Source organism: Haemorhous mexicanus, chromosome 5 (assembly GCF_027477595.1).
Source record: "Haemorhous mexicanus isolate bHaeMex1 chromosome 5, bHaeMex1.pri, whole genome shotgun sequence".
Taxonomy (NCBI): Eukaryota; Metazoa; Chordata; class Aves; order Passeriformes; family Fringillidae; genus Haemorhous; species Haemorhous mexicanus.
In genome coordinates this window covers 64168732-65322164 of record NC_082345.1, presented here as the reverse complement: position 1 = coordinate 65322164, position 1153433 = coordinate 64168732, and the positions used below count along the sequence as shown (strand labels likewise).

The following is a 1153433-nucleotide window of genomic DNA, read 5'->3' as shown; positions in this document are numbered from 1 at the left end:
AGGAAGGAAGGAAGGAAGGAAGGAAGTGGCGGAAGGAAGGAAGGAAGGAAGGAAGGAAGGAAGGAAGGAAGGAAGTGGCGGAAGGAAGGAAGGAAGGAAGGAAGGAAGTGGCGGAAGGAAGGAAGGAAGTGGCGGAAGGAAGGAAGGAAGGAAGTGGCGGAAGGAAGGAAGGAAGGAAGGAAGTGGCGGAAGGAAGTGGCGGAAGGAAGTGGCGGAAGGAAGTGGCGGAAGGAAGGAAGGAAGGAAGGAAGGAAGGAAGGAAGGAAGGAAGGAAGGAAGGAAGGAAGGAAGGAAGGAAGGAAGGAAGGAAGGAAGGAAGGAAGGAAGGAAGGAAGGAAGGAAGGAAGGAAGGAAGGAAGTGGCGGAAGGAAGTGGCGGAAGGAAGTGGCGGAAGGAAGGAAGGAAGTGGCGGAAGGAAGTGGCGGAAGGAAGGAAGGAAGGAAGGAAGGAAGGAAGGAAGGAAGGAAGGAAGGAAGGAAGGAAGAAAGGAAGAAAGAAAGAAAGAAAGAAAGAAAGAAAGAAAGAAAGAAAGAAAGAAAGAAAGAAAGAAAGAAAGAAAGAAAGAAAGAAAGAAAGAAAGAGAAAAAGAATCCACATGATTTTGCACCCATCTCATAAGCAGTTCCAGAGGGAGGATGACACCTCAGCCTCAGTGTCAGTCTCTGCCTTGAGCTGAGGAGTAGCACTGCTATCACACAAAATCAGCATCATGTGTTATATAGAAATCTGTAGACACCACCTTTTCTGTACCTATTTTTTAATGCATATGCCCACCTGTCCTGGACTCACTAAATCCTTCTGATGGAGCTAGAAGCCTTTAGCCCTCCAGCTGCTGCAGAGACTGAACTAATATTTTGAGAGAGGGAAATAAGCTGTGTGTCATCTGAACTATTTTGAAGTATGCCACTTCTTTTGCAGTTCACCTGTGCTCCACACCAATCTCTTCATTTGTACCAGTCCCTTTTCAAGCAGAAACACTGTTGAGCGCCTGGTCCATGTAACGAAACCCTCTCTGACCAAAGGGATTCAATGCATTTCTCTAAGGAACTTAGTGGATCATCTGATTCCAGGGGGAACATGCATTCCAGGGGGAGCAGACCTTTGCCAGCACCCACCTCTATAATTAGACTGACAACCTTCAGAAAACCATTGTGTCTATGCCATTCATGCACATTAACTCCTTTAAAAAGTTTTTTTCTTTATGAGCAATGAAACAAAAGGTTAAGAACTGGAATGTTTGTAACTAACATATCTGTTGTCTCCTCATGTTTTTGTCAAAGGTTGCCCACTTGCTGTTCCAGTAGAGTCTAATAATTTCTGGTGTTTTCTATGTACCAACGAGTCACTGCAGGGACACAAGCCTTTTTACAGAGAGACATTTATTCAATAGGTTTAAACATATGAAGCAAAACCAATTCCTTTAAAAACTAAATATATTTTGCTTCAGGCACTTGCTTTTTGAGAGGTAAACGAGGTCAAGAAGATGATGTGGTGTGTGTAAATTTAACAAGGCAGAACCTGGCAGGATAACTCATTGGCCTGGATCACCAAGTGCTGCTGTGTCCTTTGCCTGGATGCAAACTTTACATGAAAAAAATAAAAAAAGGGATTCATCTACTAATAAAGAGTGTATTGAAAAATAGGTCAGCATGCCATGTGCAATTCATAATGGATATTACTTTAAGTATTCCTCAGGGCTTGACCCTTAAAATTGAAAGGAATTAAAAAAAAAACCTTCCAGGAAAGAAAGGAGACAATACCTTCTGTATTTTCCTACAATAAAGTCCTTCAATTCAGCCTTATTCCTCTACCACATCAGTGCATAATGCTAAAAAATTCAGGGACACATTGAAAGACAACTTCTAAGTGAAAGAACTCTTGTAAAGAAGGGGGATGTCAAAACATTGTTAAAAAAAAAGTGTTGGAGTACATTTTTATTGTGATGAGCACACAAAAATATCTCTTTTATTAGTGTTGGGAAAACAGTGGAGCTGTACTTTCTCTGAATTAGCAGGTGTTTAGACAGACCTGAGACTCACAAATAAAAAGCTGTAGATAGAGTGAGTTTATGAAAGGTGAGATAAAGCATAACTTCTGCATTCCATACCATTCCAGCCCCTTTCCCACGAGTACTCAGATGACTGTGATTTTTGTACACACTGATTTTGAGGAGGAGGTTTTGCTCATAAAAATATGAAAAATGACGTTTTTAAAATCTGTTCATTCAGAGAGCATGTGCTGCCCAGATTACTCACAAGCAGTAAAGGCTACAACCAAAGATGCCAAGTTAGACACAGAAAAGTTAGGAAGTGACAGAAATTGGTAAATAACTCTGTTCAATGTCTTTATGTATGTGTAATATTAGATAATGGTAATTATATATAATACAACAATATAAACCTATGATTGTTCCCCCCCACAGATATTCCAGACAGCCACATTATAAGAGATTAAAACCACCTGTTTTCTTTATCATAAATTTGATTCTGCTTTGAGGCATTTTGTTTTGCAGGTCAGATCCCTGGTAATTCTGAAATATACATCGAGGAGGTTACAGAGCAATCCAAGCCCAAAGCCTTCCCCTGACCACAGCGTGGGGGGACCAGGATGGAGCTCAGCTCTTTGGGAGCCCTCAGGGGCTGGAATGCAGCAGCACATCTCACCTGGCTTTGGTAAAGAGTGGCCAAGCTTTCCCCTTCGAGCTTTGCTCACAGGAAAGAGTGATTTAAATATTTATTCACAGAATGCAAACCGTGGAACAGAAGCAGCTCTTCAAGGCTGAACGTATTATTTCAGTTCAGCATAAAACAAAATAAATTATTTCTAAAACAATACATTCACTAAGACTTCTTGATACCAATTAGGGTAATATTTTACTTACACATGGTTGGGCTATAAATCCTAGGCCACGTTTAAAAGTGCTGTCAGCCCAAGGGTGATCTAGGAAAACTCTGCTGGTGACAAGAGAGATACCTTAATCTCCTCCATATTTTTATAGCTGCTGTTGAAATGTGTAAGACCTGTTCTGATCCAATTTCTGCCACAGTTTCTGAAGATTTACATCAAATTAATGTTTTGCCAAAGGTAATTCTTAGAAGAAAATCTCTATCAGTTTAATGGGGGAAGAAATTGAGTAGAATGCTTATTTTTTATGCTTCAAGAGGTCAAATCTCTGCTTTCATTTGAGTGAATGGCTTTGGTGAGGTGTGGACAGTTAGTTCTCAGTACAATCTATTTTACTCAGATATGAGGTCTACAACAGAAAAGAGAGAAAATTTAAGCACTGAATATTGTATGATTAGATCAGGAGAAACATATAAATTATTTCCTTCAAAGAAATTTATTCATATTCCCATTGTCCACATGAGATGATCTCTGTGCTGAAACAAGACTTATCCCTTTCCCCTTCCTTTGACAAAGCCTGGTTTCAGTTTTACAGAAGAGAAATAGTGAGAGGGAAGTTAAATGATTTGCCCAAGGTCACATAAAAACTGATAGTGGAATCAGAAACTGAACCTACGTTATCTGGTTTCTCAAAAGGTTTAGGTTCTAATGTGCCCATTTTTCCCATATATTTCTTTTTATTTCACTTTTGTGTTTGACATTTCAGGCAGTATATTTCTACATTCTTTCTTTGTTAATCCTCAGAAGCTTTACAGAGTCACAATAGCAGGACACACACCATATCAAATATCTGCCATGTACAGAGCAATTGCTGCCCTCATGCAGGGCCCAGAGTCAGAGGCAAGAATAAATTAACACCCTGTCCAATAATTCACTCGTTTCTGCTACTTGATGTAATATATATGTCAGCCAGAGGAGTGATGGCTAAATTCAAATACAAAGAAAGGCAACACAAGGGCTTGGAGCTGAGGCTTTTTTCCCAAAATCTTTGGTATTTATTAGGGTGGTTTTTCAGCAGATAATCAGCTAACTGGATCTGTTCGTAACAGCCAGTCTCAAACAGCTCCTAACTCCTGAGAAGAAAGGAACTGGAAAACCCCTTATCTGTGGGACACAAGCAAAAAGAGTGTCATTTTTAATCTTCCCTTTCTAACCCTGCACAGCAGCAGTGTGACAGTCTCACTGGCCTCTGTGTACAAACGAACACGACAGCTGAACTCACTTGTGATTCAGCAGGGCAGGGAAGGATGGGCTTGGCAGCTCTGCTGAGCTGGGACTGAGCAGTTCAATGTGCTTGAAGCCCTTTTGAAGGTGGACTGCCCCAAAGGTCCTGCCAGAGGATCCTCTGAGCTGACAAGGAGGAGCTCCATGGACCTCTTGGCAGATGGAATCCAGCATGGGATGGTCACCAGCACGGGGCCTTCCTTGAGGACTGCTGCTCCCAGAGCAGAGCACCCAGGCTGCCAGCCTCAGTGACACAGGGCAGGGATTCAGATCCTGACTGTATAAACTCAGCCAAGTCAAGACTTCTGCCAGCCTTAGTAGGATTCCTAAACTCCAAAGCTTTCCTCAGCCAAAGAGGACCTGGGCACCATAAAAGTGGTAGGTCTAGCCTGGAAACACAGACCAAAACCTTGTGTTATGAGGAAAGGGTTGAAACACAAGGATATCAAAGAGGTAAATTCACCCAAGTGACCTTGCAGCTGAGAATGCTAAATATACCAGAGTGGGGAAACCCCAGTTATTATGCCTAGAGTTATTCATCCTCTCCCTGTTTTCAGAAGTAGAATTCCTGTGTAGAGATAACACACTGTCAACAGACACACATGGGTCTCCTGATGGAGAGAGAGAGAGAGAAATCAAAAGCTCAGAGGCAGAAAAGCACAGCCTTGTGACAAACTGCACATTCATGAAGCCCTGTGATACAGTGGGGCAGGCAGGGGCTCACACCCACACACTGCTAGGATGAACTGAGCCTCCAGCAGCCTGTGTCCCCATGTGCCTGTGGCCACTGGGATGAACTGAGCCTGGTGGAGCCTGTGTCCCCATGTGTCTCTGCCACCTGATGTTGTTAATAAGGTCATGAAATAAATCTACTCCTTGCATTTCAGCTGTGGTTTGGTGGTCACCCTGGTTACCTGCATGTGTGGATTCACAAACCTTGGAAACAGCATCAAAAAGTCACATGGTGTTGAACAGATCCTGGAGTTATCTTCTGCATTTTTATTTCCTCCTAAAAACTAAAAAATCCAATATACCATCCAGAAGAACCATTATATTAGATATTTGTAGGTGTATCACTTTCAACTTGTTTAATAAAATAAAGTCTGCTGCACAGACCAAGCAATTTTTATGGTTGTTTCAGCATGTTTTATTCCACCTTGGCATAGCAAATTTCTCTTAAACAGGGATTGGTTTCAGTACTTCATCTCCACAGGGCAGTGTAACTTCAACTTATTATTTATGTATAATTGCAGTTTGCCTGAATTAGACTGTAATTACAGCCCAGAACCCACAATTCTGCATCCATTTCAACTTTCAGCATCTTTTTTTTATTGTTAAGATTTGGTTTCTATTTTTTCAGGTTCTTTTGCTCAGAGTAGAAAACCAGATGAATCTTTCTGAAGCTATGTATGTAATTTAGGCTTTAATGGAAAAGTGTGTCAGCTTTATCAGTTTTTCTTGGATCTTATAACAAAACGTGGCAAGCTGATTTCTTTGCCAAATTCTTTCCCCCTCTTTAAAATCATAAATTATCTTGCCTTTTTTTAATGCAGACAGACAATGACCTTGTACTTTATATGGAGTGCTTCATCCTTGTAATCTCAGAGCACTTTATAAATAGATAGAAGACATCAAAGAAGGAAAAGAGTGCTCAAGGGCAGAAGCATCACACCATGGCTCTTATTAAGGTAGTAAACCATCCCCTACTTAAAGGGGCCATCCCCTATACCTTTTATTTGTTAATAGAGTTACTGCCTCCTCCAATTTTCCTCATGTGTCATGGGACTAAAAGGAGAGCTGAATCAACCAGTAAATCTCATAGAAGAAATTAATGAGATTTTATCAATTTGCTTATTACTGTAGAATTTCACCTTGAGAGTCTTCCAGCAAAAAGAAATAGCCTGAAACGTCACCTTCCCCACAAAAAAAAAAAGAAAAAAAAAAACAAAACACCATCTCTCAGCCAAAATCTACTTTGACAAAATCTGTTTTGAAATACAGCTTCAGGACAGAGGCTTTGCAAAGCTGCAGGTCCAAACAGGATTTGGCACTTGATATTTTTTCTGTTTAGCTACCAGGTTAAATGAAATTCTTATGTCTAGATTGATCACTTTATCTCAATCCAAGAAAACTTTCATATTCCAAAATAAAGTGAAACCTGATTATTATGTAAGTGTTTTACATTCAAAATACACTTTATTGAATAGCTGTTTTGCCAGGAAACAAACTCCTTTTGCTAAGAGACATGGTACTGTGCTCTTCACCAGCACACACCCATGGAGACAAGCTGCAAAGGAATCTTCAAAGATAAGATAGCAGAGGAGTGTTGATACCCACTTTGTGATTACCAGCCTTGGAGCATAATCTGAATTGCAACATCCGTATCTTCACTCCTACAAAGCTCCACTGGCAGTTCAGCATCTGTGGGTAACTAAGACTGCTGCCCATCCAAAATATACCTATCAAAATAAATAAAAATTATGCTCTTTAAATAAAATATTTCTCTTTAAAGTGTGACTGCTTTCCATGAAATTTAAAATCAAATAACAGGCTAAAAACTCTCAGAGTTCAGAAATGCTGGTGTGGTGCTTTGTGGGGATGGCATTGCAGGCCACTCACATTTCTGGTGCCAGAAGTTCAGACCTCTTCTGCTGCAGAAGAGCGAGATGCCAGGATCTGCAACCATGGTGGGGAGGGCTTAATCCCTTAGACTGAGCTGCCTCTACCTCTCAGAGCATCATGTGGCATTTTCTAATCAAAATTTTCCACTTTTTGATCAACATATGTTGTTAGGCTGCAAGATCAGTTGTAACGTTGTGTGAGGTTTTCTTTCAAGCCACATTTTTTAAAATCAAAAGAAAAGAAAATGGTAGATTAAATGAACCCAAATGTGCTGCTGTTTATCTTCTGGACTGAATAATTTTATCAGGATCATCAAATTTCCACGAAACCTGTTTGTGCTTGCTGTGCTGATGTTAACAAAACATCATCCCCACAGAAAAATTGCTTAGCTCAGAGCTGGGACGTTCTTACCAAGAGCTGACCTCACCATTTGCCAGACATGAGGATCCCTTTTGTGGCTTCTACTGGGGTGCTCTGGAGCATGGATGCTGTGGTAGAAGAGAGATTTCCACCTTCCTTTCAGGGAGATTTGTGCCCAGCATCCCTGTCCCTCACAGGGGTTGTGGAGCAGCTGTATGTCTCGGGGTGGTCATCCTCACTCCACCAGATTTATTGTACTTGCTCAACTCTGGAACATTTCAAGCCATCTTTTTTTTTTTTTTTTTTCTTTCTCTTTCCTTGAAAATCATCTAACCACAAAAGGTAAAAAAAAAAAGATGTTTTTAAGAATTCAGAAAGAATTTACTCTCAAGCCACTGCCCTAGCAAGAAAATAAATATTTGTGGCCATGTCTGAAAAATGCATGGCAGTCCCCTAATCTGGTTGCCAAGCCTGAAGGGCAGCATTTTGGTGCCTGGCCCCTCTGCAGCTTTGCAAGCAGCGGATGAGGGCTGTCTCAGAGCAAATATTTGAGGCTTGGCAAGAATACAGTGCTCTCCCGTTGTTTCCTGGATGGCATGTTTGCTCTAAATGAGCTCTTGGAGCATCAGGGTAGTACAAAAACATTTTGGGATAAGATCTCATCCAGAATATATGCAGGATCCAGCAAATACTTCCCTGGATGGTTAAGAAAGTGAGAGATTTTTTCTCCTGCGAGACAAGTTTATTTTGTTGATATATCTGGTTACTAATTCTATTATGAAGATAAACAGAACTGTTCACACTGAAGGCTAAACTTTGGAAGTGAGGAACTCAAATATACAAGATAAGAGAACAAAATGAAGGACAGGCAAGGTAATAAATTTTAGCAAGGACAAATACTGGGTTTTATTAGCAGTGATCTCAATTTAAAAAAACCCCAAACAACCAAACCATGTGTGGTCCCAAACTCTAAACAGAGGCACTTGGCAAATGCCATGCAAGGAATCTTGAGTTAATGTCAGAGCCCTTCAGTAACAAAGATAGTGACATCTAATCAATAGTTGCTTTCTGAGTTGATGGCTGAGCCATCCACCACCAGGGTCACGTAGCACTGGATGGGGGCAAGGGCTGTGGTCATGTTTGGTGTGGTTTATAACACCCCCTGTAACGTTTTATGAATACAATTATTTACTCTACAACATCAAAAGGTGTGTGATTTACCCTGACAAATTAAAGGTAATAAGATTTGCCAATGGAAATCCTGGATCATCTTTTCAGTAGAGTAGAATGCATCTATATTCCCATTATTAAACTTTCTATAGCCTGTTGCAGGATAGTTCATTCCCACACTTTGGAAATACTAGTGCTAAAAATCAAAAGGCAAAATCAGAAAATCAATTAAAAGATTGGAAGATGTAATTTCAAGCCCAGGTGGAGGCACTGTCTTGCAAACATCCCACTTCCTTTCAAGCCCTTAACAGACCATGCCTAGGAGTAACTCAGAGCATCTTATATCCACTAAGAGGAACAGAGCTGCACAAATGGATTCATAGAAGAAAGGAGAGGTATTGTTCATTTACTAATTAAAAAATCCTGACTAAAACCACCAACTCAAGTCTGGAATTCCACTAGAGTTTTAAATAAGGCCACAGTTGCTTGGTTTGGGAAGCCTGGGACAGCCCACACAGCCCAGTGCTGCAGAGGCCACAGCAGCAGCTCAGTCCCCTTGGAGAGGAGGTGCCCTGGAGCTGGCAGCAGGGCCAAAGGGAATGATGAGACTGACATCTTACTCCAGAGCTAATGGAGGCACAGGAAGGATGGGGATGCTCTCAGAAATCACTGTCTGATACTGACAAACCCTGAGTGCTAAAACTCCTGCTATTTTCAGTTGTATTGGCTAACTCCTCCTTACAAGACTATTACATGAGTTAATAAATAACCAACACTTCCTAAAACAACAAAAGTGTCATGGGGGTGTTACCATGATGATAGTCCATCTTCTAGTTCCAGGACATAAATAAATTTAGCACATGAGACTTAGCTGCCACAGTTCAGCACAAGAACCAGACTGCCGAAAGCACAAGCCTTCAGCTCCATCCTCTCATCTAATCCAAGCAACAATTCCACTCAAATCAGTGGCTCAGATCAGAAGAAAGAAGTCATGTCTCAAACCCTACTGGGATGGAGCAGTGTGGGGTTGCAAGCACTGGTGTTCTAGGGCCTCACAGGAGCAATTGTTTTTTAATGCTGCATTTCATCACCAGCTTCACTTGAGATTTGAAGTCTGACCTATACTGAACTCTTCTATTTTACTCAGCAGAGTTCAACTTAACAGGGTGAATTCTAAGAGGCCCATTAAAAGTAGGAAAAAAAGCAGAACTTGAAGTCTCATGACCTTAAACCAAATAATCTTGTGACACCCAATACATGTAGAAAGAATAGTTTGCAAAAACATGTGATTAGGGATAGAACAAAACAAGTATGAGTGGAAAGGAAGAATGAGGGAGACAACAAGCAGAGAGGCAGAATTTTATTCCTGTGCTATGGGTAATCCAGCCATCAAGACACCTGGACTGGAAAGTGGAGCCTGCAGCCTGTCTGCCTCATTCAGAAACTAAAAAACCCCAAAAGCCAAAACCAAAATCCCTTTCTCATCAAGCATTAATTAGAAAAATACTCATATTTCATTGAAGTTTGGTGTTTATTTTCTACAAAGTGAGCTCAAGATCAGAAATCTCAAAATGGAGGGAAGAAAAAAAAAAAGAACAGGATTTTTTACAAGTTAAAGTCTCACTATTTTAATCCAGCCAATTTAATGGTTTTGGCATTTGGGTTTACTATACTAAGATTTGAATTAACTATACTAAGATATGTGAGGGCAGCACTCATGCTGAACAATCACATGTGCTACCATATGCAAAATGGCAGATTTATTTTGCTAGAGTCATTAAAAAAGTGAATTTTACACTGTTAATTGCAAGGATTCACCTTCATCAGAAGAATGTACCTCCTAACTCCCAGGCTGCAATTAAGAGCAGGAACAGCAGGTCTGTGATTTCTACTTTCATTAGAAAAAAGATCAACAATTCCACTTTGAAGAAAAGTCTCCAAAACATTCTTAATGTGCCATTGCTGGTTTTACTGCTTAAATTTTAGGTGCTGTCATTCACAGTGGTCTATTCAGCAAATAAATGAAAAGATACTTCTCTGTATCCATGATAATTTGTACATATTTCATCACAAACACATTCTTTTTTTTAACATCTAGTGTCTAATTTTAGATTTACTCTTCTGTGTCTACAGTAGGTTATGAAGACTCCTTTGCCATTTATAAATGAAGACATGTTTTTCCACATAATTCAGTAAATTTGATGCTGACATTGGTTCTTATCCAGTTAACATATTCCAAAAGTCATTACCCTCCTTTACCTTGCCACAATTTTTTCCATTTTTGCCTTCAGCAAGGTGAAAGATCTTCCATGTGGGGAATTTGTACCTGCTGAGGTGGGTGCTTTGAGGGGCTGGTTGAGAGAAACAAACCTCCCAGGCTCAGTGCTGACCTTTGGGCTTGCAGATGTGGAGCCTTGAATTTATACACTCACAGGTTAGGAAAGCAAAGGCTTTGAAAGGAAGGCTTTTGTTTTTGGGATTCAGGCTCTCACAAGTGGCTGAAGGACTGAGACTGCTCTGTGCAGGCTGGCAGAGCCTGAGCTGCAGCAATCCCAGCTTGAAGTCCAGGCAGGGTGGGCTTGTTATTGTTGTGTGTTTCATACCCACCAAATTGCTAATGGGCAAAAAGGATAAACCTAACCACAATGATATTATAGATAAATAAAATAATCTCAAGTAGATGATAAAGGTGGATAGATAAAAAAAAGGATAAAGATAGAAAGATGAACAAAATGCAGCAGCTTTCTGTGTGGTGTGAATGAGAGCAGATGGGAGCTCTGGCACTGGCCAAGCAGCCACTAAGGGCAGGTACACCACCAGCACCTTGATGATTTAAGAGCATTCCATCCTAAAAGTCTCCAGGCTTTGCTGTAGAAAATATCTGAATATAATTGCTTGAAGAATGCATGCTGGGAATTCAGTTTCTAATGAAGTTTTCCTTGAAGGACTTATTTATGTTTGCCATGCAACTCAAGGGAAACATGGAGCCTCTCTTTCCATTGCTAACCACTTAACAGAGCCTCTGTTCTCCATTTGGTCCATTACACAGATTTTATTCTATCTCTAGATAAACTGGTAGACATTTGTTCTCTAAAAGACCATTTTCTTCTCAAAAAAAATAAGCTTTTTGCAGTTTGTCAGTCCATGATTTTCCTTGTGCTTAAAATCTAACAAGCACTTTTCCATTCTGTATCACTATTTACTTTTGAGCAGGCTGACAAGCATACATTGATGGCAGACATAACTTTAAAAAGCTAAATTCTTCCTTTCTTTCTTATTTTTTTAAATTTTCTAGAAATCATCAATCAGCCAGTCAGCAGAAATTAAATATTAAACCTGACATTATTTTAGCCTGCAGATTTGAGAAGAAAATCAGAAACTAATGTTATGATTAAAGGGTATGACTGAAATCATATAGAATTAATTGAATCAAAGCTAAGACTGTCAAAGTGACTTGTAAGCAAGGCTTAGGATTTAAGTCCTGAGTTTTGAAGACTGTCCATTCAGTTTATCCACTGAAAATTCAATAAAAAATTATTGAGTAATTTGAGGTGTGACAGGGGAAAGTCTGACCTGTGACTTCTTGTCACATATTAAAAATGAAGAACTATTGTCCAAGAGTAAGGGTTCTGTTGATGTACCTGTGGTGTCTCGGTCTGTGACCACCAGTGCTGCAAAATCTCATTTGAGGGATAACAGGTAACAGAGTAAAAAAAGTCACCATGGCCAGGAAAGGAGAGAATGTGGGAAGAAGAAGGCAGAGGTGCAAAGCAGGATAATCAAACATTTCAGAACATTGCTCAGTCATGAGCTCACAGCAGTGACCTTTTTCCTGTAAAGAGAAGTAAAGGTTAAGCATCAGCCGTGCCTCAGCCAGCCTGGGCTTTCAGTGTGATGCAGTTGCTAAGCTCCCCACAATAGGCATCCAAACATATGCATTTAGAAAGCAGTGTGAATCACCCTGGAGTAATGATAACTGGAGAGACATAAGGAATAAAACAAGCAGTCAAAACTCAGTGAGGCACTCTGAAATTTCATTTGCGAAAGAAATGGAAAAAAACAAAAGTCCACCCTCGGGTCTCTAAAAATAGCCACAGAAAATTATCAGTTCAGATACAGAGAAACACTCTGCTTCCTCAGGCCTGCACAAGAGGATGCCAGCTGACAAAGCCAGCTCAGGCTGTGAGAGGACAGACACATTTGACTCTGTATGTGAAGAATTTCATGGTTGCATTGTAAAGGCAGAAATGCTCATCACTACTGGAAGCTCTGAAGCCATGCTTTCATACAGCAGAGCTGGCTGGCATCACAGGCAGTCCAGGGACAACAGACAGAGAAAAGTTCTCTCTTTTCATTGTGTCTTTTATGCTCAAGCCTAGTCTGTGGCTTGAGCTAAATCTACTGTGAATATTTTGCAGATTTCTTTTCTGGTAAGACAAGCTGGTCGATGAGAGACCTTGCTGATGATGGAAACAATGTGCAGTCATCTCCCAGCAAGAGTTCAATCAGATGAGAAACTCACAGCTGGCTTAAAAGGAGAGACATACAAGCAGGAGGTGAAGTTCAGGGTAGCACAGAATTTTAAGAGGTGAGCAGGATGGGAAGAAACAGAAGAGATGAATGGATGGCACTGGGTGCTGGAAGCTGTTCCGCTGATCACAGCCAAAGCAGGACACCCTGCATGAGCCATGGACACCAGCTCAGGCCTGCACATTTGTTGTGTGGTGTAGAATTCACTCCCTGGAAACACTGAAATTCAGGACATTCTTCAGTCAAGGGGCCTTGGGATTAATTTGGTTTTGCCAGGTTTCTCCCAGATAGCTACACAAAAAATGGTGCTAATGGCAAGCAGCAAAAGTGATGCTCATCTGTTTTCCTGTTCTCTCACATAATTTTTGTGCTGAACAGAAGTCATTCCAAGCTGTGGAAGTCTAAAAGAAAAGCTGGAAAAATTAATATCCTACACATGAAAGGGAGATGAATTTACAAGTCTTGCCACCTTCCCTTCTAGAGAAGCTGAGTGGAACCACAACCTTCTAAGGTCTAGCAAAAGAGAGGCATGGAGGTAAGATTTTTTTGAAAGCAATTTTAAGTTGTATAATTAAAAAAACTTCTGTTTAAACCAGTGTGAATGGTTTCCTGAATTTTTCCAATAGGAAAATCCTAGTCAAGATGAAAGTTCAAGAGACAAGAGTGTTTTTGGTACCTGAGAATACTCCTTTTTTAACTCCCATGGTAAAAGAACAATAGTCTCATAAACCTGTGACAAATTTACTTTATCAGCTGCTCATCAGGAAAAGAGTAGAGCAGAAAAGTGAAAAACAGTGAAATAGAAGATACCAGTTTATGGTCCAGATCACTTAGTATCTTTCTTAAGCAGATTTCAGCAGTGTGCTCAAGTGGTGACATCCATGGAAGAGACTTTATCACCTTCTTAGATAAATATGCCAGTATAATAAGGATTTTGCAGATTAAATTTGGAGGATCAGAATAAAACAATGAATTTCAATGTCAGACATGCATTTTTAGGCCTGTGAAGCAGGATGGTGACATTCAGCAGTATTGTCTGAAGACATGGACTTCAGAGAAAACTGAAGTGAATTTGAAGGATGCAAACATCAGCACCATTTGTTTGTTTACCAAAGTCTGAGTATTTCACCTAACAGTGCTTGCAGGTTGTGTGTCAGTCCTGAAGGCATGAGAAAGGACATCACAGGTGTGGCTCCTAATATAAAACACCCAGGCAGATTGAGCTTTCCTGCTCACTCATCTAAGAAGAATTTAAGAGTTCAATATCTCCACTGAGAGACCCCTAACTTTAAAAAGGTATTAAAACATGGTGGTAAGAAATGCAAGATTAATGGATTTAAGCTCTAAGACAAATCAAGCCTTTTGGTCATATTCTGAGCCTCTTGGAAAATTAAAAAAATTTAGAAGGGTGGTGCCTTTCTCATCAAGGAAGGGATGCCTCAGCTTCACCCAGAATCTGACCCCTCTTACCACTGCCCAGCTTGGCAGGGCCCACTGGCAATGGAACTTCAGCAGAGAGCACAGTGTCCCCTGGAACTGAGACCTGTGAGCTTGTCCTGCCATTCAACCCCTTCCCACAGCCCTCAGCCTGCTCTGTCCCCAACTAACCTGAAAAGCCACAAATGTAACATTTCACAGATGCATAAATGGCTACCTGAGATCAGAGCAAAAGCAGAACAAAGTCTTGGTGGTAACAGACGTCATCAAGTGATGAATGCTGAGAGTTACTGACTGATTTGGCTTGATGGCACATCCCCATGGAGCTGCACTGGAGTGTTCCACGTGTGAATCCTCCAGGTTTTCAGGACATAGAATCATAGACTCTCAGAATAATTTGGGTTGGAAGGGAGCTTAAAGGTAGTTTAGTTTCAATCCCCCTGCCGTGGGCAGAGGCACTTTCCACTTTCCACAGACCAGGTTGCTCAAAGCCCCATCCAGCCTGGCATTAACAATGAAATGAAATTCAAATTCAAGTCATACAATGGCCAAGAACTTTATGCTATTTAGGGTTATCCAACTAAATCCAAATTTTGAATGTTTAATATTTAATATTTCTTTTTGTATTATTGCATTTGGTTTGGTTGTTTGTTTTAAACTTGGAGGAGAGGAAGAATAGACAAATCATGAACAGGGAACTGTCAATTTCTCTGTATGACCAGACTGATCAGGCTAAAAATTAACCTGGTTGCAAGTAAATGGCAAAAACCTGACTGCAGGAACAGTTGTGCTGTGGTAATGAATTGGACAAGGAGAGCACACACAATCTGTAGACAACCTCTGTGTGAAACTGAGCTGAGCTTCAGGTGGATTAACTGAAAGTGCAGCTAAACCTCCAGGTTGTCTGCTTCCATCTGCACACTGGCTGACAGGAGAAGCTTGTGCTTTCTCTTCATTAAGCTCTAGGTCTTATCCTCCACTGCCATGTCTAACAAGCAGGAATAGGTTTATTTATGTTCATTCATATGGTTCTGACAGATCCTATCAGCAAAGACAAGCATCTGTGCATACTTTAAAACCTGATCCCACTCTGTGACTGACATAATTCTCCTCTACACCAAGGCCAGCTTAACCCCCTTTGCACACAACCCTTCAAACATCATGGAATACTAAAAAGAAAGGGTTGAAATCAGCTCAGCTTTCCAGACTAAGAAATACATACATATGTGAATAGAAATGTTCTGTTTGACAAAAATGAAAATTCGAGATGGAACAGCAGGTCCAAATACACAAAAAATGCACACTGAAAATCACCTCTCGAGTTTCAAGTGTAAAAGAGAGAGGCAAGCAAGGCTCAGACCTGGCATTACCCATGGGCTTCCTCAGCCACCTTTACTCAACAGCCTCAGAAACAATGACATGGTATAGAAAAACCTCCAGGTCCTAGCCAGGATCCCTCCTGGCTACTGCAAAAATTAATCCTGTCCTGGCTGGAACCAGGACAGTAACTTGTTTTCAAATCAATGTACAGCAGTTGGGTTTATGCTTTGCCATGCCTGTGACAACTTGTTTGCTGCTCCTGAGTTACTAAATGCTCCTCATTCTTTCCTTGATGCCATCATGTAAATGATTCTTGACAGGCAACACTAAAAATGAGACACCAAATCATAAAAATAATGAAAGCTGCATGACTTGTACTTCATATTAGAGGATGGCTGGTTGTTTGGAGTTGACAGCATCTTCAGGAAAGGAGCACAAGTGGAGTGTAAAGGCAGCAGATCCTGCAGAGCAGCATCTTGAGTTGGACTTGATGACCCTTGTGGATCCTTTCCAGCTCAGGATATTCCATGATCTGCTCTTCAGTGGAGTAGGTGAGCCCCATCTTAGCATCATGTGCAGCTGTGAACTCCACAGATAAGAGCCACACTGTCTCCAGCTTCAAAGTCATTCTGTTCACAGCACAGACTCCAGCTCCCCACGCAAAGACAGGGTGAGCCAAGCTACAGACCCCCAGTGTGCTCAGTGTCCAATGGCACTCACAGCGTCTTGAGAGAAAGAAAACCTCAAATATCATCCCTGTTTGCTGGGCCAAAGACAACATCCCCATGGCAGGGCTGCTAGTTGCTTGTAAACATTGGAAGCTGAAGAAGGTTTCTGGAGCCAAACATAATTGGAGGGCATTTAGGCTCTTATTCATTTCCAATTTCAGAATAAAAGTAAGAGGACAGCTGTAGCAATTATTTAAGTTGATTAGATATAAAATTTCTCATCAGGTTATTCTGAACCAAACATAACCAAATATATTTGAACCAAATTATTTTGAACCAAATATATTAATAATCTGATTTATAAACAAAAAGTTTGATGCCTAACTTTTGGACTAAAGTCCAGAGACCTTATTTTCTTTGACATTTATACAAAAAAAAGCAAAAATTCGGATATTTAACATAGTAATTTCTCTTCTATTCCATTTATTCCCAAGCACTTTTAAATTGCCATGAAAAAAAAAATCATTCAACTTCCATTTTACTTCCCAACAACCCTCTGACACACAGTGTGAAAGGAACTTCTCAATAATTACCAAATAATTTATGACCAAATAAATTTGTAGACAGTATTAATTTAATAATCAGCCAAGAGGTGACAGTACAAAAAGATTTGTGGAGGTAGCCTCATACCTGAGAGTAGTCAATGACATATTAAATTAAATATCTCTCTCTGGTGGAAATCAACTAAAAGGCTAAAGAAAGGATTTATTAAGTCATTTGTCACTAAATCCAGAATTTTCTCAATATACTATTTCAGAATTACTGGAAAGTTCATCCAGCTAAAAATGAAAGTGCTCAAAGGACTCCTGTCTTGGAAAAGCTGCAACCCTCCTCTTTTTGCAGACACAGGGTCTAAAAATTAGGTTTTCCATGATCCCTTGTGCTGTCTCAGCCTTACAAATTCTTATAAATTACTGCAAAAACACTATTAAAATGACTGCAGAATTTATCATCAGCACAATAGCAATATTTGTCATTACAGAAAGAGAGATAAACATTCCCAAATTGTGATAACTTGGGAATAGGAGCAGTATGACACAGCTTCCATAACAGTGAGTGGCAACAGCTTCAATATCTAACTGTGTGGGGGAAAAGCAAGCTGTCTGATCAGCTGATGTAGTATTTGACAGTATTTCCACTTCTAGGTAGCAACAAAACATAACTGTCAATAAAGTCCAAGGACAAATGATCTTGCTGCAGAAGACTACAACTCTTACTGATCTTGGCAGGAGTTGTGCCAGCATGTACTGGGGCAAACTGCACATTTATAGATTCTTCCCTTTATTGCATATTTCATTACCTCAGCATATTCAGTACTGCTATAATTTTTTTATTGAAAGCTGTTATGCTGTAATAGATCCAAGAGACAATTGATTTGGGTGAATGGGCTTGTACATGTGATGGGATTTAGGTCTGCCCCATGGAACAAACAGGCACCTACTGGAAATACACTTGACAGAAGCCTTTGCACTTCCTTTGGCAATTCCAGAAAGTGCCTTTAAATGAGAAGGTTAGCTTGTGCACATCCCTTTTTGAAACTTTCTTTCTCTCCTATACTTAAGTGGAGTTAGGCAGCCACAGGGTCATAGAAGCAGGAACTTGAAGTGCTGAATGTACTTGGGAGTGTCCAAAGAAAGCATAGGGCACAATTTAAGAGAGGAATTGCTGCTGTGGTGCCTCTGGGGGATGCAGTTTACATCTGACTCCTCAAAGGGTGAGAGCCTGTGAAGGAATGACCAGTTTCTTGTCAGCCTGAAACTCATGTATTGTACCATGACTTAAAGTCAACTGAAAATAGAGACTTTGAAGTCAGCCTTGTTTTGAAATGTAAGGGTATATCATACAATTGTAACCAAACAGCCTTTGTTTCATATATAAACAACTGCTAAACAAACAGAGCCTTCTAAGAATGATTTGTTTCCAAGTCTCTCAGTTTAGAATTAATCTTTCTGGGAAACAGTTATAATGTCACAGCCAATACATTTTTGCCCCATGATACTTATTTCGCAAAATTAAAATCAACAGTTACAGCTTTAAGAGGGAATGAGCACAGCAACTACTTAACAATTTGTTCTTGGCAGGATCTGACCGTGTCCCAATACCCTACAGATTAATGTTTTTATAATGGAAAAATGCAGCATTCAGCAGGAAAAGAGATTATTGCTGGCTGGAGTGCAAAGCAGAACATTGCTTCCTCTGTTCACTTCTAGCACAATGTCTCTCCTCAAAGCTCAGCCATCCCACCACTTCCAGAAACCTGCATCACAGGCACCCCTTCCAGCTCCAGATATCCCAGTTGCTATCTTGGAAAATGCTTTGTGGGAGGGACTTTTCACAGTTTTACTTGCAAATGATATTGCAGGCTCCCTGTTCAGGAAAAAGCAGGATGTGCATCCTTCCCTTCCATCAGCTCAGCTCACTGGGCCATTACTCCAGGACTTTGACCCTTTCCACGTGCTGGATATCAGAGCCAAAGCAAGCATGCATGAGTAAGGTTTTCAGCCTCTGCCAAGTTTGATGATGTGTCTTTTCTCCATGGGAAGAATGATAGCAATTCACAGAACAGACAAATGAAGGCACTTAAAAGAGCAAGCCCTGGATGTGGTGCTGTGGGCCAGCACAGCCAGGCTGTCGCTGTCAGTGGCTTCCCAGCCTCCCTCCTCCCACCTGGGCCACCACTCCAGCAGCAAGGCAAATCCCACTGCAGGCCAGGAGGGAGCACAAAGGGTGAGAGACTCTGCTCTCACTGCAGCACGGGGCACCAGGCAGAGGCTCCTCAGGTCTGCTGTGCCCCAGTGCAGAGCAGGCTGGGGAGCACTGGCAGACCTCTCATGATTTTTGCAAATTACCTTGATCCAGGGTCATGGTGTGGGAACCATTATTTAAGATAGTAAGCAATAAAACAGTATGCTAAAATATTTCATTCCAAATATAATACTATACAAGATCACCTTCTGCTGCAGCACTGCCCCAGCTGATAATGTTGAGTCTGTGGTTCCCTTTGGGGAAATTAAATCAATTTATTCATCAATAAACCACAGGGTTTTTGTCACAGCTTAAGAATCTGTTACAAATTTACAAATTTGTCATTAGCTTACATTTATACTGAGACAAAGAGGAAAATATCCTTTTCCAGCTGTACTTACAGCTCCATAGTATGGAAAGCAAAGACATTTTAATATGTTTCTCGATTTATGTACATTTTAACCTTCATCCAGAGTGCTGTTACCAGAACCCTGCTACTTCAAGCTGCCCCAGACTGACACACTGGTTTTGTGGAGATGAACAAAAGCAGTGTCAGCCCTTTTGCTGATCAGGCAATCAAAGAGAGGCAGTTTGAGGCAAAGTTATGTAGGTGGATAAAGTGTCAGGTAGGGAATACACAGAGAGAGATGGAGGTGCTTAGATTAGGACACATTGGCTTTATCTACAGGACAGGATAAATTACAGCCAATGTTTTAAATCTGTTCACAGCAAGCAGGGCATTTACAGTTGGCTACAGGAAAATTAAATAGGACCTTGGATGCACCAATGGTGAGAGTGACAAGGGAGACGTGCCCATTACACAAATAGAGACTTCCTATGTGTGAAAAGTGCCTCCTTTTCCAAACTGTGGGGTGCTTAATAAGCTTGATCTTGATAAAATGGGTATTGTAAATCCATACCAGCAGGGCACACAGGGATGATATCAGGAATAAAACCCACCAAGATTTCACCTAAGCTCAGTTAACCTGGAAGGTTATCAACGTCTAAGAGGGAGAAATAGCTGACAGTATCTTAAAAAGTGTGGGTTATTTTATATTAAACATGAACACAGCAGTACCACAACTGCATTGAATGGAAATAAGCATGCTTTAAAAGCAGCAGCACTCTCATACTTTTAGAAAAGATTTATGTGACCTGTACAGTGCACAAAAGGACTGTTGCAGGATATCAAGGCTGGATTTTCACAGCCTTCAGGCTACAAGCCATGCTGCAGTTTGTGTCCTCTATTCAGCAGCAAGAAATATCTAGAGGAATTAGTGATGAAGAAGAAGAGGGCTCTGGTTACCTTTCTACCCTCCAGGAAACGTGCATGGAAGCTCCATTTGCAGTGAAGCTCTCCATATATTGTACATGTGCTTAAAAAAAACTCTACTGGTCCATGCCAGAGTGACAGCAATACCTCTTCTTATTTAATTTTGATGAAGTAATTTCCTATGAAAGATGTCAGCAAGGCATAATTCTGCATAGCAGAATGGTGTCTTGGACACCTACATCTTCCCTGATTTCTGATGTTTTCCATTTCTAGTACTGCCATTACCTCACTGAAAGACTTCAGGGCTTTTCATTTTTCTGGTTCTACAGAAAAATGTGCTTTTCTTTTGAAAACCCCATAGGATAAAGGAAGTTCTGTCCATATATGTGGTGATGCCTCTTGAATGAGTGAAATTGACCTGTGTTGGTAGAGCATGTGTTCCTTTTGTTTTGCAGTATCACCAGTTAAAAACCCTTTGCTAAATGTAATGAGTCACTTTCTTATTTCTAGAAATACAAGACTTCGCTGAGTTGGGGAAAAAATCATGAAGAATCCCATTTTACAGCAAAAACTTTAATGCTTATTTAATAAGTAAATTTATTGCAGTTTGTGGTTTTCATTTCCTCACAAAAACCACCAGCAGAACAGATCTTCTCAATCAAATGCGTTATTGGCCCTGCTCCACCTTCCCATTAACAGTGATTCATAAGCTAGAGCTTAAAAAATAAACCTGATTTACTTTAAATAGAAAGAGATCAGAAAATAAAGGCAGCTGAAATATTTCAGGTGCTGAAAAAGAAGGCTGAGGAGCTGAATTTTAATACTGAGTAAGTGATCTGGAGCACAGCTACTGCATCTTCCTAAAGACTGTGGTGCTTGCTGTGCAAAAGGCTTTCTGCTCTGGGCTTAATGCATGTGACACTTTGCTGATGGGCCCTCCTAGGTCTCTAATGCTGGGATTTGGATTTAATGCTCCAAACAGTTGGAAGAAAAATGCCTTCCCCTATGAGTGTTAGTTATAAGGCTCTTAGGAGTGAATTGATTGCAATCTCCCATTATTCATCATCTAAGGCATTACACCTGCAGCTCTAACTGAAGTATTTATGACTCTATCCAACAGAGAGCTGTCTAAGCCAAACTCCAGGCAAGGTTACTCGTACCAAAAAGTAGGAATGGACTCTAAAACTACCAGGAGCAGACAGCTGCTAACTTCTCCATGAGCTGAGGACAAACAGAGCCAGCAGGATAGCAAAGCCCAGCACGTGCAGAGGGAGGAGGAGACAAGTTCAAGGGTGCTGGCTGGGAAGGCTCTGGCTAGGCACACTCACTGCCCTACCAGCAGGGCTGAAGCTGTGCAGAAAGCAGCCAGAGTGTAAGAAAAGGTGAAAACAAGTTGATGCAATATGGAGACAGCACACTACATGCAGAAATGCAGCCTTATGTTTGTGAATATTGAAAAGGCTCAACTAACAAAGCCCTCTGAGACACTGAGTGTATCAGCTTGGCAGTAGCACAGGCAGGAAATCTGATCAACACACTTTTTATGTAAAGGAGAGCAGACAATGCACTGTTCATATATAAAGTGTAAATGCATTGCAGTAGATTTGCTCTCCCACTCACTCTGTGGACTCTGCTACAGGCACTGAAGGTGCCAGAGTGGTCACCATACAGAAACAGGAAAGAAATTAATCTTCCTGAGCCACTTAACGAACATATGCTTGGGCAGACAGGCTTTACATAGGGCTTTGAAGTCCTAAACTAAACATCCAAGTCAAAGACAGCTAGTACAGATGGAGGAGCAGAAGGTTATTGACTCAGACAACAGTGCTCGACAAGCAGGGAGCTCAGTGCTGCAGCAGCTGCCCTTTCAAAATGGGTTTTATCAAAACAGGACAAACACAAGCAGGCAGTGCAGGTGTACACAAGCAGGGGACATGCTTTTGGGATCAGCTGTTAACATGGCATTGCCACTTTTGATGAGACCCAATATAAGGAAGAAGCAGAAGTAAGGACACCTCCTGCATCCTTAGGAGCTTTAGCAAAGCCCGCTGAAGGTAACTGAGGAGAAGGGAGGAGCCAGGTACCTCCATGACCTTCCCTATCCCACAGACTTTAACTTGCACTGAAGAGCAGAGCTACAGAAATATTCACAACTGCAACACAGCTTGAATCAATGGGAATTTCTGTGTTTTTCTGGTTCTTATTATTGTTTTATCCTAAAATAGAATGTGTCTGGTTGCCATTGGCCAAGATTTCATTGACTCAAAAAGGGGCAAGTTCAAACCTGAGACAGAAAAATGACCAAAGTATGAGGGGAAAGGACATAAATGTAGCAGATAAAAGAGAGAATTATCATGTCCTAACTTTAGGTTACCACATCCACAACTCTTCCTTCCTCCCAGTCTTAGCTGAGCAATGCAACTAAATCATGAATTTGCATTTATAGAAGTCCCTTCCTTATGGCAAACTGTAGAATCATAGAATGGATGGGTTGGAAGGGACCATAAACAACATCAAATTCAAAACTCTCTGCCATAAGCAGGGACTCCTTTCGTTGGACCAGGTTTCTCAGGGCCCATCCAGCCTGGCCTTCAACACTTCCAGGGCTTGTCAGCCACAGCTTCCCTGGGCAGCATTGTTGCAGTGCCTCACCACCCTCACAGGGAGGAATTTCTTTGTCATATCTAATCTAAATCTACCCTGTTTTGGTTTGAAGCCATTTCTCTTTGTCTTGTTATCACATGCCCTTGTAAAAAGTCCCTCTCCTTTTTTGCTGTAGCCTCTTTAGGTACTGGAAGGTGCTCTTAAGTCTCCCCAGAGTCTCCTCGAGGCTGAACAATGCCAGTTCTTTCAGCCTGTCTTCATAGGAGAGTTTCTCCAGTCCTCTGATCATCTTAGTGGCCTCCTCTGGACTCAATTCAACAGGTTCACATCCTTCTTAAGTTGAGGTCCCAGAGCTGAATGCAGAACCCCAGGTGGTTTCACCAGAGTGGAGCAGAGGGGCAGAATCACCTCCCCCATCCTGCTGCCCTCTCTGCCGAGGACATGTTTGGCTTTCCAGGCTGCAAGTGCACATTGCTGGATCTTGTCAACCTTCTAATCAACCAACACCCCCAAGTCTTTCTCCTCAGGGCTGCTCTCACTGTCACAGACTGTGCACAGAGTGGCAATTTAGCTATGCAAATTAAAAGTGAACAATTAGAGAGCTGATATTTGTAAAAGGAGTGTTCATAGGGGAAAATTAGCACAATTTTGAAGTAAAAAAATGAGTAGCTTGTGGCAGCCTGAGGGCAGGAGGAACTGACACGATGTTATTGCACACTTTATGCCCATGCAATATTAATGCAATCACCATGACAACCGTGACATCCTCTGAAATTATACACCTTTACAACTATGGAACATCTTCTGAAGGAAAAGAAACACATCTACAGCTTACAGGAAGGCTGTTTTAATCTACAATCTATCTTTTTTATAAGGATTCAAATATTTCTTCAACATCTCTTTTTCCTAAAGGCTACTGTAAGTTTGTTTCTAATGTGTATCTGACCAAGGCATAGCCATGGCTCTCTGGTTCTTTTTCCATATAAATGTTTGCTCTAAATTGACATGATTATTGTTTAAAGGCAGAAAGTGGTACAAGAAAAAAAAAAAAACCAAAAAAGAAAAAAGTCTGTACAAAGTAGCTGATCAAAGTCTTATAAAAATTGAAATATTCAACATGTCAAAACCAATCATGGCTACATCCACCAGACACCTTGCCTAATCAGGAGCTGAGGTAGGATGCATCTTTTACATTTCTATAGTGTTAGCACAGTGTTTTCAGTGAACAAATAATCTGGATCACACTGAGAATAATATGGGAAACTACATAATGTAGGAGCCTGAATAGCAGCCACAAAGCAATTGCTCAGAAAAGTAATATAAAGGCCACCAGACACTGTGTCATGCCAATGTTATCCTTTTCATAATGTATTCAGAAAAATCAAAATTACATAAGCAGGCTTTAGTAATGATGCCTCACTTCTAGAAAAATGCCCCATGTGGATTGCTACACTTCAGTCCTCTGCTTTTTATAGTCTTGTTACATTTCCTTCCAAATTGAAACCAGCCTCGGGTGCAAATGTACAGTCTTCCACTCATTTCAATAGCAAAAAAGCAGCAAAGTACCTCAGGTTTATTAGAGAGAAAATGAGGAGTTTTAAAACAAGAAATAGTGAAAACAAAATAGTAAGTGTTCTGCCCCCAGTAAAATTTGGGGTAGAGGTTCAAGGCAGCAGCTACTTAACTTTTGTTGCCCTGTTAATGAGGATGGATGTCCTGGATAGTGTCAAAGAGATATCAGACTCACTTTGTGCAGTGGCTGAAAGTCCTCATCCAAAAACAATATCTTAAGAGCATGTAAGAGCTTCAATATTCCTGCTTATTTTCATAAAAAGCTGCAGATAGAGCAAAAAAGATAAACAGAGGAGTCCTTGACCCATTAAAATCAAGTTCAAAAGTCCAAAACTTATCTAGCTTCACTGTTTCCTGATTGGACACACTCATGGTTCTTCCCACTGGTTTAGTCTCACCAGGTACTCCAGAACAAACGCAGCACACTCAGAATGTATGACAGACACCAACACATTTCAGTGCCAGACAGTCACTCTAACACATTGCCAGAATAACCCTGCCCCAGGTTTGTCTCTCACACTCCAAGCAGATGGTGGGAGCACAGCTCTGGCAGCAGGGGATGCTCTGCCTCCAGAGCCATTTCCAGGCACAGGAGGAGACAGGTGCTGTGGGGACAGGTGGCTGGCCCTGACCACAGCATCCATCCAGCTGAAAGCCTGGGCACTGACCTCAGCAATGGACACAGCTACTCATGAGAATTCTCCAGCATCTTTGCTTCTTTTCCCCAGCTCCAGCGTTGGCTCCACCATGGGCTTGGGCACAAAGCTAAAACCACAGGAGAGAGGCTCTGTGCAATTATGTGACCCCACTCAGGGGAACAGACCAAACACTGCCTTTGAATGAACTCCTACTGCCACCATACTTATAGTGACACCTAAAGATTTTGGGTATTTATACATTTTTCATATTTTGTAGCTTTGTAGAGTGTCAGTGGGTGGTTATATAGCTCCTGGTATTTTTCCTGCATTTCGGATTTTCTCTTGGATTGTAGAATAATAAGCTAATCCTTCCAATGCATACTTGGAATTCTGTTTAGTCTTATTCTTACGAAGAAGCCTGACAAAGATTTTTTTTTCCACTAGAACTTAGAAGACAAAACAAGAAAGCCTCTGGAAAAACTCCAGTGGAGCAGAACCTAGGGGAACTGCTCTTCTATTTGGACAATATATTTTAGACTGATGAAAGACTGTTAAAATTATAAAAATTGTAGAACTCTAATGCCAGCTGTGCCCATGACCATGGAGGCACCTGGAAGCTTCCATTCGAGACCTGCTTCTTATCTTACTATTTAAACACTGTTGCAAGTTTTGGGTTTTGGGTTTTTATTTAGGCAAAAAGAGCAGATGTGAAATTGTCCCAGTGACACAAATTCTTGAGCATAACTTAGTGAATATAACAGTGTCTACTTCTGGCAGTGGCTGACTAATGCAATGTGGGGTAAGAGTTGCTAAGGAGGAGTGTGAGCCCTGGAGAAAGATATTTGCTGTATTGCTTAAACCTCTGTGTGCTTTGCCACAGTAAGAATAGCACCCTAGCATGGGAGATCAAACATGGGATTTGGATAAAGATAGACAACAGTCTTACACTTTCAGAGAAAAGTTACATAATCAGCAAAACTAACCAAGAAATGCAGAACACACCAAATGCTTTTCCTACAACCCTCTCTGCCAAAAACTGTATAAAAAACCTGTCAAGTAAGCTAAATCTGAAAATTCTTAGGACACATTTTGTCCTACATTCAGTTAAAATGTATTTGTGTATATGCTAGAAGAACATGGAAGGGTTACATAACAGCTTTCTTTAGAAAATACTACAGTCAAGCATCAGACTTCTGCAAAGCTCAGTTCCAGTGACACGATTTCATTCGTGACACTAAATTCTGTGGTTATATTGGCAGGAACCATTGAGACACCCACGATACCAAATATTAGAACATTTTTTTAATACATGGGTTTTGGATATATATTTATGTATGTTCAGTAAAATGAAGCCACTTTTGAAGACAATAAGAAAAAGCAGAAGGTATTTTAAGGGCAAATTTCAGTCAAACCTGCTCAAACTGGTAGGATCAGATAAAGCAAACATTGCTAAATCTTTACTTCTGTATGGAGCAAATCAGGCTACAGCCCCTCCTGAAAGACTGAGATCACAGCAGGAGACCCTCAAACTCTCAGCTCCCCAGATGAGCTCAAGCCCCACTCATGGAAGCCTGGCAAACACCAGGCTTCAATGACTACATCATGCCTCTCCAACTTACCATTTACCCTGGAACCTTTATTATTATTTTTTGGGTTATCATAACACCACAAAACACCATGAGGAACACTACTTTGAAAACACACGAGATGCCCCATAACCCTGACTAAGTTCTGTAGCCTCAGCACAAAGCAAGAATCAAGAGATTACACACACACTGGTGTAGAGAAAGCAGTGAAACAACATTGATCAGCCTGACTAACCAGGATGCCAGTACATCCGGGCTGACTATTGTAAACTAAGCCAATGGAACTGTGCTGATTTACTGAGAAAACATCCCGTCGAGTTTGTATCGTACTTAACTCCTGCTTCATATTAAATTATAAAAATCTTAAAGCAACACAAAAGCCAACAGGAACACACTTGCCTGCTGTGCACCAGCTGTCTGCAGTGACAGAGCATGACAGATAGCCCCAGACCTGAGGGGGGGGGTCTAAGGGCTAAAGCAGTCCCTCAGCAACCAAAACCACTGGCTTCTTCATGCATTACAATCTTTGTTGCAAGTGTACTTTCCCACTGTGCCCATTACCATCATTGGGAAATAATTATTGTTGTCTGGATAGATCTGGATAGAAAATGTTTTCATTTACATCAGTGGGAATAAAAACACCATGAGAAAAAAATTACAGGGCTGGAATTTTAATCCTAATGCATCTTTTGGGAAGACTGAAGCACAAATTCCCCCGAAATTTCCAGTGTTGCCCATTGGATGGGCAGCAGCTGGTACCCAGCCCTGGGGATGCTCCAGGACTCTGCCAGGCCATGCAAAGCCCCACTCCCACAGCCCAAGCAGCACAGCCATTTCCAGGTGTTGAGGAAGTAAACACAAAAAGCAGAAATCCTGTCAGGGAGGGGAAAAACCCACAATGGCAACCTGATGTACAAGTCAGAGCTATGGTTAGTTGGGGAGTGAGGACTCAGATTCACCCCTGATTTTTGTTTTGGGGGAACAGGGAATCTAGAATGGTTTTTTTTTTTTCTTCCTGGATAAATTTAGTGAGTCAGTTTCAGCAAATTACTGTCATTAAACACATTAAAGCAGCTGTAAGTAGGGGAAAACCCAAAGATAGCCATACAGAGAATCATGCTGCCAGGACTATGGCAAGAGTATTTAATGTTTTAGAGGAGCTTGGAAGAAACTTATAATAATGCTAAATTATGAAATAACCAAGCCAGAAGAGATTTTTATTTCTGCCTTCAGCTGCTGAAGATGAATGCCTGGTAAGTCCCAAAGGATGGTCCCTCCCCTCTTCAGTCCACACTCCCTCCCAAAAAAAAAAAAAAAAAAGGAAAACATAAAAAAAGGCTCCAAGTTTTCTGCACAGACTGAATCTGAGATCAGAAGAAATTAAGTTAATAGATGGAGAACCAACACAGAATATCACCTGTAACTTCTTCCCTTTTATTTCCAGTCTCCCCTTCAGGTGTTTATCACTTTTCCATCTGTGTCAAGAGAGGCTCCCTATGATTTTGAAAAATCAGATGTGACAAAAATCATGCTAAAAATATTTCAGTTGCAAAATATGATGCTTCACAAAATACCAGAAGGCCAGAAATAATTCACAAGGAAGCTTTCAAAATGCTTCAAGGACACTCATGATAAAATTGCACTCTGAATCATAAAAACCACAGGAGAGAGAGGGGTCCCCAAATAAATTTAAAATGAACTGAAACTTTTTGTACACTAACATTTAGAAAGAAGAAAAAATGAAGAAAAACATTGAAGACATTTTCAAATATGTTTTCCTAATACAAAGAGGTCCCTGGGTGGATGTTCACACCTCTAGTTCAAAATTTTTATATATAAATTTTCAGATAAAAGCAAGAAATTTAGGTGGGTTTTTTGAGGAACTCATAACACATGCTACCTGAACAAACCCTGTAACAATGGGATTTTAGTGTGTCACCTCTTGACTGCAGAGCCAGGCACGATGGCTCTGTGCTGCTCCAATGTCAAAGTAAAGCCTATGAACAGAAAGCACCTTGGAAGTTGACTTTGCATTTACCCTTGGCTGTGAGCACACACATGGTTAATCCCAGCTCAGCTGACAGTTCTAATTCATGCCAGCTACACTGCTCCACTGGCTGCATGCTCATGTGTGAAAAGCCAGCTCCTACTTTGTCTCAGGCAACTCCTTGACTCATTATTATTTTGCAAAAAGACCCAGTACTTCTATTTCTTAATTGATTAATTCACTTAAAATCTCTCTGTATGCTTTGGTATGTCAATTCCTCCGTGCCTTCAGAGCAGGCTGCATTTTTCTCATGAAAGGAAGATTGAGATCCAGAAGAAAATTTTAGCTGTCTGCAGTCTATACTTTACAGCATCTTTTCACAAGGCCAAGAAGTTTAATGTTGCTCCTCCTGAAGCAGAGCAGTAAGGCAATATTAGAAACGATCTTGTAAACCACACTTCAGTGTGCTACATTTGAAGTGCTCCAGAGCTGGCTCTGAGAGATACTGCAAAAGCAAGAAAATCATGTGCTGAGAAAGGGCAAAAGGCAGGCAAGAACCAAGAACCATTAAACTCACTATAGACTCCATAATTTTTGACTATTTATTTTTGACAATACTCTCTCCACTGCATTTCTTCCACTGTGTGTTATTTTAAATGCCGTCACATAGAAAATATCATACTGCAAGACCCAATGCAATAACAGATTTGCAGAAAATTCTCATCTTACTGTACCCAATAAACATGCAATCATTTAATGCAAGCAGGACAAATCACAGGGCTGAACAACTTAGCCCACCACGTGTTTAAAAGTGCCACAATAATTAACATGAAGTTTAAATTTGTAAATCCCTTGCTACAATATACACTAATCATTGTGCACAGTTATGCATGCCTCCCCAGGAAGCAAGCTGTCAGCACAATTGCCACATTTAAATATTATTTCTGAGATCAAATTGGTTTAAACTAAAGAAAGCTGTAGCAACTCACTAGTCTTCACTTCCACTTCTGCGTTAGCATTGTGGAATGAGTTTTTCATTTCAGCCTTTCTAGGTGGGAAACCCCAAGCTTTCTATTCCAAACCTTCTACATGCACCCTGTAACAGCAGTAACAATGCCAATGAAATGTGCTTCTGCTGTCCGTGCTGTTCTTCAGCTAGAGCAGCCACACTAGGCTTCTGTAATTCATAGCAAGTCATAACAATAATGTTATTGTCTGTGGATGATCATCTGTGAGAACTGCTGACAGAGAGGAAGAAGGAAATCTCTCCATTATGCTAAACCCAGCTTGAAAAGAGCCCAGAGGGAGGGGGAAGCACAGACTCATGGCTCTGAGGCGCTTTCCAAGCACCCCTACCATGCTCCATGCACCATCTCCCTCAGCCTTCCAAAGCTCTGACATGTCCAAGGATGGCCACACAGCAGGGCCAAGGCAGTCTGTGTCTGTCTGCAGCAGCCCTGTTCCTTGGACACTCTATGTAATAAAATGACCAGAAAGCCAAAAAGGGTTGAATCCCACCTCCTATTCTATTAGACAGACCATGAGGGCAGAAAATATTTCTTCTGTATCATCAACCCCCATTATCACAGGCTTATCACAAGAGCCTGTGTTATCTCAAGAGCAGGGAGAGGAATCAGGAGTTTAGATCTGCAGGAGTGGTATGGTTAGACCTACAGGACAGCCTTTGGAGCTTGCAGCTCTCCCACTCATCTTCAGAGGCATTTACTAAGGAACAGCAAAGTGAGCACTTTGTTGGTTTGAAGAATTTTTAAAACAGATTTTTTTCTACAGGTGTGCAGAGTAGTCAAAGCAGAGAGGAAGGCTGCTGTGAAGAATTAAAGCCGATCAGAAAAAAAGAAAGAAAAGATGTTCTATTCCTTCACTGGTGCACTTGTGCTGTTTTGCTTCAGCAAGATGTTTCTTGCTGCTGTGAAATAGGATATTGATTGGAGAGAGTAGAAACAAGGAACCCACAAAACCCTGAAATATCAAAATTGCTTAAGTATGTCAATTTTAGTAAATGTCTAGTCTAGAAGACTCCAAAGAGCATTTGATCTTTGCTTTTTTCTTTACCCTCTCACTCACAGCTGTAAATGTAGGTCTGGAAAAACAAGGGTTTAGTTGGAAAAATAAAAAGATTAATTTTAGAAGCATAATTTTATGCCTCTTACTTTTGATTATCAGGCATGCAACATATTTGCTCATATTTATTTTTTCTTTGTTAAAGTATAGGTCCAAATTCATTAACATACTGTACTTGTTTTATTCTAACCCAAACAAGAAAAGTAGTCATAAATTCTGCTGAAGAACACCTGATTACACTGACTTTGTATGGACAGAATGAAAAAAATATATCAGAAAGAATATATCAGTCAGGGTGGACATAAAAATCTATTTCTACTCGTAATAGATAATTTGCCATCCTAAAATGTCAAGTTTTAAATGGCAGATGTGCATCTTTACTTCTGACATAATTTCCATCTTTGATATAACATCGAGATACATCTTGAAAAATACATAATATGATTGTAGTTCATGTTTTTTAAAGGTCACTTTTACCACATTTACAAATCTATTGATGATTGAGTTTAAACACCAGAGGAATGATTCCTGTACTGGCTTTGTCTGTTCAGTGTCTATTTCCTCTCTACTTCCTGAGAGAAATCAAATCATGAGGCATATTTATGTCCCTGGTCACATGTATGAAAAGTTCATAAGAGACTTCTGTATTTATTTTCCTAAGAGAAAAGGGATTCCTCTTGTCTGAATTACTCTGTTTATAAAAAGCATTACATGCAAAGCATACAAAAGTCAATTCAAGTGTTTTGAATAACTTTAGCAGACTTAACATCAGGCCTTAAAGTCATTTATGGGAGAACAAAGATGTCCCTGTATGCCTGGATTTTTAGATTGAAAGCCATTGAACTTGTTCGTTGTGAATAAGTAGATGATTTAAACATTATCTGTTGTACTTTCAATTTCAGATACAAGTCAAAGACATCTTGGATGGCCACTTCATCATTTTCTCCTCACCTCCCTTACTGTTACACATTGCAGTCCAAAGACACTGTCAGGTCTATATGCAGCAATCTGGGGGAGTACACACAAGATGTCTGTGTTATTCAGCAGTTTTCTTTATAGTTTGCAGCACTTTCCCTGAGCTGTTAATAGAGCTGTCTGGGTATTGGCTCAGCCAGATCAAGAGCTGTTTACTTGTCTTCCTCTCTGCTGGATCATCTCTGTCTTCCTCTCTGCTGGATCATCACATTTTCACAGGAAGTAGAAGATGACAAGTTCTCAAAACTCTGTGATTAATACACTCACCTTTTAAAAAATGTAGCACCTTGCAGATCTCAGTGATAATCAGCAATGCAATGTAGAGGTTGTTTGACTAGAATCTCCCCTTCACTGACAGTCTCACAATACTTTAAAAAGTTTGGGAGGTTTTTACTTACCTTAGAGAGGAAAAAAAAAAAACAAAAAAAAAAAAACAACAACTTTTTTCCTGTCTCCCAAGTGATAGGTCTGGTCTTCAGACCAGTTTCAGGATAGTGTTTTATTTAGGAAAGACACAGTCAGTAGATCACCAGCTTACAATGTTCAAGCAACAGAAATACATTTTTGGGAACCCTTCCTGCTAGACTTCAGCTGGGCTGGCTATTTAATTACCTGATTTAGTCATGCAATATTCCCTCTTGGACTCATCTGAAAGAAGCAACATAATATTCTGAAGACAGAACTATGAACAAACCTACCTTGAAGTAGTAATGATGCCAGCAGTGCAGTGCACATGATTTACATCACCTTTGAATGTAGTTGAAAGTATTAGACTGCAAAGACTGAAGAGAGCTTCCAACAGACTGGGTGCAATCTTTGCTTTGGAGTTATTGGATCCCAAATCCCCAATACTGAATCAGTCTCAATCACCCAGAAAGCACCCTGAGTTACCAGCATGTGCAGCTCAGATCTACCAGCAGAAAAGGGCTTTCACTGGATAGTCACCATTGCACTCTAACATTTGGATGCTGAAACCCTGGGAACTTCTCCCTTTCATTCTTGCTGTTTCTAAAGGAGCAGATCTTCATTTGCTTTTGAAACTCAAAACCAATGTAGCTTACTAAACAAGATGAATAGAGTTGTCATCAGACCTGCAGAAACTCTGAGAGTCCTGGTGCTAGGAAGAACCAAGTCAGAGCTTCACCTGATCATATTCAAGGTGACAGGACAGAGATATCTCATATGAACAAAACAATTATACTAAATATGAAATACAGATATAAGGCCTCCTGAAGAGGGAGTCATACACATATAGGTTTTGGCTCTTTGCTCAGAAAACTTGCCATAATCTACAGGATTTTTGTCTTTTGTGTAGGACAGTGATAACCCTTAATTTCTCAAATTTTTTTTTTTTTTTTGGTCTGTGGATTCTGGATCCTCTCTGTGTGGATGATATGGGATACATTGACACTGAATTCTGAAAACAAGACAATCTTTCTGATTTTTACAGTAGGCTGATACATTGCCCCAGTAACCATTTTCATTCTCCTTCAGTTTTTCACTCATAGGAAGGGAATAACTATTTATTCCTTTTAAGAAAGTCCTTTGAATTAATATTAATATATTTATATGAATAAATTCTGTACCTTGAATAAACTCTGTAACACTGCACTACCAATAATTTCTGTTACATAAGTATTACAGCATATTGATTTATGAAGAACTTAAGGATTAATAAGATTCATATGAATCTTGATTAAATGTCTGCATTAAGGTAAAACACTTCACAGTAGTATTAAAATGCACAGTGCAAAAGGTAGCTGAAAATTATCAACGCAATGAGGACAATCCTTCCTCTTAAAGCCAAGTACACATGAATAGCAAACACTTCAAGCAGTATCAAAAATGTCTATTGCTTGGAAAAAAGGAAATAAGAAAATAAAAGTAAAGTGTCAGGGCTGAAATTAATAATTTCTGAGATGAGACTTCTGTTTGGAGTCTCATGTGCAACAACTACACTCTTAAGCAGACCTGACCAAGCTGCTCAGAGGAGGGGAAAAAAACCCAAAAGCCCCAACAAACCAGAAAAAGTAAGAAAACTCACTGGAGTTTGGAATATAGTTTAAAATGTTTGTGCTAACACAAAAATATCATTGATGTTAAAGTAATCTTAAACAGGTTCATGGGTTAAAAATTTCATTAGAAATGAATGCCTTTAGCTTGAGTCAAGAAACTTCAAAAGATAATTTAAATTTTAACAGATGAAAAATTATCATTATTTTCTAGAAAATAGGAGATTAATTAAAGAGACACTGAACTCCCTTTGTTGGGACAATAGAGTAGCTTTTCTTTCTATTATTTTTGTTGTTTGCTTGGTTTTGCCATTTTTTAGAAACAAATAATAGTTCTAAAAGCCCAAAATTTGTCACTCACATTATCAGGTGATTTTATTAACTGAAGAAATGAAGGGAATAAGGGCCTGAAAAAAATATTATTAGCTTTGCTGACATAAGGAATACAACATTAAATACCTGGGTTTTACCACCAGCTTTATCACTTAAGAAAAAAGCCTACATGGGTAGATATACCTTTTTTTTTCTTTCCAAATTAAAACAGATATCCCTGAAGAAAGCTCAAATGACCCTGCCTTCCCATTTTAACTGCATATTGGCTCAGCCTCATTGCTAATCAGAGGTCATTTCTCTGAAACACAGGATTGTGGAACAGAATTACTACTCCTGCTCTCAGGGCCTCACCCTTGCTCTAGAAGGGTGACATCATTGCCAAGCACCAGTAAACTGAAATAAGACTGAGCTGATTTCCTGTTACTTTGTGTACCTCCCTGAAAGATGCACTTTACAGTCCAAGTTCACTGCCTTGCAGGAAGAGGATGCTTATTTTTAGCAACATCCTTGAATGTTTCAACCAGTGTGCAGATATAGAAGCAAACAGGACAATTGCTAAATCTCATTGCTCTGTTTTTTTTTTTTTTTTTTTTTTTTTTTTTTAACTGAAGAACAAAGTTAAATACAATACAATGGTAGATTTATATAGCACAATCATGCATCAACCATTAGGGAAAAAAAAATCATATGTTCTTTTGATTACCTTTTTATTAAAAAAAAAAGTAAGAAAACAAATTGAGGTCACAACTTATTTTTCCAGACGGTGTGATTCACATCTACAGTTATGAAAACATTAAAAAATTCAGACTATGCAATCAAATCCTGTGGTAAGAGGCAGACCAGCTTCAGAAGATTTGACTTCAGAAACCTCCAGCAGCAAATCTGCCTTTTTCCTTCTCTTCCCCCACCAACAGCATCTGTTCTGCCACGGTACCTGCCATAAGATTCCTGAAAGGAGCTCCATTCTATTTCCCCAGAGTTTTCTTCACCCATCAGTTCAGAACCAGTATTTTCTGAATTGAGACAAAGACAGAAATTGCAGATTTTCAGATTTGCCATTTGGCAGCTCAGAATTCACATCTCTGTGGCAGCTTTCCTCTGCTTTGGGAAATCCAAAATGTGCCATGTACTATAACTGCATGGACTCAGTACCTCTGAGGCCACTGAAGGACTTAAACACATCATCACCACCTTCCTGTGTCAGTCACAAACACCTCACCCCAGCCCCATTATGATAAGGCAAGGAGCAGGAGCAGCCCTGCATGGCTTGGGTTGTGTTTGTGTGGACAGGAGGATGTGCCAACAGCAGCTGCCTGCTGGGGACACATGGTATGGGATGAAAGCAAGCAGCTGTGGGAGAGGAACACCACAAAACACACGTCACCCAGTATGGAACACCTGATTACTATCCCACTGGCATCTTCCCTGGCCTCCACACTCCATCTTCTTCCCACATGATCACTCCAAGCTTCTAAGATGGATTATCCTCTAGCAGGACAGCCTGGCCATGGTATGGATCCCAAAAATTTACCTCCCCAGAAGAAGGAATATTGATAGATTTTCCTGCAGAGCCCATGCCAGGTATTTTGCTGCCACCTGGAAGAGAAGCAGGTCCCATAGAACCAGATGTGGCTGAGAAGAGCAACTCGCAGAAGAAGGGCATGTTTGCTCAAAGGATGATGTGGCTACTGGGATTAATGACAGGGAGAATCTTTATACCAGGACAAAGGCAGCAATCCAATCGCTTCTGAGCAGGCAACAAGGAAAAAACAGGAATGGACCAGTAGTATCAAACCCTTCCCACAACAGACCCTGCCCAACACTCCCAACTCAACTGCTCTTCCCACAGAAAAACCCATTCCAGGTTCCCATCTCTAGGCTATTATGAAAACAGGGAGATCATTCAGACTGCACACAGGGCACCGCCACCCTCTCCCTCTCCACACCAAAGGAAGTTTAAGAATAGTTAGTAAATAATTTCAGTAAATACCCTTCTCCAAGAAGGTTGTTTTTTGGTATTGTCATCAAACTGAATATTCTTACTAAAACTTTTGAGATCCCAGTAAGCTAAGCTCAGATACTGGCAACAATGCATGTCTTCAGACTACAACAGCTCCCCACCACAAAAAGACCTGAGACTTTAGCCTCACCTATCCCCAGGCTTGCACATGCAATTCAGTGTGGGTCATCCAACAGCAGGCTGATTGTCAAAATGTTGCAAGAAAGAGAAGAGGGAGCATAGAAAAACAGACTTATCTGATGGGCTGCATTTGAAGGAAGGTCATGGACACCAAGAAAAGTGCAGTTCCTTGGTTGTGTTTTCTAATCTGAGTCTCCTGCTCCAGAAGGCCCCATGGCAGGACACTTTCCTGGCTCTCCAGGTGTAGCAGGTGTCCAGGCAGAGGTCAAGTAGGCTGCCATGAGCTGACAACCTCATCCCAGTCTCCTCCCACCACAGGCTGGCTGGATCCTTATATTTAAAAAAAAAAAAAAAAAGAAACTTAAAAGAAAGTTAGTTTCAGTGTTTTGATGGGACCCTTTTCAGCTCCTACACCTCTCACAAATATTAAGCTTTTCAACAAGAAGGCAGCCCAAATACAGAAATCCAGGCTGCTACAGAAATCCAGGCTGCTAAACAGGAGATTTATAAAGAAGGAATGCTTTATCTCCACAGATAAAAGGCTGCAAGCAGTAAGGAGTAACACTCAGAACTTGTAGAGTGAAAGAGCAGCCTTCCAGCAGCCTAAGAGGTTTCACAAAATTTCATAGCCCTGAAAAACCAGGATGATCTTTACTGTCAATAACAGCAACATACTGGTTATGCTTTGTATGATATGAGTGTCCTTATAAAGTGTCCTTATGGCTATGGGATATTTTGTGTATGCTGCAAGCTTTCACTGTGGAGAAAAGATCCCTGCTCTAGGCAGGGAAATGAGCAATACAGATGAGCACAATGTCTGGTTGGGCAAGAAAGGGGACAGGGAGTTTGGAGAATGGCAGCCTTGGACAAGGCTGAGCCTGCTGAACAATTCACTGGGATGGTATGACACAGCTCACAGCTCTCTGCACAGTGGTTTCAAGCACCTTACACTGCTCATAGAAAGGCTGTCCCACACCATCCTTCTCCTTAGTGAGATGACAGAAAACACCCTGCATGTCAACAGTGAAGAGTTAGGAGATTCTCAAAGCAAGTGCATGAACCTCTAGGTCTGTTGGTAGAGCTAAATGGTAATGAAGACCATGGAGAACAAGTTCTTCCTTGAGGAAAAGAAATAGACCTTAGTGGAAAAAGGCTAAAGGGTAAAAGGGAATTTGTGATGCAACAGCTGTCTCTGGTGTTGTTGCAGAGACTCAGAGACACAAATCACCTTCCACAACAGTTCACAGGGCCTGTAAAATGAAAAAAAAATATAACTACTACCTAATAAAATCATAATTTTATTATGAACACTGCATACAGGCATGTGTACTCCTTTCCAGTTGAGAGATCACTAATAACATACCAGTACTGATTAACCTTGGGTATACAACTATTAGAGACCAAACTATATTAAAAGTGAGATATGGCATCACAAACTTAGGCCACCAGAAGATGGTCATTTGACTTTGAATTGATTCCTCACTGACCAGCACAAGTGAAGGATTCCCAAGATCCAGAGAGCGGTGGCAAGGCTCTCTTCCAGAGGCACGAGCTCCCAGGAAACTGCACCTTCAGTGGAAAGAAGAGCACTGGGCACAGTGGCTGTAGACAGGTTGCTGCTTCTTTCTATACCAGTGATACACAAAGGCTGAGCTTCTATGCACAGTCTCCCTCAAGTGAGTAACAAGGTGTGTGTGCCTACACTAAGTTTAGTTTTCACCAGGAATGTGTTTCCAAAGGAAATGTATCCTCATTGCTTCCCAGAGTTAATAAGATCTGCAAATCTGTTGTGTACCAGGAGTGCACCTAGAGCTCCTGAGGGGCACTTAGTTCAGAAGAGCAGCTGGTTCAGAGTAATATCTTGTGAAACAGAGACCTTGGGTATTGCACCCTTAGCAACAGGCATTTTACTTGAATAAATCTGCCTCTTGCAGTCTGTGCTGCTTGCTATCAGGTATAGCCAAGGTGAGTGTGACAAGCGACCCACAAGCACAGGTAGACAAGAAACACACTCCAAAAAAAGCAGCTGAACCACTGCACTGCCCAGCCAAGCCATTGTAGAGCACAAGCAAGAACAGCATGGTAACAAGCCAGTCTGCATGTACTTGGAAGGAGGACTTAAATGCCCTCCCTGATGATCCCTACAAAAGTTAGCAGAGACACAATTTTCCACAGATTCTTTCTATTTGCAAGGCCTGATACAAGTGTTCTGTTTTCCTCTAATGGATATAAAAAGCATGTCATGCTGGAACAGGTCTGGCAATTTCAGTTTCAGCTACCAGCTGGTTTTAGTACCAGCTTTTATGAATCCTTGAAAAGATGTTCAATTTTGCTTTAACAGGATTGCTGAAAGATCATATTGAAAAGCATTAGTACATAACATTTACTATCTTGTGTCTGGGTTTGAGAACACTATATCTGAAGAGAAGCTATGAAATCTATTTTCTATGGAGAAGTTAATACCACTCTGAAGTCAGCTATTTTTAATCAGAGAGAAAATATGATAAAACCGACTAATTTAAGATAAGGTTCATATAAACATGTTTTCTAAAAGGAGATAAGCACACATTTTCCAAGAAAAAGGTTATAGATCTAGTTTCTAAAGTAATATTTCACCCTGTCTCTTCAGAAAGTTTAGACTGCTTTTGTAACTTATGCCATTAAAGAAAGGCTGAGTACCTTTCCAGGACCTGAGGGTAATGAAATACTAAATCAATGATCTGAACTACATCACTGCAGCTCAGAGAACCAGATCTCAGAAATGGCTGAGGGATAATAGTGCAGTTTTACTGATATCCTAAAGAGTAAGGCTGAATATGATTATCTCACACTTGCTTGCTCTGCCACAGAATTCACATTCAACTTCAAGTAAGAAATGTATTATAATAAGTGAGGTATGCCAGGAAATGGTCTTTCAGAGATCCTACATAAGTCATTTTTGCCTTCTGTTTTCAGTAACAGAGTAATAACTTTATGCCATTTCCAACTGTGGAAAAGAAGTTCCAGTTTGTTCTTACAGAAAATATCTTTAACACATCATAGCACATTACAGCATGAAAAGGGACTGTTTTGCAGGTAGAAGAACCCTTCTCACCTACACTGGACATGATATTGTTTATATAATGATTCATAATAAATAAAACCAACTGAATTCCAAATAAAATGGGGATTTTAAAAATATGCAGAAGAAGCATCCTGTTGCTAGCATTACATGATGCTATTGTTTCTGACAGCATTTGGAATTTATTCCATCAGACTAACAGAGACCATCTTAAATGCTCATACTGGATACTAAATACTATGCTAAAAAGTTCTGCTACTGAGCCATTACACATCAGACAACATCTATTATAAGTCCTGCCATGTTAAAAGGTGGATGCTCGCTTGACTTGCTGGCCAGCATGGGGCTTTGTGGTCATCACAGGTAAGTCAGCACTAGATTAGCTGGTCACCCTCTAACCTTAGTGGAAGCAGAATTCAGCTGTGTGGGACAGACAATGCTGAACACAAAACTCCCATCTATGTTGCCAGCAAAGCAATGGGCAGCACTGTCAGGTATGTTTTAGCATTGTATTCTAGTTACAGTACCTTTTTCTTAGGTCTTGAGAGAAATTCCCAACGCCTGATGCTGGTTTTGAGGGATGAAATGTGATGTGTTTTGATGTTTGTGAGTTTTTTTCCAAAAGAGGATTTGTATCCCTCTCCAGAGCAGCCTAACATCTCAAGCTTATTTACTGCAGTGAAACCCTATCTGACTGGTAAATCATGACATCCCCTGCACATGCTGCAGACTCCTTTGGCTGGGATTCACCTTGTGGAATCACTTATAACTGTGAGGAATTGAATAATACCCATGTCTTATTCTCATTAAATGCTATTCCAGACAATTCACCTCAAATGATCATTTATGGGAATAAAGCAAAAAGATGTTTGCATTTGTGGTCAGAGCAGGTATTTGTATAGGAAATGAGGCAACTTCCAATTCAGGATGAGTTTGTTCACATTAAATTGCAAAGATCTAGAAAGTCTGGTTTTGGTAGTCCTCTAACTTGTCTCAGACCATCACTGCTTCATCCCTGATTTAGCATGGTTTCACACTTGGCACTTCACTGCCTTGGGTCAGACTGACCAGCTGTGTCTCCCACCATAAAACAGCAGCCAGCCAGGAGTTTTTGTTCCATCAGCAGTGTAAGAGTGATTGAAAACAACACTTTAAAAAGTACCAACCCCAATAAAGCCAAACCATTACAGTTTGTAGTGGGGCATAAAGCATTTAAGAACACAACAGAGCAAGGGCTCAGAAACAGGGGCCAAAACCTTCTCTGATCATACATAAAGACATGTAGCTCAGGAGCTGCATGGAGGTCAGCCAGAGGCTGTGTATATGCTCATGTAATCATCATATGGAAGCTGTTACAGAAGAGGAAACACGCAAGGATTCCATTGTGCATTAAAAGGGCTTATTCTTTATCTTTCCACAGTGTGCAGATTGGACAGCCTCTTTTCCTCTGCTTCCTCTCCAAAACGCTAAATATGGCATTCACAAGACAGATGTTAAACTCTTATTTTTCAGCTATAACACATCCCACAGCCACCAGCATCCTCAGCTGTCTCCTCTTCCTCAAGATCCACTCACTGCATTTCCTGCTACCTGCCCCTCCTAATGAAAATCCCCCTAAGTCAATTAATCACTTGGCAAGTGCTTTTATTGTAGTTGTAGATAAATAACAATAGAGGGGGCAAAAAAGCCCTGTAAATAGAAAGGTACACTGGTCAAACCTTCATGGCACTACTCAGCTTTTATCAAAGTGTGTTTTGTGAGCTAATGGCCCAAATTAAACTACAGAGAGATTTCAGGTAGCCTGAACTAAAAAGTAATTTTTAAAAAGCACACAAGGCTTCAAGTGCAGCACTAAAACAGAAAAAGAAAACATGCATGACATTTCTAAACTGCAGAGGAAGCAATTATTGTGGTCCATAATAACTGATATATCAGCAAGACTCTAAGTACTTGTGGGTTTTTCTTAACAGTATCTTTAGCTCAGCTGCAGTACTATGCAGAACATAGAAAAGAGGGCAATAACAAAAAAAAAAGTAAAAAAGGAAACCACAGAAGGAAAAAAGACCTCTAAATTAGACCCATTAAATATTTAAACCTATAGCAAGACAATAGGAAAGCTTAATATAGTTATTTGAGGCATTTTCCATATATTGTGTAAGATCATAGCTCTAGAAGAGAGATAGTGATGAGGGAAAACTTTCCAACAAAGAGAGTATGAAAATTTTTTAAAGCATTACAAACTACCAAGGTCACAGAACTACCCACCTTCCTCTTGAGCTGAACAGCCTCCAGGGAGCAGCAGGCAGCTCAGATCTAAAGCAAAGATCCATTGAACAAAGCTATTCAAATATCCCACAGAATTACTGAGTTCTGTCCCTTAGCTCTAGCTCTTCCATTATCTACAGTCTTTGGTATCAGAAACAAACTCATCCTGGTGACAAAATACATTCTGATGATGCTGTTTCATGATCATCATTACCATGACTATCTGTGATAATCATTATTCATTATTATCTGTGGCATGACCTCCAGGTTGTTTGACAGCAATAAAAAAAACCAAATCAGATAATAATCAATATAGGAGGATAAATGATTGTACCTTCTCACCATACTTCTCATGGCACTTCTCTTTCATAGAATGCAACCCCACTGAGCACCTAACAAAGAATACAAGTGAAGAGGTGTGCTGATACAACTGCTAACAGAGTATTTTATTTTGGTATAATGAAATGCTGTAAACATCACTTTGCTGTGCTTAAAGCACAGAAGCCTGTGTAGACACATTAACTCAACAATTTTGCTTTCCAGAACAAAGCTCAAAAGAAAGATCTGCCTTACAAGTGCAGCTTATACCTCCTGGGCCATTGGAAAATTGACTTCCTAAGAGTCTCTTTTTGAGCACAGCAAAGATAAATGGCTCTAAAGCAGAAGAGGGGTTGGCAATGAGGCGAAGAAATGCTTTTATAGCAGTCTTTAGTTAGAGCCAATTCAGGCAAGGGACAAACACCTTGCAAGGAAGCTGCATGCCTTCATTCAGCAATTTAAAGTGTTCCATTATCCAGTTAAACTCCTGCAGTCCTGTTTCATCATTCTGCCTTTCCTCAGTGTGCTACCTGAATTCTTCTGGAATGAACAAGGTACTCTGATTTTGTCTGTCTTTCCCTGGTCTAATGGCATCATGAGCTAATGAAACCATCAATTAACTATCCTTGTCTCACCAGAAATAGGACAGAGGCAAAAAGGGGTTTTAGTAATTTATCAGTTTTCTTTTCAATCAGATTTTTTTTTTTAAGTGTATTAAAATGTTTAGTAATCTACAAGCATCTCAAGTAATGTCTAATCTTTAGGAATGGAAAATTTTGAAGCTTGTTGAGATGATTCAAACTGGTATTTTTTAGTAAGACACTAATTTCATATTCTATCCTCATCCACCCTACCAAAAGGAAATTTAAAAAAAAAAAAAAAACCAGCTTTCCACTTTTAAACCCCTTTCATTTATAAATAACTTCGCAATTCAAGATACACAAGGAGAAATGGAAACCAATTCAAGAAAAAACTGCGAGAATGAATGGACTAAAAAACTGCATTGTACAGAAAGTCTCCTCAGGCCAAATCCATCCAGCTCAGAAGAGAAACAGCTGAAGGATGACCAAGTCAGCTGGTAGCTCAAAAAATTATTAATCTCAAATTGAATTAGACATTGTGAACTATTACAAATAAGATGTTATCTGTGGGGGGGAAAAAAGTCTGTAAGGATGATTTTGTTATCATCCAAAGCTGAAGTGGAGAGACAGCAATATTCTCCCACACCAGAGCACCACTGGCTTAGGTTCCCCTTCAGGATACCGACAGAGCTCAGCTTCAGCTCAGAGCAAGGAGCTGAGTAAGGGTCTCACTCTGAGACCTTCTATTGAACTTATTTTACTTAGTAAAGGATACAGATGTTTGATGCAAAGGAATGAATGACTAGTATTGGTAACTGTGACCCAGATTCGAGACCTTGCAGGAGGCCAGTATCAAAGAAATGAAATCAAATCAACAGGACAAGGTAAAAAAAAAAAAAAAAAAAAAAAAAATCAGAGTATTTACTTACTCACTATGTCACGAAGATTGTCTCAGATTTCAACAGGCCAAATGTATTTCAAAAATCAGACTGAATTTGAGCCTTAGCATCCCAACTGCCAGCTGAACATCCTTGCAACTGGAGTACAGAAAATACTATGAGTGTCATCATCCCCTCACTTTTGTAGGAAGCGTGGCAATGAGAAATTATGCTACCTGGCACAGATCTATTTCAAAAATTGAGTTTCTGAAATGCTGGCATAACATGATAATGTGTGTGTTACTGGAAGAATGCAAGTCTTAGTTACCTAATACGCAATTTTAATTTTGCTAAGTTTTTCCATAGTGATCATGCCTTCCTTACTTCTCAGAAGTACAAGTTTTGTTGCTTTAAATAATATGAACTACACTGCATTTGGTAAAGGCTCAGAAAACATATTACCCCATGCCAGCTGACAGGCAATCACTTGAGAAGCTCTTTTAACTCAGTTGAAAAGCTGAACATTAAAGTGAAGCAAATTATGTATTTCTAGCAGGACTGTTCATTGCTTTCTGCATTCCATTTAAGGTGATGGAACAGGTAGCTTCTTTCAAAGCCTTTTCTGAAAGTCACTTTGTGTAAACAATCCAACTGCAGCAGCCATCACAGTTTGGCCTCAAATGACCTGAACACTTGTACTCCTGTAATTTAGGGTCCGACATCATTGGTACAATTCCAGTATTTCTCTCCTCTTGGCCAAGCATATCAACTATCAGTGTACTGGATTAAAAACACCAGTGCTATCAGGAAGTGCTATCAGGTCTTTGCTGTAATTCCACAGGAGATACAAATGCTTCATTCTGCTTCTCTTACAGCCTAAGGAAGCATCATATTTCAACACTGGCCTTGAGAAGACTCACACAGAGCACTTGGAGTTCTCTATTCATCTTCATTTCACCGAGTTACTGGGGGAAAAATGAAGTGATATAAAATAGCTTGTTCCTGTCTCTGCACTTTAATATTTTAAACACCATAAAACTCACTTAACCTCACAATTTATCTTTCAGATCATATTTGAAATGCTGCAACACTAAAATTTCTGGTGGTGAAGACAAAACTCATCCAAGACTAGCAAACTATTACTCTGCCGCTCTACTTGCATTTTTTCTGGCACAGCTTTTAAGCAGAGGAATAAAGATCTTGAAGGACTGAGAATCTGGATAGGACAAGATGGTCCAAGTTTAAGTGCACAACATACCAACAGCTGTCTCCTAGCAGCACCCAAATACATCATCTCTACTTGTAAAATTGTATTAAGCCCTGACAGCATCCAAATACAAACTTAATAGACATCAGAAGTGCACCTGTGTCCCTCCTCCTCCTCCACCTCTCTCCACTGCTGAAGAATGCTCCCTCTCTCCTCTCTCAGGGTGCCTCCTGCCCATTTATTTTTGCTAAGTAGCTCAGACCCTTTCCCTCAACATATGGAAGATCAGGCTCCATGAGCCTTTAACACACAGACATCAACAGCCTCACCTGGGAAAGGGATAAGTAGCTGAGCAACTGCACATACCTCACTGTTACTGCCTCACTAGAGCTCCAGACAACAAATGCAGGCAAGAATATACCCAAAACCAGCTTTATGCCACAACCCTCTCTTAAAGCTGCTTTCTTCAAATGGTGGACAGAACTGTGACGATCATCACTGAATATTGTCTTTAATGCTTTCCCAGAACATTAATCTCATATATGCCCAACTGACCAAAAACATTTTCAAAATGCTTTTAGTCTCAGTAAATTATAAAATTTATCACTTTCTTCCATTCCTTAAATTGAATCAAAGGGCCAAAGACTGAGAACTTTACAAAGAGTTAAGTTAATAGGTAGAAAAACAAGGCAAACTAATGACATTTAAGCTAAACCAACATAATTTGGCTATGAAAGATATGGGCAGAATCGATATGCAACAACTTCAGAATTTGATCAAACCATGTCCATGAGCAGTCCCTAACAAACTCAATTTTTTTTCAATAAACTGCCCAGAATATGAAGGATTAAAATCACATTTTTGTTAAATGCCAAAAAAATAGTACAAAGGACATTATTAGAAACTGCAAGTAATGAAATATCCTTGTTGACATACAGACTACAGGCCAAATTCACATCTTCAACATATGTTCTGTTTACAGCAATAAAACCACAATGTAATTTTTTTTGTGGTTGCTGTGTTCAGTATTACATTCTAAATTATGCAGCTGATAGCTACAGTTCATTTTTGTTTATAATAAATTCACCTTTAATTCTCATTAATAGGAATAGAAATATAAGTTTTGGCAACTCATATCAAGTCAAAGTTAATAGTATTCCCACAAAAAAATTCTGTTTTAATAAAGCTCTTGAAAGTTAGACAAGGTATTATAAATTTGTTATTTATAGAATCAAAACAGTAATAGCTTCATCTTTGTTTTAATATATTAAAAAAAAACCCTGACTTACAGGACAAGTATTAACGTATTTTAATCAAAACTATTTAAGTCTCAGGATGACAGTTTCATAGCGTTTTTAGAATAGATTTTGTGGGTTGGGGTTTTTTAAATCATAATTCAAGAGAATCACGACACTGGAACAGAGGAAGAGTGAAAATTTGTGACCGTACCTCCCAATATTTTTTCCACAGGAAGATTTTATAGCTCCTGAGACAAATGCTTATGAAACTATGTACAAAATAGATGGTTTATTCATTTGATTTAATCTAGAAAACTGTTCCTTTTTTTGAAAAATGGAGAAAACCTAGAAGTATGTTTCTATTTGCAATGTGTTTCCCTCTCAGTCACTTGTACAGTAGTGTCTCAGTGCATTCTGATTCTGTAGACAGGAGAACACTTGTAAGAGGTATTTGAGATGTGCTTGGTGTCATGTTGTAAGGACTTCTGATCAGACTGTGGACCACTGTGGAACTGTAAACTACAGAACTAAAAAGCTTCACCTGCTCAGGTTCCTGGTTTCCTAGATCTCACGCTTTTCTACACAAACATATGCAGTTTTAAGTACACTTATTTTCTAATCCATCTACATATTCTTACATTACCATGTTAATAATAATCTTAAATCAGGCATATTCTTTATCTGCAAAAGAAAGTACAGATCAGCAAATCTGTAGCAGGATTCAAGGTTCATTCCTCAGATGTCGACACAAATAGCACAACCCGTGAGGGAAAGCACAGTGACACCACCTCTCCCCAAACTCCTCTTAGTGGGAGGATAGAAAAGGAGGAAGACTAAGGTAGCTGGGAACAGCTAGTTCTGTGAAGCTGCAGTTACTTCCAGTGACAATGTATCTAGTTTTAAGTGCCTTTTGTTCCACTGCAATTAAAGAGTCAATTTTCATATGGCACATTCTTATCAGTACATCCTTGCATGCATAAATCTTTCTTTTGTAACAGATGCTCTGACATTGCTTTCAGAATTGACACAGTTCTACAGACGTGTATTTCTACACTGTGGGCTCAATTTTTTCCTGTCCTAATACCCAGAAAAGAGTATGACCAAAAATGGTATAGCATTACACTGCCCTATATAGATCTCACCTTATTGACTTTTAAAAATAAGCATAACTATGCCTTAGATCAAATAAATTACTCCTGCAATAAACTGCTCAATAATCCTGACCTCTGTTGTGTCAGATAACAGTCAAAGTCTTCTCACTAGCACAAAAAAGAAGACACAAGCAGAGCAAACCAGCCAGAAGCACCTCATCTGGAATGACCAACTTTGAAAAGCAGTGCTTCTAAATACACCAAGGACAAAAAGCTTGATAAATGCAATTTAACTGACATTTTTAAATATAGTTGTATTTTCAAGTAATGAAAAAATGCTAAGTAAAACTCTGGTCCTAGTTCCCTCTATGTCAAGCCAGCCTTTTTGCAAGAACTCAGAGGCAAAACCACCAAATGGTTTTCTTGCACCTATGCAACTGAAATTTCAATATTACTGTTCATCAGCGTCCAAAAACTCGACAATTTTGCAAAAACTACAAGCACTGCTTATAGTTCATGACTGATTAAGTTCCTCTTTTACCATGTCTCATGTTCCACATTCAGGGACCGTGAGTGCACTTGCACAGGCTATGGATTATTCAGAGATGAGGTGCTTAAGACTCTTGTTGCACCTTCTATACTTCTTTTAAAATGAAATATAGTTAAGGTTTTGAAGCTTCATACTCTGGCATTACTCTTCGACCCACAGGATCTTAGCTACTAACATGAAGTAAAACAACTTCAAGCCACATTCACACAGTAGGATAGCCAGTATCTTGGCAGGGTTTCCTTTTTGCTTGATTTGAAACAGACAATTATCCTTTAATTTTTCCCAGTTCTGAATGCACACCAGCCACCATGCTGTTCAGCATGCTGGAAATGGATCTCTTTTGCTCCCTAAGGTTTAATGTAGACTTTAAATCATGAAGCTGCTAATTGCCTACATGGAACCAGAAACAGCAATCCAGCAAATCTAGTTGTTCCCATGCTGCGATCCTCAACCTTGTTTTAGTTAATGAGAGATTACTACATTTAACATCAAATTAACCTCCAGAATCCATAGGTTGCATAATGAAGCCAAATAGCAAATTTTCCAAACCACTCTTCCACACTGTTAAGCCTCTTAAAAATAACTGCATGTTTAATGACAGCTGCATTTTACTGAGACTTCAACCACAGATGTGCACAAGACCACGGGGCTGGAGAAGTCTCTACAAAGGTCTGGTTTTTTACATACAGTAGACTTACAATATCCTGAAGGATTTTCTTAGGTAGTAGAGAGAGCTTCTTTGTGTCATGCTACAAAAAGCAGTTTGCCTGCACACTCTGCATGAAGGAATCAGGGGAATGGGGAACTGGAAGAGAACAGAGCTCAGGCTGCTGAGAGCCAAGACTGTCCCCTTTAGACAGTGGAGTACCTGCAGCATTTCCTCCATTTTCTGCAGTGCTCTGACAGAGAAGCACACTCCTGGTGGAACAGAGATGTGGAGTCTTATTAGCTCCAGTGATAACTAAGTGTGTGGCTCCCATCACAACTGCAAGGAAATCTTCTTGGAGCTTTTCCTAGAGAAGTGGCCTAGGCTGACAACTTTATCTCTGAACAAAGATTGATCTACCAGTGCAGCACCTCTACAAGGAAACATCCCTGCTGGCTATGCATCAGGTCAGAAAAAACAAGATTATCTGTGGACTAGCAAGGCAAATTTAGCTCACAATTTTGTTCAGCGTTAATATACAAATTCTTAATAAACCACAAGTTATAAAATTCCAAAAATTCTCCAACTGAAGGTGCTAAGAAAAGTATTAAATAATTAATAAAAAAATCTAATGCTTCTAGCACAAAGTTTTTACATTTACTCTTGACTTCCTATCTTCTCATTTTTACTACCTAGCTACCTCCACAGAATGGATGCAAAAAGATTTCCATCAGCACATTTAATGAAAAACATTTCTTTCAAGCAAGGCACAAAATTTAGATTTATTTAATTTGATTAATCCCAATTTTTGTTTTACATTAAGTACAAAAACCAACTGGAACGTAGGTGTAAATACAATTCCACAAAGTAGTTCAGTGAGATTTAAAATCATATCCAGAACCGTAAAGCACACTTAAAAGCAGCCCAGGATATACAGATTGCTTACCATAACTGCTGAAAGAGCTCATAATGTATCAACATATTTAACAACCTCCAGCAATAACTTATCTCCTTTCTAATCTTTCATTTAAAATGCATTTAGCAATTCTGTACCTAACAAAGAAAGCATCAAAGAATGAGAAGGGCAGATAAGTTTTACTCAAGCAGAGGCCAAACTTAAACACATACACAATTAAAATTTAAACAACAGAACAATGACTTCAATATATTGAACATTCCTAAGAACATAAATGCTAAGATAATATAGAAAAATAGCCACAGGCTCCAAGACTTATTTACTTCTCAAAGAACTTATGGTGTACTGTAGCTGCCTGAAATATTTTAACAATTATAGAAAATTTTATCTCCAGGTTTGGTATGTTTGTGTTTTCTAGATGACAACATACATTTAAGACAACCATCAACTTATTTACATTTAGAAGCTTATTCCTTTTAAAAACTGTATTAAAAAAATCAGTTTTGGCACTATCCCTAAGGCAATGGATGATAGGTACCTAAGACAGCAAATCACATAATGAAAGCATAACCAGAAGAAAATCATCTTTAATTTATAAGAAACTGAGAGGCTATAATTAAAGAGGAAATAAAAAAATCAGCACTTCTAACTCACTAAAACACCCTACCCAAAACATTGAAGATTCTTGCTATATGCAACGGGAATTTGCTTTAATCTGTGAAGCCCCCTTGTCTTGTGAGAAAACACAATCTTTCTATGGTTTTTAAGTTATCCAACCAGTTTTATTACCAGCAAATAGCAAAAAAGTTTAAGGAGAACATGAATTTATGTTTTCAGTAAGCAGAAAAAACATTACTCTGAAGTCCAGCTGAAGATTTAAAAGGTAATTTACCCCAAAGGTAATTTTTCCATTCAATCCACTGAGTAAAGACCACAGCATCATTTTTTTTTTAATTTATATAAATAGTTTTAACAACTTCCTTTTTGAATTTCCATCAGCTTCAGTGGTAGCTGACCCTTAAACAATTTCCCAGTGTTGCCACATTTCCATTGCAAAGACTGCAAGCCTGGATTTCATAAACTGTGGATTTCATTTAAATTTTGAAATAATCTTTGTGTTTATCCTAAATTTATAAAAAAAGATTTTTTTTTTCAAAACTTAAGGCAAAAAAATAAGTTTATTTGTCATGTTTCTTGAAGTCTGAGAAGGTGTATGAGGCTGTTTAAATATCAAAAAAGCTAACGCCATATACAGTATTACCAACAAACATAAAGAATAAGGCAGCATGCACCCTTAAGATGAAAAGAAAATTTAATTTTACGAGATGTTTAAATAATCCAAAGGCAAAAAGTGTCTGTCTCCTCTAAGAGTATCTTCATAAAACATGGAAATTTTAGAGGAATGTTTTAGAGGACATCAAGTTACTAAAATATTCTGTTCAACGTTTATACAAATACATTACTACAACTGTAAGTTTACATACAATCAACTGACATCTCAGTGTTAACTAATTACTTAAATTTACAAGACAAACATAAATAAAGCTGTTAAAACAGGCAAGTACAGTACTGATCTATCATTGAGCACAATGCATTTTGTACTTCTTTCACCTTGAAAAGAATCAGATTAGAATTGTGTGAAGTCTATCTCCAAACCTAAAAATAAAATAAAAGAGAATTAAGTATATCTATGCAGGTTTTACACAGCGTGGGCATATTCCAAATGTTTAAGTCCTGTTTTCAGGCATGTAATTTACCATTTAACAACCTTTTTGTCTGTTCTCAGAAGAGGCCACAGTCTTTAAGGTTATTTTTAATAATGACATCAGTTACAGCATCAAACACAAACTGCACATTTTTTGTGTCTGTGGCACACGTGAAGTGAGTGTAGATTTCCTTTGTGTCTTTCCTCTTGTTCAGATCTTCAAACTGACACTGAATGTAAGCAGCTGCTTCTTCATAAGTGTTTGACCCTAGAAGAAAATTGCTCAGTAAGCAGATTTCCAACAAAGGAAGAACAAGATCACACACTATCTTTGAAGGAAGAGGTTCTTTGGAAACAGTTAACCTACACCTGAAGAGGAGAAAGTCCACAGCCATTGCTTTAAGATACCATTAAAAAAACCTTGGAAGGAGACCTTTTGAATGAATTTGTATAATAAAAACTTAGCATTCAATTCAGTTCCAGGTGCAGGAATAGTCTTCCTATTTACTCCAGGGCCAGAGGAACAAGTCATTAATGAACCATTACTTTCCTAGGTTAGGATATTTTGTTTCCTTCATTTAAGTTACTTGCTTCAAATTTTTATGTTTTTAAAAGCTTTGGGGATTTCCCCACACTCAGACACTTGGCATACAGATTTCTCCCAAGCTTTTTACTTCCAACATGCTACTTCCTGTCTGAAGTTACAATGAAAATGATACATAAAAAGGCTAAGACTTGTTAAATGAATTAATGCTCTTTTGCTGTATATTTCCTGAATAAGCCACAATGTCAAAATGTATGTACACTCCCTGTTCAAAAACCTCTCATGTATCTCAGGAATTCCTACTTATATCAAAGTACAAAAGTAGTTTGTTATTTTCTTAGAAATAAAAACGGGCTAAATAAATGAGCCTGAACAATTACAGCAGTAACAAGTAAATGCTAGCAGTGGACCAGCATATTTCACCTAGTTAAAAAGACTTAAGCAAAACAACGCCTATCTAAATTTTAGGCCATATAAATATTTTAGATAGCTGAAGTTATACAACTCCTGATGATCTGTGCATGGAAAATTAGGTATTTTAACAAACAAAAAACCCCCCCTTGACATCTGCACCACTCCAATACCTGCATATTCAGGGTAGCAAATAGTGAGAGGACTTCTTTTGATTTTTTCTTCAAAAAGATCTTTCTTGTTCAGGAACAGAATAATAGAAGTGTCTGTGAACCATTTATTGTTGCAGATACTGTCAAACAATTTCATGCTCTCATGCATCCGATTCTGTAATTGAAAAAAAAACCCATCACTTTCTATTTTATCAGACTTCAGTAGTAAAATAAGGATACATATTTTTGATTGCTTACAAATGAACCAGTTAGAAAACTAAGTTTTTAGCAAACAAGATCACATTTTACTGCAGGGACATACAGAGACTCCAAGACTACCACAAAGATCACTTCCACAAGCAGGGTTCAAGCAACTACTTTTTTCTCATTTCCAGGTTTAAATTTTCAGTATTTCAGAAATTTTTGGTGTGTTTTGACATTTTGCAATACAGATATTCTACAAGAATTGCTGAGTTACCTGAATTTGTCTTAACACCGATAAGATCTTCTGGAAATTGAAAATAAATTCTGCACCTAGCTGATATTCCAGAATAAGGAAGAAAGTTCTACAAAGCTAGAGAACCAAGTAAGCAGGTATTTTAACTCTTACCATAATATTTAACTCTGTAGAAAAATTATCCAACATGTAAGTACTTTGGCCAAGTTCCAGTCATTTAAGTAGCAGGATGCTAGCTACTGCCTTCTTTGAAACTATATTTGACTTGAAAGGTTTTCTTATTTGTCTTTCCTCCCCAAATTATATTTTATAGCAAGTTGCAGAATGCAAGGAAGAGTACAAAGTCTGTTAATGATTCACATACAGAGGTAAGCATCACTTCAGACCACTCAAGATAGTAAAATGCACTCTGTGCACAGTGACACGGAAGGAGTAAACTCTTGAAAGAGGAGAAAGGAGCCGAGGGTGTTGGAAAATAAAAAGAGAAACATTTCTGCAACTAAGACAAGAGATTGGAGAAACACAGTTAGAGAGAAAAAAAAACCTGAAGATTGAGGAAGGAAAGGAAAACAAAACGTGGTAAAGCAGATACAGGTAAGTAAAAAAATTTCTTACTATGTACTTCTAGCATCCATAAAGAGAATAAAATGTGTATTACTGATAACCTATCTTCATTAATTTATGCTTCCTTTAAAATATGAAAAGTGTAGCTAAAAGAATACTTATCTCTTAGTATTCCTTACGAGAATATGAGGAAATACTTTGGAACCCAAAAGCATGAATTTTCTCACCATTTCATTTAAATCTTCTGCACAAACCCCATTCATCTTATAAAGCACTAATACTTCAAAAGACCCATTTATAGCTTTCTTTCAAAGCTTAGCTTCTGTGCAACAACTATTCCCTTCTTCAACATTATGGTACTTGCCATTTCCTCGTCTTCAGCCAAGACCAAGTCATAATCACTCAGAGCCACACAAAAAATAATTGCTGTAACACCCTCAAAACAATGAATCCACTTCTTCCGCTCTGATCTTTGGCCTCCAACATCAAACATTCTGCAAAACAGAAGTAAAAAGCAGAATGAACTTGGAAATTTTTAGCTTTCTGAATATTAACCAACAAAATCTGGAACTATCAGCTGTTTAAGTCTCAGAACAACATCTTAAAAAGAAGGCAAAAAAATCTGTATCTTGTATTTTCTCAGAATACACCTCAATTTTAATAAAGCTTTGAAAGTCTTCCTATACATTTTAGGGAACATTTTAGAAAGTATGAGATGAAAGACAAACAAAATTAACTATTTACAATATTATACTTCATTAACAAAGTTAATTGTAATCTGTATGAAATAAAAATATACAGTTAGCTTTACTAAAAAGTCTACCATAATAAAAGATACTGATAAACAAAGTGGACTGTCAGTCCTGGAGAGTTTTAGCTCCTCTCTCTAAGTCGATTACAACTTAAATCTGTTCTTCAATTGGCCATATTTAAATGGGATCTTTTAAGAGATTATCTTAGAAGACAAAATAAGCATTATATAGTAAAAAACCCCCTCATGTTCTCTCCAATAAATGCATTTTCTGAAATGCAATTAAGTTTCACATATGACACTTACTGAAGCTGACTTGTGTTCTTTATTAGCCCCCTTTCCTGTTTTCCATGACTTGTAAGGTTGCAAGTACAGGGCAGGTAAAAAAACTGATTTAATGTCAGTGCACTACAGAAACACTGCAAATTGCACTTGAAGGGATTCAATTACAGTTGTTATTTTTAGATATCTTCAAGTGTTCCAAGTTGCTAGGTTTTAAATTGAAAAAAAAACCACAGTAGAAGTAAGTAGAAAAGGAAACAAATTAGAAAAAAAAAAAGACCCTTTGCTTTCTCATAGAAAACTGTCAGAAAACTGTAACCTCTAACAAGGTCTTATACTTCGAAAAACTGCTGCAGAAGTGACAATGCTCACTGCCTGTTTAAGGTTCTACATTGAGATAATGCCACGTCAAAAACACTTGAAAGACAATTCCTGCTGAATAATGGATTCCTTAGAGGTGCTCCTTAGCTTCAGAAAAATCTTTGAAGGGAGGTCTTTGGATATCACTCTATACAAATCTGAGCCAGCCACCTATTACTCAGTTCTCAAATAACTAGCAATGGCTGTACCCACAGACTATATTTTGTATTTAATACTGTACTTTGTACTGTATCTTAATAATTAATCCCTTAAATTTTAGTAATTACTTCTGTCAATTCTATTTCCATGCTTTTTAAGTTTGTACTGAGACCTGATTTTCCATAAGAATTAACACTTCTACAAAAAAAGTGTTATTTAAACACAAAACTAATAAATAATCAGACTCAACTTTTGGACTAGGCTATAAAACAGGATGAAGATGACTTGCTATTTGCAATTCAGACTGAATCAATAATCAAAGCTATGTTAATTGCTTTACAGATAAGGCTGAATTGAGGCCCAACCTGAAGGAAACTAAACACACAGAGTAGAACAGGAAAGAAAATGATTCTGTGCAGCTAGTCATACTTACGTACCCTTGTCTTTGTATAATCAAGCCTTTCATGTGTTTAGATGATCTTAAAAGTTCTTTCAAGGTTATGTAAGAGTGTACTGCAGGCCCTCCTAATAATTCATTAGGCCTATTGCCTAAGGCACAGGTACAGATGCCTGAATGTACAACATTACAGCTAAACAATTCCACAGGCCTGGCTCAAAGACACACTTTACACAAGTGTAACCATATGGTCCTTGTAAAACTCCCAATAATCTTAGAGACTGGACCCATCTACAGTATGGAACAAGAAACATTGGAAAGTAAGTGAGAAGATGGAGAGCTCCTGAGAATACTGAAGTTCTCTCTTTAGGCTTGGCTAAGGACTACTTTTCTTAGGTTTGCAAGAGATTTATTACCATTTATCAGCTATTCTTTTGTGGATTAATACATATTTTGTACTCTTAAACCCTAAAACAAGGAAACAAAACAGATTTTTCACAGTCCTGAAGCACCCATATTTCAGTATTTGCAACGCATTTCCATGAAAAAAAAATATTTTCTACGAAGATACTAAATGAATATTCAATACAGACATGCTGAACAATTTCTGCAGAATCTAAATCCATACTTCAAGTGTGTTTTACTGAGTTTTCTTCTCATTCTTCCTCATCAGTAGGAGGTAGAGTACGCTAATGGTTAACACTATCTTGTGTTTTCACCTTGAATGTTGCACGTGCGTCAAGGCAAACTTTTTCCAAGAGCATATTGTGAGAGGACAAGGGGGAATGAGTTCAAAGTGAAAGAGAGTAGGTTTAGATTAGGTATCAGCAAGAAATCCTTTATTGTGAGGGTGGTGAGGCACTAGAACAAGATGTCCAGGGAAGTTATGGATGCCCCATCCCTAAAAGTGTTCAAGGCCAGGCTGGATGGAGCTTTGAGAAACCTGGTCTAGTGGAGGGTATCCCTGCCCACCGCAGCAGGGTTAGAACTAGAGAATCTTTAAGGTCCCTTCCAAACCAAACCATTCTCTGATTCTGTGTCTTTAGACATAAAGTGCTCAAAATATTGGCATTATTTTCTAAATCTCACACCACAGAAAACATAAGTTACATTCTTTCACCTACCTACCTCTAAAATACTACCTTGGAGTATAGGACACATTAAATTCACCTCTTTGGTAAAATGGATTTACTCTTTCATACAACACCAGCAAACTCTAATGAGCTTCCAGTTCTCCAACAGAATTTAAAACAAGAATCCAACTAAACAGCTATTTAACATGGCAGAAAATGTAATAATTTGTTTTGAGATTTAATTTATATTAAAAGTATCCTTACAAAACATTTTCAGTATGACCAAAACATTTATCGGAGCTCCAACAACTCTCACATGCCTTCAGAAAATTGACTCAAGCACAAGTATTTTTTTTTTCCATAAAAAGTGAAGGGTAAAAATCAAGCACGTGGTTAGACAAATCTGCTAAATTACACCATTGAATGCCATATTCCATAATTTTACAGGAACTCTGACAGACAGAAAACTATGCATGATTTACATACTTAAAATGAAGATCCTTGAAAGTAAAGTGAGTTTCCACTATTCCTGTAGTTTTCACTCTAGTCCTGAGAACATCCTGTTGAGTTGGAATGTAGCTGGTTTGTGCTATCCTGTCCAAGTCATTCAAGTAACTAAAGGTAAAAATAAACACTGCTTTCAGTTATTCATAAAACAGCAACAAAATAATTACAAACAATTACATAAGTTTTAAGTCCATTCATTACACTGTGCTTGAATTTTATGATAGTTTTCTCTGAGACACAAGATACAGTATTCTACTCAAATTTCCAAGGTTTTTTGAAATAAACTTTTGAGACACAACGATATTTCATCCTAGTAGAAAGAAAACTTAAGCAATTTATTCCATTACAAAGAATTCTTCTTTAGAAATTCTGAAATGCAAACATGGTTCCATAAACACCCATGTTATTGGCACTAATCATAACATCTTCATCTTTGCAACCTACTGAACTGCAGGTTACTTTGAACCATAAACAAAGCCCAAACTCACTCTATTTGATAACAGATATGAAAAGAATAACTCAGTGTTTTGGCCAGAATTAATGTGTCTAAGAAAATGACTAATACATAACAATTAACTTTCTATAGAGAATTCCTAATTGCATATATTTTTTAGAATTAGTATGCTTTCATTGCCAAACTCTTTGCAATGTAGGCCAAATCCAGCGTTTCCAAAAAACTATACAGCTCTTACTTGTACTTTTCCCATAGAACACAGTGCTTTCCCTATTTACTATTTTCTGTGTAACAAGAAGTGAACAATTTTACAGATACATTTATATGGCCAGAAGAACAGTTTTCTTATGAAACTTGAGTCACAGTTGTCTAAAAAACAAAACAAACCACAGAAGGTTAGCACAGGAGAGTATGCGAATCACCAACTGAAGCGTTCCATATGGAAAAAAGTTTATACAACTGAGAAACAACTTCAAGAGCTACAAAATACTTCAGAATCATAAAAAAAAATGGCACTACAAGGCAATATCACTGCTATTGCCACTCTACCATCTTGCATTTCCTTCAGTGGACTCTTTTACTTGACTGACTTACCATTACTTACTGCCACAACATCTTATTTTTGCCTTCCTATTCCTTAATGTTTTATTTTCTTACTTAAGTGCCCTAGCATAAAAGATACATTCTAATTGTTTCTTGGCTCAACACATTTCCAATAGAGAGCATTAATTAACAATGAAAACATAACAATGTTGAAATAGAAAAAAACTCTATTATGAAAGAAAGTAGTATCCTTGGTGATAGAGATCATGTAATCACATTTTTTGGGACACATTCAGATACTAAAAAGGTACTTTAGTCATTCTTTTACAATAGAAAACCTATTAAAGCACCTCAAATTAATCTTTGTCTTCTTTAAGGGAGTGAAACATGTGGTCAGAACGTGACAAGTTCATAATTACATTGCGCCTTTTCCTTTCCAACCTCAAAGCTTTCCTGCAGCATTTTGACCCAAGCAGACACTATCTCTGTCCAGATACTTCTGTGGTTTCCATCTACGTGGGAGCAGAATTTGTCAAAACATGACACCTCATACTGCTTTAGCTACTAGTAAGAAGGCAAAGAGAATCTTGTGTGTCACACTGTACTTACTAGGCAGCAGAGTCATTGAGCTGGTACTCTCGAGATCTGTTGAAACAGGCTTGAACCCCAGTGTCTTTCCACAGTCTCTTGATAACTCCTGCAAGCTCTGAAGTCATAAATCCTTCTTCTGCTGCTCCAGCCAACACAAAGAGCTGACGAGCATCATCCTTTAGGATGGAAACATAGGGTGAAGAGTGAAATATTGAGAAATACAACAGAAGTATTATCACCTAAGAACTAGATGCAGCAAATGCATTACTTAACTTGGTAAATGCGAATGTTACCAAACAAAAAATGTGAAAGAAAACAATTTTAGAGTTCTGCATTGGATGTTAATTCCCACATTTTCCAACAACAGGAAAAGACTAGTAATCAAATTTATCATAGGCTGACAAAGATTCTGCTCTGTTCATAACTTGAGCGAGATTTTTATAAACAGGACTAGTAACGTGTTTTGTGCTCAAACCTAAAGTTAACCATATTTGCTCATAAAATACCACATACTGGATAAAATGGTTACAATACAAACTAGACCCTTCAGAAGGGTAGCTGTATGTTGAACAACTGAAGAAAACACATTAAATGCTAAATTTTAATTAATTACACAACTTTGAAAATGACAAATAATCACTCTTCCCAAATCTTGAATCTCAGGAATTACAAAAACACTTCTAAAAACCTTTCCAGATAAATTAGCTACAAACATCTGCTGCCTTAATTATTCTACAGAGACCAGGGTCTCTTGGTAATTTAGTATGAAACAAGCATCAAGATTTTTAGGAACAAATGCTGGATTTTAAAACGATATATATTAACTGGCTTTGAGGCAAATGAAGTACAGAATGTAAATCCACCATTCCCCTTTTATCAGCATTTGACCAGTTCACCAGCAACATCCAATTTTGACTGAGCAACAAAACTTAGTATTTGATTTTCTAAAGTATTTCTACTATATTTAGACCTTTAAGGCACTGAAGGAAAGACAGCAGATGGGTATAGGGAAAACACACATTAGTACTCTCCTGTGGGCAGCTGCTTGACCTTGGTATTTAGGAGAACATGATCCAATGCCAAGGTACGTTAGCCAGAAAAATCAGCTTGTAACAACTACCCACAGCATGTACTGTTTGTCCAGTAATTAAAAGAAAGAGAACAATGAATCTGGAAAGGAGGAAGGAGAAAAGAGAGACTCAGACATATCAGCTGGGAACTGAAAATGTTTCAAGAAAGAGGAGGATGTAAAAAAGGCAACATATAAGGTTATTCTCACAAAATCTAAGAGAAGACACATATGCAAATCTGTAGAAAAATCTGTCACTTTGCTGTTCCAAAACAAAGCTGTGGTGAAAAAAATCCCCATTTGCAGGGTTAGCACAGAAAGCAGTGATTGTTCTAAAGATACTGTCCACTGTAGACTTAAATAATCAAAGACTGTGTGAGCTAACAGGGAAACTGTTTACAGATGGATTGGGTAATACTGAATTTCAGAGGTTGAAAATGAAAGGCTTGCAGTTCAGTCAACTCAAGCCAAACTTGAAGAGATTCAAACATATCTATACACATTTGTAGGTATACATATGATGTATAGTTGAAAGCATCTTTTGAAAGCTAGAGTAGGTAGAAATCTCAAACAACATTCTTCAAACAAAAATACTGATTACTATACATACACAGAACAAACTGTGAACAAATAATAAAATTTAACAGATTGCACCAACAATTACATACAAAACCCAGAGCTGTAAAGATCAAAGGGTTGGATAGTCAGATTTCAGAAGCTATGTTAATTTCAGGAGCTATGAGTTAATTTGAACGCTATGCCTGCTAAAAGAAACCTGAATGACAGTTCTAGTTTTGAATACTGTTTGTGGATGCAAATGCAAGGACCTACAACTCACAAAAGCAGCGAATCTTTAAGAAGGGACAATATATTAAGATACATGATGGAAACAGCTTAGAAATGGACAGTTTTGTCACAAAAGACAATGACATTTTGTACCTAAGATGGTCTGACTTTGACGTGCTCTCAAACAGGGGAGTGGGAGAAAGGAAGGTAGAACAAGAAAATGGATTTCAGCTTTTTTAAAGGCCAAACAATAAAATGAAAAATCATCTCTGTTACCCCATCTTCCTTTTGCTAAAATGGCAACTACCACACCAGAAGTGAGGCAGTATGCAATGATCAAGTCCTATTTTAATTATTCATCAATGCTAGATACTTTCCTTTAGTTATACTGAAATAGGGAAACTTCCTCTACAGGTGTCTTTTTTTAACCAGATTCCATACATAACATAATGTAAAATAACCAATTTAACAATCTCTCCAACTGGTGCAAATCTCACATTCAGAAAGTGGTCCACAAGCCATTGAAGCACTTTCACTAAATGCTTCTACTTAAACTATTCTGTAGCTCAAAGAAGGATACACCAGACTTACACCTGATCTGCTGGTGTTACCTGTGGTCCCTTGATTCAATAACTTGAAAAAAGAGAACATTTAACTCACTGCTCTACCATTAGTCTTATGACAGAAATAAGAGTTTGTGATTTCCAAAGATACCTTACCCCATTTAGAGCAAAACCATCAAAAATTCACCTCATAACTTTAAGAAAAATAATCTGAATGTAACAGTTTAGACCAGGAGTTACAATTTTGAGCTATTTTTTTCTCTAAAGACAAAAAAATTAGAACAAAATAGAAAATTATTAAGGTATGAACATACTACTACTAACTTCTTATGCTAATGTTCCATACCAATGTTCCTCTGAAAAAAAAAAAAAAAAACCAAGACCTGACTAAGTACAAAGGGATGGACAGCTATTTTAAGATTGCTCCTGACACAAGTTTGTCTCATCATTTATACAGCTCTCTGAAGTCGAGAAACTGAGACTTAAAACTGACATCATATATATTACGGCCCTCAAAATCTTCTTGTTAGTCATTTTATCTGCTAACACCTAAATTTACTCCTCCTCCGTTTTCTTTTACTACGCATTCAGTAACAGAAGTCTACCATCTGCCTCTTTCCAGCATCAACTGCCAGGCTCCAGAGAGGACTGCACAAACACTGAACTAACAAGTAGTGAAATACTGTCAGTGCTCTGGAAAACTTTGGTCCCAAGGGCAGACTGCAGTAAACATGAGAGCAAATGTAGAGAGGAATACCCAGTGAAATTGAAGCTTTTACCAGTTATGCTTACAACTGAACAGACATCTGGTAGAATTAACATATATACATAAAAAAATGGCTATAATTGGCTATCAATTAGATTCAGACTTCAGATACAACTTTATGACTCACTATACATAATTTTACAAACATCTTCCTAATGACAACCATACATACCGCATTTCACAAGGTTACTGAATGAATACACTCTAACATTTATAAACTGCTTTTCAAACAACCAATAAAATCTTGACGAGTGTCAAGAATGAAGAATCTATATACTGTTTCTTACTTTTAAAAACCCTCCTCTCCTCCCAAACTGTAATTCCACCTTAAAGTGATGGAAAGAACTTACGACAAAATATTCTTGACTACCTTACATATACTTATGAACCTGTTCATGAACAACAAAATCCTTCCTCCCTCTTTCCTGTGAGACAGCCACCATGTGGCAAGTTCTGGCTTCCAAACCAGTACTGGTGAGCATTCTGCACTGTGATTTCTGATTTCTGTGGGGAGGAGCTAAAAGCATACATCCTGAACCAAGTTAAACTGCTGAACTGCTGTTCAGACCAACAACTCTGGGGATCAGTTTCAGCACTGCAGCACAGATTGTATAGAGTCTTGTAATGACAGGACAAGCAAAAAAAACTTAAACTGAGAATTATACAGAGATATTCCAAACATGTCCCTGCCTGACCATATGTGGATGTAATCAGGGTCACCATAGGTAAGAGCACAGGATTAGGACTGGAGATACCAACAGGTGGAATGGCAAACTCATCAGAGATTTGCATGTGGGACATTAGATAAAATAAGATGGAAAATGTACAAAAAAGGTCTCATTTGTTGGGAAAAATCCCAGGATTAGTATAATGAAAAAATGGGATCCCAACAGCAGTTCCATGCCCATGTCTCTTTGAGCAAAATAAAGAACTCAACACTGGAAATCAGTATGAAACAGGATCCAGCTCAGAGGCTGGCAATGCTTCAGGCACTGTTGTGTCTATGATCTAATAGAGAAGTGCAGGCAGTACAGTGCAGAAGTAGCTAGATGCCTCCCTATTTAAGCCGTATTTTTCAAGGTGCCTAACTTACATTACCTAGTTAGTAGCCCCCAAGTCCACACACATAGAGACATGACTGTGGACTCTAAGATTCAGATGCCTAGTTCTCCAAATTTAGACAGAATTCAGAAAATAGTATCTAAACTAAATAGTTGCTGTGAATCAACCCAATGCTGACTACTCCACAGGTCACCTTGTGTGTAAACGCCAAAGGATTTAGTCATCAAACACTGTATCTCACAAAGATTTCTGAAGGAAATAGTATGGATATTTCAGCTGTATGTCTGTGTGTGTACTTCAATACTCACAGCCCTGACTGGATCACCAAAGTCTATCTTCAACCTCCCCATTGCTCTAATGATAGCAATAATGGACTGAATGGTGTTACTGTAGACAACAGCTTTGTACTGTTTACATTCGTCTTCTGAATAACCAGCTTCATGGATAATCCTATGGAAGAAAAAAAAAAAATAAATTCTCTACTCAAATTAAAAAAATACTTATCTATCACAGTATTTTGCCACACTTACTTCATTTGCTTGACAATTGTGCTTTTCCCCGATTCACCAGCTCCTGAAAAATAAATGTGTGAAAATGTACCATTAGGCTTTTACTAATCTTTGAAAATACATTTTGATTCTACACTTCATGTATCTAACCAATATAAAAACCTTCAATAGGTTACAATATGTTGAACATGTTACAAACTGATTTTTAATATAAAAATGCACCTTCATCTGGAAATTTCAAAATCAAGCCATTTTAAGAACAAATCTCAGTTATAAAAAGTCTTTTCTTTTACAGAAATGAGCAAAATCTTTACACCAGTCTGCTGGTGTTTCTAATGCGAACAGGTGATAAATTGCTCAGCTTCAAAGAGATCTAAAGCTTAATTCCTCTGTCTTTTTAACCTAACCAAAACCCTAACCAAAACCCATTCTTCACACTGCATTACTGGTCTTCCAAAACTGCAAATGAACACCTTAAAATTCTTCAAGGCTTCAGTCCTTATAACCGTCTTTTGACCCTTGCATGAATAAACCAACAGTAGGCCTACTTTTTGTTAAAACAGATGGCATGAGGTTTGCCAGTCAACCTGATATCTTTTTAAGTGCTTAACAACAACACCACTAAACAAAAAGCTATGTTAAAATACAAAGCTTAGAAAAACAGTATCTCTGTGAACAAGCAGCAAAAAATACACAGTTTTTGCTGTCTAAACAATCTATCTTTAGTCTGCTTCTTACCCTAAAAAATATGTGGAACTCTTACAGCTGCAGTCTAATCCCTTTAGATAGCACACTCCCAGTTTTTCTCTAACTTGTGCTGAATTCTCCCTCTCACAGTTCCCCTTTCTCAATATAGCTTTGCAGAAGTGAGTACAAGCTTCATACAGTCTACAGGTATTCCTAATGCAAAGAGATCACCCATTGTCCAACTCCAATATAACCAAAGAAAACTCTGACCACAGAAAGGCTTTCCAAGAAGTGGCCAAACACCTGCCTCCCAGTGAGAAGGAAGGAATTAATTCTGCTCTTTGCTCTGATAGTGTGCGCAAGCCATGGCTTTCCCTATTAAAACATCATTATCTTGATCCATGTATTTTCTTGCCTTCCTTCTATTTTTTTTTCCTTATCCCAAGGGAGAAGAGAGTGATCACACAGCTGTGTGGGTGTTTGGGTTGACCCTGGCCAACAGCTTCCACTGCTGCAGTGGCAACAGTGCAGACAAGTCAAAGGACACTGTTCATCCCCAGCAGTCAGCATTCATTATGCTGTATCCAAGTACTGTATACAATTCTCCCCCTCAGCACCCAGTAAATGAGATAAGACAAAAAACAGCTGAAGGTCATTTACATGTTTAGAGGGCAGATGACATTCAAGAAAAAAGAACTGGGCATTTTAATCTTAGACTGGTGTGGGGAGAAGAAGGTTGGATACCTGTAAATTTCTGTCGTTTCCATAACATCCACTTAAGACAGCTTAAAGCAGAAGTAAACTTGTCAGACCTACACAACAAATTAAGGCAATTAAGAACCTCTAGCACAGCCAATTTCAGAGAGATAGGGGAAGGAGGTGCAGGGAGCCTGCTCCATGAAGAGGCTGTAGTGCCCGTAGAGGAAGCAGAAATTCAGCCTTGGAGATCTTCAAGATGTGACTGGACAAGACTCCAAGCAACCTTACCTATTTTGCTGTTAGCCTGGCTTTGAGCCAAGGCCTAAACTAGATGACCAATAAGAGGTTTCTTCCAACCTCAGTATTTTATTTCTGTAGAACAGAGTATTTCTATACTTAAATATTATGAAGTGATCCTATTAGGATATTCCTCTTATTAAACCAAGTACTTCAGGACAGGCTCAGCCCAATTTAAGACTGCCTGTCAAAGGCTGTCCCACCTTCTCCCAAGCACTGCTACTGATGTTGTTACACCTTTCTTCCTCCAACACCACAGAATGAGTGCTGGCACCAAGAGGAGACATTGAGCTCAGAGGAATAGAGCTAAGGAATAGAGCAGGCTTGTCAGCATCAGTCTAGATTGCTTAATGCCATCTTTAGCTCTTGTCAAAGCAATAGAGTTTCTTATAAATTTGCAAGTTGCTTTACAGAGCAGCAATAGTTCTTAAGAATCTGAGTGGCTATGGAAGTACATTAATATAAACAGAAATCAGACACCAGTACAGAAGTCAGTTGTTATTTAGACACCTGAAGCATTCATAAACCAAATAATCTCAAAATAGCTAATTATGCACTTAAGCGCAAATAGGTGACAAAGGTTTAAAGGTTAGATTAATTAATGAAATTACTATAATATGCTTTGGAATAATATTTTTATTCAAATAATTTGAAGATGCTATATTCCTTGCATTCAACAGCAATTTTGGAGATATTAAGAAATATACTACAGCATTTACAAAACCTTAAAAAATGTTCTGCTAAAAATGTATCACATTTGACTAACCAAGAATGTCAATTTAAGGGCTAGTTACAGTTTAAAATTTTAATTATTTTTGTCATACACTTCGTACTCCATTTTTTGAGTCAGATGTGCATGTTTCTCTATGGTGTTAAAATTCACATGTACCAAATACCTACAATTATCATAAAAGCATTCTCAGTAAAATAACCACAAACACCCATAATACACAAAGAATAATTAAGTCATTTATTACAGAGTACCTAACATCAGCAGTGAGCTCCTGGAAGGTGCATTCCCCTATGATATTTAATGGAAAACAGAAATGGTTGTTTGGTTTGTATTTTTCCTTTAACTGCACACTGAAATGACTGCAGCATTCCTAATAATCTTTACAAGGCAGACAGGAAAATTTCACCTTACTCATTGAACCATACTGAAAGGAAATTCATCACTTTTGCACTCCTGAATGCAGAACCCTGCCAGGTTTTCTGACAGATATACTTTGTAAAATTCCCTCCTTTATCTCAGCATAAATAAGTCGCGCATACAGCAAAAAGAGAACTAACTCTGGTTTAGAAAGTTTTAGACAGAAGCAAGCAGCATTAAATATTCCATGTGACAGCTGTGTATAAAATGTCAGCGCTAGCTATACTGTCACAACCAAACACTGCCTAAATTTAGACAGACTTGATTGAATATTCCTCAAACATCTAGTAAATTATGCTATTTATTGCTTGCTATTTAAGTGTGATACTTGATTTTATATCACTATTGTCAATAATTTGAACAGTCTTACTGGCTCTATTACTACTTATTTATAACAAAAATATTATTTAAAAGACATGACAGATCTGCTAAGACTAGAAGAACAGCAGCATGTAATTTCTGAATTTAAAAGAGTAGTGGGCATCTTTTGTTTGTTTACTTTTAAATGAAAATTTAAGTTAACTGTTAGGTCATTACATTAATGGAAGTTTTAATAATTGATTAGTCCTTTCTTCCTCTTGCACACTTTATGTCTTTTATGTGCTCCTCAAAAAGAGGGCTACACAATCTACAAAAATCGAATTTAAAGAATTTTTAAACTTTTTTTCACATAGTTGAGCAAGAATATAACCTCAATTAAATCTAATACTCTTCTTACACCTGCTTGCCAGAAAGCAGATAGATCTTCCTTATGCAGACTGCCAAAGTATGGGAGCAAAGCACATCCAACTTAAATAGCAAAATTTCATATTATCCTCATAGATTCCACAAAATCTGAAGGGTCTTCTGCATCAAAGTTTAATACTCAGGCTCTACCTTCACATGTCATTATTTCCCAGCTAGTATTGTGCTATCCAGAGCAGCATTTGGCTGGATGCAGCATGAATTCTGACAGCACTCCATGAATTCAGAGCTAGCACATAAACTCAGGCCTGTGACCAACCCGACTGCACCACTCGCAGCACAGTGAAGCTGACACTCAGCTAAAGAAGAGGGACTGAGCTCATGTTGTGATTTTTCTTTCAAGGCCAGCTCTCTACTTTGGAAACAGAAAAAAAACAAAGCATCTTCATGTTCAAAAAAAACCCAAAAAATCCCCCCAAACAATCAAAAAACCATTTAACAGATCAGTCTCAATGAATCTTCCCCATGTAGGAACAAAGTAAGACAAGCAGAGCTCAAACAAATTTAAGAAACAGCTAAAGCAATATTTGATTCTCCAAGCTGTGAATTGGTCAATTCCAAAAAGAAACTTTTTAAAAAATTAAAAAGACTGGGTTGGACTCAAGGTTCTTTTCCAACCTAAATAATTTTCTTGCCCTATGACTCATTACTATGAAATTTTATCAAACACCATCTTAAACTGAATTTTCCTTCCAAATGGAGCAAAACTGTGTTTAAAATGAATTGAAACATTTAATAATTTGATTAAAATTAACAGGTAAGCAAAACTTAGAATGTCTCATGACTTATTATCCCACACACTGCCTACATAGGAAGCATTCCTGAACTACTCATTTCTGGAACAAATATTTTATGCACCCATGTACCAAAAGGAAGGGCTGAGATCTTAACAGTAACATTTCTAACCTGCGACACATTTGCTAATTGGTTACTGAAAAAACCAATCAAATACCACAGTAAAAAGCAAGGTAAACTTCAAGTTCACGGTATCCCTCTTGGACAAAATCAACTCTCAAGTACAACTATTTCTAATAGAATAAATACACTCCCCGTAATAGTAGCATAGGAAAAAAATGCAGACTAAATCAAAAATAACTTAAGCATTAGATAAAAACTAAAGAGAAAAATTGGGCTGGCTTTGAAATGACACCAAAGTCAGCCCTAAGTCAGACTAAGGAACAGAACCCACAAAATGTATACAGCCTCGTATGTAACCAGAAGAGAGTTCAAGAATAAACAAGAGTAATTCATTTAAAACTTTCAACAGATGTTTGCCAGCTTTTCAGCCTGTAGAATAGGACACTTAGACCAGACTGACTCAAGCATAAAGACACATGTGAAATTTAAAATAAAATACATGGAGTTGTAAATTTTTGGATTCAAGTATTGTAAAGTTCTCTCTCCACAATTTTCCTATCCAATTCTGTCAGACACTTGAACTTCACAGTGGAAAGCACAAGCTGAATTGTGCCTGTTTCTTAGCTGCCACTGGTCACAACACAAGCTAAATACCCAGTGATTTCTACTCTTTCTGCTATGGGGTCAGGAATCTCTTAAAAAAATCAAGTGGCTTTGTACCTGGGAAGTACAATCTCTTAAACTTATCACTGCATGATACTTCAGACATGAGATTAAAATTAGAATGCAAGCTGCCAATCAGTGTTACTATACTCAAAATACATCAGTGCTAGTACAAGAAACCCACAGAGGAAACTTTGCTACAATGCACTCTGGACAGGTTGAACACTAAATGAAGCATTCTCCAAAACCCACACTCTGCCTGAATTCTCTCATTTTGTCCACTCCCCTTTTTTGAAGTCTCCAAACAGTAACAGTTATCTACCACCATCTGGTATTATTCTTATTCTGGGGCAGCTGCTAGCCCTTGCAGTTTATGTCCCTTTTCCCCTTCCCAACTGTTTTCATACAGTCAACCAAAGGGAGATATTACTCATTACTTCTAAGGTGGCATTAGTTTTGGAATTTCCACAGCTTCTGGAATTTGAATATGCCAGAAATCTTTCAATGAATTAAGAATCTGTATGATTAGTACCTGGCAGAAAATATTTCAGTAAATTAGCCATGTAGTAATAGTGTGAATCACAGATGACATCACTGATTTAAACCAGAGAAGTGACAGATTCTAAAATTATGGCATTGACTCAGATAAAAGAACTGAGAATTCTCAAGGTTTCAGCAGCTGCATGCTTATTCCTACAGAAGCAATACCATTTATACCCATACACCACTGAAATTTTTGTAAATTCCCTAAGAAATCAAAAATTAATTACAATTTTATTATTGTAAATTATTTCTTTCCTAGGTCTTCAGTATTGCTCTTATTAGATGTTTGAAATCAACTGTATACAATAAAACAGTCAATCTACTGTACCTAAACCATAATTTAAGAAAACTGTTAAGATAAAATGTCATCTCAAGAAGCAATCAAGTATGAACTCATGGTAGCATCCTACACATTTATTCAGGTCTAGATATCTAATAGGCTGCTCTGAGTTTCTTAAATTGGTGCTTAGACTGTTACTAGAGCAAAGACATAGGCAAGTGATAAAGACAGTGTTAATTAGTTTAGTATTGAAACAACAATGAGAAAACATGGGTTTACTTTTAATATAACCTCTGGAACCCAATGAATTCTAAAAATAAATCTTACTGTGAAACAAGGAGGGCACAGACTCCATTTTTCAAACCTTAAGGTAACTTCTATTCACATCTTTAGAAGTATGAATTGAGTTTTGAGCTACTTGCAATCTTCAATTAGTGCTTCATATCTTTTTATGACAAAGTGTTCTGAAGTGTTCTTTTTGCTTAGAATTCAATCATGTGATAAGCAGACATCTAGCAGAAATTATGTGCAATTTTATGTACCATACAAAATTAAATGCATGCAGCTTCTGAATACAAATTCTACCTAGCCCTTCAAACACATTTCTATATTCCTCAGGTGTTTTAAATTACTAGCTACTGCTACATAGTAGGAACCCTTTTATCACTATGTGCATCACTTATAACTGTACTGGGGAGTCATCACACTCGAAAGCAGAGCACCAGTACAATGCCAAGTGTTGTATTTCAGACTTTGTGAAACATCCAAAAGGAAATGTGGTACCTTGGAATTGAAGCTACTTTAGAAAGGTGTATCTGTTCAGAATGTACAGGAGATCTCAAACACCAAAATCACTGCCTTAGACAGGGACAGTGCCATTGTACTTTTCGGTTCAATTAAGACAGAGGCGTAGCTTCCTTCATGTGAAGTGCCAAACCCAGCAGGAACACAACAAGCTAAGAATCAAAGGCTTGGAAATAAAGTTCTCACTTATGCCAGAAATGAAATATAGGTGCTAATGCACCTTTGGAGATGAAAACCACTTGGTAATCATGCTTGCTACCTGACAACTACATGGCACATCACCAGCAGCTAAACATGCGTGGCTTCAGGTTTATCTAAGATGCCAATACTGACACCAGCTTGATAAGATTAGCAGTTGACTACTTAAATGTATCAGAGGCCAGCATCCACACTAATGTAATCTAAAATACTTGGAAATCTCTTCAAAATTCAAAGCCCAAAAACTTGCTAGGATTTTGAATGGAATTTCAATATAGCAAATAACTATCTGCTCTACAAAACTGAAGTAAGATTTAAATTTGCTACTTAAAAAAATCAAGTGGCTTTCTTCTTCCATAAAAAGTAGTATGCTCAGAAACAATTACTACATAATTTAAAATCATGGTATGAAAGAATATGATTAAAGATCTTCTTGAACATGAGTTTCAGTGGTTGTTGTGTGTGAGCCCAGTCTAGGAGATAAATGGTGACTGCTCCAACAGAAAGAACTAAGTCCTTTACTTCTACAAGGTCTATCAAGAGAGTTACCATCAATTTCTGTCAACATAGTACAGCATGCCCCATGCAGTCTTTCAAACATATATCTAATAAACCTTGCAAAAAACCACAGTGCCTTGACATTGCTCTCCACAGCGTGGTTGGCCTTCATGGCCTTTGACAATGCACCGTACTATAAATACAGTGTGCAAAGATGGCAGGTTCAGAGATACCAGAGCAAACTTACTAAGCAGGCTAGCATTAATCACAACCAAAAATGCTTTATAAAAATTTCTCCTCTGCAACAAAGGCATACTTTATGGAGGTTGTTCTGGCAGAGAGATACAACAAAACAACTTGGAATAACAATGTATTTTCATTGCAAGCCCCTCTTCCAATTCAGAACAGCACTACTGTTGTTCTATCTACAATTTTGACAGAACCTACTGTCCCAGCTACCTCATATAACTATGTAACTGCAGAGTTGGGAAAATCAGAAAACTGTGTGTGCATTACTAGCAAAACAGGAAAAATATCTCTCACGTAAATCTCACCTGATTTTATTCAAAGCTCTAATTGTTATATAGCACCAAGGCATTTGTTGCAAATGTGATAAATGGGTACTGTCAACGTTCATATCAGGGAAAAAGCAATTACACCAAAAGCTGTCCCATTACTGTAGAAACAAAGCAATAAACTTCAGTTCATGTAAATTTTCAGTATTCATCCACACCTAACTTAAAAGAGTTTTTCATCCTGTAGCTCAAGGACTAAGATCTACAAAAATAAGGAGAATAAGCCTATTGATAGTTGACCTAAATTCACTTCAATGTCACCAACTCCACCAGAACTTGGATGGACTTAAAGTCACAGAGATTAAAATGTAAAAAGTTCATAGATATCAGTGAACAATTTCTTTCAAATACAAACATTTTCATAACTCCTGTTTGTATCTGAAGCAAGAAAGAAATTCATGAGCGTTGTCCACCTTATTTTGTGTTACATGCACATGCATTTTACACACAAAACTGCCCTGAAGTAGGGTGAACAGTACTTAAAAATAACAGGTTTTTTGGGGTTCTGTTGTTGTTTAAACAGAATTTGTATTTAGCCAGTCTCATATAAAACAGACAGTTTTGAAGTATATAAAAATTTCAACCCCCTTCAAGACACCCAATAATACCAGAAGCAAGGAATAAGAGTGACACCTACATAAATAGGTGCTAGGCTTCAAACAAGTACATAATCAAAGGCTGATCTAACCTAACCCCAAATGCTGCTATGTTCCAGAACAGCAGATAGAGAAAATAATATAAATAGACCCTCATCTAGGAATTAGATGACAGTTAGCTCAATAAGTGTTAGCTTTTGCTAGCTAACACTGCAGCCCTAAAGCATATTAGAAGGGATCTTTGTCAATGATTTAACAGCTTTATGCTTAAGCATTTATATGCTTTAGAAAGAATAGAATGGTTTTGCCAAGAGTTTACCAGATTTATTAAGAATCCGCATACAGCTCAGAAATCCACTTTGAAAATGCTTCAAGAGATATTTAATGCATCAAGAATATAGTCAGCACTTCAGTGAGACTTTGCAACTTATTTTCAGTCCAGCACTGTAAAAAACATTACTAGCAGACATGAAATCAACAAGAATCAAAATGACATTTCTTTAAATAAAACCTATAAATACTCAAAACAATTGTCTGGTTTACTCCCAATCTGTTTATTGCAAGACCCATATCTCCAGTAATAGCAAGTTTCAAAATTGTATTCCAATACTGCAGCCACACTGTATTCTATTTTAATATTACTACAGCTTTACTGTTGCCTCCATTCCGTTCTCTGTTTGGACACTGGGCTGGCAGTTGTACTTCTCGCCCACTACCATCTTGCATTCTCCACCAAAAAGTGCTAGGTAAAAGAGGATTCTTCCTAGTCAAGACTAGAACCTACAAAACAGAAGAGCATGAAGAAGCACATGATGCTCCCTGGATTTGGAACGAAAAGAAACTCCTACCTCTAAATGGCAATCAGCACATTCCATAACGTGGGCTGTCTCTATCTCCTATTGTAGCAAATTAGTCTTAAAAAAGTGGGTTTTGAATAGAGTTTAATATGTCTACCAAGTGGACCCTGCAAACTTCACATTATTCCTAATCCAACTCTACAGTGAACTGTGACACAGAAATACAGAAATTGAAAGCATCCTATTCTGCATCCATTTTCCCCTCCACCTGCTACTCTGTATTTCCAGTACTCCATCTAGATCCAGCATATATCTCTGCTCCTCATTATGCTTTTAGTCAGGTCCTCATCAGACCATTATGATGAGGACCAGTTGAATTGACCATTCAATACCAGATGAATTGACCATTCTAGCAGCAAACTAAGTCTAATCAGGACAGCCAGTCTGACTACTAAACCAGCAAAAAAAACTGAATTAAACATCTAAAGCTGACAGGTCAAAGCTATTCAGCCAGATGCTGCAAGAGAGCACTTTCCTTTTTAGCAAGACAGAGCTTCCAGAATAGCTCTGCTGCTTGGAAGACAACATACACGTCTTATTTCCAGCATTCCAATACAGGTTTAGAAAGTAGGCAAGAATCTCTTTAGCTTTATTGGAAACCATTAAAAACCCCCAGACATTCAAAATGTACTTACAACAGTGACCAATAAAAAATTTGTACCATGATTCAAACAACTGGAACAGCTTTGCCCATGTAAAAAACCCCAAAGTCACAGGCAAAAAATTAGTTTATCAACTTTGCAAATTTGCAAAACGAAGATGGGATTACAGGTAGCTATTTGATTGCACCAGTACTTTCAATTCAAGAAACGGTAATATTAAATTCTAGACTAATAATTATAAACCCACTTCACGGTTTCAACAGGAATTTTCATTGCAGTACATCAATTACTTCTACAAAAACAATCTGCTTAGAGCCATGATTGGAAAGACTTCACATCCATTCTGGTTGCCCAGATTTTGTTATATTTCACTAAAGATTTTATCAGGTACCTTTGCTAAGTACATTACTCACTACAAAGACAACATTACATTTCTAATTAGAATATGAATGGTGTTGATTCCTTTAAATAAATTGCTTCACAAAAACAATTTTCTAATTTCAGTATCAATTTTATAGGGACATACAATATTGAAGTTTACATGTATTGGTAAATATAAACACCAAGTACCCATGTAAGCATACACCTGTTAAGTCAAGACAACTTGATTATCAAGTTGTTACCAAAAGGTTCCAGAGGTGGTCTTATTTAAAGCATCAATTACCCTTCAATTACCAAAGCCAGAAAATCAATTTACTTGCTTATTATATATTTAACAAGTCTCTTATTAAAAGAATTGGTTCTAAACTGCTTTGTGTCAATTAGCCCCATCACCAAGAGATCCTGAAAGAATTATACCAAAATTAACTTTAAAAATAATAGAGAGATATGTTTCAAAGGAAGGGGTAGTCAGCAATTGAACCAAAATGAAACAATCAAAAACGTAACCTCAGCAGGTAACACACTTTCAAATCAAGGACTGGGGCAAATGGGTCTCTGTGACCGGAGATGATATTTAGGCCTATAATCTTTAAGATATAGATAACTCCAGAAACCTTGAAGCTGGCTCCAAAGCTTTGCAAACTTTAAGGGTAAAGCTGAGGTAATGGGAAGCATCTTCCAAATCCCGAACTCTAATACTTCTTACACCTGTACTGTAAAAGGACTATAAGCAGTCACAAATATGGGTAATTAGTCAACAAAATCATTCTTTTACTTCCCATCCTTGCTAAGAAATCTTATTTTGTCTTGTTTGTTGCTACTTAATGCTCAAGGAGAACAAAATACTTAGTATTAAGAAAAAAAAAAAAAAAAAGAGTTCAAATCTCTTCTTGAAGAAGCATACAGTCCTGGTACACAAGTGTCCCAGCAAAACCAGTTTATTTTTGTCCTAATAGTCTAATTTCAAAATCTCAGTTATCCTTTCACTCAAATGTCATTAAGTTAAGCCACTAAAAAAACTGGACTTCTAAGAGTGAAAAGTTTTGAGTGAGAAAAACCTGAAGTTCTGATTTTTCCAACTACTCTATATACCTTACCAACTTCAATACTTTGTGGATACAGAATCTCTCAGGTAAAGCCAATCAAGTTCCACTTACAGAATAATTATGTAATTTACACAAAGCCTGAGGTAAGAGTAGGGCACTGAGCACACAAGGGGAATAAATAGGACAGCAGACCTAGGTAAAAGCTGGACAATTACTAAGATTCAGAATTGGAAGTTTTTATTAATACAGGTTCTCCTATACACGTCTTGGGAAAAAAACCTGCAAACTTTTAATAGCTAATTATCAAGTCAGTTAAGATCTTTATTTCAGTGTTTACATGGAAAAAAAAAAAACCCCAAACACCCTCACACTTAACAGAACATCTTAAATACCTATTTTCTACATCCAGTTTTGCTGTACCACAACATTTGCCAGATAGCATGTTACAGGAAACACTGCAGATATCCATCAACTAGACAGCAAAACTGACTTCAGAATTTTATGCCCTCTGAGCTAGACTCGTGGCTTGGTTTCAAATTATTTAGCCAGACTTTAGGATATGCTGGCTACTCACTTATTCCTTCTCAGAGGATCACAACAACAAAAGGGTAAAATATGGCAGCAAAAGAACAACCCACTTTGGCAATATAAGTATATAAATCACTACTAGCTAACTATAGCACAGAGCCCCAAGTTCAAGTTGTGCCAACACAACTATGCAGGGAGCTACACTGTAAAATCTAGTTCTGATGTGAGTTAAAAATAACTTCACAAAAGGAGGCTGGCTGAAATCCACAACAACTTTGGTATTATAATCCATAGGACAGAATAAATTATCATATATGACAATGCTGATACAATAAAGTGTGCTGCAGAAAAAAGTAAGAAGACACTAATTACATCATAGTTTATTACAAAATTTATGAATGGTCTTGAGGTACCACTGCTGCTGGGAATGGACAGCTTACCAAAAAGTACCTTACTAGAGCCTCCAATTAGAAACAACACAGCAGCAGCTTTCACTGTTTTTCAATGAAAAGTTGAAAAACACCATTTCTCAAGCACAAAATGTTTTCTAACTCTTAAAATATTAAAAAAATCCTTAATACCTGGTACAATACAACTAATTTTTATGTATACATCAATAGACTTTCTAATCAGGATTTTATAAAAGCAAAGTCACTGCTACTGGTATCTCACAAGAGAGGACATAAAGCACAGTTTCTCTTTAACCCTTCCTAAAACAACAGGTACTGAAGTAAATTTTGTCTTAAGAATGCTAAAGAACTAACATCATGATATAATCATAAGCAGTGACTCTATAAAGTAACTTCCAAGAATAGGAAATATAATAATGCAACAGAAAACCTGAAATCACTGAAGATCATTCGCACTGAAGTCTATATACTCATGAAAGACCAATATGATGTTGTGAACTTTTACACCAACATTCAAATAGATGGAGACAAGCATAAAACTCACACTGCAGTAGTACAAACACAACCATAACTAAATGGGTATGCTTACTGCACATCCCTGAGTCTCCTCTCACAAAAGCAAGAGAGATTATTACACTATGAGAATCTACTCACTCCACATAAGTAACATCCTGACTGGCAGCGTCCAACTGCACCATAATAAAATGCAAGAGAGCTCCTAGTTCAGAACTCCTGCTAAATCTATGGAGACAGGCAGGAATGGGGGGGCAGGGATGTTCACACTAACACAAACAAGACCAACAGCAACAAACCAAACCCAAACATTAAACACTCCTTTAAGGTATGAGAAATCAGCTTTTAAGTAAGAGGTGAACTTCATAAGCATCTCTAGATAGTTGTCTCTGAAGGCATGACAGGAAATAGTTTGGCAGAAATGTTTTAGACTAGGCTGACATCATTTATGAAGATAAGGTCAACTATTCTGAAATGTGCTATACTTGTTTGTGAGAAAAAGGCATTTTGAGAGCTGCCTTAAATTCAGACTTCTAAAGTCTTTCTTTTCTGCAAGTGGGGAGAAAAAGCATATTCTGGAGGAAAGGCAAGAGAAGTAATGGTACAAGCAGCATAAATGTATTTTTTCAGTCCAATGTGCAACGGGGTCTGGAAGAAGCCAGGTACTGCCAAGCACTGTGAGGATGATGCTGCTGAAAAGATGAGTATGCAGCAGGAGTCAGTTTGGCTGAGCAGACAGATGCAGGTCTAGAACAAAAGAAAAGCAGACAGAAAAAGATGCCTGAGACGTGAAGAACTAGAAAAACAATTAAATAGAATTGTTCTAGTTACCATCTTAAGGAATAGAAAACTGCAATGGAAAAGATTAAATGTAGCACTGCCTGCTAAATGTCACTTATCTTTAAGAACATGACAGGCACACATTCCAGTATGAATCACAAGGATCTATTCAGGAACAGAAAAGTGGCTCTGCTAGTCATGAGGACAAAGGTATCCACTGAACTCACACCTACAACTGTGATTATCCAGAAAGGAGACACACAATGACAGCTGTCAAACACACGGCCTGTGACTTCCTGGATCCCAGAACCCGCTCCTAAAGAATGCTTAGGACACATCTATTGCCCTTTTCATCCAAGATACAAAGAACCTTAACACCAAATTTGCTATGCTAGGTGAAGGATATGATAATTCAAAAGACAAAGTGCTAATCCTATAAACTCATGGTGCCAGTTTGAATGTATTCATAAAACCTGATGAGTTTAACCTCATACCAGAAGGCATTCTATTAAATGAGGTACTGCCTGTTCTCCTGCAGTTGGCATAAATTCAGTCTTATGTGCTCTAGCTAATTCAACAGAAATGTGCTTGGGGATGCACACCTGACTGGGATCACATGTCTATTAATACAGCCCACAGACTGGTCACTCAGAATCATCACCTCCCAACATAAGAACTACATTCCTTCTGCAAGCATCACTAGAATTTTTATTTGTTGAATATTCAAAGTTAAGATGAGGAAACATGGAAGAAGAAAACCTAACTTGGATCTACTACTTTCTCTGCCTGGAAGCCAGCCAAAATATAAAGTACTTTTCAAAAATCTTACACTAAGTATATGAGTTTATCTGTTAAAAGAAAAATAGAAAAATACAAGATAAGAAAATATTACTTAAATTAGGACACAAAATTAGGAACTTGTCACAAAAACTGCTTAAAAAAAAGTACATAAAAGTATTTACTTTTTTAAGTTGAACCTTTATGTTTTGGCCAATACACTATATTGCACTTATATTTTTGTTCAGTTCTCATGAAACTTAAGTTACACACTGATTGAAAATAGTATTAAAGTAAATAAGCTTGTTTATGTAATGGTTTTAGAAGATAAAATCATCAAATCCAATGTATAAACAAGCATTTTACATCTGGCTTACCAACTACAAGATCAAGTTCAGCTTACTTCTAAGAATGATGGGTTGCAGAAATTTCCCAGGAAAGGCTCTCCTGCTGTTGGGATAGCACACTGAAGTGCATAGAATTACAAGGCTGAAATAGTTACACATGGATAATGCTTAAAATCCAGTATTTTTATTCCTAACACCTGCACTGAAAATTTTACAAAGTGATGAACCAATTCACAGATAGGACAAAAGAACTTAGACAATCCAGTTCAATAGTATTTTGTGCACATTAAATATATCTGCTTATTCCTGGAGACAGGAAAACAAAATATATATCTAACATGCATCAGTGATATTGTTCACAGTGATGGTTCAGGTACAGCAAAGTCACAACTCTCTCAATTAAATCCCTGCAACTTCTTGTTTTAGAAAAAAAATAGAAAAGCATATGATGGAATAAATTAAATTTCCAGCCTAGAAATCTATTGATTTTATATAAACATCTTCCCTCAATTGAGCATTCTAGCTCAAACTTCAGTAGGATTCCCTAATCACCATGCAAAAAATAAAATTTTTATATATGCTGGAATAAATTTAACTTAATGGGTCAATTATAATAATAATAGGTGTACAGCTACATGACCTTTTTCTACATAAACAAGGTGTTTCAGATGCCACTTGCACATTGCATTTTCCTGGCAGCAGACCACAATTTTTACTTTTCCTTTTACTTCAGTATCTTTTTAGCAGAACAAACCCATAAATAGATGTAGGAGTACAACCAAGTGGATGATAAACTATGACATGTGGGCTGAACAAGCAATTGGGAAAGTGAGTGGTGAGAAGAAAGTGACTCTAGTGGAAATAACTTTAAATACCTTTGCCACCAGATAAAGCATTCAGATCACATTCAAGACACCTGACAGACTTGCAAGGAAGAAGAAGGGAAAAAACTTTCATTCCAAAACATGTGAAATACGTATGTGCATCCAGGGGTGTATGCACAAAAGCTCATCCAGAGTTCACTAAACATTTAGGTAATCATTGTTTAAACAATCAACCCAGCACTGGTCCCAGGAGAAGCCAGGCTGCCAGCCTTCACACCTCTTTTTAGCAGGGGAGAGGGAAATGCTAACCCAAGAGAGCTGCTGCTCAGAACACCCTGAGAACCCACATGTATTTGACCATTTGTTCCATGAGAGCATAAAGGCTTTTCAGCCTTAGAAACAGAGAATTTATAAAGTTTAAGCTCTAACATAGGACTTAGCATGTAAGAGCATTAAAATAGTGACAAAATCCATTCTTAAGTTTAAAGCATCTTTATAAAGATGACATCTGTACCCAAGAATTATGATGAAAAATAGGAAAACAAGTACCAAACTACAGGCACTAAAATTTCCATACAGAACAGCAAAAAACTGAAAATTAATTTCAAATGCCAGGTGACACTAAGTGTTATCTTGCCACTTTTTAAAAAGCCAGTAACATCTGCACTATTGCTATTATCACATACAGGAAAACCTTTCCATACAACAAGCTGAGGAGTCCAAAGGTGTTCAGGACTAGGCACCAGCCCTAAACCTAAGAGATTTAGGTTTCCACCAATTGCCTTCCACTTCCATTTCCTGGAGAACAATTCCAGCTTTTGTTTCTGGCTTATTTCACAAGTAAAATTTTAAATCTAGAAAATCATTTTAGGATCTTTGTTTTTCCCATTCTAGGTTTCTTTCATTTCTTCATCTACAATAAAATTTGCTCAGTCTTTTGTCCCCTTCTGGAGCCATCTTAGAATTTAGCAACAGAAAGTTATTTAAGCAGTCTACTATGTTTGTAGTGAACAGAGCACTACAGCAGAGCAAAATCAATGTCGAGGGGAGTGAGATATTGTGCATCATTTAAAACGTGTGCCTGAAACGACACCTCTGAGAGGAAAGCTGCAACTCAACAACTATTTTAACTCGCTATCAGACCCAGTATGGTTTAGCTACAGAGAATATACTGCAAAACTTACCACAACATTAATTCAATGAAAATGTTGCAGCATTCAACCGTCCCCAGCCTACAGTAGTTTTAGTATTGAACAAAGGTACTCTAATTAAAATTCTCACTTCCTTTTTTCCTGTAATTTTAAAAATAATCCTATCTTTACACACAAAGATATCTTAAAACACACAAAAAGGCAAGCATCAAGTATTTGCGAGCAAAACTGAAGAACACAGGATGGCATGCAATAAGTAATTATATTACACATGTAGTAGCTCCATCAAGATGGTACTTCCCGTTGTAAGATCCCAGAAACACAAGCAGGTTCCACAAAATTAAAAAAACAAAGAAAAAACAAAAAAAAAACTACTCAAAAATTAAATGGTGCTTTGCCTTTTGTTCTTTTGACACTTTTCTATACTTTACTCACGCAGCAACAGTTTAAGAGTTCTTCGGGTATACAAGAAACATTAAGAGTACATATCCCCCCAATGTAACGTTTCCTTCCTTTCAAAAGAGGAAAATAGAATCCAGGTCAAAAGTTTCAGGCGCTATCCCTTTCCTATGGAAGTCAGGGCCCGGACAGCCCACGCCGGGCCGCTTTCCTAGGGCGCTGCCTCTAATCCTTCAAGCAGCCGAGGCGCCCACCTGCTCCAAGAGGCTGCAGTGCCTCCCGCGAACCCAGAACTTCTGAGGGGCGCCGAGCACGTACCCCGGGGTCCGAGGGCAGCACCGCCCCCCGCCCAGCCCGGGGGGTTCCTATAAAACTATACCCGTCGGTAGGCGAGGGAGCTTCGGGGAGCGACTGCCTCAAGAGGAGCTTCCCCTCACGGCATCCCTTACCTAAGAGGAGCAGCTTGACTTCCCTGGCCGCCTTCTCGCCGTCCTCCCGCAGGTTCCTGTCGATCATCTTGCTCCTCTCCACCGCCGCCTTGTCCTCGGCGCTCAGCGTGCAGCCCATCTTGGGAAGGGGCTGTTTGGCTCCGCTGCGAGAAGTGAAGCAGGGAGCGGCGGAGTTCGGCGGCGGGGAGGCGCTGAGGAGGGAGGGGGAGCGAGTGCTCCCCGCTCGCTCTCTCCTTACCCCGCTCCCTCACCTGGGGCGCAGCGGCGTCGCGGGTACCGCGCGCCGGGCTCGGCTCACGGCCAAGAGGGGAGGCAACGAGCGGGAGGGGCGTGGGGAGGCTCGGCCGGGGGAGCGCGGAGCGGGGACAGCGGGGCTGCGGACGGGCGGACCGAGGCCTCGCACCGGGGCCGCCGCTCCCGCCGCCGGCCCTGAGGCTGCTGCGCGCGCGGCACCGCCCCCGCTCCCGCCCCGCCGGAGGCGCGCGACCGCGCGCGCACCGCCCACGCCGGGAGGGGAGAGAGGAGGGGCGCGCGTGCACGGCGGGAAGAGCGGCGGGCGCGGCCGCGCGTGCGCACGGCGGCGGCCAGGCGTTTTGGGGTGGGGGGCGGGACGGGGGCAGCGCCGCGGGAGCGGAACGGAGCTGGAAGCGGGGACACAGCGGGAGCGGAACGCGAACGGAGCTGGAAGTGAGGGGCACAGCGGGAGCGGAATGTGAACGGAGCTGGAAGCGGGGACACAGCGGGAGCGGATCGCGAACGGGACTGGAAGCAGCACGGCCCGCGACGCCCCCGCGCGCGAGCCCCAGGCACTTGCCGGGGAGGGGCTCGAATTTAAACTGCTCGCGCGCGGGAGGTTCCATTCCTCGGCGGGGAGGGGGAGCCCCGGGCTGGGCTGTGCCAATGGGGTGCCCCGGGGGATGTTGGAGTGGAGCTCCTCATCCCCTCCCGCCCTGTCCCCCGGTCCCGCTCTTTTTGCTGCCGGGATCCAGGCAAGCACCTCGGGATGCAGCCCCGCCGGCGCTGGGTGCTCGCAGTCGGCCCTCGGGAGGGGCAGTAGCAGAGCTGGCTCTTATGTGGGCTGATCGGTCAGCACTTTACCTCACGAACCCAAAGCCAAGCGAACAGTCCCCACCTCACGGCCCAAAGCTTCTCATCCCGCTTTCTTTTCTGATGGACCTTCCTTCATCCATGTATATAAGTATTTAAATAGGGGAGGGCGTGCCAGGAGGATGGAGCAGGGCTCTTTCCCGATGGTACCAAGCGGTAGGACGAGAGGTAACTGGGGGATTGGTGCACACATAGTTCTACCTGAACATGAGAGAGCTTCACTGTGCAGTGACCGAGCCCTGGAACAGGTTGCCCAGAGAGGCTGTGGAGCCTTCCCCACTGGAGATGCTCCAGAGCCATTTGGATGCAATCCCGGGCCATGTGCTCTGGGATGACCCTGCTGGAGCGGGGAGGTTGGAGGAGATGCCCCGCTGTGGTCCCCTCCAACCTGACCCACTCCGTGATTCTCTGCCCTATCTCAGAGCCCTGGCATGCGGCTTCTGCACATCTGTGACCTGTCAGAGGTTGTTTTATGACTTGTTTTGCTGTTTATTATAAAAGCCCTGAGGAAACTATGCAATGTTTACAAGTCTTTCGCCAGCACGCACATGTTGGGCTTGGATTGCAAAAGAAAGATCCCGTTACCCGATAATAGGATCACAGAACAAATGGGGTTGAAGGGACCTCGGGATAATCCAGCTGAGCTGCGGTGTGGCTGGGACCCACAACCCCATCTGGTGAGCACTGATAGGGTGAAGCACTGATTTCACTGAAATTCATAGATAAAACTGTTCACAACTGATAAAATTTTGTGAATCTCAGGAAAAATTTCAGTCAAAACAAGGTGCAAAAGCCTACAAGGCAAATCTGTTAAATTAAGATTCATCATTCCAGTGAGTCCTTAGAATTTTTTGTTTCTATAAAATGTCAAGAATTTCTGCCCCCAGAATGAGCTCAAAAAGAGCAGCACTTTACAGCCCAGAAGGTGTTTTAGCATTAGAGAGCAAAGACTTTAAGTCAGACTTAACTATTACTATACTTAGCAAATTAAAAAGCTTTTTTCTTGTAATACTTAATGAAAAAATGTATCAAATGTTCTATTTTTATTGAATGTATTGGTTTTTCTTCTTTGCAGGGGTCTTTGGATGCTGACAATGAATAAACCATAAGTAATGGTGCAAAAAATGAAGTAGATAACACTCTAACTATAACTTAAGTATTTTTCACATCTTCTGATTGGTAGGCATGCTCTCAGCCCTAGCAAAGGATGGCATAGAATTCTTTCTTAAAGAAACCCCGATGTACATCAGTTCCCAAGACTTTATAAGACCTCTGAGACATTTTATTTGCCCATCTTCATTGTCCTACTGCTATGGAGACTGCTAGGGCACCTGAGAGGTGTTTGTTGCTTCTCTGCCTTCCTGAATTGTTCAGGTGCTTACTCCATTTTGTGTTCTCTTGGGCAGACTTCCACCCTGGTACTGTGTGGGATAAAAACTTTTACAAAACAGCTCATCTCACATATGGAAGCCTAGTCTTGTTTTAGGGCTCCTGGCCTCTCCCGTGGTAAAGGGAGCAATGTCAACTGCTGCTCAGGAAAGAACAGCGTTAGTGGAGATGAAAATTAATAAGCTTAGGGATATTTTTCTGATTTGGAAATCAAGGATAAAGAATGATTTCTGAGATAAACATCACGTGGTTAGGGTATTTGTAAGTGAAAGTACAGATTAAGGGATAAGAAAGTAGTAAACAGAGATTATGGTAGGTGGAAATAATGTGATAATAAGAGTGGCAGATGTTACAGAAATGAAGATACTACAAGTAGGACACCTCAAATTTGCCTGGATTTTGTTTCATTTAATCATGTGCATAGAGCACACATTTCTACACTTTTCACCAGGAGTATTTGTTAGGGTGTTCTCTCTGTCCTTTTCCCTCTTTAACACTGTCACTACATTCATTGGCAAAAAACATGAAACAGACCCAAGTTCCTTTTCTTCTTATCACCCTGTATCTGGAAAACAGAACTGGGTAGTATGTCCTCTTTTGCATATATAGCTTAGTCTTAAAGATTGACTTCTTAGTTCTATTTAACCCAAGCCCTCTTTATTTCATAATTAGGACTTTTCCACTTTTCCTATTACAACCCTGTGGATAAATTGTACCTCGTTGTACATGGACAATATTACAAAAAACTAGGGCAACTCCTGGGCACTCTAACATGCATTCCTTTAAAATTTGAAGCCAATTGGTATCAATTTTTAATTTTTCAGAAGTGGAAGTACTACACGGCGCAGGTTCACCAATATTATTTCCTTGTGAAGTCTTCTTTGAAACTATAGATCTTTTCAACAGTGTTCAGCAATGTCAGTTATTTAGTTCTACTTATGCAATAATGGTTCAGGGGATAAATTATTGTATTCTAGTTACTTCACACACATAGCAGCTCTCAGGATCATGGAATAGCAGAAACTCTTTTTAGAGTGCCCAAGAGGGCTGAGAAATGATGTGCTAACTGTTGTGGCCCGGAAACTCCTAATATTCAGAGCAAAGGTTGTCAGTGCAGTGCTTTATAACAAATAATGGCTTATATGGTGCTGTGCAGCAGTGTAGGCCTGAATCACTACCTGGAGCTACCATAGATCTGAACCTGATGTCTGAAAGTATTTTCTTCTAAGATAAAATAATTTGGATAATGAAAGAAACTATAGTTAAGTAGATAAATGTAGTCTTATTTGGACAGTGCACCAATGATCCCTATGTGTTATTCCCAAAACACAGGGAATGTGTAAGCTCTGACTCATGGATTAGCATTGCCTCGCAGCAGTATGGTTGAGTGAGACAGTGTATTTCATCCCTGCAGTTAGAGCTGTACAGCTTTTACCTTCTTCTGACAAGTTGGGAGATTGCTCAGGAGCTGTGTGTTTCATGGCCTCATTCCTGAGAGGTGATTATTTCAAGAGATTTTGTTGTTTTGCTTGGTTTAGCAACAAATAGCTGTTGTTTGATATGACCTCCTTTTGAGTCTGCATCACCAGCTCATTTTTCTGTAAGATTATCTTTAGCTGCTTGCTGCATGGGCTTAATAGATAAATTTCTTGTGTTTGGTGTGGAATGCACAGTGTTTTATGGGGATAATGATCAGCCTTCACCCTCTATTTTGCTGTTTTTCAGATTTTAATTTAAATTATCTGATTTAATCATCGTTTGCTCTTGTCTTTAACCAGACACAGTACACAAAAACATATATGAGAAATTGAATACAGTTGTTACAAAAGAAATAGAGAAAAGTGGGCAAGAATTTAAATTTGTGCCTTTGCAAAAGTAAATAGAGCAAGGTAAAATACTTTCTGAATAAAGCATTTAACTATATGCATAATTAAATCTCAATACCTGAACTACAATATTTTTTACTTAAGTTATTTAATTTCCTTTTGTGCTAAGAAAATAAAATGTTCCCAAAGTATGATTCAAGGTATCTTCTTCCATACTGCTTATTCCAACCCTTCTGCCATGGGCAGGGACACCTTCCACTAGACCAGGCTGCTCCAAGCCCCATCCAGCCTGACCTTGAACACTTCCCAGGGATGGGGCATCCACCGCTTCCCTGGGCATGTTGTTCCAGTGCTTCACCACCCTCAGAGTAAAGAATTTCTTCCTTCCTAACATCTAATCTAAACCTACTGTCTGTCAGTTGCAATCCATTCACCCTTGTCCTGTCACTGCATGCTATTGAGGAAAGTCCTTCTCTGTCTTCCTTGTAGGCTCCCTTCAGATACTGAAAGTCCACAATGAGCTTACCCCAAAGCCTTCTCTTTGCAAGGCTGAATAAACCCAGTTCTCAACCTTTCCTCGTAGGAGCAGTGCTCCATCTATCCAATCAACTTAGTATCCCTGCTCTGAAATTGATCCAACAGGTCCATTGGTCTTCCTGTGCAGGGGACCCCAGACCTGGATGTGGTGCTCACCCTGGGGCAGAATCCCCTCCTGACCTGCTGCTCACAGTGCTCCAGATGCTGCCCAGGACACAGCTGGCTTTCTGAATCTGAAACAACAGCTGTATCACACCATTTGAAATTTAAACAGATGAAAAATAATTAAACAGAGCAAATACAAACCCTCCATGTGAGTTAAATGTCAAAGGCCTCTCTGCCCCATTGCTGAGTCTTCTGGCAAAGTGCTTGAGTCCACCTTCAAGAACCTCTGGATTACACTGTATGCATACACAACGCTGATTCTTCTCTCACGTTACTGTGATTAATTAATGGATAGTGGATACTTTAGATATTAATTAGCTAGGATAATGTCCCTGTTCAGCAATGTCACTAATGACAGGGCAGAGCTCATGCAACACCTCTGTGAAGGGCCTTTCTGACTAAGAGATTTTATATGCTTTATTCAAAATGATATTTTTCTTGGAGCCACAAAACAAGTTTGGCTTTAAAGTTTCCCAACCCTGTAGATGAGCAATACTGAATTGATTAAGCTGTAGCTCAGTAGCATGCTAACACCTATAGTGCTGGTTAATATGGATGCAAATAATTATTGTCAGCACCTTGGAAGATTCCAAGGTGTATACTGTGTGCAGGAGGTGCTGCTGGCAGGGAGAGGAGATGTGTGCTGTGTTTGCCAGAGAGTGCTGTGCACATCCTAGTGCTCACTGTTGCCTTGAGCTTAACAGTGAGAATTCTGTTAATTTTAATGAAGGCAGTGTGATTACAGTGATGTGGGAAGAAAATCAGCTTTGTGTATGCACACTGTGTAATCCAGAGGTCCTTGGAGGTGAACTGCATGTATTTTGCTAGGAGAAGGCTGAGCAATGGGGAAGAGGGGAATTTGACACTTCATTCATTTTATGTGAATCTTTCCAAGAGACCAGGTTCCTAATGAATTATGCAAATATCTAAGTAGATTATTTCAATGTAGATAGGTCCTCTCCTAGAGTATGGTAGAACCAGGAGTAAATGCTCAGCAAAAGAAGATTTCTTTTTGTGCAGCCAGCATATTTTTGTAATATTACCATGTTAGATTTAATTCTGAGTAGTTATAGCAGAAGAAACTACATAACATACTGTCTGTTCTACCCCTGACCTGCAAATGTACTAATCATGGTACAGACTTCACAGTATAAATAAACAAAGGAAAAACTCATTGGAAAATTGAGCACTTTATTAATGAAGATTGTATTAATCTATAAGAGAAAGAGACACACACACACACTGATAGACATTTGTTTCCATAGTGCTAAGAGTCCAGCAAAAAATCCAGAATTAAAATTTCAGGACATAATGTCTTTAGTATATCCATAGCAGAAATGGATTATACATAAATTAAACCACAAAAAATCAGGTAAACCTGTAATATTATGAAATATATGGCTATTTGGGGTGTGATCTGGGTGGTTAGGTTATGTTTTGTTCTTTTGTATGTGTTAGCAAATTGCAATTATTTCCCAGTTAGTGTGAAACAGTAAATATAGTATTTGTAAATGTATCGCATGTTTATAAAAATTAGATACATAAATAGGTACATTCATGTGCAATTGTCGCACCAGAAATAATTAACATTATAAAGTGGGAATCATTTAACTCCTGAAAAATCTTTTTTATAGTGCCTGTATCAATTTTAAATTGGGAAGTAAACATTAGCATATATAAGCAAAACTATCAACCAGTATAATATTTCATGTTACAATGCTAGCTCTTCACAAATTGGTGTCTTTTTAAATGACTTTACAATAAGGTGTATTTATTCAAATTCATAAAAGTACAGTAAATGAAACAACTGCATAAGATGTTACACTAAATCAGATATTCAGGAAAATTGCTGCAGGAATAGTCAATTTTTATCTCACATAAGAACAACATAACTATAAGACAATACAGCAACTTTTTGACTGTCATATCTAAGTGTCTTCACACATGCTTTGAAAGGTAGCTCATATCAGTAGATACCTTGAATAGTTGGTTTTACTGCATATGAAAATATTACTTATTATGATTAATTCTATAATGTATTAATATAAGCATATAATTCCATTTATAAATATAATATAAATCCAGCAGTTTTTTTTCTGACAAAGCATATCAACAAACCAAAGAATAGGACTGATTTCTTACAGAAATTCAGAGTTTTTCAATAATTGCAATTTTAAAATAATTTGTAGGTAAAGTCTATTGATTGAAAGGAGTAGATTTTGACCATGTTATCCAATAAATATAATTTCGTTTGTTTCGAGTGAAAGTTGAACAATATTTATGTGGAAATGAGAAATACTTTTTTAATACGTAGTCGTTTTTATTTTTGCACCTTTTTATGTGTGGGCTATGGCAGTAGTCTTTACATTTTAGAATGCTGAACAACTGTGAGTGCTGATCTATAAACACCAAATAAAATAACTTTGAAATATTTATCAGAGTGGGTTTGTCCTTCTCCCTAGGCATGATGACAGAGACCCTTATACTAGACCTTGGGATTTTTTTTATAGCTCTAAAAGATTCTCCTGATTACAAAAGATGAAGAAGGAACAAAGTGCTAAACTGCCTGCCTTCTTCTGTGATTGTTGTGAAGCAGAGGCATGAAGCAGGTCTGAAGGAAGGCCTTTGCTGTGGTTTTGTGTTTACATTTTTGCTGAATCTTCAAAATGTTCCTCTTTATTCTCAGTCATACCAGGTCCCAGATTCAATCCAGAGTTATACTTACACCTATACATTCTTTTACTCTCAGCTTGTAATTAGCTCTGAATTCTGCAGCTTTTGAAGAAAGGCTTGTGTACCCCAAATTTTTTCTTTTTTTCCTTAGCTACACCAGTTAATCTAAATAAACCAACAAGCCTTAGTTTTAGGCACTTTATTAGAGGTAATGAAGTTTGTGGTTCTGGGTACACTGGAGTCAATGGAAATGTGACTATTACTATTACTTTATGTAAATTACTGCATGTAAATACAGCCAGAATTTCTCTCTTGGAGCTGCTCAAGCGCTTCAAGTTACACATGTGTTTAAGTGCATTCCTGATCTACAGCCAGACTCCTCTGCATCTTTCGAAATTGTTTTCTAGTTAAAAAAATTATGCTGACACTGTGTTGCAAAAACATTGTTTTTACTGGGTGAATGAAAAAAGTTACTTTACTTTTTGTCTTAAATCTGATCCTAAGTCATTTGGTAGGAAAGATGCAATTCAAGTTTAGAACTTGAAATAGGAACATCTAAGTTTATTTCAAAATGTTGTGGTTTTGTTGACTGAGTAATTTTCTCATTTAATTCTCCTTAAATGGCCTAAAAAAGGCAAAACACTTCATGTCATCACAAAAACCTGGATAAATATTCAGAGTATTCTCTAATGTAGTGACAAGACTGGTTATGTCTTGTTTATTTATCTGAAAGTAATAATTTCTCAGAGCAAAGCAGGTATGAGCCTTATTGCAGGAAATAGCGGTTTTGAATGTTACTTCCTTTGTCTTGCAAACAGGAACACATAAACCCAGCACATATTTGGTTATATTCCAGTGCCCCTTTGTTTGTTTTGCCATTTTCTTTGCTTTTATATAAATTAGTAGAAGTTGCCTGGGTAATGTTTTTCATTTGACTGTTTGTTTACATGTCCAGTGTCCTTAAAGCTTGTAGAAATCATGGGCTGTGACTTTTTTTTTCTCAAGTAGACTGTAGTTCACTTTTCTCATATTAATGCAGAATACAGAAAATTATTGCAAAGTTATTAATTTTTAATTTTTATCGTGAATTGGATACTATGATGGTGTTCAGCTGAATAATGCATTATGTGTAATGGTGCCTGGTATTATAAATTACATTTTGAACATAATATTTACTTTGAAAGGTAAGCAGGTTTGCCTTGGACTACTCTGTTTATCTGTTTAAATCTCACCCCTCCACCCTCCCAAAAAACCTGCATCTGCCAGAGGAGGATCCTGAAAGGTTTTATTTCTTGAGTAAAGTTTGTAGAATCAATTGTGTGAACAAAATAAAATAAGAACACACGCCGAATTTTTTTATAAAAATGCAAAGGTGAAACAGTCATGACATCTACTTGTAAAAAAAAACATGAAAATATGTTCAGAATTTTTTTGTCTTAAAAATATTATTATTAAAAATAAAAATAAAATGCATTAGCTAAACACTGTCAACATAATTAATACTAAATCCCAGGTCTACTATAAGGAAAGATGACCACATGAATATCTGTAAGACTTGGTTGTAGCTTTGCATTACACTATGTTGGACACAGTGGTAAAAGAAGCTAGAAATAAAAACCCCGTGTAACAAAATAGATTCTTCTCTCCAGTGTGCAAAAATAATTCTTCCTTGTCTGTCACAAGATCACCTGATTGAATAATCTGGCAAACTACTCTACACAGTTTACTCCATCATGTTGAGTTCTGGCTAGTACATTTAGGATTTGTTCCCAAGAAAATAGATGCTGTTTTCAGGCTTCTCTCATGAGGGATATTTGAAAGATCCAGATATTTCCCTGGTTGAGCAGAACTATAAAACTGAGTTGTGAGCGTCTGCTGCAAGAATTTGGAGAACCCAGATTAAGAAAACTATGTATTGATAAAACTGTCTAAGGGAACAAAAACAGGAAATGTTTTTAGATGAGAAAGAACTATCAGGAATTTAAACAGGAAAGGCTGAGTACTGTTTGTTACTGGAGAATGCTTATGCTGTGTGCAGAATGACCATTGCCCTGACTATGAGAGCTTTGACAGACACTCTGTCCAAGGATAGGCAGTCCAGATCAGCAGTGCAAAATTGTTCACAAGGTGCTTCACTGGTTAAAAAAGCTTAAAATGGGATTTGAATCAAGGGAGTCAGGCATCCAGCAATCCCCTAAATTAGTAGGACCAAGCTGCAAACAAAAATAATGACCAGAAGAAAGGTCTTGGGCATGTTAAAAAAGCACAGTATTGCAGCTGAGGTCAGAGAAGTCAGAGGCAAACTGAGGGAACCAGACAAGCAGTGGGTTCCAGCTGGAGCTGAGTGTTCCAGTAGGAGAGAGCAATCCAGAGCTGGTCACAAATATAGATAGAAGCAGGTACAGTGCTGGCACTCAGAATGGTTTGTCATCTGCAGGACAGAGAGCCTTGGAGAGAAGGAGGAGGGCTCAATGCCATCATGGCAGGTGCTCTGTGGTGTGAGTGCACAGCTGCACCACCCAAGGCTGTCACAGGTGGGCTACAAACAGGCACTTCTTGGGCCAGGGGCTCACAAGCCCACTCAACCCTTGTGGGCTCTGAAACTGGCTGGCTGAGGCAGCTGTGCAGGTCTCAGTGGTTCCTCTGGTGATGGATAAGGATGGTTCTGTCAATGAATAGCTGCAGATCTCAGGTTTCAGCTCCGGAAGCTCACAGCAGTCCTTCCTGGAGCGAAGGGCTGGACCAGAGCTCTGGTTTCCCAACAGACCTGGAAGCCATGGGCAGTTTTCCCCCAGAACAGTCTTAGAGTGAAAGCAGATCAGTAGTGTAGGAAGTGAGCAAAAGAATTTGGAATCCATAAAACTGCATTTTTTTAAAAAAATCCAGAACAACCAAACAAAAAATCAAACCACAAACAACCCTCAATCCCCACCTTGCAATCTCCCCCCTAACCCTCTACTCATTCTCAAAAGTTCTAAATTGACTTATTTTGGTAGGTTTCCATCAGATAAAATAAGCCCTCTCACTCACTGACCTATGCATCCTTTGTATATTGGAGCAAAATAAGAGTAAGTCCCATCTCAACTCTTAGCTTTGCTAGGCAAAGTTGGCATGAGTCTGTGCTATTCATTTCTGAAGTATTTTCAATTAATGTATAAAGAATAGGTCTCTACAAGCATCTGTTCCTACAAAACCAGATCTGATGTTATTGTATCATGAATTAGAAAAGCAGAAATGAGATTATACATATAGAAAAACTATTTTTTTTTTAATATGGTAAAAACATTGCAATAGTGCTGCTAAGATATTCCCGCTACAGTAGGCTGGTCAGTCTGACCAAAAATAACAGAAAACAGATACACAATTAACTTTTTTATGAAGTAAAAAGTAGGAACAAAATCAATTCCAACCGATATTTTACTGAATTTTGTTTTCCAAAAATGAATCTTTTTACTTTTGTGATGAAAATGTCTAAGGTTTTGACTAAATATTCCATGACATTCAGACTTCAAATGCAGCAAAATGCCTTTTTCCATGATTCAGACCTTAGAGGGATTGCAGAGAAGTGAGCTGGCAGATTTTTAAAATGTATATGAAATTTTGTGTCTTTATATAGATATGCATTTTTATTGTCTGTGACAGATATGTAAATAGTTTTACCCAGATTTTCATGGATGGATGGAGTTTGTAGAAGGGTTCTGGAGAAAGCAGGACTCATTTCTGTTCTGTTCAATGTATTGTACAATAATTTCAAATTAGTTATCATACCATATCTGATAAAATGTGCACATACCACACAGGCCAACAAAACATTAAGTAATGATGAGGCTAAAGCAGTTATTTGCAGTATCCTAAAATTCTTGTTCTGCAGAGGCCTGGGAAGGGGGGTAAAATTTGTTAATGTAGCTAAACAAAGAGTAAGTGTATGAAGAGGCAGTTTTATCTCTTCTTGAGGTTTTAATGAGACCAATATTGAAGTACTACTTGGAGAACTAATGTGGATGCACCAAAAAAAAGGAAATTGAAAGTCTACAGTATAAATCATCATTAAAATGCCCAGGGAGAATTCTCTAATAAAAAGGATGAGGAATGTGAGCAGCAGCAGAAGGAACTGGCTGCCCTGTGTCTGGCAGCAGCTTGGACAGGCTCTCAGAAGGTGTCACACATCCAAGTGGCACCAGGGAACAGGCAGGGATGGATGTGAAGTGGCTGCCTCATGCCAGGCAGGGCACCGAGGGGACCACTGAAACTTTCTTTCTCAATGACAAGTACACAATTTAAGGGTCAGTGAGAGATGGAATATTAAACTAGATAATCCGATTTTTATACTTCCTTAATGTCAGTGTATCTATAAATAATAAGTAAAATAATTTAGGAATAAACTGTAACAAATCTCTGATTAGAAATTGCTTTAATATGGTCTTGCAAAAGGAAGATCCTCCAAGTGAAGCAGATTCTCAAAGTGGCATGGTTGTCCCCTAGTTAAAATAGAATTGTGTGACTTGCCACAGAGGGCTGGGATACAGAATTCTGTAGTTTGAATAAAATGAACCTTTTAGTTCATTCTGAAACATGGTTGAGACACCTGGCAGCTTTGATGTTCCTTTGAACTCCCTTCTAGCTCTTTGCTAGCCAAATGGCTACTGGGCCTTGCAGATGTAGTTCAAAGCCTGATTTATGTTACTGGTTAAAAATAATGTAAAAGCCTCTGGAAAAAAGGAAGTCTGAGCACATAATAATGCAGTATAATAATGCAATATAAGGCCACCCACCAGCTTTACTGAGCCATTTACTGGATCTGGCTGCTGAGTTTTGATTCTTACTTACTAGTTTCAGATCTTGGTGAGTGGCAGGAAAAAGAAGTTGGTGTTGGCACAAAAAGCCCACTTTGGTAGTGATGTGATTGTGCAGAGTAGTCCAACTCCTCAGTTTCTCATCTGATATCTGAACAGGATAATGTATGTAACTGAATACATGTGACAATGGGGAGAGAAGAGATAGTGCTTTCCAGTTGTGCCATCATGGGTCAACCTGTGATGTGACTGTGGTGATTACAGGCACAGATGGCACTGTCACCAGCACTGCCAGGGTGCTGGCTTTGCCCAGGAGTCCCCACTCTGTGCAATGCAGGAGCAGGGCAAGTGCTGAGCTAATGGGGCTGTGAAAGGAAAACACTGCAGTATTGTTCTCCAAGGAGGGCTCTCAGGGCCAGGCAGTGCTGCCATACCTGGCTGCACTGCAGAACTGGGTCCCTGGCTCCTCTGGCCCCTCAGCACAGTTTGAAAGTGTCTGTGTGACCTGGACACCCTCTGCTAGTGTCCACAGTACAAACAGTGATGAATGCTCATGGTGTGCCCCATTTAAGGCCATAAGACATCAAACAAGCCAGATTTCAGGGATGAGGCACTACAAAGGCATCATAGAACCATGGCCTTTTTCTTAGGAATAGGTGTTTTTCAGTACTGCCTTGGCCACAGCAGCTAGTCCAGCCAAACATAAATGCTATTTTTCACACCAAACTTTTTAATTTTAACTTCCTCTTTATGTGTGTGTATATATTGTTTATTCACAAGCATGTCACAGCTTCCAGTGGGTTGAAGCAGGCAGTGTGGTATCTCTATTCATACATTTCTGCTTTTTAATAGGATCTATTCAGAGCAAGACAAAAGGCTGATTGAATGCTGGGAGAAATTTTGTATCATAGAGTCATTTAAATGTGAACTAGGACATTCTCTGGAAAATTACATAAAAATGGCGAGTGACCCTGTGTACAATACTTGCTTTCAACATTATCCAAAGCCAAGACAGCCTTTTGACAGTTACATAATGCAGATGGGTCATGATCAGCCAACTCAGAAATGTTCAGCATTGTGCAAAATGAGAATCACATTTGACGAAGTTGAAGCAAAAGAAAAGGACAAAAAACCTTTCATTTTCAGAATGTTGATCAATTTTCTAATTTATAATATCCAAATTTAGAAATATTTAGAATCATAGAGTCATTAAGACTGAAAAGACCCCCAAGATCATTGAGTCCAACTTTTGAAATTTTATTTGTTTGTTGTTTTACATCTAAATACTGGTAGAAAAACTGGTAAAGGCTCAAAATAAAAAAATCTCAGGTCTTCAACCTTCGACACACCTGTTTGCAAAAACATCTGCAAAATATAGAAAATGGCTTGTGAAGCTACAGATGAGGGATCATATCTGCTATTGATCTCAATGAATCACATTTATCTTGATTTAGAGAGATTTTACTCTGACTCTAAAATAGCCATAGACTGATTTAGTTACAGAACTGAATTCCAGAATCCACAAATCCAAATAATTTAGCTCACTGCTAAATCTTCTTGCAGCCCCTGCTTTTCTTCCTGCTTTCTCCACTGAAAAAAATGATGCTAAGGACTTTGAGTTAATGCTTATTTGCTCTTTCTTATGCCAAAACAGTAATTTTACAAAAAAAAAAAAATCAACAAAATATCTGAAAAACTGCACTTGCATCAGTAAACACCACATGGCACCAGTGTCAGGTTTCTCCCAGTGGAGAAAATAAGGTCTTAAACTACATAGACTTGTGTTGCAGTGTATGCAATTTGTACTGTGCAAGCCAAAGGCTTTACATACAGATATATAGATATATAAATATGAATATATAAATAAAATTAACTGCAGTAAAAAGTCTTACAGGTGTATATATATTAATTTTCATCAAGGGTATTATAGCACAATCTTCTTTGGTATTTCTGCTAATATTTTTTCCCTGTAGCCTGAGGAGAAATCTGTTGATGCCGAAGGATAATTTATGGTCTTCCTTTGCATTCTGTCTTTCTCTACCAGGATGAGACTGTTAGTTACTAACATGCAGCAATTGTGATATTATCTCAAATTAATTATACTTTTGTGGCATTCTTTCCTTGAGAATAGCTGGCTCTTAATGTAGCCCAGTAAGTATTCCAAAATACTGTAATGAACAATCAGGTAACAACACATCAACATGGCAACCTTTTTGTAGCTGAGACTACTAAATGGTTTGTTTATACAAACTGGTGCTGCAAGTATTAGAATCTTGATTTTATCATTTTATTATTCACTCTGGTCTATTTTCCCCATCCTTAAACCTCCTTTTAGTCACAAAACTACTTTATAGTAGTGAAGAAGTGAATTAAAAGTTGCAGTGAAAACAAGATTTCCATATCTGCCTATAGGTTTCTGATTTTAATATGTATAAACTGGATTAGAGGGGTGAATTTTATCAAGAAGGGGGGTTTTTATGTTAAATCATAAAAAAAGGCCTTTACTCCTTGTCATGCAGTCTTCTGCTTCAAGGCTAGCAAGTTTGGATTGCTACTGCTTTTTGGCAAGATGTGTGCTGTCAATCTGGAACAAGTATACAAAAGACTGAAGATAAGGAAAGTAAAAATTAAATTTGGTTCAAAACAACACTGAACACTGAAGAAGTTTTGTTTAATACAAAATGTCTTTTTAGCTTGAGTTGTCAATCAGTGCTTATTACCAATATGATTGCCCTGAATTTGATACAAATTAATGTCTTGAGGCTGTTTTTGTTTTGAAGCAGTGCATCATCTCTGCATTTCACTGTGTAGTCAGGGCAATAACAAGCACAAATACAGGCTGAGTGAAAAATGGATTGAGAGCACTCCTGAGGAGGAGGTGTTGATGAGGTCATGACATGCCTGACATGACCCAGCAATGTGCTTTTGGAGCCCAGAAAGCCAGTTGTGTCCTGGGCTGCATCCAAAGCAGCGTGAGCAGCAGGGATGAGGGGGGATTCTGCCCCTCTCCTCTGTTCTTGTAAGACCCCACCTGGAGTTCTGTGTCCTGGTCTGAGGTCTCCATATATAAAGGACGTGCACCTGCTGGAGCAAGCCTGGAGTAGGACACAAAGGTGTTCACAGGGCTGGAGCACCTTTCCTATGGAGACAGGCTGAGAGAGTTGGGGTCATTCAGACTGGAGAAGAGAGGTCTCTGGTGAGATCTTTTTGCAGTCTTTCAGTAGCTAAAGGGGGCTACAAAAAAGCCTAAAAGAGATATTTACAAAGGGCATGGGAACAAGATTAAGGGGACTATAGTGCTTTATAACAGAAAGGATATGAAAATCTTTTTTAGACTTTTATTTTGATCCCAATGAACTTATAAGTAAGAGAATTGCAGAGAACTTCTGATAATGCTCTTGCTGCACAGAGTATTTAATAGTGGCTGTCATCTACTTCAAGTCAAAGCAAAAGTACAGACATAAATATTTAATCCTTTTCATTTCACTTGGATGAAATAATTTGTATAAGCATAGTGTTTAATAACACTATGCTTATACAAATTAATGCACTACCCTTTGCTGTGTTTCTCAAAAGCAGATATTAAAATGCTGGCTGAACTCACTTTGGGTCATTAAACTCCATTTAAATTTTCCCTGTGGTTCTTCACAGTTGAAAATGTTATACTTCACTATCCTCTTTGGGGGCTCAGCTTGATGTTTCCATATTAAATGTAACTAACTTTTTTATCCATTTCCTACCAGCCCTTTTTGACTTTGCTGCTCCACTCTATGTTATTATATGTAAAACTGTCCATCCCTGGTGTAGTGTTGTTACATAAAGTTTAGTCAAGGCTTATGCTAGACAGGAAACTAACCAAGGGAGAGCCTAAAGCCCACTGTGTTCCAAAGAACCATCCACACTTAATTCTATCTATAAGTAGTAATACAAAATACAAAACACCTGGTGACAGAGATGTCATTTTTCTGTTCCATCTCCTGTGTAGCAACATTGCAATCAATGGTAAATGCGTACAATACTCAGTTCTTTGTAGCAGACTCTAAATATAGGTTGCCATTTCTGTTAATACACAAAGACTGTTTCAACATGGAAGCAGAACCTTGGATGAAGCAGAAACAGAGCATCCAATCCCTTGGATGATGTTCTTAACATACCCATACAAAAATGTATTTTTTTCTCACAAGTATAGGATGAGTTGTGAAGTATTCAAGGAAATAGGTATATACTAACTGTTAGAGAGAACTGTGGAGAGAAAGCAAACTTTCTTGATATTCACAATAGTGGTTTGTTGTAAAAAAAAACACACACAAAAAATTAGAAAATATATAGCAAAGGCTTGTGGGAGAAAGAGTCCTTATTCACCTGTTATATAGAGAATTTAACCAAGCAATTTCCCCCCACCCCATGGGAAGGAAAATCTGTAAAGTCCTCTTAAGACATATAGTGTAAATGTAAAATTGCATGAGGAAAGCAGCCTGATGAGAACACGGTATCATTAAATTTATATTGATTATAAAATGTGACCAAAGTCAGTGTTAAAGTCAGTCAAGATAAATGAGAATTTGCAAATGGTTGATGAAACATGAATATGGAAAAAATAATGCACACAGTGATGATGTCCAAAAGTGTCAGAAGTGCCATATTCCCTGCTGTTTGCACTGCTGGAAGCATTAAAATAACACCTTGCATCTCAAATCACAATTACCAGGCCTCTTCTTTTGCTTTTGTGCTGAGGAGAAGAGAGGGATTGCTATGGAGACAATATATAGCTAATAGCTGGAGGGTAGGTGGAATAAATTCAATAAATAAACAGTCACAGCTGAAAAGAAGGAACGAGGGATGACAACCAAGTCTGACAAAAAGCTTCTGATTTTGTATTGAAAATTTGAAAAGGATGTAGAAATCAAATGCTGTCACTAAAAGCTGATAAAGCCATTGAATCAACCGGGGAAAACACTGAACATCAGGGATTGATCCAGTGTTCAAAATAAGAAGCTAGCAGAGAATCATAGGACCTTTTGCTAAACTCTACAGCTTTTTCTATGCCTTTGAATGGGTCATTTATATTATTACATTCTCTGAACATCAGATTACAATGAAATCCCTTTGGGTTTTCAGTCTGGGCATTGTGTGAACACTTGCTCTCTCTATTTAGCCAGTTCATTTCTTCCTGTGCTCTTAAAACCAGCATAAAGCTGGGCTGGTGTGACAGCTGACTCCAAGGGATACAATCAAACAATCTTACAAATCACCTGCTAATCTTATAAAGCAATTATATGTCTGAGAAAGGTCATTAAATAATGCATAGTATGGCAGGTGACATAGAGTCACATTAATGGAAACGCTTAACGCTGTTACCAAGGTCAGTGTGAAAAACATGCCCAAAAGGAGTTGGTGCTTTTGACTGCCACTATTGATTCCAGAAAACCTCATTAGTTCTGCTTCTCAATTAATTATGAAATACTGGAGAAATGCCTGTCATTGTTCTTCTGTCAATTAGAATTAAATCTAACAAAAGCTTAATCTGTTTTTTGTTTCTGTATTTCTGCCCTGTATATAGTTCCTGCCCACAGAGTATTATTTACTGTTGATCAACAGAAACATTTTAATGGTGAGAAAGGAAAACTCTGACTGCAGTCATTACCTTCCAGTTGACTTTCTAGGTACCTGGTCTGGCTTCACATCTTTCATTGCACAGCCAGGTCATAAATATTTTCCTTCAGTGACTTTTCCCTCTTTCAATTAGATGTTTTTTAATCATGATCTTTTTGCCTTTCCTTAGATGCACAGCCTGGTTCTGGTTCTTTCACTGGTCACATCTCACATCTCAGGAAAGGAGAAGGGTCATTTTGATAGGCAGGAAGAGAAGGATGGAAAGGTTGAAGAGTTGTTGAAGTTTTTTCCTACAGCCTCCAATTCTCCACATCTCTTCTGTCCTAGTTGTTCACCCAAACTGTAACTAATCAGGATGACAACTTTGTTAATTTTTGGTGTTATTTGTAAGAAATTAGCTTTATGGTTTTTATTAGCACAAAGACTGAGTTCTCAGAGTTCATTTGAGTTTCTCATTACTCCTATGTAAAATAATACAAATCTTAATAATTTTCAAATACATCTAACAGAACGATGGTCAGACGATCGTGTTCAGCTCATTTTTCTCCCTGTCATCACCCAGTATCCTTCTAATCAAACGTGGCTGGCTGTGACCTGTAGCAGCTGAAAAGCTGATATACATTGACTTTTGCTCCTCCTATTGCAGATGCAATAATCTGCTGCAAAGAAAGTGTACTGACTGCTGAGGGCAGTAATAGGCTGAGATGACTGCATCCAATAAGTGCTACTAGCCAGGGAAAGTCCTGAGCCCTTTGCTTCATTCGCTGTCATAATTGGTGGAAGTGAGGAAGTGGGTGTGTGGGGTTGAAGGAGGAAATAGGAGGGAGCCAGGACTCATACTGCTAGCACATCTTCATTTTAATGTAAAAGGTATCTAGGAGGAGCTGTATTACTCAAAATGTCTTTTACAATGTGTTGGTATGTAGTGGATGTGAACATGCATTGTAGAATTTTCTATACAGAGAAATAAAAAGAATCCTCAAATTCTTCCAGGACAATGAAATCTGGATGTGCTCAGTTCAGTGAACACTGATTGCAGTAGTACTCCTACTGTGCTCTGACCTGTCTATCTCAGCCTACTCTTTCCATCTCTCTCACCTCTGCACTTTGCTGGCACTACAGACATTGCAGCAGCACATGGCACTTGCCCTGTGCTTGGTACCTGTAGGAGCACAGAGAGAGCACCCTGGAGCTGGCCACAGGTTTACCTTCTTTTTGGCTCAGGTGGGTTCACAGTGCAAGCTGACATCAGTGCTGCCATAGTGGTTAAAGATGTCTCCAAACTCCCCTCCCATGATTAATGGGTCAAGACTTTTTTCCCTTCTCATTTTAGCTGTCTAGAAATGAGGTATCTAATCCAAGCTATTTGTCTAGTCAGTGTTACCTGGATATAAGCAATGTGGAAGAGACACTTCTGAAAGACATTTTGTCTCCTGTTGTGTTCAATCATTTGGGCATTAGATGAGTCACTCCTCAGATTTATCAGACCCTTTACAGTGATTACAAAGGAAACCTGTGTGACTAACCTAGATTGTGACACTTTTCAGATGTTAAAGCTTGAACACAGAAATTCTACCTAACCTGAATGGCAGGGAAATTGGTCGATGAAGGATTTCAGTGAAGGAAGCTGAAATATGGGGCAGCATAGATGGTAAGAAGAAAAACAATAGAAGTACTAAAACAATAGAATCACATATCATTGTTGTAAATGAGTATTGTAAAGGAGTTTGTAGTGCAATGAAGCTTTGTTACAAAATGCCATACTATATACCCCAAAAGTGGAGACATCACATGGTATGTTAAAACTTTTATGTTTCCACTGAAAAAAGATCCTCCAAGTTAATTAATTTTATTGTTAGTTATTATTTATCAATAATTTTAATCATTGTGGCTCATTAATATTTTAATGAATCAATGTGTAAATGTATTTTTGGTTTTTTAATATGTAGTGATAATGTTGGCCAATATTTTAATGGAGTTGAGCTATGGATATGTCTAGTCACAACAGCTTTTTGAGCAAATGATCAACTTTACAAATAAACAGAATTCCACTAAGCACAGCAAAACTGATTTTTGCCAACTGTGATTTTGAAACTATGTATTTTGATGGAAAGCTTTGGAAAAAAAAATCCATTATTTAGAAGGAGTAAAGAGAAATCTGAAAACAGAAATAATTGCTCCATTTAACTGTCCAAGATGAAACACAATTGCATCTTTTCTTCTTTTGTGCATTCTTATTTATAGCACACAGTAAACAAACAGCATATTGTGTAGCTTTGAATAGTGGCTGACACTACTTCAAATAGATGATCTTGACAGCATGCCCAAAGAAATGTTTCAGCTTTAAAGCCTAAAAAATGTGTTTTTTCTGAACTAGGTGCTCATATAGATACATCATTTAAATTAGGAACACAGTGTTTATTTCATTGTTGGTGCATTTTTCAAGCTCATGGTCCTACAGGGAGGACAAGGAGATCTCAGAGAAATTAGTGGAGTGCTGGTTGAACCTCACTGCTCATCTGAAATAGCATGAAAACTGTTCATACAGCTGGAGTGGCTGACTCAGCGCCACTCAGTGTTTTCATCTCTAAGAACAGCATTAGCTTCCAGGGCTGAGAGCAGGAGGCATGACCCAGTCCCCAGAGTCCCCACGTAAGGCTATGTGAGCTCTCTGGGTCTGCACAGCACGGTGGCAATGGGCAGACTGCAGCTGCAGGCTGACCAGGAACCAGGCTCTGGGGTTTGGCATGTGAACATGTGGGTCTGTGAGTTCAGGGTACATCAACTCCAAAAGAAAACTATGGCAATCACATTTATATGTTTGTACCAAATGTGTGAGAGGCACCTAGTTTGAAATGCTACTGCCAGTAGAGTGAAATATTAAGGACTGCTGGACTTCCCTTTCTCATGTATTATACTTACAACTCACTGACTTCCTCTGCTGCCCAGGGAGATGGTGGAGTTGTTGTCTCTGGAGGTATTTTTAAAAAGACTATATGTGGCAATCAGTGGTTTAGTTGATAAGGTGGTGTTAGGTTGGACTTGATGATCTCAAAGGTCTTTTCCAACCTAGTTATTTCTGTGATTCTGTGATTCTGTGAAATGTTAAATAGTTTTGTCAAACAAATCACGTTTGTCAAGCTCTATTAAAACAACATTTGCTCAAAGCAATTCTAATTAGTACAGAAGCGTGTGAACAGACCAAATTCTTCTGACTATTTTCATCCCAAGTTCATCAGAGTTAACATTGATTCTCTTGGTAATGTTCCCCTTCAGTCACAGGGACAAGGAATCCAAACGTTGCATTGAAAAATGCTGCAGATCAGTCATCTTCACAGAAACCACATGAACGAGGTGTGGCCTGGAAGGTGTGTTGGGTTTACAGTAAACTGGCAGGTAAACTACAGTAAACAACAGGTTCTGCTCGTGACCTTGGACAGACCAACAGCTGCCAGAGCTTGCCTTTCCCATCAGTTTTTTAAGAAATGCTGAGCCTGTGATATGTCTAAGTATAAATTTGACTTATTTTAAATAAGTAAATACTCATTCCTGTCAGAGTGCTTAATTAAAAATGACTATGAAATGGTGCCATATGACATTCTGACAGTCTGACATTCCAATTTTTGAAAGCATTCAACTGTTTAATAAAACACTAAGGAGCAATATTTTAAGTAACATACAATGTTACATTAGCTATATGCATTTAGTTATTAACACAAGTATATCTATTTAAATGATTTGTTGTGATAATTCAGACTATGAGTCACTCTTAGACACATGGGAAGTCTGTACTAACTGATGTGCTGTTTGAAGGGCAACCAAGTTGTCCATTACTGTGCTGAAGCAGGATGCATTGTGGCACATACAAAATGCAGCACAGCCTAAAGGGGAAGCTTTTAAGCTGCAGTTAGCTAGTTATTTCTGGCTTCAGTTCCACCACATACTGGATTTGTGACTTTTGTTTCAGGACTCTTTCTTACTGCTTGGCCAGCTCTGTTTTTTCACAAAACCTGCCTATGGTTGCTCTCATCCTGACAGCTCCAGTTTTGGCAGCAAGAGTTGGAACCTTTTCACCTCTGAGGCTCTGGTGACCACTGGCAACTAAATCAAACCTGGGTCCTGTAAACCTACTCTGACAGAGGGCTCAATCTCCGACAGCTTCTAAAGTCACCTAGTGATAATCATGGTGCATTACATGAGACACTGAAGTGTCCAGAATGCACCACAGACAGTGTTGTTTGTTATTAACATAATTTCAGTATAACACACATATGTTCTTCTGGCAACAAGAGGTCAGACCATGTCAGGTCAGATGAATGAAACCTGAATTTTCAGCCTTTGTAAAGATATGGCCAGATTGGGATTACAGGAGTCAAAAAAATATTAGGCCAAATTGTAATGTGGTGAGTATTTTTTTAGGAAGGTCAGTATTTTATTTCATTCAAATTTTTATATTCCAGGCATTTTTAGAAAGCAGGTTTTTATTCAGTATGCCCAATCAAGAGAGAACAGACTTGCCATTAGCATGTCCTAATTAAGAAGGTTTTCCAGTAGATTACAAATGGGACTTTTTAGCTGAGTTATGTACAATAATATTGACTGATTCAGCTCTGCATCTGCCAGTGCAAGTCTTTGTTGCACTCTCATTCCCTTGATTTTCTGTAATGTGAGTACTCTGCAAATAACACCAGTCCCTTTGTTCCTGGGAGGGAACAGACCTGCCTGGGGCTTGTTGGGTTTACCAGTGTTTGGGTTGTTTTCTCAGAAACACACTGGCCTGAACATACTGGCAAGTATGGCAAATCTGATGAAAATGATTTACCCACCCTACACAATCATGGAACCTCTCTTCATCTTATTGGAAAGGCTTTTGGGTGTATATTGAACTGTGAACCCTATAATAATTGATTGTATTTCTGCAGAAATAATGTACATTGATCAAGACAGAAATTTTTCAAGACAGAAGCTGAATGTTACTCATCTGGGTCCTGTCCTCTGACATTTTTTTCAAAAGACCAAACATGATTCTTGTTTCTCTCTGTGCAAATGTATATTTAAGCTTTGGAGTTACAAAATATAGGAATTATAAGATAAGAAAAAAAAAAAAAAACACCAGAAAAAAAACCTGTTGTGTGTTACTTTTAGATCCATTAATATTTTGTTCAGAATGTTTTGCCCAGAAAAGCTGCAGCTGCCCCATCCCTGGAAGTGTCCAAGGCCAGGCTGGATGGAGCTCTGAGCAACTTGGTCTAGTGGAAGGTGTCCCTGCCCATGGCAGTAGGTTTGGAATTAGATGGTCTTTAAGGTCCATTGTAACTGAAACCATTCTGATTCTATGAAAATGGTCTCTGAATGAAGCTTTAGCTCAAATTAAGACAGGCAAATATCACATACCATACCTGCTAGTCACTAAGAGAACATATAGCCTCAGCTCAACAGACATTCCCCCTCCCAAACAGCATTTATTTTCTATTGTAAATAGAAAGTGAATTTTCCTCTGAAGCCTATAATTATAGAAGAAAATACTAATTTAAAAGTTAATTGTGAGATAATTATAGTATAAACCGAAGGCATAAAAGTCAGCCAACATATAACTATGATACCTTTGTGAGAAATATAGAGAATATTTAGAGGTTTGATTTTTTTTTTTTTCCATTTTCCTTCTAGTTCATGTTGATTTCATATTTCTGGTTTTTGTTTTTTTTTTTGCATTTACATCTGTTCATCCATTAATAACCCAATTTCATGACTTCATGGACTACATGTTGGATGTGACCCCGGGTGAGTGTACTCAAGGCTGACCAGCAGTCCCTGTGAAGGCTGCAGTGCAGAGCTGATGGTGTTATTGTGAGATGCCCTTGGGGACCACACTCTTCATTTCATTTCTTCACTTGAGCACACTGTGTTGATTTGTCAGGGCACAGCAGGATGGAAATAATTTAGACAAGATGTTGAGTTTTTTCTGTCTGAGACTGAAATTGCCTTTGAGACTGGGCCGGGTTGGTCCCAGCTGCTGCACATCGCTGGCTCACCGACAGCCAGGGAATGTCCCATCCTGGAGCACACTCAAATCAGGCTGTTTACTTTAAATATTAACTTCTTGGGGAATGAAAAAAGGCTCAGAGGCAAAGCAAGCTGTTCTTAGCCTGTTTGATTTGCAACAGTTGTAGCAGACTTTTCCCTTTGCAGTTACTCTGCAGTTTGGGGTCTGTTAAATCCTGTATTTGTTTGGGGAGCCAGGTGCTCTGCAGCCAAGGCAGGTTTATAAGGGCAAATTTATTTTGTGGAAGAGACAAAGGAGTGGTTCAAGACTAATACAGACAGAGAAGAAGAGAACAGACAAGTGTGAAGTGGACAGGGCACACTGTAAAGGAGGAGGTGGGAACAGATTTAGTGTTGTTTGGACGACAGGCAGCAGAGAAAAAGTTATTCCATTACCATAGCAACTAAAAGCCAAGAGAAAAGAGTCAGTGCTGAGTCCTGTGACCTTACACAAGGATGTGTATTCAAGGATGTCCCACAATGCCTATTTTCATTTGTGTTTCAGGTTAGATATTAACTGTGGTGGTTTTATCCCTTTCCTGCAGTGCAGTGTTTGCACTGTTTGCACATTACAGGCCTGTTTCCGTGGGCTGATGGATGCTCAGAGCCCACAGAGGTCAGGTCAGCAGCACATAGCGCCATATCCCATCCCAGCTGGCAGGGGAAATCTGTTTTATCTGTCTGGTAGCACCAAAAATTTTTTATATTTTATTTCACAGCATCTTTAAAATGTTACCTAGGCTTTACCTTTACATGGGAACTGACTCTTCTCTCCATCTCACCAGTTTCATACTTGCACAATTCTAACGAGGTCAGAGTGGCTCCTTTTCTATTGTGTGCCGGACAAGATGAAATGTAAGAAAATCCTTCAGTCTGCAATGCTGAGCTGTGAGTGATTATCTCTCTTATCAAACTTGGTGTGTCAGATGGAAATGAAACTGGAAGTCGGGCTTGCATAGGAGCAGGTACTGACTACTGATTTCTGCCAAAGACTGGTTACCCAATAGGAGAAGCCCTACCAGCAGCAGTGTAAAGTCAGGCTACAAACCCATGGTTGTTTTCCAGCACAGTGAAACACACTGCGACATTACAATGCACTATTTATATCTAATCACCTCTGTTTGGGCACAAGTTTCTAAAAACCGCATCAATGAACCTGGAGCCCGATGTTATTGCTTTGAAAACACCATTTTGCCACCTAGTGGTGGTTTCTCTCTTTATGGCTTATCGATGCTTTTGCTTCTTCAACTTGCATCTTCTTACAATGCTGGGAGCTGTATATTGTTTAGGCAGGCAATTCTTCCAAGAAGGCACATAGTAATTTTACTGAAAAGTAACTACATGTTCAGTAGAAACTGAAAGTTTGTTGGGATGAATTAGCCAACTTCTTTATTTTAAGAATTACCTGGCCTGGATAGTTTCTTTATGTTCCAGATTCACATTACTTTGTTAAAGATTAAAATAATTATTCTTTTAGCCCCGTCAAGGTTTTAGTTAAACGGAATTTTTCAAAGTTTCTATCTGCTATGATTTTCAGAGTAGATAGAGGACTTCACTCTGTAATATAGCTGAGCTGTTTCCCTACCAAACACCAGTTTTTAAACACTTGAGCTGCAGGAATAAGGCTGTAGGTGCACTGATATTTTGAGGGAGGCAGATTGCTGCTCTACAGCCCAGAGAGAAACTCTTCTGAACGAGCAGGATCTCTTCAAAACCATGCACCAAGTGTGTGATTTACTGCAAGGAGACACTCCCATCTGGGATGTATTTAGTTACAACAAAGCTGTCTTTTGTTTAGCATCACAGAAACAGCTGTGTTTGTCTATAAGCCAGAGAACAAAAATGAGAAAAGAAATGAAGGTATATTATGGTGCATTATATTAGTTAACGTGGTTTGATTTTGATGTTTTCTTCTTGGGAGGCTGCATGGAACTCACTTCCTGAGTGTTTTGCCAAACATTTTTTTTTTTCATTTAAACCTCTTTATATATGCCAGAATTCCAGCAACTTTTTTTTTTTTTTTTTTTTTTTTACTATAAAGGCTTTTGTCTTACTGGAGAGGGCTAGCTCATTATTGCTGGTGAAAATACACCTTCCTGAGAACAGTATGGTGTTGGCTAAAACAAAGCACCTTATAGAAAGGAAAACCATCCAAGACCTAAAATGCTAAGGAAATTATGTACACTTCTTCCCAAGAAAATGGCCTGTTTCTAGATTTTCCCAGTCATTTGCACTGCTGGATGAGCTGATGAGAAATCAGAATTGTGTAGAGGTTGTAGCACTGTGACAGTCTCAGCCTGTGCATTGCATTGGCTAGAGGGGCTGAGGGCACCCTCAGCAAAGGGGGACTCAGTGTTGTCAGAGCCATCAGGAGAGCAACCACCAACTACTACACACAAACATTCAGTCCTCATTTCTGATTGCCTCGTTGCTCATTCACATTGTTGTATCCTTGTGAATATTCCTTTACAGACAGATTGACCAGGGTTTCCAAGAGAAAGCAAATGACTACTTATGAATTCCCATAAAAATCCATCTAAAATGGAAAAGCTTTATTCAAATAGTTAACACAAAATTCAGAGGGGGAGAAGACAAAGTTCAGAACTGGATGTGAATTTGCACAAGCAGAACTAATTTTTTTCAAGTTCCTCAATACATTTCAAAGTAAAATATCAAAAAAGATCCTCAGAAAATTATTTTAACTCATGCTGGCAAATATGAATCTTAACTGGATTTATTGTTCACCTTCTATTATATATCCTCTCTCCCAAAAATTAAAGAGTTACATTTATAAATAAAGTCAAAGTCACACATGACTTTACTTCTAGCAGACCTCATAAAAAAAGACTCTTATTTCATTGATGTTTTAAGCTCTGTAAGACTAATACAGATTTTAAGTTGTTCCCAGTAAGGGTGTTTACTCTATATTTCTTCAAATGCATTATTTCAAGAGACCTGTAAACTGTTAAACAATGGTTTCTTCCTTGTACATATGTCATCATGTGCCAATTGACTGATACAACTCACTGTTTTACTGTGCATTTGACCCAGGTTGTCATGGTGTAGAAACATGAAACTATGACCCTTATTTCTGCCAGCTTCACCTCTTTGGTAAACAGACAGTATTTGGTTTGGCTGAGTGAACTGGGATATTTGTGAACTGGCTTTAATGATCCATCTGTGCAAGTTGTTTTTCAGCAAATTATAGGATCATAGGACAATTCAGGTGGGAAGAGACCTCAGGAAGTCTCTAGTGTAACCTCCTACTCCAGGCAGGGTTAGCTGTAGGGTCAGACCAGGTTGCTCAGGGTTTAGTCCAGTCAGGTCTTGGAACTCTCCCAGAATGGACATTGAATCAACCTCTCAGTGAAAGCTCTGCTGCTGCTGCTTGATGGCCTTCCCTGAACACTCTGACCAAGAGCAAATGCCTGGGAGACCTGGTCAGCCCCATCCACTACCTGTATTGAGAAGTTACCCCTGAGAATACTCAGAAACTGGTTGTGTTCCACAGCCTCCCATCCAGCAGATCTTGGGTTGAGTTCCCCATGAGAACTAGGGGATGTGACCAGAAATACTCCTAAGTTTAAAGAAATCTCTGTGCATTTCTTCACCATTACCACAGGGTCTGTAACAACAACCCTTCACAGTGTCTGCCTTCCCAGCCTCTTCCCTGTTCCTGACCCACAGGCTCTCCACCAGCTGGGCAGTCATACCTTAGAAGAGCTCCATAAATCCAAGCTGCACCTTCACACAGTGGGCAACCCCTTCTCCTTGTCTTCCCTGCCCACCTTTTCTGAAGGGCTTGCTTCATCCTGTTGCTCCCTCCAGCTCTGCAAGCTGTTCCACCCTGTCTCAGTTATCCCAGAATTTTAGTGACTCCATGCAGAGCTCTGCTTTCTCCACAGGTTGCAGGTCTTTAAAAACTCTTAAAGTTGATGTCTCTTTACCTTTCTAATTGATTCTGAGGCACCTCTTGTCCCTGCCACCCTCCCCCCTTTCCAGACTTTCCACCCCACTCAGTGCAGTCTCCCACAGGCTGTTCTTTCCAACCCTCATGATTTCTAGGTTAAAGCACACCTCACCAGGTGAGGTCATCATGTAAACAAATACCCTCTTGTCTGGCTTTGTCAGCTGGACCCCATCTCTCCCTAGCAGTCCTCAATCCTCACAGAAGATCCTGTGTTTTTAAAAGCCAAACCCCTTTTGATGACACCAGTTGCACAACTGGGTATTGATTGCAGGACCATCTGCTCCTTCTCATGTGTTTCTCCTTCACCAGTGAGAGTGAGGAGGCATCACCTGGGCCCTGCCCTTCACCACCCCCCCACCCCCACCCCCACCCCTGCAGCCAGGTAGTCACTTCTGACCACCTCCCAACAGTAGAAGCAATTTTCATGGCTGAAATTAGGTGTTTGTACCTGAAATATACTGAGCATAGATTCTCTTAAACACTCAATAATTTTAATTTCATTTTATTACATATTTTTCTGTTTGATCAAGCATTGAATCTTGGAAAATCAATTGCTTAGAAGTAGCTACAATCATAGAAATCCTTTGAATTTCCATCAAGACATTAATTTCTATCACTAGCATTTCTTGATAAGTTTATTTTTCTTTTAGATGCTAGGGATAGTATTTCAGCTATCCCTGTAGACTACAGACTGGAAAAAGTCCATGTATCTCTCTATACCTATAGGCTTTCCCAGTGATTTGTTTGTAGAATTTTGTCTTTCTGCAAAGTAGAGAAATCTCTTCCTAAGAAATTACCTTCCTGCTGCTGAAATAGTTGTTCCTGCAAGAATCTAGGAAAAAATGTCTGTTGTTGTTGAGAATACCTAACAGGAAAGTTAAATGTTTCCATTGGAACTCACTTCTTTTATTGTACCTTGCAAAACACTTCTCAAAGAAATCCTCCTGACATAACACTCTATGTTTGCAGTCTTAAAATACAGTTTCCAGTGATAATAATTTGCTAACAAATTAATTCTATGATTTTAAAACACCTCTGCAGTGCCATTCACTAACGTCTTGGCTTCTCATTAACTTCAGTAGTGAGTGGGTTTTTACAACAGCATTTGTTCACAGTGTTTTACCTCTTTTCTCTAATTACTTCTCATGTTAAAATGGTCTCATTGTCAAGTTTAGGTTAAAATTCACAAACATTCATTGTCTGCACAAATGGAACAAAATCTCAGCTACAAAATGCCTGTTAATTTTACAGCCTTGCATAAAAGACTATACTTCTTATTTTGCATTATTATAATTTTTACATTGTTCCAATACATGCAGAACAGCTTATTTTTGTGGTTTTTGTTTAGTATTTATACCAAATATTTAATATGAATTCCAAATTATTAAATGAACATTAATCTTTCTAGGTTTTAATTTTAGAAAAACATAAGGCAAAAAGTTAGCAAAGCAACAAGGGAGCCTAGCATGGAGAAAACTGCACATTCTTCTGTAAAATGTTAATTTCATAATAATATATGTGGGAGATATGAAAGAATAGCTACAAGGAAAAAAAAGTGTGTTTTTCTTCTACCACCTCATCACTTCATACAAAACCACATATGGATCCAGCCAGCAATAACAAATGAATAAAGTTCCAGGGGGTTTTTTGACTGGCAAATCTCTGCCTGTGTAAGGCTGGAAACAGATTTCACAACTAATAAATAATTGTATTAATGATTAAGAAATAGTTTAAGTAGTTTAAATTGCACTGAATGAGGCTTTCTGCCCAGAAAGGAGTTTAGGTACAACTCTGTGTGTGTGACACCTGTAAATGTAATGGAAGATGTGTGCATCTTCCTGCCCCCTCTGCAAGCACACAAAATGTGTGCAGAGTTGGGGGAAAAAAATTCAGTTTCAGTCACTTTTTCTTGCACATAGATCACTTGTTGATCTAAAATGAAACAAAATTGGTACTCCATGGTTTCCAGAAGAGCAGTAACCAGCTGGAACTGTCTCAGAACTGTCAGGTTGGAGATGAGAAATTCTTGTGCAGACAGAGAAGGGATCTTGGGAGAAACAACCTGGCCTGATGGTAAGGAGATTTAGAGAAGCCTATACAAGCAAGCAGGAATAGTTTGTTTTCTTTTCAGGGCAGAAAAGACTGTGCTTGCTTCAGGAGCAATTTTACCTCATCTTCTGCTAGCAGGATTGCAGTAGCAGTTCCATTTTTTTAGCAGTGTGGATAAAATTTAGATTTAGAGGATCTTTGTATATCCCCAAAGCTCAGCAGTACCAATGTCCTCTTCTTTCAGGTGAGGGACTCGTAAGGGCAGTTGGTGATAAGCTCTAGGGGTGCTAGAGCTTTCCTCAGGGGTGCACTGAACTCAGGTATTGAGTCCTGGGGCTCAGCCACCTGCCCTCACTCCCTCTCCATGCCCAGCCTCTCCCAAGCTTCCCTGGAGTCTGCAGCCACCAACTGCTGCACCATGTTGGGATGCTCATGGAAACAGAGCTCCTGCTTACACTTCCCATGTCTCAGCTCTCCCAGCTTTATGGCTTGGGGATCTGATTAATGGGAATGTCCTCACTAGTAGTAAAATAGGAAGATAAAAAAGACACTTAGGCTTGCTTGTTAGCTTTTTCCTTTCATCAATCACCCTCTGTCTTTGCTATATGTTGTCACTGGACTTCTTAAGCTCTGATTATCCTTCTTTTTTATTGTTTTAGGCATCAGTCATCAAACTCCCAATTCTGGCAAGAGAAGTAGTTTGAAAGAATTGGTTTTAATTTAAAAAGCAGTTTTGCAGTAGAAATGCTTTATTTTAATGGCCATCTTTCTAGCAGCCAGCAACCTTGGGAAATGTTGCCTTTGCCCTCTGCTTTAAAAGGAATAATTTTTCATGAGAAGAATTGCCTATGAATGCTTAAAATGCATGGAAACCAACTTAAAATGCTGAGCAGCTGAGAACACCAAGGCAGGATTATGCCACATAAGGAAAAGCAGTTGGAAGACCAGAGATTTATTTGAGCATGGAAGGTCTGAAGCTGTGACAAAGCTAAACATCATTTGGCCTGTTTGTTCATCCTCTGCACCACTTTTTTCCAAACATCACATCTGCAGTTCCCCAATCACTCTGCCACTACTAGAGGCAGCACTGACTTGTTATAAGCAGCAAAGAAGGAAATGTTTGGGATCTAGCAGCTCCTTTTGAACAAGACAGCAGCACTCCTCAGGTGTAGCTATAATTTTGGCACTCTGTTAGTGTACACTAAATCCTGCATCCCAGAGGATGAAAGAAACCCCAAATCTCTTATCTCTCGTGAAGTAGGCACCTGTAGTAGGTACATGTCTTTAAAACCTCACACTGTCTTCTGCTTGCTCACATCAGAGAGGAGTGAGCTGTGCCCTGCAGTGGGATGTTTACAGTGCCTCTGAACTCTGTCTTTCCTAAATGACAGCCACAGAGAAGATTAAATAACCAGGATTGTTATACAGATGTATAAAACTCTCCATGATACTTAGAAGTAAATCCAGCCTCTCAATAAACAAATAGAAAATTTGATAGAAACACTATCTCAGAAATGTGTATGTACTAAAGTTAATCTTCAGTGTTTGTGTCTGCATGCAGAAATATCAGCTTATTACTTTCCTTGCCTGTTCAGTTCCTGTAGCTTTGAAATCTCACAAGATTTCAAAGCAAAACAAGAATAATATTTTGAAGATGTGTTGAGTTATGGGGGAAAAATTATCCAGGCAGGCAAATCTGTAATTTAATAAATACTTTACAATCTTTGTGTGTATGTGTGAGTGTGTGGTTTTTATTTGCTTTTAAAAACAAACAAACAAACAAATAAACAAGAACAAACAAAACCCCCAAACAAAACAAGTCACAAAATGCCCCAAACCCTCTGGTCACAGGAAAGAGAAAAAGCATAGAAAATGCAGTTTGTCAGTCGGATTAAGTTATTTTGGTGAGATAGATAGAAATAAAAGGGAAATCTGAAAGTTCAACTGAATTCCTCCTTAATTGCATGGTAGAGATGTTACCATAAATGATGAACTGTTTATATTGCCATGTATACATATAATATGTATGTTACAACTCTTTGTGGTTAAGTCACAGGTATGTCTTGGAGAACAGCTCATCTCATACAACAGTTTCACAGATGTGAACTGAAGGACTTTCATCACTCAGAATTCTCCCTTCCCTTTAGTACAATACATAAATAAAATGGCTTTTTTCATTTACCAAACTGAGCACAAACACACAACTCAACCCCACACCAAAATACTGATTTTAAAAATTACATGGTTGTTTGGAAGTTAGAAGTTTATTAGACTGAAGAAAAGCTCATAAAAAATCTGTGCTTAAAAGTAAGTGCAGAAATAGGTGTTAATAAATTTTTCTATTTCATGCATAAAGTAGATGCTTTTGGAAGAGTTATCTCAAGAGAAAACCATACTGAGACAGGAAATATCCCATAAGCTTTCAACACCCTTTGTATTTTATGAGATTTACTTCATGACTGAGCCATAAAGTATCAGTCTTTTGGGACTTACTCTTTCCCATGTTTTTAGTTTAGCAATAGTTCTACTTGAAAGCAGGATATTTTTCTCTCCTGTAGTTCTTCAGTGACAGCTGTGAATGTTCTCTTGAAGAGGGATATAAATATAGGTATCTCTCTGAAACTGCAGAGTAAAAGGAAAACAGAAACTGGGGACCCCTCACTCAGAGTAAGAGAGGAAAGAGGCCAATGTATCTCAGTTTCAAATTGTCTGGATCATTGCAAAATACTCTTGAAAGACTGCAAAAGATACCTTTTTGCCTTCTGTCCTCAGCTGCAGGCAGCTCTCACCAGCTATTGTTGATAAGCTCTCTCAAACCAAGACAGATGTCACAAGAGAGCATTTCACCATATTTGCAAAAGGAGTTTATGTCCAATAAAATACAAGACAGCTGCTCCAGAGCACTAAAGCAGCTTCCTCAGAGCAGTCTGAGTGTTTGAATTGCAACTTTGTGCAATGTGATGTGTTTGGAGCCCAGCTTTGTCCTCTCACTTGTCTCCATCTGTCATTTTCCCATATCTCAGATCTGGGTTTCTGAACTCTCAAGGAAATGGGCAGATTGATCTGGCCCTTGGGCTCTGCACACCTCTGTGGCACTGAAAAGCCTGCAAATGTCAAAGTCCTCAGGCTTGGTGGCATCCTGGCACTGCCCTATAGCTCTCAACACAGTGCTGCATCTCGGGATAATTTTAGTTTTTGGGGACCCATATTTCTACCCTGATATATGAAAACTGTCTCCTTGCTATTCACATGGGATACAGCAGAGTAGGCACAATTGCTCTGTATGCACTGCACTGGAATGCAGAGAGGAGATGTGGGGTTTTCAAGTATCTTAGAATATTTGTTCAACTGTGCAAACACTAACAGGCCTTTTAAAGTTCTGCCCCAGGATCAATTGCAGAATGTCACAGCTGACTCACAAATGCAGGATTGTAGTGGCATGTTGTAAACAGACAAAATCCCACCCATCAGCTTGTTTGCATATTTAGAGAATAATGATCCAAAACCTTTTTGATTACAATTGAGATAAGAAGACAGATGTTTAAAGTAGTATTTTTTATGAAAATACACTCCAGGATAAATTTATAACTCAGTAAACTCCAAATGAAATCTTTAAACCCAGAATTGTTGAACTCAAGATAGATCAACACTTGAAGTTTCTAAGAGATGTGTAATTCTTGCCTCTGAACATTTGAAAAATGTTTGATTCAGAAGGGTAGAGGTGTATTCAGGATGAGCCCGTGAAAACTTTTCTGTAGAACGAAGCTGTGAATGTAGGCTGACAGTGAATAAAGCCACTGTGCACACGTTGAAACCAAACTGCAAAAGAGACAATAATTGTCTCTTTTCACAGTTGCAGCCACTGTTCTGGACTCCCTGCTGTGCCCTTCAGGGTGACAGCCACCCCCCTCCCCATGGCACCCCAAGCAGTCCGGCTCACACGTGCCAAGTGTGACTGGGGCTTCTCAGCCAGGCGTCCAGTCTGTGAAAGACAAACATCACATGTGGATGTAAATAAAACAGTACACTTGTGCAAATCAGCTTGTGATAAGGAATCTTGGAAGATTTCAGTTAGATTCCCTGTGTTCATCATGGGATTTCACTTCTCCTGCCATATCTGCTGAGCAGCTCTCCTTGAATTTGTTACTCCTTCCTTCCTGCCTGCTTTCCCCCTCTGGTGCTAGCAGGAACTGGCCACAGCAATGTTTACAGAAAGGATTCAGGTTAAAATTATCTCTTTTTTTTTCTTTTTTTTTTTCTGATAGTTATGGCCCTAGAGGGTTCTCATATGGCCCAAAAACATGAGCTAGAGGGGAGAGAGGAAAGAAAGTGAAGAGGCAAAGATAAAGGCTGGAGCACCTCTTTCTGTTTTCTCATGGAAGTACAAGGATAGCTAGGTATCTTTGTAGGTAAAGGAGAGAGATGGGCATCTCCAAAAAGAGGTTTTAAGATTCCTTATCAAAATGTATCCAATAATGCTGGTCATTTTTAAAGTGCCTATCTCTCCCCACTGACTGAAGAAAAATCATGGGGAACAAATTCAGAATATGCTGTTAATTTATAGATTTTTTTTTGAAGTAGTGGAAATATACCTCCCTACAGGACTATTTTTCTGTGTTAATGTGTTATTACATTTTTTTTTCTTTGAAATCTTGATAATTTGTTTGGTGAATGGCTGTTGCAAGGACAAAAACGATTTAAAGTCTATTTTAAACAGATCTTCGTGCTGCTTTTAAGCTAATGTAGTACATTTATGGAGATTCCTGCTTATAAAACTTAATAAACTGCCTCATTCCTTGGGTAACATGCAGTTCCATCACACAGATGGAAGGTGCATCCCATAAATGATACCCAGTGAGCTGGAGCATGACTTGCACTTTCTCATGACCAAATCAGAAGAGTGAATCACTAGAGCAGACCTGTCACCTAAACAGCATCTCTCTTGCAGCACTGCTTGCATTCTGCCTTTGTATGGCCAGCTGAGTGAGGATGGACATCCCACCTGGGTGAGGATCTTTGCTCAGTGCCCAAGTTCTGAACCATGACAGCCCAATTGGCTGAGCACCTCAGCAAGTTTCCTCTGAGCAAGCTAATCTCCAAGCTGGCTTTCCTGGTCCCTCTATAACCAATGAAAAGAAATGGACATTTCTGGCTGTTATTCATCTCAGCCCAAAGGAGTTATTGGAAGGAGGTCAGACAAATTTCTGCCTCTACCTTCCTTCTGGGAAGGATAAATTTCTCTCCATTGACTATAAAGTGAAATAGGAGTTCTCATCCAGTGACCCTCCCTTAATAACTTCCCTCCAGACACAGCTTTATTCAGGACCATATGGAAAAAGACATATATAAGTTCATTTAAACTGGCTCTCAACATAGGGCTTGTTGTCCATGGGTCCATGTAGGATTTATCTTTCATAAGCCATATAATAAAATGAATTTTGCAAATTGCCAAAGCTATTAATCAAACACCAACCATTATCAGATCCTGAGAGCTTTTTTCAGAGACATTGGGGAGATTAACTTCACAACACCTTCAACTGATGTCTGCAGCCATGGGCATCAGATAAGTAGTATGGCTTCTCATTACAGGCAGCAGGATGAATAGGCTGCAATACAAACCCAGGGTCCATTTTGCTGTTCCTGCTGGCAAAAATTCCCCCTCATAAAGCAGAGAATGATGAATCAAAACACTGGGTCCTGGAGAGCAGGAAATAAACAGTGTTTATTAGACTATGGGTTGAATTAGGAAATGAAAAATTTCTTTAGACGTTTTGTGCCCCAAAAACAACTTAATTTATCCTTTTACAAGTAAGTCTCCTAAGTGTTCTTAAATTTATCATAAGAAACCTTTGCAGAAATGGAAAAATATTTAATTGACCTATAAGCATACAAAATTGAACTGAGTTGATTTGACAGGAGTTGCTTCAACCAGTTTTTAGAAGATGTAAAGTAGTGTCTTGATTTAGACGTTTTGGTTTAGCTTCTATCAAGAGTATTTATTTCTAAATATAGAAATGTTTTTCATATTTTATAAAAACATTTTAGCATTTAAAATGCTGCAGTCACTTTTCACAGAATCATAAATGTAGTTAAAATACTGACCTTGCTGCCAATTACAAACACTGGCTGTTGAGAGCTGACATCAGAAACACTGGTAGGGTACTGACCTTGCTTTTCTCTATTAAAAAAAGGAGAAACAAATTTTAAAAATCCTATATTTTAGATTAAGTGTGGTTATGGTCTGTAGTGTATTGACTTCCTGCTTTTGCCACTAGAGAGCAGTGCATGCCTTCTGAGTTTACACATTTCTCACCCCGCTAACCTACAGATTTCTCCTTATCTATTAAGTATTCATTTAAATTTCTCCTCAAGGGTGATGCAGGATTTGTGGAAAGAGTTATAGAATAGCATATGCTAAATATATAAAGTATTATTAGTTTCTAGTCACTAATTTTTGATGAAAATTATGAGCTTCAAAATAGAAAAGATGAGAAAAGTGCAGACCTTGTGATGTTCCATTTATGCAGGCGCACAGAAAATCAATTGGTTAAAATGGAATTCCTCTGATTTATATTATTATAGTGGAAGGAAAATATGTCCCACAAGTCTATGAATTCCTGAGCCTTCTTAGAAAGTAAAATGTATCTATCACAGGTAGAAGGGAGAGCAAGGTTTTTTACACTCACCTGCTGTATTTAATGCCCTGTTCCTTTGAAAGAGGTACTGCTCTGATCAGCACGGAGATAAAGAGCATTTTGCTTAAAAAAAAATTACTGTCAGTCCATTATAACATGTTGAATAACCTGATTTAATTGACTTCAGCAGTTCACTCTCTCTGTTTTTTGAAGTATTTTGAAGTAAACCTTTCTTGTTTAATGCATATGGAAGTAAAAAAAGCTGTCAGCTAGGAGGTGACTCAGGTCTGCTTTCCCACTGCCCATCTCTGCTCATCTCTGAAATGCCTGTTAAAGTAAAATTAAAGGTCTCTGCCTTCCAGAGCTTTACTCAAACAACTTATCACTCTGATGAGAAGTCAGCTGCAATTCAAAGATTGCACATTTCTGATGAAGACCACTAAAACAAAGTGCAGAAAAAAATAATGCCAGGACTGTTACAAAGAGACATTGCTGAACAGATGGGCAAGCTTCTGCCAGGAGAACCTCAGAAACCAGATCAGTGACTTGGCTGCAGGGAGGGAGAGGGAGGAAGAAAAGAGGATAAAGGAGAAGAAAATAGATAACTTCATGGGAATCTTTGCCAATTCAGAGCAGTGAGTAAAACTGCCTTTGCTATTACTTTGGAGAAAAAAATACAATATGGAGTTTATTTTTTGGTGTCTCCCTTTTTTTGGTGCCTCAGGAGTTCAAAGTAGTTGAATAGATTGAAACACCTGAATACGAGAGTAAATATAAAGACTTGGGAATTTTTCTTTTTGTGTTCATTGGGGTTTAATTTTGGTAGGCCAAAGTGATGCTGTCAAGGGAAACATAAACCTGATGCCAGGGCATGAGTAGTTCTCAAGTTTGACTGGATATAATGTAAGGATATATTTGTTACCAAAATAGAGAAGTCAAAAAATATACAATGGAAAACTTTTAGGTGTTCGAGAGAGACTGAGCAAAAGAACTAGTGCTACCACTGGTATTGTCCTTCCTGGGATAAATTGCATCCTGCAAGGGCAGATCTGCAGCCTTTTTCTTCTGTTGCCCTGAGTTTTCCGAGGATTCTTCTGGGCAAACTTGTTTATTCTCCTCCAGGGATTTTCTTCAGGTCTTATTTGTCATTGACTATATAAATGTTATATTCTCCCCCCCACCCCACAATCATTTATGGGATCAGCTGGAGGAAGTACCTGAACTTACAGTCACCACTATGGATGGAAATTTCTCCCTTCAGCAGGGAAACAGAGGAATCACCAACAGCAGTTAAAATTAATATTTCAAACAGTAATGTTGGTTAAGTCACTGTGCAATACAAATGGGAGCTTTGAGTCCAGGCTCCTTAATTTCTGGTAATTCCAGAATAAGAGTAGCCCACTGCAGTCACATTTTCATTTTTTGTCTGATGACACCCTAGCTGCTGAAATGAGGGTGATGTAAGTCAAAGGAGAAGCAAGAGCACAGCTTCCTCTGCTGACTGCAGCACTTCTATACACATCTTAATCATCTGCTCTCTGAAATGTTTCTCTTAATTTCCCTTGTGACTAGCTCTTTTGAAGTTTTAATATGTGACCTGTTGCCATCTACTTGATTATCTCTTTTCTCCCTCTTTGCTCTTTTTCTGTGCTCTTTGGAACATTATTTTTCTTAGTCCTGACCACTCTTTTGTTGTAATAATGAAAAATATTCTCAGGAACCTGTTCTTTCATGATACCTATGTTATGCAATGAACCTATATAGTTTATCTAGGTCAGATGGTCTGCTTAAATTGCACTGAAATGAACAGAGAAATGTGAACTTCAGGCAGGTCATTTATTTCAGCTCACAATGCTACACTGTGCTACAGTGTGCTTTAACTAGAGCTGGCCAAAATGAGTGAAAATCATGTCAATGATGGCTGCTTCCATTTTTCAAGGATTTTGATTTTTTTAGAGGGTTTTTTCCTTCTGTTCTTCTGGTGGTTTTGGGGTGGTTGTGTTGTAGAAGGGTTTTTGATAAGGAAATACTCTAGATCTGCACCTACCTTCAGAGACAAAAGAATTGAGGAAAAAGAAAAGTAAGAAATTTCACAATAATTTCTGAGAACTCATCCTTTATTGTATTAGCAGAATCAATAATTTCTAGCAGCAGAGGATCTATTTAATAAGAATGTGCTATTTTGATTCTGTAGACCTGAAATAAGTTGAGTATATTTCACAGAACCCATTTAACTGGGGCTGAAATGAAAAGCACCAAAGTCACTTTTAAAAAGAGGGAAGTAAGGAGAGAAGCCTATATTTATATTGCTTTGAGCTGCACATGGCAACTGACCCCACAGTCTGTCTTGTTTTCATTTAGTAACCTCACCTTAATAAGCTTTTTTATTGACCTATAGATCTTTAACATAATTACCACAGCCCAGAGGTACTGGCAAAAAGAAGGTCAATGTGTGTCTTCTCATTCCAGTCTGAATATATTGATGGCATTATTTTATAAAGGCACCAAACTAAACAGGCAGCAAAGTGGCCTCTGGCAATGAAAATGGTAAAATGGAAACTGGGAAGGCTCCATACACACTGAAAGCTGTGCAACTTCCAGTCAGCCCAATAAATTCAGTTTGAAACTGCATTCTAGTTATAAACAATTATACAAGTCAGTAAAAAACAATGACTATATAGACTCTATGTAACTATGATAACCATGCAGCTGGAATTGCTGAAAAGACACTTCTAGAGAAATGTGAGTTTGTAATTCCAGGAGAAAGCCACTGCAGTTTGGGGATTGCTTATGTTGTTCATAAGAAATGAAATCATATATAAACTCAAACCACTCCATGCCATTTGAAACATATTAATGAGATTTGGAAGACATTAGAAGCATTACATAGTTTATGGTTGTTTTCATCCATCTCTTGATTGAGTGTTCCCAGAAGCCTCCATTGCCCTGTTTGTAGCAGAGCTAATGAGAACTGATGTCTCTGTGTGTTTCTGCCTGAGCCCAGCTGAAATGAGTGTGCTGGGCCTCTGGCCACTGTGGCAGCAGCTTGTTTTCAGAAGGAATGAGGAGTGTTCACCTCCTGCCTGCCTTTAATACCACCTTTTGCAGCTCTCAGATTCACTTGTAAAGTGTTGTGGCTGCATGGCCTCTGCTCATGGGTGATATCAAGGTCAGTGGAGCAGTATTTGCTAATACAGACAAATTTAATGTGTTGTTAGTGGTGTCTGGGTATCTCTGAGCACCAGCCAGCTCTGAAAGAGGCAAAGGAAATTTCCTTCTCTGTTTGGAATTTGTATTTTCATGGGAGAGCAGCACAAGTCTGGTTTGAGTCAGAGCTTTAGGATGTTTCTGGGCTTGTAGCAGAAAGCCTCTATAAATGACAGAGCATGAAACACTTAGTTGGAAACAGATGGGTACATCAGGCTGTGCTCTGTGAACCCAGGAGGGAAACAGGGCAGGGAGATTGGAAAGGAATTGGAAGTTATGCCTTATATTTCCTCATGCTCTTTTCTTCCTGGTGAATCCTCTGACTGGAGAGTGATAATAAAATTAGCCTGCATCATATGAACTTTCTCCAGTTATTTAATAGACTACTCAACAAACAACCAAATCTGACCATGGTATGAAATACTTAATGCAACTGTAATTAGCTGATATCCAAACAAGTAGAAGCTGGAAAACATCAGAATATTGAAATCAAAATCACACAGAAAAATGAGATAATTTTCATTTTTAGGCTTCCTTCCTTCCTTCCTTCCTTCCTTCCTTCCTTCCTTCCTTCCTTCCTTCCTTCCTTCCTTCCTTCCTTCCTTCCTTCCTTCCTTCCTTCCTTCCTTCCTTCCTTCCTTCCTTCCTTCCTTCCTTCCCCTCTCAACTGCCTCCTTAAAGTGGTAGAAAGGCAGGGAGGGAGAGAGAAAGGACACACCAGGAGAGAAATGAATCTGGCTGCAATCTTCTTTTTTTAGAAGATCTTTTTTGTTCGTTTTTATTGCATGTCAGCTTTACAAATACAGTGTTTATGGCTTTAGCACAATATTATTACACAGCTGTGTTTTATTGGCTGTTATGAATTTCTGTGTGAAAAGCAAATGAGGCTGGAATATTAAGTCTAATAACATTATTTATCACTGATTTTGATAAACTGTTCTGGTAAAAATGTTAGCAACGTTAATTCATCAAGAACTAAAATAAACAGTTACTTACAAGGAATTAAAAATATATCAAACCATAGCTTTGTCTCAACAAATACCCCAAATTTTATCTTTTCACCAAGTTCTTAATAGTTTCAGCTTATATCATTAAGAAGCAGGTTACTATTGACTGGCTCATAAGGCAGTTTGTAATGGTATTTTATGCTTTTTACCAAAACTGCTAGAAAAAATATGAAAGAACTTTTTATTCATAAATTAATTGCTTGGTCAAAACAGAATTCTAAGTTTCTGTATTCCAGTTCCAGCACAAAAGGTTTTCTTCTCCAAAACAAAATGCCACTCCAGAGAGAAGGCTGGAAGGAGGAGAAGAGTAAGAAAGAGAAATAAAGCTGAAACTGTCCAGTTTCATGTTGGAACTGAAGATGGAAGGGGGATCTAGGTCTGGATTTGAACATGTAGAGGCTCCAAGTGGGTTCTGGCAGCTGTCCATGTGTGCACAGGGCAGAGCCACTGAGCTGCTCTGTTCAGTGGAGGCTGGAAAGGAATTCAGCTGAAGCTGCCATCAGGGACCCTGCTCAGCTGCCCAAATGCAGTGTCTAACCCCGTGGGGGACAGCCTTGAGCACACAAAATCTCAGGGCTGTGTCCTGGGGCAGGATGCCCCTTGGCTCTGAGTGTGGGCTGGCTGATCAGATCCTCAGAGCCACTCATGCTGACAGCTTTCCATGTCTTGGGCAGCAAAAATACTCTGCCAGCTGTATAAAGGAGCATGGTAAGGCTCAAAGCAACAAAATTGTACAGGTCCACAGGTGAATAAAGTTGTGGGGGGGCTAGAACCCAAGGGGGCAGTTCTGCCAACACACAGCATAAATTTATTTGGGAATTTCAGCAATCCTATCTACAATCGTACCACTACAATGTCTAGCACAGAAGGAACAACCTGCCAATTATGGTTTTATTTTTCAGAGTGTGAATAATATTCCCAAAAATGCTTTTTACTTGGAATTGCTGATTTGTGGCAGTTCCTACCTCTCACACATACACAAGATTTGGTGTATATAAAGCAGATTTCAGAATTTAATAACTGAGTTTTAAAGTCCAAGTTGTCTACATCCCAAGGAATTTGTAAAAATTCATGCTTTAAGCTCTCTTGAAATTCTTTCACCTTTTACTTCAGGAAGGCACGGAAACAAGAAAGAGAGAAGGTGATATAAAAAAAAATAAACATTCATGCTGTAGTATATTAGCCAATGCTTCAGTACACTGCCAGCATATTTAGAAGCAATAAAACTCAGATGACCTGGGGAGGAGATGAACCTTGCTCTTGTCCAACCTTGATTTCATGAAAGGAGATAGGTGCTCTTGCCACACCATAAAACATGTTCTGGTACTTCCTTGGCAAGATCATTCATAACTGTAACTCATCTCCCAAACTGTTGTCTCCTGAATTAAAAAACAATGAACCAAATCCACTATGGAAAAGAGGTTGCAAGTGGCTTTGTTCCATTGCACTGATGGCAGAATAAGAAAGAGGCAGTCTTCATATAATTAAAAATCTGCAAATAAAAAGACTCAGGTCAGCACTGGTTTAGGATTGCTTCTAGAGGAAGCTGCTGAGGTCATTGATTTTATTTTTAACTACTAACACATTTGTTTCAGCTACAGAAGCTGCTCCTCAAAAGAACTCTGAGAATAAACATTCTTATTCAATGCTTTCTTTTTAAAAATAAAACCAAAAGGCCTTGAAGATTAGGCTACTTATCACCACTTTCAGGGCTATGTTCTCCTTTTTTTCATGGCTTGTCTAGTTGGAGCCTCAAAATCAATTAACTGAAAGGTCTTCATCACCTCTGGAATTCCACTCATTCACATCAGTAATTACAGAAGGTCTCCGTGAAGCAGTGGTTTCTCAAAGAGTTAATTGAAATGCAGGAACAGCTTAATACTGATTCAGCAGACTTAGCTCTAAACTTCAAAGGAATTGTGATTTACCATTTGGTTCTTTGTCTATTTAAATTAATCATGTTGCTCAAAGGCAAGGGAAATGAAACATTGGAGGCCTCATAACCATTCCAGCATAAATTTTAAAATGCATTAGTCCTTTGAGACACAAATTCCAATTTTTTATTTTATTTTTATTTCTTTTATAAAATATTTATTTCACAAAGTATCTGTTTCATCTATCTTTCCTGGCAAACATAGGATTTGCCCCCCAAATCTCTGAACTGTACACCACATCTGGGTTTATTAATCTTAAATACACTAATGTAAGAAAACACCCCAGGGCCTGATTCAAGCTTTACAAAGGTAGTACAAAGCTTATCAGATCTGTGGTTTACTTACTCTTGAGGTGGAGTGGGCTGTCCAGCACCATCCATGACTCATAACTTCAAACAGATACCTACCACTGCTTTAGACAGCCTGCCAGAGATTTGGCAGCAGTTTATCTCCACACACACGAAATGAATCTGTTTCACACCTGCACTGTGAACTTGCATTTTGATCCCCAGATATGCAAAGACATAGATTTCACCCCACAGACTTCCCTGGATCTGACATGCAGTATGTTCTTGTTGCACTGCTGAGGAAGACTGGCATTATGCCCACCTGTTATGCTCTGAAATGATGGGTTGAGAGAGTTTAGTATCTGTGTGTGTCTCCTCTCTGTTTCCTCTCCAGCCTGCTCCATGTTCCTGCCCACCACTGTGATTCCTTGCTTGGTTGTGTGAGCCAATGGGTCCACAGGAGCCATGGACCACACTGGCCCCTACAATCCCAAGCTGCAGTGTCCCCTGCAATGTCCCATGCAGTGCAAACCTGCTCCCTTGGGCTGACTCAGGGGCTGGCACCCCATGTGGGAGGGATTAGAAGGATGTCTCCAATGTGATAGTCTGGGAGGAGGATCTGCCTTGTCTGGCAGAAACGTTACAAGTGTCCCAAAAACCAGACTGTCTGCATGTCTTATTGGTGTCTTCTCCAGAGTGACTCTCTGTTCCTCAGTAAAGGGTGAGCCCTGAAAGACTTACAGGGAAGCAGAGACAGCTTTTACTCACTTTTCTATCTGGCAAATTTAACTCTTTCCTTTAGAAACCCTCAAGAAGGGTAGTTGATAGTTTTCTCACTTCTTAGATGTGCAGTCTCCTCATTACTGCTTTCAGGATGAGCAGATAAATGTAATTAGATATTTATCCTGGAGTGAGTGCAAAGTCTGCTGCACCTTTCACATTCTTTGAAGTGAGAAGGGTCAGTTTGTAGCACCATTTCCTTAGCCATCATTTTTGTCTGTGTGTTTTCTGTAAATACAAGCTTAATTACTAGCCCTTGATTATTAATCACTGTCAGTGCAGGATAATTCTGTTGTGAAAAAAGACTGGTAAAATGATCCTTTACTCCACAGCACAGTGCTGAGTTCTCACAGCAGTACCTCAGTGACTAAGACTGTGATTTTCAAAGTAACTCCAACCCACTATTGAATTGAATCCTAACCCCCTTAGGATCCTTTGAAAGCCTCAGCCAGAGATTACTCTTCCATCTTTTTTGATTTTTGTATCAACTACAGAACCACCATGGCTCAGATTGACTGTTCTGTTTTCTGAGAGGCTCTGCTGGCAGAGCTGGTTTGGACCATTGGCAGTTGTGTGGTTCTGGAAAGCTGGTGGGAGCCATGGAAGTGTACAGGTGCACTTCCAGGTGTGCTGGGAGGAGGCAGGGCTGATACCTGTCCCTGAGCTCCCCATGTCTGCTGAGGAACCCTCTGCATTGTGCAACATGTGGAATGGAATTATTGCCTCTCAGTCAGCTGACTCTCAGGACGTTTTTTACTGCAGAACTAACAGCAGGAGTGCCACCAACCAATGTTCCCTCCTTGGGTTCACCAGGGTGTAAAATGCAGCACAACAGAGCTCAGTCCCTTTGGTGTAAGCCAGTGAGGAATGTCAGGGTGCATCATGTGATGAAGGGCACATTTACTGCAGTAATCAGAAGTGTGAGTACTCTTTGCAGACACACAGAAGTGTGTCATAACCAGCTCCTGACAAACAGGATCTCTGAAAGGCTGGCTGGCCTCGTGGCAGTGCTACAAATGAGCTGTCTCCCTCCAGCCTGGAATCTCATTTCTCCTTCCCTTGGATATTTGCACAGTTTCAGCCTCAGCTCCTGATCTACTGTCCACAGATAATTCTAGAGGGGTTTTTTTCCTTCTGCAGTTGTTATCAGCTGCTTTTTTTGTTGTTCTCTGTTTGACTACATGACACAACTTCTTTTGTTACAGCTTAAATGCTATCACAAGCACTTTAGGATCTAAGTTTATAAATGCAATCTTTTGTGCAGCAAGTCATTAAACTTAAGTAATGTTGAGAGGTTTAGAAAAACCCAAAGAATATAGTTCCTTCCTTGTTTTTCCCTTTTCTTCCACAGGAGAAAACTTCTCTAGTGGAGTGCTGGAGAAATAGAAAACAGGGATGGCAAAACAGCCATCAACACTCCAAAATCCAAAAACTCCAGTGCTGGAGCACACAGAGCTTCACATGGCACTAAAACCTGTCATAGGGTCCCAGCTTTGCTCTAGGTCCCTCCCTAAAGCCTGAACCTTCCAACACCAGCTTGGCCTTGCTCTTTTCTTTCACACTTGACCACCACCCTTTGAGGTGGAGCCGTGGGGACATCAGAGTGGTGGTGCTCTCTGAGACATCCCTCTGCCTGCATGGTCTGGGTGGAGAGGACACCTCCCAAATCCAGCCTAGAAGCACCAGCCCTGTCCATGACATGTGGACCATGCTGCAGTTGCCACTATTTCATGACCCACTCATAGAGAGCTGCTAATTTGTCTCTGAATCATATCCTACTTCTTGCTTTCTTTCTACTTTTATCCCACACACACTTTTTTTCTTTTTAAAGAAAAGCACATTTTATCCTTGTATCTGAAATATAATACATCTCCATTTACCTGAATTTGGACATTGTTAGCTTTACTTGACAAAATTTCATTTTTTTGAGGGAAAGGAAAAGAAAATAATATTCAATTAGTAATAGGTACATTTAATCTCATTTTATGAGCTGAGCTATTCACCTGCCTAGAACAGAGCTAAACCTGGGCAATGCTGGACATCCAAAGGTGGTCAGGCTATTTTGTGGGAGAAGAGTGGAAAGAACAACCACTTCTAAGCACCTGAGTATTTTCCCTTTATTTAAATACTCCTAGGGAGCTTAACCTGTGCACTGGACTTCACAAGTTATTCAGAAAGGTCACAGATATTTCACGGCTTATTACCTTTTCCTTGCTTTGTTTCCTTTCCAGGTATCACAGAGGTGGATTAGACAATGATCAGGTCATACAGAAACAAATACTGTCTGTAGCACAGACCCTTGGAGCTCTGTGTGGTTCTACTCCAGTACACAACTACTGCAGAGCAGAGGCAGCCCTTGGCTTCCTAAAACTGAGTGTAGCAATTCTGAAAAACTGCCAGCATCAGCTTGAGTCAAGGATTTTCATGGCATAAATGACTTCTGCTCAAGACCTAAGGTGTCAGAGTGGTAGTTATGGCATGTCCATATTTCACAGTGCTGTGAAATGGTCTAAATTAATTGTACTGTATCTATTGGCAAAGATTATCATCAGCACTATCCCTCCATTTGTGCATGTGTGTGTGGAGGAGGACTTGACAGTTTTGGCTGTATTAACCTGTCAGATAAAACAGGTATTATATAATGTGGCACAGCTGCCTTTGCTCTGGACTGTGTTATATGTGCCTCTCTAAAGATGAGACAGACAAATTATCCTGTTTAGCTGTGTATGTAACAGCCTGAGGCAACTGAGAAGGGAGTTCTGCCATAAAATTTATAATTGCTGGAGGCATGTTTGTCTCTGGTTGATGTAATTTTGAGCGTCCCATTTTCTACTTCTCAGAAAGAAGCACCTACCTTGTTCCCAGCCTCTGGTATTAAAGCTGACATCTCATTCCTCCTCCTTGCTGTGAGATCAGTCACCTGTGCTGCTTCCACTTGGAAGCAAGGCTGGTCAGAATTGGGTTTCCCAGCTATTGCTATGAATACTATCGTTCAATTGTGATTGTACAGGAAAGAGTAATATTTAAATTTTGTGTTCAATATTCCTGCTGCAGTGAGCCTGGGCAGTCCAGAGTGTCTCCCTGGCTGTGTGTGATGTTGGCAGTGATGGAAACCAAAGAGTTTGGGTGTTCTCTGGAGTGTCCATGACTAGGAATTCCTCTGTTCAAAGGTCAAGACCAAGATGGAGTGAAGCATTTCCTGTATCGTGCAGAAGTGTTTCTAAGTATTCCTATATAGAGTGAATGGTTTTCAGGCTCAGTATCCTCCTGGTGCCTGTTGGATAGGTGTATCTTGGTGGCCTAGGCAGGCTTCTGCAATTAATAAAATTTTTCCTGGCTGGGTTAATTCTGGACATTGGGTCTGAAGGGGGACCCTGAGGGAGAACACCTGCAGCTACAGAAGAGAGAGGTTATGTAGAATGACTCTTTTGTGGGTGTCTCAAAAAAGCACATTAGTGAAACCCCCCAGGCTGAGGAGACAATCCAGCCTAGCTCTGCTCCTGCTGATCTAGCTCCCTAATTTAGGGGCACCCACTGTTAGATCAGATTTTTAATGCCAGGCAATTATAATTGCTTTGTCTTGTCCCAGTCACTCTCCCCTGGTCCAGCAGAGCAGACTCCTCGCAGGATTAGGTGGAGCTCAGCTGCCTCCTGTCTGTGGCTCATGGCAGATCTTGTGTGAAGTGGGTTCCTGCTGTGCAGGAGAGGACACAGCCACCCAGCTACCCTGTCACTGCCAAGGAGTGGAGCAGGGACAGCCTGGAGATGCAGGGAGCTGCTCCCAAGGGGCTGCAGTGTCTCATTAGCCCCCTCTGAGGCTGTCTGACCTCCCTCTGGAAATGACAGCTGAACCACAGCACCTACAGGTGCCTTCTGGCACCCAGCTGTATCCAGGTGAGCCCAGGCAGACATCCCCTACTCCATCCTGCCTCTTCCCACAGGGAGGAAGCTGATGCACAGGCTGCAGGGAGGGAATGCAGCTTTACACTGCAGCAGCTACCTGCCTAATGATTTGGACATAGCCTAAATCTGTATATCCCTTGATCCATTAAAGCTGCTTTTTGTCAGGTCAAACATGTTTTCCTTTCAGGAGAAGCTTAGCTCACTTAAAGCAGCCTGTAAAGCTTTTTTACTCACTTTTTCCAGGTATTCAAAGTGCTTTTCCTTCAAGGGATGAGGCAGTGAAAGTTTCTTTCTGCTACAGTAACTTGGAAGGGAGGGAAAAACCAGTGAGAGTGAGCTGTCAGCTGGGTGACCCCATCATCTCAGTACCTCAGTGTGTTATGAAGCTTAGGCACAGAGAAGTAGTTTCCTTTTGGTGCAGGGAATAGATCAGATCCAAGAATAGGGTCTGCTGTCTCTGTTGGCCTCTTTTGGGAATCTCAGACTATGAGGAAAACTCCATCCTTTTCTCTCTACCTGTCAACACCCTTGCCCTTAGCTGTAGGGTCTTTTTGGCACTGCTGTGATGAATTCCTTTTCAGGAATGATTTCAGAGACAGGAGGAGATCTTTGTGTGTCTCCTGCAGCTCATCCAAGGCTCTTACCTACACCCCTGCTCAGTGATGACCCCTCAGGAGCTGCTCCTCTCTTGCTCTCTGCTGAGCTGCTGACATCTAAAAGATACTAAACACACTGGACTGTCAAGGACTGAACACTCTGGACTGTCAAGGACTGAACAAAAGCATTTTATTGCTCCAACTGAGTTATTGAAAGCAGTTTTCTATGTGTAACTGTCTTGGGTTTGTGTGTGTGTCACATTTGAATATATGCTTGCACAGGGTTAAAAGATGCACTTTGGAGATAGCTGCTCACAAGAAATTAATGAGACATTTCAAGACAGAATTCTTACCAGCTAATTAAATTACCTGCCTTGCTTACTAGAATTAATCACTGCTCTCCCAACATATTTGTGTAAACAGACAGATTTTCATGTAAATTAAGTGATGTTTGAATTGGCTGATGAATCTCTGTTTTTGGTGGTTCTTATACTTAGTATAGAAAAAAAGATGAAATTACTAGAAACCATTCTTTGTTGCTGCTACCACATATTCATGCTACTTTACCAGTTTCCTGCTCCCTCAGAGGAAAAAAAAGATGTATCTTGTAAAGTCTGATTTCTGAAATTTGATAGTCAAGTATGAGAGCAACTGTAGCTGTCACAGGAATGAGTTTTGGAGAATTTAAGGGACTTAAATTATGGAAGTCTTTTGCTGGAGGTCCATATTTCTCCAGAAGGTTATAACACAAAAAAAAAACCCAAAAAAACAAAAAACAAAAAAAAACCAAAAAAAAAAAAACAAGAACAAAAACACACACACACACAAAAAAACAACCAAAAGAAAAACCAACAAAAAAAAAAAACCAACCAAAAAACCAAAAACATTTTATAGATATATTTTAGACTTAAATAACAGAGGGCTTAAACATTTCTCTCTAATCCATTCACTGCTTTTTGGGATGACCATTCCAGTAGAGGAGTTTTAAGTTTTTCTATCAAGAAAGATGCTAGAATAAGAACAAAGAAAACTGGATTCCTTCCCTATCCCTATTTCCAATTCATGATCCACTTTGTCCCTCTTGCTGTTTGTTGCCTGTATCATGAGTTGCAATGCATCCCCTACAAATGCTCTTTTACTTCCTATAAGGAGTGAGAGACCAATAAGAATGGAGTAAAATAAGATTATCTCAGTTTACTGCCTTCAGAAAAATTATAAAATTCAAATTGATTTAATAAAATTTAAATTTTTTTCAATTATACTATGGAGGATGAACATACTTATGTACCTATATATCCTAAATCATTTTTCATGTACAAAAACAATTCCTAGGACAGAAATTTTGTATAGTTTATGGTTTTGCATTTTCAGTAGACCTAAAGATCCACATCTAAAAGTCTTCTCTCAGCAGCTGTACTGACATTGAGCAATTCAGCCCTGGATACAGATAATGAAATTGCATTTGCTACAGCAAATGTTGGAAATCCATTCCTTGAAGACTTAGGTATAAGGCTGATCTGGCTTTATTCCTGTGTAGAACTGCCAGGTCAAGGAATGAAAATTCAGACAGGCATATCTCCCAGGATGGGGTTGCATAGTCCTTCTTCTCACAGTGTCTGTTCTGCTGCTGCTTGCATTTGGTGGATCAGCATTAGAGTTATTACAGGTAGAGAGGAAATTCAGCCAAGGATGATGGAATGATTAAATTATTGATTTCCTCTTCATCTGGAATATGCCATCAATCTCAAATATTTGTTCCATTGCAAGGTTTCCTGAATTTCCATTTTCCAGAAACTCTAGCATAAGCAAGATCAAAGATTGTGCTTTCACATAAATGGTTTATTTCATGGAACATTGTTCTTAATGCATTCCTATCCCAGAATATTCAGAGCCATACTTAAATTACTTTAGTTTTCTTGGTGATGTTTTCCTTGTAAAGATTCATATGTACTGTCTCTCCTAGGCTCATGAATTGTAGTCCTGTGTGTGAATATATTTCTGTGGCTTTCAGAGGTCAGTTGATAAAATGCAAAGTTCACCAATGCAGAATGATTGGGCACTGCTGCTGTCAGAAATTTTTTGGGCTGTTTAGTTTTTGTCAGCTAAAGGACACAACGTGGAGTACCAGACCCCAACTTCATTGATCTTCCAAGAGAATTGGCTTTGGTTTAGAGCTTTAATTCCACTTCTTCCCTTTTTCTGTTTGTGTTAGAATATTTACAGAGCAAAATCCTGCTGTCCTAAGACTTTTTCTTAAGCTTAACAAGGAATTAATTGCCTTTACTCTTGCAAGACATATTCTGAGCTCCCTAGCAGCATTTTGCTGCACCTTTTTCCATTATTTGTGGAGTGTTTTTTTTCCCTTAGGTCAATCTGATCAAAGTGTTAGACAGTATTTCAAATAAGATTTTCTTGCTGTTATGGATGTTGTCATCAGTGCTTCCTTGTCTTCACTGAAATCACCTTGTTTGATCCAGCCTGGGTCTGCAGTTTCCTCTTACTCATCCTTCTTCTCATGTGAAACTCTCCTTAATTATGCTGCCATGTGATACCTGTTCTCTTTATGTCTTATTTAATTTCCTTTTGTAAGATTTCTGCTTGACTAATTACCATGCCTTCCAAGCACTTTGCTGAAATACACTGAGACCTTAAGTATCACACAAATTCACCACCAAAAAAACTCCCAAACCTTAACCAAACACAAATAAACTTCATGTGCATCCTCTTATTAATGAAATAAAAATATTTTTAGCCAGGTTTAACAAGGATGTGGTGAACTGTAATTAAATTGCTGTAATATTCCAAGGAATTACGATGAGGTATAAGGTAACATTGGTACAGGCTACTTAGGCATCTTAATTAAACTGTGATTTAAAAGACCACATGAGTGTGATTTGAAAGGCTGTGCTCTGTGAAGGCAATGAAAACAAACCAGCACTTTTGAGAGGCTCAGTTAGGCATGCAGGTGCCTTGAGAAGGCTAAATTCAAATCCTCTCCCTGGTGCCCACCATGGAACAGCACTGGCTCCAAACTAGCACCAAGTTCATCTTTTGTGAAAATTAAAGAAATGTTTTCCACCCAGAGGTACATAAGAGCTTATGAGCTTCAAATATAATATAAAATAATGTAGATAGTAAAATATATCAATTATTCCTGTACCTTGCTTCCATGAATCCTCTTGTTTCTAACTCATGATATCCTGTCCACTTGGGCTGATATTTCTTCAGTGGTGACTGAAATGGGCTTCACTTTTAATATAAAAGTACAAAATATGGATCATTTTTTAATAAAGCTTTGCTGTGTGTATTCCTTAAAGACTTGTGTGATGTGATAGTGTTAAAAGATGAGACAGAATAGTTAAAATGAAATATTTTTAAAAACTCTGAAGATTTAATTTTCTCTTATCTTTGGAAGTGATCAAGTGGAAAAAAACAATTATCTAATGAATGATTATTTCTCCCATTGATAACCAATTAACTGTACAGTTCAGAAGACCTGTCTGTGTTTTTGCCAAGCAAGCTGTTGTTTTTTGGCTTATTTCCTGGCAATGAAATGAACTGGTTTGGTTTTTTTTTTCACCCTACTCTCAATAAGGTCAATCTCTCTGTTCACCTGACACAGGTTATAAGTCCTACTACAGCCCTTTTGATCATAACAGCAGGATTATTGACAAGCTGCCAAAACATGGGTTATAGTTAGTGCTTTTCTGGGCTTCAGTATTGACTATATGCCCTACCAACAAAGCAGCAGCATCATCATAATTTCAATCCCCCAGACAACAGGTTGCAGGTACCAAGCAGTGAGCGACTGCCAGACTGAGCCCTGAGGCAGAAATAGCTGTCTTACAAGATGCAGTAAAGTAATAATGGTGGTGAACAATTATGTTTCAAAGTGGAATTTCAGAAGAATGAGACCCATCAAGGTTTCTGAAATATGGCACTGAGCAGTTTCATTTTCCATTGCAGGCCTTTTGAAATAAATGCTCTTAATAACTCTTGCTTCTTTTCCCCTGCTATGCAGAAAAGACAAAAATTCATCTCAGTTTTGTAACATATATGCCTTCAATATAAAACATTTTATCAAAAATCAACACAGTGTTCTTGTGTTGTTGTGTCTAGCAATATCTGCTAACATTCATCAGCAAGGAAGTTTTAACTAGCAGTTTAATAAAAAGATGGAGCCTAGATGGGTGAAGAATGTAAACAGCCTGGAAAGCAGAGTCCTTGGACACTCTGCATTCAAAGATTGATGGCTCAGGACTGTTTCCAGCCTTCACTGTATTTTCCAGGCTCTGTCTGAGAGATGTTAATATTTGAATTATTGATTTCTTGACTACCTCCTTGCCCAGGCTACAGGGAGAAAGAGTGATGATCTACGTCATGTTCCCTTATCTTATCTTTGAAAAAAGCCTATTGAAAACGTCACACTGTGACTATATTCCTGGGCTCCTGAGTAAATATAAAGGAGGAAAAAATCTGTCCATTCTTGTATTGGAAAGATGGAATTGAGTATATCAGTAGCTGAATGCTATAAAAAGATTAAGTGTGTATTTAAGCTGGTATCAAAGGTCCAAGTTTAGGGAACACCAGCTGCCCCACAAATAAATTGCTGTGGGTGGCTATGTTTTGGCTTGACACTGAAACTCAGGCCATTTAGAGCTATAACCTTATTAATTGCTCAGCTCATCTTTAATCCTTACTTTTAAAAATAAAAGTACCCCTTCCTATAATGTAGAACTCTAATGGCTGAAAGTGATGTCCTTTGCTAATTTAGAGAACACATACGATTTTAGGGCCAAGGCATTTCTTTTCCTCTCAAAATCCCAAGGTACTTTACAGACAGCTAGACTGAACAAAGCAGGGCATTCACTGCCTTGTTCCCCTTGTTAAGGGCACCTCTAGGTGCAGTGCATTTGGCTGACTGACCATTTTTCCATATGAGATGCCAAATTTACTCTCAGACTGTTTCAGAACCATCTCAGGCAGTACATGGTCTCAGGCAGTAAGCTAGAAGAAACTCATCTTGTTGATTCATCAAATTCCCAGGAGATTTCCTGGGGAATCAGACTCTGGCTGCCACTTGTCTGTACCCTGCAGCCAACACAAAACCAGTTTGAGCCATGCCCTGCATGGTGTGGGCTGAGCACTGGATAAAGAATCAAAGCAGTGAAGTGTCTCAAAGTTGAGGAGAATTTGGACTGTGGAAGTGGCCACAGAAGCCCTTTCCCACTGGGAAGAACAGGAGGGAATAAAGCAACAGCTATATCAGGAAAGAGACTCTCCTCTGCTCTTTTTGTGATACTCTGTGCAGCAAAGGCTAGTTTGAGCCAGAAATCCAGAAAGAGAAATATTTACCAAGGTAAAGGTTTTCAGGGAGGTGTCTACAGTCACTATTTGTGAAAAGATATGATCAGAGATGAAGGAGCACAGCACAGCACAGCACACTCCTGCACCTCCAGGAACAGCAGGGGAGAGAGCTCTGCCTTTTCCTCTGCCTTTTCCTCTGCCTTTATTTTTGTTCATGGCTTTGGTTATCATTTAAAGAAGATTAGAAGAGGGACAATCCAAAGTGCAATATTTCAAGCACTGATTTTAACACATCTTTTACATACCCAAGGCAAAGAGCCTGGTAAAGGGTCCAAATTCACATACAGTCTCTGCAAAGCCTTCTGACTTTACAAAAGCTTTAATAAAACTACAGGAGGGAACTACAGAATCATTCTGCTTCCATATGGCTGAGCTGGGAGTGGAACAATTTCTAAATGCATTTTATGAATCTCAGAGGTTCATATAACTTTTACCAAAATAATAATTTTTTTAATGGATTTCATCTGTTACTCTCCCCTTACTAAAAAAAAAAAAAAAAATAGCATTAGAGGGGGTCACTTCTGAGCAATTATGGGTTTTTCAGGTTTTTTTTTTTTTTAAAGCAAGATGAGAAAGGTCAAAGCAGTGTTGGGACTAGACTATGTCCAGTGCTACGTGGCAGTACAAATTGGTATCATAAATATTTGTGAGTTGGTGCTAATGAAAACAGACAGACACTAAGTAAAAGGAGCTAAATTAATAATATTTGGAACATAAATCCCCCCTACAGCCACAGAAAAATTGTATCCAGTTCTCAACTCCATCCCGATCAATCTGAACTCTAACCTGGTGGGCTGAATATTTTGGAGGAGAGGTTAATTCTTTAACCTGCATGCTGAGGCCATGCATTAGCTGTTTTTCTACTGATTTTGGCCTGGCCATGTATTTGCAGGGACTGTTGAACTGATACTTCCAGGGAGTAGCTGGATGATGGTACAAGAATGACCTGGAGTTGAAAATCTTCATGGTTCTTCCCTAGATCAGTTTCCTCAGTTGTAAGCTTCTGATGGAAGACAGATTTTTTAATTAAAATTACACTGGCAGATTTTTCTGATCCCTCATTAGATCTGATGGCCATGTGTAAAATATGAGCCTGAGTTGCCTAAGTGGCAGCTGTTAGTTTACCCACTTACTGCTGTAACCTGGAGGCAATAATATTAGTTTAGCAGGTAAGAACAACTTACTCAGCATTCCTCCTGGGCTGGAGAGGAGGAAAAGGCAGCTGACCCCAAATGCTTTAAAAATACCCCTCCTAGCAGTGATGTGCTAAAGGAAGCACTGAGGGGAAAAGCTGTGAAACGTTTTTGTCAAGGAGCAGTGTAATAACAGAGCTGCTCAAGTTGGGCTAATTAAATTGTTTTAGCTACCAAAGGGATGGGCTTTTCCAGCTGTGTGCAAGCAGCAATAACAAACTTTCCTTAGGGTGCAGATTCTTTCCTGGCTCTTTAGCTTCACACAGCTCGAGTGTTATTCTTTCTCATGACAGTCTCATCAGATATTTGGCTTCAGAAATGCTTGCCTGGCTGCATTAGCTATGGAAGAAAGCAAGGAGGGTGAATTAAATAGAAATCCAGCGTCCTTGACAGCAGTGGGGTTTTGGGGGTGAGGTGGGGAGGAGGGAGGATGTTCCTGGTAGCAGTTTTTCTGTGGGCTGCTGTATATTAGGAATTTCTTCAGCTATATCAGCCTGAATTTGAGACCCAAATTTTCTGCCTTCCTTGTATAGTTAATTCTTTTTATTGTGCAATTTTTTGAACTTCAGTATTTTCAAGATTGGCTCAAAAAATCAGGCTCCCTTTTCAGATGCCTGGTGAGTGACTTGAGTATAGGATGGAAATACTGAAGTGTTGCTGCTCTTCAGAGACCACTCCCTACAAGTAAAGAGAGAAGTGAAGATTATTTATTAACAGCCCACTATATACTCTAAGAATGGCAAGAAATTGTCATAAAGCAATACATAGGATAAAAGACGGAGAACTTTTGACTGTAGATGAGTTCATATATATATATATATATATATATATTACATGCTGACAAATGTATAATTTAGTTTCTGATTTCAGTCATTAAGCAATTATACCTGATGAGTAAGGAGAGAACAAAGGGTCAGCTGTACTTTCTAAATTATACAGACAGTGACAGGGCTTCATTCATCATGGTAACTAAGATCTTCACTGTCCATGCTTTAGTTAATAGTATGTCCAGGACAGGGAGCTGTAGCTGCACTCACTTGCCAGCCCAGTCAGAGAGAGGGCAATGGAGCTCTGAAACCTGAGTGACTGATGTTCTAATGAATATGTGCTTGTCATTGATAGCAACCTTGGACTTTATATACACTTTATATGGATTTTAAATGAGGTTTGTTGAAGATGGCAAGAGAGACACATGGAGGTATCAAAGCACTATGGCACTTACTACAGAGCATTAATGCCAATTTTTGGGGGATTTTTCTTGTGTTAATTGCACATGTATATGCCTATAATGTGTTAAGAAAATCTGAATTTTCAGGGAAGATGCACAAATAAAGTTATCTTAGTCTGAAAAAAATAAGTAGAGTCAAAATTAAAAAAAATGCTTCAGAAACAATTCACTTTAACTGCTAAGAGATAGTAAAGCTTCATAAGAACCACAAACACGGCAAAAGTGATAAAAGGATTCATGTTTCTGCAGTACTTAGCACTTAAGAACCTAGTATGGAGTTGTTGAGACACTGAAAGTGCTTCAGGTGCTTTTGATGAGGAACTTCAAAATTGAGCTATTTTCCTCCTGTCCTGCAGAAATTTCAATTCTTTCATTCCCCAAGCCAGCTCAGTGTGCAGCAGAGATATCTGCAGGACCTGGGGAAGGTTTTGGGCTGCAAATCCCCATCACCCTTGGCTGGATCATCACCTGAGTGTTGGGCATGACCTGGTGAAAGTCTGGAAGATGCCACCAGCAGCTCCTCCACTTGCTGCTGTTGCTTTCTGTCCAGCTGTTCCTTTGCAGCTGATAGGTGAGTGCTGAGGGTACCCAGGGAGTCTGAACAGCCTTGCAGGAGGATGTTGTGTACTTTCTGCTGCAGGAGACACCAGCAGTGTGCTGAGAAAATTAATTGCATCCTTGAATGCTACAGCTTCAAATTAAATGATTTCTTCTAATTCTCTTTTCCCAGCAAACCCACTTAAGCAACACATAGATGGAAAATTCTTATAAGATGAATATGCAAACATCCCCCCCTTTCCCAGTCAGACCTAGTGAGATAATTTGGGGGTAGAATGGGATAAGCCTTCAAATAGGCTTAAGAGATTTCATGCAGGACATCCATGACTCATTAGCTCATTGTTCTTCACTGATGTACAAAATCTTTCCCTTCATACAAGATTTTTCTTATCTGTCTATTATGTTGACACCTTGGCAGTGACTCTTCAGTGTTCATCCTTATGTAACAGCTTGGAACAGTCATGCAGATGAGTAGGGAATGACTCCACAATGCTGCTCATACCTTGCACTATGCATGAACTCTCTTCTTCACTGTAAGCAGATAAAAGACAGCAAAGGTGTAACCTCCAGTGAAATCAGCCCTGCTCTGGGTAGCATCCCAGCAGTACTTTGGCACAAAAGAAAGAGATGTGCTTTTGTTGTCACAGAAACAGCATTATAGCCAACAAAACTCCAGCTGTTCTGCCTCTGTGCTATTCTGGGCTTCTAAGAAATGCATGTTTCACCTGTAAAACTTACTGAGTTAATTTTCTGCTCTATGCCACGTTAGCAAAGCCTCATGTGAAAAGAGATATCAGTATGAGTCATGGTACTTAAAAAATGTTTGAGAACACATGAGAAAGCTCACATGAGATCAACAGCAGTTACCAGAGAAAACACTGAAGTACTTTTAGAGGGAGTTTTTAGAAAAGAAGGTGAAGAAATGAGAATATAGTACGCTTCAGTTGCACACAGGCATACTGCACACTGAAGAGTACTGAAAAGATTTAATCCTTTGGCTATAAAGAAAATTACATGGAAAGAAACATTCATTGGAGGCTAACAAACAAACCCAGCACTTTTGGTTTAGGACGTCCCAGGCCATACTAAAGTGAAGGGATATCTTGCAGAACTATCTCTGTGCTCAACCTGTTCTTACGCCACCCAAATTATTTCTCTTCCTAGATGAACATTCCATCTGACCCTGAATGGTTCCTGTTTTCATTTATTGCCCTTCTCTCAAATAATACTCTGTGATAACAAGTGTACTTAACACACACATTGCTTCATCTCTTGCTGAGGCAGTCAAGGAATCAGGCCACTGTCTTGAGTGCTTTGTGTTCAAGTGATCTATTTTTCTTCTGCTCTAAGACTGTATTTTTTTTTCTTTTGTGGCCTGCCTGGACTTCTCCTACATCTATCAAATCTTATGAGATCTCAGAGATCTTCAGGGCTGTCTGCTGATACAGAGGATGCCTAAGCTTTCTGGTACAAGCCTGTATTCTGGAATGGAGAAATTACTTTCTCAGTAGTCTGGACACTGCAGTTTGACTGCAGAGTACATTTTTATGCATTCTTGGATATTTGTCTCATGTCAGTCTTTCTAGCACACTTCAGTAGAATTGCAATTTCTTTCAGTTTATCAGAGAGATGGAAGGAAAAATGTTATGAATAGTGGTAAATGTTTGTCATATGTGTTTCATGCAATTCTCTCCAGCCCTTTTCTTAAAAGGGACATGAAAATTTATTGTCCGATGGTCTCAGTGTTCTCCCATCTTTTTTATTTCTGAATAGAGTTGAAATTTTGTATTCTTATTCACTTGTCTTTCATTAAATGTCACAGCTCCTGCCTGGATAAGTTGTCAATAATTGCAGTCCATTTCTTGCAGCATATGTGCAAAAGAATAGTGCTGTTCCCTTGGAGCATGTGCTGAAAGCACTCTGGAGCAGCCTGCTTTTAAGAAATGCCCTCCAGGGATTTATCGCCACGTTCTACTTGAATGGCTTCCTGCTCCTGAAAGAGTTGGGTGAACCTCTCATGCACAAACATCACTGCAAGACATTTCTTTCAATTTTCTTCCATCTCATTCCATTCATGTTAGTGTCAATGAGCAGTTAAGGCTGTCCTTTCATAGGAACATGCTTCAACTCTTGCCCTGTCACTCTTGTCTTTACCTTTTCATTGTATCATCAGTGTTCTAGAATGGGTCACTAGTTCTCTGACATGTGGCACGAATGTATCAAGAAGAAGAAACCATAGTTTTTCATTCTCTGGTCAATCAGTGTCTCAGATTTTGCAATCAGCTGTGATTTATGAGAGATATTTTGAGGTTTGGAGATTGGTTACAGTGTTTCTAATATGATTTATTATGTTCTCTTGAGGTTTGTAATGGATTGGGATACAGACCCTGAATTTCTCCTTTCCAGGATCTGTATCCCAGTATTTCCATAAATAATCAACATTTCATATTTATCCAGATCTAGATATGCTGACTACCTGTTTGAAGAGTCTGTGGTCCCAGTCTGATGCTGCTGTCTCCCACCTGGGCTCTGGGTTATTTTTAGGATGTTCTACTTCTCCAGTCAAGGCCTGCCTTGCAGAATGTTCATCCCCTCTTCCAGCAGCCAAACACTGATAGAAATACCTCCCCATTCAATTTGTGTCAGTATTGTTTTACAGATTAAATACTTGGAAACATTTTTGCCTTTCTTAAAGTGCCAATAGTGCTTAGGTTTTATTTTTCATTTCTTTTTCCTCTCATATATGTATTTCTGCATTTGCAGCAATTCAAGTCTTCTTTCTTACAGTTTCCATATTTATTTATATTATTTGCTGTTCTAGCTCTCTGCCTGACTCATATGCTCTGTATTTGGTTCTGAGCTTATTTCCTAGCTCTGCATGTTGCTCTTAGTTGATTTATTATGGGCTGTCAGAGTATTCCCATCTGATCTCCTTCATACTTCATGGCCATGATTGATCTATCACAACATTGGTTCAAATTTTAAGATTTGATCATTAGTCAGCCATTTTGCACAGGTTGACAATATACTTATTTTGTACTTTTCCTATGGAGATATGAGTACAGTCCTTAAATAAGAAACATTTGGACTGAAAATACTTTTGGACCATTGCTAGGATCTTACATATAATCCTGGTATGTTCACAAGATGGTCAAGGTCTGCCAGGCTTAAGAGAGCTTTTGTTATCACTATGAATAACATACTTCTTGCTTTGTTCAATTTCTATCTTCATTGTCATTTCATAATTTGCATTTTGTGGAGTGAAAATTTCCATTTGCAAAAGACTTCCCTGTCACAGCTAGACATATTGGGGTGGAGTTTTAATACACTATTATGTTTTGACTATACTTGTCCGTTTCTTTTATAGATTTACACATTTACTTGGGGATAAAGAGGTGAGGGAAGGGTTGGTTTGTCCTGATAGTCCTTTCACTTATCTGAAAGAGCCAAGTTTAGATACTAATTTTATTCTTAAAAATAAAAGCAATATTCAGGTTCTACTCCTGATGTAATGTACAGTATTCTTTTAAATTCAGGAATTACTTGTAGTAAATGTTTTAAATTTCCAAGATTATCTTATTTATTAAAATAATATGATACAATTTAATGTTTTTTTATAATGGAGGTGTCTTTTATAATTTCATTTAGCTAGTTTCAGTTTTAAAGGGCAAAGTTCACAGATGTGATTTTTCCAGTACTACTTCTCTCCTCTAAGTTCAGTGGCCATATTTCTTGTCTATTTATTTCACCCTCATTCCTTGTATTGCTTCCCCCAAAAATGTTGGTTGTCAATTCCAGACTGACCATCATCTCCTTCACTCCAATGCCTCTCTTCCACTCCTCTGTGGTGTTGGAGATGCTAGGGCTGATGAGAGTTGTAATTGGAGAGTGCAGCAAAAGACTCTGATTTTGGTAGTTTGGGATAAAGAGGAGGAAACCAGTATCAATTGAAGATTATAGCTTGTCAGATCAACTGCAGTGATCAGAAAATAAATGTTTGTTTTAATAACTGATTTTCAATAGCAATGACTTCCACCCAACCCCAAATTTTCCTATCATATGTTTCAATGCTGTTGTTTAGCACGGCCTTTGTAGACTGTCAGTGTCACTCTGATTTTTCACCAGTGTTTATACACGCACAGGCCATTAGTTAGTCCACAAAATAGCTCTTCTCTCTTGCAGGTGATGTTTATGGATTCTTCATGCAAAGCTGACAGCCATCATTATTTTTTGTCTACATCAGTCCTTTCTGAAACACATAACTCCCTGTGGTAAACAGTAGTCCATTAATTCCATTAACTTAAGGCTGGCAGCATTGAAAAGAAAAAGTTGGCTGAAAATCTTTTATTACTCAAACTAATTTATTGCGTACATGACAAGTCCAACAAGTTAATTTTTGTTTATTTTGAATTTTAAGTTATACGGGCACCTATGATTGATCTGTCACCCTGGACTTATAAATTATACAAATCTAAAATTTAGAGCACTCACTTTAAATATAATTTCATCAAACTTCTTTAAAATTGTTCCCAGCAAAAAAGCCCAGCATATATTTCACAGCTATTTCTAATACACACTCCCAATAATAGGGAGCAATACAAAAATAAATTGGGGGCATGCTGAGCTATAAGACAACATTTAGATGACAGAGAATTGATTTTCTATAAAGCTGAAGGATTTTATTAAAAAGTAAAAAAAATCTTCAGGGAACAATTTGCAAATGAAATATGTGAAATTGGATGTCTCTAAGTCACACATCAGTTTGGTCTTTATGAACACATTTGCTTGTTGATGTTGTAAGTGATCATTGCTCAGTCTTCCTGCAAACATCAAATGGGGCATGATAATTACAGCAACAACATCATTAAGGCTGGACCTCCTGGAGAGCTGGAGCTGAGAAAGTCTGCATTTTCTGTTGGAGTTCACCTTACACTTCCATAAAATTGGTTGCAAACCCTTCTCTTCAATGGACACTGAGAGAAGGCTGATCTGGGACCCCTGTGCTGCTGAGCTGTGGAGGGTGGAAGGGGGACAAACACCTTCTGTCTCTTCATCACACTCTCCTGGCAAGAGGGCAAGGCCCAGGTTAGGGATGAGCTGTACAAGAGGTACCCCAAGAGGACTGCTGGGTGGGAATATTTCCTTCCCTGCTCCCTCTTTCTCCTTTATTAGGAGTAAACCATAGCAAGAAGAAGCACATATTTTAACGTGGCCTTTATGACCAATATGGAACTGTAATACAGGATAGAATAAATTTTTTCAAAGTTCAGTGTGAGCTAAAGGCAATATATGAATTTTGTTGTAATGGGTTTTTGAGATGCAGAAAAAGAGTTCACAACCCAGTTTCTTCAAACAGATCCATTAAACAATTAAAACTAAGTTTCAATTAAAACAAGTTTCAACCTTATTTTGCAATCAGACTGTATGTATTATTTTAAGCAGTATCCCTGCCTTAAAGAATATGAAGCAGGAGATAGATTGATGTGGACAGACATGGATATTTATTTCTTTAGTAACAAAGTAATTTGCAGCACTCTAGTTGCTGCTAGCAGAGAATATGTAAGTCATAAAGTGCAGTTAGGTGATAAATTTATTTATAAAGTACCTTAGCCACTTCCTTCTTCTGTGCTCAGTAATCATTCTCCCCCAGGAGAGTCAGTCTAATTTTAATCCACCAAGCAGATAGGTAAGTGGTATGCAAGGCAGATAAGAATAAATCCTTGTCTCCTGCAAACATAAGATCTTCTGCCCAAATTTATTTGAAAATAAAGCACATCATGAATGTGGACCAGCCTAATCTGACATTTGAAGTTAAAAATTCCCAGCCACAGAGATATTGTTTTGCTGCCCTGAAAGCCTGAAAGTAGGACCTATATCTCTTCAGAACATGGATTTTTCAGTTTCTCACTTTGAGACCCAGAATGCCTTGATAAAACATCTATTAAAGCTCTGATACCTTAAAGCTTCTTTGGGTTCTTGTTAGCTGGCTTTCACTCCTTTCTGCTGCAGAGATTTTGGTGAGAGAGGCATATAGCATTGTAAGGGAAGAGTTAGAAATTACCTATTTCAATCAGCTCTTTCAGAAACCCCAAAACATTACTAGAGTACTTCTTCTAAATTTCTGGTGCATGATAAACAACACCTACCATTATACCTTCCCCTAGATGAGTGTGTTGCATGAAAAATAACAGGGCATGATTACAACTGCTTTTGCTCTGTAAACAGGAAGCCAAATATTAAAAAAAAAAAAAAAAGGCAAGTTTTAGACAGAAATTCTTCTGTTTTACAATTTTCAAAAAAGTGCCATAGTGCCATTACATCCATTCAGAGATCTTAACTTTCATATCTGTCCCTTTCAACTGCTGAACTGCTGTATCTCAAAGGACATTCTTATTTATAGAATTTGTAATATGAGACAGTTTATGTTTTAAATAAAACCAAATGTTTAAAATGAAAAAATTAGAAAATTACTCTATCAACACTAGGCTATTGATTCTCAAATTGTCAGAAGATGGTGCTCTCCCTGTACATCCTGCTCTCTATATAAGTTACTCATTGCCTCTTCCATCTGCCTTATGCCTGCAAACAAATCCAAGAGCAAAGCAGAGCAGAGGGATCACCTTGTAGTCAATCTCTATTTTGCATCAGCCATCCATAAATGTTGTTAATTGCTACTTAGCTGCTTGATCCAGACTGTCAGGATCTTGGAGTGAAAAATTGAACAATGAATCACTCTGTGATAGTTGTTGGACAACAGTTCTACATTGACTTCTGGGAGAAAAAACAACTCTAAAACCCTGCAAAGAGAGCCTTCTCATAAATAACTCCAAAACCCAGGAGTAATTCTGTTTTCCTGAAAACATTTTTTCCCTACTTCTTTTTCCTCACTGAAACCTGTGTCTCTAATGCATAGTTAATAAAAGAAGTAGATATAGCTAAGGCTCTATGTAAAGCAAATTTTTACAGAACTCAGACTGAGGGACTTTAATTTCCATAGCTCTAGCACTTAATCACTACCCACCCATGATCATCTTATGACATTCATGCTGTTTAGTTTAGTCTAAAGACAAGCAGGTGAAAATCTTAAAAAAAAAATAATTAATTCCAACTTTGTGCCTTACTGATGAGGAAAGTAATAACAGAGTGCTGCTTTTTAATATGATAACTTTGGTGATCACAAAACACAAAAACTTTGATGCTCTTACAAAACAGAACAGCTGGGTGTTCAAATCAGTCTCTCACAGGAGGAGGACTTGACTGTAGGATACTTTTAACTGTAAATAGTTTATTGCCATTATATACTCCACCTGAACATAAATAACCATTAAAGACACCTAGGCAGTCCTTTATTCCAGGAACCCTGACATGGTCCTGCCTATCCAATGCCAAGGAATGGTTTTCTGCATTAAGAACTGGCTGAAGATCATGATGATATAGAATTTTCCTGGGTCCAGTTTTCCCTAGAAAGAGGGCTGGGATTGTGTGGTTTTTCTTACACATGATACCCCTGTGCCAAAAAACCTCCTCCCCAAGGTGTTGTAGGCACCAGCTGTGCTAGCAGCTGAATAGGGTCAGGGGCCAGGCTCTGGAAATGCCCTTGGGACCAGAGGGTGGGCCTTGCTCCTCTAATAGTAATTTATTGGCACAGAGATGGAGTCTCTGGCCAGTGCTTTCAGATTGCTGTCACTGTACTCCTGGGACAGCACAGGTACAGCAAGGTGGATCCTCAGCAACTCCTCTGGCCAGACAGAGAAGAGACTTTGAGGTGACAAGATGAAGGGGGATCTAAGATTAGATGGAAAAAAGGTGCAGGAAGGGAGAATTTGGAGGCTAATAATAAGAAGAGAGAAGATGAGAAAACAGGATCAGGAGCAGAATTAGTACTTCTCCTCTTTCCATCCTCTTCAGCCTTTTCCTAAAGACAATCCTATAGCCACCCATCCCCCTCCACCTTCCCGCCTTGTACCAGAGGAAGACCCTCTGATTGTCTTGTGACTGCAATAAAAATTAGTTTTGCACAGCTATCTGTGCACTATTTCATTACTGGCACTGTTTATAGCTTCACAGCAGAGTCAGCAGCCCCAGTGAGAGAGAGAGAGCCCAGAGCAGAGCCCTCAGCACCCTTCTGGCAGGGCACAGGCTGCTGATTCCCTCCTTGGGGGTACCAGTGGGGCTGTTCTCCTCCAAGAGGATACAGTGCAGCTGAATTTCAACAAACAGCTGAACGGTTTTGTTGCCTTTTTTTTTCTCAACTTCATCTTTATTCATGTGGAAATTTATTATTTTTGTGAATACAGATGGAAAAAGCACATTAGAAAGCTTTTGCTTTCACTGCAGAGAAGTACAACATGATGGACAAAGAGATGAATTTCCATGGCTGAGCATAATTTGTATGTTCACTGCAGAGCAGCCTCAACCAGCACAGGAACAATATGTTTGCTCTTCAGGAAAACAGTGTTGAGGTATGAAAAATAAAGATGTCACATCCATACTGCTACTGCACATCACTTTTCTTATTGTACTGTCATCTGGAGGAAAAAATATAACTTTGTATCCTTAATGAGCTCATGAGTAAAATCTAAACTCAATATTCATTAAACTTTGTTCTCATTCTGCAGCTGGATAGCCTGTGTGTTTTTGTAGCCCACTCTTTCTTAGGGTTTCTAATAATTCCTTCAGAAATAAAATTCTTAATGAGAAATATGCTGAGATGTAAATCTATAGCTCTGCTTTGATCAAAAGTTTCAACTGTGGATGGCCAGAAACTTCTTGAAAAAATGATCCATCTTTATATTCCACACTAGGTGCACAGTGGTGGAAAATCAAATCACTAACAACAGTTTTATTAATTTTAATGTGATAAAGTCAAATTTATTACTCTAATTTGAAATCATTACAGCGATTCCCTTTGAATTCCCTCTGAATCGTCTTCTTTATAAGAGCTACTAGCAAACGTGCCAAGGCCTTTCATTAGCACAAATTAGAGCAAATGCAAGGATTTGTACTTCAATAAATTTTCACGGATGCATGAAATTGCATGGCCAATAATTGCAGCCAGCTCACTTATTTCAGTGATAATACTGTGTGCAGAGGAAATTAAACCAAGCCAGTGCAAACTCCAATCTGGACAGTTATCCACAAACAAAAAAAAATCCTGCTTTTCTCAAATGAGGGCCCTCAAGAGAAAAACCTCATTAATTTTATTTTTGTTATCTGTGACTTTGCACCTCATACACCATGCTGTGACAGGAGCTCAGTTCTGGCACAGGTTTCCAAGAGGCACTAACACTCTGTCTGTAAAATCATGACTCATTAAGGGACTTCAGAGTTTCTACAACAGTTTTCAGAAAGCTGAGATTTCTATAGCCTGGAGTAGTAGTTTTCATTCTGTTCTGCAGGATTTTTAGCAGAGCGTTGTTCTTTGCCCTGCATTGCTGCAGTTTAGGTACTGCTGATACAAACTGCTAAACAGCTGCTGTGTTCCACTAGAGAGCTCCTCTTCTACTGCAATCATCTGACTGATACACAAATCCTCACCACTAACAAACAAATCTGAGTAACAAGGAACCAACAGATGAAAACACACAAATTAGCCAGACAAATGAGTCCAGGCAGGGATCTCAAATCTGCACAAGAGCAACTGAACCTGCTTGCTCAGCACACGACGGACTCAGGCTCAGAGCAGGGAAGTTTTTATGTGGAAAATGGGAAAGAGTTCAAGGCTAGATTGGATGGGCCTTTGACCAAGTAGGTCCACTGGGAGGTGTTGTTACAACCCTCCCCTAAAGGCAAGGGTAACACAATTTCTTGGTAAGAGATCCTTTGGGGCAGGGGGGATTAGAGTGAAACAACACTGAACAATCAGTGCTTATAAATAGAGGTATGTAGGGTTTACTTCAGAGCAATTTGGTTGCAATGGAAAGCAGGTGTGTAGTAATTTTGGTTATTATCTCTTGTATTGTAGCAATATGAAAGCATGGAAATATCACTTCAGCAAGTCTATAAGGGAAAAGGAAGAAAGAAGGAAGAAAGAAAGGATAAAGGTAAAAAAATATCACCACCCATGGATCTCACAACAAGACTTGATTGTTGCAGTTTGGATGTCCATTTGTCAAAGTGATGGTTGTTGAAGTGATGGCCACCATCTTGGTGCATCAGACTGGGGAAAAAGCCTGCAAAGCACAAAGTCAGATGAAACCTCAGTAACCGAGGTTCAGGTGGGAGCACCCACTTCCCCTGAGCAAGAGGAGCTTTTAGTGCTCTGGTGGAAGGTCTCAGAAATGAGTCTGGGGTACTTTGGGGGTCTTTGATGCTTTATGACACCTTTTAAAAAAGAACAGCTGGCTCTCACATCAGCACAGTTGAGCCAGTTATGTCCCATCAGAAGGAATGAACATCCTCAGGACCTTCACAGGGAGAGAGGGAGTTTTACAACTGAGTGAGTTGTGTAGGGGAGCCCTGTTGGCATGAAAAAAAGCACCATCCCACCTTGCAGGGTCTGCCTCTTATTGCCCTTAAAGACCTTGTAACCTCTGGTGGTGATTGTTCACCCCCTTTGTCTTAGGCAGACCAGAGTCTTGCCATTACACCAAAACCTCACCTCCTCCCCTTTAGAGGGGTGCAAACCTGGCCTCAGCAGAGCACCCTGCCCCTCCACAAATGGGCAATTGTTTCCAGTCATTAACCATTAGCATTTCAGTCTCTTACAGGTGTCCCTGCTCATGGCAGGAGGTTTGGAAATAGATGATATTGAAGTTCCCTTCCAACCCAAACCATTCCATGATTCTATGAATATACCAGTTCACTGTCAGAGCCCAGCTTTGCCAGACATATTTCTGCAGCAGCCACCCCTCTGTCTGGTGTCACAAACCAAGCAGGTCCCTCACCATCAGCCTGCATGCCAACCCCTCAGCCAGACTGAGCAGTTTGGGTGGGCAGTGAGGGATACTCACATTCATCCTGGCATCTCTGGGCTGCTGCAAGTGCTCCCCATAGCTACACACACAGATCTAAATGCACTCTGGAGCAGTGTCAAGCACTCTTTAATTATTCCTCTTGCCTGCAGCTCATGCCAGGGACATGGTGTGTGGGCACTGACAGTGAATCAATATCCAAATCTCTGGTGCAAACCAGCCATGACAGTTACAGGCAAAAGCAGTAATGGAGAGAAGAAAAAACAAGCCAAAATTAAAACAAGATACTAATAAATATAGGGTATAAAGTGTCAGGGAAGAATCTCTTCAGCCCAAAATACTTGCTAAAAGGAAGGAACCTGGAGTGACTTTGCCATGGGCTTCAGTCCAGCTAATTACCTTACCCTTAATTGCCTGCCAGGATGGCAAACTTCAGAGGATGCATGTCCTCAGTGACCTCAGTCACCTTCAGATGTCCAGAGAGAGAGTAAAGTCAGAGGCTGTGGGGTAAAGAGGACCTGTGGCTGACCCTGTCATAGGGACAGAGTCTCCAGGAAGGATTGCTGTGGACATGCCTGGTGAGGCCAGAAATGAGGAGCAGGCACCTAGGGGGGTGAAAAAGGCCAAAATGGGGTAAGTGATGTAAGAAGAGTAGACACATGCTGGTCCACAGTGTATGCAGAGTGGCCTGGACAGCTCCATTTGCCAAAATATCCAGCCTTTCCTTTTCTGGGACTGTGACTGGACTCACCATTAGAGATAGGGAAAATTGAGTGATTTGCTGTCAGTGCTGTTTACTCAGAGATCCATTCATTTAAAATTTTCTTGAGCATGGGGTGAGCCCACACCCTGGTTATTCTAACTCTAACCTGTCTTTGCTATCATGCTTGCATCATTGTAAGTTGCCTTCTGTATCTGGTATCATGTTCCTTGAGAAAATGACTTATTTTTTAAGAAGAATGATATTTGCTTCAAAAATCATGAGCAGGTATAAGTGAAAATGTGTAAAAAGTAGTATCTTGAAAAAGAAACATTTTTGCAAATGTACTTTTACAAGTGTTCAAAAATCCACTTTTCATTTGCAGAACTCAGATGTGGCTTCTTTTCAGCATCTCTACAAAGATAAATGAACCTTTCTACTCTCTGTAAGTGATTTATTGTCTCCACACTAATGCTGTATTTTATAATGGATGAAATTAGGATTAAAAGAAGGTTATGTGTAATTGCCAGCAGTGCCTGGCATAAGTACCAGTTTGTCCCACCTCTGTACATCAATCTCAGTACTTTAAAATGAAATTAATACTTGTCTTTTTATTAACTGCTAATATTGATATCAAAGGAAACAAATGCAGAGTTAAGATGAAAAGATATGCTGCAATGATTCATTAACATTTGTTTTTCTTGTCTATGGACCAAAGCATAAAGGATTTTCTCAAATGACTTTACCAGAAAGGAGAAAAAGCATCTCAGTGTTTGCCTTTATGACTTTAACCTTCATAATTACAGGTAATTAGGGATGTAATTGAGATTTATCTTTCAGAAAGGAACATTAATACTTGCTGGGAGTTCTGTTCTCTAGCAACCTGCTCTCCAAATTCATTGTGAGATTGAAACTCATGTTGTGTGCTGATATCTACTGTTTTAAACTTATTATGATAGGAGTCAAGTAGCATAATCAAGTCTTGTCCAAAATGCTGAAACCTGCAGAGGTTGTTCCATTGACATCCTTGCAGTTTTTCTCTGCTCTGGGTTTCTTCATCTCCTTCATCTTCTTCATCTCCCCAAATGTTTCCTGCTGCATCTCCTTGTGGAATGCCTGAGTGGAAGAAGGAAATGCACTCTGGCTGATAGTAGACTGTTGCTCTTCAGATTGTTTCTGTAATGATAAATGTCCTCAGGATCTGGCCCTAAATGGATCTGGGAACTATCAAACAAACATGCTTTCAAAAAACTCCAGTTAAAGGTGCTCTGTCACCATGTATTTCAGTTGTCTTTTCTTCTGATAGTGAATTTTCTTTCATGTTGATTTAGGGATCCTGTTGTTTTAACTTCTTTAAATTACATATTTTAACTTATCTTCTTTTACATACTGCATATTTTTTCCCTAAATGTTTTCAGGATAACATTGTTTATATTTTGCCATTCATAGAATGAATGATAAATGCAACAAAAGGGAGACACACAGCATGGATTAGGGAAGATCATTTTCATTTTGGATGATTTCTAACAGAGCCTGTGGTAATTTTAAGACTTGTAGATAAGTTTATAAAAGTTTGAATTTCTGAGTGATGCATATCAATCTGCTGGTGATAAATGACAGAGAAGAATGCAGCAACCCTGGCCTCATACATTAGAAAATTCAATTCAGGCCCTTTTGGTGGCAGCTGAAAGAGTACAACAATCTTAAGAACAGAAAAGATACAGAAATAAGGGCTAACACCACAGAAAAGTCCATTTTTCAAGATATGAAGCCTGTAGATCTCATATACAGAAGACAATATAACAGGTGGAATTGATTTGTCCTAACACAAGCAGTTAGGGATTGGGTTCAGTTTATGTTCATATGAAATGGTCTGCATGAAAGAGTACAATTCAGCTGTCTAAACTTTAGGATCTCTGCTGTTTGAGGTGCCTGAGGTTATTCCACATCGTTTCTTACTGCCCCTCCCAAAGCACATATGTTTCCCATAAATCCCATGTCGTGTCTTCCTCTAGAACCTCTCACAAAATGCCAGGTTCCCATTTTAGGTGTCCTATCAAGACACGTCTCTTTTGGGGTGAGCTGAACCAAGCTGACCTGCCTTGTGGCTCCCCTGGGTGCACTGAACTCACTTCTGAGGACTGGCAGTGGGCCTGACACAGCTTGCTCACCTGTGTTACAGAAACCTTAATTTAGAGGTCTTGTCTGGACTCAAGTCTGACCTTTATTCCATGTTGAGCACAAAAGGCTCCATTCAGCTACACTTGTCAGGCAAATTGCCCTCTCCAAGGTCATGTCCTGGAACCCATGGACACATCCTCAGACTGAGTTTTGGTATCTAAGGTGAGGTCAAGGGAATCTGTTTGCCTTTGTTGTTTGGAAATTTAAGGTGCCACAAGATAACACAGAGCAGAATTTTGAAAAATGCTCCAGGAGAACTAAACTGATTTTCTTTCTGTTGTAGAGTTGTTGGGGATGTAGGGGCTCTATCTCTGGTAAGCACTAAGGGCCTTGTTAACTGAGGGCAGAGCCAGATTTATGGTCTACTTATATCTGCAGAACCACGTTCATTTATGGTGCAGCAATAAACATACTGTACTCATCTCCCAAGATTTACCACCATCTGCTGGTTGTTTGCAGTCAGTTTTCCCAGGTTTATTCCTACTGATTTTAAACCATTTCTGCTTGTGAGCATGTGCCACACAAAGTGATTTACAGCAGCCTTTACCCAGATAATAGTACATGGCCATAGATCCTGTGCCAGAGCTTCTTGACCTTTTTTTATTTACGGCGTCCAGGGTTGAAGGATTGCTTCCACGTGCAGTTTGGGTATTGCAGATAAGGACTCTGACAATTTTGTTCACACACTGCTAACTTTATTGAATTGTTCTCTGTGTCATGGTGTACAGCCTAAGCTATGAGAAGGACATGGATTTTTGATGGAGGAGATTAGTTATTCTGTTTTCTCTGGACTTAAACTTGCATGCTTCCAGATTTTTACAGAAAACTCACCAAAAATTTGCTATTCTATTCTAGCCTTTGTGTGTGTTCCCAGCTAAAAGAGACAGAACTTACTGGGCTTAAGTCTGCATGCTTCTACTGAAGAAACCTCAAGTGTGAGTGTTCATGTTCAGAGATTATCTGATTTAGGCTTTGTAATCTTTGGTACCATATTTCTGCCCTTCTCTCAGGCCTACCACCATGTGGCACTCCCTGAAGAATAAAACAGGGCTTTTGCTGCCATAAAACCCAAGAAGAACAAATCTGGAGCAAGGTAGATGAAATACCTCTATAAGAACCTTCATGAGCAATATGTTCAGGGTTCATTAAAAGGCACCTGTCACTGCCCCTGCCTTTGAGACACAGCCTGGGTCAAACCTTGAGAAGCATCCATGTTTTCATTTCCTCTTCTTACTTTGACTGAGTATGTACTTTTCACATCTCTATTGCTTTTAATTCAGCAGCTAAGCTGGAGGATGAGGTTTATGTCTTGCTGCATGGTGCAGGCACAAAAGCATACAAAGCAATGTGTAATGAAGCACAGCCTCACACAAAGCCATCACAAAACTGCTCAGTCCAGAAACAAATGGGGTTAAAGCTGCTTTCCTTTGAAGCAAAGGAAAAGGATTTATGTCAGGACTTGAAATGATGCAACTTATTTCTTCCCTTCTTCCCTGAAATTAGCCCTGCGCATTGCAGGGGCTGGTGCTAAGCTGTGTAAAGACCCATTTCATTGCCTGCCATCCATCACACACTGCCTGCTCCTAAATGACTCCCAAAGGGAGGCACAGCCAAATCACAGGTACTCAAAATCTTGCCTATATTGATTTGGTGAAAATGTATTAGATGTCAGTATTAGATATTGCTTCACTAATATTTATAGACACCTAAATCAACAAATTCCAACTGAAATCTGAAATTTTATTCATGGTAATACCTAACTTTTTTTTTTTGAGCTATTTATACATTTATTTATTGAACTAAATATCTACCCTTTTATCTATAACCAGTTCCTGTTATTTCCCATTTAAAAGTATAAGTAAATGGAAGAAGAAAATAATACTCCTCTGTAAAAGTGTATAGATTTATATCATATTTTGGACAGGAGCTAAAACATAGCCTACCCTAGCAGAATAATAATCTACCATGATAATATTGGCTGAAAGTGAGAGAAGACTGAACAAGGATGTTGAGCTGTACTAATAAGACTTGAGCTGCTCACCTGTGAGCACAGAAGCATGTGTAAGTATATAGTATAATCATCCTAACTGTACCTGTCATGCTATGCTTTGGAAGGGCAGGGTATAAGGAATGTGTTCAGCTGGTTTGGAGCAAAAAAGTAAAAGTCAATTCTTTATAGTCAGCAAAATTCTTTACAAAACTTCCCAAGGAGAAAGCAGATGCTGAGTAGCACAAAATTAATCTTGTAACATACTAGCTATAAAGTACAGTAACACAAATCAATACTGCAGCCCTAAACTATCAGCTGCTGAGCATAGGAAGAGTCAGCTGAATTGTGTAGGACATACGCTCAGCTCTCTGCTTTTTCACAATGGGTTTCTTTTTTAGGTCCTGAGTTAGAGGCTGCTGGAAACAGTGACAGAAACGTGGCTTGGGATCAAGCCCTGAGCTATAGATTTATACTGACCGGCACCCAAGGAATGCTGCAGTTGAGTCAGTGCTGCAGTGAATTGCTGCTGGTTATGTTATCCCACACCAGAACCAAATGGCTCTGTGTTAGAAGAAAGCCAATTGCTTTTGAACTGTATGATTTTAGCACAGCAAAATCTGACCTTCTAAGTGTAAAATTGCACACAGCAATTATTGGCTCCTGCAGGAAGCGAACTCACTGTGTATTTAAGGCTGCTGTCAAACAGCAATTAGGTTACTTTTATAGCTGAGAGTGTCGCTCCTAATGCAGCAAACCCACTGCCTGTGGCAGCCACATCTAACAGCTCAGCTGCAGAAACATGGGCTCTTTCTGGAGACACAGGAATTAGCTCTTTTGCAGTTGACTGCAAAGGCAGCCATGTTCTGTGGCAGCTCAGCTCACCAAAGCTCGGGGAACAGGAATTCCCAATGTGAATTTTCCTACCCTGAACCCTGCTCCTCATTTTGGGTCACAGCCTCCCTTCCTCAGTCCCCATGTTTGGCAGGTGAAGGCATGAAACAGGCATTCAGCACTGAAAATGAAGCAGGACTGGGAATCCAACATCTTCTTGAACTGTGCATCTTTGAAGGCTGATATTGACTATAAGAGAACATGATGGACAAAAAGCAACTGAAAAATCTATCTATAGGCTAGTAGGATTCATTCAAAAAACTCCCTTTGGCCCTGGCCAAAAAGCCTGATACCTTCAAAAGCATCTCCCATTCTACTTTCTGAATGTATCCATCATTCTCTACATGGTGTGAGGGTCTGCTGCATCCTTCAGCTCCTGACATGTTGTGGGATGACCAAGCAAAGAGTTGTATAAAGTTGAAGCAGCTAAATGAAGTTTAGTTTCTTGGCTGCTGAAACCTTGGAACAGGTTGCCCACAGGAGTTGCAGATACCCCAGCCCTGGAAGTTTTCAAGTCCAGTTGGATAGGGCTTTGAGAAAACTGCAGGGGGGTTGGACCAAGATGATCTTAAAGGTCTTTTCCAACCCAAGCCAATCTATGATACCATGAAAAAGATTGCTTTCAGAGAGCCTGGCCACTGATTTTGGCTATAGTAAAAGTGTTATTCATAACATAGCAGTTCAAATTAAAAAACTTTTTAAAATACTCCTCTTTTATTATTTTCTAGGGAAAAAATGTAAAGGTTTGTCAAAGGATCTGTTTCCACTGGTGTCCATAATTCCTTCTGCCACCATTTCCCATGTAATACCTTTCTCATATGAGTCTTTTTCTAATAAACCAGCAAAGCTAAACCTTACATGAAAAAAATTTATATAGCTTATATAACAATTCTCCTTAATCAGCATCTGTTGATGAGTTCTATACTTTATGACACTTTCCCAGTTTATATTTACTTACCATATCTATAAAAATAGTAATAAATCTCATAGATGTTCAGCACAGAGAGGAGAGTTGCTGTGAATTCCAAGATGCAGCTCCTGATTATAAAGAGCACAGAATGAAGAAGAATGCATAAGGACCTCACTTCAAAATGGGAGCCATACTTGGACACATATTTTTTGTCCTTTGCATCAGTGCTATGCAAAGGCAATTAACTTTATTGGTGCTTTATCAAGCACTCTGGCAGGAGGATGCACAGGCATTGGAGAAGACATCCTTCATTTGTCTGCTAGTACCTGACTTTCAAGATGCTTCAGACACAGAGAGAACTTAAAAATTATTCTCTTTATTTTTCCCTGCATCCTGTTATGGTTCTAATTCTCTAAAAATCCCCAGATTTTGTAGTATAGTTATTCATTCTGGGGAGAAAAGTTTAGCTTGATATAATTTCTCACATACCTTCATGGAATTCTGAGGTCATAAAACTCTAAATTCAGTATCCTAAAAAAGACCATATCTCTTTTTAAAAGAAAACAAAGTTTTTAAAGAAACCAGAGTGGGGGAAAAAAAGAAAAAAAGAAGAACATATTCAAACTCTGAACATCAGTTTTTACTCAAATTTGGTTTAAATCAGCCTTGGACTTCTTCAGTCCTTGCCAATTCAGCCAAGTCTACCTGTACATGACAATGTTTCAGTGTGTAGGACATCAGCATTGCAGGTAGGGGATGCCAGGATAGGCTTTTTTTTTTTTTTTTTTTTTTTTTTTTTTTTGTGGTCGTTCTGATGGCTGCTGTCCCTCCCATCTGTCCCTCACTGTGACCACTCCACTCTGCTTCCAGGGCAGCTTTTACAGCAGTGACAAAAATGCTCTTGTGTCTTCTGTGTTTCTGCCTACAACTCTGAGCTTCAATGGAAGCTGGGAAGATAACACAGAATAATAATCATGTTCTAATGTATAATTCTTACTGTGTTTTGCAATAGCAGCTCCTTGTAGACACTCTGTTAGAGGCACACAGGTGCATAACTGCAGCTTTGTTTAGCCTGCAGAATGTTATATTTGATTAGCTTTTTATTGATTTTTCTTAATTAATTCCACCCAATTCTTTATGACTTGCATGAATTTAATGTAAATTTAACGTGCCTGAAGACCACTAAGGAACAAAATTGCTGGAAAAGAGCTACCACTGCTTGATTGGTATCTGTCACATTCATTTGGTTACTGACTTTTTAATTGGAATATAGCTTTTGCTATTATTCATGACTATTCATGCAGAATTTCATCTCTATATCCCTTATTTAACTGAATAGAGAAAGTAAGAAGATTTACATTTTAAAAGTTTAAATGATGAGTTGTTAATTGACATACCACAGCTAGGCTCACATAATTAATTTATGTATCAATCAGCCACCTAGTCATAGTTACTCAAATTACCATTGGGAGTTTTGCCTGTATTCTGAGTTGCTTAAATTTGTAAGTGCAAACATATTTCTAATTTTTTTGTCACAGACACAGACAAGCATCTCACCATGGGGAACACTGCTCTTATTATTTCAGAAATTGACATAGCTTGTGCAAATACAGAAAAACATCTAATTGGCAAATTCAAATAGTCTCATATTAAAGAAATATATTGGCCAATGATGGATAGTAGACAAGAATGTTAAAATATATAAGGTCTATTAGCAAAAGATATCAGTTAATTGTTATGTAGAAACTCAGTGAATGCATCAGATTGTCCTGAGCTCAGTTTTATTAATATAACCATTCTCAATTTGCATTGGATGCTGGAAATAAAGACAGAATCTGTTGGATGCTTTTGCAAATATTACAGAAGCAAATATGCTGATTAACATTCCAGCACAGTAGCCTGCCATCAAACCTGCTTGTAGGCATAAGCTGAGTGTGCTCCACCATCCAAAACCACTTCTGCTTATCCACCCTTGTCTGCACTTCATCATTTCTGCATTAGCACTGAACTGCTGCAGCCACTGAGCAGGACCTGAGGTAGCAGATGCAGCAAATGCAGACAACAGGAGCAGGTTTTAGAGCTTGTGATTGACTCCTCCATCTTTGCCAGTGAATGCCCTGCTTTGGCAGGGAAAGAGGTGCAGCCTCCCTCCTTCCCAGATCTCTTTGGGCAGCTAGGGCTTGACTTTTCCCATTTGTCACATCTGTATTTTTGTTTTCCAGCAGTATACCCTGATAACACACAGGCCTTGAGAAAGCAGATCTGTGGGAGCCCCCTTGCCCCTGGAACATTCTGTGAGTGTGAAATGGGGTGGATGGAGAGCTGGAGGCCAAGAGGGCTTCAGGACCCTTTTAAGGGTGCTCAGTATCTCTGGGATAATTCCTGTCTCTGAGGCAGGGTTGTGTGGTTCACAGCTCTGCATCTCTAGCCCCAGTCCAAGCCAGCTTGCTTTCAACAGTTGGCTGCATCAGTCTTAGGGGTTTTTTAGTGTGGGTTTTCTTTTTGTTTTTGTTTTCTGGTTTGTTTCTTTTAGCTGTGGTCTCCAAACCCAGGGTATCTATGAATGATCACTGAGGGGTTTATGAAGAGTAGTTATGAAAACCAGAACTACCATCCATATTCATTGTTCTGGAGACATTGTTCTGGAGACATTGTTCTGGAAATTTTCCAGCTCAGCTGGAAAAGTGGCAAGGTCCTGCTGGCCAGAGGAACTCCTGTTAAGGTCTGGTAGCACCCCTGTCTCCAAATGCTGCTCCCACTCCTCCCTCATGGCTCTCCCTGTGCACAAGGACTGATGAAACACCTTGAACCTGCCCTGTGCCTTATCCAGATGTGCCTTTAGCAATCATGCCAGTACTTTTTAGATGACATATAATTAATAAACCAGACCCCACTAGCTTTTTGTAAATTGCCTTGCAGAACTGATTTAGATCCTGGTGACTGAAAATGTCTGTGCATTACAGACTAGCCAGAGATGCAGAGGGTTATGGGGTATCCAAGATCAATACCAATTCACAGAGGATGCTACCCAGGACCTGCTGTTAGAAGTTTCATTTCTGGCTTTAATGAAAACTGCATTCCACATTTGGTCAACAAGATTTCTTGCAGCAATAAACTGCACTTTTTACACGGTGTCTCTGCTGTGGGAGCAATAATGTACAAAGCTCCATACCTTGCTCCTTCCCAGGTTATTAAAAGAACTCTACCTACTAGCTGCACAAATAATTGTTCAAAGGCTATTTAATAACTGTTAAGTATAATTAGTGTAAATATTGATATAAATATTCAATAAACAAAATGCTAATCTTATTAAATATTAAGCAATCTCAAGAGTGTCCTGGGAACTTAATTAGTCTCCATAAAAAATTGATTATTTTCCTCTGTAACACAGGGCATGAACAAATGCTCAGCTGTTTTGTTTTAGAGAACTCAGCTGGTTTCAATGAACTTTAAAAGGCCAGACTGCTGTACCACACTTTAAACTCACATCTTATTGCTGCTGCTCACGTATGCAGGTGTAAAATTTGTTATGGACTGTGTGATATCACAAAGTCTGAAGTCCTGCAGCAGGTTGGCAGAGAACTTGATGTGTTATGTTGAATGTCTTCATTACTTTGTCCTTTCTGCTAGTGTTCAGTAGTGCAAATTCCCATGCAGTGACTTGACACCCAGTAACAGAAATGCTTTCAGATGCATAGAGAGACAAAAAGTTAAAAAGAAGTGTTGGCAGTAATGTGTAATATTAATTGCCTTTTTAAACCACAGAGATGTTGAGTATTTGATGCACAAAACAGTAATTAGGAGTAATGGGATATAAAGAGGAAAGATGATGTGTTGGACAGTTATCAGAATGTGTGTCAAAGCCTAATTCATTAGGCTGTTAAAAGCAGTAATGCTCAATATGGTGGAACATTAGCATTTTTCAAATTAAAGATATACTAAGCAAAGCACAAAATGAAATAGTTTCAGGAAAAATCAGGCTGAAAAATCAGGCTGTTCTGACCATTCTTTTTTGGTTGTTCTTTTAACTGAAGCATATCAACTATCATTTAGGAAAGCAACAGAATCCCACAGGAAATAATGGGTGTGATACCACCAGCTGGTTCTACAGCTGGGAAAGGTTCTTGACAGGTTTTGCATTCTTACAGTTAGATTTAAGCAGAAGTGCTTATAGAGTTGGGCTTAAAACACTGGTTCTCTGACAGGTTCTCAGCCACTCTGCTGCTCCCACGTGAATTGTCCATGCTGGACTCAGCCACAGCCCAGTGGCCCCTAAGGATGCTGCTCCATGGAAGTGTCTGGAAGCAGGGAGCAGTCACAGCTCTGAGTGGCAGGACGAGCTCAGGCACCTGCTCTCTGTCACCCAGCCATAACCCAGGTGAACTTGGCCACCTCAAGCAACCCCAGATCCATGAAAGCTAAGTAGAAGAAAACCCCACTGTGAATCCCCTTCTCTCCTCTGCCTGTGTAAGCTTTTTGCCAGCAATGAATCAGAGTACATGACAATCTATTTTCTCCACCCAATAATGCACTCAGCAGAAATGCTATTTTGAATACTTCAGTAGATAGGGTCTATTTAAACAACAGAAAATCAAAAATGTGAAAATGAATTTTCATGTAAGAATTTTTTTTTTTTGCTCTTATGAAATGATTGACTTTGTTAAGCATAGGTTTTCAAACTTAAATTAGCATCAATTAGAAAAAAAAGTTTTCTATTAAAGGCTTTACACCCATAAATGAAGCATTTCCTCCTTTATTCTGAGGTCAAGCAACACATTCTGGTTTATCCCAGAATGAATCCTCTATTATTTATGCAGGTTTAATTTTAAATCATTGTCTCCAGCTAGGATGTGCAGAGTTTTGCTAACAGAACTTCTTCTGGCAGGCAGACAAGAGCTGATTTTCTGTCTAGTAGATCAATCCCTTAAGTAGCTTTACCCTTTATCACCTTGGAAAGGGATCAGTGCCAAACACAGGCCAGGCATTTACTTTCCATAAGGAATAAGCTCATGATTATGGTGGTCATACAAAATGGGCTTTGTCTTTTTAGAGTTATCAAGGGGAAAGGCAGCACTGATTTATATTTTGTTAAACAATGCTCCTGATTTCTTTGTAAACAGAGAAGTTCAGATGATCTGAGCACACCTGGGAGCACATTCATCACTGGACTTGTAGTATTTCCCTGTTTCCAGATCTGTTTTAAGTTATGAGCATATGAAGAATCTGGAAGATGGTTTCAGTGGGAAAGTAAGCACAGCAGATGAATGAGAGGTTTGCAATTTTCTAGTCACTTCTTTAGCATTCAGTTGAGTCTAAATTGGCCTCCTCAGGCTCCTGACTGAAAGTGCTATACAGAAATGAGTTGCAGAGAACATTTACAACAAATTTGTGGTACTTGACACTTTGTCTCAATTTTTTTTGCTCAAATTGAGTATTGTTTGCTTTAGGAAGCCTAACATAGAAATCCAGGTACTATCTTACAGGCATTCAGAATCAGAATATCTAAGGGTTTCCCCAGATACCCTTATCTGATCTGTAAGGGGTTGTATATTTATAATATATAATGAAATAACTGAATAATATAAGCTGAGTGTAAAATTAGAGAAGTTTTCTTGGTGACATTGCACTTTGATTGAATTTCCATGCAGCAATGTTTCAGTATTTGTGTAAAGCACAAAACAACCCAGCCACACTGGCATCTGATAATAAAAACCTCTGAGTTAGAGTAAATAATAAAAGGTAATCTGCCTACTCACTGCAAATTGAGCACAGAGCAGAAGCCTTAGGATGAGGTACATAGGAATAGAATTCATCAGCGAGCAATCCGCATCTAACATCTTGAATTAAATCAGTATTTTAAATGGACAAAATGATACATAGTGGCCAGTCCAACACTGTTGCAGGAATTTTCTTTTGTTTCCACAATGAAGCATTAAAAGAACATTCTAAATCAGAGCAGCTTTAAGCCTGAATAACCTGTGGGCTTGACCTTCCCTGTTCTCAGTCCTTGATGATAATGCAGGGAGTTAAAACAACAATGGAGTTAAGAGTGCCTCAGCCTGCACACATTGTCTGTCTGTCAACATCTCAGAGAAATGCCAGCGTGTCCTTGCTCTATCAGAGAGTGTGCAGGCATGTGTGTGTTAGCAAATAATCTAGTAACAACAGATGTGCTGTAATTATGACTGAGCTGATTAAAGTTCCAGGAAGAAATGACTACTTTTTCTGTGACGGCTATTTCCATCACAATTCAAAACTTGGTGCTGGATTCAACAGCAATCTGGAAATGAGTGGCAGCAGGGTTGGATCCTTCAGCTAACATCCATTGCAGTGTAGAGGGTGCATGAGCTGCTGTGGTGTGAAGGCAGCCTGTGCTCCTGATAGCAGAGACAGCTTTTCCCTCACTGCTCTTCAAAGGCTGCCTGCTTTGATGGCTCATAGCAGTCCTACACATGCCAGAGTATTCCTGCTGCAGAGCCCAAAGGTGTGGTTTGACACCTCCAACCAGAGATCTCTATTCTCTCTTTGCTTCCATGAAACTTCCCTATGAAAGTGAAATTTCCTCAGCATCAGTTCCCACCCGTGCAGGTTCACAAAGAGGAGGGAGCAGGCTGTGCCTTTCCCAGGCCATGCCACAACATGCTGCATTTCAAAGGACAAAGCAGAAGAGAATAAAACCATAGCACTGAAGTCAAGCAAGGACTGGCCCCTTCCTGAACCTCCTTAGCACATTCTCCCATGGTACAGCAAATGAGGCAGAAATCATCCTCAGGATTTTATTTTAAAATGAGCACAGTAGAGAAGGCTTTGTATTTATAGAGGGTCTTTCTCTACTGTGGGTCTCAAAGCACAGGAGAAGCCTCAATGCCCAGCAAAGGAATATTTCTACAGAATAAACTCACAATGAAGTGTTTTCAATTTGCCAGCCTTTCCCCATGATATAACCAGTAGACAAAATTTACAGTCTTCTTTATAGCCCATGCATTTTTAAAACACAGCCATGGCATGTATCCACAGAGTTGTTGCTGTATTCTACTATGAATTTTCTCTAAAACCAGAAGAAAAACTTCCTTTGCTGATCATCTTAAAATAGGCTACATAAATTGGATCACTGAACCACAGGAATAGAAGGAAAAGGAATTGCAATATTTCTGTTCTGCTGAATTCATGGCAGAGATCAATCTTAGGTTGATGTTTGCACAGATTTTTAGATTCTGCCTTTGGATTTTGTTGTGAGTGCTAGAGGGAGTTAGGAGCGATGTGCAGAATGATCTTGTGCTTACAAATATTGCTTTTCAAAAAAACAGAGCTTATGAACAGTATTTCTGAAATATATTACATACTTTGAAGGTTTATGGATCCCCAATGTGCTTTATTTTAAGATTAGTAGGATTCTTTCAGGCAGGAACAATAAGAATTGTGAAGAAAGTGCACTTTCTTTTGAGAGAATATAACTCCTTTTTTTTTTTCTATTGCCTAGAGTGATTAACTAGCAGGAGAAAAATTTTAGAAGCCTAGATGTTATCTTAATCAAGATTTATTAAATTACTTCTATTTCAGAAGGCTTACATTAGGTAGAAAAAGAAAGATGGGAGAAATAATCACAATTTTTGACTTAAATATCCACTTTTTCCTCTGAAGGAATTCTAGAGCACTTTACAAGCCATCAGACTTGGTGTGCCACAGGGACCACCTGGAATGCTGGCTCCTCTGAGGTGGAGCCAAACAGACATTTTCCTACATTTAGTAGCAACATGTAAAAATTCATCACAAGAATTAAATGTAAGGACTTAAAATATACATCTGTCTGTCTCAAAGCAGTGTCAAGGCCACAGAGGTAACTTGCCAACTTAATTAGGATTAAAGGAGCCACCACAGCTCAATTGCTTGAGATAAGCATGGAAGGGAGGAATTTGCAACAGGAAAGTGCTCATTTCAGCCCTGTTGGTAAGATCTGGTTAGCACATCCTGGCTAATCAAAGAATCACAGAATATTCTGATGTATCACCAAGTATCACCAAGTCTAGCTCTTAAATGAACAGTCCATATGGGGATCAAACCACAACTTCAGCATTGTTAACACCTTGCTCTGACCAACTGAGCTAAGGCATCCAGACAAAAATTCCCACTGTGACAAACTGTGGGAAAGGAGGCAGCTGCTCATACACATATCCCCCCAAGTTATGGGAATGGCATCAGTGCCCTGTGGAACCTGGACTGGATAAAGGTGGGACCTGCAGAAGAACAACCCTGGCCCCCACCCCACATGGAGAAGCCCAGGATGAACAAAGACCAATGGAACACTGTTCACAAGGGGTCACCCTCTTCTGCCTGATCTCTCTCCCTCTCTCCCTCTTTTTCTCCCCCTCTCCCTGTCCCTCTTTTCTATTTCCATCTCTCTCTGTACCTCACACTTACTGTTAAATAAAATCTGAATTGCTGACTTTGGCACATGGTCTTGTTTGCACCTTAATTCAGGCAGCGGCATCTTTCACTAATGGGATAATAACACTGAGAAATATCTTCTCTGCCTAAAACTGGTTCAGAGAAGCTGTAGGGCAGCATTCCTGATGGCTCATGCGTCTCTACACTCACATAATGACTTGCAGTACGGTGTCCTTGAGCCCAAGGACAGCACTCCTGCCCAGATGTGCACCTACCTGCTGCACTGAGGGTCATTCCTGTGCCACAGTGCTTGGGGACACAGGGCTGTGTTCCCCTCAGCTTCTTCTGAGGTGAGTCATGAACAGTTCCTATTACTGAAAGAAACCTCAGCTATAACCTCCATCTCCCTGTGTTTCAAATTCCCATCCCAGAAGTTCTTCCTCCTGATTGTCTTTTTTCCTGTTCTATGTGGCTTCCAAAATCTAAGGGACAATTTTCAGCATAATGTGGTACCTCAGCACAGAGCTGAATGTCCTCCAAAACTCACTACCCTTTAACAGTTCTGATTATGCTTCTAAAATGCTTCCCATCCCAATGGCTACAGGGATGGTTTCTCACTAGTAGTTTCTATATGAAGCTCACCTCCCTTCAGCATTCCCAGTCTGGACAGTTGCCAAAGAAGGTGCTGTACCCTTTAGTTACACTTGATTAAACCTTCTGGTTACAGATCCATGGTGAGTGACAGGAGTGTGCACTGGGACACTGGTATATTGCACAGCCCTGACTTCAGCAAGGCAACCCAATTCTCTTCCCCCTGCAGCTGGGAAGCAGGAACTCTGTGAGGGAATGGGCTCCCACAGTGGGTAACCAGACAGCACACTGCTTTCTCTGCCTAGTTGGATCACTGTTAGCAATTTTCTTCCAGTGAAAGAGTCTGACACTTTCCTACTTCTCCTAAAACTCAGTAGACTGCATCAATTTCTAAATTTATGAGAAAGAAGAATTTGAAAACATATAATTTTAGAGAATTTTACAATTCATCAGAATGTTTTATTTTGTTGGTGTCAAGATGGTTTGTGTTGCTGTAAACGTAGCATGCAATGATACAGTTTAAAATCAATCTTTAAAAAAATTTAAATAATTGAAGTTTCAGTGAAATTAAAATATAATGACTAAAAGAAAGCCAACTAAAAATATACACTGGCATCAAACTGGTAAGATTGGGATGGTGTGAGATTTCTCTTCTCTGGAAACTTTATTTTAAAGCCGTCTGCCCTTAAAAAAATGTTTTAACTTAGCGGGTGATGAAACACCTGAGCAGTTTTTCTAGAGAATTGGTGGATGCCCCACCTCTGGAAGTGTTCAAGGACAGGTGGGATGGGGCTTTGAACAATGTGGTCTAGGTGGGACATGTCCCTGCCCAGAGCAGGGGCATTAGAGGGAGAGGAGCTTTAAGGTCTCTTCTAACCCAAACCATTCTATGGTTCTATTGAAACAAAAATAAAGAACATTTAATACTATTTAAAACTCTGTTAGAAATGTCATTGAAATTAAAGGTTTTATCTAAAACATCCCATGGTTTCTGAAACAGAATTTTTCAGTGAATAAAACCTTGTTCATCAGATTTTTATCACCATAGCTCCTCTAGTTAAAACTCCATATAGTAGGTATTTTCTGTCACATCCCAGTATGAGTGAGAGACTTTGAATAGGTTCCAAAGAGATCTTGCTTTGAGGAATTTTATTCCTGATCGTCTCCAAGACACTTTGGGAACTATCATAAATAGGGTTAAATTTAACCCTATCGTAAATAGGGTAAAATTCATAACTGACCATAAGTGAAATAAGAGAAAAGGAGAATTATTTTTGCTTTTGGGAAGCAAAACATTCTTATTACCTCTGCCTAAAAGTTCTGTACGCTATTGATGCACATCTGTGAGGATTTTGATAGCCAAAATGATCATTTGATGGAGAACGAGCACCATTGCTTGGTAAATTTCTCAGCTTTTTAATGGAGCCAACAGTAAAAGTAACACCACGGAGCAGCACAGTGTAAAGAACTGAGGACAGCTCTGTGTGTCTGTACCTCAGGACGCTGGAAATGCACTGCCAACACATTGCAAACAGGGTTTAATATCCTCAGGTTGCACCCCTACTGCTAAATGCATCCCACCCAAGGAGTTAGCCATAGCCCTAAGCTAACTGGTAAGGAGTGGAAAACACTTTTGCTGATCATTTTTGGGACTAGGGCTAGTCCCTTGCAAATTGGCTTAGGGGTATTGTTGTCTAGGGAGTAATCACATTGCCCTGAGACACGGTGATTTAATCTTTTTATTTTCTGAGAGTTGTTGTGGGGTTTTTTTAGATGAAATTCAGTTTGAACATAGATTGAGTTGTGTTGCAGGGCACTTAACTGAATTTTCATTGCATTGGAACATTTTGCAAGTCCTGGAGTCCAAAGGACTTTCTGTCTCTAAAGACCATTGAGGGTAAAGGTGCAGCCCTGTAGGTGTGATGGGTCCCTGACACAGACTGTGTGTAAGATTTGTGTCACTTGCACTGGCTGGTTACTGCCAAAGAAATCCCAAATATAACCTAACATCTGCACAATGCACACAGTAAGGATCCAGTGCCTGCCATGGACTCAGAACTAAATTGTCTGGTAGTGTAGACAGACCCTAAAAAAGAAATAAATTACAGTTAAGGGTGCTTTCCTGTTACATGAGCACCAGAATGGAAAGGCATTTTGATTATGAGGTGCTGACAAAGCTACCAGAGTACACTTACTTATAATTCATGTGGTTTTTCTAATTTCCATAATAAAGTTCCTGTTCTTTCACACATAGACTCAGTGCTTATGAGCGGGGAGATGCTGCTTATTGAGGGTTCCTCAGAGAAATAATTTCTGATTTCAGAAATTCAGGTGGCTGTGTTTCTTAGGATCAAGGAAAATGTTTGCTATTTGACAGCAGCCCTGTGGCTGCTGCCATCATAGCAGGAGGCTTCGTGCTCCTAATCCAGACAGGGTTTTCCATTGCACCAGTAACAGGGATGATGCTCATTTATATTTAGGTATGTGAGATTTAGGTGCACGTTCCTGTGAAAGTTCTGCACACCGTGCTGGAGTCAGCCTCTGTCTGCTTGCTATGGAGAAGGGTTGGAGCACTCATTTAGGCTTCATGCCTAAAGTTTATAAAGCTAAGTGAAATGAGTCATGATTTAATAGGATAGCTCATACTCCTGGGAAATGTAACATAAACTTCTGGAAGTGTTTCTTTAAGTAAAACATTTATATGTCAATGTATAGCCATGGGCACTCAAAGAGAAAATGTAACTAAGGAAAACATGGCATTTTCCAGTGTATAAACTAGTTTGACAGTAGCTTAACTGAGTTCCTCTTATAAATGTAACAAAGAAGATTCAAAGTGTCACTTTATTAATGATTTTCCCTAATGCATTTAGGATATTTTGGGAATGGAGATATGGCAAAATCATTTATTTCCCCATGGTGCCACCAAGGACATATCTACATAGCAAACAGCAAAACAGCTGGAATGATAAAGGAGAGTATCTGTGGGAGTTAAGATATCTTCTTCCATGTTTCCAAAGAATGATTTAAAAAAAAAATCTGTCCTAGTCCCTACTATGCTGCTTATCTTAAACTTGGGAAGGTATTTTGCTGGCTTTGTACAGCCCTTTATATTGTGGAACCCAAGCATTGCAAGCAATAAATAAGAAAAATAGATTTCCATGTACAATGATAATCTAAAGACATTAGTCCTTGTTTTCTAAAGTGATTGGAGAGCTTCCAGATGTATTTTTTAGTGGAGTAAGAAAATACCAAGGACAACAGAAACATCACCATTTCTTTCAATAGGGGCAAGTGATATTTTTGTATTTGCATGTTTAAATGTAATTCCTTAAGAAATAATAAAAACTGCCTCAGCACATTTTTAGTTTAGCTAAGAGGGGTGATTTTTCTCCTAGCTTGCTTGTAGCTTGTTTTATAACCTATGAGAATTTGACTCCCAATCAAATACAGAATTACCAGTGCATTTATTTTTTATTGCATTAATATGTTCTACACACAATGGGGTACACTTCAATCTCAGTTTGAGACCCCTCTGTGTTGCCTGTGGTGTTATATATGTAATAATGTGAAGACTTATTCCACTGAGCTATTTCTAACCTTCACAGCATTACTTTGGGCTGGTGTTGTCCTCAAACTAGACAAAGGCCATGACCAAATTCAAGTACCTTGATTTATTTACATGGGAGGCAAGGAATGTGACTTTCCAATTAAAGCTATTCCCTACAGAGCTGCAAGATCTCATTTACTTGGAATGCAAAGCCTTTTTCTTGTGAGCTAAACTCCTCCAGATCTAGGGAATGCATTTAGCAGCCTGTAATACTGTAGCTCTGCTTTTATCACATATCTGTGCTTCCTCCTGAAGAATTAGATAACATATGTGGATTTTTATTAAGGTATAAGTCTATATGGTCTGATCCAAAACTGCTCAGCAAAATGCTTTGAAGCTAAAGGGACTGATTCTAATCTCACCTAAACTTTTGGCATCATGAAGATAGTCTTAACATGTACCCATATCTGTGATTGCTCCCTCTCAGCTATCTGCTCCCAAGACTGCAGACTCATGCTAAAGTCCTCAGTGCACCTTTGCAAGAACCTTCACTCTCTCACTCATAAAACGTCTTCAAGGTAAATTTTTTTCATAAAAGAGATTTTTTTTCCCTCACATATTTCCTAATTCACTATAGTCACACTCATGACACTCTGTAGTAACTAAAAGCTATTTTTCCTTTCTGGAGATAATTTTTTGTGATGGCATTAAAAAGAGATTCAAGTATTCTTTTATGCTTTCAACTAAGCCAGTGTCATGGTTGTAAGATTAAAATTTGGCTTATAACCTCCATGTTTCAATTAGCTCTTTTTCCATCCTCCCTCGACTATTCACCTCCTTCAGACCCTTTAAAAGCAGGTTAGGATATATGTGGGAGACAAAGCCAAAGCATTTTTGTTATGTTTGCTTTTGTTTTGGTTTGGTTTTTTTTTCTTTTCTTTTAGCAGCTGAAATGAAAACCATCAGCTGGAAAGGACATTCCTTGTAAGTGAGAGAAGGGGCTGGAGATAAGTCACTGTGGGTTCAGAAAACATGCTGAGTGTATATCTTAAAATATCAGAGAGTTTACAGAAGTGCAGAATACTGGAAGAGCACTTAGGGTCAGCTGTATAAAGATCATTTAAGCACGGCACAATATTGAAGTATTAGCAAATGCTTAGAGAGTGTTGGTCTGAAACACCCCACCCAATGTTTCTGCAGTGAATGGGGGTGGCACTGGTTTGCTGGGCTGTGAGGTTGTGGTTTTAATTTACTGATGTTCAGTGATTGTTCAGACACTTTGGTACAAAGCTGGAGATCCAAAGGCTTTAGGGTCTGTTATAAAAACCAGAAGTAAAATTTTTAAAGTGTTACTTGTCTCTGTGTCTGGAGGTTAAGCAGTCTCAGCACACAGTCAGCCCTGAACTTCCAGTTTATTTTTTGCACTGGGCTTGGACAGACTCACCCAGTGTCTCAGGGAGGAAGGTCCACAGAAGGGAGTCAGCAGTGACAGGGACAGCAGAGCACACATCACACCAGAGAGAGGGGGGCAGGATGCCACTGCCTCAACTCAGCCTTCAAATAAATTCAGCCCTTAATCTAATCACCTGTCTGGTCCTATCCTGAATGGAACATTAAAACAGAAACCAGAGCAAGACTTTTTCTCTCCATTGCCCTTTCCAAATAAATAAAAATAGGGTGGAAGTAGGTTTTGGTGGCAGTATTGAAGAATCAGAGGGTTTAGGCTCCTAGAAAAGGAAAACAAGAAGGGCTACCTTCCCAGATATTTCTCCCAGCAATGAGAGAAGGCTTTATGATTTCAGGCAGTATCATAATCTTCACCTGACAGGGAAAGAAGTTCAGGGAGCAACTACAGTTTGGTTTTGTTTGTTTTTAGGGTGTGTTTTTGTTTGTTTGTTGCTCATTTTTTTTTCTGGTGCTTAATACAGAAGGAGCATTCTCCTGCATGTTGCTCTGAGTAGTCTTATATTCAGACTTTTAGCAGACTAGAGCACAGCTGTAACCTCCCCCAGTGTTAACTGGACGACAGCAGATGGAGCAGATGGAATAGTGTCAGAGGCTGCAGGAGCAATCAGCACGTTGATGTTGAAGGGTCCCTGAGGCAAGAAAATTCTGCCTAAGTATAGTTTACGTCTTGGGATTTCATTCAAGCTTTGTTGAACTTTTAAGACATGTGGTCCATTCTGAACTCTTATAAAAAAATATCAGTAGTTTGCAACAGCTACTGTGCAGCTTCAGTGTGCTGCCAAATCATTCCTGCTCCTCTGGTGACAGAAAATCCAGGCAGATGATTTATTTGCTTATTGCGATTTTTCATTGCAGATTTTAGCAACTCATTAAAAAAAAAAAAAGAAGAAGCACATTTCTCATAATGTGGAATGTATTGAAATTTGCCATCTGCTCCACTTGAAGCATCTATAGGGTTTGGTTGACAACTGCAGCCTATCACTTCTGGCACTTGCTAACCCACAGCCCAATGCTTTTTACTCCCCTTTTTCTGCATTTGGCATTCTTCTCTACAGGTTTGAAACAAAACCTCATCAACTCCTTACAATTGCTTTTAACCTTTAGGGCATCACTAGTGACAAGAATTTGCTTCTGGAGTGTGAAATTAGAATATTAACAAAAGTGTGTATATTTTCTTCACACCACACAAAGGAGCAGGAATGTTGGCAGATGAATTGTGTACTCCAGAAATGCTGGCAATTGAGGCAAAATACCATGAAGTGGGTAAAAAATATATATACATATATATGCTGGGATGTAACTGTCTGTTGCAGCCAGCCCAGCTGGCACACACTGCACTCTGTGCACCAGCTGGCAGGAGATCAGCATCTATGGTAGAAATATTTAAGATGCCTATTAAACTTTTGGCATAGGCCATGGGGACTGTTATCACCTCTCTCCTGATCTATGGGATCTCTTTGCAGTTTCAGCCCAGTTCCTTGGAGAAAAACGTCCCCATGACAAAACTGTGGGTGCCGTAGGATCCTGAGGAAGTATCTGGATAGACTCCAAGGACTAAATGGCATCTCTTACTGCTGCCACCACTTCCACTCTATTTTGGTAAGCATTCTGCTGGCTTCCAGACCTCCAGCAGCCTGCCTGCCATGCTGTCTTCCAGGGATCCCAGCCTCAGGACCCCTGTCCTTGGCTCTGAATTGCAGTCAAGGGCCAGTTTCTGTCACTGCCCATGGGCTGGGGACCTGATTTGTGCTTGCTCAGTGAGTTCCTCAGAGCATCAGGCTCCTTCTCTGGTCCAGTGCTGGAATACACAAAGAGCTACAGAAAGCAGGCACTTTTTTATTTTTAATGTTGCCTTCCTTGCTCATTTGACATACAATGGGCCTACAGTGCAGGAAGGCATATACTCTGTGAATTATTGTTGTCAATCAAAGGCAAACCACGCAGTAAATTCAACAGTGACAAAATGACAAATAATTTTATAGGAAAAGAGAACCAGGACTTTGCTGCCTACTCAGTACTTTTCCAGGAGACAGACAAAGGACTTCATATTCTTGTGCTGTCAGTCTTGCACATTTTATCAGCAGTGACTTTGCTAAGAAATTTTAAAACACTAGAGAATGCTGATAAATATAGCAGCTATTTTATCTCCTTTGGATTGCATATTCCCTGTTGCCTGTGTAATGATATTTTATCTATATTAATAGTTTATTCCAGGCAGCAACATATATTTTTTGTCTCTCTCCCTTTCTCTTCTTTTCTCCTACTCCAGAGGCCTAAAATGTTTATTGAGGGAGAATGTGGTACAAAGAGAACTACTTGATTGTCACATGATATCACCTTATTTTAAGCAACTCTTGATCCTATGACTCATTAAAATTTCCTGAAGCTGTAGCATTTCTGAAAGAAAAAAATAATCTGCTACCTTTGTAACTGGATAATAAAAGTTGTGTTGTACAACATTTCTTTTGCTAAAAGTTTCCCCTTTAGATCTTTTAAAAAACAATTTAAAACACTTTTCATCTAAGCAACAGAAACTTTTTTTCATGTTCTCAATGGGATGTTATAATCAGTGTTATCAGAAACAACAGGTGAATAATGTATAAATTTTCATCATTTCAAGCTTATTTTATCAATACAATATGACCTTTCATGTTGCTCACATTTGACAATCACAGTGTGTCACTCAGTTGATCCAAACACCTTTCTAATATCAGCTATGCCAAAACTAATTTACTACCTCTGTCCTAGTCTCCTACTCTCTGATCAGCAATTAACATCTCCCACATGAAATAGCTGTTTCCCATTCTAACAAAACCAGATCTTTCAGCTGTTCTGTTTTGAGATACAAACAATTGCATTTCACAGAACAGTGCAGAACCTCCTCTTAAAATTCTTCTATGGTCCCATCCAATGTGAACAAACCTTTAAAAAAGACTACTGTATTTTATACAACTACGAAAACCCTTTCATGTAGAAATAGCTTGTAAAAATAGTGGTCTTAATTCTGGATGTTATCCAAAAAAATATTGTTTTAAAGTGATTATTACTAAACAAACCTTTAAAAAAGACTACCGTATTTTATACAACTATGAAAACCCTTTCATGTAGAAATAGCTTGTAAAAATAGTGGTCTTAATTCTGGATGTTATCCAAAAAAATATTGTTTTAAAGTGATTATTACTAAACCCAGGATAGTCCTTACCTAACACCCTTCATCTCTTTTCCTTGTGAAAACCACTAACCACTCTGTTCATAATGGACACAAACACAGCAGTGTGGGACTCTACCCATGGCAGGCTATGAATTAAGGCCAGGGAGTCAAGGGCTAGAGAAATGTGTGTTTCATGCAGGCTTCTTCCTGCTGGGTTTGAGGTGCTCCACAATCATTAGAGTGGGTAATTACATTGCTTCAGGCCATACCACGAGTTCCAGAATTTTTTTTCAAGGGAATTAATTTTAATTAAATTAATTACAGTGAGAGAAAATGGAAATTCATCTACAATTCTGTGACAATGCACATGGCCATGCAGGGAAATCTATGAGGGCTTCACTGCCATGTAGCACACTACATGTACCCAACAGATCACATTGACATAAAACTTGTTTGCAATAGGAAATTGTGTTAAGAGTTATTATCTGTGTAAGGAGAAATCCTGTTACACCAGTATACAAGGGTTTATGCAGGCATGTCTTAGTCTGAGGTGTGAAATAAGGTCAACCAGTGCAAGATCCAAGACATTTCCTACCAGGCCTAAAGCAGTAAAAACAACATGGCTAATCCATCATACATGAACTCACACATATTAACAGCTTTCACCCTCTATACCAGGCTTGAAATGCTGCTTGTTTCTGACAATCTTTGTATCAGCAATCAAGAGGAGGTCTTCTTCATCAATTTTCAAAGGATGCTGCTGAGGACTCTATGTTAAATATATGTATGTATTGAAGAAAAATAATGGTAGGAATATAATTGCAGAGTGTTTTGGCACAACTTTTTAGAATGTCATGCTGCAGTCACTGCTTTCCACTGTGTCACACCTGCTTACACCATTTATGACACGTTACACTCCACAACTGTAATGCAAAGTGACTTATCTGGTGTAACACAAAGAGAGGCATTAGCAAATGTATAAATAGCTTTGGGAGGGAACCAGATTTAGCAAGGAAATTTTGATTGCATCAGACAGTGCAGATTTTGATAGACTTTTAGTCAGTTTGCAACAGAAGTCTATATATTTGCATTATTCAGTGCAATTTAATATGAATTATAAGATGAAGAATGTAAAGAGACATTCTGGTAAGACTCTGTGCCATAATATGTTAAAGAATCACGAGAGCTATATTTATGGACATTACACATCCCATTTAAAGAAAAACAAACCCCAAGTATTTAAGGACTCGTGTCATTTACCAGAACCATGGCCCAGTCCTGAAAATACTTAAGCCTATGAATAATTTAACATATGAGGAGCTAAGCAAATATACATCAGTTATTCTGCTTGTGCTGGAGAGACTAAGCAGGCATGTGCCTTCAAGCATGTGTGGACAGAGCACATTTTGTCCCCCAGGCCTTTTATTGTCAAACATTTTTCCCCTTTACTTTAAGGAAAAGTACTTTTGGTAATAGGAAAATAAAATTTTAATATATGGAAATATATGAAAAGATGTTATATTATGTAACAAAAAATTTTACAGGAATATACTTCGGCTCAACCAAATGAATACTTACAATTACTTCATTTTTTTATTTGTAACATCTAATAATCAGAAAATTAAAGAAAATGGCTCCAACAAATAATTGGTAAAATATTCACTGAAAAATTTGCTTAATATGTTTTCTTCAGAAAATAAACTTTATTAACAAAAAGAGTAAAACTTTCCATGAAAAATGCTTTAGAAAAATAGCTAAATTTAATCATCATAAAGCCTTGATGAAGAATTTCCATTACCATAACATAAATATAGAAATAGTATGTTTTATTACTTCCATAACATTATTGGAAACTATTTGGAAAACATGTATATAAGGATACAATTTTAATATATGCAACCTTTACATTGGTGCCCTGTGATTTAAGACTTTTTTTGTTGTACTACCTCTTCATAGTTTTGGATGGAGAATACCTAATATTTTAGAGCTCTTCCTTGATTACTCCAATATGCTTTACAGGAAAACATTAATTCTATCAGTAAATGTGTAGGAAGCCAGCATGTCCTGCTCAGATCTGAATTCTGAAATATTTTTAATTTATGTAACATGGCAGTGGTATTTCCATCTACTGAAAATTACACATATATTTCTGCAGTGAACCACTCCAAAGTGACTCACAACAGTTAAGTGGTAGAACATGTGCACTTGGCACCATTCTGGCATTGTAATTTTTAAAACACATTATATTTCAAATGGGGGAATATTTCTGCACTCATTAGCAGAGCCTGTTTTTTGCAATAGGGTTGCAGACATGTAAATTCCAGCATATTCTGGGACCCAGATTAACTCTGGAGCACAGGTTTGCAGTCACAGGATAAGAAAAGAAAATAGGTTTAAATATTATTTGTACCTAGAAATGTTTTGGGTTTTTCAATATATTTGTGGTTTGGAAAATAGAACTTAACTTCCCAACTTAAGAACTTAAACCCCAACATCTCTCTTGGAAACAGGAGCTTAACTTTGCCAAATTTCAGCATTTTATCTGACATCAGCAGTTCATACACGTGTGATGCAAAAGAGAATGAGCCTGCATAAAAGTAAGGCACAGCATTTTTTAATAAAAATATAATGATAAATGAATTTTAATATCCTCTAATGCTTTTTTGGGGTTTTTAGGTTCACAGGATTAGTTGACTGTTTCTGGCATAGATAACGTGGTTGAGATCTATGAGACAATCACTCACTTCCAAAGAGTAAGAATAACTGAGTTAATTAGCAGATGTGAGTGTGAAATAGCTTTCCCACTAAAGAAAAAATTCAAGATATTAGAAAATAATTACTGCAAAAATGTATGAAAATTAAAAATTGCATACATATATATCAGCCAAACCCTCAAGGAGAATTGACTGCAGAAGAGTTAAAATATTATTATTTATATTTATATAGATATTTATATTTTGATAATTTAGAAATTTTTTTACACAAGATAGAAAACAAGTCTTTTTTTCAAATCTTAAAATGGAATTTTTTTTGGTCTTAAATGAAGTACTGCTAGAATAATTGATTCACTACAATTTTGAGAGGAAAATGCACTGTGACCTAAACTTTCCACAAATTTGTAAAGGTTACAATTTTGACAAATAAACACCACCAAAACCACTCTCCCCCCCCCAAAAAAATATCCACAGGAACAAAACAAATCCATATAAAACTTCTGATCAATTCTGTTAATCCATTCCTTTCTGGTGGAGAATTCTTTTTCATACTCAGCTTCCTCCCACATTCTTCTGCACTGCAGACTCTTTCTAAGTAAAACCATTCTTTGATGCAATGGGGAAAACGAATTTTCTATGTTCCTTAAATATATTTTTCCAGTTGTCCAGGCTGCTGAATCATTCTCTTAATAAAAAATTTTGTTGTACTTTCAGGTTTTTGAGGGCAGAACTAAAGAGCTTCTCCTTGCTACAGTGCAAATGTGAGCAGTACAAAACTCATCCTGTAGCAGTCAGATCCCATTTTATGTCACAGGACATGAGATATCTTCTACATTTATTTCATACTGTAAATTTTTAAAGACAGATCCCATGCATTTCAAAGAAGGAATTTTAATTCTCAGCTAGTGGCTCCAAGTGATCCTGTTAGAGCAAGATAAACACTGAGGGTTAACCTGAATCTCCATTTTTTCCCAAATCCATACCCTGCAGAGCTGTATCAGAAATTAAATGCATACCCAGTTTTGCTTAGAAAGAAAAATTTCTATTTATTTTCTTGAAATTTGAAATTACATAGGGGGTAAAAAAAAAAGTGATGGACCTCCAGAATCCCTGAAATAAGTAACCAGTGTAAGATTCCTAATTGCTGATTCTGTCTTGGATTCAGCTGATACCAACTTGGAGTCACTCCTCTTTATTTCAAGTAATGACCCATACTAGGAAAAATATTGTCCAATTCTCTGTTTCTTGTGAGAATAAAAGACATTTCCTGAGGCTGTTCAGATTTCAAGTGTACTTTGAAGGGCACAGATGTCAACATGACCAGTATGTTCCCAGTTTGTCAGGTAGAACAAAACCTGCTTCCTATATTAGGGTGTTGAGGTCCTCTTTCAGGATGGTGACAACTGCAAAGAATTTTAACTCAGAAGATGGGGCTGCCAGAAAGAGCAAAATCTTGGGGGCTGATTCATTGAAAATCACCAGAACTGAGAACAAAATAGAAGGGCACAATTTACATAGGAATATAAAGCTTTTGTTCTGCTGAAACATTTTTAGTGCAATCTGATGGAGGGGGGTAATTAAGTGTGCACATGGTTAGTGAAGAGCAGGAGCTGGTTAGATCATGGCTGTGTGTTTCTGCTGGTGACAAAGGCCAAAAGCCAGTGGAAAAATTATAAAACAAAACACAACATGTCTGAAAAGCTATGACACTGCTGTATAGGCACTTTTGGCACAAACAGGGAAACACCACATGGAAGGGAGAGGCTTCTTAATTTTGCTCCTGCAATGTTGTCATAAAGAGGGCTCTGTCTGGAATTTCTATAAGTTCACAGGGCTCCATTCAAAAGCAGATACTTCTGGTCAGAATTATTTCATCCTCATGGAAATATTCCCTCAGCCCCTGAATTCTGTTAGAATTATAGGATCAAAGCAGGTAAATTACACAGACTTTAAAACACTTCATACTTTTTGAAATGGCTGCATTTTAACTTTAATGTATTTTATTCTATAACTTAAGAAATACAACAGATAATAGGATTTCTGAATCATTTCCTCTGTAAAAATTACTGTTACTTTTTAAAGCACAGTGAGGTCCAGGGCACTGTGCTGTAACCTTTAAATTTCTTAAACACATTCAGATGGGAATTGGAAACGCTTTCATAGCTATGCATCCTATTAAACACTGACCTAATATTACAGCTCAGTACACAAGTAGCAAGAGTAAAGAGAATAAATTTTGATGTGCTTTTTTCACAAGCACATGAGAGTAAAAAATAATTTTTTGTTTAGGCACAGACTTCATGTTTTCAAAGTAGATTTGCTCGGATATTTATTTAAATCTCTCAAGAATAAAGATGCAATATTGCATTATTCCCAGTTTACCATTTCTACAATTACACTATTTTACTTAATCTTTCTTCAAAGTACTCTAAAGTAAGCAGATTCACAAACAGACACATATGCAGCAACATCTAGTTAGTTATTGCCCTTTTTTAATCTGGTACTGCTTAAAGGGCAAGTTGAATGTTTTTTAAGCAGTCTAGTAGAATTACACAGGCAAAAGCATCAAATTCTATATTAAGAGGTTGTCTCAGGAAAGTTTCTGCTAAAATTCAAGCAGAGTAGTTCAGCCATCATACAAATTTGATGTAAAACTCTGTATTTAAAGCTAAAAGCACATTAGTTTCTGATTTTGAGAGGTATTGGAATAGTAGGATTTTTATTTTTTCTTTCTACATATGCTCTTGAAATTATAAAACCACCAGTGTCAAAACCATTGAACACCCAAACCTTTGTTTGCTCAGAGGCTGAAAAAGTAATGCAGGACACAAAATAAGTTCTTCATTTTCCGTTCCATTAAATCTTTGACTATTTGAGAAAAAACAACCTCATCCTTCTCCAAATCTGCCAAAAAGAGCACTTCAGATTTAAAATGCTTCCAGATGCTGGATAATAGGCACAGATAAAACTTGGTTTGACTACCTCCATCCTGCTTTTCCACCTCCTGGGGATTACCAAGCAAACACATCCTGTTTGATGCCACCTGAAGCTGCCAAGTGAGAAGCCTGGCATGGGCGACTGCCACGTGCCACAGCAGACAAATGCTGCTCATCTGTGGCTTGGCTCCACACTGGTGGTGATAAACATAAAGCAAGATTAATATCACTGCCTGCAAATCCACGGATTTAGTCCATGTAGGGCTGGAAAGCACAAATCTCTGTATCACTTCACTGGTATGGTTAACCAAAAGCAATCCCTGGCAGAATGTACCCTCCCCTCATGCTGGAAGCATTGTGGTGGAGCTGTTGCACTTTGCTGGAAAAGCTCTTGTTTCTGGCTAAATTAGAATGCCTTACAAGGCATTTGTCATTCATGGAAACAGTAGGAGAGAAATCAATAGTACATTCACAGCTGATCCCCAGCAGCTCTTGTTCTTTCTATTCTTTAGAAAAAAAAGAAAGTGCTGAGTTCCTCAGTCTGGATAACTTCATTATCTAATGCAAGCCCCTATTAGAGAAGATTTAAAAGGTAAACAGAGCCCAGTCTCTCAAGGCACAGAAATTCTGCAACCCAGTTTATGTCAGGGATGGTGAGCACCTCACATCATTGCAATTTTAAGCTACAGCTACCTTGAGGAAGTTGTGTACTCTTATCTTAGTACCTGTTGGTTATGCACCTGATCAAGGGATGTGAGGGTGTGGGAAACTTGTCCCAGTGTTCACCTGGTGGGTGACTGTGTGAAAGGACACCACAAATTGTGTCTATACTAGAATATGAATTTTGATTAGCTGATGTGTTTTGTTAAAGGCAGGACTTACTGCCCCATCCTCTTTCACAGTTTTTGTTGTTTTCCCACTATGACAATTCTCTTGCAGCCCATCTTCATCTTTAGGTATTCTGAAGCACATTAATACACATCTCACCAACACTTCTGGGCATCAATGCAAGAGAAATGTTACCACCTTTCTGTTTTCTAAAGAAATTGAGTTCTGCTAACTAATTACCAGTGTGTTCTCATCAGTGTGGGGTTTATTTTTCTTTTTGAACAAAGCAAACCTAGATGACTTTGCTCACCTTCAACAATGATTCTTAGTTTTCTCTGCTTTCAGAGCATAGATAGATGCTGTGAGCTGTTACAGCACAGAGATTAGGCTGTAATTGCTCTTTTATACACTTGAATCCCAAAGTCCTGTGTACTGCTATTCTTTATTGCAGCACCTAGAAACCCCAATTGATTATAAACCTTTTTCTTGAGGATGTTTTATTCTTTGTCTTCTGAAGCTGATAATCTTCATGTTCAATGGAAAGCTTTGTCCTCAATTTATAAAGTAAGGACTAAGATATAGAGCATCTCAATGACTTACTATCACCCTCAAGAACTGTGACAGCAGAAACTAAACTAAACTTGATTTCTTAATTGAGAAACACCTTTGACTTTTTTGGGGAATTAATTTAAAGACATATTGCTTTAATTGTGTACTTATTCACATTTGTCTATAAATATATGTAAAAAGTGTACAAATATGCATTATTATTTATCCATAGATACACCATAGATATACACACACTTATATATGTGTATCCTAGCCTACATGTATGAGGAAGGGCCATTAACAGGACTCTGCTGTGCTGCTGGGGCAGCCTCAGGGCTCTGCTCAGCACTGCCCTTCACGGGCAAGACAGACCCATCAAAGTGAAAATCCAGGACAATGCCAACAGCTGAGGAGCCTGTGGGATGTCAATAAGGAAATAAACTTTACATTATTCTTGTCATTGGTGCCTCAGGCAGCATTTTCCTTTATCTGTGTACCTGATTCATAAATTATACTGAGGTGCCACAGTCCTGCCAAGCAGAATTCTCTTATTGATCTGGCAGACATTGTTGGTCTCAGTTTTTTTCCAGTCTGACAGGGCACAAGACATGTACCAGGAACATACACCCTAATATTAATCACATTTTAGGTATTTATTAATTTTATCTTTGTGCCAGCTTTAGTACCTGGAACTGGATGCCACACCTGGGCTGTTATGGAGAGCATCAACCCCTGCCAAAACAAGGACTGCATAGGTCACCCTTTAGTGAGTGAAACTGTGTTTGAACACACTTTTATTTGCAGAGGTTTATGATCATTCTAGTGACTCTGGAGCAGCTGTCCAAATTATTTAATGTGTCTGATAATAAAATATTGGAACAGTTTCTTTCTTCATATTGTGAAATATTAGTCCTCCAGGTCTTACTAACAGAATGTGAGACTGAAGGTACAAACCTCATGCAGCTGTTTAAAGCTGAATTTCAATGTTTAGCATTGTATGAGACCAGTTCTGTGATAGAATAATGGAGAAAATAAGTTTCCTCTTACTAATATAAAGTCTCAAAAAATGTCTGCCCAATTCCTGCTCACCTCAGTTTTCCTTGCCTTTCCTAACAATAGATTTCTGAAACTGAATTCCATATTGCCTATCTGGCATTGAATGCTCCACTGCTAATATCAGGAGAGAGTCATTTGCTGCTCCCAGCTGTAAAGGTGGCGTTTGAACCTGGATCAAAATCTGTATCTGATATCAGATGACATCTCTATTATTGCCAATAAATTTCTGATTAGCCAGTGGTGTAGCCCTTGATAACACATAACAGAAGAGTTGTGACAGTGTATTATTACTCACTGTTACTTCCGCTTCTTCTCAAACTTTTTTCCTCAGTTTTTCTTGGATAAGAAGGTACTGCATGAGTAATGTACAATGAGAAAGCACAGCACAGAATAAAGCTTATGAGAATCCAATAAACCAGATATTTATGAAGACAGGATAGGATAGAATTTATAGATAGAGTGATTTCATAGAAGGAAATTAATTGCAATATTAATTTGCAATTCTGCAGGAAAAAATTGAAAGATTTTCATAGTACACTGCTGTATTTTGAGGGGCAACATCACAGGCCTCTTGACTTAAGAAAACTTACAAACCACTAGAAGTAGCTGTCATTTTTTTGTCAGCAGACAGTAAGCATTAGGAAATAGAAGCCTGGGAATGTTCTAGGGCTGTGGAATGCTGTTGGAAACATTTTTTATCCTGATATAAGTGGAGAGAAAATGTGAACAGAGGGAATCAAAATACCAGCAGGAGAAGGACTGTAAAAATTACACGTGATGGTGAGGCCTCCAATATCAGGTCATCAGCATCCCAGCACACACTGTGACCTCTCTGAGCAAACAGGTGTGAAGCAGAGACTGACTAAATGCTAATGACTCACAGCAGTGGGACACAGTAGAAAGATTAATCACCACCAGCTTCCAAAGGGTACAATGAGACACATCCAAACCAGCACTCTCCTCAAGCCAGAGGCTGCCAGGAAGGTTCAGAAATGGATGCTCGTGGTCCTCCCCAGCAAAGGAAGGGGTCTAAGCAGAAACAGGACATGCTGTGGGGCAGAAAAGGATGGGCTGGGGAGGAACTCTGACATCTGATGACATATTTTTCATCATGTTTGTGACCATCACTTCCCCATCTGTCCTTTCTCCCACTCCAGAGGTGTGAGGGCTTCTCCAGCAGCCTTTGAAGCTGAGGGCCCTACAGTAGCCTTTTGATTTTGTCTAATTAATTTCTGTTCACATTAAAATTTAACCAGTCATTCATTTGCTCTTATTAAAGCTGAGATTTTTACTCACCTACACATTTGAGGATGTGTATTTAGTTTAAATATGTTCAAATGTAGGTGTTATATATAAGTATGTAAACATATTTTACATGCAGCTGTGTATATACAAATAAAATATTTATTTACACTTATTTGTACCGTTTTGTATATAAATTTATGTGTAATACATTATACATATAAAAATATCTGCTTATCTACAGAAGGAATGGTAGATACATAGTGTATATTTTTACATAGGATCACTTCCTGGACAAAAGGAAACTTGGAGCCAATCATTGGTTTCAAAAATGGCAACTGGCCAATCCCATTAATGGGACAATATGTGGGGTGTGAGGCAGTTGTGCACAGCAGCCACTGTGAGTGCTGGGGACAGGGCTCCCACAGTGCCACAAGTACCTGGCACCACTGGTGGCACCCTGGGCTGTGCCCCTACACCTCCAACCCGAGCTGTGCCATGTCCAGCTCTGCCTCTTGGCTCTTCCCAGCCTGTGCTCCAGCAGCAGCCCTTGGCAGCTTTGCAGTGCCAAAAAAATACTCCCATTATTCAGTCATCTCAACAAATTTTCCTAAAGCTTTAACTTGCTTCTTTTTACTTTGCAAATCATGCCCCTATCTGTCTCTAATAATTGTTCCAGTAGCAGACTAATTGCTGAAATTACTTCTGTCAACTGAACTGCTTTCTTCTTCAGCCTCTGTGGGTGTCTGTGGGTTCACCCAGGATGCCCCACCTCACTTAATGGAAGCCTTTATTAATGCTCTGTGGTTGCTCTGTGTCATTTGCTTTCCAACTCTTGCCCAAGACCGGAATATTAAGACACTTGTCCTAGTCCCCAGCTTGCATCCTTCATTGGACATACTGAACTGCAGAGCCTGCTTTAGCTGAATCTTGTTGTGTTTTGTACAGACTACAACTCTGCGAAGAAGAAACATTTTTTTTTTTTTGTGGTCCAATAGTAATGAAACTTTCCAGTTATGAAGGAAGTGTGTTCGGATCAAACAGAAGAGTATATGAAATTATTTGGTTGAAGCATCTGTCCAGAGCAGGGACAGAGAGTCCTGGGTATAAACTGGGCTCTGCATTTTCTTTTTTTTTTTTCATTTTTTTGTAGTAAAAAAGGAATTCACATTGGATTTGCTGCTTAAGACCTAGAAAGTAAGCACAGCTGATAATCCCCAAAAGGAGTAGGCACTCATGTTCACCTAGCCCAGCTTCAGCAACCAGTGTTATTCCTAAGTGCAGTAATTCTACTGCTGCTGTATTACACTGCTCCCTTTTTCTTCATGCAATGAACATGTTCTTTTTGTTTTTCAACTAGGGTGTTGTTGGCTACGAAATATGTTCACATGCTCAGAAAACCATTTAAAAAAAGCAAAGAAATCCACTGAGAAGTATGAAAAACTAAGGCACCTGGAGATCCCTGAGGTACAAATTACTACTGGCTGGGGGTTATTTGCCCTGTTCTTATGCATCTCAGGACTGCTGCTGTCCAGAGTCAGAGAAAAGGCTAGGCAATAAGGTAATACAGTATTTATCATATCTCCATGACATTTCTTTGCTTTGCAGTGCTGCATTCAGACACAGCAGTGTTGTTTCACTGCAACACTTCAGTTTTCATTGCCACTGCAATCCGGTGAAGATGAGCTATAACTCCTGATTTGCTTTGATTTATGGCAGAGCCATACTTTGTTTCTACAAGATCATGATGAAAATCTTGCTGAAGTGCAGAGGGCACAAAGGATGTGTCAGGTACCAGGTAATCAGAGGATCTCACTGCCTGCTTGAAATGTAGACCAATACTAACAGTCCCTGCAACAAGTCCAAGAGAGATGCATGTTGACATATGACTCGTGAAACTAATCAAATTCCAGTGAATTACAGGTATTGAGAAGAAGGGATTCCAGGTATTGATTGAAGAAGGGAGCTTGAAAAGCAAAGCAGAATTTGACAAGATAAACATATAAGCAGAAAATGATGTAAATATTAATTACTCTGTTCCTGAGCACAAGATTCTTCAATTTAGGGGTTTGTGTCCATGCTTAGCTAAAGATGTGCATTTGCCTCGTGTTTTACAGATAAGAATCTGAAGTTCATTCTCCTCTGACTGCACAGCCATCATTTCTTTTAGTGTGCAGGAAATTTTGATTAGGTTTACTCTGCTATATTGATTTGGGCTTGACTTACCCAAGCAATACACTTCAGACTCAGTGTATGGCTTATGTTCTTTAATAAAAACAAATCTTTCATATATGACCAAAACGCAAACATCATGGCCTCACTAGAAGTTTCATTTTTCTTAAATAATTTGTATTGCTTCATCTCTCAACCAGATTTATGATTCTAGTTCATCCTCAAACTGCCCTAACAGAAATCCTCAACCATGACACCCTCGAGTTGTGGCTCCACCATGTGTGTATGTGTGTTGAACATCTCCATTTATAAGGGCGAAATGAGATTCAAATAAATACAAGTTGCAGTAAAGCTATAGAAAATGGGAAGCTTCTTGTGATTACAGAGCTTTAAGCTCTCAGTGTATTTGGATGTTTTTATTCTTTTAAATCTTTTATTGCTTCTTTGCTGTCTAGGTGGGAAGTGAAGACTCTTGATGATTCTGAACTGGAAAATCCTGAAAGCTTTCCAAATCAAAATTTTGTTTTAAGACTTCTTGCTCACACTAAGTCTGTATGCACGGGTTGTAACATGAATGGGCATTTTCAATGCTGTTCTAGTTTGCAAGGAATTAGAGAAGTCTCTAAGGCATGAATAGAAAGTGTAGAATCTTCAGAAAATAGACTGTTTTCCATATTTATTAAGTAATATAAATACTCATTGTAAAAGTATAAAATATATAAGAAATTAAATATTTCCAACAAAATAGGGAGAAGCAATTAAAGAAAATATCAAGGCAAATTGCTACTGTGATAGCTCCGTCAGGAGAATCTGTACCATACATGTGCTTCTTCTCCTGCTGGGAAGATTAGTAAAAAATAATTTTAAAATGCTTTTATTTCCTTTTTTGTCTCCATACCTTAAATTTGCAGAACAGTTTGCATTCTTGATCATGCCTAAACAATTACACTGACCATGTTTATTCCAAAGTATCTCATAGTCTTTGAAATCCTTGTTTATTTCCATGGGAGTTATTTACATTCATATTATTTTAGTTCCTCCTTAAGAGAGAAGTTTTCTGTTGTATTCATTTTAAACCTACCAAACTGTCCTTTTCTTTCTCTGCAAGCTGGTTCTTTCTGGATGAGAATAATTAATTGCAGCTCTGAATTTTTCAGCTTGTAGGACTTCATGGGTAAGTATGACATTCATTTTTATCTCTCCTAGTACATTGCAGGCAATCAGTCTAATGGAGTGCAGCTATAGTGTGAACATAGGGCAAGTGTAAGTCCCCAGTAAACAGTGGAGGATTTTAAATATGGGTCTGCCATTTTACATAAAATTAACATCCATTTGCAGATATTTTCTAGCAGTGATATTTTTTCCAAATGTATAAGTAAAGAAGAAAGATTTCAAGTGTCATTCTGATTTATCAGATTCTGAAAATATGAACCAAGTTTTGGAGAAACAAATGCCCACATTAACTGCTATTCTTTCCCACATCAATACTGATCTATCCAAGACAGGGACATGATATAGCCTGAATCAACTGGGAATTCAGGTCACAGGATCAACACAGCATAGCCCATATGCACTTCTGGTTTGGGAAAATTAATAAACCTCTGTGTGTATAAGTTAGAAAAAACCAAATCAGTTGCTTGAAAACCTGTAAGAAAATGGACTTGCTGAGCAGCTGTACACAAATCATTCCTCTGATTTTGCAGGCAATACACAAAATTACTTTCAAAATTCCTCTGATATTCCGTACACAATTTATTAAAGCTAGCTCTGATTAATGATATTTCAGACATATGTCTTCCTTTAGCAGGCAGGGGAGGCTGGTGCTCCTCTCTTCAGGAGTTCTACTAGTTTTGTTCCTGTATTTCATTTGTATTTATGTTTTGCCATTTGTAAGTTTACAAAAGTTAATAGCCCCCAAGCGGATCTGCTGGCTGGCATTTAGAAAGTTCATCAGAAGCACTTAAACTTTTTTATCTCAGATGGGATGGTACAACATTCCCACAGATTTACAAGAGTCATTTATCAAAGACGACACCAGTTGCGACACAAATATCAGCCAAGGCCATTTTTTGGTCTAATACACTGCCATATCCATTGATTTTTTAACTCCTACTACCTTTCCACAGAATCTTCTAAAAATAGATTTTTTTGAATTTCTTTTTTAATGTTCATAACCACACCTAATGCACATTTCCAGGAGCATGACAGAGAAGAGGATCATTGGCTTTCCACCTGCTTTACAAAAGAGCAGGAGAATCTCCTGTCAATGCCTGGAGAAGAAATACTTAAAAACTTCCATTAGTATTAAGAGAAGTTACCAGCATGGATCCCTGTGCATTTTATTGAGAGCAGACTTCAAATTGGACTTTAAATGTTTTAATTTATTTTTAATTGTGTAAGTAAACCAATATAAAAATATAGTGGAGGATTTACTTCCATTCTAAACTGTTTTTGGATGAAATGTTTGCATTTTTTAAGGGAATAACTATTGAGTTGATATTGCTGTTGAGAAGCCAGGTACTTTCCAGTAATAAGAACTATGAAAGCCCACTTCAACAAAAAAAAGGAAAAAGTAAAAAGAAGGGGAAAATGCTGTTGTGAGTATACCAAACTTGCTTTTAAATTAGGAGAGTAATTATTAAGGATGAGCCATCCATCCTTAATTTGCACCATTTCACACTTCAAGTACAATCTGACCTGCAGTAAAAAATATGTTTTTCTAGCAAATACAAAAGATTCTTGTCAAAAAAACATATTGCTACCCTGATGACTAAAGTGTATCACCTCAGTAAGGCCAGCCAAACTGTATCTCCCTGATGTCATTGTCACACTCCCCAATTGCTTTGATTCATTCAGTGTCCCATGTTGTACATCAGAGGAGGGCTGCCAACACTGTGAAATGGCTGGGGGGATGCTGACAGCTTGTCAGGGATCATCATTCTGCAGACACAAGAATTAAGGAGATTCATTGAATCGTGTTGTCATGGGCAGTGGAAGAAAACTGATTGGGGGGGGATTATGTACCCACTTATGCAAGGATTTCTGGAAATATCAAGTTAATTGGGAGAGCAGTAAATTACCTGAATAATTTAGGACCTGCCTCTGAAGGGCCACACTATTTTCTGCATTTGAAAAAATTTTAGGAGAAGAGAAGCAGCAACAGATATGATGCCATCGATGCATATCACTAAATTATGTGCCCTTAGCATCCAAGATTTAGATATTGACATAATATAACCATCAATTTAAATCATTTATTCTCCCTTTTGGTTAGTAACATCAGCCCTCCCAACTGATTAGAGAGAAGTGAGGCTGTTTTCTGCTATGCTTTTTAAGAGGTAACCAGGAGTGATGTTTGTGCTGGCAGATTGGTTGTTAAAGTCTTTGCAAGGGGCTCAGAGTGAAAAAGCAAGCTAAAAATTTAATTCAAATAAGTGCAAGAATCCCCATTATGATCAACCCAAAAATGCATGAAATTAAGATGGGTTTGGCACAATGCTTTATAATTAAAGAGCTGTGGGCTTTCAATCAGAGACAAACGTCATCTCACTCTCTTATTAGGTGCCAGAGTAACTTAGCTTCATTTCATGGTTCTTGCACATAAATTGCCCTTAGATTGATCAGTCTGGAGCAGTTCCTCAGTGTTGTACATAGCAATTTATGTCATGGCAATTCCTTTGGGTTCTAAGGAGAAATAGAGCCATCCTAGCAGAAAAGTAATCATTAGATTTACCTTGGCTATGCTGCACTAGTCACCTTCATTTTCAGGGGCTGTATGGTCAGGAAGGGCCAGAGAACAGAGGCAGGGGAATTGTTCACAAAGTTTCTTCCCCTCTTGTGGTTCAGTGGGAAGCTCAGTCCTACATTCACAGTTCCTATTGAGCTCTGGGGGGACACAGAGTGTCAGGGTTGTTGCGGGAAGAGGGAGAAAAACACACAAGTTTTGCTGGTTTTATAAAAGGCTCATTCTATCTGGAAGAATTTTTCTGACTGAAGGAAGGTATCTTTGTGGTCAAAGCTAGTGGGCCAAAAAAAGCTTTCATCAGGGTTGTCAGTGAGACACACACCTAGATAAAAATTGGGATCTCAAAAAAATTTATTCTCAAAGGAGATACTGGGGTTGTTCCATCCATTCCTTTTAAAGAAAAGTAATTTATTCTACTGTTCCTATATAAGCATTGAAGAACTTAAATTTGAACAATCAAGACTAAGAATTATGTACAAAATCAACAGCTGTCTCAAATCCTTTTGACCCTTCTTGGACACCTCCAGTGCCTCATTCTGCAGTCACTGGTTATTACAAAGGTTTTACTGTAACCACATGCTATAACCTAGAAAATAAACCTAATGCATACTGAAAATCTGTCATTCTAAAAGCAGGCAGAATAGCTAAGAGAAAATATGACATCTTAGTCATAGCTACAGATAATTTCTTATGTAGATTCATGCCACGCAGGGAGAGAAGTTGGTGCCAGTTCAGTCACCTACCTCAGGTGAAGTCAAGAGCACATAAAGTTGGAATTCAAACTTTCTGTAGAGTCAATATTAAAAACAAATCCCCCAAAAGACAACCAAGTCTACCCAAATCTGATACTTAAATCTAAGCTGTGTCAGTAGCTGTGTATGATCTTTCAGATATCCACAGGGTTCATGAGAGGTATTTGGAGGTGTCAGTCCCAGATCTAGATGGTACTTAAGCTTTAAGTACCAAAATATCCCAAATCAAGAAGAATAAGAGTATCCCTAATCAATGCTGACTCCTATGTAAGACCTCCCTGGTAATTGTGAAGACTTGCTTATGACATATAACAAAACAGTGGCATATTCTTTGTTAAAGTAGGTTCTGGAATAATATCCAATTTAAACCTGTATTCCTTTAGTTAATATTCTAATCACAGTGTTTTATGGTTCATTATAAATCATTAATTTCATACATATAGATTTTAAATGGCCAATATATTCCCCTAATTGCTTAAACTCTAATTTTTTTCTTTCATGTAGTGATTTTGGGATTGAGCTACTTCTTCAAAGAGCCAAAGTACTGATTAAACAATGATTTATAATAAGATTATCATTTATTGATCCATGTTCTCCAAAAATTACACAAATTGAGTTCAAAGCCTGACACTTTTTTTTACAGTGAGATCTCTAAACTTACTTGCATGTCTTCTGAATTAGCTACTTACCAGATTAAGTACCACTATTACAGCAAAGGTGTCACAATATAACTAATCATTTCCTGGTTGATTTTTGTAAAATGAATACTTGATGTTATTTTTTGTGAACAATGTAATTCTATCCCATAGTTTCCACTTAGCTTCTTAATAAACTCTATTCAAATTATTTTGTGGAATTCTCTGCTTTGATAGTCTGTTAGAGGATTTCAAATTTTTTAGCCACTGAAATAAAAAAAAAAGTTAAAAGGCATATTCATTTCAGAAAGTAAAATGGAAGAAATGAAAGCATTCCAGTATTAAAATACAGTCTAATCACAGGAGTTCACATTAGTCATTTTTGCAGAAGAATCCAAACATGTAAACTGCTGAACTGTGGGCAGGTATTCCTGCCTCTCTCATCATGTAGGGATAATCCTCCAACACCTGCCACATTGCCAGCATGCCTAAAAAAAAAGCAAGCTTGGGAAATCTTTACTCCATGCTCAGCTTGATCACAGTTAGAGATCCAGCTGCCAGCCTGGCTCAGAACAGCAGCAGAACAATTATCTTGCCAGAGAAGATCTAGAGTGAAGTGATGGTTGGGTGAAATCCTGATTCCTGGGTGGGACTAAGAGGCACAACAGCCTCTCTCCCCTGGAAATGTTCTTTAAATAAGAGAAGAAGGTTTGGGCTGTTTGTACAGAATTTATTGATCTGCTTTTGCACTGTGAGTTCAACATATCTAGAGCAAATCTGGCTCACTCTCACACAGAAGGCAGCTGTGCAACATGTGTGTGTGTGTATTTCAGTCCAGGAAATCCCAAGCAGAAACACGACAAACAGTTCCTGGCTTCTCCCATCAATTTACAAACATTGTGGAGAAATTCACAGACTGAGATGCTTCAGAAATCAGTGGTTTAAAGAAGATGTCTTCCACCTCTACATGTTATTTCAAAATGTGATGTGGGGTGATTTCTGTTTTGAAACATCTCAGTGCCCCACATAGTGATGGACCATGGATCTGTATCCACATCTCCTCTTCAGAATTCTCTTGAAGTACCTGGATAAAGAACCACTGAACTTGTTATTACAAATTAGTGTGCTATGATTCAGAGCAGATGTGTCAGTGAACTCCTGTCCCAGTATTCCCACATCTTTTCAAAACTCACACTTGAAGTTTTCTGAGAGATGCAAATTCTGGTTTTTATTTGCCCTTTATCCTAACTAGTCTCCTATGGAGAAAATATGACAGATGTGTACAGCAGCTCATTTTCATAAACAATTTGTGTAATTTTGTAAAATTACATTGGTTTTCAGAGCCATCAGAAACAGAACTTCAACATAACCACCCCTCACTGCAAGTTTCTCTTGCATTTTTTTCCCTGCAAAACTTCTCATTAAAAGCCTCTTCAAAAAGAGCTAAAAGAAATTACATTCCCAAGATGTATCAGATTATACCTAAAATAAGGAAACAAATATGACTCTGGTGCAGCATTTAAGTTTTTAAACTAAAAACCATTAAAATCATTGATCTACTACAGGAAACAGCACAAATACTTGTAGATACCTCCAGTGATAGTAGAGAAGGAATAGAGTGTGAACTGCAAAGCTTTGCATATGGATAATTTCAACACAATTTTTGAATGGGTATTTGAGTTGCAAAGAACAGTGTTTAGTAGCAAATGGTATCTGTGACAATATATTCAAAGGATGATACATGTTAGGGGTTGGTTGATAACTGATCTGTTTGTTCTCTACCCAGTTCCAGGCAATGCAGACTTGGGCATACAAATAAATACAGGTGAACATTTGCCAGCTGCCTTGAGACTTCACCTGAAACAATATGACTTTATCTTGTGTTTGATCATAACTATCAGTGATTACATCTTCAGTTTGCATTCAGTAAATTCAGTAAATTTATGATGATCTGAGGTAATACTTCATGCCTAATAAAGCATAGTCCAAAGGAGCAAACACCAGTTTAGGATCCAGGCTCTGTGATTTGGCAATGTTGTTTGAACAATCAGATGTTATTTCTTTAAGCCAGTTTTCAACAGATTGGAACAATATAATTGCATAGCCATTGCAAACGTGTCCCAGAGTTTTTAAAACAAATCACAAGACACAAGATGAGCAGATTTAATTAGGTTCAAGGTAACACTGAAAAATGTATGTGCAGAGAGTCATAGAGACAACAAATATTGTTAGAGGTAGTTATGAAATACTTGGAGATATAGAATTCACTGAAAAATTAATTTTTCTCCCTTTTCTTCTGTGTACTTGCTTCCTACCCAGCAAATAAATCTTTTAATAATGGTGATCTGTTTGAAGTGTCATTTGTTATGACTTACAAGAGTCTTCCAAAAGTCTCCAGGCAGGACAGGAACAGAACTTACATATCATTAAAATGGGAAGAAGTAGCTGGAAAGAGTAGAAGATATACTGTATAAAAATATTTTACAGGTACCTGAAACTGCAATTAGTTTACTGTCTTGTTTCTTTTTAGAAAATTGTAAAGAGAAAACAGTTTCCACAATACCAACTTTTAAAATAATGTTCCTGTTAAAACTAAATTAAATTTGAAGTAGCCTTTTACTAGCTTACTGTGACTTCCACAGTAAGCTAGTAAAGAAAAATAGTATTATTCAGGGTTTACATGCTTTGGGCACATACATCTAGCACAGTATTTCACCCATTAAATTTGAGCAATTCAATCAGCCTGCTTGATTGGATTGATGGCAACATCTGGTCTGCTTAAGACTGAGTAGTTTTGCTCTCAGTTCTACCTCTATCTGCCTTTTGTCTTTGTGGTGGGATGCATTTTTCTTTTTTAATTAGACAGCTCTGGTAGGTTCTCAATTCTCTGATTAATATATTAATCACCTTGGCACAACTAAGTCCCTTTTTAAAACAGTGTCAGGTAGGGAATGTTAAGCTTGTATCCAACTGTATCATGTAATTACACATTTCAGTTTCAGCTTTCATGAAGCCAGCAGCTCTACAATAGCCTCAGTACAATTTGTCTAGCCTGAGAAAGGATGTGCAACCCAGATTACACCAGGCAGTTTATGGCCAACATCTGAGAATTAAACTGAGTGCTTGAAGAATTTCTCCTATGCTCTATCCCAGGGGAACAAGTGGGTCAAAGATGAGATGTCCAAGATTTCCAAGGGAAAAATTAAATTCTACTCTAAAGAGATTTTTTTCTGTCTTCATTTTTTCCCTCTCTTGAGATATAAATACCTGAGATTTCCCTTGATCCAAGGGGTTGCCTTGCATCAACGAATGACAAGGAGTGGAGTCAGCTTGTGCCTGTGGTGAAATCACAAATAGTGGAGAAAATTCCTGTGATTTGGCTATTCAAATGTGAGACAGACAATAGATTTCCACCCCAGCAGACATCTAGGGCAGATCGGTTGTATGGAAAGAGTGGCTTGAGATTGGAAGTGGAAAGGTACAGGTAATCCTGGAAATTAATTCAGAATTAGGACATTTCCAGTTAGAATCAAAGTTCATCCAAAATCACACCCTTCATGCTACACTATTTAACTGCTTTCTGCATAAGCTTAGATTAATTAGTCATGATGATGTTGAGTTCAATAGCTGCAAAAACCAGCACTTACTCTTTTTGCTTTGTTGGGCACAACCTGTCCAGTGGTAAGATAATGAGATCCAAGCTGCATTTTGAAGTCTTACATATCTTCCCTGGACTACAGTGTGCTAATCACTCATTGTAATCAAAGGGACAAGTAAAGCCAAACCAGGTGAAGAGTCCCACCAGCTTGCAGGCAAAAGATATCCTTGATACCCTTTTCATGACAGGATTACTGATGATTACTGAGTATCACAGGTGGAAATCAAATCTTCTGGTTGTTATTGAAGTATATCATAAACCAGGAGCTGGATTCTATGAATAGAAAACAATCAATGAGAGGAGACCTACTCCTCATTTCACATTGTATATTTTATGTTTCATATTTCTCATTTCCTATTTCTTTTCTCTTTCTCAATTTCATATACAGAAATGATCTTGAGAATCCCTAGAGTAACTCCACTAGTTTTGTGAAGATGCACAAAGCATAGAACAGCTCAGAACTCTGAGATGACAGAACTGAAAATGCACTACTGCAAAAGGGAGAGTTCTATTTACCAATCAATTGTGTTGAAGATGGGCGGGGTGTAAGCTTTACGTGTCATTCCTTCATGGCCTGGTGTGAGTAAACCCTGTGAGGACAGGTCTCTGCTTCCTCCTCAGCCTCTTCCTACCAGTAAATGAAATGTAAAGTTCTGACATCACCTTGCCACTGAATCCCTGTCATAAAGCAACTCAGTTTGTTAAACAATGAAATAAAACCAGAGCTGGACTAGGTGAAGTTCAGCAGATGAACTCCATTTAGCTCCTGGAAATGACTGTCATAATCAGATCCAACACAAGAACAAGTTATTCAGTAAGAGCAAGTTATTCAGTTATTCCAGCAATTTCCCTAAGAACTCGTGCTAGGTCAGATGCTCTCGGAAGCAGCAGGCATCCAAAGGCAGGGCATGGCCTGGCATTACAATGACAGCAGATTTTGGGTGCCCTGGGATGTAGCAGTCTGCTCAGCCAGCCAGTGTGTCAGTGCCTGCACAGTGCAGACTGGCAGTGATTTCTGTAGGTGGCACACATGGAGCTGCAGCTCTAAGCCAGGCAGCAAACGTGTTGAATCCATCTTTTGTCTTATGCCTATGCTTCATTGTCTAGCACAGGCAATATAATTTAATTTGCACATAATTCATATTTTGCTTTAATATCTATCTACCTTCACACACCCCAAAAAAATGGCATTGATTAATTTATTTACAAGGCAAAAAGTTGTCAATAACCATTAAACAAAAATTTTATTCCACAAAAGTCAAGTAGATTCAGCTTTACTTTCATGGTCAGATAATGTATTTATTCATTGTTGTTGGGGCATATGGTCAAGGATAACAATATTTTTACTAACATCTTACATGCAGAGAAGATTTAGAACTTTTGGTTTATTCTTTTTGGATTTTTATGCACCTGTGCATTCCAAATTCATTTCAATGTCCATAAAATTTTAATGATTTTTCAGTTTCTCCACGTAGATTGCTAAATATATTAAATATAATAAATATTTTGATTTTTAATTTATTTATGGTTACTAAGCACTATAAAGACAAGGTAAACTAAAACCAACTATTTAGGCATATGTTGAAAAAACCAGTCACCTTGGATAAAGAAAAATTTTAGATGCAGAAGTTCTTTCCATCCTGTGATGATTGAAATTGTTTTTTCATTCTTTCTGAATATTCTGTAACACATTTTAAGAAATATTTTTCCCTTTTTTGTAAAAATATGTAAATTAAAATTTTGAAGATACTTTTTTCTTAGTTTTATTTAGAAAAGAGTTGAGAAAAAAATTGACTCAGAATTTTTATTAAGTTGGCTGCTTTTCCATTATCTATTAACTTAAAATAAAGCATATTATTTCTCTTCAATTTTCATTCATCTGTCAGTAACATTAGAATAAGCAGCAGAAAGCAAACTATCCAGTTGCTGTTAATTCATTTTACAGCAAATATTTGGTTTTTCTATCTGAACAATCACAGAGAATATTTTCATTCCAAGTACTTGCTCACTTTCATCACCTTCAAAAATTCTAATACTTAGATTTTGTAAAACAGAATAATTCCATTTCATGAAATATAGTCAGTAAGTTAACTAGAAGCAGGAGAAAGGGATGTTTTAATTGTTTGAGAACAGAAGATCACATAGACCACTTGATGGGGCAGGCAGTGGATGCAGCACTTCCCGAGGCTGAGTGGTGGATGGAGCTACAGGAGGGTTCCAGAGCAGGGACTCCTGAGGTGCAGCAGAGAGCACTTCCAAGGGACTGAAACACCTCCAGGGAATGCTGAGCCCAGTGTGGAAAAGACTGAGGGTCTCAACACTTTCTTCACCTCTGACTTTCCAGCACTGTTGGGCCCCAGGCCTTGGGAACAGAAATCCAGGCTGATGTGAACACAGACCCACTGCCAGTGAAGGAAGGATTGGTGGATGAACTAGTACAGGAGCCTGAGCCCTACAAATCAAGGGGCCCTGGCAATATCTGCTGAGGGTGTTGAAGGAGCTGTCTGACACCATGGCAAGGCCACTTTCCATATCTCTGAGAAGTCATGGAGACTGGGTGGTGTCCCAGAAGACTGGAAGAAAGCTAATGTTGAATCCACCTACAAGAGGGACTTAAAAGAGGATCCAGAAAATGATAGGCCTAGTTCAGTCCCTGGGATAGGTATGGAATAAAGCCTCCTGGGAGACACCAGAAGTCAAATGAAGCATGTGATTGGGAAAATCCAGTTTGGATTTGCCAAGGGCAAGTCGTGCTTAAAAAACCTGATAACCTTCTATGATGACAAAGTAGAAGTTTGCTCAGTTGATGGGGGACCAGCAGGAGACAGTGTCCACAGAGATTTCTCCAAGGGTTTTGATGTGGTTTCCCAAGGTCTCCTCCTATGTTATGGTCTGGACAAGAGATCTGTGCAGTAGATGGGGAACTGGCTGATGAGCTGCACCCAGGGCCTGGTGGTAAATAGCTTCCTTCAAATTGGAAGTTTGTCACATTTGGGTGCCCAGGGATCAATATTGAGTCCAACACTGGTTAATATCTTGGATCAGAGGATCCCTGAGGCCCCTTCTAATCTGATATCCTATGATTCTACAATAGTGACATGGGTAAGTAGTGGAGCTCAAGGACAGCACATTAATATTAACTCAACAGTGCAGCAGAGGATAAGTTAATTAAAGAATAAAGAAGCAAGATTCAATCTTCCCAACTCAGAGCTGCTGTCAGCCTTTGTAAGATGAGCAGAGTCATGCCTGTAAAGATGCTAGATCTCCAATGAAAAACACTGCTTCTGGAAGTGATGTTAGCATTTTAGGGCTTAATGTCACTGTATGGGGAACTGGCAGACACATTCACCTGAAAATTCACATTACATTCACATCTGCAGGAAGAAGGATTGAATTTTAAAATACATGGAAACAGAAAAACATTTTGATCATCAAAATAGCATATGTTCTCAGTGTGATGTAGTGGCTAATATAGTCTCTGGATGCATGGTCATGTAGGGCTGTCTACCCATTAGGGCATGCTCGAGTTATCCTTCAGAGCTGGAAGCACCAAGTCTGTCTCAGGGCAGTGCTCCTCACAAGACTGATCGGTCCTGCTGGGAGGTGACACAGCCCTGAACTGTGCCAGGAAAAACCCACAGGAAAACAAGTCTTGGGAAAAAAAATGAAACAACTCACTGCTCTTCTACACAACATTAGAGAAATCTGATGAAATATCATACATGTTCTGTGAATCCTGCTCTACTTAGAGAAGATTAAGATGAATGATTCAGTCATGGTGCACCAGCACAAACTCCCAGCCAGCATCACTCACTACTGCTGGGCAGCTGTCAGACCCAATAATATTGCTGGGCTGTTTTGACTGTAGCTGACACACTCATGAGAAGCAAACATAAACCCAGAATGGTAACTGTCTCCACATAATTTTTTTAAGTGTCTGCAGTGCAGGTGTTTACAGACCAGTCAGATTTTTTGACCCTCAGCACAGCTCATGAATATCTGGTCAGTGAAGTCAATGAGTATGAACTCAGTTGCCTAAATAAGGACAGTGGATGCCATTTGAGATGCCCTGGAGGATGTCATACATCTGTACAGAGATGGGCTGTATGGCCCCATTCCAGAGGAAAACCAGGGTTCTGCTGCAGCAAGAAGATGCACAGGTTAGCCCACAGCATCACTGGCACTAGGCAGTGATGATTTGGCAGCTAAATATTGCTACTAATTTTTCTTTTCTGAGAATAGGCATCTATGTTGGGAGTCCAAAAATCTCTCTGAATTCACTATTTATTAAATTTCTTTTGTCTATAATTGCCTAAACTTGTCACACAAACAGGCATTATACAACTCTGTAACACCTAAATTCGGTGTCTAAATGGGGAGGCTCATTTAGGACAATCAAGAAGACACAGAAATATGTACTGGATGTTCCAGCCTATGCACAGCTGAGGCACAGTGCTACTACTGTTTTCCAAAAAACCACCTCAATTCCAGAAATTAACTTTTGGAACACAAACATCTATTTTCTCAGACTTTCCCAAATATTGATTTTCAAAGGATCATCCCGGGGATGAAATATTTGTGAAATAAAGAATTTGCAGGTGTGTGAATGCAGGGTACAAACACAGCAAGATTTTCTGCAGTCTCCTTTTGACACTCCTGATTTTGTGGACATTTGCACTTTGACTCACACCTGCAAAACTAATCTGTCTAATCCCAGTTCCAGAGGCAAATGACCTGAGACATGTCAAATGAAATTTATCAATCACAATCACTAAGGCCAAAGCTGTTTCATGCAGTGGAGCAGTGTGCAGAGATTTAAAGTAGCATGGGCCCAAGTTGGTCACCACAGGAATGTGTAAAGACAGCTTGGACCTGGAATTAATTGTTTATTTATGTGTGGCCACTGGCAGGGTTTATCAAAAGCAAAGCCAAGGAGTAGTTCTGAGCAAGGTTTGCTGTACAGATTAAAGCTTTCTCTGCACTATGCAACACTCCTGAATCCAGAGCTGATGTCCCTGTCCCTCTTTGGAGTGAGCCAGAAACAGAACTGAGGAAGCCCAAGCTGAAACCTCCTCCTCCCTTTTCCATGGAGAGCTGCAACCTCCCATTAAAATATGAGAGAGATAACAGGAAAATCTGATCACTTGTATACAGAAAGATGAAAATGTCATTGTCATAAAATAGTCACTGTAGGAGGAAATGGATTATCAGGTATTTTGAGTTCCCTCTGGCAATGTGCTGATAAAAAAAGGCAAAGAATTCCAATTTATCTCAAATAACTGGACTCTTCCCCCTATGTATTTAAGTTTTTTTCATCAGATAAGCAAGAAAAATATAACTTTAAATTTATAAAATGCTGAGCTCATGATTAAAAGCAATGGGTATGAGGTCTTCTCAGTGGTTCTTTTTTCAGTTCAGTTTAATGTTTTTTTTGCATCTGTTGGAAGTTAGGAAAAGGAAATACACTTACTTTATTCAATAACAACTGTAAAATAAAATATAAATAACCCCTCCTATTAACAGATGCTTCAAACAGGCATACTTGAAAAGAAAAAAAAATATAGAAAGACTTAAAGGAATCTAAATTACATCTTCTATCAAAAATGGAGAATTGGTGTCAGGTGAAAAGACAGAGTAACCAATCCAAGCTATCAAATATTAATACAGTCAATGTAGAACACACTTTTATTCGTAGTCCTCTTAGACTAATGACAGGTAATTTTACATGTTTCCTCTGTTTAATTCCCTTTTACTCTTGTTCTTGTCACCTGGAACATCACTGACAACCTACACCATTAGGTTAAAATATTTTCCTTTCATTTTTCACAGAAAAAACCCATCTGCAGCAGATGACTCAAGCAAGTCTTGCTAGGTTACAAGGCTGCACCAGACATTACATGGGTACCTGGTGAGCTTAGAGAAACCTCCCATGCACTGAGTCTGTTTTAAACTAATAGCCAGGAGATCTCTTGGCCCAAGCACCAGGCAGAGATAACACAGAAACTTCACACAGCAAGCCCTCAGAAATGGCACACGAGGGCTTACATGCCTTGGCAGGCTTTGCAGTGGAATGGGAAGGGAGGAGATAACTTTTACATTTGGATACACTGACACACAGTGATAAAAATTGTAATCAGATCATTATCACATTGCCAGAATATCCAATTCAATTATAAATCTTGGATGTATAATAAATACATCTGTGTAGCCTTGGGCCCATATTCTTTTCCCTGCACTAAAATTTCTTTTGGCTACAGTACAAGTTTCAGTAAAGCACTAAATTTCAGGGCCAGAAGAACATCATGGCTACAAGATGAAAATGTGCCTGAGTGAATTTTGGCTTGACAGAGCAGAGGAGGAGGAGAGTTGGGGCACTAGGCATGTCTCCAACATAGGCTCCAGCCTCACACAGCAAAAAGTTCCTGGCTTGCTTCTGCCTCATGACGGTCCCTGGTACTGAGTGGCAACAGGGTGCTGGGGAGCATGGTGAGGAGCTCGTCCTTCTTGGCCTCAGGCAAGTCTCACACAAGCTTTTGCCTCTGAACCTCCCCCTCTGAAACTACATTTAGGTTCACTGACACATTTTGTGATGACTCTGGCCTCAAGCTTCACATAACCCTTTACACCCTGCTGATCCAACAACCTGTTCTTAAACGCATGATGAGACTTTGAAGGCAGTAAAGTTGTGCTCCAGATAAGGAAAGTTGTGGTTTGCCGACTGCTAGAGGCATTTTCACCTAAAAGTTTCCTTGGTCAGTTATCACACTTCAGCTGTCACACTGCTTGGCCAGGTCTCCAGTGGGCAGCAGTTAGAGACACAGAAGCTTAATCTCTTTTGGGTTCATTTCAAAGGTCTCAGCACTGTGTTGGTGCTGCCAAAGTTGCCATACAGTTTTGTAGTATAAAAAAGTTTTGCCATACAGTTTTGTAGTATGAACTAAGGTTATGTGATGGGCACTAGAGAGACTGGCATGATATGAATAATTGTTTCAGGGAGCAAGTCCTGTTGGACTAACACTGGATACCTTTGTAGGGCAGGAATCAACCATCACTGGCATCAACATCTGAAAAGAACAACAGGAGGTGCAATGAAAACCCTTTTAACAGATGCATTTTAACAAGATTGCTAAGGTGTGTGTGCACAACTTGTCGCAGTGAGAGCAGAATCCTCATATGTAAACACAGGCACATACACAAATAAAAACTCTGTTATTAGTTGCTGGAACAGAGCTTGCTTTGAAACCTCTTTCTTTCAGTTGTTGCAAGTACATTTATTAACTCCATAGGAGTTGTGAGCTGTCCTTTCCTCCAGCAGAGAGGCTGCTGAAAAAGCCTGTATTTCTGTGATGGAATGGTCTTTTTGGACAGTCTGATTAGCAAGACGGAGCAATTTATTTGCAAGGAGAGAGTCCATGATAATGCCATTTTTCATAGCAGCTATAGAGGTCAACTATATTTCCTCCAGAGTCCTCAGCATGTTAACATTGAAATATTTTACAGGATCAAACTCTCATTTTATCTACCACTGCTTTCTGAGCTGAGCATTTTGTTTTGAAAGAATCTGCTCTGATCCATGCTTTTGGACATTTTCCCCTGTTGGTTGTCGTTTGGGCCTTGTGCTAACTCCCACATGGATCTAAACCAAGCAGGTCAGCCACCATAATTGTGCAGATGTGGAAAAAATAATTTACTTTTTCCCTTATATCTCACCAACAGAAGTATTTATCATCCCAAGGACTATATTTGTGAGAGGAAATCTCCTTCAGCAGTGCATGAATTCCCTAAGGATTATTAGCTATATCACAGCAATTTTCTAATCTGTGGATGCAAATTTTAAGGCGACTTATAAAGAGAAAAAGAACAAGTAGACTCTTTTTTGCATTTAAGTGAGGAATAAAGAAAGACTAGAAAGTTTCTACTAAGAATTATTCCTCTATTGTGTCTATTAAGTGTACTTTCCTGTTTTGTGGGATCTTCAAAGTACTGGATATATGAGAAAACTCTAATTTAAATGTCACTGTCCAAGGTGGGAAAGGTGCTTAGTCAGACTTGTGTGCCATTATAAATTACACAAATCAAAGTTTAGCTGCTATCTTGATAGAAATTGGCTAACAGAATTAAATTCTCATGCTTCTTCCATGAGAAAACATGAAAAAAAGTAAGAGTCTATGTTCCTGAAAGCACCTCTCTTTCTGTGTCTTGACAAGGTACCAGCCAGTCCCTGAGAATTTTTGAACCAATTGACTAATTTCAAGCAAATGTGACTTTGGTGCCTGTGGCACCAAAGGTACTACACTCATGTAAACTTCATGGGAAATGGTGGTTCTACAGGGGAGAAAAATCCAAATCAGCAACCTTCTGGTGGAAAATCTGGATTATGTGGTAGCATTGTAGCCTTCCATGGCAGCCCTTTGGTCAAGACATCTGTAGGTTCAAGTGTGAGCTGGAAAACAGAGATCATTGGCAAACACTGAGGGTGCTTTATGGGACATGTTGGAAAACAGGGGTGTTGTATGGGTTGTAGGGAACATGGAGCTCACCAAATGCTGTGGAAGGAATCCTTATTTCCTTGGCAAATTATCCTCAAAAGAAAAGAATTTGGGGCAGTAACTTCTGGGTATAGACTACCATGAACTTAATTATAGTTGTTGATTATCTAGCCACAGTGGCAGCACTTATGAAAAGGAAGACTGAGGTCATGAAGGAGATTCTAAACACAGAAAATGGCTTATCTTATTTGTCCCCTGTACATGTTTCAAAAGGTCAAAAGAAATTGACCATTTAGAGTACATTGGATATTGAGAGAGTTCTGGTTAAATGTTATTTTTTGACATGTCAGAGTACCCCTGTAAATGTTGCAAGAAATCCAAAAAATAATAGAAATGGTAAAGGGGTGGGGCAGGCTGAAAAGTGAAATTTCCTTTCAGGAAGGGAAATGGAATCTTTTGATTTCAATGGGAACCATTTGGGCACTCTGTGGTCCATGTCCCTGCACCTCATGGCATCCCATGCCTTTTGATGGCTTGCATTTCGGAGCAGAATTTTTTCTTTTTTTTCAGTATCCTTGCCATGTCACTGGTCTCTTCCCCTCAAAGTTCTGGCTTCCTTCTTCATTTTTTCTCCTGATTTTGCAACACCTCTCAGGTATGTTTTGGCATGGTTTGGCCCTTTGCACTGTGCCACATGTAATCCTGGTCCATTTTCTTGTAGACACTAAATTTCCCTTTTTTTTTTTTTTTTTTTTTTCCTTCAGTTGCATTTGCTTTCATGATATCTCCATTGCAGAGTGTTTGTAAGTCCTTCTTTTCTGTTTCAGCCATCAACGGGAATCAATTTTGGCAAGCTTTGCTCCATGTCCCTGCATTTCATGGAATCCCACGCCTTTCAATGGCTTTCATTTTGGTGGAGAATTTTTTCTTATTTTTTATTTTTCTTTTTCACTATCCATGCCATGTCTCTGATATCTTCCCCATCAAAGTTGTCTTCCTCCTTGGCTTTTTTCTCCTGCTTTTGCAGCATCTGTCAGGTTAGTTTTCACATGGGTTGGCCCGTTGCACTGCACCTCATTTCCTCCCAGACCGTTTTCTTGTTGACACAAAATGTGCCAATTTTGGGGGTTTTTTTAAGTGGCATTTCATTTGATCATATCTCCTTTCCAGAGGCTTTGTAAGCCTTTCTTTTCTGTTCCGCAAGATTTCGTTTCCCTTCTCTAAAGGAAATGAAATTTCTTTTCTTGCTGGTGATCATGCAGTGGGCGAGGAGGACAGGAATTCAGAATAGCTGTGCAGTGTCTATAGGAGAGAACTTCAACACTGCTGGAAACCCAGACAGCGTCGCCCACCCCTTAATCCAGGGTGAAGAAATTAGGCAGGGAATCATGTCAGTCACCAGTTACAGTGGCAGAGGTCTTGTCTGTTTATTATTTATTTACTCTGTAATTCCCTTTCTGAAGGCCTGCATGAGAGGTGCTGCTCAAGTCACACTCACAGTAAACCTACAAGGTTGCTGAGTATGTGATTTGCTGAAGATTGTTCAGCAATCTTTAATGAGAGCATCTCGAACAGCTTTTCTTTCATCAATCAAAACAGCAGCATCTGCATTTTTTCTCTGCTATCAATTTTGCCATACTTTTGTTTCTTCATTCTAGGCTCTTCATCAGCTGTATCTCCTGCCAGCCTCCCCCTCATCTCCCATCATTTGCCACTGCAGAAAAAGATACTGATTTCCATACTGTGACAGGATCCCAAGAAACAAAACACAAATAGTTGACTTTAAATTATTTGGACAACAGCCATGACCTCCCCAGCAGTTACCTCCTTTTCTGCTCCTAAATTCTCTTTGTGCCACAGAATTGCCAATGCAAGCTACACACTGCAGGGACCACAGCTGCTGACAGAGCTGGCAACTGGCCAGCATGTGCCATTCTGGGGGAGGGTTGTGGGGAAAGATCCTGTATAGGTGGGATAGATCCATGCATATGGAACCCTAAACCAGACAGGGGTAGAAATAGATCAAAACTATAAACCTTCAGGATAAGAAAATCTATTCCAAAGATGTTGCAGGAAACAGAAGGGTGGAGGTATTTTTGGTTTTGGTTCTGATTTTTTTTTTTTTTTTTGGCTTGTAATCTTGTGTGCTGAGCTCAGGCAAAGGGAAAAAAGACGAATTCTATGATCTGGCAATAAAACTGCATGGCAATACTTTGCTTCTTGGTAATAACTTTTAGGGAGTTTCTCATTAAAACTGCAGTACTGCATTGCACACATGCACAGAGCTCAGCTTAATGACATAGCCAACAACAGAACACTTCACTGCAACTCCCTTATACCCAGCTTCAGTGTGAGGTGTAAATCATGCTTTATTTTTATTAACACCCTGATACCAGAAGGCAAAAGTTGTATGTTTAAGCCCATCCCTGTGAGCACTGCTGATATGAACAATGAATTTCCAATATCAGGCAACTATAACTCACTATAGGAGCAGTCTGGATAGAATTTAAATTGCAAGAACAGGTTCCAAAGGGGCTGAACACATACACTAGCAAAGGCAGGCCTGGCATTTCCTGGGAGACAGCTCTGGGAAATGTGTCTTCTGGTAGAGAAAGCTGAAAGGATTTACTGATGCTCTCAGATACAGTCCCAGACCATTTTCAATATTTGTCCAGGCAAACAGGAGCAGAAGGAGGGTGAATAGTGGCAACATGGAAATGGGATGCAGAAGGAAACAGAAATTAGAGCAAGATGTAGAATAAGTGTAACACTAATTAAAAATAAGGAGGAAAATATAAATCTTGGCTACTGGGTAGCAGCCTTGTGAAGAAAGGCAGGTTAATGTAAGTGTGACTCTTACCCATCTGGCCCTTGGTTTGAACTACAGCTATATACTCTATAACAGCTACTTTACAGAAATTATCCCTTTCAGGCAGGGATAAATAAGGCACTTTCTATGCAAGCTGCAGATAAAGGATGATACTGAGACATCATCTTTCATATTGTCCTCAGCAATCTATTATCAGTATCGAATGATACTGAGAGATTGGAAAAAAACAGGTTAATTTTTTGAGGTTATTTTAGCCTGGTTTTAAGGCATTGGGTGAATGTAGCCATGTCATTTAGTTGCAGAGGCTTCTTCTGCAATAAAAGTAGTATTTAATTACAAATTCACAGCTCAAATAGCCCTTAGCTACATATGCTTCATCCTGGACTATTCCAAGGTCACTCAGCCAGCCAGCTCAGAGATTGAAAGGGTCTGATCAGACTTTTCTCAGTATTTCACTATGTCTAAAATGAAAACTGCCTTCAAGTCACATCTTACATTCCTTTCTACTCCCTGAATGTGTCTCTCATGTTGTGAGACATTACAGAAAATGATGACCAAGAAAATGAGTTTCTACTTTAAATGATGCCTGCCCACTTAAATCAGCATGATGCTTATTAGAACATCACATGTCAGACTCACATTGAGTTAACCTTTTACTATTGCATATTCACTGCTTAATCAGATGAAGAAAAGCCTTGCTAGCTCTTGAAAACGTTTTACCATGAACATTGGCTAATTATCATATATTTACATATGTTCTGGAAGCTTCTGGCACACTGCACAAGTATTTATCTGTTAGTATGGTAACTGTCTTTTTCTTTCACAATTAAAAGGTCTTACAATTTTTCAATTTACTAAAAATCATTAGCTGATATACTCTAAAATATCCTCTACTCTCAATAATAAGCCACAGGTTTCAAATGATATCAAAGAAAGCTTGATGAAATAGATGATATATCCTGGCTGATATTTGTGTGACAGATACTCTGGATGAGAGCAGTCTATATTTGCAATGCATTTAGAGACAATGCAGTCAAGTTTTACTACCTTACACTCAGTTACTGAGTGATGCAAGTTGTTTGTCCCTTGAAAGCAGACTGCTGGCATTATGGACCATGAAAACAAGCTCCTAAGATGCGGGGCACTCATTCCTTTTCTGAAAGGTTCTCTTCTTTTTATGACATGATATTCACAAATTGTCTCACTTAGAAGACACATCTTAATCCCATAGAGTACATATCTCTTAGCCATAGCAGCAATAATTAGCAGCACAAGTTAGGAACTAATCTATTTTATGAGAAAACTTTCTGAGATGATGATTTTTTTAAAGTTGCCAAAAATGTGCTTATGAATGGGTGCTGCTGCTGACAGTGCAATTCTTCTAATTAGTTTATCCCCAAATTCACTCCTGCCTCAGATGAAACACAGCTTTAGTTGTCACTCACTATAGATTACTACCCTAGATGTCAACAGGTTTATATTCTGAATAGATACACTAGTTTAATACATCATTAATATTATTAACACAAAAGATCCCAGATGTACATAAGGGAAAGCAAAACCCCTGTATTTTTCACCAGGTGATCTTTTTTATGTAAAAAACCTAAAAAAACCCTCTGCTCTTGTTCACTGTCCTGACTACATCAATGTACATGTTTCCAAAGGCTTATGAGGGTATATTTTGTGTCATACTTGTACATTTATATGTAAATTTAAGAGGCACATTAGGAATATTTTGTGTCACACTAGTACATTTATGCGCAAGTTGAGGAGCAAAGACCATAATTGAACTCTCTAGTATTTCATTAGGAAGATATATTTTCCCATTAAGAATACAGATACTTTAGTCAGTCATGTTTGCATTACATCAACAGAACATCAAAAATAATTGCCTTTTTGTGCAGCAGAGCACAGAGGTCTCAAAGAGGTCTCTAAGTCTGGTGTTATAATGAAGGTTTAGAGCATAATGGCAGTTATAAAGTTCTGTTATGGACTTGCACATGGCAAAGACAGAAAAGACCACTATAATCTGTAGACCCCCATAAAACAAAAGACTTAATTTTCCTGATTAACTTCTGCTTACAGCAGTAACCTGAGGAATAGACAGTGATTTTTTAATTCCTCCAGTGATGGAAAAGTTATCTACTTTCTACTCTTGTTAAACTGTACTAATGATTAATGACCTTTGCTGTTAATAGTATGTGCTCTACTTATTGACTAGGCTTCTCTAGGTTTAATTTCAAGCATTTGTAGCCTCTGCACGTCTTTGTGGAACAGAGGTACATCTGGCTTTACCAGATATTTGTTCCGCACATAGGTATTTAAAAAGGCAGTTGGATCACTGCTTGTAACTTCCTTTTGGATAAATTCCTACGTACACAACCAAGATTTCATTAATCCCTTGGTCAAATAACTGTATTAGAGCCAAGGTTCAGCTGATTATCACAATTGTCTCAGCATGCCTGTTTTAAAGACATTTCGGATGTGGATAGATCTCTCAATGCTGTAATCAGGTTCTGCATTCTTTCTTCCTAAAGGTGTAATTTTACAATCAATTTTATTGAAGATCAAATTAATTGCTTGCAGCCTGATTTATCAAGTAATTATTGAGATTGGTTTCTTTCTGTAACATATCTTTCTTTCTGTAACATATCCTCACCATTACTTATCATTCTCATTATTTGTGTCTTCCATGAACTTTGTCAGCAGCAATTTTCAATTTTCTTCCAGATCAGCAGAACAGTGTGGAACACATGAAGCCAAGGACCAGCCTGATAAAAATCCAACTTACAGTGGCATGTTGAGACATAGCAGTTGCCTTGCTCTTAGAGTAGTCTGGGTAGATGTGGATTCTTGGTGACAATTGCTATAAATCTCAGTGTAAATGCATCACAGAGTTCTAAGTTTGCAAACTTGTGTTAGCGCTAACTTAAAAAGAAGTAGCAAATTAAATTTTAATATAAATTGTACATAATCCACTTTTAAGTAGTTTATTAATTATTTTTGAACAGTTATGACATTATTTGCTTAAAGATTATAGTTGAGGTCATGCCTCTAACCCCATGTTTACATTGCTTCAACATTTACCTCCTTTCAGTGCTCCAGACCGTTCATACTCCAAGACTTGAGACTCAGGGTGGAGGAGCCAGAGAGTCCTTAACCATCTCTCTTAAAGTTACTGGATGCAAATCTTCTAAAGCCAGTAACTGGATAACAAATTTCCTCAGGTAATTCTTAGCCTCATTCTGACTGTCTGTGGAACAGGCAGGTTGTCAAGTAATCTGGATGTCTCCTGGTGTCTCAGATCTGAACTATTAATGGCACATGCTTTGTATTACAAATCACAGTCACTGTCCCTGGGCTGGTCATTACAGTAATCAGTGCAAAATTATGCTCAGCAGAAAACCCCCTACTAATCTCTTCTTTGTTAATCTAGTCACATTTCCTCTCTTTTTCCCAATCCTGTGTACCTGTTGAAGAACAATGGCTGTAATCTGCTAAACCTGTGTCTGTTTCTATTCCCAACTTAAGTGGAAGGAGTTGAAAAAAATGGTTCTTTTAGTCTTTAAGGGTAAACCCACTTATTTTTTGTGCCTCTGTTTACACCAAGGGAATTGTGTTCACTGTTGGGCAATGACATTTCTAAAGCCCTATTAAAAAAACCCGAAGTATCCACTACTACTGTCCTTCAGCTTTATAATCAGAAGTATGCTTGTCTGTCTAGTGGTATTTTTACTGCAGGAAAGGTTAACATCATTGTTTTGACATCCCTCAGCAACTGTCACGCTTTTATTTGTGTCATTTATGCTTTTATTTGGGTGGTCATACATGTGTTCTGCATGATGGGTGACCTGAATTTCCTTTGTTTGTTTTGTAACCTGGAACTCTTAACAGAAATTCTTGTGAAACAGTCCATCTGATCTAAATATGGCACAAACAGCATAACATAAGGTTTCTCTATACAAAATTACAATAAACTCTTAAATTGTCCATTTTTTTTTCTTTTTTTTTTAATTTATTTTAAAAAACTTAATTATCTTTTTAAAAATATTTGGCATTGAAGAAGAAAAAAATTGTTACCACTACCTCATTTTTGCAAACACATAAGTGCAAAACTTAAATTTCAAGAAAGCAACATTTTTTACAGAAATACCCTTTAAAATGATCTTCATGTGAATACAGAGACTTTTTTCCTCCCTTGAACTTACTTGCTTATCCATATTGTACCGAGTTCTTCTTGTTTTACTAAAAATAATAGAAAAATTCCTGATGAGCCATCTTAGGTCTTAACTAAGTCATTGAAAGACATCTGCCTGATCTCATGGCAGAAGCCAATTTTAAGTTTCTGTGTAGAGGAGCAAATTCCTCCAGTTTGCAATGTGTTCAAAAAATGCAAGCTGCTCATGGCTGATGAACACTTCTGAGGGCACAAGACTTGTGATATGCTTGGCAACTCCTATTTAATGAGTCAGATGGATTTGTTAAAGTGATTTTGAAGCCCTGTGTGACAAGCCTCTTGTTTCTTTAACCCTTCACTAACACCAATGCATTTTCTGTCTCACAGCCCAAGATACACAGAAGCCTTGTGGTTTACAGTCCATATCAAGCCAGAGCTCATGAGGCTTCTGTATCTTCCTCAGTATAGCAGGAAAACACCTGCTTGAAGAACACTGTCTGTTCCAGTCATAAATAAATTTTTCAGTCTGCTTGAAGCAGAGGCAGAGGATGTCAGAGATCTTGTCACATCTTGTCACTTAAAGCATGCTAGGGTGGTGTTGACTAGAGGTAGCTAACACAGGGTCAGTCAGATGGGTCAGATGGCAGCATTGCATGAATAATAATCAGTGTGCTGGCAAAATGGAAAACAAATCCAATTTTACATTCCTCACAGTTCTGGTTTGGGTAGAATACTATTTCATATTTTCATTAATTACTTGGATGATGGAACAAAAGAGTGAGTTTATTTGATTTTTAAACATTATCCAGTTTAGAGGGACTGAAAGTATGTTTTGAGACAGTCTAAATGACTTTGAAAAATAGAAGAAATATTTTGGAAAACAAGGATGCAGTTTAATAGCCAAGTTTTACACTTTGAAAAGAATAACAGCAGCAGGAACAGAGGATGTGAAATTATTAATCAAGTACTGCAGTCTCAGGTTGAGATACAGTAGTGACTCTCAAACTGGAGAGAAATCAAATAGTTTGAGGCTGCAAAAGAAGTCCAACATTGTACTTGAATCCAAAACGGCACTGTCACATAAAGTGATTTTCTTACTTTGCTTATCTGGAGTCCTGAATTTCATTTTGGGCAGAGTTCAAGCATAGCCTGCTTGGATAAAGGCTGGAGGAGAACAAGGTGAATATTTATAGCTTTTGGATATATAACTCACTGACAAGCAACAGAATCACAGAAATATTTGGGTTGGAAAGCACCTCTAAGATTATGGAATACAATGCAGCACTGCCAAGCCTACCACTAAGCCATGTCCCCGAGTGCCACATCTACATATCCTTTACATTCCTTTAGGGACAGTGACTCCACCACTTCCCTGGACAATTTGCTCCAATGCTTAGCAATGCTTTCAGTGAAGACATTTTCCCAATATCCTATCTAAGCCTCCCCTGGTGCAACTTGAGGCCATTTCCTCTTGTCCCATTACTTTTTACTTGTGAGGGAAGACCAACCCCCCCTATTTACACCCTCCTTTCAGGTAGTTGTAGACAGCAATAAGGTGTCCCCTGAGCTGCCTTTACTCCAGGCTGAACATCCCCACTTCCCTTAGCTGCTCCTCCCATGACTCCTCATGAGCAGTGGCTGAACCAGCCACACTTGATTTTTTTCTGAAGTTCCTGCTGAGAAACACATTCAGGTTTATAGGGGAACATAAACATCATGAACATACCATCCAAATAAAAGGATTTTTTAGGTGCTGGAACTACCCTGAATATTCATGCATGCAGACTGTGCACACCTGCAGCATATGTTAACCCTGCCTGGAGAAAAGTAGAGTTACTTTGATTAGCAGATTTCCTTTCTGTGCTGCAGGTCCTGGTTCAAAACTAGGAACCCTGAAGGTGGAAAAGTCATTTGGATTCGATATATCTTTGAATCATGTAATGGTTTGTGTTGGAAGGAACTTTATAGTTCATCTAATTTCAATACCCTGCCCCAGACAGGAAACCCTCCACTATTCCAGGCTGCTCCAAGGCCCATCCAACCTGGCCTTGAACACTTCCAGGGAACTGGCCAGTCACAGCCTCTGTGGGCAACATGTCTCACCAGCCTCTCAGTAAACAATTTCATCCTGATATCTAATCTAAACCTTCTTCCTGTCAGTTTAAAGCCATTGCTCCTTGTCCTGTCACTACAAGCCTGCATGCACACATATATCAAGAGACATTGTCTCCATTAGGGAGTGCTAAGGGCTGCTCAACACAAACAATTCATGTTTTATGTTTTAATTTAAGAGTTCTCTATAACAGTGCAGTGTCTTTGTTCTTGGTATAAATGTAAGAGGGCTCAAAGGATATGGTTTGCTTTGGTGGTGACCAGTTTACATAAACTATGATCCTCCTTAAGAATTCACCTGGTTTTCCCTGGAAAGTTTACAAAAAATATTTTAAAAGACATAGCACATGAATTCCAATTTTCACGGATTCAGCACTTTAAATTTGTCTTATTTTTCCTTTTATAATTAAAGTTATCTTAATTGTTTTTAACACACTTTGAAACCAGCATTGCTCTGACTTTTTGACTCAAGTAACATCATCTTACTATAACTTGAAAACTTGGCATTTTTTTCTTAATGATAAGGATGTTATTTTTCAAATCAACACATTTCTGACCAGATTAGAACAAAGGACGGGCTGGCTCCAACGACACTTTCATGTATCATAGAATAAATATAATGCTTGAAAAGATAATTTTTTCCTTGTAGAGTAATTAGTCTTGTGATTGAAGCAGGATTATTTTATTTTTTATGCTCTATTACAAGATAATTTAAAATGTAACATTTATTTAATGAGTAAAACAATACAAGTGTTTTAGCAGGACAATATTTTTACTGTTCCAAAATCTGGGTTTTTTATTTCAAGCAGTAAGACCCAGCACCAGAAATATTTTGTTCTTGCTCACAATATAGTAAATATTTAATTTTTCATTGTCACTGCTATGCACAGCTTTTTCTTTAGCTCTTTCCTTACAGTGTGACATGACTAACTACTCTTGCCATTATGTTCTCATTTACTAATGTCATTGTGAAGCAGTAGCTCGTTGTCTTCATAATGAGATCAGTGCCTGGAAAAAACAAAGCAGAGTAATCATGCATCATATTTACCATAACTGACATGTTATATAAGGGGAGACCTTGTTACAGCCTTCCAGTACTTGAAGGAGCCTATAAGAAAGATGAGGACAGAATTTTTAGCAGAGTCTATTGCTATAGAATGAGAGATAATGGCTCTAAATGCAAAAAGGCTTCAGTCAGACTAGATATAAGCAAGAATTTTTTTGCAATGTGTGTGGTGATGCATTGGAACAAGTTTTCCACAGGGGTGATTAATCCCCCATCCCTGGAAATATGCACAGTCAGGCTGGATTCTGAGCAACCTGATCTAGTGGAAGCTGTTCCTGCTCATTGCAGGTGTGTGGGACTGGGTGACCTTTCAAGATCCCTTCCAAACAAACTCTTCTATGATTCTATGCTGTGCTTATAAAAAGAATAAAATATAATAGATCAGGAGCATTCAGTAATGAACAAGAGAACTGCAGAAGCAAAGAAAAAGAAGGTAACAGTCTCATAACATGAGACAGAGGTTTGGGACCAGGTTGGTAAGGGCTGGCCTGGGTACACCTCTGCAGAGAATGTAAATGAGGGTGGCTGAGCTGAGCTGACCAGAGTTTATCCAGTTGTATAATTAAGCTCATAAAATAGAAAATGAGCAGTGAGGGGAAGGAAATGTGAAGCAAATGTGAGCAATAGGTTGACAGAATCATTGGGAAGTGTTTTCTGAGGATGCCCTCTCAATACAATAGCAGAGGTGCAGGGTCACTCACTGCTCTCTTCCATGGAACCTCAACAATGTGGTGAATGGGGCTGGTTAAAGAAAAGTAACAAGCAAAGCAAGGGTTAATTACCAACACTTTCTGACCTGTAAACTGAACAAAAAGGAATTAGGACTATTATCAATCCTTAATTTGAATTCTTCAGATATGCCTACCCCTTTGTACCTGGCAGCATTGGGTTGTGTGTGCAGCTGGCATGTAATAGACACAATCTGCATTTTCTGCTTCCTTGTAGGACGTGCCATTTGCCCAGTGCATGGCTGCTGGTATTTACACTGCTCTGAAAAGCTACTTAAACAGTTATCTTGTTCTTTGAGAATTTTAATAATGTCAGGAATTTTCGAGGGGGTAATATTGTTTTTAAATTTTCTACTGTCCAATCCAGCATGTGAAGGGCAAAAAATTATCTTAAATATTAATTCCAAAAATTCTGGATCCAAATAGCTTCTAGGGTTTCTTCATGCTGATTACATGGTGTTTTCTCTGCTTAAATCTTCTCCAAAAATGCTGTAAAGCATTTTTTTCTGAATATGCCAGTGTCGTTTGTATTAGTTGATTAAAAGTGCTTGATTCACTTGAATCAAAAAAGAACTCCTATTCCCTTATACCTTAACATTTTCTCAATCTAAAGAAAAGGAGATCAGCAATGCAAGGCCTGCATCTGTTTTAGCTTGGATAATAGAGCATCCTGTACAGAAGGAAAGAGAATCCATTATTTGGTTTGTCACTGAACAATGAAGCCACACGGGAGGATGTCGCTAAAACTTCCATGCAATGTATCAGCTGGCCTGCCTGTTTTTCATGAGTAAGAACTGGAAATGGAGAACTTACTTGTCATTCACACTTAGCAGGAAACAGTCAAAATATCCAGTTTTTCTATAAAGATATCATGATGCTCTCATGGAGTTATATACTACAAAACAAGCTCAAAGATGAAGGCTCAAGGTGAATTCTTGAGTTCACTCTCTGTGGCTTGGTTTTTTTATGAGCAGGAATGCACCCAAAAGAAAAAGTTTCACCAATCTAGATTTTTCTAATTTCCTCAGAGTGTCCCTATCCAAACCCTGGTCTGTGCTCCACATGACACTGAGTACATGAGGAAAAAATCTACACAGCACCTGCATTAGCAGTGCAGGTGCGTAAACTTTATCCTCTATTTCCTTCAAGTAATTCCTTCTCCTAGTCCTGGTATCAGTTCTGGTTTATTTTGAGCTGAAGAAATCTCTTCCTGGCTGAAAATCTATATGATGAAAGTACAACAGTGCCAACACTTTATATATACTCAGCTTCTCAGTGGGACCTCTGAGATGAAACAGGAGAGCAGAACTCACCCCCAGGTCTGACAGTACAGGGAAAATAGTTCTTCTCTTTTCTCATAGGTAATGGCAATTGTCATCATAGCAGTGACATGGGAGAGTGATGGAGCTCACAAACCCAATGTAAAATTATATATGGCTTATGAAAAGGATCAAATAACCTCCACATGCACTGTATGAGGAAACAATGAGCTTTTGCCTCACCCTTCTATATGGTGCAAGCAGCCAGGTAATCATTCTTTGCAGGTTTAGAAGGAGGTAAAAAATATTGTTATAGCAACAGTTTGGATTTCTTTTCTTGTCTGAAGAATGCCTCCAAATCTCTGATGTTATAGGCAGCTGGGAATTTTACAAGCTCCTCTGACATATAAATTGTTATTGTGCACAAATATTTGCACAGTGTTGTGCAAACCTTGATGATGCATGAATTAATTACTGGTGTAATTAAATAAAAATTACAGTTTTGTTAATAACAGCAGCAGTAACAATACTTAAAAGCAAGGATCTTGGTTTCTTGTCCAGGAAAGAAACAGCATCAGGAGGATATCTGTTTGCTCAGAATGTAGTGATAGAAATGAACATGAAATCAAAGCTCAGCAGAGAAATAAACCATAAGGGCAGACTGGGTGAGATGCCTGGCCAGCTGGACAACATTTACATTCCAAGCAGCATTCCCATGATTTACTCTGAACACATGGTGAGGTCATGACTAGCAAATAACTCCAGAGCAGATTCAAGTCTTTATGCCTGAAGAGAAAACCTGAAGAACAAAAGGACTAAAAACTGATCATTTAAAGACAAGTTTTAATATTTCACAGAAGTACATAACTACTTCCATCTACAAGGATTTTCAAAATCTTTCTACAGAGAAATCATTTTCTCCTTCATTGACTTCACAGAGATATTTGATATGGTGGGATGAAAACAAAGATGAATTTCCCATAACATCTAGATAAATTTTCATGTAAGCTTTATTGCAGTAAAAATATTTGTCAAAGCTGAAGGCAGAATTCTGAAGTGCTTTGTCATTATAAAAGACATAAAACAAAGACATATATTATGGTGTTTGCTTTTTATCTATTTTTTATTTATTTTCTCACATATTTTAACAGACAGGAAAGAAACTACAGCAAGTTAAATAAGGAATGGTAGCAAATTACAACATTTATAAACTCATATTTATCAATTAATATGCAGATTGTACACTTTTGCCTGAATAGTGGATTCATCTCCACAGCTGCTTCTTATCAACTTAATCCTAAATCTCAAATTCCATTCATTCTTCTGTGCTTTTCCCATGTTCTACTAAGGGTCCTTTTTTTTTCCCCTCAAATATGCTTAAATTATTGACTCCTTCAGTGCCCTTCATATCTGACTACATGTATAAGACATGTCTGACTTCTTTTAATTGATTCAATAGTGGCACTCACAGCAAAATAAAGTTGGTGCCCATATAATTTCCCCAAAAATTCTGATTATTTTCTCCCAGAATTCTGATTATGAGCTGACTTTTCTACTTTTCCAGATCCATTTGTCATACCTGTTTTGTCTGATGTCCTTCAAACAAGCTGCTAATATGAAATAACATAAATCATTGAGTCTCATCTTACATGAAAGATTTTTGTCTCATATTCAGACTCCTCTTATTACTCCAGAATCATCAGGGTTTTCTGTCATTTCTTTTGATTGCTGTTCTTATCTGAGGTATACTGACATGAGCTCTCCTTTTGATGTATCTTATTTTTTTGTTTATCTTTATTCTTTCAACCATATTCCTCAGGTGATCAGACAAAATCATGTATTCTGTAAACCTCAGACTTCTGAAGAACTTGCTTCCTACCTTAGGGCACTGCCTAAGCCTCCCAGGATTTTGCTTATTAACTTTGTTAAGATAAAGAAATGTGATCATTGTCCATATAGAAAAACAAGCTAGATTCAGACAGTGTCTAGGAAATAACTCAGGTGAACACAGCTGAAAATTTATTGAGAAAGAAGAAAAGATTCAAAGAGCAGGAAAATAGCCCCTATTATTTGTTGAACAGACACAAAAAGAGAAAAGCCTAGCAGGTGGATCTAGGCTGAAATACAAATCCAGTAGTTGAGCTTTAACAGTTTTACAACCCACAAAATAGCTTTGTCTCTTTAGTAATCATAAAGCCAATGTCTACAGTTTGTGACAAATCTCGAAGGTGACAACTGCCATGATACACTATATAAGAGTTTATTATCAGTGCCAAGGAAAAGGCAAAAATGCTGTTCTCACAATCACTAAAATGGAACATTGCAGTGTCATGTCCTGTCTGGGGACATCACAAACACACACTACATAAGAAGTGCTGAAAGAGCAGAGCTAAATAAATTGTGCTGCAGTCTTAAAAAGTAACAAATGAAGCTATATTTTGTATAGATAAATGAAGTGCTAGAAATTAAATGTTGAAGAAATCTAGTTGTGAAAAAAAATCATGGCAATACCTTTATGATTTTCATAGTTCCATTTTTTATCCCTAATATCTGGAGTCTTGCTGCCTAAGAGGCAATGCTATTAAAGTGGACAATTGAGTCTCATACAATTGCTGTAGTCATTACAGATTTGGAGTACCGCTCCACCTATTAACATTCAGGTTTCATTAATCCAAATTTTTGTAATGGATGAAGCGAGGTGTTATTATTATTGCAAATTACCTTATTCCTTATGTTTTCCAACTGCATATAAAGTATTACAGACAGATGGAAAGCTTTTACTTTGTGCTCAGTGTCAAAGACAGACATCAACACTGAAGTTCAACTGATCTTCAGGCTGTTCTGCTCATAACCACCCACACTACTCCTAATCACACACTTAACCTGAGGTGCAGCTCCTTGTCCAGCCAGGGCTTGATGAGAATCACCACATACAACATTCAGGTAATATAAATTTGCATTGTTTTGGTCTTGGATTCCTGGGGGCAAAAGGCACAGGAATCTGTTCCAGCTGGGTCAGAGTCCCCTGATGACTTTCCCAGGACCTGGCTGAGCAGCCCCTGCCCCAGAGGTGCTGTTGAAAGCCTTTCCCTCACCTGTGCAGGATCACAGTGACCTACTGTCACCTCCTGCCATCCCCAGTCTTGTGACAAATTCCTTTGGGCTCATTTTTTAGGGCAAAGGCAGAAAAATCTTCCAGGCACCATCGGCCTGATGCGGTCAGAATTTCTTCTTGTGCCTGTGGCTGTTGATGAGCACGTTCTGGGCTCATGCATTCAATTGTTTGTGGTGGAATAAGTCAAAGGGGAGCACATCAGCTGTCCTGGCTGCTTGCCAATGGCCCAGCTCCCAGGATAACAGAAACTAAACTTAGATCCTTCCTAGTAGCTGCAATACAAAAATCTACCCCAAAGGTCCAGTGTCCTGATGGGGAGACCCAGGGAATGTTTTTATTCTCATTCCTAGGCTGAGTCTAACCAAACTTACAGCTGTAAACCCAGTGTAGCATTCTCTCCATAATGACATTCAACAAACACCTTTTTTTTCTACTCTTTTGATTTAAGTAGTCTTCCATTCGCTAATTATAATTAATGAGGTGCTTCTGAAACAACTGTGATGGAACATGAACACATTAGGATTAGTTTGCTACTGCAATTTCACCATCTTCAATTTTTCTATCTTACTGTCTTTACCTTTCACACATAATAAAATACCAAAAGTCCTTCCTCAAGTAAACACTAGAATATTAAGTTTCTCTAATATTCTGCAATACTCAAGTGTGCTGCATTGAAAAATAGCTGCATTAATTCTAAATGTTTATATTGTATTTTCTATATTGAATTATTAAAATGGAACATTAATTATTTATGTGCTGCATTGATGTACTTCCTAGTAAGACAATGTATGAAATAGAGCTGTCAAATATAAAAGAAGGGAAAAATGTTAATATTTGCATCAGAGGACTCCCTCCTCATTCCAGAATGAAAAGTTTTTTGTTCCATTATCCATCACAGGTTGTCAAAAAGTGTTTTCCACTGAGATATGTAGTTATAGGGACATCCAGATTATCGCTGCCTTTTAACATTCACAGTATTAGGGATCAAAGAAATGCATCCACTCTAGATTCAAATGAACTAATTGATAATTTTGGATCTGATGGGCAAGTGACAGAATATTTTAGAGGTTTATGGATTAATTTAGATGTAAGAGGTCCTGAAGAAAAGGAGGAGAGGAAAGCAGAATCACCATTCCTTAGAGAAAGGTTCATTTGACTGGGTTTTATGCTGATTCCCTGCAGAACAGAGCTATAATGTTCTGAATATGAAGTTGTTGTCTGATCTCTGATCTCTGATCACGTCAAATATTTCAATTTTTTTGGTATTTTTTGCTAAATTAGAGCAAGTTAAATTATAAGAAGAATGATGTGTCCGAAATCTTTTATCTAAAAAATCAGTATTCTATCTCCTTTGAACTGTAGTGTATCCTGATGTGTAAGACTGAAGGAAGTAATGAATTCTTTATACAACCATAAGAGAAAGAAACTTATTTATGAAATTAATGTTTTGCTTTTCTGCATCATGTGACATAAGAATGATTTCTGAAGGCACATTCTAAGCTTCATTAATGGAATGTATTTACTCTTTGTCTATAGGTTTTAGAGATAACAGTTCTACCTTTTCTCTGAGCATTTAAGGCAAAAACTATCCACAACAACCCACATTGTTAAATTAATCTCCGCAGCTATTGAAGGCAATGGAATAATGGATTCCACTTTATATTGACTATTGGTAACACTGGGTTTTATCAACAATAAGAATTATATATCCAAATAGTGCAAATTGAGTAAAGTTACAGGAAAAAATAAAGTGCTTCATTATGCCTATCAAGCATTTACAAACTGATCAGAGTTGATCACCTGAAGTCTCAAAAACTGCATTTCCAGAAATTGGAGATGTTAAGATCAGTCAATATGTGCAAGCTGAGACCAGCTAAGAGCAGCAACTCTCTTAGCTCAGAGGTCAGCCCTAAAGAGAATTCTAATTTATTAGAAACTGATGTGCAATATATGTATATGAAAAAGAACTATTTGTTGTTCCCTGAATATTATTAAGATATCAGTGTTTTAAAACATGTTAATTTTTCTCTTTCATCTGGATGAGGAGCTATGCTCTACTGCATGAATCTTTTCATTAAAAGATTGCAGCATTTTTTCAGTCTAGTTTCTAATTTGAACAGGTTTGCCATGCATTGTGCAGTTGATAGGTGTTCCATCTACTATTTGAGGTTGTTATAGCTTTAGTATGATTCTTAGGTAGGTCCTTCACCCACCTGATCTCTGTGAAGCAATCTATTATGAAAATTCATTAGAATTGGACTACATTGTACTTTTACTCATGGGCAAAGTGTGGTAAAAAAGGAAAAACACATTATTTGGATTTGATATAACTTATAACAGAATCACCACTCCAAGAACATCAATTGTAGAGCATAAAACATCTTCAAAGACCTTGGTTTCATACAGATAGGGCAGAGGAAATTAAAGGAATGGTTTTTGCAACCCATTCCCTTACCTCTGTTCTACTAAATCCTAAAAATTTTGGAGGGAATAATTAGAGCTTGAATATTTCATAAGTAATACAGGGTAATATATATTAAGAAAAAATTTAACCTGTGAACATAATTCTCAAAATGTCTTGTGCTGTTACAGCTAAGGATGCTGTATCACTACTGATTAGATGGAAGTTTCACTGAAGATTAATATTCCTTTGGGCTGCACTAACACATTCAAAGGTGCATATTCTATCAAAAAAAAAACTGTTGTGTTTTACACACATAAAATGTTAGGAACAAAATATCCTTGCAAGTCAAATTCACAAAACATTTCTGCAGTCTCAGGTTTGTGCAGTAATGAACAGGAGATTTCTTAGCCTAGAAAGAAAAGTTTAAATTTGGTACATCATTACAGAACATTTTAGCAAGGCAACTCTACTCTTTTTTTAGAATGGGAAAGGTCAGTTCCCTGAGGAATTGTCCATTTTGTCATTTCAGTTATAACAACTTTGCTTTCAAATTGAGCAGGATTCTCTAAATCTTCAGGCCATAAATGTATCTCAGACTGTTAGAAAGAGCAGACAAAGCAGATAATATTGGGAATCTGCTGAGGCACAGTGGCTTCTGGATTCTATGGATTTTTCTTTTTTATTTTGACCATTCTAGTTCTTATATTCCTACAGACTTACCATTTCATCCTGCCTCATCTTTTCTAATTTTCCTATTAGCAGTTGTTAAATGGATATTAATTGTAAGCACATAGAAATCACTTAAAATTCCAAGGTCTCCATAGACATTTTAGGGACTAAGTTCCTGCAAATGGGGCCTTAGGAACAAGAGGGAGAGCTGCTAGAGCAATCCAGCTGTCTGCATGGTCTGTGAAAAGAGTTGGAGGTCACAAGGACAGAAATCTGAAATATGCAATACAAGATTTGCCTATTATCACAGAAGAGCAAACTGAGAATGGAGAATTTCCCTTTCTCTTTTCTGTGCTCCTCTAGTCAATTTGTTAGCTATGGAAAGCAACAATAGCAATGTAGCTGAACAAACCAGGCAAGCTGATTGATTTCCATTTTCTTTTAAGACAAAATTTTATTAAAAAGAGTTATAATAGGGAAGAATATGGTGGAGAATTTCTAAAAATCTGCATTTCATTTAGGGGTTAAAATCCCATTAAGCAGAAAATGCAGTAAATCATTCTGATTCTGATTCTGATTCCTTCCCCACTTCCCATCAACAAAAAAATAATTGATCATCTATTTATTCCTGAGAATTTTCATTTTTTGTTCTGTGCTTCTGTGACATATTCAGTAAGTGAATGCTTGAAATTATTGCCTTGGAATTTTCCCTATGGTGAAATAGGCCATTAAGTTTCAAATCAATGTGGATGATTGCAATGTGAAACTAACAATTTTCTTGAAATTAATACTGGAAATGAGAAGTTGTGGTGAAGAAGAAAAATCAAAATTCATTTTTAGACACACTCCCACTATTTCCACAGAACTTAGATAATTAACCTATATAAGCATCTAACCACATTTTTGGTTTTTTGCTCAATGCTCATTTTCTAAAGCCCACTAAACCAAATGAAAAGATTTTTGGAACTCTCATCCTAATTCAAGTATTTTTCCACTGGGCTGCTTCACTCAGACTGATAATACCCAAAAGCCCTAAGAAATCCCTTGGAAAGAGGATGGTTTTTGATGAAGAATCCGTGTGATATAAGCTCTGACCAAGACTACCTGTGTCAATCCCCCAGCAGCATAAGCAATTCCCACAGAAGCTGCTGAAATCTCTTTTTAATTTTTATTGCTAGAGCCTACTTCAATCTAGGGCAAGAAGAAATAGGGGTTCAGTCATCACAGAGGGCACATGGCTTCTCCAAATGGAACTTAGGCAGGTTCTGTAAGACAAGTCATTGAGAGACAGCTAGAAGCTGTGTTTATCTTGAAGAGCCTGCAATCTAAGCAGCAAAGTCTGTGAATGGGTAGATAAATACAGGTACAGAGCAGTCAAATGGCTTTATCAAGGTTAGTGACAGAGCTGAAACAAGAAATAAAAGTACCTTTAATTCCAACCAAAGCATTTCAGAGCTACTAAAGGATGTGCATGGCATGTGATCTAATGAAATTTTAGAATGTATCACAAAGGAGATACTTGTTCATGAAAAATATCTCATGTTGTAGCCAGGCTGCAAACAAATGCAGCTTTTTCATGGAAAGACTACCTTTTCCTGCCTCTTGAAAAAGAAATGAAGAGGGAGAAATCAAATTGAATTTTGATGAACAACTGGAAAATCTTGTCTGCTGTTGCAGCATATTTTGCTGGTGTAGAACAAAGAAAAATAATAACAAAAAGAAGTGCAGCAAATGAAATATATATAGATTAGCTAATTTGGATTTATTGAACCTTACTCCTTTATTGAAACATAAAAAGTCTGGTTTAATAGAGCAGAATGTGGGGGACAGAGATTCACAGAGACTAATAGAATACTTTGACACAACTTTTCTTCAGTGATGTGTCTGGACACGTGCTTGCTTTCTCTGACACAGCTCTGCTCATTTTTTTCTTAACCTTTACTCTCCCAAAGACCAGATTAGATCAGAATATACCACATATCTGCAACACAAAACATACTATTAAATTTCCAGAATTACTCTTTCCAAACGTTATTATTTCTTATTAGTTTCTTTAAAAATTGCTTTTTGGGGGTTTTGTGTCAATTAATTTTGCAGGTGCAACACAGAGCTCAGGAAACAAAGCAATAACACATTATAAGCACCCTGATCATGAAGAAATCACAGCATCCTGCAGCAGGAGGCTATGAGACAAAAAGATCTGAGCTATTTCAAAGTGCTGTTATTGAGAACAGCAATAAGGCAGGGGGAATCACATCCCTGAGGTGCTGCCTCAGCAAGTGCAGTACCAGGGGCAGCTGGGGCTGGTGCCAGCAGTTCCTCACTCACAGGCTGTGAGTGGGAGCAGCAGCATGTGCACATGCATGAGAATAGGTCAGAAAGGCTGAAAAAATCTGATGTAGGAAGACACGCTTGAATGACATAAAATGTCTGTTTCTACTATTACCAGGGCAACACACAAAGACCAAATTATTCCTCTGAACCTGTGATATAGTGTGATACAGTTCCAACAACACATGGTAACACTTGAACACCTTTCAAGTCCTCTGTTTTTTGGAGTTTTTTTAAACTCATGACATGAGGTTTCTTATATTCTTTGGACAATAAGACAAATTTACTAACAAAATTCACTAACAAAATTTCTCAACAATAGGAAAGGAGAAGAAAACTGCTGTATTTCTGATGTTAGCAGCACCACTATTCTATGAGAATCAGAAGGTTTTCACCTTTTGAGAACACAGGGAAGGTACACAGTGAGCAGTCCTAAGAAACTCAAGATGAACTATTTGATGTTATGTGCAAAGCACAAGCAAAAACCCTTGAGGCATAAACATTTAGTTGTGAGGGCAATTTTGTTTTTGCAGTTTACACAGTGAAAATGAAGTTTTCATTTGCTTGAACAATTACCTTTTAATATTATCCATCCAGCAAGGATATCTTGAAAAGCTACAGGAGCAGAAAGGTATTCATGCTAACTTGGGATCTCTGCAACACTTAAATCTGAACTAGCCAGCCCCACCTCCCTAGTCAATGGAGAGAAATAGGCACTTTGAATGTCTGTTTTGGACAACTATCCTAGGAAGGCATGAATCATGCCTTAGAAACATTCATTTTTCCTTGAGCCTCCTAAACTGTAAATCTCTGAGGATAAGGATCTTTTATATGAGTTTGTGACTCCAAATGACAAAAGACATTGACATATAATGCCTGGTTTCAGTCCCAAGTAAGAACAGCCATTGAAGAAGCTTAAAGAAGAGGTAAAGGACAATCATTTAGAGTAATTCCGAGCACCATCAGAGGACTTAAAATGGGTGATCGATGCAAATGGCACAAAGATAGCATGAGAGCTTTGTGGATCATTGACTTTTGTGACCTTGGTCCAGAAACCTATGTACTAAGAACTGATAGAATAAATCAGCATGGCTAAGTACAGTGTCTTTGTCACTGGATGAAATATTCCCTCACAAATCTTCATAGCCTTCTGCAAACTTTAAACTTTATATCTCTGAGGTAAATTATTAGCTCTGCTGTCAGTGTTTCCCAGCTAATGCAATGGAAATGAGGAACAGCTTTACCAACATTGAATAACCCTACATTAGAAATAAGAAATAGCATGGGAGTCTTCCTAGCAGGTCTGATTCCAGTTCTATTATGATTACTACAGTAATTTTCCAGTTAATTAATCTAATACACTGCAATCCTGACATTCAAATTGCTCCTGCTTTCACAAAACACTTTTCTTTGATGCATTGACCCACTGCATTAAAGTAATAAGCAAATTGTTTAAGAACATCAAATGAAAATAATTTGAACCATTTTCTTTCTTATTCTTTCAAAAGGATCATCTACACCATGTAATAGCCTGCTCCAGCCTCCCATGAATTTCATAGAAAGACTCAAATTCATTTTGAGGGCTGACACAGTCCTGTAATTCTACTAATTTAAACCAACTATAAATGAGTCCCCTGGTTTTTAAAATACATGGCACAATATTGCCAGGAATAAGCATGTGTTCCACAGTATTTTATTTTTCTTTTATTGCTAACTTGACATCTTTCCTTATTCCCACCAAATAGCTGGAAGAGGTGAAGAATAAAAAATATGACCCAAAGAAAATATAAAATCCTATATTCTGAGTTTTGACCATGTTCCCAAACTTAGGAGGTGGCTTTTTGCCAAGCTAAACTCCCCTCCAGAGCTGGTGAGTTACAGTGTTCTGCAGAGGGTGATGGTTACTGCTCCCAGCCAAGCAGCACCAAAGGAGCCACCAGTTCTGCCACAGCCCAGCCCTAACTGGAGGTGAGAGCATACTGATGGTGCTGCTGTGTGTGTGCAGGGAGAGAGGGAAGAGCAGGGGCATGGCTGACATCACTTGCTGAAAGGCAAAGTGATGCAGAAAACCACTTTTTAGCTCAATCCTCAGCTGATATAAACCAGCCTAGCTCCACTGATGTCAGCAGATGTCCCACCAGTGGGTATGAGCTGCAGATGTGGCCCTCTGTCCCTGCACATGGGATGGCCTGACCTTCAGACCATGCTGCTGCTGGAGTCACACAGCCACAAGTGGCCTCACAGCTGCCCTCTGCCCTTGGGCCCCAGCTGACATCACTGCAAGAATGCAAAGTAATTCTTGTTTGCTCACAGCTTTACTGCTCCTACCTACTTATTCACCTAAAAACTGAAAGGTATTCTGGTTTTTATACATCCATTCAAATGTAAACTTACATGGACATTCTTCTGGGAAGCAACAATCCACATTTATCAGCAGCGAAGGCATGAAAAGAGATAAATTGTGCCACTTTTGAAACATCCACTTCAGCTGCTCTTAGCCCTTCAATAGTTTATTTGACAAAGAACTGTCAAGGAAGTGCTCCAGAGCTGGCAGAAGGCACAATTGCTACCTTGCCTTGTGTGCACTGCAGACATTGTGCAGCATTCTGTAGGGCTTTGCTCCCTCTCATCCCCAGGAAGGATAGACACAGTGGAGGTCCTGGCAGCAGTGGGTTGTCTCAGGCTCCCATTTATTTAATAGAGTGGAAAATCTGCAGAATTTGGAAGAGTGAGATCAGTATTTAGGGCAATTTTTTATTTCACCTCTTCTTTTTTTTTCTTGATGTCTGTCTCAGATCAGCTGCTAAGCTCTGTTTGCTTCTGAGAATTATCACCTTCTTCCTCAGTTTCTGGATTTCAAAAAATGATATAATGCACAATATTGAAAACAAGCAACAGAGAGACTCAGAAACTGTTGCTAGTAGCTCCTTCCTAGATTTTTTTTAAAAGCAGTTTATATTTCAAGACAGCATTTCAGGGTTGATTAACTGCCTTTGCTGTTGTTGCAACCATTATTTTGGTGGGCAGCTCTCCAACATCAGTGTGTCCATTTTGAAGCTGAGTCAAACAAGGCAGAAGCATTTATTTGTGTCCATCTCATCTGGTATCCAGTAAAGTTAAGGGAAAGCCTTGGAGTACTGTCAAAGCCTTGAGTGTGGCTTACTGAGCCAGTCAGAGAGCCATTAGGCATGTCTTACCTGACAGGTCACCCTGCAGCCTTTTCAGGGAGAATATTTTGACTGTTTGTAAATAAATTCAGATGTTTAAGATACAAATACAATGGAAACTATGACAACTGGTGAAAAACATCACATTTATGGCCAAAGCAATTTAATTGAAGGAATTTCTGGTCAATGCTCAGTAAATGTACTGCAAATAGTACTTCTTGCTATTAACTTCCCTATGTTTTCTTAATGACATTGTTTTATTTTAATAGACAGTTCCCATAAGGCTGCACATGTGACTGTGATTCATTATAGACATAAAAGCATTTGTTTTTATCTGAAGAGTGCAGAAATCAAAACACTGCATGCAAATACCAGATAAAAGTTGAGAAGCACAGGAGAAATAAAAGAGAGTTACTGATCTTGCATTAGGAAGAGCCCAGCACCACGAGGGGGAAGGTTACACATCACCCAGTGCCTCATCAACACACTGAGCTCTGAAGCACAAGCCAACACAGTTAAAAACTTCTTTGGTCATCTCTGCCCAGTCCTGCTGCTCAAGGTGAGCTGCACAGCAAGCAGAGGGCACAGATTCCCTGTGGCAGAGAGCTACATGAGCATTTATCATCACCTGACTCTGATCTGCCTCTGCAGAAAAATCTTGGGACTATTTTGTATTCTGTGCAAAGCCTTTCAGAATCCCTTACATGGATTTACACACCCATGCTGGGGGCAGGCTGGAATGGGTACATTGCAGCACAGACCCTTGGCCACAGCTGCCACTCTGACTTGCCCCTACATGCAGTTCCCACTTCTACTTGTGCCTGCAGGTTTGTATTTTGGACTTTCAGTCTTCAGACCTCAAAGTAGCTGGGTAAAACACAAAATAGTGTAGCTGTGTAAAACACAGAATCATGTGCATAAATACGAGGCATAAATTACATTTACATATAATGACAACATTTAATGCTAAACCAAGTAAAACACACTGATTGAGGAGCTTGTGGAGACTCCATTACTGATTGTTTCTGAGGGCAGAGAAGGTTAATGTGACATGGATGATCCTGATGAGTCCAAACACCCAACAGATAAGCTGCCTGTTTTTCCCCACCATTTGTAAGGAAATCTAGGTGAGCAGTGTCCATGAACATTGATATTGCAAGTGCACACAGGAAAGAAGATGTATCTCTTAGAGGGTGACCAAAAATTTACTGGCTTTTGTCTAAGTAGAAATACATTTGCTTGTATTTTTTGTATTATTAGAATAAGGATTTATTAATAAGAGAATAAGATGAGACAATGGAGGCATTCACTCAACTGCCCATTCAAACAAAAGGCAAGCATGGAATTAAATCTTGACTGGAGTTTAAAATATATATCTGCATGAAGTTTATATAGCAATTTGCATAACTGTTGCAGCAAAGGAATTCAGCTGTTCCTTCTTCAACAAATGCTTTGCATCACTGTGAAATATTATACCGTGTAACTAAATTTTTTTAGAATGACAACTTCACAAATCTCAGTCCTGGACTGTCTAAATGTTTGCTGCAGCAACAATAGAGTCAGGTCACACCTGAAAATTTTTCAACAGTCTTCCTACCATATTGGGTCAGACTTCTTACTTTTGCATATTCAAAAGCAAAATATAAGAACTCTAAAGAGTATCCTAGTTTTTCAGGACTTTAAAAGCCAAGGAATTTAAATTTTTGATCTGGAAAATAGGCTGGAAATTATATTTTTCCCAGTGAATTTGTTGTTTTAATTTAAAATCTTGTCATAACACCAGCTGCAGCCTCTGGCTATTTTTTTCATTAGAAGAATGGTGCTTGTTAAAACAACAAAATATTAGCTGAAATGTGACTTCAGATCCACAACTTAGGAAAACATCTTCATCACTACTTGTTGCTTCTGACAAAGCTACACTGGAAATTCATATCAAGTAAAATGATAATGAGCCTGCTGTTACAAAAATAATCCTCTTGGTTATTAATAATTGATAAGGTTGGGCACTGATTAATTCATGACATAATATTAAAAGCACTTTATGAATTAGAGTCAGAAAAAATGGGATTGTTTATGAATAATGAGGTCTTTTGAATAATTTCCAAAATCAATAGATAAAGCTTTAAACCTGCTATGTCTAATGCAGAGCACAATGCTCTGGCCAACATCATTTACTGCTCTTTTAACTGGGGAGCTGCTGCCCAGGGTCCCAGGCTGGTCTGGCTGGAAAGTTCCTGTCCTGCAGACAAATGTGCTGTGAACTCTGCCCTTCCCTATTGCTCGAGAAATCTGAGTCAGTGCAACAAAAGAAACAGCAGAACACGTTGCAGGACCAGAAACAAAAAGATCAAGAGGAATGAATTTGATTTTAACCTGTCCACCTGATCTTCACATTCTTTCCAGTTTTCTTCTAAATATTGTTCACTGCTCGTTGTAGTTGTAAGTTCAAAACTTGCTATCTCAGCTTCTGGTTCAACTTCCTCTAAAGAAACAAAAATCTCATTAACTTCTGTAGAAAAAGGATCATGACCCAAGTGATCACTTAGCAGTGTTTTCTCTTTCCTCTAAAAATGAGGATAGCCACAAGGCCTAAAAAAAAAAACAAAAAACATTCTCTAAACAAAGAGTAAAAGAAATCAGTGAACTCCCCTTGGGGCTTAATGAAGAAAGGCTGTTGGGAAGCTTTAATGAATTTTTGCCTACAGAATCCCAGAGAGATGCTCAGAAGTGGATCTGTGCCCCCTCCAGCAGCAGTGAACCTAATCAGCTCCCAAAGCCACATCTCCAGTGGTAGAAAAGTCTGAACTTCTGCATGAATGTATTGCAATTTTTACCATATTACCATGAAAAGCCTTGCCCTAACACCCAACCTAGATGTTATACAACTGGGACATGGAGGACAGCTTCTCTCTTTGCAGTAGCTTTTCATGTATTTAAAGATTGTTACCAGAATCTCTTTTTTTTTACTACATTTCCGTTATAACTCCATAATGCTAAAGCATTCTACTTAATTCAGTACCTCTTTGCAGGCTCTGTGTCCTTGATCTATGATTGCTTAAATTTCTACCTATTTCTCTCACACTTTTGCTGCACTCTGTAGCAGAGGTGAAGAGCTAAATATGTTCAGTGTGTCCTAGACCATCATCAGTTCTTATCTTATTTAAAAGAAGCTGATAAAATATACGGAGGCTACAAAAAGCTCTTTTTTAGTGAGAAAGACATGAATAACAAGTAATGAAATGTTGGGTAAGAAGGACTCAATATTATTTAATATAATTTGAAAAAAAATTTGATTAAAGGCAAAAAACTTTTCATGAAAAAAGAACTGGATAGAAAACAAAGCCAAAAAAAAATTAAAAAAGAAATCCTAGCAAAGTCCATCATGACTGTGTATTGAGTCCACTATCTTACTTACCAGTGAACTAGAAGGACACAAGAACTTTTTGAAAAATACTGTGTTAACAAGGGTTATCTGAAATAATTGCATGTCTTATCAGGCATTTCTTACACAACAAGAAAAATAGCAGCATGCACAACAGTAATTTCTACAATTTTTCTTAGGTCAGCTCTTTATGATCCCTGGTTACATTCGTTTTTACAGCTTCCCTTCCTACTCATTATGTTTCATAGTCACTGATAGGCAAACCCTCCACGAATTTAACAGGTCCCATTTGGTCTCCACAGTGTATTATGTCAATATGTTCCACAGCTCAGTGATGTTCTCCCTGAAAAAGGCTTTCCTTTTATTGTTTTAAGCCTATTAAACATTATTTTCTTGGCTGCCCTGCTGTTGTTGAATTGTGAAAAACAGTGAATAATCAATGCCTATTCATTTCAGGAATTTACAGGCTTTTTCCAAACTGCCTAAATCATCTATTTTCCAATCTATTTGTTCTGCTTTGTTAATTGCCTTGTTTTTTAGAAGCTGTTCAAACTTTTGATCAGCTTTGTTCTCCTAAATCCCCTCTGAGATGGAGTGACCAAGAGTCCACAAAGCATTCATGGCTGGACATGATGGACTGAGTGCTACTTGCCTTGCTAACTTTACAGAAAATACATAGGCTTTTTATGTGATTCTGTGTTTTTCCAAATGCTGAAGTAAAAGTTATTGTTAGACAATGCTTTGGTTTTTCTTTAACTCTGTTTCAAACATAAAAAACAAAGAACTGGTGTGAAACTTCACGGAGTGTTATGCTTCCCATTTCAATTGCATGAACTCACATTGCATTCAATTGCATCCAACTCTCACAGTTCAAACAATTTCAAATGTCTACTAAATATAAGTATTCTTTACATATTTATGTATTTTGTGGTACACCTTCAGTGCTGCCCTAATTGCCTCAGCTGTCTGACCGCAGCTGACTGAGTTTTCTGAAGACCATTGTTAAAAACTTTACTCTGTAGCTGACCAGCTCTTCCCTGGCTTCTTCCTTTCCTTCTGAAGGTACTTACAGAATGTTTTCTTGTTCATCCTAATGACCCTTGCAAGCTGTACCTCATTTTATACTTATTTTGTGCTTTCTGCTATTGCCCATGAATACTTATCTCTACTTATCTGTCCCTGGCTTAACTTGCCCATCTCCAGACTTCCTTCCTGTATTGCCACCTGTGATCCAGCCACAGAAATCTCTTCCTACATTTCATCCTCAGCACTTGCACAGTTTGTAGTTGTGCCATTGCTATACCTTTCTTAAGAGAGCTCCCTATTAACTCATGTTCCTCTTTATACAGATTTTATTTCAATAGCAATGCTCTGGGTTGGATGATGCCTTGACTGCACAGGGCTGGAACAGACAGTCGCAGTCTCGAGGATTTCCTTCCTTAATGGACCTCAGATTTTTTTCAAGAGCCCTAATCCCATTATAGCTTGTGATTTCACTGCCTACTCACAGGAAACTGCATCTACCTCATTTTCACAGAAAATTTGTCTGTAGAGGATCCCTGCTATGGCAATCGCCTTTGTTGCTGTTTAAAGAATTCCTGTAAGTGCATCTATGTGTTCAGCACTTAAATACTAACCTTTCAGATATACAGAAATGCTTTTATATTTCTGCAAAAGGTGCATATTTTTATGCTAATATTCTGACCATGTAAACAACCTGTTGCAAGACACAAGAAAGTAAATAATGCGACCAATGTAAAGATTTTGTAAAAAAAAGCAAGAATGGACATCCATATGGAATATTTGCAACACAGGCTGCCTTCCCTGGAACAGTGTATCATAAAAGTAAGCATTCAACATAAAAACAAGGACAATGAAACTCTGAAGCTCACACACAGGGATTCCAATTCCCAGACTTTGACAACAAAAACATTATTTTTGTGTGTGTGTGTAAGGTACTGTAGAAGGGTTTCTCATTGGTTTCACTAAGATATCGAAACTTCACAGAGCTACCAAAAGGCTGCTCACAGATGTTACAGAATATGAAGTTCATTGGCCACTTCTAAGCACCCTGGAAAAAATCTTCTGCATCTCAGTGTTTAGTCAGGTGGATTTCCATGGTCTTTACATTTCTACATGGAGCTTTTTCTCCAACCCTACAGTAGAACTCAGCTCTTCAAGTCAAACACCTCAATAATTATTTTTTACATGATAAATATTACTTTTCCTATGTCTGCCAATCAAATCTGGGATAATCCTGTGAGAAGCTGAATTCAACAATATCAGCAATACCATATATTCAACTTTAGGCCATCTTGCCATAATTCAGATTACATTTAAGAGCCACTACTCTATTCAATTAGTGTCTTGGCTTTGTTGGAAATGTGCCATCATTGCCATTATTCAAGTTCATTCTCTATTCTTTGTGAGATTTCTATAGCTTTTTTTTAAGTCCCCTCATTTTTACGAGTATGTATCAACTGTTCTGCTTCATTTTCTATACTATGTCACAGATAACAATGTTTGGACTTTTTTCTCAGCATTTTGATGAACTGTCTGTAAAAGTCAGAGGTTTACTTCCAATTTTTTATGTACAGAAACTCCTTGATTATTCACAAATAAACCTGGAAAAAACCCAAACCTCAAAACTTTATTAAAATGTAACCAAATTTAAAACATAAATAGTATCAGATGAGAACGGAAATTCAAGAGTGATCAGCAAGTAAAGGTCATGTCTTACAAATAAAAAGTGAATGTTGTTTTACTTCTTGGTTAGCTAAGTTAAGATGTTCTGTATCACCCATTCAGGAAAATTTTATAAAAGAGTAAGCCCAAAGTATTTTATAAATACTTTTAGCTTCTAATCTTAAGGTCTTAACAATAAACTTTCTTTTGAAAGGAAAAGTTTGGTATCTGCTACTGTATGAGTCCAATTTCTAATAAGCCCTTCAGCATTAATGGAGAAGAGACTCATATTCCATATTAATGGATCCCAGAAGTGCTGTTTGATGACAAATGTACAAGTAGTTTTATCTTTTGGGCACAGCAGCTGAATTTATTTGACTTGGCATGCAAAGCACCAAGATCTGCCTGTAGCCTGAATGCATTAAATAACATCAGTTCTAAAGGCAGTAATCTGGAAGCATCCAGAGAAAAAAATCCAGGGTCACCACCAGAAGGTGAAGAGGATAAGATTTTTTTTATCCACACCCTATAGCTGGACATGGCTTCCTTATTATTATAAATATTTTTGATTACTTAAACAACCCTACTGAAAGAGAGTAAACAGTAGAATCTGAGTAATGCAGGCTTCTAAGAGTGCATTTAAATAAACAAGTAAAGGTGTCTCAGCCACACATTATTGGGCAGCCCTGAAGTGCACACAGAGCTTTCCTGCCATGGGATTCTGGCAAACCTTTCCATACATAAATATAATACAGAAAGAAACCTGACTGGGTAAACCAAACACACCAAAAAGGACCCACAATCTCCTTTCCCCACAATAATCTTGATGTAGACTCATTGAACTTGCTAAAGATAAATTGGGTGTATTCCATGTTATTGGGTATTTTCATTCATTTGTTATGCAATTTTAAAGAGAGAGACCTATTTAAGAAAACATTATTATAAATTTTACTTTCTACATGCTGCTTTCAATCAAAGGACCAATTGTTGCATTTATTCATCAAAAACATGGTCTAAATTGTATTTTTATGACATGTTGTTGTGGTGGTTAGTGTTTTAGCTTTCCTCCCCACACTGACATGTTCTAGCTTATATAGGTAAATCTACTTTAGGCAGTTTTCTCTTTCTGATATGCTGTTTTGTCTTCAAGTGCCACTACAAGTGCTATGGCTCCTGAGGTTTTTATGCTCAGCCACATACCTGCAGTCACAGATTCTCATTTTTAAAGAAGGCAGATTGTCAAAACTCTCCGTCCTGCAGTTCCTCATAGACTCATCTGTGTATTTAATGCAGATAGTTCCCCAGTTTACATAATTTAACTTTGGAAAGTCCCACTTTATTTTTTTAGCATGTCAGATAATATATTTTTCTTTTTGGTAACCCTTCATTTATCAAACAGAATTAATGTCTGGAACTGGTCTGTGCATGGCCCAGGCCCAGGAATACTGGAGTGATCAGTATTCTGGGGTGTCTCTTTCCTGCACACTGTGGTTTCAAAGGCAGCAAGTGGATGTGCCCTTTTTCTTCCTGTGAGGCACGAAGGTAGCCAAAAATCAGGCAAGGCTGCAAACCAGGAAAAATTCAGTTCAGATGGAAGAATGTTTTTAACCAAGGTTCAGAGGGGAGCAGCCTTTCCCCATCAACACTGATGGCAGAGAAGGAAGAGACTGAGTCCGGCGCTGATGGTGCCATCAGTGTTTGGGTCCACTGCCAAGAGCAGCACAAAGCAGCTCTGCTCCAGAAGCCATCAGGACACACAGCTGGCCACTGGTGGAGCCCAAGGCCAGCAGATCAGAGCAGTGCTGTGCTCAGCTGGCTCTGAGCACAGGGAGCACCAACAGGGCACATCCCATCAGCCACAACACACCAGGAACGGGGGACCAACCAAAAGCTTGGGCTGTTCTTGTCTGCTGCTGTTTTAGTTATAGATCCACACTGACACCATTGCTCATGGTCACCCTCTAAAAGCCCCCATCATGACTATGGGGAGCACAAAAAAAGTTTCTGCTCACTTATCTTTCTTCCAAAGCTCATCACTCACAAATCCTATTTCTAACAACTGTTCAAGCTGCAACTGTTGCATCTGTTGAAGTTAAGGACTACTTCTGAAAGTAAGACTGTTCCTTTTTGCATGAGTAAGACAAGCCTACTCTGTGTTTGTCATTTCCCCAGCAAGGGTGAGTGGCTGCTTAGGCCCTGAAAAGCTCATTTTCTGTCCCAGTTTTTTGGGTTTTTTTTTTGTTTAATAGGGGAGGGAAGTGTAGGAAATTAGAAGGGTGGGAATTGCTGGGAGCAGAAGTGTATTCAAGTACTTGAATTGTTGTGCTCACCAGCAAGTAAGCAAATTGACCTGAGCTTTTGCTGTGTTTTAGTATTAATTTTTCCTGTTTCTATCAATATCTCAGGCTTGGACATATGAGTTTAACATTTTTTTCAGGAGTGTGTTCACTAACAAACAAAAGAGAATTCAGGTTCATAGTTTTTTCAATTATTTGATTTGTGTGAGGTTAGCCAGCTAATTTACAGCATGAAGTACCTGAGTAATGGATAGGAACATGGTTCTCCTCATTCATTCTATAACATACAACTTTATGTTTTTATTTTTTGAGATATATTTGCAGTCATGCTGCAAATATCACACAGTCTTGGGGAGGCAGAACAGTATTCATATATATTTAGCAGGGCCCATTTAAGTTAAAATAAAATCATTGTTCCTTGAGATTACATAGGAAAGAAGTTTTACTGCAAATGAAGGCACTATTTTGAGGGCACAAAGCAGTATAATAGTTATTTCTGGGAAGCAAATAGCAATCCTAATCTATAACCTCATTAAAATATCAAAGCAAATTCATTGATGCTCCTGAGAAGTAACATCACAATGCCATCAAAATGTGAAGCTACTGAAAAGCAGGACATGACTTTGACAATGATGATTATTCCCACACAAGATATTGGGGAGCTGCCAAACCAAATTCTGTTCCCTGTGGTTTCTAGGCCTTCTTGGATTTTAGCTGTACAGAAACAGGTGTCTGCTACCAGGTCCTACATCTAGATGTGGAGTTACAGCTCCCATTTTTAATTGCATGCAATACCATTTTTGACTATCTAAAAAAGGCTTTGTGCTGTGTATGCTTTTTAGTTTCTCTGTGCTTGAATGTTTTATTGGAACATTAACTCAGGTAACTTGAGAATTACTGGGTAGTAAATGCACTAGTTAGGGAACATAGATGTGAGATTTTATATTATTTTTCAAATAATGGGCTAAGGTGCAACATTTTTTTGTCTAATTATTCCTCTTTGAAGGGTATTATTCATCCTTTGCTACAGATTAACCTTGCAGGTTTGAAGCTCTTATGAAAAAAACCCTGTGATTTCAAAAGGGAAGCACACAACTTTTTTATGCATGTATTGCATAGGAGAAATTATTTTCATACATTCCCTGTCTAGTTTTAGTTCTGATTATTGACTTGAATGGATTTTCACTTAAAGTTGATCTCTCAGTCATATGAGTCATATTTGACATTTGGTCTTGAGCCATAAAGGTCTTAATATTTTAGCTACATCTAGGTCATCAGTGTCTGCAGCCATCCATTGGCCACAGCTTTTTTGCTTTCACAGTACTTCTGATCATTTGAAATGTGTTTCCTTAAGGAGAATTCCAGCATTAAAATCCCTATTTAAAACTCATGACTCAGTGTTTTTACAGTGTTCAGATCTTTAGGGATACTGAGCCACATATTGCTGATTCAGTAGCACATGAATTCTGTAGTGTTCAAATTACTGTCTACAGATGTACAAACAAGTATTTGGTCCAAAAGATTGATTCATTGCATCTGCCTTAAATACTCAGGTTCCCTGTCAAACAGGGAGATACCTCTCAGAATGAAATTATCAAAGTCTTTAAGATGATACTTGTCTCTCTAGCCTTTATAAAGCAAATATTTCCTAGCAGGGCTATTCAGCTGCTCACAGCCAGTGAGGAGTTGCCCAGAACCAGTGGCATGGGGAGCTCAAGAAGGGAATGGTCTGAACTACACCCAGACAACTGCCCTGCATAGGGCAGCCTAAAATCCAGACTTGCTATACCAGACTATTAATTTAAATTGATTTTCTCCAGTCATAGGAGACAGAGGTAACAAAGATTACCTGTAAAAGGCAATCTGATTTTCAATGCATCTTCCACTGATGAGGGCTAGGAGCAAGCAGACTGGTGCTTACAGATGTTGACAAGTTCCCCCTTATTTCCATGAAATTAATTACCTACAGACTTTCTAATCTCCCTTGAAATGATGTTGAAAAGGAAAAGTCTGACTGCCAATCTCAGTAATTTAAACACTTTGGAAATCACTGCCATATGTCAACATGTATGTACCAGCCCCGATCTTCAACACGTAATTTTCATTCATTCTTAATGCAGCTAAATGCTTTTGTTTCCCCAATCTATGAGCAGACTGGGGGCTGTGTGCTGCAAAATCCGATTCTTTATTGCATGAGACTGCAGCTAATTCAGGGACCATCTGTGTGTACTTATAACTTAAATCATTCCTTTCAATGTGCTTTATATTGTGCTTGTCCAGGTTCAGCTTCATCCTCAGTGGCATTGCCTGTTTACCTAGTTCTGCCCTTTCCAATGGAACTCTTCACTTTCCTTCTGAGCTTGCACATAAATAATCTTGAGACAGCACCATATTTTACAATTTTTCCTCATTTTGGTGAGCCATGCAAAAAGGGCACTTTCTGCACAGCTAAATTGCAAAGGATTCTGTGCTGGAATTGCTGTCCATCCTCCCAGTGCTCCCTCTCAACTGCACAGCACTGCCCCATGAAGCATCCAAAAGTGTAATTGTGACCCTAAACACAGGCAGGGCAGGGCAGGGCAGGCTGTCCCACCCCAGCCTCCCTGATGTCCACGTGTCCTTGTTCAGACCAGTGAGGAGGAGCAGGTGTCTGGTAGAACAATGGCTGGCACCTTGAAGGGCCCACTGAAGATTCATATGACACACAAAGCACCTCCTGATGGATGACTTCTTTCAGAGAGCATGACAATAGCACAGAGAGAGATAATTAGCTGTAAGGTAGCTGTCTGAGGTACCATGAGCAATGATCCCTGAGGCTTCACTGCAGCTATATAACCATTTGCCAAAGACTGTGTTGCTGTGAGTACTCTGTATATCTAAGCCAAATGGACTTAAGGTACTGCAGGCAGATCAGCTGCAACCCTTATGCACAGGCAAGTGCTCCTCAACTTGCTTTCTGTACATTTGCTGTCTTTTCAGAGATGTCAATATCTCTTTTTAGGCCCAACCACTTATAGGAGGTATAAAGGGTCTGTGTTTCTGATGAGGGATTAATCTCCCTGAACTCCAGTTCTCAAGTACATGCAGCTGGAGCTGCAGTACTGGCTGACATTTCTTCAGCACCCTGCTCTGTGTCATCAGCTCATAAGATCTTATCATGCAGCTTTTTATTCTTTGGGGATTTTTCTGAAAGTTCTCGTTCTTCTATGACTCTGAATTTTTCATAATATGACTTTTTTTGCTGTACAAAATGTTTCATCTATAACAAGCGCTGGAAAGGAAATAAAGGACTAACATCTATAATTGCTAATGCCACATGGTTTTTGAAAGCTTCAATTAAAATTACCAAAAGTTGATCACTGCTAAATGTAGCCCCCAATCAGAACTGGAGACAACTTTGGCAAGCAGTGCATGCTGTGGTTACTGTCAGCTGACCAGCTGCAGGATTGTCCAAGTCTTCTCATCCTGAATCATGGTCTCCTCTGAGGAAAGGAGCTGGAGGACTCCCCAGCATTACAGGGATCTGCAGGTAGATAAAGGAGCAAACAAAAAGTAATCAAAATTAGAAACAAAACCGCTTCATGTCAGGGGTGTAAGGTACAAAAGAGGAAAAAGAACAAATCTGCAGGTGTTCTGAGAAATGGAAAAATGCAAGCAATGAAGGAAGGTTGCAAGGAGAGGAAACAGTGAGGGAGGAGCACAGAAGAGAAACGTGGGTAAGTCCCTTTCAGGCAGAACCATCAGCATGCCAGTTCCCATCTGAGTGTCCATCCTCTCCTGTGGAGTCTTGCTGAACAGGAATCTGCCAGATGGTGATCTGAGGTGAAGGAAAGCAACATACCCTTAAACATCTGTCCAGGGACATCTTGCACTTGGAGAAATGGGACAGTCAGGGGAAATCCTTTGGGAGAAGGAAGGAAAGCTTGACAATGGTTTACAGGGAGTATTGCTTCTCTCAGCTATTTATACTGCACATACATTTCAACAGAATCTGTGTCTCTGTATGATGTCAAGCACAGTTCAAGAGCTGCACTCAAATAAAAGGGAAACACAGTGGAAAAAGACACTGTGGGATTTTTGTTCCCAAGAAACTCAAGACAACCCTACTCAACGATAATTTATCTACATCTAAGGGTTTCATTCCCACAATATGTTTGTGGTGTGTCTTCAGCTGCCTTAAAACCTGAAAGGTGATTTTATGGAGCAAATTTTTTTAGTTTGTGTTAGTTTGTTGGTTTTTTCTTGCTTTTTTTTTGTAGACATGTATTATAGAGTCATCTAAATGTGTGATGAATGTCCCACCAGTGCCCTACTTCATTTAAAACTCGCTGATTTTCTGTTGTGCAGATTTTCTTCACAGTTTTCTGGGAAGAACCACACAGATACAAGCTGTGAAAGTGAGAAGAAAGGTGTAGGAAACAAATACTCTTTAAAAGAACAGAAAAGACAATAGAAAATTAGATACATAAATGAGAGAAAAAGAAGATAAAATGTAAAGAAATAGAAATGAAGACCAAGACCAGAAAGAACCACCTATCTTCATAAAGTTAATTATACCCTAAGAAACATTACTTTTTTAAACAAATTGCACAATATTTCTGTACATAAAAATATAACCTGCTATTGCACAATTCTGCCAGAAGGCTATGTAAGCCTGCAAATGCTCATTCTCCTACAAGAAAATCTCCTCTTAAACATTTTTCATCTTATTTCTCCAATGAGTGCAAAAAATCAGCAAATTGTGAGGTGTATTATTTCATGCATCTTCCTTTAGTATTTGAAAACTGTATTGTACAATTTTACATGTACTGCCAGGACCTTGATCCTGCACTTGATTATTAAGAAAGAAGCTCAGGAACATCAGTAGCATTTTTGGACGTGGTAAAATACATTTTTTGACATTAATGTTGCTCCTAAGAGTGTGGAGTCAGCACATAAATGGGCTGCTTTTGGTAATTCTGATTGTCAAACATGGCCCCCCTGCCACACAGAGCTTTTGTCTCAGCAATCACAGGAAACTGCAAAACTTCCAGTGCTTCCCAGTTTCCTAAAAAATTTTAAGCATCGTAAGATCTTCCCAAATAAGTGTATGTTTATTAAAGAAAAGATAATCTACATAAAACCAGAGGTTATTGCAGTGCCTTGAGTAGAGTTATACAATCCTCACTAGAGGGACTTTTCTCTTAATTCCAATTTCATGCATTTTCAGCAATGGAAAACAATGAGGGAAATGTATTTACTAGCTGTAAGTTGTTAAAAGGAGCTTACAGCATTCAGTGTAAATGTCTAACACAGATCCTATTACAAGGTAAATGCTAATAACCTAAAATGCACTCACAATGCCACTGTGCACTCTGCTTATGTGAGACAGTTATAGCTAATGGGAGAGTTTTCCAGAAGAAAGAGTTGTTTGGCTCATCTCTTAGTACAGAGCTGTAATTTTAAACTCTATGTATCATGGCTTTTTTCACTAGATAAATTAGTAATAAATAAATAAATCCATCACTTATTTGGGTTGTAACCTTAGGAAATCTCTCCTGCCTTTACTTTTCTTCTATTTTTTATATGCCTTATCAATCTCATTAGATTTCCAAGGCAGGGATTATCCTACGACATATTTTGCTCTCAGCTATGGCTCAGTAAAAAAGACATTGATCTCATTTGGAGTCTGCTCACTACTGTAATATAATGTTAATAAAGAGTTCAAAATAGTAATACTTCTGTTGCTGTCCTTGAAGACTATTCTGTAGACCAACAGTCAAAGGGAGCAGACTTCAATCGAAGGAAGTTTTCTTTTTTCATGTGTCATCACAGCCTTTTCTTTCTCTGCATAACTCTTATCTGCTCTCAGCTGTTCTGCTCAGTGCTGTCCTGAACACTCCTTATCTACCTCAAAAGTCTGCTCATCAAATATTTATAAACTAGATGAATGTTTCATCACCTCTTAAGTTAAATACACAGATTTCCCTTTCCAAACCTTTCTTCTAATCCCCCTCAGCCCCTGGATTTCATTTTGTGGTTTGCCTTTGGCCATCCAGTATTTCGTGCAAAGGTACTCATTTTCCTACAGACAGCACAAACAAAATATCACCAAGAAAATTTATGGCCCTAAAAAATTGCTTCACAAGACCTGAAATAGCAAAGCATTCTTATTAATCCTGAATGTGCCATTCTACAGGAAAGCAACATGGATCCCCAGTGACAGACCATAAACCACGCTTCTACCAGTTTTAGTACCTTTCTCAGAAGAACAGCTTCTGTGTTTAAATTTTAAAATAAATGTTAGATATTTAAAGCAAAAGGATTCCTTTTGCCCTTCAGATGCTTAGCCAGTCATAAGGCACAACAGGAACTCCTTTGCCAGCACCAACATCCGGCTCTTGTGCTGCTGGTGCCACAACTGATTGCACTTTACAGAAAATGAGAACTGCTAACAGCAGGACCAGGAAGGCTCAGCCTTTCCCCTTCCCCCACCTTTTAAAGGCTTCGATTCAAAATGTGATTCACAGCTCCTCTATGATTTTTTCCTGTGTAGATATAAATTTGAAACAGTATGACAAGCAAAAAATGTTTGCTTTTCTTTTGGGGAGTATGAATACAGCACATATTTTCCAAATAAAATAACTGAGAGCACTATATTAAGTGATGGACTTTTTTACACACAGAGCTATTTTTTCAAGGTCAAAATCTGTTCCCAGTCAAATCCAGAGGAGATTCACAACTGATTGCAGTGGCACTGGAATATCACATTAAAGTCCAGGTTGTTTCCTCAGAACTTAGCTTTCATTTATGCAAAGTCAGTGGTAAGTGTAGGACACTTTATGATGAAAACTTTCTCATGATTCACAGTATTATTTTTGTGACTCCAAGTGAGAGCTGGAAAAACAAGAGACAAACTGTAGCAGAATCCATCTGCCTGAAATGTTTTGTGAACAATCACAACCTATCTAAAAAGCAAAATGAGAAGAAAAGCAGCTTTGTTTTCCTGTAGGGTCATTTGAGTAATTTTCATTCACTTATTTTCCATTCTGTTTTCCTTCATTCTCATATGGCATCCTCCAGTCTCTCTCTTCCCTCCTCCCATTTGTGCCATCTTAACCCTTAAATAAGGATATAAACACCCTTCTGCTCTTAAGATGGACCTTTTTTTTCAAAGGACATTTCTGCTGAATGTCATGTTCTAATATAATTCAGTAACAGCTTTTCATGGATATTATCTCAGATTTTTAGAGAGTCCAGCTCCAGACAGCTTCACCTGAACAATTTTTATGCTCATGATAGCTCTAGTGATGGGGAAGGTTATAAAATTAACCCAGTGACTCTCAGAGGTGTTCAGTTGCCCAAGCATAAGTGTCTAGTGATGAGAAACCCTGGGGCACCTGAGACATCCCCACAGAGGTAGCAGACACAATAGAGGGGCCCTGCAACCTCCTGCCTCTATTAGGACAACTGAATCAAGCCACTTTTCTTTGAAGATAAACTGCTGAAGGAGCTCTGTTCCCAGAATTAAGTATGTCTCTAACAGCTATACGTATTCTATAAGGGACCTTAGATGCCACAATGTCACAGGAACACCTACATATATATGTTTAGATCATATACCTTGCTTTAGAGCTAATTTTCATTCACATGGTTTCAACTGGCACCAGTAGAATTATGATCATTGCCACACATTGCCAAAGAAACACATTACTTGGTGACAATTTTGATGGCAAAGCAGTGCAGGCTTCTCAGAAGAATTAAAAAAACCCCAAAAGGACTAAATGCCAACAATCTGTTACTCAACAATCACTTCTAAAGGAAAGGGATGTCTCCAGTAAGTTTCTTGATACACAACCAAAATCATACCAGACCAGATAAAGTGTGGGAATTGCCTAATACCTTCCATCTGCCATGATGGAATCTATGCAGAGGATGATCCTTATCCAGAGCAGGAATAAAGCCTCTCACTTTGACACAGCATGAACTGTAATTCCAAAGGCTTTTAAGTATTAGCAGATAATCTGGTGCTAAAATAAAGTAATTACTGTTAATCTTCTGGTTGAAATATAGAGTCCACAATGTTTAAGAAAATACTGCCTTCCTGAGCTTGAAGCTGTAGTGTAAATAGCTTTTGAAAAAAATAAACTTACATTATTCCAGTTCAGAAACAACTGACTGGCTTTAGTGAACTCCAATTCAAAGATTTTGGTTCCATGCACCAATTAAAGCCTGTTTAGAAACGTGGTGTTTTATCAATACAAAAGTGCTAGATTAAAATCAATACTGTAACTGATGTTATTTTTCAAGAGCAGAGACATTTATTTTATCTATTACATAATGGAGATTAACGAGCTACAGACCTTAACAACAGTGAGACAAGAAATCCTTGAAAAGCACCAACAAGTCATGATTCAATCTCACACAGCTATGGTAGATTCAAATAACTGCAGATGACAGAAGGGTCTTGAGACAGTAAAACCTTCCACGGAGTTTTACATGGTGGCCATTTCTCAGTCCTCATGCCAGAGTCAGCTTTGATGATGCTCTGTATTCTTGATCCTGCAATGTGCTGAGAAATCTGAAAGAATGACTAATCAAAAGCAGCTAGAAGTGTTTAGAGCTTCATCTGCTTCTGATTTACCTGCACAAAGTGTTGGGAAGTGCATAATAAAAAATGCTGGCCAGGTTGATGCATGAGCAATGACTTCTTCAGTAAAGTAGAAACCTGGCAGTTATACACAACAGACAAAGAGCCCTTCTGATTAGAAAAAAATCCCCTATTCTAATGTTTTACTACAGCAGCCACTCTTCTTCCACCCACTAAATTCCCCAACTCCAAGATTATAAAACAGTATTCAGTCTGGGGCACAGCAAAACAACTTAAATGTTAGAATTTAGGGTTTTACAGACCTTGATTCTAAATTCTAAATTTAGAGTTTATAAAACCCTAACAATGGGTTTCTACTGTCCCTTGTGTTAGTGATTGTCAGTATCATTTATAACTTTACTTACACATTTTAGCACCACATCAATAGATAAAACTGACAGGCTCATTACTTGGGGCACAATCAGGGACTGTACACTTAGGAAGAAAATACTTCTGAGATTATGTGATCTTGATTGTGTTTTAAGTGTCTGAAGTGGAGCATTTCAATGAGGCACCAAAAGGAAATGTATAATGAATGGTGTCCTGAAAATTTCATGAAATTTGTTTTCTGATGGAGAAAACCAGTTAACTTATGACTCTGTCTGTTCTGACACTACATGTCTAAAGCCATTTTAATGCAATCAGTGAAGCTTTAACCTGTGGAAAGCAAACAGTCTTAAAATGGGACCCATTTTGATTTAATAACATTTAAAATCAGCTTTAATTTATTGTATCTATCTCTGTAGTGTTTTCTGAGTCTTAAATTTATCAATAAATTAATACTGATCACAAGTCTATTCTGATTAAAAATAAAAACACATTCAGATGCCAAGACTATGTGAAATGACACCAGGTACAGATGCTACTAATGGAAGCCAGTGCTGCTGAATACTCAGCTAAGACAACAGTTAAAGCATAACGTGTTGTCCTTTCAGGCTTTCATGCAATGGAGGCTATTACAAGCACTCCGTCACTTTTATCAGTTAATTTATAGGGTGAAAATTGGGTATTAGGAAACAGCTAATAATAAGGAAAATGAGTTCATGAATAGAAAGCACTAAAGCTTTTTGAAAAGCAGAGTTTCTGTAAAATCTCTTGATCTCAACAGCCTTGTAAATATGCTGAGGTTTAATCATCTCACCAGAAAAGGAGTGCAGGCAGGGTAACTGCTGCTCCTTTGCTTGTCCTGGCTATGGGGGCCATGCATCAGGCTTAGGGTGCAGTGTCTGCTCTAGAGTCTGCACTCACTAAAATGTGGGTTCCATCTCATTTCATTACAGTGGGTAAGGCCTTAATGTCTGTGAAAGAAATGGGCAAGAATTAGAGAACAGGCTGAAACTCATTTGAGTCTCTTGGGAGAAGCAGAGAAAATGGTGATGCAATCCTAGACTCTGACTTAAAACTTGTGGCCCTTGAACACAGGAGGGTGAAAAGCACAGGGGTGGCCTTAGCACAGGGATGGCCTTAGCACATGGATGGCCTTAGCACAGGGGTGGCCTTAGCACAAGGATGGCCTTAGCACAGAGGTGGCCTTAGCACAGGTGTGGCCTTAGCGCGGGGATGGCCTTAGCACAGGGATGGCCTTAGCACAGGGGTGGCCTTAGCACAAGGATGGCCTTAGCACAGAGGTGGCCTTAGCACAGGTGTGGCCTTAGCGCGGGGATGGCCTTAGCACAGGGGTGGCCTTAGCACAAGGATGGCCTTAGCACAGGGATGGCCTTAGCACTGGGGTGGCCTTAGCACAGGGGTGGCCTTAGCACAGAGGTGGCCTTAGCACAGAGCTGGCCTTAGCACAGAGGTGGCCTTAGCACAAGTATGGCCTTAGCACAAGGATGGCCTTAGCACAGGGGTGGCCTTAGCACGGGGATGGCCTTAGCACAGGGGTGGCCTTAGCACAGGGGTGGCCTTAGCACAAGGATGGCCTTAGCAGAGGGGTGGCCTTAGCACGGGGATGGCCTTAGCACGGGGATGGCCTTAGCACAAGGATGGCCTTAGCACAAGGGGTGGCCTTAGCACAGGGGTGGCCTTAGCACGTGCTTGGTCCTCAGTCTGGACCCAGAGTCCATTTTGCTATTTTGGCATGGGTAGCACTGAAGCACTCATTCTAGATGTGACTTGCCTTGTCTACTTCAGCCTTGACCATCTTCAAATTAGACTACCAAAATGTGTGGCTCCACGGTGCAGGAAAAACCAGCACTGCAAAGCCAGTGCTCATCTGCCTCATGGTCTTCAAACTGTTCCCAAGGTGTGGAGCTGAGGCATGCCTTGGATGGCACAGAACCTGTCTGAAGAACACTTTACTTGCTGTGGGTGTAGTTACAGGGGTGAAATGAGCTGAGGGACTGATTGCCTCTTGTTCTAAAGGAAAGGGCATTGCCAGAAGGGCATTTCCCATGAAGCATGGAACTGATTTCACAGAGCTGCCACACAATCCTCTCATGCATGCAGAGGTTATTGATCTGGCAGCTCTAGGGGAAATCTCACAGATTTGGTCAGAAGGAGAGGCAAAGTAGTTTTTCTGTTGATTTTCCTTACTGGCTGGATGTCTGAAGCCTTTACTTATGCCTCGGGGCTTTTTTGTTTGTTTGAGTCTGTGTAAACTATTGTAATTACAAATCTATTACATTAAAGTCCATAGAGATTTTGTATTGATTTTTTATTGCTGCTTAAATAAAAAAAAAAATGCAGGTTTGTGTCATTTTTTTAAACTGCACAGGTGAGTATAAAATCCAGATATGTTCCAATAACGATTATTTTTACTTTCTGTAATAAAGTAGGATTACTGAGGTGAGACTTCAAGGAAGAACATTGCAGACCACCACACTGAAGATGTGATTTTTACTTTCAGGAAAATTTAGAGTTTAATTAAAAGCTTTAAAGAGGGACTTAATCAGTCTTAGATTTCAATACATTCATAATAAAGAGGAACATGAAAGTCTATTTGTACAAAGTCAGAGATAGGCACAATGATGCCTTTGATGACAGAAAAGCAGATTGGGTTGTTTACCAAATACAGCCTTCCTGTCTCGTCAGCTTTCCACCTAATTATCACAAATTTCAGGAAAAAAAATGGATTTACTTGTCCTGATGTGCATTAAGAAAGTTATCCTTAGGTCTACAAGTTTTGCAGTGCAATTTTTTAGCATCCAAAATGTTTTCATGGTAAATTAACATGTGTTACCTGTTAATTGCATGAGTATCTAGTCTTTCACCACAGCATTGATCAGAAGATGGTTTCTCTTGCTCAAATTTTCCTGTCTCTGTTTCTCAGTTTTATCTGTTGTGACAGATGAGCTTTGAGTTTCAAATGGAAGGTGATAATGTGCTAGTCACATCATCCCATTTGATTAGTTATTTCGTAAAACTATTTTGGTGACTAATCACTTTCACCATGTCAAAATGAATCCTACTCAGTTTGAAAGGTACTGTATAGACACAGTAGTAATGGATTAAAATTACATGAGGATAATGACTTTAAAATTTTTAAAATGCAGAAACCTTAATTCTCTACACAGTTTGTAAACCACACATACACCTATGCATAGCAATAAGGGAACAAAACTGGCTCCTGAAGTGGAGTTGTTTGATGACACTTACTGTATTATTCTTTTCAGAAACCAAGATGGCTCTCTGTCTTAGAGTCAATCAGGTTTTATACCCTTACACTTCTAATTGGAAGGCTGTTTCCAATTCTTGTTTCTCTCATGGTTAAAAATCTCCTCATATCCAGCCTAATTGCATCCATAGCTAGTTTATATGCATTTGTTCTTGTGTCAGCACTGTCCTTTACCATAAATAGTTTTTCCCCTTCCTGATGCTTACCCATCAAGGATCTTTATAGAGCAATCATATCCTCTCTCTGAGACTTCATCTGATGGACTTAACAAGCAAAGCTTTTTTAGTAACTTTTTATGAAAAGCCTCTCCATTCTACTGATCCTTCCAGTAACTGTTGTATTTCTGATCCAGATTTCAATTTAACTTCTTTAAAATTAATACTTTAGAGGGGTTTTTCTCCAGCATCTTGAACAATCCCTAATGATAATATGATCCACCTGTTGCACCTCAATATTGCATTGGACTTTTTTGTTGTTATTTATGGTGTTTCAAGCATTGACTGGTGCATGCCTGTCACTGCTGTTCCCATGACTTTCTCTACCTCGTTTGTGCATGTACACTTGTGCATTTTCTAAAATCACTAGCACTTCTGCTGTGATTAATCACAAAAATAAATGCAGAATATCTGCTACCCTGAGGACTATGTCTCTCTGCACTTGATTTATGGATAATTCAACTTTATGTCAATCTGAGTAGTGAGAATCCAGAGAAATATTATTTCATAGTTTTGGTCAAGAGATTATAGGCTTAAAGGTCCTGAACTTTTCTGAGATGACTTCAAAGTTTTTTAGAAGTGATTAACCAAGATCCAAGTTTTTAAAACAGGTCCTAAAGACCTTATAGCTATCAGCACAGATTTTAAAGATACAATTACACACCCTATAGATGAATTCTCAAAATCTCAGATGAGTCCCACAGAGTAGGAATGCAGAGTTCAAACAGAAAAATCTACCTGGTATTTTGGGTAAAGCAGATCAACATTGGCAAATGACATAATGAGGCAACAATATCTCTGTCTTGGAGAAAGCAAATTAAAAATGTGTTGTGTAAAGGAAAAACAGTGCAGAAATACTCTCAGGCATCAAACTTTTATTACCTCTATAATGTGTGAATCTGGCCACTTTAGACAATGTAAAAATGCAAATTTCAAAACTTAAGCAGATGGACTGAGTATAAAGAATGAGCCAGAGAGATAAAATCATTCACCCTTTTGTTTCCTTCTCTTTTTTTCCTTTTCGTTTCCCCTTACATTTTATAAGAACACTGCAACTGGAAAAATAATTTTGCCAGAAAACCTTTCCTCTGAAAAACTGGGATAGATCTGACATACCTTTACAGTCTAAAATATAATGTGTCCTTGATTTAAGAAATCTGACTCAGAGCAGAACAAAATTATGAGCCAGGGAAATTCTTACAATTAAAAGTGATTGCTTTTGCAGTGAACCTCTTCACTGCAGGCAGTTACTTCAAGAGCTTTGTCAGTTTGAATGAGCTTGCCAGCAGCTGTCACACATCTTTAGCCAATTTTTCCTTGTCACACACTAAAGAACCAGAATGACTGTCCTTAGCTGTTATGAAAACCACTTGGACACCTTGGAATACTTTTAAGTGAAATTTCTGTGGCATTTCTTGAACTATTCAGTATGGCAGCCTGGCTCTCTGGGACAATCTGCTGATACTCAGGACAAGTGCAGTGCAGATGCATTTTCCTGCAGTCTTGCAAAGGAATGTAGCTGTGCTTGATCAAAGCGTGAGAACCTCTAGGAGGGAAGATAGCCTTGGGGAATATTCTGCCCTACACCCTCTGTGTGACCATGGTCAAACCCATCTGCCAAGCAGAGCTGAGGAGGGGATGGTACTTCAGCACTTAGTGTGGAAACACCTCAGTGAACGATGGTGGGATGCTTGGATGGGGCTCACAGAGGGAAAACTTTACTCATGGCTAGATGCCAGTCATTACCAGTAGCCATGGTAAAAGGGGAAGGCACCTTGGGATACTGACATTCTAATGTGGATCTTTGGCTTCAGGAATTGGAACTGCTCTTGCTTTTGCAATTCAGAACACAGGCAGGGAAGGTTATAACTGTCCACACCTATCAGACAGAAAATCAAACACCTAAGACATCCTCATTGGTATTTCTGTCTTCACCGCCATTGTGAGTCTGTTTAATAGTTTTGGGGGGGTTTTGAATTCTTTTGATATATTTAAAATGCTAAAACTGGCTCATAGCATAGAGTTATACCAAACCAAAAATAGAGCCCCTTTTCTCATTTTATGAAATGCTGCTGCTAAAACACACCTCATGGTGGTGTAAGAGTATCTACACTAACTAACTAACTAAGCATGTAAATTCCTTTAATCTTCAGACAGAATTTAACACCTGTTTGCTTGTGAGACCTGTAAAAATCTCAGTCCTAATCATATCTGCTGACCCATTACTCTTTTTGGGTTATATAGCAGATACTCCACATGGCTGTGCTGAGATCAATGAGTTATGAACTAAAAGTTTGAGGTGAAGGTCATGGCAAACCCCATATTTTTTCCTGTGGGCTTTCCCCGGTGAACTCCAAATATGCCAGCTTCTGCTGAGGAAAAGGGTGCTCAGTCAGACAAGTGCAGAGCTCTGTGCACAATGTGCTACATGCTCAGTTAATCATGAATCTGAGCCCATCCAAGATCACCATGACTGTGCCCTCAGGGCTGACTGAGTCCAGTGCTGCTGAAGATGCTCTGTGGACAGATAAGCCACAGGCAGCCACATCCATGAGAAGCCACCTGAAACTGGTAATTGATAAGCATAGTGTAGATCTTTTGTTCATAAGCTTCCATAACATTCTGCTTTTGCCAGTCTCCTAAGTGGAACAGAAATATGTGTCACAAACCTCAGAACAAGAACTTAGCTGAATAATTGTGAGGGAAGTTTCCCTCATAAAGTATTGGGTCACAGAGTGCAATTTAAGTGCTGGTCTCTCTTTTTCCACCTAGAGGTGCAAATGGGCAATGGGATCTGAAACTGAACAATCTTTTGCTCAGACCCACTCTACTTCACTCTACCTCATTGCTGACCTAATCATAAATTCATGACTGCTGTGAAAAACTCAGGCTGTGAGCTTTATTGACCCAAGCATGACATCCAGCAATTCAGGAGAGACCAATCTAAACATCTCATTTCATTTTTTTTCATGAAGCCAAGAGCCCATATCACTTTCAAGTTCATTTCAGCTTTCTTGTGTGCTTCAGAAGAAAACAACCCCCCTATGTACACTTTTGGGCCACTAAAATTATATGAAATTTATCTATGCTAAATTTCACAGAGGTTTTAAGGTCAACATTTTACACAGTTAGCCATACAGAGAAGTGTATCATGCTGAGGAAAAAGAACAAAATTTATATATGAAAGTGTGTAATGTATGAGTTATTGTACCCTTTAAATAGGATACTCCTTGAAAAGAGTAAAGAACTGCACAGTTTCTCAAAGGCAGGGATTCAGCAAGTACCCTGTCTGCTTGTGTAACATCATAGGGAATAAAAGAAATTAAAAATCTTAACATATTGAAAATCAGGCTAACACAGAATGAATCAAAAGACAGGGTCGGGAACAGGAGTTTCTAAATATATATACATATATATATTTGGAATTTCCTTTCTTTTACTTGGAAAATCCCATAGATATTCTTTCACTCAAGCTTTCACTCAGTAAATCAATTTTACTGGAAATATATTCAGTTTCCCAGAAAAAAATAACTGTACCATTCTTCTATGACTGAAGCAGCAAAAAAATTGACTAAGAAGGGCTTTTCCCACTGTATATGGTAAAATCAACTTATATCTATAAAAATTATTGCCTTTCTTTTGTTTGTTTGAGACAAGGACACTCTAAAAGTTAATATGAGTTTAGGTTAAACTTTTTTAGTTAAAAGGCACTAAACCTGAGTGAGTAGTTTAATTCACTTTCAAACTGAAAATAGTGAAAAAAATTTCAAACACTTGAATTCTGAATAAAGATGCTCAATCATGGATTCATAGCTTTCCTTTTCTTTAAATCGTGTTTTTGATTTTAAATAATGGCCCTGAGAGTCCTCACACAAAGAAATTATGAATCTGTTTGACTGACTCTAAATTCAGATGTTTTCCAAAGTGTGAAGCTGTAGTAAAATGGACAGATGTTTTTTTAAAAGGTGATATACAAAGCCTCCAAAGAATTTGTCATATGCATACAGATGTAGATAATAAAAAAGTAATGGTAGCTGAACACATCAGGATCTTTTTGTGCCAAAGAATCATGAGATCAAATCAATAAATTTTAATGCATTTGTTAGGAGACTCTCAGATGAGAAAGGTGGAAAACTCAGGGAGAGATCTTGATCAGGCAACAGAGGAAGGATTTGAGGAGCATGGTTGTTTTCAATCAGCTATTTACGTGAGATATCACTGTATTTATTTCCCACTTGTTTTTCTCCCACCCCAGAGATAGTTTTGCTCAGAATAAGCTTCTTATTTTAGGTCATGTAAAAACCTGAGAAACTTCCTTTGCACTGTTATGCAGACCAGGATTTCCAAGGAATATGGGCCAGATACTGGCCCAAAATATCTGCCATGCTTTCTGTCCATGGCAGAGTGCACACATGTGCCCTGCTGGTCCTGCCCAGAGCCCAGAAGCCCATTCCAGCCCCAGAACCCTCAGTCCCAGTCCCAGCGAGGCCACAGGACACATCTCCAGCCCCACCAGAGCCCTGTCCCTTCTGTCCACAGGCTGAGTCCCATGTCCAGCCCATGTCCCACCCATCCTCAGGGCTGGGCCTGCCCAGGAGCCCCCAGCCAGCTCTGCTCCTGTCCAGAGCTCCTGCCCCTTGTCCCTGTCCCACCAGACACAGAGGGGATGGAAATGATGAAGCAGCTGTGAGTAACGAGCTGGCAGCAGAGGAGTAAATCACAGCCCTGCAGGAGATTCAGTAACTTGTCGAGTAAAAGGGTAGCAGGGATTCTCTTGGATTGCTAACAGGACAAAGCAGTTACCAGCTCTTCTTTATTTGGAGAGCAGCAGCTGAAGCTGACTCATACAAAATGTTAAATCTTACAGTGACCTGCTCTACCCTCTATTACAATTACTGTGTCTCTGCTTGGAGACTTATGTTCTCCATACAATATGTTCAGCTCATCAAAGTGATGTATGCACACAAGCCTCCATATTCATGCTGGCTCTCAGGAATGCATACAGATATATATATATATATAGAAATGGATCCTTGAAATGATATAGATATAAATATACACATAGATAGGACAAAAATCTCCATGGAATATCTGTATGCCAAGTCAGGTTTTCTTTTAAGCATGCAGTTCAGTCTTGGTAATTGCTCACACCAATGCTGCCTGGAATATAGTAGGAGCTTTAGCAAAGATGTCCAGAAAATTCAGACCTATGCATGCATATTTTATATTTGCACTATGCAGAGGGAAATATTTCTTTGTGAAGATTCAAAATAAACTATCGGAAAGGTCATCACTCAATATTTAGGCAAGGTAGTCAAAAGTGAAAAGTCATTTTTAGTCAATGTCAACTTCTCTCTCTAAAAAAGAACATTTAAAATAATGTAATTAAAATAATATCAAATTATCAGTAACATTTTTCAGACGTGACATTTCAAATATTCTTATTTCAGGTAAAAATCTTGATTTTTCAGAGCCACAAACACTCCTAGAAAAAACCCACTTTGGTTATGTGTACATTAATTGAAAATTAATGTATGAAATATTTCTAAGTCTCAAAAAATCATTCATAACAGGGATTTCTTTGCTAGCAGGGATTTTAATAACTGCTGCTCAACCAGCTCTGCAGCAGAGCACTACCATGGTGTCTCACAGATCTCTCATTTGCAAACCTATCCTCAAGGACCTTTCATAAGCAAGTGATTGGTATTTTTTTTCTTTCTTTGACCACCCTACACATCATGCTTTGCCAGTCAAAGCCTGAACTGGAAAGAACTCATCATCACATTGACAGATTGTCTCATTTCTGACTTGATTCTGCATGTTCATCAGTCTCTGCAAAAGGATTGAGACCATTGTTTTATAGACAAATGTGTCCAATTGATCAATAACATACTCTCATCAGCCCATGGAAAGAATTTACTTGCTCTCAGTGAATGCCAAAATTCCCTGTCTAATTCAATATGCTAGCAAATGAGGACACATTAAATTGCTTTCTTGTATGTATATGTCTATTGACAAGAGATTTCATGCTAATCTCCTTTATACCACAGAACTATTTTAATGGTTGAATGCTTCAGCCTTTGTCTCTGCTGGGTAGTAGAGGTAATCAGGCTTTCTCTTCCATAATTTCTCTTCCCTGCCTGCAGATGTATACAGAACATTTTCTCCATAAGCTTAGTGGAAAAACTTTGCATTTTAGAAGAAAATGCATGTACTAATACTAAGCAGAAAGCTCTGCAAAGTTGATGCTCAGGCCTGGAATTCTTTATTTCATCCAGCACCACAACATACTTTCTATGATGCCAGAATACAGTTTTAATACCTTGCCTGTTTGTCAGACCTAATCTAAGTTGTGTGTTCTTGGTTCAAGACCTTGTTGGAGATTCCATTAGTTTTATTTACATGACACAGGTTAGAGACATTATTCTGACAATCTGATCCAGGCCTTGCCAGCAGCTGTATGAATATCACATCAGGCACTGAGAACCTCACAGGAGCCTGAAGTTAATCCTACTGCCATACATCAGGCCCTCACAGCAGGCAGGGTAAGGCTGAGTCATGCCATAGTTCACTTCCACCCCCATCCAAACTGAAGCAAAATATCCAAGGCATAGATGATTTCACTGGCACAGAATTGTGTTCCAGTGTCTCCTGCACCACACCAGTTCCAGGACAAGACCTTCATTACAGATTTGGCCAACATTTCACCAGGCTGATGTGTAAGTCAAATCAGACAGGAGTATCTATGAAGGATATACCTATAATACTATCAATATATATAGGTAATAATAATAATATTATATCAATAATATAATATATGGCATGGATTTTACAAACATACCATAAAATTTGTTTTTTTCAGATACAAGGATGCCTAAGTATACTAAAAAAACCCAAAACCTTAACACATTCACACAAATAACACCAAACAACTCATTGAAATAGTCATAGGGCAGAGCTAGTCATAGGTTCATGGTTATCAAAATATTACCCTGGCATCTAATTTATTATTCCATTCTACAGAAAATAGAACAATAATTCCTTGCCACCCACACACAATATTTGCTGCAGTATCTTACAACGGTCAGATGGAATATTTTTGTTGTTTTTAACTGTTAGCTAAAAATTTGATTTATATTTTCTTTCTCAAGCAAAGAATAATAATGTAAGTTTATGATCAGAAGTATTAGAAATTTTATATTAGCAGGTAGTAGATATTCTTTTAAAAGAAAAAAAAAAAACTAATACCCTATGGCTTTTGAAAGACAGCCCTGCAACTACCCTGCAACTTGTGAAGTATTGTAATTCAGGCAGTATCTCTTTGTGCTGCCCTGACTCTGAACAGGTTACTATCTGCATCATGTGTGCTGATAAGAGAGTCAAATACCACAGGTCTGTGATTTGTAAACATCTGAATCAAGGGCACTGCTACATTCCCTGATCATTCATGCAGTGGAGTGCAGCAAAATGGAACAGAAAAGCTCTTTGGAGCTCAAACTGCAGTGCCCAGAGTTCAATAAATTAGCTGAGTCTGGGGAAAGGTTAAAAGAAACAAGCTGGCTTGATTCGAGTTATAATTATTTTTCTTGTATAATTTTTGGCATTCTCAAAGCTTGTTTATGCCCTAGAAAGGCATGTACTTCTGCCAGCTCTATGCAAATTATTACTCTATGCATGACCTTGTCAGGCAGCCACATTGAGCATTTCATTGTCTATGGGAAAACTCTGCTTTAATTCAGCCAAATAATTATCACAAAAGTGTTGCAGTGAAAAAAATAAAATCCCTGGGTCTAATGCTGCAATGCTCCAATTTTTTTTAGTGATTTGCAAGACATACAAAATGGAAATAAGGTAGTCAAGTGAAATAGCAGTAATTCTCATTCATGTAACTGATAAAATAAAAGCTCAAGGTAACAGGGTCCAGGTACATTTTTAGTTCAATCATGAGAGTACATACTGCATCTCAAAAGGGACATCTGAACTGTCATTAAACATGGGGCTGCAGTTCTTGCTACCACATTATGCTCACATGGAATTTGCCACTGTCTTCTCTGTTCTGAAAATTTGTCTGAAAGGTACAGACTCGTGTGTCTCAGTAAGAGCTTTCTCCTCATTTAGCAATTGTCCCTTCCATTGTGGCATGAAGCAGTACCAGAGGATCCCCAGCTTCTCCCATGTTTTTGGCACAAACATTGCAATAATGCCCTGTTTGGATTCATTACCTCCAAAAAACTAAAATTGCTTCAGATTCAGCCTCTCTTCCTGAATGCACTTTAGAATACCAGGTCAAGTTTAATGTCAAGAGAAAGGATTTTTGCAACAAGTGGAAAAGCTCATCTCTTCATTATAAATTGAAAATTTTAAAGGAAACATTGGCGCCTGGGGAGCAATTCACTGCCTGAACATTGGTAACTGGTAATGAGGGCTTTGGCATGAGGTTTTCTAGAGTTGGTTTTTTTTTTTCTTCCTTTAATAAAAGAAGCCATAAATGATACATTAATCCAAGATATATGAGATGTGGATCAAATCTGCTCTTTTTTTGTGCACATAATCACCCTTAACTTTCAGAATCTCTGTTTTGTGCACACCCAAACTGTGTTCATGTGGTGAGATCAGGTGAATAATGTAGCTATGGAAGAGGGCTCAGGGCATGTGCCAAGTGCTGCTGCAGTGTCATTACTGACCCCCTTAGCTCTTTGTGCTCTGGAGCTACACTGCCTTTATCAGCAAGGCTGAATAAAGCTAATTCCTGGAGGTCTACCTGACCTGCTGTGGCACTTGGAGGTGCAGGGTGAATGTACTGGTAGAACATGAAGCCCCATGAGAAGAAGGTTCCAGTGGGACCCAGAGCATTGCACCCCCCAACACCTCAGTACCCAGTACTTCAAGGTGCACAAAAAAGGTCTCTGAAGTTCCCTTTACCTCAGGTCTTAACCCTGAAAAACCCCCACTATGCCCTCCAGAACCATGGCTATCATTCAATTTTAAAGTACCACAGAAGAAGCAACTTTCCCCCCTGAAAGAAGAGTCCTAAGAACCTTAGGTTTAGCAGAATGAATTAAGTGGGGCAGAAAAAATGCTGTAATCAATGTTCATTACAGGCTCACTGAATTTTAATTTTTATTTCTGGGTTTCAAAATTGGAAGAATAATCTTCTTTATGAACATTGCACTGTAAATTTGATAGCATGTATCTTTGCAGAAGTGTTAAATGTTACAATTTTTAATTTGGTTCTGCTGGTTTAGGATAAAATTTATATTCCTTGCACACAGATTCTCTATTTTTGTTTTTACATGGATATACTTTTTTCATCTAGCCCTAGGAAAAATAAAAAGAGTGTCCTTTCAGATTTCCCTTAAATTGTTAATTTAAAGAACAACATTTTCTTTGACAATAAACTTTAAAATTCCATTTCTTGCTTTCAAATTTTAAGACCTCATAAGAAATGTAAGGATGAACTTGTTATTTAAAACAAGGTCCTCATGAAAACTAATGGTTGTCTCTTTGAGGTCCTGGGACACTTACTGATTGAAAAGTCTCCCAAAGCCAGACATTTTAAGGCAGAAAAAATTCAAATTATACCTCTTAAGTCTTGCTGCCATGTGTTTTCATATGCTCAAATCTTTTTTTCATGTAAACCAGCAAGGCCATCCTTTGTTTGGTTAAGTAAATATAAATAAAATTAACAATTGTATAATACCTGCCTGTACTCACATGAGAGAGTGTGTGGCTTTTTAAACCATAAAATTAAGCCTCAAACAACATTGCTACTGGCTAGAATTTCAAGTCAGAAATGCTTTGCATTGCCATATGCCTGAGCTCTTTCTATCATGTAATAATATCAGTTTAAATGAACCTCTTCCAAGGGCTGCATGCAGACATTGCTGGTGGCACTACATGGGAAACACCAGGAAGGATCATGGCCCTCAGTCATGGATAAAACAAGCAAAAACAGCCTTTAACTGCCTTCCCTCCCATTCAAACTAATACTAAAAAAAACAAAGAGCAATCACAGTACCATTTTAGAGGACATGCAGCAGAGCAGTAAGACTTGTGACCATCTCACCACCTACTAGGCAGCACAGAAAACCTCTGACACTGAAGGTCATTCCCAGGCCCAAAAGAAACCTCACATTTATAATTAAGGACACAGAAGCAAATAATCTGTGAAAAACAGATGCTCAAAATGTTTGTGGAGAGAGAACCAAGAAAGATGTTTGGTGAGTATGAACCATTCTTATAAACTCAGTCACAGACAGAGTGAGAGGAAAATTGCAGTGCGTGTCTCAGCAGTCCTGTGCTCTTTTACATCTCTAGGAATGCCAGATCTAAACTACTTTATTTGAACAGAAAAACCTCTTTCAGAGGACAGGTTTTTCCTCTCAGGCTTTCAATGCAACTGTTCTCCAAGAAGTTCTTATCTGATTTTTGATTCAAGTTACATCACATTATTCATGAAATTGTAATATGATCATCTAATCAATTCAACAGCCAGGGAAAACCAGTTAAAAAAACCCACAATGAACAAGTTTCCAGACTTAAAGAATCAAAGAATTTATGTTTTTCCACTTGAATTTATGCCTTTGAGATCTTGGGTTAAAACTACTAAGTCATCTCTTGCCAGTGCAGATTGCACTTTTAAAGTAAAAATAAGTTGAAGAGTCCATTTACTACAATTGTTAGACCAGATATTGAATTTTGAAAAAATATTTCTGCAAAGGAAAGTTCAGAGTTTATGAGCAGTAGGGAAATGCAGAAATAACAGAGATTTAGTAAAGTGTCCTGAAACATGATGAAATCAGAGTACAGAATGCAGGAGAATTGCTTCTTTCTGTAATTTGACTTCTTCAACATACTTTTGATGGTGATCACCAGGATAATTGTGATACTGAGCTGTGTGAGGTTGGATCATTCTTTCATTTCATTTCATTGTCTATTTGCTGCTCTGCAGTGGATATTTCCTGTACTTTATTGTCTTCCTAACTTCTTGATACTGTAAAAACAACAACGTGTGTCACAGTTTTCAGGACAAAGTCCTTGGTCATGTAAATGTGCCATGGTTTTGAGGAAATGTTGGTATGCACCAGGCTGGAGGGGTGATCCCAGGGCTGTTTCCCTGGAGGTTGCATATTCTGGATGACCTAGCAAGAGGTCCTACACCTGTGTGAAGACCTGAGGGCCCTCCACTGTGCATCCCACAACCATGTGTGTCCATTCCAAGCCCTGCAAACCCCAGCAAGGACCTCTGAGAGTGAGAGTGTGCTCTCTCTGTGTGTGTGTGTCTGTGTGTGTGTGTGTGTTTTCTGCTCCAGCCTTCGCACATGACGAGACCAAAGCACAGAGAGAGGGTGAAGGTATGAGTGAATCTTAATCTCTACAAAACCAGAGAATTCAGCATTCTCATTGACCAGTCTGCTCACAGTGTGGCCTCACACAAAAGTGACAGGCAGAAAGAATCAATGACCAAGGAAGGACTACAGACAGTTCTTCCAAAGACAGAGCCCCCATCCCCATCTCAGTCATGAAGGCAGAGTTAGAGAGGTGGCCTGACACACAGCAGCCCCTCTGCACCCCTTGTCCCTTTCCAGCAGCAGGAGAGCTGGAAATTCCTGCCATTCCCACACAGGCAGAGCTGCACAAGCTGTTTGGCACTGCTGGCCAGCCAACACAGCTCCAGCAGACACCTGGACAGTGCATTTGGAAGTCCTTGATGGTGCCAGTGCAGGCAGTATCAGAGGATCTCTGAGTGATCAGGGGTGCACTGGTTTTGGCTGGGGTAAAATTAATTCCCTTCATAGCAGCCTGCATGGGGCTGTCATGAAAACAGTAGGGATGACACAGTAATTTTTCTGAGCAGAGCTTACACAGAGCCAAAGCCTTTCAGCTGCTCACCCCACCTCACCAGCGAGGAGGCTGGCAGTGCACAAAGGAGTTGGGAGGGGACAGAGGCAGGACAGCTGACCCCAACTGACCACAGGATATTCCAAACTATACAAGAAAGACAAAGCAGGGGGCATTCAAAATTACAGTGTTTGTGTTCCCAACTAACCACCAAGCAAGATGGAAATCCCATTGCTCAGCCTGAATGTGTAAAGTATGTCACACTGAAAGGGAACACAATGGCTTTATGGGTCACATCCTTTAACACTGGATTTCAGGACACATTTTCACCTCCTGGCTTACTAAGAGCTCGTGAAGGACTCAAAGGTCAGAATCCTTTGAATTTCATGGTATCTGTGCAGGTGTCCAGATCAAGAGAATATCAATCAGATTTCAGTCTTTTTTTAATTTTATATAGATGAAAAGATGCACAGTTTTACTTAGTGGATGTTAGAATGTAACTCAGAACATTTGGTTATTCAGCTTCTGCCTGGGCGTGCATCATCACAGCCCAGCCATTTCTGAAACTCCACAGGGATCAAAGAATATAAGAGATAAAGGGCCTCTTAAAACACCACAGTCCTTATAAATTCCTGTCATGTCAATTTTTCAGTGGGAAAGGATGACAGAAGCATGAAAAAGCATCCTAACAGAGTACAGGGTCCATCAATGCCCTTAAAAGAGACATGAGCCTAGCAGTCTTCCAATATTATTGTCTTTTCAGGGTGGATAAGAAAGAGCTAGAGGTTGCAGTGCACAATGAAGATTAAAAGCACTTTTTCTGTAGAGAGGAGCTCATCTGACATCTATTTAAAGATAATGATAGAAGTCTATTAAAGGCAGGTGAAACAAAGGGACAAAAGAAAATGTGTCTAAATAAAAAATAATGGTCATGGAGCTTAAAGGACTCAAAAATAAACACACATCAGGTCACTAACCAGTAAACAATAGAATCTTAAGGGCCATTTATCACAGAACTGAAGAGATATACATAAAAATAACAATGTTCTTCACCTCAAATGGTAAATCAAAAGCATGCTTTTAACCAGCAACAGCCCAAGAGAGGGGAGCAAAGAAGCTCTTTTGATTCACTAGTGACGTTGCAGACATAATGGCATCACCTCTCAAGACAGTGAAGGATATGTCTGAAGTTCCTTCTTAGGGTTTTTTCAATTTATTTAAAACCAAAATTAATTGAAGGAAGATAATAGGCTGTTCATGACTTGGTTTGTATGCTGGGGGGTGAATGACAGCTCTATCCAGCTGAATTGATGTGTCTTCAATGGTCTATAAAAACCCATAAAACTCAGCAGTGTTTCCAACCAATCTGGTCACCATGAAGTATAAGACTCGTTTCACAGGTTTTTTAATTTTCCTCATTCAGGCTAAGCTAAGATATGAAGATACAAATACAGATTTCTGCCAGACTGCAGTTCACAGAACAGATTCACAGCTTTTATACATGGCTGCATCTTGTTAAACTCCACAGAGACATGCAGATTCAGAGATGAGCATCTTGTCCGTCAAGCAAGTAATGCTGTTGTATGTGTGGAAAGGAACAGTTTATTTTAGGACTAGAAAAGGAAAGTATTTTATGCAAGACGGCACTAGCCTTGCAGAGTCTGGTTTGCAACAAAATTTTTACAGAGAAAGTGGATTGAGTGCACCTACTTGAAACTTGTAAATAAGGTATTGCTTCACAGACGTTGCCGAATTTCCTCGGCAACTCAGAGTAGAACTTTTTTGTCTCAAATATCTTCCAGAGCCTTTAAACCTGCTGGCACAGATGCCTCTTGTATATGTTAGACAAATGCTTCATAACAGGAGAATTTCTAATGTCAACCTTTTTCTTTTTATGCCAGAGGAAAATGATTATTTGCTTGATCTTTGGTACAAAGGGCTTTTGATGCCACCCAGCCAAATGTGCAAGTACGTGTGTGTCCACTTGCACCTATACGTGCCTCCAATCCATTGCAGTGTTTTGGAATAACGCATTGCAAAGGAACTTTATAAAATTCCACATCCTACTTTAGATGTAGCCCACTTGGAAAATCCAAATGCAAAGCAGAAAGATGAATATTTGACTTGCTATTCTAACAGACTTGGATGACTGAAACACCCACTGCCAGTAAAACTGTTCAGGATCTCTCATGAGAACTTATTATACAATTTCAGTAAGTTTACTGGTCTGGTAATGCCTCTGGAAATCTAGTCATAATCATCAGCTTAATTAAAAGATGTCCAATATTAGACTGACAAGAACCATCAGCCTAAGTCTGTCTTCTGTCATACTTGCTGTAATAAGTTCTGAAAATTTCCTATATCCCACATACTCCCTTGCTTGTGACTGTGAAGAGAAAAACTTTTTTTCTTTGCATTAGGAAGAATCAGAGAATTTTCCTACATAATAAGTGCTACTTACAGATATGGATTTTTCATTCCTCAGTGTTTAAAAAAAAACACAACTAATTTCTACACAGGTATTGTGTGTAAACCTGTTGATGGAACAAGTCACAGGAATGCATGCTTTGGTGCCAATTCCATTACTTCAATCGGTGGTACTTCAAGGAGGAAAACAGCTTGGGAAGAACAATTTGAAAGGTTTTATACAGATAAACAGACACTTAAAGAATTTGTGACTTTTGCTTCACAAAAATAACAGATGTGTGTTTGATTGAATTTCTGAAACCAATTCAGAATTAAGAATGCATCAGAAATGGCCAATGACCACTTTTTAAAATTTTCATTCATTAAAAACTTTTAATTCTAAAAATACACTGAAGCTGAAAATATTTAGTTTTTCAGCTGATAAAAAAGATGCCAATAAGATTCATTTCAAGGCTCCCTGGGTGTCTTTGTCTGACTTCAGATTTTGATGATTTAATGTTGTTCCTATCTCCACTGAATTCCCATTAACAAGGACATAGAAAGAATCACTATGCTTGTATTTAGATAACTATTTCTTCTCTCTCCATGTGCTCAGGACAGCCCAGAGGAATTCTAGGCAAATCCACTGTTATGAGCATCTCTCCTAAAAAAAAAAAAAAAAAAAATTACAAAAATTACTGACAGCTTTCACATTTGTTTGGAGCACGTAACAATATCTAGAAATCCATTGCACAGGTGATCCTGAGCAGACAATATTTTCTTTCCCACGTCAGTCTAGATATACCTAACTGGAATGCACATTGCTTGGTGACTCAAGGATGGGCTCTCTGAGATAATGTCTTCAGTTCAGCAGTTCTTAAAAGTGCAGGGGAAAGGTTTGACTGGGAAGGAAGCAGAGGATTTGGCAGAAAGAGCAAGTATATTTTTCATGGTCCCAGCAACCTGCTGCCACTATCTCTCCTTCTCTTCTCCTTGCCTCATGGAATGAGTGCAGACTCCAACATGGGAAAGCACAGGAGGAGAAAAGGGACCACAGGAAAAGACTTTGAAAATCAGTGTATCTTGTGTCATGCTGTTCAGGGACTAGGCCTGGCACCCTAAGCCTCCTGAACCATAAGTCCAGTGCTTTTTCCTACTTGCAGACCAATTGTGCCACAGCCACTCTTTCATTGAGGGTTCTGTTTTATTCTTTGCAAGAATAAATTACAAATGCAAATCAGTTCTGTGACTGTCTAAAATATTGTTCACCGAAGCAGGTGAATGGTTTAAAAAATATTAATACTCCGTAAAACAGTAATATTTTTTTTTATTTCCAAATTCCTAATGCTCTATAAGGATGACTTTGCATCCTTTCAGTCAGTTCTCCTTCTGGCTGTACAGGGGACTCAGGTTCCATAAAGACTGGTACTTTTGAAAAGGTTTCCCATTATGAACTGAATCAGACTTTTTCCTGAACTTTATGAGGTCCTCTGAAATGGCAGAACATTGAACTGCCTTTGATATTATCATTTTCTCTCTGAGTAATAATTATAATTAGCTCTTTTCTAATGTCCTCTTTTGGCTTTAGTACAGCTAAGGCTATAAAACAGGCCTGAAACTTTTCCCAGGCACTGTAGAGAATTCTTTTGTATTTTAAGTCAACAGCTAAATATAATAGGTGTTCTTAATGTGAATGAAAATTCTGTATGAAATCAAAGGACTTTTATGATGTTCTACAAAGATATTGAGCCTTTCTTCCGTTGAAGTAACCTTGACTAGATGGCTAGAAACTCATGAGGGGTATTCTAGAATGTGTCCTGATTATGTTCCTTCTTCCCCCATTTCATCATCTTACCCCTCTCTTACTCCCTTCCTTCTACACAGAATCTTCTTTTCCAAGTGACCTGAGCCTCTTAAACATTCTTGACTCTCTAAAAACTGACTCCCCTTACTTCTTTTTCCTTTCCAAATGCTTCACACACTTTGTTTACAACTATGGTGTTTCTTTCTCCAGTGAGAAATCATCTTCAAAGACACCTGCCAATGGCTCTCTAATAAACAAGTGCATGACAAATTGTTTCATAATGGTCTTCTAAAAATCAAGTATTCAATCTCAGCCACTCCTTGTTGAGGAAAGGAGTATTCTTGAACTGTTTTGAATTGGTTTTTGAACTCATATTTTTGAACTATTTCTGCCCTCAACTTTCAGAATGTGGCCTTGTGATGGGCTTTCATGTGGCTACATGTGTCCCAGAGGGTTCAGGCATCATCTGCTGCTCTTTCCCTCCCACACTGTCATTGAGAAATAGCATTTAGAGCATCTTTATTCTGAGGATTCTCCATTCTGCTTCTGTGGGCAGCTCTCACCTCTGATAGAGATGTAAACCTCCTCTTGTGTTTCTGTTATACTCCTATCATACGGAATTTTGGATGGGAGGGCAATGGGCATTCTCAAGTCCGATCTGCTGCTCGAATCAGGGTCAGCTCTGAAGTCACATCAAGCCTCTCAGGGCTTTATGCAGCTGCTTAACAGCTTAAAAACCTTCATGGAAAGACAATGTGCAGCCTCTCTGAAAGCCTCATCTTATGCTGGGGTGTTTTGGTGAATCTCAGTCTCAACATCCTCAAGAGTGCTTCAGTGGAGTGTAGCTTTTATCTCATGCTCGCCTACTACAGAAAATCCATATATTTTCTTGTCATCAGGTTACATCACCTGTAACTCTCAGAGTTACAGACTCTCAGAGACAGAAATCTTTGAGTAGAAATTAATTATTTGGATTGTGGCATAGGACCAGGGTACAATTGGACTATCTCATGGACTCACCCAGGAGTCCCAGTTTCAAGGGTTCTCACAGCAGCATGTTCGGCTGGATTGAGTGAGACTCCCTGAGATGCTCTTCTGCTCATTTCATACAATCTGCCTGCCTGTGGGTGTACATGACCACTTCAGTCTATGTGAGATAAAATGTTATTGATTCTCTCCACTAGATCCAATCCAGCTTCAAAACACCCAACCAAAGAGCTGTCCTACGTGACCATTTCCTCCTCTGCAGGAATATTTTCTATTGGCTGTTTACACCTTTGGCCCACGTACAATTTGACTGATCCTGCAGCAAGAATCTCTGTAACACTCCACCCACAGCATTAATCAATAGATGTAAGAAAATAAATTGGATTTGACACAGCAGGAGCAGCCCAGTGGAATCTCTAGGGCTGTCTGAAAATCCCACCAGGAGAGGTCTTGCAACAATCAATAAAATATTTCATTTTCAAGGTGGCTGGTGTTTCAGACAATCACCTAGATTTTTAAGTCTCCGTCGGAAAAAGTGATAATGACAGCAAGCTCAACTCCTAACTTTCATGAGATGGGGGAGTAATAAAGTCCTGGGAGTCTTTTGCTGTCACTGGTATGTATCTCATTCATTTCAAAAACCCATGTACTCCTCCAGGCACTAAGCGGGAGTTTCCAGCTGGGATTGAAATTAGCAAATTAGTTTACTGTAGCAACAGCAAATTGACAAAAGCATAGAAATGCTTTTTTTTTTTTTTTTTGATATTTTTTGGTTTCTGCTTTTAACTATATATAAAGAAGAACATTGTATTCATGCATATAGTGTGGACAGATCTGCTTTTTTCTCAGCTTGTATATGTATTTGTTATGAATGCATTTATGTTTCTTGTTCCTGATGTATTTCTTGTATTTTATTGAACTCCTCTAAGAGTTGGTGTCTGATATTCTTGTTGTAATTTGAAAAAAAAAATTCCACAAACAAAACCATACAAAACACAAAATCTTCTCCTTTTGTTTTTTACTTTAGATCAATACTCTATTTTTTGAATGAAGGACTGAATTAAAATATTCTGCTGTCACCTTATTAATGAGAACCCAGGGCTAACACTTGCTTGTCTAAGTCCTAAGTTACCTGTATGACACAGCCAAGCTCTTCATTTGATCAAGCTCAGAATATGCTTCAACTCCAGAATTTATGAATTTAGGATTGCAAAGAGAGGGGGGTTATATGGCCCAAAGAATTCATTAGGAAGTTTTACACAAAATAAAACTTTAAATCCATTTGAACCTTGATATCTGAGATGAAATGACAAGGAATAAAAGAAATGACAATGAACATAATTTTCTTTTGTGTTACTCTAATATTTTCTGTGAAAACCACTTAAAAGTCTTTATCATGGTACTTACATGAAAACTGCAGAGGAAGAAGTTAATAAAATTAAGTTTCCAAGTAATTCAATTACTATTTAGTCAAACTGTTCAAAAAAACTCTTCATAATTCAAAAAAATAATACTTTTTCTATTGTGTATGTGTGCGTGATTTTTAATAAAGACAGCCCTTAAGCATTGTAAAACTGAAATATTCATAAATACATTTGACCTGACTGCAAACTTTACTTTTTCTTCACCCTGAAGATCACAGTCAAGTCTGAGAATGAATTACAAATGTACACAGATGCTCTAACCCATGAAATATTTGGATTAATCGTATTTTTGCTACACAAAGCAACTTCAAAAAGTCTGTTGTTAGCTTTCTTCAACAGAAATGTTACCAAACCACCTTGGTAAAAACATAATTGCAAGTGGGTATGTCCTACACAATGACATATGTGGTTTAAGATAGGAACAGAAGTCCACCCAGCCTGGCATTCTGTGACTGACAATAGCCAAAACAAATACCCTGGGCATGTGGGAGAGGGGTAAGCACATAAGGAATTTTCCAGAATATTTTCCCACCTTCCTGCTATTTGAAATTCAGAGGTAACCTGGAAGAAATGCAATACTTTTATATTGAAGAGAATGGAGGAGATAAATCAGCACCTGTGCCAGCCATCCACCACCTCCATGCCCAGCTAAAAATAAAAAAAAGAAAAAGAAGAAGAAGAAGAAAAAGAAGAAGAAAAAGAAAAAGAAAAAGAAAAAGAAAAAGAAAAAGAAAAAGAAAAAGAAAAAGAAAAAGAAAAAGAAAAAAGCAGAAAAACAATCAAGAGATGAGCAGTATTGTGGGTGCAAAATATCCTTTTGTATTTTCTCCTCCTGGGAATTGATGTGATATTGCAAGCACAAATCTCATGGCCCTACATGGCCCTGTTGATTCTAGCAAAAGATAGGGCAAAGAACAAGTTTGGAGTTTGGGGATTAACACCTTTGTGCTTGGCAGTGCAGCATTTGGATGTGTTTTGTGCTTCTGTGTCAACATTCACACGTTTTTGGCAGGGGACAATGTTCAGGGCACCAAAGGTTCACAGCCCTTTCCCAGCAGAACACAGCCTGCCAGGGGCTGTGACTCTGCTTTAAAAAACAGACTTGGACTAGAAGGGGCATGCTTGTTGCTTTCAAAATATCTTTAATCTCCTGGAATACAAAAAAGTATCATCAATCATTTCAAGATTTCCTGAGGTAGAGACGGTGCTGATAGCCCTTGGGGTCTGATCCCAACCTGCCTTATATCCATAACAGTGTTTCTATCACCCATAGGTCTTAAGGAAACTTTCATCCTCCTTACTATTATTTTTGATTAACTAATATAGTTAAGAAAATTTGATCTCTTAAATCAGTTTAATTAAATGACTGTGAGCTCTTTGTGTGAACATTATTGTTTTTGGATTAAATGAATTTAGTTTAAATATTCTGAATCAATATATGCCAAACAAAAATAAACACATTATTGGACTGAAATAATTGCTTACAGTTTTCAGTGTTCCACATTTAACTCCACAGCTTAAGCTAAGATAGTGTAAATTTAGACTTTGGACTGTGCATGATGCCATTCCACAGCACATCAGATATTTGAGACAAGATTTTCTGGGGTTGCATTCAGTTTCTCATGTATTCTTCCTTAAAAAATTCAGCACTGAGCAGAAGCATTTGCTAAAATAAAAGAGCCAGAAAACAATTTTCACGACTATCCACAGCACATAGACACTTGGAGTGTACAAATGTCAAGATACAGAAGCTGTTGAAATCAGTTAGAAAATGCTTATCAACATTACAATTTTGTATCCTGTCCAGCAGACCAAATATTTACAGCCCATAGCAAATTTTGTGGTAGCTAATGATTTCCTACAAAAAGTTTTTCTCTTATTTAAAGTAGCAAAAATAGCAATTTCTTTAGGCTATTTTACAAAGCTAAGCATTAAAAGCGTTTGTTAGAGCCAGATTAAAGTCGTTAAAAGGGAAAATTTTAGAAGCAATGAATAGGGGTTTTTGGAAGCCACTGTCTTGTAATCAATTTGTGACAGCAAAGAATCTTTTTGCACTCAGACTGCAAAAGGAAACTTTTTTTCCCCACAAACATTGTGTATTTAAGCCCAGTGAAATTCTTGTTAGATGAAATTACTGCTGCAGTATTTTTTTTTTCTGCCCGCGGGAATTTCCTTATCTTGAATTAAGATGTGTTAAAATATTGTCTACCAATACACTGCTTTATGAGGGACTCTTAGAAATTTTACTGAGATACAAACACAGAGCTGGTGACTGCAAAGGGTGTTTGGGGCATCCAAGTCCTGGGAATGTACAAGTCATGCCTGAAGCCTTTGAGGGGAAATGGGATGTGCACTTTTATCATTGCTTTAAAAGGAGCAGGGCTGAGTCCTGATGAAGCAAGTGCAGGATGGCAGCAGAATGCATTTCCTGATGCATTCACGTGATGGGAACAGAGAAAAGAACTGCTTGGTCCACACCAGGAGGGCCACTGCCAGGGAAACAAGGCACATCATTGCTTGGTTGCTCTCCACAGCTTCCTGAGAGGTGGAGTGGGAGGTGCTGAGCTCTTTATCCTGGCATTCAGTGAAAGGACTTGTGGGAGTGGTTCCAGGCTGCCCCTGGAAGGGTTCAGACTGGACATTAGGAAGCATTTGTTTACAGAGAGGGTGGTCAAAAACTGGGTCAGGCTTCCCAGAGAGATGGTTGATGCCCCAAGCTTGTCAGTGTTTAAGGGGCATTTGGACAATGCCCTTAATATTATGCTTTAACTTTTGGCCATCCCTGAAGTAGCTGGGCAGTGGGATTAGATGGTAATTTTAAGTCCTTTCCACCTGAAATTATTCTATTCTATTCTATTCTATTCTATTCTATTCTATTCTATTCTATTCTATTCTATTCTATTCTATTCTCACAGACTCTTCAGTTTTAAATGTCTTTTTCCTTCCTTACAGTCACAGCATGCTGAATGATCCAGGAGGAGAAAGGGAGGATATTCTTCTTTACCAAGCTGTTTGCCTCTCACCAAAATATCAATTTTCATCTATTTCTCAGTAATGTATTCCTGTTTACACTGTGATTCCCACGAATTTGTGAAAGAGATTAAGTAATGAGAAAAAACTCAAATCTCCATTTTTGAGATCCTGGAAAGTTGGTAGAAACAGTATCTTGGTTTCTATCAGTAACTCAGCAAATTTACTTCCTAACATAAAATAAAAACTTAATTCTCATACTATTTTCTCTTTTTTTTAGAATATGACTTATTCTTTGAGCTCTGTCAGGAATAGAGGTAAGAGTAGTTCAGCAGATGAAAATAAGTTATTCTCTGATTCTATCATCAGTTTTTAGCCAGATAAGTTCTTTGACTTTCCTGGCAGATATGGTCTGAAGCCTCTTTACAAAGCTTTTCTAGCTCTCCTCTTGTGTACATTAGAATCAGCTCCAAGGGGAACAGCAGAATAGAGAGAATATTGTATGAATTCAAATTCCTCATGTTCTTGTCCCAAAAAAATTCACTCATCAGGCAAGCCCATGAGAGCTCATTAACACAAAGCCTGATTCTTGGCTTGGTCCATCAGCTCGATGCCCCTGAACACATGGAGTTACTCCAGAGCAAGATTTTTGTAACAAAGTGAAGAGAAAGCCCCCTCTCATCATCTACATCTTGACAAAAAGTACATGACTTCTCTCTTCCTGTGAGAAATTTGTATTTGCTGGGAATGAGAATTGGGGTTTATAAAATGACTGCAATATTGTTCTTCCCTCTTTATTTTTTCCCTAACCCAAGTGAAGCTGAAATCGAATATTGAACAGTTACGTCTCAACTGCAGAAGTCACCTTTAGTTTGTATCTTTTATGCTTGACTGGGAAGAGGTGCCAAATCATGACTGTCTCCCAACATTAGTGGAGACAGTCCAGAGCCATTTTTGCAAACTGAGGTGGTGTTATCCTTTTTTGGCCATTCAGCTCACTTCATGTCAGGACCTGTAACTGTTCTGCTCCCTCTAGGCTGTGGCCAAATCATGTAAAATGAGCCTAAGCAGCATCCGGTTTTGTTCCTGGCACAGACAAACTCTGGAAGCAGGATGCATTTCTTCTCAAGGGGATCTGAGAAGTCTTCCTCTCATTCCCCACTGGAGTCAGCTTGGTTGTATTTATGTGATGATAAGAAAGCAATCTTGGAAAAAACGTAGACTATGCCTTTTCTTAGCTATGTGGACTATCTCCTGCAAGAAATTGTAAAAGATGAAGATCCCTTGGTTTTATTTATTGTCAATGTTTATGCTATCTCAATTGTTGTACACTTGCAACAGCTGTGAAACCCCAACACAGAGATATTCCTGGAATAATTATCTCCTGCTGCAGCCTAATCAGAGGAGAGAATGTGACTGGGTCAAGGCTCTGGAGTTTTTAAGACGAGATGCATGTGATGATAAATAATGTATGTGTCTAATGCGTTGCAACAAGATGTAAAAGAAAATTAATTCCAGAGGCAGTTTTTTATTATTCTTGAGTCTGTAACCTGTCATCTTCACTGTGAGTCAAATGCCAAATTACAGCTAAAATCCTGTTCTGCAAATGAAATCCTTTAGTCATGCTAATTTTAATTTTAAATTTGATTGTTTGCATTTTACAACTCTTATTATTAACCTGCAAGCCAGTTATACCTCCTAAATTTTAGGACACACAAAAAGCTCTTTTCCTGTTCTAGCACTGCAGATGTAAATCATGATGCCAGAGCCTTACCTCAAGAACATTTCAGGAAGGCTGAGGGTAATGAACTGAGGAGGAAACTGGGCCTACTGAGAAGGCCTGGAGGAAGCAGAAGAATTAAAGCAGGAAGGATCTAGAGACCTTTAGCAGATATAAAATGTAGTCTACAAAGCCACAGAAAACTGATTTTTCTCAGTTTTACTGGAACAGTTTGTTTATAGAGGAAGGTACAGCCATGTAAGCAATAAATTTAAACAGTTCCTCAGGTTCAGCAAGCCATCAGTAGGGTCTGGTACCCCTTTGGATTTGAGCTGTATCTCAGACCTGGGCACAACCACTTCCTGCCACCTTTACCACTATCTAGATCAAATGCTCCTCTTACATCTCAAGATTTGGATCTGGCCCTGAGCTCCTAATGTTAAAGCTTCAAAATTACTTCAGGGCTGGTGGTAAGCCAAAATCACTAAACTATTTGCTGTCCCTTCAAAAAAATTGGTCTGGAATGAAGTACAACTTTTTTTTTTTTTTTTTTTTTTTTTTTCCCCTACAGGATGAATCAATTTTAAGCAGTATTTTATTACAGGAAATGAAGCATACGAGGTGGAGCTGCAACATGCCTTTTAAATTGGCAAAATTAATCAAACTCCAAATTTGACAGGTCAGTAGAGTTAATACAACTAGAGTTTCAGAAAGTGCCCACTAGTGAATCCTGCTCAAGATTGTTACTTTCCAAATGGGAAGGAGAACTCAAGCCATTCAGATATCATCTGCTGCATGCAGTATCCCCTTGCTCCCAAAGAGTGCATTCCATAACAAGTGACTGGCCATGTACAAATAGCATAGGTTAATCTTTTGCTCTAAAAAATCACTAGCTCCAGGCAGATCTCTGTCTGGAGCAACTGGGAAAGTGGGTTTAGATGACCTTGATGTGTATAACATCAGGCACAGAGCTAATCATCTGAGAATATATATCTAAATCTAAACTATCACAGCTAAATGCTAGAGCTCTATGTTCAGCTGAAATTTGTTGAACATATTTGCACACCAGCTTGGCTAATATCTAATTTTAACAGCAGAAGTTCTGCTAATTGGTTCACTGTTCAGCAACTCAGGATTTGAAACCTTTTTCCCATTGAATTAGCCATAAGATGCATATCTTATGAGAAGGCAAGCTATCTGGAGAGGGAAAAAAACTGGTACCACAGCACACAGCTCAACTATTGATCTGGGCAGCTGCTAGTTTTAAATCTCTAACAGGACATTTCTAATAGCCTAAATAAGCAACAGCTGAAAATACTTCTGAGGGAAAGGAAATTTCTCTTGGAAAATGGAGTGGAGGAAGAGAAAGGAAATTACTCTTGGAAAATGGAATGGAGGACAAGAAGACAATGACAATATTCACTCTGTCATTCAGAACATGAAATAAATGAAAAGTTAAGAGTGAACATAAAGTTAAATGAGAGAGTTGACAGGAAGATTTGAGATGAATGTAAGATTGAGGTTTTTTTCAGTAGAGGATTTTTTTTTAGATAATCCTCTACTTTTTATCTGACATTAAGTTGTCCTGGGATTCAGTTTCTAAACTGACAATATGAGCAGAAAGCTATTTCTTTAAAAAATCACTCCCTCAGTGAGGGACATTGCTATCACAGAACGAGCAAAGATGATTGTACCATTTGCTCATGCAGGCCAGTCTGATAACATTTTCACACTGTGTACATAAGGGATCATGCAAGATCTTGAGTTCCTCGATGAGACAAATTACTCAAAGCTGAGCAGGATGCAAATGAATAAATCAAATGTTCTGACTGAAGGAAATCATTGGTATTGACCACCCATTGTAGGAGCACTAAAATCAACATGTACATGGACATCTTACTCCAAAGATTCCCAGACTCCAAAGATTCCTGCTTTTATGCATCTCCAGGGTCACATCAGTGCCAAAACCTGTACACCAAGCTTCCACTCAGCTGGGAGCAGGGCTGGAAACACAAGGGCCCCACAAAGATTTTATTTCTCTAAAATTTTAACTCCAGATGCATCCCTTCAAAATAGATTTTCAGGAGGCTTTTGCCTCTCCACTGCTGTTTTCAAACTGGGGTACCAGGCTCTGCAGTTAGGGGGTGGGAGCATTCCCCTCTCCTCCTGGTGATGCTGCTCACCAGATAATTTGGCCATAGTGAGGGAACATAGTTCAGTACCACAGCAGGTACTATGATCCCATGGGATTACAGAAATTACCGAACTAATATTTACCTAGTTACTAAGGAGACTTTTCCTAGTTCCAAGTGGATTTAGAGGCTCATGTTTTCAGCCACAGGCCTCCCTTATTCTTGGTAAATGTTAGGACATTTCTGAATAAATATCAGCAGGGGCTGAGGTGCTCAGGGGTCAGACATTTCATCAAGGATGACCAAGTGTCTGGAAATCCACACACGTCCAGGGCTCATGTCTAGTGTTTCTAACAAAAGGTGATTTTTTGGAAAACATCTAGCTCACTAATCCTCTGCTACAAGTCACAATGTACAAGAGCCTGACATACTGTGCAATGACTGCAGGCACTGCATGGTAACCTCAAGGGCTTACTACTAAAATGTTTATCTCTCTGAATAAATAAATGTATGTATGTGTTTAGATATTTCATTTCAACGGTGTGAATGCTCCTCTGTGCCTCCAACTTTACACACAGAAAAGCTTCATAAAATTACAGCTATTTTTGAGGTTTTGGGTAAAATAATACAGGGGATGGACATGTTAGTTGATGTAATCACAAAATAATAATAAATTATTATAGCCTCCGTATCAAAACTTACATGCAAGTGATACTCATACATACATTTCTCTTGGACTTATATATTATTGTTTGGAATTATCTATAGTTATACTGCAGGAGTTTCCAGAATTGAACCTAAGATCTTTAAAAAACAACGTCAGAAGAAAAAAACAAGAAAAAAAACCCAGAAAACCTGTGTCATCCTGCTCTCCATGTAATGTAAATCCACATAAATTCTGTAACAATAAATTACAATAAAACCTCCTTCTATCTTCATTGTAGCTTCTATATGCAGTAAACTGTATTCAAATAATAAAATAGCTCTTGATTCAATGGTCTAATGTTTTGGAGTTTAGAGGGGGACATTTTCTGTGAGTGATGTTGCAGTACATTGTTACACTAAAATATGAACCACTTTTATGAGGCAACACGACATATCATTTGGATCTTTTTGTAAACCTCTCCTGGCAAATGCTTCCTATCACATTGATTTTTGAAGAATACTTCAGATTCTCATGCTTTCATTAAGGCTTATTAGCATACAGTAACACAAAAAATACATCTATTTTTGGACATTTTTTCTATCAGTATTAATTAACTCTTGACTATGCTAGAGTGATCAAAACAGATTTAAGTTTTATTTTGCCTTTTGCTGGATATCTTGCTCACAAATTTTGAACTATATATGCATATTTTCATAAAGAAAAAATTCTAGTATTGGAATTTTACTGAGTTTTCAGTCTCAGAATGTCAGATCAAAAATGAAATTTTGGAACTCATATATTTAAAAGCAGAGGTGGGAAAGAAAGGATGGTAGAAAAATAATTTCTGTCTGTAAATACTGTCATCCTTACATGGATCAAAAAGAGGAGTACAAATAAGCAAGGTGAAAGGAAGATTGTGATAACAGATTTTACTGATGGCTTGTGAAGAGAGTTCTGTGCCCTTAAATAGTGTTCTCCACAATACAGTGTAGTACTCACTTCTCATTAAAAATCTGCTGTCAGCAACAGCCTGAAGGCTTTTGGTCTTCAAGTTGTTGAAACAGAAAGTAAAATAGAAATAATTCAACCAGTTCCCTCATCCTTGACAGCTGGGAGCATACTGGGTGCATACAAATTTTAATAGCCAACACAGAAAAAAGGAAATTTCCTAAACAATTCACTGGTGTACAGTGTGCTCACCAATCATAACAGTTACACTCAAGATGAAGAAAATAATCTTCTAAGGAATAATCTTGAACTGAAGGTTTAGACCAAAAATATAAAAGGAGCCACGAGAGACAATCTCATCCAGTACCTTATGGTACTCATGAATGAGTCCTTGTTTGATATAAGATCCTGTAAATAGATTTTGAGCTTTCTTCTCTTGAATAGATGCTATCTACCTTAACTAGATAATTTTCATAGTGATTAGAAAGTGTTTCCTGTATTTCATTTAAGTTATTCAATGCCAAAAGTTCATTCACTTTCCTATTTACTTTAGCCATGTAAAAAAATGGCTCATTATCTTCTAGTACAACCTTTGACAAGTCACAATACCATTACTATGATTTTCCCTTTGTAGCTTTCTTAGACCAAACAGAACTAATTCCTTTATGTGTTTGGTTTGATAGTTTAATTACTGCTCTGGATAATAATGGCTATCCTTAGCAAATGCTATCATTAGTAATGGTGAGACTAATTTTTGTCTCACATTCCCTTTAATAATGATTGGAAAATGAAAGTTTACCTGATGTCGAAATATGGAAAGAAGTGGAGTGTTTCCAGATGGTCAGAATAAAACTGTTCAATTACAAAAATAACTTCATGTCATGTGTTTGTAAGATTTCTTTTGACATGGCCATTGCTGGCCTTATAATCTGAAAATGTTTTGGTGTACAGGTGACCTGCAAACGGGTGATGTATTAGAGTGCCATGTGTAGAAAAGATTTTGTTTCTCTTCTGGCACAGAAGATAAAGGATCTGTCTATCAGTATCCTCCTCAGCAATAATGAAGATTTCTCATCATTTTTGTAACTCTTTGTAGTATTGTAACATGTAATATTGTAATAATTGCAACTTTTGTAGTATTTATTAAAAACCCTTAAATTTGGACATATCTGATATCAAGACATTGTTTATTTTAGTGCCAAGATCAAGCCCTTCCAGGACACACACACAGCTTGAGCTCCCTCATCCTTTATTACACATGGCATCACTCAAATGAAGTGAAGAGGCCTGGAAAAGCCTCTTGCACACCACATCCTGCAAGGTGATAAGAAAAAATAAAAAAATAAAAAAAGATCCAAACCAAATGAAAAGCTTTGCCTGTAACTGCTTACATTGTCTTAACAAGCATGTCAACCTACCCTCTACAGCAGGGGCCAGCCCTGACCATTTCTGACAAATATGGTACCTGCATCCTGCCAGCATGAACCTGTGTTTGTGCACTATTGTCTGTAGCTCCTAATCTCCTTAATGTCTTAGAAATGGGAGATATTTAAATTCAGAGTGGGTTAGAAAAGTCAGCCTGTGGGTGAGCAGTAGTATTGCTCCTGTCTACTGAGCTTTCAAAATGCAGAGATTTGATGGAGGAAAGAAAGATCAATTCAGAAAGTTGTTGTGGGTAATACCACTCATGAGCTGAAGGTTTTGGCAAAGAGCTGATTTGTAGATCACTGCTCCTTTGGAATTTTCACTGTGAATGGAAACTTCCAAATCATTCTGAAGAGAGGGGTTCCTTGAATTTACAGACTTGGATCCTAAAAATAACATGATGTATTAATAATGAAAATAGGGCTAAGAGGATGGGAGTATTTGCACTATTAGACAGAATTAGTTCTGTCCAGAATAAGCTCCTGGGGCTTCCTTATGTCAAAGGAAGACTTGCCCTCACTTTCCAACAGAGAGGCCAATGGAGAGATCATGTATAATAATTTACTGTCATTATACACGGGATCCTCTGGTTCTTGAAAATAATATGAGAGATTCAAGTTAAGAGTAGAGCAGAAACACTGTTCTGTCACCAGTGCATTAAAATATTATAGACAATTCAGCATTAAAGAGCTTCTGAGGTGGACATAAACTGAATGCAAAGTACTCTTAGGTCAGAGACATTTTCTTCCACAAAAGCAACATTTACAAGGCAGCCAGAGTTCAGGGAAGAAAAAAGATGCTGCAGCAAGTATATTAATCAGTGTTGGGGCTTGGACTTGTGCTCAAGTATGAGAGTGGAGAAACCTACCACCCACCCAGACAAAGAAAGCCAATTCTATTGCCCAGAGAAAAGTCAGTTTATCCCACCCATACAGGACATTACTCTATTTAATAATTTTAGGTGGGTTTTTTATAGCACTCTAAATTTAAAACAGGAGAAGAAAAGTTAATTATATGTATTTTTAAAATTAGATTTGTGAATATCTGCTGGATTTTTGTATTTAATAGATATCATAGAAGTGAAATCCATTAGATCCTAAAGAAAGAAAGACTTTTCCTTCAGGGTTTATACTGCCATTTGTTATATATTGACTATTTTGAGCTAGCACCATCTATCACTTTAATCATGCAAGGTAATTCACTCTTTTCATTCTATATGATGGCATTCAGAATCCCAACAAACTTTAAGGACAAAACAATATACAGCCTCCAGGGAAAACTTTGTATGCCTTTAATATATGCTTTTATATGCCAGCATCTTCACTATGACTGAGCCTGAAGAAATGTTACCTGTCATCTCATCCGTTGGGAGAGTAGAAGGATGATCTTTTCAAAGGCTGAGATGTGTATTGGGGTCAAATTGCCTTTAAACACTTTGTCCCCTGAAGAAAATCTATTGTACTGATCAAAGCAATTGTTTGACAAATGGATGAAAAGTGCCTTTCAAGCACAAGCTCCTGGGCTTCTGGTAGGAATTCCTACAAGGAATTTCATGCCTCATGTGTCATGGAAGAAATCAGGCTACATGGTCACTATAGTGTAATCTCTATGTAAAATTTACATTTCTGTGAGTGTAGCACAAAAATATACTAAGAGAAATTAAAATAAACATGTGGACTAAAGAAAGGCAAAAATTCATAAAGTGACTATCTTTTATGTTTGGAGTTTTTTTCCTGGAAAACATTACTTCCTTTTTTCTTCAGAAACAATTATTCGTGTTTGGCTTAAAATAAATTACCCTCCTAACCTTCATTGGTTAAACACCAAGATTTTCAGCATTTGCTGAAAAAAAAGAGAAAAAATTGAAAATATATGATGGAGGAAGAGTCAAAAGGGCCCTTGGAACAAAATGGCAGTGTGATTACTGACAAAAATAATTATTATAAAAATGACAATATTATAAAAGATAAATGGATCAATAAGCACTGATAAATGTTTTTGCTTCAGCTTGAAAAATACCAACAAAATTATTCAAATACTGAGAAAAATTTGAATAAAAGATTCTGCAAGTGTATAAATTATAGAATTCAGAAGACAAATCTGGTAAGTTTGAAACCATAAAGTATTTAACTATCAGCCTGAGAATACATCTGAGTTCGAAAAGACAATTAATGACAGAGGAGAGAGGAAACAGTAAATCTTAAAATCATAATTTTTTGTGTCATAAGAGAAATGCAGTAGAATCCATTCTAAATATGCATGCTAAAATACTTCCAATTAGGTATCATGTAAAATTACAACTCAGTGTTACTGCAAACTAATTCAGAACTGGTCATACAGCCAACCCTGAGTATCTGTGCAAATCCTGCTGCAGTGACAGAGGAGAATAATTAATTCATACTAAATTTTTACCTCACCTGGATTAACTGAAAATGTGCTGCACTGTAAAAAGAAATTGAAAAAATGGGGGGAAAAATGTGCATTTGCCTTAAGAATCAAAACCACCTTCTGTGGAGTGCAGTTGTTTACTGAAGCATAGCTATAAAGCTTACTGCATCTGGTAGAATGCCTGCAAATAGAAATTCCCTGTAATATTTAAAGGGACTTGATTCAGGAAAGTGCTATAGAAAAAATTCTTCTTAAAAGACTGGGTGAAACCCAGATCTCAGATTCACAAAAAGAGGGCAGAAGTCCAGCCAGGGACATTAGTGCAATGTCTAAACTTGGCTTGGCTTGGCTTGAGGTCACCTGAGACCTTGATAATTCTGCCACCATGGTGTGCTTTAATGTCACTAAATTTCCCTCTAAGAAAACTGCTTAATGAGCTGAAAGGCACTCACTCAAAATACATCAGGCAAGGCAAAAGGAGGGAAGCTAGAAATAGCTGACCATGGTCTTGAAAAAATTGATGGTAAAAGAAATTCTATTTGCCATTCATCATGAAATTTTCTAGAAATCATGTTAGATATCATTCAAAATGCAAGAAATAAATATAGTAAATAAGTTTTGCAAATATAGATTTGTACACAAAAGAATAATAAATTCACATCAACAAGTGTGTAAGGCAATGAATGGTATATATGCTTTGTTTCTATTGCTGTGCTCTTGTCTTTAAACTGGTGTTTACCCTGTCTCTGGGGTTACCCAGCAGTGACTTTTCTCTCTATTAGAATTAATGGATTCTGTGGTGGTGTGCAAAAGACTACTCTTGGCTAGTTCTGCAGTGGAACACAGAGCAGAAGCAATTATAGTTCCATTATTAAAAAAAAGGGTTTGATGCCAAATTCAAATAAATTTTAATAAACCAAAACAAAACAAATATAAAGTTAGTGACAAGGTGTTCTAATCTTTCAACTTGGAATGCCTGAAGTCAGTTGGGCATAGACTAAGTGAATTCTGCAGGAAAGAATTCCATATCTATTAGAACCCACAAAAATATAAACATTTTTTTATTGAAGCAAAGATTGACAGAGTAGTTATCAAAAGTTCATTGTGAAAATGAAAGGATTTATTGCATGGGGTTCTGAAACAGTCTGCTGTGGAAACTAATTGATATTTTCAAGAAAGACTTGAATGATGGAATTCAGAATGTTTCTTACATTTGCTAGTGACATCATCCTGGATGAAGCTGCAAGTACATGAACTGGAATTCAAACAATCTTCATAATTCATGAGAGCACCTGAAGGCTGTCAGTGAACGAGTAACCAGAGCAAGATGATTATAGGGCAGGAGAAATCATCTACAAAACATAGGAAGGGGACAACAGGTTCAGGAGTAGTTCTGCAGTGGTATATCCCTTAGAAAGGTTTACAAACTGAACCTGAATCAATCAAACTTTTCTGATGCACAACAAAATACAGATCCCATCCCAGTCGTCCATGCAGGAACACGTTTTCCAAAGCACTTGTATCAACATCCTAGAAGACTCAGCTGATGCACATTCTTGGGCTCAAGTGTGGTAAGAATCAGTTGGACAGAATTTGGAGAGAATTAATGAGACAAATACCATTTCACAGCAAGGAAAAAAAGTGGGACTGGCTGGCCAGACGAAGAGGCAGCTGAGTGGCAGCTCCATAATTACTCAAAATTGCAGAAGGTTGCTGCAGAGAGAAAGGAAACAATCTGTTATTCATGTTATTGGTGAAAAAGACAAGCAGTATTCAGCTTAAATTCAAGTAAGAAACATTAAAATTAAACAGCAGGAATTGTTTTATTAGAAATGCTAGTGAAATAATGAACTTCAGTAGGTAGGATAACCTGTGTACCTGGACATGTCAAAGAGCAGGTCTGACAACCATGCTGTAGTGGTCTTGGTTCAGGATAGGAAAATGAGCTACATGACCTCTCAGGGCCCTTTAAGCCTTTTGATTCTATATTTAAGGTATTCGAAATAAAGTGAGACTGCAATAAAGTGAGACTTGCCAAAGGAAATGCTGAGAGAAATCTTGGAAAGGATTCCGGGAAATAAGAACAAATAAAAAAACTCGAATGTTTTCTATCCATATAAAGACACAGGAGAAAAGAGAAATAAGGTGAAACATAAGAAAAAGCAATTTATTTTTTAAATAATATTGAACTAGGACAGATGTGTCAGATAAATACTGAAAAAGTAATTGAAAATCCAAGTTAGCACAGGATGGTGAATTTATCATCTGAGGTAAAGCAATAAGGTTTACTTAGAGTTTTAGGAGGACAGGGCAATTACTACTGCAAAATTGAAAAATAAATAATAGGGCAACATCCATTATAAATTATAAAATATTTTTGAGAAAATATAAATACTATAAATTCATATTTTAAAATATTGAAAAAAAACATATAGGAAAAGAGACATCAATAACTACAAAACCACTTTTGTCAAACCTTAAAAATATGTAAGACTTGAGAACAAATTTTAGGAATAAAAGCAATATTGAAAACACACAGATAAATCATAAATGGGATGATCTTCATTATCCAAACAACAGATTGCCAAAGGCTTGCCTGATTTCTCACTAAGAAACTATTTTTAGAGGAAAATTTAAATATAGTAGGTACTTTCTATCTGATTTTCAAATATGGTGCTTTATGGAAAACAGTTGGTAAAGCCTAGCTGAGTGGGAATTAGTAAGTGAATTCTGATGGGAAAAGGAAATGACTTATGGAAAATGACACCTGGCCTTGCTGGAGGGAAGAATACCAATCTGGATGGAGTTTACCATTCTCTACCATTGATCTTTTAAAATGTTTTTGACAGCCTAAGCACTCAGGGTAGTGTTATGCTGCTAAATAGGGCACAGTCAGCACATAGAGGGGCTGGGATAGCACCAGGAAAGAGCAAGGCAGCCATGGTTTGTGCACAGTAGAAAAAGGATGAAACACAATATGTAGCACAATATACATGGAGACACTAAAAATAAATTTGCAGTTTAAAATAGTAGAGAATGGCACAAAGTGCACCAGCCTTGTGGGTGACAAAAGCTGTGTCTCCCCATCCCCCTCTTCCTCAGGGTAACAAGCTACCAGAGCTGGAAATTAGTGATGGGGAGGTGAGTAAAGCCCCCACAGTCCAGGAGGAAATAGTTAGTGACATGCTATGGTAATTAGACATCCATAAGTCCATGGGCCCAGATGGGATGCGCCTGAGAGTGATGAGGCAGCTGATGAAAGAGCTCACCAAGCCATTTCTAATCATTTACCAGCAGTCCTGGTTAAGTAGAGACATCCCAGGTAAGTGGAAATTACCAAACATGGGGTTGTTCAGCCTGGAGAAAAGGGGACTCAGAGGTAACCTTGTCATTCTCTACAACTCCCTGAAAGGAGTTGATAAACTCCAGCCTCAGTATCCCAGTTTAATCCCTGGTAATGTCGCTCCTAGCTCCTCTTGGCACTTACTCAGGTATGCTAATTTTATCACTGTTACTGCAGCTTCCTTTTGTAGAACAACACAAACATCTGCACCACCTCCCCTCTCCACCTTTAATACTAACATTTCTGTGGGTGCTGAGTTCTGTTTAATTGGGGCCATTTCTGAAGAAGGTCTGGCCAGTCCAAGCAGTCCTGGGAACACTGCTTTTCAACTACTAGAGTGGTCCCATGGGACATATACACTGAGCTGGGGAAAAGTAATGAGCCTCTGATGGTGTAAGGCAGCAAGTGAAGTTCTCTATGTAGTTCCTGTTGACCCATTCAAGAAAGACCAGGTGCAGAGATGCTATTAAGCTGATTTATTAATACAATGCCAGCATGCTTGCATTAGCATTTAGTTCAGGTCAGGAGTGCCCACTTTTAACTAAGTTCATCACCCTCCTTTACCACATTTAGGGCACTCAAATAAGAATATTTTCAAACAAAGTGAGCAATACCCAAGTGGTGTGTGTTGCACCCAGAGGAGCAGGCAGGTGCTCTCACAGGGGTGTTGAGCAGTGGAAATGCCCCACTCTGCTCATGCTGTTGTGCTTCTAAAGGGTTGTGTTGGGGCTGGCAGTGGTGAAAAGCCACCCTGCAGCCCAGCACACCTTGCACAGGGCAAACCCCTTGGAGCCAGGCCCCTGCCCCAAGGTGTGCAGCCCATGTTGGGGCTGCTGTGGGAGCCTTGCCTGGGTTTTGTGGCACTGAGATAAAAGGGGGGCATCTCCACTGACAGCAGGGCAGTGTTAAGGTCACAGGTGGGTGACTGGGATGCTGGTTAGGTCAAGATAACTGAACAGGGGGTGAGAAATGGCTGGACAGGACATGAGAAAAATATTTGGTTTAACAAATTACAAGGTGAGAAGCTGAGAAAAGTAACAGCATCATGAGGAATAGCTAGATTTTTAGAAGTTATATGAGAAACAGACAGAATTCTCAGATAATTGGTAACAGAATAAAAGGCACCTTTAAGAAGCCCAGACTTATAAGACCACTGCCTGAAAAAAATATTAACGCTTTGTAATTTTGCTGCCTTTTTACCTGGGTAAGTATCAGAAGTAGCAAATATGGGTACAGGTGCAAAAACAGTGGCAGCAGTGAGGAAAAAGTAAGTAGGGGAAGGTAAAAAGCTGATAAAATATACCAAAAATTCTGAAAGAAAATAAAAAGAAAAGTTAATTTTTCTTCTCTTAACAAAACAGAAAATTTGTTGGCTGTTTTCTGACAGAAGAGGCAAAATTTTGAATTCACTAAATGTTGATGTTATCCTTCCACAAGCTCAGATGAGATCTATCTGTGTAGTTCTGGTGCAATATCCTGGCATAAACATTAGAAAAGGGAAAGGCTGACCCAAGTGAGAGTAAGTGACAGAAGGAACTGTAGAAATGAGAGTAAATAAAAGAAAATTACTTTCACCTCCCAAAGGATTCCAACAGCCCTGAAGCTATGCAAATCAGTGTCTTCCTAACCTCAAGTCATCTAAAGCAATCCTGCACCTGCCCTTGCTCAAATTATAAAACCAATACAACCTTGCAGGGAACCACTGTGTGCTATAATAAGCAAAATCATTCAACTGCAACCCCATAACTGAAGTAATTAAAGACTTAGTTATTAAAAAAAGAACTCTGTGGCAACTTAATCAAATTTGGGATGAGAGCCCTACCTTCATGGAAAACGTCTGTCTCACACTTGGGAACAGCTAAGGCATTTTCACTGAACATGACAAGATCTATCACTCTGTAGTAGTGGCTAATCAGAAAGAGGAAGAATGGTTATTGATACGTCTCCTTACTTCAAAGAACCTGATAAGAAGAGAATTTGAATCAAAGCAGGATTCTCATCCACAGGGATCCATTTTTCAGCGAACAGATTCACTCAAATCCAACAGCACTAATGGACAATAAAGTAAGATATACATTTGCATTCTGATATCAATAACATTGATGGAATCATGTGTTCAGTGTAGGAGGTCTCCAAATTCTCAAAATATCTGAAATGATATTTAAATTTTAAATGCTTAAATTGTGGACTCTGAACTATTCCAAGTTATTCTGTAGCTATCTGTTCAATCTCTAACCAAGTTCAACAGATTAGCAGAGGAAACATTTGGGAAACAAAAACCCCTACTCTTTTCTTTCTTATTTCAGCATTTAAGCATTTCCAGACAAAGGAATTCATGAATTATGATGGTGGAAGTGGAGTATAGGAGAAAAGGGCAGAGTAGAATAGGGCAGAAAGAACACATGCCCTTGTCAAAATATTCTGGTTGCACAAATGAAGCCAATTAGGAACTCAGCTGACAAGATCTCTTTTCCCATGCAAGGGAAAACTTTTCTAGACATATATCTTTATGTTTTCAACAGCTAGGGAAAACAAATAGACATTTCTAAAGCAAATAACAGTAATGATTATAGCTAAGCATGAAAGGTCTCTTGTTCAGTGAATCATCCATATTTTTAAATGCTCACAATTATATGTCAAAAAAAATCCATTTGCTGGAGTTGTACCCCAATTTGGTCTCAAAAAGAGAAGTAGTTTTAGACCCTTAAGGGAAATTGGTTGAGCCTACTGTAAATATTTTGAATATATAAGAACAGCTTGCTGACGTAATTTAGTAGAATTATCTCCACAGAAAGAACAAAAAAAGCATAAACTTTAGTTTTTGGCTTCTGTAGCTTTTAGAGAGATACATGGGGAAAGGATAGCAACAACTTCAAATGTTACGAATTTTTAAGTACATGAGTGATGGACTTATTTTGCCCTTGTAAGCCTAGGAAAGGATATATTCCCATCAGGGGGTTTCCATGGCTTGTGAAGACATCAACATTAGTAGTAACTCCCAGTTTCCATATATGAATCACACAGATTTTTTGAGCAACATATATATATATATATAGTATTTATTTTATATTAATTGTGAAATTTGAAGCAGCACTGATACAGTTGCAATGTATAAAAGGGGAGACTTGAGTCAGTCAGCTCAAATATTCAAAAAAGAATCTAGGAGTGACTTTCTGCATTTACTGAAATCAATCTTAAATCTTGCATTCAGTTTAGTGGCACAGACCTGTGCACTTATTTTTGGCTGAAGTTCTCTCCTCAGTCTGCCTCACCTGAAGTCATGCAGGTTTGTAAGGGAATTGTGATTCACTGATATTCTGCAAAAAGGGAGAAGTGGTACACCTGCTGCAGGAGCATATCTTAGGGGGATTTATTTCTAAGTAGGTGGATACAAGAGGAGGAAGAATGACACTAAATTGATTTTCCATTGCTCACCAGAAAGTTGGGAATTCTTGTGAATGTGAGAACTCCATCTGGATATTGGGATTTGTCATGCAGCCAATGTTATGCAGCAAGCAACCCGAACAATGGTGTTTCAGATACCTTTGTATAAAACCCTCTGTTCTTAACCATGATGACAATAGCTGCAGCCTCGCTGGAGGCAGCACTCTGTTCTTTAGCAGAGAGGGGCTGACAGCCCACCTAACCCCACACAGCCCAGGAATGAGCTCTGCAAGTGCACCAATGTTTGTCTGCATCCTGTGTAGCCAGCAAATCTCTTGTGACAGCTTTTATAAGCAGATCTTTTTTCTTGCACAGTAGGCCCCCTGTTTCAAGATTCAACATAATCTTCAGATGAATATTGCCATTGACACAAACAGGAGCCCCTGAATGTTCTAGAGGGTGCACAAAGAGCAACTCTAATAGAAAAGCCATCTTAAAGTAACAAGACCATAACATTAAGGAACAAGGAGTTCTCTCTCATAGAGTAGGTATGCCACAGAGGAAGGGTCCTGTTCAACAGTTAGGGAAATGGAATTGAGTAGAAGAGATAGTTAATTGTAGTAAAAATGGAAAGATAGGGGAGAAAGAGAACGAGGAAGTAAGCCTGCCTCAAAAATCAAGAGCTGTAATTTTTAGTAGCTGCTGGACATTTTCAGTTCCTTTGAATTTGGTAGGAGTTTGGTGGCTTTACTGTTAGCTAGCTCAGAGCTATGAGTAATTTGCATCAGACTCCTGAACTAAGTATGCAGTCCCTGCCAATGACTCTAAGGCAGGTGATATAGCCTCTATTTCTAACATAGCATGAGAGTTGCAAGAAGTGAATATGCTTGGGTTGGCAAGGAGAGCCTCACTGAGATGAGTTCTGTGGTAGGTGAGCAGAGGGGGTGTCAGGAAACAGCATTCATGGATAATGCCATGGTGTTCTAACAGGACAGCCACAGACTCAGGCAGGAAATGGGTTTAAACATATAGCTGACAGCCCAGGAATAAAATTTTGAGAAGTCCTATCCCAACAAAGAGATAGGTCTGGCTCAGGTAAGGACACCAGGGTGCAGCTGCCTTCTCAGTGACTGCTAATGATGCTCAGAGACTCCAGATTAATACAGTGACCTCCAGCCACTCATTTATCACCAAAGTAGTTCCACGAGTCTAAATGCCAAAACAGCCTCAACCAGAGTCCCTAAACACGGGTAGTATCATTTATCAGACAAAACAGAACCTCACCAGTTGTGAGTTCCATGCAGGAAACTGAAGGTCTCCAGTCTGTGCAGCATAAAGGATATGGGTGACAAGTTTCTGGTTGCTGTACAATAAGAACTCCTCTCAAGATATTTTGTCTTCTAATTAATAATTTAAGTGGTTAAATTACAAACTATTTTAAACATGAGGCCCTCATTTTTCTACCACTGGAATGACTTTTTCTCACAGGTAGCTCAGTGGATTTTAGCTCTGTGTTCATTTATAGCAGGTCTTCAGTAGGTAGAAAAAACATAAAATCTCACTGCAGTGCTGCTTTCCCCTGCAGAATTACAGACTCAAAGGTGTATCCCTGACAGAGAAAAAACAGTCTGCAATGAACATAGATTCATGAATTTGAAGGCAAAAGATTATTGTGAACATTTATTCATTCCTGCATAGCTCAGGTTACAGAATTTCCCACAAGTGATTCCAGTGTCAAATCCAGTAATTTACAGTTGAATTAGAGTACATACCCTGAGAATGATTGGAATTTTTCCATAATGATGATGCAGTATGCTCTGTAATGTTCTACATCAGCTTCCTTACTAGAAAGGCAATGAGGAAATATAAATAACTTCACACTTTTAAAACTTTGTTTTAAAACATTTTTCAGCATTCTTCCATATCTTATTTTTAATTGATTAGACTGAACTTAGTCATGAGCTTTGCTACATGACATATTCACCAACAATCTGTACAAATATCAACTCTGACAAACACAAGACCCAAGACGTAACTGGCACCGGGGATGCACTTCTGCACTGAAGGTTTATATTAATTTACAGTGAAGATGAGCAACCTCTTTTTGCATCCCACTCTGTATTACCCTTTTATCAGATGTAGTTACTCTGTGTTCACTGTGCATCTGGGTACAGGAATGTTGGAATGTGCAAGGTGGGTCCAAGGCAGTGTCCTGTGGGTGTTCAGTAAATCTGCCTTTAGTTGAGTCAACTTCATGTGGCACCATTTGTTTGGTGCAAGGAGCCTGCAATCACTCAGCTAGCACTCATTAACAGATCTGCCCAAATGGAGACTGCAAAAGCAAATTTCATCTTAGCATTCTTTCAAGCAACGAGACTAACTTCTCAGCTGATGCAGAAATCATTTAATTTACTGAAGTCAAGAAAACTTTAAGAAAATCAGTTGTCACCAATGAGGATAATGTCATCAAAAAGTCCTGAAATGGAAGAATCCCAAAATATTCCAAAAATACCTGGGAAGAACTTTTCAATCAGCCTCCATGACAAGGCCATTTCTCATCTGAACTGCTGCAAGCTGATTCTCTACAATCAGTGCACCCATCAGCCCAGCTCATGCAGGCACCCTGGAAAACATGTGGAGGAAAGGAACCAGTGAATTCCATAGTGTCTCTTCTGCCCTAGAATAACCATGCAGCTATTAGAAGTCCACTCCTAGTTCAGTGCATAATTATTGTTATATTTCTTTTGGAAAAGACTGACTTTTATCAGCCTTGATTGCTCCTCCCCTAGAAAAGGTCAGTGTCTCCCCAAGGAGGTCCTGCTCACAGCCTGAGAGAGATTGCCTGGGAGTCATACCCTTTTGTCAGCTTACCTTTAAATACAATAATGTCAGTTTGTTAACAAGAAAGTTTCATTTGTTAAAGTCCTTAGTGTTACTCTGACATGCCATTTAGAACACTTACCTGGTTTTTTTTCTAGCCTGTGATCCCGTGATAATGTTACAGTGTTAATCTTTGAGGTCACACACTAGGCAGGTTCCCTCTCCAGGCCTTACTTGCAAGCTGAATACAAAAACTTTCCTCTGTCATTAAATTAATTTTAAGGAAGTTCAGACATTGTTCAGAGAAATATCATACAATTTCCAAAAGCTTTTGCTCCAGAGGCTAGAAGCACTGTTTCTGTTTGTCTGTGTAATTGAAAATCTCAGGAAACTTGGGGGAAAGTTTTTGACTGATTTCATGGGTCTGCAAAAAACAAATACTGTATTCATCCTCTCTGTACTAAAGGGGCAAATACTGAGCATTTAATTAAAGACAGTGATAGCACAAAAGTGTTTTTCAGATAAAAGCTTAGCTAGAATATTATTGGGTGAATCTCAATCGTCCAACACCGCAGTATAAATTCAAACGTGCTTTCCTGAACTCCAAGGCTTCTTGTGGTGCTGCCTGTATTCACAATTACAGGCATGATATTAGGTCTTTTGGTGAGCACATACATTACTGGCAAAAGAAAGGAATTTTTTCTTTTGGGGATAATTTTTCTTGTAACACGTACAGAAACAGAAGGTCAGGCTCTCTCAGGAATCGCTCAAGCTGTTTACACACTATGGGGAGCAAGCTAATTTTGAATCTTCCCTAGAAACTGAGTCCCTACTGCACCATCCTCCTCCCTAGGCTGCTTGTATAGGCAATCTATCAAGATGCACAGAATGCCTTTCTGCCTTCCCAAGGGGTTTGCTTCCAGAGAAAACTGAGGGAAGTATGAGTGCTGGTAACCACCACATGGAAATTAAGGCTTTGGGACGTGATGCAGAGCACACCTGCCTCCAGCATGGACATATCAATGAAAAAGAGAAGAAACAATGAGGCCACCTAGGCCTGTGAGGTCCCAGTCCCTCAGTCTTGTCAGTGTGAACAAGGGGAGGAGAAAAGAGCAACATACCATCAGTCTGAGAGCTGGTTAGAGTCAAGACACTGAGAAGAGGAAATACGACTTATCTCATATATTCCTTATACCACACTGCAAAACCCACATTAAAAAAGAAAAAAATCCAAGCTACCATCCAAACTAACCTGTCCAAGCCAAGAAAAAATGTTCTTCCAAACTCTGATAAACACCTTGATCATGAATGTGTGATTGCTTTACACTTGCAGCACATCTAAGGACATGGATTCCCTGCAAATCACTAGAGCACTGACAGAGCTGTGCTGATGATCTGCCTCCAGCTGTGCCCCCTAAGCAGTGCTCCAGGCAAAGATGCACACACATACAAACTTCAGATTATTTTCCTACATCTGCTTGGTGTAGCTTCCCCTTAATGCAATTCTGAAGTTCACATTATCCCTCTTAGTCATAGCACTGCAGGCATCTCATGTTAAGGTAATTATCTGTGATGACCCTGAAGTCCTTCTTGGAGTCTAATGTACCTATCATGCTCATTACCATAATATCCAAGTCTCCATAGTACCAAGGCATCCGAGTCAGTCATGTCACTGCAGAGCACAGCCTGGAGAGCAGCAAAGAAGGAAAATAGATGAAGATAAAGATTCAAAAGCAAAGGCATAGGCTTTTTAATTATTAGAAGATATTTAGGAGATCAAAAGGGTAATGTAAATTTTCTGTAATGAAATGAAGTCTGAGTGACAATGTTCCATTGGGTATAATAATGCTGAAATCATTTTGCAAAGCACAGCACAAAACTGCACTGTAGGAACTGACAGGAAATCTTTTTTTTTACTAAGAACAAATAGATTGAACAAAGCAAATTACAATAGAAGATTAATGACAATGCCATGTACGCTGACTAAACCAGGAGTAACTTCATTGCAAACCATGCAGCTACACGTGTGAAAGAGTGCTGTGAGAGTAGAATAAAGCTCAAAGTAAGGGAAATTCAGCTCTACTAGTAACAATGTGAAACAGTGGAAAGCCATGTAAAAATAATGCACATTGCCCAGCATGGTTTCTGTCAAATTATATATTCCCTCTGCTCTTACAGATCTGTCCTTGACATTTGTTTCTTGCTGGTTATTCATTGAGTGACCTCCTTTAACAAATGACACACTCCACATCTCTAGTTTTGCACCACTAATAGAAAGAGTATCAATTACACATTTTCTCTGTTGAATTGTGCATCTCATGTTTGTGACTGAATTGAGGGAAGAGCCATGCTGGCACAACAGTGCCTCAGGGTGGGAATCATCTCACCTGGCTTTCCATGTCTACACTTAAAGCAGTCAGACTCAACTCCTCCTACAGCTAATTACAGGCTTTTCTGTATCAGGGCATAAATGGCATCTACTTTAGGTGTAAATGAGTTATGATCTAGAAGTGCCTGTTTCTCTTTATTGACTGCAAAGGGAGCCAGGAGTGACTAGATTAAATAGAGCCTACACAAAGTCAGCTGAGTCACCCCCACAGTTTATAATTTTGATAAATCACACACATTTTAAACCAAATTTGTTCAGCGAAACATTCTTTTAGCAGAGCCTTAGGCAACCAGCATGCACTTAGAAAATAGGTGTTCCTGTGTAAACCTTCCCTGCCAACACACGTGCAGGGATGTCTGTGTCACTGTGTCAGAGTGTGTCTTAGACAAACACTTTGCAGTTACCAAAGGACAGCAGACCAAAATTGTATAGCTGACTCCTGATTCCTTATAGTCTTCTGTGGCCTGGCCTATAGAAAAGCATTTTAATGAAGAGAGAGAGAGTAAAACAGTGTTCATGGATACTGTTTGAAAATCAGACACTTGCTACAGATGCCAGGTTATTCCAGGAAGCCTGCAATGGATGCTTTTGTGGGACCCCTTGTCATGCATTGCCTAATTCCCATGCACTTAAGGGGTGTCCTCAGCTCACCTTTGGCTCTTCTTTTCCAATTGCCACTGCAGGTACCAAGCCATACACGATGAGCTAAAGGCACAGTAGAGCAGATGCCCAGAGATGCACACCTGCTTCAGCCAGCCTGGTACAAGGGAGTTCTGGTCTGCAACCATGTAATCAATGTAGGAGCAATGGGTAATGTCCAGTATCCCTTCTCTGTTTCATGTTCATTCCCATCATAACTGTGACACAGATTCATAAAATCATAGAGTGGTTTGGGTTTGAAGAGACCTTAAAGATCATCTAGTTCTAACCCACCTCCCATGGGCAGGGACACCTTCCACTAGGCCAGGTTGCTCAGAGCACCATCCAACCTGGCCTTGAAGACTCCTAGGAATGGAGTATCTACATCCTTAGAGTAAAGAATTTTTTTTTAAAAATCTGATCTAAACCTACTGTGTTTCAGTTTGAAGTCATTCCCCCTTGTCCTATCACATGTTCTGGTAAAAAGTCCTTCCCCATTTTTTTTGTAGGCTGCCTTTAGGGACTGGAAGGCAAAATGTAGATTGTCCTGAAGCCTTCTCTTTTCCAGGCTGAACAAGTCCAATTTTTTAGCCTTATCTCATAAAGGAGGTACTCAAGTTAATTGTGTGCCCTCCTCTGGACTCACTGCAACAAGTCCATGTCCTTCCTAAGCTGGGGACTCCAGAGCTGGGTGCAGTACTCCTAGGTGAGATCTTATAAGAGAATGGCAGAGACAAAGAATCCCCTCTCCTGACCTGCTGCCCACACTGTTTTAGTTGCAGCCCAGGATACATGGTAACATTTCAAGGAATATATTTTTTACAAACAAACAAACAAAAATTAATCTCAGATGATCAAAAAAAAAAAAAAAAAAAAAAACCAAACTCTAGGTAGAAAACCCCAGGTAGAATCTTCAGGTAGAACAGGTGGTTGTGGAGATAAAAAATTGTCTGGACAAGGTCCTGGTCAGCTGGGTCTAGGCTGCCCTACTGAGCAGGGATTTGGACCCCTCAAACCCCAGCCAGTCTGTGACTCTGTGAAAACTCCCACAAAGAGCCTGCTAGGGAGGTTGGTCAGGAGAAAATTGAACTGATGCATTTGTCCCTGTGCCTGCAAAACCAATGTGTGGAACAACCTTTAAATAAATGCAGAGAGGAAGGATATCACTGCTGCTGCTGTTTGAGATTCTTATTCAGGTATCCAGGTAAAACCAGAGTTCTAGATTTCATCTCTGCCACTGGAAGTCATTGGAATCTCCTATAAGCCTCTCTATTCATGGCTCTCTCTCTCAGCAGCTATTTCACAGCAAAACTCCAATTTCAACTGTACAGTTTCAAGTATAAAGGATCAATCCATGTTACTTCATAACAGTAGCTCTCATTTGTATTGGTTTTAAGAATATTCTTACATAGTTGATTTTGGAGTTACTCCTGCTTTAGTCTGCTTATATACATTTGTAGAAAATCATACAATTTTTCTTAAATTAACCAGTCTAGGTGAAAAATTATGTGCAATAACAAAATCCATCCAATGCCAACACACAGCAGGGCAGTTTTTGTCTTCCCAAATAGTGCACATACAAAATAAATTTACTCTCTTTACATGAAACATTAAAAAAATTCTATGCCTCACCATGTTTTCAGTATTTGGCCTTATTTCAGATTGGCTTAGACTTTAAAATCAAGTTCTGTCAGATTAAAACCAAGATCTGAATGCCAAGAAACAAATCTTGCTGAACAATTCTGGTTTTAAAATTTCAGTTATTTTGTACATAGAAGCACTGAGTCTCACTCGTGATTCTCTGTCTCACATGAAATACTGAGTTTTCAGACAGAAAAGAACTGTTCTGGGGTTTAGTGCTTGCTTTAGGACAAGCCTCCAGTCTATAGGAGCCTCCAGTCCTAGAAGCCTGCTGTAGAACTGTTTATACCACCTTACACAGATTATTTGGGCTTGTACCTTCTAGAGGCGCTGCAGTTTCAGTATTGAGCAACACCATCTTGTACTCTTGGTAGTATTTTTTAATATCCCCATGCATTGCCTTATGAATAGCAGTCTGAAGATGCAGTTTTTAGGATAGTCTGATCTTCCTTTGGTATTCTATTAGTTGTTACAAGATGAAAGAACCACTGAAGGAATTTGTGTTAAATGTCAGTCTCAGAGAATGACGTACAAAAGAGCCTCATTCTATTTTCTGCACAGAGATTGACTGGAACTTTTTTTTAATCTTTCTTTTTGGGGAATACATATGGAAAACTCTTATGTGATCCTAAATTTTCATTGAATTTTAAGAACTTATATGAGATGAGAAGTTGCCCTTTTAATTTTTTTTCCAGAAATTGACTTTGAGGACATATTTAAAAATTCAGCTAAAAGCAAGATTATATATTTCCATCCCTAGAGGGGCTTATAGGATTCTTTGAATAATTACATAAACCTAAAGAAATTATTTTCCCTCTTGCTACTTTATAAACATGTATAAAGTTTATACTCATATATTTACTACAGCATTTACTGCTGCAGTGTTTGTTCATGCTTTGTGGCTTTCATACAAAGGAGGCACAATGAGTTAAGTCATGTGGACATAGAGAGCTGCTTTGGAAGTCACCTTTGCATTAGGTGGAGAAGAAATGAAGGGGAAACTCAGCCAAAAGGGAAACAGCTTCTCAGTTTACACTATGACATGCCAAATGCTGAGTACTTGCTCTGTGGGGAAATGTCACAGAGCAATTGTATCAGCAACATGAAATCTTCAGAGAGACAATTCAAGCCCGTGAGACTGGAAGGCTGAATAACAGGAACTGAGAGAGACAGAAAAATTAATCAGCAGCACTTTCATGGACATATTGGAGCCATCTAGTCTTGAAAGGGGCACAAGTCCTACCTAATGAGATGGAGCTGGTCATTACGAAATTCAGAAATATCACAGAAGATGGGAAAGGTCTAAAAATTTACAAGTGATGCATTTTCCCATTCGATCATGTCAGTGTAGCATCCAGCACTAAGGATGCTCCTCTGAAATTAGGAATTCAAACTAGAAGAGAGGAGAATGTTGGTAAGGAAAGAAGACATAGTCATCAGGCAAAAAAGATAAATGTCTGCTTCTTCAAGGATGATTATATAAAGACTTTTGCTCATCACAAATGGGGTTGTAATCATAAGGGATTACAACCCCAACAGGCAAAGAAAAGGGGAGGAAAATGCTTGTTGAGACATCTTGTTTGCATGCCTAAAGAAGGGCAATGAAGCTGGTGAAGGGTCTGGAGAACAAATCTGATGAGGAGCAGCTGAGAGAGCTGGGGGAGTTCAGCCTGGAGAAAAGGAGGCTCAGCAGGGACCTTATTGCTCTCCAACACTACCACAGGTTGTAGCCAGGTGGAGGTTGGACTCTTCTCTCAGGTATCAAGTGGCAGAATGAGAGGAAATGGCCTCAAGTTGCACAAAGGGAGGTTAAGGTTGGATATCAGGAAAATTTTCTTCACTGAAAGAGTGGTCTGACATTGGAATATGCTGCCCTGGGAGGTGGTTAAATCACCATCCCTAGAAGTGTTCAGAAGTAGTGTGGATTTGCACTTAGGGACATGGTTTAGTGAGGACTTGGCAGGACTGGCTTAACTGTTCAACTCAATGGTCTTCGAGGTTTTTTCCAACTTGGACAATTTTATGATTCTGTAATGGAAAAAAAACCCACTCCATGTTCATTGTGAATAAAGGTGATTTGAACAGGAGAGGCAAACTCAAAGGGAAAAAAGGTTAGCTGGTATTTAAAATCAAGAGGGTTTGAAGATTTTTTTTTTAAATAAATTGTGGAGGAGTGCCAGCATTTGCAGTGATATTTTAAAAAAGAAACCTGAAGAGCCCTAAGTGTAAAGGAGAGCTCAGGAAAGACAAGTCCACTGAAGAAGGCAGATTAATTCTTCAAAAAGGCCTTCACTTCAGTAAAAAACTGGGACATTGTTACATGAAAATCTTTCCTTGAGAGCAAGGAGAAAAGGGTCAAGGTTTTCCGCAGAGAATCTGTTTGAAACCAAAATGACCATGGAAAAGACTGTGGTGTAACTACAGGAAAAAAGATATATTAGTGGACCTGTGGATAAAAACTGTAAGATTAAAAATTCAACATTGCTTTGTTAAGGGCAAGTTCTGCTTTAAAAGTGTCTTAGAGAGTTCTAAAAGAGTAAAAAATTATGAGACTAGTAATTATTTGACTGATTTAATCTAACCTGATTTCTAAAGACATTTTAAAGGAAACTGAGCAATGACTTAAGAAAGAAGGTCCTGTCATATAAAAAAAAAATTGATGAAATATAGAAAACTTAGAAAAGGAGCAAATAAATAGTTCTTACATATCAAGGATGTCAGCAGTTGTTTCTATAAGGATCTGTTCTGAGACCTCTTCTGGTTAATATATTCATAAATGACCTAGAAAAGACAGTAATCGATGATAAGGTTTGCTGATGGTTCCAAGTTATTAAAGATAGTAAGATGAGAGCCAACTGTGAAGTGTTGCAGAAGACCTGACAAGATGGATTGGGCAATAAAATGTCAGAAGAAATTTAGTGTAGAGAAATGTAAAGTGATGCCCCTGTGAGAAGCCAGACAAAATGTTTTATTCTGGCTTTTACTGCTTGGGAGAAAGAACTTGGGGTATGAGGGTTTGTTCTAAAAAAATACCAGCTCTAGGCTGGTCAGTGTTTTAAAAAAAATTTAAAAATTGAGCACACAATAGGAACATGTTGGAGAAGAAATAGCTAACAAAGAAAGCACCTGTATATATACCTTTATCCTGCTGTATAAATTAACTCACTCATTCCACATTCTTCAGTTAGAAAAACGTATGAGTGAGAGGTGTGACACAGATCTACAAAACCACAATGATCACAGAGAGTAAGGAGAGGGATGGACTGCTAAACAGTAATTCAATCAGTGAAAAAGAATCAGTCTTCATCCATACTCAACATCAATAACAAAACAATAATATAAGGACAGTTGGACCAAATAGATTTTGGAATCCATCCCTGCCCAGCTGGAAGTCTTATCAACAGGGAATGAGATTAATTTTGTTTAACTTAAATGTCAACATTGTGTCTGTACCTGAGTTATTTGACTGGACTTCTTTTGCGCTCAACAGAAAAATATTTTCAGTATACAAAAGAGATGATCACTTTAGGTATGCACAAAAAGAGTTGTAACCAAAATGCCTGTTTGCTTCCTGTGACCATAAAAGGAGCCTACATAATAATCTCAGATACAGAAGGATGCACTCCAGTCATCTCAAATTCAAGTGAAATATCAGAGATATCCATATGTTGAACAGGAGAACTATTTTTCTTACCCAAACCTATCAATAATTTTGCAAGACTGTCCCATACCCAACTGACTCCACAGATGAAGCCCACTGCCTACTGCAGGATCACTTTTTATTCTTCTAACCCCCAAAATACATGTTCCATTGCTATCCTTCCCATGGCTATTATCTGTGTCCCTTTGGTTGTGCTTTCCCTAACTAGAGTTCTATCCCCCATGACTGCCCACCCTCCTGCACATGAGTCACTCTCTTCCCCTCCCTTTTCTATGACTGATCTCCTCCCTTGCTCTCCATGTCCAGATTAGGGGCTGCTCCTGTGCCTTCATGTGCCATCAGTCAACTTAGATCTTCTTTAGAGCAAGATCCCACATTCCCTTGCTAGTGCTTTCTGTGAGATAAGGCAGACTCAATCATGTAAGATGAACACCACAGGTTTTCTGTGATCATTGGCATTCTGGCAAAATTCCTAAACTGTTTTAAGCTGATTGGGCAAGTCCAATGAAGAAGCTGCTATTTAAGGAATGTAGTAGCTATTGAAGAGAATAAGTTTTAAATTATACCATACCAGCATAAATAGCCAGGGTTTATTTACACACGTGTGCACAGCATGTGCCTGTTGTTTTGTCCCAGATCAGTAAAGAGATAAAGACTCACTTTAGAAGATGCATATTGTCCAGTGTAAATTTAATATTTTTACCCTGAAAAGAAAATACTATTTATATTCTGACTCTTTTATAGCCCCTTAACATCTTATATATATATCTATAATTAAGCAGAGCAGGTTTTCCATCGCAGTTTAAAAACAATCACAGCATGAAGAGCTAGAATTTATCAGTTTAAAACTGTGTTCTGTTGAGCTAATTTTTGACAGCAGTTGTATTTCATGATAGTGTACAAGAATATGTTTCATCTCAGTTTAATTCACTACTTTAGCTTAATGCTGAGCTGAAGCAAATCTGTGAGAACCAGAGCATGTTGAAAAAGGAAGAAAGCTCATTTTTTCCCAGTTTCAGTTTCTAAATCAATGATGAGGTGTGAGATGGTGAGATTTACCCATTTTTAAAATTTGAAGAACATGGCAAGAAAAAAAACCTCATTGACTAGTGATAAATAATATTTTCATTTAATACCTTAAGTTTCATTAAAGCTTGTTTTGAGGAACTTTTTAATGAATTTTTTGTAGTTTTAAGTCCTAAATAAACAATATCAAAATACCATTATTCTTTAATTTGGCACCAACTAGACTAAATTTCCACTCAAATGCAACCTCACACAAATAATAATTAAAAAGACAAATTATCCACTAACTAATGAATTCACCATTCATTGATTTCCAGTGTAATAAAACTATAAGTACTAAGTAGCACAATAAAAGCATGTTGTTTTATTACAAGTCAGACAAATATGTAGCAGACATGCATTTTTCACTGAGAAAATAACTTCATTAAATTTATCAAAATATTTCTGCTAATTAGAACAGACTATTTCGCAGAATATCTTTCAGAAAAGGATAAACATTATTTAAATTAATCTTTGTTGATTTAAATGGTGCTTAAAGTCACTATGATATGAATCACTCATCTTGGTGCATGTTCTGCATTTACACTCTGGTTTTATATGCAAGCAGTGACATCTCATTTGGAAAAGGTTGAACTCTATTCCTGTTCCATTGTTAGCTGTTGAATATTTACATTTGCAATCAATTTAAACTACAGGTCTTTCCTGCTTAGTCGGCTGGTAGAAGATTTTGTTAAGAAATCTAAGTACAAATAGAATTTCCACAGCTGTCATAGATGCAGCTAAGGCATCTAGGTAGGGGAGACACATGGGTGTGAGAACATTTGCAAGTGACAGTGCAAATTATTAGTGGCATTATTATTTGCAAATAATGTGAAAATAGGAGTTTTGTAGTACAGCCACAGGATGTAAAATAGTGGGAAATTATGAACTACTGAACTACACTCAGCTGGAGAAGCTTCAAACATGGGGCACAGGCAGTGCCTCCAAACTCTCCACAATGGTCACCTAGGATAAAACAACATCAAGGAGGCTGAAAGCCAAGATTAATTTCTAAAAGGCACTATGCACAGAAATAATGCCCTTGAAAATTCACATAATAAAGAAGGAATGCTCATTATATATATCCCAGGGGAAAAAATGGAGTTGGCATTGGTATAAAATAATTGTATTTAGAAAACCTCTTTTGAGCTAATTCTCCTCAGCATCAGTAATCTTGTGGATCAGGCTACAACAATGAAATTCAAATTTGTACAGAGTAAGCAGCCAGTTCATGCTGCATCAGAGAATGCAAGAGTGAGGGACTTTAGTGAAACACTCAAAAATTCTGCATTACCTGCCAAGCAAATCCAGAGGAGGTATGGAACTGACAAAGAAACAAACATAGGTCAAATATTTTCTCCCTGCCTCTTCATATTTGCAACAGGGAAAATACATGTTTATGAAATACAATACCTGCATAGTACCAGTCAGGTGGAATAACTGTAGAACAAACTGCCTAATTTGAGCATATAAAGAATCATAATCATATATAAAGTTCAATATTCAGAGGACATTATTTGTTGTAACTACTGAAACCTGAAAAGCCACAGGAAAGAATAGCAGCTGCTTTTAAAGCTAGATCATGAACTATATATATATATATATATATATATATATATATATTTGGCAAATTACATACAAAATCACAAAATCACATATCACATTAGAATTACACATTAAATTAGAAGAATGCAGGTGATTCAAACAGGAGTAACACTGTTGTATTGCACTAAAGTTCTTGCATAACACTTTAATGCTTGCTCTTCTCTAGCCCTTGCAAAAATAAAAAAAGTAGATATTTAATGAACATAACTACAATATATTTTCGAGGAAATAGACTGCAAGTCAGACTAAGAAAAACAACTTACAGAATAATTAGCTAACATAGATGTATTCAGTTAGGCATGGCAAGATGTAATTCCTCCTTGGATGATTAAGGCTATAGACAAAATAAGCTCTGATCACTATCTTTTAAAAGCTGTGAGAGACAGATAATACCTTGAGGACTGGAAAAGGACTACCAAATTCTCTATCTTCAATTTAATGTGGAAAAAGGAGGACTCAGTGAAATACAGATCTAATCATCCCAGCTCCAAATCTTAAAATACACTGGAAAACATATTAAAGGTTCATTTTGTGAATGTCCAAGAGATAATTAAATGATAAACAACGACCAACATGATTTTGTCAAGAAAATTAATATGAAACCACTCTAGTGTCATTAAATAGCTTATTAGATCAGAACAAAAGAAAAATATATTATGTAGCTTAATTTTAATAAAGCTTCTGACATTATGTAACATGATGTACCTTAATGTAATTAAATAAGTACTAAGTTCAAGAAGAATGAATAATCAGTTCAAAATTGGATTTCAAATTGGCTTTTACCTATGGTCTACTCTTAAAATGTTATGGATAGTCCTAAGCATGTCTGATCTGTTTTTCATTCTTCTCAGAAATACGTGTTTAAAGAGGAGGCTGGGCATGTATTAAGTTTCCTGGCTGACCTAAAAACTTCAAACATTCTGCAGAAATCCTAACAGATGAGATGCACTATATTTCTCTTTCTAGAAAATTAGGCACATCTTAGATGAAATATGGCAAATTAGTTTGGACTGATCTGATTTCATAAACCGATATTGCATTTAATCCCATTTTCCATTTATCTCTATATCTTAATTATTCTTCTCTTCCAAATTTCTTCAAAAGGTTTTCATTATACTTAGGTCAAACTGACATATATCTAGTTTTCAAGATTACTTTTTTTTTCTTCTCTCAAATATCATTACCATAATGCTGTTCTTGCTGCTGTACCATCTCTAGTTTGACAGATTCAATACAATGCCTTGCTGCCAACTTTAAAACTTAATGTACTAGTTCTTCCCAGTAGTATGCCATGTACATTATTCTTTCCCTTCCAACTGAGCTTAGGAACTTTCCTTCCACCTGAAATGGACAGGCACATTCATCACTCATTGTCTTAAAACTACAGGGGAGATGACAGATGCTGGTGTCAACCCTCCCTTCAAGGCCAGGCTTCTCCTACCAGCCTGTTCTCTAACTCTTCCAGACATGAACTCAGTCCACACTGAGCAATAATCAGGTTTCCTTTTGTTCAAGAAAATCCAGTTTGTCGAGGCCCATGTTGATGGCTTCCTGCAGGCTGATCAGCCAGTGACATGTAGCCCTCCAGAAGGTGGAGGCCTCTATCCTACCTGGTACTCACCTGTCAAGGATAACACAACCTGGCGGCTTTTTCACTCACTTATCCTTGTTCTATCTTTGCTCTGCATCATCTTCATTTATAATATACTACAGTCATTTCTTTAATACTTCCAAAATATTTTGACTTCCCTCACTTAAAATATACCTTACTGAAGATTTCCTGCCAAAACACAGTTCATGTATAATACCGAGAGTATTCTCCCCTCTAAAACCTCTCCTCCCATCTTGGAAGAAATTTTCTTCAATCAAAAGAATTCTGATTATGCAGTGCTTACTGTTGCTTGAGCCCTGCAATCCTAGTATTAACTTCTTCTATAATTCCCAGTTTCTGGGTTAATCATGCACAAATTTTATTCTACTAAAGCAAGTCGAAATTTTCTCATCCACTGCTGTGCCTGATTTACAACTACTTCCCTGTCTATGCATACAAGATCATGGATTGTAGTAATTCTAATACCTAATTGTAATACAGCATGTCACTAGTAATTTTTTGCATGTAATTCTACAGCCCTAATAGCATAAATTTTTCATTTTTGTAAGAGCTAGACAGATATATAATCTCCTTGTATATTTTTTTAACAGGATGTTATTGAAATTCTGAAATAATATTGATTTACACATACAGACACAGTGATGAATTTATTGTTTGCTTTTAAAACAACAGTCACAGAAAAGAATAGATCCTGGGTTTAGTGATGATATATGCTTTTAGGCATTGGGACCAAAATCTTATTTGACTCATACAAAAGATCCAGTAACTTTCTGTGACCCTTTAACAGCCAAGGTTTTGGCCCCACAAAGGATGCAGGGGCTGAAAATATATTTAGAGATTATTTAAGAGCACAGATTCCAATTTATGATTTGAGATTTCTGCACTTAAAGGCTTCCTAACTCAGCAATTGCCAAAGCTCCATAACACTTCAGGTTTTAATTTGTTAAGTTCCCAAGCACAGGAAGCTGTGCCACAGCTCATTTCCAGGATGATATCTTTCTTGACTAATTTGACCTCTTTGCTGCCCAATTTATGCCAATACACCAGATGGAGCAAAAGATTGGTCACACTTACTGGTCTCTGCTTGTGACCTCCATGCTAACAGGGACAAGATGACTTTCTCTAAGAGCATACAGATAAAAAGGACAGGTTATCAAAGCACACTGCATCTCAATTAATGGGTGCACACTCTTGAAATCTATAGCAGATGGTCATTTCCTATATTAGAACTAGTTTCTATACAACACTGTGTATAGAAAAATTCTGCTGGACTTTATTTGGGCAGAGAGGAGGAATTGAACTTCAGGTTAAAAAAAACTGTTGAAATGGTGCATGGTTCTATCACATTTTGCATAAACCACTGAAATCTGATCAAGTCACCCAGGTTAACATAAGCATTAACAATTTATCCGAGTAGATGAAATAAAATTTTAACAAATTTTAAGGCTCTATTTGCCTTACCAGGCTGCTTACACTGAGTCAGGATATACTCTGCTCTGTCAGGACCAGGCTGCAGTACAACTGGGAATAAATTTAAATTTAAGCAGATTGCTCACTTTACTATTCCAGGGACTTTCACTGGAAAAGTGGAAAACCATGACTTCACTGGCCTTGTCTAATTTTTATTCCAGTGAATGTACCATGTCAGGTATATGAACAGGAATAACTTGTGCTGGAAACTCAGAACGATTGCACGAAATAATATGTGACACAACATGAATAGCCAAATAAAGAAGAAAAACTGTCTTAAAAAATAAAAACTAAAGCCTTCCATTGTCTCTTCAGTCATATCTGACTGTCACTTTTATTTCAAACGCAGGGCCAGTGGAAGGCACCAGGATGAAACAGCCCATGCCTTATCCCCATGGTAGCCTGTTCCCAGCAGCTGTGTAGTCATACACCACAGCATTAAAAACTGACTTGTCCCCAAAGCAGGAGGGCATTTCAACACAGCAGATTTAGGTGCAGAAAATGGAAATGCTAATGTATTTCAGATAATTACAAAATATATTACTCCTAGTCTGCATTTGAATGTTGATGTCTGTTTATTCCACATTGGACTGGAACAGTAGAAGCGAACACAAGATTATAATATTTCTTCATGTGAGACATTTGAGATGAGTATGAGAGGATAAGGATTTGTGTTCATCTCTAGTTTTTCTAAAAGCTGAAAGAAGTGTAGAAATGAAGTCTAGAGATAGTCATGCCCAAAATATACCAGTCAGGCTGCAGTCTGCAGTGTGTAAAGGAACAAAAGAGAAGGTACTGGGAAGTTATACACTTTCCATGTGGGTTTATGAAGTGCCTCATAAATAAGTTTTGCTCAACTCTTGATTGATTTCTTTTTTTTTTTTTTTTTTTCTCTCCCTTATTTTCTGTTTTTCAAGAGGTCATATTTTGAAAGAAAGCTTTGGAGATAACCACACTTTTGTAGTGCAGTGTGACTCCAAGAATTATCCAGTTTGGACCTGGTTCATGGATGAGATAGTGTGCTCACAGAGAAATTAAAGACAAATTTGCATGGGCAGAAAATGTTGCAAATTCCTGGCCCTGCAATTAACAGCAAGTTAGATAAGAGCAATCACTGTTACCCAACTACCTGATCCCCTTCAAGGGTGCATTGGGTAAACAGATTCATATGGTTCTCTCATACATAAGAAGAAAATACCAAATTTGTGGAGAGACATTATATCAGAGGTTTAGGAGCAGTTAACCACTGACACTAGAATAATTTATTGCTGCCACAGAGATTGAAGAAGAGCTAAGGAATGGAGACAATTCAGGATGATTGACTTACTGAAAAACATTGTCTGCAACAAAATTTTGAGAGGCCTGAATCCATTATGTTTAAAAAAAAAAAAAAGGTGATTTGATTATGGGTTGTTAATTCTAATTTGAGTAACAATCTGATTGTAGCTGGCTCATCAACCTCATAAATAAAGATAAAAGGAGATTCAGGGACTGAAAATTGAGGCAAGGAAAGTTCAGACTGAGAAATAAAACAAGGTGAGAACTTTTAGAAGAGGTATAAGCAACCACCAAAATAACCTAACAATAATAATGTTAGGTATATTTTTAGCTTGTTGATTTGGTTTTTTAGGGGTTTTTTTTAATGAAAAAATATTTAATTCAAGCAAATTTATTCAGGAAAGCCTTATGGCATGTATTATTCAAGAGTGCAGAATAGATGATGGTGATGATGATGATAATAATAAGACAGAGCTGACATCTATTCTGAGTGGAAACACAGGTTTACTTAATCCACAAGCATTTTGCCACTGGCTTGATTTCATTGTTACTTTTGATTATATTAAAAACTCTTTCACCACTCCAAATTTACTGATAAAATAAGCACAAACACCAGCTGAAGCAGACCAGGGGATCTGATCAAAGACAACACTCCAGGAATAAAAATGTATCTTGGGTTTTTACAGCCAAGTATCCATGCACCTGTATACAGCACACCACTGCAAACAGTTCAACTGGCACAACAGAAAACACAGCTCATTGTGCCAGGACAGCATGATAAATAGTCAAACCTGGCTTTGGCAGAGGGGAGCAGGAAGATTCAGAGCCAGCTTTGCCACCAAAGACTGCATCTCATGTGTCTCCTAAAGCAGGATGCTTGGCAGAACAGGACAGTACTGGTACATTGACCCCTCACTGCCAAGGCTCTAAGACAATAGATCTCTGTAATGCAATTGATTTGAAATGTGTGTTTGTTTATGAAGAGTAACAGCTGAAGGCCTTTTACCACAGAACAGTTTTCATGTAAACCACAAACCCACATTTCATTTGCTAATAGCTCTATGTCTTATTTCTAGTCTCTAAAAGAAATAATAGACAGTCTTAATGTCAATCTTCTTTTTGAAATGAAGCCTCTCCCACAGGCTGCACATTACAGCCAGCAGTCATCACAGATGGAGAGCAGGAGTGGATTTTTCTTAGTGTTGAAGACTCAGTGAGCTGCTGACTCAGAATCACCTTTCTTGGAGACATGCCTTCCTCACATGTTAGTCCTTTGCTTAGACCACTAGAGCCATTTAAAGAATATTTGATTCACCACATGGCAGCATGAATTTTGAGTAATATTCCCCTAGCACTTACAGTGTGGTTCAAAATAGTATCCCTAGACAGCTATATCTTAAGATGATAATTTATTTTTAGAATACAGCCCAGAACATTTTTTAATGCCCACATTTGCACTTGTCTTTGATTTGTGCTATGGAGAATCCCTAGTAAATGAAAAGTGCATCCAACAGATATTTTTTCAGCATTTTTGAACTGACATGCTATTTTTAGATAAGATTAGCTATTCCCTCATCTAGATACTATATTTTGATCTGTTGCTCAAGCCAACTTTAATATGTCATGTCCTGAAAAGAACAGTAGAAAAACAGTACAAGGGAGACATAGCTGAGTATCTATAGCTACACAACACATACAGCATAAAGAAGCTCAGCTGAAAATGCCCATAAGCTTCCAGGCAGACAGCGTGGTAGCCAAAAAGCCATCCTCAATATCCTCCTGTAAGGCTTTGGCAGGAATGCCACAGCATTCTGAGAATCTGCTGGAACAAGCATTCCTATCATTGCCCTGACCCATGTGAATTACTCAAACTACTGTCATCACCCAAGCTTTTGTAAGTGAGGCAGAAGCAAGGCTGGGGTCTTGATTCAGCTTAGTCCCTACCTTGATGGGATCAGCTGGATAAGGGCCCTGAGTTATTGGCTGGGACACTGCAGGCACTGTCACTCACAAGGGAGAGTGGCAATGTGCATCTCACACAGAGGGAGTTTTGGAAGTTCTTTAGTCTGATCAGCCAATGGATTCATGCTTTTTACAAGTATGTTAAATGCTTTTCTGGTAAGAAATTAGAACCTATACAGCCTGTATGAGCTGATGCAAAATCACTAGCACATATATTATTACAGACCATCTATTAGGTTTTATAACAGATAGTCTTAGATTTAAAACCAAACTGTCATGGCAATCTTCTCTTGCACAGAGCTGATTTCAACAGCCCCTAACCCAGGCACTTGCCCATTCATTGTCTCCCCAGCACTGTAACCCCAAAGCCCTGCAGCACCACACTGCCACTGCTAAATGAGAGGCCATAGGGACTGAGGCTTGCCAGGCTGCTCTGCCCCCACTTTTCTTGATGTGCCTGCAACTCTGTGGCTAATTTGTTCTACTTTTGCTTATCTTTATGGGTTTTTATACAGATAGCTCTAACAAGCCATCATTCTGTGGAGAATGAGGCACTTACACCTCTAACACAGCAGTGTAAGGAAGAGAAATACAATACCAAAAAAAGTTGGGAAGTGCAGAGGCAGGATGCAGCATAGAAAAGTGCCTGTCTGGAATGATAAGAGGTGGGCCCAGGCTGGCATTGAGGTGTGCAGAGATATAAACCACCCAGCAGCAGGCAAAGGATTGCAGATTAGGAGCTGGGTTTGATGGTAACAAAGAGCAGAAAAAAGCAGTATCTTCCACAAAATGAGAGTTAGAGAGTAAATGTGGATGCAATATGGAATTGTAAAATCATGAATGAAAGCAAAGGTATACAGTAGAAAGAAGTATATGGCAGAAAATGTATAAAAATGGGCAAAGTGAGGGGAAGAGACCAGCAAGAACAAGACTGGATCCTTCCCACTGAAGGATCAGGGGCTGATGGCTTATGGTCTCCCCCTTTCCAGCAGCACAAATCTGCTGACTGCTAGTTCAGAGGAGTAAAAAAAGGGTAAAGGTTCTTCAAGAAAAGCATAGAAAACCAAGAACTGAGCGCTAATATTTCAATTGTACCATTATTATTGAGACCTTTTGTGTAGAGAAGCACTCTAATTGCATAATTAGTTTCTTTTTAGGGTCAGAAATAGGTCCAGAGTAATGATGATACTTGAATTAGGCTGCTGAGATTTCCACCATGCTAACAGTAAAGCACTGGGTTCTTGTATATGTAGTGTGCTCCCCCCTTGCCCATAAGCAATACTTTGAAACACCACCTTCCCCTCAGCTGCCCTTGTTTAATAGCTTGGAACAGCAACTGCGGTTTGAAAAGGGCAGTGGCCCTTCTGATGGAGGGGACCCATGGTCAAAATAACTCTGAAAGAAAATCCAGCAATCCTCCTAACAGAACCACTCTTTTTGTCACTGGTTATCAGCTCCTGATCTTGTCCACCACAGCTCCACAAAAGCTGTGCTGCCATAACAAAGGGCAGAGCAGACACAGAACAAGAAATCAGAATAGCTTAAATCAACACTATTGCAAAGGAACAACAGCCAGAAGGGCTGCTCTGGCTTCAGAAAAGAGGTGACAAGACTTACAGTCTCCAAGTGCTCCAGCAAAAGGTTGAAGAACAGATGTGTGCAATTTCATTTTGTTATTTCTGAAATAATACCTTTGTATCTCTTTTCTTTTTAAATGACAGGCTAACCATAATGTAAACCAAAATATTCAATTAGATTTTGCATATGTAACACAACAGCAAGAGAAAAAGATCAAACCTGAAGGCACAAATATTGGAGACATCTAAAAACATCTTTCAAATCAGCACAAATAGGTTAAGCAAATAAGCAGCTAAAAATGGCTAATTTAAAATTTCTATCCAGGTTTTTTCTGTGTTAAAGACAGCTCTCAGTTTGACTGCATTACCTATGAAAGAAACACCAAGGGGGCTATGGATAGCTGTGGTCTGTAGGAAGGAGAGATAGCTGTGCCATGAGATAAATAATGTTGTATAGCTGATAAGGGGACATGATGTAAAGATATACAGGTCATTAATAGATTTACATACCTGGAAGGGGGAAGACACTTAAATTGCTTTAATATTGAATATTTCTTTTATAAGAAAAGCATTTTCCACAAGAAAACACCAACAGAGAAAATGAGCTTTTTAAAAAAATTTAAATTTACATCTTTTTTGCAAAATAAAGATTAATAAAAATAAATAAATTTTCCATATTTTTTATTTAATCAGAATTTTTAAATTATTTAGAGAAATTTGTTTTGTATTTTTTTCAATACAAAAATATATTTTGAAATTGTGTATTGGATATTTCTATTATTTTTCCACATTAAATACTATTGATTTTTTCAATATCTTCTCTTTAGTAAAAATGCCAGAATCAGCTTTTTCAGGAGCAAAAGCCAGAGCTTTGTGAACTGCATGAGCTCAATGAACAGCTTGATTAAGTCTATTGTGACTGAGATGAGTGAATCATTATTTTACAAATTGCTGTTTATGAGTTCTGAAATACCCATAAATTTTTCCCAATTAAAAATTAATAAATGTCTTTGTCAAGTTCATATAATTCCTTCCTGACTGTAATTTAGACCATTGTTTCTTTGGATTTCAGGGCTTTACATGCATTTCTGCATCAGTTGTTCAAGAACCTCCTTGAATAGTAGAAAATACTTAGGCTTCTCTTAAATTCTTCATTATGCTATTGATTGCAGTGTATTCTTGACTCCAGCTCAACTAGGTAATTAAAAAGTTTTCAGGTTAGGCATGTGAAATGTTTAATTAAACAAAATTCTTCAGTGTTGATCAGTACTTAAAAGCTTGGGTGAACCTGGCCTTGGAGAATGTTTCTTCTCTCAGAGCAGCTTAAACAATACTTCTCTCTTGGTAAATTATGTCCTTGTCACTGATTACTCTACTTCTGGTCCTCTTCAAAGAGAATAGTGCTATCTTTTAATTTAGAACTAGATCTCAGTACTTGGACTACAAAACCTGCTCATTTGAAGAAGTAATTAATGTCTGTGCCATGAGACAGGATATTTATTACCAGGTTTAAGTTGTTTCATTAGAGGTACAGCTTGTTCCAAGGGAAAATAAAATCAAATAGACACTGTAACACTGAGCACTTTAATGCCCTAATGTTTATGTTCTTTGGCTCCTTGTCCTCAAAGGAATCCAAAGTGGTGCCAACAATAAGAATTGTGCCAGCAAAGAGACACCTAAGCATAATAGGACCCACAGGAGACAGGGGTATCTCCTAAATCCTGTATGACCCCAGAGCAACCTAAAGTCCCTACTTGGTCAGCTAACTCAGCTCCAACCAGAGCTACTCCCTGTGTGGTACCAACAGACCCATGCCAGCAGTCCCTTGTCAACATGAGCTGGTGAAATACCTGAATGAAAAACTGATGGGCTTGAATGAACATACACTGTCCTGGCTCTGATGCACATCCAGGAAATTAAGAATTGTCCACTGCTGCAAATACTGCACTGGGCCATGTGGCACTTGGATCTGCACTGATAGAGCCAATTCTACCATCTCTTACTTCTCCTGAATCACCCAGAAGAAACTCCCATGCTTTGCCCTTCTGAACAGGCATTTGCACTCTTCTCCCCCACCACACGCACATGTTCCTCCTGCAGCCTTGGCCCTGGGAAAACATTCATGTGTGCCCTGAGTCCTGAAACTAGTGTGAACCCAGGAAAATAAAGATTGGCTTTTGGTTATGAGGTTTTATGGTTGGAGAAGAATCACTTACAAATCCACCCACATGCTGAGAGGAGCCAAAACTACAATCTCTGTCTCTTATGAGAAAAATAATTCAAGACTACAAATAGTCTGAGGTTGGGAACGAATCCTGCTCTACCTGTTGAAATTCTAACAGATCATAACCTTTAATTTGTGAGATTTACCAAGTCTAATGTGACTTTTTCAGACACAAGGAAAAGGAAGGTTTCTCCCAAGATGAAATCTATCACATCAATGAATTGCATTCATCATGAGCAGATTAATGAGGCTTGATGGGGGACCCAGAGGTCAGCCCAAGCATCACCTCTGCAGTACCCTTCTCTGCAGCTCCCTCCCTTCTTTACTTTTTGGGGTAATCCTTTTTCCAGGGTGTCAGACTAGAATAACTCTTGAATCTCTTATATATATAATCTAGCTATGCATTTGCCCTAGACATAATTTCTGTCTGTTTTCTAGAAGGAGTGGACATTAGTGGTTCGACTGAGAAGCAATTTTTTTTTCCCTACACATATCTATTTTTCTATCTGAAACAGCAGCCTAGAGATAACCTTTTTTCCTTTCTTTAGCTATTGACCCATCCTATCCTCAGATGTGACACTTGATAGCATCCTTGTCATGTAACATGCACATAACCATTTCTACGTTTTAAATTATTATTTTTGCGCTCTTAAGTCCAGCAAACACAAAGAGAAACGTGAATTTTAAAAATTCAATATTGCTTTCAATCACTTTTTTTTTTAATTTGGGGGAAATAATGTCATAATATATTAAAGGTTTCACAACCTCACAGCTGACACATGGATTAAAATGTGACAGCCTAAGTACACAGATATTGATTTGACATCTTCAGATCACAGTAAAGTAATACAGGATCTAACCTGAGACATCATATTTAAATTCTGCACTAAGTCAGATGGCACTGAGGTCTGGAAGTAGCAGGTATTAAAATGATAAATATTTGCACATGATGTGTATGGTCTCTGTACAACACAGGAATAATAATTTTCATTTTTGTGCTGAAGACTAATAAACTTAATTATTCTAAGAAAGTTTCTAAAGATTTTCAGTGATCACATGTGATCACTGTCTTTCAGAAAAAGGATAATCTTACTTTTAAAAGTTTTAAGACACAATTCTGAGCTACAAGTAGCTACCTATAAAATAACTGGATGATCTACCTCTTTTAATCTGCTCAAAGTTATGAAAACATTTCAACTTCTACTGAAAACAGTTTCAGCAAGTTTCAAGCCAGGCTCTGATAAAGTTCCTTTTAGATCACTACTGAAATATGGATTTAATATGGTACACCTGCAGTCAAGTATTTGCATCACTCCTGTAATTGCTGTGGATGGTCACTAATACTTAAGGCTTAGAATGGTCACTAATACTTAAGGCTTATACTCTTGCTAAACCCACTAATTTTAATGATCCAGCTTACTGGCTGTAAATCAGGCTCTTCCTCAAGTGTCTAATCAAATCAAGACCTAAAAGAGTAGCTGGATCTGCATTTCTTGAATTCCTTTAATATTATGGTAGTAACCTGAAAATTGTAATATCCAATATTATTTTGCCATTCTGTAACTCCTTTATAGAAACCCTGAAGTGAGCCAGAGGGAAAAAAATTAAACTTGAAAATGATCCTTTGTTGTCCATCGTTATTCATTGTTATTTTAGAAAATTATGCCATAGAGGTTATAAGATCACATGTGTCTATCTAAAATCAGATACATTAAGTATTATTTTCAAATATGATTTCTAGCTCCCTGTGAAGCTGAGGTCCCCAAAGAACCTTAGCTAAAATTACTCTTTTTTTCAATTCCTCTGAAAAATCAAGGTGAAAAATGTCAACATTTTCACTTAAGTGACATTCCAAAGATTGCCAGGGTATGTAATGGTGTTGATAGTACAATCCAGAAGTTCCCAATTCTGTTTTTGCCATCAGTTCTCATCAACTTTGACAGGTACTGTATTCACTTGTTCAATGTTACTTTGTTGAGAATAGATTTCAGTATTCATCAGAACATTTCTGGATTGAGTAATAAAAGTTGCTAATTTGTTTGTAGGAATTTGATTTTGATTCTTATTCTAAAGTAGATATTCAGATCTTGAGACTAAACTTTCCCTAACAAATTACAAACTTCAGTGTGTGAACAAAGCCAGTCTATTTCCTTTGTAACTGCCCTTTCAACATGGAAAATATAATGGGTATTAAAATTGAACACTCACCATGCTGCACTACTTTTAAAAACTCTGAAAGCCTTATTGGTAACCTCATGTTCTATCATTAGAATCAATTACTGTTCAATTGACCACAGAAAATAAAGGTCTTGATATACCCTCATGCAAAAGATGAATAAAAGCCTCTCTCAACATATTATTCCTAAGTGTAGTGTCTATTTCTATTAGGATTCCTGGAATGTGATGCAATCACAGGAAAAGAATGGACCATTGACTGCAAGAGCAACCTTTCCTGTATCATGATGCTCTTCACAGATTTGTCAGCAAGGGCAAATACTCTCAACTGAGATAGGTTCCCTTACATCTGGAACAGGTTCACTGTGCCTTCATTTTTGAGCTGCACACAGCAATGGCATGAAAGTCACATTTGCTGGTTTTAAGTAGCTCCTAATTATATGGGTGAATTATTGTTATGTTTTCACTTCGTCCTTTGTACAGCACAGAACAAAAATACAAAGCTCTTGGGAATGATTTTTTTTGTATAATTTCCCATTATCATAAGTGAACATTAACAAATCTCTTGTCTGGGTTATTAAAAGAAAGTCGGGAGCTACATAACCATGGAAACACAACTTCCAGCCCCCTCAAGCACATGACTACTCCAAGCCATGACAAGCAAAGCCCTGGCAGCAGGAGCATATGATCCATTGGATCTGCTGACATTCTAGGTATTAAATTCTGGTTGAACTTATGCATGGTGGAGTTTTTTATTATTAGAGTTGGTTTTTTAAAGGAACATACAAAGACATAAAATGATAAAGAGGTTTTTCCATTAACGCAAACGAGATTTCTGTGTGTTTACCATGGGCTATGCTGGCACCTGGGGACCTGACCACAGGTATTTGGGTATTTGAACAAATATGCAGTGAGACACAGTTCTGGTCCTAAGGATCCTACAAATAAAATATTCAAAGTATGTGAACAGAAAAAAACTCCTCTTCTGACCACATCTTTAAATACACACTATAATGACAACATTGGAAAACCAAGTTGCTTTACAGAGTCAATGCTAAGGATCCTAAGGATGCACAGAAAGTCTGCCCTGGTTTTGAGCACTGTGTCTCTGTTTCCCATGTACCACTGTTGCCTCAGCAACAAAGCCGTTCCGTTTTCCTCAAAGAGACGTGGTGCGTCTTCTGCTCTGCTGATCAGGTGCTTTTCACAAGAACATATTTCACCACAAATTTAAAAGCTGTCACTATCACACTCTTCTCACTCCTCCATAGGGAAGACTACAACCAAAGATCTTCACAAATGCCTTGGGAACAGCTGTTATCTTCCCAAGCCAGGTACTCAGGGTGGTGACAGCGAGGTGTTGAAGCGCAGTGTTATTGCAACACTTCTGCTGTAGCTAAACCTGCCATTTCACCATTTTCATTCCTGGAAAGTTCAGCTTCCACTAGGAAGTTCCTGACAGACCACCCTGTGAAAGGCTGTTTCCAGAATGAGGGCATCTTCCATACCTAAAATTAGAGAGAGAATCTTGTTTGGGAATAGCTTCAAAGTTTTCTGCTGCTGTTGAAGCAATTCTTAATGTACTCAGCATAGCAAAACCATCTTTGCATTCTAAGAGCTCCCTAGCACATCCCAAATCTTGAGAGGGACTGCATCATATTGCTGGGAACACTCCCATTCCCACTGGGAAGGCAGGACATCCAGAGGCAGGCTCATACCCAGCACAACAGGTATGGACAGGAATCCTGTCCATTCATTGGCACTGTCAGGAGCCCCACTCTTTTTTCTTTCTAAACACACCTTCAGCATTTTTACCAAGCACAGATTTCCCAGTATGCATATAATTTATCAAATAATCTTCAAAGACACATGAAAAGTTTCTCCTTGGGGAAAGAAAAGAACTGCTCATGATGCTGGATGATCATGTCGCCTACAGCAGTTTCACAATGGTTTATTAGTGCAGTGGTGTGAGCATACACAAACCAGAGCAGAATATTGACACTGTTTTAAACAGAAACATCCCAGCAGTACCCAAGGCCTCCTGCAGGCTTTAGAGGAGAAGAGGATTGTGAGGATTGGAGATTTCCTGAGCTCCATCTGCTTTCTGTGCTGTGAGGAGTGAAATGCCAAGATCCAGACTGGAGCCTGCAGGTTTGTTTCATCCTCAGGATCTTGTAATGGGATGTCCTCTGTGAAAAGTGACTAAACCTTTGCTTCCTGGGATGTACACATACATGTATACATACATACATGCTTGCTGGTCACATCCCTTCCAAGCAGAACACCACCTGCCCACAGAAGTTCCTGACATAAGATTATTTTAACAAAAAGGTAAATATTTGGCTCTGGGGGCTGCCCATGATGCCTAAAATATCTGCTTGAAATTTCTGTGCTCTCACAGTGCTGCTGAAAACCTGCAGAGGGGAAGTCACTTGGCCTACAGTCAAGTGTCCATGCAGGGTAGAAGAAATCACTAGGAAATATTAAGGTTGTTCATTCACTTGTCATCCAAATTAAGCACCCTTCTTCTGATGATGAGAACAAAATGGACCAGGGCTGCTGTGCTGTGTATTTTATATTTCAGTTCATAAATTAAAGCAGAGACTCAAGAAGTGAAAATCCTGAAAACACAACACTGAATATTATTCCGGGCAGTGCCCTGCATCAGCATGCTTTGTTATCCTCGTGTTAAAGACAAAGCACTGTAAGCTGAGAAAGCAGGATCTAGATGTCTAGAAGGAGACCAGGCAACTGGGTACCTGCTCTTCCTGTTTGATTGCATTTTCTGGAGCTACAAAGTCTGTTTATGTAACTAAATCTGAATTGAGCCTGCTAAGTATGAAAGTCTTGATTCATAAATGACAAGTCTGGCAGATCTAATGCAGTGTGAGCTGCTCAGCTCCCAGCTAACTGTGATCTTCCACTGCTGCAGGCAGACCTGCTCTGCTGTCAGTGCTAGTTCCCGTGTCAGCCAGCTGGAGAAACTCCTTGGACACATCACACTGCCAGCTGGAGTGCAAGAACACTTTCCTCTCGTAAAGTTAGAATGTCAGATTTAAACAAATAGACTTGTAGCATTGTTAGGAATCCTGTCCAAAATGAGCAGATGTAATTACATTCACCTGCAAGAACACTGTGCCAGCCCAGCTCACAGAGGCTTCTGCTCAGGACCATCACTGAGCCAGGTGAGTGTTAGGAGAGGGAGGCAGGTGGGGGTTAGGAGAGGGAGAAGGGCAGCACAGGTGTTCTACATCAGGCACTGAAACACGGCTTCAGACGTGCAAGGGCAATTACATCAAGAGCCACCACATGGGTAACTATAACTATGTGGGTTTTTTAACCCCTTCAGCTGCCTGATGCCATTTTAATCATCACTTATTGTTCTACCTCATCTTAAAATGTCTGCTGGGCCCTCGCGTGCTACAGCTGTTAAACTATTAACTGATAAAGGAAATTTAATTTGCCCTCCCTCTTCTCCAAAGCAGCTGCCTTTCTTTTCTTTATCATGCTGCATAAGCCTTTTACTTGACTATTAAAAAAAAAAAGCCAGGTAAATACCCATTATTTAATTAAGTTCATCCCAGCAGTCACAGAAAGCTGTCAGAGTTATTACAAGAATACTGTATTTTTGCACAACAGAAATTAAAAACAAATTATCCAGTATTGTAAGTTCAAGGTTCCAAGAAGCATGGGCACAAAACTCAAGTTTTTTGGACAACTCTTCATCATTAAATTGTTTAGCACAAATTGAAAAGATAACAGGAGAGCATTACTACTGCCCATTTTCATGTTGGCGGTTTCTCCAGGAGTTGTGGCAGAAATGGGTGCCCTTTTGGTAACAAAGCACCCTTAGGGAAGATGTGGGAGTTCATCTCACTCCTATTTTTCCATGCAACTGAACAACTGCAGTTAGGCATCCAGAGAGATGTAGGTTGAACAGAAGGGCATGCTTTGACTATCAGCAATTATGGGGCAATACTCTCGGAGAATAGGTAGGCTAGATTGGTTTTGACTTCTTGAGATTCTTAATCTATATTTAGGCAAGATTTGAGTGATCAAAGGTCTTTAAAACTGAGGCTTAATGGAGAAAAACACATTATAAAGACTACTTCCTTTATACTCGAAGCCTTCTTGTCTGGATGGAAATACAAAACAAAAATAAAAACCATGGAATTTAAAACAAAGAATCAAAGGAAAACTTGTCTCTTGGTCATGCTCCTTTATCTCCACAGACGTGTTAGATACTTTTTCATTTGTGAAATTTAATTACCTGTGTATTTTGGCTTGATCCTTGAAATATCCTATTTTATTTTTTAGACCTTACAATTATATCACTTCAGCATTTACCACATCATTAGGGCTCCACTTCTGTCAGAGCTTGACTTGGCCAGAATTGTCATAGGTTTGGCATCAACACTGTTGAAATTCAGAAATGTTATATAATCTCAAAAGTAAATTATTTAAATGCATTCATACTCATATACTTAAAAAGTTACTCATATGCATGATGTAGTCCATCATACTAATGAATAAAATATCAGAAGGCATCTTGGAACACTAATTGATTTCTATTTATAAAGACATTTATGTGCCTTAATATATATATTAACTTTTATACACACATATATATAGATAACAAAATAGATATACATACATATATATATATATAACAAAATTTTTGTTTTTCTTGAATCAGCCTCTGCCACCTGTTTAACCATTTGTATCTTCATCCTGAGTACTATTTAATCATAAAGCTGATGCAAAAGCCATGCCAGGATTGATATTTATTCTACTGCGTAGGAGGTACGAATGTATGATAATATACCAGGTATCTGACCAGCAGAAGGGAGTGATTCTAGCCCCAGAAAAGTTCTGTCTTCTTCATTTTTATTTGCTGTCTATCACAGGACTACACAAGAAGTTAGGAGTGTCAAGCCCCAAGACATAAGTGCCCAAATGAAAACAGAAGCACTTGTTGCCATCCTTCTCTGCTCCTGTGTAAGACAAACGATGTTCTTGTTTCTCCCAAAGAGATCAGTCTGTCACTGCTGCACAGAGTGGCTCTTCAGAAGAGCCAAGCAGACATCACTGGCTTCTTGCAGGACACAGTAATGGGCCCAAACTTCCAGCAATCTCACAAGGGGCATGCCTATCTTTACAGCATGTTAAGAAAAAATCTAACTGAAAGTCATTTCTAAGAAGCAGAACTTAAAATGAAATCCTATTGATGAGTTACAAACTGGAAAGTAAAAAAATACATGCTTTTATTCAAGTCATTAGTCATTGTGAGAGACCAGAAGGATTGCTGGCTCAAAACATTTCAGGTGCATATGTGGGGAAAGGGGCAAGTCAAGTCTTTCCCTGCAAGGCAGTGCTCTGTTTAATACATCCCACCTGTATCCCACCTGTATCCCACCTGTGCACACCCCTGGCAGACTGGAAGCAATGGTCCACACCCCACCTCTGGCATCCCTAACCCAGTTCCTGAGTGGCCACCAAAACAGAAGTCCCACCTGGGGGGAGGGCCTAGGAAAGCCAAATTGGACTTAAACCAGGATGCAACACAACTACATGTTTTGACCCTACTTTCTTGTGGCTTTTTTTGTCTGTCATAGCACCACTGGAAGCAGATTTGGTAGCTATATTTGCTCTTTTCTTTATCTATTGTCTTTTCCTTCTAATTTCTTCCTCTCAGAGTTTGAGTAACTTAAAGATGGATGGGTTGGAGTTTGCTAAATTGAGGGGGCTTCCCTTTGTTAAGTTAATGTTTTGTGAAATGCTTCAGGTTGATTGAATGTTGCTTTAAACTTTTGCCAAAGTTATCTGATTTCCTAAAGCTTGCAAGTGAAGTTTTTGTTGTTTTGCCTTCTTGATAATATCTTGCTGGTGTTTCCTTTTGTGTCCAACTCAGGGTACATAAAAAGCCTGTAAGGCCCTCTAAGGAACTTGGTGAGGAATTCTGGGTCCTTACAATCATGAAGGTATCTGTGTCACTCCCATGAAGCACCTCAATGTCAAAGAGGGGGAACAAAATGCATTACTGGGTTTGAGGGAGAAAATGACACACTGGGTATGAAGAATTATCTCTGAACCACAGCCCAGTGCCCCTCCACTGCTGGGTGTGTGAGTGGCAGGTGACCCACTACAGAGATCTCACATAAATCCAGCACAGCCAGAGTGGGCTTCACCAGCCAGGAGTTCCTGGTGCTGGGAACAGTGAGAGCTGGCAGCTCAGATCCTGCTCCTTTCCCTGTGGCTGGGGCCATGGCATCAAGCTGCACCAGAAGGAGAAGTGTGTCACTTTCAGGTACCTTACTGTGCCATCTGCAGATGGAGATCAATGCTCTTAGCAAGCTTGGTACGTGAGGACCATGCAAAGATAAAAAACAAAAAGTGTCAGAATTTGATTATGCCAAACAGATTTCCAGGCAGTCAGACAAAGTGCTTGTGCTCCCTTGAAATACTGGCTATGTACTCATTTAATTACCATGTAATCATTTTTAATGAGAATTAGAAATTTGGTTTATTCTTAGTCACTGAAAAAAATTTTTGGTGCTACTGATCTAAACAAAGAGAAGAAATTAAAGAACCAAACACATACTAACAACTGATGTCTGTGTTTTTTGCATTTTCCATTCAAACACAACTCATGTTTCTATACACAAAAATTTTATGACCACAAGATAATTTTTGTCATCACTATATCTGGTTTTTAATGGGATATTCTTCATAGCATCTAGTAACAAATGCACAATTATCAGCCTCCAAAGGTTTTGTACAGTACGTACTGCCAATAACAATTAAATTGATAGTGCCTTCTGAATAAGTGACTATCCAGATCTGTTGACCCAAGAGTTAAATATTAACTGAGCAGATTCAAAGTTCAATATTCTCCTAGAACACCAATAAATCCTAATGTTCTTCACAATAAAAATGATGCACCTAATACCATATATACTGAAATTTCTTGCCTGGATGCCCCAATCTCTCTACTAACCAAATAAAGAGTGTTCAAGAAAGAGGGAAATCTTTGTTATAGGTGTGAATAAAGAGCAAAAGGTGCAGTAGTCCAGGCCAGGATCCATATTCCATTGTATTGTTTAAAATAACAAGTCCATTATTCTCAAATATGCCAGGAAAAGTTTCCATCTGTAATCGGTCTCATAGGTGGAATATATATTCACAAATTTGTTTAATGTATAGCACAAAAAATAATTGCTGCACTTATAAGAGGCCCAGTAAAAGATTTTATTATGCATTGAGTCTGGCTCTTACTTAAGGTCAGAATTGAAAGCAAAACAAAATCTTGTTTTAAGTCAAAACTTGCTTAAGCCCTAAAGCAGCTGCTTACTTAGTGGCTGTTATGAGATCAAAGAGATCAGCCCAATTGCACAGTGAAAAGCAAAGTGATTAACATATCTTTATTTGATGGATTAAGCATGGTAAACAGATACTTCCACAGATAAACTGTGTTACCATGTTGAGCATCAGGCTCTAAGAGAGCAGCAAAAGGGTCCTACTCATAATTTGTGCTTTAGGAGCAAATAACCTGCAGAAAATCCTGACTCAATTGATTTCAGCTCATAGACTGAAAGCTGTGTTTTGCATATGGATGCAAGGATGGGAAATGTAAGAATGGAAGGATAAATAGTGTAAGTAAACATGTCAGCAGGATGGGAAATCCCAGTCCAAGAAGAGGAAGATTACATTCAAAATGTTGTATGTTCATACCTTAACTGGTAATTTTATGAGTTTTATTATATATCTAACAAGACTCACTGCAAATTTTTTTACCCATATAAAGTTTTTCAACACAAGGTAAGATTCACCCTTCCACAAACAAGCTTTTTCAGGCTCTGGGAATTTTTGGGGGAGGGTATTTGTTTTTGCATGTGTGTTCATTAATCCATACATTTCTTCGTACAATTTCCCTGGAATATGGGCTACAAGCAAAATTCAGATAAACAGATTTTTTTATCAGAGTGGCATCCATAACCTATATGTCAAAGTGCATGATCCAATGGCAGTTAAGGGAATTTTCAAATATTTACTTGTATTGCTGTATTTTCTCCTGTGTATGTGCAATGTTAAGAATACATCTCATTATTTATTTTTACACTGCTTGACACCAATTTTGTGTGGGAAAGAATGGGAAATTTTTCTTATTTGCTCACTCTAGCTACTGATATTTAAATGTAAATAATCTACTCTTAGCTGGATTGTTATTCTTATCTCCCTGAACCTTGTCTTTCTTGTATTGCTCATTTGTTCTGCTTTACTATCTGTGAACTCTTTTTTTAATTCCTAGAGGCAAATTCCCTCAAGCCTGTTCTAAGATGTACAGTAGTAAACATTCTCTTCTCTCAACTGGTAGAGCCATTCATCTACATTTCAAGTCTCATGCTGCTGGAAACTGGAAAATAATCAGAAGATTTGTTTATATATCACTGTTCTAAAGTTCAAACCATTATAATAATAAAGTCCTATCCAGTATTCACAGAGACAAAATGTCAAACAGAAAATGTGGACATATCATGTATTCAGAAGACTAAATCTCAAACAATATTGTAGTAGGGGAAGGAAACAAAAGCAATTTTGAAGTTCAATATTTGAGAAAATGTAGGAGATGAACAGCAGGCAAAGGTCTCTTAGTCATGTACATTTTTTCTTTTCTTGTGCTAAAATCCAAAATCATAAGACTGAGCAGAGAGACAATGCCATGAAAACAGTTTGGTTCACTTTTAGACTTAGGAATGAAATGCCATAACTGAATTTCTATTTCCAGTGAAAAAATTTTATTGGAAACTGACATTTCTGAACACTTGCAAGATGGAAAATATACTAGCAATCATATGCATAAGGGCATTAGTGTGATGATGGATTCTTATGAGTTTACCCAGATTGCTTTATAAAATGTTTAGAAAAACTAGTGAAAACCAAAGGGATGATTCTTCTTATTAGAGACAAAACAGATTTAAAAAATAAATACTGGCCTTAATTATTTGCTGCTGATTTTATTCTTTTAATTGAATTTAGTACTCATGAAAAATGCTAAATCAGGAAATTTTTTCTACATTGAAAAAAATGAAAACAGCCATAAAACAGCTTTCCATGCATAGCCCCATAAATGCCCTTCTCCATTAACAGACCTTCCTGATCAGGTTTTTGTGTGATGTGGCTTTTCATAAGATGGCCCTGCTCGAGTGGGATTGCTGCTCCAATTTGACCTCCCGAGGTCCCTTTGAAGTTCAGCCATTCCAGTGCTCTGTGAAAGAGAAATAAATGTGTTGGTGACTTTCTGAGAAGGCTGCCTGTCTACTGTGGTCTTCCCAGAGCCTATTAGGGTTTGTTCTTGTGGATCACAAAACTGCCAAGAGATTTTAACAAACTTCCCTCCTTTACAACCTGTCAGGTTCAGACCTCAGTACAGGAGAGCCATTTAAGCACATGAGTAACTTCAATATTTAATCAGAGCCAATAAATCAAGCCTGCAAGGTTTTTACTGATTTCCTTAATGGGCTATTGATATGCTTAAAATTATGCATTTTTGTTTTTACCCAGACCTCAGTTTTGTCCTGAGTTTCCTTCAAGCTGAGCCCAAACACAGGCACTGGCTACTCAGAGGGGTCAACTACAAGGCTTGAGTGCCCTCACTCTTCTAATTTTATCTTTAGGTTGTTTTCCTTCTTTTTATTTTTGTCATTGCTTAAACTTTAGTACCTTTCTAAGGAGATAGTCCTCTCAGTGTAATGCTGCTAACTCCCCCCTCCCAGAGAGTTTCATTCTTCACTGCTATTCCTGGCTTATTGCACATAGAGCCTTGCAGCCAAGCAGAGTGCTGACCCCTGGAGAGAGGTGGGTTTTTTCATCATCAGCTCATATGGGGTTATTCTTTGTAAGGTCAATATTTCTGCCTATGGCCAGGGTAAATCCTCAAATGTTATTTAAATTCCTTCCATCAGCTTTTTTCTCCTATAAGTTCAGGGATAAACTTTTCAGCCTGGTTCTCCTAGCAAATACATTGTTTTATTTGAATGGGAAAAAGGAAATCTGAGAGTGAATTAGCACTTCATCTCCCTGTATGGATTAATAGCTAAGTAGTAGGATTAGCTAGAGAGCTAAGGATGGTGCCACCTGTGACACACTGGAAGTTTCTTTTTAGTCTAGAAATGTTTCTATAAACCTGGTCCTCTGGGGCCAAGTTTTTCTCCAGCCTTTGCTGTTTTAAAACAAGATTATCTTCCCTGACTCTTGTAAGATTGTAATTGACTTGCAAATAAAGTAATTCAGAAAAAATAGTCCTTGATTTTAGTCACACTGAAAGAAATACCAGTTATTTTCTTTTTCACAGTATAAATTTATACTTTAGACCTTGATTTTGCTTTCAGTTAAACACGTGTTTTGAAAAAATAAATACTAAAACTCCCAAAATCTAATATTTTCCATTTGTTGCCTAATTGCTAATTTATTTTTTATGTAATGAAGAGCTGAATAGTAGACAATTATTTCATTATGTCTCTGAAGAAAAATAGCTTATGAAGTATGCTGGAGCATTCTTCAGCTAGGGAACTAGACCTTAACAGGACTTGGATACAACCAGAATCTGACAATCAAAAGACAATACTTCATAAATTTTCTACATTTTTCCCCCAGAAAACTACTTTAAAAGGAAGTTATATCTTTCTGATTGAATTGCCTCAGATCCAACTTTTTTTTTTTTTTATTCAATCATGTAGAGCAGGGAAAAAGCCAGAATCTTAATTCTTCCACTGCAGGTTTTGTGGTAGTGCCAGTCTATTTTCTCAGGAATTTGTTCAGATGTTGTAGGAACTGGCAACAGTATAAAACATATCACTGTGCAGGTCAGAGTGCTTATCAGCCATATTCAGGGTTTAGATGACCTTTTCTCAGTGCCAATGATGGTGAATTTAATCTTATTAGAAATTTCAGCTGCAGTGGTAATAGGTCACTGGTGAATTGTATGGAGAGTTTGTGCAAGACAGAGGTTTCCTAGCTGTTTTCATTGTATCTAATATAGATAGAAGGGCAGTGATTCTGTTCAGATCAGATTTAAACTGAATGAGTTGAAGAGGAGGCTTCAAAGTCTAGACCTAGGGTTATGTAGGTTTGGTTTCAATGATCACATTCTCCAGGCTTACCTTGTAAGGTCTCTGCCACCCCAAATCAGTAAAATTTTACTCCTATGATGTTCTTCCCACGTCTAAAGTAGAAAAAGAAGAATCAGGTTTTTAGTTTGGACATGTCCTAAGTGTGACTCCTTAGGAATAGATGGAAATTTTAATATATGCATTTAATATTTTGGGGAATTTAAATATCACTTTTTGTTTTTCAATCTTCTTTAAATCCGAAAAATTTGCTCTCCATTTCCAGTTTCTTCTTGGGCCACATCAATGTATTTTTGGAGCCCATTCTCTTTCAAGCACTTAACATTTGCTTGTTTTCTTCAGTAATCTAAAATATGGATTGGATTTCAATTCATATGTTAATATTGTGCCAGTTTCTTTGAAGATCGACTCCAATCTTTCATCCATTTTTGTCCTTATATGAGCTTGCCGTGAAAAAAGAAATGCCTGCCTAGTCAAGTGCATATTAAAATATAATGCTAATAAAGATAAACTATTGATCTGAAATATGCAACTTTCAGATGTCATCTTCTTTTCATTTTTCTTCTCTGCAGCACCCTTTCTTGGTCCCACACCACTAATTTAGCTGATAGGCTCAAGACTCTTGGTGTTTGCTGACGGTGTTTTGCAAAAGACTCATTTCTAAGAACACAATTACATGAATCAGTTGGGTCTAAATGCATTAAAGATTAGTGTCTTCCTTCTGAAAACTGGCTTAAGAGCAGAATTTCATTTAGAGAGAAAAAATATGGCATTTTACTATTAAAAAAATTTTAATAGTATTTTAATGCATGAAAACCATAGTGGTATTAAGCCTTTTTTAATGGAAATAATGCTTTGAGAGACCTCTAAAGGGGAGGATGACTTAAGTGAATATTTTGCAACCTCTATTGTCTCTGGGAATGAAAAGATGAAGTCTAGTGACAGCCTAAATAAATATGCCTCGAGAGGTTATTGGGATCAATACAAAGTTACCAGTACTCCTATCATTTTGTCAAAAGGATGCTCTATCCTTTAGGAGCAGAGAGCACATTTTATGATCACTGCACTTTACAGCAACACAAGTACAAGAAAGAGTCACCACATTTCTACTTTGTTATGCTTTCAACTTCAACTAGAAGGCCAGACACTTTCACTATATCTTAACAAATTCATGTCAAGAATATTCACAAGCCAGCTATTTCAAAATAAATGCCTCATTACTTGAAGGCCTCATTGCTTGAATGCCTCTCTCACTTTGCTTCAGGTTAACTGCTTCACAGAATCTTGGTTATTCTTTCTTGATATTCATAAAATGCTGCCCTGTAACCTTGAAATGAAATGGTCAGGTGAAAGGAAAGCCATCAATTTGTTATAAAACTATAGTATTTAAAGTCCAAAAAAAAAGAAAAATAATTCATTGAGGCAAATCAATGAATTTTTTGTTTTTTATATTTTTTATATTTTGTTTAATTTTTGTTTTTTATATTTTTTATATTTTGTATAATTTTTGTTTTTTATATTTTTTATGTTTACTTGTTTTTTATATTTTCCATTTTTTTCTTCTGGCCCTTTTCCAAAAGGAAGTAGACCCCAGAAAGAAATAAAGACAGCTAAATGTTGAAGTAGTAATTGTATTAAGCTTTGTCAGTCAGAGCTCATTTTTCCTTAACTTTCCATAATGCCATTCATCTGAATTAATCAACTCACAGAGTGTGGTTTGTGTTTTAAAAAGAGCTTCTCTCCCCCCTCCCCTCCCCGAGGTACAGCTCAGAAACTGGCAATTGAAAACAGATACAGAATGCATTAGTGGGATGAAGTTGGCTGCCTCAACAAAAAATTCAGATTGACACAACAATTAGGCAGGACTCTCAAGTAGTTCCTGTGTCAGATACAGTTTCTCAGCTGGATTTGAAGGGGGAATGGCATAAAACCACTCTTGCTAGAGACAAACCTGGCATCATGGGGATCAAGTGCTTCCTCAGCCATTTTGCAGATGACTCCAAGCTGGGCAGGAGAGTAGGAGGGTCCTGCAGAGATGTGAACAGCTTGGCCAAAGCCAGTTGCATGAGGCTTAGTAAGGCCAAGCACCTGGTCCTGCATTTGGGTCACAGCAACCCCAGGCAGTGCCACAGGCTGGGGCAGAGTGGCTGCAAAGCTGCCTGGTGGAAAAAGGCCTGTGGGTGCTGGTCAACAGCAGCTGAAGATGAGCCAGCTGTGCCCAGGGGGGCAAGAAGGTCAGTGGCATCCTGGTGAGGCCACAGCTCACATCCTGTGCTCAGTTTTGGGCCCCTCACTCCAAGGAGGACATTGAGGTGCTGGAATATGCCCAGAGAATGGTAACAAAGCCGCTGAAGCATCTGGAGCACAAGTTTGATGAGGGGCAGCTGAGGGAACTGGGGGTGTTTAACCGGGAGAAAAGGAGGCTCAGAGAGGACCTTATCACTCTCTACAACTCCCTGAAAAGAGGTAGTAACCTGGTGGGGTCAGTCTCTTGCCCAATAACTAATAGAACAAATGATCTCAAGTTGTGGGAAAGGAAGTTTAGATTGTATAAGAGGAAAAATTTCATACCCAAAAGGGTTGTCAAGCATTGGAACAGGCTACACTTCTAAGTGGGAGTCACCATCCCTGGAGGTATTTAAAAGCTGTGTAGAAGGGGAATTTACAGACATTACTTAGGTCTGGACTTGACAGTGCTGGGTTAAAATCTGGACTCAAGGATTTTAAAGGTCTTTTCCAACCTAAACTATTCTGTGATTCAGTGATACTTCCTTAGCAAAAACATTGCAACATTTGATTTACGTAATTAATGCAATTCCTCTTGCCACCTGCATAACTTGACAAACAACTCACGATCATTTTCAAAAAGCTTTACAATACATTACCCTGGAGTGGTGGCTCTCCAGACTAACACAGGTGAAAATTATCTGTACTGTGGTAAAATACTGAAGGATATTTGTGGTAAGTAGGGTTTATATGCATTTCTTCCAGCATTTCTTGTATCATTACAGGGATCATTCACAGTCCGTGCAAGGTTTTGTCAGCAATTTTCTATACTTTCTTTTACAACTGTAGAAAAAGATATTTTCCCTGCTACAACACACATCTCTTCTGAGGAATTTTGCTGCAGAACCTAATTGCTATATTATGGTCTCCATCACTTCTATGATACCTCAGGGAAGAACGAATGAGAAATTTATAACTGCAAAAGGAATCTCTTCACCCCTTTGGGCAGCAAGATCTTGAAATAGTTTTAAATGGTATTTCAGGCATTATTACTTTAGGAGTCATCTTCTTTCTAACTACATCTGGTACTCACCCATCACTTGCCAGTCCACCAAAGGAGTAGTCCTTTTTCACCTTAAAACAATCCAAAATGAAACAGTTAACAGTGTTTTCATTAGGTCTTTATTACAACTCAGTTAATGATTCAAAATTATACTGAGCTAACTGGCAAGATTTTAATTCTGTCAGCTCCATGAGGTTTATCTCAAAATAAAATTCATACCAGAATTCATTTGGGTGAAGTCAACAAGCCCATTAGATTCAGTTGTTTTAGCAACTCAGGAACCTGGTGTTGTTTTTCTGAAGAAAGTTCCAAGCTGAGTTTCATTTTTTCCACACTTACGCTGTGCCCCCTGACCTGGCCTTATCTGGTGCAAATCTGAAAACACTCTTCTTCTCAAGCCTTATGATAGAGTATTTAGAACAAAACAAAATATATTTCTGGTTCAGCACTAGTGAGATCATCAACACAGTGACTCAAAAAGAGAACAGGAAGATGCTGACTATTCAGGAGAGAAGAATTCATGGCTTTGTGATAGTGTAATTCTTTTGTGCTTGTTTGGTTCAAATCTTCGCCACCGGAAAATCACCTACTCAACAGAGAATATGCACTGTGTACTTGAATTCATCTTACTCAGATGCATTGGAAACTCTCTGTGCACATCCACCTTCCAAGAAGTTCTCTAGCACTCCTCACCAAACCTTTCAAAAAGCCTACAGATCATCTCAGGCTTCAAAGAGACGCTGGTATGTATTTCTAGTACTTCTGATTATTTTGCTACCTCTTCCTTCCAGATTATTTGCCTGAGTTGCCCATTTAACTCTTTGCCTCAGATTCATCTCATCCATCTTTAGACATCTAATATATGTAAAATCAATGGAGAAAAACAAACTATTCCCATGTGCCATTGGTGGCTTGGGTGTGGACGGAGTCATCCTCAGGGGTGCCATTCCTTCTCCTCTGTCTGAAGAAAGATGCTGCAAAGACTGTCCATGACATGGAGACTCCTGAGCAAGGCACACAAAGTTATATGCAATGCTCCAAATGTGAATTCTCCTACCCTTACATGACTTCAGTTTCCACAGGGACAATAACATGGGGCTTTGGTTTGAGAGGGGTTTGGTAATACTGTAACACCATTTGGCCTGATGCTTTGGGCACATCTTTCTGCATGCTATTATTGCATTGCCAGCAACTTGTGGATTATAAAACAAGATAACCTGAAGTGTAATATTATGTAATCAGAGCAGTGATGAGACTCAGGAAAACAGATGGAATTCTTGATTTTCTTTTCCTTCACAGGTCTTTTGCTTTAATTTTCATATCAGTATTGTCACAAAGTTTAAAGATCTGTTTCCTAATGGCTTCTTAGCAGAACAAGCAGTAAACTCTAATAGACAGAGCTCTTTCCCACTCAACCCAAGCAATCAAAATGTCCATATTAAAATTTCTAACTTCAACTCTTCTGTGGTGTGAGAAATAGTTTGAAGTAAAAAAGCAAAAATCCTTCTCTCTTATCCTTTCCAGATGCACTTGAAATGACAAGGAACGACTTGCATGTTGGTGGTAACAGAAAAATCTCTACATACAGAATTGTACTAGAGCTATCTGAATCTGGGAAAAAAGGATGAGAGGATAGGAGGAAATGCCCACACCACAGAACAGTGCTGCTGCAGTTTGAAGCTTGAAGGAACAGGAAAACTTGCTCCGTATATCCCAGAGCTAGCCACTCACCCATCCCTCAGCTGAGCTGGGGTGGAGAAGGTAGGGCATGAATCCATACCAGACATGGATATTATTGTAATCACATCAAATGGAGACTAAACTGATGTCTAACTCTTGCATTCAAACCTTGAAAGTCCATCAAAAAAAAAAAAAAGTCACAGCACTGACCCCAGGTGAAATCCAATTTCTTTTTCATCACACATCTTTAATTTTCTGGACAGTGTCTGTCCCTCTTCCTGTTCCTGTACTGTCTGAGTGTACTTAGCTAAATTTATCTGTTCTTTCTTCATTATCATCAGGAAAGATTCTTTTTATTATCTTTCACTTAACATCATTTTACCCTGATGAAAAATCCCACCTACATACATTCTGTGAAGCCTGGCAATGCCTGTTTACATACCATGCATCTTTTCTTTCCAGCTAATAAAATGCTGTCACCAACCAGTTTTTACATCCCATCTGGCATGAACATAACACATTAACCACTTAACCTGAGCCTACAGATAGCAACTACTCTTCAGAATTATCTAAATATTATTTAATATTGTCATTTATACTAAAATGGAGTGGTAACACACTCCTGGCAATACTTGCTGGGTAATGAATGCTTCTGGTGTTAGGACTGAGGGGGACAACCAGAGGCCATAGGACTTTGAATATTCCCAGAGTCCTCACAGTGTGCAGAAGCACTGCACTTAGGATGCCATACTGTGAGCAGGAAATGAAAGACTGTGCATTTAAAATGCCAAGGGTATAACCTTTCTGACAACAAAGCAAAGATTCTTGCCTAATGTTACACTTCCACAATAATTATTTTTAATATTAGCACATTAATTAACTTCCCACTGCATATAGTAGGTTGCTGTTTGAATATGATTTAGAACCTGTAACACATCTGTGTAGGTTTCTCACAGTGGGAACTACTTACCCAGTTTGGAATCAACAAGTTTCAAAGCTATAAGGTTGGTTTGTGCCCTGCTGATGTTTATCATTTCTATAGTCCATTTTTGGATAGTGCCCAGTGACAGAAGCTATATTTTTACCATAAAATACCATAAAGGAAGAGATGCACAAAAAGATGGATTTAGAGAGCTAATTGAGCACCTTGAAAGCAGAAAAGCACCTACACCTTGGGACTTAGAGAATCATGTAAGCACAGCCTGTTCTGGACAGTGCTCTTGGCCAGCCAAACCCAGCTGTGTTCCCGAAATTCTTTGCCATGTGACTGAAACTACCCTGCTTGCAAGGGCAAAGTGCTAATTTGCACATGCCCTGAGCATTGCTGGAGGGTCCCTTTTTGATGTGCCTGTAGGTCTCACCCAGAGCAAGGCTGGGTTATGAACAGATTCTGCCCTGAATTTCTGCGGTCGCCTGGAGCACCTGACATCCAGGGATTACACTCTGGCCCAAACAGAGGAATTACCCAAATGAGCATCATAGGTAAATGTGGGATAACAATTCGAAAGTTTAGTACTCTGGAAGTGTGCCAGGAAGAGCATTTTTCACTATGCAAAGATCTCAGATAAATGTATGCAAATCTTCTGTGGTTTGTGTTAAAAAGAATGAGGAACAATGATTTCAGAAGGAGTTCTGGCAATCAGACACAGATTCCATTGCTAAATTCTCTCTCATAGATACAAAGATACGCATAAACATTAATCTAAGCATTTTATTCTCCAGTCCCAAATTTGTCTCACTCAATTTGGCAAATAGCACACACTCAGTGTGTGTCTGTTAGGAAATAATGTTCTCCCCTGTGCCTCAGCTTCCCCTTTCCATCAGTGGAAGCTTCTAATCTAATATTTTTTAAATTTGTACACAGAAAATGTTTTCAGACTTAATATACCAAGACAAATAAATTACACAGAGATGTTTGCAAAAGAACACTGCATCAGTGCTGAGACGTTCATCATAAAGAACAATTATAGCAAATACACTTTGAATATTGAGCCTGAAATGTTTATAAGTGTATAAATCTTCAGAACAAATCCTTTGAGCAAAGCTGCTGCTTTCACAAGAAACTGCTATGCAAGAAAATGAATGAGATTAAATTTTGTTTATGTATACAGCATACAATAATAATGTGGCTGCATTGGCCAAAAGCACTAATGACATCACATTAATTACTTTAAAGTGCTACATTGTCTCCCACTATAAGTGCTAAAGGTCTCCTAGATGTAGCCAAGTTAAGATAATTCTCCTTTAGTATAAAATCCATTCTTTAAAGATACACTTTTTGCACTTAATATATATCACATTCATGTGCATGTTAAATGAAAACCAAGAAGACGACACAATTACTATCTCTAAGCAGTTGAGTTGCATAAATATCAAGGAGAGAGATGTGTCACAAGATTATAACAAGAAGATACAGACAGAATAGTTCAGGCTGAACAGGAGGAAAAGTGTCTTAATAATGATAAGGTCTATTGGACCATGGAATAGTCTTTAAAGGGAAATATTAGAACCCTATTTCTGGGAATAGGTATAAGCACACTGGAAAAAAAAATGAAATTAAATATGGCAAGAAACAGTCCTGATGTGACTTAAGATGAATCAGTTTGTTTGTTTTAACTGGTTTTTTTCAATTTAAATTACCTGTGATTCATGGTGGACCAAGACAAACAGAAAACACACCAGACAAGCACTGCAGACTTTTGGGGATAGAAGGAGTTTAACAGATTAACATTTAGGAGACACATTTGCAGACCTCTCAGTCATTCCATGAAAGCACTTCATATACAGAATACATATTGACAATAACGGATCATTCATATTTAAGTTTTCAAGTCTCCATTTCTTCCCTTCATTAGCTACAGGCTTCATTTAAAAACAAAACAACAAGGCAATGGACTTTCTGATATTCATCTCTCTAGATCTTGTCAGAACACAATCACTATGGAAATTGTGTTGTTAATGAACTTCAAATTTCTTTTCATTTTTTTTTTTTATTGCCATGGATATTTTCTTCCTTATAAGCACTAACATAGAGAGCTGATAACACGCTTTGTTATACTACGACTCATGGAAAAAATAATGAAATTGTAGTATTCTAATTTGAGGCCCTTGAGGTGAAGGCATACAGAAGTATTTTCCATTGGCAGAGGAGGACATTCATCTCTAGGAAAAGGACAAAATTAGGTGTTGGCCAGAATGAGGCCAATAAACATAAATTTAATCTCCAGAAATGTTAAGGTCACGGTTGCTGGAAGGACTCTAGTTTGAGCAGCCTCACAAATCTCTGTTCTAGTTATAACATTAACTCTTCAGAGAGGAACCTCTAAAGATTCCTCCACCTTCCAAGTCTGATCTGCTTCAGCAGACAGGGACTTAAAAGAAGTAGTGACTGACCTTGACAAACCCTTGAAAGCCATGTTCTAGAAAGAAGATGGCAAAGCACCACAATGTATAATATACAGATATCTTCAGGATGTCACCCTGCCAGAGATCCTGTGGTACCCTGAAGACCACAGTAATTCCTGACAGTTTCCCATCTGTGCCTACAGATCCAGCATCAGAAACAGATTAAGTATTTTAGCTAACCTGGCTACTATTCAGAATAGAAACTGCATATAAAATTGTGCATATAACTTTGGCTGATTGTTGAACAGCTCTATAAATGCTTATTGTCTCCAGAAACACAAAATTTGACCCATACCTGGAGATGGGGCATGTAAGGTGTCATGTCGCTGAATGATGAGGTTATTTTGATACAAAAGTCATACCCGATCAAACATGAAGTTTGTCAGGTATCACTTTTGTATCAAAATAACCTCAAATAACTTCAAAATAACCTGTCTTGCTACAAAACTAAAATGCATGGCAGAAGCAAAATGGTTTTGTCTGCTTTCTGCAGCTGAACTCTTGATTGTGCCTGTAGTATAATGTTATCTGCTTTTATTTACACTCTGCTGCAATAGCATTTTAGTTCTACATTCTGATTCCCTTCCAAATGTAAAGGTTAACAGAATAGAGACTTCTTAAATAAAAATCTTCACCTTACTCCTCTACTTAGTATGAAACATTGCCTTTTAGTGTGTAACACATATTTTCAACTCTGATTCATGGTTCTCAGGTGTATGACTTTATGTGCTCACATACACTTTCCATCACAACTTCAAGTACATAAAACCCAACAGTTCTGTTATTCTGGCTGCTCTGATTCTCATCTCTCACCTTCACTAGCAAGACAGAAACAACATGAGCTAGACCTTGTAGTTGGGTACCTCACATGCCCCTTTTCCCCTGAACAAGTGTTTTGTGTTCCAAGTTTCCAAGCCACATCCCCATCAACTCCAGAGCAGCACATGCATTGTCTGCTTCCGAGTTTGGAACACGCTGATTGACAGACGTACATGCTGATCAACAAACCTGGGGGCATTTTTGGCTTCCCCAAAGCAGAGGGCAGTAATTCACTCCTTGTATTCTTGGCTGCAAGTTTTAATGACCAGCTGGTTCTTTATGGGGGTAGAGGGAGCCGGACAGATGGAGGAAGAAAGAGGCAGAAAATTCACTGTTGCTGTTGTGATCAATTGTATGTGGAAAACATAACTTCAGTCTCTCCATAGATTGGAAGAGGCTCACAACTGTAATCCAAAGATTTCTCTAACTATAAAATGACAAATTATTTTACTTTTTACAATCAGCTGTGTTTTCTAAATATCATTGCTATAGATACCCGGGATAATGAAGAGAAAGATTGTTAATTCGGTGATACTTCCAATTAGAATGTAGGATTTAGGGTCATTATAACTTGTTCATACCTAACCATACCTGATAAAAGAATCTGCCAATATCTGGTGAGATCAGTTTTTCAGAGGAATTGTGGAAGGAACCTGAGAACCAGAATATCGAGCTATGTAAATCTACTGCTTTGGATAAATTTTTAAAGACTCCAAATAATGCAACAATTTTCAGACTTTGAGCTTTATGTCAGCATGTAGCTAAATCCCCAAGACAGGGTTTAGAGAAAAGCATATAGGAAAAAAGAGTAATCCTGAAGTTTTTCTTTTTCTATTAAGTTTGAAGGCAAGTGGCTTGAGCAATTAGAAATACTCTGTTCGAGGGACGAAATTCCCAAATACAGGTGATATTTTTGTTACGTTTATCCATCTGAAGTCAGATGTCCAATCTAAGCTGGTCATCTAGATTCACTTTGTAGGTGGAGAGAGGTCAGCATTCATGTCATCCTGCATTATTCACCTGAGAGCAATGAACTAGCTCTTCAAGGAACCTGCTGATTTTCACAAATAGTTTAGAACACACGGTTAATTCTGAACTTTCTCAGGTTGACTAGATAACAACTAACCAGGCTGAGCGGGTTGCTGTGCACAACAAAAGATTTGCAGTCAACTGGAATGAAACATAAAAATCACTGGAGCACTTTTGGTATGGAGGGGTCACCCTGCTCCTGGGAGGGAAGCAGAACCAAGGTGCAGAGACAGTGAAGGGCTTGGCCACCTCAGCTTGGCAAATGCAAAATGTAACACTTGAATACAAATCAATGTAAACTTGAATCAAGAGAAGAGCTGAAAGCAGCCCAGCAGACACCTGCACTTCAGGCTTGCCACATTATTCTGCCTTACATTTGTGCAGGTGCTTCTTTACTTTGGGCCCATCTCGAACTGCTGAGCACCGGAGGGCTTGTCTCCAGTGTGCCACACTGTGCCACACAGAGAGGAGCTTCTTCATTTAATTCCCAGGAAACTGGGACCTTGCCATCTTCTCAGAGCACTTCTATGCACAGCAACCAGTTGTCTTCTTAAAATGAAAAAAATGCAGTAAAGTTGCCAATATCTTTTTACCTTTCTTCTCATCCCCATTCATTTATTAGTCTAATAGACAAACCACTTTCCTATGAAAGCAGCAAGTGAATGTTCATTTCCTCCTTCTAACTAGGAGAACTTTTGAATGGCAAAACATATGTCTTGCCAGTCATCTGTGCGGATACAGATTTTTATCAACAGATTTTAAACAATCTATTACTAAGCATCTATTATGTTAAAGCAGCTGTTAAATGAAATCCATCTTAATAATTTAGCTGCATCCCTATAATTCTAACAAATTGTATTTTCTCCCTGGGTGAGTAACTTAGGTGGGTAATTTGTCTTTTGGTTCTATAACTGAAGTTTCACAGGCCTGATGTCCACTTGCACTTTGGTGTTTCATGAAGTTTTCTAAAAAGTAAACAGAATACTCATGAAATATTGATGAATCTGAATATTAGTGTAGCACATCTGCTGTGTAAGATGATACTGATGCAAAACACAAGACAATGAAGAATCTTAAGTCTTCAGAAATTAGTGTCCTTTTCCTTGTCTGAGCATTAATATTCTTCCATACTTTTTAAATTTTCAGAAGCCAGTAGTATTTTAGATCTGCAGGAGGTTGTGAATAATAATGTGCACTAATAAGGTAGCAGAGGACACAAGTTGCTGCTGATTGCATATCCAAGGTTGTTGTTGATGACTACAGTACTTGCTAAAAAAAGTAAACAAATTCCTACACAGAGAGATACATCCAAGATACACCAGTTGTCTAGATGCTAAAGAATATTAATTTTTCAACAAAAATGCTCAACCATGCTATCATTTTCAAGAGATGTATTTCACAAGTAACGTTTTTTTTGGAAAGGATATCAAAACCACTAGAAAGTATGATACATTTTCAAAAGAAGTGTAAGGATTTTATTCATTTTCATTGTCCATATTATCACAGTCTCTAGCATCAAGTCCCAAGAAATCAAGCAAACCCTCAAATATGCAGCATAAATTGTTTTTATGCAAGTGAATTTGACCTTTGTGTGCTGTAATTAAAATAACTACCTTTGTTTAACCAGCAGCTTATTTTGATAACCTTATATGTCTGGTTAGAGTGAGAGTTCATCTTATATCCCTGAGTCTTTCCCATTGACTTTAGCTGAGCTTTTCCCATGAGGATGAATGGTAAAAGGATTAGGTTGCTTTCAATTTTTATTTCATGTATTTTTATTTAGGCATATGAGCTAAGGCCAGTACTAAAGAAGTTTATTTTTGGAATATGGGAAATGCAAGTAGGCAGTTGCATTAATAGATTTATGTAAAATTCTTCAACATGCAACAATGCATTTCACATCTAGGTTTTATTTAAATAAAAAGCTATAGAGTTCTGGGATCCACCTAACAGAGCCTGACTTACAACTGGGTGTCTAGGAAATGACTTATTAGTTGCTATACAATATCCAGCTTCCTGAACATCCCTGAAGAGAAAGTGCAGGCTCCAACTGTTAGACACATAAATACAACACAGTATTGTTTGGAGACTCCCGCAGAAACAAAATAAGGATATCAAAACGAGAGGTATGTTCCTCTTCCCAACAAAAAATAAGAAGCCCAAGTTTTGGGCTATTCCAATGAATAGTTTCCCAGGGGACTGGCAGTGCAAGGTACCCAGTCAAGGCCTGTCTGCCTGTTATTACCCACCAGGGAGGCTCAGGGGTGGTTGCTGATAAGGTGAGTCTTCTCGGACCAGGGATGTTAATGGCCATAACTACTCCCAGCTGCTCTCTAACAACTATCCACAGTAGCTTCTCCATGCAAGCATCAATTGCCAGGCCTTATTTGTCTGCAATAACGTTCATAATGCTAAATTGTTTCAAAACAAATTAAACCATAGATGATCTTCCAGAATATGTTACTTGTCAGGTTAATCTTTAGTGACAAGTCTGCAGAAGGCAATAGAAAAGCTCTGAAGGCCTGCAGCATGTCCAGGACATGGGCACAGGACCTTTTTCTGAAGATTATTTTATTTCTGGCAAATATATATTGTTCTAGGACGAGGACCTGCTTAGACACAGACACCACTCCAAAAGGACACAGCTCGTGCAAACACAGGCACAAGGCTTGTTCTGAATAAAGTGCCAGCAGAGCTGGGACCAGGCACATGCTGCTGCATTATATGCAATATTTGCTCATGTATAAAACATTAGGAATGCCCATTTTAGGCATTAATATTGTGAAATATACAAGGCAAACCCTAGGCTGGGCGCCAGGCATCTTCAGCAGGGATTCAACATCTTGGTCTGATCAGTGGTACCTGAGAAATACACAGTTATCATTCCTGGTTACATATTATCAAGCCTTTCGGTCACAAGGTCTAACACACATACTAATGCAATGTATAGGCAACATTATGCAGCATTTGTTTATACCATACTGTTGAATTTTACATCACACGTGGATATTTTTACTTTTCACCATTGAAAACCATGAGGTGCAAACTGAATAATGTGTAAAACCAGTGAGTACAAATCAGAAAATTTTAGAAGTGTCAGTGCAGCATGCGAGCATAGCAGAGGGAGTTATTCTTCAAAATATATCTAACTGCTTTGTCAGAGCAGCAGTGCCTGCAGAAAGCTATTCTTGCTCTTGATGTTGCTAACACCCCTGCCTTTATCTCAACCTCACAACATTTGGCACTTTTCCTAAGTCCTCAGGAAATGTCAGTAAATGTGTGGGATTTTTCCAATTTTTTTTTAATGGAAATTTCCTACTTCTTACAATGTTAACGTAAAGATTGGAAACATTTTTGTCCAGAAAATACAATCAGAAATCCCCCAAAATTATAATTATTTTTCATACCTAGATTTTTTGACATGTATCTTTTTTTAAAATTAGTGGTACTGGTTTTTCTCATAATCTGTAGCAATTGATTATTTATTTAGTTAAATTTTCATGTCTGGCTACTTATGTTATTGCATACTTTTAACCCATATTGACAATCTTAAAGGCCCAAATTTTCAAATAATTTAGAATAAATCTGTATACAAATCCAGTTTCCAGTTTGCTGACTTATTCTTCCATAGAAGTGATTTTGGTTTGAACCAAAATAAGCACCAAATCTGAACAAAGTTTGCACCAAAGCAGCAGCTCCCCAGACATGGCAGCTGGAAACTGATGCCCTTGTTAGCTTTTCTGGGAAGAAAAAGTACAGCAATTTCACTGCTGAGAAGTTGCTGGGGAGTCACACCTGCCTGGCACAAGGGCAAACTTTCCACTGGTCTCCTCTGGGGACAGCTTCCAAAGTCTCCTAGCCTTCTCCCAGGATATTTTTATAATTTTTCAAAGCACTCTCACATAACACTCCAGTTTTGACAGTAACTGGAGTAGGTTAGACACAAAGCTCTGGGAAACTGTAAGAACAATGACTTTTTTTTTTTTTAATTTTTGATTAATGAAATTGTTGTAACTATCTTCATTGGAATCATGGCAAAGTCAATGTATTTCTAGAATGATGATAGCCTGTAACCATCAAGTGATCCTTTGAACACAGACAAAGCAAAGTGTTCTGGCATCAGACAATATTGTAAAGTTTTGAGGACATTGTCTGTACATAAGTCTGAAAATAAAGATATCTATTTTCAATATTCTCTCACAGCACAGAAGAGGAAATAATTATTAGTGTTGGGTGAGAAGACTGAAAATCTGAGATTTTCCAAAACCAGCACTGGTTTAATCTTCAATAACACTATCAGAGTCTCCACAAAGAAAAGGAACAACAATTTTAATTGGAAAGATGAGCCATGGGAGAGATCAAAGTTATTTCTCCCAGTGATCAACTTATATATTTCTTTCCTCATCTGACATTTCCTAATGCCTTTCCTATAAAATATTCTCCTTCTGAGGATCTCAGCAGGATTTGCTGTGGGTACAGTTTCCCAGAGCTGATTAAGTACATTGCTGGGTGTCTCTGCTGTCATACTGGGATACTGCAGGAAGAAGGATGGAAATAGGGCCAGCTCAGAGTCTCATCTTGGGAGAAGTGGATTTGCTTTATTGGGTGAGTAACACCTGTATGTGATTGGGAGTTGGCAGATGGCATTGGAAAGGATGTAGTTGGTATGCAGAGCCACAGAGGGCTGAAAACCTACAGTTTGGAAAGGGAAATAAAGCATGTGGATGCTGGAGCACAGAAACAGTAATAAAAACTTGTCTGTGCTAAACATTGAATAGTGACATGATTAACAGAATAGTGGGTTTACATGCTTAAAAAGTGCAATTTCTAGCAGTACAGCTTCCAGAGTGAGGAATTCCACTGTGTTCCTATTCTTGAGAAGTCTCTGAGTCTGACAAGCAGGGTGGGAAGGATAATGGCAGAGAAAACCCTGACAATGCTCAAAGAAATACACAAAACTGAGAAGGCTTTTCCATCCCTTTCATCATTGTTCACCTGTTCTGACTGTTCTTGTACCATAGGTATGGAACAAAAAGCCCTGAAATCAAGGCTAGGCTTCTGCACATGAGTATTTTTTCCACGGTGGGCACTGGAAGGAACTAGCACGTTCTCATGGAAGACACATGCATCAAAATGAATGAGTAACTGCACTTGGCTGAACAGAGAGAAGCTGTGGTCCACTGGCCCCATAAGTATGGGGGAAGGACACCTCAAAGTAATCAGGCAAACCCTGGCACTAGTCTGGGAAACAGTAGGTGTGATTTCCACCCCCATCTCTGCCTTACTCCTCCTGCCTGAACTTGAACAAGTCTCTAAGTCTCTCTGTGCCTCAGTCTGTAACGGAGTAATAATATTTTCCTGCCTCAATGTGGGACACTGTCATCCTGATTTTGTGTTGATGGGTACAGTTGAACAATCTGCCATATATTAAAAAGAAAACTTGTTCAGATGGATGGTACTTTATCACTGAAAAACGTCAAGTGAATGAGGTGTACTTGCTTTTTATAGGTTCCTTGTATGTGCTTTGTTATAATAAGAAATTCATCACCACTGTGGGGACCTGAGTCATCTTTGTCCTTATTCTGCTCTTTTTCTAGTGTTTTTCTTGAATGCAGTGCACATAAATCAGTATAAAAATGGAGTCATACCATGGCAAATCATAGGTTTTGTTTTTCTCCCTGGAAGTTGCACTAGCCCTGCAGTCCAAAACAATTATTACCATGTAATTTATTTTCACTTTATTATATTTCTCTGAAATACAAATTGGGGTTTACTGGTTATGCAACAGCTCTCCATATTCATTTTCCTACACAATGAAACTTCATCTGGGAATACATACAAATTAAGGATTCAAATATTTCTAAGAAGTTTTGCAAAACTTCCTTTAGAGCCAGCTTCTATCAAATCCCATTTGCTTTTATAAGCTGCTGAAAACTCTAATCAGAAATGTCTGTGCTTATGTGCTCAAAACAGAGTATCATCTACATCTTACCTTACTTCCCTGCAAAAATTCCTGAATAACGTCAAAAAGGCATGCCTTTCCTAATTCAAACATTTGGCAAAACAGTGTTCTAATAAATGATGTAACAAGGGAGATCATAATAAGAAACATCTGTACAGATTGCTGAAGGCAAGCTCAAAGTATGTCAGAGTCTAAGAATTTACCACAAGGAAAAATTACTGAGAAAAATATGTAAAAAATGTTTATGTTCAATGTTGCTTGAAAAGAAACATGAATAAAATACATAACTATACCACACAAGTAGACCACAACCTTCTTCTCAAATTTACAAAGCTATTGAAGCCTGGCACAGGGAAGTAGGATCTCACCGCTCACTAGCAGGAAAAGATTATGACCTCCCCCTTTTTGGTAGGAAATGTCCAGTACAGAGAGGCCAAATCAAAATTGTTCCTCTGATTTGAGAGTAATAGAACTTGGGCAAATCAATTTCATTTATCTTTTGCTTCATCAAAATTGCAATGTCTGAACCTTACATCATTTTCAGCTAAAGAAGACAACACTTGGCCTCCTTGGACACCATGTCCAAGATTTCTCAAGTCAGAGACCTCCAAAATGAATATGTGAATTGAAGGTCATCCATCCATTGCATAAGGAATTTGCCTAAGGACACTCCCACACTGACCATCCTAATAACCTGATTCCCTGTGCTTCCACACAATACTAGTTTTCATTTTTTACAGGACTTTCGTTCATCCATCTGTAGGAAATGAGTAAGAGAAAACAAAGAAAAACATGCTGCTGAAAAACACTTTGTTCTGAAAATCCATACCAGGCCCTTGCCAACAGGTAGGGAAGGCAGCCACTGAGATTGTAAGCAGGGATATTAAAAAACATAAGTGCTCTCTGAATGTAATGCCTTAAGATTCCAGGAGGAACAAGCAGTGAAAGACAGAAAACAAGGAGACTGGACACATTCTGGAGAATGAATAATAAAGTTGGACAAGCACACAGCACCCTGTCAGCCTCCTGCTAACGAAAAGTCAACTATTCCAGGAATCAGTGTCCTATGCTTGGAGTTCAAAAGGCAAAAGTGCTAAGAACCTCTAATGTTTTGCATTTTTTTTAAGCTTGGCCAGGTCTAGAAGGAAAATACTTGCAGTATTACGTAGTATGGAGTGGGGATGTCTCTGCTGTGCCAGATACCTGATTATGAGAGCTCAAGGACTACTGACAATGAATGTCACTGATACTCAAACTAAAACTTTTGCTCTGTGCTTGGCTAGTAACTGCATTTTTTTTTTTTGTCATTCCTTAGAGCTTTTCAAAGAGTGTTTTAAATGTGGAAAGACAGTTTCAAGGTTTTAGTTGTTGATAATTGTTTCTCCATGCATGAGGCGACACAGTTTTCAGAGGAGCTGAGGATGGCTTTTTAATAACAAACTCTCTTACTCAGAACTATATAAAATATTTCTGTGTTCTATAAAAATAATGCTGATTCTGTTCAAATAAACTCACTGCTGAGATGCTGCAGTAAGCTTCAATATTTTTAGACCATTTGGGCCCCAGGCAATCTGAAGTAAATATATTTATTTTAGCTTATCCCTGGTGTAAACAGAGAAAACCTGAGCATCAGGGTAAAGGTCATAATCCCATGGGCAACATCTGTTCTCTTGAATTTTGAGGAATAGTTTGGACTGCGTGTGCAATAAAACTCAAGAGCTCTCCTCAATCTTCTCACACCCCTCCAAGCCTCACAGCCCCAAAATGTTGAAACTCTTGAATTTCACCTCATGTATCAGACAGTAGTGGGTCTGCTACAAGTGCTGGAGAAGCTTCAAACTGTGACTCAGTCTCAGAGTGTCCCAGCTTCAGTGAGAGTATCCAACAAGCTCTTATTACCTCTTGTCATCACTCTAATTCAGGAAATATGAAGCTCTGTAAACACATGAACTTTAATCTTATTTTTTTCAACCAGTATTCATTCTTCCAAAAAAAAAAAAAAAAAAAAAAAAAAGCAGTGCTCTTCATTGAGTTAAAAAATCATAGACAGAAAGACAGGATCTTTATGTTACATTTAGCCACACAGATAAACACATTTAAAAGTTTACACTTTGTCTATATTTTCCTTGAATTATGCTGGAAAGTGAGGAATGGCATTCATTCATTGTTCTACTCATGATTTCTTGCTTTGGCAGGAATCAGAATCCATTTCAAAATACTAGGTGCCTCAGCTATGCCTGATTATTATTTATGTAAAATTATTTCACATGTTCTATACCAAGAACAACAAAAAAAAAAATTGTAGAATCACAGAATACACTGAATAAGAAGGGACCCACCAGAATCATCAAGACCAGCTTCTGGCTCTGCACAGGTGAGCCCATCCATGCCATCCTGTGCCTGAGAGCATTGTCCAAACACTTCTTGTACTCTGTCAGGCTGATGCTGTGACCACTGCCCTGGGGGGTTTATTCCAGTGCCCAGCCACCCTCCGGGTTAAAACTTTTTCCTTATCAGGAAATCAACTTCCCCTGACTCAGCTTGATGTTGTTTCCTCGAGTCCTGTCACTGATGACAAGAGAAAAGAGATCAGTGTCTGTCCCTCCTCTTCCCCTCACAAGGAAGTTGTAACTGCAGTGAGGTCTCCCCTCTGTCTCCTCTTCTCCATTCTCAAGTGATCTCAGCCACTTCTCATAAGGATTCCTCTCCAGACCCTTCACCATCCTCACGGCCCTCCTTTGGACACTCTGTAATAGCTGAACGTCTTTTTTATGTTGTGGTTCCCAAAACTGCTCCCAGCACTGGAGGTGAGGCTGTCCCATTGCAGAGCAGAGGAGGACAATCCCCTCCCTTGCCTGGCTGCTGATGCTGTACCTGAATCCCCCAGGACAGGGCTGGCCCTCCTGGCTGGCTCATGTCCAACTTGCCATTGACCAGGACCCCCAGGTCCCCTTCCCCATCAATGCTTTCCAGCCTGTCCTTCCCCAGTCTGTCTGTACACCCAGGGCTGCCCCATCCCAGGTGCAGAACCCAGCCCTTTCCCTGGTTGTACTTCATGTGGTTGGTGATTGCCCATCCCCCTAATTTGTTGAGGTCTCTCTGCAGGGCCTCTCTGCCTGGGAGGGAATTGACAGCTCATCCAAATTTAGTTTTGTTGAGAAACTTCCTCAGTATTCCTTCAAGTCCTGCACCCAAGGATGCTGAAGAGAGCCAGGCTGAGGATGGAGCCCAGTGGGACCCCAGCAGTGGCAGGTCCCCAGCCTGATGTCCCTCCATTCACTGTCACCTTTGTGCCTGGCCCGGGAGCCCGTTGCTCATCCACTGTGTAACTCGGTTATCCAGCTGGGAGCTGGACATTTTATCTCTTGTCAGAGAAGTATCAAAAGCTCTCCTGAAGTCCTAAAAGATGACATCTGCTGGCTTTCCTAGATGAGCTAGAGGAGTTACCTTGTCCTAGAAGAAAATCAGTTCCAACAAGAAGGACTTTGCCCTCATGAAGCCATGCTGACTGTCACCTATGACTGCATTGTTCACCAGGTGCTTTTCACTGCCAACCAGAATAAACTTTTCCATTATTTTACTGGGCATTCAAGTGAGACTGATAAAAAATACTTCTTATTGTAATATTTATTTATTTATCTATAGATCTAAATTATTTGAATTATATATTATAGAATTTTTTGTTATACTGTATGAAAGCATAAATTATTGAAAAGTGTATCAAAACAGATACACTTGTTTCTTGATACCCCTTCAAGATTTGAGATCTAAGCAGCTCACTGTCACTCAGATCTCTGGGATATTCAGATGTAACACTGCTACAAGTCCATCTCTGCTTTTCTCAGTGTTTGCACTGCATATAGACACTGGAGTGCCTATCTGCTGTGTACCTGCAGTCATGATTTATAAATAAGAGTTTATAACAAACTGTTCCTGTGTTCTTCATACAAGAACTGAAATACACATGAAACATGAGTTCTTCAAGGATGTCATGCAGTCGGCTTGTTTCTAGTGAGGCTATTCTAAATCTAATGTAGTGAAACAGCAAGGTTAAAGCACCAGTATATTTAACTTTATTTATAGCAATGCAGCTGTACTAGTTCAAGGCATTTTATTTTTCCAAGTAAGCTTTTGCATAATGCTCTGCCTTTCTTGTTCAAATGAAGAAAAAAAAGGGAAATTGGCAACGTATGAAAGGAAGAAAGCAGACATAAGAAACACATTCCTGACATGGATCCACAGTGACACAATGAAGACTCGAGTCTGGGAATTCACCGAAGTCTGGACATATTTGGAAGAAAATGAGGAAGTCACTTGCAGAGATCTCTCTCAAAGACAGCTATTTTCAGTGGAGTTCTAGATCTCCTTGAAATGTCATTCATCAAACCAACTCCAGACTGCAGATCCAAGCTCTGGTGCTTAGAGGGTGCAGCCTCCCCTGAGCTATGGTGTTTTGCCATTATAACTGAGATATATCACCTTTCACTACCTAAATAAGCTGAAATCATGGCTTCACTCCTACAAACCAGTGAGGCACACTGAGCATTGTTTTATGCCAGCATGCATAAGAAATTCCATTTTGCATTAAATTAGATATTAACTGATAGCAAGCAATTATTTATACTGCTACATTGAAAATGTCTGTAGGAAGAGCACATGCAATTTGTGTTTTCAAGCTTAACTCTGTCTCCTGACTGATGGTGGTTTGATTTCTGAAGCTGTGTGATGCATAAATTCTAGGCAATTATTAAGTCATTTAAGATGCAGGCAGATTTAGATCGACTTAGAGACATCTTCTATATATTTAGACACCATTTATACAGATGACAAAGGGTCACATCTTAAGGATGTTGGCAATTTATGAGATCTCAGGATCTGTCCTAAGAATCACATGGGTTTTTTTGTATTTATTAGTGGTTCCCTGTCATTTGGCCACCGACCATCTGATGGCAAGGATCACATCCACAGGCACAACTCTTTGTACCATCAAGCATTTTCTTGGCTGTGTAAGTGTAAGTGATTACCACATCACAGCATGGGAATTGCTGCACTAAATTACATTTTAGATCCTGAAATTATATGCCAACTAACACTGGAAGAGACAACATGGGTGCCTGAGTCTGCTTCTACATAGTCTAAGGCAAATATATTGCTGTCACTAAGGCCAGAGGTTCATAAGGAAATAATTTCTGCAGAGTAAAAACAAAATATAGGTTTTTAAATAATAACAGTCAGTCTTACATACCTTAAAACCAATAAATGTTTAGTACTAGGAGAGATTTTACTGTTTTCACCACATACTAACACCTCAGCACTAAACCTGAATTACAATTAAGAGACTGAGATGAAATGGAAAAAGATAGGCTTAAGGCAGAAAGACTTACAGACCTTAGCAATGAATTTCTAAATCTCTAAACACAAATTTTTTGAAATTGCAGTGATAACTTTTTATTGGAAACTCTCCTGTGCTGCTTTTACATTTTATCATGGTAGCACCAACACAAGTGCACTTGGGATGTATTTATGGTCCTGGACTCAAGCCTGACGTGTGTTTGGCCCAGCCTTTGCAAAACTGCCTGGATTTCCCCACACACTCACACCAAGAGAAAGGTTTTCCACTCTCAGAATCTGAGACTGCAGTGGTACTAGGGCATGACTCCCATGATGTTAAAATAGTGGTGGGGTTAATTTATAGAATAACACAGTCCACACTGGGTAATTCCCATGCTGTCCCTCACAGGACATCACCACGTGTCACGCCTGGGGCTGGCACCACGAGCTGCCTGCCCAGCCAGCATGGATCAGGTGCTGTGGGAATGAGGCTGGGAGCAGTGGCAGGACACTCATCCTCCCTGGGCAGCCACTGGGACTGAGGCTCCCTGCCCAGGGCCCTGCACCCAAGCAGGGGCTGCCAAATGCCCTTTTCTACCAGGGTCCATGCCCAGCAACTCCCTCCCTCCTCCTGCAGCCTCAGAGGGGTGTTTACATCACACTGCACAAACCCTGCCCCTGCTACCCAGCCAGGGCAGCAACCTCCCCTGTCAGCTCAATCAGAGAAGCAGATGGCCTGAGGGCACCTCTGCAGATTTTGCCAGGTAATTGCCCGTTCAGAGAGCACCCCTGAGCAGGAAGATGAGCTCCTTCAGACTCAACACCACCATGAGAGTAACACAGAGCATAACCAGGCACATTTATTTATTTATTTATTTATTTAATAAGTGGGTTCATGCTGAACATTATGAAGTTGTCCAGTGAAAGTATCAACCTAGTCAGATCTCCACAAATATATCCACAAAGTGAACATGACAGTGTTCAAGCAATATTGCAATAAATAAATAAATAAATAAATTTTTATAGAAATGAAGCCTCCAAAGCAACAACAAAACAAAATCTCTCCCATCTCCCATCCCTACTCCACACCCTTCTCCAAGTTGTTTAAGGCATAGATTGCCACCTACCATGATTTCTTTTTTGGGTATATTACCACAGCCCCAGTTCTGCCCTCTAGCAATGGATTTATTAGTATCTCTGTGGCATAATTTAGCCAAAAAAGTGAAATTATGTACATATTTTATATGCTTCAGTAGATGTTTAAATATGTTGATCTAATTTTTCCCTTTAGTTTATTTAGCATATAAATTGTCTCTTTTTAGTGTTATGAATATTTTATCTCTTCCAAAAAAATGGTAGAAGTTATAGGTCAAGAACAGATTTTTCCATAATACTGCTCTGATATTAAGCTATTGTGACTGGTAAATTAAAAACCATATTTACTGCCCTAACATTAAAGTACCTGGGAGAAAAACTGCATTGTGGGTTGATCCAGTTCAGGAGAACCAAAGTCAAAGGAAAACCAGAGTATCTACTTTACCCATCAGGGAACTGTGTAAATATGACTCAAAACTAGTTTGCCCCATGGTGTCAGACACAGCAAAATACAAAGCCTTCCTCGTGTGCACATTTTAACTCTTTTCACAGCCACAGCAAGTGGAAGAGGAGTGTTCCCAAGAGGTAAATGTGTGCAGCCTCGCTGGCTGCTGTTGCCAGCCCAGAAGAAGTGAGCAGCAGTTCTCTGAACTGGGGAGAGCAGGACGTAATGAGTGTGAGCTGCAGGAAGCCTGTGGAGGTAATGGCCACTCCTGCTCTGGCTGTTACACAGCTGTGAAACCCTTGTATCCAGTTTCCAAATGACCAAATAATACACAATCTTAGGGAAGTGTTCATGTTTTTCTTAGCTTTTCTTTTTTGTGGTTTCACTTGTTAGAAACATGAAAGTTGTTATTACAATGTGACCAGACATCCATGCACCTTTTATGACTTTTCAGAGCCACAGCCATCTGATATGGGGATCAAACCCATTTGATATCAGCCTCATTTCAAAATGTAATTAACATTGCAACTCCCAAGAGAAACAAATGCATTTTTCTGAAGAAAGGCAGACAGCATTAAATCAAAGAACAGATTCTCCCACAGTCAGGGGTGGGAGAATGACCACTCCTACCAGTGCATAAGAGAGTGAATTATGAAGACCTTACATTTTTGAAACGCATAGCATTATGAGTGTTAACACAAATGGGAAAAAAATCCTCACCGAAGCCAAATGCAATGCTGATCATGTATTCAGAAGTTTTTGGAGGAATATCAAATCTAACTCCATATTCCTAATGAATACAAAAAGGATGATTCTTCACAGTTGGCAGGCTGGTGTGAGCCATATAACAGAAATTTGTGGCTGTACTCGCTCTGGAGTTAGAACTAGGGCTATCGAAATGATGGATGGTAAGGGGTATTTTACAGTACCTTCTGCAAACCTGCTTACATTTTGCATGTAAGTCCATTTCTCTGCAGTGTGCTGGGAGAGCAGCAGATCTAAATGCTCTCAGTTATAAATGTCAGCTTCAAACCACTCAGGTGGGATCGACAGCACTAAACTGGATTAAAAACAGCCCACATGAGAACAGAATCAGACCCAGCAGTTACAAAACAGCTATATTAGAAGACAGTTAGCTGTTTCCATAGAAATGGAAATATGGATTCAATCCCTTCAGATCAGAGCTCTGAACGAAGCAGGAATAACCAAACTGTTTGTAAACGTGTCATGTCAGACAGAAATCTCGGGTAAAAGTGCAGACTTATAGTGCTTGTAAAGCTAATGTAAGTAATGCTCCTAATACAAAGCCAGGGAAAACGCAGGCCCCAGTGTCTCCGGGCAGCCTTGCTCTGGGGAAGGAGGAGAGCTCGAAGGCAACTGCGCATTACTGATCACGGTGATAGCTCCGTCCTTACCGGGGCAGAGCAGGTTACAGCGCTCACACCTAGCGGCGCTTACCCCACCATCCATCTCCTGCGGCGGGGGCGGCTCCCAGGCGCAGCCGGCACCAGGACGCGGTGCCAGCAGATGGCACTCGGAATGCTCGGCAGCGCAGCGACCTCCCCGCCAGCGACACGGGGGTCAAGAGCGGCAGCTGAACCGCTAGAAATACTGCCACGCAGAAACGTCCGTGGGATATGGGCCGGGACACGCCCTCGCCAGGCACGGATCGCCCCCAGGTGTGGGAATGCCTCGCTCGGTGCCCCGCAGCGGTCGGGTGCCAGCAGCGGCACTGGTGAGCCCGGCCAAGCTTCCAGAGCTGGGTTTTAAATCCCGAAATTACCCTGACTGGGCGTGCAGAGCTCCAGCAAACTGCCCAAGCAGCGACTAAAGGGAGCTTCGAAGAGTGAGTGAGGAGAATAAGGGGGAATTGTGAGTGCAGAAGACCCCGGAGCTGCAATCGCTGCGAGGGAGGCTGAAGCCCCCGGAGCGGGGAGGCGATGATAACGCCCCGGCAGCCAGAGCCGTGTCTGGCCTTTCGGGGGAGAGCCACAGCTCTACGTCTGACCATTCCTCTTCAACACTAGCGAAAACCAATTAGCAGACACTTTTCTTTCGAACGTAATCCCAGTCTTGGGCTTTTCATTAGTTTGGGAGAGCGCTGGCAACTCCCACATCAGCAAGAATTTCCCGATTGCTTTCAGAAACGCTGCTTGCTGCATTCCTCCGAGAAATGCCTTCCCATTTGCAGAGCATAAACAAGCACAGACATGGGCGAGACTTTCTGAAACCCTTTGCAGCGCCGTTAAATGGATACTCCTCCACATGCCTTTATTTCTAAGGATGAACTTTGACTTCTCTGCTTCTAGCAGCACTTTTTAAAGGTTTTTTTTGGTGAGAGTTGGTGTTAAAATGAAAAGAGGAAAGTGGATAAAGGAAAAAAGAGCAAAATATAAGTAAAACAAAAAAATTGACATATCCTGGGGAGGACTGAAAAGAAATAAATAAATATTTTTGGGGAACTGTTTTGCATGAATTTATTCTTAATTTCCAGTATATCCTCCTGCCCACTTTAATTTCACTAGGCCTTTTAATAATCTTTGAGCATAATGGGAGGTTTCAGACCCTTATTCCCTATTTACAGCATTTTGTCCTCCAAGTCAGCCTACAGTACTTGCAACTGCTTAGCAGATGTTTGTGTTCTTGGTAGGAAGTCACTGATGTGCCTTGTTCTTTATTAGGAATGGCTGATTTTGCTAGGCTGAAACTATTGATGGCAATAACAAAAATATAGGAAAAAATTCTTACATATCCCAAATACAAATTTCACTATTTTAAGAATAAAACCTTCTATCAAAAGTATCTTTATTCCAATTAAGATGTTCTAGGTTTGTGTTCTGATTCTTCAAAAATTGCCCTGTATTTTCGGTTCAGTCAGTCACTATACCAATGCCCTAAACCATCGTTATATATGGAGACATCAGTAATTTTAAAACTTTTTATTTAAATATTTCTCTATTGAGGTAAACAGAGATACAGAGTTAAAGATCTTGAAATACTATGCAGAAGTTTTCCACACAGAGAGCTCTCGGAAATAATGAAACAATTGAACATTTTACACACACATTTGCAACACTGTTTCACAGAACAGTAACTTGGTTACTATGTCATAAATATCTTATTATCTCTGCTTACTTGGACAGAAAAACTAGGGAGAAAATCCTATTTCTGAACCACCAATGGAAAAATATGGGGCTACATCAATGCTTAAAAAAATTATTTGAAAAGCCCAAAGCTTTTTTGAAAGTAAATGATTAGTTCTTGAAAAATTTTGCACATTTAGATACAGACATAAAAGCTGGAAAAGTACAGAATTCCCTAATCTCCCTGATTATGCTTCCTTTAAGTAACTGCTCATTAAAATAATTTCATGCATGTCATCCTATCATAAGTGAAAATTAGACTGACTGTTCAAAAAAGAAATAAATAAATTGGGAGAACATAATTTCCCCTCCTTTCTAACATCCACCCACTCATCCAGTTTTTTTTAAGGGAATATTTCTTTTTTCTTTCCTACACCTTCAGACCTCTCCTAAGTCTTCCAACAGTGGCCTGATTTGTCCATCATGTGACATACAAAACCACCTGGGAAAGTTTTGCAGCTACTGATAAACTCAGTTAGATCTCAGCTGCTACTCTCACTGTGAACAGTTTTGGGTGGGGTGTGGTCATTCCTCCCTGTGGCCCCCGTTCAGCTCCATGCCTAGCCCTTGTTGAAAATCATGAACTAGGTTTCCAACACCTTTTCCCTACAAACAGTTCTAGTAGCAAAACTTACCCCACCTTTAGGTCCCCAGAATGAAACGCTGATGAAGACACCTTCCTCTTACCTTAGCCAGCACAGTGCTTGTGTGATCAGCAAGAACAAAAGGTCAGTTTTCTAGCTAGAGCTTTCAACCTGCCACGTTTCCCATGTGAATGCATTTAAACACAAGTTACTAGAACTTCTCAGTCCTTTAAGCTGCTCCACTGTGCGTGACATACAGAAATAGCCACTTGATGACACCAAAGACAGAGATTATGTGGGATATTACATAGACATTACAAACATAAGGGTGATTGACTCCTACTGGAAAGTTACATAAATTTCAGCCCTTGCTCCAAGGACTATTTAATCAGGCAGCACAATGCTCCATGTGAGCTCCTTGGGATCTTACTGTGGGGTAAAATGTCATCCCTCCTCTCCCTCAAATACATTTAGTTATGTAGTTTTTGACAAATAAAAAAGCTGCAATATGAGAAAGGCAGGTGCCATATCGTCAGGCTGCCAAAGGAAGTTGACCACTGGATTTTTACTTACTGAATGGAGATTAACCATTAGATGGTGGAAAAAATAGCTATAAAACATGGTTTGTGCACATAAATGTCCTTTCCAACAATTTAACACTGGACATAAGAATGCTGTAAAAATTTTACACTCATATTGAAGACACCAATGGATCTCTTTCCTGGGCACAATCTATACACAGATGGACATTAATTATCAATGTAGAATTTACACTTAGCCAGGTTTATAGTTCCAAGTTTCCCCTGACTACTCAAAATCAAATTTGCAACACCATAACTCTGCAAGACCCAATTCCTTCTGGAGTCCTACATCTGAAACCAGTGCAGTGCATCTTTGAAAGATGCTACCCAGATCCAGCACTGATCAGTCAATCGTTCTCTTCTGCAGGAGGTTTTAGAAATCAAGGTGACAATTTACTATCCTAACTGGGGACTTTGGACTCCACTTCTTTAATCTGCATGAAAAGTGCCACCACAGCCACTATCTGCAGGTTCTGAAGTTCTTACATATTTTACGAAGTATATAGATAGAGATGTTTTTCTCCCCAATTAAGTTTTCCTATTCCCATGGTTTCCAAATGACACTTTAAATGAACAGTAGCTGATTTTGGTAGCTGTTTTACAGAAATACAGCATTTGGAGCCTTGCCCACACAACAGCAAAGTTTTATGGGTATTAAGAAAAGCAGAATTTATATTTCTAAAGAATTATGTCAATGCTTTCTGCAGCTACTGAAGTGGATTTGTCTGAAGATAGCTGTTACATAAATTCATTTTAATATTTGGAGTACCCATACAAACAAGGACACAAAATATAGCCATACTTCACCTAAATATGTCCATTTATGCAAGAATATAGCACAAGAATAAAGGAATAATATTCAGTAAGTTTAATTTTCAAAGCATTTTACTACTTCTAACAAAACCCGAGTCCTGCCTCACCATTGCTTTTTCCATGCTGTTTCTGGCATCTCTCACTGTGCTGCAGCTGCTCCCTAAATGAAAACCCTCTTCCCACCATGGGAGTCCACCCTGCTCCTGCTGACTGAGTTTGTGCCCCTCTGCAGATGTTCCTGAGACACCCTTGGCTCAACCATGCAATTGTGGGTGCTGGTAGGGCCCTCCTGTGTGAGATCTACTGAGCAGGGAAAGATCTCCCTTCTCTGAAGTTACCCAAAAGTTCAGAAGGCTCTTGGAGCCCCAGAGACAAGTGATTACACCCACTCCTTGTCTGTTGGCAGCTCAGCTATTCCTCTGAGCCTTGTCAAAGATGCCTCAGAGGAGTCTGGATAGGGTGGATTTCACTGAGCAGACTCAGCTTTTTAGCTCACTATTAAAGAAAGCTCCAGACACCAAAATTATTTTAGCACCTATTCATTCAAGAAGGAAAAATGAACACCACCACCACCTTACAAAAATGGTTCTGAACCATGTATCCAACACTTCAGAGAAGACAGGAGACACATAGTAAGGAAATCAAATCCACACTCCCATAAAATATCAATCTGCATCTCTTTTATTCATCGGATTATCACGTTCCATTATAAACATCATGCCATATGTCAAAGTACAGTTTGGTCACGTTTGCATGAACACATTTGTTAAAAGACTCTGGAAATAATCATAAATTATTGAAGTATTATAATGACTTGTATTTGGACACCACAGTAAAGATTTATTCTAAATAATAATTATGTTTTCTCACTTTTTTGTATGTCAGTAATTCAATTGTCATCCTTGGGAAACAGGATAATTTCTAATTCACTATAAAAAGCTGTTTACTATGACAGATATATTACTATTTCTAAGTTTATAAAATAAAATATGATTGTCATTCCAAATCAGTTTTAAGATAATTCCCTCTCAAATCAGGGCTTGGATAGATTTACATTAATTTTTTTCCAAAAAGGGATCTCTAAAGATGCAGGAATTTTCAAGCAGTTGCATCTGATTAAATATGCCATGTACAGAGAAGGAATAGCAAAGATTAAGACAAGGAAAAAATAGAGAAGATTACAATTTCCATGACTTTCCTCTTAGCTTTCTAACTAAATCCTGTCTAACGTAGAGAGCAGTTTGTTTTAACTTCCATCTACTACTCTGCAAATTATTTTTATGTCCTGTTACATAAGTACATCTTGAGTACAATAATGCTTTAGAGGGATAATAAATAAAGAGCAACATAATAAAGGATGTTACACTGCAAAGAGCAGTGCACAGGGACAGCACTCTGTCCAGCTGATTCTTTCCCAAGTGTGTAGCCCACAAATTCAGAAATACATCATTTAAGTTTAAGCACTTGAGCATCAGATTTTCATTACTGTTCTAATAAAATGGAATAATAGATTGATAGTTCACTGTGCTAGTTGCAAATTCATCTGCACTTGTAAATTCAGCCAGGTAAGGTGAACCTAAATCTAGGAAATGTAAGAAAATAATTATTTTAGAACTCTTCTGAAGAAAATATGGGAGAGCCTGAGAAAATGTTGCGAACCCTGTAGATAAAGCAACTTTTAAATAATTCTGAATACCTCAAATATAATTACAAATCCTCTTCTACCCTTTGACTTCTTCAAGGCCATAACAACATCATTTTCTGAGTCTACATAACTATGCAGGGCACTGCTCCTAGAATCACCTGCAGGAATTTTGTACTTCTTTAATGAGCTATGTCCGTAAAGAAATTGCTTATTTGTTTAAAGTTCAAAGCATATTTAAAAATCTGCACATTCAGGGTCTAAATCCATTTGCATTATAGAATAGAATCACATAATTCATTTAGTTTGGAAAATACCTCAAGGATCATTGAGCCCAACTGTTAACATAGCCCTACCAACTCCACCATTAAACCATATCTCTAAGTGCAACACCTACACATCTTTTAAATATCCCCTCCAGGGATGGTGACTCCACTGCTCCACTGAGCAGCCTGTTCAAGTGCTTGACAACTGCTTCATAGAAGAAATTTCTCCTAAATCTAAACCTTCTCTGGCCCAACTTGAGGCCATTTCCCTTGTCCTGTCATTTCTTACCTCAGAGAAGAGTCTGACCCCCAGCTTGCTACAACCTCCTTCCAGGTAGTTGTAGAGTGATAAGGTCCCCTCTGAACTTTCTTTTCTCCAGGCTGAACAACCCTGACTCCCTCAGATTTTCCAGAGGCTTCATCAGCTCTGTTGCCATTCTCTGGACTCACTCCAGAAATGTCCTTAGAGATCCCTTTTTGAAAAAAAAAAAAATGCAAACCTTGCCAAGCCCTGACTTGAGAGGGAATTACCTTAACAATGTCCCCCTTAATGTCCTCCCTTAGTGAGAGGCCCAAAACTGAGCACAGGATTTGAGATGTGGCCTCACCAGTGTCAAGTACAGGAGGACAATCAGTGCCCTGGTCCTGCTGGCCACAGTGATGCTGATACAAGTCCAGGTGCCACTGGCCTTCTTGGCCCCGTGGGCACAGCTGGCTCATGCTCAGCTGCTGTTGACCAGCACCTGCAGGTCCTTTTCCACCAAACAGCTTTGCAGCCACTCTGCCCCAGCCTGGGGTTGTTGTGGCCAAAGTGCAGCGCTCACCCTTGCCACACAATTGACCTCAGCCCATCAATCCTGCCAGATCCCTCTGCAGAGACATCCTGCCAGATCCCTCTGCAGAGACATCCTGCCCTCCAGCAGATCATTACTGCCACTCAGCTTGGTGTCATCTTCAAACTCATGGAGGGAACACTTGATCTCCTTGTCCAGATCATTGATAATAATATTAAACAGGACTGGCCCCAGTACTGAGTTCTGGGGAACACCACTGGGGTTATCAAGGATCACCAAGTCCAACTTAAGTGGATTACTCATATGAGAATTTTCCCACAACATTGGTGTTATTACACAATACTCTAACCAACTTTTGGGAAAAAGAAATCCCCAACCCAAATGTAAAATAAAACAAAAGTATGAATATACTTTCATTTTACCCAAGTATTGGCTCATTGACTAATTTAGAAGTTTAAGATAACAAGGAACTGTTGCAGTACCTTTTATGCTAACTAATAATGGTCAATTAAATTCGATTTACCACCAACAAGATACTATTATATAAATGGCTAATTTTATTCACTAATTTAGTCTGGTTTAGTAGATGCACCAATTATTTTTATTTGTTAGCCCAAATAAGGGCATTTAAGAATGCTTGTTCCTATTACAAGAAAAGTGAGCTGCACAGTGAGGGACAGAGCCACCATGCAGTCCTACACTTTGTTAAGTTCTGATGGTCAGGAGGCAAGACTGTAGAGTACAATATTTGTCCTGCAGTCTTAGAAGAAGGGATAATTATTGTGCTTTCTGTGTTAAATCATCTAGAAGCATGGAATATATATTGAAAAAAAAAAATCCAAGTCCCTAAAAGAGTTTACAAATCTGGATTCCAGCCAGACACAACAGTGAGTGAAGCAAGCAGATGGGAGAATAAGGGCTAGGATAAGGAGCAAGTTTCTCCTGCTAAGTAGTAGTCACAGCATAACACCTGCCTACTGCCATCCTCTTATCACTGCAGAAAGCCAAGTGTTAGTAGTAACAAACACTGTCAAGTGCCATGCTTTTGCAAAAAGGAGTGAGCTCCCAAAGTGTAAGCACTCATAGCAGTCAAAATCCCTGCTAGAGTCACAATTGCTAGATTCATAAAAAGCGCCTGTAATTCAGAATAAAAAATACAAGCAGCTGCATTCCTTGTAAAAAATTTATGTTGCCTTCTAAATATCCAGAAATTATCCTAGAAAATAATCCACTTTTCAAATGACAAACTAGTCTTATAACTACTCAATGATAACATATAAATGTCAAAGTAAAGGTAAACTGTGGGATTTATGCACGTATAGTAGAATACTGAAGTTCAAAATAAATCATTAAGAACAGAAATTCAAGTTTATTTTAACTCTTTTTCACACTAGGATCAAAGTGATTCTCTTAATATTCACACAGACTTTGTTTTGATAATTAATTATAACATATGTATATGCAAACCAATTCAATGGAGTTTAATGCCATCATATTTACACCTAGAAGAAGTGTAAATTACTTTACTTGTTCTTTTTGGCTGGAATAGACTTGCTATTTCTAAATCAAAAAATTGACTTATTTCCCTTAAATGTACAGAAAACAAACCTTGAAAAGGTTCAATTTTGACCTATTTTTTATCTGTCTGGATATTGCTCTCTAAGAAATAAGGTGACTTCTTGCTCCCTTGCAATGACTAAAAACATGTTCTTCAGGGAGACTTCTGTAAAAGATGCTGAAAAGTCTAGTCTGATTCTCTCTTTGATGTGGACCTTTCTTTCTAACAATAAACTGCCTAGCTTGAGAAGCCAGTTTCAAAATTAATATATTTCAGATTTTTTAAAGTTACAATCCAAAAGCAACAACTTTCAATTTATTTTTTTTTATGTACAGAAATAATTTTTTAAAAACTGATTACCTTTATTTCTTTTGAAGGCAATGCTAAGATGATGGACCTCAGTAGAAGCCAAGGTACAACAGTGTGCAGATCTGCTTTAGGAAGAATATTGCATAGATAAAATCTGCAGGTGGAAACTTGTGTACTTCCTGAGAGAAGGGCATCCTGAGGTTACTGAATACCAAAACTGAAGGAGCAATATCAGGAAAACAATTAAGTACTTCAGAAAATAATATTGCTAATTGAGTAGGTCAGACGTTTTCTGCAGGGAAACAGCTGCCAGTGCAGCAGTCATTTTTTAAGAGCAAGTAGCAAGGATAAAAGATTTGTTCCAATGACACTTAAAAATGCATACCTGAAAATTAAATCACTCAATAAATGCAGCACTGTGTGGGTCCCACTGAAAATTTGGTTTCACCTGAAGAAAAGGAAAAAAATAATTCATTATTAGCTCATCTCTGTAGGATACAGCAATATTTTCCTCTGTTTCCAGCACTCCTTTCTAAAGTGTACCCCACAAGAGATAAAATCCTGTCAAATGAGCAATTTGTCATTTTCTCTCACCCCTGGGAAAAATCAGTTTCAGCCTGAGACAAGCTGAACTGAGACGAATTGCACCTATTTAGTATTGTAGGAATGCCAATATATAAACCCAGTAAATACATTATTAATTCATTCAGGGCTCCTAGGTTTGTAAATTAAGAGGGTTATTAATCTGGGTTTGGAAGAAGTGTCTTAATAGTGTCAATTAATTTTTAAATTGAATTGCTTACTAAGAGCTTAACCTTCAGGTCAAGAGGTGCTCAGAAGCCAATTTAATATAAAAGTCAAGGGGACAATTGCTATGAAGGAGTGCTGCTCAATCTAATAATTGCAGAACTGGTCTCCATCCACAACAATATTCATACAACTTTATGGTAAAGATGATGTGGCTCAATGAACAGCTGTGTCAGAAGACTCCAGTGACTTGGGTCTGGTTGGCACACAGCCACGCAGCATTACTGATTTGTTAGATTAAACACAACCTCTGAGGTCACCAAGTCCAACCCAATGCCCAGAGCAGGGTCAAGTACAGCTCAGGGTTGAGCCCTGTTGGATCTTCGAAGCGTACAGTGAGTAAATCTCGCAGCAGAGCTAATTCTAGTCTTCAGTCATCCCCAACATCTATTGTATGCTCAGAAAGTGATCTTAGAACCATGTGATCTTGCCTGCTTTTACCCCTGTTATCCATGACATCTGTATTAAAAGCTGTTCAGAGCATAAATCCTAACGTATGATGTAAATACATGGGACAAAGCTCATAGTGATGGTAGGAGTCCTATGAGAATTGCAAGTAATTGTATCTGACAAGAAGTTCATTGAATTTAAATTCTAAAGTGAAAACAAGACACATCCAAAACCAATATACATCACAAAGTCTTCAGGAAGTAATTTAATTCTTTTAAAAGTTCTTTCCAATTAGAATAGTTCTTTCTTCCTCTCTATTTTTAAAACCTTTTTTTAAATACATCTCAGCACTGGTGTTAGCCTCCTTATTTACCTATGGTATGGTCATTATTCCACTACTTCATTATTAACCTTGGGGTGAAAAAGAATGGAGTGAAGGACTGCAGCAGCAGAACTGTGGATTAGAGTCACCAGTGCCTACATCATTAACTTACAGGGACAAAAGAGCAAGTGTTACTGCCTTCACACACAACAACACAGGCACTGGCTGCGACAGAAAAAAACAAGATATACAAATAAAGAATCCTTATGAAAAAACAAATATCATGTTGGTATGAAGGTTATGAGATCTCCAACGTTATTTAGATAGAATAAAACTAACAAACCTGTTCTTGAATAAAGCCTCCAAGACTAATTAAATAATCTGTAGAAAATTGCAAAAATAATCTAATTGCCCATACAGTGTTTCTTCATCATGTTTCTATCTGCACAGTGACTGAAAACATTTTTTCATTTGGTTAGTGATAAAAAAATTCAACACCTAGCAAACACAGTCTTTCTTTCATTTCCAGCTATCATATAACAAGGCAATGATAAAGTACAGTATCTTTTCCTCTCAGCTCAAGGAAATGCATTTCCAAAGTCAAAATAAGAATAGTGTGACTTCTGAAATTTTTAAAATCCATTTTTATATGCTATGTGTTTAACATAAATCTCTCAACTGAGTGCAGTAAGGGCTGACTTGCACCTGCCTTGCTTCAAGAGGGTGAGCATGTTTCCTTCTTCAAATTCAGTGGAGGTGACTATCTGAGCATTTTCCCCAGGAAAAGCTGGATTTCTACTCAAGTATCAAGTATTCCTGGAGACTGTGGCCTTGACCTACAATTTACAGGAACAAAAACCTTGAATTGAAGTCTTGATTGAGGGTTCTGTCTTCAAATGATTAGATTTAGGTCATTACATCAGTTGAAGCTTTTTTCCCCCCCTGAAAACGTCATTCAAGAACAGCATCAGTGACCTGACAGTGCAGTGCAGTCCCATCAGTGAGCTGCTGTTGATGGAAGCACCTGTGCAGAAATGTTCTTATTGAGAACGATGCACAGCCAGCAGTGTGACAGAGCATGGAGCCAGATTCTGAGAATAACACCACAACTGCACAAGAACATAGTTCAGCTTCCTTGAGAGCACTTTTGTTTATCATCCTAAAACACAGCAAAGCCCATCTTGAGCTTTTAAGCATGCGTGGGCCAATTCCAGAACTACATAAACAAAATTGCATAAAACCTCAGGGTGTGCAAATGCCCTTATGTCACATCTGGAGCACACACACTCTGGTTGTGGGGCAGAGAAAAATGGCTTTAGGTTTACCCTAGTATTCAAGTTTTTGAGTATTTACATTACTCTGAAATTAAGCTCTGATAATTCAAAACCATTTTTGTCACTTACCTCAGTGTGATTATACATTTACATTAAGATATCTCCATCACCAGATAATCTTGCAATACAACCAGCTGGTGAAAGCAACCCAAATGTTTCTGCACTTGTGAAAAACATAGACAGCAGGGAGTGAAGAGTAGCTGGATCCTGATCAGACAAGGGATACCCTGTCCTTCAGCTGTCATGAGGCAGCACAAATCAGGAACTCTGTTGAATTTAAAAGTGTTGTAGAGCAATGGAAATCAGACATCATCTTCACCAGCTGAATTCATTAAAGCTTCAGGCTTACTAAGGGAAAAACACTGAGAATTTGGCCAGTTGGGTGCTTAAGCACCACTTGCACCAAAGTGCTAAATTGACTCATTTCTTTCCTGCTCAGTTTGGCTCATACATGGCCTCTGAGCAGTGACAAGCATTGGGTGAGTTTCTGCAGGTATTATAATAAATTCATTTTCTCCAAACTCCTCATTGCACCATGCTTTAGTATTTATGGAAATGTATCTACAAAACATGCAACCTCTTAAAAATTTCCATGGTGATGTCTGTGTGAATACTTCTAACTTCAGAAGTATTTGTTAATTTTCATGACAAAAAGGCTTTGCAATCATATTAAGGGCTAGAATTTTGACATGGAAAAGTTATTCCTCTCAAAGAGATGAGAGAGACGTGCAAATAAGGTTCTGAATGGACATGCTGTCACAATTTTACATGGAACATCAACAATACATCCCTAGAATAATATGCTTTCATTTTATCTTTTATAAATTCATAAAATATTCATCTCCTTTCCCAGCCATGCTGTGAGATCAATCTCAGCAGCACTTTTAGTTCATATGAAATGTAAAATGAAACCGATTATAAACATGAAAGAGGAAAGTCTAATTTTGTCTAATCCAAGGGAAATGAAAATAAAGCAAGGAAGAAAGAATTCAGAGAACAGGTCCACGGTAGTTTGCTAATCTAAGATATCATCACATACCAGAAATAACCAAATTTTTATGGATATTTAAATGGTGAAGTAGATCACTGAACACTAAATATTGAAATGGGGAAATGAAGAGACTAGATACAGGATAACTTTGACTAGCAAGTGCACAAACTGGTGCCGTGGTGGTAGAGAAGTCATCAATTCAAACCCAGGCTCTTACTGAGCCACTTTATCTGCTATTTCTCAGAATACCAACCACCACTCAGCAGCAGTAATTCACAGAGAGCCTCACACTTCTTGTTCATTTCACTGTAAGAGATACTTGTAGGCTTGCTATCTTTCTACTGTCAGGACAAATTTAAAGGATTATTTTCTGATAGCGTGTTGTGTGCAGTTTTGTTTCTGTCTTATTCTGTCTTCTACTATGGATATTTACTGGGATGCAATTTAAACTTGCATTGCTGTAGGAAGAGGCTATCATTTGTTTATTTCAATGGCTCTTTTCAAATTTATTTTGACAGACTGTCTCCACAACTTTGTCCCTGGGGAAGTTTTTGACCTCCAACAAATTTTCTATGTCTCACCTTAATCAACTCATGGGCAGCCAGCAAGAGCAGCATGGGAAGTATACAATACCAAAATATAATAGTGAAAGAGAAAAGTAACTGGGAAAGATCACATTTAAAACAAAAGCCAATACAGAGATGAGCAGGAGAGAACAAAATGTTTCCTGCAATCTTACAAACCTGTTGTAAACAATACTATTTATATGATCTTCAGTCTTTGATTTTTCTCTGCTCCCAAAAGTTGCCTTTATCTTTCAGTACAGCCACAGAGACTATTTTCTTCCCATGTAGAAGTGATCACACTTGCCCTCTGCAAGAGCTATTGCCAAAACAGGAATCCTCCAATGGGTTGAGACAGTTGAGTATTACCCATTATTTTCCATTTTTGCTAGATTTATGATTTACAAAATGTTGAAGTTTAAAATTAAATAACAAATTATTTTGAAGCACTGATGGCCAAGACTATGGAACATTTTGATCTAGGACAAATAAAAGCCCAACCAAGCACGTGCAATAAGTTTTTTTTTTTTTTTTGCTCTGTAGTACAATAAAACAAGTACTTTTTATCAATCTTGAGAATTTGGAGGACTTGGGGAAAAAAATTTTTAGATAAATAGCCTGAAGTTTTAGCCTTTCTAAAGCAAGTGTTCTCAAAAGCTGAAGCCAGGAAATGGGAAAAGATTATACTAGAAATAACTCTAGGCTCATACTAATAAAACTAAGACTCATAGAAGACATGTGTGACTGTAGTAAATGTGGTAACAAATTTCTAGTGGTTTTTTGGTGAAATTTGCAGCTGAGAAGGTTAGGAATTTTTTGCTTTTATCCAAAGAAATAAAGGACTTGGCATTTTCACAGAATCCCAAGGAGAACATTCAGAACTCCAAGAAGAAATCAACTAAGACACTCTGGAGCAACTCTGATGGGAAGATTATCTGTTACAAACTTTTAAGGTAACTAAAGGTATAGGGAAAATACTTGTGATTTTGGATTTAGTCATCTGAATTTCTGGTCCTAGATGAATACATGTCCTGTGATGAATCTATACTGTAGGGTTGAGAAGCTTATTTAAGAATAGCTGTTGGGTAGCTGACATGCTAAATAGAAAACTAGAGAAAAGAGGAATTATGCCCATACTAAAATGGAAAAAATAAGAGAGCAATATCATGTAGTTATCATCCAGTCACACAGGAAGCATATGCTGCAGAAGGAAATTTAATGTCTTCTGAGTTCAAGTCCAACATTACAAACACAATTACAAGGCAGAGAACTCCATTCCTGCATAAATAATAGAAGGTAATGGATGTATTTTCTTTTTATCCTCTTTGGCATGTGCAATACATCATTTTCTGTTTGAAGAATTCACTTATCCAAAAACATGGCATACTGAAAATAAAACCAGAATTCAGTTACTTTTTACTGAATCTGTAATGTTACAGTAGGAAGGATTCCTTTTCAGCTACCAAATATAATTATTTATGAAGTCTCACGCTTCAGCTTACTCATGTGCTCAACTTTATTCCCAAATGTACAGTGACTTACTGGTTCCTGTGTTTACAGGCTCAGATTTAAAGGAATCATAAAGGCATTTGTGTTGTTTGGTGAATGTGTTTCATTATGTGCAGTTGTTACTTTTGCTCACAGGAAATCCCTTGTGTTAGATACCCTTACATCCACACTCAGGACCAGCTCACAGGCCCTCCTGGGATGAACCAATGGAAGGGACTAACAGAAAGATCTTGGCAAATCACAAAGTCCTTTTCAGGCTCTTCAGGGGTCAGACAGTAAATCTGCTCACTCACTTCTTCAGCCACATGCTGGGACGCTTGCTCTGTCAGAGACAACAATAATCTGGTTGTACAGATACTCCTCTACCTCTAAATTAATTTATTTTAATTTGTAAAAATTAAACAAAATTACCTGATATGGTGCAAAGCAAACTATGCATTTCTGGTATTACTGCCCTAGGCTCAAAGCACATAAGCCAGTTACGACATTGTGGCAAAATTTTACTCATAGTCAGCTCAAAACTCTAAAATCTTGTGGCTCCTGTAAGAAAATGCTGCAGAGGAACACTGTGTTCTTCAGCCATCCTTCACTCTCTCCTGATCATAACAGGTATGGCCTGCCATTCTCCTCACCAAGTTTTCTTGGTCCCTGAACCTGGAAACTGCCATGCTTTCCTGACATGAGGATCAACCAACAGACAGATCTGCTCAGGGAAAAACATTAAGGCTCCTTCCATCTAATCTCCACTTCTCTACCAAACTGCAGATGCCTGTCCTAGGATCTGTCTGGCTCACATTGCTGCCCACCTTCAGAAAGTTGAAACACCAATTCCACCACCTCTGCATGGTATTATTTTAGATTAATACAACTGCAGTTAGACATGAAGGGTTTATTCAGCTGGATTTGTCCATAGCACATGTGAAATCAGAAATGTTCTACCCATTACCTACTGTTAATGTAATCTGTCTTAAAATGGTAATGAGGACTTCAAAAAACTCTGGTCAATACCTTACTAGAGACTTCTAAGAAATAGAAAAATAACGTCCACAGCATGCCCTTCCCCCATCTAGGGACATTTTCAATATTTCTTCACATATTTATTAAAAGATGCATTTTTGGCAGATGTCCTAGTGTTGTACATATATTGTGGAAAACATGGAGTTACTTAAAACTTTATTTTAATTATAAGACAAATCAACAACAGCAATACTACACTAGCAGAATGACTACAAACTCCAAATTAAGAAATGGTGACCACTTTTAAAGAGTGGACTTCAGTAGAGCAGACGACTCAGCAAAGAAGTGATTTTGGTAAAATATAGGAAGAATAACACGATGTTATTTCTTGTATTCCTCTTTTCAGCCATTTGGTTCCTACCCCATTTCTGAACTAAAAACCAAGACAAACTGAAAAGGCAGGGCCACAAAAAGACTCTGTAGGGTTACCTACTAACTCTCTTGCTCTCTTTCCAAATGCCTTAGCCTCTTTTTGTCCAGACCAGAGCCCCTGCTCCCTAGTGACAACAGGACATTCATGATGGTCTTTGGAAAAGGAAACCATTACATACATTCCAACCAGTGAAAACATTTTAGAACCTTCCAATCAAGGTACCTTTCCAGCTCCCCTCTCATCTTCAGATGTCTGTACTTATGCATCTCATGTTTCCAAATATCAGAGGTCTTGGTTTGTTTATCCTTTGAGCACACTTTTAGGTGAAGCTATTCACACATAGAGTTTTGTACTTCTGACTAGGCCCCCACAGCAAAACAGGTGAAATGACTTGCAAATACAGATGTCAGTAATTTGCCAATGTTTTCTTCCCCTCTGCATGTGTCTGTTTCACCTCTGGAACTCAAGTAATTCTGAGGGAAAATGAACTGAAGAACCCTGTTTTCCCACAGACTTATAGTGAGGCTGATAATGAGCTGTAATTGAAACTTTTCTCATTACCAAGACATTTATATGGTCTCTCAACCATGTGAATCACTGTTTAATAAGAGGCAAGTTCATGTTACAGCCTTTGGGACATTTACAGGATCTCTCAGCCCTACCCAGCTGCCTGTTTTCATGAAATAGCTTAATTATATTTGAGATAGATCTGGGTGAAACTGCCCAACAGCTTCAAAAGTTATTGGAGAAGTAAAGGAGACACAGCCAAGCACGATCACATAAAGGCCTGTTTCCATAGAAACCAAGAGGAAAAACAGTGGTACAATTTGGAAAATTTCATTGCAGAGTCACTTTAATTGAAATTTTAAAAATATCTGACCATCTTTAAATCACATGCCATAACACAAAGTACATTTCTCCTGTCTTATCCCATTCAATACCTTGTCTGCAGACCCCTGCCTTCATGTATTCCGCTCTCCTATATCCCACAGGCACAAAAACTAAGCTTCTTAAAGTCAGGATGTTGTTCCGAGTGTATTTTGTCAACCTCCACTTCAGATGAAAACTATTTTTTTAGTCAAGGCAAGTTTCCTAGAAAGACATGCCTATTGCTACACTCCATTGCTCTCACACATGTGAGGCATATGACAGAGATAAGTAAAGGGAGAGCTCACAGGAGGAGCGAGCTACAGTATCACCTGCTGAACAGTGCATCCCAGTGCTGGGGCTCCAGGGAAGGTCGGCAGGTTGGAGTGTGGGATTTTGGCTAAGGACAAGTAACAGAAGGCAACCGGTGCGAGGGCGGTGAACACTTGCTGGGTGACAGTCAGTAAATTTAATAGGAAGAACTGCCACCCCTCTCTTTGTCATATCCTCTTCAGGTGTAGCAGCCACCTGAGCCATCAGCTCTGGTCACAGCACCCAGCGTAAACAATAATGCCCATGTGCAACTCAGTAAACTGAGGTCTCCTCTCCACGGCCGTGACACGGAGATCCTCGAAGCAAACGTCCCTTGGTTTTGCAGCCACAGCCCGAAGGCCAGCTGCCTTTGGTCCTTCCTGGCCGCGAGCAGAGTTCCTGGCCGGCAGGACCCTTCCCGCTCCGCCTCGGGCAGCTCCCCCAGCGACGCGATGCCCCCGTACGGTTCGAGGCGCTGCCGCTCCCCCCGCGGCTGCAGCGCGGGGCGGCACCGGGCACTGTCCGGCCGGGGCAGGCGCTCGGCAGTGTCCGGCCGGGCCGGGGCGGTACCGGGCAGTGTGAGGCCGGGCCGGGGCGGAGCGGCGCTGGGCACTGTCCGGCTGGGGCGAGTCGGGGGCAGGCTCTGGGCAGTATCCAGCGGGGCCGAGGCGGCGCTGGGCATTGTCCGGCCGGGGCGGGGCAGGCGGCGGGGCCAGCGCCACCGCTCTCCGGAGCGCCCCCTCCCGGCCGGGGCCGCGCTGGGGCCGGGCGGGGGTCGCCGCTCTCCTTCCCGCCCGCCGAGCGCCCTCGCCCCCCCGGCCGGGCCGTTCTCCGCCTTCTGCCGGCCGTGCCAGGCAGCCTCTCTCTCGGCCTTCACTACCGGGTCAGGCGAGGCGGGAGCGGCGAAACAGCGCCCGCCTCGCTCCGGCACCGACACCGACACCCCTCCTCCTCCTCCCCGCGCCGCGGCCGTCCCCTCCCTCCCGCTGCCTCCCTCCCTCCTCCCTCCTCCCTCCTGCCAGTTTCTCTACAACTAGTGCATCCACGCGCAGGCAGGGTCCGGCCGCCGCGGCTGCCATGGATATCAGCTAAAGCCGGGAGGAGCGGGCACAGAGGCGCTCCCCGACCCAGCTCGCAGCCCGCGGGGCCGCCGGCCGGCACAGCCGCGGCCGCTGCCGCCCGCCCCGAGCCTGCCCGGAGGAGCGCGGCTGCCCCGGGGAGTGGGGGCAGAGAGGGAGGGGGGAAAGAAGCGCAAGACTGCAGGGAGGGAGTCGGGCAGAGCATCCCCACGGCAATGTCCAAGGGCTTGAAGAAAAAAAGCCACTGGACGAGCAGAGTCCACGAGATCGTGATCGTGAGGAACCCGGAGGGACAGCTGGGCTTCGAGCTGAAGGGGGGCGCCGAGAATGGGCAGTTCCCCTACCTGGGGGAAGTGAAGCCCGGCAAGGTGGCCTATGAGGGCGGCAGCAAGTTGGTGCCGGAGGAGCTGCTGCTGGAGGTGAACGAGACCCCCGTGGCCGGGCTCACCATCAGGGATGTGCTGGCCGTGATCAAGCACTGCAAGGACCCCATCCGCCTCAAGTGCGTCAAGCAAGGTAAGGCAGGCATGGGCCCCCTCTCTGCCCACCCTCTGGGGGCCGGGGCAGATCTGGGGGAACGGAGGGGGAGCAACTTTGTTGCTGCAGTTTGACTTTCCCCCTCCCCGCCGGAGCCGCCCCCTCCCCGGCGGCGGGGGGAGGATGCGAGCGGCGCTGCGCGGTACCCGCAGCCGGGCGAATTAAATGTGCGTCAGTGACAGCGCTTCGCCATGCCGGGGGGGGCCGGGCGGGGGGCGGCGGCAGCACCCCCTGCAGCCCCGGTCTGACGGGGACGGGTCCCACCCCGACCCGACCCACCGGCTCCGGTCCCCGCCGCCCCTCCGGGCGCTGCTGCCACTGGCGCTGCCGGGGGCCGGAGCGGCGGCCGGGGCCGGCTGCGGAGCGGGGCTTGCCCTTGGCTTTGCCTCTCTCCGGGCTCCTTTGCGTGGGGACAGGGGCTGCCGCCGCTCGCCGGGTCCCTGGTGGCGCCCAGGGTGGCTTTAGCATCTCTTAAATGTCATTAGCGGAAAAGTCATTCATTTGATCCCTGGTGAAAACGATCGCTAATCCCAGGGAACGGGGAACTCAGAGCATGTGAGAGGACAGGCAGAAAGAAACTTTTGGGAGAGAACGGTATACTCTTGCCTCGCCTCTGTTTATCTTATTTATTTTGAAGTACTGTAATAGGTTAATGCGTTTCCAGGAAAGTCAATAGAGAAGAGACGCCACAGATGCTGTTTACATGTTTGTTTCTGTCCTCTTTAAACTATGCTGAGTTGAGTTCTCTGCAGCTGAACGCTCGCGAGGAGGTTTCTGCGACCCCAGCAGCATTTCTGGAGCCCAGGAGCTGCACTGGGAACCGAGTCTGTAGGTGCTCCTCGGCTATGGGTGGTGCAGCGGCTGTAGGCGTATCGCTCAAGTACGCATTCCAGCCGGGCAGCGAGCCCAGCCATTGAAAACTTGGGAATTTCTGCGGTGGGAAGTTTTTAGATACCATGCATCAGAGGCGCTTGTGCTCTGCAACTCTAGCCATCAGCCTGTGCTCAGAGGACACAGAGGAGAATCTCTCTGGCACTGGGTATAATTTGGCAATTTTACTTCCTTTTTGTAATTGATGGTTTATTATTTAAAGTATAATTTGCGATACTTCCGAATGCTTGAAGAATATGCTAGTTATTAGTTTATCCTGACATGACAGAACCAGTAGAAAGAATCTGACTTCCACTCAGGCCTTCAGAATGTACTTTTTTGTATATTCAGTTATCTCCATGAGGTCAAGCCTCTACATACAGATACGATCTGGGAGTTTTTTATTTGTCCTTATGGGTAAGTTGTGCAATATGTTGTAGATCATATCTTGACAGTCGGGCTATGCAGAGAGACACAATAGTTCATGTGGTAAGTGAAGATTAAAAATGACTTTAATAGATTCTGTCTTGGCAGTGTAGTGTCATCTTTGGGCACCTGAACTCCCGGAAAGCTGCTTTGCACTGTCCTCTTTTTATTAATAATTTTAGTGTGAGTGGTCTTACTGAGAAAGGATTCCAAAAGAAGCAGCATTTGAAGTGTCAAGAAGATAAGGGTAGATTGTCTGTAAACTAATTTTAACTTTTTTTTTTTTTTTTCAGAAACCTTACAGATTCTTTACAATAAGGCCAATTTAAGGTTACTTTGAGTTGCTAGGTGAAACATGTCCTATTTCTCCACTGTTTTTATAACATTTCTCTTTAAGTCAAAGCAACCACTGGTGATTCATTAATGTGTGCACCCTTAATAAATTACCTGTCATACATGAATTAGGGACACTAGTCAGGCTTTTAGTCTGGGAATTACTGCAGTCTTCTGCATGAGACATAAAGGATAAATTCTAAATTCTACCTAATTCTATGTATCTGTACCTTTATCTCTACATATCTGAGGAGTTTCAGTTCACTATGTTAACTCACTACAGTTTGAATGCAAGTTCTCAAAGCACTGGCCTCATGTCTGTGTGTTTGGAAATGACAGTTCAGCATAGATTCTTGGACTCAGAAAGATTTCCTGGCTGGAATGATCTTTCATGTGCTCCAGCATCCTTTACGCCAAAGAGAGAGGCCTTCTGGATCCAGCTTCCTTTTGGGAAAAAAAAAAAAAGTCAATGGTTTGTGCACTTTACCACCTGACTCCTCCTTCCAGTGTAAGCCGGTGCATCCCTGCGCCCCTCGGTGATGAAGCACAGGCAGCCACGTTACAGCAATATTACTATTCCCTGGCAGTGCTTTGCAGCAGTGTGTAGGAGAGAAAAGGCTGAGCAATAAAATCTTTATATGTTTTTGTAACTTTTTTACTCCTTTTAATTATGAAGCACCTTTAGTGTGCTGGAACAAGGTTAATGACTCCATTATTGTTGTTTCCGCATAATTTATCAATGCTGTCTCTGTCAATTAGAATAGCATGACCTTGAATGCACCATGTGACTGTAGCTGCTTCTTCAGGCTGCCTAGGAATGAAGTCAGAGAGAGAAATGTGGAGGTAGGACACAACTATTTATAATGTGATCTTTAAGAGACTGTGAGTATTTCTCTTGTTTGAAAGTTTTGACAATTCAGCAGTGAAAATTTACTTGTAGATGAAATCAGGGAATGGCTGAATTAGCTGTTTTAAAGCATAGAAAAGGTGCTTTCATGATTTTTCCTTATGTTATGGTTTATTAAACGCTCCCCTCTCTGGAATAATTAAATACTTCATCATTTTTCACATTACTAGATGAAATACTACTTTTGAAAAGTTGAATGGAATATTGCTGTTTTGTGTTAGCTAAACATCTTGAGTTATAAAAACCCCAAACATATAATGTAGGAGTTGCTGCATATTATGAGGAGGAGTAAACTTCATGAGAAACTGATTTGCAGTTCCATGATATGATTCAACATGAATTCTACTAGGTGTGACACCAGATAAATAAATAGGGTTTTAATGCAGGATGCTGTGCCTGGGTTTGCATGAGGAGAAAAGACTGTAAGAATCATTATTATTATTATTATTTAGTCTTAATTGTAAGAGTTCACAAAGACATGTTCCTTGGAGACTATTTCCTGTTTGGGTTTTTTTGTTAGTTTTTTTTTTTTTTTTTTTTTTTTTTGGAGAGCCACTTGTTGTGCTACTGTTGGCAGAATCACAGAGAGTCTCTGGAAACACATAGGATGAAATCTTGGCCCAGATGAAGTCAAAGGCAAAGCTGTCTTTGACATCAGATAAAGAAGGCAGGGTTTCTCTGCAAGACCCCATGCTATTTTGAATATACATCCTTCCAATGAGAGAGTTGTATAGAACAGTTACATTACTTGGGCGTATTACAAATGTGCATTTTGACCTTCTGCTCCTTTGAGTGAGGATAAGAGCTTTTAACTGTTTCTTAAAGAAATACTTCTGAATTTCAGATGTGTTTGTTTTCACATGCAGAACAGTTTGGATTAAGTGCTGTCTTCTTCCCACACATGTACAGATGCGTAGTTGTAAAAGTAGCAGTGTGTTAAGGGAAGGCATCTTAATTTGGATAAGTAATCACATGGGGAAGAGTCATACAGGGAGCAATGTTGCCTCCAGTTCCACTGCCTGTTCACTGCTGTCTCAGATCCACAGTAATTCCCAGCAGTAACTGACCAGGGCTGTGCTGTGCACGCTCACTCCTTGTAGGGCTGCATGAACAGCCCACTTTCTTGTACTGCATAAACCAGGATCTTTATTCTTTACAGAGAGTTATAAACTTCCACAGATGCCCTCAGCAGAATCCCAGTCTGAAAACATGGATTTCAGAACTCAGGAGCATTGCAACATACTTTGTCCTGGAGCTCCTGCCTGGTGCATCGCTTTCTCAAGGAAAGTGGTTTGGATGCATTGAGTAACCAGGTGATCTGACCAACTGAGCAATTTAATTTATTTTTAGAAGTATTTAGTGGTATGACTATTTGAAATATGAATAAAACAGACACTTTCTCTGGATACTTTCTAATGACTCTTATCTGACTCTAAATAGTCAGACTTTAAGTGTCAACCCCTAATTCTTTAGCTCCTTATGCAAAAAAGGCATTTAATACACATAATGTAAGGAGGAACTAAAGTTTAATTTTCTCAATCCAGTCATTTACTTAATAGTAAGCATATTCTAGAATGTTTTGCTGAGTGTAGATGTACTTGGGCATATTTTCAAGTGCTTTCCCAGTTAGGAAAAGGTTTGGACCCTCATTAGGATTGACACAAGAGAAGCCAAGTTTGGGCAGACTGCATCCTCCACATCCTATTCCTGGTGGCTGTGACTGTGGTTGCCAAGCAAAGACTAAAAGGACACAGGATGGTGTTGTCCCAACACCCACTGATTTGTGGCTATGGGATTTAGTAGCCTTGTAGTGTTTTATCTTAATGGGTTAATCCATAAACTTTGCAATTAAAACCTGGCTTAACTTTTAAAATTTCTTTAAAAGTCTCTGACAGGCCTTTTGACAGAGAAATGCAGGAATGTCTTAATTTTCCAAAGTTTTGGTTGCATGTGCAAACATGTTAGCTAGTTAAAATATTAGCATTTTACTACAGACTTTTTCATACACATATTCCTTTGTATAGTTACATTTTTTAAAAAAATCCTTGTTATTTAACGTCATAAATAATTATCTTCATTACATTCAATAAAACACTCTGTGCATATAGATAGTCTTTTGGTGATCTTTTATTCCTGGATATCACTATATACTATATTCCAAGATGGGAATGTAGGATATAGCTTTCTTCGCAAGAACAGTTTTTTGAAACAGAAAGCTGCATGATTTTCCAGAATTAAAAAAAAAAAAAAAAATCACAAGGGTCTTTCAAAAACTAGACCCAAAGAACCCTGAAAACCCATGTGGTTCACTTTTCTTTATAACTTTTGCATAGATAGTATTTGAAAATAAACTTACTCCTTTTTCCTAATTTGTGCTCCTTAAGATTTTATTAACTTCTGAAATTAAATTCAGAGTTATTTTTTTACCATTACTTTATGCTATTCTTATGCTTGTCCATCTTAATTTAAAGACCATTGAAGCTGACTTCTGACTCATGTAGCTTGTGATTTATTCTTCAGCTCCTCCAGAGAGCTTGTGATGTTTCCTGTCAGAGACTCTGTGTTCACTGGCAGTAGAATTATAATCATCAGTCTTTTTCCTTCCCTGAGAATTACAAATGTGCCATTAAAGGATGGGGCCATGACTTTGTTAGTGCATCATTTCCTTGAAGAAATTAAATAACTGAGAGTGCTCTGCTTAGTTCTGTTTAGTCACATAAGGTAAAGTTAATTTTACAGTAAGACTTGTACATCTGTTGATACTGTTGACATCAAAGGAAAGTACTGGTGTGAGGGGGTAGAATTGTGTCTGACTTCCTTTATGCATCCTATAACCTCACCTGCATTAATTCAGCTTTTCATGAAAGATAGAGATTCTGAGCTTTTGCTTTCAGTGTTCTTGATCTTCTCCTTGCTCTTTATAGATGAGGAGCTCCTTTCATGACATGAAAGATTCTATAAATTATTCATCTACATATTTTGTATACAAGAAGTGGTGTATACACGGAAAAAGTACTCCTTCAAAAGGGACTTATGGGAGGAGGTGGTCACAACTGTGATTTAGAAAGAGTGATGGAAAGTGCTGCAGTAGCTGTGGAAGCAGATGTTTCTTGTTCTTCTCTTCCTCATGGTGCTATAAACAAATTAAAAAAAAGGATTTTTTTTTACTGGGGACTATCGAGGCAAAGTTCAAAGAACATAGTGATATTTTTTGACTGTGTTAACATTCTCAAACTAATATTTTTGCTTATGTGCCTAGGTGTTTATAAATATAACAATATACATCAAAATTTGTACAATCTTTGGTTTTTTTGAGATTGGTAGAAATTTTCGTCTTAAGGTTGAGATTGTGTAAGAATTTGTATAGTACTGCTATGCAAGTATTGCTACAGTACTACTCTAGAATATTTTTCATTCAAGTTTTGGTGCAAATATTTATGACAGTTACAATGAACCCATGCACTCTGGTGGCTGAGCAATGTACAGAATGTACAGGATTCTGCTGTGGGAAATAAAAAAATCATCAGCTTTAGAATAAGATTGACTAGGTGCCTATCCAAGTAGGTGCAGTGTAGAGCACATGGTTGGATGGTATTGATTTCAGTGGCAAAGTGCCTGTTTTTGGGTTTTGTTGCTGAATGCCATTGCAATGCTGGCCTTAACTGAATTTTCTAAAACCACAGGGGCTGTGATCCCAACAGTATCTCCTCAGCACACCCAACTTGTTGCAAATCTGCTTTTCTTCTATCCGGTAAGAAGGTGCCATAGTTTTCTGGCCACTTGTTTAGATTTCTAACTGTGGGCTGAAACTACCCAATGAAAAGTGGAATGGTGGGCAGAAGCAAAAGAAAAGAAAGATACTTGAGGGCTTTAACAAAAATTATTTAGCATTCCTAAACTGGACGAAATCCTCATCGGAAAATGATAATCTTAAAAACAGTACTTATGGTTTGAATGTTCTTTTAATGTTAACCTAAAATCTTTCATTTATTCAAACCTGCTGTTCACAATTTGGAGACTTCACTAAAAGCTGAGCTGAAAGAAAGCTGTTGTTTTTGTGTATCTGCCATGTATTTATCCTTCTTACATTATTCTCAAACTCCTAGTCAGTACCTTCAGATTGCTAGAATCCAGAAAGCTTAATCAAAAGGTAGCTTGTTGTCAACACAGCAGTACCAGGTATCTTCTCATTCATACATACATTTTGATTAGTAATATATGAATAATGCTGTTTCGCTCTGCTTATCAGCTTCAGACGTTTCTCCTGGGTGTCTTTGATTATTTCCACAGCACATGAATTTGAGATGAAGGAAAGTAAGACAAGGAACAAAATGGAGAAAGTAAAATTGTGTGAAAGTTCCACGAAAAAAAATTAGAGATTATAAAGTACATTACTGGTTTTAGAATTTATGTGTTCTGTCATATTCAAGACAGAGTACAACCCTGTGCCTGCAGCACAAGAAAAATCAGCACGGGGAACATGTGTTTCCTAAGTCTGTCTTCGTTTCTCAAACCATGTTGAAATCATAGAATCATTTAGTTTGGAAAAGACCTTTAGGATCATTGATTCCAACTGTTAACCCAGCATTGCCAAGTCCACCATTAAACTGTAACCTTAAGTGCCACATCTCCAGGGTTGGGTGGCTCAGCCACTTTCCTGGGCAGCTTTTTCCAATGTTTGACAATGCTTTCAGAGATGAAATTTTTTCCTAATATCCAATCTAAATCTCCCTTGTGCAATTTGAGGCCATTTCTTCTTGTCCTGTTGTTTGTTATTTGGGGGAAGAGGCTGACCCCCACCCAGCTACACCTCCTTTCAGGCAGCTGTAGAGAGTGATGAGGTCTCCCCTGAGCCTCTTTTTCTTTAGGCAAAACACCCCCCCTCACTCAGCCACTCCTCATCAGCCTTGTGCTCCAGACCCTTCCCTCTGTTGCCCTTCTCTGGATGTGCTCCAGCACCTCAATGTCTGTCTTGTAATGAGTGGCCCAGAACTGAGAACACAAGATTGTTGATAAATATATTGAGCAGGCCTGCCCCAGATAGTGAGCCCTGAGGAACCCCACTGGTGACTGCCCACCAGCAGGATGTACTTCATTCCCCCCACTCTCTAGACCTACCATCCAGTCAGTTTTATGTGCAGCAAATGGTGCACCAGTCCAAGCTATGACCAACTGGTTTCTCCAGAAGAATGCTGGTGTAAAGCTGTCCCTCTAAAATATTCACAATTAGCTCATTCCAAAGGAAAAAAATTGCATTCCTGCTTCTTCAGATGAAAGCATGAGTTATTGTTAACATGTCTGTGTTTCTGTTTCAAATTCTCATGAAAGTAGGGTGAAACAATGGTGCCACCTAGAAGTGGGGGAGAAACACATTTTTGTGTAGGATGACTTTCCTACATGAGTGATGTTCCTACAAAAACAGAGATTTACCAGGTAGTATTTTGTCATGCACAGAACTTTGTATTTTGTCATGCTGGGTTCCTTGCTGCTGAGGCAGCACCTCAGCCTCCCTGGCTCTATTTCTGCTTCCTTCTTCTCTGGTGCCAGCACAGTCGTGGTGTCATGGCCATGAATGCTGCGTGGTGGTAGTGCAGGACCATAAACACTAAGTCATCACTGCACCTTTCTTGTCAGGCCTCTGACCTTGGGAAGCAAGGGCAACAGTCCAGGTATTCAACACCATGTGGAAATGGAATTAAAATACCAAATGTGCATGTGTTCTGTGATTTTCAGACAAGACAAACTGGCTGTGTGCTGCCACATCCATAGATGAAATAATGCCTTTCTATATACATTTCAATATAATATTTTTGTAACTTTCTTGACCCATCCTTGGTTCAGATCAGTGTACTTCTTGGAGGCCCCCCATAAATTTGCAAACCATGGAGCCCTGTCTGCCACCAACATTCTGCTTTCTTGCCAACTCCAAGCCTTTTGTGCTAGTTAAGCACCTTCCTGTGTCACTGGAATTCATCTTGAACCTTTCAGGTAGCACATCTTTCAAGTCTGGCATTAGCACCAACTAGTTTATTCTGCCAGAAAGATATTCCTACCCTCTGTGCTTGAGTTCAGTTCAGAAAGCAGGCAGAAACTTGTTTTGACACAGAATTCTGGCACTCCAGATCATGCCTGTTCTAAGGGGAGAAGGGCTGGTGTAACAATCTCCCATTGTGCCTGGTCTGGGGACAGGTGGCACAGCCTTGACAACATATGCCAGTCTCTATAGCCAGTGGTGGCAGCCATTTCATTGACTTATCCAGAATTATTAAATTGTCCACAGAGTTCCCAGATTACTGCACTGGGGGCCAGGGTTTTCCTTTGACAGTCTGTTAGGTCAGACACTGAGGACAGAATTGAGGTCACTCGCTCACTCTCTGCAGAGTCATGGTGTGTTTGTTTTTAAAAATGCTGAAGAAATATTGTGTCCTTATTATGCAGGGAAAAAAGGGAAAAAACCCTAGAGATACCCTTCATCATTATGAGTAGTGCTCTTAGATTCACTATACATAGCAGAACAATGGAAAACAGTGGTGGAGTATAATGAGCAAAATTTTCTACACTATACTAGCAAGTACATTGTGTAGCTGTGTTAATGTAACATTAGTATTCCAGAGTGGAAATCCTTCCTGCAAACAGGTACAGATTCTATTTTATTACTTATCTATTTATTAATAGCTTTCTATCTCACGTTGTCCTTGCATTTCTCAAAATGAAATGTGCAAAATGATTTTTTAAATTGCACATTTTAAAGTTCTTTTTGTAATTTAAAGAAAAATTTTCCAGCTTTGTTCCCATCATGCCAATCATGAATTAATCTGCATATTTCTGATAAAATATTGCCATTTCATAAAACACCTAACCTGTCCTATAGAAGTTGAAAGGAAAAAAAAAAAATTGGGGCATCAGTCTCATTCCAGAACAGCCATTTCACACATAAGTTCTTATAACACACACCATTTTTTTCTGCTTAAACTTAGACTGAAAAGTGATAAACAGTCCTATTTGTACCCCATATGAGTTACACTGAATAGTTTCTATCATGTTACATTCTCACAGCTGATTCTAGTATGAAATGGAATGGCTGTGTTCATTTCTGTTATTCCCTTACTAAGTCCTTCTTTGTGCTAAATCTGCATTAATAAATGTCACATGCTTCCAAAATGGTGTGTTAGTATAAACAAGTATTAATCCCATTATATTTTAATTCTCTGGCCTTGGTTTTTTTATAGGAACAGCAGTTTGTATTTCCAAGTGTTGCAGGGTCCTGTTCCTAGATTAAAAAGCTAAAAGATCATGCAGGTGCTCCTATCATGGAATTGAAATCCTTGTGAAGTGGGGAAGGGAGCAGCTGCTGAACTCTTGTATCAGACTGATGGAGGAGTGAACACCTCTTCAGATTAAACTATTGAGTGCTTTGCTTAGGTAAAGTGTAATTACCCCCCAAATTCCCTGTTCAGCCACTACACTACTCATTTGGAAAACTCTGCTTGAAGCTCAGGCCTGCTGGGATGCCTATTCTGCACTTGATGATATTAGGTGGTTTGCTCTGACTCCTCTTCATTTTATATATATACACATATACATGTATATATATAGTAATAATATAGTCATTATTTTTACTGGTATTTCTGATTTCTCTTTCCATGTGGGTTTGTTATATCTGCCTATTGTCTCACACATGAAATCTGAACTCGTGGTGAGAGAAACTGCCTTTTTGTTGTAGCAACTAGCATGGCAATTTCAAGTTGAGAGTCTCTCGTTTCTATGGCAATGTAAGGAAGTATTCACATTAAATTCAGAGTCTAACATAATGAATGTCTTGGAATTAGTTGCTGGAAATATTCTGTATCATTTTAACATAGGATCTATTACTCTGATTGATCATAATTCAGTCTTGGTGATTGAAGCTTTAAAGTGGATAAAAGCTTAGCAATATTTTTGGATTTAAGAGAATATAGTGGTTATTACTAATGTGGAGCTTCTATTATTGGTAGTGCTGGTCTGTTGTCTCATGGTTTTTCTATTATAGCTACTGCTAGTGAAGCCTATTAAAAAAATTTTTGTTTTACAGTGTACAAAGAATATGTTTCCTGAAGAATTTGGATTTTCATTTTATCTGCTTGATTACAGATGTGGAAGAACATTTCAGCCCTGTAAACTTCCAGAAGAATTACTGGAATTTCAGACAAGCCAGTAAAAAGTGCTTTTCCTACACTCACTCTATTTGGTCATTTTCCAGTAAAAATAGCATAAAAGATTTCAGGAAAAGCATCCATTACAGTACTGGAGGTTTTGTTAAGAAAATAAAGTAAAATCAAGATGTTGGGTTTGCTTAATTAAAATTGAAAGTTGGTCATTGAAATATGAATTAAAAGGTCTTGTGGATTCATATTTATATTTAGTTTTTATGTTAAGCCTGTGATTCTTATGTACTGAAATAGTCTTCAGAACAGATGAACCCACGTGACTTATATATGCCACTTTTAAATATGTGTGAAATATTGTATGGGTCTGTGTACAGTTCATGTGACTTGCAGAAGTGTAACAGCTGCTTTGCCTTGATAGGGACTCATGTCTGTGCCTGTGCTTTAATGGTAGTGAAATTAATGTTTCTGAGTGTAAAAGTCAAAAAACTGAAGGTTTGGTTTTGGATTTTTTTGCATATGGGAGAAAGCACCTCCTGCATGTGACTAGAGCAGTACCAGTTCTAGAAAAGTAGTAAATCCAGTTAGTATTATTTTGGGTCAATATTAAGAAGATTTCTGGTAAGTAGTAAGCAACTTTCTCACCAACTGCTGTAGGAACAGGTTGCATGAGCTGCAGAATTCCTCCCTCTGTGTCTGTGCACTGCTGGCCAGCTAGTGAGGATGCTGCTGGCTGGGAAAGAGGTTTGCAGCTGGGACATTAAAGCAGAAGTCTTCAGTTGTATCCCTTTAGGTGCTAATATTGGCCTTGTTATTAGACTATCTGAGTAGCTTCCAGATTCTAAAAGTCATTTACAGAAAGATTTATTCAGAGTTCCCAGACAAGGAGTATTTCTTGATATCCTCAGCTACCTCAGTGAATTTCAGTGTGAGGAGGGAAGCTGAGACTGCGTAAAACTTCTTCCCTCTTTGGTCTCCTGACCTAGGCTATGAGATAGAGTTCTTAGAAACCCCTGGGAAATTACTGAGTTTCACAACCATAATGATTTTTTGTCCTCTGTGCTGTCTTTTTATGCTTTTGTTTGTTTATAATTTTTTTAAATGAAACTTATTTCATTATTAAAGCCTGACTAGCTTTTTGGGAAGAAAGGATCTTTCTAAACATGTGTGGTTTGCCCATAGAACTGGTACTGTATTACTCCAATATAATTGCTTAGTTTTTTCCTTTTATTCTTTAAAAATTTAAACTCTTACAACCTAAATATTGTTATTAGTCTATCAAGCCAACTGAAATAAGATTCCATGGTGACAGGTACTACAAGCTGGCAGGGAAAAACACTTGCTGCCCCAAAGGGTTTATAAAGGCAAATGAGACACAGAGGGTAGGTAGGAAAAGAAAGAACTATACAGGGGTGAAATGACTTGCCAAAAATCTCCGCTCAATCAATAACAGAGTGGAGAACACTGCAATGTAATTTAGAAGTCTATGCAAGCAGTACTGCATCCAAGTAAAGGCACACAAACCACACAAAACCCCCTCCCCTGTTCAGTTAGGGTTTCTATTGATGGCTCGAGTAAAACATTTTTGTAGGTATTTATTTTATATTTTACATGACAAATCCCACGTAAAGCTTTTTTAATAAAGAAGCACAAGCATGCAGAGGTATCTGCAGATGAGAGAGTGTGATGGAGGGAGTGTTTTCTCCTAAAATGAAAAGCATTTCAGAAATATCTTGGAAGTGGTAAAATGTAGGACATCAAAGTTATATACATTTATGTATTTTAATGAGATATTTATGTTTGTTTGCACTGCTAATTGGACAGCTAGGTACATCAGTCACACTGTATGAGACATTTATTAAACTTTTTTTTGCCTGTTAAAGCCACTGTTTGACAAGTAACAAACTATAAGTAATTTGTGTGGGATTTATTTTGGGATGTTTATTCCTTCACCCACCCCCTTTGTCTTTTTGTTTTAAAACCTTTTGGAAAGAGAAGAAGTCCCAAAAATATTACCATAGGCAGAGTTTGGCTTGATGAGTGAAACATACAAAATGCTTTTTAAGAACCCAGTGGGAGCCTCTAACTTTTAACAGTGGTGGGGCACTTCAGATTGGCTCCCTGGGTGGTGGCTCCTCTCAGAGCCTGGTGTTGCCACCTTTTGATCCAAACTGGATGGGGTCATTGGCAGAATCTTAGATTTAGCCCAACCCGCTGTCCCACCAAATTACTGAGGAATTGTGGAGAAGTGAGCCTATCCCGATGTGACAAGGACACCTGGCAATCCCAGGCAGGGCTCTGTTGTTGCTGTGTCTCTTGTGGTTGCACCAAAGGTTTCCTTTGTGCCTCTGTCCCTCTGTGAAGAGCTCTTGGTGCCTCTTTGTGCTTTCACCTCCTCTTTGGCATCGGATTCTCGTTTCTCACTGGAAACTCTTTGCTCCCACTCCCCTTGGAGAGGCTGCTACAAAGGAATGCTCTGCTGGAGAGGAGTGGGTTTCACTGACTGGAAGGTCTCTCTGTTCTCCTCTTTCTGTGCCTGGGGCCGGTGTGGAGTTAAAGCAGTGATCAGTGAGAGGTCAGGGTCGGATTTAGCTTTGCTCATGCAAGGCTGCTTAGGTCTTGCTGAATCCACCCTTTGTTTTCAAGGAAAAGGGAGTTGCATTACATTTAGATGACATCTAGCTGAGGTTCTGCAATCCTTCTTTTAATCCCCCTCTATGAACCACAGCGCTTCTAGATCCTTTAAATAGGCACAAGCCAATGCAGATTCCTGTGTTTTTATTCTGTTGAAGCACTCATGTGTCCTTTTGACAGCCATGCATTCCTGTTTCATCTGCAGCACCCATTATTATATAGTAAGCCTGATAGGACTTGGATCCTGAAGTTGATCATGAGCACACTGTTGCCTTGTTTGCATTATTAATTCATCAGGCTTTTTACAGGTGCAGTCATTGGCAGGTCTGAGAACAGAGGAAGCTCTGAATGATCTCTCCAGGGCAGCTGGTTCACAGTGCACGGTGAAACTGCTCAACAGTTTGCTACAGAAAATGTGTAATGTTCTGTGTTGCCAGTATCACCAGGGAATAGGTGAGATGAGCTAGACTTTGGCTCAGGCACCAGACTTACCAGTCTGTACTCCTGTAAAGCAAAGGCCCAAGCAGTACTTGATGGAATAGCACTGGCATCATTACCCTCCTTGGAGGAGGTGTCCTGAATTTTTCCCAGGATCACAGGATCAGGCTGCTTAGGCATGCCAGGTGTCCTCATAGCAGAAGGTAAAAATTCCTGTGTTTGAAGGGTGCTGGGTCATTCTGCACTGGTGAATATTCATTTTCTTTTCTCATGCCTCTGAATGTGTCTCCCACTGTGCTCAGAGGGATGGGAGAGCTGAAGCTTCACAGACTGCTGGGCCCAACCACATTCTAAAATAGATGATGGAGTAGTGCATTGCTATCTGTGTGAGAGAGAACCTGAGCTTGCCCTCTGGGAATGCTGTGTGGGGCACCATAAAGCTGTTGCTGAAGACACACTTGCAAGCAGGTGACCTGGATGGCTCCAGTTTGACCTGTGAAGCAGGTTTCTACAATAATGTCCTTGGTGTGGAACTACACTTTGCTATAAATTCCTCAACTGATGTTTGAAAGATTGCCTTCTTTCTCCTCACTTTTGTTTTTCAAAAGCAAATTTCAATGCTTCATTCTTTATTTTTTTTTTTTTTTAGATCAGAATCCTTGTTTACTGACCAGTCTTTCTCAGTGTAGTTTTATCTGTTTAACTCAAGGCTTCCTGCTGCCTTGCCTGGCCACATGTTATGCACACTGAGAAGTCCTATGCACTCAATCACCAACTAGTTGCAGCTTTCCAGTTTTTACCTTTTTTTGCTCTTTGGAAGCCTTTCTAGCAAGAAATGACCCCATCACATCTTGTTTATCTTTTGAGATCTGATCGATCACAGAACTAGTGTGGCATTGCTCTGAATCAAAAGTTTATGCACATGTTTATTCATGTTTTTCCTGAAAACAGTATTATGTGTCACTGCTGAGAAGTGATTTCTGATCAAATCCAGGAGTAGCCAGGTCTCTGTGAGCCTATAGCCTTTTTAATTTTTTTTCCCCCTCTGGCTGGTAGCTACAGATAACTGCTGTCTCTTGAAAAGATCCTGTAATTAAGGTGGGTGAACCTGCAGAGTATGATTTACACAGGAGTTTTTCAGAAGGGCAGCAGAATAGAGAGGAGAAAAAGCCCCTAGCAAGATGTTTCACACAGATTGGCAAGTCAAGGATCCCTCGTTATAGTTCAGATTTTTTTTTCCTTTTTTGTTTTTTTTTTTTTTTTTTTTTTTTTTGTTACAAAGAGAATATCCATTGAACTTGCAGTAATTATTCTGTAAATAAAATATTTAAATTTTGTTATGGTGTAGAAATGACTTTACAAAGATCAGATTTTTTTTTCTGACCCCTTTTTTCCCTTTTTTACCCTAACCACACTGCAAAGGCTGTGTGTTCAGCCTTTGTATGTAAAATATATCTTCAATAGAAAATGGGACCTGTAGCAGAGAGGCTCCATTTTTAGCACCTAAAGGTATCTTACACATATGGGGTTTTGTATAAAATACAAAGAAGTCCCTGGAGAGGAATTTTTTACAAAAGCATGTAGTGATAGGACAAGGGGTAAAATTTTCAAACTGAGAGAAGGTAGGCTTAGATTAGAAATCAGAAAGAAATTTCTTGCTGTGAGTGAGGTGTAATTACCCATAGCTGTGGGTGCTCCATCCCTAGGAGTGTTCAAGGCCAGGTTGGGTGGGGCTCAGAGGAACCTGGTCTAGTGAAAGGTGTCCCTGCCTATGGCAGAGGATTGGAACAAGATGACCTTTGTTATGATTAACAGTATTACAAGTCATATAATTTCAAATTTTGGCTTTGAGGGGCTAGAAACTGCAGTTTTCTCAGAGAACATAAATTGCAGGTGTTCTGTAGCTTTCAGTGTGAGGTGCACATTTTTTGCTATCTCTGAGCCAAATGGAGCTGCCCATGCTGAGCAGCCCAGCATCCAGCCCAGCTGGAAGTGGCTGTCATCCCCCAAAATGCTTCTCAAGCCTGCTGGAGCCAGCTCCTGCTTCCCTAGGAGCAGCTTGTTTCCAGTGCCATCCTAGCACAAACAATAGCTTCTGACTGCCCCAGCCCAGGAGTGGTCATAACCATTTCCACCTGGGTTTTTTCATTTGTCAGCTTTGAGATCTTCCTTCAGCTCATTTTCCTTTGAAAAAAGTTGGTCTGTTAACAATCAGCTGGGCATCGTGTTTGCTTGCAAAACACCTGCAACAACACATCATTTTTACTTTGCTTATGTCAAACAAGATCCAAGAATTACATGCCCATGCTGATTTATGCTATACTGTTTGGAATTACTTTGGAAATGCATGAATTTCATGTGTCCTGCTGAGCTTTGCTTTATTTTCAGGTGCCAATATCAACTACTCAGGGAAATTTCATATCAGTTTTATCAAGTTCACAGTACAACATAGAATATTTCATATTCTCTTATAGGAGAATTCCCAGTGAACTGTTTTCAGATACTACATTTCTGTATGTTGGAGCTGTGTTTTAAAGGTTTATATTTGAGTTTTGGTTACTAAAACTGCCTATAAACAATGCCTGTAATTTGTTTCTGTCTTACAACTGTTTATGAAACCAAGAAATTTCTGATTTTTTTTCAGAAATGATTGCAAAGTATTTCTATAATTGTTTACTATACATACAAGGAATAATCTAGTCAGGAAGAAAAGTGAGGGAAGGGGAAAAAAGGTAGGAGTGGAAGGCACTACTGAGTAATTCCATCCCATCCAATTGCCTAAGAGGCTACAAAGATTTCTTAGTCTGTAATGCTGATGCTACGGCCTGAGAATTTCCATCTTTTCAGATGACATATTCTTGCACAGTGCTCTTCAATTGTTTTTTTTAAAGAAAGACAGCAACTAATGAAGAGCTGAGAAATTTCACTGGGAACTGGATATGTCCTGCCTTTGGAGCCCTGGCTGTGATGTGCAGGAAGGACTGGGAAGAGGCCTGGAGCTGGTGCCCTGACTCTGACTACAAGAGTGGAGAAGGGATTGTTCTCCCCAGGGAGACAATTCCCGCCCCTTGTGCTGGTTGGAAATTATTGGAATCTAAGGGAGTTGTGCTTTTAGTTGGGCTTTGTGAATGGGGCAGAAGCCAGTGCCCCTGGCAGGCTCCTGCATGGTGCCTTGTGAGCCAGAATCCCCATGCAGACATTATGTGGAAGAGTGTCAGTGTAACAGATTGTTAGAGCTGTTTGTTGTCCTTCATTGTGCAATTCAGATCAACAGAGGAAATGAATGTACTCGGTCTAAAAAAATTCTGTGCTCCTCCCAATTTTTATGAATGTGTGTAACAAGAACCTTTGGAAAAGCTGTATATTAAAGCATAAGTGGTTAAGTTACAGTAGCATTAAGGATTTGACTTAAACCAACAGATTGAAGGATTTCCAGTGAAACTGAAAATCTGTCTTTTCATCCAAATTTTAAATGTGTTGTGCATGTAAAATATCCTCTTTTTGTGGTTGTGTTTTCGTGGACATGCTTTTTTTCATTTTATCAGTGGAAGAGGTTCAGTTTTTCTGTACTACATTAAAGCAGATCCAGAGCAACGAACTGATCCTGTTTGAATCCTTACTGGTGTGTTGGAGCATGTTCAGCATCAATCAGATAAACACTCTATCACAGTCTTTGACCCTGTGATTTGATAGGAGTTATGTGCATGATCTCACTGTTTTCCAAACATCTTGGCTCTCTTGGCTCTTTTCACACTTCTACACTGTGTTTTAAATATGTTTTACTATATAGTTCCTGCACTAGAACACTCAATACATAGAACCACAGAAATAGTTTGGAAAAGGCTGCTGAGAATGAGTCCAACCTTTAACTGGTCATCACCTTGTCAAGTAGATCTCAGTGCTGCATGCTACATCCAGTAGTTTCTTGAAGACCTCTGAGGACAATGACTATGAAGTATGTTATTGCTATCATAGAATCACAGAATGGTTTGGGTTAGAAAGAAAGATCATCTTGTTCCAAGCCCTCTGCTGTGGGCAGGGACACCTTTCACCAGACCAGGTTGCTGAAATCCCCATTCAGCCTGGCCTTGAACATTAGGGATGGGGCATCTACAACTGTTCTGGCCAGTTCCAGTTTCTCCAGTCTCCCTTTACCCTTACTGTAAAGAATTTCTTTATACAATATAAACCCACCCTCTTTTCTTTTGAAACTATTGCCCCTTGTCCTGTCACTGCATGTAGTCCCTTTCCTGCACTCTTGTAGCCCTTTAGATTCTGAAGGATGCTCCAAGGTCTCTGGAGCCTTCTCATCTCCAGTCTGAACAATCCCAACTCTCTCAGCTTGTCTTCATAAGGAGAGCTGCTCCAGACCTCTGATCATTGTGGCTCTTCTCTAGAGTCACTCCAGCAGGTCCATGTCCTTCTTTTATTGGGGGCCCCAGAGCTGGGCACAGCACTGCTGATGGGATCTCAGGAGAGTGGAGTAAAAGGCAGAATTTCCTGCCTTGACCTGTTGGTTATGCTCCTTTTGATACCACTCAGGATATGGTTGGCATGTTTAATGGCCTTGAATGTGGCTCCTGAAGTATTGATAAAGATGCTATCGCAAGGAATAAACCAAAACTAACAAATAGACCAAATGAATAAATAAACAACCTCCCAAAGCAACAAAACAAAAAACTCCAAACCCTAAAAGAAAAAAAAAAGTAAACAGAAGGGAATTTAAAGTAAAAATATAGAGCATTCAGAAGATGCTGTGTAGATGCCATAATTTAAAACCAGCATTAATCCATTTGAAATGATGTGATGCCTCAAAAAAAAAAAAGCATCCAGCTTGCAGCTGTTCTGGACTGGGGATATCTCTGCTGCAGTTCATCAGTCCCATGGCCAGGAGAAGGAAATCAGGGTGCCACTGCTGGGGGTGTCAGGGCAAGCTTGGCAGGGCCAGCAGCTGCCGGGAGGGGGACAGCAGTGCTGGGGCCACCTGGGCTTTTGGTGGTGATGTCTGGGTGAATGGAGAAGAGATTGGAGGTAGCCACAACCTCTTCTTGCCATCCATGCCAGACCAGTGTATCTCTTTTTGAGGGCTGTTGTAGATTGATACAGACTAGATACAGTGCTGAGATACAATAATGACATTATTTTAAAGTGGCAAATCTACTGGTGGTTTCAGTACTGTGAAGTGTTTGAGATGTGCAGTGGTGTAGATTTCAAGATGCTTAAGTAGATTAGGGAATGGACAAGCACTCAGAGATCTGGGCTCTGATTCTCTAGAAACCTTAAATAAATTTCCCAATCTCTCTACTTTCATTCCCCAATCATACCAAAATCACATAGATTATTAAACTAATAATAGATTAGTTCCTCAGAAAGAGTTCTTAGGGAACTCAATTAATGATTGTGATGCATTGGTCTGCAATAGCAGTCATGGTAGCATGCTAATATGATTTACAGACATGTAATTGATAATTATTCAATATTGACCTGATCCTTTAAAAGTAAACTCTGAAAGCTGAATCAGATATTGTGTAAATATGATATCAATTATAATGAATTTTTTCTAATTCAGAGGTGTGTTTTTCTTTGTTCATTTTCTCTGCATATGTCAGTTTTGAGACAATTCTCTGATCAAGTCACAGATATTTTTATTATGTCTTCCTACTTTTACTAGATTTTTCTCCTGAGTGTTTGTGAACATTTTGGAAGATATCTGGCCAAAAATATCTCTGTATTAGTTTCTTATTCTTCTGCATTGTTATCATTCTGTGATTTGTCTATTTCATTTCTTTATATAAGGAACCTGCATTTTGCATTCTATTTCTTGTCTTTTCTCATGTTTTGCACTTTATTTTCATCCAAAATCAAACTTGTGGTCATTCTCATGTTGGTTATGGATGCACCATTGAAAGTGAAGAGAGTTAAAAAAAACCTCAGTCTCAGAGTCAATACTAAAGGTAGCTAGACTGAACCCTTTATCTGTATTTGCTGGATTCTAACTGCCCAAATCCTGCAGGCTGGTTGCAATATTTCAGTGAACTTTGGGAGGACTGGGTGCATAAAAAAATCAGTCAAAGAAAAAATAAGGCCACACTTGGCAACAAACTATTAAACTTGATTCCAAATGAAGGTAGTTTGAGAAAGAAAAAAAGTATGAGTTATTAATTTGATCTCTGTTTGATAGTAAAGAAATTGAAGATCAGCATTTTTTTCTGAGCATACTGATTCTTTGTGCACTTTTGAACTGTTGGGGATTTTTTAGGTAGCTTGTCAGGTATTCTACATGCCAGGCGTGGGGCTGTTTATTGTTCTCAGATGTCAAGTAAGAGAGGGTATCATCTTCTTTTATTTTGCCTCAAAATGATTATAAAAAGCTATGGCTGGTTTATTTGAATAGTCTTGAAAAGACAATTCTTTCAAAAGAAAATAATTCATCTGCATAAATAAATATAAGATATAAACCAACTGAATTAGTTTATTTCTATTTGAGATTTTTTGCAAAATTTGGGGACAAAATCTGCTGTCTCTTAAGACACTGTACACACTGATTCTCTCCTGTGTTCATGGAAAAAATGAAAACACACAATATGCTTCACTTTGTTCCTTATGTTTTAAGGTACTGGAGGCTGTCATTACTCCTCTTACAGGGGCAATATCTGATGTCAACGAATGTAGATATTTCCTAAACTTATTTTTTAAATTATTGTTTATCTGCCATAAGTTAGTTTATATTCACTATATTGAGTAAAAAGGACCAAAATGTCTGTCTTTGATGCATAGCAAATTATAATTCACCAGAACATTCAGTTTAAGGAAATCCATATCTCTGCTTTATGTTTCAGGTTTACTGTTTATCATAATGTCCAGCGTGAAAAGTTGTAGGGGAGGATTTGTTCATTTTTATAGAGCTTGAAAAGCTGAACTGTGGCTTCAAGTGACCTTTGCTTCCATGCAACTTCTATGAAACTACAAATATCTTAACATATCAAATATTCATACCATTTGCATGTAAAGCAAGAGCCAAGATTTTAAGTTTTCATCATTAGTTTTGTATAATCTGCTGCCCACAAAGCAGTTGAGATGGATGGGATGAAATCCAATTGTTCTTCCTCAGCTGAAGCTCTTAGCCAATACATACATTTTAGGCTTTTTTCTCCTCTATGGTAAATTATTGTGGCAAACCTGTACTCTGAAGGGATCTGTACTATTCCCTGGCTGCCTTAGGAACAAGAACTGCAAGTTAGGTGGCTGCATCACAGTGGCTGAAAAAGCAGTTCATTGTAGGTTTGGTAAACTTTTGTTTAAGGTTGATAAGGTTGATAAGGTTGTTAAACTTTTGTTAAGGATGATATCATGATCTAGGAATAAAGCAGTAATGTGTAACTTTTTTTTGTTTGTTTGGTTTTTTTTTTTTACATTCTGAGCAAAATTCAAACTCTCTTGTCAGATTTTAGTTTTAAAAATCCATCATCAGCTGTGATGTAGATAAATAGGCAGATTTTTTTCTAAATAGTTATATATAAGCCTTGAGAACAGTTTTGTATTTTAATTATAAATTTGTCATTTGAGAGCTTTCTTACATCTTCTAATATAAACCCTTATGTTTAGCAGTAATAAGAAGCAACTACAGGTTGATTAATGGGGTAGTTAAAATTGGTATCAGGTTTACCTTGTCTGAAAGAGAAGAAATGTTAGTAATAAAAAAAAGAATAGAGTATGTGATAATTAACATTTTTACCTAATCAAATTTATCAAAGACCACTGGAAACTGAATTTTTCTTTTTACAATCCTACCTGAACCTGAGATTCACCTGAAAATTGGAAGTGTTTTGGAAATTTTAAAAAATTGTTTTGATAATTTGTCTTTGAGCAGTTCTAGATTTATAGATGCTTGACTTTCTGGATAGTAAGCTTTGGTATCAAAGATCTAAATGAATTTGATCTGAAGCTGAGCTGGAATGGCTTTTCATAACCTCTCTGAATCATCATTAATCTCACTAGGAAATATGGACTTGTAATGATTTTTGGAAAATCATAGTACAATTTTGGGCATCACAGACCATAGATAACTTAAAAAAAAAATAGGTTTTGAGGTGGAATATTCACTTTTGGGATATTAGAGTATGTAAGCCTAGAGGAACACATGCCAAGACTGTGATTTCAAAAGGACACAAGGGAGCAGGAAATCACTGGAGTAGAATAGCCCTCATGAAACTTCTCTAAGAGAGTAGAGTTGGTTTCCTTGAATAATTTTATGATCTCAGGGACCCTGTGAGAGCTGTGTTGAGCACTGGTGATCACTGGGGATTGAGGCTGAAGCTCCATGACATGCATGCAACTTGACCTCAGTCAACAGCACAGCTGTCTTCTGTTCTCCAGGATTCCAGTGCAGGAACTAAAACTCCCAGTGAGTTATTAGTGGGTCTGGCTTCTGCTGTCCTGCAGTGCATGATTTAGTTTAGTAATTTGTTTAAAACAGCCATATTTGGTTGCATTTGGTGCTAATTCCACTCAGTAATATACAGGTCTTCACTTCTGCAGGGGCTGTTATTCAAGAGGAGGAAACGTATGTTACTCCTTCATTAAAAATAAGAATCAGTATTTACAGAGAGGGAAAAAAAAGTAGCCATATACCTTGAAGATTAATTATCTTTTAAATTTATGTAGAAGAGGCAAATAACTGGATGATGCAAAGAGGGAGGCAGAATTTGTGTTGGTTTGGCTCTTGTTTTTCTACTGGCATTTTGTACATTCCCTATAAATAATTGAGTGACCCTGGCGGGGTCAAGTGTGTTTGCTCTTGATAAAACATACTGATTTTCCCAGGGTAAATAACATCTGAGAAGTGGTAACTTGGGAGGCACCTCTCATGCCACACTTACTTATTTCAATCTCATGCAGTATTTCTCTATCTTCCAGATGCCACGAGGGTTCAAAAACTTTGTGGATGCCTTGTAAAAGAGCAGATACCTGGTGTACCTATGATAGATTTGGGAGTTATCAGTGACAGTTGTCATGTAAATTTGCTGCAATTTCCAATAACTTGCATTCCTTAGCACTGTAGGGTGCATTTCACCACCTGATTCAGAAAGATATTTGTGGGTTTTTAAAGAAATCTGCATTATATTTCTGGAATTACTGGGAATAGTCTGTAAAAGTGAAATATGTAAAAGTTGTTATCACAACCCAGGGTAGTTTTGTGTTTTAGTGTCTGCATACTTTTCTATGAGTGGGGGTGGGGAAAAAAAAAGTTAGCTTAAACTACCTTAATCTGATTTTATTATGTATTAGTGGGGGGAAGACCAAAATTTTGTTCTTCAGCAACATATGAAGATGCCTCAATAAATTGTTTTCTCCATGTAGTTTAACACTGTTTTATTATATTGGTGTGATCCAGGCTGTAAGATTCTTTCTTTTGTTTGGCCATAGCTGATTATAGGTCATAAGCATTGGTATTCACTGAAACAATATAAAACTAGTGGAGGAGAAGAGTAAAATCACCCTGTAAACTACAATAAATAGGTAGATGGGTTTTAATACATAAGGATAAATAGGGGAAGGAATGCCAAGGGTGTGTCAGAATTCAAATTATCTATGTTTATTACTCTGTGGTGAAATTTTGCAGAAAATTCTCTTTATCTGTAGTATTGTTGCCCTGAATTCTCTCACTTTGACAATGTTAAAATTATTTGAATTTTAAAAATATAAATGAATTCAAAAGGACACTTTCTAAAAAGTATATTTCAAGTAAGTTTCAGTAAAGGGAACACAGAAGCAGAGACTCGATTTATGTCTGACTGAATTTATTATTTTTTTTTTACTGGATGGTAAAAATCCCTCTCTCTGAATTCCTGTCTGACCAATAGTCACCAGTTACCTCACTGACTATTAATTTAAATTTATGTCATGTGTTGTATATTAATTATTGTAATTTACCTCTTTGAGTCACATGTTGGAAAAATCTTTTGCACAAAAGAAAAGCAGATTTGGTCTCTTATTTGTGATGTGTTCAGAATCATGTGACTTAATCACTTTGGGTAGTAACTGGAACAGATAATCCCCTTGGAGCTTAAGGAAGTGTTCCAAAATCAGGGTATGATCTTGTAGTCATCAATTACTTGATTATTTGACCAAAGACCATCAGCCCTGTTTTTAAAAATGGGTGTTGAAAGGTACAAAAAGCAGCTAGTGGGGTTTTCAGGCAGCTGAGGAACTTAGGAAAATTTGCTTACTAGCTGAATCTTTACAGACTCACAGGCATTTATGTTTTAATATGGGATTATGAATGGGAACACTTATTTTATTCTAGCCTAAATATGCTCTTGATTAAACATCAGAATGTAGATCAACCAGTTTTAATTCCTCCATGGATTAAAGAAAAATGGAGTGGACCTCCTCTTTAAAAAGCAGAGATTTCTTCTTCAGGGGTTTGACTGGGTGTCCTCTCCTCTCTTTGGCCAGTTCATTGAGGCTGTATGGATGCAAGAGAGAGGAAAAAGCTGTGACTCAGCCAACTTCCAGCAGTTTGGTTTGTTGGTTGGAGCATCCCTACCCCCTAAAGATGACAGATAAAGGGGTGGTTTTTTTTTTTTTTTTTTTTTTTTTTTTTTTTTTTTTTTTTTTTTGTGGTTTTGCTCTCTTACCTGGGTAGCTGTTGCTAAAGAGAAAATGCCAATTTTCTGTTTTGAAGAATTGTTGTAGTAGTTTGTAGTGGCTGTGATGTTCAGCAGTTCACCAAGCCCAGACAATGTCGTGGCCCTCCACAGTGCCTTCCTCCCTCGAAACCCCTCTGAGCAACAGGCCAGGGCACAGGGAGTGGGTTTGGGCTTTGTGATTTCTGTGTCTGCCTGCCTTGGTCAGCCCATGAACCCACCTCAGCTCTCCAGCTCACTGCTGTTCCTCTGTCCTGTCCTTCCAAGGGCTGTGTCCCACTGTTTTAGGAAAGGCTATCTCTTTGGTGCTGTACACGAGGCCTTTGGTTACACTGTAAAACTTCTATTGCATTTGCATGAATGGGGAAATTTGTGGCACTACATTCTTAAACCAGGGAACAGGTTGTGGAAAATAGAACTATTGAGATCAAAGCACACAGGCTATTGTGTGAAGAGAGGGGTGCTTCATGGATGATGAGCCCCTGTGAGGAAGAAAGGCTGAGGTTTTTTTCTAGGAACTGCAGGTAAGCTGAAGTTTAATTTTGTTTTATTTTTTTATAATTTGTGGATGGAGTATTTGTAACTGTTTGAAAATAACTCCTAGTCTAATTATTGCAGAATCTGAATACCTGAAGATAAATAAATTAAAAAAAAAATCTATACAGGATATTTCTTTGCTTAGGCTGCTTAACAGCTTATGTTTGAAGAATGATTTAAGCACCTCAGTTCTAGAATAGAATACCAATAGCCAATTGAGACTGAAGAATGGTGCTTTCACTGTCTTTTAGTGAACAGCAGCAGCCTGAAAAATCAAAGCATCTGTGCCATCTTCCCCATAGGAGAATGTGCAACCACTGTGCAGTAGTTTGCATGCTAAAATACATATTGCCCAAACTGGGTGAACAGTTTTGTAGGTTGTCTCCATACATATTTATATGAATGAATGAATGATTAGAGTGTCTTGCTTCTCCTTGCACTTCATAGTTGAAATTTATTCCTATATGATCAGGTATCCATTACACTATGACATTTCACTGCCAAGTCTCTTTCCCAGAGGATAATTTATTTATTCTTTTTATCTACTTGTTTATAAAACTGGAATAGAAAGGAGTTTTACATAAGGGAAAATGAGGATTTGGCTGCAGGGAGGAAATAAGGAGCCTAAGAGAATAGCTAGAAACCCTGCAGGCAAAGAGGATGGTCTGTTTCATGGTGCTGTTCCATCCTTCAGGGGTACATCAATACTATATTATGTAGGAAGCAACCCCTGCAGTTTCCCAGCCCAGAGTGTCTTGTGAAGTCTCTGAGTCAGCAGATAATGGAGACAAATTTGGGACTTGAGAGAGTCCTTAAAAGAGATTTTATTCTTTTCTTTAAATTGACATACAAAACAAACAAAGCTTCCTAAAACCACTTTCTTGGTCTTTCTATATTTAATTTCTTTTGTTCTTATTCAAGAGTTATTTTTGTAATGCTTCTTTTTAGTCTGGTCTGTTTAGGTTTTTATACCATTCTCACCACTATTGTTTCTGAGTGGATTTGAATACTATATAAAATGACATGACAAACATCTGTCACATGTTGCTCTTTTATCCTCTCCCCAGGGAAGAACCATGCCTGCAGTGCTGTATTTTTGTAAGACCTTTGTTGTTGCTTGGGTTTGGATTTTTTTTAGCTGTATACATGCTGCTGTAAGTTTATGTTAGAGCATGATGGCTCAGAACAGAATCCTTTGTACTTGGAGGAAAAGAAGAGGAAGGTTTTGAGTTACTACTTGAATGTCTCCCCCATAAACATGGGAAAGGGTGGCAGTACTCAGGCACTTGTCTCTACTTTCAAAACCTATTTTGTGGTGCTTTTTCAGCCATGCTGTGGGATTATGGAGGGTCATTTAAAACAGAGGACTTAGGCATGCCTTTGGTTCAGCATGTGGTGAAGTCAGCAGCTGTCCTGGTTTGTGTCTGTGATCCACTTTGAGCTCCTGTGAGGTTTGTCTCTTGGACAAGCCCCCTCCCCTGACAAGTGACAAGCAGGTACAGTCGGGTGCCCTGAGTGCTGTGTTGTAGCACAAACCCTCACTGTGGCTTTGTGGTGATGGTGGTGCTACTTTTGGCAAGATTGTCTAGTTGAGGAAAGGGAGATAATCATGACCTTCTGCTTAGTGGAGTGTGACATTCTGCCAGGAGTAGATTGAGACAAGTGCTCTTGCAGTCAGTTGCTGGATGGCCCTGCTACAGTGACTGCTTTGGTAGGAGCCTCAGTCTGCAAAGTCACATTATTGGGCAGAGAGAGAACACTGCAAGTGAGTTCCTGTGATCTCAAGGCACCTGGCTGCAACCCCAGCTTGTTCAGTTCTAGCCAATAACCCTTGGTTGCCAAGGAGACATGAAAATGTTTGCTTGAATCTGGGATGAAGAAGCTACTGGAGTGGGCAATTCTTCCATACCCCTTTAAAACATGTATGGAAAGTATATGGTCCACCTTTAACAGATACAGCTTTAATTTTTCTGACCAATTACATGATTTCAGAACTGCATTTAAATTTCTTTCTCGTTTCCTTCTCTTTATTTCAGGACTGTATAAGATGTACAGTAACAATACTAATTTGTGGATGGAGGTTACTTTTACTCAGTAACATGATGGGTGACTGTGCAACCTCATGCCTGGAGTCACTGAGGAACCTATTCTGGACATGTGGATTTATCAGGGAAGGTTCAGCTGAGGCTGCCTTTACTTGTCTTGCATCTTCTACTGTGTTTCATTCTAGGATTTGTAGTTTTTCAGTCTAGCAAGACCGTTGCCATCACAACAACTGACTCCACCTCATGCTCACCGTGTAGTTTCTAATAGATGGGTTTTTAATGAAGGCCATAAGTTGTAGAGGTTTTGTGTGTTGTTTTGTAGCTCAAGCATATATCTTAGAAATATGCAGCCTCTTGATTTAATGACCTATAGGGATGAGAAATTCCTGATAGCTGAAGTGTTCCATAGCTAATTATTCAAACTCTTAAAAAATCCTAATTATTTCTAGTATCTATTTCTAGCTTCAACTTCCAGTTGTTGAACTTTGTTAGGCATTTGAATGAAAATTAACTCAAAAATACCCTTGCACTCAAATCTGGAGAGGAAAACTAAATTGCTTCTTAGTCTTCTATGTGTAAACTACACACCTGAAGTTTATTGAGTATTATCCATTTTCCAGCTCTGCAGTTGTTTCTGTAGCTCCTTTTGAACTCTTTTAAATTTATCAATGGTGCTTAAAATACAGACACCAAAGCTGAGCCCAGTGTTCCACTGATGATTTTATGAAGCCAAAATGGTACTTCAAATTCTGAGCACTGTTTGAATCCTCACCTCGTTTCCATGCTGTGATCTTTTTCACATGAGATCACCTTTTTTAATCCACCACTTAGTATAACTATAGCATTTCTTATTCTGAGGCACAGAGAGTGATAGGATTTATGCTCTATTAGGCAATAAATCTGTGTGAACAGAGCTATGAATTGTGAAACTAGACTTTGTCTCCTTACTTGCATGCTTCAGAATGTGTGTGTGTATCTTGAAATTACTTTCAATGTCATAAGTGTGACATGTGAAAGTAACCATTCTGAAAATTGCAATGGGAAAAAGGGCATAGGTCAAATATCCAACATTTTTTTGTGGTGGAAAAAAAAAATTCCAGATTAAGAGGCATTTATCAGAAAACAGAATTATGCCATTGCTAAGTGATGCCCTTTATTAGTAACCCAGCCACTAGTGCGGACTTAAGCTCCTTTTAGGCGTAGGCAATTCTTCAAGGTATGGTAGGAAAGGAATAAAAAATATTAGAAGATGAAATAATTAATGAGTCAACAAGATTAGTTAGGGCTCTTAATCACAGTTCCCCAGTTACAATTTTGAGAGGGTAGTGAAGCAGTCATTTTGCTGTGTTTCATTCAAATGCCATTGCTGGTAAAGGGAGAAAAGGAGAAGACAAATTCCATGTTCTTCCCAAAAGGACAGAGACAACCAACCAGTCACACAAGTGAAGGGAATACAGCTATCAGACCACTTGGAAAACCCATGCTGTAATTTTTGGGTTAGTGATGATGATGTCTTGGACTTCAGCCTCACAGGTCAAGCTTGGTCTTAGCTGGATAAAGTAGGATGCTTTGGGCTGCCCTTTTCCCTCCTTAGATGTGTCTGATCATTGTAGGCAGCCTTTTGCAACCTAAAAACATGTGGCAGGTTTTAGCTATGCTGGGAGACAATGTGAGATCTGATCTGATATCACAGCTCACACAGATGCACCTTCTGGCTGGCCAGCTCTGGGGCAGCTATGTAGAGAGCAGGTCTCCATTACCTTCCCATGTCTGAGCTCATCAAGATCAAATAATACAGAAGAGGACACAAGGGAGGATAGTAGTTAAGGGAACAACTAGATGGGTCTGCCACTCATGAGGAGTATGAATGGGTGAGACTGAAGAGATGAAGAAGAGAATGTGGCCAAAGGAGCGCCTGAAAAAAATACAGGGGGTAATAGGGAGGGGATTTACAGAGGGCAAAAAGAATATGTGGACAGATGTGTGGGGAGGAGGTTGATGAGACACAGGGTGTAGTGGCAGAGGATGGGAGTGTGAACTTTAGTGTTGCTAAACTGCAATCATTAAATACCAGCTCCATCTGATCAGTACCCTACCTGCCTTGGGCTTCATTTGCATGTCTTATGTACCAATAGCATGTGATTTTCTGGGAAAAATGATTTAATCTATAAAAAGCAATTTAAGAAGCAGGCTATTCAGAAGGTGCTTAAGGCATGAAGGATGATGTGGCAGATAGGAGTACAGTGACTTAGAAACATAAATAAGAGCAACTTAGCAGCATTATTTGCATTTCTAAAGGTTTTACTAGAGCATGTGTCAGTACAACAAGTAATGCTTTTATGTCTTATCACAGTAATACTCAGCACATTTATTCTACTGAGCAAAGAGTAAACATAAACTATAAATAACTAGGCCTTCAGATAGTGTGGGGTTTTTTCCTCTGACTTTGCAGAAAAGATACAAAATTGGCTCAGCAGAGCCCTGCTGGAACATGCCTGATTGTTCCTATTTCCCTGCTTTTTCCTAGAGTTGGGGAGTAGTCTGTTTTATTGTCTTGGGTCTACTGGTCCTTGAGATTGAAGTTTACTACCCTGAAGCTACTGTCTGAATTGTGAAGGGGGACTTAGGAACCCCAGTCCGTTCCACCGATTGCTAAAAAAATGTGGCATTTACATATATATATGTGTGTATATACATTAGCCTGTATCGTTTATACGTAATAGCCTAATGACTAGATCCCTTGCCAGGAAGTGGGAGGCCCAAGATGCAAATTCTCTTCTCCCTGAAGAGATGTAAAATGTAATTTGCTATCTTCTTAGTAGATGTCTCCATCCCAGATGCCAGGCACTCTTACATGGTATAAGAACAGCTCTACACAGTCCTTTTGAAATTATACAACTGTGAAGAACTGAATGCGGGCTGGTCTGATTTCTCATTGTGTAATTTTCTTTAATTTTGCCCTTAGATAGTGAAGTCATTGAGTTTCCTTCAGTTGTTCATCACATACAATGGGGGCGTCATCCCATTTGAGATGTTTGAATTCTGAATCATTTATTCAGGCAGTTAAATAATTTGTTTGGTGTATGAACTTATCAAAAGCCTAAATGTAAATGTTTAACACCATCCAAGCCTCTGTTCTATATGTAAATCAGCATAAGAGTGTTTTACTAAATTGAGCCTGGTAGGTGGTTACTTTTCTGCTATTTGGCAATAGGTCAAAATTTAGTGAATGTAGTTTGTCATGGACAGAAATAACACAATGTCTATGAGGAAACCTAAACTGTGGTTCTTGTTTCTTCTTTTATTATAATTTTTTAGCATATCACTAAAGAAGTATCAGAAGTATATGTTTAAGATTAAACCTTTTTGGATGTTAGCAAGGATTGCAAAATTTAATTCTGATTAGTGAATCAGAATTTTTGCCTTACACAATTGGGGTTAAATCATTCAGCAATCCTTTTTCCTCTGAGATATGCCAGAATTACAGTCAGCTCCATTCCTCTTGTTCTGTGACTTCTGTGTGAACTGAGGTCGCGCTGTCATTCACTGTGGTGAGTTCCTCTCTGACGGTAAGGTCAGATAAAGAGTTACACAGAACCTTGGCCATTGGTGGCCAAATGTGTCAGGGATCTTTCACATCCCTCTGGTCTTACTTACTGAGAGTCCTTGCTGAATGAAGTGGTGATAAATCATCATCTGTTTCATTTGATGTGGTCTGGCAGGAATGCTGGGGAACTGGCCAGAGTGGTGAATTAGCCTTGATCTCTGGCTGATATCTCCTGAATCTGGTTAATAATCAGCACATGACTCCTATTAACATTCCACACCTGGATTAAGATTTACAGTAAGCTCACTGACCAGGGTGTATGTTTGCTATAGTTGGGGGTTTGTGTAAACAAATCTCTAGAGAGTGGCACAAAAGCCACTGTCCATGGAGGGACAACCAATGCAGAGCTGCTTGCTTAACTTTTGGGGGTGGGGAAATCACTGCCATATTTCAACACTCTTTGCACAGTTTACCAGGCATGCCATGTTTATGTAACTAATAGGGTGATAGCAAGTAATTTAGTTCTTACTCCAAAGTTATGCTTACTGTTTGAACACCAAATTATTCCCAAGTAGTATAATGTTGGGGGCCATGCGTTCGATGTAGTCGGTGGTGGGAGACAGGGACGACACGCACCCTGATGTCCATGAGGCAATCTAGAGAGTTTATTGTTTGAGACTCTCTTTATAAAGGGGGTTTGAAAAACCTGGTCTGGATAGCTCACTGATCTTTGACACCGCCCAGCTCCTGCACCAGTGAGATGTCTGCAGCTTAGGATGGAACATCATTGGTTGAGGTTCCTCTCTGTCAGCCTAGGGGCCGGTTTATGGAACTGGCTATGTTTCTTATTTATAGCCGAATTAATTGCCCAGTACAAGTCAGCTTGGACTGTGACATGCTGGGACAAAGTAACAGAAAGAATAATGTAGATATAGACAGTTCTGAATGTTCTTCATTTTCGGCAAATGTGATTTCTCTTGTAACTCTGCTGTGAAGTGCTAAGTGCTCAGGCTTATTTTAGGTCAGATTTTGGAATGTAGTGTCCTTCACTATAGGAAATAAGCAGCATAGAAGGAACTTAAAATTTCAGGAAAATTGAGCCATATTGGACAAAGCTATGTTTTCTACAGCTGCTGCAAACTGAAAGACAAGACATGAAGAGTTGTCTGGATGTTGAGACTTAGGTTCAGTTTCATTCCCACATCTTTTTTATGAGTAGAATACCTTATTAAAAATATAATAGCTTAAATGCTGAGTAGACTGAGTTCACACCATAAGCTCCTTAACATAGAGGCTTCTTCTTCCCATTGCAGCAATCATTGTGGGCCTTGGTCTCAGGGCTGTTTTGTGCAGAGTTCTGTACAGCCCATAATGATACCTGAATAGCCATGCCACTTAGTGAAACTCCTTTCTATGACACCATAAAATATCTTTTGCTGGAAGTCTTCTATGTATAGAGCTGTGAGGTGTTTAAAAATGAGCTCAGAAACTGCCTTGTGTGGGTGTGGAATGTCCCCATTTATTTTCTTTACAGTTGAAATGCATCTGATTGGCCTAGACCTGGTCGATTTAGGCATTTTTTACTATGACTAATTTTTTTTTTTTTTTGGTAACACACATTAATTTTGATAACTTACTGTAACTGTTTAATTACATTTTTCAATTCAGTAATTGATTCTTGACTATATACCAGAAATTACATAGATTGTAAGAGAGGTAGGATGCTAAAAGGGATGGCTAATTACCTGTGCTATTTCTAAAATACAGTTTTCTAAATGGCTACTTTATTAGCAGCTCATCAAAGCATTCTTTTAGAAAGAAAAAAAAAAAAGCTCATGAAGGCTGTCTGCAGCCAAAAATGCCTCTCTCTCTCTCTCTCTATATATATATATATTTATATATATTTATATATTTATATATATACCTAATCTGAGCACCCAGCATTTTATGAAAGTTATAAGAGATAAGAGTACATACAATATTTGAACTAGTCTTTAATTAGAAGTTTTTATATCCAAAGTTCTGTTCTTGGGTAGACTGCATTTCTGTGAAAGTTAGCTGATTTGGTTGGTTTTTAACATGTGGCAATTTCTTAATATATAACTTACATTTTACTGTTATATATATTAAAAAAAATTAAAAATAAGGGTTGCGTAGTTTCTTTTAAATCTGTGGATGTTGGTTTAGATGTAAAAATAATGAGGCAGATGAAATTAATTTATTTCTACTTAGGCACCCTCTGTGGTTTCTATTTAGTCGGTAAGACTTAGAATGTGCAATCCATGTTTAAGCAATCACAGATGCATAGTTCAGGCCTGTATGGAGTAAGAAGTTCTGGTACTGATCTGCTTTGCAGCAGGTATCTCACCTCTGGTTCTCTGGTTTTGTGCATCCCATGGGAAATTTGATAGAGTTAAAAACTTGTTCTCCAGCCTCTTGTCTGTAGGGATCTTTCTTGCTCCCATCAAATTAAGAGCCATCCCTCATTTAAATTCAGGCAGAGTGTGTCTAGCTGTTTGCAGCCAAAAAAGAAGCAAAAATATGAAGTTTGTCTTTTCAGTTTCTCCTTCATCCTGTGAAATGAGAACATCATACTCACTAAAAGGAAAACAAGCCAGTGTGCAAAGAAAAATGGCCATCCCTTCCTAAGACTCACATGCCAGAGGGTCCTGAGAGTTCTCAGTTTCTAAGAGCTCTGTGAGGCTTGGCAGCCTTTGTCTCATACAGTGGAACTTATTGCAATAAGAAGTCATCCAAAGAGGCAGCATGTTTGCACTTCAAGAGATTTTATAATCTGTAAAATATGAAGAATATATTTAGCAATTCAAGGGAATGAAAGAGCCGGAAATGAGTTGCTGTGTAAGCTGACCACGAGGATAGTCTCTGGAGAGAATTCCCACTACTCTCTCTGCACCTGCATTGCAGTAGTACCTATATATACAGTTTTTAATTGCTTCCCTCTAAAAATCCCCTTTGGTTCCTCCTGGAAGCAAGATTCCAGGTGTTACAGGCAATTTATATAATTTGGTATAAGAGGTGTTTTACTATTAGGTAAATATAAATAGTGGAAAAAAATATAACAAAATGAGTGATACAAAATAACCAAAAAAAACTTTTTCAAAAACTACACTAATTTAGCATGGCATGTGACCAGTCAAATCTGGACAAGAAAGAGTACAGCTGTACAAAACAGAAGTGTCCCTTGTGATGAGAGATGAGCAATGCGTATCGGGTGTGCTACTGATTTTGAGAACAATCATTCTATTTTTGGATTGTTGTGGCCAACTGTGACACAATATCTCGTAGGGAAGGCTATTACAGAACTACCCATTATTTCAGCTATACTTAAAATTCTACCAGCATTTGCATGATAAATGTATTTTTAAAGGCTACAGCGAGGCGGTAAATGTTCATTCGGCAACAATGACAGCTGCGATTAGCCATTTTAAAAAGATAGAAATAGAAGCAGAAGTTAACAAAAACAAACTGAGATTCTGGCATTTGTTTACAGGAATTCGGAAGGTGGACAAGCACTGCAGGAATGGGACATGGCACTGGAGTCAGATTGTACAGAAAACAGAGGAACAACTCTGTCTACCCTGTTTTGTGAGAAAGCTACTGTGTTGTCTTTAGACCCCAAACCTTTGATTGTTCAATTTCTCTGAGCCATTAAAAGTCCCAGATGAAATGCCATGAGTAATAATTGTGGACCAAGTCGAGGTTTGAATGACTAAAAATGCCAAGAAGAGCCTGATTTCTGTAAGGCTGAAAGACAAATACCGTAATTTTTCCCCCTGTGTCTTTACACTCTCTTGCTGATTTTTTTCAAGACTGCTTGGCACAGATGACCCAGTATCAACTGGTCTCAGAGGACATTTGTGTCTATTCTTCCCATGGGAAGAGTGCAGTTGACACCACAACTTTGCCAAAGCCACACTTGTGTAATGAACTCATTAACTGGGAATTTTCCAGCAAATAGGTCACCAATGTACATCAGGGCAGGAAAACTGGAGAAGGTTACATGGTTGAGTACAGCTGCCCTTGCTTATGGGTGATACCTGCTTCTACATATATAAGGTTTTATGCAACTTGCTGGTTTTGCCATCCAGTTCATGTTCTTAGTCTGTGGGATGGAGAAGGACAATTCTCATCTCTCTGGAGAGGACAGAGTGGGTTCAGGTTTCACCTTTGGTGGAAGTGTCTGTGTTGGTTCAGGCTTCACCTTTGTTAGGCTTGCAGTGTGATAGTTAAGATTGTGCCATCAGTGTGAGAGACCAGCTCCTTTCCAGAAACATCGTCCTTTCTTTTTTGGCATGATCCTCATAATGCAACAGGGACCACTTATGCCCAAAACACTCTAGTCTGGAGTCCTTGCATTGGGACTTCTCTTCCTCCTTTTGCCAGCAGGCTCCAGCTCACAGGCATGACTCAACTCTTTATCTTCTGGCCATCACCACCTGATACTTTCCTGAGAGCCCTCTGGCTGGACTGTACACATTTACCAGCTGACATGGAGGAGGGCTTCTTCTAGGCACCCAGCCCAGATCATGCAGGAGAAAGTTCTTCTTCACTCCTGCTGGACAACAAGCAGGATTAGGACATTGGTGGGTCTGAGTTTTGGTGTCATGTGTGAGAGAGGGAGGATTGGTTGAGGTACCTTTAGATAATTTCAAAGGGGGCAGCTCTGTGGGTGTGGTCACATGAAGGAGAAGACAAACAGGCCTCTGAGAAATGAGTCTTTCACATGAACTGAGCTTAGCACCTTACAGGTTTTTTTGGTTCAGAGGAAGAGCAGGTTGTTCGAGTGCCCAGAAAGCAATGTACCTGCCCAGCTATTGCCTGTGCAAGTCTGACCCACCTCTGGTCAGGATGGTCAGCAAGGAGTGACAGCCTTGTCCCTTGCTTTCTTCACAGAGTCATCAGGCAGAGTGTCTCACTGTGATGGGTTTTCCTGTGCCCCACTACCTCTCCAGCAGAAGTCCAGGCTGCAGAGGGCACACCAGCCCACCCAGCCATGTGACATCCCAGATCTTCTGGCTCCAGTAGACCTGTATGATGCCACCAGGCCATAACCAAGCTTACCAAGAGTGTAGATGAGCGAAACCAGCTGCAGCAGGATCATGTAGGGTGGAGGTCTGGTGCAGCTGTGAGCCTATATGGTGGAAGAACTCAGTGGGGCATGAGGAGTTCCTGGCACTTCTCACATCAGATATGAGAGTTTGACTGCCAATTTCCTGGAAAGTTCCATAATCACCTGTCAAGTGGAGACATCCAGGCGTCCTACTCCACTTCCAAGCAGAGAAAGTGTTTACCATGACTGGTCTGCTGGCTCACTGCTGAGTCCCTGCATTCTCAAGTCTAGGAATTCCACTCACATAGCTGGGTCAGTGGATGATGCAGCTTTGGAGGGCACACCTGAAAACTCATTGATGGCAGTAGTGTAATGTCCATAGCCTTTGATGGGACTTGTGCTCACAGTATTTTTTGGTTTTTAGAATGTTGTTATTGTTGGCTTTGACTTTGACATTTGCAGATGCCCTGTCACAGACTACTAACTCTAATTAAAATTGGATAAATTGATCTATTAAGGAAGTGAACAGACTGGGCCATAATAATAGGGCAGAAAATACTAGAAAACTTAAAAATTTTAGTACCTTTTAACAGACATATGCTGGTATTGTAGATACTTTTTTATCAGGTTGCCCTTAAGAAAATTTAGTTCTATTTTTATCTGTCATCTCATTCAGAGGGATAAAGCCCTTAGAGTACTCCTTGGTGCATGTAATTTTTCTGAACTTCAGGCCTTACTCACTAGGGGATGACTAGTTCCTCAGTCTTGTGTGGCAAGGCTGTGCCTGATCTCATCTGGTCCTAGTAAACAAGGGTGGCCTGTATGAAAATATGTATAGGACAGTTCAACTGCTGGCTCTGAGTGTTCTGCCTGCAGCAAGAACAGCTGCCTCATTTTGAAATGTCTTCTCTATTTGCTTACTGGTGTCCCATTGTGCTAGGTAATCCACAGAGTTCAATATTAGTTGGCTTTCAGGTCTGCTCCTTGCCAGTGGCTCTTCTATATAAGGTTAATACAGTTGCCTTGCACTTGTCAAACCGGAAAACAAATGTGTTAACAATTAAAGCTTCTTTTGCACTGTACAGTATGTGACTGTTCTCTGTACTCAGTGTCCTTTGGGAAGATTCTGAGCTTTATCACTGCCTCAGCCTCCTATGGAGTTTAATTGCCACTTGTCCCCGGGTTGGGGGGCAGTTTTGGGATGAGCTCTTAGTTTTTTACAGAGGAAAATGGGGAGTTTGGCATGGTCTGAGGGGACTTGACCCTGCAGCAAAACTGATGTACTGAGGAAAGAACAACTGTTGGCAAGTGCACAACTAGTATTTTCTGGGCAAACCTGTGGACTTGGCAGGCACCTGGGATATTTGCTGCTCTTCCTTATGTTGACATAACTCTTAACAAAGCTTCATTCCATTTTCATGGCAGAGGAAGAAGGATCTATTGTGTCCAAGCCTTCTCCAGTCAGTGATACTCTGTGTCTGTTGTATCAGAAAGAAAAATGTGGGGAAAAAAAAAAAAACAAACAGGTGAAGAACTTTTTAAAAGGTCATAACAGGAATTTGAAAAGATTGGAAAAACAGGTGAGCCTGAAGCTGCAAAATCAAGCTGATGCAACATGCTGGCATAGGAGGATATTGGCAGCGCACAGCAGTCTTTGCATATCACCCTTGCTGCAGCTGCTGTGTTACTATGGCTGTGTTCAGGGCTATTCCTGGGCAAGGGCTGCAATATCGCATCCTCAGACAGCCCCAGCAGGATTTTTAAGGGATCTCTGTTTTCTTTGCACTCATTTGCACCAGTACCATTGCACTGGCAATGCCACACAGCCAAAGCTAGGGACTGTGTGAAACTCCTGAGCTCTGTGGTCATTGGAAGGGATCAGACATGCTTCTTATGGCCCTAGAGAATGGATGGATAGTTCTGCCAGTGGGAGTTTGTGTTCTTTGGCAGGAGCAGGAAACCAGCATGTCCCAAGAAGTACATGCTGGAGCTCTGATTGTGTGTGAGGGGTACCTGGTGGTTTTACTTGTGGACTTTGTACATCACCATGGAGATTTCTAAAGCCTTAGAGTGTGGTGGGTTTATATTCCCTGTCATCATAATGATCATGTATTTCTTCCTGTGGTGTTGAAGGGGAAAATATATCGGATTTGAACCCTACATCTCTTGGCTGTGCACATCTTCAGTGGGGAATTACAATCAGTACAGCAATGTCCTTGCCAGCCTGACAGATCTGCTGACAGTGTAAGAGTTAAGAAGCCCTTAAAAAAACCCCAGTGCCTGCTACTGCGGTGCTGATGATTGCACTTTTCCATTTGCCTGGCCCTCCTGGAGCCTTTAGCTCCCTCCTGCTTTTACTGAACCTTGCAAGTGTTCACCTGCCATAGCAGGGCTGTGCAGCAAGATCAGTGCGAAGGCAGGAGGCCGTGACAAACTGAGCCCTTCTGGGGGGATAATTGATTACCTGTGAAACAGGCAGAAGCTGAGAGAGCTGGGAGGAGCATGCTGGAGTATCTGGAGATCTGGAAGGCTTCTCCTCTCTGGTGGAGTACTGAGGCACCAAGCCCAAGGTCAGTAATTTGGGCATTGGCAGGCAGTGGTAACTCACGGCTCTCCGCTGAGGTCCTCGGGAGGTTGCACCTACCAGTGCAGCGCAGCGCAGTCCCACGTTTCCCCTCACAGAGAAAAGCAAGGCACCGTTCTTCCCAATGATATTTCTGGGTTTCACATTCTCTGAACCTCAGAGAAAGGAAAAACAATTCTTATCATTTGCTGTGCCTGTGTTGTGCAAAAGTAGAGTGCAATGTGGAGATTGTTTACCCACAGTGATGGTGTTTTGTTTCCTTGGCCTGTCAGGGCCAAGAGTGTGTGTAAGTGTGTGTGAGATTCTGTGCAGTTGTGTGCAGGGCTGAGTGCTTGGCAGGTTCAGTTTAGATGTAATGTAATATAGTATAGAATAATATAGTAGAATAAAGTAATTAATTAGCCTTCTGATATCAGTGGAGTCCTCCTCATCATTCCTCCTTTGTCGGGGCCTTCTCAGCACAGCCATAGTGCAGGTCCAGGCAGTTCACTCCTGGTGCTTTATTGGACTCTGCGATACTTCAGGTGGTAGAAATTTTAGAGAATTAGGTAGGTAGTAGGTTTTTGTGGGAGCTCAGCACATCACTCCTGATGTCCAGAGCTACCGAGAGAACCCTTGGGGGGCTCGGGAGTCCTGGAATGTTGCCAAAAGCACTTGGTGGCTTGATTTTGATCCATCTAGAGATGTGCCACCGATGTATGAGGAAATGGAACATGCGAGAACCACTCAGGTGTAAATAGTGAAGGGAAGATATTATTATAAGGTGAATTACAAATTTTGGGGTTTCGGTACAGGGGGGTGGTAGAGACAAGATGGAGGAATCAGGGTGTGCCACCAGGCTTTTCCTTCTTCTTCCTGTCTTCCATCTTCTGGGGTGGTGTTGGCACTTGTGGATTGGTCTGGGATGAGGGTGTACTTAGTGACAAAGATGATAGGTATTGGGGACAAAAAGTAAATATGATATACGTAGTTTTTGTTATAAAAGATGCGGCCGCCTTGGGGGTGGGCAGAGTGCCTTTGGCTGCCGTGCTGGTCAGATCCTTCAGGCAGGGAAAAGGACTTTTTAGATAAGAGATAATAAACAAACTGAAGACCGAAAAAACCTAGCGTCCAGTCTCATCCTTTGAAGCCCAGCGTGCAAGAGCCATCCTGAGCGTGTCTGGGGGCAGAGACAGACAGCCGACCCCAGAGGTTTTGTTACCTTTTCTGTGTCAGATATCTTAAGTCCAAGTGAGAGTTTAGAGTCACAAGGCTTTATGTTTTGAGAATAAGAGGTACATAGGGCCTAAAGGGAGCCTGAGAGCTTCATCCGTGATGGAGGGAGGTGTCAGCTTAATGTTCTCAAGGTGTTCAATTAGACCCAGTTCTTTCAGTTTCTGGTTGAATGCCTTAAACATTACTTTATGTTAAATATTTAATACTTGCTTATAAGTAATGGACAAGTATTTTCTTCCTCTGAAAGAACATGTCTGTCTCTTTTCAACTGGACTGAAGATGGTGTTTTTGTGGCATAGTAGGTGACATTAGAGCAACCTAACAAATTAGACACCTGAGGGGGTGTCAGCAGTTATTGCAGAGTACATATTGGCACAGAGACTTGTTTTTTTTTGGTTTCCCTGTGGTAAGGTGCCAGTGAGATGTCAGGAAGCTGTGCAGTCAAATTGGATTTCGGTGGCTTGTTCATATGGATTTATTCAACTGCCTGTTTGCAGTGAGTGGGTAGTAGGACATCTGTACTTGACAGAGGGAGTTTGAGGACAGACTGTTAATAACTGTTGAGCATTTATACAGTCTTCCTTATGAATGTCTTCTTAATTGTAAGAGTGTCCAAATACTTGGGATTTATCAATTATTATTAACAACTACCTACAGAAAACATCGGTGGGGGGCAACTCTAACATCTTTTAATGTGGCTGTAGTATTAGATCAATAGGGTTTTTATAAAGAAAAGGGAAAAAATCTGGTCAAATTTGTACAAGATAATTGCCATGAGAACAGAATAAAAAATCTTGGGCCTAAATACAGGGATAGCAAGGTTTTATAGTGCTAATGACTGTCCTTTGTGGCTAATTTTTTAAATCAAAATTTAGACTGAGTCCAGGACACTGGCACCTTCAAACCAAAAACTAACTTCTAGATTAAAATTCCTACAATCCCATTATGCTAAGTAATACAGTAGTGGGGATTTACTGTGTTTCTCTAGTAAGTGCCCTTTCAGAAGTACCTACATAAAGTTCAGATAATTTCCTACAATAGTTCAGACAATTTTCTGGGTAAATATTCTGTATCTGGAAAGTTCCATACAAGGTAGTTTAGATGCAACCACGTGGAATTAGTTAGTAAGAAGTTCATATGTGTAGTTTGTAGAAGTTTGTGAACTGTAATACCATCGTAATCAGAATCTATAAGTAAGAACCCTTCAAAGTGAGAATTTTTTCCCTTCTTTAAGATGCCCCAACTAAACCCACCCAAGGCAGCCTCACGGCACAGCATGAAATGGGATCTGCCTCAGGTATTGAGTTATATTTGCTTTTAAAACCCCTCCATAAAGAGCACTGTAGAAGATTGTTTGTGCTAAAAAGGAAAAGCTGTCCAAAGTTAAGGCTCTGCGGGAGATCTTTCCTAGGGCACACTCAGACACAAAACTTCCATCTCTCTGCTCAGTGACCCTGGTGCTATCAGGTGCTGAGTGCCTTCAGGTTCCTTTGCTGTCAGTGGGAAAAAACCTACACACCTCAAGATCAGGCCCTTGGCCCAGAGTATCTGCACACTCATGCTGGCACTGTGTGCAATGGGATGGATGTTTAATGCTGGCACCAAAGACTGACACTGCAGCTATCCTGGAAATACTCGTGATAGAAGCTGAAGAAGCATTTGCTTTGCTTACAGGGTAAGAACTTAAAAGTTTCTCTGATATTTCTTTTCAGATTTCATGCTAATATTAATGCCTTTCTGCTTCTTTCTGTACTTAATATTTTCTTCCTTGCAGCTGAGTTACTGAGTTACAGCTCGTTATCTCTTGGAGACTGGAGACACCTGCCCCCATCTCTTCTTCTCTCAGAAAGATTTCACAGTCTCCAGTAACCCAGTGTTGTGACCCCCAGGCTCCCCTCAGTGCCCAGAGCCCCCAGGTCTCCTGCTGGCTGCTCCAACCATCAGGCTCTGCTGGGCTCTCCCTCCATGGGCACAGCCTCCACAGCTTGCCCAGGGTACCAGTGCTCAAAAACAGGGCTAGATGTGTTACCACTGTGTGCAGTCAGTGTTCTCTGCATGGATGTACTGGAGATTTCTCTGCTAATGTATTTTCTTCTTCTGCATGATCAGTAAGTGTGACAATTCCTATAACTAATTCAGTGACTTTAAACAAATCCTAGGAAACAACTGAGGCTTTTCTCAAGGGAGAGTGTACTGAAAAAGATAAATGGCATAGTTCTTTTCCCCTTTGGTATTTTCTTTGCTGAGTATACCTGTGCATTTACATAATCATAGAGCCAGCCCTGCATGTATATTTGTTAAATTTTGAGTTGCTCTTTTTTTAACCCCATCACAAATTGTTATACTGGCAACAAGATGTACATCTGGACTGTAACTACATGATTGTAGTTTTATTGGCTAAGTGTGGACCTCTATATGAAATGTTTTCAGGTGTCTTGAACTCCAACAAGAATGTTACTTCCATTGATGCATGCATTTCATGGTTTTTTAGGATTAAATGGAAAAGACAGCCTTTCAGGAAGCCTTAATGCCTTTCCATATGGAGGCAGTGCCTTGCTGTGCACATGGTCTTTGATTTCTTTTCAGCTCTGAAATTTCTTACCTTATGGTCTATGTTCCTTTATTATTTTTAGTTTTTTAATAAAGAAGTGAAATTTAGCTTTATGGAACTTGATGTATTTATAATCCTGGAACTTTTCTTGTTTAGTGTGAGAAGTTGCAAATATAATTATTCTACTACAGGACAACAGTTTCTTACCTGAAATTGGAAAGATTTGTTGTAAGGCCTGTTTCTGTCCATAGTATGGAATTATAGATTTGCATAGTATAAGAAATGCAGAATATAAAACAAAATAATATTGTCAGAAGTACTTTTTTGGGTGCTGGTGTGATAGCTTTTCTGGTCATGAAATTAAATTAGAATGAATAAACATAAATGGAGTTTTCTGAACTGTAAGGTTAAATTGAAAAACTCATCTCAGGTTTACTGAATGTTAATTTGACTGAGGTTACCTTTTCTGTCTGTCAGGGAATTTGATTTCCCCAACCTTAAAGAGCTGTCTGGTATTCAGATATTAGGACCCATAGTAAAATCCACTGCACTAAAGGCTGAAAACCCACCAACCCAGACAGCAATCCAGCAAATTTGCTTTCCAGGACTTCATAACCTAGTAAACATGTCCTTTCCTTACCTGAAAGCTTCCAGGACTCCTGTTATGAGGAGATAAGCACTTACCTCCTGCCTAGACTGTATTTGCAATTGGATTTAAGGAGGGAATAATTTATACCTCAGCTGGGTCCCTCGAGAAGCCCCAGAAAGTCCAGAATTTAAATTACTGTTTCAGGCTGAATTCCTGTCTGTCTTTCCATGCTCTCTAAACTGTACCCACTGTGCTCAGCTCCTCTGAAGTGTAAGGGTGAGGACTATATGAAGGCTGATGCCATGATAAATTAGCTTTTCTTTTAGTACATCCCTAAAAATAGCTCTTGATGGAATGATATTAGCCATGAAGGGAATCCCTCACTCTCCAGGCTGCTGTTCAGGGAGGAGCTTTCACCAGATGTGAAATGAGGACAGACACTGCTGTCAGAGTCTGGACGAACATTTCAGGTGTGGGTGCTGATCCTTTGGGTTGGAATTGTCCTGTTGGGAGAGGGGGCAATGTGGAACAGAGATGTTTTTGTCTTTTTCCTATTATTCAGCAGTATCCCTAAAAACCTCTGGAAAACCTGAGCGTGAACAGCTAGTGGACTCAAATTCTATATTCCCTGTAGCTCCCAACCAATGTTCCACACCATTTACACATAGGAGTGATCATGTGATAAAGCTTCAATAAGAGTGCTATGCCAAGCTTATCCTTTTTCTTGTTGCTAGTATTGTCATCCCTATGTGCAAAATACCACAATCCACTCATAATTCTTCATTTTGTATTTTCCTATTATTTAATCTCCTCTGCTGTGAGTGTTCAATTGTTGGCCTGACTGTGAGCATTGAACCAGTTCCTGAAGTGATGGAAACAGTCTTCTGTGCCTCTGCAATTTGAGGCCAGTTCTTCTTCATCTGTAGTGCCCATATTAATTCAATACAACCCATCCATAAACTGACATCATAAAGCCTTTTAATTTGTATTTAACATAAACAGTGTTGTCAGATACACCTCTCCTACAAAAGACAGAGAAGAAGAGTTTTTTTCATCAGTATACTTCCAAATATTCTTAATAAAACTGAGTAACTTCAGCTTTAAGTCTGGTGGCACATGTATGCAATGTTGACAAGACCAGCTGGGAACAAGACTCTTATTGTTACTTTAGTAGAAAATTAGAAAGATTGGATCCAGCTGAGCAATGTTCTCCAAGTGCTGAGTACCCTTATCTTCCAGGAACCTTAATGAAGTTGAAAGCACTGAGTTAACTAGATTGACCTGGCATGAATAAATCAAGATATCCCATCAGCCATTTAGCAGAGTAAAGCTGAGCAATGTTTGAGTGGTCAGATCTCATTGTATAAGGTAGTGCTCCAATTCTCAACAGGAAAGTTATGTATCTGGGGTAGTACATGATGATTTTGTGCTTGATGGATGAGTAACCTGCAGGATGATGAAATAACTGGTGAAAAAGGTTTTAATTCACCTTGCTTTAGGGGATTTTTTGATGAGCAACGTGCATTATTTAGATAATTGCTACTTTAGTCCTTTTTATGGACACTAATTATGGTAGTTTGAAAAGTGCATTGGAAAGAAATATATATCCTGTTCATCATTGCCAGGTGCATTCTAGCATAAGAAAATGGAGAAAAATGCACAATTTTAGGTCATACACCATTAGAAACTACTCCTAGAAGCCTGCAGCTCCTCAAGTTCTGAGAAAATGATGATCTGTACTCTCCAAGTCAATGAGAGCTGACTCATGCTTATGTAGCAAATAGCTGCTGCACTCAAAGGGTGCTGTCAGCCCCATAATCTAAATGTGAATTGTGTATGCCCACACCTTGAGTCACATCACTAAAAATCTGCCATTGTATCTCAAATACACTTTTATCAATGCAGGTACTTGGAAAGAAACTATGTTGTGGTGGGGTCGAATCCTGATGATGTAGGAGGAGAGCTAGGACATCTTCTGCAGTAGATCTTGGGCCTTGGAACTCCATCCCAGAAGATGTCCCAAAGCCCATATGAATTTGGGAAGAGGATACACACTTTTAATACAATTATATTACTATATGTGTTTACAGTACATATGCATCCTAATGTACAGACCAGAGGAACAGGAATTTTTTTTTTCTCTAGTAGAAGTCATATTGCCTTATAATTTTGTTTGCCATTCGTGTACCTGCTTCATCACCTGAAAATACAAGTTAGCATTTGGATGGCACAAGCTTTTCATTTAGGTGTAAACACAGGTGTATGTGAAAGCCTGTGCAGACTGTGTCAGAGTGTCTCAGATTCACACCTGCTACCTCCATATTCCTGCAGCTCTTGTGTTGCTTGGTTCAGGCAGCAGCTCCTGAAGCTTTATTTGTGTTTCTGTGTCTAGCCAGGACCTCCCCCCTGCTGACCAACCTTCCAGGTGCATACAGAGCATGTGGCCACATGTGCTGCGAACGTAAAAATTGCTAATGGTCCCAAGACATCCATGAGGTAACAGACAGGAGCTGCTCTTTGTGACTGCTTCTTTGCAGCTGTGCATAGGCCCAGACAGGGGCTTTGAGAGGAAATGCTGGGGGTTTGAATTTGTTGCCTGAATTTTCCATCAGTTCCTAAGGAGGTAGAACTGTACCTACAAAAGGTAAAGCTACTTGTCTCTGCAGAATATTTGCTGAACCACATAACAGAGTAATCTCTGACATATTTCTATTGAATCATGGTTTTTTATGGGCAAAGACATTATAAATTCTTATTAAAAGAAGAATCATGTAAAAATGGAGATTACATTGGAGATAGTATGTCCCAAATTTTGCATGCTTGACAGTGATAAATTAGACCATTTACCATATCATAAGTTCAGTGAAGCAACATTTCAAGAGAATCCCTACAACCAGTAAGTTCTATAAATTGATGAAGGCACATAGAAACTCAAAAAAAAAAAATGTATTTTTAAAGAAAAGGAAGATGATATAGCATGGTTTATATATTTAGTCCATGTATTCTCCCATGAGTAAAGTATATTCCTGAATGAGCAGGAAAATTTTCAGGTTATGGTAACTTCCATAATTTGTTTGAATTTATTCATCATAAAATGTGTCATGAGAAGATGCATGGCATCCATTGCTTCTACTGTTGGCAAGACTAAAAAGGAAGCTTCATGTTATATACTGAGGAATGCCACTTCTGAGACTAATAGAGTATAATGCCTTTTCACATACTGGAAAAGACAAGAGTAACTACTCTGCTCATGTGAGGTACTGTTCCTTCACATGCTTTCTGGTTTTGTTGTTAGAGAGCCTCTGGCAGAAGTCATGCTAGCTATAAAAAATTAGTGACAGGAACTTAGGTCTTTGCATCACAAGAGGAGAAGTTCTTGACATTTCTTGTCATCTGTACCAGACATGCCTTCACCAGGTATTAAAAATTAACCTGATCCTGCAGCTGAGTCTTCTGGGAGTTTGTATGCCTTTGGGAGTTCTTTAGTGGCAGAGGAAAAGGAAAAAATCATGGAAAAACTACAAGAATAAAAAAGCAATGAGCCTTGACTCGGAAACAAGTTTCTCTTCCTCTAAGACTATTGGAAACTTCTCAGTTTGCTTTATAGAATCATAGACTTATTTAAGTTGGAAAGAACCTTTGAATTGAGCCATTAACTGCACTGCAATGTCCACCTCTAAAACATGTCCCTTAGTGCCACATCTATGTGACTCTTAAATACCAGGATTGGAAGTAAAGTCTTTGCAATAGCAGCTCACAATTCAAGCTGTTGCTCTGGATACTGTGCTTCAGCATCATCAAAGTTTACTCATGGAACAAAGAACTGTTGTATCCTCAATATTCAGTTGGTGGTGGCTCCTTACTTTTTATATCCTTCTCCAGAACTCTTTGGACAGGCAGGGACCTTGTATTGTCTGGCGTGTATGATGATCATGACTCTGGCTTCTGGAACTTTGTCTGCAAGACAGCATCTTACCATAAGCATTTTGCAATTGTCAGTTCACGATGTCCTTTATAATACAAGCCTGTTATTATAAACCCACTAGGTACAAAAATTCCAGAAATAGTTTAATGGCATTTTTTCTGACCAGGGATTCTGTCACCCACTGTCACCACAGCAGTGTCTGCAGTAGTCACAGTGTCACTGCAGCAGCAGTGCTGAACAAAGGTACCACACAGACACAAAGATGCAATGGATCTCCCCAGTGCAGTCATCTGTCACTGATGGCTTATCTCCAAAGCAGCACGTGTGGTGCCTGAACAGCATTTTATGCCATTCCCACCATCATTTGCAGAACTCAGCTGTGGTGTTACGTGTCCTGCCTCAGCTCTGATTCTGTATTCATCAGCCTTTCTTCCTAGGCTCAACAGAGAGACACAGAGATAGCAGAAAATAGTACCAAAAAAGGCAGGGTTTAGATGCATTTTTATTTCCTCTTGGGAAATTTGTCTGAAAGATTCAAAAGGTGACAGCAGGACCCACAGTGAACACACATACACAAAGTATCCTCACCATCCTTACAAACTTCAGCTGTTGCCAGTAAACATCTGCCCTGCTTGTGAGATCTGAAAACATATCACAGATGTGAGAGGTGTTAAGATAGATGAGCTAAAACTCCTTACTAATTATTAGGTACAAATAAAGGGAGCTGTCTCAGAACTCTGCTCTTTTCCTCATTTTCACCTTTTTTTTTTTTTTTACATTGTACATACCCAATGGAAGACAATCAGCATGGATCAGGATAAGAAGGCCCATAGAGTTAAATTCTTGTTTGAACCTGGACCTCAGTTGAGCCTTTCTGTAAATGCTAGAAGAAACTGAAGACATAAAGAAAATAGTTAAAATAAAGAAGATGGTCAAATTACTCAAGAAAGTGAGATCAGAAGAGTTTGACAGTGAAAATTATAGCAATCGGGACAAAAAGAAAGGAGTTAACTTTTTCTCTTTTTTCCTACATTTACATATCATTAATCTCTGACAGAAGCCCTCCAGATATCAGGGCACTCTTTTCTTCACACACAGCCTGCAGGAATGTTTCCCTATGTTGTACCATGGAACAGTTCAACAATAACAGCATTTGAGTTATTTTGCCAGGGCTTACAGAGCTCCTCCTGCTTTGGGATTGGGAACTGATGGTCTAGAATTGGCTTTACATCCTTCACACATCAGATTCTGTGATGGCTTGTTTTTTTAGTTTTATTTCTTAAGGCTGATAGGCTCTTTGGATTTTTAGCTTTTCTCCAAAATTTTCAGAATTCCTAATAGCAATATCTAATCATGTTTCAGCCTTGAGTTTTCAGGGTATAAAGTGTACATAGGCAGGTATTGTCACACATCCTTATGGAAATTTTCTGCTTCTATGTAAATAAAGCACCTCAATTTTATATGATTAGTCTAAAAAACGTTAATTTCAAGTTAAGAGCATTATTTTCATATAAGTTTTTAATGTATATTTCTGTCTTCCTTTCATGGTTTAACCCCTATCAGCATTCAAGTCTCACTCGGCTGCTCACTTACTCCCCTACCAGTGGACTGGGGAGAGTGTTGGAATGATAAAAGCTGAAAAACTCCTGGGTTGAGATAAAGACACTTAAATAGGGGAAGCAAAAGTTGTGTAGACAAGCAAAGCAAAACAAGGAATCAGTTCACTGCTTCCCATGGGCAGGCAGGAGTTCAGCCATCTCCAGGAGAGCAGGACCCCTCACGTGTGATGGTGACTTGGGGGACAAACACCATCATCCAAACATTCCCCCTTCCTCCTTCTTCCCCCACTTTATTTACTGAGCATGGTGCCACATGGTCTGGAGCATCCCTTTGGTCACTTGGGGTCACCTGTCCGGATTGTGTTCCTTCCCAGCCTTCTCACCAGTGTGACAGTACAAAAAGCAGAAAGGCCTTGGCTCTGTGTGAGCCCTGTTCAGCAATAACAGAAACATCTCTAGATTATCAGTCCTGTGTTTAGCATAAATCCAAAATACAGCCCCATACCAGACACTGTGAAAAAATAACAGTACCTCAGCAAAAACCAGCACACTTCCCCACCTGTATCATTGTTTATCTCCTATCCTTATTTTCCTATTACCTATTGATTGTATCTTATGCACAATCATAAGAACAGAAGGGTTCAGAAGGTTGTTGGTTTGTAAGCCTGGTCTGGACTCCAGTTTGTATCTTAAATATCAACTTTTTTTCTCTTCTAGCTTCTGTACACTCACAGATCTCTGGATCTTTGTCCTTCTTGCCTACCTTTATCTAATAGTGAAGAAGGCTGGTGACCAATTGCTCTGTCCCTTAGTCGTGGCCACAGGTCAACATTTAGAGGTTGAACCCACTCAATCCATGGAGATTTTTCTTTTCTTATTATCATCTTCCTTGTTCTTCTAAATACTCATTTGATAGGACAGTTCAGGTTTATCTGAATGAAGGCAGAAAACAACACAAGAACAGTCTTTAAAAGAGTGGGAGACCTCTGTCTGGTATACCATGCAGTTTTCTCAGTATTTTCACTTGTATCTTTATTAAAGTGTCAGTTTTAATTAAAACTTTTTTTTGTGTAGTTTAGGAATTCCTAATGGCTATCTCTCAGATATTTTGGTGGTTGTCAGAGAAAGTAGTAGAGCAGCTTTTCAAACTCAGCATTCATTTGCATGATGTTTTCTATTGCAGTTATTTTTTCTATCTCATGTAGTCTGTACTTTTAGAACTAGATCTCAAAGAATGTCCCCCTCCTTTAAATAAATTGACTGGTAGACTTAAAGGTATTCAGAAAGGCTTTTTGGACAATGAACATTGATACTTAAACTTAATTTCTTTAGTTGGGTGTGTGACAGTAAAGAGTTCATTCCTGCAGTGCTCAGTAGAATCTACTCTAAATTTGGAAAACGTTCAATTTTTAATGGAAATTTTGAGTAGTATGAAGTTTCTTGGTCATCTTCTTTCCTTGGACAGGAGCATATCAGGAAATGGAAGCTGTTGGAGCCAGTTTTACAATGGATGAGGATGAACCTGTTCCACGACATCACCCCATCACTTCATGGAATTTAATAACAGTGAAAGACTCAGGTCCATGGAATTGTGATTCTCATGCTTTTGAGACTTGGTGGAAACGAAAGGGAACTTTCATTTACCTTTTTTTTTTTTTTTTTTGTCAAGAACATCAAACCAGGAAAGAATGGGAAGAAGGTATCTTATTAACACTGTCAGTATGCTGAAAGCCTGCAACCCTATATGCTCTGCATCTCCCAAATCCAGAGGCTTGCACAGCCTCCCCAATGGAGGTGTTGAAGGAGTCCTCCCTTCAACTTGAAAGCAGGAGGAAGAGTAGAAGTTTTGTCAGTACTCATTTTAGTAAAATATTGCACACAGGCATAGGCTGATGCTGAACAAATACAAAAAAAAAAGTTATATTTCTGTCATTACTGAAGTCAATTTGGCTGTCATACTGTTTTCATCCAGATAAAAGGAAGTGCTCTGAGAATGTCCATCGTTACAAGAATGATGATTGCATTACTATAATACATGTCAGCTCACAGCCCTTCACAATGCACAGAGCTTTACAAGCATAGATATAAAAACCTCTATAGGTAGAGGAAAAAATAAAGGTCATATTATTTTTTCCACTATCACAATCAACAGAAGTGGGAAGAATACACAATTAATAGAAATTTTTTGTAATCAAAAAAAAAAATATAGATAGAAGGTGTGATTTGTGGTCTTCATCCTATTTAATATCCTGCATTCAATTTGCTACCATAAATAAAAAAACCCCACCCAAATTCCAAAAATGCCTCTTCCAAATTTATCTTCATTTACAGCAAAATTTACCACCTCATTGACTTCTTGTTTAGTTTAGGTTTAACAGTTGTTTTCTTCAGCAGTCTCCAATTAACTATTCTTGTTTTCAACTTACATGAGATTCTCAGTTGCTGAACTGGTAAGGGAGATCTGGTCTTGTGTACTTAAGGTATATAAAATCCTTGTCATAATTATTTTTGACACTTTGATCTCTCAGGCTGAAATGCCCATGAAATGCAATTCCACTTTGACACTTTGCTACTGTAACAGCAAAAAAACACAAGAGTGTTCTGAACTTGAGTTTTCACTGTTCATAACTTGCTGGTCATGCTCGATGTACCTGAGAAATGAAGTGGTAAACTCTTACATTGATTTTTAGGGAATAGTACAGAGAAATATAAATTTACTCTTAATTTCTGCTGGGAAAGACTATTTGGAACACTTGGAAATCAGAGCACCTCCTGCTGAGTGTAATTGCAAACAGCCATAGGTGACAAGATTATTTTTATTTTTGATGCTGACTTTACATTATTTGGTTTAGCAGGACCTGATGTGGTATCTTGTCACATACATTATGTGATGTATACAATTAAAATCAGTTTCATTTTGCATTTTGAGCAACTGGTAAAAGGAGCATAGCTTGCTCCTGAAAGAATTAGTTTATCATCAAAAAACTTCTAATTATGCTTGCTTTCATAATTTATTTTATGATACTCAAGAATTAAAACAATCTGCAGTGCTGGCAATGATTTTTAAAGGTTGTCTCAGTAAGTATATTATTTTCTAATTTGATAATAGATATCTTGATTTCTAGACTAAATGACCTTCACTGCCTTGAAGAAATTTTTATTGAACACCTTATGAAATTGTTGCCATTATAAATTTTACACATCATTTAAATCTATGTGAAGAAATACAGCATCATCAACATCATTGGAATGTTGCAGTGGAATCTGGCCAATTAGATTTTGTCTGTCTCATCTCTTACTCTATGTGTCAACCTTTCCATCTTGGTGACCTCTATTCAAAGTAAAGAATTTTCACACTCTTCTAGATTTAGTATTCATGTAAGAACAAAAAAGGAAGAAATAATAACAATGATAAACCTATGTAAATTATAAGTGTGTCTGTGTTTTGAAAAGCTAATGCATAATATTCAGCCTTGAAGGCTGAATAAGCTGTTCAGTTCTTTTTATTGGATTTCAATATCTAGCACCTTGCAAGTTTTTCCTAATTACCTTTTCATAATTCATGGGAACTCCAGAAAACCTCCAGGGTTCTTGAATTGCAACTGTGAAATGTTTGCAAAAATAATATACCACATACATGGAAAGAATTAGATGTTCAGATGTCTGAGTTACATCTTTGTAAAGGGATGCAGAAACTGCCAGAGACCTAGGCCAGTATCCAGAAAGAAGTCAATAAACTGTTCCCAAGAACTGCATCTTAGTAAGAATAACTCTATGGAAAATAGAACCCTCTGTTTTATGAGCACATAGTAAAGGCCTTTTTGTCCTTTTTTATTGAAACTCAAAAATCTTTAACCTAAGAGTTTACCAATGACTGGGAGAAATTGTAAAATGCTAGAATTTACAGAAATGCAGTCCAAGACCTGTTAAGATTGTCTGGGTTCTGAAAGCTGAACATGGACTTTGGTTTGATCCTCCCAAGGAGATTACCACCTTGTGTGAGTGAGAAAGATAATGTATAGGTGATAAACTGAGCAACAATAATGGTGTATAAAAGATGAATAATTAGTTGGGACAAAACACCAGAAGGCACTGCTGAGAATTTTTAATAAAATAATAAAATCCTAGTACAAGGTAGCTACATTTGTGTGATTAAAGAGCAGTGGTGAGATAAGCAACATGCAAAAGAATGGAAATGCTAATAGAAAAAGGGAAGGGGGGGTTCTTGTCAATAGGTTTTCTTCTAGTTGTTCCTAAGAGGCTGGATTGCTTTTGACTCTGCTGGTTGGAAAATATTCAAGATACAGAAATGTTTGACCACATATCATGCACCCCATCTACTTGTGTAACATTAGGCTTCAGTTGATTTCCAGGCTTATGCCACTTAATACAGAATCTCTGATTCCAAGACTGCAAAAAAATTTGCACATATAACTGGAGAATTTTTGTGGGGGTTTTAGGAATCCTTAGACAAGAAAAATTATCTTCAAGTCCATGTTTCCATCTTCTTTCCATTTTCTTTGAAGCTGGTGTGGTCTCTAGATATTGTGGGAAAGGAGCACCAAAGCACAGAGACAAATGCCTTTTCTCTGTGCAGTGTCAATGTACCTGGAGAATCCTTTAAAGACAGATGGAAATTGTGCCTTCCCCTTTTGAACCACACTTACATCAAATGTATGGGTTGTAAAATATGAACATCATTCATGAGCACTCTAGTAAATTTCCAGCACCAGATTTGAACTTTTGTTAAACGGTGGATAATCAGAATAGATAAATACTTACTTACCTCACTGCAGTGTAGGACAAAGATAGCCATCATCACCCAAAATGAGGACAAATAGAAAAAACTTTCCATTTTTATGTGGCTGCTCAAATTAATAAGAAGCAAAAAAAGCTTTAAGAGAAAGTTATTTTTTCTAGGTTAGGATCAATAAATATAACCAAAAAAGCCAGTTTTCCAGTGATAAATATCTAATGCTTAGCATAAAACCTCAAAAAAGGCAATTTATACTGTGGGCATCAACCATAATTTTCCTTCTTTATGTGCAAATCAGTCTAAGAAGTTTAATACATAATTCATGTGTGTGAGTAAATTTATTTATTTTCCTGGCATGGAATGATATTGTCTAAATAGAAAAGGATGTGAAAGCACAGCTATTCAGTAGGATCATCAGATAGGATTCATTATCTTCAAATGTATTCTGTGTGTGTTGCCGATGGATGATTTAATATAATGCAGCTCCATTGCCAGTACTCTTTATGCCACACAAGCTTTAAAAGGCATTATCTGGCCTTATTTAGAGCTCTACTTATTATGTGATCTCTGAAAGGAGAAAAAGTCCACAGACTTTAAAGGTTTTTAATGTTAAAGGAAGATATTGAAACCCATTAATTTAAAGCTGACAAATCTTCCAATGGTCATAGGATGTTGAGAAGATATATAAAGGGACAACTTTGTAATTTAAATTCCTACCTGCTGTTATTGTTTTGCCAACAACATTTTCAGCCTTCTTTGTATAAATTCTGGTCTTCCTTTCTTCACAGCATACTGTGCTTCAAGAATACCAGCAAGCCAAAGATAGGTATCTAGATAAAAGTAATGTTGTATATCCTGAGCAAAACCACTTGTTTTAAAAAAGCAGTCCAAAGTAACCATTCATTAGATGTTACAGTTACACAAAAGGATCAGAGATTCAGTGTTTATCCATTCCTAGGGCTGTAAAACCAGAAGTCATCCTGCAGACCTTGAGAGCTCAAACCTTCCAGAACACACTGGGCTGTTGTCGACAGGGTCTGAGTGGACATTATGCATTTGATAGACAGGGAATCCTGTTTCTCAAAGTGTTCACGGCCTCTCATCACCCAAGTGATGCACTGCTAGTTTTATCTACATTGGACAGAAGCCAGCTGCTTCATTTCTTTCAGAAAAAAAGTAGTCTGATGGTTCAAAGGCAAGAAACTCCAGATTCCAGGTAGGGAAAAGCAGAGTTGCAGGGCGATGCTGTTTACTGAAGCCTAGGAGAGATGCAATTTTTTTGTTTTTTAAGATTCTTGTGGGAGGGAAATAGTCAGGCCAGCCATATCTTATAAAACACTTGGTAAGAGTACATGAATTTTCATAATTCCCTAAAATTGTTGCAAACTTCTCAGATTTGTTTGGTTGTCCTGTATTAAGCATCTTGTATGAGTTACATACATGCTTGGCTATTTCATACATGGTAAGAATGGAGGACTATTCATTTAAAAGGTTCAGATTTTTGTTATAGCCTTGTATTTTTGATGCATTTCATGCTGAATTTGGCTAGAGTGGAGTTTTTTTGGGTTTTTTATTGGAGTTGTCTGCCCACAAAACAGTGTAGTATCCTGTAACAGGTCTACTTTTTGCTCCGTGCCAATTCATTGCATCCAGAAGCTGATGTCTGAGCTGAAATACTGAAGTCAACATTATTTAAGGCTGTTTTGATCTCCATGACATTGTTGGCTGTAACTTCTTATCCCAGTAGTATTGTCATTGAGGGTACAGGAATGACCTGCTGGAGAATTTCCAAATAGGCTTGTGCTTGTGATTCATTATTCATTAAAGGAGACAATCTATACAGGGTTTTTAGGGTAGTCTGGTATGATGTGCTGCTTTCTTCTTTATCCCTTGTTCTCTTTTCTGCTGATTAGAAACAGAGTTTGAATTTTCTGGGATAGAAGGACAGCTTGATTAAATCAAAAGGCAAGAGTATGACTTTAAAAAATGAAAGGCCTTGTTTCACAAGGAGAAGTCAGTGATGTGTAGAATGAGTTTAAGTGACAGAACTTAAACCAAGAGCCATGTCTTCTGTGTGAAGATTCTTGCTTGCTGGTTCCATCTCAGCACCAAGACAAAGTGGTCCTGGAATGGCTTTTCTCACTGCCCTTGGATGAAGGGCAGAGCCCTAGAAGGTGATATTTGATTCCCCAGGTGAAAAAAAAACCAGTTGACACTGAATTGACAAGGACAAAAGGCCAGCTCTGTTGGGCAAATCTCCCAATAAAATAACTGGATCATTTATAATGATGATGATGAATATTGTGAAGTGAAAAGCATGATTAGTGGAAAAAATATTAATAAACAAATTATTAAAGGAAAATGAACTAGTGAAAGATAAAATGATAAAGTGAAAGAAATGAACTTTCTGCAATTACTGAAGTTATTCTGATGTCTCTGTTTTGTACTTGAATGTCCCCATAACAGCCATTTTGCAAAGAGCTAAAGAAGGACGTTCCTTCTCTCATACTAAGCATCTCTCAGACAAACAAATGTAATAAGTGATGTGAGTCAGCACTTCATTCACTGTCCAAAATTTAAGAATGCGAGCTACTCGGTTTATTTTTGATTAGTCATATACCTCAATTGAGAGTGGCAAATGCAAATTTTGATCTAAATATTGAATGTTTCTGCTCTGTAAGCAGCAATTAGTGATACTGAATGTCAAATTTTGAATAATACAGATATCATTTTCTGGAGGGTAGGGCATCTGTGACTTTTTGCAAATGCTTTAATTTGTCCCACGCAAAGGCTGTAGTTCAACAAATTACCTACACATGTACATAGTTTAATATGTGAATGCTCATTGATTTTAGCTTATAAAATTTTGATCTTTAAAGCCTTAACTTGTTTAATTGCATTACTGAATTAAGGCAAGAGTTGTTTAAAAAATGTCTTGACCTGAACTCTTTAGGATGCTATAACATTCAATTAAAATTTGTACTTGAATGTACACTTCCTATAGCATCAGTAATTACCCATTAATTTGTACTTTATTTACTGACAAACACAGGATAGAAATCTCTGTATCAGAAGTGGAACACACTGCTTTGCAATGATTCCACTCTGTAGCACCAAGAAGGAAATGAAGTTTTGAGGCATTTTCCTATGGCCAAGTTTTCCATCATCACTAGAACACAGGGCTGTCCCACATCCAGAATGCTAAAAGAGGGAAATACAGGCTAAAAAAGAGGAAGAAAGCATTCACAGACTGATGGGGGGAAAAGACAGTTGTAGAAGTGGGATGTGACATGATTTTCCTCGGTTGGTTTTTTTTTTTTTGGTGTGTTTTTGTTTGTGGGTTTGGGTTTTTTAGGTAAACAGTTCCCTTGACATCATTTTATTTATAATTGAAATTAGCTGTGCATAGGACTGGAGTAACTCTCTAGAGTCAAGTCTATAGCTAGTCAGAGCTTATTTAAGTCAGGGGAGTTACAACAGAGCTTTGATACGTGGAGGTGGAGGTTTAGTTAGTCAGAAATGTGTCCTCTGATGGAAAGCAAAAGAAAACCAGCTTGAAAGGTACTGCACCCTTTGAGGGTCAGTATAATCTTGTCAGTATTTAAAATGGATTTCACTATTGGTAATGTGACTGAAGCTGGGTCTACACCAGATTCCTCATTCAGTGAACAAAACTTAAGAGTCTTTGTCACTTTGAAGATAAAATAATCTCTCTCAGGACATGCTGTCAAAAGTCTGATGAAATGAAGTGCTGCAGCTTTGACTGGTTCTTTAGTTGTGCTTTGACTTCAGAGTCCTTTGGGTTATTCTTTATTAATCTAAAGAAATCTCACCTTCTGGCTATTTCACACTGTTTGAATTGCTAAATAAGTCTGGCTCCTTGATTTTTAATTCCAAAGGAGTCCTCTAGATCATATGAATGACCTCGGGCAATATTGCTAGTACCTGAAAACAATTCTCTGGATTTAGTTACTAGCACTGTAGTCAATATTACACAGGCTTATTTCAGGAATTTCTTTGTATGCAGAAAAGTCACAGTAGCAGTACTTGACTTTGGAACTCCAACTGCAGTTCTAGGTTTCTTCCACAGTTCTGGACTTAATATTCTATTCTTCATGCTTTTGATCTTATACTAGCAACACTAGTTGAAGTTAATGACTGTTCCAAATTAACTATAGTCATTAGCTTTCTTTGATGTGGAAGTCATTGCAGAGTCTCCACCTTCCCACATGGACCCTCTAAAACCCTACATACAGTTGAAAAGTCCTTCTGACAGAGAACAAGGGAGCAGGTGACTTTTTTTATTAGTTTCTTACTCTCTGTGTAGCACAGAGGCTTTAAGTCACTTGCTATCCCAAAATACCAAACAAATAATACTTTTGGTAATTGCTAATGATTTATGGGGTCTGGAGAATCATTATGGGATTATCAAGGGAGTTTTGAATTTACTTCATATCACTGTCTTGACTGTAAGCTGCCACAGCCAAGTATGAAGACTTAGTCCCCATCCTAATGAATAGTTGGTTGGGCTTTTTCATTTACATTATTTCACTCATGCTTATTGAATGTTGGAGTTACTTAATGGCTTAGAAGCCAATGTATTTTGTCTAGATCTATTCATCCCAGAAGGCAGAGGTTTCGATTTCCTTCTTTTTATGCTACACAGTACAGAGTAAAAGCACACTGAGGAAGAATTCAAGAAGCTGACAGTATATATTCCCTTGAGAGTAATTGTTTCTCAGGTTGGAGGCATTTGGCTCAAGTTCCTTTATTTTAAAGTTTTTTTTTTTCTTTAACATTTAAATTCTACTGAGTAATTGTACTCCAATAATAACTTCTCTGAAAATAGATGTTATTTCTTCTGACTTCATTAGCAGAGATTCCTGATGTTAAACATTGTGGAGAATGAAAGATTTGCAACACAATAGATTATTCATTAGCTGTTCCTGTAGATAAATTTGGCACAAAACCATTTCAATCTACTGATTATATGTTTTGAGTAAAATGAGTTTAACATTTTTTGTAAAATCCTAGTTGATCTGACTATTTTTTATTCTTCTATAAAGTATTTCTGTGGAACTTATTCTTTAAAGGTAATATTTGCAAGATATGGAAAGAACCTTCCATTCCCTCCATCCCTGCTCTGTAGTTTTGTTTCCCTAAAGCCACTGTCCCAACCGTGGATCCCCCGGGTCCTTGACATCACTCTGATGGGCTCTCAATCCACTGAGTTGTCCTTTTGATTTCTTAATACCTGCAAATTCTCAGAGCTCAAGCTTTTCCTGCTTCACTGGTACCTGTTGTCCTGCTGGTCTTGATGTCTCAAGTCCTGATGAAGCCTGTTAAGTTTAGGGCAGCCAGCCTGATGGAGAGAAATGGGGCAGAATTTCAGGCTCTTCGAAATCTGGAGCAAATCACTCAAATCAAACTGCAAAAGCAAATTTTAGTCACGGTATAGAGGCAGATCTGACCTGCAGATGTAAATTCTTAGCTATTCTGGATATTTTGGGCCATGCAGACCTGACTTGCACATGTAAATCCTTAGTTATTATGGATATTTTGGGCCATGCCATCATGGCACACAGTGCTTACCTGGGTCTGATAGTCTGTGCTGAGTCCCACAGCCCCACAGCCTTTACTGGTACTAAAGCTGACTGAAAGTTCATGTATACATCTCTGTGGGCAAGGTTAGTAGAATAGATGTATCCTTAGGCTGGCAAGAGTTTTTTGTAAGGATCATCAGAAAATGGTGGGAAAATACTGTCTAAGGGAAGTTTCTGTTTTCTGTGACAAAGAGTCAATATTTTTCACTGAAAAATCTAATGAGAATGAAACCTTGTATTCTGGAAAAAGATCTGCAGGGCAAAAAAAAAAAATTCTAATAAACTTTCTGAATTTTATTCAGACATTAATTTCCTTCTCTTGCTTCTATTCCCACTCATTTCTTTCTCATTTTTCTTCCTGCCAGCTGCACCACTTATGACCCTCACATTCCCTTATCATATTCTTTCAGTTCATTTGTTTCCTCCTCTGGCAGCATCAGACACATTTTATCTCATTGTATTTTTACATGTTATCTCCTGCCACAAAATAAATTCCCCTATTTGTGAAAGATTTACACAATCTCCTACTTTCTCAGTTTCTGAGTCGTCACTTTATGCTTAAGCTCTTCAGACCTACACCTTTGGCAATAAACCCTTTTTATTCCTTCATTTATTAGATTCTTATCGTCCCCTGGGTAATCCTGTTCTTTGTCTTTCCTTTGCATTGTAAATTCCTTTTGTACTGGTTCTCCAAGAATTTATAGTGCCTCTGCTGCTTTGACTCTGTGCCTGGCTTTCTGTAAATGATATTGAGCTGCTTTTCTAAATCTATGGCAGTGAACAACTGTATGACCTTCAGACATGCTTTGAAATTGGGGAGTAGACATTCTGGATGAGCAAGAGTTTTCACTAGAATCATCAGAGGATTACATTATTTGTTGTGTAAGAGAAAAATGTGATTGTGGTGTTGAGCCACTGGTTCATGAATCTTGAACATGAATCTTGATCCAAAAAAGTTAATTCCACTTTAATGTCGCATTTATGACCATCCCCCTGCTAAATCAAAGGCTGTTGGTATTGTTCTCCAGAGGAAATACTGCTCAAGTAGATTCATTTTTTTCTGAGTATGAAAGGCCACAAATATTTCCAGAATGCTAATGACATTTAAGACTGTTTAGTTGTTGTGTTGCCTCATACACTGTGCTGTTATTTTTTGTCTTTCATTCTTGCCTTTTTCTTTGTTCAGAATGTAGAAAATAAAATTATAATATTTTAAAGCTTGATTATTTGTCTTGTCAGAGGTGAACCAGAGCCTAGAGGAAGAGAACTGTCTCCTGATGGAATAATATTCTGTAACTGAGGTGTTGGGACTAATTCTTAAAAATTGTGGCTAAAACAAACGTGTGACTCCCCTCTAAATTTCTTTTATAGTAACAATGTTTCATGAAGCATAGTGTGAGAAGGAAAAAAGAGAAGGAAGATATGTCTGGGGCTTGTTTTATTGGTTTAATGGCACTTTGGTACCCTAAAGACATGGATTTGAGAGCTCACATTTTTCCACTATGGACTATTTACTGTAAGTCTACTACATATTATAATCACATATTTTCATTTACTAATATCAGATTTTATGCCTTCTGTTGCACACTCTTGATTTTTCAGGAGTTGGTAGGAAATGAAAAAAAATATTTCACCAGATCTCAGAAATTATAATTATTATAAGTTGCAAAATAGTATTTTGAGGCAAATTGTCTATTTCCAGAAGTGTGCAGACTATCCTTATATCTTTTCATTAAAAATGCCAAATTTTTCATTTGAGTTTTTGAATTTCTCTGGGTTTAATACTATTTGAGATGACAAGAATACTGTCAACCTTAACCACCTCACTGAGGAGGTTTCAATATTCTGTTGAATGTTTACATGAAGCTGTGGATGCAGATGGGAGAATGGAGTCCCTGTTTGTTGAGTGCAATCTCTCTTTATGCACAGCTTAATAGTCACCAGTGTGGTTCTCCAGAGGACAACAACAGGCTTTGATTTTGCATTTGTACATCAGAGCTACCGTTGGAAACTTATGTCCAAAAGGAGATTATTTTTTTCAAAAGGAGATTTTTTTTTTCCTTGACCTTGTTATTGTTTCTAAAATACAAAAAATAAGTAATGGTTTACAAATCTATTATTCTAGACATGCCTATCCACAAAGTCTTCTTTGAATAATTTGTCACCATTGCTTGCTGTGTCTTAGTTGGGATGTCTGGTTTTCAGTGCCAAAATGAATGGGTGTGATGATGTCCCTCACAAAGGCATGAGGAGTATTAAGTGTTTTGTGCTACTCTTGAGCAGCTCTTGCAGCTCTTGCTGATTCCTTTGTAAATAGTAAACAGGATTGTTCTCAGTGATTTATTTAACCATATGTGATTCACTTGATCCAGATGATTTTCTTAACTATAAGAACTTCATACACTGAGAGCCATTTAGAGACCTTGGTTAAAGTCCTGTCTTCAGCTGAGTCAGATGGAGTTCTCTAAACAGTGTAGATATCAGGCTCTAATTGATTCCCTTGCAAGCCAGGTGCAAAGCTAATTTCTGTCTCTACATAATGTATTGCAAAGAACTGCAGCAAGACTGTAGTGGCATGAATATGTACAGTAGTGCTGGGAAATGGAGGAGTATTGGTTAATGAGAAAGTACATGAAAAACACTTAGGTGGCTCAAGGAGGACAGAAGGGTACAGGTGAGGACATCCTCCTCCCTTGACATGGGTAAAGATTTGTCTTCATTTTGGTGCATGCAGCATGCCATGTGACAGCGCTCTTTTGACTCACAAGCAGCTGTAATGAACATACACAGCAGTTTTAATTGCTCAACACTGCAAGTGATAATTTAAATATTGAGGTCTGCTGTACGAGTTTTTAAGGCTGCACTTCTCTCTGAGTGCTTTGGGTTTCAGCTGTGTGCAGTGTAGTAGGCTAATTCTCTCTCAAGAAAAAATAGATTATTGGACTTCGATACTTTTAAATATAGGCAACTCTCCAAGAACTGTTATTGTGATGTTTATCTATGTAACACCCCAACCTTGATTTGAGATTTTAATCATTTTAATTGAAGGTTTTATTTCAACCTAAACTTGCAAGTAAGAGTATCATCAGAAGTACAGTGATTTCTTTGACATCACTGCTACTACTGAGTTTGCCATGGGAAAAAAAATGCTATTGTTGGAGTTTTTCTTGTCTATGTTGTTTTTAAACCCAAGGAAGTTGTAGTTTGTCAGTGTAAGGTGTTCTCTGTGAGTGTGCTGAGTGGCAATTTGGGCACTTTCTGTGTCTGCAAGGGCAAACTGTCTAGTTAAGTGATGCTACTTAGAGAGTGACTAAAGATTCCACTAACACTGTGTTCATTTGGTGAGAGACTGGGAGTCTGTACTGTCTTTTCACAGCCTCAACCTAGCCTGAGTTTCCTTCAGTTTTCACATAGGTTATTCTTCTCTGTTTGTCATTTCAGTTGTGCTATTTGTGAAAATAAGACAACGGCCTGCTCTAGGAATATGGCCCCTGTGTCTTTCTCATTTCAGGCTGATGGCCTAATAGTCCTGGGTGGCCACACTGCTTTTTTGCTTCTGCACAGCACATCTTTCATTGGTTTGAGTGGACATGCACCAATCCATCTGTGATGTTCTTTTGCATAGTCCTGACTCTCTTGGGTCAGACCTAACTCTCCAGGGTTAGCTTATCTCACTCAGTCCTGGTTCTTTGACCCCATCCTGTTGCACAGTCTAGTTGTCTGCTGACCCTGTTTGGTTATTTTCTATTCCTGCTCCACAGACAATGTCATTAGAAGATTTAGGAGAAGATACATTGTCCAAATAGATTCTTTAAATCTTTAAATCTGTGACAAATCAGGAGTTATATTTTTGCTTATAGTGATAAGATTTTAAAGCTAAGGTGGCCCATTTCATCATGTTGTATGACATTCTCTGCCTCACAAACCAGTTGTATTTTTTACAGCTTCCCCTCTCTTAATCCTTGTTTAAAAAGTAGACTTTGAAATATTCCTAGTCTGATTAGACATCTCTTTTTACTGCAATGTCCAGTGAGTCTTATTTCCAGTAACAGAAACTGAAAAGAATATTTTTAAAAATTATTTTTCACATTTAATCCTTCAACACTTCTGTGTTTCTGGAGAGCTGAGGTGAATCTTTTCAGTGTTGCCTGGACATGCTTTCTAAAAGAATGTTTGGCATTATGCACTGAGCTGAAGAAGAATCTCTCCATTTGTTCCATAGCCTGCTCTAGCTGTCTTTCTGGTAGGTATTGATGATACCAGGAAGACTTTTTATGTAAACAAATTCAACCCAACTCCAGGGTGCTCAGAATTATTTTGATTTTTCTGCCTTGTTAGCTGGGTATCTGGTAGTGTTTGAAACCCATATTCAAACTAGCTTGCTGTTCTTTGTACCTGCATTTGGTGTCCTCAGATTTAGAGGGGATTTTTTAACAGAAATTCCTACTGCATGTTACATCAATTCCCAAACCATATAAAATTTTCCTGTAAAATACTGCTGTCATAAAATCTCATTATACACTTTCTACTTAGTTTCTACAGCATATTGCAAATATATTTGCTATTTGCCTATTGCTTATTTATGAAACATATGCCCAGTGTTTGTCCAATACTCTGGAACACTTCACAGGAGGCAGCATATGGCACCTGTTCTTACTTAAAGAAAATGTTGCTGAATCAGAAACTGATTAAGAATTCCTTTGCCTTGCACCCAAAATTCCACTGCCTGAGGGAAGAAAAAAAAAAAAATAAACTGAATAACTTTGACTGATGGCACAGTTTTGTTGACAAATGTCTGCCTAGCTGCTATGTTGTGCTCATTCAAATCCTTCCTCAGAATTTCCCACCATGCTGCTGCACATCCATGGAGTTCAATAGCAGCCAGCAATCTGCTAGCTGCTGATGAAGCTAATCATAAATTTATCCTGCTGTACTCCTTTCACAAGTATTGTGGTTTCCATGAATTGTTTCCTCTCATACAGTTAATATGATTGTAAAATCATTGTTTTAAGCTTTTTTCCTATCCGAGTCCGTTGTACTTAGTATGTATAGGTGCATACATAATTCAAGTCAATAACTTTTAATAAATTTCCAGCTTGCTGCAAGAGAACTTAATTTATATAGAGCTGTTGGTTTCATCTACAGGAAATATTTACCTATACACCCCCTCAGGCTATGCAGGAGATATTCTTTAGATAAGAGAGCAGGCTCTGTGCAAATAAACTTGAGATTATTCTCTACCTTGAGATGACAAACAGATCATTGTCTGCCTGAAGAATTCCCATGGATGTGTGGAAGTGGGACTTTCCCTCTCTCTAGTTTTATTTAGGATCTTCTGCTAGTTTTATGGCCTCATTATCCCTTCTGTCCCAGTCAGAAATAGTCTGACCTTTGACTTTCAGTTAGCAGTAATTTGGAATTATTTTTATAAAATCATGTGTATGATTTTTCTTAAGATTCTTCAAAGGAATGTAAAATATTCTTAATATTAGTGTTTTTACCACTAAGTTGGTAGAGAAATGGAGCTTTATTTAGAAAGAGGATTTTTTCTATGCAAAAAAAATTATTTACCAGGAAATTGCCTGTGAGACTAGCATGGTGTTATACATGAGGAACATTGAGCTCAGTGCAAGTTAATGTAAGTAAAGTAGTCTAAAATCATTGTAGCTTTTGTTCCTTTCTCTACTGGGCAAGCCATCACTGTTGAGAATGTAAGCAGGGATTTTAGAGGGTCTTTTGTTTTTATTGTGCATTCTTTTTTATATTTTGAGCCATGTTTTAGCTTGCAATTTCTTTCTTATCTAAGTCCTTTCCTAGCAATATTTTCCTTACCACAAGCCTAAATTATCTGCTGTCTCTCTGATCCCACAATACCCATTGGCTCCATCTGAATTTTCCATAGAGAGAAATTTTAAAATACGGTGTTAAATATTAGATCTACAAAAATATTTTTCATTATTTGCTTGAATTGTTGTTGAATTAGAGACAATGGGCAAAGCTGAGCAGGCAGCAGAGAAGAATCTGTTTACAAAGTCAAAGATTATGATGTACAGAGATAAAGAACAGAGAATCTGTATTAATCAACCTGCCAGGAAGAGACCCTAAGTCTAAATGAGGAGCCAATTAAAGCAGGTTGTTCTCACATAAAGACTAAATGCCATATTATAACATTGATCCATACCTTAAACACTCATTGATTTTTACAAGGTGTTTCATCTGTAAAAGGGTGGTAAAAGACACAGATTTTAATGAAAATTCAGTTGAAGAGGATAAATGAAGGTATAATCATACCATCTCAGATACTTAAGATCTTCATTTTGGGAACAAGTGCATTATATTGGCACCGGCTGGGCTGCCCAGTACAGGGACTGACTGCAGAAAGTCCAAGGAAGGGACACAGAAACACAGAACTTGGAGAATCTCCTCTTTAAGGAGATTCTTAGGCATCTGGGAAGAGAGAAATGCCACGTGGATCTCAGCAATGCATGAAGGAAGGGAGTAGAGAAGACAGAGCCCAGGCTCTTACCAGCGGTGCCCAGTGAAAGGACAAGAGGCAAAGAAATTCCATTTAAGCATTGGAAAAAACACTTTTAGTGTTCAAGTGGGCAAAAACCAGGACAGGTTTCCCAGGGAGGTTGTGGAGTATTCATCCCTGGAGATAATGCAATGGACACAGCCCTGAGCAAGCAGCTTTGACTCTTTCTGAGCAGGAGGCTTGATGAGATGGTCTCCAGAGCTGTGTGCCAGCCTCATCCGTGCTCTGATTGTGCAATTCTGTCCCATTGGGCAGTTTTATCATTGACAGGAAAAGTTTTCTAGGAGGTCAGATTTTCTGCAGCTGCTTCAAGGCAAGATTAATTGTATAGATTTTTTTAAGGTATAGGAGAAACACCTTTTTCATGGTCACATCCATGGATTTTTTGCAAAGAAAAATGTTGTTGTTCTTCCTTAGACTAAGTGGGTCTGAAGGACCATAAAATATTTGCAAAGAAGAAAATACTTTTCAGAGGGTGGAAAACACAAGGAGCTCACTTTGAAAAAAGAGAGGTGTTTTTGAAAGACTTTGTACCGTTGGTTCAGGGTAGACATCTGCAGAATGATAGCCGGTATTATTGTGTCTGGATGTTCAAAATTTCTACATGAAATAATTTCTTTTTTAGTATTTATTTTGCAAATGAGTAAATTGAGAAACAGAGAATACAAAGAAATAATACAGTTACATGGTGTCATACGCAGAAATTGAAACCTATCTAGGAGGTGTAATTTCTAGACTCTGATTTAAGATTCCATTTCATTAATTGAAAATTTCATTGTGTTATACCGTAAGTCTTTTAAAAAGGAAATTCTGATGATAATATTAAATCCATCAGAAGTTAAAATTAATAACTTGCTGTTTAAGTGTCATTGTTGAGAACAAATTTGTTCTTGTTCTGTCAAACATCTGGTTTTTGAGGGACCAATAAAGGTGAATTCACAGCTGCAACTGAAATTTAATAAAACCCAAGATCCCAAATCCCACAAGTGCTTTCAAAAAGTGTACCTTCTATGTCTGACAATACACATTTCTATAAATTCCCAGAAAAGTAGCTGGAAAATAGTGTGAAGAAGATGTTCGCATAAATATGAAGTTGGGTACAGCTGTTCTAAGAAAGCATGAAGCTAAAAAAGCATAGGAAATGGAAGCAAGGAATTCTTTTATGCTTAAAATATAAGCCTACATAAGAAGAGATTAATGAGAATAGTTGTGAAAATGAATTCATTTAAATATGAGCTATTTCCTTTTTTGGACCTGTGAAGTTATGGTTTCATGAATATTTGTCAAAGTTAATGTTGTGAAGCTGAGCTCTTGCTTTTTCTTGGAGAATAATTCTTGTTGTCTTCCTTTGTGTTACATATTCTCTTTAAGAAAATGAAGATAATGCAATGATTAATATATATGCTGCTAAATCCTCATGCATAGCTTGATTCCGCTATGGAACAAGAACATTTTGCTTCTTGTGAAAAAGTAATGAACTGTATAAATATAGGAATCAAAGCTGAAAGTTGGCTGAAAATGATGAAGGGCTCTTCTCCTTGGAAACTTAATCTTTGTTCCATTTCTTGACATTCAGATAAGAAGAGCCATTAGGTTTTTCCAGACTTGCTCATGCAGCGTCACATCCATTCTGGTGCTGATGCTCTCATGGCAAGAACAATGCTCTGTCCAGTTGTGAGGTGATGTACTTGGAAATGATACAGCTGCTACTGCAGATGTAAAAACAAACAAACAAACAAACAAACCCCTTCATGGTTTACTACAGTGAAAAAATAAAACAAAACCTTTGTTAAATGCAGTTTGTATATGTACATAAAATTATTAGTTTCTCAATTCTAATTCCATGAAGAGCCTCAGATATATGCCTAATGTTGGTTTTTAAGAAGCCAGTATAATCATGCATGTGGGGTCAGTGAAGGTGTTCTGCCTGTAGTAAGGGGAGGTAGTCTAAAGCACAGCTGCTTTCCTAAACACTGCTGGATGATCAGTCAGAGTCATGACTGTTTGCATTAAAACCCTTCAACATTCAAACACAAGGAGCTGCATTCTGTTCAGAGTGGCAGGACTCCAAAATGATGTCTTCTGGGTAGGCTTAGTCTTGTTACATAGGACATCTATATGCTGTAAAAATCTCAATGTGTGCTTATAGCATGAGACTTTACATACTTGGACAAAAATGTCTCTAGCATTGTTTAGGTAAAAAGAATGTTGAATGTTGCCATTGCCTTTAATGGCTCCTTTTTTTTTTTCTTTTTTTTTTTTTCCCCCTGCACATTGGTTGAATGTTGAAAACATGGTTATAGTGTTGTTTATTCCAAACTATTTTACTGAGGCAGGTAGGTTTTGCCCTATGGAGATAACTTTTGAATGTTAAAATTAAGGCTTCTGCAGTTTCTAGTCTTACGTATTGACTCCTCCATGTATTGAAGTTTTCTCTTGAGTACTCAAAAATTTGCTTACACATATATCTCTAGTGCCATGCCAGATGGCACAGTCTGTGGTATGGAATGTCTAGGAGAGAAGTGTGGTAGAACATCGGACGATAGAACTCCTGCACTCTTGGGACCACAAGAAGGATATCTAAAACATCTCAACTGTTGTTGGAAAACTTTTAGGCAGTTAAACTCTGAGCCCAGGTCATATGTAGATACCTAAGTCTAGATTCTTCTTCTGGATCTGAATCTCTACTTCATGCCTTTACTCAATTGGTATAAAGGAGCTGAGTAAAATGACACTATGCTGCCTTCTAACCACATTTCCTACTCGAAAGTTGTTCCTATATCTATATATCTATATATCTGTCTATATCTATATCTATGTCTATATCTATATCTCTCTCTATATATATCTATCTATATCATCTATATCTATATCTATATCTATATCAATATAATCTATTTAACTGTAAATGAATAGTCCCACATGGTTCATTGGTATACATATGAGATCTCTCATCCTTGGAATTACTCAAAAGCCATCTAGACATAGTCCTGTGAATTCTGCTGTAGTGATCGTGCTTGAGCAGAGGGGTTGGACCAGGTGGCCTCCAAGGGTCCCTTCCAAACTCAGCCCTTCTGTGGATCTGTGTGATATTTGCTTATAAGCAAATTTTGAGCTAATAGGAATATGCCAGTAGATGGTGCTCATGAATATATAGCTTTGTTCCCACAAAATTGGCAATTTTTTGGTATTGAATGCTACCAGGATTCCAACTTATTGTTTATGTGGCTCTTTTAACAGCTGCATAATTAAAGTTCAGCACATACACAATTATTTGTAAGGAAAGAGCCTAAATTATGTCAGAAGGTTGTAGATGAAACTGATCCCATAATAAATCCCTCAGCTGCCTTCATGCTAGCATGAATCCTCCAAAATCAAATTATTTCTAATCTGTTTGAATTTCCCACTACAGAATGACATTGTTCCTTGGCTCTGGAACTATCCAAAATCAAAGAACTTTGAGCATGTCAGGGAATGTTGAACATGAACTGCTGGCCTCAGTGCTTTACCACAGATAAATTAGGATAATAACATCTTCTGTTTCCTCAGGCTGCAGGAACTGACCTGAGAACTGCATTGGACTTGACTCTGTTGAACAGATGTTGTAACAACATGGTAAAAAATCCAATTCTATCCACAGAAAAAAGGAAAAGGGTTTTATTTACATGAAGGGCATAACCACACTAAAACAGTTTGATGAACTCATTATACATTTCAGAAAGTTGTAGCTGAATGGAGTGAGAACTAGGGCTTATAAAAAACACATTTACAAGCTGGTATGTCAGTGGTTGCTGTGCATTATGACCCCCTGAAAATGCTACTGTGGAAATTGGGAGCCTAAGCCCCAGGAAACTGAATGGATAAAACTGGAAGCTCAAAGAGACAACTTGAAAACCTGAAGCTGAGTGAGAAGCCACTAGAAGTTAACTGTTAATGTGTAAGAATGGTGTCTGAATTCCTACCTGATGGCAAGACCTAATCTCTGTCCTTGGATCCTGGGAAGGGGTAAGGTTTGGAGTTGAGCCACTTACAGATTTATTTTTATGGAACAAGTGAACAGAAGCTACTTGCTGTCATTGTAAGGAAATAGTAGTAGCATGACAGTACCTGACTTTCATCCACTTCCCTGGAAGCAGGAGAAAGCTGCCTTCTTCAACCTCCACTCACATGTCTCCCAGGTGAGAACGTCACCCACCCCATGGCTGCCTGGTGGAGGTGTGCACTCTCTGCCCAGCCCAAGAAACACAGGGATGAGACTGAAGTGAGGGGCTGAAACAAAGCCTGACCCTGCGGCTTGGTGCCCTGGCATGCACTGGTGAGCTGTGCAGACATAGGCAGGTCACATTAGTCTCTGGTAAAAATGCAGAACCTCTCCAGAGACCGGGTGCCATGGATTAAAACTCTCCATTCTAGGTGATTTTCCCATGTACTTAAGTAGAGCCTGTTCTTCCATGCCTTGTATTCCTGTGTCCCCACAATGCTTGGTTTCCTGCCCACACAATGCCTCTGTTTCAACAGCACCAGAGTATTCCTCCACCTGGGCTAGCCTGCAGCCTGTCATTCATACATTATTGGCAATGTGACTTCTGTTCTCCTCAGGCTAAGGAGGAGTTTGGTCCAAAGTCGTCTTTATCCCAGGAGAGGATTCTCTTGTGTAGATCAGTGTTTTTTCTCAGCTGGTGAAATAATTTCCGTGCATGTTTCCAGGCATGTGACCCATAATGTAGCTGGTGATTTGGGAAATTTCTCATATTGACTGAATCCCACACTGAAGAGCTTTCTTGCTTAGGTCTTACAGAGAACTTGAGGGTGCCCATGCAGCTCAGGTCCCAGTGCAGTGCAGGGGGAAGAGCATCTTCCTGGCATCTTCTTGGCATGGACAGAGTGCAGCCCACCAGGAAATTGGTCAAGCTGGTTTTGGATCTGACTCATACCTGAATAAAATGCTAAAATTATTTAGTAGCTCATGTGAGTAAATTCATGCTTTTAAATGATAGGAAAATGGGGGATTTTAAATTTTACACAGAAAAGCATACACTACCCTTATTTTAGTGCAGCATAAGGCAAGAAACCAGTGTTTTATGTTAATGGATTCACATATTGTTTACATTTTATTTGTATTTTTTTGTTGGTCCTTAAATACAAAAACATCATTATAAATATTTTAGATATTTTCAGCTTGTAAGTTCTTTTGCCACAGCTGGTGGTCTATTTTGCCAATTTGGATTAAAGGAACGTCATCAGTTGGAAATCTAATCCATTTTACAAACAGAGTTAAAAGGAGAATAGCTTGCAACACCTGCTAATAAACCCCCAGCCAGCTTCCCTGTTTCTTTTTAAGATTTTATTTTCCCCCCTACTTTTCACTCCCTGTGTCAAGGTTTGATCACTGACTCACTGCTGTGAAAGGCAGCATTGCCACCAACTTTGGGTGCAGACTTTGAAGCCCTGGAGGTGGCTGCAAGGCTCAGTGTGCTGTGGAAAGCTGCTGCTGGATGGACTGCCTGGAGATGCTGTGGGGCCATCCCCCACACATCAGCACTCTCATATCAGCACTGCAGGGGCTGCTCTCAGTAGAAATTTTGGCATTATCTCTAAGTCAGCCAGCTCAGTCTGCATGTGGCAGAGCCAAGGTTGAGGCAGGCTGATGTGCATGAGCCCTTGGAGAGAGTGAGCAACTGGAGGAACTGACTGCAGAGGGAACCAAACAACTGTGCCCAAAGGACCAAAATACACACAAAGCCATAAATTAAGGGGAGAGGAGGAACAGAAATGCTCATGAATAAATTGATAGCTTGCGTTGTGTGCTTGTAAAATTCATTTTATAGCACACGTACTCAAGTGCATCATCTTCCATGAGGTACCTAGAAAACTTGTGAATGTGAAAGCAGTGCCAGCAGATGGAAAGCTACTACGATGAGTTTAGACAGAGTTCCCTGGCAGTCTGACTCATCCACCCACCTGGTCTGTGCAGCCAGTGAGGTCAGACTTCACAGGCTTTGCTTTCTCTGCCTTGTGTGGATTCCTGTTCCCATACCAGTACATGGGATGCCTCCCCAGCAGACCTACAGGGACACTGGACCACCTTTCCCTGTTCTGCTCCCTTCTCACCTGGATCTGTCCTGGGATGCCTGAAGTAAATGAGGCTATCAGGAAAGGGAAAATATCCAGACAATTGGGTAGAATGTGGGTACCTGATAAAATGATATAATTTGTTTATCAGTAGCATATTAGATTTCCCAGCAGTTACTTACCAGAACGTGTCCCTATCTGCCCCCCTCTCTTTTCACACATGTACACATAACCTCTTGGCAGCCAGACCTCCCTCCACTTTTCCTTTTGGAGGCAGGATAGTGGCTGAACTGCCTGACACTCATTCACAACTCCCAAGATCACCAACCACTGCCACAGTGCATCAGTTCAGCCATTCATCTCCTACAACATCTTGCAACAATCACTTCCAAATACTGCTCAAAAATGTCTTACTCTCCCTCAGTATGCAAGTTGTACAACCACAGGCCTTGGAGGAGAATTTTTTTTTTTAACCTCAGGCATCATAGCATCTAATTTTCCCTGTTGACACTTTTTTTCTCTAGGCCAGAAGGATGTTTTTGTTTTTCACATGCATACCTTTCCCAGCTTCATTACTATAAAGATCTTGATAAAAATTACTTTCATTTTTTTTCCAGACCATCTCAGCCACAAAATGTTTTCTATGTCCTCTGATGTTAATCAGTAAAACCCTGTTCCTGTGATGCATAAAAAAAGCCATCTTCAGCACTTCAGTAATCTTTAATTTATGCAATGTTTGAATGATTTTCATCAGTTACTAGATACAATGATTTGATTTTCCTGTATAATCATTTCATCTTAGATATCTCACTTGGCAAAAAAGCGTGACAGATCTGATGTGAACACTATTTTTTATTACAGTAAATTACTTTGTATTCAGATTTTTTACATTTTGATACTTGATTACCTTAGGAGGTAATTCAAAATAATTATACTTTATTTTCATTTTGAAGTTTCATTCTTTTACATGATAAACCTGTTAATTCCCTGATGCAATTCAGAATCCAGTCTGCTATTTTAAGTAACTAGTTACTTCACAAGGAGAGCAAGTGCCCAATTCCATATTCATATGGTTCCGTCTGCCAACCATAATTTTATTTTTTCTCCTTTATATTCAACAGAGGAACTTCTGAAGATGAACAGGATCCAGTCTGCCTCATTTAAATACTCATAAATACTCACTGCTCTCCTTTGCGTGGGGATTTTCAGCACCTTGAGAGACTTACTCAGATTTAGTGCCAAGCACCTTCACAGAAATGGAGGGAAACAGTACAAATGCTAGAGAAATAGATTTGACACCCAGTCAGCCCAGCCTTTTTTTGGCAGTGTGTGGTAGCATGCCAACAGCCACCCTATACATTTTGATAAGGATGCTTTTCAAACCATGGGGATCTATGGGCTTATAGGCAACCAGTGAAAAGGAATGAGGACAAGAGAGATAATTCTGGTCATCTAAATATCACTGTGCAGAGCCTTGCACTTCTGTGTGAATTAAGGTTATAGTAGTTTTTCCATGGAACTTTTGTTTTTTACATTATATTTCTGCTGTATAAAACCCTCGCGCTGCTCCAAGAAGCAATGCTGAGATCTCCCCCTTTTCAATGATGCCAGACTTCAGTGTGCTTTTCCTTAGGGCTTCAGCACTCACCTCTGGGGCAGCTGCCCTGCTCATGGCATGCTCAGGATTCCAGGAGTGGATGCTCAGGCAATGTTTGGCAGCATAAAATGCTGTACCAATTTGCAAATACAGAAAAGCTAATATCATTGAATCACCTCGTACTCGGCTGATTAAATTAAGGCAGGCAAGGAATTTTCAGACTAACTGGGGAAGTACCTAATTAAATTTCCTGGAAAGCAGACAATGGATCAGCATAGAGAAATTCGAGTGGGCTGTATAGGCCTCCCTGCTCAGATAGAAACTTCCTGTTGGTTTGCCCTTTAACAGAAACAGATTTGTGCAAATGACATTGCAAGGTTGGAGCTGGCCTTCTGAACTTGACACCAAGGAAGAGATTATCTGAAAGCTGACATAGATTGCACATTACCTACCTTCATTAACACCTTAATTAGGGTGTAAAGCCCAGACCCTGGCTGATGGTTGACCTTTCTGTTATTCCTGGGCAGGAGGCAGGTAGAAATAAGAGGAATAGAAGAAGAAACCTTCAGAACGGATTTTTGGCTATGTGTACAATTTCTGAATGAGAACTAATTAAAATACATGTAACTTATAAATTAAAGTTTTGATCCTTTACCAAAATCAACCCCCTACTTGATTACTTCTGTGACTAGTCTCAGTAAACATAGTTTCCAGAATGAGATACTGAGCAGAGAATTTGCTTTACTGCCTGTCTACATGGAGATCAGCTTCAGTTGAGCCTGTAATATTAATACACACATCTACAGATCAAAATTTCCCAGTGCATTTTCTTTTAGAGGAAAAAGGTTTTTACCCATATCAAAGAAAAAAGAGTAATTACTAGAGCACTTACTTTTCAGTATTAATTTTGGGTGCTTTTTTAAACCCAAAAGTTTTTACATACTTGTGAGCATGTCCTTATAATAATTAAACTTAGATGAATTCATAATCTGACTAGGAATAATTTATTTATGAACTGTTAGAGATTTAATTTCTTCTTAACGTTGTTTCGGAGACATATGCAATATACAAGTCTCTTGACTGCCATGGAAAAAAGAACAAAGCTTTCTCTTCAAAGAGAGTAAAATAGAAGAGGATATTCCTTTTTTGGCTAAGCTTTAAGATGTTTCTGGTTTGTTTGGGTTTTTTGTTTCAATATTTATACAATTTTTAACTCATCAACAAAAGCAACTTTTATGACTTTGCCCATTCCAATTAATAATTCCCTGAACAGCAATACTGAGACACTCTTTGCAAATTTTTACATGCATTTCATCAAATATATATTTGGGTAACTTATTCAGCATTTGATGCTACCCCAAGAGCAACAAGAAAGTAATTTCCCTGCACTTAGTGCCCACAATTTCACAGAATGACAGAACAGTTGGGGTTGGAAGAGGCCTCTCGAAATCACCTTGTCCAACTTCCTGCTAAAGCAGATTCACCTGGAGAAGGTTCCCCAGGATTGTGGTTTTGAGTATCTGCAGAGAATGAGACTCCACAGGTTCTCTGGGCAGCCAATTCCATTGCTCTGTCTCCCTCACAGTGAAGTTTTACCTCGTATTCAGATGCAATTTCCTGTGTTTGCCTGTGCCCATTGACCCTTCTCCTTTCACTGGGTAGCACTGAAAAGAGTCTGGCCCCATCCTCTTAACACCCACTCTTAAGATATTTGTGTGCATTGGTCAGATTCCCTCTCAGTTTTATCTTCTTCAGACTAAACAGGCACAGCTCACTAATCCTTTCCTTGTATGAGAACTGCTCCAGTCCCCTAAACCACTGGACCGTCTCCATCCAACAGTAGACTAAAAAAAAAAAAAAAAAAAAAAAAGCAAAAAACCACCTTTCAATTTGGATGAAATTACACACTTTCCCAAAACGTTGGGCCTCCTGGCACAAGCTATATATCTCTTCTCTCCCTCCACCCAAAAATACCAAAAAGGTAATTGATTCCACATCCTCCAGCCCTAAGTTCTTCACAGAGCTGCACTGTTAACAAATTAATTCCACCAACAATCCCACAAAACCCACTCTGCAGCCTCTGCTGTTTCACAGACACACATGCAGCTCTTCCCCCATCTGCCCCAGGATGCTCCTTCATTACCTGGCAAGATTCAGGAGTGCTTTACCTGCCTCAGCTTCAACGTGGGGCCTCAGGAGAGATGGAAGGTCAGAAGGACCAGACAGTGGCCAAGGTGACAAAGAAATTAGCTGTTTAGCCAAACCCACTATCACTACCTATATCTTTGTGTATAGTGACTGAGAGATAGGTATACTTGAGAGAGGACATGGGTATGAGCTGCTTTTTAATTATTTACCTGAGATCATAGTGCACATCCTATTGACTTCTAACTGTTTGGACTCTTCTTCACCAGATAAGTGGTGACCACTCTGCAGGAGTGGTCCTGATTCTCCTCATGATTCCCTTGATGTATCAGAGCCAGGGCAATGCCTCTCTCTGTTGTAGGACAGGAAAGAGAAACAGACAGGTCTCTGCCACTCTTCCAAGAAGTAAATTGGATTCTTACTCATAGAGAGTGTGTGCAGCTTGGAGGTGCTCTTGATGGCAGAAGAACATCCAGAGATGACTTTGGTGCTTGATCTGGTCTGTGGTGGGCAAGCAGGTAGAAGGTTTTGGTACTGTACTCATTTGGAAGGGCTGCCCTCAGCTTGGAGACAAATGTGATTGTGAATCCATAATGTTCAAACCCTGCACATAACTCAGGTTCCTAAGAAAAGATTAGATAGTTGCCATGAGTTCTAGATCCTGTGCATGTGTTCAGCCTGGAAGAACTGAAAAAAGATGAAAAACATTTCAAAGAACTAATCATGGTGTCTTCTTACACTTTTTTTTTTTTTTTTTCCCTGAGCATGCTGCTACTCATTTTTGTACCAGATTTGTCAAAGTGTATAGATTTGAATGGTTAAAAATTTTCAAAATTTTTTTTTTGTGTTGAAGGATGGGCTAGAAAACTTCGGGGAGGTGAAAGTCAAGTCACATTTGAGCCACTTGAGTTGAAATGTAGTCTGTGTTACATAATGCCCATCATGAAAAGCCCATGAATTCTTAACTATGTACTTTGATAGTGCCTGACAGATTGATTTACTGTACACAGACTCCTTTGCAGGCATGCACCCATCTCTTCATACCAGAGCTCTGAAGAGAATGCCAGGGGAATCCATCTCCTGTAATAATTCTAGCTTCTAGTAATTCCATTGTTGTTGAGACCTAGGGTCAGTGGCTTGGATTTTTCTCCCTTCCTCCCCCTCCCCCCCCAGTCCTTTCCCTTTTTTCATTCTTTAAAGCATTGCACTTTAATTAGATGCAGTTTTTGCTTACAGATGGGAAAGACAGTTGTGTTACATAACAGACTTTGTGAAATCCGTCTTCTTTTCATTTTTGTGTAACTTGTGCTAACAAATCTTTTGTCCTTAAGGAATGGAGAATTTTTTTTCTTTATTCACTTTCCTTAAATGTTTTTACCCATCTTAGTTCAGTTGGACCAAAGGTTTTTCAGAGCACCAACCAGTTCTTAAATTGCACAGAAGTCCTGCACTGAAAGTCCTTGTACTTTTACTAAAAAAGTACAAGTTCTTGTACTAAAATCTTAACTTGTACTGAAAGTCTCCTGATTTTCCTGAGGCCTAAGGACATTACTATGAAAAACAACATCAACAACAACAACAACAACAAAATATCTTAATTTTATTGGTCTTCCTGCAAAACCTCTTCAGTGAAGTACCTGTTCACTCTTAAATCTGTTGTGTAACATTTCATAAAGAATGAAGTATATTCTTGGGCACATCTCATAAATGATTGCTGCCCTTGTTGAATGCATAATACTCCTTGGCTGAGAAACTTAAGGTAAGAAATACTGTTTATTATCTCCCCACAATATGCCAGTCCCTGTAGAGCAGCATAAACTTCAACATCCCTAAATGTCACGTGGCAAATTCTAATGTTTAAAACCTTGTTTCACCACAGTTAGAGATTTTAGTGTTTCTCAAGCCACAATTGCATCTCTTGCTACTGCTTTACTGCTTCTCCATATTTTGATCTGCAGTGCTTAGTAAGATTTTTTAATTGTTAACAGAGTTGTTAGCCACTTAAGCAGGTATGTAAAAATTATCAAAATTACCAAAATATTTTGTAAGCATGTTATTTTTGCCTTTGACTCTTGATTGTCAATTAATTTTCAATAGAAAGGAAAATGTATATTCAAAAGGATGCAAATATTAACTAGTTCCCTGTCTGCTTCGTTGAACCTGTCTCCTTCCTGTGCTGTCTCTACAGTCCTTGAACCAAATAAACTTATAAGTCCTCTTTCTAGAAGACTTTCTAGAGTTTTGCCAGAACTGTCCTCTCCCAGGAGCTAAATAACTCCCAGGAATTGCTGCTGTATATAACATGAAGTGGAGTACACATCTGACATACAGAAATTGAATGTTTGATCACTGAGCCTTCAGCTGGGATATTTCACTATTGTGAATACTTTATAAGCCAGAGAGTGCCAATTTAAAATTTTCAAGAAAGTGCAAAACTTCCTCATGTCTCAGTGCTTATGTATGCATGCGTAACATGGTCTAGCTGTTGACTCTGATATATTGATTTAAAATGAAGCTATTCTATTCTAGAAACATATTTTTCCCTAGAGACTCAAGTAAATTGGAATAATCTCATGAACTTTGTTTCATTGTGAATTTTAGGGATAGCTGCAGATGCTTGTGAATCTGAGTACTTTGGTTACCCAGTCAAAGTCACTATTTTTAATTTATTTTAACTGTTATGTAGAACATGCTGGAAAAGGGTTGCAAATTTTTAATTAAATTTCTCATATCTCACTGTAATTCATCTTACTGTTGTGTTTCAGGTTTTTCTGTAATCACTGAGTATGCATATCATAAATTGTTGTAATTATGAAAAAGTAAATAATGGTGTTCCTTAGCAGCAATACAATTTCTTATTATTCTAAGTTCTGCCAAATGACAAACAACACTATTGTGTCGTGCACAGAACACTACAGCAAATAAAACTTTAAGGATAAATAAAAGGCTACTGTAGAATATGTCAAACTGAATTTGCTCCAGTCCTTTCAGAATAGCAAACTTGTTCATGATCATTTAAATAAAGAACTGGAAAAGGGAAATGTAAACAATACATGAAATTTATGGCCTAGAATTTATGCTATGGAAGTAATTAGGTTATTCTGCTTACAAATCAGTTTAAATAAATTCTTTAAACTGTTTTCCCCCACAACAAAAGGTTTATAAAAATCTTAAGGAAATAGACTGCATGCACACAACAGAAAATGGCTGCTAGAGACTATAATCTGTGCAGATCTTTGTACTAAAGCAATGATCTAATAACTAGGAAAGATTGATTCTTCTGCACAAACATTGCTACGTGTCTAACAAATAATTCAGCTTTTTAAAAAGTCTTCTAAATATGTTTTTCTCTTTCAGTACCATTAGAATGGAACACATCTTTTGTTTATAAAGGACCATGTACATCTGTAGCACTAAGACTTTTATTAGTAATTAGGTCAATAAAATTCCTTTTTAAAATCCCTTAATTATCTATGTAAGTGACAGATTAGCCCTCAGAAGAAACCAGACAGATTTATCAGGCCTGTAATGCACACTTAAATTGATCAGTAAATTGATCTCAAATTGATCGGCAGTAGACCCTAATAGAGAATGCATGCACAGATCATGTTATCAAATAAATCTCCCTTATCTTTACTCAAAATAAGCTAGACAAGATTTATACTTGCTATCTTTAAAGTTAAATTGTCATGTTTCTTGTATGGACTTGCTTTCATGTGTAGAGCTGCCCTATCCCATATAAAATGCTTCAGCTGTTCTCCATAGATCTACTTTAATAATAGAAATTAAATTTAGTCCTCCAGCATAACATTCATTCAATATCATCCAAAAAAAAAACAAACCCGTCTTTTTTTTTTTGAATGAGTAATTGAAAACCTTTCTTGTGTCAGTTGCTTAAATGCTCATTGAGAAGCCAGTTGGTTCTCTGCTACATCCCAGGACTTTTCTTTATATCTAAGGAAGTATTCTCTGTGTAGTGTGGCTAGCATTGTCTGCCTCAGTGCTGTCATCAGTGCTCTAGGGTGTGCTGTACCCATGTCAGTCTCCCTCATGAATATTTCTCTTGCAAAGCTGTCCTTTCAAATCAAGTGTTCTTCCACATTTAATGCAGTCTCCACCGTTTCTGAAAGCAATTACCTTGCCAGACAAGGTGAGAATAGAAAAACAGCTTTTCTTCTTCTCCTTTAGCTGGGCACAGATTTCCCTCTGAGGTCATAAGAATCACAAGTGTATTGCATTTTCTACAGCAGAAATTTGGGGCTGTGTTTGCTTGTCAGCGCTTTGATGAGATCAGCTGGGATACTGGTACCACAAGAACTGGTGTGCTGTGTCCACTGAGAGACAATTAGGTTGTTGCTGGGTACACTTCTTTCTTTCTGAGCACACTTGGTATTACTTGTTTTGGTTTTTTTTCCATGAAACATGCATGTATAATAATGATTTTGCTCCTGAGAAATTACTATTACTTTTATGAGTCTTTGTTTTTGGGTCTGGCAAATGGTTCCTACCAAACTTCCACGTTATCATCTTCAGCAATTGGTAGAGAGCATTATCTGTTGTTGTTTTTATTATCTCTCTCTGTACTTATATTCTATCTTAATTTACTTTCCATGTTGCCTTTGTGTATTTGACAGAAGATCTGCTTTTATTTGAGAGCTCTTAAGAATGTGTTCGCTGAACTTCAATTATTTGATTTACCTGGGGGAAAATATTCTAAAATGGCATTTGATTCTTCTGTGAAAACAATGTAGTCCTGCAACTTTAATTTGGATGTAAATATTTCAGAGATTGAGGTGATAAAGAGTGCATAAATTTATGTGCATAAATTAGCATAATAAAATATATTCTTGCCCCACACTTTGTGTATGAGTTTAAGGACTCTGTGGAATTTTCACTAATGTCAGTTTATATATGTCTTTCCCTTTCTACCACTGGATTTTTTTGCCCCTCCCTTTATTAATTTTTCTTTATTTTCCATTGGAAAATTAAAATATTGTACGATAGTAGGAAGTTTGTCTTTATCCTGGAAACAGGCACTTAACACTGAAATTGGATGACATACCAGCTTTTACTTTGTGTTTTTGGCATGAGTATAATAAATCCTGATTTAAAAGCTTATCTAAATATATTAATATTTTAGGCTGAAATGGGGTGGAGGGAAACCTCTTCAAGATGATGAAGATAAGATCCCCCAGGCTGTGAGGCTGGGCAGTTCTTCCTCAGTTGAAGTCCTTGTCTGAGCAGTGCAAAGGCCAGCACTTGAGGCTTGAAGAACAAACTGGGAGCAGACTCAGGAGTACAGACTATGGCATTAATTGTTATTATGGCCCTGTGATAAGAGATCCTATGGACCATGAAGTCAGTGTAGGTTTTACTGTCACAAAGCTTCATGTGGAAGCACAGGGTACCCTGGTCCTCTTCTAATTCCATGTACTTACCACATATTTACCTTAAGGAAGAAACATGCTTTGAAAACACCATGCTTGCCTGATTCAAAATGGAATGACTCAACTGCTTGGACGCTGTCACAGCTGATGTACCTGTGTTTGTTAAGTGGACACAATGAATTTTTGACTTGTGTTGATTGACATGGTGTTTAAACGAGGTCCTAACATCTTAAAAGTATCTTGTTGAGATTATGTGTATGTGCTGCAACAGCTTAATACCTGCTACTCTACTTTGTTGTCATGACTGGCTAAAATGTCTGGTGATTTTTCTTATTTTAAACATGGCACAGTTTAGGAATTAGAGGGACAGAGATACTCTTGAAGTGGAACAGAGAGGGTGAAATGAAGCTCATAATGATTGAAACTTCCAAATAAGTTACTACTCTGCCAGACAGACATGTAGACAACCATCTTCTTACAGAGAAGCCTTTCTTTGAGGGCCATGAAGATGGTGAAGAGCTGCATGAGAAACAGCTGAGGTCACTGGATCTGTTCAGCCTGGAGAAGAATGAAGAGACCTCACTGCAGTTACAACTTTCTCATGAGGGGAAGAGGAAGGACAGACACTGATCTCTGCTCTCTGGTGACCAGTGACAGGACCTGAGGGAGTGGCCTGAAGTTGTGCTGGAGTGAGGTTTAGGTTCAGCATTAGGAAAAGGTTCTTCACCCAGAGGGTGGTTGGGCTCTGAACAGGCTCCCCAGGGCAGTGGTCACAGCGCCAGCCTGACAGTTCTAGAAGCATTTGAGCAATGCTCTCAGGCACATGTGACTTGGGGATGGTGCTGTGCAGGGCCAGGAGTTGGACCCAATGAGAATTGTGGGTTCCTTCAAACTTGTCAGATTCTGTTATCTGAGGTAAGCTTTCTTTATGCCTTTTAAAAGTAAAATAAAGTTATTTTGAGAAGATTGAGGCTTCAGAATGTATTGAATGTATTCCTGCATTGCTGCCTGACTCGACTACACCTTGAGACTTGCTAAAGTCTATTTTCAAGTCTCTTACCCTTGCTTGCAGGAAGACTGTTGTATTCTAGTTGTCATTTCTCTCCTCTGGCAAGTCAAAACACAGTGCCAGCAATCTGCTTTGCAACCTGTCAGCTCTCCAAGGTTGTCTGCTCATGCTGGTTGAACAGATTTTTTGAGCCAATGATTTTGGGTGCTGGGTTTTGGGGTTTTTTTCCCTCTTTTTATTTTGGAGTTGTATTCCTTTTCACTTTTGCTGTTGCTTTAACTTCTTGCTTTTTACCTACCCTATGGTAATTCACAAAACTAGAATCTGCCAGTTGGAATTTGTTATTCTGAAATTCTGGAAAGCCTGGGAGCAGACTACAGATTTTTAGTCAGACTGCTTTTCATGGAGGATTGGCATGTGTATGTTTTTCATCTTAAAAGTATCATAGTATTTTTTGTTAAGAGAATTCTCATGATCAAAAGTGTGATTCTTTGTGAGACTGTTGAGAAGAAAGTCTGTTTCACCAAGACAAATGCTTCCAATGCACTTGGAAAGGAGTCTTATTAAAATTGCCTTTGGACACAGTCCCAAACTAACATGGTAGTAAAGCTGGGGCTGTCACTGAGCCTTCACAAAGCTTAAAATGCAATTGTTATGATGGAAGTAAACAGAAGAATATGGAAAACACATTAGTTGAAATGTATGATTTTAGATGAGCATGTGGATTGCTTTGTTCTTTTAATCTTCATAATATTCCAGAGACCTGATGTTTAGAGTCATGTCCTTAAGGCATAGGTCAGCCATGGCACAGACCTTCTCAGGGGCTTGAGGCACACGATGCACCTGTGATATTTGTTAACTCAAAACTAGCACTAGGTAAACTTGAATTTTGTTGGGTCAGAAATATTTCCTACTTGTGATTTTCAGCTACTGATGTGTCCAGCAGTTCTTGCAGAGACTGCAAACCCAACCTTCTAATTTTCACCCAAATGTCCCATGCAGATGGCCACAGACTCAAGCCTAAGCTTGCTGCCTTCTCGTGCTATCAGTTCACAAAGCAGGGCCACTCTTCAAAAGCACTTGAAACTGAGGTAGTTCCTGGGCCAGACTTCTCTGTGCCACAAGATTCACTCAATGCCTGTAAAAGAGGAATTTGTGTCTCTTGAAATGAGGAACCTATCACATTTGAAGTTATCTGTGCTATAATGCTCTGAGAAACTGTTGGTTAAAACTGGGGTAACTAGCTTCAACTTGAAACAAAATGATGACTCCTGGCCTTCCTTGAAAGAAGACTGTTGAGTGTCTGGTGCTGATCTACGAGTATAGAAAAGAATTCCTAAGACTTTCTGATTCATATTAAAGATGGACTTCACTCTGTGTTTGTAGTATCTGAAATAAAGGCCTCCCTATTCAACTGGTTTTGTCCTTCTGCCATCTCAGCCCCTGGAGATGCTTATATAAGAAGTTAAGACAAATGTGATTGCTGACCTTTTAGAAGTGCCTGATTCTCTCCCTAGTGAGTAGGTGAACTCAGGGTGACCAGCTTTGATTTGGATACCTGAAATTTAACTTCCTAACATTGGAAAATATTAACCTCCTCTTTTTCTGCTAAATGGAAGTCATGTTGCTTAAATGTCTCAGAGTAAGTGAATGGCCCTTTATTTTAACTCACCAACACAATTTATAATGTTTTTGCACTTTTAAAGGTTTTGTGTAAACCTCACATAAAGCTAGCTTAAGGAAAATTAGTTATACTATTACATTAATTTTTGCTTCTCTGGGGTACAGTTGCACAGAATTGTCAACTGATGTCTGATGGTACTGTTAAATACCATGATTGTGAATATAATTTAGGTCACATAATTTTTTTTTTAGGTCCATTCATGCATTTTCCTCTTTTTAGGACTTTCTATTTTTTATTACCTGAGCTGAATAGCTATTGTACATCTGACTCTGAGTAGTTTAACTAGAGAATAGGGATAAGGAGTTGGCCAAACAGTCCCTTTCTGATGGTAAATCTTGCTAATAGTCAAAAGTGGTTTGCTTAGAATGGTTTGATCAATAAAATTACCCTGAATTTAAGATCTCATTGCTTCTTAAAAAGTAGTGGTGCTGTTCTTGTAGGTTTGGTCAAGCATTTGATTTCTCAGGTGAAATTTTCTGCTTTGCCCAGTTGAGACTGTCACTAAAATGTTTTGCAATTTTCAAAATTATATTATTTCTTATTTCAGATCAGGCAAAGAATTTACTCAAATGACAACTGAGGGAAATCTAGCCTAAAAAAAAAGCCTGTCTGTAAAGGGAGGAAATGTGGCTTTGTAGGCAGATGGAGGTTAAGGTCATCTAACAGCACAGGTCTGTGAGTAGTGGTAACCAAATATATCAAGTGAAATCCCTGAGGTGTTGGTACTGGCTCTGGTACTGTTTAATATTTCTGTTGGTGCTCACAGCCCTGAAAGCCAAGTGTGTCCTGAGCTGTGTCACAAATAGTGTGGCCAGAAGGCTGAGGGGGGTGATTCTGCTCTTCTGCTACACTGGTGTAGCAGAACTCCCCAGCTGGAGTTCTGTGCCCTGTTCTGGGGTCACAGACATAGGAAGGATGTGAACCTGTTGGAGTGAGTTCAGAAGAGTCCCTGAAGATGATCAGAGGGCTGGAACTGCTCTCCTCTGCAGACAGACTGAGAGAATTTGGGTTGTTTAGCCTGGAGGAGAGAAGGCTCCAGAAAGACCTTGTGGCAGCCATACAGCTTCTAAAGCAGACCTACAAGAGAGCTGGAGAGGAAGATTTGCAAAGGCATGTAGCCATAGGACATGGGGACTTTGAACTGAACAAAAATAGATTTAGATTAAATGTGGAGAAGAAATTCTTTACTATGAGGGTGGTGAAGTGTTGGAACAGGTTGTCCAGAGAAGCTGTGGATGCCCCTGGAAGTGTTCAAGACCAGAGTTGGTGCAGCCTGGTGTAGTAGAAGAGATCCTCTCCCATGGCAGAGGGATTGGAACTAGATCATCCCTGAGGTCACCTACAACCCAGCCCATTCTATGATTCTACTATATGACAAAACAGTTAATGTCAGAAAATATACTTGCTTATCACAGTAAGCTTGTAGCTCTTGACCAAAGAAAAATGTGCCAAGAATTCCCTTTAAATGAAATTAACTGGTTGTGCTAGCTGGCAGAATGCTACTTTATCTTAGTTTTTGTAGATGGATATCAGAACTTTATCAAATAAAGCCTAATTTCTCATAAATGCTGGTCATAAACATATATAAACATTTCATGCAGAGTTATTTTGTGGGAGTTGGAGAAATAGGGGAGTTAGTATTTATTGGTACAATGTACTAGGAATGCAGCCAGATGTCCTCTGATGCAGGCTGTGTTCAGTAGCAGTGAATATAAGATTAGCAGCACATGGAGTGAAAGACTGGCAAAGACAGGACTCTAATTCATAAACAGAGAAGTTGGATTTGTACATTAAAATTGTTATTGTGCAACACTGTACAAAAGGCAGCACTGGAGAGACCATTTACCTTGACTTTCCCCCTACTTAACTAATTGCTCCCTCCTAGCTGCTGCTGTTATGGTTATAAACCTCAGCATAAATGCCTCCAGGTTTCACTGTAATTGATCATAACAAATCTTTTGCCGTCAAAGCTCAACTGAACCTTTTCAGTTCAGTTTACTAACAATTATTTTCACTGGTCTCTCTATGCCAATCTCAGAATTGGCTTATCTTTAATTTAATGTTTGTCCAAAGAGGCCCTGAGCTTCTCCAGATTATTTCCATAAATCTTGCATGTCTTTTTTTTTTTTTTCCCAGAGGCATTTTTAAGATCTCTTGCTTTTACCTGGGTAGTTGTACAGATCAGATAAATGTATTCCATAAGCTTGAAATACCTTTTTGTTTAAGAAAAAAGAAATTTCAACCTAGAGGGGCCTTTGGAATTTATGTTTTTAATAGGAAAAAAACCCAGTCAGCCAAATGGCCTGTGGGCTTGTCTAGAAGCTATAGGAATTGCATGTATGGGAAATTGAATGATTTGAATTTTGGCTGTTCCTCCTCCAGGAAGGAGCAGCTTCAGTGAGGGGTAAGGCCAAGGAAGGATGCCTGTTGCTTTCTAAATTATTGTCTTGCTTTGAATCTGTGCAAACAGTTTTCTCAGTAAAAATATATTGAAAATAATAGAACAGGATAAATTATTGAGATTATCTAATTAGAAAACAAAACCAACAAGATAATTAATCTTTACACAGTAAGGCCAGTGTTTACACAGTGTGTCTGCAGGACTGATTAAATGGCAACTCCTTCTGTTGATGTGGTTGGGCTTGTTCTTTTGGTGCTACACAGCACCATTTATTCTGGAGAGAAGGACTTCCTGTAGGATGTCCTTCATTGTAGGCCCTTTTTTATTAATGGGGCCTCTAAGCAGCTACAACATTTTCATTTCTACATCAACACATCTCGAGGCTTTAAAAGATTCCCCTCCTCTTCTAGAGTCTGTTTCCTCTTGAAATGATGACCTACAGTAGGGTTCATTAGAATAAGTAGCAATAGGTTTTACAGCAAGGATTTTGTGTGCTTGGGGCTGATTTTTATATTAGTGCTTGAAACTCTTAGATTGTCAGTTTACTGTTTGGATGGAACTGCCAGGCTTTCAGTGAATATCTTGCAATATTAAGGTTTTTTTGCTGACATTAAATGTGTAGGTACATTTTCTTTCTGTGCATCTAGGTTTTTCTTTGTGTAGTGGAAGGATTTGAAGTTTACAACCTGGATAAGCTTTTTTACTATGCCTGTGAAAATCCACCCACATTTGGCAAAGTTACGAACATTTGAAAAAAAATGCATTTCACACATTCTTGGTCAAGTTTATTAGATTTTTTTTAGTAGCTGCATTTCCAAAAGATTACATATATATTGGATGTTTTCCTCCCTTAAGATGGGACTTTCCTTGAAATTGCTGCTGAGTTGAACAGGTCAAACCAGTACAACCAGAGGAACTGAGACCGAGGAATGTCGAGGAATTTGCCTGTCATGATTTCTAGTGAGCATCCTGTTATGATCAGTTAGCACAGCAATATGAATTAAACATTGAGAATTAAACTTCAGATGGGAGAGGAACTGGGCAGATGAATGGGAGTGATTATTAGTTAAGTGGTAAATAAAATGTTGTGTTTGCAAAATGGGAGTGGGGACAGGACTAAGGTAAGATGAGGATCATAGAAAGGAGCTCTGGCTGACCAAGGGACAGGGGGTGAACTGGTGGTTGGATTGCTGGACTGCATGAAGAGACTGTGCTGCAGTTGGATATGAACCTGAGAGGGGAGAGAGGCTGGGTGGGATGGCCTTGATATTGCAAAGGAGAGAGATGGCCGGGATGTGCTGGATAAAATCTCCTGTGTGACTTCAGTCTGAGTTCTGCCAGGAGATAAAGGACTTCAAGTGGGCAAGATGTGTGCTTGAGAACAAACCATGTGACACCAAGGATAGTGCAATGAAAACCTTTTATTACAAACTTAATGCATTAAAATGCTAATATAGATGAATCTCGTGTTCCCCAACAATACTTGCATGTGCTAATACAGAGCTCCTCAATAATTCAGTTATGTTGGCTGCCCCTTATAGGCAAGATTTTTGTGAACACTCTCTCCCCCATGTTTTTGGCTAGACCATCTTCCCTTTTGTTTTGCATTGTGAAAAATCCTTCTGTTGATTGACAAAGATCCTGGAATTGTTTTTCTATAACTTCTGACTACACTTACCACCTGCAATCAGAGAAGAGCCAGCAGGTTGTCCTTGGTCTCAGTAGAAAAGCTTTATGGAGCAGAATTTATGAGTTTCCGAGGTTTAATTTGTTTATCTATTGATTTAGTTCTGTAAGGAGGTCATGCATTCTGTCTGCTGTAAGCAAAGACTACAAGCTTGCCTGTGTTCTGCCTGAAGTCCAGGGTATGGTAATGTTCAGTATCTTCAATTTTATTTAGAACACTGCTGTAGTTGCTTAATGTTTTCTTGACATGTTTATATCCCATATAAGACAAAAGTGACTTTCACATAAATTTAGCATTCTGTAGTCACTCAGCAAGAACAAATTCTCATCTCTTTTATATTCTTTTTTGCTTTCTGTAAGTGTATGTGTTTTATGGGCATTTTATTTCTTCCTGTCTTTCAAATAATCTTTGCATAAAGAAAAAAAAACAAAAAACAACTGTCTGGCAGAAGTGAAAATCAGATGGTGTGTCAGCAGAACCTGAAACCTCCTGAAATAAATTCTGTGCCCTGACCCACTGAGCTGAAGCTGATGGATACAGCTCAGCATAATTGTTTCAAGCAAAAACATGGGGAAGCAAAGTGAGCATTAAACAAATAACTCCTTTGACTCACAGTGACTCACTGTGTAGCTTGAGCAAGGAAACCAGTTCATGACTTTGTGAAGTACACTTTTTCCTCTGTGGATCAGCATAATTGTATTTTTGGCTCACGTGCAGTTGAAGAGGTCCCCAGTCAGAGGAAGCTTCTCTAAAGACAGATGTTCTATGCCCCTCCATCTACACCTTGCATAGAAGTTCATGGTCTGAAGCAAGAATGTCTGTCTTTTTGACTTAATATCCTCCCTCTGAATGCCAATTGAATGGTACCATTCTAGAAGGTAGAATAGCCAAAGTATAGCAAAGCCTGATTTCTGTATTAAGTGATGACTTTTTTGACTATGACAGAAATTTTCTAAAAAAAACCCTAGGATGCCACTGCAGCACCTTACCAAAAATCTTGATATTGAATTATGGGGTACCCTCTTTTCTAATAGCGTTCAATTTTTTGCTTCAAAGGAATGGAAAAAAAAACCCATAAACTGCTGAATTTATTAGAAGTTTTGATTTACTTTATCCTGGCCAAAACAAGAAAATCAAGTAAATATTCAAAACTGAACAGCTTTCTATAGTTGCTCATTTTTTCCTGATTATAATGTTTTGTTTATGTTTTGGAAGAAAAAATGGTTTATAACCATGCAGTGAAATTCTTTTGAGATGTATATAATGTAGAATCAGGTAATGCCCAACAGCAAGGAGACCCAGGGTAGAATTACTAGGCTTCTCCCAGGGCACATGATGAAAGTTTGACCTCATGTTTAAAAAAAGTAATTTAGACCCAATTTGAATTGCATTGAATTGAGTGGAAAGTAGCTGTACTTTTAATGGAAAAAGACTTGGAGCCTTTATTAGTAACTTTATACAGTACTGTCTCAAGAGGTTGCATTCTACTGCATTTTATGTTTGAATATGACTGCCTTGCTGCAAATGAGAAGGTTATTGCAATTTCAGCAGCAGCAGACAATTTCTTGAACAGATTACCATTACAAGTAATGGCACAGAGGGAAGAAAGTTTATTGCCTGCTTGAATTTTTCTGTGGATGAAACACTAGAAACACAAAGAGGAGTTGCATTCCTTAGTTTTAGTGCACACTGCTGTGTTACAGAAAAAGGGGAGATAAGGGAAAATAGGTCAAGAAATAGCTCATTCACAGAAAGTTGGAACTGAGGTGCTACAAAAGGTCCCAAGTTACAAAACTTTGATCAAACATTGCCTGTAAGCAGTGGAGCAAAACTTCTTCCATTCTAGTAGGAGAAATGTGGACCTGTCTCCTTGCTTTGCTTGTGAATGAAGCATTTAAATGCTGCTGGGCAGCGCTGCTCCATGGGAGGAACTCCAAAGCTGGAGATGAGGCAGTGGTGCTGATGCTGGGCTGTGGCAGAGCTATTTTATGCTGGTGGCTCCGTCTAAGCTCTAGGCAGAACACCCAATGGGTCAGCAAATGTGCTGCCTACAAACTTTTCCAAGAGTTAGTTTATTTTGCCCCTTCATCCATCCTAGGAAAGAAAGAGGACCTGGGCAGACCCTGCCCAGATTTCCTCCTGCCATGCTGGAATAAATTGGGAACAGTTCCCAACTCCAAATGTGTAATTCACATTCTACAGTATATCTGCATGTAGGCTCTAGCTCTCACCTGAATGGCTTCTGTCTTTTAAATTAAGAGCTAGTCTGTTGGGAAGCAAATAAAATGTATCTGTATGATTCTGTACTGCCATTCCTAAGTAATGCCTTTCTGGAACTTACTTCAGTTTTGGCTCCTGGATGTTTGGTATATTTCTGGATTAACTATATTTTCCTTTGAAGGCAACATTTTTCATTTCTGTAAATCAGTAAACACAGTAAAAGTTAGGTAAATCACACCCAGATGGTTTTCTGACAATTTCATTGTCATATACATAGAAATGAAAGTACTGCATTGATTAGAAAATCAGAAAAGATTTAATTTTTTTAACCAAAATTTTCTTTTTATATCACTTCCATCATGTTTTAGAATATAAAAGCATAGTATTGTGAAGTGCTAAAATAATAATAAAAAAAAAAAAAATTCCATTTCTTTCCTGATTTCAACGCTGATGTGAGGATGCCCTGAAATGAGATAGGAGAACACAAGTTCTTTAAACTTGTCTAGTGTCATCTTCTAAACATTTAGGAAAATAGGTAATTTCACAAAGACATTAGTTTTAGATATTGTCCCATAAATGTATCGGGACCCTATATCACTGGGTAGCTTGAATTTTCTTCAAAGAAGTTGACCCACCTTCCTTTATGCCAAACAAGTTTCTGAAATGAGGATAGTCTCTAAGTAAGGAGATGGAAGTGTGCTGTGTTGTAGTGCTAGCAACTTTCCTCTTATAATCTTCCTGAAAGGGTTTTCATTGTGACCACACCCAATTCTATTTCTACTCCTCTGTCTTTATCAAGGCCTTAGGCTGTTTGATCAGCTCAGTCCAGATCCCAGTTGGTGGCACATAAGGATCTTGTTTGATGCCCCACAAAAGACTTGGATGTTGGGCATGGAAGGATAAGAGATGCAGATTGCAAAATTGCTGGCTTAGCATCAGTCCAAACCAGTGGAGGATCTGCCAGTGCCTTGGTCACAGGAGGAGGCAGCTGCTGCTTTTTAGTGTTGAGCAGTTACTGCTGCATCCATTGGCTGGGTGAAAGAGAGCATTGTTTGGTTCTGGCACAAAATGTTTTGTGTCCCTAATTTTCAGCAGTTTGCATGGGCTTAAATACTTACAGATATACATTTACTAATTAGCTGTGTGAGTGTTGTTTGACTCCAAGTTTTACTTCTGAGATATGCGATTCCTGATTTCATTTACTCATTCTAACAATGTGCATTAGCTAAAACTGTCCTTCATGCTTATGCAGAGTTTCTTTCCAGAGCAGTGCCAATGAACCTCTTCATCATCAGCTATTCTAGTGCCTCATTTGCAATCAGTTTATTATTTCAAGTCAAAATGTTCATTACTCTGGCTTACAGATAATCACAAAGCAGAGTCTAGACTGAAATTCTGCCTTTGTTTGCCTTGCAAGGGTTTCTATCTATGGTTTTTAGAATGGAGAACTGATGTTCAGTCACAGTGATTTTCCTGCAGTATATCATATAAAAGGGGATAAAATAGTTTAACATTGATGTTTCCATTAAGTAAAAAATATGAAAACTCTCTGTAGGAAGCAGCATTAAATTAGTACAATTATATATCACTCTAATCTCAGGAAGGAGCATTATTATTAGTTGTATTTCTACTAACCACTGTGGGCATGAAGTAATTAAAAAAAATTAGAAAATATAGAGGAAAACAAAATGCAGGGACATGCATATGCCAATTTTTGTTTTTCCTGAAATGAATAAGTGGTGGGGGAGTCAGTAAGAGCAGAAGGCTTGTAAGAAAGAGACCTAGGGCTAAAAAAGCCCTGGTTAAAAATCCTTCACATATCTGGAGACCTGTTTTCTTTGGTGGTGTAGAAAGAACACTATTTTTTGGGGGTGGGAAGTGAGGTTGAGGGGGTGAATAGGGCTTTTTTTTGGTTGGGTTTTTTTTTTGTTTTTTTTTTAATATATAGTATTGAATCAATATTCATTATAATAACCTGCCACTTCTGTGACAAAACAAGGCCACAGCAGTCTAGGGGGAGATCATCAACCTTTTCTTCCATCATGTTATTAGCTGCTTCTGTCCAGGTTGGCACTTTTTTTGGTTATGTGTGCCAAATATTCAGGATTATTTGTTTGGCCACACAGAAACACTGCATGGATTTTTAACACTTTGGTCATTCACCTTTAATACCCCTCCTTTGGTTTTCTTTTCTAACACCATTTTGGTTTTTGCCCAATGGTTGCTAATTCCTTTCAATTAAAAATAACCCTTTTCCAGAGCTGAAATATTTCACTTGTTACTCTGTTCTATGTAGAAGTAAAATTTTTTTCACTCTTTTTAATATTTTTTTTGGTTTGGGACTGGATTTCAAGGCTGCATATGACACATATTTATTTGTATCCTATTGTTTCGCTTATAGTACCCTTAATTCAAAAAAATAGGTATAAACAGAATAAATTTTTTAGCATGCCTTAATTTGAGAATAGCTACATAGTGAAGGTGTACATCTCTTGTGAGATGGTATCCAAAAGCTTGTGTTAACTGAGAAATTAGAATTTGTGCTTGGAAAGAATTTCACTTAAATTTTCATCCCATCAGAAATATGATCAGAGAGAGGTGTTCTTAAAAAAAAAAAAGTAATTTAAATAAGTTCATACTTACCAAAAATTATCTACATCCCTGTTTGCTCAAAAATAGTTGTTATTATTTTACAAGTCATTCTAAATTTAAATTGTTGTTTTCATTTATTAAACAAAAAATAAAACATTATTTATGTGAAAAATGTAAGTTATTAAACAGGCAGTCTCTAGTGAAGGTTAAAATTCTGGCATATGCTGCAGACTCTAGTACAGCTTGTGACTGTAAAGGTATCTCTGCTAAATTCTGTAGATATTCCTATAACCCCTTCTCATCTTACATTAGTACTCAAGTGTGGATTTTTTCCAAATTCATCACCCTTTTGCTTTTAGGTTCATATACATGACAGCGATCAATAATATTTTCATAAATCCCATTGAACCTGAGTATACACACCCTTCAGTCTTTGCAGAATTAGGTCCAATAATAATAAAAAAAGAGTTCACAAATGTCAATTTTGTAGTTCACACTACCCAAAGTCATTTATTCAGGTGCTGATAATGGGCAGAAGTAAACACTGATTAGGCTGGTAGGAAACTCCAGAGGAAAATCTGAATTATTTGGATGTATCTGGGTAACAGTAATTGTATCTTCTGCCTATCCTTCCATCAAGAGAAAAATTGTGACTTTTGCTTAGTGATGTCCTCAAACACCTTGTGGAATGTTTTTTTTTTTTCTTCTTCTTCTTCTCTTATCTTTATTTTTGAAACAATGCATTGGAGAATTTTGTGATTCTGTCATTCAATATTTATGATTTCATTTTGACCCTTCTCAGGATTCAGAATGCACACAGATTTATGCCATGTACTAGTGCTCCTTGCATTCCCTTCCAGAGATATTGAATTGAGGAGAGGCTCTTGATTTGATGTATAGCTCCATCACTTGACTCTTTCTTCATAATTTTGAACTGTGAGTCTTAAACACATAGGCATCTTTCCATCATTGGGCCAGATGGAAGTATCTTTTTCACTTAGCAGAACCCAATCTGACTTGAGCATATCTTTCTCTTATTTATTTTAATGCGTTCCATTTCATGTCTCCAAATGTTTTCATTTTTACCCAGCTCTATGTGTCAGTTCCAAAATTCACATGCCATAACCATTCCTCTCCCCACCTCTACCAGAATGAGCAATCATATTTTACTCCTTATTCTCCCAAGTGAGCTACTTTTGCCAGACTTGTGTTTGTTTTGTTTGCCTGCCAAACTCCACCAAATGTCTTGTTTTAAAGATGATGGGCCTGGCTCCACATGGATTCACATTGCTCTGCAGATTTTTTGAGGTTTATTTTGGTGAGAGTTTTTTTTTTTTCCTTTTGTTTTTGGCCTCTTTATTTAATTTTTACTTGCAGATTTTTTAGTCTGTAAGACATTGCAGCTAAAATGATCTTCAGATGAGGAGTGAATTTCATTCTGTTCTTCCAGAATGATACATGTTAAAATATACTTTAAAGCAATCTGGAATTCAGAGACCTGCATGGCAAGATCTTTCATTCATTTATGAAAGACCTATCACCTGTCCAGGAATCTGTGGTTTAAACTCAGTATTTACAGCTAGTATACTTCAACAGCTCTTCACTTTGTTTACGTGACCTGTTAAAGGCAAGATTTATTGTCCACTCATATTGTTCTACAATCAGTGTATTCCTGAAAATTACCATGAAAGTTCGATTTCAGTAGTTCACTACCAGCATTTTTTATTAAACTCTTCTGGGATGTGAATTTTTATTTCACTGCTGTGGGTAATGCCTATGTAAATCTGTCTGGGAAAATAAATCAAATTACGTGCAAGGCTGAAATTATTATTTTATTTTTTTCCCTGAACTATTTATCAATTCTATTCCACTCCAGAAAATTACAATGATGTGGCTGTCCTGGCTGTCATCTGAATATTACCATGGGATTGGGATATTTTCCACACAGTTGAGAGCTCAGCCAAAAGAAATAGCTATGTTTGAAATACTTTTGGTTTGCTTTTTTAACTTTTTATTTTTTATGTGGATTAAAACCCCTAAGTTCCATGGTGCTGTAACATAACCACCTGGGCAGGAGAAATAGATTGATGTGTCATATTCCCAGGGAGGCCATACAAGTCCGTGGGGATCAATATGTAACAAGTTTTGGGTGGTGGGGATGGTTGTGTAGCCCCTCTTCGAAGCTGCTGTCACTTGCACTGTTTTAGGGAATGCCTCTCAAGAATAGCAGGGAATCCTAGGAGTTCTGATGTCAGGAGTGGTTTTCCTCATTAAAACTCTTGCACGATGCTGGAGAGGCGAGCCAGATAGGTGAGAAGGAACTCAGTGCAGGGAATGTATTTAATCTGTGTCTTCTTCCTCTGGTAGAGGTGGCTGTGAAGGACTGAGAGAGGTGTCATGACCAGTGTAATATCTAAGGGAGTATATTTTTCCATACTTGAGGCATTACAATGAGTCCTTTCTTCTACTACTCCCTTTCATCTTAGATTTTTTTCCTGCTTCCTTGATGGTAAATTCGAGAAGAAAACCATTGCTGATAAACCCAGGCAATAAACAATAAATAGAGGCAAACAGAAAAATGAGTATCCACCAGTTTTCCTATTCCTGTCCTGTGAAATTTTACGTCACAGAGTAGTTATCAAAAAAGGCAGGGGAGGGAGAAAACAAGACATATAAAGTAATTTCCTTATCCAGTTTTGCAGCCTCATAAGAGTGAAATGAAAAGAGGGGTTTAGCATTTGTGAATTGCCTGTGGATTTAGCACTTTCGGGCTGACTGTATTTTGGAGGCATTTATCCTGATTGAGTCTGCTGTCATTCAAGAAGAATAATCTAGGAGAGAAAAACTTTGTGGATCTTTTGATCCCAAATTAAAAGCAACTGATACTTCTGTCTGTCTTGAGTGCAGTCATTTACAGCCATGACATGAGACCAAATCCTTGAGGTATTATTTTACTCTCACTCCAGAAAATGTATAAAACATCTGTAAGACAGTAGGTAGTGGAATACCCGACCCACTCTTCTCCAGGAACTAATGTTGGTGTGTTAATTTAATGTTATCTGTATTAGAAATGGCTATTTAGTATATGTTAATTGCATAGAATCATTCAGGTTGGAAAAGGTCATTAGGATAATTGAGCCTCAACTGTAGATTTGAAGTTGTTGATTTGAAGTTTACATATGGTCTGCTTCAAAGAAATGAATGAAGAGCTTCCTGTGTTTGCTTGGGGCTATGTGGTTGGTTGGTTGTGTTTTCCTACTTGTTTTTTGGGGTTTTTCCTTATAAAAGAAGCAAAATATAATGAGACGAAGGCAATGTACCACAAACATAAGTCTTGAAAGGGTCAGTGAGATTTTTTTCTTTCTTCTCAGCAAACCTAAGGTAGCTAGAATTAAAAAATTCTGGCCAAATATTTAAAACTAAAAAAAAAAAAAAAAGGATAAGATTTCCTGATAGACCTTTTTTTGGCTCTTTTTTTCATAGATTCATATAATATGGTGAGTTGGAAGGGACCCATCATGATCATTGAGTCCAGCTCCTGGGCCTACACAGGTCACCCCAAGAATCACACCATGCCTAAGAGAATTATCCAATTGCTTTTTGTACTCTGACAAGTTTGGCGCTGTGACCACTCTTCCCTGAAGAGTTTGGGTGTTTTGTTTCTTTGTTTTTAAAAAGCATGTATTAATCATTGCCTCTGAAGTGTCCTTTCCAGAGAGTTAAATTTTGGACTATAACAGTCAGTTCTGTTTATCTCTAGGGAGCAGTGTGTAGAGGATGCTTTGTGGAAACTTTACTCTATGGTGATTATTTGAACATTTGCACCCCAGAAAAAGCCAAAAAGCTACAAACCTCCAGTATTTCTGACACAAGAATTTTGGAGTCCAGCACTTTGAGGCCATTCAAAGACTGCAATAGAGAGCAGTGATGCATCTTATTGACACTAGTGGATCATTAAAGTTGAAGAGAGGACAATACAAGAGAGAAAGCAAAGGAATACAAGAGAGAAATGGCATCCTACCTCTTCATACAATAACTGGACTAGGAGACACTGTAAGATCAGTGAGGAAATGACAAGTCACGAAGTTTGAAAATGCAAAATATGTCTTCATTGCTGTTTTCTTCATGATGCAGATAATGGGAGACTCAGAGGTATTTTACAATCCTCTGCTACCAAAGAGTGGATTAAAATAGAAGTGCATCAAATAGATTGATCCTTCAGGGCTTTTTTGGGGCTTTGTGTATGCTGATTTCCTGTGGCAATGTTTGCCTGCTTCCAGGGAGTTGTTTGTAGAGACTTTAAACCAGGTGTAACATTAGACCAGGAGATCAAATAGCATCTTTCCCTTCCTAAGGTGCACTGGAATGTGATGAAACTGTGGATTTGAAGCACTCTTATAATAGCAAATGATGATAAATTAGTTTAAAAACAACCTTTGAACCGGACTAGGATTTCAGTGAACTACTGCAGAAACAGAAATAACTCATCTGCAATTTCATTTGGCTGTGTGATGCACAATGGAGAAGTTACAAATGGTGTTATTTACCACAGGGCTATTTTTAAGTGCATGTACTGAGCCTGCAATGCAAAATTTATAGCTGGGTAGTTCTACTCAGTGACTGAAGCTTGCACGCACCCTATAGGAGGCCATAAAATACCATGGATTTTTAATCTAGAAGAAAAATTATTTTAAAAATGAGGAAAGGAAAAGTGTGCCTCACATACCCTCTCTTACTATTTTTACTCTTACTGAGATGGACTTTGCCAGCATGAAAATATTAAGACTTGTCCTCAGAATAACTTTTGAGCCAACCAGCAAATAAATCATTATTGAGGAGAAGCTATTTTGTGTGTTTTGTGTGTTTTTCCAGAATAAAACAACATGCTTGCACACAAAGTGTGACACGAGATTCCTTCAGACAGCTTTCAGGGCTCAGAAAGAACAAGCAGAAGTCATTGAATTACATGTTTAAGGCAGACTTTTGCAGACATGCACAGCACAGAGTCTGCATGCCAGCTCTCCCATCCTGACAGCAGAGGCTGCTGCAGAGCCTGGGCGTGGCTCTCAGGGCACATTGTCCTGCTGAAGTGTCTGAACAGGACCTTTTCCAGGGCATGTGGTGTCATATAGATAAAGCTTTATTTTGGCACACACTTGTGTACATTTATGCTGCATGGATGCAATTCTACTGTGTTTAGTTTAACGATGTTTCATTTGTCAAAAGAAACTCAGGGAACAGTAAATGGACAGCAGGAGTGAAGAGATAAAAAACCCCAAACCCAACTATATGGTAATGAATACTTTCTGGCATGGTCCTGATACCTGAAGGCAATGGATTTGATTTTAAGCTCTCTAATTCTCAAAAGTGCAGCTTTGTTGTGTAATATCTGTCTGTCCTTTACCTTTTTCTGAAGGGAAAAGCAAATCTTTAATTTTTTTTCCTTTTTTTCACTTTCTTGCTGACTAATAAATACATCGTGGTAGCATACATTGGAATCATTGGAACTTCTATCCATTGGTGGTGTCTGTAAGCTGAATACCCCAGTAACAATGTGAAAATGTCAGACTTGTAGGAACTTTCCATTTCAGTGCATCCTTATCTGTAAAGGCTGGATTTATTACTAGGCCTATTTCTGTACCTTCTATAACTGGGTTGGAAGAGTTGTCACTGAAGCTTTAATAGACTCACACATCAAACAAGCAGAAAGAAGAGGAGAGTGGCAAAAGCTTTTTAATACTCCATCAAAATTTTATTTCTTTGCTTTTAATAAAATCGAGTTAGGGAAATATATTTATAGGACTTGTAGTATATTTATGAATTCTGAAATATAAGGGGAAAAGTCCCCCACGCTTGCATAGCTTTAAACCAAAACATTGCTCTTCAGACACTTTTTTTCATTCTCCTGTTTTGGGTAACATCTTACTGAGTGAATAACAAACTGTGCTAACTCCCACAGTCTGTCACTCTGTACCGCAGCCTCTTCTGTGCCATGCTGGATCGAGCCTGTACCTTTGGTGTTTCCAAACTGCACTCTGCACTTTTGAGTGGAGCTGCTGATCCTTGTCTGGCGTTTGCATCGGCTTTGTGGGGCAGCTCGCCCCGACCGGCGCTGTCAGAACACGTTGGAGCGCGCGTATCTCAGTACCCACGGCACTGCTTGGCAGGTCTGTCTGGGTTCTTCTGCTTTGCTCTCATCTCATCTCCCTTTTGGCTGCCAGGAGTGCAGGAGGACAGTGTGTTGACAGAGGTCTCCATCTGACAATTCCAGGTATCCTGTCGGGCAAAGGGATCGTCTCTTCACTCTGATTCCCACACCTGCCTCTTGCTGCCTGCCAGCATGGGCCCCAGTCTGGGGGAGGGGTGCTCAGCTGCTCCCCTGAAACACATATACAAGGTGTTGTAGGTGCATGTGAAGCAGTGAATCCCTCTGATGTTGCTGTTCCACTCCTGAATTCTCAGGGACATGAACATTCTGCAGGCTCGCTCCTCATCTTTGATTAACCATCTCTGATTAACCGAAGGCTGCGGTGATGCTGCTGAGTGTGGTATCTGCTGGGTCTCCAGGATGAAGGAGGAATTGAGAATCTGACTCCATGTTCTCAGAAGGCTAATTTATTATTCATATGATATTATATTATATTAAAGAATACTATACTAAAACTGTACCAAAGAATAGAGAAAGGATACAGACAGAAGGTTAGAAAGAATGATAATGAAAACTCATGACCCTTGTCAGAGTCCCAACACAGCTGGACTGAGATTGGTCATTAAGTACAAACAATTCACATTAAACCAAGCAAACAACCACCTGTTGGATAAACAATCTCTAAACACATTCCAAAGCAGCAAAACACAGGAGAAGCAATCAGATAATTATTATTTTCATTTTTCTCTGTGTCTTCTCAGCTTCCCAGGAGAAGAAATGCTGGCGAAGGGATTTTTCAGAAAATATGACTGTGACAGCTGACTTCTTCTCTTCCCAAGAGTTAAGGTCTACCATTATATAACCCTGACTGGTCTTGAAGAACTCAGCATGTAAATGTAGAAAAAATTATAAATAATAAATATTATTTTTAATAAATACTTCTTCATGGAAAATTTGGAAGTGCTCCGTTCTGGATGAGGGATTGCTTGCGACATCTAACAAGAAATCATGAAGAATGAGGCACTTATGCCATGATTTTATTTATGATTAAACAGTCATGATGTTAATCAACATTTTGTATTTTGGTCACTGAACAAAGCAAAAATAAGAAATTTACAACTTGGGTTTTTTCCCTACTTTTTGCTTACATTTTTTAAAGTTAGTGGAATAGTTCATTATTTGACTGCCCAGGATTTCATAAAATGGTTTTCATTCAAAATATTCACTTTCTTTTACATTTTGGTTGTGACTATTAAATGCTTGCTCATAATAAGTTTCAAAAGGCCTAAGTTGCTTTCTAGAAATTAAATCTGCACATGAGCTTTGTACTTAAATGAAGGTGTCAGTCTGAGAATGTTACCAGAATCTCTACAATTCTGATCTTGCCCTTCCTCAAGGAAGATGTGTTGGGAAGGGTTAATTATAAAATAAGGCAGGCTGGAGAAAAAAATTCAGCATTCCAGCAAGAATATGTGTGCCAGTTTTTAGGGATGGGTTTTTGATTTTAATTTTTTTGAAATTATTTTTTAAGTGCTTCATAATGAAATATTCATGCTTCATTTTATTTGACTTGTAATTTGGTCACATGCTTCTGGAGGAGAAGATTGTCAGGCGTGACTGAGCTGTTGGATCCTCCTCAGTGTTGGTCCATTTCTGTTTTACAGATTTAATTGACTCCAGATTCCCTCTGCACACTGAATACAAATGTATTGTTTGCTTAAAATCCTGGAATGCAAATCATTCACAGGTCTCCCTGACTCAATGGGATATCATTCCCAAGAGCTGTAGGACTGAACTAGCTGAACCTGTTGTGCTTCAGGGAAGCAAAAGCAGTATTAATGTCTTCCGTATCAGAACTGCATAAAAAAATATTATCAGTCTCTCAGTAAAACAGCAGCTCTTCAAGTTTTCACTCCAGTTTTACTTCTTTTGCTGTTACACAAAAACCGCCATGGTTTGGGTAAAGCTCTGTGAAGACTGAGATTGAGAGAGCTCTTTTAGGTTTTCCTCCATGTTTCCCAAATCCTTTATGTAGACATTGTCCTTTAGCAGTTAGTTTTGGTTTGCCTCATCCCAAGGAAGGCAGGCTGGAGCCAGGGAGATGTTTCAGGCAAGCCAGGCAGTTTGTGTGGCTCGTGGGAAGGCACAGCAGCAGTGCCCTGAGTGCTGCTCCGAGCTGTCCTGGCAGCGAGCTCAGAAGCTGGCACAGTGTGAGAGCTGCTGCTGGCCCAGCTGGCAGGCACAGGTCAGTCACAATGTGTAACACTCCTGAATGCAAAGTCACAACTGAGGTACCTCATCTTGATCTGGAAATTAACAATTATTTACTTGTAAGCAGAAAAGGTCATATCCTGGTTTATTCCTTTCTACAAGTCTGCAGGAGCAAAACAACAACAGGCACTTGAATGCAGAGGGAATGAGAACAATCAAATCTTTGCTGATGCCAAACACAGTTACAGACTCTCACTAAGTAAATTCCCCTCAAATTTGGCAAAAATATGACAATAACTTAGGGTAAAAATCAGGGTTGCATTAACTATACTCTGATATCAAAATCACTAGAGCCCCATTAAAATTCAAAACTTATGCAAAACTTCTAAAGTGTTCATAACAACTTTTTAAAATAAGAACACAAGCTTGTCATTTAGATGATTGCTGAAAGGAATTTCCTTAAATATAGTATACAGCAAGGGCCTGCAATGGATTCTTCAGTCAGAGTAGCTTTGATAAGGTATGTAGGTACACAGTTTGGGGTGGGGCTGTGGCCCAGCCTTATCCCCAGTGGGTACAGCTGTGAGCAGCACTGACAGCAATGAGCTGTTGAGTGTCCAGGGGCAGTGACCAACCACCACAGGGAACAGAGGGCACACAGGGGCAATGCATGAACATGGTGGGTATAAAAGGTTGGGTAAAGAACAAGAAGGGCAAATGTTTGCAGCCTTCTGAAGCGGTGTGGTGTTGCTCTGCATGGGTTGAAGCCTCCTGAAATTGTGTGGTGGTGCTGTGTGTATCATGGCTGTCTCAACTGTGATGTATGCTGTGACAAAGGTACACCCTTAAGTTGTGAGTAAAGGTGTTATAATCAATAACATAATTTCAGAGTCTTAATTTTGGTGCTGTGGTAGTTGATAGGATGCACAATGGTCTTTTTATTTCTATGTCCTTTAAGATCTAGCACTTTCCCACAAAAATTAATTCAGTGTCAGGACTAACACTGCAGTTACTATGTGTTGCAAGAGGATGAGAAGAGCTGCTGCTGCCCCTTGCCCTCAGTTTCAGAGGGTTTCTGTAGTTTATTTGTGTAAAGCAGAAAAAGCTTTAGCTTGACTGTATTAATTCAGTTGTGCCTGAGAGCAGGGAAGAGATAGCTGGGACTAGGCAGTCACAGTAAAACCTTTGCTGGAAGAGCCAGGTCTTGGAGAATGATGCTTAAAAGGTCTCATGTCTTGGAGAGGAGGAAGCTGGAAGCAAAAGTGTTTCTCCACTCATAGGGTAACTCATAGGCTGCTATGGAGTTTCCATGCCAAAGTCATTTCTTCAGAACAGTGCACTTCACAGACTTACTGCCATGTGTCATACTGAACAGGAACAACCGTGTCTCCTGAGTGAGGTACAAGGGAAATGAAAGGATTAACTGGTGATGGGACTTCTTCTCCTCTCTAAATAAATAAATGACTTTTATTCTGGAATGGAATTCTGACTGCATCTCAGCAATGCTGGTGATTGACCTCTCTATACCTGGTTTGGACAATTGAATTTAAGCACATTTTATGAAGTTAAATTTTAAGAAGTCTCCACATTCCTCTAAAACTTGGCTCAGCTGTGGCTTGCCTTTCCCTTTTGGAAGAAGGAAAGAGGCATAAAGATTTGAGTGTTACCAGGAATGTATGGTTTGGGAAATAAAGGGTGTAATCTTTGCTCTGAAAAAATCTCCAACTACTTGAAATCACTGAAATGAGAGGAGGAGGAAAAAAAAAGAAAAGGAATGTTGGGAAGAGTCCAAGTCCACAAACCTCACAGACGGTCCACATCAGCAAATGCCTTTTGTTTTTGATGATGTTCTCAATTATATATTGGGGTAGACATAGCAGATTTTCCACATAAATGCAGATGATGGCTGCATGGTAAAAAGTAATGTGTAAGTAGTGGTGTTGAGAGAGGGTGACAAAGATCTAATGCCAGGTAGACCAAAGAGAAATATTTTGAATGTGTAGATAATTGATGACTCTCACTCCTTAGTCCTATATTTGTGCTATAGATACAAGTAAGAAGCTACTGAAACTCTCACAGATGTTTCATAGGGGCTGTGATCCACGAGGGCTGGTGTGTGTAACTTGCACAAACACAAGTGGTGTTTACCTAACAGGATTTTTCACATTCTTGAGCTTACTGAGGTGCTGTAATGCTAAAAGCAGGTGCTCTGTTTTCACTCACATGGGTGATGAGGTGAGCAGCACCAGGCAGAGACCAGCTATGTGTGTACCCCCTGCAATTCAGTGTAAGGACAAGTCTCAGGTACGAGTCGCAGTCTCAGCCATGCTGTTGTATGAGTGCATGTGCACGTGTATGTGTTGTTTGGCAAAGAAATAGAAAAGCACATTCTCTGTTTTGACAGGTATTAGATCATTCATGCTATAAAGTTTCAGTTTGTTAGATAAAATTGTCTGCAAAATGGGATCTCCTTCACTAGCTTTTCATCGTTAAGGAAAACTGTTACATTAACATCAAAGATCAAATCAATCCCATTTTATTTGTAATATACTTAATTTTGGCTTGTAACTGTATTCTACATTAGTATTTTTGATTAAAATATTTACTGGTAAAAAGTTATTGTAGAAAAATTGATTGTAAGAGTGTATTGGGGGTTTGAGGTTTTTTTATTTTGAGAGGTAGAAAAAGAAAATTTGATGTCTTTTGAGTTCTTCAGTGAAAGTATACGAGAAGATTCTGCTACAATAATTTAGAAATAAGTAGTAGAGTTACTTTATCATTTTGGTAATTACTAAAAATATAGAAATTGTATCACTTAGAATTAAAATAAGAAGAGGGTTGCCTGGGGACTTGAGAACTCATCCAGCTCCTGTCTTATCTGGAGGCTGGATCAGCTATACCTACGTACTTCCTGACAGATGTTTATCTGGCTCTTAAAGATTTTTGGTAATGGAAATTCCATAGTGTTTGTAGCCAGGCAATCAATTCTGGTGTCTCTCATACCAGAAGTCTTTTTTCCATCTCTCTTACCTCCTCAATGTGCCTTACTGCAGTTCTGTAAACGAGAATAGTCTTTTATTTGTAGCAGCCCCTTCCATATATTTATTTAATAGCTATTATTATCCTTCCAAATCTTCTGTAAGTTAAATGTGATTCATTCTTCACTTAACATTTATCCCAGGATTATACCAAAATCTAGGATCTGTAGTGTAGGGGATATAACTGCACCTACTGTGAGACTGATTTGGAGTACTTTAATTACAGCTCTTAATTATACCTGCTTATTCCAGCACATAGCTGTAATGCCACCAATGATTGTCATGCCAGAATGGGAAGAACAGAAACTCTGTAGAATATCAAAAGCTTGTTACCTTTCAGTTTGTGGTTGTGATTGTAGAATTTTGTTAACATGGCATTTCTGTGCTACTCTTGATATTGTAATGCTGTTAGAAATTTTTTGTATGATATTGAAACAAAGCAGAGACTATAAATCCAAACTTATATTAATTGTATCAATTGTATTAATTTGGGCAATTTTGTTATAGAAACAATGAGATATGGGATTTTTGTTTAAATGGAAATTTATAAGGAATATGTTAGGAGTTTGAAGGGGATTAAATTAAAATATTGCAGCAAATATTAACTTATAATTAATTGTGAGCACTAGGCAGACTTTTCTAGCTCTTACTGGTCTTGATTTCATTTCTTTTAGTAGTGCTTCAATTCCAAAAGCTGGAAAATTTAATTTTTCCTTTTTTAAAATGCAGAGGAAGTTGCGGCTTGAAGTTAGATGTTCTAAATTATTTTGAATGCCTCAAATTTGCATTTGTGTTTTGCTGCTTGATTGGTTTTGTTTTCTTTTTGTTTTCATCTGGGAATAAAAGGAGAATGATCTTAAAAATTATATGTTATTGAAATGAGGGATCACAAGTAGAGTATAAGATGGAAGCACAAAGATTTACAACAATGCTGTTTTGCAGGGTATCCCAGGAAGGGTTTTAACAATGACGACCTAATCAGCTTGAAAATTCATTTATATGGAAAAAACAAACCAAACCAAAAGAGTGGCAAAAAGCCCCCTCAAGTTTGTTCCAAATGGGAAATGTGTGTACAAAAACTTTTTTTTTTTTTCGTGCCAAATGCAGACATGATTGGAACAAAGGAGAGGGGAGAAGGGTGAAGGGAGCCCTGAAGGATGTGCTGAGTGAGACCTGAGTGCACCACGTCACTGCCAAAAGCAGCCACCCCTCCTGCCCAGACATCATTGCAGTACCAGCTGGGTGTAGGCTACACATTAATGCCTCTGAACCCTTGTTGGTTCTCTACAAGTCACTCAGTGTTTAAAGCAGTCTTTTTCTAGATGTGAGGTGGATTTCTGTTAATTTAGTTCTAAGAGCAGTACAGGCACAAGGAACTTCCTCATGTTCTCCTGCCTTTGAGGTCAGCCTCTTGGAGTGGGCTGATAGGGAGTTCAGAGTTAAGCACCAGTAAGGGCCAATGGCTTATCACCACCATCTCTGTGCTCTTAAGCACAGTTTTCCTTAAAAGAAAACTTTTTCTTTTTTTTCCCCTTCTGCTTTATTTCCTCTAAAAGCATGAGCCAATAGCAAACAGAAACATCTACTTCTGGTCTATGCAAGCTTTTGAAAACCTCATGAGCTTCACAGCTGTGGTATTCAGCTGCCATTTATCTAATTCACTGTCATTTTGTGGTATCTCAGTGACCATGACTGTTTGCAAGCCTGTTTTTCTCTTCTGTGGGGGTGGCAGATTCTTCTCAGGAAGACCTGGACACGAGTCATTCTCACACCAACAGGAGCCTAGGGATCATTAGTTTGGGGTGGGAGTGGGGCTGAACATCAGCTCTGTACGGATATGGGATGTTGTGGATCACAGAGAAAGGAAGCCCATTGATCTGACTGCTGCTAAGTGCCTGCTTGGGTGTGCTCTTGAGATGCAGGAAGCCTATTGATCTCTGAACTCAGTAGGTCAGCAATCCATTATTGTAGGTCACAGGGACAGCCTTGCTTTTAGATTTCTGATGCTTTTACCCAGTGCACTGGAATGTTTTTTCACAGGATTTTAAAATGATGATTCCAAAGAGTTGTCTCTTTCCAGTCTTTCCTGTTTGTGGCCATTGTTTGTTGCTATTTATGTTGCCAGATACATATATATATAGAGAGAGAGATAGATATAAATTACATAGATATGAATCTATGTAGTAACCCAAATTACAATTTCATTTCCGGTAGACTGAAGTTTGTTGCAAAAACTAATCAAAAATGTGCTGAATTAATAATTTATTTTGAAAAATATTAAAAGTGGAATTTATCTGACCAATGTATTCAGCTATAATAGATCCTTGAAGTATTTTCACAGTCCTACAGAATGTGAAATGAACTTGTTGTGAACTAAACATATGTATCCTCAATAGAGATTTTAGGATTGGTTTGCTTTGGGGTGTCTGGGAGAAAATAGAATGTTCTCTAGACCTTGCTATATTTTATTTCTTGTGTAGAACTGTATTTTTTTTACTTTATATATATATGTATTATAGTTTGTAAATATATATTTTATATATAGAAGCAATTCTGATGCAATTGTTTGTGTAGTTAAGCTTAGGCTTGAAAAGCACAAGTAAATGTGAGCCTGTAGATAAAAGCAAGGGTAAAAGAACATGTTGACCCAAACACCAGCAGAGCTGCTGCCTAGTTTCTGCATTTTAAATGTATAAGCTAAATAAATAAGCTAACATGATTGTGAAATGAGTTTAAATTGAGTTACATGGAAAAAATAATTTCTTCTTTGAAAACAAGAACATTGCTAGCAGAAATTCAAGTTGCCATTATTAAATTAATGCAATTTTAGTGAGTAATTAAATTAGAAAATTACTGTTTTGGCATTTCATCATACTATAGGTTTAGGTGTTATTATCCTAAAAAATGTGAATAACAAGCAAATACCTAAATGAAGCACATGCCAATAAATTAAGAGGCTTTCACAAGTAGAATATTTTATGGTGACTAATTAAGAAAAAACCCGTAGAATACAGTTAGGAAAATATAACCATGGAAGTTAAACCAACAACAAAACCCCTTGGTGTTTAGTGAATATAGAATTTACTGGTGCCATCTACTGTTGGCAAAATAGACATGACAGAAAGGTGTTTAAGGAGTGGTGAAAATGAGAATAAGGAAAGAGAGGTCAAATAATTCCACTCAATATCAAACTGAAGGAAAACATGATAGAAAGGTCAGATTAGTTTTTCATGTTTCTTAGCTCATACCAAGGGAAAAAAAATAGAAATAAGAGATATACTTGAAAATGTTTTTGAAAATGTCAGACTTTTTTAATCCCTCAAACTTCATGATGGTTCACCAAGGGAAGCCAGAACTGGATATGTGCAATTCAAGTATTGTGGGATTGGAGTTTGTGGGATTGCAGTTTGTCTTGATAGCTTCCTCCTGTTTTTCTTTAACTTTTAAATCTAGTGGGGTCAGTTCTTCAGCTTGTACAAACAGGTGATGTTTCATTAATGTTAGTGTTGAAATTCCATAATAAAACATGACTGTAAGGAATGCTCTCCCCCCCCCCACCCCTTCTCCTTTTCAGGAACAAATTCCCTTTGGCTTCTAAGGAAGTAGATAAATGTTGGAGTAGTTTGAAAAGTTTCAGCAAAAATAACACAGAGATCAAAAGAATAACTGCAATAGAAATAATTCAAGTTTTTCATAATAAAAACATCAGTAAAGGACGAGTCTCTCAACATAAGAAAACATGTTAGGAATTTAAGAAATTCAACTTCTTGTGCTTTCCAAGTGAGCTTGAAGTAGTGACAGAGGCAAGCCCAAGATGTCTGCTTGTGTGCAGAGAACTTTAAGGGCTCTCCTGCTGGAGATTTATTGTCTCTCATTAAGGACTGGGTTGGGTGTTTTTCTCCCTTTTAAAACTGAAACCCTGTTTTCATTAAAATCAGTATCAAAGGTCTTGATTACTTTAGCCAGGATAGAGTTTCACCCACAAGTGACCCTGAAACAGGAAACTTGTCCATCTCCTGGACAGAACCATGCTCTGGATTCCAAGCTGTTGTTCCCTTCCAGTGTACCTTTGGAACATGTGAGATGGCTCTTTATGTGACTAAGATTTCATTTAAACTTCAAGGTCAAGTAGGTTAGCACTCTCTCAGTAGCCAGGTTGAAATACTAATTTCGAGGTCAAATATTTTTCCTTCATGTTGCTAGGGGCTTGCCTGTAAAACTCAACAGGACTTTAAACACCACTGATGAAACAGTGGTGTTTAAATACCACACAAACACACAGGTAATTAATTGGATCTGTTTTAGGAAAACCTTAAAGATTTTTTCTTTTCAGGTGGAAAAAAAAGGCAAAAAAACCAAAATGTAAACTTGTGCTCTCATAGTTCATACATGACTTAAATTCAGAACTGCTCCCCAGCAAAGCAGAATCCCAAGTGTGAGCTGCTGCTCAAGCTCCTTTGGAGATTGTGGGTGAGAATGGAGCAGCTCTGGCTGCTTATCTGGAAAGCTGTGTCAGGAATATTTCCTGGGCCTGAGGGAGGATTTTAAATGCCCCAAGCTAAATCAAGGCACATGCAGTGAAGGTGGTTAGAAATGGTACAGATGAGCTGTGGATACTAGTGTCATTCACTGGGTATAGAAAGTGAAAGATAAACTTGCTGCACAAAGGGATTCAAGCCAGTGTTTCAGACTCCAGAGCATTGCAGTACCTTCTCAGGGTGAGGAGGATCATTCTGCTGGCTCTCCAGCTGTCTGCTGAAGATGGCTGTGGTGCAGCCTAGGGAGTGAGGTCAGGGCATTTGGGTCAGGACAGAGATACCTGTCCTGACATCCCCAGACTGCTTATGCAATTCTTGTTATGCAGCCATTTGGTTACCAGCACTGCCACTTCCCTGGACAGGCAGTAAAGCCCCTGCAGTGCCACTGGCAATGTCCAGCTGGTCTTGTGTTGTCTCACTACCCAGGGTGGTGGTTGGTGACACCCAAGCTCCTTCTGGCAGGCAAGCACAGCTTGCTGGATGTGTAGGTGTTGGTACACTTGCAATAACACCTTCACAGTCCTCTCACTTCTAATGTGCACCGTGCTGAGTTGATCCTCTCCTGCCTGAAATGCCAGACAGAGAGGTTTGCCCACTTCCTTACGGTGGCACCAGAGGCATCACTGGAGGAAAGGATGGAGGGGATTTAGGCAGAAGGGTTCCTGCCCATAGGGAGAGAAGGAAATTGGAGGCTTGGGAACACTTACAGACAAGGAAGTCCAAAATCTTTATACATAGAAAACAGTGAGATTCATGGTTCTTGTGATTCACCATGAATGGTTTTTGAAACTTTGCTTCATTTCATGCAGGCACAAACTTCACACATGGACTGAATCAAACTGGAAGGTAGGAAAAGAAGGTAATGCCTTCTGTTTGAAAAAGTTCAGTGCTGCTGTGAAGGACTTGATTATAACAATGCCACAGAACTCCTATATTGTTTCAATCAATTTGTTTAAATGTGGATTTTCACAGAAAATAGAAGTTGGGATTGCAGTTACAGGCATGCTGAGCTCTCAGAATTGGCAGATAAGTTGAATGCTTTGGATATGCAAAGCCCAAATAATATGAAGAGTTCTAGAAAATAACAGATTGTATTCCTTGCTAACTGGGAACCAAATCACTAAATTTGTGTTGTGTTTTTTTTTTTTACTGTCTTGAAGTTCTTCATCTGAAAATTTCAGGTAATATTATTCTCTTCCTAGAGGGAGTCTGATGAAAGTGAACTAATATTTCTGAAGTTTGAGATCATATCAAGGAATACTAGAAAAAAACCACTGGCAAACTAATTGCTTCTGTTTGCAGTGCATGTTTGAATGGGGCATGGTAAACTAAAGCATTTGGTCACACAGTGAACACTGAGAAAAAAGGCAGATTTTAATTATCTGTTCATTGAATGAACTTTGCCATCCATCTTTTACATTAAAATGGGCAAAGGTCTTGCAGAAGAGTTTGGATAAGGTCATGCTAAAAAGAATTACATCATAGTGCAGATGCAGGGAAGGCTATCCCTTAAATATGGCCTTCTCTAAGTTTTTTTAGGTGTTTATTAAGATATAGCTGAAGTTGCTGTAATCAACTGTGGCTTTTTAATATATCCTGACCTTCTGCTTTTACAGCCCCTACCCATTTAGTTTTTATATGTTCTATGTTGCAGCTCCTTTGCAAACACTGTTCTCTGTGAAACTGCTGATTCCAGAGTGAATCAATACATATCAATGTATATGGACTGAAATTACATCTTAAAATGACTTAAGACAAACCTGGGGAAAAAATTAAAAATCTTACACTAAATATGTTTTCCTTGCCCAGATAATTGATGATCAGATATAATTTAAGTCTTTGCCAGAAGTACAAATCACCACATAGATGTCTCTCTACTGTGAAATTGCTCAGCCCATCCAAGGTCTCGACTTCTTAAAATATTGAGTATTAAATATATTTTCACCTGTGTATAAAATCTGAATAACAGCATTGTACCACCTTGCTGCTTTTCAAGGTTATTCCACAGCTTGATTAACTCCCATCTAGGACTTTGGTAATGCAGATAAAATAACTGGATTAATCTTTTTCCTGTGCATGCTTTAGTTTTAGTACATGTTGCAACAAAAGCTTTTCTGTGCTGTATGTGTATAGTTTTTGTTTGAATGTTGCTAGCATTAGCTATAGTCAATTTTTGTTATTGTTAGATGAATGCTGCAGCACTGCTGTAAAGCTGTGGTGGTGCAAAGGCACAGCACTGATCTGTGTGTAGGTATCTGTGTTTCCTCTTCGGTTGCTTTTTTGGTGTGGATGTGTTTATTTGTGTTTTGGGGGGGTTTTATTTAAGATTTTTTTTTCTGCTCTGGGATGAGTTTTGTTTTGTTTTATTTTGGTTTTGTGTGCTAATGCTTTAGGATTAGTCAATGTATTGTCTGCTGCAGAAGTACTTGTTTGTCCTTGGGGAGATGAGAGGTATTTTAAGCAGTGTATTGTACAGACTCCGAATAAGTGATTTGTACCAGTATCTTCCCTTTGAAGTAGATGGCTCCCAGCCTTGATTGAAGTGAAAAGTGTTTTCTACCAAATGACTCAATGATTTGATAGCATCTCTAAACCTGGATGGGTCAGGGGGAGAAGTTTGTGTGAAGGTTAAAACTTGGCATGAATCCAGGTTAAAGTCTTCAGCAGATTAAATGCCCTTAAATGAGCAGGGTGACTGCAGGTGCACTGCTTTAATAGCACTGCTTTGTCCCTAGGCAAAGTTCAGGTTTGCCCTTTTTTAAAAAAAGCATTTTGAATTGTTAGTTATTTAGTATTTAATCACTCCTTGTTGGTAATGAAAAGTCTCAGATGTAATATATTACTAGATTGTTCTTTTGAGATGTTTCCATACAAACTTCATAGTGATGAAGCCAGAAGGGTGGAATTGGAAACTTAAGTCACTTTTACCCTAATTATGTCAAAGGTACTTTGCCAACAGGTACACTAACCAAGCACATCACAGTAATGTATGGGTTTGCATCAGTCTGGGAATCTAAATTATAGCTTTATTATATTATAACACTGGTTGAAATCTATTCTATATCCGGCTCATTTAAATATCAATAATGTCAATTTACATCCCTTCTCTTCCTGTCTGATGAAGGTTCCTTAGCTGTTCTGGTGACTGCATCTGGCTACACATTTAAATAGAAATAATTTTTCTCAAGTGTGAGAAACTCTGGAAACTGTCAATTTTAAATTATTATAGTAGATATGCATACTTAAAAGTCTAGAATTGAGATAGCAGCAGCCAAAGTCAGTGCATGTGGTTTTTTTTAAAATGTAGCTTTCTCGAATGATTTCTATTCTGATCTAACTTGAGGGAAACAATTTAAAATCAAAATATCTAGGTTTCATTTTAGTGTATTTAATAAGGTTTTTTAAGGCTTTGCATTTGAGTTTCAGATCCCATCAGAAGATAAACTTGATAACATTTCTGGACTTCTGGTTTAGGGAGTCTTTTGTTGTAGAATGTTCCCTTGATTTTTGCTAAGAAATTTTCTTTTTCAATCAATAGAAATTTGTTCTGGTGGGGTGGAGGAGGAAAAGACCAATTTAAGCTTTACAATATGATGTTGTTGTTATTGGTTTTAGTTCAAAGCAGTGATTTTAGATAATGTGGTACCCAGACCCCTGGTGAACAAGCTGTTCTTGCAGTGGCCACTTTCCAGTGACTTGGCTGTCAGTGTATTTTCCAACAGCAAGGTGACACTGCCATGAGGAGATTTGTCAGATTTGGCAATAATTAGCATCACTGGAGGCTTAGCAGAAAGCTCAAGGTCAAACTGTTTCCTTGTACAATTTCTTTTTTTACTCTTCTAGGGATGTGATCCTTGTGCAGAGGGGTTGAGGCATTCCTGGGGTTAAGTGGGGAGGGATAGATTTTTGCACTTTCCTACATAATTAGAGGCCTTTAGTCTCTGAAGTTCCCATTCTGCAGCTTTCATGAGCACTGGGAGAGAGAGAGAGAAAGAAAGCAGAGAAGGCTGCAGGACACTTAATTTATGAGAACTTAAGCTAAAATCTCAAACATAAGCAAAGAGAAAATGTGCTTAGTGGTCTTGGTACTTAAGTGTTTGTTTTCCTCAGAAGACCAGCCTGCCACTGAGTTGTTTTAGCAGTGTCCAGTCAGCAGAGTCCCTGCCATGAAATAGCAATGACCTTGCCAGTGCAGGGGTATTTCTTTAGCAGTGTTTAAGCACCGTTCAGATCCTTCCCTCTCTGTGATCGTGCTCAGGTTAGTGATTTTATTACTTTTTTTCTTTTGAGTGCTTAATGTTGCATTTTTAAAAAGAAAAATGTAAATGAAGAAAGTAGATTGAAGAGATATTTTGGACTCCTCAATTCAAAAATATTACTTTAAATGCAAAGACTGAAATTAAGCATGTTAATCTTTTCTTAGAGTCAAGATTTCATCACTCTTCTCTGCCAGAATAATAGTGGAGCTGTTCCCACAATCACTGTCTGCATGGTGTGTAAAGGAAGCAGGTGATATTGCAAGTAATTATGTTGGTCTGGAAAATTATTTATTCAAATGTAATTAAAAAAGCTTTAGGATGAAGAACTGAGTAAGACTTATTATTCTGTTATAATACCTACCCTCCTAATAACCATCTGTTTCTGGAGTCATCTTGCTTACGAGTCATGGCAGTTGCTGCCTTGCTCATACTACATACAAGGTTAATTTTTATCAAATATTGATGAAAAATGATCAGCCACTGATTTTTTTTTCTTTTTTCAAAGTATAATACTGTAATAAAACAGTAAAATACAGACAACATGGTGGTTGCTTATTGGTGAGATGACCAAAGGAAATGTCAAATAATCAATTAGAGCATCTTATGACATAAAAGTCTTAAATTTAGCTCTTGGTTTGGAGCATTCTTCCTTACTGGCAAACAGAAGCATTTGGAAGCAGATCAGGCCGCTGCCCCTCTGCTCTTTTTGACTGTTAGGAAGATGCTTCCATGTTTTTTTTCCCAAAGAAAAGAGAAATCAGATGGGCTCAGTTTTACATGTGGACTTGTATTCTGGGCTCCCCCGTTCAAACATGATGTTCTCCAGGCGTGGATTACTTGCACACCCTCAAAATTCCCTGCCAGGGGATTCCTGGGGCCAGTGGTCAGGGAGCTGTGGGTGGGGAAGAGGATCTGACCCAGGCAGAGGAGCAGCAATCAGACCCAGCCAGGAGGGGATGGGCCAGGAGGATGTCTAGCTTCATGGGGTGGGATTTGCAGGCTGACATCTGAAGTCCTGCCATTGGTATGCCAGTGAAATGTAACATAATGGGCGGTATTAACTCTGGCAAACTCAGAGCCATTAGCTGACATGGTGCACCACGAAAGCTTAAGATGAGTTTTAGGAACTGAGGCCAACTCCATACAACACCATTTTAACTGTTATGGAAATTATTGACAGTAAATTGCCCACTGGCTCACAAATGTGCAGTCTTGTGACTGTCTCTTTTCTCTGAAGCACTTCAGGGATGTCACACAGAAGGGCAGGCTTTGGGGGACACCTGGATGGGAGATACATGGCTGCATCCCTTCAGTAGCTCTGGCACTGCCTATGCTGAATGTGGACTGGAGGTTTTCTTTTTGCTGCTCAAAAGACAGGTCACACAGTTCAGTTCCAACTGTGCTGAGTTGGAGAGAAGAGTTATGTGCTCTTTCTGTCTCAGAAGAGCTGAGTGCTAAGTCTGTTTGCTTCAATTTATGTTGAAAATTGAAGAATGTGTTACAGTGCCTTCTCAGGTTTGAATGCTTATTTCAGAAGGTTTATTACAAGCTTTTGATAATCTCTGCTAGCTCCTTAAATGGTGTATTTGTCTAAATAGCATCATTTTAGTCTCTATACATCATTGATTTCTAAATACAGAAACACTTGACTAAAACATCGGGGGGAAAGCCCCTTATTTAGTCATTTAGAATTCGTACCTTTCTATTTTGTGCTCCACAGTGTCTTCTAAACCCTAATGTCTGGAATTACTGTAAGTGCTCTGTATTGTCTTCCTGAGCTGTGTGATTCATGTCAGTCTCAAAGACCTTGCTTTAAGAAAACCTGGGGTTAGTCTCTTCCTTAATGTTGCTGTGCTTGAGTAGACTTGTGTCTTGTCCAGCAGCTCTTGCAGAGAACAAGCCATCAGACACAGGCTGTGCTTTTGCCTGTGCAACAGGAAAACAAACCAACAGTGTCTGAAACTTGACTGGACTACAGTGTGGCATTCATGTTCTCTGAAAAAATCCCTTTGCCCAGGATTTCTTTCCTGGGAAGCTGACAAGCCTCAGAGAAAACGGAAATAATTTTTATTTCATTTGCTTCTCCTGTGTTTTGCTCCTTTGGAATGTGTTTGGAGATTGTTTACCCACAGGTGATTGTTTCATTGGATTCTGCTGTGAGTTGTTTTCACTCATTGGCCAATCAGGGCCAAGCTGTGTAGAGAGTGTGAAAAGAGTCACGAGTTTTCATTATTAGCTTTTTAGCATTCAGTAAGTATCCTTTCTGTATTCTTTAGTATAGTGTAGTATTCTTTAATTTAATATAGTATCATAAAATAATAAACTAGCCTTCTGAGAACATGGAGTCAGATTCATCATTCCTGGCGTCCTTGGGGCATTCCCCTGCAAATACAATACTACAGGGCAGAAACTGGCTGGAAGAATTTGATCTGAAATGAAAATCTGTGCTCTGAAGAGCAGTGGCATCCCAGCGTGCTTGATGGAGTCTGTTTTATGTCTCTCAGGTTGTCTAACAAAGAAAACAGTCCATAAGTTACTTTATTGTGCAAAATTTTGAGTAGTGAAAATAAATTGAATAGAACTATTAGACTAGATTTTTTTTGATCTAACAACATTAACAGTTGCTTAAAAAATATACAAAACTCACTTTTCTAGTTCCAAGTGTATTACAAATGTATTTTTTCATTAGTCTGAGTTGCAAAGAGAATAATGTTGTTATACTGTTATTGAAATCCTTCTATTCACTGGACAGATTATCTTCATGTTGTGTTCTTCAAATTTTTCTAAATATAATACTGCAGTGTCTATTTATTCCTTTATCTCATCTCAGCCCACTGGAATTTGCCCCAAGCTGTGTAATGGTAAAGTTTGGCTATTGATTTATTGCTCAGTGCCTCCTTGCTGGCATGCTGAACTCATGGGCATGATTTCCTTTTGAATCCCACTGGGAGCAGATTTTAAGAACTGCATTGTTTGCCTAAAATATCCTAATCACAAAGTGGTCATCATTCACAGGTTTGGCTGTGTGCAGTCCCTCCCACTGGTAGCTCTGACAGGGTCTGTCCTGCTGGCTGTGAATGATTTTGCTCTTGTTCTTCTTCAGAGATCTTTCATTAATTTCCCTATCCTCACAGGAAACCATATCAGTTTATAAAGACCCAAGATCCTTTCCAACCCAAAAAATTCTAGGATTCTTTGAAATTAGGTAAGGGCAGGGGGGAGAAAGTCATATTCACCTACCTGCTCTACCCAGTCTGCTTTTTGTTGCAGGACATTTTGCCTCCTCAGAATCCCTACCAGCCCTCAGGGCAGGGATATTTTGTATTACTGAGACCATGATCTGCTTTATTGCTTTGAGCAGATGCATGCAAAAGCTGTGTAACATGGCCAATGTGGGAGTTATGGGCAGGATTTTTTCCTGAGGAGTGTATCATTTGCCTGACAAGGCAAAGACTGACAGTCTTTGGTTTTGGTGTTAGGATGAGCATTTAACACTGGAATGGCAGTGGATGGATCTTAGTTTCTGACACAGCTCTTTTCTGGTTTTTCATCACTGTGGTTTGTCAGCCTCATTGATGTAACACATGGCAGTCCTTGGGAAAAAAGAGAAACTTGGGAAATGTAATTTGTTATTCTAACTTAATTTTTATTAGTTAGTGGATAAAATTGCATCACTCTTCTTACCTATTTTTGTTTTGGCTCTGGAAATGTGATGTGTACAAGATGTCTTAATTTAGCATATCGATAGTGATAGGTAGCAGTATGGTGTTCCTGTCTTTCACCTCACAGAGGCAGGGACCAAAATGACAAAGCACTTATGGTGCTCCAAATAGCCTGTTGTAAGTGTTCTATGCATTGGCTCTACATATTAGCTGGTGGGAGACTTAGGTTTTAGGTTTTTTCAAGTTACTTTTCTTGGTGCATATTTGCTAAGAGCATTCTCATCACAGGAAGTTGTGTATATTAATTTATAAGGGTTAAACTCCTGTGGGTTAGGAGTTCCTTCAGCTGCAACCTGTTTTGAAATACAGAGTATGCTAAGCAAGTGCACTTCTTTCACATGGTTGTTTCTATATCCAGTTTGGTGCCTGTTGGAGGCAGGATCTCAGATGATATGGATCTTCATAAGAATGTCTGTACTGAGCCAGAGCCCCTTTTATCCTATGTTCTTGTGATATCCAGGATGGAGATATATGACAGGCAAAATCTCAGCTCTGAATATGTTAACAAAGTTTTCTGTAAAATCATTTCCCAATGAAGCAGATATTCTGTCCTATGATATTTGAATTCATTAAAGATGAATAGTACAGCTTTTGTCAAACATTAGAGGGTGTTCAGGTAATATAAGAGCTGGGGACCTTTTGGCCTCAAAGTCATTGGAGAGGTAATTACTGTAATTGTAAAACTACATTGTTTCTTTTCATCACAGCTTGATGCACATACTGTATATTTTACTTAATATTTGTAAAAAAAACCTGTAATCTTAAATAATACATGCTGTTCTTTGGTGCATGAAGGTCTATAGTCTGTTTAAAAGGAAAAATTTGATGTTCTTCATGGTTGGAGAGATGCAGTGTGAGCAGTGACAGCAGACAGCAAGATGGATCAGAGCTACCAATCATTACCATTAGGAAGTGTTGAAGCTCTCTGTGCTTTTTAAAAACCAGATGGGTCAGCTTCAAAAGTTCTAACACTTTGGTTAATAATTCAGATTAGTCATCCAAGTCTAGCTCTTCCTTTCCCCCAAGTCTTTCTGCCTGGATGCTGACAGCACTGTTTTCAAACAGAGGAGAGAGAGCCAGAAGGAAAAACAGACAGTGCTTCAGTAGCTTTTCATAGCATACAGAGTTGCTTTGGGCCAGGAGAGAAAGAACACAATTTGGTAGCTGTTGGCCCAAGTGTGAAAGCTTCAGGTGTGGAAAGTTCCCTGCTTCCTTTCCCTTCAGAGATTCACTCTGCCAGTAGGCAGTGAAGAGCCACCTGTGTCTGACAGCTGTGCTGGAAGTCATTCATCAGGCTGAAGAACTCAGCTTTCTGTGCTCAAGCTTGAGCATGCTGTTAAGGAGCTCAGTGCTGCCTTCCTTTTCCATGCCAGCCTTCTCAGGAGATCAGCCCTGGTATCTCAGTCCTTCTGGGGCAAAGCTGATCAGAGGGTTTGGGTCTAGATTTTATAATATTTCCTGACCTTCAAGTGCATCAAGAGTTGTTTGAAGAAAAATGAATTCCTAGAAATGTCTGCATTCAGTTTTGCTCACCTTTTCACAAGAGAATCATAAGAACAGATTCCCCAAAGTATATAAACAGGTGGTCTAAAAGATAATCTGTTGGCACTGTTTTTTCTTACATTTTGCAGTCCAGTAGGGAGGGCTAATCTTTTGGCCTTCAGTTCCCTTTCTGCCTTCCCAATGAACGATGCAGAAGAAAGAATAAGGCACAGATCTAATCTGATTTGCCGAGAGATTTTTGGATCTTTTGGTGTTTTTGTTTTTTTTTTTCTCCTTCTACAGGGGGAAAAAAAGCCCCTATCTGAACTGGGAGATTAGGTGGAAATACTGGTGTATAGGTAGTGGATTTCAAGAAGTGTGAATGTTTTCTTAAAAGGACTGTGAGTGTAGCTTCCCCAGAAAAGCAATATCCACTCCTGTGTTTAATGCTGCTTGGGAAGCTGGCACTTAAGGAAGAAGACTTTCTTCCACTTGTAGAAATCCAAACCAGTATCTGGGTATTTCCACAAATTACAGGTACCACTGTGAGTTTCTGTGCCCTTGTGTCTGCAGTTGCAGATTACAATGTTTTAGTCTTGCTTCAGATGACAATGTTTTATTCCTGCTTCTTTCTTCCTGTGACTAAAGGGAAAAAACCTAATACAGAGAAAGAAGTGCCCTCTTGCTAACAACACATTTATTAGCCTGCTTCAACCCCCAGAGACAAAATCTTCCTGTTTTTTGTGAGGCTATGGAATTTATCATTCCTGGTAATGGTCTGATGTGCATGACTGTCTGAAAAGGGCTTGTTCCTTGTTTTTAACTTGGAGATGTTTGTCCTTTCTCTTGTTAACCCTTTGCAGACTACAAATCAAAGATGTAACTTCAGCTTCAAAGTCTGTATGTTAAAAAACTTCAAAACCAAATTTTTGTTACTTAATACCAAGTCAGATAAAAGCCTGGAAGATCATGTAACACTGTGCCCCTGATTTCACCAGTGTTCTAACACTGGCGTTTAGTGTATGATTTCTGCTCTTTTTAACTTAAAAAAAACCCAAACCACTTTAATAGGAGTGAGCTATAGCTGTGTCAGCATGTTTCACACAGATCTCTGCATCCCCTCTTCCAGAAGCTTATCTGTGAAAGTGATACATGGGCACTGAAATTAGATGCCTTGGAAAATCCCAGCTCTCAGTGCCAGAGCAGAAAATTGTGCTGAAAGCATGAGACTAACCAGAATCCATCACAGCTTTTTGTGAGCTTTTTAATTTCTTTTTTTTTTAATTTTCTGTCAGATTCCACAGAAAGGAATAAGTGTTGAGTAGCAAGTCTGAGGCAGTCCCCAAAGCAAAACCAGAGGGAGTATCACTTTGCAAGTGGTTTCTGGAGTAGCTCCAGACCTTAGAACGAGCTGTATGGCTCCTAACCCGCCCTTCCTGGAGTTGGTCCTTGCAATTAGCAAGGAACTTTCAGTCTGGGAAATGACAGCCAGCTATAGCTTCACACAAAAGGAGAAAAATGGGCATTGTCCAGAGGGGAAAGTAGTGGAGCTGTGCAAGAATCTGGCTGCAAAGTTGTCTGTGGAGTAGAAACCATGAAACGTGGCCGTTGGATCCTAATGATATAGGATCTTTGGGCATCATTGGATAAAGCCATGAGAAGCAATTTATAGATTCCCTCTATAAATACCTCCAAAGCAGGTGCTGTTGTTAGATCCCCATTCACTGTTCACATCTGCAGTACACAGGTGATTTTATTAATTTAGGACATTGGCTTTTCTTTGCTAAATATAAATAATGTTTCATTTGATCTTAAAAAAATTCTTAACATTGAAAAGTCTCCCAGGTTACAGAAATAAAGTCAGTGTTTAGAGTAATAGAAGATGGAAATGCATTCTGCTGATCATTCCCTCCAGAGACAGCAAAAAACCTAAATGCTCTTTTATGCAGTATCATGGTTTGTGATTAAAACCAGACCTGGTGTAGTGAGTGCTATACTAGGAAGCCTGGATGGAATATGCAGCCTCATGTAGTAGAAACTGATTTTGGAAGGATGCTAGCTAATCTTTAAAAGATAGTCATTAAAGACATGTCTGTGTGAGAAAAACTACAGCTGCTAGGGAAATAATCTGGGAACCATGATTTCATTTGCAAGTGTGCTTCAGTGACTTGGTGTTCATGTTAATCCTCTCAATAATTTTTCCATGCTGCATCATACCCTACTGGCTGAAGTCAAGATCCTAAATTTCATTAATTTATAAGGGATTCACCTGTTTAGCTGGTGAATGATCCTTAGCCATGTGCTATCAGGACTACAGAAGTGAAATAGGTTGGGGACTGGATAGCTAATAGAGAAGGTGTAATATCCCCTGAATCTCAAAAGACCATTGTCATCTCTCATGAATAACTGCTTTGTTCCTGCTAGGACAGCCAGTGTGTGTGGCAGACTTTGTGTGAAGAAATTGGAGAATATATAATAGTGCCTTGCAGCTGAAAAAAATCAGCATCTTTTGTGGACTAGGTAGCAGTACCAAGGAGAAAACTCGCCCCAAGGTTTGCAGGGTCAATAGTGTGGAAAAAAACCTGTCCCTTCCCTAGAATATCCTTGTTCATTGTATAAATATTTTTTCCCCTTCTTTTTTTTTTTTTTTTTTTACTTGATAACAGTTATGAAACACCTTGTAGTCTCTCCAAGCATCAGAACTTGTCTGAAGAGGTGATAAATGATGTCTTGCAGATTGGAAAGGTTGCTGCTATATATCTTCACAGAACTCTTCAGAGCCAGATAAAGTAGGTGAAGGAAACAACAGAAGCAATCAGCATTTTGCCAGGAAGGCTTGGAAATGCTGATTAGCATAAGAGGAGGGTTTTGAACATACTTCTTTCTTAATTAGGATGTTTCAGGTTATCAAATTCAGCTCTCAGGTCATAAAAATTCAAACCGATGCCAGCGTGAAAAGGGTGGCCACTTTGCTGAACTTCATAACAAAGCTGGAAAACCTGGCTAATTCTTCTGTTGAAGTCAAAGCACGACTCTGAATTTCTTGTCTCTAGTATCTTAGTGCTTTCAGGTTTTGGTTCTATTGCTGCCTTTGATGCATTTTTATTACATTAATTAAAATGATCATTTTAAGTAGGTTTGTGTTTAGCCTGCTAAAGGAAGAAAATCTGCCTGAAAGGTTAATACATCCCAGTGGAAACTGAGGTGTTAGCTATGGGGATATACAGATGAAGCATATATTCTCTCTGGTCCTAAACTAAAGCATTTATTATTTTGGTCATTTGTTGAGTTAGAAACCTTCTTGGATGAGATCCAGAGTGATCCTTTTACTTTGAAAAAGTGTTCCTGAGAGCCATAACTAAAATTTTCCCCAGTAAATGTGATAAATATTTATTTTTTTCTTTCAAGCATAAACATTAAGAACATTATTACTGTCACTTTTACAATGAAGGTGAGGAAATTGTATGTCCTCTAATGAGATCTGCTTGTTAAAATGTTGTGGTGTACTGAAAATGTTAATATGGACTTTTGCCAAGTAATTTATGATGGTCAGTTGGTGGCAGATTTGAGCAAATGTCTTTTTCAGTGATCAGAATTAAACAAAAATGTGTCATTCTTAATTCTGAGCAATCCATATATAAACAGTAATTGCATTTCATACTCTGGAGTTGATAATGCAGCAAAAATCATATTTTGAAAATTCTCATAGAATCATTGCAATAAAGAATAGGCACATTTTCCTCTGCTTTTCCCTTTCATTTTCCTTCTCTGATACAGCAAGATGTATTTGCTTGGTCATCACAGAGAATATTTTCCAGTTTTAGAAATGTAATTTTCTATCAGAAGTTTTCATTATATTGAATTGGAGACCTGGCATGCCTGTGATCTGTGATGAGACACTAAGGAAAAACACCAGGTAGGCATAACTCCTCTGTAATTGAGGAAAGCACAGTGAAATAATGGTTATAAAAGTTGTACCAGCAGATTAATTTCCAGGGGTTCTTATTATTATCAGAAGAATGTGACAGTTATTGTTATGATGGAAAGCTGCCATCCATTTTAATGGATCTGCACACATTATTAAAGACCATAGGAAGGAAAGCAAGTAGTTTACAGTTGGGATAGGGTAGATTTTTTAAAAGTCTGTTATTTTGTGAAGCTTTGACTGCTGACAAAGACTTCCAAGCAGAAGGAATGTAGTACTGTAGGTTTGCCAATACTATTTGCACAAGAAAAAAAAAAGTTGTTTCCTCTGAGAAAAAACCTCAGAGGTTTTCTGACAATTTGGCCCTTTTTTGGTGCTAAAGTGTCAATGAGGATGAGCATTAGTGGCTCATTTACATTCATCTCCCCTGGGGAAATGAGACTTTTGTTGTCTGGGGTCTCTGAATGCAGGTAGTGGGATGCAGGTGATAGTTTCAAAATCAATTGTCCAATTTAAGCCAAGTTTGACAGAAAAAATGAAATTCCAGTGATTATGGTACTGAAGGCTTTGGAAAATGTTGAGTCAAATATAGTTCAGTTTGAGCACAGGAATATTAGACACTGGTGAATTCACGTGTCTAAAAGAAAAAGCTGGTGGGAAGGGCCCAAGCTGGATTTGTGCAGTTACCAATACTTTTCTTATTCTGTTTCTTGTAAATGAAAGGTTGTCAAATGAAGATTAGAAAAACCTCATCAGCTTCTGTTTTGTTCCTGTGTCTGATCTAGGTCTGGGAGGATTGACATTGGCACAGGGAGCCAGTAATAGAGCTGTATGCAGCATCATGTTCTGCTTAGTTTCTTTTGGAACATAACTTTGTTTCTAACATTGCTTCTGGTGTTTGTAAATATCTCTCCTACTCTTTATGGATTTTTTAGGAAAAAAGAGGCTCATTTTTCAAAATGCTTATTTGACTTATGGCTCATGGGATAAATTCAAGCCAAGAAACACCCTTAACCTTATGTTGTCCCTAAAAGTTTTAAAAAGGTGCTTCCTTTTTAAAGTATCTTGGGAGACTTGTTCTGGCCTGAGAGTAGGTTGATTCCACAGTATGCACTGCCTCATCTTCCATGCCTCTCAATTTCTGCAGCAAGGAATACAGGCAGATTTCAGGAAACTCCCACCTGAGAAACACTTGAGGATTTCATAGTTTTGACAGAGTTGATGAGTGCTGTCCTTTCAGCTGACCTTCATCAGAAGGAAGATGATCTCTTTAACAGTATTTGTCTCAATTCAAATGTCTTTTATAGAGGTTTACAGATGTATTAAGCCATTTCTTTTTCTTCTTCCACTACTCCCATATTCATGTCTATACCTCCCTTAATTTCATTGGATGCAGAAATCTCTCTTAACAGAAGGAGCACCACATTTTTCAGTGTCACTGCAGTCCCATCCATCAAGGGCTTTATCCGTCATCTAATTGTATTAACCTTGAGTGATTTCATTAGGTCAGCAGAACACAGAAAGCAAAAAGGCTTTACCAGTTCTGTCTCTATTCTTTAAATGTAGAAACTGATTGCATATGTAGGCAAATAAGCACACAGCCAGTCATGTGGAAAATCACTCATTAGACTGTTACCCTGTTACACTGGGCAACAAAAACCCCAAAAAACCATATCCTTCTGGCACTCCTTTTGATCTCTTCCTAGGCCATACTTTGAGAAGTCATCTCAGTATTTGTGCTAATCATACTGAAGATACTAAACAAGAAAACTTTTATATTTCCTTGATAAAATCCAAGGGTAGTTTAAGTCCTTGTAGAAAACAGCAGAGTCCCCTCTATCTTCTCTTTCACTATGAGCTCCAGTATCATCTAAAAAATTTAGAAGAAAATGTCTTGAAAGTTTCTGGACATAAAATGATTTAGTGACATTTCCTTGCATGAAAGACAAATGTGTTATTTGGAGGAAAGAATTAAAGTTTAGTAAGAATTTTTTGGGGGGGGCAGGGACTGGTGGTGTATTTTTTATGATCCCAGAAGTATGTTGCCTTATGATATAAGTCATCTCAATCTGCTTTTGACTCAAAATATTCACTGAAATAAATTCTATTCCTTTGTGAAAACATGTCCTAGATTTTGCTGAATGCTTTGTATTTTTTGAAGAGTCTGTTTTTAAAAACCCAGACAAACCATTAGCAGGATTTACAGAGCCTTAGAATCTCTATTTAAAGACTTTAGTTCTTAATTTGACCCAGCTTTGATGTAATTATGTCTGGAAAGATATTACTAAGTCCCTAGCTTCTCTGAACATGAGCAACAGTTTCCACTGTTCCAATTACAGCAAACAGGTCCAACTCAGTGGCAGTTTGCAAATCCATCAGGAGTGGTGCAAGATGTGGATATCAAACAATACTGTAGCATACAGAAAGAAGGAAATGAAAAATTTCCTTCACATCCACATGGGTCACTGCTCATTTAATCCTGGGGTGATAGCAGGAAAATGTTTTGCTGTCTGCCATGCTGTAATTTCTGCTGCTTGTTAAATACAATAGACAAGGATAATGGTAAAAATTCAGGTCTGTTTTAAGTGCTTTTAAGTAATCTGTAACAGTAGTTGTCTGTTTTTATTCTAGACATCATACATGTTTATAAGGCATTTTGCAATATCAGCCTCTGTATCTTCTACTTTTGTCTTTGCTGGAGAAGGTGAGCTTTACACAAAATGTCTTTCCTTTCTTATTTGCACTTAGTGTTAAGAAAGTAGAAACTGGTATTTCCCTTTTGAATAATGGCATTGAAATGAATAAATAATTGAATTTAAAATGGAGAATTATCTAGGCATAAAATTTGTTTAGAAATTTGTCTTCACAGTGCCACTGTGTGTGTATTCCTTTTCTGCATGTTAGCTGATTAATCTGTTTCGACAGCAGTTTAATTTTACTAGCTAAGATATAGGGCTGAGCATCTATTAGCAAGTGTTTCTTGTGAGGCAGTGGCCTGGGGCTAGTTTCTTATTTAAATGAAGAACTTTCTAAAGCACATCAGCTAAGTAAATGTACCTGGGTGTGTTTGAAATATTATGCATGTCTCTGTTACTAATCAGAGAACAGCATAAAAATGAGACTGAAAATCAGTGTGTGAAAACCAATTTTAAGATGGGGTTCTTCTTCTCTTCTTTTGAAAAGAGACTAATTAGTATTTGCTTTTTCCTCCTTTTACTTTTATTATATATTTTATTCTTCTAGGATGCTCTTATTTTAGCTATCTCCATATGCATTAAAATTTTTGACTATTTCTAATATACTATGATTTTAAGAGTGGCAACATTTGTGCTATTCTGCCTGACCAGAGATGGACTGTTGAGGAATCCTGGCATTTGAAAGAAGCAGGAACCAGCAGCCTCTCCTGTCCACATCTTTATCCTGAGCAGGGAAATTAAGTGTAAAGGCTGAAGTAGTGCTCAAGGGTGCAAGTGTAACAGGAGTGAAGGGTGCAGCAGCCAAGGGACAGCACTGTGTCACCTTCATTGCACCCCCAGCAGCCAAGGGACAGCTCTGTGTCACTCACTGCACCCCCAGCAGCCAGGGGACAGCTCTGTGTCACTCACTGCACCCCCAGCAGCCAGGGGACAGCACAGGGTCACCCTCACTGCACCCACAGCTGCCTCTTGCACACAGCCAGGGCCACCCAAGCTTCTCCCAGGAACAATCTGTGCAGATACAGCTATGCCTGCCTAAATAAGAAGAGTTGCTGTATGTGTCAGGGAATGAATAAATTGTTTTGTACACAGGTGATGTTCTAGTCTGCTGCTGTTCAAGGCATTTTAATATTTTTTGGTGCTCAAATGAAGCCAGAAAGGTGTTGATCCCATTCTGGGGGAAAAAAGACCCACAAGCAAACCAATCAGCCAACCAAAAAAGAAAAAAAAAAAAAAACCAAAACTCAAAACAAACAAACAAACAAAACCAAAACAAAACAAAATTAAAAAAGCCCTCAAAGGCACAATGCTTTCTGCTTGTTTACAGTATTAAATTCTCAGGTAGCTGCAATGACTGTGAGACAAGAAAAGATCTGGTGGGACAAGGAATAATATTGAACATCTGAGTAAGGAGAAAAATGTGTGATGCCTCTGAATTCCCTTTTTATGAGAGATTAGTCACCAAAATATTTAGAGAAAGAAACAGCTCTTTGATGAAACATGAGTTGTATTTGGGCCTAGATAAAAATAAAAAATGTCTGCAGTGGAAAGATGGAATGGGTGAGGGGAAATACCTTCTGATTATAGCTTCCTTGCTAGAAGTAAAAAGATAAAATTTCCTAAAATAAGAAGTCTTTGGAAGCTGACCTCTCATCCTATTTTGGTCCTTTGTTTTCTGTCTTTATTTTTTAACAGAAAAGAGTTGAAGAGCCATCTTATTTCCTACTGAAATATTTTATTTCCTTTCAATTTGCTTTCAGTCTTAAAATGACTGTTCCTCATCCTGACCTTGTGGCATTTAAATAAAATGGAACAAAATGTGTACATTATAAGAACAGAAGCCACAAGAAAGGACAGCCATAAGGAGAAGCACATTTGTGTAAAATTGTTTAAGCTGTGATGTTCTTTTGCACTGCATAACCAAATGCAAATATTGTGTTGAATGAAAAATGCTTAAGGGAGGTACAAAGAGTGGGGAATAACTGGAAAAAAAGAAAGGGCACATGAGGCAAAACCAAAACAAAAATAAAAAGGGTGGATTCTCGCAGGGCATGTGTGACACCAATGATGCAAAAATACAGAATGGAGCAGAAAGTGAAGAAGAGAAGTGAAAGTAATAGAGATTAAAGGGAACAAAAGAAAAAGTAGAATAAAAGAGCAACATAAAGAGGAAGAAAAAAACATTATAAGAGTTGAAATAAGATGAAATTAAGTTTTAAGTGGCTAAATGGGGAATTAAAGCATAAAGAATTATAATCCAGAGTTGGGGTAAACTCCTGTCTTTAGCACTTTATTCTTTATAGACTTTGAATGTTGCATGTAAATATTCTCAAATGCTGTGCTAATCTGGTGGCACTAATATTATTTAACCTTTAAAAATTGCTACTTTCAGGGAATTTACCACAAAAGTAATTTACTGGACAACCCCAGCAATTTTGAGTTTTAATAAATCAAATGCTACAAGCAATTAATGGAACTGTTCTGTTAAGTACTTGCTAGTAAAAATCCCTCTTGAAATACTGTTTCTAGGATTATGCCCCCCTGTGTAGTTTTTTAAATATTCCAGAAGTGGTAGCATTCCCACAATTCCCCTGAAGTAGTTATTTCACAGTTTAAGAAATCTGTGAAGAGAACTTCTGAGCTCAGCTTCAGTCTTTGTCTTTAACTCAGTTAATAGCACAGAAACAACTGTGAGAAACAACTCCTTCAGTATTACCTTTTGTCCCTTGGAAAACTGCTTACAAGTCCCTTCCCAAGCTGTTGTTAAGCTGAATTGCAGATGTATTTGAAACTACTTTCTTAGCTCTTTCATTTCCCAGGTCATCCTGTAGCTCTCCTGTGGTTCTTTTCTGGACTCTGTGCAGTTTCTCCTTCCTTCCCCTTCACTCTGCAAAACTGAGTCCAGATTTTATGTGGGTGCCATGGGGTGTTACAATTACTGTTGTATCTTTATCTGCATTGTCTCTAACATTTAATGTGAAGGTCAGAACTAAACACAAGTAATCACAGTTTGATCAGATCTGTTTGGTTTGGTTTTTTATTTTTTGGGGTGGGGGTTGTTTTTAAGGATGTATTCCATAGTTTTGTTCCTTTTTTTTTCCCTCAATCTCTAGCACAATGGAAGCATTTCCCCCACCTCTACGCTGAATAAAACCCAAACAAAATGTTTTATGACAACACTGCTGAAATTGAGGACAGAGCCCCCTGATTTGTTCCTGTAGGTCTCCAGTGCTTGCAGCCGGGGAAAAGCTGGAGGGATCTCACAGCAAGCCCTGTGCTGCTCCAGTGCTTCCTCCAGCATGGATGTGAGCAAAAGTTGCAACCTGCCCATGGATTCTTTAAGCATCCTCATGTGGAATATGCTTGGAAGTGGTGTCAGCAAGCCCCAAGGCTGGATGTGCCCCAGGCCTGGCAGACTGTGGAGAGAGAGGGTATGTGTGGGTCCCAGATCCGTGACCCTGGGATGTGGCAGCTCCTCAGACCTCTGTTTCCAGGCTGGAGCATATACTCTGGGAGGGCCTGAGGAGGCAGGAATGAGGCAGAAGGCAAGCTTGGTCTGTCAATCAACAGCTTGACTACATAAATGAGTGTTTTAACTTTTGGTTTTTATAGACTGCAAATGATACAGGTAAAGGTCTGACAGCCCCTCCATGCCCTGAGTTGGATGTAGTTTGCTATGCTGAACTGTTACCATTTAATTACAGGCGTGCTCAGCATGTGTATAATAAGCATGTGTAGCATGCTGCTTTCATGGAAAAGGAGTTGGCTTTAACTGCCTAGCTGAAGATACCACAAATAAATAGGGATTGTTGGATGGCAAACCTCATTTGGGGACAGCTATTAAATATTGCAGTAAGACAAGGTGCAGTAGTAGTAAGCCTGAGTTACTGCAGGCCTACAATTAATCTGTTCACTGGGGTTTCTTAATTTGGCTGAGTCCTGCTCTGGATAGAGCATGGTTTTCCATGGGGATTTTGAATTTGGTTTGTATGACCATGCAAGTCTCTAATTCCATTTCCATGTCTCCAGTATAACAGTTACAGAAACACTTCTGGCTCTTTGAGTGCAAGTTCTGCTCCAGTCTTGCTGTGTTCTGAACAAAGACTTAATTACCACATCCACTCAAGAAGGACCATAAGTAGGGAACTTTTACCTGAGTTAACCTGATCTTGGTTGTACTAAACCCAGACCTGAGATCTGTCCACACCCTCAGCAGTGCCTGCCACAGGTGTTTAAGCAGGCCTTTAAGACAGGATCATCTGGTTGTGAGAATTCTCTGGAGTACTTTGATGGCTTCCAGAACATCACAATCACAGATTTCATAAAATTTAGAAGAGGGCTTGCTATTCAATAGTTGTCAATGGATATTTCTTCCATAAAGTTGTCCAGCCATTTTGTGAACGGAGGTAAACATTGTAAATCCTTTGGGAAGTAATATAACATCTTTATAGTGAGATATATAGAGAAATATCTTTTTTTTCCAATCTGCTATATAATGCCATTTTATGATGCTCCCTAATCCTTGTTTAAGAAGGCAGTGAACAAATATTGCCTATTCATTCATCATTCCAGGTTTCTTGGATTTCTTTGCTGTCCCTTTGCTAGTTTTATCTTTTCCAGGTTCAAATTCCCATAGTATACAGTCTATGTCATCTGCTGTAATACTTCCTGTTTTGCTATATTTCAGTTTGGGTTACTGTGCCTAATGGACTTTGCATTCATTCCATCCATTCATTCCATTCATTCCATTACTTCATAATGGTTGATATGGTTTCTTTCTCTGAAACCCTAACCTTGAGGTTTCATTCCTTTTTGGTGATAACTATTTCAGACCCAACCACACCATACAGTTTCTTTCACTACATATTGATATATATGCATTTTGTTTGTTTTAATTTATAATTCATTTTCGCCTTTCTCTTCATTCAGTGCCTTGACACTCTTCTGCAGCATATTAAGTTGGCCTTTGCTTTCCTCCATGGAATAGTATTTTTATCCCTCACATTTGCTGCTGCACTGTTCATTTCTTTAGCCAGCCAGAACTTGCCCTTTTCCTATTTTTTACCCCTTTCTTTATTCCCAGATCTGGTTTTAAATATTCAAGAGAAAATAAAATTGAGACTCTCTCAGTCTTGAAGAGGTTTCCTAAAGCTTCATGCAAATTTGACTCAAGCCTGTGGGTAAACCTTAACAGCTCTAAAAATAACACCTTTACCTTCTCCTATCACTGACAGGCTCTTCCACCTGCCCAACTAAGATAAACTCTCTGCCTAAAGGAAGCACAGCAAAGGCAAGAGCAGATACTGCAGAGGCATTTAGTAGAAGAGATATTCCGAAAGCACAGAAGAGGCAGATGGCACAAACTTACAGGCAGAGGTAGAGAGGATTATGTGGAAACGGCAGCCAGGATAACAGCAGAGTCTGATGTGGTTTTTCCTCTGGCTTTTGCTGAGCCAACAGTGATCTCAGTTTTTACAATGTGTCTTTGCAAGGTTTTGAGGGGCTCAGAGGGTGCAGATGCCCTGGCTTTTTCCTTAACTGTGGTGGTGGTAGTTACACTTCACGGAATAACAAGGGTTTCTAACAAGTTACTTCATATGAGCTGCCAGTTTATAGATCAGTGTCTGTAAGTTCATTACCCAATCCTTGATTCTTTTAGAGGAAATTATTAAGAGTGAGGAAAACAGTTTCAGTTTGAACATTTGAAACTGCTTGAAAGTATGCTTAATGCAGTCACTTAACATTTGATGTCATGATGTTTGCTTTATCTTTTTTTCCCCATTTCCAGACTCAAGGCACAGCTCATTAAGCACACCTGTAGCTGTACAGCTCCAAAATATTTTGTCATTCAAGATCCCTCTGGTATTAAAATAGTGCTCATGCCCTACAGGGTTTGTTTTCTCTATTAACAAAATAGCCACAAATGTGCTTTTTAAAGAAAGGAGCTCTTCTGTTTCCAGCTTGCTCACCAAATGGGCATTGTGTACTGTGAGGAATGGGAGCAATCCAACTCACTAGAGTCAGAAATTTTCATATGTCTGTTTCTCTTTCACAAAGAACAACTGACTATTTCTTCTCCAGTTAATATTCGTGTAATTTACTTTTCTAAAGGACAAGCAGAAATGCTATTTCTACTGAAGGTAAAATAACCATTTAAAGCAATGTTTGGCTTAACAGTGAATTTACTGATTAAGTATTTGATTGTTCATTTTCAGGGTCAGTTCAAGAAACATCATAGAAACATCATAAAATGATGGAACGGACAATAAAAATTATTCAGTACCAAGCCCCCTTCCAGGTGGAGTTCGAGTCCTTTTGCTTCATGAAATAACCATTAATATGGAATTTAATGTAATTTATGCTTTAGTTACTGTTATTAATGATGTAGCCTGTGCTTATCTGTACAGTTTTGAATAATTTTGGCTGTATTTGGCTAAATACAAACCATTATTTTCTAACGAGGTAAAGACCCCTACTCTTTTATACCAAAGGATGCCAAACACTGTGTCAACTTGGAATATGCACAGTGCAGTGGTTTGACTCAGCTGACAATTAAAAAAGGAGCTGTCATCAAGTACAGCTGCTGTCCTAAGCATATAATTGAAAGTATTGTTATCATGGGAAAACAACGGAGAGCAATTTATTTTTCCATTCAAGGTCTATTCTTTGTGGGTTAGTTTCTTGCTTTTTTTTGTTTTGATTTTTGTTTGTTTCCCAATGATACCCAAAGCAATTCAATCTGAAAAAGTTTGCTTAGTAAATTTAAGTAAAAGAAAATCACCAGGCTTTAATTTTGGTGAATGCATCCCATACTTATTTGTCACAAAGCCTTAAAGTCCAGCAGGTCACCATCTTTTGTTGCTCAAACTATTCTGATACTCTTTCTCTGTCATATCTAGGAGATTTGGTTTAAAATTGTTGCTTTCTTCTGTTAGATTCTGGACAATCTGAATTCCCCAAATGCTGGCAGTGGCTTTTTTACTGTTACCAATAATCCTAGAAATATGAAAAATCAGAATATTATGACAAGATTGATTACACAAGTTAATAATCTATGAATACTACAGCCAAGCTTGTAAAAAAAATGTTATTTAATCCTATGTCCTTAAACAGATGAAGGAGAATTTGAGCTTCTTAACCAGGGCAGTAGTTTACCATCCACAGTGGGCTACTTAACATTTCCTTGATGTTCTTCTACATTTTCCAGTATTTATTCATTCTTCAAAATTATTTGTATTTGTCTTACTCAATAATGCCTTTAAAATTAGTAAATTCGACTGTACTAAATATATCTTCAGTTTTTAAGGATCAAAATCCTGCTCTTTTTGCACCTGCCTCCTAAAACCAGAAGAGAACAAATACCCACTTTTCCTAACAAAGCCTCTTCCCTTGTGTCTGGCAGGACTGCTGGCAGCAGCCCAAGGTGTTCCTAGAGCACGCTGTTAAGGCTTTGCACCAGGTGACAGGCAGTAAAGGTACCAAAGCCTACAGGTAGCATTTAGCTCCCAGCAGGCAATTCCCAGCTGTGCTGCTTTGTGTGTCAACCATAAAATGTGTGTTGTCTTTCTGAAGCCTGACTAAGCAGCTTTGGATATTACAAAGGCTCTGCTGCATGTTTTAATTTACATAGATTAGTCTTTCTCCTTTTTTATTACATTGACTAATCAGGAGAATATCTTAGCCCAGACATGTTTATAGCCTTATGTGGCTGTGTTTGGCTACATAGATAAAATATCCTCTCATTTGCATGATTATTGCATGAAAGCAGTACTCTTAGAAGGCCCAAACACTAATTTAATACTCCTTCCCTGCCTCTCTTTTTACTTCCAGAGCCCAACTGTCCAGATCCTCACCTTCTTCCACTTCTTTGCTTTGGTGAGACCTTTTCATGGCACAGGCTGAGCTACTTGGCTCAATTCTCAGGCTCAAAACCAGTGGGAATGTTGGGTGTGGAATTGTCAGGGATGAGGTTTGCTGTGCTGGAAGTTTTGCTGCTCAGCATTTGTCCTTGCCAAGTTAGGCTAAGAGGACAATCCAGGTGTGAGGAAGGAGGTGAAGCCATCCATGGTGGAAACAGAGAAAGGGAAATATGGAGAAGTAGTTGACAGTAGAGAAAGTCTTGGGAAAACTGAGGACAATCTTTTGGGTGTTTGAAGGGCCCACCTTTGAGTGGCTTTTGTGGCTGGCTGCAGCTGCTTCACGGGCCAGGGGCTGGCAGGCAGGAGGAAACATCTCAACATTGAACTGCTGCTCCATGCTCTGTGATGTTTGTGAGGTCCCCAGGATGAGGTGAGAGATGAGAATCTGACTCCATGTTCTCAGGAGGCTGACTTACTATTTTATGATGATATATTGTATTAAAGAATGCTATACTAAAACTATACTAAAAAAAGAGAAGGATACAGACAGAAGGCTTAGCAAGAATGAATAATAAAAACTTGTGACTGACTCCTCAGAATCTGACACCACGTATGGTGATTGGACATTAAGTAAAAACAACTGACATGAAACCAATCTTACATTGGTACCTGTTGGTAAACAGATTACCTGTTGGTAATCTCCAGACCACTTTCCAAAGCAACCAAGCACAGGAGAAGTGAATCAGATAATTATTATTTACAGTTTTCTCTGACGCTTCTCAGCTTCCCAGGAGAAGAAATCCTGGCGAAGGGATTTTTCAGAAAATACCATGGTGACAATGCACGAAGCATAAACTGCTCCAAGTACAAAAAGAAACAATTGGTTTTACATAGAATTCTGTAGAATAATAGTTTAGTGTCTTTTTATTTCAGGAAACCAAATTGTGTCAGAGTGTTACCAAATCTGCAGAAATACAGCTATAGTAGTTGACTCACTGAACTTTATGAATGTGGGATAAATTTGCAAAGAAACATCTGGGCCTTCAATTTTTCTAACAGATGGATAAGAGAATGGCACAAATTCAGGCCTGAATACTTCTTCCAAGATTTCTTTGAAATCTGTGTTAGCAGATTTAAGCTTTGGTATTTCATATCAAGTGTTCAAACCTCTGTAATGAAAACAGAAGACATTGGCTTAGATTCTGATAATGAGTCAAGCTTAGAAATAATAAATCAGTCAAAAGAAAAACAAATTTAAGGATGTCACATATAAACCAAACTGTCATCTTAGTTTTGTAAGATTTAATATAGCATATTGGATAAACTTTGAGCAATGACTACTAACACAGTTCTGTGAGATGCAAAAGCCATTTGAAGATGTGGGAGTTTTTAAATCTTTTTTGGAAAATGGGAATTTTTTTGGAATTATATTTTTTTTAATTGAAAATGGAAATCATGTGAGAATTTAACCTGAACTCAACAAATAATTATGGTAAAATACTTGAAAATGCCTTGGAAAACATTTGGATGTGATGAATTTTAAAATTAAGAAATTCCCAAATCTATGGGAGTAGATATGGTATTTTTTTCAAAACAGTGGTGAAATTCAAACTACTTTAACCTAAATGTTGCTTAACTTACTTAATGTCAAACTTTATTTTTATTTCACCAGAAAATCTAAGGCACTCGTCTTCCCAATGAGTGATCTAGCTGCAGGAACTGGGAAGAGCAGCAGTGACTCTTTAGGTGTTTTGGGGAGACACATCTGTCAGAGCCTCAGCTTATCACATCTAACCCCATTACAAACCAGCACTGGCTGCTTGCTCCCAGCGCTGTCCTAAACAATTCACTGGGTTTTCTTGTATGGTCATCTAAACATTGCTCCTAGAAGAGAAAACAGAGTAAACTGTCTTCACAGATGGATGGCTCTGCACTCTGATTTATTCCATTGATTCTGCAGCAAACAGCTGTTTGACTTAAACCAGGGACCATGAACTACAGGCCAAGTGGCCATCAGAGAGCAAGGGAGAATGGCTGATGACTTCAGAGACAGGTAGAGTTGTCCTTGCCCTTATGTTGTCACAATAAAAACCGTCAGGATGAGGTGTTTCTGTGCACTCATGTACATTCTTGCTTTTCAAGAATGAGCTTTGACATTTCCTTTCTAGCACTCTCAATCTGTGTGTTACCAGTTCCAGTGCTGACACATTCCTGCTTTCCAAATTAAAGCATAGGATCATGGAGCCCTCATTTGCTCCAAATCTACTTGTGTTTGAAATAGTTATACAGTGCACAGTAGAAGGGTTAACTACAGATCTGTACCATCACTTGCTGTTTTCCTCTGCTTTTCTTTCTCTCTTGTCTTTTAACATGGGGGGAAAAATGCACATTTTACCAGCCTAACATCTTTTCCTTTGTGTACCTATTACCTTTCACAGTGGGATCTCAATTCTAAGCTGAGCATCTGTGCACTGCCAAAGTACAAATGCTTCCAGACGTGTCCTAGATGACTGGGGAAGTGTATCACTGTACCATACCAGAGCACTCTTTAATAGCACTCTTAATAATGGTTTCCTGAAAATGTTTCCTAATAGCTGTAAAAATCCATTCTTTACCCTTAGCTTCACCTATTTTCAGAGCCTTTTTGCTAGAGCTTGTGTGGTAAAGTGTCTGATGATAGTATTAATACTTATTTAAAAGATGGTTATGAGAAGCCAAATGTATAATTTTGTATTCATGGCTTTTAACAAATTTCTGATCTATTTTCTGATCTTACTTACACTGTCTAGTATTGTACAAATCATCTGAGCTTGTCTGGAAAATGAATTTTGTGTTACTTCTTGTTCAGAATAGTAAGTTCTAATTTAATTTTTTGTATGCATGCAAGTGTAGTTTCTTGTTACCACAATTTTAGGGAGAAAAATGAGAGAGCGAGGGTAATGACTTGTGTCTGGATTTCCTATGCCTCTTGCTTTTTAATTTCCTTAGGGTATGGTGCATTGTGGAGAACACTGTAGTGGTTGGGATATGGTAGGTTTTTTGGGGTTTTTTTGTTCATTATATTTAAAATATAGAAATGAAGACAGCTTCTCAAGATTCAGGAACTGTCAGTCCGGGCTGGGCAGTCAGTGCTGCATTGAAACTCAGACCCATGTTACTATGATGGCAATAATTTAAAAGTGAATTTATTGAAGCTTAGCCATGTGACTGTCAGTTTCTGGTTAGAATTAAGCTCTATGAACATGTGAACAGTTTTGCCATTGACCAATCTCTCTGTGTCATCATAAAGTTGAGTATTTACCAAGTGTACCTAGGCTTGGAAGTCTTTTCCACATTCCAAGTCTGCCAGACTATTCCATTTTAAATCACATGAATATGTTGCAGGATCAAGCTCTCAGTTTTCTGTTTCACTTATTGTTATAAAATGTATACCATTAGAAGTAAATCAGAAAATTTAAGGCAACACTTCTTATGGTTGTCTTAAGCTGCTTTTATTTAAAATCAGTTGATTTGCATAAAGCTGGCCTGCCTCCTTCTTATTCAGCAAAAAATAATGTTTATATTCCTAGAAGATTTAGGTAGGACTGGGAGATAATTCACAGTAGTGAGTGGCTTTGCACAAGTTCTTGGTTTTTTTTTTTTTTTTTTTTTGAGCTATATGACCCTTTTAAGCACCAGTGACAGAGCTGTGCTCCTCTTAGCACATGCAGCATCATGCATTCTGTGTGATAGCTTTCATTACATGAATACTGAAAAATTATTTACCTTTGTCAAAATAAATGATACAATAATCCAAATAAATAACACAGCTAATAAATTAGAGTTTGACAATATTCCCTAGTCAGTGATTCAAAAAAGTAATTTGCTTATGATTCAATCATGTACTTCTGTGATGGCATGAAAAATCACCTGACTCTAAAAATGACTCATTAAAATATAGAGTTGTGTCAACTGTATCTCAGTGAATTGCATTCTTAAATGTTTTCATTTTGATCTCTCAGTTTCTGCAATGTGTAAGAGATGTTTGCTGCCTTCCTTGTGGCTGGAAGCCAATCTGGTGTCTTGTTTCTTCAGTGTTGCCTTGAATACTGTCCGATCTAACTTTTTATTCCTTCCTGCTTTTGGCTGATTTACACAGAAGATGCTGTGACTTAAGTGTTGATGTTGGTCTCTGGGTTTAATCCCTTTATTGAGTGGAATTTTGCAAGTCTGTGTTGTGCCATTATTCCTTTTTCTATCACCAACTTTAATCATGACTGTGAGTAATTAGGGTCAGGATGTCAGACTAGATTTCCGCTTAAAAGGTGTGCCCAGTAATCATGCTGATCTCAGATGATAAAAAGGATTAATTACTGTACTCATCCTGGCTATTGCTGGAGATTTGGCTAGAAGGAACAGCAAGAAAGAGTGCAAAGCTATTAATTAATTGCACTGTATGCATTCCACTGCTTGTTCTCTTACTCCTTTTAATCCTTTGGAGTGCTATTATCTTTTCTGAAGCTTTTATGAACTCTTGTGCATATTTAAGCACTTCTGAAAAATTACCTAACAAGTATAATCTGTGGCACTCAAATCCATTAGAGTCTTCTCTCCCTCCAGATTGTGTGAGAGTAGTAAAGCAGATTGTAAAGAAAATAAAATGGCTACTTGCCTTTTCCCTCCACATCAGATGTGGCATCTTACATGTGGCAGCAGTTGAGTGCAATTTTAGCTGGAAATATAAATCCATGAGCTAACATTATTATAGAAAGGATTTATAGTGGTTTATCTACCTTTTTATGAAGAGTAAAACAGGTGCAAAACATGCCTGGGATTTTGTACATGACTAATTTTATTTGACTAGTATTTCTCACTTTACATTAACCCACAACCAACTGCACCACGCACTGATTTTCCACAGTGCCTACAGACTACACGTGTGAGAGATCAGTGCATTTCCTGCTCTTTAAGTTCACCTCTGAGGAATGAAGGTATCAGTTTTGGTAGAAACTGCTCAGAGATGGTGCAGGGAGTGGGGGAAACAAGAAGCAGCACAACCCCATGCTGCCCCAGAGATGTCAGTGGGGCTGTGGGGTTTGATGGAGTCAGGGTGATGGGTAACAGAGTGTGCACAAGTTCCTGTGTGGGGCAGTTCCTTCCTTGGGTAGCAAAATCCTCCCTCCCAGGCAGCAGCAGCAGTGGGAAGGGATACAGATGTTTTAGTGACCTGACTGAAATTCTCAGCTGTTGTGGTCTGGGGTTCTCTGCACTGCCTCCCCTCATTCTTGGGCTGCTACTCCTGCTTCTCACATTTCTTGGTATTGTCATGGCACTCTTTTAACTCAGTTTCTTAAATAACGTGCAGTGGAATTGTTTGATCTTTGTGGAGATATTTCTGTTCATGAGGACATAGATTGCTATAATTTATTAATTGTTACAGTGTGGCAGATAAGCTTGAAGCAATTATGGCCCCTCTATACAAGCCAGTGATTCAGCACAAAACCAGGATGTTGTTCTGCCCAGTAGTTTTACAGTTCTTACTTTTCTGTTTTATAGAAGGGAGCTAAAGGCAGGGCATGAAGATATATCTTTTTTAATGTCACATAGCAAGACACTGACAGAATCTGGAATTTAAGACCTTATTAATCTTAGTCCACTGCTGTAACCAGAACAGCAATTTCTTGCCTTGCAGTAGCTGATATTATTTACTTAGTGTAGCTAAGCTTTCTCACTTGGTTGGTAAGAAACACTATTAAACTGTGGTATAAGAATACCATAAATCTAAAACAATTAGCATTATATTCACTTGGGTAAAGACTTTTGTGGTTTTAATATTTAGAGGGTGTAAAGGCTATTTATTTTTTCTTTGAAGAAAATATGCATGTGCATGTTGTGTGCAAAAACTGTATTTGCTTGTGTTTTGCTTTTTCCCTCAAGGAAAGAACCAATTACTTCTCTCAAACAGAGCATGACATACTGGAGTAAATGTTAAGAAAAAAAATTAGTCAAAGTTAAAATAAATAGTTATGGTAAAAGCAAAACCAAAGCCCTCTTTGAATTCAAGAAATTTGAAGTGAGACTGTAACATGTCAAGAAGAAAATTACAATAGGAATTTTCTGTATTATAAATGATGCTGCTCTGCAAGCAAGGATTATGTAGATCTTTCTACTTCATTAGGATGCATTCACCTGTGAGATTATGGGATTCCTGCAATCCAAATGAGGCTATACCCTCCCATAGGTGTCTAAAAACAGCTCCACAGCAGTACAGGGGGAGAGGAAGAAATCTAAGCAAAATAATATTGATTTTTATTACTTGCAATTCATTGGTAGAGGAGGAGGAAGAGGAAAGGAATGCTGTTTCTCAGACCTGGTATTTACTATGCTCCTTAAATATTTTGCAGAGACCCAAGCATGGTAAGTGCATTTGCTCTTAGCAATTCAAACCCAGCACTCAGCTCCAGGAGGTGTTAGAGTGTTCTCAGGTCCAGCAACCCCTCCCTGGCCCAGCTCACATCCCAGGGCTTTGCTTAACTTTGCAACTTGTAACTGTGTCTTGTGAACAGTGTTGGTAGAATCAGGGATGGTTTGGGTTGGAAGGGGCCTATAAAGGGCCATTTAGCCCAATCCCCTTGCCATGAATAGGGACAGTTCAACTAGACTGGGTTGCTCAGAGCCCTGTCCAACCTGGCCTTGAATGTTTTCGGGAGGTCAGAGTCTCTGAAGTCCATTATACTCAAACATCATTACCTTTGTCAAATTTTTGTGTCAAGAAGGTCTGGTACTTAAATAATAGGACTCCCTGTTTGTGGGTGATCAATAAAAGTAAGCAAATATATTTCAGGATTGTAGACAAAAGTATCAGGAGAAAATGTTTTGTAACATTTATAAAGTTCCTGCTAAAATTCTCCTGCCTTGTATCCATATTGGTTTTCCTACTTGTTTATTCTGGTCCCTGTAGAGCAGCAGGAAGGGCTGTGTAGGTCCTGAGGATGCCCCATAAGAACACCCTTCTACAAACCAGTTCATGGAGGAAATATCTCAAAGGCTCACTGCTGTTGGAAAAGAAAGGAGTTTTAGGACAAGTGGCATCAGGCTGGAAGAGCTGGAGGTGAGAGCAGCCATGGCTGGGGAGAACCTATGGTGTGACAAGGGAATGCAAGCCACTGCCCCCAAGTGCCTGTGCCTCTGAACACGTGGGAGGTTTGTGTTCATCCGGGAGCACCTGGTGAATCAAGGGCAACCTACACAGTCAGAGGTGATATATGTGCTTCTGAGCCACTGTATCTCATGCAAGGTATTACTTCTCCCTGAAAACTTGGCTCTAGGTGATAGCTGAGGTGGTCTCAAGATACTACATTTAATGCGACAGCACTTCACTGTATCTGCATATTTATGTGTTCAAAGACCTGGCTGTTTGGTCTTCTATAAACTTTCCCTCAAAAAAAAAAGGCTAATTTCATCCTTGAGTTTGAGACAGCTCTTTGTATACAAATAAGAAGTTAATACCTCAATGTTTTCATAATTAATGAAATATTTAGCTAAACTAAATATATACTCTGATAAAACTAGAATTTTAAATGTCATTTCCCTGATGATTGACAAAATTTTTAATGATGCAGTGAAAGATTTTCTGGAAAAAATCAAAGGAAAACAATGAACAACAACATCCACAAAACTTTATTCTGCTGACTACCAGGGAAAGTTATAAGGTAGATTTTTTTTTTTTCCTTGTAATTTTCCTCCCCAGTATATGAAGTCACTCTCAAAATTCAAAATAAATGAAGGGTAATATACTTGAAACTCTAGAGAATAGCTGTATAGTTCAAATTGATACTATAACTGAATGTAATTATCCTAAGGACCTATTTGAATGAATATAGCCAAGATTAAATGGCTGTGGTACTTAAGCTGTAAGCACCGAGAACCAGGAGTTCTGCTAATAAGCAAAGGATGTTTGTTTATGAAAATTTATGGATGTTTTTATGTACAGCTGAATTTTGTTGCCTATATTCAATATAAAAATGAAAAGTTTTGTATTATAGTAACCAAACTTGCAGTTTTTGCTTTAACTACTAGTGAAATCAATCACTGATTGATAGTGTAAGTTTTCATCTGGATAAAGGCTGCTGGTTTCAGTTAATAATTACAAATGTATTCTAAATGACTGTCATTACAGCTCCATTATGGAAAGATCAGACATTGTGGCTCTGATTCTGATCTTAAGGTGGGGTAAATTAGGCATGAGGTCAAGTGAAGTTCCAGGTACATAAAGTACAGGAGTAAAACCTGTCCTGACATCTCTGAGCTGGGAGAATCATCCTAGAAATGATCCTTCTCACAGCTCAGTGGTGACTGCACGTTTTATGCAAGATGGTAGGAAAACCTTAATGGCCAAGGCCTAGTGTCACTTTGATCTTGATTCCTTGCCTCCTGCCTGCTCTGTAGTTTTACCTGAGACCACAGACTGCAGAGCTGTTTTGTTAGTGTGCTGAGTTCCTTGGAGATGAGAGCCATGCACACACAGCGTCACGATAATCTTTCCAACTGTCTTTGCACTCTGAATGTTAAAGAGAGAAATCACTGAATTTCAAAGTCCTGGAGAGCATGTGGAGCAAAGATTAATGGAAGTTTTTCCATTAAATCCCTGGGACACTCTATCATCATCAGCCACTGTTTCTGTGGAAGCTGATGTTCATTCAAGAGAACAGTGGCTGTAATGCAGGTAAGGATATCTGCTGAAACCTGTAGGATTTCATTATTCTAATAAATTACATAAAAGCTTATATACAGAGGAAAGGCTAAGAAAACTCATTGTTTTAAAGAAAGAAAACTTTAAAATTTAAAACTTGTAAAAAGTACAAAATTCTTACAGTACCTCTTAGATCCTGCTTTTTAAATAAATCTCCCCTGCTTTATTTCTGAGACATTATCAGGTAAAGTGTGTGTAGTAAATTCAGGAGCAGGAGGCTTTAATTTTGCAGTTACTTTGCTGGGTACTCTTATCCCTCATCAAGTTAAAATATGTGCTAACTTGTACAGTCACATATCTAGCTACCTCCTTATTAAGATGAACAAGATTTGTTCTATGATAGCAGCTGGCAAATTAGTTTTTAACAATCTTGCCCACTGAAAAAGTAATTATTTCTGGGCCTTATTTAAAGGTTTTGTTTTAAACTGTTGCTTTTCATGCTGCCTTGGTTATTTTCCAAGCTTAATACTACTTTTGTTAATTATGATCTGTGATTGCCAGACTAAAAGTAGCCACTTGTTTGGATAAATAGAATGCAGTATTTTTCAAGTAGGTATCCATTATAAGGGATTTGTCTCTCCCAATTTTGTTATTCATAGGATATAAATGAGCATTACAGTTGAATTAAAGCAGAATTATTGTTGTTCATAATAGTCTCTGACTATTAAAAGACATTATTTTTCTCAAAATTATCTTCATTTTTTTTTAAATTTCTAAAATTTCTTCATAGTCGGAGTTCAGGTGTGTATCCAAAAACCTTGTCTGCAAGAAGCAGACACAAATGGTGAAAATCAATATGAAGAATAAAGATCATTTTAATTTTAAAAAATCTGATGTATGACATAATTTGAAAGATAGATAAAAAATACCAAATTTACCAAAGAAGGAAAAGCCAAATTTCTCTGATTGAACAACATTTTCTAAAGAAAAGAAAATTAAGTCTGAGCTGCCTGAGTTAGTAACTGTTTTTGTACCAGACTAAGCTCTCTTGCAGAGAAATTCTCAGATATGTAACTAAAAATTTAACCTGTGTATGGCCAACATCCAAGGAATGACACAGCATAAGAGCTTACAAAAGGAGCATGAGCCAGACTGTGAAGGTCTGTGATGGGCATTGTGAGGGAGGAAATACTGACAGTTTCCCAAATAGGAAAATGCTCTTTGTTATTAAAAAAGCTCTAATTTTTCAGAAAAAAACTCCACCAAATATCAGTTAAGAGTTTTTTATGTCTGTGGGTAAGTCTAGTTGATGGACTGCTCTTAAAAAGTTATTTCTGTTATGTACTGCTGACCTCTATTGGCTTATTCCCACTATATGCTGTTGTTGAGGCACTGTTGTTTTCCTCCCCTGGGAGATATGAGCTTATGTTTGATTTAATTTAGGAAGTTTTGTGGCAGAATGCCAAAAATTTGAGCATATATGTATATATGTGTCTGTGTTTCTTGTCATGCACAAGTACAGTCATTAAGTTACTTTTCAGCCTCAGGTAAGACAATGGAAAAGCCATTATCTTGGAACAGTGATTTGATAGGTAATTATTCCAGTAGGTAGGGACTTCTTGTGCCCATGACTTTACAAATATACTTAAATGGTTTTAGTGAGGTGCAGTCCTAGATATACTACACTATAAAAATGAAAATAAATGCCATAATTGCAGTTTTCTTTTTGCCTGTTAGTCAAAAGTTTTAGAAAGGATAATTTGGCAAATCATCCAGCTGTAGCATAGTCTAATTGGTTTTGAAGCCACAACATAAAATTTAAATTGGGGAAGATATTTAACTGTGTCAAATCTGCTGTTCATTCCCTCATTGAAGTCAATGCCATAATGTAATTTTCTTTGCATTTGCTCTTATCACTTTTTGAGTCCATTTCTGCTTGATGAGAAGCTGAGGATGACCTGGCAGTGTGCACTGGCAGCCCAGAAAGCCAAGGAGATCCTGGACTGCATCAAGTGTGCCCCGTATGTCAAGGTTTGGATTAGATATCAGGGGGAGATTCTTTTCTGTGATGGCAGCAAGACACTGGCACAGGTTGTCCAGGGAAACTGAGGATGTCCCGTCCCTGGAAGTGTTCAAGGCCAGGCTGGGTGGGGCTTGAAGCAACCTGGTCATGTGGAAGGTGTCCCTGCTCATGGCAGGAGGGTGGAACAACAGGATCTCTGAGATCCCTTCCAACCCAAACCATTCTACAATTCTAGGATTCACACACTTTTTCTGATATTTGTACACAGAGGCATAATTTTATTTGCTTTTGTAATAACAGTAATGTCTTGAATCAATTCAGAGACTAAAGGCACCTGCACTGACAAATGAAAATATTAAGACATTCTAGCTCATACTGAGCCTCCCTATCCCAGCCTCATCCCCAAGATAAGACTTTTATTGGGCCATTCTTTTGATCTTTGAGAAGTGCAGATGGTAATGGAAGTTTAATTTCCAAGTTTGCTTTTATCAGAGAGAGGCCCTGTGGTTAGCTCTGTGACAATGTACATAGCCCTGTGGAGTGCATGCAGTAGGTAAAGTGATGCTCAGTGTGTGCTTTTTAGAAGAAACCTTGGTTTGGAATTATTTTTAAAAGGAATATTTGCTTTAAAAATTAATCGTAAAAATTAATTTTTAAGCATCTCTAGGATTTTGCTGCTCAGAGTACTGTACAGGAATTTCAGATCATAATGACTTCCCTGTGTGGAGAGGACAATTCAAGGAAATGAATGTCTAAGAAACAGGTTTTCACATAATGGCAGGGTGTGCATGGGTTGTAAAGTGCAGCCTGTAAGAGCATGATGATTCTCCATGAAAATGTTCTGCAATCACTCAAACCAGTGGGAGCAGATGTAAGAAATAGGCTTCAATTGCTACATTAGGCTCAAAATTTCTGAGAATCAGGCCCAAAATAGTTTGGGATTTTATTATTTAATTCTCTCCAGGGAAACAGGAAACAGAACTGAGAGGAGGAATAATAAGGCTTAGAAAATGCCATGTCCCTTTGGGTAAATTATACAGCACATGCCCAAATAGGAGATTTTTTTTTTTTTCCTTATTCTGTCTTAGACCTGCCGGAGAAAGACCAAGAAATTTCTACACCCTTGGGATTCCTTCAGATCTAAAACTATCCCATTGTCATGGAGTCCTAAAACATGCAGAGCATTCTTTTTGGAAAGGAAACTGCTGTTCTGGCAGTTCCCTACTGAAATTTCTATGGGGAAGAAGCATTTCAAAAGTCAGTTGCACTTCCAGACAAATGTTTCATATTTCTTGGCTTTCTTAGCAATCAAACCTTTGCCAGTGAAAGCCAAAAATATCCCATTTGTAGCAAGATGGATTTAACTCTTTCAAAATTCTTTACAGACCATGATTATTAGTGCTCTTGCTCTATCCTGAAGATTTTTCCAGCTAAGTGATCTAAGCTGGTGAAACTCTAATGATGGAGCTCCTCACAGTGAAGCCTTAGGTTTAGGCTTTGGGCATGTGGCCAGGATAATGAATAGCAGAGATCAGAAAGATTTGCTGTGGGTGAGGCAAGGCACAAGGTCTGGCACATGAAATGTGGATGCAGCAAGTGGAGTCAGACAGGGAGAGCAGGGGCAGGTGTGAAGGGGCAGAGAGCAACGCTGAAAGAGACCCAGGACTTTGCTCCAGACTGAGGGGAGGGTCAGAAGCAAAGGTTGAGCAGCACTGACTCCATGCTGGGCTGGCTGCCTCTGCTCTGGAAAACCCAAAGAAGGGTGGGACCTACCCACCCATCTCCAGCAATTCCTGCAGGCACTGAGTGGTGTCTGCTGTTCTGGAGTTTTCTGGAAGTAGGATTGGGATAAGAATGACTCAGAACAGGGGAGTTTGTAGTGTAAGAGCCTCAGCAGGCACAGCCCAGTGTGGCTGCATTACAGTGAGTGGAAAAGAAGCACCAAAGCAGGAAATCTGGCATTCTTTTTTTGTGGGCTGCGTCCTTGACTAACTGATGACTGAAATATCCAAGAGTTCTTTTAAATTTTGCATTAATAGCTAATTATCTTTCTTCACCAGATCATTTTGGGTGCAGCTAACCATATTTTATCATCATGATAAGGATTTCAAAGTGTCCTTTTTAATCTTGCCTCATGAGCTGTTCTGTGACTGCTAGGTGAATGCTAGTGACCTAAATACTGTATTTTCTGATTTTATTTCATTTTTCTTTTCTTTTCCCATAAGGAGCTTTATTTTAATATTATTTTCTGGAAAAGAAATGTATTAAATAATTTCAGGAGAAATTAGCTATTTACCCCTGAAAAAAAATTAAAATTAAAGCAAGAAAAGTCACTCTCCCATTTTCTTTTCTTATTTGAATAATCGGCCTTGAAAAGCTTCAGATTAGTAGAATATGAAAATCTGAAAGACTGCATTTTCAACTCAGCTTGGTTTAACTGATTCTCACAAGAATTTTACAAACTTAGATTTCTTAGTCTCTCAGTGACTATGCAGTTTCATAATGAGAAGTATCCCTGCATTGATTTCAGGATAAGATCAAACCCAGTACTGGAAAACATCTGATAGGCTGGTACAGCTCAGCTTGCTGGTGGGGAGAAGTCTCTTTTAAAAGGCTCTACCCATTTTTTAGTGTTTTCTTGTGGAAGGGCAATGAGGCATCCTACATTGCCTGTTAAGATACAGTTTCAGAATGCTCTAACAGTAGTTGCCCTTCAAGCTTACATTCTTGTTTAGTCATATTCCAGAAGTTTAGAAAAACAATTGTGCACTGGGTCTTTTTTAAGCCTTTGTCAGGAGTGTTTGATATTTTAATCTTGTGGAGAGCAGTGAGTGAATCGTGTTAATTAGCACAACTGTTCCCCTGTCTCAGTGGTAGCAAGAATGTTTCTTAAGAAAAATACCTTTTATAAGGTATCTTTTGTACATCTAATATGTAAATTTATCCTCTTAAAATATTTATAATAGAGGGATTGTGTACCTACTCTGAGGTAGGTTTGTAAGGAGGACAGAGCTGTGTGGTATGTGCTGTGGGTAATTGGCCACTGCTGAGAAGGGCAGAAAGCTCTTTGTGTTTCCCTGTACAACTGCCAGAGCAGTGTAGTTCACAGCAAAGGCAGTCTGAGGAAAAGTCTTCTGCATTCAGTAGGATTCAGTCCTGTGTGCAGGATTAAGCTTTAAGAGTATGTATTATAGCAATAGATTTGCATGAAGCTTAGAATTTAGAGATTCTGTTCCTCAAAGCAAAGAAAAATCCAAGCTCTAAATAGTAAATCATCCTTCCTCAAGATCATCCCCATCATTTGGCATAGCACTAAACACATCTTAACACCTGTGTGACAAGAGATGGGTGACTCTATATTTTCTTCTTCAAACAGACTTTCACTCAGAGAAATTTCTTTCAGCATTGTCCGTCGCACCAAGGGCACAGGAGCCCTGTGGAAAGTTCCAGGGCTCCAAGTGTTTGCTGCACTTTGTGGCTACAGGGGCTCTTTTCCTCATGCTATAAGAGGCTACAAGAGTCTGATGTTTTCTTGAAAAAGCCCTGTTGTGCCAGAAATAGATTTAATGGCCATTTGTTTTCACACCTTCACAGTGCACATACCCTACATTCAGAGTTCCTTCTTCTTTCTCCTTCATCTGGTCATGGGTTATTAAGTGGTGACTGGGCAGCAGTGGGTGACACATCCAGAAAGCAATTAATTAGCATTAAAAGTGCTATTGTCAGAAGTACATCCATCTGACTGGGTAGGAACATGTCCAGATTCAGTTTGTTTTATTTTTCAGTGCCATCAGTCTGATGGTTGTTTGCATCCAGATTGAGTTGCAGCAAAGTGGCTATTTCCTTGGCAGTTTCCACAAAGACAAGAACAGTTGCAATAAAAGGCTGGCTATAAAATTTAAGACTTTTGTCTTAAGTTTTAGGATAAGAGAAGCTTTGCATATTTGTTTTAACAGGCCTTTCATCTGTAATAATAATAACAACACTCAGCACTTTCCAGCTTCAGAATGCCTTACAAATGATCATTTCACAACACCCCAATGATACAGTAAGTATTTCATTTGCCCAAGGCAATGAAGGGAATCAGCACCAGCACTAGGAATAAAGTAAAAAGAAGGAAATATATGGAGAGAAATATTTTTAGGAAAACCCTACAACAATTCTTTATTTCCTGTGTGTTCCTCTTTTTTCTTCTCCTTTTCCAAAATATGCCTTTTAATGCTGAAATGCTGAGAGCAGTAGAACAAAACTAAGGGAGAAGATTTCAGGTTTGGATTTGTTCATGGACTTGCCTTCCACAGCTCACTGTACACAGAGATTTGACACTTTTCTGTATGATGTCAGTATCAGTCTTAAATGACCAGCCCAAGGTAAATGTATCTTTTGGGGAGGTGAGAGGGAAATCCAGTGCTTGAGATTATTTAATGTTCTGAAAACAATGTAATACTTCGTGTTCTTTAGTCAATAACCCAGGGTGTAAAAGTTAGAAAGGAGTTGCAATTCCATTTTCATTGTCCCAGATTTCCAGTTTTTGCTTGCATCTAGAGAGGGCAGCAAAGAGCTGCAGTTTGAAACTTCTGCAGCAGGTTACCTGCCCAGTCTGCTTTTTCTTTGATTACAGCCTTAAAATAACTCATCATAAAGATATTTTCAAAGTGTTTCTTGGTTTTCTGACTCCAAGTTTTTTGGGGACAGCTCTGTGTTATGAGACAGAATGGTCAGAATTAACAACTTGACCACAGGCAAAGGATGTTGGCAGATCAACAAGACGGTGTCTTGTAATCACAGCCTAAGCTCAGTTTATCACTCTCAGTGCCTCCAGGTAATTTAGGATATTAGAAACAGAATTTTTATTAAACCTCTGGAAGCCTTTTCAATGTCAAATGCATTGCCCTGAAAGAGCAGGCTGGATGTGTATCCCAGACAGACTTAGCAGACATTAAAGTGAAATTCCCTGGTTTCACTGCTCTTCAAAAGGAGATCCTGCTCCCTCATGCACAAACACTGCAGGAGCAGATGAACTGCTGGCAGAGGTGACAAGCCTTTAAAAGTGAAGGAAGGGAGGTGATCTATGGGATATTTGGAGGGCATATCCATGAACATGGCATCATTAAAGGAAAAGGAGTGGATTTCAGTGGGTTCAACAGAGATGACTCCTTTGGAGCAGAGCTGTAAGGACAGACATTACTCTGAAGTCCAGACTTAAAACATTTGAACTTTCCCTGCCCTGTTCATTATTCCCTGCTGCCTGGCTTAGGTACAAATTTTTGTCCTAAATGAGTTAGTGGGAATTTTGCCACTGATTTCAGGAAGACTGGCATCTGAGGTTAGCAGAAGTATCCTTACTGAATGTCCTGCGTTCCCCTGTGCTCATCTACAGCATGGTTGGAATATTTCATGTTCACAGCCACCCCTGATTACCAGCTTGTACATTTTGTGGTGTGCAACTATGCTTGTCAGCCTGAACAAGCCATGCTTTTATACCAGTTGTATTTTTCTCATTTTCTGGGACCTAAAAGGGCTCTATTTTTACTGGAGTGTGCCACTCATGTACTTTGATTCTTTAGACGGGCAAAGTGCTGGCCCTGACCTCATGCACTGATTAGAATTGATTTCCATAACATCCCTCTTGAAAGGGATTTATATCATCTTTAAGTGGGAATTACCTGAGGGAGGGGGATCAGTGGGATGTTATTTATGTTTACAAATATCAAATGGGTTGTATAGAAGACAAAGTCAGCAGACTGCTTAGTGACAGAGCAAAAGACAACAGGCACAAATAAAGCAGAGGGAAATCCATTCATGCAAAGAGAAAAAAAAAATTGTTGTTGTTTAAACTGTTGAGATGGATGGAAACTTGGCATGAATAGCTCAGAGATCTTGTGGAATCACCTCTCATGGAGATGTCCAAGAGCTGTTCACAACCCAAAGCAAATGGTTGTAGGTGACCTTGCTTTGAGCAAAGGGGTTGGGTTGGAGGATATCTGGAGTTCCCTGCCTACCTCAACCAATCTGTGATTCCCCAGATAGATCTTCTTTTCATAACCTCCTGGAAAACAGTCAAAAATTGTGAAAATACAGTTAAAGCTGCATGAAATGTTTATTTAAGTATAAAAATTATCATTCATTTTAAATTAGTTTGATTCTTTTCCCTAATCTCAATAAATTAATGCATTCTTTTAAAAATGTGTAGTACAGTATCTGTCTAAAAGATGATCTCCTTATCCTGCTGTCTGATTTGTAGAAAAGATTTTTTCCTAATGTCTGCGATGCTATATAAATTCCCTTTAAAAATTCCATTTTATAATCTTCCTTCCATTATAAAATTTTTGAACTTTAAATGTCATTTGAAAGTCCTGAGCAGAAATAATCTAAATTATGATGGAAAGATGTCAAAGAAATAAAGAAAATGGACATGCTTTTTCTCATTCTGTTTGTTTTATAAATGCTGTGACATTTTGACTAGGAAATAAAATACAGCTTTTACAGAACTGTGGGAAAATAATGACTGAATTTTTGGTACTTGTAACTGGACATTCCTGAAAGCCAATGCATGAATTTCTTCCTTCACTCTTACAGCCTCAGTGCTGTAGAGTGAGAACTTTCCTAGTCATGGAACAATACTAAAAATAATCATTATTTAAAAAAAAAAAAACAACACCCTAACAACTCTCCCTGAAGCTGTGTGAAACATTCAGAGAGTATCTGGCAGGGAGAAACAAAACCAATTCAGAAACAGCTACAGATGCTGCTTGGCATCAGAGGAACTTTCCAAGTGAGCTCTTTAGTAATCTCATATTAATAATTCTTAGATTTTGGGTCTATCATTTGCTAATAATCTCTACCAAACATTACTTTCTTACTCTTGGCAGCAGCCTCTTGAGTAGTTGATGACTGTTTTCATGCTCTGTCTCTTCATTGGCTGTCTTATTTTTAGACTAAACTGTCATGTTTGTTTGTTGGTTTGGGGTTCCCCATCCATCTGTTTGTTCTTACTGCTGCCATGTGGACTCTGTCCAGTGGTTAATGTCTCTTGTGTTGTGTGGACATGCACCAATCATCCTGTCTGCCAGCCAGCAGAGACTGCTACAACAATTTACTGTTGCAATTTTGAATTATATGCAGTTTTTTGGGTTTTTTCTCAAAAAAGGGCATTTCAAAGAGCTGTTCCCTATCTGACCCTTCTTAACTTGGATGCTTTTCAAGCCTTAAAGCTGGAGAGGAGAGCCTGGCCCATGTGGTGCACATGTTTATTTGTATAGAGGAAAAGCTGCTCCTTTGTGTTCCTAAGGAGTATTAACAGTACATTAGTACTGTTTTAGACTGATTAATGCTGATCACAGCTGTTCAGTTGTGACAGTTAACCTGGGCTGAATGGAGTGAAAGGAGATATGGCTGATTATGATCCCCTGGTAAGATGTTTGCCCTCCCTCCAATAGCCTGAGACAGTTGACTTATTTGACAAGTAGATGGTGGAACCATGGAAATACCTGTGCCCTTCTCTACTATCAATTCAATGATTTATTTTCTTTAACAAATGTATAAGAAGTCTATTCTTCATTACAGATCATTTTCCTCCTTCAAATTCCCTCCTATGATCAACTTGAGTAAAACTATTTTTTTTTTTACATGTACTACAAGTTTGTTAAGATTTAATGGTGCTCTTCAGGGTACTGGCAGCTCCTCCCAGCTTTCCTGAAAATTTACTTTCTGATCTATTACCCAGGTCCTTGCTACTTCTGCTGATGGTTATTTTTAGGAAAGAGGAATAATGTTGACTGGAGAATATACACTGATTCATCAATTTTTGTGTATGGAGAGAATGTACAGCTCATCTGCCATCTGTGTAGCTGTCCTTTCTTCATCATCCATATTTCTATCCCAAACACCCAAACAGTATGACTGAGAGCATCTTATTTACATTAAAACCTATTACTGGATGTGGAAATTTCTATTTTGAAAGGTGGTGGGTAGATCCACCATTATATGCTGTGAAAGTTTTTCCATGTGCCTACTTGATCAGTAGAGCTACAAAAGTGCCTGTAATGTTGCAGCTTGCTTGGAGAAGATGAACTGGGAGAGAGTTGCAGGTCATTGACCCTCCGAGGTGCCTGAAATGGTGTGACATGTTTCTGCAGGGCAAGGTATAAGAAAGGGACAAATCTGCTGCCTCCCTGGGCAGCCAGGTCAGCCTGATCTCAATAGCTCCATTCCTGAGATAGAAGAGCAAAGAAATTGTGTAGCAGTGAGAGAGAAGAAGCTGAACCTTAAACATAAACTGTTTGGAAAGACCAGCCCTGGAAGCAAAATTCAAGCTGTGTGTTATGTTCTTAATTGGGGAACAGAAGACAAGTCAAGAAACCAGTGGGCTAGGTTTGCTAATATTGGTGGGCTTGTTTGTGTTGAAAGTGATTTTTAAGTTTTAGCTATTCAGAGTTCTCTTTTGTTTTAATTTGTTTGACAATAGTTCAATTTTAATGAATTAGAACACCTTTGCCTAAAGGAAATCATAACAGAGTGAAACGCTGTATTAAAAAAACCAACTCAAACCTTCTTGAGTACTTATTCTTGCCATGCAGAATAAAAATTGAAGATTGAAGATAAAGGATCTTAGAAGAAACTCAGAGACCTTAGAGAAAGATAACTTTTTTTCTGTTTTAATGAGTGCTATTTTTCATGTGATGTCTAAACTCTCTCAAAAAATTGTTTTGACCCTTGTTCTGATGAAGAAACAGCTAAGGAACCAGAGGGAAACAGACATTATGAAATAAAGATTGCTTCAGTCTCAGATAAATTTTTTTTAACTTCCTTGTTTAATGCTGCATAAAGTACCAATAAATCTCCCTCCAGGCTTTATGAGTCCCACTTCGTAGGTGACAGATCTCAGGCATTGATAGGTAGTCAAGGATTGGGGAAAATTAATGTCATAGAAAAGTTTGGAGGAGAGAATATGCCCCGGTGACAACAAAAAAGCATTCTTCACTGTCCAAGTGTAATATCTGCAGATTTGGAGACAGCTATGATTTCCTGGCTTTCAAATGCATCTCTAGTACCACTGAGCTGCCAGCAATGTATTCTGGATGGTTCTGCAAGTAAGAATTTCCTGCAATGTCTTAATTATACCTTTTTTTTTACTTCTTGATGGGATTCCACAAAGCCACAAGCATGCATTTTAACATGAACTATTAGAAGGAAAGAAAACATTCACCTAAGCTTCCCCAGTGACTAATGTTGTGTAAATACTGTCATGGTACAGTTGGATTTATTTTTAATTATTAGGCCAGCCTGGGGAAGTGCTGTCAGAGAGCAGTGATAGCCTGTCCATTGCTCGTTTGAGCAGAACAAAGGGCTTGACTTGGAGCAAGTTGCAATGCAGATAGTGTTGCCTGAGTTTATTCTGCCTTTCTTGTTCTCAAGCAGCAGAAATGTAATCTAGAGCTGCAATGGAATTTAATGCTAGGGTAGATCCCTGTGGAGTTGTAACTCAGCTATATATTTCTTAAAAAACCCCATAGTTTTCCATTTTATTTTTTTAATATGATTTTGACCGTAGTTAGGAAATCATAATTCTAGTTTATCAGAGGTGTTAGTCTCATTGATCTGTTCCCTCCTTTACTTTTTTTTTTTAACTTCTTTTTCTTCTGAGAAGTTTGTCATTTTATTCAAATCAGCATTAGACCCAATAGAATCTTGGGGCTTTTTCCTGTACAGATTTGTTCACATTTTGTTGCTTAGATTTTCAGGGGGCTATGGAAATACTATTAAAACAGAATTGGGATGAGCTGATTGGGAATAAATAACTTACACAATGCTTATCTTAGTTTATGGTCTTGCATACATTGGGTTGTCTTCTCTAACCTTTTACTACAAATGTTCTGTTTAATAAACCCAATGTTCAGTCCAGCTCTGTGCTGCTGCTTTACAGAAGTAGATGTGCAGTGAAGATGATGGCTATTTTTTCTGTTAGAGTTTTTCTGCTGCACCTGCAATTTTAGGAGTTTATTCTATTTGTTTGAAGGAAAAAATGACACACAGGAGTAGCTTATGTTGAGATAGATTGATATTTGGGGGAAGTAGTGGAAACAACCTGAATAATCCCACAAACTCAGAGACCAGTAAATAACCAGGTTGTTACATCTGGAGTAGGACTCCATTGTTTGCCTATGGACACCTAATGCAATTTTAGATGTCCTGCAGTATCTGAGGTATTTGCAGAGCATATATTAACATGGCACAGGAGATAGTCAAGACCTGTGCTGTTCTGCATGTGCAGCTTGGTAGCCAAGGTTCCAAGAACCAAGAACCACATAAAGTAGCCCCAGATGTGCTTTTTTTTTTTTTTTTTTTTTTTTTGGTAGGCAATAAAAACCTGCACCCTAAGAAATCACAATGGTCTTGCAGTGAGAGGTGTATCCCAGGTGTTTTGCTGTTTTTATTTCATCTTTTTTCCTGCATACTGCCCCTTTATGGGTGGGTTTTGTTTGGTTCTTTGTTTTTTTTTTATCCCCACACAGAAGTACTGACAGTCTGGAAGCCATTTGTAAGGGAATACTTTCAGACCATGTGAAACTTAAGCTAGTTTTATGTGTGCATTTGTATACATAGGTGATATGAGGTTTTGGGAGCCTAAATAGGAACTCCTTAGCCTACATGTTGCATGCCATGCCCTCATCCTTCCTGCAGAGGTGATGTATGGCTTTATGCAGGAAGTTCAACACACTGAATGAAGCAGTGCACTTGGAGCATCTGTGGCTGCTGAGATATTGGGACAGCCAAACTCATCTAGAGCTCATTGAATTCAGAGGATTACAGTGTCATAAGCTGTGTTTAGTGTCTAAAGGAGCTGTGGTGTATTGAAATCTCAGTCAGATGAAATCTTCTCCTCCAGCAGGCTTAAGTACATGCAAATGAAGTGTTTAGGATCAACAGCAAACAAAAACTTATTCAGAACTTAACTCTTAGGGTCTTGATGAGAAATAAAGATCATGAAACCACACTGCATGATATCAATTTATGGCCTTTTCTACTAACTAGAAAGGAGGCATGGGCATACTTATGACCAGTCTGGTGCACACAAATAGTGCCTAAAATCTGGGTAGCAGAGCAATTTTGAGTGAATGGGGAAAGACTGTAAACCCAGCAGAGACAGATAAGCAGAAGTATTTTAACTGCTCCTTTTGAATCAATTTGGAAGATCCTGGGGGCTCAGGATGGGAATACAGCAAATATTGGCACTCACTCCTTGCAGAGCATCAGGGTGTTTTCACAGTGTAAAGATATCTAAGCAACTGTAAAAATATTAGAACTTAAAATTTTAATGTGTTTAATTGCAGGAAGTTCAAGAAAAGTTGAAAATGGCATGAACAACTTACATTCATTCTTCCTAGCCAGAATTATAAAACTCATCACTGTAGCCATTTTAGTGAGTGTCAGCTCTAATCCCCTTTAGAGAAGTCAGTTCTGATTTTATAAAGGAACAGAATGGCCAAAGGGCTAAAATATTATTGTTCAGAGGAATGGGTGAGAAGAATCTGTTTTCTGAGGCTCTGTATACATATAATAAAGGTGTGTTCAAAAAAGGGCTAATGATCAAGGTAGCTTCTCCCTCATCTGAGAGCCCCTTATCTGAGAAATGGTTACTGCATGTACTTTCCTTGTCACTTGGGAAGAAACTCACACGAGCTGATCCATGCTGTCATGGATAAAGGAAGACAGAGGGTGTTGGTTTAAACTTCAGTGAAATCTCCTGTTCATGTTTGGCTATATACACACGTGTGTTGACTCGAGCTGACAGTATCTTGGTTAATCTCAGTAACTAGATGTGGGCTTTCAGCCCAGAGAGATAAATAGAGCTGCAATCCCCCTCGTCTGTCTGGGGAGCTGAGGAAACCTGTGAGAGCCTGAAGTGCAACCCCTGATTCCCAGCCAAAGTCTCTATCCTCCAAAGACCTTCCACATCCTTCACAATCTGCAAAAATCTTCAAAAGCTTTAATAAAGACTTCATTTTTCAGCATTTCAGATGGAAATGTCAGGGTGTGTTTTTGATGAAGTCTTGAACTCAAGTGTCTCACAGTTATCTCAGAGACACGTAATAGAAATCAAAATACAATCTCTAAAAAAACCTGATAATGCTGTTCTGGAATCTGTTTTTATTATCCCTTAAATTTCCATCACTTTTAGTTGTGCACATAAGATTAATAAATCTGTTTGCCTTAACTGTTTGATGCTGCCCAAGTACTGAGAATTGAAAATTATATGAGGAAATATTTTCTTGTTCTGCGAATTAGATTAAATTAGGCAAAATTAGACCATATGTTCTGGCATTTGTGCCTGTGATGCAATTGTATTTTCTGTGAAGACATTGTCAGAATATTTCTTCCCAGAAAGCATAACTATTGAAACCCTTTTTTATGAGACTTTTTTTGCATAACAGGTTACAAATATAAAGGAAATGTCATGTGAAAAGCATGTGTGCATTACTACTGGCACTTTATCCTTTCTATTGCCATTTAGTCTTCATTCACTGCTTTAGTCAAGCACCTTTTTAAGAGTCTGCTGTTTCATGATTTCTATTTGGATGAGAAAGTAGTATTAAGCATTAAGTATTAAGCAGGTAGAGTTTTTTTGTTTGGGTTTCTTTTTTCCTGACTAACATTGTAATAATAGAAAATTGTCATCTATCCCCAGGTCTTTATCTGCAGCCATCTGTAAGATTCCTTCTATTCAGAAAAGTTCTGAGAAAAATGTAAAGCAAATATTCATAGAAATTTGTTCAAATGAAAGTAAAACATACAATTTGAGCTCAGTCTTTCCTCAGTCTTTCCTCTATTGTGATAATATTATATAAGTGTTCTAGTGCAAAAGTTAAACATAGAGTTCTGCTCTTAAAAATTATTATTCTCTTTGAAAATTGCTTAGGCTGGACTTCCATTACGCATTTCATTACCTAATCTGAAGCAGAAGATGGGGACTTCCCTAGTTAACCTTTGCTGTCACATGCTATGATCCATCAAAAGAGAATTGTTTTCCCAACCTGTCTTAAACAGGGACCTCCACACTTACTCTTGTTTACATTTAAATTTTAAGGAAAGTGAAGATCATAGACAGAATCAGTATTTGACATAATTTGTATCGATGCAATTAGATGAGTAATAGGAATACAAACAGGAATATCTTCTCTGGCTCCTATTAAAAAACTGTGTTTATTTTTTAGGAGTATGGAAACATGTTAAGTGTGGCTGATTTGTTGTTGACATGGTCAATCTGTTATGTCTTATTATTTATCTCTTTAAATATCAAATAATTCAGCTGATATGTTTTGTAAATTTAAAACAAATCTTCGCTATTTTATAAAATATTTTTTTAAAAGGTAAAAATGAATGGCATGTAAATATAATAAAAAGAGTCATTATCACATTAAAAAAAAGCCCCACACAACTGTACATAAAAAACTAGATATCAGTTCTCCTGGCTATGGACAGGGACTGCAAAAAACAGCAAAATTCTTGCTTGCTTACCCTGAAATTCCATTTTTATTACATGCAGAAATTTAGTGCCCAAAGTCTTGTTTTCTCACTTCCTTTCTCTTTCCCTGTCATTAGTTTTATCCTGATATTGCACCTCCCTTGGCTCTGTAATCCCCTGAAACATTTCGCAGTCCTGATTTTCCCATTCCAGCTCTCCATTTTGTCCTGCACCCAGTCAGCTTTGTGTCCTTCATAATCTCTCCTGCTTTCATGCCCATGTGTTTATCTCTCTGCAACCCCTTATCTATTGGCTCTCAAATCTCCTTATCCTAGATTCCTAACCTTGCTCGTGCTGCAATCTCCCTCTTGCTTTGATGATGCACAAGGCTTTCAGCTGCCCAGCCCTATTACATGTCAGATTGCTTTTCCTCTGCTGCAACTCTTTCTGCCCCACTTGGGTATAGTGTGAGCAGGGAAGCTCCAATGACTTGTGAGTATCGATGTAAAAACCCCTTTTTCGTCGCTTCCTACCACGTGACAAAACTAAAGTGCTGTGAATCATTGCAGGAAGCTGAAGAAAGATCATTTTTTCTTCAAGAAATGCATATCACCCCTCTTTCAAACCCTGGTCCCTAAAACCTTTGAAAAACTTCCATTATTTTTATAGTAGGGGTATTGTTAATTCACTAACTAGCTGTATGCTCTAAAAGAGCATAGATCTTCAAGGTTTAATCAATTAAGTAGCCTGAAAAATCTCTCTCTCAATACTTAGGAATAACACTCTTTGTCATGCATAACAGATTTAGTTACAGGTTTATGTGGAATGGCCCAGCAAGAGCTCCAACCAAGGACCTCCTTGCAGTCTTCCACCACTTGGAAATGTGTTTTCACCAGATAGTGAAGTAATTGTTGCCTCTTACACTCCCATTAGTTAATAGATATAAGTGACTTTCTAACACAGTTATGTGTCCTAGGCTTCTTGCTGATTTTTTATTTGTTATATTAAATATGTTGAGTCTATTCTTCTCCAGTTTTGAGGTAGAGTGATTTGGGGAAGAATGTGCTAAAATGGTGTAAGTTATGTGAAAGATGGTGTTGAACTGAGATGATCAGTGGGTAGAGTGCATCTGCCATGGGTCAGGTAGAGCCTGATGCATTTATCAAATTTCAGTTTATTCTTAAATTAACATAGAAAAGCCACTGAGCCTTCAGGTGGGGCTGAGTTCTGTCCTGGCAGTCAGGAGCAGATAAAAGGAGAGCTGAAATGTTCCTTTCTTTCCTGCCTTGTTGCTCCCCTCAGCCTCCTCCACAGCAAAGTGACACCAACTGGGTGGTACAGCAACAAGGAAGGGGAATTTGATGTCTTCTGATGCTTGTGAAAATGCTGCTGCTTCTTCCTTAATAGGAATCTCTGTTCTCTTGGAGATGAACAATTTAATGCACATGGTCACACTTTGCACTGATGGTTTATATAATGTACTTTAGATGCTGGATATAATTTCCATTGAATTCAGAGTCTCTGCTGATGTAGATGTACAAATATCCTGTGTCCTGAGATGCCTTTGTAAATGAATTTTTCTTCTCTTTTTTTTTTTTTTTTTTTTTGTCCTGTCTTCAGTGGCTGATTTGTTCTATTCAACATCTGTTGCCTTTTATCACAGTGAATTTCAGCAATAGGCAGAGTGATTCCTGTCAGTTTATATATCATTTTTAGTGCAGTTATGGAAGGCAGGAATGAAACACTACTGTTAACAGAAAAAAAAGCATCAAAACCAAAAAAAAACCCTCACACCTCAACCAACCAAGAAAACCACACTACTGCTATGTGAAAAAATAAGTGAAAAATGTTAAGTTTCTGTTTCTTCTCTTGACAGTTTTAATCTGATTAGTGGTTATTCAGATTTATTAAATTTTACATAATAAAAATAAGTATTTTGATTTATAAGACTATTCACCATTTTTCACAAATGGACAAGACTTCATTACGTTTAATCAGCTTTTGAAAGAAAGTGAAAATTTTGTAGAGAAAAGACCAGAAATGACATGAAGGTGCCACGTGTCAAGTGGATGATTTAGACCTCCTTCCCTTTTGTCAAAAGCTGAACAGTTGCTTTGAATTTTTTTGATCACTGAGATTCAGTAGGTGATTAGTGGAAACAACTTGGGAAAAGTTATCAACAGGAATATGATCAGGGTTGGGTAAGCAAAATTTGAGTTATGGAACTAAAGGTCTTTCTTCAGGTTTCTTTAGAGAGAAAACTTCCTTTTTTTAACATTCAAGAAAACTGAAATTTTTCATTAAGATTTGGAAGTCCCAAAAGGATCAGGTAGTTAATTATTTAGCAAGAGTCAGGTTATTTCATTAGCATCAAAAGGCTTCTGAGACACAGTACACATGTGGAAGCTAAGAGAGCAGCAAAGAGAAGAGGAGGCTCTGCTTGTGTTGTGCAGAGGTGTGCAGTGTTTGGAATATGCCATAAGACTGAACCTGCAAGGTCCTCAGGGAAAATTCCAATGGGGAAGGGGTACAGGATACATCCTTTGTGTCCTAGAGCCTTGTTTTGTAGGAGTTAAAGCAGTATGAAAGGTTGATAAGACTAATGAGGTAATTAAGTGATTTTTTTTTTAATGGCCTCCTTCACAGAGACAAGGGATCTGCCTCATGTTGAGGTGACAGTAGCAATGTTACAGAAAAATAAGGGAAGAATCAGATAAAAGAGGACATGCTTCCACTGGCTAAGAACATTCAGGAAACAGGACAGGAATATGATTTTCATATCAGAAGGTATTCAGTGGTAGATTTTATTTTTTTTTAAATTGTAGGTTCTCACCTGGTTGTGAATCATCTGGAAAATTACAGTGAAACTTGCTGATGATAGTAAATTATTCTGTGTAGCAAAGACAAATGCCAACTTGAAAAGCTGCACTGAATAATTGAGAAATGCAATGGTAGAGGACATGATGTTCAGTATTGAAAAAAAAATTGCAAATGAGAGAGAAACATTTCCTACTTTTGGCTCAGCAGTGAGCACTGGGATGGCGCCATTCTGGTTTCAATGCCTATAAAACATCCGGGTTGCTTTCCTTTTTTTTTTTTTTTCTTCTTTTTTATCTTTTTGATAATTTGAGAGCTGAAGTTACCAGCTGCTGGTTTTCCCTAAAAATAGTTTTAGTGTGAGCACAGTATGTGCATTTTCTTTCACTGATTTTGTAAAGGTACATTACTAGTGGTACAAAAAAGCCATAATTTGCTTTTGGATAGTAGAACTAAACAAAAAGATGAATGGGGCATATATCTACTGTATAGACAGCTTTCCTTTTGTTGCTTTGGGCAATCATATAGTTAAGTGATAATGTTCCTGGAGATTGAGTCCATGAAGCAATAAATGGCTTTTATAGTTTATTAAATGCCGAAGTGCAGCTGGAGCTACAAAAGCCATCTCAAGCAGTAAGTATGTTATTACCATTATGGAAAGATAAAAGGAGAATATCATGGGAACAGGAATTTTTAAAATTCTGAGGCAGGGATAAGAACAGAAAGGATTATATTTTCATTAAAACTATTTATACTTATAATAGCCCACCTTAAAAAATACAGTTATGAAATCCCACCTTATTGTGGGGTAGATATGAACCAATGCTGTCTCTAACCTTTGCAATTTCAAACAAATTCAGGTCCATAATATGTAACTGAACACTGATAACGTTATGTGTAAAATTTTGAAGCAATAGAGTGAAAAAAGTTAAATTTGAGCTGTTTGGATCTGAATTGAGCTGGCATTTTCTCAAAAAAAAAAAAAAAAAAAAAAAAAAAAAAAAAAAAAAAAGCACTGAGAAGGAAGACCAGTGGGTTTTGCAGCAAGAGTAGTTTTGCCCAATTTTCCTAAATCAATATGAGTACTAAATTATGCTGATATTGGAAGCTACCCTGTTAATTTTTCTTTATAATCTCTGGCTTCCTAAGGCATTTCCCTGCCCCTGGCAAATGTCTGTTATTATTACAGAAGGTTTGAAAAGGAAGCAAATGGGGAAAGAACAAGACTAAATTCTTTCTGACTTTGTCTCTAGCTAAGCCAAGTCCTGCAGCAGCTGAACACATCCATTTGTGGTTCAAGCCCACTGCAGGAGTGAGGTTGCAGCTCCTTTTCTCAGAGCCTGGGTACCAAACTTGATCAGGCCAAGACTGAAGTGAACTGAGGCATCTTTTATGGGTGCTGTAAATGGGACCCTGGTGACCAAGTGGTCATTCAGGAAAAGATCTTGATGGATTATGCAAAAAGATTAATATCATTAAGCAGTTGTGCTTTAATCTAAGAATCTGAACTGATTAATTTTCTCACCTTCTCTGGCCCAGTGAAATATGTAAGAATAGTTGTATGATATGAATAAGTCGATAATTGTTTTAAAAATTATCAAAAATATGAAATAAATCTTCCCCAGTATTTGCCTGAAAATCATATCTTCTCTTTTGAACCAGCTCTTCAGGATTGGGGAAGCAAATACTTCAGCACTTAAGTGCATGAGCCAAGTGGTGACACATTCTCTGTCCCAGGCCATTTCAGTCTGTCATTATGTGATCCAGAAAAGCAACTGAGTTTACACTGCAGTACAAGGAGTTTAAGACTATAACCATTGACTGCTGGCACCTGAAGGAGTGATTTTATGTCAAATTTAGCCAGCTATGTTGTGAACTCAGACCTTGTAACCAGAGTCAAACCTCCAGCAACTATGGCCCAATGTATGTGTCCCTGAATTTAAGACCTAAATATGAGCCAACAAATAGTGGGCTGAGCAGAACTGCTTCTTCATGGATGGCATCTTCATTGCCTGAGATGCCTGATGAACTCCAGCTCCAGAGTCTTCCATTTAGGTTAACAGATGTGTCTCCTTTCTCCATATTTTAATATCCATGAAAAATTATTCAGGAATGAGGCCTAATCTGTCCTCATAAAGTCACTGAAACTTCTGTCAGTGACTTATATGGAAGCAGACCTGAGTCCAATACAAAAGCATCCTGTCATTAGAAAAGCAAACTGAAAAACTCAATATATTCCTCAGGCATACTTTGGGTACTGTATTGTTTAGATCAGGTAGTCTACAAACACGTGTCTGTACCATAGTTTTAGCTTTACCTCTCCATTAAGCTTGAAATATATTTATTATAAATAATATTGGAAAGCAGTTATTTTCACTAGCTCTTGTATATAGATCTCAAATGCATTATGTGACAATTCCTGGCACCTTTCTTTCTGCAATGTAACGTGATGAACAAAATCTCCCAGGGACTGAATGCCAACGTTTATCCTGAATTACAGTTGTTGCATGTCTCTTTTTTCAGCCATTTATCTAAAGCTTTTCCTTGTCTCTTTACGGAATTTTTAAAGCCTTGGGAGGAAAGCAGTCTTTATATCACATTACTCTTTTTATATAGAAACTAATATACATGTTATCTCCTTGTGCCTTTGCTAAAGGCACGAGAGGAAAACCATACCTGCACTTTTCTCATGTAAGTGTATTCTTCTGGCCAGCCCTTGAACAGATTGCAGTCCTTACCTGAAAACTGTAACTTCATCTGGTAATTTTAGCAGCATATATTCTCCCAGGTGGGAAAGGTCTCAAGAGTCCATGTGCTCAAAGCAGAAGCAGCACTGAATTCAGAGAAGGATGCTCAAGGCTTTGTCCAAATAGGTTTCAGAAAGTCCAAGAATGGCAATCTGCAGCCTCTGGGAATCCTCTTCCAGTGGTTAATTATCCTCACAGTGATTTTATTCTTATCTTATACCCAGTAGGATCCCTCTGTTTCAACTTATGCCCATCACTTCTCTTCTGCACTTCAGTAGAGAGCTCTCTTCTTGATCACCCTTTTGATATTTATTAGCAGGATGAGGTCCCTGAAACCTTCTTACTCTGGACTTTAAAAAATCCCAATCCCTTAGACCATACTTGTAGAATTATATATGTTCTGTTATACCTACAGTGTCTTTAGCTGCAAAGCACATGATTAATTGCATATTCTGCTGTGTTTTTCCTGAGGCCAGATCGATTTTACCATTATTTGTTACAAATTTGAATGTCTTTTCAACTAAGCAAAAAACTAAGCAAATGGCTTATAGCTTTTAAAGATTAGTCGTAGACAATGTCTACCTGAAATTATTTGAACTCATAATTGCATTTTCAGTGAATAGAGTTCATTATGATGGTGTGTTTCAAGAAATTCTTTCAAAAAATTGAGATGCATACCTTTATACTTCATGTGTTTTAATCCCTAAAGCATCACCTGTATAAGGAAGCCTCAGGTTCCTTCAGCCTGCTTTCAGATAGACATTTTAATGTAGGATACATGCAAACCCATCCCTTTTGGAGCAGGACAAGAACTGAACATCTACCTGCTGACACACACACCAGGAATCTTTTTTTGTGCCAGCCCTATGGTCATCTTCAGAGGCAGCAGATCTGATCACAGGCAAGGGTAGCCCACACAAGCCTTCCCTTCATGCTTTCATTACTTCATAATTACCAGCTCTACCCAAATGAGGCACAAAAGTTCTTTCATTACTAAATTACTAACAGAAATCTCAAGTGAAAGCCATGAAAATTTGAGTGTTCAAATTAACTGAGTGTGTATCACGTCAGTGCTTCAGCATGACAGCTCAGAGATTTCTCAGCAGGCCTTGTTCCTGTAGCATCTCTGAGAGCTGTCAGGAGCTGTTCAAACAGTCGAGTTCGTGCTGTGGGACCCATGTTTGAGACTAAATTATAGCCCTTTTTTCTCAGTTGCAAATATGTGGATGGACACTCATAGCTGGTTTATGACTTTGGTAGCTCTCCACAAGATTTTCATGTTCAGTTAAAGGGAGTGTAAACACAGCTGTTTTCTTGTTTCCTACTCTTGTGACTGTAGATGAAGCAATGTAATGTTTTCACTTTCCAGCAAGTGACATGGGCATCCATTGCTGACATTTCAGTTAATGACATGAAATGCTCCTGTTCTAACCCATGTTCCACTAGAGTTGTTGTGGTTTGCAGAATTTCAAAACCACAAAATCACAGTTTGTACTTTCTATTTTTCTTCCCCCTCAATAGTTCAGTTTAAAATAAAAATGGACCAAAAAAGCCCCCAAAACAAATCTAATGATCATGCTTATTTTTCACAAAGACTGACATCTGACTCCATGCAAAATTGGACTTGATATTTTGTTTTGTATTTCACCCATGGAAGCAACTGTTTGGTAAGTGAGGCTGCTGTTTATGGAAGTGAGGGTGTGCAGAGTAAATGGGATTTCATAAGCCACTGCATTTGAGGGCACAGGACCATTCGGGTTCTTGATTCATGGGAGCTGTAGGGAATCAACAGGCATAGGAACAAGACTTTCCTAGTTGCATGAAATATTTATAGACAGCCTACTATATCTGGAATATTTAAATGATTTAAGTGATACAGACCCTGTAGAGTTCTAACAGGAGGGTTATATGTTTCTGGTAAAATATATAATTTGCATTTCTTTAAGGAATTGTGAAGTGTAGATTTATAGCACTTGATGACCTTTGGCAATGCAGTATATAAACAACAAATAATTCTCTGACTTGGGGCATGCATGAATCTTTTTTCTCCATTATTTAATCCAATTGTTACACAGTAGGTCATTCTGTCAGATGGTGTATTTCTGTCTGGTAAACAGAGATTTGTTTAGTAGGGATGTTACTGGCTGTGAGAAATGAGAAGTATTTTACCTGCTCTTGGCATTATTATTAATTATTTTTATTGTCCACAAAAATATGCTAAGCACTTGAAAGAACCATTTAAGCAATTTAATGTATTTGTAGTGGTTCAACAACCAGGGATTTTTTTTACACATATATTTCTCTTTATGTAGATAATTTTAAAAGATGTGCTGCAAGCAGTCACATACCAGCTCCTTGTGTCACCATCTCTTGTGATGTGATGAGATTTTTCTTGCTGTCTTATTCTTTCCATTGCACAAGGGATGCTGGGATTCTGGCTTATATTGTCACAGTGCTTCATATTTTAGTGTGATTTTTAATTTGCATTTATAACAGTATAAATCTGCATTCTGCCCATCCTTAGTCATGCCTGTATATGTTAAACCTGTGGATGTAGCCAGAGAGATAAGCTGAGGCCAACAGGTTCTCTTATGAGCCCACACTTGCATGAGTTGTACCCTGAGGGAGAGCTTGTTTCAAAGGAGGATGAAAGAGCATGGTTCTTTTTGCTCAAAGGCAGCTCTGGTTTTCTTTCAGGGTGTTGAGGGAATGTGACAGAAACAGCCCTGCAGGCTCCCAGGTCAGTGTAGAAGGTGGAGCAGAAGTGCTCCAGGTGCCAGAGCAGATTCCCCTGCAGCCCCTGGGACAGCTCCTGGTGGGGCAGCTGTGCCCCTGCAGCCCAGGGGGGTCCCTGGGGAGCAGAGATCCACCTGCAACCCTTAGGGGACTCCAGCCAGGAGCAGGTGGATGTCCAAGGGAGGCTGTGACCCCGTGGAAGCCTCTGCTGGAGCAGGCTCCTGGCAGGACCTGTGGTGCTATGGAGAGAAGGGCCCATGCTGGAGCAGCTTTTGTGGCAGGATTTATGACCCCTGCATCCCATGGCAGAGACCCACACTGGAGTAGCTCATGACTGACAGCCTGTGGGAAGAGCTGGCTCGGCAGAAGTTGATGGAGAATTGTCTCCTGCGGGAGGGACCCCACACTGGAGCAGGGGAAGAGTGAGAGGAGTCCTCCTCCTGGGAAGGAGACTGTGGCAGAGACAGTGTGGGATGAACTGACCACTCTCCCATTACCCATCCCCCTGTGCTGCTGAGGAGAGGAGGCAGAGAATTCAGAGTGAGGTTCAGCCCAGGAAGAATGAAAGGGTGGAGGGAAGGCGTTTTTAAGATTGGATTTTATTCCTCATTAATCTATTCACTTTTGATTGGTAATAAATTGAATGCATTTCCCCAAATCAGATTTGTTTTGCTGAGGATGGTAACATGTGACTGATCTCTCTCTGACCACATCTCAGCCCATGAGCCTCTCATATTTTCTCTCTGTCCAGATGAGGAGAAGAAGGATAGAACAGCTTTAGTGGGCACTTGTTATCCAGGCAGGGTTAAGCTTCGTACAGTTTTATATTTGGACCAATCTCATTAACATTTTTTCTACATAATTTGTGACAAGGGTTCATAATTATGTTGTTAAACCAAATGAGGGTGGTTTTTCATGTGATATCAAATTTTGCATGTTTAAACAGCCATCCAGAATGGAAAAAACAGATGGACTGTCACCATCTCTTGTCATTCCTAAGCAAACCTAAATCACATCTTCTTAATTAAAATATAACTTTTTCTTTCATTTGCGTGGACTTGGAATGAACTGTAATAAAGAGCAAATGCTGCTAGCTTTAATAAGAATGAAACTTCTATTGGGCATCCAAGTGGAGTGTTGCAAGCAGACCTTGTTAATCAGATTGGGAGCATTATATATGACATTGCAAATGGGTGCAGTAGCAAAAGACCATTAAGTGCTATTTGAAATAGAAGTGTGCCATTTCCATTTGTGTATGAGTTTTTGGAACTGCACATATACTAGGTCCAAACAAATTTAAACTGCAATGAATATGCTTCTGTATTTAAAAGACACTAAAAATTTATAAGACAACAACCTATTAATTTCAGACAGTTCCACTAAGTAAAGAAAAAAAAAAAGAAGAGGGAGAGAAAAGGAGCTCAGTGAAGCATAACTGATTCCATTTATGTGCTGAAATAAAATCATGGTGATAAAGATTTGTTCAAACAGCAGCTCAGGGCAGATTGGAAGTTGTTTTAGAAACTAGTGTGTGTTTTCTAGTGCAGGTTTTTAATGGTAGAGCTACTATATTAATATTTTTCTTTTCAGTTAGAGAAAGACAGTGTGTGTTTATGAGTCCATGCATCCTCTTGGCATTTAACATCATTTCCCTGGAGGGGGGATTACAGTAGTTTGTTTAAAAGATCTGGAATAAAGAGACAATATTTTGTGGATATCCAGAGAGTCGAGTTTGACTGTATTTTTATAATAATAGAGATATTTTATAGCACTTTTTTTCATAACACATCCAACAGAGCTCTGCAAGGTGAAACACAAATCTGCCTACCTGGAGGTATTTATTGCAGCCCCTTGCCAACCTGCAGGTGAAATCAGGGCTTTGCAGCAGCACATGCCTGCATCAGAGAGAGGCAGGGAAATTTCTTTTAAGATTATCTGCCTAAGATATGCTTTATTATTATTATTTTAATACCAAGTTTGTCCTCAAGTCTGTCCAACTTGAGCAAAAATGCTAGGGGGTTGTTTTGATACCTAAATGTTCCACATGGTGTCAGTTGCTCTTCCACCCTCCAGCTTAGGTGGAAGCCCAGGGTGGTTCTGTCTGGGCCACCTGCACACACATGCAAGTGCTTCCAGAGCCCCCACCATGCAGGCTCCTTCTTTGGAGCTTGCCCAAAGTGTTTGAAATGGGGAAATTAATCAGACATGACTGAATTATTGTAGTAAATTCAAAACCCTTTTCTGACAACAGTTATATAATGGATTTGTCCATAAAGAATATTGCTGAGGAAATGGGGAGAGCTTTGACCCCAGTGTAAGGGGACTGTGTGAAAGTAGCAAATGTCCATGGGCTGTTGGCTCTGCTGTTGGGGTGATCCAGCTCAGTGCTGAGCCCCAGCCCCATGCCAGTGGCACAAGCATCACCACTACCTTCACAGTTGGGCAGGGTAGCATTTCCTAGCATTAATAATGGCTGCAGGAGTGTTCTTCTGCCTTTGGAGGGCAAAGATCTTTCCATAATAAAGGGTTATTAGCTGTCAAGCATCCTTTTATTTTTTTCCTCTATTTTTCTTCAGTCAGAAATAGAAAAAAAACCACTTTGTTGAAATCCATTAAATTAAAGCCTTGTATTTAAAAGGTCTTGAGATTAATTTCATTTCTGAAGCTGACAGAATATCATTATTCAGCATTTTTTATGCCCAATTCAAATTGCTGGGGCTTAGGAATTGTTTGCACTTTCAAGTGTAAAGATTGCTCAGAGGGATTTGATGCTTCAGAAATAAATTGCTCCATATTTATTGCTATAATCTTCCAAACATGAATTGATGCTGCTCTTACTTCCTGGGAGCTTCGTACTTCCAGTGCAAAAAACCTTCCCAATCAACAAAAGGGTGAAGCTGCTGATTACTTTGATAAGATTTGCTACCTTAAAGCCTGAAGGACAGAGATGGTGTGATGTGACCATAAGTACTTAAATATTCACAGAGAGTTAAAAAGTCACAGGGATAGTTGGTGGCTGGAAAAATGCTTCTGAGCATTTAACAAAATAGTTTATTTAATTGTAAAACTGTGCCAGACATCTTTTTCACTAATCCAGTTTCTGTATGCTTTTATTAGGTCTAAAAGCTGTGATTCCTCAACTGAGATGTAAGCTGCACTCTTATGTCAAGAGTGCAAGTTGGTCAAGTTGGCTTCATGAAATTTAAAAAAAAAATGATTAATGGAGAAAGAAATTTTTTTTAATATGACTCTACCATTCCACTTTCTTGCATTTTCTTTGCCCCTCTTGTCTTGGACATTCTTTGCACATAGGGATGGAAAAAAAGGTGCACAATAAGATAATTCATAAAAATAGTTCCTGCCTTCCTGTTCCAGTCTCCAGGAGAGCAGATTGGTTTGGGCACCGGTTGTAGGTAATACGTATTTTATATTTTTCTTTAAACAAATATGGTGATAAAGAGTTGAGAAATTATGAATTTTAGACACTGTAGATGCTGAACAAACAAATTCAGAGACTGAATACAAGTCAAAAATGTCTGCAAGCTACAGCATGGGGCTTGTTAAGGCAGAGGTAGATAAAAAGAGTATATTTGGACAAAAATTTGTGGAAAAGTGGATCAAACCATTAAGTAGAAAACTTAAAAAAAATAAACAGCCAAAACCCAAAGAGATTTGTTTTACAAACTTATTGTCAGTTTAAATGGAAAAATGTAGCAGCCTTAGACTAGACAAAAACCCCTTATTGTTTTTAATTAGATGAATACATTATCATTGAATGAGAAAATCGATGCATTGTGGATGTGCTTGGCAGAGATTTGTGCTCCTGAAGATTGCTCCTGATGGATTAATTTTCAGGATTGAGGTGCCATTTTTTGGAGTAGCATGTGACATATTTCTGTAGTGCTTTCAAATTACTGAAATCACTGCCTTAGGAAACAGAAGAAAACCCAACTTATTTCCTCTGAATACAAATGTACAACATGTTCCTTTGCCTTTTAGGAGCTAACTTTTTCCTTCCATTACAGGTCTTTTCCATGGGCATGCTAAACTGAGTCACATGGGACACGACAGTCACAGTTCTTACATGTGTGACAAAACCAAAGCTATATTAAAAATTCAGTTATTCTGTTTTTTCTGAAGACATGATCTAAGTATTTTGAAGTAGAACATGTACATAGTTCAGACCTGTAATTTCATTATTGTCAAGTCAGTGTCTCTGTTAAACCTGAAAATAGCTGTTTCCATTCTTTTAAGGATATTATCCACTGCTATTGAAGTGAAAAGTGAGAATGCATCAGATTTCATTGGTGTTGGGTTGCCATTGGCAGTGAGAATGGATATTCTAGGATTGATAGCCTTCTTTCTTCTTGGTCATTTCAATTTAAACTTCAGAATGAGAAAAGATGAACCCCATAAAAGCCATTCATAATCAGAGAGTGTATTTCACTGCAGTTATTCAGCACAACAGAAGCACACATCACAATTTCATCTCCCTTGTTAAGATTTAGAAGCTGTTCTAGTGCTGAATAACTTCTAGAGGTGAATAAGCCACCAGCTTCTTTTCTTTTGTGAGTTCTCTAATCCAGCTCCAACCCATTTAAAATGTGGAAGTGATACTGGTGAAGTGTAGGCTCCACAGTGACCTTGGGATCAGTTCTTTCATGTTGCTAGAAGGTACCTCATTGTCTAATAAAACTGGAAATTTTGCATTAGCTGTTCAGATCTTTTGTTAGATCAGATAGTGTCATTGGGTCTAAATGACATGTTTTGATGTTCCTTTACCATGTCTTTGTATGTACTGTGTACATATTTTTGTTCTGCACAAAATCCTGATGAAAAAGCAGCTCAGCTTACTGCCAACTTGAGACTGCAGTAAAAGAATTAGAAACATCAGGTGATTTGGTTGCCCTGAGATAACATCCTTTAAACATTTGTACAGCTTTATAACAAATGACCTGTTTTTGTCAAGCTGAGAAGATCAAAGAAGGAAAAGGCTAGTATTAAATATGATACATGTGACATTTACATACTCCCTAAATCAATAATAAATTTTTGAGTTTGTGGGGCATATTTGGATGGTGTTCACAATAATGAAACATAGGGCTAATTTAAAGAAATCTTTTCTACTCTCAATCAAGTTCTTAGTAAAGCCACTTTCCAAGTAGCCTTGGACTGTGTTCTTCTCAGTAGAATGGAAATAATTCCAATTGATTAATTGATTAGAAATTGAATAAGTGATGTTGATAGTAAAGTTCAAAGACTTCTAGAGCATAGCATGAAGTTCACTCTGCTCTCTGGCCCCTGGACCAGCTGGCAGAGTCTGGCTCACATCCCTACTGCTGTTCTCTTTTCCAGTCAGAGACAGTGGCAGGAGCACTGCAGGAAAATTCATTATCTTATCCCTTACACTTTTTCCACTGAAAAATTTCTTCAATTCTTTTTTTTTTTTTTTTTTTTCACAAATTTAATCCTTATTTTGGGGCTTGAGAAGATTTTCAAGTCAGTATCTACACTTTCTTACGTATGATTTGCAGGCAGCTTTAAGAGCAGTTTATATAATTCCCTGTGAAAAATTTCAGTTTAATTTTCATTCTGGTTTTCTTTGCAATCCACTTTGTTCCCAAGGTGCTAGGTTGCTATTTAAATATGCCATGCATGTTTTTCTATGTTTTTCTAAATGTCAACAGGAGCTGCCTCTAATATTTTTATAAATATCCTGGTCATCTGTGAGGGCCATCTAATACATGAAGGTCCTAAACAGTTAAACCAGATGAGCTTGGTACACAAACACCATGTTGTTGGGCATGCTCTGCTCTTCTGCTTGGAAATCAGTGGCATAAAAGGCAACATGGGGAACAAATAAGTGAGAAGCTGTAGTGCTCAGTGAGGTCTTCAAGGTGAGAACAACAACCTGGAATTTCATATTGTGGTAAAGAAGGTGATGGGATTTATGATTTTGGCTCCATTCCAGCAGTACTTAAAGCCAAAGCATACTCTCATTAGATAAATCTATTTATGGAGGTAGATACATTGCCTCTTTAATAAATGCAAGCTATCATTAAGATTAATAAAATTTGTGAGTAAATAGTAACAATGTTATAAAGTAACAACTAGTTTGAACAACAGTTCTTTTGGGTAGTTTTTTGGTTGGTTGGTTGGTTGGTTGGTTGGTTGGTTGGTTGGTTGGTTAAGTGGTTGGTTGGTTGTTTTTTTGGGTTTGTTTTTTTGTTTATTTGCAGGGATTTTTGGTAATAACATAAACTTTGACTATAAAAAAATCTACTTATTACGTTCATTCACATTATATCTCTGAGAATCTCTGGGTTCTTTTGGCACACAGAGAGCATGCTGTCAGTCACATTAATGATTTCAGTTGGAGCTTTTGATATCCAGCCTTTATTAAAAACCCAAACAAGAAGAATTGTAAATTAAACTGTTGAAATCATAAGAAAATTTAAGGCAGCATCCACAAGTATGCTTATTTTTTAAGAGTGGAAACCCATTGATAGTTCCTCTTCCACAGTGTCTTTTAAGAAACTCTTCTCACAAATTGTAAGTCATTGATGCATCATTTATTACAAGATCCTGCAATTATTGATGAAAGTTCAGAAGATTAGTGTCTAGAGGTTGAAATGAGCATGAAGAATTCTTATTCAACAGGCTCTGGAAAGAACAAAAGGATTATTTGATATAAAGGTAGAAGGGACCTTTAGCAGCTCAAGTTTTGACAATATATATTGTTGTGTTACCTTAGAAAATAAGTAAGAAGCAGCAGAGTATTATCTGCTTTGGATTGGAGTTCAGCCAAGTACTGCCTATTACAGAACTGTTTTTAGGTTGCTGAACCATAATTATAGTTTCAAACATGACCCACTTGGGAGGTCAGAGTCTGTGGGGAAACAGTGCTGGGGGATTGGCAGAGAGCAGTGAAGGCAGCAGGAGATGCCTCAGAAGACCCAAGGGAAAAGGAAAGAATTTCTTCAAGATAAGATGAAAGGAAAGGTTTAGCAGAGGTAGAGAAGAAAAGCAGGAGCCAAAAGAGAGTGAGAAGGGAATTTGGACTAAGGCTGGAAGATTCACAAACCTGGGATAAGGGATGAAGAAGGCAAGGAAAAGCCAGGGGTGGTACTGTAGAGTTGTGCTCACTGTGATCCCTAGGCTGGGATCTCTTACTTCTCAGCACTAATGGTAAAGAAAACTCTTCATCATCAGAACCAGATCAATGCTGCTTGAGTATTTTTGGCTCTAAGTACAAGAGAAAATTCTTTCTGTGGCTACTGCAGTAGAGTGGGAGCACCTCCCTGTGTTTCCACTGCCCTGTCCCAGGCATGCAGGCTGCTGCTGGTGGCAGTAATAACAGCAAGGTCATCACCTTGGGGCAGGGCCATTGAGGAGAGCTGACAGCCAGGACATCTCTGCCCAGGACAGCCTGCCAGTGTGAACATCGACTTATTTTGCCTCTGCCTAAAGCTGGCCTTATGTTCCTCTCTGGGTGGTAAATCCACATAGAAAGAATGTCCTCTTACTGCCACCCCCTACTATTTCTTTTTGAGCAAGCTATCTTAGTCTGGGCCTTGTCCTAAATAAGAATTTTTTTTTTTTTTAATACATGAAATTACTTACAGTTTCCTACCTCCTTTTTTTCCTCAGTGCCCCTGAACCCTTGTTTTCTCCACAAAATTGTTGTTTGTCAGAGCAAGGGATAAGTGGTGATCACTGAATGAGTAACTCCTCAATATTTCTTTTTAACATCAGCCATATGGTGAGTCTGTGATCATTGCTGAACTCGGTCAGGGGCTTAGAGACACAAAGCTTCTTATGCCTTTGTTAGGCCAGCTGTTTCAATTGGGAGTCTGAATATCAGGCATCTATGGTGCTGAATTTATCTAAAAAAAATCTTAGTATGTGGGAAAGGATTTTGAAAAAAACCGACTCAAATGTGTGCTGAGGATTCTTACCTAAGAGTTCTTACCAACAAGGCTAGCCAGAACATGACACTCCTTCTTTCTTATACTTGTGGCTGGTTTTCTCCTTTTTTTAATCATAATAAAACCCATCCATGTCTTTTATTTTAACTGATTTTAGCAACATTAGATGGGGAAACAATAATATTTCATTTCCAGTTTTATTTTAAGCAGAGTTCAAAAGTTTCCATAACAGCTGGTGGTAATGCAAAAAACATTTTCTTTCATACTAGTTTAAAAAAAACTTTCCAGCAATATCACAAAAGCAGTAGCATTTTGATAAAATTAATTAATGACAGTGCAATTACATGACAGATGTCTAGTAACTTTTCACTTTGCTGCAGATTATAATCAGATGTGTTTTAAATGCACCTTATCAAATAACACTGTCCTTAAAGCTCTTCAGAAGAATAATAAACTTCCTGGTGATATCATTACTGAGAGTGGGGAGGAAAAAGGTTATTAGCTAAAAAAAAAAAAGAAAGAATAAAACTTTGTATTTTTCTTATGTACTGAAGGGTTTTACCCTGAGAGTGGAGCTGGGTGCTGAGCTGGCTGTGGGTGTGAGCTGTGGCCCCAGCCAGGGCTCACTCAGCTCTTGCTTTTGGCTCACCCCAAAGCTGTCCCATCAGCTGATTCCCACAGGTGTCTCTCCTGCCTCTGAAAATTGAAGCAATAGGTTAGACAGAAATCATGCTCATCTTGTGCTTGAAAGACAAAGAGAAATTGGTTGAAAACAGCTTATTATCAGCCTCTCCCTCTCAGCTTAGGACTTATGTTAGAGCCAGAAGCTTTCTCTGGGTATGTAACCCACAAAAGAATGGTCAGCGAAGGTGTGCACCCCTTCACTCTCCTCCTGCCCCCCCAGTGCTGGTAAACTGGTAATGGATGAGGAGGAGGGTGAGGTATTCAACAACTTCTGTGCCTCAGTCTTCAGTGGCAATGGGGGTGCTGCTGGATGAGAGCCTGGATGAGACCCAGCAATGTGCAAAGCCAATCGTGTCCCTGTGGGCATCCAGAGCAGCGAGGGCAGCTGGGCAGGAAGGGGATTCTGCCCCTCTGCTCTGCTTTGACCCCGCCTGAGTTTCATCCAGCTCTGGAATCCCCAGCACAGGAAGGACATCAGCCTGTAGGAGCAAGTCCAGAGGAAGGGCACTAAGATGATTTAAAGGCATGGGAGTCTCTCCTACAAGGAAAGGCTGAGAGAATTGGGATTGTTCAGCCTGGAGAAGAGAAGGCTCCAGAGTGACCAAATTGCAGCCTTCCAAAACCTGAAGGGAGCCTACAAGAAAAATGGAGAGAAACATTTTACATGGGCCTGTAGTAACAGAACAAGGAAGAGTGGCTTCAAACGGAAAGAGTGTAGGTTTAGATTAGTTACTAGGAGAAATTTTTTGCTGTGAGGGTGGTGAGGCACTGGAAGAGGTTGCCCATGCTTCCTCTCTGGAAGTGGGCCAGGTTGGATAGAACTCTGAGCAGCCTGGTCTCATGGAAGTGTCCCTGCCTGCCCATGGCAGAGGGGGCTGGAATGAGGTGATCTTTATGGTCTCTTCCAACCCAAACCATTCTATAATTCTTCTGTGAATTTGTCAATCAAAAAGTCCTGTTCTTGAGTCCAAATCCCCAATCAGCAGGAATCAAATGGGTAGTTCAAGACCAAATTTACAGAGCCATTCCTGTTGCAGTGTCTGCACAGATAGTTTTTTGCCCTCTGGAAAAGGAGAAAGAGGAGTTGCAATCCAATAAACAGAGCTGCAGCATCAGCTACTCCTTATTGTAACTTTCCACAGTATCTCACAACACATGCTTCAATAACTGCTGGCAAGTGTTGACTTTGGGAACAGTAATCTCCCTGCCAGGTTGTTCATGGTACCAGAGTAACAGTGTGTCAGCAGTTGTAGTTACTGCCTCCAGGTTAGGAGGCATTTTCCCATGCTCTGTAATTACTAGCCAAACACCAAAGAATTAGCTCTGTCCATCTGACAGATTCGGTGATACTGTGTGATTGCTCCCACTGAAGCAATAACCATTCACTGACCAACTGGTTCCTGCAGGAGACTTGTTTTATAGCTCCATTCAAACACATTTGAGAAAGCAGGAATCTGAGGAGACACTCTATGGCCTTATAAAAGTAAAGCTAAGATGTTGTAGCTTACACACTGACATTTTCAGAGCTTTGATTTCAGACACCAAATTGCACAGTCATCGAAGCAATCAAATTAGAAATGACAGAAAACATTCAGATAAACACAAAATCATCTGTTGCATAAATAAAGGTACAGAGAAAAAAAAAAAGATTGGTTTGATAATGGAAGGAATCAAATAAAAAGCCTGTCTATAGAAGAAAGCTCAAATGAAAATGGAGTGATGGAGAGGTTCTCTCCAAATATCTGTTTATAATGTGCAGTCATTTCAGTTTAGCACCATGAGGAGAGAAAAGTATAAGCCAGAATCCAGGGCTTCAGGCCAAACCTTGTGTTCTGGTTGTCAGCAAACGGTGAAAATTATTTCAATGAGCAAAAATCGTTCTCTGTCCTCTCACATCAAAGCAGTGCTAATGTGTCCTTTGATGGCCTGGCAGCACTGGGATGAGAGAAGGCAGCCTGCTGATGGGAAAGGGCCAACACAAAGATGAGCACCCTCTGGAAGGGTGGAGGGGCTCCTGTGCTGAGCCACAGCCGTGGCGTGGCTGGGTACCTATGGAGAAGGGGATGGCTGATGGGCTCAGAGGGGAACAGCACAAGCCAGGGGTCTGGAAAATGAGAAAACCTCAGTTTCCTTCTTACTTAGGTCACTGGGTGTTGCAGCTAAGCCCTCCCCTCTGCTGAAGGAATGAGGAAAAGGAGACTAGTGGATCCCAGGTAGATATTAATGATTTTTCATTAGGTGTTTCACATTTCAGGTGTGCAATCTGTCTTGCTTCTGAGAAGCAAAGAAGAGTGAGACAATAAGAAAATCAGATCCAGCGCCAAAATATCACCAAAAATTATTTAGGAATCATGGATACAGGGGTACAGTTTTTATTTTGTTTAAGAAACTTGCTTCACGGGCACTGAAATGAAATCTGATCTTGATTATATGGCTATAAACTGGTAGTAAACATAGCTGAGAGCAGAAATAGATCTGTAGAAGTCAGTCATAAAACTGAAAATAGAGAGAGGTATTAAGAGTTTGTTAAAGTGGAAAAGAATATGAACATGGCATGTGAAAGCTAAACTCAATAGCTTGAGATTTAAATTTGGTTCTGCTAATCACAAAGTGATCCCACAGAGTTTATGCTGCACAAGGGCAAAGAAACTGAAGACTTGACAAAAACTGGTCACCTTTTGCTTCAAACCATGGTAAATGGGAAGCAATTTTTCATGATCTTGTTCTTTGAAGTTCTCAGATCATTGAGTTCAACAATAAAAATGACATCAGCAGCATAAAGTTTAAAGTAGCGAATTGATTTTTAAGCTCAGACAGCCAAAGGCACAAGTTCTCAGTAACAAAAAATGTTAAGCCATGGGGTTCTGGGTCTAAACGTTACTGTAGATCATTTCCACTTGTAATGCCATGTGTATAGGACAAATCTATATCTTGGTAAATGCCTTGCTTTGAATTTCTCCACTACAAGTACATTAAAATCATTCATAGGTACTTAGAGCATCGGCATCTGTGGCATTGTTCGCAGGGGTCTTAGGATGAGGGAAGAGATGAGAAAGTTGACTCCATGTTTCAGAAGGCTTGGTTTATTATTTTATGATATATAATATATTAAAACTATACTAAAAGAATAGAAGAAAGGATTTCATCAGAAGGCTTAGCTAAGAATAGAAAAGGAATGAATAACAAAGGTTTGTCTCTGATTGAGACAGTCTGGGCAGGTGAACTGTGATTGGCCATTAATTAGAAACAACCAGATGAGACCAATCACAGATCCCCCTGTTGCATTCCACAGCAGCAGATAAGAATTGTTTACAGTTTGTTCCTGAGGCCTTTTAGCTTCTCAGGAGGGAAAAATCCTAAGGAACGGATTTTTCACAGAACATGTTGGTGACAGGCATCTGAGTAAAAAGTCTGAATAGGAAAGAATTTTCTGAATCCTGTACACCAATGTAAGCAAAACTTCTGTATTACTAAAAGGATAAGGGTTGTTAATAGATATTCAGTAGTGAAATGCTCTATTTAAAATGTAAGACCTTGCTGATTAGGCAGTGCACATCTTGTCCATGTCAGAATTGTCCTGTTGTGCTGTCCTGTTGTCACATCCTTGGCTGATTGCTTCTTTTAATCCCAAAGTTCTGTGTTGTTAATTGCCCCTTTTTGTTGTCCATCTGGAAGTTTTTGTGAAAGTTTTCAGCCTTTCAGAGCTGAGCCCTTTTCTGCTACAGGCAGCCAACACTGCATAGCACAGTGCTGTGCTCTGCTCACTTGCCAGAGTACTGGTACTGCAGTAGTAGAGAATTGTGATGCAGGTTGCATCTGCCTGTTCAGTACACTTGGAACTTAATAGAAAAATCAAAATATTTTGTTATTTGTAAATTGAAAAGACGATACCCAATTAAATTGGAGTCAACAGCAAAGCCTGAAATCACTGCTGGTATTAGGAACTGTGTGGTTTAAGTTTGCTTGCATTTTGTCTCTACAGCTTCACTGATAATTTCAGGCTGCTGAGCAATGTTTAATTTGTTCCTAATATTACTGGTTGCAAGCTTGTGTCTGCGTGTTTTGAAAAGCAATGCTTTTGCACATTTGGGAGCATTTATGTAATAGAAGATATTTCAATAGAAAAATATGTGTCTCTTTAACCTCAGGATGAGTTCTTCCTGTTCTTACAGATGAACTTGGGGAGAGCTGGGGTTTCCCTGAGAGTGCTGACAATATTATTCCATGTTTGTGCTACATGAGGATGTTTTAGATTTTCCCATTTCAAAAGCCTTTCTGCCATCAACTTTTATTTTAAATCAGTGTATAGGGCTTCTGATTGTGTGGTTTAACAGTTTAGAGATTATGTTTAGTTTGAATTTAATTTATTGTATTTATTTATTGTTTCTTTGATATTGGAGAGTAAAACAGAAAAGGACATGGTGGCAAAAGTGATAAAATTAAATTCTTTTTACATCTGATATTTTGTGAAATTTCAGTGGGAGGTTTGGTTCAGTGTTTCTTTCAGCAATCATCAGTCTTGTAGTTACTAACTTTGGTAAAACTGCCTGGGCTAGAGGTGGCAGCAGTGAACAGGAATGTGCGCCTCACTTGTGTCCATCCCAGGCTTGATTTTAACCTTGCAGATTCTTTCACTGTGTGGACAAGCCTGCAAGGCCTCTCTGGAGATAATAAGGTTTGAGAAGTCTCATATAAAAATATGATGATAAAGAAGTTAAAGTAATGTTGAGCAGTTGGAGAAAAAAAGGGCATCAAAATTAAAACTAGTTCCAGCAGAGGAACAATGAAATTAAGAACCTTTAATTTTTTTATTTTCCTCATTGAGCATGTCTACAGTGTAGGTAAATTATTACAAGGCAAAAGGCTGTATGAACCTTTTCTCCTTATTTAATTCACACAATTTAAACACAGCCCCTGCAGAGGAGCACAGATAGTTCCAAAAGGCAGTTATTCAGCTGGAGGAAACATTAATCTTTAAATATAAGGTGGTTCACTTTATATTCTGTTACGGATTATTTAGTGCTTTTCATATACTATAGCTCAAAGCCTTTTACTAAGAAATGAATATGGCAGAGATGTGCCCTGAATGCAGAAAGCTCCAGAACCACAGATACAAATGCTTTAGAGTTATTTTTTGTTTCTGAATGCTGTCACTGGGATCTATACAAATGATGCATTGATGTGAATCTTCTGCAAAATAGATGTCTGCTTTTATGGACTAATCAGAAAATGTGAATCCAGGAATAATATTTGCAAAGAGGAGAGGTGTCTTCAAGATAAAGATTTTTGCCACCCCATGAAAGCACAATTGAGTATGTGTGAAGAATGCAGGCAAAAAATATTAGTAAATATGAAGCATTATTCTACTTTTTTTTTGTTGGTTTGTTTGTTTGTTTTTTTATTTTACCAACAGCTAGAATTCCACAAAATAAGCAGACACCAAATTTTGCCATGTATTGCAGAAATGTGTGAGAGGAGACAGTCCTTCCCTGAAGACTCATCACTCTGGATAAACAGGACAGGAGAAGGGTGGTGGCAACTAAAAGATGAGAGTTGATGGTTGAAAGCAGATGAGTTACAGTAGTATAATAAGTTAATGCTGAGCAGATGCTGAACAATGGACATATTTTTAACCTCTTCAGTCACAAGGTCATAGTCATGTGCTTCATCATCCTTCACTGGGAAGGCAGGCAAGTCCTGGCAACTGGTGATATTCCTTGGCTGCTCTGAAGTGACTTTGTTCACTACTGTCACTTGACCTTGTTTGGTCATTTGCCCACATCCTCAGTCACATAGAGATTGGGGTGGTTTGCACCCTCTTTGACATTTGAATCTTGCTATTTCTATTCCTCTTTCCAGTATATTGAACCCTCTTATCTTTTGTGGAAATGTCTCTTGCTGTTTTTATTGAAGCTTATAAGATAAAGAGTCAGGATAGAAGTTAGAAAGTAAAGCAAATATATTCTATGACATTGCATACATTACATTACATTGCTTTACATTACATTGCATTACATTGCATCACATTGCATTACATTACATTACATTAATTATGGTATGTTATAGTCTGTTATATTTTATTATATATGTACTGTGCTTCCTTTAAGTCTCATCCTTCTGTAGCACAACAGTTTAAAGGCAGCACTCTGAGACTCTGGGAGTAAGAAAGAAGAAAAGTACCTTGAAAATTAGGTATTACAATGAGCATGTCTCCAGACACGTGGTATGTTACATCATTTCTTAATGGATACCTTGGGCAAAGTGAGTATTTCAGAGCTTACTGCTCTTACTGGTTGGAACAGAAAGGAAGCAATCTGAAGTTTGTTTCAGAAAAAAGAAAGAACATTACATTGAATTAACTAGAGATTCTTTTTTCTTGCTCTCTCCATTCTTCCTGTTGTCTTTATTCAGAGGAGTTTGGAGGATCACTGAAATAAAGTTATAATAATTTCCAGAAGTAAAGTTTTTTCTTGTTCTAGAAGAGCAGCACCCCTCTTTTTCTGTGTACCTCATGCTCATGTTAATGGTATTGTACAAAAGCACAATGCAATTAATATATTAATTGGCCTGAATGACATCAGCAGTAGAAGACCACAAGAACATTGCTTTTTGGGAGAAATGGATTATGGTCTTAGTAGCCCAGTTTATCAGTTCTTTGTGTCCTGCTGCAGGTAACAGTCCAGTGCCTTCTCCTTTGGACTGGAATGCTCAAATTTGGGTTTAGAGTGGGCTTTTATTTTGTTTTGTTGCATTTTTGCATCTGTGCAGAAAAGTTGCATCTCCTTCAGGCCTTGGGCAAAGTTAATATTTTTTTATGATTATTAGGCTATGTCCAATTATTCAGTACCTCTATTTACAACTCTGGAGTTACCTGATTTAGAGAGGCATTAAACTCTTTTTTTAAATTTCAATTAATATTTTTGTTCTAAGGAATGGATAATCTAGTTAGGTGAGCTATGAAACTTTGGCATAAATGCTTCAAACAGATTGAATAGACCAGAACCAGACCCATTTCCTTCAAAATCTTCCTCTTTTATTCTGTGCCACCATAGGAGGTCAGCTCTGATGCCCTACAGGATCTTCAGGGCAGGTCATTAGAACAAATACAGTTTTCTCTGTGGTTATTTTCTTTTGCTTTGGGGTTTAATAGTCTCTCTGTTCTTTGCTATGAATTGTTTGGTTCTTGCTACAAGCATGCCAGCATGCTATTATATTAAAAATAAATAAATAAAATTGGTGGCCTGTTAACATGGGGTCTTGGTTCAATCTGAAACAATATTTTTTATGTAAGAAGGCTGGCTATGGCTTAAGGTACCAAGATCTGTATTCTGACCCTCACCCTCTAACAGCTTCTTCACAGCCCCAAGCAAGTCACTTTATTCTCTGAGAACTGTGGATGATAATGAATACTTCAATATCTCACAGGGCCCCAGAACACAAAAATTCTGCTGGCTAATCTGCAAGGAGAAGGTAGTATGGCAAAGAAAAGACACATTATTAGCCATAAGTTAAACCCAAATGTGATTAAAATATCAATAAAATCATTTGTGTTTCAGGGAAATGTACCCTCTGAGTAGCTAACAGAAAACAGCAGCTATTATATGCTGTCAGGAGTGGAGAATTAAAATGTCAAATGTGCTCTTCTTTGCCATAGTTCTTGATGCACTTGTTGTGTGCTCCAGCCCTCAGATCATTTTTTTGTCTCTCTCTGGACTGGAAGTGTTTGTCTCATGCTGGAGAGCCCAACCAGAACACACTCCAGGGCTCCAGCTGTGCCCTCACCTGTGCCAGAGTGAGGTAGGAATCACTTCCCAAGAGAAAGTCACATGTAGTGCAGAAATAGTGACTACCTCTGCAGTTTAAGCCCTTCCAGAGCTTGGCATCATTTCTCTCTTTAAAACCACTGAAGAGGTCTCAAACACTTTAGGACTGGGGTTGTATTAATTCAGCATTCTTTTGCCCTAAGGATCCTGGAGGGTGGATCCTGTAGAAAGCCCAGGGTAGGTTTCTTTGCTGTTAACTGCTAAGTTTAAGCTCTCAGTCTCTCTGTGGAACAGTTTCATTCATGTTCTTGCAGTGCATCTGATGTATTAGTTGCCAGAGAAATAAAATCATCTGACTCCTCTCATGCATGACTTTTATTGTTGTTAATATTAAAAGTTTTCTAGCAGAGACAAAACTGCTGTCAGGAGTGGCATGGTGGGAGGGATGATGCTTTCCAGCTATGCCTGGAAGTTGTATAGGAAAACAAGTGTGGGAGAAGTCACCTATAAAACAAATGAAATGGCTTGGCATTGATAAATACCATGGCAGTTATGTAGAACTTAGGAGTGGTAGTAAATGGGAAAATATGAAAGCTCATTTACTGAAACACATGAATGTTGTAACCAAAAGAGTAAGACCCTGTTTGTCACTGCTGTTACATGCCAGTTCATGACACAAAACAGCAGGGCAATATTCCAGTACTCGGTGTGTTGATTACAGCACAGGGAAGTAAAGTCTATTGCTTTGCAACTTGTCAAACAGCTCTCTAAAATGTGGAACTATTCTAATAGATTATTTTTCTAACTGGTGATGTGGCACAATTGTTGTGAAAATATGTGCATTTATATAAATAAGTTTTCGGTCACCTTGGAAGATTATCTATACAGGTGAAATCCTTATTTCTCTGGTTATGCTCTGGTTTGGTGAAAAACTGTTTTCATGTAAGGGGCAGCAATCAGATTTTAAAGTACATAAGCAATCTTGTGTACCTGACTAACATTTAAAGCTGTCTTATGTAATCTGTTTCTTGCTTTGCTCTTAGCCATTTGAACTTTCCTGTTGTCAGGAAAATCTATAAAAAATGACAAGGGAATTCTAGTTTATACACAAGTGAACTTTGAGCTCTTCTGAGACAGCAGTCACAAGCAAAACCTAAACATTTCAGAATTTTTTATTATTATTATTGTTATTGTTATTATTAATTCTGAAAGAACCAATGTCTGATGGTTTAGTGCACTTGATGTTCAACTCATCCAGCAAGATTCTAAAAACAAATACCTGTTCCTGCAGTACTGTAAACATTATCCTTGAGTAACTGATTTCTGGAGTGGGAGATAGGGTGTTTCTTAGGATTCATACTATTTACCCAGCAGTGTGTTTAGGACAGCAAACTGAGTAGATCAGTTTTAGCTGCTTTTTGGTAATGGTCTATACACAAACATGTCAAGGTTTCTGTGGTCTTCAGCTATTAAGACTGTCAAAGTATTTCTGCAGGAAATAAACCTCATTAGAAAGTCATGGCTTCACCTTTGAACCCCAGCAAGATATTTTTCCTTAGACAATACAATACTACTGTCTGAGTAAAGTGGTGCTTGTTTTGAGTTTATCTATATCTATTTCTAATGCATGAGCTGTATTTTTGTATAATTTCAATTTTATGCACTTTTTGGAGAGGACTTAGAATGGCTATCTTTAATATTTTCATGGCATTTATTTCCTGGGGTAAGTATTGGCCAAGGTATGGTCTGGACAACATATATTGTGTGAATGTCTAAATGATTATTGCATTGAGGTTTTAGGTTAAATTCTGGCCTTTATTATATATTTATAAGAAGTTATTTTCAAATTGAATTTGACCTATCCTTCAATTCTCAGTAGTTTAGGAGGTGACATCCAGAATGAAATAAATTCTGATACCTCAAGTACTAGCCTTACAATAAAATTGCTTTCCTGATTCCATGGTGTGATTTATAGAAGCTTTATGAAAATGGTTTTATTTTTCTTTCAGGACTCTCTTTTGGTATTTGGAACCTCTTTTATCTAAATGTTCATCTGTTATAGTATTTAGTAAGTGACTTCCTATTTAGAAACTATATGCAAGATTCACAAAAGTGCAAATAATTTATATTAAGAAGGCTGTACCTTTCACTGTAGGTGTCTGAAGCTGCTGTTCAAATGGATAAAAATAAAAGCAATTTCTTAGCCATATTATGTTTTATATAATATTTTTCAACATCTCTAAGGCAGCACTGTTATGTTTAAACCAAAATTTAAGACTAAAATCTCATATTCATGTATAATAATTGTACGGTGCAGAATAAATCATATGTGGTCTATGTGAAATGCTTGGGTCTGCACAGTAAAAGCAATAATTTTTTAGTTTGACTCCTGACATCTTTAAATATGGAAATAAATGTGTAATTCTGCTTGGAAAAAAAAGCAGCAGGGGCTGGTTAGACTGCTGCACACCTGTCAGGCTTTCTGCTGGAAGAGTTGGCAGGCTTCACCAAAGGTCAGAGAGGATATCTAGGGGATTGTGGATCCCCTTTGTTGGCAGATGTTACCTGATAACCCTTGTTACCAGCACCAGCTCAAGAGGCTGTACAGGTTTTTACCAGCCAATTTGCCAAAGCACTGAGAAAGGGCAAAATTTACCTGCAATTATCCTGACAAAGCAGGTCCAGTCCAGAGAACCTCAGGCTAAAGCCAGTTATTCTCATGGACAAAAATTCAGTCATGTGATGTGCGGGGAGTCTGTTGTATATTTACTCCTTTTAGATTTTGCAGTATTCTTTAATATCAGATATGACAGCTTTGCTTTTTCTCTTCTGTGTTTCTGAGTGCATATGAAACCCCCAATATAAATATATGTGGAAATAAAAATGTCAAAATAATGGAGCTGAAGGGAGCTACTGGCATAGCCAAGGTCTCCTCTCTTAAAAAGATGTATTTTGAAATGTCTCTATCTCTGTGTCACAAAGGTTCAAATCCTCCAAAATGTATTATTTAAAGTTTTTATCACCATTCTCAGACAATTTATACTAAATAAGTCTGATGGAAAAAAAATTATTGAGGAAGACAGAATACTATGTAACTATGATAAGCAATACTTCCTGTCCTTGCTAATTAAGAAATGGAGCAAGAAAATATTTCACTCATTTTTTCTATAGCAATGAGTTTCTATTTTTTATTTAAATAACAATACTTAACTACAGAAAACCAGTCCACTTTCTTTATCCCTCTGAAAGATTTTATTAGAACCCTATCATTTCTTTAAAAATAAATTATAAAACAAATTGATAGCTACATTGTCACAATCACATCATCAGAAATATATTTAGAATAGGTCATTTGATAATAAAAACATTTATTGTGCCTTTTCATAAAGGCAAAAAGGTTTGGTAATAATAAGTATGTAAAAAAGGTATGCTTAGGAAAATAAAAACTAAAATAATAATGCTTTTAGGAAGCAATTCTCATGGGGAAAAAAGTGCCAATAGGACTGAGATTGCTTTCCTTTTTCTTTTTTAGAAGGACAAGTAATAGCAAATGTATATTGGAGTTGACCAAATAATATGAAAAATAACATATTGATCTTCAGAATTTTTGATCATAATTAGTTTGATTATTTTTAAAGGCTGTGAAGATGTTCACATCAAGGCTTGTTCTAATCTCTGCTGTTAGAAATAGATATTGATCAAGTCTTACTGCACATAGGTTTGATATGGTCTTCTGATATGGTCTTCTTGCACCTGTTTCTGAAACATCTGTTACTTTTAGGAGACAACTAGCAATTTGTGTAGAAGCAGACTTGAATTTCCTTCTGATTATGATAAGCTCAAATCAGTCAGTGGCTCCCTGTCCTCTCCAAACCAAGACTATCAATCTGTGAGCACTTTGAGTAGCTATAATTTTGCATCCCCCATTCATAAAAATAAATCTGTTCTGTTGGATAATCTTAGTTTTAGTCTTTCTGATTCTCCAAAGAATTAATCTTATTGTCCCAAAAGATCCCTTTAGAAATGAGCTGATTTTTTTTTATTGTTTAGTAGCTCAGTACAATGCACTTGAAATGCAGCATTGGCCATGAGTATTTTGAAGACTTCATTAGTCTTCATGCTAAGCTCCTCAGCACTAGGATCAGTGGATATTCTATTGGATATTCAGTGGATCAGTGTTTTAACTTGCCTTGTAAAATGTCTTATGGGATTTATATTATAGCAGGAAATAATTTTAGGAAGTACCCTGGCAAAGGAGATAAAAACACTGAAGATCCATCTATTGCCTACTCAACAGGCCTGCACAGAAAACTGACTTCTGAGGTTCCTGCCCCTGGAGACTCATGGCTTTTTGGATCACACCTACACACAGGGGTTTCTGAAGTGCATCAGCTCCCCACTGTTAGTAGAAACAGAGGAGGACAATTCCAGATGGAAATTCCTCTTACTGATTTCCCTGAGGAAGTTCCCATTTCTTTTGTTGTGTGTAGAGGCAGTTTGTGGTAATTATGGTGTAATTATGTTCACCTAATTTTAGATCTCTGCAGGCATTTGTAGAGTCTGGCGGGTGTGGCAGATACTAAAGCAGCTGCTTTAGGGTGAGATGAATCATGTCTAAAACTCCCATTTACTGTAAGGGAAGTCTGTGTAACTACCTCTTAACTAAATGTCTCAGTTTTCTGTACAGGAAAATAATTAGGCCATCAGCATTTTCTGTGATGAAGGATGTAGTCTAAATTCCTCTCATAAAGGCTGTTCCACTTGGCCTAAACTATACAGATACATCAACTAAAAAAAAAAAAAAAAGAATGTTAATGAACGTTAACATTAAAAAAACAGAATGAAAATTTGATTTTTGATTGTCACAGTTAATTAGCCATACCACCAAGGAACACTAGTTCTGGTTACAGGAAGTGCTGAGCAAAAAGGTGCAGCAAGGACTGGAAGTCAGAACTACCATCACAGATAAATGCCCTAAAACTAAGCCTTGTGCTGAATCTGTCTCTTTCCCAGCAGATATTCATGCAAAGTGGAAATTAGGAGTGATTTAAAGTGTCCTGTAGGGCCCCTGGAATACCTCAGACTTGTGTTTGGCAAACTGTGCTTGTTGGGCCGAGCCTTGATGGGCTCGAATCACCTTCTGCAGAAGAAGGATTTGAGTGCAGATGATGTCACACATTTCTGAGCATATTCCTTAAAAGCTGAAGGGTGGAGAAGAACTACTGGGGAAACAATCTCCACTCATTCCCTTCAGCAGAGTTTTGAAGGACAGTACGCATTTCCCCTGACTTCTGAAGGACCTGGCTCATGCTCCTACCTGCAAAAGTTGCACCAGGTGCCACCAAGTCTGGGTGAGGTTTCTACATATTGTAGAGTACAGAGGCTGGTTCTGAGGTAGGGGTTTCCCGTTCCTTATTTTGTGGAATTTCACATGCAGCAGATCTGTTGCAGTCTCCTTTTATCTTGTGCATCCAACTCTTCTCAGCATTGCCATCCGCCTCTCAGTACTGTGGATTCTGGCTGGGAAATAGGAAAAATCTCTGTGTTGCTTAGTTCCTTTAGTGCTGAACCTTTCCAGCCCTCTCCCTACATGACCAGACCTCTTTAACCACAATGGGCATGCCTTCTCTCAGCTCACAGAAGCATTTCAGTCTCAGCTGAAAGTCTGAAGGGTTTTAAAATAAATGGAAATAGAGTATGCATATGTGCAAATTACTTTTTCACAGAGCAAAAGACAGCTCCAAATGTGTTTCTTTCTTATATTGTTTTCATTACTTAGTGTGCTCCCTGCATGAGATCTGTTTCATCTTTCATGCATATAGTCTACCCTCAAAGTAAATGATAGAGGACACTATAATCTATGAAATAGTGCTCATGCTATAGCTAAAAAACCATTAAAACATAAATAAGTTATCCAGACACTTTCAATGCACTTGACAAAAAATTAGCATAATTTTAGTCTGTTCAGTCTAGAATATGCTTGATAGTAAGATCTTGTATGATTACATCGAACTTTTCATTTTGAACAACCCATATGTGGTCTGTAAAGAGACAATGAGTTGCTGTGCCACCTTCAAACAAGCAATGAGATTTAGAACAGTGAGAGAGTAGGAATCACCTGACTAAAACCGAACTTTTCCAGACACTGGAATTAATTCCTTATTACTTCTTGATGGTTTTTGCCCTTTGTTTAATCTGAAGGAATGGACTAATAAAGTAGCACATCAGTTTTAAATGCTGTCACTGTGCTTTTCTGATTGCCAGTTTGCCATGTGAATGAGTGTGCTTTCATAAGCAGACATTACCATTGAATTTTTTTAATGCTAAAGTTTATCATAATTAAAATATGCATGCTATCATGACATAGGTGTTAAATTAGATACTTTCATTTATTGGTGGGATCAATGAACCAAACAGTAAGGAAACCCAGAAAGAATCAGAAAAACACTAAAGATGAAGTTTGCAGTCAGATTGCAGTCTATCATACTTCACGTCTGAAGTATGCAATTATGAATTAATATGCAGCTATGATATTTGGGCACACATAAAGCCAGGTAATATCTAATGTTGTCTTTATTTCACTTTGCTTTGAAACATCTAGATTAGCTAAAGCCACTTGGACAAAATGAACTTTAACTCCAAAAGCAATCCCATTTTTTATGCCTGGAAAAAATTATTTTAATTTTTAATTACTATTTTTCCCATTATTAAGCTTTGATAATGCATGCACCATAAGAAAAAAAAATCATTCTTTAGAGTGCTTGTTGAAGCTTCTATATATTTTCTAAATAACCTGAATAAAAGAAAAGGAAAATAAATGAATTCTGTCTAGAAGCATTTGTAGTTTGTGATCATTTACTGGTTTTCTCAGAAATCATTGTAATTATGGTGTCATTTGTAACAGAACACAGGAAAATATCTCTTCATTAGCTGGCACATATTTCAGGCTGCACAGACCCTTGTAAATTTAGTTTACAATGAACCACCCATGAAGCCTCATTTTGCTAGTGAGTGTTATGAGGCTGTACAGAAAAAACCCCAAACAATCTTTCTCAGGTGTTTTGGGACCTGTCAGGGTAAACATTTTGGTATTTGTAACAAAGACCATGTAACTACCTGAAAGACGATTGGCCATCTAGTGGGTTAAAATTATATTATATTATTTTTGATAATATAATATAATTTTTTCCCTTTTGATAAAGTGCTTTGCAAAGACACATTCTGCTGCACTGAACAATAGTGACTGGTTTTTACACTAAACATACTTTATTCAAATGGAAATTTAGAACATAAAAATTTGATTAAACTTATCTCTAAATAATGTGTGTATAGTTAAGACCTGAACATTTGCTGTGTGAATTTTTTTTTCCTCTCTAAAGAACAATGATAAAATGTTGGCCTCTGACTTGGGTTAGAGGACACATGAGTCATCAACATGCCATGAGAATATCCAGTTGTCAAATCAAATTTATCATTTGTGTTAGCGGACTTGTTTAAGTAGAAATAATTATTTCACATTGGACTTTAGACAATTAGGTCAAAACCTCATTTAAAAATGGAAAGAAAATATACTGCCATTATACACAGTGCCCACACTAGTCTAGGTCTTACCTCAAACTTCTCTCTTGGTGAGAGGAATCACTGTTTTCTAAAAAAAATTATGAGTAAATAAGAAATGACCAGATTCGTAGGCAAAGAAGTATGTTAGGAATATGTGTAACATGCAAAATATAAGTATTCTTATAATGAATAATTAGAATTTATTCACTTACATAAATGCACAGACATCTCAGTTTGGGTGAACCCGTTGCAAGCAGAATTTAAACTCTACTAATGTTTGAACATTTCTAAGTGAGAATATTCTTTTTGCCAGGGAAAGAATGCCTCTCCAAACTGTTTCTTGCAGTTTCTAAGTAGCTTAGATAAAATAGCTTCTAGATTTTGCTGTTCTTATGATTCCTGAAACCAAGGCTGTGAGCAAAAACTAAAAAAACCAAACCACATAGACGACAGCCCACAAAAACAAAGAGGTAAAACCAAAACCCAAAACCAAACAGAAAAACAGTAAAATAGACTAAACACACCATTTTGCAATGGAGCAATGGAACTGGTGTGTGGAATAACTGTTTCTTCACCATTTAGACGTGGTTGTTCCCAGTGTAGATCCCAGTAGAGTTTCTAGGAAGACAGCAAAGACCTGTTCCTCTGGGTCAGACCTTTTCTTGCCCAAATTTTCCTTTTCTCATTGGCTTTCTGCCCACACAAGGCACCCTGGGCAGCCAATGCCCTGCAGCAAGACCTGTGCACGTGGCAGTGGCTGGAAGAAGGGCAGCAATGAGTTTGTCTTGGCAGCATCCAAACTGATTGCAGTTTATTAGCCCTAATAAAGAGACTTTAGCATCCACTCTTGTAGCCCCCTTGGAAGCCTTTTGACTCGGATAGAGATAAAACTGAAACCATCTCCTTAGGAGAGCTAAAGGACTGCCATCCAGAACCATGAATGAGCTGCTTAGCCAACGCCAGTTTTTAGCTTCTCTGAGCAGCTGCTGAGATCTTCAGTAATTACACAGCTCTACAAAAGTCTGCAGTTTCCATGTGTTGTGTGGGGGAGTCTGTATTCAGTTCATTTACCCTAACAGCTATTCCACAGCTGAGATAGGAAGTTATCCCTTGTCTTTTTGTCTCTGTTTAACATATAATTATGGTTTCGTAATTGCATTTTAATACTATCTGATTTTTAATTCTACATGCGCCCTCTAGGTACACTTTAATTCATGCACAAGATGAATTTATTTTTTTTATTTTAGCATTTTTGCAAATAGGTAATTTTGTTTGCTTTTTAGTTACAAAATATATTTGAAATTATTTAAAAATCCCTAGATAATTTTTTCTTATATGTTTCAGCATTGTAATTAAAACTCTCTAATTCAGAAGAAAAAATTGCAAAGTCTTATGACTACATAGCAGGTCATTGAGTGCTAAGGGACCAAGATTAAAAGTCTCATCTTGAAAGTTATCTGCTTCTGCACAATATACTAATAGCAAAGCATTTTACGGAAAGTTTCCTAAATTTGAAAAAAAAATGTAATAGCCAATCCTCACTTGATTTCTTGTGAAAATGTCTGGGAAAAGCCTCTTCTTGCAGGCTTCTTGCAGTGCTGCCTAGTTATGTTACTAATTTGAGAATAGCCCACGGTACCTATATTGAGTTTTTCTTTTTTAAATGTGCATTACCCGTATTTTCCAATTCCTTTTACCCACCTATGCAGCATCTGTGCAGTTTGGTTGACTTTAGTGGAATTATTTTTGATAAAGGGTGGACAGTCCTGTGTGCAAACTGTGTGAACACATGGCTCTTTGTGCTAGAATTCAAATGACACTTTTCCAGCTCTGCAAAAACCTTATGAAATATAATATTGTCAGCAGAATATCTTCTTGGAGGAGTGAGGAATCCTTTTAAGAGGGCCATCCTTCCAGGAAAAAATCACTGGTAGAAATCTGGGCAACCAGAAAGCTTGCTGCAGGATGATGGTGAGGAATGTCTGTTGCTTTGTATTGGGAGGCAATTAATTGTGTAAATGCAATAAAATTAGCCTGTTGGTAATGTGCTGGGGACAAAGCTCATAAACAGGTGATTGAAGGAGAAGGTCTTTACAGATACCATGTAAAAAGTTACTGAAAAATCTCAGTAGATCTGTCTTCCTTTTGCAAGACCAAGCTTCATTAGATTTCTTAATTTTCATATTCATTAAAGGCTTTGAGTAGTTGCAGGTTGAGAACAGTAATGTTCACATTTAAGTCCCCTGATCCCAAATGAGTTATGAAACCAAATTGTGTAAGAGGGATGCGTAAGAAGGTGTGAGAAGGAAGAGCAACTTCAAGTGGTCATAATTTTAATCTCTAAAAAGTGAAAGATGAAGGCATGGATTAAGCACACCTGAGTAAGGGGTTTTTATTCTCCTCTAATTTCTTGATTTAGATGTAGTTTGGTCAGAATCTTGGGTTCCTCTGCTCAGCCATAGCCACACTTGTCAATAAACAAACGTACATGCCTGAGGAATTTTCAAACCATGAAGCCAGGAATCTCATTTGGGGTTTTTTTGGATCTAAAGTACAACAGACTGAGGTGTGTTACATCTTTTTTCTTGCATTGGGCTCAAAGCACATCAGATGCAGTTACTAAGAGAACGCGTCCATGGTTCAATGTAGTCCTTTGCAGTGTGAGGTGGTGGTGTGTTCTCCTGGTAGCACCAGCTAGAAAAAGGGACACCAGGAGAAGGGTCAAGTGGTGTTAGCATGAATCAGTCAGAAGTGGAATTGATATGTTCCAGCACCATTCACAGGACTCTCTGTTTTATGCATTAATGCATAGTCTCACATTTTTCTGTCTGGCTTTGGAAATTCTTTGCAAGTTGTCACTCATTTTTTTTACAGTTTAATGAAGTTACCAGTGTTTTGTGCTTGTGATTAAAAATTAAGATTTTTTTGTAAGGCATTCAGCTGAAAATGCTTCCTGTGCTAAGTACTTGCTGAAAGAAAGGATTAGAATGTAGTTAAGCATTGGACAGATCATGCTGTGCACCATAAAATATAAAGGATATAAATAAAAAGGCTAATAAAAGGATATAGCTATTGTGGGTGTTTGACTGTTTAGAAAGTCAAAAGCAACTAATCAGGCAAGGATTTTAGTCAATCTTCAACAGGTTTTCTGTGTGCTGATATGTACAGTAATCTGAATAAGTCTTCCTATTGCAGCAGACCATAAACTGAAGTTGTTCCTTTTAATTTAAACTGGATCATCTAACTCACCATGCTCCTGCCAGAATCACACTGCAATAATCATAGAACAATAGAATGGTTTGGGTTGGAAAGGAAATTAAAGATCATTTCATTCCAATCCCTCTACCATGGGTAGGGACACTTTTTACTTGACCAGTTTGCTCAAAGCCCCATCCAGCCTGGCCTTGACCACTCCCCAGGGGTGGGGAGAACACAACTTCTCTGGGCAGCCTGTTCCCAGTGCCTCACCACCCTCGCAGGAAAGAATTTCTTCCTTATCTCTAATCTCCATCCACCCTCTTCCCTGAGCCTTCTCTCCTCCAGGCTGAACAGCCCCAACTCTCTGAGCCTGCTTTCAAAGCCCAGCCCTTGGATCATCCTCATGACCCTCCCCTGGGCTCGTTTCAGCAGGTCCATGTCCTCCTTGTGCTGGAGGTCCCTGAGCCACAGGCAGCCCTGAAAATAGTTTTGCAAGAAACTATGTTTGAGTCATGCATGGGTCACTCCAGAAACACTTTAAGAAAATGTTACCAGCTAATGGTAGCAGTGCAGAATGCCTTGATTTGAAAGTAATTCTTTCTGCCAGAAACTTCTGTAGAAAAAAATGTGGGTTTAAGATTTGAAGAAGAGGTTAGAAGTTAAGGAACTGGAGAGATGACTAGAACTCATACATATTTTATTTGGTTTAATACCTCACTTTTCACCCCACCAAAACAGCTTCTAATGGATTCTCAAATCTCTAGAGACAATTTTTAACATTATTTTTTGATAGAATAAAGTGCATCCATATGTCTGCTTTATTGAATGTTCCTAGTGCTCTCTGGAAAATAGCACTTCTATTGACAGCAATACTTTTTTGCCTTATAGTTTTTTTTTTTTTTCAGTTAAACCTTTTGGAAGACAGTCCATACAGATTTAGCCTTAAATTCTGGTTCTGGTTGCACTGCTATGCAATGTGAAGATTTGACATTTCAGTAAGTGTCTGAAAAGAATGAATGAAAAGATCCTAGTTTCTGTGTCACTTAATCAATGTTGTGTCTTTAGTCAGATAAGGAATCAAAGTGATATTCTTAGTATAATACAAGAAAAACTTTATAAGCTTATTCACTTCCCATATGGTATTGTAAAACAAAGCTTGATGGATACTTTAGTAAATTTTAGTTGATAGTTTGGCTAGGAAGTGAACTGTCCCAGCATGAAATCTAATTAAGAATTATGCCAAAATGTTTGGGGTGGAGGGAAATGCATGTGAAGGAGGAACAAGGCTGTAGGTGGAAAGTTTGCAAGAGGACTGCAGGCAGTCTTATGAGACACTGTGTTCTAAATGCCAGTGTCATGTTTTCCTGCATCAGCCTAGGACAATTTTTTTCCTCTTTCTCCTTTATGATTTTACTTCTCTTTTATCCTTTCTAAAGTCATGTCTACATTGTCAGCCACTGTATTAACTGGCAAGGGAGACTAAATGACTATTTCAGACTGGATATCTGATTCTTAGCCGAAGATGAATCATATTTGTTTAATGGTATTATTTAATTTATCCCCAGTAAGTGAGGAATGGAAAATGAGTGGAGCTGTGAGAGCCATGAATCTTTCAGCTTCAGTGGTTTGGGTGCTTTCAACTTTAATTTTCATGTTCCAGTATATGTAGAATTAATTCCCTGACAATTCTAAACAGCATCAGGGAGGCCTTTAAGAAATTAAAATCTGAAAGCAAATGAAAGCAAGCAGTATGTGGTGGTGAAAATGGATGAGGAGTAAGGACCTCTGTAAGAATTGTGAATAGCCGAGGTGCTGCCCCAGGGTACCTGAAGGCAGCCAGGCATGGCCAGTTCTCTCCTTCTGTGGCCTGTTTGGAGTTTGCAAGTTCAGAAGATCAGACACAGGTATTTTCTTTTACATGAAAAAAAAATTGTCTTGAGTCTTGAAACCAACTAAAGGGATTTTGAAGGGAGTCTGAAGTTTATACCCTTGCAGATACTAGAGATGTAGAGTTCTGCTTCATAGTATTAATAGAGAGGTGAAAGACGAGAAGTATAGGAAGTGGAGACAAAAGCAAATGGCTAACAAGTTAAATATAAAGAATTTGTCCTAGTGGCATTCCCTTCCTCTGTCACTGTAACTCCCTTGTTTTATAAGTACAGTATTTTATTCAGGATTATGCAGTGTAAAAGCTACAATGCAGAATTATGTTGGGAGAAAAGAGTACAGGGAGCAGCAAATCAGTCAATGAGAATAAGTGCTAACAGCATAATACCTCTGCTTTCATGCAGTTGAATCTATGAGTTTTTCAAGCAATTTTTTCCTTGAAATCCAAGGAGCATATTTCTGTGATTATGGTAAAAATCCTACTGGAAGAAATCCCAAGCATTTTGCAAGACTCATCAACACATTTTTAAAAGTCCTTCTCTAACAGTGTAGCAATTTGATTTTTGTTAAAGTGTAGCATGCTGTGGCTAAAACTTACTGGTGTGAAAACACCACTGAGGTATTTTTCTGCAAAGATGTTTATGAGCAAATGGCAAGTGGTGAAGCACAGCAGCAGATTAGCTGTGAAATTTGATCTTACTCATTTTCTGTAGGTATGTAGAATTAGAATTTCCAAACACAGTAAATTTAGCAGTTGCCTGGTCCAGAATGCAACTTCATAAATATGCTGGTTTTGCAAACGGATTTCAAATGGTGCTTTCAAAGGCACAGGCTGCTGAATGATCTTCTAAGACAGCACCTCAGCAGGCATTTATTATCCAGCCTGGGAGATGTGTACTTCAACTGATTCCAGTCTATGAACAGGAGGACAGCATTTTTCTGATTGACCTTTGGCACATAAAATCCAAGTAGGTTTTTTGACCACCTAATAAACAATAGAAAGAAAACAAGGCTTTGTTTTAAATGTGTATCTACTTTACCAGACACATCAGCTTTCTAGAGCATCTAACTTTTTAAAGATAGCCTAAATATAGAATAAAGAGCTATATTGGGATTTTATAGACTTTTATTATCTCTTAGGTGTTCATTCTTCAAGGAAAAAGTCAATCATGTTACTGTGAGGTAAGAGAAGTTCCACCACTTCTCAGGTCCTCTCGACAGCAGCTGATCTGTAAGGAATCTGGTCCAGGAAGCCCTGGTTAAACAGTTGTGTGGTTAAACAAAGTCTAATGCCAGCTGCAGCACCACAATATGTGAAATCCTACTTTTCAGAAGAAGCCTGGTACATATCTCACTGATACTCTGTATATTTTAATGAAATATCCTGTAAAGGAACGTTTTATTCCAAGAAAAGCATCTTCCAAAATAACTTTTGAAGGAATATATGACCTTGGAATAAATCTGCAATTGTTACCAAATAAAAATACTCTTTATCCACTAACTGAAATTTCTTTTAAAATATATCTTGTGACATATTTAATTAGTTAAAGCAAAGAAGCCTTATTTACTCTTTCCTTCTTAAGACTCTTAAATGCAACAGCTGGAAATGAACTTTGGTTCTTCCTCTCTTAGGCGTGCCAGCACTGGAAACAAACTAACAAAAATCACTTGTTGAGAAACAGGCTCAAAAAGTCCTAAAAATCTGTCTCTCTTACAATCTTTTTCTAAGGGAATGACAGTTCATATTTCTTGGAAAAAGGACCTGTCAAAATACTTGTCTTTTAAATGCAGGCAATTATTTTCATCTAAGAGTATTCTGTGTTGTATCTAGTTTGGGATGTAAATATTAATATACCAATTGCAAAGGATTGAACCAGGATTATGGAGGTCAGGGCAAAAATTGATTCATTTTGCACTGAAGCTTCAGGAGGGTGGAGGAAGGCATATTAAGCCTTGAGTGATGAAAAATTTTAACCACAGTGCTTACAAGCAAGAGAAGCTTACACAGCTATACAAAAAAGGCCAGAGTGTCATGAATTTTACATGTCATTTTGCCATAGGAATCAGCTCAGAGAAGTGGCATATCAGTTGGGCAGGTCAGCAAGCTTTCAGAAGCAGGAAGACATCAGAGCACCTGTTTATCCTAGAAGAGCTTGGTTATTAAAAAGATCTTAGTTACAGAAAAGGTGTGAGTGATGTACCATGCCCATCATGATAGAAATGTGCCATAGTTTAGGGCATGATCTAGGAAAAGCAGGAGATGTTATTGTTACAGTAAAATGAGAGAATCTGAGAGAAAACTAAGAATTATCATGTTGGATAATCAATGATCTGTTCTGTGGACACTGACTGCAGTGATAGTTGTGGACACTATATCTTCCATTTTTGAGGGACTTATATATACAGGAAAATAAATGTGAAAATGAAATAATACTTCATTTGAAAAATCATGTTAAGTAGAAGGAGTAACATAACCCTGTCCAGCAAACGGTGTCCTGTTTTCTGTGGTGTGCCAAAAGGGGTTTGGAGATTTCAACATACATCTTTGTTCATCAGAATAATTTTCTGATTATTTTGTCCTGCCCATCAGCAGTACATATTTTCCTCTGTCAGTGCAGCAGCTATTTAGCCACCAACAGAGTGCTTCAAGAAGAGGGAGGGGCAAGAAACCTAGCTGTAATAACATTTGCCTTAGCTAAAGGAGTGGTGTAAAGAACATCCCTTGAGTGCAAGAATAATGTTAATGTCAGACAATTGAGCCTTCAGGAGCAGTGAAATGCCAGCTAATATGGCATTATTAACTATTGAATAGTGTTAACTGTCCCTTGTGCACAGGTCTCTCCTGGTGTTTGTTAATGGTTTAATTGCTTACAGTTTATCACTCAATATTCTATAACATCACATATTTTTCATCTGTGGCATCAGACCTATCCCTGTTATTCAATGTGGGCAAAAACAGAAGAATTGTTAATAATAAAAAGGAAATAATTTTCTATTTGCCTTCCCATATGTGTACAGCTGAAAGTAAGGCTTTAAATATTTTTATTCTCATTTTAAATTGGTTCAAATACCTACTAGAAGAAAAAAACCCAACAAACAAATTAGGGGTGGGAATCTCAGTGATCAGCACATCTAAAAATTTTTTTCCTTATCCAATTGAAATTTCTATTTTTCCTAAATTTCAAAGATTTAAGAAAATGATTTTTCCGTAATAACTTAATAAATGTGACTCTACCATAGCATCTTTGTGCTGTAAAATTCAGAGTTTCTTTTGCATCATAAGCCTCTTGACCATTTAGGGATATCAGTACCTACAAACTTTAGGCAAGTAGGTGAAAATTATGAAACTATATGAGTAAATGAAAATTAGAATTTTTAGAGATATTTTTGGAGAAAAGTGCAAGTTCAGTTTTCATATAGGAAATAATTTTTAAGACTTTATTGGTATTTCTGGCAAGCATTTTTCTGTTTGTTTTAAATTACTCCATCTTTTCTCCTGCAGTTTCATCTTGTAATGCTGAAGTTATCTAGGCCCAAATCACAAAAAAAACCAAAACAGATATCCACCTCCTATTTTAGAGGCTGACTTGGAAATCATAGTAAATACCTTTGTCTTTTCAAATGGCCCTTAGAGCATATTTCTTAGAGGTCACCTGTGCCATTGAATGTCATCATGACTGATGGTTTTAATAAAATAGATTCTATTCTTATGTTGTAATTTTTCTATTTCTCCTAGTTGTGTTTAATCCTCTTTTTTTCTGCGTCCTGTGACAGCCTATTTCAATACTATTAAAAGCTTTCTTGTTCTGGTACTGAAATACTCCTAAATACAGAGGGTTCTATTGCCCCCGTGAAGCAATTAAATACTTTTCAGAAGAGTCATGAGTTCATTGCAGTTCGTTCTTCTAAAGAAGCATCAAATTTCCTTCAGTTCCGGTGGTGGTAGAGTCATGGGTCCTCTGTGGCTCTTGGGGTGGGTGGCAGTGAGGGGTCTGTGTCTAGCTCTGGTCTTTTCTTTATATGCGATGTAGACAAATTAGAAATCAGCTGCAGGGGAAAATGTCCAAGAGATATAAAACTAAAGATTGTTCCCTAGTTTGTTCAGCTCAGCATTAACAGAAGAAAAACTAAAAAAAAAAAAAAAAAAAAAAAAAAAAAGAAAATAAGAAGAAAAAGAACAGGAAAAGGAAGAGGATGAAGGAGAAAGAAAGTGTTTTAATTTTCAACTTAAATTTTTTAAAAAGAGGGAAAGGTCTTCAGCTTTTCTCATCTTCAAGCCTGTAGATGTTTCTGGAAACAGCTGTAGCAACATGAATTAATAGGCATAGTACAAGGGTCATTGTACTGGTTGAAGTAGCATATCCTGCAACATGTGGGAAGTCAGACTAAAGGACCTAAAGGGTTTTTTCTGACCTTGAACATTAAGTATTAGTATCTGTAATCTTAAAATAGAACTGCATACCTTTGCTCATGTTTGGGTGGTTTTTGATCTTTCCAAATCAGCAGTCACCAAATGATAGATATGCCTTCTCTCTGTGTTATGCTTTTAAATTCCCCACATTTTTGATGCAGAAATTCAGAAAATGTAATTTGCCTTAAAACAAAAAAGAAGTAATCTTAAGACTGTCTCATGCTGGGTTCCAAGTTTAGAGACATAAATATTGCTCAGTGACATTTTTCTAACCCAATCATTCTTTCAATAGCCTTTGGCAGCCTGGCTAGTTTGATTCTGAAACTCTGAATAAATTATTTCTAATATCCAGCATGTTTCAGTAACATTTTTTTCTTGTTTGTGGTGAAGTAGTTGGCTGCTATCCCAAAATGCAATCTTTTTTTTCCTTTGTGGCATTCTATTTTTGGCATAGCTTAATGCAGACATTAATATTAATAATAATTATAATGATGATGATTATGAAAGTAGCAAGAGTAATAAGTATCTTTTTGAGTACTTGTTAGGGCATCAGATAACCATTATGCTTTCAGAACAAGCAAAAAACAAGACACATAACATAAGTTAGTATAGAATGAAAATAAAGGATTTCTAGCATGAGAAACATATTTACAGTGAGAAATTAATTTTATACTTGAGTTAGTCCTTCAGATCAGTATCACAAGATCAAGGCTGGATTCATTTTGGTTGAAGATAAACCAGAAAGTGGCCAGCTCTGAGAGGCCAGCCCTGTGAGCCCACTGCTTAGACTAGTTGACACTTTTTAGGAGGTGCTATTGTGCTGGCAGCATCCTCAGAAGTTAGCTTTCCTCTTGGTTTTCCTTGATGTATGGCATTCCTTTATTGTTGAGATATCTCCAGCCAAAAAAGTTGATATTTTCCTACACTGACTATTCCCTTTCTGAATAAGGGCATCTGCCAGCTCTTCTTTGACAACTGGTGAATTACTACATCTTTTATATGTTCCTCAAGAACAAAACCCAAATCCCCTTTTCATGGTGTCTTTAGTCTTTTGCAGATTAAAAGATACCTCCAGACTGCAGTACGGGACAGACTGCTCTATGCAACTTTCTTTGAAATGTCTCTCCTCCATTTGTTTAATTAAAGCACCAAAAATCAGATGCCTTTATGGAATACCTCTGAATTCACCTCAGGAATAAGATCATAGGTTCAACTGAAGTTAGTCTCTAAACAGCCAGCCATGGATGCTCTGCTCCAAGCTTCAACCAACATCACACATTCATAACTTTTTGAAATGTTTTGGTTTCTTTCTTTTGCTGGGATGAACAGGATTTTCACTTCTCTCACTGTCTCATTTAAAACAAGAGAGCTCCCGTGCTCTAGATGTTCCCCCTCAGGAGTTCACTATTTTGATGTAGAAACTAGTCCTGAATCTGAGTTGAACTGACATTCTGACACCATTGCAACTTGGTATTTGTGCAAAAGAAATCTGATTAGCAGGGGTCTAAATTGTTTTTTGTTTATAATGTTCTTTGACTGAAAGGAAAAATATTTCTTCCCCTCAGTATTATAGAGTCTGAAGGTCCTTAGGGTGGTTGGCTTGTGCTATAGTGATATAGATACATACAGATATTTCCTTTTTTATGAGGCATTTCTTTAGAGCTGACATCTATTGCAAGAAAGAGGTATAAAGATACAGATGTGCTAGGTTCATGCAGATTTATATAGACCCAATACTTGATTGTTTTGGACATCAAGAGCTTTGGTCCTGTAGGGTTCACTTCCTCTGAGGACTCAGCATGGCTGGCAGGGCCAGTAGGACCTGCTCTCTATTAATACTGACCCCCAAGCTGCATTATTTTTTCAGTTCTCTGTACAGCTTCTGGGAACTTCACATTGAGCAAGTCCAATGCAATCTTTGAGTTCTTCTGTCATGTAAACTAACTTACAGTTTTGGGGCATCACTTGGCAGCTCAAGGAGCCTTCAGAAGCAACCTCAACGTTCAAATTGAACCCTTAGCACGTTTTAGTCTGAAGGGACACCTGAAACAAACAACCTCCTTCCTAACGTGCAGCGGATGATATGGTTTATTTACTGCATGAAATATACATTTCAAAGTCATTGTTTCATCCTGTGCCATCAGCCTTTGCCTGATTTCCTAAAGCAAAAGAGATACTTGCAGAGTCCCTAAATGTAACCATCTGGTTTTTTCTGCTCTGAGACCTTATACCCCAAAATCTGACTGCAGACCTACTCTGGCATTAGCATTATTTGAGCTTGTTAGTCTAGGATGAGTAAATAATTTGACTTTCACACTAGCATTGTTCTGCATATGCGGCCCAAGTTCACCAGTGTTTGTCCAAGGAGCCTCACAGTGGTGTTTCAACATGGGTAAAGGTAAAATTCTTCAAGCCGAGTACTGAAATTATTCTGTTTCCTTTCAGTCTTCGAGTGTGTAGAAGAGAATACATGAGATGAACAGAAATTATCTTTTCTATAGCTGTACAAGTGTCCAAGAATTTGGCCTTTTATTGTTTTAATTTCCTGTTTTATTGCAGTCTTAGAGAAACAGAAAATTTTTACTAGCTTCCTGATTTAAAACCATAAATCTCTCCATTATATCTGCATGCTAGTTTAATACTGTCAGGCATGTTAAAAATAGGAAAAGGTAAATTGACTGCTGGCATTTCTTATATGGTGTAAAATTTACTTACAGTGTATTGGGCCTGTTGCATTAAATGAAGGAAGTGGCATTGGAAAAGTACAGATCTAATATTTTATGGGGTATGCATCAAAATCTCTACAGAAAGGGCAGGTGAAATTACAGGCAAGGCAGGTGAAATTACAAGCACATCCTGCTTGATAATGTTCGTGTTTGAGGCTCTTTTAATGGCTTTGTACCATATGCAGATTGATATTGACCTTAACATGCACAGATAAAACTGGAAATGTGTAACTATTAATCCATACCTCAGTGGCTTGCCAAATTCTTTATTGTCCCATGATTTTAGCCCACTAGTTTTCTCTTTTAATTAAGTAACAACTGTGAAAATGTAATAAATTCTGTGCAAAACAACTAGGCATACTCCTGAACTACAGACTATATTGATTTTAGTCTAGTAGATCATAGTCATGGGGACAATGTGCCTGAAGGGTAACAAAGTGAACCCACAGCTCTGTCATCTCATTTTTGTCCCCTGATGTGACACCTTTCCGCTTCTGGGGATGCAGAGTGAGCAATTTTAGTCCGGCTGTAATTGTGTGTTTTGTTCTGTGGCTCAGCAAACTGGGGTATTAAAGAAATGCAGCAGCAGTCTCTTCCCCAGAGGTTGAGGGTATCGTGTCTCTGCAGGCAGAGTGCATGATCCTGCTGGAGTACCCACCATCTGCCTGCCTACAGCTCCTGGGAGCAAGAGCATTTTATTTCTCTGTTGAAACATATTATGTAAGCACACATATTTTTCACAATCTAATTTTGCACAATGCACAGTGCCTCTTTTGGTCATTTGCATTTTCCAGCAGTGCTAATTAAATCAGCACGAGGGGACTCAGCTAACCAACTGAGACCATCCCAGAACATAACAGACTCTTCATGCACCGAGCAGCTGGTTCAGTGCTCCAAGACCAAGTGCTCTCTTTCATGCTAAAGTACCATTCTACACAAAAGGTACCTTTGATGGCATAAAGACACTGCTCTGTTGGCTACACATACAGCAATTTTGAAGTGTTTATTGAGTAGCGTTAAAAAGACTTCCATTTTTTTGTTCTAAAAAATCAGTCCCATTTTTTTAGGTTTTTGAGAACAGGTTAATTTGAAGCTACATTTTTTTGCGTGCTGGGGAATCTGCTGTTGTTGTCTGACCCAGAGCCATGGGCTCATGCAGTCTGGCTGTGCCTGGAAGTGAAGAATGGTGTTGCACTGCTTAGAAAGCTCTGTCAGCAGTAAGTACATGGCAATCGTTTGCTTTGTCATCGACAAATCTCTGCGTTCTATTTTGTGTTATTTATTTGCTTTCATTTCATCCTGCCAGCTTATCTCTGAGACAAGTAGGAAGATTTTCCTTTCCATATGTGTAAAAAAGAGTGACTGTAAGAATTGTATCCCCAGTGGGAGTGATTCAGAGGCAGAATTAGAGAGGATGTGTGCCCTGCCACATTGCAGCATGGTTCTTTTTTTGCCTTGACAAAGTGTTTGTCAGAGACAGACCACCAAACATAACAACCCAGACTGTGATCCAGAGCAATAGTTCTCTGATGTGAAATGCTCTGAAGCTGAGTGCTTTTATGACAAATATTGTTATATTTAATTAACACCTAAGTAGGGTGCTAATTCCCTTTCAGTGGAATTAAGAGTATAGTTTGCTTGTAAATCTCAAAATATTGCATTTACTGCTAGTAGAGTTATATCTTTTTTGATTTGTTTCTAAGCCTAAAAATGACCTGTTCCACTAGTAGAGGAGAATTTGTTCCAAGTGACCTCAAGCACTCCAGTGTCTTCAGTCTCTTCTGTCTTGACTGAAATGCAGGTTTCCTAGTGTGCAGGGCATATCACCACTTCAGTGTTCTCCCACAAGGGCTGAACAGAGCATCCACTGCTCCAGTGGCCTCTCAACACACCCGGGCACTCACCTGCCCTTGGCTTGGGGACAGAACTTGCTCAGTTTTCAGCATGACTCATTTCATTTTGTGTGCTGAGAAATTTTCTGGCTGTCCTGGCTAACTTGTGTGGTGGTGCCACTGTGGGCTGCAAGCTGAGAGGAACATCCCACACTGGTGAGATGCAGAGGGCTCTGACACCAAACTGGTGCTCAGTATTGTGTTGTTTGTAAAACTGGAGGATACCTTCTCAGCCTCAGGCATATTTGCAGCTTAATTTCCCATTGCTGAAAAATAGCTGCAAAGCATTTCCCCTTTTAATTTTTCTCAGTGTTTTACTCTTGTTTTGACTTGATACGAATGGCATACGAATGACACTTGATTCTGGAATACAGCATTTTCAGGGAAGGAAACACATTTGATAACATATATGCACTTCAATAATTTTGTGAACTCTGAAAAATTCAGATTATCTATTGCAAAATTGAGTTTGGAATTGACAAGCTTCTTGAGTACAAAATCTGCAAAATGCTGCTGTGCTATTTATGACTATTAGAAAGCAAGAAAGTAATGTATTATGATAGTGATTTTTCATGGTACGCTATGAGTTCAGACAGATTCTACAAAGACTTTAAAAAACTGGGCTGCTGTGATTCAGATACCAGCCTAAATCATATTTTTAAACTATTATTAGAATTCATACAATGGTAACCTCTGTGAGCTTACTTCCCTCATAAATTGTGTATTACTGGGATTCTTTTACCCAGATTAATTTTTCTTTTTACAAAGTGTCAGCAATTCACAGCCTATTAATATGGCAATATTATTTCCAGAAGTAAGGAAAATAAGTCTCTATCTCAAGCAATTAAAATTGTGCAGCTATGATTTAAATAAAATACCTTTCAAATAATTCAAGTCTGGTAAAATTATGCCACTACTCCAATTCAGTCTTTCATATTTTATTTAAATACATGTCAGACCTCAAAGTTCCATCACAGTTGTCTTCCACAAAGATAAAATGAAAAGAGTATTAGAGAAAAAGAATATTTGTGTCCCTTCTAGATGAACAGTTGTAGTGATGTATTAATAGAAAAAGAGTATTAAACAGAACAGTAACTTTCTCATTAAAGGTGGGGGTCAATTTCTGTCTACTTTTGTGAGGAGCTGGCTTTACCCATTGCAAAGCAAGGACAGGAGAGTGTTTGTTCACTGGAAGATAAATTTGAACATGTAAATTCTGCTTTTGCTTGGATGATAAAAGTTGCAACAGAACCTTTGTGAAGACTGGCAGTCTATCCCAGCATGGGGTTTTAGGGGCAGGTGGCCCAGAATGGGGCTCAGAGGAGACTGCCGAGACTCTGGATGTGGACAGCAGAGGTGGCTTTTGGTACAAGTGAGATGTGTGTGGAATTCCTGAGGAGTATGTTCTGAGCAGGCCCTTCTTCCAGGTCTTCTGGGCATGCACCAGCTGACCCCGAGAGGGTTTGCAGGGTTTCAGTGCTGGGTGAGTCACCCTTGAAGCACAGAGAATTGCACTGATGGAGTGAGGCACAATTTGTATCCAGGCAGAACAAATGAGGCCCCATTATCACCATTACTGTGTATTGCAGATTAATGCTGCATTTTGCAGAGAACTCATTTTGTCTCTTCTTTTCTAAGAGCAGCGCATGGGTGGTTTTTTTCTTCCCAGTATACACGTTAAAAATATTTTGCTACAGTTTGATTGAAAATAAATTTCTTACATCTTTATCACTTTTTTTTCCCTCATTGATTAAATTTGTCTGTTGGACATTTCTAATATAAATCTTCTCAGAATACAAAATATCTTCCTGGAAATATATCCAACTCAAATAACAATATAAATGTTTTTCTGAAGCAAAAACCAGCCTTACTAGTCTGTTCAAATGTTTTTAGTATGATACAGTCAAATCTATGGTTAAAACTATTCTGTGAGTTTTCATCTTTATGTGCCATCAGTGTTTGAAGAGGCTTTGTCTCTAGAAGAATACCAACACTATTATTTCGCTTTTCCAACCGACTTCTTGAAGTCAGTTTCTAGAACTTTCTTTGGGAGCTGTATCTGAGAGCTTGGTTACATAACAAACATTGGTGCTAGCAAATTTCATACTCTGTTGTGACACCCTTTGACCAAATAGAAGGAGATTTCCCAGAGTGGGAGCATCTGAATGCCAGGTAGTGTGAGTCTGCTAGTAAAGGCTTCAGTAAATATGTACACATTTCTAGAGAAAATATTGCTGGCTCCTATATGGCTGCACAGGATGAGTGTTGGGTTTGACATTCTCATTTTGTAAGTAAATGTATGATCTCTCACAATTTTATGTTTGTCAAAAACATCTGTAAAGATAATTATTTGCCTTGTAGCAAGTCTAGTAGGAGCAACATGAGTCTTTTAAATAGCTCAGTAGCAGTCATTAAAGTTTGTGTGTAAGTTAAAAATCAAATAATTGATAAACTGGAGGCATCTACAAACAGCTGGTTCATAATTAGCTTTAGTGAATTTGAAAAACTGGAGTAAAAGGCAGTTCATTTCCAAACAAGTTTTGTAGAGAACAGCAGCATTATTTGAGCATCACTTTATTTATGCACCTCTTAAATGGAGCACCAAATAAAAGATGAGTATTGTGAAAGCAAAGTGCCCCAAACTGTCCTCTCTGTTACAGAAATTACTGCTGGATTTTTTTACCAGCCAGTTAAATCATGGCATTTCCCAGCAACTTCAATCTAGAATTGTGCTGAGCAGTAGATTAACTTAGGAAAACAAAACAAAGTACCTCTTAACAGCAAAGGTACAAAATTCTTTTACTGAGTAAATGTCCATTTTTTGAGGTTGGCTTGAGTAGCTTTGAGATCAGAAAGTCCGTGTTGCATGCTGCTAGCAGCCTTTGGAAGGTGCTGCAGCTGGCTTTGCAATGGAGCACTCTGTAGCCATGAGGAGTGGAGCTCTGTCTTGTAATAGGAGCTGAAGTTCAGCAATCTGAGGTAAAGTACAAAATGTGGATGTGTTTGGCTCAGTTGATTCTCCTGCTGACACAGCCTCTCTGTATCATTACAAACCACATTTTTCCTTCCAGCACAGTGCACACTTGTGTCTTCACATTTCAAACAGAGGCTTGAGGCTAGCCACAAAAACTAAGAAAATAAATCCAGGGAATGATATGCTTTTACAGTGCTCCTAGGATCAGTCTTCCCCTGTGGTGCTGGTCTCATTTGTGGCTGCTCCAGGGTTTCCTGTTTATCTGCTCCTCAGACTACCCTAGAAGGTACAGCAAAGGCAGGTGTAACACAGTGCTGAATTAAACCCAGGGTGTCCTTAGGCAGTGAGGACTCCTCTGTTCCAGAAACAAAATGGAAACTTTCTCCACTGTGAAGATCAAAGAGTGTGCAAACCTCAGCCAGTCTCTTGGTCTGAGGAGAGCAGGTGGAATATATCATCTGTAGAGATTAGGGAATTTCATATTTGTACAGAGACATACATCAAAATTTGAATTCTTATAATGGAGAAAGTCCAATTGGCTAGAATTTATTGCAGGTCTTTAAATATAGTCTGGATGTAGTGTCACCCCCATGCAGTTTAACCTGTAAATCCTACAATCCTGTATTTTAAAATTTATAATTGAAAACTCTAGGAGGAAGAAATCAAAGGATAAACCTAAAGATGCAAGTGGAAGTGTTATAAATATGATACATGTGTATGTAAAATATCCATAAGCAAAAAGGTTAGTAATATAATCCATAGCCAAAGAGAAAGGCTACAAAATATCAGGCTATGAAAGAGAAGGCCATTTCCCATCAATAAATTAGATCTTAAAATGTTTTTCATTTATGTAGCACATAGAAGAATACCAAGAACTAATTTTTTCCAAAGCCTTGAAATTTTTTTAGATCTACATTAAAGGATCACAGAATACAATTTATTGGAGTAGCCCCAAGTATGAAAGAAATTAATTTTTTCCTTGAGGATTTTCTTGCATAATTCCCTCTTGGTTCTCCATCACACACATTCCTCAGAGCTCATAGCTCACCCCAAAGGTTTGAGGCTTTGCAGACAAGTCAGATGGCAGACTTGACTGAAGGTAGTGGTGAAAGGCAGGCAGAAGTGCATAGATGATGCACAGTTTAATCTAGGGGTAGAAAGGCTTTAAAATAAAATGTATGATCTTCAGCTGATGGCTGGCAGTGAAATAAATGCTTCTTATTATTTACTAGAGTGGTTTTTTTACTGTTATGGTGTTTACATGTTTCGCATGGAGACTTGAAGGATCGTCCCTTGTTGAGTATGCCCATCATACCATGACTGGGGAAATGCCAACACTCATCTTTATGCTAATCTGAGCACCAGATAGGTTTGCTGAGAATGATTTCCCTCATATAATAGGCTTAACTACAGGCTATATTTTAATAATGAATCCTTGTAAAATCCAGCCAAGAGTTTTCATATTACTTGGAATTTTCATATTCTCTCTTAAAAGTGATTTTTCTGGTTAACTGTTGCTACTTAAAGAAACTATTAAAGTAAATCATCTTATACTGGCTCATATGCTTCAAATGCCTGAGATCTTTATTTTTCATGTATTACAATAAGATATATTGCATTTGTTTAAAAAGTACCATTTGTATTACAAACAAAATTAAATCATCTGAGTAGTGGAAATCAAATTTTTTTTTTTAATGAAGGCTTTCTTAAGGATATTTTTTTAAAGTTTATTACAGTAAAATATCACTGAACTTGTGGGAGGGAAAAAGGAATTGTGGTGGTCTTCTTCTGAGGAGATCATCTGGGGAAAAATCAGGGGATACAACAGGAAATTTTGGTTTATGCTTAAAATCTTTCAGGGTGTAAGATAGAGGGAGTGTTCAGGAGCTGTGGCTGACGTGGGCTTTCCCACAGCTGTGTGGTGCCCATCCCTCACCGCTGCTCATTTCTGATTTTTTTGAATCAGCCTGGAGGTGTGTGGGTCTGAGAACAGGACAGGAAGAGGGGAATTAAAGGTCCCCTCACAACAGGTTGTATATGACAGAATGAGAAAAAGGATAGAGATGGTTAAAGATAAGTGTTCATGGTGTCACTAAAAGTATTGGAATGACTAAGAAGGGTTCTCTAGGGTAATTTCAGGTATTCTGGATTCTTACCAGATCATTTGAAAAGACATTCAGAAATGAGCATTTAGACCATGCACACAGCTTTTTACCTGTGATGACTATGATTTTCTTGATATATCCCAGAGAGAGTCACAAAAAAAAAAAATTCTTTCACTCACCTTCCTGGGTAAAAGAATAATAATAAATCAGATAATAATCTGATATAGCTGATAATAAAAATAATAAATCAGATATTCCTGATATAGCTGATTTAAAGAACTTAGGTCATCATTTAGGCTACTTGAAGAAAGGTCAAATAGATTATCTTTTAACAGTGAAGGATAAATTAATCTAGCAGGCACCAAATTGCATGTATTCTACTGAAGAGGTGCAGAAGAAACTTGAGCTGCTCTCAGATGGCCACAGACCCACCCCATGGCTTGGATATGAAGCTGCAGGTACCACCTGCATAAATAATTGGATGAGACTCTCCAGTAGAATACTCCTGCTGAAGCTGCTGAAAGCCAGGTCATTCAAGGCATTTGATTTTGCCAAATATATGGCTTGTGTTTACAGTCAGAAGTAGAAACTTGTTAAAAACAAAGGGAGAGCCAATCTGATTAAAGTAGGGCAGTAGAAGAGAGGGGGTAGTTTACACTGAAAGTTTATCAGCTTGTCTGCTTTCACAGAGTAACAATACTAAGATATTTCCTGTAGTTTCTCCAGATGCAGAGCATGTACAGATGAAAATATAGATCTAAAATTCTTGCTTGCACATAGATATTTCTAACCAGGAGTATTTATAGAAGCCAGGGAAACTGAAATCTTTTAAATTTTAATCCCAGCAAATAAAATATCTAAGGCAAATTATTCTCAGATGAAATGCAATTGATTTTACTGTTAAAAAAATCCAAAAAAATTACCACACCACATTTTAGGAAGTCAATTCAATGAAAGATTATGATACAAGATGAGCAAATACTAATGGATGCATACTCAGAAGTGTTTGTTGAAAATTTACACCAATAAAAATGTCTTAAGGGCAAAACAAATTATTTAGAGCTACCATTGTAGGAACAAGAGGGATGTTTGTGTTTACATGTTTTTCATGGGAAATATAATGCAAGTGTAGACTCCAGCTGGAACATCAGTGAGTTACCACATAGAAAGTTACAAAAAAACTGTTACAATATTTAGAATTAAAGAAAATTATAAAGATTTATCCCTGCCATTTTCTTGGAAGTGGCAATTATCTTCAGATTTGTATCTTCTAATGATCTAGAAACTATCCAGTACCCTTTTGTCTGTGTGTTCTTTATTGTACTTCTTTTCTGATTGGTCTTTTCTACTAGATTGTATAAAGACAAGCAAACATGAGAGAAATGCATTAGAACACTGTAAAAAGTTATATTTTGCTCATTAGATTCGTAACTACAACATGCAAACAGAGCAGTTTTTAGTTCAGCCAAGTATGTCTTATTTTATGATGTCTGGAATCAACTTCAGTCATGGTTATGAGTTTGCCATCATGATTGGTAGCTGTACCTAAACCACACATACATTATGCAAGAGATCATTACTGGAAGTATTTAATTCACAATCTATGTTGCTCAGCTAGCAAAGCAAGGGGATTCATTGGAGTGAAAGGAAACTGAAACAGAGCACAGGCCTCAAGCCAGCCAAAAGAAAATAAAGTATAAAAGCACTGCATGGCTGCAAGCCAGTGAATGCTCCATCACGCAGTTGTCAGCCTCCTCCTGTGGCAGTGGCCAAAGAACCCTTTTTATGATGGTCTCTGGGTTGGGCTCCTAAAGCCTGAGCTGTGTAACACCTCTGACACACACCAGTGCTCCCTGCTGCTGCCACATGCAGTGAGCAGGATGTGGCCTGGGGGAGCTCCTTCCCTCTGAGCTCCAGCTTGGGAGCCCCGGGCAGCGCCGGGGATTTGTGGAATGGTGCGATGGGCACCAGGGGTCCTGAGCACCATCCCCAGCTCCTCCACTCTGGGCAGCTGGGAATAAGAGAAAAGAAGGGGCTTAGGTTCATGTCAGGAATTTTTCAACATCTCAGTAACTTTCAGTGTTCTATAAAAAGAGAAAATAAATGGAAGTTGAATTTTACAGAAACCCAGTCACTTGTCTAACGGGGCTGGATAGTGCCATTAAATAGCAGTTACTGACTGTAAAAATGCTTTTCCCCTGTTTCTTTTTCCTGTCAAGTAAACCAAATGACAACATTTTCTGTGTCTTATTTTCAGCCTTTTGGAGGACATAGTCCTATTACTATTATGCATGTTATTCTTGCTTTATATAGTCTAACAGAAACTGTAACTTACTGCTGCTGAATCAAGGCTGGTTCGCATATTTGCAATTCACTACAGTTTTCTTGCAAAAAGTCTTCTGGACCCATAATTGCAAGATATTGTTCTGATTGTGCTTCAAAAGGATCAGGCTGCTCCAAAGCTTAGGTACTTTAAATACCACAAAAGCACTTCTGGAGTCAATGTGCTTTAAAAAAGCATCAGGTAAAACTGCAGAACTTTTTAGGGGAGAAAAACAGAAAGGATGAACTAAAAATCTACTGCATCTATTTTTCTGGGCTCTAGAACTATTTTTTTTTTTTTCATTTCCAGGAGGAAAAAATTCATTGTTATACCAGTTTCAAAAAAAAAAACCCAAAAAAACAAAAGGTAGCTGTGTAGCTTATGCCTACAGTATTAAAAAACATTAATTATTTCAGGCAAAAAAATTACTTTTGAAGAAAAAAATTTGTAATTATACATTGTAGCTAATTGTATTTAATCTGACTGCTCTTTAAAATGCACAAAACTCTATACTATATACTCAGATAATAAGAAAAAATTATATTGTTTCCATTGTGCTTGGAAGTTTTATTTCCTCTGCACCATGATTTTATTTTTGTTTATTTCTCTTAGAAACTTGCTTTTGAATTGCATGTAACAAATGCAAGGCTGTAGGCATCTTTTCCTGTAAATACACATTTTTATATCTACTTTGGAATGTGTAATTTGCCAAAAATATCAAGTGACTCTTTTTATGAAGTGCTTAAGAGGTTTTAGTGCATTCAGTACACACGTTGAATTAAATGAACTAAATGGCTGTGCTTGAAATGAGAGGCTGTAAATAAAAAATGCACTTTGAGGGTCAGAAATCTGTGTAGGTTCCTAAACTTAGTAATGTTATAAGTTGAATGATTCAGGTTTGTGTCAGTGGGCAGGCTACAGCAGCTGTTCCAGAGCTGGCATTTTCTCAGGCTGCCAAAAAGCATCTGCATCACTGGGCATGTTCTGTACATACGAGTGAGAAGAGCAAGAGCTGCAGGACCTTTGCTCTTTGCAGCTGATCATGAAGGACAGCAGACTCAGAGAGTTTCTCTACAGCCTCCTCAAATCTCACAAGAAATTAGAAGTAAGGATGGTCTTATCTGCAAAAACTTTTCTATTGCAAGAAACAGGGTTAGTGGTACAAAGTAGTAGATTGATTAGAGCTTGGGGATCCTGGAAGAACAGAGATCCATATGGAAGTTCTCAGCCTTAGGGAACCAGGCATGCAGGTATTTTGTGTATTATGAGCTGGGGTGCTTTTTCCCCCTTCTTTTGATTATGAAAGTTTGCTGGCTTTTTTGCCTTTGGGTAAAGACGAGAGAAATTATTTATAAGCTTTTTATAAACCTGGAACAAAAGGTTTTGAAGTTACTGACAAAGAGCAGCAGTAATAACATTATGGACTTATAGTAAGCAGATAAATAGGAATATCTGTAAGAAGAAATATATTTTAATTTATAACCATTTGTGCTCTTCAGTGACTTTCAAATAATTCAGTACGGATGTTATGTGTTCCTATTTACAGGAAAATCTTTATATAGTCTAAGTCAATAAGACTTTTGGCAGAGGGTTCAATAGCAAATGACATTTGAAAAAATGTTTTAGGGTTGCATGTGTGAAGCAACAAGTTAGGGATCTATCAACTTGCAATTTTTCATCTTGGGAATATATGTCAGAACTCAATGTAATAATGATTTTCTATATTTTTTTCCTATGTCAGAATTTCCGGGAGAGAAGAAATTGAGTTATTTATAGACTTCTCCATAATTATAAATGTTAAGCCCATTCAAGGTTAAAATAAATGGGGAGGAACTATATTGGGAAATGGTTATTAATCATGTTGGATTCGATTTTTAGATATGCCTTTCATAGTAGAAGATGATGCACCAGTCAGTAGCTGAAACTGTTTTGTCCTAAAGTTATAGTAAAAGTGGCAAAGACAAGGGTTTTAACTCAGTTTTTCCCCCATGTGCACTGCTTTGCTGGGATGTTGTAATGATAGTTTTGGTGGTGGAAATAAAATATGAACCCTCTGTTTTGATAGTTTCTCTTTCAATTGTGAGTTCTATCAGAAAGCAATAAAACAAAACATATACATTTGATGATTGCTAACTACAGCCACATTTTATTCTGGTTACACATGAACTAAAAACATTGAACACTGCAAAAAAAATTTTGAACCAAGATTTTTAGTTAAATGAGAAATGGAAAATTGGTACAAGGTCATGGGAAGTATAATACCTATTACTTTAGTATATATGTAAGTGGTTGTATAAAAACAATATGTTCAAGTTTTGTGCAGAAAGAAAATGGACACCTCTGTCTATAATCTTATACTTCTTTTCTGAACTGTACAGATTTAGCCAGGTTTTTGCAATTAAATTTTTTTAACCTTTACAGTTATGAATGGTAAAAAATACTGTACCAACCACATGCTTTAACCAGAAAGCTCCGTGTGCTTTTTGTCCTCCATCGGGACAGAACCATGAAGGAAAATGAGCCACAAAGACTTCACAAGTGATTCATTGCTTCCATCAAAGCAATATAATTTTAAATTGTACTTTCATTTGTCTTTTCCCTGACAGGAGGCATCGTTGATAAGGACCTTCGTCACTACCTCAACCTACGGTTCCAGAAAGGTTCGGTGGACCATGAGCTCCAGCAGATCATAAGAGACAATCTCTACCTCCGCACAGTGCCATGTAAGTAGGGTGGAGATGGACAAACCTGCCTTCTTAGTGGCAGTAGACTATCTGAGGTGGTCTGTGGGTAAAACAGCCTTCCTGTAAATAGATTTGTGGCTTGGTTCCAGTCTTCTACATTACCGCTGAGACATTCAGCTGAGCAACGCTGATGTTTTCGTGGCATTTTCAAAGCTGTAATTTCATAAAATCTGTTTCTAGAATAATAATAATCTGATTTCTTCTGTAGTCTCAGAAAGCACAAATTTAAAGAGAAAAAACACCAGTTTTCTGGGATGGTTCAGTGGATGTCCAACAGAGAGAGTTTGGTCTGCCTCATGTTTCTCATATCTATTATGTAGTAATGCCATTGGATTTAGAAAGCAATATGGCAACAGAAGAAATGTATAAACTAGATTTTTTTTGAATGCAACAGGCATGGCAATGAAAGTTTATACTGTCTTGCATATGTGTTTGTTTCCACATTAGTCAATATTCAGAATATTCTGAAACCTCTAAAATAGTTTTTGTTGTATTGACCATATTCAGCTACTTCAGCAGTGGACATGAACTTAAGCAGAGTCACGCAAGCCGTGCCCGACTGTCAGGGCCATGCCTTTCAGAACAGATCTGCTTGGCTGACAGACAGTAGATCATTTAAAATGGACTGAAGTTCCATTCTTCTTCCCTCATAAAATAATTGCTTAGCAAACATAAAATGGGTCTTCTGGTTTTGGCAAAAAAAGAGGTGCACTTTTGAACTTACGCGCTTGACACTGGAATGATAGGCAGAGGAAGGTGTGCTGGGTAAGTGGCTGTGCTCTTTACATGGTCATGAGTGGGTACTCTGACAGCTGAGTTGTTGTGAATGCTACTGTGTGTTTTTTCTTTCATAATATTAAAGAATAGAGCTTTGAAAAGATCCTCCTAAAAAAATAAATACAAATCCCTAATTTCTAATGTTCCATTTGCAACTGATCAGAAAGGAAGGTGGAGAAAAAAATATTTAAAAATTATTACCTGTATGCAGAAAACAAAAAAAAATATATTTATGTGAGAGTTTTGATGAATTAGGTTTGCCTGAAAATGCTGAGAAACATCACAGCTGAAGTGGAAATGGATGAACAAAAAAGTTTTGAAACTAAATCCCACTTCCAAGGATGTCTGGGAGCATCATTAGCCTAAACACTTTCTTGTTATAACCCCAGTCCATGCTCATTAGTGCCTCAGGTTCAGGTTAAAGAAGAAGGAAAACACAGAAATATTGCAACTACTGCACACAAGTGTATGACAGACACAGTCAGCAATATGGGCTCAATGAGTATTTTTTGAGGTTGCTTTGTTTTCATTCAAGGTGGTAATAAATTGGTGTCAAGTAAAATACAGTACCCACAGAAGGAAATTTGTCATTCAAAATGTAACACTACAACCACAAAGACTGCAATTTGGAATCTATAAACAATACAACCTTTTCTTTTTGCTGTGGCTTCTCCATCTTCTGTGTCACTTTAGGTTGTTAAGTTCTTAGGTCATTATTGTATTGTATAGTGAGTGGTTTTGACTAAGTAAAAACTACATTTTGAAATATACTATACTGCTGCAGATGGCAGGTGCTGATTTGTGAGGTAAGTTGGCAAATATTCTTTGGGAGTGGAGGATTCTTTTCAGTAGTAGTGGTAGGAGAAAAATCAACCAAAAAAACCTCCACAGTGCCTAATTGGTATATTTTTTTCAAAATTTTCTTGAAAATTCTATCAAAGTAATCCTTTTTAAAAGTCAGTATTTAAAAAAAAAAGAAATTTTTAAATGCAGACAGGATAATATCTCTTTAGCTAAAGGATTTTTAATAATCAGTCAAATAAAAAAGACACCATCACACAGTTTGCAACCAAAATTTTCTCTAAATCATAATTGTTGAGAAAATCTTTTTTTAATGCAATTTTACTCTGTCCCCAGTATTCATGCCTGGGAGGGAAAATGTTCTCAACTATTTTCTTATTTTCATATAACTTAACTAATTTTTGAATCACAAACTTACCTTCCAAGGGCATTGGTATTCAAAATCTTCTGCTCTGGGCAGTATTTTTTATTTAAGCTCTGTACATAGTCTAAGAGCACTGTTTGGTTGTCCCACCACTGTTCTTAGTATACAGTGATAATGTTTAACTGCCTGTACCATTGCCCACAAGTTCACTTGTGAGTGCACCTAACCATGAACTTACTACAAATCTTGCAACAGATACCAACACAGCAAAAGCAGGAGTCATTTTTGTCAATTCTTGTGCAGAAATATAGAGAGGGAAACCCAACTCCAGGCAGCATAGATTTAATTTCCAATGACAAGGTTGTAACACAAAGGATGGGGGGAAATTGAAAAATAGGTGGCAACAGTTTCCTTTTAAAAATGTGTCTACAATCTTTGCTCTGATATAGAGGCATAATTTCCATTAAAACCTTGAGAAGGTTTATAGAGAGTCCTTGACCTTGAGTTTTTCTGTCTTCTGCTTTCTGTCCACACTGGCAGCACCAGCCCCAGCAGTACAGTGGGCATGACCATGGGTTTCTCAGCCCTTTAGGTCAGACTATGTCATCTTTCACTTGCATTGAACAAGTGAGTATTCTCTGTGAAGCCAGAAAGCAGAGAACTAATCCATACCTCTTTTTAATCAGGATAAGCCACCTCAAGTTAAACAACTGAACTAGTATTTACTAAAAACTTGATAAAGTTGGGCTTTGGACTAAATCTTGGCAGTGTCTAAAGCCAGGCTGGAAAAGGCCTTATACAACCAGCTCTAGTGGGAGGTGTCCCAGCCCATGGTAGGGAGTGTTGGGACTAGATGATCTTTAAGGACTCTTCCAATCCCTTAACATTCTATGATTTCAGATAAGACTTTGAATTGTCTCTTGTACAAGCATTCATCCCTGTGTACACCAAATAGATGGGCCAGAATCATATCATGTGATGATAATGGGCCACTTCTGCCCTCAGACATTGTAGCCCCTGGGAATGGGATGACTTGGTTGGGTTTGTGATCCTTATGTTTCTCTATTTTTGCTAATGCAGTGCCCCTTTCTACTAAATTAGAAATGACCAAATAACCCTGAGAGTCAAATGCTGCCTTCCATAAGTGTCACAGATCTCAGTGCAGGAAACTAATTTTTCCTGCATTGGCAACAGGAATGATATGGATATGTCCCAGGATGGGATGTACTATTGCATTTGCAGCAGTCAGGATAGAGCTGTTATCAAGGCAGTTTTAGGGAAAGAGAAGTTTCTCATTTTCCAGTTTCAGAAGACCTAGCTGAAGTTTGTGTCATGTGTTTTCTTCGCCTTTTCCTGTTTGTAGAATTTTAGCACTTTTCATGTCCTAAAATTACTCCTGAAGATATTTAGGAGCACCTCTGTGCACTACTACATTTTACCATGCCTTCAGAAAAATAGGCATGGTGAAACATGGTAGCTGTCAGCACTTTCTGATACAATCCATCCAAATCTAGGCATTTGGAGAACAGCTACAAAACACATTTAGGGCTCTGAATAGGCAGACAACACCTTGGTGATGCTGCATCTTGTGCTTGGTAGTGCTCTCAGCAAACTGCAGTTGCCACGTGGGCAAGCCACTTTCCAGTCTTCACTAATGTGAGAAGAGGTGGCTCTAGCTCTGTGTCATCTCAAGAATAAAGCTTTGAGGAGAGTAAATCACAGGAAAGCAGTTTTGGTAGTGACACTCATGGCCAGATCTATCTCCTTTGATATGTCCTTTCCAGCAATTGCAAATTTCATTTCTTTAGAAGCTGGCAAAACAGGGTAGCTGTCATTGAAAATAGAATCAGTGTATGCTTCCTTTCCAGACAGGGAATGTGAAATGATAGTGGAAAACATTGTGATTTAACAGCACTGTAGAAAGCCAAGGACAAGCTGATTCATAAAAGTAAAAAGTCATCCATTAATTGGAAGAGAAGCTCATATCCTCTGGGATATAACTTCAAATTGACAGTAGCTCAGATGGTCTATCCTGCTGGAGGATGTAGGAGGATGCAGCCCAGGAATGCTTTCCTCACAGTGAAAATGGGGAAAAAAAAAGCTTTAAAAAACATTATGAGGATGAGGAAGCTTCCTTCCTAGTCTTTCAGTTTAGAATAAAAAGAAATGGTGTAAGAATAGAGAGGACTGGGTATGTGGCTCAGCCTTACAGTACTGGATTTTGCAGTGTTACCATTAGCACAGAAATTGGAGGAAGGATGTTTTATTTAAGACATTTATCAGCAGCACAGGGAAAAAAAAATAAGTTTTTAACTGAGCCATATGTTGTATATGAGTGACCAGGGGTAAGAAATGGAATCATTATGAGCAGCAGTTTCCCACTTACCAAATCCTTATTTTTCTCAGCTTTCCTGTCAATGCCATGGGTGCTCTGTGTTAGATGAATATAATTAACACTGCACTGCAAATATGATACCTATGAACACTTAATAAGTCACTTCCACTGTGACTTATATTTTTTCATCTCTTTTGAATATTTAGATTTAGGTTATTATGAGTCAACATAAATAAGATCCTCATTTTCAAATATAGTTTTGTTCTATTGTATTTTAGTATAGTCTGGTCTATATATACATTTAACCCACATGCTGCAATGTTGTCTGTCTACTGTTGAAATGTTATATCTTACAGCATGCCTATGCTTGTTGTCTAGTCCTCTTCCCAGAAGAAAAAGTACATGCAGTGATACTTTTTTTTTTCTGGGTGTTGGTTTTATTTATCATATATAGTAAAAGTAGAGCCGTTAGCTCATCCTTTGGTCATACTGTAGTCAATAAATATGTTTATACTTGAAGCTGCAGGGGAATTCAATTCAGAAGAAATCTCTGTCTGCAAAACAGTGCACAACAAACAAGGTCATTCCCTCTGTCAGAGAAGTGCAATATATTGGCAAACCTTAGTCATTCATAATCTACTTCATGGGTACCAATCAGAAATAAAGAACTTCTGGGAGTGTGTAAGATTTTCCTCTCCTGATGATAGGTGTTATCATAGTTTGTATTTCTTCTAATACCTTTTATTTTGGCCACAATAATTAGTAAATACTGAATTAAATCCATGTTACATACTTAGGTTTTCATATGAGGCTTTGAATTTCCAAGCTGAGGAAAGAGTTGCAGAATTCAAGTGGGCAATAACTCTGTATTGGTTGAGGGTAGCCCAAACTAAGAAGTTCTCTGTGAATAGTCCTGCTGCTCTGGATAAGGTTGTGAGCTATACCTGACTAATCCATATTTGGACAAATATGAAGCCTTTCAAATCTTTTTTGAAAAATGCTTTTTTTACTTCTTATAAAAAGTATGTAGCCATGAAAATTGAAATGGAAATGTGTGAAACAGACTTGCCAATGGTATAATATATTTTTCTTGCAAGTTTGTTCATGTCAAAAGTATCTTACAAGAGGTATTGTCAGTGAAAGAGCTGCCAGTTTGACGTCATATGGAGCTATTGCTAGGATAAAACAACCTGTGCTTAGCATACCATACTGCCAAGAAATGTCTGCATCACTGAAAATAACAGTAGCTAGCTTTAATGACTACATTATTCTTCCAGGGTTAGCTATTGCTTAGACTTTGATGGTTCAGGATAGAGCAATGCAGAGCTCTTAAAAATGTTCTTGTTGTCTATCTCATGGAGCACATCTCCGAAGTGTACTTAAAGTGAAGTTGTTGGCATCTCAAGCAAACTCAGGTAATTTTGTGAGACAAGGGCCCCACTGTGCTGTTTGCAGCACAGCCATGTGTACCAGAAGATGAGAGACTTCCAACAACAGACAGCCTAAATAGAAGAGGAAAAGAGCAGGTGACAAAAAGCCACAGAGCACCAACATTGCCTAAAATGTCCTGCATGAGGTGGAGTGGTGGTTAAACTGTTGCCAATGGAGGTTGCTTTCTTTTCTTCTGCTGCATTCACTATTTCTAATTACCCACTGAAAATGCACATGGGACAATGAACTGTTTTTCTGAGGGCACTAGGAATCCCTGGTCAAAAGAATTTGGCTTATACGTCTTTGTATTGAGTTTTCATGTTATTTAATGAGACCCTTTGTCTGTTTCAGAGCAGGGTAGTAAAGGTTGGAGTCAGCTTGTTCTCCATCAGTTTGTACAAAGCATTGCCTGTGCCCAGAGCATCTTTGGGCTGCAGGCACTGCATTGCCTTCAGCAGGAAGTAGATTTAAAAAAAAGGGGAAGAAAATTAAAATTGATTTATCAAGGTGAACCCCAATTTTAATTAAGGTCTAGGGTATGTCCAGACTATATCTACAAATAACAACACTGATGGAAAATACTATACTGTCTGTTAGTCATGAGAGAGAAAATAGACATAATTTCTGGGCTTTTTCCTCAGAAATTTCTCAGTTCTACATATTGAGGACATCAGCTTTCAGGTATTCAGTGACTAAGTACTCACCTTAAAATTACATGTATGCAAAGAAAATAAATGCAGTTGAAGAAGAAGGGGGGAAGGAATGTGTCTGATGTGGTATAATTGTAGTAGGAAGTGAGAACAGTTGAAACAAAATGAAGAGGAGTAGTTGTGTACCACTTCTGAAATTGTTACTGAAATGTTCCATGCAGGTTGTATGAAGACATTAGGGAAGACATTAGGGTGCTTTCATTGGCTGTACAGTTACAACAGTTCTGTTTCTCAGAGATTTTTGCACCCAAATCATATCTACAAGACATTGAGGCTGACATCCCCTACTCCCATTCTTCCCATTCCTTTATTCCCTCCTTTCTGCTCTTTTAAATACCATGCTTTTCTCCCATTTTAAAAACCAAATCATCCAAAATCAGTATTATTTTTGAAAAGAGTGCCAGTATAAATTATTTTTCTAACAGGTAATCTGATGTCCAGCCAACTGGGAAGTTGACACAATACCACTCAAGTCACTAAAGGTTTAACAGTGAAAAAAAGGATAAGAAAATGCCCTGAAATTGCAAACCCAATCTTTCTAAAGCTTCTTTCCTACAAAGGTGTATCACACATTATCACATCTCTTCTTTCACTGATGTTACCTAGCATGTGATTTAAAGACTGTGTCAAGCATCTCGGGTTGCTCATCACATCTGTCTGGAATTATTTACATAATTGATATAGTACATGCATAACTCCAGATGTGAGTTTAGTTACAACAGTTTTGCCTATTGTCCCCAGAAATCAATAAATGTATATTTAAACTGGGGAGGCTCTCTAGTGTTCCAAAATGGGTTCTCTAATTCCCGTGATACCAAAAGGATAAAGGATACTGGTATTTTTAAATGAGTTTTGATGATAGCCCTAATTTTATTGATTACTAGCAGCAAACTAGAAGGGCAGTAGCACAAATCTGGTGAAGCACCTTGCCTCAACAGAAGAATAGCAAACAGTAGAAGAGGCCACAAATAACTTATTTCACAAGTACAAGTCATAGCTCTTGAGAAGCCTAAAGCAGCTGGAAGTTTGTGTAGAAGTTGTATCTCCCTATGACTGTAGGCTTTTCAAGCCTGAAGGTCTTAGACATACTACTGTCCTTTCTCCTTAAACAAACAAAGTATCTTAGAAATGTAAGAATTACAAATATGACGAACAGAATTTGCAGCATGTTTGAAGGTAAGCTTCCTATGATTTCTTTCCTACATGATCTTTCCAATCTGCTTTTTGATGTTAAAAGATTTTAAAATATATCCACTAGGTAAATGTAGCCTCCCTCTGCAGTCAAACAGGTTAAAAATTGATTTTTTTTCTTAAGGTAAGCTGAGATACTCTAAATATCTGTGTTTTCTCTCAGTCAGATAAGATAAACTGCCAGAGACAGTGTACAATCTTTACTTGGTGATTTTTAACTGAAGAACAACTGAATGGTGAACATGGAACACCAATAGCTGTCCTTAGAAATTCAGAGCAATATCACCAAAAAAAAAAAAAGAGTTGTGTAAAAGAATCAATATTCTGAATTGAATGATCAGTTGAACTACTAAATCTGTATTTGCATCATTGAACAAAAAGGTCCAATATCAGTTTGGGGAGGATGTGCTTCCTTTGGTTTTTTCACTTCTGGGGCTTTCATCTACAACCATAACAAAAGCAAATGAGTTTGGAAGTGATGATGGATCATGAACAGATCATCTGGTGCCTACTGAGAAATTTATGTGAATTGGTAAGCACATGGCCAAATTCACCAAATAACCAACTTCTCACATTTATGTCTCTGAAGTGCACCTGCAGCTCAGCAGTCTTCTCACACCAGCTGGAGCCCAGGTCCTTCCTGGTTTGATTGGACACCCTGCTCTGTGCCATCACTCCCTTCATTCAAAAAGGTCACTAACTATATTCATGAGACTGTACAACTTTAGATGCTTTTTCAAGATTTAAGATTTTCCCACCTGTAGAGATGAAGGCACACCTTTCTACATATTTTCTTTTTCTTACAAAAAAAGAAAGAGTTTCAATCTTCTGTGCATTATAAGCTCAGGTCAATGGACAAGTATCTCTATTGGCACCATGTTTTAGATTCAAAAGTACCCTGGCTAGAATAAATCCCTGTGAGAAGAAAAAAACATTAGAGAATGAAGGTTATGGAGGTGCTGTAACACCTGAAGAGGTGCTTAAGACCTGAAGAGTGAATAAAACTGGTTTCATCAATAGGGGTGAGATTAATTTGTAATTTACTGGCTGAAAAACTGTTATGAGGAAACTCCTTTTCTGCAAGTCCTTTTCTTTTTATTTTCCTGTATCCTGAGGATACTACTGTCGTGGTTCTGACCCATGACAGTTTGTCAAAACTTTATATTTCTGCTTTATCTCCAGGTTTTGATTCTACCTAACACATTTTTCTTTTTCTAATGTATTACTGTTATTAACATATCAGCCTCTTGACTAGCTATCAATCTGTTATGGATTATTCAAATAATTCTGTCAAATTGATTCCATTGAGTCTGAATAGAGAAACTTTCTTGCTGTGAAGATGGCAGAAATATATTTTGGTTAGAAAAAATTAATTAGAATAATGTGGAGGTTCCAGACCTCTGTATTTCAAATGAAAGCAAGGATCTGAATTTAAATGCAGAACAGTGCTGTAATTTTGGCTTTTATATTCTTGTCTTTGAATTTTAAAAGCTTACATGGACATATATTACAGGGTCTGGAAACCACTATGCTTTTCAGTTAAGAGACTAGATTTTCTTAGTAGTAAATTTCACAGTAAATTACATTTGCTATTATTATTTGCTACTTTATCTTTGTTGAAACTAATCACTAATACCTGTTATACCTGTTGCTAAGATATTTTCACATTGCTTACAAAAATAGTGGATTGTTTTGTGTGTAGGAAAGCACAAAATTCACTCTTGGCTGCTGAAGGTGCACACTCCACATGTGCTGTAGTGGCCTTTAGCTAATGACAAAATGCACACCAGCATTTTCACTTTAACTTATATGGAATTTCTGATTCCTGTTTTTGATTTTGACTGGTTATTGAGCTTTCTTTTTCATCGTGGTACTGCTATGACAAAGAAACCTAGAAATGTCTTTTTTTTACCCCTAAAGTTTTAAATTGAAACCATTATACCCCTTCTTGCAAAAATGGATTTTTTTTTCTGCAGAAGAATCTGTGGAGCCCTTCCTGATCACAGTTGTGTCAGAAGTCTTGCAGTAAAGTTCTGCCCTGTTATGATTCATTCATTTCACAGAACACTTCATTTAATTGGGCAATGCACATTGCATTGTAGTCCTTCTTGAAGAGCTCTTAGAACCCAGAGAACAGGCTGTTGTTCAATTACCTTTAATTCATTGGCAATTGTATGCTATGGGGGCACTCAAAATGGTGATTTGGCAAGATTTCCTTTCTTAAAAGTAGAAGTCACTTTTATATACAATTTCCCCGTAGTAGCAGCACCTGTAAAAAAATTCTCTTGTTCCCTTAGAGATGTCCTGCTTTGACTCTCACTAAGAGGCTGAGCGGTTCTGAGCTCTGCACGTGGTTGGCTCCATGTTTCTACACCCTGGCTCACTCCCTGCTTGTGGTTTGGTGTCTGACCCTGAGCCTGCCATAACTGATCAGGGAAAGGGAGCTTATGACTCCAGGCTGTGGGTTTTACACAGGTTCCAGAAGGTGGCTTTAACCAAAGCTGATGCTTAGGGAATGGACCTTTGTAACTTATGTTCATACAATAAGCAAGGCATGTTCCCAAATATACTTCAAAGTTTATGTCCTCTAGATAAGCTAGTGCAGCTACCTTCTCAAGAATAGGATAAAAATCAGGCTGGTTTCAAATTTCTCTTTTTCTCTCTTCTGAGTCCTCTGAGGACATGGTGAAAGGAACAGCTGAGTAGTGAGTCATTCTGCTATCCAGGGTTTCATTCAAGGAATATGTGAAGTGTGAAGTTTCCCATGAATTACCAAAAATGATTCCCCCTCGTATATCATGTAGAAGGAAGCTTACTGTATTATATATTATCTAATCTTTAGTTTATCTTTGTGTACTTCAAAACTAATGATTATTTCCTATAAAGCTTCAAAACCTGCCATGAGATCATTAGTCACTTTTATCTACACTGCAAAAGCATCTCTACTTGTATTAAGAGTTGGGCACCAACAAACTATTATTTAAATGCACAGTTAAAATTGCACTGAGTCAGAAACATGGCACTTGGAGCCAGAAACCATTTAGTAATCTGGACTGTAAACTGTCAGAGAATAGTTGTTGTTCAGTTTTTGTACTTTATAATGCAATGTCTTGGAAGAAAATGATAAATTTTGGAAAAAATTCTTTCTTTCATCATCTTCACAAAAAGAGACCATCTAATTACTCATTACTCTTTTTCCTTTTTTTCCTTCTTGATTTGCTTCAGCTAGCTCTGGCATGTCTGGTAGGTTTTTGCAGGGAGCTTTAATTTTCAGAATCTTCAGAGTAAGATACAGGGTTATTTCTCTGTCCTGGACCAGAACTGTTCCGTCTGAACTGGAGAAATCAAGTGGAAAAAAAAACAGGATATTTGAGGGATTCAGTCGTGACCTTGCTTCCACTAGCTTTCACATTAAAAAAAATATTAGAAGTCCACATGGCACTGTGTTTCTAAGAGCATTTTTCCCTACACAGTTGAGGAAAGTAACCAAGCTCTAAGTTGTGAGTTTTTTTTTCTGTAAAATAATTCCTACTCTATTATATTCTTTTAAAATTCTGAAAAAGCAGCAAAATCTAAAAGAAAAGAGAAGGCTTCTGCAGGATGCAATTATATTGTCTCTCTTCGTCCCTCTTTCTTAAATGGGGGAGATTTGAACAACAATAATAAACATGAGAAAATGTTAGTCCTTGTATAATCCTCCATTAGCATCATAAAAGAAAATTCTGAATAAAGATTAAAGGTTTATTTTTGAAAAAGGAAAAGGCTTGCGATTTAAGTCCTCTCTTCTACAAAACAAGGAAGCTTGAAAGATGAACATAAAGGAAAATGGAGAAGCAAAGCAGAAGGGTTTGTTCAACAAGGGAAGGTGACAGAATCTGCACCTGGGACGGGGCAGCCCTGGATGAACAGACGGACTGGGGAACGAGGTGATGGAAAGCAGTGCCACAGAAAGGGACCCGGGGTCCTGGCTGGTGCAAAGTTTACCATGAGCCAGCTCATTAGTCAGTGCTCTCTTCTAATGGTAATTTTTACTGAGTTTGGAAACATGAAGGGTTGCTAAGGGCGTGTGTCTAGCTGTGTTATGACCAGAGGCCAGATCATGCTCTCTGGCTCAGGCAAGTTTTCTGAGGATCATGACATTGTTGCCATTGTTAAGGACACTTTATGTCATAAACTGCAATGTAAAGTGCAATAACTGGAGGTTTTTTCTCTGCTTTGCAAATGTTTGTGCTCATAAACTGTTACCAAAGGCTAGGCAGAAGTTTTAAGAGTTTTAAAAGTATAGTGGTGGATTTGGAGAGACAGTAAGCTCTGACCAAACAATGCAGCTCCTATCCTCCCATGGAGTGACACCTCACAGGCCTCAGGGTGCATGACACAGAATCAGACAATGAGGCAGTCATCTGTGAACACATTTGGGTGGTGGAGGGAATACCAAAGGTCACTGTAGAAGGTAAATTTTTAAAGTTTGTGTGATAAATTGAAAACTTTTTACAGTTTCCAGCCTTTTGCTAATACTCAGTCTGAAACCAGATCATTGGTTTAGACTGAAGATCATCTTAAATCCAGTTAAAAATATACATGTGGTTCAAAAGAAAAGGCTTTGCATTTCATTTCTTGATACCCTTTCTTATGTGATTGCTATTTTTTTACCAATTTCTGCTCTGACCATTCTTAAGAGAAGGAAGAAAGCTCCTACTTTAGCTTGGCTGTGAAAATAAACTGTAAGTCACTTGAGGGATGACTTTAACCCACTGGCTAAGAACATAAGGAAAATTACATAGGAAGTGTACAGAGAAACAGTCATAACTTGGAGCACAATTTTTACTGTTCAAGTGAAATATCATCATGAACTTTCATTGAGTTGAAGTGAGAATTAATTTCATTCTCTGTGTCTCTTGTAGAGTTTTGTTAAATTATTACAGGCCTTAGCTTCCTGCAGGTTAGAAAATAGTGCACCTCTTCCCCAGATAATACAGTGAGGTTTATAGCAGCTTAATTTTCTTTCATTGTATAATTCCATGTGGGCCCTATAAAGATGTGATCTGCACAACACTAACATTCTTTCATAGCTAAAGCTTGAACAAATCAATGTCTTCAGGTCCATTAAACTCCAGCACAAAGCACACCACGTTCCTGGACAGAAGGATTAATAAGGGGGTAAGAGTACACAGGAGTAAGAAAACAGTGAATACAGAAACTAGACTCAACCTGATTATTCCAGAAGTCATTCACAGGAGGGTCTGTAGTGCTCTGTCTCTGAGTTCTTCCACTCCACTTTTATTCTGGTGCAGATCATGACACAAGATAGAAAATATCTTCCTGTTATGTGGTCCAGCAGAGGTGTTTTAAATAGGATTACAGGAACTGCTTCTAATTCAGTGTCATATCAGTGCAGAAAGGAAGAGAAGGGGGATTTTAGTGAGAGAAAGGAACATTTAAAATGTGTAGGTCTGGTTTTTTGGTACAAACCATGTATGTAGCTCTCTGTTCCCCATGGTTGTGTACTGTCCCTGTTCAGGCAGTATTGTGCACTGTTGCAGCATGTGACAGACAGGGAAATCTGTCTCCATGCAATACTCCATATGGTGCTGTAGTCCCCCTTCATATCCCAGTTCTCCTTTCATATCCCGAAGAAACATCAGAGAAAATGTGGGAACACAATTTCCTGGGCTGGTGTGGAGTGTCCTCAGGAACAATGCACAGTCCTAAGCACTTCAAGGTGATGGCTCTGTCTGTGCCAGGAAAAACAGATGGAGAGGAATGGAAAATAGTGACCCTCTGGGCTGGTGGGAAGGGATTTCTTTCCCTTCACCTCCACTTATAAAAACTTCTGATGTAGTTAAATGTTCCAATTTTTCATCTCCATCCAACCCCTACAGAAATGTACTTCCAAGCTTATTTACCAATGGCATGTGCTTCCAAGTTTAAGAAAGGAAAACTGATTCTGAATTATGCAGCCCAGTTTTCACTTCTGGAAGCTGAAGAACACCACAGCAACTTGGCAAATATTATTCTGCAGTGTTATATCAGAGCAATATGCAATATATGTTTCTTAGCACACACAGATTTTTTTGAAGTGGTTTTGGGGATTTGGGTGTTTTGTTTTGTTTTGGTGGGGTTTTTTGTTATTTTTGTTTGTTGGTGTGGTTTTTTCAGTTGTTTGGGATTTTTGTTGAGGGTGTCTGTTTTGGTTTGGGGTTTTGTTTTTGTTTTTTTTTTTTTTTTTTTTTTGCTTTTGTTCTGGGGTTGGTTTTTTTCATGTTCTATGTAGAACTACTTAAATTATTAGGAGTCAGAGTTTTGGTTTTCTTCTCATTGCCCTTGTCAGATTTGGGATTCTGGCCCACTGCTTTGTTAAATCTGGGCCATATACTGCTCCTCCTTCTGTGTCACTACAAAGCTTGAGCAGAAGAAAACAGTCACAGCTGTAAAGTGTGGAAGGGAGTAGCACTAAAGAGTTCACCCTCACCTTCCTCTCACCCTCCAGCTCCTCAATAAGTTCTGCAGTAGCACAGGGGAGAGAGGAGTATTGATATTGATAATCAGTCTGCTCTCACTTCATGGCCAGAAGCACATGAGCATGACTTGCCTGTTCATTCTCTGCAGGCACCAGTGCCACTCTGCTAAGAATCTCAGCTTGTTTGCTGTCCACAGAGGCAAGGATTTGGTTGTCTAAATGCCACTGTATCCAGAAATGCTGCAATAATACTGCTGATTGTGTAGAATCCTGCTACCATGTAGTGTGCATGGCTAACACTTGAATGATGGGTCAGGATCTGTAAGATATTTCAGATAAGTATTGCCAGAAAAGTAAAAATAATTATTATTAGAACAGTTGGGTGATTTGAGGCAGCAGTCTATTTTACATTAATGCAATGAAAAGGGGTTGGCAATCAGATAAACCCCTTCTTAACTACTTAATATTCTTTTCCGTTTCATCTGTTTTATTTTTTCTCCTAAATTGTATAACTCAAATGAAAATTCAGTGCATGACTACTTAAGTGTGCATGACAATTCTATTTCTTTTTAAAAAGGCTGAATTTTCTATTTATCCCCTGGTGCTTCAATCTATGAAAATGTTACATTAATTATGATAAATGCTGTTCCCTGTTGATACTGCCTGGAGTTATGCAGTTGTTGCATTCCTGCATGTTGGGACAATGCATGGATTGCAGATGGGAAGGGATCCAGGTGCTCTTGGGGGCCACCCACAGCACCTTGGAAGGTCAAGGTCTAAAGTTTAGTGCTCACAAAGACTTTGGTGGAGCAGGGGACTTGGGAGGGTCAGAAACTGTGCCTCACTGCTGTAACAGCTGAGTTAGATCTGCAGGTAGAACTCTTCTCATCCTCTTCTGCAACTTATTTTGTACAATGAATTTTAAGTTATTACTCTTTAAGAGTTTCCAGTTGTCTGAATACACACCAGGAACAATTTCTCTGCTGATGTCAATCATTAGTGTTGAGGATTTTTAGAAATTATCACAGTTTCAGGCTTTAACCTTGTTAAGATAGCCAGGAAACATCAAGTTCCTTTACCAAATGATTACTGAATGCTAACAGCTCTCTGGATGCTACTGATGTAGATTGGCACAACTAGCTTTGTTCAATGTTGAGCATTATATATATGTATCAAAATAATTAAAATTTCGTAGCCTTTTCTTGTAGAGACTTGTAAATTGCTTTGTTCTCCTGAATTACAAAAGAAATTAGCTAAAAGTTTAATCACAGAACTGTAAAAGGTTGCAAATCTAAAAAGCAGAAGCAGCTTTATTGTTTTCTTGAAATAATGTAGTTATTGCCATTTGCATAGTTTAAAAACAAACCAAAAAAGCCCCAAACCCAGTGCTCATCCTAAGATTTAAATTAAGAGAACTGTTTTCATTCATTTTTATGTTTTTGAAATCATTCACTTTGCAGACTAATTTTGCAGCATAGTACAGATTGTCATAATTGCTGCCAAGGAAGGGACACCTTTGCCAGGGTCGCTTTTGTCACTTCTCCTTATTTATTTCTTTGACCTTTACCTCTGAGAATAAATGTCATGTTGTGGCTTAAGCACTGTTATAAGCAATAGCATGCCTGAGTGCAACTGTAATTGAGGATCTACCTATTCTTCCCTTTGCAAAATTGGTGCAGGCTTCACAGCTAAACCCAGGTGCTCTGATCACAATCAGGGGCAATTTGGAAAACTGAAATTGTGTGGTCTCATTTTCATAAAAGTTATTTTGATGGGGCCATTTTAGCCCACTTGTTCTTCTGAAAACAGAAGTAGAGCAGTAAGACCCTGGGCCAGCACTGTTCACATAGGCAAGGGATATCTATTTTCTTAAAAGAAAGAACAGGACATACTGCAGAGAGACAGTGTTTTTTAATGCTGGTTTTGCTGTTTTGTTGTTTGGTTTTCTTTTCTTTCTTTTTTAATGCTTATTCACACTGGTTTTCTGCATAAAGACTAAGAACTAGGAAGGTGTGAGATGAGGCTGCACAGTGATGATGGGTTCAGAGAAAGCAGCAGGGAAGATGGACAAGGGGAGCACAGGGCTCTCCACAGTAAATGAAAATAGGAGGCTGTATTTTTCACAAGACTGATTGAAGTGGCAAAGCTGTGGGGAGAGTAATGTGACAGGATTATTAAAGATTTCATTATAATAGAAGTAAGAAAGAACATGAATTAAAACTGCTAAACTGACATTTTCTAATTTTTAGTGCTGTGGTTTATAAGTGTAGTAATTTTCTTCTGTCATAAGTTACAATGTAGAGCTAGTCATAAAACATTTTTTAATTTTTTTCCCTTTGCAGAAAATAATAACATCTTAAGGGGGGGGTTAAAAAAATTAGACTTTTATCTTACTTTGTTTCTTTTTTCTTTTGTTTATTTTTATTTTACTACTTCTGCTAAACAGTACTCTGCAAAAAAAAAAAAAAAAAAAATTCCATGCTTGCTTTACTGTAAAATAACTACAGCTCTCAGTAAATGTGAAGACTGAAACAACTTCTTAATGGAAAACTCAGTATTGCTTTAAATATCAAAATAAAAAATTTAGTTGGCATTCACAGAGAGACTTTCTTCCCATAAATTTGCAGTTTTACATATTGGTAATTAGTCTTATGCAATCATTCTGATGTTGTTGGAGGAAAGAAAAATAATAGAATACGTGTTGGCAGCTGCAGCTAGAAACCTTGAGTGATACAGAAAACAAAGATAAATAAAGATTCTGAAAAAGTGAAAGCTTGCTAAGAGCATATCTAGCCCAGTGTTCATGAAATTGAGATTATGTTGTTTATTTGCAGCAGTTCTGTAAAGGTAATGTGAGTCATGAAATAATTTTTAACATATGGGAGAACTAGTTCCTGATCTTTGTGACAAGCAGGCATTTAGGTATCAGCTGGAAACATCAGTAGCATTCTTTAAAGAAATACAGTGGAGCTATGTCAAATGAGAATAAAAACCCTTAAATTTTCTGCTGTCAGTTGATGTGGATTGTGCTCTTTTAACCCCAGACATTTCTCTGGGATTTCTCCAAAACTCAGAAGCATTTGAGATGCCTTGTGAGAGATGGAGTAGCTCAGAAACACATTGCAGTGATATCCTTTTAAAAATGAGAGACATTTTTGTCTCTCAGTGTGAACTGAGCTTTCAAAGGGTTCTCTCCAAGCAGCAGTACTGCCCAGTGTTCCTTACCAAGAGATGTCCATGAACTTAGTCAGAGGTGCTCAGACATGTCCTTATGGCAGGACGTGGCATGTCCTGGTCCTGTATGGCTCACGTGAGGAACCAGGAATGACTCCAAACTCTGCAGGAGGGAAAGAAGTGGGATAAAGGAGTTGTTACTTATGAGAAATGAGATAGTTTTGACCAAATTGTTGCAGTAAAGTAGACTGATGTTACAAAAAAACCCCAAACTATATTTAGTTTATTGTATCTTTAGAGGTTTAAAACTTTCTAGATTGGCTAAATATTTACAAAAAAATCAATCTTGAATCCTATTCACTAGTTGACATTTACCTTTGGTTCTAATATAGGGGTCTCAGTAGTAAAACTTGTTAATTTCAAACTCTGTAACTCTGTTACTGGTTATTGAAAATCAAAAGCCTTTGGGTTTTATTTTTTTTTTTTTTAATCATTTCTGTGTTGGTTACATTGTTACCTGCCATCAAAAACATTAATTTCTCAATATTACTTTTGGGAAGACTTTATATTGGCACAAAGTGGATGCTAACCCCTTCTTTTAAGTGCAAAAGAACCCTAGTAACATCAAGAAATGGACTTGACTGCAGAATCTATTCTCAGAAAATTCTACATTCTGTCTTATGAGAAAGTGGCAGCATTGCTTCTCAATTACAACTATACATATTAGACCATTCTGTTAAATTTCTGTATCTTTGAATAGTAATTTTTTGATGTATTGTGGCATCCTAGAGTTTTACTAAAAAAACCAATCTAGAAAATCAGCAATGTCATACCTATTTAATCTCATTGTAACTTTTATACTGGGGATGCTTTTCTGATTTGAGATTTTAGAATTTATCAATTATTACCAAAAATTTACAAAAATAATACCTCCATTTATGAAAGTCTTTGAAAAGAAAACATTTTAAATTTCTTTAAAAGCTATCCAGGGGCCCTTCTAATGGTCTTTAAATAATGTGTGTCTTTTATATAGCTTCAGAAAGATACTCACAGAGTTAGGCAGGAATTTCCAGACTATCTCTATCACCCACCAGTGGCAGTGACACCCATGGCAGTGACAGCTGCTATCATTGCAGATCTACATTTATGCATAGAAAGAAAAGTGCAATCTCCCTTCTCACTTTCCAAACTGGAACCTACATATTATTGTCTTCTCATTTCCCTTATTCTCTTCTCAGATTTTTCCATGATCCTGAAGGAGCCCCTTCATTGTTTTAAGGGACATCCAGTCTAAATCACAGTATAATCCTCTCAATACAAGCAGGGCTAACAGCTGCTGTATTTTTCACCTGGGTATAAGCATTTCACATTGACCTGTTTCTACAGCTCACCCAAGGAACTAGTCTTTTTAGGTAATAAAAATTTTGTTCCAAGTCACACAACTAAGATGATGCAACCATCTAATGAGCAGATTTCCTTACAAAACTTCTTGTCTATGTAAATGTTAATATATGTGAAATTTATTTATTACCAGCTTTGAACTTGTCGTGAATACCATATTCACAACCTGTCCTCTTGATGTAACTAGCTTTACATATCCAACACTACTAGGACTTTCCTTCCTTTATATTTTGCTTTCCACTACCATAATAATCCTTTCCCTCAAAACATCATTTTGGGATTCCAGATTTCAGTGAGCACTGCTTTTGACAGCACCAAAATATTTCTTTGTTCACATCCCATGAAATAGTGATGGGAACCCTAATGGTATTTTGGTCTCACTTGTGGCCAACAAGGCTGCACCACTGTAGAGCTGTGGTTTTGCTTTGATCTATTTCTGAGTGTATTCCAAGCCATGCATTTGATCTATTCTGACATCTACTCTGGGAAAAAATGTTCTTTTCAACATTTATACACACAGGCCAAATAAGCATTTTAAGCACAGATGTCTAGGTGCCTAAAGTCGGAGTTCCCTTCCAGAGTCACTATTCTGTTTATTCACCTCTTGCATTCATTATGCTAATTTCACTTTTCCTTTGTAAATTTTCATCTTTTCCTGCAGCTGGTATTTTAAAACCTTTGACAAAGGTAGTTTTTTCAAAAGTTAAAATCTTTTATACAACAAATCATCAAGGTAACTTAATTCTCTTTGAAGTATATATGAAGGAAACTGCATTACAATTGATTCTTCTTTAGGACATTTTTCTCTATGCTGAGGCTGGACACACAAAAGAAACCCTGCAGCAAAGGGGTCCCAGCGGTGCCTTACTTGTAGTCATTTTTGCATTCAACATTTTATATGGAACCTTTTGTATATATTATGTGAGTGATCTTCAACTGTTTCTAAGTTAATTCCAAAGGGGGCTGAAGGAAACCTACAGAAAAGGAGCAGAGCTGATGTTAAAAAACAGGCAAGAACTGAACTGCATGCAGATGAGAGCAGGCAGAGCTGTTTTGTGGCAAATTCCTCAGATGAACAGCTCTCCACCACGTCCCTGCCCCCAAGGAGATGTAAAAAAATGGAAAAAACATCACTAGTGCTGTTTTCCATTGGGTCTTGTTCAATGGAAAGTGAAACTGCCTGCAGTAGAAATTAATGGAGTTTGTCTGCTCTCACACACATCCACTCAAACTCCACAGCTCATACTTAACCCTTACTTTACATTTTTTCATAGTTCCCCAAATGCAATAAATTTACAAAGCTATAAAACTGAATGTAAACTCTGCCTTTAAGTCTGGCTTTTCTGAGATATGCTCTTTGCAGGGACATCCATTTTGAATGTCAGAAAACACCCTATAGTTAAAGAGACATTGACAAAATCTATTTGTCATATTCAAGCAAAAAGAAATTGTCATCCTTTTACCATGAGGAAGAATTGAACAGGGGGAAAAGTTGAGTTAAGAATCTTATTGTATGCTAATGAAAGCCTGAGACTGCAAATATTTCAGTTATGACTCTGAGACATCTTTTTCTTTCTTAGTGAAGATGTGAAGAACATATCAAGCTGCTTCTGTCCAACCAAATCCCTTTTTTGTTCTTGCAGAACTCTAACAAGACATTGATATTTATTACATCTTCTGAAGTCCACTGTATACAGCTGATCTGTATACAGTGGACTTCAGAAGATGTAATACTGCCAAAATTATAATTAATATAATCCTGACTTCTTTTGTTCTAACTTAAAATTAATATAATCCTAATTAAAATTAATATAATCCTGACTTTTTCTGTGCATTCCCTGATTTACTGCTGCCATTTTCTTTGAGTCAAATGAAAAGAGAATGCTTGAAATAATTTAAATAATCTGAAGTTATGTTCAGCTGGTTTTTATTAAGTGTTTGCCAGCCTGAATAATGACATGCTTTCTTTGGCATGTCACAATAAGGCTGTGGTAAAATATATACATTATGATTACATGAGTTAGTAACCAAGGAAGCTAAATTGGTATTGTACCAGTGTCCTCCAGAACATATATAATTAAGAGCTGTCAGGTTTTCTGAGAAAGATCTCCACTGTCTTAGGACTTAACAACAGCCTTGTGAAATTCTGATGTACAGACTGAAATGTATGAGGTGAGAGATCAGGTACTGCATCAGCTGTAACACCTGTCTTTGTCTGTAAAGGTGTTCATCAGCAGACTATATACACAGTTTTTAAATTTTTAATGGCATTTTTGATGTCTTCTCAGTTGCTTACTGAAAGCAAATGCCTCAAAAATAAAGCCTTCCATTGAAATTGAAGCCAAAAATTTCACTGAAATCAGAAGCTGTTGAAAACATTGGGTGACTTAATTCCTAAAATTGTAGGATTAGAATTATTTTATACATTCTATGCATTAAGACCTTCATTCATTTCACTTAACCTTAGGTGAAAAGCCAGTCAATTTTTTACATGTATCCTACTTGAGTCTCAGTCCTATGGGCACCTTTTGTCCAGACAGAAAGCAAAAGAATCTCAGGTAAGGTTAAATTGGATGTCTCTTCAAAGACCCTCAGAGAAAAATCATATCCACTTGAATACCTGAACTCAAATTAGACAGGGAGTGCCTTTTTCTGCTTTTGTTTTACACTTCTTTAAAGCTGATTTTTTTTTTTTTTTTTTTTTTGAAAGTTCCTTTAACTCCCCATTTTAGTTTAATCCAGCTACTGGTTATCTCCTCTTTAAGATAATTTTAAGAAAACACCTGCTCAGTTATTCCTAAGAGCCCTTGTAATCCAGCCAGTTTTTCCAAGGGCTGTCCTTGAAAGTCCCCCACAGATATACTCTTGTTAAGGTTCTGTATTAACTGTGGACAGCTGTGTAACAGTCAGTAGCTTCTATTTCTACCCATGGGCTTCTCAAGTGTAATTGTCTTAGTTTTATAACTCTTGAAATCTGATTTTTTTTTTTTTTGTCATGCACTAGGGCTGTATCCTGACAGTACAGTTAAAACAGTGACTTAACACTTCCCTCAAAGCAAGCAGTTGAAGCTTGACAGCTTCATAGTATTTCCTATAATTTTAAAAGAGCACATACTGCAACTCAGAAATAGTTTGCTGTGAGCCACAAATAAAATATGCTCATAATAAAATATCTGAGAACATCACTTTTCTCTGACTGGAAAGAGTGGTGATTTCCCACTAATCTATGTCACTCAGTAACTTTGGGTAGTATGCAAAACTTCTCTTGCACTAAGGAGAAAATAATCTGACATTGCATCTCTTTATCAAACATATGGGTGCAGAAGAAGACTTCAGAGCACAGATAAAGAAACTACAGCTTTGTCTCAAGGTGCCCATGTGTTTAAACAACAGCAAACTCTGCTTTATTTTCCTAATATTTTCAATCATCAAAAATGGTATCCTGGTATGAAATGGATCGTGCAATTATTGAACACACAAAATGCCCAAAGTAATTGGGTCATAGCTCCTAAACTGATGTGTGCAGAATAACCCCTTCTCTTACATGTGTGAGGCAGGATGCCCAGGGTTTGCTGCCAATAATTGATTTCTCCAATAAGTTCCTAAAGATGTTGAGGAGTAGCATAAATATATGTAAGGTTTGTAATTTGAAATATCACAAATAAATACAATGATCCAATAGCAGCTTCTATGTTGTCACATATGGAAATCATTCATAATTTTCACAGGTAAGAAATTCCATAGTTTTGAGATTTTTTTTCAACTTGCATTTGAATAAAGCATTGGTTTTTTGTAAAGAACTCTTTTGGTTTTGAGTTATTTAGACAATTGGGTCTGTTATGAACTTTCTATTCTTGGTTACCTGGCCATGTTAAGAGTTGCACATCTGAAATCAAACCCTACAGAGCAGAATCAAGGTCGCTTCTGGCATCCAGCAGAGACCAACACAGAAAAGAAAGGTGATTGTTATTTCCATACACTGTATTATAAAGACCCAGGCACTTTAATATTTTTCTGTCTGCATGCTCTACAGCTGCATGAAAATAATATGGCACAGCACAAAAATTGTATCATAAAATCTTTCTGAAACCTCCTCCAAGCTGTTGTCATGGCAAAGGAATCTAATGAGAATGCTTTTAATTCAATGATGTTTCAGTGGGCCTTAAAAAATGTGAGTTAGAGCCAGATAGAAAATGTTTGTGAGTGAATTACAGCCTGGCATTGTCTCTGTGTATTTTAGATACTGTTTTTCATCATAACCCCAGTACTAGGAATACTGGAGGGTGAGATCCTTCTGCTTTATACTTTGTCAAGGTAATTGCTGGACAACTTGCAGTGTAATAATGGTGAGGAAGGAATCATTCCATTGGTACCCCCTGGTCCTTATATAGTGTGTGGAAAATGACACCACACTGAGAGGCTTATTCTTTAAACCTCTGAACCTGAAAGATGTAAAATTATCCTTGTTTGGACTCTTATGGCACAACTGGAGAAATCTGAAATTACTTCTGCTTATGATTTCAATTTAGGAATAATTTCAAGATAATCTCTTTGGAAAAGAAGTTAAGAGCATTCATTTTCTCTGTAATTTTCACTCTTTCTAAGGAAGAAAATAAAGAGATGATTGGTCATTCATCTGTTCAGTGTGCTGGCTGACATCTCTGTGCCAGGAAACACAATTAGGGAACAGATTCATTTTATGAGCATTTCAGAATCAGTAATAACACCAATTAGTTTTCTCTTTTCCTGGAGAGAAACCCAAGTAACCCATCTTTGTGTCTGTGCAAAAAAAAGTAGCTTAAGATTCAACTGTTGGAAATAGAAATCTGAACTATTCAGATTGGAAATAAAATGCTGCTTTTTAACAATGAGGGCAATATGCCACTGTAAATTTCTTAGAATAACTGATCAGAGAAAATGAGAAATTCATCTTTACTCTCAGTCAATAGTAGCAGAATCACAGAATGGCTGAGGTTGGAAGTGACTTCATGGAGGGCATCTCCTCCTAACCCCCTGCTCTGGCAAGGCTGTCTGGATCCAGGTGCCCAGGACTCTGTCCAGACTCCACCACTTGGAGTCCTCCAGGTCCTCTCCTGCCCAGCTGCTTTCTGGATGGGTGTGCCCCAGCCTTGGTGTGTGGGGTTCTTCTTCTGCACTTCTTTTTGAATTAGCCACCTACCGAAACTGGAAAAGATTTTTAATTTCCTTAACTACAGGACTGTATTATTGCATATTTTGAAAGAATAATTCTTTTTTTCTGCAAATCCCATCTCCTGAGGGTGCACTGTTTAGGTTTATCAATACCAGATTAGTTGTTCTAGCCTAACAAATGCCAAAAATGTCAGATGCCCGACATGAATCAGCAAGAATGATTTGATTTTTAGAAATATAACTGCGTTTTAGTACTATGATAATTTTTTTATTCATGTTTAAAAAATAGATCAAGTAGATATTACCAGTTAACCAAATCTCTAAATTAGTTTATCATTTCATGTCATGAAGTTCAAGGCAGAACAATAATGACCAGATGGTTATGCATTTCTATGGTTGTTAAGCATTAATTGGCTAATCATTATAAACAAACTGTTTATAGAAAAATGCATATTTAAAATATAAAGTAGGTTTCAATTTTTTATTATGTTAATTATACCTCAAAAATAAGTAAATACTCCTATTACAGCTGACTCATGGTTTTATTTTTTTAATTTCAGTTTTAATTAAAATTTTTCCATCAGATGGAAATTAAAGATAGGCTGCCCTGTCTTTTTCCTTCCAGGAGATTGGAAGGCTTGAAGAGAATACATAAAAGCTCTCATTTTGAAAGGAGAAATTTATGATTTACACCGAGTTTAGAAGTAGTGTGAGTCTTAGTCTCTTGATTTTATATGTGTAAACATCTAATCCACCCCAAAACAAAAGGATGTCAGGTTTAGGTATTTTAATAAAAACAAAAAATTATCAGAAGCATTCTAGACCTTAATTACTGATGACCCCATTACTGACCTGGACAGTAATTGCAAGAACAATAATATACTGATCTCGTGTCTGACCCCTAGTTGAAATGCAGCAGAGTGCCTGGCAGAGGGAACTGGCAGTTTTTTGAGTGAGGAACAACTGTGACTCTTCCAGGTCAGTGAAAGATGTCTACTAGATGTGTATAAAGAAAATCCTGTCACCAGGAAAGTGAAAAGTAAATATGAACTGAATGGGCAGCAGGACAGTTTGAAATTTAATGCATATAAGAGCAGTGAAACAGTGAGAGGATAGGTAAGTGATGAAAAAAAAAAAAAATTACTGATGTAAAATACAGTTATTCCACTTGAGAGAGAAAGCAACTTAGAAGGGTGGTAAGGACATTATCTGAGATAACTGCATGTCAAACACTTCTCCCAGTCCTTGTGATACAACTGTACATCTTTTCTTGACTTTCCATTGGCATGTAGCCTGGTCTTGGACCAGAGAAGGTGAGTTAAATGGATGCCCTGGGAGATCATCATGAAATGAGCACCCCTGCAAAGGTTTCATGATCAACCTGTGTGCGTGATGGAACCTTTGATTACAAAGTGAGCTGCAGAAACCCATTAAATTGTAAAAGAGCAGTGCTAAGATAAGAGTCTCTTTGTTGTAAAGAAATGAAATTTCTTGGTGTGGTGAATCTGTGCTTATGTGTATAAAATTCCCAAACCAGAAGAATATGTGTACCAAGTACCCCAGTTGCACACTAATAGCAGCAATGACAGAGTGGTGCAGGATAGCAGAGATGGTAAAAAAGCAGTTCTATCATGCCTTAAGTGACTTAGAACACCTGAATTCTACAATACATCAGAAGAAAAATTAGTATTGAATTAATCCTAATAAAAATGCAGGCCTTGAAAAATAATTGAGTGTGAGGAATAGTATCCATAAAGTAATTAACTTCTCTTTATGATTAATCACAAGTTAAAACTTCCTATCTGTCCTGTCGCTTCATTTTTAAAAATAGGGATGTCAAGGAAATGGGGGAAGAGTTAAAAATTATACTAGAAATGAGAACTCAACTTAGTTTTTAGTTAATCACAGTCATAGAAATATCACAAGTGAGAAAACTTTTAAATGGTCACAGAGGTAAGAACAGGAATGTACCCATGTGGAAAGGACAACATTGTTTTGAGTGGGGACATTATTTGCTTGCTCCTAAGTTAAGAGAATTTAATAAACTATAAATAAACTCATCTACACTGAGTCATGTATCATTTTAAGTTGCTTCCTTAGGAAAATGAACAAAATATTTGACAATTTTGAGATGTTAAAATGTCTTAGTGTCTGACATGTCTGATATAATTTTTTTATGCATTTATGCAAAGTTATAGCTACTTGGACAAAAATGTGTAGTGAAGTTTTTTATTTATAATTTTCCATATTTCCAGTAGTGGGGCATGGCATTTAATAATATTTTTAAGGCTTCTTGGTCCTTTTTGTCCTTCTCAGCTCACAATTATTACCAAGATGTATACTAATGAGTAAAGTGACCCTTCCCCTTCATCAAAAGCAGCATGAAGCTTCATTTTAGGAACATGGGTTCACTGAAGCAGTGATATTTTCAGGTGAGATGATAATCAGGAGCAGTGGATATGGGCATTCTTTGGTGTTCTGGGTAGGGATTCCTTCCCAAACTATCCAGACCCACTCTTTGGTCTGCTGACAGTGGCAGCTTGAATGGAGGCTGCAGTATCTCTGTCCATTCCAGATGTACTCATGCAATTTTAGATGCTTTTTCCCTTACAGAAACTCATGGTTCCCCTCAGAGAGCACTTTGCCTTTTTTCTTTTCTTGTGTACCTATGACATTTCTAGGGAGCTTTTAACAGCTTGAATTCTGCTTTCAGCTGTCTCTGAGAAAGCCCTGTTCAAAGGGGCAATTACATGTGTGAGAACTGTCTCCTCTCAGTAATTCCTAAATAGCCCACCAACAAAAACTAAAAGCCATGCATGGGAACAGCATTTACCCCAATATTATTTGTGTGAAAATTGTGTAAAAAGCTACTGTCTTCTAGAAATGTCTATAGTGCAGAATTGTAGAATGTACCACTTTTTATATTTTGCCATTTAAAATGACTCTTAAGGAAAAGTGTTTCAATTGTGAAAGTGCTCTCTTGATTACCCTGGTCAGACTTTGCTAGAGAAATGTGAGATAAAGGGTACCTCCAGAGTTAAAGGGACTAGCAGTGCCTTCTAGATGAAATATCACAGAATACTGATGCCACCAGACAGTTTGCAAGCCTCTTGCTTTTTGTACCCAAATAGTAAAATAAGTTTTGCAGGCTGGTGCCTACCATCCTCATGATAAAATTCAGCACTATCATAATCTCTGTGCATAAAGTAGTGCAGAAAAAAAACCAAGCAGTAACAAGAGTTTTAAAACTTATGAGCAATAGGGAAAAAAAAAACAGGTTTGTACCAAAAATACTTTAATTAGAGCAAACAGAATAACAGAATTCAGTGGAATAACAATGGAATACAGAATTTTTTGAAAGAAAAATTACTGAGAAATCTTAATTCCTAAGATAAAGCCTTCAATAATGTCATTTATATTTGGTTCTAAACTGAAAATGTTTTTAATAGGTTCCACTAGAAGATTAAATAAAATATTCCATTAAAAATGTCCTTTTTATAAATGTTTATTTTGGGGTTAGATTGCAATCTGTTAAAAGGAGCAACTCTTCCAAAACTGTCAGAGTAGATCATGCAGGAATGTGAAAGATGCAGAATATTTACTTAAGAGGAAATGGCCTAAGGAATTATTGCTAATTTTAATTAAGGTTTTTGCATACCCAATTGGTCTGCTATATCTGACGTCCTTAGAACTACTCGTTTCCTGCAGAGCACATTGCTTCATGGCTGCAGCAGTACCTTCTGGTAATTCATTCACAAAGATTGCTTGTCATTTGATCTTTATTAATGAAAGAGTGAAAGGAACAATTTATTTATAGTATGGTTAAGAAAAAGTATTTGGTGAAAAACTAATTATGTGTGATACCGTGTCTTCACTGAACTTATTATGTTCATAATTTTTTTGCTCTTTGCTGCTTGTGTATCAAATGAAATATCCTGACAATTTCTCAGTAATATCTGCATGTTTTTCTTTTCCTGTAGAAAGTAGCTGGTCATTTGAGAGGCCAGCTGAGAATACTGAACCCCAGAAATTTTTTCTTCAAAGTGACCTGTGTGGCCCCAGCTGCACTCAAAGACAGTTTGCTACCTGACCCGTGAAGTTATGAAGGACATGAACTTGCTTAACATGCTCTGTAATAACCACTAATTGTGAAGGCCTTCTCCTCTTGTCCATCTCTTCTCTTGCATCACTGACCCTTTTTAGAAAATTACTGACCTAAAAATCAGTTTACTATTCCTGTAAAAAGCAAGTGAAAAAGACCCAATATTTAGAAAAAAAAAAAATAAAACACCTGCAAACCAAGCCAAAAACTCCCAACAACCTCCCTCCCTAAAAATCTCTCACCAAAACCACCCAAAACTTCTCTTCTCCTTTGCTAAAGCTGTATTTTAGCTGGGGTAATGATACAAAAATCAACAGTCCAAGCTGGACTGTTCTGTTGTGGCTTTTTCTGTACATGTGCATAGTCTGTGCAGTAAAAAAATCCATAATCCAAAGAGCAACAAACCACAGGTGCAAGGAGATTATGAGAAGTCTCTGGGTAAGTACTCAAAGCATTGGTTTTGGGGTTTTCCTGTAGTCTTCATTCAATGGCTATAACTAGACTGCATGTTTTACAAAAAGCTTTTTAATGAGCTTCCCATTCCAGTTTACCTGGCAGGTACCCAGTTTATCCCAACAGATTTCTAATTACCTCCAGTGAGTTGAAGGGAAGTGACTTGCCAAATCTACCCCCATTCTCTGACCAGGGAACCTTTTTCACTCAATGAAGATAAGTTATTTAGAGATCAAGTCTCTTAAAAGAGCTTAAAATTCAGCAACTACAGATGATTCCTCCTGCTGGTGAGGAGCCCTTCCTGGAAGCCAGGAAATTGCTAGATATCTTATAGTTTCTCATAGGTGGATTGTAAGGGGTTTATTGCCATGGAAATCATAAATATTTTTTTTTCCCAAGTGAGATGCTGTTTGTTATACTCTGGTACAGCCACAGTGAAGGTCACTTCAGAAAACCAAGTGGGATAAAGTGCACAGTGCTTTGGATATAATGCCTTGGATGGATATAATGTCTTTACTTGTTATATCCTTCATCTTTTCCCTCTTTCTCCAAGCTTAGGTGGGAGAATCTCACTTCTTTCAAAGAAATGGTTTTAACTTAGTGTTCAGAATTTGAACTGGATTATTTTTATTTGTAAAGAATGTCTGATTGATAAGAGATAGCAGTGCAAAGTGGGGGACCTTTAGATCAGAAGAAGGCCAATCAACACAAGGTTTTTTGGGGTCAGAAGTGCTGATTCCGTGGATAAATTTGTTATGCAGTAAGTTCTCTGTGTCAATGACAATGCAGCTTTTTGGTTTTCTGCCTAAAAGATTTTGAAAAAGTCTACATCTACTTGACTGAATAACTGGACCTGCAAATTCAAGTCTTCCACAGGAGGTTTTACTTTAGGTAAAACAGCTGCAGATTTTGGCAAACTCAGGCATGAGTCTACTCTAAATGAACCAATATAAGCAGAGATGTCAGCTTCATTGAAGCCAATACACCAGCATTCCACCTCAGAAAAATTACAGTCCTGTAATTATAACAAGTCATTAAAAATGCCCTTCCATGGAAGGATTTTGGTCACAGCTGTCCTGAACCCTGCAGCAGAGTTGTCATGGGCACTTATTTGTGATCAAACTCAGCACCATGAGCAAGTTTGGCTGTTGATGATCAGAAAGTGCCTTTGAGGAAAGAGCAGCATTTTCATCAGCCTCTGTGCTCTCCAGAAAACTAGACACAGCAGGACATCTCTACAGGGGAGGGTATTTCCATTTGAAGAAACAGCAGTTTCTGTAATGAACATTTTTTATCCTGATGCAAAGCTAAGTGACATTGATAGTGACCTGATAACATTGAAATATAACTTGCTTTTTAAATGACAAGTAATTTTAGAATGAATACAAAAAGAAGGTGAGTCTACTGTTAGGATTTTTTTTTCTATCTGTCCTGTTGATAGCATGTTTCTTAAAAATATGCTAATGTATATAGTTCTTGCACAGTGCAGTGAATGGTGTGTGTATTTAATGACTCCTTAACTTTAGATATATTTACAGTTTCAAAGAGTTGAAGTGTCTGGAAGCAAGTAGTTTAAAGATACAACTCTCCCTCCCCTTCCTCTCATCCAGCTCTTTCCCCACTGCTATCCTATCTAAAACGTGCTGTGCATCCCAGAATAATTCCAGTTGGCATGATATGCAAAACTCATTAAAAATGAATAGGGCAGTGTCCACATATCTTCTTATTCCTTAAAGTACTTGTTAGATATTTTCCCTAAGGATGACTTGATCCATCTTAAGGTAAACTGTTTCAACTGTGAGAGTGCTCCCTTGGTAATAAGGAATGGTAATAAGAACTCATGAAACCAGTTAGTTCATTAATACAAACAATGTGTAAAGCTGGGGACTGACTCTTCATACCACCAAAGTGAATGTCTGTGAGAAGAACACTTTGGATAATACCTTTAGTCTGCTCTTCCTGGCTGCACACAAACACAGAGACACTCTCACACTCCTTCCAGCATCCTAGCCAGCATTGCCAGAAAGGTAAAGAATATTCCCTTTAGAAAATAAAAATAGGATTATCAGTAGCACTCAGATTTTTTTCTGGACCACTGAACCAGGCATTCCTAAATCCAGCTGGGAACCTAATCTTGTCAAAACACCCCACTAGGGCAAGGCCTAGGCAGGCAGACATTCCTCCCCTAATTTATTTCTGGTGTGAAGGATGCCCAAGGGCATAACCAAGAAGGGAATTGCTGATCTATAGTTGGGATGGGCAGGACACCAGGGCTGACCGTGGTGTGCATCTGTATTTCAACCTGTGTGTAGGCAATCCCTGCTAGCCAGGATGTGCTTTCCTCCCTGGGATGTCTTGGATGGTGAGCCTGCCTCCAGTGTACCCTTGCTTCTGTGAGGGCTTCTTTCATCTTTTCCTTCTAAGTAAGGAGGGATTAAAAGTCTTTGAGACAAAAATAAGGTCAGCTGAAAGAGCCTTTTTATGACTGTACTTCTCAGTTGTATAAAACCTTAAATAAAGCATCTGACTTGGCATAAGAGCTCAGTGCCACAAAAGTTAATATCTGAGAAATGTATTCAAGTTTCCTGAGAAGTTAAGGGTGCAGTTGTAATTTCTTTCCTTTTAGATCTAGGTCAAAAATGTCAGTACCTATCAAAGAGGTGAAGCCTGTAAAAGAAAAAAGAATAAAAAAAAACCTGCAGAGTGTGTGAATACTTCCAGGGACACCATCACTGCCAGTCTCAAACAGGAGAGGGGTTCTGTCAGACACCAAAAAGGGTATGAGCATATAAGAGTGGGGTTTTTTTAATGAAAACCAGTAGAGGGAAAATACAGAGGTAAATTTCACTATCCAACCAGAGTCTGAACATCATTTAATATTTCATTCTTTTTTATTTCCTGAGAGGAAACAGTTCAAGTTCTTCATTCCAGACAATGGAATAAAAACAGCTTTTAGCCTAAGGTAATTACTCATTATCATAATCTTCACAAGAACTTCCTCAGACGGACATGAGTGTACCTGGGGATTTTTAATCAAATTGAATGGATATTTTCCTTTTGCTAATTAAAGCTAGGAAGTTTGGTGTGAAATAAATTAGCAAAATCTGGTTGTTCTATGAAATGTTAATACAGTACTAGCACATCTCAGTCTAATTCAAACCCAGTGTGTCCTACATCATAATGATTCTCTAGAAATGCACGTGGAAAAAGAATAACATTTTGAGGACTGTAAAGTATTATATTTCATTTAGGAGGAGGAAACCCATGCTGATATTGCAGAAGGCTGTGTATCACCACCTGTTTTGAATAAATGTCAAAAATGTTCATGTTTCATAAAACACAACCCAAACAACCCATGAAGTTATATTTACTCATTGTGGTTACATACAACATAGATTTCCCAGGAGCAAGAGAGATTTCAGTGCAGTTTCTTCTCCCAGAGCCACTGGCCTCAAAGATAATGCATGTACTGGATGCCAAATGTTTTAGGACTTTCTCCACTACAGGTCAGCAGCAAATTCAGTGAATGTGGGTGTCTGGTTCAGCTGTTCAATTTCATATTTTTATTTCAATTTTTCTACTATTTAAATGTTTAGACTTACATATCTGAATCCATGCATATGGAAACTCAGCTTAGATGAATTTCTGCTTTTCCTCTGGTGCATTTTTTTGCTATTTATCACATACAGCATCCTTAGCTTTAGACAATAGTTTCATTTCAGAAACTTAAGCATCAAAATTAATTAGGCATAAAGCATTTTTTGTTTTAATGTTAAAATGATTGCCTCCACAGACAGCTGTGAATTTTAGTCCACCTGAAAAGATAGGTATGTCTGAGTAAAATCAATTCAGCAGATGAGATTAACACTGGGTTGTTTAATTCTTGCTGTACTAATGTTAACGTGAACCAAACCCTGACAAAACACATCCTTAAAAGCCTAGTTAAGGTTTTAGTGTAGCAGAAGCAGTTCAGTGGAGACTGAGCTTAAATCTGTGAGTTGTCCTATTAAAACTATATGCAAGCACACGGAGAATATTCTTAAATAGTTTTCATGGATAAAATCTGTAAAACAATATATGGTCCTGTGTAAGGTATACAACCACCATGCTATCAACAGGGACTGCATCTAAGATCTTAAAAATGCAAAATCCTACAAAATATTTCAATAATTATTCTTAAGATATGAGCTCTCACCTGTAGCATGACTAGTCAGGAGAGATTGACTCAGTTGCAGGTATGAGCATAATGTGTTACTTTGGCAGTATTTGTACATGCAGCTGTAATGGGTTTGGAAATCTGCTGCAGCATGTTTGTTTTAAAAGCACACCCAGTCTGAGGAGAAATCTTTATTTTCAACTCCAGCAATCCATCCTTTCTTCATTAAGGCCACAGGAATGACACAGCCTCATTGATGCTCTGCAGCTGTTCCTTTGCTGGAGTGTAATTCCTGTGCAGTTCCTTCTCACCTCTGCTCCTCCATGTAGATACTCGACCTTCAAACTGTGTGAATGTCCTCCTATGGAGGATTTGGGCATGGAAATACACAAAGCTCTAAAATTAGGCCATGATGTTCAAACTCCCAAAGATAAGGCAGTAGATTTCAACTAGTAAATGAAATAGAAATTGAGCTTAGTTTCAATTTGATTGTCTAATTTCAGTGCTGAATGAAAAAATAGTGGCAGAATGAGATTAGAAAGGTCCTTTTGACTGCCTGGTGTTTAACAGTTTTCCAGTAGTTAATATTCAAAGCAGGATATTTCTTTTGTCACTGTTTAATAAGTGGGTTTTTCCTGCTATTGTGGCTGTGGTTCTCATATGCCTTTGAAAATTATAAGCATGCTCATAGCAGCATAGAAATATATACTGTCAACATTCAGGTACCAGAAGAACCAACAAGTTTAGTAAATCATCCACCATCATGAGGCACAATGAGCTGTGATTGAGGAAGTGATGAATACTGCAAAGCTTGGGAGTGTCATCTGGCTCACTCTTTATTTTGAGTTCCAGTTGAACAATTGTCACAATATGTTCTGAAAGTGGTGAATTGCTACTAAAGATCAGAGAGATGAGTAATAGCAGAGGATCTGAAACCTTAAACTGTAAAAGCAGAATGCCATGGCTAAGAAATTACTCTTCATATTATAAGGCATCTAGACTAGGCCTAATTAAACTTGCAGAATTCTTTGAGGAAATCAGATTTTAAATTTTCCTTTACTTCAATGAATTTTTGTGCAATGACTAAAACCAGCATAACTTTCTATGCTTTTGACTAAGCAATAATCTGTGCATAGACAACCTATATATCACTGACATTAAAGATACTGTTTCCATTGCAAATCCTGACATTTTCCTGAGGCTTTCAGATTATGGAATCTCCTTCTATTTTAAAGTCCATTCCCTAGGCAATACTTTTTGTATTGAGCTGTGAACACTTACTGAATTGAACAATACACTCCTTCTAAGATCAGGGAAATCTATCATTGTTTATATGTGGTTTGGTCTTCTAGTTCAATATGTCACCAAGAGAAGACTTCAGTTTTTCAGCATAAGAACTTCAGGTCAGTAAACAGACAGAGTAAAAAGTAAATTAAAAGTATACTTTGAAAATTCTTAAGGAATAGCTTCAGTCACTCATCCAGTAGAGGGAACTCTAATACAGTACATGGCAGGTGACCTGGGACTGCAGGAGAGTAGGATCACAGATACAAGGCAAGTGTAAAATGCATTTATGCTATATATCATGTGTAAAGGAAAGTACCTACCTCATATGTGCCATTAATTTTTTTATTCCAGTTTGTTTATATTCTTTCCTTCTTTTCCTTGTATTCTGTGGTAAGTGTTCATATATGTCTGCCAGATTTAAGGAATGAATTGCCAATGACAATGTCACATTCTAATAGTTCATAAATATTACAGATCATGTACCATTGACCATTTAGTTGAAATTTGGAAAGAAGAAAAAAAAAAATTGGTAGCTTTTTAAGATACCACAATTATGTGTCAAAGTGGCAGACAGTAATCTCTCCTGGAATGACTGGCACACATCCTTTGGAGGAAACAGGAACAGTTTACACCACTAAAACACAGTAGTCACCAAAAAACCCCAATGTTGTATTAAGCTACCTTTCTGTAGAAAATCTCAAAAAGGAATTCACTCACTTTGTTTTTTCTCCCTTTTTTTTGACCTTTATCACCTGAATATGCTTTCAGTTGGTGTATCACTGTTTCCTTGTTTTTAAGGCTTGGTGTCTGCACTCAGTCATCATTCTGTCATTTACTGCTTTCTTCTTGTAGTTGTTGTTGCAGTTGTTGTCCTTAGAGACAAAATGTCACCACCTTGGTTGATCACTAAATAGGCTTCTTAGGGAAAATTGTTTCTTGTTTCTTCCAAACTGCTGGAAGTCAGAAATAGATGTAATATTTCTCTGTTGCAATTTGAACTTAAGATCCTTCCTAGGTCTGTCTTCTCCAAAGAGGCTTAGTTCTCCTACACTGCATTGAGACATTTTGTTATTCCTACACATTGAAGTATTCTGTGGTCTTCTATAAAAGACAAAGAAAAGTTTAAAAAATGCAAAATCTGGACATCACTGAACATTTTTCAAAGATTTTTCAAAATATGTTCACCTAGGGTAGGGTTTTCAATATTAAGATCTCACATGGAAAGGGGTTGAATCATATGGTTTTAACAAGTATTTTTTCTTATAGTAAGGAAAACTATCCCAGCACATGTGATGTGTTGGCATTTCCAGTGGCAGCATTTCAGATCCTGTGCACAGCTGTGAAACTGAGCAAAAGTCTAACCCAGCATCTGCTGTGGACTTGACAAGTGCCTCAGCTGTGGCCTCTTCTCTGCTTGCATGCATTTCCAGAATTAAAGTTGCAGAAGGACAGACTTATTAGCTAACTAATCTGCCTTTTCCATGAAGTGCCCTGTCTTTTGTTGTTTTCAGATAAAACTCAACTTAACTTTCCGCTATACTTAAGTAGTAGCCTTTTTTGAGAGGGAATGATTATGGGTCATCTAGAAATGATTGTTAATAAAGGAAGTTTCAGGAAACTGGATTTATTTTGGTTGCATACCTACAAAAAGAGATTAGCTCAGTTAGTTAGAGCATCATGTCAATAATGCTGAGTTTGTGGGTTCTGTCTCAGTTGGGGAAACTCACTTAGGAGTTGGACCCAACTACCTTTGTAGGTCCCTTCCAACTGAAGAGCTTGATCTTCAATACTGTTTAAATCAATTTAAAGCTTTTTTTTTTAGCTTCTGCAGAACCAAGAGGCAAAAAACTGCAGGAATGCTTACGGTTTTTACCATTAATATTTTGTAGTTGAAGGGGAGTATAAATTTTCTAGAAAAGTGGAACCGAATTAAATATAGATATTAAATGATATCTAGTATTTCTCATTACTCAAATCTTTTGCTGCATCCCTAGGAATAGGTCTAAAATGCTAATTCTAAGCTGTAGCACAAAACCTAGGAGAAAATGAAGCCATGCATTCCAGAGATCAATTCAGAATGTCCTGAGGATGCCAAAAATAAGGAGGAATTAACTTCATGCTTACCTTTTAATTCATGGTCACTCTTGAATATGTAAGGATATCCAAATACAGAAAAAGATATCTCTGAAACTCCAGGCTGTATACCTGCATAAATTCCCTGTCTAGTGTTTTGTATTAGCTTCCTGTAGAGTATCCTCCTATGCAATATATCCTGCATTAAATATGCTGATTGCATCAAATCTTCCTCTAAATGTGTCTAAACACAAGGGGGAGAAATAGGTGCTTCAATTTATCAGAATTCTGCAGTGGTGTCAGACTTGAGAACATCACTTGGCCTCCCTGAATGATTACACTAATGCCAGATATTTCATTATATAAATTACATGTCAAAATGAGGCATAAAGTGGACAGTCAGAATATGCCCTTTATTCAGGATACTTGTGCCATATGTTACTCTAAGGTTGGGTTTTCTATTCTCTGGCCATTCAGGATGGCTGAGCAGGATGGGTTTTTTTGGTTTAGGAAAACAGTTTCATAAATAGAAAACTAAATGTATACTTATCCACCTAAACAATCTGAAAGTGTGAGTCTTCACAGATAGCTCTAACTGCTAAATGAAAGTACAAATGCTAAATGATAATACTTGGAGAACCTTGACACACCATATCTTGTGTGTGTTTACTTCTGGGTTTGGTTCAGAATAGTTTTTACTGAATTTTTTTGCCCTCTATTTTCTGATCTGTGTCTAGAGGCAATTAACAAGTGCCAAGCATCTCCATAGGATTATTTTGGGCAAACAAGCAGGTTTGGTCTGCAGGAAAAGGACTACCTTGAATTCAGCCACTTCTCCAAGATGCTATGCATCAGTAAATGCTGATTGGTATTGACAGAGGTAAAAGATATGAAGACTTATTTTCATCAATTGTTAAAAAATAATTATTCTTTGTAAGGATATTGCTATAATGATGCAAGATTGCTTGTGTGGCTCTTGCATTTTCAGAACATTTCCCTTTTCTTGGCATTTATTGCATAGAAAGGTTTTTTGTTTGTTTTGTTGGGGTTTTTTGTTGTTTTTTGGGGGGCTCTTTTGGTTTTGGTTTGGTTTGGGTTTTTTTTTTTGTTTTGTTTTGTTTTGTTTTGTTTTGTCCTGAGATAAATATTTCTCTGTATATATGGTGCAAAGCTGGTCTGTGCAAATAGATTGCCAGTTCATGTTCTAGTTTTCCTAATACTGCTGGCATCTAAAATATTTCTCTTTTAGCATGTCTGGAATTGATCTGGATTGTTAATACATTACTCTAAGTGATGGAATGGATAATAATTTCCCAAAGTAAATGCAGGACATATCATACAATATTAAATGAAATGTGTAGAGGGACACATGTATAAGACAGGAAGGTAATTTGATCTCTGTTAAATTATTTAGAACACATTTCCATTTAAGTAAGGAGCTAATGATGAGCAACCAGGTGAAGATTTGCACATTGACTTATGGATTTGTATAAAAGACTTCACGTTGCTGATTACATTTCAGCTGGTTTTCAGGGTTTCTCTTTTAAACATTTTATATTCTGTATATTGAAATGAGAGTTGGTGTTTAGGTTTCCAGTGCAACAGGAAATGTGTAACAGGACAGATGCAAAAGGGCAAAAGGACAGTTACTAAAATACTATATTTCTTTTTTTATTGGTAGTACTCTTGTCATATACAGTGCTAGCAGAACCTCAGGAATGACAGATTTCTTTAATGATTTTTTTCAGGACATCAATATGCTATATATGAAGAAAACATTGAGATGTTTTACAATTTTTTACAATCTTGAGTTGTTTAGAATGTTGTTAATGAGTAGATGGTACTATACCTAATATGCAATGGTTGTCAATGATGCAGACAGCAGGATAGCTGGACTTGATTATTTGGAAAATATTCAATTAGCTTTTTTAAAGCTGATACTCTTAGCAGATTCGATTTTTCACTCAAGTCAAAACTAAATCCAATGTATTAATCCACATTATCATCTTTTATTAAATGTTTCATGACTCGCTTGAAGGGATTTATTTTCTACTTATTTGTAACGTAATATTCATTGAATGTTCTGCATCAAGAGACAACTGATGCTGACCAAAGAACAGGTCCACAATTTTCTTCTTTTTGAAATGCAAGATGAGAAAGAAACCAAGTGCTTGTCTAGTCTCACACTTTGGTGGCTGCAGTAGCTAAACTTCACTGAGTGAATTTCCTGATTAAGTAACAGTTCTGCCTGTGGTTTGCTGGCATCACTTGGAGAGTGTAGATGAAGTTTTCCAAGCAGCAGCTCAAAAGTAGCTCTTGGTGTTTGGTATCCAATTGCAGCCATTCTTAATCTTCACTTTGAATGCTCCCCTACACAACGTGAGCCAGAAAGATGCACTAAAACTGCAAGGTAAATTTGTAGAGCTTGTGATGCCTTGAGCAGTGCACCTGCTCAAGTAGAAAATCCAGAGGACATATCTGCTCCCTTCAACCCTTCAAGAAGGGCACCATAGCCCCAGGATCACTGGGTCTAGAACTCTGCAATTACAACTGATGGGGAAGGCATTAGCATGAGGTTCCAGAATCTCTAGCTGATTTCAAATCTATGTCTTCAATCATTAGTGTAAAATTATTTTCTTCCATGGGCAATGGGATTACTCTTTTGAATAACAGATGAGATAGAATTCAGTAACCTTTAATCTCTGCCAGCTGGTTCAACCAAGCAGCCTAAAAAGGTGTGCAAATTTCCTATATATAAAATAGAAAGAAAAAAATCAGCATTTGATCAATGAATCATGAAAGTCAAAAGGGCATTTGTAAAAATAGCTGATTATGTTCACTTTATCTGCTTGCCAGTCTGCTTGTTCCCAAATGTTTGCTTCATGGAGGATGATAAATACACAGTGAATTTTCTAGACAGGCATGTGCAGACTTGTGCCTTAGCAGAAGACAAAAATATCCATATAAAAGATTTAAATTTTTCATTTTTCCGTTTCTGACCTTAAATGTTTACTATGTTCAGCCTCAGCATAATGATGTAGTAGAGGGGATTTATTTCATTTCATTTTGCACCTTTAGAAGATCATGTACAGGTACTGCTGGTACTTATATGGTTCCATTATTGTGTTATCTGGGTATTTCACAATTTTTATTCTGGAAATTTATAGCACCTTTGCAAGCAAGAAAATGGAACTGCACCCATTATTCAATTAGGAACTTAGGCACACCATTAGGGAATGGTAAAGGAAATAATAGTGGGTCTAGCATGCTTCAAAGTTCTTTCTTCCCTTTTGGGGCATTTTTTGAAGAGACTTTTAAATTCAGGTAAAATGGGAACTCTTTTATATCTAGTCTGTCTAGTCTAGCCAGATCTCTAATGCAGAACAAGATTACTCTCACCTATGTTTGTGCTTTTATAATGCAAATTTTGCACTTGAACTAGTTGCTAAACTCCTGTTGTAGGCCCTCAGTGGGAACTGGGTGATAAGGGGATGAGTCACCCTATTAGCCACACAGGGAGTCTGGATAACTAGCTGAGATATCTACAGAGAAGATGACTAAGTAAGCTAAATCTAACTTAAAGCAGCTAGATAACTTGGTGAAGACCACATAAGAGCAGAACAGAAAACTGAAGTAGTATTTCACCATTCCTAGGTCTGTGTCCTAACCTCTGACACAATCTGTCTTTCCATGACCTCAATTACATCCTTGTCTTCTAGTCTTAGTACTTGTCACTGCACAGCAATAAATTATACAGGGAAATTCATCCCACTGAACTTCCAATGCCTATGATATGACCACCAATACAAGTGCTACACACTTTAGGCTCTGCTTATTGAAAAATGAGGTACTTATTGATGAGGTACTTACTGATGAGGCATTTATTCCATTGACTATCAGTGGAGATCAGAGGATAATCTCAAAAGTGAATGTTGACGTGGTCTCATTGTCAAAGAGTGTGAGCTTTTGTAGTCATAAAGTGTTCATTTGAGAAAGAACAGATAAAAGCCACTGAGAAACCAGACATTTGAGAAAAAAAAAAAAAACACTAATTAATTTCCAATATTTAAAAAAAAAAAAAAAAAGAGAGCAGGAGTCTCCTTGTGTGATTTTTTTCATTTTTCTGTTGATGCCATTGTTTGGGATTTGATCCCTTCTTTCTTCCTGAAAACAGTAGTTGCTGTGAAAAAGCATTTGTGTATGGATTTTATACATACATACTTTCAGACTACATTCTTGTTATTATCAATCTCTTAGATGTCACAATTTCTGTTCTTTATGTGTAATTGAAGCAGTGGAATGAAGTAATTGACAGCAGGACCTATATTCCTGATGTAACTTGAAAGATGTAGAACTTCATGTACTCTTGACAAGATTATCCTAATTTATCCAATAAAATTTGGGTCTGTAACATACAGAATGTTTTCTATTTTCTTGACCAGAATTTTTTACTTCATACTCTGATCTTTGAAAGTAAATTCTACATGAACCTGATAGGCAGGTAGATTTTATAGTTTTTGTGCTCCTGTCTAGTTAAAGAATCTGCTCAAGGTGATGCCAAGTCTTTTTTTTTCTTTATTTGCACTTCTATAAATGATATATGAAGTCTTGAGACAAGAGATTTTTGTTGTATTTCATGAAGGACCTTAGGTCTACCAAGGTGATGAATCGTGTGATTGGGAATATCTCTGGGAAACCTCTGGTTTGCTGAGATTTACAACTTAGTGAAGGTTGGTCTTGTACAGTGACTCAAAGAACATATAAATCAACTGAAAGATTTTGGGATGAGTATCCTTTTCATTCATTCAAGCCCTAGAATAAGCAGAATTCTTTCTCTGCATCCCCTTTCTATCTGAGTCTCACTGCAAATTCTGAGGCTTAGAAATGTTAAGATATGACCTGCTTTTTTATTTCAGTCTGTCTTTTTTTTTTTTTTCCCCCTGTAAAGAGCATAACAAAGACAGCTCATAAAGGTTCTGGAAATATTTTTAGAGTTGTAAAGGGAACAAGGCAGAAAACAGTGATAAGTGGTGTAATGATCAGCACCTGGGGTTTCTGTTGAGTACTTATCTATCACCCCTTCTCTCTCTGCCCTATGAAGTCAGTGAAATCACTCAGCTGAGTAATAGTGTAAACTTTCAGAAAAACAGATGTCAACAGGACAGAGATTACAATGAACTCAGATAAGTTATAATATCAGTGAGTAGAAATGAAAGACTATTAATTGCAAGGAAAACAAAAAAACTAAAGAGATGATGATATTTAAAAGAACAGAAGAGTTAACAAGGAAAGAAATGGGATTGGGAATTATGATGCTTTTACTCATTTTGAGAAAAAAACCAAATGCTCATTGTCAAATATCAAAATATGATATCAAAATATCATATGTATTTACTAAGAATATCAAAGAAAAAAAATGAACTTGCCAGCTGTACTGTAATATTTATATTCAAAGCTTAAGGATTTCCCTTTTCTTTGTCCTTTTTCTTGTCACTTGCTGATGAAGACATAGAGTGTCTGTGTTTCTAATTATTACAACTGTCAGAATAATGTGGCTTTACAAGGAATTAGATCTATGTTACAAAACAAGGTGCACACATGTTGAGTGCATGTGGGGAAGGGCAAGAATGAATTCACAACTCTGGTCATAGGCAGAAGGTCCATAATAAGGAGTTGATAGTGCAAATATATAGTCATTAAAAAAAAAAAAAAGAAAGAGTTTTACTAGCCACTAAATATGAACCTATCAATAACTTGAATGAAAAACTTGAGTCTTGTAGTCCTTAGTAAATCCCTATGTAAAGCAAGTGCTGACTGTTGAGGACTCAAAGGAGTTAAAGAGTTCAGTATTTGCTGTGCTGCAATACTACTGAAGCTGCAGCAAACAGAAATTGATATTTCATATGTGTAGTATGGGGAGACAAAATCAAAAGAAAATGAAGACAGTTGTATAAAAATTACTGTTCCTTCTTTTTAGGTCAGCTTTATATTACAAGGAAACCTCATGGTTTTCGCATTGTTTTGTGCCAAATTTTGGTATAAGTGAATAATTTTATTATTTGGCTAAGGAATTAATGTAAAATGGTCCAGTTCTGGATAGCATGCAATGATATTAAAATGTTAGCTGTAACCAAAAACTGTATTATGATGATGGGGTAGTAACAGTGTATTTAGGAAATATCACATTTGTGGCTTTCATCTCAATAAACAGAAGAATAGCAAGGTCAGTTTATGATTCAGAGTTGAGAGAATTAGACTTTATCTGGGCAAGTGCTGATCTTGTATCCCCTTCACAGAGGGGATGATGTGGGATCCTTATGCTTTTCCTAAGGAATAAAACCAGGGCCTCACACTTATGGAAACAGAAACAGCTCCAGTCTTTTGTTGTTTCTATGGAAACAAACTCCCACTTTGTTTACAAGGCAGAGGAAATGCTTTTTTAATGCATGAATTAAGGGCATGAAGCACTGTGCAAAACAGGTGAGTCTCCAGAAATCCTAGGAGTCAAGACCAGCAAAGCCAGCTGGGGCAGAAGCAGGGTTTAACAAGAGCTCATCTGAGCACTTTGCTAGTTAAACAGAGGAGAAAACCAAAGCATCAGCTGCTGCTTTAGGGAGGATGGATCACTGCTATTATACCAACAAGTGTTTCAGAGGTTCCTAAATTGTCTTCTGTCTCACACTCAAAACTGCCATATTTGAACACTGAAAAATATTGTTTCACTTCCAGCTAAATGCACTTTAATGGCTTCTAGACAGCCATAAAGCTGAGCAGCAGGCATAATTCTTCCAACAGGATATAACATCCAGTGTGTTTCTTGATTATCCAACTCAGTCTGATGCTCTACAGATTTCCAGTGCTTCACACTTTTGTATAAGATGTATTTCTAATAGAATGGATTCATTTAAGGGTTGGATATTTTTCTTTATGTTATACTGTAAGGATTTATCAGTCCCCATGAAGCTGTATTTTATCAACCTACCCTCTAAATTTCCATAACAAGAAGTTATTTTATTTCATGATCTCCATTAGCTTGAAGGTCATATCTGGCTTTCTGCAACATTTTTTTTCAACCCAGCAACTCCAGAAAGTTTGGCTGCAGGTCAGTAATTTGGTTTTAGTTAGGCCCAAGTGAAAGGGAACATGAAGAAAAGGATGAGGTCTATAAATGCTTTGTAGAAAGTGTTTTCTTTGTTGGAGTCATTAAGGAAAAAACTCAGTATTCAAACCTGTGCATCCACCAGTCACAAAATCTTTGCTGCTGTCCTGTGAATACCTACTTTCACCTCCAATGGTCTGCAAAAAATCTGTACTAATAGAGTAGGATATTGTAGAACATCTCAAGCTGGAAGGAGCCCATAAGGAACATTGTTTTACTAGGTAGTGGGTATTTTAATTTACTAGTAACATCTCTGCAGTAAATTAATATTTTAGAGTAATAGTGAGATAAATGCTGTTAAACAGTACTTTCCACGAACTCACTGCACAAAATCATTTGCAGAGATGTGCTTCTACTCACTAGTATTAGAGTTAGCCATTCTGAAACTGCAGTGCTGTCTGTTGCCTTGTCTGCAAGGTTCAGTCATTGAGACTGGTTGTTTGGCTTTCATTGATATCATTTATTCCTGCCTTTTAAGTGAATTGATCAACTTCAGTGATTTTAGAGGCTTTCCTGAATGAGGTGGGATGGGTCCTTTTTCTGCAATAATTCAGAATGCATGGTTGTAATGTCTGGTGAACTTCAAGCGTGTGACAACAGATTGAAAAGGCAGGAGATGGATAAGTATCCAAAAGAATGAGGTTAGGATTAACACTGTGGCTTTTTGTTTCATTCAATCAATCAGTGACATTTGTAAGAATCTCTCATGACAGTTTTTTTTTTCAAAGCTGCCCAGTAATCCCAAAGGCAGTGGCATTTTTGTTAAGTTCAAATACAGTTATATTGTTCTCCACTTTAGCTCTCTGATATTTTGATAGTCAAATAAAAACCCTGTAATCTTAGTTATCATCCTAGGGTCACGCAATTTTTAGAAGATAAGATTGGATGAAATATTAGGTATTCACTTCTATGCATTTTTTTTCTCTCAGCCTTCCAGTTCAACTGGCAGGTCTTCCTGATGCACGGTGAATACCCATTCAAAACAAAATGAGGATTCATTTACTGGTGGTGACAGAGAAATGTATTAATACTGACTGTGATACAATAAAAGATGAGAAAGGACAAAAGAGATCTGGACAATGTGTACTATTGTCTGATTGCCCTGAAATTTCATCATGTTGTTCAGACCTGCGTGGTATTCAGTGGCAATTAAACCTTATTAGTTTGATTTTCTCATTATTTTTTTAAACATTTAATGCCAGGAAAGCTGTTGAACATTGCATGTTAGAAAAACCATTGGCTACATTTTTGCTTTACATCAAGCCAGAGGTCTAATGGTTTGATGGGGACCTTACACGCCAAAGTAAAAATAGTTTTTACATTGAGTTACTTTGTTAAATTACATGCACAAGTACCCCTGGAGTTTCCTTCCTGATGATGCTGTTTTCATTTTGAACTGCTGTTTTGACATTTGTAGAGTTTTAGCAAATGCTTCAGGAAAAGGTCAGTTTATAGCGACATTTTCCCTTTACAAAAACCTGTGGAGAGGACACTGAATACAGGTTTACTTGATAAGGCATAACAGATTTTAAAATGAGTCTTTTTTTACTCTGTTTTTGAATACTTGTTTTTCACAATTTTTTTGTGTTTTTGAACTATGCTCCAACCTTCTACTCGGGAGTTCTTTTCATAGAACTCCATTCTGAATGTTTTCCTTGCACACTGTTAACTTTAAAAATATTTCACAGCTTAGGGGTTTTTGACACAAGAATGAGGTGTTTAGAAAACATAAGGCTAGGGTATTAATGTGAGTGACAAAATCCAAATGCACTGAAAGAGCTCCTGCAAAAACCTCCCTGCATGTCTGTGTGGTTGTGCAGTGTTTGCTCCTGGTCAGCTGTGTTGCAGCTATATGTGCAAACCTTTTTTTTCCCCCCATTCAACTGGGTCATTTCCACCTGTCAGTCAGTTCTGTAATGGTTTGAAATCCACCAAATTAATTAGATACTGTCTAGTAACATGAATCAATATCTTTGAACATAGCCAGAGCTTCTGTCAATGATGTCATTGAGTAATTTACTGTTTAGGAAGAAAGGCCCATTTATTAATGAGAATGTCATCAACCTTTTTTTTTTCATATTTTCAAAATTAGGATATTCCAGTAATTTCTCTCTGACATATTTTAAAACAAAAAATATGATTCTTCAAAAAAGTTCTTTAAGTATTAAAGAAGAAATAGTTCACTTTTAAAAAAATACAGAGTTACAGCATGAGAAAACATACTGAGAAATATATTTCTCTCTGGCTATAAGTATGTTCCCTGCCTCTGAGAATTCTGTGCTTTTAGCTATCCAGGGATTATGTTGATGCTTTAGTGAACACAAAATTTGTTTCTATCAAAGCAAGGCCTCTTAGCTTCAAATAATAAACACTTAGAGAAGACTTTTCAGAAGGTGTTCAATGTTTCTGTTGATAAGGTGGTTGTTAGGAAGTAAATATGATAGAATATATCCATAAATATATATTTTTAGCTATGGTATTAACACCATGAATGCTGTATGTTTAATGATTGAGGGAACTGGCCTTTAGTCATTATGTACTATACACTTTTTATACAGCAATGAGACAGAATATGTAAACTGACCTTTTCTTTGAATGAATTAGAATAGAAATTCTACTGAGTTCTCAGGACTGTGTGTACAGAGCTCATTAGAGCTGTCAAATTACCTGTGCTCACTGAGCTGGTAGGACAGTATGGTAGCAATAATTTTTGTGGCCAGGTGAGAGAAGTCCCATGAGCAAAATGACTCAGTTCAACTTGGTTGAAAAGACTAGTCAGGATAGGTCAATGACATATATTTAGTCAAATATTGTATAACCACTCTACCACCAGAAAACAGAGAGATCTGGTTAGAGATACTTGGTGAATTTGATGGATGGGGAGGATGAAATTACCCACACTAACATTATCCCCTTTTTGAGAGTCAGTAGACATTCATGTGAATTTTCAGTCTTTTTGTTTTCTATTTTTCAACATCTATTGTTTTATAGGGAATTATTTTTCAGCTCGTATGTAGCATGCCCTTACTGACACACTCAAAGATAATATTTTTGATTCTATCAAGTCAGAGCAAATTTCTTCCCAAATTGTTTACTTCTCTTTTGACCGACCTAAATTGTATAACAAAAACATCTTTGAATAAAATCTATGTTCATATGAAGTTAATGAAAAGCAGTTATTAAACAGTTATATCAGTGTTACAGCTAGGCCAATGAGAATATTCATAGCATGTACTCCTCTGAACTGCTGCTACACAATTATTTTTGATAGATTCACTTATAAAATGATAGTATTTGTTTTCAGGACACATCACCATATCTTAAGTAGAAACAGCATAGATGCTTCATTAATCGATTCTTTATTTTAAAAGAAATACATATATTTACAAGATATTAATAGCTTTTACCCTTTAGCTTTCAGTTGCATGGTCTTGCACACAAAATTGCAGGGAAATTAAATAGCAAGTGATATGCAATACGATATTCAAGCATTAATGTTATGTGTTATATTGAATTTTTCATCTCTTTCTCGAACAAAATGTCCTCAACTGATCCATAAGAACTTTAAAAGAGCTTTCCTCGTAGTATTAGCCATACTTTTTAAAAAGCATTTTTTATAAGATTTGTTCTATTTTCACCCAACTTGGCTCAACATTGTTTCATGGGTTTCTATTGGTAACTTCTTCAACTATAATAATTTATTACCTTTCATTTTTCGTGTTCAAGCCAAATGAACAGATTGCATGAATTATTTCTTTTCCATAGTAACTAAATTATTCCATCAGACATTTTTTAAGAGAGTTTCTTTTTTTCCATTCTTCAGCTCCAAATAGGGAAACTTTCAAAAATTTCCAGTTTTAGCTGTCAGTGAAAATCTCTTTCCCTTTCCTGTCTTGTTTCTCCATGAAAATTCAGTAGTGGAGATCAACCTGCCAGCAGAGCAATTGCCCATCTGACCATGTTCACTCATGGACTGAGTTATAATCCATCCTGTTCATAATTGACTAGTGATTATTTGGGGAATTTCAATATTCTGTCTATTATGAAAGGGCCTAACTGAATTTTTTAGCCTGAATATCCAGTGCCAGAAGGTTTTGGGTTTGACTCAATGCTCCAAAACATATATGTAGGAATTAAATGCTAAATACTCAGAATAGAGCTTAGTTTTGTTTTGATTTTAAAGTGGTGATTCAAGACTATATCCTTACCATAGGTCTGTATACCTGTTGGGGTTAGGGCATGAGTGGCCTTGCTGAAATTGTTGAAATTAACTATACATAGAATTAAACATATGACTTTTGTTTTCCCAGTCCGTGCCTTTGATGCAAAAATAAAAAACAGTTTAATAAGGCTTGTAAGCTACCTGACACAAAATAGAAGAGTTAACCATGCTTCTTTATGCCTTTACTTTTTCCAAAGCCTGTAATAGTTGTCAGCTGGTGTTACTTGGAAAGCATAATTCTGAGTTTTCAGTAATGTAAGAGAATAAAGGTTTTGTGACAGAAGTAAGAGATATATCCTATTCAGTAAAATCTGCATATTTGGAAAGTGTTCAGGAAACAACAGTAAGATAAGGCTGATTCTAATTCTAGAAAAGCTGAGAGAATCCAAATAATCTGAACATATATAGAATAAAGAAAAAAGAGAAATGAAATCTGAATTGATCATGCAAAAAAGTACTTATGAAGTAGTTATGGAAAAAGTAGTTTCTGAGAGCAGAAGCATTTTACTTTAAAAGACAAAGACTAATAAAAGCTAGAGCTGGGACTGGATGAGATCTGAAAAGAAGTGCAGGAGAGCAGGTGGCGCTGCAGCTCACCCTGGAGATCACTGGGTTGTTCACTTGATTGTTCAGACTTCTGCAGTCTTTTACAGTGTTGGATTGATTTCTGTTGAACATAATGGTAGTTAAAGCATTAGTTTTAAGTGGAGACACCTGTGTTCAGGTTTCTTAAAAGCAAGTCATTCTCTTCATGCTTTCCTTAGGAAGAGTCTCTAGGTCAATGAGACGCGATTGATAGAGGATTCGCTGTATGAAATCCTGTGTAGGCCATGCCTTTGAAAAGGTCAGATTAATCTATCACATCACTCTGTGAAAGACATTTTCTTACAGCCTGGAGCTTTCCTTAATTGCTTGCTGTGCCTACATCAGTAGTAGAAATAATAAAGAATTTTCTAGATGTTTTGTCCAATATATCAGCTGAGCTTTCAGGTTATTCTGTGTCTATCTGGATGATTCTGGTAATGATCATGTATTTCTGCACTTCTGTTGAAGAAAGGAAATTCATGGTTTATCCTGTAGCTAAATTCCAAACCTTGCACTTGAGTCAGACGTCTCCCATTGGGCAGGGAGGTGCACCTGTGTGTATCCCACAGGGATTGCATACCCAGGAGAATGCACAGGGAAGCTCTAAGGACCTGCTGGAGCTCCTGGTGCTGGTGCATCAAGTGGGATTGTGTAAAAGTCACATGCTGCTCTGATATTCCATTTGCATTCCTGTATGATTTTGGGCAAGTCAGACAGAACGACAAGAGTTTGTAAGCCAGTCAGAAGTGATAAAGGTTTCTTCTGCATTAGAGGTTAGCACCTAAAATGCAGCTGAGAGACAAGGGAAGAGTTTGAAAGGCATTTAGGCATAAAATATATATCCCATAATTTGCATCTGCTCTTTTAACTTTAAAAAAAAATCCTTATTTTAAAAGGTTGAAAAAGTAAGAAAAAATAGTAAAGAAGCCATTACATTCATATATTTTTGCACTATGAAAATCCTGATTTCAATATGCCAAGTAATCAGAGAATTGCATATCTAAATATTTCTAATTATTTCAAAATTAATGCTGCATATTCTGTAATGTTAGGACAGTGCTATGCCGTGTTCAGTATCTGTGAATAGTATTATTGTCTTCTAACTGATCTGCAGTAAACTTCAAAGTTTGGTCATGCCAGAGTGCACTTATATTCTTCATGGTATCAAAAAAATTATTTTTTTAAATTCAGTTACTTAAAACTTACAGTGTTCCAAAGAAAGTACTGAGTATTATAAAAAAAAATCAATTTAGGGTCAAATATATATTGAATGTGTTTTCTGCAAGGCTATAATACATTTCAGAGAGTAAATGAGTGCTAAATTTTTACATTTAGTTAAGAAGTTCATCACCTTTTAAAGTTTCATATCATCTTTCTCTGAGATATGTAGTCACTTCCACTGGAGCACTTAAGGTTTGTAGTCCACTGTAGCACTGGTGGATATTTTCTGGAAACTGCTTGATCAGGATTTTTTTATTACTATGTAAAGTGCTTTGAAATACCTTGAGTATTAAAGAAATGTTTTTAAAAAGTGATATTCTGTTATGTGTAATGTTGTGTGCAAAGATTATCGAGGAGGTCAGACTGGCTAATCACAATGGTTCCCTTGGGCTGTAAAAAAAAATATCTAAGACTAAATAACTACTAGCAGTTTTTTGTGAATAAGTGAAAAGATAAACACTAGTTTAGTACTTGAAAAGTATTGCATGGGATTTTTTTATTTCTAATAAAGTTTGAGAAAAATTGCAGTTCTCTTTTCACTTATGACCTCTTATATGTATTAATCCTTTGGAATTTTATTTATTCTGTTTTAGCAGAGTAAGTGAATAATTTCATCAGTTTTGTGTTTCTTCAATATGTTTCTCCTAATTTTAAAGAAAACCATTTTAGTGTTCTCTAATAATTTATATAACATAGTTTTACAGCAGGAAGAAAAACACCCTCAAGCTATAACCTCTGTTGTCTACTGTGAAATTATTAGTATGTATTCAGAGTCTGAAGTCTGAAAAATATAGTTACAAATTGTATCACAAGAGATTATTGGATGATCAAAATTTACCTGGATTAAAAGTTTAGAAGTGGCTATCCTATTACTTAGCTGAAGTGTTGAACCCTTCTTTCAGTTGAGATGTGAATGCTCTAAAACCTAGGCTGCAAGCTTAACCTCACAAGGAAGATGGGCATATATATTTTAAATCCTACTTTACAGTGTAGGGTTTTTTCATTCATTTTTTTATCAGGAAGCTTCTAGGTTTGTTGGTTTAAACTAGATATCCTGATTAAAATTAAAGAATCCTACACTTTCCTCCATTACAGCAATATTAAATCTAACTGCATTTTAAAAAAGTCTAAGGTACACAAACTTTTTCAGCCATCTAAAATACAAGGAGAACCTTCTGTTTCCTTTACATGCTTTGTGTTTTATACAAGAAGCAACATGTGAAGCTGAACTGAAATCTAAGAGCTTATTGTGATATTGGAAGTACTACTATTGCCCTTCTGAGGAGAGGTAAAAGATATCAAGGACCTGTCAATCACTTTAGGGAATCAAAGAGTAGTGTATAGGCTATTCTCATTGCTGAGATTTCTTTACCTTCTTTCTTTCCCATCAGTCTCCAATAAAGGTTCTTGCAAGCTTGGGGCAGGTGCACTTTACCTTCCAGAGACCTCTAACCTGACCCTCAGAATGAGTTTATCATGGTGAAAGAAACTTCAGCAGAGCTGGAAGAGCAAGGCAACAAGTGATCATCTTCGATGCTCACAACAGCTCCTTCCAGTTCAATTTTTGCACAGCAATGAAGTCAGGGAACTTTCCCCCCAACTTAGACAGAAGGACTGTGCCAGGAAGATTAACTAAACAGGTTAAGTGCAGTAACTTTGGTGGTTTGTCTAACAGAACCATGCAGTGACATCCACAATGCAATATGACTACAGTGCTATGTTTTTGAACCCACAGCCAGGGACCACTTCATGCACTCTCTCAGCATGGCAGAAGGCAGTTTAGTAGGGCATAGCTATACTATAAAGGCCTTTGGATCAGGAATAAAGACTGCCCTAATTACATAAAATTCTTACCAGAATTTTGCTGTAGAGTCAGAACTTAGGCAGAAAGACCAACACTACGTGATAGACAGAAAAAAAAAAATAGCAGCCAAAAATCCAGATCATTACAATAAGTATTTAAGAATATTAAGAATCAGCCAAAGTCATGTTTATCAGGTTTGAGTCTGTGTTTCCTGCTTGAGACAGTATTTCTCATAACATTATGAGAACTAAGGAAAACAGATAACAGAAATATTTTCAGTTTTGCTTACAGTTAGTAAATCTATCTTTTACTGACAGAATTTTGTCTCTCAAAAGTGAGATCTGTCCTTTTTAATGCTAAGAATACATGAATTAAAGAATCCTCTTTTTGACTTTTTGTGTAAATGAAAAACCACAGTGCCAACAAAAGTGTCTATTGTGCATGTAGCTGCTCAATTAATAAAAAATAGGTTTGTGACCTTTGACTCCTATACTGCAGATGTGTGCAGAGAGGATGAGACCTAAGCATATTAATTGAAAATAATTTTAACTAATTGTAAATGACCATATGCCAGATTTCATCAGTATAATGGATTGGTTAGAAGACACGTTAATGTCTACTGCATGTTTGAAAAGTCTTGTGCCAAATATAACCCTCAGATAGCAACAGGACCTAGCAAACCATGGTAAAAGCCCATGGGCAATGTGTGGTTTTCATTGTAGTCCTGGTTCTTCCTCAGGGTGGCTTTGAAGACTCATAAACCCATCCTCCCTTAGCCAAACATAAGGTAGCTTGATTTGAAAACAACTATCTATCATGCTATTTACCTTTCTTATGCTGCACCCAGTATATCTTGCAGGCTGGTTTTTACACTAATAAAACCCAGTGGAAGGCATGATTGGGGACCATTAACCTTTAGAACACAAAAAGCTTAAGCTCAGGGAATATTTCCGAGCTGCCTCATAGGGCACTGAAGCCACTGCTTCCATCCTTCATCTAAATTGCCTGAATTCATTTTCAGGGCTGATAAACTGTCAAGTGAATTATGAGACATGGGCCTTGGGTTAATTTATAGAAATGCTCCTGCACTAATGCTGAGTAAATCCACCTTTCTTTGTTGACTATACCTGCTTCAGCTTTCAGAACTTATTTTGGCCCTTTACAACCTCTGCATTTCAAACTCTCTTTTCTTCATTTTTAAAAAAACTAATTGACTAAACATTATTAGGAGGGGCATTTTTATCTCATCTTTCACTCTCTTTCAAAAACAGTAGGAGCAATACAATATGTAAACAGGTGGTCAAGTTGACTTATTAATTATTTTTTTTATTAAGATGAGAAAGTCTGTCTCACTATTCTGCCAGCACTTCACCTGTCAAAAATGAGTTCAAAGGAATAATTCACCTTTTATCTTCCTATATTCAATGGCTAGACAGACTGCAATTTATGCTTATCTGGCTAGCTGAGTTCAGAGGCAATTACAAGGAAATCCTGTACTTGCCAGTTACCTTTCAGTGTTGGGCTTTGGCTCTTTATTTCCATGTGTGTTCAATATAGGTAATATGAAACTGGAAATAGCTTGGCTGTCCCTTTTTAATTAACTATTTTGCATATTTTATAGATGAGGGAGACAAGTACCTCAAGCTGAGATATTTAGAGTGTATTCCCATGAAAATTGCTAACAAAAACCAATTAATCACTGCCATGTTTTGCTTACCTTCGGTAGCTCTCAGATTGACATTAATGTTCATATTTAAATATTTGTATGATTGGACATTCAAATATATCATAATAAGTAGATCATAAATTGTCTTACTGAGAGAAAAGTTATAAACATGTTTCTTTGGAAAAAGAGACAAAAGTAAACTGTTCACACTACCTTGGACTATCTTTTCATATATCATTGTCATCTCTTAACACTTCAGTTTGGCTAAAATCTATTTATACTTCAATCTTTATAGTATGTGCATGATTAGTTCTCAAATCCTGTATCAACAAGTTCCTTTTCATGGTAATGGCTGTAAAGACCTTGCATGTATAGCAATTATATATAATATGCCACTAGAGAACGCTTAGATTTCTGAGCACTGTGTAAGCATCTTGTCATGGTTTAACCCCACCTGGCAACTGAGCTGCATACAGCTGCTCACTCAGTGTCCCTGGAGGGGATGGGGAGAGCATCAGAAGAGCAAGAGTGAGGAAACTCATGGGCTGGGATAGAGACAGTTTGGTAGCTAAGGCTGAGTCACTGCGTGTGCAAGCAAAGCAAAGCAAGGAATTCATTCACTGTTTCCCATGGCAGGCAGGTGTTCTGCAGCCTCCCTGAAAGCAGGGCTGCATCATGCACAGGGGTGATTTGGGAAGAGAAATGCCACCACACCAAAAGCCTCCTGCTTTCTCCTTCTTCCCCCTGCTTGGTGCTGAGCGTGAGGCCACGGTGTCGGTTGGGGTCAGCTGTCTCAGCTGTGTCCCCTCCCAGCTCCTTGTGCACCCCCTGCCCAATTGTCAGTGGGGTGGGGTGAGGAACAGAGAAGACCTTGACTGTGTGTGAGCTCTGCTTAGCAATAACTAAAATATCTCTGAATTATCAACACTCTTTCCAGCACAAATCCAAAAGATAGCCCATAACAGCTGCTATGAAGAAAATTGTATCCCAAACAGAAGCAGCACACATCTGGAAACCTAAAGTCCTGTGAATGAACAGAGTTTACCAGGCAGTCATGAACTGTAAATGGGGTGATAGAAAGTATTTCTTGTTCAGAGAAGAGGTACCATACCTATCATCACATATCTAATATTGTCAGCTCCATTTTGGTCACTTCTCTACCAAGATATCTCCATCAGATCTGCACCCTGCACATCTGCACATTACAATTGTTTTCGGTAACAAAATCAGGATCAGTAAATGTACATTCTGTTTCCAGCAGCACTTCTTACTAAAAAAGCACCACATTGCTATGACATATTCCAAGAATTTAATGTTTGAAAGCAAAATGCATAGAATGGTAACATAAACCCAACAGAGTTTTTAGCTTCAGAGGTCTTTAAACTTTGTTATATATTTGGCACAAAGAACTGTGAAGATCTGCAAGGAGAATGATTTGATTTTTTTCTTTTTTCAATTAGAATACTTTGAAGCAAGTTACTTTTTTTGCTCTGAGTTTTTTCCTGACCTGAATAATTGGAATGGAAATGTGTTCATAGATCAGAAGTGAATTCTGAAACATAATTCCCTTGGCATCACAGACAATGAGTATTGAAATGGTAAGCATTATTTTCTGAGGTCCTGATCTTACAAAGAGCACCATGTAAAAACTTGGAAAGAGCAAAGTCCCTTTGTGTGGGGAAGAGGTGTGAAAGGAGATGAAAGTGAAAGAAGTAGTGGTTGACTGGCACCACTTTCATCCCTGCTATGGAAATGGCTGTACTGGTAGGCATTTCCCACTCCTTGCCTTCTATACATACACAGGGGTTGTCAGCTGTCCTGAATTTCTTCACTTTTCTTCCCGTACATCATCAGAAAGACGTTCTGTCCAAACACAGAAGCCTTCAGACTTTATTGCAGGGCCTTGATAGCCCCATGTAGAGATGCTCTTCCCAGTCACAACACAAAGTTCTTGACCCACAGAATTATCCAGGTAAGAGACACAGCTGCACATCCATGCAGCATTTCCATCCAGCAGCAAACCCCTGCAGTTTTACAGAGGTCACAGCCTCAGAGGAAGGACTGTTCTCTAGATTTTATGTTGATCTCACTGTAATGTACATGCTTAATAAACAGAATGTAATTTTAAAAAATTACCAAATATACGAGAACTAGGCTGATCAGACATGCTGATTGTAGCACTGCAGGTTTTTTTATTATTTACCTTTGGAAGGTATATTTGGGTTATAAAGACTAAATTGATTGTGTTTTCTAATTAAGAAGAAAATGAGGAAAGGGGCTGAATATTTATTTCAAAATTGCAGTCTACAGTATTTAAAATGCATGACGAGCTACAGTCTTGCTTCCTAATTACTTAGTCCCTGTCACTTCTCATTAACATGTAAATCATGTTATAAACATAGTAAAGGTGGAGTAAAATATGTCCTGAGGGGAGGGGGCATACTGAAAAATTGCTTTGGGCAGTGTGGTGATGAGAGTGTTTCATTTGCAGCTCATCTGTATTCCACTCCTATGGGAAGATGCATATATGAGATTTAAGCAAACATATTTTCTTTGTCCTAGGCTGGAGTGGTTGTTGCACTTAAACAAATCGATCTCAAGGTTTTAAATTATCTACAAGGAAATTAGCATACACAATCTAAAACTATCAAAAATATTGAGAATACATTTAAGGAATAGTTGTATTCTTCTTTAAAAAGAAATAAAATTTGCTTATCATTTTAGGTGATAGTCCTGAAAATAAGAACATTGCTAATAAGATGTTTTGATTCATAGCAATCCACCAGGAAAAGTCTCTTGGCTCCTTGCTATATAAAAATGGATTATACATAAATAAGACAACATTCAGAATTTTCAGAATTACTCAATTGTCTTTTAGTATCTAATATTTCATATTTGTAAGAATATTTGTTTCAAAACAAATTCATGTAACATCATTAACACTTTTTACTTACTCAGAGGACTCTGCTTCTGAAAAGATATCAAGGCCTATAATTTTAATGAGAAAATCAGTTTTTATGTATGATTTTGCTCTTAATTTACTTACTTGTCATTGACTGAATGATGAATAGGGTAGAAGTAGAAGGTGGTCTTCTCAAACACTACACTCCAATATGAGGGAAAAATACATGCTTCTAAAAATATATAATTTTAGTGCTTTTTTCTCTGTGGACAGCTACTTTGGAGTCCTTTGTCTGAATGAGAAAACTCAATTTGAAAATTTCACCTTCTCCATGTAGTCAAATCTTACAATGGATCATGAAGAAAAATTTTTGGACTAAATATTATAAAGGAGTGATATTTAGCATAGTTAGCAATCTGATTTAGCTCAAATTTTGGTAAACTGGTGAAACAGAGATAAAGGTTCTAGAAAGACAAAAAAGAGAAATGAGGATGTTATTGTTTCATTAAAATTAGCTTACAGCACATAATTATATATATTATGTGTATATCATGTTATACTGTACTTTTTAGCACTTTCCATATGAATATGGCAGCATATTTAAAAAAGAGATATTGGCAAGTGATTAGTGGACAGCTGGGACTTTTGGCATGAAAGATGTATATTTCACACATCTAGAGCTTACTGAAACATTTAATATTGAGGAAAAGATGAATTTTCTGTCCCATCTTGAGAAAGAGGAAACAATTTTCTTGATTCTGGGAGGAAGGATTATCTCATTCCCCAGTTTCTGCAGATTTTCATGACTCCTGGTTTCCCTAGACCATGCCCTGTTATCTGCCATTACATCCACTCCCAAAGCATCACTTCAATCATTCCACTAAAATGATGTGTTATGGTTAGCAATAGTGCAGGTGAAAGTAGCAGCTTTGATTAGAGCAATTTGCTTGCCTCTGAGTCTTCCTATTTCAGGAAGCCAATACTCTCAGGAAGACATTGTACTCAGGCTTAGTGTTTTATTCACAGACAAAAGAGCTGGAGATATATATTTTAGTGAATTAATTGAAATTTTAGACACTTCTTTGCAGTGGATCTTTTTAATTAGATGGCAATGACAGTACAATAACTGCTCCCTCATCTTGCCTTGTGGTTTACTGGACAAACAAAACTCTCAAGCAAAAAGGAGATAATGGTTTCAGCAAACAGTAAGTGAACTTTAAACTTCCTGAGTTAAGAAAATTGAAGAGATTTGAGAAGATGAAAATGAGATGAGTGTTTTGATGGGGGTGGGGGGGGGAAGAAAAGGGATGTTTCTCTGGATGGCTGTATGCAGGGATATGGGCTGAAACAAAGCTGTCATCACATGTTTTGGTAGAAGTTAGTGTTTAAAAAAATCTGTTGATTATTACAAGAAGTTAAAAGTAAGAAAGGTAATATATCTATCTTCAGCTGCACACAAACTTGTCTCAGCATACCAGGAAGCAAATTAAAGTGGGATTAATCCTTATGTTATGATGGTTTTCCCTAAAGAGAGGGAATTTAGTTCATACCTGAAGCTGGATTCTGGCTAAAGGGTCAGAGTCTGTAATTTCACAACAAAGTGATAATAAAATGGATTTACAAACCCTGGTACACTTGTGTGCTTGAGTTACACAGGAGGAAATGTCTTTGCTCAGAGTGGGAGGAAGAGGGAGGAGATGGGAAGTGACAAATTTGGGTCTCTCAGAGGTTATGTAAGGCAGTGGCAGGGCAGGAGGAGCTGAGGCTGCTGGGGTCAGTGGCCTGGCTGCTGGGCAGCTCTGCAGCACTCAGCCCCCACGGGTCAGCAAAGCCTCCGTGGGGCTGACAGGGAAGGTAGCCCTTGCTCTTCCCATCTGCAAGGGCAGAAGGATCACAGATGCTGAAGAAGTTGAAAGTCAGCCCCTTTCTGAGCCTCCTGGGAGCTCAGGGCCATGAGGGACAGTGCATTACATCGAAAAAGGTGCTCTTCAGCAAGGGTGGAAAAAGGAATTCCCTAATGCCCGTGGTTTGTCCTCTGGCACTGCTGTCCTTTAGTTATTGGATGGCATTCCAGCCCAAAGGCAGGTCCCAGATGGGTCAAGCTGAGTATCCTGTTGATCACCCATTTCCTTAAGCCAATAACTGGTAACCTGCCATCACTGCAGCATTTCACCCTGCCTGCCTTATTGCCTTGGAAAAGAGTGTTACTCTAGGAACAGGCACTTAACCTCCCCTTTGACCCATCCCCAACCCACTTTCCTGAGGGCACTTTTGCTCCCAGAGTATTATTCCCCAGCCACCAGCCTTGCTGGACAAGAAGTTTGCAAACTCACTCAAAGATTTGGTACAGAGTGTCATGCATAGGGCCAGCAGGAATGTGTGACCTGCTGGAAAATAACAGGAAAGTACTGGAAAGGTGACTGTTCTCTCCAAAATAGAAAGGAGGATCTGGTGAATTAGCACAGAAGTACAAGGTCCTAAAATGCCTCACTTACTAAGGGCAAAAATGTAGAGGGACAAAAAGATTGGCATCAAAAGCAACCTTTGGAGGACTGCAATAAAGAAAGGATGGGAAAAGGAATGATCACAGCATGTGGGTAGCCATTACAGTTAATAGGTTCTAAGTGATGCTCTACAGAAAATAATTATTTTTCCTTCTCTACTTGTCTTTTGCTGTCTCTGTGATTTCTTAATGGTTATTTGAAAAAAGTAATCAAAAGACAAAGTTGTGTAAGAAATATCAACAAAAACTTTTTAGTTTCACTTAACAATAACTGGAGAAGAAGAGTTAAGTAAATGAGAAAATGGACAGTTAAGAATAGTTTCCTGGTAACCAAAAATTTATGTGAAGCACAAAGCAGAAAATGAAAATTGAAATAGAAGTTGGAGAGAAGCTGTGCACTTTGGTTAAATTTTTCCATTTGAATTCTGACCTGTTATTAAAATTTTCTGAGCCAGACAAAAAATTGGAGGCAGCCTGGGAACAGTGCTCAATGACAGTGACATTTCCTGACAGAGCAATTCTTTGCATATCAGTTGTACTAATTGTATTCAATCTGACAGCAACAGTTTAACCCATTCACCAGGGGAATTGTCTTGCTTGGAGACCAGTGATCTATGTTTTCATTTAGATGCCAATCTAGCCTTGTGCTTTATATTTTAAAGGTAGAATTACCCTTAAATGATTGTCCTAATATGATAAACACCATCTCCCCTTGAATTGTTTCACAACAGAATCTTAAAAAAGCAACTCGTTTTCTCCTGCAGAAAAACTTAGAAATCTAAAGGGTTTTGCCTTTTTTCAAAGCCAAGCTGAATGAAATCACTTATTTCCTAAGGCAGTTTTCTTTATTTGACCATAAAGGAAAATAATTTTGGGCATCAGAAAGTGTTTTGCCTCCAAATATATCCCGAGTGCTTCATACAGTTGCAACAACTAAAATCCAAGTGCCTGTGCCATTTTCTTCCAGTATGAGTGGATTTTTATTTTTTACATGAGAGGCAGGAGACCCTATCAGGCTGGGAGACAGAAACATCAGATGAAAATCAGTTAAATACATCCATTCATTGTAGAAATTATGCTGCCCATAGAAAACTTAATGGTGGGTGGAAATGGAGAGAGATGAAATCCTGTGTGACTGGCCAAGCTCAGAGGGATGGAAGCTGCTTTAGATGCACATTCAGTTGTCCTTTGAAAACTGTCAAGCCTTATAAATGCTTCCCAGGCCTGTTTCTCTGCTTCTACAATACTGCTAGCTGCTGCAGAAAATATCAGCAGAATAAATCTTCAGAAATTACACCCTGCCACTGGGTTGTACTGAAGATGATGGGTGCCTGAATAGACTTTTGAAATACAGCTAAAGTAGTCACTAAATGCAGTTATGGTGTGAAAAACTCACCGATACAGGATAGTCTATTAATAGAAGGTGTGAGCTTAATTGCAAAAGGGAAGAGAAGAGGAGAGGTAGGGAGAGCATTGTAGGTAACCCTCAGGACCACAAGACCTCTAGCTTTTAATATATAGCTGTAGTCTGTGTGGTGCTATTGGCTTGGGTGGTGAGTTGTTTATATACTATGTTAAGAATTATGGGAATGGCCCACTCTTCTAAAAGACTGGGCAAAGAGAACAAGCAGAGAGTTTGAAGACAGTTACAGAAAAAGAAATGCAATCAAAACCAAAAAAATTAATGCAAGCAAAGGGAAAGGTTTTTAGAGAGATTACAGAAAGAAGGAAAAAAGAGATGGGGAAAAATAATGAAGATAGTTTGTGTTTTGCAGAAAATCAATATATGTGAGCTTAAAAAAAATTCTAATTAATGGTTTGACAAGACACAGAAAGCTACAGTACATCTATCAATGGACAACTTTTGCAGAACCATGCTGTGAGGACAACATTTACCTGCTAGCCCAGGATCAATTGGTGTGGTGAAAATTTTTCTTTAGATTAAGTCTGATCTCTCTTCCCATGGACCCTTGAGAAATAAAGGCTGTAGAGGACTCCTCTAGTTTTTAGTGGAGATACTTCAAAATTTTCCTTGCAGAGAGATGAAGAAAAACTTAAACAAAGTAAATAACCAACATGATGGTGAATGACTGTTTAACTGAAAGTAATAGACATTGATCCAATGCAAAATTCTTTTAATAGACCTTGTTTGCAGGCTCAACATTTACTTGTTAAATATATTTACACCCAGGTAAGAGATCTGTGTGTTATTGTGTGGAACACAATGAGACATCATGGAAATGTTTAACTACTGTCTAAAAAAATCCTTGCAGAAATAAAAATAAATACAGTATTAAATGCACGTATTCCCATGCCAATCCTGAAAGGAAAGACAGATGATTTGAACAGGTTTAATTTTATGTAACTTCATTCCTGTTAAAGAGAGTTGTCTAATTTCATGCTAGTCACAAAGGCTTCCTTTCCAGTAAATGGAATAAATAGGCATAGCTGAAAGATAAATAATCTGGCCTACTTTAGAAGCTATTTTAGGATGAAACGTATTATCTTTTGGAGGTGCTTGTTTCTCTTTGACAAGAATGAAGAGAACAGACTGTGACTGACCTAGAGTAATAGGTTTAATTTTTAGACCCCTCAAACATGGCAAATCAGTTGCATTCTTTGTCATATGAAGGAGGGTCAAAGTAGAAGACCGGTCTGCCAGTAAGAAGAGTTTTAATATTTTTTTAAAAAAACATGAGTTGTTGTGTGTTAGCAATTCACATATGGAGTGATTTAAGAATCTCCTTTGTTCTGCCTTTGTTTTCTCACTGTTACCCACAGCTCTTGCTGGTCTGTGCTTCAAAAGCTATGTCATAGAAGTTTATGAGGAGTCAGAATGATGTATTTTGTATGATGGTTTTTTTTTAAAAACAAGAATACTTTGTGGAGGATTTATATTTCCATATTTTGTACGCTCCGCTGAATAGCATAGTAAAGTTAAAAATATCTTCCAGTATGAATTTTTTAACAAACAAAATGTCTTTAGATGTTCCTGGAAATTGTATAAAAATAGAACTGAAAAAAAATCAAATGTGGAACAGCAGACAGAAATCTCTTCTGATAGATGACTATAGATTGCTTATTGTTTGCTTTCACCAGGTGTCTAGCTTTGAACAGGTTGGCAGCAGTTTCCCAGGAGCTGTCCTGAGCATTTGAACCTGTATTTGAGTTGTGTGTTTCTCACAGTACCACACTAAAGATGATGTTGTGCTCATCTCCTGGACATTTTCCCAGTGTTATGTGGAAGCGTTCTTGTACATGGATCAAAACATGGTATTTCCATATATACACAGTCATCTATTTTCCTTTGAATTTTGAGCTTGCTGTTGTGAAACACTGATTGTAATGAGCCCTGTTGTTTTAAGTAAATATTTGGGGTTCCATCTGAGCAGATCTCTTATTACGTGGCAAATGGCCTTGTTGCACACTGCCAACGAGATGCAGTGCAGAGCATGCACAGTTGTGGTCCAACTACATACAGCTGCATGGAATTCACTGCAGAAACTGAAAACCTGATAATGTGATTTGCATGACATCATTTCTCTCTTTATATTAATCTCTTTTTTGCCATTTAGAAGTTACAGATTTCTGCTAAGTAAACTGTTGGCTGTTTTATTCTTTTTTTTTAAGGATTTTATTTTCCTGTTTATTGAAAGGGCTTTAAAAACAGAAGCCACTCTTAGCAGAGCTACTGCAATGTATCATTGTGATGTCAAATCTGCCAAGGACATGGAATAGCATCATAACATTTTGACTGAGTACAAGTGACTGTGCTGTAGTTTTGAAATTGTGGTTTGCAAGTCAAGTGTCAGTAGAGGTAACTCATTAGCTACAAGGCTTTCAGTAAAAGACCATGTAGTGGATTGGCAGTCACGTAATGTTCAACTTATCTTCACAAGTGGGGTGGGGGTTTTCAGCAGAGAACAGCTTCTCAAAAGGTTTGCTTCTAGGTAAGCAAAAGTATTTTGGATCCCTAGACTTCAATCTCTTCCTTATTAATATTATTTAGATACGGATAGAAGATGAGGAAGGGCTATTTATCTGCCCTGGCATTAAAAAGAATTAAAAAAGAAAAAAAGATAAAGGGTAACAAACATGCATGCACGAATAAGTATCACCCCCAACCCCACCCCAAAAGTAAGATTTCACAGTTACTGATCAGAGAACAGTACAACCATGTACTGACTGCTTTGCTCTGGGCACTCATCATTTGTATAGAACACCTGATATTACTGCTGTTTTGAACTGATATTTTCCACTTTTTTGTTTTAAACATGATTTCAGATAATATTTTCTTCTGATGTTGAACCCACCTGTATTTAAAATAGAAGAGAAAATAGAGCATCTCACATAAGAGATGTCTTAATAAGGAACACATGAGCAACTTCAGTTTTCTGCAGTCATTAATGGTGCTAATTAAGACTGCATTTTCTCACCCTCTCTTTGGACTCAGGAGTCAATCCTCTGGAGAAAACTCAATAGTGTCAGCCAGGTGACAGAAAGTTTCTTAAGAAGTTTTGATGTCTAAAAAGCAGATCTTTTCCTGTAAACTGCCATCAATTATATGTAACATGTCTTCTAGGTTCTATATTCAATAGTCAAAATAACTGCAATTTCTCTTTCTAAGCCGCAACTCTACATCAGGTTTTTCAAAGATATTCTAGTGAAGAGAAGTGAATATGGGATATGTTTTTCATGAAGTGAAAGAATCTTGTTTGAATCACCACAAGCTTCTTCTAGACTTGATGGGAGTTTGATAATCCTAGAGACAGTTTTAAGTGAGAGTGAAAAGGACTGTCAGTAAAACCTCCAACTAAGGGTAAAGTATTTTATATATGTGGCATGATATAAATGTCTAAATGGTATGAGAGCTGTTGGAAGATGTAGGAGCTACAACAATCTTATCTCAGTCATATAGGAAGAAGAGGGCTGAGGATTCTTTTTCAGAAATGCATTGGTCAGTTTGAGACAAGACCATGAAAAATTTTCCATTTAGATCAGTTCAACAAAAAAAAGTTCGACAAAGGATATTAACTTTTTGGGGTTTGAGGGTTTTTTTATGTTCTTAAGAAATAAATTACAGTTTTTATAAAATAAGATACCAAAAGGATAATAATATTTCCCCCTGTATTTTCAGACTTTGATGTCTTAAAGTCATATAGAAAAAGTATCCTGTGCTTTCTAACTTCTTTTGCTACTGAATAGATACCGTTAACGACTTTAAGTCATGCCCTTGCTTTTCAAGCAAATCAAATCTGGTTCTTGTACTCAGAGACTACAATAAGAAAACTATGACTCTTGGAACACCAACAGCTACACCACAGGAGATTTACTAAATCCTGGCATGTGTATCATGTGTCTAAAATCTTAAAACAAATGATGAAATAAGTGAGCAATGGAACACACCAAACATGAAAAGATTTGTTTCTGTGAGCCACTCATTGTATTGGTCCACTAAGGGCATGAGACTATGGGAGACAGAGCTCTACCTAACATTTCTTTTTTTTATCTGTCACCCAGAACAATAGTTTTGAACATGGATGTTAAAGAAATACTGCTTACTTGTGTAAGAAAATTTGTCATTCATAGTCAGGAAGAATCTAGTCATCTTTTTTGAGTGCACCCTTAGCAGTTCTGCTGACGATACCAAGCTGTGCGATGTTGTTGACACGTTGGAGGGCAGGGATTTCATCCAGCAGGACCTGCACAGGCTTGAGAGGTGCATCTATGTGAACCTCATGAGGTTCAACCAGGTCAGTTGCAAGGTCCTGCATGTGAGTTGAAGCAATCACAAGCACAAATACAGGCTGGGTGGAGAATAGACTGAGAGCACCTCCCAAGTGAAACCCCGGAGTTCTGCATCCAGTTCTGGGGACGTCAACATAAGAAGGGCATGAACCTGTTGGAGTGAGTCCAAAGGAGAAAGCAAAGATTATCAGAGGTCTGGAACACCTCTCCTATGAAGAGGCTGAGAATGATGGATCTATCTAGTCTATGAAAGAAAAAGTTCTGGGGTGATCTTAGTGCACTTACCAGCATTTAAAGGGGGTTTCATGAAAGGTGGAGAGGAACATTTACAAGGGCATGTAGTGATGCAAGGAACAACAGATTTTAACTGAAAGAGGGCAGGTTTAGATTAGATACTAGAAAGAAATTTTCCCTGTGAGGGTAAAAGAAGACTGGAGATGCTGAAACAGGTTACCCAGGGAAGTTGCAGTTGCCCCATCCCTGGAAGTGTTCAAGGCCAGGGTGGATGGAGCTGTGAGCAACCTGGTCTAGTGGGAGGTGTCCCTGCCCATGGAATGGGGTTTAGACTGAGGTGATCCTTAAGGTCCCTTCAAATCCAATCCATTCTATGATTTTTAAAGCACAAATTGCTCAGTTTAGTTGGTGTGAAACTTGTGACTGACTGTAATAAAGACAGTTATTCATTAAAGGTTATGAAATGCCCTTGCAGTGGTTTACATCCTTAGTATTGCACTTGTAAAAAAAAAAAAATCAATATATTTCTCTTATCTAACTTTACACTGAAAAATTATTTTTTGAGAATTTGACTCATTTATAGGACTTGGTATCAAAGTAGGAAACCACTGCCAAAAGTGCCAAAGGCTAGAGGGGTTAAGATGATGGCAATATACTCTTTTAATCAGTATCTCTGAATATGAACTAAAATATTATGCAAAATACAATGCAGAAAGACCAAATGGTGCAATATAGGTTTTGGGTAACATTTCTTATAGGTAGAACATCAATCACTATATACTGTAAAAGTACTACAGTACTTCTTAAAAGGAAGTAGCAATAATATGACAACAGTGTATCAAAAATAATCACAGCTCCAGCAAACTGATTTTGGACAAATTAGGTGGGATCGTTTTGTTTTATTTTATCTTGTCTTGAACAGAAGCACTAGAAACATCTACTGCAAACCATGGTCTGTTGGAAAAAGAGGAAAAAAAATTCCAAGATGCTTTAAAATACAGTATATTCAAGTCCAATGAGATATTACTGGTCTAGATATCTACTGCTATACCACAGTCACACAAACAGACATCAAAGGATTTCCTAGGTTATAAAAGAGCTATCCTTGTGATTGTGGAAACATCTGGAGATTACATCTGGAAGAAAGGCATTCTGAACAGATTAAAAAAAAAAAAAAGACTAAATTCTCTGAGAATGCACTAATAGGGGAGCTCTACACAAGTAACTGTGAAATGAACAAGGATGTGAAATAGATTCTGTATTTAAAATAATTCACAAAATTACTGTGTGAGCTAATTAAAGAAGACTAGAGGGAGTTTTATTGCTTGGAGTGTTAAAAATTAGAGTGGATAAGACACTAGGGGGCCTGTTCAAAAACCTTTGAAACCTTTTGAAGTCATCATAAGCTTTTCCCTTGAATTTCAGCAGTTTTTGAGTCAGCCATGCATAGCTGAGCTAAAAGAATTGCTCTCTATTGTTAAGCTATGCAATACATCACTGCGAAGTGTTTAAATTTTTAACTTAGAAATATGTAAGTGTGGGAAAATATAAACACTTCTTTTTTTATCTCTCAGAATGAAATTGGTTGCAATATGAATAGAAACGATTGAGTTCATGTTTATATGACATAAAGTTATATATTTCCATATTTCTCAGCACCGGTAAGGGTTACAAACTCTGTTCTTTGCTAAAACTCAAAATCTTTTGCTAACCAAGATACAAAGATAGGAATAAATTTTCCAAGCAGAAAATTACTGCTGAAAAAAAATTAGTAACTGAATTTGGAGTCAATAAAAATGCAATTTTTTTGTTATCATAACTAATTAATAAGGTTGTAAAAAAGTATGGACTATATTATGGAGCCCAAGAGGAAGGAGCCATCTTTTTCCCATAAGTTTTTCATCAGGTATTCCAACATTCTAGAATAAAAATTTTAAAATACTTTAAAATGGATGAGTACATTCCATTAGACTTGCATATTCATAACTCAGTTGTTTTTTTCTTAATAAAGACCAGGGAAGACCATGTAAAGTTTAACTTCTCCTGTAAGTCTTGCAAAAGTGTGTTATAGGTAAGAAAAAGTGTATTCAAAGTTCTCTGTTTCTGCAGATATTTACATATATTTATAGTTGTGTGTGCAGGTGTGTTCATGTGCTCCCTGAAAAGCCAGGTGGGTGGAAATTACTCTTCCAATCATTAATGTAACATCAGAACTGGATGCAAGTGTTAGCCATGTGCTTTAGGAAATGTCTCTGAGATCAGTGTAAATGCTGACCCTTAGCTGTGACAGATTGAGACCAAACTGGAGGAGGGCAGAACCACTGGCCAAACACCAGCTCCTGTTCCTGTGCCAGTGTCCAGGGGGATCTGCCTGTAGGAGTTCCCTCTCTGGAGCCAAGCCATGTTAAATAACAGCAAAGCAAAAGTGGATGATACCTGTTCACTCAAAATCCCTTCTGCACTAGAACTGCTACAGAATTCCTAACCATTCCACTTCTGTCTAAAGCATCATTAATTTATATTTCTAAATAACCAAATTCCATCCCTTCTAGCAATCTCAGAAATGAAACTAGCATTTTTAAGGTCATTAAAAGATGGCAATTTGGGATGTCTTTATATTACTTAGAGATCACAGCTAAATTTGTAGCTTATTTTTCTGGTCATAGTTTTCTACTCATTGGAGTTAGAGCCTCATCCAACTAGTTAGCTGTGAATTCCATTCATTGAGCACCATTCATCTGTATCTTCTTTACCCATAGTTATAAGGAAAAAGATTTTTATTTACCAAAGCTTGAGTACCCATTCAAAACACCTAAAAAGTTGCAGTTTAAATTAATTCCAAGTTGATCCACTGAAAGTTACAATTTCAATTGACCCTCTATGATGAATTTGTGTCTCTAAGTCTTGAATAATCTGCTCAGTAGTTTCCACTCAAGCAAAACCAGTTAAACATAGAAGGAGAGCTGAAATCCAAAATAATGATGTTTTTAAAATATCTATACACATTATTTAATTGTAAGAGAGAATTTTAACTGATCACATTTTTTATACCTGTATTTCTCAGAGAGGAGTAAACAATAGCTTTTTTTTTTTCTCCCCAAAGATTAATGACATTCTCCCCAACACTTTTTTTGGTTTAATCAGTGGGTTCCACAGACAAAGTATGCAGACAGAAAATACCCTAACCCCAAAAGCTTCTCTTACCTTTTTGATATAACATCTTACTTGGCATAAGAGGCTGATAAAAATTAACAAGAAATTTTTAATTGATGCAACTTCAGTACTATAAACTTGAAGTTAGTCAGAAAAAAACCTCATAATTTTCTGTCTTTTTAGTGTAACTAAATACAGAATTAAAAATATTTGCAAGAATAATTTGAAATCAGCTGAATTATGGAACAACATAAATTCAGGTTTAGTGATCCCATATTAAAGTATCTGTTTATATTTGTGGTACAAATAATAAAATTAAAATTCCAGTGCTGTTCATATTTTTTGGAAGGAACCCTTTTAGAATTTTAAAAAAGGAAAAGTAATATGAGCCTAGGATAACTCTGTAAGGGAGAGCAGACACTGAGTCCTGACAAAAGGGGTTGAAAGTCATTCTGATCTTTTGGCTGTAAACAATCCCCAGTGAATAGGATCTGACATCAGATTTTGTCAGTGACTTGGTTTATATAACAAAACCATTACAGACTAGACAGAAATGGCATGCTCCACTCAGGGAAAGCTTAAAAAAAGGAAAAAGAACTATAGGCATTGCAAAATTTCTCTTCAGATAAATTACATGAAGGATGGGCTTCATACAATCTTGCCAAAAACCCAGGACTGACAGTCCCTGGATTGGTGGCACCCAGGCAGAGCTTGGACAAGGCACAATTGGGTATTGATATCAAAGGGAGCATGGGAAATATCCCCCTTTCTGTGACCATCATAGGAAAGACACCATGATGAACAAACCAGGTTTGATAAAACATTCCTATGCCAAAACAAACCAGAACCAACAATTTTTGCCAAGGTTCAAAGCATCACTGTAGTGTTTTCAATAATGGGAAAGGTGCATCACAGAATAGTGTTCCATGGTATCCCTAAACACTGTTAAATATTTTTTTCTTTTACTATCTATCCATAAGTAGGCTAGAATTAATCTTTTCAGAATATATTGATATATATTGAGGCCCTATTTTCTTCCAGTATGTTTCAGTTACCCAAAACTTTTTATTATTATAATAAACAGAAACAGAAACTAACAATGAAGTAAAACTGAAACTATACTGTTCTACTGAAAAAATACCCCAGAAAACAAACAATGAAACAAAAAGAAGCAAACAAACATCCCCCCAAAACTTCTATGAGAACAAAAATATCCCAAAAATGGTAGTCATTCGTAGTATTAGAAAGTTTTCTTCTTTTACCCAAAGTTTTTCATCTCCAAAGATCGGGCTTTAATAATATTTTTCAAGTATTTATAGAATATTTTTTGCTTAACCAGTAAAAATTCCATGAAAAGATTTAAATAATTATTTCTTTGTGAATATGTGAACTTGAAAATGTAATAAGTCACATAAATTTCCTGAGGTCACATGAAAAGCTAGTTGAAGATAGGTATAGACCAGACATCTTGTTTATAAATTAAGATCCCTTGGCAACCAGAAATTGATTTTAAATTCATTAGCTATAGGATTTTCCCCAGTTTTTGGAAAAGAAAAAAATTTCTGTGTAAATGGGAAAATAATTCCAGTGCTATTTATGACTTTCCAGAAGTTTCTTCCTTCTTTTTTCTGAGATATGAAGATTTTTGCAGTATCATAGAAATTATTGCATGCTATAAGGTTAAAGTAGTTTACATGTCACTACCAGCAATTTAAAGGAATCTAAATATTAGAAAAGGCTTTCTTTGGTTCATGGGCTGACAGATTTAAGGTTTTATTTTTGTTAGGGCAGTTAGTGACAGTAGAGGTATTAATAACCAGATATTTGAAAGGTAATAGTTATTTCAAAGTTTCAGTAAGATTTAAAAACCTATTTTGTTGTTTGCTATCAAAGCATTGAAAACTTTTGACCCAAAAAAATAATTTCTAGTATGGCATATCATAAAATTAAAGAAGTGTCTTAGAATATGACATCCAAACAAATAAACACAGAGATGAATTGTGTATCAAATTTCCCCCAGGGCTCAGATCTATGAGCATGGAAACTTGCTGATGAAACCTGAATGATTAGGTTCTGTAACTCCCTAAGTTATTTCAAAATTTATTTTCTGTGAGGAAATGCTATTTGTATATGAAATGAGTTGGATGGGAAAATCCTTATGAACAACGGTGGAAGTTTATTGACAAAATGAAGCATATTTAATTTTGTTATTCTTCATCCATTCTAAAATCTAAAAAACTGCAAACATAAACATTTATTTATTGCATCAAAAGTTTTAAATCAATTTTTTCAAGGAAGGTAAGCTTAAATTCCAATTTAACTCTGCAGAAACGTCTGTGTTATGTAGGAAAATAGGAAATGGAAAATAGTGGAAAATGCATTATGTCTCAGTCATCTAACGTTGTTTAATGATACTACTGGTAGTTTTATTAATTTTTTCATATTAGATTTATTTATTGGTTCCTAATAATTTCAGTTTATTTTAGGCATTTCTTTCTGCAGTCCTCAATTAAAGTGAGCTGTTGCCACTTCAATATATAATTGCCTCAAGGAAGAAATTTCTGAGAGGTAACTGCATATTTTGTGAGATTGAAAAAATCATTGTTAGTTTCTTTTTATTATAATAATAAAAAGTCTTGATAAATATGGTGAGAGAACTGTAGAAAATTACCTCCATCAAATAAGACTGTCCTGATGCACATGTAATTGGTCAGAGCCTTCTAACATTCTTCCTCAGCAATGTAATGTTATTTGCACAAATATATTTTTCTAGCCCTAGACATTATCTCTCTGAAAATTAGTAGCTGATAAATTAGGTGCTGATGGGGAGCCAACAGAGTGCAGCCAACTGTGAGTGTGAAGATAGCACTATTTGCATTCCTTATTATTCATAAAGAATTACAGGACGCCCACACATCTGACATGATTAGAACACATGAACAGTAGATTAAAATCATTCTGTATTAAATCCAGAAAATGAAGTAGAAATCAAAATACATTTTGGCCATTATAATAAAGTGATGTTTTTTCAGTATTTTCTAACTGAGCTCTATGTTTCTGTGCTAGTTGTCTTTTCAGGCAATAGAAAGCTTTACCTTTTGCTGGAAATTTTTTGCGTTAGACTTCAGTACAACCTATTACCTAGGAATTATATTAGAGGCTGTACTGTAAACCCTAAGTCACACTGGAACTAAAAACTCAGAGATTATATTTCTCCCTGGCTTGCTTATTGTTGTTTTTGGTTTTATTTTAAATTTTTGTTATCAATTATTTTAATGTTAATTTCTAATTGGAAAGGTTATTATTGAAGTTCATGCATCAGTCTTAAAAGGTGGCTGAATCCTTATATTCTGTTAAGCAAATGTAAATGTACCTGTCCTTAAATAACTATGCATAGCAATGTTCAATGTTGCAAAAAATAGGGCAAGAGAAACCTAATAAGTCTGGAAAGATACTTGTCTGAAAGTTGGTGTGAAAACTCACAGGAGTCAAACAAGAATGTATTTTGGATTAGCCCCATACGTCTGTAATCACAATATATAACCAGACGTGTGTTACTGCTTTCATTTAACTTGCAATTTTCACAAGTCTTGAGTTCCTGTGAGAGCTTTCAAATCAGAAGAAGTTCATTGGCCTTTTGTGACAGAAGTCTGATCAACACAAACATATATACTGTCTTTGGAATCAAAACATCCAGTCTTTGCAATCAGACACTTAAATTCCGCTAGACATTTACTCTGATACATTGGTATGCTGTAATTCAGTAATGCTTACACTGAAATTACACTGATTCAGGTATCTTTTCATGAGTAGTCACAATCAATCATCTGTTCCCTCTGCCTGCCATCCTGGTCACTGGTCAGCTGTGGTCCAAGTACCAAGGAGCTGTATTAGAGTGCTGAGCCTGAGGTTATGTACCTATATACACCTAATATATACCTATTTCAAAATCACACAGCTTCTGGATCAGAAGGCTGTAGAAACAGTGATTTTGTTTGGTTTGACATTGTCTGTCATACTTGAGCAAAATTTTTCAAACATTCTCCAGGAAAGATCAAGAGCAGGAGAGGGGATTGCAAATTAAATCACAATAGTTAAGGGTTTGGCACACTTAGCTTCTGAGAGACTTAATGAACATTTATTACGTAGTTGGTATGATAGCAGAAGAAATTTGGAGAAGGCAGATGCAAATTAAAGAATACTAAAATATATATTTGAATTATCTATATACCTCACTGGGCCTAAAGATATGGAAATTGCTCCTGCTGAGGAACAAGGTATCATTTCATGGAGGTTTTGCTAATAATTCTGTTTAGAGCACAGGAACTTTCAAATAGACAATCACGTTAAGGAGATCAAAGACTAACTAGACAATAAAATGCAGAGTATTCAGTATCATCTTATCAGTTTAAATTTCCCATGCTAAATTTTAATCACCTCATTTAAGAAAAATTGAAAGAATTCTGAAGGGTAAAATAAATAGGAGCAGAAAACTTTGAAAGTAATGAAGAGATCTGGAGAAGTCTGACGCTAGCTTGTGTACACAAGCAAGATGTAATAGTGAGAGGTAATAAATTGGAAGTACTGACAATGTAACCATAGCTCCTATTGTGTCTTTTACCTTTATATCAAACAGAAGGACTACTCATTAAAACTGAAGATAGCCACTAATATTGAATGATAAAATGGTTAATTATTTTCTATTGTTTTTTTCGTTTGTATGGCATTGAATTTGTCTTTGAATAAATTGAGTTTTGGAGTTGAAAGTATTCAAAAACACAACAAGATATACACGTGACTGAAGAATACCCATAGTCATATCAGATAAAGCATGTCCTTTTGAGAAGGGATACAGACTCAGATTTTTTGAGTACAGGACAAAACATTAACTAATGGCATTTTTTTGCCTATGGGCTGATTGTTTCATAATTGTCAACTGCTGAGTTCCCTTCACCTTCATTTGAAGCATGAGGTGATGGCCTCTGTCAAAGATGGGATGGTGGATTAGATGGATAATTGGTCTGACTCCTCATGACAGCTCAAATTATTCTATGTAAAGTCAAAGAAAAGAAGAAAATCAAGCTCGTACTTTTGTCTGAAGATGAAAGCAATTGTCTAGTGGTGGGGTTTTGTGGGGAGGCTAATTCTTGCAAGCATATATTAGCTACACCTAAATAACACTGAAGTGAGAATTTCTGGAAATTGCTCCAAAATGCAATTCCTTGTAGAAGTAGGTTGTGCTAATTTAAGTTCTGGGAAAGGTTTAAAGCTGTATGAGCATGGCCTTCTGCATGTAGAAACATACTTTGCTGTGCTACAAGCCTCATTCACCCAGGCAAAATGCACCAGTAGGTGTGGTAATATTCCTTCTGGCATCCTAGGCAGCTTTCCTTTGACCACTGAAATATATGTATAGGATCCCATGTTCTGCTGTGTGTACTTATCCTTGTGGAATAAACATCACAGGCCACTTTGACTGGTTATGGACATTTTAAGTCTTTTGGGTCCAATAGATTGACAAGATAAAAATAGATGTAGCTACCTTTCAACATCTCCATGATTGTCAGGTCTGTATAATGGAGTCATCTCTTCATTAGAGAAAGAGCAGGAACAGTTCTTTTTATGCTGAAGGGTGCTTGAAAGAAAGAAGAGTCCTTTCCTTCCTTCTTGGCTTGCTTTTGGTTTTTAAGGAGAGTATGCACAAACAACCCTGAGTTATTTAATGAATGCAACAACAAGGTTTTCCTCCATGCAATCTCTATTGTACATCAGGACATAGAGAACATTTTGTTTTTCTTCCATGTTCTATTGCTTTTTTTCGTGTCTGTTTTTGTGCTGGTTTGGGCAGCTGTGGTCACTGGAAGGACAAAATGCTGCTCATAAGATGAAGGAAAGCTTAGAAACAGAAAAGGAGACTGTTTCTGTGAGGAAACAGAATGTATGAGTAAAGAAAGAAAATGATGAGACTCATTATTCTCAAAACAATGTATCTCATATTTTCAATAATGACTAATATTGTGAGTTCTGCACTCCTCTAGTATTACCTTTTGATAGAGGTTGATTACCTATTTTAGACCACTTCTAAAAATTCCAGTTTGATTTGGTTAGTAAAAGACTGCTGTGGAAAAATAACAGGAAAACAACATTTTCTGGAGACTGCTTGTCAAGCAGCAAAAAAAAAGAGGAGTGCAGCTGCAGAAATATGAGGTCAAATGGTCTTGACCACCATGAATTTACAGCAGTAGCTTTTAGAGCAGCACTTACCTAACCACTAATGCCAGACATGTAGTGAGACCTTGAGCAAGTAATGAATTTCTTGTGTGCATTTCTGTAGATAGCTGTGTGATGGCCCTTTCAGCGCTGTGCTTCCTGGGGCCCTGGGGCACCTGGGGCATCTTTAAAACACATCTAAATTATACAAGTTTTTTATACAAGGCTGTCAGACAGGGTCCACTGAATCAGCTCTCTGAATCAGCAGCAGTCCTACTGGGGGACCAGTGAAATCAGAAACACATTAGATGGATTTTCGTGTATTCAGTGGAGTCTGAGAATAGTGCATGGCATGCAAGAATGATGGAGCAAATTTTATGCATCGGGCTTCCCATCTTCTTAATGTCAAGTGTGCTGGGCTTTGTTTTTCTAGCACTTTGGTTAGTTGTTTGTTATGTCATGTCTTTAACCTTTGTAGGTACACTGTCTAGCTAAAGTGGTAGAGTCCTCTAAGCAAAAAGGTGGTAGTCCTTTGCTTTGCCTTGCTCAAGATGTAGCTGTCTGGAATTATTTTCCAATACCCAAAATACAGGAATACAAGGAGAAATGTAAGTACAAAATATGCCAATAGCTCTCTACACAAAGGTGTCTTGGACTCATTTAATACACTCATTTGTAAGTGCCTTTATTTTTAGAGTTTTCAGAATTTATAGTGCTAGTGATTGAAATAATCCTCCTGTTGATTTGCCTGTATTCTTCCATGTAGTGCGAGGGTTTTTCTGGGAAACTTTGACCAGGAATTGCAGTGATATGGAAGGCTGCTTAGATCATGCTGTTGAAAGTGGCAATTCAAATGTCAAGCACTGAGTGAAAAACTGATTTCCACAGTTTCATAATTAATTCCTCTCTTATGCAGCCTTGCTCATTTTGTGGTCCCAGGTTTGAGAAGCAGCTGGTTGGCTGAGCTTGCGTGGGTGGCCAGCCGTGCCTGGCATGTATTCACACAAGAGGAAATTGCAATGAAAAGGTGCATTACCTAAGAGAACATACTGTGTCCAAGGTTAGTGTCACACCCTGCCCCACAGCCAACCAGATGAGCCTCTGCTTTTCAGACAAATAAATATATCAAATGGAGCAGTTCCTCAGACTCCTCTACATGTCCTAGTGCAGGGATGGTGCAAACAGCAGATAAGACAACCTGGGAACCCAAAATGGCATTTCATGCATAGACTGAATTATATATCCACTTTACACATAGGTGCATACATACATTATGTGTCTGAGTCACACAGCTTGACATTCATAGGTAAATGTTACAAATCTGTCTGCAATTAGAAGTTTTTCAACATGTACCATGATACTGCCCCAGGATTCACTGTGATAATAAAGTCTTCATGTGGCAAGATTTGGATATAATCTAAATGAAAAAACTGTATTTAATCTTGCAAATGTTAATATGATTAGAAAAAGAAAAAAAAGTGTTTATGTCAATGTACCTAAATGCCCATTTTTCAAATTATGATAGCATGTTTTTCTTGCATTTTTAGGAAAAGATACAATTATGATAAATGACAGATTCTGTATTTCTCATTATCCTTGGTTGCAAATGCTGGTATTAAGGTTGTCTGATGCACATTGCACAAATATGATGCTTTAAACTATGGAGCAAAACACAAAGTAAACAGTTTCATGTGGCAGTTAGTAATGAGTAATCTTGGACAAGCACAGGCTTACCAGTAATACAACCTTTAGGCTATACAGTTTTTTATTCTTGCTTTATTAGAAATTCTCAAAAAGAAAATAAAGTCCTTCTCAATTATTAAATGCCCCAGCCAGACACCAAATGCATAGACTGGATAAGGAGGCTGGAGAATTTATTTATTTCCAATATATCTCCCCATAATCTGAGTTTTGAGACTTACCTACAGTCTGTGCATACAAAGCATGCAAATATCATTTTTCAATCATTTGTAACAAGAAACAGCTTAAAATTTTACTCAGGTTTTTTTTGTTTGTGATCTTATTTCACAAGCATACAAGATTTTCAACAATGTTCTAGTTTTAGAAATGTAAGAGACATAATTTGAATGCTGAAAAGTCATAATAGAGAATAATAGAATAAGGGTTGTTTTGTGATAGGGAGACAAATAAACCTGAGCTACTAAAGCAGAAGACGGGCAAAAATGAGGTTGGAAATAGTAAATAAGTACAGGACATTGATGGATCATGGGTTTGCAGCGAAAGATGGAGGAGAAGAGATGATTCTGAAGGAGGTCAAATGCATCCATTGAGACATGGAAAAAGAAACAAAGCAGAAGAATGACAAGGTTGAGCAAGTGGTAAATGGACGAGTTGATCCATGACCAAAAATCAGTCTGGGAGATGGTGCTAAGGAGTTGAAGGGGATGTCATTGCAGCTGTACCAAATACCCAATATGAAAAAAAGAGGCTTGAGTAGAGGAAGAGTCCAGTCAGCATTATTTTTCTCTTTATTTTCCTCAGTCTATGTAAGCTTTGAAATATTACATGTATCTTATCTATAGGCTCTGAATTTTGGCCATGTCCATAGTGCAATAGATACAAGTTGATTCCTAAGTCTTTTTCTTTATTTGAGTACTCATTTAAATGTATTTAGATTTATATGTCCAGATATATATTTAAGGAGATTCAAGCCAGTAAGATCATTTGGTAAACTGCTTTTTTTTCCTCTTACATTAAACAGGAAAACACTGAATGCTAAAGCTGTCATCATCACACACTCAAGGTTGAGGCATCATTATAGAGCTGTAGGCTCAGAAGTCTTTCTGAGTGCTTAAAGAAATTAGATGAATAAATCTGATCATAGAAGAAAGTTTTTTATGTGGATGGAAGGATTTATTCATTATAGGCAGCCTCATTTGGCTTCTAATTTTAAAAAAAAGGTCCTTGTCTGAAACATGAAGAAAATCATATTAAGGTTTGTCCACAAGTGTCATTTGGCTGTAGGAAAAGTTAAACTGAGTCAAAAGGCTTTTCTGAGTCCTCTCAGAGAAGGACTCTACTTCAGGGACTCCTCAGAGACTTTGGAGACATGTGCAAAGGCGAACTGGCATTTTTGCAGAGTATACATAGTCACTACTACTGTCCTTCAGTGTTGTTTCATCTTTTCACTTTTCTATACTTCTGGATTATAGAGGGTGGGTATAATTTGGTTTTCAGTGTGTAACTGGCATAGCAGTTTAAATGGCCCAGTGCTTGTGCTCAGACAGAGACAGAAAGGAGCACTTAATGTTTCTTTGCAAGTTCAAGAGTTAATATCCTAAATATGGGCCTGGGAAATGTTTTCCTAAAACCTATTACTTTGAGACTGCTTATGTCCCATGAGCTTTTGTGCCACTGATGTGACTGACCTCCACAAAGTCTCATCACACATTTGCATGAGCTTTAACTACCCTTATGTTTGTTAAAAAGAAAGAGATTCAGTGGGGTAAGTTACTGAAGCCAAAATTTAAAAATAAACAGCAGTTTATCCTGCAATGAAGCCAGTGCCTGGCAAATAAAATTACAGCAGCTATAAAAGAAAAGTGTCCCAGTCTACACAGTTAATGATATCTTTGGTAATTAAGTTACAAAACTAATGTAAACACTGCAACTCCTTAGTTATAGCAGAGCTCATAAAGTGCTTTTGTCTGGTCTATTTTCTTTCTGAGTGAAGATATAATAGGTTTATTGTATAAGTTGAGAATAAACTGAATTACAGCATTAAGCCCTTAATTATTTGACCATTTGCAGTAAAATTAAATACTCTAAAAATTGTTTAGTAGTTTAGTTAGCACTCCCAAGTTTTAAAGGAAAAACTGAATGATATTTTAAATCTAATTTACTTAAACAGCCAAATCAAATCTTCCTGTGAGCACTTATCAAAGTTAATCTCCACTTGTGCTTTTTATTAATTGGGAAAACCAGCTGTATTCAACCTGTTCTTTAAACCTGTCTTTTTTTCAGTGGTAGTGAACAAACATCTGGTTGAATAGGTATTATCTTGAAATAGAGTAATTTTTATTTAAAGGCATGCTTACTTTCATATGATTAAAAAAAAAAAAAGTGAAAAACCTGCTAAAACTTTGAAAGAACAGAGGATATGGTATTAATCTTGTATTTAGATTGTCTTTCTTGCAAGTAGCTATGTTCTGAAATATGTTCATGGGCATGTTTTATTTGGTATATTTTTGGCATAATAGCCAATCTTGATGTTACCATTTTGATTACAGGAGAGATACATTAACATCTAGCTGCAATTTGATTTTATCCTCTCCCTATTTCCTACATGGTTCTATTTCAAACTGTATTTCAAATAAACTGTGTATTCAGCAAAGTTGTCTGGCAACAAAATCTGTGGAACCAAATTGGTATTTGCTACCAGATAATTTGATCCTTTACCTTCTACACCATTTTGAACTTTTCTTATCTTACTTTTTTATCATTTGCACCCCACAAGATGAGCTCAGAGTCACCCATATCTCCATGAACCTTAACAGAAAAACAGAACTTGACTGATGATTGAGGGAGTTGTATAAATACTTACTGCATTTTATTTTTAAAGAACATTGCATTGAATAACCTCTGAAAGATGAGGGGTTGTATTTTTTTATCTGTATAATGCTGACCAGTTTCTTAGCTGATAGTTGAATTTATTTCAATTTGTTTGAATGCAGAAAAAAAAAGCCAATATGACAATAATATTTATTTAGACTGCATTGGCCATTTGGCATTGACCATATCTGTAATGCAACTCTACCCAGGATAATAGAAATATTTCAATATACCAATATGCTAAGAGTTTGACCCTACTCCATGTGAATTTCACCATTTCAATAGTTTCTGTGTTTAAGTACAGAAATCTTAGACAATTTAGTCCCATGCCAAAACTATGTAGGATGAAAGGGAAAAAAGTGAAAACTAAAACCAAAATGCAAAAGCAAAATGAATTAATACAAAAAATATAAATATCTTCTTCAGACCGAAAATATTGGTTAGAGTTGCTATTTTAGACATGCACATATAGAAGTCTAAATAGAATAATCCTGTCTCTGAATTTTGAGTTGGCAAGTGTGAATAATGGCTATTTTTCCAATTTTGTCAAAGCAGCCCATGGTAGTAAGAGCAGAATATCTTCTCAGTACAAATGGTTATAACAGCCACAAACGGGCACCCTAATGTGGTACCCACAGTTGTAGTCAACAGCTCCTGCAATCTGTCCTCTACAACACCTCTTTTTATTTTTGATTATTTCACAGCTTAAGGCACCACCAGGCAAGTTGTTTCCTTCTCAGCAGGAGCTGCTGCAGCCTGTTGTGCCAGTGCTGTGAAGCGTAGTGAGGCTCAGGGTCACTGTGAAATTGAGAGATGGGCAGAGAGCAAAAAAAGTAGGTATTCAGGAGAACAGAAGGGAAAATGGAGCGAAATCTCATTTGTGTTGGGTAGGATTGTGTTAGTGCCCTGGTATAAATCAGAAATCCCTGGATGTGCTTGGCTAGATGGCCAAGGGATCAGGGGTCACTGAAAAGGGGCAGAGTTTCTAGACCACAACAGAGGCTACTGATCCTAACACATGATTACTCCGTGAATTCTTACTTTTTTTTTTTTTTTTTTAATTAAAAATAAAGAGGGGGGGTGGGTGTAAAAAAGAGAGAGAGAGACTAGAACTCATTTTATTTCACCTCACTTCTGAGATCCTTCTTTCAGTTCACAGTTTTCTTATGTTCTTTATTCTGATTTGTTGGAAAAGTTCCTAACAGACCTTGTATTTAATTGTCTGTTCTTTGTGTGTGTGCTTAGTTGGAGGTTTGTTGCCTTCTTGTGCCCTTGCTGTCAGAACTCCATCTTACCCATTAACATATCACTTTATCAGCTTGCTGCAGCTGAGATGGTAATTGAGATAGATCTGTAGGACCCACTAACAATGATAAGACACAGACACAGTGGATACTGAGAAGCATTCCCATGCAGCTTGGCTACTGTCCATCATTTTCACATCAGTTTCTCTCTCACAATTCTACTTAGGGGATTTTTTGTGGCCAGATATTACCTGTTATGCCTATTTGAAAAAGACACAGAATGATGCCCCGTGGATCACCAGTGATTGGTTTTAGTGCTTGACCTGAAAAGCACTGAGAAAGGAATTGTTTTTCTAAGATGTGCTGTTGGAAGATTTGCTGTTATTTTAACTGAACAGAGGAATGGGCTGCATGGTTACCATGCTGTGTACCTCAGAGACAGCTTTAGTACTTGGAAATGTTCAGGGAAGCTGAGTGAGGAGACTTCTGATGTTCTTAGTACCCATATTCATTTGAACTTGACATCACCTTTATTCAATTTATATGGCCAAGCACAGTAATTCTTCAGCTGTGAAAGGTCACATCTGAAATTTGTCACTTAAGCAGTTTTTATTGTTGGAACAGTCTTTTTTTTTTATTATTTTTTACTTTGTATGTGAAAAAACATGGGAAATATTTCCCCCAATAGGATAAATAAATATATCCATATTTTGAGCCATGTGTTTACATTTCTTTGCCTCCTGGTGACTTTCTTCTTTTGTTATTGGTTATTATTAATAAGTTGACATAACTGCTACAGACAGAGTAAATAATGTCATTGTTTGTAGGAGTCTCACAGAAGGCCACTTCTGCAGCTGTGGTCTTATTTTTGCTTTTGTATGTCCATTTCCAATGATATACCCTCACATCTGCCCAAAACTCTACACTTTCCTGTTAACCTTTACCTGGAGAGTACCTAAAGAAAGGTGAGAAGTCCTATTTTAGATATATTTATTGTATGTTCACTGTTTTGTAATCATGGAACCACCTCTGGAGATCATCCAATCCCTTGCCAAGGCAGGGTCACCCAGAGCAGGTGACACAGGAACTCATCCAAGTGGGTTTGGAAAGTCTCCAGAGAGGGAGACCCTACAACCACTGTGGGCAACCTGTTCCAGTGCTCTGCCACCCTCGGTGTAAAGAGGCCCTTCCTCATGCTGAGATGGAATTCCTTGTGTTTCAGTTTACAGCCATTATCTCTTGCCTTGTTGCTGGGCACAACTGAAGAGTTTGGCAATCCCCTTATCACTTTGAGATTTTTATATGCATGAATGTCTTCTCCAGACAAAACAGGCCCAGCTCCCACATTATCTCCTCATAAGAGAGATGTTCCAGATTGCTAACTGACTTTGTGGCCCTCCACTGGACCTGCTCCAATAGCTCCTTGTCTTTCTTGAACTGTGGAGACCAGAGTTGAACACAGTATTTCAGATGTGGCCTCACTAGGGAAGAGGAGAGAGCCAGGACCACAACCCTCGACTTGCTGGCCTCAGTTTTCCCTGGTACTTGGGGTTGTTCCTCCCCAGGTGCCAGACTCTTCACTTGTTGAACTTCATTATTGTCTCTGCCCAACTCTCCAGCCTGTCCAGGACTGGTGAAATGGCAGCACAGCCTTCAGGTGACTCACTCCACTTCATACCACTAACAAACTTCCTCAGAGTGCAGTCTCTCCTTTCATCCAGGTCATTGGTGTTGAATAAGTTGAGTAAGACTGGAAACAAGCTGAATAAGACTGAAACAAGTTGAATGAGATTGGATGATGATGAATGAGACTGGCTGATGATCAATTAGAGCTTCAGGTTGAATGCCTCAAAGTTTCTGCCAGCACAGAAGAGATTTTTCTTTGTGGCATTATTTGTACAGAAGGCAAGGATCACAGATCCCCCCTTCCTGCATGTGTCTGTGTCTTTGGGCTCCCTTCAAAAACTTTTGAACTTGGTGTATTTTAAGTGAATGTGACAGAAGTAGAGGAGTCTAATTAATTAAATAATTAGATTTCCACAGATTTATAAATGTTTCATTTAGACATCAAGGTCAATCAGTCACAAGACACTTCAAGAATGAATTATGTTTTATTAGTTCCAGTGACGTCAGACCTTACCACTGTCTTTCATTAATCATTCAGTTGCTTTGGTGCTAGAGGTTGTGCAAACACACATGATAGATGTAGATGGGTGTGCAATCCATGACTTTTGAACAGTCACGGTTTTCAAACATATTTAAAAGCAATTGTGGTGGTATTTGAGCATCCAATAAACAGGGTTTCTTGTATGGAAAACTTGAGTGTTAAGTAACAAAGCATTTTTAAAAGTCTCCGTGTATCTTTTCAAGCATATGTGAGAGCATCTGTTGCACTTTTGTAAGTATGAGCAACAAAGGTTCCTTTTCAGTCCACTGATGTGTTCATTTTTAGGAAACACTGATGCTTTGAACTCCAAATTTCTCTCTTGTACCCTAAATTATGCATATGGACAAGGAAAATTTTAAAAAACAAAACAAAACAAAAAATATGGACAAAGAATTAAAAAACTTTTTTAAAAAGCTTCAGATTTTTCAGTCAATTATCTTCAAACATCTTTCTTTCCTGAGGTGCATTAAAAATGTTCACAAGTAATCTGCTAAGCATATAATTCTGAGATAGTTTCCTAGGATTCTCTAACAGAAAAAGATAGGTGATGCTGGAGGCTAATTCCCTCTAAGATAAGTACAAAAGCTAAGTGGAAAACATTGCCCTGTGGACATTCCTGTGCCTTTTTTTAAGGCAGACTAGATGATTAGGTTGTATTTGACATCTATAATTTCTGTTGTAAAATTGACCAAAATTATAGCCCCATCTAGTTTGCAAATTGACATATCAATTTCTGCTAAGTAAAAGTGTGTGAAATGTGAAATAGGTAAGATCAATGTGAAATAGGTAAGATCTACCCCTAATATTCCTTTAAATTGTCTATTCTATTTCATGAGATTCATCAATATAGTTTTGTCATCATATTTAAAACCTAAAAAATGAGAGCCAGTATTCAAAAATGATTATAAGATCTGAGTTCATACTTCTACAGAGACCAAAGTAACTTCAAAATTTTCTTTATCTGTTTTAGTGCCCAGAGATTTGTCCTGATCATGCAAGCATTTTTCCTACTGATTCCCATTGCTTGCAGTTAAAGTCTTGCTAATTGAGAAATATTTGCCTTGACCAGTCTAAAATCATATGCATTCCATCACAGAGTCTCTTAAATATTTATTTTTGTCACTGATAGATCAACTGTGGATAATCAGCTCAAAAGGGTGAAAGTTGAGGTGAAAGGTCTTTGCAAGTTATCAAGAAACACTAAAGATGGCAATTTATCTATGTTGTCTGTTAATATATTCTGAAATTCCTCTAGGAAGAATTCAGTCCTTTAATAACATATATTGTTTGTGAGGAGCTTGTGTTGATCCTCTAATCCACAACAAAACAACATACCCTCTTCTGGGAAGCGTGCAACTCATTGTCCCCACTCATAAAGTAATCTCAGGCTTGAGAATGAGGACAAATTTTATTTTTTAAAAAGTGCATTAAATTTCCTTTTAAAATCTCTCAGTAAAAAAAGATCCAAGTAGCAATGGGCATGCAAGCAGCTTACATGCTGCTTCTAAATAAAACTTTTATTCCAGGCTCCCTTTCTTCTCACCTTACATGCAGAGGCACACAAGGGACTCACTCTTGGCAGTTTCTGCCACTTTGTCTCCTAAAAACAGACAATAGTTTGTCATCCTAACTGTAAGCTCTTGATGTCCTATTACATCAGTGACAATTCAAGAAAAGGGAGCTTCCAAGCTTGGCAAAGTCTCCTCTCCTGCTTCCCATTCATTCACCAGAGCTCTGTTGGAAGCATGAGGAAAGAGGGCTGCAGCTCACACAGGAACATGAATATCATTCACAGCCACCACCATGCTGTGCACCAGCAGAGCTGGCAGTGCCACACTGGCCACACTTTGAGGGACAGAGCTATAAACCTGTCAGATGTTCCTTTTTCTCCCATTTACCATTAATCTTATGCCTATTATCAAGGCATTTTCAAGGACTAACACAACCTGTTTCCTTCCACAACTGATATTTCTGTGTGACAGGACAGGAAGGGCCATCTTCAGATTCTGCTAAACAGGAGGTGGATTTGCCTGGTTCTTACAGGTCATTGCAGCATCTTGCAAAGCAGCAAAAATAGAAATGGGTCCCATATGTCACTGGAAATCTACTTTTCTGAAAAAAATAAAGAAAAAAGTGTTATTTACCCAATATTTTATTTCTTTTTTATTATAATGTGTAAGAACGGAAATAAATGCCTTCTGTTCATGAAGAGTAAATCTATTGTGAAAGTGTTTTTATACTGCTAATTCACACTGCACAAATTTTGTAAGGAAAATGGTATTCATTTTGGATGATTGTTTTGGCTTTTATAAGAACCATTCCAAAACCTACAGAGATGTTGCAGGTATGAGAAAGGGATCTGGATCCTATTCCCTTTCTGTGCTACAACTAGACCATAAGCCAATGTCCCTTGGTCAGTCCAGCAGAGGACTGCACAAACATGGGGAGGAAAATGTGGATGCAGACACTTTATACTGGAGTCAGTGGAAATCCTGAACACACTTGCTGTGGAAACCATGGAGAATCACAGTAGAAGTTGGTACCCAAAGCAATGCACCAGGCAGGGCAGAGGTGCACTGCACCCTGCAGAGCAAATCTCTCCTGCTGACACATGCTGTTACTGCTTATCAGTCCCAGCAATTTTATTTCTCCTAACAATGTCCATCACATTTTAAAAGGTGCTTAAAGAGGAATATCAATAGTAGCTGGAAATACAGCAAGCAAGTGGTTTAAGACAGTTAAGTTGCAAACACCAGTGCATACTCAGTCTACCAAATATGCTTTCAGAAATATCTTTTTTTTCCTTTATATGATGCAGTATTGTTGGGAAATCAGATGCAAATAAACATTACTTTGGAAAAGATGGAGAAGGAGGACATTATCACATTCATTTAAATAAAATGAAGTAAGCACAACTGACATTTTTTTTTCCTTCACTGCTCGATGTGGTATAATAAATCATCCTTGATGTTTCCCCATTTTATTATCATTATCTGTGAACAAGCTAGAAGTAAGTTGATTCTTTATCAGCTATGACATTCATCTGAAAAACATGACTAAAAATTCAGTCTCCAGAGTGAAAAATTAAAACCATTAGGGAAATATGGAACAGAATGTCTAATCAAATGATTATATTGGATGAAGGAAAACCATGATTTGGCAATGAAGCATTTTGCTTTGTAGTCAGAATTAACTTGGTAATTATAATGAGTTATGAATTTTGCAATTAATATTTTCTAGAAATGTAAAACTGTCCAAGAGGGTGGATTTAAAAACAACAGTGTTTTCAACATCGGGAAAAAATTGTACTAAAGTACTATATAGAATTAAAGTTTATTTACCCACAAAACATAACTGTAACTCTGCAAGTAATCTTAGTTTGCACCAAAACCAGTATTTACTGGGCATGTGGTCTGAGAGGAATATAGAAACACTGTACAAACATGCAGAAACAGGGTTAGAAATGTCAGAGCCCTCCTGGATTTGAATCCAGCAGGGGACTTGATGGGAAATAAGGTTTCTGCAGGTACATCTGTAGAAAAAAAATAAAAATAAGGCAAATGTGTTCCTGCTGCTGAAATGTGCAGAGTACCTGGTGGAAAAGGATGTCAAAAAGGACAGTGTCTTCTTTGCTTTGGTCTTGACTGTTAGGCCTGGCTTTCAGCAATTCTAGGTCCCTGAAGCCAGTAGGAAAAGTCTGGAAAAGGGAAGAATTACCCTTAGGGAAGAAGGAGCAGATAGGTAGGGCAGGATAGGACATCCAGCAGTATGAGTGCATCCCTGGAGGGTTTACCCATTAGTACTGAGGGAGCTGGCTAGTCACCGCAAGGCCACTGCTTGAAAGGTCACAGATGTCTGGAAATGTTCCTGAGGACTGGAAGAAAGCAAATATTACTCCTATATCTAAGAAAACAAAGGAGGAAGGTCCAGGGAACTGCAGGCTTGCCTGCCTCACTTTAGTCCTTGAGAAGGGGTTGGAGCGAAAAATCTTGGCAGCCATTACTAAATGCACTAAGGACAAGAAGGTGATTGGAAATAATCAGCATGAATTTATGAAGCAGAAATCAGGCCTGATCATGTCTTTGTGCAGTAAAATAACTAGCATGGTGAACGAGAGGAGAGCAGGAGATGATGTACATCTTGACTTTAGCAAAGCTTTCAGCACTGTCTCCATATTATCCTCATGGCCTAACTGATAAAGTATGGATTAGAGAGATGGACTGCAAGGTGGATTGAAGACTTCTTGAACTGCTGGTGCAAGGAGTTTTTAGAAGCCTCCCAAAGTCCAGCCTTTGAGGTAAATCTGTTGTGTGCAGGGTAATAATGAAGCAACAAAAGCATCCTGCTTAGCAAGTGTCTGTTCAAAGCATGCTGTATGGAAAGGCTGCTGCAATACAGAATAGACTTTTTTGGGGGTAGATGAACCACCTAAGCTTAAGTTCAGAGTAGTCAGATCTTAAAGAGCTCCTTTGTGCAGGCATGGGGATTGTGTGGTTTGTAAGCAAGTTTGGTTGTGGGACAGGATCTTTCCTGTAAAAGTACTTTGGTCAGCTTTGGGACAGATCAACATCTTGAATTAAGACAGTGAATGAAGGATGAGAGAGGATGAAGCCATGGCAAATTTACTCTGCACAGACATAAACTCTGTCCCTTTCCCAATGTGAAACAATAGGAATGAACCAAAGAGCCAGATTTCAGGAACTAGACCAATACGTGGTCACAATTGCAAAGATTTTTTTTGTACTGGAAATACATTCTAAATTATCTTTCCTGTATTTATAGAGTGATTGCCTTTCACTCTATAAATCACTTGACATTATACAATAATGTTGAAAGGGATAGCAGTTTAGGCAAAGTCACACATCTCACATGGAAACAGGACTGCTTTGAAATGTTCCCATTAGCTTGACTTTTTGCATATCTATCTTAAATTTTAGTAAGCAGAGAAATATTCCCTTTGAAGCAGTGTATCTAGATCTATATTTTGTTACAAACAAGGTTAGAAATATTTCAATATTGATTGTGTGATTAATTAAAATGGTAACTAGAAGTAAACCTATATCAATGTTTAAGTGAATTTGTTTTGTTTTTCTCTTGTTGGATAAAGTACTAACTAAATCAAGGGAAATTGCTTTGGAATGGATCAGCTGACTTAAAAGGGTTAACTGCATTTCTGGAAGGGCAAACCTATTTATTTCCTTATTTGTCTTGTTCCAGAGAAAAGCAACTGGCACAGAAAGTATTTTCTAACTCTGGCTAAGCTGTTAATTAGAACACTTCTCGGAAACAATGAATTTTGTGAACAAAATGAAAGAAATCTGTGGTTGAAGAGAGCAATTCAGAGTAGTTAGGTGTTAGTTTTGCTTATAATTCTCTGCATAATATAATTTAAGAGTTTCTGGTTTTTAAAATACATGCTTTTAAAATTTTTAGATGTGTATTTCAATTTGTATTTTTAAAAGTTTTGTCTTAGAAAAATACACAAATCTCCATGTATAGGCATAAAACTGTAAGAGCACAAAATCATTTTGTTTTCTTCTTTTTCACTTAAATGTGCACATCCATAACACAGGGCAATTTTAGGGCAGTGAGAGTAATAGGCTTAGCTATTGGTGACTTTTTTCTGAATAATAGTATGTTTCCTGAAAAATGCAGTTCAGGGATTAAACTCCATGTGATCTTTGCTTTAAGCTCTTAGATGAATTACAGAGAGGGAAAGGAAGTATCTCCTTTCAATTTTTTTGGAACTAAATATTGCAGCTTTTTAATTCCAAAGTATAACATGCAGATATGTATAAAAGAGAGGGGTCTTTTGGTTAAATACACTGGAGAAAAAATACTTTGGTTTTGAGGTGGTAGTGATATTACATGAATAAAAAGGAACATATTACTTGATTAATTATCACAAAAAGTAAAAACTATTCATGCTAGGAGAGAAACAGATGTCCAGAATTCACTTGATTTTGCCACTGTGACGTAGTTGCCGCTGTCATACCTGATCTGCTAGTTCACCTAACCTCCCAAACTACAATCAGCTGGTCATTCTGATCAATGCTTGTATTTGTTAACTTACTCTGCATCACCTATCCACCTCTGACTTTACAGAAAGAAACACAGACACTTCTGTTTGTCCTTTAGTCTCTTGCCCTGGAATGAAATTTAAATGCACTCCTTTCCTTTCTTACCTTTCCTCAGGTTTGGCGCGTTTGCTTTGGCTGAATGAGCAAACTTTTTTCCATGTAGCCAGTTTCTTCCTTCAAATCTAAAAGTTTTGTTTTGCTCTTCAGAAAACTAATGTGTTTGCATGAAATTTTACACAGTAGTTTGTCAGCACTTGAAATACTGTACAACAAATTGTCCATACTGAAGTAATGCAGTTACAGTATAAGTAATGCAGCTTTTAGGGCTCTCCTGCCTTCATTAGTGTGTAAGAATATTTTCCATTCATAATTCTCTCCATGACAACTCATAAAATGAACAGTTTGTGCTCATTTTGTGCTAGTACTCGTTTTGTTTCTCAGTCATCCAAGACCATCTGCACACTCCTTTTACTCTAAAGACATATATTTCCATGTCAAATCAACTCACAGTTTGCTGAATATAGCAACCCAAATACTATGATTGAAGATCTCTTCAGATAAACTCAAATACTTTAATTTCTTCTTCTAAAATTCCTGTGTACTAGGTACTTCTTCCAATAGTATGCTCTCTCTTGAGTATCTATAGACATCTAATTTTGTCTTTAATTCAGAAGGCCCATAATGACTTGCTGTTTTCCATTTTAAGTTGAATGGATTTTAAAGCATAGATCCCATGTTGCAATTTGCATGATATTATTTATTCTAAAAAATCTTATCCCCAAATCCAGCAAAAGTTGGGAGTGAACTCAGAGCTGACTTTAAAAGACAAACCCTCAACTGGTTGCTATTATGGTAAAAACTATTTTCTTAGGAAAACTCCCTCCTTATGAGTCTACCCCATTTCTTTTCATGACAGCAGAAACTGACAATAGTGAGAACACATCTGTTTCCCCTTATTTTTCTGGAGTTTTTATCTCTTCTTTCAGGAATATGGTACTTCTGCACTGTGTGCCTTCAAGTAAAAACTAGTAGGATGAAGCATTTTGATATAGCTCTCATCAAATATAGGAATTTTTTGCTGTGAAAATGCTATATATTTTTCCCATTTATTTTAAATTTTGTCCAGGGCTTTCTTTTCCAACCTCTGTCTATATTATTTCTGATTTTTTTTTTTTTTAGCTGCAATTTAAAAGGTAAGTTCAGTGATTTAGGCGTGGCCAAGGGCAGGCATATAAAATCATGTAAAAAGAAACTAAGCATTTCAGTCATGAACACAAGGGGTGGGAGAAATAAAGTAACATTTATATATTTCACTGCTCCATAACAACCAGCTCAGGTTGCAACTTAAATAATAAGCAGTTCATTTTTCCCTGTTCTGGGAGCAGGCATGTTCTTTCACAAAGAACCAACAACCCAGCACACTCCTTCACCATCCAAGCTTCATGCTGATCATTAAGAACCCCCTGCAAGGAGCCTGAGGTCAGGAAATTTTGTCTCTGTACATATTCTTTCAAAACTAGAGATCTGTAAAGCATCTGCCTTTTTTTTTTTTTTTTTTTTTTTGTACTTAAAGCAGTGTAACACACAGAGACTGATGCTATTTAGGTTTGAGAAAAACTAACAATCCATCTCTCTTAGTATCTTAGTAACTCCAGCATCCAGTGATGAGAATTATAGGAATAATGGGAACAATGATTGCTCTTCTGCTGTAGTAATGTAGTCAGGAGTGGAAAAAAAACAACTTCCTTCTGCCTAATTGCAGCAGTTACTCAGCTTTCAACTTCTGCAAGAGCTATATCCACCTAAATCAGCTTCAAATCTTGTATAAAAAATAGGGTTTGCTTTTATATTTCAGCATTCACAGATCTTCACAAAAACAAAATTAATGTTTATGGAAAGTAGTCCAATGTATTAATTGAAATATGTGAGTTACCTACACATCTATAAGTTTCCCTCGGTAGCCTGATTCACAAGGAACCACTACTGCTTTTACCTGTCAAATTCAAACTGAGGTAAATGAGGAAATATAAAATTAACCTTAGCTCTGCCCGTGCTAATCCTTGGCCTGCCATATATATTTTGCATTCTGTTTTTGCAGATAATATAAAAGAATCATGGAAAAAGCACTTTGCTTACTTCGCAGAAACACTTTTTCTTCCTTTTAACTCACTCTATATTTTACCATTCTGCCCTGTCATGCACTGCTTTTGGAGATGGGCTGTCACAGATATTCCCAGTGGCTTTTGCAGAGTTAAAATTGGAGTGAGTTAGACTGAGCTGTCATATACTGTAATCCTTTATTTTATGCTTTTTGGAAGGTTTAATTTTTCTAAAGTGATGCTCTGTAAGAGATACTAGGGAGAGTCTTAAATGTGTGTTAACAATTTTTTTTCAGAGATTGTAATTTCTTAATGTGGGAGGATATAGATTTATATCTGATTTCTGCCAAACAGGAATATTGTCTTAAGATTGAAAGCCTAACTAAAACATAGAATCCTCCTACAGCAGCAGTAACAAAACAAAGAAAAACCCAACCAAATTATCCCCACAAAACAAACCCCACATATTAACCCAAACTAAAAGAAAAAAAATTAAAGAAATATTCTAGAATTGCATTGGGGCTGTTTGGTAAGTCAAAGGCACCACAAATGCAAATTTCTCACTATCTGAAGATTCAAGGACATTTGAAGAGGTGCTGAGAATGCAGTTGCCTCTTCAGCATGATGGTATCCAGAAAATTATATATCTAACAATATTTTGAAGTTTTTATGGTAAATAGTGAAATAGTTTGCTGCACTGTTTTGTCCTGATCATAATGTAAATGTCATCATTAAAGATAACATTTGGTATAGGAACATGGATCCAGTCATGGTGTGTGTCTGCGGCACAATTATGAACTATGGACCTTTGGATTTTGATGCATAATCTAGACTATCTTCCTGACAAATATCAGAAAAATGTCCTAAAAGATTTTTTCATGTGGGATGATGAGTGTTGGATTCTCAGCACAATTATAAAGTTGTCCTATTTTGTCTTAGTTTTCTTTTTTCTATGAATGTGTAATTTACTATACAATGATGGAAAAAAGCACCATCTTTTCTCCTCCAATCCTGCAGATGACATGTCTTTTATTATTCATTTTATCTGTTGATACAGATGTTGTACTCATAGAAATTCACATGCATATGTCTCCTACAATGATCCCCTGTACCTTATGAGCATAATTAGCCCCACAGCATAGTTTAATGCCATTATAAACAGGTAAACTGAGACATTACAGTCATGACTTGCTTAAAATTACACCGTTTTATTGATAACATTATTGGTGAAAGCCAGGAACTCTGACTAGCAATTGTTTGATCCAAATTGTAAGAACATGCAGCATTCATTAACCCAGACCAACTTCAACTACAGCCACACTTCTTTATAACTTTGTACTACAAATGTTTCACTTGCATTAAGCCATAATGGTTGTTTACATTTATATTTCTGCAGCTACCTCAGGTCCAAGTACCTCTTTCAGAAAGTCCAGCTTTCTAAAGCCACATCATACATCCCTTTTCATGTTTTTCCCTTATTTCTTTCCATTGAGTTTCCACCCTTTCTGCAAAACCTTGTCACTCGGACCCTGCAGTGTGCTGAGCACACTTTGAAATTCTCTTTCCTTTCCCGATGATTTGTTTCATTAGTGACATTCTTCAAATCAAATGTACCTAATCCATGGTTCAGTCTACTAACAGGAAATCGGTTCAGTGAACAGGGTTTTATATAACAAAAGAAGTGCTCACTTAGAGAGTACTTTAAATACTTTGTTCATTGAAAAAAAAGCTGACCTTCAGATTTTTCTGGCTTTAATGCTCTGGTGTTTCAGTTTGGATTTAACTGTAAATGAAAGCCTTCGAAAGCCATATAATCCATCGATCTCATACTTGCTGAAGCATAAGTTCCATGGTACATGAGTTTTTTTATTTCTTTATTTTTTTCTGCTGTAATTATGTCAGCTATGTTCTTTCCAGGCATGCCTAATACTGGTGTCTGTTCTGCTGTACATTTCCCAAACCAAGGCCCAAATATCTACTTCATTTTGTATTGTTTAATTTTGGAATTAGTAATTGCAATCCCAACATCTGAATTCGTTTGATGGGAGGAGGTATCCTCCTTTTTATGCTCTCAGTATTTCTGTTATTGGACTCTTGGGGCTTAGGTGTTCTGCTTTGAGATTTGGGTATCTAAAGATATGGTCATCTTACTTGATAGATTTTTGTTGTTTTTGTTGTTTACACAGACTTTTAACTATTTCCTGAGACATTTCCTGAGACTATTTTTTGAATTCTGACAGAAATATGTTTTTATTTCTCTTTGCTTTTAGAGAGGGCATAGATATCACAAACTACAATACACTTCAGACTATTAGATTATTTTATCATCTCTCACATCAGTTTAACTAGCTGCACAACTCAGAGTTCTCAGGAAATACCAAAATCTACTGTCAGCAACACCACTGTTAGCTTGGAATATTTTCAAAATTATTAATCTATTGGTAACACTCTAGAAAGGGACAGAGATGGACATTAAGGTCAGAGAATGAAAACAAGAAAGACCAATTATGCCAAAGAAACTATGTCTTGAAATTGGAACAGTCTAAGGAATTATTATGCCAATTAAATACATTTATTTATTAATTTGTTTCTTTCCTCAGGGAACAACAATTCCACAGTGTTATTGATTAGAATATTTAGGTCCTAAAATCAAAAAGCCTTTTTACTGAGTCATGTCATGCTTCTTTTATTCCTTCATTTCTAAATCTAGTAAAATAACCTCTACCTCACGGAACACAAATGACCTTGTGTGGCTCAGCTATCATTAAATTATTAATATAAATACATTTTGTAGTAGAAGCATGCATGGGGATCAGATTTCAAGGAAAGGTTTCCAAAGAAAGGAAGTGAAAAGAACCCAGAATCCAGAATGTGAGCAAGAATTATATAACATGATTTTTTACTCTTAGTATACACTTGAAGAGCTGCTCTCTTATTATTTATCTCATGTATTTTCCAATGCTCTTCAGTGTGATACAGGTATTCTTTGAAAATCCTAGCCACAGGATCCTGAGATTTGCCTATTTTCCTTGTACAGATCCATAGTTTTCAGAAAGGACTTTTAAAAAGGACATAGCTTTCAAAAGGGATATTTTCTGTCACTACTTCTAGAAGTGGTGGTCCGGCTCATCACTCATCTCTGACTATTCTCTTCCTTCCCTCTGGAATATATATCTCATGAAAGGAGATGCATAGATGGAAGGTTTAACCATGCCCTAAATAGGAAGGAATTTCCTCCTGAGACATCCTGCTTTACCTTCTAAATGAGAGGATAGAAGCAATCCAGCCATTCATTATCTAGTTTTCAGTTCAGAATGCACTTTATCTGACTGGAGCCTGGTTTAAAAGAAATGAGTTCTCCCCATTTCATCCATCTGTTTTTGCTGTTGTGATGAAATGCCAATAACACTCAATAGCCTGTGCAACTGGCAATAAGATCATTTTATTGATTAAGGAACTCTTTTTTTTCTAGGACTACCTGTGAAATAGAATATTTGCTATGAAGTAAAAAAGTTGAATAGCATAAAGAGAATTCCAAAGCTCAATGTAGCATCTGCAGTACCTCCCAATACTGATGATTTCTTCTTTATTCACAGTTAAAAATACCCCTAATATTCTACATATGAAAATTGTTGCCTGTGCCATCACTGGAATCAGATGCTAGGCAAAAAATCCACAAGTCCTCTTGTGACTCCTCTAGGAAACATGAGACCAGCAGTAAAGATCTATAATCTAGTCAAAGTTTCAGCTCTCACTTTAGAGTAGCTGTATACTGTTACTTTTGCTGCTGTTCTACTCTTTCAATGAAATGAAAAATCTTTCTGTATCATATTTTAATGGAGTGGCAAGGTAGAGATATTTGCAATACAATATTCTGTTTGTATTTTTTGCTTGCTAGGCTACAAGATTTTGACAATACTCAAAAGTTTGTTCTTATTTTATCAAATTCCATATAAGAAACTGGAAGGGTTGAGTGAATATGCACTGAATTTTGGTATGTGAAACCTTTGCTCACAAGAATTTTTTTGTCAGCGGAGAACAGTGAGGTAAACTATGATATCAGAAATCTTGACATGTATGTCAAAAATGGGTTTCTCTTCATGTGTGAAGGTGTTCCATAGAATACAGAAAAATATAGTAGAAGAAAAAGTAAGACTAGGCTCTTGGTGTTGATTCTGACAACTGGATACAGGCTTGACACTCTGGAAAATGAGTAATTGCAGCTACCTACCTTCTAAGGAGACTGTTAGCTGTGTGCTTGGGATGCCAACTCATAGCTGTAAATCATAACATTTCCACCTAAAGTATCATTAAAGATTGGGTGTTTACTATTTATTTTTGACTTACACACATAGCAACTGCAGTTGTTCCTCTGTATTTTAACTGTTTCTAATGCTCCCACTGCATTTGGTATAAGACTTAGGAACCCTTAATTTTTAGGAATTCCTATTGGTAACAGTCACTACCTATTGCCAGTTCTAACTTTAGCTCACATTTGAATTCACAGATTCCCTTTAAACTCTTTACCTGTCAACTTTCTTTTGCCAAATGTAGGGCTTCTTAATTCCAGAATCCTTATAGAAAAAAATACTTCTTTAGGAGGTTAGAGAAGTTGTGATTTCCATCAGAGTCAAGTTATCAAAGATTCTTCTAGAGAAAAGATTTTTATTTGTGCTAGGAAAAAAAAAAAAGACGTACAGAAGTAAAATATTATTTATTAGGAGCATGCTGCACCAGTTTTGGTTTCCATTTGACATTTAGTCAGTGCCTACAGAGTGAGTGGCATTATTTGCTCTGCTTTTGAATTTGAAGGTAGGGGGGTGTCTCAGTTATAATAACAGCTCCTGCCTTGCAATGAGGATGGGTTGTCTTCCTCTTTCACTGCCCGTGGAAGTAGGATCTGTGATTTTGTGCTGAAGAAAGGGCTTCTTCAGCCCAATGAGCTTTGTAGATTCTAAAATTCACCTCAGACTAATGAAGTTTGTCTGCCAGACACACTGGTTTTTATCCTCAGTTTCCAGTTTATGTAATGACCTGTATGTTAGCCAAATTGAGTTCTGAGTGATCCAGACAGAGCAGGGTTATGATTCATTGATGGTGTTTGAAGGTGATGCATTTGTAGGCACCTTCAACTTTTTCTATTTAAAAGCATACATGTCCTTATTCCTGAAAATATGTGGGGTTTACCCTTCAGTCCTCCCACTTTATATCACCTGATTTTCCTGCTGTGTATTGATAAGTGCTTTGACTGCAGGTGGATCTTTGGTAAAAGGTGCCTTGGAGCCACTATAAACTGTCCATCACAGCATGTCAGTGGTTTGACTGTTTTGTTCTGAGGATTTCTTTTTTTTGTGAGTGTCTGAATCTTCCAAAGCACATTGCATGAGTATTTCTGTTTATTGTGAAGAAAGAAAGGATATTTCTTATTCTGATGGAGGAGCCAGTGCTGAGGATGCACTCTGAATTCCATATAGCAGAGTAAACCTACAAAGCCACAAATTGAAAGAGAGATGTGAAAAATATTTTCTGAACTCTCATGCCTTTTAGAAAGAAAGAATGCTTCCATGATGCCAAATCCACAAAAAGGCTCTCTTATGAATCTTGTGGTTGATCTCCATAATGTGCCCATTATTCAGGCCTTCCTGATTCCCCCTACCATTTTGTATCTCCACAAAAATTCTAAAAGCTTGATAGGTTGAAGATGACTATTGCATTATAAAAATCATTTTAAATTGGCCATTGTGCTCCAGCATAGTTGGGTAGACTGAAGGACAGACAGACAAATGCACCTTTCTGAGTATGCCATACCCACATCCTCCTTTCCTTCCTTCTTGCCTCCCTCTCATAATGCCATTACAGAAACTTGGTTCTCCTTAAGAAACCAAAATAAAAAAAATTCACTGAGTTACACCAGTGAGTCTGTACTGACTTTTGGGAATCACTCTTGATTTGTATCTCTCTGAGAGTTAATTAAACTCTGAGGCTTAATGAGATAATTTAGGAACAGGTCTGCAAGGATATACTATGTGGCTTTGTGCAGGTGAATAGGTGCAGTGAATGGACTGGGCCTATTCACCCTTGTAAGTTTTTACAGAATCAGATTTTTAGTTAGGATTTCAAATTTTAGCTTTTCTTTCAAGTTTTGAAGAGAATCTGAAATATTAAAATGTGTTTAATGCATGCAAGAAGATTAGTAACTACAACTGCATTGTTATGGCTGTACTGAACTACTTTTTATGACTACAAACACAGTAATTTCTGATTCAGGATTTCTATAAAGTTTTCTAACAATAAACAGTGTAAAAAAATGCAGTGTATCCAGCCAGGTACATATTAAAACAACAAAACTATAATGCTTGATACAATAATTATATTGAATGTCACATGATGATATTGTCAACATTAAAGATAAGGCAGCCTTACAAAAACAAACACAAACAAAACCAGCACACTTTGAAGAATGAAAGGGAGGAAAAAGTTGCTACAACAGTAAATGTGACTATAAGAGAAAAAGACAGTTTGAGGAAGAGGAAGGGAAATATGGAGTAGTCATAGGAGACATAAGAAGAGGGATAACAATGATGGGAACATGAGAGGGCAGGGCTGAGCCCGTTTCTGTGTCTGCTGCGGGGCTCGGGGCAGTGCTGCTCTCCAGGGTCCTGAACGCTGGGAGCTTCCAGCTGGGTCCGGAGGAGCGGGGAGAGGAGTCGTTTAAATAGGAAATTTGAAGTGAATGGGGCCAAAATTTATGAAGAAATTTAAATTTTGGATTTTTTTTTGTGTAAATAAGAAAATTTATAAATTTGATTATTAATTAATTCATCTATTTATTCATTTATTTCCCTGTTGCAGTAGGGATTGTTTTGTACATCCTGTGCATTTCACTATGGTTCTTAAAGGGAATGTGCATGGTTTTGCATACTCATGCACAATATTTAGAAGAGAGTTTGATGTGTTCTGCTGACACAAGCTTCCCATTGTTGCATTCCTTGTGCATTAGATCTAATCAGAGATATGCTTCTATTCTGCTTTTCATACTGAGTTAATTCCCTCTTCCAGTGGGCAAGCACACCACAGAGTGTTTCATTTACTTGTCATGGTGAGATCAGGAAATCTATTGTTAATTATTATGGTTTCAATTCCCAACTCAGCTGCCTATGTCAGATGTGCCACTGTGTGAGTGTTTGACTATTAATGACTAGATGAAATATTACTATCTATGCTATGAATATGGGGCTTTCTTTCTTTATTTAGGCAAAATCTTCTAGAAAGAAAAAAAAATCAAAATGGTACCAGAAAAGTCTCTTGCACACTTGTCCAGTAATTGATTTAAATACAAAACTATTAGTTCTATGTGTGCCTTAAGGAATCAAGTGATACAATTCTTTGGATTTTTAAAATGCACATAACATGGAAACATAACATTTTAAACATGAATACAGAGGTGGATACTATTAATAACAATAACAGCAGATTCATATTAATGAGAAAATATTATCGCACCTAATTTAAATACTGAAAGTACAAAAATGATTAGATAAAATAATTAAAATTTTAGCTGTCATACCTCATAGTTTCATATAGATACAATTGTTTTATAAGTATTCTGAGTAATTTAATGATTGTCTTTTGTTAATAGGAAACAAAAAACCTGGAATTTCAGTTGAAACTCCTAGCCTACAAAAGCCCCAGTGAGTCCCCAGATTTGAAGTTTCAGAGTGGAAGAGCAATTGTATGAGAAATGCTTACCTCTTCTTCCCATACAATGCAGCAGAAGTGGGGGGGAAGGAAAAATACCTCATAATTACCAAATTTTGAGTTTCCCCAGAACAAAAATGTATGAAATTTAAAATCAGCCACTTCCCAGTAAAATATTGTTGGCATCAGAGGAGGATTATAGTCTTTGGTCAGTAACCATTAGGAGTTACAATCGTGGATGTGTTGCTTTTCTGTAAACATCAAGCTGTGGATTTGGACTGTTTGTGCAAAAAGCATAGACCTTCCATTTTCTTTTTCAAAGGTATTACAGCTACCCCAAACATGACTTATTTTAAAAAGGTGTCTTAATATAGCATATGCAAGCAGAATACTAAAATGTATTTTGCTTTCTTTTTTGACTTCTGTTATTTTAATATGACATTAAATAAATAAATAAACATTTTTATAGTTACAATTAGTAGGAATATAATAAATTAGTAGACTTAATGCTTTAAAGACTGGTTTTCTTAATTTGTTATTAGCATTAGCTTAATCCAAAATGTGCAATAGAAATTTTGAGAACTGTTTTAGAAGAGGGTTGTATCATATACAGGGACTAGGGAGGACTGAGCAAACATGCAGTTGAGTAAATATTCTCTAGCAGGTAATAACTTCGAAGAACATTGCAACAATACTGGTTTGAGAAGGCTCAGTCAAGATTCTTTTTATTTTCTAATATTATATCCATTTTTCCTGCAAGTTTAAATTTTCCTATTCTTTCTTTTTCATTCCTACTAGTAGTAGCACACAGGATTAAAGAGTGTTTGCTAAAATGTAATTTAGCTCTTCTTAAACCAGGGTGAAGTAACATTTCAGTAAAAACATAGTCATGTCATATAAATTTTGATACAACCACAGTGATTTTTCAAATTTACACTTTAAATAACATTTACAGATCAGGAAATTATTTTTTCTCTGTGAAGAAGTTTTACAAAACTTATTACACTTGGCTATTTAAAAAAGGAAAAAAACTTGCAAAATATTATTTTTTTGTTTTGCAAATTTTGTTTAAAATTGTATTTAATCGAGATATCGCTTACATAAAAGGAGAAATGGCAAAATACTTGACCAGTTTTCATAGATTTAGGTAACTGTCTTTGCAACCCACTAGGTGCTTTTAGCAAAAACTTTTGGCGTCTTTATGATTTCAGGTCTCAAATTGGATGACAGAGCACTAGGGAGCAGTCAGAAAGATTGGTTAAGGATTTATTTTTATTTAATTCTTTCACATGACTTAAACACTTGAAATCTAGAAAGTTTCTTTTCAAACTATTCTCTTTTCTCAAAAGAACAAACAATTTTTAGGGTTTTTTTCTATCAGACAAAAGATTGTTTTGCACAATTCAAAAAGTGGTATCTTCCCAGTTCCAGAGAAGAAAACTATCAACAGGTGGGCAAAATCATAGGAGCAGGAAGACATTCCAACTCTAGCTTCAAATAAAGTAGGTCACATGGTATAAACTCAGACCAGGTAGAGATTTAATTTTTGCAGTGCCACCAGAGTTGTATGAATTATGCTGCTGCTTAATAAAGAATGTGGCATCTTATTCTCTGGGAAGAGGGGAAGAGGTCCTCTAATAAGAGAAGTGTGCAGAGTGAGTCAATCAAGTGCTATTGGAAGAAGAGTGAACACTGAATAAACCAGTAATTGACATCTTGTTGTTACCCCTATTGTAATTCAATTAAACTGTACTGAATTCCAACTGGGGATAGCAGTAGGGGCACAGATCCTCACTGCAATGCTACCATAGACCATCCTACCGGCAGGCACTGGAAGCCAATTAAAAAACTTACTTATCCAAAATAACACACTTAATGAACACACTGTCTGAAGAGCATTATAATTATCTTCTCCTTCTCATCATGAGCCTGAACAGGCAATATTACAAGCTCAAGGAGAAACAGTTGAACTATCCCAAGAAAGTTAAATTAATATCCTCAAAAAAATAACCAGGTGTTTTTATGGGACTTTTTCTCCCATCGCTACCCACTGGCTTCTGCCAAAGTTATAAAGGCTAGTGTGTTTATCAGCTAGATGAAGACACTCAGTCTTCTCTGAAACACAAGTCTCAGAACTGACTGGCAAAGTAATTTTGCTAAAGTTTCGCTGGAAGCTGTGCATTCCATTCCCCAAATCATCCACAAGTTTTATGGAATTTAATTGAACTCTGTGCAAAGATTGTACAAGGGAATAAGTTTCCTCTCTACTGAGCCCTAATGAGGCTGCTGGTGATTCTGGTGTGCTGTGTCTGGGCTCCTCAGTATAAGAGAGACCTGGTGCTGCTGGAGAGTGCCCAGTGCAGTTCTGTGAACATGACTGGGGGACTGGAGCATCTCTCCTATAGGGAAAGTAAAAGCTGAGGGAGCTCGGTCTGTTCAGTCTTTAGAAGAGATGACTTAGAGGGGACCTTAAGAATGTCTGTAAGTATCTGAAGGGAGGGTGTCAACAGGATGGACCAGGTGCCTTTTGGTGGTCCTGAGCTACTGGAGAAGAGCAATGGGCAGAAACTGATTCACAGAAAGTTCCACCTGAACATTACGAAGATCTTCTTCACTGTGTAGGTGACCAAACACTGGACCAGATTGCCCAGAGATGTTGTGGAGTCTCCCTCACTGGAAATAATCAAAAAATCTGGATGCAATCCTGTGCAATGTGGAACATACCCACAAGGGAAAAAAAGCATGGGCATTCCTGCAGACTTGATGGTGAATTTCCTCCTCACTGTCAAAGGAATTTTGTTACTTCTAGTTTTATCATTCACCTGTTTTTTAAAAAAGGGAAAGTTGCCATAATTTATTCTTGTAGCAAATTTATTTTTGTCATGCCTCAATAATTTGATAAGGAAAGGTCATGAATTCCAAAGGATATTTGTGTAAACATAGCTAATCATCTCACGGTTCTCTCTCTCTGTTTTAAAGTCAAGTATAACAACTAATCCATTCCATGGAAAGACCTTCTATGGAGGCTTTTTCTAGCACCAGTCACAGACCACATGTCAAATGGCTTATTTATAATATAACTGGATTCAGACCACATCTCTGTCTCAGCCTTCTTTCACTTTCTTCTTTGTAATCTTTAACCTGTGATGACAAAGGACTGTAGGTAAAGCCAAAACCCAAACCAAATCTACCTTAATGTTAAATTTCTCAATTATAATTTACAATATTTTTAAGGGTGGAAAATACTTAAAATATTGTAAATGCCATTTTTGTTGTGGTTTGCCCCGTTGTATAAATCATGTGTGTAACTTGTATGCACTTGGATATTTTCATTCATCACTAATATTGATGTAATGGATCTGAAGTCAATACCTGTTTTCTTCCTTTAGCACTAATTTTGAAACATAAACTTGCAAATTCTGCATCTGAAGAGTAATGGAAAAAGAAGCCATTTATGCTTCTTTGCTGCACAAATTCAAAAAAGACTTCATAAATACATGACATACCCGTTTTCTTACTGATTGAATGTAGTTTCACTTTTAAGGATATACCTTTTTGACTTGCATATAAATGAACTGTAAAAAAGATGCAACCTATTCCTATGGCTTCTTTTAGGAATAAATCCAGCCTTAAGGCTGATATTATAACTAAAATAGGGATTTTTTTATTGTTATTTTATGTAGATATATGCATTTTTTGCTGTCTTGAAATTAACATTGCAAATATTGAGACTATTTCTCTCACAAAGTAGACCATTAATTTATTTTTGTCATGCCTCAATAATTTGATTATGTCTGTGTTGTTGTTTGAATTAAAGCTCTAATTTTTAAAAGAGTATGATTCAAAACTAGTGATTCTTCTGGGAAACTCTCAAATTCCTCTCTAAAGATTACAGGAGATAAACTTAATGATTAAAAAAACTGTATTTATTTCCTGAGTAAAGTATCAGTTTGTACTGATTTTTATTTTGATAAATATTACTGCACACAATTTCCAAAACATAATTGTTATCTGCATGGTTGAGACAGGTTTTCATCCATATTTATTACATGGATTACAATCTATTAATTATGTATAGATGTATGCACACATTATTTACATACCTACTTGCATGTATACATACAGCCTCCAGATGGAAGATTAGCCTCCAGTTTCTTCCAGTGGATTAGACCTGTACTTAGAGCATCAACATGAAAAGTCTGAATGTTCCTGTCAATGTGTATGGCAGCCCAGGCATTACAAAAGCTTTTCTTTGGAAACCTAAAATCATTGCTCTATTTCTTAGGAACTAAATTACTTCCTTTTGAGAGCTGCAAACCATACTTTGCAATAGATAGGTGACCGCAGCATTTCACTGTTGAAGAGCTCTACTGTACTCAGCTTTGCTAAAGTGAACACTTTGATGACTGTAATAAGTGTGCATAAGATGTGATCCACTTGCTTATCAAGAAGCTCATCACATTCAATGGGAGTCCTGTGTAGAATGACACAACTGTATTCTAGTAATTGACTACATCAGAAACTTTGTTGAGCAGTCCCATGATTTACACACTATTGTAACTGCTCTTAGGTACCAGGCAGGGTAATTTGTGTCTATTTGCCTTTTCATCAGTGATAGTTTTGGCCTATTTTTGTACTAGAACCAAGTTTTATGTTGACTTTATAACAATAATAAAAAGGCTGACAGTATCCAAGTTAGAAAATGCCAATATATATGCAATTCTGAGTTCTGAAGATGTGGAGCTTGGCTGGCCCTGCTAGCCTCTCCAAGTGACTTACTCAGCTGGCTCTCTCATACTTGACCCATTGCATCCAGTGAACATCACCACTCTGCTTGCAATATTCTGGCTTCAGGAGAATGAAAGGAAAAAACTATTAAACGAGTAACTACCTGTGGCTAGACAGAGTGCCCAAAAGAGCTGCAGAATTCCACCTGTAACCAGAAACTTAGACAACTGAAATGAAATTGTTTTGTTCCTTTGTGTTGGTTCCTATGGCCTTCATTGTTGGGATCGTCTTAAACATGTTCTAGTGTTGAGTGTGCAGTAGTTGTTAGATATCTTTCCACAAGGATGTGCTTACCTAGGCATGACAAGTCTCCCACTTCTGACATTTTCTTTTCAATATATAATTATATGAAATGTAGAAAAACAAAAGTCCAGTGATTTTTTTTTTCCCCACGAAGACTGATTTGAAATAATGCCTCATATATATAGTTATGGGAATTTTACCAGCCCCTTGGAGTCAGTCTTGGCTTCTACCAAAAGCTGTGGCAAAAATTTTGGCTGTGATAGGAATAGTGTGAAGCACTCTTACTGGAACGTTACTGAAAAGGATGTGTCAGGGTTAAAAACCCTAAGTCTCTGAAAGATAGAGTTGTTATTATCAATCTAGTAGTTATATTAACAGCCTAGTCATATGGTGCAGTTAATCCATGATCTCTCATATAACTGTTTTCCCTCAGTGTCCTAAAAGAAATTCAGGTTGCTCCTTTGTGTACTTATCAAAAGAATTGCCTTACATCATAAGAGTGATAGTACAGAAAGTAAAAGTGGAAATGTGTGTTCTTGTGTGTAGTGAGGTGTCTGTGGACAGATCCACAGTTAATACAAGATGAGTAAATGGTTATTTGTTATATTGTTGGAAACATTGGGAAGTATTAGTAGTGCCTCTGTTGGATAGTGGATGGATGAGTAGGCTTTCTGGTTTTAACCTGAGTTTTTAACAACACTGTCACAGGAAAATGAGTTTAGATTTCTTCTGGAATAGGTGGTACATTACATCTACACATTTAGTTTCTCAGAAGGACTGATTAAATGTGGATGCCTACTTTCTCCTTTGTGCCTAGTTTTGCAGGTGTTTCCTGTTTGTTAACATTTTATAATGAATGCATAAGGAATATTTTGAGTGAAATTGTGGTCTCATTAGGCATGATAGAAAATTTTTAATGGAAACTGGGGTTCTAAATGCAGCATTTTATCAAGACTAACATGTGTTTGCTATAAGATTTTCTTCTAACGTATTGCTTGCTAGTAATTCTGACTGCTGCAACAATATTTGGGTATTCCTTATTACTTGGCAATAACTAGGATTCTCACAGAATCTGAATTCTTTCAGTCTTTTAGAGCCTAAATTCCAAAGCTCTGCACCGTATGGTAGCTTTAATCAGGGTAATCCCAGGGAGCAGGGCCATTGGATAGCCTACAATTCAGAGAGTCAGTTTTAAATGTAATGGCCCTTACATCAAAGATACTTTGAATTGCAATATAATAATATGAATAAAGAATGAATAATTGGTTTTAGTTGAGTACGGTCCATTTGCTGATGAGAAATTAAACATGGCTTCAGCATAAATATTTAAAGATTGTATTGTAAAAAAATGTACAATTGGGAAGAATCTGTAAAGGGATACAGAACCAGCATAGCACCTAAAAAAAAAATTATGTTTATTTAGGATTAAGCCCCTAATTTTAAGTATTTAGGAGCATCATGGTATCCAAACTATGTATTATTATTTCCACTGAAAAGTTTAATTGCATATCTTTGCTCTGTGCCTTCTTGCGTGGATTGCCAGCGCAGAGCTGGAAAGCAGAAGGATGCCTGATGATCTCCTCCGAGCCCTATTTCCCTCCCTGCTTTGTAATGTAAATGGCTAGTTTGAATCCCACCACGGATCCGTGCGCTCAATCCCCGAGCATCCTCTCGGTTTTTAACCGGAAGATCACCTGACCGCCCCCCGAAGCTGCCCCTTGACGGAGGGATCTCGGCGGCGGCTCGGGCTGGGCTAGGTGGCGGCTGCGGGGGCCGGCGGCGGAGCCGAGCGCTCCGGCGCTGCCGGGGGCGGAGGGAGCGGGAGCGCCGGGAGCGCCGCTGCCTCAGCCCTGGAGAGAGGGAAAACAAAAGAGCTCAGCTGCAGTTTTTGTGTTGCTGTGTCTGGCTTAAGCAGAAGATTCTAGACATTCGTGCCGAAAAATCAAAGCACAGCTGAGGCTACATCTACCGGGAAGATAATTTCCGTCCCCAGAATGGGCTGGATCCAGTACAGGTGGTTTGCAGATCATGCGAAGACAGACGGGCTGAGAGCCATGGAAAGGTGGGATAAGGCGCTGCCTTCTCTTTCTTGCCTTTTTTTTTTTCCTTTCTCTCCCTCTGGATTTGTAAAGCAGTATAGCTGGAACCTGAGTCAGGGTCACTTAAAGAGATTAGATGGGGTTTAATCCTACAGAATAGAACAAAAATGGGAGGCACTGCTGTGTTCAGACAGATGTTGAACCCAAACTTGGGCTGAGTTGGACTTGCTGTGAGCGATCCTTGTGTAGCTTTTGACGTTGTCTTTGTTCAGAATAGTTCCTTCACGAAATACGAGGCTTTAGGAAGAGCTGCATGCCTCTGTAACAAATTGACTGTTCCAATGCTAGTAGATTTTTGCCAGAGAAGCTGCAAATGAAGGCTTTGGAGGTGAGTTTATGGAAATAGGAAGAGCTGTTGAGTTTTAATTCCTTGTGATACGGGCATGGTTAGAAGTTGAGCCGTGCTTGTTGTTGTACATTGTCTGAATTGTAACAATGGGCAGTTCAAGTAGAGCAAGTTTGAATGGTGTTTCTTCAGCAATACAAATGCATTTCACTGGTATGATCTTTGGCTTTTCACAGAAGGCAAGGAATTTCTTCTTTTTTTTTGTGGGAAAAAACATCAGATTTTTTTAAGTATCGAAGAACAAGATCAAATTAGCCTTTATATTTGAATGGTTGTTGTTACCATCAGCATGCCTAAACATCTAAAACATATCCCAGCTATTTCCCATTTCTTTTGCTGGGTAGATGCATTTCTTTTGTTCCTGATTTTTTTCCCCTGCCTCTTTCGAACAAAAGGCATTTCCTTTTATTTTTTTTTTAATGGCAGCAAGAGAGTTACATACAAATTAGCAATTTTATACAGGTTAATGCTCTGCTTCATTCTGAAGTAAACTGCCTTAAGGTATTAGGAGGAGAGGGGGTGGGCAAACCGGGGGAGGCTTGACCGATGCCCAGGAAATACTGAATTCAGATGGATTTAGATCATACAGAGAAGCAGACATTTATCTGTAACTGGATTTCAGCTCCATGTCATGCAAAATCTGCAGACTATGGCAGGAAGACTCTTAGCAACCAATAAATCAGAATTGTAATGGGCCTTTAAAAATGTCTGTGAGGGGTGACTGCTTGGCTCCCCTTTGGCCAAATTAAGATGCAATCTGACAGTACAGTAGCATCTGTGTGCTGACATTTTCTCGTGAACGTAGTGAAAAATGGCTCCAGATCTCTTCTTCAGTCCCCAAAAGACAGTTTCTGGATAGTCATGCATTTTCCCCTTGTATTGTTGTTTGTTATAATCACCATTCTCTCTGGTAATGTCTGACTGGCTTGTTTTGCTTTGCTCTCTTTGACTGTTTGACTGAGGGGCTGTAGTGGGCAGTGGTTGTATTACCTGAAATCAGAACCTCGTGCCAATACTACTGCTGACAAAAAAGAAATAATTTTGCAAAGTGTGTGTTGCAAATGTGTTGTGTAAATACTTCTAATAGAGCAGCTTCTGCCAGTTCTGCTGGAATTAGGTAAGTGGGCTGAAAAACATGTGTGTTAAATAATGTGCCACCCATGAAACAGGTGAAAAAGAAAAGCCAGCCGGTGGTGAGTGCAGCTGACAGGTAAAACTGAAAATCCTAACAAAAGGCACTGGAATGAAGTCCTTAAAGGCCAGGAGGATATGTATGGGTACAAGCATTTGTTTATCCAAGGGAGTTCACGTTCAGATACTACAAGAGCGAGGGGAGAGGAGGAGCAGGGGAGGCACTCCTTTAATTGTACTACAAGTGTGCAGGGTGGAAAGAGCCCCGCATGGAATGGCCATTCAGTCTGATTCTGCAGCTCTGCTCCAGCCTTCCTGAGCAGCAGCTGCAGCCCAGAGCTGGGAGCAGCCTCTCTCTGCTCATGTGTGGGGTGATTGCAGGGGAGCGAGGAAGGAGACCGTGTTTCTCCAGAGGGATCTGTGCCAGGGGGTTCATGGGGCGACTGGGAATTTCGCTCCAGTGAAAACTGCTTCTTTAAATGTTCCCTCAGATAGGGTGGCTCCTCAGCACAAAAGTAGGGCAAGTAGGAGGCAGAAGGGTAGCCGTGAGAAGTTGTCAGTAGTATGGATCCTCTCCAGAAAATGTGGCCAGTGTTTTTTGTGCCTGCTTAATAGTGCCTACTATTTTTGTTGGTGCTTAGAAAGCATGTTGTGTGCAGTACTTATAAAACCCCCAAATGTTACTTGCCAGACTTATTGCAGTCTTTTGAGATTAATTTTCATAGACCTAAATGCTTCCACTACACCAGAAAGGAGCAAAAAGGGAACTTTAACACTGAGTGCAGATCCCATTGCTCCTTCTGTACAGGTAGATAATTTGACAGTAGTAAACACTTGCTTCATGGAAAGTGACACAATTGCACAGTGGGATTGTGAAAAAGAAAACAAACATCTTGCAAACCATCAGACAAGCAGAAATGTCAATGAGAGACGTTCAAATAAATAGAGTTAAAAAGCTTTGAGTGACAAAGATTCCAGATGCCTTATTCACACTGACCATAGTTACAAAGCACTGGAATGCAGCTGCAGTTTTGGAAGGTAAACCAAACCAGGCTGGTTTTCAGATGTGTATGTACATAATCAGAATAAAATGGGAGTCCAATACTGAACTGGAACAAATTAGATTTCAGAACTTTACACAATAAGAAAAACTGGATTGAAGATCACTACAGGCAGAAAACTTTCCAGAAGGAATTAAATTAGTAGATTTAACCCTAAAGAAAAACACACATCCAGTTAGGGGCATTCTCTATTGATTATGTGATTATTAACTACAACATTATTTAAAGTGGAATTTAACAGTGAAAATCTGATTTAAGAAATCTAGCATGACTTTTGACTTTCCATTGTCATTACAAAATAAAGTCTGTCCAGGGACTTTGCTTGGAAATGCACGTTTTCTCGTGGTGCAACACTGACACACTGGACCTCTGTAAAGGGAGAGGAGAAACACAAATAAAATGGTGGCACTAGGAAAATTTCTCACCATCAGTTTATGAAAGCTGTGTAAATACATCCTGAATCCTGAATGGATAAATATGTGATAAACATAAAAGTCAGGATTGTCTTCTAGTTGTGATGAAAATAAATAATAAAAAGAATTAGAGAGATTAGTATATACTAACATGGAAAAAAGACTCAGACCCAGAGTATTGAAATCTAAGAAAATTCTATTTACATTGAAGCAGTCCAAGTAGCAATTGCCAGTGTTCCAGCTGACAGACTCATCAAACAGCCCACCTATTTCCCATTTCAGTAGCAAATGCCTATACAGAAACCATCATGCTCTCACTGCAAAATAAGCTTAAGAACATTAAAGACCATATAGTATTCCCAGCTGCCCTAATGCAACCAGTTCAAATCAAGTTTGTTGTAAATGATGTCACTGTAACAGAGCTGATTGTAGCCCACAGGGCCAAGAATAGAGTATGGTCAGCATATTTACTTTTTTTTTTTTTTTTTTTCTTTTCCCTGTAAGAACATCCCAACTATTCCTATCTCCACTCCTCTGTCATTGCTTCCTTATGTATATAGCACACCTCAGACCCACATGTCTGATAAAAGCACCAGACAGAAGTTTCAGAGAGAGCTCTCTGATCACTGTAGCAACTGCTTTCTGACTACATTATGCTGTGGGATAAAGAGGAGGATGGTTCTTTTGGTGACTTGTGGTGTTTGTGTACAAAGCATACCTATGTTTAGACTTCCCACTATTTTGTAGAAAATGAAACATTAATAGTAGAGCTAGCTGAAAACTGTAAACTGAATGTTGGCTGGGTCTGTTCTTTTTCTAACTTTTGAAGGTTAGGTTGACTTTTTTACTAAATAAAGAAAACTCACCAGGAAACATGCAAGATGCCTCAAACCTGACATTACATTTCCTGTAACCCTTCTAATTAATTTTTTTTTTATATTTCTCCTCTCATATGTTTTTTCTGACTCTCCACAAACTTCTTTATTTATGTAAACCTTCTTTTATTTAAACTTACTAACCATCTGTGACCAGAACTCCTTGTTCTGGGACAGTGAGAAGCAATTTCTGCCACCAGGTCTTCCTTTAGTCCAGGTGAAATCAGTATTTGGTGCTGGAGAACTGGGTTATAGAGAGCTGCATATCCAGATGCCTACAGAACACAATACTCTCAACCTCATCAGTCTTCCTACGACAAAAAGGAGATTATTTTTCATCCCAACATCAGCCACGTATACCATAAAGAATTTAGCCAATATTCCCATGGTTCAAACTGCTGAAGGGAGCAATGAAAGCTGGTGGCTTTCTTGGGACAATTTTATAACCTGAATCTGTATCCTGAATACCTGTATGATCATAGGGATGGTACTAAAGGAGAGTGGGGTTTACAGCTCAGTTCTGCCTCTGATGAAATTGGCGCCAAGTTTCACTCTAGACATGAGACTGGAGAACATTAGTAGAGAAAATCTCATCTTGCAGGGGGGTTCAGGTTAAATAATTCTTTTTATCACCTTCCTGGCAAAGAAAACAAGCAAATAGAATTGACAGTGGATGATCATGGAACCTCTAAACCCCATAACTGTTATCCCTTATGAAAATATGAACAAAAAAAAAAAGTGCCTGGGAAAAATTCTTTAATCTGAAGGTATTAGGAGTTAAGTCTTTACAGCCATGACAATCCCCATTGACAGAATTGTTCATAACCCAGAGGTGATGGAATACAAATGGGCATGGATGTGGGAAGCATTGCAGTAGAGAGCACATCACAATAAAAGCTCTCTTTCTCAGTTATCATTTCCTTTCCAGTCAAATAAATAAATTGCAGTGAAGTACAGTGGGAAGAATTATTGCCACTAGAGTGCTTTTCTGATGACAGAGATGATGTAAGCTATAAAAGTCTGTCCTAGATAACAGAAATTAAAGATTTCTGGAAGTTTGCAAAGATTTAGAAACTCTTAGAGTCTGGATTGATTCAAGCAGACTAGTTGGATATGGATAGTGTAACTTCAGACTTGGTCATCTGCTGAGAAACCTGTTCTGATGGGAGCACAAAGCCTTAGCACTCCTGTGCTGCTCCTGCTCTCCATCTGTCTCCTCTCCCAAGGTCCTGGCTTAAATCTGCAGGATTGTTCATGATGTTGGCCAAAGTTATTGGAGTGGCTGTACTCATCTCTGTGATGGCAGAAGCCATGAAGATCCAGGAGGTGATAATATTTGTAATGAAACATTGGTGAGCAGAGCCTCTGCAGGGACAGGACCTTCAGGGAAGAGTTCCCTTTCATTAGAGGATTTTTCACCTTCAGAATTAGCTTATTGGAAGAAATTCTGAAAGGTAACTTGGCATCATCCTGTAATGCCATGCAGTCAGATATAATCCAGCATTTTGTATTTTAACAGTGCACATGACCCAAAGAGGAATGAGGAACAGAGCCTTTGTCACTAATTAAGGTTCTCTATCAATGGTTGGGATCAAGAATATCTAAAAGCAAAGCTTGATTATGACACCAGCCACCGGAATATTCCATAAATCTAGAACATCTGGGGAGAATTGCAGATGGCTGAATTAAGGAGCTTGATCAGATCATAATTGTTCACTGTTTGATCACATAACTGACTGGGCTGACTGGAAGCCTGTGTGTCTCTGCCTTCAGAGCTCTGTAGCTCCTGACTGACAGAAGGAGACTGCAGTTTTGGTGTTTCTTGTTCAGATGATGGTTCTGGAAAACACAAGTGAACAATTTGTGGAAATGTATCACTGCACTGCAGAAGTCCTGATGGGATGAGTGGTAGCTATCCCTCGGACAGCACTAGGAGGAATTTGCTGCACAAAAGGAAAGGGTAACGCCAAACTTTCCTAGCTTTTGCATGGCTAGATTCTAAAACTTAAGAAAACTGAGGGGATAGTCTGCTCCCATTCTGTCATTGCAGCCGTCAAATGCTGTTGTTGAACCAACTGCAGCAACAGAACCATCAAAAAACACCTGCCTGTGCCTATTGGAAAGTCCTTCTGAAAGAGAAGGAGTGTGCCAGTAGGGAGCTCTTTATTGCGTTAGGTTTTTTCCTTCTGCAGATTCAGCAGGTGCTATATATTATCCTTTACAACCTTCAGCCATTTGGAGCTAGGACACTGTAATTATGTTCCCTGTCCATGGAAGTTACTGACTATTACTGTGTGAAATACAAGCTCTGCTCAGAATTCAAAACTAAACTGAGGAAGCATGTTTGCTGCTGTTTTCATCCCAACAGAATAATGGCAGTGTTCATTTATAGTTCCTTTACACTAGTAAATTCTCTCTGCCCCTTAAACCTGTAAAAAACCTAAATTAAAAAATACCTTATTGCTGATATGTAAAGAAGTCAAATTCCCAATGTTGACAGTTCTCTCCTACAAGTAGTAGTTTACATTTATGTAGTTAATTTTATTAAAAAATTCATAGGGGTTCACTCCTTTGTAAGTGTGAAAATAAATTGAGGCTGACACAGACAAAGTACACAATCATTTTTAAACAGAAGTAACTTTGTAGAGATAGCCAGGTTCTCAGGGCCCTTCCCAAGTCTTAATTATATTGCTCTTGGATTTGTATATGGGTCAGTCTGTAAGCACCTGCACCTGATTCCCCCAATGACTCAATAGCACAGGAGCAAACAAAGTTGGGTTTTCTATCTCCTGTTGCTCCTAGCTTTGCAACCTCATCCGCATGAGGATTGCCTTCTGTGAGGTTTCATTACTTTCTCACTAAAAAAATGCAGCCTGTTTTTATCTTGCTCTTCTCTCTCCTGAAGTTATTCAGAGGAAGTGAGATATGGGGGGTGCCTTGCACACTGTTCCATTAGGATAAATAATGTATGCTGTCTATTGTGTTTCAAAGAATGCTTCAAAGAAAACTCTCCATGGCATAGTTATGATAACAAGCAGGAAAGAAATAAAAGGAGAGAGAGCACAAGAAATGTAGGTGCTTTGGTATTATCTGCTAGTTCAGCATTACAGTGCTTGATACTAGTGTGCTTCTTTTGCCACAGTTCTTGGCAATAGCCACAGCTGTCCATGGAAAAAGATGTGTAGCCTACAGCTGCCCTAGTAGAAACAAGGAGAAAGTTTTTGCTGCTCTGTACGGCCAGGAGATAAGGTGCAGACTGTCCTTGGCAGAGGCACACTGTGACCAGCTCTTGAATATTTTCTTGTCCTGCTCATTTCTTCTTCCCACTTTCATTTTAATAAGAAAGTCCCACATGCCCCCACAGTCTCTCAGGGCAATGACCACAGCTTTTAAGAAGCACTGATCTTCTCAGTTTGAGGTTCTCGGCCCACATCAGGTGTGGTGGCTCTTGAAGGTCGAGGACAAACTCTTACCTCCTACCAAGCATTATTTTTTTGTTGTATTCTGTGTTTTTCAGTCACTTCTGTGTATTAGGCTTAGTGTATGTCAGTTATCCACTGTAATAAGAACATGTGATAGTCCAGATTCCACCTCAACAGCAAATACAAAAAATATTGGCAAAATATCTCAAATGTTTGATATGGAATTTGTTTCCCCAGCTGGAGTAACAGCAGGGTATTTGGCCCAGCATCCAGCTTTTCACACTGGGAAAGAGTTCCAGCACCAGGCTCTGTGGGGTAATACTTTTCTTTTTGCCTCCCAGTTTCCAGTAAAACTCGCCAGAATACTAGGATATTTTCCAAATAATATGACATTCTTGTTCTAAAGCACAAATTGATATTTATGTGGTCACACAATGCAGAAGAAATGTCATTTCCAGCGCTGGCCCCATGGATACATGCTCAGTGGTGTGTATGTAACCAGACCTTTACACCTCAGTACAGGGTGACCCAGTCATGGAGGAAAATTGGTTTGTTATGCCCTCACTGAGCCTACTGCTGCCTTGGAGATGAGCCTCATATCTTCCAGCACATCAGACCTTCCTGCCATCATTAGAAATACTTTAAAACTTTAAAAGTCAAAAGCCTTGAGTTTTGGCTAAGTCAGCATGTAAATCTGAAAATGTGTTTCATTTATGATAAAGGCATTTCTGTGCATATGAGTCATGCCTGGCAAAGGCAAAGTACTGTAATCCAAAAAGGAAAAATAAAAGAAAATAAAAGGAATCAGAATAAACTCTTTTTTAGGCAGTTACTATCAAAAAAAATCTAGGAAAGTGTTTGACATAGAATGTGCCTCCTCTTCTGGGATCATAGTATTCTCCATCAAATCACCTCTTCTCTGGGTGGGAATGTTTTCCCCGTTATTTTTTTGCAGACATGCCTTTGAAATGCCAGTTCATCTTATCACTTTGGATATCAATTTGGTTTGCCTATTTGTTCATCATTTTTAGTGTTCTTTGACCTTTCCCCAAAGGTGTGAGGGGAGATTGGATTGAAATAGATAGATGCTGATGAGCAAAAAAATTCTGTCTATGAGTGCAGGGCAGTGGTCTGTGAGAGATAGCTTCTGTTTGCCCTTAAAATTACTGACCCTCTCTCTGAAAATGTCTATCCTTGAGTCTTGGCATGAGCATCTTACACTGACAGAGAGAACTGGCCGTTGTCAAAGGTTTTGGCCATTGTTACAAAGGTTTGTAACCAACTATCTCTGCACCAAGAAGTCAGTGGGAGGGAGAGTGTTTAACAAGCTGAGTGAGTGGCACAGAGGAAGAAAGGGCATGGAGAGGAGCTGACAGCAGAGGGCTTGGAATAAAGATCCAAAAAGGAAAGGAATCAAACAATTCATAGAGAAACAGAGAAAGCAACCAAAAACAAGATTAAGAGAAATGAGAAAGAAAAAATAAAGTGAATGATGGCAGAAACAGGAATCATTATGCACATCCTCAACCTGTCATGGTAAAGAATATAAGCCCAACAACTTTTCCTTCACTTCTCCATGGAAATAAAACAATTATCAGGAAATTATTCTATTTCATTTAAAGAAGTTATTTAAAAGCAGTTCCCCATTCTGTAAAGACTTGACATCAAGAACAGATACTGTCTCTCATAAGTGTTCTTTATGCTTACTGTTTAACTCAAATGCCAGAAAACTGACACACCATGCTGCTTAACAGAAATGGATGGTTTTGCCTTATAGAACCTGAGGAGTAAGGAGAAAAATGTCTTTGAAAAGAAAAAGAATTGTGAGCTGGATTGTGTCCAAGGAGAGTTAAAGCAGTGATAACCACCTTTCCCAGGTGGTAAGGTTCTCAGGGCAGTGGAGACCCTCACTTCCACCCCAGGCTCTTCTCCTTGCTCCCGATGCTCATGCCATTCTCCTGTTGCTCTAAAACATCCATATCCCACCATCACAATTCCCCCCCTCCAGAAGCACCCAGTGCCTGGTGTGTTGTACCAGGCTCCTCTCCATCACTGCAGTTTGGGGAGGGGTTGATGTCAGGGCTTTCACCGAGGCAAAAAGTCTTGTGCAGGTTTTCAGCATCCTGGTGAAGCACAGGCTGTTGAGGAAGAAGAGGGTGGAAGGGTGAAGATGAAGAAACCCAGTCATTGTGGCATCTACACAGCATCCCTACTCACGACAAAAGGCAGAGAGGAAGCACTGTGAGAGAAATTGTCCAAAATCCTGGGTGCTTTGTGGTGTAATATGATATGAGAGCAAGAGAAAATTGTGGTTTCTGGCAGAAAGTCACTTTCTAGCACTTTCACTCTCAGGTTCCTTGAAGCTCAGCCTGAATGAAATCTGGTTAAATAAAAGTCTAAAACATGTGCTTTATCTTAAAGTCTTTGAAGAAGTGTCTTCACTCCTGAAACATATTGAAGCTTTATAAAAAGCCATACTCTGATCTGAGGCGCTGTGGTGTAAATCTGCAATTACTTGCTCAAAATCTGTGGTATTTTCCTAGCAGTGGAAGAGAGGAAGTTCACCCCTTCCTCCCAAGCAGGGGGATGAATTCCTTCTAAATAGTTGGCACAGTAAATTTCTCCTGATACAGTGCTGGCACTTACCTTCATCTGGAGGATTAGAATTAAGTATCACCTTCATTTTACAATTATACTAAATTAAGTTAAATCATTATGTTTTAAACCTTCTGTTACACTGTAGAAAACTTACTTCAGCTAAAACTCCTACTTATTATTTAACTTTTAATTCTATGCTCAGGAGTGTTTCCCAAAACATGGGAATGCATAATAAAAACATGGAGAGCTAGTTGTCTCTGAAATGTTGCTGTCAGTATTTCTGTTTTCACAGTTACAGATGCATTAAGTTTCAGGGTGGTCCAAGGTTTGTCAGTTTGTAATAATGATAAAAATGCTGGGTTTATCAGAGAAGAGGTGTAGATGGTGGTTAATGAGGAGTCAGTGTTGCAATTTATATTAAAGTGGCAAGAGGCAAAGACTGAATATGCACAAGAGAGGTGAATAATTTCATTTGCTTAGACACTGTATTCTGCATTCCAGGTGGTAGTGTCAAACTGAGAGGATATTCCAGGAAATAATCAAAAGAGTTCTTTTCTAGGACCATTAGTCTTAATCCTCTCATCTTTTTTTTTTTTTTTTTAACATTATTATCATGCTCTATTTTGGTCCTCTTTACTAGGTCTTCACAAATAATTCCTTTTTCTCCTCATTAAGATGACTATTAACTCATTAGTGATTGACTCTGATGCAGTAGGTACTACAAATCTTGATCAGTATCATTTGCAGACATTTGTAAGCAGAAATTCAGTGTCCACCTTTAAGGGGTTGTGAACATGCACTTCTACTATTGACATATTCTGTAGCTCTACAACTGTATTCTACTGTTCCAGGATTTCAGAATTCTCAACATTAAAGCATATTTTACAAAGGTTATTTTTTTAGAACAGTAAGCCATACAGTATTAAATCATTTCAAAGAACTTATTCATCTATCCATCCATAACAGAGAGACACTATGAGGTTCATATACAAGATTATAGTTTTACACTGATTTTTTGCATAGGAAGGACCAAATCTGAAGCCTTTCTACATACAAAATAAATTAATTTACAATTTCCTGGTAATGAGAAGCAAAATAGTGACCACCTATTGAAATTAGTTGAGTTACAACACTCTATCAGAGATTCCATATTTTCTTTTTAATTGAAATACCTGTACCATTTTTTCAAAAGTATAGAACTGGAAGAGACCTCTGAGCCATTGAATTCAGTCCCCCTATAATTATGGGCAACTGTATCATAAAATCTCCTGGATAAGCAAATCAGGTTTTCTGTACTCAATGTGGGGAGCACCAACTACATTCTCATCAGTTATCAATGTTTTTCATTGATTTCAGTGCTGTGCTCTATTCACCAATTAACAAGGCATATCACCTTCACTGACCCAAATACAGACATTTTGCAAAATAGTCTCTCATCTGGCAGCCAGATTTGCTGCTTTATACCCTTCCACCTGTCTTGCTGCATTGTGATCATACTTTTTTCTACTGAATTCTTTTCCTTTTTATTTGGTATTTGAAATTCATAGTCATAATATTTAGTAATGACTGATTTTTAGATGAGTCAGTCAATACAAGAGAGAATAATTTTCGATTTCTGCTTTAAAATAAATTTGTTTAAAAATTCTGTTCACAATAGAAATTGGTTTAACTTTTGTTGCCACAGTGCACATCCAGTTTGTGTCAAACAAATCTAATAACACAAATCTAGTAACACAAATAAGCATTGCCCTTGGTGCTTGAATCAAGGCATGTACTACACAAAACAGGAGATCATTAAGCTGTTAAAAATGTGTGATGGTGAGACTTCCATTATGCCCAATCTTCTTCTGAGCTCCTGGTTCAGTCTGTGGTAATGATGGATCAGTGAAACAGCCTTCATGTATAAACGTGATTGCTGTAGTTGTTGCACTCAGTTCTGGATGTGTGGCATTTCACTAGGTGTAGCCCCTTGAACTGATTTTTGCTGTGTTTTAATTCTTACATGATTTTAAATTTAAAGGAGAAATGTCACATCCCTTTTATCACATCACATTTATTTATTTTATTTTTTCTGCTTCAACATTTCAACATTATATTAAATTATTCTTCCTGTGACCTTGCTTGGTCCAGACTTTTAATAAAGGACTTTCTTGAGAATTAATACAGGCCATTTCTTCTGCACTTTGGTGTTGTAGGGATCTCAAAAAAACAGTATTCTATAAGACTACTAGAATAAACTTTTGAGTATTGGGAAACAGCAATGAAGAAACAGTTTTTGTCTACAGAGCACCCAAGTCTCTATGTTAATAGTCTTCCTTTGATCTCCTCCTGGAGCTGACAAGATAGGAAGCAAATTGGTAATTTTCAGGGTTTATTTCTTCTAATAAAAAAAAGAAAGAGAGAGAGATAATTGCAAAAGCATGTTTTACATCAATATGGGACTTGCCTAGCTAGAGATCCAGACAGGCAGAAAACAAAATCTGGGTTTCTAAACAGCAGTTAAGGTACTGTGCAAACACAGTCCTAAATAGTATTTCCAGCTCTTAAAATAGCAGTTTGTGACATAAATCCTATTACATAAACAAACTATTCTGTGTAGGTGAGGTAGCTTTTGTTTCTTGAATATTTTTCTATCTCTTTAGTGTTACTTTGGCCATGAAAAGCTGCAATGGCTCTGGGCTGTTACATTTCCAGACCCTTCTGTCAAGGAGGATTCAAACCACTTGTTGGATTGCAGGCAGCATCTCCTGCAGAGAAATTAGAGACAGAACCCTGTAGTGGAGTGGTAACTTTTAGCTATACTCACAAGTGTCTCTCAACCCTGAGATGTCACTTGAGAAAAAGCCACATTCCAGAATGCTTTGAGATTCTGCTTTTGAAGTGACAGGAGGAGGCTGACAGATGGGAGGGCAGGCTGAAGTCAGGTATAGCAGGAGAAATAAATGGCCACGTATGGATGGCTGGGTGCTCTAGCCTTTCAATAAAAGCAGATGACAAACTTTTATTGGCCGCAGCACTTAAGACAAACAAAGTGAAAATTCATTTGTTTCCCATTTGGTTGGTGAAGATACTTAGCTTCCTGAAACACCTTTTTTTTTTTTTTTTTTTTTTTCTGTGAGAAGTGTTCTATGACCTGTAGAGAGATGACTGACAAATAGAAGAAGTACCACCATGGCCAGTGAATTCTTCATGAGAAAAACATTTTCATATAAGAATTTCAGAACAGAGCATAGCTTGATAAGCCCTGAAAAGCTGTTATTTTGGTAAACACACACAAAACATTACTGAGAGATTTCTGTAGCTGACATTAGAAATGGAAATTATAAAGAAGTTTAAAAAACTCTTCACACATGTAACATGAAGTAGGAGGAGTGTGTGCCATGCTTTTTGTCCCATGTAGCTTATTGACCAATGCTGATGTCCCAGGAGTAAACTTCTTGTGGGTTCTGGCAGGTCATGCAAAACCAATATAGCAGGAAAGAAATGTGATGAAATGACAAGAAACCAAAACATAACAACCCAAAGATTGTACACCCACACTTATGAGTTCTGACTCAAAACTAACAGAAATCAAAGAGGTATAAAGTCACTCCAAGAAAAGTGTAGGGACGTCTGAAACAGCTTGTGGTAAATGGAGAAATAATAAAGAAAAGTTGTGTGCATTTATTTAGAAAATAACAAAGGGATTGACATAGTAGGAAGCTGTGTAATTGCTGAAAGAAGGATATTATTATTTTTTCACAGTAACCTGATGATGGGTTAGTGCAGAAACCAAATCTGAAAAGGAAATATTGTGGGAATAAAATCTGTAAATGTTGTTAAGCAACTGGAGGAATGAGTAGAAATTGCTCCCGCTGTTGACATGCCTTTCTAAACAGGCTGAAATCAGGAAAAACCTCTAAAGATTAACTCAGTAATTTGGAAATTACAAGGAAAGGATTCAGTGGCCAGCACTTTACACTGTGCTATCTTTCTGTGATTGCCAAGCCCTTCCTGGGGCAGTATATTTTAGTATAAGACTGTGTCAACTGAAACACAGCTCAGTCCAGAACGAGAGTGGGAAGAAACAGGCGGCACTGGGATGGCTCACCTCGTTGTTGTTGCTGTTTTACACAGGGATTCTGATCTCATTAAGATTTATATAGTTAATGAAAAAAAAAGGCATACTTGGGAGTTTGAGAAAGACACTTTTACTTTAAACATAATCTACATTATATAAAGCTTCTTGTGTTTACACTGTGAAAGTGCTGACACAAGCTGAGAGTCACTCATAAAGCAAGTTTATTTTTCAAATACATTGAGTACAGAATGCACAAAAAAGCTTACAAAAGATGGAAGCATATCTCAGAAAGACAGAAAAAGATTCAAAATACATTTTATTAGCCTAGAAAAAAATGCTGGTTTTCATATAAACCTTTTCTTTGTTTTCCTTAAAGACTTAACCATAGTCTGTGACAGAAATGTTATGACTCTAGAGATACACTGTTTTCAGATTCATTGTGAAACATCCAATATTCCTTCTTGAACCTTTCATATAACCTTAGCTAGAGGTTTTACTTAAGGCTAAAGCCTCTCATGAAGAATTAAGGCTGTCCCAGCTTTTCCCATTTCATTTCTTCAACCATGCAGTTGAAGAAATGAAAGTACTAATCCTTCTCAGCCTGGCTTTTAGTTCCAGGCAGAACAGGAGTTCACAGAGCAGTTGGACTCTCAGATTGCGTCATCCTGAAGCCACATCCACATTGCCATGGCAATGACAGGCAACAGTTTCTCTGAGCTGAACCTCCTCCACTGAATGGCAGCTCCCAATAGGTGACAAACACAAGGTTGAGCACTGCATCTGATTTTGGAGTTTTTATAAACCACTTCTGGTAGAGATGGGGTGTGGAGTCTGTGTGTGTGTGTGTCCTGTGTAGTTAGGTCAGTAAAAATCTGACTTAGCATGTCTTCACATAGACTCTGTATAGCAATAAAACTCACCAACTTTCCATACAAATGGGTTATGCTCTGCTAAGTGTATTCTCCTGAATCTGGGAATTATTATTATTGTTGATCTCAAATACACCAATACAAACACAGATATTAATGCTTGTGGCCAAGTTGGGTACTTGAGACAAGTCCCTTCTTTGTGTCCTTGACAGATGTGAATTGGCTGAGCTCTGTTGGGCAGAATAAGCTGTGACTTGGCTTCCTGGAAGCAAAGACAACACTTGAGATTGGGCTGGGATTCCAGTGAGCTCTGGATTTCTTTTTCATGGCAGTCTAGTCTGTATTCATACCTCAGTCCCTACTGCTTTTGATCTCTTGACAGTGAAATACAGAGTTTGATAACCATGCCATCCTTCTATGCAACATGCTTAAAATTAGAGATGTGATTATGCATTATGCATTTTTCCAAAGTGACCTGGTTTTCATTATCAATAAAAATAATTATATAATCTTATAAGCAATATTTAATGTCTACCTTACATAAATACTGATAAACTCATTTTTAAGGGCTTGTTGCTGAATACACTTTTGACATCTTATTTTTATTTCTTCCTTGAGAATGTTGGCACTTCTGTCAGGTGCATAACAAGTTCCATATTTATCCACCTCTGGGTGTGCAAGGGTAGAGAGAAGACAGGTTACTTACAACAAAATTGCTCTCAGATTTCACATATGCTAGCTTCTTCTGCGTTGGAAGGTATTGGAAAATGTGTAAGATGGAAGAAAAGGATTACACTTCTCAAATACACTCATCTTACGAGACTTGCTTTCCATTGATTTTTCCTCAGGATCTCTTTGACTCATGCTAACTTGATGACAGAAATCCTTGCTCTATAGGGAGGAAAACACTTCAGCTGTGTAGCTTTAAAACTGATGAAAGGTTCATTTAAACACTGGGGGAATAATCAAGTCACCTTAAAATCATCTCTGTACTTGAGATGAGCATGGTGTTGTCTCAGTTTGGGAAAATGAATGGTGCTGATGTGTCTAGTACTTTTTTATAACTGCAGAGACTGCACATTTAAAAAACAACACATCAAAGTGATTTAATGCATTAATTGGATAAAAGGAAAAACAAGTAAGTCTCTAAATGAAGGAAACTTAATAAAGCTGGCAGATCTTTTGCAAATAGAGAAGTATTTTCTTTGTATAATGCAGAATTCTTCTGAAAGCGAATTTTTTCTTTGATTTAGCCTTGATTAAGTGTTTCAGGGGTAAAAAATCCAATTATGCCTAAACTCAACATGTTGAAAATACTCAGAAGAGAACTTAAAGCTAATTGATGTATCTGAATTCATATTCAAAGTGAGGAATTACCTAACATATGTCTGTAAAGCATTGTACCAAGGTGTTCATTTCCTTGCAGCATCTTTCTTCTTTCAAGGTACTGCCCTCAAAAATTTAAATCAAAACAAGCAAGTCCAATATCACAAATGCACTGATTGCTTTTCAAACTATCTGAAGAGTTCAAACCACATGCTGAATTAGTGGACCAGAATTCTCTAGAACACTTTCCTTGACTCCAATTAACTTGTTTTCTGACCTTGGGGAAAGTCACTGGACATTCCTTTTTGTCTGTATATCAGTAATATAAGGAAAATTATGTTTATGAAGTGATGTTTACAGGGTTTTTTTAAAAAAATTAATTTAAAGTGAAAGATAAAAATGTGAAGTCCTACTGCTAATAACTTTTAAATTTCTTTAGACCCAAAAACCTCCAATTTGATGTTACTTTTTTATGTTTCTTACTTTGTGCTCCATTACTGTGTGATTATTTGGGTGTTGATAATGTAACTACACCTTATCAAGGGCAAAAGTATAATGTTATGTTTCAGTGGCCTAAGAATACAGATGCCAACAAAAAAAACCAGTGAGATAGTAGTAAGTTTCCAATTTCTCACTCTACAGAAAGAGTATACTTTGGGCCTCTTATATGAGAAAAATGTTGTTTTTCCTTATGAACTGAAAGATGAACTTTTCTCAAAACTGAGAAAGGTTTAGGACTATACCAGATAAACTGGCACATTTTATTGGGAGGACTCATTTGCTTTCTTCATGCTGTGCAAGCTGACATGAATAGGTTGTAAAAAGAGGTGATAATACAATGAGAGATAGTTACAAAGAAAATTGGAGGAAATGTAACCAGTTCATTTTCCTCTAAAATGTAATTTAGTTTTTCCAAAGAGCAATAAAACATGGGTATTTAGGACAGTAAGTGGAGGTATGTATCTGTCCCAGATGGACTTTTAACTGAAGTAACATCATAATGATATTGGTGTCTGCTAAAAAAAAAAAAAAAAAACCGCAAAGATAATTTATATGTCACATTAAAGTAGCTGGAAAATTATATTTCCTGCCAGTTCTTAAATTTGTACATATGGTCAAATTTCAACAGCAAGGAAGACACTGAGGTACTTCTTTATAGAGCCAAGATTTGCCATAGCTGCAGTGTGGAATGAGTCCAGAAATGTTTTTAGGGCTGGTCCAGAGCTGGACTTGTGGAACAGCACTGGCTGGTACCTGTGCTGATAGCTGGGTGCATGTGCACTACTGTGGCACAGCCTGCAGGTCCCCTGGGATTGGTGTAGCTTTGGAGCAGGATCCAGAGCAGGAGCCACCCATGGGGTCCTTACAGCAGGACATGGGAAGGGACCTGTGGTGTTTGTGAGGGTCCCCAGGAAGAGGTAAGAGATGAGAATCTGAGTCCAAGTTCTCAGAAGGCTGATTTATTATTGTATTGTATTGTATTGCATTGCATTTATTATATGATAGAATGCTATACTAAAACTATACTAAAGAAAGAGAAAGGATGCATCAGAAGGCTTAGCAAGAATGATAATGAAAGCTCGTGACTGACTCCTCAGAGTCTGACACAGCTGATGGTGATTGGTCAGTAATTCAAAACAATTCACATGGAACCAGTCAAACATGCACGTGTTGGTACACAATGTCCAAGCCACCTTCCAAAGCAGCAAAACACAGAAGCAGCAATCAGGTAATTATTGTTTTCATTCCTTTCTGAGGCTTCTCAGCTTCCCAGGAGAAAATCCTGGGCAAAGAGGACTTTTCAGAAAACATCATGGTGACAGGGACCAATGGTGGTGTCCACTCCCAGCCAGGTCAGGCTCAGTGCTGCACTGAGGGATGGCTGGTGTGCTCGTGTGCCTGAGCTGGGAAAGGAAAGCTGCTGTGAAAGCCACTGTGGATGGTTTTGCACCTCCCTCCCAGCCTCAGGGACAGCACATATCCAGCAGACACAAATGGCATGTTATTCCTCAGCCCTGGCTGATGCCACCAGTGCACTTTATACTTACAGTGGTCATGTAAACATAGGTACTTCAAAGGCATTGTATGAAGGATATAGCAAAGGCTCTGGGCATCTCTCCTTTGATGTTTTGAGTTGTGGGTGAAGCCTGCTATGCTAAAAGAATTTTTCTGTGTGAGGTCTGTTTAGCTCTCAGTTTGGCCCCAAAAACCTGAAAGTATGCTATTTTTGACTTGGTGTTGTTATCAGTTTTTACACAAAGCCGTAAGTGGATAAGTTTAAGAATATTTTGAGCAGTTATTTCTAGTGTGCTTAATTAGAACTGAGTTAAGAGAGGACAAACCCAAATTTGGGAGTGTTCCACTTAACCACAGATCACTGGTCCATGAATCTTTTTTCTATTAAGATGATTGCTCCTCTCCATTTTCAGGTCATATTGCATGGATGTCTGATATGAAAGATATTCATCAATGCTTACTCTGCTTATCTTGGGGTGTATCAATGCATTTTAAAGTGCCTAGGAGGATGCATGTGTATAGGCAATACATAGCAACTGCCTATTTAACTCATTGCTTTTCATTCTCGTGAATATACAACCTCAATGTCTCAGATAAGGGTCAAATAAACAAAAAATAATTAAATATATTTTGTATTATTAGCTTTGTTTTCACTGTTATTAACTTCAGCCATTCAGCTTTTGTTTTTGGATTATATGAGTGAACCTTTTAGCTGTTAGAGGCCCTTTTATCAGCTCTGCCAGTACTGTGCATGTGCTTCTCAAAGGAAAAGCATTTTTGTCCATGGCTTGCTTCAGAGAATACAAGGGAAGTTTAGAAACTGTGAAATGTATTACACAGAATGACTGTTAATTCCCTATCTGATATAGCTGGATTTAGTCAAAAGAAATGCTGTGTGGCTGATAGAAGTTTTTGAACTATGGAGACTGTGATTAAAATAATTAAATATCAAAATGTTTTAAAGATAACCATGAACCCTGACTCAATAGAAGTATATTTAAATACTGTTCTTAGATGAGGTACATATTTTCTTAGTACCTGATGATTTACTGATTTTAAGTCCTGTACCAGTATTAAAATGTCGTCAGACAGTTCAGTTATAGAGCAGGCTACGTCATTGTTAAGTGCAGCAATCTGACTGTGTAAACTGCATGAAAATGTGTTTCAGGTGCATCAAAGGAACAGCACTTTAGGAGTTAAAGCATGCCCCCTGGAAGGTCTTTGCCAATGCATTGTACAAGGGTGAATTGGCAAACTGTTGATATAATTTCACTATCCCTGTAATCTCTGATAGTTTTTGCTTCATCTCAGCTGGCAAATGAGTTCATTGTGTACTTTGGAAAACAGTTCACAACTGAGAAAATATAATTCTGTCCCTCAGAAATCAGTAATAAAACTTCAGATGATTTCTACAAGAGTTGGGGCTGACATACTCCTACACATATGAAACAGGATCAGCAGAAGCTGTAACATCAGTTAATTTCAGGAATATCCAGTTTTATTTTGCCTACCTTTACCTAACATTTGTGTCCAGCAGGAATTGCACTGGCTTTTCTCATTAGAAAACAGGCATGTTTTAGCCTGTGTGTTACCTACGTGTTTGTGTTCAGCTTTGTGTGGGGATAAACTGATCCATGCAAGTATCCAGAAATGCCAAGCAGGCAGGTCAGGGGCACTGCCCATGGCTGCACTGAGGTCACAGGCTTCCAGGCTTCTCTCCCCACCAGTAAACATGCACTCCTTTTTTTTTTTTTTTTTTTTTAATTTCTCTACAGCTCAAGAACTGCAACAGAAACCTGAAAGAATACTGTCTGCTCCCACTGATTTTCAGTCTGCTGCTAATTGAGACATAGCACTAACTCTGTGATGCTGCTGTATGTGACAACTCACACCCATTTACTGTCTATTAGTGTTATTCTGGCTTTAGAAACTAAATCTGGCATCACATTTTACAGCTTGGGAAAAGATCCTGTGAGGAACAAAGCACTAAGATGCAGTCAGAAGTGTCTAGTCACTAATACCAGTCACCACCTCAGCTCACAAAAGTGCCTTGATTAGTGTTTGACAGAAGCCTATTTGTTAACAGAAGGAAAAGGTTTGTTTTAAAAGAGAATGTCTTGGTAGGAGGCCTATTAAAATAACAATTGCACCCTGTGGAAATGGCAGTTTTAGAGGAACCCTGGAAATGTTCTGCTTGTCTTCTGCCCATTCAGTGCAAAAAACTTGTGTAGATGTGATGTCCTGAGTTCATTAAAGGGACTTTTGCCAAGCTGACAGACCAGGAATCTGAACTTCTAAGAACACACAAGCCAACCCTACAATTTTTCCCCATATAAAAATATTTCTGTCATAGCAAACATTTCAAAGACCAGGCATTTTAAAATTGCAGCAAGCAGGGGATCACTTGAAGCATTGTTCATCACCCAGAGTGTCCCTTCTTTTCTAGGGATGCTGCTTCAAATTAGGTGGTAATTTAGAAAGTATCTGTAGTGCAGAGATAAGTCATTGTATCCCTTCAGTGTTGCCACAAACAAAACATGCACAAAAATGCCTTCTTTGAGTGTGCTGGCATGTGAAACCTGCCCTTGCTGTCTCCTTACTGCCCTGGCATGAACTCTTGCTGCACTACACAGGGTTGCAATGGAGATAAGCAGGTGCTCAACCTTGCCTTTCTTCATGTTTCCCAAACTTCCCAGGCTCACTTTTGAGTTTCCAGTTGTTTACTCCTGTGTTCTGGTATGGAAATGTCCTTCAGCTTAATAAATTGTAAATATTTTGGTGCAACTCTGTCCTTGCAGCATTTATATATGACTTCTATAAAAATTTCCATCCTTCAGCCAGCTGTCTGCAAGGCAGCTGTGATCCACTGTGCTGGTCTGCTCTTAGTGATTAGGGAACTTCTTCCCTCTCTGTAAAGTCTGCCAAGTCAGATAGTCCCACACATGAGGCCCTGCCACAGTTTGCTGCTATCTGAAATTAATATTTAAGCCTGACAACATATTCAAGGACCTGTGCTGTAGGATTAGGAAGATTCAGGCTTCAGAGCCAAACCCAAAACTTCCCCAGCATTTTCTCTCCAAAGTTAGCTGGAAAAAAACCCCACAAAATTTCTGTATTAACCATCAACTTTGGAAAAAAGAAAATCCACAATTTCTAATGCAGAACTTATCTTGGAATATACTTGCTTTATTAGGAGGCTGAACCTTTGCCTGAAGCTCCTCTGCCTGACTCAGAGAAGCTGCATCTGGAGCAGACAGTAGCGCTCTCTACCTCAGTGTACCTGTAAAAAGCTGCTTAGGGAGAAAGAAACCATAAAGATTAGTAAAAAAAAGAGTAGAGAAAGGGGGAGAGTCATATTTCTTAAAGGCAGGACAGTATGAGAGCATTGAAAGGTCAGCACTGTCTGTTTAGGGCCAGGCTCTTAATTTAGTGCACTGAGGGATGCTTCATGCTGGAGGGGAGGCTTTTCAAGCAGTGTCAGTTTACATTTGGCCAGAGGAAGAAGGATTATCATCTCCTTTCCAGCAATGTGGAAAGGAGGCCACCATCCCACTCATCTTCAGGCATGTGGAAACAGTGGGGGAAATTAAACTCACTGCAGCTCACACAGTTTCCTGAGAGTCGGAGCTGGTGATATCCAAAGCAAACACTGCTTCCATCCACTGGCTGCAGGGACTGACAGGCTGCAGTGAGACTCAAATCCCTGCTGACTGACAGCATCTTTACAGGCATTCAAACATTAAAGAGAGACAAATGGCTGAGGCAATGGGTCTGTAGACCTTGCAAAATCTTCCAACATTTTTTTTGGTATCTTTGGGAATTCAGTTTCTGCAGGCTGGCCAGATACAGCTGCAAAAGCACACAGGGCCATCAGCACGCTTTCTTTGGATGCCTCAAACCCAGCCTACCTGTCTAGATGCTCCAAAGTAGTTTATGAGCACAGAAAACTTTTCACAGCCCATCCAGGCTGCTTTCTTTTGCCCACAGGACTGTAGAATGGGCCTCACATCACTTTCAGCCCATGGCCCAGGCTTCACACTCTGCTTCATGGCTTCACACAGAGCACTCCCACAGCTGATACAGATATCTTGTGGCTGCACAAAGGACTTCACTCTCAAGGTTGTCTATTGATCATCATTTGTGAGCCCTGCAATTCTCACTATTGCTCTCCTGTGAATCATTCCAAGCTACTCTGAGAAATTTGCTGCCCTTTCTGCTCTCTCGATAAGTCACCACCTCCTTCTCATGAGCTGGCAGCTGATTGAAACGGATATGAGATTTTCAAAGCATTGAAATAATATTTAGCATTCTAATTATATTTTGGTAGGTGCTAGTAATAATAATAATAATACAGTATCGATTCATCAGATCTCAGGCTGGAAAACTCAGCAAGTCAGCAAGATTGGAAAATGCAAAATGATTTTTAAAGGCACTCTGTAGTGAAATACTGACTTAAAATAAAAAAATTAATTAATTTAAAATAAAATATTGTGAAAAAATAGTGAATATTTCTGCACACTCTTCCCTAACTGAAAACTTTAAATTGCAAGATAGAGATTTTTATATGTCAGAATTATACTAGAGCAAGGAAAAATAAAGAGTTAAAGCAATTCATACTAGGTTAGTATAAAAGGAGAGCTGAAAGAAATACCCCTGAGTTGTAGAATAAGTTGAGTTGAAGGGACCCACCAAGAGAATTGAGTCCAGCTCCTGGCCATGCATGGCGCCATTCCCAGGAGTCACCCCAATGCCTGAGAGCATTGTCCAAACACCTCTTGAACTCTGTCAGGCTGGTGCTGTGACCACTGCCCTGGGGAGCCTGTTCAGAGCCCAACCACCCTCTGGGTGAAGAACCTTTTCCTAATGCTGAACCTAAACCTCCCTCCAGCACAACTTCAGGCAACTCCCTCAGGTCCTGTCACTGGTCACCAGAGAGCAGAGATCAATGTCTGTCCCTCTTCTTCCCCTCATGAGGAAGTTGTAACTGCAGTGAGGTCTCCCCTCAGTCTTCTCTCCAGGCTGAACAGAACAAGTGACCTCAGCCACTCCTCACCCAGCTTCCCCTCAAAGCCCTTCACCATCTTTGGGCACTCTCTAATAGTTTAATGTCTCGAGATGAGGCCACCCCATTGCAGAGCAGAGCAGAACCATCCCCTCCTCTGCCCAGCTGCTGATGCTGTGCCTGATGCCCCCAGGACAGAGTTGGCCCTCCTGGCTGCCAGGGCACTGCTGGCAGGATGGTGGGGTAAACTCAGGGGTGAGCATGCAGTGCTGCAGAACAGAAGACTGAGGTGTGAATTTCTGCCTTGTTGAGTGTATTTCTTTCTTAGGAATCCTTGCTAGTGTTAAATTAATTTATCTTTCTGTGGCTGCTCCTGTGAAATACATTAGCTATTCATAGGCATGGAGATCTATCGGGCAGGAAGGGCACTGCGTGAGGGGAAATTTGCATTATCCTGTGTGGTTGAGAGTTCATGTAAGCTCTGTGGCTGAGAAAATGACTCTTATTTAGTAAGCAAAACATTCCTGAGGCTGCAAAACCTCAGAAATTGGTTGGTATTCCATCCATTGTACACACATCTTCGCCTCTCTGCTGGAGGTACTGAGGCAGTTCTTCCACTGAACAGGAGCTGCCAGCATAAGAGGTGCTTTGGAGATCCCAAGGACAGCTTAGCTTTAGGTTTAAGACATAATCAAGAGGCAGAGGACCTGTGGAACAAGAATGCCAAAAGGTCCCTAAGAGAAAGGCCATTTTATCTGTTTTAACAGCTGCCACCTGCATGGGCACAATGAGGAGATGCTCAGTGTCTGGAGATCCATGTGAAGCTGCACAAAGAGCATAAGGAGCTCAGGTAAATGAGTGCTCCTCACCTGAGGCAGCTCTGCAATTGCCACTGCCAGTCTGTGGTGGAACAGGTCTGGCTGCCTGAGGACCTAATATTCCCCAGGCTTCCACAGATCTCTTCTTTAATGCTCTCTAATGGTGAAATGCCAGCACAATGCAATAGATAAATATGTGTTCCCAGTACTATTGACACTGCCGATCAGGCATTCGCACTCAAGGCTTATTTTCCTCATTTGTTACTTACTTAAATAGAGAAAGAAAAGGGAAAAGGTGTAAGAGGCAAAGGGCTTTTCTTTGAAGGAATAGCAGCAGTAATAACAAATCAGTCTGGTTATTGAACTGCTCAGAGCTGTCAGAAGGTAAGGACTTCCTGTCCATTTTTGATGGCAAATCGGGAAGGCAATCTATTCCCCCTTCTAGCCTCTTGTTCTTGAGAGAGCTAGTCCTTTCAGCAGAGAGTGAGGGATAGAATTCATATAGACTTCAAAAAGATCAGATGCAGATGCCAATGGCATCACAGAGATAACATCCTCAAGCTGGGGTGATAATAGTGTCTATTTAATGGAAAATCATGCAGCCATCAGACAAGCTCTAAGCTGTTGCCTCAATTGCCTTTTCCTAAAAGAGAGGCCACAGCACATTACATCCAAAAGCTGCTCAGTTGGCTCATCAGGGATCTAACAAACAGTTTGCAAACAAATCTAACAAAATTAGTTCGATTTTAGATAGATTTGTGGTTTATTTGTTTTTTAAAGTTCTAGTTACTGCAGAAAACTGCTTGACTCTTTTAATGACAGTAACTAATACACAAGCAGTTTTGCTCCCTCACTGCCCTGTACTTGTGTTACTGTAGGCAGACAGATAAGTGGGATATGCAAAAATCCTAGTCATGTTTTGTGAAGTTCTCACAAAGACAGAATGCTTAAATGTTTCACTTCTTCACCATAATAAGAAAACAGAGCAGACAAATATGGCTGGGAAGAACATGATGTGTACATAAATCCCAGTCTAAAACATAACTGCTTGGTCAGATCTTCTGAGAGAATGACTTCAGCTCAATATCTCTGGTAACAGCATTCATCTGCACACAGCTCCTAGCCTGTGGATGAGAATGGGTTTGGATGAATAAATGTTTCTTGCTCTTACACCAGATACATCAAAACTAGTTTGAAGTAAATAATTACAGAGCAAACTCTGTGGGCCAATAGAATTGCATGAAATAACATCACTTTAGAAACCCTACATATTCTAAGAAAAAATTTCAGAATTTGTCTTCTCTCATTAGACAAAATGTCAACAAAAGTTTGGAGGCCTTCAACTTTGGAGTTTTATTATGGTTCATACTGAACTAAGAAACTTGCTGAAGTTGTGATCTGAGTTTAAAGGGGGGAAGAGACACAGATGGCTCCTGCAATCTTGGTTTTTCTCCAGAAGTTTTGTTTCCACACTAACTTTACACATGTAGCTAGGATTTTATAAATAGGTATCATATGAAATGCAACATGGCCTGTGAAATTGAAGCAGCTCTTGGCCTAACCTCCCAAAGACTGCTTTGGTTTAGCTAAACTCTGCCAAGTCAGGAGTGGATTTGAAGGCAATTACCAAGCCATATGTTGTCCTTATCTTAACCCAAACAAACCCTTTGGTCCTTCACGTGTTCCTTCACAGGACACAGCCCAGACTCACACCAGTGGTTGTTTCCCTTTTGACTGTGCCCACCTGTGCCTGCAGACCCCAGTGTGCTGCCTGGCTCCACTGCCCTCCTCTCTAACATGTTTTGGGGCTTGGCAGGCACAGCATTCCCCACACTCATCCAGCTCCCTGGGCAAGATGCCATGTGAGCCTTTCCTGAGCACAGGAGAGGGGAAGTGGGAAGGTGTGATCATTAAAACAGCAACCACTGCGTGTGCCCAAGCAGGATGTGGTCCCAGAGTGCTCTTCACATGTGAACTATTAAAAATTTGCAATGATGGTTAAGATGGGATGGAAACTGGCCTACAGACTGGAATAACCCAGCAGGTGAACATGGCTTTGGTTCTGCTGTGTGCTGAGCTTTAGGGAGCATATACTGTTAACTTTGGTTAGAAAGAGAGATGTCATGATAGTTTTATTGATATTTTATGTGCAGGGAGTTCAGTAAACTCTGGACAAATCTTGGGAAACAGGCAGGGAGTGTGTGTTTTGTGGGGAAGGAGAGAGAGAGAGAGGAAGGAAGGGAAGGGAGGGAGGGAGGAAGGAAGGAAGGAAGGGAGGGAGGGAGGGAGGAAGGAAGGAAGGAAGGAAGGAAGGAAGGAAGGAAGGAAGGAAGGAAGGAAGGAAGGAAGGAAGGAAGGAAGGAAGGAAGGAAGGAAGGAAGGAAGGAAGGAAGGAAGGAAGGAAGGAAGGAAGGAAGGAAGGAAGGAAGGAAGGAAGGAAGGAAGGAAGGAAGGAAGGAAGGAAGTGGCGGAAGGAAGGAAGGAAGGATTTATTCCCTTTCCCTAGGGAATAAATGCACTATTGTTGTTCTCCACTTCTTTGTAAAGCTTTCATTGTTCATTCATTTTCAAAGAGGCACATGTACTTTCCCATGAGACCAGAAGGAATACATAGTCTCTATTAAATACACCTTACCAAAAATCCATACTACCTTGTTACTGCAAGACCTCAGCAGAAACACTGTGATTTCTGAAGTCTCATGCAAAATTCAGAAGTGTCTTTAGCAGAGGAGATTGCTCCACTACAATGTATTTTTAGAAATCAACCTGTTGAGAATCAGGACGTAGATGCAGAACTTGGAGGACTAAACTCAGCCCTCAGTATTGCCAAAAATTTCTATCTGACCAGGAATAAATTCTAATCTTAAGGTTTTACATTTTTAAATTGGGATGATGATAGTGCTGAAAGTCCTGCACATGTACAGCATCAAGTGACAGAAATGGGCATCAATTGGTAGTGTCTCTTGTCAATTCCATGTCTCTCCTAACCTATCCATCTTACCCAGCCCTCACCCACCCTATTTGCAAGACCATTCTTCTTTTTCAGATGACTGCATAGATCAATGCACAGTTTGATAGCACTAAACATCATGCTTAGTGCTGCAGAAGGTACAATTCCCTTAAAGTTATGGTAGAAGTCCTCTGGAAAGCCAGGGCCATGACTGCCCAAATGGGATGGTAACATGAAAATAACTTATAATGCCAGATAAATAATTCATTCCAAATATTATGTTATATTCTTGGAGGTTTTGTTTAAATAGCTTCTCTTCTTTGAGAACTTCAAGCAACAATCTTCAATATAGGTTGTCCTACTGATTTTAAAATGGTATGCTTCCTAATATCTGCATTATTTTTCAAAGACTCTAAATATCTTTTGTTTTAAAAGTTTTTTCAATTAATCTTAATTAGGAAAATGCGTTATTTGGTCTTTATGCTCTAGATGGATCAGGAGAGATAGTTGCATAGATATTTATAGCTAGGAAGGACCATTCTGGTCTAGTCCAACTTTATGCATTCCTTTAGACACAGGACTTCACCTGATAATCCCGAAAGCAGAGGCAATTATTTTTTTTTCCTATATTAGCAAACCTTATTAGCCCTAAGAATCTCTGGTAGAATTTGAGCATATCTTTCCAAAAGGCTTTGTATCTTGATTTAAAGATGATTTAAAGATGAGGATTCATTCCTGGTGCCAGCCCATCCCAGTGCTGCAGGCAGTAGACACATAGGATAATTAGCAGAAAATACAATGGCACTTTCTCCTCTGTGCCACATCTTTAAATGAAGGAGCCACTTCTGGAAGCTCAAAACCAGACAAATATACCCTTTTCTTTGTCTCTCTTGCCTGTCTCCTTTTCTTAAAATGTCATTAATATGAAAATGCAATTTTTCCTTGTTCACTGCACTTGAAATGCCAGTTGTGTCATTGCCCTCTTGCCACTCCATGCTCTTCACTAAAATCCCTCCTTGTTCCTTCTGCCCACAGCCCCTGTAAGCCCAGCAAAACAGAGGAATACATCCAGGTGAATGGACACCCAGGACATGACAGGGTCCTCTGCCACTCCCTGACCTTGCTGCTGTGCAGGGGACTGGACACAGAAACATTTCTGTGCACTGCTGATGCTGTGTTAGGCCACATCTGGAGTGCCAGTGGGAGCGTGGGGCCCCAGGGCCAGGCTGGGGGCACCTTGCAGGCAGTGGTTTGTTCAGTGGCAGATGATGAGCTAATGAAGCTTCAGTGATGCCAAATCAGACTTTGGGGCATTTAAAAGTAAGTAAGGTGTCACACAGTCACACTTGAGGGAGGGGAGAAAAAAGTCTTTAAATGATCCCAGACTAGCAAAAGGAATGGCTGAATTAAAAGTGTGGCTTTAAAATGCCTCTGTGTGTGCTGCAGGCAGGAAGCTGTGTCCTGCTCTCCCATCCATTTTATAGAACAATAATCCCATTGACTTTGCTATAGTTTTTCCTGATTTAAACTCATCTGAGATAAACACAAAGCCCAGTGTGTTTCCAAGCCATCCATCTTTGTTTGTGGAGAAGGACTAGTGAGAGAAACAGCTCAGCCATGCGTAAGGGGAAGTCATAATCTGCCTGTACGATCTGCAGTGGCACATTGTATTATTAGCTCCTGAGTACTCTGTTTTATAGCATAAATTGACTGAAACAAACATGCCTTTTTTTCCCCACCTTCAGAGAAAATATTTTTTAATGCAGATCCAGCCATGTCAATAACCTATCCTAGTAGTTTTTCCATTTTGTTCATATTTTCACTGTATGAAAATTTGTGCTGCCCTGGTATACTTTCTGCAGTGAATTTGAGCTTTTTAAAATTGGAAAATACATTCCAAAGATGTGGAGCTCCTTTTCCAGAGACCTTGATTTTTATTCCTTTCCCAAGATTCTGAGGTAGATTATAGCCTTCTTCCCTGCCTGCAAGACCTACTGTGTAAATTGTGAGCTCTTTAAGACCAGCACCTGGTTTTAGTGAATCCCATTTTCTTCTTTGGTTTATTTCTTTTGCTTCCATTTGCAAACATGGGAGGGATGTAAAATTATACATCCTATGAATGTACAGTTCCAAATCGATGCTGGTTTAGGATGCACTCAAAAATAATGTTTTTTTCTGCTGTACACAGTGAGTGTGCAGAGCTAGACACACACAAAAAATGAGATTAAAATAATGTAGATTTCTTCTTTATTATTCTAGTGTACTTTAGGTGGTGATTGCATAATGAGATGAAAAAGATATTATGCATAATTTTATTTTAATTCAAATTAATTTTTGTACATTTGCCCTCAGAAAAGTAGAAAAATAGGAATATTCCAATGTTCTTTGAAAAGCTTTAGATTATAATTTTCTTTATATGGACATTTTTCGTTAAAGGGGATGATCTGCACTGTAATTGCACAGCCTCTCCTAATTCCTGGAATCAGGATTTTTCCTGATTGCTCAACACTTGCCACAGAGAGCAAACTGGGAGCATTGTTGGCCACATATTTTCTCATGAAACTCTGATCTGTGTGATGGATCCTTCCACTGTGTTCCTGCTGTCCTTTTCCTCACTCTGTAGTCGTGCTGGAATCATAACTGAGAGTACTCCAAGGCACTTCTTCTCTTGTCTTATCCATGCTTTGGTACAGTTCCTCTATGTTATCATCATCATATCCATAGTGAAATATATGCAGCAATGTATAGAAAGTAAATGAGATACTAGCTTTCCTTTAGACAGTTAATTTATCCTTTTTCACTCACTTTGCATTTCCCTTTCTGAAGGAAATTTCATACCACAGCTTGTAGCAGTTTTGTTGGAAAGCTGTACCAATAGCAGTGGTATCCACCTTCTGACTAAGTGATCTCTGTCATGGATTTAAAGGTTTCAACATTCCAATGTCAGCTCAGTTTTCATAGTTTATTCCTTTCAGCAAGAACCTTTCAAATATCCATAACTTTGGGGATTTGCTTTGTAATTATTTTCTGTTACAAATAAAAGTCAAGCTATGTATCTGAGAAACTCAGCAAAATATTGCCTCAAAGTAGGTAATACTGCAGTGAAATGCAGCGTACAGCTCACCTTCCATGGTATTACTGGAGATGCTAATTTATACTGTACACATTTTTATTTTCAGAAATCTCCTTTCTTAAAAAAAAAAAAAATAAGTAAAGATACCAAAACATTCTGACCATTCAGGAACAGATATTTTGAGTTAAACATCAGTACTCCTTCCTGATTGATCCCCTGATTTTTACATGTACTACATTTCTTCAGATTCAGTAGCTGGAAAATGCTCGGAGTTCTAGAAAAATGTGAATACAGACTAAGATGCCTTCCTTTAGGAGCTTACTTTTGAAAAATATGGCCCCCATGTGTAAATACTGGTCATCAATATGGTACAGAGACCATATCAGCATTGGTTTATTTCCTTTACTGGCTTTAGATCACGCTCTACATTTCTCTTTGTGTGCCACTGCTGGTGTGTTGTAATGGTAAGGCTAATTATAATAATAGATGCAGCAGTGACTTTTCAGCACTGGATGGATTTTTCAGTAAATTATTGAGGTCACTAATTCCTTTCATTCCAGGCTATGAATAGAAGTGATTTTCCAGCACTACCCTAGAAGAAAAATACTCTGTGATCTGTTATCAATTCATAAATCTATGTCTCCTAGTTCTCACAAAGTGACAGATAGTCTATTAAAAAAAAAAATGTAAAAAGTGATGTACTGCATACAGTATCAAAGGTGTAGGTTATATTTATACCTCATAATAGAACATTCTGTACACTAAAAGTAGTGCTAATGATTCCCCTGTTATAATTTCCAGCTGCAGAAACTGCAAAGATATGTGTTTTATTTAAAACATATTATGCACTGAAGAAGACTCTAATCAGAGTGCATTTGCTTTTGAAAAACCAAAATTAGTGGTAGTACAGACTTCTGAAAGCTTCTCTGATGGTTCAGTGCCAGCCTGTAGCTCATTTTGGTGCAGCTGGAGCTGTCTGTGTCTGTTTGAGTAGGTGCTGCTGTGGGTGTGCTGGAGGACAGGAGTACAGGTGCATGACTTTGGTGTGTGTGTGACAGTCAGTGTTTGGTTTCCTAAAGGGACCAGGAGCTGTATGAATGAGGATTTCACAAAAAAAAAAAAAAAAAAAAAAAAAAAAAAAAAAAAAAAAATCCCAAATGCCATTCTGTTACAGCCAGTTGGGCCATTCCTGGAATCACAACCTCAAGATTTAGATGGAACTGGCAGGGTGCCAGTTTGACACCTGCACTTTGTCTACCTTTTCTTCTTTCTTCACTTTTCAATGAGAAATCTTGAGACACCTGAGAGGAGATGTAATTCGTGTGTTATGGTAGTGATGACTGATTAGGCAGAGCATTTCAAACCCAAGGACATTATGGCTAAGAAAAGGCCTTTCTTGTAAATCCAGGCAGGTGTGACCATTTGATTTCAGAGGTTTCACTGAAAGCTGCCTTAGACAGAAAAGAAACAAGTGAAAGAAATTTAAAAAAAAAAAGTATTTGGACATGTATCTGTAATCTTTCTTCACATGAATCTCTAGAGTCTGTTAAGGTAAAATTTTATCTATGGGTAGGGACATTCTCCCTCCTCCCTGTGCTGTCTGGTGACCATTGTTCTTCAGCCAAAACTGTCTGTGATTAAAGGGAAGAAAAAAGAACATTTTGGTAATAGTAATATTTTTAATATTAGTAAGGACTATATAAACAGGGAGGATGGGCTATTAACGTGTGCCTGAACTGCCTTTTGGAAGGCATAAACAAAATGTGGTTAAAACTGGTTTTGCTGTCCATCTGCATAGCCAGGCAGATCCTTGATACAGTTGCAGATTATTCTCAGAAGAAAATGTATTTGGTAATCAGCAGCAGGAAAATGTGGCAGCAGGACAGTATTTAGGTGGCTTGGTGTGTATATGCAGGTGGACGAGTAAATGACATTGCAATCCTCTTGTCTTTCTCTTCATCCAAGTTCTTGAAAGTTCAAGTAATAAAGGTGCAATATATTCACTGGATGACACTTTAAATGCTGGTTTTAAAAGGTAGCTTGTGGATTTTTTAATATAAAGAAATCAAGGGCAATTAATTTTCAATAAAAATAAATCTCAAATTCAAGTTTAACATTAGCAATGCACATATTATTGTACTCCTTGTCTTCTGAACAAAGTCATAATTCCTTTTTACTGAGACACTAAAAATAGCTGTGGCTGTAATCTATGTCATGAGTCATAAATCAATAAGAACGTTCTGCAAGACAGCCTATTGATTTAGTGCAATTAAAGTAAAACCTATTTTGGACTACTTGGGTGCATGAAAAGGGTAGTGCTTTTGTCAATGGATTGTCTTTTGGTTAAAAGGTTTGTTCAGTTCTAGGCTGGTATTATTAAAGAAGGATATTTGCTATTTTGCATGTTTGCCTATCTTAGGAAATAGGGAGATTTGGTTAAGAGGAAGGCACTAAAGAGAAGTGTTTTAGTCACTAAAAGGAAGTGTTTAGTCAAACACATAACAGAAAATTCTTCATTTCAGAAGAATTTGCTGGCACCAGTGATGAAAGTATTACTTGAGCAGTATTTACACAATCACTATACAATTGAAAATATGACACCATAGATGGGTTTGGAAATATGTTAATCTAACTTCTTCTTTTCAAAAAAGTGAGAGGAGCCACTGACACCATGTGGAAAACTTGGAAAGTGCCTGTGACAAAATAATTTCCAACTTGGTAGCCTGTTCTATCTTTCTTTCTGACTCATCCACTGTTAATAAGACGGTGAAGAAGGAATGGTTTTCCATCAGTCTGCAGTCTTTTAAAGGTGAAAATGCTGTTCCTTGTGCTTAAGGCCACGTCTGTCACAAAAACCCATGAAGTAGGGATGACAGAGTTGGATTAAAAGAATTCAAGTCAACAAAATTGTACTGTGTGGTTCACAAACTCGAGAGTCAGAGGAGGCTGTTTGCAGCAGAATATGCAGTGCTTTGGGGGTAAAGGGGGCAGAGTCTGTCTTCATACATTCTGTGTCTGATCATAACAGCTAATGTGTCTCTTTGTGGGCCAGGGCCCCCACTGTAGTGCCAAAACCCTGCAAATAGAGACAAAAATGTTCCTTATCTTTTGGGGAGTCAGGGAAAAAAAACAGTGTTATAATCGTTCTCAATATATATTTTTCTGTCTAATGTTAATGTTTCTGAGAATAAATCTTCCTCCTCACCAAATTTCACAGCAATATTTAGATCATCACATTATGTAAAACACAATTTAGTATTACCTTCAGAAAGAGAATCTTATCAGGTGGGAAATGAACTACAGGCAAGCTAGAGGAGAGAAAGACACTCTTTCAGAATTAAAAATTTTTAATTCAATATTCCTAGAGATAAAAATGTCCCAAATAAAGTACTAGGAGAGGCAAGAAGCACAAATACACAGGGAAAATGACTCAGACATTATTTTGTCTAAATAGATGGTTCTGAAACCACAGAAACACCAAGAGATTTTTACTGGTACAGTTTCTCAAGAATGATATACACCATAGCCATCAAAAATGAAACTTTTGTTCCTTCTCTTTCTGAAGGATATTTTTAACAGAAGTATCATGTACCATTTCTATTTGTGACAAAAAAAATTTCAACGAATATTGAAAGATTTGCTAAGACATTCAGTTCAGCTGCAAAAGGAAAAGATGCATTAAAAAATATTTTACTTCATTCAACTTTTTCTTCAGTGAAGTGCTTCTGTTTTTCTCCAGTGTGCATGGTGTGTGCTTTAAAATTAGGATTTCATTCGTTTTCAATGTAATTATTTAAATTGTCTGCTTTCATTATTGAACTCATTCATAATTAAGTGAGACCCATTATGGTCTTCTACAGTGCTGTTCTTAGCAAGTCTGCATTGTTGGATCCCTTTTCTGCAATTAATTGCTTATTATATTTTTTGTTGTCCTATTTTTTATTTGGAACTATTATTATTATTATTATTATTACTATTACTATTACTATTATTATTATTTTAAAAAATGTTGAATTTATAAAATATATTATGAATTAGCGAACATTTCCACAGTAATATTGACCCATTCTCATAATTTCCAGTTTATATTTCAATAAATTTTTGTTCTTATAGGAAATTTAATTATTGCCTTACATAAATAAAATAAAAATGCTAAAAAAAAAAAAGTTAAATGAAAATGCTAATTGTTGAGGGAACCTGATAACTTTTATGAAGAAAAACTGAGAAATAAATTTGATGTTTAGGTCAACATTTCACAAGCAGATCAGCAGAAACTAATAATGATGAGTGCTCATACACTTAAAATATGCAATCACACATCGAATAATGGCACACAGATTTTCAGTGTCTTATATGAGATGATTCAACATCTCTATGTAGACTTAAGGTGTAATCAATCTCAGTGGTTTTGGTGTTCATTGCTATTGAGTGTATCTACTGCTTATTTAAAATATGTTCTATCAGTGTGTTTTTGCTCAGGTGCATGTAGCGTAAAATCATAGTAGTCTCAATAAGCCTGTGATTGAAGGAACTGTGTAATAAAACAGTATCTTGGTTTTTAGAGTGTATTTTTGTGTAGCAGCATAAAAGTGCTGATGGAATAATCTTACAGCATTTTGACATTCACGCTATTTTCAGTGGTCGTGGTTTTGTTCCCATTTGGGCTTCAGTCTTCCAAGTGGTAGTTATTTGGAAAGACACCTACACCTAATCAGATCCCTTTTTTAAAGACTTAAGGAGTCCTCACAGGTCCAGAAGCCTCTCCAGCTGTGGACAAATGAAGAACCAGGGCCTTGTTGAACAAACCCAGGACTTAAATGAACACCAATAATTTTTATTGCATTTACATTAACAATCTGAGGATTTTCTAACTGCATCTTTTTGTGGCATTTGGAGTAGAAAAGACTAAGGAGGAGATTGCCTTCATTTTGCTGCACACAATTGTTATTTATAATTATTTTTGTATATTATCTACTTTACATTCCCTGTCTTTAGTAAGTTGTTTTTTAAAGAATATTAGCTATTGCTGACCTGATCTTCAAAGCATCACCTACTTTTTGTTTGTCCTATAGATTTTAACTTACATGTTGTGTTTATAGCACTTTTAAAACACAACTTAATAGTAAATTGGAAAATGGTACTGCAGTTGTTATTGAGTCCTTGTGGCCTTAGAAACATTTCTTCTGTAACCTGTAAGATATGAAAATTCTAACGACCTAGATAAGCACTTCAAGTAATACCACCATTAAAGGACTCTAAAGATCTGAAGGTCTACTTGGAGACCTTCCATTTATTTCTCTTTATTACTGCTACATAGTAACTTATTCCTTGTTCTACATTAGTTGCTTAGGGAACTTGGGCTTTTATTCTAGAAACAACTAAAAAGTGAGCAGGCAACCAAATGCTATGACTACGCAGAGAATTCCATGTGTTGGTATGAAAAAATTATGCTGAATTACTCAGGATCATAACTCCTATACCATGACATAATATTTAAGAAGTTATTACTTGCATATGAGAAAGTCATATAGTCTCAACTATTAAAAAAAACCAAAAAGCAGAGCTTTTTCCTCTTCCTACATCAGTTGAAGCAGCATATTTTGACACATTTAGTGACTTTAAAAAAAACCCAGGTAAAGGGTATGAAAGAGGTTCCACATACCACCAATCTTAGTTCCAGCTAAAAATACCTGAATAAATGGCAGGCAGATGTTTGGAAAAATCTGGCAATTTTTGTGTCAGTTGCAGGAGTTAGAAGATTTATGTAACTGTGTGCAGGAGACAGAGCACTACAAACCAAACAGTGACATAAAGTTTCTGTGTGCTCTGTGAGCACTTACCTTTCAGCTTCCCAGCATAAACCATTTCCTGCATGCCCACTGCAAGCTCCAGACTCCACTGTCCTGTTCTTCAGATGCCTATAAAGCAAAACTTTGACATTTTCTTCCTTGTGTTAGCTGCCTGTGCTGGACAGAAAAGGAAGAGCAACTACTTTTTTCCTTTTTTAGCCCACAGTTCCTTTTCTTCAGCAGCTGTGCTGGGTTGACCTTGCCTGGATGGCAAATGCCAAAGTTTGATACTTGGAGTGGCTGTGGCTGCTGTGTCTTGGTGGCTTCAGGGCTTGAGTTGCACAGATCTCAAGGATTCTTCCAAAGCTTTCCACATCCATGTTGATGTGCACAGAATTATATCCTTATCCAGGCTTTAGACACACCCTGGCTTTAGGTGGGCCTGGGTTTTAATACACTGGTCTGTATGTCAGCCCTGATAGACCAATTCCAACCAAGAACAGATGGTTTCTGCAGCCTAAATGAGTTCTTGGAAGGTTGCTAAGGAATGTGAAAAGCATCTGAGGAAGGAGATAACTTCTTGGCATGCTATTATTTGACCTGGACATTGGTATCAAGTTACTATTCTTCATGCTGAATCTAAAAAAGACATTTACAAATAAACCCAAGAGAATTGCATTAGAAAAATATGATGAAAAGGTTTCTGCACATCTGCTTTCACTAGTGAATGATTTAAATAATTAGCAGCTAGCATACAGATCCATATTCGTGCCTTCAGATATCCATGTTTAACCAAGTATAAATTAATTAAAAATGAACATTATTTATCATGATGATTTTCAGCAATAGTCTCCTTATCACATTGGTATTAAATTTGAAATGGGAATGGAAACTCCAAGACTTTTTTTATGCTAATGAACTTCATGTTATTGCTTTAAAATCGCTAGTACCAAACTTTTGAGACATTGGAAAAACTAATTCTGAGTTATGATAAACACACAGAAATCAAGGCTCAATTTAGGATTCCTGCATACAGGTTCAGTTTTTATGTTTATATTTAAGTATGGCCAAATCTGTTGTAATCTGAAAAAGTTTCCAAATCCCCTGTTTGGCCAATCATGCAAAATTGGTGACATTTTTTGAAAATGATGGCTTAAAGTAATCATTGAAAACTACTTTTTCTTTGTGTGATCCTTTTAAGGCTGGCCATTTTTTATGCAGTGAGACCTCAGCCTGCTGGTACTTGGTGCCAGTAACTCAGCAGAGATGATTGGGATGGCTCAAATCCACAGTTTAGGCTGGTTCAAAAGGGCTTTTGAGGTAGAGCCATTTGCTTCCTGCTGTCAGATTTGTGCTTTCTCAGGTCATTTGACAACTCATATTTGATCCACAACTGCATTTATGCTGATTTAGCAAGAGCAAGAATTACTGAGTTTATGCTGCTTTTAAAATAGGCTACACTTGCAGAAAAATACCTGGATTGGCAATACCTAACCTGGGAGGGAACAAAAGCACCTCCCATTATAATGAAGCTATCAAAATATTTTTACATGTTTGAAATAAAAATGTGTGTTAAAATAAAATCAGTATTCTGTGTCATATGGTTATGGCATCTTTGATCTGGTACTAGGAACCCTAAAGCTGGACTTACTTTACCATGAACCTCATCTGGGAGCCAGCAGAATCATCCACATGGGAGTTTTCTGTTTGAAAATCCAGACAAAGACACTGACATCTGGCTTTTTCCCCTCTTGTAATGCCACCAACCTTTATTTTCTAATAGCTGATTTTAACACATTTACACAGTAAGTGAAGACATTTATAGAACCTATATTTATCATATATTAAACCAAACTGAACTGAGATCCAGCAGACTAGAATTGCTGCAAGTCATTCCAGTGCATTGGATAAGTACATAATTACTTACATTATTTAAGAGACAGAGATAAACATATACTAGAGGTATCAGTGAGGAAGATCTCTAGCTGCTGTAAATTGTTACAAATTTCTATGGAGAACATTTATAGTAGCTTAAGTTTTAACCAATATTATACATGTGTTTATGGTCGAGGCTGTTGTACTGCTTATGTTAGATGAATAATGCCATTAAGGCAAATACTAAAGAGGAAATTATTTTATTGTTTGAAGAGCAGCTCTTTACCAGTGCTTAATACTATTGATTTTAGTGAGAATATATATGAATTCAGATATTCTTTTCCTTAAGTGTTTGTCAGAACTGTTTTTATTAGGTGCAACTTAAAGGAGAGATTGTGTAGGCTGTATGAAAAGCAATTTTTTTGGTCAAGTTTTGTTGTATTTCTCAAAGTTTTGAGTTTCTACACTTAGAAATCAGCATTTTTTTCTCTTGGTGCATGTTTATTATACAAAAAGAATTAGATTCAGCTAGTCCTATCCATTCTCAATAGAGTTAAGAGGACTTTGTGAGTCAAGTTACTCATTCTTTAATATGATGCTCATGAAATCCAACAAAGTTAAAATAGACAACACTGACCAGGGGTGAGATATACCCATGAGCCATAGTCTTGCAAATTCTTTTTCTCCTTCTGGATTCTTTTTCTGAGATCTTGAGGCAGCTTTTGTTACCTAACATTGACATGCAGTTGCTCGAATCTGAAATGAGTTAATGGCATTGCATTATCTCCTGGTGACAAATCCATTAGAATATGTCACTGCTCTCACTTATAATTCTAGTCTCTGCTTGTTTGGTGCTCATTGCAAAGGAAAATATGCACGTTTTTATACTTCTATTTCTTTACAAATGTTGTGCATAGCTTTATAAGGCTGAGCAATACAGTCAAATGAAAGGCTAATTTGTATGTTCTAATGACTATACAAAGATTTGTTGTCTTAAATTATTTAAAATCCTCTTTGTCAACTGGAATAACCTACAGTATATAATTCATAGTTGTATTAATTATGAATTGCATGGGTTATTTTACTCTACTAAAATGAAATATTTAGATGACTATTCTATACTCTTCTTGAATCATCTGCTTTGCAGCAACTATACACAGCATACAGAGGCAAGTTTTTATTGGGTTTCACTCTGTGTTAAAAGATTTGGGGTGGCAGAAAGAAGCCTTCTTGATCCCCATCTTTACTGACCCTCCTGGGACAGGGGACAAGGCAGGGCAGCACTGCAGATCCTGGGAACAGGTGTGCATTCCTGCATTCCCTAGCATGAGATGAGTTGGATTACGTTGGCCCTTTGGGGTGGTGTCACTTATGGAAAGCACTGTTCAAACACAGGGCAGCACTGAGCTGAGAAGCAGCACAATGGTTGGCAGACACCATGACCTGTCTAGCTGTTGGGTTTTAATTCTGTTCTCTTCCAACAGAATTCAGTGCAATAGGCATGAAAGATTTGCACTGAGAATTAGGAAAGAGACTTGTCTGACTTTGGTGAGAAAAGGGCCAGCAGTGAGGGAGGGCAGGAAATGTGTTCAATGCATAGCAGTTGGAAAAAAGCAAAGGGAAGATAAAGTGGGAGAAATGAAGCCAGAAATGGATAGATAATTGTCCTGGGTGGAGGCAATAATGAAACATTGATCTTTTGAAGTGAAGATCAGGAATCTGTAAGAAGCCATAAGAGGGGAAGAAGTTATTACGGTCAGACTCAGTTAAAGTAGGGGACATAACTGGATCAACTCAAGAGCAGGGTATTATTGCCTTGTCAGAGTACCAGTCAGTGAAAATAACTGTACAATATTGCATTAAATTTATAAAATAAATTGGTTGAATAGAAGACTTGAATAATATCTTTAAACCAACTACGTCAGTGGACAAGGAAAGAGCTGTCTATTCTATGTGAACTTCTGTAAGGCCTTTGACACAGTCCTTCACATCCTTCTCTAAATGGATAAGTTCAGTGGAAGTGGTTGGATGATTGTTTCCAGTGGCCAGTGGTCAATGGCTCCATGTCCCAATGGACATCATTGACAAGTGGTGTCCCTCAGGAGTCCATACTGGGACCAGTACATTTAATACCTTCATCAATGAAATAGACATTTGCAAATGACACTAAGCTGAGTGGAACAGCTGACAAGCCTGAAGGAAGGGATGGCACTCAGAGGCACCTGGAAAAGCTTGAGGAATAGCCATGGGAACTTTGTGGTGTTGAACAAGGCTGAGTGCTGGTGCTACACCCAAGTCAGGGCAACTCCTGGTACCAATACAGGATGGGGGGTGAAGGGATTGAGAGCAGCCTTGTAGGGAAGGACTTGGGGTGCTGGTGGATGGACCACAAAAGGGATCAGGGGTCTGGAGCAGCTCTCCTGTGAGGACAGGCTGACACTGTCGTGGCTGATTCCCCTGGAAAAGAGAAGGCTCCAGGGAGACCTTATTGTGCCATTTCAACACTGAAGTCTTCATTTTGGGTGGAATAGTTAATTTTCTGCCTAGTAGCAGTCGCAGCGCTGTGGTTTACATTTAGCATGAGAATAATTTTGATAACATGCTGATGGTTTAGTTGTTGCTCAGAACTGTTTGTTCTAAGTCAAGGACTTTTCAATTTCTCAGCCTGTGCCAGTAGGCAGGTGCACAAGAAGCCCAGAGGGAACATGGCCAGGACAGCTGACCCCAACTGGCCTGAGGGATATTCTATACCACAGAACTACACCATACCATACCCAGTATATAAACTGTGTGGAGTTGGCTGGAAGGGGATGACCACATCTCTGTGTCACTTGTTTTTCTCAGGTTTTGTTCTTCTCTCTGTTTTTGTTATCTCCCTCTTCATCACTATTACTATTGACACTTTTATTATTACATTTTAATTTATTTCAGTTATTAAACTATTCTTGTCTCAAGCCATGGTTTTTACCTTTTCCTGACTCTCATCCCCATCCCACTGTGGGGGCTGGGGGGGAAGTGAGTGAGTACCTGTGTGGTACTTAGTTGCTATCTGGGGTGAAACCACGACACAGAAGCCTGGGATGGGAAGAAGAATGGGGATAGACATTTTAGCAGAGCCTGTTGTGATAGGACAAGGGTTAATAATTCTAAACTGAAATAAGGTAAATTTAGATTTGAGAAAAGGAAGAACTGTTTTACAATAAAGGTGGTGAAACACTGGCTCAGTTTGCCCTTAGAGATGATAGATGTCCCACCACTGGAAACATTCCAGGCCAAGTTGGGGCTCTGAGCAACCTGATCTAGTTGAAGATGTCCCTGGTCATTGTGCAGAGGACTAGATGACCCTTAAACATTCCTTCTGACCCAAACTATTGAATGAGTCTATGAAGATCAGTGGTCTTTTTATACCAAGATATTTATTATTTATTTTTAACTTAACATGTTTTAAAATCTGAAGTAATATGGCCTATATTCACTCTACCTAGCTTTAAGCATTTAACTGATGCATTAAGTTAGGTCTAATACCAAACTTAAATAATGAATTGGTATTTAGTAAAGCAATCATTTTCCAGGAAGTGCCTAAACTCCTTAAAAGTATCCAAGAAATGAATGTCTTCACAGGAAGAATTTTCCCTCCTAGCATACGTACTTCATTTTTATCGTCTTCCTAGGTATTCATATTCTATAAATTTTTCTTTTCATTATATGAATTCTTACTGAGTATTTCCTGTTTTATAAGATTCATTGCTGAAGTTATGGCCCCATATATGTTAAATACCTACCAGCACAGAAGTTCAGCTCGTTTAGCCAGCTTTAGCTGTCAAATTCTAATTTACACAGCTTCAAAATTTAGCACATGCATTTCAAGTTCTTCCCTTCCCCAGCAAAGGCCTTCAGGCAGAGAGAATACAGCAATGGGGACATTTTATTCACCCATTATGCACCCATTGTTCCTTGCATTATTCTTTTATGCTTTTCTTTTCCCACTCTAGTTCTCTTTCTCTTATTTTACAATGGGAACTGATGAGGATTCTCCATTTTAGGGAATCACAGCATGTTTTTTCAAGGCTGACCATGCAGTGCTTAAATTAATTGGCAATGGTTTATGATCTACCTTTTTTCAGTTGGGTTAAAGCAATCAGCACTGCTCAGTGTTATTATATAGGGCAAACCCAGCACCACAAAAAGTTAAAAAATTGTAAGATGGCTTTAGACTGCAGACATAAAGAAGGGCAAGTTTCTATGAGTCTACCTGAATACCTTCAACCATTAAATATCTCATGGTTTTATTTTGACCTTTGGGCCACATGTTGGCTATTTTTAATTTGTTGTGTTAAGTCTATTATTACCGTTTTCTTATTATGCATTCAATATATTAGCTGCTTAGGAAATAAATTGCTATTAAATATTCTACAGATATAGAATGAGTAATTAGACTTCCCTGGAAGTACTTAGCAAAGGAAGAAAGCCCCTACTGCCACCATTTTATGTAGAGACTGACCAAGACAGAAAGATAAGTTACTTGCTATCTCCATTTTTCCAGGCTGAGGCCTTTTACATAGAACCAAAGTAACATTTTACTGCCTCAAATTTTGAAAACTGTCTGAAGAAATCTGGGAATATTCTGATTCCATATAAAGCAAGTTTATGTACCCTTGGTCTTGTACGGTGGTGAGCAAACTCTTCATTCACAGACTTTGGTAGCTGAGAGCACTCAACATTTATTAAATGAAATCCTTTCTAATTATAAATGGGGAATGAGTCAGGCTGTTCCAGTCATGATAAATGAACCTGATTAAACATTTTGTGTCAAATATAGCACAGTGGAAAGGAAAGTTAGGAGTGAGTGGATTGAAGGGCTGCAAAATTACCAGGAACAGAGCTCATTCATTTCAGGGGGGCAGCGCAGTGCAGCAGCATCAGTGCTGCAAGGTTTGGGGGAGAATTACAGGAAATACAGGTTCTCCACTGGAAATCAGCCTGGAAGATTTGCATTGAGCTTTCTGGCCTCTTGGCACCCTCTGAGATTTGTGTGGGTTTGCTTTGCATGCCTCAAACTTTAAAGGTGAACTGAATGACTGCCAGTGACCAGCTCAAACCTTGACTGGAGGGTTCGTGGAACTTCTGCTGGAATTGCCAGTGAGGTGCTTATGCAGGCTTCTGAGCAAAAGCCAGCTGAAGCAGATAAATAAGAAAAGGAAATTACTAATAATGAAAAAAATTAAATCTGTTCTATATTATGCCATTACACTATATTTTAATTGATTCTGAATCTTAAATGTCTGATTTTGTAATTGCTGATAGTTATTAAGGCAATTTTAAAAATCTAAATGATTTCTACTTGTATTTCTGCCTGTGAAGGGCTGTTTTACAGTATTTCTCTTGATTAAGAAAACAAAATTGTTTGCTTTTAAGTTTTGCAGAGAGTTCTGATATATACTTTCAAAGTATATATCAGAGTGGAAGAGTGAAAGAAAGAACGAACAGATAAGTAATGGTTTAGTGTTCAGTTGAGATTTAATAAGTAGAGGATTTTTGTTACCTAGACTAAAATTTATAGAGCTGCTGGATAATGTTTGTTGCACAGGACTGGAATTTTATTTCCTTGCTGGGATTGTTTGCTGTAAGATTTTTTGCCATAGCTACATTACAAGTTCAAATATGCAAACTAATATTAGTATGGCCACCCTGGGAACACTGCAAAGCTGGCAGTTCGTGTCTCCCATGTTTCAGATGAAATATCAATAGCACAAAAATATGCAATCCCACAAGGATCCTTCCATGAGCTTGACTCTGCATTCACCATTAAAGCACTGGGGCTGTTCAAGGGCTGCAGAATGAAGCATTTGCATCAGGATCAAATATGGGAGAATGCACGAAAGCCTCTGACATTTTGCCAGTCATGGGCACTGCAGGAATCAGTGGCAGATTTCTGTTTCAAAGCACAGCTGCATTTCTCAGAACAAATGCAAACTTCTCATCAAATTTGTATCATGAAAATGAGGATACAGCAAATCTCGCCCTGGTTTTCTTTTTCATTTTAAAAATAACTTGTTTTGTAGTTATTTTGTTTTGCTTGTGGAGTTCTTGGGGTGTACAGTAGAAATGTCTCTCTTGTGGTTTATTAAAATCTCACAAATTCAGTAAGCTGAGAACAAATAGTATTGGAAACATCAGGCATAGTTTTTACTGCAGAAATAATTCAGTCTTCATTTTTATGAGAAGTGCCACACAAATATATAGAATCTCTGATTAGTTTTTAAAATTATCCATTTCTGCCTCCTAATCACATTTCAAGGACCCTTTTTTTAATGATACCCATTCCACTAAATTTCAAATACTTCATGTATCTTCTATAATACAGAAGAATATACTCCATGTACTTTTCAAAGGATACTATAGGTACAAGATAAATTAAAGAGGGATCAGTTTACTCTAGAATAAAATGCAAACATGAAAAAGCTTTTTTTTTCTCTTAGAAAATAAATTCAAGGAGTATATTTTTGGAGAAATTAAATAATCCAATTCCATATCTCTCTGGACATGCATGAACATTTTTTTTTCAGAAATACAAGCAATAATGAAAAAAAAATATCATATTCTGCCTTCTTCAAAGCTCTATGATTTAGTAATGATCTTTTTTAAGCTCTATTCATAAAACATCTTGTATGAGCAGAATCTGTGTGCTGATACAGACTTTTGCATGAGGTGTTGTCATTACATCCTTTTTAACTACTGAATGTGTTATTAAAAACTAATCATTTCTTCTTCATCATTAGTGATTTTTTTTGTTTGATTTACTGTGGATAAAGTCACCCAGAGGCTGAAAATTTAAAGATTACATTTCTTTGTAGTAGTAACTCAATAAAGATATTTTAGTTCCTGTTGCTATCTAATCATTTTCTAAAACAATGAGAATTTTCTTCTGTGTGCTGCAGTTCCCCTTAACCCAAGACTCTGATCACATTTGCCATATGTGCCATCCCACCCTTCTTGGGCATTGTCTTTTAATGTCTTCCTGGATTTAGCGCCTAAATCCTCAAAAAATGAGAGCTCATTAATAAAAGGTGTGCAAAACATCATCCTTAGAATATTCTGGACCATGATGGTAAACTATGGTGCCATCTGAAATAAAGGAAAAAACCAGTACTTATTGTCATTAATGTCAAAGTAATCGTTGTTCAAAGACAAGTCAACCTTCCAGTTTATTGACAGGAGTACATTAATAAAATTGTGCTTATAAAATTAACAGGCTGTAAAGGAGAAGACTGAGTGAATTAGGGAAGACAGGTCTTATAAACAGCAGAAAATGAACCGAGATAGTTCATAGTAGAAAATAGTATTGTAGTATAGTATAGTATAGTATAGTATAGTATAGTATAGTATAGTATAGTATAGTAAAGTTGTATTTGGTGAACATCTATGGCATAGATAATTCCTCAGTAGTTAGTATGTCCTTAAAACAGAGGAAATACTCCAGCTTGGCTCTCATAAAGATTTTTTTCCCAAATAATTGTGTTGGAAGCATCATGTTCCTTGAATTCTTGGCTCATCTAAGCACTGATCAGGAGTTACTGCTGACACTTATGAAGAATGAAATTTAATCAGATGATTAAAAGGATTAGAAGGTGGTTTTAATTATTCAAAGAATGAGGATCCTAAATGAGATTCCAAAGTAAGGGTCAAGAACTTGCTAGTTTTCATCTGAAGGCTTGATCACTTGATGTTCAGGGTTATTTACAGGGTGAACTCCAGCAGTAGTCAGCTGGATTTGAGGACATTAGCAATTTCTCTTTTGGTAGAAATTGGTCTGACTGAGGGCTCTCTTCTCTTGAAGAAACTCTGTAGTCCTTGCATTAGGAAAGATACAGTAGAAAAATTCTGTCATGATCCTTTTCCTGTGGCTACCTGAGAGAACCTCCCCAGATGTAGTCACACTACAATAAAGCCTCAGCTATAGGCACATTTTGGTGTAAAATTCTTGCCTCCCCCCTGGAGTTAGAGTTCTGTCATCAAATCAAGAAAACTTACCATTAATTAGTGAGGTTTGTCTCTCTCTCTCAAACATATAGCATGACTGGTTTGGACACCACCAAATCTTTCCTGGTTCTTTGTAAAAATGTAGCAAGATTTTCAGTCTTTTATAGTGAGGAAGTCAGGCAAAGAGATTTTTCTGTAGGATTTAGTGCTCTGCCTTCTGTCCTGGTAAGAAATACCTGACAAATAAACCCTGTCTCCAAGAACAGCCAGAGTGGCAGAACTCTGCTCCCTGGTAGCTGTTATCTGTGGTAGCTACACCACAGTAGCTCGTGTCAGAGGCAGTTTTGCAGAGCAGTGCATTTTTTCAATGGACATACCTGACTTTCTTGCCCAATTGTCATTAGCTTTTTTGAGTCCCCAGGCTACTGTCTCATTTCAGATTTGTACCTGTGCTGTGACTGTACTGAGACATTTTGCAAACATATGCCCTGAAAGCAGTGGAGAATTTGCCAGGGATTACATGGCTTCCTTAGTTAACAAAAAATTGGTGAAAAGTAACTGAGACTCCAATCAGCTGTGATTGTCAACACCTCCTTCAATGCTGGCAACCTACTGGCAATGCTAAAACAGTCTGTAATCTGGCCATGACTCAAGAAAATATCACTCTAAACTAGTAGTCTTGCCAACTGTTATCCTGGTTCTAATATTTTCTACTTCAGTAAGGTAACTGCCTCACTTTTACCTCAAAAACTCAAGACCCTTTTGAATATATTTTAATTAGTCCAATGCATATTCTTTTAGCATTAAGTACAAATATACATACTTTTAGGTCTATAGCATATTTCAGCCTGGTTCATCAAGAGATGTTAACATGCTTAGAGGAGCTAGCAAACAAAGATAAATTGAGCGGATTCTCTTCTCTCTTCTTATTGAGATGAGAGGTTGTTTCCTCTTGCCAGGTATTCTTGTGTCAGTGGCCCTTTACAAGGTCCTATTTTTCTGCTGTTTTCATCTCTTGTAACAGAATCCTACCCTGAAATAGAAACCCAGGCACTATTACTAGAAAAAAAGTTCATTCTTCTTAAGCAATATTCACCTGTGGATTTGGAACCATGGTTGTTTACCATTTTTTGTATAAATATATGTATGAATGTATGTGTGTGTCTGAGTAATGTCTGTCTCTGTTTTTCTGTATCAGATGTAGGGATATAACTTCTGATTTTTTCCTATTTCTCCTCAGTCGTTTCCCCAGAGGAACACAACTGAGGAGAAAATAGAAAAGCAATCAGAAGTTATTTAGGTATTGTATCTCAATACCTAAATAATTGCAACTTCCTCTTAAAATCCAGTTCTGTCATCATAATTAAAATATCACTAAATGCTTTGGGTTTGTGTTCACTGATGGAAATATGATTATTTCTGCCAGGTGTATTCAAAATCTCTAACTTGCCTTCCCTCCTGGAATCCCTCAGAGGGAAAGCATGGGGAAGCATATCTTCACTGTCTCTTTTTTTAACTGCAGTGCACAGTCCTGCTGTTCTAATGTAAGTGTGAAGGCACCGTGAAGAATCTCTACACATTCTTGATCAAAGAAAATTCAGGAACAATTTGATTTATGCACATCCAAATGTCGTGGAATTTTGTGGGAAATGTCAGCAAAGTCAGGAAACTTGCTATTTGCTGAAAAATTCTAAGTGAGGAAACTGAGCTCTGAGAGATGGAGGGGTTTAAATTTAGGAGACATAAAATAAGATGTTTCTATCTTTACTTTCTGCCCACAACTTAGTTAAAGGTTATAGTTCCAGCAGCAATTGAAGCAGGAGCAGTATTCTTTTGCTGATTCCTCAGTTGCTGCTATTCACAGTCCTATCCTTTGTCTTAAAGCACCTTAAGCTGAAATTTATGTTAATACCGCCCTGTGAATGGCAGTGCCTGGGAAACTGGTATGTGTTTCTTCTGACATGACAATTTTGAGGCTAGCAATTGCTTTCAGAGCACAAAATGGACTGAAAGTACTGGTATCAGGTTCCCCTGTCCCATCTGTATCCAAGACAGATTGTCAGTGTCCAGCTGCAGTCTTTAAGAGTCAAAAACAGAATTAATGGGAAATTAGAAAGTCTTCTGTTTGGCTTGAATATTTTTAAACTGGTTTTATTACTCCCATTAGTGACTAATGTGCTGTTCTCCAGAAACCAGCTTTCAATGAATGTGGCCATGCTGCCTCCATATCATCAGAAGGATGGTATAACATCTCCACATTACACAGTACAGTTGTCACCCGGATTGCTTTCTGGTGTTTCTGATGCTTTCTGTATTGTTATGACTGCTAAGAACCCTCATACACAGAAAAAGTAGTTTAGATGATGGGATTTTTGTTTTGTTCCTATTCAAATTGCACCAATTTGTTTTACCAGCCAGGGGTGTCACTGTGGTGTTCCTCTTAATTACCTTGCCTGGAGAACTTCAATCACGTGCTAAAGGTCTGGTGCCTTATTGTTGCATATGTGTGAACAGCTTGAAATGAATAGAAATACTAAAGGATTTCACATAGCTCCTGTTTCCAAAGAAACCAGTTTCCTGTTGTCTGGGCATGTTCAAAGAGGGTAGGTCAATTGTAAGACCAGCATAAACCTTGCTGTTGTTTCGTGCTGAGAAAACAAACAAGTAAAAAACCCAAATTATGATAGAAAAGCTGATTGTAATTAGCAAAGCATTAAAGAAAATTCTTTTAACACTTGGATGAATGAATGGCTGAGAAGGTGTCTCCAGGGATAAAAGCAGAAGCTTATGGGAATGTCCTCACTTTTCTGAGTTTCTTTGATTAATTCTCTCCCTTCTTTTTTTCCTTTTCCTTTCTTCTACACAGTTATTTGAATTAGACTGAGGGAAGGGGAGCTGGGGCAGGGTGAGAAATGTCTTGGGAACTTTAATGTTTACATGTCACTCTTTTTCCATACATTCATCGGGGGAGACACCATTTTAAAAACCTTTTCTGGCATGTATCTTTTTCTCTGAGATTTAGATTTACATTTATCAGCATTATCTTGCTTCACCCACATACCAAAAGACCTTTACCACCTAAAATCCTGGGGTTCAGATCCCTCCAGAATGGTTCTGCCATTCTGCCCCCAGATCAGCCAGACATTGCATCCACATGCTAAGAAGGACAGCAATGACCAAGGCCACATTTGAGTTGCACATTAGAGGAGGAGGACTGCTAAATGGCAGGATGTAAACAAGGGCAAGCAAGTGTTAAAGAAATGACTGATCTCTAAAGCTTTTCCTTTACTTCAGTGGGTTCAATACAACAGTCTATACTGCAGTATTGGCTAACAGGTATTGTCATTAAGAGCTATTCTTCATTTCAAGGCACAGCTGTCAGGAAATAGCTCTTATGGGGAATTAGCATGGATCAGTACATATCTCTGCTGCCTAGGAGAAAAGAAATAAACAAGTTGTTCAACTGGGAGACAGAGTATAACAATCTTATTTGATCTGGATGTTTATCCTGCATTCCCACTCAGTCTACCCCAGATGAAGACAGCCCTGTCTCCCTTAGTCCACATTCACTCTTTCAATACCATTAGTTCTTCCAGCCCTCTGGACTGGGTATCACACCCCAGTGTGATTTCAGCACGTTCTTTCCTTTCCTGGTGATAGGAAACCAACATGAGCCTTTCCATTTGAAGCATTTGCATTTGGACTGGGTAGTGAAATCCCTTTAAATTTGTCTGTAATGACAGGATAGCACTGACAGAGTAGAAAATCCATGAGGAGACTTTACAGAATCAGAATTTGGAAGGGACCTCTAGAGGTCATCTGATCCAACCCCTCTGCTCAGGCAGGACCAGCTAAATAGTCCAGGACCATGGCCAGATGCCTTTGACTTTCTCCAGGGATGGAGACTCCACAGCTTCCCTGGGCCACCTGTGCTAGTGCTCAAACATTGTCTGCAGGGAGAGCTGCAGCAGCTGGTCATCCCAGTCCAAACCAGAATTTTTAAGGTCTTATTCTGATCACAGTTAACTGTAAATCTGCTGAAGTCAAGAAAGTGACGCTTCATTTATACTGGTGTTAGTAAGATCAAAATCTGCCCTGAGGCTCTTATTCTTATATAGATGTCTTGCAGGGAATTATGTGCTCTTTAAACAGCCAAAATACTGATTTTTTTGTTGTCGTTGTTGAGCTTGGGTGGGGGGATAGGAGTAAAGAAATGTAGAAGGGGCTATTTATAAAACAGTAGTAATGTACCTGGAGCACATTTCTGAGGCTTCTTTATAACAAATATTCCCTTTCCTGATATAAAAAATAATCTTAGCAACAGGCTCCCAACCTATTTTTCTTCTATTGAAAAACGTGAGTTACTAATGGAAAGACTTAAATTAAAATACCAAAATAAGAGTTTAAAAGTTGTTTTCAAGTCACCATTATTTTTTGTTTGCAGGGAGAAAAAAAAAGCAACACCAAACCAACAAAAAACAGAGTATCCAAAGTTACTGTAATAATTCAGTGGAAACTTTTTTGTTGAGAAAATAAGTAACTCTATTTGGCAAGGCATATTGTTTGCTGATCTGTTTTGGTTGGCCAGATGAATGGCCTAGAAATTATGAAATTGTTGTACTGCTGATCAATTCCTTATTAGTACTTTCCTCTTGAGAATAATCTCATGACCTTGGTGACATTTGCAAAGTACAAAAGAGTGCACTGAAGTTGAGTAATATTCAATACTAGTATGAAAATCATAATATACCAAGTAATACAAGTTGTATATCTTACTTGTTGTAAGTGGTATCTCAGACCTTGGTGCTTCAGGATTTCAGTAAATTCTCAGAATTTTTTTATGAGAAATTTTTTTTGTATCTTGATACTTTATCAAAACAGATTTGCTCCTCCAAGAATCTAATTATCGTAAATAAAATACAGCATTATGGTAGATGAATGAAAGTTTATATCACCCATATCATAGTTCATACTGTGTGCTTCTGCAATCCTCTACTCTGTTACTATTTTTCAATAGTTTTCCCCCTGTTTTAGCATTCAGATCTTTACCAAGATTTGCTTTTATCAATATTCCAAACAATTTGTCCAAGACAAAATTGTATTCAGAAGAGAGCATCTTCTGAAAAAAATATATGGGCTCTTCCATGTGCCAATAGGTCTATCTAGAATGAAATTATTCCTTCTTTTTAACATATATTGCATTTTTTTATTCAATGTTTTTGCTTTTAACAATAACAAGATGCTTTTCAAAGATATTTTAATAGATCAAGCTAAGTATTTCCTATCAACTTAGTAACATTATTAAATCAGTGATCCTAATGCAGTACATTTCAGCTGGTTTTGAATTTTTCTTTTGAAAGTTATCCACTAAAGATTTCTAAAATCTGTTTAAAGTAGATTTTATACCTATTTTAGAAGATTTTATTGTATTTTAGATCCTTGCCAAGGTCACACAGTTAATTTGTTCTGTGCCTAGAAACAAATAATGTACTATTTGCAGTTCACATTGCAAGGCTGAATGATGTGAGCTCATACACTCATTTTTATACCCCTGCATTTGTGCTGCCTGAAATAATGGAAGACATTCTGAATATACTTTTTGCATGACGATCCCCCAAAATAAACCTTAGCTGCTTCAAGAAATGTTCCTGAAAACCTGCCATTGCTCATATTTGCTTATCATCCTTACAATTTAGATTCTGTACTTAGCTTATTTGGATTTAATATTTAAACCTCTACATGGTGGACTAGGAAACCTGAGTTTCTCTGGAAAAGCTAGCTGAAGTACTAAATACAGCAAGAGGCACCAGTGAAGCTTGCAAGGCATTTTCTTTTCTTTTCTTTTCTTTTCTTTTCTTTTCTTTTCTTTTCTTTTCTTTTCTTTTCTTTTCTATGGGAACAAGAAGTTCTCTCTCTGAAGATCTTTGTAAGAGGCTGAGAGCTGGAGAGAAAGGCATGTATGGAGGTGTCATTTCTTTCTAGAAAATTTATAAGTGAGAGTGTATACATCATCAGGCCCATTATTTTCCAGGACCTTTCCCTTTCTTCCTCCATTCCATTTGTCTTTATTGTAGATCAGTAAGGTCATAGCATTTCCAAGTAGATTTTTCTCCTAGAAATAGAGTGTTCTCCTTGGTTCTGGAGTGGTGAACAGGAGGACAGGTCTGTGGGGGTCTCAGTAGGGAGGGCACTACACCCCCATCAGCTTCCCCCAGGAGAAAGCCTGAATCATCTTCCTGAGTGGACCTCGGAGAAGACCAAGTGGAGGGACAAGGTGCATATTTCTCTCTTCCATAAACTCATTTTTCAGCTGATTTACCTGACAAAGATTCTGTAAAGTTTTAACATTCTGTTTAATTGCAAGGTTCAGCAGCACAATCCATAATAAGCTCTACCCACAATAGATATGGATAGACATACCCATATCTACACTCCATAATAAGCTCTATTCAATTCAGGAAAATCTTTCTTAAGAAACAGCTTCCAAAGAGTCCTTGAAGAACATCTGCAGAGAGTCAGGCTAGCTTTTTGTTGAAAACAAAGACATCTTGGAGTGATTTTGGCTAGATGGTTCCCTTTCAGGCTGATGTACTGTAGGATGCAGTGTAGCAGATGACAATTTAGGGCACAGGCTTTCTGAACAGAACAAAAGTAGTTTATTTGCAGTTACAATCCAATTTTTTTTTTCAGAAATATGCTCATTGAAAGAAAAAAATTATTTGAGACTATGGTTCAAAACAGTAATATAGTGTGCCCAATTTTAACAGTCCACATTTTAATGCATTCTGTATGAGAAGAATCTAGTGAAATGACACAACGGCATCAGTAAAAAAAGGATCTAAGTCCAAGTGTCACATGCTTATTTGTTCAGTTGAAATGAAGTTATCAGCAAGGATAAATTATCCTATCAAACAGCAACCTTCCTTTACTGACTTCAATGAGAGTTTAATAAGATATCTTTTTTTTTGAGAAAAGAGAAAAATTCAAGTTTCCTGTGAAGCTCATGATACTTTGTAGTCTCTCTGTACTGTTTATTTTATATTGATTTCTTTATAACATTCTTTGAAAAAGATGACTATTTCAGGAGTTGCTTGTTTCCTCCTATACCAGCATTGTTTAGAGATGCCCACCCACATCAGAATATTATTATACTTACGGTAGTAGCTCTGAAAAGTAAATCTGTTTGGAGAGAAAATTCCTACTTTTCTTTAGGAAAAAAATATGAGCAGAGTCAGATAGGGACTGGGCCACACAGCAGAAGTTCTGCCAGCCATATGGGGGGGAAAACTGGAGCAATTTTTGTCACAATGAAATATGATGTCCAGCTTAATGAAATATTAGTGTCCAGCTATAGCATGTCCCTACTAGCAGCAATTAACCCCAGTTATACCCCTTTCTGTCACCAAATAGTCCACAACCCATGAAGAAGTTATTTTCTTTGAACTTTAAGCAAAATATCATGAAAGTTCCTATAGAAAACAGACTGAATGTTCATGACTTTATTCAGTTTAACTTGAATGGAAGAATAAAGAAAATAGGTCTGCAGTTAAACACTCTAATTTTGAATAGGGAAGACTAAGAGATTAAGGAAACTAATTAGTGAAGTCAACTGGAATGAAGAGCTAAGAATTTTAATATAGACAAGACCTGGAATGTAGAGGAAGCTGACCTAGAGTGCATTCAAAAACTGTGAACAAATTTTGAAAAGAAAGAATAAGTAGGGATACATTGGTTAACTGAGAAATGCATCCTGGGTTTATCAGGTTGATCATGCTAAGGTTGTCTAAGATAACTGATATTTCTGAAAAACAAAAGCAAACAACTTGCTCAAACAAAGTTAAATTTAATCTGTCAGGATCTCAGAAAAGCATTTAATGTGGTCTCACATAGGAAACTATTAGGTAAATTAGAAAATGAGAATTAATAAAAGAATTATGGGGTAGTGGACCATAAAGGAATCTAGCAAACAACAGCAGGCTGTGCTTAAAGACCACTATTGGTCTGAAAGGGATTTTATAAATAAAACTAACAAGGATCATTATTAGAACAAATTTTATGTAATGATTCCTTCAGTGGTGTTAGTGTAAAATACAGCATATAGATGAACTTCCAGTTCAAAGGATGAATGGAATGTTATAGAAGAGTACAAATAAAATGAAATCTAAGAATATTTTATTTTAAAATTGCATAGCTTTGCACTAAATGTTTCTGCTATAATTTGGAGACTCAACAACATGAAATGTTGATGGAGATAAAACAGTGCGGATTAACCAACACAGACTATTTAAACTGATGTGACCATGTCTAGGATTTTATGCCCAGTTGTTGCAATGAATATTTGAGAAGACAAATTGGAATTGTGTTAGGAACAGAAAAGGGTATTGTTCTACCAGTTGTAATGAGAGACTGTTTCATGACAGGAAAGAGAAAGAGCTTGAAACAAAGACAAAAATGTGTGTTGATAAATGATTGCTTGGTTGCAAGGTGCAAACACAAAGGTGGTAAATGGTACTTTACTGAAAGTGCAATCTTGGCACAAGGATAAATGGGAATAAATTGGCCATGAACAGATGTTGGCTGAAAATTGGAAGATGTGCCTTATTACTCAAAGGTGCCTGGCCAGTTTTTCTGAGGGAAGTGTAAGGGTAAAATCTTAGCTTGAAATTAAGCTGGTAGAATTATGAAAGTGAAAATAGGACCTGTCTTCCAGGAAGAGTGGTGTGGATTTGTTAACTCAGTTATTTCTCTTGTTTTACATATGCAACCATAAATGCAGATAGATATTGTCTGCCTTGATTGTATGCTGTGCCAGTGTTTTTATTCCAAATTGCCTTGGACTTGGCAAAGCAGAAGCATTAAATTATTTCTTTAAATTATTTATGCATCGTGGATATATAATGCTTAGGTTTTCAAAGTATTCTGTTGGCATGTCTGACATTCTGACAGTTACCCAAACACATTAATTAGCTTGCTCAAGGTTATACTACCAGCCAGTCCAAAGATCACATTGGAGGTCTGTTAGACAGAAATGGCAATCTCTAGTTCTAAACCCTAAAGTAAACTGTCATTTCTTTTCCAGCACTGGGTATGAAGGGTTAAGAAAGAGTTTGGCATGAACTCTTTTTTCCTAATTAGGGGTTTTTCAAAACAAGATTATTTCTCTTGTAGTCCTTTTGTTCATTCTGTATCAGTATCACCCAAGCATTGCTCATTGCTATGCTTAGAAGGTAAGACTAAAGAGTCTATGGATAGGTAAGCAGGCAACACTAATTCCAAATAGTAATAAAATTATAGGTATGTAAACCCAAGATGATCTCATTAAAGTAATAAACTCAGAAAGATATTGAAGACCAGATGGGACTCCAAATAGGAAAATCTATAATGGGACATAAGGATGCAAATTACCCAGAGCAGAGTTTTTCCACATTTGAATGTAGTTCCTTATGTCATAAAAAGATATATACATAAAATACAATCTGTTCAAGTATTTGTATTGAAATCACAATTTCTAAATAGATATACTTCAAGGGATTCTGAATTAATGAATATGTATGGAAATGTTTTCTTTCATGCAAAGATTCAGTGGAAAATGTCAAACTTTGTATGATGTTCGGAATCAAAATTTCACATTTAACATGTCTGCAGCTTCTCAGAGGCTCTATACCTATATTTGTATAAGCACTTGAAACTATTTTACTGAACAGTTCACCTAGAATATTAAAGAACTTATGGATAACTGTGGATCAGTTGGAGATTTCTAGTTTAGTCTGTGTCTATTATTCTCCCTTTATCTCTCTCTATCGAGCTTTGGTAGTAGGAACCATGCCAAAAGGATATGATCTGGCCAGAATCTGGGCAGTGAAGTGCAGAAAGAGCCATCACACTGGTTTTAGAAATCCATCTGTTCTTCTTATGCAAATAATATTGCAGTATTGGAAAAACTGGCTACTTTGAACATCCCTTTATGACTATCATAGATCTTGATTAATTTGTATTTTAGGATGACTATCAGAATATTTCAGTGTTGGAAAATGTCTTGTATCTCTCTCCCCAAAGGCTGGTAGTGTCTTTGTGTCAAATTTGAGACTGGTGTCCTACAGCCATATTGCCAGTCCCTCTGCAGCAGTCCTTTCTGGCTTGGTGGGCTTTTATTTGTCTTTTCTGTGGAAAACACATTTGGCGTGGAAACTTATAAAACATACTGGAGAATGGAAGAAGTGGGTTAGGATGTCTGTGCAGGAACAATCATTGTCTCTGAATAAGTTTCTTTCATATGCAGACAATATGTAAGAAAAAGGCACAAGCAGGTGTATGCTGGGCTTTAACCCTTTGTATCCCAAGAATCAATGAAAGGGTATGTGCAGCTCCACTCTTAACTGCAGTGAACCAAAGGAAGTAAGCACTATGAAGAGTTGTTCACTCAGTGCATGCAGGGTGTGGTCTCATTCCGTGGAGGTCTTCAGGGGGAAGCAGGCCTTGTTTATATTGTGCCTTTTTTCAATGAAATATTTTTGACTTCTAACAGTGCAGGGACAGTGTTTAGCACTTGTTTCAGCTATTAGTATGACTGAAAAATTGAGCATTTAACAATAGCCCAAGCTCTTGCAGTATGGTAGCACTTGCTGTGACTTGGTTTCCCAGACATGCTGGCTAGTCCCGGCCTGGAGATGACCCTCAATAGCACTTTTGTAGAAAAAAGGGAATAAACATAGCATAGAAATGTCAGGTGCAAATCTTTTTGTGCTTCCTTCCCTTCTGCTACTTCTTTCCCTTAGTTACTAGTTTTAAAGAAGACTCCTGTGGGGATCTGGCACAAGACAAAGCAGAGCAGCTGGTAAACCCTAAACAGAACAATGCTTGTAGTCCTTTTGCATTAATTGATCTTAAGTCATTCTTTAAACTACATTGTTTTACACTTAGGTCAGTTTTACACCTAGGTCAGTTTACACTTCAGTCAGTTTGTAAATCATGGTAGCAACTAGATGTTTTGCAATCAGCTTGATCTGTTGCTCTAACTTGTTGCTTGATCTTGTTTTAGTGATAGGCAGGTGGAGGTGGGGGGCTGCTTCACAGTAAAAAAATAGTGAGACCACGTGAAAAGGCTTGGCAACATATTTCTTAATTGTTTGGGGACTGGAGAGCGTAATGGCAATTGAAATGAATATTTGGGATTATTATTCTGTGTGGCAAATGTTCACAAGCACCCTTAAGCCTCACTTAAAATCTTAAGTCTGAAGTTACAAACCAGCTCCATCTCAAAGCTTGCAGTAGACAGACAGTGTGTATTTTGTATTAGACACTGCTGACCATGTTACAGTAGGGTTACTTTTAGAAAGCAGTCAGCATGTGATGTGGATTGCATTCCACAATGAACTGCCAGGTTCTGACCTCACCCTGGTTTCACTCCAGCAGGAAACTCCAGTGGAGTTAGAATAAGTCAATGGGCCTCTTTGAGATTTACACCAGAGGATATTAGTTTGGAATCTTAGCCATGCCTATGTAGCATCTTCTGAAGTAGTGTTCTATTCTAGCAGCTCTCTGAAATTGGTATTCTTCTGGTTATGGGAGTTAGAAGATTGCCCTAACTTTGTTTGAACAGAAAGTGGTTATCCAGTAAAAATGGAACATTGAGTAGTAATAACACTTTGCCCATTTTCAAATTTCACATCCTGGATACTTTTCTTTAGCCACAAGTGAATCCTGTTTCAGGTTCCAAACACAGAAAAGACTAATGACAGACTAGGGAATGATATATAATCAGCAGCAAAACAATAAAAAGCAATATAGTTTTTGTGAAACTATGGACTAGACAAAAACACTAATTTATAAAAGTTGTTAATTCTTAAAATGCTGTAGCATTAATTTCCTTAACTGCATTGAGTAAGGAATTTTACTCTGTTATTTCACGTGACTTTTTCCAGACTAAACAGATGGTCAAATATGTATTTCCTCAAATTTTAAATTCAAAGAATATGCTAAATAACACTTCTTTTCCCCAGGTCCTGTGATTTAGGCAAATGTGACTTTATCCTATTTTTCATCACTATTCATAAATTTAGATTATGAGTAAAGATTGATAATTCTCATCATGTAACAAAAGTGAAGATTATTAAATTTCAAAGTCTAAAAGGCAAGCAAAAATACTGTGAATTTATTTTTTAAATGTCATTTTTAAAAAATACTTTTCGGAGTTTGTGAACTCAGATTATTTTGTTAGTCAGTACTAGTGAAGCCTGAGAAGAGGCAGGGTGGTGTAAGGTGCTCAAGTAAACAAGGCACTTCTCTGTACAAACACCTTGTGTTACAGACTCATCAGGGTATTGATTCTCCTGGGAGAGAGAACCATGCCTGAGAGTAAGTTGTGAGAGTTAGTCACTTTTCAGAACTCAAAAAAGCATGTTAAACACTTAAAGAGTGGAAAGTTTTTCTTTATAACTTTGTGAGTCTTTCGGTGCAGAATCGTAGGAGTATGAATTCATATTTGCCATCAAGGATGTAAGTGGGCATTTAAGACCAGATGTCATTTATTTGCAGAGTTAAACTTCCCTAAGAGTCACTGGTGAGCACTTCAGAACAGATTAGCCTTACAACGAGGTGTTAAAATCTGCTTAAACCAGTTTCTTTATTCTCTATTTCTTTCTCCATTTACCTTCAGAATCCATTTACAGCACATGTAGACAAAACTATTATTTTCTGCCTTTAAAAAATAAATGGAGTTGGGATAATTGAACTAATTGTTTGGGTTATTTGTAATAGCTCTTTAGAGAAAAGGCATTCATCTGAATATTGTGCTAGGATTTCATACTTCTTTGCTGAGCCACACAGTCCCCTGGATACATGGAAAGAAACCTCTAAACAAAGTCAAGATATGGAAATATAGATCTAATTTCACTGTTATGTATCCAGTCTCTCAATTTTATGTAACTGGAAAATGACATGCAAATGTCATGCAAAATTACATGCACACATGACCAGCTCAATTAAAGTATGTGGAAAATATGTCTGCTTAATTTCTACACACCCCAATGTGATGATCTTCTGTTTCCTCTGAGTGAATAGTAACAAAGTGCTCAGGGTTTTCTCTGACACCTCCCAGGTGTGGTGTCAAACTTAGTGAGTGTGTGACTGGATGTAGCAGAGTGTAAGGTCCTAGTTTCCCCAAGTTTAAACTGAATAATTTTTTTCTAAATATATAGGATTTTGGGCTGAGGACATGAGGACAGGCTTTCCTGAAGTAGTTCAGAAAACTTGTATCTTCCTTTAATAACAATGTTGATATTTCTTCCCTGTGTAAAATCATTTTTTAATGTCTAAGGTCAAAGTCAAGGTGGCAATGAGAATGAGGGTTCTTAGACAATATTTATTCAGTTTTACTTTCTCAAATGATGCCACATCAGGAGCAGTTATTCTGTTCCTTTCTTCCTTCTCCAAACCATGGTAAAGTCTAATAATTGCACAGATTTTTGACTGCTTAGAATGGCTGACCTTTAAGCAAGAAATTATTTTCAGTCCTAGTTAGAGAGAAGACTTTACTTTGCTGTGATAATTAAGGGAACTGGGATATTAAAGTAAGTTCAAAGTATAGTCATGGGGATGAAATGCATTCTTATTAGAATTTAATCATGATGCAAGAGTGTGACTGAGAAATTTCATATGTGGGAGGAAATAAATGTCTCTCATCAGTACTGAGCACACCAATGGCTTAAGCTGACCCCTCTTGTCTGCACTGCCACAGGCTGGGAACACCCAGATGTTCAGCTATTGCTCATCATCCAAGCACTGGCAGTTTTCAGCTAAAAGCTGTTCATTTCTTAAGATGAGCTAGCTCTGCTCCTTGAAACCACGAAATCAAAACCTGTTGGATAAACTGCACTCAATTTCATGTTTTACCCTTGTTACTCAAGGAGAAGCAATGGCGTTTTGGAAATAAACAGAAGTGAGCATGTAACATCAACTCAAAATTAAGTAACTCAATTAGTTCCTGGAACTCTGAATTGATCTATCTCCTGTAGTTCCTTCAACACTGGCAGAAATAACTTAAGTGCTTAACTATGCTATTGAATAAGAAAAAGATACTTTGAAATGATAGAAAAATGGTGAGGGTGGGATTGGTTTGGTTTGGTTTTAATAGTCTGGAATATTTGACATATCTGATACTTAAGATATTTCAGACAAGCAGTGGTAGTCTTTGTCATGCATGTTTGTTGGATACTCTGTTGGATCTATTTCTGTGATTAAGTCCATTTGCTACAAATTTTCATAGACCCACTCTTCATTGATCTGCAGACTAGAAGTGGTCATTGTAATCATCTGTCATGTCTGACTACATGACACAAAACCCAGACTTTTACAAATATTTCTGGATTTTTGATTTTTCACCCTTAAAATACATTTAAACTAATGCTGCACATTTACTGACTTTTGCCCATTTCAGTTATAACAAATATACTAAGCTAATTTGTCACAAAAAATGCCATTATTGGAGCAATATTGATGTGAGTTGTTTCTTGAAGGAAAAAGTCTGTTAGAGCCTATGGAAAACAGAAATTAGTTTTGTGATGTCATCTCACTCTTTTCCTGTATCACCAAGCTATTTAAATTTTCATTCAAGACTACTGAAATTGATGTGAAGGTAATAAATCATTGAATGAAGCTCTCAGTTATTAGCTGAAGCCCTAAAGCAAGACCTCAGAAGCTGCAGATTGTGAGGTACATATACCCTGGTTCTATGCAGGCTGAACTGCATAGAACCAGGGTATATGTACCCTGCCTATTCAGTTATATTTTATTAGCCCCTGGATGAGATTTCAAGATTTGCTTTTGGGATTTTTTTCTCCAGAACAGCTTTAACTTCAGCCACTTGACTTTCCCAGAGTTGCTCAATGGCCATAGAAGAGATTGCTGGAGTGACACTGTTTCAGATGACATTAGCACCCAACCACATATGTGCTCAGATCTGCAGTTTGAGCCAAAGATTTCCCCCCAAATTTGGCTACTTCCCTCCTTCAGTCTTTCTCTCCTCCAATCTCACCCAGAGCAAACTAATGAAAAAACTAACAACCCACAAAATAAAAACCAGAGACTGTAAGAAGGGAAGAGCAGAAGTTCTCCAAGACTTCTATAATTTTCCTTTTGCCAACAGTTTTGCTGTTTTCAGTCTATGATCCTTGTGGTTTGAAGATTTTGGTCAATAATCCTTGTGGTTTTCAACCTGGCTGAGTCAGACTAAGATCATGCTGCAGCTGTGATAAATATCTTGTCTAACCCAATTAGTTTCAGAAATACTAGGTGATTTATGCATTACTTTGTTGATTCTGAAATTATTCATCCCTGCAGTGCACATAGGAGGTGTATAACTTTTCATCAACTTCTATGCAAAACTTCTTTCACATGGCACTTCACAAACTATAAAATTGGTTTTCACTTTACTGCTTAGAAAAAATACTGCAAAAAACCCAAAAAAACAAACAAATTCCATTTTTAAATGTGCTAAGACAATTATGTAACTTTTTAAAAAACAGAATGCTGTCCTTGAAAATGCTGTTAACAAATTCAGAGAAATTTAGAAAACCACACAATAATTATATTTAAAATTTGTAGCTATTCATCAAATTTGCTCAGACAATTCTTCATAGAAAAGAAATCAAAGCACATTGTTTAATAGTGCTTCTGAAGCTGCCCTGGACCTTGCAGGTCTCGCTTTGGCAGTTCTCACACATGCTAGACAGCACAGAGAAAAATGGTGCAGCAAACTCTGAACAAGAGGTTGGAATGGATTTTTCTTTTTCTCCTTTCTCTCCTTTCTTTGCTCTCCTTTCCCCTAGTTCTTCTTTTTCTTTCATCCCTTCTTTTTTCTTTCCATCTCTCTCACTTTCACTATATAATTTGCTTTCTCTTTCTTTATGTTGGTTGGTGGGTTGGTTTTACCTGTCCTATGGCTTAGTTCTTCATAGAAAGTTTCCTCTTACTTTGAAACTAGATGTTTATAAAATGACACAGAAAGCTTTTAGCCCAAAAGGGAAAAAAATCAACAATTTTAACTGAAATATTTGAAGGATTCTATTCCAAAATTACACTTATGCTGAAAGGAAAACAGAAGTTAATCACACTGATATTTTTTAAAACTATTATAAGCTTAGATGGAAAAATTACGTATTTAATTTTGATTAACAATAAGTACTTGATCCACACAGTGTTAAAATGGATTGTTTTACATTTATTTTTCAAATTCACCTATGAAAATTCAATTTATTTTCATAGGTCTAGTCAGAATTCTATCTATCTGTGTTTCCTTTCTCAACCTCCAATCCTTCCTTTCCTTCCAGAATCCTTATCCTTCCAGAGAACTGCACTACAGTTTTGTTATACATCAATTGATCTTCAAACATTTTTTGTTGCTGGCTCTGTGCGCTCTGTTATGTTTCCAATTACAAAAAAAAAATACCACTTTTAATCCAAATTCTGAAGGTCACTAATTAGCTCATTTCTGTTCCATAACAAGAGAAACAATGTTAACTTCCGTAGCATCAAAGCTGAATATAAATGCCTCATTAATCTTAGACATAGGAAGGCAAGTATCCGAGGATGGATGTCAGTGGAGAAAAATAGCCCTGGAGGGGAAGACACAGAAAGATCAGACAGTGTTTATTACCATGAAGACATTCTTATGTGCTCCATAGACTGGGTGATATCAGGGCACAATGCAAGGTTCTGAAGAGGTTCTATTGAGAAAAAAATTGGTTGCAAATGGTGAAGTTGATTTCAGATTCAAGAATTCCTGCTTAAACCATGCCAGCAGCTCTCCCAGAGCAATGCTGAGGACCTTATTAGTCTTTAAAGAAAGTGGTGGTAGTTAATATCCTCAGTCAACAGGAAGCTTCCTTCAGGGACAGGGCACTTCCACTTTGTTGCCATATATTTTGTTTCTTCTCACAGCCTTTTTGGGAACACATTAGGAAGCCTGCTCAAAGTCCTGCTGGACTCAGAGCAGGGCCCTGAATCAGAATTTGTGCAAACACCAAGCCACCTCCCATCTGGTGGAAGAAATCTGCAGGTGGTACAGTGTTCATTTAAATGAATTAAACTAATCAATGGATCATTTGGATTTTACATAATTAGGTATAAGTTGGAGATGAAAACATATTCATTAAAATTGAGAGCTAATAATTTCTTAGTGGTAGTGCACAGCAAGTCACAGAAGTTTTCGTATATAAAACTAAAGAGACTGATACTTTCATTCATTCCAGTTAAACTTAATAGTCAAAGTTGATGGGTTTGTGGGTTGTATTTGGGAATATTTCAACAGCAAATATACAATATTAAGTACATAAAATAATACTATAGTGCATAAGCCAAAATGAATAAGAATTAAGTAGTAAAATCCTAATACCTCATTTCCACACTTTTGTTACAATTTCTTAAATTGACATGTTCTGACAATGCACTTTGATTATAATGAAGCTGTCTTTCCAGCTGAAGAATCTTCCACTGCAGTAATTAAGATTCTCTTAGTTTACCAGTTAAAGTTCTTTAGAGAATTGTTTATTCTTTCAAAGTGTTTCTTTTCAAAGAAAAGCAAAACAAACCCCCAAAAAAGTAACTAACAAACAAACAAAAAAAACCAACACAAATCCTGCAAACTTTTTTTTTAAAAAAAGTTTGTTTCTGTTGAATTAACTTGGGATAAGTAATTCTTTGTTGAAATCAGGATGACTTCCTAATGGCTCTTAGTAAAAGAAAAAACGAAGCAAACAAAACCCCAAAAAAACAAAACCAAAACATAACAAGCTATTCTTACCTTATCAACATCCTTCCAAAAATATTATGGGAGCATATGAGAAACTTAGGACTGGAGAGATCCGTGGTTGAGATTTTTTAAAGAAAATTTTAAACATAATCTTAAGACCTTGTATACTTTATTCAATCATCTGTCTGTGAAGCAATTTGCCATTCACACATTAGTGGCTGTAGCTGTGAAAAATTTGCAAACTACAATATCCTGATTTACACTTATCCATCTTGCTTTTCTAATAAGATTTTTTTCATAACAGAGAACTAGAAATATTGAAAATAGATTAAACTGAGTATCACCACTTAAACTGAAGGAACCAAATCTTATTTCTCCTCTGGTTTTAACTAATTTTTCACTCTGAAAATGGAATTATAATTATTCCCTGAATGGAACTTCAAGAGACAGTGCTAACATTTTCTTTTCCCTTATTAGTGTTCCTGGGAAAATCTCACAAAGGAGTTTAAAATATGATTTCTGCAATATAAAAAGGCAGTGCTGTGTCTCAGGGCTCCCTTTTTTGTTTGTAGAAAAGTTTTCTTTGATCATTGAAAGTTTAATCTGAAGCACCATCATTTGGATTTAAGAAAACTAACCTGTTTATAGGAGATTGTACTAGAAAGATGCATGCAATAGCTTACAAATTATAAGATTCTTTTATTCCAGTTATATTTTTGCTTTCACAAAAAGAAATATAATGTGTGAGAATAGGCAGCAGGCTCAGATTTTTTTTATTAATGAAGCTGTAAAATGATGTGTTTAAAAAAAAAAACAAAACAAAAGAAAAAAATAGAAAAAAAAGAAAAAGGAGAGAGCCTCTGGCCTGCTATATAAACAATAGCCTTTGTTACATCATCATATTGTAATTAGATTTACTATAGCTGTATGCTCATAGTTTGGATAAGTGGAAAGTGTGATGTGAGTTTAATTGGCTTATTTGTCATGATGAGTTCACTAGCGCATTAGATCCTGCCTTGTCCTGCTGCTAATAGAAACATCTCTTTTAAAAATCAGCCATTCCACTCCAATCTTTCAGAAATATTCCACTGCAACCAATGCCAACATTTTTTTAATTAGACTTAACCCATCAAAAAAAGTATCAGTTACCTCCTGTTCTTCCCCTCCTTCTCATCATATTTGAGAAACCTCTGTCCTTCCAGTTCCGGTGCAAAACCCACTCATCAAAAGCACAAATTCTCTTTTTATTTCTGCCACAGGCTTCAGACTATTTCTAGCTGCTCAGAGAATGAATAAACTGGGCAGCTCGTTTCATCTGTCTGTGTCTTGATATAGCAGTCCTGTAGAGCTTAACCCACCTCAGAGACTGCTGAATGGGGGTTAGAGTAGGAGCATAGTTTGTAATGAATGTTTTGGGTACTCAGAAATAATCACATGGAGTGTTGGAATAACATTATTGCCTGTATTTTTGGTCTTCTGGCCTGTACATTATTGCAACAGTATCAAGGTGAATTATGTCTAGGGAATTGGAATCTACAATTGAACGGACTGAATTTGTTTCTCTTTTCCATTTACTTATTAAAAAACTGTTATGAGGTCTATTTTAATGTCACTAACAGTATGGATCAAACCTAAATGGAATTTTAATAAAAACAGGCAAAAATAGGGAGAAATTATTTAAATACAATGCAAAGGAATGTTCATATCCAGTTCAAGATCTTATGGAGACTGAAACCCTCTGATAAATTGTATGATTTTCTTTGAGGAATCTGTTACTATTTATACCAGGTATTCACTGCATTTTTGTGCGGACTTTTTACAAACTTCTCCAATTTATATTGCATCATCTGTGCATTTGTTTTTTCACAAATAAATAGGAAAGAATATATCATAAGTGTAAAAGTACATTCTTATTTTTAGTCTCTAAATTATGAGTGAAAAACAAGTATTTTGTAAACACAGCCTTGCTTTTTAGAGAGACAATTGATGGAAATTTTCTAGTTGCAGCCTCATCTGGTATTATATATGGATTTTATTGTCTTGTTGTCTTAGAATGGAGGGTGACCCTGCATTTCAATCATCCAACAATAATTAGCAAATAAACAAACTACATTTGAATATTTGTCAGAATCTGTGAGTAATCTAGACTGAGCCATGGTCTGACATCCTGTCTGGTCAGATGAGATCATTTGAGTTGTCTTTGTGCATCCTGAGTTCAAATTTCCCTTTTGTTTGGAATCAGTAGGCTTGCATGGCTGGTAAAGTCCTGTCTGCTCCCTTAGGACATCCATTATATTGAGGACTTTAAAAACAAACAGAAGTCAAATCTTCAGTTTTGCCAGGTTACTTTATGATTGTGCAACAATTCTCTTTGTTTCTTCTTTTTTGTAGGAAGATAATTCAGTTGTGGTGTCAATGAGCTCTAGACATTGTTTTAGCTGGGCTTTTTGTTGCAGGATTTATAAAAATAGATACACGTGTGTGGAGCAGATTTGTTTAAAAATGCCATCCTAATCAATTATTTAATTAAGCCCACAAAATAAGATGCAGAGGTGTTTATTTTACAAACTTTATAAAATATACATGAATCAAGACCTGAAATAAAATGCAGTAATGAATATAACCTGTTTAAAATACTATCCTTTGTATATAACTCTTTTAATTACTATTTTGAGTAAGAGTATTTGTTAGATTTTTAAAAAATATACTTCAAATATTTTTAAATATACTTCAAAAATATAGCTCAAATCAAAGTCTTTGGTGTATGATGGCTTGTAGTTTTCCCTCATCTTCTTTGTGAGTGGCATGGTACGATATTGTTTACTTCCAAAAATACAAAATTTAGTAATAGAACTATCCTACTCTAAAACTCTGTTTTAGAAGGAGAGTCAATTATACATGAAACTTGCACTGCTGTTACATGGTTTTGGGCAAAAGGTGAATTATGCTTTAAAGTAAGGAAAAATGTGTGCACAAACTGTGCATATTTGTTTTGCTGAGCTCTGTGATTTTAAGGATATATTAGAAATTGGGTATTAAAAGCAAGCTATCTATGGTGCGATCAGCAATTGCAAATTTTTTTTTAAATTACTCTGCAAAGTGTTGCAAATCATGTCTTGATCCTGAACTGCTGTAATCATGGGAACTTTGTCACTGTCTTCTGACCAAAAGAAGAGGGTGCAGGAGTATAAATTAGAAAAGCATTGCATAAAAGAATGGATTTGGAAAGTAGGAACTAACAAGGATGGTTATAGATCTGGCCATGGCCATGGAAGAAAATGCAGAGAAGAAGCATAAAAAGTATCTATCGATATATGAAAATACCATAAAGACTGATTGATTACTTTTCTTAATTAATAAACACACAACTAGGAGTAACAGGCTTAGTCTTTCAAGCTTAAATGGTAGAAATAAATTTTATAGAGCACAATTACACAATGAAATATTCTGCCGATGGAAATTGTGTAATTCTTGGTACAGGAGGTATTTAGAGCTGAGCCTTGTAATACATGTGTAAAAGAAGCTTCATCATGACAAGACATATCTAGCTTTGAAAATTCCAAGTATAGGAACACAAATCTAGCCATAGGTAACAGCTGTAAAAGAGTCCTGTAAACTCTAGCAGTGGCTCAGCCAACAGTCCCAGGGGCCAGAGTCCTCATTCACCTCCTCTCACTGAGCTGCTGGGTGATCTCCTTTAGCACAGGAGGGATGAAGACATTTTCTTCCAGCCTACATTCCAGCTGTTAGACCTAGACATTGTAAGGTGTCTTAAGTGTATAGGATAAAGAAAAAAATGTACAGAAGGGCAGAGAAGAAAGGTGTGTCTGTATGCAGGGTGTGTGTTTGCACCTGCATTCATGCCCTGAATTGCTGTAATCTTAACCTTCTCTTTCATGGAAGCAAATTTAAGCAAGTTCCAGAATTTGGGGTGTAACGACATGTGCTGAGGTCCAAGAGGAGAATCTGTTCATCTCTGGAAGGGAGTCATCCATCCTGCTTTCTATTTCCTGTGCTCTCTGCTCTGCACTGCTGGAATCTGACCCACTGTGACCAAAGTTAATAACTTTGACCAATATCAACATAGATCTCTCATTAAGAGGAGGTAGAAATATCCAGTTAAGAAATGCACAGCGCTGCCAAACTTGGCTGGCACCCCACAGCTCAAGCAGAAGGGCTCACTCCTTCAGAAACCTTTTCAGAGATACTTTCCCAAACCTTCCCAAAGCCACAAGCTGCACAGACAAGTGGACAGAAGTGCTCCAAAGCTTCTCAGACCACATGATCACAGAGCCCAGAGTGGGTCACCACAGTGTCTGGGATGGGACTCTGTTTGGGAGATGGAGGAGAAGTCAGGCCTGCCCCAAAGGATCTGTGATACTGGGATCTTCTCTTCTGCAGTGGGTTATACACAATGTTTTCTGCTTTTCTGAGCAGAATAGCACTGGGCTTCCTTGAGAATTAAACTTAAAAATGTACACGCACCTGTTTGGGAAAAAGTGGTTTTAAAGGTTTTTGTTGTCATGTCTCCTGGTGAGGTCTGCAGATGCAGTCTGTAATTAATGTAAAATATTGTCAGGTGTTTGCAACTATACATTTCCATCTGTGAAAATCTGGCCTGCCCTGAATCTCAGTGAAAGGCAAGTGTTTTTGAAAGCACTGAGCTGAACCCACAGGAGGACTTGCTGCAGTTGTTTGAAATGTGAAATGTAATTTATATTTAAGGAAAGCGGGATTCATCCACTAAGTAGTTTTTGTTGTTTTGAACCTAGTGGATTTACATTAGGAGTGGATTTGGCCTTTATAAATTGCCATTTAGAAGCTGTCACAGCTCTCAGATTCTTCTCACAGAGGAATAGGTTCCCACAAACCAAGTAATCTCTTCCATACCAGACTGTAAGTTTGATTTCCTGCCTCTCCAGGAAATAAAAAACTGATCTCTGCTATATAGGATAAGGCCAATATATGAAGGAATGAATCAGCACTTCAGTACATCTAGGAAAATGTCTTTGGTTCTGCGGGGGGAATGCCATTATTGTTACTTCCTTCTTTTGGCAAGTAGATTAAATAGATTTGTAAATTCCTCAGTCAGTAGTAAATAAATGGAAATAGCATCACAAGATAGGAAACCAGCTAAAGAGCTGAGCTTCTGCAAGTCTCTAAAATTGCTCTGAGACTGCCAATGTAAAGGATCCTTACCAAGAAATCTGAGCCACTGTGAGTGATATTTGTATCTCAGAGACTCTATTAAGGGATAAGAGACAGCAATAGAAAGGATGCAGCTGAATATGTGCCTGCTCAGTTAATTTTGATATAAATGTTCTAAGTACTGCTCTTAGCAGTATCATATTAGCCTTTACTGAGTTGTTATTCTACAGTAATCCATCAATGTTCTGCAATTATTCATCCTCTGAAATGTTTATGAAATGCTTGTGAGATTTTAGAGTTACAGAATGAATGTTTCCAAATGAGTGTGCAAATTTTGTAAGAACTCATGTAAGTTAAAACAAAACAAACTTGTTGATGGTTTTTATTGCACGCAATTTCCCCAGATGCTTTACAAGTTAAAATAATAAGGCCATAAGAATTAAATGAGAAAGAAGAGGGAGGAGGGGGGATTGTGAAGAAATGGGTAAGAAGTAGTGAAGGTTACTTTCAGCTGGGATTGTGACAAGTGAAAGAGAGTTGCTGAAGCAGAGACTTAACAGGAGTCTAATGCAGACAAGATGATCTGCAGGGACTCAATTGTCCATCACTATTTAGAGAGGAATTTTGTGCATTGCCATTTCTTTAGTGCTGTTTGCCCAAGTATATTGGAACAGGTAGAACAAAATTTAGGACCGAGGCAGTTGGAACAGTCTGTGGGTACCTTAGGACATCTCAAACACTAAAATGTTACTTTATGCAGACAAGCAGGGTGAAAGTAGTCAAGGTACTGCCCAAGCTGCACCTTTGCAGCCATTTGCTGGCCAGTCTGTCAATGATCTGATTGATAACAGAGGATGAGAACCTTGTAAATGCACACAGTCTGTCTTGTTATTGCTATTTTTACTGTCCCATGCATGTCTGACATTCTAGCTTGAAATGTTTCTGAGTTTGGCCTCAGCACATTTTCTGCAGAGGAAGATAACGTCAGTGTTTTAAATTTCTCATTTCTATGAGCTGGAGAACATACAAGCACATAGATACTTAATTCCTTCAGAAGAGGTCACAGACAGGAGGTGAAGCAGCGCTGCCTTAAAAATTACAGCAGTGACAGTAAATGTCTGCAGAACTGCACTACAGGAGAGACAACTCTTTCTTCCTTATAGCATGATCAAGACCCCTTCCTCAGGAGTTTGAGATATTTATGCCTATAAATTGGTGTATTTATTGCTGTTTTAACTGGCCATAGACATGGAACCTGAAATTAGTTCTCTTTCTCTTCCTCAGTAGGTGGAATTATTTTCAGAGCAGTCAAACTCTTTAAAAGTCTCAGGAGAAATATTTTTACATGGCCGATGCAGAATCCCTAAATGAAATTGCCTTCAGGGCAATTCATGTATGTTTCATTTGATTAAATATTTAAAATCCAACCTGATGAAAGCAGACAATCATGTACACAGTGGAAAAAGTTCAGGAAAGATCAGCAGAATTTATGTTTTAAATCAAATCAAGAATAAGGAAAGGTTGTTATATGTTACAGACATCTTTTTATAAAATACATATTTAGTATATATTCATATGTGTGTGCACATGTGCATATATATATATTGCAGAAAAATCTGTCATGTAAAATCAGCAATAATATGCAAAATGCAAATATAGCTTTTTCACCAGACCCTGTAATGTTCAGCTTGATGATAATGAATGAAAAAATCTGTATACATCTTTGCAAAGGGTGATAGAAGTAGCAATGTTCTTCCAAACTGTCTCTTTAAATCATCCTTAATGAATTAATGTGCTACTGTGAGCAGACAATGCTGAGGTATCTTGGAGATGAAATGTATAGTCCAACTGTTGAGCTTTACAAAATGACTTGAACCTTTCTTCTGGTTGTTCTGAAAAAGTGCCCAAAAATAATAGTTGCATCCTTTCCACCTCTTGGCACTTCTTTTAGAACATTGTTAGCCTGTCTTGTGGACATTGCACTTGTCTTCAATGTACATCTTTTACTTTGCTCTCAGACCTCGTGGTTATTCTGAGCTCATTTTTTTCCTCCCATAATCTTGGGGAAAGTAATTTGAACAACAGCTAGCCAGCCTCAAATTATTTGCACAGTTAGACATCAGGTGGTACTTGACCTGTCACATTAACATGAGCAGAGTCACTACAGACAATTAAAACGATGCATTTCTTAAATGTTGTGTGCAGACTGGACACCACAATGCATATAATCATAGGAGAATGCTTCTGGAACTGAAAGAGTGTTTTTTTGATCTTACTCATGATGAAACTCCACCTATTGTATTTGCTGCCTCCAACCCATTATTTCTTAACACTGCATGATAGCATGAAGACATCAAGAATGCTTTACTGTTAATTTTTAGCTTGAATAATTTTTCCATCTATCCTAGCACTTTCATGCTGTGGGAATAAGTACTGAGTTATTAACTTTGCCACTGTTACTGACATAGTATGATGATGAACAAAACTAGAGTAGAATACAATAGAACAGAGCAGAGTTTCAAAAGATTTTTCAGATGTGAGGGTCTTAAGTCTTAAAAACTACCTGAAATCACTTAGCTTTATGAATTCAAAGTGTGGGGCAATATACCAGCAGAGTTTGAGGTTTTACTGTATTTGTCCTATATTTATGTATTAAGTCACTGAATCACTGACTGTTATGGACTGTATTTCCAAAATATAACTTTAAAATACAAAACAAAAAAGGATTTTTGAGTACTTTGTTTTAGACTTTATCCTGTTTCTCAGACTCAGCTGAAATCTGCAGTGGTGGCTCTAGGTGGCACATTCTAACTGTTTCACCAATCCAAAATGAGGATGTCACCTCTGGGACAGCACTTCACTAATGAGAGAGAGACACTGTGAATGTACATTGGATAAACATGGGTGAGCTCATTCCAGTACCTGTTGGATGGACACAGAGCATCACATTTGGAACAAAAAAATCAGTGCATTAATTGAGAGAGGACACTGAATTCTCTTCCTGTGTAAGAGTTAGTTCTTACAAGGACATGTGAGCTGAAAGCCACAAGACATTTCTTCTTCTGCAGCTTTAGTTTTCTTGTTTTCTTATATGTAGAAGAGCATTGGATTTGTAGTTTTCAGAACAAGTGCTAAATAAGGAGAGATTTTGATAAGAAAACAGAGTGAAAATAGACAGTAATTTCATAACAAGGCAGTATGTGCATAATTTGCATTTATTTCAGGTCAAGGTTTGTATGTCAAACTGCACTGTAGGATGACTTTTTAAGAACACTTTTGAACTCTTAATTGAAGGCATTTGTACCCAGTATTTTTATATTATAGCAAAGTATTGTTAAAAAAAAAATTTAAAAATTGAAGTATCAGAAGAGAAATTTCCTTTTTCATAAATTATTTTAAAATAAACTCTATTTAAAGCTGGATTTATTTTTACCTTTTTTTGTATATTGCTAGGAAATCTGAAGTCTGGAATATTCTTGATTCCATGACATAAATTGGTGTAACAGTAGATTTTATTTCAAGGATGTGCAATGATTTCCCTTTGTGCTGTGAATCATATATAGGAGATCATATTGCAACTGGCCTAGGAAATTCATACAAGGAATAGTCATTATTTTTCTGAAGGAATGGATATTAAGGGAAAAAATACTCAAGATGAAAAAGCCCGTTGTATCAAGGAAGGACACTGGGTATACCTCTAAACACAGTAGAGGAAAAGGCTTTAGTTCAAGCGTAAGTTGATATTTTATTGTTTAGCTTTCAAGGCTGAAAAATTTCTACTACTTTAACTACACTCCTCTGGACTCTGGATTAGAAATGTTTTAAGTGTTCCATTTAAAATAACTTACTTCTTACATTTAGTATTGCATTGCTAAGAACACAGTTAGAATTAGTTGTATTGTCCATATTTCATATCAACTATCACCTGCACTGGGTCTTCTGTTGTCCACTCCATGGCTTTTGCTGCTTTCTGACTTTTCTGGTAGTTTTATGCTGTGTACTTCGCATGGTTTCTAGTCTCTCCTTATTGCTTTTATTTAACTTTAAAAGTTACAAACAGGGCCTATATAAAATAATTAAGAATCTTAATCTCAGGTGTGGTGAAACATCAACTAATGATTATTAATTGCATTTTTGCCTGCTGTTTATGTGACAAAACAATGTGAATTAAAACCATTCTATAGGACTTTGTTTCCTACAGCTAAAAACTCCAGAATGTAAAATGGAAAGATGAGATTAAAAATATCTCATTTTTCTAAGTAGAATGTAACTCCCAATCACAAGAGAAACAGTACACTTACTAGTAGACAATTAAAAAAAATAATTCAATAAGTAAATATAATACGATGCTAAGTTTTATAGTATTACCCATACTATATTTATTTTACTTCAGTACAAAATGTCAGCAAAAATATTTTCACTTCCAAAGATAAAATAGCTATGTATTAGAATTTCAAAAAAAGCCAAAGTTGTGTACTTGAAAAGTACCTCTTCCTGTATGGGTTGTATTTTTATGCAAGAGCAGATCTTTAGAAGTTTGTTACAAGTAACATAATAATGGGTATCTCATTCAAAACCTTTTAACAGAAATGTAGATTTCTCAATAATGAACCTTTAGAAACCTTCTTAAGTTCCTCATCAAAATATCTTGTTAAATAAGCTGCCGAATCAAAAAGTCCATGGAGAATTAAAAGTTAATCTCAAATCTGTTAATCAAAGCAAAGTATAAAAGTGTGTTGCCAATGGGAAAATCTGTGTCTCCTTGACATCTGTACCATCATGCAGGTTAAGGAAAATAGAGGAATTACAATTTCCCTCTAAGGTCTTTCCATGCCAGTGTGCTGTGGTGCCATATGAGGTAAACACAAATCCGGCCATTCGTTTTCTTTGACAGCATAAAATAATTTTACTAAAAAGAAAAAAAATCATAGTATTCCAATAAAGCTGCTTATGTTATTTCTGTATTTCCTGATGAACAAAAATGTATCATTATGACACAGCACATGGGAGCTCATGGGAGCACATGACAGCACAGAGGGAGATGGCTTTACAGGGTAAGATTTCAGGTTCATCTGTGTCCTGTTCCTTGTTGTGAGTATCATGTAACATCACCATTCCCCAGAAAACATAGCTGTACAATTGTGTACTGCCTGTTGTGTTGGTAACATCCCTTCTGTTAGTTCCAATTACCAAGGATGAGTTCCTTCAGGGCTCCTGTGGGGCTTTAGAAAATGGACTGCTGAATATCTTACGGTTGTTTGTTCAATAAACATTACTACCATTACTTTTATGTAACATTTTACCTTTTATTATAGCACTACATCTGTTAGCAGAAGGCAAGGAGACATTGGCTTTCATAAAGAGCCAAATCATTCTTTAAAATATAAAATACTGAATTTCCCATTTTTAATTCCAAGTGACTGGCTTATTGTAACTAAAATATAATATATTTCTTGGCTCCATTTTTACATCAGGTAACACTTTCTCAAGGACTCCTGTTTGCAGGCCAGCTGAGGACAAGAAAGCAGAGGTGTAATTGAACATTCAGGATGGACTTTAGGCACATGGCATAGTTAGTCAGTAGTGACAACTGCTACGTGTTTGGGAGCTGTGTTAGACACTCAAGTTTTGAACTGAAGGGCATAGGGGTGTTCCCTGCTAAATGAGGATTTCTTCTGGATTCAAAAGACACAAAACAAATCTCAAGCAAAGTCTGGTGCTGCTGGTGCATTTGAACTTCACTTTCAGACAGGCAGCCCTCTCCTGGGCATTTCTATTTGAGTAGTAGTGGCCACTTCTTTTATTGGTAAATTCCATTATCACAGGATCATCTCAAAATTAGCCTGGAAAGTGTCTCTGGAGATCATTTGGTCCAACATTCCACTCACAGCTGGAAAACTGCAAAGTTATAATCATGTTGGATGATATTGCTCAAGACTTTGTTAAGCTAACTTGGAGAATCTACAATGATTTGCTGTCTTTCTGGGATACCTGTTCCAGTGCTTGATTACTTCTGATCTAAATTTTTTCCCATCTTAATATTTTAATTTATAGTGTATGCTAATTTTTCTTTCTGCATATTTGGAATAATTAGGGGAGAATTTAGGCTGAGAAAATTAACTCCCAACTCATTCTTGGATGTCTCTTAATAAAACCACTGTATTAGTAGATCCAGTTGCAGTTGGAAGCAGTGGATTTTTTTTTAAGTGAAGGAACAGTGACTGGAGAGTGACAATTAGAAGCCTGCTTGTGTGAAATATTTGAGATTGGTCACCACTTCTTGATCAGCACTGAGAAGGTTTTAAACTCTGGGACTGGAAATCCCTGAGATCTAAGTAAGCAAGATAAGTGTCATATCTCTCCCAGAGACTGTCATTTATCCCTGGATGGGTGGAGGTGTGCTATCCATATTATTGGAAGCTGGGGCTTCTGTGTCTGTCTCATCCAGTTAGCTGCCTTTGATGAGAGGCAGCTTGAGGAAGAGTAGCAGTACACTACCCAAAAATGAATGTGCTAATACTTCTGTAGCTAAAATCATCACGAACTTCATGCTGAATTCATAGAGTCATAAGTTCTACAGCCAGAGGGGATCATTATGTTCACCTTGTCTGACCTCCTGTGTTACATAAAGGATAGAGTTCTTCAACCATTTTTAACAATTAAGACAATTCCTATGAAAATAACCTTAAAGATACACAGAATTTGCTACATTACAATAATTCAAATTGTTAATTAGCCTCAATATTAAAAACATACACCTTTTTCTAATCTCTGTGCATGAGCACTCCCCTTCTAGCTACTGGATAGATCATGGTACTAAACCTTTTATGAAGCACATGATTATTCATTAAACCAAATTCCTGCTTTAAAAATATTGTATAACTGGAGACATCAATCACTCTTCCATAATGTTAAATTTGAAATATTCATTGAATCCTTCCATTGTGAGATCCTAGAACATACATGCTTTGGACCTGCATCTGCTTTCACTCATCTTCCTGTTATCTCTTTATACCCTAGTTGCTGTATCAGAGTCAACATATTATGAGTTCATTTGATTTATGTGTGTTTTAATGTGTTCCTACAATAGCACAAAATCTTCAGGGACTCTGGGATCATTTGGATAAAGAATGTGTATGTAATTCATGCATTTTTCTTTCTGTTCTCAAATGTCTAGTACATTTATTTTTTGTATATCATTATTCATCAGGTTTTCCAGTACCTGTGTAGTTATTACAAAAATGCAGTTAGCAAATTTTAGTATGACTGCCATACATTTCAGCTTTTGCAACATTGTGACTTTCAGTTCTTTCAAGAAAAAAAAAAGGGGGAACTTTTATGTCGCTCAGTTTTATTTTCTTAGAAGGACAGTCATAATTACTATTAAAATGTCCAACAGTATAAACTCAAGACTGTCATCAAAAACAACAACACATCTACATAGCAACATCCAAGGTTAGAGAACCAAAGAATGAAGATATATCCACATTGCTATAAAACAAGGTTTTCTGGGACATTGAAGCATGTGGTGACAGCAGAGAACTCTTGCTGTACATTTGTTCTCCATTCTTGTGTCTTCCTCTAAGGGCACTTTTGAATGAGCTTAGGATCCCCTACATTTCACCTCAGGAGATTTTCTCTCAGCTTTTTCTTCATCGGGAGAGTTTGCTGTCAGTAAAACACATTTTCTATTGAGATGGCAAATTTCTTCTGCAATACTAATTGCCTTATCTTCCTACCATTTTCCCTGTGGAGTCTCCTGCTTCTTCCAAACTTTGCATTATGTCAAGACTTTGTCTTGTCTACATTTTAGTTAGAGAGCACATTTATGGATCTCATATATTTTACCTATTCTTTACCTTTTTTACCTATTACCAGCCTAAAAAAAACTCCACACAAGAATCCATGAAGGTTTAACAGGTGACACAGTGGTGCTCTGTGATATTAGAGAACTAATTGACCTGCAGTGAATTCCTTGACTTTACTGGATTCTAAGATAGAAAAAGAAGCAGTAAGAGAGAGATTGTTATTTATTGAAAAATTTAAGAATTAAATTAAGATTAGAGCATGAGGAAATTGTAATGTGTGATTTATAAGCTTGACTTCAATTACACGAAAATTTTTAAAGCCACAGAACGACATCTTGGCTGTTATAAATCAATGAAATTGCTGTTATTTATGCTAGTTGCAGGTATGATTATATATTGTTAGTTTCTTCATAACTCTATTCTTTCCTTCAGGTATTTCACAAGAAAAGCTCCACAACAATAATTCAGAATGTCAGGAACTGTAGAATTAATTCTTATGGGAGTTTGCATCAGCTGAGCCTACTTAACTTGATCGTTCTTTATTTGTAGCTGATCAAAAATTCAACAGCCTGCATTGTGCCTTTGCCTTCTTATCTCGTGGCACTTTGGGACTGCTCTGAAAAGAGATAGGTGTGTATTTATTTAAAACTTGGTTTACATTGCAGGAAAAAATGTGAAAGATATACAGACTTAAGGTAGCTAATAGGTGATTTCAGATAGAAATATAACACACTCCCTCTAGTGATTAATAGATATTTTCCAAAATCTTCATAAGTTTATATGACTTATTTAAAATGTTGTTGACTACTAAAACTTGTAAGCTATCTTTAAGTTCTGGTGGTACACAGTATGAATATGCTTTACTGCATATTTTGAGTAATATCTCAACATATTTTGAATAATATCTCAACAAGTTGGAATGTTTCATTAGATGCATTTGAATGCAAGATTTTTGGACATATATCATCATCATAAGTTCCTTTTTTTTTTTAAGCTCTGGTAAATCACAGAACCTGTCAGTGATGAATTAATTTTCTCAATGCAGATAAAAATAAATAACAACTGTGAGTTAAATAATAAATAGGCCAATTTGCACTCATAATTCTTACATCTTAAATCTTCATAAAGTGTCATTAAAATTTGATGTTCCTTATACAGATTGATGTGCAAGCAATACATATTGCAAAAATTATATTCAGTGAATATGCAAGGGGGTGGGTTTATGCAGTAATTATAGCATTACTTAATTTATAATTATTATCTTTATTAGATGTAATTTAGCCAACCAATATAATTTAGATACACAAATTCATCTACTACTTTAATAAAATATGCTTGCTGCCCTTGACAACTTCATGCCTTAAGCAAACACAATGTATTGAAAACTCTCTTTTTCTTTTAATTTTTCTTCCTGTGGAGTTCAGCAAACATAAAACTCCGTTATTGCTGCCATTGTTTTATTCTACTTTCAGAAGCTGTTTACTACATCTAAAATTAAAAAGGCCTTGGTTCTCATAATTTTTCTTCCTCAAGGTCAACTGATGTAGCTACTAGTTCTTGACTAGGTTTTCAATATCTAAAAAAAGAGGTATTAGATTTATTAATTTTTCATTCAGCCTTTTATACTGCGATTCAAATTACATTTTTTAAACACCTTTTAAAACAAAAGTAGAACCAATCAAACATTTTAAAAGCAAGCAAAATAGTCAATAAATCAATGAGCTTAATGTTAAACTGTGGGAATTAGACATTAGTCACAGCTCTGTGTGAGCTCTATTTACTTGGTCACTGAAGACACTGTACTGCTTTTGTCAAATGGTTGACAAAGAGGCTCCACCAGTACATCTGTGTTTCCTGTGGGCTAACAGTTTTGTCTGCAGAATTTCTTGAGTTCCATGCCTGTTTGTGGTAACCTAGTCCTACAAAGTGGGAGTTAGATTTGAGGTTCAATCTGGTAACCCACCAGAGAAAGTTCATGATTTGAATGTTACTCCCTGTGAGCTGGTTCAACAGCTGCATGGAAGAAGTCCAACTGAGAGGCAAACCTGAGGCTTGTTGGTAAATGAGGAGAAAAGTCTCTTCCCATGGTGTAAATGACTCCTTCCTTCTGCTGAGCATGGTGGCACAAGAGTTGATGTTGGTAGTGTTGATGTGTTTATGTGTGGCTGTTCCCATAAAAACTGCAGCAATGGCTTGTCCTTCCAGAGCTCACTGTTGTTCTCCCCTGGAGAAATAAGCAGCAGAAGAATTAGCTGAGGTCTGGCAAGTCTGAATGCAGCAGTATATCCTGACTAGTACCAAGTGAGCACAGCAGTACTCATGTTTGAACAGCTTAGTGACAAATGCCATGTGCTGCAAACACACAAGGAAGGAGCCTGAGCCAAAATGAGCCAAAATAAACCAAAATAAGCCAAAATGAGCTCCGTGTCTTGGTGTTCTCCAGCACAACACCCGTGGTAGGAGGGCAGCCCTGCAGTGCAAGTGTGGGCACACCACCTTTTCCTAGAAAGGGTCACAATGCTGAAAGGTGTCCCAAAGGAGAAAACTCTCCCCCACACATTATTTTAAATAAAAACCTGTTCAGCTAGAGAGATTGACCACTGCTCAAATAAGGAGAAGCTTGGCTGGTGTGACAATTCCTAGAACTGAAGTGTCTGAACTTGAGCCCTACTTCATGACAAGCACATATTTGTGGATTTGACAAGCACAGAGCAAGCTAAGGAGCAGACAATGTATGTATGCCAGGTACACCACTTGAAGTAAATTGACAAGTTATAAATTAATCTCAAATATTACAGCTATTGAATGCAGGGGCATTTTTACATACTGGGATGAAGGGATAACTGTATGAATGGCATGTGGTGCCAGAAAAAAAACAAACCCATCCAAATAAACAAAACCCAATCCATACAAGGTCAGTATTTGGATAAGAGAAATGTGAAAAAGCAATAGTGATACTCTACACAGAGCTCTTGAACTTTGAAGAAGCAGAAATCCCAAGATGCTTAAAAGGAAAGAAAGAGTATAATGAAAAATACAGATTATTTGTGTTCTCTCATAGCTGGGGAGCTAGAATAACTGACCCACACTTTTCAGGAAATTTTGTTTCCTAATACCAATTATTAGAACACAAATTCCTGAATAATTATTAAATGCACATATAAAAATAAGAAGATAATTAAATCTGCCTCAGTTTGAGGCAAGTACTTTTAATTTGCTCAGTTATCACCAGTAGGAACAGATGATAGCTTTTGCTAACTGTTTGGAGCTAAAATGACTGCTCTCTAGTGACTGCTGAATTGAATGTTGTAAGGTTGATTATTAGAACTATCATATCAGAAAAGGAAGCATCACTGTATATGAAAAGCATCAATTTTTGTTATTCAACCACAGTAACACTTGCTACTCACCAGTAACGTTTCTTTAAGCTGTGTCAAATACAAGAAAAACATCAAGGTCACACCTGGGACTGAAAACTTTCAGATTGTTCCAAGCCCTTTTTTTAATCAAACATAAAATTTATGTTTTTTCTAGAATAAAGATTTTATCCATTTGTTGAATCACGTAGTCCTCATGAAACAACCTTCACCAGTTCTAGAGTTGCACCTCTGAAATAATCTCTGTTGTAGATAAGAATAGCAATGGGCTTCCCACATTCAGAATTATGTGGAATTTATTTCCTCAATTTCACTGTATTTGACTCCTTTGAAAATAAATCTAAGGTTTGTTTTTTTTTGTCTACCTTCAAAAGAAAAATGAACAAGGTTTTGAATTTATTTTGAAAAATTGAAGGCAGTAGTAATATTTAAGTTTACATCATGCACTTTTGAGTTTGTGAATATGCTATAAAATAATGACTTCTGTGTAAATAATTTATTCAACTTGTTATCGAGGAATGTTTTATTTTATTTTTATTAATGTGAGTTAAACTGAAAATAGTTTTTTTCCTAAAAACAGATGGGAAAAAATCTGTTTCAAATACTTGTGTTTTATGGGTAGTAATATTTTTAGGGAAAGTAATTTAATATAAAAATTAAGATGGTTTCAAAAAAATAGATTTCTTTTCTGAATACTATGGTAGAAATGTTCCATGATGCATTCATTGATGTGAAAGAAGAATAGATTTTCTCTGCTACTATTTTAAACTGGACTTGGTAGAACAGAAAAATAAAACACTGTGTTTCCTTGGAGTTTACTGCATAAGGTCTTAGTTCAATGAAAACTTTATTTTCTATGAAGAACAGTGGAAGAAAAAGAGAGACAGAAATGGTTTTTTAAGGTGTTTTTACCCAGATGACATGGGTAAAACATGTTCTTCTTGATAGATCTATTGGAGTGCATTAGAGTGAAACAACACTGAATTATCTACATTTGTAAATATATATATATATATATATATATAAGATATATAAAATATAAAATAAACCCTATATAAAATTGTTCTAAAATAAACCCCATATAAAATTTAGTTGTGTTTGGTTACAAAGGAAAGCATGTAGGTAACCATTTTGGCTATTATTGTCTGTAGTAATAAAGCTATATGAAAGCATAAAAATATTACCTATGAAAATAAAGGGAAAAGAAAGAAAGAAAAATAGAACTACCCACAGAGCTCACAGTGAGACTTGTTTGCTGCAATGTAGTTACCATTGGTCAAAGTGATGGTCTTGATCCATAGGGGGTGGGGAAAGGTACCCATGACACACAAAGTCCCATGGGTTAAAATAGGCTCAGGCTGGGTGGGGACACCCAGGCACCTTCCCCATGTGGAGGGGAGTTCTACACTGTCTCTTGCAACATACTCTGGTCTGCTGCAGCATTTTCAGATCATGTGCAGTCATCTGGTGGAAGGCTTCAGGAATGGGTCTGGGGGCACTTCAGGGTCTTTGAAGATTTGTGGCACCTTCCAAGACACAGCAGCAGCCCCTCAGCACAGTGGAGCCAGTACAGCCCTATCAGACCTTCCCTGGGGGAGAGGGGGCAGGGGTGACCCTGAGCAGAGGACAATGACCATGAGAAAGAGAACCATGCAGGGTTGGAGCCTCCCCCTCAGAGGTGCAGACCTGGCCTCAGCAAACGAGTCTGTGGGTTTGGCTTCCCCTGCTGCTTTTCAACACAGCTACTGAGAAAGGCTTCCTTTCTGGGTACATTCTTCTCCCTCCAGGCTTGTTTACTTCTCCTTAGGCTCAAGATAACTGGACAATAGGACCCGATTTATCTTGTCTCAAGCCCACACCAGGTGGCTTAACTCAAAGCCCATTTCCTGTCAGGAGACATGTTCTGGGAGGGATTTGGCTTTGGTGGTCACAGATGAGCAGTTTGCTACAGTGGACAGAGGTCCATTCTTTGGTGATTTTAATAATGTTTAATAATGTTCTAATGTTTAAGCTATTAGCCCTAATATTTCAGACTCCCAGGGGTTCACAACATTATAGTTTATATCCTACTTTTGCTCTTTGTACTGAGAAAGCAAGAAGAGCAAGGAGGGAACAAGATTTTTTGTCTTACTCTAGAAGCAGACAAGAAAATATGTGCTTATTCTGCCAGTGTGCCTGAGAGGTGCAGCCTTCAACAGACTGTAACCTTCAGATGAGAAATGTGCTTCCACAGGGACAGAGCAGTGCTGCCTTGGGAAGCAGTCCCACAGCATGACTTCTCCTTCTGCTCAAAGCCCTCCACAGCATGTGGTGGCATCCCACAGTAAGAAATCCTGTCTAGCACTGATGGGATCCCTACTGAGGTACCAGCATTCCCTGTGTCTCAGCAGAGCATTTGCTCTGCTGTCTGGATAGCAGTTGGCCACCAGGGATTTCAGCTGGGAATCTACTGGAAGTGTGGCACACAGTACTGCACAGCCACTCATTCTCTTCTTTGAACTTGTTCAGTAAAAATGACTGCCACAGTATCTGCTGTTACATCTGAGTATTTTTTAGTCACCAAACCAAGGTCTAGTCTGGTGTCTGGTGAATGGTACAGAGTTTTGGCTGTGTATCTCAACTGTAGGGCTGAAAGCCAAGGAATACAACCATTGGAACCAGCAATAAACAGGAAGATATGAAGCCCAGGTAACATTCTACCATTCAGACATCATCCATTGCAGTTTTTGAAAGTACCTTTTAAATCAGAAGAAGTGCTCTGGATTGGGTCTTGCTGGCATGCCTTGTGGATACTGTTCAGAGGTGCATCAGAACATAAATCTGAAGACTATGGAGAGAGAATAGATACATCTGAAGGCTGCCACATTTAAAATACAGATTTTTTTTTTATATTCACACCTACTTTTAGTTGCCTATTTTAAGCATAAAAAATGCCCCTTATTTTACTTTTAGTCATCTGCCCTGATACTCTTAAAGGCCTTTCATTGCTTCATATTATTTATTCATTATTAATTGTTCAGTATTAGTGGCACAAATTTAAACAGCTGAAGTACTGAAGTTTGGTTAAGAATACACGTGTGGATGGTTTCTATGGTAGCCTATTTCACAGCCCCTCTTTTAATGCCTCTCAAAGTAAGACTGTAGATTTAGAAAATCCATTTTTAAATATTTCCTGAGATTTAGTAGCAATGGCTAACAACTTCACCAATCCTTTTAAAATGTTCTATTAAATAGGCATTATACAGAGTGGGTGCCTTCCTATGTTTGAATAAAATATAAAAAGCAAATAATAATATCAGAGGTTTTAGAGTTGAAACGTGATTATTGCAGGCATTGCTGAACCTTTCAGGGTACACAATGGTGTGTTTACAACTTAAGAGAGTTCTTCAGCTCTTTATGGTAATAAGTACAAGCTGCAGAACAGAAGTCATCCATAACAGTTTATTTATAATGTTAATAAAATCAGATGGTAAAAAAACAAGTTATTTTGTTGATAGCAGAAATGTTGTTCTTTACACTAGAAGTGGTGTGCTTCCAGGATTTCTGGAGGTAAATTTGAATTATGCAAAGTACAAATAGATGTTTTGGCATCACAGTTAAACAAATCATCCCAAATCTCACTTAATAATATTTCCACTGATGATCCAATCCATTGAGCCATCAGCAGGAATAACAAATTTGCTAATATTGGACAAAAATTCATCTGCAATGTCTCACTGTTTAGCATAGATACCCATGCCAACTGACTGCTATGCAAATAGTCCTCTAACTATATTATCTATCTTGAAGAGCAGCAAAAATCAAAAATTTCCCAGAAAAGACTTTGTTCATCCAAACACAGTAAGAAATTATTTTCTAATTAAGCTTTTCTAGTAGTAGAAAGCATTTTGCATGTAATTAGGTGAGCTTTTTATTTTATTAGTAACATCGAAAGTTTCTGTCTGGATCTCATTAGCTGGTGATTTTTATAAATCTGTGTGGAAACATCAATGTTCATGTATACATGAGTCTCTCAACATGATGCTCTTATGTATGTCTTCATTACTGAGATCATTCTCTTGTGCACATACATTCCTTTTTATTTAAAACCTATTCTTTGTAGTTGTAATTAAGATTTATGGGGATGCAAACAGCTATGTGCCATAGGAATCAAAGTCTAAATGGACAAAAGAGGTAAAAGTTTGTCATGATCTTTTAGTTTATATCTTTACCTGAAAGAGTGAAAATCCATGAAAGAAGAACAATGACTGTCTAAAGCATGTAAAAAAATAATCTTGGACTCTATTAATTATTTATTAGCTCAAGAAGTTCCTAGTTAACCAAAATAAAACCCCAGACTTTGTACACACAATCTACCACTCATTAATCATCAGATTTTCAAAGTTTTGTCCTCAAATGTTTCTTTATTGCAGTTTGCTGCTTTCTTTCATATCTGTTTAGAAAGCTGATATGGAGTTTTCATTTTCTAATAAGTATGAAAGATATTGGGATATATTGCTGGGGTATTTGCTAAGACATTAACTTGTTTTATTAATAATATCCTAATGTCTTCTGGAGTTTCCTGGCTGGTACTAATTTTTGCCTTTAGAAAAAAGCAACCCACCAACCAGTCAAACAAAACACAAAAACCTCTTGAGGCAACAGTGTGGAATCCAAAATTATTCATACCTGATTTTCCTTCTTTTCATCTTTTCCACTTTTTGAGCATTGAAAATCAGATTCCTTTAGGGGCTTACCTAACCCCTGTAAGGTCTGCACGTCCAAATGCCAGAACAGCCATTTCACAATTTGGCATTTTCCAGGAATTATGAAGAATATAATTTAAGTGTTTAAGATACCTGCATTAGCAACAGCTTTTTTTATTTTTTTACAAGTATTTCCTGCAGTCCTCCATGCTTAACTTTACACAAAGTATTCACACTTCTCTGGTATTAGATATTATCTTTGCAGTTTATTGTTAACATTTTGGAGACTACTATTGGCAAAGATAATGAAAAAGAAGTTATTTTATTTGCTCAAATGCTGTATTGGCAATGAAACTTGGATATCTGGCTTAACACTGGGTGAGAGTTCTTCTCTAAAGAAAGTACCCTGCAGACTTCATGGGAATTCACCCAGTGCAGGAAAGTGATCCAACTGATGCCACCCTAGCAATGTCACATAGCCTTGAAGAGGGAGCACACAGTGTAGCAGTGCCTAACACAGGACAGGGGCACAAAGTGCAAAATTCAAGCCCTTGCACTGTGTAAGGGTAAATCTGGATATGCCACAGTTCAAAGAAAAGTCTCCAGGTATCTGTTCCAGTGAACAGCTGTTGTGCTGCATTTCTTCTCTGGGTGCTTCTTGCTGGTTCCAGTGGTCCTCTCATAATTAACCAAATAAATTAACAAATATATAATGTTCTTACCCACAGTCTTTAGCTAGAACTACTGTCATTTGCATCTCTCAGTTTTACTTTTCTGTTCAGCTCCAATATGACTTTATTTTACAGTGCATAAATTATCTTAGGGCTGTTCACTGTCTGTCACATTGCACAAAACCAAGAGAACAAATAGAAAACCCAGGCTGTGTTTAATAAGAGGCTCCTGTCTGCATATTGAATCTAAAAATAATTTTTAAAAAGGTATTTGAAAGGATGTATGCATCTGGAATCTAATAATCATGCTAACCACCAGGCAGGAGCCTATTTAGCTTACCTAATGCATATCTCTCAAGTTTGGAAATAATGAAAATCTAAAGAACCATTCAAAGAATGCATATTCCATAAAGGACATGCTTATCTTCTCCTATGTGCATTATAAAGTCTCAAATTTGGGAATTTGTTGTTTCTGTTCTACACCATAAAATAAAACATACTTGTTCTAAGAATTATGTGGTGCTGTAGAATGTGTGCACTACAGCCCAGGGCACAGTCCCTTAAGACTCCTTTTCAGTCTTATGTTTTGCTTCTTCAGCAAAAATCAAAACATATCCAACAATGTCATGAATCCCAAATTGTAATACAAACTGTGAAAACCACTGGGTGAGGTTTTTATTTTCTTTTTAAAGGTTTCTTTTGATGTGAATCAGATTCTCCACCTAATTTCAGTAGACATTAGCTGGAGCCATGTAGTTCATCTGGTATTTCTGCTACTCTCAGTGAATGCTAATCATGCACAGGGTATGCAAAACTTCCTTTCTAGTCCACATGAATTAAGCCCCTAGACATGAAGCTTTTAGTTCTGTGATGAAGTATGGCTAACTGCTTTTCACTTTCTTCTGAAAATTGATCATAAAATCCAGTCAATAGTAACACCACAGTGCTTCTTCAAAGTAGCATCAGATTTTTTTCACTCTGTGTACAGGTAACTTTGCAAATAATGCTGCAGTCTCAGAGCTCAGCAGCTGCTAAATGCCTGCTTTCACAGAATGATTGAGGTTGGGAGGGACCTCTGGAGATCATCTTGTCCAACCTATGGCCAGACTCACCAGGCTGCATTGTGGCCAGGAGGTTTTGAAAGTCTTCAGAGGAGACTCCAGAGCCTCTCTGGGCAGTCTGTTCCACTGCTCTGTCTCCCTCACAGTAAAGAAGCTTTTCTTCATATTCAGATGGAACTTCCTGAGTTTCAGTCTGTGCCCATTGACTCTTGCCCTGTCACTGAACAGCACTGAGGAGAATCTGACCCCACCCTCTTAAGGCCTGCCCTTAAGATATTTTTATGCATTGATGAGATCCTCTCTCAGCTGTGCTCTTGCCTCACTGTAGAACATTCAGCATCTTTGCTAAATTTGAATTTATTAACACCCAGATCTTCTTCAGGAACACATTTGCCAAATATTAATGCAGTTTGAAACTATTACTCCTGAAAAACATTTTCAGGAATCTGGAATTCATTCCTTTGCTTCTGCAGCTTTTTTTTTTTAATAGGAATACATCAGAGAAATTGCTGTATTGCACACTTGGAAAAGGGAAACACTTTTATTTTTTCATGACCATTGGCAAGAAGGGACTTATGACATTGTGGTTTATGTTGTTGTTATGATAATTGTCATAAACACTTGAAGCTTCTGGCTTCGTAATATGCCTAAAATCACTTTACTTGAAAATTATGTTTATTATTCTCTTCAGCTGGAAATTCAGTAGATCAAGACAAATGCAGTGCTTCTCTGCTTAATGCAGTTAGCAATTTGACAAGATAGGTATAATTTCCCATACATGTCAGTTCCTCACAGTAATAGTGTTCCAGAGTAATTTGGCAAACAAACAAAAGACCTAATTAAGTATTGTTGAATTTTTCTAAGGCACAGTGTATACAAGGTCATACCAAGGGCTCAGCTGAAGTTTATTAAGGATTAGCAGTCTGTTTCTGCAGGAGGGATCCCTCCAGCTACTGTAATGTATGACAGCCTGGCAGACCATGCTCCACAACAAGCTGTTGTACAGAGCAGAGTTACAGAACAAATTCTCAGTAGAATGTCTAATAAAAGGGCTTCATATATTAAAGGCATTTTTTTTCCTTGCATTTTGTTACATTTGGAACAGATAAGCAAAACCAGACATTATTCACTTCCATACATTTGGAAAATTACTCTAGAAGTAGGTCATTGTGCAAAAAGGACTGGGTTATTCCCCTGCTCTTCTTTTACACTGTAAATCCTTGTGGCAAAAACACACCTTTGCTTTTAAAATTACCTCATGCAGTAGGAACCAAACTGTGAATCCAAATATAAGTCAGCTAAATGTGTGTGAAGATGTTTGAATAGTGGTATGCAAGGTTTGCCTTTAACTTACCAAAAAAAAAAAGGGAAATTTAAATATTTATAACATGCCTGTAAGCTTGGAACATTGAAACCTGTGAGCCCAGTCTGTGAGTTGGCATGGGACCCTTCAGGGAAGTAAGGCCTTTACTTCTACTTTCCTGACCATCATATAGACTCTACAAGGACACAACTAGTACAATTTTAACCTTGAGATCCTGCTAAAGACAGTAAAATACAGATTATTTACTGCAGGGATGAAGTGTTCTTTAAAATATGTCCAAAGTACTGAGGGAGTCTTTCCTGTCACTGTTCTGGGAGGTTTAACTAATATTTATATTCCTAGGCTGACAAATTAATAAATTCGCCTCTTTTTCTTTTCCATAACTACATGGAGTGAGAAAAAAAAAAAAGAAAAAAATTGAGGGAGCACCTTTCCTGCTTTTGAAAGTAGCAGAGCTGGTCAGAGAGAGAGAGAGACTGACTGTGAAGAGAGACTGTGAAGACTCAGTGCCTCTAAGTAGTAGAAATATGTTCCAAGTCAGGCTGTGCACTTTGCTCCCAAATAAGCACTAAAATGTTATAATTATGTAATTGAATACTGAGATTAAAAATAGACATAAATTCCTAGCTCTTCTTCTGCCTCTACAAACTGGTACAGAGCTTTCCAACCCTGGAACTCTTCTAGAATTAATAATTCTATCCTTTTTTACTAATAAAGGCAATCTGGACTGAACACTGCATGAACTGACCATTTTTCCAATCTGCACTAGGAGTCAACCTAAAAGTTCCATTTATATATTGTTCCCCATGCTCAAAAAAACAGAATTTCAAAAATAGTTTAATGCTATTAAATTAACACACTCCTTTTTTTTTAAATAGAAGTAAAGATTTTTTACATGCCTGAGCACCTGCCCTCAGGTGCCTTAAACTCATTTAAAAGAAAAATATTCTTTCAGATGCTATTTATGTAAACAGCACTTAATTCCTCTCCTGAGCTATAGCACCATCCTACAACACACCTGAGCATGGAAAACCTGGACTCTAGTATAGCAAATCACCATAATTCCCCTGTAGAAGAGAAGAAACCAGCTGCAAAGGCAAAGGGTCTTTTTAAAACATAATAATAATAAAAATATATAGCTCATACCTTAAATATCTCTAAACTGTACCAACTCTCCATCTTAAAATTAAAAATCTAAACAAAATAGCTGCTCACTGAATGACCTTTATATATGTTTTGAGAGGAGATGTTTGGTGAATGATGCAAGAAGTGGTCATAAAATCAAGGAAGGTCAATACCAGTCCAGATTTTGTAGACCAAGGTCCTGCAATCTCTAAGGTACCTACAGGCTGTGTGACAGCACCTGCATGACTGGACTGGTCATGGTTACTTGACAGCTTCTCAGTTTGTGTCTTCAATTGCACCTATAAATTGCATTTGTCAGAAATATGCATAGTGCAAATACCCCTTGTTGGTTTTGGTCCTGAAATATCTAAAAGTATAATATTCTTTCATTATGGAATTCAGAGATATTTTTTTCATAGGTTGCCTTGGTAACAAAATTGTAACTGAGTTCTTTTTTCCATTTTGCATTAATAAAGGGCTAAATATTATAAGTAGCAGCAACTGTGTCCTATTAAGCCTTGATGCTGCATAACAAAAGATGTGTTTCTGTAGAAATCTGAGGCTGGAAATTAGTCCTTTGTTTTAAGTCTTAAATCACCATAAGTTTTAGGCCTGCTTATCTGTCTATATGGAGACAGTTAAAGTCAAAATCTAGTAAGTGTAGCTCTAGATTAAAGGCAAGGAAAGAATTTTCTTGTGGTCTGTAAGATTCCTATGTATAGATCTCATGTGCAGACTTTGATGGGTGTTTAGGATGCTCCAGTAACTGTGTCCAGCTCTGTAAATGTGCACATTACAAAGTCCTTGGTGCTTACAGAAAACTGTAAAGGATGGCAGAAGTCCTCTTAGCAACAACTCAATTTCTCCAGGGTGAAGGAGTAAAAGAGGCAATAACCATTGATTATTCCATTAGCCAGGGAGTTGCTTTAACCATTTCCAAGATCTCAGGTCCTCCAGCCTGAGGACAGGAGAGCAGATGCAGGAGGGAAATGGGACTCAGCAAGATTTTATCAAGAGCAATAAAGTTCTTCTGGGGATGGAAGCTGCTGTAGCTGGGGTAGAGTCACCCTGAATTCAAGCAGCTGTTGATCATGGTTTGCTCCTTTCTCCATTTCTTTGTGGGAAGTGACTACTTGATCTTTTATAGGACTGCAGCCCTCACTGTGTACTCACAGTGCAGTGCAGGGCTCTTGGAGCTGACCCCCTGAGCAGTAAAGGAGGATGGAACCATCCAAGTGACAATATGTCCTAGGGGGACTTTATGATGCTTGTATCCCCAGTTGTCTGTTCTGTTTATGCTAGACATTAAGTTCTGCACCTTTAAGACTAGTTCTGAGAGTGAAGGGGGAGAGAAGTGCAGAGTTTATCAGAAAACCCTAAACCAAGGCACACTGTTATCTCCTGCTGTTGTCTAAGCAGATTAGACAGAATATTTAATTAATAGTTAATTAATGCAAGACATGCAAAAGGTATTATCATATCTGTGCCATATCTGAAAAATACATGACTCAGTAATATAAGGACAGAAAGACTAGGTCTTTAGCTTCCAACTTAAGAGAGTGATTCAGAACCTGAAATTTAGTCCATTACAGTTTTCTACATGAGTTGAACAAAGACTGTGACCAAAGCAGAGAAACACAAATAACCAAGTCTATTGTTGGACCTCCTGTGAGACTGCCATCATCCATCATGAATGACTGCTGAATATCCAGGTGTTTAAAACAAACCAGGGTGTATTAACACTAAATAGTATAAAATCATTAAAAATTTCAATTGTGAGGGAGCTCTTTATATCATCTGGTTCAAATTTTCATTCAAAGCAGGGCTAACATTTTATGTAACTTGTCTTTTTTCTTGATTGATAAACTAGTAATCCAAGCTTGTCTACATTAAAAAAAATATTGAAGAAACAGTAAGATAGAGATATTAATTTAATATGTGAGCTTCCTCCCTGTGCTGTGTCTGGAATAGCCTTGATTTGCCAGAGTGTTTTGTGAGGAAGATACAGTTTTTGTCAGTATTCTTTGATAGTGAAAAGTTTCTCAGGAGAGAGCGTGCAGAACAAACATCTGATGTCTGTGCTGTTAGCAGAGTTCTCTGGAGCTCAGGGGCTCACCAGGATCCCTGTGCTCCAATACAGTCCTCACAAAGGGCTGGAGATCTTTAGGGGTGCTGCTGCATCCCCAGACATCAGATAATCCATGGGAAATAAACTCAGCATGCTTATGGACAATCCAAGTGTCTGAGGGCTTTAACAATACCATCTCCAAACCACAAAAGTAACCACAAAATCACAGAGTGGGTCAGGTTGGAGGAGACCACAGTGGGGCATCTGTTCCAACCTCCCTGCTCCAGCAGTGTCATCTTAGAGCACATGGCCCAGGATTGCATCCAAATGGCTCTGAAATATCTCCCAGGAGAGAGACTCCCCATCCTCTCTGGGCAACCCATTCCAGTGCTTGGTCACTGCAGAGGGAAGTTCTGCCAAATGTTCAGATAGAGCTGCGCATCAAACACCGCCACATGTCCTCGTGGCTGGCACCACTGAGCAGAGCCTGCCTTTGTCCTCTTGGCATCCCCTCTTTAGATAATTATGCACATTAATGAGGTTCCCTCTCAACTGTCTTCTCTCAAGGCTGAACAGGCCCAGCTCCCTCAGCCTTTACTCATCAGAGGGATTCTCAATCCCTCAATTATCCTTGTCACCCTCCACTATATCCACTTCAAGAGCACCACACCTTCCTTGTACTGAGGAGCCCAGAATTGCACACACTACTCCAGATGAACAGAGTACTCTAGAAAATAGTATGAGAATTCCCAGAAATTAGCAGTTTTAGTTGTAAATGTTGAGGTGGGGAGGGAATTGGAGAAAATGAGGGAAGGGTCTTATAGATTTATCAAAATATATTCCCCATGTTAAGTACTGAAATATTGTCTTGGCAGTCTCATTCAGTCTTTGCCATGGACTTCAAGCTTTGTCTGAGGAGAAAAAGGTCTCTATGACAGGCAATGGAGTTAATCTAACACTTTTATGTCTCTGTGTCTTCAAGTAACAAAGGAGGTTGGGCATGTTTCCAACCACTTCCCAGTGTCAACAGTCTTTAAACCAAACCCTACAAGGGTGATGTAATCAGTACAGTATTGATAAAGAATTGATTAAGATGTTTCAAACACTCTGAGACTGAGGAGAACCAAAAATACCTCCATTTCCAAATGGAATTCTAAGACTTAATTAGTGGTTTCAGTCAAATCAAGGAATAACCTGACCACAAGAAACTGGACCATTGGGAAATCAGGTCAGTTTCAGACTCTTCCCTGCGAACATCCCAACCTCTGCTAGCTAAGCCAAGTCACTTGTCAGGCTGTGTGTAATATTATCTGTCAGCTTTTACAGAGTTCTGTCATCCAGGGATGACAATAGAGGCAATAACTAAATATAAACACCTGTGCAGCTTGACAGCATGGTTAGCAGGTGATTTTAATCCCACAGGCCCTAAAGCCCAACCATTTGTCAAGTCCACTTATGGCACTGAAACAAGCAATGTGAATATAACCCTTACAGATGTACTTACAGAACTATTTTTTTTGAGTTCTAAACAAATGTTTAAAATATCATGAAGCAGATTAATTTTTAAAAAGACTGTTTTGTGTTACCTCTGAATTCCTGATGTCACTAAGGGTCTTTCTAGTAATGTAAAAATAACAGCAGTAGGATAGTTTTTCATTAGTGAGAATAAATATAGATCCAAATAATATCTGGCATGATCTTAAACATACATCTCATATACCTCTGTCAGCTTCAGCAAATAGAGGTAGATTGCTTTAAAAGCATCCTCACAAGGAAGATGTGCTATGTAAGATGTTGTGTAAGTGGTTTACTTTGTGACTTTTCCAAAGCTTTCAAAAAGATCATTCTGCATTTAGGCCATGTGCTTGACAGTGTGTCTATCATCTTACTAACAGGCACCACAAGGCCTCATAAGGAGGGGGAAGTCCCTGGTGTGGACTATATTTTCATCACTGTTGAAGATTTTATGGAATTGGAGAAAAGTGGTGCTCTCCTAGAAAGCGGAACATATGAAGGTAAGCAGGCTTTTACTGCTAAGTGTGTATCATGTTTCCATTGTACTGTTCTCTCATTTGATGGAATTGCTCTGCTCTATCCTGTTACAAATATGTCATTGCTACTGCTATCAGAAGTTTGTGAAGAGCCATATGGCCATTATGAAAATATTTTAATATGTAAAAGCTACATGCAGATGAGTTCATTGTAATTTTAGTATATTATAGTGGTTAAGAGAAACATGGTACTACATTGCATTTACAGGACAGAAACACTAGTCCTTTACACTCAAGAGCGTTTCCACAGAATTTCAGCAAACAGCTGCTTTTGTAACATAGGGCAAACACATTCTATAGCAGAAACCAAGTGTGAGGCTGACACTTTTCCTTTGCACGTGGGATCCTGCAATTATCCATCTATATCAGAAGCTGAAACCTCACTACTTAAATAACAGAGGAAGAATTTGCTATGTCATGTCTTATGGGCTTTGTAAAGTTATTGAAAATAACTCATTAATTTTGTAAAATGGCAAAAGGATAGGGGCTGTCCTAATGGCTGTATTAGAAATGCTGTCTATGGGGCAAAGAGCCAGCAGCTTACTGCATGACTCTGCTTCCCAGGAGAACCAATGATTCATCTGATTTTAAACCTTTTCCAAAACACAGCTGTCCTGAAAGTGAAACTGTTGTAAAGAGGTGGGCAGTTACATCACAGGGTATTTTAATAAAACCAAAATGATGATACACTAAACCAGATGTTTCTTGCAAATATACCAGTATTTAAAGTAACTGGGTAATAGATAGTGGGTTTTTTACAGCAATATTCAGAGGGAACACCATTTATAGGAAAAATATGACCCATATATATGGGAATACCTGGTGATTAGAGCCATTTTACGGGAATCAGCCCCATATTTTCACCCTGTAGCAAAAAAAGCTATAAAGACCTTTTTGTCCTTACTTTGTCCCTGCCAAGAAAAGCATCTGAAGATAAATAAGAAGCTTCACCCCAAAAAAATCATTAGCTGTGTTATAAATAGCAGCAAAGAAGGCAATTTTTTCCCACCTAATCAGCACAAAGAACCCATTGTCCAGTAAATAAATTTTCATTAAGAGTTATATCAATACAGAACTTGTAACAAAGATTTCCATTAGAGAAGGTCAAATAAAGGAAAGTATGTCATCTTTCAGGTTTCTACTTTTTTCACCACTGTCTGACATGTAATGGTACACGCTACCTAAACATTAATACAACACCACAATTTTACTTTTATCACAGGTTAATTTAATAACAAGCCTTTCTTGAAGTGTCTTTATGTTACCTTAGGTGTTTGAAAGTAACATTAGAGGAGCTTAAATGGAGCACAAGTCTGTCATTGCTTGACCATGTAATTTCATTAGTTTGCAGCAAGTTTGTAGAGATTGAACTGCTATGTTAAATTAATTCACAGTGCTCTTCTGTCCCTCGAGGGATACGGAGATGTGTCTTTTAATACCAGCTACCAGAGCTGAGTGGACAGCAAGGTGAAATATTGGTTGAGGAAGTCTGCATAACTCCTCAAACCAGCTGAGGACCCAGCTGAAGAGAGGTCCAAAGTTGTGCCTGTACAACATCTGCCATGTCATTTGCTTATCACAGGTGACAAGTTCACTGAAGCCAAGAAATCAGAAACTAAACATACAGCTAACTAAACTCAACAGACCAGTTCTGCCTAAATCCTGGCTTTGATTCCCAGGTTTTTTAATCACCAGATGCACATTCTGACAAAAACCAGATAATATATTATCTGCCTATGCCTTATGGCAAAAAGTAGGTAACACATGAGAAAATAATGCTATTTTACAGATGCTATTTCTCCTACTCCCATGCAGTCTTTTGGATATGACCATACAAATTTGCACCTCCACAGTTTCCTGTTTACTTCTTAACTGTTATGCCTTCTTTGGGAAAGAATTTTATTAATCATCCTTTCACAAGTTTTCCTGAGCACGTTAGGACTTCAATGATTAAGTTTGCTGGTAAAAATTATACAAACCAGAGCAATGACATTTTCTATTTCCCTCATGAGGAGATGATTTTTGAGTTCTTGGATAGATCAAGCAACTTATTTGAGCATACATACTCTGGGAGATAAATTTTTCCTTATCAAGACTGGTTTTTATATTTATGAAACAAATCACTCTTCTTTTTAATTGCTCTCGTATTATTAAATTGGTTTAAATATTTATTTATTTAATTTTTTGTTTAAGAAAATCATTCTTCATTTAGCTAAGTTTCTGTGTAGAGTAGCTGAGTCAGTCTCTGCTGATTATCTAACCACAACTGCTGTGAACCAGTTCATCTCTACCAGAATAATGTTTTAAAGAAGGAATTTCTCATGCAGTTGAGATAAAAATTCAGACTGTATACCTGTGTTACTTTTCATCATTTTTTGACTAGAAGGTTCTTTTCAGTCAATTTACTTTCTACTGTGTGAATTCCAGAGAGAATCAGGAACATCCAGGTAAGCCAGAGGAGAAGGAGGTCAAGTGGAGACTTACCTGACACTGAGTTTTTGTATTGTTCATTATAGAATCTGGTATTGTTGGGAGGAGGATATTTTCTTATAGCAATGACAAAACCAGTAAAACAATCAGAAATGTTGTGTTCAATTGCAGTAAATAAGAGTTGTGATTCCAACTTGGACAGGACACAATCTAAAAGTGAGAGCAAAATATAGTCTTAGAAAGGCAGAGTTATATAGTTCTTTTTATTTTTTCCTTGAAGCACACACTTTTTTTTTTTTTAGTTTTAAAATAGATTTTTAAGTTATAAATTCTTTAGAATTAAAAGTAGGATACTCTGTGACCTCCTTACAGCTTTAGGCTTTGGATACACCTTTCTTTGTCTACCACTTTTGTGACAGCTGTGAATGACTGTAGTATTCCCAAGTACTGTAGAAAAGCAATAGTATGTTCAGGATAAAACTCTACAAATCTCTCTTTTTAGCAATTTTTCAAATATGCAATTACTTAATTTCAGTAAGACTAAATGCATTATTATTTTGACCTTTTTTACTTATGTGTTTTTGAGCAACTGCTGATAAGAAAGCTATCTTTATAGATATTAATTATTTTAAGCATACATAATGTTACATTAACATAAATAATGTTACATGTTACAGTTGCTATGCTTTGCAGTTTACCTGTAGCTGCCAGTCTAGGCAATAGTATCAATGCAGAACAAGAGAATAAATACAAGAGGCAGTTCCACTCTCACTCGGATTAAAAGTCGAAGTCATGTTAACTTTGGTGACATTGTTACTGGGTTTTGAATTGGTAATAAAATTACAAATTTTATTATGAATATTTATCTAAAATTGAAAATTTTTTATACACCAGCACCTTGCTATTTCAGGCAGGGGCTGTTTGCCTGAAGCACATCAAACATTTATTTCAAGGTCTTTATATAACAGCATAACCAAAACCTAAAGGTTTCACTTTGTTTGCTTTTTAGTAGAATTTCACTTTACTGTACTGATTAAAGAAATTCTGAATTGGTTCAAAATGATAACTTCATTATCCAACACACTTATTTAGATGACATAACCGTAGTTCTGTAGCCAGAGGAGGAGATGTTCCTGTGCAGAGTGAAAGCCACTGCCATGCAGACTCACGTGACACAGGGCATGCCCCAGCAAAATAACCCACATTCCTTTCTTTATTTCTGGCATGAAGATCAAAGATGGTCCTCGAATTGACACAATGTGCCAATCTATAATATGCAGAATAGCAAAATCTGTGATGAACAGACAAACTGTGTGTCTCTGTGTGTGTGCACAGGCTTTTACGACTTCTCTGGTAGGAGGTTTGGTTCAGCACACTGTCATCTCTCCAGTGTGTCAAAACTTGCATGGAGACTTCATGGGTCACTGATATCAAATGCTGCTCCCACCTCCTTATTAGACCAGCAAAATTCTTAACCAGTGCAGCCTAGCAGTAGAATTAAAATGTGCTTGAACTGTATTTTTCTTAAGAATGTAAACACTCATTAACAGGAATGTAACAGCTTCAATGTTTCCAAAACCCAGATATGTTAAGGCACATGATTGAAGGTTATAGTAAGACATCATTGCAAAGTGTTAAAAATGTAAGAGTTTAAGTGCAATGCATGCTATGAGTAGAATTGCCTCTTAAAAGTGACATATGTAGTGGCAGTACCAGAAATAAGAGGAGATGTTCAGTGTATAAATACTGTAAGAAAAAGAAACATGGTTGTTGGCAATCCATAAGGATAGAAATGTATTTCAAATACATTAAAGCAAGAGGTATTTTAGCAACGTGGAGCTCTATAACAACTGAAAACATGAAAAAGCCTGTTCATAACTGTTAGGTGTGGCAAAACCAAGAACGTAAACGAATTCAACCAGTACACTTACCAATAATGCACTAAGTAGAACTCTTTTTTTCTATCAAATTTTTCTTTTCCTCAGTAAGTCTCCTTAATAGTTGTTTTTTAAAACACATCTTATTTGCTTTTCATATAATAATCCTTAATTTATTCCATGAAAAGCAATTATTTTAGTTAATTAATTTTGTGCCAATAATTTTGCCAAAAATCCACTTATTATTTGAATGTTTGTAATTGTCTCAAATTCATTTGCTGGTAAAACTTCCAAGATCACTGAAGCTATTTAACCACTTACATGGTCATGAACTTTCTCTGGCCCCACTGAATTCCATGGTAAATTTCCAGCTGGCTTTAATGAAGACAGAATTTCACCTCTGTTTTTTTCACTGATGGAGTGTTTTTTGGCAGAAGGGTGAGAGTTAGCTGGGATTTCCCTAACAATCCAAAAATCTTTAATTATTAAATCTTTAAAAAACAGGTTGAATACATCCTACGGGTGAAACCTTAGTGTTTTTCATTACTTGGTTATTCAAGGAGAAAGCTTCCAGTTGTTGTAGGCACAGTTTGAGGGGTCAGCATTAGAATGAGCTCCATTGGTGAAGAGAATGTGGGTCACAGCCAATGTCTTGCCTGTGACTCTTCCAACAGCTGGCACATAAGCAGCACTGGGAGGTGCTCTGATTCCATTCACCTGGAGACAGTCCCCATGCTGTCTCCTTGAGAAGACATTAAGTTTTACATAGGCTTTCATCTCTTCTCTCAAGCCAAATTTAGCCTAAATGATCAAAACCCTTTTGTTCAGCTAATGCATTTTCAATTAACATTTCATTTTAATATCTGTAAATTTTAAAAATGAGTTAAGGACTGTTCCATGTAGGCAATGGAGATTTTAATTACTGTATTGTGGTGATAATGGTTTTATAAAGTGCTGGTGTTTGATTCCAGTAGTTTTGATTCTGTTCTTCCTTGTAAAAATTGTAAGGTATTCAAAATTCCACCCACTTACTGTGTGCACTGTTCCCTTGTGAGCAGGACATCCTGAGCACTCCACAGCAGATGGATACAAAAGAAAATTAATCAACAGAAAGATAATAAAATACTACCCTCCTAAGACCTAAGCACAGTAGTTAATGAAATATTCTGATTTAAAATGGAAAACAAAGCATTCATGAGGATAGATGCATAGAGATAAAAATAGTAGTCCTTCAAAAGCCATGTCTTTTAACAGCAGAAAGTGTTTTCAAGGGCGTAGAAGAATAAGAGATACTTGATAGTAAAAATCATATTCCTGTTGAAAGTGGCTCTTGAAGAGGTAGATCTCATATTGACATGATGCCAGCATTTCACCCTCATATTCAGAGAACATGTAACTGTGGATATTTCAACATTTAGATCAGCAAATAGGAGAAGAAATCTTAGATACAGTCAGTGACTTCTTGATCTGATTGGGTTCTTGTGCCTGTTCTTTATTAGTAAGATTTTATGGGCTTTGTTGTGCTTCCTCTCTTACTCTTAGGCCAGAGGCAGGAGTTGGACTTCATCAATAAATATGAAATGCAAAGAAAGTAAATGGTCAGAAGCTCCAAAATGTAATGGCAGTGAATATATCAACATGTATGATATTTTTAAAATTCATTTTAAGTCATAAAACATCACATTTACTTTTTTAAAATTTTATTTAAGTATATTGTCATTTTCTCATGGAAGTGATAAGGAAGAAATCAAAATTGAATACATATCATTTCCTTTATGTATAAAAAACCAGCTGCTTTTAAAAATTATACTTTTGCATTGTAAAGGGTGACTTTCATAATTTCTACAATGCCTTTTTAAACTCTGAAAGGTTGGAGTAGTGTTGCACATGGAATACTTTGTGTCTGTTCTGAGGCTGCATAAATGCTCATTATTCTGATACTTGGTGTTCCTGGTGTGTGGTTAGCAACAAAGCTCATGGTAGAAGGTCCTGCCCTGTGGGGCCAAGGCAGGTCATCATCCTCCCCAGCACTGGTGACACTACTGGGAATCTTAAAGATCCCTGAGCCTGCAGATCATGGCAATAGACAGATACTATTATTTCATAAAAGTTTAAGACATGGTCAGTTTTGATGTACTGCAAGAATGCAACCAATAAGAAAAGATAACATCCAGGTGTGCATCATAATGCAGCGTTACAAAATGTCACCTGGGGACTGCATGTGTCAGAATAGGTCAAGCCCACTCCCACTGGCATCCAGGAAATAGAAGCTTAAGGACTATGGTTTTATGCATGAAATTCAGAGAGGGGGCCATTCAGCCTTTAAAAAGACATCATCCTCATCCAAAGATTTGACAGCTCCTTCCTCCTGTGTACTTCCAGAGGAATCCAAGAGATCACTGGCTTCCCCACAGCTTCTGAAAGGGTTCAACTGAAAGAAAACTAGCAGTCATTGGAGTCATCTCTGTCTCCAGGAGCATCTGTCAGCTCCACCCGCTGCCCAGCAGGTAGCCATGGACACACCTGATCTGTGTGTGAGCTCAGGAGGCTGAGTGGATGTACTTGTCTGAGCTGTGGTGCAGTCAGCATCTCAGCTGAGCTCCCTGCCTGGCCTGCCAGACAGCTGGGCTGCCAAGGCAGAGGGTTCTAGGAGGCCAGAGCACCTTCTGGCTACTCCAGGGTGCTGGCAGGTGCTCCTCCTGAGTCAATGTCCAGCACCCCTTTCAATCACTTGTGTCAGGCACAAGGTCACAGACTAAGCCACTGTCACCTGTGCTTGGTAGAACCCATAATTGCTGGCTGGGGCTGTATGGTTCAACAGAGGCTGCACAGACATTCAGTTCATCTGATTTGGGATTTGTTGAGATTCTGTGACTGCTGCTAGCAGAAACTTCGCTCAGTGTTGCTTCAAATGTTGTTGGCTCGTTGTTTTTCCAAGAAAATCAGAAGGATATATGTTTACCAGGCAGACAACAGTCTTCTTTGCTCAGGTGTGTTCCCAGGATGTAGAGCACAACCAGGTACAAGAAAGCACAAATTATAGAGGTCTGAGTGTTCCAGAAACTTGCTCTGCTTGAACAGGCTCACTGAAAAAACTGTCAACATAGTTCATCTTGTAGCAAACCTAGATCAGCACCAAGAGGATCTCAATTGCAGGAAAATCAAGAAAGAAATTTTGCTTTCATGCCTTTTCCCAAGCTGGGTTGACCTTGTATCAGCTCAGCCCAAGACTTTAGCCCTAATCTTTAGAATTCTGTACAGTTACTACCAGAAAACTATTAACAAAGTGAAGTGTCCAGGCAAAAGTAATGCAAATTACCAGGAGAGCTGTAGGGAATAAATTTAGAGAACTCATCAGATAGGGCTTTGTTGAGTAATGATTGAGAAGCTCAGAGAATTTAAAATGTGTGAACCCAATGGATGAATAAAGATAATTCAAAGTTGGGCAAATAAGTAACCAGGGCTAATGTGATGAAGCTGGAAAAGATTAACATTTCAATTTAATATTGGGGGGGGGGGATTCTCATCGTGTGTGATTTAAAACCTAAAATAACCTCCAGAGGTGTAGATACAAGTTTCATCTCTTAAAAATTTTAAAAGTAGTTATTAGTAGAAATATTCCTGAGCTAGTAGAAGGATTAATTAAAGGCTGTAGTATAGTATTGTATGCTTCAGTATAGTATATATTAATGCTGTCTGTGTGACACATCATGTTTTGATTGTGGGTTTTTTTCTATAAAACAGGTCACAACCAGTTCATGTTTGCATTTGAGTTACATTTCTAAGTGAATTTTGCCTGCAGTACATATAGTGTAGCTTTTGTTTAAATGCAAACAGGGTTAGGGAAAAAACATCAAACTGTACAGCCTGAATTATCAGGCTATCACATTGATAAGTCACATATACCTATAGGTATTACAAAAGATGTAAAATAATTTAACATTCAAATTGCAAATCATTATGATGTGCTCTGCAGAGATGTTTTTCCACATTGCTCAGTTACAGAGGTCTCCATTTTTCAGTACATTACTGGAAACACACAATATTTGTTATATCCAGTTTACATGTATTTCTCATGTTGTTATGTTTTTGTGAAGCTGCTCTAGATTTTATATCCTCTTGGATACTCCACATTTATATTTATGATATTCCTCAATAGTAAGCTTCATGTGTCAAATAGTACTCTGATCACCTTCACCTGATACTCAAATCACCTTCCTGTATCAAATAGTACTCTGCTAGATACCATAAACTGCAGTCCAAAAGGTGTTTGGGAGGTTCTTCTGAAAACAAATGGAGAAAATCCCCTTTCTGCTTCTCCTAATCTCAGAATTATCAAAAATATTGAAGCCATTATATTTTCAAAACTCAAAGTATACTGAAGTTTCCACAATACATTTCTATTAATACCTTTCTATGAATCAAAAGATAATGTTTTTTCTGAGTACATTCTCTAAATCCTTCTTGCCTTTTTTGAAGACTAAAAGTCTACTCTCTGGTCTTTGCTCTCTTGATCACAATTTTTCAAACATGATAATGGCCCCAAAACAACCACAAGCCAGTTTCCTGGCATTTTCAGGTGCATCCTATCCAGTCCTATGGACTCACACAAGTTTGCACATTAGCTGACCTAATTAGTACCTAATTGGATCCTTCTGTACCATGGTACTACCTGTTTCTGCCATCCTTTGGTCCTAAGCAAAGACCTGAGTGGCCTGGGAGTGAGCAGCAGATTTTGCCAGTAAAGGCTGAGGAAATGAAGGTATTGAGTTTTTCACACTTCCCTACTATAGGTTATCCTTTCCTACAATCTCCATCTCTTGGTCACCCATCACACTGTCCCATGTTCTCCCCAGTCTTCCTTTAGTTGCTGCTGTGGCTGCAGAAACCTCTCCTGTTGCTATTGATGTGCTTTACCAATTTCAAATCCACCTTTTCTTGGCCTTCCTGATTCTGCCCTGTGTATCCAGGAGCAATTCTCTATTTCTCCTTGTTCGCCTGTTCATGCTTCTGCCTTCTTGACACACCTGCAGTGAGGAGTTTCCTGGGAGCAAAACTTACCTTTGTAGTCTTCCCTTGTTTGTACAATGTTCTATAAAATCAGTATAAAAGCAAGGATTGCACTTTCTGTATTTCTGTTCTTTCAGCAGAAATGGCTTTGCAGCAAGACACAAAAAATTCCATTTTATGGCCTTGGATGGAATTGTGGGTTGGTTTTTTTTAAGTCTCATTTTGATTACTTTGCTTCAGTAGCAAGGTATTGTAAAACTTTGCAATCCTGCATGCAAGCCTGGCCATGGTTGCTACAGTGGACTCCAGACAGGTGAAAAAAAGTGTGCAGCTTTCTGCCTGCTGGCACAAAATAAGACAGGAAGGATCCTGTGTGGATGACCTTAAAATAATGAAGGACTTAGAGAGAAGTAGGCTGTGCCAAGTGCAAAATAATGCAGTATGAGTGTGGGAAGAAGGCCTGGATTTGTATGGTTAATTGAAAAGAAGGATTCAGCTACTGATACAGCTTTTTTGTGCAATAGTGTTACATTGCTTCCCAAGTGAGCTAATTAAAGCAAGATAAAAGACCAAAAAAACACAAGCACCAAAAGAAGTGTTTGTGTTTCAAAGCAAGGAATTTCTGATTAAAAACAAAAGAAAAAAACCCTGAAGATATTAAAAACAAATGAGCAAAACCTTTCAAGTGTAGGGAAATCTGTATATTTGGTTTACATTGTTTTCAAAAATAATGGCTCTATGTTTTAGCTTGTGTAAATGAAAGCATAAGTAGAACTACAATGGAAGGTTCTCTCAAAAAAAAAAAAAAGTGAAGAAGCAATCAGAAATCAAGACCAAATATGCAGCTAGAGAATTAAATATAAAGCACAGGTGATGACCTACATTTATAGTTATTTTATTTTGTGCATAGAGGAAAAAAATAACCAGGAATATAGAATAAGTTTTAAAAGATACTACTGATGTAGCAGAAAACTATGCCTGCATAAGGAAAGTTCACCAGCACTGAAAGTGATGCAGTAGAGGTGCCACAGTCTGCAAAATATGTGGCTCTTCAGAGATTTGTGTTTCCATACTTAGTTAAGGGTAAGTCTAATCTGCTTCAGTCATATCCAGGAAGAGACAGGATGCAAGATAGCCATGACCATGGCATGTTGATAGCTGATGTAGTTTAGAACACCCTCAAGGCTGCTGAAGATCAGAGGAATGCAAAGACAAAAATCTTGCTTTGATCTAAGTTCACCACCAAATTATGTTACATACTCTATCAATGAATTCAGGACTATGGGAGGAAAAAAAACCTACAAATAAAAAAAAGAAATCCTGGAGACTTTCTGAATTTCATAACAATGTGCCTGATAAGAATAATGAACTTCCAAATTGGTGACTGGGAATTCAATACTTTTACTGTCCATGGGCAGACACATCTGTGAGCTCTTCCACAGACATTGAGGTCGATTGTAGGGAAATGATATTTTTGTTCTTCCTTCATGTCTTGTAGGTGAAAGAATTGTTGCTATTTGTATTTATGTGGTGTCAGACAACCCCAGGACTGGAAACCATTGCCTAGGTGCTGCAGAAGCAGAGAAAATAACAGGGAAAGCACATTCTTTTGTGAATTTATGAGTATATTGTAACATGATGAAGGACAATAGATGAAAACAGTCAGTAGGGAACCAGCTGAATGACAAGCATGGATGTCCATGGACAAGTGGTTTGACTACTTTCACAGCTGTACATTGGAACATTAGAGATAAAAGAAGTGAGAAAGAGGTCAATGGAGGTATTGAAGAGGCAATGGGCACAAGCATGTTCCATCTGAATATCCTAAAATGCATTTTACTGTGAAAGTGTCCCACTGCTGGCACAGGTTACCCAAGGAGGTTGTGGAGTCTCAGTCTTTGGAGACATTCAAAAGCCATCTGGCCATGGGCACCCTGCTCCAAGTGACCCTCCCTAAGCAGTGGGGTTGGACAAAATGATCTCTGCAAGTTCCTTGCAACTTCATCTGCCTGAAGTTCATGACATCATAGTGTGGCTATAAATAATTCTTCCTGAGGGCACGTCAGGAACAGCAGGAGATACAAAGAGATTTTGCAAGAGCGGGTGCTAACAAGAACAGAAAAGGTAAAGCAAGTGCTGAGTTGAGTAACGAGTTATGCAAGTGGAAAAATAATGTTGGTATGGAAAATAAGTGAGGAAGGGAAAGAGATGGGTGCTGTGATGAATAAAAGGCTGCTGGTAATTAGTCAAAAGTGGCAGTTCTTAAAAGGTAGGTAGGTAAATACAGTGAGGATTGAACAGCTCTTACAGCTGGGAGTGCAGTGTTCTCTCACTCTGAGGAGCTGGAAGATCCCACCGCTGGGAAGATCTGGAACTGGTGTAGTTCACAGCTGTTTTCTTGCTCAATTTAATAAGAAATATATTATATTCGTTTAATAACCACATGTTAAAATGAGAGCAGCTGAATGATTTCATCACTTAAAGCTTCACTAGGAAAGTAAATTCACAACTAAGAAACCTTAAACCATCGATTCTGGCATGAACAATATTATTGTCAACATTTTTAATACATTCTGTTAGAGAGAATTATATTCAGTGTGGTTCATAATAACTCCAAAGGATTTATGCAAAGTAAGTTGGTTTCCCATTTTCTAGTACAGTAGGCAGGATAGGCTGCGTGCTATCACAAAATATCCCATTAACAGTCTTTTATGATAAGGTTTGAAAGGCTTTTGCACAGAGACAAAGGAGGAATGTGCAAGTCTTTCTCCTCCTTTGCCCAGGCCTGTTAGAGACTCCACAGCAGAGGGTACAGGCTCGGGAGCAGATCCTGCACAATCTCTGTTTTGAGGAGCACTTCATTTGCTATGGATAGATTGAGTGTAACAAGGGAAAGAGCATCCTCCTCACCAAGCTGGCACTCGGGATATGTCAGACATGAGTTTTTCTTTAGGAGCTAGACTTAACCAAAATCTGCTGGCTGGCTGTTGTAACTTCATAATTGAGAGTCCCTTGAGAAAAATTCTATCTCACCTCCCTGTAGAGATTTTGCTTGCAGGTACTTGTGTTGGAAATCCCTAGCACACGTTTTGTTGTCATATTGTTCCCAGCTGTATATGGATACTAGTCTGCTGAGCATAAAAACTCCACCACTAAAAGAAATAGAAATAAAATCTTCTGCAGGCTACTGAAACTGTTATCTTTGGAAAACCTCTACCTCTCTGTGTGAGACAGGATAAAAATCTCTTGATTGATGAAAATTTAAATTAAAACTCTGATTGACTCAGCTGTAAAAAATATGAAAGAGGACAGATGGTATAAGGATGTGCATGATTGTATGCTCAGTGGCAAAATTTAGCTGGATAGAGAAAGAAAGGAAATCAAAAGGAAAGAATCAAAAGACATGAAGGAGCTGCCCTTATGGCACTATTTAATAATTTCCCTTCATAATCTCACCTGGCAGTGCCTTTACAGTATCAACTCCCAACCTTTGGTGCCTCGTTGCAATCCCCACATTAAGGGGTTTCCATCAATGCTAGAGTGGATTTTTCTACTAAAGGAACAACCTTGACACAAAGGCAAGTATGCTTGCAAAAGCAAAGGTTTGGTTTGCCACCCAGAGAAGGGGTGGTGCTTTTGTCTTTTCCTTACTGGGGTTGTACTGGAGGGTGAGGTAGAAAACACTAACAGGAACACAGTCAACAGGAGATGCTTTGTGAGGAGGCTGAGCTGACCATGGCACAATAACCCTCTTGCCTCACCTTTAATGCAAACTCAGAGAAAAATATTCTTAGGGATTGTGAGGTGAAAATTTGGTATTAACTTCTATGCTGAGGCTTAGGTTGAATCAGCTGGAGCAGAGCCTGCATCTGTGACCTTCAGGACTTTAGGCAGTCTTTACCTAAATTCTGTATGCTTTTTCAGTTTTATCAGTTATGAGTAATTTCCTACATCCCAAACTATTTTTTGACCTTTGGTACTACTGCTTTTGTCAGTGAAAGTCACGTGGGGGGAAAAAAGAAAATCATTCTAAGCTAAAGATTAAAAAGACGATGTCTTCTCCCAAGTAAATCATTCTGGTTTTTGAAAGTTTCACCATTTCTCCTCACTGTACATATATAGTGTGTTTGGATTGTTTATCTTAATGGTACACAGCTTGTTCACAACCTAATTTTTACATGTGTCTTCAAATGGTGAAATAGCTAATATGAACTCAAGAGACTCTTTTTTGGAGTGTGACAATCCAATTAGATAAGCAAGATTTGGGAAGAAACATGCATCACATAGACAGTAAATTTTCTGAGAGAGGTTTTTTCCCCCACAGAAATGCATTGCCCTGTCAAAGTGCTGTTAATATCTAGAAAAAGTAGGGCAGGAAGGGGGTTGTTTAGTTGCTTGAATGACAGGTTGCAGTTTCCACTGTTTTCAGCACTGTCATAACTTTTCAACTTATAATTATAATCTTTATCTGTAAAAAAAGGGTTGGGCAAAGCATAGTCATTTATTTTATAGTAGTCTTCATGCAGCTGACCTACAATCTACAAAATAATTACTGTGCTGCTTAATCTCATTCTTTCCATTCTTCATTCCAAAGATACTCAGAAATACATTGGTTTGTGAGGCAGCATTTACTTTCAGAACTGACATTCCAAAAAAATCATCAAGGCAGAAGAAGGTAAAGCAAACCAGCTACTTCCACTGCCTTCTTTGTATTTTTTGATTAGGTATTGAAAAAATTCTTCACAGCACCTCAACTTTATCAACCTCAGAAGTAGGCATGATACATACTATGGAGACACACAGCGTTCACATAAAATAAATATTGAATATCCTTCTTTCATTTCATTCTGTGCATTTTCAATGTATGAATAGTCAGGAATTCACCAGGAAAAATTGCATGTGACTGAGGGGTGATTTACATATTTATGTAACTTAAAGTCTTTAACTTTAGTGCTCCTAATCATCCCCTAGAGGCTTTCAATTCTCTTCATTCTCTGCATTGAGAATTTCAGTGCTTAACTTTGGGTGCACTAAATTACAGGGCTCTTGCAGAAGGAGTTAAGTAGATGAGGTGAACACTCCTACACAGCTGAAGACCTGTTTAGGATGGCAGAAGAGGCCCTTAGCAGAACAGGTACTGTATGCCAGGGCTGATGATCAGAGGACAGGAAAACACATCAATCTGGTTCACTCTGTTGGGTGCAGATACAGAGGTGAGCTACCATTTCCATCAATAGCCCTGATGAGCATAAATTCAGAGAAGTCAGTTCTGACATTCCCTAGGATTGCAAAAGGATCCTGACAGGTGGGGGGGTCAGGTTCCAGGTTTACCCATATCAGTAAACCTGATATTACTCAGTGCCAGCCAGTTTGGCGCTGCAGAGGCTATCTGAGATCTGACACACAGACTGCCACAGCCTGTCTGCTCCTCTTGTCTGGCACACACAAATGGTCACCCTCAAGATCACAGGCTCACAGAATTGCTTAGGCTCGAAGGTGCCTCTTCAGGTCATCTAGTGATCATCTTTGTCAATGAAGAGGGGGCGGCAAATATTTCCTACCTGGGCTTTAACAAAACTTTTGACACTGTTTGCAAAAACACTCTCATGGACAAGCTGGCAAAATACAGACAAGACAGCAGTCTGATGGAAAACTGGCTGAACAGCTGGGTTCAGAGGGTTGAGATCAGTGGTACGAAGTCAGGTTGGAGGTAAGACACTGATGGTGCTGTGCCAGGGATTGATCCTGGGGACAATACTCTTCCTCAAACATCTTCATTAATGGTCCAGAAACGGGACGTCATACCCTCTTCAAGTCTGTAGGTGGTACAAAACTGGGAGTGACTGATACAGGCATGGTGGTGCTACCATTCCAATGGACCTGAACAGGCTGGAGAATCAGGCTGAGGGTAAATTCATGAAGTTCAGCAAAACTGGGGAAGAATAACTAACACACCAGTACGCTATCCTCAGGCAGAGTTCCAGGCATTCCAGCTGCAGTCTCACAAAAAGTCACCTCACCTTCCCAGCCTTTTTTCCAAAAGAGTCTGTACCCAACTATTTCAGAAATTTAGTTGCTATTGCATCACGTGTCCATTAGCTCAATGGCTGTAACTGCATGTGGATTTCTGATTCCTCCTGTTGGTTTGCCCATGCCATATCCATTATTGTCCAGCATTATTGTCAGACAAGTTCATTCACCAGAAAAATCTCAAGATCATTTAATGGGAACCTTCTTTCTTATGGACCTAGGCTTGAGGTGATTCCACTTCATCATTGGTTTTGTTTATTCCTATGTCACTTCTCTTCCCATCTCCCCTGGCTCTTACCTTGCCTGTTCTATCCTCAGCTTGGTCACTTGCTTTTTGAGGAATGTCTGCCTCTCCTGTAATTACCAGTTTAAAGCTCTCAGTTTGGCCACCTTTGACACACACTGTGTGCTTCTGGTTGCATGCTTTGGACACAAGAACGCCCTCCCTCATTCTGCATCATTCTGTTCTTTCTAAGAAAGGGATCCCAGACTTATGCTGTTGTAAACTTATCAAGCTCTACCTCACAATCATAGAATATCTTGTTCTTATTTCATATTAAAATATTCCTCTAGAACATCACTCCTCATCTACATAGAAAATTATCTCTAATTTCTCGATTTTGTGCCTTATAAGCGGAATCATTCATTTTTATGTCAGTACTGGATTTCCTTTACATGACTCTCTGCCTTGGTACCTAATCAATGGTCTAAACATAATTTTCCTTTTATTTTTGATATATCCTTGAGTGTGACTGATATCCAACATAGTTCCCATGGGGGACTGGAAGATATTACATATGACCTATAAGTACTGTGCTTTTCTGTGATAGTTTCTAGAGGCTACACAGGACAGACTGTGATGTGTGAAATGGCATTAAAAGTTATGTTTAGGTACCAGTTAGTTTTTCATTTTACTTTTATAATACCCCTTGCAAAAGTAGAATCTTTGTATTCCACCTCATTTCCATTCTGCTGAGCTGAATCAACCCATGTTGGTTTAGTCACTTCCTGTGCAAGGGTTTATGTAAAACTCAAACTGAAGGGAGATCAGGTTCTCATTTTTTGACTTCAAAGTGTGTTTTAAAGCCCTGTATAGTTTTGAAGGTCAGAATAATAGACTACTGCGTACACGGATATTTTTCCCCTCTCTCCTTATTGTTGATATTTTATTTGCTTTTCTTCAAACATAGAATTTTATATATATATATTTAATTTCTTCACTGTCAATCCAAGAGGTCAGGTGATGGTTTTCTGCAGTGGAAGTTACCTTTTATCCCTGTTTTGAGAACACTGAACTATTCTTTGCTATTCTGCCTTCTCCCTCACATTCTGCAGTGTATAATTACAGATATGTTAATTCCTTTTCAATCATGGAAAATAAATGTAATATTAAAGAGGAGAGTGAAGTGAATTTCAATATCATAAGTGGATTAAAAATAAATTAATTTTTTTTTCCTGTGTTCTTTTTCTGTAAAATTCCCCCAAAGCTGAAGGCTAAAGCTTCCCCTTTCTCTGTTAAACCATGGTGGCTGGAATTGGAAAAAAAAAAAAATAGCAATGAGGTATTCAGTCCTCTGAAATACATGCTGAAAAACTCAGGGGAGCAAATTTGGAGCATCTTGCTGCTCAGACATGAATGTTTTCTTATCAGCACTGTCTTCTTTTCTGCTGCTACCATTTTTACTTTGGCATTCTTAAGTGTCTGAAAAGGTAGATATTTCAAGCAGTAGGAGTCCAAAAATAAATGCTCTAACCATAATCATCCCAGGTATAACTAAATCTTGTTTATGTATTTGATTACCCCTGGCTGGCTCACCTTCTGGCGAGGAAAATTTGTCATTTCGGTAGGGGGGAGAGGGGGAATGTTTTAAAATAACTTCCTAAATAATAACACAAACCAGAGCTAGTCATTAGATTTACCTATCAGATGCCTGAATATTTATGACAATTTATGTATTTTTCATTTGTAATCAATCACTTGAGGAAACGAATACATGAGTTCTACACAGAATGCTATTTTTTCTCATTTTGCTTAATATGAATAGACTAAAATTAAATTAAATGACAAAAAGGAGAGCTGGTTAAGTCTTGTCAGGTCATTGAGGTTGCCTGCCTGCCAACAAAGCTGTGTTGCCTGAGGTATGAGCAGGTGCTTTGCTTCAGCCTAATTCTGAATGACTCATACGGTGAAGCTCCTTGCACCACCTCCCTTGGGAGACAGCTCTATGATTTTACATCCTAACAGGAGAAAATGCCTCCTGATCCTTGGCTGGAGGTTTTATTGTGCACAGGTTTAATCCACTGTGCCTATTTGTGTCCACTGAGGACATTCAAAATCATTTTTCTTCTTACTCTGGGTTTGACCCTCCCATGAGAGGTAATAATCTTATTTCTCCCTGATTTTTCCCCACACTGTATTCTGACTTGTAATTACTTCAGTCTAACTACACTGTTTCTAAATACTGTCTAAGTATTCCTAGAACCATTTCATATACTCTGATGCTATTCTTTAACATAATTTTTTTTCCCACTTGTCTTTTGGCACTGAAATGCTTCAAATTCTGGATCCAAGGTATAAGTTATCAACATATCACTTCACTACAGCTCCTTCAGTCAGTGCTCACTGTTGTTTCTCCACCAGATTCACTGCTTTAACACTCTCCTCAATAGCACTTGGATGGGTTTGGCATGTGTAACCTGGGACCTCATCACAGAGCATCTCAGGAAGGGAGAAGGGGAATTAAGCTGAAAGTGGAAAGTCTGAAAGAAATGAGTATTGACAGATTAAATTAGAGGGAGTGAGGTGATATTAAAATTAAGCATCCTTTAGTAGCAATGGGAAATTGCAGGGTGTTAGCCTGGAGGAAACTAAAATTTGAGGTACCACAAATTTATGCAAAATGACTGGAAGCTAAGTATATAATAGAAGGCGTGAAAAAAATGAAATCTGGAAAATTCTTAATACAGCAAAAATTAATTTTTCAAAGAAAAAATGCACAGAAAGCATCCATGCTTTAGTTCACTAGAATTGGTTTAGAAAAGCCTCATGTTCTGTGGTACAGAGGAAAAACAAGTTAATGGTGCTGTGGTCTCTGTGGCCTCTTCACCCAGAAGTGCTGCTCAGAGGAACGGGGTCTTGCAGCAAGACTTCCAGTCCTTCCCTTCAAAAAGACTGGGGAAAGAACTCCCTGCCCTTAGAGGCAGCCTGGAAGCTTCATGCTCTCCACTAGGACCTCCTTGTTCCTCTCGTGGGGCTTCTGTACCAGCTATCATTACTTATTAATAATTTTGCTTTATGCCAGAAATTTTCCCCTGATACATTGTATTTGCAAGTCAGATCAAGCACAGCATGTGTCCTTTCTCTCTTAGCTAGAAATAGTTCATTTTGTCCTTCACTGATGAGTTCTTTTTCCTGAATGCCTTCACTGACTTGTGGCTCTTTTCTAGACGTGTTATTGTTCTTCTTTTCATGGCAGCAAATATAAGATGTTCCTGAAGGAACTTTCTTGTCTTTTTGTTGATCCCTCTGGGATGATGCTTGCTGGGGCCCAGTACCTACTTACAACTTTTAAGCTTCCCCAGCATTATTTGGGGTAAAGGGTTTCAGAGGTGCCTTGTGGAGAGCCATAAGGAACTTCAATCATCAAAGAATTTATTTCTCAACAGTTAATGTTTTTGCTTTCATGGAAACCATTTCTTAATAAATGCAATCAAATGCTCATCTTCACCAAATTGTCCAGTGTTTGTCAGGTCATTAACTATTTCATAGTTTCTAATAAGACATATATTTATTTCTTACACTTATTATTTGTAATTTCTAGACTGCATTTTCTATCTGTTCTGGTTCTTTTGTGTTATATTGTGTAATGATAACTTTTGCTCTAGAAAACTTACAAGTGTTTTTGAAGATCTGTGTTTAAGGTGTATTTATAGACAACAGATACATTCCTGAATGGTCCCACATGAACACTGAGTAAATAATTGAAACGGAGTATCTTTCACCTATAATTGGAAAGCAAGGATGGCAATTGCATTGAACTGGGATAGCAATAAGTTCAGAAAAATAGACATCCATGAGGCTGAGATAATATTGCTTCTGAAGCACAGCAGTAAAATTAGATTTCAAACTTATGTGTGAAAAGAGAACTATATCTGATCACTTTGTCTCCTGATATCCAAGGGTATCCTTTTAGGTACCAGATAAATTAAAATTACCTTAGTAGAAAAACATACTTCTGTTTTCCCCCCAAGCAATATAATTTTTTTTTTAAGCTAAAAGGACATTAGTAGGATGAAAGGCAAATAAGGCAGTAAAAAAAGACAAAGGAAGATGTATAGACATGACCTAAAAGGTTTCTAAAAGGTCTAGTGAGGAATTTCAATATTAGAGAAATCATCTTCTAAAAACAACAAGATAAAAAATACTGGATCTCACAATTCAGAGCTACATAAAATACCTTTGGAAATGTCAGGAATGTGATGAAAACTTTTTCTGAATAGGAGGTAAAATTTTCCTATCAATAACCATAATTAATATAAAAGTTTATATTAAGGTATCCAGTAAAAGCATTAAGGCTTTAGTAGCATTAATTTGTAATTGAATTTAAGACTTCTTATGCTAAGACATATTTGCTGATATATTCACATCAGTAAAACATTCTTGAGAAAATGTGCCTTATGTTAGCAAGAGAGGTTTTGTAAGGACAGAACTCCCACTGGTTCCATGAATAAGATAAACTATCCCAACAAGAGGCGTTCTTTGCTAGTATAAATATGTCCACTCTGAGGCTTTTGCCAAGGCAGTCCTGTTAGTTGAGGAGGCTGTAGGGGATATTTCTTCACCCTTCCAATGAAATTACTGTGACCAAAATCCTGATTAGTCCTCAGTCATTTCAGAATTCAGGGAAGAATTTGGAAATTTAGGTAATATTCCAATGTTTGCTTTAAGGAGAGCATAGAGGCATCTGTGATGTTTTGGTTAATTGGGAAGAATAGAGAACAGCATCTAAAGCTAGAAAAATTGTGTATTGCCTTTCATAATTTCATTGTCACCAGTTTCAATAAAGTGGCTAAAATCCTGCCTAATTAAAAGGCCTTTTTGTTAAAAGCCATATTTTATAAATCAGCAAAAAAAATTAATTTGTGATAGTGAAGACAACTGGATCACCGAGTGGGCAAGTGGGATTTGATCCTCAGAAGATTCAGTCTCACTCTGGTGATTCATGTTCAAAAGTTTCATGTTTGACTTGTAAGGTGTAGTTGCATCACCAGTATAACATTTCCCAAATGTGTCTCTTACTGTTTTACTAGTGGGGCAAAGTTGTCACACATCATTCAGCTAATACATTCTCTGAAAAAAGAAATTGAAAATCATCCTGACATAATTTGCATATTTTGCTATAGATGTTAAAAATATTAATTCCAAACCCAACACTTACGGTTTTTATGTTGCCCTACACTTAAGATGAACATTACAACAAGGAATGGATTGAGTGTTTAGAAATCAGATCATGGGATATATATTTGGTAAATATACCATGACACTATAAAAGTAAGTTTTGTAACCATGAGATGGCTTACCATTTTGAGAAATATACCTGAATGCAGTCTACATTAAATAATGAGAAAAATATAGGACTAGTAGCATCTTATTGCCAGTAGGCAATCATAGGGCTAAGAAGGTAGGTAAACCTGAAAATTACTTATAAGATTGGTTTAGAAGTTTAAGGGTTGAGTATTATAAGCCTTCATTTTCTCATATTAAAGTCACTTATAAATCGCCATCCTATCCAAATGTAAAGTTGGGATGCAGTCCTCCAGGTCAGTTGATGATGCTGGAAAAGCCAAAATCTAAAGATCCTGGTTTTGTTCCATTACCAGTTAATTTTTGAAAATTAGCAGTGAAAACATAATTTTATCTTAATGCATATTATTTAGTCTGTGGGTTTGAGATAAGTGGGGTTAAGAAATGAGTATGCAGTAAATAGTAAATAGTACAGTAAATAGTACAACATCTCTTTATTATCTTGGTAATTGAAATACCCCTTCACTCTAGTACACTACTTGTTTCTACTCTCATTTTACTGATTCTATTATAGCTTATTTGAATCTAGGTAGACACATCAATAATCACTGTGAATATTTGTTGAATGTTCCCATAAACATGCTGTTTCATGATTGTTCTCTATTTAGGATTTTTATCTTATTATTCCTGTAATAACCAAAAACATGTGACTTCTCTCTTCCAATCAAATGACTAATCACAGCTCAGAATTTTGATGATCCTTGAAATGAACTATTCACAAACTAGTTGCCTGCAGACAGAGCTCAGGCAATAAGAATGAGTAAATTTGAGAAACTGTAACATGAAAAGAAAGACACGTTTTGAAGTCACATTCTCTAGTGTATTTTACTTCACATGCATATGCACTATTAGTATAGTGAGTAAAAAACCCTTTCCACAAATTCGTAGCAGAAAGTCTTTATTGTCTACAGGAATTAATTAATGGGGCTCATAAATTTTCTCATTTAATTTCATATCTTCAGAGTTTTTCATTATTACAGGAACCTGTAAAAACAGGCTTCTGTATTGGGAGTCACGTCTCCAGTATTAAGCAGTTTTGTCATCAATTATCTCAGCATTAGCTAAAATAATGATATAATTTCTGAATATTTATCCAATTTTTGAATGCAATTAATTTAGGTTGAAAATTATGTAAGATGATTGAAAATACTTGTGACAAAAATCTTAGAAGTGCCAAGGTGAGTTAGGTGTTTAAGGTGTGTTGAATGCTGTTTAAAGTTTGCACTTCAGGTAAGGTTGAGTACTGTTTGGGAAACAAAACTAGACAAAGGGGTAAGCTGTAAATAATAGTGTAGATTAAGTAGATGTAGAATTTTTTACCTGATTACTCAGAGTATTTATGTATTTATCTAATTTATTTTTTTATCAAGCACAGAGAGACCAAAATAATGAAAAGATTAAATTATTTATATAACTACAGTGAAAAAGTGATTGCAAAACACTGTTTCAAATATTTGAAATGTGTAAATGTCAGCAAGGAGGAGAGGTTATTTAGGATGTGTGACCAGTATTAGTAAAATAGCCAGATTAAATTTAAAAAGAAAGGATTTCATCTAGCTCTCAGGGTTAATTTCTGACAGCAAAATATTTTTGGTTATAAAATGTTTTTGAAAAGAAGCAGCAGTGAAGTTCTCTTTTAGGAAATCAACAGTAAACTAAAGCACAGACTGAGGAAATTATTTGGGGAAATTATTATCCTAAGTGTCCCTGGAATCCAGCTTAAAGAACAAAATAAATCTTTCCCATCTGTACTTTTGACCAAAAATGCTAATTTTTATGTGTTTCTTTTCCAAGACTCATCTTAGTATTCACATAGTGAATAACTGTTGTTTGTTTACATTTTTTAAAAGATTGGAGCAGCTTTTGATTAGTGCTATGAATTAAAAATCCTATTTAAAGCTAAAAGGAAAATTCACAGCAGAAACTAACATCTGTCTACAGATAACTGAAATTTGGTTTTCTCAGGCAGTAGCCTGCCCCCATGCCTCTTGCTTATATATTAATTGTAATTTGTTCTCTATTAACTGAAGATTTTAGTAGTGCTTGACTTTTAGCTTTTCTTTTGATGTTTAGTGTAGAGGTTTTGAAGGATATTGGATGGGGACAAGAGCATCAAAGGGCTCTGCTTGCCCACCAGATATCCAGGATCACCCACACCCTTTCAACTGCTGCCAGCAGAGGATGGGTCTGTGGGGAGGCTGAATTTCCTAGGTAACAACACTATAGTCCCTAAAAGATTTTGTGATGCTGACAAAAATGGTGGGAGTCAGTTCCATGCTAAGACACTTGTGTCCAGGATTCTGATGTCCCAGTGCTATCTGTTAATGAGATGCAGCTAATTAGCCAAGGGGAGTCTGGAGAGGGATTCAGAGATCAGCTGCTGTATGTCAGCTTCAGTCTGGACTGAACCATTCCCTCCAATGTCAGGCCAGGAGATTTCAGCTGCTTAAAACAGTCCTTTAGTATCATTTGGGAAAGTGTAGCCTGCCTTTGCACTGGAAGGTAGCACAGGAATACAGGAGCAGCTCTGCAAGGAGAGCCATTCCCGTGCTCTGGTCCCAGCTGTCACTGCAAACTAGGAGAGAACCTAACCACTGTGAGTTCCACCCTAGTCTTCCAGGCTGAACACACTTAGGGGGCAGAGGACATCTTCTGTGTTAGTTGCATCAGAAAATAGTGCAGCTCGTGGGCTCTGAGATGGCTCCACGTGCACAGCCATGCATGGGAAATAGGAACAATGGGGGGCTGTATCACATGTGCACTTCTGATCCAAACTTAAATGCTCAAATGTTTATACAGACGTGGTGTATCTCACTGGACCTTAGGCTGCTGTTCTGGAAGGGCACAAGTCTCCCAGGAGTCCTGTTTCAACTCTAGAAGTGCTGTGTGAATGTCCCAGGCATCCTTCTGGCTGCAGAGGGCACTTGTCAGCTGGTCTGTAATACTGATCTCCACATCATGGAGGATTATACACTAAAGGTGGACATGTGGGTTCTGGGTTTGTTATCTATTGCCCAGTTCCATACAATGAAGTAGACTGAAGTTACAAAATTCAGTCTCTGCTAATGTTAACAATAAACTTTCAATTGCAGCAGCTGAATCTTTTTTTTTTTTCCCCATGTTTCTGGCATTGCCAATTGTTTCTAAGTTCACTTCATGCTCTAGTTTCACATACTTCATTTTTCATTTATATTCATGTTTGAGTAATGTAATATTTATACATTTGGTCTTGGCATCCAGTGAATACAAAAGACAGTTAGACATTCTCTCAGTCCCAGAAGAACCAGCAAAGAATTTTGTAAATTACACATCGCTTATCACATAAAATCTCAGACAAGTATTTGGCTGTGTGTCAAATGCCTCTAGATCACAACTGTAGAATTAAACTATGGGAATTTTGGAAGTTCTCTGTTTTCTGCTTTATTGTAGATCAATATTTCCAGTTTCTTTAGCTGGTAAACTTGTGCTTTTTGTTTTATTCAGCATTTAGTAGCCATAGTCAGGAGTGGACTTTGTTAGTTAGTAATGGCTGGAGTATGGGAGAGTTTCCTTTACACAAACTATAGTATTTATTTTCTTTAGTTGGATGTTCTCAAAAAGAATGATGAAAAACAGATTGCTGTAAAAGTAGCCACTTTTACAGCATGCAGACAAGACCACATCCACTGTTAGCATCCCCAGTCTGGTACACATCCCCACAGAAATATAGAGAAGAAAAGGTCCTCACTTATACTTACATCAAAGTTATGTATAGATACATAAAACTGTATAGAATAAGCCATCTTATGAATAGTGACACTAATCTGTAAATGTAAATAGGTGGTGTGAATGCTACCTGACAAAAGCAGACTGATAACAACTCCTTCCAAACATTACAGTTTGGTTTTCTCATTTTATTTCCCTTTTATTTTCCACAGCATGCCTAGGATGGGAAAAATCCACTTGCCAATGAATGACTATTGTAGGGTGAGCTGAAGTGGCAAGAGAAATTCAAAATGGTTGAAACTGTGCCATGTTCTAGTTGATGTGGTGGTGTTCAGTCACAGGTGGGACTCAATTATGTCATAAGTCCTTTCCATCCTAACTGATTGTGTAATTCTGGGATGGGTAACAGATCTGGGGAGAATTTAGCTGAGTGTTAAGCAATCACAAAGTGATTTAAGCCTCCTGCAGAGCATTGGATCCAAATGGCCCCTCCATTCTGTGGTCTGTTAATTAACTGCTGTTTTTTCCCTATCTCTTTATCATATTGAAGGTATAACCCATGCTTCTCTTAATCTCCAATACATTATAGCTATCAGATCAAACTGCTGGTAAAAATGAAGTGTAAGGGTATTTTGCACATAGCCTGACACACTAAAGTATCTCATGAAATCACTCACTGAATATAATATGAATTATTCCAAATGCTGGTGAAGCTGAGTCAGCTGATCCAGTAGTTTATAAATAGCACAAATACCTTTGCTTGCTTTCATGCTGTCTCTAGCTATTACAGTTCATTAAGATCAGATGCCTGCTGCTTTTCTCTGCTATTCAGATTATTCAATCCATTAAGACACAGGAGTGAGAGAGAAAATCATGAGAACTTTTCTGTCAATATTGTTGCCAGGGAACCACTTTTTATTTCAGTGCACGGGACGCTGGTGTCACTTTGAGTATGAGCTGCAGAAAGACAATTTCAGAGGAAAAGATTAGGGATGTAAAACAGAATTAAGAAAATCCTAAACTTTCATTTAAAAGAGAAAAAGAGTTATGCCAATTGTTTCAGAAGAATCCTGAATGGCCTGAAAGTTTGGGGTTTTTCCTATAAATCTGAATAGAATTTTGAAGGGAATGTTAATGGCAGATAGGAGAGGCTTCTTGGTCTCTCCAGACATGTCTTAGATAATATTCCACACTTTTTTCTGTCTGTGCACCATTGTGGTGCATCACCATTTAAGCAGAATAGTGAATATCTGTCTGGAATGACAAGGAATATTTCAGTCTTTCCAGAGCTGTCCTCTGCTCACAGATATCTGTACAAACTCATTTGGACCCCCACTATGCCTGGAAGCATTTCCTGATTTAGTCTAAACAGACTTTAACCATTCTAACATTTAAACAGCTTTAGAGGCCACATTTCTTTTAAGAAAATCTGTATGTGTAGTTTTTGAAGCACAATAATTATGAATTGTAAAATAAAAACTAGAACAAATGCAAATACACTCTAAAGCTATAAAGTCTATATAACATGAGAAATTTCATCACTGGATTGCCTTATGCCATTTCAAACTCATTGGACACTTTCATTGTGGTCAGATCTTCCTGAGAATTAAACTATACATAAAAGGAAATTGAAGAAGCACAAGTAAAAGTATTCTAAAACTAATTATTTTATTCATTCTTTGAGGGAAAGAAAGTATTGACAGCAAAGAACCATTGCAACAATAAAGTTGCAACATCCCCCCACCTCCCATAAGGAATTGGAGTACTCAGCTGGTGGCTGGATAAATAAAGTGTAAACTGCTCTTTTCAAATTACAATATTTGTGAGATTCTGATTTCTTTTTTCTCACCAGAATTTATCTTAACTGTATGTATTTCTTATTTGGAAGGCATTGGATTTTAAAAGGGAATTCATTAAGATTGATTTTATACCTATATTTAAAATAGACACAGAAAAGCAATAGAACTGCAGGGCAAGGAAAAGATTTATGCTGGTAGATTCTAAAGCAGATAACACTATGTGTTTTTTCTACCACTCATTTGTGATGTTCCAGTCATTAAAGCACCTAGGAGATGAATGGTACTAAATAAATAATAAGTTCTGAGTGATCTTATGGAGCACTAAAAATCACAAAACTTTTTAGAGAGAATGGGATTTGCAATGAATCCTAAATAAAACTAAATAGGTTCCTAACATCAAAGCTTGCTGCCTTCACATTTGTTTTATCTCCTTCCTAAATTTCTTCTTTCTGTTTCTCACTCATGAGAAGTGGAAGCCAGTTTTTCAAGGAGGAGTATCAGAATCAGGTTACAGTTTGAGAAAATTTTATATGTTCAGTTTTTTTTCAGTCATTTTGAGAAAACTGCCACTTTCCAGTTATATTTATTGATGTGTGATTGACACAGAGTGTTTTAAGCATAGTCTAGGAGGGGGTCTTCCTTAACCAGTGATATTAAACAGATAAAAGCTGTATGTCAGTGTGGCTTGCAGCAGGTCAAAGGGATTAAAATTCCAATTCCAATCTTTCTTCCACCACAGCACATACTATAGCTGTAACCAAATGTCTAAGTATGGTATGACCTGGATGAGTGTGCAACTAGATGACTGGAAACAAGATGTAATTTATTATATAATTTATGGATGTATGCATAATTTTTTATTAAAGAGTTTATTTAAATAAATCACATAAATCAGCTAATTGTTTTGGTGCCTAGCTAGGGGTCAAAATATCTAGGGAGCTTCTGTGATGTGCAATTATATTTAAAGTCTTAATAAGAATATGCCTCTTGCTTGAACACTTGAAAAAAGTTTGTTAAAGTGAGTGTGAAGAATCTTATTTACATTAGTTAAAATTCAGATAAGTTGAAATTTGACTTTGCACTTGCTTTGTCAAGGTTACAGCATTTCAGTGGTCTGTGATGCATTCACTATATAGTATAACATTTATTCTCCAGTTCCAAAGCTGTAGACGTAACTAATATCATCTCATCTATCATTTCTGCTCCAGCAGTTTGTCATGCAGTTTCTGTCAATAACAGGATGGAATCCATACCTTTATACATACACACTTTTCTTTGCTCCCTAAGGTTTTGATACAGGTCCTCCTGTTATGCAAACTTGTGTATATCTACCTCTCTTGAAGGCTTCTCAGTGATAACAACTTATTAGTTAGCAAAATATTTCAAGAAAGTATTTGTCTGTGTTAGCTTGTCACTGTTAAGCTTAATTCATTTTGTTCTCACAGCTTCTTCTGCACAACAGCCCCACAGACATCTTTCTTATGCATCAGTAGGTATAAAATTGTATATAAAAATTGTTTTTCTGATTAGCAGACACCACAGCTTTCAGAGTGGTTTTATATTACACTGTCTTAGAAACCAAAACCCAAACGAGTGAAGAGACATTTTACTGAGTGGGGAGCTGGTTGCTAAAAGGCAGATGACCAGTTCTGCATTAGAAGAGCTCAGTAAATTATGGTAGGCTGTTAGCATGAAGTTTTTTATGAAGGCATGATCAGTCTGGGACACATTTGTACAGGTCATAATATTCTTTCTCATAATTGGTGGTAGTTAAAGAGCATAGAAAACCACATCAAATGGGTGTGAGCTCCTGCTGTGGTGTTGGGGGAGAGATAAGGTGTCTGTAGGACCTGAGGGGTTACAACATCTTTGTGTATGAAGCTGCTTGAAGCTCTCCTGGGCGTGTCTGTCCAGTTGTAGTGCATGCAGTGCAAGCAGGAAGATGACAAGCTGGATAGGAATTCTTAAAAAATATTAAAGTCAGACTTGAATCTCTTTGGTTTAGCACCTTAAAGGCAAAGAGGTGACTTTGTCACATTTTTCAAGTATTTCTGCAGTGTTAGTAGAAATAGATACCAGGTAGTAGTTCTTCAGTCTCACAACCAAAGTATAACACAATCCCCTGGCTGTAACCTGAACCTGTTCAGATTAGACATGAAGCACATGTTCTTAGCAATGGAGGCAAATGAGACACCCAGGGTTACTATGTATTATATTTTAAAAATAAAAGTTATTTTTCCCAGTCAACAATTCAAATACCAATTAATTCAGTGATGAATGTGTTTACAAGGGTACCGTGATATGTTACAGTCTGAGAACCTGGATATTATTCCATTACCAGTTACTAGGATTCCTGTAGGGAAGAAGAGAGGTGGCTGAGTTTGGATCACACTAGCTCGTGCAGAATGCTGCTACGAGAGTCTGCTGCTACATTCCCAGCAGAGACAAATGCCAGCAGGCTGGAGAGGTCAGAGCTGGAGTCACCCTGGGGCAGGAGTCCTTTTTCTGCCTGTGCTCAGGCCACAGGTTGAGCCTTTCCTGGTGCAGTGCTGCTGCATAGCATCCCAGGTGAATCTATTTGTGGCATCCTCTGCATTCACAGCAGATGGAGCCATCCAATGGTTTTGGCATCCCCAGAGCTCCACCGCTGCCAGCGGGACGCTATGGGGGGAGGCAGATCTGCAAACAGAGAGATGCCCTGGCTGTGCATAGGGATTGTGTGGTTAGTGGCATTGCCAGAAGGCACTTTGTGAGGTGCAGGCGTGGCCCCTGCAGCCCAGCCAGCCTTTGGGAGCACTGCTGTGTGCCAGGAGCTGTGCAGGTGCCTTTAGAGCCAGGTCTGATGCTTGGGCATGGAACTGCTCTTGGCCCTGTGCATGTGAGGCTGCTTAGCAACTGCATAATAGGGCTGTCCCAGAAGAACACACCGTCTGTTTAGTCTATAATTGTAAAATATCCATTTTAAATCTGCACAGTACACCCTAAAGAACTCTGGAGCACTTTCTGTTCTTATAGTGCCAGGGGTATTGAGCATTGTCAGAGCAGCACCTCCCCAACACAGCAACAGTGCCAAAGGTGTCTGTCAGACTGTGACTGCTCAATGCACTGACCCCTTCATCCAGTGAAAGCTCCCTCTGCTTTTTCTCCTGTCCTTCCTGTCCTGTTTCACTCTGTAGAGAGCATCATCAGCCATGAAATTTGTTTCATTTTCAGTCAGTTTAATTAAATATCAATGGTTTGGAAACTAAAAATTTACAGTGTGTATAAGAAACAAGTGTAAGTTTCAAAGCATGCACAGGCAACACAGCTCTTAAAATTGATTCTTAATCTCAGATATATTCTTTTAGAATATATTTATTAAGAAGCTAACCAAGAGTGTCTAACCACCAGGTAATTATGTTTTAAAACTGTCTCTCCCGTAAACAGTCCTGCTGTCTTTATGAGCAAGCCCAAAACCGATTTCCAAGTTGCAGAGGTACTGGCAGACTGAAGCAGGTCTGACTGTTTTGCTTTCACATCTACCCAATACAACTTTACATACACTTAGTACCATTTGGGTTTCTTAATTTCCAGTCATTTCTCCACTGCACTCAGTGTACAGCAGTCTTTGTTTTACAGGCATTTGAAGGACACTGAGTTCTGCGTCTGGAAATCTTTTTTGAATACTAACCTGAAATACCCATATTTAATCCGGGCTTGCATGAAACTAAAGGAGATTTAGAGAAAGAACACAAGAGTTGGATATTAAGGTAATGCTAGGGCCAAAGAAAGTTTTTTTAATAGGTTAAAAGATCCTTACATGCTTAACTGTGCAGTGTTTGAGTTGGATTCATTGTGTCAGTATGACAGCTGGATTTCACTCCTTTGTTGGGTCATTGACAGACATCCCACCCAGCACCAGCTGGTGGAGAAGTGGCCAGTGTGGCTATTCACTGTTGCTTTCTCCCATCCCTCTCTTTCCTGTAGTTCCCATTTATCTGCCAGAAGAGCAGGTTGTACTCAACAGCCCTCTGGTCTGCTTCAGATGAATTCAGCTAGGAGCACTAGAGAGAGCTATCAGTAAGGATGATGGTCCATAACAGGGCAATGATGAGGGGCATCAGGTACAATTTTCACAAGTCTTGAGTTTATTCCAAACTCCAACACTGCTGCAGTCTAAAAGCTATTTTGAGAACTTCACACAAAGATAGGTCTTGCTCAGCAAGGTTGCTGAATATAGTGACAATGACATCATTAGTTCTTCTGGACAGAAAATGTGCATGGAAATTCAGCATTTCCAAATGTTATTTGTTCCAATTTTGTTACACAAAACTTTGCACTAGAGTGGCACTGATGTTAATGCAGTACTGTTAACACAGCATTTGAACTAATGGCACACAGCAGCAAGTTTTAGGATCATTCTGAATGACATTGTTAATGTGGAACATCCAGCTTAAAAATCAGAACTGACAGTAGCTCAGTAAGGTTTTCCTTGCAGCCTGCTCAGTGACCATCTAATCTTGCCTTCTGTCTGAGGATCTAATTCTTGTGCATTCTCCATGCCTGGGTCACCTTTGATCTTCTGACACTGTGAACCATTAATAGCAAGGCTTACACTGTTGACTTCTTTTCTGGTGGTGACAACATATTCCTTTGATTTAATATAAATTTTGGTTATAATTTATATAGAGCCCTAACAGGAAAAATGCCTGTATCACCTTGCCATTGCAGTGATGGAGCTTCAACCTGGCAAATTTGCAGTTCTTTAAACTTTGCTCTTTAGATGTACTGAGTCAAGTTCAGCGGTATCAGCTGGCCACAATACCATCAAAACTCTTTGGAACAGATTTTCACAAAATTATTAATTTTGCAATTTTAGCCTCCTGTAATGGTATTTATTAAGAACAAGTTGGACCAAGTGTTAACTATGTACAAGGAGTATACTGTTTTTAGACATATGGAAGAATTATTATTATTATTATTATTATTATTATTATTGGTCTTTAATCTGCTTGTCTTTCATTTACAGAATTAAAGAAACTGATTTTAGCAATGCTGTTGTGGGTCTACATCAGAGTAAGACAGCTCCTTGCTGTGTTTAATCTTAGGAAGGGATTGTTGGTATTGCCCAAATAAATTGTTCTTTGAGGGCCCCTGCATATTCCCATTGGTAACTCCTAGTGACCTAGCTAGGGTCAAGCTAAGATATGACTCTCTCTCCTATCAGCGAAGCCTTTGCCTGAGCATGATGTTACTACTGTGTGCATGTAGATGTAAATACTTGAGCACATCTCTGGCTGCACAAGTTGTCATCTTTATGGATGCTAGGAGGCAATACAGGTTGCTCCACAGAGTATCATTATCTATCTGCCAGCTATTACTTTCTGTAGAGGAATGTACCTCATGATTCTGCACACATAATCTGCCCACGAGCTCGTAGACTAGCACTAGTGTCCAGAAGGAACTTGTACCCAGCAAAACTGACTGAAGACTGGTGCCCATGTCTACTCCCAGTTATGTCTGTACCTTCTTATTCTTTGCTCTTTTGGGCATAGGAAGAATGTGAAACGTGGATCTCAGAACCCACAGAAATATAGTGCTTCAGAGGCTCTGAGAACATGAAGTTCAGCCTTTGCACTCTGCGGCTTTGGCATGTGAAGTAACCATGTAGCTGCAGCCCCTCCTTGACTCAAGGCCATCCTTGGCCACCAACTTCTGTAAGAGCATACTCCCAGTGCATGCAGATTCCCAGACAGATTTAACTTCTGAATCCAGCCTATTCTGCAATAATGTATCCCAAGGTTTAAGGAAGGAAAGGTGGCAGTGGCCTTGTGAAAGTCCATGAGGCTTTGCCCATCTAGGCAAGAATAATGAGGAGAAATGTTTCCTGCCCTGCAAATGCAGTCATGTGTCCCTTGCTTTGTCTCCTCATCCTACACTTTTTTGCTGCTTGTCTGTCCCTGCTGTGATGTGTGCAGGCTGGGATCAGAAGCCCTTGCTGTGGAGCTCAGGTCAGCACCAGGCAGGGCACTGGGCACTGCTGTTGCTAAGTGCAGCCCATCCTCTCCCAGCTGCATGTGTGTGCCTCGACAGGGTCAGAGTGTGATTGAAGAGTGAGAGATGCACAAAAGCAGGGAAGGCTTGAAATTAAATAGTCTTTGACACTTTCTCTTAACTAGTCTCACTCTGGCATAGGCCCTTGCCTTAGGAGGGTGATCCAGTGGAATAGCAATGACCTAAAGCTGCTGATCTACCTAGTGAAACATGCAGGGAGGAAGATTTATCTCAAAAATGATATGAGACAATCTGGGCTGGAAATAATGTTTGTAAAAGATCTACATTAACATTATAAGAATGAGGACTTTATTTTTTTTTCTTACTAAAACTGGAGCTCTTTTCTGAAGTAATGAATGCTACACAGAAACAAAAAAGTGGAAAAATCCTGGTGGGTGAGACCTTGATCTCTCCTCTCATTTATTACTAGTACCAATGGAGTAGCTGTCCTAATTAAAAAGAACTCGCCCTTTCTAACAGAGGAGCTGAATTCTGATCCAAATGGCCTTGAAGAAAAGAAATTGGTGAATGAAGCCATTACTCTAATTAACATTTATGCTCCTGATGTTAACAATGTATATCTAGAAGAAACCAGTAGCATAATATTACTCTTTGAACCATCTAATGGTCTGGCATGGGTACTGATTTTAATTGCCCTTTGGTTATCAGTTTAGACAGATCTGCCAGGGGTAATTGCATTGTAAATAAGACATCTCAGGAAATTCACTAATGAGCTAATGAACGATAGTTATTTGTGAGATTAAGCTGTTAGTGCTTATTTAGACTAATGGTGTATTTATGTGTTCTGTGTTCCACACCTGACCATTCAACAGTAACTAGGTTACAATGTCTTAGCTGTTACTCAATCTACCCCAGAGTTTTATCTTCCATTTTCCAGGAAGTCCCTGGAAGGCCCTTTTAGCAATTTCTAATTCACAGAACTGTAGTTTGGAGCTCTGCATTTCTATTTGACTTTGTTTATATATTTCTTGTCTCCCTTAGCATAAATCATAATGACAGCCTAATTGGTTTACATTTCTGAAGCAGTTTGAAATGTGAAGTGTTGCGTAAGTGTTCAAGGTTGTTATTGCTTTGTGACTCTTCCCAACCATTTTCTGTCCAGAATGAAAATTAAAGAGAAATTACTTGCCATTTACAAGAGTAAATATAGTGAATCTTGTCATAAGTAATCACTCAAAGATCACGAAAAAAACCCCCTTTGTTTCACAGGATTGCACTTTTTAAATGCTTGAACTTTGCATTTCCTTCATATCACAGAAAGTCCATTAGTTTCAGAGGAAATATTTGATTTACGGTCACGCAAAAGGAAATCGCATCCCTGATATCTTTGAGGGGTAGCTTCATGGTGGAAGGAAGGCTGTGGAAAACACAGGTCTTCTCTGAAGATTTAGCTATAATTAAAACACTGGAACATTTGATAAACTTAGAATTTGAGATCATGATATGTTTATTTCACAGGAGGAATTTGCATAGTTGTACCAGCATTTTACAGATTGGAAGATTCCTATCAGTCACAGATACATAGTTTACCTAAATAACTTGCATGTACCAAACTGATTTTTCTTTTTCCATAGAGCACTAACCCTTTTGCTTTTTCATAGGACCAGACCAGTGTTTAGTATTACTGGAGAATTTTTATTAGGTGCAGTTTTCAAAAAATAAAGTCAAAACAAGACCAGAAGCATTTCATTTTCTTTGTTGCTTCTGCTGGCTCACAGGGCAGAGTCAAGAGGTATCCATGACATAGTAGAGAAGTCTTTTACCCCAGAACAGGATTTTAGGATCAGAAATGAAGCAGGCAGGCAGGCAAAACAAGGACAGCCAACAAAAAGTAGCCTGGGGCAACACAGTGTTTCAATGAGAAAGAGAGAGATAAGAAACACTTGGACAGTTGTGCATGTTGGCTTCAATCTGTAATGACTGTGCAGACCACACATCAAAAACATTTGGCTGTCCTTGACAGAGAATGAAAAGAGCACAGATTTTTCAGCTACCTCTTTTTGGTTTTTTTCCCCCACAGTCAACCTGGTGAATAGCAACTCATTTACTTTACTTCTGTTTTTAATTATTTGTCTAATGGCCTTCAGGCAGTTATTAGATATCATCTTTCAGAGACAAAATGAAAACTCTTCATTTTTTTATGACTGCTGTTGGTCTGATGGATCTACAAATCTCACTGTTTTAAACAATATTTCTATTGTATCTTTCTAGTGTAAATTTAGGGCAATATTGCCACCATTGACTCCAATAACAATTCAGTCAGCACTGGCAGCTGCTGCATTTCTGCAGTACTGGGCATGCAGAGACCTCCATGACCTTGGGACCAAAGTGTCAGTTGGTGCCTAAATTCTGTCAGAGTCAATAAATGAATGGAAAGCACCTATTTTTTCCCTATGTCTCCAGCAGTCCACACTCAGAGACTGAGTGATAGCATTGGCCAAATGGCAAAATGTCCAGGCTCTGATGGTGGTTATGACACTTTCTTGTTTGTCTCATGTCCAAAGAAAAGAATCAGTGGAAGGTCAGAGTTTATTTAATGTCTCACCTTGCCCTCCCAGTGGTGGCTTAGCTCCTGAAGGTGACCCTCCATTCCTTCTTTTGGGAGAATGACATTGTGAAGTTTGTAATTTGTGGGGCCTGATGAAGAGCATGGCAGAATGCCTCATTATACAGCTTAGGAGCAAGAACTAGGAGAAAAGACTCCTCAAGCATGATCAAGCTTTTTTATTACAAACTTCAAAACTCTTTCTTTCCCTGTTTTTGGTTTGGTTTTTTTTCCTACTAATGTGTGATAAACTCACCCCAGGTGATATCAATTACTTCATTTCTCAATATCCCTTAGTTTGTGTCTAATCAGAAATTTTCTGAATGATTCAAAAATAATTAGTTTATAAACCTTCTTTTTTCTCCCTGGCTTAAATTTGTGTTTTAACATTGGCAGGTTGTGTGGTTTTAGGACAGATTCTTGGGGTTGTGGATTGCCTCATCATAGATCTTTATGTAGTAACTGAGCTTTGGAGGAGCTAAAATGTGGTTTTGTAGCACAAGACTTCATTGGCAGTAAAGTTATGGATTAAAACTCACATGAGAAAGGTAAAGCTCTATATCTCAGTCATCTCAGGAGCAAGGTGGTAGACAGAATAGTGAGATAAAAACTACCACTTTAGAAAGAATTATGCCACTGGATTTAAGGAAAACAGGGAACACAGAGCCTCCATTAGGTTTTAGTTATGGCTTAGTATTTTGGCTTTATAATTTCAAATTACTTTAAAAAACACCTGATGATTCACACTAATATGGCAAAATAACAATCTGTTGATGAAAAAAAGAATCTATGTTGTTTTTTTTCTCTGTTTTTTTTTTTTTTTAAGTTTGTTTGTTTATTTTTTGTACCTGGAATCAGTGGGAGTCTCTGAGAAGTATTTTTATTTATTCTGACAACTCCTTAAGGAAAGACCAATGGGGAACATTTGATTTATTCATGTTGTGCAAGATGACTATCCAGGACAATCTGCAGAGGCTTTTTAGGCTCAAAAGGAAAGGATTCCCTACGTACCTCTCCAATTGGCAAGATAACTTTCTCTAGTAGCAACCTGAATAAATGAATACAAAACCTGATTGACTACAGGGATCTCTTTTCTTCCTCAGGTTTGAAGAAACTGTCAGATGAAATTAACAGTCTAGAGTATCTTCACGAGGTTGTCAAGGCAGTTGGAGACAGATTTCCAGCTATAACACAGAGAAAATGCCACTTTGAAAATGTATAAGGTGTCTATAAACACAGCTTTTAAAATAAGCTTAAAGTCCTATAAAAAAAAAAAAAAGGAGACACAGTAGTGAACAAACCTGGGCTGGGGGCATTAATCCAGCTTCTTATGTCAGGCAAAAGACTGATCACACAATTCTCATGACTGTAAGACCTCTGCAGTATCATTTTTGAATAAACTTCACCTAGCCCTGCACGTGGCATTTTCAGATAGGTCTGTGTAAGTGTGGATTGATTTAACATATGGGAAGTCTCTCAGAAACTTCTAGTATAATTACTCCATGATCCTGAAATTCATTCCCATTTTTTAACCAAAACTTCATCTGAAAAACTTGGCACATCCTTTCCTTCATATCACCTTCTACAGAAATATAGTTAATTTGTACAACTGAAATGCAGTTGTAGAAATGTTATTATAGGAAGCTTATAATTTTACTTGCTTTTGTTAGAACATCTTTTCTTTCCTTAAAAAGTCTGGGCCAATGTTGCCTGCAATAAAGTTCTTAAGCTCATGATGAGCACTGCATGACATTTGATTCCTTTAGTTCAGTGAATGATTCTAACTTTGCTTATTATTTAGCAGAAGGAAGAGCTGCTACTATACAGTGAGATGTCTGCAGCAATGCCAGTATCACTCTAGAAAGAATAGTAATTTGCAACAAAATGGCTCTCTGATTTGCATTAATCAGTAATAAATTTCATCTAACATAATAACTTCCCCTAGACATATAATTTTTTTCTCTTTTTTAAGTCTTCTGATCCTTCAGAAACATGCATTTGTGGCCCAGACTGAACTAGATGAAATTTTGTCTAGAAGTATTCTTAGACTTTTCTCATCTTTCCAGATAATTTGTAAGGGTGTAAAACCATGTAGGCACTACTGTCAAAAGGGAGGGACTCTGCCGCAAGCTGTTCTCTAATATGGCAAAGAATTTTTGCTTCTACAAAAATCTTAGCCATAATATATAAAATATACAAAGGGAAGCAGAAATTTTTTTTTTAAGTCTTCTTAGCCTAAATCTTTAAATGAAGGAAGAAAGTAATAGCATGATTTAGTGTGTTGGGACCTTCATCATTAAGGGTCTGGCTCATGTCCTCTAAAATTGGCAAGCTTAAAGGTGTCTGGACCTTCTTTTAAAGTAACAACCAAAACCCAAGTACACTTCAAGAGGTCAATTAATCTCATCTAAAATTGCTACCAGGGCAGATGGGAGAAGAGAGTTCATTATTTTAGATGCTGAACTTCTAAACAGGAAAAGTGAAATTAGCTAAAAACCCACTTTTTATATCACTTAGGGATCATACACATTTAGGGACAGGCCATTACTCAAGGGTTCCATCCAGACAACTCACAATAAAAATGGTAAGTGATGTGGGAAGAAGTGTCTTGGTGTCTGTGCTTAGCTGCAGCAAAGAACACACTGTTGAGGGATTGAACCATGTTTCTTTTCTGGAAAAGCAGAGGTTTCAGATTATACTACTGCTTTTTCGAAGATGAGGTCAGATGATAGGATTGCTTAAAGTGTGCAAAACACTATAAAACAGTTACTAATGTATTTATCAAGCTGTATTGTTGTGTAGTCTTGTTCCAATAGCCTGCATTCATACCTTTGTGATTCCTGCTTTTGAAGTCCAAATTCAATTTTGTATTAATTATTCAGTCCTTTCTCTTTGTCCACGATTTTCCTTAAGTACGTAGGCGTAGCCTTTTCAAGAGGTCTGTCTAATCTTTCACTTCTGGTACCCTGTGCTCAGCAGAAGATCAAATTATGAAAGTTGAAGGTCATTTCACATTTGCTGGTGGTTGGGAGATGTGTGATGATGTGCTGTGTGTGGAGCACTCTGCTGCATCTGATAAGCAGTCCTCCCTCTTCTAGGCCATTATCTAAAACTGATGTGTTCTGCTTCTCAGAAAGAAATACAAACTTGAAGAATTTTTGGGAGAAATAAGGTCAGAACCTTAATCTTAGAGGAATCTTAAAGCAAGACAGGTCCCTCTGTGTAGCCACCTCCACCTGGACTTAACACAGGATGGTTTATAGTTACTTTATCTGAGAGGTATTTATACCTTCAACCCGTGGGATTCCCACATCTGACAGGAGAACTGTTATTTCCCAACTGTGAGAGATTTAGTGCTCAAGAGGATTGTATCTGCTCACCTGGTTTCGTCTTGGTAGAAATTAAAGGGATGATGAAAACAGTCTGGGCTGTACCTGATTTTGTAAAGGTGAAATTGTTGTCTACTTGCTCCTTGTACTCTAACACAGAGCTTTAGGGATTAGTCTTGCATATGTGCCAAAATTTGTAGATAGGCAATCAGCTAAAAGATTAATTAGCAAAATCTAAGGAATGCAGAGTCTTTATAGGATAAAGCCACCCTAGTACTTAAAAAGGTGGGAGAAAAAAAGAATAATTAAAAGGAAAAGCAGCTATGTAAAATGGAACTATGGAAACAGTGATGAAGAAAACTTAGAAGTTTGAACTATCTGAAATACACTTAAGTCTGAAGTGATATCTCTGAGGAAAATATCATTTTAAATATGAGAACTAGCTTATATATGCCCTAATTTGGGGACCTTCAAAATCAGACCATGTCCTATACATATCAGGTGTACTCTAACACCACCTTATTGTTACTAAAATTCATTTCCTACTGATATTTATCTTGAAAAATGACAATTAAGAAATACAAACCCAGCTTGTACATCCTTACTTATAAAGTCTGTCCCTGTCTGTATGGATGGAAAAGAGGTGCTCTTATTGGGGGCAGTTGGTGTCCAACAGTAAGAGAACAGCAGTTTTGTCGTGTTGGAAGGTTTGACAGCCCATCTTGTCTCCATCACTGCATTTGTGAATTTAGAAACTTCCTCTGCTATTGCATTCACTGGGGGCCAGAACACTCTTGGGCAAAAATCCACAGCTATAATTAGTGACTTAATTTTAACGTAGATGAATAGACAATCCTGAAGCCAGCTATTAAAATGTCATTACTTGACACAGAAGTTAACATATTTTCCTAATGTCTGTCACCAGAAGCTGCAGAGACCAACCCAAATGAGAATTCAGCCTGGGGAAGAGGCACAGCAGCACAAGGCATCAAATGTCCCCCTGCCCCTGGGAAACAGCTGGTTAGCCCCTGCCAGAGAATGCTGAAGTGTTTCTTGGGAATAACCTGGAAATAACTCTGACCCCTCTGTTCTAGCAGAATCCTGGGATGTCCAGAAAGTATTTCTTTCAAGTAATTTGATTTATAGCTGAAGCCCAAAGCAGTTAAGAAATAGAAAGGAGAAAAAAACCAGACTTTGTAACAAGTAACCCTGGGGATGTCAATACCCAGCAAGTATGGAATTAGTTCTGTGTATCATGTGTAACTCATCCAGACAGCACTCCCAAAGTAAATAAATTTTAATCTTTGTTTTTAATTCAGATTTTAATTTAACAGCAAGGCTCAGAGAACTAAGAAATCTGGATTTAAAGGCTTAGTTAGTAAGAGAAGAGCAAAGACATTTCCAGGACCTTCAGTCTTCTGTCTAAAAGAAACTAAAAGTAGCCAGAAAGATCATAGTAAAAGTATAGCTTTTCTTGTGAATATTTCAGAGAACACAATAGAAGTTAAAAGCCACTGTTTAAAAACATAATTGTGAATCTATGTTTAGTAACTTTTTTTTCCTCTAAATTCTGGGAGATCTGAACTACAAGTTTTCCTATTTCTTTGCCATTTTAATGACAGAAGTCCACGAGTAAAAATAATACCAATGTAAATCTAAAATCAAAATGCTTCAGAAGGCTTCATTTTTTAATTCCACTTTCTTTGGAGTCACGGTAAGAGTTCTGCAACTTCAATCCATCAAGCAGCTTTGCAAAACCGTCATGAAAATGTATGAACCCAAGAACAAAATCTACTCACCCAACCTTACAGCAAAGATTAAAAAAAGGCCCTAATTATAGTATAGTCACCCGTCAAAATAAATTACTCAGGGTGAGTGGGTGAAAAGAAGTTTGCCAGACTTCCTTAAGGAGGTGGTAATTGTCTTGGATTTTGTTAAAATACATCACTAATTATATTTTAACAAAATATATGTGCTCTTCCTCTTTAGGAATTTTATAAGATGGTTGTAAGAATGCAGAGAAGTGGATTTTTCCATTTTAGAATATTCTATACTTGTGTGGTTTTACTGCAGAGCAAAACAGGCATACAAAAAATGCTCTAAATTACATATACAGATGATCAGAAATGTTAGAATAAAGGGATTTCACAAGCAGATGGCAATTGATTGGACATACCTCTGTGGCAAAGTGATGTGTGTGCACAGTGATACCACATGCTTGGTTCATGGAAGTTCACAGACCATGCATATAGAAATTCCTTCCTGTCTTTGACATCCATTGCACACAAATGATGCTCAGGAAAGTGTTTGAGTCACCATCCCTGAAAATGTTCAATCAACTTGTAGTTGTGGCACTTAGGGAGATGGTTAGATGTGAACATGGCAGTGCTGTGTTAACAGTTATATTGATGATAGTAGAGGTCCTTTCCAGTCTTAACAATTCCATGGTTTAATACCAAATCCTTCAAAGATGTCTGCAACACCTATTCCTGGGATATGTTGTCCAGGAAAACTTCACAAAATATTTGAAAGACTACCAAACTCACATGGTCTTACCCTGCTGGTTATACTGCCAGTGTTTGGGCCTGCCCTAAACAATATCAAAACCATGAGCTTGTTTTCTTGCTGTCTTTTGGAGGTTAACAGAAAGCTACACTTAAACTTACATGCCAAGAGTGCACAGGGTGTGGACAGCAGCAGACATCAGCTTCATGTCCCAGGGCTTGCAGGCTAGGGGTCATTAAAGAAGATTTTTTTTTAGGCACTTCCTGGAAGATGATTGCTTTGCTTAATTCCAATTAAACACTCCATCAGTTAAACACTTAGAGCCAGATAGAGTGAATATAGACTATAATAGTTCATTTGCAGACTCCAAAGCAGGTTAAGATTAAAAAAAATAAATATCTTTTTATGAAAAAATCATTGATTTTCATAGAATCATGGAATAGTTTGAGAAAGGATGGTCCAACTCCCTTAGTCTAACCCACTTCAATGAGCAGGGACATCTTCAGCTAGATCAGGTTCCTCAAGCCTTGTCCAAGTTGACCTTAAGTGTTCCCAGGTGTGGGACATCTGTTACCTCTCTGGAAAACTTCCAGTGTTTCTATGTCCTTACAATAAGAAAATGTCTTCCTTATTATCAAGTCTGAATCTACCCTCTTTTACTTTAAAACCATTGTCCCTTGTCCTATTGCAACAGGTTTTTCTAAAAGTCATCTTTTTAAGCCTCCTTTAGGTACTGACTGGCCGCAATAAGGTCTCCCTGGAATCCTCTCTTCTCCAGGCTGAATAAACCCGACTCTCAGCCTGTCCTCACAGGAGTGGTCCATCATTTGATCCATCAAATGATGGAGTGGTCCATCATTTTTCTGTCTCTCCCCTGGGCTTGCTCCAACGGGTCCATGTCTTTCTTGTGCAGAGAATCCCAGAGGTGGGTGCAGCACTGCAGGCCTGGCCTCAGGACAGCAGAGCAGAGGGGCAGAATCCTCTCCCTCCTCCTGCTTTGGATGCAGCCCAGGATACAGCTGGTTTTCTGGCCTGTGAGTGCTCATTGCCAGGTCATGTCCAGATTTTCTCCCACCAGCACCTCCAAGTCCCTCTTGGCAGGGCTGCTCCCGATCTGCTCATCCCCCACCTGTGCTGACACGGGGGATGTCCCACCCCAGGTGCAGCACCTTGCAGTTGGCCTTGTTAAATCTCATGAGATTCCCATGGGCCCACTTCTGGAGCTTGTCCAGGTCCCTTTGGATGGCATCCTGTTCTTCAGGTGTACCAGCCAAACCACTCAGCTTGGTGTCATCTGCAAACGTGCCGAGAGTACACACTGTCCCACTGGTGGTGTCACTGATGAAGATATTAAACACTGTTTTTCCCAATATGGACCCCTGAGGGACACCAGTTGTCACCAGTCTTCATCTGGATACTGATTATAAACAGACATAAATCATGAGCAGATGCTTCTTGCAGAATGCAGTTGGCTTCTAGTCATAAATAAATTCAGCCATCTTCTTTAAATCAAATTAGAAAATATTCATATTTGTTCACATAATTATTTTTATTGTAAATTAAGCTGATTTCTGCCTGTCTAAAACTCTCTATACCATTAGAACCTATTACATTTCCATATGTATTTGTGAACTATTAAAATATCAAATGTAACTCCAATCTAGGCAGCAATTAGACTTCAGAGTACTTCCCCTTAATTTATTATCAGTAGTCAGTGATCACAAAAGCAAATATGTAGAGGTTTAACATTCGTCATAACATTTGCAGTTGTTCTCATAACTGAAAAATAAGGTTTGTCTTTCATTTCCTAGAGTTGTGGCTGACTCACACAATTTTGACTGATACTTCAGCAATTCAAAGCTGTATAAACAAAAAAGACAGATCAATATAAATGAGTGTGCTGAATAAGCAGAGGCAGGTGTGTATTTCTAGCTGGGTATTGTTTCATCTCACTCTAAAAATAAGTGTGAAAAGGAATGTGTCTCTGCTCTGGGCTCAGAATGTGAGTCACACCACAGCTGGAAGTATTCATCCAAAAAGCTTCTGGCTCTGGCACACCTCTTGTTTTCTGTCTGGTTGTTCATTTTACTATAATTTCCTAATTCCTCATCACTATTTTAACTTTTCATAATACCTTTTTAAACTAGAGCTTTTTATTTCTTATGTGAGATCAGTGGAGCTTCAGGAGCAAAGGGTGCTCTCAGCAATGGTCCCCTTTCTCCACAACCTGATGGCTCAGGCTGGTCTGGCCCAGGAACTAAAGGAGCACCTCCTCCTCCACAGCCTGGAGTGCAGACCTGGCACAAAGCCCTTCCTCTCCCTTCTCTGTCCAGAAGGATGGCAAGAGAAGATGTCCAACTATGCTGCATTTTGGATCTTTCTTCACAGAAAGGGAGAGGGACTGGGAAGGCCAGACAGAGGAAAATGCATGTAGGTCAGTCCCTGCAATGGAGCACAAAGTAGAGCACGACTTGGGGGACACATGTATAACTGTGCCCAGCAACTGGGATCACTGGGTGTTGAGCACATCAGTATAGGCACTGTTGGTATAACTGAGTCTTGTTATCATTTCAGCATCAGGATTTTTCTGCTTCTTTGCTACCACCCAAGTGCTCTGCCGTTTTTTTCTTCCTCAAAGTCTTACCTTTTCTCAGGAAGCAAGTTAGGATGTTGCTTCACCATCAAACACTTCATCGATAAAATAAAAGTCTTACTACAACCTGACACAGGTGAACTAAAGTTAAGGAAAAAAATAAGCTGTTTCCTCCTCCTTATTTCCTCATTTTTCTGCTTCTTGTGACTTTCTGACTTCCTGATCTGGTTTCTGTCATCAGAACAAGGCTACCCATTAATTTGTCTGACTCTTCCTTGTAGAATCAGGGTGCTGATCAGGGTTCATGCAGCTCAGGGGTGGCAAGGGACACTTGGTAATTGTCACTGTGCCACAGCTTCCAAGCTGCTTTGGCAGCCAAGTCAAATAGGTTAGGCCAGACCATCTCCAGTGGTCAGCTGCACTCAGAAGCAGCTGGAAGCACTGAAGCAATCAGGAGCAGCAGCCAGATGGATTCAGCAGAGGTGCTTTTTCTGCACTGCCTGTGTGCACAGAAGCTTTGATTCAGGCCCAGCACAAAGAACTTCACTTAGGTTTAAACTGACCTCTTGACTGTGCAGGGGGGGCAGGTAAGTATACTGACATTTTTTTGAGTGCAAGGAGGAATCTGAGTAATAAAGCAGCTGCACTTAGTCAAATGGAGGGAAAATGTCTCTAGTACTGCCCCTTGGTGGATCACAGAATCACCTAGATTGGAAGAGACCTGTGAGATGTTAAGGCATAAAATACAAGAACAGGGAAGGCATGCAGAGTCACAATCTGCACTCTACCAATCTGATTGTGTGGAACTCTTGATACAGAATTTGTACCTTTACATTTGATAGGCTCTCATAGTCTTTTTTTCTTCTATGACTTTGTATAATTGCTTTTTGACTGCATTTATGATACTGGCAGCATCTGACAGTGAATGCCACTATTCTCTTGTGCTGTGTAAAAAACACCCCACTTCTTTTGCTTGTTTTAAACCTGCTAATTTCATTGGGCATCCTCTTGTTCTCAAGTAGTGGGAAGCTAAGCATCCATTCATTGATTTTCTAGGCACTTTCCCAGGGTTGTCCTGTTTTTATACATATCTGCCATATCCCCCTTCAGTTGTCCCATTTCCAAGCAAAAACTCAAAATCAATTTAAGCAGTTCCAAGCTTTAATTGCCCTTCTTTAGTTCCCCCATGTAATTTTTGAGAGGCAAGTACCAGAACAGCAGGCAGCATACAAAAGAGAGGATACTATGTGATTTTGTATAGTGCTATAAAGGTGTTGTCTGTTTTGTGCTCCATTCATTTTTTTACAAAAAATCCTAACTGCTGGTATTTGGGACTGCCAGTGAGCATGGGATATATGTTTTCTTCTAGTCCACTTTCTTTTTTTAATTTTTTTTTCTTTTTAGTAATTCCTCTTTAAAAATTAACTGCAATTGAAATTGTTTATTTGGTGTTCTTTTTTTTTACCTACAGGAAAATGAATTTCAGTACCTTATGATTAGTGTTTCAACAATAACCTGTTGGACTCTTCCCCTTGTTTGGGAAAGATGAAAAAGAGATCAGAGATTTTCAAAAATTAATGGCAATAAAAGTTATGGTTTTTAAACATTTAGTCTCTATATTATGTTTAGACATGACATTTGCCAAGGTTTTGTGAGAGTCTTCCATCATCTCTAATCTCCCAAGTCTTAAGTAAGTAATTTCAGGACGTTGAGAATCTGTTCTTGATAAAAGATACAGTTTACATTGATTCTAATTTTTCTGTAATGGAGCATTGCTCCTTCATTGAAATGGCTGGATCTCTCACTCTATATATTTTTTCTATTGGAGTTTAATTAATTTTTTAATGACACGCTGATTGTATCAGTATGGGTATAATTTCTTATTTTTATTTGCATTGTTTCTGCATATTTTTGAATTAGAGGTATAGATCAAGAAGTAGCTAGCAATAAATAATTTTAAACTCACTATTAAATCAATTGTTACTGGATCATAAAGTACATCTAAAGTTTGATGTTGTAGGACAGAAGTTGGAAATTATACAGTATTTTCAGTTTGAAATCAAATGAGTTAAATCCTCTTTGGCCCCCGATCGTATGTGTGCAATTTTTTCTTGTATTTTTATATATGTGATATTCATAGATTTTTTTTTTTGTGTGTATGAATTTTATCTCTGTCTCTCACGAATGCATACAGTCACTCAAAGTGAAAAAGTGTCTAATATTTTAAAATAACATGAGAGCATCTCTCAGTTAAAACACCTCATCTACTATTCAGGATATTAGCATTACTGCTAATTATTACTGCACTCAATTTTGTATGACAATGACAAAACTAAGAACAAGGTAAAGAAAGCCAAGGTACTGTGCTTTAGTTTCACAGTTTGTGTCACACTAGTACAATATCCCTGGGATGTATCTTCTGATATTTATGGAATCAGTGGAAATCAGTGCATATTTGGCAAGTTTTGTCAAGCTTAAGGCCTCTGAGGCACTGATTAAAACTGGTAAAATGGCTTAGGCCAGGGAGCTTTTTTAATTGAGGAATCCTTTTTCCAAAGTATGGGATGTTACAGACACACAATCTCACCAATAAAGGTAACATGATCTTAGAGCAATACAAAAGTAAACTTCCAGCTGAGCACTGTTGCTTTCCAGATATTCTCAAAACAGCCTATACTGTCAGAGCATAGAAATTTGACTGCCAACAGATCTGGTCTTGACATTTTTTTGGAGGCACGGTCTCTGTGAGTGGAATAATGTAGATTTCCTTTTTTCCTCTTAGAGCCCAAATGCTGCTCCCCTGCTTTAACTCTGGCAGTCAGAGCTCCCACTGTCACCCCTGCAGAGCCACATCTCATTGCCCTGCTGGGGCTCTTGGTTAAACCTGCTGCCATCTCACAAAATCCTAAGAAAATCTGCAGTGAGCCAAAGTTCTATTCAAACATGCCCAAGTCCAGAGTGACTATGAGTGTCATTTAACACAGTGCATTTTTACTGTGTGTTACAATTACAGAAACATCTGTTTTTAATATTGTTTTGCTAAACTGCTGTGAAGAATTCATTGATTATTCAGTAGTCACAAGGCTGTCCAGTTACTTGCCTGTATTGAGTTGGTCATGTGGCTGAACATAGTAAGTCTTTGGGAACACACAGAAATACAAGTGCCAGTAATAATTTTTACTCTGCCTGCAAAATGAATTTCATGATGGTTTACTGTGCATGTGTAACATAAGCATTTATTTTTGTCATGCCTAAGTTTGGTTATAATAATATGGTCATAATGTTGTCATAATATTGTCATACTACTTATGTTTCTTTCTAGAAATAACTATTTTAATTATTTTACTAATCTATTTTAACCATATTTTTAATGAAAATTTTGTGGTATCAGCAAGACTCTAATTTTTAGATCAGGTGTGCTAGAAATGCAAACATACAGATATTGATAGATAAAATGGGACTGTGGTCCACCTAATCTAATAATCCTTCTGACAGAAAGTAGACGACTCAGAGGAAGTTGCCAGAAATTTCAGGAGACACAAATAGAGGGTAATCTGTCAGCCACCTTAAGTCTTCTCAGAATTCCTTAGTACTTGGAGATAATGTTAAGCCCTGGAGCATAAGGTTTCAACCTTATTTTCAAAGGTTTCTTTGAAAATATATTAGCATTAGCTATTACAAATTTTGAAATCGTGAATAGCAAAGATTTGACAAATATGAAAAACAAGATAGTGAAAGTGTTACTAAAAACTGCAAATCTCTGAATCATTGGATGATTATTTACTTTCTAAGCAGGTGAGATAATTTGAGGGAGTGAAAATGACAAAACATAATAAATAATCAATATTCTCATAATAATTTTGATCCTTAAGAAACTCTCATTTTGTGGCATAAATGTTGCAAAACTAATTTGACCTAACTAATGATTTCAAATAAGAGAACAGCTCTGGTTGGCAGGTATTTGGATGAGAGGAATGTAAACTTAACTTGTTATAGTTTCAGAAACATATTTTGTTGGCCAGGAATGTAAACTTAACCTGTTATAGTTTCAGAAATTATTAATAAGACACTTGTTTGTGGTCATGATTGGATCACTTGTGCTTCCACAGAGAAAATTAATTACCATTTCAGGAAAGGTAAACATTCAATTTTGCAGAAAACATTTTGAACTATTCTTTATTTTTGCTGATGTGCCAAGTCCTACCTCACACATCCATTAGTCTAAGACAAAAGAAGCAGCAGCAGCCTGTGCATCTCTGCAATCTCATGGGTTATTCCTCTTCTCTTTGCAGACAACTATTACGGCACTCCGAAGCCTCCCGCAGAACCGGCCCCGCTGCTGTTAAATGTGACAGACCAGATCCTCCCAGGTGCCACTCCTGGGGCTGAAGGCAAACGCAAAAGGAATAAATCTGTGAGCAATATGGAGAAGACAGGCATTGAACCACCAGAGGAAGAAGAGGAAGAAAGACCTGTGGTCAATGGCAATGACGTGACAGTAACACCAGGTCTGTTCTTCCTTCTTACTTTGCAGTGAGTTTCTGTTATTCAGAGTCCTCAGTTACCTCCTTCTGCAGTGAGAATATGCATGTTCAGGTAAGGATGCTCATGCAAGAGGGAAAGGCAGGAATCTTGAGTATTAGGATTTATCTGAAGCCTAAAAATAATTACTTAACCTCTATTTTGGGAAGTCATCTCACTTACCTCAGCTACTGTAAAGATTTCTGTCTCTGAACTAGTCTCTTTGAACCCTCTTCATAGACCAAAGAGAAAAATACCATCTTTCTGAGCATGGATTGTGACCTGGTTTAGATTTCTATGTTAGGAAATCATTCACAAGTGCCTGTTCCTCTCTGTTGACTATAGAGGGAGTCTAGAGAACTGCAATTGGTTCAGATAAATAGTCTCTGTGTTTTGGGTCTTGTTCTCAAATGGTGACACAAGATTGTTCAGCACTTTATGAAATGAAATTTTGTAAATTATTGTGAAGACTTAGCAATATAATGGAAGACTAAAGTCACCATATTAACAAAAGTGTGGCAGTGCCATTAAAACTTACCTGGCAATACCATCTGGAGGACACTTTTCAGGAATGTTTCAGAGCCTGCATAAAGCTGATAAGGGTTTCAGATGTCAAGTCCTAAAAGACAATTTTGATTTACTTCTTGGATCACAGTGCTTCAGGAAAAAAAAGGGGTTCTGTGTACTGACTGGTATCTTGAGTGAAAGCACTCCAGCCTATTCTGAAGCAGGCAATCAATTGCACTCTCCACCTCTCAGCATGACAATGTTTTACAGAACTTAATAATTCTTATCCTGAAACAGTATTTTAAAAATTATTTTGGTTTTGTTCATGTAGAAAATTAAAAAATTCAGATTTTTATATTGCTGAGAATTATTGCTGTGAATCCTTTTTGGTAAACTTAGAGACTCAGATTGTTGAAGTAGAAGTCTAGTGACATTCACAGATGAGAAGATAAAATGAAATATTGCAAGTTCTCTAAATGTATAGGTTACTGTGGAACAAAAAAATCTATTACCTCATCAATAAGCTCTGTAGAAGGATTTTCATATTGCAAAGTCTATATATACCCTTTTAATTCCTGCTTCATTACAAAGTATGCTGAATTTGATCTCTTCCCATCCAGGATGATTTTTCCATGTGCTTTTACTTAGCTGTTGCTAAACATTGCATATAAGGGAAAATTCCTGTGCAGAATCCATCCCCATCTACCAGGGGTGTCCAGGAGCAGTGGGGTGAGAGTGGGTCTGGTTCTTCCCCTTGGCTCTCCAAAGGGTTGCAGTATTGCTCCCTTGCCACTGCAACCACATGCTGCACAAGCCTTGCTCATCCCTGCCACACAAGCTTGCATCTGTTGGCATTTCTCTGGCACTTAGTGCCCTTCCTACACAGCTAAGCAGGAAAGGATGGAGCTCCTAACATCAGCACTGCTGCTGTTGCCAGGATACTTCCACAGTGAAAGAGGCAGAGGCAGGATTTGATCTCTGATTTGTGTTGTAGAAATCGTTAGAAAGATCATTCTTTGTAGTTATTCGAAATGTGCCACATGAGAGACCATTGCTGAGGAGCAATTTCCAGGACAATATGTTTCAGCTCCAAGTGGATCTAGAGGCAATATTTACCTGCATTTTTCCTGGAATTCTACACCTATAATATGCTTCTCCCAGGCAAATTCTGTGTGAACAATGACTAGGCAGCACGCAAGAAGCAGGCGCTGGCATGTGCTGTGTAACAGAATGAAATGCACGAGCATGGGTGTAAGACAGCCCACCCCCTCTTCCCCCTCCTCTCCCTGCCAGGGTAAATCCTATTGGTGTGGCCAGCAGAACAAGCAGTGCCTGTGTTGGCTCTCATGGTTTTATAAGCAGTGTTTTGTTGTTCAGTTACACTGATTGAGGACTTTGGGGATTGTAGCAAAGCAGCTCTGTACATACATGCTGTGTTGCCTTTGTTGGGCAGTGTGGCTCCCACAGACCCTGTTACCGCAGTCATTTTCTCTGTGAGCTGACAGAGGCTTAGTCACCTCTAAAATGTCAGTGCATTTGCAGTTTGTGTCTTTAAACAATCAGGAAAACCAGAATATTTTAATTAATTTATTTCTTTTTAAACTCCTGGTGGAGAGAGCATTTTAGTTTTTATAAAGAATCAGCAAAGGGAGGACATTTGTTATTGCCAATTCTTTTAGAAAGAGTGTTCTATTTTAAATACTTCACTTCCAGGCAGAGGCTTTTATTAATTATAAGGCTCCTGGGACATCTGAAACATTGATTCATTTTTTTATAGATGCTCAGCAATTTAATGGCTTATTAACTGCATATCCAAGCCTGTCAACTCAAGTACCTCTCTAACACATAGGACCACAAAGTTGAAATAGTAACAGATCCAAGACGATTCTGAAGAAAAGAAACCAATCCTTATCAGACCAATTACGTGATATCTGTGCTTACAGAGATTTTTGTGCTTTTGGTCTGAATTTTCAGCAACTTTTCAGTGTCTGTTGGCATAATCTGTGCAAGTGTTGAGCTTTAGCAATTTTTTATTAATACCTTCCATATGCCTTGCTTCATGTACATCAGATTTCCCTGAGACAGCTGTATATGGACAATGTGACCATAATTGTCTGCCCAATATGTTTATTCTTTCTGATTTGTGGCACCTGGCCTCAGCCCAGAAGCCACTAGGAATTTTTCTCAGTGCTTTGGCTTTTGGCCCTTTTAGGATGGAGCACTCTCAGTCCTTCATCCTGCATCAAGTTCTCTCAGGACAAAATAGTATAATGTGGGAGATGGGATTTATCTCATCCATCTTTAGTAAATTATATGCCTAGACGTCTTACTTTTTTGTGTGAGCTATTTGTCTCTGCTCTGTTGGTATAAAATAAGAAGAAAAAAGAAATTTCAAAGTGTAAGAGATCATAGCTGTTTTAGGTACACATTTTAGGGGATCACCTCTACAGTTTGGAATTATTAATTCAGCCTACAGATACAGAAGAGCTTAAATGGCTAACTTTAAATAAAGAACTATACTATTTGCCAAGAAACATATGGGAGACATAATCTATAGATTAACTGTTAGGATGGGCAAGTCCAGACTTAGTATTGGGTTTCTTACACTTAATGCAATTGAACACATTACTGGGTGAGAGATATTGCACCTGAAAAGACTTCCCTGACAGACATTGTGTTTAAATTAATGATGTCTGCAAAACTAATGCTTTGACCAAAGAGATAAAAAGAGTTTTTATCAAATAGTAACCAGAAACTTGTCAGACATTCAGCAGTTTTTACTGCTGTCACTGTAATGTCTGCAATGGATTGAGTCGGTCTCCTTTACAACCAGCATCAGTATTTTTGACACTGTGTTGGTCATGTCACATTTGCTTTCCACTGCTGACTGATGAAGTTTATCATCCAAACTCCAGAAGAATCACTTTAGCATTGAAAGCATGCTTATGTATGTGCATTATTCTGACAGTACTTGAGCAATGATAAGTTGCACCCAGAGAATGAAGTTCTGTCAGGCTCAAATTAATTGAGGCATAAGATATGACATAAAGTTTCAAAATTATCATTCCAGGCCTTAGGAATGAACAAAAGACCAGAGTCCCAGTGCCATCAATCACCATGCAAGTTGTGCTAGACCCAGGCAACATGTTGAGCTTATTGTTTTATTATTACAGAGCAGAGACAGCCAGAGGCATGAAAACAGCATACAAAGCTTCCACAAACACACATTTAAAATACACACAAAATTTAAAAACACACCAAAGTTGGTATCCATTGATTTTTCCAGGTTCTTTAAACTCAATTTATCACAACTAAGTCACTTCCTGTGACCCACAGAATAGCCTGTGCTCTCCATGACTCCTGCTTTCCTTGCCCAGGTCAGCTCCTGGCTCTCACTGTGTCAGGAGTCAGTGGGAGCAATGCCTCCATACAAAAGCACCAAGACCTGAATATGGCTCCAGCTCTGTGGGAAAGGGAGAAACTCCAAGGCTGCAAAGTTATATCTTTACAAGAAAACACATTCACATATACTGGCAAAAATGAGTTTAACTACTCTTGTATTCAACAGTTATTTTAAAAGGATGGACTCTTTCTGTGCATAATTTAAAAATTAGCAATTTGATACAATAAGGGTATAAAGATAGGAAATATTTTTATTCGGAACTGCTAAAACCACTCTATACATTTCTATTATTTTTTCTTTTCTGATATTACTTGGTTTATATTATTTGGTTCTTTTGGGTGAAGACACTAAGTTTTTTAACTTCCCTGCATGAATAATCTGCAGCATTAAAATAAAGGAATAAAGTGACAAGGTCTTCTTGCATGTTTAGATGGCAAGTTTCAAGAATTAGACTGTAAATAATAGAAACAATTTTCACCTTTTTTTTCTGTCATCATTATGGCTGGTATTTGTTAATATGGTTATTGAAAATCATGAATCTGACCCCATCAGACCTGTGTAAAACAAGATCTTGAGGAAGGACACAAATTAGAGATATGGTAAAACCCCAGGACACAGCAGTCACCACATCTGTTCTCTATCAGATGCATTGGCTGATCAATAGTTATTGTGTGTGATTCATCTCAAATGAATTTGTTCTGTTGTGCTCATATCTGCCGTGTGACCTTTGTCTTAAATTCAGTTTAATCTGCATGTCTTCCTTCCTGTGGTAGAGATGTGGTCAAGGCTGCAGCCAGCCTCAGGAATACAACTCACAGATCTGTTAATAATGCCTCAAGGAGATGAGGACTTTTGCTTTGCACAGATAAGAACAAAACACCCCAAAAATTTTTCAGCAATTATTACATTGTCCTGTTCTCAGGGGAAGTGGGGACTGTACATCATTTCTGCTTTGCAGGAAGCTTTTACATATTTGAAAATTATACAGACAGATGGATTCATGTTTCCAAACAGCATAAAATGATTGTAATTCCACATAGTTCGAGCATGAGTTAAGATTTACCAACATGAGCTGCATGTGGATGTAGAGCTGTAGATCATTACCCTTTCCAAGGCTGAATCTGGGGTTTTTCATGCTGTTCTGAAGGGTTGATGTGTCAGTGTCAAAATAATTTTTTTAAGATCATAAAAACTGTATATACCATTTATGCCCAAGAAGCAGCTCCTTTTACTATGTCATGTAAAGAAAAAAAGATTAGTTGACATAATTTCTTCCTGAAAAGTCTTGACAAATATTTATGACCTCTGAAGAGTTTACATGTCAGTGGTTTGATTCTTACTTCCCATCCTAGGAATTAAAAAGAGAAAGATGTGCAGTTACAGTTTCATGGGTCCTCCTCCTCCTCCTTTTATTTATTTTTTTAGCAAAAAGACAAAATGGCCTCATTGAGCAAATCATTTCAGCCAAAACTTAAGTACTCAGAAATTAAGAATATAAAACTATCTAAAAACCCAAATCATATATATTTTGCTGAAACCAGGGCTCTGTTTGTCCTTTCCAAGTTTTCTTCCCCCATGAAGTCTGGAAGGTGTTGCTGTTACGTTCCATGAGTCTGCTTGTGTGGTACTCTGTACCCTGGGTTCCATTTCATCCAGCTCTGCCAGCTGAGAACAGTTGGGTCATCTGAGTTTCACCTGACCTGCTCTCTGCCCACTCCACCTTCTTTAGCCTTATTGCTGATATTAATTATGTTATTCATTTAATCACAGGTGATTTTTTTGTTTGTTTGTTAGCAATGGCTGAGGCAAAAGAGCACTAATTGCCTTGGGGTTTGCAGGCGTCATAAACTATTAGCTCTCCTTCCTTCCCACATAGTAGAAAGAATCTGCTTGTGGTACTATTATTATTATTATTATTATTATTATTATTATTGCACTTAAAGGAAGTTTTCTTGTTAGCCCTAATGTCCTGACCATATCCCACTTTCTAGACTGACTGTTCTGCCTTGCTGTTATTTTTCTGTGTTCATCTTTAACAATCTAATCTAGTTTTCACCTTTTGTACAATTCTGTCTCAAGTAGCAACTCATTACAAATTCATGACTTAATTAAAATTAGCTTTGATTATACTTACTACTTTTCTTTTTCATTAGAAAGTTCTACTTGTATTCTTAGCATTGCTTATTCAATCTTTACTAGTTCTCTTAAACCTTTTCTCTCTTACCACTGCTTGCCATGACAGCACATTTATTGATTCTGTGGGTTCATTAAAATCTAGGCCTTTATAAACAGTTTTTGTTCATTTTTTGTTCATTTTTTGTTGCTCTTCTTTCTTGCTGTTGTAAGCATCACTAATTAAAACATTTCACCCCAGCTGTCTTCCACCTTCCTACATGTTCCACACAGGTATCTGCATAGTTCCTTGCTCTGGGTGCACTGTTAGATCATCTAATAAATTGTCATCTTCTTGAACTTTCCTGTAGACTACAGTGTTGCCATGTTGAATTGTATTTAGTATTGGCTCTGGGAAACTAAGCCTCCTACAGGTCATACCAACAATGAAATCACGACCACTTTCCATATGGTTAATATATTGCTGTGAGTTGATGGATGTCACTGGTTTATTTGATATATGGATACACAAAGCAATTAGTGCACATACATTTTTAAGTGAAAAGGATCTGTAGTCTGTAGTAAAACAGTGGGGTAGTTGTTTTATGTGTATATATATGTGTTTATGAGTATAGTTTGAGAAGTTAAGACATGAGACAGTAGAGCTGCTGGATATGAAGCTGCCTTCTGCTCATTGTTTACTGCTAGTCTGGAAGGACTCCTGGGACAGAATGAGCCAGAACTCTTTATTAGTCTCTTGTTTCAGTTTGGTTTTATTCCTTTATTTTCTTTCATTGTGTTCCAAATAAAATGCATCATCAGAGGAACCTTTGTGTAAACCAAACAGAATTTTTCTCTTTATCCCAAGACTTGCAGTTCACAGAGACTTGCACCCAGTAAATTTTTCACCATTACCTTGGGTATCCAAAACTTGTAATTTTTCTTCTTTTGTAGAATCAAGTGAACATGAAGAGAAGAGTACAGCTGTCTCAGGTGAGGCATCTACCACCCAGCCTTGTCCTGCACCAGGATATGGCCAGCCTGAAGAAGCAAAGGAGGATATGGATATAACAAAACAGACTAAACCTGAGGAGAATGATGACTTGGGCCCACTGCCTGATAACTGGGAAATGGCTTATACAGAAAAAGGGGAAGTCTACTTTATTGAGTAAGTCTTATTTCTTCTATTTTTAATAGCTGTATTGTATTTAACTGGGTGGGGAGAGGGTTTGTATGGTGAAGTGGAGCATTGCACTCCTCCTCATTAAAACAGCAGGAATGTTCTGGCTGTCAGGGCTCCTGAGGGCTGGTGGCAATGCCTGTATTAGTGATTTAGATGGAAGCCTGCTGGGTTTTAAGATAGGTAACTGGTCTGCTTCCTTTGATGGTAGGAATTAAAGCTTTTGTTTCTTCTGTTAAAAGCAAGGCCTTTCTGCTCTTCTGGTGCTTTCTGCTGGGAAAGTAACACAAGCATGGGTTTTGTCCTTCCTTATGTGGACAAGGTGGAGAGCATGAAGCTTTTTTCCAGTTAAAGGAAAGGAAAATGAGTGGGCTAAAAGATAGCTAATGAACAGTAGAGGGAGACCATGCTGTATATAGAATACATAGATAATTAGTTATATAGAATTTATAGAATTCTATAAATTCTATTAATTAGTTATATAGAATTATTTATGTATTAGTTATATAGAATTCTATAAATTCTATAAATTACTTTTATAGAATTATATAGAATAGATCATTATTTATGTGTAGAAACTTTTCCCTGTTGGTAGACTATACATACCTGTTACTAATTAGTAAACTCAGTGAAGTAATGGGTATGAAAGGTCTTTATTCTTAATGACAGCTCTATGTGCTCTCATTAAGCATTAGAGAGCTTTCAAAGGAGGACCATGAGAATGGTGAGGGGTCTGGAGGGGAAGCCTTATGAGTTGCAGCTGAGATCACTTGGTTTGCTTGGCCTGGGGAAAAGTACACTTGGGGGAAGATCCTATTGCAGTCTGCAGCTTCCTCATAAGGGGTGGAGGAGGGATAGACACTGATTTCACTCTAGTTACCAGGGACAGGACTCCAGGAAATGGCCTAAAGTTGAGTCATGGATGTTCAGCTTGGATAGCAGGAAAAGGCTCTTCACTACAGAGGGTGGCTGGGCACTGGAACAGGCTCCCCAGGAAAGTGCTCACAGCACCAGGCCTGACAGAAATAAGAGGGTTTGGACAATGCTCTTGGGCACATGGTGTGATTGGAGTGTCCTGCACAGGGGCAGGAGTTGGACTTGATGGTCTTGATGGATTCCTTCCAACTCAGCACATTCTATGATTCTATGATTATTGTACATTACCAGGATAAAAATGCAGCAAGTTTCTGAGTTGGTATAACACTGTGTTCCTCAAAAGAAAAAAGAAAATGGAAAAACCAACATTTTCATCAGTAGAACTCTACTACAGAGGTAGAAGGAGCGTTTATGTTTGCTTTAAGGAACTGCCTCATTTTGGAGCATTATCTGTTATTCTGATTATTAGTAGGTAAAAATAACATTTGGTGGTGTCAATTATGTATTAAATCCTGCATTTAATTTAAAATGTTGTGACTATCACATCAAGTGTAAACAAATGTTACAAATAAAGTTGGTGCATGTGACTTTTTAATGAATACTGGCATGACCAACTATAGCTTCTGGCATATACAAGGCTGAAAATAGCAGTAACTATTAAAACATAAGTGTGTTTGCTGAAAAGGGCAAAAATGTGCTTATTCTAGAAAAAGAATAATTATAATTTGTCCAAGCAAGCAGAGAAGAGCTAGGATGACCTCAGGGCTAGTTGAAACCCTTGTTTCCTTCTTACCTTACTCCCAAATTTAATTTTTCCTCACATATTGAATGTTCTGACAGAAAGCAGACTGAATTATATGGCACTTTTATTTTACTTGTAACAAAAATCTGTGGTACATTTGAGGGACAGGGGAAGGGATGATGGGTAGATCACTAACACACCAAACTGTGAGAGTAGTAAATACTGCTGGAGGTAATTTAATAGAAAATAAATATATATTTTGTAACAAATGCAATGAATGCAAACAGCCCTGATGCTCTACAGAGCAGCCATTGCACTCCTCAAATTCCTTTAATGTTGCGTCTTGCTTCCTTTCCTTGAAATGCTCTGGTTTACACTGCAGTTCTGACAATGCTCATCATTCACTTCCACTAAATGAATGTTATGTAAAGCAAAGAAATCAATCAGAGGTGCAGACTGGATAGAAGGTCTGTTGTAAGGGCTTCTTGCTTTTGGGATTATAATCTTGAACAATGTATTTGCAAAAATGTGTAATTACACATCTGTAAAAATACTAGATTATTTACTAGAATCCTAGCAAAAGGAACAACTCTCTGATCATTTGAGCTTTCACATTGCACAGTCTTTGCAGGGTTAAGTAGGAATGTAATGCTGTGGGGATGCTGTTAAATTGCCTCTTTGTTTACAAGTCACTTTGGTTAATGGCATGAAGAGACTCCATTTGCTTTCACAAAAAAACGGAAAGATAAAAAGACAACAAAAACCTATTTGTCTAACAACATCTCCCTGAACAGTAGTAAAGATTGTACTAGATTATTAAATAATAGATGAAAAACAAACATTTTTAAAGTGTACATCACAATGACTGGGAAAAAAAGCCACACTAGGCAGCATCTTTTATTGCTTTATTTGGGGCTCATGTGAATTGTGCCTTTAAACACTAAAGCCTTCCAGCAGCAAATGATCTCAAGTTCCAGGTTGTCACAGGTATACCCAAAGGTCCTAGATTTCATGCAGCAGTTTCATTTATTCACCTCAAACTAACCTCTAAAATTCAGATGTGACCTCAGTTATCAAAACTGCCATCAGAATAGTGTGGCAGATTTACAGTGAGAGAGGAAGTGACTTTATAAGGGGAAAGATAATTGTCTATAGACAGGATTATTTATTTGTTAATCATTAATGGTTCAGTTAGCTTCTTGTAAAGCACAGTGGAAGGAACTTCCTCTGCCTCAAGGACTACAAAGACAAAAAAAAATCATCTACCAGATTCACTGAATGATTCAGAGGATGGTTGTGTTTTTAGAGCATGTCTTGCTCTGTTTCTTCCTTTCATTCCCTTTTTGACATAGGGGCATGACCTTATGTATACCTATTTTAGCATTCACAGACAGAACATGAGCATCTCTTCTTGCAACACAATACTTACCAGTGTTTTTCAGGAAGACTACCTAAGTAGTCTTCTTTCTTGGGCTGTTTCCAGCCTCCCTTACATATGAATCTGAATTTTCAAATACAGGCACACACTACACAAATAGGACTCCATCTCTTACATTTGGTTTCGCTCAGAACATATGCTAATGAGAACATGCAATAATTAAAAGACTCTATATAAATTGGAATGCCATCAAAAAACACTCCAGTTTTGCTCCATCTTTCATGCTTTAAATATGGCTGATAAATGTGGTGTATTTTGGCGTGCTTAAATAAACCATAGTCGTCACAGATTTTTAGCTTTTCCCTTTCCCAGGGCTAAGGAAAGGCTGTGATTCCCCAATGCCTTCAGACCTTGCCTTGCCAACAGCTGTCAAACCACATACTAGGGACCCAAATTTGTCCTCACAAAGTCAGCAGGTCTGGTTGTTAGACCCCAAGCAATCAGTGTTTGCTGTGTTGGTCCAGTGCAATGCCAAAGCAAACAAGAAAGGACCAGGATTGTAGGTGCACGTGCTATCATGTGCAGTCAGCCTGAAATGGGGCCCTCACCCAAATATGTTGTTTCAACCCATACATTATTACATCATAGACTGTCCTGTACAGTTGGCTACACAATTTAATGCTCTTTTATAAAAGGCAGAATTGGTTTTCTCTCTCTCTCCAGCCTTCTCTCCACACATAGGCAGCAGAACTATGAAAGGGCTGAAGGGACAGTAGGACATGAAACCTAAATCTATTTGACTCTATACTGTTTAAAAGCATATATAATTCCCTTTGCTTATACTACATTAATTGTTTTCTTAGTGGAGAAAAGTCTAGAATGAATGCAAACCACAGTAGAACATCTTAAAAGGATTCTCTTTTTTGACTTGTGTTGATGAATTTTAGGAGAACGTGGCCACACAAGGTTAGACAAACCACTTTCTAGTACATCTTGCAGACATCCAGTCTCTTACTACTTCAACACCTACTTCTTAAAACAGTATAGTCAGAACAGCTTTTTGGACCTGTTGCAGTATCATTTCTAGTTGCTGAAGATTTTTTTTTTTTATGAAAGTATCATAAAAGGGTAAAAGACAGCTATAAAATAGTCCTTTGCCCAGGACTCTCCTTTTCACTGTAAAAAACAGCCATTAAGTTTTTTAATACAGCTGGTGCAATTTCAGGTGATATCTGAAGAGTACAGCTACCAGAATATTGCTATGGACTTCACTGGGATCAGTTTTCCTTCATAGTATTTTTTAAGGCAGGAAAGTTTTTTGACTGCAGGAATAACATTTATCCCAACATCTTGTTTACCTGAAGAACCATGATATATTTAGTTGTTCCTGATTGCTCCATCAGTTCCCCATCACAAAGCAGGATATTTTAGTTAAGTCTGGATACACCATCATTATATTTTATACTAGAAGATACTAAAAGTACTGGGTAGAAGTATACCCTTCTACCTGCTCAAAATTACTTTCATATCCTGCAGGAACTACAGGAACTTTTATAAATTAGTTCAGGACTTCTGTGAGTGTGTTACATCAGAGTATCAGCCTACAATACTGAAATGTTTTGGTTGTCTGGATATTTCTGCTACTTGAATTAAGTAGCAATTAGGATGAAGGATTTTTTTTTTTTTTTTTTCACATACTGTTATAATATTCACTTCAGTTCTATGGGATTTTTCTTTGGGAATCAAGCCATCTTGTATCAGTAAGATACATTGTATAGACAATTCTGATCCATCCGGGGTCTTGTAAATATCATTATAATTGGTTTTCTTTGTTTATATGTTGGATTGGATCTGTCAGTTTTGGTCAGCATAACGAATCAGATTTCTAATGCACTTTGGACTTCAACATGACATACAGCAGGACAGGCAGCTGAAAGACACCAAAAGGGATCTTTTCTCCTGGGACCACTTCCTTGCCTCATGACAAGTTAATTAGGAACATGAAGATGGTAGAACTGGAAAGAACTTGTGGAATGATTAAATCTTTTTTTTTTCCTCTTGTCTGTTGATGTTATAAAGACATTATCAGTCTGTACTAGTGGTGTGCTGTCCCTTGCTCTCCCTTGCTGTTTTTATCAGTGCTGACATCCAGGTCAAACTGCCAGCTTAACTCCTCTTGTCTTTCCTCACTTTCTTATTTCTAGTCTTTCCCCCAAAGGTCTCTGCTGCTGTGCACTGCAGAATTAATCTTCCAGCGCATTTCCTCTGATATTTGTAGTGTTGTTGTAACTTTTCTCCTTTGTCTTTATTGAACTAGAAGAATCAGCTCACCTGGCTTGCCATAGAGCATTAGGTATCTAACCTAAACCTGTCGCCAAGATTCCTTCTGTGGTCAATGGAGAGAGAAAATTATCTCCAGAGGCTGATTTATCCTGTCCATATATAAGGGCAGAATTAATTTGCCAAAATACAGCTGCTTCTACCAGTAAATATGTCTCCAGATATCCAAAACTATGTTTGCAGTAGCATCTAATTTTTGTCAGGAGTACACTTTTGAAGGAAATCTTCTGACTATCTTTACACATTGTGATTTGGCTCACATTTCAGTGTGGCCACAAAACAGAAAAGAAAGCTGAACTCCGGGAGTGCACTTAGTTTTCTACAACCTCTGGACCCTGAACTCCATCCATGAGACCAGATTTGGGTTAAAACCAGCTTGAGCTCCTTCTGGTCTAAACCATTTTCATATCTAAATTAGCAATATCAGAAGACTGCGGAGTGAAACTCTTGGTGCTGATGACCCAGCAGCCACAGCTGCTAGATCTTTACAGGTGCCATGGGCTGCATGCCTGTGAATGTAGCACAGTAGGCGAGCTCCTGCTGTGCATCTTCTGGTTTAAATTCAAGTGAAAAGCTTACAGGAGTGGAGAGCACTTAATGTGAAAAAGAAGATTACTGAGAGAGAGATTCATTTCAAAGCAACCTCCTGATCTAAGCCAAAGCACCACTGTAGAGGCACAGTAACAGCCCAAGACATCTCCATTATCCTGACAGAAATGACACAGAACTTGTCAAAACCAGGACCCTTCTGGAGTGACAGCCAGAGGCCATTGGGGAGAGGATATGACCAGCATTATGTCACTTAAGAGCATGTGGTTAGGTGGTTCTGCTGGATGATAGGTAAGATAAAATATTCTCTATAGGTGTCTCTCCCTTGAAGAGAGACAAATCCTACACAATTAGCCATGTAATTTTTGTAGTCACATGAGATGAAGCCCATTCTTTGTCAGAAATTAAACTGCCTCAGTCAAAGAGAATTACTTCAACAGCAGAAATTACCATAGGAGACTTCAGGCATTTATATATTCCCCAAAAAGTCATGCATAAGCATTTTCTGCTCCTGTGAATGCCTAGAGGCAGTGCCACTGTCTCTAGGCTGAGTGTATAAGTGTTTATCTACTGCCCAAGGCCATCTAAGATTCAGAGGATAGGAGCTCCCAAACCTGGGTCTCTTAAGGACCATGAACTCTGAGCACATGGTGAAATGCAAGGCAAGCTGGCAGTCACAGCTGCTGCCATGCAAACCACTGCCAGAGGAAAACTTCCTTTTGTATCTGTTCCTACCTGTGTGCAAGGAGTTTAGGGAGCATCCCACAATGGATGGGTTGCAAAATTGCTGGTTTAATGCTCTGTTTTCCTGTCCATGAACTTCCACACACAAATTACTCGAGGATCATTCTTGCGCCACTTGAAAATCTATGCAGATAAACAATGCTTCAGCATAAAGAAAAAGGAGGGAGGAGTTAGCATTGCTGAAGTTAGGGAATTACAGGGCATTGTGGTTTTCTTCTTGTCTGCTCCCCTTTGCTCAAGTTTTAGACTAAGGACCAGCTTAAGTGTAATTTGTTCACAATGAAAACCCAAACAAACCCCTATGTGCTGTCCCCAAACACACTGAAACAATGCCCATTTGGAAACGCTTTCCACAATAACATGCTAGTTACATACCTTGCAAAATGCACAATTTAGACTGGGTCTGCAGTGCTTTTCAAAGACATTAAGGCTATTCCTGTCAGTAAGAACTTTCTGTATTTCCTTCAAAAACATTTCAAGAGATTGCCCACAGGTTTTGTTAGTACAAGAAACTTTATCTGTCAAAGTGCTTTAAACTGACAGTTTTTAAACAGAAATCCATTATATTCAATTCTTAAGTAAAATAAGATACTGTCTAACAAATAATTATAATAAAAAGGTAACACTTGGTTAGATAAGAAAAGCCACACTCCTAGTTTTTTTTACTTCCTTAAGATATTGAGTAGAATCCAGTGAGGTTCCCAGAAAGCCTCTGGCCTGGTACCCAGCTCCAGAGCTATTAACAGGGAACACAGGCATTTCAACAGTCTCTGTGAAGTCTTAAAAGCAGAGCTACAAAGAAAATCTGGAGAAGAGCATGAGGTTGAGTCAAGGCTTCTGGGAAGCATTCTGTGCTTTCTTTCACTCTTTGTTTCACTCTTCGCCCAGCTGAAGAACATTTTTTTCACAAATATATAAAATTGTGTGCAACTAATACCAGATGACTGATTATAATAAACTGTTTCTGCTAGGTGCAAATACATGGCAAAGAGAGAGGATTTAAGTTAGTTCAGCAATAATTATTTTATTGACTTTTGGCTAAAATATTAAGCTCCACTGCCTTACTGAATGACCTTTAAAAAAAACCAGTTGCAACACACTTCAGGCCTATATGCAGTTTCTATTTTGTACATAAGTAACAAATTTGGGTGAATTTTAAAAAGTTATGCTCTTTCCATGCTCCACCTGCTTGAATCAAGACCAAAGGGATCCTTTGTTAAGGAAACATTGCTTCAAAAATTTCAAAAATTAGGATTTTACTGTCGATTTTTAGAGAAATTCTAAGACATGAAATGTTGATTTGCCAGCAGTTATCTCAGTAGTCCTAACTAGTAATCAAAATCATTGAAATTATGGGCTTTCTAGACATGTTTTTAATGATAAGGTATAGTTATTGCCAAGTAATGAAGCATTGGTCAGTGTAAAACGTGGCTGGAGCCCCAGCTGTATTTCTCACAGGATGCTTTTGTTGCATCACTTCACTCTCATTCCATCACTGACAACTCCAAATGCCTTTTTGAGACAATTGCTGCTGTAATTCATCTGCTGTTCATTCATAACTAATCTGCAAATCCCCAGCCCCTTTTCCTTCTGGTCTTTCTACAAGACTTCCCAAGTGGACACACACGATTATACCTAGTGGTAAGGTAGGCAGGTTATGCCCCCTACAAGTTTTTTTAGTGCTTAAGAATTCAGTGTGCACAGCCTGGGCAGCAGATATGTGTTCAGGTTACTCTTGCCATTAGTGTTAATTTGACCAATTTGCTGTTCCTTCAGTCTCTTCTCCCATAGTTGAAGCTTTCCTATCAAGGCTTCCTTTAAATTATATTAAAAGCAGGAGATAAAGGTTGTCTCCCTTCAGCTTTTACACAGTCCTTTGCAGAGCTGAAGAGGGAATAGCTGACACAGGGGAGACTGGGAGAATACCCTGCCAAGTAAACCTGCTATGCAGGACAGAAGTAGACACGCATAAAACCCAAAATGCTGTACTCCAGGGCTACTCATTTCCCTCTTTCACTGAGAGCAATCTGGCTGTTGTCATGTCTCTCCTCCTTGAAGGAGTGTTTGTGTGTTGTGTACCTGGTTGCTAAGATAATCCAAGCAAACACTAGGGAGAGCATAGGAGGACATTGATGGTACTGCAGAGGTGTTAGAAGTCAGGTGGGGTTGATTCTGCCTTCTTTCAAGTCCTGCCTTCAGAGCAGGAAAGGAGTTTTTACCCACTAGAGTACTTGTCTAGGAGTCTTTGAAGTCCCATTGCTGGAGCTGTTTAGTCCCACTTCATTGTATGTTTAGTAGAGATTATAAAGTGGAGAGGCAGGGCAAGAGAAAAGGCACAGCAAGGAAAAGAGGGATGAATTCAAATGGGTCTTTGCTCCTGCAGTTATTTGTTATAGACAAAAGTTCTTGTGGATGAGTTTTGCTTTTACTAAGTAACTGAACAGGTTTGACAGATATCACCTAGAAGAGGATATTGAGTGCTCTAAGAGCTGATCTAAATGCAATATCATCTCCATTCTGTGAAATTTCACTGCACACTGAAGGATCACTCTTCTGTTGGAAGAGCTGTTGATTTTTTACTTTTTTAATGGTTTTGTTTAAAATGGCCATCTTGCACAAAACTGGGACATCAGTCCTGCTGGGTTTGTGGAAGCCACATTTATGCTACAAGGAAGAGTAACTGCTTGCTGTTCTTAGTTTCAACTAAAGCCTTGAAGGTTGTAATTCAACAAATTTGCATTTAAATATTGATATTGAATTGGGCTTGTTTCCAGCTTGGCACCTGCTTTTGCAGATACTTGAAAACTCTTTCTGAGAGTATTACAGGGATGCTTCCAGGGCTGGTGAACTGGCCTAGTCTGATGGGTGGACATTGGCCAGTTTACTTGCAACAGAGATGGCTTTTAGTACTGCTGCTGTCACTGGCTTGTTTGGCGGCTCTAGAGAGTAATTTCGTGACTTTGTGACTCCGTTTTCTTGCCTCTAAACCAGGGGTAGTTACTTTTATTTCCTTTGTAAAATGCTTGGAGATTTGCTCCATACCACAGCTAACATTGCTAGTAGTAATCATATATATTGCTCTTTTAAAGTCATAGGGAACTATCTGTGATTCTAATTTAGTCCCTGCAGTCAGTGGGGGTCCGTAAAATAATTCAGAATTAAGATCTGGGAGAGAGTGGCTGTTGTCCAGACATGCCCACACTCCAGAGATGGAACTGCAGCTTCCACGGGAATGTCCAAGCTCACTCTGAGCTCTGGCACGGCTAACAGGGTATCCCTGGTGGTGTGGAGCTCAGCACGTGCTGCTGGGTGCACCCAAAGAGTTCAGTGGATGGATGCTGGGGTGATGAGCCCACACTGAGCTCCATCCTGCAGCACTGACACTGCTGGAGCATCTCCCCCAGTTAATTTAAAGCTAGCTCAGTATGTCTGCACAAGCTCTGGTGGGGCTGTGACTGCAGCATAAAAATGCACCCTACAGGAGACCACAGGCAGCCAGAGCTTCTGAGAAAGTGTCTTAGTTACACTTGCAATCAAGCATAGGCTGCTGGCATCATTACAAATTCACCTTACCTTTGGCTCATCATTCTCCATATCTGCAAATATAGCTCAGCTCTCAAAGGGAAGGGTTTGTTTATCATCTTCACCTGTCGTGAATGGTGTTCTAGACTAGATAATGTTTTTAAGAAAAAATAATTTAAATGCCTCAATTTTCATTTTAGTTGCCATTTCATCCATACATAACTCTGCTCTACCTTCTTTCCCATTCAAAATGTGGAGGAAGCTTTAACATGGTGACAGTTATGCTGAGATGTAGGCACTGTCACTGTTTTGAGAGAGAGAGAGAGAGACAGAGAGAGACAGAGAGAGACAGAGAGAGAGAGAGGGAAATCGAGGCAGTGGGAAATGTATCTGCCATGGAAGACAAAGTGGGAGAAGGAATTGGTTCTATTTATTTATTCTTCCCTAGGGGAACCAGTGGTGTTGGGACCACATGGACTGTATCAGTAACTAACAAACTCACAAACAATTGCATCCTAATCCATTTTTGCCCAGTCCCCTGTTTTTGTACACCTTATGCCAATGTTTATAAGAGAAATCATAAGCACACTTTAAAATGACACAGCAAATTAATAATAAAATAATTCAGTATTGTATGGAATAAGCTTCCTCCTAGGATGTCTCAGATAAATAAAACATGGTTTAGAAGTGTCTCTGAATGATGGTATTATAGGAAAGGCATCTCAAAAATCAAGGAGTAATGATCACATCATTTTCTGGTTTATAATCTTTTTTAATATATTTACAATATTTGGCTCTAAATTTAATTGCTTATGGGTAAAGTATACATAGAAAGGATCTGGCTTTTAAGTCTCATTAGCTGTGCTAAGTATCAATTCATTTGGCAAAATAATCTCCTAGAAAACAATTTTTGCCAGTTCAGTGCTCTTTGATGGCTGATTTCTCAAAGATCTATTCTGAGTATAGAAAGGAGCCACATGATTCATTCAGCTTGTGCATATCTATTTTATCTCTATAGAAGGATTATATATGGAGAGATAAAGGTTTGTTAAACAAAGTATCATTAATCACCCTGTCCGGAAATGTAGACTTTGCAGGAGCGTGCTGTAATTTGCATCACTTTTGCTATGCCTTGTCACTGCTGCTGGAGAGAAATAACAAACCTGTATTTATGAAAAGGACAGGTTTAAGATGAAAATAATTCTATCCGAAAACTGTGAGAATGGTAGAGAATCCTGTCGCCTGCACTCGATCAACGGGAGAACACTGTATTTGTAATAAATTCCTTTTGCTCTGGATGAGTTCTGCATTTTCAATGAGGTTAACTTGGCAACATTCTAGTTGATTTTAATAAAAATAGCTGCTTTGAGGACAGGGAGCTGAGGTTGCCAAATTTACAACTGCCTTGCACAATTACTCTTACACCTCCTTCAGGGCTACTTAGAACCAGTAAGCAAATTAAGTGTATCGATTGCAATTTTGTTGGACTAACCCTTTTTTCTTAAGGAATAAACTTGATTCCTTTCAGTATGTGTCTGCTCAGAGTGATCTCTTTTCTTTTCAGCCATAACACAAAGACAACATCATGGCTGGATCCACGACTTGCGAAAAAGGCTAAACCTCCAGAAGAGTGCAAAGAAAATGGTAGGTGATTAAGTTTTCCTTGCTGCTCAGAGGGGATTTTCCTTTGTGTGTGTGTGTGTCTCTTTCAGTTCTTACAAAAATCAGGCATTTGGGGGAATGATGAAAGGTGTTTAATTGCTGCTTTGGTTAGAAGCCATAAGTGATACCAGTTCTCAGTGTGCCATGTGTTTCTGCTTTTTATTCCCCTTTCTGATGCTATCCAAAGCTGAGGATCACAAGTGTGTTTTCTGCCTGTTGTGTGTGTGACTCCGGGACTGACCCTCTCCCTCATCTCCTACAGAGAACTTTGGTCTGCAGAACAGAATCCTTTTCAGATTCTGAGCTTTTAATCTACAGGCGATTCAATGCATAAGGGAAACTAGCAGCACCGTGGGAATATGAATATTGTTTGATTTGTATTTAAAGGTACAGTGCTATGCTATTTAATAGCCAATTTAAACAAAACAGCGTCTGATAAAACAGGGTGTGGGAGGGAGAAAAGAGATCAGTGTCTGTCAGAGTTCAGGGCTGGATTTGGGGGGTACTACATTGCTAATGCCTTAAAAATTAAAAGCATACATGCTGCTGAGGATGCTTAAAGGAGCTGTAGTTGTTTTGCAGGAGAGATTATTATACTGACAGATTCAGAGATCTGAAAAAATACAAATCATACCAGTATAATTTCTGTTTTTTCTCTGGTAAAGTTTATCAGTATTTAAAGCATTTAATAAAGTCAAGGCAAGAATGTGTTGTAACCGATCTGTGTCTGACAAGGGGTTTTTTTTCATTGTTTTACACTTCCATGTCAGTTCGATTAGTCAGTTTAGATGTTGTGATTTCTAAATACTGCTATTTTTTTATTGTTGTGAGATACAGAGCATTTAATGCATGCCTGCTACATGCATTAATTGAAAGCATTTTAAAATATTTCAAATGTGTTCATAAGTTTTCATATACTGCATCTGATTTATTTTAAATTTTCCAAAATACATTCATTTGGTTAACGTAAATACTATGAACAGAAAGGAAACTCAGGGCTGATTAAGAGGTCACTGAGGAGTTGCTGGCTGTATGAATTGCAGGGTCAGTGGTTTGGTAAAAAAATGTTCCCGGGTTGGATTTTTTTGTAAATGGCTTTCTTTTGAAAGATTGCTGTACTCCAAAAATAGCTTCCTTATTTCAGCAACAATTCTGACGTTCTCTTCTGACATCAGAAATTACATGTCTGAATGATTTTGTGATGCTTATTCTAGCCCAGACAACATGAGCTCCCAGACTAAATTCTACAGTGATTACAATAGAGGTCTGCTACTGAAACAAAACAAGGGCACAGGAGCTTTGCTTTCTAAACCTCTCACATTACCTATATAAACCTATATATTAGCATGCTCCTTAGATAATAATAATGGGAAAAGGAGGGAAAAAATCTACCAATATCTGTGGAATATCATTGCACAGAGTTACCTGGAGTAAATATGTGGTGTTGGTTTGGTTTTTTTTTTCTCTTAACTGTTGTATACTGAGATCAGAATAGCACTGAGATGTTAAAAAATATCCAAGTGTCTGAAACAATTTAAAATGAAGATCAGTGCATTAAAGAAAAAGCATTATTTTATAGTTATTTGACTACTGGATTACTGAATCACTATAGTATGCTGGGTCATGTTGTTCATTTAAGGTTGCTTAGCTCATTAATGCAAAGTACTTGGAGTGATGCATAAAAGACTTTAGGGAGAGGTTTTCTATTCTTACAATGATTGTTCTTCCAACATCCTATCTTTTCTAAGGTTCTTGTTTTTTTCAAAAGTGTCATTCCTCTTTTTTTTTTTTTTTTTTTTTAAATCTAATATCTGCAGAGGAAAAAGTTCTTCAAAATCACTTCTATACTTCTATGCCTTGAAATTACTGTACCTTGCCATGATGATCCAACACAAGTGACTTTATTATAGCACACAGGGATTTGTAATTTTTGTTAAAATTTAATCTAACTTCAATAATTAATTTCAGCTATGGCTTGGTAGATTTTTATGCCAAACATATTTTCTGTTACATTTTGTGATTTATTCTGGCATATTTTCCTCAGAGAAATAAAATTTAAGAAAGGCATCAGTTTTTAGATAGTAAATGACACCTACCTTGATGCTTTATCAGTACATGCATAACTCTTGCTTTTCATTGACATTCATTTTACCACTTCTGAAACTTGTATTGATTCTCTGACATAAACTATGACTTCTTTATCATCTACCAGATTCTGCTATCACGTTTTTATTTGGAAGAAACCAAATTTTGTGTTCTCCTTTCAGTGCAAATCCTGAAAAATCCTCCTTCTTCATTCTGCCACCAGCATGCAGTTTCCACACCAGAAAATGTCCAAGCAGAGCAGGATATCAGAGTCCTGATCTGGGCTGGTGATATTGAGGGTCCCCTCTGCTCCAGGCATTTCCTCTCTTCCACTTTCTGCTCTTCAAAGCTCCTTTGACAAATATGATTTCTTCATTATCTCTGGCTTCTGTAGCTGCAAATCCCAGGGCTTGCTCATTTCCTTTTGCAAAATCTGAATCAACCTTCCAGCACATCCCTCCTCTTAAAACATTTTCACATGCTTTTGCCAAGAGATTGACAAGCTCTACCAAGTCAAGCTTTCTTCACCTATATGTGTGCTGTGGACTCCTTCTGTTTTTCTTTAATGATACCTACTGCTCTAAACCCCTTTGTAGGTCAGGAGATATTAAGTGATGATCTTTATTTCTGTCTCTCTGTCATGGAATTTCTGTGTGAGTTTCAGCAAATTACTTTGACTTTTGCTCTGTCAGACCTGCTTAGATGGCAGAACTTTGAAGAAGGAACCACCTCTTTTGCTCTGTTTTTATGGTGCCAATCTGAGTTTCATAATAGCAATAAGCAGAAATAGCTGGCAGTTCTACAATAACAGCTGCAATGTTTTACACATTTTTGATTTCCTCCAGAAAATCTTGACCTTAATAGAAATAATTGTTTTTAACCTGCTGAAAATATAAGTTAAATATTTTTGGTTTTCTGAATTTAAATACTACTTTTCAATGTTTTTTTTTCACATCAAAATTGGTTAAACAATTATTATGTCTAGAGTACTAGAGAAGTTATCGTTCTGCCCCCTTTGCATCTGTGAGCTGGATTCCCTCATTGCTAAATTTCCTGTAAAGTCATGTAACACAGTAGATTCACAGGCTTTGCATGATTACAGGCATATTATGTGAGTGGTCTTCTAAATGAGTCTGTTCTTCAAGAGAGAATATGGAAAAGAATGATGAGTCCCATAAGGCAGTAAGAAATGTAGTTTATTACTGAAAGGCAGCCCAGCTGTAATGACATGAAAAATCATAGGTTTTAGAAAGTTCATTATTTATTAAGAAATGTAGCAATTAGTTTTTTCAAATTCTTTATTTCATTTTAGGGAACTTTTATTCTGGAGAAAAATCAACAATTTCATCTTCATCCCATTTGAAGATTAAACAGCTCTTGAAATTTCTTGGGATCAAATATGTCAAGTTTCACTTATTGCCTTTAAAAATGTCACTAATTTCATTTCTAGTCCATCCCATTCCATAGTCTCTATCACTCTTAACCCGCTCTCTCTTTTTATGTCAACCTCCTTTCTCCCGTCCCCTAGTTTTCAAATATGAGTAGGCCTACAACTATAAATAAAACTTTGATTTCACCTAGCATTCATCCATCATCTGTCTTTCCATCTCCTCTACACCCACCAACTTGACTGCAAAATATAGAAATTTATGTAGGGTGAGCCGAGTTGCCTTTATGCTTCATTGACTGCAAATGTCAGCTCTGCTTTGGCACTTAGAGGACACAGAGCCCAGATTCACCTGTGTGAACACCTGCATGCAGACAGGCTGCTGCATTTCTGTGTCTTCATGTTGAGCTGCAGCCCAGCCCATCCCATGCTGTTGTGTTGTGAATTCCCCATTCCTGCAGTCACAGGAGGTGCCTTTGATGCTCTCACTGCCCCCCACAGCTCTCCAGAGTTCATCACTGGTTACCTCATTCCTTACTATGCTGCAGTAAGATGTACCAACCCTTCATATTGATGTTTTGTAGATGCATTTGGGCATAGGCATGCTGGGTTTATGGGCAAAGCATTACTTCTTGATTCCCTTACACATATTTCTTGCAGGAAGCCATGTAGAGAACTTTTATCTTATACAGTTACTGTTTCTGCTTTCTGATACCTGTTAATGGCAACTTGTAGAGGGCAAATACTTTCCTACAAATAGCTTTTTATTTGATTGTTTTTGCTTAGAACTCCATTTTGCAGATTATTAGCACCCTTTTGAGTATTATTTAATCAGTTTTTTAATGGAGCTGGCATTACTTGTAAAAATATTGATCACAATGAATTATTTTCTGTCATTTTTTGACATATTGAACATGGTTTTCTCTGCTTGCATTTTCAATTTGCATTAATTAAACCATAACAAAATATTTTGAACTGTTATGACCTTTGGAAGGGCATTTCATGCTGGCAACACCATCTGGGCATTCATTGACCAAAACACTCTTCCATGCCAAATTCACAATAATGATAATAAAAATAAGAAAAGGGTCACCTCATTCCTGGCAGTTCAGAAGACACTTTTCTGGACAACCTGGTTCAGTGACACAGCTTATAAGAGTAATTCTTCATCCTTGGGTAAATTCTCAGCCAAAACAGCTGCCCACATGTGCAAACCTTGGCTGGCTGAGCCCTGGGCAGCATTCTGGTATCTCCCTTGGGGAGGTCTTGCATAGAGTGAAGCTTCCTTGGAGGACACTTATCAGTGTAAGAGAGAAGTCCTTTGAGCTGTAATGGACTACTGAGTATTGCTTTGCCTTCAGAACCATTACAGTTTCTCACAGTCTCAGCCATACAAATCCCTGTAGAGTGCTAACAGTAATCTTGAATAGAGGAGGTAATTGGAAGGACAAGAAGGAGTAAAAGTAGAGAAAAAAAAAGTCTATTTTCCTTGATTATTTAGTAAGCATTTGGGTCTCTTGCATGCACTGCTCCCACTGCTCACCCAGACAGTGCAGCTAAATGGGGAGATGCCAGGGACCCAGAGGCACACAGCCTGCCAGGATCCCTGTCTTTGGAGGTAGTGGCAACCCATAGTAACTCTTCCAGGAATCTGAGGATTTTAGAGGTTTCTAAATGCAGGGCAAGGAAGCTACTATCTTATCCCATGGTCTTTTGTGAAGAAAACCACAGGCTTTCATTCTAATTGCTTCATGGTGATATGAAAACAAATCACTTCAAATTTCTGAGTTTTATGAAAGAGGATTATATAAACACATCTTTCATGTGCATGTGAAGATTATTTGCTTGTAAAGTGGACTGAGATTCACAGCTGAAAAGGTTCACAGAGCTATTAAATATTATTTTTGCTAATGGCCCTTTATGTGTAAAGTATTATAACGTGAATAAAAAATGCCCCCTGTAAGGAGCACAGCATGCTCATCAGTGGTGTAAGATACAGTGAATGCATTTTCTAACAGCAGTAAAGGTTTACTATTATTTTTAAAGGCTTTTTAAAATTATAATTTAATTTCAGAATAAAATAGACAGATTCACCAGTGACATACCCCCAAACAGAACCAGCACACTAGAGCTAAAATGATAGTACAGTTTAAACTACACTGCTACTGGAAGGTGGCCCAAGGCTACATGACCTCTACAGAATGGCTATGGTAGCTTGAATTCCTGCTGGAGCTGCTTGAAGCTACTCACATCCAGTTTCTGAGAGCATCTCTTTTTCATTTTGTTGCCATGTTAAATGGCTAAGCTTAAGTAGTTTTCAGCTAGAATGTGTAACGAAATTTAGAAAGGGAGGGAGAGAGATTTTGTAAGCTCATCAGGAGAAACAGGACCAGAGTTTAAACAATTCACATCTTTAATGAGTTATAAATTGGATTCCACTCACCACTGAAGCAAGTAGCAAAATTCTCATTGACAGCACAAGGTTGGTTTTTGTCACTAAAATGCAAACCACGCATGGCATAAGAGTGGAGGTGACCTGAAATATTCCTACAAGGACCATTGAAAGGAGTGGTCCTGATATTTCACGTAGAAAAGAATTCACACCACCACATCATGCAAAGATCAAGGCCTTGATGCCAGTAAAGGACAAAATGTTGAAATTCCTTCTGAAATATGCACCTTGTTTAATCATAAGTAGAAATCAACATACATGATATTTAACCCTATTCTCTCCATAGCTTTAATCCTTCAGTCTCTGACTTCTAAATGACAATGAAGCATGATAGATTTAACAATGAGAGGCTTGTGAGATTATATTCATTACAGTATGGCCAGCTACCTTTGTCTTTATTATTTCTCCTCCCTCTGATTTTCTGTGAAAGCACTCGTTTTTCACTGAGATCATTAATGAAAAAGGAATGTCAATCTTCTCATTTTTAAAATTTTTTCTTCATAATCCTCTCATTTTGTATTTCATCTAAAAAGTCAGAAACTTTATTTAATTTAGAAGCCAAAATTTGGTGTTCTTTGATGGAAATTTTGACTTGTTGCAAAGAGTGGTTGGCTATTTCCTGGCAATCATTTTGGAGTCCATTGCTGCCAAAAAAGAAATACAATGACTTGCTAAAATCCCTAGTAACACTTGTTATTTTGCAGATAGCTGTAAAGGTAGAGTATTTGTCATTAATTCCAAATGTTCCTTTGCTTACAATGCATTACAATTAAGGAGATGTATCCAAGCCTTTCTGTTCCATTAGCAGTTGAGCTTCACAAATACAGCTCCCTCAGGGTTTTGTCTTAATATTAAGTGAATTCCTTGTATTTATGATTTCCTTTTTTTTTTTTTTTTCAGTATACTTTAAAAACAGTCTCAGTTATTTTCCTTTTGTGACACCTGATCTTTGATTCCAGCCTAAAATCCTCAAAGTGAGTGCTGGAGTCCCTGTTAAATAGAACTGGGAAATCCTGTCTGAGCACAGATATCCTGTATTTAAGATTTGACAGATAATGCAGCACTTTTAAAAGCCTCTGTCTTTCATGACTAATACCCTCAAAGACCCACTGGCAGATAATCACTGTTTGTGGGACAGGGGAAAAAAACGTGGTAGCATTTCAAGTTTTTTGAGAAGTGTATCTGCCTGAGTGGGAGGAAGGCACAAGCACTTAGTGTGTGGATGGTAGATATTGCAGAACTGTTGAGAAGGGAGGAGCTGCATTTTCAGAATTCATAGTAGAAGGCTTTGGAATAGAATAAGTGGCTATAAAAGGTGGAAATTATAAAAAGCAGAGATATGGAGAATGTGTTGCCAGCTATATAAAAAGATATTTGGATTTGTGATGTCTTTAAGCATTAGAATCATTTCAGTATAGAAATGTGAACAGGGAAAAGTGTTTCTGGATATGAGGAAATCCTGAAACCTGGTAAAAGGACTGATAAGGCAAACAGGCAGGATTTTGGAATGCTGACAAGAAATGTTAGAATTTGTTTCCCTTAAACATCAAACCTTTATATGTAATTACATTCTACAAAATACAGTCTCATGTTTCATCAAAATAATAATTTCTGATTACACATTCTGGTGAAACATTGAATCTTTTTGTCTATGCAACTGTAAAAATTAAAAGGCCATAGAAATGCAGAATGATTCCAGATGAATGTAGTCACTTGCTCTAAACACAAATGAGCCTTACTTACATATCAGTATGTGCATATTTCTGTAGATATGCAGGCCAGATTCTGGTGACTCCTGAGGCTGCCCAGGGATCTCCCCACATAAAGATGAAGCTCCCAGCTCTCCTCTTGGATCCTCTTCCTTATGGTGCATGGAGGGGAAAAGATTCATGTGAGGGGGGAAAAAGTCATATCTTACTATGAAAACTATTAAGAATAGCTCAAACTAGCAATTTTGTCTGAGAGATTATCTGGTCCAAATAACATCTCACTACTGATAAAGTACATCTTTTCTATACTGACACTGCAGGGATAACATTGCTCTGCTTCACTCTGGAGGTAACAGAAACTACAACTTCTTTTGTCTGCATGCTTAATTGTACTGGATATTGGACTTTGTTTCAGTGTACTTTTGCGCAAGGAGATTAAAAAGATTTAAAAAATGTTTTAATTATACAAATTTTTAGTTAATCTTGTTATTTTGGAAGGACGGAGCAAAGGTTAAAAGAGAGTTGGATTTATATTTTTAATATACTTTTTCCTCTTTCAATCCCAGCTGGATTTCTCTTATCTATTTTCTTTTAAATAGTCTGTGAGTTTTCCTTTTTACAAGATAAGTCTTTGCCTAGAGAATTTAAAGTTATAGTTTACCTTCTCTAAAACAGAAAATTTACTGGAGGGAGCGAGGTTTTTCCTTACAGAGGATCACAATCCTCACATTTTTCACTCCTTTAACAAAATTTCAGTCATTCTGTTTTTCCAATGGCAGAAATAGAAACATTTGATCCACATCTGAAATTCCTGTTCCTTCTGTTCAAAAGAGTGTCTGGAATAAGTGTCTATCACTTTCATAATTAAGCAATTCAACACTTCAGCATTCATTGTGGTCATGTGCAACTACTGAATCTGAAAGTGTCTGCCACTGCTTTCACAGGGTGGACCTCATGCTTTCCATACTGTGGCTATTGCTTGACCATCATTTTATCTTCAAAATAGGTAAATTTTTAGAAATTTTCACCCTTGGACAAAGGGTGGACAAAGTCAGCATTAGCTATTTTGGGACTGTTATATTTTGTATACTCAGACCTTCATGTTTTAAGGGTTTCTGTCTTCAATTGATGCTCTACTTTCTTCCACTGGACTAGAGGAATTCAATTTCTTTCAGCTGTGGAAGTGGAAAAGGACTGCCCTTATTGGTGGTTTGGAGGGCAGATGTTTTTGTAGACTTTTCAGTTTCATCACTCTTTATTCAGTGGGTTTGTGGGGACCATCAAGCTGTTGCCAGTTGCAGCTCCATTAATATTCATTTAAACTTGCCATTTTTTTCTGGTGGCCCACTTTGTTCAAAGACACACATATTTTCATATTTTCTACCCATCAATTCTCTATGGTCACTTTCTGTGCCACAGTATTTCTGCTTGGGCCTTGTGTCCCCAGCACTATTTGGCTTACTTGGTCTCTTCATAACTGAGAATATGCCTGTATTTGCAAGTTCTGCATTAATATACAGGATCATAAAATGTTGCTCTGATGAGTAGTGAAAAATAGTATGGAAAGACCTTAGAGTGTGTGTCTGCCAAACTATAAAACACATGACGTATAATGCCTGTTCACAACACAGGTGAGTTTCAAAATTCTTTGAATTTTCTGAAGTTGGTCCCCTTCAAGTCTTGGAAGATTTTATCACCTTCATTTTTGTCTCACCATCCTTTTGTTCTCATGCTTCCTCACACTGTCTGGTCTCATACTGTCATATTTAACATCTCCTGAGTAGTTTAGATTATTCATTAAACACGGATGTTAATTTTTGAAAAGTTAAATTGTAGTTTTGGACTTCTCTTGGTCTAGTGAAAAGATCATGGCAAGTATAACAGTATTGCTTCCTGTACTGACTGCTGGAATTTGCACAACAGTTTTTGTCTATAAAATTCCTGATTGTTACTGGAAGATATTTATTAACATGTAAGTTTCTATAAATAAATTGAACAGGTAATGCTGGATAGAAAAATATAGTCTTAGATCTATTTCAGTAAATGGAATTTCATTAAAATTTCATTATGTCTGGCTTAAATTTTATATTGTATCAATAACTGAATCTAACATATGGTTTAAAAAGTAGGATTTGGTCTAGCAAGGAGTAAAAGCAGATAATCTCCCCCCTCTAATATTAATCCTGAAAGAAATACAGTTCTGAGGTTAAGGAACATTGCCTTAGTAAAGAGCTAAAGAATTTTTTCTAGCTGCACTATCACTGGGTAGGCAAAAGCAGAATTAGAATAAATTGTTATGGATAAAGGACGCTAATAAACATACTTTAGTCTCTTACTTAAGCACAAGTAAGATTATAAGTGACACTACTAGAAGAGAAGGCAGAAAATCCTGTCATTGTTTTTTTTAGATTAATTTTGAAACAGCCTTTCTGATTTATTTTTTGTTTAGAGAAGCCCAAACAAACTCTCAGTTAGTGAAAGGTGATAGGGGACTTCTTCAAAATCCACTGAATGGCTTCTGTTGAAAAGCATTGGATTAGGTGGAAAGACAATACATCTGTAAGAAGGAGGATTTTCCTTTTTCTCAGTGTAAGCTTCCTTCATTGATTGACTTGAAGGGTTCCCTATTCAGATGAGGAATGTGCTTTTTGAGATTTTGTTTATGCAACACCAAATATTGTAATTATGTCCTCATGAATATTCTTTCCAGTGAGAACAATGTTCATCCTTGTGGCAGTGAAATCCCCATTTAAAATGTGTGTGCCAGCTGTGGTTATTCTGGATTGTTTATGCCTTTGTGAAACCCTTTCCTTCTCTCATTTCTAATTGTTTTTGAATGACTGTGGCAGCGGTCACTGACAATTAATGACTGATGGGCAAATTGCATGAGTCCTGACTTTGTTCCCATGATTACTGGGACACTCACAAAACTAAAATTAACACCACCCTCACCCCCCACATTTCTCTGCCAACCATCATCTCTGAGTTACTGATCTGCTCCTGTTTCCTTTGCCTGTTGCTGATGTTCAAAAAATTTAATAAATTTTCTCTCCTTGGAATAATTTTTAGTAATGACCAGATTGATGGGCAGCCCAGCTAGAATATTTAGTGGGTCAGGGTATTTTTTGCTGCATAGTTCTTAATCTAAGAAAGAGACATAATGGCCAATTCTTATTCCTTTTCTGGGATAGTAAATGTGCCCAATTATTGCCGCAGTAATTAAGCTAGGCATTGTTGTTACAATAGAGAAAGCTTTGAAAAATCAATAAGAAAACCTTTTAAATGTTTGCCTTGTGGAAAGGTGGAGCTGATATTTATATAATGTCCTTCTTTGCAAAATAAAACCTGTGTTCCCAGGAGGGTTAATTGTGCTTGATGTTCCTGTTGCATGCACAGTGGTACACAGAGGTAGTGAATTTGCACAAACTTCAGAGAGCATTCGCTGTTGTTGGTGTGGTTCATTTAATATTTATACTTTGGGCAGTAGTGAAGGCATGCTCATCTCATCCTCTTGACCTAATCTAGCTGTTTCTACCATTGTAATCACCTTAACTTCTGAGCTGCAGGTTCTGTGTTTTGCTCCCTTGCTCTCCTTATGTGTACAGATCTCCCACTGACGTTGCTGTAGGGAGCTATATAAGATAAGAGGAATATTGATATTCATTAGTATCATGTGCAACTGAGAGGAGATTTTGAACTGGGAATATTGCCCTTCAGCTTTTGCTGTTGTACATTGACTTTCACATGACTGAGTGCCCATCAGTGGAGATGTCATGGAGACTTGAAATTGAGGTTGAAATAATGCCACCATGGATTTGATCCTTCTGAGAACTGAGCCACAGCTTTTATTTTTCAAACATTATGTGTAGCCAAATTCTATTTCAGCTTTGCATATATTCATACACACTGATTTTGCAACACCAAGCAAAGCAAGATAAGCTTTAAACTGGTTGAAAGAATTTTGGATTTCTGCTTGGAATTTCTCCTTCTGTGTAATATATTTCCAACACTGTAAGTCTTTAAGTTTAATGCGAGAGATATATTTTCTCCAGTAACTTTAAACATATCCTTTGGGAATTGCTCATCAAAGGAGTTAAACTAAAAGGATGACTGTGATCAGGTGTTCCTAGGCTGCTTAGTTCATACAATGGGGATTTTTGTCATGCTCTGATGAGAGTCCCTGATGAGAGATGAGAAATATCTTGCTACCACTAAAATTAAAATTATGTATGTCTACCTCAGCTTGAATTTTAAAGAAAGTTGTTTTCCTATTGGGCTTTAACATCATTTAAAGTTGTGGTTTTTTTGGTGAAGTGTTTCAATAATTTTTTTTTTTTGAAAATACAGGAAATCAACTCCCTCATATCTTTAGCACCAGAATAATGCACTAGGGTTGTCTAAAAACTCTATACATTGCAGTTCTTTAAAGCATATTCAGTGTTGGTATTTTTCATGAGCTGTGGTCAGAACTGAGAAAGTATTGTCCTACAAAAAGTTTTCCTAAATATCTGGATTACAAACTGAAGTCTTTTTCTTCTAAACTTATGTGTGATATTTGACCAGAAAAACTTGTCACACCCATTGTTTTAAAGCAATTTTTTATTCCTGGATAAGTTAAACATAGTTTTCTTTCTATTTTAGATACTGTTTAAGTTGTTTCAAAAAGTAATGCATTATTAAGTGAATTAGGGCTGTTTATATTAGCATGTTAGATTTAGAAAGAGAATTCTGGAGTCCTTTATTGTAGTTCTGTAGCTGAAGTAAAGTTGAATCTTATGTGGAATAAATTCCTACTTTACACGTAGTGAGGACAAGATAGAGCACAAAATCTGTTTCACTGGCTCAGAATAGCTCTCTGTCTAACATGTATCCTGTCTCAGAGTACTGCTTGGAGCAAATGGGTGAGAAAAGGCTACAAGAAACAAAGCAGGAATAATCCCCCTCTTGCACCTTCCTACTCTTTATCTCACTGTATTACAGAATCTCTGAGCTGGTGATGGTCTCAGGACCACTGAGCTCTAACTGTCCTTTATAAATGTGTCTAGTTCCTTTTTAAACCTTTCCACCCTCTGGGAAAGGTTTCATATGCCATTATCATAGTCCTTTATGTGATGTTTCTCCAGCAGGAGAAGCCTAGCACACAAAATCTCACATTGGCAAATGAGGTCTTCCAAATCTCTGATAGCATTAACTATCTCCTCCTGCACCTCTGCAGGTTCTGCTCCCTGTTTTTTGGTTGAATGGCCAGAACTACACACAGTACTCGGTGTAATTGCACTATTGATGGTATAATGCTGTTTCCTGTTTTAGCTTCAGTTCCCTTCCTGACATTGCTGACATTATGTTTGCTTTTTGACTCCACATGGGCTTAAGCTGGTGTCTGGAAGATCTCTTCTCTGAGTGTTAATATTAACTTCAGAGCCCATCATTATGTATGTGTGTATGCACAGTTAGCATTCTTATTTCACTTTCTGCATTTCTTTGCATTTATGGAGAGAAAATTAATTGTCCATTTTAACACTCAGTGTTATGAGATTGTTCTTCAGGTTCTCACAAGCAGTTTCAATTTGATTATCTGGAATAAACTTTCTGAGTCTTTCACCAATATCTCAGAATCAGAAAAGTGACTTCAGATTCAAAAGATCCTGAGAAAGAACTTCTGGCAATTTTTATTTACCTTCTTTATCCTTCATCCCTTAAGATGATTATTTGCATAATTTTATTCACTAGTAAAAAGGACTAAATCTGTGCTAAAAGAGCCAGAAAGAGAGTTAATACAATCATCTTGTTTCTGAAACGAAGGCTTTAGGAATGCATGGTAACAGCAGCTCTATTTAATTAGCTGAATTTAATTACTCCACAGAAATGAAACCAGCTGGCCCAACTTAGCAATGGAAAAGTGGGGTATTGAAATCCAGAGCTGGACAGCAGGGACTCTTTGTATCCGTAGACACGTCCAAGGAGTGCCTCACCTCACCCTTAGCTTTTATGCTAAATGAGATGGATTTTCCTCCTGCCACTCCTGCCTGGTGAGGTGGATCTGAAGGGAATCAGCGGGGATCGAGCCTGGGTGAGAATGACGAGGAACTCTTTGAAGTACATGAGATGCTTTTCACTTCAGTCTAGGCACACCCTAGGAAAAGCCTTCCCCTTTATAGATCCTGAGGCAACTAGTTTGGGGGATAGACAGAGAAATTTATTTAGTGTGGGATCTCCAGCAAAACTGGTCTGAGAAAGCAGCAGCAGCAGGCATTACCTTCCTTTTCTTCTGCAAGACACAACGAGCCTTTTACACTTGTCCTTTATTCCTGTGTGACTGTTGATGCTGTGCTGCTGAAGAGCTGTGTAAGAGGTGAACAGCAGCCAGATTTGCTAGGGAACAGGCTTCTGGCTTCACTTTGTTGCTTTGAGAATGTTTTCTAGAATGTACTAGGTGTCTTGTTCTAAAAGGAAATACAGGAAATACAGTTAGTCTCGGATAGAGCCTTGGAGTCAGGACTGTGTTCAATTAAAAACTGCAGGTAAAGGGGACATTTTGTTATATATATGTATATATATATATATATATATATATATATATATATATATATACACACATATATACACACACACAATTTTTAGTTTTAAAAATAATTTTCCTTGTATTACCTATTCATCTAAAGGCTTGGAAAAACTTGAATGAAAGGTTAAAAATTTGAGGCTAAGTTTAAACTCTCTTCATCCAAATTTGAAATGTGACAATGCTGTAGTATCATTAAAAATGTTACATTGTTTTTCAAGATTAATCATTTTAAGAATTTCAGGAAATAAAACTTGTAGCTTTAGAAGATTTTGCCACTTTGTTATATCTACTAAGTAACCTTAAATAGCACTGAGAACAGGAAAAAAAGAGAACTTTGAATTAAGGCAACCTTCTGAGAAATAATGCTAATGTTTAATTGCAATTTGGTGACCCAGTAGCTGAGTTATTTTGGCTTATTAAGAGTATATAATTACTCAGAAATTCACACTCATTTGTGATATATCAGCATCACAGTTTAGTGAAACTCTCCCATAGCCTGGTAAACTGCAGGACACTGCATCTGGGAGTTTCTGAATAATTTATCTGAAGTAACGAGTATCATCATGTGACGCTGTATCAAAGCAACTGCTCGAGTGAAAGCCAGCTGGGTACAGCCGTTGTATATCAAATAGCTGCTTGAGTTGTCTCTCTGGAAAAATTAGAGAACATAATGAGCAAAATTAGAAAACCTGGGGAGCAGCCTCCATGGATACCTATTAGCAAGAAGTAATTTAATTAGTGTGAAATCTGTGAAAGTTCATTATTTACAAAGCTTTGTAGTGTTGTAAGAGAAATACATGTCTACATACACACATCTATTTTTACAGCATGGATATAAAGATATATAAAGTATGAGATGAGTACTTATTTTTCTGTATCAGCTTTATGAAACACTAATAGAATATTGGCTCAAAATCTAAGGACCCATTTTGTGCCCAACAGAAACTTTTGGGTTGTTTCCCAAAAGGCTTTAAATGGTCTCACTAAAAGTAAATGCTTCAAACACAAGATCCAGGATAGTCCGACAAAAGAGGTTTGCTACGGAGGGATGCACAGGCTCTGTTAAGTACTAGATTGATGCTTTTATGAGGTGGGTCTATTGAAAGTGCTATTTGTGCCCACTTTGCCTGATGCTGACTAGAAATAGAGAAACATGATGTGCAGAACTGACTGAGAGAAGGACAGACCTGCTGAATTTTCAGCAGAGTCAACGGATGATGCAGCTGGTCTGCGTCTCTCAGGATCAAGCCCTGCTCTAAACATTATAACTGCTTTTACTAACTTGTCTCCTGGTCTCCTAGTAAATCTAAGATCAGAGTGGTTTAACAATGAAGTCATTTATAACACCTTTTGGATCTACAGTTTAAATCACAAAACCAATTTGAGTATGTATTTGTGTCAGTGGCTTTTGTAGCTATGGCTAATTGTTTTTTCTGAGAGACATGGGAGAAATACTGCTTCATAAGGTTGTCATTAGCCTGGGAAAAAAGAGGCCATTGATTGGAGGCATGAATAGAATGGCTTGTAAGCCAAATTACCAGTTGGGGATTCCCGAATGGCCAAGGGCACAGCCTGTCTGATCTTAGCAAAACTCTGCATTGCAGTGGGGAACTCTAAAGGATGCATTATTTGTGATGTTGACCTTAAATCAAGTCTGTTTTGGAGGAAATAAACCAAAAGGCTTTTATTTTCAATTACAGACTTGTAATATACTAATTCAAATATGATCCAACACCAGAAAAAATTCTATATAATTCACAGTGACAGGCTTTTTTTTTATATAAATTTAGGTACATGTCTGCATGTATATATAAGCAAGAAAAGGATCCTTCAGCAGTACAGGAAATGTGAATATTGCATCATTATTACACAGGAATTTGAAAGGGGAGGACAGCATAACAATTCTCTTACATATACTATCATAAAGCAATGACACTCTTAAATTGTAAAAATATAAAAATATATACATTTAGACAGTGCTTTTGTTTCTTCTCATTGAAAGATATTTTATAAAAATATTCTTTTCAAATGATAGTGCCATTTGAAAGACAGTAATAATGACAAAGCTGAATCTTTAGGTATCCAAAGACCTACTGATACTGTGTTAAAATTCATTTTGCTAAATCATACAAACATTAAATGTGTATTGGAATATTCTTATGATTTATTGAATTTTTCTAGCTAATTTCTTTCTAAAGGAATAAATACTACAAAATTCTCTAACCTTAATGTGAAGTGGTCCATTCCACGTATAGGTACAGAAGTGTGCATCATCACCTTGTTTAAAATTTAATGAAGAAAGGTAAAATTAAAAGAAAATCAATTCATAAAAGCAATTTGCAACATTTACAGGGTGAATGAAGCATTTTATTCTTTTATTTCTTTTTGTCATAAAGGAAAACTGGGTCAAAATGGAAAGGACAAAACCAGTCTCTTACAAGATCTAATTTGACCTACAGGTTTTGGACCATTACAGGAATACAGACACTTGTAGTGAAGCCCACATTATTGTGATTTCTAGAATGTCTTCTTTTTAATGATTCTAGTTGAATTGCTAAATCCATGGTGAGAAACCAGAGCTTTCCTTTAGCCTTGTGCATCTCATCCATTAGCCTTTTAAGAGAGCTTACATCACCTAGCCACCAGAAGCGCATTGTGGCACCCAAACCTTCACTGAAATCTTAAAATTCATTTGTTAAATCACCAGTTACCATAGATGGACAAAGCTCAATGACACATTTTGAAGAAATAGTTTTTACTGGAGCTTTAAGCACGCTGTCCCAAGAACCACCAAATATCCTGCCAGCTTCCCTTTTGTGGAAGAAGGGGTTGGTAAGTGGTTCTGCAGCACCTCTCTTAGAGCTCACTGTTTATTCTGCAGAGAACTGCTGTAGTGGTTGCTGCTTGAGGAGCTTTTACCTGTTTTGTTTTCTTCCTGGATCCCACCATTGGCACTGTTCTGTACCACCTCTTTTGCTAGTAATTGGATTCTGAGTATTCTCTGATTTCCGCTCTGTCCCCTGGAAAGGCAAGGCAAAACAAAGATACAACATAGTCTGCTGCCTACTGGAATTATTAGTGTTAAATGCTCTATCACCACTGGGCTGAAAATTGAGTTGTTTATTATCAATTTGAATGCCATTCTGGAGTTCCACTACAGTTAGCCCTGCACTACTTTCATTACAAAATCAATTTCCTGGAGATGCCTATCTCCATTGGTTTAATATATACCACATTGAAAGCTGGCATAGAGGAGCTGGTGCTCTTCCAAGGTAGGAGTATTGACTGCTGAAGAGGAGATGTAGTTAGAATAGGAAAAAGCAATAGATTTCCCGTGTTTCTGACTGGCTGATGCTCTCTAAGCCTGAAGGACACATCTTAGTGATTTTTATACTTGAAAGTCCCCATTCCCACTTCATCTGTGTGGGGAACTGCTCCCATTCTATCCTGTCTTTCAAGAAGTACCTCCTGATTAATCCCAGCTGTCCTTTTCCTCTCAGCTGTCCTTCACTGAGTATTTTTCCAGGGATGTCCTCTAGACTCCAGCTTCAGGAATCTCCACTCCTCCCACACCGAGACCAAGGAGGAGCAGAGCTCCTTCAGGGATCACAGATGGGGGCTGCCTGCCCCTGGGGGACATGTTTTCCTGGAGTGCCCTAACACTGCAGGCACTGCCTGCCCTGCAGAAGGGAGCTGCTGTGCCCAGCTCTGAGCAGGCAGGTTTGTGTGCAGGCTCAGCCACCCTGTGCTCAAAAGCTGGTCACCTGTATCCTGCACATTTCAGGCTGGGAAATCCCCACGGCACCAGGGAATGTAACATTTATTCAACGTGGAGAAGTTTATAGCTGCCTTTGCTTATGCTCTGCCAATGTCACTGCAATCACAAGGTTACAGGAACAACAAGGACACTACATCATGCTATTAATATGTCTGGTTTGGGGCTTTTTTAAGAGGATTTTGCAGCTTTAACAGTTTTATGTGCCTACAGATACTCTTAGTCATGGATTTATTAAGATATTTTTTCTCTTTAAGTATTATTAGATATATCTTCAGAAACGGGGTTTAAACCTGTCTCTTTTGAGGTAATTTAATGCATAGAAAAAGCCGAACTTTTCTTCCTTTAGACTAGAGGGCTACTTCAACTCTTAAACTGTTTATCATCTTCATAACCTTTCTTCACCTCATTTCTATTCATCCTATTCCCTTTTCCATCTCTCTTCCCCTCCTCACCCTTTAAGTGATCTTAGCAGATGCTAAAGATGTCAGGCTGATAGCTCTGCAGATACAGACTCTTTATCAGACTTTAAAGATGTTGTGAATTCAGGAGTAAGCAATGTCAGTCCTATATCACAGATTATCTGTCATGGACTTAACCCAGGCCCCTGTTTAGAGAAAGAAAATCTATACAACATGGTCTTTATCTTCCTCAGTGGTGACTGCTGAAATATTTGCAGATTGACCACTGATGATGAATTAGTGTGTAACAGGTGTGTGCTACTCTGCATTGTGGCATTGTGTCAGAAGCTCCATGTTTGATGGCATTTGGGCTATTAACCAATTATAATCATGGTTATTTAGTACTTGCACCACATAATGCCCCAGATAACCTCCTATAAATGAATCACTAAAAGCACAAAACTGAAAGCCACAAGTGCTGAGCTAATTAGAAAAAAGCTAGACAGAATGAAAAAGGAAGGAAACTGTGAGGTTTTTATATATAATTTATTAAATCCTCCTCTAATCCCCTCTTTCTATAGCAGTTTAACCTTTACATATTTTCCTTTTGCTGTATATCATAAACCAGGCCTATTTTCTCCTGCATTTTTTCTTTTTACTAACTTCTGCCTATGTTTCTATAATTTTTTTTTAATTTGGTAAATTCCCCTTTTCTGCTTGTGTGTCTTTTAATTAGGCATTTGCCCATCATCCCTTTTTCTGTGGAGTTTCTAAACTCTAAGCCCCTATTTCTGTAGCCTGCCCTTGGATTTCTTCAGGCAGGTGCCTCTGCCCAGGCACAGACCATTGAGGTACAAGGAAGAGTAGCTGTCATTATTCTGTAATTATTTTGTGTGTATGTAAACTGGGTTTTTTTCTGTAGCTATTTTTTTCCCCTAGATCCTGGTTGGGTTTTTTTTCTTGTCAAGTTCCTCAGACAGAGGATGTCTTCACTAGACAGGCAGCCATAAAATCCTTCTGTAGGGAAGGAGGCTGCATGTTTACAGTGCTGAGTATGCAGAGTAGATTTCTACTCAGTGGACCAAATTAAAACCTAAATGATGACTTTAGCTCTGCTAGCTTCCCATTCCATCATTTCAAGGAAATGTTTTGGATTTGGGGTGTATAAAACTAACAAAAAAATTTACCATTGTTTATCAAGCTACGTGCTCTTGTTTCAGGATTATCACCTTCCAAGAAAAGAAAACCTACATTCTTGTTCTAAAAAAAGACAGATGAATGCATTACTGCATGAACATAATCCTTACCAGTATCTTTTGTTTGAAATACCTGTTGAAAATCATCACTATGAAAAAGGTATATATTAACCTAGAAGTTTGAAATACCAGTTCAGAAATCCACCATCTTATTAAAATCAACTTTTCAGGCACTTAAGGTGTTACTGTAGAAAATTAACAATATAAATTTAAATTTAGAGCTTGGCAGTTGGCAAAAGAGAGTCCCCTGCTTGGCTACTATGTAAAGACATGCCCAAAGTTATTGAGCTGTTAAATTAAACCTTTCCTGTTATAGTGCTGATAATCAATACACCAATATTTGTGTAGACTTGCTGTGCAATTCACAGCAAATAGGGGTGGGGGGAAGCAGGGAAGTGATGTCTGAATTATATTTTTTTCTTTTAAATTTGTTTTTTCGGTCAATTAAATTCTGCAAGCACTCTCATCTTTTACTGGAAAGATTTGCTTTGCTGTCTGATCCTAAACTCTAGCTAGCCCTAACCATCTAGTCCTTTCTGAAGCTCATGTGTGTCAGCAGTTTGAAACGTCTTGCATGAACTTCCTCACACCCAAGGAGCAGTCTGAACCCACACATGCTTTTGCCTTTGCTATTCCAAAATGCATTTTGTGGCTACTGTCAGATTTCAGGGGGATTTAGCAGTAGAAAGCTGCTCCAAAAATCTTTCTGGTACTACAAAAGATGGTGAGAATTAACTTGTTAAACTTTGCACCTCTATGAGGGAAACTGTTATCAGGCAGAATCGTGTCTGAAGCTGGTGCACAAGCAAAGATTTGACTGTACCTTGGGTTTCTTCTTAGCTCTCCAGGAGTGCCCAGTGCTTTATTTTCTACAGAGTACCTAAAAATACAGTTAGGCAGGGTGTCACCTTTCTGAGAGAAAGGACTTCATCAGATGATTGATAAAGGCATCCTGGCACAAGGAAACAGCTTTATTAAGTGAACAGACAGGACATGTTTTGTTGGCTCTCACCTAGACTTGCAGCACAGACCTGCCCTTCAAACTTTTGACAGGGAAGTACAGAGACTTCTGCAAACCAGGCCTTTTGTACCAGGCTTTTTACCACGAGGAACTGTAATTCACTAACTTAGTGTTCATCTGAATGCATACTACAATGAATAGTCAATAATTTTTCATTTAATAATGTAACATGTCGTTTTTCCCATTTGCCACTTGCAGCTGGCATTTTTGCAATGCATTTTATTTTTCAGACATCTTCTAGTGAATCACCAGATAGAGCAGCTGTGACAGCTATCTATTAATTATATCTCTGTATTAAAGTCTAATGAAAATATGACTTTCAAGGGAAAGTCTCCAGTAGTGCCCAAGAGCAGCAGTTAAACCAGCACTATCTGGTAGTTGAATTGGTGGTTGATTAAATATTTGTATAGAGATTCACATAGCTGTATTAACCTCAAATATTATTTATGAACAATTTGCCTTTGGGATTAGAATGAAGAAAAGCAATAGACTTTTTATGTCTCAGTAGTAATTAGTACTGCCCTGATACACATTTGCACTATGCCAATCACAGGTAATCCAAAGTCACCCACTTGTGTGTCATGGCCTTTCCCTTGATTTAGGCCAAGCTGAGCTTCTGTATTTCAGATACAGGAAAGTAGATAAGCTGCCTTATTCTATCTACTTCAATTTATAAAATGTGAAAAGAAAATAATCAGCAAGTGTTTAAAGGTCTTTTAAGATATTAAAAAGTGAGTGATGTGCAAGATGGAAGCAGCTTTTTGGCTTCACTGGAAGCAGAAACTGAAATCAGAAGTCAATAAATAAATACGTTCATAACTTTGTATCCCCGCTCTCCCTGGTCTTGTGACTCTCCAGCCAGTACCTGGCTTGTGTGAAGTGAGATAGGATCAGCCTGGGGACACATTATTGACCCAAAGGGCACACTCTTCCTGTGGGCTGGGGCTGCAGAGACCCCACAACTGCAGCCATTCGAGGGGGGCAGAAATGAGGGGAGTTTGATTATGCAGACACCTACAGAAGGAATGCTCAGGTCCTGGAGGGATTCCCAGGAAGATACTGAAAAGCTCCATTCAGTAGGTTTCTATTCCAGTCCCATTCAAGAATCTATAGACTGAAGCTTATGCTGTGGAGGGAGACCTGTTTCATTGATTACTAGAACTTGCTCATCATCTGTTTTGTATGATTCTGACCTTTAGCTAAATGAAATGGAAACTTTTCAATTTTCTCATTGAAAATAGATGCAAGTGGTGTCAGCAGTAACCACAGACATACCATTTCTGCCAACTTTGTGATTTTCCTGTCAGTTTTTTCTTTTTGTTACTGGTATGCCACAATGCTGACAGCTTTTATTCTTTGAACAAAGCCTAGCAAGGAAATGTCTGTTGAAATGTGATTATTCCTTTCACTGACATACAAGGGGACTGTTCCCACTTCTGATTCTGTAACTGTGCTCCTGAAACTGTCACCCTTCACCTTGTCGGGTTTTTTCAGATGCCAAATATTTTCTAGGGTCTGGCAGAATTCCAGAGAAAGTGCTGCTGTGTTCCTGCTGAAATCAGCATCAGACATGATGACGAATACAATCTTGTGGATTTCAGTTGCAGTGCATTCAGACATAGATTTTTACTTACCACAAATACAGAATATTGCTTCACCTTGTAGTAATTTCTTCTTCATAAACCAAAAAAATGAGCTTCACTATGGCTACATATAGAATCCATCTCTCTTTAAATGCTAGCCTTTTCCTGTTTCTCCTAGTGGGAAAAGGTGGAATTAGCAGCATAGATTTATTGCCACCAAATTTAACACTCCACAAGAAATAATATGTCTATTAGCTCTTCTCTTGCAGGGTTTCAGTATGCCCCAAAGTCTAAACCACTTTACATTCCTCTCATCCATTATATGGTACCCACTGCATCTCTGATCCAGCAGAATTAAGCCTTCAACAGAGAGATGAGGTATTTTCACCCTGGCCTGACTGGATGTGCATGAGATTATCTCTCTGCTCTCTGTGAACTTGAATTTGTCGTTGGCTGTCTGGTTGCATTTACATGGAGGGGGGAAAGAATCCATAGAGTTTCTGGCAATCTAAATGGATCCTTTCTGCCTTCTGTATGTGGACTCCAAAGAGAATCCCAAGATCAGTCATATGGTGCATTTCTTTCCCTGTCTCTTACCTCAATAAAGATCAAGAAATCCTGATGGAAATACATCTGAAACAATTGGTTATTAATAAATATAAGATAAGATATATTTCCTCATACACTTCACAAATAATTTCACTCTTCTTTTAAGGAAAATGGGATGGGGAGGTGGCTAAACAAACTAAGAGGGACCTGTCCAAAGGAAGGAAGGGAGTCCAGATAAGCAGAGTACAATAGTAAGACTTAAGGCCTTGGTTTGGGAAATAGCCATATCCATAAGAAAGAAGGCATGAAACTTTCCCCTAAAGAGGAGGTGACAAGGAAAGTTTTGTTGCTGTTGTTATGACTTGTAAGATGCTGCCTGTTTAGTGCCAGATGAATGCTAAGAAATTTAATGACCAAAAAATAAGCTTATAATTCAGCTGAAGTACCTCTCACCCCAAATCTCCAAACAACTGGGAAAAGGAATGTGTATTTTGACTCCCTCATCCTTGATCGATGCCCCAGTGAACCCAAATGCTTACCTTGTGTATGGGACATATCATGAGGCTATCTGATATGTTAATGCAGTCTACTCTACAAAAAAAAAAAAAAAAAAAAAAAAAAAAAAAAAAAAAATCATTGCTGTTAATTTACTACAGCTGTTAACACCTAACTCTGCTGCTAGCACCCCACAGAGCATTAACCTCCACCTTCTGTTACTGAAATTCTTCAGTAGAGATGTGTACCTTTTCCCTCTAACCCTTGAGAATAATCAGACACTTCATCCAGCAAGATCATGTCAATATCTGCCAGCCTGTTCTAAGTGACCTCTGGACCAGCTGATACTTTATACTACCTGGTCACCCAATATTTAGAATGGCTCTAATTTTTTTCCACTAAGTTTTAACACTGTAGGAAACAGAACTTCATTGAAACAATCTATTTGAGATATGAACATGGGCATTAGAAGAATATGATTTTCATCTCATTTGCCCCAATACACAGCCACTAATTTATGCCAATATTGTAACTCATAATGATTAAGACAATCACCATAGTGATTACCTGTGGCAAATACTGTTTTGTGCTACTAGATTTCAGAAAAAAAAAAATACATAGTGTATTCATGGTCTTTCCAGTTGATTTCATAGGGTTTCTAAATAATCCCTAGGCTTCTTTGAATATTTTTAGTATTTAGAATCTTAACTTCTTACACTCCTACTTTAGATTTCATCTTCATCAAAGAACCATATATGAGTATATGGTGCCTCTTCACAATTCCTTCCATGTTCTTTAGCCTGGGTGAGACAAAATGAATTCTGAAATAAAAGACAGTAGAGAAAAATTACAAAGTGTTTCTAAATCCTAGCACTCTCAATGGTTTTAAAATAAGGAAAGTAGCCTTATTCTTAAAATTAGTTTTCTCTTGTTTACCACTCTTTGTGCTTCCTCTGTCTAAAGAATTAATCCATTCCTCTGCACAACTGCCATTGAATTGTAGACAGCATTCTGCATTCTGCAGTCAGCTTTGCTAACATTAAAATACATGTTACATGGGCTGTCTGGAGGTGATAGATGTCCTTTTCCTCTGCAGTCTCAGAACCCCAAATCTAATCAAGTCGTGGAAGTCCTGGGGAAAAGGCCAGGATTCAGTAGTGCTAGGGAAGATGATGGACAGCAACTGTGTAAAGTTTATTAGTTAAAAAGACCTCCTGTCTTCTTTTTTAATAGTTTCAAGAAAAAAATTTGGTGCAAAAACCTTGAAGGGCTTACTCCAGTTCAGAAAAATTAAAGCAGACTTTCCAATGTGATTCTTCTAATGCTGGTTTTAGATTTTGAAATTTTAAATCTGCAGAGTCTGCAAGGTAGAAAAAAGACTTTATAACTTTTATGTAGTTCAGTTAAGAATGTAATGATTCAGACTATTGAAGGAAAAAAATATTTACAAAATAATATATAAATAGATACAGATTGTTTATGTTTATGTATATCAAACAAAATATCAAGCTATTTGTCCAGTTGTGAAGGAAAAGCTTTCTTTTGAATAAAAAAGCAGAAAAAATATTTTCTTCTTTTCTTTTGATTTTATAGAAAATGTATTTTAATTTACTGTGATTTGCTGTAGGATTGAAAAGTGGTGGGTCTAAAATGTCATGTTCAATTGGAAATGGCATAATATTTTTATGAGCTAGTATAATTCTGTGTGCACATTCAGTTTTTCAGGCACTGTTATGGTTCCACTGTCCTGAGCAGTGCAGAGAAGGCAATCAGCTGGTAGCTCCTGCTGTTTGGATTCTCTCTCTGGGGCAGAGCACCTTGGAATGCCCAGTGACACTGAGTACAGAGATGTTGACAATGCCAGGTGTTTAAACCACATTGTGCATTCTACTCTAAGCACTGCATGAGCCATATCAGATTCTGTAGCCCTGAACAACAAGTTTTCTTAAATCCTGCTTTATGGACTTTGCTCTCCCTGCCTGGGCATATGGGATATTTCATAACCAATGCTTCTAGGTTAGTTACACATCACAACTAAAGAGAATTCTTCTGGCATTATAAGCAGCTCTGGTTTAAGCAGACATCAAAACTGGGAAGTTTTCTATCTGAAAAGCACACACAGTGGGCTTCTCAGTGAAGAATTCAGTGTGTTTAAAAACACTGTGTATTTGTTAAAAAAACTGGGGGTAGAGTCTTCCTTGAGAAATAAATAACTGGAAATAACTGGAAATGGAAAACAAATCCTGTCTAGTTCCTCACTGTGATTTTTAGCACTTGGTGGTATGCCATATTGTCAATAAAAGAGAAAAAACCATTGAAGTAAATGCATTACAAGCATTACTGTTGTGCTTTGGCAGACTTGCTGTATCAAGTTTTGCAGTCCTTGTTAATATATTTCACAAAGGATAATGGTAATATGTTGTCTGAACTTGTCACTTAGGAGAATAAAACCAGTTAAAAGAGCAAATAAGAATTACACTTTTCCCTGAGTGATACATGCCAATGTTTCTTCATTATTAGCTAGTCCACTGAGCAATAGAAGCCATCTTTCCTCACAAAAAAATCTTGTCTTTGAGGAAATATTAGTGATTTACTGTTCCAAACAGTAAAAACTAAGAGAAAAATGCTCTATGGAATTTTTGGCTAAATTTGAGTTTAAAAGGGGGTGAACAAAAATAAGAACATTATGAAGTACATGCACCTTGATTAGAGTTGGTGTAGAGCTCTTCAGCTGTGCAACCTTACAGATCTGTTAGTCTAAGGTCCCCACATTTGCCATATAAAATCGGCCAGTGAGGGGTTTTTAATCACAGTGTGAAAGGTGGTCCTGATGATTTGTTGGAGGACACATGATTTTTTCAGGCACTCCTGACCCAGTGATAATTTCTGCTGAGATTATGAGAGAGACATGAGACTCATGTATCCCATAACATTTGTGGCATAGGTGAAGACACACCACTGTACTCAAAGCCCACCCATTCCTGTACACTGGCTGAAGTGGTAAGTGTGAAAGGGCTCTCCACCCATTACAACATCTTCAGTACTCCAGTTCCTCCCTAAAAATTGGGATTTATTCAGAACTGGCTGCAAAGAGTAAAATGACTTATGGCATCTCTAGCTCCTTGTGTATGTTGGCCCCTCATTCCTCCAGACTCCAAGGAGTGAATTCACTCTGAGGAGTGAATTTTAGAGAGTTGAGGAAAGCAGTGCTCTGCTCTAAGGATCCACATTTGCCTTCTGGACTTCTTCCCATCATGTCCCATGAACCTTCCTCACCCCAGACTGAAATATTGATGGCTCAACTGTATGGCAATGAGAATGCAACTTGTGTGTCAGGGGACAACCAAATTCACTCAGCAAACTAGATAAGATTTATGGTAATGTTGTTCAGTGTTTTAACATCTCTGCAACTTAGCCACAGCAGGAGACCCTGTCGCTGTACAGTAAACAAGAGCTGATTGATTTTGTAATCTCAAGAGGGACACCTGCCTTCCCATTTGACTTAAGCTCTCATTTCTTTTGCTCTAGTAAATCTTACAAGCCAGAGAACAGCACTCTAGTACTTCATACATTTAAAAAAAGAAAATCCATTTCCATCTTCCAGAAGACAGAACTGTAGGTGCAGAAGGTCAGCAGTGCAAGTTCTCGTGCACTCTGTAGCACCATCCTATTGAAGAAGAGCTTTTTCTTTTTGATACAGCTGAGACTGTTTTAGCATCTGAGTGGTATGAACTGTGTCTTCCTCACTGCATGCATGTTCCTTTTCTAAAATTCTATTTACACAAACCATAAGAAATATTTTTTTTAAAACCAAATAAAAAATAGGAAAACCAATCTATAGGTGTTAGAGAGTAGTGTAAAATTTATGCATTTAAAATAAAGCCAAGTTTTCCATAAATTATTCTTCATGTGTTTCGAGCCTTCTCATATTGCTTTCTTCTCTGATTTTTTGCAAATTTTTTTTTGACATACTAATTTTTAGAGGTATCCCTGAAGTTATTTAGAAGACACGTAGATGTGGCACTTAGAGACACACTTTAGTGGTGCACTTGGCTATGCAAAGGCAATGCTTGGACTTGATGATTTTAAAGGTCTTTTCCAGCATATTGGAGAGTTGGAAATTGTATAATTCTATGGTTTATGTCTCTTGAGGCCAATAAAACTGCCTCTTATGGCATGTGCCCAGATTTTAGAAAGGCCACTCCTGTTTCCATCATGCCTTTTTAAAGCTTTGGAATTATCAGGTGTTTGGGGTCTCTTTGCAGTGCTGAGTTATCTTATAATCTAGAAATGTATTTTTTCCATTATTTACTGTTACTTTAAAGAAAATTAGAAGTCTTTAAAAAGACTAGAAAAAAAAACTTTACAGTAATTCTAATTCTAGGGGAAAAGTATCTGTTTCATTTTCCCTTTGAGGGAGCACCTTGTTTATTTCCAAGGAGCTGAGAGCTGTGGCAGGAGTCGTGGTGTGGGATGGGAACTCCCAGCATGTTCCCGAGCCCACAGGCACCAAGGCAGCTGGATGCCTGCTGAAACCCCCCACACTCCTTGGGAAGCTGTGCTGTGGGGGAGAAGCCAGTTTGCACAAGGCAGTTTTCTTTAAATTCCATGGGCTCTACCTCTTCACCAAATTCAAAACTACTCCTGAGCCTCGTTCAGCTCTCCAGGCTGCACCCTGGGCCCTTTGCTGTCTATTTGGAGTAAAATCCCAGTGCATGTTCTGCACACCATGTATCCCAACATTAATTTCAGTTCCTTAAATTCAGGTGGAAGATGTGTCTCTGAAAGCTCTTAGTAAAACTTAAACAGCTCCTAAATTCACAATTGTGCCCAAGACAAATGCATTCAAATCAACAAGAGGTTTTTTTCAACATTAACCATCCAGGGATGAGGAAACACCAAAATTTAGGCAGCATTACCCACTCTAATCCAATCCTTTTTGTGTGAATCAATGTATGTGTTAACTGCATGAGTTTATTAAAAAGAATTCCTGATCTCACTTAGTATGGCAGACACCCAGCACATGAGTTTTATGTTAAGTGGTTAAAGATTTACGAAATCCTTAGGCAATTAAAGTTTATTTTAAAATGGGATGTCTTAAGCACTGTGCTTTGTGTTATCACCTGCTCAGCCCACTTCTTTACCCTTAGTCTTCCTTCAAATTTAAGTTCTACTAACTTTAAGTGACCACTGAAATTGAGATTTAACGTGTTAAATAATTCTATTAACAAATACATATGTGTGTATTTTTATATGTCCAAGTTCTTTGAAAGAAAATTAATTTTCTAACAGTATTTCCTCTAAGATAGGAACAAGTTTTGCTCATTTTAAAGACAAGGAAAAATTCTCATTGTGAAGAGCAATGACTAAATATTGCAAGTTATTTTTAAAGGAAGATCATAGACTTTGAGGTAATTTACAGCTGAGTTATGGCCAAAGGAAAGTAGCTTTTCTTCAGCATCTAACAAAACTTCCACGGCAGCAATTGTTTTGAAAAATGGTATTAAGTTCTTTAAACTTCTAGTCAGCCTAGCAGAGATTTAAAGCATTACTAAAATGGAGTTCTAGCAGCTGAGGAGCACTTTCTCAGGTACTGTGTAGCCCCTTTTTCTGGTGCCACTGGGAAGTACAATATTTTTCAAAACACTTAATTGCAGTTTGTCATAGAACTGAGGTGCCTTCATGAGTATTTTGTCTTCATATACCAATTACTTGCATTTTCAGTACTGCATAAACAAAGAAAGTGTAATAGAAGGAAGAAAATGAAATATCCTAAGTGAGAAAGTATTTTGCAAGTGTATAAAACAAAAACTTAATATGTAAATACGTAAATACAAAATAAAAAAAATCTGGTTGAGTTTGTTGGGGGGGGTGTAATGCCTTTTGAAGTCAATGTCAGTTTCAAAACTGTAAGAGAAGAAATGGAAAATCATCAAGCAGTGCTATGTCCTTAATCTTCAGGTTTTACTCCTCCAGGCTGTCATTACTCATCGATAGTCTGACTGATGTGAGCTGGACAACTTTCATGTTATTCTGAAGTACCCATTTTGACAAGGCAAAATTAGCAACATTTGCAGAGTTCTTAGCAAATACCAGTTATATTGGCAGGCAGCATTTATTTCTTCAGCCTGGAAGTCCTAGAATTGAGGATGCAGGATCCCAAGGGAGAATAATTCCCTTCAGAGATAAGTTCATGTCAGCTTTCCCTTCAGAGAGGTGGGTGAATTTTAATTAGGTGCATCTGGGATTTCTCCCATTTCCCAAGCCTCCCCACTGCCTTCCAGCTCTAGCAGGGTCATGCCTCCCCAGCTCCTGAGTTGCATTTGATCCTTTGAGAAAGTCTCAGTTGAGATTTAATAAATATAGCTCCAGAAAGTGTGCCTCCATCTCCATATTTACAGCTATAACAAAGGCACATCAGAAGCACCTATATAAAACACACCAGCTACTGAAATGGAGAAAGGGAGAAAGTTATGCAACCCTTTATCTATTGAGGTTAGATAGCCAAAAATAAAATCACCATTATGAAACTTCCAAAATTACAGAGAAACTTATTTGATCCACTTTTTTTGTGCTATACATACCCAGAAAGGGTTGCAAAAAGATTTATGAGAATCAGAAACCTTGGGCATCCCCACCCCATGCTATGCTCCTATTCCAGTCCCTGGTAAACTCTATCCCATGTTCTCCAAACCCATCAATTAGATACTTCCTAGATAAATATATTTACACCTGTCAGTGAATCCAACTTCACAGGAAGCTGTTTCTCTATCACATGTTTTGTATTCCAGATTAGCTATGGTCCATACTCCTTTCCATGGAGCTGTTAGTTTTTAGGGAAGGTTACGTTAATTTTTTAAAAATTGCAGAATTTCTCCTGTTTATAACAAAAGCAAGGGACTGGTTTTCTTTGAAAAGAAAGTTATGCTAGTAATGCTAGTTAATGTATGGTTCTGGTTATCCCTGAAAAGGAAAAATTCTTCTCAAGCCTGTGATCCTTTATAGCAGTAAAATTTGATCTCATCTCTTTGCCCTTCAGACAGCCTCACATCACTCCTCTAATACATTAGTAACCTTCCCCACCCAGATCTCAGTGAAATGGCAATAATTATCTGCCATCTAGAAACCCAGTACCCCACAGGAGGCTCGTGTCACCTCTGAGAGTGTCTGGGTGAGGAAGGAAAGCAAAATCATGTCTGACTGCATGCCAAGAATGCAGAGGAAAGTGACACCACCAACAAGAGCTCAGTTTAGTGAGGCTGGAGGTCATGAAATGACTGGACAGTTTAGGTACCTTGCAGTGAAGTCAAGGTCAAGCTGAAGGCAAGATTAGAATTAGGTTTTTTGCCTTGATGGGGTTTTGCTACTCTTTCAGTTCATAATATTTTTTAAGATAAATATATCAGCAGAGGGAAATGCTGACCCACAGAGCAAGGTCAGCTGCTACCTTAAAACATGTTCCTTGAACTATATAATCAATATTCTCAGTCTCTTATCTGATGTCTTCCTTTCTGACTAGCTGGAAAGACATTTGGGAAAAATCACCCTGCCTAAAAGTTAGGGATATCATCAAAAGAGTGCAAGGGAAAAAGATGATGTGAGACATGCAAATTGGTATGTACAGTATAGAAGTTCAACCTGTATAAGGTTGCCAAATGCTGAAGTTTCATAATGAATATCTAATTAATATTTGTTGTTCTTAATGTTCATAAAGTCTCTTGGCATTGGATGCTCATATTTCTCTGTCTAGCTTCATCAGATCTCTGTCTCTGATCACATCTTAAGTGAGACAGACTTTGATAGAAACCCACTAAGTTATTCCACCACATGAAAGTCTGTGTCTTGGTAATATACATTTTTAATTGGTCAGAGCTGTTGTTTATGCTGTACCAGACAGTTCATGTTTATCATTTAATAGACTATGAGGACGCAATTATCAGGTTGGTTTCACTTTGTCAGACTGGCTGCAGTGAACTTCTATTAAGTATTCAAATAAGGGTTGAATTGTGTGTACTGCCTAGTTTTCAACTGGTGAAAGTACACACTAGTAGAACACCCAGAAGAGAATTATCTGTTTGCTCAGGGTACTGAGGAGCTTAATTCTTAGATGATTCCTTATTTCTTTTCATTTTATTTGTGAACATAAAAAACCTCGTTTACTTAAGCATTGTGGTGTGTCATTAATTCTGTGTAGAATCTGTAACTACTGTGCTGTTCTCATCTATAATTTAAATGAGGCTTTGCACTCAGTCTAACTGAACAGAGGAGACAGGTACCATAATAGCTTGCAATAATTGACCTGGCGGAGCCATTTTGGAATCATTTGAGAGTAATATGCTTGACCCTGCAACCTTTCCTCCCACAGACTGTCTACTTTCAATCTTACAGCTCCAGCAGAGGCTATTAGCATGGCAGCATCTCTGATTCATGGGGATGTGAAAAATGAATGCATTATAAATGGAAGAAAACATTTTGGTCTCTCTGCCATAGTAGAATGTTGGAATTGAGAGGGATCAAAACTCATTGTTTGAATCTTGTAGCTGAGATGATGGTGGTGATCAACACAGGCACAGAGACAGGATGGTTTCCAATAGTTTTCCCAGTTACAAGCTGGAAAATTTAAATGTCTTGCCATTGAGTTGGCCTGGCTGAACATGAAACTTTTCTGTGAGGGGGAAATTCTGCTCTGACTGAGGAGTCAGAGTCCTTTCCTCTCCTTTATTCACTTGGGAGGTGCAGTTTCAGGTAAGACCACTGTTCTCAGAAGAAGCCAAGATTGTGAATTTTTGCATTCTCTGTCCTCTTCAGCAAGAATTTTAGGAGCAGCAGAAGAAGCAGAGCTGGGGTCAGAGAAGCAGAGCTGGGGTCAGAGATGTGAACAGCCATGGGATGGTTTTGGTGGGGTACCAAAAGAACAGAGCATATTTGGTGAGAGAATAAATGGTTTGGGCAGGAAAAAAGGAAGCAATGATTTGTTACAGCCCTGCCACCCCAGTCAGAGCTGGGCTCTCCTGGCTCCCCTTGCTGTTCTCAGCTGTGGTGAAGAGATGTGGGGTGCTCCTGCTTGTGTGTGCAAAGGCATTTGCTGAGGTTAAAGGTGGGAAACAAGTCATGGACTTCCATATGAAATTTAATAATATGGACAAAAGGAGCAGAGCTTATGAATGAAAGGGTGAGATTTACCTCACTGCAACTGAACTATCACAGAGTAAAATCACACTAGCCAGTCCTTCCCCACAGGCACACCCCACACCTGGCCTTGCTGTGGCCACTTTGTGCATTTCACATGGGTGGGCATGCTTGTGACTTGAAGAGCTCCCAAGGAGGAAATCACTTGGAGTAGACCTCTCTCTGCCTTGGGATTCCTCATACTGGGGGCTAAAGGAGTTGAAAAGGCAGCATCCCTCTTAATAATTGTGTGGGCCTTTTGTGACCAGGGCCAGCAGTTCCAGGAAGGGCAGCAAACATGTGCAGCAGCTGGAAGCTTTATGGGACTAAAAATCTATAGACTGAGGATTGCTGAGGCAGTCTGTGAGTCAGGCAGGGAAAACAAGCTGGGCAGGAGAAGCAGCATTGCCATGGGAGCTCCAGACACTGCAGGTGGTCAGAAGGGGTGTCAGCCAGCCCTGCAGACCCCACACTTGGGCTGGTGAGGCTTTCTGGGGGTTCAGTAGGGAAAATAAGACTCATTCCCAGTGGATGCCAGGGTGCCAAAGGCTTTGTTGACTGAACTTAGTGGTGTCATGATTCTGCTCTTTTGAGGGGAGTGGGCAGAGAGGCTTTGGACCTCAGCCTCTGATTAAGTGGTGCTTCCTTAACATCATTTGAGTGGGAGGAATTAGCCCCCACAGATAATATCTGAGGCTTCAAACTCCTTTCTCTTGTCAGAGTGAAAAATAATCCCTGATCCTGCAGGAAAGGTATTAGTGCTTCAGGCCTATGGGGCACAGCAGGGCAGGTACTTCTCTGAGGACTCTTGTGCTTTTAAGTGGCTCCAATTATTTTTGAACGACTAAGTAGAGTGCTCATTAAGCATTTCCCTTAAATGAAAATAATGACCTACAAGGTCATGTTAATTAAGAAGCACAGTAAGTCAGTGAGAAGAGGTTCAGTTAGTACAAACAGTGGGCCCAACGCCGCATAACACCACACTCACAGTCAGTCTGGGTTTGTGTCCATCTTTGTAATATTAAGAATTTGTAGGACAGGATCGTTGCACAAATAAAAATTGCTGCAGATCAGTTTAATCTGACAGCAGCCACTGGCTCATTATGTGGCCATGAGCAGTTTCTGCTTTTAGATCAGACTGACCAGAGCACTCTGGCTTACTGTGACCAGGAGCAGTGCCAATTTACCCTATTGAGAAGAAAACTTGACATATTCCAAGACTTTTACTCGCTTTTCAGAGTTTGTCATTTGGACTGGTATGGTGCAGGATCATACTCAGTGATGAAATTTCACAGTTGAATCATCATATTTCAGCTACAAGTCCCATTAGCTGCAGGAGGCTCAGGCTGTCAGACACCCTGTGACTCCAATTAGAACAGCACAGCCCAGCCTGGGCATGGATTTCTCCTCAGTGAGCAGCTTTAGATGTGCTGAGCCTCACATGTTCTTGCCACACATTTACCAACCTTCAGCTCCTCTCTCTGCCTGTCTCAGCTCAGCTCCACCATGTTCCAATGGGAAACCCCCTGAATGCTGGATCTGGGACACACAAGACCCCAGCACAGGGGAAGGCTGTAGAGCTGCTCTGCAGCCAGGGGTTCAGAGTCACACACAGCCCTGTGCTGCCATGAGAACTCCTGGGCAATATTTTGGTGACCAGCCACAGCTGCATCCCTTTCCCTTTGCACAGCATACCCCTCACAGGAGCAGCATTCTGTGTCCATGCACCCCCTTAGCTAACAGCAGGAGCCCAGGAAATTCACAGGATGTTGTGGCATTCACATTCTCTGAAAAATCCCTTTGCCCAGGATTTTTCTCCTGGGAAGCTGAGAAGCCGCAAAGAAAAGGAAAACAATTCTTATCTCATTTGCTTCTCCTGAGTTGTGCTCACATGTGGAATGTGTTTGGAGATTGTTTACCCACAGGTGATTGTTTCACTGGATTCTGGTGTGAGTTGTTTTGATTCTTTGGCCAATCAGGGCCAAGCTGTGTCGGGACTCTGGAAAGAGTCACAAGTTTTCATTATTAGCTTTTTAGCATTTCAGTAAGTATCCTTTCTGTATTCTTTAGTATAGTGTAGTATTCTTTAATATAATAGAGTATCATAAAATAATAAATTAGCCTTCTGAGAACATGGAGTCAGATGCATAATTCCTGCCTTTGTCGGGGCATTTCCCAGCAAATACAATAGGATGTGGCACTTAGCATCCCAAATATTTGTACTTTGGGAAGATGAAGCATGCATGCTGTTACCAGGATGGTAAAAACTTAGAATCAAGAGCAGACCCCAACGAACATTAAGGAAAATATGTATTTGGCCCTAAAATTGCAGAAAAATAGCTTTTTAATTTAGGTCTTACTTTGGAAAGGAGTTAAAAGGCTCATTTTGTAAATGCCTGCACACACCCATACACTCCACTAAAAAAGATATCAAAGCTTGGTGGAATACTCTTGCACATCCATGTGTAGTAAACACTGGTTTTCTTCTGATTATTAATAGCACTTTGTAACAGCAGAGGAGTGACATTGGGTTTAATGCATTTATATCCTAAAGTCTTTACTTTTTCCAGCCAAACAAGGAGTTATGAATTAAAATCAACATATTAAAAAAATAAAAATTAAAAAGCAGAAATTAAACATTCTGGCATTCGACTGGGCAAATTAAGTTACCTCATGAAATATTAGATGTTATGGTGGAATTTTGTCCAGTATTCTGGCTCTTACCATTGCTTGTACATCACATACATGGATGGGTGTCTGCTTTTTTGTGTGAGGTAGTCAGGGGCATATTTCTTCTCCTGTGAACTGTGATAGCTCTGTTGAAGCCAGCAGAGCTCAGGCAATGCACACCAGCAAAGATCTGCCCCTTTCTATTCACCCCCATCTGCTGTGTGACTCAGGCACACCAGAACTGCCAAGCACCTGCCTGCCTGATGTTTTTTTAATGAGTTCAACTCTTCATGTTGGGTTTGTGTCTCTGCCAGGTTCCAGTTTAATCACATTTAATTTTTAGTGGGAAGTTTCACCTTGGGCTTTGAACTTGTAGGCACAGAACAAAAAGTCCTGTTTCTAGTGGAACTTGCATAAGTAGTAATGATAATAAATGCTAGGATACAAGGCAAGTATTTTAATTCATAGGTTATGACATTCAGCTTTTATGAACAGGAAGAGGAATTATCCTCAGTAGACAGGAAATAATGAGGTTGACCCATATTCTGTAATAGTGTATGAAAATTAACTAAAGATTTGTGTAGCTAAGATAATGAGCACTTATATTTAAAGTTATAGCCTGGCCTAATTGCATAAAAGTTTGTGGGAGAAGATGTGTGTGTACACTAATAGATTAGTGGCTGTCTCTGGAGTTTCTACTCAGCTCCTGTAAAGCAGTTCAGCATGTAATAAGTCAAACTGAAATGGCTTGCTTGTAAAATGTCTGGCTAAAAGTATCCTAAGATGCATGAGCCCTGCTTTCCCAAGAATGGGATGTTCTTTTTTAATTTTCAGATTAGAGTCAATACGTGATGAGTGTTTTGCAGTTATTTAAGAAATAAAATGTACTTATTTATCAGGAAGTAAAACTTTCACTAAGTTAAAAACCCAAAACCTAGCTCTGATATCCTGGAACCATGAACATATATAAAATATGAATACTAATATATATTGGGATTTGCAAATTTCTTGATTTGTCCTTATAGGAGAAATTATTTTAGTCTTTAACATTCTGGTTTTGGAAAAACATTGTAAAGGATAAAATAAACAGGCACACACAAACTTCTTAGTGCAGGTTGTTTGTGAATTTTTTAGTTGTCATAGCTATAGAATTTGATTGGTACTTATAATATTATTTTTGTTGTTTTGTTACACCATTTATCTGGGAATCTGAGTGGTTCATGTAATTTACCAGTGATTAATAGAACATAATAGATCTTCAGTCTGGTTGAATATTGAAAGCTAAAGTACATTAGAACATCTTAGTGAGATGAAATGTTAATAAAGAAGCATTTTATAATAGGAAGTGAAAAGAATAATGCTAAACTACTGAAATGGTAGGAGGAATTTAGGGTAACAGTGAGTTTTCCCTTTGCCAAAGTAGGAATTCCTCTGAATAATGTGCATTAATGTTTTCATAAGAATACAAGTAGCCAATCTCAAGTGACTGAAATATTATATATAAATTTTGTTTGAAGAAAAAGATTCTGGAATGTAGTTTCTGCCACTTGCAAAGGACAGCCATCAGGGAGCAACTTCAGTGTGATTATTTAAAAACTGCATACACAACAAACACTCATCCATAGAACCCTTTAAACTCCATGTCCTGGTTTGTCTAATTTATTCTGAAAATTAAAGGATGATTTCCAGTGCACTGTTGCTGCTAAAGAAAATCTTTTGTGACAATCTGAGGACAGCATATCAAAGAAACTCAGGCCCACAATTCTGTCTTTCGTTTTATTTGCAGGGCTGCATCTTGTCTCCCTGTCTGCTGCCTTTCTGTTTTTCCCACTTGCTGTGACTGGTAGGGTGATACTGGTGAATATTCTTTTTGCAGCCTGGAAGGGAGAGTCCATCAGCAAAAGACTGATACAGACAATCCACAACATGCTGCCAAATCACAGAGTTAACAAAAACAAGCACAGAATTTTCTTAGTGGCTATTTCTTGCAGCAGAAATCACAGCACTTGTACAGAAATTTGTGGAGGGTTTAGGTTAGTGGTCTTGCTTTGCAGAGTGTTCTGAGCATAGGCACTCCTGTTGCTGATCAACACTAACAATGTCAGGTGCTTCAGAGATAAGCACAGGAAGCCCAGGAGTGGCAATTAAAGTTTAATTTGAATTAGAGGAAGTTTCCTCTTAACCTTCATGAGCTTGTGATAGGACCTCAATCTGAAGGATATTTTTCCTTCAGTTATTATCCCAAATATTCATTATATTTACAAATTACTAAATGTGTTTTAAATCCTGTTAAGTCTTGGTGATACTCTGTGGTGCTGAGTTAATCAAGTCTTATAGAAAAAAAATTATTTCCGTTACTTAAATGCACTGGCTTTAGGTTTTCTATTTAAATGTGCAGAAGATAACCATGTTCAATTTATTTTCTGTGTATCCATCTGTAAAAAAAAAAATCCCATTTAAAACAGTTCTGATCTTTTCAACCTGCCTTTGTGTAGAATTAATTTACCTCTACCTTTTTATTTAATAATAATCAAATTTCCTAGAATGGAAATCAATGGCCTTGTCTACATCTGGCCTGCACTACTGCCCTGGACTGCAGGCAGACTTACAAGTTATTTCTACACCCATTTGCATTGTGTAGGAAGAAATGTTTGCCCATTTAATCCCCCTCAGCACAGAGAAGCTGGAAGAAGTGGCTGTGAAAGCTCTGTCTCTCCTCTACCTGCCAGCTGGGTTTGCAGTGGTTCATTGATGGGCTTGGGTGCTCCAGGGGCAGGAGCCCAAGACTGGCTCCAGTCCAGCTTCTGAGGATATTTCTAGAAGTATTTCCAGTGCTTGTAGGAGGCAGTGGTGCTGGTGGGAGAAAGGCTGGGAGCAGGCACCTGCAGCAGTGGTGTATCCTCAGGATAAGTGCCCTTCCAGAGCTGATGAGCTGCACAGCAGCTGAGGGGCAGGCAGTGGGTCCCAGGAGAGCTTTTCCCAGATGGAATGGAGTAGTGGATGCTGTGGTGCTGGGCTCCAGCTCCATGTGTGCCCAGAAGAGAGGCAGAGTGGTGGGATAGAAGGGAGGCTTTACTGTGTCTGATCTTCCCAGGACAGACAGTGTACAGTGCAGCCGACCCAGACTGGCTTGGACTGCAGGGGGATGGCAGGAGGCTCCTGAGCAGCTGGAGAACTCCTGAACCTGCTCTTAAGTCTTGTTCCTAAGGGTCACAACATCAGTTCAAAAGCACAAGATGTATCTAAAGCTCCCACTTAGAGCAGTAACACCTGAGCTGCCTCAGAGCAGTCATTTAGAGCATTTCTGAAGGCAGGGAGATGGCTGGTTGGTGAATTCAGTCTCAGACCTTGCCTGGAGCGTGCTCTTACCCTACATTGTAAGTACAAGTGGCATGGGTTTGAGAATATTACAGTTTGCCTAAGCCAGATTTCCTAGTAGCTTTTGTTACAGGAAAGTTCTATGAAGCTTTCATTGAAATTCTGATCAACTTCCAAAACAAAGTAAATGTGCCAATGCCCACAGGTTCTCCTGCATTTTGGGTAGCTCTTTTCCATGGGCCTAGATAAGGCAGCAAGAAAAAAACTTTTGTTGTCCAAAGCATTTGGTATTTTGGTTTTCTTCATAGTGATTTTCTAACCTCTGCAAAAATATAAACTAAAACTCCTTCTACAACTTTCTAAAACCAAATTAACCACAAATATTACTGCCGCAGCTCAAGGGAAACTGTCTCATTAATGCTGTGGAAACTGTTATAACTGTATACCTTTACACCTTTCCAGCTGAGAAGTAAATGCAATATCAAGAAGACAATTTTATTAGCTAACTGTACTGTGAAATCACTATTTCAACCTATAAATTTCTTCAGTAGCAGAAGAGCAATTGGAATAGTTTTAAGAATTAAAATAATTGATGGCTGGAGCTACTTATACACTAAAGGTGCCAACTACACTAGTATTGTTGAGTGCTTGCTGCTATGTAACTGCTAAGCATATTGCTAAATGAGATTAATTAGCAGTATTCCTACTCACAAGTCAGATCACCTTTTGTGGATATCAGGCAATAGAATCAGTAAAACCTTGTTATTTAGCTGTTGGGTTTACTATCAGATGGAATCTCTAGAGTTATAATCCACAATCTGCTTTTTAATTTTATTTATCTGTTTCAACTACTCTGTAGTAGTGTGCCAATTAAAATTGGTTTAAATCTGTTTAAGCCTCAATTTTCAGTTTTAATATATACATATAAGGGATTAAACTGTCCAGTTTCCTTTTCTGTCACTGTGCATAGGAATATACAGCTGTTTTGGTTTTGTGACTCTATATTCTGGTCCCTTCAGAGACCCTTCAGGAGTCCTAGGTACCTTGAAAACTTGTGTCCTTGCTCAGACTAATGTTATTTTCATCTTGCTGTATATATATATATATATATATATATATATATATATATATATATATTAATTTGCAGCATTATCCTTATACCACCAAGTAATCAAAACCAGTAAATAAACTCACTCTGCATTCCATTTGAGCTTTGAGGAAAAGAAGGATTTTTATAAGGAGGTTGGTTTTTCTGTGATCATATCAGTGTGAAATATATATTGAAATACACCTCAGGTATGAAAAAATTGCCATGTGGTAATTGTCTTCCTGAATCTTATTATACATGTGGAGACAGAACAAAACTTTGGCCTAGATAATACATTTCAGTACATGAACACACACAAAGAAAAAGAGGCAGTTAAATAATGCTGCTAAGATGATAGAAATATAGTCCTGAAAATCCAAACACATTAAAATTCAGGTTTCTCATGTGATTTCAGTTTGGGTTTTTTGTTCATATAGACCGTGCTATTGTCTTTTTTCTTATGTGAATATGAGTATCTTTCACTTAGGCTCTTTCTTCCTTGAGTACAAAGGACAGAACTTTGTGTACTCTGGCATGGGTCAGAGCTCTGTAGAAGAGACTTGTGGATGTGGGATGTTTTTGCTTCTTTTGCAAAGTGCTCCATGCAAGGAATTGCAGGAAGAAGTGGCCAACTGGGGCAGTTTGAACCTTGGTTTAACTTGCTCTTGCTGAATCTAGCTCTGAAGACCTGCATTCTTACACTGCAATTTGGTAGTGCTCATTTTTTGAGTGGTGGGTTTAAGACTCTGGAACTCATCTTGATTATAAATGTTTAGTATTAATTTCCCTATTTTTTATTGATTTTTTTTTAAGGGGGAGATGACACTGAAATATTTCTGTTCATGTGGTTTATCTGCAATTTTGCAAAGAGCAGCTTCAATAACAGACCTTCCTTCACGTGAGAAAACAGCAGAGTGGATGGGCTGTGCCTGTAGACTGCTCTGTAAGGTCTATAGGACTTTCTGCTAGCAGGGGGCTGGACAGTCTGCAGCACAGCAGTGCTCCCAGCAGCCAAGGAATGGTGAAATTCAAGTATCTTGGATTACGTGGTCTTGGAAAGAACAAGTACTTACAAAGTCTGATATTGGCCCTCTGTTATCTCATGCAGAGATGTTTGTAGTACAGTTGTGATAAGAAGGTGCACATTTCTCTCTCATCAGCTGACACATTTATGCATGTTTAGAAAGGACAGGATCTGCAAAAATTTTACCTGACCAGGTTTTGACACATTAAGTGATTTTTTTTGAGTCTAAAAAAGGCCCTGCTTGGTGTAAAAACATCCTCTTTAAGTTCTGTTCCCAAGCAGAAACTTTCTTATAGCATTTCAAAATCAAGACCTACTGATTTTCTTTTAGCATTGTCCCAAATATATTTTTATGAGCCTTTTCTAGGAAATAGCTGAACCACTTTCATTTCAATTTTATACCAGAAGTTCAAAGCAAGTAGAAGGGAGGTTATGAGGGGAATTTTCCAGCAGCCTGGGGACAGTCATCATGGCCAGCATTGCCCACAACAAAAGGGTCCTGTTCTGAAGCCACTAGGGAGCAGCTCCATGGACAGCTCATCTTCCAGGCTGATGTCCTACCCAGGAGTGTTCTCCTGTTTACCTGCAACACAGCCAGGAGAACCACCTGGGTTCTGGGCATACATTTTAATAATTATAATTGCTACAGGATCACAGGCTAGTTGCTTTAAAATACAGTTGCCACCTCTGTGAGTGTGACTATGGCCTTGGTAACATGGGCATATTTCCTCATTTGAGAAGTTTTCTGGACAATTTCTCTTTTCCTTTGCTTGATCAGAGAGTGCTGCCACAGTACTTGGTTTGGTCTGAGACTCACCAGACCTGGCTGTAAGCAGGAGGTACCATCCCTGCTTTCATTCATGTGATCATTCATACTTATCTGACCTCCACTCCAGAATATCATGGGCTGAAGCTCCCATTTTATAACTGTGATTTTCTGCATTGCAGTTTCTTTTTTTTTTTTTTTTTCTCCAAGACCAATTATTTCTCCTTGCTCTCTAGATCCTAAATTGAAGTGAGTCACACTAAAGGCTTTAAGTGTACTTGAGGAAATCCAGCTGAATTTAGTTTAAAGAGACAAATCAGGTAGATTTCTGTCTTCTGAGAAACTGAATTATAGAGATGTTAGCATCAGATACCCTGGCAGGATTTTATTTCTTTTGTTGGCTTTTTCTATTCTCTTTTATCAAAAAGAAGTTTAAAACTATTGAGTTCAGACTCTTTAAATCAGATTGTTTTCTAGCATGGTTTCTCATAAAAAAATAAAAGACTGAAAAAAGTGAAGTGCTGTTTCTAGCTGAGGTTATTTAAGGTTTTAAAGATGGTAATGCAATGTTGCACCTTTAATATATTCTTCAGTGTGATAGTACAGACTCAGTCACTGCCTTACAAAGATTTTTTTTTTTTTTGCTTTTAGTTTGGCTTTCCATTTGTTTTAGAGCCATTCTTTGCTATCTTGTTATTTCCACAAGAGAAATAAACTATGTCAGTGTTAAAAAGATAATACTGTGAAAACATCCAGTGAATTATGAAATCATGCTTCATATGTCTAACTGCTCCAGAGTGAGCCCTCCAAAGCAGTGTGTGCCTGCAGATGTACAAAACTGGATGTGTGTATATTTGGGTGCCTGCTCTGTTCAGACCCAGTCTGGCAGCTCTTCAGTCTGCTCCTGGAGCTGTGTACCAGCATTAGTGGGACACTGAGCCCAGCTTAATTCACCATCATTTGGGTCTGAAAATCTTGGGGTTTTCTCCCATATTTTACATGCTACAGTAACAATCCAAGTGCCTGTACAGTTTCCAAAGCCCTTTGAGAGATGAATTTATTATAATACTGTTGTCATAGTTTCCTTGGTCACCTGCCATTCTCCAAAATCTCTGCTGTTTTTTGACTGGTGCTTTATTACATCATTTTGATGCTGAAAAGAAATGAAATACCATATTTGTACCATGCTTTCAAAGCATCCACCATGACTGCTGGTTTGAAATATTCTGTGAGGCTGTGTACTTATGATGCCTGTGAGCCAGGAATAGAACATTTCAACAGTTATGAGTTACAGATGAGCTAAAAAAATTTGTCATAAAGGCATTGCTGTCTCTTGCATCATTCAGTGTTTTCAGATGTTGATGTGCAAGAGGTTATTAAATATGCTGGTCAACCTTGCTCAAATTTACAATTTTCATATCCAGCACACATGCAATGTTTTTCACTTCCACAAAGCACTCTAGTACAGCATCAGTAAAGGATTTATGCTAGTCAGTATTTCACTGCAAATTATAAAAAGTGAATCACATTATATTTTACAGGGATTTTAGAAAGTAAAAATGGTCATATTAGTCTGGGGAAAGGGTGAAAAAGGAAATTTGAGCAAGTATAAATCTTGGTTGAAACATTTCCACAGTAATGATTTTGCCTACCATTTTTTTCAAATTAGGAGAATGAACTTACAGATCTGAATTTGTCTTTTTAAAGTGTCTGTTCTTAATATTGAAATTTTCAGCTATTTTAGCATCAGAATCAACACAATATATCACTTACTCTTTGAAAGGTCTATTATAAAGAATCTAATTGTGGTTCCTTCACCATTTGCTTCTAATGTTCATTTGGACAACCAGATTCTAGTGTAACAAATTCAAGCAATATACAGTAACTAGGGCTGATAAATTATTACCATGTAGTCACCAAATATCTAATGATATTAGAGAAAATAACTGAACACCTAATTTAGAAGTTGCATTTTGCTGCTTGCATAATGGCTATAAGCAGTTTATAATTTTTCATGTAAGTAGTCAGGCAAAATAATACTTTTTGAAATATTGTGATGCAGCACTTAGAAAATTTCAGACATCAAAATTTTAAAATTTTGACATAGCACAAAAATTTGCCCAATTTTCAAATTTTTACTGATATAATTTCTATTCTGTGATCAGAAAGAACAGTTTTCAGGAACAGTGCAGTGATCACTAAATTTTCTCAGTTACCTTTCTTCATATACTCTAACTCATCCTTATCATTCAGAAAGGTGTTTGTGACTGCTAGCTCCTACAGTGAGAAAAGTGACAAAAAAGATGATGAGGGCATGGAAACAGCACATATTTATGTGTCTACCTGTTCCAGTAAATCCTCAATACTGTGGTGTAAGACACTAAACATAAAATGGATGTTTTGTTAATAATTTCTATCATAACCATTAAAGCCTTGGTGTGGGCAAAGGTTTGCCAGATACAGGTTTATGCACCAGACCTCCATAGTCATTGCTTTCTTAATCTGTCCTGTGATTAATCCCTTCCATTTTGTGCACAGCCAACCAGTAAAAAATACAGGGTATGGGTAATTTTTTAACCTAGTGGAAGAAGGATGCTCCTTTATAGGGAAATATGTGAACTCCGGGTTCTAGTCCGTTAAGCAAATCATCACAAAAATTGAAAAAGCAAAAGCAAATGAAAACAGTTACTTTTAGACTGAGAACAGTGGTAAGGCTGTACTTCTGGGAAATGGTGAATTTCCTTCAAATCTTCTCTGAGCATGGAGACCATATCTTGATGGGAAGTAATTGCACACTGCTTTTAAATTAAATGAGTATTATTCTTATGAATAATAGAAAAAATATCAGCAGCCAAATCTATCCTAAATCTTATTCCCAGTTTCTGAATAGTTATAGGTCTGTAAGTAAATTTACTTATCATCCAACTACATTCAGAATAAATATTTTAAACATTAATCTTTATCATATTTTGGTCTCTGGTTATGGATTTTGTGTTCTTGTAGCATCACTCCAACTTTCAGTGACTAAATTAATTCTGTGTTAATTTCTCGATTTACAATACTATTGCCCATGTTATTAATTGTAATTAGCATTATCTGATCCATAATCCATGTTTGGTTGAAACTCAAGGCTCTCAGAAGCTAATCCCCAAACATATTGTGAAATCTAAAATCTGGGAAATAGCATGAGTGGAAAAAATTGAACTTAGAAGTACTGCATGTGAAATCCAGCTGAGAATCTTTTGCGAGATTATATTTTACAAAGCTGTCTTCTGAGACTGAAGGTGGCTCTTTAAATCATGCTGAGAGTAGTGTAGTGTAGTGGTTCACAGAGAATCAGCAGTCCTGGGCTCTGTCCCATGCACTGCCAGGGATTTAATGTGTGACTATGGGAAATTGCATCTTTTTGTGTGTGTGTTTCAGCATCCCCATCTGCAAAAATGAGCATAATATCGTTTGCTTACTTTATTTGATATTTTAAAACATTGGTATATTGTGAAGAAAAGACATTATAAAGCTAATGCTTTTCCTGTGAAATAAAATTTTCCATCTTTTCCTTTGAGTATTTCTACCCCCTTGCATGAGCAAAGCATGTTATTAAAGGGCATTATCAAAGATAATTTCCTTAGGAGCAAAGGACTTGACATTGTGCCTTTGAAAGTATCCCTGTGTCTGCAGCCCAGAAGTTCTTATGACAACCATTGCTTCTGTGGGCAAAACAGGCGTGCATCTAGGAAACTAAGTAGACAATACATACAATTTTGCTAGCTCTAAATGTCACGAGTTCATTTCTGATTGATTTCAGTGCAAGCAAATCTCCTTTCTATTGACTTTAATGTGCACTGGCCCAGGTCCAAGGGATTCAGTACAAGCTGTAGCTACCAATCTCAAAGCAACTTTAGCCATGCCGCCAGTAATAACAGCTCCACATTCAGAAGCAGGTGCCATTATTTTGTCAGATTTAATCAGCTAATCTCTTGGTTTAAATATCATGAATCAAAAGCACCATTTAAGCTCTCATATCTAAATGCTTCTTAACATAATGTTATTGTACTTTGTGGATATTTTGGAGTAGGGTGTAAGCACATATCAGTAGTCTTGTGAAAAAAGAAAGCTGAGCACAGAAACCAGATTTGGCATTTGGTAAAGATTCTGCTAAGCTGTTGGAGAATTAGTTATTCAGCTACATATTGGGAAAGCAAGTATTGCTTTGAGCAAGTAATTTAAAGAACAAACATAAAATACCTCAGCAGTGAGGATGATGCTGCTGAGAATCATGATTTACCTGAAGTCAGCACATGAACTCTTGAATATAAGGATCCTTGCAATTCAATAAATGCTGAGTTGTAACTGGAGGCAAATTCAGGCTTAATTGAATAGAAACATATCTGCATATCCTGGAAATCTCAGAAAAGCAAAAATGCTCAACAGTATGGCTCAGAAGCTGAAATGCCATCTATCCCATTTTATCAGTTTCTCCATCTGCTTCCATCTCAGCCTGCTAAGAATATAGAATTCTTTTCTAATTTGCTGTTTATCATAGATTAAAAAATTCATTATTTATCACAGATACAAACTTTTTCAACAGTCCTGTGTGTCTTTATTGTTTTTGCTTAGAAGTTTTACAGAATAAATAATTTTCAGTTACTCTGAAAAGACTGTATTTTGCCACTGTTTGACCTGTTGCTGCTATAACTTCATAGTTATTAATATATACTGTCACATAGTATAAAAGAGAGCCTTTTTTTGAGGTTACCAAACAAATGGGTATTAGCTGATGTCAGCCCAGAATAACTTATTATCTGAGAAAACTCTTGACAACTCCAGTGCAGCAAAGAAATTAAGGATCAGCTTTCCAAACACGTTGAGGGGATGCTTGACTAGCTCCTAAAGGTCTTATTCTGCATGAGATGTAGCAAGATAAATTTAGTTTTCTTGCAGCTCTGTGCTGCCAAGTCTATTGCTAGACTGTTTCTGGGACCTAAGTTGTGTAAATGTGGCTGCAGTGAGGGCTTGCACACTATAAACTGCATCATTTAGTCCCTTTTGTTCAATAGAAATCCTGCAAGTACACCTCAGTTCACAGCGAGGAAGAATCTGAAGGCTTGGTTGGACCTAAGAGAACTCAGATGAGAGAATTTAAATCAGCCATTTTGCTTTTCTGAATTTTACACCTTTACACTTAATTGGGGAGGAGTGGGGGGTTGTTTGTTCACATTCTGCTCTTTTCTTAAGCATCAGAACAGCTGTGTTTAATGAGCTTGAACTGAAATAGGTCAATGAAATGTTGCCTGTGTGATTAGAGAGAAGTTACTTGGATATGTAAATATGGTTAAAAGTCCTACAGCTTAGATTGGAATGTGATAGCGTGCACTATGAAGGATTAAGGGAATACTTTAGTGAAACAGGAAAGAAAATTTCTTTAATATTCAATTATCTTCAATGCAAAGGATTTAGATTTAAAAGATCTAGGCAGTAAAAGCAAACATCTAAGCATTTTCAGAAGGTGTGTTCCTCCTGAGTAGTCTCTGCATATGGACAAAAGCAGGAAAAAATACAAAGGCTAAATTTATTCCACCATTATATACTATTGTACATTTCACTTTTTTTGTACACTTGCATTGTCTTCCTTGTGCCTGTTTCTATGCAGTTATTTAAGCTATTTTTTAATACTTTTGGCAAATAATTATCCACTTATCTAGGCTACCTCAGATCTTGTAGATGCTGCCAGTGTCTTCTGCCCTGAGAGAGACAGTCACAGAATGCTTGATGGTGGGAGGGACCCCTGAACTCCCCTAACTCATGGTCACTGCAGCCAAGGCTGGCTTTGACCTTCCCATCCCCAACCAGTGAGTATGACATCCAGCAGATCACTTCTCCTCTTTGTCTTCACTTGGATGAGAAAGTTCCTGCTGCACTCCAGGAACCTCTGCTGTGTTTTCCCTTCAGCAGATTGAAGTACCTTCAATCTGTACCTGTCCCTTCAGGCTGGTTGAAGCATCCCATGATGACCAGGGCCTCCAAATGTGGGGCTGCTTCTCTCTTTCTGTAGAGAGTTTAATCTGGTTCTTCTGCTGAGGCTCTAATCCTCTTGTCCTTCCTGGCCAGGCAGCCTGTAGAAAACACAGACCAACCCTTACCTCTCTTGGATCCTCATCCACAAGCTGTCAGTCAGCTCCTCATCCATCCCCAGGCAGAGCTCCATGCATTCCAGCTGTTCTATCACGTGAAGGGCAACTCTACCTCCTTGTCTTCCCAGCCTGTGCTTCCTAAGGTATCTGCAAGAAGTCCTCCTTCCCCACCTAGAATATTGGTTTTTGTCAGGCCAGTGTGGTTTTCACTCTGCACTGGATCAGTTCACAGACCTTCAGATGCTCTAAGATCATTATTATGGGGGAAGAATGCCATATAAATGACTAATGTATTATTAGACTTGTGTCTGCTTCAAAAAAAGTAGTGGCAATGACACCTTGCTGGGCTGAGAAACCCACCTACACCATCATCAAGAACCAGCAGTCCTGAGAAAAGCCACTTTTTGACATATTTTGTACAAGTCACAGCACTTCTTAAGATTTCTGATTCATTTTGAAGGCTAATTTAGGGTGAATCGACACAAATTAATAGCAGCAATTTGCAGAAATAATTATTAAGAAAGGAGGGAACACATTTGTGAGAAGATATACGAAAATGGAGCTGAGGATCTGGAAGAAGTATCTGAACTGTGAGTGGTTGGAAGATGTAGAGAGAAAAGAGGGGGTGGAAGAAACAACAAAAGAAGTAGCTTGTATGCAGAGAAATTGTCATTCCTGGAGACAAGTTGTCCATATTGCATGTCACCAATTATCCTTTATATCACAGAATGGTTTGTGTTGGAAGGGACCTTCAAAGATCATCTGGTCCAACCCTCCTTCCATGCATGGGGATCTTTCACCAGACCAGGTTGCCCAAAGCCCTCCTCATTTCTCCTGAAGACTGTAATTCCATTGGAGTTTTTATTGTGATTATTAGGTCATAGGTAATTATGCCTTCTTCTGAAGATAAAAGGGAAACTTAAGAATCCAGTAATCTGTATACTTGGAAAGCAGAGTCTTGAATACAGGAATTTTCCTTCCTTTTCATATTTCCAGCTCCATGCCTGTGTGCACATGAAGTGTTCAGAACTCAGCTGAAGGTGAACCTAGGAAAAGATACCCTCAACCCAGAACGATACCCACGCATAGCAATAACCACGGACAAGCAAAGCACAGCCCACCTGAACCCTAAACTTATTTCAAGGGGAAATACATTTTGATGGGAAAAAGAGGGTTGAGATGAGACAATCTAGACTTGTATCAAAACACAAAACTAGACAAGTCACGTGTTTGAAGTTTAAAAAAAATTTGACAAAGCAGCCTATATAACACTAGGATTTGATGCTCCGAGGACCACTAATGTGTGGGCTGAGATTTTTTAATATAACAGATATAAGAAGCTTACATATTCTTAAGCTATTCAAGCTATAGAAGATTTAATTGTAAGAAAAAAAATAAATGTGAAGCTGCTGGTAAAAGATTACATTAAGATCTGTAACGATAGTTGAGAGGAAGTACTGAAAGAACCTGTAACATTAATAATGGGAAGAAAAGTAAAAAAAAGAATAGGAATGTTAAAGGAAAAAAGGGGGCTAAATTGGTTTATTTAATTTAAAACAGTTACCCATATTTTAATTCTTTATGTAGTAGATTCTTTTAGGGTACTTTTATCTTTGCTGCTTTTTTATATGACAGTGATGGGGTGTTGGTGTACTATAATTTGCTTCTATACTGGAACGTATGGCAACACTGTCTGGTTTTGATATCTTCATCTTTTTTGTCTTGCATGAACTGAATACAAAGGGAGTTACAAGGTATTTTCTTTGGCAAATGTGAAAAATAATCTGTGGATGTTGTCAGTCTACACTATAGTTTGGAATGGACATCAGAAAAGAGACTATCCTTACTGAAAATTGTACTTTGACATTTTCAAAATCTGCTTATGCACATTTGTTTTATTTCTGTTCCTTTAATTAGCCTATATCACTTGAAAAGGAACATGAAACGCTTGAAGTAGAACCATTAGCAGAAATTCCCATTTTCTGGCCTCTAGATAACACAAAGGTTATCCAAAATATCCATTAAGATGGGGGGGGAAATAAAAAGAATAGGCAAAAACTGATCTAGGGAAAGCATTAAGGACCTTTGTGTGCTATCCTGAAGAGATCAAGATATTATTCTGGAAGAGAAGTGGAGAAGTTATGCAGTTGGTTTTGCTCTCTTTTCTTTCTTTCAAACATTTTCATCTATTTAATAAGATTTGCATTAGACATGAGTTTAAATCAAAGACTGCAGACATACACTTTTAGATGGATTAAAAATTGAATTTTGTATTCATATTTGGCATCTCAAGACCATTCATATTGCATCAACTGAATTAATTTTCCCTTCCTTTAATCCAATATTTTGTTCTCACAGATCAAGTGCCAAACCAAGGTTTTGGTTTTTATTGTATATTTTCCTTTTACTGTCACAGCCTTTAATTGTCCTTAATATCAGAAATGTTTAGCAATTTATCATAATTAGAAACATAAGTGGCCTACATATGAGGCAATAACAGTAGTTTTCCTTGAGGAGTGATCTCCCTCTGACCATTAGATTAGCTAATACAACAGAAAAAAACCCCTCCATAAATAATTTCTTGTTTTTAAGATATGACATGGGCAATGGACAGTTAGCAGGGGTTAAACTCTGCTGCTTCCCATCAAGTGGTGACACTGGTGCAGGTTTTTGGGAGAGGAGCCTGCTGTGCTGCAGGGGACAGTCTGGTTCCCACCAGGGCTGGGCAGCAGGTGGGTGCAAGGACCACCCAGGGCTGGGAAGATACTGCCAGTGGGAGATGCAAATTCATGTGTCCATGCACAGAAACGTTCCTACTGCAGCAGCTTCCACATTATGTGTCTCTATTTCCTCAGTCCTTTTGCCCTGCTAAATATCCCTTCCTTCTCATTGCTATAAAATTACCCAGATTATTTCAGGTTTGTACAGTGTCATGAAAGAAAGGTTTTGGCTTATTTGTGTAACCTTGAATTGTAGAACACTTTTAAAGTATCTGTATCAAAGTTGTGTGCTCTGCATCACAATTTGAGCCCTTTATTGAGAGCTCCTCCTCTTGAGAGACAAGTGTGATTACACAAAGTAACATAGTCATCAATAGACCCACAGAAAATTTCCAGTCTTTTAAAGGTTTTTTAATGTTTATTCTTGTAATAAAAAGAAATAAACCTATTGCTATTAACACTTAGGAGAAAGATCCCAAAAGGCTTTGGGAAACTTTCATAAGAAAGAGAACAATGTAGAATCATGAGCAGGGCTGAATATAATCTCCCATCAGTCAAGGATAATTGGATCTGGGAAATGGTTTAATTGTTGTCTGGTTGCAGTGAATTATTTTTGCTACAGAAGGTGCTGCTGCCTGCCATTTTTAGGGCAAAACAGCCTCCAGACTTCCAATTTTTCTGTGTAAACACACTGAATTGAAAACTGATGATTTCTGATAGTAATAGAGTATTTTTCATTACTTTCATTGGCTATTTCAGTATGTTGCGACCAAGTGTGGAGGGGAATGCCTGTGCTTGATTGCTATGAATTGCTGCTGTCTCAGTTCACTTTATTAAATTATTTCAGAAGCTTGGAAATGTCCTGACAGCAGAAGCCTGACCTGCAAATCAACGAGTAGACAGAGTTTAGCTCAGAGACACTGACACCAGTTGCTTTTAACTGCCCTGTTGTGAAGGCACATGAGAATGACCTTGATGTTTGTAGTACTGCAGTTGCTCAGGAGACCCCCAGTTTTGCAGGTAATTAGATATCATCATACCTAACACAAGAGTGCAGGATACTGGAAATCTGAGAAAACAATGTGTATTGGGCTCTCATGGCAAGGTTTTGGTGGCAGATGGCTTCCCCATGTCCAATGGCTACAAAATGGACCCACTGCTGGCCAAGGCCAAGACAATCAGTGACAGTGGCATCACCTCTGGGATAGCATAGCTAAGAAGCAGGGTGGGAAAGGAAAAAAAGCAACAGCTATATCACCCAGAGAGGAGTGAAACAGACCTGTGAGAGAAACAGCCCCCCAGACACCCAGGTCACTGCAGAAGGAGTGGCAGGAGGTGCTCCAGGCTCCAGAGCAGATTCCCCTGCAGCCCCTGGTGAGGCAGCTGTGCCCCTGCAGCTCAGGAGGTCCATGGGGAGAAAAGATCTACCTGGAAGCCCTGGAGGACTCCATGCTGGAACAGAGGAAGACCTTTATTATGTTTTCTGTGCCCTGTCCAGCCGAGGAGGAGATTGAGAGGGTGGCTTTTGTGGGCACCTGCCATGCAGTCAGGGTCATCCCATAAGGATTAAGTGTTGTGAACATCAGACTCTTTGGGACAATGTAAAACTGACAGGCCTGGTACAGCCCATTTATCCTGTTTGCAGTTGTAGTCCTTAAAAAACTGAGTGGCATTATTTACCTTTATTATAGGAAGACAAGGAAATGCAAATATTCTCATGAGGACCTTAGACTGACATCTAAATGAGTTTTAATTTTATGAAATCCTTGGGATGTTAAACACTCACTGGTGACTTATATATTTGTATCACTGGGGCCTTTGTGTTTAAAGGAACAATCAGCATATAATTTTAAAATCCTACTATACAGCCCCCCCCCCTTTTTTTACACTTTGTACAGATATGCAGACTCAGCTTCTGCAAACTCAGAATTTGTAAACATAAACATTCTCTCTTCTTTAGGCTATGTGGTACAAACTGCATGAGCAGTTGTTCTTATTTTAACTTGCAGGAGACACCCTTGTCTTCTGTCCCATTTAGGTGACCAAAGGTTATCCTGCTTATTACTGACTCAAACGCTTTCAAAAAATATAAGGGGAAAAGAAGAAGAAAAGAAACAAAAAACCAAAATAAAACAAAATCAAAAACAAACTAAAAAAACTAAAATAAAGAAATAATGGAGGAAATAGTACTGACAAATGAGAAGAGATTGACAATTCAAGGAGAGACATAATACATGGAGGGAAATAAGCAATTCAGAGCCAGTCCAAGCAAGACTTTCCCAGCTATCATGCCATGTCTTCCTCCCCTCACAGGCACATCATTGCTTTGTCTCAATATTTCCACCAGTCTTCCTGTCCCTTAGTCCTTTCTCCTCTTCTAGTCATTTTAAAATGCTGGAAGGAAAAAAGAGATTAAAGACAAAAATGAGTTTTGAAGCAGCACCATGTTCCCTCCTTCCACTTAAACTCCTTTACTGTTAAACAGTACAGATTTTCCTGCAGCACCAGCTGCCTTGTGTAATTAGCACTGCAACTGAAAAGTGGAAAGCTAATACATTTTTATCATTTCACTGTGTACTCTAAGGCTGGCAGAGCCTGCCATTGCCACAGGTGTTAGAAGTGTTCCAACCCAAGCAGTTTACAAACATGGCACTTGCACAACTATTTTTGTCAGTGGAGCAGAGACTAATATGCACCTAAAATACATGTAGCATTCAGTTCCCTGCATTTTTAAGGCTTCTGATAAAAGATTGGAGGCTTATTTTTTTTTCTCATGGTGCAGAAATCATCTTTTCTGTGAGCACAGAGCAGTGAACCAGATGTTAACCAAGCCTGTGAAATGCAAGCACCTAAATACAGTTTGAGGAAGAAGGTAATCACTAGTTTAAATCCACAAGTCTTCACTGTAGCTCAGCCCAAAAGGCAAACTTAGGAACTGAGCACCCATATTCAGTAGGTATATAAAATTTTGCTCAAAATAATTGAAGGTTGCTAAGGAAAAGCATAACTCTTGGATATATCATAAATTATAAAGAAATATGATCTTTTCCCATTCTCCTGCATCTGAAAGCTATGGCTGATAATTTCACCATTACTTTATGTATCAGTAGAGTGCCTATCAAGAGAGGTGTAAAATCAAGTCCCTTCCAACTCTGCTTGCCTTTAAGACAATAGTCTCTACACCTGCCCAATACAGAAATCTCAATAAATTTTCTTCCTCTGAGTTCTGCCTGCAGATGGTCAGTACAGTTTATTAGGTTTCATGAAGACTGCAAATGACTGAAAAGAAACATAATCAGCCAGGAAAAGTTGATCTGTTCTGTACTTATTTGCTCTTCCCTGGTTATTATACAGCTATTCATAGTTACACACAACGACAACAAAATCAATCTTATCATTTCTTCTGCTTGCAGTTTCTGCAGTTTATTTGTCTGATGTACTCAGACTCTTTTCTAGTGCTTTAGGGACAACCTTGGTTAAACAGCAATTTTTATATTATCTTTTGGGCCCTCATCCCTGTATTTTTGTAAATAACTGAGGCTGTACACAGTAAGGTCATGCTGCTGCCTTTCTTACTGGGCTTTCTAAATGTGTTGACATTGAGGGGACCCAGCCAAATCACTCTGAATTTTTCTCCTGGGCCAGAGGAAGAAACCCTCAAAAAATTTCCATCAAGTGTCACTAGGTCAGTCTGTAAAAGATATGTCTTTGTAGGCCTTTATCTGATCACTTCTAAGCTGGTTTACAGAAGAATTAGAAAGGCAAAAAATAGTTAGGCAAAGCTAGGCTGAAGTGAAATACTGCAGTGGGAGATCTGTTTAATGTTTGTGTTTTGTGTTCCTATATTCTGTAGTAATTTTGTGGCAGACCATACAGCTTTTGGGATAGTTGTAGCAGAAGCAGTCTGCAAGTCTCTTTTATTTAAAGAACTTGTAGTGACCTTGATATTTAAGAAGCTGAAGGGACTGGAGTACAGTAAAGAGCAGAGATTAAAAGACTGGCAGAAAATGAGGAAATCAAATTGAAATTTGTTTATTCTGCCACTGATTTGGTACAGCTTCAGCTTGGAAATTTTACTTCAACCATTAAGCACAAATGCGATTAAAATTAATCAATTTAATTTAAATAACCAATTTCTGTAATACCCATGCCAGGGCATACACTGGGGAAAAGGTTACTTTCTGTTGGAATTAAGTAGCTCAGTTGCTGATTCCAAACTTGCATGTATCAGTATCGTGAAAGTCAGATGCCTCATCTCTCTGGGCTGATGTTTATGATAAAGGCAGCCATGACTGAGTAACCTGAAAATCCCCTGACATGCAAATAGTCCAGTGCTGCAATGCATGAAAAAAGTGAGCAGACACTCTCTTCACCCAATAACTGTTTTTTCCATCTCTCTGTCCCATTTCCATCTCCATCCCCCTAACAGAGTATCCTCTCAGTCCCCTCTCTAGTGTTTAGGTTACTACTCTATTCACTGTTTGGGAGGTTTTATACCAAGAAGGAAGAGAGAAAAATAAAAGGAAGGCAAAGTAATTATTTAATCTTTTTTCAAAGTAATTATTTTTTTATTTTTATGTGCTGAAATGTCAGAAAAAGTGACAACTCACCTATTTTGCATTCCCTTTGCCTTCCTTTTGTTTTTCTTTCTTCCTATATATTTTCTTCCATGTTAGGATATGCCAACATTAATGGACATTGAAACATGAAGAAAACATGGGTAGTTCTTATTGTATTATCTCCCACAGTTAAAACTGTTGAAGGAAAAGTGACTTAGAAAGCTGATTCGTTTGTCATTGACACAAATAGATGTATCAATTCAACACTGAAATTGCAAAGTGCCCTCATGAATGCAAGCAAATTGTGTCTGGTACATTAACAAAGGACCACACACCTGTTTCTCATGCAAAGTTCCTTCCTGAGGCTGCCACAGAACCATACTGAGTGAGTTTTGGCAGATGGCATTACAATTCAAATAAAGAAAAATAAGCTTGTGAATTCATATATATTTCCTTGTCACTCAAATGCCAAGGGATTTTTTAACATAATGTTTAAAGTATGGAGTGAGTATCCCCATAAATATCACTAATGCATAACAATGAATAAGTTATAACAAGAGGTTTCAGAAAGCAGTTCCATGCAACCAAAGCAGATTTTTATTGATTGTACAGCAAAGCAAAAAGGAATAAAAAATGGGCCTTTAAAGTTTTCACCCTGAACAAGGCAATGATGCCACTGAGAAGAAAAAACAGCCTCTAATCTTATTTCAGTAGTAAAAATGAAGAATTGCTGCTTCAGCAGGTACAGTGTTAACATGAATTTCCCCCAGTGCAATGTAATCTCTCTCATCAATTATATTGATTCATCTATTTCATCAAATACTACTTAAACAACTACTGTATTTGCATTATGTATATGCAGCCAAGTTCAGAACTGTAAAAACATGTTATTAAAAAGCATGGTAGTCATGGAAACAGATCATATAGAAAGTACCTCGAGGAGGATTCTTCTATCTGATTGTATAGAACTTCACTGGCCACTTTATAAAACACAGAAATGTAAGATGCCTTGTACTTGATCACAGCTCTAGTTTATTTAACCTCCTCTCAGATTTCTATCCAAGGTCATCTGGTGATTCTGAGGCAGTTGCAGCTCATCACAAATAAGTAATGTGCCTTTGAAATTTTACAGTCTTGGCAGGATAGCTTTTTATTTGTAGACCACCCACAGATAATCAGTTCATTGTAAGCATTCAAATTAAAACTTGGCTATTTTATTTTTTTTACATTATCACTACAGATGCTATATTTTTCTGTTTCCTTTTATAATACATCAATCCATTTCCATCACTGGCCTGTCAAATAAAATCAAGTAATTGTCATTTGTTGTAATAACAAGGCAGAAAAAAGCCACCAGAAAACCAGACAGCATTATTCTATGTGATTTATTTTGAAACATTGATTTGAGACTCCCAAGGCCCAGTGAGAAAAAGACAGCCATGAGACAAATGTTTTCTAATGTTGATTAAAATTTTAATTAACGTTCAGTATTGTTATTTTAAAAATCCTTCAGAAACAAGGCAAAATAACATGTTTGACCAGGAAAGAGGGTTAGAGAAGATGAGGAAAAAGTGGCTTCCTCCATGCACAGGAGCAGCATGGCTGTATGGAGCTCTCCTGAGCATCTGGCTGATGAAGAGTCTAGGTACAGTCTGAAGGAGGCAACAAAGTCAGCTTTGCAGGTGACCCCATGGGCACCCATCAGCATGGCCAAGGGCATGGCTGCACTGGGACCTAGCCAGGCTGCTGGACTGGCCCAGCAGAAACCCTGCCAATTTCAACAAGGACAGATGCAGAGTTCTACACTTGGGCAGAAACAAAATCTTGCAACAGTACAGGCTGGGAACTGATTTGTTAGATTGCATCTGTAATACTGAACCCAGTTTTTGGGCCCTGTGATACACAGGAGTTCAGCAGAGGGCAACCAAGACAGGCAAGGAAAAAGGCTGTGAGCAAAGGCTGAGGGTGTTTCTGTTTCCCCCTTAATAAAGGCACTGAAAATAGCACTGAAATATGCCATTTTGGTTTGTTACAGAATAATAGACATTTTAATCTGTAAGACTAGAGGTTAAGTGGTGACCAGATAACTAAACTGTTGAATTTGAGTGACAAAATACTTGGCAGCCTCCCATAAAATCTGGCCTGCACTATTAGTTGATACATACTTTTATATGGATCTTTTTAGATCAGTAACCAAATTTGAGGGTTAAGATTTTATAATAACAGTACATTCAGGAACTCCACAAATTTACAGGGTATGCAGTTAAACATGAAACAATAAGACAATGAATATAAAGTAAGAGACTGGAAAGCAAATAGAAGAAAAGCCTAACTTCATGACATCATGCATTTGTTAGATAGAAAACATTGGTTTGCAACAAGGCTGAATTGATACAGTCAGTAATGAGATACAAGCACTGAAAGATTTGAACATCCAAAAGATCAAACAGAGTGTTTCTTTTCAGTCTGTTTTTTTTTTTTTTTTCAAAGTCTAAAGAATATAGCATAAAACAGCTGGGTTAATAAAATCAGTTTCAAAGGCAAAATCTTCCACATTGCAGATCTATGTGACATGAAGCAAATCTGCTGAACTTCAGGAATACAAACTGATAATGCAGTGTGCAGTTGATGTACTTAGGGCTCCTCTTCTGAAGGCAAAAAGAGTGGGCCAGTGCCAGATCATCTCATTGCAACCCCCCTGCCACAGGGATGCCTTTCCCTAGACCAGGTTGCTCCAAGCCCCATTTAGCCAGGATGAACCTTGTTATAGATGGGTAATGGGATGATTGGCTTTTGCAATTGAGGGATAACTATTGTGTGAATATTAAGAGAAGCTTTAGTGATGTACAGTTATGTTGTTGTAGTTTAGATGTCCTCTGTTCTCCCCATAGTCCCCTTCCCCCCTGTATTGTTGCCATCAGACAGCCTGGGTTGTCTAGGATGGGTAAAAGAAGGCTGCACATGTGTCCCTTGCATGGGGCAGCTGGGAATGGAAAAGCTTGGTGCTTAGGGGGTGTGGCATGGCAACACCTGACCTCCAATCCAGTTACAAAGCAGTTTCCACTGATAAATGGCACAGGAGAGCTGACTGACAGACTTTGGGAAAGGCCAGGGCTGGCTGATGCAACCCCCAGAGGTATAAAAGACTGAGCATCCAGCTTGAAGATGAACCAGCCACGTGGTATCCATGAGAGCAGTTCCCAGCACTGTGAATTTTTCCTCATTTAGTCCTTTTGTTGTATTTTTGTCAAGGTTTAATGAACATTTTTAAATCTTCAAAGTGAGCAGTTGTTTCTCACAACCTTGCACCAGCTGGAAGGGCCACTTGGGCTCGTGGGCATGGAGCCCACCAGGGCACAGGTCAGGCTTCTCCAGCGAGTCAGCATCTGCAGAAATGTCCCTCATCCTGAAGGGACTTCACTCCTAGCAGTGCCCATGTCAGCTAGTTTAAAGCTCTGAGCTGTGACTCTGCTTATGTGTACCCTTTGTTATATTAAAAATGAGGTGGTGCATAATTCGACACAGAACTCAGAAATTTTACCATGCTCTTCTTGGAAGCTAAGGCACACTGCTGCTTTAGTATTCCAAGGAAGCCTGGATGCATTCCTATCCAGGCTTCTGAGCAAGAACTTGTAGCTAAAATGTGAGATATCTCTGTTTCCCCAGCAACATGCTGGTCACTTTAGTGGGAACTTTGAGATCAACAAGGAGCTGGTTTAAGCTTCTCTCTCCGCAGAAGCTCTGTAATATGAACCAGGCACAACTAATGCAGGAGTAAGGACAAGAACAAGATAAAAGGATAACAAGATTTGATGAAAAAAATTGTAACATTTTAATAATCTTTTTTTCAATGTTTCTGCTTTCCTTAAATCTATTCTTTATAACTACATGGTAAACAGGATTTTGCAATTTGTTTGAAATCTTTTAAGAAAAATTCTTGGCTTTCTCTTGAAAAAGCCCATGGAAAGAAGGTTTGACCAGCTTATTGCCCACTTACCTATTAAGCACTGAGTTCCTTATTAAGCCTTTATTAAGGAAACAACCTCAGGCACTGCCTACAGTAATCTAGCTAAGTTCACAACATGTAAGTTATTTCCCCCTTATTTATTTCTACTTGATTGGAGGTTTTAATTTTTATTTGACTGAAAAGCTAGCAAGCCTTTTATAGATTAAAAAAAGAAGAACCAAAACAAAACAAAAAACAAGCAAACAAAAAAACCCCAAAACAAAACCAAAATAAAATACGAGTAATTCATTTAACATTTTGTCACTATTAATGCAAATCTTAATTAGCATAGCATAGTTCTTCATGTCAGAGGAATCAAGTATGCCTAATGTTAAAAAATATCCCAACTGCTGCCAGTATTTCACTTGGTAACAATGCTGTGAAAAAATATTATTGAATTTATAGTAATATTAAGTAATCTATGTTCTACATAATTAAGGATGTAGCATGTCACAATAAGCTGCACAGAAGGAAGAAGATGCATTTATCAGATGTATTACTTACACATTTATTTCCATTCTGCAAGGAGAAATTTTGCATAATGACATTTTATTTGTGTGAATAAATTGCACATGAATGTTTTTTGATTGCAGACAGAACTTAAACAGTCAGGATTCTCTGAAGTTTGCTGATATGAGAATGGCCGTTGGAGAACACGAGTTTTGCTGAAATTGAACTTTCATGGCTTGACTTGGAGGTGGTACATTCACTAGGTTTTCCAGATCTTCCATGAAAGGAATAGTCAGTTTGGGTTTTTTTGGGGAGGTGGAATTGTCAGTCCTACCTTTGTTGTTATTTTCACTGAGACGGTGAACAATTCAGCTTCCATTTTTTATCTAATTTTTTTCTCTCCCCACCCACTCGGTGTTACCATCGCATGTACCTGTTGATTTGGTTCAGTTTTTGAGCTCCAGATGGAATGCAGATAGGTGACCTAGAAAAATTCACATAGGTATGGGGGTATGCAGATAGGTGACCTAGAAAAATTCACATAGGTATGGGGGTAATCAGGACTTAATAGGTTAAGTCCTGATTTTCACTGGGGAGTGTCATCCTCTCTTTCCTATGGCAGCCTGTATCAGAGGTTTCAGGAGCAGCAGCACAGCCACAATATGTTTCATATATCATCTGGACAATGTGGACTTGCACAAACAAAAGCATCCAAACAAATATCTCCAACCCTGAGCTCCTGAGGGAGCAGCACAGCCTGCCTGGAGCAGCATCCACCCCCTGGGAACCTGTGTGCTGTGCCTTAGGGTATTACAAGCAATGGGGGTTTTTTGTAAGCGATGCAGTGAGGAACACTGGTTTAGACTTAGAGATAAATATTTGCAAATACTGTATCTCTTAGAAGAACTGGAAGACTGTGACACTGCATTGGACTGTGGGGCTGCACTGCTTTTGACTTTTATTCCAGCTCTTTTGATACCCTTTCCAGTAGGTAACTGACCTGAAAAGGCAAAACTGAATTTGAAACAGGGAGAAAGAAAAGATAAGAGAGAAAGCAAGAGATGAAAAAATCACAGGCTTTTGAGTGGGAAGATACAGTATTTTTTTTCTGAAAAATCTCCTATGTAGGTTAGAAAATGGTTCCTGGCCTGTGCCTCAGTTTTATCAAGGCAGGTGAACACAACTTGTGTTGACCTCCACAGCTTCCACATGCTCATTGACAGTATTTTCAATAACAGCAGGCATTATATTACTTTTTTCTCTCTCATGCTATATTCCTTTGAACTAAACAAATATTTTGATTTGCAGCTGAATCAGGAAATATGCTCTCATCTTTCTTTCCAGTCTGTCAGTGGGGCAGTGACACAATGCTGTGTGTTGTTCTGAAACCTTGAGAAGTTTTTATGACTCTCTTTAACTCAGTGAATGATAAACTTCAGAAAAATTAATCTCCAGGCTTGGTAGTATGCTTTTTCATCTTGGCACACTGAGATCCAAAATGTATCCTTTCCTTCATCCCTAGAGAATGTTAAGTGGCACCATTAAAAATCATTCTGAAATGCAACAGCTTTCAGAAGGCAGAATAAGAGCATCTGCACCATTAGCATAAGCAGTCTGTGATGAGAAGGCACTACTATTGATTATTAAAGCAACCTGCTCAAATTCATATTAGTCTTTCCTCTTTTCCCCTTTCTTTCTTTTTTTCTTTCCTTTTTTCTTGCTTTTTTGCTTTCTTTTCTTCTGACTTTCATTACCACTGGGCTTTTAACTTTTAGGAAGGCAATTCTGAATTAAAAGTTCTCCCAGATGGTTACTGAGCAAAGGTTGTTTTGGATGACTGGTGTTGGCTAGATGCTGCTTCTCTTGTAAGGAATAAAGCATGCATTGCAAAATCTGGAGGATATAAATATACCATAGAGACTATCCAACACCCTTACATCCACTCATGGTGTCAGCATTGCCAACCACTGCACAAACTATTACTGATTTTTAAAAAATGATTTTATAAATATTCCTGAATGGACCCCACAGTGGATCATAGGAGGCTGTTAGATATTTAGGATTTAAAAATAAAAAGGATTTTTAAATTTTTTTTCCTTCTATAGAGAGAAAGCCTTCAGCAGTCTACAGACTTGGAGGACAAGAGTGGTAGAAGTCTTGAATTCCTAAAGATGAAGATGTCTGTCATAATATAGCACAGTACCCATGAACAAGTGCTGGTAAAAATTGCACACAAATGAGCATGCTGATGCTACCAAATGAATATCAGCTGAAAGATATAGCTCCTTTCCCTATTCACATCCATTAGCAATCTCCTTCACTAGTCTTGTACAACAATTCTCTTTTACAAATATTTAATGTTCACTTTCATCCCTAATGATCATCCCTGGGTACAGTGAAATCAAAAGGAGAAACTCTTATGCCCTCACCCCTAATCTGGCAAATGCTAAGCTTCCTGTTTTATAAAGCAGTAAAGTATTTCTGTCCTTTAATCTTTCATTTCAAGAGTGAAAAATGGAATAGATGCCACAATTTAATCTAATGAAAAATAATCACAGTGCTCCTGAAAGCTAATGTAGCAGAAGATTCTTCTTAGAGAAACTCTGTAGTAAACTACACTCCACTAATCTTATTTGCCATTCTCAACAGGCAGGGGCCTGGGGTTTGTGCTCTAGCAAGTCTGTTTTACTGGTCAACACAGAATTTTAATTAAACATAGCTTACAGGCTGAATCTTGAATGGAATAATAAAATCAGAGCATAACCTTACATGGGGTGTATTATGGTACACAAAGGTAATCTTGTTTTTCTTTCTTCTGAACCCATGGCTATCTTATGATGTTAAATAATCAGTCATTCAATCCATGCATTTAAAAGTGGGTTCTCCTTAGTGTGTCAAATACATTGAATTTTTACAGACTTTTACACTAGTAAATGGAATTTTTGCTTTTTCTTCTCCGTAGTTGTGTCAGTTCATAAGTACAATTAAATATTACTTTAGGAAAAAATAAGCCAATAGGTTAATAGTGACTCCTCAATTATTTCAGATTTTTATGAACATGTAAAATTAAATATGTTATCTGCATCTATATACTTATACTGTATATACTTACATAAAAATACCCACTTTCAAAATTAGACAAAATATCTCCTTATTTATTTGTTTATTTATTTATTTCATACTTTGAAAAAATGCATCTACTAATGGACTTTGGGAGAGGAGCCTGTGCACATCTGTGTGTGCATGTATATGGGGTGGGGGTGTGTGTGTTTGTGTTTACTTTTATGTGTACAGGTCTTACTGGTACCTGTCTGAGTTTTCTTTAAAGAAATATAATTTTAGATGGACAGATATGAAAGCAGCAGGAAGTTTCTTAGCAGAAGAAAACTGTGCAAGGTTACATGAAAATAAAATGTACTAATAGTATTTAAGCTAATATTTTATATTCATCCTGTATCATAGTGTTTGGTAAGAACATCATTTTTGATAGCAGAATTTTGCCTTGCTTATCATGCATGAGTTGGCAATGAAACTTTCTGTAGGGGCAGTACAGGATTTGTGCATCAGCTGATTTCTTTTTGAATATTTATGGATTACACTACACAATCTTGTCCCAAGATACACAGGATTTTGTGAGAGCTGTTGTAGGGTGATTCACCTCGTTTTACTCAAGTTCTGAGAAGGTCTGCAAAGAGCATCAACAGGGCTTTCTAATGCTTAGAGCCTTGACATGCCAGTGATGTGTCCCTGCAACAATGTAGGTCAGCAGCCTCCTGGGCTGCACTTGGCAGAGCATCACCAGCAGACCAAGGAAATGATCCTGCCCCTCTGCTCAGCACAGGTGAGGCACAGCTGGAGCTGCATCCAGGGCTCCCAGTACAGCACAGACATGGACATAAAGAAGAGAGTCCAGTGAATGGCCACTATGATTATTAAGGAATGGAGCATCCCTCCTAGGAGGAAAGGATGAGAGACCTGGGACCTGAACCTGGGATTGTTTAGCCTGAAGAAATGAAGGTTCAAGGGAGATGTTGTCAATCTAAATAAATACATGAGGGGAGGTGCAAGGACAGAACCAGGCTCTTGGCAGTGGTGTCTGGTGACAGGACAGGAGGCAGAAGGGCATAGGCTGAGTTACACAGAAAGGCTGTGGAGTCTCCATCCTTGGATATATTCAAGTGCTGACTGAAGATGGTCCTGAACAATCTGATCTGGCTGACCCTGCCTTGAGCAGAGGGTTTGGGCTAGACAACCTCCAAAGTTCCCTTCCAACATCAACTATTCTGTAATTCCGAGACCAGCTTGAATACCTTATGCTGCCTTTATTCCTATGAAAATACAATAACAAAATAACCCTGACAAAAGGGGTTCAGAATGTGGACTTAGGAAGATTTCGAAACTAACAATATTCTAAGAATAATAGGAAAAATTGAGTATCAACATTAAGCCTTCTGTTTAAAAAAAAAAGGTAATGTAGATTTTCCTCATCTGCCTGTCTCCTGCAGAGGGTTGTATCCTTCACTGCAGGACTGGAAGAGGCTGAGCAGGAACATCCCCTGGGGGCAATGTGACATGAAGTTCACAGCAATCTAAACAGCTTCATTCAAGAAAGGATCAGCTACTACAGATGCATTTAAAGGAGAAGTAACAAGAAGAGGTTAACATGGCCTTTTAGCCTCCCTTTTGCCACTCAGGCTTTACTTTCCTATTTGCCCCTCTGAGCAAGTTAATAATTGTTTATTCATATTGTAAGTGAAAAAATAAGAAAAAGCTGAAGTCCTCCAGGAGTACTTCTTTATGACCAGTGTAATGACTGTTCAATGGGATCTACATCAGTTCTAATCTGTCTAGTTCAGTACTCATTGTCTCCAAAAAGTCAATTTAAAATAGTGCAACAGAATTTTAAAAGAAAAAAAAAAAAAAAATCTGAGATAAGGAGTTCCAGAGCCAAATTTCCTTTAAGAATCTCAGCACCACTCCCATACATTGTGTCATAGTCTTTAAATGCACAGAAATCAATACCTGTGCACAATGGGAATGCCCATCCCTTTGTGAGTTTCCTCCATCCATGTCACCACTTAATACTGAGGTTTTTACTCTGTTCATGTCAACTGAAATGCTTGTTGCCTCTGTCTGGTGCCTTTTAAACACAAGAGGGAATTCTGTTGGCAGTATAATATTTTTTTAAGCATTCAGTGTTAGTGATAATAAAATAAGTATCGATGTACATGAATATATGGCAGTTTGGTTATAAATGAATGCAGGTTGATTTTCAAGATTGTTGAATTAATGGTTATAAATGAATGCAGGTTGATTTTCAAGATTGTTGAATTAATATTTGCAACAGTTTCATTTTTAAGACCAGAATGTTTTAAGGATCTCTGTTTCTGAAAAATGTAGTTAGCTTTATGTCCAGAGGATGCTGCAATATCTTATTTTGGTTTCTACTTTCATGTACTGTTCTGTGCTCCTGTGTTCCTTATATATAACTTACCTTTGGAACAGGATGCCTTTGGAGATTGTGGAATTGCTATCCCAGTAAGAAGAATAATGCAAACATTTCAGTATACTAACTGTACTTATATGGCAGGAGACAAACTCTTTTCAGTCCTTCTACACCAACTTTTTCCAGGATTCCTAAGAAAAAAAGCTCAAAAAGCAAATTCATTTTTTGTGTGTTTTATTAATGAAATTAGAATGCCATCACTTCCTCTGTCAGTGATGTCACACAAGATGTGCTGAAGTTGTTGGTTGGTACAGCTGTTGGAACAATAAAGAAGTTCAAGCAAAATGTGTTGCTCTAGAAACTAAGAGTTGGTTTTACATGCAAATTTCCAAGTTACTACTACTTGTGGTTGCCATGGGGTGTGTTCATGGTTTGGTTTTGCTTTAGTCACTGTATCTAATTTCACTATTATTTCCCTCAACACCCAGAAAAGATCCACAATTTTGTTAGTAGAAATCTTTGCATTCTGTACTGTATATACTGAGAGGGATTAACTCTTTGTTTTTCAGAGCTTCCATATGGCTGGGAGAAAATTGATGATCCCATTTATGGCACTTATTATGTTGAGTAAGTTCCTAAGTTCAATATTAAGTTGCTGTTCATATGTCATGACCTCAATACTGGTATCCTCTGCAATGCTCAGCCTGGCAAGGAATGGGTACAATTACTTGTTAAACTAAGGATATACCAGGAATTCTCAGTCATAAAGGCAGTTAATGGATCCAGATATATTCAAGGTGTCCCAAATCAGTGACTCAGGCATTCAGTCACTCTCTTTATCCAGGGTCTGGTTTCATGGTACCATTCCAGCTGACACTTGTGCAAAGAACATATCCATTAAAGAGACATTGCATTTTCTATCTAAGCTTTGGATATCCAGCAAGGTATAAATCTTGTTAATCAATGAACAGAGCAAAGCATAATCATTTTAGTTCAGTTAAAATCTTTTTCTGGGTAGTCCTCACTTGCTACCAATCAGGTGTTTATACTGGTTGTACCAGAAGTCAAGTTTTTTACACACTGCATATAAAATTTTATGTTTTATTTTGTATTTAAAGTGCAGCTGAAAACAATATAAATTCCATTTTCATAGCACAATCCTTGGTTTCATTTTCTTCAGGTTCTGTTTTAGTTATGAAACAAGAAAAAAGCTTCTTCCTCCGTGCAAAGGCCAAAAAAATGCTTTTGTTTGAAGTAATGGTAGAATCTGGCCAGTTTGTACATAAAATAAGTAAATCTGAGAGATTATTTCCTCTGCTTCTTAACTTAACATAGTGAATGAGACTTATGAGAAATTAATCTAGATTCAGATTGTGATGCCTGTTTGGGAGGGGTCTACTTTCACTCTGCCCTCTACAGATGCTGTACAAGAGAGGAGACAGAAAACCACTCCTGTCACTGTGCAGATAGCTCTTGAAAGGTTGAGAAACAACTATCCATTAGTGCCTTTTTTTAAACAAGAGAGATCTTTAGAGAATATTGCCCCTGATGTAAAATTTCAATTTCAGATCTTGACACTCAAGCAGTATATTTATCTAGTTGTTTCGTAGAAAATAGAAAATTTCCTTTATGTCTCACATTTTTCCCTTGGTCTCTTGAATCCAGACCAGCACACTGACTGCAGAATTGCCCTGGACAGGTATTGGAGATGCAGTCCAGGCTTCAGGGTATGCTGCTGTTATGCAAGGGTCCAGGTGTGCAGGGAGATAAAAAAAATCTGGTGGTCTCGAAGATGTAAGATGTCCCTTTCTTACCTGCTGTCACAGCAGCAGCTTTTGAATGCCCATGCATGTTCTCCAGCCTTCTACAAAGCAAACAATCAACAGAAAATGGTGTTTGTTCACTGCTCTGCTGACTCCTTCTGTCCTATTCTCCAAATGCCAGAGCACCTGCTCTCCTTCTTTGTCCCCATCTTGCTTCCTGCCCCCAGGTGAAAGAGGCAGCAGCTCCATCTACTTTGCTGCTCACCTCAAGTCACTTCAGTCAGTCCAGACTGAAGCAAAATGATAAATTTTGAAGTCCCTACATAATACCATTAAATTACTCCCCTTGGTGATGCCTGAGTTCTTTTATGATGTCCCCAGGTAGGTAGGGGATGCAGTTCTCATCTCATTTTGTACTTAACCCCTGCCAAAGATTTCTGCACGTGCACTTATGCAGTTGCTGGGTGTAAGTAAAGTTTCTGCCCCAGTGGTTTTTAGTGTATTTTGGGGTGTAACAGGTGGTGTGCAGTTTCTGTGCAGTAATCTCTTAGTGAGACTCCCTTTGTTAGTGCAGCCTGAGGCATTCTGGCACCAACAAGGCTCACACTCCACTGCAGTCAGAAAAGGAACAAGTATTAATCTGCGTTTCATGTCCAACCACAGGTAAACAGATGCAAGGCACCAGGCCCAGATGTTATTGTGCAATTACATATTTTAAGGCTGTTAGAGCCAAATTTATTAATCCTACCACAGATAAGATTTGTGGACAGATACATCAAACCTACTGCAGTCTCTGAGGTTTTTAGAAGTGGAATGGATGCTCATAGAGTAGCATTAAAACTGCAGCCCTGCTAAATTCACATGGAGTTTTATAGTCAGTAAAATGTAGCTGTAGTTTAATTTGCTGTCTGAGCTCAATAAGTTTGAAACAAAGATTGCTTTCCATTTTTCCTGCTACAGTATATAACAGTCACAGCTTTTTTATTACCAGTACTCAACAGATGAGTTCATTTTTAACTAGATAAAATCAGATGAAAACAAACTCTCTTAATTTTGTCATAAAAGTAGGTAAATTATGAGAAGCAAGATTACAAACTTCTACATATTTAGGTCCAGTCCAAGTTTACATGCAGTCCTACAAAATCCTCATAAAAGAAGGGTTTGTACTCTGCTCACTGAGATGCTTGTATCCCATGGGAAATTTGTACAGTTGAGCAATGAGGCAGACAGACTCCCTTTCACCTTACAAGGAGCGGCCATGTTCAGATTAAATATTCTGAGACCAGAGAAAAAGCTAAAAAATAAAACAAACTAAAACAAAGACACTTAAACCTCTTGCTAGTCGAGTTACTAAAAATGAATCACAACCTATTTGCAAATTCTGTTAAAAAAAAGTCTCCAATATAACTACCTCTCTTAATCATGCATTAATATAGATGTGAGATAATATTATAATTTTTATTTGCCTTTTTATGCAGGCCCAGGGTTCATTTGTAATGTGTAGACATTTGACATAAATGAGAAGTGTTTGCTATATGTTTGTTAACTTTCATACTATCTGGTCTTAATTTGTAAACTAAGAACTAACAGCACTGAGCTGTGCAGAACTATGGAGAGAAAGTAGTCATTAGAGTGCACTGGGTCTTTCAGGATTCTAATTGCCAAAACATTGTTTTCCTCTTTAAGGATGACTAACTACAACACAGAGCTCAATTTTCAGACATGGGCTCTTTAATAAAACAGCTAAATTAGCCATGCAGGTATTTATCCTAGAAAAACATACCTCCTTGATTTACAACTTCTGACAATTCTCTGCTCAAATAGAAAGTTATCTCAGGTCTTTTTGTCATTATAACATGTTATCAACTGAAAAATGTGAATATAAAGAGTAGATAGGCACTAACAAGTTATACATTAGAATATCCATTTTGTAGACATCCTGATCCCAAGAATTACTTTGTTGGGTAATAGGCATGTGGGTACCCATTGGGTAATGGGTAATTTCAAATGCAATAGGCAAAAACTGCAAAAAACCCCATCTCCTATATGAAAGTAGCTAAGAAAAGGAGATAGGTTAAACTGATGCTTATGCTCTGACCTGGCTACCATTTTGTCAGAGCTCAGTGCCTTGACCATCAACTAAACTCTGCAAATTAGGCACTACAGCCCACAAATCTCCTAATGATGTGTTTCAGCTGTCTTAAGTGCATCTAACCTGAAACTCCTGACAAAAACAACTTAGCCTGGCCCCACTGACTGCTGAGATGGCAGAACTGTGGCTGTGTTTTTATAGACTGGCTGGTGGTGGTGGTACCTCCCCATCACACAGAGACAGTATTTTGACATCACAGGAAAATATAGCTCAAAAAAAGAAATCCTGCCTCTGAGGGTGTGTCGCCAGTTGAGATACAGTGAGATAGTAGGGGCCAGCACCACCAGCCACTCCTTCTTCTCTGCACAGTCACAGTGGCACTAGAATAAATTAGTTGGATTAGGTTTTGGATTAGGATTTTTGATTTAATATATATTGTATAAAATAAAGGAAGAAAATTTAAGTTAGAACTGTTTATTGAATTAGATCCTATGAGCAATAAGCAATATATTTTGGCTACCATCCAAAATCTGTTTTAACCACAAAAGCACTTACTTGTGTATCTCTAAAACACATTTGTCTTGTTTTATGAAGGCCTAGGCTAGTAATAAATATTGTGTATGCTGTTGAAGTAGCTAGATGAAAAGCTAGAATGTCCTTTCACGAGAATTACTTAGTTTAATAACTTCTTTCTCAAATAAACTCATCAGGAGCACTTTTTCTGATTTAGCCAAGAAGCTGTATAGCACTTAAAATTGCATAAAAGAAATATGTTTCATGTAACATCAGTACAATATTACTAACTGGTAAAAATTACTGATTATAAATATAACTTTCTTTTCTTTGTGTCCTCTTGGACACAATATTTAATGCAGTTTTTGGGTTTTTTTAATTAGTTGGAAATCTCACATTGTGCTTCAGAGATTGCGCACTACCAAAAGCAGTCAAAATATGAGAATAAATTGGAGCTTAGAATTATTAAAGTTGCACCAACAACATGAGGTGCTTCAAGAACCTGTTAGCCTTCCTATCTGATAGGATGAAATGTCATTTTCAGCTGTTAATAAAGATATTTCTGTTTAAATTGACCAAACCACAACTTAAACTCTACCTGGAAACTGTAGGTAGGCAGTAGAATTAATCTTTCTTGAGCCATGAGCACAGATTAGCTAAAATCCCAACTTCTCTTACATCACAGAGCCACATATAAGTTGAATCTTAGGTCTGCAGGGGCCCTCCTGCAGCTCTGACGTGTGCCCTGCAACTGTAACGTGACACTAAGCATAATGCAAGTTCCTGAATGAAGACTGGAGTGTAATCCTGGATATCCATTACATCTGCATGATATGGCACAAAAGCCATGGGAAACCTCTGCTCTTGGGGAGGGCAGCTGGAGAACAGGGCAGGATAATTTAGAGCCCCTAAAGTAAGAGATGATCCCTATGTTAAACAACAAACCCACGCATATAGCAACACTGGTTTAAACCTTATCAAATGCTAACATAAAACAAGCTAGGTATTCCTACTGGAAGCTGCTTTATAACTTCACACTTCTCTTTGGAGAAGCCTACAGACTTCAAGTCTGAAATCCTGGCATCTTTAATACACTCTAGTATTTACTTCCAAATGTATTCATAGAATGCAATTATATATCAGAATTAATTCTGCTTGAATAAAGAGCTAAAACTCCTTTGATCTTCTATAATAGAATGCTCCATTTCACTGGTCTTCTTGTAAAACCTTTCATAGAGATTAATTTCATTTGATCATGGGTGCTCAGAACTTTATGTAGTATTTGATTTTCATCACCGTCTTGTGTAAAGGCAAAAGCAGTATTTCCTTTACAACATGGAAATACATCATATGATAAACACATCACATATTTACTTTTTTCATGCTTGTGTTAGTAGTTCACAATTACCTTTTTTTAATGCACATAACTCTTGCTTTCTCCATTTTTAACTAGTGAAGTTTTTCTCCCTTTATCATAAGCATCCACGTTTGCAATAGAATTAGGTGCTGAAGACCCTGACAATTACTGAAATAACAGAAAGCAAAATTCAAGGAAAGGAGTAACTACAATCTTAAACAGCCTATCTGCAGAATGGAAGGAAATGAAAGGGACTTTCTCTTTCTGCAGCATAGACCACTGAAAGCTATTAATGAAAATGTTAGAATATGAGAGTAAGCTAGCAGCCCCTTGAATGAGTTATAGCCACAAGAACAAAGTAGCAACTTAAGGATTTATCACATTTACTTCATCTCATTAAATCAAATATTCTTTCACATGACTGAAAGTCTTTTCATTTCATTAGCACTGGCCACTAAATCCTATTTTGCAAGTGTATTGCACTCCCATGGGACTTGCTGCCTTTCCTCTACCTCACTTCCAAATTGCAGTTCCACTTATCTTCTTTGAAGCTGTGGTAAAATCAAAATCTCAAAGGACCTGAAAAGTGCTTGATGCAGCACAAAAGGTCATTGCAATGTAATAAAAGACCCTTTTAGGATCTTAGAGTTGTGAAAGTTACCAGGTAACCTGTACAAGTGCTTAAACCCATGATTGGGATTGGATTTTCAGAAGACCTCAGTAGATGGTTACCCAGTGAGAACAAATAAGGAGTGACAAAAGCCTGCCCTTCTGTACATACGTACATGTGCTTCCAGAGCAGTGTTGGAAGCACAAGCCCCTTCTCTTTGTTGTGATTTTATTGTGATTTTATCTTACAGCTATGTTCCATGCAGCCTACTACATTGTTTTGCCTCCTTCGGAAAACAGGCAAAACATATCCCAGGACAGGATTGAAGGATAGCTCAGCGATTGACAAAATGTGTCCTTTAAAGAATTAAAATCAAGGATATGATGACAGTAGTAGTAAAAATCATAGTCCTAAACACAATGCAAAAAAATAATGGTGTAATGCCAGAGATGGACTTAATGACCTGTAGTAGGAAATGTAAAACATCAAGAATAAAATGTATGTACTAACTTTTCTTATATTTCATATATGATCTGTGTAGTTCTAAACTGCCATCTAATTCAGTTTCCGCATCTGATTTTTTTCTGTGCAGCTGAGCAGATACACACCATAGTACTAAAAAGGAATAATCTTCAATTTATTACCCGTTAGATTTATTTGCAAATTACCATCATAAAAGCACTCTGTTGTGGAGGCTTTTTTTCTGTAAGTGAGTAAATTCACTTACAACTAATTGATAATAATGCATAAAACTAGTTGAGATCCTTTGAAGCATACACAGAACAGTGGTCATGCTGAAGACATGAAAAACTGTTGCTGTAGCATGTTTCAGCAGTGCTGCTGTTTAACATGTGGTCCCATAGATCAAAACCATTTTTATGTAGCAGATTTAGCATATTGAAATGATAGGATGCTGCTCAGTGCCGTTCATTACACAGGGCACTGGTTGTATATGCTCATCCCCAACATAATTGTGTGGAATGCAAGGGACACGCTCAGGCCCACTGGGGCCTACAGCACCCTACTGTGAAAACTATCATTTCACCCAACTGAGCCCATTTTTTAATCAAAACCAATTTTTTTCCAGCCACATAAATAGAAGAACTCAATTTGAAAACCCTGTCCTAGAAGCAAAAAGGAAGCTACAGCAGCATAACATGCCCAACGCAGAACTTGGAACAAAGCCTATGCAGGCCCAAGGTTTCCGAGGTACAGTACCATGTCATCTGTCTTGGTTAAGATGAAAGATCCTGCTCTCCTGTTTATGTGACAATGATTTTGTCATAGTCTGATTAAAGGAGTAGTGTTGCCAATGCTCAAAATATTATCACCTATATCTTAGCAATTTTCTCCCTTAAATGTCCGGGTTCCAATAGTTGCAGGACTTACCAGCTAACTAAAACTTTCAGAGGTGCAGAGAAAAAACAGAAAAGTTGAATCTAGTGTTTCCTAAAGGCTGAGAAATTGAAAGCACAATAAGACTCCCAAAGTAATTTTCTAAAAAAAATCATAAATTCTGTTCCTGGGAATGTACAACTCTCTCTTGAGCACCCAAGGCTGGCAACATTGAAATACTTAATTGTCCTTTCTCTAAATTACTCTTAATTGATGTTTGGTATGTTTCTAAGCTAGCTCATCTAGCAAGCATCAATTAAGTTTAAACCCTCAAGCACAGTGTTATAGAAGTTTACAGGAGTGCAGCCACTTGGTAACACCGAAATTAATGCCCTCAAAAGGAGCTGTATAAGCATCCAGCAGTACTGGTATCGACAAATGAACTTCAACGTGAGTTTATAGTCAGAGAGTGAGGCTTGTTCTCCTTTGTAACAGTAGAAAGCTCCTCATCAACCTTACCCAGACCCAAATTTGCCCGCCTGCGCCCCGCTCCCAGGAGGTCCCGCAGCGTGAGCGACCTGTCGCAGTGCCGGCGCGAGCCCGCCGGGGCCGGCGCGCTGTACGGTACGTCCAGCTGCACGCCAGCCCTGGGGCCAGCTGGGCTCACCAAGTCTGCACCTTCCCCAACCCTCCCTCACCCACTGCAGCATGGGAGAGCAGCACGGGGACCCCGGCACCCACAGCGCACCCCGAGGCACGCGGAGAGGGGACACGGAGTTTGCACAGCAGTCATGTGTGTCACTTGTTGGATGCCTAAACCCCGTGTGTTTGGAGAGAAAAGCTCATCTAGAATTTACCTCTTCTGGGTAAAAAATGGAATGAGACATTCACAGGGGATGTTTTCCTCACTGTGGCTGGGAGGGAAATTATGAGAAATGTATTACTTTGTAGAAAAAGCTGAATTTATAGGTTAGGAAAGAGGTTTTTAAATTACCTCACAGATCATTTTTATTGTTGAGATTATTTTAGCTATGCAATAGCCACTTCTAAATGGATTTCTAATATCAAAGGATATTTGTATCTTTTCATTTATGGCTGATCTGCCATAGATAAGAAATATGTTTTAAGCTTTGTATTAGTACAAGAACCCACAAATATTTTTCCTGGAATGCCTGCACTCTTTTATTTCCTTGCCTTTGATACACTGCCACTTGGTGTCAGCCGATATTGTTATGTGCTGTCCCTGCTGTGTTGTGAATAGATCAGAACTTTTGTCTTTCTTGTTTGTGTTGACTGATGTAGAAAAACCACTCTTCACCCGTGATGCATCACAGCTGAAGGGGACTTTCCTCAGCACAACTCTTAAGAAAAGCAACATGGGTTTTGGATTTACCATCATTGGTGGGGACGAGCCGGATGAGTTTCTCCAGGTGAAGAGTGTAATTCCTGATGGGCCTGCAGCACAAGATGGGAAAATGGAAACAGGTAATTATGAAGGTTCATCTGTTCTTTTATGTGAGAAATAGATTTCTGAGTCTCACTCTCTCCATGAATGCATACATTTTCCATATGACTTTCTGTGTTAATATGTAGAAAAGGTAAGTTTCTTAGTAAAAATTTCTTCCTAATAAGTGCCAAGTAGATATTTTTCCTATTTCGCAATATTTTAAGGGAGAAAAGATCTCTGCATTTCCCTACATAAAAATAGGTTATGGTTTATAGACTGTTTTCTTAAGGGAAGTCTACATGGAAAGAAAAGAGATAGGGAGCACAGACTACTAAGTGCAAATTTATTTCTTTAGAAAGGATGGTTTTGCAAAATAATCAGTTGAGTCTCATCCAATACTGTTCTCATTAGAACATCAAACCAAGAGTTTTCAGTGTGGCATATGGACACACTGACATTTGTGTCCTATTTAAAAAAGAATCTGTGAAAACTCATGAAATAAAAGAAACTTCTGAAGAGATTGAAAGCTGCTCTGAAGATCTGGACCACCACTGCAAGCATTTTCATGTTCACAGATTGATAAAGATTGCAAACCACTGTCTGAAAGATCACATCAGGTCTATGTATGGATGAAACTTTTGGAGGAAGATGAATTCCATTTCCAAGCAGTTGTCATCTTCATTAGGAAAAGACAGTCAGAGAATAATAGAATTATTTCAGTATGCAGGGACCTTCAGTCACTAGCCCCCTGCTTAAAACAAGGCTAACTTTGTGCTTGAATCAGGTTTCTCAGAGTCTTGAGAACATTTTGTTAAGACACATGTTCCACAGCCTCTGTGGATTCCTGTCCCAGTGTTTCTCAACTCTCATGGTGAAGACTTTTGCCCAGAATTTGTGGATGCCTCATCCCTGAAAGTATTGAAGGCCAGGTTGGACAGGACCCTGAGCAACCTGGTCTGGCGGGTGGCAAGGGAGGTAGATGATCTTGAAAGTCCCTTTCAACACAAACGATTCTATTGTTCTATGATTTTTGTTCTTTAGGTCCAATGGGCTTTCCACAAGTACAGCTGGTTACCAGGGACTGTGTTACTGTGTTTGTGCAGCCCTGTCACTCTGTACCATCTCTCCCCAGCATAATTTATTCATGTGCATAATTTATCCTTCCATTTCTCACCAAGACATTGAAATAAAGAAATGCTTGTTTGGGATTGTTGTTGCCACTGTAGAAAACCCATTTCATCTTGGCCAGAGTCACTATGAAGATAATTTTCTAAATTTTGATAACAGACCCATGTGGACGGGTCACAGCAGCAGAGAAAGATCCTTTTAGTGTGTTACGGTGCAGGGAGCAGACACAGAAACACATGCAGGCACAAATGATACAAGTGGAATAGTCTGAACAAAGGATACAATAGACTTCCTGAAGTTCAAAAGATTTCAGTGACATAAACTTTATTTTTCCTTTATATTTTCCTTTATATTTATATCTAATACATGACATGGAAGCTTTTCCTTGTTTGTCATGGTTTAGCATTGTCAGATGCAAAACTCAAATATAGTTACTTGCTAATCTCTCTGAAGTGTGGGGTGGTTATTAGTGAAATTGGTCATATGGAGTAATTTTCTCTGGAAAACAGGGTATCCTTTCAACTTACTTGAACTTTTATGCTGAAATTGAATATGGGTTTCACAACATTGTTGACGGTCATTATTGTAGTCATGGATTGTGCTGAGAACACATAAGAAAAATGTTTTTTAAAGTGCATAGAAACAGCATTGCTTTTTTCCTCAGGTAATTTAATAAACTATATTAGGAATACAAACCAGAAATTTACATTCAAATAGATAATCAAACTATAATTATGTGACCCCAAAACGTATAAAATTAGATCTCAGAACAAATTTTGGCCTCAAATATCTTTGTTTTTAAGAAGAGTGACAGATTCTGATATAAAGTAACTGGAGTATCTGAGATTAATGATTGTGACATCTAACATTGGTTCTATGAATAAAGTAATTTTAAAATATGTTAATGGAAAACTGGAAAAATATATTTAAGTTCAGAATGTTTATAAAAGCATTGTTCAGCAAAGTGCTTGCATTTCCTGATATCAAATCCTTTTCACATTTCCTGAATTAGAGCTTCTCTCCCTCTTGAGCTATTGTACAATATAATCAACTAAAGATATGCAACCCTCCCAGGTTCCATCGATAGCTTTTTGTTCATAAAGCTGTTAGAATCTTACTTTGGAAAACTACTTGAAATTACATCTGTTTCTTTTGGTTTGTTAGTTAGGCATCACTGGATATCACCGGATAATGAATAGAGCTTTTAAAATATTTTATTTTTTCTTTTGATACTATGTGTCATTGTTCAATTTATGTGCACTCCATATATGATCGGAGTCATGGGAAGCTTTGGTTATAGATCAAAACATCATATTGTGACAGTAGGGCATTATAGTAGAAAGTCTGAGGGCAGTGACAATGATCTGTGAAGCAACCTGTGTGTAAGGAATAACCACAGCACTGGTGCACCCAGCTGTAATATGATTCTGGACCCTGTCCCTTGCACAGCTGATACCATTTTTTGGCTAAGTGATTATCAAAATCTTCATACTTCAGACCTGCATCAGATTTGGGGGAGATACAAAGGAAAAGCACCATCTCATTTATCTTACCTAAACTTTGGCCACAAGCTGAAGACACTGAGGCTGTACTTCAAGCTAATTGTTAAAGAAACAAGTTCATGGAAAACTACTTTGGTTCATTTCTCCCAAAATCTAATGTAGGGGTCAGAGACAAAGGCTGTTCAAAGAGTGAGTCTATGTAAGACATTGTCACCCTTAAATGTGATCATAACAATACAGTTTGATCTGAAGGTTTCAAAATTGAGTAATTTTGGTTTTCATCCTTTGGAACTTTGGAAAGTGACTTCAAGATCATCCAGTCCCACCTCCCATACCAGAAACAGGTGAACCTTCCACTAAACCAGGTGGAACTCCAGTGTGACCACACAGCTTCATATCATCTGCAAGCTTGTTGAGGCTACACTCAATCCCTGTGTCCAAATCACCAACAAAGATGTTAAATGGTGCATGTCCCACTAGTGACCCCTGAGGAGCACTGCTGAAAGCCTGGAAGCCACTGGGAATGCAGAAGCAGCTGCCTGACAATGACTTGGGATTGCTGTGAAACAAAGCAATGAGGCAAACCGAGTGCACTGAGATGCAAAAAGAGATGTCTGAGATCCTGACAAGCTATCAGAACCCCTTGGTGCCCAGTGCTGGGCACTAAGAGGTATTTATATTTGTCCTAGACTCACAATAAACCTCACAAGCAGACTCAGAGGAACCACATCTTAGTGGATGAGTCAAAAACAACCGAAATTGCATTCCTGATCCCATTTGCCAGATGTTTCAGAATTTGTAGGGGCTATTATGCCTGCATGTAAATCTAGCATCTGTGTGCTAATGGTTGTTAATAATCCTGAAAATGCCTTTCTAGGACATGTTTTAGCATTTGGAGCTCAATCAAGCTGCTGGATATGAACATTACATTCCACAGCATCCCTGTCTATATCAGGACAACCTAGGAGCTGATACCACATTCTTTTCTGGGAGGTTACATTGCTTTGTCTTGTCTGAAGCCTCATGCAGCTAACAGAAAACTGTCTGTATTTAAGGTGCTCCTGCATTTGATTAAACTGCTGATAAAAGACTGCATCTGCATGAGAAGGTTTTTATACAGTGAGTGATTTTGACTGACTGCTGTTCCAAGGCAAAGATTTAGGCCTGTAGCTGAGTCAGATAAAAGCTCAAGCTGCAGAGGCAAAGACTCTCCTACAAGTCTCAAGGTTATTCAATGGACTGGATAAACTGCAACCCTCCCACATAATCAAGCTTGGGGAAAGATTCTCACTCTCTGCATTTCAGCAAGCTCCATTTCCTTTGGTGAAAGTTTCCAGGAAACAGTTCAAAGATGTGGTGCAAAAGTGGTTCTTGGACTCTGGGGATGACCCTTCTGACTGATGAATATCTTTGGTCACTGCAGGTTGAACTTTCCAGAGACATAAATCTGTTGGGAAATGTCATAGCTCAACAGCGTGAATCGAGAATGGGAAAATACGTTCTTTCATTTCATCTGCCAAGTATGCACTTGGCCAGCTTTAAGATGCTAAATCATCTGTAAACAATGCAAACTTGGACTCTTTTAGATGTTGTTCTCTCAGGAATGGTAGATTTTCTATATTAGTTGATCTATTCTAGAGATAGAAATTCATAAATTAAAGATAAGGTTCAGCTAACAGATATACTTGCCTACAATTCAAATGTCTACACCTACCAAATAAGCAGACATCTATTACTTTTTTATGACTGTAATAGGATGAAGCCTAGAGAAAAAAGCTAGAGATTGGTCCCACATCTACCACTCAGAATTTCTTCTGCACCTTAGAGATCTCCAAAGGGAATGAGTTGCTAGAAATGCTGGAAGGAGTGACCCATTGCCTTGCTTCTGTCCATGGACATATGTCAAGACCCATAACAATATTCTGCATATGATGAATTTTTCAAGAAGCTGAAGTTACTTTAAATGTAAGAAAATTGGAGAAACCACACTTGTTGTTCTACAAAACCATGAATGTTATTATTTAAGTGAATAAGAGCAAACCCAAAGCCATTATCAGATGGTTGAGCCTACAATGTTACTAGGCTTAGGAAATATTTATCTTGTTTCATTAATGCATATTTTTTCACAGTAGTGCTAATATCTTACAACCTTTAGAAAAAGTGGAGTACTCAAGACAGAAGGAATTGGGGACATCTACAAAAGGAGGCATTTTTACAAGTTCAAACAGATGCTTAATTCTGTTCCCTGTTTATCCATTGTCAGATTATGTGAACAAACCATCATCTCACCTAATGAGAGCTCAGCTGAGATGCAAGCTCTCTAGTTTGAGCAACAGAAAAGATTAACTATGTATGCACAAAGAATGCCTTCAATCCAAAGAATCAAATATGTTAACATTAAAATCTATGTTTGGGCAGTCATCTGGAAATGTTAGTAATTTCAGACCATCACTCAGTGTATCATGACCACACACCACATTACCTACAGTCATTTCCAGACTGGTCATGTCTTTCTGAAGTGCTATCAGTCAAAGCTCAACCAAACATCTTCTCTTTTACAACATTCCCTTCCCTCAGTAGCCAACTGTTTACCACCATCTCAAGAGGTGCACTGGCCAGGAGCTGGGCACATAGATGTGAGGCTTAATTTCCACAGTGCCTAAAGATGGCTGAAATTTAGTTATCTCACCTGCCTGACACCTTCTCATCCAGTGGCTCCAGGAAAACTGGCTCCCAAAGTTAAGGCATGGTGTTAGGAAAATGAGAAGCTGTGCTACTAGTGGGACCTCTGAGGAAGGACTATCTTTTCATTGGTCTTATGCATCTCCAAGCTAAAAAACTCTTTCAATATGCACCAAGGCCTCATGAAGTGTCAGTCTTGCAGCTCCAAGTTGATGCCAGCTGAGGCAGGACTGTGAGAGCAGAGCAGCACATATAAAACCAGCTTGTATTATCTCCTTCCCTTACTTCCCCTGCTTTATTTGGAAGCTGGGATATTTCACCTGATGTTTTAGTCTAGCTGAGACTGCACATCTCTCTCTTTCTCCAGATGTGGCTTATCATCCCATGGAATTCAGAGAAAGAATATTACCTGTTTGGGAAGTAACTAACAGCAATAACAGAAATTACTTCAGGCATTGTGGAGAATGATTTCTCCCACCCACGTGAGGCCAGTTGGTGTGAATTTGTGTTATATTCACTGCTTGTATTCCAGCATCCTCCAGGCTGGTGATTAAATGGTGCAAAGCACTGCTGAAGCACTATATTTGCATCAGGTACAACCAAAACTGATGGTCCCTTCCACTAGCAGTGCTGGTTACATTTTCTTGTTTGTGAGATATATGAAGAGTATCTGTTTGTTAAAACCTCAGCCTGGTTTTGCAGTATCAGCCTTCTTTCATTTCACAAGTTAATCTGGCTTTTTAATCAAGGCAATTATGAGTGTCTGGAGAGTGGAACCACAAAGTGAGTGCTGTGGTCTTTGCACCAGACATGAGGACAGAGTTAACAGATGCCCTGCTAACTCATAGCTGAGACGAACTGATATCACCTTTTGTTTTTTGGGTTTTTTTTTTGTTTTGCAGTACACAGCATCCCATTTAATTTAATCCATTTTATATCTCTCACCATAAAAACTTGCACATCACATAACTAGTGTGAAAACGAACTAGTGCAAGAGGTGTAGAGTTAAAGTTAACCCTGTTTTAACAATCTTTCAGTTTGCTAGTCATCAAAATTTTATTCTGAGTCTCTAAGTAACCAGAATTCTTTAACGCAAAACTCTTAATTATTTTTTTGTTGTTTAAAGGGGACTAAATCTGAATCTTTTCTTAAATTTTACGGGGGAGATCTTCTGTTCCCCTGTCACAGAGGAAAGTGCTGCAGTATGACAGCATTATATTTAAGGGGTTTCAAGCACAAAGCAAAGGAAAAAAATGCCAGTTTAACTATTTGTTTTATATCATATATTAAGACTCAATTTAGCTGGGGAAAGGGATATGACACGTGGTTTGAAATGTGTGATGGTGACAGTAAAACTAATACTTGCATCTTATGAATATTAATAGCAATTAAGAGACTCATTTTCTATTCTTTCAAATTTGAAGGCAGGCAATTCACTGAGCACTGTATGCAAATAGACAAGAAGGTAATACTTAGGTTGCTAGAAATCTTTCATACTTGTGCTACTTTCTTCTAAGAATAATTTTTCATTGTATTTTTTATGTTTCTATGGCTTTCAGATAACTTGAGACAGTAGTCACATTAATATCTGTAAATTTTTCCTTATGTTGACTAAAGGACTAGGAAAGGTATCTACTTTTGTCTCAAAGTTACTGAATTTTAATCTCCATGAGATTCTCATTTTAGTGTCTTCTTCATATTTTTCTTCTTTTGATATTCACTATATTATGAGGTACTCACTGAATGATAACCAGGATAGGGACAAGCCTAGACTAAAAAAAGTATCCACATTTTGTATACCACACACTATTGCTGTCTACATCTGAGGTCTTTGTGTGCACCTTGTCAGATTTTTCAGTTGTCTGGTGTGATATTCAATATCCTTGTGCTCTCTCTGAGTTGCAAAAAATCCATTTGGCACTATCTGTTCTGCCTGATAGGGATTTAGAGCTTGAGTCTGTGCTGCCCCTCTGAGCTGCTGACTATTTGTTAAGTAGTGCCTACAAACAGGCACTACTTAACAAATAGTCAGCAGCACAGAGGGGCAGCACATTCCTCCAGCTAAGAGAGCTTTTGATGCGTTTTAGCCCTGTCATTTGTCTATTCCCTTGAAGTCTTCAATTAAAATCCTGATGCAAACTGAAAGAGTAATTGTAGCAGAGCATCTAAGTTGGATTTCAAAATGCTTCTGAAAATGGACAGTGTGTTGTTTAAGTCACAGGAGCAATTAAAAAAAAACTTAGGAGCTCCTTGTGTCCACATCACATGCTGTTCTCACTTCATGAGATGACTCTGTGCTCCTATTATTAGTACAAATGGAACTCAGTGGTCTCTGACTCTGTCTTGGGGTTTAGCCCCAAAGTCTGCCATAACACAGACATTTTGGGAATCTTCTATCTCACTTTTTACATTTGGTACCTGAACTCAAGGTGGTTCAAAGCAGGGCACTAAGGAAGATAGATTCCCAAGAAAGGTGGCAGTAGGGAGGAGAAGGGAGGTAACTGGCACTACCAATATGTGGGTGCAATTCAGCTGCATAGACATAGGTGTTCAGTGCCATTAAAAGTTCCAGGGATCCCACCTGGCCTCCACCTGCCTTCCCAGGCAGCATTCTCTTGTAAGTCTTGTGTGGTACCTGCAAGTCACATACAAATGTCTCAAGTGGCAAAGGCTGTGACAAATTACATTAGACACCTGCTTAAACAACCTCATTCCTCCTTCAGCAAGGAGTCTTTTTATAGACTCCTTTGGTTTTCCTTATCATCTATTAGAGCAAGCAGTGATTGATTGATTAATTACAGTAATAATAATCCTTTTCTACAATTTAAGGATATTTGTTTTCCCTAGCCTAATTCATAACTCACATGTGTGGTTTTATGAATACTTTAAAAAAGCAACAAAAACCCTTTTTAAATTAATAGGCTTAATTCTCTCTAACTGTTGAAACAACAACATCATAAGAAGTTTGATGATTGAGTTCAACCATATACAGGGGATTATCAATTCATTTCCATCTCCAGCACTTAAAATATTTTACTGCATATGGGTACCCATAAAGAATATGCCAATATCAGAATTGAATATCGTATATGTAATTGTTTTCTTTCCTATGGAGACTTTTCTTCAAAATTCATTTTGGAGTCACTTTTTTTTTTGAAATCCACACATTACACAGAAATTAAGGAAGAATCTAAAAAGAACACCAATTTTCATTTTGCTTTGATAACATCCATATTTATACACAGGAAACAGCTCACAATACTCGTGGTTTATGGCACTTACTTAATTTTGAAAGAAAGTCACATTTGGTTACGCTATATTTTGATCTATGATTATCAGTCCCAAGAATGACAATGTGTCCTTGTTACTTGTAAGAGCAAAATACTGGACAGATAAATAGGTGAAATTCTGGGTTACGTAAGTGTGCCACATGATCTTCTGCAGGAGAGAGTATATGAGCAGGTCTGCTTATATGTGGTAAGTGTTTTCTAATATTTAAGCCATTAGAGCAACTTTTCCAAAACCAACTATGGAAAGCTGAAGATATTTGATTAGAGGTGGCTGAGGTCTGAACATGCCCAGCCATGCCAGATTCCACATGTACAGCACTTACTGTCTTTTATCCAGCTGTTTTACCTTTGACCAGATTCTGCCTTCAGTTATGTTTTTGTTTAACCCAGAATCCAATGATGAAGTAATTTGATGGGAAGAGAGGGTTTAAGGGAAATATGATCTATGATAATATAAAAATCCTGTCTCTTATGGAAAAATGCAACACAAACTGTAAACACAAGGCACACACACCCTGTCTAACCTAAGACACTGGCCTCAGTCTCTTCTAGAAAGAGTAAATGGTGACATTCTGGTGCTCAAAGGTGCTATATCTTTAGCAGAAAATGAAATCATACAGAAATCAAGAAATATGGTAAAGTAAAATGTGAAAGAGTAAAGGTGAAAAAGCAAAGAGATCATTTGGACACAAATTATTCGAGTATGTGCAGTCTCATATTCCTACTAATTCAAGGTCTGACTCCATGGAAAAATGGCCACAAAGGCCAAAAGCATAGACAAGGATACTAAAACTATGACATAATTATTTCAGTATGCAAAATATAAAGGCAGAAAAAAATGTTAAATTATTTATTCTCTCCACTATCACATTCTGATACACCTTTATCCAATTTGAGTGTTCATATTGAAGTAAACACTTGTTTTGTGTATGAAAGTTCTAGGAAGCCCATAAATTCATTCTTCAGTCTGCACATCATCATGTAAAATCTGCAGATTCTGCTACTAGGACATTTAACATAGACCAGGAGATGATAAATATATTGTCATAATCCTCACATTTATTAGGACAGTTTTTGTAAGTTTTGCGAGTTGCCACTTGAGTAAGCAGCATGCACTGAACTGAGTAGCTGCCAGAAATGCTGCAGTTGCAGAAATTACTTTTCTTCTATCAAATGTAATTGACATCTATCTCACATGATTTGGCTATTTGTATGAACAGACAAAAATATACATTGAAAATAATATTCATCATCTCCTCATGTACTGTTTCATTCAATAAATAATGATGCTTTGTTTCTTTTGAAGAGTGATCTATGAGGTCAGAAAGAGATTCTCGTGATAGGAAAAGATGACAGGGAAAGTGAGAATTTCATAATGCATGATGAAAATAATCTAGAATTGTACTTTTCAATATTGTCAGCCATGCCACATTTGAATTTCGTTTGTTTTGGCATATAAGGCTTTATTTGACCATTCCATTATCAAAACAAAAAGTAAGTATTTAGGTGAGATTCAGATTTTTATTTTAATTTAGTATTAAAAAATTAGTAGATTGATGTATATTCAGCTCTGCCTCCACACTTGTGCAACCAAATACAATTTGTACCTACATTAAAATCTGAGAATTCAAAAATTCCACTCATTTTTTGCCTTTAACCACTTTTGAGAACAAATTTTAAATTCTTTAAGAAATTAAGAATAAATTAAGGAATTAATTTTAAGATACAATTTCTGCTGTACATTTAGAATGGCAAATATCTGTTTTGACAGTTAGTAAATATTTTGCTTTAACATATTAGTTTACATCCGTGTACCTGAATTTCCCATCCAAAAGGAGAAATAGTCTTTTTAGAACTTAGTAATGTCCAATAATTACTGAAGTTAGCAACTCCCATCATAACTGCTAAAAGTATAAATGAAGAGAAACCTAATGGAGTTCAGCTTAAGGCCAAATACTGTCAAAGTCCAATTGTGCAGCATATATTAAAAGAGAAATCTGTGTTCAATCGCACATGGGTCAATATTTTTGTCAGTGCTCTGACTTGTATCATTTGATGCATGGCGTGGAGTGAAACTATCCAGAGTTGCATCAGAGATAACAAAACATTTCCAGGCATATAAATCATATTTGAGGAGCTTTGCAAACCTTTAAGTAATGGGGAGTTACAGAGACATTTGAGGCCATTTTATTAGAAGTTCACTTCTACAAGCATCTTTCACTGTCTGTTGCCAGAATCAGGATATTAGCACAGATGCACCTCTCACCTGACCCTGTTTAGCTGCTCACATGGCCTTTATAAGAAGAGCAAGGTTTATTCCAGCACTCATGCGACTGCCTCTTTGTAATTGATGACTCTGACATTTAAAAAATGGCTTGTTTGTTTAAAGACCTGTAATGAAAATTTCTCAATGACATAAGGAGCACTTTTCCAACCAGGAGGTGGGCAGGAAGTGAATCCTGATGGTAAGTGAGAAACCCTTGGAAAAAATTCTTCCAGCCTTTTCTCTCTCTGCCCCACAAGTCTTCTCCCCTCCAGCAATCACATAAGTGTAGCACTATCACTGAGTTGGTAGATGGAGGTGGAGCTCGAGGTGCCCTGCTGCTCCCAAAATTTCTGTGTGTGCAGCAGTGGGAGCTGCCTGGGCACTGCTGGCTCCTCCTCAGCTCCTCCTTCAGCAGGTACCAGAGGGAAGCAGTGCCACGGGGGAGAGCCAGGGTGCCCTAAACACTGCTCTGATGCCATGCCCAGATAAGTGAGGGCTGTGTGCAGAGCTTAGAAAAATTCTTGGTGTCTGGGTCTTGGCTGTCAGCCTCAGGAGGTCACTGGCTGGTGGAGAGGGGAGAAGAGGGTCCAATCTCCAGAGACTGGGTGAAGAACAGAGAGAAAACTGACTGCAATAGGATATGCTGGAGCTGAGGATGACATAATTTGTTTTTGTTCTGCAGGGAGGCAGGGAGAAAAGGCAGTAATTTCATGCTAGAAATGGCTGAAGAGTGGGTGTTTCTATGCATGTGTGAGTGTGTAGGAGGCAGGAGGGGGAGGGCAAGGTTCTAAGGAAAAGAAGAAAGGAGCTCTGCAAGAAAGGTCTGAGAGCACTGATGTGAGTACAGATCTTTTAAACACTGGCAGTTTCACTCCTTTTGATGTTTTTCTTTCTTCTTTAGCTCCAAATGGAAGTAAATTAAAATTCTTTGTATTAAACTAATCTCTTCTGCATTACAATCAGCATCATTGTATGCAGTATTTACTGAGACTTTCTTTGCCAAACTGAGCATCACCTCTAGTACTGCTGGGAAAAGTCAGATAATACTGGACACCCTGTCTTGATAGGTGTTCCTTGAGAATTTTTTCATAGGCTAAAAGTCAGTCATGAAGCATGTTAAACTGTGCTGCTGCTCTGTTATTTGTGATCTCCTCTATTCCACCTTTACATAAACGAAATAGCAAGTCTCAATAAGCAATGGCTATCAGCAGTTCATGATTATTGGCCTGAAATCTGCCTTTGAATCCTGAAACCCATCAGTTCTGAAGACACTGTCAGAGCTAAGCCTGTAACATAGTAAAGGGCTGAAAGAGCACTGAAAAAATTGGTTGTTTTGCAATGAGGTGGTTGAAAAAATGCATCAGAAAGAGGTGGGAAATGGGAAAATGTGGAAATTGAGCTAATGATGAGAACTTGACAGAGTAAGGAGAAAGTGGAGAAGCATCATTATGTGGGACTGACAGACACAGTAGATATGTGGGGCAGCATTGATCATACCCCCCTCACTAGCAGGTTACCAGGATTATTCTCCTGATGTTGGTGCACCAATGCTCTTGGTGCTTGTCTTGTTTGTTGCAGTCTGGTTGACTTCTTGCACTGAAACTTCCACAAAGGTTTGTGTGCCACACAGCAGCCTGGTGTGCTCGGGCAGGTTTTCCTCAGGCAGCTTAAGAGGAACACATCCATCCAGAGCAAGGACACTGCCTCCTGTCAGACCTTGTCACTGGCACTGGAAACCACACATGTATCCAACCTTGTTTATTTGACAAGGGGGATTGAGGGTGGATTCGTCTGTCAAATTCCACAGGAAAGTCATGCAACATGGCAGTGCTACACGTGGTGGGAAAATATTGATCACATTTATGTGTTTGTACTTTTAGCATCACTTTAGAAGTTTGTTTTATTTTAATGGGAGGGAGTTGTTCTAATACAGATGGGAGAAGTTGAAAACACTCGTGTCATCTCTGGTCATTTTCTAGACAGGTCACAATGGCAGCATCCTTACTCAGAGTTCAAAAAAAAACTTCATATTTTTGGCAGATTTTTTTTTTTAGTCTGTCTTGTTCCAATTATTTTCTGCATATCAGACAAGAGTGTATTTTTTTAGGCCAAATTTGATTGCATCAAAAGAAAATGCTATGCTGTTGACTATTATATAAGAGTTTCAACTGTTTCTAGCACAGTTGAAAAAGTAGCTCTGAATTGTTTGGGGAAATAGGGATAATAAGAAGAATTATACTTGAGCAATTGTTTATGCCAAAAATTACTCTCCAGCCAAGATGCTGAGCGGATGGATTTTTATTTTAAACAGTGCAGTGTTGTAAATACTAACTTTCAAAAGTCCGTTCAGTTCTGAAAGCAGGATTGTGATACCTTAATCATTTCTTTTGCTACAAGAGTAATGAATTCATCTTTGCTAGGGCATAATACTTGTAATCTCCAGTCAACTGGAAGTAATATTTTTCAAAAAATGTTGGGGCATAGTAAAAAAAATTCAAATTGAAAATATTACGAGCTTGAGAACATTTAGTGAAAAAACAAAATCGCAATATTTCCTAATTTTAGAGGGTTTTTAAATTTACCTATTGCAGAAAAATTGCCACAGACTGGGAAAATCTTCTACCTAACCCCAAGCTAGGTGGGTATCAGCCTGGTCCCAGGTATATAGGATTTCATCTTATCCACATAAAAATATAACCACACTTAGATGTTAGTTTCATTTTGCCTGTATGTGTCAGAATCAGGTGCTATTTTTTTTCTCTAGTATAATTTCTGTGTTAAGCATGCTTTACCACAGGCTGGCAGAAAAAGCCAGGCTTTCCCTGATTTGGGTCTCCAGTTAAGTTGTGCAGTACTGGCAGTGGCCATAGCAAGCTAAATCAGGCTGTCTGTCTCTCCCTCTCTCTCACATAACAGGAAAACTGCTGTGGGAAACAGCCTGGCCAAGTATGGGGAAAAGGAGAGACTAGAACAAAGCCCCTATAGCAAAGAATAAAATACAAAGTGTGATCTCAGTAAAGATTGTATTGAAATCTGTTTGCCCAGTGCAAACACAATTAAGACAATGTAGACAACCTTTAATCTATCATTTTCCAAAAGATCACCCCAAATTTGGAGTATATAATAGAAATCATAAAAGACAGTTGAAACAACCTCTCTCAGAGTCAAGACTGGAGGGAGAAAGTCAGTGTGGTTAATCAGTTTCTGACAGCAGTCCCATGACAATGCAAGCAGCCCTGTCCAGCTGACAAGCAGAGTGATGCATGATACCTGTACAGTACAATTGCATCCACTTCAACAGACTGCAGCAAGATTTTTACTCTTTCTTGCAGTGACAGCAAGTTCTTCTCCCAAATACTAGAAATTACATGAGATACAACATTTTTGTGACCTCAGTTTGCATCCTGCAATAGCAGGGTTTAGGGACAGGCTAAATATCAAACCTGTTCCTCAGAGTAATTTAAATTTCTCATGCACCATAGCCTTACTATTTTATTGCTATTAGTGCTGGAGTTAGATATTCTTTTATATCCCATTTTATGTGTAACAGAGAAAAATCACATTAAGCTCATATAATTTCCATTCATTTTTCTTTCATTTCTTTGCATTTCAGTCAATTTGGTGCAACAGTATTATCCTTCCATTAGTTAAAGGCACACCTCGTATTTTTGTGTCTGAATTAAGCAATGCATCTGTCTTTTAATTTGGGAGAGTGAGAGGTTTGAGGAAATTGCAGAATGCTCATGTAACTAATTTCTCTTTTAATGGAAACAGTTTTTAATCTCTTTCACATGTCGTGTTGGTATCTTAGCACATCTGGGTCTTACTTAGGTATTCAAAGTCCTTGTTATGCCTCGAGAGCATCCTTCCCAAAAGGATTCTATTTGAGCAAGTGAAAAAGAGGAATATATTATCATTCATCTTAAACAGTCTTGTTTTTGCAGATTCCCTTTAACTACACAAAAATCACTATACAGATAAGTACTCATTCTACTTTTTAAGGCTGGGGGGAGGGCAAGCAAGAATCCTTCAGGAGAAGAAATGTGGGGTGAAGAAGAGTGGGTAAGAGAGAGCTGAGAAAATATTTAGCTCTGATCCAAAGTAGAACCTGCATAGACTCCAGTGGAACAGAAGCACATCTGTTATGTGCAAACAGTTCTTCCCTGTGCTGCAGAAGGCTTGCCGTTGGACCTGAACCTCATGTGTGCTATTACTCATTTTAATGATGATATTTTTCTGAATGATAGGACAAAGCCATTAATAGGTTTGGGGAGAGTGCTCTTTGTAAGATTATCTGTGGACTGGCAAGGGCTGTGCAAATACAGAAATACCTTCCAGCTGCCTTGGCCAGCGTGGGGGTCAGTAGGCACTGTCAGAGGGATTTGTCTCACAATTTTTTCACATCATTATATTCCTCCTTCCATTGCTGCTAGTATTTGTTTTTTCTCTATTTCCATCACTTAATTGACACTATCAGTTCCAATACTCCCTCGTGCTAGGCTGGCTTTGAGGAGTCTCTGGTGCTATGGGGCTCTTTCTGATACCAGACATGTGGGCAGGTGCTCTCTGCTCTGAGGGTGAAGGTTGTCCTGTGCCTTCAAGCCCAGTGAACACAGTTGGAAGAAAATGTGCCACCTCTGCTTATCAGAAGCTCTGCACCAGAGAAACAGCTCTGCTTGCTGTTCTATAAATTCCAGACTGCCTTAGAATCCAGAACATGCTCTCCATGTTTTAGAGTAGATGGACCACTTATTCTCCTGCTAAATCAGTACTGTTTTTGAAGCTAGCTGAAGATATATGAATAAGTGTGAAAATACACATACTTCTGTTTTCAAAAAGTACCTTTTAGATGAGTTCTACTGGGTGGAACTGTGGCATTCAGCATTTAGTTTGCAGCTCATTGCAATAAATCTGGGAGGACAGTGAAGTCAGAGAACGAAAATGTGGTCACTGCTAATATCAGAGTTACTGTCCTCTCTTTTTTTGGTGTCTGTCACGTAACAAATAAGCATGCTGAGAAGCATTCACACTAGTTATCCCAAGCACATTGAACAATTCATAGAAGTAGTGTTAGGAATCGTGCTATAGGGACATTACCAACATGGTATCAAATTTTTTTTTCATAAACCTCTTCCACAGTCCCAGTTAATCAGATTACTCCTTGCCATGGGAGTGCTGTTACAATAATTTTGTCATAACAGATAAAAATAGATGTGGTTTTGGAGGGATAGTGAAAAGACTGGATAGTTTCAATCTAAATAAAAATAAAATTATGGAACTCTTCATAATTTGTTTCTTCACAGTGTTTAATTGTAATTTTACGTACTATTTAATGCTGAAAGACTTGAAAATGTTTCAAAAGCAGTTTACAGTATTACAGGGTCACTAGATGTTTAATAGATTGATTGATTGGGTCATCTTTATGTATGTAAAATTTCTCAAGGCTAAACAATTTGACGCTTCCTTGCTGAGAACAGCTAAAGGACTGTCAGTTTCAAAATTATGCAAAAAACATAATGTATTAACTAATAATGGAAGAAAATTGGGGACAAATTTTATTTTGTAATTAGAACAGTACATTTTTATCAATTATTGTAAAAGCTTGTTCTATTTTGTGAATTGGTTTATTCTTCTTTATTTTTTATTGTATTGAACTGGTATAAACTGGTATACTCTTTGGTATATCATCATAAAATCCATGAAATCAAAATGCACTAGGTCAAACAAACACTGAATTCATTCACCCAGCAATGCTTAACTTTGCTGTTAGGACAGTATTATTTATGGTGATGTCTCTTTTCTTAGTGTCAGCAGCCCCATCTTTGGTTTGAGTGGTTCATAAAGACAACCTTGAGGTTTTTTCTGAGCTCATAGTTTATAGTAAAAGCAGAGAGAACTAAAATAGACAAGAAGCCATACTTTCATTTTATACCCAAGGTTGTTTGCATTTTTTTTAGTTTGATCTTAGGTACCTGAGTTTCTCTGCTTATAATCCCCATTGGAAGTAATGACTGTGTAATTTAACTGTATTTCTAAGATTTGTAGTTGATATATAAGCAGTTGACACCTGACTATGTCTTTTGTCTGGAAACCATTTTCAGGTTGTGCCTGTAGGTGAGCACTGCTTATATACAAGTATGAAAAATTAATAATTTCATACTTAAAATGCCATAAGAAGCAGAAGTAACTAAAGTTTTAATATAAATTGCCCTCCATTTTAAAAACATCAACTTTTAGAGCAGGATTCAGTAGTATACTCCTGTCTGTTTGTGCCTTCCTGAAGCAGGACTGGGCTCGTAGACAGGCAGGAGTTAGGGTTTTTTTAAAGACAGGGAGGAAAAAAGCCCTCAGTGCACAGCAATTTCTGCTTTCTCTCTCACTCTGCCGCTGGAATTCATGTCCCACATTCCTCCTGCTCCTTCCATTCCTGAGCCCCACATCACACACACTCATCCATCCATTGCTCACCCTTAGTTATCCCCTGTCTCCAGTGTGCTGTATCCATTAACACATGGCACTCTTGTCCTTCTCCGTGCACTTCTCATGCAACATTTCTTAGAAGGAAGTTTATGGAGTGGCAGTCCCACTTCACACCATTTTTACAGGCTTTTCCTGTAAAGAGGAGGAATATAATATGCTTGAGAGAACTTTTCCAAGAATCACCTTCAAAGACTATGGCTACCATTTCCAATGGGATGGGAGACTGCAACTGGATCTCACTTTCTGATGGACACAGAAGCAATACACTCTCAGGACTGATGGTGCCACCTACTTTGTCAGGAGCAGGGTAGAAATATTGTGTGGAAGCAAATGACATGAAGTGGTAGCCTTCTGAGGAAAAATCAGATACAATGATAATTTTGGGAAAGGGTTTTTAATTACCCTGGGATGATTCACGGGAACATTGGGAGATGGCAGACATAGTGTGAGACTGCTTTTTCATGGTCTGAACAAATAGTCTGATGTGGCATCACAGTCATTCATAATAACACATTTTAATTTACTTTTATTCATTAGCTAATTTAAAAATTAATATAGATAGATATCCAGAAAATTAAGTCTTTGCTAAAGGGGAAGATATGGCTGTTCACATCAAACAGGGTTAATGCCCCTTTATATATAAAATCTGAGATTTGACTACTGAACAGCAATTGATGCATCCATATTGCAGCAGTCTGGGGCAAGTTCTGGAATCCAAACATTCAGCTAAACCCCTACATTGCAATGAAAAATGACTGAGTACTTGCCCTGCAATGGTGTTGTAATTGGTTAAATATTTACGATATTGGAAATTAAGTTCCAACAATATAGTGACTTTTCAGTGTTATAAACCATACTAGAGCACAAAAAATTCTCTTCTCTCTCAGAAACCAAAACACAAAGTAGAGAAGGTGGATGAGACATAAAAGGAGGAAGAGTAAACTGGTGGGAGATTGGATAATCCTCATAAAAGGGGAATGTGATTCTTAGCCAAAAAGCTATAAGGCTAGAAAGTGTCCTTTTCCTAACTATAATAAGGCTGGAGTTTTCTGTCTGTTATAAAGCAATTTTAAAGAAAGACCTTGGTGGGACTCATGTTAATGATTTTGCCTCCTTACAAAAAAAAAAAGATATTATGCAAGCTGAATTTTGTAGTTTATACTCAGTGTAGTATTCAGAAATGAGCCAAAAGCAAAAGTATAATTACTCAGTGGTGAAGGTGTTAAATTGTTTTGCAAAGAGTAAAAATATTTTGTCCTTGAAAATGAGTGCTTGGCAGTGCAAGAGGCTCTAGAGATATTAAGGCAACCAACATTTGCTTGGAAGGAAGGTCAGTTTGATAATACATTACCCTCTATTAACCTGAAAAATACTGTAAAACCTTAGAGAACCTAAAGGAACTCCACTATTTATCTTTACCATGCAATTTTAAAGCAAGTAATATATTCATACATGTCTTAAAAACTGTTGAGTAGATCTTTTGTTATAGAAATTATGTGAGAAGCTCTCTGAAGTTAAGGTAATTATTTTTGTAGATAATTTTACTATCAAAAAAGAAAGAAAATATAGAAGTAATACATAAGGTAAGCCCATATAAACTAAAATTTAAATGACCTTTATAAAACTTAGGAGTAGAAAATTCGTTATATATTAGCCATACATTTGTATAAGCATATGTTAATGAATCAGTAATCAAATATAGCTCCATTTCAAATGCACTAAGTTATTTATATGTAGTAAAATATCAAAAAAAAATCCCTTTATTTAGCTGGAAATTATTTCACTGTTTTGATACATTCAATTTCTTCTTGGTAAAATGCTTCTTGTCTTTAATTTTGATTAAAAGCATTAATCTGTAGTTATCCAGACCTCTTTTGAAATATCTGTTTCTGAAAGGTGCTGACCTTGTAAACCCAGTTGACTACTTTCAAGACAGAGCAAGATTTGAGGATTTATATATATCTACATAGATATATTCTGAATTTCTGGTTTGGCATGACAGGAGAAGCTCCAATAACTAGGGTGAAGCAGTGAATGAGCACACATATCATTACAACTAATGGCATGATTAGGATGTTAATCACTCAGATTCTTCAGCATAAAGTTTGGTAGTGAATTTTTAGCATAAAAAGTAGCATCAGGGACAACAGCAAGGATTTCTTTTGGGAAGAATGTGGATATTATTATTATTATTATTATTATTGTATATTATTATTATTGTAGATTTAAATTGCTAATCAATACATCAGAGCAGCACCTTCAGATTTGGTGCCTGGCATTTGACTCCACATCCACGGTTTGGATCTGAAATAAGGACACTGACTGCTGGCAGCTCATGTTGATCTCAATCAGCATAATGTGGACTTGAGCAATGAACACACAAAACATCCACAAATCAAGGCTGTAAGTCCTAGCCTTAAATTAAATTAATAACCTGACTGATAATCAAATCAGATTTGTACTGGTCTCAGAGATTCAGCAGGGGAATTAGGCACCTGGATGCGCACGGTGTGAGTGTAGCAGGAAAAACAAAGTATTGATCAAACAATGATGAAAATCGTAGTTTTACCAAATAGATAACAGTTATAAAAGTGACCCACTTCTGGCAGTAATGCCCACTGCAGTTACAAGGAATCTCCTTGGAAACCATAATATCTCTAAAATAGAAATGAATTTTCAAGTTGTACCTCTATAGATTTTAAATAGAGATGAATCCTACTCATCTATCTTTGCACATATTTTTTAAGTGTCCAACAAAGTGCTGTTGCTTTCACAAATTACTAATTTAGTGTGTGGCTAGTTATTCTTGTCCTCATGGTGCTAGCATTACTCAAAGAAATAAAATAGCTCTATTAACCATTTCAGTTCACATGACTGCCTATTACTAAAAATTCCCAGTAACATTTATATTTATATTTCAACATATGAAGGCATTTGTCACTGTGCTGCAGCATCTTTATAAATGTTCCATCTAATTCCTCACCTCATCCATCTCCCTTTTTACTTCCTGGCAGTTTATGTCAGGAATCAGCAGTGGCAATGGTGTGCAGTTGACAGTGCTGCTGAAAATGTCTTCCACCAGGGACAGGTGGCACATGGCCAGGATTCCCAGTGGGGCACAGGGGCTGCTTGGTATTTACATCATGCTTTTCCATACCCTTCTGCCTTTAGGCTGCTGGGAGGCTGGCTGGGCTACTTTCCTCCTCCTGGGAGCCATTACCTAGATAAATGTGATGCGCTGCCTACAGAAATCAAATGTGCCTACAAAAGCAAATGTGTTGTAAATTCTGACCTCCTTTTTCTAAAGAAAAAGAAGGGTTTCATTTCTTCATGAGCCTCTGCACACAGTGACACCCTCCGAAGTGATCCCAAATAGCTATGCAAACGTGGCATACATTTTTTATCTCGCTCTTCAGATCCACTGACGCTCTGTCACGCAGTTCATTCACACCAGGCATTTCAAGATGCACAAGTAGTTCCTGCAAGCAAAGCTTAGACAGAACAAGCTTATATAATTTGTAAATATGAGGCTACCTTGAAAATTGGACCTTTTTCTCTTTATGTGGTCTTGCCTCCAATATACTTGCCATCTTTTAAGTAATTAGTTTTTTTGTAAAGTAGCAGTTTCAACATCCATGCTATGCTTTCAGATGCTTGAAGAAGTGAAAACTGTTTCTAGGAAGAAAATTTGCCTACTCTTTACTGCTTTATGACCAGCATTCATTTAAGTATGCTTTTGCTGTTGCATTACTTACATTTTTTAATCTACAATGTTGCATGTTTACTAGATCAGCAGATAATCGAGGTCTTTAGATTTTTCTGGAATGTATTTTATTTCTCTCCCAAATAAATGCCTCTATATAAATAGCTTTTACCACTATATGCAAAATACAAATAAAATGGAAATAGTTTCTTCTACCAATCCACATCTGCCTGAGTGTAATTACAGGATACATGCTGGTTAAGCACAAAAATTTTAAATAGACAGCTTTTTAATTAAGCATATGCATTGGGTCATAGTAGAATTAAAATGGGTTCTAAAAAATTGCTCATACAAAAATGGCACCTGCTTACTCAACAGATCTGAGTCTTGGTAAAGTTGCAGACAAGTGTCTGTGTCACATATTTGTGTTGGCCCCTGAGGCAAAGTTCAGAGCCAGTGCTCAGTCCTTCGTGATGGGAATGGTGAAGTCCAGTGATGGGAACAGATTTTAGCCCAAGTTATCACCCCTACAATGTTGTTTGTACAAGTACTGGCTCAAATCTGACAAATAGATGATTTATATCTGTTGTTCAGGTTTCAGAAAGAGGAAAATCTAAGCCTATTTTATGCCAGCTTGACTGCCTGAATGCCTAGGAATACATGTTGGCTTGACTTTTGTCTGATTTAAAGAAATAATAAATTTTAATAATAATAATTAATGATTGATTGAATAAATAATAGTTTTATTATTATCATATATTATTATCATTTTCCCCCTTGAACCAGAGTTCAGTGAGTGAAAGAAGGATCTGTGGAGAGTGGTTACCTGTCACACACAAGTAAAACTTTCTATATGTGATGAAGCCTGGGAAATGGGTCTTCCATGCCAGTATGAGCAGTGATATTTTAATGGACTATTTAGTGTTCTCACATACCAGCAAGTGGTCCTGAAACTATTTCTGAATGCAGAGGCAGCTCTCCATTATGTCTCCCAGCAGCTCTTTTCATTTCACTGAGGCTGCTGCAGTACTGTCTATCAGAGAAAGTTGTTATAAAGCTGATAATAACGTGGTCAGTTTTAAATTTAGCTCTTTTCATCAGTAGCTGTAGTTATTGAGTTATTGGATGCATGTACTTCTCCCCAGGTTGCCTTTTTGATATGTTTTAGCAGTTAATCTAATGTTCCTCTTTAGAAGTACTAAGTAAGTATTTTCTTGGCAGGTGTTTTAAGTATTTCAGTGCTAATATGCAATAGTCATCTTACACTGCAATCTCCTTTAAGAAGCTGTTGTAATTCCAAATTTCTTATTTAAAAATAAGGGTAATTTTATACTGAGTATTAACAAAATTAGGGCCTTCTTCTTTTTCTTTTTTTAAATTTTAAGACTAATCAGGCTACCATGAACTATGGGACACTAGGCTTTATCTTTTGCCCATAAAAGTCAGGCCATCAGACCTCAGCAGCTAGAACTTAGCTTAGGTTTAAATTTAAATAGGTTTTACAGGGTTCTGTGGCAAGTCAGAGTACAAGAAATCAGAGAATTTCTGTTTATGCAGAATTTTCTGAAATCTTTTACAGCCAAAAAAAACACTTCTAGCCATTTGTAATGGAAATTATTTATTCACACACTGGATTAACATCTATGGCAAGTGGAGGGAAGTTGAGTCTCAAAGTTTCAGAATGTAGTTTGCTACTGTTTAACTAAAGGATCCCTCACACACTAGTTCTCTGTGCTGCTGCCTGTAAGTGTATGTGTGAATGTGAAAATGGCTCATTTCTTACAAATCTTTGCTTCTTTCATGACCATCAATCACATGCTGTTGTTATTAAAATTACCCCCATGTTTCATATTTTGCTACTGGAAACGTGCTCAGAATTTATTATAAACAAGCTCCAGTGCCAGCAATCTTGCAGCACTCTGCAGAAAGAGAAGACAAGGTCACTGCTGAGAAGTGACAGAAATATCTGGTAATGACAGTAGAGAGTGTGGGTGGGCAGGTGAAGGGAAAGCTTCAACGATGAAGTAATCATGTATTGCTAGCTCTGAAACTGATGCAAAGTATGCATATGCAGCATTTAGATTATATGGGTGAGAAATGCAAGTGGGAATAAGTAATGCTGGAGAAGTTAGCAGAGCTTATGTGGGCTATAAATGCAGCAAAAAATTATGCTGCCCAAGTCCTGCAGAGCTGGTGTATCCTGTGCTGACTTGCCAAACCATGAGCTGGTTTTAGCACTGTTGCTATTGGCTTCTCCTGGCTGCAGGGGGGTAGCAGAGCTGTCTCCACCCCAAATCACAGCATTCTGTCATATTTTAAGCACATAAACCTAGCACTAAGAGCATGATCAAAAACCTGTCAGAAAGAATGGAGACATTTCTACTAAATTTCAATTGAAGATCTAATCTGCACTTTTTTCTCTGCATTCATACTTCAAAATTTAGTGAATTCTAATTAATAATGAGAATGACAGTCTAGTAGGCAATTAAATTCACTGAAGTACAGCCAGAAACCTAAGTGTACAAGAAACATAACTAGAAGAAATAGGCAAAATGTTTGTATACAAATGATGGGAACATAGGTAAGAAAATGGACAAACTTTACCTACAAGATGTTTACACAGAGAATCTAGGGGTAAAAAAAACATATCAGAAACAATAACTGGAGTCAAGTGAATAGTAAAGGTTCTTCAGAAAGGAGGCAAATAGAGCTGGTAGCATTGCCTGAAAATACCAGATAATTTGTGATGAAACAAGTTATGTCAATAAAACAAATTCTGTTTGGATCACGCACTTCAAGCATGAAAAAGGTTAGGGTTTTTTTCAGAATTAAAGCTTGTGGAAAATCCCCAGGGTGTCAGATGTAATTCTGAAACATTATTGTAGAGACAAATGTAAAACAGAATCTGTCATTAAAAGATGTTGAAGCTCAGAAATTTCTTCACCAGTTACTAATCCAACTAAAGATAATGACAGTACAGATCTGATTTTTGCTTTGAAATACATAGGTAGCAAAATGGAACCTCTAATCAAACATTCAGGCACTGAGTCAATTAACATTATATGACAATAAGTAATGATCAGCCGACTTTAATAAGCAAAACCAGCTCGTTAAATATATGAAATATTATGGGAGTTCATGATTTTTTCTGTGAAGAAGACATCAAATTTCATCAAGTTTAACATCCTGTGTTGTATCTGACAACAGAGGACTAGTTTCAGACATCCGGGAAGTCCCCTCCAGACCCATTTTCTTAAATTTTTCAGTTAAATGCAAGAGCCTTAACTAAATCCGAGGTAACTTTAGGACAGTTTGACAAATTTGCTTGCTGTCAGTATTCTTTAAGATTCTTCAACTCAGTGCTGAATTTAGACATTGAAGGTTCTGTTTTTGTGGCAGTGTAGATTTTTGAGAGGTAGGCCACCGTATCTGTTGTCTACTGGGTGTCTATCAAACCTGCCAGTTCATCTAGAGAGTCTGATTCAGATGCCTTCTCCACAGATCAGATCTGGGCCCCCTCATCCCTGAGCAGTCTCAGGTAAGATGAGGTTGGGGTGGCATGTGTACAGTTTGTACAGGCTAGTGAGGAAGATGAAACTGCAGAGCACCTGACAGAGAGGATGTCCACCCTGGAGAAGAGAAGGCTCAGGGAGATTTTGTCAATCTACATAAATACCTGTTCAAAGAAGCTAGAGCCAAGTTCTATCCAGTGGCAAGAAAAGAGGCAATGGGCAAACACTCAAACACCAAAGTTTTGTTCCCTTTGAACATCAGAGAACACTTTCCTGCTGGGAGGATGACTGAGCACTGACACAGGTTGCCCAGGGAAGAAGAGAAGTCTACCCCCTTGGAGGTTTTCAAAAGCCAGCTGGACATGATCCTGGGCAACTGGTTCTAAGGGATTCTGATTGAGCAGGGCTTGGACACTATGACCTCTAGAGATCCCTGCCTAGCTCAATCAGCAAGCTGTAAGCAAGCTCCAGTCATTTTAGCAAATTTAATTCTAAAAGTCAGGCAAAGTTTGATGCTTAATATAAATGTTCTGCATAACTTCAAAGATACCCACTCACTGTGAAACTGTGATTTCTGGAGGCAGACTATGGCTTGCTCAGAAAATCAGACAGGAGATAAAAAGTGGATCACTATTATGCTTGTCCATATGCACCCATTATTATTAGAAGCAGCAGAAGAGAGCAGGCAGAAAGGATGCTACAGGAACCTTTAAGGGAGGTTTCCTAAAGAAGACAGGTTTTGAACTTTGCATTAGCATGGCACTGGCTCTGTAATGCTCTTAACTTATCTCTCTCTTCCTACCAAATGCTGAGTACTTCTCTCTGTGTCAGCAATGAGGAACTCTCAGCCTGGAAAAATGAGTTAGGTTTGGAGAAAGTACAGCTGAGAGATTAATTTGAAGGATTTCTGAAATTAACCCCTTTTTTACTCCTTCCTGTCTCTGATCTGAAACTGTTTCTCCCCACTGTAGCCCCACTTTCTTGGGGAAGAATTTAGTAACTCATGCCCTTGTGTTTATCACACTTAACCTGTGGCTGTCCATTCTCCATGTGACAGTACAGCAGGTGGGTCCCAAACAGCCCCACTGTGACTGAGTTACAGCTTCAGCATCTGCCCTGCCATGCTATTCATGCTTACCTCAGAAACAACAAAGAGCTTTAAAGATATTGATTCAGGAAATGCTGAAGGATTTTCTGCTGCCTGTGAGGGATAATGGAAGGTTGTTATATGAAGAAGTTCTCACCCAAGATCTTCTAGTGCTCAGTTTTGCCTGTTTAGTGACTGGGGAAAGGGATTACTTGGCATGTATGTTTCCTGACAGCACTCCTTCTGCAAAAGCTAATTTCTTTTCACTACAGCTCTATATAATGTCAACTAGTTTATGTAATTTTCTGATATATCAAAACCATATAATTTAAGTTTTATATCATACCTAAACCTGTCCAAATACTTAAAGTGAGGGGCTGAAAACAGGCACGATTTACTCGCCCAACACAAAAATTGCATTTTTCATTTTGCACTCTGCTAATGTATTGTAAGAGAGGATGAACAAACAGATTGGTCTCCTCCCACCACATAGCTGCATTGCCAGCACTCAGGGAAATAAAGACTGCATGGATTAAAAAGTCGCAAGGTTACTATTAAGGCATAGTTACTGAAAGAGCAGCATGCACTGAAGAGCTCTCAGCTCAACAGAAGCAGTCCTGTTGTGAGCAATGTCAGCCTCACTGCTAACGTGGGAGCCAGGGATGAGAATGCAGGTAAGATCTTTCTATACCAGGCATGAGCAAATCATGATAAAATTCAGCCATTGCCACAGTAATTTGTACGGTGCATATTTTCTTTTAAATTCTGACTTTTGAAAACGGCTTTATTTTCAGCTGCTTGAGACAAAAGCATTGGAGTTTTTTCAGCAGTGCCTATGAAGTGACATTACTGTTTGTGCTTGTTTTGGAATCTATTTATGGTGCATATTTAAGAAAGCATTTGCAGCTCCTAAGGTTTATGTGTGTAATACTCACAGTCATTTAAACAAACTTCCTTAGCATTTTTTCCCTAGGCAGCCTCTGAAGAAATCTTCCTCTGAATCACAGTTTGTGCATATGCAATTAATTACTGTCAGGCTGTTACACAGACTGATCATGTGGGAATTGACCATTTCATTTTCACATAGAAACAGCCTTTGCCTTTTGCTCTCACTTAGAAACAGCCCTTTTATTGGCATCTTGATGATGCTCTTATCCCCTGTTTGCTGGATTAGGGATTTTGATTGAAGTACTTGAAAGACATCATTTCATAAATACACTTGAAGCAATTCCACCCAAACCACCTCATTCTCCCTAAGTCATTCTCATTTTCTTCCTGAGTTTTCAAATACCTTTAAAAAGCTTTGTGTTGTGATGTGTAAAATTTTGAATTGTGTGCCTTGTAGACATCTCATAGTATCCTGGTGATTAATAATAGGATAATAAGACAGTCTTCATTTAGGAAAAGACTTTAACTTCTAGAGTTCTCTAATGAAATATCCTTTTCTTTTGCTATAAAGATGTAAACTTTTTTAAGAAAGTGAAAACTGACTGTGGGTCATCAAACTATTCTGAATTATGTTTGCACTGATAACTCATTTTTATTTAATATGCACCTTAACAGTACGTCGAAAAATATTTATGGCTATAAATATATAGATCTATTCTAACACCAAGAAGAATCTTGAACTTATTTCTGAGCATTTCAGTAACAGTAGGTGGTTGGTGCATGGGCAATATGGAGACCCATAAATAGCCTGTTGACTTAAAGAATTCTGCTGCCATATGCTCAGACTGGTAGGTCTGATATACATAAGACAAGATTTGAAGGCAAAGGTAGTATCTTTGGGTTTATTTGACCAGCTGCTTAGAAAATATTAAACTGATTTTCATATATTTGCCTAGATTTTTCTAATGTGAAGCTATTGAACCTGCCAAAAAATTTGTTGTGTCATTGTCCTTGAGCCCTTTGGCTACAACAAAATGCCGTGAAACATCTCTGTATTATGTAAGATATATATTTCATGCCTAGAGTAGGAAAGGACAGTAGCAGTTCTGAATGGCTGATGGCAAGTAATCACATTTAACAGAAAAGTGTTGACATCATAATCAATGCAAAAACTGTTTCCTTATGCACATGCATACAGAGTCTTGAATTGCTATTCATTGATTCTGAAGTCCAGGAATACTTACTTTTTTTTTTTCTTTTATTCTTCACCAAACATTGGTATTTCTTGACAACACAGTCTCCAAATAATCGTTCATTTTACCTTATTAAAAAAGCAATCTTTAGAGACTGCACTGAAAGGAGTTGGAAAAATAGGGAGGAAATGTCAAGAAAAAGTGAATGTCTGGATCCATCTAAATTTTCCATCTGTGAGCATACAGAGAAAATAACTGGTATTGTCATTGTGTCTTTGTTTACATTTACTGCCAGACAAACTTTACTTTTTTGTCTCTCCTATATGAGTCAGTATGTTGATTAAATTTATCTTTTTTTTTTTTTTTAGTAGACTTCTATCTCATTTAAAAAAAAATGCACTGCATATACAGCAATTGAAGTTGTCTCATGTTGTCACTGTTTGTTCTTCTCGTTCTAGGTGATGTGATTGTCTATATTAATGAAGTTTGTGTCCTTGGACATACTCACGCAGATGTAGTCAAACTCTTCCAGTCTGTTCCTATTGGTCAGAGTGTCAACTTGGTGCTATGTCGTGGATACCCTTTGCCCTTTGATCCTGAAGATCCTGCCAACAGCATGGTGCCACCCCTTGCAGTAATGGAGAGGCCTCCGGTAGTGGTAAATGGAAGACATAACTATGAAACTTATTTGGAATACATTTCTAGGACTTCTCAGTCTGTTCCAGACGTAACAGATCGACCACCACACTCCTTGCACTCCATTCCAGCAGATAGTCAGCTTGATAGCACATTCCCACCACCTGCCCATGATGATAATGTATCAATGGCTTCTTCTGGGGCCACCCAAGCTGAACTCATGACCTTAACCATTGTGAAAGGGGCCCAGGGCTTTGGCTTCACTATAGCAGACAGTCCTACAGGACAGAGGGTGAAGCAAATTCTAGACATTCAGGGATGTCCTGGTTTGTGTGAAGGTGACCTCATTGTTGAGATCAACCAGCAGAATGTACAGAACCTGAGCCATGCAGAAGTAGTGGATATACTTAAAGAATGTCCTGTTGGAAGTGAAACTTCTTTGATTATCCATAGAGGAGGTAAGTTTGGAAAGTCTGTACAATTACAAAAATGTGTGTAAAAGGTTCTAAACCATAAAGACATACATATACTCACTACATCCTTGTTTGCTAAATTGGAAATTAATTTCCATGTTGTGGGAAGTAACACCATTGGTTCTGGAAAAGTGTGTCTGTAATTAAGTATCCTAGGCAAAATCTTACAGTTTGTTGTACATTCCTTTATGTGTTTTGAGTGTCAATGGTCCCATCTCTGTATAAGGGTAAAAGCTAGGCCAGTTCCAGACCTTTCACCCCATAACAGTTTGTGTGGTGTCTGCAGCAAACTCATGTAGTCCCAAAGCAGTGCTGCAAGCTTTAGATATAGTTGTATGTATTGACTCATTAATGTAGATCAAAATCAGAGCAATTTATTTGCCCTTTACAAGGTTACTGGTTTTCCTAAGCCATTTTGCCTCCTTTTCATTCATTGTAAAAATTTTGTACAACAGTTGTTTGGGGTATTTTCTTTCCTGATAAGAGAGATCCATGGTATATATTTCTCTGATTTTAAAAAAAATAGATTTTAGCAACTTGTTTTTTCTTACCAGCCTGACACAGTAAGTTTGAATGTTCACCATTGGAAGGGGAGAGTCAAGACATCCATAAAGAAGCAATAACAGAAAAAGAGTAAAAAACTTTACAGGGATTTCATAGCTTTTATTATTTTAGCCAAACAAAATTTCTTTGGCGGTTTGAGGTGAGCATCCATCCTAACTTATTATTACCTGAAGTAAATAATGATTAGATTTTTTTATATTAAAAATCTTTTTTTTTCTCTAAAGGCATTCATATGTCACTTAATGTACATTAATTTGTGCTTCAAGAGAAAAGAAAAGGATTCTATACACAAAGATGCAAAAATACTACCTACTTTCCTTCTGAAGAATTGAAATTGGGAAGTGAAGCTTTAGTGTTTGCATATGCCAAGTGTTTATCATTCCAATGCCTAAAAATCCTTAGAATAAGGAATATAGTAACATTATATCAAATTGCAGAAGTAACAAACATAAGGTGATTGTAGGAGATATATAGTCACAAAGTCAATAAAGTGTTTTTCAGGTATATATACATACATACATATACACACACACACACACACACACACACACACACACATATATATATATAGTATATGGATTTGAAGAAAGTTAATTGTTGTATTCATTGGTATTAAATCTGATTAAATCTGATTCTCCTTAATAGCCATTAAGAATCTTGAATGATGGAGTAAGCAATATTTTTTTATTAAGTTGACAAATTAGGGAGCATTTCATAGCCAAAAAAGAGCGTCAAGAGATTAGAATTGTTAGTGTAACCCCAAAAAGGTGGAATTTTATTTTGAAAAAGGCAGGATAATCACCCTCAAGAGGAAAACAATTTAGCACACCAGTCTTCAGAGAGAAGTGGAGTGTGAAATCCAGCATGCTGAACAAGCCTGAGTAATAATAGACAAAAAAATAGATATTTCAGCAATCAGTGCAGGACAGCAGCAAAAAAACCTGAAGCAGCAACATACTCAAGCCCTAGAGGATAATTGCTCTCTCTGAAGAGAATTTCTTTGTAGATCATTGATTCATGATCAAGACATGATAGTTTAATATTGATCAACATGATAGTTTAACAAGTTCTGGTACATTAAGTGGGCTGTGGTTATTTTCTGCACATGGCTGTGGCAGGTAGGAGATGCTGCGCTGAGCTCAATGCTCGATGAAGGCACTGTGAGTTTACAGCATCTGCTCTGTCTCAGGCCAAACACTGAGGTACAGCTCGTTCCCCTGCCTCAGTGACACAGCAGCCTAGGTCCAAATGCAGAAACATTTAACCCTCTGCTGCTGGGGCAGGAAGTGGTTGGTTGCTTTAGAGAAAGCAAGGAAGAGAAAGAGAACGTGTTTTGTTCATGGTAGAACAATTACCAAGACTAAAGCAAATGTTTGGAAATCCTACAGTGTCATTAAACTTGATGGGATGGTACAGAACAAATGTGAGTTTATTATCATAAATTTTTGTACATCAGAAATAATAAGTATAACGAAAGATTGTGAGACTAAAAAATTAACATTTTAAAAAAGTTCACTTTTTTGCATGATTCAAAAGAACTGAAAAAAACAGTGTATGACTCAAACCTACTCTAAGAGATGTCTAAATCATATCTTAGCACAAGTATGAGTACTGTTTTAAGATGAAAACCAGGGTTTTGTTTCTTTTTTTACCTATTCATAGGAAAAGGGAGTCTATGTGACTAACTATACACCCAGAATGCAGTTATTATGTCTATGTTAGTCATCATGTCTCCTTTTATAGCCCCTGGGCAGAAATGGACTTTTCTATGGTGTAATTCATGTAATTCCACTGTAGATGTTTCAAATAAGTCAGGTATATCTAAGTACACCTTAAAACTACATTTGCTGCTTGACTGATTATAAAGGGAGCAGAGGATGACTGATTCAGGTGTATGTGTCTATCCAATATGTTATGAATAATAAACAGGTGGTAAGATTTGGTCGTGTGAGATAATCTAAATACAAAACCAAATACTTAGAGAAACTTTCTTTTACTCGTATATTTAGTCAGTGAAATAAGTAAAGCAAGGCATGCTTTCTCATTACTCATGGATCCAAGTTTTAGTTCATTATCTTTGATGTGTAATGACACTTGGATTATGCCATCCTTTTCCATCATTACCCTATGCATCCTGTCTTTAATGTCTCATTTTTAAGATTAAGACCAAAGGGCTTTTCCTGCCTGTGGAGGAAGGCTGTGTTTGCATAGGTTTGTGTGTTGCCTTGTAATGTTTCTGTCTCTGATATGAATATGGCCTGACTGCACACTAATTGTGGCATTAGGTATGCCACAAATTCATTCTGTAAGTGACCTTATTTCTCTCTCATCCAGCAACCTTATCTACATTGCAGACAAGAAACTAGTTGAAATTGGCTGAGATTTATCCTCACTATAGGTCATACTGGAAAAAAATACTCCCTTGGATGCACACAGTATGCATGCTACAGCATTTTAAAAACCATTGTCCCACAAGCTTAACAGGTCAACAGCCAGAGTATGCAGGAGAAGAAAGGTCTGCATGCTGACTGCGCTCAGTACTCAGATTTGAAGAGGCCACTAAAATCTCTCTCACCATCACCAAACAGACTTGTCATGGGGTACAATCCAGCTGGAGCAAGTCCCACAGCTCAGTCAACACATTTTAAGATTTCTAAAGCAGAAGTAGCAATGTATCTGCTTGTTAAAAAACAAAATGGTAATGGAAATAATACACTTGTCTATCAAAGGAAAGAATCTCTCTAGCACTGGCCTGACCTGTTACTGTCTTTTTCTTGTTTATTGGAAAAGTTCTTTGCTCAGTAGATGCACCACAATAGTTCAGTATCTTTACATCTGTTTTTGCTGAACAGCCTTATTGTTTCCATTGATTACTATGAGCTGACAGATGTGTTTGCACTGAAAAACAACAACTAAAATTAACAGAAAAGTTAGTGGAAAAGTGTTGCCAAAAAAAAAAAAAGAAAAAATTAATATAAAAGAAATAACACCCAAAGAGATTTACTCCTTTCCAGATTTGCTTCAGGCTTTACACTTTATCTGCAGCTTCTGCAGTAGATTTCACTGAGTATAGGCTGCTGAAATAGTGTGGAAGAGCTCTCAAAAATCAGTCTTTCTGAATGTAGATAGAGCATAAATTCTGAATTAGTCCAGTACTACTGAAAAACAGCACTTAGTGGTTAAAGTGGTATGTAGCAAATTTATGTAGAATAAATATTCAGTAATGAGGACTTCAAAAACTAGGCTTGGCATGTTCTACTAATTGAACCATCCAAGTATTTGACATATGCCATCTCATTTGGAAAGTACCTTTGAAATATATGGACCTACAGACAGCAGCCCAGCTCCAGAAGTGTTCCTGTCTAAAAAGGAACTGATAGATTCAAATCTAGATGCATCAATACTATGTCTGAAATACTGTTGTTAAGGAAACCTGCAGACAAGCCAGGACTGATTCATGAAGTTATAGCAACTCATAACAGGTGCTGAGAGTGAAACATTAAATGCAAAAAGTGGGAGGCTGACAAAATTCCTACATCAGATGGCTATTTTATAATCATGGAATCAGAAAATGGTATAATCCAAACTGGCTCTGAAAAAGTGAGAATGTTGGTATGAAACTGAGCCAGAGAACTGACACACTGTCGACGCTGTTTAATTGTTAGCCCAGTCCTGGTGTGGAACTGGACTGTCAGCAGCCAGGGTCACCATGGCATGGGAAATAGAGAGGGCCACATGGAATACACAGCCAAGGTGAGGAGGGAGAATTTAACTACATGCTTGTCAATTGTGTGAATAAAAGGAAGGCAAATTAGCTTTCTCAAATACTGTATACATCTTACTTGAAGTGTGCAGCTCCTTAAAACCACCAACAGATACCAGTACATCACATGCAGCATCAGCAATTTCAAAAACAGGCAGAAATTTCACAAAAGAAATCTTTGAATATTCTAGTGAAAAACACTAACCCCTCAAAATAAGCAGACTTCAGTGGAAGGAACCCTCCATCCTCAGTACCCTTTCCATGGACTTGTTTCAAATTTTCCAGTTCTGCCTTTCTCCCATAGAGGTGAGGGGGTATTTTTGCTAGATTGTTTTGTTTTGTTTTGTTTTGTTTTGGGTGTTTTTGGCCAGGATTGCTGTGTGTTTCAATTCCTCTGATCAGGAAAGCTCATGCTTCTTTATCTCCAGGTTGTTGCCTTTTGGGAAAGCTGCACAAGCTGAGGCAGCACTAGTCAGGCCCAGGAAATTCTGATCTCTTTGTTCCATGACCTCAGCTCACTGCTGAGGTCTCCATGTCTTTTGTTCTCATTCTGAAGTTCTTCATACACAATACTAAGAGTACCTGTTGGAGACCCTGTATCTCATGGCATGCTCATCCCCAGTTCAGGACTTTCTAGTCAACAGTCCAGAGGATTTAAAGAAATTCAATTCTTGGAAGTATGATGTAGGTTTTTGATTTGGGACTTACAGAGTTTTTCCATCATCCTACTGTCCTACTGTTTTACATCCCTGAGTCATTGGCAAATTTTTCCTTTCCAGTCACTTCCTAAAGGAACCCAGTCTTGGCTTATTTGCATCCTATGGGTACTCTAAATTAACAGTAGTCTATTCATACTTGTCTTGTTCATGAAGTTCAGCTTCTTTTATTGTTTCTGAGAAGAGATTTTGGGACAGACAAGGTTTCACATCTCTTCCTGTTTCCTGATACACTTTCTCCTCTCCAGATGCTTACTTCATCAACTGTATATTTGCTCCTGATCCATTTCTTCCTGTTTCCTGATACACTTTCTCCTCTCCAGATGCTTACTTCATCAACTGTATATTTGCTCCTGATCCATTTCTTCCTGTTTCCTGATACACTTTCTCCTCTCCAGATGCTTACTTCATCAACTGTATATTTGCTCCTGATCCATTTCCTCCTATTTCCTGAAAGCAGTCTAATGTTGAGAGGAATATTTGGCAATATCTGCATTTTTAGCCCTCCTGTGTTCTTAAATGTCACATGTATTTCTTGTTTGTGAGCTTAAGGGACATTTTATCACACATTTTATCAAAGGGAATGTGCACATGAACCTAGCAGTGAAGCACTGACCCATTTGAAGTGAACCACGTGATCCATTGATACCTAGAAATTGGAGACATAAATGCCTTCTGTCAAACATGCTGCTGACAGCATCCTCTTACAGTTTTCTCTTTCCAATTTGCCACACCATTTTGCCTTGTCATCCCTCTAAGTGCTCTGTTGTTCCTGGATCCATCTGCTTTAAAAACTATGGAAAACAAAGGTTCATAGCTGACCTTTTGCCTTTCCATCTCAAAATTATGAGTTTTTATGATATCGAAAATTCAACAGTTTCCTCAGCATGATTTCTCTGTAGACATATTCTTCTCATGCTGGCTTTTGAGTTGTTTCCCTTTTTTGTGCTCATTTTGTTGCTATTTTTAGCTAGTGAAGCCAAAAACATTTAATGATCAAAAATCTTATGAGTCATGCTATATTGTTCACTTCACTGACTTTTCTGTTAGATGTCATGTTGCCCTTTTCCCAGCCATAGACACTTATCCCTTCCTACCTTCCCTACATAGAAATCAGTATTTTGTGCAAAATATTTTCCTAACAGCCTTGTGAGAAGGACAGTTGCATTTTCTTTGTTAATCCAAAACCAAAATTTCTGAAAGATTTTTAGAAAACACCCTTAACATGCAAAAACAAAAACAAAAACAAAAACAAAACAAAAAAAGCTGCTGTTAAACTAACAAAATTATTGAAGCACTGCTTTCCTGACTCATTTTTTACAAGATATGTCTCACCTTGCAGAGTATCATATTTTTACCTGTGAGATATGTACTCTTCTAGTAACCTTTCAATTATTTGCATCCTTTTTGCCCAACGCATTGAGAATGTTTTATAATTTTTAAACACCTTGTTGCAATTATCTGGGATAAAATCTATTTCTGTAAATATTACATGTTATAGCAGATAAACAAAAATAAGTTACACATAGAGCCTTTTTTATGAAGGGATTCAGTCTAAATCTTTTTACTGAGAGAAGTTTTAACTTTTCATTAACACAGGGAATGACAAATTTGAACAGAAGGAGTTAGGGCAGGAGACCAGTTATCCTAAAATTTGCACTAATGAAACTTTCATATCTTTTCTCATGTAGCTCTGATTAGCTGTGAAACAGTGTGCAGTGCTTCCATATTTCTGAATAAAAGATAAAGAAACCATAAACATCCTTAATGAATATGGATTCCTAGAAAAATAGACATTAATAATAGTTAGTAGCTGTTACACTATATTACTATAAGTGGTACTAATTGCATTGCATTTCAAAGTGGTAGTGCTATGGTTTTATTGCTTCTTTCTTATTAATGTTTGTGCACTGTGTGGTACATTTGTGGATAATTTTGCAAAGCATTAGGTAAATCCTTTTTACATATATTACACAGAAGGTTTTTAATGACTATTAGAAAGCATTTTGTTTCAAAAGTGCTTTTATCACTGGTGAAACTGTTTTCTAATGTAGGCTTGTATGGTCTGTGTGAAATTTGAACAGTGCTTCTATTAAAACTCAGGGACATTTCTCCTAGGGATATGTGTGCCTAACTCTTGCTGACATTGTGAGGAATTACTTTGCACACTGGAGAAATAAGCCCCTGTAGAAAACCTTTTAGCAAAAAGAAACACAAGTGTATAAGCATATATTGTCATCATTGCATGCCACAAAGAGGTAACTGCCATTGCTCCCGTGGCTATTCTGCCATTCAGTTCTTCTACCAAGAGGCTACAAACAGTGAGCAGTCAGACATCAGAGTTATTAGGTCTACAGAGACTTACTGTGCACACAGGATTTGTGCAGAGCTGCAGGAACTCTGCCTTCAGGACAGGCAATTGCTCTTGAGGAGTACAGGGCATGTTATTTGCTAGCTGCAGCCCTCTAGAACCCAAGAGCTCCACTGGCAGGACTGCAGACTGGTTTCAGCCTTACTGGTATTATTTAATGAATTCACACAAATTGAAGAACAGTTTGTTTGAGAAAACAGACTTTTTGGCTTGTCTACCTTGGAATCTGGCCAGGCCAGAGAAGTTTCTCCTCTGCACTTGCAAGCAGTATTATGAGAAAACTTACTGGTATTATTTGGACTGTGCATCTCAGTGAAAGATGTCATCTTTTGAAGCCAAATACCTCCCAAACATGGTACGTGGGAGAGCCTACTGCAATACTGAGGGATGAAGAAACATGGGGTTTTTCCCCAGTCACCCCTAGTCTAGTTTCTAAGAGAATCTCACCTTCTTCAGAGGAGATTTGGGAGATCTCAGCCTAAGGATGGAGAACTACAGAGCTGGACTCTAAAAAGTACCATACAACCTGTGCTTGTGTACTGAGGCATGTCTAAAGTTTAGTCTAAATGTGTTGAACAATGTTTTTGTTGGTTCAGTATAATGTAATGTCCTATTAAACAGCATTTGTTGGGCTTCCAAATCTGTTGTCAAAGTACATTGTGTAGATGTTGTGATGTGGTGATTTGTAAAATAGTGCAATATTTTATAGTAATAAAGTAAGATAATACATTATGAAACAAGTGACTACATTATCTATTGTGCTACAGACTTGAGACACAGCACTGGGGAGATGGGAAGGTGTGCTTTTCAGGCATTTCCTAAGCCACGAAACCTCTTGGCCCCTATGGTTTGCATATCCAGTAAAAATGCAGAAACTAAATTAGTCTTCTAAATGAGGTATTAATCCCTGTAAAATTCTTTGAGTAGTTTTCATTTACATTCTTAAAAAGGGAAGGAAGGCTTTAGCAATGGCTATGCTTGCCCTCTGTGATTCATGCTCAACATTTTTTTTTTAATTTTTTTTATAAACCAGGATTATAACATTTAATAAATACAACACTGAATTCTCAGGAAGGCTTTGGCTGACTCATAATTCAAACTCAATCAAAACCAGCACCAGGATACATACCCCTTTGTTGTGTCACCTTCAGTTTTAAAAAAGGACATGGAAGCCAAAGCTGCCAGGCACAAATTCTGAAAGTTGACTCCCAAGTATGTCCAAACAGATTTCTAAAGGAAATAAATTGCTTTCCAAAGCCAAATTTTTCATAAGTTGGAACAGTATTTCAGGACAGAATAAACATACTGTGCAGTGTTCCTGTTTGGTAAATGAGAGAAATATTGACTTTTATTTCTTTGTTACCTTTTAATACCATAAGCTAAAAGAAGGCAAGCTTTCTTTACCCACATTCCCAGGGTCACCTTATTTTTAATGTGTATTTCACATTGATGCAAATTATACTCAATGGACTTATTAGAATATTTTTTCTAGAATTTAAGCATTTTTAATTGTATTTCATGTGTTCTAGATTGAACTCTTCTAAAAATTCTCAGATAATTAGAAAAATACACTCTATGCATGAATACAAGCACAGATACAAAATCTGTGAATGAGAAAATAATTTCATTATCTTTACATCCATTCTATCAATTAATTTCCATTTCTATAATTATGTTTATTTCATAGCAGAAAATTTGATAATATTTTAATTTGATAAATTATGATGAAAATAGTATTAGAAATAAAATAGTAATAAAAATAATAATAATGCCATTTTAATTTAAGAATTTTTTTTAATTATTAAGTAATACTTCAGGGATCATTTGACATCATAGAAAAGGTTTGCTGATTATGGGAATACTGCAGTATAATCTATATTTTAATAATTTCCCTAAATTCACTCATCAATATAAAGCCAATATCTTTTTCTTACAACCCCTGTATAACTTCCGGATTTTAACTTGTTGTCCATAAATATGATTATTTTAGGCATCTAAGGCCAAGCAGTGCCTCTCTAGTGCAAGATAAACACTATCATATCTCTGAAGTACAGCAAAAGACACCTTAAGCTGTTCCTTAAGGGGGAAAAAAAAAGACCAGTTGAGGAACTGTAAGCATGATCCTAGTGGGGTAGTGTACCAGAAGACCCAGGTTCTCTTTTGCATCGCTCTTAAGCCTCACACAATTTAACATCTTGTGTTCTAATTTAACATCTCATGTTCTCTGGAGTAAGTATGAGGAAGTACTTAGTGAAAATGAAAAGATTCTGGCAGATGATTCAGTTTTTTAGCCAAAATGTAGGATGATTACATTGATGGAAGGCCCTAGAGCAGCCCAGAGAGAGCTGTGGGAAGAGTCCACAAGGCTTTGATCTTTGGCCAGTGAGAGCCAAAAAATGTGGCAGAGTCAAAGACAGTCATCTCCATCCAGTTTCTTCACTAGCTGTTCCCGTGTTTTACCCAGTCCTTCCTCTGTCTGCATGTTTATTACTTGTCCTTCTGGATCCATTTTCCCTTGTTTGCCAATTCAGAGAAGTTGCCATTCTTGAATGTCAGCCCAGCCTTTGAACTTAGCCTTGCTTTGAGCAAGAGATTGGCCTAGCTAAACTCCAACTGTCCTTTCCAATATAAACATTCAGAATATTCCATGGTTCTCCATACTTCTCACATTTAGGCCAAGGGTGCTAAAAGAGAAGGTCTCTGATTGAACAAATCATCATCTGGATAATTTTAAACTTCTTCCACAGTACTTCTCAGAGAGAAAGAGAAGCTTTTTTATCTTGTTTCCTTATTACACCATACTGAACATACATTTCTTTATATATGAAAGTTATTTAAAAGTCAATGCAAGCAGGAAGAATGGTGACATGCCTTTTGATTTCAGCTTGCCAGATGTGTTCCTTGAGATTAAATAAACAACAAATTATTCTCTGTAATTGAAAAATAATGCAGTGTTCATTTAATTTTTTTGTAGCATCTCTGAGAGATCTCAGTGGCTTGTGGGGTTGGCTCTAAAATAGAAACATTTGGAGAGTCTGACGTAGCTAATATTTACTGCATGACCACCAACTGGAATGATTATTTTTACTACAGTTAATCTTGAATAAGCAAGAGGTTTCTCTTGTAATTTGTTCATTGCATATCAGACTTTTAACTTTATCAAGTTCTTTATCCCAATAGCATCACATTAGGATGTGTTGTACTAAAAGAACCATCTAAATACAGCTTCAGTCAATAGGGTCTTTTTTAAGCGTTCATCTCACAGTGATTGATTCTATATTTTTTCACATGTCCCTAAGGGCAGATAAGCTGAAAATCTTTCACATGCAACATCCTTCAGCCTGTCTTCCCACTCTTGCTTGCAACACATATTGCCACGTTCTCCTCAGCACTTGTTATCAGGGATCCTGTGTAGGCAGCTACAGTGAATCCTTCCTCATCTGCTCAGGGCAGCAAGCAGGGATTCTTTGTGGTGAGGGAAACAAGCATCTCTATGGTGCCATGAAGCTTCTGTAAACATCTAAAGTAGCAGAAATCAATAGTATTCCATAAGAACCTATTCTTCCCTGCTGATTATTAAAGTTTTTAAAACTCACCTACCAACATTTCAAATTTAAATTTCTACTAACTTTTGGTCATATGAATCCCATCTTAACTGTAAAACAGTTAGATTTCTAGTCTACATGAAACAAAATATTTACCCCTACAGCCAGTGGTGGAAAATAGCCAGTGGTGGAAGATGACTTTAATCATTTCATTCAGTCACTGTCTAGGCAGCTTGTTCTCTGGCTTTGCCCATTATGCTCTACAGATTGGAGAGAAGTCTGGATGAGAACCTTAGGTTAACTGACAAATTCATCTGACAAGTCAGATGAACAAGGGTGCATGGGATGAGTCTGCCCACACACCAGAGGCAAGCATAGGTAATAATCAAAGTTATTAAAAACCCCTGCATTATCACAAAAGCTGAAAGCTATCTCCTGCATGAAGGCTAAATCTGGAATCCCATTCATGCTTCTATAGAAAACAGTCTGGATTTCTCTATAAAAGGGAAGTTAGAAATGTAGAGTACATAAAATATTTTGTATTAAATATATATTAATATCTTGATTAATACTTAATTTTTTATTATAAAATTTAATTGGTTTTACATAATGGACTTTTTTAAGTCTTTACATGCAACAACTCCACTCCTTACCTAAAAATGGAAACAAGTAAAATTACATAGGATTGGAAGATTGCTTCACTTATCAGTCTTTCAACATAATTATAAGTAGGAAATCAGTGAGGGAATTTATTTTTAATGAACTATCTCTAGGAAAAATTCTTGGCTTCTGACTGAATGCACTTTCTTTGAAAGTCCTGTAGAAAACATAAAATCAATACTGGTAAACTTTGCAGCTGGCAGGGAGATTGGTCCATGTCATTGAATAGATAAGACATTACTGATAAAGAGCAATGTGGAATGCTTAATAAAAAGCATCAGCAAGTAGGAAGTGTTTTTATCCAGTCATTGCAAATTAATTCCTGAAAGAGAGTAAGGAATGCAACCCAAACTTGTAAATGTGCTTTTGAATCATTATATAATCACCTGTGCATAACATCACAATGAAAAAGTGCAGATTCAGCAAAACTTCTTAAAACTAAAGGGTTTGTTTATATTTTTCTCAGTAAGATGCCATTGGAAATCTATTTTATTGCACTTATTTTTAATGTTAAGAAAACCAATGAGATCTTGTTCCAGATTCTTTCCCTGCTTCTTCATCCTTGTCCTTTCATCTTCTTTTTCAATTTTTTCCTATTTACTTCAAACTTACTATGTGACACTTCCAAATACTATGCAAAGATCAAGAATCTTGATGTCTTATCTTTAACTAAAGTTTCTTTTTTTTTTTTTTTTAGACCTGAAATATGGGATTTCTATAGGATTTTCCATGCAGTTTTCATTAGCAAAAGTAATGGCTGTGTTTGTAAGCTGTCCATGTGCAAGGCAGATGGAAAGATATTTCCTTACTAGCTAACTCCTATAATAGATCTTATTTCCTGTGGAGACAACCAGGCATGTAATTTCAGGATTTATTTCCTGTGAGGAATCTTGCAAGGAGCTGTTCATTAAAAGCTTGTAAAAATTAAAGTACTTTGCTTGGGAAATGTAGTCTAAAACAGAGCTGGAAGGATAGAAACCAGCTAGTGAAGAGTTAGACACATACTCTTTAAGTGATCCAAAACATCAGAAAAGATGTTTTGGGTCGCATAAAGAGTACTGGTAGGAGCTGTGTTGTCAGGGGATCCTTTTTCCAGGAGCTAGGAGGCACAGTTGACCTACAGCTGTCTGGGTATCAGACTCTATTAGCTATAAAACTGCTTCAGAGACATTGCTGGTTACCACCCGTAAATATTTACCCAAAAGAGCTGCAGCCATCATCTGTGCCAAATAGACAACAGCAGTCTGATGGAGAGATCTCTTTGGCTTCTTCCAAGTGTGTAGGCTGTTCTTGTTCCTCTGAGAAGTGCCTGAGTTAGGCAGGTCCTTCTGCAGTGAGGACAGGCCCCTCCTTCCTGAGCTCCTGGTGGAGAGACATTTCCAGTGGCTGCGGGTTCTGAGCAAGTGGAAGAAGGCTCAGGGCAGAAAGCTGGAGAGCTACAGCCCAGTCCAGCAAGCTGCTGAGAGAGCAAAGCACAGATGGAATGGGATCAAAATCTGGGGACTAGCAGGGACTATACAGAGCTTTTTATAACTCAGAGTCATTGATTTCCCTGGAAACAAGGACCTTTAATGTAGGGACATGGTGAGCAGGGCAAGCTGTTCCTTTGATTTCTGTGTTCTCCAGTCAATGATTTTACATCTTCCCTATTTGAAAACAGATGTGTTTTGGTTCTATTATGATAAAGCTCAGTGGTTTGGGTTTTTGTTTGTTATATGTATAATGAAGCCTTTGGAGCTGTTATAAGAAGGAGTCTAGGCAGGTCTAGATAAAATCTTTGGCTGGCCTGGGTTCAAGCTTATGTGGGAAGAAAACACCAAATCAAAACCTGCTATACTGCCACAAAATAGAAAGTAATTTCTTCACCAGTTTGGTATATCCTTTACCTTGCAGAGTAAAGGCTTGATTTCTGGAACTAAGAACTGAAGCTGCTTTTTCTTCTGAACTGTTAATCATTTCTGTGGCTATTTAATTGTGAGTTAATAATGAAGAAACAAAAATCACACAGAAATTCTAGGGATTTCAGAGAGTTTTACAGAGAAGGAAAGTTCTACTGCATCAGTTCTACAATTTGGGGTGACAAAGACAGAAATAATATGCATTATTATAATTATGAAGTCAGAATAAAAGAGACTCAAACTGAAATATATTTCTATCACTTTCTCTTGTGTAACTTAAAGCTATGAAATTTATATTTGTCAAAAAACACAGACATCAAAGAAATAAAAAAGAAATAATTGTGGTTTTGAATGCAATATAATAAATAAAAAAAATAAACATTTTATGTATTGAAAATAATGTTGAAAATTTAAAAAAAAATTTAGGAAAGAAAAATTAATGCCTCTGCAGTTTTTCAGGTGGAGTATGAGGCCTAGTCTCTAGACAGTGAGTGTTAATTCTGAAGTACTCAAAAGCTTTTTATTTTTTGCTCCTATCTCTTGTCTGAAAGACAAAGAATTGCAGTGTAACAACATAAATACTTTTGTCACTAAATTTGAATGTATTTATTGCAGATTACTGGTGTAGAATTGCAACAGAGTTACATTCCTAACTTGCTTCTACTAGGAAAGGGCAGAATAAAATTCATTACTTGTGTTTCGACAGAGCTACCCATTTATTATTCATTAATATGTGATAGCTACTTGCACACTGGTTTGGTATTTTTCTTTTTGCCTCAGCAGTAAATAAACTTTATTAGATTAAGGAGAATTATGGGTATTTGCCATGTGTCCCATTTGAGGTCTCTTTGTATAGCAGAACATACAGCTTTCAGAACATTCTTCAGAGAAAAAATTGTTTTGTGGAGAGTCTAAAGACAACTTTTTGTTTGTTTTCTCTTGCATAATGATTTTATTTTCAAACTGCAGCAAATTAGAATGGATTTTTAATTTGTTTCCTCTATCCTATGAGTCCTAAAGCTTTTAAAAAACTCACCAAAGAGAACATCACTGAGAAGGAGAGCAAGTTAATCTAGAACTGTCAGTTGCCTGATAGATCAAAAACTTTTTGATGGTATGAAAAGCAAAAGCCTGCTTATAACAGGGTGGATTACTTCAGGCTCTATGTTAGGAGGGACATCTAATATTTAGTGCTTACTAAATATTAGATGATCCTGCCAAATGTTAGATGGTCACTAGGTATTTTGTCTAGAACCTGAATAGAAATTTCATCTGAGATCTGATTTATTCTGTTATTTTACCCATCAATACATTCTGGAAATGCAGCTGCTTTTCACAGAAATTATATTAGAGAATTACCATTAACTAATGAAAACTCCCTTTGATAAAAGCATCTAATTTGAATTAACATTCTCCTTCCCTTTTCTCTGAAGGGGACCCTTTGTTGTTCATCCCTGTGACATGAATTATACTCTTTAAGTTATCTTGTTAGAGTTAAAAAATATTTTTTTAAAAAAAAAAGAACACCAGGGGGAAATTTCCTCTACAAACTATTTCCTATCCTATCAGATTGGGATTATACACCAGAAAACCTGTAGGGTGGCTGGGTAAAGAGCACACAGATCTACCCTTAGTGTCATTTTATTTATCTGTTCTTTGGGGAAACCCAAGGAGAAAGTATCACAACCATCACAAATTAATTGTGCTGTTCATCCAGATTCCTTCAGCCAGCTATGTTCTTCAGGCAAGAATTCAATTTTTGTCTTGTGATCAAGTGGGGACACTGAGGTATGAGGGTAAACTGAGGAACGAGGTGGTTTATGGATCCAAAGACCTCATGCAAGTTTGTTTTCCTTTTCAGTAAGTTCTGATTTTAAATAAGGAGGGACATACACGCAATGTACCCTAGCATGTCTTTCTAAAAATGCTAATTTTTAAGGTCCACAAAGTGCTTCACGCTTGTCAGCACCATAATCTCCTCTGTTTAACTTGTCATGTTTATGTACTGTTCCAATTTTCTCAGCACTGAGGGGTTTATTTTCCATTATGTTGGACATGTCATCTAACTCAAGTCTGAAACCAATTTGTGTTCCTCTGAGAGACACAGCAATGTCACAGGCAAAAAAAAAAGAAATCAACCTATTCACAGTTTTTCTTCCTTTACCTTGTAATACATTCATTTAATACTTATCACTTCCCAACTATCTTGTCAGGATCCTTTTTAAGCATCATTTTTTAGTGTTCTGTTCATTAACTTTTTAAAGTCCTACGCAGGACTACGTGTGACTAGCACATAATCTAAACATCATAAAATTCACATCAATACTGTCCCTCTTTCATTAGACTTCAGGACACAGCTGTTCTTCATGTTAATTGCTCAACTCCAAACTTTCAGGAATTCATAAAAAATTGACATCTCTTAACGGGGTTTTTTGCAAGCCAGGTCATCTTGACCAATTTATCATGCTTTATACTCTTCAGTGTTCTGACTGCAATAATATCATGCCCATCAATCATTATTACTCTCTCATTTTTTTTTCTTTCAGGCTCCTGTGGTCTTATGCTAAACCACCTGAACTTCATGTCATTTTAACCAGTATAATTTAAATCACTGAAATGATCAGAAAAGCTTTTACTAATTCAGTTTTGTTCTTCTTGATAAGTAAGTTGTATACTGAGAATTACCTCCTGAGTGGGAATGTGAAAACAAAGACATTTGTCTCTGCTAGGTACATGTCAGAGGGGACAATATCAAATCTTCAGTAGCTCAAAGCAAAGTATCTTACCTGGAGGTTCAGCCAGGGAACTGCAAATTTAGAACTCTGTTCTTTTCAGAGTTTTGTTACCCTTTGTACATGGGCCTTTCATTAACATCCCTTGACAAATATTCTGCATTTCAACACTAAATGTTGTATTTTCACATCTAAAAGTTAACCATGTAAACCTTGGTCTTGTGACAGATTTTTCTTCTCCACTTGGTCTTCTCTCTCACAGTCTCCAGCTGTTGTCAATCTTTCTGTTCTACCTGAATCCCTGTAGCCAGGAGTAAGCTCATCTGTCAAGCTGCTGTGAAGGAGCAGGAAATTGGAAATTAATTATTCCTTTGAATAACATCTGGATCCAAAGCATCAAATAATCATGCTATTGCTTATCCCCAGCTTTCACCACTGTGGCCAAGTGGCATGATTACCTTTTTATTATGTTGCCATTGAGTGTTTGTCATTCCACCATGTGGTATGAAAATGAGTCGATTATGGTTAACACACCTGAGCTCCTGACACTACCCATTTCCACAGAACAGATTAAAAAAGAAAATTAATAACATTTAGAACCATGCAGACAGGTTGATGCCTTTTAAACACTAAATACTGAAGTTACTACTGTGTAATTTAGTAATGACAAGCAGTCAGAGGAAACGAGGATGTTCTCTAAGTCTCTGTAATTACACTTATTTGTTGCTTTATGGTGAACTTTTGTCCAGTGCTCCCAAATCTCAGGGAAATCAGAAGGAGGGAGACTGAGCTCATTAACAACATCCAGGGCCATCTGAAATGCACTGGCATACCAAGAAATCTTTACTGGAATGGCAGAGTAAGGATGACAACTGAAGCTCTGAAATGTTCCATATATTCTGTGTCATATCTGCCAATCTAGGACAGATTTCTGAATAACATTAGGTATGGCAGCCTGGATACTAGACCTGTGTTTCTGCATCTGTGTTAGGTTCCTAATTCACAGAATATGACATGAAATTTTACTTCTCTGAATATCAATATCTAAGTCTGGCATATGTGTTTTTGTGTCTATTATAACTGATGGGGACTTAAATTAACAGCTGACATGTAGGCATCCTATTTTGTTGAGATGCCCATGGATATTCCATCTCACTTCCCACCAAAGGTCCTTTTGTCACAGATGACAACACTAGGAGGATACACATGCAAGCAAAAGAATGGATTTATTGTTGAATGTTTTTTCCCCCACACTTGCTGAAGTAATTTTGTGAATGTATCTTCATGAAGAGGACTTTAGGACACAGTATTAAAACAACTTATGCACCATCAACATTTTAACAGAAAATATTTGGAACATGCCTTGATATTCATCAACGTGACATATTCACAGTGAGATTTCTTTATTAGGCTTAGAAAGTGTTAAAGCTTAAATGGGAGTAGAATCTAAACACATGAAAGAGCAGAGAGAGTGATATAGTTAGGCATAGTTTCTGACTGTCAGAGAGCTGCAAAAATATGATGCAGTATTCCTGAAGTTTTTGAGGCTTAAATTAGCTTTCTCTAAAGCCACGCTGAGTTGTCAGACATGTTCTTAGCAAGCATACAAAGTCTTTATGGGTATGGCAGCACTTGCAGACCCTTCTAGAATCAACAGCCACAAGCTGTCAGGGTTCTGAAGTCTCAATTTATACTCCAAATGATGTTGCTGGTTCTGTGTGTATGACACACACCAGGCTTTTCACCTTGCTGGGTTTGCTCTGCTCGGGGCAAGTTGCATTCAACAATATATTTTTTGCTTGAGACAAGGCACTGCTTTCATTACCAGTTCTCACAGCATTAGAGCAGTACAGTCAAGAGTGTAATTTCTAGTCTGGAAAGAGAACCAGTGACACTCTTTTTAGCAGCAGTCGTTGGACAACAGACACAAGCAAACCTGGAGATTCTTCAGGGAAAATTTCCCTTCAGGCAAACAAAAGGTTCTTTTCCATGTCTGTGAAAAAATATACCCTTGACCTTTTCAAAATGTAGATAGAACCTGTGAGCAAACATCTGAGATGTCTTGTTCATCATGTATGAGTACCTCTGCATGCAGACTTTTCCTAATTGAGTTAGTATTTAAATAAAAATACATATTCTTAGACTTCAGAGAGGAAAGTAACTACTACAGAGAGTTCATCCACTACTACCTGCACCTCCAAAACAAAAACTAGGATATGAACCCTAAGGATTTGAACTTTTAGTAGAAACTTCTGTCATAAAAAGAGACAAGGCTCTTCCTCAATTCTATAAGATAACTTTTTCTACTCCAGGTCAAGTTGTCCCAGTAAAATCTGTTCTGCAGCAGCATTTTCTCAATTCCAAGACATGACTGTCCTTCAGATAATATAGTTTGCTATCAGCAAGGAGATAAATCTGTAGCAGAGTAACACTGTTCTTGTAATCGGTGTCTGAAAAGAGAAGACAGTTTGTGTAAAAAATGAGACATTCTGTAGGTGTTTAGTGTCTAACTTTGTCCTTGGAAAATAATTCCTTCTTGTTGACCACATAAAAAGCTTGTTCCAAAATTGTATTTTTCATTTCCACAAATTGAGATTTTTATTATTTTTTCAAACTCTGGTATATTTACACATCAGAAGCTGTCACTAACTGTTGCATTTGCCTCTGCACTATTTTATATATAATGCAAAAATTCTCTGCCTCACATCCAGATTAATTAGAAGTACTTGTTGGTTTTTTTTCCTGGTTTCATAAATTATTTTAAATCTTTGACTGATAAGCAATTCACAGAGCTGTAGCAGCTAAGGAAAATAAATACCTGTGTGTCCATTAGAATGTAAATTAACTCATTACTGTGCCTGCTCCTGACCTTTTCTGATGGCTGTATTCTTGCTAACAAAGACTCTTTGCTATTCATGAAAGTGAAATTTAATGGTAGCTTGAGATTCTCTGGTGTATTTTAGATTACATTCTGATAGACTCAGGTGACCGGTGAGGGTCCCAGCTTGAACAGCAAATACTTCTAGCATTCATGACTTTGAATAGCTATCCTTTTTCTAATTATTTGTGAAGATTTGAATATTGTTGAAAATTTGTTGCTTAAGCAGGCTAGGTCAGTGAAACCTCATGAACTGCACAAAAAGGACTCCTGTGTTTAAAAAGTTGAATATTGATAGTACCTGATCTCACAGTCATTTAAGATTTTGTATCAGCTCTATAAACATGGAGACTTAGAATCACAGAATCATAAAAAGGTTTGGATTGAAAATACCTTAAGATCATTGAGCCCAACCATTAACCCAGCTCTGCAAAGTCCATCACTAAACCATGTCCTGAAGTACCCCATTTACACATCTTCTGAATACCTCCAGGGATAGTGACTCAACCCTGGGCAGCATGTTCCACTGCTTGGCAATCCTTTAGGTGGAGAAATGTTTCCAAATATACAATCTACAATCCCCTGTGCAACTTTAGGCCCTTTTCTCTCGTCATATCTCTTGTTACTTGGGAAAAGAGATCAACCCCCACCTCACCACAGCCCTCAACCTGAAATGTGTAGAGCAAAAAGGTCCCTCCTGAGCCTCTCTGTCTCCAGCTCCCTCAGCTGCTCCTCATCAGACTTGTGCTTCAGAACCTTCACTGGCCATGTGCAAGCCCTTCTCTGGACCCATTCCAGCATCTCAATGTCTTTCTTGACCTGAGAGGCCCAAAATTGATTCAAGGTGTGGCCTCACCAATGCTGAGTACAGGGGAATGGTCACTGCCCTGGGCCTGATGGCAGCACTATTGCTGATACAGGTCAGGATGCTAGTGATTGTAAGACTTCTCCCAGCTGCTTATAGAATATTTCATGAGCCTCTTCATCCTGGATGGGTGGTCTACAAAAGACCACTGTGTTATCTGTCTAGCTGGCCTCTCTTAACTCTTAAACATTCAACTGTGTCATCACATCACTAAGCTCCAGACAGTCAAGACAGCCCCTAACATGCAGACCTGCCCCTTCCTTGCCTGTCTCTTCTGAAGAGTTTATTGTCTTCCATTGCAGCAGTCCAGTCACGTGAGTCATCCCACCATGCTTCTGTGATGGCAACCAAATCATAGCTTTCCTTCAGTACCAAGAACTGTGCTTACAGCTCCTCCTGTTTGTTGCCTGTGCTGTGTGCAGTGGTGTAGTCATTCTCCAGCTGGGCTATTGATCCTGCCACCTTTTTGGGGGAGAAGCCCTAATTCACGTGTGACCACTGTCAGCTGCTTCCATGGTTCCTAGCTCATTAATAACCCTCATGTCTGCTGCTGCATGGATCCATCCCTACCTCCACTGAGACAGCAGACCAGTGGGCATTGCTAGCACACTGTCCCTCAGTGACATGCAGCCCCCAGGGTTACCTCTAGCAAGCCTGGTTTTATCCTTACTCTTTTCAAATCCAGTTTAAATCTCTTTCAATGACCCCTGCTAACTCCTGTGCATAGATTCCCCACTATAAGACAACTGTACCCTATCTGTTCTGAAATCCTGGTGTTCTCTAAACTAACCCATGATCAAAAAAATAAAATCCACACTTTGCTGGTGCCACCAGGCTCAGAACCAAGGACTGATCTGCTGGTTCTTGCTGTTTCTTCTGTAATAATCTTCTGCAACTGTAAAAATAGAGGAGAACACTACCCGAGCTCCTGATCCCTTAACCACTCATCCCAAGGCCCTGAAGTCTGTCTCCATTTCCCTCTAACCTCTTGTTGCAACTTCATCACTGCCTACCTGAGGAATGAATAATAGGGCTGTGTTTTAACCAAGGCTGCAGGGAGGCAACAGGCTTCCATAACAAGAGGGTCTGGGCTGCATACTGGGCCTTCTGTTCCCTTCAGAAAGGAGTTTCCTGTGACAATGACCCATCTTTGTTTTGGAGGGCAGCTTTGGCACAGGGAGCAGACCAACTTGATGACAGCATCACACCCATGCTGGATGAAGCACCAGCCTTGTCATGTTTGGCTCCACTTGCAGAGCCTCCTACCTGCTGTGCCCGGATACCTGGAGAGGTGAGGTGGTGCCAGAGGCGATGCACTGGGCAGGCACTTGTCACCACTGCCACCAATCCATTAAGTCTCTGTGTTCAGCTGGGGGAGAGGATAACAAATTCTCTCTATCATGAGTCTTGTCTATCTGGGGAGCCTCTCCCTGGGAATACAGGGAGTGAAGGTTAGAGCACAGTGCTGATAACACCAAGGTCATGGGCTCAATCCCTGGATGGGCCATTCACTGAGAGTTGGGCTTGATGATCCCTGTGTGTCTGTTCCAGCTCAGAAAATTCTGAGATTCCAGCAGTCTGATACTCTTACACTCCCCCTGATTCCTCAGCCTACTCACTTCCTCCCAGGGGTGTCACTGAGCACAGGAGCTCCTCACTCACTGTGCCAGCAGTCCTGGCACAAGGGCAGTGCAAATCCTGGCACTGGGGTGGCACTATGTTCCCACTGGAGTTCCACCTGGGCAGCTGTGTTCCTCATGCTGGGTGCAGAGTTAGGGAGGCCATGCCTTTCTTCCTGTAGCTGGCAGGGTTTCAGCACCATTCCTGTGTGCCCTTCTGTGCCAGCTGCCACCAGACTGTCACATCATGCCCTTGGTGCCACACCATGCCCTGTGTGCCCACCCTGCTGATGGTGCTCCTGTTTCTTTTATCCTTTGGAGGAAGACTTGACCTGGTGCTTCTGGTCCTGTTACTGTGGCATGCGCTGCAGGCTGCTACTGGCCCTCCTCTGAGCTTCCCAAATTCAGACAGCTCCCCCATGCACCTCACTGGAGCACTCCACAGGCAATCATGTCAGCACCAGAGCCACTCTCCTCAGCAACTTCAGTAGGATGAGATCAGGTACATTTTCCTAAAGTACTCTTCTACCTCTAGATCATTTCTGATAAAATTCTGTCTTGCACTTTATGCTACGTGTCAAGAAGTCTGAAACTCTGAAAGAAGAGCTGAAACAAAGACTTGGAGAGCCAGACAGGGTGGTACCCCAATGGGGTAAAGTTCTAGCTGACCTTCCTTTGAACAGTCCCTGCTTTTTACCCATACTTTCATAAATTGTCTGCAGACAGAAATATGTTTAATCCTTGGGATCACTTTTCATAGGTGTAGTGGGCCAAAGAGTGAAAAACAGTGATGATTTAAACTGGAGCACTACTTCTGTTGCTGTTTCACTTGGGTTGAGAACAGGAGCAATGGAGTAATGGAGCATAAAGCAAAGTGCCAGCACAAGCAACCACTGAGAATCAGTTTGTACCATTGTGAGTGTTTTTTCAGGAAAAGCTGGGTTAATAACATCTGAGCATATGTATATAGCCATAAAGAAGAAAGAGGTATTTCCCAGTTTTATTAATGGGAACTTGCATTTGATGCAAATGATGACTGTAACCAGCCTTCATGTCACTGCAACACAGTGCTCTTTCTGTTACTTGCCAAGCTGCCTGTATCTCCCCTACTGCAAGGGAAAAGGCACTGGCTCTAAACACGTGGAATGATGTGCCCTGATCAAAGGCAGTGGGTCATTCATCTCCCTCTGATGTGGGGTGTGTTGATTTTTGGCCCATTGCATCAGGTGCCATCCCAGCTAAAGACCAAATGGATCCTCCACAGCATGGCACCATCTCTCTGCAGGACAGCTGACAACAGGAGTAGCTAACTATGCTTGAAGAGCTAGAGCTCCCAGTCTCCTTACACCTACTCTTTATTTCAAGGTAAATCAACTTTTTGTTGTTGCTAGAGTAAGAGTCAATATTTAGAGCTGTTTGAAAAAGATGGGCCTTTGAAAAAAATATTATGTAATGATGATTGATTTTATTGGACACGGAACTACTAATTGCCATTCCCAATACATCATCTGATACTTTAAACATGACATGATCAGCTGAAACTTTTTATCACCTGCTTGTTTTCATAAGTATTATTTCCATTTATTTTCATTATTGTCTCCTTTTAGATTTTGTTTACTACAGTGTATAAATTAATTAAATTTACTACTTCTCATTGATCATACTTCTTTTCCTTAAAAGGAGAAAATATTTGAAGAGTAATTGAATTAATGGTATATATTGGTTCTGTATACACACAAAAATTTACCACTCCCACAAATATTTTCAGAATTTTAACTCTAGGATATTTTAAATCTTAATGAGTCAATTCAATGGTACAATTAGCTCTGTGCACCCAATCTGACCACAACTAACATAGCTCCACAAAAGGTAAACATACTTAGGGAGAAACCAGGTGTAGTGTGAATGGTGAGAAACAGTTCCCTGAACCTGCCAAAGGTGAACACCTGAGTCTGAACTCTCAGTGTTCTCACCTGTCACATCCATTTGAAGTCAATGAGTATTTGGTACCTTTGTAAATCAGGCCCATATAGACCACTGATAGACATCTCAGGGATTCCAGTAAGAGAAAGAAAAAAAGCACAGAAAAGAAATCCAGTGTTACAGTACATTTATCCAGTAACTTTTCTAGAAGGAAAAACTTTTGCTTGAAGTGTTGTCACATGGATGTTGACAAGATGCCCATGGAGTCAGTTAATGCTCTGGGAGTGCTCATCAGCCATCTGTTCAGTGACTTCCAAGCATCTTGGAAGGAGAAAGGTCTGTTCAGTGCTTAAGACAGCTTTGCTCAGGAAGCCATATGCAACAAGGATATTAAAGCACAAAAAACTCCCAAGAAGCCCAGAGAAAGCTAGTGGGCTTTAAAAGGGAAAGTGTGACAAGTGATGTGGAGGGATGTTGACTTACCCTGAATGTTGCTTTAGATTAAAAACCTCTGTGTTGGAGGCTGTTGGGCTCCTCCCTGCAGCACAGACTGTCACTGCAGAAATGAAACTGCTCCCAGGCTTCAGTTTAATTATCCATGCACATCTGCCACAGAGGTGAACATCCTTAAAAGTCCTGTGACTTAGCAATAGCTGTGTGAGTTACTTATGATTCTATGAGGTGTGAAGAACTTCTCCAGGAAACAATGCAAAATAGTGAGGATAATGAAGATGGAAATGGAGCAAAAATCATCCCCATGGGAGCTGACTAATAACCAAGGGCTGATTTTGTACTACTGACATTACAGAATTTGCAAAAAACCTAAAAAGGAAACTAATCTGTTTTGCAAATACTCTAAGTCCTGCCTGATAAGCTGCTTTTAGAAAACTAAACTTTTCAACAGTAAATCCTTGCTGAAGTGTAAGGCACATGATACCTATAAGAATATTTTACAACAAAGGCATACTTAAACTTGGCTATATGAGGAAGTAGATACAATGAGTGTGATGTGATTTGTCTTTTGTTACAGGATATCTTCATCAAAAAGGAGAAGTACAGTAAACTGAAGCTGGAATTTGCCTTGATCTGAAAAAAAAAAAAAAAAAGAAAAAAATTTTTTCTTCCTGCTACATTTGAACCCAAAATCAGTTTTCAGTTCACAGTGTTTTTTTAGTTAAGTTACAACTTAGAAACCATCACAGCTCTGATTTCCAGGAAAGCTCATGTTGGAAGGTGGTAAATACAACTTAAAAAGCAATCTCAAAAATAATTTTTGTAACACTGCTTTATGAAAAAATGTAAATCTGATTTTTAGAAGACATGTGGTTGTTACTGTACCTCAGCTTATTTTTTGAAATTAAACAATTAAAATGTTCATATGTGTTGGCCACCAGCTGCTGTACCTTATTACAGTTTAAATAGCCAACCTGGAATAAGGAATCATTCTATTCTCAAAATCAATTTTGCAGAAGCATATGAGGTTATGTGTTTTTCTTGTTGCATGCTTACATGTTGCCACAGTATATTCCTGCTAGCACCTGGCTGAATGGTGGGGGCTTTTTTAACAAAAGCCAGGAACCCAACTGTCCTTTCCCAAACTGATGCAGACCTGTACTGGCTGTCTTTACAAGGAGTGCTAATAGAAAAGACACAGGAATCTTCAAGAAATGGGCTACAGCTGGTGTGGTCAGGTTACCATGAGGAGGGGTGGCTGTCAGGCACATGGGTGAGCCAAAAGCCACTCATGGTAAGAACAGGCTGCATGGAGTATTTTTAGGTGGATCTAAGTTGACTTTTGTTATTTCAAATTTTAAACCTGTGTGTGGGTATGGAGGTGAGGGGTGTTCATATGTAAATGTATAAAATATTTTCAGCTACTCCAGTTTTTATGAAGACTATCCCAAGTCGGACAGCAAGGGGCTGGGAATTTGGGAAGGGAAAAGAAGAAACCTGGAAGTGGAATGAGGTTGTCAGAGCTTATCCAGTATATGTTGCTAGTTGGATGTGAGTTGATCAGAAGGTTGGGCAATTTTAGTATTGTATTAGTACTCAAAAGAAGTTGAAAGCTGCATTTTTTGGAGAAGAAATTTCAACCCTGTTGATAAATCAGTATCTGCATATAAACTGATGCCAGTCTGCTGGCAGCTGTCATTCAGCTGGGATCCTGATCTCCCTGTATGCTCACATGGCATGTGAGGAGCACCAGAAAGTCAAGGGAAAATGTAGTGTGAAGTGAGGTCAAACTAAAAGAAAGTCCACTTCTCATTGCCTGCTGTAGATGTGGCTGCAGACAGACAGCACTGCTGAGTGGACACAGAATAGACATTGTTAAGGTATATTCTTCTGGTGAGATTTTAAGCCTCAGTTTTCTACATGTAGAGGATTTGTTTCTTTTACTCTTGTGGTGTTCTACATATCCAATATCCTCTTGAATTCTTGAATTTGCAGCATTTGTTGCATGTGTTTAAATACTGGTGATAATTATGGATGTTTGGTACACAACAATTATCCATGATCAGTCTTACATTGAATAACTGATAATGTCATATATTCTATAAAAGTCAGTTTTCTTTAGGTTGGAAAAAGGATTTTTAGTTCAGCTGTGAGTGTAGATCTTATGTGAGACAATATTAAAATAGTCAAGAAATAGGAAAAGATGTAATATAAAGTTCCTTTATGGAACTAGGCCTTCACCCCTTTGGCCTAGCTCCTAATCTTTGACAGAGGTGAGAGATTATCTCATTTGACATGAGGTCAAGGTGTAACAGATGGAATTAAATCAGAAGAATGGATTTTACTATTAGTCCCAAGGTTTGTTACCTTTAGAGATTGTTGCTTCTATAGCACCCTTTTGTACACATATGGATCTCCAGTTTATTTTTTTTTTTAATTTTCCTTTGGATCTTTTGCTTCTCTGGCATCCTATATCTGTTAGTTTTCTAACATAATTTCATGCTGTGTGAATAAATATTGCTGCTTTTTTTTTTTTTGAGTGTAGATGTTGTCATTTGTATGTTGCAGTCTGCACCCAAAACCTCCAAGCTAAATATAAGTTTATATTCTCTTTTTTTAAATGAATATTTGGATTTTTTAATTGAGTGGCTTTAAAAAAAAACCCTTAACTTGATGTATATGTCATTGTTTATTTTATTTTTAGACACCTATTATATTTTTTATTGTTAGTAAAATTTTTATGATATCTCCAGCATAACTTATTTTTAGGTGGAGACAGTAGAAAAATAGGGGAAAAAAGGCCTTTCAGTTTAATCAGGAGTGATTTTTGATGACAGCAAGTTGTGGGAGGTGCACCAGTATCAATGGGTAGGGGGTGTTACCTCTGCCAATATTTTCTGAACAACAAATCAGGGTAGTAAGTTGTTTTTAGCAAGTTTCTAGTCTCATCTTTTGCTCGGAGCAGAAAAGTACTTCTTAGTTTTCACTCTTATTAACAGTACAGAAGCATAGTGGGCAATAAAAAGGTAGCCATCTGCCATCCAGTTAGTTATTTAATAAGTTTCTGCTACAGAATCTTTAATACTGAAAGTGATGTACAAGCCAGATCTATCAAGGATGCCTGTTATCTCAGCTTGAGTTTACAGATGGAAAGAAATCTGTCCACTTGTTAATAAAGCAGTTTTTATTCAGGCACTGTAGAGTCAGTAAACATAAACCTTTCCAGGATTACTTTTCTCTTTTTTTTACCTTATTTTTTAAAAAAGCACATCAGCATTACTAAATACCCAGTGTTTCACTACAAATGGCTCAAGTGCTTTTGCACTGCAAGATACTTCAGTCAAAATTAAGTATCAGGGCAGAAAAGATTACCTCATTATCACAGAATTCTACAAATCTTAAATATATGTGCAAATATAATTCCTGTTGTGATTTTTCTTTAGAAAGATACTATGCTAATGCTCTCTTAATTTTAATTTTCTTTTTAGACTCACTTTAGAAAAAGAAATAATGAAGTCAGTACTACTCTTTCAGCTGAAATCATTTTTTGAAAGAAAGAGAGGCCCTCCTATTAGATATCTCACTTTAGGTGCCATTTCTGTTTCCGACAAAACAAATGAACACTTTGTTATTAGCTTTTAATTTTACCTAGGAAGGTCCACAGACTTTTTTTTTTACCTGCTATTAAACTGAGAATGAGTTTTTTAATGAAAGCTATGTTGAAAGCTGGTATTTTTTTTAAAAAGTGACCTAATACCTTTTGTAAGGCTTTTTTTTTTATTTAATACTTTTTAAAGGTTTTTAACATTGTACTGCATAAGATAGGAAGAGTGTTTTCAATGAGTGTTTCAAATCATTTCCTTTTATGAAGAAGACATATCTGGAGTTTTAAACATTTGTAAGCTACAAGAGTTGAAATTTAGCACAGTCACTGAAGCAAGTTATCAATCAGTCAGTAACTAAGGAAAAGGAGATAACCACTTGTGTAAAAGAGGTAGTCATGCATGACTTCTTGCTAACTAAGACCAAAACCAGGAGAGTATAAAAATAAGCAATCCTTTCAAGACTTGGCCACCTTATCTAGACTAATGAAACCATGATTTTTCTTTAAGCTTTTCTTCTAAAAACATCTCTTGTATTATTAGGTTTTGTTGATGGGATGTTCTGAATGCTTCTTCCTAAAGGTGCGACTGCATTTGACACATCAATACCAGGTCATTTGGTGTCTTATCCAATGTCCACCAAGACATTTGGAAGTCCTTTTGATTAGTTCTTTTAATTTCAACCTAATCCCATGCTGTTTGTAAAGTATGGCAATGATCTCAATAGCTCCACTTGCATATATATATATATATATATATGTATATATGTCTATGTGTGTATATATATATATATATTTCTATCTATTTTTTTCTTAGAAATTATCCCTCGTGTTTTGTGTTTTCACCCCTTGTGTGTAGAGAATTTTCATATCTATCAATATTATCTGCAGACCTGAATGAGAATGGGAGCATAGACACCACTTAGCCTCCATTCTTTATGCATCAGAAAAAGCTGCTAACATTATTTTTTGTTTATTTCAGGTTTCTTTTCTCCATGGAAAACTCCAAAGCCTGTAAGTTCCCTTTCAAAATTGTACACATTGAGTTCATAAGATGGCTATCATGCAAAGCAAATCTCTGTAGACTTTCATCTACCCAGCCTGTTCCCAGCTCATGGGACACCTCTCAGCAGTGACACAGCACCAGGGGTGGCCTCCCTGAAAAGCTCTGAAGGTCTGTTGGCTTGGAGTCTGCCAGAAGTGGAAGAAGGAAAACCCTCATGTTAAGATGGGTGGCAAGAACCAGAAATGTGGTGGCTTAAAAATAAGAGGTCTGGAGGAGAAGGCAGCAGAAATGAGTCCAGTCTAGTCTTCTAGTTGGCAAATTCTTTGAAATTAACCACATGCACTTTTTCTGGTTTACTAATGGCTTGAGTTTAACATCCTCAGAGATTGTTACTCTTTCTTGCATTAGGAGATCTAGAGCTGCAGTAGTCATTTCAAATAAGAGCTTGGGCTAGATAACTGACTGAGGTGCCTTTTAATCAACTTTTCTGTGTTTCTATGGTTTTGGCAGTAAAACCCAAGGTGTAAAGACTTCCCACTGTAAGACTGTAAGCAATGACTGTTTATTCTGCTGACACTGCATTATATAATTTTTTGAATTTGTGACAGCATTCACAGTATAAAAAGAATTTGTAGGCTACTATTTTTGGTTGTCTTTTTTTATTTTTGTAGGGGGTTGTTTGGTTTTTGTTTTGTTTTTTTTTTTTTAATTTGGCTTTTTAACTGAGATTTTACAGACCTTAGAGTAATTCCTAATTCTCCACAAGGGTGTGTAGAGGAACTAGATCCTAAAGACTCCTAAGAGCAATGGGAATAACAATAGCAATAACTTTTAAAGCACTTAGAGCCTTCTTACTGGGGAGCAAACATTAAGTTTGAACTTTACATACTCTCATATTGGAACATGGCATGCTTAAATTTTGCCAAAATAATTTTTGTACCCTGTCAAATACAAATAGCAATTAATCAGCTGATGCAACTTTGTCAGGCTGCTTCAGCTTATGGTGGTTTTGCTGTAAAAGGATTGAGTCTGTATTCAATATATAGGAATAAGTATTGCATAAATTATTGCTGTGTTCATCTATGTAGCAGGACATTTTTGAAAATAAATCTGATTATTGAAGGCTGGCTTGCTCTCACCAGTTTAAGACTCCTGAATGGCTGGGATGTTCAACTTTTAATCTCAGATAAAAAGTGAGGAAAGAGATAGCTTGGTGCTCACTTGTTAAGATCCACATTTGAAGACCTCCTCCTGTCCATACTTGGCCTTTTTATGTAAACATCAAATATATAAATATCAGTGTATTTATTGTTGATGATTTTCTACAACATTTCATTATATAAAGAGTATGGTAGTTCATGCTCAAGTAGCACTTGCCAATAATCAGGATCTAGAAAAACAACCTGGGTTCATGTATTTTTTCATGCAATGGTGTGAGGAAAACCAGGGCTCACAGAATAATATAACACCATTGTGTGCTGTACCTGCAAGAAGACTGACTACTCACAGCTACTCTGTTTTGGGGTAATCTCAGCAAGAGATTTCACTAATGAGTAACCGAGTTAAGGGAGTGTGAATTCCTCTGTCTGGCACCACTTTTAACTAGAGAAATAGTCAGACATCAATTTCTCAAGTCCAAGGCCTGAAGATTGAAACCAAGTGCCTGCAGCACTGTGTGCAGGCAGCCTGAAGCAGTAGGGCAGGCACAGGAGGTTTAGAAAGCCTCCCCAACACCTCAGCACAGCCTGTATCTGTGTAACAGCAAAGGAAAACAAAGTAACCTGGGGTAACAGATATTTCCACGGGTTCCTGTGTATATCGTATATATCTTATGTATTTATATCATGAATAACATTAGTGCAAAATAGCCATGAGCAATGTCACCAAACCATTGCTCCAATTTGGATTTAATGCCCTGCACTCACTATGTCCTTACTCACTTTCAAGAATGGCTTATTTTCTGAAGTAGCATTATGATAACTTCCATCACTGAATGCTAGGTTTAATTAGTTGATATGGGTTGGGGAGATATAATTCCCCTTCTGTTTATCTGCTTATTTAGCTGGTTGAACTTCACACTTGAAGATTTAGAGCTAACCAGCCAGCAAGAGTTAGACATGTGGGAGCCAGTAGGGTTTTGCCAATTGATCTCCAGTTTCCTGTCCTTTCTCCAGGGTAAAGTTTGCTCATCAAAGATAATTATATTTTCTTTCTTTTTTTTAAATCTTTCTTTAAGTATTTTAATTTTGTCCAGTTTTGCATTTTGAAAGAGGTAAGTGATCTGTTTCCCCAGTACTTTCCAAGAAATTAGGAATCTTTCACTTCTAGACAGATATTGACCTGTATGTCTTTCATCTTCATAATGATAGTTTGGTTTCACTGGCTTGTGCTCTTCTTTTAGATTCCTAAGGGAAGGTAAAGCCTATACATATTTTCCTGGTAATTTCCTCTGTCATAAGGAGCTTGAATTGAGCTTAGTTCTTCTTTCCTATTTAGACATGGGGGTCATATTCAGGTGTGTTTCTAGAGACCTTTGAATTTACAATTCCATAAAGCAATTATATACTGTATATGTGTTTATAGCTACTGGAGGTAGTTTCTTTAGGGCTGTCAGAAGTAGTACTGTGCTATTCATGTGACTTACAGGCTAATTTACCCAAAGGGCAATTATTTGCAGAGGATACATTTATCTTGGTGTAAGAAGTACCTGAAGGTACCCAAGGTAAATTCTTAAGCTATTTCAATGGCAACTCAGGTATTTCCATATGCCACTGTATTGCATAGAATGTACACACTTATAGTTTTGAATGAACCAGCCCTACTTACTGCTGAAATTCTGACAGAAACACATCTTGAGTTTGTAAAATAATTAGGTCCTCAACAACTAAAAGCGACCAATATCTATAATCCATTTGTTCTTAATTATGAGCCTAAGAAGGTCAGATCACCTGGGATATGCAGCATGATAGTTATTCAGCATATTCACCAGGAGCACACTGAAACATCTATAGTTCACACATACTTGGTGTGACAAAAGCCTGATGCAGTTAATCATCAGAACAGAGAGTAAAGCCTACCTGCTGACCCAAACACCTTCTGAAACCAAGGAACTAAAGACAAATGATAGTCACAGGATTTGCAGGGCAAGCCCACTGTAAACCTGCCATCATCTTTGATAAAGCTCTGCTGATACAAAAATAGAAGTCAGCGGTATTTAATTACAGATGAGTTTGTTTCCAAGAGGCATTTTTTGTGTAATAACCATTGTTGGGTTATATGTGAGAACACACTGTTCTGGAGGCTTTACCGCCCTTGTCCTCAGGAGGGGTTATAGGAATAGCTAAGTACTCATTTCCTGGGATAAACATTTGTGTTTTGTTTAATTTAGCCTCTTCAAAGAAATTTGCTAATGCAATTTGATTAGTAGCCAACTTCTTCAAGAAATAAAAAAGCTGATCCTCAAGCCCTCTTTAGCACAGCCTATCATATCTTCAAGTTTGATGTACGTGTAAGACTGCTAAAGACAGTCTTGAAAAAAGTGTGAACTGAGGTGTCTTTCATGCATAGACAATAGGCTGTTGTAGGCTTTCCTGTAAATGGCCTGGAAGAGTTGAAAGCCTTATCCTGTGCTTGGTTCTATAATGCCACTTTAGTGGGTTTTTTGAACACTAGATGCCTGAATACGTGCTGTAGTAATTTTCTCTTTGGTTTTGATTTGTTTTGATTTTCCTTTGGTTTTGATTTTGGTTTTTTAAATCTTCCATTGGAGCTGTAAATTCTGCTCCTAGTTACAGTTATTTCCTTCTCCCTGGGCAGACAGTTATTTTCATGTATTCTCAGAAGATACATCATTAAGATCATTCACTACATCACTGATCATACACAGTCTGTCCCTTCTTTGCTAAGCACTACCTTCATGTATTTTATGTATTTTGATGAATCTGATAATTGTGTCTTTACAAACTCACAGATTCCACCTTTAGCAAATAATTTCCAGTAGCTCAGCACATTCTGTGAGAGGCACTCCACGTGCTTCAGAGGTAATGCTGGGCCTAATCTTACCTGAGAAAGGTCACATCTTGCCATGAGCAACAAACTAAGTAAATTTAACCAAGTCATTTTATAAACAGCACAACACACACCTTTCATTTCAAAAGGCAGCAAACAGATTTACTAATTTTACACAACACATCCTCAACAGAAATCACTGGCTTTGGTCTCATTGTGGAAGTGACAGTTTTTGCAAAACTTCATTTTTATTCTCTGTATATTTTTATTCCAGATGATGGAACGATGGGAGAATCAAGGCAGCCCTCAGACAAGTGTGTCTGCTCCAGCTATGCCACAGAATATTCCCTATCCACCCACTCTTCACAGGAGTTCATTTCCTGATTCAACAGAGGCCTTTGATCCACGAAAACCTGACCCGTATGAGCTGTATGAGAAATCAAGAGCTATTTATGAAAGTAGGCGTAAGTGAAAGCTCTCTTGACCCTGCTGGCCATTAAGTATTTAAAATTTTGCCTTTGAATGTGTCACTGTTGACGTGATTTTCTGGAATTATCTTTTGTAATTTAAAGAAATTAGATTTCTTTCCAGTAAATAGAGGCCATTGTAAATGTTTCAAAAATTGTACACTTACATATTTTCTTAGGTCTTACCTAAATTCTCATATTTGACTTTCATAGGTGTTTTTTTCTTATATTTTTGATCTTCCCATTTTGACTGTTAAGTCCTTGGTGAAGCACAGGATACATCCCACCACATTTTACTGTGGGTTTTTTTATTTCATAGTCAATCAATAGGAAGATGTGAATTTATCAGTGAAAAAAAGAGTTTCACCTACTTCCACTTCAAAGTGACATTTTTTAAAGAATTTCCAATTCATTTGAAAAAAAAATTTTTTTTACTTTTTTTTTATAAAAATGTCTTTGACAAGTTTTCATATTTTCCTTGGTAGTTAGAAAGTAATCCATAGCATAAAGTACTATTTGAAGACCTATCCAAAACAGTACTGAGCCATTGAGATGCTCATTTTGATTTAATTTCTCATGTTTTTGGAAATATAGCCCATGTTTTTGACAGCAAGAATAAAAGGGCTTAGACTTATTTACTCTTTTTGTAAAGAACATTTTAGCTAAAAATATTGTTCTAAATTGTCTGCAGCCTTTGCACTTACTAAGATAAATTCTTAAAAATAGCTTTTTTTACTGCCATTACTTGCATATGCCGCTTTTTAATTCGTTTTGTAAGATATTTGAGCCTATAGACCAAAATATGCTATAAATTGCACATAAAATATTGGAGCTGATTCAGACCAGCCCATTAATATTAGTTGGGCCCAGAGACCTGGAATGTTCAGCATGCAAAGGGATAGTCTGAAGGAAATGCATTATTGTCCCCAACACTGGGTTCGTACCATTCTTACTTGCCTTGCCTAATACTTTAGTTACAGCATCAGCATCACCTCTTTGGCTTTGGCATTCCCAGTCCCCACAAGAATGGATATGCTGGAGAAACACCACAGTTCATTTCACATCAACTCCAAGTAAACCCTGATCTAGTCTCAAAGCTGCATGTCATATTCCTCAGTTCTTTGCCACTGTGGCCAGTGCCACCATCTTCTGCCACATTGATCCTATTAGTGGGACACTTTTCAGTATAGATTGTCACCCTAAAACTCACTTTCCATAATACAGAATATTTTTTTTTTTCTTTGAGGGAGACAGTTGTTGATGTTTATTTGACTCTATGTACTTAAATAAATTGCTGGCTTTTCTGAAGAATACCAGGTATTTTACTCACCCTAAATATGGATTCCAGATCTCACTTAGGCCCCTGTAAAAAAAGTATTTAATCTTCAGTTATAAACTGTTAGGCATCAAAACTAAACTTTCCAGTACATTTACAAACACATGTTGGCTGATATTCACAAGACAATGTACAAAAAAAGATACTATAATTTTTGAAACTTTACAACTCATTGAAGTATGGATCAGGATACTGTGTGGAGTAGGCCAAATAGGTTTGAAAGAAGGAGGACTTGTTTTGAGCAAAGATTGGAAATAAGTTTCAGATATCTCCCCTCTTTCACTTTCTCTTGTGCATTAAGGGCTAGACTAAGATATAAGTAAAAACATTTGCTTGAACTAAAATGTTATTCCCCAAAGTGATAGAATTGAGTATATGACAAATTAAAAGGAAATTAATCCATTCCATAGTTAGGAATTGTTTTATGTAGCTCAGCATCTCTACTGAAAAAACTCTCGGCTTTGTATAGAGCTCTGACAAACAGAAAACCCTTTGCAAATAGTCATATCCCATATCATAGCTTTTAGAAATGATGAAGTTTAACAAAAATCTTTCCATTCAATAGGCAGAACCATCTTCTGTGGTTAAAGTCATCAGGCCAAGAATGCCAAATTCCTACACTGAAACAAATATCTCTGTGAGACAATTAAGGAAATATTATAAATGCCATATGGATATATGACAAATGTATTTATATGGCATTTTCTTTCATCCTGATCCCCAATCTATGTTTGATCCATGTGTGCCCTTCATAAAACTGTGGGAATACAGATCTGATGTCAACTACAAAGATTCACTTACCCCCCAGAAGATTATATACTACATTACAAGATATATTACACCATGCAATATTCATGGGTGCTTTCTTAAGTTTTCTGAGCACTTCTTGGACCAACATGAACTCTTATTTTTACTTCTATGATCTACTGTGTTAAGGAGTATATGCTTTGCAATAGGAAGAGCATCTAACATGTGGGTTGGAGTTATGCTGAAGCTTGTGTTTTAATGGTATAATTGCATTTGGGTTCTGTCCAAAAGGCAACTGGAAACTGTATGTGAGATGTTTTCATCACCAGCTGCCTAGAAAATCAAATAATTAAAAATAGTGAAGCTGCTAGGCCCAAACAAGAAAGTGAGAGATGAAAAGCAAGACTGCAGTAACTTTATCCTAGATTTCGATCGGTGTCCCATCTTCCAGCTAATCTTGGAAACTTAAATTTCTTATCTTCTTTCTCCACTATCCCCTCAACATTTTCTCAAGACTTGATTCCACCAGTTTCCAACCAGATCTTGTCTGCATTCATTCATATCCTTCATTTATAAATAGCTACCTCCAAAGATCTCTATTCTCCCTGACGTTTTTGTTTCATGAATGCCATAAGCACACATTTTAGCAAATTTAATTTGTCAAGCCTTAGCACCACGTAGTTGTCCTGTTTCCTGAAGATGGAAACAACAGGAAGGAAATCCATTTTTGAGTCAAGTAATTGTCATCTAATTTGGGTATATAGGAGGGAGAGTTTCAACATAACACTGTTTCCTACCATATGGCAGTGTCAGGTTGGTTATCTTTGAGAACATACCCTAAAAGTGCACAGGAAAAGTTCAACTTCTTGTTTTTTTTAAGTACTTTTATCTCAAAGCAAGTTTGCCTTATCTTCTGCCATGAGCTTCTTTTCATCTTCTAAAAATAGGGCAGAGAAGTGAACAATCATAACCTGGAAAATTCAAAAAGAAAGAGATAGTGCAAAATTTTTGTTTGTCTCATTGGGAGACTCTTTACTAAACAGTTCATTGTTGTACTTCTATGGCTCTGAATTTCTACAGGGCCTTTTATCATAGGGTTTCCCCACAGTCAGCACTCACCAGGGCCTCATAAAAGCCTCCAGCTTCCCAATCAGAGAGGGAGTGAAGTAAATTATGAAAAACAGGGTAGTTCTGTGAGGAGCACAAGGAACATGACTAGAGGCAGAGCAAGAGCTAGACCAGTGCAACACATTGCTGTTGCACTGGTCTAGCTCATCCCTACCTAATGATAGCAAGAACAGGGTTGCAAGCAGGAAGTCTCAATGGAAAAGTATGATTTTCATTCTATGGAAATGTTTTTCCACCAAAGGAACATGAAGAACCTGCAAGACCTTGTGTGATGGGGAGATTTCAGTTTGTAATGGTCACATGCGAATTGCAAAGCACTACCACTTCTGCATGGGAAATAGTTTCACAGAGGCAATCAAATGATGCATTAGTACAAAAACAGAGTGCAACTCTATTTTGGAAGTCATAGTACCTTTGAAAATTGTCTGCCATGAGTTAGCTATTACCTGTCAGGTCTTCCCTCTTAGCTGTCACCAGCCTCTGCTGTCACATACCACCTATGCTCAAAGCTCCAAGTAGATAAAAAAGGAGCGTAAGGGGTTTCCAAACACTAAGGAGGAGTACCACATCATCTCAAACAGCTACTTATAAGCAAAAGATGGAAAATTGGTTTATGCTTTCTTTCTTTACTTTGTCTCTCTGTTTTAGGGGGTTTTTATTGCTTTTTTGTTTTGGGTTTTGCTTTATTTTTTTACTCTCTTCCCCCATCTCTTCTTATTTCTTCTGCATGCTGAAGAATACCTACCTAACCTTCTGCTGTGATGTAATTTTCTCAACTGGATGCTTTTTCATATTTTCTGTTCTTCTATTAATTCAAAGCAAAACCTTTATCTCCTTTCTCCTTACAAAAACTGTTAGATTGTAAGTGACAGAGTGACTCTCCTGATAACCAGTTTAGGTACAGAAGGTAGAAAATGGAACATCAGATCAGGAATTTTCTATTAATGAAAAAATTATTACTTCATATGTGCCAGATTATAACAGCTGTAACTGGATCCCTTGAGTTATCATTAGGAGACCTCACTCATCTGAGTTGTAACTTTTGATTTTATAAACTCTCCTTATCATGCCTTATATTTTGTATTGAGCTCTGTTTATTGTAGATGCACAGTTTGTAAAAAACTTCTTTCAGACATTAGTCAAACAGGAGTCACAAAGGTGTTAGGAATCATAATGCCATAATATTTCTCTAGTTACAATAGAAATTTGAGGTTATATTCCTCTAAAGAAAGAGGAAAAAATAAAACATTTTTAACACTGATTGGGTTACATTTGTCCTTCAGTTAGTGTGGTAGCCAAGGCTGATGATATGACACAGAAATGCCAGTAGGAAGAAAGAGATAAGCCAGTGATAAGCTCTCATTAAAAGTGAAATCTGAACAATTACAGTTCCACCTTTAGCTGGAAGGACAAAGGTTACTTTCTTCAAAATCTCCCATTTATTTTCTCCTCTAACCACAGTATTTTGAATTTCTTAAGTCCTTTTCAAATCTATCAGCTATTTTATGCAATGCATTATTTTTTTACTGCCAGAGATTTAAAAAAATTGGAAAATAACCAAAAAGTAAAGTTCACCAACACCTGTGAAATATGTAAATAGCAAATGTATTTGCATAATTAGCCTCCACATAATAAGGTATATTCTTTGGCAGACTTATAAATACCTTTCTGTAAGGGTCACAGAACTCATATTCACAGGCTACATTTCCTCCAGAGCATCACTCCAGGTTTTCAGCACAGATATGCATTAAGTTAGGAAAGATTTGTCAGACAGCATTATACTGATCCATAATGTGTAACTACAAAAACACCAGTCTTGGAGAAAAATACTAATGCAATCCTAAATTTGATACTCATGGAATATGAAAAAAAAATTAGGTCTAGCACTGAGTGCATGACCACCTGAGGGGTTTCATGGCATAGTCTATAGCTAAGCAGAATTTTCCTGCCAGTGCTTGTTGGCTGAAGAGCTACAGTTAAAATTAAACATTGAAAATATTGAAAATTGAAGGAAATTTTTCACATAAATGGTACTACCACTTTTTTCAGATAATATTTTCCTGACAAAAGAAAATATGCCTCTAACATTTTTTCCCTTTTTGCTCATTTTCAGTCTAAAAAGAAGTCACATTTTGGTTATGGTGCTTTAGCATATATGTATACACATCTGTGCACTGGTGCATACAAATGCAGAACTATGATGGGACTAAATACACAGGATTATGAAGCATTGTATAAAGGGGGTTTTGAGTGGGTGAAGGATTTGGGACTGTAAGCTAGAAAATCAGGTTCTAGTTTCAAACCTTCCTTGCACTCAGTTTACCATATCCTTCAATATTTCTATTCACCATTTAGTGTCAGTAAGTCATACCTGCCTTCATTTAGTAAATAAAAGTATTGGGAAATTGCTAAGGTCTATTATCATCAAACTACTCCTTGACCTAGAGTATGAACAGCTGAGGTACAGGAAGGGAACTTCTCAAAGCAATGTCCAAACAGTCCATGTTGGTGTTTTCCTTGCATCTATTGCTGTCCTAAGTAACAGCATGGAGATGGTCTAAGAATTTATATTATTAAATTAATATAACCCTGTTTAATAAGAGATGAAATACAGTAAAAGGAGAGGAAATTTAGCAGATTAATGTCAAATGGTTTTGTATTGTTCATCACTGCAGAAAGAATTATTCACCATGACAAAATGGATTTGTTGCTTATAAGAACTGACAGTGAAACCAAAAGCACTTTCAAATGGAATTATGAGTGTATAATCATCTCAGTAGCATGGATGTAAAATGATTTTGATTGCTGGATTGCAAAGTAGGTCTCTAATGACCTCTGCTAATATGAAGTGTCAGTTTTACAGCTGATGGCAGTGTTAAAGATGCAGTATTTCTTTCTCTTTAGCAATTTACATGTTACTAAAAAGTATACAAGTAGATTTTGATCTGCAAAGTGGCAGCATGTACTTAAGAGTCAAAATAAAAATTTAAGAGAACTGACTTGTAGGCTTAGGGGAGTTGGCCGCAGGTGCATGAGACGAGTGGGTGCTGCATTGCCTATGAGCTGTGGCAAACTGCTGCTTTCACAGCTTTGGAAGGGACATTGCAGCATAATCACACTCATTCTTCTCACTTGTGAAACTCCTGTTTACCTGAAGCATGGCTAGTACTGAGATGCTAAAATACAGATGTTCCCTTGTGCTAGTTTTGTTCCATGTGTTTAGCAATCAACCAAGACTGATCCAGAAAGCAGCAGAATATGGAAAACAAATACTATCAAATATTGTCCCTACCTTTCATCAGCATAACTCTTCCTCCAGAGAATACCAGTGGCTCCACTGGTGTAAATAAAAATACCCTTGTGCCATGCTGTGGGTGAATTGTGCTCCTGTGGCTGTATCTTGGCAGCAAAGAATCCTGCTATTTTCACCATTGATTTCATATAAATCAGGATTATGTCCCAGGTCTTGTTTATTGCTTGGCTGTTTTCACAAATATTTTACAGCTTTCAGTTTAAAATGAATGAGTGAAAATGAAATAAATCTATTAGAGTATTTTATTTTAGACTAAACCAGAAGGCGGCTATGCAAGATTTTTGCTGTTCTCCCTTCTAATAGCAAAATTAATCTTGGCTTTGCATTAATCTGATATGCAAAGAATTATAGAATGATTGCCATAGAATGGTTTGGGTTGGAAGGGATCTACTTTCAACCCCCAAATCTTGATGTACGGCAAGACTTCTCAAAATGCACAGCTGCATCCCCATACCCCAGAGCACAGGGAGTCATCACCATGGTGGAGATTTATTTTAATATAGTTATATACAAACAACAGTTCAGAAGATTTCTTAGTTTTACTTTCCGGATTCTTTTTTCTAGGACAGGTTAGCTGAACTTAAAAAATTAAATCAGTGAATTTAACAAGTATTTTATTATACTTTCAAGCTCCATATTGTAAGTAATTCATTCCTATTTCACAAGACTACAACTACCCCTGGCAATGCAGCTGCAGATGTTTAACCAAAAAGGCATCACAGGGAGAATACAGAAATTTTATGTCATCATTTTTAAAACTTTCAGCACTTTGAATGCCTCTTCATGGTGGCAGTATTGGGTAGATTTGTCTCTATGTCCTGACCTCTCCAAAATTTCATTCTTCTACCTCGTTTCCTATGAGGTAGAGGCAGGATATCTAACATACTAAAAAGAATCTATTAAAAGTTTAGAAAAATGTCAGGATTCATTTAATAATAAATAAATGGAAAGTTTCAAATTGCCTCATGTTAAGTTAGTTTCCTATAAACCTAATTGAGAGATTTCTATAAAACAAAGCTCACTAGATTCTCTCAGTATTCTGGTAAAATTACCAGCTCAATTTATCCTTAGCAGATAGAAGGCACCAGGATGTGCACAAATGGCATGTATTCTGTTCTGCTGAGGACCAGGCCCAGCAGTCCTTTCTCTTCTGTTTGAAGCTGCTTTTCTGTAGGGTCTCTGAGAACAGAATTAGGTGAGTTTTGAAAAAAACTACTTATCTCTGCATTTGACAGATGGAGACAGTGCTAATTCAGTCCCTTCCTCTATGGTAAAGGTTCTTTGAAGTTTTCTACTATTTGCTAACAGTTTGCTTGTAACATGAGCACAGCTATTTAGAGGATATATTTTGTTTTCCAAAGTGTCAGTGACATTATCACGATTATGTGTTCTGCACAGAGACCCATACTGCTGACAGCAGATTCTTCCTAATATGAACATTGCTTTGCTATGGTTACCAAAACCACAAATCTGCACCTGGGTTTATCTTTCTGGTGATCAGACATTTAAAAGCTTTAGGGCTTGGTTCAGCATCTTCAGCATAGCATAGTTCCAATTTTCATGTATGTGAATTCCTAAACTACAGTGAAAACACACACGAGGTGCTGAATGGTTGGTTACAAGAGGATAACTAGCACTGTGAGAATCTACATGAAGTTCTGCAAGGCAAAGGAACAAAAACAATGTCAGACTTCATGAGATTAGCTTTGAAGGAAACCATTGACAGGCACTTTTGCTTGACCACAAATAACAGTTCCCAAAAAAGGACACCGCTAACTTACTTAAAATATATAGCTGTCTCTCTTAACAGAGCAAGTTGTTCCCTAATTGGTCACAGTTTGAGAATGATGGTGATTCTTTCACCTTGCTGCTTGAGACCAGTTCTGGGTGATATTAGAGTGACTGCAAGCAGAAATGGAAACAGAATGAACCAATCTTAGAGCAGCTCCGAAGAGCAATTCTAGCTGAGTGACCAAAAGAGCTTGTGTACCTTCAAACCTAAAAGCTTAGTGAGACTATCAAGATGAAATTGCTTTCTCTACATTAAAATCATTTTGTCTCTTTTAAGAGTTCCATTAAAATCTTGAAAGGCTGTGAGTAAAAAAAAACCATTTCTCCAGGTTTACAGTAGAGCAGCATCAGTTTCAAAGGTTTTGGTTTTCAGGAGCTGTGCTGGTGCAATATTTTACATTTTGATAGCACATCTCACTGGAAGGATCCCAAATCACTGTACAAAATCTGAAGTGCTTGAAGGAATTGTCTCCTTTAACCACCAAAGCAAAGACATGCAGCCACCTATCAAATCAGATGGCATAGCCCACATGACACAGCTCAACAGAGACAGTAAACACAAACGCAACAGGAACACCAAATCCAAACTAATGTTCCCATTCAGTGGACTTGGATTTGGACAGGTCAAGGCTGTTATCTAAACATCCTTACCAAAGATATTTAAGACATGTCTATTCCTGCGAGCTGTCTTTTGGAAAACATCTTTGCCCTGCAACAACCAGTTCAGTATGATCTCAAGAGAGCTCTGAATCACTCAGCTGCTGCCACTGCAGCCCATGCTGCCTTTAGGAGGCAGTCCACCAGAAGGCAGGTGGCTTTAGTCTAAACTCTTTCAGAGTGGTACACAGCTTCCCACAGGGGAAATGCTGTATTGTGTCTCTCACCACACCCTTCTGTCTTAGGAAGAGGGTACATACTCATAGGTTGCTTCACTCTCCTACAAATGCTGTTGTGAAAGACCATGAAACATGGTGGAGCATGAAACATGCATGGTATGATATTCTGGCTTAGAGTCACCTAAATGGGATACCTGGTTTGCCCTTTTGTTGTGTGTAGGCCAATAGAAATCACCTCTGGCTTGGAATGTTTTGCAAATCATTCAGGGTGCTGCCAAAATAATAAAACAAAATTCTTGTTCAGAACATTTCCAAATTAGCAAAGGAAGCATGACTGAATTCAACTATGAACTCATCCAGCTTCCTCTAATGCAAGCAAAATAGTTTTATATGAAAACAAGACAGTTAGTTAGTTGCTGCACTTCATATAGTGAAATACAAATACCTTGAAACTACCTGCATAAAAGGTACGTTAAAGGGATTTACCTGCATTTCCCTTCATCTACAATCTGTTGTTCTTATTGGCAATATACATCCCTCTGGAAAAATCTTCCTTGTCTTGATGATAAAAGACATTTTGCAATGGAGTTGTATAAAAGCAGGATTAAAGACATCTGAGGTCAAGTTATCCAAACACACCCATTAAATTTCCCCTTTTCTTGCTGTACTTGAATACTCATAAATAGTGTCACTATTTTTTAACAGTTTTCACCAAACTAAAAATTTCATCTTCATCAGAACCTACATTGTGTTAAAGAAACATTAATTACCACCTCACCATCTTTTTGACTTTGCACAGAAATGGCCAGGGAGGTCTTAATCTAGCAGGAATATGTACATGTACCACATGGAAAGTAAAGAAGGAGGGGAGGAGAATATAAAAACTCAAGAAAAAAATCTAAAATGCATTTTAGTAATTCAAAACACAGCAGAGAAATTGATGCTGCATCTTTAAATAACTTGAGAAATGTATTTCACCTTTAATTCCCCATTTTCCTATTCAGAACAAGTGCTGCCCAGGACTGGTTTTCGAGCGGATTCCTCTGGCAAGTATTCTTCAGCCTTTGTTTTCTGTAAACTAGTTGTCCTTCATTTTATGTTTTAGCTATTCTTCTTTTTTTAATCATTTCTCAAGACTATGGACAGTCTTGACTGCCCAGTCACCATTTTATTGTGTATGATCTTTGTGGGGTTGTAGAATGCTTTTGCCAAATCTTTTTATAATAGATTTGAATTTTGAGCAAGGAAAGGTATTTCTTTTTCCTCAGCCAGTTTTTGTTTATGTTTTATGGTGTTTCATGTGTAGTTTCATATATTAGTGTTCACTCTTCAGCATAAAAGTGTATCTCTATAGCTCATGCCCAAATCTAAGCCAAATAATTTTTTTATATCTGAATTTAATTCTGTCTTAATTCTATCACCAATTCCTTGTTTTCCTACTTATATCTTGTTCTGTAAAAATATAAAAGAAAAAGCTTTCAAAATCAAGAGATTTTGGGGGTGTTTGAGTCAACAGTGATCTTGTAAAATAGCAATGGACTTTTTTTAAAAACAGCAATATTTCATTTCCCAGTGTTATCATGCTAACTGAACAGTTAAAACATGCATCCCATTCAAAAAAAAAAAAGGCTGTTTTGACAATCCCATCAAAGTTTTTCTAGTCCTATACAAGCTGGACAGATATCCTAAATTAAATATAACATTGGACTGGTTTTGCATAAAACAGTAGGGTTCATACATTGAATTACTCTGTCAGCACACCAGTTCTTTTTTCTTTTCTTTGATGATTTTCATACTGAATTTTTTATTTGCCAGCTTTCCTCTCTATAAATATCAAGAGGGAATATGTATGCTTTTTTAAAAAGCTACTTACATTGCAGAGGAGCAGATCCATGACTGTTTTCAAGCTTTTCACATCTTTCAAGAGCATCTGAAACTCAGATGAAGTTATTGTAGTTCTGTGTCAATCCCAATTCACAATTTATAGTTATTTGTGTGAAACAAAAATCTTCACCATCTTCAGCAAAGGAGTCCAAATTAGTTTTTCTTTGCAGTAGGTAGCTGAATACACCCAGAAAGACTGTAAAATTATTACAGCAAAGCACTTCATCTTTCCTTTAATTGCAATATAGAAGAGATTTTAAAAAAAAAATTTATATCAACATTTACAGGATCATCCTGAATACCAGGTTCATCACTGTAAAATCGCATAGCACTTGTTCACCTTGTCTCACACAAAAAATCAATTAAGCATTTTCAGCTGTATATTTTCTCAACATTTAAGAAACAACTGCATGCATGCATCTCGTTGTGTTGTCCACCCAGAGATTCAGATGAATGCAGTGCAGAAAGGTAGCTGGGAGCTGCTAATAACATCTTCACCTGTGAGATCTCACTATTGTTCAGTAACAATCTGTTCTGGTACCATTACATTTAAAGCAAATCCCCCATCATTCAGGAACCAGAAAGAATTTCCCAACACTCTTTACTGTCCTCACTGTGCAGTGATGACCAGATCACAGCTTGTCCAATACCATTCTCAAATTCATGGGGGAGCCAGCTGGTTTTATAGCCTAGCAAAGTGAATTGGTGTGATTTTTTTTCTTCCAGGCCAAATGAACTGTTTAGAAAGTTTTCCTTCACACAAAAAGAAGAAACAAAGTGGTATATCAATAAAAAAAAAGAGATTTAAGTTACTAGCAGACAAAGTTAAAGTTGTTTTTCTAATATAGATGTGTAGAGAGGCAAGGAAGGAGAGGGAGCATTGTCATTCTGGCACAGGGCACCCATATTACATGAGCAAAAATACTGACTTTAAGGTGAAACTCTCCTTTCAGTAAAACTGGTAAGAGACAGGTCATTGAGGTGCATTAAGCTGACTGGAAGGATAAGCAAACTGGAAAAGACAGTGTTAATTCAGTACTGGCTTGTCTGCAAGCATATTTGTTACTTCTTACTTGGCATGAACCACAAGGTGCTAATCTAGGTTAGCAAGAGAAAACAAAAAGACACATTTTCCATAATGAAGTTATATTAACCAACAGTTTGTAGTATATTGCAAGGCACAGGAGTGTCATTTTCTGTAGGTACAGGTAATTTTCTCTGTATGATCAACTGAAAATCTGCTCCAGTAAGAAAACACAAAATTTAGTCTATCTAAAAATCCTTTGTGAGGAACAAAAAGTACCAGAATCCTGGAGAAGCAAACACTAGAGGAATATCAGGTGAAATGTAATCATTTAAATGGGTAAGAATACTTATCAATGTATATTCAGGAATATTGAAACTGCTGCCACATAATCATAGGGGCTTTTAGTAAATCTATCAAACATGAGCTCCTGTGAAAAAGTACAAAGTAGTGAACAATTTACCTGTCTTTCAAAAACAAGAAAAAAGGATCTTAGTAGCAGCAAGGGCTAGAATGTGTTTTTGATGGAAGACTAACTGCTGATGTGGAGATAAACTGAGAGCTGTGCAAAGGGAGTTTAGCAAAAGTTGGTTGGTTGAACTAACCTGGTAACTGATTTTTTTTATACCAAACAAGTTATATGTGCTTAATTAATCTATACTTGCCATTTTACAAAATGCCAGTTATAATTGTAACACTTCCATGTTAGCCTGGAAAAGACAGTGCTCAGCATGAAATGTAAAGATAAATGGCTAGAAAAAAGCTAAGCAATTCTACTAGAAGAATCTGGACTGAAAGATTAATGTTATTGGAGAACCTTTCAATAAGTCTTCTGTCTTATTCCATGAATCACTCAAGCACATAAACCAAGGGTAAAAGTCAGGTCCACTTTCAGAGATGTAAGTTCAGGAATCTATGGTGTAGCTGTCTCCAGAGCAGTGGAAAGGTGATCAGTGCAGTGATATCATACCCAACATGAAAGCTGAAACAGCACACAGGGTTGTGTACCAGTCACTGGAGATACTGTGATATTATGATATTACTGCAAGGTGGGTGACCTAGTGACAAAGGCCACAAACAAGCTCAGTTGGCAGTGTCTTCTTTGCCTATGTCTTTACTGGTAAGGTCTGTGTGCTGTTTGCTTGCAGAGGTTTGCAATAACAGGAAGCTAGACTTGATGACCCAGCCATCCTTTCCAGTGTTTTGCTTCCTTAGTGGGACTGAAAAGAACTTTATTTTATAAAAGCAGCTTTCAGTGACCTGTTGGCAGACAATGGACTCCACAGAATCCCAAGTCTTTGGGAAGGAGCATTGTAGCCTAGTCAGTTGATCCAAAGGCTTCCAAACTGTGTTGGAGCTCATAGAAAAGTATGGCCCCATACAATATTTTTTAACCTAAATTTTTTCATAGTCAAGCTGGCTTATCTATTTCACTCTAAATAGGGTTGAAAAACAGCATGTTTTAAGAAATAAATAATGTCCCTTATTTTGGAGTCTGTTGCCAGCTCTGGTTTGGCTCAGCTTTGTCAATGTACCTGAGGGACGTTCCATCTCAATTTGCCAGAGCAAGTATTCTTCACAACTTGACATTCTTATATTTTCTTATTGTATCCCCAACTGTGCATATTCATTCTCTTGTACTCAGTAAAGGCAGTGCTCAGGTTGTGACAAACTGCTGGAAACAGTGCCTTTGAGTGTTAAACCTGGGTTTCAAATGCTGATCACACTGTGTCTATCTACAAAAACATCTCCCTAGTGCTAAGCCCCATCCTTTTAGGCACAGCAAACCAGATAAAGTACTGCTTTCTTCTGAAATTCCTTTGCCTCTCACAACTTTTAAATGATTTGCACTAAGTTAACATACTGTACACATCCAGAATTCATTTGCTCCTTAGTGTTGAGACACATCAAATAAATGGCTAAAGTCAGCATGATAAGCTGCTTGGTTCTGTTTGGCTTTGTCTTCTCAATATATGAGAAGGAAGTTAGTAGGGAAAGGTAATACTTTTATTTTACCAACTGAAATATTTGTGATTCAGTCTCACTTTCACCAATACAGATTGTTTAAATAATGCACTATGCTGCTGTTTACAGGGGATTTTTCAGTGCACAGTCCTAGTATAGAGCCAGTGCATGTCTTTCTGTATCTGTCTTTGCAATAATACCTGACTGAAACTAATCAGACTTTAATCCCAGACTGCACCTGGCATGTGCCAAATTCCACAGTTTATGAGGTGCCCACTGATGGCTCAGAGGGGAGATCTATAAGTGAGAGCTGCTGAAATACCATATTTCAGCCATCTCTAATCCCTCCCATCCTGAGGGAACAAAGCACAACTGGAGACACTTATGAGCCATTTGCTGAAATAAAGTTTGTCATCCCTTTTTTCTGACACTGACCAAAAGCTTTTGTGTCACAATCTATAGACCGGAGTGCAATCCATAGGAAAGACCATTCCTGTCAATCACTGCTTTCGGTGATGAGCCTAAAGCAGCTCTGAGCATGCAGACAGCAATAGTCACAACAGACAACAGGCAGCTTCTTAGTCCTCTAAATGCTTACATTTTCACTTATTCTCACTTGTTTTCCTTATTCACTTATTCACTGAAATTATTATTATTATTATTATTATTATTATTATTGTTATTGTTATCCCAGAACACTGTGCTCTTTCAAGTGAAGCTAAAGACACTTTTATAAGAAACTGACTTTTAAAAGACTCTATATTCCTCAACTGATATATTACAGGACATAGGTCTAAAGACAAGTTAGGCAGGCATATGGAAATGCAACCTTATTGATTCACAAAGCTGTTGAGACTTTAATTGAGTAGCATTAAAGAGTTCAAGTTAATGATGTTAGCTTTCAATTTAAACTCTGAGAGGTTTATAATGATAATTTTCATCAAAACTCCTTATTGAGGGTACTACCTGGAAGTGGAATACTTAAAAGCTTCATTACATAAAAAGACATATATATATCTGTGTTTGGAACTTAAATGGCCTATAATGATTTTCATGTTTTGTGAGTTGGACTGATGTATCTCTGTCTCCCATTTCAGTTTATTCTTTGTAGGATTTAATGAACTGCAAGGAAAAGACAAATTAAAGACCAGAGGTGAATGAGCAGCAGTCCGTAATACAGTCAGTTTTAGGAAGAAGACACATTTTTAACCTCTGTTTTGGACAGACTTTTCCATACTGATCTTCTGTGAATGTATTCTAGTTTGGTTTAGTGTATTCTACTGAACATAACCACCCTCCAAGAGACACCCACATTTCCAATTCTCCTCCTTGTCTGTGGCCCATTTGTTTCCACCAGCTCCAACCAGGATGCCATTAGTCATGTGCAATAAACACAAGGTGGGAGGGGTTGGTGTAAATTCTCAAGATAAGACCAAAATGGGATTTCTCAATGGGATTTCTCTTTAAACCAGGTCCTGATTACAAGGAGCTGGATGTTCACCTTCGGAGAATGGAGTCTGGGTTTGGCTTCAGGATCCTGGGAGGAGATGAGCCTGGGCAGCCTGTGAGTTATTTCTTCCTGATTTTCCTTTTCCTTACACATTCTATAATCTGTGTAAAGATCAGAAAAATGTTACTACATAACTGAACCCAAATGAACACCCTGTTAAGGCTGCAAGTTTATTTATCCACATAAAAACCCAGAACTCTCCAGTTTTTCATATCTGAGAATTAAGTTAGAGTAAGAAGGCATTAAGGTGGAAACAAGCATCACTCATCCCATTACTGCAGAGTGTGACCTGGCATCTCTTAATCTGGGCTTTTCAAAATCAAGTTTAAGCAGAAGATTCCAAAAATCCAATTATGTAAGACTATCCATAACCATGTTCAGAGTTGACAACTTGTATGCAAAATGTATGTGTGTGGTTAAAAGACAAGGTCAACAATGCAGTTTATTTCCAGAAACAGAAGACCTTACCACAGAGTGATAGTCAGTGTTCCAGGTTAAATGACAACATCATGAGAGGCAACAGGCATAAAAATGACAGCTTTATACCATTAGGAGGGAGGCACCCCAGTAACTAAATAACAGGAAACAAAATTAACATAGAGGGTTTGCTAATACAATATAATAAAAAATAAATCTCATGCACAATATTTAAAAGAAACAGTGTAGAAGCCCAGAAAATAAGGGTCAAATGTGCATGACATACCACAAATGTATAAATATTTTTATAAGTTTCTGATCTATCTAAATACTATAATTTTGAGAGCAGGCAGAATTAGTAGTCTTTCAAAAAAACTATAATCTGACAGCTAGGACTAATCTCAAGTCAATAATGATAGTGTTTTACTATCACAATTTTAAGCATGGTCTTAATGCTGTATTACCACATTTCTGAGATAATGTATAATTAATTATTACATTTGTATATTCCCTAGTAAATAATTTATATATTCCATATTCAAATTAATTCAGAATAGTATCTTTTTTCATTCAAGTCTTAAGATTAACCAGCACATGGCTTTGAAAAACAAAGAAGCTCTTATATTTTAAAATTGTCAACATCTGTCAAAATGCTGATAAATCTTAACAGGAGATATCTTTACTGATATCTCCCGTAAAAAGAAAAGAATGCAATGTACTCCAAAAAAGATGCTTCAAGTGCTGTTTGAAATTCAGTCTAGTTAAGAATAAGTGTTTTCAATGGTTTTTCAAATGTAAAGTGTAGCTGCTCAGAAGGACTCCAAGACAACTCTGCTTCATTCTCTCCACTTGCAGTGTGTCTGAGCCCCTCTGATATGTAACTTCCTTCTGCAGAGCATGTCCCAGTGCACATAAAATGAGGCTACTGGGCCATCATCTGCACATTCCCCAGCTGAGCATTTTTCCTGTCCCTTCTGGACAGGCCAGCCAGGATAAGTCCTCAAAGCACACGTAATGGGTGAAGCCAAAAAGGAAATCTCTGAGGTGTTAGTGGAAATGTTCCATTTTATCTTTTCAGACTATTTGGAAATGGCACTAGAAAAGCACTACCTTTAAAACCAGGCTGGTTGGAGCTTTGAGCAACATGGTGTAGTGGAAGGTGTCCCTCCCCATGGCATGGCAGGGAGATTGGAGTTAGAGGATTTTTAATGTCCTTTCCAACCCAAACTATTCTATGTTCCAGGAAGATTTGGAAATGTCCTTCTACCTGCTCGGGACAGTAATGTCTAATGGCATTTCCCATCCCCCAGGAAAGTGTCCCTGGCTACAGGGCTGCTCAGTATTTTGTGAGAGGCTCCCTTGGTGTCTCCTTTAGTGCTTTTTTCATTACAAATGGATAATTAGCAGTCATGGAATAAACCTCCTGTTGGAGCTTTATAGCAATCTCATGGGGAAAAGTGCAGCTCAAATGTCTTCTCTAAAAGATGATTATTTATATAAAACTGAATTATTTCAACCCAAAGTACTATGAGAAAACTTGTGTAGAATATCTGATATTCTGGTAGCTCATATCCATAATACATGCCAGAGTTGTGAGAGACTTGAGTCTCTCAGTCTGCTCAGCAGTCCAGTAGAAAAGAAATTTTGAAGCAAGCCTTTTGCCCTGCAGCTACATGCATTATGCACCGAAGTATTACAGAGGATCAGCTGTTTCTAGTGTCTCTTCAGCAAAGGACTGACCTGACTTTACTGTCTGAAGTCAAAGAGCCATAGCTGGATATCAAGGGCAGAGATAAGCACCTTGCTATTTTTGGAGAGCAGGACCAAAACCACTGCCCTCTGTGAACCACCCTCTAACACATTTCACTGTCCTGTTGAACAATTGCTCTTAGCCTGCCCTTAGCCTCAAGGCTGCTATCTCTGTTCCATGGTTTGCACATACAAAAGCATTTTTCCCCAAGACTTATCAATCCAATGGGCTTTACATGTCTTTGCAAACATTTCTCAAAGTCCCCAGGAGTTAAGAAGAGCCTAACTTGAAGCTGAGGATTCTACAAGGCAAAAAGAACCTTCTTAGAATTAAATGTTGCAGTGCTGAGGTTTTCAATTCTCAGTCCCTTGTGGTTGCCCATCTTGTTGTCACTGCTCAAATTTAACACCAATAAACACAACAGATGTACTCTTTTTAGTGTCCCTCTATTTCGTATTCAAAGTACAAGACTTCTTAACTCTGTTCTCTCTCCTCCACTGCTTCCCTGCCCCCCATGGACAGCCCTCCTGCAGCCTCCCATTCCTTTCACCTGCAGAAAAGCAGAAGCAGTTTTTGCCTGTTCTCCAAACCCCTGCCTTTCCTATGAAACAAGAACTGAGACGCTTTGAAATTTTTATTTCAGCTCTCCTGCTGTGCCATCAGGTAACACAGAACAAAAGGAAGATTTTGTCTTTGTGGTTTGATATCTAAAAAGGAATATGGATTCTTCAGCATAAGGCAATAACTTTTTCAAAGAAGCGGAATCCAAATAACATTATTTTAGAAGGGTAATACAGACACTATAGAGGGACTGTAGCTTAGTTTCCTCCTAGTTATATCAGCTATCTGGCACCTTAGAAGGAGAAAAAGCTGCTGTACTACTCCACTTTTCATATTTGTAAGCATAAAAATGCTTTTGAAAGGAAATACTTAAATTTATTGATAAATTTCAAATATCAGGGCGGTGAATTCTGCCATTTCAAATCACCTCTCAAATCTTATAATATTGCACTACAACAGCTATTTATCACATCTCCCAGTAATTTGAGGATTTAGAGATTATCTCTGTTATGGTGAATTATAATATTACTGAAAGGTTGCAAAATTGGAACTTTACTGAAGTTGCAAATTGCTGTCCCAAAAGAGAGATATATTTTGCATACATTTGTGCAGCTCAAACTCAGAATCACAAGAACACATACTTAATTTCTCTAGCAGTTTTATCTTTTCAACACGGACAGACTGGGATTTTTTCTCAAAAATGTCCTCAAGATATATGTTTGTATTCTTTTTATTATCAGTGCCAAGATATATTCTATGTTTCTACATTTCTAAGACATAGATGTCCATAGAGAAAAATGTTAGGATAAGGCCATGCCTTGGGAAGTCCTATTTTAACGGGGATTAGACAGAGCTCAGGTGATTATCTTGGATTTAAACATCACTGACACTTAAAATTAGGTGAGTCACTCTTTATGTGTATATACAAACTTTGCTATATGTCTGTGAAGCTACTGTGTTATGTTCAGAAAAACTAAAACACAAATTCAGATAATTATCAAGAATCACAAAGAAAGTCAGTATCAAAGCAGATTAACCTGTATAAATTAATAGGCACAGGCTTTAATTTCAGATTAGGCTCTGCCACAATCATCCTAATCCCAGAATTTGTCCTGTTTAACCTCAAACAATCAAAGAAACTTCTTTTTCTCTACAACACACTCTTTATTGCTTACATGCTATCATGCTTCTACTCATGCACTCAAAGCAATCTCATGCCAGTATGGAACTGCCTTTCAGAGGTAATATAATCCTGATATATATTTTCCAATTTGTGCTTTACATGTAGAATTGATAATTATTATGGCAACTTGTCAGCCATGAAACAAGAGCAGATAATGCATAAGAGACAAATTCAGACTCAGAAAATGAAAAATTTAGGAAAATTAAGTTATTCTTGCTATTTAATATCCCAAATATTAGATATGGTAGCCATCATCTAGACAAACACACCTAGCTGAAGTGTTTAAAGTGTGACTCTGTGCTTATGTTAGGAATCCAACACTGAGATGAGTAATATAATCACATTACATGGTGAACATGTGAAATATCAGCAAAAATTGCTTAGTCAGATCTAGAAAGAGTTTTTCTAGTTTGCTGTGTATACTGATGACTTACCATGCTATGATCTGCATAACCCTTTGTTTTTACAAGGGTTAAAGATGCTCAAATTGTTTAATATTATGTTAGAAAATTATGAAAAAATTGCAAAAGTTCAACAAAACCAAAGGAGGAAGCCAACCCCTACAATCTCCCAAGCTGCAGAGGGTTATCACCCATCTCTTCTCAAATTCGCTAGGAAGAAATTCTTACTCGTGTTTTGAGATTACTTTGTGGATATCTAGCTAAAGGTAGCCTTGGAGAGCTTTTCTTCTGTCTGGTAAAGGAGCTTAAACTCATATTTCATGGTTGAATTTTGCACAAAATATTTTCCAAAGCTTTGAGGTATACTTTTTCACAATTTGAAGAACAGGATGGAGAACCTGAAACAACCTCTCTAGCCACTCAGCCTGGCACTGCTTAACAGGAGCCCAGGAACACCAGAAAGCAGGAAAAAGCTGCATCATGTTCTCTCTTTGCTAAGCTTTGAAAGCAAAAGTAAGCCAAAGGGAGGTGAAAAACTGGGGAAAATTCTCCAGGCTCCACAGGGGATTTCATTTAAACACCATGCTGAGACACTTGCAACTCTGCAGCTAAGACCACAAAAAACACAGGCCCACCTGTGTGATTACCACATCTAGCCTTTGCAATTCATCATGAAAAGCAATGCTTCATAGCTTTTATCTTTTATTATTGAAAGCAGATTGTCACATGGCATGTCATATCCATAATTTTGTGCTCACTCTCAGACTGAAAAAGAGAACAGAAAATTTGAAACACGCTCTGTGAATGCTTTAATATTCTTTCAAAGAAAGCAGGTTTTGTTGGAATCAATCTCAACTGTCCTACCAGTTATTCCATGGGGAAAATATATACATCCTCTGCTAAGAAATTATGTGGAATTATCTGCATAGAAGGTGGAGAAAGTCTTTACAGGGTTCTAGACAGATTTTTTTACTGGTTTATATGTCCCATACAAACAACATTTAAATACGAATTTGGGAAAACAACATCTGCCCAGAACAAGCTGACATTTTTTCTTCTTTTTTCCATTTTAACCAAGCACTGTCTGAGCAATCATTCATTAAGAGTAATAACATTTAATATAGTACTTTTTTCCCCCTTAAGAGTGCCAAAGCCAGCTCTGTGTAGTGGGGTCACTACCTGCTGATCTCAGGTATATGACTCCATATGCTTATATGCTTAAATCACACAGCAGTGAAGAACCTTTGATAAGAATATTTGATAAGAAATACACAGACTTGATAATTTTAAATAAAAAAGATCCTTTCATGAAATTAATCTTTTTAAGTCTTTTGTATAACGTAGTCTATAGAAACCCAACACTCCCTAGAGGCTGATTATCTTGATTTGAACATATCAAGTAGAACCCAGGTTAGGATTCTCTGGTGTATCTCTCTTGTGCAGGTAGGAAACTGTGGCATTTTTGGGGTCCCCTGAATGGAGGAGGAATTGATGAATTTGACTCATTTCTTAGAAGGCTAATTTATTATTTTGTGATATGATATGATATGATGATATGATATGAAGAATGCTATACTAAAACTATACTAAAGAATAGAGAAAAGAAGCAGACAGAAGGCTAGAAGATAATAATTAAAAACCCATGACTCTCTCTTCAGAGTTTGACACAGCCTGACTGTGATTGGTCATTAACTCATAACAATTCACAAGTTGGATAAACAATCTCCAACCGCATTCCAAAGCAGCAAACACAGGAGAAGCTAATCAGATAATATTGTTTTCCTTTTTCTCTGAGGCTTCTCATCTTCCCAGGAGAGAAATCCTGGGCAAAGAGGATTTTTCAGAAAATATCATGGTGACAGGAAACACCTTACTTTCTTACCAAAGACGGAGAAGCATCTTCAGTCGTACCCATGATAGGACAAGCACAGCTTTCAGACACACACAGAGCTCTTCACCTGTGCTAAATCACTAGCTTAATTTCACGAGAAAGAGAAAATCACTGCAATGTTCATGTCACTAAATTGGCGGCTCAGTGCAGTATATGACAGGATTTTGTTTCTTTGCTGCCTAGATTCTCATCGGAGCAGTGATTGCCATGGGCTCAGCAGACCGAGATGGCCGTCTCCACCCTGGTGATGAGCTGGTGTATGTGGATGGGATTCCAGTGGCCGGCAAAACCCACCGATACGTGATTGATCTGATGCATAACGCCGCCCGAAACGGGCAGGTGAATCTTACTGTGAGGAGAAAGGTGCTACCCACGGGTGAGTGAAGGCTGGGAAAGGTGAAAGGAAAAACAGATCCCAACGCTGGCAGCACAAACTGGTGCTGTTTTAAAATAACAGAGGAAATCAGAGCAAATGTTCGTGTCATTTTAAGGAAAGAATTATTGTAAATATGTGTCCCTTGTTCCTCTGACAAAAATACGACAACTGAGTATTGTTTTCTTCAGAAATGGAAACATACTGGCAACCCTGGTGTGGTGATCATAAGTGCTCTGGGTTTGTTCCATGCTGTCTTGTTCTGTGCTGTCTCCTTTGGTCCACTTTTGGGACTAAACATTCACCTAAGTTAAAAGCCATTTGAGCTGACTGTGTCAATAAGAGAAAGGCTCAAAGACTGTTAACTGTTTTAGGGCAGGAACTCATTCCACTCTTCTATGTGTTAAAAGCCCATTTCTGGTCTCATTGATGTCATCTGGAATTTCCTACTGAACTTCAATGAAAGCTGGCTGAAAATCTTCTGTAGGGCACAAGGACCAGATTCTTCTGTCAAGCAGACATTCAGAAAACGAACATGAACCACTATGAAGTATTTGTAGTAAATTAGATGTTTAGACTTACTTAGTCTCAATTGTTGAAAAACATCAGAACCTTGAAAAATGCATGTGGCAGCATCTATTAAAGCTTTAATGGGAGAATTTGATGACCTTCCATTAGAACCATTGCTTACTTGAGGAAAGAAGTTTATTTAAGAACTTTTAAAACATTTTTGGTGAGTACACTTGTCTGAGGTACCAGAAATGAGCAAAACCACATTCCCAGCCCGTCCTGTCTTCCACCTGCCCGTGCCCCAGATCCACTGTCACTGCCTGCGCCGCTCCCCTCCGCTCCTGTGCCAAAAAAGCCGCCCTCCCACTCACGTTCGTCTTCAGTCCCCCTCCCACTGCGGCACCGCAGCTCCCTGCCAGCCGTGCTCCTGCAGGACTGACTTTCTTCTGTTACTGACTCCAGAGTCCTCCAGCCAGAAGGGTGCCCCAGCTCCTGGCGCGACGCCCCCTCGCAGCTCCCCCAGCGCGAGGAAAATGGCCAATAACCAAGGTAATGATGCCGAGCCCTCGCCGTCAGCGCCGCACGCACCGCAGGCAAGGCTGGCACACAGCAATGCTGCCTTCGCTGCTGCTCCTTAAACATTAAAGCTCTGCCAGCCACTCTGGGCTCCTGGTGCAGACAGTGAGCAAGCTGGTAAAACACCTGAAGTTATTCTGGGGCCTTGAGAGTGCCACACCAGGGAATGTGACGAGTAGCTCATTAATGTTTAGCATTTCAGGAGCTGAACAGGGTTTTAATGTGGTGTGTTACAACATGAGCTTTGTGGAAGAATTTAAAATAACTGGTGTTGGGCGTGACTGGAAAATGCTATGCTAATGCATCAGGGCAATTGATTTCATGGGAATTTCTCACTAGCATGAATGTATACAACAGAGGGATCTGGGGTTTTCCTTACCTGTCCGTAGCTGATATATGTATCTTAGCCCTCACCTGGAATTACCATTTTGTACACTTACCCAGATCTGGAACAGAAAATCACAATTCACAAGATCTGGAAAACAATTTGATTAGGAAAATGTGATTTTTGGATTGAAATGCCATTTCTTTCACAGGCAGGAGCAAAATGTAATTTTTCTGATGAGTATCTATTGCACAGTTGACATTAAATAGCTATTTAAGCTTTTCCTCCTTTATCATTCTTTTCCTATATTTAATGGCATTCAATTGCATTCTTTCATGGCCAAGCCAGCTCTTGGTCATTCTACAGGGTAAGAGAATTTCCTTTCTGTTCCAGCCATACTGACATAAACAATATTCAGCTTTCTGAAACACGACAGCCAGAAAATGAGAACTCTCTTGTCACTGACTATGGCATTTAGTTGCAGATTTGGTTCAATAACTCTTAGAGATTTTCAGGAGGATAATAATTGTTTGTTTTTCTTCCTCTTTATACTCTCTAATTACTTTATTTCATAGTTGCAGAAGACCTGCTAAAGGACACATCTGACTGAGAAAACAACAGCTTGTCCTTGGATGCTGTTTATTTTATTAACATATACACAAACTGAAGATTTAATTTGCAAACTCTCTACCTAGGATGTATGTGTATATGTGGGAGTGCCTCACGTGTTCAGTAAAATTACTCTGCCACTCTTGTTGTTCCAAACAGAAAACATAATACTTACATTTATCTGAAATTTCTGTATTAAAACTGTCAATAAATGCTGATTTGTGTAAACAACTTAGATCTGCAAAGAATATAAATCTTTTTTGTTCCCATCTGGAAGTGTAAATTTACTGTTTTCAATTCCAATGCTCATACTAAAAAATGTGTAATCCCACAAGCTTTAACTTGTTTCCACTTCTTGTTGCTGTAAAGCAATACTAAAGTGTTGGGCTACATTTTTGCTTCTGCCCTTTTGAACTTGCTAACAACAGCATCTCCAAACCTTTAAATGACCACTGCTTCTGCCATGACACCCACAGAAAAACTACTTGTGATGATTTTGCCTTGTATAACAGCTCTGCTCTTTGAACATTTTTTGAACAAGCTAATCAACTTGTAAGAAGAACATTATGCAGCTAATCCTAATTACTCCCTGCTTAAATTCTTGTAATCCAAACACAAATAATTTTTTATTGGATTAGATGGTCACATTTTCCCCTTGATGACAGATCTACCAGCAGACAAGGGAATAGCACCTGGTAATGATTTTGCAATCCAGATAGACACTGTTTCTTACTTTCCTCTCTTGTAGCTAGTGTAGCAGTCAGTGTTCATGCTCGCTTTTTCTGATTGCCCTTGAATGCTCTGCATAATTGTGTAGATTCCTGTCTGTCTGCATCTATAACAGCTCCTAGTTTAACACTTGGAGTAGCCTGCTCTGTAGACAGCCAGCTGTATTCACATTGCATCAGCAAATGTACTGTAAGTCCCAGAGCCACCGAGCGAGTCAGGCGGTGACACTGGTGTGATTTATGTTGCAGGAGAACCCTGCCCAGAGAATGGCAGAAGCCCAGGCTCGGTGTCTACGCACCACAGCTCTCCAAGAAGTGACTACACGACTTACGCCAACAGCAATCACGCCGTCTCCAGCAGCACCGCCACGCCGCCCGAGGGCAGCGCCTCGCACAGCCTGCAGAGCAGCGACGTGGTCATCCACCGCAAGGAGAACGAGGGCTTCGGCTTCGTCATCATCAGCTCCCTCAACAGGCCCGAGTCTGGCTCCACAATAAGTGAGTAAAGCAGTTCTTCAGTTCATATTCCTCCAAGTTTGCCCCAAATAAAAAAAAAAAACAACCCACTGTTGCTATAGGACACAAAACAACATGAGCGCACACATTGCTGCTTTCAAGGTGGAGAAAAGGGAAATTTATTTTCTGACTCTAACATTTATAGTTTTCAGTGGATTGGAGGGTGGAAGTGTCACCTCTCCAATGACACTGGACAAACTAACAGTCTATCAAATTTCTCTTCCTCTATGAAAGAATGCAAAACAATAAGTTATTTACAGAAGGTGTGTGAGAAAGTTCGTTACAAGAATGTAAGCATCATAAGGCTTAGAAAATCTTAAAAAATCAGGGCAACACCCCTCACCAATAGTTAATTTAAACCTATATGCTAATAATTTATCACAGCAGAGATTTAAACTGAAGATACTCTCAATGTTTATTCAGAGGAACTGCTTGTTTTGTCTTCAGCAAAACCAAAGGTGATTCTAACCTCCCAAGCCCTGAGCTTCCCACATTTCTTTGACTATCAGAGTGATAGAGGATTCACTCCCAAAGTAGATTTTGTCTGTTACTATGCCTCAAAGGGACTTGTAAGTAACAAGTAGGGTTATGTGAATAAATTAGTCTCCTACATGCAACTGAATTAGACATTTTTTAAAAAATCAAGATGAAATTCAGCAAGTTGAAAAAAAGGCTAGATCCCAGCAAACCCTATGACAACAGCTGTCCAATTATGAGACTGCAGAAGCAACTGGAAGTTGGGAGAACTTGTTAGATGAAGCTGTTGAGAGGCTGATTTAACTGGGTGGAGTATAGGCAGCATAAAAATTACAGCTGAGTACGGGGGATAGGTGTATCTCTGAGTACTCAGTAGTACTCCAAAGACAAGATCTGCATTTAATAATTATAGATCCCTTTCTGTTCAGAAGACTAATTTTACCTGTGGGTCAATTTTATTGCTTTAAATAGACATCTGGTGCCACTTGAGCTGTCCTGGGTACATCTGGGGAGAGGGCAGACAGGTGTGACATAGGACCTACAGAAGACTCCAACTCAGGTAGCGGCAGCTGGAGGTGCAGGGACACCTTTGGATCTTTCCAATGGCTTTTAACCATATGAGAGCTGAGCCCTCTGGAAGAAGAAGCAAAAAAGACTTTCTATTGAGAGACATCCACATCACCCACCAAATAATGGCAACCACAGCTGAAAAACCAAAAGTGAGAAGATTTATCATTTTGCAAGTTGGAGCCTAATACAATGCTTTTACTGCACTAAAATATGTTTTGAAGGAACTATTCTTTTGCCTGAAACTGGTTCCTGACAAAATAAAATCACAATTTCAACTTCAGGGCCAAGCACCACTCTTCTAAATTCATTCCTGAAAAGCAGCTAAGAGAGTACTGGGAAAACCTTATCTCACAATAACCAGTTCCCTCAGAAAATTTTTTTGCAGTATTTCATGATCATGCAGTTATTAAAAGAGTTGTTTTTCATGCTACCTCAGCTGAATTTAAAAACTCCATTATAGCTGGAATTAATATTGTAACAAAACCATAGCTAATTAGCCTCTTGGGACTCTTGAGTTTTCACATTACTGAATATAATAGCCAAAGAACTGGAAGTCCTTTGCAGAAGATCAGAAAAGAAAAAAATAATCAAATGTGGTACATACATGTTAATCAGTTAAGTCAGTCATGATTTTTTTCAAGAAAATTATTTTACAGGGAGAATTTGTGGTTGGGGCAGATGGAGAGGGAAACGGGAGAGGAAGAGATAGAGAAAATGCTCAAGCAAACAAAAATTCTGTGACTAGAATAGTTTTTTGAAGACTACAGACCCAGGTTCAAGATCCTGCTTTGCCCCTACTCTCCAACATGTTCTTTCAGTACTTTTCTTTCTCCACAAGCAACTGTGTAAGTAGTCATTTTTGACGCTCAGCTGAACACCCCAATAGTAAAGGGAAATGACAGCCTGCTGTGGAAGTGACAGGAGAATTTAATCAAATAATAACTGCATTGAATTTCAGTGATCCCCAAAAGTACCAAATCCTAAGTTTACGAGAACAGTGAACAAAAAATTACATTTGCTGTAGACAGTGACAGAAAAGAGAAGAAAATACCCTTCCTCTATAAATTCTGTTACAAAACTGCAGTAGGAAAAATATCCTGAAGTTTCCATCACCTGTCATCAGTAATGAAAACAATCTAAAAATTATTGACTCTTTCCAGAATAAGAGAGGTTATTTTCTTTACTTAATATTTACTTGGGTGAAGTCATTTAAACTTTATTAACAGGAGCATAGCCAGTAGATTGAGGGAAATTATTGTCCCCTTTTACTCAGCACTTACTGGCATCCAGTCAGAATACAGCATCTAAGTTTTGAGCCCTTTGGTAGAACAGGGAAACTTTCCTGTGGTACCTTCTATCTTAAAATAACACAAAATCCTTTTTTGAAATGCATAATCAGGGGTGGAAAGCATACCAACAGTAGGAAAACATCAAACGGATATATGAAGTGCAGTGTCCAAAATATATGTGACATCACTATCAAAATGTGGACCTGCATGGCACCATGCTAGGTACTCCCTCTGATAGCAGCAATATGTTAATTGGGTGAGATATTGACACTGGTTCCAGTGTCCCTTGTTTCACAGGCAGTGTACTCACTGCCAGCTCCTGTATCCCCACGTGGAGCAGAATGATGTTATGCAGACATGCATGCACAGAGTAATGTTAATATTGTAATTGCAAAGCAATTCTGAAAAATTCGAAATGGGCAAAATAGGTCCAAAAAGGGAGCATCATGTAGAGCCAGACACTGCTAGGAGGAGCAGCACCCAGGAAGTTGTCTCACTGGGAGCATCCTGAGGGCAAAATTAGGAAGGGTTTCTTTGAATTAAGAATGTTTAATTCAACAACTCTATTCCCTCTTCTACTTTCTTGCGAAAGCAGAAGACTTGAGGTCTTGGAAGAATCATCACCACTATTACTCAGGAAAGCAATTAATTATGCACTCTCAGTATTTTCCTTGTTGTTGAAATCACACTTACAAACTGTATTTTACAGTCCAACAGATTACAGCAGCTCTTGTGGAGTACAGGAGCAAGCACTTTGTGTCACCAGCTGCGCGTGCTTCAAGCACGGCTAAAATTGAAGCAGTCATTCCAGCAAGGCAGCTCCTGGCTACAGAGCTGCAGGTTCATTAGTTTGCTGCTTTGCAGCTGGGCTGAAGCTGAAGGGGTTGCACAAAGCTGTTTGCCAGGAGAGTTTGCTCTGTCTCTCCTGCAGCTGCAGGACCATCCCATGACTTTGCAATAGCAGTGCTCCAGCTGAGTCTCCAATTCCTTTTCCACCCTCTGGTGGGGTGTGGGCTGCACTGCTCCCTCACAGCCTCTTAGGAGTGCTTCTTCTGACCTGAGAATGAGCCATGAAAGGCTCAGGAGCCCCCAGAACTAGAGATGAAACTCTTTTTCCAAGAGGTTTAGGGTCTTGGTCAGCTCTTCTCTCGAAATGGCTTGCAAGGGGTTTGTTGTTACACTTGGTTTATGGGTCTGCCTTTGCCATGCAGAAATTTTCAAAATTCTAAATGCTGGTTTTTTACTATTGGTGGACATAGAGTGAGGGCAGACTACAGCCATAATTAGGAAACACACTATTTTTTCACATTTTGTGATGGGCAGCACTGTAATAGCTGTCAGTTTGATAATTAACATTAAGTGCTTTGGAGCCAGCCTTTAGATATGAATGTCATTTTTCCTTACTGGTACTTGCTGAAACATCCAATTCTTGTGGCACACTTCTTTTCCTGTGTCTATAATGGTAGAAATTTTGTTTTCCCTTTGTCAAAGCATTGCTTGGGATGTTCTCTAATCCAGCACAGGGGATTATCTTGCCCTGAGCTACAGTTCTGATGTGGGGAGATCAGGAGTGGGAAACGAATGACAAGGATTGAATGAAGAGATTTTACAGGGCAAAGCAGGGGCATAGAAAAGGTCAGCCATGCTTCAAAACTGTATCAGTAAAAAGAGATAAAGTGGATAAATAAAGAGCTGTGCTTGAGTGGTATACCTAGGAGTAAGTCATTTTGCCTAGTGCAGCACACAGAGGATCTTGGAGTGCTATGAGATTAAGAAAAGAAAATACACCTGTCCAGGCTCCTGACCTATTTCTAACGAAAGGATTAACTTCCACTGCCTCTAAAATATACTATTGTGCCTTCCCCCAGATCCTGTTCCAACATTAAAGGGGAATGTGGTTCTCATCCCTTCTCCACCCACAGGAAATATTAAAAGACTAAAATACTTAAATTTAAGCAATTAATCTACACTTTGCATTACAATTAGGGAAGTATTTCAGGGTATCAAGATAATTTCACTATCTGCAGCTTATGGAAAAGCATTCACAGACTTCTGGAGGTGACCAGAATGAGATTTCTGTCCCAGAGTTTTATAGAGTAAACTTGGTCCTGCCTTGTTTGTATCTTCCTGATACTTTTACTTTTTGTGTTTGGGATATAGCTTCATAGTATAAGTACTTGTGATCCCCTGTAAATCTCTTTACATATTAATTTTTTTAGGGAGAAAGCATGTGCTGTAAACAGACCTTGTTAACTTGCAATTTCCAATGCAGTTGGAAAAGTGGCAATATTTCCAGGACTTTTACTGTGGCAGGTACTGTCAATTAGCACACTTATAAAATGTAAACAAACTGAAAATACAGGCCTAATCAATAAAAATTTTTCAAAAAATAAAGATTGTCCATACTTGTTATGATCTTCCTCCTGCTTTACAAAAGAGGAGTTGTAGATTTAATTTGCCCCTACACTGCATGTGCCAGTGCCTGCTGGATTTTGAAAACAGGATAAAACAGAGTCTAATGAAAGATGTCTCTTTCATTTCTCAAAACATACAGTCTTAACTAAAAAACATAAATCCAAGATAAGCCTCTGCTGACTGCAGAAAGCAGCATTCTGAGTATTCCCATTCAGCCCAGAGGTTTTTTAAACTCCTTACAGTTTAGAGATAAAAACCAGTTTATTGATCAGTGATAGCTGTGTGATCTGTGTTTGTGCAGCAATTTCACCTATGCTCTTCCTGGGTAAGATGGTGGTTAGGGACATCATTTTATGAGACCAATCTTCAAATTCTAAAGGATACAGAGCTTTGGAAATTAGGATGTCTGTCTACCCCACCTAGGACATTTTTGGAGCACAGCAGTGAAAACCCACCCACAGTGTGCATCCCCCGTGGAAGATATTTGCAGTTTGTGGGCAAGGGATCTGGATTCTCATTTCTATGCAGCTGTGATACTCAGGTTTGAGCTGTTCTGCCTCTTCAGCTACAAAAGCACACTTTCTAAGTGTGTTTAAGCGATAGTAAAACTTGCAGCTGAAAGAAATTTCTATGTGATTTAGTTTCTCAAATCAACATAAGCAATTATCATAGTGAAATAACCTTAAGGGGTCAAAGAGGTTTTTAATATCATCAAAATACATTGTTGCAGTTTGCAGGCATGAAATATTCAATTGTCTATTTGATATTTTTTGGAGATAAATAATGGAGGATGTTAAGTGCATTACTTCCCTCTCTAGATGATTGCTGTCCTCCAGTGTATTTCTGAATGCATCCTTTGGACCTACAGGTGTTGTTCATGTGTTTTCAAAGAACAAACACTGTGACTTTTCTTAGCAAAACCCGTCAAGAGAACCAAGGTTTTTCTAATTCCACAGGACCCACTTTACTTTCATTAGAAGCATGAATTAAAGTCTATAAGTTCCATTATTTTTTCTTAGATCTTCAGCTATCCAAGGTATGTGCACTCCTTCCCACTTAGCTTCTTATGCCTGTGCTATGCAAGCAACTATGCTCCATGTCAGCACAAAATGGGATGTTTGCATTCATAGATTCATTAATCTTATAAAGAAAAGGGATTATTTTCACATGCAAGTATGCAGCATGCATACTATTTCTATTTTCCAAGTAAGTGTCACATAAAATATCCTATCATTATCGGGAAAATATTTTTTAGCCCTGATGGAAACTCTACCATACTCAAGTTTTCAGAAATCTAGATTTTTCTATAGCAATGAAATTACAGGTGTTTATATTTAATATATTCTTCCAATTAAAATCTGATATGCTGGAGCCTGCCTCTTGAATGAAAACCTTTGCATGTTTAGAGAATTGAGAATATAATAAATATTCATTTGATCCCTGTGTAACATTGAAAAGGACAGCTGGCTCAGGAAGGCTCATTTGCTTGGCTTACTGTCTATATCTGTTAACAATAGAAGAAATTGCAAGAATTTATCTGCCAGAGGATTTTAATAGATAAAGCAGAGGTTTGATTCTTTCCCCTTAACTGATACTTTTTGAAATTTAGCTACTATGTAGAAGGGGAAAACTGGAAAGTTGCTGTCTAAAAAACATAGTCTCAACAGTTGTGTCTAGAAGGACTGAATAGATGTAAAAAAATTACTGATGTAAATGAGAAAAGACTTAGATATGGTAATGTTTTCTTTAAATCCAGTCTTTTTTGCTTGTGGGTCTTTCAAATGAGGAGAAATTATTTTCATATTCAAAAAGCAAGAGGCTGATAGACATATCAGTCTTGTTGAACTTATTCATCAGTGGTTTGGGTGAAAGGACAGAGTGTACCCTCAGCAAGTTAGCTGATGTTTCAAAACTGGGAGGAGAGGCTGATACACCTGAAAGCTCTGCTGGCCAGACCTGGGCAGTCTGGAGAGTTGTGGGGACAGGAACTTAATGAAGTTCAAACAGGCAAATGCAAGGTCCTGCATTAAGGGAGGAATAAACCCAGGCACCAGCACAGGCTGGGGCTGACTTGTGGAAAGCAGCTCTGTGGAGATGGACCTGGGGGTCCTGCTGGACAGCAAGCTGCCCATGAGCTGCCACTGTGTCCTTGTGGCCAAGAAGCATAGGGATGTCCTGGGGAGCATTAGGAAGAGTGTTGCCAGCAGGTAGAGTGAGGTGGTCCTGTCCCTCCACTCAACCCTGGTGAGGCCACAACTGGGGTGCTGGGTCCAGTTCTGGGCTCCTCAGTCCTGAAAGTCATGAAACACCTGGGGAGGGCCCTGTGAAGTGCTAAGGTGCAGGGTAATAATTAGCATTGACTCCTTGACTGCAGAAAGCTGATCAATTGCTTATTCTCTGTCCTACATTATACTGTAATATACTATAATCCTATATTATACTATACTTATTAAGAATCTCGTAACCCTCACAGACAGTCCCATACAGCTTTGACCTCATTGGTCAATCAATCCAAACACCATCCAGTGTCCAATTAAGAAATCACCCTTTGGTAAACAAATCTCCATAACACTTTCCACATGTGCACAGCAGCAGGTGCAGCAAGTGGAGATAAGGATTGTTCCTCATTCTTTTCTCACAGCTTCCCAGGAATATCCTGGGACAGCTGTGTCTCTCTCTGTTCAGAGGATATGTGAATACCACACCAAGGTGGTGTGATTAGGGAACAGGAACATCTGTCCTAGAAGAAAGGCTGAGAGAGCTGGGCCTGTGCCACCTTGAGAAGAGGTGGCTGACAGGGTCTCTTAACCATTGCATACAAATGTCTTAAGGGTGGGTGTCAACAGAGTAGAGCCAAACAATGGGCATTTGGACAAAACTGAAACACAGAAAGTTCATTCTGAAAATCTCCTTTCCTCTGAGGGTGGCTGTGCAGTGGACCAGGACCCTGAAAGGTGAAGGAATCTCCTTTTCTGGAGATATTCAAAACCCATGTGACTCAACCCTGTGCAATTTGCTCTGACTGAACCTGCTTTAGCAGGAGGTTAAACTATGTGATCTCCAAAGGTCCCTCCAAACACCCTTCTGTGTTTCTGTGATATATAGTGTTAGAAGCAGTATCTGTATTCAGCAACTGCTCTGGGTTTGTGTACAGCTGACCCAAGCATATGGACACTCAGGTATAATGACACAACATTTGTTCTCTGTTCTGTGACATACAGGTGTGGTAAGGATATTAATTTAAATCATGGAGAGAAAAAATGAATGATTTTTTTCAAATAAAAATAGAGAGAAAAATGTAAGTTTCTGGAAGCAGACCTTATCCACATTCTAAATGCAAAGATTTCCTTTAAATCATTTTGTCTTTAATTTTTTAAATTTAATTTCTCTTCAATGAGCTAAGTGCTGATCATTGCACAATTAAATACATTCAGGGAAAGCCTCAGCTGCTACATGCCAACTCTGGGTCAGTTTGTGTTGTAATGCTGTAAATATCTGAGCAAGATTTAGGAGGTAAGATTAATGACTTCAAATATCAGAGAAGCTTTGGTGCTCTCAGGATTCAAATCTTCCCCCAAGTCATGAAATTTTGAAAAATACACTGCAGAAAAGTTACATTCCATTGTAAGATCTTTTGTTAGATAAGGTTTCTGCAGCATTTCTACTCTCTGCTAGATTATTTTGGGTCTGGGATTATGCCCCTGTCTTGGAAGGATCTATTTTATCTTAAGGTGGATATCCAACTATATCACTCCTGAGTATCACATTTTGCATTACATGATAGTACTAGAGAAAAAGACCCTCTATATCTATTTTGAAGGGCTGTGTGGTTTGTATACATATAAATTCATTCTTACCAATTTCCCATATTTTCAACAGTTAAAAAATACATATTAATCCATGTTTACAGTAATTTTTCCCTTGCAGTCTCATTCATTGTGTAGTCTGAGAAAACCAAGAAATTAATTGTTCTACAAAGGGGCAGCTTGTTTTCTACATTTACTTTTAGCAAAATCAATGGGTGTCTTGTAAAAAAAAGTCACAAATCCAATTCTCTCTGTATAGACTGCTAATATTAAATGCTGTTCAGGTAACTCAGTGTTTTGAAATAAGCGGATCAGATTCTCTGCAAAGTCTCATCCAGGCACGGGCTGCCACTCTTTAATATATACATGTGTTTGGAGAACAGCTTGTGGTGAATTGTTAAAAGAGGCATGAATAGTTCAGTAAAAATTTTTAAGGGTGATAGAAAACATTTACCACTACTCAGGCAATTTGGAACTTCATTTAAAAGGTTACACCATTAAATGCTCTGCTCAGATAAAAATAAGACCCCGAAGATGCAATTTAAGAAAAAAAAAATTATTGTATGTCAACAAAACCCTAATTAAATGCCAGACATGGGAGGTTTCTTTCCAAGAAGAGACCTGCCATGCTGGGAGAGACCAAGCAGCCACACAGCTCCTTGCTGTCCCTTTGCTGTGACCAGCAGTAGAGAGAACAGCACATACAGCAGACAAGACCTTTCCCAGGCATTGTGTCAGCTTTTACAGCCAAGATTTTCTGCTTTAATCAGCAATGTGTCCACCCCCATAAATTGATCTAATCCCTTTTTGAATTCTTTTATTCTTCTGCCCCTCCAGAAGGTTGCCCCAAATTCTCTTTTGCAAGGTGAAGGCAGGGAGTTCATGGGAAATTCCTTTGAGCAGAGGCTGTTTTCTTCTTTGAAAGAGGCTGTTTCTCCTTTGAGCAGAAGCTGTTTGCTTCTGACTTCCATGCTTCCCTTCTCTGAATCTTTGTGAGTTCATTGCTATGGTTTTTGAGATGAGGATACTGAAAGAATCAGCAATACTCGGACTTTAGGTGCACAGCATTAACTAGCAATAGTTTGTTTCACTTGTTACTCTTTTACAGCTCTTAGTGTCATATTGACTGTTTTAATGAGTTTATGCTTTTAGAGAAGTAGGCACACATTTCAAGGTCTCTTGAGTGATAATCATTAATTTAGGACTCATAGCTGCTTTATCTTAGGCAGGGTTATTTTTTCCTTACTTGCATCATCTTGAATTTCTTTTCATGAGATCCCGTCTGCCACTTCAGTCAACCCACTCCCTGCTGACAGTTTACAGCTCTTCCCCACTTGTTTTAGATGTGACCATTCTGAACAATAAAAATTCTCCATTATGGAAATTCACAGTTCATTTCTACCTTTGCTCCTTAGCTTTTACCTAATTAATCCCCTATGAGACTAGCTCCTTCTTAACCCTTTGAAGTAAGTATTTCACCACCAAAGGCTCTCTAAAAATTGAAAGTTTTCTAATATATTTTAACATGGGTTTTTTTTGTGGACAACATACGCATCAGATAATCTGTGTCCCTTAGAAGAATTCATGCTTGTAACAAAAAGCCCTAAATGAATCCTCCCTTCCCAAGGAAGCATTTGGGACCATGGCAGCCAGGATATTGTGGCTTAGGAGGGCTGTCAGGCAGAGTTCCACTGGGAAGAGAAGCAAAGAACAGAAACTTCTCAGGATAACATTACTGGGAGGGAAGGAGCCAGGAGATAAATGTCTTCTCATATTATCTAGAAATGTGCATGAACCAGTTTCTGCTGTGTGCCCATGAGCTCCTCCAGTAAGTCCCTAGATTTGCCCATAAAACCCTATAGAGCATAGCAGTGTAACCTTGAATCCAACAGAGATTCAGATTCCTTCTGCACAATTTTCTACTTTGCAGCAAGATCAAATGGCAACATATGGCCCCAATACAGCCTGAGAAGAGGAGCATTAATTCCTCAAATAGCAAAGTGGAGTAGAAAAGGTACCTTGACAGACACAAGCTTTTATCTGATGTCACCTACTGTTGACCCTTTCATAGCACAACAGAATGCAGGGAGTTCAGGGGTACCAAAACATTTAGAGTAGGTACCTTTATCAGGAAGGTGAGGACTTTTAGGCTTAAAGGGAAGAAGAAAAAAACACCAAGTTCCTCCTCTTTCTCTCTCCCTTCCTTTGTCTCAGGATTTGGATCTGAGCTAGAGTCTCGTGGCTCTCCCACCTCCAGCTTCAGTTTCAGCAGACAGCTCCAACATGCAGACATCTGCTCTATTCACTTGTCAGGTACAAGAAGTCCAACAAAAAATTTTTCTGCCAAATTAATGGGACATCCCACCCCCCACCCTCCCACACCGCTTACTAATGAAATTATGTATCTACTTAAATATTTAGGCTAGCAAAAACATCTTTAGGTTTAGAAATGGCAAGCATGGAAATTTTAGTTGTGGCATCTCTACCATACTTCCCCTTCTTTCTTACTATCAAAATTCTTACTTTTTTACATAAGACAGTCTCATTTTCAGATCTCCACTAATATATAGTAAAGACATGACAATTTCAGACATATCTTTTATTACATATGCCAGAAACAGGCAGATTTTAATATTAGTTTAAGTGATTCTTGCTGATGCTTTAAGAATAGATTTGATGAAAAAAGCTCTTTGTAAACATAAACTGTTTAAGAGTCAAGTTACTCTTTTATTTCTTTGCTCACTGATATGTATGTATTGGCAGTTATATCTCTTCATTAAGGGCAAAATAAACACAATTTTTTGTAGAAATTGTGTCTATACGTATTTAGTATATTTTAAAACATAGATATGTTTAGACATTGTGACATAAATTCAGTGTTTATTTTCTAAGCAACAATGCATTTCTGAAGTACATTTGTTTTGTCTGTGTTAGTAAAGTTGTGTTTTAATTTACATTCATGCCTGAACCATAGTGGTAAAGAAGCATGCAGCTTGATTGTGGCTTGCACTTCAGAGAACTCACTTATATTTTCAGTGTTCCAAAAATTAATTTTTAACACTGTAAACAACACTTACATCCATACTAGAGACAAAAGTCATTTTGAGGTATGTCTATTGTGACTTTATATCCGATGTGCAGTCTGTGTTAGTCACCAAAACCTCAGTAAATGTCTATCAGGGTGCTGAAAAATTTCTTCTGCAGCAGTGTATTCTGAACACAGCTCCTGTTAGAGCTCTGGTTTATGTGAGCATTGATAGCCTAGATATTTCCCAAAAAGTGTTTGAACCTTTTCTTTCATTTTTCCAAGTTCTCTGTAGATAATTAAATGTTAAAGTTATATTATTTTTGAAAAAAGAAACACACTGGTTTTAAACACCAGTTTAAAGGTGGATAGTGAGGCTGAGCTGCTTTGTGCTGTTTTCCAGGACTGAAGTATGGGACTGCAGAGGAATACTCAAACACCATTAGGATATAATTAGACTATATAGTCATTTAATTATGATAAGCATATTTATGAGTACTTGGGAGAAAGAAAAATAGATTGCTCTATTATCTTCTGGGTTTTAGTTAAAAAACAGACGATAATAGAGTACAAACACTGGTCAAAAAATCAAGAACAATATTTATCAAATTCAATGGAAAATGAGAGAAGAGGCAGAACAAGAGCATGGATGGAGTAAACAGAAAGGTGAAGAACCACAGAGGAGAGCAAAAGGAGAAGCTTTGTTCTGTAATGTTTTAAGAGGGCTGAGATCTTTTCATGTAGTACATGTCTATGTACTCATAGCTAACTGTCAATTCAATTCTATTCATTTATTATTGATACCTAATTAGAGAGCTGCACATCTCAATACATCTTCAATATTATTTTTCTTTATCAATAAACATGTTTGAATGGAGGAGAACAATTTCATGTACCCTGGGCATTTTCAGTAACAATGTTTTATATATAAAATAAATAATATTTCTTGTGCCTCTATTGCAACATGCGAATAGAGAAATTCTGTAAAACAGGAGGTGGGAGACAATTTATGACTGCTACTTATTGTATAAATTTATACCCTTTCCCTGTTTTAATGCCTTATTGTTTTCCTGATCTGCTTATTAGGTTGTTTCATGCTAGGCTTGCTAAATAGCTGAATTATAAACTTTGGACTTCATATGTACATGCCATGTGATTATATTCATCTGCATTCTGAATTTTTAGTGAAAAAACACAGTACCATGTTACTGCAAATGACATTGCATAAGATTTTATTTTCTTATATTCTTTTACACAAGCTGCTTTTTAATTCATATAGAACTTCCTTCTAAAATGAATTCATTTTCTTTTATTTGTGAACATCACCACTTGTTTCAGCCCATGCTAACTGTGTCTATTGTCTCTTGTCTAGCTGTACCCCATAAAATAGGGCGGATAATTGATGGAAGCCCTGCGGATCGCTGTGCAAAACTTAAAGTTGGAGACCGGATCTTAGCTGTGAATGGCCAGTCTATTATTAACATGCCTCATGCAGATATTGTGAAGCTAATTAAAGATGCAGGTCTCAGTGTAACTCTTCGCATCATTCCTCAGGAGGGTAAGTCAATGGCCCTTAAAGACAGGAAGAAAATTTTAAGTAGCCTCCAATTAGCTTAAATTATGTCACCACTTGAAAGAGCATCTTTTGTTCTCCTTCCTCTGCTGTAACGTGCAGCACACCAGAATTATGAGCTTAGAACTAGCTCAGATAGGATCTGAATTCTTGAAAAGGTTTCAGGTTATGAAAGGGGTATTTAAAGCAAACCTGGAGAAACCTAACAGAGAGAGAGAAAGAGGATGTTAAGGTCTTTTGCAAGAATTGTCTTCTACATGGAAAAGCACTCTACAAGAGAGCCAAGTTTTGAGATCATTCCCTTAAATCTTGCTAGAAGCCAAGCCAAAGTTTGACAAAGTGATTCACAAGAGACTGCAATGGCTGTCACCAGGCATGTTCAGCTACCAGCTACGTGTGACAAAAAGTGATGTGAAGGAAGAGTCCAGATTTGGCAGTTTCCTCCCTCACTATCACATAGTGATACATCACTGTAAATGCACAAGGCAGGAAATAACTGAACCCTAAATTATCTCATTTCTAGGGTGAGGATAAGGGGATAGACTCATTATTCTGGTCATTGCTCCACATCTAATCAGTGAAGATCTTTTGATGCTGGTTCCTGGAGGTTTGGGGTTGATTTCAGGGCTTTTTTTAGTTTAACAATGTGCTGGACTGCTGCATGAATTGTACCACATTAATGAGACCATGTCTTTATATCTCAGCAACAAATACCAGTAGAGCTGGGAATGACACACAGAAAGTAATGGAATTACTTAATGATCCATGGCCCAGTTAGGTGACCTTCACCTTATGCTGCTGCATCCAGCAAGGGGACAGGGAAATTGTCTGACACTGGTCACAGACTGCAACTGAGGGGACTCATCATTTGTTAAATGAATTCAGGGAAGGGAAAAACACAAACGTACACAAATTTAGAATTCACATCAATTAGCACCCTTGTAATTACTGGAGGTCAACTTTGCAGGCATCTAAAGCAAGTGTGATACTTCATACAGTCCATGAAGTTTGTTTAAGCCTCTCTGGTACCCAGGTTCAATAACATCATTAAGAGTTTAGTGTTGGAGATGGATACATTAAATTGGAAAGAAAGCAGAAGAGCAGCTGAGTTGCAGTACTGCAAGATGTTCTCAGGTGCTAGTGGTGAGAAATTATCTGTGCCAAGGCACAGTTTCCCTGTGTGACTGTGTGACACTGGACACCTCATTTGCCTTCTGATATTAGCTTCTCAGCTTAGAAAAATTGGTAAAAAATCTAAAACCTCTGTAATATATTTTCAGGTAAAAAACACCATATAAATGCAAAGCAGTTTTGGAAGCAGCTCATGATTTGACCAGTTCATCCATAGTTATGAAAGTAATGTAGAAATGAGGGTCAGCATTTCCAATCTTCCTCTCTAAAACTTGCAATACAAAAGAGACTCACAGATGCAAAATGGGCAATTACAGCCTTAAGCATAGTAATTACACAGACAAGTATTGCTTTTGCCTGCATGAGGAGTGTTTTAAGTGCAAATATGCAAGCTTTTTTTTGACAATTAAAACTATATTGAAAATATTTTCAATAAAGTAGCCAAAATTTTTATAATAATTGTGAGCATAAATTAGATAAGTAGAGAATATGCACCCATAGGGAAAAACTCACATGTTAAAAGTTTAAAAATAAACCACATAAAAATTAAAACTAGATTCAAATGTAAAACTAGGCAAGATCTGTATTGTGTGTAGCTACTGCTGTTAGGGATGTTCAGCCATATGTGTGTGTCCATTTTGTTTGTTTTGCACCATGCCACACTGGCCTCACTCCTTCATGTTGCAAGGAGGAATAGAAAAAACATATTTGCCTTTGCTGTTGATAATGCAGGAACTTCTGCAGCGCTCTGCCCTCCTGTGGGTGGAGTCTTTCTCATTTCTGCATCCTAATAGGTAAATGGTGAACAGGACTGTGCTAGTGTATTGGAAGAAATACATTTGATATGAGCTCAGTACCAGATGAGTCTCCCCCCAAGTCCAGCAGGAAGCCTGAATGAAGATTGGCATCTTTTATTTATAGCAAAGCAACAAAACCATATTTCCTATGCCAATCTCTCTGGCTTTTTGAATTTTGTGTTGTTTGGAAAAAATGGTTCTGTTTTTCTGCACTGTTCCTATGTGAAACCTTAGTCATTTGACATAACACAGTGAAATAAAATATCAGTTTAAATGGTTAGTCAGAATTTATTGAGATTGGGTTTACCGTTTTACTGTTCACAGTCCCCAAAAATTTAAAGACAGGAAACTCTTGATGAGCTCAAAGACAGCAGGACCTAATGTGTTCCTAACACTAAACACCAGTGTTTTAGCTTTTGTGACAGGTCTGTCACCCCAGTGGAGAAAGCAGTAAAATGTTCATTCTCTCAAAATGAATTTTTTTTCTAAATGGAAAGCATTTCAAATATCTTGTAGCTGTGCTAAGGCACATGAAGGACAGGGAGGTCATTCAGGGCAGCCAGCACAGCTTTACCAAGAGTAAGTCCTGCCTGACCAACCTAGTGGCCTTCCACAATGGAGTAACTACATCAGTGGACAACCATGGACAAAGGAGGAGCTATAGATCTCACCTATCTGGACCTCTGCAAGGCCTTTGACATGGTACCCCACAACACCCTTCTCTCTAAACTGGAGAGAGATGAATTTGATGAGGGGATTGTTTAATGGATGAGCAGGTTGAGGGAGGTGATTCTGCCCCTCTACTCTGCTCTCATGAGACCTGACCTGGAGTTCTGAATCCAGCTGTGGGGTGCTCTGGACCTGTTGGAAGCAGTCCAGAGGAAGTCATGAAGATGATCAGAGGGCTGGAGCATCTCTCCTATGAGGAGAGTCTGAGTGAATTGGTGTTGTTCAGCCTGGAGAAGGGAAGGCTCCAAGGAGACCTTATTCTGACCTTGCAGTACTTAAAGGGAGCTTATAAGAAATATGGGCATAGACTTTTTAGCAGGGCCTGTTGTGATAGGACAAGTGATCTTACAGCTTTGAACTAAAAAGGGGAAGATTCAGACAAATATAAAAAAGAGGTGGTTTTTTTTTTTTTTATGATGAGGGTAACCAAACACTGGAACAAGCTGCCCCAAGAGGTGGTAGGTGCCCCATCCTGGCATTCCTGTCAAAATTCAAGGCCACGTTGGACAGGGCTCTGAGCAGCTTGGTCTTATTAAAGATATCCCTGTTCATTGCAGGGGGGGTTGGACTAAACAATCTTTAAGTGTCATTCCAACCCAAGCTCTTCTGTGACTCTATGATTCTATCTTTCCATCATTCTGTGATCAATAATTCTATGCTTTAAAAGAATATGTGAAACATGGAAGCAATTTCCGTTGTTCAATTGTGTTTTAAATAATGACAGTGTCAACCAGAATTATAGAAGTCACCAAGATTTCAGATCCCACAGACTATCAAAAGGAGCCCATAAGGTTCAAATGTCTTAAAATCTAATTATAACCTGAGAGAGTAAAAGCGACAAAGCATAAATTTGCCGATGTAGCGTGCGACCAAAAATTATTATTGTGTACCTTTGCCCTTTATTAAATGCTGCACTGTGACAGGTCTTTAATCTCCATCTCCCCATGATGCAGAGCTGAACAGCCCAGCCTCGGCGCCCAGCTCGGAGAAGCAGAGCCCCATGGCCCAGCAGCACAGCCCCATGGCCCAGCAGAGTCCCCTGGCGCAGCAGAGCCCCGTCGCCCAGCACAGCCCCGTGGCACAGCCTCCGCCTCCGCAGCCCCTCCAGCCACAGGGACACGAGAACAGGTCTTGCATTTTCTCCCCCTTGCATGTTAGTCTGGAGTCAGGAAGACATTTTTTATGGGGGGTTTAATCTCTGGTGTATCATTTACCAGCCGGTTTCTCATGTGTAATTTATGCATATACATTAGCAAATTTAAATGTAATAGAAATCAAATGGTAGGGGGACAGAAATTTTGTGACCAGCTGTATTAAATGCTGTTCATATAAAAAGCCCACACAGGCTGTGGGGTGGGATGATACAAGTTTCTGTGACCTCCAATCAACACTATTTAGTCTTTGTATTATTTTTTAGCATGTTAAACAAGGCTGATTACACTGACTGTCTTTATGCTAATCTTCAGTAACCAACATATATCATCAAGATCCTCTTCCCCAAATGATGCTAGCTACAGGACTGCAACTTTTCTCTTCTGAAAATATTTGAATTCACTTGTGATTCAGATGCTACCCCCTCTAATTCTCCTTGCCTAACAGATGTAGTACTTTCACTCACCCAGAATTATTTTCTTTCACTTAGTCATACAAGGAAAATTACTTTGCCTTAAATTTTATTGAGTACTTTCTCCAAAAGTACTCAATAAAATACTAGAAGACATATGTTTCTGACAAAATTCAATACCAAGTTTTCACAAAAGTCATTTTGTGCTATTGGAAGTCACTATTAAATATCTGTTAAATTGGGAATTTTCAGATGGGAGCAGCAAATGATATTAATTAAAGTTCCAGAAAGAAATTCTGTAATAATTTTACTGAAAAGTGTAAGCTCTAATTGCTCATGTCATCATTTACACATTCAGCAAAAATTACAGTGCCTCCATCTGTGAATAAAAACATCATCTTCTGATATGCAGCTGTGGCCATATATTGGGAACCTGCCTAGAGATGACTCTTTTTTCAGAAAAAGGTCAACTCTTGCTAGTCCACACAGCATTATTTTTCACTAGATTTCATAAATGAGATTACAGTTTGTTTGTATAGCCACATACATTGTTTCTTTACCAAAATAAGATTTTAAAACTCCTAGGAATATTAACTAGGTTTTTTACTTCCGATATTAAGGCTCAGTATCACAGTGAGCCTCACAGTAAGTTTGTCCTCTATCTTCTTTTTACAGGATCATGATACTGAGTAAAGGAAGTAAGAGGCTTGCATGTATGCATGCAGGTCTTACTAATCATGGCATCAGTCTATTTTAACCTTCTCAGAAATGTCAAAGGGAAATAGTTTTGATGTTTCAGTGTCTGGTTAGACATTCAGATTATTAAAACTATTATGTAGGAAGATTAGCCATAATTTCACTGTACATTAATAAATTAATGAAATTTTGAAGCATATCAGAAAATTTGAAACATTTAGATTCAGATTACCTTTTTATATATAAATCAACATAATCAAAACAATGCTGTCATTTTTTCAGAATGTAATTTTTGTAATCAATAAGTGCATTTCAAAATCTCTTTCAAAGTCTATATGTGTCTCTGTATCTGTATGTGTCCATGAACAGACATGGTCACTTGATTGACTGAAAACTTCCAGTCCATTATTCAAGCAGAATTTGAAATATCCATTTCCTATACAGGAAATAAATATTTCCTTTGGCACCTAGGGAAGAGTGTAAGAACATCCACTCTGTGAACATTTTTGTTAAAATATAACCTAAACCAGTATTACAGAATTACCTTGCTAAAAGTGTTCAGGACTTTCTTTGTGCCTCTTTAGCACACCACATGGCTGAGGTAGGGAAGTTTGCCATAAGAAATGTTCTTTACTTCACCCTGAAGTGCCATTATGTGCTGATTTCCATGTGCTAAGGGAAACTCCCATCTGAATAAGGTAAATAACTAGACACTGTATCTCAAAAAGTCACATTTTCTTTCAAATTTTAGGACCCATCTCCTTGTAACCATTTACCAGCTAAAGCAATATTTTACTTGTTATTAATTCCTCATAACCAAATTTATTTTCTTTTAACCTTGTGTTATTTCTGTGCATAACTACTGACATGAATTTACTGACAGAGCTTTTAGCCAGATAGCATCGTAGGGAGTGTATAATAAAAAAAATACTCACAGTAATAACAGATGTTATATCTAAGAATACCTTTCATTAAAAAGGTAACAGCTAAGACAAAGAATTTGTCCTTTTTTAACCTTAAGAAGCTCATAATAATACTTCATGTCGATGAAAGAGGATATACATTGGACTGATATTCCACTTATTCTATAGAAATATTAATTTTGGAAAAAAACACTTTATAAACTCAGTGAATTATTTTGTAGTGAGTATAATGCGTGCTTTCATATGCAGTTTCATCTTCAAAATAGGCAAAGTGGGAATCAAGATGCTTTTTCTGTTCCTGTCCCTTTGAGTCCTATCCTCATCTCACTGATACAAGCTGGAGAATTGCACAGTATGACCTGAGGGAAAATTGCTTATGCCCATGTTTCAAAAGCACTCACTGTTTTCAGCTGCCTCGACTATTTACCCCTGAGAGTTTTGCTTCCCTGTGAAAATCTGTTCCGTGCGATTTCGCAGCCGGGCAGCCGGCTCTCACTCCTCACCATTGCATGCAATGCATATTCCTAATGGTCTGCTGCTCTCTGAAACTGAGCCTTTGTGCCTTCCTCAGCTACAGGTCAGAAGTAAAAGCCAGGCAGGATGTGAAGCCCGACATCAGGCAGCCCCCGTTCACGGACTACAGGCAATCCTCCACGGACTACCGGCAGCCCCCGCTGGACTACCGGCACCCGCCGGTGATGGATTACCAGCAGCCGCCGCCGCTCGACTACAGGCAGCCCCCGCTGATGGACTACAGGCAGCACTCCCCCGACACCAGGCAGTACCCCCTGGCCGAGTACAGGCAGCCCCAGGTACAGGCAGGTGTTGGGAAGGATGAAAGTTTGACAAGTCTCACAGATATGTCTGCTTAGCAGAAAGATTTTTGAATGTAGAATCTGAAGAAGGAATAGAAATGGAAGCAAGTTTTGATGTAGAAGAAAAGAATTGCTGAGCCAGCCTTGGGGGATAACCAAGAAGGCAAAGGGTGTGTTAGTTAGAAGGGGTTTTTATGACTTAGAGCAAAGGATAAACCCACCTCAAACAAGAAGATGTTTTTACCAAGCAGAAAGATAGCACAGGCAAACAAGCCTTCCAATGTGGCAAGTAGAAAAAAGGTCTCAGCATTTTCCACTGCAAGAAAACTGAAAAACAACTTTAGCTTAAACTGTAATGTACTAACTTTTAGTGATTGGAGAATAGTAACATGGATATGGTAATTACAGTAGTTATGATTGGCTATGGATGATAGTTAAGGGATAGATTGGTTCTACTGTATTAAGATGCTCAGCAAAGAAAAGTACATAATGCATTGTAACCCAAACTAAGGGTCTCCAAGCCTGCCTATAGCTGGAGCTGACACTGTAGGCACAGGCTCTGTCACCCACAACTGCTGTAACGTCTTGGATGTAAGAAACTGCATTGTGAAGAGCTGCCTGGATCCCTCATTCAGGCTCTTCCAGGCAGGCACGCCCAGAGCACCCCCACCCACACAGAAGGCAGCAGGGTCTGTAGGGACAGGTCGTGGATGCTGGTAAGGAAGATACCACTATGGAAGGAAAAGACACATTAAAGGGTTTTACTCTGAGTTACTACTTCTCTGTAGAGGAAATTACTTCCAAACCGTTAATATTAATGTATTAATGTGTGTGATCTTTAAATTAACATTAGCTTTATAATTGCGTGACTGTAATGTTAAATAAATGCCATTTTTGAGGTACCGGAGTGTTGAAATAAAAATTCTAACATAAAAAGCCTTTTCATCAGCAGAGGAACTTTTTCATTCTTGTCATGTATTCATTCATCAGACAGTGGGTGTACTTAGGTCAGACTGCATTTCTACCACATTCCTGAAAACTAAGATTTTATCTAATCGTAATAAATAAATAAAGGAATTGAAATCCTGACTGATAAAATTAAATTTCTGTTGGTAATAGTCTGGATGAGTAGAAACTAGCCCATGCAAGTAGTTTCTTTGACATCAAGCATGATCTGACAAATTCAAAGAGATGATGAGTTAGATGAAGAGTTATGGTACCTTGGACAAGACTCCTCTGATGACAGATATTTACTGACAGTTTTGAAGGTTGAGGATTTAGCTGAAAGTTCAGACTTTGAAAAAGACCTTCCTTTCTCCTTACATAAAGTCAGGAAAAACAGAGGTCAAAAAGTACTAAACAGGAGACTGCAAACTTCTGGACACTATATGCTGGAACCATGTATAGGTGGTTTGTATGTCCATATTTTCAAAACCAGACATGTAAACCATATCAAGAAAAATACTGAAATTCCTGAATGGAATCTAGAGAAACCTATGAAAACATTGTGCAGTTCAGTATCTAAATAGCAAATCTCTGTCCCCATGTGCATACCTTATAAGATGATTCTTAGCATCTACAGAGATGCTTGGTTTGGCTCTTTCCCAGCATCTCCGGTTTCATTCTCTAATCAGTAGACTGCCCAACCCAAGCTTTCTCTTTATTTTCTCCTGCTCCCATGGATCTTGCACTCTTGGGTGACAATGCATCAGAAGCCACATCACAATTTCCCTCCCAGACCTCTCTATGGACCTTTGCTTATATCAAGTGGATCAATACATTTTTGAAGACATCAGTTTTAAAGTTTCCTTAAATGCATACCACAATGCCCATATAGTTAACTGTCTTTCATTTTGTGTTTGTCTGTACAGGACTTTGATTATTTCACCGTTGATTTGGAAAAAGGAGCCAAAGGATTTGGGTTTAGTATTCGAGGAGGAAGGGAGTACAAAATGGATTTGTATGTGTTGAGGTTAGCAGAAGATGGACCAGCAGTAAGAAATGGAAGAATGAGGGTGAGTAAAATACATTGTGACATTTTTTTTTGACATTTACAAATATGTTTAGTGATGGGGTCAAAGGGAAAGCACTTTTTTCATCTCTGATCAGCTTTTAAAAAATAATGCCAAATACCTCTTATAAAATAAGCTCATTCTGTAGGGGTTCAAGAAATTAGTTGATACATATAGTAGATCCCTGTTGTTTCTTTGCAAATAAATTTATTACTTTTGACTGATAATACCTTTTACCATGTTGTAAATTTTTGTCATTATTATTTTCACTCTTATCTAAGCAACTTAAAAATCTCAGACAAAGTTTGGTGTTTCTTAGATAATAATAATATAATTAACATTTGAGTCTCTAATCACAAAAGCAAAGTGACCACTATATGATATGTATTAGATAACTATAAAACCTAAGACCTCATCTTTGCTGTTTTACTAATAAAGCAAGTCACCCTTGTGTTGTTTGCTAAATTCATTTATTGATCTTAATCTTGTTTGTAGGGATCATGATCTTAAAGAAAAGCAAACACACAGTCTATATAGGAAAAAAAAAAACCTAATCAAAAATGGAGACATTTAATCTGTCCAGTTGTAATAAAGACAAGGTATAAACTCATCCAGCCTTGCTGATACTTTTAAAAAGGAGAAGGAAATAACATAGGCAAGACTACCAAGAGTCAACATAAAAAGTTGTTTATGTATCTAATTAGTGCAGTCATGTTCAACCAATGTTTAATTTCAAAGATGGGAAATTAAAGTGTTCTGTGCAGTGGTAAGAACAGATTTTACAAATGTCACGGCTGTTACACTTACTCTGTTTCACAGTCTAAACAATCTGATCAAATTTGATGTCTTACTGAAAGAGCACTGTCTTTCTGTGTATAGCTCAGGAGTTTTGCTGTGCTTCAAATGACTTGGTAGAATTGCAAAGCTCAGCTAGTCCTCAGCTGTACCATGGAGTGCAAGCCCCTGGCACTGGCAGCAGCAGCAAAAGCAGCCCCTGTGTCAGGAAAGCCCGTGGGGCAGTCAGGCAGGCAACTGGTAATGGAGATATACTCCCACTGCATTTTTTGTGTGAAATACAGGTGATTTCGTTCTGCAGCTGGAACTCTAGCTTTAAAATATCTTCTCTGGTGTTCATTCTTTCCTTTATTTTAGTATTATCATTGTCTGTTGCTCTTAATGAGAAGTCATATGCAAGATGTACGTTAGTAGCTATAAAGTGAATAAAGACAGAGAAAAAGCTGTGCTTTTAATAAGCTCTGGAATCACATGTTTGGGAACATATGGCTAAGAATACAGAAAAAAATAAAATAACACCTTTGAAGAAGGTTCATTTCAAATAATAATCTGTATTAGGTAGAACATGAGCATTAAAATCTGTGCATGATTTAAACAAACTAGTACTGAGGAATAAAGTTAGATTATTCACTTTGTGAATAGCCAAGATATAGAAAGTATTTAACATTAATATGGGTTGGTTTTTTTCAACTGCATTAGGAAAAGTTCTGTATGCTTTAATGAATACTGCTAATATAGTTTCTAAAACATCTTTGTTTAAAACTTTTTCATTGTAGTGGCCATTTTTTCATTGTACGGCCACAACATATAGCCTAACATAATAAGTGTTATTCTGACCAGACAGCTGTAATTAGGGGTTTTTCTCCCCTTTAAAAGCATCATTCTTTGGAACCAGTTCTACCATGCATCCTTGTCCCTGAGTGTTCTCTTTTATTCTCCTGCCTCACAGACATTTTAACCTGACAAATGGGTTTGGAATGTGAAAGGTTCTTATATTCAGTGACCTGTGACTGATGGACAGCAGAAGTTCAAGAAACAGCTTCAAAACAAAAATAGAAAAATAGAAGCAAAAAAAAAAAATGTTGGAAGAATTATGTTGCATAGGAAGGTGGGCAAAGGAAGCAGAGTTCTGTACCCACATCTCCATTCCTTAGTTTACATCAGCTGTTAACAATGCAGGTTCATTCACACTTCTTGGCTGGTTGTTGCATCTCTGTATCTCTCTGTTTGACAGGTGCATCTCCACAGCAAAGCATGCAAAAATCAGGGCAGTGCTTCTTGCTTTAGATACCATTGTCCTTAAGACATGATTCTCTGATTCTAGGCTTTCAACACAGAGGATATCAAACCATGCTTTTGTGAAGGATCTTACCAGAACACTTTCCAGCTAAGAGTCATTCTGATAAGCTACTTGTCTCCATTATTGTTTTGCTTGCTGTTTCCTCCTCCTCGAAGAGCCTTCTTTAATTTAACTAAAGCTTTATAGAGAAACATTGAAGCAGAAAGCACAAGGTGCTGGTTATGCTTATAAAAAAATAAGAACATGGCACACACTCTGTCAGTGACAGTCATATTGAGTTGAATCTGTCACCAGAGACAAGGGACATCACACAGACAATGTGGAGCAGTCCCCACAGCCTTTGATGACTCAGACCCTTTTGGAAACAATTTTACAGGTCTATTTAGATAAGGCTCATGCTAACTTATGTTTTATTCTTGCCTCTTGCTGAGGACAATGATTGGCAGAGCTCTGCTTGCAGATCTCTATCCCTTCCTGTCTTAGAAGGAAGGGATAAGTTCCATCTGCTCTCAGGGGGATTGTTAAGCATGGTTGTAGTGTTTGCTAGACATGAGATAGGATCAACAGATCTCTTATTGCCTTGAATGGTATCTCCAGCAGCCAGCATGTTTATTGAAACCAGTGTCAAACAAAGAGACTGTGGCTGAGACCTGCAAAGATACAGAATAACATTAAATTCTTGAAGAATGAGGGTGAAATGTGCTTTTTTATAGACAGTGTATATCTGTGTCATTTTGTCACTTTGTGAGCTACATGCCTTTTTTACATCTTCCACAAAAGCCATACATCTCATCTCTGACATCTCTAGTTTCATTGTCTTGTCAACTCATTTTTCTCAGTCCTCATGCACCATTTAGCCCTATCTCCAGCTTCTTCGTATCTCCTTATGCTACATTATTTTTCTCACTTTATTGCATATTTTTCTTATATTTTGGCAGGACAGACATCTGAAATCCAGGCACAGCAGAATTCAGTATCTTTCATGCTCTGCAGTTCTGCTTTGACTCTTCAGTCTTTTTTCCCATTTGTTGCATTTCTGTGGTTTGCATTCCTTTTTTTTTTTGTTTCAGTTGCACACAGCTGGAGATAAAACCAGGCAAAATGGACAGGAGGCTCCTATAGTGTCAATTATGAGCTTCTGTGTTGTTGCATAAGAGTCTGTGTGGCCTTGTTTGGTTGTTCCAGCTTTCTGAGTGATCATTGCAGTGATGCTCACACCAGTAATTAATCTGTGCTCTGGTCAGGTTCATGGCATTCTGCTAACCAGCACAGTTTGTGTATTTAATAATTTGCCATAATAATAAAGTTCACACCAACCTTATTTTGGTTATTCTGAACCTTCATCCACCCACACCAAGAATTATTCCTAGCAGAAGGGGAGAGTTGAGTATCCAAGAGCCAGGGGTCAAAAAAGGCAGGCAGAAAGAGGGAGTCTGTCTCTTATTTGGAAGGAAACGGAACTAAAGTTTCAAATCACGGAGGACATAAATATTAAATTTAAAACTGCTGTCAAAACCCATGTATGAGCATTTGGTATTTTGACATTTTCCTCTTTGGTTGCAAAAGAGTTGCAGAGCTCCTATCAAACTCATAATCTGCTATTAAAGCCCTCTCTTGAGCCATAAGAGAAGCCCCCTCTTTAAGTCCCCTTTGACAAGTCTGGAGTCCCGGCTTCTGAGCAGTAGGGCGGCATAGAAGAGTTGGCTATAGCTAACTTTGTCTCACAGAACAAATTTCTTACCATTAAGGCTCTTCAGGCTTCTCAAAGGAGCAGGTGGTACGTAGGCATCTGGTCTCTGTAAATGCTGTGCAACTGTGGAGTTTAACAAGGTAACATAAACCTGTCTCCCTGCAATATGACATTTCCAAACATCTCAAGTCAGGGCACCCTGAAATCACTTAAATTGTTCAGGGTTCAGTGCATAGATAGTCAGAGATGAGTTAATTAGGATCCTACAGTGCTCGGAAAGTCTTTTATACCATGCAAATCAGAAGTCTCTCTGTTTCATCATTTCTTTATTCCTAGAAGTTGCACACATTTAGCTTGGTGTTCTTCTAGCCACCTAATCACTGTATCCCATTTTTGCAGCCCTTGATTTTTAGGTTCTTAGTAGATCAGTCGTGTGTTTCCACCAAATAAGGAATCATTCCCTTTCTGAGGCTTGGATGTAATATAACTTCTGTAGATACTTTTTATAAGTCCATATTAACATGTGCAAAATATTCTCATTCTTTTTTAAAATTATTTTTCAGTTGCTGTTGTCTTGCATCTTGGAGATGACAAAATCCTACAGAAATGCCTGGACTACCACATACCATTTTGTTAAATTCCTACTGCACAACCAAATTTTGTACCAGAAACCACATGCAGTCCCTATAGTTTCATACACAGGAACCTTCTAACATTTGTGATTCTGGTCTCCATACATTAATATTGTATTTCTTCAGTCCATCCAGAACAAAGTCTTTACAGGGTAATCTCAGGTGTTTGTAGTCCTGTTGCTAAAGGAATATGGAAAATGGGAAAATATGAAAGGCACTGATCATCAACAGGACTGATTGTTTTTTGTCAGTGACAATCAAATCTAATCAAAGCTTAAAAGGAAGAATGAACAATTTTTTACTCTACATTAAGTGGAAATCCTTGAAATCACTTTGCCATGCAGACACCACAATCTGCACTGACTCCTCACTTGTGTAGAGCCTCTCTGAGATTTCTTGTTAATGAAGAGCAGAGCATCTATTTGGGATGCTCCATCAGTGATTGGCCCCACATTAAAGGATGATTTCCTACAGTCTGCAGTGGAAAACAACTAAGGTTGCAATCAGTAAGTACAGTTAGCAATAAGTAGCTCAGCTCAGCTTGAGAGTGATTACAGCAAAAAGCATTAAAAATAGAGAGAAACAGTTATCACACAGTAAAGAGAGTAGGTGACAGATACAGACATTTCTTTATCCAATCAAGAAAGCTGCAGCAAGGAAACAGGAAGAATGAAGGTATAGCTTGATCAGTCATGAGTTTTTACAAACGTTTAAGATAATCCCAGCATCCAAAAATGAATGAAGGATTTACTAATTTAATCTTTAATTTCTGATATAGCATAGTTTGGAATCCTATTTTATATTGAAAAGAAAGAACAAGACTGACATACTGCTGAGTGACTCATGAAGATCCTCAGGTTCTCCAGGTGCTAAAAGGCAGTGAAGTCTTATGTTCAGAATATTGGAGGAAAGTGGATATTGCTGCTGGGAAGCCTTTTTGCAAGTTTACTCCAATCACGGCAAGCACAAAGACAGGAGGAGAAGTGCTAGGTCCTAAGAGCCAGAAAGGTCTTCTCCACATGGTGTGCTGGCACAGTAGGGACTCAGCTGCTGAACCCTTGACATGAGTGAGGGCTTGAGAAGGCTGTCAGAAACCCCACTGAAAATTTGGCATATGTATAATACTAATATTTAGAATAATCCCACATATCAGAAGTACGCCCCAGGAAAATACAGTGCTCCACCAGCAGCAGCTTGACTAAGGTTTTGTGCACACATCTGGAAGACAAATGCCCACAGAGTGATTCATGCCAGTTAAGTAGCCCATCTTTTCTACATAAGTAGCACTCTTAAAACCTGCAGCATACCTGGCTTACTTTATGCAGTAATATAAATCTTACCTTCATAATAAGCATTCAGTGAATGCCAACACTGTCATTTCAATGGAACAAAAAGACAAAGGTATTCTTAGGCCCATCCATTCATCCTGTGATTTGTGATCCATCTGAAGAGTACAGGAAGATGTTAGCTATGCTTTCCCACCAAACTGCATGTCCCTTTGGGGTAATCTAACTCACACTCCAATTCCCTACTACATACATCACTGTCCAACCTCACTTGTGGAGAGACACGGTGTGATTGATCTGAACTCAGAGAATTCAACTGGGATACTCAAGCACATGAGCTGGATGCCAGCCTGTGGCAAGAGGAGCTCAGTGCTGGGTTAGTGTAATTGGCAGAACTCAAGGAAGAATATATTGACATGCAGACATAAAGCTGATCAAAATGCTACTGTCTGCACAACAAAGAAATGCAAACTGAGGCCCTCGGGGATCCTGAATATATTTTGACAGTATAAAAGTTTAATAAATCGAGAGTGAATTAACTGTAGGTGAACTATTATTCAGCATTTCTCCAAAAATCTGTGTGTGTTTTTAAGAATTTGTTTGCAGAAAGGTAAAGACAAGAATTATTCCTCTCACACACTTAATTAAAATCCTTCTTACAAAAATGTATCCAGTTTGGCATATTCAAAACATCTTTCTAACTCTATGCCTGGTAGAAAAATCATTCAAGCCAGCTGTGAAAAAAAAGCCAAGTTAATAATCGTGATAAAAATAGTTAAGTATTAAATTTTAAGACTAAAATACTTAGTTGGCAGGCAGGCATCTTATTTAAATCTGGGGTTTATGGAATATTTATGAAGGTTTTCAGGTCTAAAAAATTAATTAACCCTAACTTAAAAATTAAGAATCAAGTGTTAGAAAACAAATGAGCACATCACATGATGCTGCTATAATGTGTCAATGGATTCCAAGTTTTAGTGCCTACGTCATTTGGAAAAAAAATAATTTTTTTGTTTGTAGTTACAATATAATAACCTTACTTCATCATTCTGCATATCATTCTTTATTCTATTGATCTATATCATGTACTGAACCTGACCAGTCTATTTCACCTTGCATCAAAAGGGAGCTGTTCTTTACCCCTGAGCAGCCCCACTGGCCTCCTCCAAGGCATTTCTTAATGTATCACATTCATTTGGAGGGGAAAGCACCAGAACAATTTGCAGTTTTCAGGATATTGGTGCTCCTACATGACACAGTGATGGCTTCTCCTTTATTCTCCACTTTCCCTCTAGCAGCTGGTATTCTGTTTGGGTTTTTGGCTGTGCTGACATTTTCAGCTGAGTGAGCTAAGCACAAGGACAGCAGGATCTGTGTTTTCAGGGGTGATGGCTGATTCACAGTGGTGGAGTATGTCATTTTCCACATGCACTATACTTGGTGCCTAGCACGCAGCACCACTGGATTTCACGTGCTGCTTTAGCACACAGGATTGTGCCATCTTTTTTTAGAGCTTTTAAGTTTAGATATAAGAATACTGCATGGTAATGTGCTGTCTGCAAATCCTATCACCTCTTCCCCACACCATTTGCAAGTATGCTTAGCAGAATAATCACTGTGGTAAAGTCTTTTGATTGTGAAAATTGACCACTTATTTAAAGCATTTTTTTCCTAGAATTTAATCTCCTGCTTAGAAGAACCTATTCTTTTTCATCCCACAGCAGAGCCTCTATTGAAGACTTTACTATTAAAAGCTTTCTGAAAATGTCAGTATACTAACCAGATCACATTAATCTATATAGTCATTGAGAGCTCCAGTGACCTGCAATAGATCTGTGAGGAATGGCTTCCCCCTACAATAGCCACACTGACCCTTTCCCACTATATCATCATTATCCACGTGCCAGCTAAGCCTCACCATCCTTATTGCTTCCTTCCATCTGCTCAATTGAACATGAGACTCGCTTGGTTACTTTCCAAGACCATTCTTAAAGACTGGTGTCACACTTGCCACTTCCCATTCCTTTGAAGTTCAGCAATTTACTGATTTAGGCAGTAGATTATATCCTATAGCTACTAGTAGAACAGCTTCATATCCAAATTCCTTTAGAACTGAGGATAAAAGTCATCTGCTTCTGGTGGTGTCTCACTATCCGTTTCATCAGTCTGTTATAAAATCCTTGCCACGGACCCTGCTGTTGGAGTCAGTTCCTCACTCAACCCTGCAGTCAGCAGACCCTCTGCAGGAGTTTTGCTGCCCTCCTCTTCAGTGAAAATTGATGAAAAGAATTAATCTGTTTTCTACAGTCTTTTCTACCTTGTGCCCAAACTATCTTTTGAGATCTGACAGACTCCGTGCCTATGGTATGCTTGAAAATATCTTCTTAGATCTTACATTTCAGCATTTTTCCTCCTCAAAATCTTTTTGTGGCTTCATCTTTATCTTGTTGGAGTTTCCATTCTTTTCGCTTTTGCTGTGTGGATGCAACTTTGGATGAGGAATCTCCATTCTCAGGTTTCTCTGTAGGATCTATAAAATCAGCTTGTCAGACCTTGAAGTTGCTTTGCTTTTGCCTGATAAGAACTGCCTGAGACCATCAAGAAGATACCAGAAAATTTTGTTCTTCCTTTTCATAGTCTCTGTTGGTTCCCATCCCTGATTGTAATGGTGAAGTAGATGTTGTTAATATTACATTATGCTACAATGAGTTATCATACCTCTGTTTTTAAAAAGTAATAGTGTATCATATACAGTACAGCAATGCATTTTCCTTCTGTCTTTGACAACTTTATTTCACATATACATGGATTATTTTGCAGCAATGTTGTGAAAGGCATCAAGTGTACTGTAGTACCAGAAATCCACTTTGATGTCTTTTCAGCCCTCATGACTGAATACTCCATTTTTCCCTCTTGCACTCCCCACTCTTTGAAAACAATCAGGCATGCATGTTGTCCTCTTTCCAAGCTCTCTTTCCCAAATAGCACTATTGTTTCTCTCTCTCAGGAAAAGGTGAAGAAGTAAAAAAAAAAGCTAGAGCTGCTGCTGAGGAGTGGTGGGAAGGCTTTTTCTTGTTCTCCACCATCTCCTATGGCCCCTCTTTCCCCCTTCTTTCAGGCAGGAGTCAAGACCATCTCTCTGTGGGAACAAAGGGCCCAGCATTTCCAGGGTGCCAGGCCCTTTGTTTAAGCCCCAGCTGCTTAAATATCTGGTTGGCCACAGAAAAAAAAGACTTTTTCACTTCAGACTTTTACGTGGTTGGTTCAGAAGTAGCATCAGACATGTCATTGTAATTCCCCCAAAGAGAATACCATGTCTTTTGCTGAGACACCCAGCTCACATACCTAAAATGCACTGGAGGGAGTCCAAGGTTACCAAAACCCCACAGCTTTGCTCAGGCTGAGTATTGTACCTGGGATTTCCATTCTCTGCTCTGAGGAGATTTGCTCAGCACATATCCAGCCTCTGCCTAACTCCAGGCAATGATACTTGAGCTTGACAGTACTTGGAAATTCCCCAAAATAGATACTCTGAAATTGCCTTTTGGTCCCCAAGTACAGACAATTTTTCAGCCTTTTGGACCAATTGACAATAACAACCTCAACAAATAACATGTAAAAGTGTTTCAGTTATAAAAATAGAATGCCCATATCAAAACAATTAAATGTGATTTGTCTCTTTCCCGATGTTTAATTATAAAATGCATTAATAAAATTACAGATAGCAATGCCCTCCACACAAATCATTTGAGGCTGCTTTTATCATTAGATTTAGCATGGACTGAAAATGTGCATACACAATTAATTTAATGTCATGCAGCTGGGAACCATACACCTGCTTAGAGACTGTTCCTTACGCACCAACAGAGTCAAACGTACACAAGGCTCTCATCTGTAATTTAAAAGAACACTCAAGCAAGGGAAAACCTCTTTGCTACATTAAAGCTATATGTGTTTCCCTTCTGGTTCACCCTGTTGCTGAAACTCTGTTTGTGTGTATGCTTGGCTTTTTTTAACAAGACCAGTAATAATTGCTTTAAAATATGGACAGAGCCAAACAAAGGCTCTGCAGATAAACCCACATGTACTCAAGGCACTTTATTCTAATGATTTGGAGAAGCTTTACAATTTTCTTTCTAATTAACCTATCAATAGTGATGTTACTTAAACATTCCTTAGGAATATAATCTTCTCATTATTGCCAGAAAACATGTTGCCCAATTTTATAGCTCAGTTGTTCTTACACATGGATGGAGCATCTGAATTAAGTTGAACTGAAACAGATTTTGTAAAGAAACACTTTCCATACACACAAACTACTTTCATAATTGCATTTAAATAATTAATATTCAAATTTCAAAGCATTTAGGGGGTGAAGCATTCAGTGTTTACTTTATGCTTGCACGTTGTAAGAATATAATAGAGGAGCATTCTGCTTAGCATTGGGTTAGGAGGAGAACCAGTGGGTTTGGGTAGGTGTTTATCCCAAACAGCATGGAAACTCAGCAAGGGTCATACTCTTCAGGAAGAAAGAAACACAACACAAAACCAATGTGAATAAAATTTCCAGATTCATTGCTGCAAAGAGCATGTTTCTTCAGAATAAATACAGCTCGGGCAGCAGCCAGGCAAGCTTCCCAGGCTGTCTTGCCAGCACACTTCACCCTTCAGCTGCTGAGAACATCTGGAGGACACAGAGGTAGATCACTCCTGCTTTGTAGTTTTTGCTGAAGATCACCAGGAAGGTTAAAAAGCAGAGCTGATGCCACTCTGGGGAGTGTCCCACATGCAGGGCTTGCCTGGGAAAGGGTACATGTGTCTGTTTCACATGTTTAAAGAAGCATCAGGAACTGGAAAAAAAGAGGTCTACTGCCCCATGAGAATGTGGAGATGGCTGAAACATTCAGTGTTTTCTTTGTATCAGTCTCCATTGAGATGTTCACAAAAACATCAAGAAATTAGTATAAATCAGAATAAGGAGAAAACTGCTTAAAGCATACTTAGATTCAAATATGCAGAACTTGCTGATGTTCATGTATGCTCAATTGCTAAGGTAAGTAAATTTATAGACTTTAGTAATTATGTCTAAGAATTCATGGAGGACCAGAAAGTTAGACTAGAGAAAGCAAAACATATACCCTATTTTTAAACCCAAATTAAAAAAAAATCCTTTAATTTTTGTGTTCAGAAATAATCTGTGACAAGTTACCAAAAAGTTGTGAAAGTTCACTCATATGTGAATTATGGAAAGAAAATCTTGTCCCACCAGTCTAATTTTCCTTTCTTATGTCTGATTTTCATTCTTATTCCTATGTGGAAAAAAGGGGAGGAGAATGTACAATCTTCCTTTCACCTTTCAACACCACCTTCTATAAAATTCACATAAAAATGTTGAGGCCCTAGGTGGAATCTCTTTTAACGTGGTTACTGACAGTAATTCCTCTCAAAGGTTGCTCTGAATTATTTCCTCCTTAATAATAATTACAAATATAGTTCTGAGGTGTCTGGGATGAAACCAACTCAGTTCAATATTCCATTAAGAATTGGAGACCTACTGATAAATAATAAAATAAAATTTGCTGATGCCAGTATGTCACTATTCATAGGGAGTTTAAAAAGACTTTGATAAACAGACTGTTTCAAAATAAAAATTTTGTACTAAAGCAGTCAATCTGATAAAAGTCACAGAGGTGCACAGTGCTCAGTTTAGGGCAGAGAAATCAGATGCACAGTGATAAAGATAATCTCAATGATTCTGAGATAACTGCTCAGAATCCAAACTGACCAGGGGTTGCAAATCTGATGTGTTACAAAAAGGCAAAGAATTTGTTCTGTGAAGATTATTAGTAAATGTGGAAAGAATGTTATCATTTTGATCTGTTCTACCTACCCTCCCACGTTCATAATATCTGCAGTTTGGACACTGTGAACAGACATGGAAGGATCCAGAAGAGAAGAGTAGAGAAATGCTGTGTGCTTTAAACTGCAGGAATCATCTTTTGATCCTAAAGAGAGAAATGAAGGTCCCATGTAACAGACACTGATTTTATGTTTCCAATTACCTCTGGCCTCACCTTGGTGTATCTTCAATATGTGGGTGTATCTAAGATCCTCTTTAAAAATCACTGGATTTAGAATAGCCAGAAATAGCTCGACAAATCTAAGAATTTCTTCCAGAATAGAAAGTTGAGGGAGAAAGCATATTTGAATGCCTTGACAAAGAGAGTCCATACAGCAGGGTTTTGTCCCATATCAGCCATAAGAAAATCTGCATCATGGAGGGAAAGGAAGGTTATCAAGCTTTAAGTGCAGGAAAAAACCAAGAATTGTTTCCTACTGACACAGGGGGAACCACTCTTCAGCCAAGGTTTTCTCTTTTGTATGAATTTCCAGATATTAGTGCAAAGTCTAATTGAAGCTTTTCTTGAGGTAAGAGTGTTGACAACTTTTCTCCCCCTTGTTGTTTTCTCATCTAATCAGAGCTGGGCTTGTGCTGCAAAGGCAGTATAATTCAGCTGTACATCAGTCAGCCACAGGACACAAAAGCAAGGAACACAATTAACAATTAACCCACTGCTCCTGCAACTCTTCATTATAGCTCTGGTCTCACCCTTTCTGATGTAGATTTCAGAGCACCTAATTTTTGCCATCTTGTTTCTCTGCCCTCCTTCAGTCACATAACCAAGGTGCTAGCCTTTTTTTAAGCTTTCTCAAGTTATTTGCACATAATATCTTAAAAGGAAATATCAAATCAACTACAATATTTTATTATGAAAGAAAATAGCAAATGAGCCACGTGCTGCCTACAGAGAGAAAAATTGTGAATTCACAGAAATACAGAAAAGGTTACATTAATACAAGATAGTTCCTGCATAGTGACCAGTGAAAACAGAAGGAAGGTAAACAGCGAGGGAAAAATGTGACATTAACTTAACCTTTTTACATATTAAACTGTATTAAAGTCTTTCTGTCTGTCTGCTCTGGAGTGCAGAGGATTTTATTTGAAGGACTGTACATTCTCAAGCAGCTTTCAGTACTAATTTTAAAAGCTATTCATCAAGGAGTGTTAAAAACACCTCTTTCATTTGATCTAATCTGGCACTTCTCTCAAGACATGCTAACAAGAACATTTTAAATACCTTCTGCAAAATATGGTCTACCCAGGCAATGTTCCACCAAAAAAAAAAAGCATTCTGAAAATCTGACTTTACTTTTACAGGATTTCTATGGGGTTTAATTGTTTCATGAGATTTAGAAACAGGTTTTCCCAAAATCCTTGAATTTTGTTTATATTTGGCCTGACTCTTATCCTTGTGGGGATTCTACAAATCCATCTTCGGTCTGTGTTACAGGAGTGGTAACACAGATTTTTTTCTTTTTGCTCCAAGTGTGTGAATCAACAGCATTCTCCAAGAGTCTGGGGGATGCAGAGAGCCCTGTATGGCCAGACTGGGGGAGATCTCACCATGATCCAGAGAGCTCCTGTGTTGTGTGTCAGCGTGGCCTGAAGGCTGCCAGAAATATTTGAAATTTTGCACTGCATGGTACAATCAAATTTTTTTTTTTTTTTTTTTTTTTTAAGAGAGAAAATCAGCTGAGGAAGAAATTTGCACTGAAAAAATAATCCTGCACAAAATAATTCTGATTCCCCCCCCCCCCCCGTTAATACTGCAGCATTTACAAAGTGTAATAGCAAAGCTAAAAGGTTTTATTTGGATCAATGGCTTTTCAGTTACACAAAGCATCAGCACAGATTGCATACAGGATCCTGGGATGATGCAGCTCCTATTGACAAAGTATTAATTCTATGAGTTCCTATTGAGAAACACTGTTGTAGTACTTCTGTTAGCATTCTTTCTGTCTCTGAGCAAAAGTAAGGACTAGGTAACTTCTTGACACCCTTTCCAGTTTTTTTTGATGCTAGGAGTTGTATTGACATTTCATATTGTGCACATTTATTTGGTAAATATTACATTTCAAACTCAGGAAAGAAGGAGAACCTCTGAAGGATTACACTTTGAGCTGACAGAAGTACAATTGCAGGAAAGAAAACATACAAAATAGAAGATATTTCAATGTCCAAGGCCAGCTAAGAGCTGGTTTTGTTAAGACAGTCTTGTAAGAGGGTGACTTCTTGAAGTCTGTATCACCTCTTGTCTAGGATGTGTAGGCATTGTTGTTTTAGTGTGGTGAAAACACTGTGAGGAAGCTGGAGGTGCACAGTGAGGCAGGCAAGATCCTGCTGAGCAAATGAGTTCCTCTGGCACTGACAAATGAGTGTGCTGACCCACTCACCTGGGACCCTCATGCCCTTCTCTTGGCTGCCATCACCTGGACCTGCACCTCTACCAGCCCCAGGAGATCATCCCTCCTCCTGGCTTTCACTAAGGCTGCCCTTCCAAGGGGGCTGGGAGGCTTCTGCAAGACACAGATTGCAAAGGCTGTGGTGCTGCTAGCAGGAGGCTCACGTCACCTCTGTGTGTTGCTGGTTCCAGGCTCTCACAAAGGGGTATCACAGCACAGCAGGCTGTGCAGTGCTGCTCCCTACACTGCTCTCAGCTGCGCTGACCAGGCACAGCAGAAAGCAACTGCTCCCCTCCTGAAGGAGAAGGCTTCCAGCATGGAAAGCCAGCCAAAACCAAAACATGCAGGCTGGAGGCAAAGCCAAGCAAGTTGGGGTAGATGGGATGTGCAGACATCAGTGCCACATTTAACTGCTGTAGAAATAGAGCAGAAAATAATGAAGCCAGCTCTAAGTGGAAATCTGGCCAGGAGATGAGTGGCAGAAATCCATAATCAGAACCCTGGAGTCAGCTGCTCTAACTAGGCAGTTCAGCCGCAGGCTGTGCTTACTCCCAGCAATAAGCTCCTGTGGTAAATAGTTCAAAGCATGCTCTTTGAACTCCAGCAAACCTGCTCGTCCTGTGCCATAGCACTAACCTTTCTTTGTTTAATAGCGTGCTGCATAACGACTCTTAATTTGGTGTGAAACTTTACTACCGAGGTTTGGAAATTCGAATGATAGAAGTTTCTATTTGTGCTTTGAAACTCTCTTTTCCCTGAGAAAACAGCGAGTGCAACAAAGTTCCTCTCAGGCTCACCCAACACTGTGTGTTACAGAGTAGCAGGGATAATGTTCCAGCGATTCCACCACGTCAAGCAATTCAACACAGCCTCTCAAGTGCAGAGGATGTGAGCAAGTTACAAAGGCATTACACTGATTTCAGCAGAAGACAAGCAGCATTTGATATACCATATTCAGAATCCACTTTGGAGGTTATTTGATCTGCCAGTAATATTCCTCAGATAGACAGGAACAAATTTACCTTGATGTGTCTGTCTGTCATTCAAGTAACCTGTGATCCATTGAATATGTCTCTTCCTGAAACACTCATTTTACTGCAATTCTGTCTGACTCAATGTTCTTCTTACCTGACAGGTAGGAGATCAAATAATTGAAATCAATGGAGAAAGCACAAGGGACATGACACATGCCAGAGCAATAGAGCTAATCAAGTCTGGTGGCAGGAGAGTGCGACTGTTGTTGAAACGTGGAACAGGCCAGGTCCCAGAATATGGTGGGTTTTCATCTTTACATTTTTTTATATGTGCATGACTCTATATAAATTAACTATAATGCTTTTGAATTAAGTAGCAGTTGCAGATATTTTATATTGTAATTTCCTGGAGCACATTAAGTATTGCCTTAAGTGCTTACCTGTGTAGGGGTGCACTTACTCACATGTGTGTACATCTCTGTCATCTGCTGCCCTCCCAACACAGGCAGTGGCTCCTAAGATGTGCATTGGAGGCAGCACTACAAACCTCCTAGGGGACATCTCTGAGCGTGCTGGGAGTTGCTGATTTGCCCATAAACTCTCCTTTTCTTCCTTTATTGGAATTCCTTCCTTATTGGTACTTCTCTGCACATTTTGAGTCCCAGCAGATGATCTTGTTGCCATGCTGTTGAGAGGCTCAGGTTGGAACTCTAAGCATTGTCAAGAATGTACTCCTTTCTTTCACCCATTGTATTCTCTCTGCCAAAATACATGGATGATCAATGAGAAGTCAGTTATGAATTTAAAACATGAGATTTTGCTCATTGTGGTGAGAAAGCAGGATCCATTCTTCTTACATTTTGTTTCAGAGGGATTTCTGGTACTTTTTAAATATTTCAAAAAGTATGAGTCATTTAGACAATATAGAAACCTTATTTCATAACTGAAATGACAAAAATAAAAAGAATTTATCCAAAGGTAATTTCACATATAAAGAGTTTTTTTAAAAAAACTGAATTCAGGGCTTACTGTATAGTATGATGTAACAATTTCATATATTCACATAAGTTCTATGATGTGCACCCCTGGGCCTTAAATCTCTTAGGAAAAGCACTACTTTTTAATGAAAATCCTTAACTTCTTTATGCAATGAGGTCCAAAACTCTATTAAACTTTTTAACTTTTACTTTTGAAGTTCCAGAATGCTTTCCCATTAGAATCAGAAATTACAGTCACATTAAAATTCAATTACTTAGGCTTAGCTATAGGTTCAGGTGAGCCTTTGTTGCCAACATAAATTCAATACCTCTGTTAAAGTCAGCTGCACTGAAAGTCAATTCTTTCCCAGCTGTCAATACACCTGGTAATTGCACTATTTTCTTCTCTAAACAAGAGCTAATTCTATGGCTAAACCAATACTCAGGACAGTGTATGCTGCATTTTTTACAACTTTCAAGAGCTTCTGAAGAAAGGCAGAAAAGATGGGCCATAGCCCACCCATCTGGTAATAAAGTTAGTGATTTATACTTTTGGTGAGTAGAAAAAGCCAAAATGGCTTTCAGGGGCTCTGATAAAATCACACTAAGACATTTAATATCAATTTTAACTAGTGTGCAATCCTTTCAGAGAGACCTCAAACAGAAATTCAGGTCACCTCCTGAACTGTTTTATGGGAGAGGTGCTTCATTTTTAATGAAAGAACAAAAAAATGGCCAGGACTGATGCAGTGGCAGTTATCCTTCTCAGCAGAAGCACATATCAGCAGTCCTCTGCTTCCTCAGAAAACAATTCCATCCAAGGTAGGCCCAGGAGGCTACAATGAGCAAATAATCAGTTGCAGTTCAGACCCATTCCAAACCTGAATTTCTTAAGGTCCCAGTTCCAAATGGCACTTAAATCCAAAATAAATTTCTGTTATTTATATAATCTTATAAAATCGTACATTATTCCAGTAAAAAAAAATTTTAAAAACAAAACAAACAAAAAAAAACCACCAAAAACACAAACACGAAAAAAACTTCATTATAAATATCATTGATTGAGGAAAACAAATCTTCCAAAATGTGCACAGGTCTTCCACAGAAGAGAATGAGTAGAAAATGCATATAAACAACTAGAAACTGAGACACAGCTTTTAGTGCTAAGAGAAAGCAACAAGGTTCACCGTGTTGTTTAAAGCCAAGCTTGCCATTTGGGAAGGCATTTGGAATACTTAGCATTAGTTGTTTAAAAATGCAGATTGCTGAGAAATAAAAGTTGCTACAAAGAAAATTCACCAAAGAAGTGCTTTTTGGTCAGACCAGTTTTCAAACTGCATCTCCAGTTTTGCACAGGAGGAGAACTAAGTAGCTGAGCTTGAAAGGCCCTTTCTCCTACTGCACTGAAAAAGGAGTGAAAGTGTTCAGGAGTTACTTCTAGTGTACAAACAGCCTGCAGAAAGCATCACAGCAAAGGATAACATCTGCACATCTGCAGCTCTTAATCTGTGCTTAATGCAGACAGAGAAGTGTTGGAATTGTATCCAGCCTGGAGGGGGAATGGAGGCAAAATAAGAAGATGTCTGTTGAAATTAACTGAGATAAATAAAGTCCTCCCTAGGTCTTTCCCCAAAGGTGTGAGAAGTAGTCTAAGAACGAGCAGAAGGTGAACCTAAATTCCAACAGCAACCTGCCTAGGAAGTTAAAAACACTAACTGACAAACAGAACCAATTAAAATGGGAGACCACGTCTCAAGCAGGCCAGATCTCAAGGTTGAGTCATCATGATGCAAAGAACATCTGTCAGAAACCCCCAGAAACATCTTTTCCAAATGTAAAACTGAATGCAGAGAAGATTATGACAGAAGCCTTGAGGACAAAGTGGTCCTGAGGACAGCAGATAGTCAATATTTAGTAACTCCCTCTTCCTTTAACCAGAATTTCACAGCTGAGATGTAACAAGACTAATTGGAGCTCTTTTTACTGAAATAATCAGGGGTTTTTTAAGCAATTACATGTCAGAAATATTTCTTATACTTATCAGGGTCCAGTTGTGGAGAGCATCAGTGGGAAATCAGACTCAGTTGAGTATAAAAATGCAAGGCTGGAGGACAGAGCTGGACTGCAATGGTGGTGTGCAGCAGAAGCCTAGGGATAAATATAACAATAGCACAAGTGTACCAGGGTCCCCTCCTGGGTATTCTCTCTCAGTCCCTGACAGGAAAAACAGTCAGGGACTTCCTAAGCCAGGTTTAGTAATGCTGTGCTAAAGACCTTTCCAACAGCAGCAACACTCTGATTCACAGCACTAAAAAGGAGAAAACTTATCTAGAGCTACCTGAACCAGCCAGCCAAGACTGTCACATTATTGTCTTCAGCCTTCAATTTCTTGATTTTCCTTGTGTTTTAAACTCCAGTGCAATGTTTCAGTTAGTACAAAATATGGTGGTATGTACTTAAGTGCAAGAAATGTCAGTGTTTGAATGATTATGTGATTGACATCTGTAAAAGCAGTGTTAAGAAAAATTCATTAATAATAAGAAAGTGATTCGTGAAAGAAAAGAACGTGTACTGAGAAAAAGAAAGCACTTAATGAAGAAACAAAGAGTGAGCTGCTGAGAGGGTGTAAATCTCCTGAATGAGTTATGTCAGTTTATACTGCCTGGAAATCTGTCCATTTCCAATCTTGGAAAATTCTGGCTGAGCTGAAGCACTCTTCAAACCTAGGGTGAGAAATAAAGTGTGCTGTGAATGCATCATTTACCTCCATTCCAGCTGCTGATTTTGCTTGAAAACGAATGCCAGAGATCCCAGCCCATTTCAGAGGCAGAAATCCCCTTGTAGCAGGCACAGAATGTAAGTGAAGGAGCTCAGATATGATTAATGCTCCAAAACTACAGCTGATTTCACAGCAGGGTGCAACAAATGAAGTGTTGAAAACAGGTGTTTTGTCACCCAGCATCTCAGAACATGTTTGCTGAGGATAAGGATGGTCAGAGGAACCGTGCTTCCATGGGAGGTGAATTATCACAGCTCATCTAAACCCGAAGAGCATCAGCATCGTGTTTCATAGGAAATAGTCTGCCTGCTGAGTGCTCCAGAGAACCAAGTCATAGCAAGAAATCATATTAATGTGCAAGAAAGACTACAAGTACTGCTGGGAATCCTGACCCCAAAGAGCAATTAATGCCTGGGAAGTCTGGCTGCAGAGAGTGTGAGGTTTCATTCATATCACAGGACACGAAACCCAGAGTCATCACTGCAGAACTGAGCACTTCTCCCACCAGCATTAAAAACAATCTGAATGAAGTGATGGATCAAGACATTTCTTGAAGTGGCTGCCTAATTTCCCATGTGTGCACCTACCTAAGGGGTCACTAACTTCAGCAGGAGTTACAGGGTGTGCAGCAGCTCTAAAAATCTGCCTGGTCACGCTGTGAGAGCCTCATTACAGATGCTTATGTACTTCAGGCCTTAGCCATAGCTATAGAAACCTCCTGAGAAGGACATGTATTTTGTATAGCCAAACACTGGGACAAAGTATCATCCTCCAAGGCAAAATGCAAGGAAACTGTTCACAAAATCCCAAAATGGTAACATGCAAGAGGAAGTGAAGCTGATAAATCTGTGCCTCTATCCAGCTGCGAGTTCTGCAAGAAGAAAGTTATATCTAATGATTGATCAGCCCCAGAAAATTCAGTTTTTGTGGGAGCACCCAGTCCTTCCTGTAGATGTCTTTGGGGGAAGCCTGTGGTGTTTCACTCCCAGGCCCAGCAGTCCTGGCAGCTTGTCTTTTCTGGCTCCTGCCCTTTCCTGACTGGAGATTTTATTACTCACAGTACATTAAAGTATGTAAGTTCCTAGAAGTTCCTGAAAGCAATGAGTCTTATAATCAAATATAAAGGTGGAGAAGGCTGAGGCAGGTTAGCACCTGGAGGTGGGTTCCATCCCTCCAGCAAGGCATAAGCCCCTGCCTCTGCATTACCAGACACTACTCTGTCTGGTAGTGCAGAGGAAACAAAAACACTGAATTTGACCTGTAAGAACATCTAAACTAATAATAAATAAACCAATTTGTTTCCATTCCTACTTCTATAGGACTACAAAATCAGGTTTGATATAAGGTTTCTATTAAGTTTCACTTTGTTTTAAGTTGCTTAAGAGCTCCTGCAGGAAGTTATAAATTTTAGAGACTCCAGCCCATTTACACTGAGATTTTGGAAAAGTTTTCCATTGCCCTATCTTGGAAATCTGGATCTGGCCCTGGTCACACTGTGATGTGACACTAACCGATACACAGAGCTGTGGGAACTGGAATCACTGAGGTCTGGAGAACAAGGAATCTGCATTGTGTGGTGGTGGTTGGTGCTTTATGGGCCTGCACAATGATGGTCCCTTTCCCTCTCTTCCCCTGCTTTGTTTGGCTTTCTTAGAAGACATGTCCTGGGAGTGCATTCTGTATTTTTGGAATCTCTTTCTTCACACAGTGCCAAACTGTGTACACAGCTCACCCTGTGGGTTCATTACACACAGGTGGTTCTACAGAACTGCAGTTTAGATTTAGTTTGGGCTGTTTAAGGGAGGAAGATTATAGTGTCAGTATATGCAAATTGCTGGTTAAAAGTTAAAAGCTACAAGTTATTTAGCAATAACTGAAGGGCCTTGAAGAAGCTCTCACCTCCTGCTTCAGCACCACCCCAGCAAAAAAACCCAAAAAATGTCAGAGTTGATACCAATACAAGGATTTTTCATACAAATAAATTGGCACAGTTCTTAAATGCATTAAACCCTTTGCTTTTGATTTGTTATGACTCCTTCAGGAAGCACCTCAAGATGTACTCCATATCCATAGACCAGGTGAATCTATGTCCTGGATATATATGTACAGTAGTTTCAATAATCCACTAATATTTAGACTTACAGCATGCCTATTTGTCTTAGCTTTACAGAAATACTTCTTTCCTGTTACATATAAACTTTTCTCTCAGTTGTTCTAAACTTACTAAGAATTCTCTGCTCTAACAATAGTAAAAATGTCTGTATGTCACTGGTTCTGTTAATTCTAATGATTGGTCCTAGGCTGTTCCTCCCCTTCCTTTAGGAATGGTACCTTCCAGTCTCTCCATGTGCATGAAAAGTGACAAGCATGGGTCCCCATATTTCTACTTATTGGGCCACCCTAAAGACACGGTTTGTAAACTCTGCATGTATATTATCTTTCTAATACATTTTGTTTCTCACAACTGTTTAGAGAGTATTTTCCAACTTCTTCTTAAATGCTAGCTCACCTAATAGTTTCACCAGTATTCAACTTTTCTTTCATAACTGGTTATCTAAGACATCACAGCAGCTATGCATTCTACAAATATATTTTATTAACCTAAATGATGAGTTTTGCATGTTATACTGCTGCTAGTGCATAGGTCTGCTATATCTCCACTTTTTCTCATGAAAAAAATTTATCTTCTGAATATGCCTTTTCAGGTAGAAAATCTTGAATTTCTGAGTTTAACCTGTAATTTTCCTCATTTTTATGGCACTTGGCTTGCAAAAACATTAACAATATGAAAGTGGAAGTTAGGTGCTGATCTCAAACAATATTTATATGCAGCCTCTAAAAGAAATAACAAATGTAAAATTGAACACATTTTGAAATGTGCTGTAAGGCAATAGTCATTTGTTAAACCCTGTGGTTATGCTGAATTTACACAAAGCTCTTTGCTCTCGATTTCCAGCAATTTTCTTCAGAGAATCAGATCCAACTGCACGGATTGTTCAGATACATCCAATTTGTAATACTGAGTCAGGGCCCAGATATGATACCTGGAAAGCAAAGGAAAAGCTTATTTTTTTCTATTTTCCTATTGATTGCTGCCATCACAGAAAACTCAGCAGTGTCCAGATGCATGCAGCTCTGCCTGCTGCTGACTTTGCACAATGCACTGCATTTGCTACAACTGTAAGGACAGTCTCACACATTGAAGCAGACAGATTGGAAATAGAAAAGGAGCAATATCCAGAGATGTTCTTCCAGCCTTTGAGCTTCAAGCAGCTCCTCCATTGTGGTGCTCACAGAATTTCTGCCCCCAGCAACCAGGCACTAAACTGGGCTTAAGTTATCAGTCTTGTGCATGCAGATCCAGGTAATCTAACCAATGTGTTTCCAGTTAGAGTTTATTTCCAGTCTGTGTCAATAAATAAGATTTTGTTGAACACAGACACATCCATATGCTTTGCTGCTGCAGAGCTGGACACATCTAGAGGCTATTTGGAAATGTTCCCATGTATTTCAAGTGTGTATATCGCCATCAGAGACCTCCTAGCTGCAAAGCTCCTATATCATATAGAAATGTTAATTCCACCATTCCTTGCATTCTCACCTTGCCTCTGTCTAGCTCTTCACTGAACATAGCTCAGGGAGGTTAGACAGAGGTTAGAGGTTAGATATCCAGGCTGGCACTAAGGCCATTACACAAGTCCCAGTGTTCAGCTCAATAAACTGCAGTTCCAACTCAAATTCTACATGTTTATACCCTCAACTTTCTGGGCATCATCCTTATTTTTCCTCCTACAGAAAAACATACACAGGAAATAAGTATTTTTCCTGAAATAAGTAGAAATGTAAATACTCTATAAATATAGCTAAAGTTAGTTTTGCAGTCACCCAGCTGTGAATGGTTCTCATTTATTTGGCAGGAAGTGTTGCAACTGAATTTTTTTCTCAGCATAATGTATCCAGAAAATCAAAAGAACTTCAGTTCCAGTCAACACCAAAACTGAAATACTTGCTTGATAAAAAAGCAATGTCATGTCAAATGAAAATATGTTTGTTATAAAATGTCTCCGTTTCAGGTATTTTTTATTAAAGAATTTGGAGGGGAAGAATTTTCCTAAAGAGCCCATTTTGATGGGGTTTATCCCAACCAAAAATGTGGCTGTGCTACCATACATTAGATCCCTGAGCAAGGAGTCAAATTTCCTGAAGCAGAACAGATAAATTGACCATTCCAGTATGCCTTAGGAGAGGCCCTGCCATAACATCATGGAGCAGTCTGTTATAAGACCTCATCTCACACACAGGATTTTTTCCCTCTTGTATAAATAATCTCTTCTGGAAGATGATCAGCAGCCTGACTGGAACTCAGACACAGCACAGGAGAGATGCAGGTGGTTTGAAAGGTTCCTGCAGATCAAGTGATACCTGCCTGTGCTTCCTTGCACCACGGGTTTGGTAGCCCTTTCTAGTGACCACTGCATTCATGTTTGCAAAAACTAGATTAAAAACTGGGAGCTTATACTGTGGGGTGATTGTTTGAATACAGTTTTATCCTTCATTAGATGCCAGGTTGCAGTCTGTTACAAACTGATTTTTCTAGTTCTATTAGAATGTCTGAAGCTTTTACATTTGTCTAATAAATGGCTAAGCACCTTGGCCTATACTTTGAAGCCAGATACTCCTATCTGCTCAGAGTACTGATCAGATAATTCAGTTCATCTCATTTTTAATGCTCATTTTATAAATCTCCAGGGCTGAGGTTGGGTGTTATTTGAAACTTGAACTACCTCATATATCATTTATCTGATGTGAGTGCAAAAATCAATAGTCATTTTGGAAAAGTGCCCTTTCTGCCTGTGACCACCTTGGTGGAACTGCAAACATTCATTCATATTCCTGCTGCATTTCCAATACCACCTTCTTATTTCTAGCAATACCAACTTAATTTCAGGAACCTGTGGTGTGTAAAAAAAAAAAAAAAAAGACTAACTAAATGAACCAATATACTGGTTAATAAAATTGGTCTAAAACCATCAGGCAATTTGAATATGGGCTCCCAAAGGTTCTAGAATGTTTTATTGCTATGGGTAAAAAACTATTCAAGGGCAGAAATTAATATTAAAACCTGCTTTACAAACATGTCTTTAGTATTTAATAAATATGTAGCAGCTGGCAGAAAAGTAGAACACCCTTCTATTAAATAACAGTGGATGTGTATGTATAAGTGGGTGCACATAGTTATTTCTATCTTATAAAAAATTTCTGTTTCAAAAGATATGCAGAGCTTTATCCCTTGATATAGAAATAGAAAACACGGTCTTGAAAGAAAGAGGGACACAGTTCTTTCAGTTTTCTGGCAATGACTTTGAGCCTCCAGGAAGGCAATACCTCACTTTTTAAATGCATAAGCACTGAATCCTAAACATTGCTTTGGCAATTACACTCCCAGTGGATTCAGAGCAGTCTGGCTGAATAGTCTAACCCAGGCTTCCCCCATCTGTATAACAGGGATAGTAATATTTACTTACCTATCTCATTGGAGTGTTATGGGGATTAATTATTTAATTCTTGAGAAGCACTTTAAAGATTAAAATTCCTAGTTGACTACTCAGTATTATTACTAAAGCAAAACCTTGCTAATCCACATCAAAATTGGCAGTGTCCCCCCATATCTGAGCAAAGATTTTTCAATAAGGTTGTTGAGCAAGTTCTCTTATAATTAAAGCTTCATTATTCTAATAAAATATTCTGGAGTAGATCTACTAATATGGTGTCAGGTGTAGATAATTACAGCTAAACTACAGTGAATAAAACAGATGAACAAACAGTATCCCGGGTTTGGTTGACATGAACTGGCAAGCAGATTTCCCAAAGGGCAAAGTTCCACCCACAAATCTTTTCTAACTCTTATTTTCATGGCTCCCTGTGTTTCCATCCAGTTGACAATATTGAAGATAAGAACCCAAAATAGAGAACCTGAGAGAACACAGCCATACCTCTGTCTCCACAACATCAGTTTTTCCTTTCCCCATGTAAGAGAAGTAGGTAAAATAGGAATTCAGTAACACTTACTCTGTCTCTGCATTTTGCCACAGGACTAAGTCCAGTCTTCTGCTGTTGCAGCTCAATATCCCAGAAAATCCCTCTCCTGCTGCTCATCTCACATCCCTCTTTCATTTGCTGCAGTCCCCCAGTTATTAACAAGACTGCCACTTGTTGCCACTCAGAGTTATCTTCCCCACATATCTGTGATGGTATCCTTGCCACAGGGAGCTGGGGACCAAAGGGAGCAGTGTGAAGGCACACAGGAACATTCCTGTATCCTGCATCCTGTGTCAAGGAGCCTTGCCAGTGGCCTGACTCTGTGTTGTTCAAGACTAAGTTAAGCTAAGAAGGCTTCTCATGGTCTCTCCTCATTGACATCAGAAATGTGATGACTCTAAATGCCCACACAGAGAGTGACACAAAGAACTGTTATTCCAAGCCTTAGGGAGGCAAAGGCAAGCTCTGTCCATGGAGGGACCTTCAGGTCCTGCCTCTGTCCTCACTCCACCATCCCATGGTGCAACTCCTGGCTGATGTTTTGTGGCTCAACCTGAGGGAAAGGTTAGCAGAGGTCGTGGCGTCTGTCACAGTTCTTAGAGCTCCTTATTCCTAGCTTGGGGGAAAAAAAACCCACAGAAAATTAAATGTGGGGGTTTTTTTACTTTGGCAGTATGAGGTAACTGTGACTCTCCAACCAATGCTTAACAAACATTACCATAGAGCTGAGTTTTGTTGAGCAAGAGCAACACAGATATGCAACCCAGAATTTTGATCATCTGGATTTTCTAACAACATGTAATTTGTGTTTACTTATTAGGAGCTGAATATTACAGTGTAAAATTCATTTATTCTTGCACTTCCATCTCATCATAGAGTTTTCAGATAAATTTGTCTCAGAGTTCCAAAGATATCAGATATTACAACAGCTCTGGGACCCTCATGCCTAAAAACCCCCAGGCTGAAGAGTTTGCTGAAGAGACACTAAACTGCTTCTGCAGCTTCTACCCTAAGCAGAGCAGGACTACTTATTCATGAGTTTTGTGACTGAGTTCAAACCAAGTGTTTTGCTTAGGATCCTGCTCTCACTCATAGAGTGAGAACCTCAGTGCCTACCAGAAACAATTTTCTAGGAGCATTTCATGCACAGTCAAAATGCTCCTCACTTATTAAGTAAATTTTATTTATTATCTACATGCTTTTAATAATAACAGCTATTTGTTGACCTGACTGAATGTGATGCCTACTGTTAACACCCATTTTAGCTGTGATAATTCATAATTTTAATATTTAACTTTAATTAAGTGTGTAATATCCAACTCTTAAATTATTCAGTCTCTGCAGAATGTTTTTCATTAATACCACACATTTTATTAACATATTTATGAACACCTTTTATGACTTAATGTGGCTTAATTCTATTAATAAAAACTAATTTGAAAGTCATTATCTTTTTTAATTATACAGTAACTTCCAATGTAGTTTTTCCAGCTCCAGCATAGCTCTGGGAGAGACCTGCTGAGGTTTCTCCAGTTCTCCTCTGCTACCTGACCACATAGGGAAAAATAAAACCTTCTTTATTGACAGGTTGGGTATTGCCTGAGTAGCTGTGATCTGGTAAATATGTGAGATGCTCAGCATTTCAAAAAGGGCACCAAACCACCTGGAGGACCTATTGAAAAATAATGTGTGGTTAGAGCAGCATCACTCAGGACTGGTACTTAAGATGTCCACACACTTAATATTGACAACATAGAGAGGAGCTTCCTGTGGAGGGCAAAAGCCCCATGCAGGCTGCTGCTCTTCATTTTGGTCTTTCAGTATTAGTAATCCTGCACCATTTATGCAGATGGATTAAGGTGATTCAAGGAAAATTCTAATTTACCCAGTTACAACCTGTCCCTGGAGGAGAGGGTAACTCCAGTTCTTGTTAATAGATCCCTTGGGGGGGATTAGAGTGAAGGAACACTGAGTGATTGGTGTTCATAATTATATATATATAGTTTATTTTAGAAGAATTTGGTTGAAATGGAAAGCAGGTATGTAGCCATTTTGTTATTTATTGTTACTTAGGAAGGAAGGAAGGAAGGAAGGAAGGAAGGAAGGAAGGAAGGAAGGAAGGAAGGAAGGAAGGAAGGAAGGAAGGAAGGAAGGAACTTTCTAAGACATGACAGCCATCTCTCATGTCATTGTAGCTGAGCCAATTATGCCCCATCAGAAGGGCTGAATAAGGTGAATGTCCTGACACCTTCCCCAGAGGGGTTTTACAGCTGAGCCAGTTGTGTAAGGGAAGACATTGGCACGATAAAATCTATTATCCCACCTCACAGGATCTGCTTCTTATCGGCCTCTTCTCCTATCTGGCTCAAAACCCAGCTTGCTCCTAAACAAAAGTTTGTGCACACCTGCTTTGCTCCTAGGCTGTGACCTTGCACATCCTCAGCAAAGCACCAGCTGCTTTTGGAAATGGACTATTGTTTGAGTCATTAGACATTAACATTTCAGTCTCTCACACCAAGTTCACTCTGACTGGTGATCATGATGATTTAAATATTTAATTGATAGGACTGTTTATTAGAATCATATCTACAGAATAAACTAAACTGGGTCTTGGAATGAGAGGTAAACTGTGTGGCCATAATCATCTGGCCTTAAGATTTCCAGCCAGAAGACTATTACAGTAAATTAGTAAACTAATTTAGCACATTAATTTACCTGTTTCTGAAATACAACCTGCTTGTAGATGTGGCTCGTTATTTTTCCCCCTCTCCCATCCTTTGGATAGCTTTCAATAGCTTTTTTTCTGCACAGAAAAATGATCCTTTTTTAGTCTTGCTATTGTAAGGGCAGTGTCAAAGTCTCAACCCTGTTGTAAGGTGTAGGTGATGTTGGAGAGAGTCAAATGATGCAGAGCTTAGGCACTATTACAAAATCACAATGAATTGTTTATGGATGTGATTTATATTTAAGGTGTGAACAATGGCAGAGTAACCAGGAAAGGGCTAAAGCATCACCCAAGATATCCAAGACAATCCAGGCCACCTGCTCGCCATGGCAGAAAGTCTGAGTGTTTCTCAATTCATCAGTCATCTCCTGTGTCAGCCTGAAAGGTCTCAGGCCACTTTCTTGCAATGGCCTGTGTTTTCTAAAAAGGACCTGATGTGGGGTGATGGGTGTAGGTATCTGTGTTCATCCACTCAGCTTTGATCCACAGCCCCCTAAAGAGTTTCCCATAAGGAACTGCCCAGCTTTGGTTGTGTACATGTTCAACAGAAGAGCAGACATCTATTTCCAGAGGTCTTTTGAGACACCACTCTCTCTGACTATGTGAGGTAATTAAATTATTATCTCAAGTGGTAAGAACAGTAAAATGCTGGTGAAACAGTGCCATAATTAAGGAACTAACTCAGGGAAAGGGATTTACTGATGATGCCCTGGGTATAATAACATAGGATCAAAACCAGTGCAGAATAATAATAGGAACCCTCCAAGTCAGATCAGTTGCTTCCCATGTTTCTTTGTTAACCATATTTAAAGACTACATTATATAAGAAATTGAAAGTGGTTTCATACATAGTGATTGCTACAGATTAAAGCACACAAAAATCAATGTGTGTGGCTTTCATGTTTCAAGAAAACATGCAGCATTTTTCTAAAGAATTTTTAAACTTTTTTCCTTGCAATATACAGTTTTTCCCTCTCTTACTGAAGTTTAAATTTTCCTTTTCTGTCTGTTCCCTTAGCTCCAACACCAAGTAAGATCATCTCCTGAGCTTCTGTAGATTTGGTCTTCCAAGCATAACTAACAATCTGCTCTTTCTGAAGTGTTGCAATAATTCTAAAATTAGATCTCTGAACATGAAAGCACTTCTCTAACAAACCCCTGAGCAGAGTACAGAAAAGGTGATGAAAGTGAATTTTACCTGAGATGAAATCATTCAAAGTCTCATTAAACGGCCCTTGCAAGAACTTCATGAACGCTGTGTCTGCTGCAAAAATACTTAGGGCATCTTCCATTTAATATCTAGATAAAGTATACAATGGAGATGGATATACTGAACCCAAAGGAACTAAATATTTGCTCATTAGTAATGGCCAGGAACGTGAAAAGCAGTAGGGCATCAAAGGAGCTTGGCCAAGCAGGATGTAGAGCTGTGCTTCCCAGCATTGGAATAGATCAGTGGCTGAATTTTCTGGATGTAAAATTAAACCTTACAAGTTTACAGAGGAGACTGAGGTGTTCATCTCTTACACTACACTTACATTCATATCTCTTCAGTTCTTGTGAACATCTGCAGAAGCCATGTCACCAAGAGCTCCATGTAATAGGAATAGTGGCCACCTTTTCCAGTATTAGACCAGTGACAAAAACAAAAATGCACCATGACTTTGGGGACAGAAAAACTAGGTCTGGCATTGTTTCATACCACAAATATCAGTCTTTCTTAATGAATCATTCTGCTCTTTTGAAAATGCCAAGCACAAAATTTAGAAGTGAAAGATGTCAGGATTCATATTTGTTTTCCTGTAATCTTTTGTGACTTGTAAAATAACTCTGATTATCCTGAGCAACCATCCTCAAACTCTGGAAAAACAAATGTTTGAAGCCAAAAGAACTGATTACTAAAAAGTAGAAATATTCCATTCTTGAGCAAAGCAACACTTGAAATTATATTTATAAGGTAGTCTAAACTTTCAGAGTCACCATGACATTGTTGAGTACAAACAGACAAGTGATATAACAAATATGACTACATTAAGATAGAAAATTAGATTAGGTTTTCATTGTATCAGAAACAAGCCTTCAAAATATTAGTCTGATCACTCAACTGCGTGTGTGAGAAAGAAGTCGTTCATATACCAAAATAACCAAGCGTAACCTGGGCTTATTTTTATAAATGTATATGGCATGTGTCTAATTCCTATACGTAGAGTTAACATTTTGCACCCATAGCACACTGCCATCATACCTTTGTAAAGCATAAGAGCAGTGCTAATGATGGAAAGGCTATCCCACCTGGATGTGCCCTCAGTGACTGACCAAAGGAAGTGTCATATCCCAGCAGAGGACACTTCATCCCATTGGTGTCTGCTTCCAGGCTACTGGTGTTCAGGGATCTGAATGTGGATAAGTTCAGTGGAAGGGCAGACAAGGGAAGTGTAATTTTAAGCCAAGAAAAGTGCAATTTGTGAGAAAATGTTTGCATAGCATAGTGAATAATTAACAGGAATTATAATTTATAGCTAGAAGTACAGGCAAGCTGTAAGGTGGGGGCAGAGCCCATTGCCACTTGCTTTCTGAGAGAGGCTGGGGGAAAGGGTGGCATATTGTGTCACATTTCCATAAGGATCATAGCTGAACAAAGAGTACCAAGAGCTTTTCTAACCATGAAATCTTCAGAGAATCATTTATTTCAGGATACAAAGGGTGCTGTGTGTTTGGGTTGTGGAAGTGTCAGGATAAAAGATTAAAGATTCTTTATATATTCTGAAATATCCCTCCTCAGAGAGCATTAAAGAAAAACTTCAGGAGACCAATGCAATCAGGAACATCAAAGACATGTCAAGCTATAATGAGAAAGACCCAAATGCCCTCCTGGTGCAGCACTGCCAACATTAGTGGATACTCACCAGGGGACAATTTGTCCCATTTTTGTTATTAGCAGCATCTGTAAGAACTGCTTGCCACCTCCTGGCAATACATAATTGCAGACAAAAAAAATGGGGGGAAAAAATAAAGCACCATATTTTTTATTCAATCAAGCCCTTTTTGATTCCCTAGGAAAATAATTCTGAGAAGATATCAGAACAGCTGCTTAGACATTTCAGAAAACACTTCATCCAGACTAATGAAAGTGTTCAAAGCTTTAATATATTGTACATTATTCATATAATTTGAAAATTAAGCAGGCTTTGAGATTTTATTACTTAAGTAATAAAATGTGATGTAATTTCTACTCTTACTACTACATATTCAATAAATTATTTTAGCACTTTATGGATACTTATATCTGATGAAAAACCACACATCCTTAATAAATTACTAAACGATTATCTAAAATATTTTGATGCTAAGGGAGAACCTAGCCACGAATCAGAGATTCTTGGGCAGAACTCTCCTCTTTATTAGGACTAAAGCCAGGGTTCTTTTTCTCATGGCTCAGCCATCAGCCAGCACTGGATCCAGGCAGAGCAGTTAAGACAGGAGCAATAGACTCGTGAGAGTAGTGCCTTCCTTTTCACTCCATTGAATGTGTGAGAGCTGACAGAGCAAAACAAACAATTCATCTATGTGGCGGCTCTACCTCAAATAAAAAACAACCTTTAGACAGAAAACTTCTGTTCCTGATGTTTTCCCTGTGTCACTCTTGCCCCAAAATGGCTGTGTTCATCTCCCACTTGTCCTCCCACACTCTCAGTCTTGTGTCTGTGGTGGCTCTTACTCAGTTAGCAATTTACTCCTTTGCCTGGGAGTTATGCGAAGCCGGTCGTAGGTGAGTCATTCTTACACATCCCATGGAGAAGTGCCACCAACTTGTGTTACAGTAGCTTGTAGAAACTACAAGCCACCCAGTAAACACCTACTAAATTACAGCAAATGAAATGCCATCACAGTGACAGATTATAGTGCTGCTCTCAGCTCATTTGTCTTGTCTAAATTAGTAGGTCAAGGGAGATTTTCTCCCTTCAAAGAAAGAAGGCAGGCATCTATTAGCCTTCAGTGAGAGGTATACTTTTGAAAACCAATTTCTCTCACAGTAAGAATGTTATCAATGGTGACAAAGTCAGAAACAAGTTCAAAACTATATTGTCCCTAAATCTCTCCAGCAGTTGCAACTGAATGCAATATTCTACTCATCTGCTTGCAAGTTGTTTGGGCGTTAGTAGTTCGTGCTCTGTTAAACAAACACTGTTTTCAGTTCCTCACAGAGGTGAAGGAAGAACAAAGTAAAATCAGTGCTCTGTCTCCGGTTTAGTATGTTTACAAAATGCTTTGAGATGTCTTGGAATAACAGACAGTAAAAGTAGGTCATGTTCCCAATTAACTCAAAGGTTTTGTAAAAAGCCTTAGACCAACAGAATAAAAAGTATTCAGAAATATTAAAAACTCTCTCAAAAATGTAGCTAGAAACTGAGTATAATCATGAAAATAAATTACTCGTTTAACTGCTCTGTAGGATAAAATTTTACATTTTTCTCCTGTTTATATTTGCTATGGAGAAGCAATCATTTTAGTGCTGGTTGAACAAGTCCAAATGAACCCTTATGGCTTGAACATAGCTCTTTAAAAGGTTTTTTTCTGAGCAACAAATTACTTACATTCCTGCACTTTGCTCTACTCTAGTAATTTTTACACTTTTCCACAATGTTCAAACATTAGAGGGAAGTTGGCTACAATACCCTGACATGAGTAGTCTCCTCACTAGCTAGTGACATATTGTAACAATGGCTTGTTGACATTAACCTCTACCAAGGCTGAGGATGACTTTCTATATAAGGTCATTTCATTTGAAAGAAAATCAGGTTAGGTTGCGTTTTCACTGTCTCAGACTGATGGTACTTAAACCTTAAAAAAAAATTTTCTTCATACTTGCAAATGCTATATTGCCAAAGAATATAAATTATAGTTTTGTTCCATGGCAGCATTATTCCATAACCACTGGAAATACAACCTTTGTATAGGTGCCTTCCCAGCAAGTATTTTAAACATAGTGCAGCCAGAGATCCACCTGGGGTTGTCCCACAGCCAAACCAAAAAAGCTGTGGCTATAAGTTTTCTTACTTGGTTGGCCAAGTTGTCTTTTACTTAGGGTTTTCTGGAGGAGAGATAAAATCCAGTAATGCATATAATATGGCATGTCCCAGTTCATAGACACCTATACTTATAAATCAGTATATGTAAGAGATATGCTGATTCACTTTTGTTGAAGAACAAAAGCCCACTATGATTTCTCACTACAACATTTGGTTGTTTTTTCATCCCCTTTAAAATAGAAAACAGAAGAAATTCTGTAATTTCCAGGCAATAAAGCAGCAGGCCACCAACCTCCAGGTCTCTTCTCCAGAACATCCTACAAATAACTGGTACCATATTATCCTTTTTGCCTTAGAGGAGCCACGACATTTTTGTCACCTTGATTTTGAATGGTGTGCCCCTGGTTTGTCCTCCTGGAGGAGAAGCAGCTGATTTGAGCATAGTGGTACCTTTTCCACAGAGGCACTCTTGTTACCCAAAAGCATCTTGCTGCTCCAGGCTATTTGGTGTTTTTACTGGTGTGTAGCTGATACTACCCAAAGGATCCAGCTATTTCTGTAATCAGAAGCTCTCTCAGCCTAACATGAGATTGGATAATGGCCCACTGCTCTTCACTGACACTGAAGAACTGTGAAAAACAACATCTCATGGACAACTGTTGTTCAGACAAATACATTGGTCCAACCCTTGGTACCACCTGTACCCTGGGTAGGAGTGACAGTGCCATGAAAATATAAAGTTAATTTTCCAAAGCTGGGGGTTGCTTCTTCAGTTTGTTCAGGTACCTTGCTGATTCGTGTAGGCAGCTTCATGCTGAGTCCCAGGACAGTTTTAGCAATTTGGACTCAGTGCATGGTCCCTTGCTCAAGTATTAAATAAAATGAGATCCCCTGAATTTCAGATTGAAGAGCCAGGGTGGGGTCTCTGCTTCCCCCATCTGGCACAGGCTGTGGTCCTGTACTAGGCTGATGGTGCAGAGAACAAGCCCATCAAAGTCAATGCTTCCTGTAGGCAAACTTCTAGGAGCTGATCACTCTACATGCATGAGTCTTTCTCATTTTTTCTTGCTTGAGTGCCAAGCTGGGAGCAGATGGTACATTAGTCACCCTTAACTGGAGGGTAAGAAAGTGTGATTTCTTTTTTTTCTAAATTCAGTTGAGCCCCTCATCCCATTTAGATTCCCAGCTCAATGTTTATTTGTCTTACACAGAACTTGTACTTTCTACCCCTCTCAAATGCTAATCCTCTCCACACATATGCTCATTATGCAAAAGCATATGACAAACACCATCTGGGAAAATAAATAGCTCCTCAGCTAACTGTGCTGCTCCCTCCCTTTACGTCACCCACCTCACTATTGTCTCTCCTATTTTTATCTGCAAGACAGCAATCACTCAATCCAGCTATTAACTTAAAAGTGCTGTTTTAGTCAAGCAAGCTGCAGATCCCAGGCTGGGCAGTAGAATCCATTCCATTTTTCGAGACGATGTACATCTCCATGATAATTTGAAGGCAGCCATAGCACTGAAAAAAATGCATGTTGCTTTTTTAAAGGGCAGTAGATATCACTGACAGATACTAGTCCTGACCTTAAGAAGTCCACGCTTGTTTTTTAGCTAGAAGGTTACATTTTCTCCCCCATAAAATATGCAGCTCTTGCCACAAGTTCTACCTCGTTTCCATGGATTCCTGAGACAGTCCTTCATCTCTGACAGATTATTCCTCATACTGTTCAAAGCCTAACTAAAATGGTGCTAAATAGGGAATGACATTAGCCAAGTTCAGTGATTTCTCTAGCCTCTAAGTAGACGGGTAAGAATGGGAGCCATGCTGTCATTAATCATGGCTGATTTGTTTTCTGCCAGAAAGTTAATCAAAAGATATTAGGATATATACACAAGAGAAAGGCATCCCAGAATATTCTGGTTTGGATTAGGAAAATCATCGTGATTCAGCAAAGGAGACATTTATTCAGCTACATTGAACAGGATTTGCACAAACCAACCATATTTTGTTGAGGCTAAGTAACCAAGAGAAATTCAAAATGCGCAACCAAGAGACTCAGCAGCTGACACTGTGATATAGAGGCAGAGCTGTAAAAGTACCCTGTAAGAATTGAGGGGCCATAAACACCGCAATACTATATGTGTTTAGAAAAAATATGAGACAGAATTCAATGATGACCTTATCTGAGCTACAAATTCTTGTCAATTATTATATGCTAGTAGGGACGTGTTTAATAGATGGCAGAAAGTCCTTCTCATTTGTCCTCAGAGACATCACTGACATTGCCCAGCTAAGAAATCCATTATACAGCTACAAAAGAGGCTATTTGATTTCATGAGCACGTGCCGTTATTATTTTAAGAATAATTTAACATAGGCAGAGGGAAGTGGAATCTGTATGAAAAAAAGACTGGGGTTTCCAGCATTTGCAGTTACCAGCTTTGAGGTTCTTATGTCTCCTGCACTTTTTTTTTACTTTTTTTTTTTTTTTTTTGGTGGAGAGATTATTTTCGGTTTTCTCCCTATTAGTTCCACAACTGAGGGAGTTTCACCTCAGCTGAAGCAGAGGGGTTTAAGGCTGGTACATGGTTTGGGTGTCAGTGTTGTTCAGAATACATGTGCCTATGCAATACACTCTGTGCTGCTGGATACGCCCTTAACTCTCTTCTCTTTGTTGTTAAAACAGACGAACCAAACTCCTGGAGTGCTCCCTCTGCCACCTCCCCAGGTCTGCCGGAAGTAGCTCTTTCCCTCGACGACATAATCTCACCATTATCTTCATCACACATAGCCCCACCCTCTGACCCTTCTCACCAGATGAGCCCAGAGCCAACATGGGATATCAAGAGGGAACACGATGTAAGGAAACCAAAGGAGCTTTCGGTGAACGGTCACAAAAAGAAAAGGTTAGGAGAACAAAGAGAAAGGTCAGCAAGTCCTAAAAAGGTAGACAGGTCAAAGCACGAAGAGGCGTCTTGGAAAGGATATTCAGGAGGCAAAAATAAGACCACTGATGGTGGCAGGCCCACCTCAGAAAGCAAAGCGGTGGGACACGGCGTTATGATCGAGGCTGGCGCAAGAGAGCACATGTGTGCTGGAGCCAGTGATGAACAGTTTGGGAGGCTGAGGAAGCCAGAAAGCAAGAGAGGAGGATCTCTTAGCAAAAGAGACCACAGATCCACAAACACCAGTGAGAAGTCGGCTGCAGCACCCGACCACGTCAAGACCGATACAGGAGCTACCAAGAGCTACAGTAGCAACCGCTGCAGCTCACCTGGAAGTGATATGGACCACAGCCAGAGGGACCCTGATGGGAAACCCAGCGAGTTCCCCAGGAAGGGACATCTCCACTCCATTAGCACTCGCAGCACCAACACCACAGTTCGAAAGGCAACGGTCTCTCCAGGGCCGTGGAAAATCCCTGGCTCAGATAAGCTACCAAGCGTCCTGAAGTCTGGTACTTCTGCCATGAGCAGATAAGCAAGGGACTGTTGCCCTCTAACTGTCTCAAACTGACGCAGAACATTCTTCTTAGTTTTTGTCTCACATTGGTTTGTTTTAATTTATTTTAACTATCACACATATACACGAAGCATTGAGGAATGAAAACATTAGTGTGTAATTCCATGACAATGTGCACAGTATCTAATAAGTTCAAAAGCATATAGTCAACACAGAGATTTAAAATCGACCCTAAAGTCCCAGTTCCATTTTAGGGACTTTGGCAGCTATGGAAGAAACCAAAACAATATGAAGGACAGTACATCAGAGAAGGATAGTGCAGTGTAGCTTTAGCATTTTTTTCCCACTGCATGAAGGACTTGGATTTCATTCAAACTTTATATCAAGAAACTGGAACGAGTTAGAGCAATCACAAACTGGAACATCGCCTTAAATAAAACTGCACGGAGCAAGCTGAAACCGAGAGAGGATCTTTTCATGGAGCTAAAATGTTGTAAATAAATTGTTCTCGACATATCTAGACAGGGGTTAAAGGGTTTCTTTAAAGCATCGTTCGGAACTGTACACCCATGACACGTCTCCACTGTTAACGCTTTGGGATAGTCCACGCGGCACCCTGTAGAATAGTTCACCGGGTGCTGCGGGAGGAATGGGGAATCCAGTGGATTAGTTTCTGTGATACCATTTCTACTGCCATTTTTGTGAACAAACCATGTTTCTGTACATTGGAAAGGAGTTAAGGTGGAGTTGTATTTGCAAATTATTCTCAAAAGTGATTTATTACAGGTTCCCCAAGTCCTGCGAGGTAGCACACAAACCAATTGGTCAGGCTCAAACCCCAGGCATCTGCAAGGCCCTTGCAATGAAAGGAAGAGTGCTACAGAGAAAAAGCTGCAGTTTCCTTAAGGAAAGGCCTTTCCTTCCTGCAGAAGATGATAGCATCACTTATCAACAGTGCTATGTTTCATACCCATCCGCATTTACTTAGGACACTCTCACCTCTCATCCCCTCAGTTTGGCAGAGCAGGTGCCTTTCAGGCACACGTCAACAATAATTAGACTGGTTTCTGAAATATGGTTGTCGGTGTCCTCATTCAGTAAATTCAGTATTTTTCCATTTTTTAGAATGGTTTCCATTTTACCATTTTTTTCCCTATCTCCATTTTTTTCTTCTTTTTGTTTTTATCTTTCTTGCTTGTCTGTTTTGAATTTTAAGCCTTAAGTGCCAGGTAAACATTCCAGTCTGCCTTCACAGGAAATAACTCCGAGTTCAGTCAATCAGTCATTATCTTGTTTCAAACAGATGTGTGTGTGTCTGTGTAAGTGTGTGTATGCTTATTCGTCTGTCAAAATTAAAACAAAATCCTGGGCAATAATACATTGGTAATTGAAAAAAAAAAAATCGTAAAGCTAAGTACTGTCAAAAATTCATATTTAAAAATTATTGTTCACTAGCAATCTTAGTTCCTCACACGCTCTGCTGAAAAACTAGATTGAGATTGGCTTTGTTCCAAGAAATTAGCACATTACTGTATGTCTCAAACATTGCACTGGACTGCGAAATTTATAGACATGTTTCTTCCTGTCCAATTATTTGAAAAGCCTCAAGTCAAGGATTTTGCAGCTTTCAAACATTTTTTTTTTTAAGAAAGAAAAATCCATTTATAATTTTTAAAAAAGCACAAATCCATGTAGCTGTTTATAAAACTCTTATTTAATGGGAAAAAAAATCTTTATCCCCTGAACTAGAATCCAATATAATTTGCCATTAATTTATTGAATCTGATTTTGGACAATGCTTCTGTAGTGTAGATGCACGTCCCGGTATCTTATTTTTATGTATAAAGAAAGCAAACAATGAAATCTGAAAAACAGTTGAGATTATGCTTGCATAAACTCTAATTTGCACAGTTCACAGCTACTCCTTGTGCAGTAATTGCTTTATGCGGCTGTAATCGATAACCTGTGAAGACAGCACATCATCTAAACCCCATTCCAAATAATATTTCTGTGTAGTGTTAGCTGTGAATTTACCTTGTACAGCTCTATCTCTATAAATATAATTCCATGTATTAATAGTCACAGAAAGGCTGTAAGTGAGCAACTATTTTTATGAAACGCACCACTATGGATAAATTAACTTTTACAGAAATCTTGTTTACTGTATGATATTCTAAACCACTGTCAAATAAAATATATATCCAAAAATCTTTCATTTTTTCAATTGTATATAGTTTGTGTTAATTTTGAGTAACATGCTTCAGTGTTACCCTGACAAACAACCACTTTCTTGCATATGAGTAGAGTTAATTAGCTACTGCCTTATAAAAAAGGGACTAAACCATTTCAATTTCTCACTCCAATTTATGAGTCACCATGTAGGTGACCAAACAAATTTTATAATGGCAAGTCAAGGCTTATGAGGCAACAGAGACACAGAAAAATCTCTTCCTTGATGGAGAAGCCCAAACCCTTATTCTGCTTCCAGTCCAGGAGACAAAGGACCAGGGTAGCCAGACTCCAGCAGTGAGAGACAACTTCTGAGAGTACACCACATGCACAGAACTAACCTGAGCACAAACCATGTTTACCTCAGAAATCGGGCAGCTCTTACTATCCCTAGAAAGGTTTTATTGACAAGCTGTGTGAAGGGGGCACAATTACATTTTCAATTTGTTTTACAGAAAAAAAATGTCTTAAAAAACATCGTAATGGTGTAAAAATATTGGTAATGAGCCAGCCTCTTTTGGGACCAAATCCACCTCTCATTAAATGCTCCTGACCTCCACTTAGAAAAAAAAAATCATCAGTTTATGGATTCTAGACACTGTAAGATGTCTACCTGGAAAACAAGCAATATTTTTCACACAAATATGACTTTTTTAAAAATAAGTATTTCCTGTTTCCTTAGAATGTAATTTTTTTCAAAAAATAATAATTTGTCTTTATACAGTCTGAGTCAACTTCTGCAGAACTTTGTTTTTTGGCACTAATGTTCCCCACAGAAAATTTCAGCCAGCTGAACCAATAATATAATTTTGCATTACAATAAACACATAGAAAATATGAAGCATATTTAATACTCGAAAATAATTTGCTGCTGTTTAAATAGCCACTATTTTCATGGTTGAAAATCTGGGTGTTTGCCTGGTTCTGACCCAGAGGTATCACAGGGAAGTGTGCTGAAGCCATATGGTTTCATCCAGTCTAACATGTCCTTTGTCTTTTAAACATAGCAGTACAGCATTTGCATTGCACTGCTGTTATTATGACATCTTTTAACGTCTCTTTTTTATACCTATGCAACAAGACAAGGAAATAGATGCCTTGCTTGATGCAGATTCTCTGCTCCATACTGCAATGTAGCAGTGTAAGTAAGCCTGCCAGTCTGTGATCACCAATGCACATTTGGGCAGGAGTTTTGACAAAGAATCACCACAGGCAGATGTCAGTGCAGCCCTTTTCTTAACCAGTGGCAAATGTGGGCTCTGGAGCTCACCCCTTCTCCAAGTACTTCACTGCTTCAGGCATTCACACAAACTGCAGAGCCTGGAAGAGCAGACCTCCAAACAAATTTAATAAAAAGTCAGGAAATTCAATAGCTACCACAAGATCTCACCAAAGACGTCATCTTTTCTTCCAGAAAGTTGCTGGATAGACAGCACTCTTTGTGTGGTTACAACAGAGCATAGCTTGCTCTGGTTTCACTCCACTGTGCTCCCCTAAAACAGAAGTGTTTGTAGCCCATATATGCACTTATTCCATGGCCTCAGTGATTAGACTGCCAGCAATCTGGCCCCAGTGTGGATAGCTGCCTGCTAGGAATTGATGCAGAAGTTAAACATGGACCCTTTTCTTCCCTGATGCTTTTCATCTGAAGGTGCAGCCACCATTGCCAAAACCTTCTCATCCCCATCAAAGGTGAGAATCCATCTGATTTGTGCCATCTCTGCTAAACACAAACATCTCATGCTTAGCCCTCTCTACATCCCATGTGCTCTCATCACCACCAGATTTGTTCTGAATCTCTTCCTCCTCAACTCCCTACGGGTTCTTAATCCTACTTCTGAGATAAGTTCTGCTGCCACTCAATAAATCAAATTGTCCACTCTCCATTTTCTCCTTCTGTCCCTCAGAACTTGTCTTCCTTTTTTCCCTGGTTCTTTTGGCTCTCTGTCACCATCTGGCTCTCTCAACCTCCACCTAAAGTGCATCAGCAGCTCAACATGGGATACCTCTTCTAAGAGATGTCATGGCCAGTTACATACCAAGTCATTAGCCCACTCCTGGCTGTCATACAAATGTAACGATGCACCCAGCACCTTGCACTGAAGCCCAAATCACCTCCCTTGTCCTCCAGAAACCACCACTGGTTAGTGTTAGACATACTAAGTGTACATGCAGCCAGTAACCACTTTTGCAAGTATAAAAAACATTTTATCCTCTTTGCTGAATGTCTGTATTGATAATGATTCAAGCATTCAGGCCAGGGTTTGTGGATGCAACATACCATGAGCTCTTATGGAAGTCTCCAAATCCATTTTACAAAGTCAGGGACAGGCAAAGCTGCAGGCACATTTCTGTCCTAGCCTCTATGATCTTTCTGTACATCACTGCTGCCACGAAAACCTGGGGCCAGAACTGCAGAGGCAAAGGTGGAAGAGCACCCCTCAGAAAATGAGGATGTCACCCTCCTTGCTATGAAATGGAAAGGTTTCTTGGTACACTGCCATGGAGCTCAGTGCTAGAGAAGGCTTTGGCCTTGCCCAGGGATGTCCGATCCCATTTGGCACTGATTTCACATCAGTCTCCAAAAGAGCCCTTTCCCTCTTCTGTCCCCTAGAAGCTTGGATATTTTCTCTAACTGCTGCTAAAATGGTCCCACAAGCGTGGCAGGCTGCCTACCCTCCTGACTGCTGAGGGCTGAGAGAATTGCCATGCCTGTGTCCTGCAGGATTCCCACCCTCCACAGCTGTCAGACTCCAGGACCCCCAAGGCTCTGTCCCATCTGTCAGGGGAGGGGCCCAGAGAAGGGGACACTCAGAACCAAACACCTTCACCTTCACAGCTATCATGCAGACAGTGAGTGATTTTAACTGGCCATCACTCCCAAAGGGAAACCTGGAGCCTTATCTGGACAGAAACAGCTGTGTTTGGGCCAGGATTCACACATCACGGTGGGGGTACCAGTTGTGGGTTTCTCTGGGTCTGGTTGAAGGCACATGAGACAGCAATTCATGTTCGGACTCAGGTGTTTATTATTTCTTATCAGTAAAACAGTCTCACTACTGTAAGTTCAGCAGCTTTTCATTAGAAGGCACAAAATGGCCAACAATCTCTTGTTACAAGGTCTTTTAAGACTAAACTATACAATTAAGAACTGACACCTAGGTTATTTTCCCTTTTCACCCAATAACTGATCCCAAAGAGCCCACAATGGGGACTTTTCTGCCCAATTACAAAATGCCACCCAAACCCACTAAGAAGAAGGAAGAAGCAGCATGAAGAAGAAACTCAGGACAACACCCTGTGCTCTTCATCTTGCTTCCATCCACAACACACTAAAAATCCCAAAACCTCAATTTCTCACCAAGTGATACACCTACACTACTCTCCATAATCTATTTCACAGTTTTGTGGATTCCAGTCTATCTTGAAGCCTAGGAAACTTTCTCCATGAATGAGGGTCAAAGTCAGTGCTCCCCTGGGTGTCAGGGCACCCCAGAGCAGACAGAGAAATATTCCCAGTGCCCTGGGTTTCCCCAATCACCAGTGCCCCAAGCCTCTCGCAGGTCCCCTGCTCAGCACCCAGAACTGTCCTCTCCCTTGGAGAGGGACACCCAGAACAGCCCCTGCCCATCTCCCAAATCAGAACCTGTAGGCTCTCCATAGCCACCAGCCTCCTGGAGCCAAGACACACAGTCCAGCCTTGAGTGTTCTGGAATATTTTTCTCAAAATTTCTAACATCAATGATGTGATCGCACATTTATCTCCATAGCTGGCACCTCAGCTTAGGGCAATCTTTTTTAAAATGTCTTGTCAAGACACAGTAACACAAGCATTATCTCTGAATTATAGCCACTCTAAAACTTATGTTGTGCCCTTCCTGTCTTTAGTGCCTCTATGGCAATAAGTCACTCTGCCAGTTCAATTAATCGATAAGGAGAGTTCTGATTGCAAGGTACAAATATGTATCCTTTAAACAGCTGGGGGAACACCAGTGCACAAAGACCCACTGCCACACAGGGGCCTGGAACACCATCTTCCATCCCATTCCCATTCAGGAACGGCCCAAATACCCGTGTTTGAGTTGCATGGCTGCCACTCTCAGGAAAAAAACCAAAACACACAGGAGTGCAGAATAATCCAGAAAGTTATTGTTCATCCACAGATCAACTCCTGTAAGTGTAAAGACATTTAAACTGAAAAACAAAATAAATAAGTGAGAAATGGTGCAGGGAGAAAGAGGAGTGATGAGCTTTTCTGTGATGCGGCCTCCTGCTAACCTGCTTTAATTTCAACTTCTTCAAGCTTCAAAACTGAAAAAGATGAACTATCAAACATCACAAATGCTGCAACCAAGCTCTGCAAGTCTTGGGGACAGCAAGAAAGAATACGTAGTGATTACACTTCTGAAGAGAATTAATTTATTTCAGTAAAATTCCTGGGCTGGTGCCTGGGAGAGGAGAGCACCCTGTCCCCTGTCCTCCAGCAGCAACTCCAGGGTGTGGATGGGCTCCTCCCACACAGATGAATCCCTCAGTTTGCCCAGAGGCTGCAGCCACACGGAGCAGGTTCAGCAGTGGGCTGGCACTGCCATGGTGGGCCAGCACCAGCTCTACTGACACAGGAAGAATTCAATCCCTGGAATACTTCCCTTTATCTCTGCACCCCAGGAGTGCTGCATGGCACCAATGGACCTGTTGTCCACCCAAAGATGTTGTAGATGTGGAAGCAGTGGAAGGAGCAACTAAAATAAGAAAGCCAAACCCAATCACAATGAGAGCCCCAGTGCAGCTGTAAGCAGGAATAAAAGTTCTGAGGAACCACAAATCCACAGCTAGAGCAGGAGTGAGACCAGGGCACTGGTGTCATTCTGTCCTTCCCCTCTCAGTAAACTGGGGACATTGCTGTCACTGAACCACCTGAATATTTACACTTCTTTACTAATACTCAAAAAGAAATGCAGATTTTCTTCCTGGAGTGTCCTTGCTCAAAAGTAGTGAACAACAACAGGCACCCCAACAAAACTCTCCTGCCACCGCTAAGCAGCAGGGCTGCCCGTGGCTCTGAAGTTTCTTTTCATGCATATATATGGAATTAAAGAATTTTTGTGTTAGCACTTTCCCAAGAGGATTAAAAACTATGCCAAGAACTAAAGTACTTAAATAATTGCAGTCCATAAACCAGAAAATTGTTCATCCTGTCTCTAAACCAGCAAGTACAAAAAGCTACACTTAAGTACCTATTTAATTCAGGAAGAAAATCAGACCTTTCCCAGCACAGTCCAGTCACCATGTGTGAAACACCTATTCTAATTAGCACTTCATTCACTCCAGAAATTTTTAAAAAATAAGCCCAGCAGGCAACACAGAAGACTGCAATCTGTTAGTACAGGATATTTCAGAGTACTTCTCAAACCTTAAACATCACAAACAATACTAATTGATTACTTCTTATATTGCTTCAGAAAAAATGAATGCTAGCATGTGCCTCCTCCTGTCTCCAATATCCCTGCTACTGCCCAGCTTTCCAGGTTGGTTTCTGGTAGACATGCACCCCAGTGTCCCCATGCCATGGGCAGCTGCAGGAGGTCACAAAGCCTTTTGGAGGCACCTTCCCATCTGACTTTCACAGCAGCACCAGAGCATCCCCCTGCACCCAGGAGCACTCCCTGTGTGACACCCAGCTGAGAAGGGGTCCCAGCTCTGGCTGTGGAGCTGCACAAACAGCTCTGCATCTTTGGCATGTGGCACTAAGTCCTGCATTGTGACACCTCCCAACAACCAGCACCCAGCCCCACAAGCCTACAAATGAGGCTCATGTCAAGGGCAAAAGCCCTTTCCCTAACACCACAGTTTGTTCTGAGGGTCTGTTTTGGGGTGTACAAGCCCCTTAACCTGGCTGTTTATTCCTTTGCCATACTAATTTAGAGTGAGGCGCTCTCCCTGAAAGAGGGCAGCTACATCAATGCTTCTGTCCTGACTTCACATCTCAACCCAAGATAAGCTTTCCATCTGATAAAACTGAAAGATCACAGACCCAGGCTCTGGTCATGAAGCAACTCTGGAAGATCAGCAACCTCACTCCTTGTGGGAACACGCCTCAAGCAGCCTCTGCCCAATTCCCTGCTCTCATCTCTCATCCTGCCCTCTTTTTACTGAGCATTTTTCACACTGGCATACAAATTGCAAGTGCAGCCCAAATTGATCCCCTCCGTACCTTCAGTCCCCTGAGCTTAACAAGTAGGTTTCTACCTCATCATTTTATAGGTCCATTATGTTCTTTGATTAGCAGCTCTGTCCCAGACTCAATGGCTTTGGAATAAATTCAGAACACTTGATAACTAGTGTTTTTGAAACTGATTGTTACATTATTTTGCAAATTATATAGAAGTTACTCATATTTCAGTCCCACTTATAAGCCCCAGCATCCTTGTTCTTCACCAGCTGCAGTGAGCACCCCAGCAATGGGAGTGGAGGTGACAAGGTCACTGGAGGTGATGCCACCAGAGCTCTCCACTCTTTGTCAGACCTTCCCCCTCAGGTGTCCCTGCTCTGATGTGCAGGGCCTGGCAATTCCCTTTGCTTATGCAGCTGATGAAGTCCAAATGGAATAAATGATGGACCAACACAATGACAAATCCCCCCTAATTTCCCAATTCATTTCAGGCATTTCCCTCACAGCAGGAGGACACAGTAATCAATGTGTACAGCAGCTCTGCCACCATCAGCCCAAGGCTGGCCTGGAGCAAACTGCCCTGCAGAATCAGATGCTGATTTTCCCCATCCAGGTCTGGAGTGCCTCCTGGTGACCCAGCCAACACAGGAAAGTGATTGGGGACCACTGGTCCAGGACTGGCTGTGTAAACATTGCAGGCTCAGGCGGAACAAATGGGCCCCAGAGTCAAAGCAGGGTCCTGTGAGCTGTCACTGTACAACAGCAACAATTACTCACATCAAGATGCCAAGCCCGGGAAACCTCAGCCAGCATAACCTGAGGGACAGTAAGGAACTGTTACATATTTTTTCATAAAAGACCATATTGAAGTCATAGGTTAAAAAACACAAAGGAAATGGTAGCATGGTGAAATACAAAGTATGAATTGACCCATTCATTTAATAACACCTCTTACTCCCTTTTCTTGCCTTTGCATGTCAAAAAGCTGTCCACAGCCAGCTTTTATTGGGTACGGGAGTGGTGGGAGCTTGTGGTATTTTCTGGGGTCCCCTGTCGTTGGGAGAGATAAATCTGACTCCATGTTCTTAGAAGGCTTATATTATATTATATTATATTATATTATATTATATTATATTATTTATTTTATTATATTTTATTTATTTAAATACATTATATTAATTATATTATATATTAAAGAATGCTATACTAAAACTATACTAAAGAATAGAGAAAAGATACAAAAGGCTTAACAAGATACTAATGAAAAACTTGTGACTCTTGCCAGAGCCTCAACACAGCTAGTTGTGATTGGTCATTAAGTTAAAACAATTCACATGAAACCAGTCAAACAATGACCAGTTGGTACACAATGTCCAAACCACATTCCAAAACAGCAAAACTCAGGAGAAGCAAATCAGATCATTTTTGTTTTCATTTTTCTCTGAGGCTGCTCATCTTCCCAGGAGAAGAATCCTGGGCAAAGAGATTGTTCAGAAAATATGGCAGTGACAGGAGCTGCCCTGGGGGAAAGGGGGATGAAGTCAGCCCAAGTGGGATGCTGCTGCCCTTGCTCAGTGCCCTGGAGCACAGTGCACCTGCACAGACACGTGTCCAGAGCAGAGGGAGCTGGGCAGCTCTGCCAGGGCTGACCCTTGCTGGCAGCCCCAGTGCTGGGAGAGGGCAGCTCAGACCTGTGATCTCTGGGGCCACTCCAGCCCACAGCAGGCTGGCTGCCCATGGGAGCGTGCCCCCTGGCATGCAGGGAATGCCAGCCACGCAGGCACGGCCCTGCTAAAGCTCTTCTGCTCTGTATACAGAGTTATTTATAGGCAAGAGAAAATAGACTCTGCAACCCAGTGCTGATCTTCTGAACTTTAGCAAAAAGCATTAGGAAAAAATGCAAGCAGCGTATTTTTCACTAAGGTCTTTCAGTAGAAAGGTCATTCACCAGCATAATAAAAACCAAAATACTTAAAAAGAAAACAATTTTATCTTCTGAATCATAAATAATATACATAGTTGCAGAATTCTTATTATTGGCTAATATTGCACCATTTAAAAAATATTTTAAATTACCATGTATGTGACCTTAGGGAACTACCAGATATTTTATGGTGTCTGATGGAATCAGGGCATGAAAACACAGAATAAAATGGACACAGGAGAAACTACCAAGTCATAAGAACTCAAATCACAGCAACACAGTTAGACTGACTGACCTACAGCTTGAGTAACGCAATCAATATGACCCGTAAAAAGTAAAGAAAACTAGAACTACATAAACTTATAAAAGTAGGATGAGAAAATCAATTAATTTTAAAAACAGTCAATTTTGAGTCTTTGGCAGAGAGGAAATAACCTCCCCAGGCTGGGAGGCTGGACAAGATGTCTGGTGAGTTTAATATCAACCAGTCATCCTCTCAAGAATAAACCTTCACCCCGAGTTTATTATGCAATGTCTTTTAAATTAGTTTTACCCTCTGAAACAAACTTTTTAGGGTTTTCCTATTACTTCTAGCATGACAAATGTTTTGCAGTGTGTCACTGTCAAAAACTCAAAGGACATGTAGCCTTAACAATACTGGGAATTGGTAATCAATGGATAAGACTATGTTGTATAGCCAGGAGCTCTGTAAGCACAGACATCCCAAATGATGTGCTAAGGAACAGGATGACACCAGGATCCCAAGGTGACAAACACAAAGCACAAATCACCAATCAGTGTTCCCAGGAGCTGCAAAGAACCTGTTTTAAGGCACAGCTAAAAAGATAATGCGAATAGCCTGCATAGTGTGACAGTGCAAAAAAGGCACCAAGGGGGTACAAAAGGCAGTTGTGAACCATTCAAGACCAGGAACAAGGGACAAAGAGAGAAAATAATTGCTCCAGCACCATTTTCCTTGCTGCTCTTAACATGAGCAGCATTGCTGTGCACCTGCAGCAGTTCCTCCATCACCTCTGGCAGAGAAAGAGCTCTGCCCTTGTGCTTGCCATTGTCACGTTCTGCCACTGCAGCTCAAACAGCCACTTCTAGGATGTTACCTTTTACCATGTGACTGGGCAGAGAAAACCAGGATTTTTAGAGCAATATGTGTGTCTCTGTGTGTGTGTGTGTGTGTGTGTGTGTGTGTGCAAACATGGTCTCTGCTCCAGCTTTCCTCCTCCAAAGCTTCATGCTGCTGCAGTGCTCTGAGGCACAACTGGTCACTATGGATTACAGGCAAGTCAGCAGCCCTTGTAAACATTTATACAATATAGAGCAAATGAGGCAGGGAATATCCAGTAGCCTAATGGTCAAAAAGATGAATTTTAGTATCCCAAGTTCAGTTCCTGTTCCAGAGGCTAATGGGATACAAATACAGAGCAGGATTAATCTCATCCAAGTTTAGATATCTACACTACCATTCCTCATTCCAAGCTTTTTCCACAGGACACCAATGGGCACTTTTAGAAAACTATTTGTCTGACATCTTTAGGAATGAATTGTTTATTCTGCAGAAGCATCTAAAAATTTCCACTGACTGGAAAAAATATGCAGAGTCACTAGCTCTAAGTCATGTCCAACATCTCCATTTCTGAAGACAGGATAGTTAAATCCCTATTAAAATATTCCCAGATGCCTTTGAGATGTGTCCAGATCATTCTGCATGAAGGAGTTAAGCAGGTAAACCCTGAGGTTTCACCTGGAGTTATTTGTTATATTAATTGTGTGCAACATCTCCCCTCAGTCACCCACAGCTGGGGCAGAGGCTCAGTCCCACAGGCAGTCAGGAGGAAGCTGAGCTGCAGCTCTGCCACTGTGGGACAGCCCAGAGAATTGCTACCAGCACCAACAAGGAAGGTGAGCAAGCCCTTCTGAGAATTGGAGCCTTCCTACCCAGGGAGTCCTGCTGAGACCAAAACTCCCAGTGCCTGCTCTTGTCCTGCCTGCACTGCCTGCTGCAGCCCCAGAACAAACGTGCAGTGCTCAGAAAGTAACAAAAAAGTGAGTAACTGTGGGTGTCACAGGTTTATAAGAAGGGATTTTTCACAGTGCATCTAACTAGCAGGTAATTACTAATGTGTTTGCAAAGGTGTCATGTTGGTAACTTACAGTCTCTCTTCCCAAAGTTCACATTTGCATGGCAGATCCTGTGTCCTCTTCTGAGGAGCTGATACTGCTCCTCACTGTGATGGGCATGCAGTGCCTGGGGAGCACAGCCCAGGGTTTGGTGTAGAGCTGTTAGGGAGGTGTGTGTATCTAACAGACCATGCACATGGTTTCCTTCAGAGTGCAGCTCCTGGGGGCTCATCACAGGACCCTTCTTCCAGATGCTTCTGCCTGGAACCTCTCAGTGCATCTGTCCCTGACCCACAGCCCACCATCCCCACTACAATTCCTCACACTTATTTACCTTTCTTTCTTGCAGACCTCCCAGATAATTTTATTTTTGGGTCTGGTGGTTTTTTCTCCCATAAATTGTACCTATGGAGGTTTTTTCTCTTTTAAAAGTATTCCGGATATTTTCAAAATCCAATCCTGGGTCTCTCAAAAATGGGACCAGGTCATCAAAGAATATGGAAGAAATTAATGCCTGGGTTCTAACTTCTTCCTTTGGGGGCACAGAAGCAGAATTATTTTCTACTGTTTTGCACTCGTGATAGGATTGGTGAAGAAGAGAAAATGAAATGAAACTTCCCTGCCTAGAGAGGGCACAGCAAAGAGAAGCTACACCTGCAGGGACAGACACACATGTTCACAAAACCACTCCCCAACAGTGGCACAAACAACCCCTGCTCAGATTTTCACCAACAAAGCCTGTGTAGCTACATTCAGGCCTGACCTACTCTTGTACTGGGATTATTTTGGCTTTCTATCATGATACCTGAATTTTGTGTTGTTTTTCTTACAGTTGTCATGACCATGTGGTTATGTGTTGATTATTCTCTTCTACTCTCAAGGAAATAAAAGGTGACTCATATGAAAACAGTGGAGTGTGTTTAGTGAGCACTGTCTGTACCATGCCTGAATCCCAAAATACTCTTTGACTCCCTTGGCTTTCTGAAGAATGGTTGGGGGCTGACATAGAAGCCCAGAAGATAAGGGGATGATGTGAATATCTCAAATACCAGTAGCTGGATGGCTGTGGAGCCAAGCAAGGATTGCTGGCAATAACATGCTGTGGAAAAGAGCAAGATGTGTCTGGAGAAGGGGAACATACTGAGCTAGGGCAGTACTTTTCTACGACAAACATCCTTTTTCTGCCTGCTGGAGAGAAGCACAACACAGTTCAGTGCAAGCATGAAATGAAGCTGAGAAGTAGGCATGGAACATAGGGGGGGATCAAGACCACCCAAGACCCATCAAGCCCTCTGACTCATATTCAGAAAGGTCTGAAAGAATGGACTCTGCATGATCACTAAATTCACATGGAAAGAGAGGAAATGGTGATCAGGGGCAGGGAAAATTATCTACAAAAGGTATCTCCACCAAGTCTGGGCATCCTTCCTTTTATTCTTTCTTTCTCTCTTTCATTCATCTCTTTCTTCCTCTCTTCTTTTTCATCTTACCTCTTTATCCAAAACCCACTGTCATGTGCTTTTGTAGCAGATCAGGGACTAACATACCAATTTCCATCCAAGTGTGTAATTTACTAATAAAACTTCATGTTTTTTAGCCCCTCTGAGTTTTGTGATTCCTTTCAACCACGACATTTACAAATCTTGAGAGCTCCCTCTGCCCTAAGGGTGGGACAGCACAGCTGTTTTACCAAGTGATTAGAGCTGTTATCCCCCTGTAGCACACAGGGACGCTGGTAGAAAAGTAGGATATTATGGTCATGATATGCATAGCTAAACTGTGTTTGTCTATCCCAGACTTAGCCCATCCAGGATTTTTCATATCATAAGAATAAGGAGACCACCAAGCAATGACTGGTTACAATCTACCTGCACACACTGACACTCCCTTGCTACTAAGTGACATGAAAGGTACAATGCAAGTTGGGGGAACTGATGGCAATTTTTTATTTCTTACTTAGGTGGTACATTAATCAGTTGTGCTTGTAGCATAGGGATTTTTAGAATGGGAATTCAAAAGCACTTTTTTTTCCCCCTAATCCCTTTTAATGACTACAGCACTTTTGTTTCCTTCTAGTATTTCCTCTAAGGAAGCAAAAAGCCTTTGAATTAAACTAATGTTAGTTGTCTATTAGTGGATAGCACAAAGAGAGAGCAAAATTAAGTACTAACAATGTTCTGAAACTAGCATGACCTTAAATTACAGCAGGTTAATAAATCACTTCAAATGTAAATCTCTCTCTGCTCTCACCTTGAGATCTGAATACCTTTAATCAAGTTGCATAATAGAAATTTTGATGATCAAAGCCTGCAACTGCTGGTAGAGTGAGTCTACAAGTTGGAGAGACAGCTGGGACTTCATGTTTGTGCTGTTCAACAAAAGATGCTTTGGAAATTCAGTCTCTCGGGAACCTGTAAAACATAACAAGGTGTTGCAAAAGGTTTCAATATTTAACAAAAGCCATTGTAAATCTTTTGAAGCCCAGCATGGGACCTCAGGGGGACCAAGGAGATAGGAAGGGATCAAAGAGTTTTTGGGGCAAGTCACAAGATTGATGTTCACCAGCACAACTGTGGGATGAGTTGTGGCAGTCTGTGTCCCAGCAGGGCTCTCCAGTAATGCCCTTCCCCTGGGACAAGGACAGCTGACACCACCAGAGCCTGGGGACCTGCACCTTGCAGCACAAGCACATGGGATGCAGAGTCAAGCCAAGACTCACAAACCTGAGAGAGCCAAGGGTAAATGTAGGGGTTCAGTCCTGCTAAGGAACTGGAGGGCAGCTGCAGCACCAGCATCTCAACACTGCTGTCCTGCAGCAGCTCTTCGTGGGAGTTGAGGCAAAGGTCCAGTGTCACTTGTTCTGTGGTCTTCTTTAACATCAACACAAAATAAACCTGCCTGCATCTGATTTATTTTTTTTAATTACCTACATACCAAAATTCTGCAAATATGAGCAGGCAGTGCTCCCAAGACAGTGTGAAAATCTGGGAGGAGGAAGACAAAAGGAAGACAGAAGAAAACTCAGAGTGGCATTAACCTCCTTGACATGCTTCCCTCTCTATGTTGTACCAGGCTGCTAAATTTGAAGTGTTCGTGATTTTCTGAGAATGTTCCTGTTCAAGCATTTGATCTCTGTGATCTTCCTACTGGGGTGCAAGGCAGCATAAGGCTGTGATGGTTTTCTTCCTGTTTATCAATATTACTGCTCACAGTCACAAAAACAGCCTCATCTTAGAGATAATTTATGGGGGTGTCTGTCCCTCCACACTTAGGAAACTTCTAAAAAGAGGAAATGAGAATAATTACAAGAGAATAATTACAAGAATAATAAGTTTTATAAAACTCTTAATCATATAAATCAGACCAAACTCCCTGTGAAATAAAAATGAAAGCTTGGCTCCACTGGAATAAAACATAAACCTCTGATTTCAAGGTGGACAGGATTTCACATAAACCTAGAAGAGAAATGAGCAGTAATGCCTGGTTTATTTCAGTGCAGGGGAAACATCCCCAGCAGAGTACCAGGCTACTTGAGCTCTTCAAGCCTTTTACAAGGAACATAAAAGCCAGAGATCTGGTGCCAAATCCCCTGGCTGGCTCTCTCCAAAACGAGGAGTAATTCTTACACACCACGGAGGATTTCAGCACGTGCTCAAAAGCAAATACCTGGATTTGCCTCATCCAAAGTGAAGCAGTGCCTGCAGGTGTGCAGAGTGCTGCAGTGCCCTTCTACCCCCACGTACTCTGCAAAGCTGAGCTGGCCTGGAAACATGGGCATGCACAGTCCCAGGGCACTCCACCTCAGCTTAGGAGCATGAGTCACAGCAGCCATCTCAGATTATCAGTGTAACAACTGCTAGCTGGATCCTCTACAGTCCAAATCACCCCTTCACAGAGAAGCAAAGCCAGGCTTGCCAAGCTGCCCTTCCCAGCTGCTTTGTGCCCCAGAATAGGCAACATTACAAACAGTTTGGCCATGGGGTTTTCTATCCAGCATTTTCTGTTTGATATGTAAACCAAACCCTATTAAATGCATGTGTATGTGTACATATTCGTATGCAGTCCACATATTTCAGCCCATTTCTTACAGAAACCTGCACTAATAGATTGTATCCACCACGGGTCCTCGGGTTCCTTCTGTTTCTCAGCAGAGCACCTGGGAAGGCAGCTCAAGGGGAAAAGCTGCTGCTCTTTAAAAGCTGCATTCCCCCTTCATGAAATGCTGGTCTCAGGAGGAGGCAGAGCCCAGCTTGCAGCAGAAGAGTAATTGCCTTCTGGAAGTGAGCTGCAGCACTCAGAGCATCTGTGCCTTCCAAATGCAGTTTTCAGTCCCCATCTGCAGGCAGGATGGAGCAGGGCAGCTCAGCACCCCAGCCAGGCTGGGGGCATTAGGCTGAGCTGGGCCCTGGGCTGGGGGACCCTGAGTTGAGCTGGGTAAACCAAGGCACTGCAGGGGAGGATGAAGAATTCAGATGACAGCCATTCTGTCCAAATCACAGCAGGGATCTGCAGATAAAATTTTGTCTACCCTTCTTCACCTAATCACCAGCCAGAGCTTTAAGGGTCAGGTCTGCAGGAGTGGCTGTAGAGGGGCAGCTGCTGTGCAGTGCTGGCAGGGTCAGGCTGGGGGAGGTACAGGAGTGCAATATGTACACACACCTACTTTTGATGAGATGACAGAAAGGTGGGAACAGGCAGACACATCTATGTGCAGCTGGGGCAGAGCAGGTCCATGCCTGGCAGTGCCTCATGCTTTGGGGAAGCACCAGGGATGCAGAGAAGAGCAGCACAAACCCTGCAGAAGTGGGGGGTGTGCATCCAGTGCTCAGGCTGGTGCCTTGCTCTGCCGACCCAAACAGCCCAAACCACAGCAGCTTCCCAAGCTAGGATTTCATGACAGCTGAAAGAAGAAAGGTAACTACCCTCTCAGACAGCAACACAGATCAAGTACATGAGCAAAACCAATCAACTCCCAGATTTCCAGCTCAAGGAAATGGCTATACACAGGACAAATTTGGGGAGAGGGGTGTGTGCAGCTGAACTGAGAGCTCCACAGCACCTGCATGGTGTCTCACTCCTTCCTCAAGCACCAACAACCACCAAACTCCTGCTTATACTAAAGATTTTGTCTGCCTGATAAGTTGATGCCCAAACCTTAAGGCAGTAAAATCCTAAAGGCAAATATTCCTTGGTCCTCACACTGGAAAGCAAAGATTAAGAGCAACATGTCGAGCTTCAGCCCAAGGCAACAGAAAAGAACAGCTTAATCAATACTTTCAGGTGAGATACTCTTCCCTTTAGCTGAGGAAGCAGGAGGAAGGTTTTGATTAAAGTCCACCTTCCAGCCCTTTCCCATTTTATGAGGTTTCACCATTATCTAAGCACTCTCCTTCACCTGCTCACAAACAGGTTGCTAATACAGGCAATGTAACTCTAATTTGTCAAAAGTGATTTAAAATCCCATCAACATCAGAAAACTGTAAAAGCTAATATTAACCCCTAAGTCCAGCAAGTCAAGAACTGTGTTTTCACTAGTTTCTAATGAAAATTACTCTATAGTAAGTTTTTCTTCATTTTCTGTTGTGACACAGTCCTCTAATTAATACATTTTTACAACCAAAATAATGAGTTTTCTATATTATAGCTGTCTAATAATATATCTTCCAAGAAAAATGAGATTAATCATTATTTTATAGCTCTGGCTTTATGGGGTTTTTATTTCATTTATGAGATCTGCACGGATAAATCAAAAAAACCACCATTTCCATCACCCTCCTAGAATGGGATTAATTTACCATAAGGAAAATGGATGGGAGCATCAGAAGTGCTCACTCCAAATATGCTCACAGTGACTAATACCATGAATATGAAAAACTATCTTAACTGATATCTAGGTTGCAGATAGATCTTGGCAGAAAGGAAGATAGAGGAAATGAATGTAATCACTGCAAAATATGTAAAAATGACAGAGAGAGGAAAGTCTAGACAATGTGAGATGATTGCCACGCTCTCCAGCTTGGAATGCAAAGCCTGTCTTCTGATTGTTCTGAGGTTTAAACTGCCGAACAAACACTGCTCTTCAAACCCATATGGGCAAGCAATTTGCCATATGTTTTAGAACATGGCACAAGTACCCAGAGATGCACCACTGCTAATGCTGCAAATAGAAAAAGGCAGAAATGCCATCCCTGTCACTCTGAGACATTAACAAGGGAGTGGAGTGCTCCAGGCTTGTTTTTTTAAAAAAATACCAACCCTCTACATGGTAATTTCTCCTTCTCCATGCTCGTACCCAGGTGAGCTTGCCCTGGCTCCCAGAGCCCTGGCACCAAAGAATTGATCTGGGGCTCTGTGTTGATGGGAAATTGTCAGCAGTGTGTGCAGGCAGCTGGAAGGGTCAGCTGTATCCTGGGGTATATCAGTAATACTTGATGCACAGTATTACTGGCCACTCAAGGGAGGTGATTGTCCTGCTGCACACTGCCCTGGTGTGCACTCTGTGCAGTTTTGGGCACCTCAGTTTGAGGAGGATATAGAGCTATTAGAGAGCATCCATGTGGATGCCATGGGACAGGGAGAGAGAAACGGCAAGCACTTCTCACAGCGGCTTGTGAGATATTTTAGGGAGCTGGAAAGATGTGATAACCTGTTGACTGTAAACAATTTGCAGGTGCTGTTTTTCTACCTTGTTTTTCTGTTCCTCTCAAGGACAGTGTGTGAGAAAGATGTTTCTGTTAGTTAGCCAATAGAACAAAATCTATTGTACCACTTTATTCTTTTGAATAAAGCCTTCTTTGCCTTTTCTACGATCCTGCCTCTCGTCTGTTCCTGCCCTGACCCCGGCGCACGAGTGACACACCCAGAGGAAAGTGACTAAGGTGGTGAAATCTCTTGAGGACAAAATTCACAAGGAGTGGCTGAAATCACTTGGCTGGTTCAGTCTAGAGAAGGGAAGGCTGATGGGTGATATCATGGCAGCCTAAAACTTCTTCAAGGGGGGAGAAAAGAGGCGCTGATCTCCTTTCTCTGGTATCCAGTGGCATGACAATGGAGCAAAGCTGCATCAGGGGAAGTTTAGATCAGGTTTTCACAGAGAGGCTGGTCATCACTGAACAGGATCCTGGAGCAAGCAGTGATGGCACCAACACCATAGGAGTTCAAAAAGCACCTGAATGATGTTCTTAGTCATGTGGTTTAGTTTTAAGTTGCCCTGAAAGAAGCAGGGAATTGGACTTGATGCTCCTTATGTGGTCCCTTCCAACTTGAAATATTCTAAGACTCCAAACCATCCAGGTCTAGCAGTGCATCCACCTAAATCTTGTATGGAGAAAAGATCCAGGGACAACTCTCTCCATGTCCTCTCCACCTCCGAAGCACAGGAAGAAATCCTGGGCACCAGGACTCAAAGGAAACCACATGTGCTCCATTCAGGTTGACATTTTCCCTCTCCTATCCCTCAGCCTCCCTACACCATGAAGAGGTTGCGTGGGCAAAACTGTTATTTTGTGAAACCTTACTCCCAATTTCTATCATTATTTTAAACATCAACATTCCATGCACTCAGCCTTAAACTAATGAGGCAATGTCATCTTTCTGTAGGGAAAATGTGTTCTCCTCAAGACCCCAGCTGGTGATTCTTGGTCTTCTCTTAAGTGTTTCTTCTACCCCCATGCACGCACTGTCTCTTTCTGAGACAAATGTCTCAGTGATCCATTTGTCTGCTCCTCCCAACCACCTCACACATGAACAGAACACCACTCTATCATAAAACCAACATCTCCTGCAAATATTAAAAGAAACTGTCAGTAAATAATGACTCACTAACAGGAAATCATCCAAAATTTCCAAATATATTGAAAAAATCTCTTATTATTGAATAGAGCATCTGAACAGCCTGTACAACCTCATATACTTACCAGTGTCACATGCTGCTGGTACACCATTCACCTGAACGGTTGTCAAACATCAGGGCAGGCTGTGGACACTTGTACATAGGATATCTCTGGTCTTTTGAGCCTGATTATATTGATGCTGGTTATAACTATTTACAGATCATAGTTTTAGTACACTAACAGTATTTGCTTGTAGTCAAACAGTCAGTAACTTGCTCCTGCTTAAGTCTGAAATCCTAAGCCAAAAAGGTAGGACTTCAATGTACCTTCAAATAAAAATTTGCAGCCTGATTTCAATAGTGTGATTTCTTCCCTCTGCCATACCAATTAAAAACCAGATAATCCTGCTGCTGGTATTAAATAAAGTGCATTAGTAAGCACAGGAATAATAAAAATAGGAATATTCTTAGAAGAATAATAACAAGAAATGGTACTCACAGCTGATAATTCTGTGGCTGCCCCAGTCAGAGGAACATGCTGTCAGGGCTGATCCTCACAACTCTGTCCCAAAGGCTCTGGAAATGTTTTCTTAAATAATAGCTGCATTTAAGAAAGAGTATTGTAGGGAATTAATAGTCCTGCTCTCTTTATTGTTGGGTTTTGTCTTTTGGTTTTGTGTTCTGATCCTATGAAAGCCTTTGCATTTTTAGAATGCAGAACTGCATATGCAAGGAAATCTTGGCTGAAATAGACAATTTGTACCTGTTGCCCCTTGTGAAGAGAGAGCCTCCATTCTCTTTGTAGCTGTCTCTAAGCACTGTAATACCATGATGAGGCACTCCTGAGCCTTCTTTGCTCCAGGGAGGAGACCTAACTGCTTTAATCTTTCCTCCCAGGGCAGGTGTAGATGGTGGCTTGATCCAGCCTGTCTGCATCTCCATTTAAGGTCAGTAGATGTTCTTCAGTGTTTGATACCACAACCACTACTCAAGCCACCTAATAGACATGATTTTCTTGTACTGCAGTTACAACTGTGAGTTTTATAGAGCTGGGCTGGTGCCTTGATGAGTTGAAGTCACAGCTGCTCTTAGAAGGAGGTGATTCAAAGGCTGAGATCTGGAGAAAAGAGAATTGGTGTTCTCAGTACATTCCCCACCTGTGAGCTCTAGGTATAACACTGATAATATCTGTATTATCAGTAGTAACTTCAACAAGGCACCAACCCAATCTTCAATGAGACCCCCACTTATCTTCATGAGTTGGTTTAAATGTTATTTTTAAACATTAATAAATCTATTTTGCATTTTATTTTAAATGGCCCAGTTGAGAGAATTAGAAAAAAACAAAATATAAAGGCAGTGGCAAAAGCTGCTCCCCTAGTCCCAGCAGTGCATTCCTTGGCTGTGCATTATTAAGCCAACACAAAGAACATTTCCAGGAATACCATTATGCTGCTGCATAGAGAAAAATGCTTCTGATTAGCATGTACTCGATATGCTTGGAAAATTAGTTCTCCTTCAGAGAATTCCAGCAACAAGTGAAACATCTGTTGTTTCCTCCAAGTTATAACAATTATTTTACAATTACTCCTTTGCAGACTTTGAATTCCTAATTTTTTATTTTTATGGAGAAAGCCAGGATTTGTGGTGCAATTGGAATTCACAATGTGCACATGTGTGTGGGAAAGAAGAATAGGAAATAATGGCAGTCCCTAACTGCAGCGTTATGTCACCCCAAGGCTAAAATTGTTGGCCATCTACATTATTTGCATTCACTGTTTTAATTCCCCTCTATACACAATGGGAATTAATCCCATTTCAATAAATTCAATGGCTCCTATTTATTCCAAGGTTGATGGCAGTGATCCCTATTGTTTGTAGCCACACAATATGCTTTCTGCAGCCAAAAATCCAGCTTCCACTGCCTTCTAGCAGCACATTGCTTGCGCAGCTGTGGCAGCACCAGCGCTCGGGGTATAAACAACACTGAAATAAATGGTGTTAAAAGAAAACCCTAAGTGGGTTGGAATAGCAGCAGCATGGCAGCAGAAATGTGCAGAGGCACTTGGGAGAGGCTGGAATTGCTTCAGCCAGTTTCACACGTGGTGAAAACAGGTCACAGCACGGGCAAAAAAGAGCTGTGGAGAGTCAGACCCTGGACAGCACAGAAGGCAAAAGCCCGGTAATATTCACATCTATAACACTAGAGATAGACTCACCTCATTATATTCAGGGCAGTTTATCTGCTCTCAAGAGCTATTGCTTCCAAAGGTGATGCACAAAGGAGAGGTGAGAAATGCAGGTTAAATACGGCACTTTGCTCTCCCCGCTGTGTTTGCCTGCACAGTGACAGCGCCAGCCCCGGGGGCAATGGCCTGCTTCCAGCATCAGCCTCCGAGGGTCATTGTAAGTTATTTCTGTCATCCACATGGGCTGGATGAATAAATAACTCACCAAATACCCTTAGAAACAGTCTGACTTAGCACTGGTTTACAAAAGACTGGAACCAGAACACCTTGCTGAAGGACAGGGGTAAAATAACAGTGCTTCCCCCTCTGCAAGCTGGAGAGTTTTTTTGCTATTTTTATCCACCCTGCAAACACTTTCAGGCCAGCCAGCAAAGGCCTTTGAGGAGTATCTTTGACTCGGCTGCAAATCTACAGCCTGAAGATATCATAGGAGACATAAGGCAAAGCCTTGTCTCTGTCAGCCCTACTCCCTCTGAGCAGAGTACCCTTGGCTCCAGCTGCTGGGAGGACACACATCACAGGGACTGCTCTGCACAGAGATCTGGGCCAAGCAGGGAGGGCTCTCTGCTTCTAGATGGGTTTTACACCTCAATGGCATCACACCTTCACACCTGGCAGCAGTGTGGCCACGAGGGATTTCCAGTGCAACAGGCAAAGGATGGAGGCAAAACTCCTGTAACTCTGCCAAGACAGGAACAGCATCATCCCGTGTGTGAGGTCAAGGCCAGAGCCCATCTTACCCATCCTTCAGGTTACTCATTTTAGTAATAACGACACTTCAAATTACTCATTTTAGTAACAAAGACACAGATCTCTCCAGGTACACCCAAGTGTCACCCTGGTACAGGCTGTGCCTGGTTTGGGTGCTGCCTGCAGGCTGCGAGCTGCAGCTGTACAGAGGTGGGCAGCTCCCCAGCTGCCAATCCACAGTGCAGGGAGAGATCTGAGTGCTGGGGCAGGACTGTGGAATACTTGTTTGGAAATCTTTTCTATGAGAAAACTAATAAAATTTAAAAAGAAAAGAAGAAAATAAATGTCTTCCTTTCCAGTAGCAGTCAAAGTAATTACGCAGCTGCAAACGCTGTTAAAGTTTCACTGCAGACCAAAACAGTAAAGTTGAATTATCTGCCCTAATTTAAGTGGCTAGAAGTTTTGCATCTGGTTCTAAATTAGCCACACACTTCTTTTCCTTTTACACTCAAGAGAGAAATATCCCAGAGGATCACTAAAATGAAGGTCAAAGATCAACTGAATGAATTCCTCTCTAAAGGTAAATGTGACTTTTTAATGATTGCCAAGGAAGCCCTGGATCAATCTGGCATCTAAAATTCAGACATCTCAGGACAAAGAACCCTACACTAAGCAGAAGACCACAGCCCTGGGTACAGTAAGCAGAGCATGCAGAGCTGTTGGAAAGTGACTTTTCATCAAGGTCAAACCTTTATCCCTAGGCTGGTTGCCTTTGACCCCAATCAGCACCGTTGTAGGGATGGTTTAATGAAATAATGGAGTATTCCAAACAACTATATCACCAAAACTCACTGGTTTAGTGACAACTTCCACATAGGTTCCATTCGTTTAACTGTAATTTTCAATTAGTCAAGTAATTCACTTCCCATTTATTTACATGCATGAGACAGAGCAAAACCAAAAGATTTCATTTGATGCATAATCACATACCCAGAGACTGAGGCTTGGATTGTGATATGGGCAGAAGGCAGCCAGCTAATTCCTGACAAATTTCATTACCAATAAGGCCATGCTCAAGAAGCAGGAGCTGTTTATGAGGGCTAGAAGTGAAAAGCTGGTGGGTGTTCAGGAATGCAAGCGTGCCAAAACATAAAGTAATGTGTCATCATTAAACAAAAGACTGAAGTAATAAATTAAATAGCTAGAAATTGAATATTTTGGGGAGCTTGTCCCTAAAGTGAATGTGCTTTCCTTTCCTTGAAATGATTAATCAAACATAGGGGAAAAAAAGAAATAAAATGGACAAATCTTTCTGCAGCATGGCCTTATTTCCTACTCCAGATCATGAACTTATACAAGCTTGTATTGGAAAAACTGAATCTGACCAGCCATCAGTGTTGCTTATTTTATCAGAGGTGCTTGTGTCCATACTGAATGTTGTAGCTTCCTCTCTGAAGAGCCAGAAAGGAAATCTCTCTTGATATCTATTCTCTCTCCAGAGAATTCTGTTACTGACAGCAGGAGACATGGCATTGCTTACAGCCCAGAGAACTGACTTCTTATCACAAAACCAAATCCACAGCAACTTCAGATTTCTGAAAGCTTGTTTAGGGATGGCAAAGTGTCCACTCAAGTGTAAAATGATTAAAGAGTGGGAAGAAATAGGGAAGATATAGGTAAAAACATAAACTTTAAAAAATATTTTATCTTATTTAGTAACACTTTTGGAAAGTTATTTGTAAGATATTGAGGTACATACTGACTCCCCAGCGCGTAATCTTAAATAACTGATCTGAAATAACGCTCTACAGATATTTTACACTTGCATAATTCATTCCATATGGACCTACATGCACCAAAAGTACCTGGGAGAAGCTCTCAAATGGCAGCCTGACAATCCAGATGGCATCAACCAGACTGGTTTCTTTCCCCTTTCCCATTTATTCCTATAGCCATACTTCAAACTTTCCCTGATGAAACCAAGATGAGACTTACAATCTGCCCTGAGCTTCTACATTAACATCCAATTAAAATCCAAGGTCTTATATACCTGCTTATAGTTAAAACTCCAGTGTGCCTTTGGCATGACAGCACCAAAACAAAACCTGCTGAGACCTCTTTGCCAGCAAGCCCAGTCTGCCTGAAATGTGACATAAGACCAGCTGAAGCGCTGCCAGCTGCCCAAGTAGCCATGTGCTCCAACACCAGCCCCAAGCAGAGCCTGCTGCAAGGCACTGCTCCTGGGCTGGAGAAGGAGATCCAGCTCCTGGTACAGCAGACTGGCAAATTCTCCTTCACATGAACCTCCCCTGTACCAAACAGCTCACACTGAGCAAAACAGCATCCTCCAGAATACTGCCGCTGCCTTTTGAGAGCTGTTAACTGCACAGGGTGTAGCATTTGAGGAGCAAGTGACCAAGGAGGACAGACACCTGGTGGCAGCAGCTGATCAGCTCTGAGATGCAGGACATGGGGATTCTCTACATTTAGAACCAATCTCTCTACATGCTTTGGCCTCCCCAAGAGGATTTGGGCAAGCTGCAGTGTTCTACAGCCACAGGTTGACAAAGCCTTCAGCCTGCAATATGACCATCCACAGCAAGACCAAGTAACAAGGGACACTTAGAGCTGCAGCCTTCTCTGATTTCTGTTACTGTCCCTAAACCATCCATTCCAAGTTCTGTCCTGTACCAGTCCTAATCAGGGGAAGTAGCAACACACTATGGGGAAGACCTTGGTGTCCCTTTCCCAAAAGGCTTCACATGAAGGCCCTGCTCAAGGCTGCCCGTGTGTCCAGAGAATGTACATGACATGTCAGACTGCAGCAGTGATTGACTGCTTGAGACAGTAAGGAGGAATTCTTATCTCCACCAAGCCCCAGGCAACGCTGGGCTCAGAGGTTATATTTCAGTGCAGACTTCCAACTCTGACAGCAGAACTGTCACCAGAAGTGAGTTATCAGTTCCAGGTATCAGAGGAATCACACTCCCTTTCTTTCCTGAGTTATTCCTCTTATAAAAACTGTCCACAGCAGCCTTGGACATTTCCCCCTTGCCAAGACAGCTGCTTGGTTGCTGCCACCAGTGGGGTCTATTTGCTCAGTCAGGAAGGCAACAGGCAAAGGAGCAGATTAAATGAGCAGAGCTGACAGGTATTACCACAAACAGCTCTATCAGCCCAGCCAGGAACACTGGCAATGCAGGTATCTCCTGGTGTTTTGTGGTCATTTGCAGGCTCTGTCCATCACCAATGACAAGATGATGGTGATTTTCAGGAAAAAGAAGTGTCAGCAAAGCAGGTTCCTAACAACCCAGCTGAGAGTCACTACTTTTCCTAAGACTGACAAGGTACAAAGGCAGTATTCATGAGGAAAGCCACAGTGAAGTGGTGAAATGTGTGAAGACTGTTGTGGAGGATTTTTAATAAAACAAAAACATGGGCACCTTCTCAAGATGAGTTCCTCTGCTGTCTTGCAAGAATTACATTGGAAAAGATGACTGCTTTTCCCATTGGAAAAGATGACTTTGTCAGCTGGTATTTATTATTGAAAGATTTCCTTCCCCAGCTCCTGCACCAATACAGATATATTTTGTGCAGTCATGCAATAAAAACCTGATTGCTTTATGGATTGAGAACAAACAATCAGGCATCCTTCCTTCAAAGTCTTATCTTACATTCCTACTGAGGGAAATTCACTACTGAGAAACTCATAACAAAAAGTCTACCTAAGGAGGCAGCAGTGGGCAGATCAACACCACCACCAACCTTTCTCCTCCTCTTCCCCCAGACATGTTGGGTGCCTTGGGGTTTGAAGTACCCAGTAAAGACAATAGCAGCAGCCCACCACCACCACCTGTAAAAAAGATAATTCTCTCTACCATTTGCTGCTGGGTGCCAAAGATGGACCTTATAAATTTGAACCAGGAATATCCTTAAGCATTACCTGGAATGAAATAAGCTTGCAATCCAGAGAAGTTTTTGGAAGCTACTAGATTTGGTAGCTACACAAATGTTTTAAATGTCCCATTCCTAGAAGATAACATGGAAAACAAATCAAATTATTAAAGTACCTTTCTGCATTTCACCTGTACTTTCACTTGGGTTGTTCCACATGATATTCTATATAATTTGCATTCTGCATGCATGTTTCTTTCCCAAATGTGCTTTAATTTAAATAGAACATATGGATTTAAATCAAAACAGGCAGACACAGAAATATGCTGGACGTTACTAAAGACATAGCTCACTGCTTTTTCTTTTTTACCATCAGCCATAGAAAGCTTTATTCCAAGCCTGATCACACTTTCAGTTACAAAACACGTGGCAAAAATAACAGTTAACAACGCAAGATCTGCCATATTTCTACTTGCCTCTATTCTTATACTGGACTTTCCACATTGAGGGATGGAGAATAAACCTCTCTCATTTTTAACATAATGGATATACCTAAGGGTAGCAAATAAAGGTTTTTATTATTTTTAATCTCATTTCACAAGTGTTTTACTTTCCCCAAGCCGCCATTTGTTAGTGCAACAAACCGCACAGTGCTAGTTGCTGAGGTATACATGGTTCAACTAATTTCACCTTCAACCCAAATTGCTCTGTTTTCTCACCCTTTTTTTTTTTAAAGTAATGAAAGCCATATAGTCACTATTTCACATTTCTAAAAATAATTCCACTCTAGACTAAAGAATGGTTTTCTTCTTGGTGTTAATAATGACAGGCTGTAAAAAGCAACAGCCTTATCTTTTATCACCCATAGAACTCCTGCTGTTCTTTTTTTTTTTTTTTTTTAAATATATTTTGTGCAAAATTAAGTTCTGTGTAGGTCTGTACCATAATTTGGAAAAAACTGTGTATAAAATGTACTTAATTTTTAAAAACAATCCCAACGTCAAACAACAGAGAAAGGAGAAACAGATCAGAGGCAGCTGAAGTTTTCACATGAGAAACTAAATATAGTATGTTCTTAAAGCTCCAGTAATACATTCTTCCAAAAACCAGAATGCACTTTGGTCATTATTAAACATTAGTACAGAGGCAAATAAAATACAAAATGCTTGTTTGTGTTGCTTTATATATAAAAATATTTTTATACCACATAAGTTTAAGACTAAATACTTCCAATCTTTCGAGATTCTGAACATTAGCAAACATAGGGCAATATCCAGACTCTTGTCAACAATTACTTGTCATTTTTCAGTATGAAGCCAGTATTTTAGAAAGAGAAAATATAAGAATACTTGTGCCTCGTGGTATTAATCCTCCCAAAATAATTTCCTTGTAGAAGGAAAGTTTGTTACAAGTTCCTTAATTTCACAGGGATGGACACATTATTTTTGTCACACTGAAGAACCACGAGTCAATATGACTGGTCCTTGTGGGAGGCAGAGGGAGAGGTGTTAGAAGCCCCAGCAGAAAGCACATGGGAATGACACCTGCTGGGGAGGAATGGCAGTTATTTCAAGACACAAACCTGCCAAATACCAGGCTTTGCAGCTCTGCTGCTCACCAGAGCAACTTGTTCTTTGTGTTTAATTGTTCTTAAACTTCAATGTGGTATGAATGGCATATACTATAGTGTACAAGAGGAGAGCATCTATCTTATCTATCTTTTGCTCAGTCATTCAAAGCATTCCTTTCACCAGTAAATAATTTGCTTGTTTAAATATTCAACTTCAACATATAATACATACTGCTCCATAGTTCACCATAATATATCCCAATTAATATACATTTATATGTATAAAGTTTCTCATTAAAAGTAACAATAAAAAGTGCACATGCACAGTCAGAGCTGCACAGAACAGCCCAGTATTTCAAATAAATACAATATTTAATTTTTATCAAAATATCATACAGCATAGTAACCATTTACAATTATTGCTCTAATAAATGTGTTATCAAAGAACACTTGTTGACTTCTTATATAATACCTTTCTAATATCCCAGGATATTTAAACTGCAGCCTATATGAGTTTAGATCCTGGAATTCCTCAAAATATTAGAAATTGCTTCTAATAGTAATATAAAACATTTTTGCTACCTGTCATACTGTATTGTCAGTACTTTATTTTTTGAGTGTCTCACTTTTCTATTGCAACCCAGCATCTACTGACATTGTCCTCATAAATGACTGGTGCAAATGAAATATTCTAAGCAATTTTACCACACTATCAAAAATCAAATGACTTCCATGTGGTGTTACTGGTAACTAAAAATGTTCAGCATTGGCTTAGCTTTAACAACAGACAGAGCAATTTAGTGTGATCGTATTTCAGGATTTCAAACTCTCAGACACAGTTTTTGACCCTTCCTAAATTTGACCCTTTCTAGAACAGAACAAGTAATTTGAAAATAAAACATAAATGTCAACTACAACAAACATAAACCAGTGAGAAGATGAAATAAATACAAAGATTGCACAAGACAGATGTAAACACTTCCGTTTTCCAAATTACTTCCTTGAAGAGGTTGTAGCTTCTGAAATACAGGTTCAGTGGCTGCTGAGGCAGTTTTGTCCATCAATGACCTTTTCTGTAACACTCTTGTTATTTCATCTTCTTTCTATACTGTCAAGATTTGATCTTCCAGAGCTGGAAAAATTAAAGCAGTACATCAACTTATTTCTCAATTTCTGTTTACCAGAACTGCAATATCACCATATTTTTTCTTACTGCATTTGCTACATATTCTAATGACACACAGAATACATTTTACATCCATTTATTTCTTATTTCTAAGAAAAAGATAGCAGATGTAAGCAAACTTAATGGCCAATAAAGGGCTTTGTGACAATGACAAGCTTGTGCCTCATAACCTGAATCTTGAAATAGTTTCCAGAGTTTGCAGTTCATGAGAGAAGGATCCAAGGGGACAGCCCTACAGCAATGACAGACCAACACTGTAGGACTGGTCACAGCAATACCATTCCTACTGCAATACTTCACTGCAGTGCAAGACAAGGATAGCCTGCTCTGCCTGCCTTTCCTGAAGAGCTACAGAGTCAACAGTGAGGAACAGAGAGAGAAATCAATGGGCTATGAAGAAAAGGAAGGTCTTGCATTTTTGTGTACAAAAGTCTCCACATTTATATCTAAGAATTCTTGTAATTAAGTGTCCTAAATGAAATTACAAAGCCGCAAAATGAAAAAAAAAGTTTTAAGGGCTGTTCTGACAAATACACCATTATTCTTCTGATATGGATTTAATTTAATAATTTAGTAACAATTTTTAAGCAATAAATCTTCTAGTTAGCCTGGCTGAAAATTAACTATGCTTCAATATGTGCTCCATCTATGGTGAAAAAAAGGATGTTTCTCAAGTATTTACCTTTAGATTAAATCCAAGCAAGTCACTGATGACACCAGAAACAGCTGACAGGATGACAACCTGGGTGATGTTATAAAGCAGTGGATTCATTGTAAGCCCATATAACCTAAAGGGACTGTCCAGTTCCTAGTAAGGCATAAAAACAGCATCATTAAAAACCAAAAACGACACAAAGAGGGGTTTGTTCACATATGTATTGAGCAATATTACTTTAGGAAGTTTTCAAGTCCCAGTGGAGCAAAACATTCTCCTATTATTCTGCATATCAAACACAATGTGCAGGAAAATATCCATCACAGCAACTGACTGTTTATTGCTGTTGTCTAAATAGCTCTTCAAAAAACTGGAGCCTACCCATGTACAGTACCAATCTGCTCATGAAGCCAAGGAAATGAAGAGCTAGGGTGACACCATCTCCAAATTCCTTACAATTTTTCAAAAATCATCTTTAGTGTTAAAAGAACTGACAAGCAGCAAAACCAAAAAAAAAAAAAAAAAAAAGAAAGATTTTTCATAATGACAGAAGACTACCTCACAACTATGAAAATGAACAAAAATATCTTTTCTATTGCAATTTCCTTCCTTTTCCATTTATTTTGAAACTAACAACTGATCAATATAGCCAGAGAAGGATGATAAGGGAAAAAAAAAAAAAACAACTAACAATCATTAGACTGCCAATACTTTACCTTTTAAATTGAAAGGAACCAAACATTGGCCCAAATTAATCTGTAACAAAACTCAAAGAAGCTATTTCACTGATTTTCAGTCATTGGTGTGTGAATATAATCACCCAAACTTCTCTGGCCTAGAAATATGTCAAAAAATAAGGGAAATAAAAAGGAGTTTTAAAATATAAGAGTGGATTATATAAAGTCTACCAACTATCACTACTTTGGTCATTTATATTTTCTTGCTTTAAATTCATCTTCATCCTTCTCCTGCATTACATTCTGGGCCTTGAAAATGGCCTTATAAACCCTTTCTTAAAAATGGAGAATTTCAAAGCTATGATTCTTCTTTCAAAAATGTGAAATAACAATGAACAATCTTTTCATTTAGATGTAATGTTGTATAAAACTCTGCTGCAAATACAAAAGATACAAAAGACATGATTCTGGGAAGGACAGCAGAGAAATTCTGTAAGGAAAAAGGTTTTAGATTCTTGATTCATCTTACCAATCCTGTGAGTAAGAAATCAGTAAGAATATTCAACAGAATCTAGTCTTTATAGAAGTTTAAAGACCAAAACCACCCAAAATCAAATTAAAAACCCCCTAAGCCCATTTAGCCACAGGACATGAAGTATGTAATTGCACAAATCACTAACTACCAAGAATTTATTTAAAGCTCATAGTAGGTGGCTTGAAAAATCTCACTTTTTGTTATCTTCTCACAGTAACTAAATGATGGCATGGATCTGGGATTTGTGCCACAAAAGGTAAATTCCCCACTGGAAAAGGCTGTGAATTTTGGCAAGAGGAAAACATGAAAGCTTTTTTTGAAACACCGAGAAGAGCATGAAAATAATGGAAGCAATTTAGACCAAGCCCTGATCAGCATCCAACCTACCCACATTCTCACAGCACACAAACACTTCAGCTCATGATGAGCTCATCCTTAACTTGTTGGGCTTTGTTCTTGTCCAGTCCCTCCTTGAATCCAGATAACCCTTCTGTATCCACAGTGTACCTTGACCACCTGAGGCACTGAGAAGACTTCTTTCATTTGCTCCACAGCCAGGTCCTGAGAGCCCTGCAGTCCCTTATTCTAACAGCAGGAGATAGTCACTGATTTAGTCAGGCTCTCCTTATTGCTGCAGCACAACTCTCAAGCAGCTGCTTTGTCAGCTCTGAGTCCTTGCTGACTCCATCAGTCCTCTCAGGGAAAGTGCTCTGTGTCTTTTCAGAAAGGAGGGGACCAACACACACCTAGCTCAAGGTGTGCTGGTGGGAGGAATTACTCATCTAACTAGAAGAAATACTCTGATCTCAGCTACTGACTGGCTAAATTAAACAGTTTTAATGCATTTTATGGGCTGCTCCCTGGCATATGGGAAGCAACAGCCTAAGGGATTCAAATTCAGTGTGTGGTAGTGAGGTCACAAGGTCTTAAGTCACCACTGTATTGACACTCAAAACAGACAATAAAATTTCATCATTTATTTCCCAAGCATTCATCATCCTGACCACCCTGAAGTACCTTCTCTCCCACAGCTAAAGAATAAAACTTTCTGGATGTAATAATAATTTGCAATCCAGAATGATGGCAACATAACAGACTGCAGTGTATGAACAAGCAGCATCCTTGTGAAGAGGTACTGGGCAAATTTAAACCAAATTTAAACCATTACTGCCTGCAGAAGTCACACAAGTGACTCTCTAACCAACCTATTCTACTTCTTTTTTATAATATGGGAATACCATTTTAATTCTTACCTTCAATAACTTAGTAGCAAGTTTTAAAACATTGTTCACTAGTGTCAGTTCCTCCTTCTTATTAGGCTTTTTCTCCATTTTCAAGTACAAGTTTATCTGGTTTAAAACAAAAACACAAGCATCACCACCTACTCAGAATTTAAAGGAATTAATTTTGAACTATTTAATATTTCAACAATGTGATTGCTCAGCAGTCATTTGACAAAACTGCAATGAATTTCTGCAAGCAAGCAAGATTTTTGTTTCCTTTTTAATATTCAAGAACAAGTACTGGCTCACCACCATAGGAAAATACAATACTAATTTATGATATAACAAATTACATTTGACATTATTACAGCACGAAGTTCAAAGTTTAGTCTGATCTATAAATTAGACACAAAAAAACAACATAGGTAGGGTTTGCATAATTTTTTTTTTCCTCATTCAAGGGTTGCCTGAGGTTTGACAATTCATCCCCAGAAGGTTTTTATACTAGTGGGCAGACCTTACAAGACTTAACATCCTCAAAAGCTATTGAACAGAATGGAATGCTAAACCATAACTCTGCTAAAGTGTAATTTCTTTTAAAAGATTCTAGTGTAATTTAGCACTTCATGAGCACCTTGAGAGCAGAAAAATCAATCTTTCCAGTGCCTTGAAATATTTGAAAAATTATTAAACTCTTCATTGCTGTAGGAGAACAGTATATTGAACATTACAATACTTCTGTGAAGCAGACTTTTTTAGGTTATTATTTCTGAGAAAGTTAAGAGCTCAAACTAGCTCTCTTTTGTCCCTTTAGCAATTTTGAAACATCAGCTTCTGTTCTCAAACAACCTATCTTTGAGATCCTAGATCAAACAAAGGCTAGGTTTTTTTTCTTTTCTATTGCATAACAAAAGCAAATCAAAGCAAAAGATGTCTAGAAAAGCTACTAACTTTTTATTTTAGGATGACAACCTGCAAAATAAAAAATGAGCAATTTAGCAACGTGTTGAAGTAGTCCTTCAGGTGGCACCTTACTATGCTATATTTCACCACCTTGTTGTATGGTGGTTATTGAAATAAGGGCCACAGACATCTAAAACCAGTAATTGATTATCAGATCTCCCTAAAAAGACTACTGTAAGTTTCTTACACAGGTTAAAAACCAAAATCTATGCCTAATATATTTCAAGGTATATTAAGCTCCTGAACTATTCTTATTGCATTATACATTAAAATTATGCTTTCAGAGCCAAAGAGATTCCAGTCTTTAAAGATAAAACCATTGATCTCAACAATGCAAGCATTATAAGCAGGACTAAACAAAAAATAAGGACTCTAATTAGCAACTCTGAAAACCCCAGGAAGATTCAAAGATCTCTTTTAAGAGCAATTATGATTTCCTTAATTTCAATAACAAACTTGCCATCAGGAGGAGGGTTTCTGCACAGCCATTTACCACACCTACTTCGAGATTCAAAACTGGCAAAATGACACCTATGGTCTGACCACACATTCTATTTTGCTCATGGATTTACAAGACCAATTAAAATACTTTCAGAAGGATCTGAAAAATTACAATCAAACAGCATAAAATAAAAAAAATGCCTTTTAGTTTCCCATCATGACTCCTAATCATAAAATTCATAGGTTGAATATAAAGCACAAAGAAGTGCCTGGAACTTTGCTAGCAAAAGTAGCATTTTCAATTTCATCTTCTCTGTGGAGCATTTAAACTGTATCTGGGAGTGGAGATTCATTTGTCCTTTTTTGTTATTGTTGTTTTACTTCCCTGTTTGTTTGTTTTCAGCTTTGTTCTCTTCTCAGTAAGCCTAATAACTGCAGTGTGCCATTTTCCAGGACACTGGTTCAGATGTGCTTTTTAAGATAAGTGTCAGTCAGTTTTTTGGGCTTGACCTTTCTTGAGAAGCCAAAATGTTAGACTTCCATGAGTCTGTCTCAAGAACACTAATTGTGCTCTAGTACCCAGCTCAAGCAAATGAAACCAGTCTAAAATGAGTCCTACCCAGGGTGAAGTGTATCCTTTTCATTTTCTAAAAAACACTTGTGAATCCTACTTTGGTTTTCATTTCATAAAGCTCTCAGGCATTTTTGAGGACAACAGGATAGGCTGCACTCAATGCAAAAGAGTCTGATGACATAACACTTTAAGTTCTGAGGACATACAGAAAGTGTTTCTTTCAATATCCATGCTAGGTTAAAATTTTCAAACATTGACTCCCAGGAAGACCACAGTATAGAAACCTACAAAAGCAACATAAAGGCTTGACAACCTCTCTCTCTGCATTTTTCTGCAATCCTTATCACAAGCACTTCCCTCCATTTTCATTCCAGAAACAGCAGACAAACTTCACTGGGACATTCAGCTCCGAGGATCAACAGAACAATGGAAAACTCTAGAGGCTCAGGAACTCAGAGTTTTCAGACTGGTGCAAAATATCTCATTCAGGACAAGGGAGAGGGGCAGTCAGGCTTCTCGGTGTCCAACCTTATCTTTAGTAAAGGCAGAATAAGTCATTTATATCATCTGTCACAGGCCTCCCATCCTGACTTTGGGACACACAGTGTGGAAGATTTTATTCTCCTACTTTAACACATTTTCTTTAGGAAACCTGTGAAGGTTTCTGGAACTGCCTATTGACCTTGCCCTGAAAGGGTTGTTTTATACCAGTGTGAAACTTCAGAAGAGAGATATTTCTTTCTAACCTAACACTAAATGAATGTAATGAACACACTTAGCTTGGAAAACTATCAGCAGTGCCAGGCAGAGCAAAGAGGGAAGTTTGAAGTACAAACACCAACCAGAACATTCCTGAGAAGAAAACACATAGACCCAAAGACAAGCTTGAAAAATGACTAAAAAAAGAGATTTCCAAGGAGTCTAGAAGAGGCTATATGCAATCCATGCAACCTAGCAGTCCTAAGCTATTGGACTAGAAACAGCAACTCACTTCACAGAGGGTTACGTTTGTCTTCAGAGCTTTTACTCACCCATCCAACACTGAGATTCCAGGATTTTTCTCATATTTAAAAACTATTTTTTATGTTTGTGTTCTGTTAGATGTTAAATTATACCAAAGGAGATAGTACCTCTAAGCCCAATCACTTAAACAGAAGTTGGGATAAAGTCAAACATTTATCTCAGAAATTGAACTTTGGGTTCCAAAGTTGCTTCACCTCCCCATAATTAATTCCCTAATCCAAAGTATTTTAATAAATCTACAAGGCCTGAGACCTACCAGATGAATAAGTTGTTTAGGTATAAAAATATAGGTCTATACAAATTCTCACCTGCTCAGTAAGTAATATTGAGGTATTGCTGTACTTTTTACTTGTTTCAGATCCAAGAGTAACAAATCTTAAGAGAAAAACAGTTAGAGAAATGCACCAAATTACGAGTTCCCAGTTGTAGTGACAACCAAGGAAAATCTCATGCATGTGAAGTAGCTGAAAAAAGAAAAAATTATAAAAGAAATCAAAATTTTATTTGAAATAATTAGATTGCAATACAAGAAAATAGTAACATATCTCCACAACTTCAAGAAACATATCCCAGTAATAAATACAGGGAAGGTTTTTAGGCCTATAAAATTTGACTCAATTTTAAACCAACACTGTATCAGAGATATGAGGTCTGAGAAAAGATAAATAAAAAAATACACTCTAAGACAATTTTTAACTCCTGTTCAGACTTGCAAAGGGCACTATATGGAATTAAAAGAAAAAATACACCCTCACATGTACTAGGTTTTATGTAAATTGCATTCTTAATAAAATACTTACAGCTAGCTAGCAGGCAAACACAATAGAGTTAGTTAGAAATTGTAAAGAAAACACAACCAGAAGCCATTCAGAAGATCCTCTATATTTTGAAACAGAAGTTCAAAGACAATTCTTAAGCCACGGAAATCTTCTTTAAACATAGATTTGCTTACTAAAAGATTTTCCACTAGAGGGCAGGCAAATATAGCCAACAAGCCTGTTTCTCACAAAAAGCATTAACCAAGGGCAGTATCAACTGTCTTTGCAGAAGTGTATTTTGATGCAAAATGAAGAAAAAAAAAAAGTTCCAAAAACCACAATGAAAAATGAAGGAGGACACAGATTTAAAATATAACAGTGATATTACAGAATATCCTGAGCTGGCAGGGATACACAAGGATCACTAATCGAGCCAACTCCTGGTCCTGCACAGGACACCCTCAAGAATCACCTTGTCCCAAGTGCAGAATCCACCACTTGTTCTCATTAGACCACACCACTGGTGATTGCCTAGCCCTCTAATTTGCTGCAACAGAATTTTATTTTTGCTATTACAGGAAAATATTCTAAAGTAGATGAAATGAGGATACAAAATGGAGCTGTATTCCAAAAAGCTCTAACGGCTCTTACTGGTTTTTCACTGGGGTCTTTTAACTTACTAGACATCACCATGTAAAAGGCACTCAAAACTGTTTTAAAAACTATTTAAGTCATGGCTGTTTCTCTACAAGTAAAGTTTCCTCACCTGTGCACAACAGATAAACACAACTGAGATAGTCAGCAGGAAGGCAGATGAAACTATCACATCCACTGAGCGCTGAGGACCACGACGCTGAAAACAGAGGATGTGCACATGTGAGTGAAACCCCACCCAACCAGCACAACTAGCTAGAATACAAATGTTCTCAGTGGCACAGGAAGAGGTGGAATATAGAAGTGTGGTTCCAAGTAAAGAAAGGAAAACATTCCACAACAGTGCTACCATATGCAGAAATTTAGAACACCCCAAGTACATTCTATTATCTAAGTGATGTTATCCTCCTTTCATCCCACCAGCACCACACTAAATTTTGTTTGCTTATAGCTCCTGTTTTTCACCCTCTTCAGCCTCCACACCATAATTCCTTCATGGTTTCACTAATCTTTTTCTGCTTGTAAAAACTAGTGATAGGAGATTTCAGGGATCAGAATGTCTTACAGATAATACTTGGGCATAATTTTTAGCTTCACCTGGCACCCATACACTCACAGCACAAATACACAAGAACTGTCTTGCTTTTCTAAATTCCTTGTGTTAATGACACCAACTGATGAGACTAAGCCTTAAAATAAGAATTGTCAGTATTAGACTATGTGTGATCACTTTTTACCCAACATACTCACACAACTTTTCAGATGGCATTACTAAGACAAAGATTCCAACTCTGAACACACTCAGGCTTTAAAACAAGGCTTTACAACAACCACACATTAAAACCTGTCTGCCTGCAGGCACTGGTGGCCCAGAGTCACAAAAATTAGGCACATATGGGACATATGAACCAATAGTAAGTGTACAGGAGGAAATAGCCTACAACACCAACATTCTATCAGCAGCATAGAAGATACTTTATGTTAGAACATAAACAAGATGTTTAAAATGTATTGTGTTAAAATCTTATTAAAAACAAAAATATAAATTATTTCACCTTTAAGTAAGACCTGAGAGAAAGCCACATCTTTATATTCTGCACTTTCTTTAAGCGAAAGTGAGGTACCTCCGATTTTCTTGCCCTTCTGGCAGATGTGAGATGACCAAAAAGTTTAGCAAAAAGTAGCCTCTGCAGAGAAGAAAAAAAAATTACCTTAGCTGTTAAATGATTTTCAGAGGAACTAAAAAATAAGAGAAAAGGCTTTATTACATATGTCAACGTAATGTACAACGTAGCAGTGTAAATTAAAATGTGCTAATATAAACCAGAAGCAGGCGCAGCATTATATTAAAGAGAGGAAATACACCAAAACATTTTGAAAGTCTCCACATTCTAATGATTAAAAAAATTTAGCTACACTTTGAGTTCCTTTATTAAAATTTTAGACAACAGATCTGCTATGTTCCCTAAAATCTGGGAAATAATAAACCAAACCTGCCAATCATTTGCATTAGAGAGCACCTATACCATAGAAGTTCCTTTCAATAGAAATCATTATTAGAAGCAGGTTAATTTCATTCTACTGTATTATATCACATATTTTGACTATAATTTGAGAACAGTAAGTATAAAAATGTTTCTTTTGCAGACCAGTAAGTATTTGTATGCTGCAGCTAGTAAGGTAGCTCTCTGAAGTTTCAATTGCAATAACAAGCAATGGAACAGTACTTCAGAGAGCAGCTCTCACCATCTCCACCTACAGAACTGATCTAACAGCAAAACAGACAGGGCCTTGGCCAGGGATTGATAGAACTGTTTTGAATGTCCCATCCCTGGAAGTGTCCAAGGCAAGGCTGGATGGAGCTCTGAGCAATCTGGTCTAATGGAAGGTGTCCCTGCCCATGGCAGAGGGGTTGGAACTGGATGATCATTAAGGTCTCTTCCAACCCAAACCATTCTATGATTCAATGAATTAAATTGAAGGTTTTGAATGAAACGCACTGGAAATTTATAGAGCTCTTTTCCTGAAACTACTTCTCCTTGTGGAAACCTGAAACAAACTGGGACATGACTAAGCATTATGTTAATGCCTTGAGCCACTTTTCCCCCAGAAATTCTCTCCAGAAAAAAAATAAAACACATCTTCTAAACAAAAAAAACCTTTTAGCTTCAGAGACTTCAGTCCACTGGAACTGACTCATCTCCCGAACTGCAAGCCCACTGAAGTGTTTGTCATCACTGAACTATGACTCATAGCGCGCTGAAGAAAACAAGTTTAAAATAGCCACAAAGTCAAAAAATGCAAACCTTAAACCTTGGTTTGCTTTAGATGAAGTCTCCTGGTTTGCTGTTTATATACCTGTTTATATGTTCTCTCTGCAACACAGAGCAGAAAAAAGAAAATCCACACGAGAGACACCCGGACCACGAAACTTATAATAACCATTGAGAGAACCAGAACATCTCCATCTGATCCAAAGGCAGTCATGCAGAGCTCAGTGGCAGAATGTGCAGGGAGTTGTTCTAAATCTTTAGCTTGGAAAAGTCGAAAGGCAAAGGGCATTAAACCCAAGATTAAAGATATGACATTTCCAAAAATCTGATAGCCAATTCCTGGAATATGGCTGTTCACCTAAAAACAAAAGAAAACAACGAATGTATTCAATTTTTGATGATTTTGTCATTAATTCAATAAACAAAATATTAATGTTTTTCTTTTATCACAAAGAACACTTTATAATCTGGTAAACTGTATGAAAACTTCAACCAATCATCATGCCATCTTATCATTTAAAAACCAGGAAGTCCTCAAAGAGCACTTAATGCACAGGAACCAAGTAGTTTAAAAAGCCAACAATAAAACACTGCAGTTAAACTCCAGTGCATGTTCCTGCATTAAAAATTCACTGAACGCTGAATTAGCCAAGTGGGCCAATCAGACTGGGCTGCTTAGATCCTGTACGTTGCTCCTATTTCTGTTTGGTTTAGGTTGTGTCCTTTTTAGTGGAATCAAAGTGTTTACAGTGCAGACAGGTCTGGAGTTCTGTTCTGCTGGCTATGGCCTGCTGAGTTTGTCTCTGCTGTGTCTTGCATCCAAACCTGTAAAGCCTCTGAGTCAGGCAGAGATCAGAACTAGGTTTGTGAATAAGTTGCTTTTTAACAAGTGGGAGAGAGTGAGTATCAACTTGTCAGAACTAGTGAGAGTTTTCTTTGGCTATGCTTGGTTTTATGAGCAACTCTACTAATACTCATGTTGTCTATTTTGAAAAGAGCACATCAATTAAATGCATTTCAAACTGTTTCCTAAAGAGGAGTCCTAGGAAAAAGGAGGGAGGACCAGTGAGAACATCCCACTCATCCTCTTAGAGGTTTGCTTCCTAAAGAGGAAAGCTTTCTTTTCCAATCCTTTTAGCATCCAGATACTCAGATCTGTATATTCCTAACCCGACAAATTACTTGTTCATTGAAATCAAGGAGATAAACTTGATTATTCACAACATGTATCAATAAAACTGAGGTTGGCATGTGAGCAAGCACCTAACAATGCAAACACCTTTTATTGTCTCAACACTGAAGATATGGTAGCTCTTTAATCTAGTAGCAACAAGTAAATCAGAGTGATGTAAGCCATAGAACAATAATATGAATAACAGAGACTTAAACCATAACATGAACAACAAAACAAACAAATTAAAAAACCCACAACCCACAACCAATCAAAAAATACCAAGAAAACACACCAAAAAACCAACCAACCAAAAAAAGAGAAAAAACCCACATGAACCAAGCTTGGTAGTGCTTACACTTCTTAACACAATATTTGCATAAAGTAAAACAAATACTCACTCTGTTCATTATCATACCACTGATTTCAAGCACAGACATATCTGCTTTCTTGCAGTCATTACCCTCCCATACAATTGCACTGATTTTTTCTAGTCCTGGATTCAAACTGTGGATCCAAGGCAAATGACTCTGGGTAAGACAAAGAATTATTTTCCATCAGAAATAAGAATCTATTTTCATGTCAATATGCCTTTGTCAGCAATATACTAACAAACCCCCTCCCCCAAAAAACAAAAACAAAACAAAGCAACAAAAAACCAACCACACAAACAAAAAACCAAAAACCACAAAAAAAAAACACCAAAAAACCAAACCAAAACATTTTAGACTGACACAAATATTGCTATATAGCAGTTACTTCTATTATATGTTAACCTCATTCCTTAAAATCCTCTCCCCTCTTTTCCAAGAAATAGCTGTGAGAGCAGAAATCTCTCCTTCTCTATACTCCATTTTCTAATAAGGATGAGTTAATGGGATTAAGTATTTATTGGCTTCTTTTTCACTCAAACATTTCAAAGAAGAGAGAAATATGAAAACAAAGTTCTACTTATGAGTTATTTTTAATTCTGACACATTTAATGAATTTATTTTATTTATTTACCCCTAACATCCTGAAAAGCACTCTTCTCAGGTTAAGCCTAAGGGAAACAATTTTTTATTACTTGCTCTTAATGACTTCAAAATCCTTGTTACGCATAAAGACCTGCCTGTGCACACTGAATCTGGCCAGACTCAGAGAGTCTAATCAATACAGGCAGCTCCTAGAACCAAGCAATCCCAGGTTAATCTTCTGAATGCACTTAGGGCTCAGAGACCTTTCTTTCAAACCACAGGGCCAAGTGAGAACTAAAGGATATGGAAAAAATGTTGAGGTGACAAGTACTGCTGTGGCCATTTCTTGATTTTCCTCAGCCCTGTGTCCCTCCTCTCCCATTCAGGAGATGAAAATTGCTTTCAGCTTTAGTCACCTGGCACTATGTGCATCACACTGCTGGAAGTGGTGGTGCTGGCAGGGGCAAGGGCATGCCATTATTTCTAGATTTTAATTATCATTGATTGCAAGTAAAGCTTTATTTTCATTTTATTGCTTGCTTTTTAAGTATTGATCTGAAATATTTGTAATCTGTTGAGTACTCAATTATCTCCCTTATTTCCCCAGGTGAATAAGAAATTATTTATAATATTAAAATAGCACAAATATTTGTGGCAGGTTTTTCTTAACCACAGTTTTCCAAGCTCTCCCTCTAGAGGGAGTATCAACACCAGGAGCTGAAACTCAAAAATTTACTATCTGCAATCAAGTAGAAAAATTCTCAAGTGGTCAAATCAATATAAATCCTTAAGTCAATATATGTACTGTAATTCAACTCACTACTGCAAGGTTTAGTATTTTATTGAATGCAAACAGAAAGAACTAAAAATAAAAATAGAAAACACTGCATGAAATTATCCAAATTGCTATTATTAATTTTAAGATGAAAAAAATATAATCAAATAGAATTTAGGCATGTATAATACACCCATGATATCATATATATATGCATATACATAAAGCACATGTTATCCTTCTGTTTGCTTTTCTTATATGTACATTTGCAAATAAGCAAACAGAAAGGTGTCTGATAAGTGCTTATAAAAGCTATTACACAAGGGGGGGGAACCCACCAAAACCCAAACAACATAAAATTAAACAAAACAAACAAAACAAAAAAAAAAAAAAAGGAAAACCCCAAACCAGAAAAATAAAGACCCAAACAGAACCACCTATTACAGAGGAAACTTAAATCAATCAGTACTTGCCCTACATTAGAATTAAGATTCAAACACTCAAATATTCTATAGGCTATTTTGATATATTGTCATACACTCTTCTTTTGAAAAAATAATGACTGAGTAGCAGAAATCAAGTTTTACTTGCTTTACTTTTATCAGATCACTTTGGCTTTGTTACTTTCATCTGATACAGATCTTTCTCCCAGGCTTTCTGTGATGTATGACAGGCAACACTGACCTTGTGTATAGTGTAAAAAACCAGAACTGGTGGATACCAACCTGATGAAATGGGTCATCTCTGAATTCTTTCTTCACACACGGGTTCACCTGAGGGCTTTCCACGTCGGTCTCGCTGGTGCAGGACGAGTGGCACTCAGCACAGTGCAGGAGGTCCTCCCACAGTACATCTTCTGTTTCTGACTCTGGCCTTGTACTCTCAGAGTCCTGTCTGGAGCTGGAGCACCGGGAACTGCAGCTGGTACCTGATTTAGGTGTATCCTGAAAGCCAGACATCACTGGAATTAATGCTGATGTTTTATTCTACATCATTTCCTGGCAGAGATGTTTCAAAGTTCAGATTAGTGAATCTGTGTTCATCTGGATTTTTAGGTTCTAATCTACTATCCTTGTCATCAGAAAGGTTTGTATGTTTATTGCAAGCCTGTCTAAGATGTTGCACATTTTAAGATACTGTACCAAAAAGTAAGCAACAGTCCATGGCCTCTGCTTTTTAGGGAGGGGGGTCACATAAGGAAGAATCTAATCATACTTGTTATTAAAAGGAAATAACCACTTCACAGATTTATAGCTCATTAGTTTAGAATTTAACAGCAATTATCAAGCCACAGACTCCAGCTATATCCCCATCCTCTGAGGAACTGACCCTTAAAGTCCCCTAAAGTCACGTTGTTACTACTAACATACCTTCTCAAAGACAGAGTGAGCTTGGAGACAGGAATGCATCAGGTATAGAGGGGGAAAAAAAAGCAAGGGCACACATAGCTAATGCCAGGTTTATGTGTAATCTGCACAATTAGACATAAAAATTTAATTATTTTAAACAAACTGCACTTGAAAAACAAGTATGCCATTGTAAACTCCAGTTTTACCTAGGTCTTGGATAAAGAAAGAAAAATCTGAATTTTGGGACATACAAATCTCCCAATGCATACACATGAAACAATCTACTGCTGTCTTCAGAAAAATAAGGTAGAGTTTAAACTACTTTCTACAATAAACAGAATCCATTTCCAGCAAGACAGGGGTGTAGTATTAAAAGCAGTATCAGCCTACTCACTGCCATCCTCTGGCAATTTCCATTCCCTCTTAACAGCAAGTTTATTTCTACTAATTTCTCTTGAGAACACACAATTTTTTACACTGAAAAGAAAATTAAGCACTGTTTCAGCGGACATACTAACTTACTGTGATTCAGAGTCCATTACTACCTGAAGAAATGTTCCTCATTCTTTCTAAAAACCATGTTTAATGTATTTTATGCAAATCATTTTGTAAAGAAATGTTTAGAAAAAATTTGGTCTGAACTCTTTCTCCACCTTTTACAAATAGAGGGATAACATCAATGTAGAAAGTGTGTGAAGAATTTTTTTTTAAAGCAAAAAAGATATTTATAGAAGGCAGTCACTACTGGGTACCACTGAGGCTGAAAGTTAATAAAGTAAGAACACAAAAAATAGCATGCTCAAACAACAATTAAGTAGACACGTAACCATGAAGATAAAAGAAAATGCAGGACAGAATTTGAGAGTTTAGGCACTGACTTCACTAATTATTTTTTTTAATACAAAGAAATCTTTCACTGATTTGAAAACTATTGTTTCATTTTCTTTGTAATGGTGTGGGGGAGGCGAGTTGGGAGCAAGAAAGAAAAGCTTCCTCTTTCATTGCATCAGTCAGATCAGCGAACGGGGAGTAAGTGTAGAACAGTCCTGCCACAGCTAAACATGGATTATATTCTGTCCCTAGCTTCTGAAGGTATCTGCAAAGTCTTCCATAGCTTTAAAGCACTCTACACTAGAGAAAAATGTATCTAAGCTTAAAAACAAAAGAAATCAACTGTAATGGTGTGTTTCTGCTTCCTCCTGTGAAGCACTATGGTTGCACAAGCACACAGTGAAGGGACATCTCCCGTAACATGGAACAAGCAGTGCCATTATCACAAACCACACATGGAAAAGGCACTAAATGTTGAGATCAATCAACCTTCTGGATATTTCCAGCCAAAGTCCATGAGAAATGAGTGAAAGAATAGTTTATTTAATAATGTTTTTTATGGAAAGCTTCAACTTCAAGGCTTTGCAGTTGTGATCAGAGCAAGCAATACCTGAATCCTTCCAATACACTTTTCCTATAACAAGTAGAGAGTTTATTTATGAAGCTCTGCCTATCAAGCCCATCTATCAGTGGACTTTTGCCAGTGCTGATTTTACTCTTTGCTTTCTTTGCTCAGCCTTTGAGGAAAAACCAGCAATACAACCTTTAAAAAGTGTTCCATATCTGTGAAGTTGCATACCATTAGCAAAACAGCAGTTTTTTAAAACAATGAATAAATAAACAAAACCACACTAAGATATTCCATTATCTTTCAATGTCTGAGTCCTTACAATTAAGAATTCTGCTCATATGGAGTCTGTGAAATCCCCTGTTATAAGCTGTAATGTCATAAAGTCTCTTAAAATTTTGGTATTTTTTATACATCGACAATTTTGGGTAAAATTTCATTACAAGATTTAATATTACTGTTTCAACAAAGACAAGGAAATGAAAATTCAGAGTCAATCAGACTTCTCCACAAGAAAGCAAGTGAATCCAAAATACTAAATGGAAAGAAACAGCAGCAGAACCATGCTGAAAATTTGCATTTCCCCAATTACTGCTGTTTCTGTAACAAAGCAAATTTCCAGAGGAGATAACTGGTGTCACAGGACAGCAACAGAGTTACCATAACCCGATGCAAAATCTACCAAACATATTTTAATTCTCCTTAAAATAAACTGAAAAAGAGGATGAAGCTCAAAAAAACTAGATTACAATCTTGAAATTTCAAAACATTGTCATTAAAAAAAAGCAAACAAAAAAAACTGTGTTCCTCAGTAGCATGACTTCCAATTTACAGACTCCTAAAATCCAAGATAGGGGGGAAAAAAAAAAAAAACATTTGTGAAAATGTCATAGTTTAACTCCAGCCAGCAACCAAGCACATGCAAGCTGCTTGCTCGAAAATCTTAATAAGAAGTCAAGTTGTTTTAAGAACTTACAGGCAAGAAGCAATAGAAATGAACAAACCTCCAGAGGGTAGTGTTTCTTGTAATGGTGAGATTTCCTGTTGCGAAGGGTGCAGTCACTAGAGGTGCGCTCTACACTGCGGCGTAAGGAATAGCCAGTCTCAGGCCCTTCCTCACTGGAAACTTCATCTGATAAATTTGTCACAGTCCTGGGAGTATCCTAGTGCAAGAAATACAGCATTAGTCAGACACAGAGTCATATTTACTAAGTCTTGTTCTCAACTAGTGACATCAAATTTCTTTCTACAACTTCGGTACCTATGCTCAGTTAAACCAGATACTAATGCATTTTCAAGACTCAAAATTGGCAGAACAGGAATTACGGAATAGAAATTCTAACATCAAAAATATTTTTTTAAAAGGAAGGCCTAGTTCACAATAGCCTCAAGAAAGATTATGATGCTCTTATTTTAAATGTGATTTTTCATAAACTGAACACACCAAGATAGGCTTAGAGAAAATGTATCCTCATCTGAAAAGAGAAGAAACCTAACCAAAAAATCCAAACCAACCAACCAATCAAAAGTAACAGTATAACATTGAATTATCAACATATTCAGTACAAAGTTAACGTTTACCACCTCTTACAAGGATGAAGGCTTAGAGGATGTATATTGAATACTGAGGTCACTAATATGTGTTACTTTGAATACAGGATATGGAGGAGATAATAAGACCCAGACAAATTAAATGTCCTGCTTTCTTCCATGATCACTTCCTATAATCCTGTAGTAATTCTATTATTCCCTCTCATTCCTATTCCTCACTATAGAGTACTGCCTATTTCACTTAGAGGGAAATCCTGCTTTCCTTATCTTTCACACAGACCAATTAAAAACAAAAACCAAACCAAACCAAACCAAAACAAAAAAAAAAAAAAAAAGGAAGAAAATTCATAGGGAAAGAAATGCTTAGAATGATCTTAAAATTACAAATTGTCAGTAATCCAAAATCTGTTCCATTTTATCACAGAGACAGACCATAGATGTCCAGACTCTCAGAGAAGGCACAGAACATTTACCTGGTCAGGAAATACCCACAGATAAAGGACAGCACACAAATTTGTGCATTGAAATGAAGAATACAAAAAAATTTTTAAACACCATCATCAAAGGCATCACAAAAAGGAACAAACACACTTACTTTGTGGTGACTGTGGTTGCTCAGGGCATCTCTCACTGTGGAAGGGCTCCACCCTGTCTCTTCTGGCCTAATCACCTCACAGCGACGTTCATGGCCCTGCACACCTTCTTCACTGCCTCTACCTGGCTTCTTCCCATCAAGGGACACATAGCCATTATCAGTTTCAGTGGATTTATCTATTGAGTTTTTTGCTTTCTTAGATCTATATTTAAAACAAATACATGTATTAAATTAATTATTCCCTTAATTATTTCCCACTCTAAATTCTGTTTATTCCTATAAACCAATGCTTTAGCTTTACGAAGATGTCTACAAACAAACAATATTAACATTTGATTTTGATGCCATACTTGTAACCATTTAATCTTCTAAATAATACCCATTATCCTCTCCTATAAGTGTTATAAAATCAACTCTCAGGGTGTGAAAGAAATGTGTATCACTAGCTACTGAAAGAAAAGGAAACCTGTTTTAAAAATAAAACTTCACAGCAGTTTTGCTAATAGAAGAATCACAAGCCTCAAAAAGTAAAAGAAAAATCCCTCTATTCAATCTTATCAAATAAAAGAGGTATGCCAGAAGTTGCTTTAATAATTATTAATTCAAAGCAAGCATGCAATTTCCTGAAGCTGCAAACAAACATGCTGTTTAGTACTCTGTACACTGACATTTGGTGCTGTTTTGAATATACTCTGCTTGAATATACTCTGACAACCCTACTAAACAGAAGGGGATCTACTCTTTTCTGCATTACCCAGTAACACCCCAGGCAACATTTTTCCCTATCTCTTACAAACATACCAACTAAGCTGTTTTTTAAAGGACAAAATCTCAAGGATTTTAAAGGACAAATCTCTCACTGAATAGTCTCCCATAACATCCTCTAGAATCAAGACCCTTTCCTGGACAATAAATGTACCAGTAAGACTACCTCCTGCAAGAAGAAGGCTCTCTCAAAGCAAACACCTGGATGATTACACTCCCAAACTAGAAAGTGCAGTGGATGAAAGCATGAAGAGAAATAGCAACTTGCTACCTTACTGACAGGGACTTTTAGTCTTAAGCTTCTCTATTGTCAAAGCAAATTAAATTTTGCTTTTTAGAGTCTCAGAACGCTTGGTCAGAAAGCGGGGAAAAGAAAACAAGAGTAAAGTGTTATAAATAATGCTTCTGAAATTTTTTAATTTTTATTTCAAGTAGAACACTGGGCATAGGTCAGGGAACTATCAAGAATGTGCTCAATTGATCTGGTGCTCCTGTGAGGGAATATGCACTGCCTTTCTCTTTAAGGACTGAGGCATTCTGTGAGGGCTTGGATTACACAGCAGAAGATTAAATTCCTCTTTAATATGTACATCAAATAAATTGGGAGAATTTGGAGAGTTGCCTCACATTCCTTCCAAGATAAGGTATCTCACACATAAAGGAGAGTCCTGAAAGCAAAAAATGGCTAGGAACAGCTGGATAAAATAGGAAACTAAAATCCAAAAAGGACCAATTCAGCTCACAAAATAATGGTATGCAGAAAAAATGGAATAAAGGGATGCAGACAAAATGATCAAGAGAAGAGATGATCAAGAGATCCTCCTTTCCCATCTTTAATTTCATTTCTTCACCCTAACTAGGAAAAAAGTTAACATTTATAATTCTTTTAAAGCAAAGGGACTGCCTTTCAGTGGCTACTCATTGCAATATAATAAGCAAGGTCAGTTGTGAGTAATGAGGAAGAAGCACTAAAATTAAATTATCTGCAATAAAGAGGAATCCAGATAAACTAATCTGTAATTCATTAAATATTTCTCCAGCACTTCCACAAATTTTCTTTTAAACGGTGCAGAAGTAAATGCAATTCTCATCACACACACACCCAGTCAGAAACACTTCCTCCACAAGCTACTAAACTTATGAACAGATTAATGAGACAGCTCTTCCAAGTTTGATTTGAGAAGCTTTTATACATTTTATACAAAACTTTAAAGCTAGAAGTAGCCTCAAACAGTTAAATAGGAACAGATAAGAGAAAGAAGGAACACATGCATGTATGCACAACTTTTTCAGATGGGATTTCACTACTCAAGCAATGTTTGGAGTGCTAAAATCACAAGACCAAAGCTACTGGGTCTGGTATCAACTAAGGCTCATTCTAAATATCAGGGAGCTTGACTGAAGTCTTTATTTGATTCTACCAGAGAAACTAAAGTTATTTTTTTGTAAGACTCCCTAAATTTAAGTGTAAGCCTCAAGCCAGAAAAGCATACATTTGGGCTTAAAGGTAGGGTTTTGAGTACATGCTTTCAAAGAAAAACAAAACAAAAAACCCCACAGTAACAAACACAAATGATATATCCCCAGCTGACAAAAATGCATGGTTTTCTAGAATTACTATATATACATACATCCTTAATCAACTTTTACAATTTTAGGCTATAACTAAAAGTATTTAGAGTAAAACAAAAACCAGCAGGAATAAATACAATGTCTAAAAAGGCTTGAATATATGCAAAAGCTAAATCAAGACTGACTTTCAGTCTTATTCATGCATTATCAAGGGAAAATACTAAAGAAAAGTTCAATAAAATTTCTGGAAGACTGTGGATTTGCACTCTCAAGTATTCTTTCAATGCATTTTCATTGGGGTTGGTCAGAAAAACTCTACTCTCTGTTCCCACTGCAACACTTTTAGAGATTACAACATTTTAGAGGTTATAAGATTTCCACTGGAGTAAGGATGCATTCAGAGCAAATTCCCAAATGAGTACTGCATTCTGAACAAATCACCTGCTTGGATATCACCCTCTTTTCAAGTAAGACTTATCAATAGTATTTTCTAAATTGCCCCTGTGCTGGATTAAAGTTTAGAGTTGCAATTTTTAAATCAGACTGAGTTCTGCCAATAGAAAGGATATTTATTGAATACACAGCTCCAGTTTACCAATGATGTGAGCACAGGCAAATGGTGTAGGTACACAGGGTCCTGCCCTAACACAGAGAATGTAATTTCTGAGGTTAATTTGAAATCATGTTTTTATGACCTATACTTCAAATTCCAGATAAGAGTCAAAGATTTGTGTAAGTGAAAAACTGTTGAAAATAAATACTCATCAGACATTCTATATAAGACATTCTAATGTGCTTAATTAAAGAGCTTCCAAGTATGTTCTAAGAAAAAGGACAAGTGTAGCTGTGAAGCTTCCTGGCACTGAGATTTCATAAGACTTTCTTTAAGGAACCTCACCAAGCAGTCAATGTACTCCACACTGTGCTCTTGCTTCCTCATTCCCAGCCCCACTCCCATTGTGCTGACAAAACTGTTTGTATTACCATGAAAAAAATTACATGAAGAAACTGAACTACATGTTCCCCTGGGGAAAAAGAAGGCTATTTTTCATCTAGACAAGTTTGTATGGCTCTAGACATATAAACAACTGTGCCTCTGCAACTGAAGGGGTAACAAAGGACTAAGGGCTGTTTACAGCACTCTCAGTCACTCTGTGTTCTTTTTCCTTTGAAGATACTGTATATACTAAGTAGTCATCATGGAGGCTTAACATCTATATATACACACACACTACCTCTCATTAAATGGTTTAAACAAGTCTTCAGGGTAAGTTCTACATAGTCCTTCTCAACTGAAAATACTCTGAGCCACACAGCAGGAAAGGCAAGGAAAAAAAATCTTCTAACACTCTCCTTACTGCAGAACAGTATCTTCAATGAAGGGAAAACAAAACATCAAAAAGTTTACAAATTACCCTTGAAGCAAACCAGAGAGTAATGCCCACAGACCCAAAGAACAGCCCTAATGTTTACCACTATGACCCTCAGTTTATCAAAGACAGCTTAACCCACACAGGAAAAAGTCAAATGAACTTTCCTATTACAACACTTTTAAACATTTTCAAAACTTGTCCAAGATTTCAAGTAGACATTCCCAGAAGGTAACATAAGTTTTACCAGTGGTTAAGAGCACGGATCACAGGTAGGACAGACACGTTAGTGGTGCTGTATTTACAATGCAGCATGCACAACAAAACATCAATGTCATAACTTGCATTATCCCTTTTCTCAATTTAATATTATTTATTGAGTATATTTTCACTTATTAATAAATGTTGATACATAGCACTCAAAATGCTGCATGCATAGCATGTCTTGCACATAGAGCTATAGAATGGGTTTTTTAAAAAAAATTTTAATAGCCCAATCAGTGTTTATTTGAATCCCAAAGAAAAAGTGTGTCATTTGATGACAGTGAGAGAGCTGAATAAGCATTCTCTTGGACTAACAAGGAGGTAATGTAATAAAGTAAAATTAAACAGTTGAATTTTTCTCATTGGATTAAAACTGAGAAACAAAGGGGTTTTTTTTCCTGCTAGTCTACACGGTGTAGTAAAACAACAAAACATAATTTAACTAAAAGTTAATTCTGTACTCTGCTCTCATGAGATCCCACCTGGAGCACCATGCTAAGCTCTGGGGCTCCCAACATGAGGAAGACATGGGACTATGGGAACAAATCCAGAGGAGGGACAAGAAGCTGATCAGAGGGCTGGAGCACCTCTCCTGTGAAGACAGCTGAGAGAACTGGCATTGTTCAACCTGGACAGGAGGCTCCAGGCAGACCTCTGAGCACCTTCCAGAGCTGGAGAGGGACTTTTTACAAAAGCAGGTAGTGATAGGACAAGGGGCAATGGTTTCAAATGGAAAAAAAGGTAAGTTTAGTTTTCAGTATTAGAAAGAAATTATTAACTGTGGGGGTGGTGAAAGTAGAACAGGTTGCCCAGAGAAGCTGTGGCTGCCCCATCCCTGGAGTGTTTGAGGCCATACTGGATGGGGGTCTGAGCAACCTGGTGTAGTGGAAGTTGCCCCTGCCTATGCCAAAGTGGAAGAACTAGATGATCTTTAAGGTCCTTTCCAACCCAAATTATTCTATGACAATTCAATATTTTTTCAAAATTATTGCATCAGCATTTACAAAAGTCAAGAAACAACACACTGGTCCATTTTCAAATACTAGATGAGTTTGCTATTAAGAGCAAAAACTAGATCAACAGAAGTTTAATCATTACATCAATATTTACTTAATTAGAAAAGGGATAGTGCATCTCTAACACTTATGTAGCCTTGAATAAATACAAACCCTGATAAAAAGAAAGCAGCATGCCAGATATCTCTGAAGACAGCGCCAATACTGCAAGAGGTGCTTGTACCGTAGCTCTGCACGGTTCCCTCCTGTGTGTTATCTGTGGTACTAGAGCCATCTCCTTCCCTATGTACTTCCAAATGTGCTGCTTTCCTTAATTTCCTTCATCAGAAGAGATTAAAATGGGAAGGTAGTTTTGTAAGTGCAATCTGCCAGTTCTATAATGTGTTCAGCAGTTTAAGCATGCAAAAACAAGCAAGATTTCAAAGTATATTGCTAAAGCTTTGTCAGATCAATTTAATAAACTCTATTTAATAAAAAAGCAGGATACATTCATTATTAAATACTTAAACACAAAATGCATTTCATTTCATCATCAGAAGCTTAGACCTACAGAACTCACTGCTGCAGTGTTTCCCACGTTAATGGGACAATTCACTGTAGCAAACCACAGTCAGTGGAGTGCTTGGAAGACTTAAATTCTACATTTTCAAGAGCCCGTCTCTTTTCACATATACTTTCCAAAGATTATTAGCCAGATTTATAAAAATAAATTTGAAGTAAGATAAACGCTGTCACTCCACCACTATTCATATAACTGTTTTGAGACAAAATATCAGATTTATTGCATTAAAATTCAAATAAAACTATGCCTAAATTAGTCAATGCATAAAAGTTAAAGAGCACCAATTAAGCACCATTTTGAAGTTTCAAATAAAAACAGAGCATCAATTTCTCATCTCTAGCAAAGCACAGACTGTAAACCCCTACATTTTTGTTCATGCACATTCTCTATAGCAGTTTAACAGTCCTAAATGCAAGTACTAAACACAGACTATAAGTCTTTAACCAAAGCACTTCAACACAGACTATACCTTCTTCTTTTACCCCCTGTGCTGGGAGGTGGCTTAGGAGTTCGTGTTGAGACAATCTGACAGTGCACAGTCCCAAGCAGCAACATGAGCCATATTGGCCCAATGACTTCAGTCAGAGGTATATTATGTGGGCTTTGGGCTGTATAGAATAGCACTACAGCAGCAACTGGAAAAGAAGGGAAATGAAGTTGAGTTTAATGTGTGAAATGGCCAACTCATATGGCTTTTGTCAAAAACAAACCAGTCAGATGCAGACCTTTACCTGCATTTTAAGCCAACTCAGGTAATTCTGAGAGAACAAAATTATTATTTTCCTGAAAACCAGCAGCAGTTAGGGTCTAAACAGCTGACTACTCTCTTAGTACCCATCTTTTCTTTCATACTTGTGACATCATAGGTATTTCTCAAAAAATGGCTGAATGAAATAAGAGGGAAAGAACATTTGGAAAGCTGTATCTGTCCTGAAACCACTTCAGCTATAGTGAAACGTCAGTAGAAGACAAAACCAAAAAGCAAATATCATCCTTAAAGCAGCCCAAATAAATTTAATTTTGCATTGTGTTATGACAAAGCACAACCCAGTGAGTTTAATGAGACTTAAGACTAGAAACTCCTTACACAGCAGAATGCATTTTAAACTCCATGTCCCAGCCAAGGGACATAATTGCCCATATGGGCAGCCATGGATAAGTACAACCCTACAAACAGTCTATATATACTTCTGTGCATCTTTTTTAGCAGTGAGGAAAGATCAAAAGACAAACCATGTAAACTATGGGGTAGTCCAGCTGAAGTGACCAAGGCTCCAGCTAGCTGTTGTGGTTGGAAAAGGGGCCAGCTTCCAATTCCATGGCTAACTGTTAGTTTTGTAACCCTATAACCATTTTCATACACAGCCTGCAACCAGGCTCCTGCACCCAGAGCTCAAACACTCAGCAACATCTTTACAGGCTTATTGAAATTGACTGAAAAAATGCAGCCACATGCAAAGCTACGTGCCACATTCAAACATCTAAAATAAATCCCATTAAGCAACACCTAACACAGCAGGTACCTGGATGGGATGTTCTCCACTAAAGAGGTTTGATGTGTTTTTCACTAACTAATCTTTAGCAAGGTAACCAGTATTAGAAACACAATGAACGCAGAAAACAATGGAATAATTTTTGATTGTGGAAGAACTATTTCTAATTTCTCCTCTGTCTTTTTCCTAAATTGAAGCACAAAAGTTCTGCATGGAGTATTCTTTATTACTGTAAGTGAACTACATTTTTGCTGTATAAGGTTTCTCAAACACCACATGCATCAATGAGAAATCCAGCTTATTAAAAAATCAATAAAATAGGTACAGATAGCAAAAGATAATGTTATCTCTTTCTAAATGAGCTTATCTGAGTTCCTCACACATACAATTAGCTCCATGAGGTAGAAAATGTAAAGAAGGAGCTGATTTTGGCTCCTATCTTACAATTTGGATAAACACATACCTCCGTGTGAAATGTTTTGCAGGAGTAGGCCTACACAAAATAATTTAAAAACTCACTACTGCTACTTAAAAAACATTTAAAGCAGAGCTGCCTAGAAGAAATCATCTTCCAGAAGACAAAAAAATCTGCAGATTGCAGATTCCTATCACAATATTTCACACAGATTTAGAAAAATATAACCAATCTGAAAAATGCACGATAGGAGGGAAATTCAAGAATTTATTTCTGCACAGTGTGACAATACATTCTAGGTCAGGTTATCCAAGAACTGCTCCTATCAACAGCTAGATAGAATTGGTTGGAACAGGATTTCTTACAGCACTTTTAATTATTTCTTTATGTACTTCCAGTATTTTGACCTCTGCTTTTCTAAAATATAGTGGCTGATTTGTAAAACAGACACAAATGAAATTATATCACATTGAACAAAAAGCTGCCTCAGATAAAGCAACCTTACTCTTCAAAGGCCAACAGGCATTTATTTTTAAAGCATTTAAAGTTTGGAAATATTTTTAGTAACAAATTGAAAAATGCATACATATATATTTATATATCTCAGCACTACAACAAACAATCATTACATCGCTAATAAAGTTTCTTGCTTTATACTTAAGAAATGCACAATAAACACTAAGTTTGCACTTAATTTTTCCTTAGAATATAAAAATGTTTTAAGTTAGAAATGAGATATTACTATTTGCCAGATAGATAAGGAAGCAGAAGAAAGAGGTTTTACTTCTATCTTAAGTCACTGGCCTGCTCCGTGACCTTGAGCATAAAAGATTTCTCTGTAGTTCTCTTATCACACATTGTGCTAATCACTTTACACTAAAGGAAATCAATGGAAATAAAACCTGGAGTTTAAATCTACAGCCAAGGAAAATGTTTTTTTTTCTGTAGATTTATATAAATGCTAGCAAGTGCCCTGGAAAAGCTAATCAATTTTAAAGCAGTAATTCCAAACAATGCAATTCATAAATCTATAGAAAATAGGTTAGTTATTTAATTATGAACACATACAAATGAAATATAGTCAGACCATTTTACAACAGTGTCAGTGAAAATCTGTCATCATGACAGAAAGTCCAAACTTCAATACAAAATCCAGATTCAGGGCAGAAATCTGGCCACTCGAATTTGAGGTGGTTTATTTTTAATCTTCCATCATGGATTCCTGACATTTTGGGGCTGCCTTACCAATCCTGTACAAAATTAATAATTGAGCACGCTTTCTGAGTAAAAATGAAAGCAAAACTTTTATTTAAGTGCTTGGGGGGGCTGTTTTGAATAGTTCCCAATAAATAAATATGTCCATTTAATTTCACTTACATGTTTATTTTAAGTCTTATAATTTATTTGAAAAACTATAAAAAAATCTGCAGCTAATTCTGCACAGTTTCAATATCAAGTATTTCAAATAGTTGGATTATAGTGTAATATGGAGTAGTATTCATTATTTCCTGCTATTTGTTAACTCACAACCACAGAAATACTTTGTCACATAACAGACCATATGGATTAGGGAAATGATGCACTCCATCCACAGCTTAGTAAAACAGAGACCCCAAGAAATCTGCAAGGAAAATGGCTAGCTCTAAGAAAGCTCTGTAATTAATGTCCTAAAAACTTGCTTGCATTCAAAATCTGCATTGTCTCACTATTTTTCTACTCATAGAGTCTTACAGAGGCACCCCAAATTAAGTGTATTTTTTTTTTTTAATAAATTTACAAATAAGAACATTAAAAAATTACTGCAATGGTGTTTCTCAGAATAAGACACTCATGAATATGGCAACAAACCAAGCACAACTTACATATTTTACTACCTATATTGCTATAAAAAAAGATTAAAATTATTAACACTATAGGATCTCTTACCATAGCACAGACAAATGAGGAATCTATCTCAGAAATGGGGATTTGAAAAACTCTTCATAGAAGGCCACATGAGTATTTGTCAGTACTGCAGGTCTTGAGGCACTGGCATGATGAGATTAATTTTTTACCTGCTAATAACATCACCACACAAGAGGTACTGCCTTTTTTTTTAAACTCCATATATTGTTCCAATTAAAATTTCCAAATGATACAATGATTCACAACTGAGACGACAGATGGTGAATTTGAAAAAGTAATATTGCATGTTAATTGGATTTCAGTGGAAAATTCATTAGTCATTTAGCTTCTCGGGGTACTTATATTGCTCCCAACTTTCATTAACCTTCTGTTCCATATCTGTTGTACAAACTTCTGAAATACTTATTTTTTTGGTGACTTTCATACTGACAGATACTGACTCACTCCATTACATTCTTCCCTTTCTAATTTTCCTCTTATGTATTACATACAATTAAGAGACTCATAAAGTCAGATTGCTAGAACTCAGTACTGAATTTCCCAAAAGCTGTAAACCGACTTCTGTTTGTTAACAGCTGTCCTGAAAACCTGAATTATATTCAGATGTGACAAATAACATGTGCCAAATGCTGAAGAAAGCCTGTGAGGAGAGTGTTGAATTTTTTATTATGCAACCTTTATATTTGCAAAAGAAATGTTAACCAAGAGACATATGCTCGGGACTGTGTCATTCCAATATTTTCTGAAAATACTGGAATAGACCTTAACAGCATGAAGTGAACCAAGCAGTACACTCCAGCATCATATGGTTAAAATAAGGCATTCAGTTGAAGCTGATGCTGTAATCCAACTCTACCTTGGAGAAGGTAAAGAACAAGCAGCCAGAAAAAAATGACCCTTGATGTCACTTGGAGCCACCACCTGTAGAAGAATGGAAAGAAAACAACTCTCACGATTCCTTTGCGGGTCAAAGATGTCCAAGGACTTTCAGGTTTTGCTTTAGCAAAAGCAGATCCTTTAAAAAAAAGAAAAAAAATTTGAATTTATTTCATCATTATGACTAATAGAAACTTCATTTTTTCAATAGCAGAGTAGTTGAGACAGTGAAATGGTAGAAGTGCAAGATTTATTCACATAATTGCATTTAATAACCGCTCCTTTAAATAACTATCACCTCAATCCAAATATGACATAAACTGTTGATGCCCTTGACTGCCATTATCAGGAACTTTTATAAATACCTGTAATTTCAGAATGTTTGAATAACAAAACATTGCCACGTCAAAATTATTCTAAAATGAATTATTAAAAATTGTTCTCTTTCACAGAGGTATCAGAAACTCTACAGGCTGTGCAGGCATAGCAGAGTCCCTTCCCAACACAGAAAAGGGATCAAAAATACCAACATCTGTAAACTGCACCAGCCATGTCATTGAGGAAAATTGAATGAGGCTGGGAAACACTGAAGTGAATCTGCCCAGCTGAGGACTAGCCCCAGGAGCAGGGAAGCCACCAAAAGAACAATTTATCTTTGTGTCTCCTTCTATACCATTTTTTATCTCTCTCATTTGAATGTCCTTTCTCTCCCATATCTCTCCATTTCTTTTTCTTCCCAGCCAGAAAACTGTGTAAAATTCACTTAACGGGGATGTGACTTTAATGATGCAAAGTTATTGACTGAAACACTGCATGCTGCTACACCATCCCCATCTCATTTACAGCCAGCACTGGCACTGGTGAGCTCTGTGCTGTACAGGTAAAACACTGCCAGCTCTGAAACTACTTTTATGCCAACTTAGACATCCATGCAGTCATTTAAATGCTATTCATGTAGCACTGCACTGAAAAGGTCCAACACTGTTTCTTAGTTTCTTGTAAATTCAAATGTTATTTGATTTTGTTTCTTTCTCTCACATTCCCATTTTTAAAAAATTAAACTGTTAGGTGATGTGAGAACAGCAATCTGCACAACCATAGAGCAGATCAAAGAGAAAATGGGAGGAAGGAGCCCAAAGAAGGCTTTGCAGGGGAGAGGCTATGAGGCCAGAGCAGAAGAGAGGCAGAAAAGCAGGTGGGAATCCAAACCACGGCATGAACACCATGACCAGGTGTGAACCCTCACCATGCACTGCTGGGAGCAGCTCTCCAAGTCACCTTCCAGAGGAAAAGGGACGCTGCCTGAGGGGTGGGACTCACTGTGGGATGCCAGGGAAAAGGAGCTCAGATGGCACAGCACTTGTAGGGCATTTAGGGAAGAATCCAGGGCTGGGGGAAAGAAAGGGTTTAGGGAGGAACAAGCACTGTGAAATTGAGGGGTAAGGGGATAAAAAGGACTGGTCACACCAACAGCCACTGCCCCGAGTGCTGTGTGTGTCTGGCCATGCCATAGGGCTGCTCAGCACAGGCTGGACTCACTTCTCCCTGAACTGCCTGGTCCCTCCTGGGCCAGGGGCTGTCTGCTGTGTGTCCAAGGACACCCACTCGGGGCTGAGACACGGGGCTGAGAGCCAGCACTGGCCATCAACGCCAGAGCTGGGGGGAACTGGGGGGGACTGTGCGGCCGTGGTGTGGCCGTGGTGGTGCCGGCAGCGCCAGTGAGGGCGGCACGGCCAGAGAGGCCTGAGGCTCCAGGGACAGAGAGGGAGGTGAGGCTCCAGGGACAGAGAGGGAGGTGAGGCTCCAGGGACAGAGAGGGAGGTGAGGCTCCAGGGACAGAGGGGAGGTGAGGCTCCAGGGACAGAGAGGCCTGAGGCTCCAGGGACAGAGGGGAGGTGAGGCTCCAGGGACAGAGGGGAGGTGAGGCTCCAGGGACAGAGGGGAGGTGAGGCTCCAGGGACAGAGGGGAGGTGAGGCTCCAGGGACAGAGGGGAGGTGAGGCTCCAGGGACAGAGAGGGAGGTGAGGCTCCAGGGACAGAGAGGGAGGTGAGGCTCCAGGGACAGAGAGGGAGGTGAGGCTCCAGGGACAGAGAGGGAGGTGAGGCTCCAGGGACAGAGAGGGAGGTGAGGCTCCAGGGACAGAGAGGGAGGTGAGGCTCCAGGGACAGAGGGGAGGTGAGCCTCCAGGGACAGAGGGGAGGTGAGCCTCCAGGGACAGAGGGGAGGTGAGCCTCCAGGGACAGAGAGGCCTGAGGCTCCAGGGACAGAGGGGAGGTGAGGCTCCGGGACAGAGAGGGAGGTGAGGCTCCAGGGACAGAGGGGAGGTGAGGCTCCAGGGACAGAGGGGGAGGTGAGCCTCCAGGGACAGAGAGGGAGGTGAGGCTCCAGGGACAGAGGGGAGGTGAGGCTCCAGGGACAGAGAGGGAGGTGAGGCTCCAGGGACAGAGGGGAGGTGAGCCTCCAGGGACAGAGAGGGAGGTGAGGCTCCAGGGACAGAGGGGGAGGTGAGGCTCCAGGGACAGAGAGGCCTGAGGCTCCAGGGACAGAGGGGAGGTGAGGCTCCGGGACAGAGAGGGAGGTGAGGCTCCAGGGACAGAGGGGAGGTGAGGCTCCAGGGACAGAGGGGGAGGTGAGCCTCCAGGGACAGAGAGGGAGGTGAGGCTCCAGGGACAGAGAGGGAGGTGAGGCTCCAGGGACAGAGAGGGAGGTGAGGCTCCAGGGACAGAGAGGGAGGTGAGGCTCCAGGGACAGAGAGGGAGGTGAGGCTCCAGGGACAGAGAGGGAGGTGAGGCTCCAGGGACAGAGAGGGAGGTGAGGCTCCAGGGACAGAGAGGGAGGTGAGGCTCCAGGGACAGAGGGGAGGTGAGGCTCCAGGGACAGAGGGGAGGTGAGGCTCCAGGGACAGAAGGGGCGAGCAGGCCTCTGGAGGCCAAGGCTGGGTGTGAGGGTGCCCGACATGCACTAGCTGGCTTCCTGCAATGGATGCAGGAGACTGTGCTGGCTGCTGGGCTCATGGATAAAAACACTAAATGATGTTTTCCCTAGTCTTCACAAGGCATAAGGGAAATTACATACAGATAAGAATAAATTAAGACTGAATAAAGACTTTTAGGAAAGTCCCATATCATCTGACCTTCTGTTGCCATGCTGTTATTTAAAACAGGCAAGAAACAATCAAAGCCTATGCCCTTTTACTCTCCAGAAACTTCAACATAACATTCCCTCCAGATGTCAGAAGACTGAAAAGAAGTCTAAATACCAGGCAGTAGGGGTAAAACTAGTAAACTAGTAACTCAAAAATGATCTAAGACAATGCACAAGACAATAATTATATAAGACAAACTAGTAACTCTAAAATGATATAAGACAATGTACAAGTTTCTTTCTTTTTTTTTTCCAAATCCACATCTATACAACAAAATTTAAATTAAATTCTTAACATTTCAATTTAATCTTAATATCATTATTTAACAATGTTTTCTATCCATCTGCTTTAGGGAAGAGTTATGTAGGGTTGGCTGTGTTTTGTTTCATTTGGGGTTACTTTAAACCCACTAATCCACTTTTGTTGTAAGACATAGGATGGCTGTTATTTTAATACTGAGAAATTCAGCTTTTCTAGCTCAGAACCTACCTCTTACAAGATCAACATCTATGAGGTCTGGTTTCACATGTCCTGTTTTCTTTGGTTTGTTTCTCAAACCCTGCAATAGATAAATATTATCAAAACACTTTCATGCAGATGACAGACATTACAAAAGACAAAAATATCTATGTGGTCAGTAATTGTATTTAACCTATACTGCTACTGAAAATTCAGACAAACACGTCAACTTCATAGATTTAAAGTACTATAAATTAAGCATTCCAAATAACAATGCACAATGGATGCCTTTTACACACTTTACAATCTATATAAAACCCAACCAATTACTGACCCGCCAGGCTATTTTTCAAACAGGCACTGAGCACTCATGGCTTTGCATTATGCAGACAACGTATGCGCACACTTGCAAGAATTAGTAATACATTTCTAGAAGCTTTTCAGAATTTTTGCAACAAATTACATTCTAGAATCTCTTTTCTCCTTGGATATCTAACTCAACTTCAGAAAACATTTACATTGCAACTCCTTAATTCCAAACCCAGACAGCAAATCACATTGCAATGCAGGAGCCAGTAATCAGCCAGCTCTCAGAAATCCAAATTCTAGGAAAGTATTGAATTTTTCCTCAGTACTGAATATAGATTAGCCAATTAAAAGGAAGGGGAAAATCCCACATAACAGGAATGCAGCAGGAAGAAAAGCAAGCTTATTTTTTCTTTCAGAAGCAGCATCTTCCATCACAGAAGAACCAAACTCGCTGGCAAAGCTTTCAAGTGTGTTTTAATGCTAAAATGTGATGCTGTACTCTCAAGTCTCAGAGACAGCTGTGAGTTTATTCTGCTCCCCTTAGCCTAGATTCTCAGTCACATTAGACAGTAAGGAAATCACAGAATACAATTCATACATAGTAAAATAAAATATTTCAAAAAATATTTAGGATACAAAAGAAATTATTATGAAAACCATTTAACTGTTCTCATTCAAAAAGCATTTAAATTGGTGAGTTGTACATTTCTACCATTGCCAAGGCTCATCCATGTGTAAAAACACTACTAAAATGTAAACATTAGGCATAAATGAAAGCATATAAATAAAATTATTGTCAATGAGGATCAAATCAGTGAAATCAGGTAGTGTTAATCTTTGTAAGAATAGTATCAAGCAAAATGTTCAGCTGAATGCAGCTTAAAATATTTCTCACATCTAAATTAAACTGGATTTCTTTTTCATGCAGAAATAAAGATTAAAATATCAAACTGAAACAAGCTAGATGCGTAGTCATTACCTAATGTGTCTATTAGAAAAAAGAATGTACTTGAAACAAAAAAAATTAATAGACAACTGAAACATGAATAGGACAAAATGTGCTCCAAGGATGACAAATAGACATAACCAGTTGTATTTTAAATGCAAGCACTACAAAGACCTTATAATGCAAGATTTTTAGAGAACTGCAGTCCTAAAACTGCAGTAATTTTATGTGGAATGAGAAAAGCAACCCATAATTAGAATTGGAAATTACTGTAATTCTAGAATCAGCTACAGATTCTTGTAAATTTTGCATAAGTGAGCTACTCCATTTCATAAAGAAAACTGAAGCTTAAAAAGAAAATGCTGAATGGTATAGTCATTTTCTAATGTATTAGTGCTTATGGACCACAAGATCTCTCTTGAAAGTCTAAATGAAGATGTGCCTCTTGGAAGAAATAACCCCCTAGAAACACATGCTCAATCTTAGGAAAAATTTACCACTCTGGCTCAAATTATGTTTTCATGTTAAAGAAAGAACTGTGAAAAATCTAAGTCAAGAGTACAACTTGATGTGACCTTCAGAGGAAAAGAAATGGTGAATCATTCTTTAAAAATTCCATTGGACAAACAGTACTTTCAGCATCCATGGACTTCACTGAGTTGGCTCCTGAACTTGCCACACATAGTAGAAGTATTCCATTTATTCAGATGCAATTTCTACACTTAATGCATCACAAATCTCTAACATACATGGAAAACAGCAGTTTCAGACTAGGGTTATTTTAAAAAAAATACTCAATGTTTCATAATGCTCAGACCCATCCAGTTAGTTCATATAATTTCTATTCAGCACCAAACACTTTTCAGGTAAGCACTAGCAAAAAAAGGTTTAAATAAGAGTACTTAAAAATAATTGTTACTATTATAAAAACTCTTTTACACAAATTTTAAAATTAATCTTAATAGATACTATTGCAGTTATAACTAAATTACAAATTTCTAGTATGAGAAACATATTTGCTACTACAATATATGAATTTTTCAGATTTTTAGTGATGTTAATTTATAAATCATTACATAATTATTTCTAAATTTATAATGTCAAAGCACTGTAGGAGCTTTGAGATAAAAGCACTAATGTGCAATACCTGAACTTAGTCATGTGCCTTGGTGTTACTGAACTGCACTTCATTCAGTCAACCCAAACTCAGACACCACCAGTCATTTGTTAGTTATTGGACTCCTGAGCCAAACAAGATACTGTTTGCAGCCAGCATTTTGCTGCAGTATTTGCAGTAACTATTTGAGTAACGAGCTACTACACAGCAGTTGCAGTTAATTAATGAACTCCTCTCATAGCTGTAACAGGGTTTCATGGCCATGGGAAGGACCCTTCAGGTAATCCCAGGCTCAGCTGTGCTGCTGAAATACCACGGAGTCCAACTTAATGTGTGTGTTTCTGCACAAAAACTCTGTAGCTGAGGTCAGGAACACTTCCCACAGAAGGCAAGCAAGCCCCCACATACAGTTTTAAGTACTGCAGAGTGAAAAAAACCCATCCCCAAGGAAACTGAAGCAATGTACATTTTACTGATGTTAACAGCAACACCTTGAAACTCATGCAGAAATAGCACAATAGTTCCATGCAATGTTGGAGGGGAAAAAAATGGTAATTGCAAGAAAATGTTAACTAAATTAACATCAGGGGTATTTCATATACAACCCATAGAACTGGTACCTATAAGAGTGATTCATTTATCTCCAAAGCAATTTAGCAATGTGGCAGACACTGATGGTACTGTTAGTTAAACCAAAATGCACAGAACACTGTTAAACTGCTTGTTCAGAGAAACAAAGCCTGAGGTACTTACCAGTCTAATAAACTGTACAAAACAATGACAGCATCATAAAGGAGGGAAAGTAAACTGCAGGTATAAGGTAACTAACTGAAAGCAAAGAGAGCTCAGATAACTGACATTAGAATTCATCACAAAGAAAAGTGAAAGACAGAGGTATTAACACAAGCCCTGTCTTAAGATAAGTGAAAAGAAAAAAAAAAGTACTGAGATACAGAAAGATGCATCACACTAAATGGTGCAGAGTTATTAATTATGTAAAATAAATAGAGCATAGTACACTGGTTACATTTGGTTACAGTCCAGAAGTCTAGTTTTACTTTACCTGTATTAAATATCACCACATACAATGTAGATTACTTCAGCATACACAACCACAAAAAAAAAAGCTGCATTATTACCTTTATTTCTCTTTGCTCTACTGATTTTTCCCATATTTGTTGATCATATGCTCCAATCTAAAAAGAAAAAAAACCTACATTAGTATTTAAAAGATATTGATCAAACAAAATCAAATCAACCTTCAACAAGGGAAACATGAAGCCAGCAAGTTATTTCCTTGGGGAGTTTACAAAGAAATTTTTATCTTCTCCATTCCATCTTGGCTGGACAGGATCAAGCTAATCTGTAATTGAACTGTGACAGAGGGAGAGCTGAGCCTCACACAGGACTTGTGCAGGCCCATGCACTGGGAAGACCATGCTCCCTCCCACCCCAGGTCAGGACTGCAGCCTCCATGTGAGAGAGAGCAGAACTGTGGTAGCTGCACTGACATGGTCTTTCAGATAACTTCAAAAGAAATATGCATGTCTAGTTGAACCCATACCCTCAATTCATTTTTTTCTAAACCATCTAAAACTCCTATTCCACTCCACCCATTTTGAAAGCCAGATGATCTTAGCTTTATCTCTTAACAGTGCACAGCAACCACATGTATGGTCAGGATGGTAATCAACCAGCTTACAGCCCAGGGGGAACCAAATGAATATTAAGAAACAGCACTTTTCCCCATTGACTGTCAGATATTTACAGGAAGGGCAACCTGAAACTTCAGGATCTAAGATGATGACAAGAACAAGTCAATATATGAGACAACATATCCAAGTCTTGTAAGAAGTCATCAAAGATCATCAAATTGCTGTGAACTCTACACCAACAGTATTTCTAGGTAATAATCAGTAATAACCTCTTTTACTATGGTAATTTTAAACCCTTGCCATCCCTGCTGCTCTACCTAGACACAAAAATCTTGTGTATCTAGGGATTGATTCACATTACACACTCTGAGCAGTTGAGTGTAAGATCACTTTAAGGTCACCAGAGAGAGACAGAAGCAGTTTCTAAGACACGAAGTTCCTTTTCCAGCCTGCAGAAGTGACAAGCAGCTCAAACACCTGACAGAGAGGAGAGAGGAAGAACTTCCATCACTTGTGCAAACCTGCACAAATTCAATCTTATTGCAAGAGTGTGACTCCTCCTTCCAGTTCACAGCTGTAGCAGATATAAGAGACACTAGCACAAGTGCACAAACCTACCAGAAAACATTTTCATTTTTCTGTTAGTATTTCAGCCTTCAGCATTAATTTAGATGTTATAAAAGAAAGAAAGAACGAAAAAGTAATTCTTAATTAAAAAGAATCTTTTAACCAAGGATCGGACACAAACGCAAAAAAAAAATACTCAGGGAAACCAACACACAACTACATAAACAAAGAAATCTAAAGGCATCTTCTGTGCCTCTAAACCTGACCAATTAGTGGGAAAAAAATAAACATTAAAAAAATCTAATTTAGAGTAGTAAATTCCAAAGCATATCTATGATTGAAAGCGAGAATAGCAAACTGAATTATTCTTTCCCAAATTTAAATACTATTTCCCATTCATAAGAGCTAAACAATTTCTATAGTTTGCTACTTTAAAACTTTGCAAAAGAAGCAGTCTACTGGCTTTTTGATAATAATAAATACTTTACACCTCGCATTTGGAAAAAAAAAAAAAAGAAACGGTGGAAAATAACTAGGGAGTCAGGCATAGTAGTGGGCAGTATTAAGCACTTACTACAATTAAAGTAATTAAACCAAAGGAAGTTTAACGGCTAATTCCACCTGGATAACAGCCAGCAATTAAAAAGTCAATATATTGAATAACTGCTCCACCCAGGCATTTACAGCTAATTGTTCTGGCTTTTCCTCTAAATACATTTCAAACGAAATTTCAGGCCTTTCTGGTTTTCATTAAATTTGCTAAGGAGAGTCCGAGTAAAATTTTTGTGCTGAGTAACATTGTGTCCTCCCCTCCCCACTTCCAAAGAAATTTCCTTCTACAAGGACAGAAGGGGGGATTCAAGTCTGAGTCCCTCTCTGTTATGTAACAACCAAATGAGGAAGGAAGCCTTTGTGCCAATAAAGCTGCAAAGCAAACTCCATTCATAATTCCATTCATAGCTGAAACTAGTATAGAGTTGAAAGTCATTAAAACAGTGTTCTTCTTTTAGACAAATACCAGACCATTTGTTAAAGGAATTCTAGGAAATAGACCCCAGAAGATATCTGAAAAAAGGAAGCTGACTAAATTTAAATCTTAATTATATTTTCCTACAAATATTTCTTTTCCTTCTTTAGGCAGAAACTTCCATCTCCACAACAAGACAAGAAGCAGGGATTTTGCCATTCACATTTCTCTTTTAACACTGCCCTATAAAGCAATTATTCCATCAGGAGGTAAAATAAGAGATCCAGAACTACTTTAAAGGACAGGGTTCTTTACAACTGTTTTACTGGAGAAGTGGATCTGTCCAACCACCTCTGTCAATAACTTCAGTTATTGACATCTGAGCACAGGAGTGTTCAGCAAGGCACGCTGGTGGGAACTGAAAAGAGTGGAAGAGAGAATAACAGACAGCAAGTACCATTACAGTCTCTCACATGGTTTTTGTTGTTGTTTGGGGTTTCTTTTTTAATCTACTTCATATCACCTCTTTGTGTTTCAACAAAGTTTAAGCAGGTGTGTGTGCCACTCAGCACATTAAATTCCAACCTGATACTCAACCTTCCTTCTCACCATCTGAACAAGCACCCCTCTAAACTTCTCTTCCAAATGTATCAGATTAAAATACATGAAAACAAAGGTAACATTATAAAGTAAAATACTGGATGCTGGCACACTTCATTTCCCACATTACACAAAAATAGGAAGAACTAGTGTTACTCAAAAAAGGCAAGCAAAAAACACAGACATTAATTTTTTTTTCTCTCCCTTATGTCAGGAAAGCAGATTTAGAGTTTGTGAAATGTGTCCTGCAGAATTCATTGAAAGGTACATCTTCACTTACAACAAACCAAATTATAACATACAATGATTACCAGAGATGCTAGACACGTGTACGAATTAAGATCAACATAATTTGTGAATGAAGAAGGTAAGTTAATACTAGCAAACCTTCCTAGTTTTAAATTATTGAGTGCACCAGTGAATTCCAGCTTCAAAGACTTTGGATTTACAAGTATTTGCATTTGAATTCTGTTTTATGTTAAATCTAATGTAAATCTAAAACAAATATAGGCTCTTGGCTATTCATGTATTTCCTTACAACGTACATACCTGCAGGACATGGAAAAGAAGCCTAGCACCTAGTCTATCACCAAAGAAATTAATCTCTAAAGGCAAGTAAAAGGAAGGAATAACCTTCCAGAGATAAGATCAAGTTGGAACCTGAATAATTTAAATATACACAAAACTTGCTCAAAGGAAGGTCTCCCTCAATAAGCAGCTGTCCCAGGACTCCTCCCAGGCCTTGGCTGGAGCTATTCTGCCAACAGGAATGCCCTGACCAACTCCAGTACCCATTTACTACCCACCCACTGTGCCTGGAGCTTATCCCTCAAGCTGCAAATTCTGCACCATCCTTGGGAGAAAATTTAAAGTACAAAACACAGGAGTCAAAAAAAGGTCCCATTATAAGTACACAACTGTAAGAAATGCTTCTAAAATCTCTTCAAGACCTAGCACAAGATTCTTCATGTAACAGCTCATCACTGATACTCTCAATCCATCAGTCTACCCTACAGTGGGCAATAAACTTCTCTTAGAGCACACTATTAAACACAATATCCCAATTTTAAATTGATTTCACACAAAAATTTATTCTAATTTAATTTATTAAATACTTGATCCAAACTTGTATTCTATTTTTTATTTGTTATGACTTGGCAGAAAATAAATTACCAAAAAATTAGGTAACAAGCCTATTGTCTCATTTTGAAATGTAACTTTTATCACCAAGCATCAACACAACCTTGTTATAGGAAACTAGTCAGTAATATGCTACAGATATTAAAAACTGTTGTCTAACCTACCTGTAGCTGAAGTAAATAAAGTAGTAGATGGCATTTTATACACAGTTTAAATCATGCATCCCAGACCTCCTCAATGCTAAGATTTTATCCAGTCTATCCAACTCAGCCACCTCTAAAATTCTGAAGATCTCACACCTCAATAAATACCAAGTAAAGAAGATAAAAGGGATTCTGTTCATTTATGCATTTGCAGAATTAGCAACCATTCTTCAAGGGACTATAAAAATTTTCAGAATATAAGGAATTAAATGCAACTGAAAACTGCAGCCACTCTTTCACAACAGAGAACCGGGTGTTTAACATCCTAAATTGACAGGGTATAATAAACTTTCAAATAGGTTTTCTTGAAAAAAAAATTTCCTCACAAGTAATCATTAAAAAAAAAAATCTAATTGTATGTGACTTGGCATGGGAAATTACAACTATATATATTTGGTAAACTCGATAAAGCCAGCTCTTGACTGAAAGATTAAATACATTTGAGATCCTTTTTAAGTGCAGACTCTTCATAACATTTTCTGGGTTTAAAAGATATGTGCATCTCTTGCAATTATCTAAAAATAACTGCACTTACTCTTGCCCAATCAAATACATCAGGAAGCATTTGATCAAATTTCTTCATACATGTGAAATTTGGCACCTGTACAGTTTGGCTGTATAACAGCAATAGCAATTAGCTGAAGTAAATAGTTAAGCTCTTGAAAACACAGCAATATTTAGTTCAAAGCACAGTGGAAAGGGCTTTAGCACTGCTCAATGCTTCTTCCTGGTGCCTTTCTCATAACAAGCCATGTGTGCATCAAGACTGAACTTGAGCTTTGTGAATGACACTGATAGTCACTTTAAGCTAATGTAGTGATGCTATCAACCTGTAGCCCAATACTCACAAGGCCCTTCTGATTCAAATGGAATTGATCAATATTTCAAGAGGCATTTATAATTTATGAGCATGCAGACTAGCAAAGATTATAATCCTAAGAATACATAGTATTTCCTCTTGGATCTTAAAACTTTAATGTTTATCAATAATGAAACTTGTGTGATAAACTTTGCTCTTTAAAACCTCTAAACACTTTTACAGCCACATCACAATAGTATTACAAATCCAGAATATGTAAGGTCTAGAGTTCAGTAAATAAACAACAAAGCTGCTTCCTTGAAGTGTCTGACACCTTATTAAAATATTTAGGGCTAAAATATTAGCTAATATGCTTTATTAACTTCTACAGTCCAACATAATTAAAATAACTGTATGTTTTTCCGCGTCAATTTTAGTATTAAGATATCCATATAGAAATTATTTCTATACAAGCAATCCTATTAATTTTTACAAAATGCCTCATTTTCTCAAAATTTAGAAGAGGATTATTAAAAGTTATTTTGAACTGCTTTTTTCTTACATGAACTGATCCTCGTTGCAGTAAAGGTAATACTCTAGTAGCTCAGCAGTATAATTCTCTCTGTTGGAGTAGGTTTCTAGTCTTGGGATGGGGTTTTTTTCTGGATATTTTTCATTTTCAAGGGTGGTAGGTTTTTTTCTATTTTGTTTATGGTCAATATGTGGACTGGACAAGCTAAACTAAGCCAAACTTAGCTGATAAAACATAGACAGAAATCACTATAGACAGTGGTACACTGCCTGTTAACAGCAAAGAGTTTAGTAACTTTCAATCAAACAGAGAAGGACAGTGAAGGAATTAAGGTTCTATATCGTAAGGCACAGAGCTTTAAATTTATAACTGCTGAATCGTTACTTCTGATTTTAAAATATCCCAAGACCCCTCTCTTCTTCTTGTCTGGTGCCAGAGGGAGAGCTGAAACCAGCTACTTGGAGTAAAATTAAGCAAGCAATTCAAACTTTAATAAGAGTTATTTATTATTAACTATTTGAATTGCCAACTAATGACCCACTTGAATTCTTCCAATAACTGCAACAGCACTGTTATTTACAGGCATTTCACTGAACAATAATTTTACTAAGGCTTCTTTAGAGATACCATCCCTTTCAGAGTCCAGTAATAGCTAATTAAACATTTATCAACTACATTCTAATGTTTTTTCTGAATTATTCTTCACAGATTAATTCTTAAGATCTGTCAGCCATACTTATTTATTGCCCTGATTAATGGTTTACAAATTTTAAGATATTTACGAAAACCACAAAACATCTCTTTTCATCAGGCAATTAAACGTAAACTATATACAGAAGAAGAGCTAGAAACCAGGTTTGTTTAAACTAAATGAGAATAGAGGAATAACCAAAGGTAGACACAGCACCCTAGGTGCTGTCTGAGGTGAGCTGGCCAAGAGCAACCCCTTTCCTGGGTCCATGACTCCACTACTGCTAACAACATCCAGCTGCTCTCCAATTGTTTAGGATTTAACTCTGAAACTTTTTTTTTTTTTTAATGTTTTAATGATAATGTAGTTGCACAAAACAAAACAGCCTCAAGATGTAACTGGGAAAGAAAACCACTCTAACAGGCTCATTATTCAGTATAATTCCCTGAAGATCTCTGAAAATCTAGCAAACTTTACTGGTGCTGCCACTAGGATTTTAGAGTATCATTGCCCTGATGTCCCTGATCATTTCCACTTCCCACAGCATGCTTTCCTTGTTGCCCCTGCATTTGTCTGGGTGGCTAAAATATCAATCAGATCACACAGGAAGAGAAAAGAAAATGTTAGGCTATAATTCCACAAGGCCTAATTAAACAATTTAAGAACCAGAGAACCCTTCTCAAGACAGAGGGATTTCATCTCGTTGCTCCCCTGCCACAAGATAGGTTCATTTCCTTGTAGACTCACAGTCTTACCTTTAGCTGGATGAGTTTCCTGACCAAATTCATTAAATAAATGTATGGAAGTCTGTGGGAAGGCAAAGCAGGAATGGGAGCCCACAGGCAGGCCAAATGCAAGCCTGCTTCATTCAGCCACAGCTCCTGCTGGAGCTCTCCTTTGCACATTCAGAATTCAGAGTTTTCAGATTCAGAAACCAGAGTTTTGCCTCACCAAACAAGGCACTGAAGGTAAACCCCCACTAGGTCAGGCAACTGCTTGAGTACCAAATGTGGAAGGAAACTCTATCTGAACACACATTTTCTTCCTCCATGCTCTGACAAATGACAGCTCCAACACTCGTCAAGTTTCAGCACTTGAAGTCAGATGTTTTCAAATCGATGCAGTTTCAGCATCCAAAGTTTTAGGTAAAATAGCCATAGAGCCTGTCCATTTGGTAAAACCTGCCTTTGGTGCCAGGGTGAATAATGCATCATGTATATTCAAAGCCAAAAAGGAAATCAGGTGGTTTCAAGGTAGGATATAATCATCATTTAACTCCTCCTTTATTAACTTAAAACAGGTTAGGAAAGTTAAAGCACTGATAGAGTTAAATGTGGGCAGGGACCTCAAGGGCAACACAAACAAGCTTCTACAGGTTTGTTGATGACAGAAAGAATGCTGGAAAAATGTGGGCCCTCTGTGGAGAGAAACAGGAGAGCTGGTCACCAGGAACATGGAGAACTTTGAGGTACTCAGGTATTTTTGTCTTGGCCCTCACTAGCAAGTGCTCCAAGCTGCAATCTGCTCTATTGGAAGATGTCCCTGACCATGGCTGGGGGGTTGGAAAATGATGAATTTTCAGGTCCCTTCCAACCCAGGCCATTCCATTAATCTAAATAGGCAAGTATAATCTTGGACTGATGAGCTGTAAAACACTGAATATTAAGATCTTAAAGCAATGCCATTAGAACTCTAATTTTGCCCTTTAAAGCCATGAAAGAGAAAACAACTAATTTGTTTTATTGTGCCCTTTAACAGCAGTACCCAAGGGACACCCAGAGCAGCAGAAAGCTGCATTGGCAGAGTTAAATGATATGCAATCAGGTGCAGGATTCAGCCTCAATTCAATAAGTTTCATTCTGCCTTCCCCTACAACCATCCCCAAGAGAAGGAACAACATAATTATACAAATTTGTTGGTAATATTGCAGGAGAAGGAGTTTCCCATTTTAGCAGCAAGGCTTCTGTAAGGATTGAAAATCAGAAAGTCATTAAGGTAAATTTACATATCTTCTCCAAATGGGAAACCAGATCAAAAATTCCCTCTATTATTATCTGTAAAGATTGAAAGTATTTTAAGAAATTAATGCAAAAAGTTACAAGCCATAGAAGCAGTATTTTAAATTATGAATAACTTTATTATTTTTAACATCAGTTACTGTTACTCAGGCAATACTTCAAGGACATATATAGTATCAGTATCATACAAAAGTTTTGCCACCGGATACTGAAATTGTTTTCAATAAATGTGGGGTGTCAGATTTTTTTCACAGGAAACACTATGATGGCTTTCTCCACAAAATAATCAATTACCAAGCTGAAGCAATTTCAGTATTGTGGTACATACCCATAATCCTAAGGATATGAACCAAGTGGTGCATCTATGTGAGAAGCTGTCTGGAAACCTTCCAGAGAGCCATGCAGACACTCCTGCCACTCCCTTTTATTGCAAGAAGCAGGGCAGCTCCAAGGGCTGAAAACAAGCCAGGCCAACCCTTTGTCACACATCTCAGCACTGCACTCCCCAGTGCATCAAGAAATACAGCAGAGGTTTCCTTTATTTTAATTTCTACTGAGTCAACCTGTACCTAGTCTACTGAGTCAACCTAATTTCATGCCTTGAAAAAGTATTTGTACTGCACTGGAAGCACTAAAACTCTGTCCTTGCAACCTTGTATCTCAAATAACAAGCTGTTGTAATACCACTCTGAAATCTTACAATACAACTTAAAATAATTCAGAATTGATTACTGTATTTTTATGAGACAGTAATCAGGAGCTCCAGTGCACTAAAAGCAGAGTAAATCTATTCTCAAAACAGAAAAACATGTTTACATAATAAAAGGTCTGACCTTTTAAACAATTAAGGGTATTACTAAATCATCCTGGTGTAAGGAGCTCAATTTCAGACAATAGTATGAGTCATGAGTAAATTTGCTGTTTGCAAAACTTGCCTTAAGTAGGGTTGGAAGAGCTCAATTGCTTAACTCTTTCCATTGAAGAGATATAAAAATGCCTCCTGAGAAACCAACAGATCTTTGAAACTCAGTAGAGAGGCACATGAAATAAATATATTTAAAAATACATTAAAACATAAAACTAAGAAAGACAAGGAGTAAGTTATCTGCTCAATATTTATCACACAGCCCCAACCTACTCAAATGCTTCTTAGTCATCTATAACTAGAAATACCAAAAGAGAACTTTTTCAAGGCGTTCATACATCAATTTATTAATCTGAAAACACCTCTCCAAAACAACAGCTTATTTTTTCTCATTTCATCATAGAGGTGAGTAGTATCAATTTGATCAATACTGACTGCAACTCTGGTTCTCTCTTGCCCCAGAAACAAACTTCTACTGCTAGAATGTGCTACATTTTGATCCCTTCCCACTTTCAATTCCAGTTACAAGTGTAATGAGTCAGCAGATCTAACCAGGGAGACAACTCTAACAACTACAATAAAAACTGAAATTGAAATTTGAAATGGGAAGCAAACAACAGGTCTTACAGTTCAGTATCTTGATGTCATAAGCAAGGACTGAAAAAGAAAGTCTGGCATCAACTAAACACTAGCACAGCTCTTTCTGTTCCCAAAAGGAAATCTTCGGTTTGAACAAAAAATCCATGGGTAAAAAGCACTGTGCCATGTAACAGATTTAAACAAATAAATAAGCAAATCAAGGGCAAAGGTGAAAGAGTCTGGATACGCCCAGGAACAGATCACACTCATCACACTACGGAGTTAGAAAACTCTTTGGGGTTACCAGCCAGATCCAAGAGAACCCCGAATTTGTGGTACCTAAGAAATTACAGTCTAAATCACATGAATATCTGCAACTTTTCTGCAATACAGCCATTTGCCTCAAAACATTATACTTCCTCATACTAAAGTAACATAACTTGCTCATTTGGCAGATCCCAGTCCATATGTGGATTGCAATTAAATTTTGTTCACACCACGGAGAAGACCAGCATCTGGTTTATACATCTTATCCCTCTTGTAACAAAAGCCACCTCACCACAACTCCGTGACATACAGGCACTGTGCAATTCCTGGCCAAGCAGACCTCTGTTAAAGCCTACAGAGATTCACCACAGAAACATTGGTTTTACTATGAACAAAGAAAATGGAGACATGTGTGAAATCATTGGGAAAAAAACAACAGAACAAGGGTTAAAAGAATGACCTGTACTGATAACAAGTAATCCTGTTAGGAGCAATGTCCTGGGAAAAGTAAAACTGAGGAATGGCTGGATTATATCAAGATCAGAAGGTCTGCCCTCTGTAAAATCACACCTCAGTGACTCATCCTGCCTTCCTAACATCAGGAGGATGGAAACTTGGAGCATATCCTTTAACTGTATGACCAATAGGAAACACACATGTATTTGAAAAAAAAAAACCCAAAACCAACCAGACAACAAACACGAACTTAAGATTTACAGAGACTGCAGGATCTTTCTTGCATCATGGAACCATCTATATGTAAAGCTGAATATCATGAAAGATCTGTCCAAAGGATAGTGCATCATCACCAACAAAAACAACCTCAGAGACATGATGAGGACCTGACACCCAGCATCTCTTGCACTGCACAAAGGGATCCTGGCCAGACCAAATACAAACACAGCTTGGTGTCTGGATATCATCAGTACTCTGATATCTCTACATAGTGAGTGAATTGTGTGAGAGAATGAGTGGAAGCAGGTAAAATCAACATCACTTTCCCCTTCCATGAGATCTTGCACTGAATTTCATTACATTAGATCTTTTACAAGTCATCTTCCAAATCAGAGTAAATGGTAAAAAAAAACAAACAAAAATTCATCATTAAACTGGGAATTATTTTCAAGTTTTTAATACATAATTGAATGATTGGTATAAATTAAGTCAGCAAAATTAATTTTTCTGCTCTTTCAACTGTACCTTTAATTCACTGTTGTAAAGACCTCAGCAAAGCAGACCTCTATTACCTTATTTCTAGCAAGTAACTGTTGCTTTGCTAGAAGCTAACCAGAATTTCTGTTTTGAAGACCACTGCATTATTTGCTTTAGGACAAGATGTTCCCTCTCCAAAAGACAGCCATGGACCCAAGGAAAACACTGACCCACAGAAACTAATTAAACCACAGAGAGCCAAGACTCTCTTGGGTACTTATTATACAGGGGTTTTGTTACTGTCAGAAAATTTGTTTCAATTCTTACTTTCTACTTAAATACAAAGATTCTTTTCTGCGCTTTAGAAACAACTTTCTCCTGTACATTAATTAACACTCTACTGAGAAAGCAAAATTTGGGTTTTTGCAGAGCACAGGTAACCAAGGGAGTAAGGAGTTTTCAGCTAGAAGACTATAGACTAAAAGCTATAGACTTAAGACTATAGACTTAGCTAGAGACTAAAAGCTATTTAATGTCACTAAATACTTATTTACATATGGAAGAAAAGTTTCAAGCTACTCACTCTCATACAATGCTAACAAGTAATGCGTATTTTATACTTGTTATATTAACACATAAACACAATAAGCCAACATAAAAACAAATAGAAATCTTACCTTTTTCTGGTACCAAACTATAGCATCAGTTACTTTGGACGCCATTTATTCCACTGAATTCACAGAGTCATTTTAGGCTGTTAACAGAAAGAGACAGAACTTTACTTCCACTTCCCTGCGAAGGCCAAGCAGGGAATGCAGAAACACTCCCGTTACCTGCAAATCACTGAACAGCTGTATTTACTTTACACATTGCTTCATCTCTATTCCACTAAGAGTATGGGCTTTCTCCTCTAGGCAAACAAAAAGTTACAAATCTGCTGCTACAGGACATCAAAAGCCCCAGTTTTGTCCTTCCTTCCCAGTAAAACACACAGCCCGAACAGAGGTGATCTGTCATTGTCTCACAGGAACCTCACAAGTGCTTTATTACATGCAGTCTTTTCTTTTTTTTCCTGATAAATTAAGCAACCTATAGTTATTAGCCCAACACAGTATTCTGAAGTAGAGCAACAATTGTTAAAAATGCAAGAAAAATTTATACACACTATTAGATATACTTGGAGAACAAAACAATATCAGTCCTAGAACTTCACTAATCATAACTAGCACCCTCATAAAAACAGTAGACCAAAACTAAGTCAAAAGGAGAAAACCAAGAAAGAATGGTATGGTTCTTTTAATGGTAACAAATAGCAACAGCATTAGATAATCTTTGATGCCACTGTAATCAGCAATCAGCATGAAAAAAAGACCAAAACCCAACCTTTCAGCTTATGTAAAATATTTCTATCTTAAAACTAATTTTTATAGTCTTCCTTTGTGTAATCAGCCAGAGTTCATTAAGAGAGGGGAAAAAAAAAAAAGAAAAACATAAAAAGCCTTCAGATATATATCTGTGCCTCTCTTGTACTGGGAAGCCCAGAACTGCAGCCAACACCCTGAGAGTGGCCTCACTGATGGCAAGGACATGGTTAAGGATGTCATAAGGAGGGCAGTGACTTAGTCCCCAAACACCAAACTATACACCAAGCATTTTCCGAGATCTAGCCTGAATAAAAATATTACACTTAAGTTGTCAGTATCAACTGATAACATTACACCTTATATTGCTTCATTAAAAGGAAGCAAGAATTATTAACCTGTAGGGAATTTATATAATAAAAGACTATTTGGGATCTACCTCTTGATTTAAAGACATTTGTTTACAGCTTTAACACAGATAAGAAAGGCATACAAAAATTCAACATTCAGCAAATGGGATAGAAACCAAAACTGTCCAATAGATTAAAATGAGTGTCTTTATGAAAGACCTAAGCATTAGAGGAACTCATGACACATTATTCATCACCAAAAAATTCAGGGTTTGGGATGTTTTTTCCCTAAAGCAGGTATTAACCACATGAAGTTCATCATCAAGTGAAAGTGCCACATTCTGCACCTGGGACAACCCTGGTTGTGCATAAAGACTGGGGAACAAAAGGTTGGAGAGAAACTGCAGAAACTGGGGTCCTGGTTCATGGGAACACGAGCCAGCAGCACCCTAGCAGTCAGGAGGGCCAACCCTGTCCTGGTGACATCAGGCACAGCATGGCCAGCTGGGCAAGGGAGGGGACTGTCCACTCTGCTCTGCACTGGGATGGCCTCATCTCAAGTGCTGGGGGCAGTTCTGGGCACCACAACACAAAAGACATTCAGTTGTAAGACAGCACCCAATGGAGGGCCACAGAGATGGGGTTGTCCTGTGCAAGGCCAGGGAGATGGACTTGATGATCCTCATGGCTCCCTTCCAATGCAGTATGATTCTATTTATTTTAAAAATGTCCCTCCAAAAGACTCAGTTCTGCACTGACATTTGTTTGTTCATTCTTCTCTGACTATATCTTTTAAGTAATGCACTGTATAAAATAGGAGTATGTCTAATAGACATACTCCTATTTTATAGAGTGCATTACTTAAAAGATAAAAGTAATACTGCCTTTAGTTTGGACATGCACCATATACACTATAGTACAAACCTTCAACAAATGGATTGATATTACATCAGTGCCTGAGGATTTCTAAGAGACATAATGCCACACATGTTCATGGTTCCCAAATGAACCTATTTTTAAGATTTCTAACAGTGCAACTCCTGTATCTTCTATACAAGTTCAGATAAAACTACAACTCAAGAGAAAGAAATGTCTCAGAGAGCTTAGACAGTCATTGAAAACTCCAGAAATGTCAGAACACTGACAATTGGTACAACTGAGCAAGCAAACACCTCGATTTTTCCACTGTTGAAAATATCATGTAAGCTAAAGCTGGCAGCCATGACTCTGTCAACATCTGTGATTGTTTTCTGATCTATTTGCTTCTGATAACAGAGTCTGTTTTCCTAAGAGCAACTATCAATTATTAGGAATCTATCAATTATTAGGAATCCATTGGCACAATAAATATAAAAATACTATCACATAAAGGAAGGAGTCGAAGAGAGACTGCTATAACCTGACAGATCACATGAACTGGTCACCTTTCTTTCTCACCCATACAAAGCTTACAATAGGACTTGCTTTCTTATTGGAAAACCTCTTCAATTAAACTTGACTTTAAAAATCCTTTGCTCCACTGGACTCAAAAGTGACATAAAACCCTTCCCCCCACACACATGGCCTCCACACACACCACCCACATCACACAGTCACAGTGACAGCAGTGACAGGCGCCAGTGCAGGAAGGGGGCACGCAGATACTGATCACATTTACACCCTCACCTTCCCTGCCTTCATGATCTCATCTTGGGGACCTTTAACTCCTTCTCATTTCTCTTAAATAACAGTCCTCTCAAATACAATACACCCAACTTCCTACCAGCCTAATCACAGGATCCAACAAAGGTTGGAACAACTCATTTACCAGCAGTAAAGAACTGCTGAACCTGGACAGAAACCTCTCCCTCAACAGCTACATCAACTTGATGTCTTTCTCCAAGGTCAATTATTTTTCAGGAAACCAAACATTAACTCATAAATCCAAGACTTCAAACTGTATTGAATATGGCTAAAAATGGCTATCAGCCATTTTAAAGGCAGTAACCTTTGTTTGCAGTAGCTTTTTAATTCACTCTAAAATCCTTTGCCTCAAGAAAAAATTACCTCAGAAAACTACAAACCAAATAGAAAGAAGTAGCTTTATTTGATTTCTATCAACAAACCTGTTATCTAGATTATCCATGGTTTTCATATTTTTAAGAAACTCTCTGCATTAAATCCTCCATAAATCTATTTTGGTGGCATATAAAGCTTATTAGCATACACATTTGCATAAACAAATGCAAAGATTGTGCTTACAAAAGTAAATATGACAAAATCATGGGATTGATGTCTCAAAACAATTTGGTGTGCTAAGTAAAAATACCTCTACTAGGAAATATCACATGCTTTCTTCAAGAGCTACACAACCATTTCTGAGACAGCACAATAATGAAAGGTGAAAAAGTTTATTTAATTATTTCTGTGTTTCTGCTTGTGGGAGCTAGATTTGCCTGTGGTTTGGTTTTTAGTTTGTCTTCAGGTTTTGGGGGGCTTAATGAGACATTATGAGTTTAACAGACTCAGTCTGAAGCCAGCTTATCTGGGTGAGGGATGGATGGAAACAACTCAAGGCACTTCAGCAGCAGCCCTGGCTCTGACTACCTGCCCCACAGCTCACTGAACACCTCACACTGGAGACTAAGTATTTTAGCAATTTCAGAACTCTGCATATGCATTACAACATACCCTGCCATTTGTGTTTGCAGCTGACATTGATCCTGAGGTCAGCCTGTAAAAGCCTGGCTCTAAAGCACACTGGGATCAACTGGATAAAAAGGTGAAAAGAGATAGACAAACACAAGCAGACAGAGCAGTGCCTGTTCTTCTGCCTGGTTCTTCCCTCATCCTCTCTGGACCCAGCCTTCTGCTCCATGTTCTCTGTCAAATACCTGCATCTAGGATAGGGACCAGCTTTAGCACTCAGTTGTACAATGTCCTCTGCAGAGTAACTACAGCAAGATTAAGTTAATCTTAACTAGCTGAAGACTTCAGAACAACACAAAAAACACCCCCAACTTCAAAGATTAGATAGAGCATCCAAATATAAAAGCTTGATCACAACCTCTCTGTAACAGTCAATAGAGCTTTCGTTACATTTCCATCAAACATTAATGCTATGAATACTAGCAGTATTTTTTAATCAAAGCCTCATTACTTTCTTAAAGCTTAATAGAGAGGACTACCTAGTTTTGGTGATCCCTATTCAAAGGTGGGGTTGCTTAGCTATTTCCCAGTTCAGGGCATAATCATATTACACAATGCACCTTGCAATCAAAGTAGCAGTTTCTCAAAAGCCACAGAAATTTAAATTTAGATGCCTTCAGGTAGCTAAGAGCTCAAGCCCCACAGTACTGCAGTGCTTACTGAGTAAGACTGGATTTAAATAAATTCAAAGTATATTTAGAAATTTTACTCATATCCACAGGGCTTTGGCGACCCTAGTCAGACATAAATGTATGCACTTCTAAATGACAGTCTAAAGCAATCTGAACTGACAGAAGTTAAGAATAAAATTGTGCTCTTCCATAGTGACAAAGAAAAAAAATAGCTTTTAAGAATATACAAGTCTAAGCAGTGTCAACTAGCAAAAGGACATAATTAAAACTACAACACAAGCAAGGATGCACACGCAAAGAATTGCTGTCCTTGCCTGTAAACACTGTGAATCACTCAGTATTTCAAGGAACCTGTTCCCTTTATAGCAATCCCAACCTGAATGGTCAGGATACCATCCAGATGTTGAGTCAAGACCTGAGTGTCCTTCTCAACTCGTTATGATCATAGGCTGATGATGCAATGAAGTTGCATGTTCACTATACATCATCAGAATTAAAACTGCAAAATTTAGGTTGCTTTTGTCTCAAATGTTTTTTTTAAAAGTCATTGATTTTTACTACCTTCAGGAAATTAAAGGCAGTTTTTAAAAGGCTGTCATAAGAATACTACATCTTGGTTTCTTCAACTGCTTTCCAAGCTAGAACTGATTTACCATTATGTTAGATCCTCCATATTGCAGTTTCACAATCACAGGTGTCTTTTCACTGAGATTCCCAGCATGTAGGGTAAGAAAAGACAATGAACCAGAACAGTAAAGACTATGGCCTAAACCACTAATTTAATTGCAACATTTGTATCACACAAACTCTCTTAAAGCATTAAACTTGTTCATACACAGCTAGAAAACAATGATTAAAAAAATTAAAGGAAAAATCCTTCACTTTCTAGATTCAATATCAAAATACAAGTTAAATTAAATTGCTGACATTATTTGATACTTTAAGTTTAAATGAGCCCAATAAACAGCCCAGTCACATTAGGCATCTGCTGTTGACTGAAAAGCTGCTTCTGCCATGACATAGCAAACCAAGGGAGGCATCCCTGTAATGCAGATACAGCACTAAATTTACCAGGAGTTATCCTTCCTCCACTTAAACCCAGGGGAGTTCTGCCACTGCCACAAACAACAGGATGAAAGCCTTAAAGCAATGCTCCAAAAGAACCATTATTTTTCATGTGCATTACACATAAACCATTAAACCTACATCTCCTTTTTGAAAGGGAACATCAAATACTAAGCAATGCACTCACTGTTCTTTTTAAGTACTTTATCTATGCATCACTGTTCTCAAAACAGCATTTCAGAACTGCAAATTGTATACAAGCAAATGAGAAACTTGTCACTCCTAGGTTCACACCTTTCAGTGAAGGTTTTATCATGTTCCTTCCAGCTACCCTTAAGAAAACCTGCAGCAGTCAAAACTGAAGGAAAAAAGTCAAGTTAAATTGAGAAAACCCCAGACACTGCTAACTTAAGGATAACATCCAGCAATCAGCATGAAAAGTACTCTTCCTGCCATGCCTGCTGAGGCCCCCCAAGTTGTCTTGCAACCCAAAGTCATAACAGCTTGTAAATAAAAAGGAATTAACATACTTGCTTTCCCCAAGGAAGACCAAAACTCTGCTAAAACTGGATACCAGCATTCCCAGGATGCTGCTCATGAGAGTTAATTTTCAAACTCTGCCCTTCACTCCATCTCAAAAAAACCCCCAAAACCCCACAAAAAAACCCAAAAACCCAAAATGCAATCACCCCCAAATAACTGATTAAAAAAAAGCTAACATCCCTAAATGTCTGTTTTGGGAGGTTTTTGCTTGTTTGAGAAGGCCTCTCATCAGGCCAACAGCAGCAACAGTAAGACATGAATCAGACCCTATGCTGGCTGCTGGGTATCAAACCCTGCTCTTGAACAGAGATGTACCAAACATGTCATATATGGTGACAGACACACACATCTGGCAGCAGCAAGTCCATGCCTGCCTGTGCCTCCAGTGAGATGTCAGATGCTGAAAGGCTGACACCTTCTCAGGCCCCAGTATTCTGCCCACAAACCACTGCACCTGATCCTATTGCTGCTGCTGCCTATTTCCTTATAAGTTCATGCCCTTTATCACATACCAACCAAGCAGGAAGATATCAGACACAGCACAGACACAGCACAGAGCATGCAGTGAGAACTAGCTTTCAAAATCTCATTGGAAGCAGACCCAACCTAGCCATCCTCACTTCCACAGCAAAGCCACCAATATGTGAAGCAAGGAAGTGCCACACAAAATAACTGCCACCCAAGGAATGTTTGTTTTGTCAGTGAATTACACAACTGTCTGAAATAACAACAAAATGTTGACTATCGGGATTTCTGAGATTTATTTCAGGTTATGGTAAAAGAACGTTGCGTGCAGTTGTTGCAACTGCTGCAGACATTTCTGGAATCACTGCCTTAAGATCTGTGCAACTTTCTTAATTTTGTTACATAACTGGTTCATGGCTCCATTTGAAGTAACTTGACACAGTCTCATAGATACCTTAATCATATAAATAGGGGGGGAAAGACTCTGAACTGAGAAGTCCAAGATTCTACACCTCCCATAATTTACTTTTGAGCCTGCTGCAGTATTTATCAATTAGCAAAACGCTTCCAATATTTAAACATATTCTGCTATTCAATAAGGTAGGAGACTCCAAGCCCTTAAAGGGAACTATATTCAAGTTAATTTTGCTTCTTATCTACTATAAGAGGTTTCAGTTTCAAAATTCTCACCAAATATAGTAACTGCTGTTAGTACACTGGATCTACAAACCATTTCTGAAATGCTGTATCTTAAAAAAAAAAAAAAAATACAAACCAGCAGACGGTCAATCTCAAGTTCTTTCTATTCCTGTTTCTTGTACTGAATACTACACGCACACACATACATATCCCATTAAACATTTGCAACCTTATACTGAGAAATCCCTGAAACATTGCATGTATACATCTGCTTTTACAACTGTAACAACTTTATTAAGGAACAGAATTTCTATAAACACCAAGTTTTTAATTTTATATATATATATATATATATATATATGTAGCTGCCTTAACAAATATTTGGAAAAAAAAAAACCCTCCAAACAAATATAGTCGCCGCCGTGAAATAAAATGCCATGCTCCCTTCTTCTTTCTTGAGATTCCTAACGCAATAATAAATCTTGCTCACTGGAAATACTGACTTGTGTTTAGGAAGACATGTTTATCTGTCACCAGGCACTGCACAGGAGAGTTGTGGCTTCTTGATGACTACAGTCAGGAAGCTGAAAACCACTCCTAAATCACCAAGTTTGCATCATGTTCTACAAATAGTTCTCCAGCAAGTTTTTGAAGCAGCTGAGGCATGAAGTGGCTGAGCTGTCGGAAAAAGCTGCTGCCTCTTATAACAGCCACTGTTCTGTAGGAACAGAGTTGAAAATGCTGAGCATGAATTTTTAAATCTTTAAAAAAAAAAAAAAAAAAGTCTCTGGAGTGATCCAAGCAAAGAATTGCAGAGTAACAAGCCTTACATGTGTATCTGGCAAGGTCCTCAAAACAATCATTAAAAATGGAACACCATTATACCCGAAAGACTATCTGATAGGGTCTAATCAGCACTTTCTACACAGGAAGATCATGTCTCGGTCTATCAGTATTTCTGGACATGTCAAACTAACTGATAGACAAGAGCAAGTGATAGAACATATGTGGACTTTCAAAGAACCTTTGGAAAGATGTCAAAGACTTCCAAAGAGTCTGTTATCTATGTAAAGCAAACATTGCCACAGATTAAAACCAGCCAAAACACTGAACAAAATCTGGAAGCAACATTCTTCACTGCAATCAGCTAACAGGATAATGAAGATTAACAGCAGCATCCAGTCTGCAGAGAGCAGGGTATTGATCACCTGATGCCCAGATCCTTGGACCACAGACCACTGGCCTGCAGGTCTTCCATTCAGTCAGTGCCAGTCCAAGGCAAATCCACATTCTCCTTCATGCAGAACCACCCTAATCCTGAAACCAAACAGACTAAATTTTCCTAGTCTGGTGTTTCTATGTTCCACTAGCTTTCACATACCTTAACAGACAGCAGTGACACAGGCAGACATTCAGGGCCTCACTCATCCAGCACACATGCGCCTGGTGTTCAAGGATAAGCGCATCCAGAAATGGCAAATTCCAGGGAAGTTTTCCAAGCATCAGACTTTTACTAGAGAGATGAACACAGACACCATGTCATTGCTAATCAGGCCCTGACAGGTAAGGGTAGAGGAATTCCCCACATTCCAGCTGGCTCCCAGAGCTCTAGAGGGAACTTCAAGCAGACACAATCTCTTCCTAAAGACACGTCCACACACCCAAAGGCGAAGGTCAGGATGGCCCTGTAAGGCTCCACGAGGGTTTTAACCACTCTAAACCAGTATCACCACAGGACACTGTCCTTAGTGAAAAGCTGCCAGCCCCAGAGCCCATCACACAGGACACAGCTCCCAGGCTCTGGCTGCCCCTGCTGAGCCCACAAGCTGCTCTCACACAACTCACCTCCACAGAGCTTCATGTACAAATGGCACTAACAGTGAGCACCAACGGCACCAAGGCAGCTCTGACCACAGCCAGCTTGAACACTCTGGATCTCTCCCCATAAACCTCCTCAAGCACCATTAACACAGTAATCTCAACTAATTAGGGCTATTTCCCCTCTCCTCCTCCTATCTGGACCAGCAGACTACCATTTTTGTGAAGTACTGCCTAAATTAAGTTCTGAAATAGAATGAACTGAACCCTGTCCTATTATTCCAAATTTTAAGCTTCTGTTAAAAGGCTCAGCAGTGCTCACTATATTTATCTTTTATACTGCAAAAAAGAAAAGAAAACCTGAAGCAGTAACATTTCTAGATGGCAATCTTAAACTAGAAAAGCTTAAGAATATGCATAAACTTTAACAATGAAAAGGCAAAATAAATGGAATTCAGTATCAACCATGTCAATGTTATCTGTAAGGGATAGCAGGGGGAGCAAACTATGAACACCACTAAAAGCCTTAAGAAATGATATCTCAAATCCAGAAAGGAACTTCAGCAGTTCAGGGACCTTTGCCATCCAATGTAATACAGTCAGAAGAGCAGGGAGACCTGAATAAAAGGGGGATGACAAGGAAAACACTACAGTACAGTTCTGTTCATCAGCTATGCAATCTGATTTGAAATACACCTACTTTATTAGGAGAAGAATATTAAAATATTGGGGAGAAGGGCTATGAATTACCAACAACTTGAAAGACTCTCCTATTGAAACAGGCAACCATGAACCGAAAAATAAGGCATTTTAATAAATTAAATGAGACTTCAAGAGAAAACAGAAAATAAAGTCAAGAAAACAACAGGTTCCCAGTAATACAGGCAACTTCATTTATTAACTAAGCTGAGAGGACAGCAAAGCCAAATTTTTAACAGAGAAATATTATATTACAACACATAAGTAGACTGTTAGACTCATTGCCACAGGAAGTCACTGAAGCCAAGATTTTACTCTCATTCGAAAATAAAGCAGCTATTTAAACACACAATAACAATAATAATAAGGGAAAAAAAATAAACACACAGCTGAGGGAATCTCAAGCTTTATAACCCAGGACGCAAGAAAGCATCCAAAGAGATCACTGGGCTGTGCTGGGCCATCCAAACACTGCCCTGAACCCGACCGCACGACAGCCAGAGGCCAACACCAAGGAGAGTATGAGCCACACACAGAACAAACTGTCCCTTGGACACATCAACACCAAGAGTGTTCAGCTGCCAAGGCAGCATCTGCCAACCACCTAAACCCCAAAAGCATCTGGCGCTGGCCAACTTCCAAAATGCAAGGCTTGCACGATTTCACGTTTGATGTGATATTGCTTTAATTTCTTCTCCCACTCTGCAGTTGTATTTTATTTTTTTAAGAAGAGAACCACAAATTATTTGCAAATAGGAGTCCAATGCTTGGACTCATTCCAGAAAGCCATCAAGGCTCTTTGGAGAACATCTACCAAGATCACCTCAAATGAGCAAAGAATTAAATACTGAACATTACATGTATTCCCAGCAGAAACAAATTTGGAAAAATAATCCCATTCACATGCATAAATTAAGAAATAGGACAATAGTTCTAGGAACTCCCTGATATCCTACCCTTCAACTAAAAAAAAAACAAACAAAAAAGCCCACCACAAACACAAGCTGTATTTCTAAATTTCCTGACACCACAATGGCTATCTCTCTATATGTATACGTGTTTGCTCTAACTTTGAAGCTGCTCTGAGATGGGGCTGGACCAGACTGATGACCTCCAATGACTCTTTGCTAAATTATTCTATGATTACAAGTAGAGCATACCCAAACATTACACAGCAATACATTATCACTGTAATCAGTATTAACTCTTTTTTCCCTTATGGCAATTTATTAAGCTCTTTGGGTTCTTTAAAATTTGAATATAATTTCTTCAAAGAGTTAACCATTTCCTCCTCTGCACCCATCAAAAAGGACCTTTATAAATAACAGAACAGTAAACTCAAGGGAGAAAACATGATATTAAAAGCTTTCAAAGTCTGTTACTTTTCACACCACTACATATCTTTGAGTAAGTGGTGATCAATTGTCCTCAAACAGGAAGATGCAGCAGTACCTCTGACAGGTACCCCAAGAGTTTTGTTTTGTTTCCTTCATAAAACAAAAAAACATTAAGAGAAAAAACAGGCCTACCTTGCTCTGTGGGCAGAAGCAATTAAGTCTGCCTGCTCTTACCATTGTCCCCACCCAGAATATTTTTCCTGCCCCCCACCCATCATAACAACCATCCCAAGTGCTTGGCTGGGCCAGTCAAAGCAGGCTAGTGCTGATGGCTCAGAGCTCAGCACAAAGACTGCCCAGCAGTTGCTCACTTCTTGGAGAAGGGAGGGACTCACTTATGACTGCCTGTTTTGGGTAGGAATAATTATTTGGGACACTACCTATCAAAAGTTTTATAAAAATTTGTCACAGTGTAGGTAGTTAATGTCTTTCAGTTGCCATTAACTTTGGTTTCATCATCTGAGCAAGAAGTGACTCAAATGGGAGAAGACAGACAAAGGAAGCAATTGTACAAGCTCTGTGCCCTTAATAAGTCTTGCTAAAAATCCACATAAACTGTCTGATGATGAATCCATAAACAACACTGTTTATTATGAAAAGAACTTCCTCACAGACAAAGGAAAACCCAAACCCCAATCTTTGACTGGTATCATTCTCACTCATGGGGGTCCTGAGAAAAGACAAAAAATTTCAACAGTATTTCTACTAGAAATAAGTAAAGACAGATATATAGAAAAAGCCAAGGAAGACAGTATATGTAACTTTGGAGAATTAGGAAAGAAATAAAGTCCACTGCTTTCCAGTGACCCCTGCCAGCTGTGACAGGAACAGCATTGTTCAACTCCAACAGCACTCCACCCCTCACTGCCTGGTCAACTGCCTCAAACCAGGCTGACTGGAATTCTTTAACACACACACACACACACACACACACACCTCTGTCCCCCCTCTAAAACACATCAATACTGTTTCCTCTTTCAAAACCTACAGGACTTTGATTTCTCCCAGAATTCACACCAATGCCCAGCAGCTATGGATACAGCCGGGATCAACTTTTTGAGACAAGCTGAGCTAACTCTTTGGGAGAAATCCAGTACTGCCAGAATACTTGAAATTCTCCATGGAGTTCCCAACAATTACTGACAACTTATTTGTATGTCACGATCCACACAACGCAAGGAGAAAAAATTATAGTGCAAACATTGAATTAAACCAACTAGGTTTCCGAATTCTTCTTCTGGTGACTCAGGCTCATGTTTTATCCTTTGTAATATTTATATCCAGAATAAAAACATACATTGGCAGTAAAACATAGCAACAGAGTGTGTAACTGCACAAACATTCCACTTCAAACATGGATTGAGATCTTAAATACACATGTCCCAAGCACTGCTCTCAACCTTCACCTTCAGAAATGAAAGTTGCTTGCAAACACTGTACAATGGAGTCCATCAAAGTGATGTGCATACATACATTCATAAACACCTTAGTGGAACAAAAATAAAACTTCTGAGAAAAGGATTATCCTTTCCAGGGAGTCACAAGCAAAGAGGCAAACGAAAGAAGATCACCAAAACTTCAGAGCTATAAAAATAGCCAAATGCATAGAGCTATTTATAACCCAGAGATTTATGCACAAAACACTTTTAGCCTCTTAACCCCAGGGAAACAAAGTCTGATGCCAAGTACTAATGTATGTAACAGAAATACAGAAACACATCCTTCTGCTGCTTACTGACCACTCCAAGTGCAGCTGAAGATATTAGGAATCACTTACTAGGATTAACAGGTTATTTCAAGTGATGCACTTCTCCCTGATAAAACAGATACCACCATCTGTTTAACATCATCAACAGGCAGATATAAGCAGACAAATTACTGATGACACACCATCCCCAGTCTCATTCCTACTAGAGAACTTGTGCCTCCAAAGTGTAAGGCAAGCTGTATTTTCTGTAGGAACATTTCTTTACAAAGAATTTCAGAACATTAATTAAAGTACTTTCAACAAGTCAGGTTTTCCAATTAATTACTTTTTCCATTTAATTATATGACAGATGGATAAGACACTGGCAAATTTGGAACAAAATGCAAGACTGGGCAGCATTGTTTTTCAAGTGACCAGTAACATGTAAAAGCAGTAAAAGGCAAAATACCAGGCACAGAGCTTAACACTATGGACTCAAAGTTTCACTGAATCTGATATATCTGAGTAACACACCCTCAGAGGCTAGGGTATGAGAAACAGAAGTAAACGTAACAAACACCTGCACAGTTCTAGTACTGTGGGATAATTTTCCTCAGTTCCTTTGTTTCTCACAGAAAAGACAGCAAATAAAACACCAAGAAAATGAATGTGACAGCAGAAACTTTGAGTTTGAGAAGTTCCCTAATATTTTGATTCCCAAACGGAAAAACAAGGATAAGCTGAAGTCAGGTTGTCACTGCTTTAGGGTGGAAAAGAGGGGGGTAAAAAAAAAAAAAAGGCTAAAGCAAAAGAAAACATAAATGCATGTAAAACACGAGATATACGAGACGAGGTCAGAGACGAACACGAAGATGCTGAAATTCAGGAGCTCTGAAGGGAAGCAAAAAAGACGTTCTATCACCTGACACAGGCACTGAGGCAGCTCCCGGTACGCTCAAGCAGCTCAGCGGGGAGAAGGTGCCTCACAGCAGAGCCCCAAGCACGGCAAGGGCCCCGGACCGTACCTGCACCTCTGCCGCCCGCACCGACGCCTGAGCACACGGCAGCCCGGACACCGACGGCTCCGGGACGGCGCGGCCGCTGCCCGGCCGGACCCGATGCGGGTGCGCGGCGTGGCGGGCAGGGGCCGCTCGGAGCCGCGCTCAGACCCCCGCCCCAGCGGCGCCGGCACAGCGCCGGCTCCCGCCGGAGGGAACCGCGGCGCCGCGGAGGCCGCGGGCCGCCCGCCCTTGCCCCGGCAGGGGCTGCCCCGGGGGAGGTGGGGGGCGGCAGCCTCCCCGCTCCCGCCGCCCGGCCAGGGGAGCCGCGGAAGCCCCGCCGGTGATGCGCGTCCCGCGCCTCCGCCGCGCTGTCCCCTAGCACCGAGAGGGCACCGCCGCCTCGCCCCGGCCGGCCCCCCGCGCCCCGGTCGGCCCCTTCCCCAGCCGCGCGGGGAACTCGGCGCCCCGGTTTTCCCCCCGCCGCTGCCCCGGCGGGGCGGAGACGCCCCTGGGTGCCGGAGCCCTGCCCGGGTGCCGGAGCCCTGCCCGGGTGCCGGAGCCCAGCCCGGGTGCCGGAGCCCCCCCCGCCGCCATCTCACCGTTCGCCGATGCCGCGGGGCAGCGCGCGCCGCACGCAACGGTGGCGGGAGCGCGAGGCGGCGGCGGGAAGGCGCGCGCGAGGCAACAGCTGGCGGGGAAGCGCGAGGGGGGGCAGCGGCGCGCGCGTCCAGGCGCCAGCGGCGGCAGCAACAGCGCGCCACCCGCGCGCGCCGCCGGGCCGGGGGCGGGGCCAGCGCGGGCCGGCAGCCAGCGTCGCCCCCCCGCCTTCGGGGGCGGGGCCGAGGAGTGATTGGCGGCGGCCCAGCCCAACGAGAACACGAGGAAGGCGGGGCTGCCCTTGACGGACAGGCCGCGGGGCGGAGGCGGGGCCACTGTGACAGACAGCCCTTTAGACCAATCGACGACGGGGGCGGGCCTCCAGGCTGACCCGCCACCGGTCGGGATGGGCGGCCCGGGCTCGGGGGGCGTCACCGACGGCTGGGATAGGAAGGCGGGATTAACTTGAGCGACGTCGCTGTGGCCCAATAACAATGAGGGGCGGCAGGACGCGCGTCCCCGCTGGCCAATAGCAGATGCGGGGCGGGTGAGGGAGGCGGGCGGTTCCCAGAGGCGGAGCGGGCGGGGAGGGCCCCGCGCCCCCTCAGCTGAGCGCGGGCCCCGCGGACCGGGGGATGCGCCGGGACCTGCGGTAGGTGACGGGCAGCGAGGGGGTTCCCGCCTCTGGGACCTCCGGCACGGCCGAGGAAGAGGGGCCTGGCCGGACAAGGCCGTGAGGCCGAGGGAGGGGCCGAGTTTGTGAATACAAAGCTGTGTTTAAATGGGGTTTTAAGCCGGGCCTACCGCAGTATTTTTTTCGAAGTGTTAAATTATCCATACGATCGGAATAGGCTCTAAAGCGGTATTTAATCGAACTGGGGTTCTGTTTAATATGGTTTTACCATAATACGAATTTCAGGACTTTTTTAGGCGATGCTCAAGGTTTAAATCTAAATGTGTAGGTTCATGTTATTACTGCTGAGCTGACTGTCATATGTTAGTTGCCCTCCTCTTTTTTTTAATTTTTTTTCTCGTAAACGGTACAGTATTAGCTATCATAATATCCTCGTTATGCAGATCATCCCACCAAGGTCAGTGATGCTCCTTGGATAGTTTCTCCTCACTGAAAATACTCTCTAATTATCTCGGTCCTTTAATAGGAGTCAAGAGCTTTTTTATTTTCCCACTCTGACATCCCATCAGTGCTCTCTCTCATTGAAGAGCCAGTTCAGACCCGTAGCACAGCTGCATCCTTTTCCCAGTGTCACCCAGCTTGTTGGGATAGCTGGGCTCTTGCAAAGAATCTGCCCATCATCTTTCTTTCATTATGAGATAATCAAATGCTCCATGTAATCAAAACCTTCATTGTTATGTCAGTTCTATATCCAGCTCTCAGCCTTTAAAATCTAGGAGCTTTCTTTACTCGGACTCTTAGATCTCAAAAGTACACTTGGATTTTCTTGAGTTTTCATCTCAAAATGCCTCTAAAACTGGCTGGAGCCTTGCAGTCCTGCCCGATCTGGCAGGAGTGTCTGTTAGGTCAGAGAAAGGCAGTGTAACTTCCCATGCTGAATTTTCTGCCTGTTTTTTCCAGTTGTTGCAAAGTGGTTCTTAGCAAACTGAAAGTATTTTCAAGTGAACAACATTCAAATCGAGAAGCCCCATGTTATACATCTTCAGTAGCTTTGTGTTTCCTCCAGAGACAGGTGATAGCACCTTCTTTGAATATCTGATAACCTGATACTTCTAAGAGTGTTGAGTTTCTTTTCTCCTTTCAGACCCAAGTTTCCAGTCTGTTTCTGTTTGGTTTCTGCTTTCTCCAGTTTAGAGAAAGTGAATAAGAGAGTGCCCTTCTTGTAGTGTTTGTAGCATTGATTTCCAGAACTGGTTTTGAAAAACATTCTCATGAAAAGAATGTTGAAACTTGATGACCATGACTCCTCACTTTAGCCACAGACTTGCACTTGAGAATATTGCAAGTGTTTTCAAAATACTGTAAATGCTTTAGGCCAGACATAGTAATTGTTCTGTAATCCCCTGCCAGCTGGTTTAGGTTTGTTTCTGTAACAAGAGCAAAACAATGCTATCTAAACCTTCTCCAATTTTTTTGTCCCCTTAACTCTTGAGTGCTGCTTCTGAGTTTCCTCTCTTCCCCAACAAAGAGCAGGCTGAGGGGTCTTGCTTCCACCCTGTCAGGAACTGCCTTTAACCATACCCTTTAGTGATCTGAGCAGAACTGAGACTGTGAAAAGCAAAACTACAAAATTCTACTTTAAACTTTCTTTGTTTTTTCTAGTTCAGTTCAGGGAACTGGCCTGACTTGGACACAAGGTTCAGCCCCAAAACAAAGAGGGGATGCACTGACTGCAACTCCAATTAAGATTATTTTAGGCAAAACTGAATCTTCTTACAAGAAATCTTACTGCTCTCCACTAAATCAAATCCATTCAAACTTCAAACCCAGACTGAACAAAATAATAGATCTGTTTGTGGAACTGTGTATCGGAAGTTGCAGATTTAAACTGTAGGATGATTTCAGTGATGTACAAAATTCTTATCCCCTCACTGTAAAATAGTAGGTCATCTCATAACCAGTTGAGACACCAACTTTTATTTCCCTCCTTCCAGCAGCAAATCTTATCTGAGCACAGAATTTGTTCAACTTTCTAATCTGGCAAAAAACTATTCCAGTTTAAAAAAAAAAAAAAAAGGGTGGCAGTAGATTTGTAGATTTGTGCTTGTTGGGTGAGTTCAGCAGCCACAGTCAGGTGATGTTGTGTAATAACACACAGGAAGCAGCAGGAGCAGCTTCTGGGCATGGGCACTGGGGACACAGGGGAAGCAGCTCTTATCCTTCCCTCAGCATCTGGTGCTGAGGATTCAGTGCTTCAGAATACAACATCACACTTCCAGTAATTCAAATATTCTTCTAGTCTGGAACAAATAAAAGCTCATTTTCTTATTTCAGGTGAAAGACTATTTGTGTTCTAAAGGGAATTAGTAAAAAATTTAACTCAAAAATTTTAAATAAATAAAATACCTATTTCAGCGCCATTTCACTGGTAAAAATTATTCATTTTTGTAGCATGAAATCTAGAGGAAGATCACAGTCCTTCACACTTCTGCTTTTTGCACTTGTAGTGAAAGGCTTTTGGCAGATGTGGTGGTAAAGACTATCCAGTTAGGAAGATAAAAACTTCACTTTCATGACTGCAGCAGCAGATGCATTTGTCTTTTTCTTTTGTCATGACTACAGAGAAATTAAAATATCCTACCCAGCCAATAAACCTGTCAGCCAGTGTCTGAAATACTTGAGATACCTGCCAAAAAGCAAACCTTATCTCTAGCTTTTAGTAATTTCAAGATTGCTGGCTGACAGAAAGCCGGGCAATGCTCACTGGCTCAGTTTGAGCCCAGATCACTTCAGCTGCAGCTGTGCAAACTGCAGGATCCCTCCGAGGGTTTTGGGGCTCCTTTGTGCTGGTTCACATTTTACTGTGGATATTTTGTTACAGAGACAGGACTGTTATGGTTTTTTTTCTGAGTGCCTCAGACCTGGTGGAAAATGGATCTAAACATATTCTTAGCATTCAAAAATCCCTAAATGAGTCTGACAGCTTGTTTGGGATTAAAGTACACTTTGTTTCACAGAACAAATTTAGATGAAGGCAGTTACTCAGCTGACTTAAGGCACTCCAAGGGAATGGTGGACTGGAACACTGCTCAGCTGAGCATGCTAATTATGAAAGTGCTAGGAAGCAGTATGTGGGTGAGGCTAGGAGTGGGAAAGCAAGAGCAAGGAATTGGTCTCCTTTATGGAATATGCCTCATGGTGGTGTAGTGCCATCTTTTGATGCCTTCCCTCCCCTTTTTGTTTTGTTAGGTTGTTGCTGACAGCGAAGGCCTTCCTCTCAAAGCTGTTTAAATGAGAATGTCCCTGGCGCAAAGAGTGCTGCTGACATGGCTCTTTACCTTACTCTTCCTGATCATGCTGGTGCTGAAGTTGGATGAGAAAGCACCGTGGAACTGGTTCCTCATTTTTATTCCAGTGTGGATATTTGACACGATTCTTCTAGTTATGCTGATTGTAAAAATGGCTGGACGCTGCAAGTCTGGCTTTGACCCCCGCAATGGCTCCCAGAACATGAAGAAGAAAGTCTGGTACCTCATTGCCATGCTGCTGAAATTGGCCTTCTGCCTGGCCCTGTGTGCCAAGCTGCAGCGATTCACCACCATGAAACTGGCCTATGTGTTCATCCCGCTCTGGGCCTTGCTGCTTGGGGGCATGGTGGAACTTGGATACAATATCTTCTATGTACGAAGAGACTAGGCTATGCCAGGTGGTTTCCGGTGCCAAGGCTGGCACCAAATTACTAGATTGTTACCATTTTGCCACAAATTTGATCTTCAAACTAGAAAGCCAAATGAGTCAAGCTGGAGACTTAAGCTAAAGCAGACTGAAGACTGAAAGTAGACATTTTCATTTTTTTATTTTAAAACTCACATATGCTCTTGTAAATAAAAGTATTTGTTCAACATAAGCTGTTCTAATATGATTACTGATATTTGTTACATGGAATAAGATATGGGTTCTTCAAGTGCAGGTAGAAGACCTTGTCAAAGAAACCACAAATGTTCTACCCAGAGTATTCAGCACATTGAGTAATCCTGGGAAAGAGGACTAACATTTTCTGCTACTTATGCTGTAAGTCAAGAAATAACCAGTTAACAATAATTTCCATAAGGAGCTAAATTTGCTTTAAAAATCAGTAACAATTGACAGCAGCCAAATAAGAGCAAGAGCAAGAAAAGGAGTTAAGTAATACACCTTTTTTTTTTTTTTTAGACAGTGAGATTCCATTACCAGTGT

The 1153433-nt window shown here is 38.4% G+C and overlaps 4 protein-coding genes across 10 annotated transcripts; 2 read left to right on the top strand and 2 right to left on the bottom strand.

Annotated features, from left to right (window-relative positions):
• Positions 1–48829: 48829 nt before the first annotated feature.
• On the bottom strand, positions 48830–80616 carry GNAI1 (G protein subunit alpha i1). Its single transcript, XM_059847432.1, has 8 exons — positions 80355–80616; positions 62720–62762; positions 62498–62639; positions 57962–58119; positions 56335–56463; positions 53191–53320; positions 51827–51980; positions 48830–50966 (listed from the first exon to the last, which is right to left on the bottom strand). The coding sequence occupies exons 1-8, from the start codon at positions 80470–80472 to the stop codon at positions 50776–50778; spliced, it is 1065 nt and encodes a 354-aa protein (XP_059703415.1). The 5' UTR covers positions 80473–80616; the 3' UTR covers positions 48830–50775.
• Positions 80617–362171: 281555 nt separating this feature from the next.
• Positions 362172–1060142, top strand: MAGI2 (membrane associated guanylate kinase, WW and PDZ domain containing 2). Of its 3 annotated transcripts, XM_059847431.1 has the most exons (22): positions 362172–362884; positions 575012–575128; positions 771925–772044; positions 819834–820049; positions 827039–827252; positions 838980–839059; positions 904267–904324; positions 911120–911241; positions 912670–912852; positions 941004–941639; positions 970225–970256; positions 974531–974720; positions 990220–990311; positions 996644–996836; positions 997806–997892; positions 999831–1000079; positions 1013052–1013237; positions 1016863–1017037; positions 1019664–1019904; positions 1021779–1021922; positions 1037062–1037200; positions 1057143–1060142. In XM_059847431.1, exons 1-22 carry the CDS (start codon positions 362584–362586, stop codon positions 1057934–1057936), a joined length of 4569 nt encoding a protein of 1522 aa, XP_059703414.1. In that variant the 5' UTR covers positions 362172–362583; the 3' UTR covers positions 1057937–1060142. The 3 variants fall into 3 exon arrangements, with proteins under 3 accessions (XP_059703414.1, XP_059703413.1, XP_059703412.1); XM_059847430.1 differs by lacking the exon at positions 997806–997892 and having other exon boundaries at positions 974531–974714; XM_059847429.1 differs by lacking the exon at positions 997806–997892.
• A 25257-nt stretch (positions 1060143–1085399) lies between these two features.
• Positions 1085400–1148702, bottom strand: PHTF2 (putative homeodomain transcription factor 2). Of its 5 annotated transcripts, none has more exons than XM_059847425.1 (18): positions 1148566–1148702; positions 1134299–1134375; positions 1122726–1122782; positions 1119245–1119314; positions 1115590–1115748; positions 1111390–1111555; positions 1110512–1110676; positions 1105372–1105573; positions 1104230–1104388; positions 1101203–1101421; positions 1099148–1099276; positions 1097661–1097933; positions 1096358–1096489; positions 1095415–1095501; positions 1094199–1094354; positions 1090920–1091015; positions 1088482–1088607; positions 1085400–1087745 (listed from the first exon to the last, which is right to left on the bottom strand). In XM_059847425.1, the coding sequence occupies exons 2-18, from the start codon at positions 1134341–1134343 to the stop codon at positions 1087725–1087727; spliced, it is 2262 nt and encodes a 753-aa protein (XP_059703408.1). In that variant the 5' UTR covers positions 1134344–1134375; positions 1148566–1148702; the 3' UTR covers positions 1085400–1087724. The 5 variants fall into 5 exon arrangements, 4 of the variants coding, with proteins under 4 accessions (XP_059703408.1, XP_059703410.1, XP_059703409.1 ...); XM_059847427.1 differs by lacking the exon at positions 1148566–1148702 and adding an exon at positions 1147991–1148012; XM_059847426.1 differs by lacking the exon at positions 1148566–1148702 and adding an exon at positions 1142746–1143091.
• Positions 1148703–1149115: 413 nt separating this feature from the next.
• TMEM60 (transmembrane protein 60) lies at positions 1149116–1153104 on the top strand. Its single transcript, XM_059847424.1, has 2 exons — positions 1149116–1149215; positions 1152447–1153104. The coding sequence occupies exon 2, from the start codon at positions 1152489–1152491 to the stop codon at positions 1152891–1152893; it is 405 nt and encodes a 134-aa protein (XP_059703407.1). The 5' UTR covers positions 1149116–1149215; positions 1152447–1152488; the 3' UTR covers positions 1152894–1153104.
• The last annotated feature ends 329 nt before the right edge of the window (positions 1153105–1153433 follow it).

What these genes read in the sequence shown, in the direction of transcription:
- MAGI2 (XM_059847431.1), top strand. Translation starts at nt 362,584, where the DNA reads ATGTCCAAGGGCTTGAAGAAAAAAAGCCACTGGACGAGCAGAGTCCAC. An exon ending in AGAAAGCGGAACATATGAAG is followed by an intron (nt 772,045 to 819,833) that starts GTAAGCAGGCTT and finishes TTCTCTTTGCAG; the next exon opens with ACAACTATTACGGCACTCCG. An exon ending in AGATGGGAAAATGGAAACAG is followed by an intron (nt 912,853 to 941,003) that starts GTAATTATGAAG and finishes TTCTCGTTCTAG; the next exon opens with GTGATGTGATTGTCTATATT.
- GNAI1 (XM_059847432.1), bottom strand. Translation starts at nt 80,472, where the DNA reads ATGGGCTGCACGCTGAGCGCCGAGGACAAGGCGGCGGTGGAGAGGAGC. An exon ending in ACAATTGTCAAGCAAATGAA is followed by an intron (nt 62,640 to 62,719) that starts GTAAGTGTGGCA and finishes TTTCTTCCATAG; the next exon opens with GATTATCCATGAAGCTGGTT. An exon ending in TTCAAGGATCTTCATTTTAA is followed by an intron (nt 53,321 to 56,334) that starts GTATGTAAATCA and finishes TCTGTTTTGCAG; the next exon opens with AATGTTTGATGTTGGAGGCC.
- TMEM60 (XM_059847424.1), top strand. Translation starts at nt 1,152,489, where the DNA reads ATGAGAATGTCCCTGGCGCAAAGAGTGCTGCTGACATGGCTCTTTACC.
- PHTF2 (XM_059847425.1), bottom strand. Translation starts at nt 1,134,343, where the DNA reads ATGGCGTCCAAAGTAACTGATGCTATAGTTTGGTACCAGAAAAAG. An exon ending in TGTTCTTTACCTTCTCCAAG is followed by an intron (nt 1,111,556 to 1,115,589) that starts GTAGAGTTGGAT and finishes CTTCTTTTCCAG; the next exon opens with TTGCTGCTGTAGTGCTATTC. An exon ending in AGAAACACTACCCTCTGGAG is followed by an intron (nt 1,101,422 to 1,104,229) that starts GTTTGTTCATTT and finishes TCTGGCTTTCAG; the next exon opens with GATACACCTAAATCAGGTAC.